Source organism: Pleurodeles waltl, chromosome 10 (genome assembly GCF_031143425.1).
Source record: "Pleurodeles waltl isolate 20211129_DDA chromosome 10, aPleWal1.hap1.20221129, whole genome shotgun sequence".
Lineage (NCBI taxonomy): Eukaryota > Metazoa > Chordata > Amphibia > Caudata > Salamandridae > Pleurodeles > Pleurodeles waltl.
In genome coordinates this window covers 15,939,650-17,093,082 of record NC_090449.1, presented here as the reverse complement: position 1 = coordinate 17,093,082, position 1,153,433 = coordinate 15,939,650, and the positions used below count along the sequence as shown (strand labels likewise).

Here is a 1,153,433-nt window from a genome sequence, read left to right as displayed (position 1 = left end):
TCTGTCCCTGTCCCAGGAGAAGCCTTCAGTGCAGTAGAGAGCTCTGTCTCTGTCCCAGGAGGAGCCCTTGGTGCAGTAGAGAGTCTGTCTCTGGCCCAGGAGATGCCCTCGGTGCAGTTGAGAGCTCTGTCTCTGGCCCAGGAGGAGCCGTCAGTGCAGTAGACAGCTCTGTCTCTTTCCTAGGAGAGGCCCTCCATGCAGTAGAGAGCTCTGTCTTTGGCCCAGGCGAAGCCCTCGGTGCAGTAGAGAGTATGTCCATGTTCCAGGAGGAGCCCTCTGTGCAGTAGAGAGCTCTGTCTCTGTCCCAGGAGAAGCCCTCCATGCAGTAGAGAGCTCTGTCTTTGGCCCAGGAGAAGCCCTTGGTGCGGTAGAGAGCTCTGTCTCTATCCCAGGAGGAGCCCTCTGTGCAGTAGAGAGCTCTGTCTCTGTCCCAGGAGGAGAGCTCAGTGCAGTAGAGAGTTATGTCTTTCTCTGGCCCAAGAGAAGCCCTCAGTGCAGTAGAGAGCTCTGTCTCTGTCCCAGGAGAAGCCCTTGGTGCAGTAGAGAGTTATGTCTGTCTCTTTCCTAGGAGAGGCCCTCTGTGCAGTAGAGAGCTCTGTCTCTGGCCCAGGAGCAGCTCTCGGTGCAGTAGAGAGCTCTGTCTCTGTCCCAGGAGGAGCCCTCAGTGCAGTAGAGAGTTATTTCTGGCTCTGTCCCAGGAGGAGCCCTCAGTGCAGTAGAGAGTTATGTCTCTGTCCCAGGAGGAGACCTTGGTGCAGTAGAGAGCCTGTCTCTGTCCCAGGAGGAGCCCTCAGTGCAGTAGAGAGCTCTGTCTCTGTCCCAGGACTAGCCCTCTGTGCAGTAGAGAGTTCTGTCTCTATCCCAGGAGAAGTCCTCGGTACAGTAGAGAGCTCTGTCTCTGGCCCAGGAGGAGCCCTCGGTGCAGTAGAGAGCTCCATCTCTGTCCCAGGAGGAGCCCTCGGTGCCTAGAGAGTTAAGTCTGTCCACTGTGCAGTAGAGAGCTCTGTCTCTGACCCAGGAGAAGCCCTCCATGCAGTAGAGAGCTCTGTCTTTGGCCCAGGAGAAGCCCTTGGTGCGGTAGATAGCTCTGTCTCTATCCCAGGAGGAGCCCTCTGTGCAGTAGAGAGTTATGTCTCTGTCCCAGGAGGAGCCCTCTGTGCAGTAGAGAGCTCTGTCTCTGTCCCAGGAGGAGCCCTCGGTGCCTAGAGAGTTAAGTCTGTCTCTGTCCCAGGAGGAGCCCTCAGTGCAGTAGAGAGTTATGTCTTTCTCTGGCCCAAGAGAAGCCCTCAGTGCAGTAGAGAGCTCTGTCTCTGTCCCAGGAGAAGCCCTTGGTGCAGTAGAGAGTTATGTCTGTCTCTTTCCTAGGAGAGGCCCTCTGTGCAGTAGGGAGCTCTGTCTCTGGCCCAGGAGCAGCCCTCGGTGCAGTAGAGAGCTCTGTCTCTGGCCCAGGAGCAGCCCTTGGTGCAGTAGAGAGTTATGTCTCTGTCCTAGAAAAAGCTGGGGGTCGTACCTCTGTCCAGGTGCGAGTATCCCGGGGGTCCTACACCTCTGTCGCTGCAGGGGTCCTACCTCTGTAAAGTTGTGAGTGGAGTGAGGGTCCTACCTCTGTAAAGCAGTGAGTGCAGTGAGGGTCTTATCTCTCTAAAGCTGTGAGTTCAGTTAAGGTCCTACCTCTGTAGAGCTGTGGAAATCTGTGGGTGCAGTGAGGGTCCTACCTCTGTAAAGCTGTGAGTGCAGTGAAGCTCCTAGCTCTGTAAAGCTGTGAGTGCAGTGAGGGTCCTACTTTTGTAAAGCTGTGGGTGCAGTGAGGGTCCTACCTCTGTAAAGCTGTGAGTGCAGTGAGGGTCCTACCTCTGCAAAGCTGTGAGTGCAGTGAGGGTCCTACCTCTGTAAAGCTGTGAATGCAGTGAAGGTCCTACCTCTGTAAAGCTGTGAGTGCAGTGAGGGTCTGCTGTGAGTGCAGTGAGAGCCCTTCCTCTGTCAAGCAGTGCGTGCAGTGAGGGTCTGCTGTGAGTGCAGTGAAGGTCCTACCTCTGTAAAGCTGTGATGCAGTGAGGGCCCTCCCTCTGTAAAGCTTTGAGTGCAGTGAGGGTCTGCTGTGAGTGCAGTGAGAGCCCTTCCTCTGTCAAGCAGTGCGTGCAGTGAGGGTCTGCTGTGAGTGCAGTGAGGGCCCTCCCTCTGTAAAGCTGTGAGTGCAGTGAGGGTCTGCTGTGAGTGCAGTGAGAGCCCTTCCTCTGTCAAGCAGTGCGTGCAGTGAGGGTCTGCTGTGAGTGCAGTGAGAGCCCTTCCTCTGTCAAGCAGTGCGTGCAGTGAGGGTCTGCTGTGAGTGCAGTGAGGGTCCTACCTCTGTAAAGCTGTGAGTGCAGCGAGGGCCCTCCCTCTGTAAAGCAGTGCGTGCAGTGAGCTCCTACCTCCGGCCCCTCTCCAGGTCTGTCCCCGGCTGGATCTCTCTCCTCTTCTGCCGAAGCGAGGCATCCCGATGAGCACTCTTCCCCGCCCCTTCCTGTCACTCTCTTCTGTCTATATATATATTGCCCTCCATCTGTGGCCTCGCACTCCCTGCTCCCACCCGTGCGCCGCCCCCTCCCCCCGTCATTATTCTCATTTCAAACCACAAGTCTCAGGCTTCCCTCCTTCCGGACTCCTTAGATCTCTCCCCCTTCGTTTCCTGTCACCCCTGCTCGATTGCATTTCCCCATCCCATCCAGCTACATTTCCCTCCCTCACACCTTTCCTCACTTTCACTTCTGCCTCACCCCTTTCTTTTGTTTTCTCTCACTCCTTCATGAAGCTACCCTTATCTCAAGCCCTTGTCACTTTCTCTTGACGAGTGCTTGGGCTCCCTTTGTCTCTCCGTGTTTTGATGTATTTTATTTTCTCCCACGCCTTGATTTCGTTTTTTCTGTCCCATGTCGGGTCTTCTCTTTATTTCCTCCTAAGCTGCAGCTCAGCTGCGCTGGGGCAGTAGCCGAGCGCTTTGCATCACATCCACCCTGTATAGGGAGCTTTGCATTTTTACTGATAATACGTCTGACTGCGAGCAAACTTCTTTTTTACTTTTTATTTTCAGTTTATGTGGCAAGAAATGTCCAGCTTGGAATTTATAATGCAAATAACTCTTACTTGAGCAAACGGGAGACCAATTGCATTGCAACTGCGTGTTTATTTTGCCTCTCCCCTTTGTGCTCCATGGTGCTCACAGCACAAACAACACTGGTCTTTACTTGGTTCACACTGTTACCTAATCAGAGTCATTTCTTTTGCTCCCTTCACGCTCCATAGCTTTCACAAAAACCCTTGTAACAGATAAATGCTTTAAGTAAAAAAATCCTCAAAGTGGCTCTCCCAGCATAGTAGGATAGAGATACTCCAATATTCACTGCACTCGGGAAACTCGCCCCCTAATGCTTTGCAAGTCATTACTTTTAGAAAACATTTTGCTCTTAACTCAGCCGGTGGTGGTCCTAGGACAATGGGACCACTGTCAAAATGTTCAGCAGAACTCACTCTTTCTGTCTACGTCATCTCTGGGTCCCCCAAATAACAACTACTTGACAGCCCCCGCACCCCGACAGACCATGCACGAAACCTCGGCGTCGCCTTCGACTTAGCACTCACCATGACCAGTATGTCAACTCGGTCGCATCCTCCTGCTTCCACACCCTCCGATCCCTACAGAAGATTTTCAGATGGATACCAAGCATCTGCCGCAAAACCGTGACACACGCCTTGATCACAAGCAGACTTGTCTACGGCAACGCCCTTTATACCTGAACCACCAAGAAGCACCTGAGCAACAAATCCAGAATTCCGCTGCCCGACTCGTCCTGAACATCCCCCACCGAGAACACATCACAGGACAATTGAGGGACCGCCACTGGCTTCCTGTCGAGAAGAGGATCAACTTCAAACTCCTCGTACACGCCTATAGAGCCCTCCACAACATCGGACCCAGCTACCTCAACCACTGCATCACCTGGTACTCCCCGTCCACACCTCTGCGCTCCTCCCAGCAGTTGCTCACCACAGTACATCCTCGGCTGGAGGAAGATCGTTCACCTACCCGGCGGCAAAAGGATGGAACACCTTACCTCTCCACCTCAGACAGTCGCCATCGCTACCTCAATTCAGGAAGGACCTCAAGACCTGGCTCTTCGACTGAACCCTGAGGACACCTCATAGCGCCTTGAAACCCTATGGGTGTGTAGCGCACTCTAAAAATGGATGATTGATTGATTGACTATTCAGTGTCTTTTTAAGCTCTCTCATGGCTGGAACTTTTGTTTTGCGGATGGGAGTAGTTTGTGCTTTAAAGGCCTTGTTTGTAATTTCATTGCAGTAGGCCTGCTAGCCCTAAAAATGTGTAATGCACTATGCTCTCTAGGGGCTAAATATATGGTTACACTGCATTACTTTTTGACATTTTCTTTTCTTGTGGTTATGTCCTAACATGACTATATTTCTTACAAATGCTATTTTCATTGTGGTGCCCCCTAGGGGCGGTTCTAAGCATTACAGTCTAATGCCAAAAGTTTATTTCTGATAAAGGTTTTTATTGTGTTTATATGATAATTGCATATGTTTAAAAAATCTCTTCTTATTGCAATTATGACCATGATTCAGGCCAGCTTAACATCTTTATTACACTACGACTGTTTGAACACTCTTGATATGTTTGGGTGATCTACTGTGTTAATATATTTTCTTTCCCCATGCCTTGGTTTTCTCTCTCTCCTCCACCAGGTTGACTTTACTGGGCCCACATGCCCACCCCTCCCTTCGGCAGCCTCCGCCCTCCTGCCTACCCCTCCCCTCAGACAGCATCAGCTTGGGGGGGGGGGGGGCTGGGGGCTGGAAGTCTGGGTCCATATCCCACCTCTCCAACTTCAGGCAGCATCAGCTGGGTGGGAGACCTCGACAATCCAGGCCTGATGCACCCCTCCCTGTCAGGGTCAGCAGAGAGGCCTCAGCACTGCGCAACCCCCCTCTCCCCAACCTCCAGTCCACGGACCCCTCCCCTCCTATAGTGAAATGTCAACAGAGCGGACCCATACAGCCCACATGGATCAAGGTCACAGATCAGAGATGTTAGACATTTTAAGTCAGGGTCAAAGTGGGCTCTGGCCCCCGCCTTTCAGGGGCCCCTGATAGAACAAACTCTGATATGCAGGAAGTGACCCTGATGCCCTTGAATAATTCTTAAATATGTTGTTTTAAATACAGTTTCCTTTAATTTATTTTAATGTGGGTAATGTGTGAGGGTCTATTAAAGGCATTTTGCAGAAAAATGTGTTTACGTTTCATGCAAAATCCATAACAAAAGTTTGTTTTAGATCAAAACAGGGCCTTACATCTAAGAAGTAAGAGGGGTCACACGTTATCTGCAGTAATATTAGTGAGCTGCTGTGTCACGTCACTGCCCCTGAGTATTAGGTGTAAACACGTCGAGTTTGGCCCAGTGTGTCTGTCACTGTCAGTGACCTGACCAAAGGGGGCAGGAAAGAGCTGAAACTGGATCATACTTTCAACGCTGTTCCGAACAGAGGCCCTCAGAATAGGTTCGGCCCAGGGTCCCCCAGATCCTTCAATGTCTTTGTCATATATTTGGTACTATCAGGGCTCTATGGAGGTGTCACTTACCAACTTGTATTTACGAGGAATACACTATAAAACGTCACAGATCAATCAGAGCAGGAAATGGGGCCACTGTGTGAAAATAAAGGCGTCAGTGTGTGTATCTGCTGTTACCAAGAACCACTCGTTGGAAGTACAGCGCTCAGTGCGAACAAAGATGACCACGGGTAATAGTGAGCAATAACATGAAAAAATAAATAAAAATAAAAATAAAAAAAATAGAAGTGTACTGGGAAAAAGAGTGCAGGTGTGGTGCAAAGCATCAAAGTCCGCGGGTGTCCATGAATTGGGTACTCTCTGCTGGACTTTGTCTAAAGTTGGTCTGTGGGGCCGTGTGTGTGAGGCGGGAAGCGTGTGAGCAATGCGTGAAGCCTGAGTGTGCAACATGTGAAGTCTGAGAGTGCAACGTCTGAAGCGTGTGTGCTGCGCATGGAGCGTGAGTGTGCAACGCGTGAAACGTGAGTGTGCAACGCGTGAAACGTGAGTGTGCAACGCGTGAAACGTGAGTGTGCAACGCGTGAAACGTGAGTGTGCAACGGGAAGTGTTTGACCAAGGAGGAGCTCTTGTGTGGGAACAAGTACAGACACTACCAGGACACACTGTCTTCTGTTTCCGACACGGAATGACGTGTGAGGTGTATAATACACACCTCTCACATGTATGGCAGCCGACAAATGATAACTCGTTGGAAGGCTGTTGTTTCCAACCCTCCCTCGGACAGTCTCAGCAGAGAGGCCACAGCAGTCCCGACCCATCCTTCCCCTTCTCAGACTGCATCAGCAGAGAGGCCTCTCAGCCCAGGCCTCTCCAGCCCCCTCCCTTCTCACAGTATCAGCAGAGAGGCCTCTCAACCCAGGCCTCTCCAGCCCCCTCCCTTCTTCACAACCAGCTCTTTCCTGCCCCCTCCCTTCTCACAGTATCAGCAGACAGTCCTCTGCAGCCCAGGCCTTTCCTGCCCCCCTCTCCCCCCACACTTCGGACAGTCTCAGCAGAGAGGCCTCTGCAGCCCAGGCCTCTCCTGCCCCCCTCTCCCCCCACACTTCGGACAGTCTCAGCAGAGAGGCCTCTGCAGCCCAGGCCTCTCCTGCCCCCCTCTCCTCCCACACTTCGGACAGTCTCAGCAGAGAGGCCACAGCAGTCCCGACCCATCCTTGCCCTCCTCAGACTGCATCAGCAGAGAGGCCTCAGCCCAGGCCTCTCCAGCCCCCTCCCTCCCCAGAGTATCAGCAGAGAGGCCTCTCAGCCCCGGCGTCTCCTGCCCCCCTCTCCTCCCACCTCCGCACAGTCTCAGCAGTGAGGCCTCTGCAGCCCAGCTCCCCCCTCCCACCTTCGGACAGTCTCAGCAGAGAGGCCTCGCATCAGACCTGGTGCTATTTGTGTGATCAGCTCTGATGCTGTGATCCCTCTGGTCTGTGCTTAGCGTGACCCCTGCTGACCTCACGACAACCCCCGGCTCCGCCCCCACAGCTGGGCTGCTGTGGGGCCTCTCCGCGGTTTAACCAATGCTCGCTGGATGAACGGGGCCGGCCTGGCACCTCCCAACTTTCACCCCTGGGGACATCTTGGACCTCAATAGGAGGTGTTTGTTGCTGTCTTGGGCAGGTCTGCAGGCCGGGGACACCTTAAGGACCTGGGGCGCTGGGCCACACTTATTCTAGGGCCCCTTTCAGAGCAGCGTTGAATGTGTGATCCAATGTCAGCCCTTTCCTGCCCCCTCTGGCCGGGTCACTGACAGTGACGGACACACTTCCCCAGATTCTAAATGCGTTTACACTTGATATTCAGGGATAGTGACCGGTGTATTCAATATTATAACACAGCAGCAGCTCACTGACACCCCTGCAAACAATCTCTGACGCCCCATTTCTCATATATGAGGGACTGTTTTGATCTAAAAGGTACGTTTTTATGGCTGTTACATAAACATAAACGCATTTTTCTGCAAAATGTCTGTAATAGACTCACATATCATTCACAATAAACATAAATCAAAGGAAAACGATATTTAAAACAATCTGGTCAAGAATTATTTGAAGTCATCAGGGCAAGACTCTCACACTGCCCTTCTATGCCATGTATAACCTCCCATGTGGGGAACCCTTGAGCTAGTTTCCTGTCTGGGTACCCCAGAAATATTATCCTATCTCAGAGCCCTCCAGAAACACCCAGTTTTAGGTTCTAGCTACATTTTACATTTTAAATCCAAAAATATCCCCTGTCCGGCAGTTCCTGTCACAGGTCTTCACAGAGTCCTATCCTTGCCATGGAAAGGTTTCATTGAACCCCCTCCCCCCTCCCCCCTCCGGTCTTTCCAAGGACTGAAACCCTTGCTTCCAGGGGCATCAATGGAGCACATCCCACACTCACTCCCTTGGTGCCCAAACCACAACTATTGCCTCCAGTAGCACCGGGGGTACAAAACTATCAGTAACTCCATGTCTGTCCAAACCACAAACCTTTGTTCGATTTGGCACCATCGGGGACTACCCCACTCACTCCCTGTGTTTCAAAACCATACCCTTTTTTTCTAGGGGCACCGTCAGTGCATACCCCATACTCACTCCCTGTGTGCCCAAACCGTAACATTCCTTCCAGTTGCATGTCAGTGCATACCCCACACACACTCCCCCTGTGTGCTCAAACCATAACCTTTCTTCGAGAGTCACAGTCGGTGTATACCCCACACTCACTCCCTGTGTGCCCAAACCATAAACTTCCTTCCAGAGTCACAAACTGTGCATACCCCACACTCACTGCCTGTGTGTCCAAATCATACCTTTCATTCCAGGTGCACTGTTTGTGCACCCCACATGCACTGCCTGAGTGTCCAAACCATAAACTTCCTTCCAGTGGCACCATCGGTGCATCCCGCACACTCACCCCGGTGTGCCCAAACCATAATCTTCCTTTCATGGTCACCATTGTGCATATCCACACTCACTCCCTGTGTGCACAAACCATAACCTTTCTTCCAGTGGGCACTGTGGGTGCATACCGCACACTCTCTCCCTGTGTGCCCAAACCATAACCTTTCTTCCAGAGTCACAGTTGGTGCATACCCCACACTCACTTCCTTTGGTGCACACCCCACACTAACTCCCTGTGTGCCCAACATTAACTTCCTCCCAGTGGGCACTGTGGGTGCATACCGCACACTCTCTCCCTGTGTGCCCAAACCATAACCTTTCTTCCAGAGTCACAGTTGGTGCATACCCCACACTCACTCCTTGTGTGCCCAAACCATAAACTTCCTTCCAGAGTCACAATCTGTGCATACCCCACACTCACTGCCTGTGTGTCCAAACCATACCTTTCATTCCAGGTGCACTGTTTGTGCATACCCCACACGCACTGCCTGAGTGTCCAAACCATAAACTTTCTTCCAGTGGCACAGTCGGTGCATCCCGCACACTCACTGCCTGTGTGTCCAAACCATAACCTTCCTTCCAGTGGCACCATCGGTGCATCCTGCACACTCACCCCGGTGTGCCCAAACCATAATCTTCCTTTCATGGTCACCATTGTGCATACCCACACTCACTCCCTGTGTGCACAAACCATAACCTTTTATCCAGTGGCACAGTCGGTGCATACCCCACACTCGCTGCTTGTGTGTCTACACCACAGTCCTTCCTTCCAGTGACTTTGCCAGTGCCTACACTACATTCATTTCCTGTGTGCCAAAACCATAACCTTCCTTCCAGAGTCACCGTCTGTGCATACCCACACTCACTCCCTGTGTGTCCAAACCATAACCTTCTTTCCAGTGGCACAGTCGGTGCATACCCCACACTCACTGCCTTTGTATCCACACCACAGTCCATCCTTCCAGTGATATACTGTCCTGTCAATGTATACACCAACATCACTTACTGTGTGGCCACACTGCAACCCTTCCAGTGATATTGTTGGTGGATGTCCCACACCCCTGATAGTCATTGTACGGCCCAAGCCCTTTTTGGAGTTCCTAGTTGGGACCATTCCACTGCCATGTGAAGCCTGAACCACTGAAAGCAGCCACTGTCATGTCATAGGTGCTTCCCTGTTTTATGATGGAAATGTAGACAAGCCAGCAGTGCCCGTGAGGAGCAGAGGAGGCAGTGAACACGTTGCTAAGGCACTTAAGTATATCGCATTAACGTTTTAAAATGCAAATCATGGAAAACATTTCCTTGTTTCCGGATTGCATTCCCAGGGGCGCTTTTCTTAAGTTTCTTCTCTGACTGTTTTGTGAATGTATTAACAAAGCAGAGATTAAGAAGAAGAGAAAATAGGAAATTTATAAAGAAACAAATGTTTTTGTAGATTTCTGAATACATACATTTGTTATGTTTTCAGTCTTACTTTGCATCTATGATTGCCCCCAAACACACATCAGTGTGGGCCCCCAGACAAATCCTAAAAATGTACTTTTGCCCCCCTTAATAAATATGTATGAGTTCCCCTTCCCCACACTCACTTCCTGTGCACCCAAGAAACACTATTCTAACTTCCACTGGACATCCCTTGGACATCCTTCCAGTGTGTCCATGAACCACTCTTACTTCATGAATGGATGACCGACAATTGCCTCTAACTCAACTCCAACAAAACAGAAGTCCTGAACTTCTGAAAGAATCCCTCCATATGGGACCAGAGCTGGTGGCCAACAGAACTTGGACCAACACCGGCAGACCATGCATGCAACCTGAGCATCATCCTAGAAAGCCAGATAACCATGAAACGACAAGTCAATGCAGTTGGCAGCACCTGCTCCCACATCCTCTGCATGTTCCACAAAATCTTTAGATAGATCCCATCCATCACCAGGAAGATCGTCACCCAGGCCCTCATTACCAGCCGCCTCGACTATGGCAACACCCTCTACGTTGGAATCTCCACCAAGCTCCTCAGAAGACTCCAGACCATGCACAACACCTCAGCCAGACTCATCCTGCACCTCCCCTAAAGGATCCACATCACCCTCTCAACTCGGAGACCTCCACTGGCTCCCCATTCAAAACAGATGCAAATGCAAGATCCCCACGCTTGCATGCAAAGCTCTCCATGATCAAGGACCACTGACTGAACTTCCACCTGCCCTCAAGATCCCTGTGCTCCGCCTCACTTGCCCTAGCACCCTCCAACTCCTGCCTTCATTGCATCTTCAGTGGCGTCTGCACCTTCTACTACATCCCCTCCAAGTCCTGGAACAGTCTACCCCTCCGCCTCCGAACAGTACCCTCCCTGACTGACTTCAGGAAAGACCTCAAGACCTTGCTCTTCGGCAGAGAACTCAGTTCCGGAATTTCCAACTGAGACACAGCAGCCTTAGCGCGCAGATCCCCCCAGGGGTGACAGTGCTGAGCTATACAGATGCTGAGTGATTACCTTCCAGTGGACCCCACTGGTGCACGCCCCTCCCGTGTGCTGAATAACAGCGACCCTTTCTCCCTACACCTTATGCTGTGCTTGCACTGACCTCTGAGCAGCCTTCAAGTTCTTTATTGTAGGCAAAACTTCACTCGTTCGTCAACTTGCTCCACAAATAATCCCACCCACCATCACACATTGTGTACACAACCCCCTCCACTTCAAGTCTTGTACACTGGACGACTTCACGCGGCAGGTTACCCGTTGTAGTCTGCAGTTCTCCTACTAGCCAGTAGATGGCAGCAGCTTCCCGTAGTAAACCCAGGAAGTTCCAGTTGTCACACGAAGCCCTTGCGTGAGATGCTGCTCCCGGGGGTCTGAGCTTCCACTTTCCATTTCTAGGGCGCGAGCCAAGCTTTTGTGGTAATCAACCTAGAGGAAGTGTGTCCCTCTCACCACAGGCGACTGTCCAGGAGCAGGAACCGGACACACTCGGGTCTTGTGCTCTGTTCAGCATCTGGGCCCAGCCTCAAATCTCCCTCCAGCCTTTCTCTTTTTAAAAGCACCGAAATGTAATTTTTTAAAATTCTCCGATTCTTCATTTTATCTGATGTGTGGTGACGTAAACGTCTCCACAGTGGAATGGAGGCATATGTTTATTTCCTATCTGCATGGACGTCATTTCACCGAAATACCAGGGGTAGCGGAAGTGATATTACACCTTGTTTGACCTCCACTTTCACTCACATACATACACACCAATAGACACATACATTGTCTCACATACACTCACCCACAGGCAAGCACACGAAGTACATTTAAAAGCATTTTTTTTATTTACCTCAGCCGCCACGGAGGGGCATATTACAGATAATTGTGCTCCATTTTTGTTACACTAATAGTGAAAAATATGTTATTATTCACTATTAGTGTAATACAAAATTGACAAAACACAAAGTGAGTGAATACAAAATTGACAAAACACAAAGTGAGTGGAGCCCCCAACTGAGGTCCATAAGGATAGCTGCTACTGGCACTAATTGCGGAACCTCTGAGGCCAGAGTCGCAAAGGCAGTGCCAGGGGTCTCAAAGGGAAAGGCAGGGGTTGCATGTGCAACGTGATGGACGGAATGCTGAACATTGTCAAACACTCACCCCCAGTCATAGATCTGGGTTTAATCCATCTTTTGCTCACCATGCCACCCCAGTTTGGACCCAGCCATATGCAAATCAGTCTTGACCCTGTTCCTCATGGGAACAGTCCAGACCGAACTGCCAAGCCAGGTCCTCACTGGACTGGAAACAAGCATCCTGGGACCGGTTTCGGGGTTTCATCCCTCATCAGCCAGGTTAGCTTGAATCCAGTGGCATGGGAAGCACGGGACCCACATCTGGGCATACCCTTCCCACTTAGGGCGACAAAGCAAAAACAACAAGTGATGGACGGAATGCTGAACATTGTCAAACACTCACCCCCAGTCATAGATGTGGGTTTAATCCATCGTTCTTTTGCTCACCATGCCAACCCAGTTTGGACCCAGCCATATGCAAATCAGTCTGTTCCAACAGGGTCAAGACTGATTTGCATATGGCTGGGTCCAAACTGGAATGGCATGGGCAGCAAAAAAACGATGGATTTAGGCCCAGATCACTGTACTGGGAGTGAATGTTTGACAATGTTCAGCATTCCGTCCATCACTTGTTATTTTTGCTTTGTCGCATGTGCAACCCCTGGTGTGCCCTAAAAAAGGTCCATGCCTATTTGTGCCCTATGCAACCCGCCCTTCTTACACGCACCGTGTTTGGTGCTTTGTAAAAACTTTCAGCTAGAAATGTTATTGCTGCTGAATGGTAAAGTTGAAAGGTATCACCTTGCAGTGCGTGAGACTGTGGCATATTATCCTGTTGAAATGCAGAGGCCTTCCTTTGGAAGACGCGTGCGCTTTTTATAGGGCTGAGGCACTCTGTGATACGAGTAACGGGTGCATTGACACACCGAGCTGCCATACTGTTACATGCACGTTACATGTTAGCTGAGAGTTCACTCCTGGCCTCACATTCTGAATACTTTTGTAACGCACTTCTTCCTCCACACATATATATATCTATATATATATATCTGTTTTCAAAATCCCCTCGGTTTTAGAGAGATTGAGCCATAGTTGGAGTGTGGCCTCTTTGGGAAGGGGTTTGATGCTGTGTGTATGTGACCCGAGTGCTGCCCACCCCCTGCCTCATACTGTAGCGCCTTGGTTTGTAGCGCTGCGAAGAGGAGTGAGAGACAGGGCGCTGAAGCGTCTACCACAGACACACAGTCTCCTCGTGCCTGCGGGTTCCACTGCACCCCTCACATCCTCCGCGTGCGAAGGGGGGGCTCATCTCAGCACCGAGCCCTTGGGTGAGGTGGTCTCACTTTGCCTCCCTCTGGGTGTAACCAGGGTCAGACTGGCACAGAAAATAGAGCCGAGCACCAAACGAAAAGATTCATACAGCGAGAAAAAGTGCCCCGCATTCTCCAAATAAAAGCAGTTTGGAATTTGTAAAGACGCGCAGTGTGGTTGTTTTGCAAGGAATATGAGACAGCAAGCATTTGTGCTTGATTCAGGCAATATTTGTGGTGATATTAGGGAAATAACAGGAAACCCCGACCGACCAGACCATAAAACAGGCCCACAAACAGCCCCAGAACGGCCCACAACTTACCTGCGAGACCAGCCCTTCTGGCGCCGCCGGATTGCCCTCTGTGCCAGGCCGCCCCTGGGTGTAACTATTGGTCTTAATCCCTGCAGTCTAGAGAGAGCCGCTCCCTGGTGGGGGCACCGCCCCCCGCTCTACCAGGAGATCACAAAAGCAAGGCTGACTTTCTTCTGCAAATGCCCATTTCACGGGCATCGGACACGCTTCATGGCATCTTATGATTCTAAAGGGCAGGGGGTGGTGGCTCGTTTCTTGCTGTGGCCACTGGCACCAAACACCCCTGCATAATTACTGTGCCCGAAACAAATGCACATTTTCTGCTTCTTTGGCCTGGATGAGGCAAGAATGTGCACTTAAAGCCAAACACATCGAGTGGCTTCTCACATGAACTGTTTTGTTTCTGTGGTATTTGAAATTGTGATGGTGTTGGATGGTTCACACATACAGAGCAGTGTCTGTGGCGCGTGAACCTGTGGTGGTGTGGGCTGTACCACACATACAGAGCAGTGTCTGTGGCACGTGAACATGTGGTGGTGTGGGCTGTACCACACATACAGAGCTGTGTCTGCGGTACTTGTACATGTGGTGGTGTTGGCTGTACCACACATACAGAGCAGTGTATGTGGCACGTTAACCTGTGGTGGTGTGGGCTGTACCACACATACAGAGCAGTGTCTGTGGCACGTGAACCTGTGGCGGTGTGGGCTGTACCACACATACAGAGCAGTGTCTGTGGCACGTGAACCTGTGGCGGTGTGGGCTGTACCACACATACAGAGCAGTGTCTGTGGCACGTGAACTTGTGGCGGTGTGGGCTGTACCACACATACAGAGCAGTGTCTGTGGCGCGTGAACATGTGGCGGTGTGGGCTGTACCATACATACAGAGCAGTGTCTGTGGCACGTGAACATGTGGTGATGTGGGCTGTACCACACATACAGAGCAGTGTATGTGGCACGTTAACCTGTGGTGGTGTGGGCTGTACCACACATACAGAGCTGTGTCTGCGGTACTTGTACATGTGGTGGTGTTGGCTGGTTCACACACACAGAGCAGTGTCTGAGGCACGTGAACCTGTGGCGGTGTGGGCTGTACCACACATACAGAGCAGTGTCTGTGGCACGTGAACCTGTGGTAGTGTTGGCTTATTCACACATACATAGCAGTGTCTGTGGCACGTGAACTTGTGGTGGCGTGGGCTGTACCACACATACAGAGCAGTGTCTGTGGCACGTGACCCTGTGGTGGTGTGGACTGTACCACACATAAAGAGCAGTGTCTGTGGCGCGTGTACTTGTGGTGGTCTGCGGCGCGTGTACTTGTGGTGATGTGGGCTGTACTACTCATACAGAACTGTGTCTGTGGCACGTGAACTTATGGCTGTGTGGGCTGTACCACACATACAGAGCAGTGTCTGTGGCACGTGAACCTGTGGCGGTATGGGCTGTACCACACATACAGAGCAGTGTCTGTGGCACGTGAACCTGTGGTGGTGTGGGCTGTACAACACATACAGAGCAGTGTCTGTGGCGCATGTGCTTGTGGTGGTGTGGGCTGTACAACACATACAGAACTGTGTCTGTGGCACGTGAACTTGTGGCTGTGTGGGCTGTACCACACATACAGAGCAGTGTCTGTGGCATGTGAACCTGTGGTGGTGTGGGCTGTACCACACATACAGAGCAGTGTCTGTGGTGCGTGATCTTGTGGCGGTGTGGGCTGTACCACACATACAGTACTGTGTCTGCGGTACTTGTACTTGTGGTGTGGGCTGGTTTATACATACAGAGCAGTGTCTGTGGCGCGTGAACTTGTGGCGGTGTGGGCTGTACCACACATACAGAGCAGTGCCTGTGGTGCGTGAACTTGTGGCGGTGTGGGCTGTACCACACATAGAGTACTGTGTATGCGGTACTTGTACTTGTGGTGGACTGGGCTGGTTCACACATACAGAGCAGTGTCTGTGGCACGTGAACTTGTGGCGGTGTGGGCTGTACCATACATACAGAGCAGTGTCTGTGGCACGTGAACCTGTGGTGGTGTGGGCTGTACCACACATACAGAGCAGTGTCTGTGGCATGTGAACCTGTGGTGGTGTGGGCTGTACCACACATACAGAGCAGTGTCTGTGGCACGTGAACTTGTGGCGGTGTGGGCTGTACCATACATACAGAGCAGTGTCTGTGGCATGTGAAGCTGTGGTGGCATGGGCTGTACCACACATACAGAGCAGTGCCTGTGGTGCGTGAACTTGTGGCGGTGTGGGCTGTACCACACAGAGTACTGTGTATGCGGTACTTGTACTTGTGGTGGACTGGGCTGGTTCACACATACAGAGCAGTGTCTGTGGCACGTGAACTTGTGGCGGTGTGGGCTGTACCATACATACAGAGCAGTGTCTGTGGCACGTGAACCTGTGGTGGTGTGAGCTGTACCACACATACAGAGCAGTGTCTGTGGCATGTGAACCTGTGGTGGTGTGGGCTGTACCACACATACAGAGCAGTGTCTGTGGCACGTGAAATTGTGGCGGTGTGGGCTGTACCATACATACAGAGCAGTGTCTGTGGCATGTGAAGCTGTGGTGGCATGGGCTGTACCACACATACGGAACTGTGTCCGCATCAATGCTTTAAATGGGCAGGTGCTCTCTGGTACTTAGTACCTGGCTCTTCATTAATTTAACTGAGAGTACCTGCACTTCTCCGCACTGCTGCAGTACCTTTAGTAAGAGAGTACCAGCACTTCTGAGAAGCAAACAGGTACTCTGAGAAGTGAGTACCTGCCCTTCAATATTTCCATTTGAAGCACTGGTCTGCAGTACTTGAAATTGCTGGTGACAGAATTGTTATTTGTGTCCATTAATTAGGCGGAATATTATGAAGTGAAGTTCCTCTGACTACATTAAGTGGTGCTCCCGCAAGCAGCGTGAAAGTGTGTCCTCTCATCTGCAAGGAGGGCGGGCCCGGTCACTCCCAGCAGCTTCCTTCCGCCCCGCTCCTTTACCTTCTCTCTCCTCCTCGGCCTTCCTCTTTTTTTTCTCCTCCCCTCCGTTTCTCATTAACCCTCTCCCTAGTGTTTAATTTATAATTAAAAACGTCCCAAAGACCTCCTCTTAAACGTGTGGTTTCTGCATTTAAAAGTGTGAACACGGAATACCGAGGCAGTGTAATCCTGAAGCCATCTCAGGCCTCTTTAATCCATTTACAGCCACTCCCTGCCCCTTCAGCTCACACCTGCAGCTTTCTGCTTTCTTTCTTTGTGAAACTTTTTTGTTTTTCTCTTCCTCACTCTTTCCCATCTGTGTCTCTTACTCGCAGTAAATGCTGGAAGCAGAAACATTTGTGCCGGCTCTCAGAAATAAGTGCCGGTGCTCAGCACCCGAAACCACCGGCTCAAATTAAGCACACCTGTCACTCACTCCCCCCCCTCTCCTCACTCGCCCGGCTCTAGGACCCTGGGTCTTGGGGGGCCTGGAGGAAGCATGGGTGGGCCAGGGGTGTACCACACAATGATCCCCCTTTCCCCAAGAATGTGATGAGGGGGCCCAGTGTCTCCTGCAGCTCACAGATGTTCACGGGTCTTGGGCCGATAGAGAGGGCCCCAGAAGGATTGGGGTGCTGATGAAAGGCTCTCCAGAAGAGACCTGCCTTGCGCCCCTGGGGTGCACCAAGGAGAGCTGGAGGAGTTCAGGGCAGGCAGGTCACGTGGCAGTGTTCAGGCTCTGACATCACTGGCCACGGTGGAGCACTGACGTGTGTCGGTGCTGGCCAATCAGAGAGCCCAAGTTAGTAAGGCACGCGAGCAGAGTGCAGTGACCCCACTGACTAAAAGCTTCCGAAGGTCAGTCGTGACCTCTTGCACTCTGAGGGACTGACAGCTGGGGCTGTGGATATAAATGGCTTTGAATTCATTGGTCGAAAATAAATACACGAGTGACGTCTCCTTGTCAACCATGGGTTACTTGCACCTAGAAATAGTTGGAGTAACAGGATGCAGGCATGCATGTTTACACAAAAACACACATGGGATCCACTGTAGAAACAGAATGCAAGCATGAATGTTTACAAAAGGAAACACACCCAGGGATCGCCGCAGTGATATGATGCGACATGCATGTTTACACCAAGACAAAACACTTAGGAACCACTGCAGTGACACAATCCAGACATGCATGTTTACACGAAGACACACACCCAGAAACCACTGCAGTAACAGAGCACGGACATGCATGTTTACAGAAGACACACACCCAGAAACCACTGCAGTAAGAGAATGTAGGCATGCATGTGTACACCAAGGCACGCACCCAGGAACTTTTGCAGTAACAGAATGAAAGCATGCATGTTTACACCAAGGCATGCACAAAGGAACCACTGCAGTAACAGAACACAGGGATGCATTGTTACACCAAGGCACACACAACTGTTGCAGTAACAGGATGCAAGCATGGATGCTTACACCAAGACACACACCACTTCAGTAACACAATATAAGCATGCATGTTTAGCTTTACACAAAGAACCACTATAGAAATAGAATGCAGGTATGCTTGTTTACGCCATGGCAGGCACATAGAAACCACTACCTTAACACAATACATGTACGTATGTTTACACTTAGACATGCACATAGTAGCCACTGCAGTAACAGAATGCAGGCATGCATGTTTACACCTTGGCACACACATAGTAACTACTGCATTAACACAATGCAGACAACCATGTTTCCACTTAGACACACACATAGGAACCACTGTAGAAACTGAATGCGGGTATGCTTGTTTATACCAGGACATGCACATAAGAACCACTGCAGTGACACATTGCAGGCATTCATGTTTACACTTATACATGCCTGCATTCTGCTACTGTTGTGGTTCCAACGTATGTGTCTTGGTGTAAACATGCATCCTGCATGGTGTGTCTACAATGCTTCCTTGGTATGTGCCTTAGTGGAAACATGATTGCCTACATTCTGTTACTGCAGTGGTGTCTATGTGCAAGCCTTAGTATAACATGCATGTCTGCACTCTGTTTCTGCAGTGGTTCCTAGTTGCCTGTCTAAGTGTAAACATGCATGCCTGCAATGTGTCACTGCAGTGGTTTCTATGTGCATGTCCTGGTGTAAACAAGCATACCCGCATTTTGTTCCTCCAATGGTTCCTATGTGTGTGTGCATAGGAACCACTACAGTAACACAATGCAGGAATGCATGTTTACACCAAGACACACACACACAGGATCCACTGCAGTACACAATGCAGGCATGCATGTTTACACCAAGGTACACACATAGGAACCACTGCAGTAACAGAATGCAGGCAGTCATATTTACAACAAGACCAGACATAAGAACCACTGTAGAAAGAATACGGGCATGCATGTTTACACCAAGACACACACATAGGAATCACTGTAGTAAGAATGCAGGCATGCTTGTTTACACCAAGACACACACATAGGAACCACTGCAGTACACAATGCAGGCATGCATGTTTACACCAAGGCACACACATAGGAACCACTGCAGTAATAGAATGCAGGCATTCATATTCACACCAAGACCACACATAAGAAACACTGTAGATAGAATACAGGCATGCATGTTTACACAAAGACACACACATAGGAACCACTGTAGAATAAATGCAGGCATGCATGTTTACACCAAGGCATGCACACAGGAACCACTGCAGTAACAGAATGCAGACATGCATATTTACACAAAGACTATGAAGGGATGCCCTATGAGTTTCTGGAATGCCCTGTGAGTTTGCTCATGCCTGTAAACTAAGGCCTGTTCACTAACTATTCCTAATGCAGTTCCGTCCCAGAAAACATCAGAAATGTACTCCCCGGCAGAGGAAGTAAACTCCTTGTATTTGTGCTCCTGTGAAAAGGGTCTTCCCAAAGCTTTGCAGGAGTGTAAATTATTGGGTGTGTCCCCTCATGGTAACAACACGTCCTTATCAATCACTGACACGTCACCCTACACCAAGAGAAGATGTGAGTCAGACCCCCTGGGGCCATCTCAAGGCACTGTACCAAACCAACATAGGTGGCCAATGGCTGACAGACTCTCCATGTGGGGTCAGGAGGGCAGGGTGCGCTCCACACAGACCCATGGGATCCGGCTAACCCTTGCCTATATAATCCATATGCACCAAACTGTTCACCATGCCACGCGTTGCACCTTGATATGGGAGACAGTGAAGTGCAGTGACAAGGCGTCACTTTAAAGCTAGAGTGCAGAGTCCCCAAACATGAAAAGCTCCCAGAGTCTGAAACCGCCTCAGAGCCTGTAGAAGATGAAGGGGCAGATGTACCAAAGGAAATTGCATTTTTAACAGACCGAACTTTAATTTCAGTCCGTTAAGAAATGCTAAGCCTAAAATCGGTTGCAAAATATAATTTCCACACAGTAGAAATAGTATTTTCTGGTTCCCCTAGAAATGTCCTACTTGCAATTCCCTAAGCCCATGTACAAAGCATTTCCTGAATGGTAAATGGGCATTTAGGAAACGCATTTACCATTGGATCCAATCCAATTCGAGTGGACAGCACATGCAATATAAAAAAAGCAGCCAAAAGTGCATTTTTTTAAAGTGCCATGTAGAGCGCATGTCCCCTAGGACATTTGTACGTGCTCCGTGCACCACTTTTTTGGGAATGAATCTTGGGGGGGGGGGGGGACCTATAGGCACCTTGGTTTTGCATTTCCAAATTTGTGATTTCTAGGGCCCCATAGGAACAAATGGTGTAGCACTCCCTAAAGAGTGGTTTCCCACTACTGATGCGCTATTAGGAAATCTCTATTTTGGTACATTCCACTTTTCATATAGCAATTTCTTAGGATTCCATATTTAGGAAATGCAAAAACGGAATTTCGTACGTCTGGCCCAAAATGAGCTATACAAATGCAAATGAGAGGAGTGCTGTTATCTGTGTCACGTTATCACTCAAACTCAAAAGCGCTGGTTACAAATTAAGGAAGAAATGATGGGGTTTTAGGGTTTGTCGACCAAGGGGTTCAGTGTTTACTCCCAGCCGCGCCCAGGCGTCCTCTGCCGTTCTAGTGCCGCAGGTATGTGCGATGTGGGGGACAGTTTATCACGCTTCTTACACCCGAAGAGTTCTCAAAGAAACTTTTTTTGTTTTTTGAGAATTTGTGCTTCCGGGGAATTGCCTCAACGTGTCTCTCTCGTGGGTGAACTGACATCAGACAAACTGAGGATGTTTTTAGCACCAAGGGAAGAATAAATATCTGAATGTAAAGCTCCGGAGACCAGGGCTCGCCGTCTCCGGGGAGGGCTCAGTGCACCCCAGGGGCCTCAGCTTAAAACATCTTTCACGACAAACACCGCAGCCCCTCAGACGTGTGGTCATTTGTTCCGCTCAGTGTGATTTATGGAGCCCAGAGGCGTCCACTCAACCGAGCAACACAATCATTCACTTCACGTCTCAAAGCCGTGACGGGGGCTGGTGCTGGGGGACCAGGGGGGCGTATTTATTTTTATTTATTTATTTAATGCGTTTTTATATAGCGCGGACTATACCCGAGGGTGTCAGAGCGCTTCACAATAGGCAAAGTAGAGATACAAGAGGAGAAGAATTACAAGTGAGCCTGTTACAAAAACAAACGTTACATTACATGAGGCAATAGTGAAAATTGTGCAAGTATCAAGAGCAAAAAAGTCCACGAGGTAGCAAACGATACGTTACGAAAGGAAAAAGTGACGTGTGCAGGTTACAAGAGCACATAAAGTACGAGTAAAGGTAAAAAAAAATTGCAATAGATGGTGGACACTCAAAACACTCAAACAATAGTTCCATTACATGAGGCAGTGGTGGCCGTTGTGCATGTATCAAAAGTAAACAAGATATAAGCGGTAGCAAATGATACGTTGTAAAAGGAAAGGTGCCGTGTGCAAGATACAAAAGAGTACAAAATACAGGTAGAGGTATAAAACTGCACTAAATTGCAGACACTCAAAACACAAAAACACCCTGGGAAGGCACTTCTATAGGCGTGGAGAACAGAATTTCCTATAATGGAAGGACTTCCTTCAGGAAACAGAGGTCTTCAATTAACTTTGGAAGTGTCTTTGAAGGAGGAGAGCTTTGAGGTCAGTTTTGAAGGCCTGGGAAGAGGTGGTGGTCCGAAGCTGAGGCGGAAGTGAGTTCCAGATTCTCACTGCGTTGCCTGAAAAGGATTGGGCCATCGATCTTTCCTTCTTGAAAATGGGAGGTTCAAGCAGTAACTTTTCTGCATTACGTGATGGTTTGGAGCCCCCAGAGAGTTTCAGTTTATTCACCAGGTAGCGAGGGGAGGAGGAGTGCAAGGCTTTGTGGGTGATACATGCAGTTTTGTAGATAGATCTTGCCTCTATGGGAAGCCAACGGAGGGTGGATAAAATGGGTGTGATGTGGTCGCTTCTTTTGGCCCCATATATGAAACGAGCTGCTGAATGGAGAATAGACTTCAGGGGGGAAAGGTGGGATTTGGGAAGGCCAGTAAGAAGAGAGTTGCAGTAGTCCAATCTGGAGAGAACCAGCGATTGGACCAGGGTTTTAAGGTCATGCTCCGGGAAGAAGCGACGAATCCCCCAAAGAAGGCGCAGTTGGTGTCGAGCAGACTTTGCAATGGAGTCGATGTGGGAGAGTAGATTGAGTTTTTTGTCGAGAGTGACACCAAGGGATTTTGCGCTCTCGACAATGATGGGCTTATTGTTCATTAGATTGATCTGATCCATCCATGTTTGCACTGGGGGATGAGAAAGTGAGGAGGAGAGGAGGAGGAATTCTGTTTTGGAGGGATTCAGGATCAGTTGATGAGTTACCATCCAGTTTTGAATGGAGTCGAGAGTAGAGCTAAGGAAGGAGAGATCGTGAGTGGAGGCCACCTTGAGGTAGATCTGAGTGTCATCCGCATATAGATGATAGTGGATCCCGGATTTACTCAGGAGATTTCCCAACGGTTCTAAATAGAGATTGAACAGTGTGGGTGCAAGTATGGAGCCTTGAGGAACACCCTGACTGACCGCTAAAGGAGCTGAAAGACTGTTTGCTATTTTGATCATTTGGGATCTATCAGAGAGGAAGGAGGCAAACCATTTGAGCACAGAGCCCTCCATGCCCATTCTCTGTTGAAGAGTGTTAAGGAGAGTGTTGTGATTGACAGTGTCAAAGGCTGCAGAAAGGTCGAGAAGAATTAGAAGACACGACTCCCCTGAATCGAGTATCCGCAGCGCGTCATCAATCACTAGCAGCAGGGCTGTTTCAGTGCTGCAGTTTTGAATGAAGACGGACTGGAAATTGTCAAGAAGATCATTTGATATGGCGAGAGAGTTGTTTCGCTACACATTTTTCTGTGATTTTTGCAAGAAAGGGTAGGTTAGTGATGGGACGGTAATTGTTGAGGTCGTTCGCATCAGCAGTGGGTTTTTTAAGCAGAGGGGTGACCTGCCCAGATTTGAAGGAAACAGGAAGGGAGCCTTGACTGAGGGAGAGGTTGACCAGAGTGGTCCAATAGGAAAGAGAATTAGTATAGAAGTCAATGGCAATGGCACTAGGGATGGGGTCAAGAGAATGGTTAGAGGGCTTTGTATCGAGGATGCATTTAAGGAGAGCATCGTCAGAGATGGGGTCAAAGTTTTGCCAAATGGTTAAGGATTTGCGCTCCTCTGTAGGGGTAGGATGAATGACCTGATCTACAAGTGATTTTACTTTTTCGTCAAAGAATACAGCGAATTCCGCTGCTTTCTTTGTGGAATCTTCCAATTTGGAGGTTGGGTGAGAGCTGTTTGGGTTCTTGATGAGGTCGAATAGTTTTTTGGGTCTATTTTTGGCTGAGTCAAGGAAGGATTTGTAGTGCGACGCTTTTCCAAGGAAGATGAGCTTGTGGTACTTGGATCTTGCTAAACGAAGAGTGGCCAAATTTTCAGTGGAGGGCGCTTGTCTCCATTGTTTCTCAAGGGCTCTTAGGAACTTCCTTTCTTGATAGAGGGATTTGTTGAACCAAGGTGCTGAGGGAGTGGGCCTTTTCTTTTTGCTTTGGAGCGGAGCGACATTATTGATTTCGACTGCAAGGACTGTGAGGCATTGGGAGGTGAGTTCGTTAACATCTAGGTCCGGGTCTAGCCTTGGAAGTGATAGCAAAGCAGAGTCACAGAGGGTGCTGAGGTCAATATGTTTAGTGTCACGGAACCAGGAAGTAGCCCTCTTGGGCTGGCCAAGAGTTATAGAGTGTGATAGGTGAATAGAGAATGGGATGAGGAGGTGGTCTGACCAGTCTACATAGATAGGGGTAGCGATAGTCAGCAAGCCTGCTTTAGAAATAACAAGGTCCAGGATTGAGCCTTTAGAGTGTGTTGTTTCTGTGCAGTGTTGGCTAAGATCGTTTGCAGAGAGGAAGGTGGCCAGCAGATTCGCATAGGTGTCTTGAGGCGAGCCCCAATGGACATTGAAGTCACCCACGAAGATCTGATTGTCACTTTGCGTGTATTGGTCGCTGATGCAGTCCGTGAGTTCCTCCATAAACGAAGGGCTGCTACCAGGTGGGTGGTAAATAACATGGAATCTGAGAGGTGCGCGGTGGTGCAATTGAAGATCAAGAGATAGGCATTCAAAAGTGTGGAAGGAGCTGTTAGGAAGAGCCTTAAGTTGAAGGGAGTTTCTAAAGATGACTGCAACACCTCCCCCAACTTGGTCAATTCTGTCATTTCTAAGTATAGAATAGCCTGTGGGTACCAGGAGATCAAACATAGAGTGAGAGGTATCGTTGAACCAGGTCTCTGTGAGGAAGAGCATGTCAATATTGTGCAAGTTGATGGTATCGGAGATTTCAAGTTTGTGTTTTATTGCAGATCTGCAGTTGTGGAGCAAACAGCGCAGCTCTGACACAACTGTTTTGGTGATGGGGGCACTTGGGCTATGAGGGGTGATAGGGATATTGTACTTATATGAGGGCGCTCGGGATTTAGGTGGGCGAGTGGTTCTGACAGAGGAGATGGTCGGAATAGAGTAGATAACAGGGTTACTGGGAAGTGAAAGTGAAGGAAGGGTGGCATTCGAGTGCTTGTGTGGATTTGCAGACGACAGGCTATGCTTAGCTATAATGGGATGTGGGGGTGAGGTGCATCTCGTGGAAGGGTGAGTGGTTGTCAAAGGAATTGAGGTGTGTGGGAAAGTCGAGATCTTGGAGCTTAAAACTAAAATGGTTGCTTCAAGTTGGGAGATGGCGGTGATTAGAGAGCCTAGCTTATTTTCCAGAGAGAGTGAGGGAGAGCACGGCATGTTGGGTGGCTTGAAGGAAACAGGAGGGGGTGCACTAGGCAGTGTACGGCAGGGAGAGGTGGGGGAACGGGAGGGGAGTAGGGGTATAGGGTTCAGAGGTGGGGAAAGGTTTTGGATGAGAGCAGGAGTTGGTGCATCAGGGGTGAGAGGAGAGTTGTCGTTGTTGGCATTGCAAGAAGGATACACTGCTGGACACAACACACAGAGTGCTGGTCACACCACACAGACTGCTGGACACACACAGGCACACTGCTGGACACACACAGGCACACTGCCGGACACACACAGGCACACTGCCGGACACACACAGGCACACTGCTGGACACACCATACAGACTGCTGGACACACAGAGGCACACTGCCGGACACACACAGGCACACTGCTGGACACACCATACAGACTGCTGGACACACACAGGCACACTGCTGGACACACGCAGGCACACTGCAGGACACACCATACAGACTGCTGGACACACACAGGCACACTGCCGGACACACACAGGCACACTGCCGGACACGCACAGGCACACTGCTGGACACGCACAGGCACACTGCTGGACACACCATACAGACTCCTTAACCCACACAGGCACACTGCTGGACACACACAGGCACACTGCTAGACACACCATACAGACTGTTGGACATACACAGGCACACTGCTGGACACACCATACAGACTGCTGGACATACACAGGCACACTGCTAGACACACCATACAGACTGTTGGACATACACAGGCACACTGCTGGACACACCATATAGACTGCTGGACACGCACAGGCGCACTGCAGGACACACACAGGCACACTGCAGGACACACCATACATACTGCTGACACACACAGGCACACTGCAGGACACACACAGGCACACTGCTAGACACACACAGGCACACTGCTAGACACACACAGGCACACTGCTAGACACACACAGGCACACTGCAGGACACACACAGGCACACTGCAGGACACACCATACAGACTGCTGGACGCACACAGGCACACTGCTAGACACACCATACATACTGCTGACACACACAGGCACACTGCAGGACACACCATACAGACTGCTGGACACGCACAGGCACACTGCTGGACACACACAGGCGCACTGCAGGACACACACAAGCACACTGCTGGACACGCACAGGCGCACTGCTGGACACGCACAGGCACACTGCTGGACACGCACAGGCACACTGCAGGACACGCACAGGCACACTGCAGGACACACCATACATACTGCTGACACACACAGGCACACTGCAGGACTCACCATACAGACTGCTGGACGCACACAGGCACACTGCTAGACACACACAGGCACACTGCTAGACACACACAGGCACACTGCAGGACACACACAGGCACACTGCAGGACACACACAGGCACACTGCTGGACACACACAGGCACACTGCTGGACACACACAGGCACACTGCCGGACACACCATACAAACTGCTGACACATCATATAGAATGCTGACACACCATACACACTGCTGGACACACCATACAGACTGATGGACATACACAGGCACACTGCTGGACACACCCAGACACACTGCAGGACACACAGGCACACTGCAGGACACACCATACAGACTGCAGGACACACCATACAGACTGCAGGACACACCATACAGACTGCAGGACACACCATACACACTGCTGGACACACCCAGACACACTGCAGGACACACCATACAGACTGCAGGACACACCATACAGACTGCAGGACACACCATATAGACTGCAGGACACACCATACACACTGCTGGACACACCCAGACACACTGCAGGACACACCATACAGACTGCTGGACATACACAGGCACACTGCTGGACATACACAGGCACACTGCTGGACACACCCAGACACACTGCTGGACACACCCAGACACACTGCTGGACACACCATACAGACTGCTGGACACGCACAGGCGCACTGCAGGACACACACAGGCACACTGCTGGACACGCACAGGCACACTGCTGGACACGCACAGGCACACTGCAGGACACACACAGGCACACTGCAGGACACACACAGGCACACTGCAGGACACACCATACATACTGCTGACACACCATACATACTGCTGACACACCATACATACTGCTGACACACCATACATACTGCTGACACACACAGGCACACTGCAGGACTCACCATACAGACTGCTGGACGCACACAGGCACACTGCTAGACGCACACAGGCACACTGCAGGACACACACAGGCACACTGCAGGACACACACAGGCACACTGCAGGACACACACAGGCACACTGCAGGACACACACAGGCACACTGCTGGACACATGCAGGACACACACAGGCACACTGCTGGACACACACAGGCAGACTGCAGGACACACACAGGCACACTGCTGGACACACACAGGCACACTGCCGGACACACCATACAAACTGCTGACACATCATATAGAATGCTGACACACCATACACACTGCTGGACACACCATACAGACTGATGGACATACACAGGCACACTGCTGGACACACCCAGACACACTGCAGGACACACCATACAGACTGCTGGACACACCATACAGACTGCAGGACACACCATACAGACTGCAGGACACACCATACACACTGCTGGACACACCATACACACTGCTGGACACACCATACACACTGCTGGACACACCATACACACTGCTGGACACACCATACACACTGCTGGACACACCATACAGACTGCAGGACACACCATACAGACTGCTGGACACACCATACAGACTGCTGGACACACCATACAGACTGCTGGACACACCATACAGACTGCTGGACACACCCAGACACACTGCTGGACACACCCAGACACACTGCTGGACACACCCAGACACACTGCTGGACACACCATACAGACTGCTGGACATACACAGGCACACTGCAGGACACACACAGGCACACTGCCGGACACACCATACAAACTGCTGACACATCATATAGAATGCTGACACATCATATAGAATGCTGGACACACCATACAGACTGATGGACATACACAGGCACACTGCTGGACACACCCAGACACACTGCAGGACACACAGGCACACTGCAGGACACACCATACAGACTGCAGGACACACCATATAGACTGCAGGACACACCATACACACTGCTGGACACACACAGGCACACTGCAGGACACACACAGGCACACTGCAGGACACACCATACATACTGCTGACACACCATACATACTGCTGACACACCATACATACTGCTGACACACACAGGCACACTGCAGGACTCACCATACAGACTGCTGGACGCACACAGGCACACTGCTAGACACACACAGGCACACTGCTAGACACACACAGGCACACTGCTAGACACACACAGGCACACTGCTAGACACACACAGGCACACTGCAGGACACACACAGGCACACTGCAGGACACACACAGGCACACTGCAGGACACACACAGGCACACTGCAGGACACACACAGGCACACTGCAGGACACACACAGGCACACTGCTGGACACACACAGGCACACTGCAGGACACACACAGGCACACTGCTGGACACACACAGGCACACTGCTGGACACACACAGGCACACTGCCGGACACACCATACAAACTGCTGACACATCATATAGAATGCTGACACACCATACACACTGCTGGACACACCATACAGACTGATGGACATACACAGGCACACTGCTGGACACACCCAGACACACTGCTGGACACACCCAGACACACTGCTGGACACACCCAGACACACTGCTGGACACACCCAGACACACTGCAGGACACACCATACAGACTGCAGGACACACCATACAGACTGCAGGACACACCATACACACTGCTGGACACACCATACACACTGCTGGACACACCATACACACTGCTGGACACACCATACACACTGCTGGACACACCATACACACTGCTGGACACACCCATACAGACTGCTGGACACACCATACAGACTGCTGGACACACCATACAGACTGCTGGACACACCCAGACACACTGCTGGACACACCCAGACACACTGCTGGACACACCCAGACACACTGCTGGACACACCCAGACACACTGCTGGACACACCCTACAGACTGCTGGACATACACAGGCACACTGCTGGACATACACAGGCACACTGCAGGACACACACAGGCACACTGCCGGACACACCATACAAACTGCTGACACATCATATAGAATGCTGACACATCATATAGAATGCTGGACACACCATACAGACTGATGGACATACACAGGCACACTGCTGGACACACCCAGACACACTGCAGGACACACAGGCACACTGCAGGACACACCATACAGACTGCAGGACACACCATATAGACTGCAGGACACACCATACACACTGCTGGACACACCCAGACACACTGCAGGACACACCATACAGACTGCTGGACATACACAGGCACACTGCTGGACATACACAGGCACACTGCTGGACACACCCAGACACACTGCTGGACACACCCAGACACACTGCTGGACACACCCAGACACACTGCTGGACACACACAGGCGCACTGCAGGACACACCATACAGACTGCTGGACACACACAGGCGCACTGCCGGACACACCATACAGACTGCTGACACATCATATAGAATGCTGACACACCATACACATTGCTGGACACACCCAGACACACTCCAGGACACACCATACACACTGCTGGACACACAGAAGAACCGACACACACAGGCGCAGACACACAGAACAGACACACACACCTGAACACACACAGGCACTGCTTCACACACACAGGCATAAACGCACAGAGGAAGCAGGTGCCTGGGCCCTGCCCTCCCCACTGCTGGTCTAGGCGCTTGTGAACCTGGCTCCCGCACCCCTTTTGTCCCTTTTTGACCTGTTTTCCTCTCACTGTGTGCTTTTTTTGCAGCTCACTCTCAGCGCTTCTGCGCATTTTGCCTCTCTCTCTTTGCTCTTCTGCTCTATGTTGCATTTTTTACTCTGTTGTTTTTCTGCTTGTTTTGCATTATCTGCCATTTCCATCTCTTTGCTGCCCCTCCCCTGCTCCTTACCTGGCCTTCCTGTGCCTCCCGCTCCTTCCTGTGCAACCGCTAAGCCCCGCCCACCCTCATATGCTCTCCTCCCTCTTCCCAAGGCCTACTTAATGGCGGCAACAGCCATTAAGCCAAAGCCAAGCCCAACTGCAGCCATTCACGCCTGGAGCGCACCCAGCACCACCAACCATGGTCCGTCCACCCTCAACCGATACTCTACAGTTTGCTTCCAGGTACTCAACCCAGGAACTCCTTCGAAGAGTCAGCCGCACCGCAACCACCAAGAACGAAACCACGTACACTTCAAACTCAAATCTTGACAATCTTCACCCTGAATGGAACCCTTGTCGACTGCCCACCTGGACCAAGACCTAGTTTTACCAGCAACGTCGTAGATTTTATTGCTTCTCTCACAGTCAATGCAAAAGTCTACATCCCAGTAGAAGAGCTCAATTTCCACCTGGAAAACCAGATCCATGGCACTCCTCGAAAGCGTTGGAAACGCTGAACTAACAACATAGCAGTGAGCCAACACTCCTCTGGACACACCCTATACCCCGTCTTCATCATGTAGGACAACATCAAAATCACAGCAACCATGCCTCTCACTTGGACTGACCACGCCATCCACCACTTCCAAATCACCCTCCATCATCCTACAAATCCCGCCACCACCAGCCCGGCCACATAGAGCAGCATCACAGAATCAAACTGGTCCCACACCCTGCCCGTGAACCAGTCCACCCCCACTGGTAACTAAAACTCCGATGTCAAACAACTCGACAAGTGGATCACAGAGCACGCCGACTCCCTGGCACCCTGCAAACACAACAACCAAAAGATAACCTGGAAGCAAGTGAGTTGCTACATTGAAGAACTCCGAGCAACAAAAAACACTGCAAACAACTGGAGAGAAGGTGGGGAACAAACATCAAAGAAACAGACAACGGCATCTTCAAAGCGGTGCTGAGACAGCACCACCAGCGGAGATACCATGAAGAAGGCCCTAGCAGAGTGCATAGAAAACAACACCAAACCTGCAAAGAGATCTTTGCGATTGTCAAAGAAGTTGCTTTACCAACTTCCTCCACAAGTAACATCACCAACAAGGTTTATGTAACAGCCTATCAGAATTAGTCAGTAACAAAATCAAAACCATTTACAACAATTTTGACCCACAACCAAACCCCGCCAGCAACACTGCCAGCCTACCCACTGAACACCTTGAACACAGCCCACTTCATGGGAACCATCCAGTACGGGGTCCCGACAGACTCCTGCCCCCACCACATCTTCAAAATGTTTACCTCCCCGATCAGCAAAGTACTCATCCACATCCTGAAGTCCTCCATCATCACTGCAATGTCCCCGGAGACCTGGCAACACGGAGCTGTAAACGTACTACTAAGGAAACCATAAACAGACCCTGCCCAGTTAGTAAACTACTGCCCAATCTCTGTTCTTCTCTATCCAGCCAGGGTAATACAGAATAATCATCAACAAGTAACTCGCCCACCAAATCGACACCCACCAACTCCTAGACGCCACCCAATCAGGCTTCAGACGCAAACACAGCAATGAAACTGCCTTCATCACAACAATCTACGACATCAGGATGGTCCTTGACCGAGGAAAGCAGCAGCCCTTATCCTCCTCGACCTCTCCACAGCATGCGACTCGGTCTTCCACTCCACCCTCGTGAAAAGACTACATGAAATGGGCATCTAAGGACCTTACCTCATCTAGATCGGCTCCTTCCTTACAGGAAGAACGCAAAGAGGCAGTAGGCCACCCTACACGTCAGATGTGAGGAACCTCGCCTTTGGAGTCCCATAAGGAACATCTCTCAGCCAAAAGTTGTTTAACATCTATATGTTACACCCCACTGGCAGCCCTCATCAGATCACACAGAATCAACACACTTCCCTACCCCTGTGACATTCAACTGATACTTCAACTGGTACTCTCCAGACAAACAAGGACCCCACAGCAAAAAACAACTTCCTCACCTGGAAGACTGCAGGAGACACCGGGATGAGATCCAATTGCCTGGAGCTCAACACAGACCGAAGTGGTGATCTTCGTAAGAAGGATCTCTGCATGGGATTCCACCTGGTGGCTAGCAGACCTCAGCCCCACACCAGTCCCCCCTCGCCTGTGCCAGAAACCTAGGAATCACTCCCAACATGACACGGCAGCGCAGGTAAACACAGTGACATTCAGCCGCTTCCACAAACTGAAGATGCAATGAAAAATATTCACATGGCTACAAGAGAACACCAGAAAAACAGTGACGCAGGCCCTGGTAGCCCACAGACCTGGCTGTGGCAACACACTCTATGCTGGAATCTCCAAACAGCTCCTGAACAGGATCCAAGCTGTGGAAAACACGGTAGCAAGATGCATACTAAACCTACTTCGCCCCACCCACATCTCTCGCACCTCAAGGAACTTCACTGGCTCCCCAGACCCAAGCACACTCGAGTCAAACTACTCTCATGCACACACAAAGCATCACACAGCATAGCACCGGCCTACCTCAATAGCCTCCTACACTTCCACCAGCCCTCTAGGCACCTCAGAATAGCTGGGCACATGTATTCCAATACATAAAAACAAACTAGAAGTAGCCCCTTCTCTCACACCCGATGCACCCAGAGCCGGGAAGGACTTCCCACAGCACATCAGAGCCTCCTCAACACCTCTTGATTTCCACAAGAAGCTGAAGACCAGGCTCTTCCAGTAATCCACAGCCTGCCTGCCTGCAAAGCGCCTTGATACCCTCACAGGTGATTATTGCACTATACAAATAGGCATAACATAGCATAACAGACTGCTAGACACACAGGCAGAGGCATACATGCACACTGCTAGATGCAAAGAAGCACAGACACACACTGCTAGACACACACATGCACACTACTAGACAAACGCAGGCACAATCACTCACCCACTGCTACCGCAAACACAAACAGAAGTGTACAAGCAGACACAAACTCTGTTCAAGTGCACAGGCACCTACACACTTGTACACATTCACAGGCACAGACATGACACCACACTGCTAGACACATATGCCAAATCACAGGTAAATATTGATTGACACATGTAGGAACGCATTAACAAAGGCACAGAGACGCATGCACACTACTGCACACACAGATGCCCAGATACTACACACTGCTAGCCACACACAGATACTGATGGGTATTGGCAGACACACACATGCACACAAAATGGGTACAAACACAAAAACACACTGACAGACACACATAGAGGCACCTACACACAAGCACAAACAATCATGCACACTGTTAGACACAGAGGCATAGAAACTCATAGAGGCACAGACACTTACAGGCTGCTAGAGGCACACATGAACAGACACATTCACACGGCTAAACACATATGCGAAGAGACACACGCATCCTGACACACATACTCCTACGCACAAGCACACACATAAAAGCATGCCCAAACACACACAAGACGCACACATACACAGTCATACTGATAAACACACAGTCACTCATAACGAAACACACACGCATACATACATAGAGGCACACATATATGCACATATATGCGCACCTACACTCAGACATATGGTTTCTATGTGCCTTCCTTTCTCTCCAATATTGCCACAAAAATACTACAGGGGGTCAGCTGTGTGTCTTGAGGCCTCTGCCTCAAGCACTGTTAGGCCTAGTTTTAATGTTATTGTTTTTCAGATGCTTGCTGGCGTACATTGAAATCCTATTTAAAAAAAGCAGCTGCCTTGGAAGGGCAGGTCAGGCTGGGGGCGGGAAGAGTCAGTCATAACTCTCTAATATTAACATGTTTTACATACAGTACTTGCTACAGCACTTTGTCTTTGCTCCATAATATAAAAACAAATATTACTATTAGCAATGTCTTTTTGCTTATTTTACCTACTCTGGAATGATGAGCAGGAATGGCCTACAGGGAAACGTGCAGTCAAAAGGGATGGTCTGAAACGTCTGTGTGAGCCGGTTTTTGGTTGTTTTATATTCTGGTGGGGCGATTTTTGGTTGTTTTATAGTCTGGGGGACGTTTTTGGTCTGTTTCATAGTCTGGTGGGGTCTTTTTTTGACTGTTTTATAGTCTGGTGGGGCTGTTTTTGTTTGTTTTATGGTCTGGTGAAGCGTTTTTTGTTTTGTTTTATAGTCTGTTAGGCGTTTTTTGGCTGTTTTATAGTCTGCTGGGGCGTTTTTTTAATCTGTTTTATGTCTGATGGGGCATTTTTTGGCTGTTCTATGGTCTGGTGGGGTATTTTTTGGTCTGTTTTATGGTCTGATCGGGCGTCTTTTTGTTTGTTTTATGGTCTGGTGGGTCGTTTTTTTTGTTGTTTTATGGTCTGGTGGGGTGGTTTTATGTCTGTTTTATGGCCTGGTGGCCGGTTTCTTTGGTGTTTTATGGTCTGATGGGCCGGTTTTTGGTCTGTTTTCTGGCCTGTTGGCCATTTTTTTGGTTGTTTATGATTTGGTGGATCGGGTTTTTGTCTGTTTTATGGCCTGGTGCCCGTATTTTTGGTTGTTTTATGGTCTGATGGGCCGGTTTTCGGTCTGTTTTCTGGCCTGTTGGCCATTTTTTGGGTTGTTTATGATTTGGTGGATCGGGTTTTTGTCTGTTTTATGGCCTGGTGCCCGTATTTTTGGTTGTTTTATGGTCTGGAAGGACGTTTTTTTTGTTGTTTTATGGTCTGGTGGGGTGGTTTTATGTCTGTTTTATGGCCTGGTGGCCGGTTTCTTTGGTGTTTTATGGTCTGATGGGCCGGTTTTTGGTCTGTTTTCTGGCCTGTTGGCCATTTTTTTTGGTTGTTTATGATTTGGTGGATCGGGTTTTTGTCTGTTTTATGGCCTGGTGCCCGTATTTTTGGTTGTTTTATGGTCTGATGGGCCGGTTTTCGGTCTGTTTTCTGGCCTGTTGGCCATTTTTTGGGTTGTTTATGATTTGGTGGATCGGGTTTTTGTCTGTTTTATGGCCTGGTGCCCGTATTTTTGGTTGTTTTATGGTCTGGAAGGACGTTTTTTTTGTTGTTTTATGGTCTGGTGGGGTGGTTTTATGTCTGTTTTATGGCCTGGTGGCCGGTTTCTTTGGTGTTTTATGGTCTGATGGGCTGGTTTTTGGTCTGTTTTCTGGCCTGTTGGCCATTTTTTTTGGTTGTTTATGATTTGGTGGATCGGGTTTTTGTCTGTTTTATGGCCTGGTGCCCGTATTTTTGGTTGTTTTATGGTCTGATGGGCCGGTTTTCGGTCTGTTTTCTGGCCTGTTGGCCATTTTTTGGGTTGTTTATGATTTGGTGGATCGGGTTTTTGTCTGTTTTATGGCCTGGTGCCCGTATTTTTGGTTGTTTTATGGTCTGGAAGGACGTTTTTTAGCCTGTTTTATGGTCTGGTGGGGTATTTTTGTCAGTTTTATGATCTGGTGGGGTGGTTTTTTGTCAGTTTTATGGCCTGGTAGCTGTTTTTTTAGATTTTTTTTAATGGTTTAGTGGGGCGTTTTTTGTCTGTTTTATGGCTTAGTGCTCGTTTTTGTGGTTGTTTTATGGTCTATTGAGGACGTTTTATGGCCAGGTGGCCGTTTTTTGGGTTGTTTCATGGCCCGGTAGTGCGTTCTGTTTCTGTTTTATGGTCTGGTGTGGCGTTTTTTGTCTGTTTTATGGTCTGGTGGGGTGATTTTATGTCTGTTTTATGACTTGGTGGCTTTTTTTTGGTTGTTTTATGGTCTGGTGGGGCAGATATATGTCCGTTTTATGACCTGGTGGCTGTTTTTTTTTTGGTTGCTTTATGGTCTGGTGGGGCGGTGTTTTGTCTGTTTTATGGTGCGGTGGTCGGTTTTTGGGGTGTTTTATGGTTTGGCGGGGCTTTTTTTGGCTGTTTTATGGCCTGGTGGACAGTTTTATGGCTGTTTTATGGTTTGGTTTTTGCAGTTGATTATTCATATTACCAGAAACAGCCCCTGGGGTGAGCACACAGACATGAAATATCCCATATTGTGCAAGACACCCCCAAATTAAAACCTGCCTCGATTTGCATACCGAGGGCCACTTTTAATTTGGTGCCCCAGTCCAACCTGGTGACCAGCAGCTCACACACTGATGTCAGCAGCGAGTGACATCAATGATGGGTTGGGAGAATCCGAGCTCCAGGCGATTTTAGGCCGGGCCTACAGACGACTTTAGCTACTGTGCCAGCGTCATTTAATTAAAAAACTAATAAATATAAGGACATATATAGATATATAAATGGTCTTCGAGTTCTCAATTTTACAATTTACTTTGAGAATCAGCCTTCTGCTTGTGTGGATGTAAGTCTGAGCTTGGATGTATGTGTGTGTATGTTTGTGTGTGTGTCTCTGGGTGTTGGCATGTGTGGGTTATGTGTGTATCTGTGTGTGTGTGTTTGTGTGTGTGTTTTTAGGTGTTGGCATGTGTGGGTTCTGTGTCTATGTGTGTATGTGTGCATGTATGTTTGTGTGTGTCTCTGGGTGTTGGCATGTGTGGGTTCTGTGTCTATGTGTGTATGTGTGTGTCTCTGGGTGTTGGCATGTGTGGGTATGTGTTTATGTGTGTGTGTGTATGTTTGTGTGTGTGTCTCTGGGTGTTGGCATGTGTGGGTTATGTGTGTATGTATGTTTGTGTGTGTGTCTGGGTGTTGGCATATGTGGGTTCTGTGTCTATGTGTGCATGTATGTTTGCATGTGTGGCTTTGAGTGTGACTGAAGGTGGGAGTGTGGTGTGTTGGTGCCTGTGATAGTGTGAATGTATGGGCGTATGCGTGTGGTATAGTGGTCTGATGTGTGTCAGTGTGTATATGTATATGTGTGCTTCTTCGGGTGTCTGTGCCTGTGTTCATATGTATATCTATGTGTGTGCGCCCTGTGTGTGTTTTTGTGTCTGTGTTTGTATGTGTGCATATGTGACTGGCAGGTAACATGTGTCACTGGGGCCGGTGTTCTCTCACCCTCCAGTTTCTCAGTCACTCGCTTTGCCCTTTTGTGCTTTACCCACCCCCGCCCCCCGTCCACCCACCAGTCTTCTGCACACATAGCAGTCTGTTGGTGTTATTATGAAATTTAGTGTAATGGCGCAATTTCTCCAAGGGCAGTTTTTTTTTTAGCACATCCCACACAAATGTCAGATTCGTGTCTGAGATTAGCTTTGGCACTAAAAAAAAAAAAAGTATACCCATCCCTGCCCAGGGTTCTTTTACGTAATACACCTCAGGGCCTTCGTATACATAGCTATCTATCATTGGTGAGTTCTAAAGGTCGCAGACTCTGATTTACTCAGTAATTTTTTTGGACCTTCCTAAACATATCATTGGTAAGTTTCAAAGGTCGCAGACTCTATGTTACTCAGTAACTTTCTAAGGCCTTCCTAAACATCATTGGTGAGTTTTAAAGGTCGCAGACTCTATTTCACTTAGTAACTTTCTCGGACCTTCCTAAACATATCATTGGTGAGTTTTAAAGATCACAGACTTTATGTTACTTAGTAACTTTCTAGGACCTTCCTAAATATATCATTGGTAAGTTTCAAAGGTCACAGACTCTATTTTACTTAGTAACTCTCTAGGACCTTCCTAAACATATCATTGGTGAGTTTTAAAGATCGCAGACTCTATTTTACTTAGTAACTTTCACAGACCTTCCTAAACATATCATTGGTGAGTTTTAAGGGTCGCAGACTCCATTTTACTTTGTACCTTTCTCAGACCTTCCTAAACATATCATTGGTATGTTTTAAAGGTCGCAGACTCCATTTTACTCTGTAACTTTCTCAGACCTTCCTAAACATATCATTGGTAAATTTTAAAGGTCGCAGACTCCATTTTACTTTGTAACTTTCTCGGACCTTCCTAAATATATCATTGGTGAGTCTTAAAGATCGCAGACTCTATTTTACTTAGTAACTTTCTTGGACCTTTCTAAACATATCATTGGTAAGTTTTAAAGGTCGCTGACTCTGTTTGACTTAGTAACTTTCTTCCCAGCGTACTCTTGAGTCTCTGAGTGAGGCGGCCAGGGCCAGAATTGGACAAGAAGAGCACTGAGGCACCCCAAGGTCAACACTCCTTGACCTCTGGTATCAGACCGAACATGCAGATCTGACTCCCAGAGTGAGGGGCGGGAGGAGTGAACACAATGCCCCGAATCAGCGGGGGAATAAAGCAAATACCCCCCAGCCAATTCCATGCCATCCGAAAGAAGTATTTACCTAGGATAACAGGCAAGGCTACAATACGAGCAACAGGAATGCAACAGAAGATGGGCAAGGATCACATCTTTGCAAGTTATGGCAAAGCCAATAGGCAGGCTTTGGCAAGCGTGCATTGGTTTATTTATTCTTTTGCAAACATCTTCAATATGCCAACAAGCAAACATATATAAAATACAACAAGCATTTGCAATGCAGTGGGTCGCGCATTTGCTCGAGTTAGAGCTATTAGCGTTGTAAACTCCTAACCAGACTTTTCTTGCCACATAAATTGAAAATGAAAAGTAAAAGAGTTGACATGAATGAGCTGATTCAAAGCGCCACGGCCGCCATGAGCGTGAAGAAGACACACAAAAGGAAAAAGAAGTTCGCTCGCAGTCAAACTTATCGGCAAAAGTGCAATTATCCATACAATGTGGCGATGGCCAAGGTGGTAACAAAACCTCCCCAAGGAGGGACAAATGTAAAGTATTTACCAATGTCATCAAATGATTTTTGAAGGGCAAGCCCACGAACGAGTGGTAGTGATGGGCGTGATGTGGCCATTGTTAAAAGCCCAGATACATACCAACACGTCGGAAAAGCAGCGCATGCGCACTGCCATGCTCGCCTAAAAACGAGGGCGTGCTCCAGCAGCATAGGCACACCAGCTCTGTAAGCTCTGAAGCAGACTGACCGAATACCCCTTTGTTTGTATAAATGTATGTGTGTGTGTGTGTGTGTTTATTTCAATGTTTTAAAAGAACATGAGGATGGCTGGTGGCCAGACCTAAAAGTAGTAATATATTTTATACGTAAATATGTATGCATGGGATGTACAAGTCTGCTGCAGGCATCCACTCGTGGTGCATTCATGTAGGATCTGAAAGAGGCATTCTCAGTGCCTCTGCTGCTCACCACGGTTGGAAGGCCCCTCTTCCCTTTAACACACCAGGGGATGATGCACTCAGTTCTCCTTAGAAGAAGTTCTGTGCAGCGCTTAGAGGCTTGATTGGCAACCAGTCGTATGATAGTCTCTCGCGAAGTCCCTGAAAAGCCCATGGATCTTGGGGAAGTGGTTCATCAGACCGGCTATCTGGTAGAGGTACCACAAGAGGGTCCTACGACTCACAGGGACACAGGTGTCCACCTCGGTCCCTCAGCCCCGACCGGTGGCACGCAGTCAGGAGGGAAGCTCTGGTGCGTCATGCCAGACACACTAGAGCTGGCGACTGACTAGCACCTGTATAGCACTAGGCGTGGGAGGAACTTGCAGAGTTTCACTCCGCAGAATTCCGCGGAGTTACACAAGAACTCTGGGAGATTCAACGAAGTTCCATGAATGGGAGGAATTCGGGCATCTACTTAATATTGGCGAGCTGGGCACAAGAAAAAACTCCACCATGTGGAGGTTTGGTTGAGTTTTGCCAGAACTCTAAGCTGAAATCTGGGTATGGAGCATGGAGTGGGCTAAACTCCGCAAACTCTGTAGGCGGAGAGGAGTATTTCACCCACCCCTATATGATGCAACTTTCAGCAGTCAAGAGGTGTCTTTGTTCAATATGGTCTGAGTCCAGACCCATACCAATCCCAAATCAAAGAGTGTTACCAAAGGGAGACCTTGACAACCGATAGAGGCAGTCACACCTCTGCATCACAAACTCTGGTGTCACCTCACCAACACAAACTCTGGTGTCACCTCAGCAACACAAACCCTGGTGTCACCTCAGCAACACAAACCCTGGTGTCACCTCTGCATCACAAACCCTGGTGTCACCTCTGCATCACAAACCCTGGTGTCACCTCTGCATCACAAACCCTGGTGTCACCTCAGCAACACAAACTCTGGTGCCACCTCAGCAACACACACTCTGGTGTCACCTCAGCAATACACACTCTGGTGTCACCTCAGCAACACACACTCTGGTGTCACCTCTGCATCACAAACCCTGGTGTCACCTCAGCAACACAAACCCTGGTGTCACCTCAGCAACACAAACCCTGGTGTCACCTCAGCAACACAAACTCTGGTGTCACCTCAGCAACACAAACCCTGGTGTCACCTCTGCATCACAAACCCTGGTGTCACCTCTGCATGACAAACTCTGGTGTCACCTCAGCATCACAAACTCTGGTGCCACCTCAGCAACACAAACTCTGGTGTCACCTCAGCAACACAAACCCTGGTGTCACCTCAGCAACACAAACTCTGGTGTCACCTCAGCAACACAAACCCTGGTGTCACCTCTGCATCACAAACCCTGGTGTCACCTCTGCATCACAAACCCTGGTGTCACCTCAGCAACACACACTCTGGTGCCACCTCAGCAACACACACTCTGGTGTCACCTCAGCAACAGACACTCTGGTGTCACCTCAGCAACACACACTCTGGTGTCACCTCTGCATCACAAACCCTGGTGTCACCTCTGCATGACAAACCCTGGTGTCACCTCTGCATGACAAACTCTGGTGTCACCTCAGCAACACACACTCTGGTGTCACCACTGCATCACAAACTCTGGTGTCACCTCAGCAACACAAACCCTGGTGTCACCTCAGCAACACACACTCTTGTGTCACCTCATCAACACACACTCTGGTGTCACCTCTGCATCACAAACCCTGGTGTCACCTCTGCATGACAAACTCTGGTGTCACCTCTGCATGACAAACTCTGGTGTCACCTCTGCATGACAAACTCTGGTGTCACCTCTGCATGACAAACTCTGGTGTCACCTCTGCATGACAAACTCTGGTTACACCTCTGCATGACAAACTCTGGTGTCAACTCAGCATGACAAACTCTGGTGTCACGTCAGCATCACAAACTCTGGTGTCACCTCTGCATGACAAACTCTGGTGTCACCTCTGCATGACAAACTCTGGTTACACCTCTGCATGACAAACTCTGGTGTCAACTCAGCATGACAAACTCTGGTGTCACCTCTGCATGACAAACTCTAGTTACACCTCTGCATGACAAACTCTGGTTACACCTCTGCATGACAAACTCTGGTGTCAACTCAGCATGACAAACCCTGGTGTCACCTCTGCATGACAAACTCTGGTTACACCTCTGCATGACAAACTCTGGTGTCACGTCAGCATCACAAACTCTGGTGCCACGTCAGCATCACAAACTCTGGTGCCACGTCAGCATCACAAACTGTAGTGTCATGTTAGCATGACAAACTCTGGTTACACCTCTGCATCACAAACTGTAGTGTCATGTTAGCATCACAAACTCTGTTTCTTTTGTCCTCCTCTGAGTAAGAAAATGCTACAATCATTTGTATTTCTCTGCCTGTCAAACCCATCAGCCTACATTTTCCAAAAAAGAGGTGAAAAGGATCTTAATGAACTGATTCCTCACTGAAAGTCTCGGTTAACCTGTCTTCAAGGACCTCACAACAAGACTACTACTCCTAATAGGGCAAAGGACACCCATCTCAGTAGAAGTGCAAATAAACACTCCTCACCCTAGTACCTGAAGCTGAATCATCTCAGGCCCTGAAAGCCATCTTGGAGAATTGGCCTAGTGCTTTCTAACTGAGGGGGTGTTCAATAATGGCTCTGATACAGCCTACCATATTTTGTTCAAGTTTAAGTTTTCTGTTATGTGTTTTTATGTTTCAGGTCTTTAAATCTGATTCCAATCTTGTGTACAGCGCTCTGATGCTTTAAGGTCAGGTTCGCACTTTATAAAACACTTTAAATAAATATTTCCGAAGAGGTGGCTGTTCCCCAATACTGTCTCAACCCGCCACCCCTCGATGGTGTAGGAGAGACCTGCCACAAACCAAGCTCCACTGAGATGACTTCATGACTAGTTCAACCACCATCCACAGCTGGGAGGAGGTAGGTGTTAACCATGGCCATCATAGCGCCTTGTCAGGGGTAGTAATCACTATATAAATGAAGTTTTAATTTCAATTCAACCTCAACCATACCTGCCTCTGTGCCAAAGATATGCCTCTACGCAGAGGCAAGACTAGCACACTCCTCGAGCCCTCAGGCGTGACACCTATCACTTCACAGTTAGGACATGCTAAATCATAGGTTCTGGGGAACACACTACATGCTAGGTCTGTCCTACCAGACAAGGAGGCCACAACACTTACAGGCCCACCAGTAGTAGGGATGCACTATTTAAGTGCTACATTAGATACCATTAACCCCAGGTGGGAGTTTAATTCTGCAAGCGGAATTGGAGAAATTTGGTGATTCTGCATTACTCTTGTAACATGGCGTTCATGTTCAAATCTGCCAATCGCTGCATGACGAAATTTGTATCAGGAACAGCGGCAGACTTCGGAAGCTGAGCTGGGAGCCTGATTTGGCATCTCCTAGTGTGATTTGTGGTTGCTAGGAGGACTTCTGGGTGATCTTTTATGAACGTGGGCAGTTGTGGTCAGAGGGCTGCTCCAGAGTATATTTTCTCCTCAGGCGGCAGTGAAATGAACTCAAAAATAGTTTTTCGAGTAGATATTCTACCTGAACAGACAGTTTAGGTATTTTTTTTTTTTATCTTGAAAGGCATTTTATTATTTTACTTTATTTTAACAAGAAGGAGGTGCAACGGAGACTCCAACTTCCTCTTCCTGTCCAGGAGGCTCCTCCCACTGCTTCCTTTTCCACCCCTTGGTCACTTTCCACTTGGATTTGGAGCGAAAGGATCACCCTTTCAGTCTGAAATCCCTGCTGCATATATATATGCTCCAGATTTCAAGATTTTTATGTAAAAAATGGACGTTCGTTGTTTGATGGCGGGCATGCAGCAGTATTTTTTTACCTTTTTCATTTTTCCTTAAATGTTTAAATTTGACTGTGGGTGGCCTGGAGATGGCGTAGGGGGCTATTTTGCATGAACGTTTTTTTAGTTTTATTCTAAGGGAATTTGTTTGTGTGTTGTTTGGAGTGCGAGCAACGCAGCGTACATGTTCTGCCCGTTGGTGGAAACCGCAGAGTCTTGCTGAATTTTTTGTAAGTCTGCGTTATTCGGTGGGGTGAAATTCCACGAGTTCCGCCCAGGCCTTGATACAATCCTATAGGATTGCTTTAAAAAGCAGATGGAATGGTTCCAGTGAAGCCTGGATACTTTACCGGCCGCCTCTAAACTACTGTGATGGTGTGGTGCCTAAATATTGTCACCAGGAACCCATCCTACAAAAATATTGTTTTGGAAATCTCACCTATAGAAATATAGATGCATTGGAGTTAATATTGGAAACTCTACACCCAGTGGGTTGATATTTTGTGAACAATATTTAGGACACAATGCGAAGGTTACGCAACATTTGTATTTGCAATATTTGGACACAGAACCTGGGGGTTTAGAAGACCTGAATTTTAAGCCGTGTTGTACTGGGAGTCAGTGAAGCTTCCAGTGTTTGTTAGACGCAGAGGATCCCCAGATCCCCAGAGAAACAAAATAAAAACTCATTCATGGCACAAAGAGCAATTCTGTGGCTTACTAAATTGAAATAGTGGACAATTTTGTAAAAATCATTCTACAAGTAAATTATAATCTCGAAATGCCTACTCCCCCTCCTTTCTACTGTGTGGCAATAACATGGCTTCCTTTTATCAAAACACCCTGCTAAAAATAAAAAACACATCTTGAGAAAAAATCTCTAGCGACTCGAGGTTCACACGCGGTGACTGTGACAGTAACAATGGGCCTGATTACGATATTGGCGGCCAGGGTTACTCTGCCGCCAATGTGAAGATATCCCGTCTGCCGTATTATATACGATTCCATTATATCCTATGGAGATCGGAATAGGCCGGACATAAAATCCGTCACACATAATTGTGATGAGTGTTCGCTCCGCCAAGGTCGTAATCAGGCCCAAAGTCACCCCACCCACCAACCTGACCCTCCGTTGTGCACCTTTCCTCGCTGTACATCCTAGGGGTGCATCAGAAGTGGGGGACCTGTTTTTAGATTTATGTGTGACCTGAAGGTGTATAATAAAAAGGTTCCCACCACAAGGTTCTGGTACTGGCCCCTGCTCAGAAAAACCCTCCACGGACCACAGAGTCTGGTTGACTAGCGCCCAGTTCCAAATGTACCTTCTCAAGAGAAGTACACTTTCACTTCTGGTTCGACCTCCAGGGGGCGCTCACGCTTATGTGTCAGCACGTGCTGCGGCCCAGGGGCACTGGATGGATGGATGATGAGCAAAAGGATGGATGATTGAAAGAATGTATGTAAAGATGGATGAGTGAAAGACAGGGTAGGTGGATGTCTGGATGAAAGGGTGGTTGGATGGGTGAGTGAAAGGGCGAATTGATGGGTGGGTGGATGGATAGATGAGTGAGTGAGTGAAAGGATGGATGGCTGAGTGAAAGGGTAAATGGAGGGCCAAAGGGTGGATGGATGGGTGTAAGGATGGATGGCTGAGTAAAAGGGTAAGTGGAAGGCCAAAGGGTGGATGGGTGGGTGTAAGGATGAATGGCTGAGTAAAAGGGTGGATAGATGGATGAATGGAACAAAGTGTGGGTGGATGGGTGTAAGGATGGATGGCTGAGTGAAAGGGTGGATAGATGGATAAGCCAAAGGGAGGATGATGGATGGATGGAGTGAAAGGATGGATAGATGGAGCAAAAGAGTGGATGAATGAGAAGATGGATGATTGAATGGATGGATGAAAGGGGTGAATAAGTGAAAGGATGGATTGGTTTGATGGATAGGCGTCCCTGGATCACTGGTTGCTCTTCTTTATGGGCTCTACAGCTACACTACACCCTCCTTGTTTTATGGTCCATTTTTATTAAATGAAGAGTGAATAATCATTCACTCTTGATATAATAAAAATAACATGCAGACCCGCTTCGGGTCCCGCAACAAACTGAGGCAGCTGGTGACATTGTTTGATGCAGACACAGGTGCGTGAAGGTGCATGTGCAGCCATCAGAGAGACTGTACAGAGCTGGTGAATGATCTGCACTGTGGACGTGTCAGAGAGAATGAGTGACAGTAAGGACGAGTAGGTGTGAGAATGAATGTGAGCGAGCGAGGGAGAATGACAGTGAGTGCACCTGAGTGTTACTGTGTGTGAGACACAGTGAGACTGAGCAATTCAGAATGAGTGGGACTGAGTGAGGCAGAGCGGGCCAGAGTAGAATGAGTGAGTGCGTGAATTAGTGAGCCCAAGTGCGACGGAGTGAGACAGTAAACTTAGTGCAAGTAAGTGTGAGAGAAGTCTTCACCAAAAAGGCCTTCGGAGTTGGGGCCAGGGAGTAGTCGCCGCTTTCAGAGGTCTGCAGCCCCCGCCGCTGTGGCCCCTCCTTGGCCCTGGGATGCAGCCTGTGCCCCTTCCAGCGGCTCTTGCACAAGGATCCCTTATCAGATCCTGGGCTCGCTGCTCCAGCCCTCCTGGCTGCCTCGGGTGAGGGGGGGGGGGGGGGGGGAGTTTGGAAATAATGTACTTTCCTGGTCTATGAGATCCCATCGGGTTTTATGCGATGGATATCTGGGTTCACCGGAGGTGGGGTCTAATCTGTCCCTCTGCATATCCGCGCCAATAATTTATGCAACACGTTCTTCCTGCCGGTTACTGGAGCCGAACACTGGGTGGCGGAACTTATCCCGTGTCTGATCTATAAACCGGGGCTCCCGGAGGTTAAGATTGGGGTGCAATGCAGAGCTGTGTGCAGCGTGAGGGACAGACCCGGAGGGCGCAGGAGAGCTGTGTGCAGCGTGAGGATATACCCGGGGTGCGCAGGAGAGCTGTGTGCAGCGTGAGGGACAGACCGCAGGAGAGCTGTGTGCAGCGTGAGGGACAGACCGCAGGAGAGCTGTGTGCAGCGTGAGGGACAGACCCGGAGGGCGCAGGAGAGCTGTGTGCAGCGTGAGGATATACCCGGGGTGCGCAGGAGAGCTGTGTGCAGCGTGAGGGACAGACCCGGAGGGCGCAGGAGAGCTGTGTGCAGCGTGAGGATATACCCGGGGTGCGCAGGAGAGCTGTGTGCAGCGTGAGGGACAGACCGCAGGAGAGCTGTGTGCAGCGTGAGGGACAGACCCGGAGGGCGCAGGAGAGCTGTGTGCAGCGTGAGGATATACCCGGGGTGCGCAGGAGAGCTGTGTGCAGCGTGAGGGACAGACCCGGAGGGCGCAGGAGAGCTGTGTGCAGCGTGAGGATATACCCGGGGTGCGCAGGAGAGCTGTGTGCAGCGTGAGGGACAGACCGCAGGAGAGCTGTGTGCAGCAGAGGGACAGACCGCAGGAGAGCTGTGTGCAGCGTGAGGGACAGACCCAGGGTGCGCAGGAGAGCTGTGTGCAGCAGAGGGACAGACCGCAGGAGAGCTATGTGCAGCGTGAGGGACAGACCCAGGGTACGCAGGAGAGCTGTGTGCAGCAGAGGGACAGACCCGGGGTGCGCAGGAGAGCTGTGTGCAGCGTGAGGGACAGACCCGGAGGGCGCAGGAGAGCTGTGTGCATCGTGAGGATAGACCCGGGGTGCGCAGGAGAGCTGTGTGCAGCGTGAGGGACAGACCGCAGGAGAGCTGTGTGCAGCGTGAGGGACAGACCCGGAGGGCGCAGGAGAGCTGTGTGCAGCGTGAGGATATACCCGGGGTGTGCAGGAGAGCTGTGTGCAGCGTGAGGGACAGACCGCAGGAGAGCTGTGTGCAGCAGAGGGACAGACCGCAGGAGAGCTGTGTGCAGCGTGAGGGACAGACCCAGGGTGCGCAGGAGAGCTGTGTGCAGCAGAGGGACAGACCGCAGGAGAGCTATGTGCAGCGTGAGGGACAGACCCAGGGTACGCAGGAGAGCTGTGTGCAGCAGAGGGACAGACCCGGGGTGCGCAGGAGAGCTGTGTGCAGCGTGAGGGACAGACCCGGAGGGCGCAGGAGAGCTGTGTGCATCGTGAGGATAGACCCGGGGTGCGCAGGAGAGCTGTGTGCAGCGTGAGGGACAGACCGCAGGAGAGCTGTGTGCAGCGTGAGGGACAGACCCGGGGTGCGCAGGAGAGCTGTGTGCAGCGTGAGGGACAGACCCGGGGTGCGCAGGAGAGCTGTGTGCAGCAGAGGGACAGACCTGGGGTGTACAAGGAGAGCTGTGTGCAGCGTGAGGATATACCCAGCATGAACTGGGAGAGAGCTGTGTGCAGCATAAAGGACAGACCTGTGGTGCACTGGGAGAGCTATGTGCAGCTTGAGGGACAGATCCGGGGTGCACTGTAGAACTGTGATCAGCATGAGGGACAGACCTGTAATGCAATGGGAGAGCTGTATGCAGCGTAAGGGACAGACCCAACGTGCACTGGGAGAGCTGTGTGCATCGTGAGGGACAGACCCGGGATGCACTGGGAGAGCTGTGTGCAGCGTGAGGGACAGACACGGGATGCACTGGGAGAGCTGTGTGCAACGTGAGGGACTGACCTGGGGTGCACTGGGAGAGTTGTGTGCAGTGTGAGGGGCAGACCTGGGGTGCACTGGGAGAGCTGTGTGCAGCATGAGGGCCAGACCTGGGGTGCACAGGGAGAGCTGTGTTCAGCATGAGGGATTGACTTGGGGTGCACTGGGAGAGCTCCCTGCAGCGTGAGGGGCAGACCTGGGATGCACTGGGAAAGCTGTGTACAGCATGAGGGACTGACCTGGGGTACACTGGGCGAGCTCCCTGCAGTGTGAGGGACAGACCCGGGGTGCACTGGGAGAGCTGTGTGCAGCATGAGGGAGTGACCTGGGGTGCACTGGGAGAGCTCCCTGCAGCGTGAGGGACAGACCCGGGGTGCACTGGGAGAGCTGCGTGCAGTGTGAGGGACAGACCTGGGGTGCACTGGGAGAGCTCCCTGCAGCATGAGGGGCAGACCCTGGGTGCGCTGGGAGAGCTGTGTGCAGTGTGAGGGACAGACCTGGGGTGCACTGGAGAGCTGTGTGCAGCGTGAGGTACATACCCGTGCACAGGAAGAGCTCCCTGCAGCGTGAGGGAGAGACCCGGGGTGCACTGGGAGAGCTCCCTGCAGCGTGAGGGGCAGACCTGGGGTGCACTGGGAGAGCTGTGTGCAGCATGAGGGAGTGACCTGGGGTGCACTGGGAGAGCTCCCTGCAGCGTGAGGGACAGACCCGGGGTGCACTGGGAGAGCTGCGTGCAGTGTGAGGGACAGACCTGGGGTGCACTGGGAGAGCTCCCTGCAGCATGAGGGGCAGACCCTGGGTGCGCTGGGAGAGCTGTGTGCAGTGTGAGGGACAGACCTGGGGTGCACTGGAGAGCTGTGTGCAGCGTGAGGTACATACCCGTGCACAGGAAGAGCTCCCTGCAGCGTGAGGGAGAGACCCGGGGTGCACTGGGAGAGCTGTGTGCAGTGTGAGGGACAGACCCGGGGTGCACTGGGAGAGCTGTGTGCAGCATGAGGGAGTGACCTGGGGTGCACTGGGAGAGCTCCCTGCAGCGTGAGGGACAGACCCGGGGTGCACTGGGAGAGCTGCGTGCAGTGTGAGGGACAGACCTGGGGTGCACTGGGAGAGCTCCCTGCAGCATGAGGGGCAGACCCTGGGTGCGCTGGGAGAGCTGTGTGCAGTGTGAGGGACAGACCTGGGGTGCACTGGAGAGCTGTGTGCAGCGTGAGGTACATACCCGTGCACAGGAAGAGCTCCCTGCAGCGTGAGGGAGAGACCCGGGGTGCACTGGGAGAGCTCCCTGCAGCGTGAGGGGCAGACCTGGGGTGCACTGGGAGAGCTGTGTGCAGCATGAGGGCCAGACCTCGGGTGCACAGGGAGAGCTGTGTTCAGCATGAGGGATTGACTTGGGGTGCACTGGGAGAGCTCCCTGCAGCGTGAGGGACAGACCCGGGGTGCACTGGGAGAAGTTGGCATGAAATATATGGGAGCCTGCAATCCCTGTCTAAAAGCCTGTCACCAATGTGCTTATTACTGTCAAGTTGTGACTTGCATTATCCTTATAATGACCAACAGGGATCCGTGTTCCATGCCATGAGCAGGTTTGGAGATAAGAGCTCAGCCTGCATTAAAGAAACACTGACACTTACCAGCTACAGTTTAGTCAACAAACTATAAGGTGTGTCCTAATCATGCACTTATTGCAGCTTCACACATTACTGCACTCATGACACCACTAATGACATCCCAAACGACACCACTGATGACATCATCCAGCCACTGTGACGTCACCCCACAGGATCTGGGGCCTGGAAGAATTTCAACAAGTTACACATGTGTACAGTCAAGTGACATCGAAAAAACCTTTCACGAATGTTGGACACACAACACATCTGTCACGTCACCGCTTCTGGTGGGTGTTATCCTCCTTTCTGGCCTCACCCACCTATCAGACTAAATGCCTCCATGTGCCTTAGTGGGGTCACCCCCTTTTCAACCTTCAACACCCCCATGTGTGCAGTCTGTTCACTTTAACAGGATCATCCACGTGACTTGCAGTCAAGGGTTGACAAGTGTGCTTTTCCAACACACGACAAGCTTAGAGCCCTGCTACAACTGCAGAGTGAGTTACAAAACCTCCAAGTGGGTCACCCCTACACCATTCAACAATCTGCAATGCCTCAAAAACTTCAGCACAGTTCTGGAAAGAAAGATCAACACCATAAAATGTGATTTTTTTTCTTAGAATGTGTCTCTAGCATCATATCACAGCTATTTAACAAGGGCACGTTCCCAGACAACCACTTGTGGATTTTCTATTCTCAACAGAGGCTGTGGCTTCTCTCACAATTTCTTACCAATATGCTTTGGCTTTAGGCCACAACCTACTTTAAACTTGTCTCTGCAATCTGTATCAGGCGCGCTCAGCTACTGCCTTGTTAGACATGGAGCACCTCAAACTCTACTGGTCTCTATGGGGCACTAAGTTTCTTTCAACAGACACAACCACACTTGCCTCCAGGGCTTACCCTGTTTCCATTCTATGCACCCACGCGTGTAAACTCTATGCCGTATATGACTATAGGCCACTTATGAACAAATTTATTTTTTGAAATGCTATTTTATATGAGGTCCTGACCAGTGAATGATGGGGGCAGACGTTAAAGTTGGTTCACTAAAATATAACTGGCGAGTTTCAGATTTTTTTAAAAGTTAGTTCCATCAGGTGAGATCTTATTTCCATATCTACCTATAACGTCACTATACCCTTTTGCTGTTTTCAGTGAAATTCTCAGTTTTTTTGATCATGTTCAAAGTTAAGCACATGCCCAATCCCTTTGTGCGATCCGTGGCCAACCACCCAGTGGCTCGGCCTTCGGCTGTGGGGGGTTCGCTGCGTGGTCTGGCCTCCGGCAAGGCCCTGCACGCAAACCTCTGTGGCCAACCACCCAGTGGGCTCGGCCTTCGGCTGTGGGGGGTTCGCTGCGTGGTCTGGCCTCCGGCAAGGCCCTGCACGCAAACCTCTGTGGCCAACCACCCAGTGGGCTCGGCCTTCGGCTGTGGGGGGTTCGCTGCGTGGTCTGGCCTCCGGCAAGGCCCTGCACGCAAACCTCTGTGGCCAACCACCCAGTGGGCTCGGCCTTCGGCTGTGGGGGGTTCGCTGCGTGGTCTGGCCTCCGGCAAGGCCCTGCACGCAAACCTCTGTGGCCAACCACCCAGTGGGCTCGGCCTTCGGCTGTGGGGGGTTCGCTGCGTGGTCTGGGCTCCGGCAAGGCCCTGCACGCAAACCTCTGTGGCCAACCACCCAGTGGGCTCGGCCTTCGGCTGTGGGGGGTTCGCTGCGTGGTCTGGCCTCCGGCAAGGCCCTGCACGCAAACCTCTGTGGCCAACCACCCAGTGGGCTCGGCCTTCGGCTGTGGGGGGTTCGCTGCGTGGTCTGGCCTCCGGCAAGGCCCTGCACGCAAACCTCTGTGGCCAACCACCCAGTGGGCTCGGCCTTCGGCTGTGGGGGGTTCGCTGCGTGGTCTGGCCTCCGGCAAGGCCCTGCACGCAAGCCTCTGTGGCCAACCACCCAGTGGGCTCGGCCTTCGGCTGTGGGGGGTTCGCTGCGTGGTCTGGCCTCCGGCAAGGCCCTGCACGCAAACCTCTGTGGCCAACCACCCATTGCACACGGCCTTTGGCTGTGCACAGCGGGCAGTTGGCTGCATACCCTGGTCTCCAGCCGTGCCCTGCGGCCAGTCTTCTGTGGGCACCCAACCCCCTGCTGCGCATGGCCTTCTGCCATGAGCAGAGTTGGTTTGTCCCGATGCCCACAACACTGCAACCGCCAACCCGGCCTCCTCCCCACCCCCCCACTACACACAGCGATTGCCTGCACAGTGGTAGTTGGCTGCAGTCCCTAGTCTATGACCAGACCCATCTCATTTTCGTTTTTTGAAAGGTTTTTGGTATTGCAGTTCCAGTAACAGCTTTGTGGTATCGCACTGGGGGCCTCGTTGAGTACTGCCGTACTGGGTGCTGGTACCATAGTTTCGAGGTTGGCCACAGAGTCTGGCCTGTGCCAGGCCCTGCACCCAATTCCCCATAGGTGTCCAAATCCCTAATGATGCCCAACCTCAGCCAGGTCCTTAACGGATTCCCCATTAGGAGTCCAACCTTCTAGATGCCAGTCCAACCTCTTGCAAACGTCCAATCCACTGCAGACACTGAACCACCCCTGGGCTTCGAGCCCACCCTGAACACCCAACCCTGCCCTTTGCCCGCCAACCCTGTGACCAACTCTACACTGGCACCTAGCAGCTCCTGTGCACAGCCCTTGGATGTCCACATTGGGCATTAGCCACACGGCATGGCCTCCAGGCAGCCTCTGCACCCAACTCCCCACAAGCACCTTGCCCGAGCAGACAGCAAGCCTCCAATTCACACAGCCTATGGCCTGCTCAATGGCAGATGGCCACAAGGTTTGGTTTCCACCCATAGTTGTTGACCAACATCCTGCTGGGCACGGCCTTCAGCCATGCATAGTGTGAGACTGCGCACGTGGCTCGTCTGGCCCGGCACCCTCCCCCCCCAGGGGCACCAACCACCCGGCATCTAACACCCTGCTGCACAAGGTGTTCAGCCGTGGGCAATGGGGGTTGGCCACAAGGCTTACACCCAGCTCCCTGAGGATGCCAACTAGCAGCAGGTGGCCAACTGTCTGCTGAACATGGACTTCAGCTCTGCACAGTGGTGGTTGGCCACAGGGCCTGCGCCCAACCCTCTCGAGGTGCACAATACCCACTGTATACAGACTTTGGCAGTACACATTGGGGGGTTGAGTACAGGGTGTCCATCAAGGACCTGCACCCCAGTGGTTGGCCAACTGCCTGATGCATGCAGACCTAGGGTGTGCACCGCGGGGCTGTTGTCCGGCTGTGCTCAACCCCCTGCAACTGCCCAACCCCTCATGGGTGCCCTATTCTGAACTCACTGCAGGTGGCTATCAGCCACTGAATACACCCTACGCCCTGCCGAACGGTGGCTGGCATCAAGGTCGGGTCCATGGCCAGACTCTTCCCATAGTTTTATTTGGAATGTTTTAGTGTTATTGTGTTACCACAAAACCGCTACCCCTCCACTAGAGGGGGTGTCGCACTGGATACAGTGGTGCTAGCTGCTGGTACTTATGTCCTTTACAACTTCTCGCACATGGCCCTGGGGGTCAGGGTATGCCCGCCCTGCCCTCTTATGTGGACATTGTATATGTTTTAAGGACTCAGAGATCAAGTCCCCGAGGTCTGTAATGGCTGCCACAACATAGTGCTATGACCAGCCAATCAGCGTCTGCCCATCCACTTTGAATGGGCCAATCAGAGCATATCTGCACCCAATGGCCCAGATGTGTCTAATTGTCTACCGCAATTAACCCCTTCACGCCCACCACAAATAGCGATTTACACACTAGTTTCTTGAAACCGGCTGAACGGATTTAGACCAAATCTCAAAAACAGGTTTTCTGAAGTTCTAACCCTGAATATGATGAAAGTTGTGAAATCCTTCCGATGGCTACTTACAACTGGGCCATCGGCAGAGGTCTGCTGTTGACGGTGCCAACGGAGGCTCCATCGACCCAATACTTAAGGTTTGCCCGACACAAACTGAGGTAGGCAGGTCTTAGGTTGGCGTGCAAGGTCTTCCTCTGCGTCTGCGACGAAGGACCATGTCGGCCAAACTCTTAATGAGGAACTTTTTGGAAAATCAGAATGAAGAAAGCAACCTTTTTTTCTCTTTAAAGGCATTCATTTAGTCCAGTATGCAATCAATGATTTCATCAGGTAAAAAATCAAAAAGGGAATGTCTAATTACAGAGGAACACATGGAGGCCTTTTTCTGTATGTAATTCGAGTGGAGAGGCAGTAGTACACGGGATTACATCCTCCAAGTATGACTTCGTGTTACCTCTTCGTTCACTTGCAGGTTCCCTACATAGTCCCAGCACTTTTAATTCAGTATTTACACTGTCACTGCTTTTAAGAGGAGTGCTCCGCAGGGGGTCAGGGTCCATGTATCAGTGTGCCATGCTAGGCACCTTGTGTGCTCTACAGCGGGCTAGGGTCCATGTACTAGTGTGCCATGCTAGGCACCTGGTGTGCTCTTCAGCGGGTCAGGGTCCATGTATTAGTGTGCCATGCTAGGCACCCGGTGTGCTCTGCAGTGGGCCAGGGTCCATGTATCAGTGTGCCATCCTAGGCACCTTGTGTGCTCTACAGCGGGCTAGGGTCCATGTACTAGTGTGCCATGCTAGGCACCTGGTGTGCTCTGCAGCGGGCCAGGGTCCATGTACTAGTGTGCCATCCTAGGCACCTTGTGTGCTCTACAGCGGGCTAGGGTCCATGTATCAGTGTGCCATGCTAGGCACCTTGTGTGCTCTACAGCGGGCTCAGGGTCCATGTACTAGTGTGCCATGCTAGGCACCTGGTGTGCTCTGCAGTGGGCCAGGGTCCATGTATCAGTGTGCCATCCTAGGCACCCGGTGTGCTCTGCAGCGGGCTAGGGTCCATGTATCAGTGTGCCATCCTAGGCACCCGGTGTGCTCTGCAGCGGGCTAGGGTCCATGTACTAGTGTGCCATGCTAGGCACCTGGTGTGCTCTCCAGCGGTCTAGGGACCATGTATTAGTGTGCCATGCTAGGCACCTGGTGTGCTCCGCAGCGGGTCAGGGTCCATGTATCAGTGTGCCATCATAGGCACCTGGTGTGCTCTGCAGCGGGTCAGGGTCCATGTACTAGTGTGCCATGCTAGGCACCTGGTGTGCACCGCAGCGGGCTCAGGGTCCATGTATAAGTGTGCCATCCTAGGCACCTGGTGTGCTCTACAGCGGGCTAGGGTCCATGTACTAGTGTGCCATGCTAGGCACCTGGTGTGCACAGCAGCAGGCCAGGGTCCATGTATCAGTGCGCCATCCTAGGCACCTGGTGTGCTCTGCAGCGGGTCAGGGTCCATGTACTAGTGTGCCATGCTAGGCACCTGGTGTGCACCGCAGCAGGCCAGGGTCCATGTACTAGTGTGCCATGCTAGGCACCCTGTGTGCTCTACAGCGGGTCAGGGTCCATGTATTAGTGTGCCATGCTAGGCACCTGGTGTGCACCGCAGCGGGCTAGGGACCATGTATCAGTGTGCCATGCTAGGCACCCTGTGTGCTCTACAGCGGGTCAGGGTCCATGTATTAGTGTGCCATGCTAGGCACCTGGTGTGCACCGCAGCGGGCTAGGGACCATGTATCAGTGTGCCATGCTAGGCACCCGGTGTGCTCTGCAGCGGGCTCAGGGTCCATGTATTAGTGTGCCATGCTAGGCACCTGGTGTGCACCGCAGCGGGCTAAGGGTCCATGTATTAGTGTGCCATGCTAGGCACCTGGTGTGCTCTACAGCGTGCCAGGGTCCATGTATTAGTGTGCCATACTAGACACGTGGTGGGCTCCACAGCGGGCTAGGGTCCATGTATTACTGTGCCATGCTATGCCGTGGCGTGCGCTCCAGCGTGCCATGTTCCATGAATTAGTGTGCGATGCAAGTCACGCGGTGTGCTCCGCAGGGGGTCAGGGCCCATGTATTAGTGGTGTGCTCTGCAGGGGGTCAGGGCCCATGTATTAGTGGTGTGCTCTGCAGGGGGTAGGGTCCCATGTATTAGTGGTATGCTCTGCAGTGGGTAGGGGCCCATGTATTATTGGTGTGCTCTGCAGGGGGACAGGGCCCATGTATTAGTGGTGTGCTCTGCAGGGGGTCAGGGCCCATGTATTAGTGGTGTGCTCTGCAGGGGGACAGGGCCCATGTATTAGTGGTGTGCTCTGCAGGGGCCATGGCCCATGTAATAGTGGTGTGCTCTGCAGGGGGACAGGGCCCATGTATTAGTGGTGTGCTCTGCAGGGGGTCAGGGCCCATGTATTAGTGGTGTGCTCTGCAGGGGGTAGGGTCCCATGTATTAGTGGTGCGCTCCGCAAGGGGTTACGGTCCGTGTATTAGTGGTGTGCTCCGCAGGGGCCCGGGAGCGCGCGCCGTGTGTGGCCTCGTGGCCATCACTAGCCTTCTTCACGGCTGGAGAGCCCTTGTCTGTGGCGACGCCGCCCTTCCTAGAGGCGCGGAGGGGGGAGGCACTATTGAGGACTGAGAACCACAGCTCGACCTGTGACCCCGGTGTAGGGACTCACAATGCCTCTGTGCCACTCCCACCGCCAGGGGAACTGTGCAGCCATCTTACAGCAGAACGCACCAGCGCCTGGAGGACTCGTGGGGCCAGGCATGCTCGGTGACACGGAAGGGACAGGCCCCGGGGGCTCCCTGCTTCCCGGGTCTGGGGGCTCTCTACAGGGGTGGTGCAGCTGGCAGGCCCGGTTCCAAGAATTTATATCTGAATGGCCAAGGGTGCCTTTGGATGGGCCAATGTGTGCCCAATTTTCGACATTTCTGGAGGTAGCCTACAACCTGGGCTCTGGTGCCACTGCACCTGCTGCACCATTGGCAGGTAAAACCCTGTCTCCTCTTCCCCAGCGCACACCTCCCCCGCCACTGCAGCTCGCCTCAAACATGAGCTCAGGTCACCATCGGCTTTTCACAGGGATGCCCAGAGTCTTGTCTCAGACCTGAGAAAAATAGGGAAAATCATCCTCCCCATTAGTACACAAGTAAAACAGCTATTATTAAAACAATTCTCTATAAAATGTATTCTAGAGATTTCTCGGTAACCCCTGACAGATAATTAAACAAAAGTGAAAAAAAATCACATTTGCCGACATGGAGGACGCATTTAACAGGTGCTTTCTCTGTGGCCTCTTTTGCTGTTACTGGGAGGGCCGAAGGTCATGTTTGGGTTGGCCTGGTCATGTTTGGGGGGCCTGGTCATGTTTGGGTGGGCCTGGCCTACCCGCTGGAACCGGGCCTGGTCATGTTTGGGGGGCCTGGTCATGTTGGGGGGCCTGGCCCACCCCCTGGAACCGGACCTGGTCATATTGGGGGGGCCTGGCCCACCCGCTAGAACCGGACCTGGTCATGTTGTGGGAGCCTGGCCCACCCGCTAGACCCGGACCTGGTCATGTTGGGGGGCCTGGCCCACCCCCTGGAACCGGGGCTGAAGGAAGGTCTCACACTGTTCTCTCCATGGCGCCACCTGCAGGGTGTCTGTGCCGGGAGCAAGGCACAGGGCATGCTTCCTGGGGGGCTGAGCCCCACCCCCCATATTATAGCATAAGAGCGCCCCCTCGCAGCCACAAGCCCACAACCTTCAGTGAAGGCCTTCACTGCCAGTACTCGCTGGTAAGGGCTGCCAGCTGACCCGCCCTGCACCGGAAAACACGAAAACTGCCCTCCATCTGTGCCATCCCGCCAAGGCTTCCCTCCTGGGCACCGGAACTGATGTGCGCAATATACTGAGGTCTGCAGGGAAAGGCGCTGACAGTCGCATTATCCTGGCAGATCAGGGTCTCCAATCACTCTGTTTAATTCAACTTGTGTCTTGTCTGTGAACTGGGACTTTCCAAGTCCTGGACTTTTGCAAAGGGACTGAGGTGTAAAATCCGTCAAGGAAAGAGTGCGCACACGTTGGAAGCCTCCGCCCTTGTTCTGGAAACAAGCCCCCCGTCTCCTGGCCATCAGCTGCGGGCAGTGGACATAGGCCTCAATTCACCAAAAGGCCGGCGTAGCGGAAGTGACATCACACAACTTCATCTTTACTTTCACTCACACACATGCTTACACGGCACATGTTTTTTACATAAGCACACTCTCCCCATGAGCTCGCACACAACATACACTTAAAGGCAGTGCTTAATTTGTAAATTAAAAGGTGCCGGTGCCCAAAGCGCTCCTTTTAAACACGCGGCTGTTGCAATTAACTGTGCGAACACGGAATACTGAGGCAGCAAAATCCTGAAGCCATCTCGGGCCTCTTCAATCCACTTACAGCCACTCCCTGCCCCTTCAGCTCACTCTTGTTGCTTTCTCCTTCTCCCTTTATGATGCTTTTTCGTTTTTTTCTTCCTCCGTCTTTCCCATGTGTGTTTTTTGCTCGCAGCAAATGCTTGAGGCAGAAGAATAAGCGCCGGCCCTCAAAAATAAGTGCCGGTGCTGAGCACCGGAAACAACAAGCACAAATTAAGCACTGCTTAAAGGTGGTTTTTACTTTCCTCAGCTGCCAAGGAGGGGTATATTCCAGGTTACTGTACTCCATGGGTTATTACACCAGTAGTGAATAATATATGATTCACTATCAGTGTAATAAAAACAAAACTGATTGAAAACAAGTAGCTGGACCCCAAGCAACGCCCAGAAGGCTGAGATGCCACTGTGTCCCTGGCACTGATTTCGCCATCTCTGACGCCAGGGGTTGCACAGGCACTGCCAGAAATCGCAGCTGCGACCCCCAAATTGATGTCCATATCAGTGGGCCCTGCATGCATCAGTTGGTAGTCACAGACTGCATGGAGAACCCAACTCACCCCAGAGAGACGGCTGATTGTGCCCCCTAGAGTTACAACGCGGACTGACCCCTGGGTGGTGCCTGCGACAGGGAGCCCGCCCCAGCCCTGAGGAAAATGTAACATTGGTGAAGGGAGTAGGGACCGCTTCTCTATCACACACCACAACTCAGTGCCGGAAAGCCCTTCCCCCTTCACTGTGTGTATGTTATGTTGGGCACAGAAATGTTCCTGCCAGGCTCTCAAGAGTGTGTACCCCTCCGTTGTGTTAGGCTGGCAGGAAAGTCTTGGCTTGCCCCTGCAGTTTTTTTTGTATTTTGCCCAATGAACAAGACAATCACACAAGTTCACTGATAGGATCCTACTTAGTGGCATGAGACCTCAGGCCCTGGTTCTCAAGAGGGGCACTAAAACTGCCCCCTTCTTTTGGAGAGTAACTATTGTCCACCCTTAAGGGCAAAACAACCGCAGTCAGAACCAACTTCATCAACGGCATGGCCATGGCAGAAGACTGGCTGCCAACCAACCAACTGCAACCCAACTCTGGCAAGACGGAAGTAATGGTCTTCAGCAACAAGGCCTCCCCGTGGGACTCCAGCTGGTGGCTGCTGGAGCTAGAATCAATAGCCACAGACCACACAAGAAATCTAGGGATCATCGTAGACAAGATTAACATGACGGCTCAAGGAAACGCAGTGTGCACCGCCTGCTTCCACACCCTAGACATGCTGCGAAAAATCTTCAAATGGTTGCCTCAGAACACAGGATGCACCATCACGCAAGCACTCATCACCGCACCTCGGGTAGCTTCACTGGCTCCCCATTGACAAGTGCAGCCAACTCAGGCTTCCCACTCACACATACACACCTACACACTTTGCCAAGCGCCTGGAAACACTCTTGGTCGATTAGTGTGCTATACAAATCAATATAGTATAATATAACTCCAGGGTGAGGGGGGCTGGCTGTGATGGCAGCTGGTTCACCTCAACTGCATCATCTCTAAAGTATGTGCATAGATGGCAGACAGAATGAAGGCTGCAGGAGAGCCTGCTGAGACCAAAATATCCCTTTTAAGAGAGCCTGCTGAGAACATCCCTACATCCCTTTGAAGAGAGCCTGCTGAGAACATCCCTACATCCCTTTGAAGAGGGCCTGCTGAGAACATCCCTACATCCCTTTGAAGAGAGCCTGCTGAGACACAAACATCCCTACATGCCTGTGAAGGCTGGAGGAAAGCCTGTTATGATAAGAACATCTCTACATCCCTATGAAGGTTGGAGCAGAGCCTGCTGAGGCAGAAACACTCCTGTGAGGAGAGCCTGCTGAGGCAGAAATATCCCTACATCCCTGTGAAGGCTGGAGGAGAGCCTGCTGAGACAGAAACATTCCTACATCCCTGTGAGGACAGCCTGCTGAGGCAGAAACATTCCTACATCCCTGTGAGAAAAGCCTGCTGAGAAGCCAGGATACAACCTACTCGGGAGAAGCCACAATAGAACCTACTCAGGCAAAGTCATGATACAACCTACTCAGGAGAAGTCACAATACAACCAGTCGCGCCTCGCGGAAGGGGTAGGGTGGCGCACGCAGGTGAGAATTAACATGACATTTTTTTTTTAACAAACACTTACGTGCACGCTGCTGTGCCGCCCCCCTCCTCCGTCTCCTCTGCTTCGTCGATTTAGGCACAGGCTCCCAGCCGGCCCTGAGGCCTATCTTGATGCTGGTCAGAGCAGCGTCAGGACTGGCCTGGTGCGCCCTGCCAGGGTGCTCCCAGGCAGACTGCGAGCCTGTGCAGGCTCTCTCCAGCCCGGCAACTGTGTTGCAGGGCTGAAGAGGGCCTACTGCCCATGTGTGTTTGGCCGCCACGAGACGTCTGACCAAACACACATGCGCTCTGAGGGGGAAGTGACTGCTCGTCACCCCCATGGCCCTGCCCCTTTACAAGAAAACGATAATAAACACAGTTTAAACTGTGTTTATTATCGTTTTCTTGTAACGGTTTTGCAGCTGCTGCTGCTGGCGGGGGAGGCAACATTCCTCTGCCTAATGGAGGAGCGGCCCCTGGATACACAGGCGTAAAGTTGAGCCACAAATAAAGAATCTGAAGTTCACCATACTCCAGATTCAAGGCAAGCTGCAGAACAATGTGTCAAAGAAGCAGCAATGCAAGGATCTGCATGTTCAAGAGAAGCTGCAATGCAAGGAACTGCAGGTTTAAGAGAAGCAGTAATGCAAGGATCTGCTGGTCCAAGAGAAGCAGCAATGCAGGAATCTGCAGATTCAAGAGAAGCTGCAATGCAAGGATCTGAATATCCAAGAGAAGCTCCAATGCAAGGAACTGCAGGTTTAAGAGAAGCAGCAGTGCAAGGATCTGAATATCCAAGAGAAGCTGCAATGCAAGGAACTGCATTTCCAAGAGAAGCTGCAATGCAAGGAACTGCATATCCAAGAAAAGCTGCAACGCAAGAAACTGCAGGTGTAAGAGAAGCAGCAATGCAAGGATCTGGATGTTCAAGGGCAGCAGCAATAAGTAACTGCATGTTCAAGAGAAGCAGCAATGCAAGGCTCAGCAGGTTCAGGAAATGCATCAATGCAAGAATCTGCAGCTTCAAGAGAAGCTGAAATGCAAGGAACTGCTGATGATTCAAGAGAAGCAGCAATGCAAGAAACTGCAGTTTCAAAAGAATCTACAATGCAAGGAACTGCATATCCAAGAGAAGCTGCAATGCAAGGAACTGCAGATCCAAGAGAAGCAGCAATGCAAGGAACTGAAGATTCAAGAGATGCACTGGTATTGACTATTAAGAGCCGGTGCTGAGTACGGGAAACCACTGGCTCAAATCAAGCACTGGAGTAAGGCAAGGCAGCGCAAGTCGCTGTGTTGCCTTATTCTGCGTCGAAGGCATTGGCGTTGCGGTGGGTGTTCCCATGAGTTTTGACGCATTCCCAGATTTGCAAGAACCTGTACATCTGGGAATGTGCCAAAAGCCTACTCCCCAGGACAGGCCCAACCAGGAGAAATCACTTTATTTCCCCTCATGTTTAACCCTTTCTGTGCATGCTGCATACTGAAGCCCACCTAGATGGAGGAAAACACCCTCATTGATTGATGTTGTGCAGGAAGGGGTCTCTTCCTGCAGAAAAACAATCCATCCTACAAAGTACACACCCTTGCACCTTGGTGCATTGGAAGAGGACAGGAAAGCGCAGTATTTTATAGATACGCTGCATTCCTGCCCTTTTGTTGTGATACAGGCCAGCGCTGCAAGAACCCTTGCGGCACTGTCCTGCACCAAAATATTGCAAATATGTCCCAGAGTGCAGACAAACTGAGGAACAATATTTCCGTTACATTTCGACTGGTTGCATACGTAGGTACCATTGGTGCAACAGGTGTAGTGGTGCCAGGGCCCATGCCATATTACTACAACCATAGTGAAAGGGGCCATTTTCCTTCCTCCGGGGCCCATGCCATCCTTGTTATACCACTGTTCATCCCTGCCTTGCCAGGCACCAATTGGGAACCGTGTTGTGCGGGCGCGCAGCGCTTAGAAGCGTAGGTGTGAAAAAGAGTGCAGGAGGCACTGATGCATGCAGCGGGGTGTCACGTCTTCAGAGGACCAGCGTAATGTTGTTCCTGTAGGTATATTCAGAGGCGTAACACACACCCGTGCAACCCCAGTGGGTCAAGGGCCCCCCAACTCTCTGGGGTGGGGGATGGGGGTGACACAACCATCCAAGAGGGGCCCCATTCATCCCAAGGCCAATGAATATTTATAAAATAGGAGAGACTCCGGCAGCGCACCAATTTTTGTGGCATGGCTCCGCCCCAAATTATCCCTCATTACCTGTCAGAGAGATATCTACAACGGGGGGCTGGGAATGTCTAATATTTACTTCTATTACCTGGCAACACACTTGCTGGTAGTTAACGACTGGCTGGGTGGGGGCTGGACGGACCCAGCGTAAAGACTGGAACTCCAAACAATAGGCTACAACGGGATTTTTAACACGCTATACGGGGGCCCGGTCCCACGGGACACTCCGGAAGTGACTAAGATGATTCTTACAGGGTGGCGAGCGGCTCAGAAGGTGTCGGGCTGGTGGAGCCGTCTCACCCAACAGACTCCTCTCTGGCAGGGAAAGTGGTTGGCGGAAGTCTCCGCATTGGAAGGGTTCCAGAAATGGGACAACATTGGAATATCCACCCTGGGGGACGTCTGGGGAGGGTCACACATGCGATCATTTGAGGAGCTCCAAGGAATCTACTCACTAAACAATACCTAATTCCACAAATATTTACAACTTAGACATGCCCTGCTAGTACACGTGCCACCAGGGGACAGCATTCCAGAGCACCGTCCACTGGAGGCGAAGGTCCTGATGGGAAGCTTGGGTAAAGGGGGAATCTCCCAGTTATACCACTCAATACTCACTAACACCTCTCCATCTCTCGGGGGACTCCGTCTAAAGTGGGAGGGCTGGGTGGGTCCTATAGATGAGGCAGATTGGAGGGAAGCGTTAATGGCCCCCCGATCAATGGCCATCTCCTCCCGATTTCAAATGCTGCAAACCCTCTACCTGCACGCAGCATACCTCACCCCCAAAAGACTCTTTAAAGCAGGCCTTCGGTCTACAGCTAACTGCCCCCGATGTCGCAACCCGGAGGCTGACTTTTTCCATATGGTCTGGGCCTGCCCAGTCATAGAGACGTATTGGAAGGCAATCACAGGTGAGGTCTCAGAGGTCCTACAATCTGAGGTGGAGGTGTCTCCTAAACGGCTTTTGCTGGGGGCTATGGAAGAAACGGGCAGACTAGGGCGAGTCGAACCTTCTTGGGAGTGGCTTGCCTGGTGGCAAAGAGAGACATCATGGCAGATTGGAAAGCCGAAACAGCACCGGCTCTAGCCAAATGGAGGCGAGGGGTAGACTGGTGCACGCAATGCGAAAAACCCACATATGAAGCAAGGGGGTGCCCAGATAAGTACAATAGAGTGTGGGGGAGATGGGAAAACGCGATAGACACTTAACCTGTCTGTGCCCATGAGTGGGAGATACATCAGCCTCAGACTTGACGCTTTCGTGATGAGGGATGCACCTATATATTATCTCTATTCAATGTAACATTGAAAACTACTGACTCAGAACTGGATGAATACATGCACTTAGTGTTTGCGGAGCCCGTGGGGGCCAGTGGGGCGAACGATGTACTTTGGTTTAATGGTGCCAAGCTATTTGCATTTGTGTTTGTATTTCCTTTTCCTGTTTATCTTAAAATCAATAAAAGCTCTTTATTAAAAAAATAAATAAATAGGGGAGACTCGGGGTTCCCTTGTGGCATTCTGTTGTATGGTTATTTTATGTGACGTTACCGGGTATATTCCACTTTGTGAAGATCTCTGCGTGCATGCCTATGTCCAGTTATAAGGACATTCCTGGCAGGTGCGTGTCTTCACAGCACGCACCCCCCAAACCCCCCCCACAGGGCCACCTTACCTGTCTTCTTTCTGTGAATACACTTCCTGGTATCAGGTAGGGTGACCAGATTCTGGCCTGGCCCGTTTTCTTGCATAGCTTTGTGAATGTCTGCCTATATGTATGTGTGTGTTTTTATCTATCTATCTATCTAATCTATCTATCTATATATCTATATATATATACACACACACACACATGCACACATTTACAAGACTCCATATATAAAATTAGCTATGGCTTGACCTCCCACGCCGGCACCCCCAACCCGCCCCCACCCACCTCTTTCTGCTCCCCACTCTGTCTCTCTGCTGGGAGCAGACAGGGGACTGTGTTGCCTGACAGTAACAGATAAATTACTTTAACTGTTTCATTGTTTACTTATGCTTTCCTACATGATCTGACCTTTGTCCCAAAAACCGGGACATTTGTTTAATATTAAGAGAAACGTCGGGACACCGGACAGTCCTCTGCAAACCGGGACTGTCCGGGGAAATCCGGGACGTCTGGTCACCCCAGTTCAGGTTCTTTCTACTCCCCGACCCCGAGCACTCATAACTAGTTGCTATACTTCTTGGCGCTATAAGTACATTATTTGAGATTGACACCACCCAGTACTTGATGGCACTTTCCTCCTGCAGCACACCCCCCTCCACCCCACGCCACACCCGCTACCTGAGTGCTCCCCACCTGCCCTCTCCCTGCAGGTGCCACCCGGTCTGCTGCCAGCCTCCTGGGTCGCACCCTCGCCCCCAAACACCGACCCCTCCCACCGACCTCAGTGGGGCTGTCAGGGCCGGTGCGAGCTATCCACGGGGCGGCTAATCTCTGCGAAGGGGGGACAAGAGGGCTGGGGACTCGGTGAACCCCGAAACCTAATATAGCGCAGCGCCCCACGGCTGCAGCACCGGAACTAGTCCAGGTGCTGAAGGCACGAGTTTAAATAGGAAAATGAAAACCAGAAATCACAGCGCCCCCACAACCCCGCAGGAACGGAGGCACCCCTCTTTTCATGCTCCATGCCCAGAAAAGACCCCACAACCACCCGAGGACTGTCTGCAGCGCCCCTCGCCAGTGTCTCTGTCCGCAAGTGCTGCCCATACCCAGCTGTCTATAGCGCCTCTCGTTATACTCACTGTCCTAAGGTGCTGCCCACTCACATACCATGGCCGTCTGTGGCACCGCTGGTGCCAGCCCCACTGTCCTTAAGTGCAGCTCATGCCAGTCAATGATTGTGGTGACCCTCAAAAAAGCCCGACTGTCCAAAAATGACCCCTCACCCAGGCTATGGCTATCTGTGGCACCTCTCGTGTCAGCTCCACTGCCCTCAAGTGCCCCCCACCCTGTCCGCGACTGCTCGCGATTATGCCAGAGTACGCTGCAGCCCCCCCACCCTAAAGCGCCCAGACACCCTATCTTTCTCTGCACAGTGCCCCGTGTCAGAGGAGCGTGAGCGTCTTAAACTGCCCAGACCTGGAAGTTGGAGTGATAGGGGGCGCATGCAAAATCCGGGGGTGGGGGCGCCGTGGATTACCTGCTTGTGCTCTTGGTCTGGATAGCCGGCAGTGTCCACTCGCCAAGGCTGCAGGCGGGCTTCGCGACACCTAATCGGGGTCCCCGGTCACCCTCGATCCGCGGACACGAGTTCCGCGAAGGTCCGCGAGAATCCCGGTTCGCGGACACGGGAGACCCGCGGACTGATGAGATCCGCAGACAGCTCCGAGCTTCAGCCTCTGGGACAGTCCGGCGTCCAGAGTGCTCACGTGCTAGACCTCCTCTCAGGGGAGGGACAGCTCCGGCGACAGCAGGTGGAGAAACTCAGTCTGCTTTCAAGAGAGACAGTCTACTTACAGGTGTCTCTGGGAAGATCGTAACTAGAGTCCAGCAGTCACACAGGAGCCAGCCCTGCTGACAGGCGTCTGCGGGGAGCGCCTAGCTCGTGAGAGAGACAGTCCAGCAGTCACACAGAGAGACAGCCCTGCTGACAGGTGTCTGCGGGGAGATCATAGCTCATGAGAGAGTCCAGCAGTCACACATCCCCGCTGACAGATGTCTGTGGGAAGATCGTGGCTCATGAGACAGACAGTCCAGTAGTCACACACAGAGACAGTCCTACTTACAAGTGTCTGTGGGAAGATCGTAGATCATGAGAGAGTCCAGCAGTCACACACAGAGACAGTCCTACTTACAAGTGTCTGTGGGAAGATCGTAGATCATGAGACAGAGTCCAGTAGTCATTCACAGAGACAGTCCTACTTACAAGTGTCTGTGGGAAGTTCGTAGATCATGAGAGAGTCCAGCAGTCACACACAGAGACAGTCCTGCTGACAGGTATCTGCGAGGAGATCGTAGATCATGAGAGAGTCCAGCAGTCACACAGAGACAGCCCTGCTGACAGGTATCTGCGAGGAGATCGTAGCTCATGAGACAGTCCAGCAGTCACACAGAGAGTGTCCTGCTCACATGTCTCTGCAGCAAGAGTCTGTCTCAGGGAGAGACATCCCAGAGTCACAGGGAGACCCTCTGAAGAGAGACCTCTAGACGGAGCCAGCTGAGACCGCCTTTAAACGTCTGAAACACCGTCTGGCCAAACGCGGAAAACCGCAGCCTTGATCTCCAGAGGCAGCGCGTGGGGAGCCCCTCTCTGGGAGGGGCCCCGAGTCCAGAGGGACACCCCTGAGCGTCTCTGCTCCTCCCTCGCCCTCCCAGCTCTTTCTCTCACTTTATTAGGTTTTTTAAATGAATGTCTTTTCTTCCTCGTTTTTTATTCTCTTGGTTCTTTCTTTTTATTTTGTTTGCTGTGATATGTTTGTTCTCACAATGTTTATTTATAACTCAGCGTTCCCTTTTCGTCTCCCTCAAATCTGGTGCCGGCCGAGACCTTTTGATTTTATGGAAATTCCACCTCTCTGGGAGAGGATGTGGAGCTGCTGACCTCGGAACGGGCGATCCAGGTTCGAGTCTCGGCGTCGGCCGAGCACCCTGTGATTCTAGGCACATCACTCCATCTCCTCGTGCCAACAAAACTGTGGGGCGATATAAAGTGACTGATGCTCGTGCGAAGGGCCCCAGTACCTTCCAATTCGAGCTATAACAACAAAAGGTAGTTGTTGGACCCGCCTTCCTCGTCTCTTATGGGGTCCTTCAGAGGCCTCGACCCCCACAGAATGGGACAGCGGGTCCGCCCTCTTCAGCCATTGGTCAGCTTCACCAGAGGTGACAGGGATGTGCCCTTTCACAGGGAGCGCAGTCGCACAAAGTAGTTCCCCTCAGTTCCAGGGGCTGCTGCGGGAATCTGCGGATTTTGAAACTCATTCTTTTTTTGCTTTTATGTTTTTTTTTTATTTTTTTTAAAGTTGATGAGTCTGGCAGCTCTCCAGCAATAACGCTTTGTAAAAACATGATAAAACAAAACAAGCATTGGCAAAGCCGAGTGGCTGGCAGCCAACACCAGCCCATTCGGGTTTGTGAAGACTCATGTTTTATTCTCACTCGTTTTCTCTTACTGTCCCATTTTGGTGATGTCTAAAACAAATGCTGTTAGTGTCACTTACAATAAAAGAGCTGAATGTTTGTTGGAAATCACTCACTAATATTGTAAGGTGGAAAGTTTGGCAGAATCATCTACCAGGCGCGGACCCTGAAAACGAAAGACTGTCCGGGCTGTGCACCGAGGCCCCAGTAGTGCTGGTCAAGCTACAGGATGTCACAAACTGCCCCCGACAGTCGCTGGCCACGGCCCCTATGAACAAGGATCAGTGGCCTAACAAAACCCGAGCCCACCCCCCCCCCCCCACAAAGTGCATGAAGCCCCTCCCTCCGAACTCACTCAGGAGCTCTCACGCCAGGGTACTGTGCTGAGCACAACCTCCCCGCCCTCCGGGGGCTGCAGGGCCCGTTGTTACGCCACCGATGAGGTTGTTATGTATGAGTTTGAGCTGATTCTGCAAACAAACATGAAACCTAGGTGGGCGGCACAGGTACCCGGATGACGCACGCGCACGCTCACCCCTGGACCCACAGACCGATAAGTAAAGCTTTTAGTAAGAAGGGAACACGAATTGTCACATTTTATGAGTGAATTTTCTCTTTGGCGTTTTACTATTGTGACTGCTTCTTTTCATCTGTGTAATTATTTTGAGTAACCGTACAATACGTTTAATCAACCGTTTCCATAAGGGTTACAGTTTGTCTAGAAGGGGGTCACTCTTTACTGAATGGGGTGCTACTGTCCACTACTTCTTTTGGGGTGGTTCACAACCTTCATTGACTTACACACGACCCTAAGGAGAGTCTCTTGGGGTGGGGACATGCCGCCTTACTATAGGCGTGCCCCTTCTATCGCCCTTTGAACACATCTGTGCCAGCATCCAGTGCTTAATTTGTGGTGGTGGCTGCAGGCGGGGTCCACTGTCACTCATTTTTGGGGACCAGCGCTTACTTTTCCTGATCAGACTTTGACTGAGAGGAAGAGAGAGATAAACCGGAAAGGAGGAGGGGGAGTAAGATGGGAAAAAAGCGACAAAGGGGGCGAGGCTGAAAAGGACCTTGTAAGGATGAGACTACAAGGGGGGGGCGGGGGGGGGGCTGTGGTGCTGGAAGCAGGAGGCGTGACGTGGAATCACGATGACGCAGCCTTGGTAAGTTGGCAAACCCGGCAGTCAGCAGCAGCAGCTGCAAAGTGCTGAGGAATCTCTGGGCACCAGCACGTGATGCTTACAAATTAAGCACTGCCGGGATTGCTGAACCTCCAGCGGGAGGAGACCCAAATATCATCCGAGATATGGAAAAAACACCCCTTCTCATCAGAAAGGACCTCAAAGACCAGATGCCCCACACCAATGCTTTAATTGGGCAATTACTGGCACTTACTGTTCCATGCACTGTGTTAATTTAACAGGGAGAGTACCTGCACTTCTATAATATAAGGGAGAGAGAGTACCTGAACTTATTTAATATAAGAGGGAGAGTACCTGCACTTCTTTAATATAAGAGGGAGAGTATCTGCGCTTCTTTAATATAAGAGGGAGAGTACCTGCACTTCTTTGATGTTGGAGAGTACCTGCACTTCTTTGATGTTGGAGAGTACCTGCGCTTCTTTAATGTAAGAGGGAGAGTACCTGCACTTCTTTAATGTAAGAGGGAGAGTACCTGCACTTCTTTAATGTTAGAGGGAGAGTACCTGCACTTCTTTAATATAAGAGGGAGAGTACCTGCATTTCTTTAATGTAAGAGGAAGAGTACCTGCACTTCTTTAATATAAGAGGGAGAGTACCTGAACTTCTTTAATGAAAGAGGGATAGTACCTGCGCTTCTTTAATATAAGAGAGAGAGTACCTGCCCTTCTTTAACATAAGAAGGAGAGTACCTGCACTTCTTTGATGTTGGAGAGTACCTGCCCTTCTTTAATATAAGAGGGAGAGTACCTGCACTACTTTAATGTAAGAGGAAGAGTACCTGCACTACTTTAATGTAAGAGGGAGAGTACCTACGCTTCTTTAATATAAGAGGGAGAGTACCTGTGCTTCTTTAATATAAGAGGGAGAGTACCTGCGCTTCTTTAATATAAGAGAGAGAGTAACTGCCCTTCTTTAACATAAGAAGGAGAGTACCTGCACTTCTTTGATGTTGGAGAGTACCTGCCCTTCTTTCATATAAGAGGGAGAGTACCTGCACTACTTTAATGTAAGAGGAAGAGTACCTGCACTTCTTTAATGTAAGAGGGAGAGTACCTGTGCTTCTTTAATATAAGAGGGAGAGTACCTGTGCTTCTTTAATATAAGAGGGAGAGTACCTGCACTACTTTAATGTAAGAGGAAGAGTACCTGCACTTCTTTAATGTAAGAGGGAGAGTACCTGTGCTTCTTTAATATAAGAGGGAGAGTACCTGCACTTCTTTGATGTTGGAGAGTACCTGCCCTTCTTTAATATAAGAGGGAGAGTACCTGTGCTTCTTTAATATAAGAGGGAGAGTACCTGAACATCTTTAATTTAAAAGGGAGCACACCTGCACTTCTTTAAGGTAAGAGAGAGTGAGAGTACCCGCACTTCTTTAATATAACAGACAGTATCAGCACTTCTTTATTGCAAGAGGGAGAGTACCCACCCTTCTTAAATTTAAAAGGGAGAGTACCAGCAGTTCTTTAAGTTGAGAGGGAGAGTACCCGCACTTCATTAATATAAGAGGGTGAGTACCTGCACTTCTTTAAGTTAAAAGGGAGAGTACCCACACTCCTTTCATTTAAAAGGGAGAGTCATTTCTCTTCTTTAATGTAAGAGGAAGAGTACCTGCACTTCTTCAAATGTAAGAGCGACAGTACCTGTGCTTCTTTAATGCAGGAAGGAGAGTACCTGTGCTTCTTTAAGGTAAAAGAAAGAGAGGACCTGTATTTCTTTAATATAAAAGGGAGAGTACCTCCAGTTTTTTAATGTAAGAGGGAGAGTGCCTTCACTTCTTTAATTTAAAAGGGAGAGTACCAAATCTTCTTTAATTTAAAATGAGAGTACTTGCACTTCTTTAATGTAAGAGGGAGAGTACCTGCGCTTCTTCAAATGTAAGAGGGACAGTATCTGTGATTTTTTAATGCAAGAAGGAGAGTACCTGCATTTCTTTAATGCAAGAGAAAGAGAGGGCTTACACTTCTTTACTATAAAAGGGAGAGTACCTCAAGTTCTTTAAAGTAAGAGGGAGAGTACCTGCACTTCTTCAATTTAAACAGGAGAGTGTCACACTTCTTTAATTTGAGAGGGAGAGTACCTGCGTTTCTTTAATATAGTAAGAGGGACAGTACCTGCACTTCTTTAATATAAGAAGGAGAGTACCTACACTTGTTTAATACACGAAGCAGAGTACCTGTACTTGTTTAATATACGAGGGAGAGTACCTGCACGTCTTTAATATAAGAAGGAGAGTACCTACACTTGTTTACTACAAGATGCTGAGTACCTGTACTTGTTTAATATAAGAGGGGGAATACCTGCACTTCTTTAATGTAAGAGGGAGAGTACCTGAACTTCTTTAATGTAAGAGTGAGGGTACCTGCACTTCTCTAATGTAAGAGGGAGAGTACCTGAACTTCTTTAATGTAAGAGGGAGACTAACTGCACTTCTTTAATTTAAGAGGGAGAGTACATTCACTTTTCATGTGAGAGAGAGAGTACCTGCACTTTTCAGCAGATATGCAATACTTTTATTGGTAGAGTGTGTTACTTCTCTGAGTGTTGTTACTTTTCAGGTACTTGGGCATAGTGAGAACCTGCACTTCTATGTTTCAGTCACTACCCTGCACCTTCCTTTCACTGGAGCCCCACCTCCGATGCCCCAGACCTCACCTCCACTGGAGCCCCGCCTCCGATGTCCCAGGCCCCACCTCCACTGGAGCCCCGCCTCCGATGTCCCAGGCTCCACCTCCACTGGAGCCCCGCCTCCGATGTCCCAGGCCTCACCTCGACTGGTGCCCCACCTCCGATGCCCAGGCCCCACTTCCACTGGAGGCCTCACCTCGACTGGTGCCCCACCTCTGATGCCCCAGGCCCCACCTCTGGAGGCCTCACCTCGACTGGTGCCCCACCTCTGATGCCCCAGGCCCCACCTCGACTGGTGCCCCACCTTTGATGTCCTAGTCCCCACCTCCACTGGAGCCGTGCCGATGATGTCCCAGGCCCCACCTCTGCTGGAACCCCGCCTCTGATGCCCCAGGCCCCACCTCCACTGGAGCCCTGCCTCTGATGCCCCAGGCCCCACCTCCACTGGAGCCCCGCCTCTGATGCCCTAGGCCCCACCTCCACTGGAGGCCTCACCTCGACTGGTGCCCCACCTCTGATGCCCAGGCCCCACTTCCACTGGAGGCCTCACCTCGACTGGTGCCCCACCTCTGATGCCCCAGGCCCCACCTCTGGAGGCCTCACCTCGACTGGTGCCCCACCTCTGATGCCCCAGGCCCCACCTCGACTGGTGCCCCACCTTTGATGTCCTAGTCCCCACCTCCACTGGAGCCGTGCCGATGATGTCCCAGGCCCCACCTCTGCTGGAACCCCGCCTCTGATGCCCCAGGCCCCACCTCCACTGGAGCCCTGCCTCTGATGCCCCAGGCCCCACCTCCACTGGAGCCCCGCCTCTGATGCCCTAGGCCCCACCTCCACTGGAGCCCCGCCTCTGATGCCCTAGGCCCCACCTCCACTGGAGGCCTCACCTCGACTGGTGCCCCACCTCTGATGCCCAGGCCCCACCTCCACTGGAGGCCTCACCTCGACTGGTGCCCCACCTCTGATGCCCCAGGCCCCACCTCCACTGGAGGCCTCACCTCGACTGGTGCCCCACCTTTGATGTCCCAGGCCCCACCTCTGCTGGAACCCCGCCTCTGATGCCCTAGGCCCCACCTCCACCAGATGACGAAGGAAGGATGTGGTGGGACTGTAACAACATGAAAAGAGCGAGGGGTGCAGTGTGGAGAAAAAAGGAAAAGTAAGACGTGCAGAGTGGAGAAGAATGACAAAAAGAGGGGAAGCGAAAAGGAAATAAAGTGAGAGGAAAATAACTCCCCTGAGACTTAGCAACATTTCATGATGTCACTATCCACAAGTGTGGGCTACTTTTCGGTTTGTGCCGGGCCTAATTTTGATCTCAATCCGAACCTGGGATGTCATTTAGGGGTCACTGGGGATGGTAACTGCAACCCCTGCCACTGCATTTGCGACCCGTGGCCTCAGAGGTGGCAAAATCAGTGCCAGAAACATAAGGGGCAGATGGTCCTAAAGGGCATGGGTTGGGGCAGGAATGTCCTTGTTTTTTGTCAATTCTTATTACACTAGTACTGAATAATAACATATTATTCACTTGTGTAATAAAAACGCAGTACAGTCTGCTGGAATAGGACCAGCCCTAGCAGTAGAGGTAAGAAAAAATGTATGCTGTATGTATGCATGCAGGTGAGAGTGTGTATATGTGTCATTGTGGTTGTATATGTATGCATGCAGGTGAGAGTGTGTATATGTGTCATTGTGGTTGTATATGTATGCATGCAGGTGAGAGTGTGTATATGTGTCATTGTGGTTGTATATGTAAGCATGCAGGTGAGAGTGTGTATATGTGTCATTGTGGTTGTATATGTATGCATGCAGGTGAGAGTGTGTATATGTGTCATTGTGGTTGTATATGTAAGCATGCAGGTGAGAGTGTGTATATGTGTCATTGTGGTTGTATATGTAAGCATGCAGGTGAGAGTGTGTATATGTGTCATTGTGGTTGTATATGTAAGCATGCAGGTGAGAGTGTGTATATGTGTCATTGTGGTTGTATATGTATGCATGCAGGTGAGAGTGTGTATATGTGTCATTGTGGTTGTATATGTATGCATGCAGGTGAGAGTGTGTATATGTGTCATTGTGGTTGTATATGTAAGCATGCAGGTGAGAGTGTGTATATGTGTCATTGTGGTTGTATATGTAAGCATGCAGGTGAGAGTGTGTATATGTGTCATTGTGGTTGTATATGTAAGCATGCAGGTGAGAGTGTGTATATGTGTCATTGTGGTTGTATATGTATGCATGCGGGTGAGAGTGTGTATATGTGTCATTGTGGTTGTATATGTATGCATGCGGGTGAGAGTGTGTATATGTGTCATTGTGGTTGTATATGTATGCATGCGGGTGAGAGTGTGTATATGTGTCATTGTGGTTGTATATGTAAGCATGCGGGTGAGAGTGTGTATATGTGTCATTGTGGTTGTATATGTAAGCATGCAGGTGAGAGTGTGTATATGTGTCATTGTGGTTGTATATGTATGCATGCAGGTGAGAGTGTGTATATGTGTCATTGTGGTTGTATATGTAAGCATGCAGGTGAGAGTGTGTATATGTGTCATTGTGGTTGTATATGTATGCATGCGGGTGAGAGTGTGTATATGTGTCATTGTGGTTGTATATGTATGCATGCGGGTGAGAGTGTGTATATGTGTCATTGTGGTTGTATATGTAAGCATGCGGGTGAGAGTGTGTATATGTGTCATTGTGGTTGTATATGTATGCATGCGGGTGAGAGTGTGTATATGTGTCATTGTGGTTGTATATGTATGCATGCGGGTGAGAGTGTGTATATGTGTCATTGTGGTTGTATATGTAAGCATGCGGGTGAGAGTGTGTATATGTGTCATTGTGGTTGTATATGTAAGCATGCAGGTGAGAGTGTGTATATGTGTCATTGTGGTTGTATATGTATGCATGCAGGTGAGAGTGTGTATATGTGTCATTGTGGTTGTATATGTATGCATGCAGGTGAGAGTGTGTATATGTGTCATTGTGGTTGTATATTTATGCATGCAGGTGAGAGTGTGTATATGTGTCATTGTGGTTGTATATGTATGCATGCAGGTGAGAGTGTGTATATGTGTCATTGTGGTTGTATATGTAAGCATGCAGGTGAGAGTGTGTATATGTGTCATTGTGGTTGTATATGTAAGCATGCAGGTGAGAGTGTGTATATGTGTCATTGTGGTTGTATATGTATGCATGCAGGTGAGAGTGTGTATATGTGTCATTGTGGTTGTATATGTAAGCATGCAGGTGAGAGTGTGTATATGTGTCATTGTGGTTGTATATGTAAGCATGCAGGTGAGAGTGTGTATATGTGTCATTGTGGTTGTATATGTATGCATGGAGGTGAGAGTGTGTATATGTGTCATTGTGGTTGTATATGTATGCATGCAGGTGAGAGTGTGTATATGTGTCATTGTGGTTGTATATGTAAGCATGCAGGTGAGAGTGTGTATATGTGTCATTGTGGTTGTATATGTATGCATGCAGGTGAGAGTGTGTATATGTGTCATTGTGGTTGTATATGTATGCATGCAGGTGAGAGTGTGTATATGTGTCATTGTGGTTGTATATGTAAGCATGCAGGTGAGAGTGTGTATATGTGTCATTGTGGTTGTATATGTAAGCATGCAGGTAAGAGTGTGTATATGTGTCATTGTGGTTGTATATGTATGCATGCAGGTGAGAGTGTGTATATGTGTCATTGTGGTTGTATATGTATGCATGCAGGTGAGAGTGTGTATATGTGTCATTGTGGTTGTATATGTAAGCATGCAGGTGAGAGTGTGTATATGTGTCATTGTGGTTGTATATGTATGCATGCAGGTGAGTGTGTATATGTGTCATTGTGGTTGTATATGTATGCATGCAGGTGAGAGTGTGTATATGTGTCATTGTGGTTGTATATGTAAGCATGCAGGTGAGAGTGTGTATATGTGTCATTGTGGTTGTATATGTAAGCATGCAGGTGAGAGTGTGTATATGTGTCATTGTGGTTGTATATGTATGCATGCAGGTGAGAGTGTGTATATGTGTCATTGTGGTTGTATATGTATGCATGCAGGTGAGAGTGTGTATATGTGTCATTGTGGTTGTATATGTAAGCATGCAGGTGAGAGTGTGTATATGTGTCATTGTGGTTGTATATGTAAGCATGCAGGTGAGAGTGTGTATATGTGTCATTGTGGTTGTATATGTAAGCATGCAGGTGAGAGTGTGTATATGTGTCATTGTGGTTGTATATGTATGCATGCAGGTGAGAGTGTGTATATGTGTCATTGTGGTTGTATATGTAAGCATGCAGGTGAGAGTGTGTATATGTGTCATTGTGGTTGTATATGTATGCATGCAGGTGAGAGTGTGTATATGTGTCATTGTGGTTGTATATGTATGCATGCAGGTGAGAGTGTGTATATGTGTCATTGTGGTTGTATATGTAAGCATGTGGGTGTGAGCGAATGTAAAGGCCAAATGGCGTGCAATGTCATTTTCACAACCCCTGGCCTTTTGGTGCATTGATGTCCATGGATAGAGCCTTCTTTATGATGTGATGTGGTCCCCTCGGACAAGACCCAGAGTGGGGCCAGTGGACGCATTCTGTTCCCTTTGGTGTCTGCATACCTGTGATGTACTTGGCTTCAGGAGAGGCGAGGCGTGAGTGACCGGATGTCATTCACTCCTGCTCTGTGAAGGAAACAAGGCAGAAGGTGTCTACGGTCACTCGGATCCAGAGAACTCATACCAAGCAGAGCTGTTCTGTGCATTATGTCTAAGGTAGGAGTCAAAACAGAGGCCAGTCGGCTGAGGAAAGAGCCTGAGAAAACGTCAGATACAGCATCAGTGCCTCTTTGGACGAAGGTGATGTGTCGGGACAAGAAATGTCCTCTGCGTGCCTATGAAGCGACTGCACCTCTGGCCTGCATTCACCTAGCAAATATCAGATTATTTAAACATTTTTAGCCTTTGCAGGGCTTGCTTACCTTAACCAATGCGTAAACTTCCACCATCCTGCCAGACACCTCCGATCCCCTGCTCTAAGCCACGCCCACATCCCAGGCATCCGTCACAGCTTCAGTGGGGATTGGTCCTTCTCCAGCACCGCCAAGACCTGGAATGCCCTACCTCTCCACCTACGCACCGCTCCCTCCCCGGCGGACTTCAGATGCAGACTCAAGACCTGGCTCTTCAACTACGACCTGCCAAAACCTCAGTGCCCAGATACCCCAAGGAGTGATAGTGCTGCGCTATACAAATGCTGTTTGATTGACTGATTACCACACACCACAATCATGCGTGTGCATTGAAGGCCCCTCTGTCATGGAATACAACCCTGAGTTTAACCTGTGCACTCTGCCGAGACCCCATGTTCACCCTTCCTTTACTAAGAGTGAGTACCATCAGCTCACCAGGCAGTAGAGGACTGATAGTGCTGACAGTAACAGGTGACAGTGGCAGGACAAGCCTTGTCACCTATCGTTCACCCGGGAGAGTTGCCCAATAGCCTATCCTGGTTCAACCTGTTCTTTAGTCCCCTGCAACAGGGTTCTTCACTCCATCCCTGTCTGTCCTGGATGTCACACGCATGAATACTGTCTGCTTGTGCAGAAGAACATAAGAGGCGTGTTTGTGTGTAATACATGGTTGTGGGAGTCAAGGGATCCATTTTGATTCCCAGCCTGTAAGAAATTGGACTACTTTTTGGGTGCAATCAGGCAACTACCCACCTCAAAGAACAATCACAACCCTTGTCAGAGTAAACCCTCAAAGTCACAAAGTTAACATCAGCTCATCCCCCTGTACTATGGTACAGGGCAGGTACAAGTAACTTAGAGCAATGTGTAAAGTATTTATGCAGCACCAAAACAGTAATACATTCGAAATGCAAAACAATAAAAATCCCAAACTGAATTTGAGATATAAAGTAAAATCTAATAAACAAAATGTCACTAAAATTACAAAAATCATATAAGGGTAACCAGAGACATTAATTTTTAAAGTTTTAAGTAGGAGTAGTGCCAAGAAGCATAAAGTGCAGATAATAGTCAATGGTGGTGGGAGTTTGGGACCTAGGTGTGATTTGACCCTCACCGCGATGGAGTGCAAGTCAGAAAGCCAACCTGGTTCATCCTGGTCAAAGACTTTACCATCTGACATTGGTATTTTAAGCCCCAATCCACCACAGGAGTACACTTCTAAAGCCCCTAGGACCTTCGGGGAGGCACTTAGAGACTCATAAGGTGACAGGCAGAGGCCAACAGCAGGGCCCAGTCAAGGACCAGTTGCCACTGATCGGCTGGACATTCGCAGGAAAAGGCCTCTTGTGGCTTGTGTCCCTACAGCTTTAGCTAGGGCTCAGCCTTCGGACCCTTGGAGTCCTCTTCTTTGAACCGGGTACAAGAGGGAGCAGCTCCACTCCTCCAGGGCTTCCCTCAGGTCATAGACAGCTGGTCCAGCCCTCGTCTGTTCTTCCTCAGGTCCAGGAGTGTTCTGAAGTATGTGCCTGGTAGGAGCTGGTATCCCAGAATGACTCCTGGGCACGTTCTAATCAATGGGGTAAAAGCTCCCAGTGCCAACACTGCTCCCTTTGGGCATTTTGTTTTTAAGATGCCGGAAGTCTTTGGCCACTAAACCCGTGCCCTGGGGCTGGGTGTGTGTAAGAGAGAGAGGAAGGTAGTATGGTGATCCTAATGTCTTCCCACATCTAACTCTAAAATCCAGCTTGAAGCAGTCACTGTTCCCCCCATAAACTCAGAGACAGAGGTCTGGTAGAACAAAGCAAAGAGCTTCCACAACCAGGCAGTGGATACACAAGAATTCTTTTGGCATCCTGTCCTCACCCCTTGAAGTGTGCACTAAGCATTAGAGGTAGAACCCCATCTGATCTGCCAACCTGAATTTGACACTCCAGCAGGATATGACACAGTAATGTCAAAAAGAGTCCGAATGTGTCTGGAGCCTGCCTGGATGGGGAGGTGAGGTTGGGGGGACGAATGTGTTCGCTAACCTTTGCCTGTGTCAAGAGGCCTCTTTCAAGTGTGCCCTAAATGTTATATGTAAAAACCCCAGCAGACCTGTCAAGCAGGATTTGACATTCAAGTAGGATTTCACGCAATAATGTCAAACGGATGCTCACAGCCCCACCCTGCATACTCTTTCTGGTTCAGCAGGGTCCTCTCTGCCCGTTCAGACTAGCCCATTCTTTGCTACGGGGAGGCATTTCACACTCATTCACATCTATTCAAATAATAGTGGGAGGGGGCACATGCAAAAAGGCCTCCAGAGACTTTAGGCAGGGAAAAAGTAGCTTTCTAAACGTAGCCCTTCCTTAACATTTATCAAAAATCTGACTTCACCATTGAAATGGATTTTTAAGAACTATTAAAATATTTGTCTAATTCTTCTTCCGAACTGGTATTAGCATTATTAAATGTAACAATGTAATCCAGCATTTCTTTGGAACAGGCAGCCTTGCAACAGTGAAAACTGTTTTTGTGGCTTTTTCACTGTAGGAACATGTTAACATTAAACACCGACATGTTCAACTTTTAAATACCATGCACCCTGCTTTATGGGTACTGAGGCCTACATAGGGGTGACTAATAAATATTTTAAAAAAAGATTTTGACTTGTGAAACGGGGATATTTTGACAGGTTGAATGTCGAGTGCAAATCTGCAGTAGCCAGGTTACAAATGGTAGGCCTGCAGCCATGTCTGCACTGCACCGCAGTGAGTGACACAATGGTTGCTGCAGTCTATTAGTGGCATTTAACTTACAGGCCACGGATACACTTTGTACCACCTACTAGGGTCCTACGGTTAAGTTAAATATGACAAGCAGATGTATACTAATTCACTATGTTTAAAGGGGGAGCACAAGTACGTCATCACTGATTAGCAGGGGTAAGGTGCCCAGAGTTCTACAGCTAGACAAAAATAGCAGAGGCAAAAATCTGAGGGTTCACCACTACACAAATGATGGTCAATTGTTTAGTATCCATGAGTGGTACATAAGGCTGAGGGTGAAGAGAGCCCCAAAGACCAGTGTGAATTTCTGGGCTTCTCTAAAGCATTCCTGAGGTCATATGAAGCGGGCCAGACTCAAGGGTGTGGAGGATAAGAGGCGGGGGGTCCACTGAACTGTATGGAAGATCCCTGCCCCCACTCCTGAATGTAACCAGACCAGTTTGGGAGGAATAGACAAAAAGCCAGGACATCTTGAAACAAGTCAGAGAGCTGGCAAGCGGTGCAGGCAAGTGTCCAAATGTTGCATAAGTATGAGGCACGAACCACCAGTATTTGTACTAGGATTGCCCAACAACTAGTACCAGGGTGTCCCACACCAGTGGCAGCCAAGAAGGACCTTTGAGTTCTAGAGTTGGGTTGCTAACTGCAGTTTCCCCTTTGTCAGGTTTGGGAACAAGATCCTGGAATCCCTACATCCTGACAGAATAGTTGTCTGGAATTACCTTGAAGAAAGGAGCTCACTGAGTCCTGGGGAGGGGTTTTGAAGATGCCCATGCACAAAGGAAAGGCTGCCAAGAAGAGGAGGGACTCAGGTGGCTGTGCAGGAGGCACTGGCCTCTTATAGTCCATGGAAGAGTCTTCACAGCCAGGCCATGTGGTAAGACCTTTTGACCCAAGGAATCCCTGCAGAGTGCCAAGGAGCGAAGGTAATTGACCCCAGAACCTGTAATTGAGTGAAGACACTGGCTCCATCCTGAACCATCTGGGGAGTGTGCTGGTGCATGATGAGATGCAATTGCAATGAACAGCAAGCACAAACTATCAGAAGGAGCAGTTGTGCTAGCTTGACTCTAGAAGAATGTGTAACCATGAACCGCTGTGTTCATCATTAGTGGTAGAAGTGCTTGTGATGGATGGACACTGATACAGACCGCAACGACGTTCAGTGGATTTATCTCAACTGAGAGCATGACTACGAGCCCAGGTAGGCTTTTCATTTGTTATGGTGGTGAGTTTAAGCTCATGTCTGAGGAAGACTCCTCAAATAAAACCTCCCTTCTTCAAACCAACTAGGTCCACTTAGGGGTGGGTGTACCTCGCGGAATTTCACTCCGCAGAATTCCATGAAGTTCCATTAAAACTCTGCAAGGTTCCAACGAGTTTCCCAACAGGTGAAAAATGCATGTTATGCTGCTCACTCTGCAATTTAGTGCTGGTGGATTGCTTTGCACAGAAACATTTTTGAGTTGATGTTGCTCCTACTCGAGTAGAAAATCCTCCTGACTGCAACCACTCAGGACGGCCCGCTTTAGAAAATCTCCCTGGTAGTCCCCCTAGTGACCAGAATTCATGCTAGGGGGCGCCAGACGTAGCTCACCCTCTCCAGCTCCCATTCTGGAGCCTCATGTTGTTCCAGTTGTCATTGCCTTGCTCGAACGGAAAAAATATTCTGCCACGCAGCGATTGGTGGAATTCGGCGGGAACTCTGCATTAGAAGAGTAATGAAAAGTCAGTGCATTTCTCCAGTTCTGGGTTTGGAATTAAAAACTCCACCCGGACCTAGGATCTATGTGACTCCTGCTGGTCAATTCTGGGAGTGGGACAATGAAAAGCAACCTTGTCTCCGCAGATTTTGGGGGCAGTTAGCTGTCTTAGGTTTAACTTTGATAATGTTGGGGTACACGTCAGACCCTTCATGCCATATGGTAGTTCTTAGTCTATGTATTCATTCTGCCTCTTCCTTTTTGACCTCTACTTTTCACGTGTAGTATTAGTAGTGGTTTGTAATTGGAGCAGTTTTTCTTCTTAAGTAAAGGCACTGGCTGGACATTGATTTATTGAAGGTTACTATATGTCTCATATATTCTGACCCTCTACCCACACACCACCTCTCTGCATAAGCCATGGACTGATCGACCTTGCTACCCTGGAGGTGAAGTGGTAGAAGGGTGCACTTGGTGATCAGTTTAGGATGCAGTAGTTTAATATCCAGGCCAGCTGTGGCAAGAGGCTCTTATTCTTACAATCCGAGCCCAGCAACGCCTGATTGTCCGAGGATGTCCGAAGAGTTCCTACAGAGTGAGATCAGTTTGGCAGCGGTAAAGTTGAAAGACATTGTCAGACATTCTGGACTCAGTCCTAAGAAGGATGCCTAACTGAGCTGGCATGGTTATGTTATGCTGAGCGAGCTGTATATAGACGTGTGTGTCAACTGCAGAGGAATGTACTTTGGGCATGTGTGGTGTTGAAGAGAAAGATTGAATAACAATTAAACACTGCAAGTGAAGCCTGCAAGGCAGTGCAAACTGGGAGGCTTCTCATAAAAAAACAACTCTCTTCAGAAAGGATGCTCCAGAAATGATAATATTTTATTCTGACGGTTTTCTATAGTATGGACTCTTTCTCACAGGACATCAGAGCATGCTACAGAATGGGATGAAGGCTGATGCAATATAATTACTGTCAGAAAGTGTGTTACTAATTTGTGGGGACATGGGCGATTGCTTAAACTATATAAAACACAATCTTGCTAGATTATAACACAGTTCATATAGAAACTCTCCCCAGCCCTGGGAGGTGTGGCACACCAGGAGACAGCCACCTTGAGACGCTAGGAATCATGGGAAACTTTTTTCTATACTTTCCAGATGGCCGGTGTGTTGTGTCATCCACTGCATCATGCAACATGGTGGCCATCTTGAAAATATACAAAGCAATGTTTCCAAACTGTTTTCTAAACTTTTAGTATAGCCTGTCACCGCTATTGGCTGTGCAAATGGCAGCACATTTTCAAAGCATACACCCTTGGCAAAGACAGTAGCAAAGCCAGTAGCTGTGTTAAGAAAGCATTGGGAATGAGAGACCTATTGACTTTGCCAGTATTTGTTATGTGTAGGTCTCTGAATTGAAAACCCATATCTGATAAGCAGTAGGCAGAACAGATTTTCCAACCATAAAGAAATGCCTCTTTTTAAATGATCACTCCCAACGTTTTGAATTGATGCTGCTGAATTTTCCACTCCGAGGGCACATTTACAAAAGTGTCACCCAATGGAGTGCAGCAGACAAAAATGCTGTGCTGCGTGACAGGGAGGGACCAGGAGAGTGCCACATCTAAAAAGATCTAGCACTCTCCCCCTCTCTACCTAGCACAGAATTTTGCTGTTGAGCGCCACTACAGAACTTTGTGCAATAGTACAAGGGTGTGTGTGAGTCTAGCATAGGTTTGTACTAGAAAGGTTCCCTTCCAGTACAAAATATTCTACCTAGGACCGCTTTTATAACTTTTCCTACTTTGTCGTGTGCGGTACAGTGCAGCACACACGTAAAGTGGCAAAAGAAAGGAGAAATAAAACATGTCCTTTTAATGCCTACATTCAAGTGGCATTATGTTTTTTATGTAAAACCATGTCTTCTGTTGTTAGTACAAAAAAGCATTTTGCACTGGTTTATGTCACTTTTGTGATGCAAACGCAGCGCAAAATGTTTGTAAATCTGGGCCTGAGAGCGCACTGTGGTCTGCTACACAGAGCCCTTGCCAGTTCTCTAACCCTTAATAGTGTAACTTTTACTGGCTTATGCGCAATTTACGTAAGTTAACTTAATTACAGGTCCAGCTTCTATGGTACAAAGGGTACACAGGGCCTGTATGTTGAAGTGTCACTCTGAGATTTCAGCACTTATTGTGCCTTCACAAGTGTGACAAAGTAAAACATGCCTGCTAACTCGACTTTGCTATTTAAACTCATAAAGTCCAGACCTTCCTGTTTACGTTGAGCATAAGCGTTCAACCTCCTGTATACTTTTAGTATACTTCTAATGGCTTAAAGCCATTTCATTTGTTGGTTGCAGTGTCCTTTAACAATTCTGTTTCAGAGCAGTGACCAACTGTTGTATTATTCCACTTTGGCTACTTTATCTGTTGCTGTGATGGAGTGTTTGTTGTTGTTTCTTTGTTGCTGCCTTTTCACTGTGGGTGTTTTAGGTTGGTAGCTGCCTGTTTTATTGCAGCATTACGTTCCTCCCCCTCCTCCCATGTCGCTGACATTTGTTTTGGCTTTATTCCAGTGCTGTCCTCCTTTACCTCTGGCTCTGAAAGTAAGCTTATTTTACAAAATAAACACACAGTTGTTTAGCTCACTGCTAAGAAAAGCCACAAGATGCCCTTTCACGTAGCTAAACCTAGAAGCAATGATGTGAAACTTGCTTAGCCTCCCATCTGGAGTCTCTTCTACAGGACCCCTCCCTGCCAGCACTCAGGACATCGCTCACAGAGCATTACTTATCTCCTTTATTTGGGCCATAAATGTTCTCAGGCTGCTCAGCTATTGTTAACTTCATTAGAGCTTTGTTGAAATATGAGGCAAGAACTCTTGCAAGACTTTTCATTCTGTTAAAAGAAAAAGAAAATACTTTTCCAACCTTATTTTCCAATTTCTGTTCAGATTTTTCCCGATGTCAGTAGCCACCAGTGACCACCAAAAAATGGCAGGAAAAAACGAAATTATGAGACAGGTTTGACCAATTTAAATGGCAAGAAAATTCCAGTTCTGAGTTTACAATGCCAATAGCTCTAACTCAAGAAAATGCAAGACATGTTGCATTGGAAATGCTTGTTAATATATATGTTACCCTTAAGGCACAGCTGTCAAGCCCTAAAGCAGAGGGCTTTAGAATAAAAAGTAGGACATGCGTTTTTTTACTACTCCAAGTCACAGCTACCCACGGTTGAGCTAAGGTTTTACAAATGCGCCTGACTGGCCCCAAGACAGGTTTGTCGCACAACAGAACCTTATAATAAACCGCATCTCGTCACACAAGCCTTAAATTAAGGTTTCTGAGAATGGTGATGGAGAAATGTTGGATTGGCAGTCAAGGCAATCGTATTTAGAAGTGCAGCGCCTCCAAGTTCTTCTCGGGGAGGCAGCAGCACGCCAACCAATCAGTGCAAGGTATGGGTACCAGTGCAATAGTACGGTGAGAAATCCACAACCAGGACAATGAGTAATTGCTATGTTAACAAAAAGTATTCGAGCCCAGTGTTGATGGGGCATAATTATCAACAGAAAATACGGCAGTGAGAAGACAACCTGCAGAAGATGTCCTCATCGGCTGCCCTTTGCTGTGTCTAGTGCGGCACATCTAACGGCAGCTCCAAGAGCCCTGAAAGAAGGAAAGGGAGACCGAGCAGCGGGCACTGGTGGATGACTTGTGCATTGGAGAGTGGGCCTGAAGTCCGAAGTTTCCGTCTTTACCCCAGGGAATCATGGGTACTGAATCCTGGTAGCCACGAGGATCTGCAGTGAAGCTGTCAGATGTGAGGTGGTTAATCGAGAAAAGCCAGGTAACTCCTCTTATGGGGCAGACAAGAGAGTGAGTATCGCATTGGGGAGGGCAAATATGCCCTGACACTGAACATGAACTAACAGCAGTGGGCACCTATTGCTGGTCTCACATCCTGTCTCTGTTTTTGCCCCTGCACATCCCAACATTATGCTGTCTCTCAGCCAGTGATCCAGACGATGTCTCCGGTCGAGGACTCCTGTTACCCCCCAGAGAAGCATTCAAAAAGGTCTCTGAACTTACGCATGACTTAAAATGCAAAGAACTTAAGGGCCTAAGTTACTATTGTCAGTGCCCCAAATATTTTGAACTGTATCATAGGGGTGGAGATACTCCCGCAACCTTCGTTCACCCTGGGTAGTGGCGCGTGAGCAGCCTAGGACATGTTTTATCAAACTTTGGGATAGCGTGAGCTCACTAGCTAGGACACTGGGCGGAGCTTTAATAGATATGCCCCATAGTTTGCATCAAATGATGTCACTGTGGAAGTGACAGGTAGCCACACCCCCTTCTGATGTAAGCCTGGGCTCCTGAAAGATGCCCTGCTCTCAGTGACCCTCAGTGGGTCGAATTCACCCATTCATCACTCCCTCTTTGAGCTACCTTCGGCCCTTAGTCCTTCCACGGCCATCTGTAATGTGCCACACCCCTCACCACTACCATTTTTGGGTTTCCTGCTCCACAACTGGAGGTTTCGATTGTGGGGGAGTCCGCACCATTTCCATGAGTATGCACTGTATGTACCCCACACCCCTTTCAGAGGCTGTAGGCTTGAGCTCTAGCCCATAATTACTAATAAGCCAACTGCAGGTAATGGGCATATTCACAAAGGTGAATTTACACATGAGTAATTCTACACCTGTAAATTTACTCTTGCATTGTGTAGTGAATTTACAACTTTTGACTATTCACAATTTTGGAGTATAAATTTACTACAAAGTGTAGAATTACATGTCTACGCCCCCTGATGCAGGGGCTGGACCTAAATTTACTAGTGTGAAGTTCACCACCACTGGGGCAGAGATTTCTCTATGGTAAAGTATAAGGAACATTTAAGAAGTGTATCAAACTTAAATAAAATAGTAAAATATGTTTATGCTAAATATTAATGCAAATTAATTTTCTTACGGCAGGGGTTTACGTCTTGCAACTCCTTTTGCAGTAATTGGTTTCCTCCTTAATGGCGGAGATAAGCAGCACTTTAAGCAGAGTTCAGATACCTTTCTATTATTAAATATAACGCCTAACCAAACTTTAAAACTTTTCTCACTTTAGATGTTTGCTGTACAGTGCAGCACACATTCAAAGTTGGAAACGTTTGGAGAGATAAAAGCATTTCTCCAAACTAATGCCATTCTCAAAAAGGAATTAATTTTAGCTCAAACCCTTATTTAATAGGGTAGTAGCTATGGCTTTGTGTAAAAAATCCCCATTGGTGGTTGCATGGGAACACCCTCGACGCTCCCTGACTCAAAGTAATCAAAGCATGCTTTGCACTTCTTGGCGTTACTTTCAGGTAACTTTCAGGTGCAAAATAGATTTGGCTCTGGAAGGTAAATTCAAAATAAATAATTTGCACTGACTTCTATCACACAAACCCAGCGCAAATCTTAGTAAATCTGCCGCTGTGAGTCCGAAGTGCACTGTCATGAGGTTCAGGGGTTGAATGACATCAGTTGCGTCACATTCTCAGGTTCGTATCTGTGGGTAGGCTAGATTCAGGTTCTCCTTGGAGGGCTCGGCGAGGCCTTTTTTTCTAGACCTGCAGTGCTCCCTGGGAGGCCCATATTCTCAGAAATGATGAAAAGATGAAAGTTGTCTTAGGTGCTGCACGCTGTGCCTAGAGGGATGCTCCAGGCTTTGAAGCACATGTGTGCAATCCTCCTGTTCTGATTCCCAATGACGTAGTCACATGAGACGGGCCCGAGACAGCGCGGCCAGATGTCAATAACAGACAAACTGTGCCCTAGTGTGTGGGCAACCTCTCGTGAGTTGGCAAAGCCTCGTGCACCGACCGGCAGGCGCACAACGGAGGGTTCACTGGACAAGCCGTGCACGAATCACGTTTGCACCTGCAGAAAATGACATCCCGTGCAGGTCACTCAGTGTAAATCAGTCGACATTGAGAGCTACTGCATGACGTATCAGGCGACCCCTGTGTGTATCTGTTGTATAGGTGTTACTGTTGTTTTAGTTCAGCTGTCACAGCATGAGCTCTGTTCGTGCTGTGACGTCTGCTGCATGCTTACATCATTAGGTTCTCTGCAGCAGCACGTTCTGTTTATTTTCAATAGCGTGTGTTGTCTCTGATGAGAATCTCGTGAGTTTCAGTTTGTTTCCTGGTTGTTGAAGCTGATGGCTCGTGTGCAGGCAACATGTTGTATTTTGAATGGCACAACCGGTTTTGAAAATGTAAGTGTGACATCGGTTGGCCAGTTTTCTCCTTGTTACCTGTGCTCATGTCATGCTGGTTGTGAGCTCCTATTTTGAGGCAAATTAAAGAACTTTTTCACAGGAATCCTGCTTGGCCAGCCTCAATTTATTTCTATTTCAAGGCGCTTGCAACATTTGGCGACGAGTTTTCTTAATTTTTTCGGTTTGCCTTAAGTTTATTGGAGCTCACAACTGCATCGTTCCTTGTTCTAAGTAATTAATGAACGGAATCGTTTTTTTTGAGGACACATCTTGTTTGCCGAGTTGCAGTTGGTTTTGTTCCTGCTGTTGACTTTCAGAACAGCCTGTCGTGTGAAATCCGGGAGTTCTCTGCAACAAACTGAAGTCTGTTTACCTTTCAACCTTTCTTGGATGGTTCCTGGTGTTTCCTACTGGATTGCTCTGTTTGCTGTTTTCTCGTGGCTGTGAAGTGACACCTGAATGTAACATTTTCTTATCAGCCCTTGAACCTTTCTGAGTTGTCCATGCAGTGTTAATTCTTTCACTGACAAGCATCCTTGTAGCACAACTCATTTCTAGTCTGTTGGAACTTCTGGAAAGGACTCTTTATTCCAGTGTTAATTACAGCTTCAAGATTCAACACAGTGATGAGCACAGCATCCTGTTGGTAACTGTTTATGTGCTTGCACCACGGTGACAGGCACACCTTTAGCAACTTCAAGTTTTAAAAGACTTCTATATCAGTAGTGTTATATTCAGTGCCATGAAATTTGGTTTGTGTTTAATTTAGACATTTTAGTTTTACAATGTTTGCAATTTAAAATTATCACAGAGTGGCTATTGGTTGGGTCTTAAAGGGAACGAAAAATAGAATTTCTAGCTAGAATGTCGTATGAATCTGCTTCTAACTTGGCTACTATTGCTCCATTCCTACAATGTCCTGGTAAACCTCATGTTAAATGGCCTATTTGGTTACGTTCATTTGAGAACTATCTAGTTGCTGTAGGTGCTGATGGTTTTCCACCTAAGCGTAAAGCTGCCATTTTATTTAGTCACCTGGGGCAAGAAGGCCAACAAGTGTTTGATAATTTACCCAAAGTTATTCCATCTGAAGAAGCGGGTGGTGATTGGAATGAATTTGCAGAAGCTATTGCACGTCTCCAACGTAAATTTTGCGAAGAACCAAGTGTCTTGTTAGAAAGGTTTAATTTTTTTAAAAAAAAACAGGCAGCAGATGAGTCTGTGGAGGATTTTATTTCAGTGTTGAGATCTTTAGCTGTCACATGCAATTTTGGGTCTGCATTAGATACGTATTTGCGTGATCAATTTGTTTACAGTTGCTATTCCAAGAAGATTCAAGAGAGATTATTAAGTTGCAGGGATCCTTCATTAAGTGAGGTGCTGATGTTAGCTAAAAGTATTGAACGCTCTATTGTTTCAACTCAGGTAATAACTCAAGAATACACCAAATCATCTTCAGTGCTGGTAAATTCAGTTAATGAAGGAGAGCATGTGGATTATGTTGGTCTCAAGGGAAGGAATGTTAAGCCTTTTGTTAAAAAAACGAATCAATATTGTTTTAGGTGTGGTTCTAAATCACATTTGAGCAATTTTGCGCAATGTCCTGCTATAGGTAAACGCTGCACTAACTGCAAAAAGGTAGGACATTTTTACAGTGTTTGTAAAAGCAGTAAAAATGTAAAAGTACATAGCATTGAAGTAACAGAAGACGAGGATTTATTGAGTTTATCTAATATGGTACTGAACTTAGATACTGGCACTTGTAAAAGTGAAGTAATCAAAGACCCTGTTTGCCAAGTTCTTTTAGGCAATATGATTTCTATCAATATGACATGTGATTCAGGGGCACCCATCACAATAATTTCAGACACTTTGTTTAACTTTCATTGGAAAGGTAAAGTGATATTAAGTAAACCAGATGTACACCCTAAAGCTTATGGGGATCAAGATATTGATCTGTTGGGATATTTTGAAGAACAAATCACTTGTTTGGGAAAGAGTATTTTTTACTAAAACGTATGTGGCTATTAAAGGAAGGAATATTGTAGGTTGGCGGGATTTAGCCAAGTTAGGCCTCATGCTTGTGCCTGGAGCAGATTTGCCTGTGAGGATATGTAACATTCCTGTATCCATGGTCCAAGTTCAGGAGAAAAGTTCAGTAAAAGAGATTTGTGACGCTTACCCTGAGCTCTTTAGTCACTCTATTGGTTGTTTTAAAAATTACACACACACTATTAGGTTAAAAAAGAATGCAATTCCAGTAATTCATAAAGTTCGCCCTGTACCCTTTACCATCAGAGCAGAATTAAAAAGGTTATTGGACCAAATGGTAAATGAGGGTATCATTAAACAGGCAGAGTCTTCTGAGTGGGTCAGTCCCATTGTGATCGTTCGGAAAAAGGATGGGGACATAAACTCTGTGCTGACCTTCGCACATTAAATAAAAACATTGTTGTTGAATGTCACCCATTGCCCAAGGTGCAAGACTTGTTAGCTAACATTGGTCATGCACGTTTTTTCTCACTATTAGATCTTAAATCAGCGTATCATCAAATTCCGCTCGATCAGGTGTCACAAAATCTCACCACTTTTATAACACCATTTGGTGCTTTCAAGTTTACAAGGCTACCTTTTGGCCTGGCTTCAGCTGCCAGTGTCTTCCAAAGGTTGATGGACACAGTATTGGAGGGTATAGAAGGAGTTCAAGCTTTTCAAGATGACGTACTCATCTTTGCAGAAACTTTGAATGAGCACAATAGAATTTTAACCAGGGTTTTTGATAAATTTAGGGAATTTGGAGTTACTCTTCGGTCTGATAAATGCAAATTAAATGTGCAAAATTTTGACTATTTGGGTCACATGGTTACCCCAAATGGTATTTCTCCCAAATATTCATTAATTAAAGCTATTCAGGATGCAAAGCCTCCCAGGGATAAGGATACCTTGAGATCTTTCCTAGGCTTAAGTGAGTATTATTCACGCTTTGTGAAGGGATATGCATATATTGTGCAGCCATTAAGGAACTTGTTAAAAAAAGGCGCCAAATATATTTGGTCTGATGAGGTTGAGGAAGCATTTCAGAATGTCAAGAGATTGATAATATCAGCTCCAGCATTATCATCTTTTGTTTCTGGAAAGAAATGTATAATTACTGTGGATGCCAGTCAAGTTGGTCAGGGAGCTGTACTATCGCAACGGATTGAAGGCAAGGAAAACACTATTGCTTTTGCTTCACGTGCACTGAATTTGGCAGAGTCACATTATAGTACAATTGAACGTGAAGCACTAGCATGTTCATGGGCAGTGGAAAGATTTAAAAACTACATCTGGGGCACACAATTTGACATGTTTACGGATCACAAGCCGTTAATTCATCTCTTGAATGGAAATGGAACGGGGAAAGCGTTGTCACGTTTAGTGAGATTGATTTCAAGGTTGCATGAATTTGATTTTGTTTTGAAATATATCCCTGGAGGTAAGAACGTTAGAGCAGATTGTTTGTCAAGGTTACCAGTTTCGGATGAAATTGTACTAAATTCGGAAGAAGAATGCGTGGTGGCATCTATAGAGGACATTTTACATAATACTGGGTCACTTTCGCATGAAAAATGGATAGAGGCTTCTAACAATGATCCTATTTTTTCTAAGGTCACAACTTATATGAAGGACGGATGGCCTTGTGAGAGAAATGTGGAGATGTCATTACGTCCCTATATTCAAGTGTCTGAAGAACTATCATTGGTGTCTGGTGTATTAATGCGTGCTGACTTGTGTGTCCCTCCAAGTTCTTTAAGGGAACTACTAATTGAAGAAGCACATAAAGGGCATTTGGGCATAAGTAGCACCTGTAAAGCTCTCAAACAATTTTATTGGTGGCCAGCAATGGAATTCCAAGTGGCCACTTATATTGGTGCCTGTGCTACTTGTCTGGTCTCAGATAAACATTGGAAGTTGCAGGAGACACCTCTACACAACACTCCTTATCCTGATATGGCATGGGAAAAAGTGGCAATAGACATTGCAGGCCCTTTTGAGTTGCTTCCATCTAGTCAAAGGTATATGATGGTTTTAATTGATTATTTTTCTAAATGGGTGTATATTGATTTTGCTACAAATCCAAATACGGACACTGTAATCACATTTTTGCGGAAGATATTCAATATTGAAGGTGCACCAAATGAAATAGTAACAGATAATGGTACACATTTCACTTCACACAAAATGTATGAGTTTTTATCTCAGCATCACATGAAGCATAATAAAGTGGCTCTTTATTCCCCTTCATCAAACGGTTTAGTGGAGCGTATGAACAAATTCTTAAAGGAAGGTGTTCAAACCGCTTTAGCGATGGGTCAGGATGTTAAAATGTTTTTAAAAGAGAAAATTTGGTCATATTTAACCACTCCTCACAGTACTACTGGCGTTTGTCCTTTTGTGTTATTACGCAAAAGGTTGCCCAGATTTAATATGTTACCTGATTGGATTAGAAATTTGAACAAAGACAAATTTGAGGATTTATCTAAAGTGGAAAGTTCAGTGATTAAAAAACAAAATCGAACAAAAGAACTGTTTGACAAGAAATTTAGAGTTAAATTAGTGGATGTTCAGGTTAGAGATTGGGTTTTAGTGAGAGTATCGTCTAGGGTTAAAAAGGGAAGTTCTAAATTTTCCTTACCTGCCCAGGTTGAGAACATTTCTAAAGGTTCTGTGTTTTTGTGGAACAAAGGTTGGTGGAGCAAGAGAGACATTGTTAAAATTTCTAAAGAGCAAGCAAAGAAAATATTGTTCGTCAGATCAAGAACAACAAATCAAGAATATAATTTTGTGGGTGATCAACAACTTATGAATTTCTCTCAAGTGGATGTGAGTAGGCCAACCTTAGAAACACAATTGACGGAAGGTTCAGAAGTTTTGGGTCCGTGTGATGAGGAGAGTGCCTCTTCTAGGCAATCATTACATCAACCTTCTTCAACAGTGAAAAGTAGAAATTCTCGCAATGCGTCTATGCCTGTCAAATTTCAGGACTATTATGTCTCTTAGCTTTAATGCTTTAAGTTATAAGTTCTGCACTGGCTTCTTAGTAATTGGGTAAATGTAATGACAATATGTATATATGTTTATATTTATGTAGTCATTGATTTATTTTATTTTAATGTTTTTTCTTTTGTATTAAAAGGGGGGGGGTGTTGTATAGGTGTTACTGTTGTTTTAGTTCAGCTGTCACAGCATGAGCTCTGTTCGTGCTGTGACGTCTGCTGCATGCTTACATCATTAGGTTCTCTGCAGCAGCACGTTCTGTTTATTTTCAATAGCGTGTGTTGTCTCTGATGAGAATCTCATGAGTTTCAGTTTGTTTCCTGGTTGTTGAAGCTGATGGCTCGTGTGCAGGCAACATGTTGTATTTTGAATGGCACAACCGGTTTTGAAAATGTAAGTGTGACATCGGTTGGCCAGTTTTCTCCTTGTTACCTGTGCTCATGTCATGCTGGTTGTGAGCTCCTATTTTGAGGCAAATTAAAGAACTTTTTCACAGGAATCCTGCTTGGCCAGCCTCAATTTATTTCTATTTCAAGGCGCTTGCAACAGTATCACTGAGTATTGTTACTGCTGGTTCGTGCAGGCTGGAGTTCTTGCACTTAGGAGGGAGGCTTCGAGCCCTAATGCACACTCGTTGTACGGGATCGTGCACATGTCAAGTGCATTCAGTGCACAACGAGGAACGGAGCAGAACTTACAGCGTGCAGGAGGGAGGGGGGGAGGGGGCTGGAGAAAACTCCACTACTCTGCCACTGGGGCCATATTTCTGGCATTTTGTGTGACGCTTTTTGGACAAAATTCTGGAAAATGACCCCATTAGGCCACATGCAGCAGGGGTTGGTGCATAAGAGTATTGCCCTCCGCTCCTTTTGTGGCCCCTCAGTTTCAGAGCCTGCTACTCCACATACGCAGGAGTACAAACCACACATGTGCCTTGCGTGACAGCTCGACTCTTGCTCGGGAAGGTCAGTCACTCGGGAAGGCTCAGTGCACATTTCCAAGCGCGTCTAATCCTTTTGCTACAGCGTAGGAAGGGTTTACCTCCAGACATCCGTGGTATGTGTTTGGTAGTACAGGTGCCCTCTCGTGCCAGACTGATGTTTTTAAAACTGTGCCACCTCCAGAAAAATCTGAAGCCTGTGACAGCATTGAAAGTGCACATCACTCTCCCTGAATATTATATAATATATATAAACAGCTTTAGAATTTGGAGGAGCGCAGCCGTCAGTGACCCGATCACAGAGGGCGTGAAAGAGCTGACATTGGTTCATTAATTCAAAGCTGTTCTGAACAGGGACCCCCAGAATACTTTTGGCCCCAAGCCCCAAAAAGCCGTAAAATCTCCCTGAGTAGGGCACTGCACCGAAAGCATTCTAGCCGCTGGACAGTGCCAAGAGGCCTAGGGCCAGATGTAGCAAAGTATTTGCACGTCGCAAACGGCGAAAATCGCCGTTTGCGAGGTGCAAATGCCTCTTTGCTATGCAGAAATGCATATTGCGAGTCGGTACCGACTCGCAATATGCATTTCCGACTCGCAAATAGTAAGGGGTGTTCCCTTCCTATTTGCGAGTCTGAGTGGTATGCAATACCATTTGCGACCGCGTACGCGGTCGCAAATGGCATCGCAGTTACCTGGAAGGGGTCCCCATGGGACCCCTTCCAGTTTGTGACTGGACCCACAAATATTTTTTCAGGGCAGGGAGTGGTCCAAGGGACCACTCCCTGCCCTGAAAAAATACCGAAACTAAAGGTTTCGTTTTTTTTTAAGTGCAGCTCGTTTTCCTGTAAGGAAAACGGGCTACGCTTAAAAAAAAAAAAAATGCTTTATTTAACAGCAGTCACGAACATGGAGGTCTGCTGACGACAGCAGGCCTCCATGTTTGCGAGTGCCTATACTCGCTATGGGGCCGCAATTAGCGAGTTGCAGTCGGTGTCTGAGACACCGTACCGCATACCAATTTGCGAGGTGCAAAGTGCGAGTCGCATGGACTCGCACTTTGCACCTCGCAAATTTAAAATTTGCTACATCTGGCCCTTAGTGCCTCATCCTCCGACCGTTTTTAGGTCTGGCATTGGCCAAGATGTTTCAATTTTATGAAAATTAACTTCTCATTCATTGGTCTGTTGTTCTGTCATTCTCCTTTTAAATCCACCAACCGTAGCACGGGTCAGCCCACATCAACCATTGTTTACCTTCACTGTGAGTGACGTCACTCTGCCCTTTCACAAGGAGCACACCCACACATAGGGTGACCAGACGTCCAGGATTTCCCCGGAGAGTCCCAGTTTTTAGAGGACTGCCCTGAGATTCTCTTAATTTTAAATAAATGTCCCAGTTTTTGGGACAAAGATCAGACCATTAAATAAATGTCCCGGTTTTTCCAACAAATGTTAGATCATCTAGGGAAGCACAAGTTAAATCTGCTTACAAAGTATGAAATATTTAGAGTAATTTATCTGTTACTGTCAGGGAACACAGTCCCCTGTCTGCTGCCAGCATAGAGACCAGTGGGGAGCAGAAAGAGAGGGGGCGGGTTGGGGGTGCAGGGTGGGCGGTGAAGCCATAGCTAATCTGATATATCTAGTGTTGTAAATGTGTGTGTGTGTATATATATATATATATATATATATATATATATATATATATATATATATATATATATATAAACACACACTATAGGCACATGTGCACACATTCACAAAGCTACGCAAAAAAGGGACCGGCCAGATATAAAAGTGAGGGTAACGTCTTTAGTCCTTCTTTAATGTCTGACCTGTCCCGTGTTTTTGCTCCTCAAAATGTGGTCACCCTATCCACACACAAAGTAGTTCCCTTAAATAACAATGGCAATGGTTGCCTTTTGACACTAAAAAGATATTTTTCTTTTCAGCCAGTGTTGTTGCTTTCTATAACGATGAGGGCCCAGCAGCTCCCCCTGTAGTGTCTAGTGAGTCAGAGATGAAGGGACTCCTGACGGACTCCATAGAAGGTGGGTGCATCTGATTGGAAAAGACGTCTTGTGGGCATTTCAAGAACTTACAGTGGGCTTACAGTGGGCTTACAGCCCGCCCACTGCTCACCATTGGTCAGCTTTATGTTCACTCATTTTCTTGCTTCTTATTCATTGGCTTCCCTTGACTGTCTTGTTTCATCTTGTATCTGTCCCTTCCCGGAGAGTAGCCTCTTTACCACTGTTTGGCTTGCTGGTTTGTATCCTTCCACTGATCATTTGTAGGGAATCACTTTTTCCCCTTTTTGCTTAAACACCCAATAAATGGGTTTTGTAACCCACTTCCTCAGGTGCTTGTCCCCCCACAGCCAAACATCTGGCTTATGTGCTCCATGGTGCTGTCTTACTTGTGTTTGAAGCTCTCTCCTGTGACTCCCCATCTCTCCCCTGCAGTCCATGTTTCTTTCTCCCTCACACGCCTCTCCCTCCTTGCCCCACTGTGGTCTGCCCTACCCGGGTACTCCAAATTGCTTCCTCCACCCACCCACCTGCTCTTCCAAAGGCCTCACCCCTATTTATTCTTAAAAATATTATTCTGTATTTATCTTTTTGGGAAGAACCAGGCAACAAATTGCTGCTACCCCCCTGCTCTGCCTTAGAAATAGAGGCTTTAGTTTGTCTTTATTTATTCACCGACCCATCTCATTTTTGTAAATAAAATAAATCTGCCTGTTCAGCATCTCCAAAAGACTTTGCAAAGGCAATAGATTCCAAAGGCGAGTCCTACTGGCTTTGCCAATAATTGTTTTAGATTGACGAGGGCCCGGCAGCATCCTCAACACTAACATAAAAAAAAAAAAAACACACAAAGCCAAAAGGCTGGAAGCTAACAGCAGACCTACGGGATTTGCTAATGCTTGTTTAAAGAATGGAACTTCGGAACACAGGTATGCACTCCGACAAAGTGGTGCCCCTGGCATGATGCTGGCACTTAAACATATTTCCAGCATAGCAAGCTCAGAAATTAACAGCTACAAAAGCACTTTCCGGCCCCTGCACAACATAACAAGGTACCACCTGCAAGGTGATAAAAGGAAAGACAGACTAAGAGTAACCATGAGGTACAGTGGAGTAATGAAATTTGAGGGCCCCCCTGCAAAATACATGTAGGGGGCTTCCCACTCTGTGGACCGAGTTAGGAGCTCTCAGGCCAGGGGCCCACAGCCCATGCACAGTGCCGGTGGTGGCCTCCTGAAGTCTGGGGGGCTCCTGCACCACGAGGGCTGTGGGGGCTATTGTTACGCCACTGATAAGGTACCTATATCCTGGGCTGTACTGTGTACATCTGGCTCCTGGAATGGAACATAGTGTGTGCAACCACACTCACATGTATGTAAAGTGTGAATGTAAACATAAACCCAAAGACATACATGCACTTGTCCACACACAGACAACACGCATGCAGGAACCTCCCTTGCACCTGCACACACGCTCCCAAGTACGCAAACACCAAACACACATACACGTGCACACGGAATCAGGGACCATTGCACACTTGCGTGTGCTCACCCATCCACCAGCACAGACTCCTCCACAGCTCTTTTCCCTCGCACGCAGGTTCACGAGGATGCGTGCTCTGTTGCACACTGGAAAGACATGCACTATCGCTGACACACATGAGACCGCACAGCGGTGCTAAAATGATTTTCAGAGTGGGGGTGCTCTCATCAATGTTGCAAACAGCACATTTTGCATTTAAATGGCCACAAAACGTGCACTGAAATGCAGTTTTACAGATAAAACTGTGTAGTTCACAAGCGATAAGGTGTGGAAATTGAGTTTCAGCAAATATTTATCATTTGCACATCACTAAGTAAAGTGACTGGAGTTGTTTGATCCTATCATAACCTTTGCTTCTACCACACTTTTGAAGTACAAAAAAATAGTTCATCTGTGATTCCCTAACTGCTGGCTTATTTTAAGCCAGTGGTTCCTAACCTGTGGTCCGGGGACCCCTGGGGGTCCGCGTAGCCTCCTCAGGGGGTCCACGACTGCTCAGAAAATAAACAAAATTTAACAGATTAGGTACCCCGCTTTCAGTAATGGCTTAGTAGGGGGTCCCCGGATTCCAATAATGATTCAGTGGGGGTCCCCGGGTTCCAGTAATGATAAAGTGGAGGTCCACAGATGTGAAAAGGCTGGGGACCACTGTTTTCAGATATTTGTACAATTCATAGGCATTTATATGTTGCTGTGTTACAAAAATACTGACAGCCTACAGCCTTTCACACTCCCTGTACCTCAGCAAGATTGTCAGACAGTTCACCTTATTAGAAAAAGAAACGTAAACACCAATCGCCATGATATAAAAGAAGCAGCCATCTGTCAGAAGACATAGCCTGACAAAGCACCCCTGCCTTTGAGCACACAGCACATGAAAGAATAGTAAACAACATTTAAAGGTATTTTAGTGCTCATTGAGCTTCTGAGTTCCAGCGGCTTTTTCCTGTGGTTCTGCAGCACCCTGGACCCTGACTTCCAGCTCTTGCAGTGTATGCCATCAGTTCTTCAGGGGCTCTGGAGTGCACCCTGTGGTATCACTCATAGCAGTTTGAGGAGGCACATAGTGCTGAAATGTGGGAAAAGGTGCAAGGCCCCCTTCATCCTCCTTCTCACCCCCCCGGGATGTCCTAGGACTTCCCGTCCATGCACCTTGTTTACATCACCCGGCATTACCTTCTCTCACCCACCCTACCTCGGCCTTTGTTTTGTATTCTCTTTATTTTATTGATGTATTTGATCTGCAGATTAACAAACCACACATCTATCTCCTGGATCCTCGCCTCGTCACCCATCCTCCCACGTGTGACAGGCCGGCCATGGGCTCAGGACAAAGGGTCACTGCAGGCCACCTGCCTGCCTGGCTGCTCTCATGTTCAGTGGCGGCGGAGGGAGGGCGGGGGCGGGTGGGAAGCACACTCACACTTATTGCACGCGCATCCATGCACAACACTCCTCAACATTCAAACATGCACGCACGCACCAAACATTCATTTAAACAACACACACACCTACCTTCAGCTCGGAGGTCCTAGGAGGGTTGGGACTGCTGCCTTCCCTCACTGGCTGACCTTAGGTCAGCCAACGAGGGAAGGCAGCAGTTGCAACTTCGTCACAGAGTGGGATGGGGTCAGTGAGACTTCTGACCCCCTCCCCACTCTGTGACGAGGTGTCACTGATTGACACTCGCCCTGGGTGCTTCAGGGCTTAAACCTGAAGCGCCTAGGTGTGACAGTGAAGCTTTTCCTCATTACCAAGGGGAAGGGCCTCGAGGCACCTTTGCTGAGGCAAAGAGGTCATTCCCACAGGAGCTGTGACCTCCTCCGCCCAGCAAAGTTCAGCTCAGGCAGCCAGGAGTCTGTGCAAATCGCGCATGTCTGCTCCTGGCTTCCTGACCTGAACATGAAGAGTGTCTGTCAGGCTGACCTTTGATCAGCCTGACAGACCCTCTTCATGAGGGGCAAAAGGTGTGTGGGGGGGCGTGGCCTCTCCGCCCTAGAGAATGGGCTGCGGCTGCTCATGTTATCTCAGCCTCTAGCATTGTCTGCAAAAGAAGCAGGAACAGAGCATGTGACGGCACAGCTTATACATCTGATGCAGCAATGTATGGTTTGAAATGTACTTCTGAATGAATGAGGCCTAGGGGCGGATTTATGGGATTTGGTGCAGAGCAGGCTGCACGTCACCTTGCTGTGCTGCCCAGCGTCAAAGGGAAAGGGCAGGAATGCACCGTATTTATGCAATACGACGCATTCCTGTCCTTTCCCCCTGCACTGGTGACATTTCAGCAGCCTAGCATCAACACAGGCACCCTTGCACCATGCCCAAGGGAGCCTGCGTTGTTTGCAGGATTGTTTCTGTGCAGGAAGGGGCATCTTCTCAGAAAAACAATCCATGGAGGCGTTTTCCTCTTTTTATGTGCGCTGCAGAAAGCAGCACGTATGCAACGAGGAAAAAACAAGGAGAAATAAAGATATATGTCCTCATTATGCCTCAGCTCGGGAGGCGTCAGGTTTTGGCGCTTCCATAGGTTTACGTGATTTTGTAAATCTGGGTCAGCATCAAAATCCATGGGTGTTATGTGGGAAAAGACACTGCAACGCACATGGAACACCTCCTGAACGCAGAGTAAGGCAACGCCGCGACTTTCACTGCCTTGTGTTACTCCATATCCATGAGGCCATGAAAAGCCGCGCAAAGTGGCTTTGTGTGGCCTCATAGAAATGATTACGTAGTCTGCGCCCCTGACACAGCACAAAAAGTGGCAGAAGGGACTCATAAATATGCTCATTAGTCCACTGCAGTCTTCGAGGTGGTGTGCAGTAGTGTAACCCGCATCCGCGGCCCCCATCCGTGGCCCCCATGCCCCACCACTCCCCACACACCCCAGCAGCTCTGGAAGCAATGACCTGGTGATTCCATCGCTGACGTCAGCACAGGGCCTGGGAAAGCCTGGCCCAGCTTCACCCTCATACGTTCATGTGTGACGACCATGTGGCTGTTGTGGGGGTCACACTTTTACAGATGTGGCAGTCTCTGCTCACTCAAAGCTGAAGATCGTAACTTCAAGACCTGCTCATTTTCCTGCCATGGCTGCACCTATGGGCAGGGCGCTTAGAAGTCGGAATTCTATTCACAAGTTAAAGTGTTGCTTCCTACATTTTTTCAAACTTTCTTTTCCATTGATATTATTTGTGACACTAAAAATGATTCCCGTGGGTTTACATGTAAAAGCAGAAGTGGCCTCAGTAGCAGCTTTGCTTTACATCATGAGGCAGTCAGCACTCTGTGTGTGAGGGGGTGGGGGTGTTGGAAGTGGTGTGGTTGGAGGGCTGTTGTAGAGCCCCTCTGAAATAAGCCCTTGTTGTCATGGACAGGAAGTCAGGCCAGAGAGAGTGCCTATCACGGATGTCATTTAGGGGTCACCAAGGGTCGCAGCTACGACCTTATTCAGGCCAAGAACAGGCTGGGTGAAGCTGGAGAGTTCATGCAAATTCAGGTTTCAGGCAGGGAAAGGTAAGTTCCTGAATGTTACTTTCCCTTGATGCTTATTAAAAATCTGACACTACCATTAAATTGGATTTTTAATAACTATTAAAAATAGTGGTTTAATAATTTTTCTAGCTGATGTCTTTGCTGGGATCAGTATTAGTCTATAAGATAGCTCGTCAGTGTTTCTCTACGTTCCAGCCAGCCTGCTTACAGTGTAAGGAGGTTGTGGGAGCAAATCACTGTAAGGACATGTTAACTTAAACCCCTCGGGTGCCCTGGATGAGACGGTTACGTCCGCTGCCGTGGTGCTCAGGCGCAAGGGACGTAACAATCTCATCCAGCAATGGGCCCCCGGGGGAAGCGCTACCGCTCCCCCCGAGGGCCTCGCACCCCCCTCCCATGGGCAGGGCTGGAAGGGGAATCACTTCCCCTTCCACCCCCGTCCCCCCGTGCCTGCGCGACCTCATCAGAGGCGGCCTCTACCCCGCTGGAAGCTCAGCTTCCAGCACAGATCGGAGGAGTAATGCAAAACCATTTCTCTTCCGATCACGTGGAGGGGCGAGAGAGGCATCACAGGAATGGAAAGGCCTCTCCTCTCCTTTGATGTCTCGGTCAGCAGAAATGCCCACTAGGCACCAGGGATCTTTTAAAAAAAAAAAAAAATTATACAATAAGGGGAGCAGGCTCCCCGGGGGGGGGGAAATCATTTTTAGGCCATTCTGCCTATTTTTATAGGGGGGCAGAAACCACTACGCACCAGGGATTTTTTTTGCGCCAATTTCACACAAGGGGAGCGACCCTTTACGCAAGGGCCGCTCCCCGGGGTGGGCAAATTTATTTTCGGCCATTTCTGCTCCCTTTGGGGGGCAGATCGAACTATTTCTTTTAGGCCTATCTGCCCCCGGGGTGGCAGAAACCACTTAGGCACCAGGGATTGGTGTGTTTTGTTTGTTGGGGCAGCCCATTGGGCAAGGGTCGCTCCCCATGGGGGCACATTACTGTTTTCCATAACTTCCCTCTTTGGGGGCAGATTGGCCTATTTTTTGGAAGGCTCATCTGCCCCGAAGGAGGGCAGAAAGCCCACCAGGGAAGATTTTATTTAAAAAAATAAAAAAAAGAGTGCGGGGGTATGGCCATACCCCACCCCAAATAAGTGGGGCCAAAGTTGTTCTGCCCACTGGTGGGCAGATGAGGCAATTACCCCAGATCCGTTACCCGGGAGGGCAGAAAGCCTATTGGATGCCAGGGAATTAAAAAAAACAACAACAAAAATAGTTAGTTGGTGGCTACCAACCAGTATGGGCAAGGTTATGCCCCCACCCCAACTGAAGGGGGTAACAGTCTTTCAGCTCTCCCCCTGCACACTAAAACATCATATCCCATGGCAAGCAAAAGGGCATTTGGTTATTTTGGGTATTGGTTTTACATTTGGGCCATGAGAGCTTGTCTAACTCTCAAAATCGTCCCACTTGGACTGGTGAGGGCTGCACTTTTTGGACTTTGGGACGCTGCCATGTAGAAAAACCTACAAGACCTAGACACATCTGAAGACCAAACATCTGGGTGAGTCCAGGGTGGTGTGCTTCACATGCACCCCGCACCATCTTCTTACCCACAATGCCATGCAAACCTCCAACTTTGCTGGACAACACACATTTTTGTGATAGAACCTTCTGGAATCTGAGGGAATCCACACAATTCCTGCCACCAGCACTGTCACATCTATACCAATAAAAATTCTGCCCCACAAATGTTTTTTTTTCAAACAGCCCTTTTGGAACCGCTTTGGCTCCCCCTCAATTTCGACATGTTTTTGGCTCTTGCCTGTCACAGGCACTTGGCCATCTACACAAGTGAGGCATCAGGGGAACATTGGGTGGTAAGAAATGTGTCCCGGTGTGGTGATGCCACACAGAAATGTGGGAAAATGTGATTTGTTAGCTAAATTTGAGGTTTGCTGAGGATTCTGGGTAAGAAAACACAGGAGGAGCCACACAAGTCATACCTCCCTGGAGTGTCTAGTTTTCAGAAATGTTTGGGTTTGGTAGGTTTCCCTATATGGCTGATGAGCCCAGGACCAAAACGCAGGTGCCCCCGCAAAAACAGATAGTTTTGTATTTGATCATTTTGATGTGTTCACATAGTGTTTTGGGGCATTTCCTTCCGCAGGCACTAGGCCTACCCACACAAGTGAGGTACCATTTTTATTGGGAGACTTGAGGGAACGCTGGGTGGAAGGAAATGTGTGGCTCCTCTCAGATTCCAGAACTTTCTGTCACCGAAATGTGAGGAAAAAGTGTTTTTTTGGCCAAATTTTGAGGTTTGCAAAGGATTCTGGGTAACAGAACTTAGTGAGAGCCTGACAAGTCACCCCATCTGGATTCCCCTAGGTGTCTAGTTTTAAAAAATGCACAGGTTTGGTAAATTTCTTAGGTGCCGGCTGATCTAGAGGCCAAAACCCACAGCTCGGGCCTTGGCAAAAAACAGGTCTGTTTTCTTTGGGAAAATGTGATGTGTCCGCGTTGTGTTTTGGGGCATTTCCTGTCACGGGCACTAGGCCTACCCATACAAGTGAGGTACCATTTTTATCGGGAGACTTGGGGAATTGCTGGGTGGAAGGAAATTTGTGGCTCCTCTCAAATTCTAGAACTTACTGCCACCGAAATGTGAGGAAAAAGTGTTTTATTGGCCTACTTTTGAGGTTTGCAAAGGATTCTGGGTAGCAGAACCTGGTGAGACACCCACAGGTCACCCCATCCTGGATTCCCCTAGGTGTCTAGTTTTCAAAAATGCACATATTTGATAGGTTTCCCTAGGTGCCGGTTGAGCTAGAGGCCAAAATCCGAAACTAGGCACTTTGCAAAAAACATGTCAGATTTCAATGTAAAAATGTGATGTGTCCATGTTTCATTTCCTGTCGTGGGCACTAGGCCTACCCACACAAGTGAGGTACCATTTGTATCAGGAGACTTGGGGGAATACAGAATAGAAGAACAAGCGTTATTGCCCCTTGTCTTTCTCATCATTTTTCCCTTCCAAATGTAAGACAGTGTGTAAAAAAGACATCTATTTGAGAAATGCCCTGTAATTCACATGCTAATATGGGGACCCCGGAATTCAGAGATGTGCATATAACCACTGCTTCTCAACACCTTATCCTGTGCCCATTTTGGAAATAGAAAGGTTTCCTTGATACCTATTTTTCACTCTTTATATTTCAGCAAATAAATTGCTGTATACCCGGTATAGAACGAAAACCCATTGCAAGGTGCAGCTCATTTATTGGCTCTAGGTACCTACAAGCCTTATATATCCCCACAACCAGAAGAGTCCATCAGATGTAACAGTATATTGCTTTAAACAATCTGACATCACAGTAAAAATTTACAGAGTAAAACGTAGAGAGATGGCTGTTTTTTTCAGCTCAATTTCATTTTTTATTTTATTTCAGCTGTTATTCGCTGTAGGAAAACCTTGTAGGATCTACACAAATGACCCCTTGCTGAATTCAGAAGTTTGTCTACTTTTCAGAAATGTTTAGGTTTCTGGGATCCAGCATTGGTTTCACACCCATTTCTGTCACTAACTGGAAGGAGGCTGAAAGCACGAAATATAGGAACAATGGGGTATGTCCCAGTAAAATGCCAAAATTGTGTTGAAAAATGTCGTTTTCTAATTCAAGTCTGCCTGTTCCTGAAAGCTGGGAAGATGGTGATTTTAGCACCACAAACCCTTTGTTGATGCCATTTTTAGGGGGAAAAACACAAGCCTTCTTCTGCAGCCCTTTTTTCCCCTTTTTCTTAAAGAAACAAACAAAAGTTTCGGTGTATTTTGGCTAATATCTTGGTCTCCTCCAGGGGAACCCATAAACTCTGGGTACCTCTAGAATCCCTAGGATGTTGGAAAAAAAGGATGCACATTTGGCATGGGTAGCTTCTGTGGAGAAAAGGTTATGAGGGCCTAACCGCGAACTGTCCTAAATAGCCAAAAAAAGGCCTGGCACCTGAGGGGGTAAAGGCCTGGCAGCGAAAGGGTTAAAAATCAAGCACCCTTTGCTTGTGGGCCACAAGACCTATATAAGCTAACTTATTAACATTTAAAAGGATGGTTTTTAACCTGACAAAAGTTAGAGGTGGGCAGGCCACTGAAAGCTTGTGCCTCGCTCGAGCCTGAACCCTGACTGGCTCAGCTCGAGGTCCTGTTGGAACCTTGAGCCCATAACAAGTCGAGCTTTCATGTGGTGTCTGCCTGCCACATTTGTGCTACCCAGGATGTGGTATTAAAGCTAGAACTGCCTACTTTCGACTTAGGAAAACCGGTTTGAGTCTCAATGTTGGCTGAACATCCTGTGGTTCTGGACAAATCACTTAATCTGCCTATGCCCAAAAAATTAATGTGACCTTGTGCAATGTAATGTGAAGTGCTCCAATAGCTTCAAGCCAAGTTTGCGCTGCAGAAAAATGCACAAAGAGGTAAAAGAAACAAAGCTTTAACATAATAAAGAGAAACAAATCTATACCCATTAGTGGCTGATTTGTACAAAGTCAGACCAGAAAACCTGGATAAATCATGGCTTCCCTGCTTAAATTGTGTGATCTTAGGCACATATTTTATTTCACAAAAACTCCTTTTTCATATTTGCGTATGAAAGCCCTTTTAATTACGCGAGTTCAGAATATCAGCTATACAAAAACCTATTGTGTTTGGTTTAATTGACTATAATCTGTGCCAGTGACAACTGTTTTGCTTCTTGGTTCACTAAGCACCAGTGTGGGGATGGGGAGGAATGGTCCAAGTTCATGTTAAAAAGCTATAAAATGTTTTAAAGAACTTCTCAGAGCAGTGCAAGAATGTAACACATTAATGCCAAAGCTTCCACATGTTAAAGAAATTCATTCAATGTTAAAGAGACTGAGGACCTGGTTTGGAGTTTGGCGGACGGGTCACTCCGTCACAAACGTGACAGGTATCCCGTCCGCCATATTATGATCCTATTATACCCTATGGCAGTGGTTCCCAATCTTTTGACTTCTGTGGGCCCGCACTTTATCATTACTGGAACCCGGGGACCCCCACTGAATCATTATTGAAATCCGGGGACTCCCCACTGAGTCATTAATGAAAGCTGGGGACCTAATCTATTAATATTATTTAATTTTCTGAGCAGTCGCGGACCCCCAGGGGTCCCCGGAGCACAGGTTGGGAACCACTGCCCTATGGGAACATTAATACAGCGGACGGGATATCAGTTACATGTGTGACAGAGTCATCTGGTCTCCAAACTCTAAATAACGCCCTGTATCGTATTTCACATGATGTTTGTTGTATTATTTACATAGCAAACCTTTTCAGGGCTTGGCTTGTGCACAGGCTCTAACCAACCCAGACAACTGCCTCAAATCCGACTCTTCTCACCCAGTTAATTTGTCGGCTCACCCGCCTCTAACAAAACTGTCTGTTTTGTGATGGCAGATGCAGTTTTTACATTGTTGCAGTCAGGCTACAGTGGTAGGCCGAAGCTGTGTTTACCCTGCACTCTAGTGGGTGGCACAATGGGTGCTGCAGTCCACTTACGGTATTTAATTTACGGGCCCGGGAACACCTTGTACCATTCTCTAAGGATTTACAGGTAACTTAAATATACCAACTGGGAATATGCAAATTTAACCATGTTTAAAGGTAGAGCACAGGCACTTTACAACTGGCTAGCGGGGGTAACGTGCACAGACTTCTGCAGCCAGCACAAATATAGGGTCCAGAAATAGGAAACAAATCTGGGTGACTACACAGAAAAGGCTGATTTCCTACACTGATCCAGGCGTGACAGCATGCACTGATGACAGCCGAGACTAAGGAGGTTCCCCCGGACACAACTGATGCACCCAGGGCATCTTGCACGTATTGCAGCTGAGGTTGAGAAGATTCCTCTGGGCACAAGTGATCCAGGCGTGACAGCATGCACTGATGACAGCCGAGACTAAGGAGGTTCCCCCGGACACAACTGATGCACCCAGGGCATCTTGCACGTATTGCAGTTGAGGTTGAGAAGATTCCTCTGGGCACAAGTGATCCAGGCGTGACAGCATGCACTGATGACAGCCGAGACTAAGGAGGTTCCCCCGGACACAACTGATGCACCCAGGGCCTCTTGCACGTATTGCAGCTGAGGTTGAGAAGATTCCTCTGGGCACAAGTGATCCAGGCGTGACAGCATGCACTGATGACAGCCGAGACTAAGGAGGTTCCCCCGGACACAACTGATGCACCCAGGGCATCTTGCACGTATTGCAGCTGAGGTTGAGAAGATTCCTCTGGGCACAAGTGATCCAGGCGTGACAGCATGCACTGATGACAGCCGAGACTAAGGAGGTTCCCCCGGACACAACTGATGCACCCAGGGCATCTTGCACGTATTGCAGCTGAGGTTGAGAAGATTCCTCTGGGCACAAGTGATCCAGGCGTGACAGCATGCACTGATGACAGCCGAGACTAAGGAGGTTCCCCCGGACACAACTGATGCACCCAGGGCATCTTGCACGTATTGCAGCTGAGGTTGAGAAGATTCCTCTGGGCACAAGTGATCCAGGCGTGGTCTCATGCACTGATTACAGCTCAGGCTAAGATAGTCAAATAATTGTGATCTTAATGAAACTGTTGGTGTTTCTGTGGCACTGGTGTGAAAGGTTAGCTAATCGAGCCCCAGTTATGGAAGATCACGTTTCAGACATCTATTCTTAATGGTATGTAATAGTGCGGAGTCACCAGTGGTATGGTGCCAGGCCTTACAAGTAGCTGTCATTTGATCTAAACAGTAAAGGGAGTTTGCAAGGCCAGGTGAAGTGCAAATTTACAAGAGAACTGTTTTTGCTCCCAAGATTTTTAGAAATCGTATTATACTCCTTATCAAACAGCGTTTCCCAGGGAAACGTCACTCGTTGCACGTGGAAAGGCAAGCACTATACAGATACTGGTGGAACAGAGCAGTAGTGCCACGACACACCTGTCGAGGGATCAAAGACCTTACAGAGGACAGACGATGGGTATACTAGAGCCTCCAACCCACCTGCCTCCTGGTTGAAATTATAGGGCCCGAAGTGGGGTCTCAACCCTGAACGCCTCTTTGAACAATGTGATGACAGAAGTTATAGCGCCTCGAGATGATTTTCTTCAGAGTTCCAACCTTGGTATCCTATGTGTGCAGTCAGTGCTCTTTACTAACCTCAAGCGATAAGATAAACGTGATGTGCTGTTATTTGGTAGCAGATCACCTGAGCGGAGACAACCCCATGCATAACATGCACTTTGCATGTATGAACAGCCAGCACACAACATACACTAACAACCCGTATTTATTCCACCTAGAAGAGAAGCAGTGAGTATCAGGTGTGAACTGTAAGCAGAGCATGCCTTGGTGTTCCTAGACAGCCAACACCCTTAGCACCCACACTTCACCTCCTGCAAGTTCACCCCTTGGTATCAATAGTGCACACAGGCTGTGGCCCTTTCATGAAGTGAGGAGTGCTATGGATAGGGGGGGTTTGAAGTTCATGCAGGTGAGGAGAAGTGGGGGGCCAATGCTTGTATCAAATGCTTGTATCAATAAAAAGGTAAATAACAGCTCCAGGTCTCTTGTTTCAGTTCACCTTGCTGAGGAAATGCTGGGCCCAGCCACGGGTAACCCCTAACTCATTACTGAGGTCATGATGCCCATTGCTGTGAGTGGGAAGTCTCTGACCATTGGCTCCACACGGCCTTGTGGTTGGTGAACACAGAGAGTGACAACACATCAGCCCACTTCATGCCATCTCTGGCTGTGCAGTCTCACCTGGTCTGAGGCCACTTGCTACACACAGATATATTTAGATATTAACATCTTAGATCAAGTACCTTGGGTACCTTTCCTTTGTCATATTTACTGTACAGGCCACCATTCATGGATGTGTAACTAAGGAAGATGCTTATGTTCTATTGTGATGCTCTGCTCCGCATCAGCTGTTTAGAATTCAAGGTGTGGACTCTGGACCAGCTGCAGGGCAGACACAGGGTGACGTGGATGCTGTGCTGTGAATAAATACCTGCTTGTAAACACCGCATTCATCCCTGAACTTCTACAGTTTACCACACCACTGTAGCAGGATACCGAATTACCAAGAAATGCAGAGGACTTGTGGTTTGCAGAGACCCGTCCAAAAGGAGGGGTATTGGGCATTCTCAGGGTTCCCACACTGATGGACCAGGGGCACAATGACACACACCACCCGTCAGAGAGGAAACTTGTGGCCAGCGCTTATTGGGGATCCTAATCCATGAACCTCAAAAGGTGCTGCTTGACAGGGCAAACCCTTCGTTATCAGTGGGAAGATCTCTAGATTCCTGAAAGTTGGGGAATTAATGAGATGGGGTGCCCTGTGGGCCTGGAATCCCAGCCCCTCTAGCATGCCCCAATCAAGGGGCTCAACGTCAAGTCCCGGAAATGAAAGCGAGGGAGTCAGATGCTGGGCAAAGCATGTCCATTAAGGGCACCCCTTCGTGAGCATTGCATGAGTCCCATGGTAGGGCGACTTATGGTACTTTTATGGTTTCATGTTTGTGTAGTCCGCCTGAAACCAAAATAAACTTTTTATTAATGGCAACAACAGTCTGCTAGTACACACTTGTGACAACAAAGTAATATGCAAATTGGAAGTCCTTGACTCTTCAACAAGCTCATCTGCTCATGTCTTGGTGATATAATTGGGATCGAAGTAGTCTAACAAAATTGTGCTATTATTAACCTTGCAGAGGTGAAAAAGTTGCTTGAGGATTATTATGCGTTTTTTTTGGCAGTTCTATGTACCGTGAACTTGACACAAAGGTACTGGAATACTTTATTTATTTTGCAGTTTTATAAAGCGCGAACTCGATACAACAGTATTACAGCACTTTACATGAACACCGGTTACATTACACAAGAACACATTCATTTTTGGTAGCAAATGGAGATTAAGTTATTTACCCAGAATCACAGGATGTTGAGCCGGCGACGAGACTCGAACCGTGTTCCCCCAGCTCCGAGGTCCGCAGTTCTGGCCCTTACACCACATCCTGTCCCCTAGGCTTCTTTGTCTGGTGCATGTTGGGGCAGTCTAGGAATAACCTGCTTTTTTATATAGCGCTTGGTAATACATGTGCTGCCATTTCAGAGTCCTGCAAATCAGGTGCCATTCTTAACAAAATCGTTATAATTCATTTGCATAGACTTTGCAGAGATAAAGATGTGTAAAAGCTATGTCAGGATTGTAATCTGTGACATTCTCCTTCTGTCAAGACCTCCGCAGTGGGTGCATTAACCAACTGATCTGAGTAGAGCTTAACACTAGGCGATACCACATGCTCTTGATAACCTCACAGGGTCACAAACCAAGCATATAGGTTCGTTCTAGGCAAAAAGATGGCGAAAGGTGTTGTCTCCAAAATGGTCGAAAAGGAGTCGTGACTCCAGACACAAGCATTTCACTGCCTCTGGCTTGATAGCAAAAAACTTGTAAATAAGGCCTCTTCAATTAGGGTTCATTTAGCGCAAACTCGATACAGAGGTATTACAGTGCTTAACACAAACACCAGTTACACTACATATTTATTTTTGGTAGCAAGGGGCGATTAAGTGATTTGCCCAGAATCACAGGATGCTGAGCCGGCGACGAGACTCAAACCGTGTTCCCCCAGCTCCAAGGTCCACAGTTCTGGCCCTTAATCCACATCATGTCCCCTAGGGTTCTTTGTTTGGTGCACGTTGGGGCAGTCTGGGAATAACTCATTTATCTGTTATATAGTGGTTGGTAGTACAGGTTCTGCCACTTCATAGTGCTGCAAAGTAGGTGCCATTCTTAACAAAATTGTTATAATTCATTTGCATCAACCTTGCAGAGATGAAGAGGTGAAAAAGCTATGTCAGGATTGTAATCTGTGACATTCTCGTTCTGTCAAGACCTCTGCAGTGGGTGCATTAACCAACTGACTTGAGTAGAGCTTAACACTAGGGGATAGCACGTGCTTGGTAACCTCCGGAGGGTCACCAACCAAGCACAGAGGTTAGTTCTAGGCAAGAAGATGGCAAATGGTGTTGCTCCAATATGGTGGAAAAGGAGTTGTAACTCCAGACCCAAGCACTTCACGGCCTCAAGCTTGATAGCAAAAAACATCTAGCCTTTGGATGTAAATTGGGTCTCTTCAAATAGAGTTCAGTTAGCGCGAACTCAATACAAAGGTCAGGGCCGGCTTTCGGGTGGTGCGACTAGTGCAGTTGCACCTTGTGCTGGCCTGGATTCGGGGGGGAGGGGAGCTGACCTCAAGGGGGTGCTGTGTTTAGCAATAAATTACAAAACTTGCGATTTAAAAGCACCTGCTGAAAAGTTCCTTTCAGAGCAAAAGATCAGTGTTTTGTCCAGTGGCAGTTTTTACTGGCCATAAAGTAGCGCAGTGGGTTAATGTGCCTGCTGCAAAGAACAGATCTGTGTTTTATGTGGATAGCTGAGTGGATTAGTAAAGCCAGACTTTACCAGCGCTTTAAAACATTTGAAATGTATGTGAGAGAAGGACTTTGGACAGATGAGGGGCACTTTTGCCAGGTGGTAGTGAGGGAATCTGAGGAGCTGGTCATGGGATGGGGGTGCCAAAAAAAGACTGTCACACCATGAGCCACCAGCATTAAAGCCGGCCCTGCCAAAGGTATTTGAGCACTTTACATGAGCACCGGTTACATTACAAAAGAACACGTTCATTTTTGGTTGTAAGGAGACATTAAGTGATTTGCCCAGAATCACAGGATGTTGAGTCAGCACCAAGACTTGAACCATGTTCCCCAGCTCCGAAGTCAGCAGCTCTTGCTCTTACATCACATCTTCTCCCCTATGGTTTTTTTTTTTGTGCATGTTGGGGCAGTCTGGGAATATCTCTTTAAAAAAAAAATAATATAGTGCTTGGTAATACAAGTTTTGCCTTTTCATAGCACTACAAAGCAGGTGACATTCTTAACAAAATCGATGTAATTCATTTGCAATTAAGCTGCCTCTTCTGTTATTCTCTTTGTATGCAGTCAATGTTTTTAAAAGTTAGGCTGGTATTGCCAATGTAGAGGAATGATTCCTTTAAAGGTTTGACACACAATATATGGCTGCCCCCTTTTCTTTGCTCCTAACTCTTTCATTCCCCACATTCTCTGGATTGAATTCCATGAAGGTGCCTCTTTGTGACTTTTTTGGTGCTATAAAAGTTTAGGTAAACTCTCCTGCAGTGACGGGCCTGGGAGGGCTGCTGTGGCACCTGGCATACAACTACTACACTCCAAACCAAAACACATCGGTAAAAGACATTGGGCCCTATTTTGAGTTTGGCAGACAGGAAAGCCTAACTCCCGACAGGCTGACTGCCACCTATGCGGCCACCTCCCCGCCGGTGTCATTAAGAGTTTTCCGCTAAGTCAGCGGGTGGAAACCTGAGTTTCCGCCCGCTGGCCTAGTGGAAAACAGGCTAGAGATTTGTCCCTGGCTCATAATCGAGCCAGCAGCAATGCTGTAGCCTGCAGGGTGCACCAGCACCCTTGCAATTTTCACTACAAAAACACTGCGATGGTGCTGGCCACGGGGGCTCCTGCACTGCCCAAGCCAAGTGCATGGGCAGTGCAGGTGCCCCCTGCCCTCTTTCTCCACCAGACTTTTCATAAAAAGGCTGGTGGAGGACGAGGTTGTAATCCCCAGGGCGGATTAGAACCGCCACTTACCTGCAGACTGCCGGGATCTCTGATCCTGGTGGAGCTGGCGGTTCCCTCGCAGCCCGATCGACTGGGTTGTAATGTGTCGGTCGGACCGTCGCATTGGCGGCAGTACGACCACCATCCGTAAGTCTGGTGGTCTAGTGACCGCCACACTCGTAATGAGGCCCATCGTGAATTACAACGCCAATAGCTCTAACTCTCACAAATGTGAGACCTATTGCAATGCAAGTGCTTGTTCTTCTTGCTGTCCCCTGACTTACTTGCAGCATCGGTCACCACCTCCCAGCAAGGAACTGGCCCCGGGGTCAGTTGTTCCAGGGGCAGCTGGAACAACTGAACCAAAGGCCCAACTGCCCCTGGGGAGAGAGATGCTGCTTATCCCCGGACAGCAGGTCTACTGGCACCTGGCGGTAGCTAGTTTCTCATCGTCATTGTCTGTACTCAACCCAGATGTTTATCTAGCCATGGAAGCACCTGGGCAAAGCTGGAGACCAAACGATTAATGCTGGACTGGCTTTTACCTGAACATCTCCCCAGACAGGGTCGTCAGCAGGGACCCAAGAGTCACGAGACAACATCTGCACCGCGAGGGGGGAGGCAGAACTGTACCAGCAGTTTTCAGCGATGCTGCTAGTTTGGGGGAGGAGGGAGGAGTCACAGCTTGCACGTGGCACCACCCCACTTTCTTTATCCACATGCCTTCACTCACGCACTCTGCACGGCCTGGTGGAGACTAGGGGCCAAATTTACCAACAAATCAAGAAACGCAGCGCAACAGTCAAAAATGCTGTGCTGCTGTGCGTTACAGTGAGGGAGCAGGAGATCACCAGAATCTACAGAGATACGCCTCTCTCCTCCCCTCTCCCTAGTGCCGGCGTAGAATTTTGCTGCTGAACGCCAAGCATGCACTTTTGCTCCATAGTGCAAGGGTGTGTGTGTGAGTCTAACATGCGTTTTGTACTGGAAGGGCTCCCTACCATTACAAAATACTATGACTAGAGAAGTTTTACAACTTTCCTACGTTGTATGAGTGCTGTACAGTGCAGCACGTATGCAAAGTCAGAGAAGAAAGGAGAAATGAAAAAGTTTCTCCATTTAACGTCTGCTTTCAATGCTGTTCATTTTTGACGCAAAACAGTGTCTCAGATTTTTTGTAGATAGGATTTATAGACCGTATATTATTCTCCCATTTAGATATATAACCATTACCTGCCTGTGTGTGTAAAATTAATTGCAGTGACTGATTAGCCGTTGTGAAGACTTTGGATGCCCTCCATCGACTGCTTAATTTGTACACCGAACAAATCTAACAGAATGTACTAGGACAGGTTCTGAAGAAACCAGGGTAACCCCACTGAGCGTCACTTGACTATGCCAACAAACTATACCTTGGTGCAGTCAGATTCATCATATGCGAAATAGAACCCATCGAAAGCTGTGCTGCAAGATTGCTTCTCTGAGTTCACCTACGAGAACGCGGAGTCTAGCCCTGCAATACTTCCCATTGGTTACCAGTAGTTAAAAGAGCAATGCTCAAGGCACGCTGCATTATCCACGGAGACTCTCATGGACCTGGACCTCTATAAATGCAAATTAAATTCAAGGAATACAAACAAAACCGGACAATGCGCTCCAGGCTTGCACCAGGGACCATCACACCACCTTACTGTACAAAACCCGTGGAAGGCACTGCTGTCTCAACACAAGCCATCAAACTCTGGAACTCACGACCAGCCACGATTCAAAACACCCAGGAGGATGTATGCTTCAGAAGGTAGCTTACAACATAGTTATTTGAAAGGTAACTATGACATCCTACTCGACTTGGAAAGAACCAAGAATGATGATCATACCTTCAAGTATAACCTCCCGTTTACAACCCACAGACCGGGAACAGTCCAACCAGCACATGACTTGGCATATCCAAATAAGGGCTGACCAGTGACAATTCTGGGTATTATATAGTAATATCAATTCAAATATAATTTGTTTTGTCCCATACTAACCCTAGTAACCTCAAACTTAGCAGTTGGCAGCCATTATAGTTCACACAGGCTGTATAATAACTTGTTAATACTGCTTTCTCGCGTTGCACCCACATAAGACTTATCTGCTATGGTTCTTGGTCGCCCAGTACTGTACCAGACAATAAACCACCCAACAGGCATGAAATAACTGAAGAGATACGCTACATACTGCTGCCAATCGGAGCACTTCAACCACGCATCCTCAAGAACAAAAGCTTTAAAAAAGATATAATGTTGGAAAACCCAGCGCAGTAGCCGGCTAAGCGGACTTTGGTGACTACACAGACCATAAAGGGACCTGCGGAGCTGCTCAAAGCTGCCGGCTTACTGAGAACCAACAGACTGCGCATGTCTCACACTTCTTCATCCATCACACTGCTAAGCGCTGTGTCCCCTAATCCCATAACATGATAACCGCACCTCGGTGGTCCTCGCGCACGCCATGGAAACACTCCCCGCCTCTGCAACCTCACCCCCACACAGTGTAGCTTGATGGACCCCACCTGGGGGTACTCAGCACAACATAAGTGCTGCACTAAAATGAAAGCCTCATGTCTTTTCTGAGCTGGACCCCTCCCCCACCCCCGACCTCCCTGGCAGAGTGATGGATTGATTCTGCCACAGGACACTGGTTGGCCCTCCTGGGGGCTCGGCTGCGGCCTCTTTAATGAAGTGGACACTCAGTGGTCCATCCCAAAGCCTTCAATACATGTCAGTCAGTGTCAGGTTAATGAACCCACCTCTGTGAGAAGTGCTGCTTATCTGGTGGTCTGGGGCGGGGGGGGGAGGGGGTGAACATGACACCCTGAAACAGGTATTCATGGAGGCCCACACCCGTGCGCCACCCTGAGGCTGCATAACATGCAACACGCGTGAAATGACACTAGATCTGCTGCCAGAGGGCAACCCAGGACATATCCAGACATGGTCAGCACTGGTATTTACATGTTTACTTATGCTGCGAGTTTTGGTGCGTCGGGGGCTTAGATGTCACCTTTAAACAGAAGGCAGAGTCTGGACACAGCGCCGGTCGCAGCCGTGAAAAGCTAAAGTGACCTTGCAGATTTCAGGGGACACTTTCACCATCGAGGTGCAGTGTTTGCACGTTTTTTACAATCTAAAATAATTCCTCGACACTTTTATCACTGCACTTACATACATGATGTTCAGATCTGGTCTTGACTCTCCAGCCTATTGTGATGAAAATAATTGAAAGATAAACACACATTGCAAATGACAAAAGGTCTGGCTTTGGTGTGCAATTTCTTTGCACACTTACTAATATACAAACAAATGGCAAAAATAGAAAGGTAAAGGCGTGGAAGCCCGGTCCATGTACACCACCCTTTAATAGGCCACTATATATGTATATATATTTTTAAAATATATTTTAACTATGATTTTTTTGTTTTTTTGGAAACCACAAGCTGTCTCTAAGCCAGAACTAAAATACAAAAATAAAAACTTAATGGGCTTTGGGTCAACCCTCTTTATCCATTAGTCTATTCAGCTGCCAATCACATTTTACTGCCTCCCACCATATACATAGCCTGGGGCAATGGCGTCATTCCACTGCAGCCATTGGCTCTCTCGCACTATGAGTGACAGTATTTTGCTTGATCACATGTGCACATTCGCCTAAAAAGAAGTGCACTTCAGTATCCTGGCTGATGGGCCAATACTTTACTTTGCCAATATCTTTTCCTTCCATTGTTTATCCTTTTTTAATGTATTTTAATAATTGTGGTGTCACCTTGTATATTTAAATTGTCTTTAGATTACAATAATTCAAAGCAAATATTACCTTTACTTTGTGTAAATAACTGTATGCATATGTCATTTAGGCACAGTGTGTTTTATTTTTTATTTTTATGACATTTGTTTACAGTAAAAATAAAACTGTGCCCTTTGCACCAGCTTGCCAAGGGTCAACTTTGGGGATGATTGCTGTACAGAGCTCTGGTCATGACACAGATATGGCAGACTGAATGAGGGTTGCACCATGCATGCACTGGTCCTGCGGTGTGATGGTTGAGGCGGTCAGGGCGTTCAGCCATTGTTGCAAAAAGCAGGTTCATTGATGCTTCTAGAGGAATGATCATACCCAGACTAGTGAATGATCAATGGCTCCTGAGACTACTATGCAAGAAATCACTCATTAATGATTCAATCAGAGGAATCAATCATTCACATAGTACATTTTACAGGATACTTTGAATGAAATAGAATTTATTGGAACTGCCTATTTCTGCTGCAAAACTCACTTGAAGAATTAAAGATGAGCGCTTGGTCCTCAAGTGAAACATACAACTTAAACAAGCATTTGAAATGCAATGGGCCTCACATTTGCTCAAGTTAAAGCTATTAACGTTGTAAATTCCTAACTGGACTTTTCTTGCCACATAAATTGAAAATGAAAAGTAAAACAGTTTACATAAATGAGCCGATTCAAAGCACCGCGGCCGCCATAAGCATAAGCGCGAAGGAGAGACACAAAAGGAAAAATAAGTTAACTCGCAGTCAAACATATTGGCAAAAATGCAATTATCCATGTAACAGGATCGATGTCCAAGACGGGAACCAAACTGCCCCGGGAAGTGACAAATGTAAAGCAATTACCAATGATAACAAAGGGTTTTTAAAAGTCAAGTCCCCGATCGAGTGATAGTGATGGGCGTGCGATGGGCGTGGCTAAAATCCCACAGATCGATTACAACACGTTAGACGGCTTGCGCTTGACCTAAAAAGACTAAGCACAGCCGAAGCCAGAGAGTGTGGCATTGACTGCCAGACTTTTGGCTTTGTCAATGCTCGTTTTGTGTTTGCAATGGTTTTCATAAAACAGTTTAGGATTTGCCTTGCCACAGACAGTACTAAAAAAAAAGGAAAACAACAAATGTTTTTTGGTATCAAAAAGTAAATTTTGCGGTAGTAGTCCATGGTCCTGAAGGTAGACTTCTCCTTAGCATTGTAAAGAGACAACATAGTCGAGAAAATATAGGAAGGAAATAAATGAAGTGTTGGAAAGGCTAGAGTGTATCTTTGCACTAATGAGCTCTCTGTGTATAACTGTTCTGTCTGCTGTTCTATGCAGTGTCCCTTTCCACTATGGTGTTTAGTGAAGGACGTACACAGGGGCGGTGGAGAGAGTCAAGAAACCTAGGTCACTGGATCCGTCGTGAACCAACTCAACACAGTACCAAGGTAGAGGGTCGAAAGATCTGGACACGCCTGACAGGCAAAGTGTGTGGCATGAAAGTGTTGTTATAATGGTCTTGGTGAAGCTTCACCCAAAGTGTGGATTAGGCAGTGTCATGGACAAGCATGGCGGCACAGAAGCCGATGTCAAGGCGAGGATCGGCAAAGCAAGGGCTGCCTTCATTCAATGAAAGAAGATCTGGAGCTCCAAGGACCTAACACTGCAAGCCAAGATCAGGTTTTAACACCAACATAAAATCAGTCCTTCTTCCTGGAGCAGAAACTTGGAGGACAACAGTGACCACCACCAACAAAGCCCAGACCTTCATCAACACCTGTCTGAGGACAATCCTCCGTATCCGCTGGCCAAACATCATCAGCAACAACGACCTCTGGCAGGAAACTTTCCAGCATCCTGCTCATGAAGAAATTATGAAATTACATTGGGGCTGGATAGGTCACGCCATCTGCTAGCCCACTTCAAACACCACCAGGCAAGCCCTCACCTGGAGCCCTCAAGGGAAAAGGAAAACAGGCAGGCCAAGAAAGAACTGGTGTTGAGGCCTCAAGGCTGAGTCAGTTGAAAGAAAAGCCCAGGACAGGAATGTCTGGAAAGTCCTGGTTCATGGCCTATAGCCCGGGAGGGGGGGGCGTTGTAAAGTGTAGACCAGAAAAGGGTGGAAAGTAGATGGTGAACATTCCAGGTTAAGAGGATTGCAGGCAAAACCAACCATACATTTAAGGGAGCAGCAAAGACCAGAACATCAGAGATAAACTCTGAGATATCCTGCTGGGTAGATGATTTATCTTGAACAAACCAGTGTCCTATGTGCTACAGTTGAAACTTACAAGAACGTATGCGGGTCTACTAAGTGGCCCTTAGAAATTGTAGGTAGTTCTAAATTACGATGCGTGCAAGATGGGTGCAGGAACCAGCAATTCTGATTCTCCGGTATATGTTTAATACAAGGGAACATTGACTCCGAGAAGAACCTGACAACACCACCAAGACTCGCACCTCGCAATCCAGGGAGCTGTGAAACTACCAACAGTGCAAATTTACACCTTAGTTCATTCCTACTGGTATTATGAAGACACAGAAACCCCTGGGTGAACAATAGATAAGTCAATGTTAGGATTCTTTTCTTACACCCTTATAGGAATTTTGTAGGCCGTCTCCTAGGAAAGGATTGAGACCTCAAGTAGAAAGCTAGCAGTCCTTCCTGCAGGAATTACAAATTCATACAGGGTCACTGGGATTGCTGTCTCCTCCAAGCATCTCTTTGCTTTCTCACAAGACCCCACTACTTTTTTGTAGAAATATTTGGAAGAATCATATAAGTCTCACATTGCCCTTTCCAGCAGCCCTATAATCATCACCAGGAGAGGCACATGGTGGGACTCCTCACTTTGTTTTGTTTCTTGTTTTTATGTGACACTGGCGCCGCCTTGGGTTGAGTCACAGTGCTTTCTGTGGGACATTGAGCAGCATGGGACCACAGGAGGTTGGGCGAAGAAGCATTTCAGAGCCCAAGTCCACTGGTCCTGGCAGACAGAAGTCTGATCTCCAGAGAAGCTGAATAAATTCCAGAGACACATGACTATTTATGTAGAGATCTGCCCCTAAACTTTTGTTACAACGTCAGACGAGCTGTTGGCTTGTTTTAGCTCTTGCTCCTAAGCGTGTGGTCTGCCAATAAGGCACCAATTACATTTAAGAGACAGCAAGGTGGCCGACCATGGAGGTACCTATGCACGAGGCATAAGGTCTTGAAATCGTATTGTAGTTCATTTGGAGCCGAAGGAGCTCCATTGCTGCGAGTGAGATATGATCCGGTCACTCCAGGGCAAAGGTGAAGTGGGCTGTGTTTTTTTGTGACCTTTGGATCCTGCCCATCGTCTTTGCCACAGGGCCCTTGCGGATTCTGTTGCTGTAGTAAATTCTGGCAACAACTATTGCAAGAGCAAAGGCAATTCTTGTAGGGTGGAAAATGTTGTTAGCTTGTTGTTAAGTTGTGATAAGGTTTTTGTGAGGGTGTTGTTGTATGCTTGTTGGTAAAAGGGTGTTATTACGTTCATGTTGTTGTTGGGTTGCTGTGGTTATTAAGTTGTGTTTATAAATTGTCTTTGTAAGGTTGTAGTTGCTGGATTGTTGCTGTAAAGTTGTTGTTAGGTTATCGTTATAAGGTTGTTGTTGTGGGGGTGCTGTTAAATCATTAGCAGGTAGCTGTTAAGTTGTTATCAGGTTGTAGTTGTATGGTTGTGGTTGTAAGGTTGTGGTTGTTATGGTGTTGTTTTTAGGTTGTTGCTCTAAGGTTGCTTTATGATTGTTGTTAGGTTTTGGTAATGTTGTTGCTATGTTGAAGTTATTGTTGAAAGGTTGTTGTTGGGGCGGTGCTTTTAAATCGTTATCAGGTGGCTGTTTGGTTGTTGTTGTCATCAGGTAATAGCTGTATGGCTGTGGATGTAAGGTTGTGGATGTTATTCAGTTGCTGTAGTAAGGTTGTTGTTCTGAGGTTGTTGTTTCCCTAAGGTTGTTGTTTTATGTTTGTTGTTCGGTTGAGGTAATGTTGTTGCTACGTTGGGGTTGATGTTTTAAGCTTGTTGTAAACTTGTTATGATAAGATTGGCCTTGTCAGGTTGTTCTTGTTAGGTTACTGTTAAATGCCTGAGTTTGTTGTTAGGTTGTTGTCATGATGGAATTGGACACAATTTACTCCAAGAACACATAAATTGTGGATCAAGGTGTGGCAAAGGAAAGGGGCTGGAGTCACAAAGGACAGAGCTTGAAAAGCAAAGTCTGACGGTCAGTTCATACATTTATTTAAAAATATATATGTTGCAAGGAAATTGACAACAAAGACATAAGTGACAGCAGATCTGTTCAAGATCACTTAAAAGACTAAAAGAGGCATCTTTTTAAAATGTCATACACGCTTCAGGCACCTGCTGCGGAGATCTTTTGTGTGCTCGGCAAATTTGAGGGGATTATAACAACGATAAGAAAACCCCAGTGGTTACAACAGTTCTGGGAGAGTTCTGCTTCTTCCTTTCACAGCCTTGACTTATGAAGTAACGGAGACAGTTAAAGTGCCTGCAGCAAAGCACATCCCATGAGATGCAGAACAACGATTTGTATTTTGTTTAGATACTTCAGTTGGCTACAGCTTTTAAAACTAAGATCATCTTGTTACTTCAGTTCTTAATTTGTAACCCTTCTAGTAAAGCACCGTGACCTACATGGAGCTACATGCAAAATGTAGGTCATGGGTTTAAATCCTTTTTGTTTTTTCAGTCTGTTGTTATTCTAAGATTACAAAGAAGGGCTCCCTTGGAAGTAATAAAGTCTTGTTAGCACAGACAACCACAGTCACTGGTTACTTTTTATATTCTGACTTTGTGTTTCGCCTGAGCATTCATTCTCAGCATAATGTCTACAAGTATGGATGATATCTGATTCGTACCCCTTACAACCCTTGTTGTCGTTTGTAACAATAGCCGTACAGTGCTTTATACCCATGTATGATTTATTGTGCTTCTGTGTGTGATGTTAAGCCTACGATGGGATGAGTAATGCTGTAAAAGAATTTAAAAAATACAACTTGGTGCCATTTAAATAGTTGTTTGGGTAATTCTTCATCCACACAGATAAATCTTGCAGTCTTACAGTATCTGCACGTCTCCTACATGGGGGAGTTGAACAAAGTAAAAAACCTGCCTCCAAGTCATAATTTCTCTTAAGTTCTTGAGAAGTGATAGGATGTGGGCCTTTGTTTCCTTCCACTAGATTGGCATCTAGAGTTTGGGCTCCAGATGGTTCCCAGCCAGGATGATACTTGAACAAGAGAATATGGTCCTTTAAATCAGGCCTTTGTTTTGGGCCCTGCTGGATGGTACAATAAGAAAGTCCCCTCACTGCCTACAAGTTACTGCGTGGAATGCAGACAATTTGCAGGCGCTGCTGAATTGAGTCCTGGTGTTGAAAATTGACACAAGGACAAATTCCGTATGTTCGGCTGGGTTGGCCGAATCCCATATGCGCCCCAGAAATAGCTGCTGAAACCAGGATCAGGCAGGATCCCCCTGCTTTCTGTCATTGATTGTTGCTGTTGGGTGGCTGTTATGGTTGTTAGATTGTTGTTGTAGGCTGTTAGGTTGGTGTGGTTGTAAAGTTGTTGGTGGTATATGCTTGTCATTAGGTTGTTTCTAAATTGTGTTTGTTGCTGTTATTAGGTTGTGGTTCAGTTGTTGGTAGGCTACTAGGTTGTTGTTTTCATTAAGTTGTTGTTGTCGCTAGGCAGTTGTTAATTTATTAGGTAGGCGTCAGCTTGTTTTTGTAGTTGGGTTGTTGTTCAGTTGTTATTGTTTTTCAGTTACCATTAATTGTTTTTAGGTTGTTGGCTTCATAAAAAACAGTCAATCATAAGCTTAATAGTCTTGACTCGCTTTTGACTGAAGAATGAGTAAACAACTCATTACAAAGGGCAGCGCTGCACCGTGGGTGATCAATAGAGAACACTACTTACGTGGGAGATTGGTAACCATTTCTGAAACAGAAATATTTTTCACCTCTTTTAAAATGACTGTCAAAGTGACCTGCTCTTAACACTATCCAGAGGGTGGTCGCTAGCCCGCCCCTACCAACCACTGGCTTTCTTCGACCGTCCTCTCTTAGCCATTGGCTTGAGGCTCAGTCAATCAGGTTTTTCTCAGCTCCGTGACGTATATCCCTCTCAGTTAAGCCTATTGGCTGTTTTGGTGTATCCTTCCACCTTTCACTTTTGTATCTTTCTCCCTGTCACTTAAGACTATTGGCTGTTTTGCAGTATCCTTCCACCTTTCACTTTTGTATCCTTCCACCTCTTGCTTAAGCCTATTGGCTGTTTCGATGTATCTTTTCCCCTCTCACTTAAGGCTATTGACTGTTTCGGTGTATCTTTCCACCTCTCACTTAAGGCTATTGGCTGTTTTGGTGTATCCTTCCACTCCTAGCTGGGGCGTGCATGGAACTACATGACAGACTATTTCACAACTATAGGCACCGCTGCTGCCTCCCCCACAACTGTTTGCTTTAATGTACTAATGCTGCACACATTATCACATTAAACCCAAACACGTGGGCTTTGCAATGCGTGTTCTCTCTTCACGGAGGTGTCCCTCTGCCGACTTTACATACATTTCAGCATCTCCTTTCCCAGAGTGCTGAGCTGTGCGTTTTGTCAATAAAAAGCCTATGGGGGTCATTACGAGCCTGGCGGCTGGTGGTAAGGTGGCGGTAACACCGCCAACAGGCTGGCGGTGTTCCGCCAGCAATTATGACCGTGGCGGAATTGTCACGGCCATACTGCCGGCCCCTCCAATATCCCGCCAGGATTCCGCCTGGCGGTCATAATCCCCAGGGCAAGCACCGCTGCCTACCGCCAGCCTGTCCGTGGCGGTAAACACAGCCATTGAAAGGCTGGCGGTAAGGGGACTTGGGGTGCCCCTGGACTGCCCATGCACTTGGCATGGGCAGTGCAGGGGCCCCCAGGCATAGCCCCGTCGCGCATTTCACTGCCTGAATTTCGGGCAGTGAAATGCGCGACGGGTGCTACTGCACACGCTGCACATCAGCATTGCCGCCGGCTCTATTACGAGCCGGCAGCAATGTTGATGTGACATTTCCACTGGCCCAGCGGAAATGTCATAATAGGGAGCCAGGAATACCGCCGGCAATGGCGGTATTCTGTCTCCCGCGGCCTCGCCGGTCTTTTTGCAAGACCGCCGAGGTCGTAATGACCCCCTATGTCACGTTTCTTGGAACTCGCAAAGGCCACGTTTTACCTTGAAATGAACATTTCAGGAGGAAAGTTACAAAAAACACCTTGATGGGGACCTGTCAGCGATGGAAAATAACCCACGTGACAGCCGGTCACCCGCACCCGGGTGTGTGTGCCATGTGGCAGGAATGTTTAAAGAACCCGTGAGGGTGGTCCCGCCCCTTCACCTGGGGGAAGAGAGACCATCACGGGGTGAACGTCAGTCAACTGAAGATGAAACGACTGACAGTCTGCTAGACTGGCCTGGCAGGCAGAGGCAGAGGGGGGCTCCGGATTGAGCCCCCACAGTGCCCTGAGCTGCCAGCCTGAGGCAGGTGAGAGGGGCTCCTTGGACCCCCTGCGACTCCATAATGGTACTCTGATGGACTTTTGAGAGTTGAGTTAAATCCACCAGAAGCTGGGGTGGGGGGAGCCTCAAAATAAACAATTACTTTCAAGTTACGGGAAAAAGTCCAGAAAATATACGAAACTGTTGTTTTTTTTCACATATAGGACTTTTCTTCATAAAATTGAATCTCAGTGGGTTTAAAACCTGTCTCCTTAACAAAAATGTGTGTCCTAACAATGCACCTCCCCTGCTGCACAGCCGCCATTGGTGCAAGTCAATAGGGATACGTTCCAAATGATTATAGTCACTTGGTGCCAAGAAAAAATACAAAACCGGGTCAAAATGGGCGCAGCTTGTAGGCAAAGGTTTGGGGGCGTGCCAATGGACAGATACCTTACCAGCAGTGCACTATTGTCGTATGTTATGCGCTATAACTATATGTTATTCCCCAGTGTGTCGATGCTCAAGGCACTAGTATTCAGGCAGTGCTAAACACTTGCTGGGCAGACACATGGGCTCCCTCTCGTGCTGTCTGAAAGCATTAAGTAGCAGTGAAATCATTCAGAGACCTGCATATATATTTTAAAATAATTCAAACACTTTAAGGATTCTTGGGGAAAGAAATCATTTGCACCAAGTCTTCTTGAAGTCAGGTTTGTAAATCTGTTTCTCCTCCTCAAAGGTTTTCTCTCTTGGGTGACCTTTTCCAATACTTTGGAATGAGAGAGAAACCTGTTCTAGGGTAAGTAAAAGGTACATTACCTGCAGAATCAACATACCAATCTACAACAACACCTCCAAGACAGCAAATCCACTCACAGCAATGGGAAAACTGGAACCTCCAACACTCACTCCCACCTAAAAAGAACCAATATGCGACCTCATGACATTCCCACTTTCTACAGCTGGATCTCCGCCCCACTGGACAACCAGATTCCACTAGAGATCACCACCAGAACCAACCCCCAAGAAGAGGCCACGAGGGTTACTATTAAGGTCTGAAAAATGAAACCACAAATCGGCATTCCACAATGCAAGTTGAGAAAACGAGAGGTGTCAGTCACACTGCACCGCTACGACTGAGCCTGAACGGATAGTCTTCAGAACCTCCACCCAGGTGTCCATGATCTCATAAAGTAACTCCTCAGTGACCGGTCATATCCTTATAATTTATCCCATACGAATTATTCCAATGCATGCTAGGGCAAAGCCCCCTCCAAGAAATTGTAGAGTGTGAGGGAACCCGAACACCCGCCAAACATCACAGAAATACAGGTTAGAAACATCCTACAGGACTTAAGAGAAGTAAGCACTAGTCCCCAAGCACTTCTAGCAACAATACCTAAAGAAAGAGGGGCTCATGTACAAGCCCCGTCCGCCACTAGTGCGTCACTTTTTCCCATGTAAAAAGTGACGCATCTGTGGTGCAAGGGGTTTGTAAATAAGCCCCATAATGTCCCAGGTTCATGAGAAAGCCACAGAACAACTCTCAGTGATAGCAAACCTAAAATGTTCACAAGAAGAACCAGGAGCATATCAAGACAAATCCCAAGAGCAAGGGCACATCAAGAAAGAGAGAGTCCTGAAAATTAAAGGTTTTATAAAATTCAACATAATAACAGCCAATTCTAGGTTATAATTTCCTGATTCAAATTCTCGTGTTACAGGCCTGAATCATAAAGTCCTGATGAAGGTGTATTTATATTTTTCTTCACTCACCGAAACGCGCGTCGGCTTGTAAATTGGCATGTCTTGAACATTGGCATGAAGTGTTTGAAATTGGCAAATTTGAAGCCCTGACCAGGATTGGCTACCATCAGGCCTGTAACACGCGAATTTGAATCAGGAAATTATAACCTAGAATTGGCTGTTATTATGTTGAATTTTATACAATCCAAACTACAACGCATAATTGTAGCATCAAAGCAGTAACTTTATTGTGCTGTTTAAATATCCTCTCATGTATAAGGCGGTTGTAAATTTGTATGTATACTATTTTGTGATTTTGTTGGTTCTGTGTTATTTGTTTATTTTTTGCGTATTTACTGGTATGTTATTTATGTTTTCATATATGTATGTTTCATTTAGGGTAGGGGGTTGTATTATATTTTTTGGGTTGATTCTATGTTGATTATATTATGTGCGAACTGAATGTTTAATTAGCTATAATAAATATCTAAATTGAAATATATTGTATGTTGTATATTTGAATTTAAGATTTCCATTCCTATGTTTGCTATGTTAATGGAGACTAAACTACGTTATACTCATAGTATCCTATAGAATACCCATTCTACCAACAAAACTAACACACACTACCTCCACTATGGGACTATTTTTAAGAGACTTACGTTAGTCATGTGCATCAATCAGGGCACAGACAACAACCCAAGTTTGAAATTCTGTGGGAAAATGTATAGGACAGTGTAATCTCCCAAGAGGAAAAACTAACAACACAGTGAAAGGATGGCATAATCCTTTCCAAGAACACTTGAAGTTTCTACCAATTTCTAGAAATATTTAAAAAAATACAAAGCTACCAAGAGCTATGAAAAGAACAACCCAGAACACAAATAAAACCAAAAATATCCAAATAGATTAAACAAATGTATGAAATGCTAGCAAGCAAAGTCTTTTATTGCAGTCTCCCACGGCAACTCTACCTTGAAACAATAGCCAGAACAATAATCTAAAAACATCATAATAATAAACATCAAAGTAGAATTATACCTTAAACTAACAATTATAAACTACCCCCTAAAATATATAAATATTGAAAAAAATATTATTCAAATAATTAACATTTATAAAACCACAAATTCAGAATGATAAAAATACATGTAACTTATTGTTTATGAAAAACATGCAATTCAGAAAACTACATAATAAACAAGTAGAAACTAATATACGTCATACAAATCAATAAAGGTCAATCAAGGAACCGCATAAAATACACATGGTTAAACACATTACAATGTAATGATCCCACCCACCAAATGAAAAAACAGTATTTGCAAATTAAAGGTAGAAATGCACCAAAATACAAAATAGTAGATTCCAAAATGCAAAGATGCTTTTAAAAATTAAGCAATCTAATCATATCAATCATATCAATCATTCAATCATATCAAGTCATCAAAACCTTCAAAAAACAAAAAGCATTTAAAAATACAATAAACACTCCAGGACACCCACAAAAAACAAGCACTACAATAAATTGTAGGTAGAAAGTCCACACTCATTTTCCTTGTTAAAAAATAATAATAAAATGCAACAACCATGCAAAACCAAGGTTTACACAGCAAAAACTCTGTAAAAAAGAAAATACAGAAACTCACCCTCGAAACAAACAAAACTCACAAAAAGTTATTACTTCCAATAAAAGAAATTAAAAGTACAATAAAGCATAACTAAGCTATGCATACATAGCAACCTTTACTAAAAAGGTTCTCATGTACACAAATTATACAACTATGACAATATTGTTTACTAATTCAAACCATAAAACGACACCCATCTACAACACCTAACCTAATTAACAATATATGAACTGACCCACATATCTCTATGTTATAAAATAGTTAAAAATTGTTTCTGACCTGGGGAACTTCATTGAGGAATCGCTACACTGGAGACCTGTTGGCAACCTAAAATTACACAGACAAATCACAAAATATAGCAACTGGTATACAAATAAGTGAAAAAATGAAACAATAAAATACTTCTTTACATTTAAACTAATGCAAAAAATAAACATGCCGATTGTATATAATGTTTTTTAAAAAGTAAAAAATAAATGTTAAAAAAATTATTATAAACAGCATAGTAAATATGCTTGAATAAATACTGATAAACAAAAATGTTTACAATATTTATCAATATGACAAGCACTTAAAATATATCTTAACTACATTTAAAAAATATTTTAAAAAGTTGCAAAATGCAGTGTGAATAAAATTGTATAATTAAATGTAGCCAAAAATGCATTTGTATAGAAATATATTTTTGTAACCTACACAAAGACAAAAACCCTATTTTTATTACAGTAAAATATATGCTTACTGAATAAAGATATTTAAAAAAAATCTGTACCTTACATTATTAATAACATAAATACTAAAAAATGACACAATTGTTAACAATGCATACAGGGAGTGCAGAATTATTAGGCAAGTTGTATTTTTGAGGATTAATTTTATTATTGAACAACAACCATGTTCTCAATGAACCCAAAAAACTCATTAATATCAAAACTGAATATTTTTGGAAGTAGTTTTTAGTTTGTTTTTAGTTTTAGCTATGTTAGGGGGATATCTGTGTGTGCAGGTGACTATCACTGTGCATAATTATTAGGCAACTTAACAAAAAAAATATATACCCATTTCAATTATTTTTCATTACCAGTGAAACCAATATAACATCTCAACATTCACAAATATACATTTCTGACATTCAAAAACAAAACAAAAACAAATCAGTGACCAATATAGCCACCTTTCTTTGCAAGGACACTCAAAAGCCTGCCATCCATGGATTCTGTCAGTGTTTTGATCTGTTCACCATCAACATTGCGTGCAGCAGCAACCACAGCCTCCCAGACACTGTTCAGAGAGGTGTACTGTTTTCCCTCCTTGTAAATCTCACATTTGATGATGGACCACAGGTTCTCAATGGGGTTCAGATCAGGTGAACAAGGAGGCCATGTCATTAGATTTCCTTCTTTTATACCCTTTCTTGCCAGCCACGCTGTGGAGTACTTGGACGCGTGTGATGGAGCATTGTCCTGCATGAAAATCATGTTTTTCTTGAAGGATGCAGACTTCTTCCTGTACCACTGCTTGAAGAAGGTGTCTTCCAGGAACTGGCAGTAGGACTGGGAGTTGAGCTTGACTCCATCCTCAACCCGAAAAGGCCCCACAAGCTCATCTTTGATGATACCAGCCCAAACCAGTACTCCACCTCCACCTTGCTGGCGTCTGAGTCGGACTGGAGCTCTCTGCCCTTTACCAATCCAGCCACGGGCCCATCCATCTGGCCCATCAAGACTCACTCTCATTTCATCAGTCCATAAAACCTTAGAAAAATCAGTCTTGAGATATTTCTTGGCCCAGTCTTGACGTTTCAGCTTGTGTGTCTTGTTCAGTGGTGGTCGTCTTTCAGCCTTTCTTACCTTGGCCATGTCTCTGAGTATTGCACACCTTGTGCTTTTGGGCACTCCAGTGATGTTGCAGCTCTGAAATATGGCCAAACTGGTGGCAAGTGGCATCGTGGCAGCTGCACGCATGACTTTTCTCAGTTCATGGGCAGTTATTTTGCGCCTTGGTTTTTCCACACGCTTCTTGCGACCCTGTTGACTATTTTGAATGAAACGCTTGATTGTTCGATGATCACGCTTCAGAAGCTTTGCAATTTTAAGAGTGCTGCATCCCTCTGCAAGATATCTCACTATTTTTGACTTTTCTGAGCCTGTCAAGTCCTTCTTTTGACCCATTTTGTCAAAGGAAAGGAAGTTGCCTAATAATTATGCACACCTGATATAGGGTGCTGATGTCATTAGACCACACCCCTTCTCATTACAGAGATGCACATCACCTAATATGCTTAATTGGTAGTAGGCTTTCGAGCCTATACAGCTTGGAGTAAGACAACATGCATAAAGAGGATGATGTGGTCAAAATACTCATTTGCCTAATAATTCTGCACTCCCTGTATAGTTATTGTTTAAATCTGAAGTAGTAAATGCTAACTCTTGCAAATAAAATACTACCTAAATTGGGGATATGTATTAAACATCAGAAATGTTATATTTATTATTACCACTCCAAGCCCAGATATAAAAGGGGATGTGTTGGACTTTTAGGCAGTTAGATTTACCATTCCAACTCAAAACGTAGCCAGACTGGGGAATTTGAAGGGGTTGTATTATTTTTACCACTCCAGGCGTTGCCACATTAAGGAAAGCGTTGGACTTTGAGGGGGTTAAAGTTACTATTCCCACTCAAAACCGAGCCACATTAGGGAATGTTTTTCATACTGAGGGGGTTATAGTTACTATGTCAACTCCAGTGGTACCCACAGTGTAGGGAGTATTGGACTCTAGGGTTATCAGAGGTATTGTTCCTGCTACAAATGTAGCTATATGGGGGAAAGTATTGAACTTGGGGATGCCCAGTTTACAATTCCCACACCACACGGAGCCACATTAGGGAAGGTTTTAATTTCTGGAAGTTGCAGTTCTGCTATCCTTACTCTAGACTTAACTACACAGGGAATCCAGTCTAGATTTTTGGAGGGTAGTATTAACTATTCTCACTCCAAGCTAATCCACAATGGAGGAAATGTTTAATTTTAATGGAGTTAGATGTAATATTCCCACCCAAACACATGAATTTTTTGGAGGGAAGGGGATAATAAGATTTACTATTTGCTCTACAAGCATAGCCACATTGGGAAAATAATAAAAACAAATTCATCACTGCACAACAAATATGATAATAAACATAATACATTTTAAAAGTTATTTTAAAAATTACAAATAGCACAACTTCTAAATCAATGTCTGAGAATAATGCCTATTATTTAATAAAACAATAATAAAATATTGAACCATCTGCCTAAAAAAATAACAAAAACCTAAAATAACCCAAAGATCTATAAACACAAATATTTTCAATATAAGATACATTTAATTAATTAATAGTATATAATATACTAATCAAAGGCTTCAAAAACATGCAGTTAATACAAATTAAATACAATGCATTTTAATAAAAGGTTATTACAAGTGTATCAATTAAAAATGCAATAAAATAATAAAAACAAATACTATGAAAGAACCCAAATCCCTATTAAAACCAAAATTATAATTTGTTATTATTAATAATTATAACAATTCCATGGATAACACGTCAAATAAATATTACTTAACCCTGAGCTGTTGATCAATAAATTAAATTTCAAAAATAAAAATAAAAATAATAAACTGTACGTTAGTCAAAAAAATTAAATAATACCAAGGATCTTCCCACTCAAGCCCCCAGAAAAAATTAAAATGAAACAAAGAAGTTCATCAAGCCTTTTTTAACAATGTGTTCCATGCATCATCTTACAAATGTTGTACAGCGGGGCTAAAAGGCATGGGCAAAGCCAATAGGCCCCAAAATGAGACCTATTGGCTTTGCCACTGCTAGTTTTAAAGTTGGTGGCAAAATTAGGGGCATAGATTTGAAACAAGTTTAAGGGGCTGAAACAACCTTCTGCCAAACTCCCCACCAGGAGGTCGCCACAGTGCTGGTGACCTCCTCGACTGCCCTATTACAACCTTCCCACTGGGCTGACCGGAGGAAACCAAGGTTTCTGCCAGTCAGCCCAGTGGCAAAGGTGCAGCAGCATTGTCACCGGTTCATAATAGAGCCGGTGGCAATGCTGCCGCATGAGGGGGCACCAGCACCCTCGAAATGCACAGTCTGCACAACAGACAGTGCGCATTTCAAGGGTGCTGGGCAGGGGAACCCCTGCACTGCCCATGCCATGGGCTGTGTAGGGGCCCCCCTGTGACCCCCTGCACTTGTTCTCCACCAGCCTTTTCATGGTGGTCAGAGCGCGATGAAAAGTCTGGTGGAGAACAAGGTTGTAATCATCAGGGCGGATCTGAGTTCAGTGCTGCCCTGGATAATTACAACCAGGACCGCTGTCAGCCCGACTAGATCACTAATCCTGGCGGAGACAGCAGTAGGTTGCTGGGTCTGCCCGCCAACCTCATAATGTGGCGGTCTGACCACCACAGCCGTGTCTTTGGACTGCCAGCCTCATAATAAGGCCTTAGTTTTCTGTTAAGAACCTGAACATACATGAGACTTTTGCTCAGGTAGCATGTGCTAGTGCCTGATTCATTGGGCCAGTCACAGCCCCCCCAGCCACTCGACTGCCCGCCTGCCTGCCGCTGCCATCTCTGATGCATTCCTGAGCCTGATTGCAACAGTTCTGCCTGCATTCCTGAGCCCGATTGCGGCAGCTCCGCCCACATTCCTGAGCCTGATTGCAGCAGCTCGGCCTGCATTCCAGAGCCTGACTGCGACAGCTCCGCCCACATTCCAGAGCCTGGTTGTGACAGCTGCACCCACATTCCTGAGCCTGAATGCATCTGCTGATTACCATGCTGATGCCTCCTTCGTGCCACTGCCGCTCCCACCCTCTCACCTTCCCTCCACCCACCCACCCCAGCCTCTCCCACCTCCCAGGACATATAATGGAGGCCGCATAGAAGGTGCACCCAGCGGGCATGCTGTTGGTGTGCCAAGCACAGGCCGAAGTCAAGCCCGTCTGCTCCTGTTTGCACCTGGACCACGCCCACCGACAGGACCCCTGGTCCTCCCAACCCCCACCTCTAAACCACCAAGGAGCTCTGAGCCCTGAACGTCAGACACCCCACCAACAGCTGCTTCATGGCATGCCCATGCTCAACCAAAGGCCCCTTCACCTGCCTACACTGCAGTATCTCCTGCGATGTGGGCCCACCTGCGCACAGTAATGCTTGCACTGCCCCCACACACAAGACTACGAACAACCAAGAACCACTCCAGTGAATCGTGCTAATTGCCCGCTCCTTATGCAAACATGCCACAGAAATCTGGGACACCATCACCACCCACGACCCGGATGCTGCCTTCATCATGGAAACATGGCTAACACCCTCCTCTGACATTTCCACGGCTTCCGCTGATGGCTACATGATGATACACGAGACCTCACCAATAAACATGGCAGTAGCATCACCATCATCTTCAAGGAAACCAACCAATGCACCATCACTGATCACTACCCAGTGCCCCTCATGGAGCACCTCAACTCCTAACTCCAGACCGAGGCCAACACCACGATGTGAGGCACCCTTGCATACAGACCTGTGGGACCACACCCATCCTTCTGCGATGCCACTGCCAACCTCATTGACCTCCTCGCTATCGACTCCCTCCACTATGTCCTACTCAGTGATCTCAATTTCCACCTTAAAGACTCCAATGACACCAACTCCATTTCCCTCATAGAGAACCTCAGCAACATTGGCCTCACCCAACTGGTCACCAAACCCACACACAAAGTTGGACACACATTGGATGCCATCTTCACTTCTAGCAATAGAATCAATTTCACCCATGTGACTGAACTCAAGTTGACTGACCATGTCATTGTCTACTTTACCATCTTTAATTCCCAGCACACGAACTCCAAGCACCTCAGCATCCCCCACTGAAGTTGGGGCAAAGAAACCGAGACCCTATGGCCACAGGCCCGAGGCACCGCAATCCGAGCCCCTGCCAAACCTCAACCAGGTTGTCCAAAACTTCACCACCTGGATCACCAAATCTGCCAACAGAATCACCCCCCTAAAACCAGCTAAACCCAACAACATCTTCAAGCCAGCGAGATGGTGCACTATGGAGCTCAGAAACTCCAAACGCAACAGCCACCAACTCAAGAAACAATGACGCATGACCAACGACTCCTCCGACAGAGCCACCTACAAGGCAGCCCTCAGCAATGACCCACCACTACATCGAGGCAGCAAAAACAGCAGCAATCCCTGCCTGCATCAACACCACAGGCAACCACATGAAACTCTTCTGAATCATCTAGGAATTCTCTAAATTGATAGCCACAGAGACCACCATCTATCCATCCCAGGAAGTCTGCGACACCCTCTCAGACTACTTTCACAGCAAGATCACCACCATATACAATTTTGACCCCCACCCCTCCATCTCCAGTCTAGACAACATCTGTCATGCAGCGAACGCCAGCCAAATGATACTTCCTGGTCCCCGATTACCACACAGTCCACTGCAGTCATCATGTCACCCATCCAATCAGGGGCAACCACTGCCCCCTCCCCCACTGGCTTTTCCACCTCGGAGCCAACACTATTAGCACTGAACTAACTCGCATCCTCAAAACCTCCTTCTCCATGGCAAACATCCCAGATGAATGGAAGCTCCCAGAGGTCAGATCCCCTCCGCCGACCCCAGCGACCTCAAAAACTATAGACCAATCTCCCTGTTCCCCTTCCCACCCAAAGTGCTTGAGAAAGCCATCAACCAACAGCTCACCAACTACCTCGAACAAAACCACCTTCTCGACACCTCACAATCAGGATTCAGGGTCAACCACAGTGCGGGGACCACACTGATCGCAGCCACAGATGACATCAGGACCCTCCTTGACCGAGTAGCTTCAGCATCTCTGATCCTTCTGGACCACTCCACAGCATTCAATACAGTCTCCCACCACACCCTCCTCCAACAGACTCCACAACCTGGCATTCAACAAAATGCCCTTAAGTGGGTTGCCTCTTTCCTCTCAGGCCACACACAAAGCATCCACCTTACTCCCTTCACTTCTACACCAAAGAACATCACCTGTGGTGTACCCCTAGGATCCACCCTCAGCCGAACCCTGTTCAACATCCATATGACCCTCTAGCAGACATCGTCAGATCCTACGGACTCAATATAGTCTCTGGTGACAACACTCAACTAATCCTCCCACTCACGGAAGTCCCCCATAGCACCAAAGCCAGCTCCTGCAACGCCATGACCAACGTAACAACATGGATGGAAAAACAGCTGTCTCAAATTAAACACCAACAAAACAGAAGTCCTGATCTTCTGGAAGAACACCTCCATATGGGAACGCAGCTGGTGGCCAGCAGAACTTGTACCGCCGTCCTCTGCATCCGACCAAGCATGAAACCTCACATCAATCTCGACTGCCAACCATCCCTGAATCGACAAGAAAACTCAGTCACCTCCTCCTGCTCCTACATCCTCTGTATGTGCCGCAAAATCTTCAAATGGATCCCTACTGACACTAGAAAGACAGTCATGCACGCCCTGGTCACCAGCTGCCTCGACTATGGCAAAGCTCTCTATGCCGGAGTGTCCTACCAGCTACTTTAGAGACTTCAGACTCTACAGAACACCACAGCCAGAATCAATCTGAACCCCCCCCAAGCGCTCAAGCATCACCCCACACCTCAGGAACCTTCCCTCACTCCCCGTCCAGAAGAGATGCCTATTCAAAATCCTCACACTCGCATACAAGGCTCTCCACATTATAGGGCCGTCCTACATCAACCATCGAGTGAGCTTCTACATCCCGGCAAGACAACTAGGCTCCACTTCTCTAAATCTCACACACGGACCCTGCATCAATCGTGGCCGCTCCTTCTCCCACACAGCAGTCAAGTCCTGGAACAGCCTGCCCCTCCACCTCTGAACAGCTTCCTCCCTGGCAGACTTCAGAAGGAGACTCAAGACGTAGCTTTTCCACTGAGACACAGCACCCTCAGATACCCTAGGGGATGATAGTGCTGCGCTTCACAAATCCTATGATAGATTGAGTGATATCTATCACCCCCAAAGGCCCAGATAGAACATCCCATGTGGTCATGCAGTGTCATTTTACTCAAAAATCATTTATGCTGCAGTCCATATGAGCTTTGTGAAATGGACTTTTACAGTCGTCAGGAGACTGCAGTGCGGGCTGTCTCATGCTAATATCACTTCACACACTTAAATTGCTGCCCCCAGGCATGTCGGAACATACCTACACAAATACAGGCCCTCATTCCGACATTGGCCGCCAGAATACCGTTCCGCGGTCGAAAGACCGCGGCGGTGATTCTGACTTTCCCGCTGGGCTGGCGGGCGGCCGCCTTCAGGCCGCCCGCCAGCCCAGCGGGAAAGAGGCTTCCACGATGAAGCCGGCTCGGAATCGAGCCGGCGGAGTGGAAGCTGTGCGACGGGTGCAGTTGCACCCGTCGCGTATTTCACTGTCTGCGAAGCAGACAGTGAAATACATTTAGGGGCCCTCTTACGGGGGCCCCTGCAGTGCCCATGCCAGTGGCATGGGCACTGCAAGGGCCCCCAGGGGCCCCGCAACCCCCCCTACCGCCATCCGGTTCCCGGCGGGAGAACCGCCGGGAACTGGATGGCGGTAGGGGGGGTCGGAATCCCCTCGGCGGCGCAGCTAGCTGCCCCGCCTTGGAGGATTCCTATGGGCGGCGGTACACTGGCGGGAGACCGCCAGTGTTGCCGGTCCGACCGCGGCTTTACCGCCGCGGTCGGAATGCCCATTGGAGCACCGCCGGCCTGTCGGCGGTGCTCCCGCGGTCCTCCACCCTGGCGGTTTGAAACCGCCAGGGTCGGAATGAGGGCCACAATGTTTTAAATTTCACAGATTTGACCCCCATGCCTTCTGACACGGAATTGGTCATTCATACTTCCCGAGTCGTTGGGTTAATGCTGTTGAACTGAGGGACTAGTCGTGGGTTTCAACCACTGGAACCAAGCTGGGGTTATGATAGACGTGGACGAGCCACTGAAAGTTTGGACCAGACGCCCAGCTCTGGGTCAGCTCCTGCCCCTCTGGAAACCTCGAGCCCAAAATAAGCCAAGACTTCATGGAAGCCAATGTGGCCTAGTGACTACAGCTGGCGACCATGCAACATGGGGAACCAAGTTAAATATTGGCATCGGTTCAGCATCTTGTGAATGCCAGCAGTTGCCCCTGTGTGGGGAAAAAAAAGATGTCATGTGGTCTCAGACTGTTGTGGAGTGCTTTAATATCCCTGGGCAAGGTTTGCGCTTTGTAAAACTGCCAAAAATATCAAGTAAATTCTGCTTCTCATCCTCCAGGATTTAAGGTCAAAGCATTACATTTTGATGCCAGAAAGAGCTACCCATCTACTGACTGAAATGCACAGTGTGAAACTGGAAAATCTGGGCTCAGTGACCAAACTGTGTGATCTTAGGCAAGTAGTTTCTATCACAAAGCCTCTTTTTGTTTGATCACGTACCAGAGGACCTTCAAACACTGAAGCACAGGGTATACCCTGCACAAAAACCTCTCCTATGTTTCATTTAATACCCGGAGATGTTGCTTCATCTTGAACAATAATTTAGGCCACATTTAGGGTACACATGACAACTGACTTCCCCCAGTCTGCTGATAGATAGCATTGTCATCAGGGTGGGGCAGGAATGATTCTCAGCTGGGGTTTAAAAGCTCAGTTTCTCATGGCAGAGATACAATCTGATGTACTAAGGTGAAAGGCTTCCTCGCGTTAAACAAACACATTTTTTGAATTTTGAAGATACCTTGTCGTTGTGTAACGTGACGTTCGCTGCATGTTTTACATGCCGAGTATTTTCAGGGCTCGGCTCGCCTGTGCCACCCTTGGCTCGGCCCCAGCTCGACTCTGCCTCTTAGTTTGTGGGCTCGCCCACCTCTAGCTGATGAGCGGTTTTGTAGAGAGCATTATAGCACTCCTGCCGTTTCTTAGCGCTGTAGATAGCAGATATATCGTCACTGCCAAGTTAATGATATTCAGTTTATCAACTTCGGAACGATGAAAGGCTGAGTAGGCCGAAGTGGGATGCCCATATGCGACCTGCAGGTTTACTACAACTCACAGAGCCAGCATGCCGGTTACAAATGCTTTAGTAATACATATGTTAATAATATTTGAAATTGTACTTATATAGCGCTTATTAAATGTATGAATTCTCCTTGATACAGATCTTCTCTCTGCATCAGTTCTGCAGAAGCTTGACGCTTGTTGATGCGTAAGACATCTGAGTAGGTGGGTGAATGCATGCCTTTATGTCATGTAATGCAAGAATCCATGTGCTTGCTATGTGGCTGTCTGCATCGCTTGTGCGCAGGCGCACCAGCTTTGTCAGTTACTGAAACTCTGTCCACTTTTCTTCAGTTCTCATGTATACATTTACGATTATTACACTAGATTACTCTGGCACAATGATTTTAAATGCCGAGTATTCAGTAGGAACCGTGTCGCAAAGCATCAGATTCAAAAGTGGTGCATTGCTGAAGCTGGCCTCACAACTGATGCGTCTCCAGTGATGTGTCAGAAATCAGAGACAATGCGTCCGTTCTGACTGACGCAAGTAGCCTAATGTGTAGGGACTAATGTGAAAGACTGTAAAATGGTGGAATAGCACCTTGTACAATCTCACAATTTCCTGGTTGTAGTTTAGCAAGTATTTATGTGTATGTGAGACCTGAGTATGTGTGACATAGTGAGTGACTGTAATGTGAGTGAATACAAGTATATGTTGTGATGTAAAGTGGCAATACATGTATTGCCTACCTTATGTGTGTGCTTACCTGCTGTCATTTGGAGTACGCTGGCCTGGACTTGTAGACATCTTCCTCCATGGAGAAGTGATAATCCTGGCCTGCCCCTTACAGGGAGTAGACACCGTCACATAGCTGTGTTGCAGTGAATGATATAGGTGCCATGGTCCCAGGGTGGTCAAGGGGGTCCTATAACATGATTCTCATATGCATAGGCCTACTACTGGTAGTGGGGATGTGAAATACAGATATATTCCAGTGAGTAAGGTGAACTCAGATGGTCAGATTCCTGTGGCAAAGCCACTGTGTCAGTTTCTACACCTCAGTTATGGAGGAGTAGGAATCCTGACATAGCTGAGGCTTTGCGAGACGTGTCTTGAAGAAGCATCACACAATGAAAAACTTGTGGATATCACTGGGTCAGTTGTAAGTGAGGTTTTCCAATGGAAAGCCCACTCTGCATACATTAAATCTGCATGACACAGCCAGATCCTGTGCAGAATTTTCATGATACAGGCCTCGAAAAATTGCTGCATCTGGCCAAATGCGTTGGCATACAATTATGGAGCTATCATAGCACTGCCGGTGTGTCAAAGAAATGACGCATAGTTGTCACAAGCACCGTGTAAACATGCCCCATAATGTCTACCAGTTTGGACGTTATGTGACTCCATCACCTAGTAAGCCTCATTGTCTTATGTAACATATCCTGTACATTGATTTACAATCTTGTATGATTCTTTGGCTGATTATAAATGTGTGTGCACTATGTAAAGCACCCAAAACCCTATATTGGGATGAGTAGAGCTACAAAAGCAATTGAATGAAAACATAATTGTTAAGTGCTCTTTAAATCATTATTAATGTAATTACTGGCACAGGCTGATACAGCTGACATTCGTACAGTGCATCCATAGCTAAATCAATCAGTCGAACAGGATTTGTAAAGCACGACTAACCCCCCTCGAGGGTACCCTGGTGCTTGTAGGTCTCCGCGGCTCATTCGATTGGCCAGGTCTTTAGGGCTCTATGGAATTCCGGATGAGAGGTGATGGTCCGAAGATTTGTGGGGAGAGTGCTCTCTTACATACAGGGGATGAACAAAGTCAAAATGCTGCCTCCGAACCATAGTGTCTGTTAAGTGGGCTCCAGGCGGCTCTCAGCCAGTGTGAGACCCTAACAGCTTGAAATGAGGCCTTTGTGCGGGCTCCAGCGGGAAGTGAGGATACCAATCCCACCTCGCCCTCTGCCGGTTGCTTCAGACAACAAACGGGCACTGCGGAGTGTGCCCTGCTGTCATCACATTACACCGGTACAAATTCAGCACATTTCACTTGGGGACAGCCAGGATCCACCTCAGTAACAGCCTCTGGATCCATGTCAATCCCACTCTTTTCCTGCACTCTGTATAGCCCTTTACATTGTTTGCTCCTAAGAACTCCCAGCTTTGGTAGCCACTGAAATATATAAGGGAGAAGGGAGGTGTAACAGGTAAACACTCTGGTCAGCGCCATCTCCTCCTCCTCCTGCTGCTACAACACCCTCCGCATGCTTTGCAGAATTTACAAATGGACCCCAACAGAAACAAGAAAAACAGTAACCCAGGCCCTCGTCAGCAACAGACTCGACTACGGCAACGCCCTCTACACCGGTATCTCATCCAAACTCTTCCAACGCCTCCAAAACGCCTCCGCCCGACTCATCTTCAACATCCCTCACCACTGCCACATCACCCCCCACCTAAGAGACCTTCACTGGCTCCCCGTCAACAAGAGGATCACCTTCAAGCTCCTCACCCACGCACACAAGGCACTCCACCACACCGGACCATCATACCTGAACAACAGACTCAGCTTCTAAACCCCCACCCGGCATCTCCGCTCCGCTAACCTCGCCCTCGCCTCCGTCCCCAGCATCCGAAGCAAATCTTCCGGCGGCAGATCATTCTCGTACCTCGCCTCCAAGACCTGGAACACCCTCCCGCCGGATCTACGACAGACTCAGGACCTTCTTTCCTTCAGAAAACTACTCAAGACTTGGCTCTTCGAGCAGTAGCAGCACTCCCCCCCCCCCCCCAGCGCTTTGAAACCCTCACGGGTATGTAGCACACTTTACAAATTCATTGATTGATTGTGAGGACCCCTGGTACTCTGAAGTGTTTCCTTTTCCAATGTACGACACTGTGACACTGCTTGTGATACACCAAATACTGCTCTGTTTATTGCCTCTTCAATATAGATCTCAGTGTCAGATAGTCTGTTTCTTCCCTTCTCAGGTAAGTCTTTATGGGTTTATGATTTCTTCTTGGTTATTCCTTCTTCTTTTCCAGGTACGAGGTCGTCTCTGCCCAGTAGACTCGTCCGCAGCCCGAGTGAGAGAGAAGGAAGAAATAAGACGTATATTAGGTACGTAAAGAGGTTAAATGGACGTTTTTTCCTTTGCTAATTTTCTCGCCCTTTTATACGAGAGAAAAAAAAACTGGTTGTTTCACCTTCTTGTGGGTGTGAGAGTGAAAAAAAAACGTGGGTGTTAGTGTAATTAGGTCCAGGGGGTTTCTTTTTTTTTCAGTAGACGTCTCTCCTTATCAGAGTTAGTTGAGATGATTGGTAGGAAAGGTGTTTCCCAATAATGGGTAATTCATTTCCTTTCTAATTGTTTATTTTTTTCACCCCCCTCCCTCTCAAAGAATTGTTCTTGACTTATATGGTGATTATGGTGACATGCATCCTTTTCCCTTCAGCACAAACAATCCCAGCTGGTAGGTTCAAACGTGCACATAAAGTTGTCCCTACTATTCCTGCCCCGTCCCCCTCTCCCTGCGTTCCATCCCCTACCTCTGTTTACTAGTCCTAGTGTACTGCCTCCTTCCCTTTCCCCGTACCTGGGAAGCCAAGCTCTTATGAAAGCGTGGCGGGTCTTCTCGTTCGTCGTCCTCTCCCACGCAGCAGGATTTCCTCTTCTCGGCTCTCCGGGTCCAGCGCTTCCTCGGATGTCCTTCCTCCGATTTGGCTCCTTACTGTGTCCACCGTATGCTATAGGTGTTCGCTGACTTCCGCCTCCTCGCTCTAGGTTCTCCCTTCCGATGTCCCTGGGTTACTCTTCTCCCCGCGTCTTCGGGGTTCCCGCCCTACGTCTCCTCGTCCTCATGTCTCTCCTCCTTACGTACAGGCGTGTCAGGATGGAGGAGACTCCAGCGGGTGCCCCCGGTGTATTTTCCAGTTTCCCCCGGTACTTTTTTTCCCGGCGCACGGTCAGAGCCGGTTTGCTCAGAGTCACGCTTGTTTGGATATGCGAGGGTTAGACCTGGGGTCTTCCATTGGCTCAGCAGTGCCTCACCCAGCCCTTCCACGCAATGTTTTATTTTTTGGGGTCATTGAATCTGACATCCCCCAAGCTCCTCTAATGCACTGCAACATGGGAGTTATTTCCACTGTGTTTACCTCTTGTTGCCGCCTGACTTTCTCCATCAGATCTCCATGAGGCCTGTGATGGTTTGCCATTATTGTTCAATTGACCAGAAAAGCTGCTGAATGTTGAATACGCAGGGCCTGATTTAAATCTTGGCAGATGAGTTACTCCGTCACAACGGTGACTGACATCCTGTCCGCCGAACTATAAATCCCATAGCGTATAATGTGACATATTTCAGTGATTGGGATGGGATATCTGTCACCGTTGTAAAGGAGTAACTCGTCCGCCAGGATCTAAATTAGCCCTTCAGTTCGCTGAGGTTGTGGTGTGGGGCTTTGGTGTAGTAGACAGCTGCGTAAGGGCACAGATATGCTTCTCATTCTTGGGGCAGATCCCGGGGGATGGTAGTGCAGAGAAGGATGTTGTGGGAGACAAGTGACACAGGGGGCAAATGCTGAGGTGGGAAAAAGATTTATCTGCTTTGGGTGGTCCTGAGGAGCCCAACTGGCTCATCACTGCTGATGGCGGGCTTTTTGGGAGGGAGAGGAGATAAAGCTTAATGGTGTTGTCGAGTGATCTAAGATATTTTTCACTTTCTGCATTACATAAGATAGCTTAGCTGGTCAAGTGCTGTGTGAAACCTTCCAGTTAAGTATTCCAACTGCAAAGTGACAAGCTTGACTTTGATCTCAAGAAGACTATTGCAACCTATCATTCTTGCAAGGCAGATATATTCGGTTGTGTTGAGTAGGCTAGGTGCAGCATATGCTTTCTAGTAACTACGAAACTGCAAAACAACTGTAGTTAACAAACTATCAAACAAGCGTTAGCAAAGCCAATGAGTCTTACCTATGTGCGATCTATTGGCCTTGTTCGAGTGGCATGGAATGAAGTGGAATGGATTGGCACTGAATGGCATGCGGTGACATTGTATGCCATTGAGTGTAGTGGCATTGTGTAGTGTGGAGTAGAGTGGCATTGTGAGGCATGGAGTGGCGTGACATTGTGTGGTGTGGAGTGACATTGTGTGGTTTAGAGTGTCAGTGAGTGGGGTGGCACTGACTGGAATCACACTGAGTAGAATGGAGTGGCATTGTGGGATGTGGAGAGGAGGGGAATGGCATTCTGTGGAAAGGAGTGATATTGTGTGACGTGGAGTGATATCCGCTGGCATTATGTGGAGTGGTGTGGATTGGCACTGAATGGAGTGGAATGACATTTTGTGCCGTGGATAGGCATTGTGTGGACTGGAGTGGCATTGTGTGGAGTACAGTGAATGTGTGGTGTTAAGTGGAGTAACATTGTGTGGAATGGAGTGGAGGGGAATTGTGTGACGTGGAACTGTGTGGATTGGAATGGCACTGTATGGTGTGGAGAGGAATTACAGGCGTGGAATTGTGTAGTGTGGAATTGGTGGCATGGGGTGGAGTAGAATTGTCTGTAGTGGAGAACTGGAACATATTTTTCTTCTTTAGACTTTGAGGAGGAGAAAGACGGGCCAAAACTTGACAAATGGACAAACAGGATTCTGCAAGAGTCAGATAAAGGGACAGGGAGTGTCTGGTGATAGATTAAAGAAGCTAGAGGAGGAATCAAGACTACACAGCCTTGGCATTTGGCACACCCACATTCAATAGCACCTTCGGTGGGCTTCTGAACAAATCATCTTGCCCTGGCACTTGATCTTTTATAAATTAAGTAGAAGTGTGCTACCAAGTACTGTAAGGTAAGTTTTATTTGGGCAGTCTCTGCCCCCGCACATGACATACATCGAACTTGTTGTCACTCCTACTAGTAACGATAGTGAAGATCCTTTGGTGCAGATGCTGCACAAGGCTGTTTTACACAGCGTGCCCAGTGTGTTTGTACACAAATGCCAGCAGTGAGTTACTACAAAGAGGTTCTCTCTGTGCCCTGAGCTGGCATCCATTTGCTTCACTCTCTTCTCTAGCATCGTCCCCATCGTGGGTACCCCCAATGACTATGCCACACATGGAGCTGAATATTACATGTCTTTATTCTTCTGCGTGGAACTGCGCACTCAAAATTCTACACCAGACTTTCATTGCAGTCTGCTCTAAACTCTACGTCACACTGAGTCACACGGAGTCCGTTCTGAGCCAAAAGGGTTCCGTCATAAAACTTGCAAGGCACTACACCTTCCGTGGACGTGAAGGAGCCTGCACTGCACCCCATCACTTCATTTATCATTAAATGACCCGGCAGAGGCTCTGCTTAAGTCCAGGTCTGTGGTGGTCACACATCCTGCAGGCTGGAGGGTATCAAAGACCAAGGTTGACAACACCAGAGAACTCAAACCATGGATGCCCAAGGAGACTATCCAGAGACTGATCAAACTCCTAGTCCACCTGCAAGGTGAAGTCGATCATTACATTTCCAGGAGGGTGAAGATGAAGCAGGTATAGGCGACCCGGAAAGAACGATTCCCCAAAGCAGCAGAAATGATTCTCCTTCACAGCAGGTGGAGCGGGGAGCACGTGCTGAGGGCAAAACTTTCAAGATCAGTTTGGCAACCTCATGTGGTAGTATTTGGACCCGATCCAGAAAGGGAAAGTTAGACTTTTGTCCTAATTTTCCTAATTTTAGACTAAACGTCTAACTTTATGACTTTTTGGTATTTAGCGGACTCCTCAAACACACCTTCACCCAGAGCTAGCAGTCTCTCAATACCACAGCTGTCTCTCCTTACCACAGCAGTCTCTCCTTCCCAGAGCTGTCTCTCCTTACCACAGCTCTCTCTTCTCTGGCATGTTGTTTCCTGCCGATCTTATCGCTGTCTTAGACAGAGGGGACCTACCAGTCTTCCAAGCACAAGAGAGAGGCTGGATATCTGTGGAACAGCAGAGTCCTGGTTCTCATAGGCCTATCAGTCACCATATCTTGATACCCAAACTTCAGCGCCCCTCAACATCCCTGCACAACCCAAGGTGCCCCAATGGTTCTCCGCTTGGACCTCTCCCCCCCACCACCACAGGTGACCCCTGTGAATTCAGCAATAGTCTCATGGGAGTTAAACCCACATCTTCATTCACTGTGGACAGGTAGGCTGCGGCATCACCAGCCCACGATGGGTGGTCTCCTGCTAGCAAATGGAGGAACATCCCAACCAAGATTGGTTCCATCAATGTCAACTCCCCAAAACACGCTGTCAATCCCTTTCCCCTTCTCCCCCCCGCCCCCCCAACTTCAGTATCCTCCGCGGGAGCTGCCATGTTGGTGTCCTCTTTGAGATGAATACAAGGCTCCCTCCCTTCATGGCCACCTTGAATTTATGGTTGTAGTTGGTTTTACTATGGAGCTTACTGGGCAGAAGTCCGTCCCACTCCCCCTCCCTCGTAAATCCCTCCCTTCAGTTCTCCCCACCCACCTCCTGTGGTACCTTCATTTTCTTTCTAAGGCCTCCCCCAGTCTCATTTCCATGTTCGCATTTTTAGGTTGAGCGCACAAGTGCTTTGACCTGCTGTAATCTATCTGTGGGCTTTTAGCCACGGCCACTGCACGCCCATCACTATAACTCATTCATGGGCCTGCCTTTCAAAAATTATTTGTTATCATTGGTAAATGCTTTACATTTGTCCCTCCTTGGGGCGGTTTTGTTACCGCCTTGGACACCTACCCTGTTATATGGATAATTGCATGTTTGCGGATACGTTTGACTGCGAGCGAACGTATTTTTCTTTTTGTCTCTCTCCTTCGTGCTCATGGCTGCCGTGGCGCTTTGAATCGGCTCGCTTATGTCAACTGTTTTACTTTTCATTTTCAATAAGTGGAAATAAAAGTCCAGTTAGGAATTTACAACGCTAATAGCTCTAACTCGAGCAAACGCAAGACCCACTGCATTGTAAATGGTTGTTTTGTCTTGCTCTCATCTGATGTCCTGTCCCTTTACCACATTAAGGGTTTGATTTCCTCACCGGTGGATCTCTCAGAGATGTCATACTTTTGTTTACCACTTTGTGATCTCTGTTTCTGTAAACTCGTTGTGTGCTCTGAATGGTTGTCCTACATCACCAACTTAAGAGCATGCGTCGAACCTACCCTTGTTAAACCTGAACAAGACATTATGCAAAATTGACGCAGCTGTGACTATTTTTGACCAAAAAATGACACTGGGCTAGGCATCCAATAGGTCCATAAATTTTTTTTGAAGAAAAACATCTAAAAGTTCTGATAAATCTTGGCACTTTCGATAAGACAGCTGTTTTTTTAATTTTTTTAAGACATAATGGTAAATACGAATGGAACACTGTTAAAAAGTTAACTAAGTATTTAGGGACATATTTACAAGCCCCGTGGCGCAGGACAGTGCAGGAAGTGACCTTGCTGTGCTGCCCTGCTCCAAAGTGAAAGGGCAGGAATGCGTCGTATTCACAATTTACGGTGCCTTTCTGTCCTGTCCCCCTGCGCAACCACACAAATTGCTGCCTAGCGCCAATGCCAGAATCTTGTGCCATGGTGCAAGGGTCTCTGTTTTGACAGGGACGCCTTCCTGCAGAAAAACAATCCAGAGAGGCAGAATGCAGCACGCATTGGAAAGAGGAAACAAGGAGGAGAAATAAAGGTATTCTCCTTCTTGGGGTTGCCGTGGTTAGGTATACAGTTTTGCACTTGCTCACGTTTACGGATTCTTGTAAATGTTCATCAGAACCAATGGGTGTTGTGTGGGTATACCCAACGCAACGCCCATGGTACGCCTCCCTGACACAGCGACTTGTGCTGCATTGTCTTACATCATATTGATTGGTGTTCATTACTACCGTATCGCAGACCACTACGTACCACATACAGGTTTTTGGTTTTGGACTTTTCCGTTGATCTATTTTTTGGTCTTGAGTTCAAGTTGAACTTCCTACTACATCATGTCTCAGTCAAGAGCATCATCAGTTACATCCCTGGATTTGGTTTTTGAGGAGGACAGATTGGAAACCTACACCGTGAAAGAACTGGAGTCAGTTTGCAAAAGCCTCAAAGTCCAAGTTAGAGGTCTCACCAAGAAGGAGGAGCTACAAAAGGTGCTGAGGGCCTGGGTAGCAGCCAGAACTGCCAGTGGGCTTCTGAGTATCCAATTGTGGAGACCGTGGATCCAAATCCTAGGGAAGATGTGCTGAGGGTGCAGGAGCTGCCGGTGGGAAGGTACCCACCCACCCCCCCCTCCCCGGTCAGGCAGCAGTGGTGGTTCTAAGGGCCTGACTCCAGTGGAACTGGAGGACAGGAGAGAAGCCAGGAGGCACCAAATAGAGTTGGAGAGGTTAAAAATGGAGGACCAGAAGGTGAAGCGGGCCATGGAGGGAAGGAAGATGCTCTTAGACCATGAGCTCAGAATGAAGGAGCTGGATCAGAGGTGTAGATCCAGCCGCAATGGTGTCAGCAATACCTCAGTACAATCAGATAGGATAGTCCACATTTCCCAGGAATGTAGGGAGAGAGTACAAGAAGGCAGATGATATCCAGAAGAGGTTTCAGGAATATGAGGCATTTATCCACATTAATGAGTTCCTGAGAAGAACTGGGGATCAGGATTGTGGAACCACTAGTGAGACATTTTGTTAGCTTTGGGCAAGAGGTACAGCCTCACCTATTCTGACATGAAGGAGGCCCTTCTCACCAGGTATGGTCTCACTCCTGACAAATACAGGAATCAGTTTAGAGGGAGTAAGAAAACTGGTTCACAGATGTGGTTAGAATGTGTGGATTCTTTTTGCAGGGCACAGAATGGTTGGGTGAAGGGCAGTAATGTCACAGATTTTCAGGGGCTGTACAACTTAATCGCGTGAGAGCACTTGTCTAGTCTGTGTTCTGCAGAGCTGCGCCAGCACCTGACTGATAGTAAGCTGACTGACCCCAGGAAGCTTGCTATGGAGGCGGAACACTGGGTGAGTACCGGAGTCCACAAGAAGGTGTATAGGGGAGACCCCGCCAAAGGTGGGCAGAGTCCTCAGCAACAGAGTGGGGGGACAAGGATAAGCAAAAGGAGTTCTCCAAAGGGTCCCAATCTAGTACCCACAGTAATAATTCCTACCCCCCAGGGGATAAGAAACCATGGGCCTCTTCAGGCAAGCCTGTAGATGCGGGACCCCGTAAATGCTTTGCTTGTGACCAGGAGGGTCACATGAAGGGGGATCCCAAATGCCCCAAGTGGACACAGCCACCCACTGGTGGGCAGACCAAGGGGTTGGCCAGTGTAGCGCTTGGGAGGAGTTGGTCCCAGGTGGGTGTGGGGAACCAACCAAGGTGACCCTCGTCTCACTAGGGGACGGTGAGATGGTCCAGAGTATCCTAATGCCTCATAACTCTAAAAAAAGACAGGCAGTGGCTGACCATCAATGGGCAGAGGGTAGAGGCTCTCAGAGATACCGGAGCCAGTGTGACCAGGGGCCAGTGTTACCTGGTGTCTGAAGAGCAGATAATCCCTGATGTATTCCACCAAGTAGCTGCAGTGGGCAACTCAGAACGCCAGTGTAAGGTGGCGCAGGTTCCCTTTGAGTGGGGAGGGGGAACCTGAGGTTCCTTGAGGGTAACTGTGAGTCCCACCATGCCTGTTGACTGTCTGATAGACAGCGACCTGGAGGCTTCCACCTGGAAGGAGGTGGAGCGCATGTCACACTTGGGGATGTTGGGGTTGCCAGAGTGGGCGTGTGTGACCACTCGGTCAATGGCAACCAGTCAGGGTGATAAGAAGGACCTAGAGCCTGAAACAGTGGCCCATGTGCCTGCCAAGAGAAAGGGAAAGGGGGGGCAGGAAAGAGGGGGGCGGGAAACCAACCCCTGAAGTGCCCACGTCCTGGAGGAGGCTGACCTCAAGGGGGATGCCCCAGCACCTACAGGGGAACAAGTGGCTGAACTGGGACACCTAACTGAGCTGACCCATTGGCAGAAAGAAAGGGGTCCCACCAAGGAAGAGTTCTGTGCAGAGAAGAAGGTGGGCCCTACTCTCTAGGGTCTTAGGCAGCAGGCCGAGGACCAGGCAGCTGGAGCTGAGCCCAAGAATCACCTGCTATATTGGAAGAATGGTCTTCTGTATAGCAAGACTAGGGCTGCTGAGCCTGGGGCAGCCCATGTGCTAGTGGTACCACAGCACTTCTGAGCCTTCCTACTGGGTTTGGCTTATGATGGGCCTCTGGCAGGACATTTGGGGCGGGGCAAGAGCTTTGGCAGGCTTGTCACCCACTTCTACTGGCCCCAAATGAGAAAAAATACAGATGCTTTCTGTAGGACCTGCCAGGCTTTCCAAGCAAGTGGCAAAAGTGGAGGGAAATGCAAAGCTCCCCTCTAACCCTTTCCTGTCGTGACCACCTCTTTTGAGCGGGTGGGCATTGACATAGTTGGGTGCCTGGACCCCAAGACAGCCCTGGGCAACCAATTCAACCTGGTCTTGGTGGACCATGCCACGCGGTACTCTGAAGCTATCCCTCTGAGGCCAGTGACGGTGCCTGTTGTGGCCCAGGCACAGATGGGGATCTTTACCCGAGTGGGTTTCCCCAAGGAGGTGCGGAGGTGGTTTCGGACTGGGGTATTAACTTTATGTCCATGAACATAAAGGCCATGTGGAAGGAATGTGGGGTCAACTACAAGTTCCCCACTGCTTACCACCCCCAAAGTAACAGGTTAGTTGAGAGATTCAACTGGACCCTGAAAGGCCTCATTGGAGGTCTGTCAGACTCAATGAGTCATCAGCCTGGCGTTCGATCTGCAACATGTGTGACTTCAAGGGCCCGACGACCCCCACACCAACCTCCGGAACCGACCCGAGTGATGCCGCACTCTTGATCTCATTGCAAGGATCACGATGCCCTACATTTCCGAACGTACTGTTTGCGGGTCTTCCCGACACCGCAGCTGACCTGCGACGCTGTGGCCGGCTTGAACTGTTGGATTTGATGTTCACAACACAGTGATAGTCCCAGACAGAGCTATCGACGTCAAGGAACTGTCTTTTTAAGTAATTCTCTCAAAATTAATATCTTTATTACTGTATGTTGGATTTTTCTTGTTTTGGCCTTGTTTGGCATGGATAAATATTGGCTATTTTTCTGAAACTGGTGTGGTGTCCTTTTGTAATGTTTTCACTGTGTTACGCTATGCTATGTGCAAATGCTTTACACATGGCTTCTGAGATAAACCTGACTGCTCGTGCCAAGCTACCAAGGGGGTGAGCAGGGGTTATCTGAGCAGGGTATCTCCCTTATCCTGAATAGAGTGAGGGTCCCTACTTGGACAGGGTGCAAACGGACTGCCAACTAGAGAGGCCATTTCTTACAATAGCTATAAGGCATGAAAAGCATGCAGAGTGGCTTTGTGCAACCTCGTAGATATGGGTCTGCACTATGCGCTGCATCACAAAAAGTGACGCACCAGTGTCGCACAGAGCTTGTAAATAGGCTTAGTATGTCTACCATGATGCAGAAGGAAGAAGGAACGGGATCAAGTTGGAGGGAGGACAGTACAGGGAAAACTGCAGACTTGCCAAAAGTTCTGATTCAACTGGGAGACTCATGATTTGTTAAGCCAAAAATGCTTTATTTTACATGTCTCAAGCCTAAAATCGCCTCTGCTTCGATAGAGGCCAATGGAGGAATCACATTCCCCCGATTTTTTTCAAAACCTCACACATTCCTGATTTAAAGTGTTGGCATGCATGAAACGCTGGGGAGCGGAGACTGCGGAAGGGAATGTAAAACGATGGGTGAAAGAAAATGAAAAGGCCATTGTCCACAGAAAAGGAGAATAGAAAGCAGCTGAGCTCTGCAGGAGCGCAAGGAGGAGGACGTGAGGCAGAAGTGGAATGGGAGCAGATGGGGCTCTAAGAACAGGGTCAAACAGGCCGATACTCAGGGCCACTAGAACTAGGCGGCAAAAGAGGGCCAAATGATGCAGCAGGGTTGAGTAAATTATGCGGCAAGAAAAGTCAAGTTATGCGGCATAATGTGGCACATTTTGTAATAGTATTTTTTCATTATTTTGACATATTTAAAAAGTGGTAGCACTGTCTGGGTATTAATTCCATCTCATTTGTACTGATTCAACACCCAAAAATAGCAATAAGCAACAGAAAGATGGCCAGTCAAGTTTTGAAAAGGGCCGTCCACCACATGTCAGCACATGTCTGTTGATTTTTTTTTAGCTTTTGTTTCTTAAAATCTGCCCATTATGTGGCAGTTGATGGATTATGTGGCAAATGCGGTAAATCTATAATTATGCCAAAATTGCCACTGCCGCACAATCGCATAATTCCAATGGCCCTACCTATAGGGCTAGCGGGGAGTGCCCAATGTCTGATCCCACAGGGCAGTGTGTGGCTTGGTTTTTACTGTTGATTTTTCTGATATTAAAATAAATATTGCCTCCAGCAAGTTCCAATCCATGCATCCTTCCATTCTTGAAAACACGTATACAGTGTGTCTTTACAAGTTAAAACCTTGCCCCAGTTTGCAAACAGGGGCCACCTTTGTAGTTTTCTACTTCACTAATAGAAGCCACTTTTATTTTGGGGTCAGGGCCTATTTTCCGTCGAAAGGCCAACCCTGCATTATAATGAGAAAAACTAGCAAGTGTGAAAAGGTGGATACATAGGACAGACTGAGTGGAGACCTTTCGCTGCCTTGTTGGACGGCTCTTCCACAAATGACAGACCCTAGGCTCCACCACTGAACAATACCAGTGTCGGATACCCTCCGGGTGATAGTGCGCTTTACAAATACACATAACATAGTAATGATTAGTACCCTCGGGAAGTAGAGTCAACTGCGGGAAAACCGTAAGGCAATGTAGGAGGCTGGCCTGGTTTGTAGTGGGCACCTAAAGTACTTACACCTTATACCAGGTTCAGTTATCCCTTATTAGTGAAATGTAGTAGTGTTCCTGCAGCTTAGGCTGTCTAGGGGTAGCTGCATTAGACCAGCTTTGACTGAACTAGGAGACATGAAAAGCTCTTGCAATACCACTTATAGTCACACAGTACTTATACACAAGTAAAGACAATACTCAGTGTTACCAAAAAGAAGGGTAATTTATTTTTGTGACACAAGGCCAAAAATATGTTAGAGGCAATACTCCGTCTAGAGGTAAGTATTATACACAATATATGCACTAGTAACCAAAATCAGGTAAGTAAACAGTCTTAGCACAGGGCAAACAGTGAAAAACACAATAGATTGCAATGGGCCAGTGCTTTAAATGGGCCGGTACTCTCCGGTACTGAGTACCAGCACTTTTTTATTTTGAGAGGGAGAGTACAGGCATATCTCAAGAAAAACGTAATAGTTTTAATTGGAGAGTACCGGCACTTCTCAGAAACAAGCAGGTACTCTATTACAGAGTACCTGCACTTCTATTTTTCCATTTAAAGCACTGCAATGGGCATAGGGGCAACACAAAACATATACTAAAATAGTGGAATGCGAAAGTCGGATTCCCCCATAGGCAAGTGTAGTGTGTAGAGGGGCACTGGGAGTGTAAGAAAACACCAAAGGTAAGTAAAGTACCCCACCCCAGAGCCCAGGAAAGCAGGAGTAAAGTACAGCAAGTTTCCTCAGAACACACTAGACGTTGTGGTAAAGGATTATCCAAGAATCAAGCAAGACTGCAAGCAACCAACAATGGATTCCTGAACCTGAAGACCTGTGGAGAGAGGAGACCAAGTCCAGAACTCGATGAAGAGTCCAGGAAGAACAGGAGCTACTGCCCACCTGGAAGAAGGTCCAAAAGTGGATTCTCTGGTTGGAAGAAAAGTACAGAAGTGCACGTAAGAAGATAGCTATGGGTTCCTGCTTGGTACAAGAGATGTCCCACGTCGAGTCATTGGATGCAGGCTGTTTGCGTCACTGGATTCCGCCAGCAAGCATTGGTTCATGCAAGAACGAATTTTGGGTCAAAGGGGATCTGCCCAGACCCAGGAGGAACCTGGGGGTCTCAAGTTGCACTGAGGAGACAAAGGGGGCTCTCAGCACTTCAGAGAGCCCTCAGAAGACCAGGCAGCACCCACGGGAGACCCAGAACATGGGAACAAAGGAGTTGTAAAGTGTGGTCATCGCAGCACTACACAGAAGAATCCCATGCCACCGGAGAACAACTCAGAGAGATGTGCGTCACAGGATAGAGTGCGGGGGACCAGGGCTACTTTTGGAAGAAGTGTACAGAAGCCCACGGAGCTACAGAGAACACGATGCACAGGGGCACTGTCTGGCATGGGGAGGCGAGCCCTTACCTCCACCAAATTTGGACAGCTGGACCTTTGGACAGTCAGGATCACTTCAGTCCATCACCTGTGTTCCAGGGATCACGCTCGTTGACAGGAGAGGAGTCCCAGAGTACCAGTTGTCGTTGCAGAGGTGACTGCTGAATCAGGGAAGTGACTCCGTCACTCCATGGGAGATTCCTTTGGTTCTTCTGGTGCAAGGTGAAGACAGGCAGTCCTCACAGCATGCACAACAATTGCAGTTGCTGGCTGGAGCTGAAGTTGCAGGTCACAGGAGCCTACCTGGTTAATTTGTTGCAGTTACAGCAGTTCCTGGAGCAATCTGCAGTTGATCCGGCGGTCATAAGCTGAAACTGAAACTAAATAGCCCTGAGAGGAGAATTGGCTACCTACCCAGGTATGCACCTATCAGGAGGGGTCTCTGACATCACCTGCTGGCACTGGCCACTGAGATGCTCCCAGAGGGTCCCCACACCTTAGAATACAAGATGGCTAACGCCAAGGACACTCTAGAGGAGCTCTGGGCACCACCCCTGGGGTGGTGGTGGACAGGGGAGAGGTCACTCCCCTTTCCTTTGTCCAGTTTCACGCCAGAGGAGGGACGGGGATTCCCTGAACCGGTGTAGACTGGATTATGCAAGGAGGGCACCGTTTGTGCCCTTCAGAGCATTTCCAGAGGCTCTGGGAGGATACCCCTCCCATGCCTGTAACACCTACTTCCAATGGGAGAGGGTCTAACACCACTCTCCTAAAGGAAATGCATTGTTTTGCCTTCCTGGGATTGAGCTGCTCAATCCCCAGGAGGGCAGACACCTGTCTGTGAGGTGGCAGCAGCAGCTGGGGCTGCAGTGGAAACCTCAGAGAGCTGGTTTGACAGTACTGGAGGCCAATGGTGGAGCCCCCAGGGTGCATGGAATTGCCCCCCCCCAATACCAGATTTGGATTGGAGGTTCAATTTCACAATCTTAGACACCTCACATGTCCATATTCGGAGTTACCATTGTGAAGTTACATATATGTATTGACATATATGTAGTGCACGCTTATAATGGTGTCCCTGCACTCACGAAGTCCAGGGAATTGGCCCTGGACAACGTTGTGGCACCTTTGCTATTACAAGGGTGCCCTCATACACAGTAACTTTGCACCTAGCCTTCAGTAACTGAAGGTTAGAGATATAGGTGACTTAGAAGTTACCTGGTGCAGTAACAAATGGCTGTGAAATAGTGTGTGCACTATTTCACTCAGGCTGCAGTGGCAGTCCTGAAGGAGTGTTTGTCTGAGCTCCTTATGGGTGGCAAAAGAAATGCTGCAGCCCATGAGGATCTCCTGGAACCCCTATACCCTGGGTACCTGGGTACCTTATACAAGGGACTTATAAGGGGGGATTCAGAGTGCCAATTAGACTTGGAATATGGAGTCACTAGACTATAGTGACAAATTTGGTACACAGAGAGAGCATAAGCACTGGAGTTCTGGTTAGCAGAACTCCAGTGACACAGTTAAGCATACTGACAACACATATAGGCCACAAACTAGGAGCACTGGGATCCTGACTAGCAGGATCCCAGTGAGACAGTAAAAACACACTGACAAACAGGCAGATATTGGGGGTAACATGCCAAGAAAGATGGTACTTTCCTACAGGCAAGCAAAAAGAAACCCAGCTGTGCAAAACCTGATGCTCTGAATTTATAGGAAAAGAAAAACTGAGGACGTACACTGGGGGAAGCAAAATAACAGAAACCAATTTAAGGAAATACATTTTAAAGAAACAGAAATAAATTGAGAATTAAAGGAAACACTTTGAAAGATGGATAATATGAAGAAAATACAATGAATTTGAAAATTGCATTAAAAACAGCATTATTCTATTGTACTTGAAAATGAGAATGTACACGAAATTGACAACTCAATGTAAGGTAACAATAGGTAACAGTGGCGTACCTTATATCAACATTTCAAAATATACTCAACTACAATTACAAATAATTAATAGTTTTTACTAATGCTTATCTAATTCATTGCTTTTCTCTGAAAAGACATAACTCTCCATAAATGTGTACATGCACACACATCTATCTATCTATCTATCTATCTATCTATCTATCTATCTATCTATCTATCCATCCATCCATCCTACAGTCTTGTTGTTTCAAGGAGGTTGTCCTAACAGTGATGGCTCATGGATATTAATATTATTAAGGGGCCCTGGGCAGGGTATAGAACGGTAAGAGGAACAGGGATAAAGGATTGATGTGAATCTAGCAGAACACCAGTACAGTGAACTGTATTTCAAGATTAATTGCTTCAACGCCTTAAAAAATAAGCATGCAAAGTACATTTTAAAAAAAGGCATTCTATGAATTGATTTCTATGAAACAGTAAATGACATTTATCTTGCAAACTCCAATAAACAGGTGAGGTGAAATGGTTTCTCAGTAATAGCATTCTTTTAAATTGTTTTTCTAGGAAATCACTTACAACCCTGCAGTCCAGCTTCCCCTGCTTCTCCACAGGCTGTTCCTAAGAGCTCCTCCTTGACGTAAGAGAACTACTGAAGAACCACGGCCATGGCAGCAGTGTATAAGCAAAATCTTGAACTGCATGGGACCTAGGGTCACCTGAATATTGGTACAGCTAGGTCACATGAGCAGCTCCATTGAGGTGATGTCCTTAGCATAAATCTCTGGCTAGTGTGCACGGTGATCCACGGAGAAGAACTAGGATTGGAAGAAGTTCCAGACCCCAGAACCAGAAACAATGCACTCATTTATTAATTTTGTCTAGAGTCAGTCAACCAGCACCAAGCACCTACGACACCCTCCTTTGAACCCAGAGACAGGTACACATTCAAGAAAAAAAGGAGAAAGGATAAATAACTTAATCGAAGGTCAGCAATATCAACTCCTCATCGAAGCGGGTGTCAGAACCTTATCTCGTTCCAGCTGAGTAAAAAAAGTGTGTAATTTATATATGCATGTACATATATGACTTCGGGCCTGACTTAGAACTCAGTGGATGGGTTACTCCATCACAACGGTGGCAGATAACCCATCTGCCTGAATCTAAATCCCATTATATGCCATGGATTTAGATTTTGGAGGATGGGATATCTGTCACCATTGTGACAGAGTGACCCATCCACGAGTTTTAAATCAGGCCCTTACTCTGTGTGGTTTCATACATAAACCACATGTAGGAATCTCAGAGATGTGTCATCATGCTACATTTTTAGGTTTCGCCTGCACAGAGACTGAGAGGCGGTGGTTGAGGTACGCAGGTCCCACGTCGTGGAGGGCTTTGTAGGCATGTGTGAGGAGCTTGAAGGTGACTTTTGCTGACAGGAAGCTAGTGGAGTTCTCTCAGGTGCTTGGTGATGTGGCTGTGGCGATGAATGTTTAGGAAAATGTGGCAGCAGGGTTTTGGACGTTCTGAAGTTTCTGGAGGAGTTTCTGGGTGACGCTGGTGTAGAATGAGTTGCGGTAATCAAGTATGCTGCTGATGAGTGCGTGGGTAATTTTCTTTCTAGACTCTGTGGGGATCCACCGGAAGATTTTTCAGAGCAGGCACAGCTTGTGGAAGCGTGATGATGAGACGGCGTTGATCTGGCGGTTCATGGTGAGTGAGGAGTCCAGTATGATCCAGAGGTTTCATGCATGGTCTGTGGGTATGGGGTGGGGGTACCCAGTGTGGTGTGAGGACTTTGGTCTTGTCTGAGTTAAGCCTGAGTCAGCTGTCCCTCATCCAGGTGGTGACGGCCTTCATCCCATTGTGGAAGTTGCTCCTGGTGACTGTGGGGTCGTTGGTAAGGGAGAGGATCAGCTGGGTGTCGTCTGCGCAGGAGACAGTGTTGAGTCCATGGTTCTGGACGATGGCTGCGAGTGGGACCTTGTAGATGTTAAAGAGGGTGGGGTTCATGGAGGAGCCCTGGGGCACTCTGGAGCTGATCTCAATGGGTTCTGAAAGGAACTGTGGTAATCTGTATAAGGTCAGTGAGGAAGGAGTTTCCAGGGCTTTGACACGAATGCCGGCATCCTGGAGTCTTGAGCATAGGGTACAATGGGAGACGGTTTCAAAGGCGGCCAAGGGATCCAGAAGAATGAGGGCTGCACTTTCGCCTCAGTCGAGGAGGGCGGTCTCGGTGCTGTGTTTGCTTCAGAAGCCAGATTGGGATAGGTCCCAATGGCTGACTTCGATGAAATCAGAGAGCTGGGCGTTGATGGCCTTCTCGATGACTTTGGCTGGGTAGGGGAGCAGGGAGATGGGTCTGAAGTTCTTGAGGTCCGTTGGGTTGGCAGAGGGCTTTTTCAGCAGGAGTTAGTCTCGGCTTGTTTCCAGTCTTCAGGGAAGGCGGCAGTCTCGATGGAGCAGTTGATGGTGTGGCGGAGCTTGGAGGCGATGGTGCTGGCGGCTCTGTGGAAGATGTGGGGCGGGCAAGGGTTCAAGAGGGATCCGGAGGGGATGCTATTCATGATCTTGAGGGTGTTGTCCGTGGTGAGGGGGGTCCTGTTGCCAGGAGGTGGTGTCCGGTAACGTTGAGTGCAGTGGTGGTGGGAGGGAAGGAGGGGTCTTGGGTGTTCGAAGCTGTCATAGATCTGCTTGATCCTGTGGTGGAAGAAGGTGCTCGACCTGTTGCAGAAGTCTTGGGAGGGTGGGATGTCTTTTGTCTCTGTGTTGGGTTTGGGGAATTCTTTGACCACAGTGAAGAGTTCTTTGCTGTCGTGTGCATTGGCGTTGATACTTTCTTGATGGGCTGTTTTATTTGTTGTTCTGAAGAGGTGGTGGTGTCCAGTGACAGTGGTTTTGAAGGCTGTGTGGGCTTCTGGGGTCTTGCTGTTCCTCCATCTCTTCTTGAGCCATCTGCAGGTGCACCTAGACTCTTAAAGGGTGGAAGTAAACTAGCTTGCTTTCTTGGGGTGTTGCTTGGCAGGGGCTTTCTTGAGGTGAGCCAGTCTGTCGGTACAATCGTGATCAATCGGTGGAGGTTGTGTATTGAGGCATTTGCTTCCGTGGATGTCAGCAGTGGGGTCTTAATGAGGTAGTGGTGAGCTGATCTTCAGTGACCTTGTTCCAGCTTCTACAGGGGAGGCGGTGGGCATGGTGGTGCATGGTGGGTTTGGGGAAGGAGAAGTGGACGCAGTGGTGGTCTGTGCAGAGAAGCTCGGAGGTGTGGCGGTAGGCGATGTCACTGGCAGAGAAGACGGGGTTGAATGTTTGCCCTGTTGAGTGAGTTGGAGAGGTGACAAGTTGTTTGAGTCTGACGGCTGAAAGGTTCTCTAGAAGAGATGCGGTGTTTGGGTCGCTGGGATTGTCCAGTTGAAAACTGAAGTCGCCAAGTAGGATGTAGTTGGTGGAGGTGAGAGCATGGGGTGCGATGAAGTTGATGATGGCATCGCCGAAGGGTGGGTGAGGGCCAGGAAGTCTATAGATGAGGGCAGTGGTGGCCGGCAGCTTTAGGAGGGAGGGGGGCGGGTGGGAAACACACACACGCACACACTCATTCTTTCACACACACACTCACGCACATCCATTAACAACACTCATAACACAAACATGCACGTGCGCACCAAACATTCAATTTAAAACATCACACACATACACACACACTTACCTTCAGCCTCCAGGTCCCAGGAGGGTTGGGACTGCTGCCTTCCCTCGGTGGGAAACACACACACACACACACTCATTCTTTCACACACAGACACGCACGCACATCCATTAACACTCATACCATTCAAACATGCACCAAACATTCATTTTAAAAGATCGCACACACTCATTCTTTCACACACACACACATCCATTAACAACACTCATAACACAAACATGCACGTGCGCACCAAACATTCAATTTAAAACATCACACACATACACACACACCCACTTACCTTCAGCCTCCAGGTCCCAGGAGGGTTGGGACTTCTGCCTTCCCTCATTGTCTGACCTTAGGTCAGCCAATGAGGGAAGGCAGCAGTCCCAGCCTCTCACAGAGTGGGATGGGGTCAGTGAAACTGCTGACCTCACCCCACACTGTGACGAAGTGTCACTGATTGACACTCGCCCTGGGCACTTCAGGGCTTAAACCTGAAGCGCCCAGGGAGAGTGTCAATTGGTGACGCTTTCCTCGTCACCCAGGGAATGGCCTCGAGGCACCTTTGCTGATCCGAGGAGGTCACGTCCATAGGAGCTGTGACCTCCTCAGCCCAGCAAAGTTCAGCTCAGGCAGCCAGGAGTGTGCGCAAATCACGCATGTCTGCTCCTGGCTGCCTGAGCTGAACATCGAGAGTGTCTGTCAGGCTGACCTTTTTTCAGCCTGACAGACACTCTTCATGAGGGAAAAAGGTGGGGGGGCGTGGCCCCTCCACCCTAAAGGACGGGCCGCCACTGGATGAGGGTGCCACAGAGGGTGGCGTTTGGGCTGGTCTGTACCTGGAAGCGGAGGTGTTCCATGTTGGTCATTTGGTCGTCTGAGTGGGTGGTCAGGCAGAGGGTGCTTTTGTGTACAATGGCAATGCTTCCCTCTGGATGGTTCGTGCGGCCCTTGCGAGTGATCTTGTAGCTGTCTGGGATGGTGGTGGTGATGTCCGGAGCTTGAGCTGGGGTTCGTCCAGGTTTCTGTGAGAAAGGCGATGTCGGAACAGATGGTCTCGAGAAGGTCCCATATTTCTACAGTGTGTTTGTGAAGGGACTGGGGTGTTGAGTAGGATACAGCTAAGGCGGTCGGGTCCGGTGTTTGTTGGTCGAGCGTTGGGAGGTGCTAGACTGCAGTGGTGGGAGAAGGTGCACTGGCAGTTTCAGCGAGGCTGCTGGCTGTGTGGCATCTCGGGTTGAGGGAATGGCGGGTGCCGGCGTGATAGCGGTAGGGAGTCAGATGGCTAGGGATGGTATCCCTGGGCGTGGTCGTGCGCAGACGGACTTGCTTTTGATGCGCCTTTAGCCAGAAGGATGGCGGAAATCCGGCTGTGGCCATGCCGGCGGATGGCGGGAAGGTGGCGCTGCTGCCAGCAGCAGTGCCACGCCAGTAGACTGCCACCAGCAGTATTATGACCAAAAATATGGCCTGGCGGTGTTATGCTGGCAGACGCTGCTGCTCACAGCAGCGTCCCGTCCCATCTCCTGCTGGAGGGCCCCTGCAGACATGTAGGTGGGTGCTTCGACAGGGGAGAGGGTGAGTGGTGCTGTGTGTGTGTGTGTGTGGGAGGGGCAAGTGTGTATGTTTGTGTGTGCATGTATGCGGGTGTGTTGCGTGTTGGATGCAAGTGTGCACGTATGAAGGTGTGAGCATGTATGTTATGTTTTGTGAATGCGTGCATGTTTTAAAGTATGTGCGGGTGTGTGTGAGTGGAAGTATGCATGCATGGATGTTTGTGGGAATGTGTGTGTGTGTATGTGTGTGTGAAGGGGGCGTGAATGTAGGGGGGGTAACGGAGAGGCGGGTGGTGGGAGTAACTGGAGGGGGAGACCACTATCAGTGACAGGGAAGGAATTCTCTGTCACTGATAGTGTCTACCGCCATGGTTTGCGTGGCGGTAAGAAGCCACGAAAACCATGGCGGTAGGCGGGGTCATAATCCCGCTGTTGGAACAGTGACAGCCGCCGGGCTCGCCATGGCGGTCGGAGTGGTACATTGGCGGGTTGGCTTCAGCCAACCCGCCAATGTCAAAATATGGCAGTAAGTACCGCCAGCCTGCTGGCGGTACTTACCGCCATGTTACCACCAACCGCCAGGGCCATAATGACCCCCATAGTGTCCCTTTGCCTGTGCACGTAGCAAACCTGCCCCCACTGCGTAGTAAAAGTCAACCATAATTAGGTGCAGAAGGCTATTCACACCCGAGTGAGCAGGTACCGCTGCTCACGCTGCATCATTAATAGCTACTTCCCTGTTTAATACCCATTTAAGCTTATTATTGGCTCACAAAAAGGAAACGGGGTAATTATTAAATGCTGAAAGCAACATTCCTGGGCCCATCCTAAAGCCCCTTCATGCTCTGAAGGGCAGACAAGACTGGACTGCTTGTGGGTGCCCCAGCCTGCAGGTGCCTGATGTCTTACACCTGTTCAATGATTGATGGCTCCTTACATACAACTCAATACCCCTCCCAAGCTAAAGCAAACTCGCTATTAACTGCATTACTTCAGAGGGCTGTTTCAATGCAATCTACCTACCTTACCTGAAACATTCTTTGTGGGGATAGTTGCTGAAGCAGATGAAGGCCATAGTGCGCAGTACACATGCACTGAAACCATGCATATATTACATATGGGGATTGCATCATATATTTTCCCTACAGTTTTAAGGAAATGTATTGCCAACTTTTTTACATGTTGCACAGGTGAGCTGCATTGCAACATGGCTTAATTATTTTTTGTTTTTAAGTTATACCACAGCCATCATTGACTGCGTCATAGTGCTTTTTTTTTTTTACTTTGTCATGTTGCATAGAAACGCAAATACTATGCAACATGTAAAAGAAACATTTGTAATGCCAATAGATTTCACATAGACGAAACCGGTTGGGTTTGCCAATGCTTGTTATCAGTATGTATGCATGTGTGTCTGTAGTATTTCTATAGCGTGAACCAAGCCAAAAGGCAGCAGAGCGGTCTATAGGGTCAGAGGCATAAAGTCGATGAGTGATAGCTAGGCGGTGGGCGGTTAATGCATTGTAATGTAATGTTCTTTAAAGAGGTGTGTGTTTATCTCTTTCCTAAACTGTAATGGTGGTCCTGATAGATACAGGAATGTTGTTCCAGATCGTGGATGCACAGATCGAAAAGCTCCTGCTGCCTTTTCTGAAGAGGCTGTGTGACTGTGTCAGCACTATAAAAAAAAAAAACAATAAACTAGATATCACACATGAAAATGTGAAACCATGTCCATGTTATTATAAGTGTGCATATTTGCTTCATATTAAGGGGCGCATGACCTTATAAATTACTCATAGTCACAACATTTTGCATCAGAGGGGAGACAAGTCATTATTAAAAAGGCAGTTTGTCTACAAAAAAAGAAATGTTCTGCTTTGAGGTTTATAATAGTTTGGTGCCAAGGGTCAGGCAAGTGGGTGATGGCTTGGCCTTGGGAGTGTCTCTAGGCCAGAGGTCTTCAATCTGGGGGTCGGGACCACCAGGGGGGCCGTGGAGTCCTGGAAAGGGGGTCCCGCAGTCCCCCAGCTGATCCTCAAAATGCCTCAGCTGAACTTTGAGTCTCCTGTGCTGTGAAAGCCGCACAGACAGCTGAGGCCTTCCCAGGGCGTCTGCTTCCTGAATGAAATGCAAATGTGCTCTATGAGCTCATCTGCAAATGTAAAGGGTGCTTGGGAGCAGCTTTAAATGATGGAATCACTCAAAGCTTTGGGACCACAAATATTTATTCTTTTTGAGGGTAGTGCAAAGAGTTAACAACTGAGCTGTGAAGTGCATGCTTTTAATTGTAATTGTATTTCCACAGTGCTTACTTCACCTGGAGGTGTTGAAGGGACAGCTATTAAAACAAAAAGGTATTGCATATGCTGTGGTATTACTTAAATCTACATTTTGGAACCACAGTTTTGTCTTAAACCTTTTTGTAGTGGCCTATCTTATACTGTGTGTGATGCAAGTATAAAATAATGGCTCACATATTCACAGTGCTTTCTGTCACAGTCTGTGACCTCATGACACTAACAATACACAAGTCACTATTCTCAACAGCACTAACCAAGATTTCGTTCTGTCGCTCTCTGGTTACACGCAGACCTCTGCAGTGCATTAACTAATAGAAGTTTCATAATGCACTACAGTGCATTTACCAATAAGTAACAACTTTATTTTATTTATTTTTCATTTAAGCTGGCTGTTATTTTATATGTAGCTATCGGACAGTGAAAGACCTAAAAAAAACATAGATAATACTTTGAGTTTATTTATGAGAGGCTTGCGCTGCTGGAGCATCACCTTTTTTGATGCTCCAGCGGCGCAAGCCTCTCAATCATACCTATGAGGTGACGCAAAGCCTCCCTGAGTGGCTTTGAATGGCCTTGTAGATATGGAGTAAGGCAAAGCAGCGCAAGCAGCTGCATTGTCTTACTTTGCGTCGAGGAGGCGTTCCATGGGAGTAGTGGTGGGTGTTCCCATGCAACACGCATGGATTTTGACGCTGCCCCAGATTTACAAAATCACGTAAACTGGAGCAGTGCCAAAACCTTACGCCTCCCAGAGCAGGCATAATGAGGAGAAATGTTTTCATTTCTCCTTGTTTTTTCCTCTTTCCATGTGTGTTGGTATCTGCCGCACATATAGAAAGAGGTACAATGCCTCTCTGGATTGGTTTTGTGTCGGAAGGTGCCCCTTCCTGCACAAATACAATCCTGCCTATATTGGCGCTAGGCAACAATTGTGCTCCAGCGCAGGTGAAAGGACAGGAATGCACTGTATTTCATAAATACAGTGCATTCCTGCCCTTTTGTATTGGCGTGGGGCAGTGTAGCAAGAAGACTTGTGGCGCTGTCCTATGCCAAATCCTCATAAATGAGTACCTTTGTTTTTAGCCACACCATTGACCACACCCACTGACCTGTGGTTTGCTAAACACTGTTTAATATTATTTCCTCACAGTAAAAATGATTTGCTGTGGGAAATGGGGACGTTTATTATTGTTGTTGATGATGAGGTGTAACAGGTTCTAGAAATTTTTATCAGAAGGGGGTCCTTACACCTAAAAATTTTTAAGAGGGGATCCCGGCATCAAAATGTTTGAAGACCTCTGCTCTAGGCCCTCTCTGCCCCCTTCAGAATGCTGGTGAGTCTGGGCCTGATGGAGATATTGGTGGACAAGTTACTCTGTCACAACGGTGATGAATATTTGATATGCCGAAATATAAATCCCATAGGATATAATATGACTTAGATTTCGGCGGCTGGGATATCCATCACTGTTGTGACGGAGTATCTTTTCTGCCAATATCTAAAGCAGGCCCTCTGTTTCGCTCCTTGTGCCTCAGAAATACATAACATTATGTAGTGGAATGGCTCTGACCCGACTCCTGCACTTTTACCAATACCATTGGTGGGCCACACGCCTCCCAAGCCCTTATAAACGGGGAATTGTGGGAGACTGCTGGAGCTAATGTGGTGTCCAATCAGATGCGAGGCCATCTTCGAACCATAGAAGGCCATTTTTTGGAGCACCCCTTCTTCAAGCCCTTTCTCCACAGGGGTCATGGTGGGGTGAGCTGGCAGGAGGGAGGCAATCGTTGAACTGAGAGAAGGCCCCCCAGTTCTTGGAGAATGCCTTATTTGAGGCCTGTCCACTGGGATCACAGAAGGGATGTGCTGGCAGAAGAGGGGCAATCTTTGAACTGACTGATACCTCCCCCAGTTCTTCTGGAGCACATCTCACTCAAGGCCTCTACCCAAAGGGATCACAGACAGGGCCGGCTCTTGGGCGGCGTGAGCAGTGCGACTGCACTAGGCGCTGACCTCAGGGGGGCGCTGTGTTTAGCAATAACTTCCGAAACTTGCGATTTAAGTTCCCTGTGCGTTTAGCCTTCAAGAAACAATTAAAATATCAAGATACCTCTTGTGATTAATGTTTCTGCTAGAGAGAGAGATGGGAGTTTTGCCTAGAGGCAGCTTTGAATTAACAAAGTAGCATAGAGGGTTAATAAATGCTGCAATAAACAGAACCTTGGGGCATATTTAAGAAACGTGCGTTGCACACAGTGCAGCACCACTTTTCTTGCACCCCTTAGCGCCCCCTAACGCCACCATGTGTGCGTCATATTTAAAATACGCCGCACCATGGCGGTAGTTAGGGGAGTAGCGTCAGAATTACACTAATCCGGCGCTTTGCAGGATTAGCATCAAAAAAATGTTGACGTTAATCTTGCAAAGCACCCAGAGGCCCATTGTAACCAATGGAAGCCTCCCTTTAACGCCTGCTCTGAGCAGGCGTTAAAAGTGCCGGAAAAAATGATGCAAGGAAATCTGTCAGATTTCTTTGCACCATTTATTTGGCCCCCAAACGGGGGATGCCCCCTTGCATACCTTATGCCTGGCGCAGGCATAATGTAGCACAAAGGGTTACAAAGTGGTGCAATGCATGCATTGCGCCACTTTGTAAATATGGCGCAGTGTTTTGGGCCTTCTAACGCCACATTAGTGTAAAAAAAAATTACGCTAATGTGGCGTCAGAATGGCGCTAGGGTCTCTTAAGTATGCCCCTATATTTTATGTGGATAGCTGAGTGGATTAATGAAGCCAGCCTTTACAAGTGCTTCAAAACACATGAATGTGTGTGAGAGGGGAGCGATGGAGAGATGAGGGGCACATTTGCCGGGTGGTAGTGACTGAAACCGAGGAGGAGGTCATGGGGTGGGGGGCGCCAGTCCTAAAGCCGGCCCTGATCATAGAGGGGTTGACCTGGGAGGAGGGAGGCACTCTGGGAACTGAGGGAAGGTCCCCTGTTCTTCTAGCGCACACCTCACTCAAGGCCTCCCTCCACAGGGATCACAGAGCGGGTCACAGAGGAGGTGAGCTGGCAGACCAGCCAAGCACCATCCAATGAAAGGAAGAGACCCGCCTTCAGGATCTGGGGATCCCCAGGCTAGGGCGGAGGCGGAGGGGCGGCTGTTGCACCTCTGAAGGCGACGATGAAGGCGGACACGCCCGCTGTGGTGCCGGGCAACGGTGCCACGGATCCTACTGCAAGCAGGGAACATGGGCCCCTCATGTCCTTGTTTGGTAGTGAAACCATCTACATTTGGGGAGCGGTGCCCCCCCTGGATTCCTGGGCCACTGCCCCCCCTCGGTTTCCACTGACTTGGAGTAGGTGGGCACAAGCAGCTTTGATAGAAGCTGTAGTGCACCAGGGGTCACTCCAGGACAGCTGCAGGCGGGGGAAGAGGTCTGTCTGAAGACCCCGTGACCTCATTCATTCACTGACTGTGTCACACAACTTTATGTGCCGCGTGAACGTTTTGCAACAGAGATTTCCCAGCGCCCCCTGGTAACCTGATGGCAATCAGTCGCATTGAATTGAATAGAGCTTAGTTTCCACTCTGGGTCCCTTTTGGGTAAGTTTCCTGCCAGAGGAACTTCAGCTCATAAAAGGTCGTATAATTATTATTATTTTTAGCACGGCTTTACCCCCGGCGATGCTGGCACTTCGGATTTCTGGAGTCACATGCTGGATTTTACTGATCGACCCTCCTCTGTAAATAAAGCCTGGCTCCTTTTATAGAGACTAGAACTGGCTGCACGTCAACATCTATTATGTTTGATATGATGACGTCACACTGTGTATGAACTTCAACCCAGCACCGCATCTGTGACTGACCCTCGGATGCTCGACCTCACTGCCTCCAGAGTCAGATCCCACACAACAGGAGCACAGCGAGGGAGGTCAGAGGGCCTGAGGGGTCGAAGTGGGCGGGATCTTCAGGGATCCCCGTTCTCAAACTCTCAAACTCACCAAAACAGTTCCCACAGTCCCTGAAGGGTTAATGGTGACCTCGAGCGGCGTCAGGCTGAAACCGGGGAGCTGGTACCTCAAAGAACTGGTTAATCAGCAAATCTGAAGGCTGATGAGCGTCAGGACAGACACTGCGACACTGAGGGGTACGGGAAGTACTGGTAGTGCAGTGCTGGGATGCAGAGGCAGGTACCTCACTCGCCTTACTCAGTACCCCTCGGGCACCCCGAGTCTTTCGGAGGCTATGGCTTCTCCCTTCTGGCTCGTGGGGAAGCTTAGGGTGCAGAGATATTTTCTGTCCTTGGCCATGCATCTCCTTCAAGTTCTCCAGCAGCAGTATTAACCAGGTGTTACTTTTGGAGAGAGGATGTGGGGGTAACGGCCTGCGATGCCGCCTTCGGAGCTGGGGGACTCAGGTTCAAGGTCCGAGTCTCGGCGTCGCCTCAACAGCCTGTGATTCTGGGCAAATCTGTTAAGCTCCTCGTGCCTACAATTCAGCGCCTTGAGACCCTCTGAGATGATTTGCTGCACTTTACACATTCTTAATTTATATATTTATTGGTGATGATTTTTGGGGTTCTTCACCGTTGTACCCTGTTGGAATGATGGAAACATTTCTAACATGGAACCTTTGAGATTAGAGCTGGCGTCATTACCTTTCGGGAGTGGCCCTGGGCTCCTACATTATGTGGCAATTTCGTTTAGTTTGTGTACTTCCGGGAATCTCGCTAGCAATCTTATGAGGGCAGTTTAGGGTGGGGCCGGGGGGTTTGTCGGACTGGCTGTGGGACTGCCTTGGAAGGATGGGGCAGGGTGAGCTTTAAAGCGTCTCGCACGACTGCAGTTTAAAGCTAACTTCTGTCATTAATGAGGTCTGTAGGGCATGGAGCCAACCACCCGGCATGGACACAAACACCCGCTAATCCAAGTGGCTTCATCAACACCCCCAACACATTGTCACTCTCCAACTCTGCAATCCCACAGCTAGGAATGCTTAGGTTAGTCTGTGAGGTTCGGAGGGTGTGAATCTCAAGTTTCCGAACTGAAAAAGCAGTGGGCTGCGGGGTGGAAGGGTGAGGTGACCAAGGTTCAGATTGGACTGTTTACATGAGGAACAAAGTCAGAAGTGATTTGCAATAGGTGGGTCTCTGTCTAGAGTGCCACAGTGGGTGACAAATGATGTGTTGCAATGCTACACCTGTCCAAGAATTTATCCCAGCATCCTTTGGGTGTTTGATTGCCAGTAGCATCCCTGGAAAGTTGAAACTGATGCAGCTTTCCAAGCCTGAGACCTAATGTTGCCAATGTTTGTAAATTCCAAAACGGAGTAAACTTGCACCCGTTCAAGGAGTACTTCTATAGGTGTAGATGTAATATTGTTTTGATAAGCTGATCCCTATGTATAAGATTCTGATCTAAAAAAAGAACAAGTTAAAATCTCTTAGTAACATGAGAACGACTAGAAACACTGACGCAAACATAGCAGATCCAACTCAGGGTCCAGACTGAACAACCAAACCAAGAATGTACCTGAGGGATGTCACACCCCAGCAGCCCCGCTGAAGTGAGCCCCTGCCTGCCCCACCTGGGCCTCGTAGTTCTCTCTGGGAACTCATGACTACAGTCACATACAACACAATGGCCTGGAATCCCTACCCTGGAATCACTTATTTAAAGTGTATTTTCACTACAAAGCACTTCACTTCTTCATTGCTACAACAAGCCTGGATAGTTGACTTGTCAAATCGCTGCATGCAGGCAGGGATCTAGTCCATGCCTTTTATAAATTTATTTTATCAAGTGACTGACAGCCCCATGTACTCAGCCCGACTTGCAGGTATTAGAGGGGGTGAAGGAAAATAATGCGGCAGGCCACGCCAGAGCGGAGCCATGGGCCTGGCTTGGCTCCAAGATTCCATGCATAAGACAATCCATGAAAACGTTTGGCACGTATATTGGGCAATAAATAGAACATAAAAATATGATAGGATCTCTTCATAACAAAAAAAAGTGTGTTTCTTTGGTATGTGGAAATATTTCACCTTAGCACATTAGAATATATTACTGCATAGACTTTTATTAAAAGTGGTGGTTTCTGAGCAACATTCATTGCTTGACCCTCCAATGATAATGCCGCTAGTGAACTAAGAGAAAGTCAGTAGCCATGTAAGCCCTAAATGTGGCCTAGATTCCTATTATAGGTGAAGCAACATTACAGTCTATTAACTCAAACAGAGAAGGTCCTTGTACAGCAAGCATACTGAACTCAGGTATTTAGAAATATGCTCATATGTGATTAAAAAGAAAACCCAGAGGCTGTGGAGTAAAACATTTGTCCAGGATCACACAACTAGCACTAGTAGGGAAGCCTGTTCTGAGGTTTCACATTTTGGAATGCAGCCACCAGATGGGTACCTAGCAAACCCGATACTGGCCGCCAGACCCAACCACAGAGCCATGAATGCACATTTAGATTTCTGCAGACGACCTATCTGTCACTGTTGTGACGGGGTAACCCGCCCGCCAAAATCTAAAACCACGTCTCAGTCTCTTTCTGGCCCTTTCTCTCTGAATAATGGACAGTCCTTCAGCTGTGGGTGCTATTACTTTCCTTGAAAGGCTTACGGAAGGGTCCAAAAATGTATTTCCTTTGAGCTTGCTAGTGATGTGGAGAAACAGACCACAAGCAGCATCACTGGAGTGAAGCCGGGACCAGTGGACTGAAGGTACAAGGAAGCTGCCCACATCAAAGGCGTGCGAAGGGCGGATGGAGAACTACTTGTGCATGTGGTAAACTCTGGACTATACACAATTCTAAACAAGGGAGTATTGTTCCCCATTTATACTTTAACCATTGACATGTAGGGCACAAAGGACATTGGCTCTCCCCCTAGCTATAAGGTCGACATGTTTCACGCCTCAGTTGTCCCTAAGGATCAATTGGCGTTTCATCAGGACCACAGAAACATTAGCTACTCACAAAAAACACAAAAATACACATTGGGCAAAAGTGAAACAAAAAACTCACATAAATAGCTATGCAAAAAAGAAAAAAGCCACAATCGGCGTAGACCCTCCTCTATTAAGGAACGGGCATCATGGGTTAAGTGCTGGCCAAAGGATTGTCATCGCAAGTGTGGACAGGGCCCAGACTGGAGCACCTACCCAGGGCTGCACACCCGGAAATGAAGGCCTCATCAAAGTAATCATCCCATCGAAGAGATCGAAACGTAAAGCATGATGCAAAGCATTGACACCTTGTTTCTGGGGAGGTTTTTCTGTAAAGACAAAGAAAGCAAATGCTCATAGCAACATCGACTTGGGATTGATATGAAAACTGGTTAGTTAAAAAAACTATAAAAATATATTTTACTATTAAAATAATATGGAGTAACCCGTCCGCTGAACTGTAAATCAAGACCTGACTGAGGTGTGATAAGACATGACCATGTCACTAGCATGTTACCCTCTATCCATCACACTAACAGCTCAAGGATAGTAAACTGGAACATGTCTGTATCGTGACAAATGGACCACATGCAAGGGCGGGTAATCACTGCTTTAGCCTGTTTGTCACTGACCCCGGTTGCCATGACGTGGACACCTCATGAGACATGTCCCAAGTGGTCAGGGAGGTTCCACCGGACGTGGTGCATCCTGCACAGAACCACATCTGGTAGGAAATGACTTTAGGAAACAGGTCCTGCCCGTCGCAGCAGGTGTATCCATCGTGCAAGCGGTACCGGTGCTCCCCGCTCGTCCCTGATGCACTGGTTACTCAGACTCTTGCGGAAGGTTGCTCTCTTTAACGTGTGCATCTTCCAACACTGAGCATCCTTGCCACTCTTTACTCACAGCAGCCAAAATTGGATCCAAGCTTCCAACTTTTAAATGGTGCAAAACCATGCTGCTCGTCTCTGGAATAAATGAACACCCTCCCTCCCCCCCTCAGCATATCTCCCTTGCTGTTGGACTTCAGAAAGAGACTCAAGATCTGGCTTTTTGACTGAGCTCAGCTACCCAGCGCTTGGATATCCTCACGGGTGATAAGCTGTGCTCTACAACTAATAAGTGATTGATTGAACTGGCTCCTTGGGAAGGAAAGATCAAGCGTCAAAGTTCTCTGCCTCAATCATGAAGCTTGCACCTAGATCAGTGGGTCCCAACCTGTGGTCCGGGGACCCCTGGGAGTCCGTGAAGCCTCCTCAGGGGGTCCATGACTGCTTAGAAAAGTAAATTACATTGACAGATTAATAAACTGTATATAATTATCAAAGCTAAATGTACAATTGAAAATCTTAAAAGCTTATTGTAAATGTCAAGGAATTTGAAATTGAAGGCTAAAAATGAAACTAGTATCCTCAGATTGATTCGCGGGAGCAGCGCAGGTGCATCAAACAGAATATGGTACAGAATATAGTACAGAATATAGTACAGAATATAGTACAGAATATAGTGCGGATGAAGTGCGGCTTCAATGGAATTTAGAAGCGCTCCAGCCTGGCTATTAAAATGTTTATTTTTTTATTTTATGTGTTTGCAAATTAAATGAAATGTGTTATCATTTATGTATTTGTTTGATGAATGCTCGTTTCGATATATTTTTGTATGTTGTTTCGCAGTTCAGTGTATAGGCTGGGGTCCCTTGTTTCCAGTAGTGACTTAGTGAGGGGGTCCCCAGATTCCAATAATGCTTCAGTGGGGATCCCCAAGTTTCAGCAATGATAAAGTGGGGGTCACAGAAGTCAAAAGGATGGGAATCACTGACCCAGATTACTTGACTACTTCAATAAACTGTTCATCCGTAACCTTCCGTCCAGAAGCTTGAGATGCATGGAGCAGAGTTTTTGTCTATCTGATCTTTCAGTGTTAGAAGAGTCTCTACGAATGTTCTTCTGCACTTAAAGATCAATCCTCTGGAATTGACTCCCAGGACGGGTGGTGCGGCTTTACTGCACATTGACCTGGAGGAGGGGCACTGACCTCAGTGGGGGGGAGGCGCTGTGTTTAGCAATAACTTACAATTTAAAAGCACCTGCTGCAGAGTTCCTTATGGGTCCAGCTTTCAGGCAGCAATAAAAATGTCAAGATAAATCTTGTGATTGTTGTTTCTGCTAGAGAGAGAGAGATCCGAGCTTTGCCTAGGAGCAGTTTTGACTTACTGTAAAGTAGCACAGTTGGTTAAGAGACCTGCTACAAAAAACAGTTCTGTATTGTATGTCACTAGCCACGTGAATTAGTACAGCCAGCCTTTCCCGGTGCATTAAAACAAATAAAATGTATGTGAGAGAGGGGCTATGGGAAGATGAGGGGTACTTTTGCCAAGTGGTAGTAAGGGAATCTGAGGAGGAGGTTATGGGTTAGGGGGTGCAGAAAAAAAGATTGTTGCACCAGGTGCCACCAGTGCCAAAGCTGGCCCTATTCACTCCCATCTATGACTGGAAAAGAACACTCCCAGGTTGAGGAAGGTCTTAAAATACTATCTTTTGAGCTAGACCAATGGCCAGCCTCCCAGCAGGTGCGCACTGAAGTCACTCACAGGCCCATAACTGGCCCATGTCTGATGTCATCACAATGTTTGTAATACAGGTGCAATGCAACAGTTAGGAGCTTCACATCTAGCAATCCATTGGACCAACTCTATCTCAGTGCAAAGTCAGGACCTACCCCCATGAAACAGATATTAGATCCAGAGTGCAGGCCTTGGTCTCACTCACCGGAGCTGTCCTATATTCAAATCTAGAACTAACGAAGAACACCTTCCTCTCATCTGTATGTCTTATCAAGGGGTTAAAGAACTGCACCCGCATATCGACAGCCCTAAACAATCTCCACCAATTGTCCTTTCAGCCCTGTAGCTTCTTCGTTACCTGCTGTACCCCATGCACAACAGCAGCTAGCAGCAGGACGGTCTGCAGAAACACTGAATATCTCTGGTGGCCAAAAGTCCATAGGAGACCACAACAACAGTGGGATGAAGACTGAAGAACTATAAAAAGGGAAAAAAACGGTAAACATGCTTTATACAGCAACCAGCCCACAAAATTTATGGTACAGCCTCCATCATCCATCAGGGCCGGCCCATCATTCCTGAAGCTAAGGGAACGTCTGAAGGTGCACCTCTGAAAGGTGGATCTGATCTACCAAGAAGGGCCCCTTCAGCCTGGTCCCACATAGATGATTGGTTCCAAGTGAGAAGGGTCCTTTCAGCCTGGTTCCAAGGAGATGGAGGATTCCCAGTGAGAAGGACCCCTTCAGCCTGTTCCTCAGGTGATTGTTTCCCAGCGAGAAGGACCCCTTTCAGCCTGGTTCCCAGGAGATGAAGAATTCCCAGCAAGAAGGGCCCCTTCAGCCTGGTATTCCGGTGATAAAGGATTCTCAGCGATAAGGGCCCTTTCGGTCTGGTCTTCAGGTGATGAAGGATTCCCAGTGAGAAGCCAGAGTCATCCTTGACCTTCCCTGATGATCCCACATCACACCAATGCTCATGCACCTCCACTGGCTCCCCGGAAAGAAGAGGTGCATATTCAAGCTGCTGACCCATGCACACAAAACTCTACACACCCAAGGACCCACCTACAATAACCACCACCTGAATTTTCACCAACCATCAAAAAGACTATGCTTCGCCTCCCTATTGGCTGCTCACACTGCAGGCATCCATCAAAGCAGATGTGAAGGACATGCCTTCTCCCACATAAAAGCAAAAACCCAGAACAGCCTCCCCATGCATCTCCTGACCATCACCTCTAATCTGGAATTCCTTAGAGCCCTCAAGCCCTGACTATTCGAATGAGCCGCTGGGACCTGCAAGCGCCTGGATACCCTTGGGGGTGATTAGTCATGCTTTACAAATCTTTTTTGATTGATTGATAAGTGATCCTTTCAGTCTGATCCCTAGGAGATGAAGGATTCCTAGTGGAAGGGCACCTTCAGCCTGGTCCCCAGGAGCTGAAAGATTCCCAGCAAGAAGGGGCCCTTCAGTCTGATCCCCGGTCTTTGTGGGAGCTTACAATGTCTTCAGTTGTGTCACCTCCCTGCCCTTGATGCTGGTTGTCGCAGGAAGGTCAGTGTGAAGCAAATGCTTGCACTCACTAGCAGACATACAACAACACTTTCACAGCAGTGACCATTATGTGTCATGTGAGTGATGAGGTGCGGAAGACATGTGTAATATCTGTCAGTGGCTGACACACAGCTACCTACAGCTGTCTGTGCCTCACTCAGTTTGGAGGGCTGCATAGTTTTATGCTATGCCTGTGGGCCTCTGAAATGTTACATAAATAAGAGCAATGCTTTGCATCACTCTAATGCATGTGTAGAAACCTTTGGGCATATTTATGAGGGGTTTGCAGCATGCTTGCACCACACGACTTGGTATATGTGTGTCACACATCACTAAGTCATATTTTTTAAGCCATGTAAAGCCACTTGGAGTGGCTTTGAATGGCTTCAAAAATATGGAGTAAGGCGAAGCAGCACAAATTACTGTGTTTCCTTACTCTGCACTAGGGAGATGCTCTATGGGCATTGTATGGATGTTTCCACGCAGCATGGACGGTTTTTGATGCATTTCCTAGATTTACCAACCACGGTGAACCTGGGAATGCTCCAAAGTACTACGCCTCCCTGGGTGAGGTGTAACAAGAAGAAATATCTTTAATTCTCCTCACTGTTTCCTCTTTTTATTTATGCAGCAGCTTGTAGCACTCTTAGAAAGAAGAACTTGCCTCTAAGGATTGTTTATTTGCAGGAAGGTGCCCCTTTCTGCACAAAAGCAATCCTGCGTGCAATGCAGGCACCCTTGCACCATGGCAAAAGGGTGCCTGAGTTGGCCCTAGGCTGCCAGAAGAGTGCCAGCTCCTGGTGAAATAAAGAAATGCACAGCACTGGATAAATATGGTGCATTTCTGCCCCTCCCTGTGGAGCGGCACAGCACAGTAAGGTGGCTTGCTGCGCCACCACACACCACAGTTTGAGAAGATGTAGCCCCTTAGTAAATAACCACCAAGTCTCCCATGGTATTGGGAGAACCTCAGGTGCTGTGCCGAGATATGGGCGCTGCTTCTCCAGGGGATGATTCAAGAAGATACCCCCAGGTTTGAAGGAATCCACCAGAAGGAGGGAGATCGCCCCATCACCGGGGTACACACCCAGCAGAGGGAGAGTAGATTCCGCCACAGAGACATTCACTGCAGGCTTCTAAAGGTCATCCTGTCTGGGATGAGCTATGTGCAGCAATCAATCAGAGAAGCCGATGCAGGGGCTGGCAGGCTCTCCAGTTCAGGTATCGATGAAGTGATGGAGTCAATGATTACTGGCAGTAGGAGGGGCCTCTGCATGAGTGACAGATCAGAGACGGGACATCTGCGGCTCTCGAGCAGCAATAGACCTTAGATGCGAGTAGGAGTACCTGTGGGATGGAGGAGGGTGTGGGGGTGACCTGTGGGATGGAGGAGGGTGTGGGGGTGACCTGTGGGATGCTGGGATTGAAGGGTGACCTGTGGAATGAAGGATGGTGTGGGGGTGACCTGTGGGGTGGAGGAGGTTGACCTGTAGGATGCTGGGATTGAAGGGTGACCTGTGGGATGGAGGAGGATGTGGGGGTGACCTGTGGGATGTTGGGATTGAAGGATGATCTGTGGGATGGAGGTGGGAGTGGGGGTGACCTGGGGGATGCTGGGAGTGAAGGGTGACCTGTGGGATGGAGGAGGGTGTGGGGGTGACCAGTGGGATGGAGGAGAGTGTGGGGGTGACCTGTGGGATGGAGGAGGGAGTGGGGGTGACCTGTAGGTTGCTGGGATTGAAGGGTGAGCTGTTGGATGGAGGAGGGTGTGGTGGTGACCTGTAGGATGCTGAGATTGAAGGGAGACCTGTGGGATGGAGGAGGGTGCGGGAGTGACCTCTGAGATGGAGGAGGGTGTGGGGGTGACCTGTGGGATGGAGGAGGGTGTGGGGGTGACCCGTGGGATGGAGGAGGGTGTGGGGGTGACCTGTAGGTTACTGGGATTGAAGGGTGAGCTGTGGTATGGAGGAGGGTGTGGGGGTGACCTGTGGGATGGAGGAGGGTGTGGGGGTGACCTGTGGGATGCTGGGATTGAAGGTTGACCTGTGGGATGGAGGAAGGTGTGGGAGTGACCTCTGAGATGGAGGAGGGTGTGGGGGTGACCTGTGGAATGGAGGAGGGTCTGGGGGTGATCTGTAGGTTGCTGGGATTGAAGGGTGGGCTGTTGGATGGAGGAGGGTGTGGGGGTGACCTGTGGGATTCTGGGATTGAAGGGTGAACTGTGGGATGGAGGAGGGTGTGGGGTGACCTGTGGGATGCTGGGAGTGAAGGGTGACCTGTGGTATGCTGGGATTGAAGGGTGAGCTGTAGGATGGAGGAGGGTGTGGGGGTGATCTGTGGGATGCTGGGATTGAAGGGTGAGCTGTGGGATGGAGGAGGGTGTGGGGATGACCTGTAGGATGCTGTGATTGAAGGGTGACCTGTGGGATGGAGGAGGGTGTGAGCGTGACCTGTGGGATGCTGAGATTGAAGGGTGACCTGTGGGATGGAGGAGGGTGTGGGGGTGACCTGTAGGATGCTGGGAGTGAAGGGTGAGCTGTGGGATGGAGGAGGGTGTGGGGGGTGACCTGTAGGATGCTGGGATTGAAGGGTGAGCTGTGGGATGGAGGAGGGTGTGGGGGTGACCTGTAGGATGCTGGGAGTGAAGGGTGACCTGTGGGATGGAGGGGGGTATGGGGGGGACCTGTGTGATGCTGGGATTGAAGGGTGACCTGTGGGATGGAGGATGGTATGGGGTGACCTGTGGGATGCTGGGATTGAAGGGTGACCTGTGGGATGGAGGAGGGTGTGGGGGTGACCCTGTAGGATGCTGGAATTGAAGAGTGAGCTGTGGGATGGAGGAGGGTGTGGGGGTTACCTGTGGAATGGACAAGGGTGTGGGGGTGACCTGTAGGGTGCTGGGGGTGAAGGGTGACCTGTGGGATGGAGGAGGGTGTGGGGGTGACATGTGGGATGCTGGGATTGAAGGGCGACCTGTGGGATGGAGGAGGTTGTGGGGGTGACCTGTGGGATGGAGGAGGTTGTAGGGGTGACCTGTGGAATGGAGGAGCATGTGGGGTGACCTGTAGGATGCTGGGAATAAAGGGTGAGCTGCGGGATGCTGGGGTTGAAGGGTGACCTGTGGGATGCTAGGGTTGACGGGTGACCTGTGGGATGGAGGAGGGTGTGGGGGTGACCTGTAGGATGCTGGAATTGAAGAGTGAGCTGTGGGATGGGGGAGGGTGTAGGGGTGACCTGTGGAATGGACGAGGGTGTAGGGGTGACCTGTGGAATGGACGAGGGTGTGGGGGTGACCTGTAGGATGCAGGGAGTGAAGGGTGACCTGTGGGATGGAGGAGGGTGTGGGGGTGACCTGTGGGATGCTGGGATTCGAGGGTGACCTGTGGGATGGAGGAGGGTGTGGGGGTGACCTGTGGGATGCTGGACTTGAAGGGTGACCTGCAGGATGGAGGAGGGTGTGGGGGAGGCCTGTGGTACGGAGGAGGGTGTGGGGTGACCTGTAGGATGCTGGGAGTGAAGGGTGACCTGTGGGATGGAGGAGGGTGTGGGGGTGACCTGTAGGATGCTGGGATTGAAGGGTGACCTGTGAGAAGTAGGGACTGGGGGATGCCCTGTGGATGCAGGGGATGGGGGTGACCTTTGAACGCAGGGGCTGGGGGGTGACCTGTGAGAAGTAGAGGCTGGGGTCACCTGGGGGACACAATTGCTCGTGGATGCCCTGTGGGATGCAGGCGTTGGGATTACCTGTGAGACACAGGGGCTGGGGGGTGACCTCTGGAACGCAGGGGCTAGGGGGTGTTACTTCTGGAACCTGAGGACTGGAGGGTGACTTGTGGAATGTGAGGCTAGGGGGCGACCTGTGTGATGGAAAGTTGGGGGTGACCTGTGGAATGCGGGTGTGGGAGGGTGACCTGTGCAGTCGGGGGACTGGGGGCGACCTGTAGGACGCGGGGGCTGGGGGGTGACCTGTGGAATGAGAGGGCTGTGGGGTGACCTGTGGGACACAGGGGCTGGGAGATGACCTGTGGGATATGGGGGCAAGCGGGGTGACCTGTGGGGCGCGGGGGCTTGAGGTGACCTGTGTGATGCGGGGGCTGGGGGGTGACCTGCAGGATGTGGGGGCAAATGGGGGTGACCTGTGGGACAAGGGGGCTGGTGGTGACCTGTGTGATGAGGGTGATTAGGGGAAACCTGTGGGATACATGGGCTGGAGGGTGACCTATGGGATGCTGGGATTTGAAGTGTGACCTGTGGGATGGAGGAGGGTGTGGGGGTGACCTGTGGGATGGAGGAGGGTGTGGGGGGTAACCTGTGGGATGGAGGATGTGTGCGGTGACCTGTGGGATGCTGGGATTGAAGGGTGACCTTTGGGATAGAGGAGGGTGTGGGGGTGACCCTGTAGGATGCTGGAATTGAAGAGTGAGCTGTGGGATGGAGGAGGGTGTGGGGGTGACCTGTGGAATGGACGAGGGTGTGGGGGGTGACCTGTAGGGTGCTGGGGGTGAAGGGTGATCTGTGGGATGGAGGAGGGTGTGGGTGTGACCTGTGGGATGCTGGGATTGAAGGGTGACCTGTGGGATGGAGGAGGGTTTGGGGGTGACCTGTTGGATGCTGGGATTGAAGGGTGACCTGCTGGATGGAGGAGGGTGTGGGGTGACCTGTGGTATGGAGGAGGGTGTGGGGTGACCTGTAGGATGCTAGGAGTGAATGGTGAGCTGTGGGATGGAGGAGGGTGTGGGGTGACCTATGGGATGCTGGGATTGAAGGGTGAGCTGTGGGATGGAGGAGGGTGTGGGGGTGACCTGTAGGATGCTGGGATTGAAGGGTGACCTGTGAGAAGTAGGGGCTGGGGGATGCCCTGTGGATGCAGGGGATGGGGTGACATTTGAACGCAGGTGATGGGGGGGTTACCTGTGAGAAGTAGGGGCTGGGGGTCACCTGGGGGACGAAGGGGCTCGTGGATGCCCTGTGGGATGCAGGCGTTGAGATTAACTGTGGGACACAGGGGCTGGGGGGTGACCTCTGGGACGCAGGGGCTAGGGGATGTTACTTGTGGGACCTGAGGACTGGAGGGTGACTTGTGGAATGTGGAGCTAGGGGGCGAACTGTGTGATGGAAAGTTGGGGGTGACCTGTGGAATGCAGGGGTGGAAGGGTGACCTGTGCGATCGGGGGACTGGGGGCCGACCTGTAGGACGGAGGGAGTTGGGTGGTGACCTGTGGGATGAGAGGGCTGTGGGGTGACCTGTGGGACACAGGGGCTGGGAGATTACCTGTAGGATATGGGGCCAAGGGGGAGGTGACCTGTGGGACAAGGGGGCTGGTGGTGACCTGTGTGATGAGGGTGATTAGGGGAAACCTGTGGGATGCAGGGGTGGAAGGGTGACCTGTGCGATCGGGGGACTGGGGGCAGACCTGTAGGACGCGGGGGTTGGGTGGTGACCTGTGGGATGAGAGGGCTGTGGGGTGACCTGTGGGACACAGGGGCTGGGAGATTACCTGTAGGATATGGGGCCAAGGGGGGGGGTGACCTGTGGGACAAGGGGGCTGGTGGTGACCTGTGTGATGAGGGTGATTAGGGGAAACCTGTGGTATGCAGGGGCTGGAGGGTGACTTATGGGACAAGGGGGCTGGAGGGTGACCTGTGGATGCAGGGGCTGGGTGTGACCCGGGGGAGGGAAGCCAGTAAGTTCTGTGATTGTGGAGGTCCAGCAATGGAGCCAGACCACTACAAACCACTCCAAGGGGTTGTTGATATGACCCAGGAATCACTCGTGATCAGGAAAATGAGTGAACAGTTGACCAGGAGTCCCCTGGACACAACCAAAGAGTCAAGCTCTTCTGAGTAGAGGATCACTGCACCTTCATATAGCGCAGAGTTGGCGCAACCAATGAAAACAAGAGTTTCAGTTTGCATCACGTATGTCCATCTGTTACTTTTCCATGGGAGTGAGGTTACGTCTCCTACTGGCTACTGCGGACTTCCAGCTTTTTTTCTCTCTGCGCCATCTTGCCTCATTTACATAACTCATGAGCGGATTAGTTTTATCGCTCATTCTTTCCAGGTCCATTCCTGACTCACTCTAAGCTGGTAGCACATCTGTATTTTTCAGGGAAGCAGCCATGATGTGGCCTTGTTACCCTTCTCCGCAAAAGTAAACATTGTGGTAAAAACTCTTTATAAACAATGTGTGCAGTTTTGAACTAATGGTTCAGACTATCTATTGTGATAGGTAGAACAAATAGAGGTCAACCATAGCCATTATATGATGGACGTGAGCCCTCACCCACCTATTGGCGGCATGCTTCATCAATGGGCTGTGGTCCTCGTTGGGCTGGTGCTGCAATGCCCGACGGGCCCTCAAGGGCGCTCTTTGTCAGAGATTATCTCAAAATCAGCCTTAAAGTTGGAAATTTCAGACTCAGTGTGTGTGCAGGGTAGATTGACCAGAAAGGTGAGTGAAGAAACATTAACTAAAGGAAGCCCTTAAAACCACTTTTAATCATAGGGGACCTTTGTTAAGGAAAAATACTGGCAGAGACTTCAGGGAAATAATGACATCCATGACATCAAACGTCGGTCAACACGTTTCGTGCCTGCTACTGTCCCTAAATGGATGAGTAGCCATTCTTCAGGAGCATTGTTCTAGTGCCTGGTCTGCCTGATTGGCTCCTACTTGTGAAGGAACAATTGCTGTTCCTTGTTTGATGGTCCCACATCTGGTGTCTCACCGTAAAGAAACTATGGGCCAGACGTACCAACATTAGGAATACCAATTTCCTAATTACGATTCTCTCAGAATCGCAATTAGGAAATCGGTATTCCCAATGTAAGAAACTCTGTTGAGTTTCATTAGTGATTCCTAGCGGGTCGCAAATAGACCTGCATATTAATGAGGTAGGTCGCAGCTTACAACCCATTAGAAATCGCAGCCATCACAGGAATGGTGGCCTGCTGGGGACAGCAGAACACCATCTCTGTGTTTTATGTTTAATAAAATTATCTTTTTTTCAGATGCAGACCATTTTCCTTAAAGGAAAACAGGATGGGATTAAAAACAAGCATTTTCAATGCAACGGGTTTTGCATTTGTTCGAGTTAGAACTATTAGCGTTGTAAAGCAAAAAACAATGCAGCGGGATCGTGCTATGTAAAATGCAGCACGATCGCGCTGCGTGGAAAATAAATAGATAAAGTAGTCCAGACTCCAGGCTGAAAACATCGAGCCTTGTATGTATTTGGTACTTTACCGGTGCTGTGTAGGTGGGCTAAACACCGGAAAAGGCATGATGTATGCGTGCCTTCCACAATTGAAAGCAAGCGGATTTTAAAAGGCAAGCCCACGAACCAATGTAAGTGACTGACGTGGCGTGGGCGTGGTTTCAAGCCCAAAGAGATTACAGAATGGACGGAGCACTTTGTAACCGCCCATAACAAAAAATGAAACTTTGCAGTTCAAGAGTAGGTATTCTCAAAAGGGAAGGAGTCGCCAAGGGATCCCTTTCCCCTTTGTGAATGAGTTACCACCAGTTGTAAAGTATTACTATTACTGAGTGGCATTTTGCATTTTGCACATTAGAAAAAGCATTTTTCTGGTTGCCAACGGATCAGCTGGGCTGTTTGCGACCTGAAAAATGCTTTGTACTTCTGGCCCCATGTGCATTGATAGTCTGAAGTTACCCCAATTTGAGGAAACCTGCATTGCGCTGTATGTGACCTGAAACATATTCTGAAGGCTGGCTGTCTCCCGCTCTCATGCAGGTTCTCCATATTGGGGGTCCTTCTCCGGGTGTACCCAGGGGACTTGACTCGTGTAGAGGTTTGGGTGAGACGTTCCTTTATTATTTATTTTAGAAGGAGACGAACACGGCTTTTGATTTGGCATGACTACGCGTAAGGCATGTTTTTGTGTACACACTGCTTTGGGGATGAGGCCGACATTTCTAATGAACATGCTACTAACATGATGATTGCATGCATGCATGAGTACACCACAAAAAGCACATTTTTTAACACAGCATCAATATATTCCCTTTATGATTTATGCTTTATGTCTCGTTTATGTATTTCAGGTCATATACAGCACAATAAGGATTTCTGAAATTGGGGTAACTTCAGACTATTAATGCACCCCAACAGGCCTCGCTCATTGCTAACAATGCATATTCACCTGGTATTTTGCATAGCTTGTGTGCCCTTTCTGGGGGAGGGGGGCAACCAGCCTGGGTGAGATCAGTGAGTGTATTCAGCATCACAGTCCAAACGCCCCAGTAGGACAGATCGGGGGAGGTTGCTATAGCACAGCACGTGTGACAGGGCATTGCCAGTACGGGGCTCAGAGACAGAAGGCCTGATTTAGATGTTGGCAGACGGAATACTTCATCTAAAACGTGAAGGATATCCTGTCGCCATATTATGGTCCTCAAAGGGTATAATGGGATTGTAATACAGCAGATGGGATATCCGTCACATTTGTGACATAGTATTCTCCTCTGACAAGATCTAAATCAGGCCCAGAGTGTGGTTTGGGGTATGAAACCCTCCTGGCAGCCTCTGTGAGTTCACACGGTGCCTCGCAAGGTGCAGACAAGGGCAGTGCCAGTAGGGCCGGTTTATAGGCCTCTCTGAAACAATTTGTGTTTATAGTAAACTCTCATGGTAAATAGAGTGCTCTGCAGAGACTTCATTCTGCAGTCTTCCTTCCTGCTCACCTAGGGCTGGGCTGGGGCCCAAAGCAGCCCTGGCAAACATACTCAGACCAGACCCATTCCCTTCATCTCCAGGGGCATAACTTAGTGAGATTCGAGAGGTTGCATCTCAGCCAGTGCTTAATTTGTGCTTGTTGTTTCTGGTGCTGAGCAACAACACTTATTTTTGAGGGCCGGGGCTTATTCTCTCTACCTAAAGCATTTGCCTCGAGAAAAAGACACATATGGGAAAGACGGAGGAAGGGAAAAACGAAAAAGCGTCACAAAGGGAGAACGTGGAAAGCTGCAAGAGTGAGCTGAAGGGGCAGGGAGTGGCTTTATATTGATTGAAGAGGACCGAGGTGGCTTCAGTATTGAGCCGCCTCAGTATTCCGTATTCCTACATTTAATTGCAGCAGCCGCGTGTTTAAGAAGAGGGCTTTGGCACCGGTACATTTTTATTTACCAATTAAGCACTGATCTCAGCACAGCAGAGGGCTGCAGGGTGAATGGGTGAGATGACCAAGATTGGTTATGGACTGTTCCCTTGAAGAGCAGGGTCAGTACGGATTTTCATTAGGTGGGCCTCTGGGGCTGATTTAGAGTTTAGCACACAGGAACTCCATTGCAACAGTACCCTGTGCACCAAACCCAAGGTCCTCCCACCTGATTTTGAATCGGGAGGCTTGCACGTTTCAAGCCGAAGGAGTTAAGTTTACTGCATCATTTTAAAACTTCCTCCAATGGCCCAATAGAGTAGGCGCCATAGGAGGGAAGCCTTCCCACCAACCATTTAAAGTGGGGGTCGAAGGGATTTTGTTTACTGTCCATCACCGTGAGGTATATCCTGGCAGTCCGGTGCAGTAAAAAGAGAAAAAGTACCCCGGCACCATGGGCCAATGGTGTGGGAATCAATAGTATTTTTTTTCCAAAAACACAGTCCTGCTTTGAGAATTAGTTTTTGACATATAAAAAAGTTTGGAAAAGTTTATGGCCAGCCTTCATGTTTGACAGCCTTCTGTCAAACTTTTCCTACATTGACAGGAACCGCCAGGAAGATGGTTCCTGCCAATCTATAGAGTTGTTTTTGAAGCCCGGGATATTTCTAAATTTGGCAGGCGGGTAGAGGCGGGGTCATGGATATAAAGTCCTCTGCGATCCTGCATATAGTTACTCCCTCTGCTAGACCCTAAGCCAGGCCTTCTGTCGAGAGGGCAAAAACAATCCTTGGAATGTTACCCCTATCAACTCTTAGGTCTACCTGCAAGCTTTTGTCCCATTTTCTTTTGGTGTTTGATTGCCAGTAGTACGTATGGAAACCTAAGACTCGCACAGCTTTATAAGCCTACTATTGCCAATGTTAATGAATTCTGAAAAGTAGGAAATTTGCATCCGTTCAAGCAGTACTTCTGTTGGTGCAGATTTGATACTCTGTTGGTAAACCGGTCACGATACTTATTTAAGTTCCTGATCAAAAAGTAAATAGGTTAAAGCTTCTTAGAGAAATCAGGACTACAGGAAAAACCAACAGACAGAGAGCAGATCCGATTCAGGGCTCCCAGATTCAACTGCCAAGCCAAGTGTGCCTTTATTTAGGGGTGAATAACATAAAATGGCGACCCGATATACCCTTGTGGGCTTGGGTACCTAAAGTAGAATAAAGGTGCCAACAAGGGATTTTACTTAAGAAAGTGTTGCACAACTTATCGTTTATTACTAATGCCGATCACTTACATATAAAGTTATTTCATTTATATTTAAGTGTGTATGACATGATTTTGACAAAAATAAAACAATTTTACCAAAGGGTGTATTTGATGTTGAATTTGTATTAAGAACAAAACACATGAAAAAAAAATGAAAAAACAGAAAATGAGGGGTTCTACATCAATAAACTCTAGCAGATATACAAATTATTTAAAGGGATGATGGGTAGTGCACCTCACTACCTATCTTCCCTTAAATAATTTGCAACATCTGCAAGAGTTTCTTGTTATGATCATTAGACAAACTATCTTTTAATATATGTAGAAAGTGGGCCTTGTCATAAGTCAAGTACCTTGTCATATGTCAGCAGAATTTTAAGTTTTTGATTCTATTGAGGTGGAGATTCTCAATGTACTTCGCAACACCATTGATGTACAACTCCTCAACATTTTTGTTTTTTTCTATTCTTTTTCATGTGTCTTGTTCGTAATACAAATGCAGCATCAATTACACCTACTGGTACAATTGTTTTAATTTTGTCAAAATCATGTCATGCACACTTAAATATAAATGAGATGACTTTAGATCTAAGTGATCGACATCATTAAGTAACGATAACTTGTAGAACAATTTCTGAAGGGAAATCCCCTGTGGGCACCTTTACCTATTCTAATTTATTTAGGGGGTGTCACATCTCAACCCCCGTGACGCTACACCCCTGTTCATCTACTCATGCAATCGCTCCCTTTCCATCCATCCCATCTCCTCTCCTCTCTCTCTGTTCTCTCTCTGATCACTTTCTCTCCATCTCCACCCCGTCTCTTGAAGTCTCTCCTGCCTGCTGCAGTTAAGCTTGGGGGGGGGGGGGGGGGGGGGAGGGGAGACAGAGGCACCAGGAGCTACCTCGGCACTGAAGACTGGCCTCCAGGCACTCCACCCCACTGGGAAGGCGCAGGTGGAAAAACAATGAAATCTCTTTCCGGTCCTGTTCTGCCCCTCATGTCCCTTCCCTCCATTTTTAGGTCGAGCACTATGACGTGTTGTAATCTCTCTGTGGCCTTTTAACCACGCCCACCGCACTCCCATCACTATCACTCGTTCATGGGCTTGCCTTTAAAAAATCCTTTGTTATCATTGGTAAATGCTTTACGTTTGTCCCTCCTCGGGTGGTTTTCTTACCGCAATGGACACCGACCCTGTTACATTGATAATTGCACGTTTGCCGATACGTTTGACTGCGTTTTTCCTTTTGTGTCTCTCCTTCGCATTCCTGCTCATGGCGGCCGTAGCGCTCTGAATCGGCTCGCTTATGTCAACTGTTTTACTTTTCATTTTCAATGTAAGTGGCAATAAAAGTCCAGTTAGTAATTTACAACGCTAATACCTATAGCTCGAGCAAACGCGGGACCCCTTGCATTGCAAATGCTTGTTCTCCGTTCTCTCTCCCACCCTGCAAATGTCGTCTTAACCTTTTTCCTTTCTTCCCTCCTCTCGTCCTTTCTTTCCCTTTCCTTAAATTTGAAAAAGAAAATGTTTTGATTTGTTTTACTTTTTTATCAGTCACACATATTTTCCACATGTCAACGTAGAATTCAGCTCAGTGAGGGCTGCAAAGGAAAATATTTCTATGCAGAAATGTTGAACTTGGTCTTCTATCTTTGGACTGCATTTATAATGTGAACATCGTGTGCTGGTGGATTTCCTGAGCAGGCACACTTGCTGCTAGTGTCTCTCTGTTTTCTGCTTGGGGTGTTGATCGCTCCAAAGCACATGAGCGCAGCACATCTGCAGTTCTTTGGCCGTCAGAGGGGTTACTGGCGTGCAGTTCTCTGTTACTCCCAGATAAAAGATTAAAAAATGCCCCCTCCCGGCCTCTCACAGATAAAGGGATGCTGCCAGTGGGAGGGGGCTTTAACCCCACCCTGGGGGCAGGCCACGCACAGACAGGGTTTGCAAAGGGGGGCACAGGGTAACACCCCTCAAACTCCTTTGGACTCATTTAAGGGGTACGGAGTCCCCGCTCTGGCACGGTGGGGGGACGCCGTCCACCCCGTCTAGTGGCCATGGGACACGCACCTGTAATGGCGCCCAGAGGCTGCCACAGCACACGTAGGGCGGCTTTTTAATAAATACAGCAACATTCTTGAGCAGGGTAATGTACCTGGGAGAGGGAAGTTCACAGGGAGGGCACAGATGGACAGATAGGAGAGAGGCCCTGGAGCTCCTGCAGGTGTGGCAGCAAGAGGAGGAGCATCCCGGGGGTGGGGGTGGTGGTATAAGGGTGGGTGTGGGTGCGCGCGCCTGCTTGCTTGTACAACAATACTGGGACCAGAGCTTGATACTGAAATATAACAGTGCAGGTACCCCCCTTTCTCAGAGTACCTCTTTCCAGCTGCTGAGAAAGACAGAAACTCAAAGAAGTGGGGGTACTCCGTACCTGACAATACCTGGGATGAAACGTCACCCGCCTGGCTCTGATGGCTTCCCTGTCATATGTTAGACTGCCGGGAAAGTCAATGTGTGTGATAATCACGCCGTGTCTGCCTGTTCTTTGATTGGCTGTGCGGGCCTGCTCCTCTGACGCTAGTGTGTGCCCCCGTTTCTGTGACTGTCTGACATTCATGTATGTAGCGCTTGTGTGTGCCCCCATTTCTGTGAAAGTCTAACATGCATGGACGTACAGCCTGCGTGTGCCCCTGTTTCTGTGAGAGTCTTACATGCATGTATGTAGCGCTTGTGTGTGCCCTGTTTCTGTGAGAGTCTAACATGCATGTATGTACAGCCTGCGTGTGCTCCTGTTTCTGTGAGTGTCTGACATTCATGTACTAAGACCTTGTGTGCGCCCGTTTCTGTGAGTGTCTTGTATGCATGTATGTACAGACTGTGTGTGCCCTTGTTTCTCTGAGTGTCTTATATGCATGTATGTACAGCCTGTGTGCGCCATAATCATGTATGCACAGCTTGTGTGCGCCCCTGTTTTGTGGCTTATATGCATGTGTGTACAGCTTGTGTGCTCCCTTGTTTCCGTGAGTGTATTATATGCATGCATGTTTAGGCTGTGTGCGCCTTTGTTTCTGTGAGTGTCTTATATGCATGTATGCAGAGCCTGTGTGCGCCCTTGTTTCTGTGAGTGTCTTAGCCCATCTATATACAGACAGCGTGTGCCCTTATTTCTGTGAGTGTCATATGCATGTATGCACAGCTTGTGTGCGCCCCGGTTTCGTGTCTTATATGCATGTATGTACAGCTTGTGTGCGCCCTTGTTTCCGTGAGTGTCTTATATGCATGTATGTACAGCATGTGTCTGCCCCTGTTTCTGTGAGTGTCTTATATGAATCTATGTACAGCCTGTGTGCGCCCTTATTTCGGTGAGTGTCATATGCATGTATAAACAGGTTGTGTGCGCCCCCGTTTCGTGTCTTATGTGCATGTATGTACATTTTGTGTGCGCCCTTGTTTCTGTGAGGGTCTCATATGCATGTCTGTAGAGCCTGTGAGTGCCCTTGTTTCTATGAGTGTCTTATATGCATACATGCAGAGCCTGCATGCGCCCTTGTTTCTGTGAGGGTCTCATATGCATGTCTGTAGAGCCTGTGAGTGCCCTTGTTTCTATGAGTGTCTTATATGCATACATGCAGAGCCTGCATGCGCCCTTGTTTCTATGAGTGTCTTATATGCATACATGCAGAGCCTGCATGCGCCCTTGTTTCTGTGAGTGTCTTATATGCATGTATGTAGAGCCTGTGTCTGCCCCTGTTTCTGTGAGTGTCTTATATGCAAGTATGTACAGCCTGTGTGTGCCCTTGTTTCTGTGAGTGTTTTATATGCATGTATGTACAGACTGCGTGTGCCCTTATTTCTGTGAGTATCTTATATGCTTGTATACAGCCTGTGTGCACCCTTGTTTCCGTGAGTGTCTTATATGCATGTATGTTTAGGCTGTGTGCGCCCTTGTTTCTGTGAGTGTCTTATATGCATGTATGTAGAGCCTGTGTGCGCCCTTGTTTCTGTGAGTGTCTTATACGCATCTATGTACAGACAGCGTGTGCCCTTATTTCTGTGAGTGTCATATGCATGTATGCACAGCTTGTGTGCGCCCCGGTTTCGTGTCTTATATGCATGTATGTACAGCTTGTGTGCGCCCTTGTTTCCGTGAGTGTCTTATATGCATGTTTGTACAGCATGTGTCTGCCCGTTTCCGTGAGTGTCTTATATGCATGTATGTACAGCATGTGTCTGCCCGTTTCTGTGAGTGTGTTATATGAATCTATGTACAGCTTGTGTGCGCCCTTATTTTGGTGAGTGTCATAAGCATGTATGAACAGGTTGTGTGCGCCCCCATTTCGTGTCTTATATGCATGTATGTACAGTTTGTGTGCGCCCTTGTTCCTGCGAGGGTCTTATATGCATGTCTGTAGAGCTTGTGTGTGCCCTTGTTTCTATGAGCGTCTTATATGCATGTAGAGCCTGCATGCGCCCTTGTTTCTGTGAGTGACTTATATGCATGTATGTACAGCCTGTGTGTGCCCTTGTTTCTGTGAGTGTTTTATATGCATGTATGTACAGACTGCGTGTGCCCTTATTTCTGTGAGTATCTTATATGCTTGTATACAGCCTGTGTGCACCCTTGTTTCCGTGAGTGTCTAATATGCATGTATGTTTAGGTTGTGTGCGCCCTTGTTTCTGTGAGTGTCTTATATGCATGTATGTAGAGACTGTGTGCGCCCTTGTTTCTGTGAGTGTCTTATACGCATCTATGTACAGACAGCGTGTGCCCTTATTTCTGTGAATGTCATATGCATGTATGCACAGCTTGTGTGCGCCCCGGTTTCGTGTCTTATATGCATGTATGTACAGCTTGTGTGCGCCCTTGTTTCCGTGAGTGTCTTATATGCATGTTTGTACAGCATGTGCCTGCCCCTGTTTCCGTGAGTGTCTTATATGCATGTATGTACAGCTTGTGTGCGCCCCTGTTTCTGGGAGTGTCTTTTATGTATGTATGTAGAGCCTGTGTGCACCCTTGGTTCCTTTAGTGTCTTATATGCAAGTATGTACAGCATGTGCCTGCCCCTGTTTCCGTGAGTGTCTTATATGCATGTTTGTACAGCATGTGCCTGCCCCGGTTTCCGTGAGTGTCTTATATGCATGTACGTACAGCCTGTGTGCACCCTTATTTCTGGGAGTGTCATATGCATGTATGCACAGCTTGTGTGCGCCTCGGTTTCGTGTCCTATATGCATGTATGTACAGTTTGTGTGCGCCCTTGTTTCTGTGAGTGTCTTATATGCATGTATGTACAGCATGTGTCTGCCCCTGTTTCTGTGAGTGTCTTATATGCAAGTATGTACAGCCTGTGTGTGCCCTTGTTTCTGTGAGTGTCTTATATGCATGTATGTATAGACTGCGTGTGTCCTTATTTCTGTGAGTATCTTATATGCTTGTATACAGCCTGTGTGCGCCCCTGTTTCTGGGAGTGTCTTTTATGTATGTATGTAGAGCCTGTGTGCACCCTTGGTTCCTTTAGTGTCTTATATGCAAGTATGTACAGCATGTGTCTGCCCCTGTAACTGTGAGTGTCTTATATGCTTGTATGTACAGCCTGTGTGTGCCCTTCGTTCTGTGAGTGTCTTGTATGCATGTATGTACAGCATGTGCCTGCCCCTGTTTCATGTCTTATATGCATGTGTGAACAGCCTGCGTGTGCCCTTGTTTCTGTGAGGGTCTTATATGCATGCATGTACAGCCTGTGTCTGCCCCTGTTTCTGTGAGTGTCTTAAATGCATGTATGTGCAGACCGTGTGTGCCCTTGTTTTTGTGGCTACCTCTGTACGCATGTTTCCACAGCCCGTGTGGCCTGTTTCTCTGAGTGCCTCTGTATGGGTGTTTCCACTGCCCCTGTGTGCTCTGTTCCTGAGAATGTTTCTGTATGCATGTTTCCACAGCCCATGTGTGGCCTTGTTTGCGTGAGGACCTCTGTATGCATGTTGCCACAGCCTGTATGTGCCCTGTTTCAGTGAGGGCCTCTTTATGCACGTTTCCACAGCCGTGCATGCCCTGTTTTTGTGAGTGCCTCTGCATGTATGTTTCCAAAGCCTGTGTGTGCAATGTTTCTGTGAGTGCCTCTGTTTACATGTTTCCACAGCCTGTGTGTGCCCTGTTTGTGAGTGTCTCTGTATGCATGTTTCAACTTCCTGTATGTGCCCTGTTTCTGTGAGTGCCTCTGTGTGCATGTTTCCACAGCCTGTGTGTGCCCTGTTTCAGTGACAGCCTCTGTATGCATGTTTCCACATGCTGTGTGTGCCCAGTTTCAGTGAGGGCCTCTGTATGCTTGTTTCTACAGCCAGTGTGTGCCCTGTTTTTGTGAGTGCCTCTGAATGCATATTTCCACAGCCCGTGTGTGCCCTGTTTCTGTGAGTGCCTCTGTGTGCATGTTTCCACTGCTTGTGTGTGTCCTCTTTCTGTGAGTGCCTCTGTGTGCATGTTTCCACTGCCTGTGTGTGACCTGTTTCAGTGAGTGCCTCTGTGTGTATGTTTCCACAGCCTGTGTGTGCCCTGTTTCTGTGAGTGCTTCTGTATGCATGTTTCCACTGCCTGTGTGTGCCCTGTTCTGTAAGTGCCTCTGTATGCATGTTTCAACTCCCTGTGTGTGCTGTGTTTTAGTGAGTGCCTCTGTATGCACGTTTCCACTGCCCATGTGTGCCCTGTTTCTGTGAGTGTCTCTGTATGCATGTTTCCACTGCCCATGTGTGCCCTGTTTCTGTGAGTGTCTCTGTATGCATGTTTCCACTGCCCATGTGTGCCCCGTTTCTGTGAGTGCCTCTGTATGCATGTTTTCACTGCCTGTGTGTGTCCTCTTTCTGAGAGTGCCTCTGTGTGCATGTTTCCACTGCCTGTGTGTGCCCTGTTTCCGAGAGTGCCTCTGTGTGCATGTTTCTACAGCCTGTGTGTGCCCTGTTTCTGAGTGTCCCTGTACGCATGTTTCTACAGCCCGTGTGTGCCGTGTTTCTGTGAGTGCCTCTGTGTGCATGTTTCTACAGCCTGTGTGTGCCCTGTTTCTGAGTTTCTCTGTATGCATATTTCCACAACCCGTGTGTGACCGGTTTCTGAGTGTCTCTGGATGCATGTTTCCACAGCCCATGTGTGCCCTGTTTATGGGTGTCTCTGTATGAATGTTTCCACAGCCCGTGTGTGCCCTGTTTCTGAGTGCCTCTGTATGCATGTTTCCACAGCCTCAGTGTGCCCTTGTTTGTGTGAGCGCCTCTGTATGCATGTTTCCACAGCCTCAGTGTGCCCTTGTTTGTGTGAGCGCCTCTGTATGCATGTTTCCAGAGCCTCAGTGTGCCCTTGTTTGTGTCAGTGCCTCTGTATGCATGTTTCCACAGCCTGTGTGTGCCCTGTTTCTGTGAGTGCCTCTGTATGCATGTTTCCACAGCCCTTTTGTGCCCCCACTTCTGAGAGTGTTTCAGTATGCATGTTTCCACAGCCTGTGTTTTCACTTTCTCTGTGAGGGGCTCTGTATGCATGTTTCCACAGCCTGTGTGTGCCCTGTTTCAGTGAGTGCCTATGTATGTATGTTTACACTGCCTGTGTGTGCCCTGTTTCTGTGAGTGTCTCTGTATGCATGTTTCCACTGCCTGTATGTGCCCTGTTTCTGCGAGTGCCTCGGTTTGCGTGTTTCCACAACCTGTGTGTGCCCTTTTTTATGAGTGTCTCTGTATGCATATTTCACATCCTGTGTGTTCCCTGTTTTTGTGAGTGTCTCTGTATGCATATTTCTACAGCCTGTGTGTGCCCTGTTCCTGTGAGGGCCTCTTTATGCATGTTTCCACTGCCTGTGTGTGCCCTGTTTCTGTGAGTGCCTCTGTATGCATGTTTCCACTGCCTATGTGTGCCCTTGTTTCTGTGAGTGCAACTGTATGCATGTTTCCACAGCCTCAGTGTGCCCTTGTTTCTGCAAGTGTCTTTGTATGCATGTTTCCGCAGCCTCAGTGTGCCCTGTTTCAGTGAGTGCCTCTGTATGCATGTTTCCACAGCCCGTGTGTGCCCCGTTTCTGTGAGTGCCGCTGTATGCATGTTTCCACAGCCCGTGTGTGCCCTCTTTCTGTGAGTACTGCTGAATGCAGGTTTCCACTGCCTGTGTGTGCCCTGTTTTTGTGAGTACTGTTGTATGCATGTTTCCACAGCCTCAGTGTGCCCGGCTTCTGTAACTGCCTCTGTATGCATGTTTCCACTGCCTCTCTGTGCCCTGTTTCTGTGAGGGCCTCGGTATGCGTGTTTCCACAGCCCATGTGTGTGCCCTGTTTCTGTGAGTATCTCTGTATGCATGTTTCCACAGCCTGTGTGTGCCCTGTTTTTGTGAGTACTGCTGTATGTATGTTTCCACTGCTTGTGTGTTCCCTGTTTCTGGGAGTGCCTCTGTATGCATGTTTCTACAGTCCGTGTGTACCCTGTTTCTTGGAGTGCCTCTGTATGCATGTTTCCACTGCCTGTGTGTGCCCTGTTTCTGTGAGTACTGCTGTATGCATGTTTCCACTGCCTGTGTGTGCCCTGTTTCTGTGAGGGTCTCTGTATGCATGTTTCCACAGCCTGTGTGTGCCCTGTTTCTGTGAGTACTGCTGTATGCATGTTTCCACAGCCCATGTGTTCCCTGTTTCTGGGAGTGCCTCAGTATGCATGTTTCTATAGCCCGTGTGTACCCTGTTTCTTGGAGTGCCTCTGTATGCATGTTACCACAGCCTGTGTGTACCCTGTTTCTTGGAGTGCCTCTGTATGCATGTTTCCACTGCCTGTGTGTGCCCTGTTTCTGTGAGTACTGCTGTATGCATGTTTCCACAGCCTGTGTGTGCCCCGTTTCTGGTAGTACTGCTGTATGCATGTTACCACAGCCTGTGTGTGCCCTGTTTCTGTGAGTGCCTCTGTATGCATGTTTCCACAGCCTGTGTGTACCCTGTTTCTGTGAGTACTGCTGTATGCATGTTTCCACAGCCTGTGTGTGCCCCGTTTCTGGTAGTACTGCTGTATGCATGTTACCACAGCCTGTGTGTGCCCTGTTTCTGTGAGTGCCTCTGTATGCATGTTTCCACAGCCTGTGTGTACCCTGTTTCTGTGAGTACTGCTGTATGCATGTTTCCACAGCCTGTGTGTGCCCCGTTTCTGGTAGTACTGCTGTATGCATGTTTCCCTACCTGTGTGTGCCCTGTTTCTGGGAGTGCCTCAGTATGCATGTTTCTATAGCCCGTGTGTACCCTGTTTCTGTGAGGGCCTCTGTATGCATGTTTCCACAGCCTGTGTGTGCCCTGTTTCTGTGAGTACTGCTGTATGCATGTTTCCACAGCCCATGTGTGCCCTGTTTCTGGGAGTGCCTCAGTATGCATGTTTCTATAGCCCGTGTGTACCCTGTTTCTTGGAGTGCCTCTGTATGCATGTTTCCACAGCCCATGTGTGCCCTGTTTCTGTGAGTACTGCTGTATGCATGTTTCCACTGCCTGTGTGTGCCCTGTTTCTGTGAGGGTCTCTGTATGCATGTTTCCACTGCCTGTGTGTGCCCTGTTTCTGGTAGTACTGCTGTATGCATGTTTCCACAGCCTGTGTGTGCCCCGTTTCTGTGAGTGCCTCTGTATGCATGTTTCCACAGCCTGTGTGTACCCTGTTTCTGTGAGTACTGCTGTATGCATGTTTCCACAGCCTGTGTGTGCCCCGTTTCTGGTAGTACTGCTGTATGCATGTTTCTACAGTCCGTGTGTACCCTGTTTCTTGGAGTGCCTCTGTATGCATGTTTCCACTGCCTGTGTGTGCCCTGTTTCTGTGAGTACTGCTGTATGCATGTTTCCACAGCCCATGTGTTCCCTGTTTCTGGGAGTGCCTCAGTATGCATGTTTCTATAGCCCGTGTGTACCCTGTTTCTTGGAGTGCCTCTGTATGCATGTTTCCACTGCCTGTGTGTGCCCTGTTTCTGTGAGTACTGCTGTATGCATGTTTCCACAGCCCATGTGTGTGCCCTGTTTCTGTGAGGGTCTCTGTATGCATGTTTCCACAGCCTGTGTGTGCCCTGTTTCTGTGAGTACTGCTGTATGCATGTTTCCACAGCCCATGTGTGCCCTGTTTCTGGGAGTGCCTCAGTATGCATGTTTCTATAGCCCGTGTGTACCCTGTTTCTTGGAGTGCCTCTGTATGCATGTTTCCACTGCCTGTGTGTGCCCTGTTTCTGTGAGTACTGCTGTATGCATGTTTCCACAGCCTGTGTGTGCCCTGTTTCTGTGAGTACTGCTGTATGCATGTTTCCACTGCCTGTGTGTGCCCTGTTTCTGTGAGTACTGCTGTATGCATGTTTCCACAGCCTGTGTGTGCCCCGTTTCTGGTAGTACTGCTGTATGCATGTTTCCACAGCCCATGTGTGCCCTGTTTCTGGGAGTGCCTCAGTATGCATGTTTCTATAGCCCGTGTGTACCCTGTTTCTTGGAGTGCCTCTGTATGCATGTTTCCACTGCCTGTGTGTGCCCTGTTTCTGTGAGTACTGCTGTATGCATGTTTCCACAGCCCGTGTGTACCCTGTTCTTGGAGTGCCTCTGAATGCATGTTTCCACAGCCTGTGTGTACCCTGTTTCTGTGAGTACTGCTGTATGCATGTTTCCACAGCCTGTGTGTGCCCCGTTTCTGGTAGTACTGCTGTATGCATGTTACCACAGCCTGTGTGTGCCCTGTTTCTGTGAGTGCCTCTGTATGCATGTTTCCACAGCCTGTGTGTACCCTGTTTCTGTGAGTACTGCTGTATGCATGTTTCCACAGCCTGTGTGTGCCCCGTTTCTGGTAGTACTGCTGTATGCATGTTTCCCTACCTGTGTGTGCCCTGTTTCTGGGAGTGCCTCAGTATGCATGTTTCTATAGCCCGTGTGTACCCTGTTTCTGTGAGGGCCTCTGTATGCATGTTTCCACAGCCTGTGTGTGCCCTGTTTCTGTGAGTACTGCTGTATGCATGTTTCCACAGCCCATGTGTGCCCTGTTTCTGGGAGTGCCTCAGTATGCATGTTTCTATAGCCCGTGTGTACCCTGTTTCTTGGAGTGCCTCTGTATGCATGTTTCCACAGCCCATGTGTGCCCTGTTTCTGTGAGTACTGCTGTATGCATGTTTCCACTGCCTGTGTGTGCCCTGTTTCTGTGAGGGTCTCTGTATGCATGTTTCCACTGCCTGTGTGTGCCCTGTTTCTGGTAGTACTGCTGTATGCATGTTTCCACAGCCTGTGTGTGCCCCGTTTCTGTGAGTGCCTCTGTATGCATGTTTCCACAGCCTGTGTGTACCCTGTTTCTGTGAGTACTGCTGTATGCATGTTTCCACAGCCTGTGTGTGCCCCGTTTCTGGTAGTACTGCTGTATGCATGTTTCTACAGTCCGTGTGTACCCTGTTTCTTGGAGTGCCTCTGTATGCATGTTTCCACTGCCTGTGTGTGCCCTGTTTCTGTGAGTACTGCTGTATGCATGTTTCCACAGCCCATGTGTTCCCTGTTTCTGGGAGTGCCTCAGTATGCATGTTTCTATAGCCCGTGTGTACCCTGTTTCTTGGAGTGCCTCTGTATGCATGTTTCCACTGCCTGTGTGTGCCCTGTTTCTGTGAGTACTGCTGTATGCATGTTTCCACAGCCCATGTGTGTGCCCTGTTTCTGTGAGGGTCTCTGTATGCATGTTTCCACAGCCTGTGTGTGCCCTGTTTCTGTGAGTACTGCTGTATGCATGTTTCCACAGCCCATGTGTGCCCTGTTTCTGGGAGTGCCTCAGTATGCATGTTTCTATAGCCCGTGTGTACCCTGTTTCTTGGAGTGCCTCTGTATGCATGTTTCCACTGCCTGTGTGTGCCCTGTTTCTGTGAGTACTGCTGTATGCATGTTTCCACAGCCTGTGTGTGCCCTGTTTCTGTGAGTACTGCTGTATGCATGTTTCCACTGCCTGTGTGTGCCCTGTTTCTGTGAGTACTGCTGTATGCATGTTTCCACAGCCTGTGTGTGCCCCGTTTCTGGTAGTACTGCTGTATGCATGTTTCCACAGCCCATGTGTGCCCTGTTTCTGGGAGTGCCTCAGTATGCATGTTTCTATAGCCCGTGTGTACCCTGTTTCTTGGAGTGCCTCTGTATGCATGTTTCCACTGCCTGTGTGTGCCCTGTTTCTGTGAGTACTGCTGTATGCATGTTTCCACAGCCCGTGTGTACCCTGTTCTTGGAGTGCCTCTGAATGCATGTTTCCACAGCCTGTGTGTACCCTGTTTCTGTGAGTACTGCTGTATGCATGTTTCCACAGCCTGTGTGTGCCCCGTTTCTGGTAGTACTGCTGTATGCATGTTACCACAGCCTGTGTGTGCCCTGTTTCTGTGAGTGCCTCTGTATGCATGTTTCCACAGCCTGTGTGTACCCTGTTTCTGTGAGTACTGCTGTATGCATGTTTCCACAGCCTGTGTGTGCCCCGTTTCTGGTAGTACTGCTGTATGCATGTTTCCCTACCTGTGTGTGCCCTGTTTCTGGGAGTGCCTCAGTATGCATGTTTCTATAGCCCGTGTGTACCCTGTTTCTGTGAGGGCCTCTGTATGCATGTTTCCACAGCCTGTGTGTGCCCTGTTTCTGTGAGTACTGCTGTATGCATGTTTCCACAGCCCATGTGTGCCCTGTTTCTGGGAGTGCCTCAGTATGCATGTTTCTATAGCCCGTGTGTACCCTGTTTCTTGGAGTGCCTCTGTATGCATGTTTCCACAGCCCATGTGTGCCCTGTTTCTGTGAGTACTGCTGTATGCATGTTTCCACTGCCTGTGTGTGCCCTGTTTCTGTGAGGGTCTCTGTATGCATGTTTCCACTGCCTGTGTGTGCCCTATTTCTGGTAGTACTGCTGTATGCATGTTTCCACAGCCTGTGTGTGCCCCGTTTCTGTGAGTGCCTCTGTATGCATGTTTCCACAGCCTGTGTGTACCCTGTTTCTGTGAGTACTGCTGTATGCATGTTTCCACAGCCTGTGTGTGCCCCGTTTCTGGTAGTACTGCTGTATGCATGTTTCTACAGTCCGTGTGTACCCTGTTTCTTGGAGTGCCTCTGTATGCATGTTTCCACTGCCTGTGTGTGCCCTGTTTCTGTGAGTACTGCTGTATGCATGTTTCCACAGCCCATGTGTTCCCTGTTTCTGGGAGTGCCTCAGTATGCATGTTTCTATAGCCCGTGTGTACCCTGTTTCTTGGAGTGCCTCTGTATGCATGTTTCCACTGCCTGTGTGTGCCCTGTTTCTGTGAGTACTGCTGTATGCATGTTTCCACAGCCCATGTGTGTGCCCTGTTTCTGTGAGGGTCTCTGTATGCATGTTTCCACAGCCTGTGTGTGCCCTGTTTCTGTGAGTACTGCTGTATGCATGTTTCCACAGCCCATGTGTGCCCTGTTTCTGGGAGTGCCTCAGTATGCATGTTTCTATAGCCCGTGTGTACCCTGTTTCTTGGAGTGCCTCTGTATGCATGTTTCCACTGCCTGTGTGTGCCCTGTTTCTGTGAGTACTGCTGTATGCATGTTTCCACAGCCTGTGTGTGCCCTGTTTCTGTGAGTACTGCTGTATGCATGTTTCCACTGCCTGTGTGTGCCCTGTTTCTGTGAGTACTGCTGTATGCATGTTTCCACAGCCTGTGTGTGCCCCGTTTCTGGTAGTACTGCTGTATGCATGTTTCCACAGCCCATGTGTGCCCTGTTTCTGGGAGTGCCTCAGTATGCATGTTTCTATAGCCCGTGTGTACCCTGTTTCTTGGAGTGCCTCTGTATGCATGTTTCCACTGCCTGTGTGTGCCCTGTTTCTGTGAGTACTGCTGTATGCATGGTTCCACAGCCCGTGTGTACCCTGTTCTTGGAGTGCCTCTGAATGCATGTTTCCACTGCCCGTGTGTGCCCTGTTTCTGTGAGTACTGCTGTATGCATGTTTCCCTACCTGTGTGTGCCCCGTTTCTGGTAGTACTGCTGTATGCATGTTTCCCTACCTGTGTGTGCCCTGTTTCTGTGAGTACTGCTGTATGCATGTTTCCCTACCTGTGTGTGCCCTGTTTCTGTGAGTACTGCTGTATGCATGTTTCCACAGCCTGTGTGTGCCCCGTTTCTGGTAGTACTGCTGTATGCATGTTTCCACTGCCTGTGTGTGCCCTGTTTCTGGTAGTACTGCTGTATGCATGTTTCCCTACCTGTGTGTGCCCTGTTTCTGTGAGGGTCTCTGTATGCATGTTTCCCTACCTGTGTGTGCCCTGTTTCTGTGAGTACTGCTGTATGCATGTTTCTATAGCCCGTGTGTACCCTGTTTCTTGGAGTGCCTCTGTATGCATGTTTCCACAGCCTGTGTGTGCCCCGTTTCTGGTAGTACTGCTGTATGCATGTTTCCACAGCCTGTGTGTGCCCCGTTTCTGGTAGTACTGCTGTATGCATGTTTCCCTACCTGTGTGTGCCCTGTTTCTGTGAGGGCCTCTGTATGCATGTTTCCACAGTCCGTGTGTACCCTGTTTCTTGGAGTGCCTCTGTATGCATGTTTCCCTACCTGTGTGTGCCCTGTTTCTGTGAGTACTGCTGTATGCATGTTTCCACAGCCTGTGTGTGCCCCGTTTCTGGTAGTACTGCTGTATGCATGTTTCCACAGCCTGTGTGTGCCCCGTTTCTGGTAGTACTGCTGTATGCATGTTTCCCTACCTGTGTGTGCCCTGTTTCTGTGAGTACTGCTGTATGCATGTTTCCACAGCCCGTGTGTACCCTGTTTCTTGGAGTGCCTCTGTATGCATGTTTCCACAGCCTGTGTGTGCCCTGTTTCTGTGAGTACTGCTGTATGCATGTTTCCCTACCTGTGTGTGCCCTGTTTCTGTGAGGGCCTCTGTATGCATGTTTCCCTACCTGTGTGTGCCCTGTTTCTGTGAGTACTGCTGTATGCATGTTTCCACAGCCTGTGTGTGCCCCGTTTCTGGTAGTACTGCTGTATGCATGTTTCCCTACCTGTGTGTGCCCTGTTTCTGGTAGTACTGCTGTATGCATGTTTCCCTACCTGTGTGTGCCCTGTTTCTGTGAGGGCCTCTGTATGCATGTTTCCCTACATGTGTGTGCCCTGTTTCTGTGAGTACTGCTGTATGCATGTTTCCACAGCCTGTGTGTGCCCCGTTTCTGGTAGTACTGCTGTATGCATGTTTCCCTACCTGTGTGTGCCCCGTTTCTGGTAGTACTGCTGTATGCATGTTTCCCTACCTGTGTGTGCCCTGTTTCTTGGAGTGCCTCTGTATGCATGTTTCCACTGCCTGTGTGTGCCCTGTTTCTGTGAGTACTGCTGTATGCATGTTTCCCTACCTGTGTGTGCCCTGTTTCTGGTAGTACTGCTGTATGCATGTTTCCACAGCCTGTGTGTGCCCTGTTTCTGTGAGTGCCTCTGTATGCATGTTTCCACAGCCCATGTGTGCCCTGTTTCTGGGAGTGCCTCAGTATGCATGTTTCTATAGCCCGTGTGTGCCCTGTTTCTGTGAGAGCCTCTGTATGCATGTTTCCACAGCCTGTGTGTGCCCTGTTTCTGTGAGTACTGCTGTATGCATGTTTCCCTACCTGTGTGTGCCCTGTTTCTGTGAGGGCCTCTGTATGCATGTTTCCCTACCTGTGTGTGCCCTGTTTCTGTGAGGGCCTCTGTATGCATGTTTCCACTGCCTGTGTGTGCCCTGTTTCTGTGAGGGCCTCTGTATGCATGTTTCCACTGCCTGTGTGTGCCCTGTTTCTGTGAGGGCCTCTGTATGCATGTTTCCACAGCCTGTGTGTGCCCCGTTTCTGGTAGTACTGCTGTATGCATGTTTCCCTACCTGTGTGTGCCCTGTTTCTGTGAGTACTGCTGTATGCATGTTTCCCTACCTGTGTGTGCCCTGTTTCTGTGAGTACTGCTGTATGCATGTTTCCCTACCTGTGTGTGCCCTGTTTCTGTGAGGGTCTCTGTATGCATGTTTCCCTACCTGTGTGTGCCCTGTTTCTGTGAGGGTCTCTGTATGCATGTTTCCCTACCTGTGTGTGCCCTGTTTCTGTGAGGGCCTCTGTATGCATGTTACCACAGCCTGTGTGTGCCCTGTTTCTGTGAGGGTCTCTGTATGCATGTTTCCCTACCTGTGTGTGCCCTGTTTCTGTGAGGGCCTCTGTATGCATGTTTCCCTACCTGTGTGTGCCCTGTTTCTGTGAGGGCCTCTGTATGCATGTTTCCCTACCTGTGTGTGCCCTGTTTCTGTGAGGGCCTCTGTATGCATGTTTCCCTACCTGTGTGTGCCCTGTTTCTGTGAGGGCCTCTGTATGCATGTTTATGTTGTATCCATTGCCTTTTGTTGGTTGCAGGGGGAGCTATCAGTAGTGCAGCAGTCCCCTGAGGTCTGATAAGAGACAGCACTCCCCTTACATTCAGGGCCCCTGGAATTTTGTGATTCTGTTGCTGCATCTATTTTCGCATATTTATAGAATTGCTGCACTTCCATAGAATCAATCCTCTGCTGCATAATCTGAGGGTTTAACACAAAAATGGTTTCTAGTTCAAATGGTTCAAAAGTTACTAAAATTACAGTGGCACGTGTTGCCGCGCAGTGGAAGGCTGTTTGCAAAGCTGAACTGGTCACCTTTCTGTTGCCTGTTGGTATATTTGGGTTTTAAGCAGTTACTAATGAGGTGCAACCAATGCCTACACATTTGTTACCAAGTTTAAATACATTTTTGAAGTACTACTAACATAAAATGTGCTGCATTATGTCACATAATTTGCCTTTTCTTGCTGCATAATTTACACAACGTTGCTGCATAATTTGTCCATCTCCCCCTGCATAATTCTAGTGGCTCTGCTTATAAATGTCTTTTACTACCAAATCATGGTATGGTGGCCATTTTCTTCCTTGCATTAGGGTCCACGCCACTCCTCCTATGTCATAGGTCGTTAAGTTTTTGGCTCTTTTGTGGCACATGCATTGGCTTACTCCTATTTAGCACAGTTGTCAGGATTTTCAGTTTTCTCTGCTTGGTCTTAAATCTCATCCTAAACTCCTGAGCAGAAGCCGTTCTTAGTCAGTGCCCCCTCGCCCCTCCCACCTCTGCATGATTGGGCAAGGAGTGGGCGTGGCTCTGGCTGTGGGAGGAGCCAGGCCTGCCCAGCAGGGTGGGTGCCTCAGCATTGCTGTTTTTTTCCTCTCGTGGCACTCTGACGTCAAGGTGAGTTATTCATAACACAATCAGCTGCATCTGGTGTCCAAGGGTGATTACGGGTTAGCGATTAATTCAGCTTTGACATATTTAAAAAGGAATTATGAGCCAGATTTCCATCAGATGTGCTTGCTCCACTGGCTCTATCATTTATTTGGCTCATGGAGCTGCCCTCAGCCCACCCTTTCGCTTGCAAGTATGCTCTGGGTCAAGCCAGGGCACATTCCACCAGAGCTGTGGGGTGAGTCTGGTCCACACACAACTCTTGCAGTCTTGGGGTCGTCCACACTGCACCTGCATGTCCCAGAACCCCCAAATACTCTTAATAGGGGTATGGCTTACTCAGGGCCTGCTTTATGGTGCAGCCACTGGACGCAGACCTCTTGCAAATAATGTTCCTGTCAGAGAGCGAGAGAGGTCAGGGTTTTGTCTAGAAGCAGTTTTGACGCCATAAAGTAGCACAGAGGGTTAATGTGCCTGCTGCAAAGAACAGATCTATATTTTATTTGGATAGATGTGTGGATTAGTAAGGCCAGCCTTTACCAGCACTTTAAAACAAATGTAATGTATGTGAGAGAGGCACTATGGAGAGACGAGGGGCACCTTTGCCGGGTGGTAGTGAGAGAATCGGAGGAGGAAGTAATGGGGAGGGTGCCAAAAAAGATTGTCGCACTAGCAGCGCTAAAGCCGGGCCTGGTCTTACTCCAAGCGGCAGAGCAAGGTGTTCCTGAATATTAAGGCCTACTGCACGAAGTGTTATAGAAGCAGGTGTGCCTGACTCCAGGCTGAGATGTGACTCACAATTTGTAGGACTAAGCGAGGGCTACTTACAGTCTGTCTTGCAGAAAATATTTACAGAAAAGGTGTTGTGAATCAGGCCTGGGTGTTAAGGTGTAACTCACATCTAAGACGTGAGTAAAATACAGCTACTCATAGACAAGTATTTGTTAATTGGATCCTTAAACACCAAAATGCTGATGATCAATCACATACCTTTAAGTGTACATTTAGTGTAAGGATACTATTAAGCATTTTTCCACAAATTAGAATTGTTGGATAGAATTATAATAAAATAATTCACCTGTGAGAAGTGTTTGGTTTGTTTAGAAAAAAAAATATGGGTTGACGTTTTTGTAGGAAGACGTTTACTTATGCCTGAGATTTTGGTAGACTATTAAAGTCCATGGGCCTGTTTTACAAAGGTAACTTTCACTTTTAAGCAATTTACACTTTTGATTACTTTTTGAATATTCACAAAATCGAACCGCACATTTATTCCAAAAGTGTAACTTACATTCAGATGTTGTGAATAGTCAAAAACCAGCAATCTTATTAACAAGTACAAATTATTCAAAAGCGTGTGGACCTCAGGTCCTTCAGTTTGGTGAAGGCATGCAAGTTACACTTTAGGAGCAAATTTACACACAGAGTTTGTGAATAGCTCAAAAGGAGTAAACTTGCTCGAAAGTCTAAATATCTCGAAACTCTAAGTTCCCTTTGTGAATCAGGTATTCTCAAACTCCGGGTCTGATTCACAAAGGTAAGTTACACTTTTGAGAAAGTTTATACTTTGCAGTAAGCTTACTTCTTTCGGTATTCACAAGCTCAGAGCGTAAACATACTATAAAAGTGTATGTTACACACAGAGCAATGCAATTGACTTACTCTTGTGTGGGTGGGTTACATTTGCCCTTAAACCCTTCCCTAACCCCAACCCCTTTAGTAGTATGTCCGCTTTCCCACCCACTCCCCTGTCTCTCTCCAGCATTCACACCTAAAATCTATAATTACTATATAGAGAACTCTCACATATAAGTATAGGCCCTTCAAGTGTACGTTACTGCTACTACGTCTCCAAAAAAAAAAAAAAAAAAAAAAAATACAGTAGTACGTTTGCTCTTCAGATGGCCATTTACTGGTACTTTAACACTTCCCATAAAAATAATGCAGGGAGGGAATTGAAAGGAAACCCCATAAGAAATAATGGTAAGTTAAATTAAAGTACTAGACAATATACATAAACATAAAATAATTATAAAAATAATTTATACAAATAGTACATATGTATTGGTTAATTCTAAAATATTTTAATAGCCTCTTTTGAATTTAAAAAAGAAAGTAACCCTACATTTTATTTAAAAAAATCATTAAAATTATGTTAAGAACTTCTGTACATCACTTCTAATAATTATTAGTGCACATGTATTTATTTTTTAATGTGAAAATTCCATCTGCAGAATCACCTGAAGGAAAAAGGTATGGGGAAAACCTAAAAATGTACTTGACTCAAAAATACACATTAAAAAATATTTAATGTTAAATATGAATGTTAATTAATTTTATATATTAACACTCTGTTTTTATTGAGTTTGGAAAACTAACCACAAAAATACAATGCAGTGCATATCAGTGCGAGATAACACAGTTATATCCAATCTACAATCCAAAACAGGGATCTACTCAACAGTAATTTCCCTCAACCTCCCCTCCCCAATAGGATCTACACGTAACCAATCCTCCCATATATCATGAGAAACAGAGACAGCCTCACCAGAGTAGTTTGTCACCTCTCTGATCGAAGCAAGGTTCACTTAATCAACCATCATCAGCAGTACTCCACTCTGAAATTAACTCTTCCACGCCAGTGAACCAGTAGTGTCCCCCATGCAATCACATCCGTTAGTGCCCCCTCCTCTCTACGTATTATCCGCATATATTGTTCTTCTGCAGCACCCCATTCCATTAAATCTCGGATCCAGCAAGGGATGGAAGGGTTCAGGGCACTCATCCAGCCAATGGCCACCTGCGCTTGGCCAGTACCAGAGCCACTTGTGTGAGCCTATATGGGATACACATACCCCGCGGTCTCCGCACTACACCTAAAAGACTTGTCAAAGGCGTTACTTCTAGCCCCAATCCCGTTACCTCCTCTACTCTCCCAACCACCTTCCTCCAAAATCGGTGTACCATCCTACAGGACCAAGCCAAGTGCAGAAACGAGGCCTTGAATGCGCAACATCTGGGACACCCAGCCCCTCTTGCTGGATCGATCTTATTAAGACGGTCAGATGTTATTACGTGTGATGCACAAAGTTGAAGAGTAATAGTTTAAACCTGTTGTTACATGACACTGTAAGCATCAGCAACAATGCCGTTGCCCAGTTCGCGTCCTCCATGGGGTCCCCCAGCTCCCAAGCCCTACGCGCAACACTTATCGCACCTGGTTGATCACCCCGAAGGGCTTTATAAAACTGAGTGATCAAATGAGTCTCCTTACCCCAATTTATCAGCCCACTCAACACCATCGATGCCGGAGGGGGCACCGGGAAACCACACCAGATCTCCTGAGCCACACTCTCCATTTTAGCATCTTGCAAGAACTGACCTGGGCCCAACCCGAACGTGTCCCGGGCATCAGGAAAGTAGATAAACTCCCCATTGGGGTATAAATCTCCCGCCACTATAGATCCTCCCAGCCTCCAGCCTTCCATTGACATTATGCTATCCATGTCCCTAAAGGGGGCTAAGTTCCAAATCTTTAATTCGCTATCAAACGGGGCACGTTGAAGCACATTCCTAACGGCCTGCTCCCAGATCCAGGCAGTAGTTCTGACCAGATAGGGGATAGCAGACTCCGACCGACCGCCCAATATCAGTACATGCGCCAACACCTTCCCACCCAGCATTCCTGCAAACATTCTCTTCTACCAATTGTCCGATTCAGTCATCCACTTTGCAGCATGTTGTAAGTGCGCCACATAATAATAATGTCTAATATTAGGAATAGCCAATCCTCCCTCTTCCATGACCCTCTGCAGCATCAACAATGCCGCCCTACTACGCCGCCCAGCCCACACCAGTGAAATCAACAAGCTGTCTAGGCGATTAAAGAGCCGAGCGGATAGCGGAAACAGAGAGTTCTGATCCAGGTAATGACACCGTGGAAGGAACACCATCTTAGCCACAGTTGCCCTCCCCATCACTGAAAGAGGCAGTCTATTCCAAAACGAAACCGAGCGCTCAAGGCCATTCACCACTCGTTCTACATTATGTTTTTCATGCCCTGCCACGGTGTGAGTGACCCAAATACCTAAATATCTCAAGCTTTCGAGCTCCCACCCCCGGTATATCCTCCTGAGGCGCACCACAGAGAGAACCTAAAGGGAACAGAAGTGACTTCTTCCTATTCACCTGGAGACTAGACACTGCCCCAAAAGCATCCAACAGCCACAACAACAAAGGCACCGAAACACTTGGCTCTCGAAGGTATAGCAACGCATCATCCGCATATAGGGAGACCACGTGGGTAGTCTGCCCCACCCGAATACCCCAAGGTTCCAATTCCTCACGTAGCCAGATCACCAGTGGTTCCAATGCAAGAGTGAAAGGAGCGGTGAAAGTGGACATCCCTGCCTGGTTCCCCTGCCAATCACCCAGGTTTCCGAGAGCTCTCCCCCACCCGAACCCAGGCGGGGGGTGGAGTATACAGCAGTCTCACCCATGCACAAAATTGTTGGCCAAACCCCATGCCCGCAGCACTGCCAGGAGGTAGCCCCACTCCACAGTGTCAAAGGCCTTCTCCAGGTCCAATGACACTAGCACCAGTTCGCCCTCCTCACCTTCAGTTTCATGCAGCACGTGTGCCAAGCAACGTAAGTTAAAGGTCGTACTACGGCCAGGAATTAAACCGCATTGATCGTCTTGCACCAAGCTCCAGATCACTCCACAGAGCTGAGTAGCCAATATCTTGCACAGGATCTTCACATCGCTATTCAGCATAGTAAGCGGGCAAACATACAATGCCTTGGCGCATGGTTTCCGGTAATATACCTCGCTCCCGGGCCTCCTCAAATACCGCCAACAACTTCTCTTGTAGGAGGAGGGGAAATGTTTGATACAGCTCAACTGGGAACCCATCCCCCGAGGACCTAGATTTCTTCAATGCTTCCACCGCCTTACCCGCTTCCTCCGCAGTTATCGCCGCCTCCGGAGTCTCCATACACTCCAGTTCCAACCGCGGAAGCCGCATCCCCTGCAGGAACTCCTAACTGAGGCGCCAGCCCTCGATACTCTCTGCAGATGTTCCACCAACACCTGAAGGATATCCTTACGACTAGAAATCGTCACACCCTTGGAATTCCTAATATGTAAGATGGGGGGAAACTCCACTTCCCGTTTTAGGATCCACGCCAATAATTTGCCAGATTTATCCCGCTCCCTATGCAGGTGCTGTCTATATGATCTAAGTATTACCTTAGCTAGTGTGTCCCGGCAGCTGTTAACGGTCTTGTACAATCGGGGCTGCTCCCTTTCAACCCGCCCTTGTTGTTGGTGTCGGATGCTGCAGGGCCGCTAGCGTATCCTCTCATTCAGTAAGTTCTTGTTCCATTTGTTTTCGCACCCCACAAGCGTTGCCTATGCATACCCCTCTCACTACAGCCTTCAGGGCCTCCCATTCCGTGCCCCTAGAATTTGTCGTGTTGCAATTCAAGTCCATATAATCTTTAATGGCAATCACCACCTTATCGCGACACCCAGCATCTGTCAGAAAATCTGTAGGCGTGCGCCAACTACGTGTTAAGCTAGTATTATCGGATCCCCATTGCAACTGCAACAACACCGGTGCATGATCAGAGAGAAACCTACCCAGATGCTTAATGTCCAACACCTGTGAACAGTTCAGTCCACCCAGAAGAAACTGATCCAACCGACTATGCATGTTATGCGTCTTAGAATAACAGGTGTACTCCCTACCCTCCGGGTGTAGTTACCTCCATCCATCCCACAGCCCTAAATTGCGCATTACCTCCGCAAGAGATCTCGTCATCAACGGTTTAGTCCCCAATTTAGGCGGGTGATGATACTTCTCACCATCCAAAATACAGTTGCGATCGCCGGCCCATATAATAGGTGCATCCACCCCATCCCCCAAAATCTCAGGTATACTGTTGTAGAAGGAGTGATCATCTATATTGGGTGCATAAGTGTTAAGAATAGAAATGGGCGCCCCATCTAAGGCGCCCTGTATGAGTACATATCCTCTACATCCACTTCACTGTAAACATGGGTAAATGGGATCCCTGGGGCAACCCATATTGTCACACCTCTTGGAAAAGGATGAGGAGAACATCTGACCCCGCAATTTCTTAGCTAGTTTTTGTGTTTCCTCCTCCAACATGTGCGTTTCCTGGAGACAGGCTTTATGAACCTCATGACGCCTCAGAAAGGAATGCACCCTGTCAGCATGTTAATCTGTCAGCCCATCCCAAGGCTTTGTTACCTTCTGTCCCTTTAGCCCTCCTCCCCTCACCTCCCTCCCGAGGAGATAAGGCTAGACAAGTACCCATTTCACCTCTCACATACATACATGCACTGCAGTTGTGAACCTCAAACATTTACAAACCTGACCAACCAGATAACCCAACTCCCCATTACCCGCCCCGGATGAACAGTAGAACAAACACATCAAACAATACTGTAGATCCATATTTGTAAGTGATGCCGGTGCAGCAGCCTAATTCCCATCTCCCCAGTTACTAGGCCCCACCACAACCGTGGAGTAACCACCCACCACCCCGTATGCAATATACTTGTGCCTGAATACCTACCCAACAAGAAACCGGTGAACACGTTACCCCCTCGTACAATATAAATTCAAATAGTGCCTTATCGGAAACGTAACCTTCATCCCGAAACCCCAAACCATGCAGCACAGGTGCCTCCTGCATAGACACAGGCCCCCCAAAATGAGGGCGCGGCAACAGCTTTCCGATAAGAGCAGCAAAGTCAAGTATCTGCAGGGATCGTCTACGCTCCCTAATCTAGTGCCTCTCTCGACCCATCAGCCAGTCCAGGAGTCATCACCACCATTGTATCATCCTGTTAAATCTCGATTCTATTATCAGAATCTACAACCTGTTCCGCGGTGCCCTCCATCCGGCTCTCCCCATGGGTCCTCCCGTCTGGGCCGTCCACACCCGAGGCACGATGAACCACCAGGCCGGTGCTCTGAGGCCTACCAGAAGTGTCTTTGTCCCATACCTCCAGCCATCTCCAAACCTCCTCCAGACGTTCAAAAAAGTGTGACTTGACAGCTCGCGATGGCTACTCTGCAGTCACTGGTGTGCTCGGAACATCTCCTGGCCCACCTAATCGCGTCTGGCGCTGTGGCAGAGGCACCGGTGTGGTGTACTGTTCCATAGTGTTCTCCTGTGACATCGCCACTTGCCTGTGTCGCTCCACCTCGCCACCAGCCAGAAATCAAGAGGTATCACCGCCTCAAGTGACCCAGAAGTGGAGTAAAAGTACCTGGAAGCTGCAGCTCCACTCGGGCAGTTGAAATCAGTCGCCTGGCTCTGAAGCACCCTCAGCCATTGGACGCTGTTATGTCCCCGCCTCCTCGCCTGCAGCCCCAGACTCAGGCGATCCAGGCACTCCCAAAAAGCTCCACGCAGCAAGCCCAATGCACCTTCACTCGATGGGCCCGCAACTAGCCCATGGACTATGTGCCACTAGACCAGCTCTCCAAGTGAGGAGCCTCAGCCTTCCCCCTCCAGGCTGCACCTCAATCCACTTGTCCGCTCTCCTGCCGCTCCTCCACAGCTCCCACTCAACTGGTACTCTGCCTTTCACCTGGGCTCCTCTTCACCGCCTATCTGCGCCGACCCCCCGGTCCAGCCTGGGCCGTCCGCCGGCGTGAGACCGCGCGAGCCGGAGCCAAGGCCGCGCCTGCACAAGCAGCAAAGTTGCGCACACCGAAGAACCAGCAGGCCCACAACTCTACCTCAGGGGGCTGTCCAACCACCAGCACACCGCAAGAAAAAGGGCAGGAAGTCCAACGGGGGTGCTCCCGGCTGCTCTCCTCGCGGCCTGAGACGGACTCTCCTGTGCAGCACCAAATCAAGAGGTCCGGAACACCGAGACAGGGTTATGGCGTGCTGCTTTAACCAGGGCACCTTCCCTTGCTGAGCGGGGGTACTTAGGGCCTGATTACAACTTTGGAGGAGGTGTTAATCCGTCCCAAATGTGATGGATATACCACCAGCCGTATTACGAGTTCAATAGGATATAATGGACTCGTAATACGGCTGGTGGTATATCTGTCACATTTGGGACGTATTAACATCTTCCTCCAAAGTTGTAATCAGGCCCTTAATGTCTCAGGCAGCACAGGATAATGGCAGGATCGGGTCTGGAAAGCGGGAGCTCACTGGGAGCACGTCCCGCCGGCCATTTTGCTTGGCCACGCCCCCAATTAATTTTATATATTAACTTTAAATGTATACCAAAAAAAAAATGCTACACTGCTATTAAAATAGTTTTGAATTAAAACATTGATTAATGTGAACTGAGATGCAGAGACAGAAACTCTAGGGTGGTGGAAGGAAGAGTCATGAGGTGGGCGCAAGAGAAGATAGCCCAGCTATATGGCAACCCCAACATTCGCCGGCACCAGCAGCGGGCTCTTGAGAAAAACTTTGGGCTTCTACGTGTAGTGTTTTACAAATTAAGATTCCTTTAGTCATTGATGTGTCCACATTGAAACCTGCCCTTTGCTCCATGCTGCCTTTCACCATGCAGTCTTCTTCCTGCGGAGTTGTCACTCATTGCCAGATTACTCCAGACAGAACCAGAAGTAATCTCTGTCTTACTCTTTGCTCTGCCCCGAGAGGTCCATTCTAGTCTCTTTCTCTCCTTCTCCAGATCTCACACCCACCCAACCTTCCCTCCCCGGATCCTGGGTTCCACGATCTCATGCATCCCTTTCACTCCAGTCCCTTCCCTCCCCTCCAGCCCTTGCTTCCTCTAACATACTAGTCCGCTCTAGGATTCCTCACTGCAGGGACACTGTTTCTGTTATTTTATTCATAATATTTTTATTGAGGTAATTCAGAGATCTAACAATGACCAAACACAGGACTCTTAGTAAAAGATACAGAGCGAGGATGATCAGCACAAAAGCACTGTAACTGATGGACCTCAAAACTCTCATAAAACAGGAGATTTCTTCCCTTCTGTCCCACATGAACCAACAATGTACACAACCCATGTCTCTTCTACAGATAGGAAGTGGCAAGACCGCTTCCATCCCCCAACCGTATACATCAGCCGATACAGAAGTATACGGCCAAGGAGCACCCTTATGACTCTTGATTCCGTGTCGCTCCGTTTCAGTCCACCCCATCCTTCAGACCTCCCTATCACTCTTGATTCCATGTCAGCCCACCCTTTCCTTCAGTCCTCCCTATCACTCTTGATTCCATTTCACTCACCTCTTCCTTCAGACCTCCCTATCACTCTTGATTCCATGTCACTCCACCCTTTCGTTAAGACCTCTCCATCACTCTTGATTCCATGTCACTCACCCCTTACTTCAGACCTCCCTATCACTCTTGATTCCATGTCAGTCCACCCTTTCCTTCAGTCCTCCCTATCATTCTTGATTCCATGTCAGTCCACCCTTTCGTTAAGACCTCTCCATCACTCTTGATTCCATGCCACTCACCTCTTCCTTCAGACCTCCCTATCACTCTTGGTTCCATGTCACTCGCCCCTTCCTTCACACCTCCCTATCACTCTTGATATCTATGTCACTAACCCCTTCCATCAGACCTCCCTATCACTCTTGATTCTATGTCAGTCTACCCTTTCCTTCAGTCCTCCCTATCACTCTTGATTCCATTTCACTCACCACTTCCTTCAGACCTCCCTATCACTCTTGATTCCATGTCAGTCCACCCCTTCCTTCAGACCTCCCTATGACTCTTGATTCCATGTCACTCACCCCTTCCTTCAGACCTGTCGATCACTCTTGATTCCATGTCACTCACCCCTTTCCTTCAGACCTCCCTATCACTCTTGGTTCTTTGTTGCTCCTTTTCACTCAGCTACAGACTGCCTGCTGGTGAGAGAAAAGCTGTGCACAGGCCACATCTAACAATTAAAAGTATTAATGGGAGGGCCATGACTGAAGTTCCAAAGCATTGGGCACCATAAGGGGTGGGTGAAGGGGGCAAGGGGATTGAAGGGAACACCCTGGTTCTAAGACCTCAGCATCCTATCCTGAACTTACTTTACAACGGCATGCTAACATGGTTTACTGACCACCTCTCCCACTCACGAATGGTCAGAGTACAAAAGATAGACCCTTGGTTCCCCTGTGAACCCAGTACCAAGGAAAGGCCCTTGCCCCCCCCATCCCCCCTTTGAACCACCTGGTGCCGAGGATAGACCCCTGGTTCCCCTGTGAACCTAGAACCAATCATAGACTCTTGATTCCCCTATGAACCTGGTACCAAGGTTAGACCATTGGCTGCCCTATGAACCTGGTACCAAGGATAGACCCGTGGCTGCCTAATGAACCTGGTACCAAGGATAGAGCCTTGGTTGCCTCATGAACCTTGTTCCAAGGATAGACCCTTTGTTCCCCTTTGAAACTGGTACCATGGATGGACCCTTGGCTGCCCTATGAACCTGATGCCAAGGACAGACCCTTTGCTGCCCTGTGAACCTAGTACCAAAGATAGGCCCTTGGTCCCCCGTGAACCTGGTACCAAGGATAGACCCTTGGCTGCCCTATGAATGTAGTACCAACGATAGGCCCTTGGTTACCCTGTGAACCTGGTACTAAGGATAGACCCTTGGCTGCTCTATGAACCTGGTGCCAAGGATAGACCCGTGGTTCCTCCGGGAACCTGGACCAAGGAGAGACTCTTTGTTTCCCTGAGTGCATGGTACCATGGATGGACCTTTGGTTCCCGTATGAGCCTTGTACCAAGATAGCCCCTTGATTCCCCTATGAACCTGGTACCAAAGATAAACTCTTGGTCCCCCTGTGAACCTGGTACCAAGGATAGACCCTTGGACCTCCTGTGAACCTGGTACCAAGGATGGGCCCCTGGTGGCCCTATGAATCTGGTGCCAAGCATAGTCCCTTGGTTCCCCTATGAACCTGGTACCACAGATAGACCCTTGGTTCCCTCCTGAACATGGACCAAAGATAGCCCCTTTATTACCCTGTGAACCTCGTACCATGGATAGACCCTTAGTTCCCCGTGAACCTGGTACCAAGGATAGACCCTTGGTTCCCTGTGAACCTGGTACCAAGGATAGAGCCTTGGTTCCCCGTGAACCTGGAACCAAGGATAGACCCTTGGTCCACTGTGAACCTGGAACCAAGGATAGACCCTTGGTCCCCTGGAAAGACAGACAGACACTAGGTAGAGCTACAGAAGCTATCTGGTTGCCTGCCTTAGATGACATAGAAGACAGATAGCAGTTAAAGCTACAGAAACTTGTTTGCTATAGTGAGAGATGTGGAAGACAGACAACAGTTTAGGAAACTGCAGAATCCTCAACCTTTAAAGAACACTACACCCTGCTGCAGTAACAGTCCTGAAACCAGTGACCCACTCCTAACAGATGCTCACGGTGTCGTGCCTCGACCCTGCAAGGTTCATGGCTACCTTCCAGCTAGGCGTGTGACATAAATATCACACGCATACATAGTAACCTAGTAATCTGGCAAAAATGTTAGCAATAAAGTAAAGATGTAGGTTTTGGAATCAGTAAAATAATGAAAGCACAAATAAATATTTACCCTAGAACAGAAGTATGTATATTTTAAATCTCTTTTAAGAAGAAATACATTACAATAGTCACACCCAGTGTGACTAATGCAATGCTTCTCTACTTAAGAGAGATTTAAAAATGCCATCAGGCCGTCAAAGGAACTTTTATACGGATACAATAAACTTAATTATGTTGGTTTAAAACTTGTGGTCATTCGGGCAGCTAGACCTTGGGTTTGGCGGGCAGGGTACTCCATCGCTGTTGCAACACAAGGTCTATCCAGCAAACTCAAACTGAGCCCCAGAGGTCCACCTAATGCCAGTCAGTACTGACCCTGCTCCTCATGGGGACAGTCCAATCCGAATGATCCTCACCTCACACATTCACCCCGTGACCCTCTTTTTTTGTTGGGAATTTCAGAGTCACATCCCCAAAACTCACTGACTAAGCTACACCCCTGCCCTCTTTGTTTGCCGTTGGGGTATTTCATGCAAAGTTTGAAACATGAGATACAGTCGGTGTGCTCAAGATCACACAGACGTCCACGCAGCATCTGTGGCATGAAATATACCACTAACACCTGCAGGAACTGGCATTATCTTGGGGGATCCAGCAAATCCCTTTCACTTTTGCTGTAGGGATTATGAATTTGTGTTGGGAAAGTGTTGTTGCTTTTCTGTATTTCAAAGGGTTGTTTGCTCTCTGCCCCCAGCTGCCATCCTGTGGAGGTGTGCCAGGGCTGGGAGCTGGTTTGCTGCTGGCCTCTGGGTGACACCACAGGGATCTTTCTGAACAACCCATCTTGTCTTCCCTCTCAGCTGCTGTGCTTTCGGTGACTACAAATAACAGGCTGACAATGGTGGGGGATGGATTCATGCTCCCACGAGGTTCCAGTTTCTAGGCGTAAACAAATGACCGGATAATTAGTTAGGGGCATATTTACCAGAAGCTTGTGCCACTGGAGCGTCACTTTTGCTGATGCTCCGGCAGCGCAAGCTTCTCAACCATATCTATGAGGCCACGCAAAACCACTTTGCGCGGCTTTTCATGGCCTCACAGATATGGAGTAGGGAAAGGCAGCACAAGTAGCTGCGTTACCTAACTCTGAGCCATGGGGCTGTTCTATGGCCATTGCGGGGGATTTTCTCACCCAGCACACATGGATTTTAAATCTACCCCAAATTTACAAAATTACGTGAACCTGGGGCTTTGCCAAAACCAAACGTCTTCCGAGAGCAGGAGAAATATGTTCATATCGCTGCTTTTCCGACGTGTTGGTATCTATATCAATCAATCAATCAATCAATTTATAGAGCGCGCTACTCACCCGTCAGGGTCTCAAGGAGCTGGGGGCTGTTAACCACGCCCACTGCACACCCGTCACTATCACACCTTCGTGGGCTTGCCCTTGAAAAATCCTTTGTTATCATTGGTAAATGCTTTATGTTTCTCCCTCCTTGGGGTGGTTTTGTTAACTCCTTGGCCATCGACCCTGTTACATGGATAATTGCATTTTTGCCGATAACTTTGACTGCGAGCAGACTTCTTTTTCCTTATGTCTCTCTCTTCGCGCTCAGGGCAGCACTTTGAATCAGCTCGCTTATGTGAACTGTTTTACTTTTTTTTTTCAGTTTGTGTGGAAAGAAAAGTCCAGTTAGGAATTTACAATGCTAATAGCTCTACGTCGAGCAAACGCAAGACTCATTGCATTGCAAATGCTTGGTTCCTCTTTCTATCTGTGCAGCATTCTGCAGCACACATAAAGAGGAAAATGTCTCTCGGGATTGTTTTTGTGCAGGAAGGTGTTCCTTCCTGCACAAAAAGAATCCTGCAAGCAACGCAAGCACCCTTGCAGCATGGTGCAGGGGTGCCTGTGTTGGCGCGCGGCTGCCCATTGAGCGCCGGAGCAGGTGGAAAGCACAGGAATGCGCTGCATTTGGTGGATACGTGTATTCTTCCCTTTCACTTTGGTGCAGGGAAGTGCAGGGAGAAGACTTGAGGCGCTGCCCATCGCCAATTCCCCATAAATATGGACCTTGGTACATAAACTTGGTCATGTTAAAAGAGAGGGTTTTTAAATGTCTTGACTTCTCTCCCAGCCCCTCACCCTGCCCTGGTGCTCGCTGCTGCTGTTTAAAAATAAACCAAGACATGACAGTGAGGACCCGACGTCCTGTTTACTGGAGCAGGGCCTTATCGGCAGATTAACCCCCCTGCCCAGCCTCTGCGTCATTCCAAACTTTAATCATTTCTATTAATGGAAGGCACATGGGCTGTGTTTGGTGACCGCGGACGAAAGCTGGTTCCCTCTTACATTCCATCATACAGGGCGGGGGGGGTAAAGGATCGAGGGGGTGAGAGACCTACTGAGAGGTGGCAGTGAACACTTACCCACACCGAGTTATGTTATGTCGAGAAATGTTTTTCAAGCGCCTGCTTGTCAATGAGTAGGCTTTTTAGCGCTAACCCTCCCAGACACAAGCATCATCACTTGTGAGTAGCCCCTTGGGATGATCTGTGGATCTGCACATTGACACACCCTGTGAGAGGTGGAGGCAGTGCTTCAAACGGAAATATTAAAGTGCAGGTACTCTCTATCTAGAGGTGCTCAACCATTGTAATGTACTGCATCAGTGCTGAGACGTGCAGGTACTCTCCCCTTCAAATGAAAGAAGTGCTGGTACTCTACCATACAATACACTGCATCAGTGCTGAGACGTGCAGGTACTCTCCCCTTCAAATGAAAGAAGTGCTGGTACTCTACCATACAATACACTGCATCAGTGCTGAGACGTGCAGGTACTCTCCCCTTCAAATGAAAGAAGAGCTGGTACTCTACCATACAATACACTGCATCAGTGCTGAGACGTGCAGGTACTCTCCCCTTCAAATGAAAGAAGTGCTGGTACTCTACCGTGAAATATACTGCATCAGTGCTAAGAAGTGTTGGTACTCTGCCATGAATTATATTGTGTCAGTGCAGAGAAGTGTTGGTACTCTACCATGAAATATATTGTGTCAGTGCGGAAAAGTGCAGGTACTCTCCCCTTCAAATGAAAGAAGTGCTGGTGCTCTACCATGAAATATATTGCATTAGTGCTGAAAAGTGTTGGTACTCTACCATGGAAAATACTGCAGCATTGCTGAGAAGTGATGGTACCCTACCATGGAATATACTGCATCAGTTCTGAGAAGTGCCGGTACTCTAACATGAAATATATATTGCGTCAGTGCGGAGAAGTGCAGGTACTCTACCATGGAATATACTGCAGCATTGCTGAGAAGTGTTGGTACTCTACCATGAAATATATATTGCGTCAGTGCTGAGAAGTGTTGGTACTCTACTATGGAATATACTGCAGCATTGCTGAGAAGTGATGGTACTCTACCAGGAAATATATATTGCGTCAGTGCTGAGAAGTGTTAGTACTCTACCATGAAATATATTGTGTCAGTGCAGAAAAGTGCTGGTACTCTCCACTTTAAGTGAAAGAAGTGTGGGTGCTCTAACATGAAATATATTGCATCAGTTCTGAGAAGTGCAGGTACTCTACCATGAAATATATTGTGTCTGTGCAGAAAAGTGCAGGTACTCTCCCCTTCAAATGAAGGGAGTGCTTGTGCTCTACCATGGAATATACTGCATCAGTTCTGAGATATGCCGGTACTCTAACGTGAAATATATTGCATCAGTGCGGAGAAGTGTTGGTACTCTACCATGAAATATATTGTGTCAGTGCAGGTAGTCTCCCCTTCAAATGAAAGAAGTGCTGGTACTCTAACATGAAATATATTAAATATATTTCATTAGTACTGAAAAGTGCATGTACTCTCCCATTAAATGTACTGCATCAGTGCTGGGAAGTTCTGGTACTCTACCATGAAATATATTTCATCAGTGCTGAGAAGTGCCGGTAGTCTCCCGTTCAAATTAAAGAAGTGCCAGTAGTCTACCATGAAAGTTAGTGCATTAGTGCTGAAAACTGCATGCACTCTCCCATCAAATGTATTGCATCAGTGTCGAGAAGTTCCGGTAGTCTACCATGAAATATATTGCATCAGTGCTGAGAAGTGCAGGTACTCTCCCCTTTAAATGAAAGGAGTGCTGGTACTCTACCATGGAATATACTGCATCAGTGCGGAGAAGGACCAGTACTCTGCCATGAAATATATATTGCATCAGTGCTGAGACGTGCAGGTACTCTCCCCTTCAAATGAAAGAAGTGCTGGTACTCTACCGTGGAATATACTGCATCAGTGCTAAGAAGTGCTGGTACTCTACCATGAAATATATTGCATCAGTGCTGAGAAGTGCAGGTACTCTCCCCTTTAAATGAAAGGAGTGCTGGTACTCTACCATGGAATATACTGCATCAGTGCGGAGAAGGACCAGTACTCTGCCATGAAATATATATTGCATCAGTGCTGAGACGTGCAGGTACTCTCCCCTTCAAATGAAAGAAGTGCTGGTACTCTACCGTGGAATATACTGCATCAGTGCTAAGAAGTGCTGGTACTCTACCATGAAATATATTGCATCAGTGCTGAGAAGTGCAGGTACTCTCCCCTTTAAATGAAAGGAGTGCTGGTACTCTACCATGAAATATATTGTATGTAGTATGTCTGTACCTTCTGAGGAGATAGTGGAATGGCTATTCAGCGCCTGGATACCCTCTCAGGTGACAAGCAGCGCTCTACAAATTCCCCTTACAATAATTTACATTACTGTGTGAGTTCTCCTCCGTTGCTCTCTAAACTACTCATTTAATATATTTTTTAATTACATTTTTTGGAGGGACCAGCAGCTGCCAGGTCACTCCTCAGTGGAAAAAGCGCTTTCTCAAAACGTAAACTACATTGTTTTTATTTACAGATCCAAATGACATCAGCCTTTTTCGATAGTTAAATAAAGAAGCAAGGGCCAGATGTAGGAAGCGTTTTGCATGGCGCAAACTGCGAAAATCGCAGTTTGTGCCATGCAAAACGCGGATCACGATGCACACTCCCATTTTGCGAGTCGATACTGACTCGCAAAATGGGAATGCGACTCGCAAATAGGAAGGGGTGTTCCCTTCCTATTTGCGACTCGCACCGCAATGCAGAATTGCTTTGTAACCGCGAACGCGGTCGCAAAGCAATTCGCAGTTACCACCAGGGTCACCCTGGTGGTAACCCATTCGCAAAACCCCTTTGTGAATGTCGCCATTAATGTTTTTTCAGAGCAGGCAGTGGTCCTGTCTACTCTGAAAAACCAAAACCAAATGGTTTCGTTATTTTTTTGCATTGCAACTCGTTTTCCTTTAAGGAAAACGGGCTGCAATATAAAAATAAGAAAAACTGCTTTATTTAAAAAGCAGTCACAGACATGGAGGTCTGCTGTCTCCAGCAGGCCACCATCCCGGTGAGTGCAGGGAATCTCAATGGGGTCGCAAAATGCGACCCACCTCATTAATATTAATGAGGTGGGTCTTTGCGACCCCCTTGCGATTCGAAGGTGTCTGAGACACCATTCTGCATCAGATTTTGCGAATCGGAAATTGCGAGTTGCACCGAATTCCTGAATTCGCAAATTCAGATTTTACTACATCTGGCCCCAAAAATCAGGCACCCACATCATTCCCGCGGCTCGCGCACGCGTGGTGACGTCATCATACCTGTGCGCCCCTAGGGGGCGACGCCACCGCCAACCACACCCGTTTCACTGCGCCGTGTTTTTAATGATGCACAGCATAGGAAACAAGCATTGGCAAAGTCAATAGGTCAAAAAGGGTACCAGTTGTTGACTCGTGTTGAAATCTGGAACTTACAGTTACTAGATCTATTCACAAAGGCAGCGCTATTTACAAGCTAAACAAGGGCTTCTGAGAAACCGAGAGCCGCGCATCCTCCTCAGGATGTCTCAGCCCCCTGGCATTATCCAAGGGGCAGCAGCAGGAGGCGCTACTCGTGGCGGCTTCCACGCGCTCGTGCGTAGCTCAGGAGCTGCGCGCGCGGAGTCAGCCGGTGCTGGTAATTTGTTGTAATGTTCTTTTATAAGAAAGAAAGCTCTGAGTGCGCAGGATCTAGGAGTCTCCTGTTGATAATAGAGGCCGGGGGCCTCCGCTTGAGATGCTCTCCGGCACTCAGAGGACTATTCCTGTCCCCCCAGCGTAGGTGGTTAATGACGCTCGCTATGAAATATGTTATTTTATCTCTTCCAGGGAGACTGCTTATTGGCAGCGATTAGCAAGGATTATAATAATGTTATAGTTAAAAATAACTTCCTTTTGTACTTCTGCCATTTCTAAGCTCTGCAAATAACAAGTTTTACTATTAAACTTTTTTAATTCTCAAAGACTGAGGAAATGGTTTAAAATTGCTTTACAACACTGCTCAACTGATGGTGAGGGAATGCTAGCAGTGCCCCGGTGCCAGGGTGCTTCTGTTGGCAGGACTGCCATCTGTAAAGTGTTTAGGTCTGGCCCAGATAGGGCTGTGGCAGTGTATGGTGTTGCTTAAATGTGGGAGGAGTTTATTACTCAGCCTTCAGATGCCAGGCTTTGGGGAGCTCACACCCAGGTTACTTGGCACTGGGGGGGTCATAGTGGTCCCCTCCCCTTGGTGACAGCAGCGGACAGTCCTTGTTTGCCAGGGTCAGAGGCAGGGCCTGGGATAGGAGTATGGCGCCAGGTCCAGGAGGCAGAACCTCTGCTCAAGGAACATTCCTATATTTGGACTCAGTCCTTCCATCCAGTGGATTAGTCTTCTGTTTTTCTTAGGAAGGACACTGTGTTACAATCCAGAGTTGCCAAAATCTGCTCATCCAAAGAAACTCAAATATTCATGGGTAATTTAGAACTATTTTGAGGATTTTCTGGGCTGCGGATCTGACCGGAGTTCCGCTGGTGCTCTTTGGGAACCTGCGGACCTATTTAATGTGATAATGTTTCAACTTTGGGAAGATTAAAACTGGATGAGCTGTTGATGGCAGAGACAGTTTCTGCTGGCTCGATAGTTCAGCTGTGTTCTCCTTTCACGGTTTGGATCATGATGGACAAAATCCGCAAGAGATGTGGATTCCCTGTGCTTCGTAGAGCGATGTCTTGAGGCGGGGTGCTTTTTGTGCGAGTGAGCCAACTTTGAACTGTGCGCGGCCATTGGATAGGAGCCTGAGAGAGCGATACGGGTCTGGTCACATGATGAATGTGCAAGGTGGCTGCAAAGAGTAGCAGCTCTGCACTGAGAGAAGGTGGCGGAGGGTTAGGAAGACTCTTGAGGAGAAGGAGATGTTAGTCAGTTAAATCTGGGGCGAGCCCAAACACAATGGTTATGTCTCAAGTCAGCTAGGATGAACATTTTGACTTATCCTTATGAGTAAAGCTGGTATTTATAGATTTCTTAGGTGAATTGAAATAAGTGTAATTGGGATATCTAACATACCTATATATTTTTAGGTCATGGTACAAATGGTACCTATGGCTTATAAGGTAAATGCCACTGGTGGACTGTAGCACCTGTTGTTCCGTCCTCTACAGGGGCACTGTAAACAGGGCTTCAGGCCTACCACTGTAAACTGGTTTCCACCACACTTTAAATTTACAACAAATGCTTCATTTGTAGTTTCCTAATTCTGATATATTCTGAAACATGTGCACAGTTTATTTACAGACACTTAGTTTTTGTTGTATGCTAGAAAAAATCCTTTCTTTTCACAGCAAGAGTATCACATCAATCCTCTTAATTTGTAGTCCAAGAAAGAAAAGTAAACACTAAGCTCCCTTGTAAGACAAAGCCTGACATTTGACCTCTGTCTTTGAATGCACAACAAATGTGGCAAGATAAGAACAAGATTTAATGGCCCGTTTACAGAAAGCAAGCACTCGAGGAAGAATTGAGTAAATAGGCTAAGATCCACAGGAGGGATGAACTCAAACTGGACAGCCTAACACATAAAGCCAACAAATAGAAAGTAAGCAACTATGAGTTATAAAACACAAAGCCAGCTGCTCTGTCTCGTAGGCTTTGACTTAAAAACACTTTATTAGAAGTGATTGCTCCAAGCAGAAGTATCTTATAGCTTCCCACTCCCCTGGATGACTTCTCCCTTCTTGATAGGTAAACCCAAGAGTAAGTGATGGTACTACATCCAATGGTCTCTGCCTTGTGTATAAGTGAGGTGAAAGCACATCTTTGTAACGTAGACTCCTAGATGCAACCTGAGCTTAAGAGAAGGGTGTGTGCTGATCCCCCCCACCCCATACCTAGTCGCAAAGACAAGGGTGGTGATGATTTTCAGCGGCTGCTCCCTATCTCTGGAACATCCTGCCCAGACATGAACTGATGCAGATGAGCTCCTTCCTCCAAACCCACCTCCCCGAACCACAGGACTCAAGCATTTCTTTCCCACACCTCACCTGCATATAATATACAGTAGATTATCCATCTCTGACTGTTTCTCACTTGTAGACTTTATTTTGCAACCATGCTCAAGGTCATGTATCCTATAGAACTAGGCAACCTCTACAATGTCCTTTAGTTTGAATTATCATGTCAATCCTGCCCTCCACTTATCAAAATTGTAATCTACTTTAAACCCACTTCTAATATATTCCCATTCTTCGCCTCAGCAATGAGGTCATTATTGGCCAAGTCAATGACAGCATGACTAAAAGAAAGGATATTACAAAAATCTGCACTGTAGCGGTTGGACTACAACAGCATCCGCCATGTCCATGTCAAGTAGCGCCTCTTTCAGGAATAATGTGAAATAGGGGTACCCTACCCCACCCTCAATCTAGCTCTTAGAAAAAAACTGTCCACCGTTCGAAGCCCAAACTCACATATTACCACATCTCTGCCCAGATGTGAGAACCGCAGTAGGTTTGCGCTAGTGGAGAGCCAAAGCAGTTGAAGCTAGGTGGTACCCAAGTCGATGACTGAATGTCACAGCTCACCAGTTTTCTGGGCTACAGACTCTTGTATTTGGCTAATCTGCACGCTGTTGAGCTACAGGAAGAAAATCTGATGCCTACAAAACCGAAGGATGCCAACGCCTTCATCTTTCCAAATCCTTTTTGAAAGACCTATTTTGTTAGGAATTTTGGCCCATATTCATTATTTTAATTTTTAGTGCATCAACAAGTAATTTTTCGCTCTAGTAATTCTAGAGAGCATCGGATGAGGCATGGAGCATGTTCACTGTTGATAAAAGGATGGATATGGGAACAGACCCCTGGCAAATCCGGGAAGTGCTGCCCCTCTAGACAGTAAGATCATAAAGAATTATATGAAAGAGTCACCACCAAGACACAGCCCCAAGAGGATCCATTCAAATGGAAAAGAACTTGTGGGCTCCCCTCGCTGCCTAAATCAAACCAATCAATCAGTCAATCAATCAAGGATTTGTAAAGCACGACTACTCACCCGTGAGGGTCTCAAGGGGCTTGTAGTGGGGGGGAAGAGGGAGGGCTGAGGATCAGTCACAGAGCCAGGTGTTGAGGTCCTTCCTGAACTGCGATAGGGCGGGGGACTGCCTGAGGTGGATGGGGAGGGTGTTCCAGGTCTCGTCTGCAAAACCTTGGTGTAATAGTCCTTTTGAAGGGGAGCCAATCAACTTCACCATGGACTCCTTAATTCCAGCTTCCCACAGTGACTTACTGAGAAGGTGTAGCTGGGTATTTTATAAAATGTTCGTTTGAACCTGCTGATGGAGACGACAGCTTAAAAGTGCCCCGTGTCTCATGACTGGGGTGGTGAAGGTCCAGCCAAGGAGTGGATCCATCGCAGGAGATAAATTTGGGAAAATAACGGAGAAACAGCAGATCCCTGATTGACTTCAGACCACAGGGATGGAAATGAGAGAATGAGTATTTCTTGTATTCTGTTGTTGAGGAATGAGTCACTCTGCTGATAATTGATTCAGAATCCATATTTGCTCTAACGTTGCTCAAAAAGTGAGTGATCTACGGTGTTGAAGGCTGCCAACAGATGTAGAAGAAATGACACTCTGTCTCCGCTGTCATCAATTTCATGTTCCATGTTGCCCATGATAAATCCAATTAATGACTCAGTGCCATGTGCATGGGTCCAGCAGGCTCTTAGGTTTGGTTAAATTTGCACCTACGGTAGGTGTGTAGCATTGATGGATCTGACACATGAAAAAAGGGCTCCTAATTGGACAACTCAGCAGGGGCAGCTTGAAGCTTCTTAAGAAAATGGATAACCTTTGTCTTAAGTAAGTCTGGGACCCTTCTTGACTCGCCCCAGCTTCTCAAGATTTCTCAGAGTTGAAGGAACGCTGGTGTGAATTGTGCTAGGTCTTTAATTATTGATGCAGGCCAGGATCATGCAGTGTGTAATCTTAAAGTTGAGTGTTTCTGATTTCACATGGACTGGGTGACTCACTGATGTCTGGATTGCGCTGTCGTGTGATGAGCTCTAAGGAGGGTGAAACATGTGCCAGAAGTTGCTTTTATCTATTCAAGGTTGGCTTAGATGGCATTTTACTTATAAATGACATTACTTGATCCAGATAAATTAACATAAATGTAATGTTCTGGTTTGGAATGCATCACACATTATTAACCCAATCCTTGATGCCGTTCATGGTATTTGGAGTAAAAATGGCTACCTAAGAGCACAGGAACAGAATGCAAGCGGCTGATTACTACAGCTGTTCCTGTTATTTTTTCGCTTATCATTATTTTCATGGCGTAAAATGCATTCTCAAGTTAATTATGGACACAAGGGTGTGTTTTGCGCTAAGAAAATAGTGATAAATGCAGGGTTAACCACCTAGCGTAATTTCACTGTAAATTTCGTGTAATTATCTACAGCAAATTACACAATCTACTCCCACATACCACAGATCTCGCCAAAAGTGCAGTAGAGTACCCAAGCGACGGACTCTGACAGTGGATGAATAGAGGGGTAGATAGTTTGTGATGTAATGTTCTTTAGGGAGGTGAGTCCTCAACTCTTTCCTGAATTGAAGAAGCATTAGGCCCGTCCAGATCTTGTTTTACTTTTTTATACTTCTTTATCTGCAGTATGAGGATGTCCCGACTGTGCCGGTGTCAAGGACCAACAAAGATGGCAAACTTGTCTGCAAGATAAGCGGGGATGCTGGTGTTGATGGTTTTGTACATGATGTAGCTGGTTTTGAAGATGATGTCTGCTGGCGAGAGGAATCAATGAAGTTCCATCATGATGGGGGTGATGTGATCATAATTCACACGCCCTAGAACAGAAGTGCACTTTTGTGTGGGATTCCCTTAAGAGGTACCAGCAGTGAGTCTGGGAGACCATGGCATAGTGCGTTACCTCCATCAAGAAGCCAGATAACGAGGGCTTCAACGGCGGTTCTGAAGTCGCTTTCTGGAAGAAACAGTTTGACTTTCTTTAGAGGAGAGAGCTGGTGCCCGGCTGTCTTTGTTTTTCGGAACTCTCCTCCTTGAGGGCGAGGTTGGTGTCCAGGGTGAATCCAAGTATTGATTAGGTATTGGGTGGAAGTTGGGGTTGGAAGCCGTCGAGGTTCACGTCATTGAGTCAGGTGGTACTACTAGTGCTCATGCTCACAGGAGGACCACTAGTACAGATGTAAACCCCACAAAACATTATGACTAGTACCAGTACTCTCAGCCTGACTGTATGCTGTAGTAACCTTTGCTCAATACAACAAGAACCAAGAGAAGCAGTAGCACTCCAGGCACCAGTTCTGGCCATTAATTATACTACTGGTAGTATTAGTACTGATGAGCCTGCTACTGGGAGGTCTTGTAGCAATGTTACTATCAGTATTGCATGCATAGTGGTTGAATTACTCTATGTTTACTGTACTACCTGACTACTAAAACTATCACCAGTAGTACTAATCCTGTAGTGGTACTACTTGTAATATTACTAGCAGTCCTGTACATATAGTGGCCAAATTACTGTATGTTTACTGTACTACCTGACTACTGCTAATACTATTACCAGTAGCACTAATCCTGTAGTAGTACTACTTGTAATATTACTAGCAGTCCTGTACATATAGTGGCTGAATTACTGTATGTTTACTGTACTACCTGACTACTACTAATACTATCACCAGTAGCACTAATCCTGTAGTAGTACTACTTGTGATATTACTAGCAGTTCTGTACATGTAGTGGCCGAATTACTGTATGTTTACTGTACTACCTACTACTAATACTATCACCAGTAGTATTAATCCTGTAGTAGTACTACTTGTAATATTACTAGCAGTTCTGTACATATAGTGCCTGAATTACTGTCACTAGTGCTTTTACCTGGCTACTGTTACTACAGGCAATCTTCTGCTACCCCGGCTCCTACTAATACCATCAGTAGTATTACTCATACTGCTACTAGTAGTACTACCAGTAATATTACTAGCAATACTGCGCATGTAGAGGTTGAATTAGTGCCACCCAATATGCCAAGAGAATCTGAGAAAATAATGCTGTAAACAACATGAGCTCACTATGGGCTCACTGATAAATAATAACTTAATAGTCCCTGAATTGCCAGCAGATATGGCTTTTTTAAACAAATAACAGAAAAAAGGGTCACAAGGGTCAAAAACAATGTATTAGAAGGTTTAGAAAAATGCCAAATGAAGTCGCACAATGAAGGGAAGACATAAACGCAGTCTTTGTACATACAGGAAAGCAAAGGAAAAAATAGTTGCAATCATGAACCCTTCTTTGGGACTAACGGCATCAATATACAACTCAGAATCAGGAAATGTAATCCGCAAGATTGTTGCTGATGTTTCGACCTGCCAGGTTGCTTCGTAGGTCCTTGTAGGAGGCTGGCCCTGTATGTATTGTGCAAAGCGAGGCGCACTGTGCCGGGGGTCTGGGCAAACACACGTTCGTTTACAGAGGTAAAAACTAGACCACCTAATGCTCTAATTTTTATGGCTTGTTTGAGTATTTAGGCTAATCTTGAACAACTGCAAAGCATTTGTTGAACCCCCGGTATCAATAAATAAGACCACACACTCAAAAGAATAACTCAAGACCAATTTACAAAAATACTTCAGATGTTTATATAAATTTTAATACAAACATCATCAAAATCGGGTAAGTACTTTTCAAGTTATGAATATTTAAAGTTTTAATAAAGTTAGTCTTCTTTTGCGTAATAACGCACAATAGGAATCAATTGAGAAAATACTTTAAAAATGCTTATAAAATCAGGCAATGTGTTTACCAATACCTCCTTTTGCAGGTATGTCAAGGCCATTGGTGAGCCCCATGGACCAGCTGGAGAAGTTCATGCGGCTCCCGTTTTTGGCAGGAGCAGCTGCTGAATGTCATTGGAGCTGGTACCAGCTAGTACCAGACCACTGCGGGGGAATACCTGGAAAGGCACCGCACAGGCGGACTTAAATGCAAGTCCGGTGGGTCCCCTTGAGACTTTAAGGTTGCAAGGGACCTTTAAGGAACAGCTGGATCTTTGGTGCAGGGCACAGGGCGGGTGCAGAGTGCATCGGTGAGCCAGGAGCTGTGCGCAAAGGTGCCCTTGGAAGCAGGAGGTTGGTCACTTGGAAGGTCGCAGATCAGGAGGAGCACTCTGGTGGGAGGTCCGGAAGTTTCCTGAATTCTCTTGACTGGGGCTTTCTCCTGGTCCTTTTTCCATCCGGAATGGACTGCCTTTCTGGGTGTCCCATGTGAGGCTACCAATACCTAGGGCTATTGCACGGTCTGGCCGCTGGAGAGTGCAGTGCCACTAAACTTGGCACACAGGCAAGGTTTGTCCTCACAGTCCGACGTTTGGTCCAGCTGTGGTGTCCGGTTCCTTGGTCAGCAGCCAGTCAGTGAAGTGGCCTTGACTGGGTCTTTGGTTCCTTGATGTTTTGGAGTGATGCCTTCAATCTGAAGGGAGATCTTTGGTGATTTTTTAAATCAGGTCCTCTGGGGGTTTGTAGAGTCTGTCCAATGTCCAAGCAACCCCTTAGCAGCGGTTGTCGAGTCCTGGCTGAAACGGGCAGGGTTTGGAGCCTTTTATTGGTACAGCAGGACTTCAGTTCTCGAGCCTTGGGTTTTAAATATCATATTTAGTGGACATTGTAGGGGGTACCTAGTACTGACCAACTGGTCATCTACCTTAGGATGGCTACGCCCACTAAGTGACCACTTCCTGTGGCAGAGGGCACTTCCCTACACCCGCGTGGCTATTTTCCTTCCATATAAGATGGAGGGAAATGAAATGGAGAGGTCACCTCACATGCAACACCTTAGGGGTTATGCAAGCTGTGGATAACCACTCCTCCTGTTCTTTGCCTGGTTTCTCACTGTTGCTCCTGCCAAAAGTGGGGGTTTGCAACAGGGGTGGCCATCTTCTGCTAGCATGAGACCTGGGGGTTGAGTTTCAAGGGCAGCAAGCCCTTTGAAGCTCGCTAGCAGGGCAGTGCACATTCCCGAGGAAGGGGGTGTTAGCACCTACACCCAGCAAGGACTTTGTCCTGGGTCCCACAGAGCAGGATCTCTCACCCTGGGGACTCAGAGACTTGTCTTGCGGTGGCAGGTTGGTTGTGACCGGACAGCAACCATGCCAAGGTAGTTAGCTTTTGCAGGGGCACATCTAAGGTGACCGCTGGGTACATTTTGTAATAAATCTAGTACTGGTACCAGTTTGGATTTATCATTGTGAGTTGTTTGATAGCAAACAAACCAGAGTTCAGAGTAGCCACCATGTAGCTGTAAAACTCGTACTGACCAGTGTCCAGCACATGCATTAAAATGGCTGCCCTGTTCACTTACTATGTCCCAGGTTTGCAAGGATCCAGCAGGGGAATATTGCTCATGCATCTATGCTCACACACTCAGTATAGTTGACCCTGTGTTAGGGCTGGAAGGCCTGCCAGAGGGGTGATTTGCCCATACTGCATGCAGTGTGTAGTGGACAGGGCACACAGGCTGTGTGCCATATCGAGTTTGTTTTTTAGAATTGTATCAGAACACTCAGGCTGCAATGGCAGTGCTAGGTGCTTCTGGGTGCATGGCCCTAGAGAGTGGCACAATCTGTGCTGCTGCCATCAGGTGCCTACCCTTAGTACCCCATGCCCTGGGTACCCAAGTGCCATTTACTAGGGACTTATAGTGGCAGCTAAAGGTGTTGCCAATTGTGCTAATGCATCACAACAGTTTCAGGGAAAGAGCTCTGGCCCAGGGAACCTGGCTAGCAGGGGCCCTGGGCACTAACGACTTTGGGACCATATTAAATATCATGAAAAATGTATGCGCGTCACAAAGGAATGATGGCCATGGGTACATTGAGCCTTTGAGAAACAAAGGGGAGAGTTGTCGCACTTCTGACAATATTCTAAGGGTGGGGAAAGTTGTGAAACTCTGCCAACTCCTACTGTAGGAAGTGTATTGTAAAGCTTTGCCAACATTGGATATGAAGTTCAAATTCTCCTAATATCACACAATACTCAAGATTTTCATTAAATAAAGTTTAAACCCAAATAAAGTGTGATCCTTTCCTTTCCGCCGTCCTGGCTGAAGACTGGTGCACTGTCTTTATTCAACCTCAGTTTGTCTATGTACGAAAGCAGCCTCTGGAAGCCTTCTCCTCAACCAGAATTATTACACACACACAGATGGATACTTCACAGCGCTCCCTGGTTCTTGTGCCAAGAACCCGCTGTGGGCACCCAGGGGGCAGCTTTATGAAAAAGTGGGACAACGCAGCACAGCAAGCCACTTTGAAAGGGCATGGGTGTACTGTGTCTAAGAAATACAGCACATTTCTGTCCTTTCCCCCCGCACTGGCGCACTATGGGCTGCCTAGCGCCAATTCAGCCACCCTTGCACCACGGTACAAGGGTGCCTGCACTGCGTGCAAGATTGTTTCTGTAAAGAAACGGACACCTTCCTGCACAAAAACAACTCTAGGAACCGTTTTCCACTTTCCATGTGTGGTGCAGAATGTTTTGTGAATAATTAGAAAATATGAGTGAATTAAACATTGAATAGTCTGTAGAAGGGAGTTTAGTTTTGGAGTGTCTCAAGCACTCCTGTTCTTCCAGTCAAACCACTTTTGGCTGTTACACACCTGTGGCCTTTTTCTCCTCCATATTGCACTTTTCGTCTCTTTTCTCTTCAGCACCCTCTTTATTTCCTTGCATCTCCTTCACTTAACTGCAGCCCGCACACACAATGCACCCTCTTACACGTAAGCACTGCATTTCCTTTTACTTTTGCACTGTCAGTTTTTCGACAGCTGTGTATCCCCTTCACACGCTCATTCAATCACAGTTCTAATGGGCGCATATGACCATTGCTTTTTGCTATCTGCAGTGAGGCCAAGGATTGGATGGACATGTATTCTGAACACCTTTCAACTCACTGAATGGTACTATTAAGAACTCACACTTCCTTCAGCCTCAGTTTCAGAGCTTTCAAATGTGGCACTTTATAAACACTCACCCACAACCTGCTCTCACTGGGACATGCAGGGCTGGCTCTGGGGCGGTGCGACCTGTGCAGCCGCACTGGGTGCAGACCTGGAGGAGTGGCACTGAGATCAGGGTGTGCACTGCTGCAGAGTTCCTTGTGCGTCCAGCTTTCAGGCAGCAATAAAAATGTCAAGGTAACTCTTGTGTTTAATGTTCCTGCTAGAGAGAGGGATCAGAGCTTTGTCTAGTGGCAGTGTTGACTCGCCATAAAGTAGCACAGAGGGTTAATATGCCTGCTGCAAAGAACAGATCTTGTATTTTATGTGAAGAGCTGAGTGGATTAGTAACGCCAGCCTTTACCAGTGCTTTAAAACAAATCAAATGTATGTGAGAGAGGAGCTATGGAGAGATGATGGTCTCTTTTGTTGGGTTGCAGTGAGGCAATCCGAGAAGGAGGTCATTTGGGTGCATCAAAAAAGATTGTTGCATCAGGTGCCACCAGCGCTAAACCTGGCCCTGGGGACATGTAGCAACATCTCAGTCCACATTAAGCACTATACAAAATTAATATGCAGCACGGAAAAAAATACAAGAAGACAACATCACTGAAACAGCAAACACTCTTCGAGACTGCAAGAATAAGTAAAACGGTTCAAATGTAAATTGGAATTACAAGCTGACACAGATTACCTTAATGCTTTTTTCAGTCGCTCAATAAGTGATTTTTGCCTGTAAAGTTAAGAACATAAATATAGGCAAGAAAGGGACCTGTTCCAATGTACATCTTTAAGTACTCAAAAAACAAAAATTTGCGTGGAGCCCACCTTTTATCACTCAACTTCTCTTACTCTAAGAGTTGTTTAGATGTTACTCTTCCTATTCCAGAGTTAATTAATAGGTGAATTCTAAGAATTCCTAAAGATTTGGACGAGGCGTGCTCACTTAGGTAATGTGACATGTTTCATCATCGGTCACCTCCTCCCACCCTGGTGAGATGATACTACCAGGTCGGACTCAACCTCAAGTGGGGCTATCTTCAGGGAGGTCTTAGAAATTATCTAGCTGGACATCAAACTCTGGTCCAGGTTCAATTCAAATATCTAAGGATAAACCACAAAGAAATTATTTTATTAGGTGGTATCCTTGATAAGATTAAAACACATGGAAAATAGAGGTGTCGTTGAACAGTAGTCAAGTGGGTATTATGCCCAATCCTACTCATTGCTTTCCATTTTAATTACTGCCAGGTCTGACACCCGAATGGACCCCACACACTTAAAGCCCTGACTTCTCCATCATGGCTCCCAGGATGAGGGTGAGGTACATCATTGCACTGCAACACTCCACTAAGTAAGAAAGAAACTGAAGACCCCGTGTTCCAGTGAACCCAACATCCCTACACAATATAACCCTCCACCCTTGAGTACTCTCCCTCTTTGGCCTCCTTGTAAACTCCGGTAAGTCATAGTTTAGGACTCACCCTCTATGTTCAGTGTCAGCACACTGTGAAGTGCCTAGATAACCTCACGGGTGATTAGTGCGCTGTACAAATAGACATTACATAAAATAACAGTGCTCTGCAGTCATGCTACACAAATATTGCCACACACCTCCATACCTAGATGAGAACTAAATAGTCCCTCGATCCACACATCCCTGAAAACAGCTCTCTGACTCCCCTTCCCGCGCCCAGCCTATGGGGATGCTCCCTGTGTCACTTACGCCAGGTTAGCACTCACTACCAGGTGGTAAGAGAGACTTTTGGGTAGTCTTGGTCATCGGAAGTGGCCCATAGCTGTCTCTAACCATCTTCTGCATTATGTCTTTCAAGCTGGGCCAGTAGGATCATTGAACACTGCGTGGTTTATTCTAGCCCCAGTGGTGCTAGGAGTGCTAGATCCTCCATTGGAAGTTTGCTGTTGGAGAAATCCCTGGTGGACTGGCCTGTGCCATACAAAAGGTACAGAGAAGATTCCACCAGAGGGCACCAGAATTTCATGAATAAAATATCTTCTAAAAGAAATATCATGTTCTAAATATGGTTTATAAAAATATCACCCAGTTAAAGCGAATACTAGAAAATGTGCAATATTTTTGTAAACCATACTTAGGACTCAGGCCTCGATTCACAAAGAGCCTTCTCACTCGGGATGGAGGCTTCTCAGTCGTGGTGAGATCTTCATACTCGTGGCGGGATCTCTTCACTGCCGTTTCCCCTTGCAGAGGTCCTGCCACTAGTGTGGAGATCCCAACATGATTGAGCAGCCCCATGTGCAGAGGCTCTTTTGAATCAGGGCCACAATACTTATCTCAAAGAATATTTTTGCAAACAATACTTAGGACACAATATTAATGTCAGACAATATTTTTGCAAACAATACTTAGGACACAATATTTATGTCAGACAATATTTTTGCAAACAATACTTAGGACACAATATTTATGTCAGACAATATTTTTGCAAACAATACTTAGGACACAATAATTATGTCAGACAATATTCTGAATAAATCAGGTGCTATGTCTTGAAGTATTTAATGATCATCACTGGACATGTGGAGACATTACCAGCTGTCCTCATCTCATAAAAAATAGTGAATTACCATAATTGGAGCATTAAATTAAAATGGAATGGACTGACCTCGGTAAAGGACACTTTACTTTGTTTCAGCATATATACTGATTTTATCAGCAGATGTCATCTTATTCTAAAATGCCAGATGTGCATTTTATTATTTAGAGTCTGCATACTCAGACTTCGAAATACTGCTTCTAATGCAAACCTCTACCACAATGTTCAAAATGTGTCAAGAACAATATCAAAGATGCCTTTCCAGTTTCTTGTCTATTTATTAGGGCTGTGCAAAATTATAAATAGGAGTCACTGACCACGCCTACATGGGTGGTGCAAAATGTACCATGCCAACATCACTGGTGACATTCTGTACTTAAAATAAATAAACAAAACATGTAATTTCCTCCACATGACTGTTAGGAAATCCGATCTGCTCTGGAAGTCCCTATGAGGGCTCAATTGCAGCGTCAAGCCTAGGTACAGTTCCAGGAGGCCAGATACATTCTCTTGAATGCTCCCTTCTGTCACTCGGTGCACAGGTTACAAGAAAGGGTAGTGCTCTGGCAGTGTGAGGTTGATGACCCTGGGACCTAGGGTCGGTGTACTGGCCCACCATCTCGCAAAGTGCCCAAGACATGGTCTTGCATGCCAGAGGAGGGCTCTTGTGCTTGGTCGGGTGAAGACAATGTGACTGGGCTCTAGGTCAGAGCTCCGGTTAGCCCTGTGGTGGAAGTCCCTATCCTTTGCTTCCTTCTTGAGGCTGTCATGTCACAAAATGCCTGGGATGGGGTCCTGCAGGCCCCAGAAGGCTCCCTTGCTGGGCTGGATGAAGCTCTTACCTGGCCCTGGGTCAGAGCACCAACTCGCCCTGGGGTGTAAGCCCCCATCCTGGGCACCAGTCGCCAGGTCACCATGTTGCAAAGTACCCAGAACGGGGTCACGCAAGCCTTGGGAGGGCTCCCTAAGTTGTCCCGGTGAAGAAGCTCTGACGAGCCTTGTGTTAGTGGCCAAGCTGGCCCAGGTGTGGAAGACTCTGCACTGGGCTCCACTCTCCAGCCTGCCTTGTCTCAAAGTGCCCTGGAAGGGGTCCTATGAGTCTGAGCAAGACTCCCCTACCTGTTCAGGTTAAGAAGCCCTTACCGGGCCCGTGTCTGAGCTTTGACCGGTCCAGGTGTGTCTGCCCTTGTCCCTGGGGTCTGTCTTCTAGCCCATGGTGTCTCAAGGTGGATGGGATGGTTGTCCGGCAGGCCTGGTGCGATCTACCCTCTCTACCGGGTTAAGAAGCTTTGACTAGAACCTGGCTAACAGCTCTGGCTCGCCTGGGGTGGGAAGCCTCCAGTCCTGGGCTCCCTTCCCCTGTTCAGCCACAATCCACATCACTTAGAGCCTACGACGAGGTCTCTCCTGCTTGCCAAGGCTTAAGAAGCTCTGTCCAGGTCCTGAGTTACAGCTCCAGCTGGCCGCAGGAAGTAAGCTCCTGTTCCTGGGCTCCATTTTTTAGCCCGCCGTGTTGCAAAGTGCCCTTGAAGGTGTCCAGCAGTCCAGGAAGGTCTCCCCTGCTTGGTTGGGTGGAAAGCCTCTGACCCTGGTTCAGAGCTCCAGGAGGCCTCCCGAGAGGCCCATGCTTGAGGCCCAGCTTGGGCTGTGAGGACCATCCATGGTAAGCCGATGGCCCCCTCAAGGGCTGGTAGAATCTGATCAATAAGAGAAGATGCGGCCCAAAGGCCGTCCTTCAAGCCCGGCCACGTTGTTGCTCTTAGCCTAGCCATCTGGTCACACGCGCTATAGGAATGCACATCACTCCCAGATGACCCTGCTGCTCTGGGCCCCAATCAGGGCTCATTTGACTCTTCAAACCAATCCAGGACCCCAGGAGGTTGGATACATTGTATTCAATTTCCTCCACTCTCACTCTGTGTGCACGGATTACAAGAAATGCAGGTGTCCTTTCTCTAGATTAAGAGGAACAAGATATTAGAATGCCTTTTTTTTTTAAACTATTTTTATTGGGTAGATACAGGAAGCCATACAAAAATTAGACGCAGCAGTAACTCCTTTTTAGAGGCAATTTCTGATCCTGGCAGACAGCGTTCACCGTGTGCTGAATGGGATGCCCACGTAGCGCTGACTGAGGAAGGAAGCGCTCACCATGCACTAAATAATATCACCAAAAACAGTGAAATTGTGGTGCTCAATATGCGCTATGATTCTAGGGGCAGGATCCCAGGCTCTCCATGCACTGGGCCCTTGGGAGGACACTTGGGGAGGACCCAAAGGCAGGCTACAGTGGACGGAGGGGCCAGTGCCCTAAAGGCAGGTAAGGGTGGTTCCTCCTGGCAGCCCAGCAGTGCCCCAGGGAACCAAAGGCAGGGAGCAGCTGGCAGCAGGGCAACAAGCAAAAAAGCAACCCAGATGAGTCCTTTGTGCCACCCAGCAGACATCAGACAGCCAGGCAACAAACAGACGCGCAGTCAGGATGAGTCCTTTGTGCGGTCCAGTCATGCTTCTGACAGAGGTTCGCTCCCAGTTCCAAAAGTGCTCTAAAAATCAGGGGGCTACAGCCCCTCTACTTATACTCAGAAATGCCTTTGCTCAGGGGGTGACTTCAAAGAAGTCCTTTCAAGTCAAGCACCACACTCTGTCAACCCAACCCTATTTCCAGACATCAGTAAGGGGTAATCAGTGAATTATGTGATTGCAATACACAGCCTACTCACATGTAAGGTGTGAACCACCCTCCCTCTCCCCGGCCCAGGAGGACTACCATTATGCAGATGCCTCTTCTGTCACACCCAGCCCCTCCTGTGTGATGGCTGTCTGGAAATTATGCACCAAGTGGAGCGGTCAGTATGCCTCAGACTTGGATTGGAATCAGGCTGCAAAAGCACAAGAGTGATAAGCACTGAGAAATACCCACTTTCTAGAAGTGGCATTTCTAAAATAGTAATAAAAATCCACCTACATCAGTAAGCAGGATTTCTGACTACCATTCCAAACATACTAAACGTGCCCACGCTATCCCTCATAGATCAGAAGATACCACTTAGACAGATGCCCAGGCATTTCTAATGCAATCCTATGAGAGGAGCAGCACTCACAGTAGTGAGAAACTAAGTAGGCTGTTTGTCACTACTAGGACATGTCAAATATAAAGACATATGTCTTACCCTTTTACATACACAGCACCCTGCCCATAGGTCTAGCTAGGGCCTACCTTAGGGGTGACTTAGGTATAGCAAAAAGGGAGCTTGGGCCTTGGCAAGTAGTTTGACTTGCCAAGTCAATGTGGCAGTAAACTGTGCTCGCAGGCCCTGCAGTGGCAAGCCTGAGACAGGTTTGAAAAGCGACTTCTGTGGGGCGTGCAATCTGCACTGCAGGCCCACTAGTAACATTAATTTATAGGCCCTGGGTATGGGGATACCACTTTACAGGGGACTTACAGGTAAATAAATAAGCAAAATAGGTATAAACCAATTATACCGAGTTATAGAGAAGAGATTACAAGCACTTTAGCACTGATTAGCAGTGGTAAAGTGTCCAGACTCCTAAAGCCAACAAAAAGAGGGTCAGGAAAATAGGAGGAGAAAGGCAAAAAGTTTGGGGATAATCCTGCAGGGAGGGCCATTTCTAGCACTTGATATAAACAGCAGAAGAGTGGTCATGGAATTCGGAATCCGCCAAGGAGCATGTAACGACACATCCGTTGTATCAACCAGCACTGAAACGGATGGCGCTGGAGTTCTGGCCATATCTGGTGATCATTGGTACTGAGAGCTGCGGGGCTTGGCCTCAAGGAGGAGGAGGGTCACTGCAGTGTGCACGAAAACCCGGGGTGAGGGCCCGGTTGGAGCTGCCCCAGGTGAAGAGCCTGGAGTTAGAAGCAAATATCCAAACAAGGACAAAGTCTAAAATGGTTCCATGTGAACAGCAGTTGGACATGGGTCTGTCAGTCGTAAAAGATGAGCATGTGGGAAGGGACAGATGATGGCCTTCATTGCCTAGGCTGATCCAAAGGGAATCTAACAAGCAGCAAATCTTCAAAACTGTGGTGGAAAACACAAAATATTATTGCTAACTGAATAGGAAGAAGTATATGAAAACAAAAGGAATATAAATGTACTTATGGTTACATAACATTAACAAAATGATTGCAGTGCAAACATGGGATTTAAGAGAGAAAGGCAAAAAGACTTGAAAATAATATTCATCAACCATCCACTTATTTTGAAAATGACTTTAATGATGAACCAACACTATCAGAGGGAATAATATAAGAAAGACGAAAATAATTTTTAGACATAAAACGAGTACCTAAAATCAAACTTTTGTGATTTGGATGATAGATAATCAAAAGTAAAAAAAAATGAACTCACAATATCACAAAGTTGGTATGAACTTGATGGAAGAAATTGTGTTTTATATCTCAGAAAATACAACTGATACCCCTCCAAAACCAACCAACCAACATCAAATTGAAACACTCAATGAAAATGCTGTTGAACCTATGAGCAAAGTTCAAGACCAGAACCAAAGTGCTTCCACTCAATGGAATAATCCCAAGAATGATAAGAAAAATAGAAAGCATGATAAAAAGCATAAGGAAAAGATGAACAAAATTAAAGGGCAGTTTTAAAAAATATCAGGAAATGTTCAAGAAAGATACAAATAAAATTGCCAAAATAATCGGTGTATGAGGCAGAAGATGCCACTTCCCAGATCAGTGCTCATGACATTTAGCACTATTAGAAAGACATTATTGAAAAAGAAAACAAGAAAACACCAAAATTTGTCCCAGTTGACCGAACTGCAGACGAATGAGACTATGAATATCTGTGTAAAGAAATTAGACTTCTTGAAATAACACATGCTTTTGAAGAAGCCAACTTAAGCAACACAGAGGGCCTGACAATGCTAGCTTAAATTATCTGTGCAATATTCATAAGAAAGAACGAAGTTTTCTGCCCACAATACTATCTACTTGGTTAGAAATTAGAAAAGTCCCAGAATGTATCAAAAATAACTGATCAATATTAATTCCCAAGAAGGTACCAATAACTGAGCTGAATAAAATAAGCAACTGGAGATTGATTACAATTGGGACAGTATTCAAGAATTGACTAAAAAAGAAATTCTGACCAAATGGCTCATTTGTTTCGTAAACTACGACAAAAGACATAAAGGCTTCAGGAGCGTGAGAAGATGTCTTGAAAACCAGACACTCTTATAGAATATCACAAAAGGGCTATGTGAGGAAAGACACTCTCTTGCAGTGGTGTTCGTGCACATTTCAAAAGCATTTGTCACTTTCACAACACATTGAGTTGTGAAAGACAAATAATTTTTTCTTAAATCTGAGATTGAATAATAGACATATAGATTCATCTACGTACTTCAAGGAAAAAAACAATTAATTTACACCAGAAACAGTAATGAAGTCTGGCGTCCGTTGTTTAATATTGCCTTTGCCTTCTAATATTTGATCCTCAGAAAAACGGCAAGGGCTTTACATACGGCTCAGATGGACTTATTGAGTAATCACCACTTTAGCCTTTGGTGGCATCATTACCCAGTACTCAGTAACGCTTGGGAAGGCATGAGTAGTAACTTGAAGGTCATTGAAAAGTTCAGCCACGCAACAGGCCTAAAACTATTTGTCAAAAAGACACATGGGTTGTTTCATAACTCATCACAAAGACAAAATTCTGGTAAGTAACTGCAAATCATGGAAATTTGAAAAACAAAACACCAATAAAATATGTCCAGGTAAGAATGAGAGGTACCTCGGATTGACCTTTGATCCTTCCACGAATCATACAAAGAACAGCAAAGTAAATGAGGTGGCGTCAAACCTGGAAGGAGCCTGGGGCTCCTGCAGCTGAAAAGTTCAAGTATTTCCCAGTGAGAGGCAGACAAACCCATGGGTTTTGCCTAAGAGGACTGAGCTAGCAGGTTAGCTTCAAAATCATGTATTGGCTAAAATGTCAGCAGTGATGTTTCATTCTCAAGAAACATGACCAGCATTGTTTCATTCTCAAGGCCAATCCAGCCAAGAGACAATTATAGGTTTGTCACCTCAGTGAATAATAAAGAACGGATGATGGATGAAATGCTGAACAAATCAAACATTGACCCCCAGTCACAGATCCGGGTTTAATCCATTGTTTTTATGTTCACCATGACACCCAAGTTTGAACCCAGCCATATACAATTCAGGTTTGACTCTGCTCCCCGTGGGGACAGTTCAGCCCGAACTGCTAGGCCAGGTACTCTCTGGACTGGAAACAAGCATACTACAACTGGTTTAGGGGTATCACCCCTCATCAGTCAGGCTAGCTTGAATCCGGTAGCACAGTGAGCCTGGGACCCATGTCTGGGCATACCCTGGAGCTCAGGGCGACTATAGCAAAAAGAACAGATGATGGATGGAATGCTGAACATATCAAACATTCACCCCCAGCCACAGATCTGGGTTTAATCCATTGTCCAACTGGTCTGGCAGTTCGGGCTGGACTGTTCCCATGGGGAGCAGGGTAAAGACTGATTTGCATATGGCTGGGTACAAACTGGAATGGCATGGCAATAAACGATGAATTATTTGTTCAGCATTCCGATGGTCATCTGTTCTTTTTGCAACTCAGTGAACCACGTCACCATCCAAGCAAGCCTAATTTACATTTCACACAGCCCTACTTATGACTTATGACTCAGGACCTCAGATAAAGTCTAAACACAGCAAGATTGATTAGGTGATAACTTCCCACCAGAACATTTCATCTGCTGTACTTGCAGGCATTGATGTTCAACGTTTGGAGGTGGTCATATTTTTTGTGCGCACTCTTTATGAATAAACTTGTGTTTCTGGGTACAGTTTTCTCAATAAACTTCTCTGCACCTGAGGTATGTGCCGGGGCTGGTGGCATGACTGGACCAGCCTATACCTGCCCCTCATTGGCACCACTCGCTGCACTCCACCAGCGCAGATTGGTGCCTGATCCTGTCTACAGAGGCCTCCTCACCGGTTCCAACCCTTGAGACACCATCACCAAGCGCTACAGCAGCACTCATCCGCTGATGACTCGATTAACAGGCTTATCACAGCCATCGCTGGCAAAAAGTGTGCCACCCCAATCCTGCACACCCAAAAATAGGGTTCTCGTTCCTGTCTGAAGCCTCCTTGTGGCACTGCAGCTGGTAAATCACCCGCCCCAGATTGGTTTACGTCTAAAACCTCCATTAAACTAAAGTCACTCCGCGCTCCCACTCTGGGACTGTGGTTCCTCCTGCTGCACTGCTATCCAGGTGCAGGTGGGTAACTTAGGGTAAACCTGTCATCATTGTAAACATCCCCTGTCCCTGGGTCACAGCAAGTAGCAGATCCAGGGCTGATACCCATGGCTCTTACGCAAAGCACACTGCTGAAGCATGGCAGTGGCAAATGCCCCTCCTTTAGATTTGGAACAGAGTATGGATGCCCCTTGGTATATTTCTAAAGAGTTGGTAAAGGAGCCTTCCGGTCCTTGGTAAGTGCGATGCCCCAACCCCCGAGTTATTAGATGACTATGGGTCAGATCTATCAAGCATTTGTGTGGTTGCATACGACCCGGTTCAGTGAATCGGGCCATTTGCAACTGGACAAAATGCACTTTGGTGTGTACGAATTCCAAATTGCGATTCGGTAGCATGTTACCAAATCTCAATTTGGAATTTAAAATACATATAAATTCAGTATTGGGAAGGTGCGTGTTTAGAGAGTCCCTCCTTAGAACCAAATTGCAGTGGTATGAAAGAATGGTTTGTGACCAAAATGCAAATCATTTGCATTTTACCACCCACTTGAAGTAGTTGGTAAACCATTCACCAACGGGAGGGGTCTCCAAGGAATTAAACAAAATCTGTTATTTTTTCTCTTTTAAACACAGCACGTTTTCCTTTAAGGAAAACAGGCTGCATTTTAAAAAATTATTGCTTTTTTAAAAGCAGTCACAGACATGTTGGTCTGCTGACCCCAGCAGGTCACCATCCCTGTGATTTTGTGATTTGTAATGGGGTCATAAATTGCAACCTACCTCATTAAAATTAATGAGGTAGGTCGATTTGCGACACACTTGAAATCGCTAAACAAAACTTTATTAGTTTCATGCATTAGAAATAGAGATTACCTAATTGTTATTCCTAAATCCTAATCAAAAGTTAATTGCTATTTCTAATATTGATACCTCTGGCCCTATAAGTGTAAACTCATGGTTTGTCTCAGGTAATATGTCCCCCTCTGCACACTTCATAGAGGATCAATGTCTCATTTGGGTCACGGTTTGTTGTAAACACCCATTGCCCCTTTAGCTGCTGACTGGTGCACAATGCCATAAGACAACATAAAACTACCAGGCAAGGTGGATCCTAGAAGGAGAAGGTGGCCCCGGACACATCCATTCTGCAGGGCATGGTGTCCGTTCTGTGGGGGTGCTCTTAGGGTCCAGGCGGATGAAGGGGGTGGCGCCTTCCAAACCAGACATTGAATGGCTGACAAACATGGCACTGAATATACTGATGGTTACTACAATGTGTCAATGTTAATTGCCTTGTTATATTTTTAAGTTGGTGGATGTTTACAAACATTTTTTTTTATAATATATTGTTTATGGTGCTGTTGCAGGGTGTTCGCCCCTGCTAGAAAAGACGACGGTGCGGGGCCATTAAGATCATGCCCCCGGGGTACAATTAAAAGAAGCCTGTATCGACGTCAGGACGTCTCTAACGCAGACCGGGAAACGAAGGTAGCGGGAGACGCGAAAGAGACGCCAAAGGAACCGGGAGAGGCGAGAACGACGCCGAAGGAGTCGAAGACGGAGGGAAGACGCCAAGGGAGCCAGAGGACCCGGAGAAGACGCCGGTAGAACCACAACAGCTGGAGCGAGCAGGAGACGCGAGCCACAGAGAAAGGGGAGCAGACCATCGAACGACGAGCCGGAACAGCGAGATAACGAGAAAGTCCAGGGAGTGCAGAGCACCGACAAGAGCGACACAACCCCGTTTAGGAGCTTCGCAGCCCGCTACGTCCGAGGAGGGACGTGGCTAACACAGGTACGTGCCCGTATTCCGGAACCTGTAACTACACTATTTAAAAGAGGCAGGAAGGAACAAGGAGAACAACCAGAATTGGAGGGGTTTTTCCTAAAAGAAAAGAGGGACAAGTGGAGCATGAATTCAGTATTCTAAAGGAAGCATGACCAGTTTTTGAGCACATTCACCATTTCACTATGAGCACAAGCTAAACTAAATATTTCACAGAGTGAGCACGCTTGACACTGGGTCCTCACTTACCCTCCCCGTTATATAGACCATAAAATTACTCACCTGAGAATAGTAGACTTCTTTCCTTTTCCACTCTTTCCTCTGTCTTGTCCCCATGCTCTTCTCTGGCGACGATCGGACCATGAGATCCATCTAAGAAACAAAGAAAAGAGAATAATGGGGAAAAAGACCCATAAAGCAGAGACAGATGAAAAAGAGAGACTGATGTTAGAACACAAAAGGGAAAGATGAGGGCTGGAAGGGAAAAACAATGCATAAACAGGAATACATTTTTTCTTCTCTGATGAAAAAGCTCATGTGAGTTTGTCTATTTTATGGGATTCCCAGTCCCAAGGAAGGGACCTCCGTGGTGGTGTTAGGGACCTCCCTGAAAAACCCATTACAGGTGCACTCAATTTGCATACACTCCGATACTTTATAGTGTAGTAACAAATATGGTGTAGTGGGTACATACAAAGACTCACACTGTGCTTCCTGTTCTTAGTGAGAAGCATCTTTGAATGAAACTGTTTCTTTCAACAGGTTTACATCTGGAAACTGCATGCAGAAAGCCACAACCTGCTATAACCCTTAGAATCCTGCACGAAAAACTGACCTTCCATCACTTATGTTTTATAAATCGACCTCAGCTTCTTTCTACCTTGTGTCTCCCTCATCTGTATACAAGTTACTCTAAAATCTCAGGCCTCTCTGCCTTACAGCTCTTTGGAAACATGAGAATATTAATTCCAGCTAGCAATAGTGCCTCGGTGGCCCCCTCTAATGATCACATCTGTGTCAACAATGTACCACAAGGAAACTGTCTGGAATGCATGGAATGAACCCCAATAACCGATGGACTGATTAGGCTTTGGTTAGCATGCTTCTCATCGTAAAGCACTTTGATGCCTTGTCAGGGGTAGTAAGCACTCTAAAAATCAAATGTATTATTATAATGCGGTACCCCTGCAGAATGTGATGGGGGGCTCTAGTCTCCCATATTTCACAGATATTCATTTGCCTTGGGCTGAATGGGGACTCCCTGAAGGGTTAGGGGTCTCCTGTGCCAGAGGGGCTGCAGGGGAGGGTGTTGCGCCCCTGTGGACAATGGATGTCCACAGTATGGCAAATCTTACCTCCGTTCTGCAATGACTAGCATGGCTTCCTACAATATGACAGCTATTACTGGCATTTAGCTAGGGCCTGCAGATCCTCTCAAGCACCCCGACACGCCACTGCTGCCCACATCCCATCAACACCACATGCAATCTGAGCAGTCAGTCCTTTGTTAGGGAGAGTTGTCCTACAATGTTAGTGAAAGATGCTCTTAAGCTTTGAACTGTTTTTGAACACAAACAAATGATTACAGGAAAACCCCATCATATGCTTTAGGTTTCTACAAAAGTGAAACGTTAGCACAAACTAGGGTTCTGTACTTGAGGGTGGAGCACCAAGAAAAGAGAAAATATGCTTTCCATGTGTTATCCAGGGACATTTTACCGAGTTTACGGGCCCTCGGCCAAGCATAGTTTGGGGGGCCCTCTTCGGAACAGATTTCATTTTATGCTCCAGTTTCAGCTCTTTCCTGCCCTCTTTGGCCAGGTCACTGACAGCACATAGACACACTGCTCCAAATACAGGTGTTAATATGTCATGTTCAGGGATAGTAACCTGTGTTTTCAATATTGTAATACAGCTGAAACTCACTGATATTACTGCAAATAATCTCTGTGACACCCTCCCAGTTCTCATATGTGATCTCTGTTTTGATTTAAAATAAACTTTTTTATGTATGTTGCATGAAACATATTTCTCTGCAAAATGTCTGTGACAGACTCTCACACACCACCCACATTAAAAAACAAATTGAAGGAAAATGGTATTTCAATCTGTTCAAGAATCATTCAAGGTCACCAGGGCCAGACTCTCCGCAGAACAGAGTCGGCTCTATCAGGGGCCCTGAAAGGCTGGTGGTCACTTTACATGTGACTTAAACGTCTCTGGTGTTACCCCTGTTCTTCAGAACTTGCGCAGACTGGGCACGCGGAAGGAGATACGTCAGTACGTAGGATGGTGCACAGTGGCTTCGCCGTGGTACCCGTGCCACAGGTTGTGGCTCACAGTCCACAGCGCTTGTGGCGCGTGCACCGGGTCAGAGTTCACTGTGCTGCTTTGACTTGTATGGGCCAGACGACTATTTACTTATTGCTCTGTTTTTATTTGCCCTCCTCTGATATGTCCCTGGTTTTGACCTTTCTCCTGAATTTGTGTCCTGAATTTTGACCCTTTGTTCTGAATTTTCCAAGTCAGTGCCCAGAATGTGCCTTCATGCCAGGTGGTCACCCTAGCGCTGACACCCCCTGCTCACCACTGGTGCTGGCCTCCTCATAGCAGTCCCTTTGTTTAGCTCGGTGGGGTGGGGGAACGTGGCCTGCACGGCGCACACAGCTCACGAACGGTGTTTTCTGCTGCCAAGCGATTTCCTTGATTTCCTGACTCCCCGAGGGTTTCCTGCCGGCTCGAGGAATGCTCGGTCCAGCAGGTCCACCTCCTCCATGACGCCCACAGGATGCGCACGTGGAGGGCATGACCCTCGACCCCACCCAGCCATCCATCCTCCTTCGCAGGCGCTGAGAACAGCCTTTAAGTCTGGGCGCTACAGCCTTGCCAAGTTTCCCAGGCCCATGCGTCATGAACTGATCCAGGCCAGGTTTTTCCTTTGAATTCTGGGAGCTGTAGTTTTATTTATTCCATTATCAAACAGAACTACACGTCCCAGAAGTCAAAGGAAAAAAAATCTGGACTGGAGCAGCACATTACGCACGGACCTGGGAAAGTTGGCAGCTATGGCGCTATGGAAAGCGGCGGACGTCCACCCTGCCGTGTGAAGAATGTGGCGCAAAGATCAGAGATACCGTGGATGATGCTGGTGCCCCTCTAGGTGGATTTAGGGGCAGGGAAGAAGGGGTGCAGCGGGGGTCCTGCTCACCGAGGTGAGAGTTGCAGTGAGGGGGGCTGGGTGATCTGTAAAGGAAGAACTCATGACATTTACTAGCAAGTGAATATTGGCACGAATAAGAGGGGGGAAGTGACCCCCACTCCAGGACTGGACGTTCTGTGGGGTAATGGACTGGCCAGGACCCTTAGAAGTGGGAGCGGGCTGGCATTACGCTGTGCCACAGCCCGTGTTTTGTGGGTGAGGGCATTATTTTTTGATTTTCAAAAAGAAAATCATACTTTGGGTTTTTCATTTTTGAAACCCCCCCCCCAAAAAAAAAAACAATTTGATGCAGGCGTCATGCTGATACAACCCTGCACCAAACAGCGAAAATGCATTGACAGGAACCACCGTGACTGCGGTTCCCAAGGCTTTATAAATGCCCACCAACTTGGAGATCATTTATAAATCTGGCAGGCGGCACCTCCACAGAGGTGATGGGGGTTCCCTGGTGGGACAATAGGTCGTCCACCGGGTTATAAATCAGGCCCTAAATATCGTAAACCAGTGGTTCCCAACTTGTGGTCCGGGGACCCCTGGGGGACCGCAAAGCCTTCTCAGGGGGTCCGCGACTGCTTAGAAAATTAAATAATATTAACAGATTAGGTCCCCAGCTTTCAGTAATGACTCACTGGGGGTTCCCCTGATTCCAATGAGTCAGAGGGGGTCCTCAGGTCCCAGTAATGATAAAGTGGGGGTCCACAGAAGTCAAAAGGTTGGGAACCATTGTCGTAAACCATATACCAAGAGCCACCTCTTGTAGGCCTGGCCCGTGGACAGCCGAAGGGCAGTGCGAGGAGGGGAACGGTACCTGAAGGCAAGTGGACCTGGTTCTACTGTGGAGGGACTCCTGTCCAGAAACTTAAGACTGGCTAGAGCACAGACAGTAGGCCTCATCTCTTTGACTTTGGTGCGAACAACGCCCACTTCTGTTCCTTCACGTTCCCCAGCTCCCACGTTAGGAATTTAAACCAAATTAAATTTAAATTACGCAACATGGTGTAATGGGGTGATTTTGGGCATTTGGCGTAATAAACTAAATGTAAAATTGCAGAAACTACACAAGATTATACCCTGTAAATGACATTTCCACAGTGCCTAACAGACAGTCCTGCCCTTGTGAAGAAGGGTGTGTTGCACAGTTTGGTGCTCTCAGGAAGGAGTGGGTCACCAGGACTCAGGGAAAGCCCACTTAGGCTGAGATTCAGATGTGGCTTCTACAGGTAGATGGATGGGTCTCCAACCTGGCAAACAGCCACGTGGAAACACACACAATTTGTTATTGGGCACCTCTAAACTGCCCTCCATGAGACATTGGACTCCACACTCACTACATTCTCTTGCAAGTGCAACCACTTTCCCACTTTTAGCTCCCAGCTCACCAGTGTTGACCCCAGAGAGCCCTGATACAGGGCCCACTGTCTCTGTATGCCAGACTACTCTCTGGGCACAAGAACCTACCTTTTTTCTCTGCAAATTACCAAACTCTGCACCCCCTCTTCATGTGTGCACGGCTTGGGCGAGAAACACTGCACCGCACCTTGGGTATCAGTAAGGCCACAGCTGTCCAGGACACCACAGATGGTCACCTGGGAGCTGGACAGGGTTTACCCCCAGAAGCACCTGCAGAGGTGAGAGTCACATGGGCTAGGGTCACTTGGTTACCCATAATGAATCAGACTGAGGCGTGCCTTGGTGATAGGAGGGGGCTTGGAGGAGGGGGGATAAAATGGGTTCCAAAATAAAGTTCTGGGTGAAAGCAGCAGCCCAGCAGACTCTTGGGTTCTTCCCGGGTCAATGGCCCTCGCTCTCACCACATTTGTCAGGGGTTCCTTGGGCCCTTGCTGGTGGGTTAGGACAGCCTGGAGGGCTTACAGTCTCTGGTGCCCTGCACTGGGTGCAGGTGGGTCTCAAGAGAGCATGGGCAGCTTCACAAGGGTATCTGAGGGCTACAAACTCAATCAATCAATCAGGAATTTGTGAAGCACACTACCCACCCGTGAGGGTCTCGAAGCGCTGAGGAGGGGTGGGAGGAGCGGGGGGGAGGTGCTGCTACTGCTCGAACAGCCAGATCTTGCGAAGTTTCCTGAAGGTAAAGAGGTCTAAGTTCCACGTTTTGGCACCGAGGTGCGAGAATGATCTACCGCCGGTTGTAGTTTTGCGGACGTGTAGGACAATTGCAAGGGCGAGGTCAGCGGAGCGGAGATGGCAGGTCAGGGTGTAGAAGGAGAGTTGTCTGTTGAGGTATTCTCGTCTGGTGTTGTGCAGTGCTTTGTGAGCGTGGGTGAGGTCTTATTGACTGGGAGCCAGTGCAGGTTTTTCAGGTGGCCTGTGATGTGGCAGTGGTGGGAGATGTCCAGGATGAGGTGTGCGGTGGCGTTCTGGATGCGTTGCAGCCTCTTCTGGAGTTTGGCCATGGTTCCTGCATAGAGGGCATTGCCGTAGTCCAGTTTGCTCCTTACGAGGGCTTGGGTGACTCTTCTTCTGCTTTCGGTGGGTATCCATTTGTAGATCTTTCGGAGCATGCAGAAGGTGTTGAAGCAGGAGGAGGAGATGGCGTTGACTTGCTGGGTCATGGATAGTGAGGTGTTCAAGATGAATCCTAGGTTGCGTGCGTGGTTGGTGGGAGTCGGAGTGGTTCCGAGAGTGGCAGGCCACCAGGAGTCATCCCATGCGGAGGGGGTGGAGCCGAAGATGAGGACTTCCGTCTTGTCAGAATTGAGTTTGAGGCAGCTGCTCTTCATCCATTCGGCGATGGCCTTCATTCCCTCGTGGAGGTAGATATTGGCGGAGTCCTTGGTGAGGGAGAGGATCAGCTGGGTGTCGTCGGCGTATGAGATGATGTTGAGGTTGTGGGGTTGGGCGATGTTAGCGAGTGGGGCCATGTAGACGTTGAAGAGGGTCAGGCTAAGGGACGAACCCTGGGGTACGCCGCAGATGATTTCGGTGGCCTCCGAGCGGAATGGGGGGAGGCAAACTTTCTGGGTTCTGCCAGTAAGAAGGGAGGGAGGGAGTAGTCACAGATGTCCAATGGTGGCTGCAGTTGCCCCCCCTCCCCCCCAGCACCCTCTAGACTTCTGAAATGAATTGCATGGTCTACCAAGCTGTAAACAACCTCTTGGCCAGAGCTCCTGCTCCTGTCTCACTGACTTTTGCAGACTTTGTGTCACTGAGCATCCTTGGCAGTGACCTCAGGGTCAACACAAAGGACTGTTCTGCTGGTTTCACAAAGCACTTCATGTACCACATGCATGTCTCTGCTGGGCGACCATCTCCAGTGACACCTTAGTAGATGGACACAAGTCTGATGTTCAGTCCAAATATCTATTGGGCATTTAAATCAATCCTTGTGCAGCTGTATGCTTGAACCAGGGGCAGCCAGGGCTTCAACTGGGCCTTCAAGGGTCCTAGCAAGTCCAACAAAACTTCTAGGTGAAGGAATCTGTCTGAGCGATGACCTGGGCTCGTTTCTTCGCTTTTATCAGATGGAGCATGGCCTACATCAGTGTGCATTCAGGGTGACATCCCTGATACGAGTGCTGCCTATCTGCCACCAGCATGGCACAAGAACACTCCACAAGACATCGGCCACTGTGGTTGCTTTGCACTCTTTCCAGATTGTAGTGTCTTGCATGATTTAGAAAAGAGCCTTTATGGCTTTCAGAGAACTCCATATCAGTGTGTGATGTAATCGCTAGAATAGAATGCATGAGAGTTTACTTTGGAAAGTTGGAGTGCCCAGGTACAAGCAATGGAATAAAGACATGTGATTTACAGCTCCGTGTGGTCCAATCATTCAGCTGGTACCAGACTGGGGAAGACGCTATACAGATTGCTCCATTTCTAACACAGATGAAGGTCTGTGCATGCACAGTGACGCTGTCCTAAATGAAAAGGGTGTTGTAAAGTCCCTTTATATCTGGTGTCAATTTCAGGACAAGTCAATTGTCCTAAGGTTGTACCATCTTCACTTCCTTGTTGTATATGTCTTTCTGGTGGCACGACACGTGTGGTTTTTCAGCACTGCGCCACATGTGAGGCTAAACCTCAAACCTGAGTCAGGCCAAAGGTTTCTTCAAACCAAGGTGTCCATCATGGAGGCAGAAATATCATTGGCTTATCATTGATCTGGTGATGATGCACCAACAGTTGAAAGGAGTAAAGGGGTGGCTTCCGGCTCTCCAGACACATGACCTACTCTTGGCCAGCTAGGCAGCCTCAAGGTGATGGAGTGATCCGAGTCCCCACCGTTGAATTGAATGCAATGGCGGGCAGACCATAATGCACCCATGGTCAGTCAGGTGAACCCAAGCTCATACACTCTGACCTGTGTCTCCTGGTGAGTTCAGATGGGCCGGTACCTGTGGTTGCCCCAACTTCTTTGCGCTCAATACCTCTGAAGTAATGGTCCATCGGCTGTGCTCCAGAGGTGTTTTAACAATGCGGGAGAGGGCAGGAGCAGAGAAAAGTGGAGAAACCACATTTCACACTGAACATTTGGAAGAATTTTACAAACATTTGAAGACTGTCCAGGCAGATTCTCTTGGGGCAATTCATAACGAAAAAGGGCAATTAATACTGATAGGTGGGCAATATTCCTGAAGATGCTGGTAGCCCATGCTGCTGCTTGAGTGGTATTTTAGAATGACTTGGCAACCATAGTGATATCTGATAATGATTTAAGGACATAATTGGCTGATATTCCAGAATATGGTATGAGTATTGTTGTATGTTTGACGCAAGTCTTGTGATATTTCCTAGGTGACGTTGATGAAATTCTGCATAGCACAAGCTTTTCAGATCTTATCAGGCAAAATGTATCGTTTCTCTTCTCCAATAAAATATTCAAGAGAGAACACATAACTCATAAACATCTCTATAAACTTACATGTGTTTCCCAGGAGTTTGACCGGATGCAGAACACAAATGGACACTGGTCCTTCCCGCTTAAAATACCTGAGGACACCACACCTCTTCTCAGGGCTTTAGGGCCTCCTTGGAACAGGTACTGCTGTTGTTCTTGAACCATGGAGCCAGGCATGGCCCAGTAATGGAATATCACTGTCGGAAGAGCATCGTTTGACATAAACAGTGTGTGTCCTACACAGGGGCGGTTCCTCGACCATTAGAGCAGAGGAGCTTCAATCCACCAAATAAAATGTCCCCAAAACCCCCAGAGATGAAAAATACAATGGTAATAAAGTTATTTTATTTTTCACTAACCTGTCACAAACCGAGTGCCAGGACCGGGTGGCAGCAGCGAGTGGTCGGTTGCCTGTGCACTTAAGTTTAAAGTGCCCATAACTGTTTGGCCGGCTGTCTTGTTACAGCCATCCAGACATGCGCACTTTAAACTTCTCTAACCCAGCTGTCTTAAGACAACTGGGTTGAGAGCAAGCACAGGCCTCCGGTGCCCTCGGGAGCACCGAGAGAGGCCGCATCCTCCAATCCTGTCTCTTCTCCCAGGCTAGTGAACAGCATGTGAGAAGGGCCAGGACTGGTTGAGGGAGTTGGCTGGGCGCTTGCTGAGCACCGGACAAGAGCGACGAGGATGACGTGTCGTGCATACAGCATGTAAGGTAAGTTAATTTTTATTTATTTTATTTGTGGGTTGCAATAGTGCATGCATCCACCCACCACCCATCTGCCAGCCCCACCACTCATCTGCCAGCCCCACCACTCTCCGTAGATGCCGGCCTGTAGATGATATTTAAGACGCAATGTTTATGTCAGATGATATTTGTGTAAACAGTATTCTGATAAACCACCCTGGGTAGTAGTGCAAGCTTGTGAATTTAGAAACACTCCCAATTTTAGGACTTGACTTGCTGGAGTTAGAGAAGCAAAACAGTCAGAAGCGACTAATGTACGAAAATAGGAATAACAATTACCTTATTGCAATTTTTTGTGAATCACCATTAGGAAATCGATATTCCTAATGTATGAAACTCTTTTGAGTTTCATTAACGATTCATAGGGGGTTGTAAATAGACCTTCCTCATGAATAATAAACAGGTAGGTCGCTATTTGTGACCTGCTGGGATTCCCAGTCATCACAGGGATGCTTGCCTGCTGGGGTCAGCAGACCACTATGCCTGTGATTGCTTTTAAATAAAGCATCTTTAAAAAAAAAAAAAAAAACTGCCTATTTCCCTTAAAGAAAAACGGACTGCGTTTGAAAAGAAAAAAAATGAAACTTTGAAGCTTCATTTTTTAAGAGTAGGCCATTATCCCTTGGACAACTTCCTGCTCCTAAAAATATTTTTCCAACCTTTCTCAAGGGGAAGGAGTTCCTTGAGGATCCCTTCCCATTTGCGAATGGGCTAATACCAACTTTGAGTTGGATTTAAATTGCGAATGTATTGCAAGCTCATTTTGTTAGCAAAATATTCGTATATAACATTCTGATTCCATATTAGGAAGGGACGCCCTTGACATGCCCCTTTCAAATACCGAATTGCAAAACCCAAATTGTGATCCTGTAACTGACTGAATCACAATTTGTGCTTTGTATATCAGAAAAAGCATTTTTTTGCGGTAACAAATGGCCTTGTTCTGCTAATTGGGCCGTTTGACAACACAATAATGCACCGTACATCTAGTCCTAAATGAAACCAGCTCTTATATGATGTAAAAAAAAATATTGTTCAAGAAGTTATGTCTTTAAACAAAGAAGAAGATTTTAAATCTGTTAAATTATTTTGCTTACTAATAGGAAGGCAGTTTCAGTAGCTCATGATCAGTTCAGGTTGACCGGTTCAGGCCAGAGCATCAATGTTCTCTCTTAGGCACTGGGTGCAAGGAGAGGGCTCGTCCATGCATGACTGCATCAGGGAGCATCCTAGGTGCAGTGTCTCTTCCAGGGGGAACATCCACATAAGAGCCTTGGTGAAGCCTGGTGGACATGCACAGTGCACTCAGGCACACCCTGCTCTTGCACTTGGATTCAGTTTGGGAGGCAGTGATGTGTTAGGTGGTGCGTCAGCATGGACTGTGCCAGTACAAGTAGGGGGAGGTTCAAGTCTTGCAGTACTCTTGGGAGGGTAAGCCACATGGATCTTCAAGGACCACAGGATCCGTGAGCTGAGTCCAAAGACCTTTGACTCTATCTGGTAGGGCAGTACAGGGTGGGATGAGGAATGCAGCTCACTCTAAGGAAAGGGTCACTGCGGGGTGCGGTCAGGGTGCACTGTTCGGGGTCAGACCAAACATAAATAAAGACCTGGGGGGATTTTTTTGATTGTTGTTGTGGATAAAGGATGTTTTCACATCCATCAGTTAGGGTTCTTAATACTATCTGGACAATCTTCTGACCTCTCAATCCTGGAATACAACTAACAGTAATTTAAAGGTGACTATTTTACGTTTGAAAAGTGTCAGAAGACATATCACACTCTAAGTGCAGTATTTAAGTAATCTCTGAATTATTCTGAGACAGAAGCATGTTATGTGGTATAATTGTTTCTGTTACACAGTATCTAAGTTCCAAGCACAGAATCACCTCTTGGGGTAAAGCCTGGCTGCTTGCCTTGCTTCTCTTAGGCAGTCAAATACAGAAAGGGAATAACCTGGTTATTCATCTTCATTGCAGCAGTCCCTGGGGCCCTGATATGCCAATGGTAAACAACCAGACACTCCATGATTACTATTGAGTTACCACTGATTGCTCCACACCCAGAGCTCAGACCATCCATCTGGGCCATCAACAACTTTACAGTAATAGTTTTAGTGTAGTTGAAACTGGGCCAGTAATCTAATAAATTCTACAGTCTCAGCGCCCTGTGATCGTGTAAACACTGCACTAGCACTTTTCCCTCCAGCGATCTTTGGTGCGAACAAAACAAACAAGAGACATCTCTCAAGACGAGGCAGAGAACCTTCTGGATGTTCGGTTGTTGGAGGGATCAACACAACCATGCTGGAGTTCATTTCTCCTGCAGGATGGGTCACCAGTTGTGCTCTGTTGGCATCTAGTATCATGATGGATTTCATACCGGGGAATAGGAGATGGTCATTGATGCCCAACTTCCAAACCTTTTGTGCAGTGCATCCTGGTCAACGTGTCGCAAGGTCTGCAAAGGATCGGTGCAATTCACTATCACCACCCGTCCTTGTGCCTGCTGCGAGTGATTTCACAACTACTCACTGGAGGACTCCTCGTAGTATGCCCATACTTCAAACCCATGCTTCAAGCTCACTAAGTACCCATAGCAAATGGGCTCCGACAATTCCATCTCCCTTGATTTTTCACTTTTTGACAACCTGGTTTTGGACTTTTTTGCTGTGAATGAATCTCACCAGCTGAGTCTCACTCATGGTAAGTTCTGTGGGAACAGACTGGGAGTGCTTTTTAAGATTAGGTCTGTTGCTGTACAAAAGCAAGCAGCGGGTTCAAAAATGAAGAAGAGATGCACCTATTCCTATCACTAGCTTATATATAGTTTTTATAATCAAAGGATGGAGCGTGTGCACTGAACAAAGTACCTGCTGCCAAGGTACTAACTCCAAAGGATTTTGAAACTAAGAAATTCTTGAACTTGCACCACAAAAAATATTTTTTGTGGTGCACGTTCAGGAATTTCTCTGTTGCTGTACAGCTGAGATGGTTACACACAAACATGTAAGCACTAGAGGTGGGCGATAAAAGCTCCGCCGGTGAAATTCGTAGAGTTTTGGCCACTTCACTCTACGTATGTAACGCACAGTTCCAGCCAGATTCCACTAACAGCTGCATGGTGGACTTTATTCTCGAGCGTGGCTCACCATCGGTAAGTTGGCAACCCAGAGAGAGAATTGGCATCCCAGAACGTGATTTTCAGACGCTAGGAGGGCACCTGGTGAGATTTTTCCAGCTCACGCAATTGCGACCATTCACAATGGCAAAACTTTCACTCTAGTAAAAAATCTACCTGAGCTGCAGTAAAACCAACTCGAGCAGCAGCGCTGCCTGGTGTGCTCTCTGGTTCCTCAGCACGGAACAAGCTCTTGGTGCTAAAAATCAGTGCGGTGTACTGATATCCGCCCGCTTGTGGAACTCCACAGAATCTTGCAGAGTTTTTATGTAACTCTGTGGAATTCTGCAGAAAGAAACTCCATGAGTTCCGCCCACACCTAGTGAGCACACACATGCCTGGTGTAGCCAACATCAGAAAAGGGAGAGAGAAAGATTTTGGGAGAACATCTCAACTACCCAACTAAATTACCAAGGAGCAGCTGCTCTGCTAGGAACCTCTTGCTCAAACCTATTTCTTACCGTAATTACAGAAAATAGTCCTTAATTTTTAAAAAGGACTTTCATCCACACAGATGTGTGGCATCCTTCATCACTGAACCCTACTCCTGGAGCATCTAGTGTTGCTGGGTGGGTTCAAACCCACTTTTAGAAGGAGCAAATACCTTCAATTATAGGGCACCTTCGGCTGATAAAAAGCAGAGAGAATGTGTGAGGAGACTCCATTAGCTCTGAAATCCACACGTATAGGTGCCTTATAATTAAATATAATTTGAGTTCACCCGAGGGCTATTTTAAGCCATCAAATCAGATCCATCCACATCCTTAGGACTGCCGTCTAAGTGCCCCCTTTAAAAGTGGGGTTGAGCCGCCTGGCAACATTAGATGTGCCAGGCATATGACTCAGTGTTGAAGCAATGCTCCCTTCTGAGTGGGTGAGAGTTCTTTTTAGGGTTGAGATTGCGAAAGCATACGCTACCGCATGTGTCTCACCCGTGAGACACTGTTATTAACAAAGAGGGCTTGGAGCCCGCCCGTGCTTACCATTTGTTGGCTTGTGTGGCACTCTTCTTTACAGCCTTGTAATTGGTCACTGCAGGCCTAGCATCATTTCCGTTCCTTTCTGTGCCTGATCACTGCTCCTGATGTGATTGAGGTACTATTTTCTTCTTTTTAACTTCTAGTGCTCTCTAAACAGAAGGCTTGTGACTGACGAAAATGTGCCCAGCAGGACAAACAAAATTGCAAAGTTTTATTTTCTATAGTTCACTTTCTTTCATTTTTCCAAGACTTCCTTTCTCCTCACTTTACACATGTTTTGTTTTGCTTTTGTTCATGGGCGCTGTTCTCAAAAGATGACAATTATCTTATTCTAAATATTGCAAAGTGACATTGTTTTTTAATGTGTAATTTCTGAAATTCTGCTTTGACACATAATGGTGCAGTGCGCCTCAATCCAATCTGTTCCACTCCATTCCATTCTAATCGTCTCCACCTCACCCTACACCAATCCACCCACTCAATCCAGTCCACCCGACTCAATCCAATCCACAGAGCATCTCTAAATAAATCACTGCTTCCAGACAGTGTGCTGAATCTTTTGGGTGAACTCAAGTGAACTTTCCACATGTCCTACTGTGCAAGTGCCCGCCAGCAGAGGTTTTCTGGGACCTGCAGACACGAGTTCAGCAGTTGCATTATAGGAGACAGAGTGCTGAATTAGAAAGGAAGTGATCCGGTTGCTTTTGGGGAGCATGAACAGTGGCCCTGGAAGGAGGTGGCAAAGCTCTATTCACCTATCACAAACAGAGAGATGAGATGTCAATCATCCACACTTCCTGCCATAAGCAAAACAGCGCATACAAATGGTGTGGAGGAAATAAGATAAATCTGTCAGCGGCAACCACTTTGGTTGTGATCCTGTCAGTATTATCTGGGGTTTTTGTAACAGACTATGATGCTAGGACCTGTGTTGGGAATTCCTCCTTATGGAACAGGTGGTCACACACACGTTATAGTGTCATGCTTCATCATAGACCACCTGGCCCCACCCTGGTAGGACAATGCCACCAGGACGGACTCATCCTCAGGGTGAAATGCACCCAGAGGGAGTTCTTTGATAAAGTTATTCTGGATAATACAGGTGTCAAGTCGCATTTAAAAGTACCTGACAGACGACCAGCGTTAATACACCTTTAATTGGTATGTGTGGGTATAATGACTCACCCCTTCATAAAACAAGCCAGCATGTTTCTGCCCTCACATTGAGCCACAACTGGTCAGGGGCATTCCTGAGGGCCAAGGATCCCTAGCCACTCATCAGTGAGGTGAATCCTATTCTGTCCTACTACTGGGAAAAGACACTAATTATCCAAACACCCCAGGCCGACTCCAAACACTACTCCAACGCTCTATTCACTTCAATAGCTGGGCGGTGGGGCAGGCCGATTCGGACAAGGATGGAAGGTTGGATGGATGACTGGGTGGATGGATGGAGTGAAAGGATGGGTTGATGGATGATGAGAGAAAGGATGGATGGATGATTGAATGGATGAATGAATGAATGAATGAGGGAATGGATAAGTGAAGGGATGGATGATTGAGTGGATGGATTGGTTTGATGGATAGGTTTCCCTGGACCAGTAACAAATCTACGTTTATGGGCTCCACAGCTACACTACACCCTCCTTGTTTTGTGTTCCATTTTATTGTATCAAGAGTGCATTATTATTCACTCTTGATATAATAAAAATAACATGCAGACCCGCTTCGGGTCCCGCAACAAACTGAGGCAGCTGGTGACATTGTTTGATGCTGGCATAGGTGCATGAAGGTGCATGTGCAGCCATCAGAGAGACTGTACAGAGCTGGTGAACTCCCAGCACTGTGGGCGTGTCTGTGTGACTGTGTGTGTGGGTTAAAGGGAGAGAGAGGCAGTGAAGAAGTGATTTAGAGTGAGTGAGAATGAGTGACAGTAATGACAAGTATGTGTGAGAATGAATGTGAGCGAGTGAGGGAGAATGACAGTAAATGTAACTTTGTGTTACTATGCGTTACACTGAGTCAAAATAAGACTGAGTAGTTCAGAATGAGTGAGAAGGAGTCGGACTGAGTGAGACAGAGTGGGCTAGAGTAGAATGAATAAAACAGCATAAATGAGTGAGACTGAGTAAGTCACAGTGAGACAGTAAGCTTAGTGCAAGAAAGTGTGAATGAACCCTTCACGAAAAAGCTAATTGGAATGCGAGCCAAGGATTACGCCCATCACTTTTAAAGGTCATCAGTCACCACTGCACTCACCTCAATCCAATCCACACCTATCCTCCCAACCCATCTCAATCCGATCTGGCCCACTCCAATCTGGCCCACTCCAAACTGCCCGCTCCAAACAGCCCCCCTCCAATCTGCCCCAATCCAATCACCCCCACTCCAGTCCAGTCCAATCCACCCCACACCAGTCCAGTCCAAACCACACCAATTCAGCCCAATCAAATCTATCCCAATCCAATTCAATCCACCTCACTCCAACACAATCCAGCTCACCCCAAACCACCACACTCCATTCCAATCCACCACAATCCACCCCACACAAAACCAGTCCACCCCACTAAAGTCCAATTCACTCCATTACACCCCACTCCAGCCAAATCCGCCACAATCCAATCTAACCCACCCCACTCTAATCCATCCTAACCCACCATTTCATTCCAACCCAGGCTACCCCACCCCACCCCATTCCAACCCAATTCACCCCACTCCAAGCCTCCACTTTCCAGTCCAGTACAATCCACCCCAGTCCAATCCAATCCATGCTACTCCAGTCCACTCACTCAAATCCATTCCAATACAAGCCACCCCACCCCACCCCAATCCAATTTACTGCAACCCTATCCACCCTACTCCAATCCAATTTGCCTACCCCACTTCAATCCACCCCCCTTCAGTTCAATTTTATCCACCTTAATCCACCCCACTCCAATTCAATCTAGTCCACCTTGATCCACCCTACTCCAGTCCAATCGACCCCAGTCCAAACCACCTTAATCCACCCCACCCTAGTCCAATCTACCCAACTCCAAACTACCCCACACCAATCCAGATATACCCCACTCCACTCCAATCCAATTCACCCCACTCCAGTCCAATCAATCCAATCCACCCCACTCAAATCCAGTCCACTCCAACCCAATCCACTCCATTCAAACCCACTCTATTCAATCCACCCCACCCCAAAAATTCCACCCCAGTCCACCCATTCCAATGCACCCCAATCCAATCCACCCCTTCCAATCAATCCCATGCCAATCATATCTACACCTTCCAGCCCAATGCACTTCACTCCAGTCCAATCCACCCCACTCCAATTCAACCCAACCCACTACAGTCCAAACCACCCCACTGCAATTCACTCCACCTCACTCCAATCCAATCCACTACACCATACACTACCCCACTTCAAATCACCCCACACCACTGTACTCCAATGCACCCCACCCCACCCACTCCAATCCACCCCACTTTAATCCAAGCCACCCCACTCCAATCAAATCCACCCTACTCCAATCCTCCTCACTCCAACCCTATCCACCCCACTCCAAACCAACCTACCCCAACCCACCCGATTCAATCCAATTCACCCTACTCCAATGCAATCCACCCTGTCTCAGTGCAACCCAACACACTCCAATCCACTCCAGTCCAATTCTCCCCAATCCCATCCACCGCAATCCCATCAACACCATCCCAAACCAATGCACCCCCCTCAATTCACCCCACCCCAGTTCAATTCACCACACTCCAATCCAATCCACCCCACTTGAGTCCACCCCACTCCAGTCCAACCACCCCCACCCCACCCCATTTCAATCCATCACCCTCCAATCCAGTCCACCCCATCCAGTCTGCTCCAGCCCATTAAACCCCACTCTAACCTATCCCACTCCACTGCAATTCAATTAAATTCAACCCCATTTCAATCCACCACACTCCACTCAATACACCCATCACTCAATCAACCCCACTCTATCACAATCCAAGCCACACCACCTCGGTTCAATCCACTCTACCCAATCCAATCCACCCTACTTCAGTTCAATCCACCCCTCCCCACTCCGGTCCAACCCCCTCCAATTCAATTCACTCCAGGCCATGCCACCCCACTCCAAACCACCCAACTCCAATCTAGTCCACCTCAAACCATTTCACCCCACCCCAGTCCAGTCACTCCAATCCATTCACTCCAATTCACTCCACCCACCTCAATCCAATCTAATCCATCCCACTCCAATCGACCCAACTACAACCCATCCTGCCCTGTCCCATCTAATCCAATCCACCTCATCCCATTTCAATCCATCCCACTCCAGTCCAATACAGTCCACGTCATTGAGTCCACCCACGCCAATCCACTCTCTCTAATCCACTCTACCCCACTCCAATCCAATCTACCACACTCCAAACCACCTTGCTCCAATCTTATCCACCCTGCTTCAATCCTATCAAACCTACTCCAACCCATGTAATCTAATCCACCCCACTCAACCCAATTCGCCCCACTTCAATGCAATCCACCCGGCCTCAGTGCAATCCACCCTACTCCAATCCACCCCATCCCACTCCAGTCCAATCCACCCCACTCCACTCCAATCTACCACCCAGTTCAATCCACCTCACTCCAGCTCAGTCCATCCAATCTACCCTACTTTTGTCCTCCCCACTCCAATCCATCCCATCCCATTTCAATCCACCACACAGCAATCCAATCCACCCTGTCCAGTCCACTCCACTCCACCCCAATCCCCCCACTCCAATTCATCCACTCCATTTCAATTCACTCCACCCCATTGTACTCAAATCTGCCCCACTCCAATCAATCGACCCCACTCTACTCAATCCACCCCACTCCACCCCAGTTCAATCCAGTCCGCCCAATCCAATCCTACACACCACCGTTCAATCCACCCCACCCCACTCCAGTCGAACCCATCCAGCTCACCCCCACTTCAATCCACCCCACTCCAATCTAATATACTCCAATCCAATCTAATACACCCCACTCAAGTCCACCCCTCGTCAAACCACCCCACTCCAATCCAATCCACCCCAATCCAATAGATTCCACTGTGGTCCCATCATTCCAATGCATCCAATCCAATCCAATCCACTCACACCAATCCAATCTAACCCACCCCACTCCAATCCACTCCAATTCAATCCACCTCATTTCATTTCAGTCCACCCCACTCCAATCCACCCCATCCAGTCCACCCACTCCATAACACCCCACTGCACTCAAGCCACTCAACCCCAATCCAATCCACCCCATTCCACACCAATCCACCCACTATCTCACTTTACTCCAACCCACTCCACCCCACTCTATGCCCCTCTACTGTACGATACTGCACTCTACGACACTCTTTGTCACTGAACTCTACTCAACTCTAAGACACTCTACTCCGCCTACTCCACTTTACAACACGCTACTCCAACAAATCCACTCTACTCCCCCACTCCACTCTTCGACCCTCCACCCCACTAACTTTCAGTCATGCTGAACAGCAGCCACGCCGGTGTACATCATGGCAAAAAACATTGCCAAAGCCTATCACTCTTGTATAGGTGAGACTATTGGTTTTGCCAATGCTTGTTAGAAAATAGAGACTATTTTCTATATTCCTGGTAGGAAATAGGTTCGAAGTAAGGGGTTCCTAGAGGAGGGACTCATCTTTAATCATTTAGCTGACCTGATGTAAGCATTATAATATGAGTGGGCTTCATAGCGTAGGTTTGCTGTGCTCTCCGAAAGCTCACATGCGCACTGCATTATACCTTATGGGTGAAAACTGCTCCACTGCACAGTTTTATTTTAGGCCTATAGATGACAGGCAGGTTTCAAATTTAGGGTAAACATGTACACAGAGTCCAATTCCACTGTCACTTTTGTGAGAACTGTACTCCTTTCACACTTTGAGGATTGTCATATTTGTTTGGCTCGTCCATAATCTGACTCCCAGGCTTTTGCTCCCCGTACCCGGCCAGGTTACTTCCTCTGCTGGCCGGCAGGAGCATCATAGGGCCCCCCATACAACAGCCATTGTCAGTGCTTGGTCTAGTTCTGGGTAACTGAAGGGGTAGGGAGGAAATCTGCATGTGTTAATGAAATGTGCACACTGCCTCTAGCCTGGACTAGCCCAAGCCAAAGGTGGAAGGCCAGACATCTGAAGCCAAGCACAGGAGGGGATCCCCTTTGATGTTTTGGTGGGAAGGGATCTGGCTGGTATGTCAGTTGAGAGAGGGGCTGAGACTCCCCTGGAAGGTCTTTCACAGATTTCTTGAAAGTTGTCATATTTAAATGTCCCAGAATGGTGTGCAGGGTGGCTGGGACAGGGGTGGAGTGATGATGCAGCACCTCAGATGTGGGCAGAGGGGCCCAACTTCCAGAACAAGGGAGCTGAAGAGGTTGGGTGGTGCACTAAGGTCCCCCCGTGGCCCTCAACAAAGAAGGTATGTTAGTGCCCCATGTGGAACCAGGGCACCTGTAATCAAATAAAAGGGTGGCATGTGGCTGCAGTAAAAGAAACAAAGCATTTCAGAGGAGCAAAAAAATGATTATTTAGTATGCATGCTGCAGGTCCAGAATCATCCCATAAGCCTCCTTTGTGTGCTAACATTTGCATATTGGCAGATGTGGTGCCCATGGAAGAGCAGGGGCACCCCCAACAACTGGCACAGTATTCTGGGGGCTTATGGGAGTGCAGCAGACCCTACCAGAGCCCCAAAAATTTCCTTAAAGTCACCCTAAGTCTCCCAGGGGGTTATTTCCATGCCCCCAGGAGATTTTCCATTCCATTTGCAAGAACTTCTATAGCTTGTGTTTTTGTGTAAAGGCTCTGGAAAGTGGGAATTTCTGTTGGTGGATCTGAATAGCAGAGGCAGCATGGTGAAAGTAGAAATAAGACCCTGGCACCCATGCTATTCAACATAATGCTTTATTGATAATGTTGATGGTTGACAATGCAAAATGTTACAATTTGGTGAATAGTGATGAATGTTAGATTTCTCCCCATTGATTTCAATGATGTTGCAATGAAGGATTTTAACATGTTCTGTTTTTTTTTATGTGGTGACACTCTAAGCTAATAGGCCTTTCTTATTGATACTGGCACCTCCGTTTATTGTGATGTTGCATCTTGTATAGGTGGAGAGGGGTTGTGATGATGGGTTCAAGCCTTGCTGGGGGGTGGTGATCTGTCCTGGGGGTATCACCTAAGGTATTTACATCTACGTGACTGCCCATATTTGTAATTTAATGAACAGTATTCAGTTATGTGTGCGTAATAAAGAACTTTTCCTTTTCATAAGAAAAGGCACTGACTGGACAATTATTTACTGAGTGTTATTGGTGCATACCCATGAGCTGGGGCTACTCGACCCACCACCTCCCCAGACTAGGCCTCTGTCTGTACTTCTTCACTAGCCTGAGTAAGTCAAGTCCTACTGCAGGGTACTTGGTTTGCGGTAATAAGAAAGCTAAGGCGTATTACCTATGAAGAACTTGAATCCTTTGCAACTAATAACCCACTTTCTCACAACAGTAACAGCTCAACAACAATATTACCTATTAGAATTATATAACCTGTGCATCCCTTCTTGTAAATAGTTACTGTGGGGTTATTCTGGTGGAATCTGGCATAGTATCCATATAGAAGAGTGTACAATTTAGCAGTTTTCTGACCCAGACTTTGAATCCTATTTTCGGTACTGGATTGATATACCGTCTGACCCGTGGGCATACAACCCAACCAGGTGATCCAACACGCTTCTACCATATCCATCAGTCATCTTACCCTCAGCAGACCCTGGCCTTTTCGATCCACAGTATGTCCAAGTTATAACCAAGAAACTAACAGGAGAATGACGTCCACACAGCTGCAGAGTGCGTGCTGCTTCGCTGGGTATTGAAGGATCTGCAGTGTAGCCTCATAGCCAACTACAGAAGGCTATACCAGTTGTTAAAGGCCCTGAACCCGAGGTAAAGGCCAGAGCCATAGGTGAGGGACTAAAACGAAGGAGAGGGCTTTTAACAAATGTATAGCCCGAGGCAGAAGGATTATAAGGCTATTAGAACATGCCACCCACTAGAGGTAGAATTTTCTAAATTAAAAAGGGAGAAACATGAATACAGGCATTGGAATGTTGGACCTCTGGGCTTCTACGAGCCATTTTAGGCCCTGAACCACTTCAATGTCTTCGATGGAGATCCCAAGATTTGGTTTTACAGACCACACACCCATCTCTAATACGCCTCTTGATGCCATAGAGTGACCAGCACATCTGTAAGCTAGATGTTACTCACTGCCTGAAAACTCGCAAGGATGCACTGAGGTTTGCACTGAGGGAGGAGCTTAGAAGGAGGTCTTCAATGCGTTTAGGTAATGAAGCCTGGAAGAAGAGCTGAGGAGACAGGGCCACTGGAATTATGTGGCAGGAGAGAATCAAATTGTGTGGCAGGGACGGCTAAATTATGGGACAGAAAATGTGAAGTTATGTGGCATAATGCGGCACATTTTGTGATAGCAATACTTCAATATTTTGTTACTTTTAACCATGTTAAGACTGCCTTGGCAAAGTTTGAACACACTTTAGCACTCAAGTATAGTAATAAATTACTAAAAGGTGACAAGTCAGCCTTTGTGAACCGTCTTCCAATCATCTGTAACACGTGCTGCTGCTTTTTTAAGTAATTTAACATCTGTTTGAGCTAGAAACACATTTAAAAAAAATCTGTAGATTATGTGGCAGATGATGGATTATAAATCAAATAAAGCAAATCCATGATCATGCTGAAAACACAGCAGCTGCAGACTCGCATCATTCAGTGGTCCTGAGCATAATCTTTCCCTAGTGTGAAGGTCTCCTCCAGATCCCGCCCCCAAGGGGCATGGCCACTTCTGACTGGGGCTCTCGGAGGTCACGTGATCTAGGTCCTCCCTCACATAGACTCCTCTGCACTGAGGGCCTACAGGTGAAGGATGGATGTTTATGGCCCACTTCCGGTAGTGATTTCCCTGCTTGCTACTGGTAGCGCCTGGGTGGGGCTTCGGGCCAGATGTGCCTTCCTCCCATTGCCTCTCCTGCGCCCGGGGCCCTCGGTGAGCCGTCTGTCTGTCAGTTCTGAGTACACTGCGCCTAGCACTCTCTTTAGCAGCGCCTCCGTCACTGCATGGAGAGCTTTCTCAGGCGGTTCTGCTTAGAGAAGCCTCAGTTCCAAGGAGTCCTGTGAAGAACCGGCCAGGAGGGGGCTGGGGGTCAGGGGTGCTGACGTAGTGCGATGAAAAGGGGAGCACCGCTCAGACACGGGGGATGGAGTGCAGGGTGAGCCGGTGCCAAGCGGCCTCGTCGGGTTAGCAGGATGGTGGACCCGTAATTGTGCGGCACCTTAGAGGCAATGCCTTGGGTTCAAAGATTTCTTTTTAATATAATTGTTATTGATTTTCGACAGACAATATACAGTTCAATGGGAATCAATGTAAGGCATCTATTGCATCATAGTGTGCATTGTCGTAAGCATTCCGATACATATATAATATGTTTTCAATTTCCAGGAACAATGAATTTATACCGCCCCCCCCCCCCCCCTCCAAGGTTGTTCGGTATAAAGAGTCATATCTCGCATTTCCAATACATATTTCCAGTTTAGTGTGTGCGTGGTGGGTTGCGCGCGCGCGCGTGTGTGTGTGTGTGTGTGTGTGTGCGTGCGTGTGTGTGTGTGTGCGTGTGTGTGTGTGCGCGCGCGCGCGCGTGTGTGTGTGTGTGTGCGTGTGTGTGTGTGTGTGTGCGTGCGTGTGTGTGTGTGTGCGCGCGCGCGCGTGTGTGTGTGCGTGCGCGTGTGTGTGTGTGTGTGTGTGTGTGTGTGCGCATGCGTGCCTGGGCTCCCGATAAGCTAGGCCCAATACCTGATATATGCCAACCTCATTGTTTTTTATATTTCTTTTTCATTCTGACATGTCTGGCCACCACTCACAGTACACGGGGGGCATTCGGACATGTCTGGCCACCACTCACAGTACACGGGGGGCATTCGGACATGTCTGGCCACCACTCACAGTGCACGGGGGGCATTCGGACATGTCTGGCCACCACTCACAGTGCACGGGGGGCATTCGGACATGTCTGGCCACCACTCACAGTACACGGGGGGCATTCGGACATGTCTGGCCACCACTCACAGTGCACGGGGGGCATTCGGACATGTCTGGCCACCACTCACAGTACACGGGGGGCATTCGGACATGTCTGGCCACCACTCACAGTACACGGGGGGCATTCGGACATGTCTGGCCACCACTCACAGTGCACGGGGGGCATTCGGACATGTCTGGCCACCACTCACAGTACACGGGGGGCATTCGGACATGTCTGGCCACCACTCACAGTGCACGGGGGGCATTCGGACATGTCTGGCCACCACTCACAGTACACGGGGGGCATTCGGACATGTCTGGCCACCACTCACAGTACACGGGAGGCATTCGGACATGTCTGGCCACCACTCACAGTGCACGGGGGGCATTCGGACATGTCTGGCCACCACTCACAGTACACGGGGGGCATTCGGACATGTCTGGCCACCACTCACAGTACACGGGGGGCATTCTGACATGTCTGGCCACCACTCACAGTACACGGGGGGCATTCGGACATGTCTGGCCACCACTCAGTGCACGGGGGGCATTCGGACATGTCTGGCCACCACTCACAGTGCACGGGGGGGCATTCGGACCACTCACAGTACACGGGGGGCATTCTGACATGTCTGGCCACCACTCACAGTGCACGGGAGGCATTCGGACATGTCTGGCCACCACTCACAGTACACGGGGGGCGAACATTCATTCATTTGATGGCAATTGGTATTTTAGCTACCACTAATCTAAGCATCACAAAGTTACGCCTAAGCTTTTCCTTAGGCGGGGAGGATGCCCCCCAGGAGCTCCCTGGTGCTCTGTGGCACCTCCCAACCAGTAGCAGCACCAGGATTACGCACCAGCTCCTTCCAGTCGGGCGCGGATAGAGAGCAGTTCCCTACCACAAGTGCAGTGTCCGCTGCAAACGTTCCGCACCGTGGGCATCTGTGCGGTCTGGGTGAATGACGCGTAGTGTCCTGTTTGTGGGATACACCTGGTGTGCATAGTTATACTGTGTACGTTTAACGCGGGCGTTAGAGCTAATGGTACGCCACCGATGTGGACTTTCTTCCGGTCACGGTCGGGAACAGTATCAGCCAATATTTCCTCCCATCTATCGCATACCCTGGGCGTTATTGTAGAAAGTCCTCTGAAGGCCCCATAATCAGTCTGTGACACCCCAATAGGTCCACTAACCCCGGCAAGCCTTGTCTTCAAAGGTTGTGTGAGATATTAAAAGGAGACTGGTGGGAGGAGAAAATGTGTTCTCAAATGCATTTGCTCAAACCAGGTTCCTGTATGGAATTTCACACTTGTCAAGTAACTTAAAATACGCGAATTTCGCGAGCGTAATGCAACTTTCGCACGTGCCTAGTGCTGAGTAAGACTGAGAGCTTGCAGGGTATGGGCGAGGGTGTGGATGGTTTGTCAAAACTTGAGCTAGGCGAATGTTTTATGTCTTCTCATTATCAAAAATAACCCGTGCAGAATATAATTTCACCTATGTATTATACACTTAAGGCAGGCTATAGGCGAGTAACAAAAGGACATCTGTGAGGAGGCACCTATAGAACCCTTCTCTCTTTACAGGGGCTCACATCTCATCAGACGGGGGGCAGCCGCTTCTCTGCTCCGTTGCCACCCTCATGCCAGCATTATGCCAGCATCAAGCCAGACCGGCGGTGACAGATCCAATCCGAAGGGCCACAGCAGGGAGATGTTTTTTTTATTTTTTATTATTTTTTTATTTGAAATTGAGCGTGAAAGTCTGGTGGTCAGACCCAGTAGTTTAACTCAAGTTTCTTAAAAAATGTGTCATTTTCCAGCGGTGGCCTCAGAATGATCTCTGCAGCCGAGCGGCTTCCACTCAGGGTCACTTTAAAAAACAGATTCAAATGTTATTCGGACCCTTCAACCATAGACGTCATTTAGGGGTCGCCAGTGACCGCAGCTGAGACCCCTGGCTTGCCCTTTACCACCCCTGACGCTGCCTTTGCCACCCCTGGCCTCAGAGGTGGCGAACTGAGTGCCAGGAGCACAGGGACAGGTCCGCTGCTGCCACACTCGCCTTCTTATCCGGAAATGTATTTTACTACACTCATAGTAATAATATTACTTTATTCACTATTAGTGTAATAACAATGGAGTACACTTAGCCGGAATACTGCCTTCCCTAGTTGCTGAGATAAGTAAAGCATGCTTTTAGGTATATGTGAGAGTGTGTGTATGTGAGAGACATTGTGTATGTGACTTTGTAAGCATGTGTGCGCGAGTGAAAGGGAAGGTCAAAGGGCGTGTGATGTCACTTTTCGCTACTCCTGGCTTCTTAGTGAATTGACGTCCATGCCTTCAACACGTGCATTCGATACTAATTTAAATTAAAAACTCTCGTCCACCTCTCAACCACCCACTAGTTGCCCCCTTCCGGCTGCCTCCGGTGGGGGAAGGGGATGGGGGCACCGGGTGAGTTTGTAGACCAGGGTGCCCCTTGCCCACCCCCTCACCTTGCAGCTTCCTCTCCCCATCCCGGGCCCAGGTTAGGGGCGGGCGGGTGACTATGACGGGCTATCAGTGGGTGATAAACTTATCTACAGAAAAATCCGCACTTCAATCAGTTTCCACTGGAAAGTCAAAGCACGATGCCCCTAGCAAACACCCATGTTCACACGCAACACAGGTAAATAGCTGCATGCATGCTCTATTTGTACTTGTTTTTTAACAGGGCAATTGTTACTAACATCAGAGACAATTAGGGCATGGGCAAATCTGGGCTCTGGCCCCCAGGGTCCCAGCCTTTTAGAGTGTAGGGGGGGGGGGGTCTGATAGAGCCAGCTCTGTTCTGCAGAGAGTCTTGCTCTAATGACCTTGAATCATGTTTAAACAGATTGTTGTAAATAGCGTTCCCTTTTAAGTTACTTGTGATATGGGTGGTTTATGGGAGTCTATTGGACACGTTTTGCAGAGAAATGCTTATGTTTTTCAACAGCTTGCAACAGTCATAAAAATGTTTCTTTTTCATCAAACCAGGAGCTCACATATGAGATTTGGAGGGGGACACAGAGATTATGTGCAATGACATTTGTGAGCTGCTGCTGTATAATAATATTGAAAACACACGTCACTGTCCCTGAATATTAGGTGTAAACACATTTAGACTTTGACTTTGGCCCAGTGACCTGGACAAGGAGGGCATGAGGGTGACCAGACGTCCGCGTTTCCCGGACAGTCCCAGTTTTCAGAGGACTGTCCCGGTGTCCCGACGCTTCTCCTAATTTTAAATAAATGTCCCGGTTTTTGGGACAAAGGTCAGATCATCTAGGGAAGTAGTCTTGTAAATGTTGGCACACATTCTCAAAGCTATGCAAAAAACGGGACAGGCCAGATATAAAAGTGAGTGTAAAGTTGTTAGTCCTTCTTTTATGTTTGACCTGTCCCTGTTTTTGCTCCTCAAAATCTGGTCACCGTATGAAAGAGCTGAAACTGTATCATACATTCAAAGCTTTTCTGGGCGGGAACCCCAAATGACTCTTGGCCCAGTAACCCCAAAGTCCCTAAGCTGTCCCTAACTAACATCCTGTTGTTAAGTGAGGCTGTAAGTTGTTGGTGTTTTTATTACACAATGCAGTGATACTCATTTTGCCAGTCTTAAAAGGTTGAACGAGAAGTGAAATTGATTGAGACATTCAAGTTGACATCAGTGTTCAGAGACGTTCACCCACTGAGCTCTCTCCACTGCTGAATCTGCTGGCCGTGTGGCCTAGCTAGTAAGATAGCTCAGTGGGCTAGGGTATATTGTGCAGTCTCCAGCAGGTCTCGGTTTCAACCCTGGCACGGTAGCTCATGTGGCCAGTGTGCCTGCTGCAGGCTTCTGCGTGTTATGTGCACGCCACAAGATAAATCGTAGTAATAGAAGTCAGTGGGTTTATGCACGTGCCACGGAGAGCCGGGTGTCACCTGCAATTTACAAGCTGCAGTCCCGAACACTTCAGTGTGCAGAGCGGCCTCTGCACAGACCTGCATCTCATGTGCAGGGACACATTTTAATCTCTGCAGGACTGATGCACTGTTCCATCCCTCCGAGGTGATGCAGCGAGAATCTCTGGGCTGGGTAGTAATTAACATGTTGTTAAGTAGCATGATGCCGTGCGATGCGGGCATGAGTTTAAGATGGTTTCTGATCTTCCATTCGTAGATGGCACCAGCCCTGGTCGAGTCGGGGTGACCATATGTCCTTAGGGTTTTTCAGTTTTAGGATAATCTGTGTGCGCTCTGAATAGCTTTGCCATGTTAGAATGAATGATATGTTTAAGTTTGGTAAGAGGGTGAGGGAAAGGTTGGATAGGAGAGGAGGAAATGATTGAACCCTTGGGAACGCTGCAGTGGGATGCCCGAGAAGACGACGTGAACAGGGACATTTTATCAGGCTTTTCTCTGTTTTTGAGACATGAGCGGGTCAGTTTCTGGTGTTTCCTTAAAAGCTGAGCTGATGGTGGAAGGTGCTGAAGGTTGGAGATAGGGTCAGAACCCTAATCGTTGGTCAAAGATTAGAACAAGCTTGAGGTCTGGCAGAAGAATGCTCCTTCAGGTTTCCCAGAAATGACCCGCACGAGATGGGTCTTTATTTCCTCCCGGCTGGGTCTCCGCCACTGGCTGAGCCCAGCGCCTGAAGGCTGCCGGCGCAGTGTGATCCTGGGCATGTAGCAAGAGCTCAGCGCCTGAAGGCTGCCGGCGCAGTGTGATCGTGGGCATGTAGCAACAGCTCAGCGCCTGAAGGCTGCCGGCGCAGTGTGATCGTGGGCATGTAGCAAGAGCCCAGCGCCTGAAGGCTGCCGGCGCAGTGTGATCGTGGGCATGTAGCAAGAGCTCAGCGCCTGAAGGCTGCCGGCGCAGTGTGATCGTGGGCATGTAGCAAGAGCCCAGCGCCTGAAGGCTGCCGGCGCAGTGTGATCCTGGGCATGTAGCAAGAGCCCAGCGCCTGAAGGCTGCCGGCGCAGTGTGATCCTGGGCATGTAGCAAGAGCCCAGCGCCTGAAGGCTGCCGGCGCAGTGTGATCGTGGGCATGTAGCAAGAGGGCACTGAGTGCTGGCTGTCCTGCTCCGGATTCCACCGGCCTCACCCAGCTTGTTGACCCAGAAGCCAAGGTGATGCCTGGGTTTGTCTTGGCAGCCTGTCTTGGCACCACCGCTGGGTGAGACTGTGAGGGGCGGGTGTCCTGTGAGCCCAGAGGCGGGGGCACTCAGGGGTACACCTTCCCCCCAGTCTGAGCTGCAGCAGTTACACCCTTAAGATGGCTGTTCTAATGCACCCCAGCCATGGACAGCTGGGCACCTCCTGTCTCAGTACTGAGACCTTCACTCACAGACAACACAACACAGAGGAGTGTAGAGAAACAGCACACACACATAGACAACACACTCACCCACCCCCAGACAACACACAACACAGAGGAGTGTAGAGACTCAGCACACACACACAGACAACACCCTCACCCACCCACAGACAACACACAACACAGAGGAGTGTAGAGACACAGCACACACACACACACAGACAACACCCTCACCCACCCACAGACAACACACAACACAGAGGAGTGTAGAGACTCAGCACACACACACAGACAACACCCTCACCCACCCACAGACAACACACAACACAGAGGAGTGTAGAGACACAGCACACACACACACAGACAACGCCCTCACCCACCCACAGACAACACACAACACAGAGGAGTGTAGAGACACAGCACACACACAGACAACACACTCACCCACTCAGACAACACACAACACAGAGGAGTGTAGAGACTCAGCACACACACACAGACAACACACTCACCCACCCACAGACAACACACAACACAGAGGAGTGCAGAGACTCAGCACACTCACACAGACAACACACTCACCCACCCACAGACAACACACAACACAGAGGAGTGCAGAGACACAGCACACACATACGGACAACACACTCACCCACCCAAAGACAACACACAACACAGAGGAGTGTAGAGACACAGCACACTCACACAGACAACACACGCACCCACCTACAGACAACACAGGAGTGTAGAGACTCAGCACACACACACAACACACAGACATCACACACACCCACCCACAGACAAAACACACACACAAAACATACACAGCTGTTGGTGCTTCTCAAACTGACCCTAAGCACCACCTGTAAATCCAGCACGGAAGGCTACACAAGTCGCCTGCACTTCACCACAACCACTGCTCGCTGCACAACTTCCCATTGCAGTCCTGAGACCTGCACACAGCCTTCACAGCACTTCAGTATCTGGACCCAGATGAGGCTCAGCAGATGTCCCCTCTCCAGGCCTGCAGCAGTGCCAGATGTTCGAGGGCTGGAGCCCACACACAGCTCATCAGATGCACCTCATTCCCTTCTCAGGACTTCCTGTGTGGCCTTTGCCAGCCCCGTACACAGGCGCCCAGCACTGGACTGCACCACAGGGCGCTGTCAGCATCTCCCTTTATGCCCCTGGGCCACAGGGGGTGTTACTTGCATCTAGTTGCCCTCTCTCTCTTCAGGGATACAAGCGGGCATGCACTCAGGGTTACTCTAGAGCTGCGCACATGGGCTTGGGTTTAGGCAGTACAACCAGGCACAGTAACACCCACGGGCATAGTTATGGGGCTTTGCGCAGTCAGGTCACCTTGCTGTGCTGCGTCAAAGTGAAAGGGTAGAAATGCCCATTCTCTATAGGATGTGGTGCATTCCTGTCATTTCCCCCTGTGCTAGCGCCTAGCTCCTAATCGGCTGCCTAGCGCCAAAGCCGGCGCCCTTGCACCATGGGGTGCAGGATTCTCTTCGTGCAGGCCGGGGCGCAGAAGGCAGCACCCGTAGAAAGAGGGAAAACAAGGAGAAGTAAAGATATTTCTTCTTGTTGCGCCTCCCGTGGCGGGTGGGGGATGGGGTGGCAGGTTTTGGTGCGTCCTCAGGTTTCCAAGGCCTTGTAATTCTGGGGCAGCATCAAAATCCATGAGTGTTGCATGGGAACGGCCACCGCAACGACCATTGAACGCCTCCCTGGCGCAGAGTGAGGCAACTCAGAAACCTGCGCTGCCTCGCCTTACTCCACATCTATGAGGCCATTCAAAGCCACGCAAAGTGGCTCTGCGTGGCCTCATACATATGAGTTCAAGGTTTGCGCCACCATGGCATCACAAAACGTGATGCAACAGTAGTACAAGGGGCTCATAAATATGCCCCAGTCACTGATATTTAGTTAACAGGAGGTAGACTTTATCACCCAGCAAGAAAAGTGTGGTGTTTAAGGTTAACGCAACTAGGTAAACCAGAAACATCTAACACTTCTGGGGACCAAGGCGTGGCCCCTGAGAGGCATCCAGTGGTTGGAAAGTATATACTGTATTTATTCCTTCCGACATTTCCAGTTCACATCTGACTTCATGCTGCAGCAGCTGTGTGCCTTCTTGACTCCTTCTTTTCTTATTATTCCTTTGATTGTCTTTTGAGGTGGTTGACTTTTCTCATCAAGGGATGCCTGTTCCCCTTTGTGAGGGAAGATTTGCTCCCCTGACTGAACTTTTTTGGTAACTATTTACTTTGTGGTTGGCCCTGAGGAAGACCCTTCCCACTACATTTGGGTTGAAACGTCGACTAACTGGTCACAGATTGTTTGAACTTCAGCTCAACTAGTTTATGTGCAACTATGAGACCTCGATGGGATTGAGATTCTCTGTTTTTAATTGTGTGCAGTAAATCTGACTTAACTCTGTTTTTCCCGTTGCACTTGTTCACTGCACCGTTCCACTATTTTTTGCATATTAAAATCAGCTAATTTCAAAATCATAAATTTGATAATACAATTATTTCTTGCACCGTTGCCTTCATTCAAATTACTTTTGTTTCATTGCTTATAATGTTGTTAGCACTATCTGCACGAAGGTTTCATGTTTTTAGTATCACTCTGACACCTGAATTCAGAAATGAGCAACACAAAGATGCCCGGTCAACCTTTACAAAGAGCCTTCCACTGTGCAGCAGCATGGGTTGCTGCACTTTTAGTAACTTTTGATCCATTGGAGCAACAAACTATTTTATTTATGAAACCTGCTGCTTATGTAGCAGATGATGGGATTATGTGGTAAATCCGACGTATCCATAATTATGCCGTAAACGTTCCTGCTGTGTAATTCCACTGTCACTGCCTATAAGGGAAAAAAGAAATCTAAAATTCTTCTGCCTCATCAAAAAGTCTTACATGGGCAGGCTCCAAATTACCTGATGTCTAATCTCTTGCAGATGTAGATGATTGTCCATCCCTCTGGCTTGTGACAAGGAGCGACCTTTCATGTGCAAGGCTAAGCCCTGTGGAGCTCTCTACTTCTGCCTCTACTCATGTAATCTGACCTTTTTCCAATTTAGGGGCTAGCTAAAAGCCTACTTCTTCTAGCAGACCACTAGATAGTCCTTCCCATGCCTTCTCTGGTCTCCTGCTTTCCTCAGACCAGTCAGATGCCTAAGACCTGTTGATGCTCCGTTAGCCTGTAGACTTTTCACAAAGGCCGTACCACTGTTCTGTGAACATACATGTTGATGGATTCCTTAAACTATCCAGTTATTGTTCAGACTATGGGCCTGATTTGGTTCTTGTTTCAGGGAATACTCTGTCACAAACATGACTGATATCCTGCCTGAGGTATTACAATTGCATTATATCTTATGGAGATCGTAATACGGCGGTTAAGATATCCCTCATGTTTGTGACGGAGCCTTCCCCCGCTGAGCTTTAAATCAGGCCCTTCATCTATTTTCAGTCTCTGTGTTTGTGATGCATGGAACTCTGAAGCACCGATGAGCAAATGTGTATTGTTTCACAAAAAATAAAATAAATGGGAAGGAGGAAAACTAAACAAGCACTGTAACACTGATGGCAACTGAACACGACAGACTGTCGAGAAGTGCCTTGTGGTTGATGGTGTTGAAAAGCGCATAGAGGCCTGATAAGTCAAGACGCAGAGCATGCCTTCGTCCCGGTATTGAGTACTTTTTACTCCTTGGGGACTAAAACCCATTGAAAGTCATTGAGAAGGCCATCTGATTGCAGGAATGATGAAAGTTGACTGCTGTTTGTAGAGCTTCTACAATACAGGATAAGTTGGAGATGGGTTGGTGGTTTGAAATAGCATCTAGACCTCCAAAGGCTTGTATAACACATGTTTGAGGCATTATGGCATGTTTGAGGTCTTGATCCCGTACAGAGGAAGGCATTAATTAGTTTGGTGGTGAAGGATAATAGTGTAGTGAAATGCAGTCCAACCACTTTTAGATGTTAAACATCCCATGATGAGTATGATTGTTTGAAGGATACCAAGATTTTTCTGGTACTATCATCAGTGATCTTGAGAACTCACAGAGAAGGATACAGCAGTGCTATTGGTCAGTGCCATCAAGCCACAGAGTGGTGGGAGAGATGCTCTCTTTTAAAGAAGTGATTTTATTGGTGGAGAAGGCCAGGAGGTGGTCACACAGCTCATTTGAAAGTATAAGGGCAGTTGCCATTAGGCCATGGGTTAGCACTCCTTGTACATACTTAAAATGTATTTTATTGAATACTTTCCCTCCGCAGCCAGTACTTGGAAGGAGTCTTGTTTTAGCTCTGGTCAACCTGATTTGTAGCCCCCATGGACTCGGCAAGAAGAACGATGATCCCAATGTCTTTCCAGTGCTCTGCCTTGATGTTTCAGTTGGCAAAGGTTATCTGTGAACCCTGACTGGTCTTTATGGAATTCAGCTTCAAGTTGGACGAAGGAGCAACCACATCAAATATATAAGAATATTTTTGAGATATTGTGTAATTCTCGGCTGCCTCAAAATGGGACCTGATGAGGCCAGAGCCACTTATGTGAAATCACAAGGTTGAAGGTTAAACCTTTCTGTCAAATACAGTGTTAAGGGGGAAGAAAGTTAAGATTTGTTTTTCTAGAACTCACCTTAATTGGGTAAGTTAAATCAACCATGGTCTGATCAAGACAGCTACAAGGTCCCAAGACTGATGAGTTCAGTAATTGTGAAAAATAGATGAAGGCAAAGTCCTTTTAAGTAAATTAGGAAAGTGACAGGTTGGGTGAAGTCTGCCCCTTTCCACACTGATGTTCTGACTGCACAAGTTGGAAGGATAATCTACCAAGATATTATGTAATGGGCGGACTATGCCAGCCTACAGCTGTAAGGGCTCACATCACTGCTAGTAAATTCACAGTGGCACAGCAGGGGTGACATGAGTCCTAGTGAAAGTGAGGAATCCACCCCCTTAAAGTGATGACTGAACTCATCAGCACGCCTACCTCTCTATGCCTTTTCTCACACTCTTCTTTGCATCTCCCTCATTCTTTGACTCACTTCCCTTTTTCCATGTTTCCCCCAAACTTTCAGTTTTTTCCTCTGTCTCTTTCCCCGGAAATAGTGTCCCACCTCTCCCGTCTCCCCTACTAACATATAGGGCCTGATTACGACCTTGGCGGCTGGGATACTCCGTCACAAATGTGACTGATATCCCCTCCGCTGTACTACAAGATCCATTATATCCTATGGAGCTTGTGAAACAGCGGGCGGGCTATCCGTCACGTTTGTGATTGAGTATCCCATCCGCCAAGGTCGTAATCAGGCCCATAGATTTCCAAAAATGTTTCATCTCCAGACCAGAGAGGGAGGAGGAAGTAAAAAATGGTAAAATGCACCCTCTTTCTGGACAGCTTTAGTAGGGTGCTCCTGACAGTGATATGGGGGTCCCACCTATAAAGTGGGGAATACAGGAGAAGTCACAGTAAGGGTTCTCCCAAATTGTCCCAGTAGCTAGCCACAGCGAGGGATGGGGAGATATACGACAACCCTATAAGTGCCTGTGGAGCTTTCCATGAAATGCTTTACCCAGTTCCTGATAGCCTCGGCCACATCTCCTGCGCTGTTGTTGCTTACTATTTTACTGAGGGGGGCTGACAACAGAAAATGTAGCCCACCTCCCAGACAGATGCAAGCTGAGAGGGGCGTAGTGAACCCCAGTCCATGCCGCATATTTCCGGTTACCCTCTGCATCCCACATTAGGGGTCTGATTTAGATTTCGCTGTCCGGCAAAATATAAATCCCATTATATCCTATGGTGTTTACATTTTGGCAGACGGGCTATCCATCACCGTTGTGAGAGAGTAACCTGTCCGTCAAAATCTAAATCAGGCCGTATGCCGTTGGGACTCTGGGCCAGGCTGTTTACCTGGCTCCCCAACTTAGGCTGCACCATCTGCGTGCGATTTTTCAAGGGTCATTGTAAGGAGAGATGGATGAATCCCCTTGCTGTGTCCTTATTAGAACTGCCAGCACCTGGTCCGTATGCAGTCACCATAAAGTAATATTTCACAAAATGAGTACGAAGCTTGCTGTTCACCCCCACCTCTCCTTCCAAGTTATAATTTTTTTAATTCACTTAGGTGAGAGAGGTTTGCTGGTCTAATTTGAGGAGACGAGGCCTGTTCCATCCACCCATGTGCTCTGCCTCTGCTTTCTGTCTCCTAAAGTGCCAGCCATCAACCAGACCCACCATCACAGGAGATATAAATAAAAAAACGTATCAGGATTGCAGGGCCATGTGGAAGAGCTCCCAGCCTTGGACCTGTGCCCAGAGTGTTGTCAGAGTTGTTGGGGTATTATTGCCACTTTTGCTGCAATTATGTCATTTTAGATGTCCCCAGTAATGTCACCAATGATGTCATTTAACATGTCATGAGTGATGTAAAACGTGAGGTCATAAGCAGTGCATGGCGTGGGCACAAGTTATTGTTAGCTCAGTAAAGTGAATATCAGTCTTTAAAGCAGTAGCTTTTTATATTATTAAAAGGCTTATGTACAACAACACTTTCATCAGTTTTTTTCAGTATATATATATATATATTCCCACTTAAAAAATCAAAGGTTAAAGTAACGTTATAGTTGGGTGAAATGTTCACTAGCAACATAACGTTTTAAACTCTAAAAACCTCTGAGATTCACCAGATATAGTTAGAGTTATCTCAAGTAACTATAACTCGTGCTCTAAAGTAACTGTAACGTGCGCCCCTGCCATGCACAGTTTTCGCATCAGTAATTTCACTCCAAATGTTGCAGTGACATCATCAATGATGTCATAGAATGTCATGAGTGATGTAATATGTGGAGTAATTAGCAGTGCATGGCAAGGGTGCGAGTTATAGTTACCTTAGGCCATGCAGCCACCTTCCCTGAGCCGCTGCCAGCCCCAGGGACCCCATCCCCCAGGGCTCGCATTTCTTAAAGGTGGGTGTCTTGTGGCCCAAACAAGGTACCACCCAGTGCTTAAATTGTGCTCGTTGTTTCCAGTGCTGAGCACTGGCACTTATTTTTGAGGGCCGGCGCTTAGTCTTCTGCCTCAAACATTTGCTGTGAGCAAAAGACACATTTGGGAAAGACGGAAGAGAAAACCGAAAAAGCGTCACAAAGAGAGAAAGTAGAAAGCTGCAAGAGTGAGCTGAATGGGCAGGGAGTGGCTTTAAATGGATTGAAGAGGCTCGAGATGGTTTCAGGATTACGTCGCCTCAGTACTCCGCACATTTAATTGCAGCAGTCGCATGTTTAAGATGAGGGCTTTGGGCACCGGCACCTTTTTATTTACAAATTAAGCACTGCACCCACCACATAGTTGTTGGGGGCTATGGGTGGGAGACCCAAGGCCCCACTGCCCCAGCTGGCTCCCTGCACACTGCGGGAGCCGGCATTGCTCCCATGCAGAGGGAGCAGCTACTAATGCTTCTCCCTCCAGGCAAGAGAAACATTTTGATCTGTTTCTCTGCTTGCATCAGTGGGGGCAGGGAAACAGATGAAAAGTGTGCTTCCAGCCAGTGGTAGCATTTTCAAAGCTCCTGTCCTGTGTGCTTTGTGTTTGCTCCTGCGTGGCCGGAGTTTTGAAAATGCTCCTGCCAACAGGGAGCAAACACAGTTTCTCTGCCCGTGCCATTGTGTGAAGAGAAACTGATATGTCCTGGGGGAGGGGGTTCCTCGGAACATAGTGAGTGAGCCAGCCCTGGGGCATGGAGCGCCAGGGTCATTATTGGCTCAGGGAGGGTGGCACACTGACCTCCTCCATTTTCAAAAGCTTAGTCGCCCTGGGGGGTGGTGTTCCCAGGGCCTTTAGAGGCTTGGGGAGTGGGCCATGCCGCCCACTCTTAAAAAATATGTGGGGCCCTATGGATGGGATGCCTGTGGCCAAAAACAGCCCAGAATACTGGGCTGCATGCCTCCTCACCCTCAAAAACATTTTGGGCCAAGGGAGTGGTGTCCCTAGGACTGAAAATGCACCGGGGAGGGAGGACCTCTTGCCCCCTCCCCTGAAAAAGAGATCAGACCCCAGGGGTCCCGAGCTTTAACTGACCCTAGGGTCGCCATCCTCTAGGGCAACATGCCAATAAAAAGGAGAGGGGGCATTGCCCCCCTCTGGGCCTAATAAGGCTTGTGGCGTGGGCTGGATACCCCTCTCCTAATTCTAAGGGGAGAGAGTGTGCGACCCCTCTGCTTGAGCCGTCTAAGGCCCCGGGGGACCGCATTGCCCAGGACTGTGTGTTATTTTAAAGGGGAAGGGAGCCATCTGGCCCCCTCTCTGGGCCTTAATAGATCACAGGGACCCAATCCCCTTGGGCCAAATTACGTATTTAAGGGGAGGGGGGCATGTGGTAACCCCTCCTGAGCCTTCTCGGCCCGGGGACCCCATCCCCTGGGGCACATTTAATGAAACAGGGGAGGGGGTGCACACGGCCCTATTGGCTGAGTCATCGCGAGCCTGAGGACCCCATTTCCCGGAGCTGTCTGTTTTTTTTAAGTGAGTGAAGCTCCCATCCCTTCTCCCTCCCCCCCCCCATCATGTGCCTATTTTGACCCCGGGGACTCCAACCTCCAGAACCTCCATTAATTACAGGTCGGGATGCCCCATGTAAGAGTACATAAAAGAGTATTCCTCTAATACTACTTCCCATATTGAAAGGTATGTAAGAGTCCGTAAATGAGTTCCCCTGAAGTACTACTTCCCATGCGAATAAATTGTGTCTCCCGCTCTCCTAGCAGGACGACCTGCTTAACATCATTCACACTTACACATAGGCCCTCATTACAACCCTGGCGGTCGGTGCTAAAGTGGCGGTAATACCGCCAACAGGCTGACGGTAAAAAAAAATGGGATTTGGACCATGGTGGTTACCGCCATCCAAAACCGCCACCTTAACACACCAACTGCCAGGGTGGTAACAGCTGCTGGGCTGGAGACTTCGGTTTCCAGCCCGGCGGCGGTCACAATCACACCCTCAGGATTATGACCCGGCCTACCACCATGGTTTTCGTGCCAATCTTACCGCCACAAAAACCATGGCAGTAGGCACTATCAGTGGCAGGGAATCCCTTCCCTGGCACTGATAGGGGTCTACCCCGGGCCCTTTCCTCCTCCCCAGAGTCCTCCTCCACCCTCGCTCTCCTGCCCCCACACATATACACAACCACATGTGCACCCATATACACACATGCACACATGCATACCCACATCCACCCACGCATGCAGACATACATACCCACACACCGCAACACACACCAACATACCTTGTCACACACATGCATTCACAACACTCACAATCACTCATTCACGCATGCATATTACGTGACTCACACCCGCATGCACCCATAACAAAACATACACACACCCCCCACACACATACACACAACACCCCACCACACCCCTCTCTGGTCGGAGAACCCGACTTACCTGCTTGCAGGGGGGTCCTCTGGCTGGAGACGGTCACCGGCGCTGCTGTCAGCAGCAGCGTCCGCCAGCAAAACACAGCCAGGCCGTATCATTGCTCATGATACGGTCGGCGGTGTTTTGCTGGCGTGGCGGTGCTCCTGTCAGCAGCGCCGCCTTACTGCCGTCCGCCGCCATGACCATCGGCGGTGTTCTGCCAGCATTCTGGCGGGATACCGTCGGCGGTCATGATACGCTTAGACGGCTGGTAGCCACGGCGGCGATATGTTGGCGGCCCTCGCCGTGGCGGTAGGCGGTCAATACCGCCAATGTTGTAATGAGGGCCATAGTCTGGATGTGGCTTAGAGAACAGCTACTTGCAGGATGCCTACTTTAATGTAGCCAAACATGGGCCACACAAGCTCATAATCAGTACATTGTAAATACCCCTAAGCACAGGCACCTATATATGGGCAATATCCCTTCACTCCCCTCTGCAGAATATCATCATGCATCATTCACATACCTTCAAAAACTCATCCCTGAACAGCACAAGTTAGAATTTTAACACCCTCATGTGCACAACACAGCACCAAAGCTGTGCACCTGCAACACCGCAGTCAACCCCCCCAGCAGTGTCATGCACCACAGTTACAGACCCTGCACAGCACTCTGATTAGTCCAGCCTAATCACACCACCCCCATGTGCACAATGTTGTGTCTTAATTACTTACCTGGGGCGCTCTGCGTGGTGAATAAAAGCTTAACTCTGGCCGTGCAAAGGACAGGAGAGCCATTAGTGCAGGATAATGCGTAAGTCCTCGATAGGCCCACCCATGCAGAAAGACCCTAGAAAGACTGCCCGGGGCAAACACATCACAACCTAAAATAACTTAACATACCATAACATAGCATGATGCCACATAACATAATGTAATGTAATATAGAGTAATGTAACAAAACTTTTGCCTTCCATCCTTCTGTTTTTGCTGACTTGGATTTTGTTGGCTCTAGGACTCTACGCACCTTACCACTGCTAACCAGTGCTAGCGTGCTTGTGCTCTCTCCTTTAAACAATGTAAGATTGTCTTACACCTGATTGACATATTTACTTTACTTATAAGTCTGTAGTAAAGTGCTACTACATGCACCCAGGGCCTGCTAATTAAATGCTACTAGTGGGCCTGCAACACTTATTGTGCCAACCATTTCAGTAGTCCTATAAAGAAGTCTCAGGCCTGCCATTGCAGCCTGTGTATGCAGTTTTAAATTGCCATTTCCACCTGACACAATAAACCTCCTGACAGACCCAAATATCCCTTTTTAATACATATACGTCACCCCTATGTTAGACCCTAAACAGCCCACAGTGCAGGGTGCAGTATATTTATTATATTTATTCTTACTATTTAAAAGGTCGGACATGTACTTTTAAGCTTTACATGTCCTGGCAGTGAAAAACTTCTACATTTGTTTTTCACTACCATGAGGCCTACCTCTCCTACAGAGTAACACTGGTTTTTCTTATCACATTTAATAAGTGGTAACTTCCAGTTAGGAGCAGACAGGCATGTTAAGTTTGATGTCTATGCAATTGTAAGTTAAAACCCTGTATAGAGTCGGATTTTAAGTCACAATTCTGGAAAAGCCGCTGTTCAAAAGTTGTCATTTTGTTGTCCTAACCCTTTGGTGCCTGCGGCTTGCATCCCGGGTCACATTTCTGGGTGCTGTTGGCAGTTGGTCTTTGTGCATTACTTTCAGACAGTGAGACATAGGAACATGCTTGTTGGCAGGATTGGCCACTTCTGACTTGATGAGGGGGAGGCGCTGTCACCTACCACATTTGCACATCAGAAAGACTCTCTGCCTGAGCTCTCACAAAGGGTCTGACATTAGTCTTTTGTGGCCGCAAACCAGCTGTGGCCAAGGCAGGGAGGCAGGAAATTCCAAGCACCTCTGGGGGTGGAAACTTCTAGAACCTTCTCCTACTTCAAAGTGGGCACCAGGTATAAATATTGGACCCTAAAACCCAACTCTTCAGTAGACCTCTTGACTTGTGGAAAACTCAGAAGGATTCCTGTGCTGCGCTGCAGGAAGGATGGCTGCTCTGTTGGTCTGCTGCCGGAGTGAAGGACTGGACATGCATCCTGAACGCAGGACACCCAGTGTGACTCATGATCGGTACAACTGGTGCACAGTGTATCTTCGACGCAGGACTTTGTATTGCAAGTCTATTGTTGACAGCATCCTCGGTGACTACAAATGACTCGGCATCGCATCCCTGCAGCTCCTTAAAACCACCACTGCGCAACGAATCCTCGATGCGGGATCTTGCAACGCTCTACAACCGGGAGTTAAGGTCCTTTGTTAAGCGGGCCTAACTTGGTCCCTCTATCAATACCACACTGTGTGCGGTTGGCCTGAACTTGTGACTTTGTCCAATGCAACCAGATAACCACAGTTGGTGCTTTGTGTTTTAGGCACTATTTTTACTTAAATCTTCAAAATTGCATATCTCTCGCTTTATTCATTGGATTTATGTTGTTTTGATCTTAAATAATGTATTACATTTTACACTATTTTTGTAAATTGGTGTGGCATTTTTCTTGTTTGTGTTTTCACCTATTTCTGTTTGAAGTGCTACATAAATACTTTACACATTGCTTCTAAGTTAATACTTTGTGCCGGGCTACCAAAGGGTTAAGCACAGGTTAATCTGGGTGGATCAAGACTTCACTGTAACAGTAATTGTGGTTTTTGCTTGAGTAGGGTTTCGCCCACTGACCGAATTTCATATATACCTGAAGAAAGAAAGCAGCAGTCTACAGGAATGGGTCCAGGATCTTTTCAGCAAACACATCAATTGAAATTGACAACATCGAGAACAAAAAATAAGGTTATAGGTTGCGTTTGCACCATGGACCCTTTGATGAGTGTGCCGTAAGTTAAATTAAACAAAAAAATAGCCCTGCAACACTTTAATCTGGAGCGCTGTTAAAACTGCAGTCAGCCTTACCTGAGTTGTGAAATCTCTTATGGGGACTTACTGACGCACACATACATGTGCAGCTCAGCATTGTACACTCTAATGTGCACACACACACACATGTGTAGCTACCAAAGGAGGCTGCTGCAAATCTCAGGGGGAATGGCGGGGGAGTATAGGGACGAGGATGGGGAAAAAATACAAATTAAAAAACTTACCTTCACAGCCGCCACCGGCCGCCTCGCGCTCCTCTTCTGGTGTCCCACCATTCTCTGGAACACCAGCATAGACTCCCCAGCAATCCTGGTGATGCTTTCATGCTGAATCTAGCATGAAAGCATAAAAGCAGTGTCAGGATTGGTCTGAGCGACTCGGACTGCCGCTCAAACCCTGGGGTCTGTGCACTTTCTCCATTGTGGCTTTTCAACACAGCCAGGTTCTAGAAACCTAGGTGTGCATGTCTGATTGGATGGCCTTATCACGTGCTGCAGGGGCACCCGTCCTTTTGCTTAATGCCACTGGTCTCTATACATGAGCTTTAGTGGTGCACATCAGGGACCACCGATAAAACTGGTGGGGCCATTGTAATGGGCAGCTGGGATTGTTAGGACATTCCCATTCCTCCGTTCTCATCCACGTTGCTCCTTCCTACTTCTCATCCGTGACCTCTGCTTCTCATCCGTGACCTCTGCTTCTCATCCCTGCTTCTAATCCATCAGCCCTAAGACCCATTCCTTGTCCCTTTTCTCATACCAATTCACTTTCAATTTTATAAAACACTCCTTCACACTGACTGGTTGGCAACAGCCAATCAGAGTTACGCGAGAGGGATGCATTCTATAGGTCTAGCCACTGCAAAAAGTACAGCCTTCTCATTGCAAATGCTGCTTGAGGTCAGGAGAGGAAACACAATTGTGTGTCTGCATCCAGTGCCTCTGAGGCTGTACAGCATTTCATTTTATTTAAGAAGGTATTTTCTGTTCACACAGGCCTCTTTGGAAAGCTCTGATGTTTCAGGGAAGGCAGGGGGCCTCAGCTTGGGCCATAACTCAGCACCTGGAGAATGGGCTATACAGTTCATCAGAAACCTTTTCTGGTTTCAGTAGTTATGACAACTCTGTCCAGACCTCTCTTCCTGGTTCCCTACATGCCTGGAGCCCAGCAAGGCCTGAAACCTGCAACCTGCAAAGAAAGAAAGAAAAAATACATCTCTCTGAGCTAAAGGTAGCCACAGGCCAAAAAATGTTTCTATGTTATTCAATGTTATAAGTAAAACTGAAACCAGAAAAGGTTTCCCATGAACTGTATTACCCTGTCTCCAAGAGTTGATTTCAAACATGTTCTCTGCTACCTATTAAACTGAAACCTAAAAAGGTTGATGATGTTACAGCCCTGTCTCCACCTGCTGTTTTATGTCTTTGGAGGCCCCTTCTCTTCCCCAAACCATCAGAGCTGTATGCAGAAACCTGTGTAAACAGAAAAACACTCACTTAAATAATATGAAATGCTGTACAGCCTTGGGTTCACTGCAAGCAAACAAGCAGGTGCACCAATGAGAAGGCTGTTTCTTCAATGGCTAGACCAATAGTAGGAAGTCCTCTTTCTTCACTTGGATTGGCTGTTGGCAACCAATCAGTTTGAAGGTGTGCTTTACAGCATAGGGAGTGTGTTGGTGGGACTGAGGGATAAGGAATGAGAAATAGGGATGATGGTTGGGAAGTAGGGACGATAGAGGATTCATGAGACTTAGGGATGACAGATAGGGATAATGGATGAGAATTAAGGATGAAGGATGAGAAGTAGGGGTAACTGCCGAGAAGTAGGGTTGATGGATGAGAAGTAGGTATGAAAAGCAAGGACAAGGATCAGAAGTAGGGGTGTTGGATGAGAAGTAGGAATGAGAAGTAGGGGTGTTGGATAAGAAGTATGGGTGTTGGATGAGAAGTAGGGGTGCTGGATGAGAAGTATGGGTATTGGATGAGAAGTAGGGATGAGAAGTGGGAATGAGGAGTGAGGGACGGGGATGTCCTATATTTACACCCAGACTTTTTTTTTATATATAAGCTGATATTGGATAGGGTCAATATGTTTGTTCTGTAATACAAACTATATTTCTAAATATTACAGATGGTATTTTTGCAAATATAAAAGATTTAGGGGCCAAGAATAATTGGCTATTAGAAAGGCCCTGATAATGGACAACAAATCATGTCTAGGGCTGGAAAGGAGTTTAAAGGGTGGAAAAATGGTCTGATGCGCATATTTTTATAAGGAATTTAAGGATTGATCTTCATGTCTAGTGCAATTTACAATTATATTTTTTTTAAATCACATGGAGTGAGTTGTACAACAAGGATATGAAAGCATCGCTTTCAACTCACAACCGGCTGTGGGCATTGCTTGACATGTTACCTGTAAAGTGTTGTTTACATGTTTTTTAACTTTAGTTCCTAACAAATATGTAGCTTTATTACCAATAAATATTTAAAAAAATAACATCAAGATAAATCAAGCCAAAAACAAGTTAATATAGCAGTAAAATGTCCCTTTCCTGCTCAAAATGCTACCAAGATTCACTGCCTGTTCGGTAATCGCCGCATAGCCTTGCCTTCCCACGTTTGCTGCACGCATAGCAGGAGCTCTTGTGGGAAGCTGCAGACCGTTGTGTGATAGTCTCCAATCTAAGGTGTGCTTCAAGCTTGAATTTGAATTGGTGCTAATATTGGACAGTTTTTCTCCTGTCTTTGTGGTGTGCAGATGTAATTTATTAACGTTAGTGTTGGAAAGCACGTTCCAGCTGATGTGCTGGTGATGACAAAAACATATGCAGTTTACGCAGCCTGTGCAGTCAAAGAATGGAACAGCGTAAGCTTCCAGAAGGTTAGTAAACTGCAAAACCATGTTCACTAAATGTAATCTGATGTTTTCTTCCTATCTAGAGTGAGAAGTGCTTGTTTAAGCTGTTGAGTCCTCGTGATTTTAATTAGGGTTCCCAGTTTTATGGTATTTATTTTTTAAACATTTTCACCTGTATTTATCCACATTTTGTTTTGGCCATATTGTTGGTATTTATCCATATTTATTTTGTGTTTTGTGAACAAATAAGGTGATAATTTGCATCTTTCCACATTAATTTAACAGATACACGTGGAGTGTCATAGAGTGGAGTGTTGTAGAGTGGCGTATCATAGAGTGGCATGGCATAGAGTGGAGTGGCGTTGAATGGAGTGGCATAGAGTGGAGTGTTGTAGAGTGGCGTGGCATAGAGTGGAGTGGCGTAGAATGGAGTGGCATAGAGCGGAGTGTTGTAGAGTGGCGTGGCATGGCATAGAGTGGAGTGGCGTAGAGTGGCGTGGCATAGAGTGGCGTAGAGTAGAGTGGAGTGGACTGACATAGAGAGGAAAGGAGTGTTGCAGAGCTGAGTGTCATAGAGTGGAGTGGCACAGATTGGAGTAAAATGGCCTGGAGTTAAGTGGCCTAGAGTAGAGTGGTGTTGGGTGGCATAGAGTGGAGTAGAGTGCCATAGAGTGGAGTGGCGTAGAGTGCCATAGAGTGGAGAACCGTGAATTGGAGTGCCATGGAGTGTTGCCAAGCATTGTGTCATAGTGTTGTTATGTAGAGTGGAGGGGCATGGAGTGGAGTTGAGTGGAGTGGCATGGAGTGGAGTGCTATGGAGTGTTGCAGAGTGTTGTGTCAGAGAGTATTCTGTTGTAGAATGCAGAGGCATAGCGTGGAGGGGTGTAATGTGGAGTGGAGTGTCGTAGAGCAGATTGGCATTCATTGGCATAGAGCAGAGCAGAGTGCCATAGAGTGGTGTAGAGTGCCATAGAGTGGAGTACCGTGAATTGGAGTGCCATGGAGTGTTGCAAAGCATTGTGTCATAGTGTTGTGTTGTAGAGTGGAGAGGCATGGAGTGGAGTTGAGTGCCGTGGAGTGGCATGGAGTGTTGCAGAGTGTTGTGTCATAGAGTATTCTGTTGTAAAGCAGAGGCATAGCGTAGAGGGGTGAAATGTGGAGTGGAGTGTCGTACAGCAGAGTGGCATACATTGGCATAGAGCAGAGTGGAGTCAGGTGTCATAGAGAGGAGTGACGTAGAGTGTAAAGGCGTAGAGTGGCGTAGCATAGAGTGGAGTAAAGTGTTGTACAGTGGATTACTGAAGAGTGGGGTGGCATTGCACAGAGTGGAGTGGCACAGTGTTGAGTGGCAGGGCATAGAATGGACTACAGTGGTGTACAGTGGAGTGCTGGGAAGTAGCGTAGAGTGGAGTAGGGTGTGGGAGAGAGGAGTGACGTAGAGTGTAAAGGCGTAGAGTGGCGTAACATAGAGTGGAGTAAAGTGTTGTACAGTGGAGTACTCAAGACTGTGGTGGCATTGCACAGAGTGGAGTGGCACAGTTTTGAGTGGCAGGACATAGAATGGACTACAGTGGCATACAGCAGAGTGCTCTGGAGTGGCGTAGAGTGGAGTAGGGTGCCATAGAGAGGAGTGATGTAGAGTGGCGTAGCATAGAGTGGAGTAAAGTGTCAGAGTGGAGTGGCACAGTGTTGAGTGGCAGGACATAGAATGGACGACAGTGGCGTACAGTGGCGTACAGTAGAGTGGCATAGAGTGGCGTAGAGTGTTTCCTGACACTCTCACTCCAAGCAAAGGTGCAGAGGGGAACGCTCAGTGCTGCACAAGCACCGAGAGACCCGCGTCCCAAGTATAAGACGCACGCTACAGTGCCCTTCTGGAGACGTGCCCCTCCACATTCACCCACCTGCCCAGCCGAACTGCACCATCCCCCGAGAGTAGGGTGACCAGGAGTCCCAGATTTGCTGGGACCGTCCTGGTTTTTCAGCAGCTGTCCGGGCAGATTTCTGCAAATTTGGTTCATGTCTGTTTTTCAGAGCGGGTCGATGGAAAACCGAGGGAGGCACGTTTCTATATGTTCCAAAGCAGTACTCATTAGCAGCTGTTCTCAAAAGCAATTTAATTAATGGGTGTGATAGTGAGTTTAAAAATTGTACTTTCTTTATTTACTCAGTGCCCCTTCTGTTTTTCTAGGTTGATGTGCGCTGTGAATCTGTGTCCTTTGGCTGATGAAAACTTGTAGTCCTTCTTCTATTTTAGTGAAATTTCCCTTTTTTTTTTTTTAGGTCGAGCCTGCGAGTGCTTGCACTTGCGCATGCGTCTTGTTTGTGGGACGCTGTTGTTTCCAGTACAGGGCTTGGATCCTGCCTACTTCACCATTTGTTGGTTTACGTGGCACTCTTCTTTACAGCCTCCTGATTCGTCGAGGCATGTCTGCCATCATCAGCAGGGATCAAGCATTAATTGATGCAACTTAATTAGTGCCCGTCCGCTGCTCCCGGCGTGATCGAGGTACTATTTTGTTCTAACTTCCAGTGCCCGCTAACAGAAGGCTTGTGACTGGCAGAAACGTGCCCAGCAGGACAAACAAAATTGGAAAGTTTTATTTCTAAAGCTAACTTTCTGTTATTTTGCCACGTCCTCTTTTCTAAGTTTCTTCTCACGTTTTCTTTCGTTTTTGCTCGTGACTGCTGTTGTCAAAAATGGACAATTTACTTGTTCGAAATATGCGAGACCTGTTGCATTGCAAATGCTTGTTTTATATCTGGCCACCCTACCCAGGAGTCTGGGCTCGGAGAGGACTGCCCTCTCATTTAACAGCCCCGTCACCCAGGTATTTCCTAACAACTGGCTGGTCCTTCCCCCTCCACCTGCTGTCCCTCGGAGGGCCAGCCTGCACTTAGGGAGGAGGTGTCCTGTCTGCCCTCTTGTCCCCTTGCCCATTGACAGACATCAACATGCAACAGTCCACCTCCCTTGATGCCATCTGTGCACACGCCATCCTCTTTTGACAGTCATACCATCGGGACACAAGTAGCTTTCAGCCCCTGGCAATCTGTAGTGCCCACCAAGGCACCTTCGTGGTAGTGGCACAAAGTGTGCTGACATATCAGTCTTACGTGAAAAAGAAACTCATTTCTCGCCCCGGTGGCAGAACTGGCATCGTGCCGTGCTGGTTCAGGGGGGCATGGGTCCTGAGTGACGTGGCTGCAGTGGCCCTCCGTGTACCCCCCAGCCCACCCGAGAGAGAGGCTGTCTCCTCTCCCTCCTGAGAACCCCAAAGATGTGTGCTGCTCGGAGCTGACACCATGCCCCCTCCTCCAATCAGTGCCAGCTAGCCTCCCTGCCAACGATGCAACAAATTGCTGTGTGCCCAGGAGTAGGGCACCCGCCTCATCTCTGGATTAAAGAGGGCTGACCACAGCTCTTTGCCCATAAAACACCCATGAAATAGAGCAGCTGCAACCCACCTCTATCTGACCCACGTCCCTCTGTGCCCAGGTGCCCTGCGCTCTCCAGCGCGTGCCCTTCCTGCAGCCAGCCCAGGGCAGAGCCACCAGTCCGCCGAGCGCTGCCTCTCCGGCCCGAGTGACGCGAGGTTCATGAGAGACTGAACCCCCACTGTGAGAAGGCTCCTCGAAAAGGGTATTGGCTCCATTTGAGTGTATTCACACCCATTGAAACTGCCAATTATCAGGGCAGGCGCTATATAAATTAATTCACATAAAAAACAGATTCGGGTCAGGCGCGGGTGCCCTGGAAGAGATGTGCATAGTGCGCAAAAGTGACAATAACGTACCCCCTTTTCTGCCTGTGCCCCCAATAAACGTAGATTTCTCGGTACTGGAACGTGAATATTCCAGCTGTAAACCAGTTACCAGCGCCATGTTTCCATTGTCTGTGCAAGGGCTATTTTTTTTTAATTCCCCAGGCTTGGGTATTTTGCTAGGGATACTCTACATAACCCCTCAGACCCTTTGCCCCAGGAGTGGGAACATTCTTTCCTGTTTACAGAGACGGCCTAGCGCCTAGTCCCTTTCCTTGAGCGCCTTAGATGTCGCACTGCCACGGACCTGCTGAGAACCTACTTCAACATTTGTGTCGCTCTAGTTGGTTTTAGGTGATAAGCACAAGATAAACCAGAGCTTTGGCGCGCAGAAATCCAGCTTTCACAGTTGATTTTCTTCGTAGATACTGGTACTTCGTGGTTTTAATAAAAATACATTTCATTTTAGTCAGCATCTAAGCAAAAGATTGTGCGAAATTACAATCTTCAGTGTCAAAGCAAGGATGTAAAGTGAGCTCCCCCACCCTTAACCTTCATCTGATAGCAAAAGAGAGCTATATTTGGGGTGCGGTGGGCCCCTCATATCTCTGAGCTTAGTGCCACTAACGTTAACCCCTCCCTAGCGGCGCCTTTTCACGTCTCACCTATGGACTGCGTTTAGCTGTTGTCAAACTTGACTTGTGGACAAGGGGGGAGCCGAAAAACAGACTAAAATACTCCCCGCCCATTCTATCGGTCCCTCAAATGTTATCGGGAGAGTGAAGCTAGTAAGCCCTATCCCCCCTAAGAGAGCGGCCTTCATCCCTCCTTCAGTCCATCATTCACCATCCTTTCACCCATCGTCCACTTCACCGACCTTTTCATCCATCCATTCATCCACCCATGCGTTTTCATCCATCCATTCATCCACCCATGCGTTTTTATCCATTCATCCACCCATGCGTTTTCATCCATCCATTCATCCACCCATGCGTTTTCATGCCTGCATTCATCCACCCATGCGTTTTCATCCATCATTTCAACCACCTTTTATCAATTCACCAATTTTTCACCCGTCCATCCAGGCTTCTATCCATCTGTCCAAGGGGTCTTCAAACCGGGGGCGGCCCCACATAGCGGGGCCTCAAGTGATCCCTGGGGGGGGGGGCAGGCTCTGGCCAAAGGAAGCATTATGCAGATAACAGTGATTTGTTTTAAGCAGTAGAGGATTTATTGCATTTTTAAAATATAACATAACTGCAATGTTTAAATATGTCTAGATATGTTTAAACATTGCCGACTTAATAGGATAATTGTTTAAAATTCTAAAGGGGGGCACGATGATTCATCCCCCCAACACTAGGGGGGAGGGCGCAGCATTAAAACGTTTGAAAACCACTGATCTATCCTAACGTTCATCCTTCATCCCATCCTCACGTGCAAGTATCACCCTAACCTCCATCGCTCAGCCATTCAACTGCGCATCCATCCTTCTGTTGCCCCTTCCTTCGTGTTACAGTCTCTTCCTTCGTGTTACAGTCTCTTCCTTCTTGTTACAGTTTCTTCCTTCTTGTTACAGTCTCTTCCTTCTCTTCCTTCTTGTTACAGTCTCTTCCTTCTTGTTACAGTTTCTTCCTTAGTGTTACAGTTTCTTCCTTCTTGTTACAGTTTCTACTTTCTTGTTCCAGTTTCTTCCTTCGTGTTCCAGTTTCTTCCTTCTTGTTACAGTTTCTTCCTTTGTGTTACAGTTTCTTCCTTCTTGTTACAATTTCTACTTTCTTGTTACAGTTTCTTCCTTCTTGTTACAGTTTCTTCCTTCTTGTTAGTTTCTTCTGGTTTCTTCCTTCGTGTTACAGTTTCTTCCTTCTTGTTACGGTTTCTTCCTTCTTGTTACGTTTTCTTCCTTCGTGTTACAGTTTCTTCCTTCTTGTTACAGTTTCTTCCTTGGTGTTACTGTTTCTTCCTTTGTGTCACAGTTTCTACTTTCTTGTTACAGTTTCTTCCTTCGTGTTACAGTTTCTTCCTTTGTGTTACAGTTTCTTCCTTCTTGTTACAGTTTCTACTTTCTTGTTACAGTTTCTTACTTCTTGTTACAGTTTCTTCCGGTTTCTTCCTTGGTGCTACAGTTTCTTCCTTGGTGTTACAGTTTCTTCCTTCTTGTTACAGTTTCTACTTTCTTGTTACAGTTTCTTCCTTCTTGCTACAGTTTCTTCCTTCTTGTTACAGTTTCTTCCAGTTTCTTCCTTCGTGTTACAGTTTCTTCTTTCTTGTTACAGTTTCTTCCTTGGTGTTACAGTTTCTTCCGGTTTCTTCCTTGGTGCTACAGTTTCTTCCTTGGTGTTACAGTTTCTTCCTTCTTGTTACAGTTTCTACTTTCTTGTTACAGTTTCTTCCTTCTTGTTACAGTTTCTTCCAGTTTCTTCCTTCGTGTTACAGTTTCTTCTTTCTTGTTACAGTTTCTTCCTTGGTGTTACAGTTTCTTCCTTCTTGTTACAGTTTCCACTTTCTTGTTACAGTTTCTACTTTCTTGTTACAGTTTCTTCCTTCGTGTTACAGTTTCTTCCTTTGTGTTACAGTTTCTTCCTTCTTGTTACAGTTTCTACTTTCTTGTTAAAGTTTCTTCCTTCGTGTTACAGTTTCTTCCTTCTTGTTACAGTTTCTTCCTTTGTGTTACAGTTTCTACTTTCTAGTTACAGTTTCTTCCCTCTAGTTACAGTTTCTTCCTTAGTGTTACAGTTTCTTCCTTAGTGTTACAGTTTCTACTTTCTAGTTACAGTTTCTTCCCTCCATCCCATCCTCACGTGCAAGTATCACCCTAACCTCCATCGCTCAGCCATTCAACTGCGCATCCATCCTTCTGTTGCCCCTTCCTTCGTGTTACAGTCTCTTCCTTCGTGTTACAGTCTCTTCCTTCTTGTTACAGTTTCTTCCTTCTTGTTACAGTCTCTTCCTTCTCTTCCTTCTTGTTACAGTCTCTTCCTTCTTGTTACAGTTTCTTCCTTAGTGTTACAGTTTCTTCCTTCTTGTTACAGTTTCTACTTTCTTGTTACAGTTTCTTCCTTCGTGTTCCAGTTTCTTCCTTCTTGTTACAGTTTCTTCCTTTGTGTTACAGTTTCTTCCTTCTTGTTACAATTTCTACTTTCTTGTTACAATTTCTACTTTCTTGTTACAGTTTCTTCCTTCTTGTTACAGTTTCTTCCTTCTTGTTAGTTTCTTCTGGTTTCTTCCTTCGTGTTACAGTTTCTTCCTTCTTGTTACGGTTTCTTCCTTCTTGTTACGTTTTCTTCCTTCGTGTTACAGTTTCTTCCTTCTTGTTACAGTTTCTTCCTTGGTGTTACTGTTTCTTCCTTTGTGTTACAGTTTCTACTTTCTTGTTACAGTTTCTTCCTTCGTGTTACAGTTTCTTCCTTTGTGTTACAGTTTCTTCCTTCTTGTTACAGTTTCTACTTTCTTGTTACAGTTTCTTCCTTCTTGTTACAGTTTCTTCCGGTTTCTTCCTTGGTGCTACAGTTTCTTCCTTGGTGTTACAGTTTCTTCCTTCTTGTTACAGTTTCTACTTTCTTGTTACAGTTTCTTCCTTCTTGCTACAGTTTCTTCCTTCTTGTTACAGTTTCTTCCAGTTTCTTCCTTCGTGTTACAGTTTCTTCTTTCTTGTTACAGTTTCTTCCTTGGTGTTACAGTTTCTTCCGGTTTCTTCCTTGGTGCTACAGTTTCTTCCTTGGTGTTACAGTTTCTTCCTTCTTGTTACAGTTTCTACTTTCTTGTTACAGTTTCTACTTTCTTGTTACAGTTTCTTCCTTCTTGTTACAGTTTCTTCCAGTTTCTTCCTTCGTGTTACAGTTTCTTCTTTCTTGTTACAGTTTCTTCCTTGGTGTTACAGTTTCTTCCTTCTTGTTACAGTTTCTACTTTCTTGTTACAGTTTCTACTTTCTTGTTACAGTTTCTTCCTTCGTGTTACAGTTTCTTCCTTTGTGTTACAGTTTCTTCCTTCTTGTTACAGTTTCTACTTTCTTGTTAAAGTTTCTTCCTTCGTGTTACAGTTTCTTCCTTCGTGTTACAGTTTCTTCCTTCTTGTTACAGTTTCTTCCTTTGTGTTACAGTTTCTTCTTTCTAGTTACAGTTTCTTCCCTCTAGTTACAGTTTCTTCCTTAGTGTTACAGTTTCTTCCTTAGTGTTACAGTTTCTTCCTTCTTGTTACAGTTTCTACTTTCTTATTACAGTTTCTTCCTTGGTGTTACAGTTTCTTCCTTCTTGTTACAGTTTCTACTTTCTTGTTACAGTTTCTACTTTCTTGTTACAGTTTCTTCCTTCTTGTTACAGTTTCTTCCAGTTTCTTCCTTCGTGTTACAGTTTCTTCTTTCTTGTTACAGTTTCTTCCTTGGTGTTACAGTTTCTTCCTTCTTGTTACAGTTTCTACTTTCTTGTTACAGTTTCTACTTTCTTGTTACAGTTTCTTCCTTCGTGTTACAGTTTCTTCCTTTGTGTTACAGTTTCTTCCTTCTTGTTACAGTTTCTACTTTCTTGTTAAAGTTTCTTCCTTCGTGTTACAGTTTCTTCCTTCGTGTTACAGTTTCTTCCTTCTTGTTACAGTTTCTTCCTTTGTGTTACAGTTTCTACTTTCTAGTTACAGTTTCTTCCCTCTAGTTACAGTTTCTTCCTTAGTGTTACAGTTTCTTCCTTAGTGTTACAGTTTCTTCCTTCTTGTTACAGTTTCTACTTTCTTATTACAGTTTCTTCCTTCGTGTTACAGTTTGAGTTTCTTCCTTCATGTTACAGTCTCTTCCTCTGTGTTACAGTTTCTTCCTTCTTGTTACTTCTTTTCATGTTTCCTACATTTCATTCTCCCTTCCTGCCCTCTATTTTCCTCATTATGTCTCCATCTGTTATGGTTTCCCTTATTTTAAGAGGTTTTCTCGGCAAAGCTGGAGATAAAACCGGTTCATAAATAAGTAATCAATGTTTCTCATATTTATCTTATTGATTTGTATCAAAGGTGTAACACAGTGCAGGCAAAAAGAACATCCAATGTAGCATATCTCTTCAATTTGGTACAGTATCTGCTGAAAAAGCATGAGAAAGATGGGAAAAAGGAAAGGAAAAGGCAAACAACAAAGTAAAAAGGGAGGTGTTGGGGAGATAAGGTTCCCCCCAAATAACTTACACGTAGGTGCAGCTGTGGACATCAGTGCTTCAGTTGTATACAAGATAAATTATAATATTCGATGTTGACTCCAAGGCCCATATTTATGAAAAATGACGCACAACTGCGCTGGCACAGTTGTGCATCATTTTTTTTAACGCGAGCTAACGCCATTCCCTAATGCCATCCATGCACCATATTTAAGAAATGACGCACGATGGCGCTAAAGAATGGTTAGCGTCTCCAAAAAATCTGCTTGCTGGTGATGGGTGGCGTTAGGGGAAATGGCACTAGTGGGTCAAAAATGACGGTAGGCAGATTAGCGGCAAAATATCTCCCGCTAGTCAGCCTAGCATCATCTTTTGATGCACAAGCAGACAAAAAATTACTCCTGTCTAGATCTAGACAGGAGTCATTACCACAACCCCAATGCCCACCACTGGGGATCAGTTTCCCCAGGACAAGCCCAACATAACCAGTGCCAGCCAGGGTGCCCCATGTAAGGGTCCCCCAGTGGCACACCACACACATACACTTTCCTGGGATGGGCTCCCTCCTCCTGTAGTGTCCCTGTGGTGTGGGTGGTGGTGATGCTGGGGTTTGGGGTGGGCATCTATGTGCCCATTCCGTGGTCTTTTCCCATGAAAATGGGCCTACCTGCACTTTAATGCCTGGTCTGACCAGGTGTTAAATAATGACGCTAATCATGCTTAGTGCCATTATTTAGGTCTGCCTCCTAGTTGCGCGCCAGGAGTTAAATATGGCGCTGGGGGCCTAGCGTCATTTTTTGGAAGGGAACGCCTACCTTGCATCTCATTGATGCAAGGTGGGTTGCCACTTCTTATAGATGGCGCTAACTCCAATATTTTGACGCTAGATGGATCTAGCGTCAAACTATAAATATGGAGTTAAGTTAGCGCTGCTTTAGCGTCAATAAAAATTATGCTAAGGTGACACTAACTTTCCATAAATATGTCCCTAAGAGTGGGAGCAGTGTGCATGAGAGATCTCTATTCAGTACATAGGCATGGCATGCCTGCAGCCCCATGATACTGAAAGCTAATCAGCACCTTATAAGTACTGATAAACATATAATGGGGGAACTCTTTAGAGGTACTGTGCAGGTACACACAGTCCTGGCTACAAGCTTCAAGGAGGGCGTTCATCATTTTTCGTCTCCAACTTCATGACATATTCGTTCCAACAATTCCCTGCTCCCATGGCCATGCCCTGCAGGCTCATTCTTGACTATTAGTCAGCTTCGGCTCGAGTCCATGTCAGGAGTGATCTCAACCATTCCCCAATATGTGGAGCAACCGGGGCCTTCCAGTGCATTGCTATCTGGCGAATGAAAAGGATGAATGCCGTGTTGACAAATTTATGCCGGTATATACCCCTTTTCGCTCGTGTTCCCAACACGCAGGATTCTGGGGTAAGCAGCAGCTTACGCACCACTGCCTCGCTTGAGATACTCGTAACCTCTTCCCAGGCATGAGGGAACAGCAGTCACTCCCACGTCATATGGCAGAAGCCCGCATCTGGGGTTCCACATCAGGGGCAGTCAGAAGCAGTTCCTGGGTACATGCGTTGTATCTGATAAGGAGATAAATATGTTTGGTGTATATCATTAAATTGGGTGAACCTGAAGCATGGGTTGCGTGACACCTCCTTGACTTGTTGCATCGCCTGTGTCCATTGCTTGTCAATCAGTTGTGAAGGTAACACTGAGTCCCACCTCACTTGTGCTTGCATAAACCTGTCAGAGGCCATTGTTTGTAAGGCATAGTGTATGTTTATGATAGCATGCCGTTTGCTCCTGTGTGTGAACATAACGTGTAGTACTTCGGAGCAGTGAGGCTCCTTCCCCTCCGCTCCCCAGACAGCATGCAGAGTACGTTGGATCACATCATAGACCAAGAAGTGCCTACTGGTATCCCACAGCCCCTAATCTCTTAAAAGGTCATGAGGACCCCCTCCTGATATAGGTCTCCCAAGGTCGAAATGTTTGCGGCCTCCCAGGTAGTCACATCAGGACGGCTGGTTATTTCTCTCAATACTGGCATCTGCCAGACCGGAATAAGAGGAGAGTAAGGCAAACTGCCCCCTCGCCCCATCACATACCTCATCCAACACAGTCGAGCAACCCTCATCTGCCGGCTCTCCTCTATCAATCAAGACCATGGCGATGACAGCCATGTATGTATGGGGCCCCATTGAGTGACCTCAGAATTGCTGGTCTCTCGGGATTGGCGCAAGAACACAGCCACCACATTGGCCATTGTAGTTGTGCCACTGCATAGTACCACTCATAGTGCGTGCGCTAAGCCCCCTCAAGCTGCGGTCTTGGCAGCACCGATAAGCCGCTCTCCATCTTCTAATACCCCATATAAGCTTGGATAGCACAGCATATAATTCCCTGAAGAATGATTTGGGTAGGTACGGGGGGCAGCAAAATAATAAAGGAGTCTAGGTAGTACCAGCATCTTTGCTATTGCCACCTGTCCCACTGGGGACAACGGAAGGGAGGTCCAAAAAGGAACAGACTTGCGTATCCCCCACATGGCTTTACCAATATTGCCATCTCTGAGATCGTCGGGCGGTGATATATCTGCACTGCCAAAGATTTGAAGGCATCGGATCACCACTGCAGCTGACACTCCGGGAGGAGCACTCGTTCTGGCCCCAGTACTGTTGCCAACAGGTGTATAATGATTTGCACCCTTAAGCCCGATATCTCCCCATAATCATCCAACAATTTAATTGAGGCCGGGAGTGTGGAGGGGGTGTCTCGCAAGTATACTAGAGCATCATCAGCATATAAAGAGACAATACGACATCCCCCACACCTGTATTCCCCACTGTCTTGCCCTAAGTCATAGTTCACACGCTAAGGGTTCCATGGCTAGGGCAAATAATAGACGGGGTAATGGGCATCCCTGCCAGGTACCTCTTTGAATATCAAAGTTTTCCGATATGGTGATTGCCGTGCTCATGCGCGCAGTCTGGTTCCATATAAGGTTCAGATCCAACTCAAGAGTGGGGCCAAAACCCATATGATCTAGGGAGGTCACAAGGAATTCCGATCCCAGAGTATCAACGACATTTTCTATATCCAAATTATACCACATTCAGTCCTCTATTGAGATCTGGAGTTATGTCAATTAATTGAAGTAGCCGTTGTATATTGAGGAAAGTGCTGCGACCGGGAATAAATCCCGATTGGTCCGCGTGCACCATAACCAGGAGCAATCTATTGGGTAATAATTTTCCGAGCACCCTACAGTCCAAATTTAGGAAGGACAAGGGACGGTAGGACCGGAGGGGCATGTCTAGGCTTGAGAAGTACTACGGTTAGCGTTACTCTGAGGGTTTGCAGCAGTTGTCCCTGCTGCCTAGCCTCGTTAAAGACCTCTGGTAACTTTGGCGCCAATGTGGATGTGTACATCGCATAGTATTCTATAGGTAGCCCATCGTGCCGGGGGCCTTATTACATGCAATCTGCTTAATAGCTTGTTTAATCTCAGCTATTTATCTTGGTGCTTCCAGTTCCTCCCTGTGGGTCAGCAACAGGTTGGCTAGTACCAGTCTATGCAGATGTGCTCACACTCATTCAGTAGAGGGTGCAGGTACAGCCATGTATGGTGATCGATAATATTCCGTAAAGGCAGTATTAATATCTGCTTGTGTATTAATCACTGGACCATCTGGTAGGCGTATGGTTCATATTGGTTCCCGTGTAGGTCTTCCTTAACTAGCCAGGCCAACAGCCTGCCAGATCGGTCCCCTTCTGCGTGCATAGTAGCCAGACAGCGCCTATAATCATGTCTTCCCAACCGTGTCTCTGTGTTCCCTGCATAAGCAGAGCAGTCAGTCCACATAGGGTAGGCCGATGCACCACCTCCATCTCCAAGTCTCTCATCATCCTCTCTAGAGTAAGGAGTTCAGCTGTTAAGACCTTGCGGACCCCCCAGGTTGCCCCCAAACAATGGCCTCTTACGACAACCTTATGAGCCTCCTATTCCAGTGCCCTAGTTGTCGCCATCTTGTTATTGAGCTTGAAATAAGGTAGGATCTGGGTAGACAGTCTGTCTAGGAGGGCCTCTGTCTGGAGCTTCCAAGTGGGGATCCGAGACCACATCATCCCCCAGATAAGCGTGAGAAATAATGGGGAGAGCTCCGAGAACGTATGTGCCAGGTATCTTGCCCCCCACCCCAACTTGCCCACCCAAGGACTCACTACAGAGAAAAAGATCCAATCTTGTGTGAATACTGTTAACTGGAGAATAATAAGAATATTTGTTTAATAAGGGATTATGCAAGTGCCAGGCATCACTCAAGCAATGCTGGGTTATCTACTCTTGGAGGCGTCGCGTCACCCGAGTGCTCGATGCTCCCTGAAGCGGAGGAACCAATCTGTCCCTATTCACATCAGGCCCACAGTTATTGTCTCCACCCTATATTCCAGGGGTTTAGGGTCTTGCAGTAATGCTGGGGAGAGGCTGTCAAAGAAGGCAGACTAGCCAAAGTTTGGGGCATCTATGCCCGCTACCATCAGTAGGAGGCCATCCAGTTGTCCCTCAGGAATCACAAACCTGCCCTCCATATCAATCCTGTGGAACTCAACCACATAGGGGACGCCAGGGAGAATCCATACCAGTACTCCTTTTGCATATGCAGATGATGAGGTGTAGTACACCTGACCTCTCCATGTAGCCTGCACCCTGTCTAAAGCCCTTGGTGCCAGATGTGTTTCCTGCAATGTGTATTTGGCGATGTTTAAGATATGCATTTATCTTACATCGTTTAGAGAAAGTGGCCATGCAGCACACATTCCACGTCAGTAATTCATAGTGAGAGGTGGTGGTGTGGAGGTGATCACCCATGTGTCATAGTATGTGATTGGATCAATCTCTCTCTTGTTGCCCCCGCGTGTTAAAGGTGTAACCTCAAGGGAACCACAGGCCTTTGGTGACCATCGCATATTGCCTGCACCCCCAAATCCGCTCTCAACTGCCTCTTCCAAGCGCACTCGTCATAATATAATGAAAAGAGAAAAAGTATAAGGAAAAACAAAGGAAAGAGGAAACGCACATGAAAGTAATCCCCACCCCTGCCAGTGAGACTACTAATCTCTGGCCTAAGACCCCCATGCAAACAGTAACAGTATGCAAACAGAAGTAGTATCCACCCCCCCCATGGTCCTCTTCTGACTCGGTGGACCTCTAGGGCATGGCACACTTCTAGGAGTGCAGTTCCTGCCTGTTGGCCCCCATTATGAGCATGATGGGGAGGCCGAATCGGAGACATGAAATCACTGAGCAGGCAGATAAGCTGCTAGGTCCGAAAGAGCACAGAGATCATCAATCACTGAAAGGTATCTAAGGTGTTAGATCAATTCATCCACCAGCCCAGCCGTCACCTCCAGTCCCCAAGTCACAGCCTCCGATGAAGTCTCCGAGTCGCTTGCCACCAAGCTGGCATCCGACGGAGTCTGTTGGCTCAGCACCGAAAACAAGTTTGCACCAAGAAGCGAGGCTTTCTCCACTACCTGCACTTACTCTCTGGCCACCTGCTCCTTGGTGGGTCGATGTGTCAGTTTCTTCTGTCTCCAGCGAATAAGCTTAGGTGTCGTCCACTCCTCTGTTGATTCGTCAGTGCCCTCTGCTCTTGCCTTTGCCTTGGCGTGCAGAGAGGTCCAAGTGTCCAGAGCAGAGGAGAAGAAGTGAGTGACATCATCATGTACCACTTTTAATTTGCCCGGAAACAATAAGGCATATTTCAGTGAAAGTTTACAAAGTTTCTGCTAACTGCATTGTAAGAGTAACAATATCATTGAACTTCAGCAGTAAAGGCCAGATATGCTTTAATATTGATGCTTTCATATCTCCAGGGCCCTTAGAGCGAAACAATTGCAGGATCAAGTTGCGGCCTCCATAGTTAAGGAAACTGGGGATCATTGGGCGTGGTTGAGCTCCAGGTGATGGCAGCCTATTGGGTGTGCGATGCTCCCGTTCCACCAAAAAGAACTTTGGCACTTTACTCTTCAGTATTGTTGACATCAGCCACTTCTTCGCAAACAAGTTTGTGTTTCGGCCCTCTGAGGGTTCTGGAAAGCCAAGGAACGGGACATTGTTGAGGCGAGAGCGACCCTCTGCATCTTCTGCCCGCTGATTTAGTGCCATAACCTCTAACTGTAGGTCTTGCACTTGTGTCCAGGGGGCTTGAAGGGTGGGTCTCATGGTGATGATTGTTGATTTTGACTCGTCGACCCTCTCCACCAGTTTACGATGGTCAACCATAAGCAAATTAACTTCCAGGGAGACAATATTGATCTTAGCCTCCAAGGAGGCTTTAGAGCCCGAGATGGCCTGCAATATTTTATCAAATTGCGCAGAGTGACTGCAGAGAGAGGCATCCAGCCTGGTCATGGTGTCCGCCGTCAGATCCAGAGAAGGTGCCTGCTTTGTCGCATCTGTGGGGTCTCGGCTTTATGTTTTGGGAGCCTTAGGTCACACCATCATGCCTTCTTGCCAACACACTAGCCTAGTATATCAGTGTTAGGGATTCAGTGCTCAGCGAGTCTCCAGTGGGCCGGACACCCACTCACCACTCCCCGGCCTACACATGTGCGACAGAGACCCTTTCTGACCGGAAAAGCACCGGGTCACCGTGAGCTGGGCGATACCTGCTTGCGCTAGTAATAGATGTTGAATGTTATTTCAACTCCTGTGTAGGGAGTCAGATTGCAGTTCGAGTGCTGATTTCTATAGTTCCTTGAGTCTCAGGAGAAGGTCAGGGTACCCGCAGCACATTGCAGGGCCCCCAAATACTGGTCATCTAGTTGCAGTTTCCTCCAACTGAGAATGCCCCCCCAGCTCTTCAAGGGGCTCCTATTGCCCAGTGTCACTGGGACTGCATCACCTGGTCCCAGCAGCTTCTACTCTGCAAGACCATTAGGGCAAAGGCAACATAGTAGGCCCCATCGAGTCTGCAGTCAAATGGTATGGATGCCTTTATTATGGGGGTCGAGTCTACAATGCTCGTTAGGACCGCTGAGGTTCGTCGAATTAATGCCCAATCTCAGGTCCATAGCAGTGCATCTCACCCAGTTTAGTGAGGAGGAATGTCCAAGGGATGGACCCTGGCTCCCCTATGCTAGTGCCGATCTGCAGCCACATGTCCCTCTGTCAGTTGTGGCCGACAGCACTAATAAATCTGCGGGGGGCCAATACGTTTTTCTTGTTTCTTATTCAATAGATTTATTTTCTCTTCCTGTGTTGGTCCCTCCCCTGAAGCATGAGCTCCTTACCACCCTTTTGATTGGATGACTTGTATCCTTCCACTGTTTACATTCTAGGGACTACCATGAGACTGCATGTGTGTTTTCTCGCTCTCTCCCGCTCTTCCCCCATCGAACACCCATCGCTCTGCTTGCGCTCCATGTTGTTTTCTACTTCCCCAGATAGTCTTTTGACTTCACAACTCACACCCTGCCTAACTTTGTTTTGGCTTTTTTTTTTTTTTTTTTAGAACTAATCCCATTCCCGGGTAAATTCCCCCATATTTCACCTATTCTTCCTGCATGATCATTTATTCAAAATATTTTGGAGGGTTTGGCTGCTGCATTTTTTTTTTTTATAAAATGAGCTTTGACAAGCATTAAAATATTTTTCTTAAAGTTGCCACCCCATTATTGGTGTCTGCCATCTGAAAGTGGTTTCACTTTTTATTTTATTTTTCTGATTGTCAAATAACCTTGGCAAAGCCAATAGGTCTGTACTGGCAGCCAAAAGGCGACACTTTTTGAGTTTGACAAAGCTTGTTTATTTTCCTACAACTTACCCTGTTGTTTCCCATTTCCCATCACCCTAACCCTACATTTAGGTATATTGTTAGGGTTCTCTGAGCCTTGACCTGACTTTACATGACCTAACTTACTTGCATCTCCTTGACTTGCCTCTATTGTCATTGTTATCATCACCTTAACCCTAATCAACCCCAACAATTTATCTCAGTTGTTATTTTACAACCCCCTAACCCTCATCCCATCCTTAAACCAGTCGTAATTTTTAAGCTAAACCTAACCCTTACGGAAACTCCAATTTGTCTCTCTTTTGGCCATCAGTTGAGGTGGGTTCTCTGCTAAGGCTCCCTATGTCATGAGATTTGCTGTCACTACACATTTTTCTTTCCCATTGTTCATCTTTTCAGAGGCAGCTGTGTTTGTTTAATAGTTTTGTCCTCTGGTGACACGTGACGTCCATATAGTGCAAGAAAACCACTTCAGTAAATCCACAAGGGTGCTGCCGGCCTCAGCCCCTCCTAGGCTTCTGGATCAGTCACACGCGATGAAGAACAGCCGTCTACTTCCCATGGTCAGATGAGCCCAGACCAGGTGGCCGGACCCCCACGCCTGTCCAGGTTAGAGCTGAGTGTCCTCTATCAAAGGCGACTGTCCAGACTGTATAGTTGGCTTACATGTTTGTGTTGTTTGTGGGTTTGTGATTTTTTATGTGTTTGAGTTAGTTATTCAAAGGTAGGGATATGTTTTGGAGGGGGAGATGTTAACGTTTAGGAGAGAGGTAGGTGCCTTGATATAGCTTCTTCCGCACAACCTCTGCACATGTTGTCTGGTGATGGGAGAGTGGGTCAGGGGTATCCACTGCAGGAAAACACTTGCAGTGGGAGAGGGTAAAGGATACCTTTGTCATATTTCAAAAGTGGATAGAATTTGCAGCAGGTCCAGTATTGCTGGGCAGATCGACTAACATGGCACTCCATGGGCCTGGAGTTTGCTGGGCATTTTTACATTTTAGCAATAAATCTATATTTATTCTTGCTTTATAGAACAGATGTTTATTAAAAAATATTGTTCACAAATGAGGGATTTTGCTATGGGAAGTATAAAAAATTGTATTTTGTCATTCACTATCTTTCATGCGATGCATACATTCTAATGTAAGCATTGTGCTGCCTCATGCATGTGACATGTCAGTACAGCTGGGCATTCACTACTGTGTAAATAATAACTTTTTGTTGGACCTTTTGTGCCACATTTTAATTTCGATTACACACTAGATTCATTATTGCACATAAGTCTTTTTGTAAATGTAAAACATTTGTACTCTACTGAAAAAGAATCAAGTTACATGAAATATTGACTGAAAAAGAAACAGACACCTCATGTAAAGAACATCAACACTGAATATTTACTGTAAATCTCACATGACCAATATATATAGATATATATATATATGAGTAGCATAACAAGTCATGTTTGCCGACATTGAAGCACACTTTATGTTTTTGAAGGTAGAAACGGAGAAATACCCGTATCACAGGTTTGGTTAACATTCCAAATACATATTGGCACTCTGCCATCTGGGTAGTATGATAGACAGCTGGCATAGTTGTCTTGCTACAGCAAAGTCACATAATTCAGGAATATGGCAAACAACTTTACAAGTTTAATATGCGCCCAATTGCATTGCAACCTTAGCTAGATAAAGACGCCATTAGCTTGGATAAGTGATTTAAGCTTAAACTAGGAGTTTTTACTTCAGTGCTATTGTTTTATTTCAATATTTTTCTGGTAATCTGAAAATAGGAAAGCTTGTATAGTTGTGACGTCCTTCTTCCAATCTATTAAGCGGGCTGGGATAGCGAGCTTCACCGACCCTGCTGCCGAGTAATAACTGTAATTGGTGATTATAGACTTTAGTGTGGATACCTTGTGTACCGGTTTGTAAGATGATGCACTAATCCTGAACACATTGCATGGTGTATCAAGGATGTACAAAAACCGTTCTCCTATTTCTAAAGGAATCACATTAAATTAGAAATGGACACTCATTTCCCAAACCAATTATAACATTAGAAAGGTAGAGCTTAAAATGACTCAAAAATGATTAGGGCAATGAATGTTTTTTTAGCACAAAAAATTACAAATATTCAATATTTAAAAAAAATACATTAAAATCCTACACAACATGTTTACCTAGCAGGAGAGAATTGAAAGAGGCAATGCTGGAACACTGATTCATAGTGGTGTCTCATCAAATGTGCTTCCAGGACACTTGGCTGTTGTTTTGGTGAATTTCCTTTACAGTCCACAGTAGCCTGGACATTTACAGAATAGGTCTGCCTCCTGTAGCGGTAGATGTGAGCTGTGAGTGCATGCCAATAGCTCCCAAGATATGGGGAAACTGGACTTTGCTACAAAAACCTTGCTTGATCTTGAATTGTTGTTGCCTTGAATTTGGAAATGAAGAAATTGATGTGTTAGGGCGATGAAGGCATCCAAGATTGTTGGCAAAAGGGAAACAAAAGCACCCTGGGAAACCCCTGTCTTTCTGCCGGAAGTGCTCTGAAAGTACCCAGATGCCAACATGTGAATTACCGATGTTAGTTTCACATGTGGTGTGTAGCGTGTGATCGACCAGTTCTAGACTGCAGTCCAATCTTCTCCAATTATACCAAAATGTTCTATACCAAAATGCTCTCCTTCTTCAACCTGTAGACCAGGATCTTCCCTTTCTCCGTTGGAGCAGTGAGGCTGATCCTCTGATGAATGATCTTCCATTTCCTCCTCTGTACCTGAATAACAGCATTGCTCGGTCCGTGCAAGGACTCTTTCACGCCTGTCCAATGCAGACCCGCTAGATTTCCATGATCTCCCAAAGTACATGATCTACCATTACGGATGGTTCCTGTATGAGGCAAACTTCCATTCATTTATCAGTGTGAACTGGGACGCTGAGTAGTGCTTGTGCAAATCTAGAGCACATTACACCATTGTGTACACTAGTATAAAGCCTTACCAGGACTATTCCGCGTTCACCGCATCTCATTATGATCTGTGTGCTATGGCTTCCTTGGGGTGAATTCAGGAGCACATGCAAACATCATCTTAAATGAAGCAGGAGACCATGCTCCCACCAGTTTCCCACAAGGCTGAAGGGCGGAAACCTCAGTTTCCACCGGTCAGCCTAATGGGAAACTCGTAATAGGTCCGGTGGGGTGGTCACCACTACAGCGGCAGCCACCCTATTGGGAGTTTGGCAGACGGGTAATCCATCCACCAAACTCATAATTAGACCCTTTATCTTAAAACCGCCTTTTAGTCTCTAGATATGTATACCCCTAATATTTAAATGTTCATCTAGTGATCTGGAAAGGGTCAGCAAATGCAGGAGAATAGCATCAGTCTGTGAGGCTTTGGATCCACTGATCCGACAACCAGACTAACCACCCTATACTTTGAAAATATAAAGAGCCCTAGCGATGGGGGATTTGGGATCCCCAAAGTACTGAAACAAATCATCTGTGAATAGTGAGATTGTCATCCTAGACAGCGCCCGTCAGACATGATATCAAAGCCTCCTGTCTCATCGCCTGACTGCACGGCGCGGACCAGACTTCTTGAGAACAGTGAGCATGAATGGTCACTACACGGGATCAATTGCATTTTCGTCATCCAGTGACAATACGACCCCCTGTTCATCTACATTTCTAGTATATTCTAGAGAGCAGTAAAGATTTGGAAGATTCAGATTTCTAGAGGTTGAATCAATGTCCCCACGGCTCCATAAAGTGAGTTGTCAGAACCTTATCTAGAATCTTAGGTATAATTCCCGCTGGTAACTTGCACTTTTGAGTCATTTACACCTTTGAGTACATTTACTACTTTTTGGCTATTCACAAAGTCCGATTCTAACTTACTACAAAAACTACAGTAGTAGGTTCAGCACCACACATGGCCACCACTGGTATTGCAACACCCCGTGGAAAAATAATGAAGCTACGGAATCAAAATAAACCACACCAGAAGCAATTTTAAATTACATTATTTAAAATGGTTTACAATATAAATAAATAAATAAATATCATTTTATGTTAAGCATTACAAAAATAGTACATATTTATTATGTAATGATAAAATATGTTAATACTCTATTTTGAATTTAAAAAATAAATCAATTGAACAATATTTTAATTAAAATATAACTAAACTGCTTATAAATATTCAATACATACATTTTAATAATTATTAATGAATATTTTTCCTTTAGGTGGGAGTTTATTAATTTAAACTTCAGAAAAATATTTTTAATTTAATTTATTATATTTCCATTAATTAAACATTAAGTTCAAAATTAGGTAGATAGTGCTGTGGCTTTTTTGTTTAGTTCCACATTGAAAATAAACCTATAAAAAAGACTATACGTTAAGATTTATTCTAAAATATTTTTTTTTAGTATTTAAAAAAAAAAATTCCCAATACTTTACCATAGGGAGACACCTCAGCTCTTTCGCATACCTCAGCAATACATATATTGGTTGTGGCAGGATTGTTGTTCAGTATGTTCAACCTTCACCACAATTTGTAGAGATATAGGCCCTCATTACAACCTTGGCGGTCTCTGACCGCCAGGACTGTTGTGGACTTTGTACCGCTAACAGGCTGGCGGTACAAACTCGGCCATTACGACCGCGGCAGAAGCGCAGCGGTTGCACCGCCGGGACCAGTGGTTTCCCGCCACTTTTGTCCCGGCGGTTGTAATGCCCCAGGGTAGCGCTGCTTGCAGCGCTGCCCAGGGGATTACGAGTCCCCCTCTTGCCAGTCTTTTCATGGCGGTATGAACTGCCATGAAAAGGCTGGCGGAAAGGGGAGTCGCTGGGCCCCTGGGGGCCCCTGCACTGTCCATGCCACGGCCCCATGGAGCTTTTCACTCTCTGCATAGCAGAGAGTGAAAAGCGCCACGGGTGCAACTGCACCCATCGCACCGCCGCGACACCACCGGCTCCATTTGGAGCTGGCTCCCATGTTGCGGCCGACATCCCCGCTGGGCCGGCGGGTGGAAACCAGGCTTCCGCCCGCCGGCCCAGCTGGGATCTCCAAATAGACCCCGAGGGAGTGTGGCCGCATTGGCGGCCGCCCGGCGGTTTCAACTTGGCAGGCGGCAATGTTGAAATGAGGGCCATAGAGTGCACTATTTTGACTATGTCCTACGGGATCTTTAAGGATCTTCAGTTTCTATGGAGAAATCCCAAACACAAAATCTTAAATCTTATTACTACACTCACATCTCCTTTGTTTTAGCACTTTTCATCTTCTAAAACCAGCATAAGGGAGCGACAGGCAGTACCCGGAATGCTTAGCTCAACTCCGTTGCGGCGCAACAGTCCTCATAGGGCAAGAGCCAAGCCACACCCTGTCATTGTTGCCTCGAAGGTATGACTATTGTACTAGGCAGTAAGATACAAAACAGAGTGGCTATGCTACTGGTTCGCACCTCCAATGTGTATCTATAGTAAATTGGGAGAAAACAATGTCCATCCGTCGCAGATAGTGCTGTCGGGGGTGCCAAACTGGTAGGGCACCCAACCACTTCAGGTGCAATTGTGTTGATTGAAAAATCAAACAACACGTAGGAATCAAATATTTGTATACCAAGGCACACCACAATAGTTCTTATAATCCATTCCTTGGTACGCTGTGTCAATCAAAGTTCAAAATACAAGTATGTAAATGGGGGAAGTTTTCATTCATCCAATGCATCACAAATCCAATGAAACAACAGCAGACACGTGTTTCGTCAACATGACTTTCTCAAGGCATAAGTATGAGTATAGTCTAATGTTCCAGGAATGCTGCGAGGTTCCAAGCATCGAGAAAGCGCTAAAAACATGGGTATGTGGTTGCCAAAACATGAAATGTCATGTAATGCAGCTGGCAGACGTCCATGATAAGTCGTGTTCATCTGTGTTCGTCCCGCGTAAGGAAAACAGGTAAGAAAACGGCTGGTACTAGGCGGTGGTGTTTCGTGGAGCAGATGTGAAGACTCGGTGGCATATATACAAGCCGCTAGTACCACCGGACCGGCACTTTTAGTGATGCTCGAGGGGCACGGTGCACTGTGCCGTATTTACAAGGCGGCGTTAAGCCACTTTTTGTGGGTTAACGCCACCTTGTAAATACGGCCCCTTCACACGCAGAACCTTGCGTGGAAGGGGCGTGCAATGGGTGTTGCTGTGGGTATTTCACAGCAACACCCTTTGCATTTTGAAACAGCCCCAGATTTACCAGATTTCGTAAACCTAAGGTAGCGCCAAAATCTAATGCCATCCCAGAGGTGGCTTTAGCTGGCACAATGAGGAGAAATGCTTCAATTTCTCCTTGTTTTTTGCTCTTTTGATGTGCAGCACACATAGAAAGAGCAAATCACGATTGAAGATTGTTCCTTTCCTGCACAAAAACAATCTCCCTGCAAAGCAGCCATCCTTGCACCATGACGCAAGGGTGGATGCATTGGTGCTCGGCAGCTAATTTAGCGCCGGCGCAGGAGGAAACACAGGGATGCACTGTATTCTAGTAAATACGGCGCATCCCTGCATTTTAGAAGTGACCCAGCGCCGCCAATTTTGGCGCACCGGACGTACTGCGCCACTTCTTGTGAGTATGGCCCTCAGTTCCTCGAAAGGATGACAATTCAAGTAACTGGTGGTGTTTCCTGGAGTGATTAGGAAGACTTGGTGCCTTGAGTTGAACTATCCAGTGGAGTTTCATCGGTTAGATATGAAGATTTGGTGCCTTGAAGGGATGACTATTGAACTAGCCAATGGAGTGACTATTGAACTAGCCAATGGAGTGACTATTGAACTAGCCAGCGGAGTTTCATCGGTTAGATATGAAGACTTTGAAGACTTGGTGCCTTGAAGGGATGACTTGAACTAGCCAATGGAGTGACTATTGAACTAGCCAATGAAGTGACTATTGAACTAGCCAGGGGAGTTTCATCGGTTAGATATGAAGACTTTGAAGACTTGGTGCCTTGATGGGATGACTTTAACTAGCCAATGGAGTGACTATTGAACTAGCCAATGAAGTGACTATTGAACTAGCCAGCGGAGTTTCATCGGTTAGATATGAAGACTTTGAAGAGTTGGTGCCTTGAAGGGATGACTATTGAACTAGCCAATGGAGTGACTATTGAACTAGCCAGTGGAGTGACTATTGAACTAGCCAGCATATTTTCACCGGTTAGATATGAAGACTTGGTGCCTTGAAGGGATGACTATTGAACTAGCCAGTGGAGTTTCATTGGTTAGTTATGAAGACTTGTTGCCAGATATGAAGACTTGGTGTCGTGAAGGGATGACTATTGAACTAGCCAGCGGAGTTTCATTGGTTAGATATGAAGACTTAGTGCCTTGAAGGGATGACTTGAACTAGCCAGTGGAGTGACTATTGAACTAGCCAGTGGAGTGACTATTGAACTAGCCAGTGGAGTGACTATTGAACTAGCCAGTGGAGTGACTATTGAACTAGCCAGTGGAGTGACTATTGAACTAGCCAGCAGAGTTTCATCGGTTAGATATGAAGACTTGGTGCTGTGTAGGGATGACCATTGAACTGGCTAGGGGTGTTCTATGGAGTAGATATGGATGGCCTCTGTCCTCAGGTTTGTAGACACTGGAGTTGGGCTTCTAGTGAATAGTGTCTGATATGCAGCCAGTCCCTTGCAGTGGAATTGAGGATGTCCAACATGAACCTGAGATAAGACCTGTTGGTGCCTGTACTGGGACGTGGAAGTACACATCATTTACCTCGAGGGGAACATCCTTCACTCCTTGAAGAAGCATGGTTGCACCTTCTTCTGAGCCTCCCACTGGGAGGATTAATTTTCAGACAGCTATTGGGAGTGAACAAGTCTAGGGTGGGTCTCCAGCCTTCCCCAGGGGTGTCTGTATTCATCGGTGGGTATCCCTGATGGTGGGCACCTTCTTCTGCCTCATCCTCTTCTAGGGGCTCCTTAACCTCTTCCAAGTGGGGGGGTCAGAGGCAGAGGGGAGGGAGGGAGGTAGGGACCGAGGGATAAAACAGAAGAAGAACCAGGAAAAGAGAGGCAGGGAGTAAGACAAGTCTGTGGGGTGCAAGACGGAGAGAAGATGAGGGTCAAAAAACAACAGGAACCCGCATTGGCGTAATGCAAAGTGGTGGGGCTCCCCTTTAGAATGTGATCAGGGCCTTCAGAGCAACTCATAACTCACTGAAATTCATTAACCTTGGGCTGAATGGGGGCCCCCTTCAAGAGTTGGGGACCTCCTGCGCTGCAGGGGTACCACGGACCTGTGTTACACCCCCTGGAAACAAATCTTTTTCTTTTTCACCCAATACTTAAGTTGGACCACTGGTTGCAGGTGGGGGCCAGTGGTGCTCATTTTTTGGGCACCAGAACTTATTAGTCCTATATTTTTTTTGACCCAGAGCAAGAAAGAGAAAAACTCCAAAGGGGGAAAAGAGGAAGAGAAGAACAGAAAACAGATGCCAAGGGAGAAAGCTGGTGTCTGTAAGAGTGAGACAAAGGCAGGACCATTGGAATGATGAGGCACAAGAGGACCAAATTATGCGGCAGGGTTTAGTAAATTATGTGGCAGGAAAAGGCAAATTAAGTGGCACAATGCGGCACAATTTTGTAATAATATTAGTTCTAAACTTGATAGCACTGTCTAGGCATTGGTTGCACCTCATTAGTACAATTTTAATACTCAAATGTAGCAATAAGCAACAAAAAGGCGATCGATCAAGTTTTGCAAACGGCCTTTTACTGCGCTGCAACAGGTGTTGCTGCACTTTTTGTAACTTTTGAACCATTTGAGCTAGAAACAACATTTTTTTGTTAAAATCTGCAGATTATGCATCAAACAGTGGTTTAAATGGCAAATGCACCAAATCTCTAATTGTGCGAAAATTGCCGTGGCTGCGCAATCGCATAATTCCAGTGGCCCTGGATAAAGGGTAAGGGAGTGTCTGGTGAGGGTTTAAAGAGACATTAGGTCAGTACTTAATCTGGAAAACAAAACTGCCAGGGGACCTCGTCAGGAGGCCACTGAAGTTTGCACAACTGCTGTCACACCGCTATAAGTTTGACATTTCACATTATTCCAGACTCCCAAGAATGGCGTGGGAGGCAGATATTGGTCAATTTAATGTGTATCGAATTATTGATCAATTGTTGTTTCGCTCATCTTGAAATTACACAAACAGCGCCACCATGTGGCAGACAGTCACAAGTGCCGATGTTGACAATTAACTGCATAGCACCGGAAACCACTGGCTCAAATTAAGCCCTGCATGAGTTGGAATCGAGGCTACGGAGCCTTGGTATTCGCTATCCCAACCTTCCATAGGCCCGGCTGCAGCCTCCTGAGTAAAGTCTGAGGCCTGGCAGCTATTCTATCACAACCTGAGAACTGTCTCCCCCTCCCCCCCCCCACACCCCCAAAAGGATGGACTCTGCCCCATGACCTCCAATAAAACAAACTCAAGACCCCGCCCTTCTCTTTTCAGCCTGACCACTGACTGCCCCGGCAACGACTTTAGACCTGTACATATTGTAGAAAGCCTGGCCACTTCAGAAAAACACACATCATTTATTGCAGATAGAATTTCTCTGGGTGTACCCCGATAACGTTGTTACTTTCTCCCTCTCTCTCTCTCACGCACACCCTAAAAATACAGAGAACAGGAGTGAGAGACATAAATAGATGGAATAGAATGTGAGGGCGGGCCGGAGCAGAACCGGGCCCCTGTGGTATGTTCTCGATTTTATGGGGACACATCTGTGCCTACAGGATGAAAATGAAATGCTAAGAAGCGAGGGGGTGAGCGGACTGTGGAACGAACCCCCCTTTCGAGTAGTGGTGAGGGGGGCACAATGTTCCTCGTTGTTGTTTTCGTGGAAACGGCGCCAGTCACACAGGGATTTAATTTACGTCCTGAAATGAAAATGGCCCGGGGGCGAACATCAGAAAATAGAAAACAGTGGCCTGGCAGCAGGTGGCGAAATTAGATTTAAAAAAAATTAAAATGTCCTAGAAGACAAAGCGAGGTTGTGCTGGTCTGGCACTGGGAGCGAGCGCTGGCAGTGCCCTGTGGGCAGAGTAACAGGTGCTGTGTGCCAGGGGGATGCAGGTGAGGTGGCTGGGAGCCACCTCCAGCCCCTGGCAAGCGTCCCTGGCATGGGGCTCCTGGAGCAGGGCATAAACTGAACCGAGCCTCCGGCGGGGGCTGTGTAGGGCACTGCCTGCCCTCGAGGCCCTCGTAAAACCCACAGGCAGAAGTGGGTATACACTGTGCAAGAGGGCTTTCAGACTCATACCACAGCATCTCAACCTGGTACCACTGTATCTCACAATAACCAAGAGGTGAGAATACCGTCCTCAGCCTGATACCACAGCATCTCAAACTGATACCACAGCTTCACATTATAACCAAGTGGTGAGAAAGCTGTCTTCAGCCAGATACCACAACATCTCACCCTGATACCACAGCATCACATTATAACCATGAGGTGAGAATGCTCTCTGAAGAGTAATACCACAGCAACATATTATAACCATCAGGGGAGAATGATGTCTGAAGAGTAATACCACAACTTCTCATCCTGATACCACAGCATTATATCCAAGAAGTGATAATACTGTCTTCAGCCTGATACCACAGCATCTCAACCTAATACCACAGCATCACATTGTTAACCAAGAGGTGAGAATGCTGTCTGAAGCGTAATATCATAGCTTCTCAATCTGAAACCACAGCAGAACATTAAAACCAAGAGGTGACATGCTGTATTCAGCCTCATACCACAGCACCTCAACCTGATACCACAGCATCTTAACCTGATACCACTGCATCTCATAATAACCAAGGAGTGAGAATACCGCCGGCAACACTACATTCAGCCTGCTACCACAGCACTTCAACCTGCTACCACAGCATCTCAAACTGATACCACAGCATCACACTGTAACCAAGAGGTGAGAATACTGTCTTGAGCGTGATACCACAGCACTTCAACCTGATACCACTGCATCACATTATATCCAAGAGGTGCGAATGCTGTCCGAAGCGTAATACCACAGCTTCTCAACCTGATACCACAGCATCACATTATAAGTAAGAGGAGAAAATAGCACCTGCAACATGATCTTCGGTCTGATACCACAGCACCTCACCCTGATACCAAAGCAGCACATTATAACCAAGAGTTGAGAATGCTGCCTGAAGAGTAATACCACAGCACCTCATCCTGATACCTCAGCAGCACATTATAACCAAGAGGTGAGAATGCTGTCTGAAGAGTAATACCACAGCACCTCATCCTGATACCTCAGCAGCACATTATAACCAAGAGGTGAGAATGCTGTCTTCAGCCTGTACCACAGCATCTTAACCTAATACTGTGGCATCACATACCCAAGCGGTGTGAATTAAACCTTCAAGTCTTCAGCCTGTACCACAGCTTTAGACTATAATGTGGGAGGTAAGAAGTTGTGTAAACAATGCCTTATAGCCTGAGGACACAGAATCATGAAATACACAGGCAGGGCCACTGCAATTATGCGGCAATGAAGATTAAATTATGCGATAAAGTTGACTGAAATATGCAGCAAGAAAGGACAGATTAGGCAGCATTATGTAGCACATTTTGTGGCACTGTTATTTCACTACTTGCTCATTTCAGCTCACAGTTATGGGCAAACCTTTCAGTTTATTTGCCCCAGTGCAACACCTGACTACTACAAGCAGCAACTCAGAGGGCCTGGTTCACAAAGGTAAAATTACACCTGAAGTCTAACTTCACACCTGAAGTCTAACTTCACACCTGAAGTCTAACTTCACACCTGAAGTCTAACTTTACACCTGAAGTCTAACTTTACACCTGAAGTCTAACTTCACACCTGAAGTCTAACTTTACTACTTTTTAGTATTCACAAAGGTAAGTTACTACTAGTTAAGGTAGACTTTTAGTCTAAGTTAGAGTCTGGCTCTAAACTTAGACTAACTTGGACTTCAGGTGTAAACTTAGGATTCAGGTGTAAAGCTAGACCTTAGGTGTAAAGTTAGACTTCAGGTGTAAAATTAGAATTAAGGTCTAACGTTAGACTTCTTGTCTAACTTTACCTTTGTGAATCGGACCCAAAGGTGGCAAGTTAACCTTTGCAAAGGTTCTGCCACTGATTGGCACCAAGTGTGGTCCTTTGTTTTTGTAAGTTTGACCCCATGGAACTAGAAAGTAGAACAAGGGAGGCAAGTCACAATCTGAATTGTGTGGTACGTAAAGTAGTAGTATAGCAGTACTAGCTATGTACTAGAAAGCGCTATTTAATCCCCGTGAGTCGAGACCGCCGCCTACGTTTCTCCTATTTCTCTGGATGGAGAGCTCAGACAGTTCTGCAAACATCTCCAAACACTATTTTACAGCAAATGTGGGATGGGCAAGGGAGGTGCTGAAAAATGGAAAATGCTTACTACTAAATGGGAGGGGTTTAGGAAAATTAAAGGAGGGGTTTAGGGACCGAGCTAATACACACACCCACAAAACAGTAAGATTTTTGCTGTTCACAAAATACACTTCTAAAATTACTGTAACCAGAAAAGGGACAAAACAGGCTCAAATGTGCTTCAAGTCCAGCCTTGGAGTAAGTCGGGCCTTACTCATCACCACTCACAGGCGCTGCAACACAATCCCACAGAAAACAATGGAATAAAAATAGGGGAAAAGGTGAACTGTTTATTTTGTATTTTTCAGGGTTTTATCTATTTGTTATATTTTTTGCATTTTTTACATTTCTTTTTTAAATTTTATAAGAAAAGATACAACATTTACAACACATTGTTAATGAGAAGGGAAGGAGAGGTGACGGTAGACATCACCCCATCTACGGGTGAAACACAATACAACACCAACCAATCACCTCCCATAGGAGTTACCCTTTGTCCATGTACCCTGTGATCAGGGAAAAACATTAAGGGCCTTATTTACAAGAATCTGATGTTCTGGCTCTGATGCGTAGGATTTCTTGTGTTGCCCTGCGCCCTCCTAACGACACCATAGTAGCACTGAATTTACTATACAGAGCCCCATGGTGTACAATTTCCACAGATGCGTCAGAAATTCTGACGCATCTGCGTCACTAAAGTGACGCTTTGATGGACTAGCGTAAAACAAAATGAGGCTACTCCAGCAATGTGTGGAAGGTCCCCATTTTAAGAAGCCTTGCATCAGTTTCATGTCTCCTCTAAGCAAGCGTTGCATTTTTGGCGCTGTGAAAGCACAGAACGATGCAATGAAATCTTGCAGATTTCACTGTACCAGTTCTGAGTGGCATTTAACGGGTAAACGCCTACCTTGCATACATTATACCTGGCACAGGTATAATGTGGTTCAAGGCTTTACAAACTGGTACAATGGTCCCATTGTGCCACTTTGTAAATGTGACGCACCATAGGGGACTGCTTAGCAACACCGCAGGGTAAAAAATACATGACGGTACGGTGACGCAAGGGGCTTGTAAATAAGCCCCTAATTTGAGTATAGCCAGCTGGAAAGCAAAACTTGAGGACAGAGACTTGATTTATTTTACCAGACCTCAGAATATCTGTTGCGTTCAAGAGACCTGGGCCCTGATCGAGACTGAGCTGGGTGGATTTTCTTGCTACTTTACCAAAGCAACAGAAGAAACCAGTGGTGGAGGGAAGGATTCCCAAGGAGCTGGGTTTGGGTAGTCCTTGGTACAGCAAAACAAGATCATGTTCAAATTAATAACAATATCCAGCTTCGGGTAACCCACGAAATATGGATCATCTATATCATTAATATTCATATGCTGTAGGTTTCTTGGCTCATATAAAGGAGCTACAGAAGTGTAGCAGCAGGGCCGGCTTTAGTGCCGCTGGCACCTGGGGTGACAGGCTTTGTTAGACGCCCCCCAATTACCTCCTCCTCGAATTCCCTCACTACCACCCTCCAACAGTACCCCTCATCTCTCCATAGCCGCTCTCTGACATACATTTCATTTTTTATAGCGCTACTCATAGTTCACTCACACTCAGGGGCTTATTTACAAGCTCCTTGTGCAGCTGGTGCGTCACTTTTTATATGTGAAAAAGTGACGCACTAGCGGGGCAGGACGCCTGTAAATAAGCACCTCAGTTCAGGGATCTGTATGGGGCCCGTTCTTTGCAGCAGGCACATTAACACTCTGCACTACTTTTTGATGAGCCAAAACTGACACTAGACTAAATTCTGAGGCCTCACAAGTGGAAACATTAATCTCCAGAGTTATCTTGACTCTTTTATTGTGGCCTGAAAACTGCTGGACGCTCAAGGAAGTTCAAATGCATTTAAAGCAACAGTTATTTTTAAACACCGCGCCCCCCAGCGTAGTCAGCCCTGGTGTGGCTGCACCGGTCGCACACTCCTAAAGCCGACCCTGTGTATCAGCATTCGTTGACAAGCACCTACTGTGCCAATGCAGGTCCCAAAGCCCAAACTAAACCCCTTTATTACATTTGTGTGCGGGTTTTTAATACCAAGCCTGATGTGTCATGGGTGGACTCAAAGGTGCATAAAGCAGGCAGAGACGTTTTAGGTCCCGGGCAAAGTGGCCTCTGGTCCAGGTCTCCAGCCTTTCAGGGGCCCCTGAGAGAGCCAGCTCTGTTCTGCAGAGAGTCCTGTCCTGATGACCTGGAATAATTCTTAAACAGATTGTGTTAAATACCGTTTTAGTTTAATTTCTTTTCAATGTGGGTGATGTGTGAGGGTCTATTAGAACAATTTTGCAAAGAAATGTGTTGTTTGTTTTCATGCAACCTCCACAGAAAGTGTCCAGGGCCCTCTCATTGTAACCCTTGGGCTCCCCCTGCGGAGTCTTTAGGGACCACAGGGCCTTCTGTCACCTCCCAGGGGCGGAGCTTGGTCATTAAGATGGCGGGGATGAAAGCTTTAGATTTCCCAACAATCATGCTGCCACATCTTGTTAAAATACATTATGAGAAGCGGACACGAGGGGTCTTAAAAGGCAGTGGAAAGCGAGAGGAGTGCGGATTGTTAGAGGTGCTTAAAACACAATAGTTTTCAAACTAACCACCTTTGAAGGCAGAGTTGAGAGAGGGAGAGAGGGCAGGCGTTTGTCAGTGAGTGCATATAAATATCCAGGGTGAAATCCGACAGACACCTCACCCTACTCGACTGAAAGCACCTGTACCCAACTATTTGCTACAGAATACATTTTTGAGGGGGGAAATAACACCCCGAAGACCCCCCCCCTTAAAAGTACGCCCCTGCATCTCAGTAGCAAAAGTTTGTCAAATCAAGCAGGAGTAAAATTGCCTGGTGTAGTGCAAGATCCAAAAGAATAGAGATGCGAAGAGTTCTTGCACAATGGGATTACCAACATGAAGGGTAGTTGAATCTGATAGATGCACTGAATATTGGAGGAATCCAAAAGCTACAAGCCTTGCTAAAGACAACTTCTCAGGCACTGAAGCTGCAGCGGTTGCCCCCGGTAAGTCTTTCATACGTGCAGCACGAGAGGGCTGTGGTTGGATGTCCTCGAGTTCCTCACACGCAGCCCTGTAGCGGCCCGCGGTGGGGGTGGGGTGTCTCAGTGCCATCCAATGCTGGCACGCTTAGTTTCTTGAGCTCCTCCCTGTTGGTGGCAGAGGGAGGGACTCTCCTGGTTCTGGTCCTCAGTCATGACTTGGGTCTGCTCCGTTTACTACAGCGACCTCTGCTGAAGGTCTCGACGCTCCTTGCCTTGTCCGGGGTCCCCGGCATACGGGGTCACCGTTCCTCCTCTGCACATGTGCTACGGCCTGCTCGGCATGGACGCGCGTACCAGTTCTGTCGAGTACACCAGCGAGCAACACCTCCCTGGATCCCATATGGCTAAGACATCTGAATTGAGACTCGAGGATACCAAAAGTGCTTTTAGTGTTGGTTCCTGCATGTGTGTGCGCTCTGGTGAGGTAGTCGGCCGGATATCTAAAGAGTGTGAGGAGATGAGGAGAGAGAGCATACCCTGCATCATGTGCAATAAACTATTTGTTTAGTGTTTCCATCTATATGCAGAGCATCATATGTGCACACTTGCAGTGACTGTAGAGTAATGGCATCTATTGTAGTGAGTTATGAACAGGGACATTGGCATTTTCAATTGGGCGGCCACGGCGATAATTATAGATATCCGCATTTGCCACATAATTCAACTGCTTCTTAATCTGCTGATTTAAAAAACAATTGTTTGTATTTCAAACGGTTTAAAAGTTACTAAAGTCGCACAATGGAAGGCGCTTTACAAAGGTTGACTGGTCACCTTTCTGCCCTTTATTGCAAGATTTCGGTGTTAAACTGGTACTAACTGACATGTAACCAACACCTAGAACGTGTTAGTAAGTGTACAAATGACAAACTAATGAACTATTACTATCACAAAATGTGCCGCATTACTCCATATAATTTACCATTTCTTGCTGCATAATTTACTTAACCCTGCCACATAGTTTGGCACTCCCCGCCACATAATTCCAAAGGCCCTTGTTGTGAGGAGTATGTTTGAGATGCAATCTCCCAGATGCCTATGGAGCCCCCAAGGGGAGATTTGATTACATTACTTTGAGCCACATGTCACCGCTGATGGATGATGGAGCTGTCATGTGCTTCCTGGACACCGGTAAGACAGCCCCTGGCATGGCAGACACCTTGCATATTGATGGAGTGCAGGCGGTGTCTGTTGAAAAGCAGTGCTGAAGAGTCACATGGGTCCAGTCACTGGCACTGAGCACACAAGGGAAGTGGCCAAAGGCATAAAATGTACTTGCAGCATTGGCTTTTCTACCAGTGAATATGGCAAAGTGATAAACTGCTGCACTCTTCTGTTGACCCAGACGGGTACCTGATGCAAGCAGGACTGGATGCCCGTGAGATGCCAATGTTGTCAGAGGCAACCCCTGGGAACATCAGTGGCCACGACATTTTTACATGTGCAGGTGTTGAGACGGAAAGGTCCTCACGTGGTAATGGACGTGCATCCCGGCCCTGAGTGCCCCAACTCTAATGATGTCTGAATCCCTAATGCTGATTTTTGTTCTCATGGGTGAACACGGATCATGCGTGTGCATGCCTGGAGACAAACATGTTAAACCATCAAAGGTCTCTGGGAAAGTCTGTTGAGTCCAGTTTTAGGGTGGCGGAATAGATCCCCACCAGCGGATAATGAGTCTAAAATGATTTATTCTTTATATTTTATGATTTAGTTACATTCAGGCCACCACTGGCACGATAATGAAATGCGTAGTTCTATAGATGTTGTTTCACATCATCACCACATAATGTCAACAGATAACTAAGTACTACAAATATTTTAGGTTATTTTTGATACGTTTTACTCTGAAGGGTGCTTACAGATTATATTTAAACACAGGTAACTTTTGTAATGGTGCTTACAAATGTTACTTGACCTGTGTGTTTTATGGATTTAAACGTGTAGTGGATGTAAGAAAATAAGATTTATTCCCAAATACAAATACATTCAGCCACATTTCCCCCACACTAGCAGAACTTCACTGGGTGGGACGTGATTCTCACAATATAAACATTTCTACAGGTTAGAAGCACCCACATCCAGGACATCACAAGCCATGGAAGAGTCCTTCATAAGCCCAGCAGCCAGCGTGTGCACCTCAGAGGTTTCTATTAGAGAGTGCTGGGGGCAGGGAGCCCTCTGCAGGACCCACACTCCACCCTGCAGATGGAATAAATATATCACAAGAAGGTGTGAAGCTGCCTGCCCATCCGATGTGAGGCCTCTCTGGTGGGCCACCAGTGCAGCGACACAGACGGGTGAAGAGCATGAGCAGAGAGGCCACATCACCGGCCATAAATCCAAGGGTCTCACCCCAGCAATGCAGCAGGACACTCTCTGTGCGGTGTCACCCCAGCAATGCAGCAGGACACTCTCCGTGCGGTGTCACCCCAATAATGCAGCAGCGCAGTCTCCGTACGGTGTCACCCCAATAATGCAGCAGGGCAGTCTCTGTGCATTCACCTTAATAATGCAGCAGCCCAGTGTCCGTATGGTGTCACCCCATAATGCAGCAGGGCAGTCTCTGTGCAGTGTCACCCCAATAATGTATCTGGGCAGTTTCTATGCTGCACCACCCCAATAACACGCCAGGGAAGTCTGTGCGTTATCACCCCAATAATGCAGCAGGGCCATCTCCGTGCGGAATCACCCCAATAATGCAGCAGGGCTGTCTCCGTGCAGTATCACCCCAGTAATGCAGCAGGGCAGGGCAGTCTCCAATTAGTGTCACCCCAATAATGCAGCAGGGCAGTCTCTGTGCAGTCACCTTAATAATGCAGCAGCGCAGTCTTCGTACAGTGTCACCCTATAATGCAGCTGCGCAGTCTCCGTATGGGGTCGCCCTATAATGCAGCAGGGCACTCTCTGTGCAGTCACCTCTATAATGCAGCAGTGCAGTCTCCGTACGGTGTCAGCCTATAATGCAGCAGCGCAGTCTCCGTACGGTGTCAGCCTATAATGCAGCAGCGCAGTCTCTGTATGGCGTCACCCCATAATGCAGCAGCGCAGTCACCGTATGGCGTCACCCCATAATGCAACAGCGCAGCCTCCGTACGGTATCACCCCATAATGCAGCAGCGCAGCCTCCGTACGGTATCACCCCATGATGCAGCAGCGCAGTCTCCGTACGGTGTCACCCCATAATGCAGCAGCGCAGTCTCCGTCCGGTGTCAGCCTATAATGCAGCAGCGCAGTCTCTGTACAGTATCATCCCATGATGCAGCAGCTCAGTCTCTGTACGGTATCACCCCATGATGCAGCAGCGCAGTCTCCGTACGGTGTCACCCTATAATGCAGCAGCGCAGTCACCGTATGGTGTCACCCCATAATGCAGCAGCGCAGTCACCGTATGGCGTCACCCCATAATGCAGCAGCGCAGCCTCCGTACGGTATCACCCCATGATGCAGCAGCGCAGTCTCCGTACGGTGTCACCCCATAATGCAGCACGCAGTCTCTGTACGGTGTCACCCCATAATGCAGCAGCGCAGTCTTTGTACGGTATCACCCCATGATGCAGCAGCGCAGTCTCTGTACGGTATCACCCCATGATGCAGCAGCGCAGTCTCCGTACAGTGTCACCCCATAATGCAGCAGCGCAGTCTCCGTACGGTGTCACCCCATAATGCAGCAGCGCAGTCTTCGTACGGTGTCACCCCATAATGCAGCAGCGCAGTCACCGTACGGTATCACCCCATGATGCAGCAGCGCAGCCTCCATACGGTGTCACCCCATAATGCAGCAGCGCAGTCTTTGTACGGTGTCACCCCATAATGCAGCAGCGCAGTCTCTGTACGGTATCACCTCATGATGCAGCAGCGCAGTCTCCGTACGGTGTCACCCCATAATGCAGCAGCGCAGTCTCTGTACGGTATCACCCCATGATGCAGCAGCGCAGTCTCTGTACGGTGTCACCACATGATGCAGCAGCGCAGTCTCCGTACAGTGTCCGTCTATAATGCAGCAGCGTAGTCTCCGTACGGTGTCACCCCATAATGCAGCAGCGCAGTCTCCGTACGGTGTCACCCCATAATGCAGCATCGCAGTATTCGTACGGTGTCACCCCATAATGCAGCAGCGCAGTCACCGTACGGTATCACCCCATGATGCAACAGCGCAGTCTCTGTACAGTATCACCCCATAATGCAGCAGTGCAGTCTCCGTTTCGTATCACCCCATAATGCAGCAGCGCAGTCTCCGTACGGTATCACCCCATGATGCAGCAGCGCAGTCTCTGTACAGTATCACCCCATAATGCAGCAGTGCAGTCTCCGTTTGGTATCACCCCATAATGCAGCAGTGCAGTCTCCGTTTGGTATCACCTCATGATGCAGCAGCGCAGTCTCCGTACGGTGTCACCCCATAATGCAGCAGCGCAGTCTCTGTACGGTATCACCACATGATGCAGCAGCGCAGTCTCCGTACGGTGTCAGTCTATAATGCAGCAGCACAGCCTCCATATGGTGTCACCCCATGATGCAGCAGCGCAGTCTCCGTATGGTGTCACTCCATTAATGCAGCAGCGCAGCCTTCGTACGGTGTCACTCTATTAATGCAGCAGCGCAGCCTTCGTACGGTATCACCCCAATGGTGCAGCAGCGCAGTCTCTGTACAGTATCACCCCATGATGCAGCAGCGCAGTCTCCGTACGGTGTCACCCCATGATGCAGCAGCGCAGTCTCCATACGGTGTCACTCCATTAATGCAGCAGCGCAGCCTTCGTATGGTGTCACCCCATGATGCAGCAGCGCAGTCTCTGTACAGTATCACCCCATGATGCAGCAGCGCAGTCTCTGTACAGTATCACCCCATGATGCAGCAGCGCAGCCTTCGTACGGTATCACCCCAATGGTGCAGCAGCGCAGTCTCTGTACAGTATCACCCCATGATGCAGCAGCGCAGTATTTGTACGGTGTCACCCCATGATGCAGCAGCGCAGTCTCTGTACAGTATCACCCCATGATGCAGCAGCGCAGCCTCCATACCGTGTCACCCCATGATGCAGCAGCGCAGTCTCCTTACGGTGTCACCCCATAATGCAGCAGCGCAGTCTCCGTACGGTATCACCTCATGATGCAGCAGCGCAGTCTCTGGACGGTATCACCCCATGATGCAGCAGCGCAGTCTCCGTACGGTGTCAGTCTATAATGCAGCAGCGCAGCCTTCGTACGGTATCACCCCAATGGTGCAGCAGTGCAGCCTTCGTACGGTGTCATTCCATTAATGCAGCAGCGCAGCCTTCGTACGGTATCACCCCAATGGTGCAGCAGCGCAGCCTTCGTACGGTGTCATTCCATTAATACAGCAGCGCAGTCTCTGTACGGTATCACCCCATGATGCAGCAGCGCAGTCTCTGTACAGTATCACCCCATGATGCAGCAGTGCAACCTCCATACGGTGTCACCCCATGATGCAGCAGCGCAGTCTCTGTACGGTGTCACCCCATAATGCAGCAGCGCAGTCTCCGTACGGTATCACCTCATGATGCAGTAGCGCAGTCTTTGGACGGTATCACCCCATGATGCAGCAGCGCAGTCTCCGTACAGTGTCAGTCTATAATGCAGCAGCGCAGCCTTCGTACGGTATCACCCCAATGGTGCAGCAGCGCAGCCTTCGTACGGTGTCATTCCATTAATGCAGCAGCGCAGTCTCCGTACGGCATCACCCCAATGGTGCAGCAGCGCAGTAACTGTGCCGTGGTGAGAGCTGAACCCAGGCTGGACTAGTGACACAGTCTGGTGGAGTTCTAAGGAAGCAGCTGCTGCACAGTGACCTTTTTTCAAGGATGTTGGCTAATGTGGGAAGACTGGTAACTGACCAGAAGGTGGAGAGTTGATGTGTGTGTGGGGGGGGGGGGGGGCAGTATTATTAAGCAGTGAAGTGACCAGTCCTTTCAATATGGAAGGCATGTGAAGCTCCATGGAAGAGGGATTCACTTAGTGGCAGCTGATAGGAGCAACAAAGGTGCATGATGTTGTAATAGCCAGAGGAGGAGCAACAAAGGTGCATGGTGTTATAAAAGGCAGAGGAGGAGCAACAAAGGTGCATGATGTTGTAATCGGAGGGGGAGCAACAAAGGTGCCTGCTGTTCTAATAGGGAGAGGAGGAGCAACAAAGGTGCATGCTGTTGTAATAGGAGGAGGAGCAACAAAGGTGCATGCTGTTGTAATAGGAGGGGGAGCAACAAAGGTGGATGCTATTATAGGCAGAGGAGGAGCAACAAAGGTGCATGATGTTCTAATAGGCAGAGGAGGAGCAACAAAGGTGCATGCTGTTGTAATAGGAGGAGGAGCAACAAAGGTGCATATTGTTGTAATAGAAGGGGGCGCGGCAAATGTGCATGATGTTGTAATAGGCAGACGAGGAGCAACAGAGGTGCATGATGTTGTAATCGGAGGGGGAGCAACAAAGGTGCCTGTTGTTCTAATAGGCGGAAGAGGAGCAACAAAGGTGCATGCTGTTGTAATAGGAGGAGGAGCAACAAAGGTGCATGCTGTTGTAATAGGAGGGGGAGCAACAAAGGTGCATGCTATTGTAATAGGCAGAGGAGGAGCAACAAAGGTGCATGCTGTTGTAATAGGAGGGGGAGCAACAAAGGTGTATGCTGCTGTAATCGTAGGAGAAGCAACAAAGGTGCATGCTGTGTAATAGGAGGGGCAACAAAGGAGCATGCTGTTGTAATAGGAGGAGCAACAGATGTGTATGCTGTTGTAATATGCAGAGGGGAAGCAACAAAGATGCATGCTGTTATAATAGGCAAAGGAGGAGCAAGAAATGTGCATGCTGTTGTAATAGGAAGAGGAGGAGCAACAAAGGCGCATGCTGTTGTAATGCTGTTGTAACGGGCATGTGAGGTGCAAACACAGGGCCGTGCTGTTGTAACGGGCATGTGAGGTGCAAACACAGGGCCGTGCTGTTGTAAGGCTATTGTAACGGGCATGTGAGGAGCAAACACAGGGCCGTGCTGTTGTAATGCTATTGTAACGGGCGTGTGAGCTGCAAACACAGGTCCGTGTTCTAATGCTATTATACCAGGCATGTGAGGTGCAAACACAGGGCTGCGCTGTTGTAATGCTATTGTAACAGGCATGTGAGGTGCAAACACATGGCCGCGCTGTTCTAATGCTATTGTAACAGGCGTGTGAGGTGAAAACACTGGGCTGCGCTGTTGTAATGCTATTGTAACAGGCATGTGAGGTGCAAACACAGGTCTGTGCTGTTCTAATGCTATTGTAACAGGCGTGTGAGGTGCAAACAAAGGGCTGCGCTGTTCTAATGCTATTGTAACAGGCATGTGAGGTGCAAATACAGGGCCATGCTGTTGTAATGCTATTGTAACGGGCATGTGAGGTGCAAACACAGGGCCATGTTGTTGTAATGCTGTTGTAACTGGCATGTGAGGTGCAAATACAGGGCCATGCTGTTGTAATGCTATTGTAATAGGCATGTGAGGTGCAAACACAGGGCCGCACTGTTGTAAAGCTATTGTAACAGGCGTATGAGGTGCAAACACAGGGCCATGTTGTTGTAATGCTGTTGTAACGGGCATGTGAGGTGCAAACACAGGTCCGTGCTTTTGTAATGCTATTGTAACAGGCGTGTGGGGTGCAAGCACAGGGCTGCGCTGTTGTAATGCTATTGTAACAGGCGTATGAGGTGCAAACGCATGGCCGCGCTGTTGTAATGCTGTTGTAACGGACGTGTGAGGTGCAAACACAGGGACGCGCTGTTGTAATGCTATTGTAACAGGCGTGTAAGGTGCAAACACTGGGCCATGCTGTTGTAACGGGCATGTGAGGTGCAAACACAGGGCCATGTTGTTGTAATGCTGTTGTAAAAGGCATGAGAGGTGCAGACACAGGGCCGCGCTGTTGTAATGCTATTGTAACAGTCGTGTGAGGTGCAAACACAGGGCCTTGCTGTTGTAATGCTCTTGTAACAGGCATGTGAGGTGCAAACACAGGGCCGCGCTGTTGTAATGCTATTGTAACAGGCGTGTGAGGTGCAAATACTGGGCCGTGCTGTTGTAATGCTATTGTAACAAGCGTGTGAGGTGCAAACACTGGGCTGTGCTGTTGTATTGCTATTGTACCAAGTGTGTGAGGTGCAAACACTGGGCCGCGCTGTTGTAATGCTATTGTCACAGGCGTGTGAGGTGCAGACACAGGGCCACGCTGTTGTAATGCTATTGTAACAGGCGTATGAGGTGCAAACACTGGGCCATGCTGTTGTAATGCTGTTGTAACGGGCATGTGAGGTGCAAACACAGGGCCATGTTGTTGTAATGCTGTTATAACAGGCATGGGAGGTGCAGACACAGGGCTGTGCTGTTGTAATGCTATTGTAACAGTCGTGTGAGGTGCAACCACAGGGCCTTGCTGTTTTAATGCTATTGTAACAGGCATGTGAGGTGTAAACACAGGGCCGCGCTGTTGTAATGCTATTGTAGCGGGCGTGTGAGGTGCAAATACTGGGCCATGCTGTTGTAATGCTATTGTAACAAGCTTGTGAGGTGCAAACACTGGGCAGCGCTGTTGTAATGCTATTGTCACAGGCATGTGAGGTGCAAACACTGGGCCTCGCGGTGTCAGTTGCCAGCACAGACTGGGTCCCAGAGGGAGTGTGCATGAGTCTGTATAAACAAGTGGTCACATCCTTGACGGAAATATCCCTAGTAAAGAAAACAGGCAGGACCCAGAAGCTCTTATCACCAGGGCAGATTACTTTTAAATCAACAGTGGTTTTTCAGAGAGTGCTACTGAGGGCGGTAGAGACCAGTTTGAATGGGGCAGCTGGATGAATTTTTCCGTATGCAATTTCCCATAGGAATTTTGGGAAGTGATACAGAAAACATGGCTGAACAGAATGACACCAAATCTGGCAGAGAGCTAGATCTTTACTCAGAAAGCATGCTTTTAGTAACTTGTAAATGTGGTCAGCTGTTTTTGAGAAATTAAAGGTCAAAATATAATGATATCTGGATGGTTAGTTCCCTGGTATCTCACAGTACGGTAAATAAATAATAAAAAAGAGAAACCTCTCTGATTGGCTGGGTGGGTTTTTTCACTTGTTGGCCCCTGTGGTCTCCGGCCAGAAATCAACATTTCTATTGATTCTCAGGCTGCAAAATCAACAGAAATGTTGTGCCTACCATACCCCAAGACTGCGGCCCTAATGGAGGGATTCAAGGGGGATTCTGCCGGTTAAAAATTTTAAAATTGTGTACAGCTGTGGGCCCCAGCAGAGACTCCTGTGAGGTCCCACACGACTCCTCAGGACCGAGTGTGGCCCTCCCATGTGGTCCAGCTGTTGTACTGTGCATCTGTGCAAGCCTGTAAAAGTCAATTGGAGTGCCAGTTGTGTGGCGGTTCTGTGACAAATGTATATATATATATATTTTAAATGTGGTGGAGTGTCTGTGTGGGGCTTGCATGACCCCGATGGCTCGGCTAGCAATGGCGAGCTGACCCCCATGAGGGGTTGCACACCGGTTATGGCCACATGCCAAACCCTACATCCAAACCATACCACGTACAGCCTAAGAACATGTGCATCGAGGTGATGGATGCTTATGAGGAATTGGATGCAGGGCCTGGCCGCCGGTGAGGTATAGTAATACTATTTTACTTTATGTTAAAAAACAAAAAAAACTCAAAAATTAACTGGAAAAATAAAGGTAAACATGACATTATAGTTATGTAAGGTACTAAGATTTTAGTTTACATTAAAAACCTCCAGAGATTCACTGAAAAAACATAGGTTAAAGTGACATTATAGTTAAGCTTTGCAATAATATAAAAACTATAGGGTCAAAACAAAAAGCAGTGAAATTCGCCAGTTATACTTCACTGGGCTAACTATAACTCGCGTCCCTGTAATGCACTGCTTATGACCTCACATATCACATCACTCATGACAAGTTAAATGACATCATTAGTGACATCTCTGATAACACCATAGTTATATACAGCATAGAGTGCACGTATGTAAGCCCAAAACATGGAAATAGCATAAACCCTGGAGGCAAGTGTGTTTGCGCATGTTCCAAGTTTATGTGTTGCACTGCACCGCTTGCAAAACACTAAAGTTTGGGGTGCAAGTATTGTATATGTTTTATATATATATATATATATATATATATATATATATATATATATATATATATATACATATATATATGTGTATATATATATATATATCATATATATATCTCATATACAATACTTATATAGATAGAGAGATATATACATATATACATATATATTCACTGAAAAAAACAAAGGTTACAAGGACATGATAGTTAGATTCTGAATTTACTCGTACAAAACCATAGAAATTCAGCAGTTAAAGTTACAGTTTTTTAAGTAACTATAACTTGTGCCCTAAGATAACTATAACTTGTGCCCTTGCCATGGACAGTTTTCTTATCAATAATTTTATTGCAAATGTTGTAGTGATAGCAAAGATGCCATACAAGATCTCATCAATTATATAATACGTGGAGTAATTACCTGTGCATGGAGAAGGGACGAGTTATAGGGCGCAAGTTATAGTTACTTGAATGAACTCTAACTATAACTGCCGAATTTTTATGGTTTTGTACGAGTAAATCAGTGAATTTCAATGTTTTTTTTCAATGTAAAGCAATTTTAATTACTATAAGTTATTCCAACCCCCACCACAAATAGCATTTGGCCGTGCGCGGTGGGGTTTGGTTGCAAGGCCTGGCCTTCAGCCATGCCTTGCAGCCAAGCCCTTATAACCACCCAACCCCACGCCATGCACGTTCTTTGGCTGTGGGCAGCGCAGGTTGGCCAAAGGGCTTGTCTCTGTCAGAGGATCTGTGAGTGGGTGGGTGAGTCTGAGTGGGTATGAGGGGGTGCATGAGTGTCTAAGTGGGTGTGTGAGTGGACGCATGAGTCTCTGAGTGCATGTATGAGTGAATGATTTAGTATATGAATGAGTCTGTGGTTTTTTGTTTCAAATTTTTCCATATTTGAAAATAATTCACCGAAATTCACGCATTTTTGCGAATATTGTGTATGGTGATGTAAAATTATTTTAAACCCACAATTTGCACCTAAAACACACCTATATCACACCCCCGTGGTCAGGGTTCCTTCACCCTGACCCCTTATGCCACTTTCAATTTGAATTTTCAGTCCCAGGGACCGTGTGTTTTAAAATAAAATGGCGGCCACAACTTTGTAGTCAGGTTGCGGTCAGCCAATTGCAACGCTTCTTTGCGCATGTGTATTCGTGAAAAATTCATGAATTTGGCAAATTATTTGCGAATTATTCACGTCCAGAAATATACAAATTTATTTTTCCTCTAATATCTCAAAAACTACTGAACAGATGCACACCAAATAAGCGAAAGCGTAACCTGCGCACCGACAGCTAGTTGTCTGCCAAATTTGGTGTGATTCAGTCCAATTCCATGATTGATCCATCATCCAAATGAGAACAGGAACACCTCTTGGTTTGAACAATGACGAGGAACTTTTTCTTCATTTATAAATATTGGAATGATTGATGAATATATATGTAAACAAACAGCATCATTATGTTAATGGTCATAATTATAGTATGATGAAAAAAATTGATTCTGTAAATATTCAAATTATTTGGGTAAATTTTGATCAAGGGCATTAATCACTAAGTTAATTTAATTCTAACCATTATGTATAAAGCATATTCCATTTACAAGGTAAAAGATAAATTACTAATTTTTAGATATAATATTACGAAGTCTTTTTCTCTTTTCGACTTGTGTTAAATATAGCAATTATGTGATGAAACATGTACATTGATTTTTTGTAATTGTTTAGTAATGTTAAATTATGTAGCAGTAGAATATTGTTTATAATGCACTACAATGTCCATAATGCTTTGTACTAGTCACTGGACTAAGGTAGTATAAAAAGAGAGGGAAAGGACTGTGAAACCAGGAAGAAAACTGTTTAGTTGAAACGCGTTGTTTTGTTTTTGTTGCACTGAATAAACTCGAATAATCAAGAACTGCACCGTAACGGAGTGCGTCACCAACAGCTTTTTGTTTAACAAGTAATCGAGGGCTCGGTCAGCCCTCGTGCCTCGCACCAGCTGAGGAGCGCGTCGCTGCATTTGACCGCATTGTTTTTGGATATATATGTATATATATATATATAAATATATATATATATATATATATATATGGATATTTAGATACATGAGATATATTCATATAGACATGACTTCTCATAGCTTGTGTACTTGTGAAAGAAGCAGAACACAAATACAGTTAAAGAAGGAATCTGAAAGTGGCACTTTGAACTATAACTCCCAGAATGCCCCTGTGTCCATATAAGGCAGGTAAATGAGAACCATGTGTGCCTACAAACTGAAACCACCTGAGGAAGACTAAGGGCCTGATTACAACTTTGGAGGAGGTGTTAATCCGTCCCAAAAGTGACGGTAAAGTGACGGATATACCACCAGCCCTATTACGAGTCCATTATATCCTATGGAACTCGTAATACGGCTGGTGGTATATCCGTCACATTTGGGACGGTTTAACACCTCCTCCAAAGTTGTAATCAGGCTCTAAATGTTGAAATGAGTAGTGGTGTTTGAAGAGCTGCTCTGTGAATAAATGGAATCTGCTAATCTTTACCTCTGGGACTGCAGCAATTCTTGTTGGCTTATTTTTCGAGGGTCCTGGTCTCAACCCTATGCTGGCACCAGCAGTCAGAGCGTGCCGAATTTCAGACCAATTGTTTTGCAACATACAGATATATATATATATTTACTGACAAAACCAAAGGTACCCAGACACTATAGTGAGGTTGATGTTTTATCCACACAAAACCATAGAAATTCAGGTTTCGTTATACTTATAGTTGTACTAATGTTAAGAAACTATAACTTGTGGCCTAAAGTTACTTAATGGCACGAGTTATAGTTTCCTCAGATAAGTATAACTATAACTGTTGAATTTCCGTGGTTTTATTTGGGTAAAATGTCAACCTAATTACAGTGTCCCTGTAACCTTTGTTTTTTTTCAGTGAATTTCTATGATTTTTGTAATATATAATGAATGTATGTTAATACAACCACCGCCGTGCACAGCCTTTGGCCATGCACATCGGGGTTAGCAGTAGGCCCTGTGGCCGACCCCCGCATGCACCCATATACTTACAGCAACTGTGAAAGTCATTTCCTTTACAAGGAAACATCAGCGTTTCTAAAGTGTCTCCTTAGTCAGACTTGACGTATTTTGACGCTATACTTTTGTTAGCACGAGCCTGCAGCAATAAGCACCATCTGGTGCATAGACATAGACAACAGACTGCATTGTATTCAACATTCTCTCCATATGTCCACTCTTCTAAGGTACAAAAATGCATCAAATTTAATATGAACCTAAATTCAACGCCACAAAGCACAACAATATTTATCTTACGTGGGGCACAACTGAGTTTGTGAAGGACGAGGGTTGCGTAATACATGACGTATAAATAGACAAATTCAGTTACACAAACAGGTATTATCACCCACAAAGTGCGACGGTTAGAATCACATGACATAAAAGAATCATTTATTTTAAACCACACTTTCATGTAAATATTGGTGGTATTGGGGGGCTTGTTGCACGCGCCCCCGTCTGAGCGTTTGGCAAGCCTCAAGGATGGATTTCTGATGATTGGTCTTCCCAGAATTACTCATACAGACCTGCCGAAATTTGATTTTTTTTTAAATGTATTCATTAGTAGTTTCAAATGGACAAATGGGGGACAGAGCACTCTGTATATGGGGGTGATAAAAACGTGTAAATAATACATAGGTACATGCGATTTGTAGGGCGCAGAAAAGAAGGCGAAGAGATTAAATGTATTTGGACACCGAGATGAGCCAATGTAGACAAACACAGTAGTTCCTCTGCAGCATTGGCACAGCTGTGGCCAGTGGCGCCGGAAGTGACGTGGTACGATTCCTGGCCCCAGGAGGAGGCTGGCCTACGCCTGGTGGAACAGAGTTTCACATCCCAAGGTCCAAAGGGTTGCTTTATCCCCTTTGTCTTTTCAATTCATTCTTTGTGTCTCCTCGGAGGAGTCTGGGATTTCAGGTAAAAGGGCATCAAAGCTTCGGAGGGGACAGTGTCCACCAGCGCTGGTCACTTGCTGGTGTGCAGAGCCGCTCACGTAATGCCGGCTGATCGGAAGTCACCTCACACCCTGATGTGGAGCCACTTGATGGAAATTAGAGTTAGTGGGGTGCGCTTGAATTTTCCCGCACCCTGGTGGAAGACACAGGGCAGCTGATTTGATCAGTCCGGGGCATAGTTTGGGTATCCTCTTGAGAAGGTTGTTGCAGTAATCTAGCCTTGAGAGAAGGAGGGATTGGGCTTCTGGTTTGAAATTGAAGCCTGGAAAGAGTTGTTCCTCTTTGCCCATCTAATGACATGGGTCAGTCTCACTCATTCTGAATGACTCAGTCTCACTGTGACTAGCACACAGTAACACTCAGTTACACTCACTGCCATTCCCCCTCACTCACATTCATTCTCACACATACTCATCCTTACTGTCATTCATTCTCACTCATTCTCACTCACACCTAAAAACATGGCTTTTCGAGCAGTAGCCGCCCCCCCTCCCTCCCAGCGCCTTGAGACCCTACCGGGTGAGTAGTGCGCTTGAGAAATGTATTTGATTGATTGATTGACCCCTTCACTGACTCTCTCACTTTATCTCACGCACACAGTCACACAGACACGCTCAGGGTGCTGGGATTTCACCAGCTCTGTACAGTCTCTCTGACGGCTGCACACGCACCTGCATGCACCTCTGTCAGCAATCTAACAATGTCACCAGCTGCCTCAGTTTGTTGCTGCACACGAAGCTGGCCTGCATTGTATTTTTAATAAATCAAGAGTGAATAGTTACTCACTCTTGATACAATAAAAATAAACCACAAAACAAGGAGGGTGTGGTGTAGCTGTGGAGCCCATAAAGGAGATCCGCCACTGGTCCAGGGACACCCAGCCATCAAACCAATCCATCCACTCAATCATCCATTATTTCACTTATCTACCCCTTTCATCCATCTATTCATCCATCCTTTCAATCATCCATCTATCCTTTCGCTCATCCATCCATCCTTTCGCTGCATCTATCCATCCTTTCACTCCATACATCCATCATCCTCCCTTTGGCTCATCCATCTATCCACTCTTTCACTCATTCATCCATCCATTCATTCAGTCACCAACTCATACATCCCCCCATTTACCCTTTCACTCAGCCATCCATCCTTTCACTCACTCATATATCTACCCACCTATTCATCCATCCATCAGTTCACACTTTCATTCATCTATACATCCATCCTTTCATCCAGACATCTATCTACCCTGCCTTTCACTCATGCATCCACTGTTCTACTCACCCATCTTTATATAATCCTTTCACTCATGCATCCTTTTTCTCATCCATATTTTCATTCCATCCATTCATCCACTCATCCATTATTTTACACTCCCACTCATCCATCCATCCTTTCACTCATTCTTTCATCCATCCATCGATCCATGCTTTCACTTCACCATCCTTCCATCCATACATCCTTTCACTCATACACCCTCTCTCAGTTCCACCCAGCCTTCCTTTCACTCAGTCACCCTCCCAAGTTAATTATGAGCCTTTGTTTGCCGAGCTGCAGACAAAAGAGGGCCAAGAACCCCACGAACCCCACTCCCACCCGTAGCTCATAAGGCAGGGAGTGGGGTTGGGTGGGGGAGAGGGTGATGATCTCCATGATGCAGATGTGTATTTAACTGCACACTTACATCTTAGTCCACTGGTGCAGTTGTTGTCCACAGCTGCTTTTGTCATTCTCTTGGGCCTCTACCAAGTCAAGATAAGGAACACTCTGCCAGGCTCAGCTCCAGAACGTTTTTTTCAAAGGGAAACCAAATGCAGTATTGGGAGAGAAGCCCCCCGCTTCCCTCCCACAGCCTGCCCCTCTGTGAAGACCAACAAATTGTTGCCACCCGATCCCTCCTTGTCCTCATCAGCCTGCCCACCCCCCAGCCAGTGAAGTGAATGGAGCTTTGCCACCTCATCCCAGGGCCACTGTTTGTGCCCCAAAAGCAAACAGATCACTTGCTTTCTAATTCAGCACTCTCACTCCGATGATGTCACTGCTGCGGCTCGTGCCTGCAGGTTGAAGAAAACCTCCTGGCTGGCACTTGTATGGTAGGACATCTGCAAAGATCACTAGAGTTCCCCCAGGAGACTCAGCACCCTGTCTCAGAGCAGTGATTTCTTTTCATCTGTTCTCTGTTTATTTCCCTGTTCTCTCCTCGGACACTGGCAGGGCAACGCCCCTTGTGCGTATGAAGACAAGTCACACCTGCTTATAGGTTAATATAGGTTAATATTCTTGCAAGAGTGAAGTCCATGGGCCGTGTGCTTTCCACAGTAAGGGGCTGCAGGTTGAGGCGTGCAGTCCACTCAGACAGGTTTCTTCCCAAATGCCACGGTTACTGGGGGAAAGTTAGAAGAGATTTGTTTTGTGCAGGTTTAGTTTATGATGCTGATGTGTCTGTGTTTGAATATCATCCGTCAACGTCTTTAGGGAAGAACATTTTCTCATGAGGCTGGGTGTCTTTAGCACTGACGTGATAAAATAAGTCAAAGAGATTGAGTGGAACCACATTGGAAAGAGAAGGCCTTATTTAGAGTTTGATAGATAAGATTCTCCTTCAAGATGTGACAGATATCCCATACTACAAGTGCTGTAGATTGTAATGCATATTTTATAATGCAGAAGGGACATCTGCCACCTTTGTGACAGATAAAGATGCCACCAAACTCTAAATAAAGCCAGGAGTTTCCATTTCTATGCACGGTGGGGACCAGCAGTGGACGGCACCATTCAAACCACTGTGCATATTAAGTGATTTTCAGGCGCTAGAACACTTCCTGGAAAGATTTCTCAACACGGATGGTCGCTGCAGGTCACGACTGTTTGCGTTGAGAAAGCTGCCACTCAAGTAAAAAAATCTCTTCAAGTAGACGAAAGAAGCAGCGCCCTCTGGCGAGCTGGATGGTGCTATTCGTGCTGATTTTACAACGTGGAAGGAAGCCTCTGGCACTAAAAAGCGACACAGGCAGCGTGACATGCCGGATTCCACCCGCTCGTTGAACTCCGCGGAATCTCGCAAAGTTTTTGTGTATCTCCCTAGAATCCTGCAGAGTAAAATTCCACAAGTTCAGGCCCAGGCCTATTCATAAATCTCATTTTTGGGTTGTGTTGCAGCTGTACCAGTCTGCATGGTGCAAGTGCAACTAGGGTCATAAATATGGCCCCACATTCTCTTCGGAAGTGTATTCAGGAGAGTGCGGGGGCAGTTAAAAGGCAAAGTAGGATGAAAAGGCAGGATTTTCCCACATAAAGAATGTGAAGTCAATCATCTGCTTGTTTTTTAGGTTTGTGTTCTGATTGTTTCTCTCTGACGTGTAGCCTTATTGACGGTTAGCGAGATGGTTAATTCCTTTTACTAACACCTTACGTGGGCTCTCCACTGATTGTCTGGCACTTTGGTTAGGAAGAGGAAGACAGAGACCAGCCATTGTTGTTCAGGTCATCTGGGCCACACCTGGCTTCTTTAGTAGAGATGTGACTTGGACTATTTTAGATCATCTGGGACTTCCAGTTTAAGACAAAGGCATTGGCCTTGTTCAACAAGAGGGCAGAACCAAAGAGCTGATCTCTGATAAATGATGAAGGGATGGATTTGAAGAAGTGTGATCAAGAGGTTCCGGATGCAAGGCCTTGGTAAAAGAAAACCAACTAGTCGTAGATTTGGGTTGGAAATAATAATTGTGACAGATAGAGGGCCGGATTTAGAGTTTGGTGGATGATTTACTTGTTCATAAACATGACAGATATCCCGTCCGCCCTATTATGATGTCTATAAGATATAATGGCATTCCAATTCGGTGGATGGGATATCTGTCGCGTTTGTGATGGAGTAACCTATCCGCTAACTCTAGATCAGGCCCAGAGTTGGGGCATATCTTATTTACCATTTCTATAAGTAAACGCTGGATATCTTCTCACAGCTTTGCTTGGAGCAATTGATGAACACGTGTGTTGGTAGGAAGAGGGATTATCTGGCAGTTTAGAAAGGTTTTGTGACTTTGTTTGATGGTCTGTCTCTAACCTGAAAAAGCTAGACTTGGATTTGAAAACATGTGTTTGCAAATCCTTCTTAATTGTGAGAACAATAAGGTTCTAAGATGGCTTTCTGACTCCAGAAACATTCTTTGTGTCTCAGAGTTCTTTATTTTTTGTCATGTTATTTTGAGGATCACTGCACTGATCTTTTGATTGTCTTTTTAATATTTTTGATAGCGTCATGTTGATATGACCTCCTTGTATTGAGTGTGAGCCGATTGACCTCCAGTTCAGGGGAGGAATACTGACTGATGTAGGCTACCGCAGTGGCCAGTGCGGAGAAGCAAATATTCTTCAGGTCTCGACCCAATGTTTGGGTCCTCTGGGTGGCCCAGCCATGCAGGGGTTTTGATGAATGCAGTGAGCAGGGGGTGCGGGTCGGTCCAGTCCTCTGGGACCAAAGTGCTGATATTAAGTCTTCCTTCTATGACCATGAGGAGGTGTAGAATTGAACTTTTGGTGTGTCTAGGTGCTGCATGTAATTGTAAGAGTAAGTTAATCATTTGAGGAAGATATTGTTGCACAAGGCAATTGAATTTTCTGTCACTCAGATCCACAAATTGTTCAACAAAGGTTCTGGTGTCACCAGGCGCATGGTAGAACCATGGAGTTTGAGGGCACTGGGTCTCTTGTTTGGGTTTGACATAGAAGCAATGGAGAGTAGCTGTTACATAATGGTAGTTTTTTACATTTTTTTTATGATGTCCTTGTAGACAATTGCCATCATCAGCCACTTTCTATTTACCTTATCCATGGAAAATTAGGGAAAATGTGTTCCCTTTTGCATCGGTGGCGATGCCCTAAGATCAGACAGCTCCAAGTGTTGTTTCCGAATGACCCTCAAGATTAAGAAACATGAGGGAGAAACTATCAAACTCTTCACTGCAAGACTGTAGAACAATCTCAACCTCACTCTAAGGAATTTACCCAATTTAACAGACTTCAAGAAAGCTCTGAAGATACACCAGCTCAGTGAGGCTGTTTATGGCTGGCTACCAGACATACTGCAGAAGGGGGCACCAACAGTGGTCCAGGACCCCTCCATCCACTGCCATCCTGAGCATGGATGTGTGTTCTCCATCCGTCTTCCTGATTGATTGGTGCACCACTGGAAGGCAAGATCTTGAGCTGTACACCTGAGAATGAAAGAATAAGTTGACATATGGCGCTCTAGATGACCTTTGCATGAATACATTATGAGAGGCCTACCCTGATCTTTAGTTTCACAGTTTTGGTATTTTGATGATATTTAAGAGGTCACAGAAATTGAAAGTTATACATTATTCCTATCTTCATCTGAACAGAGCCTCCGCTGACTCTGCCAGTGAAAGCCTTTGACTTGCATGCCCACCCGCCAAAGAGCCGCCATCTCGTCCTACTTAGGGCGTGGCGACGGTCACTCATTTCATTGGTTGTGTCCAGCATGCGAAGCATGGTGGACCGGGGGTGGGAAAATCAAGAATAGCCCCATGTGCGTCAGGGCCTTTTCGGTTGTGCAAAGACCCAGCGCGTCAGGGCAAGTTCTGTAGCGCAAAAACTCCCAGCGTGTCCGGGCCATTTCTCTTGTGCAAAACCGGGGCTGCTGGCATCAAATGAAAGTGGCGGGGCGGGCAGATAGGTGGTGGGTAGTGGCATGCACCATCACGCCACCCACCGCAGGCGATGTCATTTTTTTTTTTTAATTACCGTACACACACACAACACCTCCTCGCTGCACGTCCTCCTCCTCTGCAGTCCGGTGTTAGGCGTGGGCAATAGCCAACTCCCTTAACCAATCCTGGTGCTGCTCTCATGCTGTTAGCCAACATGAGAGCAGCACCAGGATAGGAGAGAGCGGCCTCTCTCAGCGCTCCCAAGGGCACTGGGGGCCTGTGCTTTCTCTAAGCCTGGGTTAGAGCGGTTTCAAAGTGCACATGTCTGGCCGGCCATCGCAAGGCGGCTGGCCAATGGGACATGAGCACTTTGAAATTAAGTGCCCGGGCAGCCCACCCTCCGTTCTGCTGCTGCCAGTCAGCAGACCCCGCTCCGTCCTGACACTCAGTTCAGGACGGGTGGATGAAAAATTAAATGGTAATAGATAAACATTATTACGATTTTATTTTTCATCTCTGAGGCTTTTGAGGGCATTTTATTTGGCAGGGCGACACTTCTGCACTCTGAAGGAGAAGCCACCCCGGTGCAAAAACTCCCTGCACATTAGGGCCATTTCTGTTGTGCAACAATTCCCTGTGTATCAGGGCCATTTTTGTTGTGCAAAAACTCCCTGCGTGTCAGGGCCATTTCTGTTGTGCAAAAACTCCCTGTGCGTCAGGGCCATTTCTGTTGTGCAAAAACTCCCTGCGTGTCAGGGCCATTTCTGTTGTGCAAAAACTCCCTGCGCGTCAGGGCCATTTCTGTTGTGCAAAAACCCCCTGCGTGTCAGGGCTATTTCTGTTGTTCAAAAACTCCCTGTGCACCAGGGCCATTTTTGTTGTGCAAAAAGTCCCTGCATGTCGGGGGCACTTATTGTGCGAAAACTCCGTGGGCCATTTCTGCTTTGTATTCAGAAAATAAAATCCTGCTTTGAGGTTTGTTTTCTGAATACAAAAATGTTTAGCTAGTGGGCACTTTAAACCAGGCACCCATTTGTCAGACCTTCAATGCCTTGAAGGGAGATGCGGAAGGGACCCCGTCAGGGAGACCATGATCTCTCCATCAGGCGGATGGCCCCCACAAGGGTCTCAATGATACTGTTAGTGATGGGCCACCCAAAGATAAAGCTATTTTTTCAGTAAATAATCTAATAGGGGGCAGAATAATATGAAAATCACTCATCCATTCATCTATCCAACCCATTAACCTCTGCAGCGCGTCGGACGGCCGGTAGCCGTACGACAGAATGGTGCTTGTGTGCATCGGCCGGCTCCCGGCTGTCTGCACACATGGCACTGAAAACGCAAGGGATTTCCTTTATAAAGAAGCAGCCTCGGAAGCGATCAGTGCGTGTGGCACACTGATGTCGGCTCATTTCACTTTCACTGCCTCCATGCTCAAGGGCTGTCCCAGCCCCCTCTCCCCAGCGCCAGGGCAGAGGGGTAGAGGTATCATTAGAAAGGGGTGAATCTCCCCTTTCCAATGGCACCCCTCCCTAGTGGATTCCTGCTTGGGGATTGCTCCAGGAGGGGGATCTTCAAGCAGGAATCCACTAGTAGACACTGGGTAAGGTGAGCGGCCCTTGGGCAAGGGCTTTTACCCCCCCTTGAATTCTTTGGCCATATTCAGTCTTTCTGAATATGGGGGCAAAAGCCTATGATGTGCACACCATGGGGGGCAGAAAGCACACAAGAATTTCTTAACTAGTGTGAAGGGGTGTGGGCTGCCTAAAATGGGCATGCCAATGCCCCCACCCCATTTTAATTAATAGGCACAGTCTTTCTGACCCCCCTGGGGGCACCGGTGACAGGAACATTTCCAAGTGAGGTCAATGGGAGTCTCCACGCAAGCATTCCCGTTGTTCTTGATTTGATCCTGTCCTGTCGCGGCCAAGTTGGAGGATTGCAGGGCATTGTGGGTAAATAAAATCTAATGGCATCCACACAAGACATTCCATCCTGGATTCCCCTGGGTCTCTAGTTTTAGAAATAAACAGGTTTACTAGGTTTCCCTTGGTGCCAGCTGAATAGGAGTCCAAAATCTAGAACTGCCCACATTGAAAAACGAGAGTCAGTTTTGGTGGAAAAATGAGCTGCGTCCATATTGTGTTTTGGGCCGTTTCCTGCTGCGGGCACTAGGTCTACCCACACAAGTGAGGTACCATTTTTATCAGGAGACTTGTAGGAACACAGAACAGTAGAACATATGTTATTACCGTATGGATTTTGTTGCATTTGTGCTTTTCAAATATAAGCCAGTCTATAAGTAGAATGACAGTTTGAAACATGCCTTCCAAATCATACGCTAGTACAGGTACCTGCAGATTCAGAGATGTAGGAATGACCACTGATCCTAAACTCTTTATCATGTGCGCATTTCAGAAACACATACGTTTCCTTGATGCCAATTTTTCACTTTGCCTGTTTCACTGTAAGAACTGGTCTATACTTGGTACTCAATGAAAAGCCTTGTGGTGCAGTTCAGGTGTTTCCTCTTGGTACCTTGGTTTCTTGGTGAACCTACAAACCCTATATATTCCCACAATCAGAAGGGTCTAGCGCACACAATGGTATATTGCTTTTGTCAATCGGCCATTGTGACAAAGTTAGAGATGAAAATGTTGTCACAAATGCCTTTTTTTCCTAGTTATTTTCAATATTTATTTTTTTCAACAGTAATATTCTTTGGGAAAATCTTGAGGGATCTACGCATATGGCCCCTTGCTGAATTCAGAATTGTGTCTACTTTCAGAAATCTATATCTTTTCTGGATCACCCATGGGGTTCCCACTGGTTTCCACCACACACTGGAAGTAGGTTCAGAGCACAAACATAGGGAAAATAGGCTACCTCTTCGAAAAATGCCAAAACTGTGGTAAAAAATTAGATTTTTTCATTAAACTCTGCGAGTTCCTGAAAGCTGGGTAGATTGTGACTTTAGTACAGCAACCTGTTCCTGGATGCCATTTTTAGGGAAAAAAACAGCCACTTTCATATGGAGCACTTTTTCCCTATTTATCTTTAAAAACTCAAAATTATGCTATATATTGCCTGTTGTATCTGTCGCCGCCAGGGGAATCTATAAGCCCTGGGCACCTTTAGACGCTTCAGAATATTGAAAAAAAATGACTCAAATTTGGCGTGGATACCTTATCTGTGCAAAACGTTTTGTGGGCCATAGCATGAACTTCCCAAATAGCTAAAAAAGGGCTCAGCGCCGGGGGATGGGAGGAAAGGCCTAGCAGAGAAACGGTAAAACGTTCATCTTTCCTTCATTCCTCATTACAATCCTCCATTAAACTATCCATCCATCAACACTGAACCATCCATCCATCCATTCATTCCTCATCCCCTCCATTCTTCCCTCTTTCTTCCCCACTGCTCTTCACACTGAGAACTGTCCTCCCAGTTTCCTTTCCTTTCCATCCCCTCATTTCCTCTCATTTCCTTTCCCTCCACTTTCTTCATCCCTCTCTCTTCCCCTTCATTTCCTTTTCTTTTTTCAGTGTGTTCCATCCATCCATCCATCCTCTACATCACATTCCTCTACTCCCTTACTTATTTTGTCACTTTCACTCTCCCTCCCTCCTTCCTTCCAATCTTTCTTTGTTGTTTCCTTCTTCTCTCCCTTTCCTTCCCCATAGTTCCCTCCCTTTCACTTTGTTTCTGCCTCCCAGGCTTCCCTCATTTCTCCCTTCCTTCTTCTTGTCTTCTCTCCCGCTCTATTGTTGATTTCCCTTCTTCATCCCTCCCTTCCCGTATCACTCTCCCCTTCCTTCATTCCCTTTTTAGAAATGTAAGTAGGTATGAAAATGGTGAAAAAAGTATAAAGATTAGGGAACGAAAGGTAGCAAAAGTGAAGAAAGAGAGAGAGAGAGGGAATGAGAGGGAGTGTGGGAGAGAGAGAGACAGAGAGAGACAGAGAGAGTGAGAGAGAGAGAATGAGAGAGAGTGAGAGAGAGTGGACGAGAGTGTGAGAAAGAGAGAGAGTGAGAGAGGGAGAGAGAGAGTGTGAGAAAGAGAGAGACGGAGAGACAGAGGAGAGAGAGAGAGAGTGAGTGAGAGAGAGTGTGAGAGAGAGAGTGTTGGAGAGAGAGAGAGTGAGTGCAAGGGCGGATAGTGATGGGCAGGTGATGGGAAAGTGCGAGGAGTAAGGCGACGGAGACAGTGGTGTGTGGCAGAAAGTCCCACCTTCACAAGGCCTCAGTATGAGCCCTCTACCTGTGCATTAAAGTCAGGGACACTGGAATTATGCAGTTGTGTGGCTGTGGTGATTTTTTTCATATGCATTTGCCGTATAATCCATCATCAGCCGCATGATCTGCAGATTGTAACTGAAAAAAATGGTTTCTAACTCAAACGGTTCAAAAGTTACTAAAATGCATCGACGTGTTGCCGCACGGGGGGGAGAGACCCTTTGCCAAGCTGGACTTGTGAACTTTCTGTTGCTTTATTGCTATATTTGGGTGTTAAACTGGTACTAATGAGGTGCAACCAGTGCACAGACAGTATTACCAACTTTAAAAAAAAGATGAAATAATAAAGTGACACTGTTACAAAATGTGGCGCATTATGCCGCATAATTTGGCTTCTTCATTGCCACATAATTTACTGAACCCTGCTGCATAATTTGGCCCTCTCCTGCCGCATAATTCTACTGGCCCGATTAAAGGGCAGTAACAACACAAGATTGACCACTTGTCCTGCCCCATATTTACTACTGAGGATGAGAGTACAAGAGTCCAGCAGAGTGGGATCCAGGGCACATTTTCAGGGTGATCGCTCACTCCATACATTAGCGTTGTTTAGATTTGCTGTCAGTGTGACTGAATAGTCTGGACATCAGCCATGAACCCAACATATCTTGACCTGCGTTGCATCCTGCTGGGGAAGAGGAAGGGTGATCATTGGAAAGTGCAGACAGTAAACAGGGCCGAATGAAGTGTCTAATTTCTATTCCTGCAGCTGCTTTCCTGGCCCCAGTTCACCACAGCTGCCAAGTGTTCCAAATGCATGTGTGTGACACTTCTGTGTCTCAGGTCCAGGCACACTGTGTGTGACACTTCTGTGCCTCAGGTCCAGGCACACTGTGTGTGACACTTCTGTGCCTCAGGTCCAGGCACACTGTGTGTAACACTTCTGTGTCTGAGGTCCAGGCACACTGTGTGTGACAAGAGGTCCAGGCACACTGTGTGTGACATTTCTATGTCTGTGGTCCATGGACACTGTGTGTGACACTTCTGTGTCTGTGGTCCAGGCACGGTCCAGGCACACTGTGTGTGACACTTCTGTGTCTGTCGTCCAGGCACGGTCCAGGCACACTGTGTGTGACACTTCTGTGTCTGAGGTCCAGGCACACTGTGTGTGACAAGAGGTCCAGGCACACTGTGTGTGACATTTCTGTGTCTGTGGTCCATGGACACTGTGTGTGACACTTTTGTGTCTGTGGTCCAGGCACGGTCCAGGCACACTGTGTGTGACACTTCTGTGTCTGTCGTCCAGGCACGGTCCAGGCACACTGTGTGTGACACTTCTGTGTCTGTGGTCCAGGCACACTGTGTGTGACACTTCTGTGCTTCAGGTCCAGGCACACTGTGTGTGACACTTCTGTGTCTGTGGTCCAGGCACACTGTGTGTGACACTTCTGTGTCTGTGGTCCAGGCACACTGTGTGTGACACTTCTGTGCTTGAGGTCCAGGCACACTGTGTGTGACACTTCTGTGTCTCAGGTCCAGGCACACTGTGTGTGACACTTCTGTGTCTCAGCTCCAGGCACACTGTGTGTGACACTCCTGTGTCTGTGGTCCAGGCACTGTGTGTGGCACTTCTGTGTCTGAGGTCCAGGCACACTGTGTGTGACACTTCTGTGCCTCAGGCACACACTTGCTTGCAGGTGTGTGGCACTGCTGTGCTTGCAGGTGTGTGACACTGCTGTGCTTGCAGGTGTGTGACACTGGTGTCCTTGCAGGTGTGTGGCATTTCTGTGCTTGCAGGTGCGTGACACTGCTGTGCTTGCAGGTGCGTGACACTGCTGTGCTTGCAGGTGCGTGGCACTGCTGTGCTTGCAGGTGCGTGGCACTGCTGTGCTTGCAGGTGCGTGGCACTGCTGTGCTTGCAGGTGCGTGGCACTGCTATGCTTGCAGGTGCGTGGCACTTCTGTGATTGCAGGTGCTCGGCACTTCTGTGCTTGCAGGTGCGTGGCACTGCTGTGCTTGCAAGTGCGTGGCACTTCTGTGCTTGCAGGTGTGTGGCACTTCTGTGCTTGCAGGTGTGTGGCACTGCTGTGCTTGCAGGTGTGTGACACTGCTGTGCTTGTGTGACACTGCGATGCTTGCAGATGTGTGGCACTTCTGTGCTTGCAGGTGCGTGACACTGCTGTGCTTGCAGGTGTGTGACACTGTGCTTGCAGGTGCGTGGCACTTCTGTGCTTGCAGGTGCGTGGCACTTCTGTGCTTGCAGGTGCGTGACACTGCTGTGCTTGCAGGTGAGTGACACTGCTGTGCTTGCAGGTGCGTGGTACTGCTGTGCTTGCAGGTGCGTGGAACTTTTGTGCTTGCAGGTGCGTGGAACTTCTGTGCTTGCAGGTACGTGGAACTTCTGTGCTTGCAGGTGCCGGGCACTCCTGTGCTTGCAGGTGCCGGGCACTTCTGTGCTTGCAGGCGCCTGGCACTGCTGTGCTTGCAGGCGCCTGGCACTGCTGTGCTTGCAGGCGCGTGACACTGCTGTGCTTGCAGGCGCGTGACACTGCTGTGCTTGCAGGCGCGTGGCACTGCTGTGCTTGCAGGTGCGTGGCACTTCTGTGCTTGCCGGTGCGTGACACTGCTGTGCTTGCAGGAGTGTGGCACTGCTGTGCTTGTAGGCGCGTGGCACTGCTGTTCTTGCAGATGTGTGGCACTTCTGTGCTTGCCGGTGTGTGACACTGCTGTGCTTGCCAGTGTGTGACACTGCTGTGCTTGCAGGTGCCTGGCACTGCTGTGCTTGCAGGCGCGTGGCACTGCTGTGCTTGCAGGTGTGTGGCACTTCTGTGCTTGCAGGTGTGTGGCACTGCTGTGCTTGTAGGTGTGTGGCACTGCTGTGCTTGCAGGTGTGTGGCACTGCTGTGCTTGCAGGTGTGTGACACTGCTGTGCTTGCAGGTGTGTGGCACTGCTGTGCTTACATGTGCGTGTCACTGCTGTGCTTGCAGGTGTGTGGCACTTCTGTGCTTGCCGGTGTGTGACACTGCTGTGCTTGGCTTTCAGACCCACAGTATTTGATGTTTAAATCCCTCATGCCCGAGGCTCTTTGTCACACGTAGAAAAGAGGCGGAACGCTGAAATCTCCACTCCTCTTTTTTTTTTTGCATTGCTGTTTTTTTGCAGTGCAAATATCAAAACCACAAGTACCAGAATGCAATAAAAATACCTGGATGCTCTTTTTACAGCTGTCAAGGAAGAACTGGACAAATCGAGGCCTCTGAATCTGTCCCTCAATCCTGAACTTATTTTGCTTGTGGGACTTTTATAGTCATTTTTGTAGAATAGTGAATATTTATTTCAAGTAAACACACATCCTGGTGATTGCAGTTATATACCGCTTACGTCCAGACCAGTAGAGAGACACAACTGGTGCTGGACAAGGTGTGAGGTCACCTAGTTTTTCTCTTGTGGTATGGTATTTCTTTTGCGTACACAGTTGAAGGCGGGATCACGAACACCAGCACACAAAGGTATCAACACAAAAGCAGACCTTGATGAGCTGCTGGCAGAGGAAAGGGGCGAGTCGTGTTCTCAATTTACATATTTCTCGGTTTTCGCAGATCTTTCTAAGCCTTTCAAATGCCATCACAAGTCTCAGAGCCTACCCAGGGCGGGTGCAGTTAACTATCCTGGATGCCATCAACCCCAAGGCTGCGCGCTCCTGAATCCACCAGGCCTCGTTCATCCACCCCCAGAGATGCCCTGCTCCCTTGCCTCACTCTGGCAGGTTCCTGCTTTCTTCCTTTGTGACTTTTTACCACCTTTTTCTTCTTCCATCCCTCTGTTTTGTGTTTCCCCCTCTCTTGCTCTTGGTGAATGCCTCAGGGTCTGATTTAGGACTCGGCGGACGGTCTGGGTCACAATGGTGGCATATCCTGCCCGCCAGAACGAAATCTCATTATATTCTATGGGATTTAGATTTTGGGGGACAGGATATTCATCACTGTTTTGAGGGAGTACTCCGTCCACCTTTTTCTAAATTAGGCCCTGAAAGTTCACAACAAGCAATGGCAAAGACAATAGTTCTCGCCTATGCGATAGTGTATTAGCCATGTTGCTCACCAGTGTGGCTGCTGTTCAGAATGGCTAATAGTGGAGAGGGGTGGGGTGCGTAGATTGGCGTGGAGTAGACTGGGGTACAGTGGAATTGGGTAGATTAGGGTAGCGTGTAGTGGGGTAGATTGGCGTAGAGTGGAGTGGGGGAGGGTGGAGAAGAATGGACTGGGGTAGATTAGGATATATTGGAGTGCATTAGTTGGGTAGGTTAGTGTGGTAGAGTGAAGTGAGATAGATTGAATTGGGTAGGGTTGGGTGGGGTGGGGTGGGTTGGGGTGGAGTGGGGTAGAGTGGAGTGGGGTGGGTTGGGGTGGAGTGGGGTAGAGTGGAGTGGAATGGGGTATCTTGGACTGGGATATATTAGGGTAGGTTGGAGTGGACTGGAGGGACATTGGACAAGAGTGGAGCACAGTGGTTTGTGGTAGATTGGAGTAGGGTAGACTGGAGTGGGGTAGACTAAAATAGGGTTGATTGGAGTGGAGTGGGGTAGATTGGAGCTGAGTAGGATACATTTTAGTGAAGTGGGATAGTTTGGATTGAAGTGGGGTAGATTGTGTGGCTTGGAGTGGAGTAGATTGGGTAGATTGGAGTGGGGTAGGTTGGGATATTGGTGTGTTGTAGATTGGGGTGGAGTGGTGTAGATTGGGGTAGACTGGGGTAGATTGGACTGGAGTGGGCTATGCTGGAGTGCAGTGGGCTAGATTGGAGTGGGTTATATTGGAATGGGGTAAATTGTAGCGGGGTAGATTGGAGTGGTATAGCTCATGGCAGGTGGAGTGAGATATATTGGGGCAGTTTGGAGCAAAATGGGGTAGATTGGGGAAGAGAGGAGTGCAGTAGATTGGGATAATTTGGAGTGGAGTGACGTAGATTGGAGTGAACCAAAATGTTGATAGATTGGAGTGGGATAGATTGTGGGGGAGTGGGGAAGATTGAAGTGGAGAGGAGTGAACTGGAGTGGATTGGAGTAGATTGGAGTGGGGTAGATTGGAGTAGAAAGGAGTAGATTCGACTGGAGTTGGGAAGATTACGGTGGAGTGAAGTAGACTAGGGTGGAGTGGGGGAGATTGGAGTGGGATAGATTGGGTGGATTATGGTGGGGTAGATTGGAGTGAAGTGGGTTTGACTGGAGTGGGGTAGATTGGAGTGACATAGATTGGGTGGATTGGGTGGAACATGGTGGGGTAGACTGGAGTGAAGTGGGTTTGACTGGAGTGGGGTAGATTGCAGTGAGATAGATAAGAGTGGGATAGTTTGGAGTGTGGTAGATTGGGGTGAATTGGAGTGGAGTGGGCTAGATTGGATTGGGGCGGATTGATGTGGTAAATTGGGGTTGGGTAATTTGGGGTGGAGTGGGGTAGATTGGAGAGTGTGATAGATTTGTGTGGAGTGGGTTAGATTGAGGTACATTGACGTGTGGCGGATTGGGATAAATTGGAGAGTGTGATAGATTGGTGTGGAGTAGGTTGGATTGAGGTACATTGAAGTGTGGCGGATTGGGATAGATTGGAGTGTGTGATAGATTGGTGTGGAGTGGGTTGGATTGAGGTACATTGACGTGTGGCGGATTGGGATAGATTGGAGAGTGTGATAGATTGGTGTGGAGTGGGTTGGATTGAGGTACATTGACGTGTGGTGGATTGGGATAGATTGGAGAGTGTGATAGATTGGTGTGGAGTGGGTTGGATTGAGGTACATTGAAGTGTGCTGGATTGGGATAGATTGGAGAGTGTGATAGATTGGTGTGGAGTGGGTTGGATTGAGGTACATTGAAGTGTGCTGGATTGGGATAGATTGGAGAGTGTGATAGATTGGTGTGGAGTGGGTTGGATTGAGGTACATTGACGTGTGGCGGATTGGGATAGATTGGAGAGTGTGATAGATTGGTGTGGATGGGGTTAGATTGAGGTACATTGAAGTGTGGCGGATTGGGATAGATTGGAGTGTGTGATAGATTGGTGTGGAGTGGGTTGGATTGAGGTACATTGACGTGTGGCGGATTGGGATAGATTGGAGAGTGTGATAGATTGGTGTGGAGTGGGTTGGATTGAGGTACATTGACGTGTGGTGGATTGGGATAGATTGGAGAGTGTGATAGATTGGTGTGGAGTGGGTTGGATTGAGGTACATTGAAGTGTGCTGGATTGGGATAGATTGGAGAGTGTGATAGATTGGTGTGGAGTGGGTTGGATTGAGGTACATTGACGTGTGGCGGATTGGGATAGATTGGAGAGTGTGATAGATTGGTGTGGATGGGGTTAGATTGAGGTACATTGAAATGTGGCGGATTGGGATAGATTGGAGTGTGTGATAGATTGGTGTGGAGTGGGTTGGATTGAGGTACATTGACGTGTGGCGGATTGGGATAGATTGGAGAGTGTGATAGATTGGTGTGGAGTGGGTTGGATTGAGGTACATTGACGTGTGGCGGATTGGGATAGATTGGAGAGTATGATAGATTGGTGTGGATGGGGTTGATTGAGGTAGATTGACGTGTGGCGGATTGGGATAGATTGGAGAGTGTGATAGATTGGTGTGGAGTGGGTTGGATTGAGGTACATTGAAGTGTGGTGGATTGGGATAGATTGGAGAGTGTGATAGATTGGTGTGGAGTGGGTTGGATTGAGGTACATTGAAGTGTGCTGGATTGGGATGGATTGGATAGTGTGATAGATTGGTGTGGAGTGGGTTGGATTGAGGTACATTGAAGTGTGGTGGATTGGGATAGATTGGAGAGTGTGATAGATTGGTGTGGAGTGGGTTGGATTGAGGTACATTGAAGTGTGCTGGATTGGGATAGATTGGATAGTGTGATAGATTGGTGTGGAGTGGGTTGGATTGAGGTACATTGACGTGTGGCGGATTGGGATAGATTGGAGAGTGTGATAGATTGAGTGGAGTGGGGTAGACTAGGGTAGCTATGAGCAGGGTGGGGTAGGTTTATGTGGAGTTCAGTAGACTAGGGTGGAGCGGGGTACACTGGAGTGGGGCGGGGTTGATTGGCTTAGATTGAGTGGAGTGGCATAGTGTGGAGTATGCATATTGTGGTGCTGCACTGCCAATACAGAAACACATTTCAGTTGAAACAACCATTATTTTTGCACCAAAATACGGTTTTAGTGCACATAAATGATAGTGAGCGCAAATGTCATCACCTAGTGTATTGATGTGTTTTAATTATATTCAAATATTTGTTTCCACCCCACTTGAAAATTACAAGGGAAATGTGCTTCATTTGTAGTAATTCTGATATATTCTGAAAGATCAGCACAAATCTTTTTTGTTGTGTGCTAGGAAAACGAACATCCCTTCTCGTCTTACATGGTTACTCAGCAGGATTGCCACATAAATGTTCTCACTTTGAAGTCAGAAAGAAAAATAAACACCATACTCCCTGGAAAAAAGAGCTTGACATTTGACCTCTGTCTTTGGATGCACAGCAAATGTGACATGATAAGAACATGATTTAAAGATTTGTTTACAGAAAGCAAGTTTGTGGAAGAATACAGTAAGCATGGTTTAGGCAACTGGAGGGACAAACAAATGGTGAGCCTAAATCAAATAAAGCCAGCAAATAGAAAGGCAGAAAGTGTTAGTTACAAACCACAAAGCCAATGGTAATCAATGAGCCAAATGCATTCCTAGGTCAACTTTCCGAAAATCTTCAAGATGTCTTTAGCAAACACCGGCAACCACCGGCTCAAATTAAGCACTATTTTCAGTTAACTAGTCTCCTTAAAATAAAGGTTGTTGTTTTGTTTAAAGATACTCATGGCTGCCAAATGGACCTGTGCCATCATGTGTGACACATCAATCAGCCCTTACTTTACCCAACAGAACATTCCGATCTGGGATTTGTAGGTTCAATCAGGTCTTTACACAGGCACAGAAATCTCAGCCTGTAAGTTGATGTTGAGTAAACACCCAGGACGAGCTGAAGATGTCACACTCGACACAAGTTCACTTCTTGTTTGATGCGCCTTCTCGACACTCTCCTCTTTAAAATGTTTTACATTTTTAGGGTACGATACTCCTCTGTTCAGTGGAAAGGAACATTTCCCAGCTCTCTATCAATAGTTTACATAGCTAATATAGTATGTCAAGCGTGTGAACACTTTAAATCATGCTCTCACTTTTGAAGCAACATGTGCTGGATTCTCAGGTCAAGTAAAATTAAATATTTAAGGATGTTTTCAAGTAATGTTTCCTGTGAAGAGTCGCAGCTTGATCTCTCAGGCTTTGTTTTGAATAACAGGCAGCACATGAAATACTGAAGTTTTGACTGTTTATGAAGAAAAGGTTTACAGTATAACCAAAGCCTGTTTTGGAACCTTTCTGACACTTTAATTCTTCACAGCACATTTCAGTGTTGACAAAGTTCAACCATTACATGGTCAGCTACAGAATATGCAGAAGATACATGATTGAACCCCGTTTTGTGAGGATGCTGGACATGTCGATTACGTGTTGGCGTCACTCTGTGTGAAACTTGACCTGCCTGGCATGTAGCATGTACAGGAGCCAACCGGAGAGGCCCATGTAGCTGGGACCAGCAATATTTCATGTTCAGACACGTGTATTCAGGCCAGGATTCGCAATGTGGCTTCCTCCTCCCTCAGTCATTAAGGCACACATTTATACTTGCTTTGTGCTGAATTAGGGTACTTTTTTTACGCTAATTCAGTGCAAACCTAACTCCAGATTTATATTTTGGCGCTAGACATGTCTAGCGCCAAAGTATTGAAGTTTAAGTCATTTTTTGCCTGTGGGAAACTGCCTTGTGTCAATGAGTTGCAAGGTAGGCGTTCCCGGGTAAAAAATGACTCTAAGGTCCAGGCTCCTTATTTATCCTCCTGTGCAAAAATGGTGCATGGGAGGGAGGCGGGCCTAAATAATGGCGCTAAGCTTGCTTAGCGCCATTATTTAACGCCTGGGTCAGGGCAGCCGTTAGGGGACCTGTAGGCCCATTTACATGGTGGAACACCATCTAATAAGTACACAGGTGACCTCCCCAGGACCCAGGGACACCCCCAACCACACCAGGGAGACACCAGGGGATGGGGGACCTCATCCCAGGTAAGTAGGGGTAAATATTTCTGATTATTTTAAGTGCTATTGGGGGCCCTGAAATGGGCCCCCATACATGGTACTGGTGCAATGGCCATGCCCAGAGGACCTTGTCCCCTCTGCTGGCCTTTGGAGTGGTGGGCATGACTCCTGTCTTTTATAAGTCAGGAATTGTGTGGTATGGTAGGTTTAATGTCAAGAAATGACGTTAGGCAGGTTAGAGTCATCTTTTTTTACTCTAACCAGCCTAACATCATTTGTTGGTGCAAAACACCCTTCTCCCACAATACTGCCACCCCCACCCGGCTAATGTCATTTTCCATGACGTTAGCCCACCCTTTGCACCGGATTGTGCCATTCCATAAATAAGACGCCCGGCCAGCATCTTGGAATGGCGCTAGCCAGCGGTAAACTTTTTCACGCAAAACTGTGCTAACACAGTTTTGCGTGAAAAAGTATAAATATGGCCCTTAAAGTGTGATGTGACCATTTCAGATATATTCCTAGCACAGAGCAGGCCAGTGTTCAGGTTCTCTTTAAGGGACAATAGCTCACTGGGCATGTCCTCTCAGTGGTTATTGCAGCAGTTCACTGGGGGTTGTCAATCAGGGAGTGTGACACTTTTATTTCCAGAATTCCGCTTCTCTACTAGCTCCCTTTTTGCCCTGACACCTGAAGATGAAAGGCAATGCCTAAAGAGCAAATGTACTTATTACCCAATCAGCATCTGCCCACTCTCAAAGTCATACAAAACAACAATAATCCAATCGGAAAAGCTTATGCTTAAAAATATAGCCAGAATTCTCAACTTACTCCACTTTTTTAGAAATAGTAATCCAGCACCCTCTTTTTCAATTGAGGTAGATGCAATTTTTCAATACAACAAAATATATATTATATTTAAGTAATCGTGCACACACCAAAATGTGTAAGTTCAAAAACAGTTTTTGCTTATGTATATTCATTCATATTCATTGTTGTAAATGCATAATTAATACAATTTTATACATGGGTGCCACCACACAAAGCTGAAAGCATCAAAGAAGCAAGAAAAGTGCTCAAAGAAAAAAGTGCTAATGAATAAAATAAAATAAATAAAAACAGAATAAATTGAACATAAATACATTATAATAAATCCACATAGGCCTATCAGTAACAATTCCAGTACAATATAAATATTATCTCATTAACAGAGGGTACTTGTTTTAATCATAATCACCCTCCAGTGGATTAAATAAACCGTCCAGGCTCCACACTGTCGACGTTTCGACCCGGCGAGAGAAGAAAGGGCCACTTGTGGCCTCAACAGCGGGGCTTCATCAGGACTCAGAACCAAAAAAGATATTATGAAGGGAGCAACCTGTTTAAAAGGGCAAAAATGTCCAATTCATTAAAACTCTCTCTGTGTGTGTAACGTGGTGATTTATATAGAGAGTGATGTGCTCAACTATACTGAGCAATCATGTAGCTAAGGAACAGCAAAATTACTTATACATGGCGGGGGCCAGCTGGTACCTCCAAAATATGGAACCAATCCTATTCCCAGAAGAACGTGGAAGAAAAACAAATATGAAAGGGCACAATTACTCAAAATACTTTGATTCCAATGATGAAATGCAAATAACATGTACATGTATAAGGAGAGCAGCCAAAGCTCACCTTATTATCCAAGGCCAAGGACACGCGCTAAATCCAGTGCAATAAAGTCTCCCCCATAGGTCAAAAGTGCACTTCCATCTAAGTGTTTTAGTCCCAACAATTCTCCCCGATGGACCAATATATTCTAAAGAAGCAATAGAAAAAGGTATCCTATTCGATAACAGCCATTTTTTTATACCTCGGTTGCAAGAGCGTCTCGTGGCAAGCAGAAGGGGTGATGCGTGGGGGAAATTAAAATAAAATAAAAAAATATATAAAAAAAACACTTACTTAACCCCACGCGCCGCTCTGCTCCTCCATCTCTATCGCTGCAGGTAGGCACAGGCTTGCAACCTGCCCTGCGGCCAATCCTGACGCTGCTCAGAGCAGCGTTAGGATTGGCTGGGAGTGCCCAGTGTTGCTGGGCTGGGCTGGAGAGAGCCTACTGCTCATGTGTGTTAGGCCGGCCCGAGACGGCCGGCCAAACACACATGCGCTCTGAGGATGAGTGCTGAGCATTGTCCCTCACTGCTTGTCCCCCCCTTGGCCCTGCCCCTTTAAAAGAAAACGATAACAAAGTTTATTATTGTTTTCTTTTAAAGGTTTTGCAGCTGCTGCTGCTCTTGGGGGGGGCAATGCCCTAATGGAGGAGCCACCCCTGCTCAGTCGGTTGCCTTAAAGGTTACCAACAACCCCAGACAACTCACCTATGCGGCGGGAGCCGGTACGAAACTATTCTCTCAAAAGCTGGTTCAAAAGGCTCGATGTTTAAGGGTTTGATAAAGGCTCGGTCTTGTCGCCAGCAAAGCGTGGCAATTGTTTCACATAGCGGGAGCCAGTCGGCACCTCTAAATAAGAAATTAATACTGTAACAAAAAGAAAACCAAAAATGAGTTGACACCATTGAGCCAAAGGTATACATTTCAAAAATCAAGGTACTTCAAAAGTACGAATGCACGACAATGAAGAGAGCAACCAATGCTCACTGTGTCATCAAAAATGCCTCGGAGACAGAGTAAAAGTAGTGTAACAGTCATTCACGTAGTACAAAGTGCACTTTCATCTGCGCGTTCATCTCAAAGTCAAGCCTTATTCTTTGGACACTTCCATAACTTTCTTTAAACGTTAAGGGGCATATTTAAGAAAAGTGATGCTGTGCACAGTGCAGAGCCGCTTTTCTTGCACCCTTTAGCGCCCCCTACTTCCACCATGTGTGCACCGTATTTAAAATGATGGGGCACCATCGTGGGGGGCAGGGGGCAATAGCATCATGTTTTTTTGGGCTATTGATGACTCTGCAGGTGTAGCGCCAACATTTTGGTGCTATTCCTGCAGATGTACATAGAGGCCCATTGTAATCAATGTCATGCCCCCTTTTGATGCCTGCTCCGAGCAGGCGTTAAAAGTGCTGGAAAAAATGACATAAGGTAATGTGTTAGATTTCCTTGCACCATTTTTTGGGCCCCACTAACAGGGAAACACCCCCTTTGCATGCATTATGCCTGCCGCAGGAATAATGTAGCGCAAAGGGTTACAAAGTGGCACAATGCATGCATTACACCACTTTGTAAATATGGCACAGCGTTTTCGGTCATCTAACGCCACATTTGCATTAAAAAATGACGCTAATGTGGCATTAGAATGTTGCTAGAAGATCTTAAATCTGACCCATATTATGCTAATGCCACGAGAACCTGTATACTAAAACATTGCTCTCACAGCAGTTAACCCAGCAAAATTCACTAACAATGACAGAAGCTATGCTCACCACGGTACCATCAACAACTGAGTATTACCTAACACTGACGTCATTGACCTCCAAAACACAGAGGTAGGAAACACAAGGCCAAAAGGCTTACTCACAAATGTGTAAGCCACCATGGTAGTTATAAATGCTGTTAATTCTTCCGTCATCTCATCCAATCAAATTGTTGTTAAGCAGAGGACAGATCTAAGGTGGTAAAGATCTAAGCCCCAGTCAAGAAAGATGTACTCTTCAATATATTTGTGTGGTATATTGTATTTTGTTTTGTGTGTCTTTTGTTTATATTATGGTCATTTTTGTATTATGTTTGTATTGGTATGTTCCTGCTTCTCCCCCCTTCATTTGATGTTTCTGTGGAGTGTTTTCACTTGACATTCCATTCTGGATTTAGCAGACGTGGGGACACGAGCTTGGGCACTGTCTTTGTGGGTGTGGATGGAGTTTCTTTCCTATGGATAAAAGCTGTAATAAACCTATTACAGTCTCAGTTCCTCTGACTTGGCTTCTCATTTCCTGCTGTGGCTATATTAACAGCACTACAATTTGGTAATAGGTATACGTGTACACCCACATCTCTTGTAGGGAGCTCTTAAATCCACACAGAGCCAGATCTCCCCCACAGGATTTATTGGCTACCTCAATTGGGCCCAATCACTCGGTGGCTTCTGCAGGTTACACCAGACGGAATATTTTTCAAGTTCCTTCAAAACAGCATTATGCACATTGACTAGTAATCTTCTCACCCTGGAAACCACTGATTTAGCTGCTTCCTTCAACTTTATCTTCTACACATATGATTTCAAACTCTGTCCTAAAACCATAAAGAAACACCTTCTCAAAATCCGGAAGCATACTCAGAATGCGATAGACTTAACCCTAAGGGTTGAAATCTAAAATCTTGACCATCATGACTCACACACACAAACACACACACTTCACTGCCAGTGCACCTCATCGGTGGCCTATAGCATGAGGTGAGACTCCTTCAGTGTCGCCAAATTTATCTTTGTGGGGACAGGCACTGACATGCGAGATGTGGGTTAATCTATGACTTCACCCAGGTACTGACATATTGAGCAGAGGACTAAATAATACATTTCTGCTTTGAAACATTTAGAAACTCAGTTTTCTAAAATACATAAAAATGAGAGATGTTCTGATGACTGTATCGTGTAATGCACTTGGTCCTCCCGCAGATGGGGTTTGGGGGGCTCACTCACACTTTGCCTAACTTAGGAGAACTCATAGCATCAGCTATGCTTCCCTCTCCACACACATGCACTTACACTCATGCACACAAATAAAAAAAGAAGAGAATATACACACAGACAGGTAGAGACAGACACATACATATAAAACACAACGCATACACAGGAAGATGTGTACGGACACCACTTCAGGTGAAGTACAGCAGCCCTCTCACATGGGATCCACTGGCTCAGCACAGACACAACCACTTGTTTTAAGCCCCTGCAGCCTGTAAAGTGAATTGATTTAACCTGCTAGTTCCCTGAGTTCGTGCATCACCTTAGGCAGCAACGCTTAAGACCAGTTAGGGGAAAATTCTGTTAACTATTTCTGAACTCCACTGTCTGAAACACAAGCACCAATTGGGAGAAATATCAGGTTAGATGTATTCACTTTATACATTTCAAGCCCATAAAACAGGTGCTCAGTCAGCTCAGCCCATCATCAGCGGTGTCATGAACCCCGCTCTAGCAGTTACAGCGGGGTAGCTGTTCCTTATGGCCCTCTTTTATCTGCAACTTGGAAGATAAAGATCATATTTAAAGCTAAAAGGAAGAAATTAAGATGAGTTAATAGAAACGGGAGAGAAAATGGATAAGTCGATGAATGAGTGGCTGAAGAATGTGTGGATGAGTGGGTGAAAGGATAGCTGGGTGAAAGAATGGATGATTTGTGGATAAATATATGGATGGATGAAAGGATGGATAGATGAGTCAGTGAATGGATGGATGGGTGAAATGATGTATGAATGAGTGGAGGAAAGAATGGATGGATCAGAGAGTAAAAAGGATGAGTGAATGAGTGGGTAAGAGGATGGGTCGGTGGGTGAGTGAAAGGATAGGCAGATGTGTTTGGGAAAGAATGACAGAGTCAATGGAAATCTGAAAGGATGAATGGATGGATTGGTGGGTGAAAGCATGACAGAGTAGATGGAAAACTGAGGATGGATGGGTGGATGAATGGCTGGGTGAAAGTATGGCAGAGTAAATAGAAAGCTGAGAGGATGAATGGCAGAGTGAGTGGAAATCTGGGCGGATGTATGAATGAAGAGTTGAAGACAAGAGTCAGTTGACGGATGAAAGCTTTATTGGTGGATGGCTAGGGGAAATAATGGATCTTTGGGCAGATGGATGTTTGGATGGATGCATGCAGAGAGGATGGACGTGTGAACGGATGGATGGAACGGGCAATGGATGGAATGGTGAAAATGTCAATGATGGACGATAGAATGAATCAATGTTAGAATAGAAAGGTAAAATTGTGGATAGCAGCGTGTGGGTAGAAGGGTGAAAGGATGAATGGATAGATGCTTGGATTGGAGAGCCCAGGGAGCTCTTCTTGGAAGGGTTCCACTCATTTGCTTTGCTTACTTGATGCCCTTAGAGCTTTGGTTCAAAGTGGAGGATATTTTTATTTTCTGGCTACTCCGTTGCTCATCCAGGCCCTAGTGGTGCAGGTGTCTCTGCATCGGTTCACGGGATCTGGTTTGTTCTCACACTTCAGCTGGTAACTGTCCAACGTGTAAAAAGATTGTTATTGCTATTATGGCGGAGGAGCATCAAACATGCCCCAGAAAAGCCCCAGACATTAAAAATTAAACAGAAAAAAAGAATATTTATTACCATTTTATTTTTCACCAACCCCTCCCGAACAGTGTCATGACTGGATGAGGCAAGTGATGCTGAGTGGCAGCAGGGATCTGTGCACTTATGTTTAAAGTGTACATGTTCCTTTGGCTGGCCCTCTTGTGATGACCAGCCAGAAATGAAGATTTAAAATCCCTCTAAACCAGCTGCCTAAGACTACTAGTTCAGAGAAAGTACAGGCCTCCAGTGCTCCTAAGAGCACTGAGAGAGGCTGCTCCCTCCAATCCTAGTGCTTCTCTCATGCTGGTTAACAGCATGAGAGCAGCACCAGGATTGGTTAGGAGAGAGAAGACTGGTACACCGCAGTGAGGAGGACGTTGTTCAGCAATCCTGGAAGGTAAGTTAGTGTCTTTTTTTTTTTTTTCTAACCCCATTTGCCCGCCCCACAGCTCTCCTTACATGCCAGTTCCCAATGTGTTCTTGTCAGAAAAGGGAAATTGTTGGAAATGGCCCTTTCTGCAGGGTTATCCGCAAAAGTTTAGCCTTTGGCCTCCTATTTCTCTGACCCTCTTTCTTTTGGCTTTAGGACTCTTGGCACTTTACCAATGCTAATCAGTGCTAAAGTGCATGGGCTCTTCTCCCCTAAAACTTGGTATGATTATTTTACACCTGATAGGCACAATTAATCTACCTGTAAGTCCCTTGTACAAGGATAACCCTATACCCAGGGCCTGTAAATGTTATGCTACTAGTGGGCCTGCAGCGCTGCTTGCGCCACCCACAGAAGTCGCCTTTCACACCTGTCTCAGGCCGGCCACTGCAGAGCCTGCGTGCCCAGTTTACTGCCACATTGACTTGGCAAGTCAAACTACTTGCCAAGGCCTTAGCTCCCTCTTTGCTACACCTATGTCACCCCTAAGGTAGGCCTGGATAGCCCCTTGGGGAGGGTGCAGTATATGTAAAAGGTAGGACATATGCCTTTATGTACTACATGTCCTAGTAGTGACAAACAGCCTCTTTAGTTTCCACTACTGTGAGTGCTGCCCCTCTCATAGGACTGCATTGGAAATGCCCTGACATAAGATTATGTGGTATCTTCTGATCTATGAGGGATAGCGTGGGCATGTTTAGTATGTTTGGAATGGTAGTCAGAAATCCTGCTTATTGGTATAGGTGGATTTGTTATTACCATAATAAAAATGTCACTTTTGGAAAGTGGGTATTTCTCAGTGCTTATCACTCTTGTGCTTTTGCAGCCTGACTCCAATCCGCGTCTGGGGCAGAGTGACAGCTCCACTTGGTGCATACTTTCCAGACGGCCATCACACAGGAGGGGCTGGTGTGACAGAAGAGACATCTGCATATTGGTAGTCTTCCTGGGCCGGGGAGAGGGAGGGTCGTTCACACCTTACATGTGAATAGGCTTTGTCCTGCCCTCACACCATGGACTGATTACCCCCCTACTGATGTCTGGAGACAGGGCTGGGTTGACAGGGTGTGGAGCTGGATTTGAAAGGACTCCTTTGAAGTTACCCCCTGAGCAAAGGCATTTTTGAGTATAAGTAGAGGGGCTGTAGCCCCCTGGTTGTGAGAGCACTTTGGAACTGGGACCCAACCTCTGCCAGAGAGACTGCTGGAGTGCAAAAGGACTCATCCGGGCGGCTCTTCTTTGGTTGCCCAGCTGTCTGGTGTGTCCTGGGTGGCCCAAAGGACTTGTCTGGATTGCCATTCCGTATGTGGCCCTGCTGCGGGCTGCCCTACTGACTGGTTGTGATGAAGCAGAAAATGAAGGTTTTACATTTATTAACGTAAACGTAGTGTGAAATAATCATGTGTGACTTTAACCGAACTAATAAAGATTGTACGGGGACAAAATGTGCCCTCAGAGTAGTTTGCCAACATTTATAAGCGTGCTTTATATAACGTGGTGTTAATACATTGCACTAATGAATTGCACTAATCCGACATAATCGTAAACGTGTGCTATGATTTGCTTGCTTGAAATGTTTTAGCTTAGCATTACTTTAGCGGAGGCTTTGGCCTAGTTGCCTGGTCTCACGGTTTAGATGCTCGTATTTTTCCAATGTGCTAATAAACGTGTATTTTTGCTTGAAGCTGTACTTTTCCACTGAGATCGTTCACATGCTTATCTTAAGGTTTCGTGCCAGCCTGGCATATTTTCTCTTTACTCCAAGGTCGATTTGCAGGTGCGGACAATGGAGGCTCTGAAAGTGAGCTAATTGGTAGACAATGTTGCAACTTGCGTACCCATCTCCAAGGATAATGTATGCTTAAGTAAAAGCTTGAGAACTGTCGTTTTTGATTGGACAATTTGAAGCTAACCTATGAACCCTCCAATGGAAGACCCTATTGGATTTGAACTGTTGTCTATAAAAATCAGGTGCACGAGAAGAAGGTAGCCATTGCGCTATTATCAGCCATTTTGCCCGCGATTACGAACATTCGGATATTGCAGCTATTATGGCCCACTTTGCTGCGACGCCATTTTGAAAGAGACTTTGATGCTTTCTCTAATCGAGAGAAAGAGACCTTAATGATTCTTGCCCTAGAGACTAACTTTGATTTGATCCCTTGCATGAAGTAGTAGTTTTACCTTGCCGCCGTGAGGCAATTGCCCCGTCCACCCCTGCCCCTTTGCCCCGTCCCATGCCGATCGAAACGGTACCCTTGCTGATCGAAGAACGGTACCTGTGAGACGAAGACTTCCTTGATTGCTGATCGTAATTGGTAAATATGAAAGGAAATTGTAAAATTGCATTGTGTTTCCTTTAGGTAACCAACTGCTGATTTTGATAAGAGCCCTAGTTAGGAGTTTTTCTAAATTAATGTTGCTAAATTGTTTTTGCATGAAGTCCCACATGCCGATGCTAATTTGAGGTTAGACGAGGATTCCATATGTCGCACGATGCAATTTGAGATCTTGTTATGCTGACTAAATGTATGCGATTAGTTCATTACAGATTATCATATTAGTGATTTGCATTGCTATTATCGAATGCCTTGTGATTCAAATGCTACATAGATTGCACCTGTTTCGCCGCTATGGACAGCTATTAATGTTCATTTACGTTTATCATTTGGTGTTGAGACACATTTATATTGTGCTAGCTTTGTTAATATAGGGAAATAAAATTCACTAACTTTGAATAAACTGGTGTGGTTATTCCTGACTGAAAGGTCAGGGTTCGCCGAAATGTATTCTGGATTAATTGTCAAATGTTATGTTGATCAAGGTATTGCTTCTGTTCATTATTGATTATTGATTTGATGAAATTGATTGATTAAGAGTACAGAGAGTTCCCACTTAGTCAAAAGATTCATCGGCCTAAAGAGCGTCCGAACACAGGTAAAATTATTAGTACGGACCGCTCTATCAGTAGATGGTAGCAGAGGACGGTTTCGTCTTTTGGGACCCTGTACTCTTAGAGTACATGGTGTTGAATTAACGGTTACGCATTTTGAGACCCCACTCGAGAAGTTGAATTAGATTTTTCTTGGGTAAAACAGATTGACAGAATGATGATGGGCTAGGTCCACCGCGACTTTCCCGGGATCTCGGAGCTTGCGAATGGAGAGAATGGAGGTGTGGAATCGGCGTTGGCGGTACTAGTGATGGTATGAGTGAAGTTAGGGTTTTGCGCTTGCACAGCTTATTGCCGCAGGGTGTGTGAAAAGGTTGCGAGGATTTTTCTTTTTTAGAGGATAGCGGAGGTGCGACTCCGAGTGTAGGAGTAGTGAAGTCGTCGAACTTCATAGAGATAGCGGAGGTGCGGCTCTGAGTGTGAGAGTAGGGAAGTCGTCGAACTTCATGTGCGTGTGGCGCTTTGTGCATAAAAAGGTCCACGTGGTTGTTGTTGTTGAGACGGGCCCTGCGAGGTCAAGAGACTCCGGAGTAGGTTGATCCATGTTGTGGTCTGGGCGGTTTAGTAGGTTGATCGGGCGTGGTCAACGAGTCGGTACGTGTGTTAGGGAGTGAAAGAAACTTCGACTTCGGGCTTTGACAAGATTCTAAGTGCACTAGAACAGATCATTGACAAGTTGAGAGTAGATCTGCGGGTCAGATTTGCTTGCGAACGTGGGGACCGAGAAAGACGGAATAGCGGCCGAGGCTAGTGAAAAGTCCCTAAGGTCCTGAAGCGACTGTGTTACCCTTCCTGTAGTAAACCGACAGATCTGTTTTATTTTTGGTAGCTCGCGATACATGCAAGAAGTTGTTACGAGAGGAGCTGAGTGAAGGAAGACTAGCCGCGAGGCTTTGTCAGCCGCAGTGTGTGTGAGTGTGACGTCACTAGGAGCCGCGCTGGGATAGGTTGGTTGCAGAGAAGGGTCGCGCACGGATTGGACGCAGTCCGTGGGACTCGATTGGAAGGGGAAAGGCAAGCGAAGAGTATTCCGGGAATTAAAGTCACCTATTGATTACAAACTTTGTGAAATAAAAGACGAGAAAATGAAATTCTTTAAAGCATTTAGGAGTGCGATGAAGGGGGAGTCTTACATTAAAGCGAGCGTGGGAGAGGAAACGCCGCCCGAAGGTACACCAGCTTACATTGTAATGGAAGAGAAGGGGGTAGCTCCGTGCCTTTGGCTAAAGCAATGGCACAAACTGACAGAGAAACATGGGAGCGTAGCGTTCCCGATACATGGGACATTCAATATAAGGATTCTAGAGAATTTGAGATTCACGATGTACGACATGAAGGTGCCTCCAAGGCCAGCACAGTTTGAGGCTCTAGCGATTTGGGAACTAATGGCCAGACAGCAACAGCAGAAGAAGTTTGAGACCAGGATGAGAAAGGTAGAAAAGACACTAGCGGATGCTAGGTGGGATAATGCACAGAAGGTGTGGAGGTCAGATGTATTGCAGGGGATAAAATTGTTCCCCGCAATTACTAAGGAAGAAGAGGAGACAGGTAAGAAAGCTACCTGTAAGACAGACAGGAAGTGTTCCAAGGATAGAGAGGACGAGGAAAAGTTGAGAAGAGAAGAGGAGTTAGAGGATGAGGAGTTAATAATGCAATTGCTGAACGACCGTCCACCACCTTATGCGGAGAATGGACAAGGTCCAAGTACCAGTTCTGCCCCTCCGGCACCGGTACAGAACAGTGAAACCCAGAGTTCAGGAGCGTCATCGGGATCTAAGGACCCGAGTTTATTGTTCACCCCGCAGATACCGCAGGTTAGGAGAATATATCCAGATGTGCCCATGTTGAAACCAGCAGAAAATTATCAGCCGCAGATGCCAGGGTACTACAGCAGTGACAACAGTGCAGGAATGATTCTAGAACAAACCGTAAGGGGAGTACAGAATGGTCACAACCCAACATTGACACAAGCCGAATCAACTCAGTTTTTGATGCCCCAAAAGCAGATGCAGGGGGGAAACGCACATGCTCAAATGACGGGGAGTCAGATGGGCATGCCGGCAATGATGACCCATGGTGTGGGAATGAACATGCCTCAGAACATGGGAAATGGACAAAACCCAGATGCGATATCACTACCTATTACTGTAGGTCCACCGGTACCTTTGTATAGTCAGCCTAACTTAGGTATGAGCGGTCAGGGATCAATGCTGCAGAATGGGACTGAAAGGAGGTGCATAGAAAACACTCCAGGGATAACTCCGATAGCGGCCCAGCCAACCGGATCTGGGTCCTTGATGGAGTTTAGTCCCATATGTGCTCAGTCAACACTGGTGAGGTCGAGTCCCCCACTGATAATACCTCTAACATCGAACACTGAAAAGTTGCCGCAACAATCAATGGCAGTCGATGTGAACGCTACACTTATGGGGTTGAATGCGCAACAGCTGACGCAGTGGTTCAACAGTCTGAATTCCACACAAAGCTCAGACAGTGGGAAGGGAGAAGATTATATGAACAGGATGAGGCTGAACATGGAAGCACAAGAATTGGTGGAAGGGACTATGGGTGTGAATAGATTAGAGTCCTACTCGGAAGAGGAGCTGAGGTATCTATGTCCCAGGATAACAAAAGAAGTGAACAAGGTACACAAAAGCTTGCAAGAAGTAGCTGACAAAAACGGGGTTGACATAGACAAGACAAAACACTTGAGCAGAAGCTACAGGTTGGATTTTGGGGCCACAGATTTTGAACACATGAGGTCAGCAGGCATGAAGGCGCACCTTAGAGAATTGCTGCAGAGTGCACAAGTGTGGAGGTGTTTAGACAAGTGGGAAAGCAGGTGGGTAAAGAGAAAGGAAAAGAGGAGGGACAGCGCTACAGAGCACAATGAGAAAAGACCACAAAGCAGCGAGACAGTAACCATGTTACCAATGAGGGAGACAGCAGGAGGAAAATTAATACATGTACCATGGCACAGAAGCGATATTCAGTCTTTTACGGACGATTTTCCCAAACTGAGAGAGAAACCGATTGAATGGTATCAGCAGACTGACAGGTTTGTGAAGCTTGCAAAATGTCTCTGGGAAGATCTGAACACTCTCTTTGAGATTGTGGTTCCAGCAGATTTGTGGGAGAATGGGCATATGCAGTCAATGATGATTGGACTGACGAGTTTGAATCTCTAAGCATCGAGAACGAAGAAGAGGAAGAGATACCAATAGAAAAGAAAAGTTTTATGGACAGTGTTGATTGAGAGGGTGATAAATGATATCGCTTGCTACAATATAACGTGAAACAAACAACCAGCTGAGACATTGCTAAACCGGATGAGACATTTGCTAAACCGACTGAGTTATTGCCGAATTGAGACAAATGCTGCTAACCGATAAGTGACTGGCCTCTTGAAGAAAACTGTGTGAACATTGTGCTCGTTCAGCTTCGTAACTGAATTGCTAAATAGTTTCATTTATAGGTGCTTCTAGCTCTCTGATTCTATACAGATCATGACGCAAAACAGTAGAAAGAAATATTGTAAATATGTGTGTATAGGTTTGATAATTGCATGTGTACTAATAATAATGTCAATTGTGCTTTGAATACATGGTAAGACTGAGAATGAGAGAATTGATGCTTCTACTCTTGCTCCTGTTACTGTCACCGAACTAACCGCATTGAAAAGACTAGCATTGGATGAGAGACTCTTGCACGATAAGAAAGAGCTTTCATATAACGTTTTCTATCGCTTGCTAACAGAATATGTTGAGACTATGGATGCGAAAGATTGTTCTGTGTGTACACAGATACCGACATCAGTGAAGGAAGGGGTGACATATCACCACATGCCTCTTACATACGGGATTACATGTAGTATAGTAATGTCTAGATTTTATGGTCAAACTAACATACAGTATTTTTACTCGAATTATGATGTTACTTTTGCATATGTTCCTATAATAGCGCAGCTAAGCCAGATTGCTAAAGATTGGGATGCTAAGATAATGAGGGAATTTTTCGAGCCAATGCAACCTTTTGAAACGGCTCACGCTCATAGGGAAAATCTTACCTGCTCGCTCTCTGCAGTAGAGATAAGCTTTTTAGATCGCACAGATGATAGAAGGGCACAAATGAATGCGAAATTAGAAAAGGAGCTACATAAGGGGGCTTCAGTAGATAATTATGATTTTGCTGCGATAAAGACACAAGGGAAAATAGCTTTAGATGCTTGGCATGTAGGGAAATTTTGTATATATCGAGGTGAATCTTATTATGACAACATTTTTGTAGGAGCGAGTGAGTGTAAACATACGTTTATCTTTAAGGCCAAATGGACATTCATGATGAACGGACTTGACCCTGTCATTCCAGGGGTATATTACATTTGTGGGTATAATGCCTATTATCGTCTTCCAAAGGGATGGTGGGGGAGATGTTATTTGGGTATAGTGTTCCCAAAGGTTTATCAACTGGATGACCTATCGATGATTCAAAAGACATCTGGATCCCATCGTATCCAGAAAAGAGAGACCGCAGCTGCTGTGGTAGGAGATATATTTGGAGCCATGATTCCTTCATTGGGAGTTGTGTTGAATTCCATCAAAATAAGAAAGTTGTCTACTATAGTGGATAACATGTTGACAAAGTTTTCAGGTGCTATAATCCTGATAGATGCTGAACTTGCAGCGGAAAGAGCTATGACTCTTCAAAATAGGCTTGCTTTAGACATTCTTTTAGCAAAGGATGGTGGCGTTTGCAAAATGCTTGGTGCACGACACTGTTGTACTTATATTCCAGACAATAGTGTGAAAATTAAAACTATGCTTGCTAATCTAACAAAAGAAAGTGCAGATTTGAAGGAATTGAAAGAACCAGGAGTGTGGGAGAAGGTTGGAAAAGGACTTGCTTCAGTGGGACATTGGATTGGGGGAATTTGGAATGGAATATTATTGAAAATAATAGAAGGAATATTAATAGTAATAATTTGCATATTTGGAATTTGGGGAATAAAAAGGGTGATAATAATGATTATGGAAAGAATTAAAAGAAGAAAAGAAGAGAAAATTATGAAAAGAATGGCAGAAGAATACAAAGCGCAAACTAGGGGAATTAAAAGGAAAAGGGAACTGACAGAATTTTAATGGAATAAAATTTGTGGGCATGATTTGGTGTGATGACAAGTAGTCATCAGAGGAGGGATTGATGAAGCAGAAAATGAAGGTTTTACATTTATTAATGTAAACGTAGTGTGAAATAATCATGTGTGACTTTAACCGAACTAATAAAGATTGTACGGGGACAAAATGTGCCCTCAGAGTAGTTTGCCAACATTTATAAGCGTGCTTTATATAACGTGGTGTATTAGAATTGCACTAATCCGACATAATCGTAAACGTGTGCTATGATTTGCTTGCTTGAAATGTTTTAGCTTAGCATTACTTTAGTGCAGGCTTTGGCCTAGTTGCCTGGTCTCACGGTTTAGATGCTCGTATTTTTCCAATGTGCTATTAAATGTGTATTTCTGCTTGAAGCTGTACTTTTCCACAGAAACTGTTCACATGCTTATCTTAAGGTTTCGTGCCAGCCTGGCATATTTTCTCTTTACTCCAAGGTCGATTTGCAGGTGCGGACAATGGAGGCTCTGAAAGTGAGCTAATTGGTATACAATGTTGCAACTTGCGTACCCATCTCCAAGGATAATGTATGCTTAAGTAAAAGCTTGAGAACTGTCGTTTTTGATTGGACAATTTGAAGCTAACCTATGAACCCTCCAATGGAAGACCCTACTGGATTTGAACTGTTGTCTATAAAAATCAGGTGCACGAGAAGAAGGTAGCCATTGCGCTATTATCAGCCATTTTGCCCGCGATTACGAACATTCGGATATTGCAGCTATTATGGCCCACTTTGCTGCGACGCCATTTTGAAAGAGACTTTGATGCTTTCTCTAATCGAGAGAAAGAGACCTTAATGATTCTTGCCCTAGAGACTTTAACTTTGATTTGATCCCTTGCATGAAGTAGTAGTTTTACCTTGCCGCCGTGAGGCAATTGCCCCGTCCACCCCTGCCCCTTTGCCCCGTCCCATGCCGATCGAAACGGTACCCATGCTGATCGAAGAACGGTACCTGTGAGACGAAGACTTCCTTGTATGCTGATCGTAATTGGTAAATATGAAAGGAAATTGTAAAATTGCATTGTGTTTCCTTTAGGTAACCAACTGCTGATTTTGATAAGAGCCCTAGTTAGGAGTTTTCTAAATTAATGTTGCTAAATTGTTTTTGCATGAAGTCCCACATGCCGATGCTAATTTGAGGTTAGACGAGGATTCCATATGTCGCACGATGCAATTTGAGATCTTGTTATGCTGACTAAATGTATGCAATTAGTTCATTACAGATTATCGTACTAGTGATTTGCATTGCTATTATCGAATGTCTTGTGATTCAAATGCTACATAGATTGCACCTGTTTCGCCGCTATGGACAGCTATTAATGTTCATTTATGTTTATCATTTGGTGTTGAGACACATCTATATTGTGCTAGCTTTGTTAATATAGGGAAATAAAATTCACTAACTTTGAATAAACTGGTGTGGTTATTCCTGACTGAAAGGTCAGGGTTCGCCGAAATGTATTCTGGATTAATTGTCAAATGTTATGTTGATCAAGGTATTGCTTATGTTCGTTATTGATTATTGATTTGATGCAATCGATCGATTAAGAGTACAGAGAGTTCCCACTAAGTCAAAAGATTAATCGGCCTAAAGAGCGTCCGAACACAGGTAAATTATTAGTACGGACCGCTCTATCAGTTGCATTAAGCACTCCAAGGGCCAGCAGGAGGAACCGCCACAGCAATGCCTGGTTTAAGGGAGCAGGTCTGCCTGCACCTGTTGTGCCCCGTCCAAGTGCCCCCCAAGGAGCCTAGAGCAGGAGGGAGTGCCACCCTCTGCCACTTGGTTTGAGTCTCTCCAGCACCACAAGAGGCTTTTACCATTTTTTGTGCCTAGAGGACTTTCCCCAGGTTAGGGCGGAGGGAGTGGAGCGCCTCCTCCTTGCCTGCTTCCACAAGCATGGAGAGGGGAGAACTGACTCTTGAACTCACATAGCATGCCGCTGATCCCTAGTGAGGAGGGTGCGGGCCCCAGGGGCTGCATGCCTACCCTGAAAAGATTGATTTTGGATCACCCAGCACCGGATGAGCACAAGGAATGCAGCGGGGGCCGCCGGCAGGGATTCATTCTGCACGGTGGAGGCATGCACTCAGTGGTGCCCCCCGGGGATAGGCAGGTACCTGCTTTCATGTTTTCTCCGCTGTGACCCAGCTGAACCAAGAGGAAGAGCCCTGCAGCCCTTCCACCGGTCCCAGGAGACTGCCGCCCCATGACCGGCCGGGCCTGGCAGCAGTGCTGGGCTATGCATCCCTGAGCCTTGGAGGGCTCCAGAGGTGCTGTCAAGGAGGTGCACGGCTTGGGAGGACCCCGCTGAAACGAGCAGCCCTCCTGCATGGATGCGAGCGGCTGCCTAGTGACTTCTTCACTCGCCAAGGACCCAGGCACTGTTCCCCGCTGTAGTGGACGCCTTGTGAGCCCCCATTCTCTCTTTCCCTTGGGGGAGGGGTGGCATTGACCGCACAGCTAGCAGGACAAGGTGGTCTTCAACAGAGGTCCCGGATCCTGCTAGGTTGGTTAGGTAATTTACCGCATTACAGATAATAGATGCGCAGGAGCAGTGCGTTCTCTATCGCATAAGGCGACCATCAGTGATTTATGCGTTCCAATGGTTTATGGTGATATTACATGATGTATGCATTACTGGGGACACTGGGCAATGTATAGATGGTACTTCTACCCTATCGGCTGCGTGCTATGCCCTGACATGATGGTGCCCATTCTCTTTGAATGACCTCCTTATCAGGAGAACTATAACAAATAAAACTTCAGTGTTGGCATAATGTGCACAACGCCTATTGTGCATGACAGGTCTGGTCTATGATGCACATTTATGTATGTCAACAATGTACTTATTTTTATTCAACCCTGTGTGTAGTCTCCTTTGTGGTGTATTTATTGTGTCACTCGTGTGTGTGTTGTGCAAAAGCTTTACACATGACCTCTGGGGATAAGCCTGACTGCTCTGAGCCAAGCTACCAGGGGGTGAGCACAGGTTGTCTTTGGTGTGTAACTCACTCGCCCTGACTAGAGTGGTGGGTTCTGCCTGACTGCGCTGCCTACCGTAGCCAACCAGGAACCCTATTTCTAACACAAATGCACAGGTTTTGCATTTCTAACCAGAAAACCACAAGGCACTGTGGGGCGACCCCGCCGAAGTCGCCCTCCTTCCCTTGGGTATAATCAATCTTAAAACAGACAAGAAGTTGGAGACATGAGCTAGCTTTGGGCACAGTGCCAGTAATGACCCTCTCCTGCCTGGAGTGAGCTAAATCCAAACACATCCAATAATAAGGCAGAAAAACTTAGTTTCACTCACATCTTCCTTCAGGTGGCACAGAAGGTGAAACACACATCTCTGAGCAGTGCTGGGCTCAGTCAGGCCGTGATGTCATCTAGTACTGACACTAGTTCTAGTAGACAACAGTTCCCACCACCTGCATCGCAGCGCTAGAGGTGGGCAGTGCGAGCGAGCGGCTCCCATATGGCAGGTGCATTAAAAGCTGTTCCTGAGGTGATGTGCCAGCATTGACACCATTTAGGGCTCAGCCAGGGTCTCTGCTGTGACCCCTGGCTTACTCCTTGTGACCCCTGGCACTGCCTTTGCGAACCTGGAATCAGAAATGGCAAAATCAGTGCGTGGACCCAGGAGCAGCTCATTCTAATGGACGTCGGCTGGAGCTCCATTTTCCTAGTTTTTTTGTTCATTTCCTTATTGCACAAATAGTGAGTAATATTATTCATTATTAGTGTAATAAAAATGGAGTACAGTTATCTGGAATAAGACACTGTCTTGCAGATCAGCTAAGTAAAAATGCTTTCAAAAGTATGTTGTATGTGTGACTGCGGGTGAGAGCGTGTTTATGTGAGTGTGAATGTGTGTATGCATAGGCATGTGATGTGAGTCAAAGTAAAGGTCAAATGGTGTGTGATGTCATCATCGCTACCCCTGCCATCTAGGTGATTCGACGCCCATGTGCACCGGGCCCTCCCTCCACCATCCAACCAAAGGTTCTGTTACCTTCCACAGTACCCTCCCGTATTCTATCACCCCTTTCCATACATGCGGAGAGACCCGATGCAGGCGGGAGACTCATCATTTTTTAAACAAAGATGGCTTTATTTTGTCTCTCCGAAACTGCATCGCCTTCGATAGAAGATAATGGGGAAATGTATTCTCCCAGTTATGTATTTAGAATCTCCCTCTTTCCTCTTCTAAAATGTCCGCCTGTGTGCCTTTACCCCTCACCATTAGTTACCCAGGCATTGTTGATCCATTTATACTTTGCTAAGCCCAGAGAGGAAGGGCCTGCTGGGCTCGTGCTTTACAGTACTGAAAAGATGCATTTATTTTCCCTTTTGGTGGGTGCAACATGATTGAAATAAAGCAGGAAAGTACAATGTTCTCTCTTGCTCATTGTTGAAGAGTTGCCAATCAGTGAGGTACTCAGTGAGGTGTCTGTTGATAATTTTGTCTAAGACTTTGGCTGGGAGTGGCAGCCGGGACATCAGTCTGTAGTTGCCAAGTGTTGAATGGTCCGCACAGATTTGCTTCAGCAACGGGGGGACAGTTGCATGTTTGCAAGCATCTTTGAGTTGTAGAAGTGGTAAGGCATTTAGAATGGATGTGAGCATGTCACTGATGGGTTCCAGTCCTCTGGGGTAGATGCAGTGGGGGGCAGTGGTACGATGGAGCCCTTGAGTGGATACATTTTGTGGTGGCTTTGATTTCTTCTGGGATGATGACAGGTCATGTCGTTAGCATTCGTTCTTTGGTTACTTGGATAAGGTCAGGAGGTTGGCAAGATCTGAATCCAGAAACCCGTGAGGGTTATACTTGCAGTAAATGGTAGTGATTTTGTTGCTGAAGAATTGGTTGAGATTGTTGTAGAGATCCTGCAAAGATGTGATTGAGGTGGAAGTGGCCGATGGTGAAGTGAAATCTTGCACAATGGTGAAGATGTCTTTGCTTCTGTTAGTGTTGGCATCGATGCAGACAGCAAGAGTGGGCCGTTGGTGGTCCGGATCATTTGGTGGTAGCGTGTTAGGGTATATTTGAATGTTATCCTGTCTGCGTTGTCCTGGCTCATTTTCCATTTGTGCTCCTGTTGTTGGCAGTGGCTTTTAATCAGTCTAAGTTCTTCCATGTACCGACTGGCCTGGGGTCTGGATTTTGTTGTATTGCTGTGCTTTAGGGAGGCCAGGGAGTCGGTGCAGGAGGTGATCCAATTATTAAAGTTCTTGATGGCTTTGGTAAGGCTATTGCTGTGTTTGGGTTGGTGAGTGTTGAGAGCAGTGTTCCAATTCTTGTCAGTAATGCTGACCAGTTTTGCCAGGCTCATCAGGTAGTGGAGAGTATACGTTGGATCAGGACAGGGATGCTGAAATTGATTAGGGTGTGGTCTGTCAAGGGGACTGATGTAGGCTCATTGACTCAGATGATGTGGAAGTTGGTGAAAATAGGGTCCAGGAGGTGCCTGGAGACATGGATAGGTGCCTTTACTCATTGGGAGGCCAAGGCCCATGTAGGACACAACCTGAATATAGTGAGGTATAGATGTCTAAAGTCAAATGGAGGAGAGTGGTCCAAATCTACTAATTCGTTAGCCAGTTGGTCAGCCGGCCCCCCTTCACCTCAGACACCATCAGCCTTATCTGTGGAGTTTCATAAGGATACTCACTCAGCCCCACTCTGTTCAGCACCTACATGACCCCGTTCACCAGCATCATTCATATCCGGAGAATCAACATCATATCCTAAGGAGGTAATGTTACTAGCCTCTGTCAGGGGTGTATAGCAGGCCCTTGACCCGGTCTAATACACAAGCTCCCCACCCTTCGGGAGCCCCCATTCAGTCCAGGGTCTATGAATATCTGTGAGATATGAAGAGTTCAAAGGAACTGAAAATAGGCCCAGCAGCAAAATAGAAGTGACCTGCATTTGTGAATCAAGTAGCTAAAAAGTGGTCCCATGTTTGCAAATTAAGGCAGTTTTGAACTTGTAAAAACTTGCTGTGTAGTTGTTTTGAAAGGTATGGTGACTGCATGCATTTGTGCTTGCTACAGACAATGGGGCATATTTATACTCTGCACTTAATTTGCATCATTTGTTTATACAAATTTAGCGCAAACTTAACTCCATATTAATATTTTGGAGTTAAAGTTATTTTTTGGATGCGTGAAACCACCTTGTGTCAATGAGATACAAGGTAGGCATTCCCATCCAAACAAATGACTCAAAGCCCCTAGCGCCTTATTTATCCTCCCATGCAAAAAAGCTGCATGGTGGGAAGGTGGGCCTAAATAATGGTGCTAAGCCTGCTTAGCGCCATTATTTAACGCATGGGTCAAGGAAGGCGTTGGGGGACCCGTGGACCCATTTCCATGGTCAGTCACCATGGAAAGAGCCCACAGGTGCCCACCCCAAGACCCAGGAACACCCCCACCAACACCAGAAGGGCACCAGAGGATGGGGGGGGGGGACCCCATCCCAAGTAAGTAAGGTAAGTAGAGGCAAGTAGTCAAAAACTTTTTTAAAGTGCCATTGGGGGCCCTGAAATGGGGCCCCCTACATGGCACTGGGTGCAATGGCCATGCCCAGGGGACCCTTCTCCCCTGTGCTTGCCATTGGGGCAGTGGGCATGACTCCTGTCTTTTATAAGACAGGAGCCATGTGGTATGGATGGTTTTGCTCCAGGAAATGACGCCGGGCTGGTTAAAGGCATTTTTTTTTTTGCCTATAACCAGCCTAGCATCATTTTTTGGTGCAAAACCTCCTTCCCCCATACTGCCACCCCCACCCAGCTAACATCATTTTCCCAGGCGCTAGCCCACCTTTTGTGCCGGCTTGCAGGATTCCATAAATTTGGACCCCAGCTGTCACTCTGGAATGATGCAAGCTGGCGGTATACTTTTTGACGCAAAACTGTGTTTGAGCAGTTTTGCATCAAAAAGTATAAATATGGGCCAAAGTTTGTTCTAGTAACAGAGAACTCAACAGTAAACAAGCATTTGCAATGCAACGGGTCTCGTGTTTGCTCATGTGAGAGCTGATAGTGTTATAAACTCCTAACCCCACTTTTCACCTATCGGCAAAAGTGCATTTATGTACGTAACCCGAAAAAGTGCAATTAACTGTGTAAAGTGCTCGACTTCTGCCAAGCGAAATCGCGCTAGGAAAATAGAGAAAAAGTAGTCCACGAGCTGGACAGAAAACAGCGAGCCTTGCATGTTTTCTGTACTTGGTCGCTGCGCTCGAGGAGGGCTAGGCACCAGAAAAGGCATGACCTATGCCTGCCTTCGACTAATGAAAGCAAGCAGATTTTATTAGGGAAGCTCACGAGCCAATGAAAAACACTGACGTGATGTCGACAGGGCTCCGAGCTCTTTTCTAATACGTAAAGCGTCTCGCTGCGATACACATGCGCGAGCCTAAAAATGGCCCGGCAGATGTTAAAGTAGGCTGACAAACAACTAAAAAAGAGGCCCACTCTGACCTATCAGACCTGCCGTTCTGACACTGGTAGACCACACATTCTGCAGGCTGGTTCCATCATTGTGTGTTACAAGTGGTCTTGGTGGATTGGGAAAGCTGTGTGATTAAGCCTTTCCAGGGGGAATGGAAACAGATTTTAATTGGTTACCTCTCTGGATCACAGGTATAGAACCCAGACTGTCCTGATCCTTAAAAATAGCCCAAGGGCCCAGGGATCCATCTTTCATGTGGATGTTGCGATGTCATCATGCCCTGCACATGTGAACCAGAAAGAGGGTTAGAAACAGCCACCAAGAGGATTTGGCGAGGACGGATGAAGTTTGATGGGTTTCCTTGCAGCCAGGTATGTACCCTGGGCCAAACTACACTTTGTAGCACACCTTGTAGTACTACAGTTGTACAAAAGTTACTGCCTAGTGCTATTCACAAACTGCACTTTGGAAGTAACTTACACGTTTGAGTAAGTTTACTACCTTTCAGTATTCATAAACTGCACTTTGTAGTAACACACACTTTTGTAGTAACTTACATTTTTGTAGTAAGCCCCTAAGTCCATTATTTTCTATCGGAGTGTGCTGCAATCCCAGTGTTTGGCCTTGTGTAGCACTGCACTCAATACAAAAGTGCAAGTTGTGAATCTCGAAAATGAGTAACCGTACTCATAAGTATAAGTTACCCTTGTGAATCAGGCGCTGAGAGTTTGAACTTCCTCCTTGACAAGGTTAGTAAGTCGCTACAGGGAGCTTGGAAGATGCTGGATGCAGACAGATCCCCACATCTCTGGGACACTCCGCAGATACCCCAGGGGTACCCTTCATTAATATTTGTGGAATGGAGAAAGGGAGCTGGGTTTGTTTTTCAAGTCTCTGGACAGGACATCTTCCACGTGTTTCCTCAGCCCACTCTGTCCTGTACCCCAGCAAGGGTGTCACCGAAGGCCATTTTTCAGCCCCATAAAAGTACATATTCTCCACCTGACAGAAGAATAAGCTGTGATTTCCAACAAGGTGTTCCCTGAACTTTGGGTAATTACTAGTGACCTCTGACAGTCTCTGAAGGCAAAGCCAACCATGGAAGAATAACACCCACCTGTAAAAGTGCCACCACAGCACTTCATCCTCCCCAGTTTCCACCACTTCCGCCCCCTGGGGCCAGTACTTCCCACTGCTGCATCACTCTCCCTGGGCCCAGGAGGTCCTTGCCCCTCTGAGGTCACTGCAGATGTTTCCACAGCTGTAACCAGAGCTCCGCCCACCCCTGTGCACTTCCTGCCTCCGTGCACGTTGAAGCGGGACCAGGGCAGTGCCTCGAGTTTCCACGGAAAATGATGAGGCGTCCATCCTTGCAGCAGGTGGAAATATCCTGAGACTGTAGGCGGGACCCAGAGGCAGGGGGTGCAGGCTAGGGTGGGAGTATCCCACCTCCTGCACAGTGGCGACCTGAACTTCTTGTTAGGCCAGAGTTTACATAGGAAAATCATTTTTTATTTTGCTAATAACTTTGCCACTAGTTGACAAATCTGCACCCTCTCTTTGCCCAAAGTTGATTTTTCTCTCATTGACCATTTTAGTACCAGGGGTCTCAGGACTGGTCCTGAGATACGGAGTGATCTGATTGGCTGGCCGCAACCAAGAAGAAAAGCTGCAGCTGCCATAACAGGATCAGTTTCCCTGTCCTGAAAAAGTTTCTAAAATAGAGTTTAAGTGGGCGGGGTAGGGACACTTTAGCCCCCAGGCACTTGCGCAGAGGACCCAGAGTAACAGCACCCAGGGACCAAATGTGTTTTATGGAACTGTGGCTGAGGTACCGTGGGACAATGTGGAACAGTGGTACTCCTGCCAAACCTGCCGCTCCCACTTCATCCCCATGCCACCTAGGTGCCAGGCAATCTCCTTCAGGGAAGCTTGCCTGGTACCTCACTACTATACGGATGAAACTAGAGCGTCAGATACCAAAGGAGCACAAAATGCGGGTTGGGCATCCTCGGAGGCACATCAGGTGGTTGGGCATCTGCTTTGGGGTGGGGGTGCAGCCCCTGTGGAAAAATATCTACAGCACATGGGTGACTGCGGCACGGTGTGACCCGGGCTCACGATCTTTGGCCAGTCTCTGCAATGGGGTTTTTGGCTGCAGGGTCTGATAATATGTGAAGCCATAAGCAGTGCATGGTATGGGCTCAAGATATAGCTGGCGCCGCGCTCACCCTACACTGCTTATGACATCACATATCACATCACTCATGATGTGTTCTAAGACATCATTGATAACATCACTGATGACATCAGAAATTACATCACTGATGACATCACTCTGCATGGAGGGGCAAAAATTATAGTTACTTCAGCTAACAATAACTGGTGAATTTCAGAGGTTTTTATTTAGTTTAAAATGTTACATTTAAACTGACATTTTTACTTAATGATAAAGTCACTTCAACCTTTGCTTGTTATAGTGAATTTCTAAGGTTGTTTTAGGGTATAGTAAGATATTATTTCCAAGGCCTTTGGTGAAGTTCACGTAGTCCGACTCCGCGGAATTCTGCGGAGTTGATTAAAAACTCAGTGGAATTCTGCAGAATCGGAGTTCTGTGACCCGCGGAGTCCTGAATGCACCAGATCTCGGAAGTGCTAAGCAGGGTCTGGTTAGCTTCCAAGATCAGGCTCATTCAGGAGCGGGCTAAAGGCAGTGAGAGCTGCCAGGCCTCTTGTGCACCGGCCTGTCCCGTTTGCACAGTACACAGGACAGGCCGGTGTACAAGAGCCCTGAAATGGCTGCTTTCACTGCCTATGGTCCTGACCTGAATTCAGTCAAACATACTGTCAAGATTTGTCAAACAGCACCAAAATTATTAGCAAACCATGAAATCCATTTGTTATGGCAACTATAGTAACTAGGTCCTAACAACAACGTCACAGTGGCAATACAATTCCCTTTCAGGCTTTGAGTGCTACATAAAGTATGCATAAAAAGAAGCAGGGAACTGTGGATAGTTCCTAATTTTAGGTGAACTTCAGCTCCTTTAAATGGAGCACCCTGCAACACTACCAAACATCTGAATCTGCTCACCTTAAATGTCTGTTTTCCTAGCAAAGGTTTTAAGCATAGGATAAGCCCAGTGACATCCATGCTGAGCTAGAAGGTGGCAAACCCTTTTGCCATTTTTGTAGCAAAGTCTTTAAGCTCAGGTTTAGCTAGTGCCAACCACACTGAGGTGAAACAATGAGCAAAGCCTGCCTTTTACCACTACAGCTTCGGACTGGTAAAATACCTTCACCCTCGAAGCCAACATGGAATGGATAAAAGCAACCACTGGCCTGCGTTTCGCTTCAAATAGAGGTCATCAGAGAGGCAAAGCTTTGTCCAAACAAAGGAAGTACCCAGTATAAGGAAGACAATACCTTTCAGGCCAGGAGTGTGACTAAATTATGCAAAAAAAGTAAGCGGGGGCTTGTGCCCCACCACGCACAGTGTCATCATCAATAAAGTGATGTCAGACGTTGCAGTGATTTTATCAATTATGTCTTAGAACATGTCATAAGTGATGGAATATGTGAGGTAATTAGCCGTCCTTGGTGAGGGCACGAGTTATAGTTACTTTAGGGAATGAGTTAGAGTTACTTCAGATGTATATAACTGGTGAATTTCAGTGGTTTTGTTTGCTTAAAATTGTATGTATTAACTAAAATTTGCATCTAACTATAATGTCCCTTTAAGCTATGATTTTTTTCATTGAATTTCTATTTTTTAAAAAATATGTAAGATGATGATTGCTGTGCATGTGTGGGGTGCGCTCAGGACTTGCCTGCAGCCAGGCCCAGTGTCCAACCCCTCGCTGACACCGAACTCCCTGATGCGCACGACTTACATTGCATGGGGTTGGGCACAGCTTTGTAACGGTACAGTAGAATGGGTATTATTTAAAGTAAGGCAGAATTACTGGCTTTGTCAAAGGGTCATAACACTAAAATATAAAAAGTGGGCCTATTGGCTCTATCAAGGGGTGAGCATATCAACATATAAAAACCAGACCTACTGCCTTTGACCAAAAAAATTACCAATAATTACAACCATATGTATATTTCATTTTTTCACATAGTACAATATTTAATAAAAGAGTTTGTCATGAAAAATGAATACAGTTTTATTAAATAAAATCAACATGTGTTTGAGTCTTTCTTTTAACATTTTCCAGCTCACAAAATGCAGTCAGAAAAGCAACCACAAGAGGGCCCCACACTCTAGCTGAAGAGCATAGAGATCATTTTATGAGTGATTTAAAAATATGGTAATCTCTCCTGGGTCAATGGATTTAATGGCTCAGGAGACCTACAGTTTTTAAAATATATATATATTGCTGGGGGGAGTCTGCACTCCCTGCAGCCCCCCACAACATTACAAAATGCTTGGTGGTGCACTTGTCCCTTCTAGTGGCACCACCATGCTGAAAAGCCAGTACAAATCCCAGTGGGGTATTATGTGGCACTCTATGCTGGAGCAGTGAATAATAGATTAGCTGTTCTTCATGCTCATTTATTTTTCTTGTATTTTTCTTTATTATTATTTTTTGGGTGTCTGTGTCTACCCAGGACTCCCACATTTTAAATTTTTAATTGGAGCTGTAAATCGAAATCATCGGTTCCCTGCAGGCTCCCTGCAACCGGCCCCATGGGCCCAACAGAAGCGGGTAACACCGTTGTTTTGTTTAATACTGGGGTGCTCCAGTGCCCACCCAGGGCACCCAAGGCATTTCCAACTTTGGGTGCTGTGGGGGAAGCCACGAAGGCCCCTCAGCCCTGTAGGCTCCCCTGCCTGTACCCATCCTGGGTGCAGCAGAAGCTGGTATTGCTCCCACCTGGCAGGGGAAGCTTTCTTCTTGCTTCCGCTGAGAGGTAACAATTCTTTGTTTCCCTGACCGCAAAGGAGCTGACAGGGAGAAAGTCTTGTACTCCCACCCGTAGTAGCAGCTTTCTGCTTCAACTGGGTGTGAGCACATAAGACTTCACTGCCAGCACCCTTGAGTGATTTGAAAAGACATGGTCTTGGGAATGGGCTCATAGGACACAGCAAATGTTTGTGGAGTGGGACTGCACACCTGCTCCCCATTAATTTTAATATGCCCATGAAGTGGGGTGCCTGGGGCCTCAAGGAGACTCGGGGAAGGGGGCTGCACATCCTTTTCCCCTTCATTTTTAGCTAGACCTCCTGTGAGGTCCTTGGGGCCTGGAAATGGTCTGGGGAGGGAGAACACATGCTGCCCACCTTAATAAATATATCAGTTCTGGGGGATGGGGTCCCCAGGCCCTGACAGTGGTCCGGGAAGGGGGGGACGCAAGACGTACACCCACTCTCCTTATGATATAGTATGCGCAGCCCAGCATCCATTCCTCCCGTCCCCTGGCCCTTTCCAGATTTTTTTTTTTTACATCACAGGAGCCTGTGCTTTTTCTGGTTTAATGTACAGCAGATTCACTGCTCCAGTGCAAATTTGCTGTCATTGTTTTTTTCTCAAAAAATACTTTTTTGGCCCTAGGCTTAGGGTTGGCAGGGTAGCCCTACCCTGTCCCCTTTTATGTGTTTTTTAAACTTATTTCCAGGACAAGTGACTCAGCCTCTGATCTGTAAAATCGCTGGCATTAGTCCTTTGTTAAAGTGCTGGCAGCCAATCACATCTTGTTCTAAATCCTACAAAAGTGTGAAATAGCTATATATTTTAATCCCAAATTTGTGAAAACTACAAAACAGAATTATACCAAATCACAAAAAAGGACACTTTCTGCACTAATATCTTACATTCCGTCAAATTTGGTGCAATTCCATTTAGCCATGTTGGCTGTAGCTGTGTCTAATTTTCCCACAGGAACATGAATGGGGGCCATTTCCATGTCCCACTCCCAGTTTGTGCCCACCCCCACAGATCACCCTGAAACTTTCCAGAAAGATAAGCTGGACGAACTTTATTTTTGGAAGGTTTTGTGAAGATTCGTCAAACGGATATAAAGTTATTAGCAAACCAAAAAAACACTTTCCCTACTGAAATGTGTTGCTAATAAATATATTTTGATGGCCCCACCAGTTTTATCAGTGGTCCAATATGTTCCCCCTAGAATGCAGCTCTTGAGAAGCCACTGTTCATGCACCTTCATGCAGAGTTCACCATTGTTTCCCCATTCTTGTCTTCCCCTTGTCTACCTGTTTCTGTCTTGGTCTGGGTAAAAGTCCAGCGATGAAAAATAAGCCCTTGAAGCTTGTTTGCAAACTCCTTGTGCCGCTGCTGTGTGATTTTTTTTTTTCTGGGTCCCTGGCGGATCAGAGTGCAGACCCGTATCTACGAGGCCAAGCAAAGCCACTTTGCCTGGCTTTTCATGGCCTTGTAGAAATGGTGCAAGGTAATGCAGAGCAGGTCTCTGCGTTGCGTGCTCTCAGTTCGGGGATAGTCCCATGGCGTTGCGGTGGGTGTAACCACGCAACACCCATGGGTTTTGACGCATTTCAGCTTTACAAGGATCTGTATATCTGGGAATGTGTCAAAACTGTACGGCAGCCCGGGGGAGGCTTAACCAGGGGAAATATCTTTATTTTTCCTTGTTTTTTTCTCTTCCTATGTGTGCTGCATTCTGCCGCATTCATAGAAAGAGGAAAACACTTCTTGAGATTGTGTTTTGCCGGAAGGCGCCCCTTTCTGCCCAAAACAATCTTGACAACCATGCAGACATGGTGCAAGGGAGCCTGCGTTGGTGCTAGACCCCAAATTGTGCTCCAGCGCAGGGGGAAAGGACAGGAATTCACTGTATCCCGTAAATATGGTGCATTTTTCCCCTTTCAAATTGCCGTAGGGCAGCGCGGCAAAAATCCTTGTGGCGCTGCCCTTCGCCAATTCATTGTAAATATGCCTCCCCCGGTTCCCAAGAAAGGAGCACTGCTATTAGGACACATCATCCGCTGAGAGCGCGAAGGACTTCAGCCAGTGTCCAATGAATGCTTGTCTGTCTCTCTTGAAACGACAGGGTTATTCAAATTCCATGCCCATTCAGTGTTTGGCCTCTCCCTCGTGGAACCACTTAGCTGAAAAGGCACTTCACCCTCCCAGGCTTCTCCGTGAAGGAGTGCCTACCAGACCTGGGGGTGGGGCACTGTTTCCTGGGGGACACTGCTTTCCGGGTCCCTGCGGAGATTGGCCTCTACCTGAGAGATGGCTTGTAAAGTTCAAAGGGCACTTCGCCATCACTGACCAGTCAGTGCACGGCCTCTCCACAGAGGGTTCACTTCTAGAAGGGAGCCTCAGTTTTGCCCAACGCTTTCCCCTGGGTCTGTTGCAGCTTTCTCCCCATCGCCTGTCTCTGGAGCCCCCCCGTGTGTCTGTGGTTTCACATGTGGAGACGTACAGTGACGTTTTAAGGCATGGGCAAAGTGGGCCCAGGGTCCCCAGACTTTCAGGGGCCCCTGATAGAGCCAGCTCTGTTCTGTAGACAGCGCTGCCTTGTTGACCTCGAATAATTCTTAAACAGATTGTTTTAAATACTGTATACCTTTAAATCATGTTTAATGTGGGTGATGCGTGAGTCTGTTACGGACATTTTGCAAACAAATCTTGTGTTTATGTTCCATTCGGCCCCAGGACCCCAAAAGCTTTAAGATGTCCCTGGAGAGGTGTGTACCTGAGCACCAGCAGGTAAGGACTAGCAAGCCTGTCTGCCATGAACTACTTCCATCACATGAGACGCTCGCTGCCGCCCTCTAGGGACATTTAAGTCCTGATTACAGCCTTGGTGGGTGGGATGCTACGTGACGGATACCCCGTCCGCCCTATCACAAGTTCCATTATACCCTGTGGAACTATGCTCCATCCACCAAGGTGTAATCAAGCTCTTAATGTGAGAATAGTCTCTGGCCTTAAACTTCGAGGCTGTTTCATGCTCCGATGGCGCCACCGTCTGGCCTGGCACAGAGCTGCACTGAGACTTTTTAATTCAAGTTGTCTATGTTTATACATGTACTTATCCATTTATTGGTGTCTATTTTCGCATAGCGCTAGGTACCGCTGGAATGGTATTTCTGGGCACTTTTTTCAGCAGGAAGGCAAAGGCGTGTGGGGAGGTCTGTGCTTTGGAATGGCCATTTTAGTATGTACTCTGGGCGGAACTGGTCTGCCAGCGCTGTTTGGGCATTGATACAGTCAGATCGGTAGCAGATGCTGCCGGAAGGAATTGTGACGTCACAGACGTAGAATGTCAATAGTTTATTAAATACAGTTCCACAGAAAAAATATCAATTTAAAATAGCCTTCCAATACATCATGATAAATTGATAAATCTAAAAATAGCATTTGAAAATCGATACGTCTGTATTAGATATTTACTAGACGCGTATGCTTGGGTACATATATATAATTGATAGCGCCTAGATAGCTTAAATATTATGCACTAAAAGCACAGGTCCCTGCAGTGGTTTCCGTGTGTGATCTAAAGACGACATATACCGGACTGGACTCTGTAAAGCGCGTGCGCAGAGACTGCAGCTCTTATTGTTAGAATGAAACCTAGAAATTAGACAATATTCGAAAACTTCCTCTCCTGAAATTACTATAAAAAGGTCGTTCTCCAGGATTTCTCTTAAATAGTAACACATTAGACCGGGAGTGAGGCGGCGACTCACGGGGACCGGCCTGCTGAGACCCACCCCTTCATGTAAGCATTACCATGACTCCCCTGCACGCAGGGCTGACGCCGTACCCGGTGCTGCCATGGATTGGGGGGCGTTGACCTCAAAGGGGCCTGTATTTAGCAATAACTTAGAAACCTGCGATTTAAAAGCACCTGCTGTAAAGTTCCTTGTGCGTCCAGCCTTCAGGAAGCACTTAAAATGTCAAGATACCTCTTGTGATTAATGTTCCTGCTAGAGGGAGAGATTGGAGGCAGCTTTGACTGGCCATAAAGTAGCACAGAGGGTTAATGTTCCTGCAGCAAAGAACAGATCTGTATTTTACGTGGATAGCTGAGTGGATTAATAAGGCCAGCCTTTACAAGCACTTTAAAACAAATGAATGTATGTGAAAGGGTGGCTATGGAGAGATGAGGGGCACATTTGCAGGGTGTTAGCAAGAGAATCCGAGTAGGTGGTCATGGGGTGGGGGCTCCAAAAAAGACTGTTGCACAGGGCGACACAGCGCTAAAGCTAGCCCTCCCTGCTCGTGATCAACTTTAACCAATATTGTAATGACCTTTCACGTGCCTCATCATTAAATGTGTCAGAGCAGCCCTAGAGATGTAAGCAATCAGGGCCATGTGTGTAATTGTGTGCAAGGATGCAAGCAATCAGGGACATGTGTGCAAGTGTGTGCAAGGATGCAAGCAATCAGGACATGTGTGCAAGTATGTGCAAGGGTGCAAGCAATCAGGGCCACGCGTGTAAATTTGTGCAAGGACGCAAGCAATTAGGGCCAGTTGTGTAAGTGTGTGAAAGGATGCAAGCAATGAGGGGCAAGTGTGCAAGGATGCAAGCAATTAGGGGCACATGTGTAAGGGTGTGCAAGGACGCAAGCAATCAGGGGCACAAGTGTAAGTGTGTGCAAGGAAGCAAGCAATGAGGGGCATGTGTATAAGTGTGTGCAAGGTGCAAGTAATGAGGGGCACGTGTGTAAGTGTGTGCAAGGACTCAAGCAATCAGGGGCACGTGTGTGCAAGGACGCAAGCTATCAGGGGCACGTGTGTGTTAGTGTGTGCAAGGATGCAAGCAATCAGGACATGTGTGCAAGTGTGTGCAAGGACGCAAGCAATCAGGGCCACGTGTGCAAGTGTGTGCAAGGACGCAAACAATTAGGGCCAGTGGTGTAAGTGTGTGCAAGGACGCAAGCAATCAGGGGCACGTGTGTGCAAGGACGCAAGCTATCAGGGGCACGTGTGTGTTAGTGTGTGCACGGATGCAAGCAATCAGGACATGTGTGCAAGGACGCAAGCAATCAGGGCCACGTGTGCAAGTATGTGCAAGGACTCAAGCAATCAGGGCCAGTGGTGTAAGTGTGTGCAAGGATGCAAGCAATCAGGGGCACGTGTGTAAGTGTGTGCAAGGACACAAGCAATCAGGGGCACGTGTGTAAGTAGCTATCAGGGGCACATGTGTAAGTGTGTGCAAGGATGCAAGCAATCAGGGGCACGTGTGTAAGTGTGTGCAAGGACGCAAGCTATCGGGGGCATGTGTTTAAGTGTGTGCAAGGGTACAAGCAATCAGGGGCACATGTGTAAGTGTGTGCAAGGATGCAAGCAATCAGGGGCTTGTGTGTAAGTGTGTGCAAGGATGCAAGCAATCAGGGCCACAAGTGTGTGTGCAAGGATGCAAGCAATCAGGGGCACGTGTGTAAGTGTGTGCAAGTATGGAAGCAGCCAGGGGCACATGTGGAAGTGTGTGCAAGGACGCAAGCAATCAGGGGCATGTGTGTAAGTGTGTGCAAGGATGCAAGCAATCAGGGGCACTTGTGTAAGTGTGTGCAATGACGCAAGCAATCAGGGGCACTTGTGTAAGTGTGTGCAATGATGCAAGCAATCAGGGGCACGTGTGTAAGTGTGTGCAGCCCCTTCCATCCATATAATAAAAGTAGTGTCTCTTTTATTCGGCTCTTCCCAGCTATGTTCACAATGCCTCTGGGTTGCTCTCTATCCCGCCTCTACGCCATGTGCCTCCTGCAAGCCATTTTCGGACAAGAAACAACCACGTAGCCTGGTGTCCACGTTACATATTACTTTTCGCATTAGGGATCACTTTGATATTGCAAATATAGTCCCTTTAAAAAAGCAGAAGCATATTGTTTGGTTGTCTTCTGAATTTCACTTTGAAATAACTTCCACTTTGGAAAAGAAATGTAAACATGGTTCAGCATCAACTGGAAAAAATAACATTTTCGTGACAAATACTGAACCATTTTTTCCTCTCTGAAGTGGGTTTAAATAAGATTGGTTTCCTGCTGTAGATAAAAACACTTCACCCTAAAACCTATTTTGGGCTCTTAAAAGCAGATAGACGAACCCCCCACGTCTTTAGGCCCATATTTATACTTTTTGACACAAAACTGCGCGGCACAGTTTTGCGTAAAAAAAAATACCACCGGCTAGCGCCATTTTTGTGCGCCATGCGGACGTCAAATTTATACTTTGATGCACAGCGGCGCAAACCACAGGTGTGAGTCATTATTTTTTATGCACACCGCAGCGTCAAGTCGTAAAGCGAAACAACGTTAACGCGGCGGAAATGACTGTGGGTCGATTTACGACCCGCAAACCGGCTATGCAGCGTTTTTTGACGCAATAGCGTCAAAATTCCCCGCGAACACAGCCATTTCAGCAGAGGAGAGCCAAAATGGATCCCAGATGCCTCTACAGACCCCAGGAAGATGATAACAGACCAGGAACCAGCCAGGAGGACCCACACAAGAACCAGGACACTTTTAAGATGAAAAGAAAGTGTCGCTCCAGTGCAGAGGAACAGGAAATTCTGGTTAAAGAGGTGACGGAACATCAGCACCAACTGTTTATCACCTCAAAATTGCCAATTAGTAGGAGAGAGGCTATATGGCAACAAATTGTCGACAAGATTAACAGTGTGGCAGAAGTACGCAGAACAGTCATCGAGTGCAAGAAACGCTGGCATGACTGCAAATGCAGGATCAATGAAAAGATGGCCAGGAACAGGAAGGCAACACTGCAGACTGCAGGGGGGAGTCCAGCACACCAGGAGGCTCTGGACCACATGGAGGAGATGGTCGCAGCCGTCATCCCTGAGGAGATCGTCTCAGGGATTCAAGGACAGGACAGCGCAGACTACCAGGAGACAACGCACATGCAGGGTAAGTCGCACGAGGAATTAAAATGTAATAATGTTAACTGTAAGCAGGGGGGGGGATACTGACCACAAAATGCATGGAAGTCATCATATACATGGAGTGGCATGGGTAAAGGGGGATGGCATGGGGGCATGGCCTGCACAGGCAGAAGCTGGGCACACCATTACACTACACCAACAACAGTCCCATGGGGGCATGCTGCCATGCCAACGATGGAGCAAAGGTAAAGCCACGCTAGGAGGGAAGGGCACAACGTCAAACTGACATCCTGGCACACGTCAGCCACTATACCCCCTACATTAACTAGGGCCCAATTAACAACCTCTAGCCATACCGACAACTGGAATGTAACAGTGACAACAGTTGTCACTACCACCTCCGCTCTGTGTGCAGCTCAAGTAGCCAATGGCAGTAACCTCCCCATGGATCATACACACCTAAATTAGTGGGTTGAGGATGACAGCTCCAGTAATCCCCTGAAAGAAGACAAAGGCCCCAGTCCTGTCAAATGTCAATGCCCATAGTTGTCGCAAACATCAGCCAATGTCATCAACAGTAGGAGCTACACAGCACTAAGGTCACACCCATGCTGCATATGTCAGGGTCCATCCTGTGCCTGGGTCACAATGTAACATCCTAAATGGCATACTGCTCAGACAACAGAATTGAAGAGGGGACACATGTAACTGGTCAATGACATACACCTGCACAGTCAGAGGAGGAAATAGGACACTGATAGGACTATCAGGGGAATCCAATGTACCACACATTCCCAACATCAGCTGTACACATTACCAATGCCAACATCCATATCGTGCCATAACAATGCTATGCATAGCATATGCCACATGTCAACTACATTTAAGGGGATGTGAAAGATCAGAGACTGGGGCAGGTCCAGATTGTTAAGTGTGCTGCCAGTGCCATCAGAGCGCCCAGAGCCAGTGAAAGGCCTCACCATGAGAATGGATGTAGACGGAGGGTTGAGTAGGACAAGAAGGTGGCAAATCACTATTTGGCCAGAACAAACACCTACAGGATGTGTTGCCGACAAGTCTAATAACTTACCACAATACATGTGACATGCAGGTGGGGCATAGGCCTGGGAGAATGCCCATCTGAAAGACTGGAGCAATGAACACGAAACAAGATCACAATGTGAATTCATCACAAGGCAGGCATGTCACATCACTAATGCCACAACACACAAACACACTAATTGTACCCCATTTCATTGCAGAGGAAGATGGATCTCCTGCGGATATGCCTTTCCCAGAATACCCTGATGACATGGATGAGGAGCTGACAAACATTCCCCAGCAGACCATCCAAGAGGTCCTTGGAACCCTCCAGACCCCACCTTCAGTCACAAGGAGGAGCACAGAACAAGCAGCCATCACAGAGGATCCATCCACAACACCAATTGTAAGACCTGCCAGCTCCTATACAGCTGGGGACTCAGACGACACAGGCACCAGCTTTGAGAGAACTGTAGTTGGGGTACAGCGGGAGCTGGCCAAGGAGGTGTAGGTGGGGATGCAAACTATGGCAGCCAGCCTAGAGGGGGTGCGTTCGTGCATGATGTCATCTGCAGATCAGGCAGCAGCCATGCAGGCATTAACATCCATCATGCAAGGACTACAAGAAGCTGTCAAGAAATTCACCACTGTAGTAAGTGAGTTGCCACAACACCTCGCACCCCAAACCTTCCACTGCATGCACGAATGCAATCATGACCCCCTCAGGGCCGACCTGGCTGCCTACCATTGTGATATGGCTGCTATTCTTAAGAACCAGCAGATCCTCCTTGCAGCAGTACTGCCCTTAAGACCTTCACAGGTAGCAGTGACCGGGATGTCTGACTCCACGTCTTCTAAGACTGAGGTGTGTGTTGCCCCTTCACAAACACTACCAACAAGGACAGAGGAGGCAACACACACATCAGAAGAAGAAGACAAGGAACAGATCACCTTCACATGGAAAAGTACCCGGAAGCACTAGTCCCTGCCACATGGCCAAGTATTGCCAAGGTCCAGCGCTTTGTAACATGCCAGTCTTGCAACAACTCTACTTAATGACTGTTCTGCAAACCACTGTATATCTTGTCAGCCTGCCCAGTGATTGTCTCTCTCCTACTCATTGGCAAATCCTGTCCCTCTGCACTGTCTGACACATCACCCCAGCATGTCAAAAGCATTTCCGTAACCCCTTGTGTAGGATCACAATGTAAGATGTCACTATAATGGACTCACAATCATGGACAATGTACATATAGCAGTACAGCACTATTCAATAAATAGCACTCACACAACAAAGCTGTCTCTGGGTAATGTGACACATCAACTGTGCAGTAGATAACTGAAATGCACCTACTGTCAAATTACGTAGCTTGTCAATACAACTGTCCTGATATCATGCAGTCAGATAAATCAGCACAGTGCCCATGATTGCATCATACTCTGCCCTTCCTGAGGGTAATATCTGATGAAGTGAGAAACCATACACCATCATGCTGTGTTGGACAAAATAATGCTTCCTCACGGGATATCTAAGTCATCAAATAGTGGCAGCAAAATGTTGTCACCATGCAATACTAACACATATAACATTGCACCTAAGCTAACACTACAAAAACTGCATAAATGAAGATGTCTGAGTTTACAATCAAATAGGTAATCATGCTGAACAGTGTCACAAATGACGTGTGAGAGTCATGAAGACAAGAATACAAGAGTGCCTACGAGATCTCATCTTATAAGGGTGTCCTCGAACATCACACTGCAGTCAGACCTGAAACTGTTCCCCCAATACCAAGTCTGGAAGCACGGTTTGTGACTTACAAAACATACTTACCGACAAAAACACGTTGGGATCCATATTAACTGTGATTGGTGGTTGCAACGAATGGAGGAATCTTTGCAAGGTAGCTCTGGGGTAGCTGCCAATCTTACAGCTCAGTTTGGATTTGTTCGTAGCATAGGACACAAATGTAATAGAACAAAATTCATGTACACTGATGCCAAGACCCTGATCAACAAGCATTTAACACATACTGTAAAGGGTTCACTATATATTTATTAAATGGTAATCATAGAAGAGGAAACTGAGGGAAAAGTCTTACCTACCCTAATTTACCCTGACTACTCATTACCCACAACTGTCCCTAACTAACCTAACCTAAACTTACTTATCACATGTAACGAAACGTTCTAAACATCAACCTCTACCCCCCTTATGAGACGGGACACATGGAGGACAACACATACTAACCTAACCACATACTATACTATCCTAAACAAATATATTTTTTTAGTATTTTTTTTTTGTATATTTTTATTTTTATTTTTATTAAACACACAAGAACCCCAACATAGCCCCCCAGCCACCCACCTACCCACACACTTAATAAGTAAAAATAGAAAGAATCAGGACCCCCCACCCACTAACACTAACTAAACTAACAGACTATACTAACCTAACACTAAGCCCCCTAAGCCCACTAAGTATGAGAACAAGGAAAGAGGAGGGAGAGGAGGGACTCATGTCCATTGTCATCAAAGTCTAGAGATTGGCCCTCCGGAGGGTCCGCTTTATGTGCTTCACACGCCTGTTAATATGGCTAACATCCCGGCTCAGATTACTGATCTTCAGCAACACACGGTCCATCTTACGTTCCATTTCGTGGAATGCTGCAGGGTCAACTGTTGGAGCTGGGGCAGTCTGGGTACCGGCGGAGGAGGTTTGTGGGCGTGTAGAGCCAAGGCCAGTGGGCTGTCCTGCAGCTGTTGCAATGCTGGGGCCTGGAACTACAGCAGCCGTTGGGACAACAGTCACAGCTGTGGGTGGTGCCACCTGGGTGGAACTGGTGGTTGTGCTGGTGGTGGCTGTGGTGGGCAAAGTAGGGCCACCCTGTGGGAAAGCCCTCCATGCTCCAGAGGCCTGTTCATGGCGGTATCGACGGGCCATCCTCCTGAACCCCGACTCTACCAGCAGGATATGTTGGTATCTCATGGCCCGCCGCTGGAACTCACGAACCTGGATGGGTGTCATGTTTGCAACTGTGAAAACAAAGGCAAATAATTTACATTAGGAACTGCATTGTCTGAAATGGCACAACTAGTAAATCAAATGCAAAAACAACAAGTGATGGACAGAATGCTGAACATTTTCAAACATTCACCCCCAGTCACAGATCTGGGTTTAATCCATCGTTTTTTTGCTGCCCATGCCATTCCAGTTTGGACCCAGCCATATGCAAATCAGTCTTGACCCTGTTCCCATGGGAACAGTCCAGCCCGAACTGCTAGGCCAGGTCTTCCCTGGACTGGAAACAAGCATCCTGGGACCGGTTTCGGGGTTTCACCCCTCATCAGCCAGGCTAGCTAGAATCAGCCTGACTGATGAGGGGTGAAACCGGTCCCAGGATGCTTGTTTCCAGTCCAGGGAGAACCTGGCCTGGCAGTTCGGGCTGGACTGTTCCCATGAGGAACAGGGTCAAGACTGATTTGCATATGGCTGGGTTCAAACTGGGGTGGCATGGTGAGCAAAATAATGGATGGATTAAACCCAGATCTGTGACTGGGGGTTGAATGTTTGATTGGTTCCGCATTCCGTCCATCCAGTTACGCTATCCCACAGCGTTTGTGTTTTGCACAACAAGTAAATCAGACAATACATCTACTGTACTTGTAACAGCTCATATCACCATACAGATCATTGAATGTCCCTGAGGAAGTACATGGCAGGCCAGCCTACAAAGGTCACATCACACATAGCACATCCAAAACCTATGAGATGGGTAACAACTGGCATTGACTTGCCATCTGAGTTCTGCCAGTTATCAGCTAACAATCATGCTGCATATCCTCTGCCAATACCTGGGTTACAGATGTCAGTGTACGGAATGCAAAACTAAAGCCACATGTTCTGCAAGTTCTAACTGGACTTGCCAGTATAGTACCCATGTGCCATACCTGAGTGTGTATACTAGGTTCAGACCAAACAGTCACTTATTCACATGTATGTGTAACATACTGTTAGCATCAGTCCTAGGTACCCTATTCACAAACCCATGCCTGTGCTGTGTTTGAGGGGGAGTGGAGAAACTAAAAACAATTCCAAACAACATGGACACCCAGGAGTGTATAGAAAACTCCATACATGTTTGGCTCTACACACACACCACAGGTAAGGTCTATCAACAATTAGGAGTCTGCAAACCCTAGACCAATCAAAGCGCCACACATGTCAGGAAATGCAGAGCTTGGTACACAACATATACTTCCAGTAAGGCATGACTTACACCAGACACAGAATTGCAAGAACACCCATGATCATGATTAGCATGCACACCTAGGCCATTGCACTCAAGTTCCACATACCTGTAGCATTACATGTGGAAGTACAAGCTACTAGGAAGTTCTACCTACAGTTTAATAAGTACTTTAGTAAATAGGGAAGCAGAAGTCTGTTGGAAAGCGATTTGCAGTACCAATCTGGGAGAATGTGGGTCTGACAGGCTGACTAAATCTGAGCTGAGTTCCAGTGCGACTCTTGTTGATACAAGATTTATCCACATGACTCACCCCAGTACTCATTGTGGGGCTTACAGGAATGACCTACAATCTCTAGATAATACAATCGGATAAGCATTGGCCAACTCAGAACTTATGAGAAACTGAAATCCCACTCATGGAACAAGACAAATGATTGGCCAGCGCATCACACCTTGCTATGTGTTCAACACACAGGAGTCCATCACACATCACCAGCAAACACAACACATAACAGACATATCAACACTTACTTTAGTTGTCGGGGTCCTCAAATGTAGCCACCTCTCCCACAGTGTAGGATGCCGGTCCACCTGTAAGGCATGGAAGGAAGAAATGTGCTCAGAATCTGTGCACTGCCCAACAATTTCAAAGACATATACAATGTGTAGGCTGAATAAGGAAATGACAGCCATTCAGACATGATGATACTGCATCTGATATATCACAGCCAAAGTGTACATAGCATGGGTCTCCTGTGACAGTTACACACATATCTGCACACATGCAGTGGCCCTAACTATCATGTGGTGGCAAACATGCTCCGTCATTAGTGATCAGAAATAATAGTGGAGTGTAATCGTCTCATCATGTGCATCCAAGAGAGACATCCAAAGCCTGGTTACGTGAGGACTGCATTACCTGTCAAACAGCCCATGTGGCCATGACACATTTCATACACATAGGTACAATGTACAGAGGGGCAGGGACTTTTGTAAGCCCTCCTGTTGTTACAGTTTCTTCATTTGATGTGGGCCAGCAATGGTGATTTGCACCAACCATGGAGATGTGAACCCATGTGCATACCTTTGGACTGCCATCCCTAATTGGAAAGTGGCACAACTAACTCCAAATACCAGTCTAAGATGTTAGCTGAGGGCACCTTACACCTTTTCACGATGTTTTCAAATCCAGATCTGACATGTATCCAAAAAGATGAAGGACCACAATAATCCCTAACATTCATAGAACTTCCGTGAACGCTTTCCTTCCACACTCACCAGACTCACATGAGACATATGTCTGGGCCACTTTGCTATCATCAATTGACGTTAAGCCAGCACTCATTTTCTGCATCATGTAGTGTTTCTAAAGACAGTCTAGCTATTGCGTCAACAAAGTTAGCCAATATTTTAGTACATCTTTATTTCTCTGGCAAATGTGACCTATATAGACATAATTAGCTCCTATTTTGTTTGGTTGTTTGACACAAAGGCGGCACCAATGTACTTAACGAAAAGTATCCTGTAAGTTTGCAGAGCACGTGCTTCCTGACAGCTAGCAATTGTGATCCTTCACATAGTGCATCAATTACCCTGTATGTTTCCGCAGCATTACACATAGTCAGCAACTTAGCTGGCGGATATTGTACAAATCATCTGATGTCACTACAGAGCATTTAATTGTGCACATTTACATGATTAGTACTCACCAACAGGGCCACCAATCACTATTCCCAGGTGGTCCAGCAGATCTTGCTCCCTGGTGATGAGGTCAGCCCACCGGTGCTTCAGCTGGTGGTCATTCCTCTGGCTGGCATACACGCGCTGCAGGTGATGCAGCACCTTTCCCCACCGGATTCTGCACGCCTCAGTGTGATACCCCTGTATCACCCTGCCTCGATCATGAGTGGTAGGAAATGGCACACAAGCCACATAAAGCCCCCCAACTCCTCCTCACCCATCCTGCCAAGAAGTGGCCTACCAGACATCTCAGCAATGAAAAGGGGAACAGGGGATAAAGAAGTAGAAAGGGGAAAAGGGGAAAGTAAGGGGACAAAAAAAGAAGAAAAGTAAACTTAACCACTTAAAGAGCCCAACTATCCCCAAACTAGCACTACCCACAACAGACTCCCACAAACAACAAATACACTACAATACTGGACAAATGTAAACAAAACACTCTAGGACACTATACAACAACAATATTTATTTCACAAAATGACAATTAAGATAGCACACAGGACACAAAAGCACAAAATCACTTGACACCACTCTGAACACAGCCACACAATCTAGAAGATTCACAGACTGCAAAGTGAAAGTGAAAGTACACCCACTGTACATAATCTGTAAACAGGATATCCTATTGCATCACTTCCTGCATAAAATGGCCGCCGTTTTGCACGTTATGCGTCATATTTTTTCACGCATACAGTTTGTGCGTCATATTTTTCAACGCACAGGAGTGAAAATTATGCCTCATCCAAATAATAGTAAATAGTCTGTACAATTATTTGGATGCGGCCTAATTTTCGCTCCTGTGCGTCGAAAAATATGACGCACAATCTGTATTGGTGGAAAAAAATGACACATAACGCTAGCAACGTCAAAATTTCAGTGCATGAACTGGTTTTGGGCATTTTTTCAGTTTTTATGTTATGTTACATTTGGGACACATCAGAGATAGGCTGATTGCACCCACTATGGTGTTGATGGTGTCTGTTCACATGTGAGACATCATACTGCAGCGGATCATGACCCGCTACTTCCTTAACAGGATTTTGACAGTAGGCTGACGCACTAGATGGCCATATGTGTGGCCTACATATATGTATTGCACTATTTGGGCATGTTTGGCATCAGGAAAGGATAGCAAGGTGACACACATAAGTACAATACCTCAATGCCTATGGCTCAATGTGTGTGCAGTGGCAACTAATGTAGTTGTTGACCGAGTGTGTGTGCATCACAAAATGCATTATTGAACATATGCTTGTATGAATGTGAAGTCAATGTGTCCATACCTTAGATGCAAGTCATTGTGGAAATGAGAGAGTACATGTGTTAGTCATACATGTAGCACCATCCGTTATGTGCACTTCCAAGATTTTTGGTAACGTAGACACCACAAATAACAAAGCATGCACCAGATAGATGGCAGACGCTTGTTCATGTCAATGGTCCACAATTTCACCATCCTATGTCCTAGATTTTTAGTAACAGCTTCCTAGGCACTTGTTGGTGAATCCCACAGTGAGTCAGACACATTGCATTGAGGAAGTGGGTACCATGTAATTGGCCCAGACAGCCAAAGGTGAACCACAAATGTATGATGACGCCACAGTTGAGGTCATATAACTGAGCCACAACTCTCCCGTGGATGTGGTGGACCAGCAGACGAGGCAGCACGTGTCCACATATTTCCAGTGATCAATTGCACAGAGGTGTCTTGTTCATGTGTGTGGTCCAATGTTGATCCTGTATATTTTAGGGGTGTATGTTGTCACAGTTAGGTCCAGGTCTCATCATGAGTCAGTGGCAGCTATTCCTGTATCTACTGAGTATCCTTTGTTGATCAATGTGAGTAAAGTGGATGAGGACATGAGAACCTACATGGGGATGGTCCCACCCTGTCACTGAAGACGTGTAATGAGACTGTCAACAGGGCAACCTTGGTGTGCTGAGTGAGATATTGTCTCAGGTGTCATGGTCCGGCAGGTGTCATTACAACATTTGTACACAGGTTGGCCTCTGCAATTCCCACTCAATCTGGGAACATCATAGCCTCTGTGCTGATTATTCTCGCAGCTAATCACCACACACGGCCCATCAATATGTTGTGAGCAATGTAATTCTGTGTGTGAATTTTCAGGGTCCTGACATGTGTGGACTTTTCATGGGCATTATCAGAGGTTGCTGGTTCTGCTGAAGGCCCCGTACCCAATCCCTGCATACGGCCCTGGGACACTGTCACACTTTGTCGTTCATGCATAAATGAGACCCAGACAAGGGTTGGGCCATGAATTTTGGTATTCACAGAGGATTTAACTCATATGGTACAATTAAAAGGCAGATGATGCTATACAATGTATTTGGGTATGCATTGATGAAGCACATGACCAAATACCCTCTGAGGAATAAGAGGTTTGGTAAAGCAAGTGTGGTACATATGTAGCCATAGGGAAACTTTAGGGTGCCGCACAGACAGATGCCAGTCAGGCTGACAGGATGCAGGGTGAATCAGGATCCAGCAATTTCACAAGTTACATAATCAGTGGTCTGACTAAAACTGTTTGGAGGACGAACTAGACAGTTGACATGTAAAACTGTGTATGCCCTGTGTTTTTGAAGGTGACACATGAACCCAAGGGCTGTGTTACACGGCTTAATTAGTAGCAATGCTTAACAGTGTATTTGACAAAATGGCTACTCCTATGCTGTTCCAGGCATAAGCAGGGGCAGTGCATGTTAAAATGGGTGGTGTGCATGGAGGTGATGACAGGTGTGGGCTGCATCAGTTTCTCACAAGTCCTGTAGGTGAGATTTGCATTCTAATGGCCAACAGACGTTTTCACACGGGAAGCAATCTACAGGTGCTAACAGGGATTAGAAACTAGAAGCCAGTGTATTAATTGACCTGACGTCCATGCAGTCAGATGTACTATGACAATGGTATACCATAGGAAAGGGTGTAGCACACTGGATTGCTATTGTTAGTCTGTGTGTGTAGAGGAGGGAATATCGGGGTACACATCTTACTATTCCAGGGACCTCTTCAGACAGGTGAGTTGTGACCAGGTGCATGGGTGTGTCAGGAGTTAGGAAATGGGCTGACATGTACATGGAATGTCATGTGCGCAATGCTGCTCATATATGTGGCACTTGTGCTGTGTATGTTCTGATTCTAGGGAACTCTAGTCACAGATAGTCCTTGCAAAGATTGGATGCAGTTGGACTTACTGCTGTCAAAGGTCTGGTCATACATTCCTGTTACTGATGCAAAAGCACATTAACTGCCTCATGTATGCGGCGTGTTTTCCCCTTATTGAGTGATGGTATCTTAGTTGTGTGCCATATGTTGCGATGAACCATGTTTTCAACACGTATGTGTGAAATAGGTGTGGTCCTCTGCTATTGTCCTTCAAAGGTGAAATGTACAGGATGTATGTCATTTACAGTGTGTGTGTATGTGACCGTTGTATGGTACGCATAACATTTGCTCTGGGATTTTCAGTGTCCTAATCGGTAAATCAGCAATGCTCCATGAGGCAACACTGATTCTGATAGTTAGAGATAAAGGTGTGCAAAAATGAATAGCCAAACTATGATATGGTGATTATTATAGGTGATTATTTAAATTAGTTCATAAAGTGGTGATGGTGATTATATTTAAAAGAAATTGTTCACCATATGTTGCCGCCTACGCAAACCAGTGGCCGTGTTTTGTTGTTCCCCCTCATGTTGCAGGCCACCATCCTCCTCTTCCTCCTCTTCAGGCATGTGTGGCTCTGGTTCCAGGAGGGGAATGTTCCTTCTTATGCAAATGTTGTGCAGGATGGCACAAGTTAGAATGATCTTACAGACCATTTCCGGGGAATATAGGAGGCTACCACCAGTGATGTCGAGGCACCGGAATCTCGACTTGAGGAAGCCGAAGGTCCTCTCGACTATGCTGCGTGTCCTCCTATGTGCGTCATTGTAGGAACGCTCTGCTGCAGTACTCGGGTTGCCAATAGGTGTCATTATCTATGGCTGGATGCCATACCCCTGATCAGCTGCAAGAGAAAATGAATGGGATCATGTTGATGTAGCTAGCCCCATTGAAATCACCTTGCATGGCAGTAGTTGTCTGTGACTCTTTTGTGTTATTGTGTCGCATCCTAGGCTTGTAGGATGTACCATCTACATTGTGTTGTTTCCTTGGCGGACGAGTGTTTGGCTGCTGATCAGTTGTCAGCAGTATTTTTTGGGATTTGCAGTACAGTGTGCCCTCCCTAGCATTGTGACTTGTGATACAGGTGTCCCTGTGTCTTCACTGGGGATGAGATGATAGTTCCATACACAGGTTAAAATTGACAGTGTTGTTAACACGTTCATATCAATGTACCCTGGACATCATATACCTTTAGACGTATGCAATGGATTTATGTAAACATAATTGAGACGCTTACAATTTGCAAGGTGACACTTAGGCAACACACTCCAAACGTTGTGATCATTGACGTCTTAACATTAGGCTGTACAGTAATTTCCGATGTGTGACAGGTTCAATGGTGACCTAAGAAACATGGCTAGCGATGTCACGACCTCAGTGTGTTCCTGTTGACATGTTGCTGTTGTGGTGTATGTGTTGTGTGTCCTAGAGGGTTGCTGTGCAGTGTGTATATAAGTATGTTTTTGTACTAACCAACAAGTAGTCCATTGCCATACTGTCCATCCTGGAAGTGTTGATTGATGGTGCTGTGACGGAAGATGAATGAGCCATGGACACTCCCAGGATATTTTGCCACGATGTTGGTGATCAATCCTTGGTGATCGACAATGGCCTGCACATTGATGGAATGTGTGTGCTTCCTGTTGCGGTAGAGGTGCTCAGTTGCAGCAGGTGGTACAAGGCGTACATGTGTGCAGTCGATTGCACCAAGGACGTGTGGGAAGCCACTAATGAGGCAGAACCCCTGTTTTGTTTCCTGCTGCTTCTGCAGTGTGTTAGGGAAGCAGATGTGGCAGGGTGTGAGTCCAATCCAGTACTTTGGGCAAAAAGGCAGAGAATGACAGCTGTGACATTCCAGCAACCAGGGCACCAGTTGTTTAGAAAGAGCCACTTGCCAGCATGTGAAGTACGGCAAGCAGCTTGGTTTCTTTTGGGATGGTACGGGGTGTGAGCAAGGTGGGTGCCAACTGTGGCTCTATGTTTTGCAGCAGCTGCTGAATGGCCCTTCAGTTCAACCTGTACCTCTGGATGATGTTGTGTTCCCTGAGGCCCTGAAGGGTTGTTCTTGGGCGGAATATCCTCTCCTACCTTCTGCGCTGCCTTTTGGGTCCCTGCTGGTGTTGTGGTAGCTGCTGTTGTTGCTGCTGGGCTCTGCGTCTGCGTGCACGCTGGATTAGGATCACCTCCATGGCTCCCTGTTCCTGCTCTGCTGCTCTGCTGTTTGTTCTGTGTGTTCTGATTAAATACAGGTGTGTTTGCCCCATTTTAACGCCTGCCCTGACCCAGGCGTTAATTTTTTACACAAATCGGGCTGTGCGTCATTTTCCGGCTCCGCCTCCCGCCCCTGCGTCATTTTTGCCCGAAAGCATAAATACGACGCATTGCCTTTTAAGTAATTTTTTGGACGGGAACGCCTATCTTGCATATGATTAATGCAAGGCGGGTTGCCGCATCCAAAAAATGACACACAAGGCGGAATTTTGACGTCCGTGGGCTCAGGCGTCAAAGTTTAAATACGGGGCAAGGTTTGCGCTGAATGTGCGTCAAAATGTTTGACGCACATTCGGCGCAGACGGAGTATAAATATGCCCCCTAATGTGTGAATACAACAACAGTTGGACGTGATCCGCTAACTCCTTTACGTGAGGGATAAACATGTTTTTATGGTAAGACCAGCAGAATGTGCAGCAGATAATGCTGTTTGCATTCAAAACACTGCCCTTCGCATTCAGATTTGTAGTTTGGCGCTCACAAATTACCAGTCAGCGAGGTTAAAAAAAAAAAAACCTGCCTGAAATGCCACTCACATAAAAAAATTACCTCAACGGCACATACTGCATTATTAATTCTCACCAAAATTACAAAATGTGGTGTAATGGCATAATCTCAGTAATTTGAAGTAAATTTTGTTATGCAAAATTACAAAAATGTCATCAATTACTCCAGTGTAATTAAAATTTCACCAAGACTAGAAAGATGCTACAGTCTCCACGACCCTGCATGCCCCGGCTTCAGTGGCGTAACAGAATTAGAAGACCCCCCCTTTGAAAAGTACCTGGAGGCCCCCCTCCGGGCTACCTCAGCAGCTCTCAGGCCAGAGTACTGTGCTAAAGGGGGCCCCGGGAGCTCCAGGGAACGGAATAAAACCAGGCTGATCCAGATCCTATAGGGTTGTAAGGGGTTTCTAAACATGGGGGCTACTTTAGGAAGAATATGTAACATGTGCATAGTAGGTTTTTTCTAAACTATAAGAGTCTTTCTGTTGTCTATAACACAAGCCTGCTCACACGTCTTCTTAATATTTGAATATTTGTAGTAAACTATGTGTCCTCACTCCCTGTATGTCTGAGCTGGTGTGTAGTATCCTGTGTGTCCCCACACGCTGTATGTCTGTGCTGGTGTGTAGTATCCTGTGTGTCCCCACTCCCTGTATATCTGAGAAGGTATGTAGTATTCTGCTAGTCCACACTCCCTGTATGTCTGAGCTGGTGTGTTGTATCCTGTGTGTCCCCGCTCCCTGTATGCCTGAGCTGGTGTGTTGTATCCTCTGTGTCCACAGTCCCTGTATGCCTGACCTGATGTGTAGCATCCTGTGTGTCCCTGCTCCCAGTATGTCTGAGCTGGTGTGTTGTATCCTGTGTGTCCCCGCTCCCTGTATGTCTGAGCTGGTGTGTTGTATCCTGTGTGTCCCCGCCCCCTGTATGTCTGAGCTGGTGTGTTGTATCCTGTGTGTCCCTGCTCCCTGTATGTCTGAGCTGGTGTGTAGTATCCTGTGTGTCCCTGCTCCCTGTATGCCTGAGCTGGTGTGTAGTATCCTGTGCGTCCCCGCTCCCTGTATGCCTGAGCTGGTGTGTAGTACCCTGTGTGTCCCCGCCCCCTGTATGTCTGAGCTGGTGTGTAGTATCCTGTGTATCCCTGCTCCTTGTATGTCTGAGCTGATGTGTAGTATCCTGTGTGTCCCTGTATGTCTGACCTGGTGTGTAGTATCCTGCGTGTCCCTGTATGTCTGACCTGGTGTGTAGTATCCTGTGTGTCCCTGCTCCCTGTATGTCTGAGCTGGTGTGTAGTATCCTGTGTATCCCTGCTCCCTGTATGTCTGAGCTGGTGTGTAGTATCCTGTGTGTCACCGCTCACTGTATGTCTGAGCTGGTGTGTTGTATCCTGTGTGTCCCTGCTCCCTGTATGTCTGAGCTGGTGTGTAGTATCCTGTGTATCCCTGCTCCCTGTATGTCTGAGCTGATGTGTAGTATCCTGTGTGTCCCTGTATGTCTGACCTGGTGTGTAGTATCCTGTGTGTCCCTGTATGTCTGACCTGGTGTGTTATCCTGTGTGTCCCTGCTCCCTGTATGTCTGAGCTGGTGTGTTGTATCCTGTGTGTCCCTGCTCCCTGTATGTCTGAGCTGGTGTGTAGTATCCTGTGTGTCCACACTCCCTGTATGCCTGACCTGATGTGTAGCATCCTGTGTGTCCCTGCTCCCAGTATGTCTGAGCTGGTGTGTTGTATCCTGTGTGTCCCTGCTCCCGTATGTCTGAGCTGGTGTGCAGTATCCTGTGTGTCCCTGCTCCTGTGTGTCTGAGCTGGTGTGTAGTATCCTGTGTGTCCCTGCTCCTGTGTGTCTGAGCTGGTGTGTAGTATCCTGTGTGTCCCCGCCCCCTGTATGTCTGAGCTGGTGTGTAGTATCCTGTGCGTCCCTGCTCACTGTATGTCTGACCTGGTGTGTAGTATCCTGTGTGTCCCTGTATGTCTGAGCTGGTGTGTAGTATCCTGTGTATCCCCGCTCCCTGTATGTCTGACCTGGTGTGTAGTATCCTGTGTGTCCCTGTATGTCTGAGCTGGTGTGTAGTATCCTGTGTGTCCCCGCTCACTGTATGTCTGACCTGGTGTGTAGTATCCTGTGTCTCCCTGTATGTCTGAGCTGGTGTGTAGTATCCTGTGTGTCCCCGCTCACTGTATGTCTGACCTGGTGTGTAGTATCCTGTGTGTCCCTGTATGTCTGAGCTGGTGTGTAGTATCCTGTGTATCCCCGCTCCCTGTATGTCTGAGCTGATGTGTAGTATCCTGTGTATCCTCGCTCCCTGCATGTCTGAGCTGGTGTGTAGTATCCCGTGTATCCCCGCTCCATGTACTTCTGAGCTGGTTTGTAGCATCCTGTGTGTCCCCGCTTCTTGTACGTCTGAGCTGGTGTGTAGTATCCTGTGTGCCCAACCCCCTGTATGTCTGAGCTGGTGGTAGTATCTTCCATGTCCCCATTCTTTGTACATGTGAGCTGGTGTGTAGTATCTTGTGTGTTCACACTCTCTGAACATCTGAGCTGGTGTGTAGTATCCTGTGTGTCTACACTCCCTGTATGTCTGAGCTGGTGTGTACTATCCTGTGTGTTCAACCTCCTGTATGTCTGAGCTGGTGGTAGTATCTTGTGTGTCCCCACTCCTTGTGCGTCTGAGCTGGTGTGTAGTATCCTCTGTGTCCACGCTCCCTGTATGTCTGAGAAAGAGTGTGAGCACACAGGATACTACACACCCTATATGTCTGCGCTGGTGTGTAATATCCTGTATGTTCCCACTCTCTGTATGCCTCAGCTGGTGTGTAGTATCCTGTGTGTGCACACTCTCTGTGTGTCTGAGATGGTGTGTGATATCCTGTGTGTCCCCACTCCCTGTACCCCTGAGCTGGTGTGTAGTATCCTGTGTGTCCTCACTCCCTGTACCCCTGATCTGGTGTGTAGTGTCCTGTGTGTCCTCACTCCCTGTACCCCTGATCTGGTGTGTAGTGTCCTGTGTGTCCACACTTCCTGTACCCCTGATCTGGTGTGTAGTGTCCTGTGTGTCCTCACTCCCTGTACCCCTGATCTGGTGTGTAGTGTCCTGTGTGTCCTCACTCCCTGTACCCCTGATCTGGTGTGTAGTGTCCTGTGTGTCCACACTCCCTATACCCCTGAGCTGGTGTGTAGTGTCCTGTGTGTCCCCGCTCCCTGTATGTCTGACCCTGTGTGTAGTATCCTGTGTGTCCCCGCCCCCTGTATGTCTGACCCTGTGTGTAGTATCCTGCATGTCCACAGTCCCTCTATGTCTGAGCTGGTGTGTAGGATTCTGTGTGTCCTCACTCCCTGTACCCCTGGTCTGGTGTGCAGTATCCTGTGTGTCCTCACTCCCTTTACCCCTGATCTGGTGTGTAGGATTCTGTGTGTCCTCACTCCCTGTACCCCTGATCTGGTGTGTAGGATTCTGTGTGTCCTCACTCCCTGTATGTTAGCACTGGTGTGTAGTATTCTGTGTGTCCTTACTCTCTGTATGTCTGAGTTGGTGTGTAGTATCCTGTGTGTCCTCACTTCCTGTATGTCTGGGCTGGTGTGTAGTATTCTGTGTTTCCACACTCCCTTTATGTCTTAGCTGGTGTGTTGTATACTGTGTGCCCCTGCAAGGCTGAGCTGGTGTGTAGTATCCTGTGTCCCTGCTCCCTGTATGTCTGTGCCGGCATGTATCATGTGTGTCTCTGCTCGCTGTGTGTCTGACCTGGTGTGTAGTATCCTGTGTGTCCAAGCTCCCTGTATGATTGACCTGGGGTGTAGTATCCTGTGCCCCCCCCCTGTATGTCTGGCCTATTGTGTAGTATCCTGTGTGTCCAAGCTCCCTGTATGTCTGAGCTGGTGTGTAGTATCCTGTGTGTCCCCGCCCCCTGTATGTCTGAGCTGGTGTGTAGTATCCTGTGTGTCCCTGCTCCTGTGTGTCTGAGCTGCTGTATAGTATCATTTGTGTCCCTGCTCACTGTATGTCTGAGCTGGTGTGTAGTATCCTGTGTGTCCAAACATCCTGTTTCTCTGCGCTGGTATGTAGTATCCTGTGTGTCCCTGCTCCCTGTATGTCTGTGCTGGTGTGTAGTATAATTTGTGTCCCCGCTCCCTGTATGTCAGTGCTGGTGTGTAGTATCCTGTGTGTCCACGCTCCCTGTATGTCTGAGCTAGTGTGTAGTATCCTGTGTGTCCTGGCTCTCTATATGTATGAGCTGGTGTGTAGTATCCTGTGTGTCCCCGCTCCTTGTATGTATGAGCTGGTGTTTAGTATGTTGTGTGTTCACACTCCCTCTATGTCTAAGTTGGCATGCAGTATCCAGTGTGTTCACACTCTCTGTATGTCTGAGTTGGTGTGTAGTATCTTGTGTGTTCACACTCTCTGTACGTCTGAGTCAGTGTGTAGTATCCTGTGTGTTCACACTCTCTGTATGTCTGTGCTGGTGTGCAGTGTCATGTGTCTCCTCACTCTTCTCTGTATGTCTAGGCTGGTGTGTAGTGTCTTGTATGTCCATACACCCGGTATGTTTCAGTTGGTGTGTAGTATTGTGTGTGTTCACACTCCCTGTATGTCTGAGCTGGTGAGTAGTATCCTGTTTGTCCACACTCCCCATATGTCTGTGCTGGTGTGTAGTGCCCTGCGTGTCCACACTCCCTGTATGTCTGTACTGTGTGTAGTATTGTGTGTGTCCACACTCCCTGTATGTCTGAGCTGGTGTATAGTATCTTAGGGGTTCACACTCTGTGTATGTCTGAGCTGGTGTGTATTGCCCTGCGTGTCCACACTCCCTGTATGTCTGTGCTGGTGTGTAGTATTGTGTGTGTCCATACTCTCTGTATGCCACAACCACCGCCCACCAACGGAAAATCAAGAAGGAGGACACACTCCGGGAGCGCATCAACTCCTCCGCACACAACACGAAGGAACTCTTCTCAGTCATCAACAAGTTCACAGATCCCGCCTCTGAAGCCACCAACATCCCCCCGTCACAGGACCTCTGCAACAAGCTCGCCTCCTTTTTCCACACCAAGATCCAGGACCTCTACGACAGCTTCCTCCCGGAAAATCCTGGCACCGGATCCTGTGACCAACCCATCCCCCCCAGAACCCACCCAGACCATACACAGCTGGTCCACGCTCACCACAGAGGAAACAGATAACATCATGAACAACACCCACTCCGGAGCCCCCTCGGACTCTTGCCCGCACCACAAGTACATCAGAGCCAGCGCACCCATCGCCCCGGAGCTCCGTGACACAATCAACTGCTCCATCAGCACGGGCACCTTCCCCGAGGACTGCAAACACGCCGAAATACGCCCTCTCCTGAAGAAACCTTCGGCCGACCCATCATAACTAAAGAATTTCTGGCCCATCTCGCTGCTACCCTACCCCGCCAAAGTACTAGAGAAAGCAATCAACGCACAACTATGGAATTTCATCAAGGACAACAACTCCCTGGACAGCTCCCAGTCTGGTTTCCACAGCAATCACAGCACTGAGACAGCACTCCTGGCAGCCACCGACGACATCCAATTACTCCTAGACCACGGCCACACCTCAGTGCTCATACTCCGTGACCTCTCAGCAGCCTTCGACACAGTCTCCCACAGAACTCTACACACCAGACTGCACGACATAGAAATCTGCAGAAGAGCCCTGGAAAGGATCCACTCCTTCCTCTCTGGGAGGACGCAGAGAGTCAGACGCCCGCCCTACACTTCCAGACCCACAGGAGTCAACTTCGGAGTCCCCCAAGGATCCTCACTGAGTCCCACACTGTTCAACATATACATGGCCCCTCTTGCTGCCATCGTCAGAAGCCAGTGTGAACATTGTGTCAAATGCCGATGACACACAACTCATTTCCCTCACCGAAGACCCAGATACGGCCAAAAGGAACTTTCACTCAGGAATGGAAGCCGTCGCCACCTGGATGAGAGAAAGCTGCCTCAAGCTCAACTCCGACAAGACAGAGCTCATCATCTTCGGATAGCCACCTTAGCTTGGGACAACTCCTGGTGGCCCACAGCCCTCAGCAACCCCCCCAAACACTGCCTGAGCACGCCCGCAACTTAGGAATCATCCTCGACTCCTCCATATCCATGACCCGCCAGGTAAACTCTGTCACCTCCTCCTGCTGGCACACACTCCGCAAACTTCAGAAGATCTTCAGATGGATCCCAGCAGACTGTCCCAAGACAGTCACCCACGCCTTAGTCACTAGCAAGCTCGACTACAGCAATGCCCTCTACGCTGGCACCTCAACTAGGAACATCAAAAAACTTCAAATCATTCAGAACGCTGCCACCAGACTCATTCTGGTCATTCTGGACCTACCTCGCCGAGAACACATCTCCCAACACCTGAGGACCCTCCACTGGCTACAGGTCGAGAAGTGAATCACCTTCAAGCTTCTCTCCCACACATACAAGGCCATGCACAATGCAGGACCAGCCTACCTGAACCACTGCATCTCCTTCCACACCCCACCAGATCCCTCCGCTCCACCCAGATGGCCCTGGCCAAAACTAAACGTAACTGTAAACTTCACACTTGTATAGCGCACTACTCACCCGTTAGGGTCTCAAGGCGCTGTACGCATACCGCTGTGGAACCCCTCCTGGGTTTTCCCTGTGAGGTGCCCATTCCTGGGCAACCCCCAGGGTGAAGCGAGGCATCCAAGTGCTGGCAGGGCCATTGTGGAGATTAATCAAGCTATTCTCCAGAGTGGGATGCATTAATTAGATTAGGCACCAAGGCGAGAATTATCTGGTCCAAGGGAATTGAGCCCAAGACCCGCCGAGGCGGGAATTGAACCCTGGTCCCAGGCCAAAGCTCTGCATCAGGGTCTGCTGCTCTAACCATTGTGCCACACTTCTCCACCAGCCCTCGTGTCTGCAAAACCACAGCCAGAGGACAACCTTTCACCTACACTGCAGCAAAGAGCTGGAACAACCTCCCCCTGCACCTCAGACAAAGCCCTTCGCTAACCATCTTCAGGAAGAATCTCAAGTCATGGCTCATTGGATGAGGCCCCTCCCCTCTCCCCAGCGCCTTGAGACCCTCAACGGTGAATAGCCGCGCTTTACAAAATTGATTGATTGATTGTATGTCTGAGTTGGTGTGTAGTATCCTGTGTGTCCCCGCTCCCTGTATGTCTCAATTGGTGTGTAGTAAACTGTGTGTCCACATTCCCTGTGTGTCTTCCTGCGAAGTACAACCTTCTGTTTTTTCACTTTCTTAGTATTTGTCTTCTTTCTAGAAATGTTCTGATTCTTAATTGTAGCTCTAAACTTGCTTTTCGTTAAATCATTTAATTTTTGTGAAAACATTTCAAAACAATTTTTCGCCTTTATTTATCAGGGTGATTAAACATTGGTCTTGGTTTCAATATAGTTCCTTTGGGCTCTAATATTTGTTCTTGACTAAACTGTGAAATAAATGCTTTTACCTTTGTGTTTCCTGGGATGAGCTCTGATGGGATCTGGAAATGGAGAGCAGCTCTGCAAACCAGGGTTGTGTGTGAGAGTTTGGCACAGTGGGAGTTGTGTGTGACCTTTTAAATAAACTGCAGCGTACGCAGGTATTTAACTGTCTGGTTCCAGTGTTTGAAAGCCTCCTTTTTCATGTTTTTGTCTCTGTGTTTTTTTTTGCTTTAAAAGCGTCCATAGTAGCTTGCACCATTGTAGAGCATTGAAAGAGTTTGTTGTCAGCTGTTCAATGTTGTCGCTACTGCCACATTTATGTGAATTATTCAATATGCCCACACGAGGGCACCACCGCACATGAAATGGGAGCACCTTTCCTGAGCTGTGTATATTAGAGCAGTGGTTCTCAGCCTTTTGGCTTCTGTGGACCCCCACTTTATCATTACTGGAACCCAGGGACCCACACTGAATCATCATTGGAATCCGGGGACCCCCCCCAGTGAGTTATTACTGAAAACTGGGAAACTAATCTGTTCACATTATTCAATTTTCTAAGCAGTCCCGAACCCTCTGAAAAGGCTTTGCGGACCGCCAGGGGTCACCGGACCACAGGATGGGAACCACTGTATTAGAGCCTTAAGCAGGGCCACTGGAATTCTGCAGCAGCGGAGTGCCAAATTATGAAGCAGTGTTAAGTACATTTTGTGTCATGAAAAGGCAAATTATGTGGCATGATGCCGTACTTTTTGGGATAGTATTATTTCATTATTTTCTCATTTTTACATGTGTTAACACTGTCTCGATGTTGGTTGCAAATCATTAGCAGCAGTTTAACACCCAACTATAGCAATAGGCAATGGAAAGGTAAGGGGACTAGCCAACCTTTGCAAAGGGCCTTCCACTGGGAGGCAACATGTATTGCTGGATTTGAGTAACTTTGGTCTGTTTGAGCTAGAATTTTTTTTTGCTCAAATCATCTGGTTATGCGACCGATGATGGATTATGTGGCAAGTGTGGCAAATCTGAAGTTATGTGAAAAAAACTGCAGCCACACAATTGCATAATTCCAGTGGCCCTGAATAGGTAGTGATATATTTTTATTGCGCTCACAAAAGAAGTAGTCTGGTGGCTTTTAAATAAGCATGTAATTGCCCCGCCCATAACACAAAGAATTCCATTTGGCGCACGCAGGCAACTGTCCGCGGGCAGGGACTCACCCTCATGCATTAAGGACTGTAATGAGAAGGTGTAGGCATTGTGTAATGAAGATTAGAGATGGGCGTAACTTGTGTAATTCTCTGCAGCATAATTACTCGTGATTAATGGAAAATTACTCATCATTATGGCTCATTATGTGAGAAGCATAGCCCAGAATGTAATGCTATTTACTTAGTGCAAAATGCACCCTTGCATCCATGTGGGCCAGAGGATGTATTTTGAGCTAAGAAAATAGCACTGAATGCTGCAGGACACCAGCAGCAGCCACCAGCAGCCGCTCGCTATCTGTTAGTTTATGGCCCTGTGGTAAGATTTTTGTCCCCAAATTATTCTTACTTACTCAAGGTGGCATAATCATATAATTTTGGTAATTTTGCCTCACAAAAGTAATACATAGTTACATGACTACTCCAATTACTCCTGCGTAATTAAACGTTCACTCAGCCTAGTGAAGATCCCTCCACTACTCATCTCCAGCATGCCCCCAGGTGATAACCAGGGCGCCATGGTTCCCTGGGGAAGCATGCGGTGCCCACTGCGATACCACAAGTGGGCAGAGTAACCACCCTACAACCCTCCCTGAAACCTGGCCGGCTGAGCGTCCCCTCTCCCACCCGTGGAAATGCCCCTTGGCCAGTTTCAAATGGTTTCCACTAGACCCAGGGGCAGCATATGATTGTTTCCACATTGAGCTGTATATGTTCAGCAGTGATACGAAAGACGACTTCCATGACGGCTGCCTCTTGATGCATGAGCACAAATGCTCCCATCACGTGCTCCCCCGGATTGGGACCAAAATTAGGCCCGGGCAACCAAAGAAAAGGTGGCTTGTGTTTGTGAATGATGACTTTTCATAAAATGTTGCTTAGTAAGGCCTGATTTTGAGTTTGACGGATGGGTTACTGCGTCACCAATGAGACGGGTATCCCATCCGCCGTATTACAATGTCCATAAGATATAATGGCATCATGATAAGGAGAATGGGATATCCTTCATGTTTGTGAAAGAGTAACTCCATCCGCCAAACTGCAAAATCCGGCCCTTAGTAGCAAAGGAGTCATTCTGGGAGTAAAATGAAGCTTTGGAAGCTTGTCGGACTGGATTCGTTGGCCAAGAGTTGAAGCACCATTGTTCACTGCAGCACACGGACACATCTCCTTCCTTTAACCTCAGCCCTCTATGTTGCCTCACTCTTGGGTCTCTGAATCTGTAGGAGGCCCTTTGGACCCTCAGCCAGTGCTGCCGCTCTCATCCCAGAATGCCCTGGCTGCCATCAGGACTGGAAAGTTCTCTTCCCATTGGCTGACAGGACCTCCGTGGACTACGTGCATCTCGTGCCTGGAAGCTTCGCTCGCCTTCAAGGACCAGGGGTCCCTGCTCCTCCTAGGGCCTTGAGGCTTTTGCTCATCATTATTCACTATTCAAGCTCCTTGTACAGGCACCAGACCCTTAAGCTAATTTCCGTTCTCAGTCCCCATGGGCCCCTGCTCACACTGAGGTCCCCAAAGACTCCTGCCTACTGTCAGCTGCCTACGGGCTTCAGGTCACCTGACAGCCCTGTTCACACTTAGGACCTGTCGCTCTTGTTCACTTTCACCCAGGAGCACCAGCTGTGATGTTTACCTTCAGCACACAAGGTGCTGTGCTCACCCTAAGGACCGGAGGATCCCCTTCACTCCCGGTGCCCACCGAGGACAATCACTGGGTGAGACCCCCTGAGGCTCCAGTTCACCCTCATTTCCCTTACACTGTCGCTACACTCATGCCCCAGAGGTTCCTGCCTGTCCCCAAGCCTCTGCTCACCCTCAGGTACGCAAGGTTTCTGCTCACTGTGGTTTCCCAGAGGGTCTTCACCGCCTTCAGGTGTCTCAGAGATTCCTGATGTTTCTAGCCGCCTTAGGCCCCTCGCACACTGGTAACCCAAAGATCCCCAAAGCTCACCATCACTTCATTCCACATTCATGACCCTGATGTTGCTGCCCACCCATGAATCACTGGATTTCCGGGTCACTCTTGGATCCGTTTACCTGGGACCACTCCTCGGCGAGTGTCACTCTCCTGGGGCGCTGCCCGGGCACACACCGCTGTACACCTCAGTCGCAGAAGGCTCCGCTTTGGTTGCCAATCAAAGACCTCTCCACAAGCGATGGTTTACGGGGTCGCATCCAGCGTGGTACTTATGTCCATATTTATACTTTTTTTGAGCCACAGTTGCGTCGTTATGCGACGTAAAAGCGGCGCAAGCTTACAAAATATAATTGTATTTTGTAAGATTGCGCCGATTTTGCGTCAAATAATGCCGGGAATGCGGTGCTAAAAAAGTATAAATATGGGCCTCGATGTCTTTTGTGTTGTAGGTAGAGACATGATTTGAATTTGGACAAACTGCGGGGAATCACTCCAACTTCAGCCTTTTAATGAATCTTCTAGATATTATCTGTGCCTAACACATCTGTAGCCCCTCTCTCCTCTTACCCCTTTCTCTGTTCCAGTGCTTAATTTGTAAATAAAAACGTGCCGGTGCTCAAAGCTCTCCTCTGAAACACGCGGAATCGCGGGCCTCTTTAATCTATTTACAGACACCCCCTGCACCTCCAGCTCACTCTCGCAGCTTCATGCTTTGTAACTTTGTGACGTTTTTTTCGCTTTTCTCGTGTCTTTTGTCGCAAGAGCTCGCAGCAAATGCTTGAGGCAGAAGAATAATCCCCGCCCACAAAAATAAGTGTCGGTGCTCAGCACCGGAAACAACAAGCACAAATTAAGCACTGCTCTGTTCCCTCCCTCCCCTCCGCCACAAGGGCGTCCCTCTCTGTCTGACAATCCCCTTCTATGTATTTCTGTCTGGTCATCTCATTCAACCTTTCTCTGTCTCCGCACCACTTTCTGACCCACCGTTTACACCTCTTTCATGTTCCTGGTCACTTTTATGCTCCTTTCTCTAGTTCTTCCTCTTTCTATGTCTTGCTCTCCGTTCCTTTCCATTTTTTCCACAGACTCTCATTCTACTTCCCTCACTTGCCCTCATTTTTCTTCTCCTTTCCTATCTTTCTAAATCCACAAATTCTCTCTCTCCGCCTCTCTCTCTCTTGTGCCCCTCGAGGACTCTTTCTTGATTTCTCTTTCTATGGCTCATATCTTTATCTTTCCTCTCATTTTGTCCCTGGAGTTTTATTTCATTTCCGTGTCTTGCAAACCTGCCTTTTTCCAATCGTGCTCTCCTGTCAGTGTCACTCGCCCCCTCTGCCCTGAACTCCCTCACGTCCTGTCCCTAGTTATACTCAGTTGTGTCCCCTCTACTGACTGTCGCAGAGACTCCTCCAGCGCCTGGAGGCTCTGCCAGAGCCGAGGAGAGCCCACAAGACGCAGAGAGGGTGAATATTCCGGGGCAGGCAGGGCACCGGTGGGGGCCCTCGGGGGCTCTGTGGGACACAGGTGATACCTGCCACAGAGCAAGGAAGTGAGCCACGACAGGAGGACGGTGGTGATCCCTAGGCTGCCGGAGGAGATGTGGCCTGGATTGGGTCTGCCGACTCTGTTATGTTATGTTATGCTATGTTATGCTGTGCTGTGCTATGTTATGCTGTGCTATGTTATGTTATGCTGTGCTGTGCTATGTTATGTTATGGTATGCTATGCTGTACTATGTTATGTTGTGCTGTGCTATGTTAAATTACTCTAGACCATGCTATGTTATGTTATGTTATGCTAGGCTATGTTATGTTGTGCTATGTTATGCTGTGCTATGTTATGTCATGTTACGCTGTGCTGTGCTATGTTATGTTATGTCATGCTGTGCTGTGCTACGCTATGTTATGCTATGTTAAATTACGCTAGACTATGCTATGTTATGTTATGTTATGCTAGGCTATGTTATGTTGTGCTGTGCTATGTTATGTTATGCTGTGCTGTGCTATGTTATGCTGTGCTGTGTTATGTTATGCTGTGCTGTGCTATGTTATGTTATGTCATGCTGTGCTACGCTATGTTATGCTATGCTATGTTATGCTATGTTAAATTACGCTAGACTATGCTATGTTATGTTATGTTATGCTAGGCTATGTTATGTTGTGCTATGTTATGTTATTCTGTGCTGTGTTATGTTATGCTGTGCTGTGCTATGTTATGTTATGTCATGCTGTGCTACGCTATGTTATGCTATGCTATGTTATGCTATGTTAAATTACGCTAGACTATGCTATGTTATGTTATGTTATGTTATGTTAGGCTATGTTATGTTGTGCTGTGCTATGTTATGCTATCCTATGTGCTATGTTATGCTATGCTATGTTAAATTACGCTAGACTATGCTATGTTATGTTATGTTATGTTATGTTATGTTATGCTAGGCTATGTTATGTTGTGCTGTGCTATGTTATGCTGTGCTGTGCTATGTTATGTTATGCTGTGCTGTGCTGTGCCATGTTATGTTATGCTGTGCTGTGCTATGTTATGCTATGCTGTGCTATGTTATGTTGTGCTGTGCTATGTTATGCTGTGCTGTGCTATGTTATGTTGTGCTGTGCTATGTTATGCTGTGCTGTGCTATGTTATGTTATGCTGTGCTACGTTATGTTATGTCATGATGTGCTGTGCTACGCTATGTTATGCTATGCTATGTTAAATTACGCTAGACTATGTTATGCTAGGCTATGTTATGTTGTGCTGTGCTATGTTATGCTGTGCTGTGCTATGTTATGTTATGCTGTGCTGTGCTATGTTATGTTATGCTATGCTGTGCTATATTATGCTATGCTGTGCTATGTTATGTTGTGCTGTGCTTTGTTATGTTATGTTGTGCTGTGCTATGTTATGTTATGTTATGCTGTGCTATGTTATGTTATGCTGTTCTGTGTTATGTTATGGTATGCTATGATGTGCTATGTTATGCTGTGCTGTGCTATGTTATGTTATGCTGTGCTGTGCTATGTTATGTTGTGCTGTGCTATGTTATGTTATGCTGTGCTGTGCTGTGCTGTGCTATGTTATGTTACTTGAACTTCATATAGTGCAAACAACTCACTCCTGGAGGGTTATGATGCTTTAGGGTTAGAGCACCTTTTCTTTGCTTACAGGTCACCAGACTGTAGTCCTGGTGGAAGCCGCAATGGCCCCGTCAGAGGCAGCAGAAACCCCTGAAACTGGACGACTTTAACTTTCACAAAGAAGATGTTCAGGAAAAAGCAAATAAGTTACTAAGGGTCAGATGTGCGACCTTTTGTTTTGCGACTCGTAATTTGTGTTCCATTTGGGAATCGCAAATTACGAGTCGCAAAACAAAATGTACAACAGTGTTAAGTACACTGTTTGCGATTCCCAGTGAGGTAGCAAATTACCTGCCTCATTAATATTCATGAGCCAGGTTGCAATGTGCGACCCCATTGGGAATGGCCGCACTCACAGGGATGGTGGCCTGCTGGGGACAGCAGACCACCATGTCTGTGGCTGCTTGGGAAGAAGCAGGTATTACAATGACCTACTGAGTTACACCACCAAGATTACATTTTACCAGTCCCAGCATGGCTGCCTGACAGCTTCAAGCTCACCGCTCGTGACAGCCCCACCCATCCTACAGACACGGAAGCCCCTTCGCTGTTAAAGGGGCATGGGATTGCGAGCACGTGGGGAGAGACGCTGTCCCCACTGGGCATGGTATGTGCGCACCAGCCCTACCAGCCGCACACGTGCATTGGTTGCTTCACACAGCGGTAGACCCTGGGGAAGGGCACATTGACATCCAGGCGGCGTGTATCTCTGAGTGACAGCAGTGCCCTCGGGCAGGAGGCAGGCTGCGGCCTGGTGGATGGACGTCTATGATTGACGTCTCTCTGGAATATTAGTACAGCACACTTGTTAAAAAAGTGGCGGGTGAGAGTTATAGTTACCTTAGGGCGCAAGTTATAGTTACTTGAAATAGCTCTAACTGTAACAGCTGAATTTCTATGGTTTTGTACGAGTAAATTCAGAAACTAACTATAAGGTCGCTATAACCTTTGTTTTTTCAGTGAAAAAAATAAATATATTTATATATATATACTGTTTAATTTGTAAAAGAATAAGCACAAAGAATAGGCACAGGGACCCAAAGTATTGCCGAGGCGCCAGCGGCCGAGACGATTGAAGGTCAGTGTGCAGAGTCTTGATTCCATCTCATGCCTCTTTAAAACACCCCCAAACATTTTCTGTCTCTTTATTTTCTCTTTACTATAGTTTTCATCCCTGCTTCCTGCCTTTGACATGGCTTTTCCTTCTTCCTCTTTGTCCGTCTTTCCCACTTTTGGGTTTTCTCTCTCTTGCTCGGAGTCAGAGTCTGATGACGTATTGAAGAGCCGGCCTGTAAAACTGAGTGCAGTGGTCCCACCTGCACAGGCTCAAATTAAGTACGGTATATATGTATGCCACCAAAATAGACATCTCATTAGCAACTGTTTTGTAATAATTGTTTTTAATCTTGCAATAATTATACGTTTTAACTTCCTGTGATGTCATTATGGGGTGTAAAGTTATATAAGTTGACTTTCTGAATCAAAAGGTCCTTCCACGACCCAGTCATGCCCTGATGCACCATTGCCTATGAGCTCAGTGCTTAATTTGTCAATAAAAAGGTGCCGGTGCTCAAAACTCTCTTCTGAAACACGCGGCTGCTGCAATTAAAAGTGCGAGCACATAATACTTAGGCAGCCTAATCCTAAAGCCACCTCGGGCCTCTTCAGTCCATTTACAGCCACTCCCTGCCCCATCAGCTCACTCCTGCAGCTTCCTGCTTTTCCCCTTTCTGACGCTTTTTCGTTTTTCTCGTCTTCCGTTTTTCCCACGTGTCTTTTGCTCACAGTAAATGCTTGAGACAGAAAACTAAAGCGCCGGCCCTCAAAAATAAGTGCCGGAGCTCAGCACCGGAAACAACAAGCACAAAGTAAGCACTGCATGAGTTGTCCTCTATCCCCAGCCGCTGGAAACAATACTCGCCGTACCAGAAGAGACTAAACCGTGTTCACCTTTCACTCCTCTCTTTGCCCTAGTTTGTTTACTGTGTCCATCTTATTTGTCTCGCTACCCCCTGTATCCTGTCAGTTCTTTAACCCCTTCCAAAGCATGCACATCCCTGGTCTGACACACACCATTCCAGACTGTGTCCAGCATCCATGCTGGCCAGCAAGGGTCAGAGCTAGAGCTGTGGCAACCATGGCCCTCCTGCCCTGACATCAGAGCCAGGCAGGGGCTAGGGATGCCACCTGGCCAGTTACTAGCATGACCAGGATTTTATTGTCTCGGTTGGTACAATAATTTAAAAAATCACTTCCAGTCAGTATTTTATCCCCTTATGAGTGCATACGTCAAACAGTAATTGTAAGAAGAAAACACTTTAAAATGTGTTCTGGCGATGCCTTAAGGACCCCTGAATGATAATTAAAGTAAACAGACAGAAACGCCATGTTAAATATGAACACAGATGATTTCATATAAATGTCCATTCAAGATCATGTCCGGGCCTTTGCCAAATCTTAAAATGTGAACAGATGACCTGTATTTTGGTCTGGGAAAGGTGGCAACCCTAGCAGTGGCCTGTCTCTCGACAAGCCATGGATGGTCTGTGTATCTAGCCATGGAGTCCCTTCATGCTCACAGGAAAAAACTCTTTAAAAAATAGACAACTGTCCCTCCTCTAGCTGACGTCTTTCAACTTTCTTTGTGCTCTGCCTTCTTTAAATGAATGTATGTATCAGTGAGAGCTAGCAGGGAGGCCTGTCTGTGCCTGCAGGTGAATGTTTGACTTGTGGAATGGGGCTGCTAGGCTGGTCTGCCTCTGCAGCCCTCCCCAGTGGAGTCTGAGAAGGCCGCTTCGGGGTAGGGAGTTGGTTGTTGTTGGTTCGGAGACAGGCGCAATAGCCCACCTGCCACCTGCAGGCAGAGCCCCCTCCTGCTCGGCTGATTTCTTCCTCACGCACTGTATGCTGCATATCTGCCTCTCACCTGTCACAGATAGCAGAAATACTACCTACCTGGCATGGTCAGCACAGCTATCCCCCTGAAGAACAGCTGAGCTACCCCTGACATGTGGCAGATCACACCCTTGCTCTGTTGGCTGGTAGCAAACTCAGCAGAGCTTCCCCTCACCTGCCTGAGAAAGCAGTACTAGCTCTCATCTGTCACAGGCAGCAGAGCTATGACACAGTGCCTGCTTAGAGCAAAGCAAGCCCTTCCTTCTGTGCGCTGCTGTGGATAGGTCTGTACATGTCTGCAGAGCTGCCGATGTCTACCCACGGGGCCTACCTGTCATTGGGAACAAGGGACAGGAAACTTGGGATGAGAAGGCCCTGGGATAGTGAGCCTCCATGATGACCCAGCTGGAGGAAGAGAAGCGCCCCGAAGTCTCTGTTGGAGGAAGAAAACCTCCCCAAAGTCTCTGTTGGAGGAAGAAAACCTCCCCGAAGTCTCTGTTGGAGGAAGAAAACCTCCCCAAAGTCTCTGTTGGAGGAAGAAAACCTCCCCGAAGTCTCTGTTGGAGGAAGAAAACCCCCTGAAGTCTCTGTTGGAGGAAGAAAACCTCCTGAAGTCTCTGTTTGAGGAAGAAACTTAGTAGAATAGTGAAAACAAGGGGACAGGGTGTCATGGCTAGAGAGGACAGAGGCACTTTCACAGCAGAGCAGCATTGGGACAGCAAACATCAGAGTCAGTGACACAGGGAGGTGACAGCCAAGAGCAACAGACACAGAGCAAAGAAGGACTAGACCTGCTCCAACTACAAAGAGACTGAGAAGCAGGAACCCCGGATGACATGCTTCCATTAGAGCCTACATCTGGAACAACACACCCCAGAAACAGAAGATCCACAACCACTGGTCTAGAATGACTCTGACACGCAACCACCTGTATCCTCGAAGGGCACCAGACCTATTGCCTGACACAAAGACACTTCCATAGCTGACGCTGCTCAGGCAGAGGCTGCAAGACCCCAAATCCTGCCGTGGAGCACTATGAAGAGACTACACACTTCATGCCCACACCGGGTATTCGAGAAGGTTTTAAGACCCACCCCCACTTATGCAAACCCTCAAAACCTTACAACAACAATATATGTAGTGCAGGAACAAACGCCAGATGCACATAGCATTTTTCTGGTAGGAAGCGCCCTGATTCTGCGAATCAGGTCTTTTGCAACCGGAAAAATGTTTTTCCAAATGTACATAAGGCAAAATACAATTCAGTTGGTATGTATTTCAGTTTTTTGACCAAATTCAAGTCGCAAAGCAGTAATGCTTTACCATCATTTTAAAAGTGATGGTAACCCATTAAGAAATGTGAAGGGGTGAAGAGCAGGTAATGGTCCCACGGACCGCTGCCTACTCTTAGAAAATAACACTTCAAAGTTTATTTTTTTTCTTTTTAAATGGATTCCGTCTTCCTTTTGTTTTATGAAAAGCAGTCACAGACATGGTGGTCTGCTAACCCCAACATGCCACCAGCCCTGAGATGGCTGCGTTTCCTAATAGGTTGCAAATTGTGACCTATCTCAGTAATATTCATGAGGTAAGTCGGTTTGCCACCCACTAGGAATTGCTATTTCAAGTATGTAAGCTTTCGAAAATGCAGAATTACGATTTCCTAATTGTGATTTGCTAACAATTGCAATTAGTAGATCACAGTTCTAGATTTTTGTACATCTGGCCTTTATTCCCTCAGTAGAGATCACCCACTGGATAAATCACAACCGCACTCTGATGTCTACGCGAAGGACTAGAGGCCAAGTAATTGGCGAATGCTGTGCTATACAAGTACCCGGTGACTCATCATCTGATTTACTTGCGTAGACATAGTAAACAGACTAGCATGACAGGGTGTGAGAAGAAGGTAGTGTGCAGGAAGGCCTGGTACCAGCAGGTAAGGGAATCTCATGGAAAAAAATACTTTTTTTTTTCTTCACAAAAAAACAACAACATTGTATTATTTTCTGTCTATTTTCTTTCAGGCTGTTGCATGCACTGTCCCTCACCTCCCTCTCTTTTGATGGTCTGTATACCTTTTGCATGTAAACATTAAATAGACGAGGTAAAGAAGACGCATAGAAAGAAGGCAAGTGCACAGAGAAGCCTGTACCAGTGTCTGAAGTCAAACTATATTTTAGTGACAAGTTTGGACCTAAGTTCCCTAGCAGGTTTTTCAGAAAAAGGAAAAAATCCTACCAAACTTTGAGAACTGAACTGACTAAAAATTAAAGTTATTTGGTTTCGACAAGATTTGATTTGCTAGTGGTAACTCAGAACTCCTTTGTAGAAAACAATAGTTTTGCTAATTTTTAATCAGGCACATTATAGTGTTGGTTGAATTGAAGGACGGTGTAGATTCACATCTGGAAATGTTGGCCAAATTGAAGAAGGGTTTAGATTCACACCTTGTAATGGTGGCTGAATTGAATTAGGGTGTAGATTCACATCTTGTAACTTTAGTCTCATTGGAGGAGGGTGTATATTCACATCTTGTAATTTTGGCCCAATTGAAGGAGGGTGTAGAGTCACATCTTGTAACTTTGGCCTAATTGAAGAATGGTGTAGAATCACATCTTGTAACTTTGGCTGAATAGAAGAAGTGTGTAGAGTCACATCTTATAACTTTGGCCTAATTGAAGAACGGTGTAGATGTACATCTTGTAGCTTTGGCTGAATTGAAGGAGGGTGCAGATTCACATCTTGTAACTTTCTCCTAATTGAAGAAGAGTGTAGAGTCACATCTTGTAACTTTGGCTTAATTGAGGAAGGGTGTAGATTCACATATTGTAACTTTGGCTGAATAAAAGAAGGGTGTAGAGACACATCTTGTAACTTTGACTGAATACAAGAAGGGTGCAGGGTCACATCTTGTAACTTTGGCGTAATTGAAGAAGGGTGTAGATTCACATCTTGTAACTTTGGCTGAATAGAAGAAAGGTGTGGAATCACATCTTGTAACTTTGGCCTAATTGAGAAATGGTGTAGATTCACATCTTATAACTTTGACTGAATAGAAGAAGGGTGTAGAGTCACATCTTGTAACTTTGGCCTAATTGAAGAAAGGTGTAGATTCACATCTTGTAACTTTGGCCTAGTTGAAGAATGCTGTAGATTCACATCTTGTAACTTTGGCCTAGTTGAAGAATAGTGTAGATTCACACCTTGTAACTTTGGCTGAATAGAAGAAGGGTGTAGAGTCACATCTTGTAACTTTGGCCTAATTGAAGAAGGGTGTAGTTCCAACCCTAATCTGCATTGCTTGGACCTCTCTAGAAGAGGCTATCTGCACACAGTGGGTGGATGAGTGCCCCTTGTTTATTTCTGGTTTTGATGTGAATGGAGGACAGACTTCCCTCTATTTTGTTTCTGGTCTGTCGTGTGTCTGGTGCATTTCATGTCATTTGTTCCAGCACAGCAGAGCTCTAGTTCACGTTTTATTTCTGCACATGAGTGAAATACAATAAAGTGAAGTGGGAGCTAAGATCAGGATGTGTCCTTTTAATGTGCTTTGTCAAGTGTCTCAGCTCATTAAGACAGAAGTGAGGCTGATAGTGAAATCCAGGCAGGCAGCAGAGATTGCATCTTCTGCGACAGTGAATCTGTGACAGGTATCTGAATCCGCCTTCAGGCCAGCAGACACATTCCACAGCCTGTCAGCCACATACAGAAAGCACACTGAAATAAATGAAATCAAATAAACAGAGGCCATGGAGAAAAAAGAGAAAGTCAGAGCTGTTCATTGGTTTAGGAATCTCTGTGCCTGCAAATGTCTATGAAGTGACAGGTATGAGGTTATTCCACAATTATTTGTTTTGTGATCTCCATCACTCTGAGTTCTAGTATCCCTCTTCATGGTCCTTACATGTGAGAGGTGAGACTTCACCCAAGACAGGTGACCCTTGTTGCTACTGCTAGGGGAAGGTTGTCAGATCCCAAACATCAACACACACAGACACCACAACAAACAGGAGTCCTGGAGGAAGACACAAACAGAAGAGGCTCCAAGAAAGAGGAAGGGAGAACACGGAGGAAGAGGACTACTCAGTGTAATGGAGAGTACTCACTCTACTAGCGTGTCCGCCTATCCCGCACCAGTCCGTACATGTGTGAGGATGTAGCGAGCCGACTCTGGGTGCCAAAGAACTGGCAGGACACAGAATATCCTGCAGGTAGCGCAGAGTTACCATGGTAGGCCAAGTCTGCTCATGGGTCGCTTGTAACACACCAGAATTAAGAGATGCCGCATTGAACCCCTGACATCCTGTCATCATTGGTGTATAAAAGTGTTTGGGACACTCAAGTGGCCGCCAGACAGATACTGTGCAGCACCCCTTACGCCTCCATCCAGGATGCCACCATACATCTAGTGGAGGACGCTTGACCACAGCTGGAGTGCCCAACCTCAAACCCTGATGACCCCCAGCTCCAAACTACTGAAGGTGGCCTCCTATACTTCTTACACCTATGAGAGTGGGGTGCGAGAGGGGAAGGTGGTCAATGGCTCACAAACAGGAAATCAGTGACTCGGAATTCCCTTGATCAGTCCAAGTAAAGGAGAAGGACTGGTGCACATCCAGTGCTTAATTTGTAAATACAAACGTGCCGGTGCTCAGAGTTCTCCTCTGAAACAGCGACTGCTGCAATTAAATGTGCGAACACTGAATACTGAGGCAGCTAATCCTGAAGCCACCTCGGGCCTCTTTAAAACATTTACAGCCACTCCCTATCCCTTCAGCTCACTCTTGCAGCTTTCTGTTTTCTCTCATTGTGATGCCTTTTCGTTTTTCTCTTCCTCCGTCTTTCCCAAATGTGTCTTTTGCTCGCAGTAAATGCTTGAGGAAGAAGAATAAGCGCCGGCCTTCAAAAATAAATGCTGGTGCCCCGCACCGGAAACAGCAAGCACAAATTAAGCACTGTGCACATCTGGTAAAAAAAAAGTCCTGTTAAGAAAGGATCAGGTCAGACAAGGACAGGCCAGTCTCCAGGACAGTGTACAATTGGGAGAAATTCTAGTCTACCCGCCAGAGCCAGAGAAAATGCCAATCTTGTCAGGGAAGAACCACAAAGAGGGCTCGAAGACTGCAACAAAACTCCGCTCCTCAACCCACAAGCAGGGGTTTAGCTTAGTCAGTGAGTTTGGGGAGAGTGAATATCAAATTTCTCAAATAAAAAAGTTGGCTCCACCAGGGTGGAGCAGTGAGATGGCCGAGGTCTGGGGTGGACCGTTTCCATGAGGAACAGGGTCAGGATTGATTTACAGAAGCCTACGAATGCCAATGTTGGTGAATTCCAAAAACTAGAAACGTACACCCAGTCGAGGAGTACTTCTAGGGGTGCAGAGGGACTACTCTTATGGTAAACCAGTCACCCATGTATTTATCCTGATCCCAAAAAAACTTATGGGGAAATAAGAATGATGAGAAAAACTGATTCAGACATTGCATACTCAACTGAGGTGTCCCCGACCCAACTACCAAACCAAGAATGCACGTGAGCGGTGGCACCCAAAATACCCCCCGCTCCCCCCACCCCCCCGAAGCTACGTCCCTGCCCGACCCACAGAGGACTAGAAGTTCTCCCCGGAAACTCATGGCTCTAGTCACTTGGAACACAATGGCCTGGGGTCCCTGGGATCACCTCTTTTTACTGAATGTTTACTGCACACACTCGTCTAGTCTCTGCTACAATGAGCTGTGATGGTTGAGTTGTCACATCGGTGCATGTGGGCCAGGCCCAGGGTTTCTAGTCCTCATGTTTTACAAATCACTTTATCAAGCGACTGATGGCCCCATGCACTGAGCCCAAGGCACAGATAGGGGGTGAGCCGAAGCAGGGCCGAGCCAAAGGTCTGGCTTGGCACTGAGAGTCTGTGAACATCATAAATATATTATAACAAACATAATGTGAAACATGGTGTAATTTCTTTAAAATTCAAAGAGTTTTTCTTTAATGTGTGGCAGAGTTTCGCCTTAGTATATCAGACCGCAGCACTGTACAGGCAGACATTTATTAACAGAGATAGTTTTTAGAAACATTCCTAACTCGCCCCACATCACAAAGCCCTCAGTGAAGGAGAGGCAGGTCAGTAGCGCTTAAACCTTAAACATGGCCTGGATTCTCACTACAGATGGAGCAACATTACACTCTAGTAAATCAAAAGTTACAGGTGCTTGTACAGCAAACATCCCATTCCGGGTGGCGGGGATGTGTGTGCTCCCAGGCACTAGGCAGGTTTACTGCACACAAGCGGGGATGTGTGTGCTTCCAGGCACTAGGCAGGGTAACTGCACACAAGCGGGGATGTGTGTGCTTCCAGGCACTAGGCAGGGTTACAGCACACAAGCATGGATGTTTGTGCTTTCAGGCCCCAGGCTGGGGTTGCAGCACACAAGCAGAGATGTGTGTGCTTCTAGGCACTAGGCAGGGTTATAGCACACATGCAGGTATGTGTGTGCTTCCAGGCACTATTAGGGTGACCACCTGGCACTGAGGCAAATTCTGGACAGGACTGTAAAAAATTCAGGACAAAGGGTCAAAATTCAGGACAAAAATTCAGGACAAAGGGTCAAAATTCAGGACAAAAATTCAAGAACAAACGTCAGTTTTACAGACACACACAAGAGAGGCCATGCCTCACTATGTTGTCAGTGCATTTATTTACTCTTTTTTAACATCGCACTATTTATTCACTGTGGACCTTTTGTGATTGCCTCCTGGTGTGCTACATTCAGGTGTCACATTACGTCCTTGTTCAGTAGTAAATCAATGCCCTTCAGTACTGCGGCAAGGCCATCACCCCTACCCAAATCTACCCGATCTTTCCTGAAGAGAAAGTAACAGCAACATTTTGATTATGTTTCTGAACATTTCAAAACCCCTGGCAAACAGTTTGGGAAACATTAAGGTAATTAACCTTATGTTAGTTTAAACAAATTGAACAAAAACATCTGGCTTACCCCAACCGCCCACGGACTTTCAACCTAATTTTTTTTAAAGAAGCAGGGCAGATGGTGTGGGTGACAGTCTCACACCTAATGACAGGATGTGATGTACCCATAACTTGTCTGTAGTCTCACTGCACTGGAGTGTATGAATGGGACTCTACATTTATCTCAGAAATCGGAGCCCGGACTACCAATCAAAGATAATAAAAGAGTAGGATGAAATCGAGATCAAATGGGAGATCCACAGCAAGTAATTCAAAGGGTTGTTGCTAAGAAGTGGATAAATAAAGAAGAGAAGAACAAGGTGGGACAATTCCTAAAATCAGACAAGATGGGTCCACCAAGACTATTTGAAGGTGTTGGGTACCTGGGGTGTTGTCTGAACACAGGAGCAAAACAGAAAGGGCACTGTCAAGTGGTTGAACAATCAACACCCATCCACCTTGGCAAACTCTTCTGGTGCAATGGTTCGCTGTTAGTGCTTGTGAAGGGTGAGCAGGGGCCAGACCCCTTGCAAGGTTGTTCAAGGCAATTGCCTGCTTAGTCCATGTCTTTATATGGTTTTGAAATTGAGCAATCGCCAAACTAGAGATCTGGGTTATCTCCAAGTGTCAAGTACACATAGAATCTTCAAAATATTTGGGATGTAAATTGCACAAACAAAATTTACAAATTTTAAAATGTAATTAGTGTTTCTTTAGCATATGGCACTGTTTTCGCCTTCATACACAATTAGATCTCAGATTGAACTAGGAACCAGTTACCTTTCGATACCTAATGATTAATATCTACCATTCTTACACTGATTTCCAGGATGAAAATCTCGGCAGAGCGAACGGTCCCTCCAAGCCCAGTTTGCTTTTTGGTCTTCTCTTCTGCTTTCTGTAGAGGCCATGTGGCACTAACGAAGATGGTGTGCTACCCCAATGATAGTATTATTTTGCAAACCTTCCCCTGCTCGTCCTTCATTCCTTCTTCAGACAGGCCACACATCTGATTTGGTCGCTGCAGCGCAATCGGGAGCTCTTTCCACTCTAAAGCTAACTGTGACTGCGGGTGGAGAAGGTCTTCTGGACTTAGAATGCTTTTATTCAGCTGCAGATGTCCAATGGGTGGCTCACTGGCTTTCTACCCACCTCTCTGCATGAGATGGGGTTTACCAGTAAAGACTTTTAAGGAAGGCTTAATGCACTGCTCATCGTTTCCTACTGACCATTCTATGGATCACCCTCCGAGGTTATCATGCATGGCTTTCTCTTGCCTTACCAGAACCTGTAAACTCACTGACACGAAGAAACCCTATGCTCCTGCACTACCTTTCCTAATCCTTCCCACTCGCACAGGATGGCTGTGCTCAGAGCAACTCCATCAGTGGCATGTTGCAGGTGTCTTAAAATTGGGGAGTTTGTTTCAGTGAGCTACTAAATTTCCAAACCCTTGTGGCAGACTACCATCTTCACCCGGTCAACTCCTTACTTACAACCACCTTAAATAATCATTAAATGCCCTATTTCATGTCTGCCACCTAGCACTAACCCTACAAGAGGTGTGCCAGAAACTCTGTACCATAGGAAATGGTAGCAAACTGATAGGATGGGTGTACAGACCTATCCTGCAACATGGAAACCACTCCAGGTCTTCTTGTCATACTGCCTGGGTGATTGATGTAGCCAAACCTCTGCAAGATATGGACTAAAATACTGGACCTTCCCCACAAAGTACCCCACAGATGTCACTTTAAGTAAATTCATGGTGCTTCCTTGTGAATGCATTCTGCCTGTTGCTTGCCATTGGCCTTGTGGTTTCTAACTCACAATTTGTTGCTTTCAATTTGCTGGCTTTATTTGTTTTAGGCTATGCAGCTTGAATTTGTCCCTTCCCTTGCCAAAACCTTATTTACAGTATCCTGCCGAGTGCTCCCTTTCTGTAAATATGCCTGTAAATCTTGTTTTTATCTTATCATATTTGCTGTGCATTCAAAGAACAAAGTCAAATGTCAGGCTCTGTCTTCGTTGGGAACTTAGTGTTTACTTTCCTTTCGCTGACTTCAAAGTGAGAGGATTTATGCGACAATCTTGCTGGATACTGGGGTTAGGAAAGAGTTTTTTCTATCACATGACAACATTTAAATAAACTTCAGAATCTATCAGAATTAGAATTACAAATCAAGCACATTTTTGTTAATTCTGAACTGTGCTGAAACAAATACCTTGACATGATTAAAACAAATCATTGCATTAGGTGATGCAATTTCCACACATCATTGTCTCTGCACAATATAGTTTGATTTGAAAAACTGTATATCTGTGCAAATGTAATGGTCATTTCAATCAAAAATGTGTTGTCTGTAATGGCAGTGTGTTAGCATATCATCCATACTGCACTCCAATCTGCTCTGCACCACTACACGCCACTGCACCCTACTCTGTATCACTCCACTTTACGCCACTCCATGACACTGCACTCTTCTCCATTCGGAACCACTCCACATTATGCCACTGCTCTCTATGCTACTTCACACTATGCCTCTCTACTCTACTCTGTACTACTCTACTCTAAGCCACTGCACTTTACGCCTCTCTACACCAATGCGCTCTGCTCGTCTGCACGCCATACCACTCCAGTCTAGGCAACACCAATCTAATCCGCACAACTCCACTCTCTGCCGCTCTGCAATGCTGCACTGTACGCCACTGCACTTTAAGCTAATACACTCTATGCTAATGCACTTTACTCTGTAACACTCAACTCTATGCCCCTGCACTCTACATCAATATACTGTACATCATTCTAATCTACTCTGCACCTCTGCACTCTATGCCCCGGCACTCTACACTACTTTACTCTATGCCATCACACTCTATGCCACTTTATGCAACTCCACTCTAACCTGCACTTCTCCACTCTAAGCCACCTCACTCTACTGTGAAATAATCTACTTTATGCCACTGCATTCTATGCCACTGCACTCTACCCTGCACCCTACCCTGCACCTCTCCACTCTATGCAACTGCACTCTACTCTGAAACAATCTATTCTACGCCACTGTACTCTATACTACTCTGACCACTGCACTCTAGTTCAATGCACTCTACACTACTGCAAGCTGACACTCTGCAACACTGCTCTGGCCGCCACTATACTCTACACCGCTCTGCTCTGTACTACTGCATTTTGCACCAATATACTCTATTCCACTGCATTCTATGCCACTCTACTCTGCCCAATGCCACTCTATGCAACTGCACTCTACACCAGTGTACTCTAAACAACAGCACTGCCCTTTACTCTGCACCACTGTACTCTATGCCACTGTTCTCTGTACCACTCTATACCACTGCACTGACACTCTACTCTGCAACTCTGCACTCTACACCACTCTACTCTATGCCACTGCACTCTAGGCACTATACTCTACTCTACACCACTCTACAATACTCCACTCTGCACCACTACACTCTATGCCACATGATTCTACTCTGCACTCTATGACACTGCACCACTCTGCATTACTGCACTCTCTGCTACTCTATTGTATGCCACTCTACTCCACTGCACTCTATGTAACTCTACCCCATGCCACTCTATGCCACTGCACTCTGCGTCAATGCACTCTAAACAACTGCACGCCACTGCCCACTGCCCTCTACTCTGTACCACTGTACTCTACGCCACTGCTCTGTGCCACTCTATTCCACAAAACATCACTGCACTGACACTCTACTCTGCAGTGTTGCACTCTCCACCACCGAACTATACACCATTGTACTATGTACAACTGCATTCTATGCCACTGCACTCTATGCCACTCTACTCTGCATCACTCCACTCTACAGCACTTTACCCTACTCTGCACCACTCTACACTACACCACTGCACTCCCTGCAACGTGAGTCTACTCTGCAATCTATGCCACTGCACCACTCTACACTACTGCTCTCTCTTCCACTCTATTGTATGCCACTCTACTCCACTGCACTCTATGCCACTCTACTCTGTCCCATGCCACTCCATGCCACTACGCTCTAAACCACTGCACTCTACGCTAACGCACTCTAAACAACTGCACTGTACCCCACTGCTCTGTACTTTGCACCACTGGGCTCTACGCCACTGCTCCTATGCTACTCTACTCCACACCACACCACTATGCCACTAGCTTTAAGCCATGCTGAACAGCAGCTACTCTGGTGTATAACATGGCTAATGGCTAAAACACATTTGCAAAGCCAATAACTCTTTCGTGGATGAGACCTACTGGCTTTGCCAATGTTTGTTAGTACAATGAGGTACAGAGGTACCTGAAAGAACTGTAAAAAATACAATTACATCATAATAAAGGCTGCTACAAAATGTGCGAATACATTTCGGTTAAATTAAAAAAAAAAGCGCTTCTCAAATACAGATTTGAATAATATACAGTTTCTACCTAGTGCTAAAAAAATGTTATAACACTCCATTAAAACCACACACTCCACAGCTCACCTTGGAAAACCATTACAATACCTCTCTGAAAGAAATATCTTTCCCACCAGAAAACTTCAAGTGGCTCCTTTTAGTAAATTCAATGGAGGTTTTCAAGCCCCTTTGTATTTGCAAATTTACCAGTTGCCCACATTTGCATGTCTTTAGGGAAGGAGACCCCCTGGCAAGAAGGCCTTTTCTTATCTGTCTGCCCCTCCCTCCCTCAGAGCCCAGGAGACCCCCTGCCTTCCAGCCCAGCTGAGGAAACTCCTCTGCCCATAATTTCGCCCTGCCTCCGTTGCCCTTTAGGTGAAAGGCTAAAATTACGGACAAATGCCGTCCGTTAAAGCTTTCATCACGGACAAGGACAGCAGGGCGAAATTACGGACAGTCCGTGAAATTTACGGACGGGTGGTCACCCTAGGCACTATGCAGGGTTACAGCACACAAGCAGAGATGTGTGTGCTTTCAGGCACTAGGCAGGGTTACTGCACACAAGCAGGGATGTGTGTGCTTCCAGGCACTAGGCAGGGTTACAGCACACACGCAGGGATGTGTGTGCTTTCATGTACTAGGCAGGGTTACAGCGCACAAGCAGGGATGTGTGTGCTTCCAGGCACTAGGCAGGGTTACAGCACACACGCAGGGATGTGTGTGCTTTCATGTACTAGGCAGGGTTACAGCACACAAGCAGGGATGTGTGTGCTTTCAGGCACTAGACAGGGTTACAGCACACAAGCAGGGATGTGTGTGCTTCCAGGCACTAGGCAGGGTTACAGCACACACGCAGGTATGTGTGTGCTTTCATGTACTAGGCAGGGTTACAGCACACAAGCAGGGATGTGTGTGCTTTCAGGCACTAGACTGGGGTTGCAGCACACAAGCGGGAATGCGAGTGCTTTCAGGCACTAGGCTGGTGTTTGCAGCATACAAGCAGTGGTGTGGGTGCTTCCAGGCACTAGGCTGGTGTTTGCAGCATACAAGCAGGGATTGGCGTGCTTCCAGGCACTAGGCTGGTGTTTGCAGCATACAAGCAGTGGTGTGTGTGCCATTTTTGGCCAGGTCACCAACAGTGACAGACACACTGGTCCAAATTCTAAATGTGCTTACATGTAATATTCAGGGATCTTGACATTTTCAATATTGTAACACAGAAGCAGCAGCTCACTGATATTACTGCAAATAATCTGTGACATACCCCATTTCACATATGTGACCTCCTGTTTTGATCCAAAAGAAACTTTTTATGCATGAAACATAAACGCATTTACCTGCAAAATCCGTGTAAAAGACTCTCACAAATCACCCACATTAAAAATAAATTAAAGGAAAACAGTATTTAAAACAATCAGTTTTAAGAATGATTCAAGGTCACCAGGGCCAGACTCTCTGCAGAAGAGAGGTGGCTCTATCAGGGGTCCTGAAAGGCCGGGGGCGGGGCCAGAGCCCACTTTGTCCAGGCCTTAACCCGTCTCTGACCCGCAGAGTAACATCTCCGTGTCAAGATGGCGCCATGTCAGACAGAGATAACATGAGGTCCACAGCTCTAATGGGATTACATCTCAGAGGGGAGCGCGCAGGCAGCCCCAGCATGCACTATCAGAGAAGCTGTCCCACTGGTGATCATTAGAGGGCGGGAAGAGCAGCAGTGGGGAGGGAGGAGGCCGGAGGCACAAGGATACAGCAGAAGAGAGGGCGAGAGAAGACCAAATGGGAAGAGAACGGAGGAAGAAGTAAGAGAACAGAGGGAGACATGCCAAGCACCAGCATGCATCAATTAAGGGACCAGGCTAGCATGTACCGGGGGTGGAAAGAGGAGGCGAAGGAAAAGAGGAGTGAGAAGGGACCGGGAGGTAGAAGAATAAAGCAGAAGAGAAGGAGGGGCAAAGAAGGACGAAAGAGGAGGGGAGGCAGAAGGTGAAACAAGCATTGTCAAAGCCAAGTGATATCGCCTATGCCAGAGCTATTGGGTTTGCCAATGTCTTTTAGCCATGTTATACAGAAGCGTGACTGTGCTGTACGGGTAAAAGTAAAGTTAGTTCAAAAGAGCTACGATGCAGCCAGCGCTGGCACTGCCATCTGGTGCTGGCATGCAGGAGTAATGCCAGAAACAAAAAACGTCTATAAGGAGAGAGCTTCACTTCGGTTCTGCCCCAGATCAGGCTGTGTTACCTCAGTGGCAGTTTCTGACTGTGCGGTTCTGAGAGTAGAGAGGCCTGGCACAGACAGCGGAAGCAGCCGGAGCCTGTCTGTAGGGTGGCAGGCCCTGGCACAGGTGCACACAGGTGAACTGTCTCACCTCCCATCCTGAGGGCAGCCGTCTCCCCCTCTCTGCAGCCTGTGCTGCTGTCACTGTGACAAGGGGCAGTCCTAGTCAGCTAAGTTTTCTCTTGGGGCACAGAGATCATGGGGTCCCTGTGGGGCATGGTGGTACTACAGGTGGGCAGAAGTACACGAAAGCCATGTTGTTAGTGCAGCACAAGGCATTTAAACGTTCAGGTCAAGTCTTGTCTGGCTGAGTTCACAGACAAGGTTGTTTGGATGTGGTTGATTCCTGATGTGGCCATATTACCCATCAAACCCCGATGCACAAGGGGTATGGTGCCGGTGCACAGGACTCATCCAGGGAGTCACCAGTGGTGATAGCTGTGGCCCCCGGTTGGCCTTTGAGATCCCTTGCTCTGAGGTGGAAGTGCTGAGAAATCAGGGGTGGCTTAAAGGCACCACAGGGGTGGCCCATGAGCAACACAGGGGTGGCTCATGAGCAACACAGGGGTGGCTCATGAGCAACACAGGGGTGGCTCATGGGCAGTGGAGTTTCACGATCCTTCATTTATATACATAGGAGAAGTGACTGCAAGTGAATGTGTGAGAATGAATGCCGAAGAATGAGTGAGAGAGTGTAAGAGAGGGAGCGACTGAGTGAGTGCAGCTAAGAATGAGAACAAATGAGTCAGAGTGAGTGAGAAAAAGTGAGAATGAATAAGAATGAGCACGAGTGAAAGCAAGTGAATGCAAATGAATGGCTGAGAACCACAGCATGAGAATATATGAGTGAACGAGAATCAGTGAGTGCAAGTAGTTGTGGGTAAGCAAGAAAGTATGAGTGAGTCGGAGTAAAACTGAATGAGTGTGAATGAGTGATTGAGGGTAAGTGTGAGTTCAGGAGAGTAAATGAATAAGTGGCTGGAACTGAGTGAGAAAGAATGGGAGATGGGTGTGAGTGAGAAAGTATGTGACTGAATGTAACTGAGCATGCTTGAGAATGAGGTGTTATGCTTCCACATCTGTTGCTGATTCTGGCAAACTGAAGGTAAAGGTCTTGGCTTACAGAAGCACCCAGGGTAAAATGCTGAAACTGGCATATTGGAAGCAATTCTTAGCATGACAGGCATCTGTGACAAAATACTAGTACTGGCATACCAGAGGCAGAACTTGGCATAGGTGAACCCCCTTTGACAAAATGCTGTCTCTGGCACACAGGGGTGATTCTTGGCATAGGGGACCCAGGTACAAATGCAGGCGTTGGCACCTTGGAGATGAGCATTGCCAAACGTGAGGACAACCATGGCATATGGCAGAGCGGCAGCCATGATAAGATTCTGGCATGTACACACTGGGTGTAGTTTGTGACATGAGAGTGCCCCATGGTACTTGGATGGTGCTAATGCCAAGATTCTGGCACTGAAATATGAAATGTATTTTTTTGGCCCTAGGGTGGACCCATGGCCCATTGAGAGCACCCATGACAAAACTAGCTCAACGTGAACAGTTATTCACACATGGTGGCTTCTATAGCACATTTTGAAATAAATTGGGTCCACTGGCGGGGACCATCAGTTTTCATTGTCCTGGCACATGATCTAATATTTACTTAGTGGTAATTAAGAGACTATGGGGGTTATTACAACTTTGGAGGAGGTGTTAATCCGTCCCAAATGTGACGGATATACCACCAGCCGTATTACGAGTTCCATAGGATAAAATGGACTCATAATACGGCTGGTGGTATACCCGTCACTTTACCGTCACTTTTGGGACGGATTAACAACTCCTTCAAAGTTGTAATAACCCCCTATGGCATTTTAGCAAATTTATGTGTAAAACGGTACTTTAGAATGCAGCACTGATCCAATTTTTTCAAAAGTTTCACAGAGGGAGAACCTCCCCAGCCCTCATAGAAGAGGTCGGGCTTACTTGCTTTGTGTTACTTCAATTTAGGGGGGCATTACGCCCCACAACTTTCATAGGTCACCAGCTCCCACTGCAAGCACAGAAGGTAAACAGTGTCTTCCTGTGCACTGTTTAATTTCTGTAGTTTTCACTAGGACCAGGACTTTCAAAATAGGTTTCGTAAAATAAATTAATTCACCAGTACTATGCCCACACGTATGATTAGGGGTGGGTGAAATATTACATTCCACCCATGGAATTGGCAGAATTTGGCAACTATGTGTTACTCTTGTTACACACTCTGGCCGCATGACACCAATCGACGCATGACAAACGTTTTTCTGGCAAGGCTCCAGAAATGTGTGTGCGAGCAAGATTTGGCACCCCCTAGCATCATTTTCTGACAGGGACGGTCACAGGTGGTTGCGGTCAGAGGGGTGCTACTCAGGTAGATTTGCTGGTACCAAAGCAGATTTTCAACTCAAGCAGCAGCAAAATCAGCTTGCATGGCCGGGCGCTCTTGCACACCTCATGGTATTGTTCGTGCTGATTTTTCAGTGCAGCTCGTGCTACTGGTGCTAAAGTGCAGCATGAGCGGCGTGACATGCATATTTCTGCCCGCGGGCAAACTCCGCGTTTATATGTAACTTTGCAGAATTCCCCAGAGTGAAACTCCATGAGTTCTGTCCACCTCTGCAAATGCTCATAATTCAAAATATATTGAGAATTGGAAATAGTTTAATCTAATAACATAGCTCAGACTCTGGTTTGGCCTACATGAATTAATACGTGTGGACATAACTACTACTGTCTTTTGAATCTCTTTTCCCTCCTCCCTATGATTTATCAGTACGTTTCTTGCAGTGTTATACACCAGGGAACTACCTAATCATTGCAGTGATTACATGTAATTATGCGTATTGGTCATAGTATGTTTGTGAATCTAATCATTACAGTTTGTAGTGGAGGTAACTCCCAGTGCTGCTATGTCACACTGTGGACCTGATTTAGAATTGACTGTTATGATGGAGTAACCCGCCTGCCAAGTTCTAAATCAGACCCTACATCCGCTTCAGACATTACAAAGAGAAACGAGCAGTGTTCCCCAAGCATTACATGTCAGCATCCTAATATTGGATGGTATCTAAAAGATTGATTTGTCTGTCTTGTGTTGTTATATTAATCATGCAGTTATTATGGAACTTGAGCGATGTCAATTATTGTGATATCATTACGGTCACGTGACATAACTTCCTGGGAAGATTCAGGGCCAAAAGTCACATGATGTCCTTTCCAATGATGTGATTAAGGCCTAAGGGTGCTTGATGTCACTTCTGTGACCCCGTCTAATATTCGTGTGAATTAACATCCATGCACCCTGGCCCAGGGGTGGGGGCCATTGCCCCAAATTCTGGCTATGTTCTGCTACCTTTTAGGGCAGGAGAATCTGTTTTCTTTGCTTGCATTAGGGCTCATAGCGCCATGTCTATGCCGATTCATGCTATCATCGGATACCTTGAAGGGACAATTAAAAGACATTTCTCATGAACACGTGGCCATTGATACTCCAAGTTATAGATTCATATCCACATCTAAATGACTGGCCAATGCCTGCATGTAAAAGGATAGACTCTCTTCCTGTTTTAGAAACAATCTTTACTGAAAATATTTTTCCTTTCCCATAAAACGCCCTATCAGCTTGACTCACTGTATACTTCACAGCTCTCAATGTGACCTACTGTTAGCATCATTTCTAGTCAAAGAGTAACCAGCTCTCTCTTGTAACTTTCTTCAAAAATGTTCCAGCCCTCTGTGTCTTAGTGAGACCAGCAGTTTCATGACAAAGGGCACTTAGACCTGGCAGAGTGAGAGCAATGGCAATCTGTACTGTACCAAGGCCTAAAACTGCATTCAGGTAACCTGTTTCTCTTCCCCACACTGAAAAGAGGGCTTGAAGTGAACAGAATTCCTCACAATGCACATGTTATATACTTAATTACCCCTAGGCTTGCACAGGAATTGAGAAACAGTGAGTTAGTGGTTTCCTGGGAGTGACATTTTGTTCAAGAGAGCCCTGATAAGCTCTTCAGAGTTGTGCATGCTTGAGATGAGGTCTTGGGAGCTGTACTTGCTCGAGATGAGATCTCTGGAGTTGTACACAGTGCTCCTGATAAGCTCTTCAGAGTCGTGCATGCTTGAGATGAGGTCTTGGGAGCTGTACTTGCTCGAGATGAGATCTCTGGAGTTGTACACAGTGCTCCTGATAAGCTCTTCAGAGTCGTGCATGCTTGAGATGCGGTCTTGGAAGTTGTACTTGCTCGAGATGAGATCTCTGGAGTTGTACACAGTGCTCCTGATAAGCTCTTCAGAGTCGTGCATGCTTGAGATGCGGTCTTGGAAGTTGTACTTGCTCGAGATGAGATCTCTGGAGTTGTACACAGTGCTCCTGATAAGCTCTTCAGAGTCGTGCATGCTTGAGATGCGGTCTTGGGAGCTGTACTTGCTCGAGATGAGATCTCTGGAGTTGTACACAGTGCTCCTGATAAGCTCTTCAGAGTCGTGCATGCTTGAGATGAGGTCTTGGGAGCTGTACTTGCTCGAGATGAGATCTCTGGAGTTGTACACAGTGCTCCTGATAAGCTCTTCAGAGTCGTGCATGCTTGAGATGAGGTCTTGGGAGCTGTACTTGCTCGAGATGAGATCTCTGGAGTTGTACACAGTGCTCCTGATAAGCTCTTCAGAGTCGTGCATGCTTGAGATGAGGTCTTGGGAGCTCTACTTGCTCGAGATGAGATCTCTGGAGTTGTACACAGTGCTCCTGATAAGCTCTTCAGAGTCGTGCATGCTTGAGATGCGGTCTTGGAAGCTGTACTTGCTCGAGATGAGATCTCTGGAGTTGTACACAGTGCTCCTGATAAGCTCTTCAGAGTCGTGCATGCTTGAGATGAGGTCTTGGGAGCTGTACTTGCTCGAGATGAGATCTTTGGAGTTGTACACAGTGCTCCTGATAAGCTCTTCAGAGTCGTGCATGCTTGAGATGCGGTCTTGGAAGTTGTACTTGCTCGAGATGAGATCTCTGGAGTTGTACACAGTGCTCCTGATAAGCTCTTCAGAGTCGTGCATGCTTGAGATGAGGTCTTGGGAGTTGTACTTGCTCGAGATGAGATCTCTGGAGTTGTACACAGTGCTCCTGATAAGCTCTTCAGAGTCGTGCATGCTTGAGATGAGGTCTTGGGAGCTGTACTTGCTCGAGATGAGATCTCTGGAGTTGTACACAGTGCTCCTGATAAGCTCTTCAGAGTCGTGCATGCTTGAGATGAGGTCTTGGGAGCTGTACTTGCTCGAGATGAGATCTCTGGAGTTGTACACAGTGCTCCTGATAAGCTCTTCAGAGTCGTGCATGCTTGAGATGAGGTCTTGGGAGCTGTACTTGCTCGAGATGAGATCTCTGGAGTTGGACACAGTGCTCCTGATAAGCTCTTCAGAGTCGTGCATGCTTGAGATGAGGTCTTGGGAGCTGTACTTGCTCGAGATGAGATCTTTGGAGTTGTACACAGTGCTCCTGATAAGCTCTTCAGAGTTTTGCATGCTTGAGATGAGGTCTTGGGAGCTGTACTTGCTCGAGATGAGATCTTTGGAGTTGTACACAGTGCTCCTGATAAGCTCTTCAGAGTTGTGCATGCTTGAGATGAGGTCTTGGGAGCTGTACTTGCTCGAGATGAGATCTCTGGAGTTGTACACAGTGCTCCTGATAAGCTCTTCAGAGTTGTGCATGCTTGAGATGAGGTCTTGGGAGCTGTACTTGCTCGAGATGAGATCTCTGGAGTTGTGCACAGTGCTCCTGATAAGCTCTTCAGAGTTGTGCATGCTTGAGATGCGGTCTTGGAAGTTGTACTTGCTCGAGATGAGATCTCTGGAGTTGTGCAAAGTGCTCCTGATAAGCTCTTCAGAGTTTCCCAGAGTGCTTTAGAGGAGCTCAGTGAAGTTGAACACAATGCTTGAGACAAATTCTTCAAAGTTGTACCAGTGCTCGAGATAGCTCACTGGAGTTGTACAGATGTGTCAGGGCATTTTCAGGACAGTGAAAGTCTTCATCCACACTCAACTTGGAGTTTGAGGACTTGGTGGTGGGTGTGGGAGTGTCACAGTAGAATCACCGGTGTCTTCCCACATCTAACACTAAAGTCCAGTTTGAAGCAGGCACTGTACCCACAACAAACTGAGAGACAGATGTCTGAAAGGTAAAACGAAGGGTCGTTCAGCAGCCACACAGGGGGTCCACAAGAATTATCTTGGCATCTTGTTCTCTTCCTTTCAAGTGTCCTCCAAGTGGCGCAAGTGGCCAACAGACTAGTCAAGCAGCATTTTATAGTATGATGTCCCAGGATGTCCACAGATCCCCCTTTGAATATTCTGTGGAGCTCATGTGTACCCAGTCAGGTCAGCTTGTTGCTTGCTCCTGTGAGGCAGTTCACACCTTGTTCACACCTGTTCAAGGCTGAGGCAGGCTGAGAGGAGCTTCAGACCTAATGCAATTTAGCTTCCTGGAACTTCAGGCAGGGAAAAGGTAACTTTCTACCAGTTACTTTTCCTTAATATTCATTTGAATTCCAACTTCACAATTGAATTGGGTTTTAGTAAGTATTAAAAATAGTGGTTTAATTATTTTTCTATCTGCTCCCATTCTTAATATACAATATTAGTATTTAATCTGTAATCTGCTTTCCTAAATAGGACAGCTAGGCTTGCCACAGTGAAACTGGGTTTTGGGTCTTGTAACGTAGGGACATGGTAATTTTAATTTTATAAATGTCACATTTTTAAATGTCACTCACTCTACCTTGTGGACTGCAGCACGTACACAGAGGTGACTTGCTAATATTGAAAAGAGAGCTCTTTAACCCATCAAAAAAGGATATTTTAACAGGTGGCACTGCCGGTGTTACACTGCGGCAGTCCGGCTACTCGGGGTAGGCCCGAGGCCATGTTTTTTGTGGCCCTGTAATGGCTGGAACAATAGATGGTGTAGTGCACTAGTGGTATTTGATTTTCAGGCCCTGGTACATGTTCTACATGATGTACTAGGGGTCACAGACAAGATACATGTGTCAGTTAGGAATAGGCCAATCCTACCACGTTTAAACGGGGAGGGGGGGCACCCTACTCTTGGTAAGCCGGGGTAAGGTGCATGAGTTATACAGCCAGCAAAGCAGATAGGGCAAAGTATAGGGCGACCACGCAGAAAAGGCAGATTTGCTACATGTGTGTTAAAGGAGATTGCAGGGCATGATAAAACAAGAAAGATTGTGCCACTGTTGGACATGCTGCACCTGTGTAGAGCATGTGAGAGAATATTTCTTGTTTGCTGTACATGTTAGACCTGTCTAGAGCATCTCAGAGAAGATTTCTTGTTTACTCTACATGCTGCATCTGTTTAGAGCATGTTAGAGAATATTTCTTGTTTACCCTACATGCTGCACCTGTTCAGAGCATGTTGGAGAAGATTTCTTGTTTGCTCTACATGCTGCATCTGTTCAGAGCATGGTAACAAGGAGAGCACAGTTACTAAACATGCTGAACCTGTTCTGTGTGTGCTATGAAGCTAGGTGAATGCTTTTGACTCCATAAAACCCATCCCCGGGATATTGTTCTTAATGTTCTGCCCTGCTAAAGGTGAGATAATTATGTCTGAAGTTTGAGGCAGCCACGGGCTGGTCACCTGCTGTGTCCTTCATCCCACAGTCTGCTTTGTAGAATCTGTATCTGGTTCAGGGTCGAACAGTGTCCTTGTAAGTATGGGAGGAGGGACAGCGCAATGAGTAATGCCCCTCTCCCTGCCTTCCATATGTCTACTTGCAGGGGTTGGGGGTGCAGACGGGGGGGTTGGGTCTAGAGAAGAAGACACCAACAGCTAATGATTCACTGGTAACACCCAGCAGGTGACCCTTCTGCATTCACCACAAACCTGGAAGGTAATTATCCAGTCTTTTTCAAGTCAGAAACTGAACAAATAGTCTCTTGAACAAAAGCCCCATTGACTTTGCAGTTACATTGACTAAACAAGCATTTGCAAAGCCAACAGATCTCCCCTTTTGGACCCACTGGCCTTGTCAGTGGTTTCCCCAGGTTGCACAGTGTGGCTGATGCTGGTGCAGCATGGGTAATAAACAGGGAAACAATCCTATGAGGTTAGCTGCATCACTTTGTAGGTGCCCACACCTTGCATGTGCGAACCCGCAAAATGATGCAAGTGTTTTTTTCCTTCTTGTTTACTGATCAGAGTTGGATCGGTAAACAAATAAAAGGCAATGTGAGCTGGTGTGGGAGAAGCAGCGCACAGGGTGGAATCACAGAGGGTGGGGAAGCAACGGGCGGGTGGGGGAAGCAACAAGAAGGGTGAGCAGAAGCGAGAGGGAGCTGCATGCGGATGGGGTTAGCGATACCTAGTGCATGGGAGAGCAAGCAGCGCAGAGGGCACGGGGAGGGAAGCAAATGGAGAGAGGTACCGAGGGTGGAAGTGAACGAGCAACACAGGAGCGCCTCGAAGGGCAAGGCTGTATAAAAGTGAAAGCGTACGTAACAGCAGCTCGAAGGACCAAGTTGAAGAAAAAATGCTGGAAGGATTGAGAAAACACAGAGAAAGAAGGAAACACATGCACTCTCATAGAGTGCTTTTAGAAAAAAGGGGGGTTGTTGTTAGGAAGGTGATCGTGCCGGAGGAGGGACATGTCTGTGAGTACTCGAGAACCCATCCTAGTCTGCAGGGGCGTAGCTTCCATTGGTGCAGCAGGTGTAGTGGCACCGGGGCCAGAGGTTTGAGGCGCCCATTGAACCCTGATTGTTGCTGTATTCCACACTACCAAAAGTGTCTACGGGTGTAGTTCCTTCCTTTCACTGGGATACGTTGGTGCTGCAGGTGCAGTGGCACCAGGGCCAGAACCTCGATTATTGCTGCATTCCACAGTTCAAAAAGTGACTAGGGCTGTATTTCCTCCTTGCACTAGGGCCCGTGACACACTGGTCGCGCCGCTGTTAGCCTAGTTGGGTAACATCTTTGCTGTGCTTATGGCCCCTCTTTCTCCAAGTGAGATGTCAACTCTGGCGGCCAAAGTCAGCTGGGCCTGTTCCAAGCACATCATGATGTCTAGGCGCTTGCTGGCTTCTGTAGATACAAAAACTGAGCTCTGCTTTCTCATCGGCAGGTGTTCCAAACTGGCACCAGGACGTTGTGTCTGCCCTGTAAGATGCCATCCACCTAAGTGTGGCATTCAGAGGTACTGGCAGTGCCCAGGAGCACAAAACACACCGAGGGGCTGCCCTGCAGCACCAGGGAGACAGCAGGCTGGCATTCACTAGATGTGCAGGTACTACGAACCAGAGTACCTGCTTGTTTCTAAGGAGTCCCGGTACCCTAACCAGAGTACCTGCTTGTTTCTAAGGAGTCCCGGTACCCTAACCAGAGTACCTGCTTGTTTCTAAGGAGTCCCGGTACCCTAACCAGAGTACCTGCTTGTTTCTAAGGAGTCCCGGTACCCTAACCAGAGTACCTGCTTGTTTCTAAGGAGTCCTGGTACCCTAACTAGAGTACCTGCTTGTATCTAAGATGTGCAGGTACCCTAAGCAGAGTACCTGCTTGTTTCTAAGGAGTCCTGGTACCCTAACCAGAGTGCCTGCTTGTTTCTAAGGAGTCCCAGTACCCTAACCAGAGTACCTGCTTGTTTCTAAGGAGTCCCAGTACCCTAACCAGAGTACCTGCTTGTTTCTAAGATGTCCAGGTACCCAAACCAGAGTACCTGCTTGTTTCTAAGGAGTCCCGGTACCCTAAGCAGAGTACCTGCTTGTTTCTAAGGAGTCCCGGTACCCTAACCAGAGTACCTGCTTGTTTCTAAGGAGTCCCAGTACCCTAACCAGAGTACCTGCTTGTTTCTAAGGAGTCCCAGTACCCTAACCAGAGTACCTGCTTGTTTCTAAGATGTCCAGGTACCCAAACCAAAGTACCTGCTTGTTTCTAAGGAGTCCCGGTACCCTAACCAGAGTACCTGCTTGTTTCTAAGATGTGCAGGTACCCTAAGCAGAGTACCTGCTTGTTTCTAAGGAGTCCCAGTACCCTAACCAGAGTACCTGCTTGTTTCTAAGGAGTCCCAGTACCCTAACCAGAGTACCTGCTTGTTTCTAAGGAGTCCCAGTACCCTAACCAGAGTACCTGCTTGTTTCTAAGGAGTCCCAGTACCCTAACCAGAGTACCTGCTTGTTTCTAAGATGTGCAGGTACCCTAAGCAGAGTGCCTGCTTGTTTCTAAGATGTCCAGATACCCAAACCAGAGTATCTGCTTGTTTCTAAGGAGTCCTGGTACCCTAACCAGAGTACCTGTTTGTTTCTAAGGAGTCCTGGTACCCTAACCAGAGTACCTGTTTGTTTCTAAGGAGTCCTGGTACCCTAACTAGAGTACCTGCTTGTTTTTAAGATGTGCAGGTACCCTAACTAGAGTACCTGCTTGTTTCTAAGGAGTCCCAGTACCCTAACCAGAGTACCTGCTTGTTTCTAAGGAGTCCCGGTACCCTAACCAGAGTACCTGCTTGTTTCTAAGGAGTCCTGGTACCTGGTACCTGCTTGTTTCTAAGACATGGAGGTACCTCAAACCAGAGCAGCTGCTTGTTTCTAAGACATGCAGGTACCCTGACTAGACTACCTGCTTGTTTCTAAGATATGCAGATACCCTAACCAGAGTCCCTGCTTGTTTCTAAGATGTGCAGGTACCCTGAACCACAGTACCTGCTTGTATCTAAGATGTGCACGTACCCTGAACCCAAGTATGTGCTTGTTTCTGAGAAGTCCTTCTACCCTATACCAAAGTACCTACTTGTTTCTGAGAAGTATTGCATGTCTGCTGTGAAGTGCACATACTCTCCCTTTCCAAAGGAAGAAGTGCAGGTACTCAGTGCCCGACAGCACTGGCCCATTGAGATCACTGGTTTCCACTGAAGCTGAGGGTGGCCTGATGGCTGAGAGTCCTCTTGGTTACTTTCATCGCCCATCGGCTGATGCATGTTCTCAAGGGCCTGGAGCAGTTTGTCTTGAAATGTCCACCACAGTATTGTTTCACCTGTGCTTTCACATTTAGGGGTGTCACACCCAGCAACACCCGGATAAATGGATGCTTCCACCACAGGCAAGAACTTTCAGGTCACCTGCATGGGGGGCACTCAGCAGGGACCTTGTCTGGGCTTCCTCCAGAAGGGACCCAGCTGGAGGCTCCTTGAGCTGGTGCAGCAGAGCTGCATCTCAGCATCCCAGCATCCCTGTTGAGCAGGCCAAGCCTTGGGTAATGACACGGTGGAGTTGGTGGCTGCCTCCAACTGGGGCAGGAGTTATCTCAAGGAAACAACCACCGCATCCTGGAAGGGGCACTTGCAGCTTCAGAAGAGCCGAACACAGGAGAAGGTTGTTGCCAAGTGGGCTACAGGCTGATGAGTCACCCCTCAGTGCCACGTCATACGGTGGAGGCAGCCAGTGATGGACAACGCAGCCCGCAGAAGAGAAAGGTCTGATTCAGGGAGATGATTCAGCTCTCAGCGATGGAGGCTATGTTAGAAGAGATGGTTGCCCCAGTGTATTCTGCCATATGGCTGACCCATCCCACCTTCGTAACATAGCACCATTTGGATTTCTGAAAGGAAAGCGGACTGTCGTAAAGAGCCAGTGTGGGCTTTGGTTTTAAAAACATCTTTTTATGAGAAAAAATCAAGTAACGATGGGTTCAAGCATCGCTGCCTGGCACATCACATGGTGCATCCCTAGCATAATCAGTAATCCCGCTGGTCCTCACTCGCCCCACTCCACCCGCCACCATCTTTGCTGCCCGCCCCTGAGACGTCCACAATGCCACCGTCCCAGGATAGTGGTTCTCCAATGCCCATGCCAATATCTCAACGGGCATCCTATCTGCACCAGGTTTTCTTCTATTTATTTAGGCAACCCTTACTTTTGTAGATCACTTTTTCAGCAAGCGTACACCAATCCGTATCTTTCTTCCAGGATGTAACACCCGGCATGTTCTCCACCCCCAGAGTCGAGCAATATTCCTGTTCACTAAGCTCAGGTCCAGAACCCTATACATTTTCAGGTATCATGGGGTCTCCTCATCTCCCCACACACTCAGGATGGACTGGTTTGCTTTATTGGTGAAGCCTGTCCCTCCCGCTTAGTCCATGTAATCCGTAAATTCCACTGAGAACCCCTAGTTTATTGGACAGGCCCATAGTGAATGAAAGAATGGACCTTCTTGTCCGCATCCCGTCTGCATAGCCTGGAGCCAGTGCGGGCTTTTGTTCGCCACACAAAGGGACATCACCTAGGCAGGGTGATGGGTGTAGCTCATGATACTGAGAAACTGGGATCCCTAGGATCAAGAAAGAGTTGCCACCTCAATGGCATCCGAGATGAGAGACAGTCAGACTATGGCCGCACCTCTACGGGAGGGAGTTGAGCACAATCTCATAGAACCTGGGATAAACCACACCACATCACACCCTGATGGCCTCAAGCTGAGGGAGCGGTGGAGACGATATGGGCGCTCTCAAGGTATACTGCATCGCTCTGGAGGAGGAGAAAGAGACAGATAGCATGAGGCAAGTTTTCGAGAAACACCAATAGCAAACCTCATTCATCTCCCAAATGCTCTCATGCATCAGTTCTGTGCTAAGATCCATCGTCAGACATTTCAGCCCATTGTTTGATAGAACCAACTCCATTTATCAGCCCAAGGTACCGGAGGAAGCTCGGAAGAGGGCTGCGGCTGGGGGGACAAGGACCTTGGAGAACCCATCAGGCCAGGGGACACTTTACTTACAGAGCAGTCCATTAGACGTGATTGAACAGAAGGGGTCTTAGGGTGATGGGATAGTGGACTGGAAATCGTCCTTCATTAACAGGATCTTGGCGCCCCTCGCAAGAGCTAGAGAAGTCTGAAGACGTCAGTGCTTTGTGACATTACCCATACGCTCAGATACCCATCACTCCAGCCCGGTATCTCTTGGTGCAAGAGGCACCCAGTTATTTTCTTCAGATGTATCTCAAGTGGGCAGCGATGACCCCAGTACTGAGACCATCGAAACTCTACACCTATCAAGTTTCACGTCCACACTTCTAATCCTTGGTGGCCTAATGGACAATCGTCTCGGTAAAGCCTTTCACCTCACACCCAAAATCAGCATTTGCTGGTGGTTGATGCTGTATGTCAGGCAAAGAGCAAGGTTTTTTGTTAGTAAAATAAAAATGTACTTCCTGGAGTCATCACTGTAGACCAGTGCATCCCACCCTGTGGCCTAGGGATCCCTGGGGGTCCACAAAGCCTCCTCGGGGTATTCGTGACTGCTTAGAAAATTTAATAATGTTAACAGATTAATAAAGTGTATATCATTAACAATGCTAATTGTACAATTTAACATTTTATTGTAAATGAGAAGGAATTTGAAATTGGGGGATAAAAAGTAGGTTAGTATCCTAGAAGGATTTGTGGGAGCAGCACAGGTGCAGCAAGCAGAATATAGTAGGGACGATGTGGACGATGTGTGACTTCAAGTGAATTTATAAAAGCTCTGACTTTCTATTAAAATTAAAAAATATATATATATGTATGTGTGTTTGTGAATTAAATAAAATGTGTTATCATTTGTGTATGTGTTTGATGAATGTTTTTGTGTATTCTTTTGCTGTTCAAATCATCGACAACACTTAGGCTGGGGTCCCCGGCTTCCAATAATGACTCAGTTGGTGGGGGGGTCCCAGACTCCAATAATGATTCAATAGGGGTCTCTGGGTTCAAGTAATGATTAAGGGGGGGGATACCCAGAAGTCAAACGGTTGAGAACCTCTGCTCTAGACTGTAACATGACATTTTGCATCCTCTTGCAGGATTTCCGAATCACCACGAGACATGCTCAAGGTGGTCTGCCTTATCTTCAGTTATGTATGTGCCAGCCCTGTTTAATTTGAATTGTGAGAACCGTAATATAGTTACATTCACATTGTCCTAGTTGGCCATCCTACGACTATATAATTAGGCTACTGAAATTATGCAGCGGAATTTACTACATTACGTGGAAATAAAAGGTACATTATTGGGGTATAACGTGGCACATTAAGCCGATATAGATTCACTATGATCCCATTTGAATACCCTAGTACTGTTTTGACTAGGGGTGGGCAGAACCTGCGTAGTTTCACGCCGCAGAATTGCACAAAAGTTCTGCTAGATTCTGCAGAGTTCCGCAAGCGGGTGGAAAGCGGTACATCTCGCCGATTTTTAGCACCATGTATCTGTTCCCAGTGGAGAAATCAGCGTGAACCGCACCACGCGGCATGCCAGAGGGCACTGCTGCTCTAGTTGATTTTACTGCAGCTTGGGTAGATTTTCTATTTGAGTGGCAGCTTTCCCAACGCGAGCGATTGCGACCGCTGGCAACCCCCACTTTGGATAAATCTCACCCGGTGACCTCCTAACACCCGAACATCCATCTAGGGGACACCAATGCTTGCTCGCACTCATCAATATACCATTGGTGAGCCACACTCGAGAAAAACTCTGCCACATGATGATTAGCAGAATTTGGCTAAAACCCTGCAAACTCCTTCAGGCGGAGTGGGGTTTATCGCCCACCCCTAGTTTTGACATGTTTTACCATATTGGTACTAATTTACCAACTGAAAATAGCAATCAGCAACTGAAAGGTGGTAAATTCATCTTTGCAAAGGATTTTCTTCTGAAACACGATATGGAGAACTTTAAGTTTGTAACTTTTGACCTGCCTAAACCAGTTGTTGATTTATGCAATCTATGCAGCATATGGTGGATTATGTGGTAAGTGCAATAAATCCATAATTATGCGGGAAATACTGAGACCACAGAATCATATAACACCAGTGATCCTTAATATAATGTAATGTGATTGTGCGGAAAGATGCTGTGTGTGAATTAGTGATGAGGGGACGCGGCATCTTTATTTGCCCGTTGGTAATCTCCTGTTTGCTTTCAGATGCTGGTTCACTTCCTAATCCTGGGGATGTCTTTATAGCTCCTGGGTAGCCATGACAGTGCCAGGGTAGTCTATGCAAACCTGGTGCACCGCGTGCTATCCGGGACCACCCCACACCCTTCAGTGCTGCGCAGATTTAGTGTAGTGTGGTACAACATCACAACACACAGACCTGTACATGAAGGAGTGGGAGCCTTAAAGGGGCATCTGTTGAATGATGTCACAATAGATTTTACAACCCAAAGTGACATCACCAAACAAAGTCACAACCAGGAGCCGCTTTTGTTGATGAGTGTTGCTGACGCAAGACTGAGTAAGAAGACAAACTTTACACTTTTCGTTGGATGGCCCCATTAAGGAAAGCAGTGCCGGCTTTAGCGCTGGTGGCATCCAGTGCGACAATCTTTTGTGCCTCACCTCGCCTCCTCAGATTCCCCTCACAATCACCCAGCAAAAGTGCTGCTCATCTCTACAAAGCCCTTCTCTCACATACATTTCATTTGTTTTAAACCTGCTGGTAAAGGGTGGCTTTACTTATCCACTGAGCTGTCCACATAAAATACAGATCTGTTCTCTGCAGCAGGCACATTAACCCTCTCCACTACTTTATGGTGAGTCACAACTGCCACTAGACATAACTCCTGACTCTTTCTCTAGCAGGAACATTAATCACAAGAGTAATCTTGACATTTTTATTGCTGCCTGAAAGCTGGACAAACAAGGAAGTCTGCAGCAGGGGCTTTACATGGTAAGTTATTCTTCAACACTGCGCCCCTCCTCTGAGATCAGTGCCTCCCCGGGACCCACCAGGTCGGCACCCAATGCGGCCCCTCCTGTCACACCCCCATCCTCGCAAAAGCCGGCCCTGAAGGGAAGGGTGTAGAACCAGCAGAAGTCACAGGTGCCAGTGGCTACCTTACTCTGCGAACGTGGCTAGCACGCGCAGTCCATGAAGCCGCTCCGATGGGGCCTCAGCCCCCTCCCGCCCCCCACCACAGGCTCACAGCATCGCCCTCTCAGACGTCCACTCTCCTGTCACAGTCACTCGCCCACATCACCCAGCCAGCCTGCTCTCCGCGTGACACGCAGCTGCTCGCCCGGCCCCGGGGAAGGTCACACATGTTGCGTGACTGGCGGGAACACGTCAACTCTGCTTTGCTCAGACTTTCATTCCCCCGCTCTGACGAAGGTATTTGCTTTTCACAGCTCAGGGAGCTCCGAGGGATTGGTAGCGCCCTGAGGGTGGGCGACATGGAGAAGTCGGCTCTCATTCCTGTCAGCTGCCCGCCACCTCTAGAGCGCGACAGGTTTGTGTCCCCAGCGGTGCCAGCTTCTGTGGGTAGCGCAGTGATGCTCTGACAGTGATAATAACTTCCATTAGAGGGGAGGGGGGGTGTCCAGGGCCGAGGAGAGGAGCTCTCATTGGGTGATGTCCCTTTAGCAGTAATCCCTGCAGGGATGGGGAAGATGTCTGCCTTAAACCTGAAGCGTGTTCCTACGTTTGCCTCCCTCCTCTTCCAGACATAGGTAAGGGCACAGCCTAGTGCAGGACTACAAGCCGCTTCATAAATCTCTCATAAGACCACTGCACATGCGCAAATTCTCACCCGTAGGTGGGAGCTGACGGAAGGCGTGGTTGTTTTTGCAGTTTTATGTAGCGCAAACTCGAGCCGAAGGTATTAGAGCGCTTTATATGAGCACCAGTTACATTACACAAGGACACATTCATTTTTAGTAGACACTACGAGATGAAGGGCCTGACTGAGATCTTGGCGGATGGAATAGTCGGTCACAAACGTGACAAACATCCCGTCTGCCGTATTACCGTCTCCGTAGGATATAATGGGGCGGGATATCCATCACGTTTAAGACAGCGTATTCCATCCGCCAAGATCTAAATCAGGCCCTAAGTGATTTGCCTAAGGATGTTGAGCCGACGACGAGACTCCAAACTGGTTCCCCAGCTCCAAAGTCTGCAGCTCTGGCTGTCACCCCACATCTTCTCCCCTGGTTACAGACATCTTCTAATACAACCTCACCTTTTTCGTTTGATTTTTCTAAGAAATGCCATTTAAACTCCCGCATCAGGGCCATCAGCAGTTTAAAATCTCCCCCTTCACAGGTAAACTCAAGACCACAAAGGCTCTAGGTGAGGTCACAGCAGAGGTCACCATGCCAAGAGTCCATATGAGTGAGGTTTAAGGGATTGTGGCCTATACATTGTATTGTATTGTAATCGTTTTTATATAGCACTTACTACCCCGGACAACGCTTTTCGGTGAGTATCGCGCTACTCCGGACCCCAACATCCAGGTGCACTACACAGTAAAAGTCGGAGGCACAACTGGAAATGTCAAACAGTGAAATTATTTGTCAAAAAACCAAATTCACTCCAGGTGAGACTGTTCTCCAACAAATGGGATTTACACTAACTGATCACACCTAGTGAAAGTGTGTTGCAAGGTATGAAACCCATACTCAGTACCTTTGTGCTCCAACAAGTGAAAGACACACCCCCTTAGTGTGATTGTGCTCCAAGGTGTAACACTTGCACAAAATGAGAGATTCTGTGTACCACAGGGAGAGACTCACACCCTGTGAGTGAGACTGTGTTCACAGGTGTAGGACTTGTATCTTACGAGTGAGGCCCTGGTTCGAGAAGTGAATTGCTAACATTATATCCGACGGTGCTTTGAGAATTAAAATCATACCCAAAGCATAGGTGTGCATGGTACACACAATGGCAGAGGGTGTACACCACACTAAATCATGCATCAGAACAAAAGCATGCATACTGTTTTTGAAGTGATGTGCTCTGTATTTTTTTCACTGAAGAAGAGGTTGATGGCATTGCACTTCCTGTGCGTGTGGGACAGGAGAGTCAGGCAGGATGTTGATGGAGTGTTTGATTGTCTCCAAGAAAACTCTGCTCTTGTGGGCGGCTTTGTTGAAGGTGCTGGTATAGGGCTCGGCTTTGGCTGATGCGATGAGTTGTGCACATGTTGTGTGGAAGGACTTTAGTAGTTTGCGGTGATCATGGAATCATGTTTTCTTTATTCGTTCTTGAATGATTGGTCATTGAGTATCAGGGTGCTGAATGATATTAGGGTGCTTAAGGGCTTGGCTTGCATTTGCGTGTTTTAGCTGGAGCATGTGTGTTCACATTGTTTCCCACCTCTGTGCCAATGACTACCCCAGTTTTGGAAAGAAGAAAGTGAAACTCTGGTAGTTCCTGGGTGTGTAACGACAAAGTCATTGACAGAAAGCAGTGTCTAGAGTGAAGTAAAGTAAGGGATCTGAATCCTGATGAAGGCCGATGACCCATAGTGGTGATAAGAAGACCGAAACATGTTGATGATAGCAGACGGGGGGGGGCAGGGCACTAATTACCAAGGTACACCGCAAATCACAGTTTTCAACCCTGTCAAGGGGGGCCCAGAATAAATTAGGGAGAGTACCCCCTTAGGTAGTTTTAAGTCTATGCTGCCCAGTGGATCCCTTGTAAGGCTGGGGTATTGACTCCAAAAATATACTTTGTTCCACCCTGAGTATTGGTCTGCACCACACTGTTGTAACATGCCCTCTGATGAAGCATTCCACTAGTTAGTGGGTGAGGGCAGTTTTGAGTTTGCTGTAGAGTTTTTTCTCCTCTTTTCCTTTTTTGTATAAGTTAGGGATACTTGTTTGGGATGACAAGGCAGGAGTGGTACCTGTCGCATCTATCATTTTGTGAGTGGCGTGCCAGTTGAATGCCCAGCATGGGGATGCTTCGAGCGTTGGTTCAGGCCAGGGGATGGGTCGTTTGCATTAGAGGGTTGGTTTTGTCGAGAAGACAAGGTTAAGGGCTTGGACTTCAGTGTGTTGTTGCTGGGTGAGATACTGTTTCACGTAGAGGGTTATGGTGTGGTTGAGAAGGGTATCTTTGCATGCATCGGAGAGCCCCAGGCTCCTTCCAGAACACATGTGCATCAGTAACTGGGTCTCACCAAGTGCACTGCTGCAATCCTGGCACCTGTAATGGGGGAAATCCTTTCCATGAAACCACTGAAAACCATGTTACACAGAACATGATCTGCAACAGATAACAAGCAGCAGCACTGCCCTAGCCAACTTCCAAGACTAGACCACACACTTCACACGTGTACCACCAACTAACATGACACACGTTTACAGGAACAGGAAGCATGCCCACTCCATCAAAGCCTACCGGCAGGCTTGTGTGGCACACGTGGCCAGCAGAACCCATTAACATATGTGTTATATGCACTTAGTTCCCTGGCACAGATGGCAGAGTAAAGCTGATGACCCACTACAATCGTGCAATGACCCCCGGCATAGGAAACATTCAACCCTTCACACCAGGAGGCCTGAGCATCATTGAGGGGTGTTTGGCACCCTGAAATCAAGATTCAGATATAAGGACCTGGTGGGGATAGACTGCTGCCCCAGCCCAAAATGAGGTGTGGTGCAAATATTGTGTGTTGCAAGTTTTACAACTTAGCGGTTGGAGGTGAGTGCGCCACGACAACTGGCCGGAAAACAATGAGCAAAGTCACTATGATGACAATAAAACAGATTGCTGGAGTGAGGCGAACTCACAAGACAGACACGTCAGGAGGCAGGAAATCATAACAACCTTCTTTGCATGGATGTCCTGTTAACATTAAAACAGAACATGTAGGGGTCATACAGTGCATCTCTGGCCTCATGCTGGCAAGCAAGACTATCTTCATACATGAAAAAAACATATGTAAGGAATCATGAAACAAGATGTGTCACACAAGCATGCAGAGACAGACCTCTGCTAATCTGGCACGGATTCATTCAAACACTGGTCAGACATGGTAATATTACACAAGGCTAAAAGTGAGTTAGACACCCGGTCAGCCACCAATAAGGCACAAGTTTTCGAGCTTGTAAAGGGCTGACAGAGTGGACACCCTGCAGTCCACTCAAGTGCTCTGCCTGGCAGCTCCAATCCTTCTCCCTTGCTTGGTTTGTGGGTGGCAAAAAGCAGGATATTTGGTGCCCTACAGCAGCTCAGTGGGTCAGGAGACAAGACACTCAATAAGTAGGACAAACCATGCCGAAAACTGATTTTTTGCCTACCCCTCTCACCAGCTCTGCCCTTAGCACTTCCTGGGTGCATTGTCATAAACTAAAACAAGCAACACTTGTACTTTGCATCAAGGCAGCCTTTTTAAAAGTCCAATGCAGGGGCGTGGCCTGGTGCAGACCAATGGGCACGCGTCCAGAGATATCACGCCACGCGCTGCTCGCATTAGCTTGATTGCACACGGGCAGCAGGAGACCAGTGCCCCTCATCATGCAGTAAAAACTGTCAGGTGGCTTGAATGATCACTATTGCAAAAGCTCCTATCCACAAAAGTGATCACGCTGATTGAAAAGCATTGTTATTGCTTGTGTAGGTAAGCCTGTGGCCAGTGGAGTAACAAAGACCCCTTCCCCCAGCGGTGGCGGGACTTCCGCTCGAGGAGGCCCCCTCAGCACAGTAACCTGGCCTGAGAGCTCTTGAGTGAATCTGGAGGGTGGGTTCCTCCATGTACTTTGCAGGGGGCACCTCAAGTTACGTTACACCACTGCCTGTGTGTGAGAAACGTGTGCTGTGGACCCTGATAATCCCTCGATGCTTCCTAGCCTCCCGTCCCTGATGATGTCTCGTCGTTATGCTTCCACACCCTTCAACTCCCTCAAAAGATCTTCAAGCGATCCCCACCGCCACGAGAAGGACAGTCACCAATGCACTCGTCAGTAGCAAAGTGGACTACGGCAATGCACTCTATGCCGGCATCACCAAGAAACTGCAATCAAGACCACAAAGAATCCAGAATGCAGCAGCCAGACTCATCGCGGACATCCCCAACAGAGCCGCATCTCCTCCCACCTCAGAGACCTACACTGGCTCCCAGTCAACAAGCGCATCACATACAAACGCCTGATTCACAACTACAAGGCACTACACAACATGGGACCGGGCCACCTCAGCCACCGTCGCACCTTCTGTGTACCCAATAGACAACCCCGTTCTTCCCAGCTCACTCTCACAGCCATTCCCAATATCCAAAAAAGCACAGCAGGAGGAAGATTCTTCTCCTACCTCGAAGCCCAGACGCGGAACACACTACCGCTCAAACTCAGACAGACCGCATCACTGAAGCAGTTAAGGAAGGACCTCAAGACCTGGCTCTTCGATTGAGCAGCACACCAGCGAACGGCGCCTGGAGACCCCACGGGTGATTAGCCACGCTATAGAAGTACTGATTGATTGATTGACCCTTGGGTGCCTCCTGCTGGTGCTGTGCGCTGCTGGCCCTGTAACTCCCTGGGAGCTGAGGAGAAGCTATCAATAGTGCAACAGGTGTAGTGGCACTGGGGCCCAGGAGCACTAGGAGCCCAATTCACCCTAATTATTAGATTTTTTATTACAACACTGAAGAACAGTACATTTTTGTTAAATGCATTGAGCCCCATGCTACCCTTGCTTTGACCCCTACACAGCAATGTTGGTAGCCACTACCAAGCCAATCAGAAGCCTCCAGGAGAAGTGTTATGCTAAGTACACCTTGTACCTCAAATCTCAGCTGAGTGAGCTCTGTAGATGGACCTTCCCTCAGTGTCACAAAAGACTTTTTGTGCCAAAACGTGTGCTTTCATGCAATATCTGGAAGACAGGAGATAAATCAAAACAACCCTTAAAGTATGGTTCTTTAGCCATCCTCTAGTACAAATATCCCTGTGTTTTTACAGACGAGCCAGAAGGGGTGGGGAGCAACACAGCATAGGGGGGGTGTATTTGGGTGGGGGGTTGGGAGGCTGCGCATGAGGGCGAGAGATCGAAAACGTCTGCATGGTCATGGGGTCCTGAACGAAAAAGAAAAAGCAGTTCCCTAAATGTGAGATCTGGAAGCATACGTCGATCAATCAGTAGGATTCCAATGAGGCTATGCTCCAAGGGAGAGACAACCTAAAGGAAGGTAAGCCAACAAATACAAAGCAAGCAACTGAGAGTGACAGTTAAGTCAACGAGGATTTCAATGCAGTAGATCTCACATTTGGGAGAGTACACACTATTGGCATTGCATGTGACAATGTCTTTTAGCCATGGGTTTTGGTTTGGAGTTTGGAGCAATGGTCATGTGTTCCACATGCAATTGTGATTCTGTGAAAATGGGTGTGAAGGAGGTACACAGTTGTCAAAATAGTGTCTTGGCGAAAGCACAAAATGCAGTGCTTAGAGGTCGGAGGGTATGTTGCATGTTTCGGGATGTTAAAGTGAAAGCGATACAAGGAAGTGCAGTGAGGAGAGAGTAAAACGTGGGTGTGGAAAAGTAAAGAGAAAACGTGTAAGATGCGGATGGAGGATATGTGGGGAGAGAACATGCCTAACATAGAACACACGACAGGTGTGATGGAGACGATCTGAGGACCGGTACCCTTTTCACAGGCCTCAGTAATGTTCAATTCACAGACTCACGACTTTGGATTGAAAACTGATTCTATATTATTTCCAACATCATAATTGTTGTTATTTATTGGAAACAGCTAACAGCCACTGACAAAACCACCAGTCATGCCTGCTGTTAGCTGTTGTGCTCTTTCTGGATGCAATAAAAAAAGCTCAAAGAGGCACCAAACTACCTGTTGTGTGATACACCCTGGAAATCACAAACATTTAGCTCATGTGTTTACGCCACGCCCTTAATTACATAGACCACGCCCCTCTATAGACTACCCACCTCACTTTTTTCATCCCACTGAAAGCCCTGCACACGCCAGTGATCACAACGTGAGCGGTGGTGTGTCTGTACGTTCTAGGTGCACAGGCTCCGTGAAACGGCTCCACAAATGTTAAATGGTGCCATGGGAAACGTGACATATTTACTACATCATGGCTTTCCTGTATAACGCTTTTTGTTGTGATATTTTAATTATGTTTTCATCTTTATAAATAGTGTGTTAAATGAACAGGCGTGCAAGGGGGACGTTGGTGTTAAAAATCAACCCTGGTTAAAGGAGTCAAGTGTGACATAAAGAACATTTGGCAACTATGCACATAGGTGCCAATAATATTATGTGGTTTGGTGTAAACAAAGAAAGCTACTCTGTGCACTTCACACTGTGCAACGGCTGTCTGTACGGTGATTACTGAGGTAAGATATTCCCCGCGCTGCGAATGAATGTACATAATGTGCGATCAGCATTGGCAAGGTGTAAAGAGTACTTGCAAAGACACATTGAACACCTCACATGGCTGCCGCAATTGCCTAGCAACAAGTCCACAACCCCGCGCTGCCCACACTTCTCCTGTGATCTCCTCAGTACTTACACGTGTAGGAGTAAGTCACTGCACACGGATCCACACAACAGAAACTCCCAAGAAGGTAGTGAACTAGTTCCTATTAGATGAATGACCTCCAGCAACGACGCAAACATCATGTGCGTCATGTCCTAGTTCTGTGCATCATTGTATGAAAATATAGAATGAATAAGTTGTTCCGACAGTGATGAAAGCTGTGCTGTCCATAGAACAACAACAAAAAGTAAAAAGGGGAGTCAAAGTGAGGAAGCGCTCATGAGAGCACATGGTGGAGAAAGGTTCGCGGCTTGGTTTAAAAGCGAAACTGAAACCAGATGGAGGACGGGCCATCACACGCTGTAACAGGAGGAAGCATGAACGCACGTGAATGTAGTGTGATGGCCAACAAAAATTTTCTCTTAGCGACATCGCCTTGGGAAACTAAGCACAAAAAGGAGGAACATTTAGAAAAATGCACCAATAAAAAGGAAGCATTTAAGACAAGCACAACAAAGAACGAATGGCCATAGTGGGTGCGGTTAAAGCCCTTAGACTGAATACAGCATGTCTTGCAGACAGCGCATGCGCGCTGCCCAGGCTCGACCTAAAAAGTAGTAAGCAATAGGCGGGTGTAAGCCCACTGTAAGTTCAAAATGGATCTATCATGATCTACCTTTTGCTTACTGCCCTGGTCAGATGGAGCTGAAGTGCGCCCTCGGTTCTTGTAGGTCCTGCTCTGGCAGAGGTAGGGGCGACCCCTTCCGGTAGCCACAGTGCTGCTGACAGTAGTACTCCACGACAGTCCGTGCCCTCCAGACGGAGTCCCAGAGGAAAAACGCCAAAGGGAAAAAACCTCTTTGACAGGAACTCCCTGGAACAGAAGAAAAAAGGACACATGAAAAATCTGAACTCCAGTGCCAGGAAAGAAAAAATGGAAAGCTGGAAAAAAACATGAACAAAAACTGGAATCAGAGAAAAACCAGCCAGCGCGAAATCACCATCAAAGGAAGTGTTTCAACGCAAACAGAACAAGAATCTGACCCCTTATATACCACTTAGCAGGAAGTGACATTCAGGAAGCAGCAAGAACGCCATCTTGGATTGGGAAAGAGACTATAGAAATAAGCAGAAGAAATCACCATTTTAGAAAGGGAAACAGATGCAACCAGCAAAAAGAAAATGAGAATGGCATGCTGGGAAGGAGAAAACATGGCCCACAAGGAAAAAAAAGAAAAAAACAAGAAAAGAAGAAAGAAAGAGCTCTAGATCAGGGCACTAGGTAGGTGAAGGGCCGGGTGCAGACACCCCATGGAGAACACCCATGCCGCGCATTGAACGCGGCGAGGCCCGACTCCCAACCCTGGACCTCCGATCTCGCCGCGGGCAATAATATGGAAAAAACGGACCGCAGCTCCCACCTTGGCCCGAGCATTGGCCGCCACAGGAGCCCGCAGCATGACAGGATCTTTTGCATCCAGACAACTTACTCTCTCTCTGGTAAATGAAACCTAAAAATCAGGGGCTTTGCTCAGTTTTCCCAGCCCTTCCAAACTCTCACCCCAGCATATAATGAGCTGTACAGCGCCAGAGAGTGTCTGGCTTGCATTACGGAAGGAGGGTCTTGACAGGTTTTTATGCCATGAACTTTTGATAAGAGGTGGGCGGAACTCACGGTGCTTTTCTGCAGAGTGACATAAAAACTCTGTGAGATTGTGAAGTGTTCTGTGAGCAGGAGGAATACAGGCACGTCACGCTGCTGGCACTGATTTTTAGCACCGGGAGATTGTTACATGCTGAAAAATGAGTGCGAATGGCACCGCACAGCACGCCAGAGGGCGCTGCTTCTTCTGCCGCTTGAGTAGATTTTCTACTGTAGGGGGCGCCTTCTCAACGAAAACAGTTTTGACTTGCCGTGACCGCCTGTGTTGAGAAATCTCGCTGAGAGGCGTTTTCTCACCTGAAAATCACACTAGGGGATGCAAATTCTCACTCATGCTTGCCAACTTAACATTGGGGAACTACGTAAGAGAAAGAACTCCACCACACGGTAGTTGGTGGAGTTTTGCCAGACCTCCGCACTCTAAGAGGAACGCAGAGTGGGCAAAACCCAGCGAACTCTAGCGGAGCAGAATTTTTCACCCACCCCTGTTTATGATGTATTTTAATGCCAGCTGGTGTTTGTGCCACAGCCAGGCCATATCTCCACTTTTGGTACATTCTGGTACCATTTACTAATGGAAAGACTGGCTCAGACGGTAGGTTTGGTGAGTAGATTGAATCGTGAATAACATTCTCTCCAGAAGCAGATGCGAGATGTTCTAAGTCAGCCTTCATGAACTGTGACTTTGGAGCCCCCAGAGACCTGCGATGCTACCTGGGAGCACCCTGCTTTTATGGCCCTGCTGACTGATGTCACAAGGAGCATACCATCTGGAGGTGTGGGGGTGTGTCGGTGGTACGTCTGTGGGGAGGGGGAGGTAACAAGCTAGTTCTGAATACAAGTTTGACAGAATCTATCTAACTTGGAGTGTCTCCACTCCTCTCAAATGCTCTGAAAACCTGGGCGGTGCAAACTTTCCGTAATTTGCTTTTGTGTAATCATGTGAAATATTACACAAAAAATGACACTAAATTATGCATAATTTCACTAAACTCAAATCTGCCATTTCACGCTTTTTTAGTATGAAATGTGTCCTGATGTCAATTTTTGACATGAGGAAGGAATTTGTGGTAAAAAAAAAAAAACACACACACAAAAGCACCACAAACTCAGTCACACACTTTCTGTTGTTCCCAAGCATTTGTGGTAAATTTTGATCCCAAATGTCACGCTTATTAAACGAAGTGGCATAAACCCATGATTTCAGGAATTTCGCGTAACAACCGTTATACAAAACTCTAGAAATGATCGAAAATTATAGTGGCGTAATTTAAATTTCATTCAGGCTTACTGAAATTCCAAGCAAGGACTCAGTGACCTCCCTCTGATCTGAGAGCAGGGTCCATTTTGTGACCCATTGATGAGGAACCAAATCAAACATTTTTGGGTTGAAGCCAGGTTCATCGCCACAGCTCCTTTGTATGTACAAGCCATCCAGGCCATTGAGGTGCAGGGCTTTGCTGGAATATGATCATCAAAACAACACTGCTAGGTCATGGGGTGATTTCTGGCTTGCCAGGAGACAGTGTTGGCACAACCTGAGCGAAACCACGGGTCATCGTGCAGTCAGAAAGTGAATGAAGGCAGATAGACTGCCAGTTAGTCTGAAGGGTGTGAGACCAGAGATCCCAAAATATGGCGGTCAGTGCTCCGACTGAGGAGCTTCCACTGACCAGCAGGTTGCAGTTTTCCTACCGGGGTCTAAATCCTCCTAAGGGAACTGTTCTACAGGCACTACGTTTCTGAAGATGCACGGCTGGGCCTCTGAGAAGCCACAGGTCGGGTCTGGCAGAGCCGCGGATTACTGCATCCACTCCAGAAACCTGTCTTAAATCTCATTGCCAGAGGTTCAAATCCTGCCTGGTCCACTGAACCTTCCATCCTTCTGAGGTCGATAACATGAGCACCATTGAGTCTGATAGTATTAAACACCTGCTATTCAGTGCCGGGATGCCCAGAACGGTGAACCTATGGCTTGCGAGTCATGCGCTATGTTGGGATATTCAGTTAATCCTACTCAGATAATTCAAAGTGTTTGTATCAACACGCACCGACTATGACTGCAGAGGGAGTCACATGTGTAGAAACTATACAATGGGGTAACAGTGTCAGTTAATCACACAGTGACCTCAGAGCGAGTAATTGACACCAGTGAACTCCATGGGACAGGGGCATCTGCCTACATCCTTCAGCGTTCCCACATCTAGGACTCTGCAAAGACTCCAGAAGGGACTTATTCACCCTGCATTTCTAATTAACCAACACAAACCCTACTAGCAACTCTCTCAACAGATCAGGCGTCACCCACCATACACAATGACACCAGACAGCTCAACTCGTGCCCACGAGACCCCAGGACCATGGAGAGGGACACCCAGGTGCCCATGAAGGCGCCAGGCCATACAAGTGGGAGAGATGCCCTGGGCTATTGTGTATAACAGAAAGAAGGGTAACGTAGCGTTACGTAGCGTTGGATACTGTAATGTAACAGCATACATATTGTAACATAACATGTAATGCCATGGTATTCCTTCAGTGCGAACATTGCAAAAGGCAGCAGCGCGCGCTACAGGGTCACGGGCCGGCATGAAGCCAACGAGTGATGGGAAAAGTAGCTCGTTTGTGGATGGGTAATGCATTGTGATGTAGTGTTCTTTAAGAAGGTGCATCTTCAATTCTTGCTTAATTTGGAAGCAGACCTGGTGACATCCTGATGGATAAGAAGATGCTGTTCCAGATCCTGTGGCGTTGACGGAACGGCCTGCAGCCTTGGTTTCCTTTTTACACTTCTTAGTTCAGAGTCTGATGGTGTCCTGCATGCAGGTGTACCAAGAACCACAAGAGATGGTGAGCTTGTTTGCGAGATAAGTGGGGGTGCTGGTCACGATGGCTTTGCAAATGAAGCAACTGGTTTTGAAGATGGTGCGGACCGGCAAGGGAGGAGCCAACGGAATTCCAGCAGGATGGGGTGATGTGATCGTGTTTCTTAAGGCCTTGGGTGAGACTGCTGTGGTGCTCTCATCTACAGACCCCCTGGACCACGCGCCCTCTTCAGCGACTCTATCACTGACTTCATTTCCCCGCACGCCCTTGCCTCGCCGGACTACATCCTCCTCTGTGACCTCAACTTCCACCTGGAACAGAACAACGACCCCAACACCACCGCCCTGCTCGCCAACCTCGGTCTCAAGCAACTGGTGAACACCCCCACCCACATCGCCGGACACCCGCTCGACCCCATCTTCTCCGCCAGCAACCACGTATCCTTCCACCACTCCTCCGTAATACACTGGACCGACCACAGATGTGTCCACTTCACCTTCCGACGCGAGACTCGCCACCTCCGCACACAATCCATCCCACGCCGACATTGGAACAAAATCCCCGCGGAACAGCTTCTCTCCACTCTCAGCGACAACCAACCCACCTTCTCCACCGACCCTAACGACGCAGCCCTCAGCCTCACGCATTGGATCACCAACTGCGCAGACAACCTCGCTCCCCTCAGACGCCTCCCAAGACAGACCAACACCAAAAAACCTCTCTGGTTTACAGACACCCTCAAGGAATCTAAAAAAACCTGCTGCACCCTCGAGAAAGCCTGGCGCAAGATAACATGTCTGCCCTCAAGAACGCTACCCGCGAACACCACCAACTGATCCACGCCACCAAAAGAAATTCCTTCACAGACAGACTGGACAAGAACACTCACAACAGCAAAGAACTCTTCAACATTGTCAAAGAGCTCTCCAACCCTAACGCCAACGCCATCACGCCCTCACAAGACCTCTGCAACTCCCTCGCCACCTTCTTCCATCGTAAGATCACCGACCTACACGACAGCTTCGGACACCAGACCCAGCCAACCACCACAGAACCTACAACCCCAGCCATCACCCTCAACGCCTGGACTCACATCAACACGGAAGAGACCAAAGCCACCATGAACTCCATCCACTCCGGTGCCCCCTCGGACCCCTGCCCACACTTCATCTTCAACAAGGCTGACAACATCATCGCCCCCCCATCTCCAGACCATCATCAACAGCTCGTTTGCTTCTGCCACCTTCCCCGAGAGCTGGAAACACGCAGAAGTCAACGCCATACTGAAGAAACCTACGGCGGACCCCAGCGACCTGAAAAACTTCCGCCCCATCTCGCTCCTCCCCTTCCCTGCCAAAGTCATAGAGAAGACCGTCAACAAGCAACTTACCAACTTCCTTGAAGACAACAACCTACTCGACCCCTCTCAGTTCGTATTCCGAGCCAATCACAGCACAGAAACCGCCCTCATCTCAGTCACTGACAACATCAGAACTCTGATGGACAATGGAGAAACAGTCGCCCTCATCCTCCTCGACCTTTCGGCTGCCTTCGACACCGTCTGCCACTGAACTCTAATATCCCGCCTCCGCTCCACCGGGATCCAAGGACAGGCCCTTGACTGCATCACCTCCTTCCTCTCCAACCGCTCCCAAAGAGTCTACCTCCCACCTTTCCGCTCAGACCCCACCGAGATCATCTGCGGCGTCCCACAAGGCTCCTCGCTCAGCCCGACTCTCTTCAATGTCTACATGAGCCCCCTCGCCGACATCGTACGCAAACACAACATCATCATCACCTCCTACGCAGACGACACTCAGCTGATACTTTCCCTCACCAAGGACCCCACCAGCGCCAAGACCAACCTGCAAGATGGAATGAAAGACGTCGCAGAATGGATGAAACTCAGCCGTCTGAAACTGAACTCAGACAAAACGGAAGTCCTCATCCTCATCCTCCTGCTTCCTCACCCTCCGCATGCTCCGTAAGATCTTCCGCTGGATCCCCGCTGACACCAGAAAGACCGTGACCCACGCCCTCGTCACGAGCCGCCTGGACTACGGCAACACCTTATACGCAGGAACCACCCCTAAACTCCAGAAACGTCTGCAGCGAATTCAAAACGCCTCCGCCCGCCTCGTCCTCGACATACCCCGCAACAGCCACATCTCCGCCCACCTGAGACACCTGCACTGGCTTCCCGTCAACAAAAGGATCACCTTCCGACTCCTCACCCACGCACACAAAGCCCTCCACAACAAGGGACCCGAATACCTCAACCGTCGCCTCAGTTTCTACACACCCACCCGTCAACTTCGCTCCGCCAACCTCGCTCTCGCCGCCGTCCCCTGCATCCGCCGCACCACGGCAGGTGGGAAATCCTTCTCCTACCTGGCGGCCAAGACATGGAATTCCCTCCCCACCAACCTCAGGACCACCCAGGACCACCTCACATTCCGGAGGCAACTCAAGACCTGGCTCTTCGAGCAGCAGTAACCCCTTCCCCCTAGCGCCTTGAGACCCTCATGGGTGAATAGCGCGCTTTATAAATGTTTATGATTTGATTTGATTTGATTTGTGTAGCGTTCCCTGAAGGGGTGCCAGTGCAGAGTCTTGGAGGCCATGGAATGGGGCATTACCACCATCCGGATGTGAGAGGAGAGAACAAGACCTTGAAGAGCAGTCCAGAAGTCGCTTGCTGTAGGAAATGGTTTGGCTTTCTGTAGAAGAGAGAGTGATTACCAGGCTGTCTTTGTAGTTTTTGTTTGGCAGTGTATTGAGTGAGGGTTGTTTGAGGGTGGGGTTGGTGTTCCGGGTGTATCTAAGTGATTTGGTGTTTGGTGAGAATTGGGGTTCGAAGCCAACATGGTTCATGTCATTGAGCCATGTTTGCACCGTATCTTGTTTGCTATTCTTGGCACATAACAGTAATTCTGTGAGGAAGGCACAGGACATCCTGGTCTGGATGCAAGCAGTGTTTGTGGCGTTGGATGTCTGGAGCACAGGAAACTTTCCAGAAGGGTTGTGTATCATCGGCATATTAATGGCTCGATGCTGTTATCTGTGAGTAGAGCACCAAGCGTCTCGATGCAAGAGCTGAAGATGACAGGTGACAGTACGGACCCCTTGGGGACTCCGCAGGTGACAGGGATTTCATGGGACCTGGGCAGTAACACACCATACTGAGCACAACTTGGGGCCTGATTTAGAGTTTCGTGGGTGGGTTACTCCGTCACAGACGTGACAGATATCCTGTCCACCACATTACGATTCCCATAGGATATAATAGGATCGTAGTACAGGAGACGGGATATCCGTCATGTTTGTGATGGAGAAGCCCCATGCGCCAAACTCCAAATCAGGCCCTTAATATTAAATTGCATAACGCAACACAACATATCATGACAGTGCATGACATAAGATAACCATCCCAGCTCGAGAGAGGGCTCCAGCTGTCCTTATGGGAAGGAAGCTTGCACCTGCCCTGTCTGAGCTCAGCTGCCCCTCTCCGGAGGTGTCCGAAGGTTCATTTCAGGTACAATCATTATCTGTGGTTCCCAAAAGGATGTGAGTGTCCCTCGCGCCCCCCCCTGGGGTGAATGAAGCCTCCTCCTCCCCCCCCCCCACCCCCACCTCGGAAGCATTGGTTTCCGAGGGAGGGCAGGCTCGCAGTGTATAAACCCAGACTCCATTTACTGCGGCCGGGCATTATTACCCAAATTGCTCTTGAAGTGCTGGGGCGCTCAGCGCCCGGCTGCATGTATTTCCTCTCTTCTAATGGACTTGATAATTTCATATAAAAGCCAGCGTTGTAAATGAATATGTCAGCTTTCTGCAACCCGAGCACTCTCTCTGCAGCGAGGAAAGGGGGGCTGGCATGTGCACTTCCGCTGTAATGCAGCTCCATTATCAAGAGTGTGAACACTCTCCTCCCCCCCACACAACCTGACACCCCAGCACCAGTGGAGGCATCCGCATGGCTTCCATTTTGTCAAACATGGCTCCTGCAAGAACACTTCACCAGTGGTGGTTCACGGGACGCAGAGTGGGTGGCGCGCAGGGGGGGATAAAAATGAAATTAATAAGAAAGTTTTTTAAAAACTACCTCCTCGCCATCGCGCCGCTCTGCTCCTCCGTTTTTTTCTTGGTGCAGGCGCAGGCTCCCAGCCTGCCCTCCGGCCAATCCTGACGCTGCTCAGATAGACATCCGGATTGGCGGCCTGGTGCGCCCAGCCAGGGCGCTTCCAGGCAGACTGGGAGCCTGTGCAGGCTCTCCCCAGCCCAACAACTGTGTTGCTGGGCTGGAGAGAACCCTGTGCACATGTGTGATTTGCCGGCCCGAGATGGCCGACCAAACATACATGCGCAGTGAGGGGGAGTGCTGTGCACTATCCCTCAGTGCACGTCACCCCTGTGGCCCGCCCCTTTCAAAGAAAACGATAATAAATGTAGTTTATTATCGTTTTCTTTGAAAGGTTTTGCTGCTGCCGCTGCTGGCAGGGGGTAACACTCCTCCACCCTTATGAAGGTGCCGCCCCTGCACTGCACCCATGTTTACCAAGGCAGAGATCAGGGTTGACCTAACCATATAGGTGAACTAGGCGGTTGCCTATGGTGCAAGTTAAGTGGGGTGCCAGATTAATTGCAGGTTACACCTGGTGGTCGGCAGGAAGCCTAGGTTTGTCCCTGGCTGAGCTGGACCTCATGTGAGCAGGGGGTCTGACCCTTTCCAGGAAGGTTGCCCTCACTAGTAGCCAGACTGCTGCCCTCTGCTGGTGAGGACAGATCCCTGGAGACCACCCAGAAGGCACCCCCAAGTGCAGTGTCATCCAGTCCTTGCCCTGGGGGTCAGAAGCCACCGACCCTCTCAAAGACTGGCCAGGTCAGCTCGAAGACTTCTTGGTCCCTCGAGCCCAAAGCGAGCCGAGCTTTCATGTGGCTGCTGGCTGCCACTCAGGTGGTTATTTCATGTGCCAGCACATGAAGACAAAGCTTTGCTGACAAACCTTTAACGGGGAAAGGACAAGAGAGACACAGACACCCATCTAGTGGCAGAACTGCACAGTGTAAAACAAGAAATCCTGGCTTCCCCACTTGAGTAAACTGTGTGATATTAGGCAAATATATTTTTCTCATCATGATTCCTTGTTCTTCAATATTACATTTGAGAAAGCCCTCAAATACGTGCATTCAAGATGCACACAATGCAAACCCCTCTTGTGCTTTGTTTACTAGCCTGTAATGTTGCTCTGCGTGCAATAAAAATCTACACAACATACACAGGGGACACATGACTGCTGACTTGCGTCTTAGTGTACTAGCGGGGGGTAGGAATGTTTTTAAGGTAATCTTTAAAACTATCACTTTTAATAAATACTTCTAAATGCAGTGATATAAACTTAAGTAGTGAAACAGATTGCATGTCAAAGAATACACTTTTTTAAAAAGTTTGAAGTGACGTCATCATACTTTAAGATGGTGTTAGTTACATGGCTTCATGCTAATTATTTTCAGGGCTCGGCTCGTGCACGGGCCCTTAGCTCCAGAGTTGCCCCCTGGCTTGGCTCGGCTCTCCCTGTTAATTTGTTGGCTCGCCCACCCCTAACACTTAGTTCCTCCCTTCACGACCTTTCTCCCCACGCAGGCATGAACTGGAGCATGTAACGTGTGCATGGGTAAAGGAGGTCACTTCATTGCTTCGCGTCACACCATGTCGTACAAGAAGGCTAGCTCATTCCCGCCAGGAGGCGCTATCTTCATTCCAGCACAAAGGGTGTTACAGCAAAAGTTGTGTAAAGAGCTGTCGCCCCTTTGTAATCAGAAAGTGTCGCGCGAGCACCTGCACCTGCACCCCGTACACAAGGGTTTCACTTTCTATAAAGGGGTCCCTGAGCCTCAAGCCTTCCACTTACATTTTATTCGGATTTGTTTGATGTCCTAGTTGTCATGTCGCGATAAAAGATTTCTTGAAGAGACTAATTAGAGGCACCTTGCTTCAGCACTGACTCGTGAGCCCCGGCCCTTCAAAGGCATGTCACGACACAAGCTCAGAAGTAGTACCTGTGTGTAGAGTATGGCCCAGGCCTGTCACGACACAAGCTCAGAAGTAGTACCTGTGTGTAGAGTATGGCCCAGGCCTGTCACGACACAAGCTCAGAAGTAGTACCTGTGTGTAGAGTATGGCCCAGGCCTGTCACGACACAAGCTCAGAAGTAGTACCTGTGTGTAGAGTATGGCCCAGGCCTGTCACGACACAAGCTCAGAAGTAGTACCTGTGTGTAGAGTATGGCCCAGGCCTGTCACGACACAAGCTCAGAAGTAGTACCTGTGTGTAGAGTATGGCCCAGGCCTGTCACGACACAAGCTCAGAAGTAGTACCTGTGTGTAGAGTATGGCCCAGGCATGTCACGACACAAGCTCAGAAGTAGTACCTGTGTGTAGAGTATGGCCCAGGCCTGTCACGACACAAGCTCAGAAGTAGTACCTGTGTGTAGAGTATGGCCCAGGCCTGTCACGACACAAGCTCAGAAGTAGTACCTGTGTGTAGAGTATGGCCCAGGCCTGTCACGACACAAGCTCAGAAGTAGTACCTGTGTGTAGAGTATGGCCCAGGCCTGTCACGACACAAGCTCAGAAGTAGTACCTGTGTGTAGAGTATGGCCCAGGCCTGTCACGACACAAGCTCAGAAGTAGTACCTGTGTGTAGAGTATGGCCCAGGCCTGTCACGACACAAGCTCAGAAGTAGTACCTGTGTGTAGAGTATGGCCCAGGCCTGTCACGACACAAGCTCAGAAGTAGTACCTGTGTGTAGAGTATGGCCCAGGCCTGTCACGACACAAGCTCAGAAGTAGTACCTGTGTGTAGAGTATGGCCCAGGCCTGTCACGACACAAGCTCAGAAGTAGTACCTGTGTGTAGAGTATGGCCCAGGCCTGTCACGACACAAGCTCAGAAGTAGTACCTGTGTGTAGAGTATGGCCCAGGCCTGTCACGACACAAGCTCAGAAGTAGTACCTGTGTGTAGAGTATGGCCCAGGCATGTCACGACACAAGCTCAGAAGTAGTACCTGTGTGTAGAGTATGGCCCAGGCCTGTCACGACACAAGCTCAGAAGTAGTACCTGTGTGTAGAGTATGGCCCAGGCCTGTCACGACACAAGCTCAGAAGTAGTACCTGTGTGTAGAGTATGGCCCAGGCCTGTCACGACACAAGCTCAGAAGTAGTACCTGTGTGTAGAGTATTGTGTTGTTTCTGCCTCCATGTGGGTCTGCGTGACTTGGGACCCTTGAGGGACGTTGTGCTGGGTGTGGAGAGGTGCAGCTCACCTGCAAGGGTGTTTCATGCCCGGATGGTGCACAGCTATCACTGGTGCAGCAGCACCAGGGCCAGAGGTCTGAGGGGCGCACTGAACCCTGATCACTGCTCTATTTCCTATCCGGACAGTTGTGGGTAGGGGTCCATTTTCAAAGGGCAAGTGAAATATTCTGTTTTGCATGCGGTATTGATGGAATTTTGGGAAATCCATGTTACTCTGTTTAAGGAGAGTTCCTGCATAATTCCGCCAATCGCCACTTGGAGGAATTTTTACTTGCACAGAGCTCCAGAAAGGTAAGTTAGCGAGTCAGCTTTGCCATCCCCTACTGTGATTTCCGGTGCTAGGAGGTCATCCGGCGAGATTTTTCTAATGCAGGCGGTTGAAGGCGGTTCCGACCGCTTGCAGTCAGAAGGCAGCGGCTTGAGTAGAAAATCTACTCGAGCGGCAGCAAAATCAAAAACAGTAGCTGTGCTGTCTGTCGCACCACGTGGTGCCCTTCGTGCTGATTTGTGATCGTGGAATGTGCTACTGGTGCTAAATCACAGCGCGAGCAGCAGTGTGCCTGTGTCCACCTGGTGGCAGAACTCCACTGAATCTTGCAGAATTTTTATGTAACTCGCGGAAATCTGCAAACTGAAATTCGAGGAGTTTCGCCAACCTCTGCCGTTTATCTGGCTTTCTGCAGGGCCTTGGCCTGCACACTTGCTAAACCACTGGGGCTGATGGGTTTGTAGGTCATGGAGTAAAGTTAGAATCTGATAGAGGTTGGCTGAGGGGCCAGTACGGTAGCTTTAGGATGGGTGCGCTTGGAGGCTGGACTCGGGGCGCCATGCTGATTGTAGTTTCCTGATGGCTGCCCAGCAGCTGACCCTGCCCACAGTAGGCACTGCTCTGGAAGAGAAGTGGTTGACGCACAAACAGACCTTGTCTCCCCGCTGTGCTACTGACTTACATTCTCTGTGTCTGAACATTTATTGCGTCTTTAAACATAAGAGTGCCGAGAGGCCGAACGCTGTATATCACGATACTGATTAACACTCTTGTGGAGAGCATACGACGTAACGGCCAGACCTCCCGACTTTAGAGCTAGAGTCATGTTCGACTCTCGGCGTCGACTCAACATCCTGTGATTCTGGGCACATCACTTCATCTTCCCATGCCTTCCAAAAATGCGTGTGTCCTTGCGTAATGTAACTAGTGCTCATGTAAAGCATGCGGGTCTAGTTTGCACGACAGAAAACTGCAAACAACAAAAAAATGCTCTGCCTGCCTTCCCTCCCTGGACCTCCAGGAGAAGGTGCAATGATGCAGAAACTGATGGCTGCTCAGGAGTACACACTTCTGCCACCAGGGGCGCAGTCCGATGGACTTACCTGAACCCTCCCTTCAGACACGTTATCACATTCAGCATCACCCGCACACCTCCAGGGGGGGCATTGCCCAGGCCCAGCCAGCTCTAGCGTGTCGGGAAGCCGTGAAGGTTGCAGAGCAAAGCACCATTTAATGTTATCAGCTCTCTTAGAAGTAAAGTCCGTGCTGGCCCCACCGCTTGTGCAGGAAGTCTTACACGCAGGCGCAGTGCCCACTGGGGCAAAGGTGCTTCCCCCTTTGTGTTCCTCAGCCAGGGCTGCTGCAGCTTCCAGAAGACACACAAGTCTCTCACTGACGTGTGCCTGACTGCAGGAGATTGGACCCCAACCACAGCCTCCGGAAAATAATGTTACTGTCCATCCAGAGGTTGCTTTTCCTTAACAGAAGTTTGGCAGCAGTGTTAAAATAATTGTTTGGAAGAGCATTCTTTTATGTTATGAAAGCTCAAAATCTGCCCCGCTCTGCCCCCGTCGCTCTTTTCTGCCTCCAGTGATTCTCTGTAACTGCAAGTGCCATCATGCCAGCCTCCAGTGCTTCTCTCTGTTACTGCTGGTGCCATCATGCCCTGCCTCCAGTGTTTCTCTCTGTAACTGCCAGTGCCATCATGGCTGCCTCCAGTGATTCTCTCTGTTACTGCTGGTGCCATCATGGCTGCCTCCAGTGTTTCTCTCTGTAACTGCCAGTGCCATCATGCCCTGCCTCCAGTGCTTCTCTCTGTTACTGCTGGTGCCATCATGCCCTGCCTCTAGTGCTTCTCTGTGTTACTGCCAGTGCCATCATGCCTGCCTCCAGTGCTTCTCTCTGTTACTGCTGGTGCCATCATGCCCTGCCTCTAGTGCTTCTCTGTGTTACTGCCAGTGCCATCATGCCTGCCTCCAGTGCTTCTCTCTGTTACTGCTGGTGCCATCATGCCCTGCCTCCAGTGATTCTCTGTGTTACTGCTGGTGCCATCATGCCTGCCTCCAGTGATTCTCTTTGTGACTGCCAGTGCCATCATGCCTGCCTCCAGTGATTCTCTTTGTGACTGCCAGTGCCATCATGCCTGCCTCCAGTGATTCTCTTTGTTACTGCTGGTGCCATCATGCCCTGCCTCCAGTGCTTCTCTGTGTTACTGCTGGTGCCATCATGCCTGCCTCCAGTGCTTCTCTGTGTTACTGCTGGTGCCATCATGGCTGCCTCCAGTGATTCTCTGTGTTACTGCTGGTGCCATCATGGCTGCCTCCAGTGTTTCTCTCTGTAACTGCAAGTGCCATCATGCCCTGCCTCCAGTGCTTCTCTGTGTTACTGCTGGTGCCATCATGGCTGCCTGCAGTGTTTCTCTCTGTTACTGCTGGTGCCATCATGCCCTGCCTCCAGTGATTCTCTCTGTTACTGCTGGTGCCATCATGGCTGCCTGCAGTGTTTCTCTCTGTAACTGCAAGTGCCATCATGCCCTGCCTCCAGTGATTCTCTCTGTTACTGCTGGTGCCATCATGGCTGCCTGCAGTGTTTCTCTCTGTAACTGCCAGTGCCATCATGCCCTGCCTCCAGTGCTTCTCTCTGTTACTGCTGGTGCCATCATGGCTGCCTGCAGTGTTTCTCTCTGTAACTGCAAGTGCCATCATGCCCTGCCTCCAGTGATTCTCTCTGTTACTGCTGGTGCCATCATGGCTGCCTCCAGTGCTTCTCTCTGTTACTGCTGGTGCCATCATGCCTGCCTCCAGTGATTCTCTTTGTAACTGCCAGTGCCATCATGCCTGCCTCCATTGCTTCTCTGTGTTACTGCTGGTGCCATCATGGCTGCCTCCAGTGATTCTCTTTGTAACTGCCAGTGCCATCATGCCTGCCTCCAGTGATTCTCTTTGTGACTGCCAGTGCCATCATGCCCTGCCTCTAGTGCTTCTCTGTGTTACTGCTGGTGCCATCAAGGCTGCCTGCAGTGTTTCTCTCTGTTACTGCCAGTGCCATCATGCCTGCCTCCAGTGATTCTCTTTGTGACTGCCAGTGCCATCATGCCTGCCTCCAGTGCTTCTCTGTGTTACTGCTGGTGCCATCATGGCTGCCTCCAGTGCTTCTCTTTGTTACTGCTGGTGCCATCATGGCTGCCTCCAGTGATTCTCTCTGTTACTGCCAGTGCCATCATGCCTGCCTCCAGTGCTTCTCTGTGTTACTGCTGGTGCCATCATGGCTGCCTCCAGTGATTCTCTCTGTTACTGCCAGTGCCATCATGCCTGCCTCCAGTGATTCTCTTTGTGACTGCCAGTGCCATCATGCCTGCCTCCAGTGATTCTCTTTGTGACTGCCAGTGCCATCATGCCCTGCCTCCAGTGCTTCTCTGTGTTACTGCTGGTGCCATCATGCCTGCCTCCAGTGATTCTCTTTGTTACTGCCAGTGCCATCATGCCTGCCTCCAGTGATTCTCTCTGTTACTGCCAGTGCCATCATGCCTGCCTCCAGTGATTCTCTTTGTGACTGCCAGTGCCATCATGCCTGCCTCCAGTGATTCTCTTTGTGACTGCCAGTGCCATCATGCCCTGCCTCCAGTGCTTCTCTGTGTTACTGCTGGTGCCATCATGGCTGCCTGCAGTATTTCTCTCTGTAACTGCCAGTGCCATCATGCCCTGCCTCCAGTGCTTCTCCCTGTTACTGCTGGTGCCATCAAGGCTGCCTCCAGTGATTCTCTTTGTGACTGCCAGTGCCATCATGCCCTGCCTCTAGTGCTTCTCTGTGTTACTGCTGGTGCCATCATGGCTGCCTGCAGTGTTTCTCTCTGTAACTGCCAGTGCCATCATGCCCTGCCTCCAGTGCTTCTCTCTGTTACTGCTGGTGCCATCATGGCTGCCTGCAGTGTTTCTCTCTGTAACTGCCAGTGCCATCATGCCCTGCCTCCAGTGCTTCTCCCTGTTACTGCTGGTGCCATCAAGGCTGCCTGCAGTGTTTCTCTCTGTAACTGCAAGTGCCATCATGCCCTGCCTCCAGTGCTTCTCTCTGTTACTGCTGGTGTCATCATGGCTGCCTGCAGTGTTTCTCTCTGTTACTGCCAGTGCCATCATGCCCTGCCTCCAGTGTTTCTCTGTGTCACTGCCAGTGCCATCATGCCCTGCCTCCAGTGTTTCTCTCTGTCACTGCTGGTGCCATCATGCCCTGCCTCCAGTGTTTCTCTCTGTCACTGCCAGTGTCATCACGCCCAGCCTCCAGTGTTTCTCTCTGTCACTGCCAGTGCCATCACGCCCAGCCTCCAGTGTTTCTCTCTGTCACTGCCAGTGTCATCACGCCCAGCCTCCAGTGTTTCTCTCTGTCACTGCCAGTGCCATCACGCCCTGCCTCCAGTGTTTCTCTCGGTCACTGCCAGTGCCATCATGCCCTGCCTCCAGTGTTTCTCTCTGTCACTGCCAGTGCCATCATGCCTGCCTCCAGTGTTTCTTCAATAATGACAAGCCTCCCCTATTTCTTCCTCCATCTCTGCTACTGACAATCCTGCATCGCTCTGCCTCCCATTTTTCTGTACACTCAGTGGTTTAAATAGACAGGTACTGTCTGGTACTGAGTACCTGCACTTGTAAAATGTAAAAGAGAGGGTAACAACACTTCAGAGCTCTGATGCAATTATTTCGTGGGAAGAGTACTTGCACTTCTTTAATGTAAGAGGGAGAGTATCCGCACTTCTTTAATGTAAGAGAGCGAGAGTACCTGCACTTTTTAAATGTAATACAGAGAGTACTGCACTTCTTTAACATAAGAGAGAGGGTACTGCACTTCTTTAACATAAGAGGGATAGTACCTGCACTTTCTTAATGTAAGAGAGTACCGCGCTCCTTTAATGTAAGTGAGGACTACTTGCACTTCTTTAATGCAAGTGGAAGAGTACCTGCACTTCTATAATTTGAAAGGGAGAGTACATGCACTTCTTTAATTTGAAAGGGTGAGTACCTGTGCTTATTTAACATAAGAGAGTATCTGCACTTCTTTTATGTAGGAGATTACCTATGCTTCTTTAACATTAGAGAGTACCTCTCTAATGTAGGAGAGTACCTGTGCTTCGTTAATATTAGAGAGGAAGTGCCTGCACTTCTTTTATGTAGGAGAGTACCTGTGCTTCTTTAATATAAGAGAGGGAGTGCCTGCACTTTTGTTATGTAGGAGAATATCTGTGCTTCTTTAATACAAGAGAGGGAGTGCCTGCACTTTTCTTATGTAGGAGAGTACCTGTGCTTCTTTAATATAAGAGAGGGAGTGCCTGCACTTCTTTTATATAGGAGAGTACCTGTGCTTCTTTAATATAAGAGAGGGAGTGTCTGCACTTCTTTAATGTAGGAGATTACCTGTGCTTTTTGAGTACCTGTGCTTCTTTAATATAAGAGAGAGAGTGCCTGCACTTTTCTTATGTAGGAGATTACCTGTGCTTCTTTAATATAAGAAAGGGAGTGCCTGCACTGCTTTTATGTAGGAGAGTACCTGTGCTTCTTTAATATAAGAGCGAGAGTGCCTGCACTTCTTTTATGTAGGTGAGTACCTGTGCTTCTTTGATATGAGAGGCAGTGGCCCCACTTCTTTTATGTAGGTGAGTACCTGTGCTTCTTTGATATAAGAGGGAGTGGCCCCACTTCTTTTATGTAGGAGAGTACCTGTGCTTCTTTAATATAAGAGAGGGAGTGCCTGCACTTCTTTTATGTAGGAGAGTACCTGTGCTTCGTTAATACTAGAGAGGGAGTGCCCGCACTTCTCTTATGTCGGAAAGTACCTGTGCTTCGTTAATATAAGAGAGGAAGTCCCTGCACTTCTTTTATGTAGGAAAGTACCTGTGCTTCTTTAATTTAAGAGAGGAAGTGCCTGCACTTCTCTTATGTTGGAGAGTACCTGTGCTTCGTTAATATAAGAGAGGAAGTCCCTGCACTTCTTTTATGTAGGAGAGTACCTGTGCTTCTTTAATATAAGAGAGGGAATGCCTGCACTTCTTTTATGTAGGATAGTACCTGCGCTTCTTTAATTTAAGAGAGGGAGTGCCTGCACTTCTCTTATGTTGGAGAGTACCTGTGCTTCGTTAATATAAGAGAGGAAGTCCCTGCACTTCTTTTATGTAGGAGAGTACCTGTGCTTCTTTAATATAAGAAAAGGAGTGCCTGCACTTCTCTTATGTTGGAGGGTACCTATGCTTCGTTAATATAAGAGAGGGAGTGCCTGCACTTCTTTTATGTAGGAGAGTACCTGTGCTTCGTTAATACAAGAGAGGGAGTGCCTGCACTTTTCTTATGTAGGAGAGTACTTGTGCTTCTTTAATATAGGCGAGAGAGTGCCTGCACTTCTTTTATGTAGGAGAGTACCTGTGCTTCTTTAATATAAAAGAGAGAGTATCTGCACTTATTTTATGTAGGAGAGTATCTGTGCTTCGTTAACATAAGAGAGGGAGTCCCTGCACTTCTTTTTATGTAGGAGATTACCTGTGCTTCTTTAATATAAGAGAGAGAGTGCCTGCACTTCTCTTATGGAGGAGAGTACCTGTGCTTCTTTAATATAAGAGAGGGAGTGCCTGCACTTCTTTATTGTAACAGGGGGAGTGCCTCCACTTCATTAATGTAGGAGAGTACCTGTGCTTCTTGAGTATCTGTGCTTTTTTAATATAAGAGAGAGAGTATCTGCACTTCTTTTATGTAGGAGAGTACCTGTGCTTCTTCAATATAAGAGAGGGAGTGCCTGAACTTCTTTTAAGTAGGGTAGTACCTGTGCTTCTTTAATATAAGAGAGAGAGAGTATGTGCACTTCTTTTATGTAGGAGAGTACCTGTGCTCTTTTTATGCTAAGAGAGAGCGAGTATTTGTGCATCGTTAATACAAGAGAGGGAGTGCCTGCACTTTTCTTATGTAGGAGAGTACTTGCGCTTCTTTAATATAAGAGAGGGAGTGCCTGCACTTCTTTTATGTAGGAGAATACCTGTGCTTTGTTAATGCAAGAGAGGGAATATCTGCACTTCTCTTATGTAGGAGAGTACCTGTGCTTCGTTAATACAAGAGAGGGAGTATCTGCACTTCTCTTATGTAGGAAAGTACCTGTGCTTCTTTAATATAAGAGAGGGGGTGCCTGCACTTCTTCATTGTAACAGGGGGAGTGCCTCCACTTCTTTTATGTAGGGGAATACCTGTGCTTCGTCAATACAAGAGAGGGAATATCTGCACTTCTCTTATGTAGGAGAGTACCTGTGCTTCTTTAATATAAGAGAGGGGGTGCCTGCACTTCATTGTAGCAGGGGTAGTGCCTCCACTTCATTAATGTAGGAGAGTACCTGCGCTTCTTTAAAATGACAGAGTGCCTGCACTTCTTTTATGTAGGAGAGTACCTGTGCTTAATTAATATAAGAGAGGGAGTGCCTGCACTTCTTTCATGTAGGAGAGTACCTGCGCTTCTTTAAAATGACGGAGTGCCTGCACTTCTTTTATGTAGGAGAGTACCTGTGATTAATTAATATAAGAGAGGGAGTGCCTGCACTTCTTTTATGTAGGAGAGTACCTGCGCTTCTTTAAAATGACCGAGTGCATGCACTTCTTTTACGTAGGAAAGTACCTGCGCTTTGTTAATATAAGAGAGGAAGTGCATGCACTTCTTTTGTGTAGGAGAGTACCTGTGCTTCATTAATATAAGAAAGGGAGTGCCTGCACTTCTTTTATGTACGAGAGTACCCCTAGTTCTTTAATATAAGAGAGGGAGTGCCTGCACTTCTTTGATGTAACGGGGAGAGTACCTTCACTTCTATAATTTGAAAGGGAGAGTACCAGCACATCTTTAATTTGAATGGGAGAGTACCTGCCCTTCTCCCCACTCCTACAATACATTTAATGGGAGAGTACCAGCACTTCTCCCCACTGCTACAATACATTTAATGGGAGAGTGCCAGCACTTCTCCCCACTCCTACAATACATTTAATGGGAGAGTGCCAGCACTTCTCCCCACTGCTACAATACATTTAATGGGAGAGTGCCAGCACTTCTCCCCACTGCTACAATACATTTAATGGGAGAGTACCAGCACTTCTCCCCACTGCTACAATACATTTAATGGGAGAGTACCTGCACTTCTCAGGGGCAAACTGGTCCTCTTGTCAGCTAGTACCAGCTCATCTACATTTTCATTCAAAAGACTTACGTACCTCTCTGTCTGCTAGGGTCCTAGTCCCTGTCCTGCGGGGGTGGGGGGTGGGAGGTGGGGGGTGGAGATAGAGACAGAGTGCCCACGGGGCGGGACAATCAGACGTGCAGCAGGGTCAGTGTCACCAACACACAGGAGTGTGATGGGGGAGAGGGGAGGGCTGGGTGAGGGAAGGGGAAGGGAGGGGAGGGTTGAGGAATAAGAGCGTGAGAGAGAAGAAAAAAGAGAAGGAGGCCGGGTGGAGAGATTGAGAGAGGGGGAGGCTGGGTCGGAAGAATAAGAGCGAGCGAGAGTGAAAGAGGGCGAGAGAATAAAAATGCCCACAGGGTCTCCTCAAAGAATCTGATTTGTAATCAGCAGTTCCTTCGCCCTCTACTCGTTACACTCTTTAGGATGACCTCATGGGTGGGATACTTGAGGGTTCTGGTAAAAAACATCTGGAATCAATTGTTTATTAGGGTCGAGCCTTCGAGTGCGTGTTCTCGCACATGTGTTTCGCTTGCGAGACTCTGTTGTGTACAGTGAAGGGCTGGGAGCCCGCCTGTCGCTCACCATTTGCTGGTTTGCCTGGCACTCTTCTTTACAGCCTCGTAATTGGCCAGGGCACGCCTCTCATCTTTTCCATTTCTCTGTGTGGAGCAGGGTTCAAGCATCAATTGATTCAGCTTAATTAGTGCCCCTCCGCTGCTCCCGTGCTCGAGGTACTATTTTATTCAAACCTTTGAGCCCCCCGCAAACAGGAGGCTTGTGACTGGCAGAAACGTGCCCAGCAGGACAAACAAAACTGCAAAGTTTTCATTTTTTAAAGCTATCTTTATTTTATTTTGCCAAGTTGTCTTTTCTCAGTTTCTTCTCATGTTTTTGCTGGTGGGCGCCGTCAAAAGATGACAATTAACTTGCTCGAAATATGCGAGACCTATTGAATTGCAAAAGCTTGTATTTCCAGCTGTAACAACATTTCCAAGCCCACCATACCTTATTCAGATCAGCAGCACACTAGCCACGCCCCTTCCTGCTCCCATGAGTGATTGACAGATGGGGGGCACCGCACCCGGCGATGTCATTCCTGCAGTGCCTTTGAAACACAGAGAAACACTTTAGACGACACATAATTATCTCCCCTGCAGAGAGATGGATATTTCTTCATGGGGGGGAGGGGGAGGAGGGGTACCTCACTGAGGCTAGGGTTTAACCCTTTCTCTTCAGGTAAGGGGTGCCCTCCAGTGTTCCCGGGACTGACACATTACACACGACAGACTGAGCGGCTTCACTAGGTGTCTGATGTACAGACACCTCCTCGCACGCTCGTCCCTAGGAGCCCTTCTTGAAATAGGAATAGCGCTGCGACACCCAGACCTGTCTATCTAGGCGCGGTGAGGCTCCCACACTTTGAACTAATAAGGCCTTTTACAGGGCAGTTCACCCTATTGATAAAAATGAAATAATGCGGTCTCACATGAGAGGAGCCGACCGACCCCCACAGTTATACATTCAATGTGCGGACCAGGAGTCGTGAAATTCAGTCCCATGGTGAACTCTGTGCGGAAATACATTCTTAGCTGAACTCTAGCGCCTCACTCAGTCACTCAGCCAGTGATTACTGCAACAATGGTACCTGTGAAGCCTGGCGCATCACTCAGTGGCTCAGTCAGTGATTACTGCAACAATGATGCCTGCAGCTCACTCAGTGACTCAGTCAGTGACTACTGCAAAAATGGTGCCTGTACTCACTCATTGACTCAGTCATTGATTACTGCAACAATGGTGCCTGTGAACCCTGAAGCATCACTCAGTGACCCAGTCAGTGATTACTGCAACAATGATGCCTGCAGCTCACTCAGTGACTCAGTCAGTGATTACTGCAACAATGGTGCCTGTGAACCCTGGCGCATCACTCAGTGACTCAGTCAGTAATTACTGCAACAATGCTGCTGTAGCTCACTCAGTGACTCAGTCAGTGATTACTGCAAAAATGGTGCCTGTGAACCCTGGGGCCTCACTCAGTGATTACTGCAACAATGCTGCCTGCAGCTCACTCAGTGACTCAGTCAGTGATTACTGCAAAAATGGTGCCTGTGTACCCTGGCGCCTCACTCTGTGACTCAGTCAGTGATTACTGCAACAATGGTGCCTGGGAACCCTGGGGCCTCACTCAGTGACTCAGTCAGTGATTACTGCAACAACGGTGCCTGTGAACCCTGGAGCTCAGTCAGTGATTACTGCAACAATGCTGCCTGCAGCTCACTCAGTGACTCAGTCAGTGATTACTGCAAAAATGGTGCCTGTACTCACTCATTAACTCAGTCATTGATTACTGCATAAAATGGTGCCTGTGAACCCTGGCGTATCACTCAGTGACTCAGTCAGTGATTACTGCAACAATGCTGCCTGTAGCTCACTCAGTGACTCAGTCAGTGATTACTGCAAAAATGGTGCCTGTACTCACTCATTGACTCAGTCATTGATTACTGCAACAATGGTGCCTGTGAACCCTAGCGCCTCCCTCAGTCACTCAGTCAGTGATTACTGCAACAGTGGTGCCTGTGAACCCTGGGGCCTCACTCAGTGACTCAGTCAGTGATTACTGCAACAATGCTGCCTGCAGCTCACTCAGTGACCCAGTCAGTGATTACTGCAAAAATGGTGCCTGTACTCACTCATTGACTCAGTCATTGATTACTGCAACAATGGTGCCTGTGAACCCTAGCGCCTCCCTCAGTCACTCAGTCAGTGATTACTGCAACAGTGGTGCCTGTGAACCCTGGGGCCTCACTCAGTGACTCAGTCAGTGATTACTGCAACAATGCTGCCTGCAGCTCACTCAGTGGCTCAGTCAGAGATTACTGCAACAATGGTGCCTGTGAACCCTGGCGCCTCACTCTGTGACTCAGTCAGTGATTACTACAACAATGGTGCCTGTGAACCCTGGGGCCTCACTCAGTGACTCAGTCAGTGATTACTGCAACAACGGTGCCTGTGAACCCTGGAGCTCAGTCAGTGACTCAGTCAGTGATTACTTCAACAATGGTGCCTGTGAGCCCTGGACCTCAGTCAGTGATTACTGCAACAGTGGTGGTTCCTGCAAACCCTGGCGCCTGACCCAGTGACTCAGTCAGTGATTTCTGCAACAACGGTACTTCTGAACCCTGGAGCTCAGTCAGTGACTCAGTTAGTGATTACTGCAACAATGGTGCCTGTGAACCCCGGCGCCTCACTCTGTGACTCAGTCAGTGATCACTTCAACAATGGTGCATGTGAACCCTGGCGCCTCACTCAGTGACTACTGAAACAACGGTGCCTGTGAACCCTGGAGCTCAGTCAGTGACTCAGTCAGTGATTACTGCAACAATGGTGCCTGTGAGACCTGGACCTCAGTCAGTGACTCAGTCAGTGATTACTGTAACAGTGGTGGTGCCTGTGAACCCTGGCGCCTGACCCAGTGACTCAGTCAGTGATTTCTGCAACAATGGTGCCTGTGTTTAATAAATGAAGTTGTATCTTCATTCGTTCCATGTTTTTTCCTTACTCGCTATAACTGAAAATTCATTCTTCTTCAAGGCTTGCTTTGCATTAAAATAACATAATTTCCTCCATTTGAAACAATATTGGAAAGATCACATATCTCTAGGAATTTCAGAAAAGTATTTCTAAACCACTGTCTACCCCCTGTGAGGCGTGGGCCCCCTGGGGTCCAGTGTCTACCACCTAAGAAGCACGCCCCCCTGGGGTACATTGTCCACCCCCTGTGAGGCGCAGACCCCTGGGGTCCAGTGTCTACGCCCTGTGAGGCGGGGGCCCCCTGGTGTCCAGTGTCTACCCCCTGTGAGGCGTGCACCCCTGGTGTCCAGTGTCTACTCCCTGTGAGGGGGGGGCCCCCTGGTGTCCAGTGTCTACACCCTGTGAGGCGTGCGCCCCTGGTGTCCAGTGTCTACTCCCTGTGAAGCGCGGGGCCCCTGGGGTCCAGTGTCTACCCCCTGTGAGGCGTGCGCCCCTAGGGTCCAGTGTCTACCCCCTGTGAGGTCAGGCCTCTGGGGTCCAGTGTCTACCCATTGTGAGGTGCGGGGACCCTGGGGTCCAGTGTCTACCCCCCTGTCAGGTGCAGGCCCCCTGGGGTCCAGTGTCTACCCCCTGTGAGGTGCAGGCCCCTGGGGTCCAGTGTCTACCCCCTGTCAGGTGTGGGCCCCCTGGGGTCCAGTGTCTACCCACTGTCAGGTGCGGGCCCCTGGGGTCCAGTGTCTACCCTCTGTGAGGTGCAGGCCCCTGGGGTCCAATGTCTACCCCCTGTGAGGTGCGGGCCCCTGGGGTCCAGTGTGTTCCACCTGTGAGGCGCGGGCCCATGGGATCCAGTGTCTACCGCCTGTGAGGCACGGGGCCCCTGGGGTCCAGTGTCTACACCCTGTGAGGTGCGGGCCCCTGGGGTCCAGTGTCTACCCGCTGTGAGGTGCGGGGCCTCTGGGGTCCAGTGTGTTCCACCTGTGAGGCGCGGGCCCATGGGATCCAGTGTCTACCGCCTGTGAGGCGCTGGGCCCCTGGGGTCCAGTGTCTACCCCCTGTGAGGTGCGGAGCCCCTGGGGTCCAGTGTCTACCCCCTGTGAGGCGGGAGCCCCCTGGGGTCCAGTGTCTACCCCCTGTCAGGTGTGGGCCCCCTGGGGTCCAGTGTTTACCCCCTGTGAGGTGCGGGCCCCTGGGGTCCAGTGTCTACCCCCTATGAGGCGTGCGCCCCTGGGGTCCAGTGTCTACCCCCTGTGAGGCGTGCTCCCCTAGGGTCCAGTGTCTACCCCCTGTGAGGTGCGGGCCCCTGGGGTCCAGTGTCTACCCCCTGTGAGGTGCTGGGACCCTGGGGTCCGGTGTCTACCCCCTGTCAGGTGTGGGCCCCCTGGGGTCCGGTGTCTACCCCCTGTCAGGTGCGGCCCCCCTGGGGTCCAGTGTCTACCCCCTGTCAGGTGCGAGCCCCTGGGGTCCAGTGTGTTCCACCTGTGAGGCGCGGGCCCATGGGATCCAGTGTCTACCGCCTGTGAGGCACGGGCCCCTGGGGTCCAGTGTCTACCCTATTGTGAGGTGCGGAGCCCCTGGCGTCCAGTGTCTACCCCCTGTGAGGTGTGGGGCCCCTGGGGTCCAGTGTCTACCCCCTGTGAGGTGTGGGCCCCCTGGGGTCCGGTGTCTACCCCCTGTCAGGTGCGGCCCCCCTGGGGTCCAGTGTCTACCCCCTGTCAGGTGCGAGCCCCTGGGGTCCAGTGTGTTCCACCTGTGAGGCGTGGGCCCATGGGATCCAGTGTCTACCGCCTGTGAGGCGCGGGCCCCTGGGGTCCAGTGTCTACCCTATTGTGAGGTGCGGAGCCCCTGGCGTCCAGTGTCTACCCCCTGTGAGGTGTGGGGCCCCTGGGGTCCAGTGTCTACCCCCTGTGAGGTGCGGGGCCCTGGGGTCCAGTGTCTACCCCCTGTGAGGCGCGGAGCCCCTGGGGTCCAGTGTCTACCCCCTGTGAGGCGCGGGGCCCCTGGGGTCCAGTGTCTACACCCTGTGAGGTGCGGGCCCCTGGAGTCCAGTGTCTACCCCCTGTGAGGCGCAGGGCCCCTGGGGTCCAGTGTCTACACCCTGTGAGGTGTGGGCCCCTAGAGTCCAGTGTCTACCCCCTGTGAGGTGCGGGCCCCTGGGGTCCAGTGTCTACCGCCCTTGAGGCGTGGGCCCATGGGATCCAGTGTCTCCAGGTCTCCTCTTTATCCCGCCAGCATCCTTTGGAGGTCGCTTTCAGAGGACCCCAGCCTCTATTTTGCTGTTGTTGAAACCTCTCTTTAGTGGAGTGGAGTAAAGTGTCATTGAATATAGTGGACTAGAGTAGAGTGCAGTGGCATTGAGTGGATTAGCATAGAGTGGCATTACATAGAGTAGAGTTGTGTAGAGTGCGTACAGTGGCATTGAGTGGATTAGCGTAGAGTGTCATAGCATAGAGTAGAGGTGTGTAGAGTGTGTACCGTAGCATGCGTGGAGGGTAGTGGAGTGGCATAGAGTGGTGTGGAGTAGAGTGGTGTAGAGTCGAGTGCCACAGAGTAGAGTGCATAGAGTAGAGTGGCATAGAGTAGAGTGCACAGAGTGGAGTAGCATAGAGAAGGGTGGCATATAGTACTGTGAGAGTGGTGTAGTTTAGAGCGGTGTACGGTAGGGGGAAAGAGTGGGGTCACGTGGTGTACAGTGGTGTGGAGTGGTATAGAGTGCCATAGAGTGGAGTGGCCTAGAGTAGAGTGCACAGAGTGGCACAGAGTAGAGTGCACAGTGTGGAGAGGAGTAGCTTAGAGTAGGATAACATCTAGTACTGTGGGAGTGGTATAGTTTACAGTGGCGTACAGTACCGGGGAAAGAGTTGGGTCAAGTGGTGTACAGTGGTGTGGAGTGGTATAGAGTGCCACAGAGTAGAGTGGCGAAGAGTGAAGTAGAGTGTCATAGAGTGCTGTAGAATAGCTTTGTGTGAAGCGGAGAGGAATGGCATGGAGTGGTGCCTGTGTGAGAACTCCTGGCTTTGCCAATGTCTTTTAGCCATGTTGTGCATCAGTGTGACTGCTGCTGAACATGGCTAAAAGTCAGTGGCCTGGTGTAGAGTAGAGTGGCGTAGAGGAGAGTGGAGTAAAGTGGTGTAGAGAATAGTGGTGCAGAGTGGCATGGAATGGAGTTACATAGAGTACTATAGAGGAAAGTGGAGCAGTGTAGAGTACAGTGAAGTGACATATGGTGGCATGGTGTCCAGTAGAGTGGGACAGTGTAGAGTGGTGTTGGCTAGAGTGGCACAGAGTAAAGTGAAGTGAAGTAGAGTGGAGTAAAGTGGAATAAAGTGGAGTAGAGTGATGTAGAGTGGCATGGCGATGCATAAAGTGGAGTAAAGTGGAGTGGATTAGTGTGACAGAGAGTAGAGTTGAGTGGCACAGAGTAGTGTGGAGTGGTATTGAGTGAAGTGGCAAAGAGTAGAATGGGCTAGAGTGGAATGGAATCGAGTGGTGTAGGGTGCAGTGGCATAGAAAGAGAGGCATAAAGTGGAGCAGAGTGGCATAGATTAGAGTAGCGTTGAGTAGATTGTTGTAGAGTAGAGTGGGATAGGCTGCCATAGAGTGGCAATATGTGGAGCGGAGCAGTGTGGAATGGCATAGAGAAGAGTTGTGCAGAGAGGATTGGAGTGGCATATAATGGAGTGCCATATAGTTGAGTGGAGTGGTGTAGAGTGGAGTGCAGTGGCATAGAGTGGAGTGGGGTGGAATCGAGTGGCATAGAGTGGAGTGGGGTGGAGTGGAGTGGCATGGAGTCGCATAGAGTGGAGTGTAACAGTGGTGTGGTGTAGAGTGGTGCAGAGTGGAATGGTGTTGAGTTGTGTAGAGTGGAGTGGCATACAGTGGCGTGGGGTGGAGTGGAGTGGCATGGAGTGGCATAGAGTGGAGTGGGGTGGAGTGGCATAGAGTGGAGTGGCATGGAGTGGCATAGAGTGGAGTGTAACAGCGGAGTGGTGTAGAGTGGAATGGTGTTGAGTCGTGTAGAGTGGAGTGGCATAGAGTGGAGTAGTGTAGCATAGAGTGGCGTAGAATAGTACAGTTGTGGGTGTAACTAAAGCGTCAACAGAGATGGCAGATAGGATGGAAGCAAAATAAACAGGAAGCCATAAACATGAACTGATTAATGGTAAGCAAAACCCAATATAAAATTAAGGTGCATCTTTTGAAAGCGTTGGTCACCTTTGCTTTGTAAGAACAGAGGAACCTTTAATGTGCCTGAGTGGTGTCTCAGTAGTACTAAAGCACTGATAGAGACGACAGATACGGCGAAAGCAACGGAAATAAGAAGCTGTACGCTTGTGTTAAAAGGAGGAACGCACATTGCATGTCCAGGATTAATAGTGAAACGTCAAGGAAAAAATAGTGCTTCACAAGAAGACGAGGACGAACAACAGCAATGAAGAACACATGTACTTGGTCCATGCTCCAGGGAGGAGCTAACCCAAGAATGGAGGGGAAGCCAAGCAACTGAAAGACTGCAAATGAGCGTGAGAATGAAAACAGACATTGGTATGCTGTGGGCGGGCTGTAAGTATAAGTGGGTGAAAAGTTCCTCTCCGCCAGCAAAGTTTGCAGAGTTTTGCCTACTCCATGTTCTGCTTGGAGCACAGAGTTCTGGCAAAAGTCCGCCAATTCCGGCATGGAGGAGTTTTTTTCATGTGCATCTCGCCAACGTTAAGTGGGTGAACAGGAATTTGCGTCCTTTAGTGTGATTTTTAGATGGTAGAACACCTCCGGCGAGATTTCTCAATGCGGGTGGTCGCCGCAGGTCATGATTGTTCAAGCTGAGAAAGTTGCTGCTCGAGTAGAAAATGTACTCACAGCAGAAAGAAACAGCGCCCTCTGGTGCACAGCTTTGTGCTGTTCACTCTGATTTTACAGGGTGGGACAAGCTTTCCGTGCTAAAAATCAGGGTAAGCAACTGGACGTGCCTTATTCCACCTGCTCACATACCTCCATATACTTGTTAGAAATGGGGTCTCTAGTTGGCAGTCGGTTTGCACCCTGTCTAAGTAGGGACCCTCACTCTAGTCAGGATAAGGGAGATAACCACTCAGATAAGCCCTGCTCACCCCCTTGGTAGCTTGGCACGAGCAGTCAGGCTTATCTCAGAAGCAATGTGTAAAGCATTTGCACATAACACACAGTAATAAGTGAAAACACTACAAAAGGATACCACACCAGTTTCAGAAAAATAGCCAATATGCTAAAAATCCAACATACTGTAATAAAAATATGAATTAGGCAAGATTTTCTTCAAAAATGTAGTTCCTTGAAGTCGATAGCTCCACCTGGGGCTATCACGGTGTCGTGATCAGCAAAACCAACAGTTCAGGCCGGCCGCGGCGTTGCGGACCAGCTACGGTGTCGGAAAGACCCACAAACAGTACCTGCAGGGTGTGATGATCCTTGCTTTGAGCTCCGAAGAGCGGCGTCGCAGACGTCGTGGTGTCTGTTCCGAAGTCAGTGCAGGAGTCGTCGGGCCCTTGAGGTCACACGCATTGCGGATTGAACTCCAGGCTGATGAAGTCAGGTGCGCCGCTGTGGATGGCGTCGGGGCTGCGGTGTGAAGCGGGACGATGCGACATGTGGTGCCCACAGGTCGCGGTGGAGGCAGAGGCTCGGTGACGGCATCCAGTGGCGTCGGTGAGACCAGGGCTGTGGTGTGAGGCGGGGCGGTGCGACGTGCAGTGTGCACAGGTCACGGTGCAGGCAGTGTTGTCGTCATTGCTGAAGCGCTGTCGTCGGTAGGCCCAAGCCAGCGGTGCAGGATGGGACGGTGCTTCGTGACCCTCACGAGCGGTGAACACAGGCCGCGGTGCAGGCAGGATGCCTAGTGACGACACAGGAGTCGATGGTGCTGGCGTCGATGGACCGGGGCTGTGGTGCAGGGCGGTGCTTCCTGTACCTCACGAGCGGTGTCCACAGGTCACGGTGCGAGCAGCGGCTCGGTGAAGTCATCTGATGACGGCGTTGGGGAGACTAGGGTCGCGGTGCGAAGCGGGGCAATGCGACTCCGTGTGGCATCGGCAGGTCACGGTGCAGGCCAGTGGCATAGTTGGCAGCGTCGCAGTGGTTTCTCCTTTTGAACAGCACAAAACACACAGTGCCCAGTGCTGCAGGTCAAGGAAACTGAAGTCTTTGGTGTCCCTGAGACTTCCAAAAGGAGGCAAGCTCTACTCCAAGCCCTTGGAGAATTTTCTCAAGCAAGACACACAGCAAAGTTCACCCTTTGCACTCTTGGGGCAGAAGCAGCAACTGCAGGCCAGTCCAGCAAAGCCACACAGCAAAGGGACAGTACTCCTCCTCCAGCTCTTCTCCTTGCAGAGGTTCGTCTTGATTCTAGAAAGATTCTAAAACTCTGGGATTTTGGGTCTTCTTATACCCAGTTCTGCCTTCGAAGTTGGCAAACTTCAAAGCAAAGTCTCAAGTATGTGCAAGATCCTTCCTTGTCCAGGCCAGGCCCCAGACACTCACCAGGGGGTCGGAGAGGGCATTGTGTGTGTGCAGGCACAGTCCTTTCAGGTGTGAGTGACCACTCCTCCCTCCTCTCTAGCTCAGATTGCTCATCAAGATATGCAGGCTACACCCCGCCCCTTTTTGTGTCACTGCCTAGAGAGGTGCAAAACAGCCCAACTGTCAAACTGACCCAGATGGGGAATCCACAAACAGGCAGAGTCACAAAATGGATTAAGCAAGAAAATGCCTACTTTCTAAAAGTGGCATTTTCAAACTCACAATCTAAAAAACAACTTCACTAAAAGATGTATTTTTAAATTGTGAGTTCAGAGACCCCAAACTCCAAATTTTCATCTGCTCTCAAAGGGAATCTGCGCTTTAAGGATATTTAAAGGCAGCCCCCATGTTAACCTATGAGAGGAATAGTCCTTGCACAGTGAAAACCGAATTTGGCAGTATTTCACTGTTAGGACATATAAAACACAATAGTATATGTCCTACCTTAAACATACACTGCACCCTGCCCCTGGGGCTCCCTAGGGCCTACCTTAGGGATGCCTGACATGTAGTAGAAGGTAAGGTTTAGGTCTGGCAAGTGGGTACACCTGCCAAGTCGAATTGGCAGTTTAAAACTGCACACACAGACTCTGCAGTGGCAGGTCTGAGACATGTTTACAGGGCTACTAATGTGGGTGGCACAACCAGTGCTGCAGGCCCACTAGTAGCATTTGATTTACAGGCCGGGCACCTCTAGTGCACTTTACTAGGGACTTACCAGTAAATCAAATATGCCAATTATGGATAGACCAATCAACAGTACACTTTACACAGAGAGCATATGCATTTTATCACTGATTAGCAGTGGTAACGTGCCCAGAGTCCTAAAGCCAACAAAAACAGGTCAGAAAAAAATAGGAGGAATGAAGCAAAAAAGACTGGGGATGACCCTGCAAAAAGGGCCATTTCCAACAAGACCCTTGTGGAGTGTATATGTTACTTCACCGAATTCTGCAGAGTGAAACCCTATGAGGTCCGCCCACCACCAGTGTAAGCCCACGGAACAGTGACCAATACTTCTCCCAGCACAGCGCATGTGCTCTGTAGGTGAAACCTAAACATTAGGGGTGTGTGAAATTATTTATATTTTCCTCAGAATTATGCAAAATGTCAGGAAAATTTGCCAAAATGACACCTAGATTACCCAAAATGCAACTTGTGGTATCTCAGGTGGGAAATGAACGAAGTCAATTGAGGTTTTGACAAGGGAACTGGTCTCTCACAACACATTTTCTGCTGAAAACCCTCTGCTCCCAAGACATTTTATGCTCTAACCAGTCATCTGTAGCAAGATAATGCCCAGATTTTTGTGATGGTTTAGTTGACAACATTTCGCCAAGTGTGCAACTTACATGAGTGTAGTGGAACATTTCACATGTCCCTACAAGTAAAACAAGCATTTGCAATGCAACGGGTCTCGCGTTTGCTCGTGTTAGAGCTGATAGCGTTGTAAACTCCTAACCGGACTTTTCACTCGTAATAAAACCTATCGGCAAAAGTGCAATTATGTACGTAACCGGAAAAAGTGCAATTAACTGTGTAGCAGGGTCGATATTATGTAAAGCGCTCGACTTCTGCCAAGCGAGATCGCGCTGGGAAAATAGAGAAAAAGTAGTCCACGAGCCGGACGGAAAACAGCGAGCCTCGTATGTTTTCTGTACTTGGTCGATGCGCTCGAGGAGGGCTATCCACCGGAACAGGCATGGCATATGCGTGCCTTCCTCTAATGAAATCAAGCAGATTCTAACAGGCAAGCCCACGAGCCAATGAAAGACACTGACGTGACGTGGACGGGGCTCTGAGCCCTTTTTAATTCCTAAAGCGCCTCGCTTAGCGAAACGGATGCGCAAGCGCATGTGACGCAGGCTCGACCCTAAAAACCAGACTGTCCTGAAAGTGAGACCCTTGACACATAGGGCCAGTGACAGCTGTGATGTACGTCTCCCCCATCACCATGGCCTAACTTAGTGGTCACTTTGTGATGCCATGTCGTGGCATTTGTAATCCAATGTAGAGTCAACCTTTTACTTACTAACTCACTAGGAGTGTGTAAAGTTTCAAAGAGGGGCGATTGGCAGATTCACAATTTTTTTTCCAAAACAAACTTCATAAGCCCTGCAAAGTGAAATGTTGGCACATTTTTTAAAGTGAAATTGAAGTGGCTCTGTGCTACGAAATGAAACTTCCTTTCACAGCCCTGAAGCTCTGCAGCTGTGCACTAGGAGTCTCTTGAAGGTTAAAGTCCCGCCCTAGGGGCAGTGCTTGATTTGTAAATACAAATGTGCCAGTGCCCAAATCCCTCCTCTTCAACACGTGTATGCTGCAATCAAGTGAGCAAACACAGAATACTGAGGCGGCGAAATCCTGAAGCTATCTCAGTACTCTTTAATGTGTTTACAGCCATTCCCTGCCCCTTCAGCTCACTCTTGCAGCTTTCTGCTTTCTCCCTTTGTGACGCTTTTTCGTTTTTCTCTTCCTCCGTCTTTCCCATGTGTGTCTCAGTAAATGCCTGAGGCACAAAAATAAGTTCCGGCCCTCAAAACACTGGCTAGGCCTGGGGGACAAGTTTCAACAGCAGGGATCACCCAAAGGGTGGCTGCAGAATCACCCTGGTTCCTGACTTATCCACTCCTGTTGAGGGCATCCTTCAAGGGTGGGGCATGAGGATTTTGTAGAATTTCCCATCTGCGCCACTGGGACACCTTTCCGGCCCCTAAAAGGGAGAAGTTTTCCAGACTTGATCCCATTCCGCAGAAAATTTATTTTTTCCGCAGATCCACGACGGATGTAGTTTGAGACAAAATATTTTCGAGAAAGGGAAAAGTGCAGGAAGGATGATCATGTCTTCAAATTTAAAATGTACATTCCCAAATGATAACATGTTGCTGCTGGTGCCATGTTCTTGCAATTCTTGACAAAGATCTGAAACTGAAAAACACAAATTAACTGCCAGCTTTATTCAAGTGTATTTACAATGCAAATATAACACATTAAAGCCTATCGCAGCTGTGGAAAGCCTGCCTCCAATGTTCTTATCATGGTGTACAGTGACATCACGGCTTCCATGTAAGATGAAAAAGACATGGTACTCTACTAAAATACGTTTTTAAAGTTTAGTTGAAATGTCACAATGCCTCTGCCAGAGCCAGCAGACTGTGTGAATCAATCAATCAATCAAAAAAATGTATAGAGCACGCTACTCACCTGTGAGGGTCTCAAGGCGCTGGGAAGAGGGGGGCTCAAAAAGGGGGGGGGGGAAGGGACGGTCACTGTTCGAACAGCCATGTTTTGAGGTTTTTTCTGAAGAGCAGGAAGTCTTTGGTTTTGCGAAGGTTGGTGGGGAGGGAGTTCCAGGTTATGGGGGCGAGGTAGGAGAAGGACCTGCCTCCTGTGGTGGTGCGTTGGATGCAGGGGACTGTGGCTAGGGCGAGGTTGGCTGATCGGAGGTTGCAGGTGGGAGTGTGGAAGTTCACTCTTTCGTTGAGGTAGGTTGGGCCGGTGTTGTGGAGGGATTTGTGTGCGTGGATGAGGATCTTGAATGTGATTCTCTTGTCTATGGGGAGCCAGTGAAGGGATTTGAGGTGTGGTGAGATTCGTTTGTGGCGGGGAGGCCAAGGACGAGGCGTGCGGCTGTATTCTGGATTCTCTGGAGTTTGCGTTTGAGTTTGAGTGTGGTGCCGGCGTAGAGGGCGTTACCGTAGTCTAGTCTGCTGCTGATGAGTGCATGGGTGACTGTCTTCCTGGTCTCTGAGGGAATCCATTTGAAGGATTTTTTTTAGAGTGTGGAGTGTGTGGAAGCAGGAGGAGGTTAGGGCATTGATTTGCTGTGTCACGGAGAGGGAGGGGTCTAGGATGATACCGAGGTTTGCGTGTGTGGTTTGCGGGGGTGGGTGCGGGGCCTAGGGCGGTGGGCCACCAGGAGTCGTCCCATGAGGTTTTGTTGGGGCCGAAGATGATGATCTCGGTTTTGTTGGAGTTAAGCTTGAGGTGGTTAGTAGTCATCCAGTTTGGCGGTGTCGAGGAGGGCAGCGTGTAGGTTGGTTTTGGCGGTGGTGGGGTTGCGGGTGAGGGAGAGGATGAGTTGGGTGTCATCTGCGTAGGAGAGGATAGTGATTCCCTGTGATCGGAAGATGTTGGCTAGGGGGTTCATGTAGATGTTGAAGAGTGTGGGGCTAAGGGAGGACCCTTGGGGGACTCCGCAGATGATCTTGGAAGTGGTGGAGTGGAAAGGTGGAAGGCGGACACTCTGGGTCCGGTCAGTGAGGAAGGAGGTGAGCCAGTCTAAGGCTTTGTGGCGAATTCCTATGTTGTGGAGGCGTGTGAGGAGTGTGTGGTGACAGACGGTGTCAAAGGCTGCGGAGAGGTCTAGGAGGATGAGTGCAATGGTCTCGCCTTTGTCGACTTTGGTCCTGATGTCGTCAGTGCATGCGACGAGGGCAGTTTCCGTGCTGTGGTTCTTGCAGAACCAGGATTGTGAGGGGTCAAGAGTGTTGTTTGCTTCGAGGAAGTGGGATAGGCGGCCGTTGACTAGTTTCTCGGCAACCTTGGCGGGGAAAGGGAGGAGGGAGATGGGGCGATAGTTGGAGAGGATTTCTGGGTCGGCTTTGTTTTTTTTAGGAGAGCGGTGATTTCCGCGTGCTTCCAGGGGTCTGGGTAGGTGGCGGAGTCGAAGGAGGAATTGATTATGTCGCAGAGTATGGGGGCGATGGTTGGGCTGGCTTTGTTGTATATGCGATGTGGACCGGGGTCGGAGGGGGATCCGGAGTGGATGGCGTTCATGGTTTTTTCGGTTTCTTCAAGTGTGGTGGGGGTCCAGGTGGTGAGTGTGGGGTGGGGGGTCAGGAGTGGGGGTTGGGTTGGGTGAGTGAGGGGTGTGTGCGGTGTGTGTGTGTGGTATGAAGCTGTTGTGGATGTCCAGGATTTTGTGGTGGAAGTGGTTGGAGAGGGCGTCACATAGGGGCTGTGCGTGTGAGGGGTCTATGTTGCTGGCTTTGGGTTTGGCAAGTTCATTAATGATGGTGAAGAGTTCTTTGCTGTTTTGAGAGTTGTTGTCAAGGCGTGTCTTGTAGTGATCTCTTTTGGCAGTGCATATGAGTTGGTGAGGGGTGCGAATGATGGTTTTGAGGGTAGAGAAGTTGGTTGTGGAGGGTTCTAGTCGCCATATTTTCTCCGCTTGGCGGCATTTGCGCTTGGAGTCTTGGAGTTCAGGGATGAACCATGGGCCGTTCTTGATGTTGCGGGTGGTGATGTGTTTTCTGAGGGGGGCTAGTGTGTCTGTGCAGGTGGTGATCCATTTGGAGAGGTTGTGTGCTCCTGTGTTGGGGTCGTTGGCGTTGGGAGTTTAGTCGTTCTGTGGGGATCTTGTCCCACATGCGGTAGGGTGTGGTGTGTTGATGGTGGTGTGTGGGGGGTTTGGTGAAGGAGAAGTGGACGCAGTGGTGGTCAGTCCAGAGGCGTTCGGTGGTGTGGGTGTAGTCTATGTGTTGGCTTGATGTGAAAATTGCGTCGAGCGAGTGTCAGGACAGTGAGACCCACAGCTAGTTTTTGAGTTTTTCTAAAATGATTTTTAAAAAGGTTCAGTCATTAGCTGATAAACTGACATTTATGATAGCATGTTTATAAACTGAGCTGCCGGAGTTCATTACAAGCATTGCATTATCCTTATAGGACACTGAAGACGGTATTTATTCTCATATACATTACCGTAAATACCGGATTACCAGCAGTGGTAATCTACAGTGACAGCAGTGGTAATCTATGGACAATGACAGCAGTGGTAATCTAAGGACAGTCACAGCAGTGGTAATCTATACTGACAGCAGTGGTAATCTACGGAGAGAGACAGCAGTGATAATCTACGGACAGTGGCAGCAGTGGTGACAGCAGTGATAATCTACAAACAGTGATATCAGTGGTAATCTACAAACAGTGGCAGCAGTAGTAATCTACAGACAGTGACAGCAGTGGTAATCTACAGACAGTGACAGCAGTGATAATCTATGGACAGTGACAGCAGTGGCACTCTACGGACAGTGACAGCAGTGGTAATCTACGGACAGTGGCAGCAGTGGTAATCTACGGACAGTGGCAGCAGTGGCGCTCTACGGACAGTGACAGCACTGGTACTCTATGGACAGTGACAGCAGTGGCAGTCTACGGACAGTGACAGAACTGGTACTCTATGGACAGTGACAGCAGTGGCAGTCTACGGACAGTGGCAGCAGTGGTAATCTACGGACAGTGACAGCAGTGGCACTCTACGGACAGTGACAGCAGTGGCACTCTACGGACAGTGGCAGCAGTGGTAATCTATGGACAGTGACAGCTGTGGTGATCTACGGACAGTGACAGAAGTGGTAATTTAAGGACAGTCGCAGCAGTGGTAATCTATACTAACAGCAGTGGTAATCTACGGACAGAGGCAGCAGGGGTAATCTACGGACAGTGGCAGCAGTGATAATCTACAGGCAGTGGTATCAGTGGTAAACTATGGACAGTGACAGCAGTGGTAATCTATAGTGTCAGTAGGGGTAATCTACAGACAGTGGCAGCAGTGGTACTCAACAGACAGTGACAGAAGTAATAATCTACAGACAGTGACAGCAGTGGTAATCTAGCGAGAGTGACAGCAGTGGTAATCTACAGACAGTGACAGCCGTGGTAATCTACAGACAGTACCAGCAGTGGTGATCTACGGACAGTGACAGCAGTGGTAATCTAAAGACAGTGACAACAGTGGTAATCTACAGAGAGTGATAGCAGTGCTAATCTATGGACAGTGACAGCAGAGGTAATCTACAGACAGTGACTGCAGGGGTAATCTATGGACAGTGGTAATATACGGACAGTGACAGCAGAGGTAATCAAGAGAAAGTGACAGCAGTGGTAATCTACAGACAGTGACATCAGTAGTAATTTATAGTGACAACAGTGGTAATCTACAGACAGTGACATCAGTGGTAATTTACAGTGACAGCAGTGGTAATCTACAGACAGTGACAGCAGCGGTAATCTATGGACAGTGACAGCAGTAACACTCTACGGATGGTGACTGCAGTGGTAATCTATGGACAGTGACAGCAGTGGTAATCTACAGGCAGTGACAGCAGTGGTAATCTACGGACAGCAGTGGCACTCTATGGACTGTGAAAGCAGTGGTAATTTACGGACACTGGCAGCAGTGGTATTCTACACAAAGTGACAGCAGTGGTAATCTACAGACAGTGACAGCAGTGGTCTTTTAGAGAGAGTGACAGCAGTGGTAATCTATGGACAGTGACAGCAGTTGTCTTCTAGAGTGACAGCAGTGGCAATCTACAGACAGTGACAGCAGTGTCACTCTACGAACAGTGACAGCAGTGGTAATCTATGGACAGTGACAACAGTGACAATCTACGGACAGTGACAGCAGTAGAAATCTACAGACAGTGACAGCAGTGGTAATCTACAGAAAGTGGCAGTAGTGATAATCTACAGACAGTGACAGCAGTGGTGATCTACGGACAGTGACAGCAGTGGTAATCTACGGACAGTGACAGCAGTGGCACTCTACGGACAGTGGCAGCAGTTGTAATCTGCAGACAGTGACAGCAGGGGTAATCTACGGACAGTGGCAGCAGTGGTAATCTACAGACAGTGACAGCAGTGGTCTTCTGGAGAGAGTGAAAGCAGTGGCACTCTACGGACAGTGACAGCAGTGGCACTCTACTGACAGTGACAGCAGTGACAATCTACGGATACTGACAGCAGTGGTAATCTATGGACTGTGACAGCAGTGGTAATCTACAGAAAGTGGCAGCAGTGGTAATCTATAGACAGTGACAGCAGTGGTAATCTATGGACAGTGACAGCAGAGGTGATCGATGGACAGTGACAGCAGTGGTAGTCTATACTGACAGCAGTGGTAATTACGGACAGTGGCAGCTGTGGTAATCTACAGACAGTGACAGTAGTGGTTATCTAAAGAGAGTGACAGCAGTGGTAGCCTATGGACAGTGACACAGTGGTAATCTACGGACAGTGACAGCAGTGGTCTTCTAGAAAGAGTGACAGAAATGGTAATCTACGGACAGTGACAGCAGTGGCACTCTAAGGACAGTGACAGCAGTGGTAATCTACGGACAGTGGCAGCAGTGGTAATCTACAGTGACAGCAGTGGTAATCCACAGACAGTGACAACAGTGGTCTTCTAGAGAGAGTGACAGCAGTGGTAACCTACAGACAGTGACAGCAGTGGTAACCTACGGACAGTGACAGCAGTGGTACTCTATGGACAGTGACAGCAGTGACAATCTACGGACAGTGACAGCAGTGGTAATCTACAGACAGTGGCAGCAGTGGTAATCTACAGTGACAGCAGTGGTAATCCACAGACAGTGACAACAGTGGTCTTCTAGAGAGAGTGACAGCAGTGGTAACCTACAGACAGTGACAGCAGTGGTAACCTACGGACAGTGACAGCAGTGGTACTCTATGGACAGTGACAGCAGTGACAATCTACGGACAGTGACAGCAGTGGTAATCTACAGACAGTGACAGCAGTGGTAATCTACGGACAGTGGCAGCAGTGTTAATCTACAGACAGTGACAGCAGTGGTAATCTATAGACAGTGACAGCAGTGGTGATCTACGAACAGTGACAGCAGTGGTAATCTATGGACAGTGACAGCATTGGTGATCTATGGACAGTGACAGCAGTGGTAATCTATACTGACAGCAGTGGTAATTACGGACAGTGATAGCAGAGGTAATCTATACTGACAGCAGTGGTAATTACGGACAGTGGCAGCAGTGGTAATCTACAGTGACAGCAGTGGTAATCCACAGACAGTAAAAACAGTGGTCTTCTAGAGAGAGTGACAGCAGTGGTAACCTACAGACAGCGACAGCAGTGGTAACCTACGGACAGTGACAGCAGTGGTACTCTATGGACAGTGACATCAGTGACAATCTACGGACAGTGACAGCAGTGGTAATCTACAGACAGTGGCAGCAGTGGTAATCTACAGTGACAGCAGTGGTAATCCACAGACAGTGACAACAGTGGTCTTCTAGAGAGAGTGACAGCAGTGGTAACCTACAGACAGTGACAGCAGTGGTAACCTACGGACAGTGACAGCAGTGGTACTCTATGGACAGTGACAGCAGTGACAATCTACGGACAGTGACAGCAGTGGTAATCTACAGACAGTGACAGCAGTGGTAATCTACGGACAGTGGCAGCAGTGGTAATCTACAGACAGTGACAGCAGTGGTAATCTATAGACAGTGACAGCAGTGGTGATCTATACTGACAGCAGTGGTAATTACGGACAGTGATAGCAGAGGTAATCTATACTCACAGCAGTGGTAATTACGGACAGTGGCAGGAGTGGTAATCTTCAGACAGTGACAGCAGGAACTCTGCAAGGAAGCTGTAAACCCAGGGTGGCTAAAAGTGAAGAACATACCTCTACCTCTGACCCCTCACAGCCAGGCCTGTGGTGGCAGCTGGCTTCCTGTTTCTGGCACAGTAGCCTGGAAGGTTCATGCGCCTGCTGCACAAGCCCATGAATAGCTCTAGTTTGTAGAAGATTAACGCCAAACACCGAAGTTTACTAACACAGCACGGCACAGCGCTACATTGACTTACAATGTCATAAAATATACAGCTGTGTCAACCTCTAACATTGTCACTTGCAGCTGTGTTTCAGTCCTGTGTACATCACAGAAACTCGCATGTGTCAATGATTGGTTTGTCGCTTTGCTTAACATGTCAGTTCCCATCACACACCGGCTTGAAGAAGCCTTGTGCCATTTTCACTTTCAACGGGGGTAACACGTTATGAAATATTAGAAAACTAGACCGCCAACCTTTCTTTTACATCTGCAGACCTTTGGAAGTCGTTTTCCTATGATGTTTGCCCTCACATCTCGTGTCATTAAACAACCTCCCCTTACAGCCGCACACACGCTAACACTGATGCTCATGGAAAGCAGCTTGTAAACCTCAGTGTTTCCCGGGGTCAGTATTATCCGAGCTCTGACTGCCCCCACCAACAGACCGAGTGACACAAGGGAAGCCCATGGACAGCATCTTCTGCTGAACGCCCTCTGGGTCCCCCGGGACCCGGTTCTGCTGCACCTGTCACACCCCTGCTTCAAGTGCCACTGATCACAATTCCCACTAGAGCGCTGGTTTCACTCATGAACCCTCTTCTGCAGTCGGTGCATACAAAAGCCTCTTCTAAAACCGGTCTCCGTGCTCCAGGGACACGTGAATTGAAGATGGACCAAAATGTCTGAAGGGACCCCCTGGGTGTCTGCAGTCAGCCTCATGTCCCACTACAGAAGGAGGGGACCTCACATCAATGTAGCTGGGGGCGGGGCCTAGGGGAAGGGGTGGGGCTTCCTTGGGGGAAGGCTGAAGAGGCCACCTAGTGCAGAGACACAAAGGTGTGAGTCGAAATATCGAGTAGGGGATATTGTGGTACCTTAGTATGACAAAATATCAAGGACAAAACAATAAGCAGGCAAGCAGGTATAGATTTACTATACCTAAGTCCACAGCTATTTATCTTTAAGATATTTAGATAGATTTTCAAAGTACATAACTATAGCATTGACTAGTAAATCTATACTTCCCTATATGCACCTACCTTACAGTCATTTTGTCATCAATATTTTGGTGACAATATGACGGTGTCGTGATATTCCCAACTCGATGTCCCATTCTACATCCAGAAAAGGCTGCTCTTTCCACTCACAGCCACCAACAATGTGTCTTCTAGCATGTTCATCGCTTGGTGACATCTGCTTGGGTTGTGACATCTATCGAGATGCCATTCCTTCGGTTGCCCCTTTAAATTACTTTCGTCTGAGAAAATTAGACTAGTGAGTTGTGCCTGACACTTCTCATTAACTGACTTGTCTAGGAAGAGATGCTGGTTTCAGGCCGCCTTGGCCCTCGTTACTCATCCAGTTTCTTTTTGGATGTTACAAGTGTGTAGTGTGCTTGCAGTCTATCTAACAACCCTTGCCTACGTGTGTGACCTCACAGTATTTTATGTTTGCGTGGCACTTAAATGATGTGTTGACTCCAGCTTTCACGTCACTGTGCTTGGGGGCTTTGAGGGAGTCTTGAAACAAAGGAAGCCCTACTGGTGTTTCATAGTCAACCTCCTACAGGTGGGAAAAGCACGCAGCTTTTCCTGTATGATGTCCCCCACCAGGGTTACCCCTTGGCGGCATGCTTCATCATAGGGTTCCTACCGTTCCGTTACGGGGCGTGCTTCTACCAGTGGAAGACACAGGAGCACTGAAAGGCAAATACCAAATGATGCATAAATCGGGGTTGTGGGGGTTGGTGTTTCAGTAAAAGTACCTGCCTGGTCGTAAAACAATGTTTTTATTCCCCCTCCAGGCGGTATGATTAAAGAGGGAAGAAACGTAGAAGGTCTGTATGGTCTCAGTGACCCTTCCTTCAACGAGGTCTACACGTTTCGACCCACTCTTCCCACTGGCCATCATCAGGACCAGGGCCTAACATCATCAGGACCAAGACCTGACATCGTCAGGGCCAAGACCTAACATCATCAGGACCAAGACCTAACATCATCAGGGCCAAGACCTAACATCATCAGGACCAAGACCTAACATCATCAGGACCAAGACCTAACATCATCAGGACCAAGACCTAACATCTTCAGGACCAAGACCTAACATCATCAGGACCAAGACGTAACATCATCAGGACCAAGACCTAACATCATCAGGACCAAGACCTAACATCATCAGGACCAAGACCTAACATCTTCAGGACCAAGACCTAACATCATCAGGACCAAGACGTAACATCATCAGGACCAAGACCTAACATCATCAGGACCAAGGCTCTCATTCCCTGATTCCACTCCTAGCTAAGGGTAGTGCGATGACTGCAGGGCGTAGCGACCTCACACACTCGGCACGCTCAAATAAACACAAACACCTACTTGGCTGGTTGCTCCATAGACCCTCCGGTGGCGGGGCGAGCCTGTAGTCACACTTACTCCAAGGTCTCATCTCGGGTTAGTAACCTACTGCGACAACACTGGGGTCTGTAATCTAATGCTGGGTGTCATATAGTCAGATTGATCAATGTTTCCACTGTTACCGAAAGAAAGAAGCTTATATAATCTGTGACATGTGACGTGTGGGCTGGTCCACAGGGAGTCCATGAAAGTAAGCCATGCTGCTGGGCTCTAGCAGTCCCCCCACCATCCCTGGAGCTCAGGGCTTGCTATTACACAACCCTGCTCTTGTAAAGGGCTGCATGTTCTGTTCTACTGTGCTCTAACCTTTGTCATTTCAGAATCCAGGGAGATGTGACTTTTCCAGCTGTCATGTTTCCTTCCTGCTGGCCCTAGAAGAGCCATGTACCTGCTCCCACCCCGGCCCTGCTGCTTCGTGCAACCTTCCTGGAGGGATCCGCTGGCAGGCGGTGGGGCAGAGGTGACTGTAGGATGTCAGCTGTGACCTGGAGGACCCTCAGGGGTAAACCACAGCTAACCAGGGGAGTACTTGGCTAACCTTTGGTAGCCTGATCTGAAACGTAAGAGAAACCTGCCCAAAGGGCATCCGAGCTGTGCCTACTGCAAACACAACCAAAATAGAAAAAGCAGCTAAAGAAATATAAAAAATAAAGGTCCTAGGCAAGTTAAAGCGGAAAAATGTAACATTAAAAGACCTGAAGATGCGACTTCTTCACAGTGATGCAAACATGATTGTTAATTGTTTCTGAGCAGCGATGGATGGACTGAGGAGTCACAGTGAGAAAATGGCATCAGTAGTGTTCACAAAACCCAGGCCTCATTTACACTAATGAAGAAGGGGTTCCATTTTCAAATCCCCCAAGCCCCTGAGAAAGATCGACGGAGGCGTGCAAGGGACAGCAGACCCCACCCTTACTCTTCGGAGTATGTCACTAGGGCAGTCCCTATCTCCCTAGCCCAGTGGTACCCAACCTGTGGTCCGGGGACGCCTGGGGGTCCGCAAAGCCTCCTCAGGGGGTCCGCGACTGATTAGAAAAATAATATTAGCAGATTATTAAAGTGTATATAAAACAAGTGGCTAAATGTACAACTGAAAATTTTAAGACGTACCGTAAATGTCAAGGAATTTGAAGTTGGAGGCTAAATATTAAACTAGAATCCTCGGATTGATTGGTGGGAGCAGCGCAGGTGCGTCAAACAGAATGTAATGTAGACGATGAGCGGGTTCACTTGAATTTAGAAAAGCTCCAAGCTTCCTATTAAAAATATGTATATTTTTTTATTTATATTTCTTGCAAATTAAGTAAAATGTGTTATAATTTGTGGTGTGTGTGCTTGATGAAGACTTGTTTTTGTATTTTTTGTGTATTGTTTTGCAGTTCAAATCATCAAAAATGTTTAGGCCGGGGTCCCCAGCTTCCAGTAATGACACAGTGGGGGTGGGGGGGCTCCCCATATTCCAATAATGATTCAGTGGGGGTTCCCGGCTTCCAGTAATGACACAGTGGGGGGTCCCCATATTCCAATAATGATTCGGTGGGGGTCCCCGGCTTCCAGTAATGACACAGTGGAGGGTCCCCATATTCCAATAATGATTCATTGGGGGTCCCCGGGTTCCAGTAATGATAAAGTGGGGGTCCACAGAAGTAAAAAGGTTGAGGACCACTGTCCTAGCCTTAGAAGTGACAGAAGCCCTAGTGTCCCACGATCAGTGCTATTGAAGGGAGAACACAGCAGCCCCCACACCCCCCCATTACTGCTGTCTGCTCGCTGTGATGCCAACATGTAGCACTCACAGCAAAGACGTTGCCCATCACGGCAGCTTTCACTTTGTGAATGGATGCATTTCCATTTAAACAGTGGCGGATGTCGCAAATATCAAGGGGAGGTGCAGGGGGGAAGAAATAATAACATTTAAAAAAAAGACCGTTCCTGCCGCCGCCTCCCGCCGCCTCACTTGTCGCGCCTTTAATGTTCTGGTGTCCCAGCATTCACTGGGACACCAGAACAGGCTCCCCAGCAATCCTGGCGCTGCTTTCATGCTGAACCTAGCAAGAAAGCAGCATTAGGATTGGTCTGAGCAGCTCGGACTGCTGCTCAGACACAACTCTGAGGCCTGAGCAGTTTCTCCAGCCCAACTGTGTACACAGCCGGGCTGGAGAAACGTAAGTGCGCATGTGTGTTTGGCAGGCCTAAGACAATCGGCCAAACACACATGCGCACTTAGTGCACTCTATTCCTCCTCCCCCCCACCTCCTATGGCCCAGCCCCGCCCCTCCATTCACATGCTGGCTCAGCCAACAGCAGAAAAATAAAACAATATTGAACTATTGTTTTATTTTTCTGCTGTTGGCTCTTAGCCAGGGAGACTACGCTCCTCCGCCATTGCGAGGAGCCGTCCCTGCATTTAAGGTGCTGGTACAGTTGCAAACCATTCATACGCTTCATTGCAATTCACAAGAAGTGGGGTCGCCTCTTCGTTCCGGCCTTGCAAGTCACAAAGACATTTGTAATTTATAATTTACTTTTTCTACATTAGCAGTCAGGTTTTGCATCCCTAAGGCATAAAGTTTTGTGACTTAAAACTTTCCTGGTGAGTTAAAATCCATTAGCACAGTGAGGTGTAATGTCACACGAATAAAGGAAACAGTAAAGAGGGTTGGGGAATTCTCAAATGCATCAATATGCCTTAACCCATTTGGCTATAAAAAAGGTAAATACAAAACAAACTTATTGAAAAAACAAAACCAAACAAGGACTTTAGAGGTAGCAATTACCTAACCACTTAGTTAAATGTTAAAGATATTAAAATTCACCCTGACAGGCTATATTTCTGTGATGTTGTGGCCCTTTAAGTGGTATGTGCTGTATCACCTGGACTGGACCCAGTGAACTCTGTTCCATTTGTAAATGTGGAAGGGACTTCTTAACACCTGGTAAGAGGCCCACAAACTTCCCACAGTGGATAAAGATGGCTGCCGCACAGTCCTTCCTCTCCCAGGGAAAGCACACCTGCCTTCATGGAACAGGCCCTCAGGCAAGTTCAGGATCACATGCCTAAAACTCAGGGTCACCTGAGAAGACGCTACCCTGGATCCAGCATTTGGAGTCAACCGAAGCCGGGTGGTGAGGGCGGCCCTAATTGTTTCTCCTCCGGCAGACAATGCAGGAGCACCTCTTCTCAGGGTACCATAGCGATGCATCTGTCCTCATCCCATGTCCTATTGATCTGAGGAGCTGTGTGCTCCACTGATGTTGCAAGTGGTCCATTTTAGGTTGCAGACTTGGTGGTGACTTAAAGGGGATAAGGGACCCTCATATCAAATTTCCACCACATCTTGGGTCATGGGCCCAGTGCTGACTTCTCTGCTTGTAGGATGAAGCCTGGATGCAACCTCAGCAAGCAGAGTCTATGCTCCTAGTACTACCGGTAGATGTCTGAGTCGTCAGTAGATTCCTTGATCCTGGTCGTCTGGGCTACACATCTTTGCGGCCTCTTAAGCTATACTTCCTTGGGTCACCTCTTCAGTCATCCAACCTGTACCGTGGGCTCGTCCTTGAAGCTCAGCAGGAGCTCCAGTCGCAGCACACCTGGCCGCATCCACACAGAAGGCTCAGGCATCCACCAGGCCCGTCAGACAAGGGTCCCACTTCTGGAGTAATGGAAAAGGAGTCCTGGTTATGGTACCCCACACCGCTCCATTGGCCTGCAAACTGTGGTTCTGAAGTCAGAGAGAAAAAACCCAACTCTCTCCTGAGGGCGAGTAGTTTCCAAAGTAGACGTCACCAATGTGAAGCCAAGGCCCAGATTCTGTTCTTGCCCTCTTGGAATGTGAGCCCTTCAACCTACTAGAGCAGTAGTAATTCTGAAAGGACTCCAAACTGTGGCTTCTTGGGGTTCACACTTACTTGGGGTGCCCCCTGACTACTTCACCCACTGTTCAGCGCCTCAACTTGTGGGGGAACTCATCACAGTTTTACAAAGACAGTCTGGGCCAAGTGCTGATCACATCTCCTGGGCACGGCTTTTTCCTGCGGTTTGTGACCACCTGACCTTCCAGCAGGTGTTTCAGTTGGAGGGAAGTTTTTTTGACTCATGCAGCAGGTTTCTTGCCAGTTTTCCTGCCGGCATTTCTGTCTTTCAATATTTAAAAACGTTTAAAGTGTTCTTGTCCCTCGCTGCCCATTGGAAAAATGAGAACGCTGCCATTGGAAGATCAGAAAGATGGCCGCTCGCCTGTTCGGGCTCCATTAGCTGGCCTCATTAAGCGCATCCATGACTCAGAGAGGGTGCCGGCCTTTCAAGCGAGCCGCGCGCGATGGAAAATGGCCGACTTCCATCAGACACCCCCGATGTGCCAGCCAGAGCCCATCCTTAATCAATGCACTCTTCCCAACAGGCCGCCTCTCCTTTCGAACCAGGCTTGAGGTTGGAGTAGTGCATCTTTGCTTTTGCAAGATTCAGCATCCCGTTACATGGTTGTACTGGTTCCATTCTACAGCGTACAAGAGCTGCAAACTAGGTTTCGATGCGAAATAACTAACTTACGGCCTGAGTTAGAGTTTGTTGGGCAGGTTACGCCGTCATAAACATAGCAATGATCTCACCCACTGTATTGCGATGTCCATAGGATGTAATTGAATTGCAATACGGCTAGTCACGTTTGTGATGGGGTAACATCCTCCAAACTGTAAATCAAGCCCTTAGTAAGCCCAAAACCAGTCTGTGGGCGATAAATTGCTAAGGTTTTATCCAGGCCCATGAAGCGCATTGTGCCTCAGTTTTTATTCTTACCACATAGTAAAACTGTATAGTTGTGTTTAATTCGTATCCCCAGCAGTACTTCACCTATCACTAGTACTTCTAAATAGTTACTAGTAATTCCCTCAAAGTCTCCTCCGTCTAATTCTTTACCGTACCCCGTGAGACACCACAGTGATGCTCAGATGCCACATGGCAGTGTTGTCGTGTAGATTAGCACTGGTGGTTGGTGGTGCCCCCGAGAGGTGCACCCGAGCAGTGCTTAATTTGTGTTTGTTGTTTCCGGTGCTGAGCACCGGCACTTATTTTTGAGGTCCGGGACTTATTCTTCTGCCTCAAGCATTTTCTGCGAGAAAAAGACCCATATGGGAAAGATGGAGGAAGAAAAAAACGAAAGAACGTCAGAAAGGGAGAAAGTAGAAAGCTGCAAGAGTGAGCTGAGGGGGCAGGGAGTGGCTTTATTTGGATTGAAGTTGAGTTGGCTTCAGGATTAGGCCGCCTGAGTATTCCATGTTCACACATTTAATTGCAGCAGCCGCACGTTTAAGAGGAGGGCTTTGGGCACCGGCACCTTTGTATTTACAAATTAAGCACTGCACCCGACTCTCAACTTGTCAGGCTCAGAAGGGTAAGCTATAAGTAGAATAGTAAGGCAGAATCTGCTTGAAGCTTTATCTGACCAGTTCAACTCGAGAAATGCTAAAACAACCAGGTGATGGGTGGAATGCCTGAATTAATCTCATCCACTGGCAATTGCTCGGGCTGCATTCCAACCCATCGTTTTTTGCACACCCATTCAACTCGGGATGCTAACCCAAAGGACTGGCTTTATTCTGGCGTAGGCTTCAGAAGTAGCCAGATATTTCTCATCATTCAAAGCAAGTCATGGGATCATGGGACAGAAGGGCACAGAGCTAGACTCAAGGGAGACAGAAGGGCTGTGTTCAAATTTTACACCAAGAGGGATCCTTTTTGGGGTTCGAAGTAAAGGACTCCGGAAGGTGTGGGGCATCTCAGCCTACTCCGCGCCATCTTTGTGCACTGTGGGGCCAGGACAGGCCCTAGCCAGAAATTCCTCTGGGAATCGTCCCCACCACAAACCCAAGAGCAAGGTTGGCAGCACATAAGGGATGCACAAAGACACCAGTGGTTTCCTCTCCTGAACTGCTTTAAAGTTTTCAACACCACTCTTTGCAACAGCTCCTGTCCAAACAGAGATGTTTCTGTTGGTAACCTCGAGATCCATGAGGAATTGTGCAGAGCCTCGGGCGCCATTGCATCCTGTAATGTGTGCTATGAAGTGTGTGCACGTTTCACAAAATCCATGGCCGAGAAGGTCAGTAGTTATCAAATTAATGTCCTACAGAGAAGCCACGCGAACACGTGGGCCACTCACCTGAGTGACGTAAGACATCGTTCTTGACAAGGAACATATGATTATTCAGACATTGAAAACAATTTTTTTAAAAGGATAAAACAGTCTGAAATATCACAAAATAAATCCCAGTGCTTACAGACAAAAACTACTAATACCTGAAGCTAACTTTAGAAGTGTGGGGCTCGGTCACGAGGCACTGTAAGGTACCACCTCCCCTCCCAGGACTAACCCCTGGTGGGCAGTGCAGGGGTTCCCCGTGAGTGCTGGACAGGAGGGGTGCATGATGCTACGAGACTTGTTCCAAGAAGGTAAATGAAGCCCTTCAGTCAGTGCAAACAAAAGTACAAGATGCGAGAAACTAGCCGTACGCATTTTTTTCCAGTTGAGACTCTGGGCCCTCCATCCAGACACAAGCGTTGTCAAAGCCAATAGGTTTCGTTTAGGAGGAATCTATTGGCTTTGTCAATGTTTTTTACATGTTGAACAACAGCGTGAGCTGCTGTGAAACATGCTTTAAAGTAATACTTTATTTTGTCCTTTGCGCCATGTTGCACAGCAACCCCAACTGCTGTGCAACCTAAAAAACAGCATGAGGTGGGGGAGGTCAAGCGACAGGAGGAAGGAAGGTGGGAAATACATCAGAAAGCAGGAGGAGGATGGGTGGGGGGTTGGATGAAATCACAGGGAAGGGGAGTGGGGTAAGGTGATGCCGCTTGGAGGGTGGGTGTCATCACAGGGAGTTGGAGGTGGCCATTTTGTGAGGGTGACATTACAAGGAGGAGGACATGAATGAGGGCAAGGGACTGCAGAGACATGCGCTCTTGACAGTGTATGCCAAAAAGTGAAAGATCAGTACCTACCGGAGCCTGATGGACAGTGGAATGACACTTGTCCCAGGAAGCAGTACTTGGTCTATGCTCCAAGATGTGGATGAAGACTCTGAAGCCCAGGAGGAAGTTGGGGGCAGGAGGAGCAGCTAACCAATAGGAAGCAAGGAAACAACAGTGACGCAGGAGCCAACCAATGATAAATAAAGACATATAATGGGTGGACTCCATTACCTTATTATTTATTTATTATTTTACAAGAGATTCCACAAGCACAGTGCAAGCGCTGTGCGGCTGAAACCTAAAATGAGAAACAGAAACCAGTCAATTAACACCCTGGGAAAAACAAGGCTCCAATGTCTTATAGCCAATACTTACAGCATTATAGAAGTTGTAAGTGCCACCCCACAGTGGTCTTATTAGTGTAAGTGGCAGGGTACAAACGCATGTAAACCAATGGAAAAGCTTTGGACTGACACTCCTCCCTCTGTACAAGTGTGCACAACAGGGAACTGTTCTATAAAATCATGAAGGCATGTCACACTCGTAAAATCGAAATGTATGGTAAGACAGACAAGGGGTCCTTGGGGTGGGTGTGGGTAGGTGGGAGACACTGTTGCACACATGGTGGGCTTGACCAGGCTACCAATTTTTGGGAAATAAATTCTCAGCATATCAAGAGGGGTATATTCACTTCGATCAGAGTCATCTATCAGTACACTTCACATCAGGACCCCTGAAATCAGATACACACGTCAGGTGGACTGGAGACTGATACAACCATGACCTTGGCAGCAAAGCAATTAATTGCACTCAAATAGAAATCTCCCATTATTCCAACCATGCAAGAATTGGGGGCAAGCTCTGGATGCAACTGAGCATGGGAAAACTTCCCTGGGGGCTTAATGCCTTAATGAAAGAGGCAAAGATCCCAAGAGATAAGGCAAGCCTCTGTGAACTATTGGGAACAAAAGAGTTTTGTGTATGGCTGTCCCAAATCTTTAGGAACCCTTCAGTTCTCTACTTAGATATGGAAATAAGACACAAAGGCCCAGAGTTACGGGGAATTGGTGTAGGGCAGGAAAGAACCGTATTCATGCAATACGGAGCATACCTGTCCTTTTCCCCTGTGCTGATGACGTATCTGCAGCCTCGCACCAATGCAGGCACCCGTGCATGATGCTGCAGGGATGGGTGTGTTGTAGCAGGATTGTTTCAAACGATACTGAGAGAGGCTTTCCTCTGTCTATGTGTGCTGCAGAATGCCTCTCACCTAGAGAAAGAGGGAAATACAAGAAGGAATATAAATATTTATCCCTGTTACGCCTCACCTCAGGAGGGGTACGGTTTTGGTGCATCCCCAGGTTTACAGGCTCTTGTGTCACCATGCAAAGTACATGTGGGGAGGGGGGCAAGTTTGGGAACGTACCTGTAGGGCTGGAGGGAGGGAGGAGGTGCAGGCGATAAAGTGGCCTGTAGATATTATAACCTGATTTCTTATTCACTGGCTGTTAGGCCTCTCATGGGCTCCTTGTTACGTAAAAATCAATAACATTTTGTTGAAATTTTTTTAACACCCTTTAGGGAAATTAGGGCCAGATGTAGCAAATTAGCAAATTGCGACTTGCAATTTGCTATGCAGAACGGTGTCGCAGACACCGTCTGCGAGTCGCTATGGGGTCGCAAAGACCCACCTCATAAATATTAATGAGGTGGGTCGCAATTTGCGGCCCCATAGCGACTATGGGCACTCACTGATATGGAGGCCTGCTGTAGTCAGCAGACCTCCATGTCTGTGACTGCTTTTAAATAAAGCAGTTTTTTTTTTTCAAGTGTAGCCCGTTTTCCATAAAGGAAAACGAGCTGCACTTAAAAAAAAAACGAAACCTTTTGTTTCGGAATTTTTTCAGGGCAGGTAGTGGTCCCTTGGACCACTACCTGCCCTGAAAAAATAATTTTGGGTCCAGTCACAAAGGGGAAGGGGTCCCACAGGGACCCCTTCCTGTTTGCGAGTGGGTTACCATCCACTTCAAGTGGATGGTAACTGCGACTCCATTTGCGACCGCATACGCGGTCGCAAATGGAGTTGCATACCACTGCGACTCGCAAATAGGAAGGGAACACCCCTTCCTATTTGCGACTCTGAAATGCATTTTGCGAGTCGGTCCCGACTCGCAAAATGCATTTCTGCATAGCAAACTAAGGTTTGCGACTCGCAAACGGCAATTTTTGCCGTTTGCGACTCGCAAACCGTTTGCTACATCTGGCTCTTAGTCCCTAAGAACATAGGACTTGTTGTGCTGAACAAACATGTAGGAACGTATGTGTAGCAGAGAAAATTAATTATACCTAAACTAAGATTTGTCTTAAAGAGCCTTTGCTTCACCACCATCTAAGTCTGGCTGCAGATTTTTAAAAAGGGTCGACAGCGAGGGACTCATTGCACATGTAATGATCGCTTTGCGGAGCATGGTTTTCAGCATATCCTGATCTGATATATGAACGTGTCCTTGGAGCCGCAGGAGCTTATTATTAATTCAGATTCAGCTGCACATCTCATTAGAAAATATTTTTTTTATATTAACCCTATTACAAAATATTATTCTATCTTAGACTTAACTCCACTGAACTGTCTGAATACTTAATGCTCCATTAGAGTTCATTATATACCATTGTCCATAGCATACATATTGGACCATCTGTGATTCACTCACGATTCAAATCCTGTTGATCGACATTTTAAACAGTAGCTTATTTTATTAAGTTCATCATTTAAATACCAATTGTTAATATAATGAATATCCTCCTATAGGGATAGAGGCTCCTGATTAAAAGGATGTGTTGTGCTGCTGTCCAAGATCACAGAACTCGTAATCATTCCTTCTTCACTTGGTTTCACCACGCGCTGAATACAGAAGAGCCTTTATTAATCATAGTGAGAGGCGGAAAAGGCCTGATTTTGAGTTTGCTGGGTAGTTGTCCATGCATCAAACTCAATTACCTCCGTCACCCCGGCTGGACTACCACCCACCATATTTAGGGGTGTGGAGAGGCACTGTGACCTGTGGAGACCTGGGCACCACTTCTGCAACCCTAGATTATTTTTCTCTGCTCTCTAGTACTTCCGCTCTATACTGATGAAGGGCTAATCCCAGAAACACATGTCTAACGAAAACAGCATCACTTGCAACAACTTTGGGGGAAAACTACAGCAACTTTGAAGCGAGTGTACTGCATTTACCAGGATGCAATGGGGTGAACTGTGCTGGGATGAGAGGCAGTGTGCTCCCACCCCCTATAAAGATCTGTACTGGCTCTGTTAAGCTCTCTGTGTCTCCAGTAGAGCCACCGCCTTGGCCCTGAAGACATTGAAAGTCTGCCGAGCAGTCACCATGCTTCATGTGACAAAAACACTAATGATTCTAATACCCTGGGAGATTTCTCTCATGGAGTAGGGGAGGGCATCTTATCTTTTCAGTTTTTTCCCTTTGGGACATTTATGGGTTCCCTGGCAGCCATGAGCTGAGGAAAAAGTACATCAGACAGTCACTCCAAGTAGGGTGGGATGTCTGCTGCCTGCCAGTGTAGAGTTTCCATCGAACAAGCCAGGGGGGCTACCGCTCTGGGAAATGTGATGGTTTGCCCAACTCTCAATAAAACGTACTGAGGGTCAGTTTGGTGGACAGGGCTCACCTATACCGGAGAAAGGGGTATTCACCTCTGCTAGATGAAGGAGTATTCACCTATACTGGAAGAATGAGAACTCACCTTTACTGGATGAAGGAGTACTCATCTATACTGAATGAAGGAGTACCCACCAATACTGGATGAATGAGTACTCACCTATAATGTATGAATTAATACTCACCTGTACTAAATGAAGAAGTACTCACCCACAATGGATGAAGGAAAGGGTACTCACCTATATTGGATGAAGGGGTACTCACCTATGCTGGATGGAGGAGTATTCACCTATACTGGATAAAGGAGTACTCATCTATACTGAATGAAAAAGTACTCACCCAAAATGGATGAAGGAAAGAGTACTTGCCTATACTGGATGAAGGAGTACTCACCTATACTTGATGAAGTAGTACTCACCTATGCTCGAAGAAGGAGTACTCAGCTACACTGAATGAAGGAGTACTCACCTCTACTGGATGAAGGAGTGCTCCCCTATGCTGGAGGGAGGCGTACTCACCCATATTGGATGAAAGAGTAATTCACCTATACTGGATGAAGAAGTACTCATCTTTACTAAAGAAAGAAATAATCATCTATACTAGATGAAGGAGCAGTCACCTATAATGCAGGAAGGAGTACCACCTATAATGGATGAAGGAGTGCTCACCTATGCTGGAGGAAGGAGTAGTCACCTACAATGGATGAAGAAGTATGCACCTATACTGGATGGAGTACTCATCTGTACTGGTTGAAGAAGTACTCACCTATATAGATGAATGAGTACTCATCTACAGTGAATGAAGGAAAGCATACTTACCTTTATTGGTAGGGGTACTAACCTATGCTGAGTGAAGTAGTAATCACCTTTGCTGGGGGAGGGAGTGCTCGGCTATGCTGGATTAAGGAGTACTCATCTATACTGGATGAAGGAGTATTTACTTATACTGGATGATGTAGTACAAATCTGTCTGGATGTAGAAGTACAAACCTATGCTGGATGAAGGAGTACTCACCAATACTGACTGAAGGAGTACTCAGCCATGCTGGATGAATGAATGCTAGTCTGTGCTGGATTAAGGAGTACTCACCTATACTGGAGGAAGGAGTACTCACCTACACTGGAAGAAGGGGCATTCATCTATATTGGATGAAGGAGGACTCACCAATGCTGGATGAAGGAGTACTCACCTATACTGGAGGAAAGAGTAGTCACCTGTACTGGATGAGTACTCACCTACAATATATGAAAGAGTACTCACTTATAATGGATGAAGGAGTACTCACCTATAATGAATGAAGGAGTACTCACGTGTACTAAATGAAGAATTGCTCACCTGCAATGGATGAAGGAGTACTGACCTATACTGGATGAAGGAGTACTCATCTATGCTGGAGAAAGGAGTACTCAGCTACACTGGATGAAGGAGTCTTCACCTATACTGGGTGAAGGAGTACTCCCCTATGCTGGGTGAAGGAGTACTCATCTATACTGGATGAAGGAGTACTCATCTCAACTGGATGAAGGAGTACTCACCAATGCTGGATGAATAAGTACTCACCTATAATGGATAAATTAATACTCACCTGTACTAAATGAAGAAGTACTCACCCACAATGGATGAAGGAAAGAGTACTCACCTATATTGGATGAAGGAGTGCTCACCTATGCTGGATGAAGGAGTATTCACCTGTACTGGATGAATGAATACTCATCTATACTGGATGGAGGAGTACTCATCAATACTGGATGAAGGAGTACTCACCAATGCTGGATGAATTAGTACTTACCTAGAATGGATGAATTGATACTCACCTGTTCTGAATGATGAAGTAGTCACCCACAATGGATGAAAGAAAGAGTATTTGCCTATATTGGATGAAGGAGTACTCACCTATACTTGATGAAGTAGTGCTCACCTATGCTTGAGGAAGGGGTACTCAGCTACACTGGATGAAGGATTACTCACCTGTACTGGATGAAGGAGTGCTCCCCTATGCCGGAGGAAGGCGTACTCACCCATATTGGATGAAGGAGTAATTCACCTATACTAGATGAAGAAGTACTCATCTTTACTGAAGAAAGGAATAGTCAGCTATACTAGAGGAAGGAGCAGTCACCTATAATGGAGGAAGGAGTACTCACCTATAATGGATGAAGGAGTGCTCACCCATGCTGGAGGAAGGAATACTCACCTATAATGGATGAAGAAGTATGCACCTATACTGTATGGAATACTCACCTGTACTGGATGAAGACGTACTCACCTATATTGATGAATGAGTACTCATCTACAGTGAATGAAGGAAAGCATACTAATCTATATTGATAGGGGTACTAACCTATGCTGGATGAAGTAGTACTCACCTATGCTGGGGAGGGTGTTCTTGGCTATGCTGGATTAAGGAGTACTCATCCATACTGGATGAAGGAGTATTTACCTATACTTGATGGCGTAGTACAAATCTGTCTGGATGTAGAAGTATGCACCTATGCTGGATGAAAGAGTACTTACCAATGTTGACTGAAGGAGTACTCAGCTATGCTGGATGAATGAATGCTCATCTATGCTGGATTAAGTAGTACTCACCTATACTGGAGGAAGGAGTACTCACCTACACAGGAAGAAAGAGCATTCATCTATATTGGATGAGGAGGACTCACTAATGCTGGATGAAGGAGTACTCACCTACACTGGAGGAAGGAGTACTCACCTGTACTCGATGAAGGAGTACCCACCTACAATGTATGAAGGAGTACTCACCTATAATGGATGAAGGAGTACTCATCTATAATGAATGAAGGAGTACTCACCTCTACTCAATGAAGAATTACTCACCTGCAATGGATGAAGGAGTACTCACCCAGGCTGGATAAAGGAGTACTCACCTATGCTGGAGAAAGGAGTATTCAGCTACACTGGATGAAGGAGTCCTCATCTATACTAGGTGAAGGAGTAGTCCCCTTTACTGGAGGAAGGAGTACCCACCTATATTGGATGAATGCGTAATCCACCTAAAATGTGTGAAAAAGTACTCACCTATTTTGGATGAAACAGTACTCATCTGTACTGGATGAAGAAGTACTCATGTACAATGGATGAAAGAGTACTCACTTATAATAGATGAAGGAACGAGTACTCACCTACATTAGATGGAGGAGCACTCACCTGTGCTGGGGGAACGAGTTCTAAGCTATAATGGATGAAGGAGTACTCACATGTACTAAATGAAGGAGTACTCCCCTATGCTGGAGGAGGAAGTACTCACCTATGTTAGATGAAGGAGTGCTCCCCTATGCTGGATGAAGAAGTGCTCAACTATACCAGAGGAAGGAGTACTCATCTATACTGGAGGAAGGAGTACTTATCTATAATGGATGAAGAAGTACTCACCTATGTTGGAGAAGGGAGTACTCACCTATAATGGATGAAGGAGTTCTCACCTATACTGAATGAAGGAGTACTCACCTATAGTGGATGAAAAAGTACTCACCTCTGATGGGTGAATGAGTACTCACCAATAAGGGCTAAAGGAGTACTCACCTATGATCAAGGAAGGAGTAATCCGCTATACTGGAGGAAGGAGTACTCACTTATACTGGATGAAGGAGTACACACCCATGCTGAAGGAAGAAGTACTCACCTATAATGGATGAAAGATTACTCATCTATAATGAATGGAGGAAAGAGTACACATCTATATTGGATGAAAGAGTACTTACCAATACTGGATGGAGTACCCATCTATACTGGATGAAGGAGTACTCACCTATACTGGATGAAGGAGTACTACCCTTTGCTGGAGGAAGGGGTACTCACCTATGTTTGATGAAGGTGTAATCAACCTATACTAGATGAGGAAGTACTCATCTATACTGGAGGAAGAAGTACTCACCTATACTAGATGAAGGAGGACTTACGTATAATGGGTGAAGGAGCATTCACCTATGCTTGAGGAAGGATTACACACCTATACTAGATGACGGAGTACTCGCCTGTACTGAAGGAAGGAGTACTCACCTGTACTGGTTGAAGAAGTAATCACCCACAGTACTGGAGTATTCACCTACAATTGGTGAAGGAAAGAGTACTCATCTGTATTGGATGAAGGAGTACTCACTTAAACTGGATGGCGGAGTGCTCCCCTATGCTGGAGGAAGGTGTTCTCATCCATAGTGGATGAAGGAGTAATCCATCTATTTTTAATGTAGCAGTAACCGACCTATATGTAATGGAAAAGTACTTATCTATACTGGAGGAAGGATTACTCACCTATAGTGCACGGAGGAATACTCATCTATCTAGATATGAAGAAGTACTCAACTATGCTGAATAAAATAGTACTCAACTATACTGGCTGAAGGAGTACTCACCTATGCTTGATGAATGAGTACTCACCTATAACGTATGAAGGAGTGCTCATCTATACTGGATGAATGAGTACTCAGCTATACTGACTGAATTAGTACTCACCTATAGTGGATGAAAAAGTCCTCACCTATGCTGTATGAAAGAGCACTCATCTATATTGGATGAAGGAGTAATCCACCTATACTGGATTGAGAAGTACTCACCATACTGGCTGAATGAGTATCCATCTATACTTCATGGAGGGGTACTCATTTATACTGCATGAAGAACTACTCAGCTCTGGAGGAAGAAGTACTCAGCTATACTGCATGGAGTGCTTATCTATAGTGAATGGAGTACTCTCCAGTACTAGATGGAGTACTCACCTATACTGCATGGAGTGCTTATCTATATTGAATGGAGTACTCTCCAGTACTAGATGAAGGAGTACTCACCTGTACTGGAGGAAGGAGTGCGTACCTAAACTGAATAAAGGAGTACTCTCTCATCCTGCAGTAGATGACCTATCCATGGACTCAGGACTTCAGAGCATCCTTTGTAGAAGTGACTAGGGGCGCTCTCGGATCTGGAGACATCCCTTCCAGGGCTGTAACGACCTCCCTAACCCTGACGCCTCTGGCTCCTCTTGTGTGTAACAATACCTCGCGACCCACCGGTGCCTCAGCCAGGTAAGTTACCCCTCACGTGGTACCTCGGGATGGTTCACAGACAGGGATGAAGAACGTCTCCAGGGTTTGAACTCTCTCGATACACACCCTTTCCAACTCCTACGTGTAGCTGCTGCGCACACACGTTCTCTAAGTGGCACCCCCTTCACCTGAGCCACCCCCCGAGGAGTCTCTTCGTATGACGCCTGAGAGCTGCTCAGTCACACATTGTCGCGGTCACTAAAGCATAAAATGCACATTGTATGTAACAATGTGACCGGACAGCCCAGCTCCAGTCTTAGGTTTGCACCACTGTGTACAGGTCACATTATAGATCGAGGGACCGGTCTCCAGGTGGAGAAGGGTCCCCTGCATGTCTCTGGAGACCACGTGGCCCTGCATGAAGTCCCATAACAAACAGCAGAGTTGTTGACCCCCCACCTCGGCACACACGATGATCATGTGTGTGCCTCGAGGCCCTTCTATGATCTGCAGTGCGGCCCAGAGTGGGGCACCACGGCACAAGGGTGTCTGCATTGTAGCCAGGATTGCTTTTGTGCAGGACGGGGCACCTTCCTGCACAAAAACAATCCTGAGAGGCATCTTCCTCTTTCTGTGTGTGTTGCAGAATGCAGTACACATGGTAAGAGGAAAGAAAAAGGCGAAATTAAGATATTTTTCCTGTCACGCATCTCCCCAGGGGGCATATATGTTAGGCGCTTTCCTAGGTATATACCAGGTTTGGGAAATCTGGAAATGCATCAAACACCACGTGGGAACATCCACACAACGCCCATGAAACACCTCCTTGGCGCAGAGTACGCAACGCAGCAATTTGCGCTGCTCTGCATTGTGCCAGATATTTTTAAACCATTCAAAGCCACGCAAAGTGGCTGTGCGTGGCTTCAAAAATCTGACCTAAGGTTTGCATGGCTCCGACACCACGTTGCATGGTTGCATGGTGCAACAGCGCCGCAAATGGGTCATAAACACGTCCCTGGTCTGCAGAGGGGTGGCAGTGATGACGGCAAAGTGGTTGTGGTTCAGGGGGCCCTTTTTCACGTTACTTACCTGGTAGCGTGGCTTACCGGCCTCCCTTATTTTTATAATTGTTCTGTTAGTCCCCTATGACTGTTTTTTTCTAGGTGTGTGCAAAATTCACGTATTTTTTTGCAATTCCTCAAAAATTTAGGATAATTGTGTGAAATTGTGCTTTATTAAGCAAAATACAAAACCAGCATTTGGCGCTATACTGTAGCGCAAAATGCTTTCTCGCATCCATGGTGGACACCAGGACGCATGTCACGCAAAAACATAGCGCAAAAGGAGAATTGCTGTAAACAGCAGCTACTCGTTTCCTGCTTCTTTGCGTGGCTCCTGTGTGCTCGAGCTAAGGGCCAGATGTAGCAAAGGGTTTTTCTCATTCTGTGTCAATGGGAAAATGTGTTTATACATATGGCCCTTAATTCTTACTGTGATCGGTGTGTCATTGCATAACGTGGCATAGTGTGCGTCGCTACCGGAATGTCACATGACAAGAGGAATGTGGAATTACTTAAATCAAGCGAGATTACATCAAGCAATAGAAACTTTGCACTTCCAGTTCTTTGTTAACCTAAGAGTTGTGTAGGTGTGCGTGTGTGCACTGTGTGCACGTTTTGTGAGTGCCGTGACAGATTTAGAATGCCTGCACGCCTCCATGTCTGACTCATCACTTCTGTGCAAGATCACGTGTGAAGCATTGCATGTTTGCATAAAACAATAGAACATGTAACTGATGCACTGGGAGGAAACTCTTACCATGGTATGGACTTTTAAAAAGTGGGTGCTGGTGGGGTACCCCAACTTAAGGCTAACTTTCAGGGTGACCATTGGTGGGGGGGAAGGGGCAGAACAAGTTACAGGGTGGAGGGGAGCGAGTGGTCAGATGGGTGGCATGTCATGGGGGCAGATCATGGAGGTGGAATCATGGGAAGGGCAGTGGCTGTCGCCATGTCACCTGCAGAGGCCTCAGGAGCTCAGTGGGTTAAAGCACCAGCTGCCTTCGCGGTGGCTGCAGACCCCGGACATTGCCAGTATCACTTCCCATACAGTTGTGAGAGACTCCAGGCCTGGCTTTCGGCCTCCGTGGTGACTGGAGGATGTTTCCTCACGTTACTGCTTCTTCTGTTGTTGCTAGAGCTTTGGCACCCGGGGGTGTGACGCGCTTTACAAATCCTAAATATCCAAGGTGATGCTAATCTTCAGAACTGGTGGTGGTGGGGTGGGACCCCGATGCTGGTCCACCAAACTCTTAATCAGGCCCTCGCTTTCCTACAGGGTTTTGGTTCCTTCCACTTGTTTTTTGATGGTTTTGCAATAAGGTTCACATTAGTGAACCAGCAAGATCGCTGCACCATCTCCTTCCAACCAGTGGTGGGGCACTATTTGACCGAAACAACTGCATTTCCATCGGTTACTGCGAAACGTCATGAAGCTGGAGCCCAACTTTTGCCTCCGAGCCAGCTCGCCTCAATGGGTTAATGATGCTGCTGCAGAGAGCCGAGTGGAATCTGGGCAAGACGTTTGGCTCCTGATTGGCTGACGCAGATGTCCTCCTCCTGCGTGCAATAAGATGAGTATCCTTGGGTTGAGTGACAGTGACCCGCGGCTCCACCAGCTTCATTGCACTTGGGACCCCAGCATCGCCCCTCCATGCCTCTCCGTAAACAATCCTGAGGCCCATGCCCAATGGTCAGCGTCAGTCTCCAGCTGGTTTCTTGCTGAACATATAGTGGTCTGGGATGCTTACGGCAGAAAGGCCCAACCCCCAGGAAGGAACAGAGCGCTCCCTTGTCTAGTGTTGGCTTCACTGCCCCTACTGGTCCTCAAAGCTGGGCTTTTAATGTGGCTGACCACTGGTTCTTGGCTTCCCTCCAAGCACAGGTTCCTTCCAGGGGTCAGCATGTGGTCCTGTGTCCAGAGACAGAGGAGAGCATCTGCTTGGGAATGAGAAGGACCAGATCAGCAGCTGAGCAGCAGCCGCTCTTCACTGCGAAGATGGACCATCAATGGAAGTCATTGATAGAGGAGGCATCCCGGCCCCTCCCCTCCGCTCCCTCCTGAACCAGAGCCCTCTCCTCCATGGTCGGGTGGATCTTTGGACAGGAGGGCCTTTGTGGGGAGCACTGAGCAAGTTAGCTGGAGGCTCCTTTCCAGGCTCCCTCTCTGTGTCCATCCCCTGAAGCTTCTTCCTCCACCTTGTTTAAGTCACTCAAACTTCCTGGAGGCATCAACCGTAAGGGTTCAAGCTAAGGGTTCAAGCTCAGGGGCGCCGGGGCAGCGGCGGGCTCTAGGCGTTGATGCATTGAGGAACTAATAGTTGAGGTGTCCTAGGATGCAATGCTGAGGAAGAGATAGATCTGCAGACCAGAGCTGTAGTAGCTCTCAGATTTACTAGGTACTGCAGGATACACAAAACATCCCATCCTCAGTGCACCAGCAGCAAGGACCGTCTTTAGCATGGTCTGGGCATGACGTCTGGTCTGTGTGCAGTGAAACGTGTATTGTTGTTGGTCTGTGTGCAGTGACATTTGTATTGTTGTTGGTCTGTGTGCAGTAAAACTTGTATTGTTGTTGGTCTGTGTGCAGTGACATTTGTATTGTTGTTGGTCTGTGTGCAGTGAAATGTGTATTGTTGTTGGTCTGTGTGCATGGCTGTCTGAACCAGAGGCTTTTCCGTGTGCCAGATGGACCTAGTAAAGATGGTTATTAGGAGGTGTGTGGTCTGCGTGCAAGCCCCTAGCCTGCAGAGTTCCTTTGTGTTCATGGACTGTACAAAACTCACACCTATCAGGTTTCTCACTACTGGCCTCCTTCCCTAGGGGCCAAAGGCTAGGACTGGGCAAAATGTTTAATACGTCAGAGTAATTGGAGTATTTTTTTTGTTTTTTTGTGTTGCTAGTGTGATTTGAAATTATAGAAATTGCGCGATTACGCCGGTTTGTGTAATTTGGGGCAAAAATGCCTTCCCAAGAGCACAGGAAGAGAGTGTGAGTGGCTGATGGCTGTTGCTTTTCCTGTTCGGTTGCATTTGGCCCTATTTCCGTAGCCCAAATGCATCCTCTGGTTCATTTTGGATGCGAGGGTGTATTGTATGCTCCAAAACTAGTGCTAAATGCAAGGTTACGCTCCTCGCATAATTCTGCGTAATCTTGCATAACGTTGCTGTAATTTTGTGAATTTACACCACAGGAAATTATGCAAATTGCGCCCACCCCTACTGAAGGAAAAGCTGGTATAGACTCAGAGGGAGGCACCTTCAGTAACCCCGCATGGGTTGAAGATCCACTGCGATCCCTCTCTGATGCTCTACCTCTGATACGACTTCTCCTACGCTCTGCTGTTGGAGCACTGGGTATGTCAGTCTATTGGGGCTCTGGGTGGGGTTCTGTTATATGAGGGCAGCTTTGCTAGAACCCCTGCTGTAAGTCTGTCCGTTCTTGGGGTTATTGTGCTGGTGTTGGTGGTCCTAAGGATGCTCCTCCAGAAGACATTGCAGTGTCTCCCTCGCTCCTCGGCTGCCCTCCATTATATTCTGCATGTTCCTGTTGTTTGCTCTAGATGTCCAGCTAGTCCCTGGCTCTCAAGGGTCCCACTGTCTTCCCTACCGCTGTGTGACGTGTTGTCAGGACATCTAGACGCAGTGCGGTAAGGGAGGGCACTGGCCATTATTAGTAGGAAACTGGCCCAGAGTGTGGCATGCACAGTTGTCAAATTGTCAGAATAAAAATAGTTTTAAATTGGAATTAGGCACCGAGCAACGTTGCATTTAAAAAAAAAGAAAGGGCATCTAGAAGGCTGGTCGGGGTTTTTTAGGGCTCCAGGAGTGAATGAGTTTTTTTGTGGTGTGTGTCACTTTCAGTATTAGGATTTGAGTTCAGATACAGCTATAAGTTAGTTTTCAGTCCACTTCATCGATAGGTTTAGTAGGAGCTCGGTAAGACTCCCTGAAATTCTTGAGAACATCAGTGGCCTGTCCACAGCGTCAGAATCTTTACACAACTTTGGGTTTAGTGTGGTTGGGTGGTAAGCGTAAAAGTCTTGAAGAATGAGTTGGTTTGGCTCAGAGGGGCACGGCTAAGAAAGTAAGGCCACAAAAAAACAATAGTGCCTTTCTGTTATACATATTTCATTGAAATAACACAAGGACATACTTTGAGGTAAATATATATGTACATATTTGTGATTTGGTGTAAATCCACTCAGTAGTTTTTGAAAACTTAAGGTTTAAAATGTCTAGATACTTGGATGGTTGGGCACTCAGTAATCCAACTGAAGGTCCACCTCACGCAGCTTGAAATAAGAGTGAGGTGATTGGCCGACTGGCTTTTTCTCATTCGACGCCCCACTCCTCACCATGCACAGCTTTTGAGCTCACCTATTATATCACTCATGACATATTCTATGACATCATTGATGACATTTGAAATGACTTCATTGATGCCAACACTGTGCATGGCAAGGGCGCCAGTTATAGTTACTTCAGTTAACTATCACTGGTGAACTTCAGTGTTTTTTTTCAGTTCACAATGTTACATTAAAACTGACATTTTCAGCTAACTATAATGTAACTCTAACCTTCGGGTTTTTCAGTGTGTTAATCTATCAGAATTTTTAAAATGTACTATTATTAAATTAGGGCGATGATAAGCGACTGAGAAGATGCTTAGGCGGATTAAACAGATATGCAAAGTCGATGATGTACTTATGAGGACACAGTAACTATTTTTAGCCCTGTTCAAAATACAAATTAGTAAAAACCCACATCCTCTGGAACATTTCTAATCATCTGGTTTCATACCCGCATTAATATCTCAGTGATCATCTACTTCAGCTCGCTCTTCAGGAAACGCTTTGAATTCAACAGCTCCCATCCAAACAAAACGCCATCTGGGGAGCCTCCATTTGGTTTTAAATACAAAATATTAGTGATCTAGTTGCTCAACGACCTCGGTGGTGATGCTGCAGTCAAACACCACAGCGTTAACTGACGGACCGCTGCTGGTGTTGAAAGTTCGTGTCGCATTTTCATTGCCAGAATGTTGTAATGACTCGGATGAGAAAGATATTTGTGAACTCATAGAAAATGTGTCCTCATTTTAGCTTTCTAGAGCACGAACCGTAACTTCTGTGGCAAAACAAGCCTCCTGATTGTGTTCATTTTTTAAGAAAATGATGTAAGTTTTACAACTTTGATTTCATCACAACAGCTTCAGTTTTGTCACAGTTTGTGTTAGAAACAGAATGTTATCAGTCTAGTTGTTCGTCGGAAGGCTGCAGTAGGACACGAGAATCAAGGGACCTGCTGCTGCAGTTGTTGGAGGTACACGTGTTATTGAGAATATCAGACTTCATTCTCACACGGCTGAGGAAGATACTCTTAACATATTGAAAATGTGCTCTCGTTTTATTTTATGGAGCGCCTTCCATAGCTCCATGAGGAAGCAGTTTCCCCTCATACATGGTTCATCATATCCCAGCAGAGGGTCATCATTTTACAAAGGGTCAAATAACCTTTGAACACACCACAATTCCTAACATTAGCGTGGAACCACCAACAAACGATTTATATGGTGACTATAATCAGTTTCCCCCTAATATGTGCTGCTTTTGGTGACCATCAGAGGCAGGTCTTCACTACAATGGCTCCTCCAGAAAATGCAGCAATGAAATGGAAGCTACGACCGCCAGCATCCATGGTGCTGAGATTTGGGGGGATACAGACGTCCCAGGGTTTACAAGTGATAGAGAATAATTCCCTAGGACGTGCATTACACCTTGGCCCAGGGTCCCCAGTGTCCATACTGAGAGCAGAATGAGGCCTGTGCAACACTGAGGATGTTACAGCCCTCAAACCCAACCTTCTAGAAGCAGCAGAAGTCAAAGTTTGATATAATCAGAGCACAAGAATAATCTAAAAGGAAAACGGAAGCAGACTGGGGTAGGCTCTCACCCAAGGCTGACATTATCCTTCTCACAATGACTTCACCATGTGAACTTGATTTCTGCAAGAGTGTGAAATGTAATCAAAAGTAATCATTCCTTTGATTACTTTCATAATACCAAAAGAGATTGGAATCCAAGAGCAAGTTAGTACAGAATAGTGATGTTAACACTTGCTTATGTTATTGCGTCTTTATCCAAAAAACAGAACTACGCCTCGAAGGGAAGGACCAGAACTATCTATATAGTTAGAGCTGAACACTAAGAAAAGTAATACATATGCTAAGAAGTATGTGGAAAAGAACGTTTAAGGCTATTAAAGTCATCAGGTAGTATTCTAGACCTTTTTCTCGTCTCGTGTCTCCCTCACTGCTAATCCCTACGTACCCTACCCCTCACCCAGCCGCTCCAAAGTCCTGTCCCTTAATTAGGGGGGGCGGGGGATATTGGTTCCGCATGGAGGTGGGACCATCTTAAGCATTGTACCACTCCTGAGGAATCACGGAGGTCTCATATGGCACATGCGCCTTGCGGACAGGATATGATCTCCATGATATCAAATACATTTTAAATTCATTTTTTAGGACACACGGACTACACCCCTGAGTCCTGTAATGGATGCAACAACATATTGTTCAGGTTGTAGCCAACCAATCAGGATTGACATGTCCCCTTTAAAGGACACCAACAGTCCAGGTATACCTAACCTTTAGACCCCTTCACAACCACCCCAAGCATCCCTTTAAGAAAAACTTTCTTGAAAACGGATTTACACAAATAAAAAGCATACTGACTGCATTCTACCTTTCTGACAAATTTAGTGTAATTCAGCTCAGCTGTTTTTCCTGTATCACATCCCAAATTTTCCTACAATAATTAACATGGGAATTTAACGTTTTGGGTCCCTCCCCATTTTCTGGACCACTCAGGGAAGAAATCTATCTAAAACGGTGATTGGGTTTTAAAATTACCTGAGTCGTTTTTTGCGTTAAAATTTCTCCCCAAAATTATGTGACGTGGCATATTGGAATAATCGCTGCAATTTTGCATTCATTTTGTTAAGCGAAATTACCGAATTTACCCCAATTACTTTAGCATAATTAAAATTGCACCCTATTTTTTTAACGTTATTTAAGGTCTTAGAAAATAACCTAATGATAACGTTACTTTACCCAGAGTTCCTGAGTCCTGAGATGCCTACATAACATAACATTTTCTTGAGCTGTCACAATTGGCCAATCAAATTGTGAGGTATCACAGTGCCATCCCCGGTACTTTGGGAGCGCATTGAATGATGGAAAGTAAGGCTCCCTCAGCCAATGAGATTTAAGTACTTTTTAAAATTCGGCACCACAGGAGTCTGGCGGGAGTCCAACAGTACAAAACAGTCCAGATACCACTATCTTTTCCAGAACATTAACCCCTTCATGATCATCCTGTGCACGTATTTAAATGCCCATTTCTCAAAAACTATTGAACAGATTTACACCAAATGATGAAAGTACACTTTCTGAGTAAAGGTCTACCTTTCTGCCATATTCAGTGTAATTCAGTTCAGCCATTTTTTCTGGGTTGGAGAGCAAAGTATCCTATGGGAACCAAAATGGAAGATTTCTGTTTGGTGGTTTCCTTTTTGCCTTTATTTCCCCCTCCCCCTCACCCCCCCTCGAAGAAACAATGCAAAACTCTCCATTATTTATTTCTGGAAAATGTCATACTGAATTTTTGATCTGTGCCAAAGTTTTTAAAGAAACAAAAATGCCTTTCCTGTCGAACCTTTATGCTAACTATAATTACAGTGGGTCTAGGACCGAGGAGGAGATAAACCTCTTCAAGAGTCTCAGGGTAAGGAAAGGATACAATTGTTGATGTTTAGAGAAGAGAAGAACACAGAGAAGGTAAGCTGGTAGGATGCAATTCTTTTTGGAGGGATCTTAGCTGCATTATTCTGCTGGGTTTGGGTGAAGCAGAGGGGTGATATCAGTCATGGGCACCATCAGGAAGCACTGGGTAGGAACCTATACTTTCAGATCCCTATCTTGGCCACCCGCCTACAGGTGACTCTCATGAAATCCAAGTACCTTGTTCTCTCTGCTGGTGGTAACTCACTCATGTTAGACTCACCGGTCCCTGAGGTCAGCCAATGGCATCTCGGTTTAGTGCCCTGGGCTTGGTGGACTTTTACCTGAAACGCAGCGCTGCTCATGAAGAGACGTTTTAAGGCCTGGGCAAAGTGGGCTCTGGCCCCGGGCCCCAGCCTTTCAGGGGCCCTTGATAGAGCCAGCTCTGTTCACCACATTCTCTCGCCCTAAAAACCTTAAATAATTCTTAAACAGATTTTTTTAAATATCGTTTTCTTTTGATTTATTTTTAATGCGGGTGATGTATGGGGTCTACTGCGGACATTTTGCAGAGAAAGGTTTGTTTTTCAACAGCATGCACTATCCATAAAAATTTTATGTTTAGATCAAAACTGGGCCTCACAGTTGAGAAATGGGAGGGGGGTCACAGAGATTATTTGCAGTGAAGTTACTGAGCTGCTGCTGTTACAGTATTGAAAACACTGGTCACTGTCCCTGAATATTAGATGGAAACACATTTAGAATGTGAGCGAGTGTGTCTGTGACCGGTCAGTGACCTGGACAAAGAGGGCAAGAAAGCTGAAATTGAACCATAAACTCAAAGCTGTTCTGAACTGGGCACCTTGCCCCAGGACCCCCCAAATCATTAAGATATCCCTGGTACATGATGGACAGGCCTATCTCAACATCATCTAACGGAGCATCACTGGTCCCTGTCAGTCAGTGCATCAAATGTAAGTCTTCCCACTGCCATAAAGAGATTTATGGGCAAAGTCCTGATTTTAAATGCAATTTAATCGCCTTCTATCATCAGGCGCGGATAGCGTAGAGCAATCTGGTGCTCACATAAAGCGCTCCAAAGACCTCGGGCCGAGTTTCTGCAATATAAAACTGCAAAATAAACTCTACCATCTATGCGTTTTTACTTAATAGGTACTCCTGGGGTTCGCAGAGGCAGAGCTGGGGGTCTTTGCATTTGTGGCTACCAATGCTTTGGGTGCAGACTTCTTATCTGATCACGTGATCTATAGGACCCCCTGAAGAGCTCCCCTTTCATCACTGATCTCCGTCACCTGCCTGAATGTTACTGCTCGGTGGTCCTGCCCAGGACACTGAAGGGGCCTCCACCGGTGACCCCCAGCAGGGGGCGCCATCAGTAAGCCCCAGTGTGGCCAGGCGGCCGAGGCCCAGCTAGCCCTGAAGCCCCGCACTGAATGAGTTAACATCATTCAGGTGCTCCTCCTGGGGTGGGTTATGACTGAGGGATGATTGCTTGTCTCTGACGTCAGAGCTCCTCTCTGCTGGCTCCAGAAGCTGAAGGGCCATCGATCCGATAGGGTCAGAAGTGAATGATACCCCTGGAGAGAGGAAGGGGGGCGGGGTGGGGACAGAGAGGGCCGGGGAGGGGGGAGTCCGCTGCCTACACACCCAAACACGCACGTGCACGCATGCACGACCCGGAAACCCATCCATGCACACTGCTCTTGCGGTGCACGCCCATCGTGCCCTGCAGGGCCCCCGCCGGCATAGCCGCCAAGTATCCCAGGTCCATGCGGGGTGTGCTGCTCCAGTCCAGTTTTTTTCCCTTTGAATTCTGGGACTTGAAGTCATGTTTTCTTCTGGGATAAACAAGACTACAATTCCCAGAATTCCAATATGCATCCTGGACTGGAGCAGCACATCCCAGCTTGGCAGGGCTCAGCAGTCACATCCCAGACAGGGACAACTGCTTCACCAGAGCTATGGAAGCCACACGCAGGTCTGCAGGAACCCCTAAGCTTGACCAGCAGCACCCCAGTATTTAGGGTGACCAGATTTTGAGGAGCAAAAACTGGGAAACGTCAGACATAAAAATGGACTAAAGACTTTACTCTCACTTTTATATCTGGCTTGTCCATTTTTTTGCACAGCTGTGTGAATGCGTGCCTATGCATGTGTGTGTTTATATATAAATAAACACACACGCATTTACAAGACTACATATATATAAAATTAGCTATGGCTAGACCTCGCACCCTGCAACCTCTACCCGCCCCCACCCACCTCTCTCTGCCCCCCACTCCCTCCCTCTCCTGAGAGCAGGCAGGACTGTGTAGCCTGAGGGGGACAGATAAATTACTTACATTATTTCATACTTTGTAGGCGTCTGTTAAAGGAGAGCATACCTTTAATTCATGCTTCCCTAGATGTGCTGATCTCTGTCCCAAAAACCAGGACATTTATTTCATGATCTGACCTTTGTCCCAAAAACCAGGACATTTATTTAAAATTAAGAGAAGCGTCGGGACAACGGGACAGTCCTCTGAAAACCAGGACTGTCTGGGGAAATACCCTTCCAGTATTGCAGACTCCTATCCAAGTAGGCCTCTTCACCAGGGGCGTGGCTTGTTCAGTAAAATGGGGGGCAGGGGATGAACTTCAGGAGATCTTCCAACAAAAACGGTGTCATAAAATGTTCAAGGTGCAGGGTGTGTGCAGAGGTCTTAAGGTGCAGTGGAGAGAGAGAGGGTCGCGGATTTGGAGGAGTACTGAGTGAGAGAAAACACAATCTTTTGTAAAATAACCAACATTTTGAAGACTCTCAAAACAGAGAGAGGGAGAGTGTGTGCGTTTTTGTCTGTGTGTATGTGAAACTTCCTGGCAAAATCTGACAAGCGCCCCACCATACCCGGCTGAAAGCACCTGTACCCAAGTATTTACCTGAAAATACTTTTATTCAGCCCTGCCAAGTTTCCCAGGTCCCTGCATGAGGTTTTTTTTTTCTTTGAATTCTGGGACTTGCACTCTTGTCTTTCCGTTATAAAACAGGACTACAACTCCCAGAATGCAAAGGAAAAAACTTGGAGTGGAGCAACGCATTACGCTTGGGAAGGGAGGGCGTGAAGGTAACACCCCCACCCTGCCCTGCTGGTCACGTGTAAATGAGCAACTCCCTTTTCTTAATGATGCACGACTACTCTGGGTGCCAGAGGGACAGACTGCATGTCACAGTTCACCAACATGTCCATGATGAGAAATACAGGGGCGTAACGCCCATTAGTGCAACAGGTGCAGTGACACCGGGACACAGAGGTCCGAGGGGCCCACTGAAACTGATTATTGTTATATTTTATCATCCAAACAGCGGCCAGGGGTCATTTTCCTTCCTTGCACTAGGATCAGTAACACACTGGCTACCACTGGAGAATACACAAGCTAGGAATAATAAAAAGCAGCAAAGTTTTGCACCCTCCCTGAAGTATCTGACAACTTTAGAAGGATGGGTGTTTTAAAAGCACTTGAAAAGGAAATGTTCAAATACTGAATATCTGTTAATAGCAGCTCTGTTGGAAATGTCCTACGCATACCGTGGAATCATACACGCCACCGGACTGTTGCTAGATGTCTTGGACACATGGTAGACTTTAAACTGTACCTTGATGCCACGTAAAATGAAGCTTTATTGCTACTAAACCTGCTGGGAACAATAAGACTTGGTAATACAAATAATTCCCGTATAATCCTATAAATGGTAATCCTGTTCAGCTTGGGTTATGGAAACCTAGCCTGACTTAGAGTCGGGCTGAGTGGTTTCTCTTTCACAAATGTGATGGATTTCCCGTCCGCCGTATTCCTAGTGCATTACATCCTGTGACGTGTAATAAGGTGGACTAGATATCCGTCATGTTTGTGATGGAGTAAGCTGGCCACCAAATTCTAAATCAGGTCAATAATATTTGAATAATAAACTCACAGTATCAAAGTTTTTTATGGCTTTAGCAATAGTAATAATGTCAATGAGCTTATTGATATGTTGCATAAAATATAGAAAACAGACTATGGGGATCTGTGGCCTGCATTCACCTCTTCAGGGCTGGCTGGCGCTTACGCATATAGTCTGAACTGTCAGTCAGTGTACACATGGAGTACTGGGGACATTTAAAGACTTCGCACTTCGTAGGACATGCTTCAACAGTCAATGAAACTACATGTCCCATGATGCCACGGGAAGCCACCGAACTCTTACTAGGGTTGTGAAAGACTGCAGCTATTTTGAAGTACAGAGTATAAACTCCTCGTGGTCCAGAGTGTTGTTGAAAGGCAATCAAGATACTTTGCTGCTGCAGTCAGGAGCTTGTTGCCAGGCTACAGAAGAAAAAAAACTTTGGAGATTGCTTGTGAATGTATTTTGTAATTAATGAAAGTCTGAACTCGATACAAAGAAAACATGTTAGAAATTCAATCATATTTGTGAAGACAAGCTCTATTTTTAAAATACTGTTTCAAGGCTACCTTTTCACGATTATAAACTTGTATTCACTTTGCACATCTTGATAACGTACGGAAGGACTGAGTAGAAGACGCATCATTTTCAAAGAATGATATTTTTCTCAGGATGCACATACTGTAGTCAGGCTAGTGACGTGATTATTTGGTATGCATGTCAACTTTATAATTCTGATGAACATTTCATATATTGCAGTTTAAGTAAACATCCTTGAATATATTTTCAACCAGAGAACAAGTGCCCATAAAAAGAAGGTATTTACATTAGTAAGGGAAGCTGGATAATTCCAAATACTATTCAACTTAGTTCCATATTCAATATTCATGTCAAGTTTCTCAGGAAATTCAGAGTTCCTTCAGAACTTAGAGAGCTGGAAACACAGAGATATACAAAGTAAATAGTGGTTGTAATAGAATGTGTTAGACACTGTACACGTTGATATGACACTAGGATCTTTATCTGGACTTGTATGCTACAGCTTGGTAGAAGTCAGCGCCCAGCTTAATGGCAAGATAGAGTGGGAACAACTTGTGTCCCTGTTTTCTCTCTCACCCCAACCCCCTTGCCCATGGTATACTGCCAACCAGCACAGAGGTGAGGCCACGCCCATCACTCCTGTTGTGAAGGGACTAGAAGGTTACTGCTGAGAGTTCAAAGAGTTTACATTGTAGGTGGGTTGAAGCATAACTCTACCCCAGACAGGTAGCACGAAGCTCCCACCGAGCTAGGTTCAGAGTCTAAGCACTGTACCCCTCACACTGCCATGAGGGGAGTGGTCTGGGAGGAGATGGGAGGGAACAGATGCTGTTGGGACAATTAAAAGCAATCTCATTGGTTGATTTGTGATTCAGACTAATTCTCAATCTTTATACAAACTAGTGAGGAGAGAAAGTGCCCATCTCAGATTGCACTTGGGGGGTCATTCTGACCCTGGCGGTAGACTACCGCCAGGGCCAACGACCGCGGATGCACCGCCAACAGGCTGGCGGTGCATCCCAGGGCATTCTGACCGCGGCGGTACAGCCGCGGTCAGAAACGGAAAACCGGCGGTGTTCCGCCGGTTTTCCGCTGCCCTGAGGAATCCTCCATGGCGGCGCTGCAGGCAGCGCCGCCATGGGGATTCCGACCCCCTTACTGCCAGCCTGGTTCTGGCGGTTTTGACCGCCAGAACCTGGCTGGCGGTAACGGGTGTCGTGGGGCCCCTGGGGGCCCCTGCAGTGCCCATGCCAATGGCATGGGCACTGCAGGGGCCCCCTAACAGGGCCCCACCAAGATTTTCAGTGTCTCCGCCGCCCGCCAAAGTTAGAATCACCCTCTTAGTGTTCACTCAGGGATTCTCTTGCCCCTGGCAGGACAAATATTGGACAAGGGTTTCCTCCCATGAAAAGGGAATTTGACCGAAAAAGGAGCATGTTTTAAGGATCCTTCAGAAATGTTACTAACACTTGAAGGGTTATACTAGGCTCAGGCATAATTTTTGTTACTGCAGCATTATTTGGCGTAATCTCCAGATGTTTGCAGTGTAAAAATTGCATGTAACATGTAAGATTCCATCATTACAGCTCCTCACCAAAGAGATGCCAGTGGGGGAAACCCCCTATTGCAGGAGCACAGGAACCACATGCCGCACGAATGGAATCCAACCATGAGAGCACATTTGTGTAACATGGGCACCGATAAAATAACTTTTAAAGTCATTCTGTGTTAACTTTTTGTAAGGGTGCAGATCCTTAGGATTATTTGGTAGTGCAAAATGCCTCTTTTTTTATTTTTTATTTTTATTTTTGGTTGACAGATCATTTGCCACAAGGATGAGGCTACTGTACAAAATATATCAACTTCGTCTTCCTGGCCTGCCTGTGGTTTGTCCGGCCCTTGGTACTTTTTGATTTAGATTTTGGGGTAAATCATCACTCCTCCTCTGCAATCTCTGCAGCATCGGCCACCACTGGGAGTTGGAATTTTGTACTTTTTTTGGAAAATCAACGAACTTTAGTGCAGATCTTTCTGAAACATTTGTGTTGACAGGCACTGATATTTGTTTCTTTTCTGTTTTTTAATTTTTTATTTGTTTGTTGCTGATGGATAGCAATTTAAGAAAGGGAGGGTGTTTTTGTGTTGGGAGACGCCTAGAATTTTCTCATTTTCCTTATAGTTTTGTGTGAATTGTTTCCAGGTTTTTCTTCATACAGTTGTGTGTTTTACTTTTGGGGGCTTAATCTGGATGTATTTTTAATGTATTTTCACATCCTCACTGCTTCTGTTCTTGAGATTTTGTATTGTACTATGGATTTGTGGATGGCCTTGTGTTCATTCCAAACTTAGCATAGTATTTGTCTGCAGGTGTTTTCTGGTGGCTAGGGTCATGGTGGCGCCAGGAGTCCAGGAGTTCCTTAATTCTTCCACATGTGCTTGCCCACCGTATTGTGCGTGCTCTTGTGAGATGACCGATTAATCGTCTTTCTTAAACTTATAGAAGTATTTTGCACAGGTACTTGTCATCTTGTGCTGTTTGTGTTTGAGGCATTTTTTAAATGTATTTTACCCTTTTCTCACTGTTTCGATTTTGCTGTGCTGTTATCTTGGATGAATTTCCTTCTATAATAGTGTCTGTATCTGTGTGTTTATTTTGTTTGTCTGTGTCACAGGAAATCATTTTGTCTTTGTTCTCTGTGCTTCTTTCTTTGCTGACCAGATGGTGAGCGACTGCCCTTTTGTGGCGCCCGTCTGTGTTTGTTGCTGATTATCATTTTATTCCAGTTTAAAATGCCATTTCCTGGGAACATTGATAGAAACCTGTGTAATTTTTTATTTTTTCTTAATATATTTTGTTGGTATATTTATTTGTGTTGGTGACTGAGTGTAGTAAACAGCAGTACATGTTAGGTTTTTGTGAAATGTAAATTATGCCAATCAATTAATCAGAGTATTTGAAAGCGCACTACTCACCTGTGAGGGTCTCAAGGCGCTGAGGGGAGGGAGGCCTGCTACTGCATGAACAGTCAAGTCTTGAGGTGTCTTCTGAGGGTAAGTAAGTCCTGTGTCTGTCGCAGGTGGGTGGTGAGAGTGTTCCACGTCTTGACGGCGAGGTGGGAGAATAATCTGCTACCGGCAGTCCTTTTGTGGAAGCGTGGGACGGTGGCAAGGGCAAGGTTGGTGGAGCGAAGCTGTTGGGTCGGGATGTAGAAGGAGAGCCGTCTGTTGAGGTATTCTGGTCCAGTGTTGTGCAGTACCTTGTGAGCGTGGGTGAGGAGTTTGAACGTGACTCTCTTGTTGACGGGGAGCCAGTGTAGATCTCTAAGGTGGGCTGTGATGTGGCAGTGGTGGGAGATGTCCAGGATGATGCATGAGGAGGTGTTCTGGATGTGTTGCAGTCTTTTCTGGAGCGTGGCCGTGGTTCCTGCGTAGAAGGCATTGCCGTAGTCCAGTTTGCTGCTTACGAGGGCTTGAGTGACCATCCTTCTAGTTTCAGTGGGGATCCATTTGTAGAGCTTCCGAAGCATGTGGAGGGTGTTAAAGCAGGAGGAGGAGATGGCATTGACTTTCTGGGTCATAGATAGTGAGGTGTCCAGGATGAATCCCAGGTTGCATGAGTGGTCACTGGGTGTTGGAGCCTTTCACAGTGTGGCAGGCCACCAGGAGTCATCTCATTGAGGAGGTGGAGCCAAATATAAGGACCTCAGTCTTGTCGGAATTCATTTTCAGGCAGCTGTTCTTCATCCAATCAGCGATGGCTTTCATTCCTTCATGGAGGTTGGTCTTGGTGATGGCGGGGTCCTGGTTGAGAGAGAGGATCAGCTGGGTGCCATCGGTGTATGAGACGATGTTGAGGGTGTGAGATCAGGCGATGTTAGCGAGCGGAGCCATGTAGATGTTAAAGAGGTTCGGGCTGAGGGACGAACCCTGGGGTACGCCACAGATGATTTTGGTGGCTTCAGAGTGGAATGGAGGGAGGCGGACTCTCTGAGTTCTGCCAGTGAGGAAAGAGGTGATCCAGTCCAGGGCTCTGTTGCGGACTCCTGCACTGTTGAGGCGTGTGCGTAGGGTGTGGTGGCAGACGGTGTCAAACGCGGCTGAGAGGTCCAGGAAGATGAGGGCCACAGCTTTGCCATTGTTAAGTATGGTCCTGATGTCATCGGTGGTGGCGATGAGGGCTGTGGTTGCTGCGGAATCCGGATTGGGATGGGTCCAGAGTGTTGTTCTCCTCGAGGAAATGGGTCAGTTGTTTGTTGACAATTTTCTATATGACTTTTGCCAAGAAGGGGAGCAGGGAAATGGGCCGGAAGTTCTTGAGGTCCTTTGGGTCCGCCTAGGGTTTTTTGAGGAGGGTGTCAATCTCAGCGTGTTTCCATCTCTCCAGGTAGGTGGCGGTCTCAAAGGAACTGTTGATGATCTTCCGGAGTTGGGGTGCAATGATGGAGCTTGCTTTCTTGAGAATGTGGTGAGGGCAGGGGTCGGAGGGTGAGCCGGAGTGGATGGTGTTCATGATTTCGATGGTGTCGATGCCGTTGACGTGGAACCAGGAGAGCAGGAGGCTGGTGGGTGGTGAGTCTGTGGTGTCGGTGGTTGACGGGGAGTCTGAGTCCTGAAGCTAATGTGATTCACGTAATTTCGTGGATTTCTTGTTACAATTGTTACTCAAAGTTCCTGAAATTATGCTGTTATGCAGTTTACATATTTTAGTGCCATTCATGGTAAACATTTACAGCAAATAGCTCCATTCACGTTAAAGATTTACAACCAATAACACCACTCGGGTTAAAAAATTACCACAAATGCACTCAAACAATAGAACGCAAGGCAGATACAAGGTGCTTTGTTTAAATGCATCTTCACACCAGAGATTGATGCAAGGACATGCTAAAATATAGTGCAAAATGATGGATATGCATTGTATGTAGTTTTGTGTAATTCTACATAATTTTACAGAAAGTTTGCATAATTATGCAAACACAAATCACATGAAATTCACACACCCTAGAACAAGGTTGTTGTTTTAATTACTGTATTTGATTTTTTCAATGGCCCTTCTGCCCCCCATACGGGGCTCCATGGTCCCTGTAGAGACACCAGATATTTTTAAAATCCATTTATTCAATATTTATATTGTTATGGTGGTGATGGCAAGAATTGCCAGGCCTCACTCTCATCCTTTTATTTTTCATTGCCTGAAGGTGCACAAGAGGATACTGACTGAGACGGAGAGAAATCTGTGAATTAGCTGACACTGGAATCCAGAGATCTCTCTGCTAGGACTCCTGTTTGTGCTGCTGACCAGCAGAAGAAGTAGTGAAGAGGACTATGCTGCCAAGGAGTTGGCCAGTGATGTGAAGAAGCCACCACCGGCGTTAAGCCTAATCATTTTTCGGGCAAGGCAACATACCTGCTCCGGCCTCTTCAGAGCAGGAAGACTCTGGGAATAGGATCACCCCTGTGTCAATGGCACCAACATCCCCAAAACCAAGGCAGATGTCTCTTGGCGCTGCAGTGACTGCAGTCGTTAATGAGAGTAGTGGATCTGAAATCAAATTATCTCAGCAGCAAACTGAATCTTCATCACGGGAAACACAACAGCAACTAGAGTCTGCAATACCAGATCTTCTAGAGGCAAGGCGGCATCCTTATCTTCTCCGCCTCCCTTCCTGAACATCTAGACCTTGTTTGTTCCAACTTTCTATGTCTCAAGCAAAACCATCTATTCTGTGAAGCAGAGAAGCTTGAGTATGAAAGAACAGAAGTGGAGTATTTGGGGCCTTGCCTCTCTGAGATTGGATTATCTATGGACCCTCTTAAGATCTTCACCACCTTGGGCCTGCGGACTCCTATGTCTGTTAAGGAGACAGAAAACTTCTTAGGCCTGGATATCTTTTATAAACAGTTTATGAAGTACTTTGACGATAAATGTGCCATATATCCGCCACTCTGAAGAAGGAGAACTTAACTAAACGTTTTTCTTGGACTCTTAAAGCCCACAGGCTTTTGTCAATTACAAAAAGGTTTTCACCCAAGCACCCATTCTAGAGACACAAAGATCCATCCAGAAAGTGTATTGTGTGTTAAAGGGTGCAGTCTAACATTTTGAGGTTTGGAAGGACCAGCGAAACCTCCAGTTTCTGCAGAGCATGCAATGTAGAAACAACAGACAATATTTCTGACCCTATTGCTTTTCTCAGTGTGATTTCTATGTCACACAGGACGTTCTTGCTGATGCTTTGTCTAGATAGGACATTTTGGTTGAAAATTCTGAAACTCCAGTCCTTTCGCTTAATGACAAAGTTGTCAGTGTCGCAAGGTCAAGACACACTTAGGGGTGGGCAAAAAATTCCACTCCGCAGACACAGTTTGCCGAGTTTTGCCCACTCCGCAATCCACTTGGAGCACAGAGTTCTGGCAAAACTCCACAAACTGCCACTCTGCAGAGTTTTTTCTTGCATGTGGCTTCACAATGTTAAGTTGGCGAGTGAGAATTTGCGTCTCCTAGCATGATTTTCGAGAGTTAGAACACCTCCCGGTGAGATTTCTCAGCGCAGGCAGTCGCGGCAGGTCGTGACCGATCGTGGCGAGTAAGGTGCAGCTCAATTAGAAAATCTTTTCAAGCAGAAGAGAGAAGCAGCGCCCTCTGGTGTGCGCCCTGGTGGTGTGTGTGCTGAATTTACAGCACGGAACAAGCTCCCGGTGCTAAAAATCAGTGCGAGCAGCAAAATGTGCAGAATTCCGCCCACTCACAGAACTCTGTGGGATCTCGTAGAGTTTTTATGTAACTCCTCAGAATTCCGTGGAGCGAAACTCTGCAAGTTTCACTGTGGCCTGGACATGTTCACACTGAGATCTTTCAAGACGACCTTGATAATCTGTCCTCCTTCTAGAATCTGTATTTTATCCTGCAGGCCTTGTGGATCTTTACCTGGGTCCTTCAAACTGAGGTTCTGGAGATGTGTCTGCAGTTGTAGATATTTGTGGCTTAGTCAATCATAGAACTAGTCCTGTGTTCCTTCTTGGAGGCCGACTGTTTGCAGGGGTGTAGAGGATTAAGTTAAATCCTGTTCTGTTTGTGCACAATCCAAAGTAGTCCACAGAAAGCCTTTTGGCTTTCTTCAGCCTTTGTCTGTCCCTCCTCATCCATGGCGCATGATTTCCATTGACTTTATTGGGGATTTAACCCCTTCAGTAGGAGACCGGGTGAGCATGGTCACAGTAGACCTCTTTTCTAAAATGACTCCCTTTTCTTTGTACCAGAGGTTTCCATCTGCCAGCATGATGGCAAGGAAATTTCTGGCTGATTTATTCTGCCTGCATGGTATCCACAACACTATGGCCCTCATTATGACCCTGGCGGATGACGTTATTTTGGAGAAAGCTACTGCCAACAGGCTGGCGGTACCTTTTCCCAAAATATGACATTGGCTCAAGCCAAACCGTCAATGTACCAATCCGTCCGCCAGGGCGGTAACAGCCACCGGGCTGGAGACTTCGGTCTCCAGCCAGGCGGCTGTCACTGTCCGACCCTCAGGATAATGACCCCGCCTACCGCCATGGTAATGCTTTGCTTTGCTTTGCTTTCATGGCAATCTTACCACCACGAAAACCATGGCGGTAGGCACTATCAGTGGCAGGGAATTCTTTCCATGGCACTGATAGGGGTCTCCCCCACCCTCCTCCCTCTCCCCAGAGTCTCTCTCTCCTCCCCCGCCCGACCCCCCGACATACACACACCTACACGCGCAGACATACACACTCATACACACATGCATACCCACATCCACCCACGCATGCATACATTCATACACACACACCGCAACACTCACTAACATACATAAAAGCACACACGCATTCACACGGCACAACATACACGTACACTCACACCCATTCATGCACACACGCATTCCACACACCTCACACACGCATGCATGCATACAAAAACAATCACACACACCCCCCCCCCCCCACACACACACACAACACCCCCACCCCTGTTGGAGAACCCGACTTTCCTGCTTGCAGGGCGTCCTCCGGCAGGAGACGGGACGGGGCGCTGCTGCCAGAAGCAGCGTCCGCCAGCGCAACACCGCCAGGCCGTATCATGTGTCGTGATACGGTCGGCGGCATTCTACTGGCATGGCGCTGCTGCTGGCATCAGTGCCACCTTACCGCCGTCCGCCGCCATGACCATAGCCGGAATTCCGCCAGCCTTCTGGCGGAATTCCAGCGACGGTCATATTATGGTGGACGGTAGGTAGCCACGGCGATGGTCTTTTGGAGGCCGTCGCCGTGGCGGGAGGTGGGATTTACCGCCAATGTTATAATGAGGGCCTATATTCCCAGGCAAGGAGCTATCAGTACATTTTTGGGTTCTAGCACTCAGTTTACTCTACCATGAGTATCCATCAAGCTATGTCCTCATGTTACCATCTGCAATTTAATGGACAGACTGAGAAGGTCAACCAGAGTCTTCAACAGCATCAGAGGTGTTCCTGCAAAGCCTCTCAAAACAACTTGGCAGAGGGATTGTGTGTTGAGCAGCAGGCAGTGGAGTTGTTTCTTGGGCTTAGAAGGTGGCTGTGTAGGAGCAGTGAGGGTCCCGGTATTGCAGGTAAAGTGGCATTGGAGGCATGAGAAGGGTCCAAGTGTGATCCAGAGGGAGCAGATTCAGCAGTTGTTGTCCTGGGTCCTGAGGGCCAGGGCCCGGAGTTCGGCAGTAGGGTATCGGTGGATGGAGGGAGAGCCAGAGTTTCTTGGTGCTGGGCACTGTCCAGGCACGGACGAACACAGACAGGCTTGCCGTTAGCGCACCTTCAGCGTATCACAGGGGCAATGTGTAAAGCAATGGCACTGCACTTCCCCACAACAATTACACTGAGTGTCACAAAAGTGACTTCACACACGGTGTATGTAAATAAAGTTTGTATTCAATAAGCAAATTATTAACACAGCATGAACATCATGTAAAACTGGGCGTGGATCACATTTAGAAGTATTACTCGCAGTACTAGCCCCAACTGTGTTAAACACCATAAACAGTATGTACATGTGTGAAAAACAATACGTCCCCTTCCAGCACCCTCATGCGGTGCCCAACATTGTCAGCACGAGACCCATCCTAGGGATTACCCAATTCAATAACACACTATTTCAGGGTGCACCCCGGTTCACAACATTAGCAGCACTATGTACATACAAAGACTTACACCACTTTTAATTAGCTCCACAGAATGGGCCACAACAGCGAAACTCAATGTCAACCACAAGAGTCCTCTGACCAGAAATAGTGGATACGGCAACACTCGTGTGTTGTTTCATCAATCTCCTGCACTCAGTCCCTTACATTCCCTCCACACTGCTGTGCAGTGCCACGGATATTAGGTGGCTCGTACACACTCACTTGCATGCACTCGCTTCTAGCACCCTAATGCGGTGCTTTGATATCCAGCTGGTGAATGTCCCTATGTTGGCAGACACCATGGGCCCCAGACCACCCTCCACCTGCCTACAAGTTCCTGCTACCATGTCCCCAACGAACTGGAAATGAAAGCAACCTTTCCCCGATAGTAGGCCACTCGCAGCAAAAGTCACACTTCTCCGGATCCTGTAGACAAGGTGGGGGGAAAGAAAGATAACGGCTGATCAGGCAATAGTTTACTAATGGAGGCTTCTGCACCACTCGGAGGTTCACTTAGAGATCTGCAAAGCACTGGGGAGGGTCACTGGGGCACACTTTAGCCACAGCAGCACCCAGCCAGGCACTCCAATATCCAAATAGTTACCAATTCTACTCCTCCCAGGAAGGAGGCACAACATCGGACATGATGACTTCAGCTGCCCTGACAATTCCAGTCGCACACGAGTTACGGGGTCCGCACCTCCCGGAAAGGATGCACAAAGTGTGCTGCATGATGACTTGAGTTGCCCCAGTCAATTCAATCACACACAAAAAGGTTTCCAATGCAGTACCTCCCTGTAATGAGGCACAATGTCTGGTGCGTGATGGCTTGAGCCACACCAGACAATCCGGTCACACACAAAAAACCTCCAATCCCACACCTCCCTGAAATGAGGCACAACATCTGGTGCACGATGCCAAATTGCACTAGATAATCCAGTCACACACAAAGTCTCCAATCCCGTACCTCCCTGGAATGAGGCACAATGTCGGGCGCATGTTGACTTGAATCGCACCAGACAATCCTGTCACACACAAAGACGCAAGTTCAGCGGTGCCACATGAGGTAGAATGCGGCACTGCTCCGGGTACATGTCCACCACCTGAGGGTCATATCCTGTGAATTAGGCACTGCACACAATGAGCATGTAGTCGGGCGTCCCATGAGAGAAATACGATGCACTCGACAAGAGCAGGCCAAGTGCGGTCCTGCAACCGGTGAGCCCATTCACAACAAGATGTTTAAGGTGCAGCGGCCTCATGATGAAGGGCCACAATCATTGAGTGCAGGCAGCACTTTGAAGGCTCTGCACCAGGGAATTCTGGTCTCCAGGCACAATATTTGGTTTCACACTCACACCGTTGCTACCACATGGAGTTCAGCAAATGATGTAGGCGCTGAGGAGGGCACTGCTGTCCAGATGACACCAGTAAATGGTGTAGGTCCCTCGCAGGAGGTCTTTGATGTCTGTGACACCTCCAGAAAGAAAAGGGAGCAAGCCAACAAGCCCTTGGAGAGCACCCCTTTGAGTGCCACACAGCAGCAGGTAGTCTGCCCAGGCCAGCCATGATGCGGGAAGGATGTGTGGATCCAAGGACAATAAATACTCCTTCCCACAACAGATTCCTCTGGCAGTGTGCACCATGCGGTCCAGCTGTACTCGTCCCAGGTCCCTGCAAGTGTATATTTAGGATGCTGAGGTGTGGTACTCGTAATTATACTCAGGTGTGCCTTTGAAGTGGGGGTGGTTCATAAGGTTCTCCTTTGAACCACAGATGTCTCCCCTAAATTTCAGTCCTGTATGCCCTGGGGCCACGAAATGTAGATCCTTACCTTCAGTGATGCCATGAACTGGCTCCCTGAGGCCAAGTGTCAGAACCTCTCCTTCCAATCTATCCAGCCAGGCCCTCAAATGGCAGAGGTATGTTGTTCCAGTTGCGTACGTTTTATAGCTGTCACTGGGGGATGCACAGATGTGCTCTTCCTCCAAGTGGGATGAAGCTGAATTAAGAGAGATATACAAAAAGAATTTTAGAATATAGAAATGCCCACTTTCTAGAAGTGGTATTTCTATGGTATTATAGACAAAAAACCCTTTGACATGAGAAAGGGTTTGTCATTGTGAATCCAATGATAGTAAACACCATGCGGTTTCTCCACTGCAATCCACTATTGCAGCCAGGATTAATTATACATTTTCACCCATGTTAACCTATGGGCAGAGTAGCTCTCGTGGGCAGTGAGAACACTTATGGGTATTCTGCACTCCCTAGGCACATGTAAAAGCCTGCAGGCGCAGGCTGGACACAAGTTTAGGATCACCACAAAGATGCAAGTGTGCCCATACAGGCCTGCTGTGACAGACTCTGTATATATATATATATATGAAACCACCCGTGTGCAAGTGTGCATATGCTGGCAAGTCGTGACAGGCTCAGTATGTATGTGAAAACACCCGTGTGCATATGGGCACACATGGACACACACTGGCAAGTTATGCCAGGCTCAGTATATATGACACCACCATTGTGCAAGTGTGCACATATATGCCAGCTGTGCCAGGCGCAATGTATATAAAAAACACCATTGCGCAAGTGTGCACAACTGCGAAGCTTTGGTAGGCCCAGTACCTAATTAAAAATTATTGGGCAAGTGCGCACACACTGGCCTGCTGTATCAGGCTCAGTATATATTAAACCACCATTGTGTAAGTGCACGCACACTGGTCTGCCCTGACAGGCACAGTCTTTCTTACGGCACCACGGTGCCCGTACACACCCACAGACCTGCCATGGCAGGTTTAGTACATGCTGGTTAGCACCACTTCCTAACTAGCAGAGGAAAGGCATGCGCACGTCCCCCCTGTACATCAAGGTGGTCAGTGCCCTGGACCCTAACGCTATGACCAGAGAACCAGCCTACCCTATGGAAAAGGCTGACCCCCTAAGTATGGAAAACCCAGGTTAGGGTTCTTCCCTATAAGGGCATGGCCCACCTTGATGTAGTTGACCTGACGCACACCTACCACCCACTCTGCCCTCTAGGGGACACTCTATTGCAAGTGTAAGGCCTGCTCAGGAGTGGCCACTACATAGGAGATGCCACCCTGAGCGTAGGCTCACAAGCACCCCCACAGGCCTGCACTGTCAGGTCTAGGATGTGGTTGACAGGCTCTTCTAGGGGGTGGCACACTCAGTGCATTGTCCCGGTAGTAGCCAGGGCTGTCCCCACCCCTGGTATGTGGTGTACCTTTTTACAGGGCACTCCTGGGTACGGCACTGCAACCACACACATGAGCACCTCTTCCTGGCATGTGTAGGAAGGATGCATGCACTTTTCCACTGCAGTATAGTGGGAAAGTGCCCAGAGTCCTAAGGTCATGTGGAGAGAGTCAGCAAAAAACTGGGAGAAAAAAGCAAAAAGTTTCAGGAATATGCCATAAGAAGGGCCATGTCCAACATGGTGGGAGGTTATGAAGTGTCTGTGGGAAGTGTGGAGGTATAGATTGATGCAACAAGTTGTTTGGATGGGTGTGATATAGTGTATGATGAGGCAGTTGTGGCAGGGGGTTTGGGGAATGCGGGTGCTAGGGTGGCTGGGGAATGTGGGGTGGAGTGGATAGCCTTATGGTGTTGGTTTGTGTGTGTTGTTGGATTAGATGACTGTGAGCTATCTGTGGGATGTGATAGTGGAGGTAGATGGTCTTGTAGTGTCAATGGGGTGTGATTGCTGGTATGGGTGGTGGTGGTCTTGTGATGCGGTGCTGAGGGCAAGTGCTGCTGCAGTGTCAGCTGGGTGTGTGTTGTTGGGTAGTTGTGATGTAGTGTTCTGTTATCTGGGGATGTGGTGGTGGGATGTATGGCAGTGTGATGTCAGTGAGAGATATTCAGTGCAGTCAGATGTATCAGTGGGTGGTCGTAGTTTGTGGCATTTTGGTATCTGGAACTGTGGCAGTGGGATGGATGATATTGTGCTTTTGGGTGGATGTGAATGTGGTGATGGTTTGAGGTTTATGGGTGGTGGGTGGGTAATACCATCTTGAGATGTGGCATTGGGGCAGATGGTGGTGTGTTGTTTGTGAGAGATGATTATGCAAGTACAGTAAAGTGTATGAGTGTCGGGAAGTATATGACATCTGTGTATACAACAGTGGGGCGGGGGCATTGTGCTATTGGTAAGATGTGAGTGTTGATTTATTGATGTGTGAGCTGGGTGCGGTGTTGAGGTGTCTGGTAATGTGGTGGGGGTTAGTGTTGTGGTGTCGGTGAGAGGTTGTGGTGGGCTCAGATGTAGGGTTGGATGCTATTAGTCAGTTGGGGTATTGTGGTATGTGGTGGTGTAAGTTTGGGTGGTGTGATGTCTATGGAATAAGAGTTAGTGATGGCTTAAACTCCAGGGATGAGTGGTGGTGTTGCGCTGCCAGGTGATTTGGCGATGGGTGGATGATGGTGCAATGTTAGTGAGAGATGATGCGAACAGTGGAATGGTGGGTGTGAGTGGCTGCCAGTGGTGGTTTAAGGTGTGATATATCAGGATGTTGGTGTGGTTGGTCTTAATATGGTGGTGGTTAGATGTGAGAGGTGTAATGTATTCGGGTGTAAGGTTCATAGTTTTGTGCTGCCTGGGGGATGTGGTATTGGGGTGAATAGACGTGCTGTCTGTGAAAGGTGGTCAGTGCAGTACAGTGAGGTGTGTGAGTGGATGGTGTTTGGGGGTCGGTGATGCTGTCATTTGGATGTGGGAGGTTATGATGCGTTGAGGTGTAAGAGGACGGTGGTGGTTTGTGGTTCCGGGTAATGATCGTAGGTGGTGGTGTGTTGGTGCGATGCAGGAGTTGTGATGGGCGTGGTGTATGAAGATGGTTTTAGTGGAAGTAGGGAAGTGTGATGTCTGGTGGTGCAGTGGAAGAGGGTTGTGGGGAGACTGGTGTAGTGGTAGGGTTGGTGGTGTTGTGCTGTTTGGATAAGAGTGGTGGTGGAGTGTTGAGGTGTACGGTGGTGGTGATGGTGTGTCATGTGGCACATGGTGATTTGAGGGTGGGTGGTGGTGTTCTGTTGTTTAGATTTGGGAATGGTGAAGTGTGGAGGTGTGGGGTGACGGTGCTTGTTTGTGGTTCTGGGTGATATGATTGTAGGTTGTGGTGTGTCGGTGCGATGCAAGAGTTGTGATGGGCGTGGTGTATGAAGATGGTTTTAGTGGAAGTAGGGAGGTGTGATGTCTGGTGATGCAGTGGAAGAGGGTTGTGGGGAGACTGGTGTAGTGGTAGGGTTGGTGGTGTTGTTCTGTTTGGATATGAGAGATGGTGGAGTGTTGAGGTGTACGGTGGCGGTGGCGGTGATGGTTTGTAGTGTGGCACATGGTGATTTGAGGGTGGGTGGTGGTGTGTTGTCGTTTATTTTTGGGAATGGTGAAGTGTTGAGGTGTGGGGTGACGGTGCTGGTTTGTGGTTCCGGGTGATATGATCGTAGGTTGTGGTGTGTTGATGCGATGCAAGAGTTGTGATGGGCGTGGTGTATGAAGATGGTTTTAGTGGAAGTAGGGAGGTGTGATGTCTGGTGATGCAGTGGAAGAGGGTTGTGGGGAGACTGGTGTAGTGGTAGGGTTGGTGGTGTTGTTCTGTTTGGATATGAGAGATGGTGGAGTGTTGAGGTGTACGGTGGCGGTGGCGGTGATGGTTTGTAGTGTGGCACATGGTGATTTGAGGGTGGGTGGTGGTGTGTTGTCGTTTATTTTTGGGAATGGTGAAGTGTTGAGGTGTGGGGTGACGGTGCTGGTTTGTGGTTCCGGGTGATATGATCGTAGGTTGTGGTGTGTTGATGCGATGCAAGAGTTGTGATGGGTGTGGTGTATGAAGATGGTTTTAGTGAAAGTAGTGGGGTGTGATGTCTGGTGGTGCAGTGGAAGAGGGTTGTGGAGACTTGTGTAGTGGTAGGGTTGGTGGTGTTGTGCTGTTGTTTGGATATGAGAGGTGGTCGAGTGTTGAGGTGTACGGTGGCGGTGATGGTTTGTAGTATGGCACATGGTGATTTGAGGGTGGGTGGTGGTGTTCTGTCGTTTAGATTTGGGAATGGTGAAGGGTTGAGGTGTGGTGTGACGGTGGTGGTTTGTGGTTCCGGGTGATGTGATCGTAGGTGGTGGTGTGTCGGTGCGATGCAAGAGTTGTGATGAGTGTGGTGTATAGAGATGGTTTTAGTGGAAGTAGGGAGGTGTGATGTCTGGTGGTGCAGTGGAAGAGGGTTGTGGAGACTGGTGTAGTGGAAGCGTTTGGTGGTGTTGTGCTGTTTGGATATGAGATGTGGTGGAGTGTTGAGGTGTACGGTGGCGGTGATGGTTTTTAGTGGGGCACATGGTGATGTGAGGGTAAGTGGTGGTGGGCTGTTGTTTAGAGTTGGGAATGGTGACGTGTTGAGGTGTGGGGTGACGGTGCTGGTATGTGGTTCCTGGTGATATGATCTTAGGTGGTGTTGTGTCAGTTGGATGTGAGAGGTTGTGATGGACTGGGGCGCAGGGTCGCGTGGTGCATGGAGATTGTTTTAGTGGAAGGAGGGTTGTGTTGCCTGTCTGGTGGTGCAGTGGAAGAGGGTTGTGGGGACTGGTGTAGTGGAAGCGATTGGTGGTGTTGTGCTGTTTGGATATGAGAGGTGGTGGAGTGTTGAGGTGTATAGTGGCGGTGATGGTTTGAAGTGTGGCACATGGTGATTTGAGGGTGGGTGGTGGTGTCGTTTAGAGTTGGGAATGGTGAAGTGTTGAGGTGTAGGGCGACGGTAGTGGTTTGTGGTTCCGGGTGATATGATCGTAGCTGGTGGTGTGTTTGTGCGATGCAAGAGTTGTGATGCCCATGGTGTACGAAGATGGTTGTAGTGGAATAAGGGGGGTGTGGTGTCTGGTGGTGCAGTGGAAGAGGGTTGTGGAGACTGGTGTAGTGGTAGGGTTGGTGGTGTTGTGCTGTTTGGATATGAGAGGTGGTAGAGTGTTGAGGTGTACGGTGGCGGTGATGGTTTGTAGTGTGGCACATGGTGATTTGAGGGTGGGTGGTGGTGTCGTTTAGAGTTGGGAATGGTGACGTGTTGAGGTGTGGGGTGACGGTGCTGGTTTGTGGTTCCTTGTGATATGATCTTAGGTGGTGTTGTGTCAGTTGGATGCGAGAGGTTGTGATGGACTGGGGCGCAGGGGCGCGTGGTGTATAGAGATGGTTTTAGTGGAAGGAGGGTTGTGTTATCTGTCTGGTGGTGCACTAGGGTCGTTGGTGGTCCCTGCAGTGAGACATGATAAGCTCCAGGGACGGAGGAGGCTTGCGCAGGTGGGTGGCTGGCATTTCTTGGCCGGTGGCTGCGGGGCTGGCTGCCTGGGGGACTGGGGCTGTAACAGGCGCCTTCTGCCCATGAGATCACTGTCTCTCCATCTCCTGGTCCTCCCCTCCACCCCGCCCTCTCCACCGCTCCTCCCATCCCTCCCCCTCTACCAGGGAGCTCCAGACCTGCCGGCAGAAGCATCGGGGAGGCGGCCGGACCTTCGCTCCATCCCTGCCCGTCTCAGGTAAGCGGACACTGGGCTGCTCCGAGCGGGGCTGCCCGAGCCCCGGAACCCCTTCCAAGGGCGCGGGTGCCCATTGGCACATTTCCCCCATCAGGGGTCCAGTGTTCGGGCGTCTGAGCGGCGGGGACCGGGCTCAGACTGTGGCTGTGTGTGGGCGGGTGGGAGACCCAGGGGGAGCGAATGAACAAGGGGGGCGACCCCAATGAGCCCCTCCACCCCCGTCACTGGGCGCACTGCACGAAACTGCACTGGGCAGTGGATTATACCAGGCCTGGGCACTGCACCGAGCTGGGCATAGTGCACTCCTGAGCACCGAAAAGACAACCCCTGGCCAACACCAGCCACAACCACAACACTGCACCCCACCCTTCCGGGCCCTGCACTACACCCTCCCTGGCACTACACCCTACCTGGCACTGCACTACACCCTCCCTGGCACTGTACTACACTCTCATTGGCACTGCACTACACCCTCCCTGGCACTGTACTACACTCTCCCTGGCACTGTACTACACTCTCATTGGCACTGCACTACACCCTCCCTGGCACTGCACTACACCCTACCTGGCACTGCACTACACCCTCCCTGGCACTGTACTACACTCTCATTGGCACTGCACTACACCCTCCCTGGCACTGTACTACACTCTCATTGGCACTGTACTAGACCCTCCCTGGGCACTGTAGCACTCGTCCCTGGGCACTGTACTACACCCCCCTTGGGCACTGTACTACACCCCCTTGGGCACTGTACTACACCCTCCCTGGGCACTGTACTACCCTCCCTGGCACTGCACGAAACCCTCCCTCGGCACTGTATTGGGTAATCCATGGCCAATGCACTGGGCCACACCCCACTGGACCGAGCCTCGCCATTGCCTTACAGAAGCATTTGTTACTGAGCTACACTATTCCCTGACCACTGCACTACAGCGACCCTAGCCACTGCACTAGACTATCCCTGGTCACTTCACTAGACTATCCCTGGCCGCTGCACTAGACTATCCGTGTCCGCTACACCTGCCTATCTCTGGCCGCTGCACCAGACATACATAGCACACTGCAGCCCTATCTACTGTACCAGACTATCCCTGGCCACTGCACCTGCCTATCCCTGACCACTGCTCCTGCCTATCCGTGGCCACTGCACTAGACTATCCCTAACCACTGCACCTGCCTATCCCTGGCCACTGCACCTGCCTATCCCTGACCACTGCTCCTGCCTATCCCTGGCCACTGCACTAGACTATCCCTGGCCACTGCACCTGCCTATCCCTGACCACTGCTCCTGCCTATCCCTGACCACTGCACCTGCCTATCCCTGGCCAATGCACCTGCCTATCCCTGACCACTGCACCTCCCTACCCTGGCCACTGCACTAGACTATCCGTGTCCGCTACACCTGCCTATCTCTGGCCGCTGCACCAGACATACATAGCACACTGCAGCCCTATCTACTGTACCAGACTATCCCTGACCACTGCTCCTGCCTATCCGTGGCCACTGCACTAGACTATCCCTAACCACTGCACCTGCCTATCCCTGGCCACTGCACCTGCCTATCCCTGACCACTGCTCCTGCCTATCCCTGGCCACTGCACTAGACTATCCCTGACCACTGCACCTGCCTATCCCTGGCCACTGCACCTGCCTATCCCTGACCACTGCTCCTGCCTATCCCTGGCCACTGCACTAGACTATCACTGGCCACTGCACCTGCCTATCCCTGACCACTGCACCTGCCTATCCCTGGCCACTGCACCTGCCTATCCCTGACCACTGCTCCTGCCTATCCCTGGCCACTGCACTAGACTATCCCTGGCCACTGCACCTGCCTATCCCTGACCACTGCTCCTGCCTATCCCTGACCACTGCACCTGCCTATCCCTGGCCAATGCACCTGCCTATCCCTGACCACTGCACCTCCCTACCCTGGCCACTGCACTAGACTATCCCTGACCACTGCACCTCCCTACCCTGGCCACTGCACCTGCCTATCCCTGACCACTGCTCCTACCTATCCCTGGCCACTGCACTAGACTATCCCTGGTCACTGCACTAGACTATCCCTGGCCACTGCACTAGACTATCCCTGACCACTGCACTAGACTATCCCTGGCCACTGCACTAGACTATCCCTGACCGATGCACCTGCCTATCCCTGGCCTTCTCCAGACTATCCCTGACCACTTCACCTCCCGACCCCTGGCCACTGCACCTGCCTATCCGTGGCCACTGCACTAGACTATCCCTAACCACTGCACCTGCCTATCCCTGGCCACTGCACCTGCCTATCCCTGACCACTGCTCCTGCCTATCCCTGGCCACTGCACTAGACTATCCCTGGCCACTGCACCTGCCTATCCCTGACCACTGCTCCTGCCTATCCCTGACCACTGCACCTGCCTATCCCTGGCCAATGCACCTGCCTATCCCTGACCACTGCACCTCCCTACCCTGGCCACTGCACTAGACTATCCCTGACCACTGCACCTCCCTACCCTGACCACTGCACCTGCCTATCCCTGACCACTGCTCCTACCTATCCCTGGCCACTGCACTAGACTATCCCTGGTCACTGCACTAGACTATCCCTGGCCACTGCACTAGACTATCCCTGACCACTGCACTAGACTATCCCTGGCCACTGCACTAGACTATCCCTGACCACTGCACCTGCCTATCCCTGGCCTTCTCCAGACTATCCCTGACCACTTCACCTCCCAACCCCTGGCCACTGCACCTGCCTATCCGTGGCCACTGCACTAGACTATCCCTAACCACTGCACCTGCCTATCCCTGGCCACTGCACCTGCCTATCCCTGACCACTGCTCCTGCCTATCCCTGACCACTGCTCCTCCCTACCCTGGCCACTGCACCTGCCTATCCCTAGTCACTGCACTAGACTATCCCTGGTCACTGCACTAGACTATCCCTGGCCGCTGCACTAGACTATCCGTGTCCGCTACACCTGCCTATCCCTGGCCACTGCACTAGACTATCCCTGGCTACTGCACCCGCATATCGCTGGGCACTGCCCTAGATTCACACGGCACACTCCACTACATTGACCCCCGTCACTGCATCTGACTATCTCTGGCCACTGCACCAGACATACATAGCACACTGTAGCCCTATCTACTGTACCAGACTATCCCTGGCCACTGCACCTGCCTATCCCTGGCCACTGCTCCAGACTATCCCTGACCACAGCACTAGACTATCCCTGACCACTGCACCTGCCTATCCCTGGCCTTCTCCAGACTATCCCTGACCACTGCACCTCCCGACCCCTGGCCACTGCACCTGCCTATCCGTGGCCACTGCACTAGACTATCCCTGACCACTGCACCTGCCTATCCCTGGCCTTCTCCAGACTATCCCTGACCACTGCACCTCCCGACCCCTGGCCACTGCACCTGCCTATCCGTGGCCACTGCACTAGACTATCCCTGACCACTGCACCTGCCTATCCCTGGCCACTGCACCTGCCTATCCCTGACCACTGCACCTGCCTATCCCTGACCACTGCACCTGCCTATCCCTGACCACTGCACCTGCCTATCCCTGGCCACTGCACTAGACTATCCCAGACTACTGCACCTCCCTACCCCTGGCCACTGCACCTGCCTATCCGTGGCCACTGCACTAGACTATCCCTAACCACTGCTCCAGACTATCCCTGACCACTGCACCTGCCTATCCCTGACCACTGCACCTGCCTATCCCTGGCCTTCTCCAGACTATCCCTGACCACTGCACCTCCCGACCCCTGGCCACTGCACCTGCCTATCCGTGGCCACTGCACTAGACTATCCCTAACCACTGCTCCAGACTATCCCTGACCACTGCACCTGCCTATCCCTGACCACTGCACCTGCCTATCCCTGGCCTTCTCCAGACTATCCCTGACCACTACACCTCCCGACCCCTGGCCACTGCACCTGCCTATCCCTGGCCACTGCACTAGACTATCCCTGTCCACTGCACCAGACTATCCCTGGCCACTGCATTAGACTATCCCTGGCCACTGCACCCGCATATCGCTGGCCCCTACGCCAGATTCACACAGCACACTGCACTACATGGACCCTAGTCACTGCAGCTGACTATCCCTCATCCCTGCACCAGACATACATAGCACACTGCAGCCCTAGCTACTGTACCAGACTATCACTGCCCACTGCCCCAGACAGCGCACTGCACGACATTTGCCCCCACTGGCCCCAGCACGGCACCGTTCTCAGCCACTGCCCTAGACTGCCCCAGGGCCCTACACTGTCCCTACAGCAGCTCGTGGGTTGCACTGCACTGTCACAGGGGTGTGGCTTCAGAGGGATGTTTGTTAGGTGGCAGACAGCCCCTGATAAATGTATTTTCTGATAAATAGATGGGTGCAGGTGCTTTCAGTCAAGTATGTTGGGGTGTCTGTCGGATCTCACGTGGGGTTTTTGCAAACACACACTCACCTCTGTTTTGAGGTTCCTCAAAATGTTGGTAATTTTATGAAATATTGTGTTTTTCTCTTAGTGCCCGCCCCTTCTTCCCCCAATCCGCATTCGTCTCGCTTTCCACCGCTTGCCCTATACGGTACTATTACATTATATGCCAGTGATTGTTGGGGAATCTGAAGCTGGCCCCCCCGCCCCCAATCTTACTGACCGAGGGGCGCCCCAGGCACTGCCCCTACAGCAGCTCGTGGGGGCCACACTCCCAGCCTCTGCCCCTCTTCTCTCTCTTAACAGGGCGGGGCCAGTGGAGACCCTTCCAGAAGGTTCTGTTGTCCAGGGCCACTGAGGAAGTAAGGGGTCAGAGTGCCCGAAGGTGGGGGTTGGGGAGGAGGGCTGCCTGCTGAGTGGGGTGCAAGAGGGCAGAGGGGGCTGTCAAACGAGGGCATTTACACCAGCACTACGTACAGCATTGGGAGGGGGTGTGGGGCTGGGTGGGGGGCAAGGAATGAATGGAGAGGTTGGGGAGGGAGGAATAAAGGGGGAATGGAGTTGGGGTGAAACGGTGGAGATGGGAAAAAAAGGGAGAAGTGGAGAAGAGGGACAGGAGGTGTAAGAGGGTGGGGAGGGTAGTGTGGGGAGAGAAGGGGTTTAAGTTGAGAGGGGGCTGTCTCTCAGCGGTTACCTCTCTCTGGGGTCAGGAAATACCGGTGAGTGTCCGTCCTTGTGTCTCTCAAAGGTTACCTCTCTCTGGGGACAAGAAGTACAGGTGAATGCCTATCCTTGTGACTCTCAGTGTTACCTCTCTCTGGGGTCAGGAAGTACCAGTGAATGCCTATCCTTGTGACTCTCAGAGGTTACCTCTCTCTGGGGTCAGGAAGTACCAGTGAGTATCTCTTTGTCTCTCAGACGTTACCTCTCTGTGTGGACAAGAAGTACCAGTGAGTATCTCTTTGTCTCTCAGACGTTACCTCTCTGTGTGGACAAGAAGTACCAGTGAGTATCTCTCTGTCTCTCAGCAGTTACCTCTCTCTGGGGTCAGGAAGTACCAGTGAGTATCTCTTTGTCTCTCAGACGTTACCTCTCTGTGTGGACAAGAAGTACCAGTGAGTATCTCTTTGTCTCTCAGACGTTACCTCTCTGTGTGGACAAGAAGTACCAGTGAGTATCTCTCTGTCTCTCAGCAGTTACCTCTCTCTGGGGTCAGGAAGTACCAGTGAGTGTCTATCCTTTGTGACTCTCAGAGGTTACCTCTATCTAGAGTCAGGAAGAACTAGTGAGTGTGTCTTTGTGTCTCTCAGCAGTTACTTCTCTCAGGGAACAAGAAGTACCAGTGAGTGTCTATCCTTGTGTCTCTCAGTAGTTACCTCTCTCAGGGGACAGAAAGTGGTGAGTGTCTATCCTTGTGACTCTCAGAGGTTACTCCTCTCAGTGAACAAGAAGTACCCGTGAGTGTTTATCCCTGTGACTCTCAGTGGTTGCCTCTCTCAGGGGACAAGAAGTTCCATTGAGTAACTATCCTTGTGTCTCTCAGTGGTTACCTCTCTCTGGGGACAGGAAGTACCAGTGAGTGTCTATCCTTGTGTCTCTCAGCGGTTACCTCTCTCTGGGGTCAGGAAGTACCAGTGAGTATCTCATTGTCTCTCAGTAGTTACCTCTCTGTGTGGACAAGAAGTACCAGTGAGTATCTCTTTGTCTCTCAGACGTTACCTCTCTGTGTGGACAAGAAGTACCAGTGAGTATCTCTCTGTCTCTCAGCAGTTACCTCTCTCTGGGGTCAGGAAGTACCAGTGAGTGTCTATCCTTTGTGACTCTCAGAGGTTACCTCTATCTAGAGTCAGGAAGAACCAGTGAGTGTGTCTTTGTGTCTCTCAGCAGTTACTTCTCTCAGGGAACAAGAAGTACCAGTGAGTGTCTATCCTTGTGTCTCTCAGTAGTTACCTCTCTCAGGGGACAGAAAGTGGTGAGTGTCTATCCTTGTGACTCTCAGAGGTTACTCCTCTCAGTGAACAAGAAGTACCCGTGAGTGTTTATCCCTGTGACTCTCAGTGGTTGCCTCTCTCAGGGGACAAGAAGTTCCATTGAGTAACTATCCTTGTGTCTCTCAGTGGTTACCTCTCTCTGGGGACAGGAAGTACCGGTGAGTGTCCGTCCTTGTGTCTCTCAGCGGTTACCTCTCTCTGGGGACAAGAAGTACAGGTGAATGCCTATCCTTGTGACTCTGAGTGGTTACCTCTCTCTGGGGTCAGGAAGTACCAGTGAGTATCTCTTTGTCTCTCAGTAGTTACCTCTCTGTGTGGACAAGAAGTACCAGTGAGTATCTCTCTGTCTCTCAGCAGTTACCTCTCTCTGGGGTCAGGAAGTACCAGTGAGTGTCTATCCTTTGTGACTCTCAGAGGTTACCTCTCTCTGGGGTCAGGAAGTACCAGTGAGTGTCTATCCTTTGTGACTCTCAGAGGTTACCTCTCTCTGGGGTCAGGAAGTACCGGTGAGTGTCTATCCTTGTGACTCTCAGAGGTTACCTCTCTCTGGGGTCAGGAAGTACCAGTGAGTATCTCATTGTCTCTCAGTAGTTACCTCTCTGTGTGGACAAGAAGTACCAGTGAGTATCTCTTTGTCTCTCAGACGTTACCTCTCTGTGTGGACAAGAAGTACCAGTGAGTATCTCTCTGTCTCTCAGCAGTTACCTCTCTCTGGGGTCAGGAAGTACCAGTGAGTGTCTATCCTTTGTGACTCTCAGAGGTTACCTCTATCTAGAGTCAGGAAGAACCAGTGAGTGTGTCTTTGTGTCTCTCAGCAGTTACTTCTCTCAGGGAACAAGAAGTACCAGTGAGTGTCTATCCTTGTGTCTCTCAGTAGTTACCTCTCTCATGGGACAGAAAGTGCTGAGTGTCTATCCTTGTGACTCTCAGAGGTTACTCCTCTCAGTGAACAAGAAGTACCCGTGAGTGTTTATCCCTGTGACTCTCAGTGGTTGCCTCTCTCAGGGGACAAGAAGTTCCATTGAGTAACTATCCTTGTGTCTCTCAGTGGTTACCTCTCTCTGGGGACAGGAAGTACCAGTGAGTGTCTATCCTTGTGACTCTCAGAGGTTACTTCTCTCACAGGACAGGAAGTACCGGTGAGTGTCTATCCTTGTGACTCTCAGAGGTTACTTCTGTCAGGGGACAAGAAGTACCAGTGAGTGTCTAAAATTAAACTAAAGGAGGTGGTGCACCGCAAGGAGGACAAATCCTTAAATATAGTGAAAAAACAGGCCAATACTCCAGTAGCGGAGACAAGACAGATCCTCCATTTGATTATTTTAATTCCACACAATTCTCATGTTCTTATTGCAGCACATGGTACAGAAAAATAACATCCAACGCGTTTCGCCCATCAACAAAGGGGCTTCTTCAGGGCTGTAATGTAACATAGAACATAAGCGTATAACATATGAGAAAAGGTAGTAGTTGCATGATGCTAAACATAATAATACCCTGTTGCCCCCTCTAGGATGTGTAGAAATATGATCAATCCCATGAAACCAAATCTTTGCATTATCGAGATGAGCCCATGCTATGTGTGCAGTTAGTGGATAACTGGTGTCATAGTTTTTGAGGGCACGTAAGTGTTCCTGTATTTTAAGTTGATTTAGGGCTTTTATCCTTTATACTTAGGATGCATTGACCTCTTTATATTATATTTGTTTTTATTGTTTTTCTTCACTAGGCAGTTCTTCTCTTGCCTTACCATTATTGATTACTGTGACTGGCTGGATATCATCCTGGTACGCTTAACTTATCTGTTTCTCACTTATGGTGTTAGTCCATTTTCCCACATACATATATTATTCTGTGGCACCAGTATTTATTTCATCACATTATCACTTCACCCCTTTGATTCTTGACTTTTAGGTTGGTTTTGGCACTGGTTGGAGATTTTTGTTCTTTTTGCTCTTACAGCATCGATTTTTTACTCTCATTCTTCTTCATATTTCTTCTGTCAGATTCTCAATTTTTTTTGCTTGCATCTTCCCAATCACTTTTTCTCTCACAGATATGATATTACTTTTGCACTTTCAATGCACGTTTAGCGCATTCCACAAAGTTACTAACAGTGATTCACTCTGTGTTGGTACGCAGTGTATTATTATGTTTTGCATCATGCAACTACTACCTTTTCTCATATGTTATACGCTTATGTTCTATGTTACATTACAGCCCTGAAGAAGCCCCTTTGTTGATGGGCGAAACGCGTTGGCTGTTATTTTTCTGTACCATGTGCTGCAATAAGAACATGAAAATTGTGTGGAATTAAAATAATCAAATGGAGGATCTGTCTTGTCTCTGCTACTGGAGTATTGGCCTGTTTTTTCACTATATTTAATGATTTGTCCTCCTTGCGGTGCACCACCTGCTTTAGTTTCATTTTAGGGCCTTGGTTGCCTTTTGGGCCCTCTATGCAGCAGGGGCCTTGGTGGAGCTGCATGCCCTTGACACTAGAAGTCATTACTCCCTCATTTAACACTGTGACAATCAGGTACCCATAGGGATTCTGTGCGTATCTATGAGCATGCTGCATGGTCTTTTTGTGTGCTTACCAGTGAGTGTCTATCCTTGTGACTCTCAGCGGTTACTTCTCTCTAGGGACAGGAAGTACCAGTGAGTGTCTATCCTTGTGACTCTCAGAGGTTGCTTCTCTCAGGGGACAGGAAGTACCAGTGAGTGTCTATCCTTGTGTCTCTCAGCGGTTACCTCTACCTGGGGACAGAAAGTACCATTGAGTGTCTATCCATGTGTCTCTCAGCGGTTACCTCCCTCTCAGGACAAGAAGTACCAGTGAGTATCTATCCTTGTGTCTCTCAATGGTTATCTCTCTCTTGGGACAGGAAGTACCAATGAGTGCCTATCCTTGTGTCTCTCAGCTGTGACTTCTCTCAGGGGACAGGAAGTACCAGTGAGTGTCTCTATGCTTCTGTCTCTCATTGGTTACCTCTCTCAGGGGACAAGTAGTACCAGTGAATATCTATCCTTGTGACTCTCAATGGTTATCTCTCTCTTGGGACAGGAAGTACCAATGAGTGCCTATCCTTGTGACTCTCAGCGGTTACCCCTCTCGGGGGACAGAAAGTACCATTGAGTGTCTATCCTTGTGTCTCTCAACCGTTCCTCTCTCAGGGGACAAGTAGTACCAGTGAATGTCTATCCTTGTGACTCTCAGCGGTTACCCCTCTAGGGGGACAGGAAGTACCAGTGAGTGTCTATCCTTGTGTCTCTCAGCGGTTCCTCTCTCAGGGGACAGGAAGTACCAGTTAGTGTCTATCCTTGTGTCTCTCAGCAGTTCCTCTCTCAGGGGACAAGAAGTATTAGTGTGTCCTTGTGTCTTTCAGCGGTTACCTCTCTCTGGGGACAGGAAGTACTGATGAGTATCTATCGTGTCTCTCAGCGGTTACTTCTCTCAGGGAACAGGAAGTATCAATGAGTGACTCTATGCCTCTGTCTCTCAGCAGCTACCTCTCTCAGGGGACAGGAAGTGGTTAGTGTCTATCCTCATGACTCTCAGCGGTTACCTCTGTCTGGGGTCAGGAAGTACCGGTGAGTGTCTATCCTTGTGTCTCTCAGCAGTTCCTCTCTCAGGGGACAAGAAGTACCAGTGTATCCTTGTGTCTCTCAGCGGTTACCTCTCTCTGAGAACAGGAAGTACTGATGAGTACCTATCGTGTCTCTCAGCGGTTACTTCTCTCAGGGAACAGGAAGTATCAATGAGTGACTCTATGCCTCTGTCTCTCACCGGTTACCTCTCTCGGGGGACAGGAAGTACCGATGAGTGTCTATCCTTATGACTCTCAGAGGTCACCTCTCTCTGGGGACAGGAAGTACCAGTGAGTATCTCTTTGTCTCTCAGCAGTTACCTCTCTGTGTGGACAGAAAGAACCAGTGAGTACCGGCCGCCACTCTCTGGAGACAGAGAGAGCAGTGGGTATCTCTCCCTGACGTCAGGTCACTGAGTAGGCACCTGCAGTCTGCCATGCCTGACTACAGAGGACTGGCACCTGGGACAGAGCATTATATACGGGAGAGACCCCGCGTGGGCGCCTCCCTGGCAGAGAGAGGTTCGTATTGTTAGGTGGTAGACAGATATGCAGACAGACACTTAAGGGAGGGTGTCTCTTCCTGTAATGTGTTCGCCTTTGGCACCCGTGCCTCGTGGCTTGGCAGCAGTCACCTGGGGTGCAGAGTGGCTCTCCCGTCTGTGCTACCTCATTGGCTCCAGGGCTCCTGGCCATGGTGTGTCTCTCCTCCTGCTTGTACCCCTCTCTCAGCTGGCACGGTGCCAAAGAAGGGTGTGCCTCTTCCTGTATTGTGTTCGCCTTTGGCACCTGTGCCTCGTGGCTTGGCAGGAGTCACCTGGGGCGCAGTGTGTGTCTCCTGTCTGTGCCACCTTATTGACGCTGGGGCTCCTGCTTGTATCCCTTTCTCAGCCAAGCAAGGGTGTGCCAGGGCTAGAGTCGGGCTTAAGCCTGCTCTGGGTGGCTTTACGCACCCGCCCCTGTCACATGGATGGAGACTGATGGTATCGGCACTCTGGCCCGGAAGGTGGGTGTACCGGGCAGAAGCTTAAAGTGTTCCGGAGTTCTCCATCCCATTGATGTTTTTGTTGTTGTTTACAATTCAAATGCTTTATGTTATATAATTTACTTTGCATAGTATTGCTGTATTCATATAGCGCCTCACACCCCCGACGAGGCATTGCAGCGCTCCGATTGATTCCGGGTTCTGGGCGCTCTGTCGCAGGGATGGTTGAAAGGGTGTGTCGTTTTCCAGTGGTTACGTCATCATCTCCCAGTTATACTGTCTGGCGCGCTGCAGCTTTCATAAGCGCTTCTGACTGAAGAGAAAGGCAAGGAACCTTCTGGAATGTATCGGGTCTGGAAGCCGAGTGGACTCAGCAGCATCCACAGCAGGGACAGTGCTTGACGTCATGGTCACTGGTTCAAATCACGACCCCCCACCCAGCCTCTTATCTTTCTGAGGTCCATAAAATGAGTCGGACATCAGGAAACATCCTTTATTCAGCGCCAAGAGGCCCCAGGGGGTGTAAGTGTGCTTTTCAGATTCTTGTTGTAAAGCTGGTGGATGGTTTATTGGCACACTTCACAGGACCAGCACTTCCTGTGTGTGCGTTTAGGAAAATACTGCGCAGCTCCCTGGGGGGGAGGAGGGGAGCACTCTGAGAGCTAATTACCCCCGCCCCTCCCGCAGGACTGCTTCTCTCTCCCCCATGGCTGCTTCAGTGGTGGGCGTGTCTGTCTTCCTCATGGTCCATCCTTGGGCAGCAGTGCTTCGCAGGACGTGCCCCCTCCATGCCCCCTCTCTTCCATAGCAGCAGTTCTCTAGTGGCAAGGCATGCCCCCAACCGCCACCCTCCATGGGCAGCAGTGCTTCACAAGACACGCCCCCCCCCCCCCCGCCTCCCTTCCATAGCAGCAGCTCTCTGGGGGCAAGGCATGCCTCCCCCCCGCCACCCTCCATGGGCATGAGTGCTTCACAAGACACGCCCCCCCCCCCCCCGCCTCCCTTCCATAGCAGCAGCTCTCTGGGGGCAAGGCATGCCTCCCCCCCGCCACCCTCCATGGGCATGAGTGCTTCACAAGACACGTGCCCCCCCCTCCCCCGCCTCCCTTCCATAGCAGCAGCTCTCTGGGGGCAAGGCATGCCTCTCCCCCGCCACCCTCCATGGGCATGAGTGCTTCACAAGACACGCGCCCCCCCCCCTCCCCCGCCTCCCTTCCATAGCAGCAGCTCTCTGGGGGCAAGGCATGCCTCCCCCTGCCACTCTCCATGGGCATGAGTGCTTCACAAGACACGTGACCCCCCCTTCCATAGCAGCAGTGCTCCAGGGGCAAGGCATGGCATGCCCCCCCCCCCCCATTGCCCCTCCCTGGGCAGCAGTGCTGCGGGACAAGGCGTGCCCTCCTACCTGCCCCCTCCCTTCCATAGCATCAGTGTTCTAGGGGCAAGGCATGCCCCCACCCGCCACCCTCCATGGGTATCATTGCTTCACAAGACACGTGCCCCCCTCGCCTCCCTTCCATAGCAGCAGTGCTCCAGGGACAAGGCATGGCATGCCCTCCCACTCACCTAGTGCCCCCCCTCCCTAGGGAGCAGTGCTGCGGGACACGGCGTGCCATCCTACCTGCCTCTCCCTTCCATAGCAGCAGTGCTCGAAGGACAAGGTGTGACCCCTCCTACCTGTTACCTCCCTTCCATAGCAGCAGTGCTCTTGGAACAAGGCGCGCCCCCTCCTATCAGTTCTCTCTCTCTCTCCTTTCCATAGCAGCAGTGCTCTAGGGACAAGGTGTGGCCCTCTCATATCTGTTTCCTCCCTTCCATAGCAGCAGTGCTCTTGGACCAAGGCGTGCCCCCTCCTATCAGTTCTCTCTCTCTCTCCCTTCCATAGCAGCAGTGCTCTAGGGACAAGGTGTGGCCCCTCCTATCAGTTCTCTCTCTCTCTCCTTTCCATAGCAGCAGTGCTCTAGGGACAAGGTGTGGCCCTCTCCTATCTGTTTCCTCCCTTTCATGGCAGCAGTTCTCCAAGTACAAGGCATGCCCCCCTCTACCTGCCCCCACTCTCCCTGCATTAGCAGTAGTGCTCTAAGGACAAGGTGTAGCCCCCTCCACCCTCTTCCGTCCCTCCCTTCCATAGCAGCAGTGCTCTAAGTACAAGTCATGGCCCCCTCCTCCCTGTCCCCTACCTCCCTGTCCCCTTCCTCCCTTCCATAGCAGCAGTGCTCCTGGAACAAGGTGTCCGCCACCTACCAGTTCCTCCCCTTCCATAGTAGCATTGCTCTAAAGGCAAGGCGTGGCCCCCTTCTATCTGTTCTCTCCCTCCCTTTCATAGCAGCAGTGCTCTTTTGGGCAAGGTGTAGCCTCTCTTACCTGTTCCCTCCTCCTCCCTTCCATAGCAGCAGTGCTCTAGGAACAAGACGTGGCCCCCTCCTACTTGTTCCCTCCTCCTCCCTTCCATAGCGGCAGTGCTCTTGGGAGAAGGCGTTGCCCCCTCCTACCTGTTCCCTCTCCCTCCCTTCCATAGCAGCAGTGCTCTAGGAACAAGGCGTGGCCCCCTCCTACATGTTCCCTCACTTCCATAGCAGCAGTGCTCTAGGAACAAGGCGTGGCCCCCTCCTACCTGTTCCCTCCCCCATATTCCATAATAGCAGTGATCTAGAGGCAAGGGGTGGCTCCTTACTACCTGTTCCTTCCCTCCCTTCCATAGCAGCAGTGGTCTAGGGACAAGACCTGGCCCCCTCCTGCCTGTTCCCTCTCCCTTTGTTCCACAGCAGCAGTGCTCCAGGAACAAGACATGGCCCCCTTCTACCTGTTACACACACACCCATAACAACACTGGTCTAGGGACAAGGCTTGGTCCCCTCCTACCTGTTCCCTCCCTTCCATAGCACGAGTGCTCTTGGAACAAGGTGTGGCCCCCTCCTACCTGTTTCCTCTCTTTCATAGCAGCAGTGCTCTAGGGGCAAGGCATTCCCCCCTCATACCTGTTCCCTCGCCCATATTCCATAGCAGCAGTGCTCTAGAGGCAAGGTGTGCCCCCCTACTACCTGTTGCCTCCCTCCTGTCCATAGCAGCAGTGGTCTAGGGTCCAGGGTTGGCCCCCTCCTTCCTGCTCCCTCCCCCTTCGCTCCATAGCAGCAGTGCTCTAGAGGCAAGATGTGGCCCCCTACTACCTGTTCCCTCCCTCCCTTCCATAGCAGCAGTGGTCTAGGGACAAGGCTTGGGCCCCTCCTACCTGTTCCCTCCCCCTACGTTCCATAGCAGCAGTGCTCTAGAGGCAAGGTATGCCCCCCATCCTACCCGTTCCCTCCCTCCCGTCCATAGCAGCAGTGGTCTAGGGTCCAGGGTTGGCCCCCTCCTTCCTGCTCCCTCCCCCTTCGCCCCATAGCAGCAGTGGTCTAGAGGCAAGGTGTGGCCCCCTACTACCTGTTCCCTCCCTCCCTTCCATAGCAGCAGTGGTCTAGGGACAAGGCGTGGTCCTCTCCTGCCTGTGACCTTCTTTCACAGCAGTTGTGAGGGCAGGCCAGCCCCACCCTGACCTCCTGACTGACAGCAGGGCTCTGATGACCTCCGGTGCAGGGTGAGGCTCAGAGGAGAGGAGGTGAAGTTAGGTCTAGAACTGCTGACTTTGGAAGTAGGGAACCAGGTTTGAGTCTCTGTGTCGGCTCACCATCCTGTGATTCAGGGTAAATCACTTAGGGCCGATTTAGAACTCAGCAGACGGGTTACTCTGCCACAACGGTGATGGATATCCCATCTTCCGGAATGTAAATCCCGTGATGGATATCCCCTCTTCCGGAATGTAAATCCCGTGATGGATATCCCATCTTCCGGAATGTAGATCCCACATGTGGTTTGCCCTGATCGGCTGGCTCTGCTTTGCATGGAGTGTGCCCTGTGTGTGATGCCAGCTCTGCAAACACACAGTAGAGGTGCCCCACCCCCTCTCACCCACACGTACCGTCTTTCTCCTCTCTCTGTTCTAATCCGCCCTCACCGTTATTTTCCTCTCCTACCAATCCCTGCCCCTTTATCCTGAAGCCCACCCCACCTTAGCTAGTACCCCACCTGTCTACCTTTCACTTCTCCCCTCTTCCAGAGCATAATTCACCCCGAAAGCTTTCCTTCGTGAACACTCGCTCCCTCCATCCTATCCCCTCACTCTCCTCTGTGCACCTCCCCCTCCTCACCTCTCTTCCTTTGTACCTCTTTTACCCACAGCCTCACCCATTCATATCCTACCCCTCACCAACTCTCTTCCTGGTGACACACAACCTCTTCATCACACACAACCCTCTTCCCTCCACTTTATTCTTCATCACACACAACCCTCTTCCCTCCACTTTATTCTTCATCACACACAACCCTCTTCCCTCCACTTTATCCCTCCTCACACAACCCCCTTCCCTCCACTTTATCCCTCTTCACACACAACCCTCTTCCCTCCACTTTATCCCTCCTCACACACAGACGACCTCTCCCCTCCACTTTATCCCTCCTCACACACAGCCCTCTTCCCTCCTCTCTTTCTCCTTTCTCATCCCTCTTCACACACAACCCTCTTCCCTCCACTTTATCCCTCCTTCTTATGTCTTCAATACACACAACCCTCTTCCCTCCACTTTCTACCTCCTTATCTCATCACACACAACCCCCTTCCCTCCCCTCTCTCTCTCTCTCTCTCTCCCATCTCCGTATCTCTTCATCACACTCATTCCTGTCTCCTCACTTTCTACCTCCTTATCCCTTCATTACACACAACCCTCTTCCCTCCACTTTATCCCTCCTCACACGCAGCCCTCTTCCCTCCACTTTATCCCTCCTCACATGCAGCCCTCTTCCCTCAACTTTATTATTCGTCACACACAACCCTCTCCCCTCCACTTTATCCCTCCTCACACAAAGCCCTCTTCCCTCCACTTTATCCCTCCTCACACACAGCCCTCTCCCCTCCACTTTATCCCTCCTCACACACAGCCCTCTTCCCTCAACTTTATTCTTCGTCACACACAACCCTCTTCCCTCCACTTTATCCCTCCTTCTTATGTCTTCAATACACGCAACCCTCCACTTTCTACCTCCTTATCCCTTCATCACACTCATCCCTGTCTCCTCACTTTCTCACTTCTTATCCCTCCTCACACACATCCCTCTTCCCTCCACTTTATCCATCCTCGCACACAGCCCTCTTCCCTCCTTTCTTTCTCACTTCTTATCCCTCCTCATACACAACCCTCTTCCCTCCACTTTATCCCTCCTTCTAATCCCTTCATCACACACAACCCCCTTCCCTCCTCTCTCCCTCTCTCTCTGTCTCTCTCCTTATTTCTTCATCACACTTATCCCTGTCTCCTCCACTTTCTACCCCCTTATCCCTTCATCACACACAATCCTCGTCCCTCTACTTTCTACCTCTATCTTATGTCTTCAACACACACAGCCCTCTTCCGCCCACTTTCTCTCTCCTTCATATCTCTTCATCACATTCAACCCCCTTGTCTCCTCCCTCTTCTCCTTATCTTTTCATCACACACAACACTCTCTTATCCACTTTCTTCTCCCTTCTTGTCCCTTCATCACACACAGCCCTCTTCCCTCCTCTCTATCTCCCTTTTCCTTATCTCTTCATCACAAAATTATCCCCATTTTAATGTCTCCCCTCCATTCCTTTCTTGGGTCATAGCTCTCCTGCTCCACATCCTCCCTGCATACGTCTCTCCCACTTTACTTCTCTACATACATCACTACATCCTCATCTTTATTACTTCCACCTCCTTCTTCTCCCTTCATGCTGAAGTTGCCCTTCGGGGTAATTCTCCCACCACTGTGCAAAGCTGGCACCTAGTCAGGCAAACCCTCTTTTTCTAAGGCAATCTTGTCTCCCTGGTAGTAGTGCAGAACCGAGACGGAAGGCAACTTCCGGGAACGTGTTAACGGTTAGCAGTACCAGCAGAACACTAGCATCCAAAAACATGGAGCGCCTGATTCACAAAGGTATGTTTTTAATTGCAGAGACCCCACACCCCTAAAGATACTACTCTAAGGGCCATATGTAGGAACACTTTTTCCCATAGACACAGAATGGGTAAAAACCTTTGATATAGCTGGCTCTAAATCCCCTCTAAATAGCAAACAATTCTAAACTTACACAAAAGTGCAAGTTTACCTTTGTGAATCAGACCAATTTAGGAACATCAAAAAGTTTGTTATTAAAATAAGGCAAAAAAAACGCAAATTGGATCAAACTGCGAAGTTGTAGAGTGGTAAAGAGATAATTCCATTCCACATGCCTTCCCTGGTCTGCGATGAACTAGAAACCAGTCAGTGAAAGTTCCTGTGCTGTATTTACAAGTGGCCACTTGAGGCGTCTTCCTCCTCCATTCGCACAGCACTGCTTCTAGCTCAAGGCTGCTTCCAGCCTTTAGTCATGTCAGCGGGGCTGAAGGAGAGTCAGTCACCTCGTGCAGCCTGGTACAGCTTACAGCTTCCAAAGTTTACAGAGTTCCTCTGGGGCTGTCTCTGGCTTGTGTTGCTAGGCCAAACAGAGTCTCTCTGTGTTTTTGTCACTCTGCCCAATCCAGTAGATGTACCTTCTCCTTCTCAGCTACCAGTTCAGTACTTAATATTGCACCAGAGTCCTTGTTTTCTCCAGAAAGTCTTCTTTCTGGATATCAGTTCACAAGAAGTGTAAGTTAGCTATGTCACTCACTTTCCAGTTCCTACAAAGAATCTTCGCCAAATCCAGGGTAGACAAGTCACAAGTGGTCAGCAGGTCAGTCTACTGAACATTTTGTTATGACCCAGGCAACTAACCAGAGATCAACTGACAAGATCCTTTTATAGAACAAAACATAAGGGTTGATTAAGGCCACTCACTCCCACCCACAGTTCAGCAGTCTCTTGTGGACTTCAAATCCTGCACCACACAAGTTGTGGGTCTGGTTGGATTTCTGCTGTGGTCAGATGTCAGTCGCCCGTCTATCTCTTGGAGCCTCACAAGCCTGAGGTCTGGTGGCCAAATGACCACCCATGTGACCCGCCACCACTTCAGGAGATCTGTGTCCCAGCCTTGCAGGCGATAAGCAGCAGAAGTGTCTGTCTCAAATCCAATGCTAAGATCTGAAACCCCATCAGATATTCCACTTTTAAGGTGGGGGAGGGGTTGCCCTGACTCTGATTTTGTTCACCCAATCTGTTACAGTTTCTATTTCTATCTTATGTTTAGGGTTCCAGGTTTTATGATATTCACTTTTTCGGCATTTCCATCTATATTTATCCATATTTATTTTGTGCTCACTTTTTCTGTATTTATCCATTTTTATGTTGTGTTCACTGTATAAATGAAGCTGCAATATGTATTTTTCCCCATTTAACTGATAAATGTACTCTTGCATTTGAATGTCCAAAAGGTTTCAGCAGTGTGCGGCGCAATAGCCTTATCTGAAAACACTTGCATTGTAGAACAGCATAAATAGCTGTAGATTTGGACAATGAAATCTATTGTCTTTTTTTGATCCCCCCTATTTTTAATCTGTACACCTACAAACCAGGCACTCATTACGGACAGTAGAAAAAATCATGCACAGAAGGTCTTTTTTCCATATTTTTCTGAATTTAAAAATAAATATAGATAGGAGAATACATTATTTCCTGCCTGTATTTATCTGTAAAAATCAGTAAAAACTGAAAACTGGGTGCCCTACTTATGTTGAACACTGCCGAGTGGTCAGATTGAAGGTTTGAGTAAGCTTGAGTAAGAAAGTTGAAAGGCTGGGTTTCTCTGGTGCAGCCCATGCACATCGATTCCCTCCCACTGAATGCCGAGGCTGGTGTCACCTGAACAGTTTGGGTGACCTCTGATCATAGGTGTCACTATGGAACAGGCTGAACATCTACAGCTTCCATGGCCACATCCTGGCTTTGAGGTCCTTTGAAGCTTCTCCATAGCTGTGCCCAGCTGTGCTCATGGACTGTCTCCTCAATCGTACAAGAAATGTGGCTCTAAAGCCCTCCTGAAGCTTGAGACTGCAGACCCCTGTGAGGTCCTACGGAGGGAGTCTGTCCCTCTAAAGCCCTCCCATGCAAAGAGCAGGTAGGAAGATGCTCACATGAAACACATAAACTAAACACAACAACAGAAAGAAAAGACGTGGAATGAGGAACCAGTTAGTGACAATGCACAGAGTGGAAATACTAGCAGTGTCTGGAAGAGAACAAGCATTTGCAATGCAACGGGTCTCGCATTTGCTCAAATTAGAGCTATTAGCATTGTTAACTCTTAACCGGACTTTTCTTGCCACATAAATTGAAAATGAAAAGTAATGAAGTTTCACATAAATGAGCCGATTCAAAGTGCCACGGCATCAGCGTGAAGACACACAAAAGGAAAAAGAAGTTCACTCGCAGTCAAACTTATCAGCAAAAGTGCAATTATCCATGTAACAGGGGCGTAGCCAAGGCGGTAACAAAACTGCCCCAAGGAGGGACAAACGTAAAGCATTCACCAACGTCATCAAAGGATTGGGCGAGCCCACAAACGAGTGGTAGTGATGAGCGTGCGGTGGGCATGGTTAAAAGTCCAGATACATACCAACATGTCAGAAGAGCAGCGCTTGCGCGCTACTATGCTCGACCTAAAAAGGATGGGAACTATGAGCAAAAGCAGATTTTCTGCCTTTCGGTTTTCCTCATATTTATGGTCTTCCTTCCTTTTCCTGTTCTGCTTCCTTTGTCTGTTTCTCCTTCTCCTTCCACCTTCGTGTCCCACCAATCTTGTCTTCTCTACATCTATTTCACACATCTTCTCTCTCATCCTCACTTGCTTCTCCATTCACCCTCTTTTACACCTCACAATACAGCTCCCGTTTCACTTCCTCCTCACCCTTCCCTCAGTTATTTCCCTTCTTCCTTCTCTCTGTCTGGCCTCTGATTCCCATCCCTTCCCTCACAGGTCCCTTCCTCTCCCTCTTTACCTTGCTCTCCTTTCCTCACCTTCCCACCAGCTTTTTTCCATCAGTCTGGCCAGAGGACAAGCCTGAGCGAGGGTCTTCCACATTGAGGGTCTTCCTGAGCCACTATGATGACCAGTCACACAAGGAGGTAGTATGTTCCTCCTCTGGGTGATGTGCTCTTTGCTCCACGCAAGTACTGTTATCAGCTCCTGAATAATGTCACTTCACAAAAGGGGTGTAGTGCTCATCTCCTCTGAGTGATGCGTTCCTTGCTCCAAGCAAGTACTGTTATCAGCTCCTGAGTAATGGCACTTCACAAGAGGAGTGTAGTGCTCGTCTCCTCTGGGTGATGTGTTCCTTGCTCCAAGCAAGTACTGTTATCTGCTCCTGAGTAATATCACTTCACAAGAGGAGTGTAGTGCTTGTCTCCTCTGTGCGATGTGTTCCTTGCTCCACGGAAGTACTGTTATCAGCTCCCGAGTAATGTCACTTCAAAAGAGGAGTGTAGTGCTCGTCTCCTCTGGGCGATGTGTTCCTTTCTCCACGGAAGTACTGTTATCAGCTCCCGAGTTATGTCACTTCAAAAGAGGAGTGTAGTGCTCGTCTCCTCTGGGCGATGTGTTCCTTTCTCCAAGAAAATACTGCTATCAGCTCCTGAGTAATGTCACTTCACAAGCAGAGTATAGTGCTCGTCTCCTCTTGGTGATGTATTCCTTGCTCCAAGCAAGTACTGTTATCAGCTCCTGAGTAATGTCACTTCACAGGAGAAGTGTAGTGCTTGTCTCCTCTAGATGATGCGTTCCTTGCTCAACGCAAGTACTGTTATCAGCTCCTGGGTTATGCCACTGCACAAGAGGAGTGTAGTGCTTGTCTCCTCTGGGTGATGCGTTCCTTGGTCCACGCAAGTACTGTTATCAGCTCATGAGTAATGTCACTTCACAAGAGGAGTGTAGTACTTGCCTCGTCTGGATGATGCTTTCCTTGCGCCAAGTAAGTACTGTTATCAGCTCCTGAGTAATGTCATTTCACAAGAGGAGTGTGTAGTGCTTGTCTTCTCTGGGAGGTTTGTTCCTTGCTCCACGCAAGTACTGTTATCAGCTCCTGAGTAATGTCACTTCACAAGAGGAGTGTAGTGCTCGTCTCCTCTGGGTGATATGTTCCTTGCTACAAGCAAGTACTGTTTCAGCTCCTGAGTAATGTCACTTTACAAAATGAGTGTTGTGCTCATCTCCTCTGGGCGATGTGTTCCTTGCTCCACGCAAGTACTGTTATCAGCTCCCGAGTAATGTCACTTCACAAGAGGAGTGTAGTGCTCGTCTCCTCTGGGTGAAGTGTTCCTTGCTCCAGGCAAGTACTGTTATCAGCTCCTGAGTTATGCCACTGTACAAGAGGAGTGTAGTGCTTGTCTCCTCTGGGTGATGTGTTCGATGCTCGACGCAAGTACTGTTATCAGCTCCTGAGTAATGTCACTTCACAAGAGGAGTGTAGTGCTTGTCTCCTCTGGGTGATGCGTTCCTTGCTCCAGGCAGGTACTGTTATCAGCTCCCGAGTAATGTCACTTCAGAAGAGGAGTGTAGTGCTCATCTCCTCTGGGCAATGCGTTCCTTGCTCCACACAAGTACTGTTATCAGCTCCAGAGTAATGTCACTTCACAAGATGAGTGTAGTTCCCATCTCCTCTGGGCGATGCGTTCCTTGCTCCAAGCAAGTACTGTTCTCAGCTCCCGAGTAACGTCACTTCACAAGATGAGTGTAGTGCTTGTCTCCTCTGGGCGATGTGTTCCTTTCTCCAAGCAAATACTGTTATCAGCTCCTGAGTAATGTCACTTCACAAGCAGAGTATAGTGCTCGTCTCCTCTTGGTGATGTATTCCTTGCTCCAAGCAAGTACTGTTATCAGCTCCTGAGTAATGTCACTTCACAGGAGAAGTGTAGTGCTTGTCTCCACTAGATGATGCGTTCCTTGCTCCACGCAAGTACTGTTATCAGCTCCTGAGTTATGCCACTGCACAAGAGGAGTGTAGTGCTTGTCTCCTCTGGGTGATGCGTTCCTTGGTCCACGCAAGTACTGTTATCAGCTCATGAGTAATGTCACTTCACAAGAGGAGTGTAGTACTTGCCTCGTCTGGATGATGCTTTCCTTGCTCCAAGTAAGTACTGTTATCAGCTCCTGAGTAATGTCATTTCACAAGAGGAGTGTGTAGTGCTTGTCTTCTCTGGGAGGTTTGTTCCTTGCTCCACGCAAGTACTGTTATCAGCTCCTGAGTAATGTCACTTCACAAGAGGCGTGTAGTGCTCGTCTCCTCTGGGTGATATGTTCCTTGCTACAAGCAAGTACTGTTTCAGCTCCTGAGTAATGTCACTTTACAAAAGGAGTGTTGTGCTCATCTCCTCTGGGCGATGTGTTCCTTGCTCCACGCAAGTACTGTTATCAGCTCCCGAGTAATGTCACTTCACAAGAGGAGTGTAGTGCTCGTCTCCTCTGGGTGAAGTGTTCCTTGCTCCAAGCAAGTACTGTTATCAGCTCCTGAGTTATGCCACTGTACAAGAGGAGTGTAGTGCTTGTCTCCTCTGGGTGATGTGTTCGATGCTCGACGCAAGTACTGTTATCAGCTCCTGAGTAATGTCACTTCACAAGAGGAGTGTAGTGCTTGTCTCCTCTGGGTGATGCGTTCCTTGCTCCAGGCAGGTACTGTTATCAGCTCCCGAGTAATGTCACTTCAGAAGAGGAGTGTAGTGCTCATCTCCTCTGGGCAATGCGTTCCTTGCTCCACCCAAGTACTGTTATCAGCTCCAGAGTAATGTCACTTCACAAGATGAGTGTAGTGCTCGTCTCCTCTGGGCGATGCGTTCCTTGCTCCAAGCAAGTACTGTTCTCAGCTCCCGAGTAACGTCACTTCACAAGATGAGTGTAGTGCTCGTCTCCTCTGGGCGATGCGTTTCTTGCTCCACGCAAGTACTGTCATCAGCTCCTGAGTAATGTCACTTCAGCAAGAGGAGTGTAGTGCTTGTCTCCTCTGGGTGATGCGTTCCTTGCTCCACGCAAGCACTGTTATCAGCTCCCGAGTAATGTCACTTCTCAAGAGGAGTGTAGTGCTTCTCTCCTCTGGGCAATGTGTTCCTTACTCCAAGCAAGTACTGTTATCAGCTCCTGAGTAATGTCACTTTACCAGCTCCTGAGTAATGTCACTTCACAAGAGGAATGTAGTGCTTGTCTCCTCTGGGCAATGTGTTCCTTACTCCAAGCAAGTACTGTTATCAGCTCCTGAGTAATGTCACTTCACAAGAGGAGTGTAGTGCTCGTCTCCTCTGGGAAATGTGTTCCTTACTCCAAGCAAGTACTGTTATCAGCTCCTGAGTAATGTCACTTTACCAGCTCCTGAGTAATGTCACTTCACAAGAGGAGTGTAGTGCTTGTCTCCTCTGGGTGATGTTTTCCTTGCTTCAAGCAAGTAATGTTATCTGCTCCTGAGTAATGTCACTTCACAAGAGGAGTGTAGTGCTTGTCTCCTCTGGGTGAGGCGTTACTTGCTCCACACAAGTACTGTCATCAGCTCCTGAGTAATGTCACTTCACAAGAGGAGTGTAGTGCTTGTCTCCTCTGGGCAATGTGTTCCTTACTCCAAGCAAGTACTGTTATCAGCTCCTGAGTAATGTCACTTTATCAGCTCCTGAGTAATGTCACTTCACAAGAGGAGTGTAGTGCTCGTCTCCTCTGGGAAATGTGTTCCTTACTCCAAGCGAGAACTGTTATCAGCTCCTGAGTAATGTCACTTTATCAGCTCCTGAGTAATGTCACTTCACAAAAGGAGTGTAGTGCTTGTCTCCTCTGGGTGATAGTTTCCTTGCTCCACGCAAGTACTGGTATCAGCTCCTGAGTAATGTCACTTCACAAGAGGAGTGTAGTGCTTGTCTCCTCTGGGCAATGTGTTCCTTACTCCAAGCAAGTACTGTTATCAGCTCCTGAGTAATGTCACTTTATCAGCTCCTGAGTAATGTCACTTCACAAGAGGAGTGTAGTGCTCGTATCCTCTGGGTGATAGTTTCCTTGCTCCACACAAGTACTGGTATCAGCTCCTGAGTAATGTCACTTCACAAGAGGAGTGTAGTGCTTGTCTCCTCTGGGCAATGTGTTCCTTACTCCAAGCAAGTACTGTTATCAGCTCCTGAGTAATGTCACTTTATCAGCTCCTGAGTAATGTCACTTCACAAGAGGAGTGTAGTGCTTGTCTCCTCTGGGTGATAGTTTCCTTGCTCCACGCAAGTACTGGTATCAGCTCCTGAGTAATGTCACTTCACAAGAGGAGTGTAGTGCTCGTCTCCTCTGGGTGATAGTTTCCTTGCTCCACGCAAGTACTGGTATCAGCTCCTGAGCAATGTCACTCACAAGAGGAGTGTAGTGCTCGTCTCCTCTGGGTGATAGTTTCCTTGCTCCACGCAAGTACTGGTATCAGCTCCTGAGTAATGTCACTTCACAAGAGGAGTGTAGTGCTTGTCTCCTCTGGGCAATGTGTTCCTTACTCCAAGCAAGTACTGTTATCAGCTCCTGAGTAATGTCACTTTATCAGCTCCTGAGTAATGTCACTTCACAAGAGGAGTGTAGTGCTCGTATCCTCTGGGTGATAGTTTCCTTGCTCCACACAAGTACTGGTATCAGCTCCTGAGTAATGTCACTTCACAAGAGGAGTGTAGTGCTTGTCTCCTCTGGGCAATGTGTTCCTTACTCCAAGCAAGTACTGTTATCAGCTCCTGAGTAATGTCACTTTATCAGCTCCTGAGTAATGTCACTTCACAAGAGGAGTGTAGTGCTTGTCTCCTCTGGGTGATAGTTTCCTTGCTCCACGCAAGTACTGGTATCAGCTCCTGAGTAATGTCACTTCACAAGAGGAGTGTAGTGCTTGTCTCCTCTGGGTGATAGTTTCCTTGCTCCACGCAAGTACTGGTATCAGCTCCTGAGTAATGTCACTCACAAGAGGAGTGTAGTGCTTGTCTCCTCTGGGCAATGTGTTCCTTACTCCAAGCAAGTACTGTTATCAGCTCCTGAGTAATGTCACTTCACAAGAGGAGTGTAGTGCTTGTCTCCTCTGGGTGAGGCGTTACTTGCTCCAAGCAAGAACTGTTATCAGCTCCTGAGTAAGTTATTTGAATGCAATCACAGACAGAGTGGTCCTAAGACCCTTACACACCATTGCTATGTTTGTGTCCAATAGAGTGAGTTGCAATTTGCAACCTACTCTTTAAATATTAAGGAGGGGGTTCAATTGCAAACCACTCCTATTTTGAATTTTACGAATCAAACTATTAGTACATTGGCCGATTCACAAAATTCCATACTGGTCACAAAAGTCCTGGCTGCAATTTGCAACCCATTTTTGCGACCAGTGTAGTGGTACATATAGTCTTAAGTTTAAATGTTCTTTCTCCTTAGAGAGCTCTGCACTGGTCAGATGGGCTTGTAGGACTGGGTCTAGGTCAGCAAACAAACACCAGAATAGCACGGCCTGTGACCACAGAGAGTACCTGTTATTTGAGATGAGCATACCTCATGGACCTGGTGGTTTTGTGTCATGGGGACATTCTGGTCATCAGGTGCCGAGACCCTCACCCAAAGTGGCATGTTTCACTAAACAGTCTGCTCCTCGCCTGGCCAAGGTGCTTGGTCTGGCCTGAGGGACTCAGATAGAGATGTTTTTTAGGAGGATATTTCTTGGTTTTGAAAATGATGTGGAATCCAGTAAGTAAATTGGAATATTTTTTGTTAGAGTCCTCTCCAGTGAGATTAAAAGCTCTGAGTACGTGGGGAGATCAAGGGCATCATTTGCACCTCAGGTCCATAGCTCAGCATATTTCAGCCAACTTCTTGAGCTCCCTATGGCGTCTGGGTATCCTCTCAAGGCTGGAGACTCCCTAGGGTCACCTCTCCTGTGCTTAGCAACGTCCAGTCTAGTTAGTGGAAGAAGAGGGGACAGATGAAAGCAGAAGTGAAAAAGAAAAGCTGAAATGTTGGTTCTATTAAACCCAATTCCTCTTAATAATCCAACGGAAAGCAGCAAAGCTTAGTGGTCAATGGTTGTGTATCTCCACACTGTGTGCATAGCATAGTGTTGGTCTACAACTATTGTACAAATGTACACATGCAAAGAAATGTTTGTGCTGCTGTCATTCTTGTGTGACTGAGTGATGCATGAATGTGGCAGTGGCTTATCATACTCTGACCTGAAGCCTAGGAGCCCCCTTCAAGGTCTGGCAAAAGTAATCGGCATCATTCGCGTTATTTTGGGAATTTTGTGTTATGCTTGTTAAGCGAAATTCTCAAAAATACCCCATTACCCCACTTCAAGTAATTCCCCACCATTCACGGTAAGAATGGTGCAATTCATTGGAAAAATGTAGAGCTAACACTCGGGAACAGGCTGCAGTTCGCGTCGTTCTTGTTTAAATGCACCTTTGTGCCACAAATTGATGCGAGGATGCATTTCATGCTAAAATATATCTCAACATGACTGATGCCGTACATGTAATGATGCAGAATTTTGCTTGAGTATGCTGTAATTTTGCTTAATTATGTAAAAGTAAATTATGCAGATTTCCTGCGCGTATACCTTATTCATCATACGCTGTCATCCGTAATGGATATGTACACACATTTTCAAATGTTGTCTATTTATTTTTTAGAAAAGACAATTTAGATACGAAATAAATATATATATGGATTTACTGCTTCATGAGTGGTTACCCACCTTTTCATCTTACTAATGGCTGATATAGGATAACCACTGCTAATTCCATGTTAATGAGCTGGACAAGTGGACCACATGCATGATGCATGTGACGTCATCACGTACACCACATGTTATGCCAACTGCTAAGGTGTATGGTATAGGGCTCGTTTTGTGGGTGCAGGGAAACTTTAGGCTGTTTTTTTGCGTAGGCTGATCGACAGGTTTCAACCCCAAGATATTTACCAATATGTACTTCTCTTCACAATATTTTCACACTCAATATTTATGCCTGGGTATTTTGGCCCGCAATATTTTTGTTTGGAATTCTGGTGGAAAACCTTCTGTTAAAACTTTGGAAGCTTTTGGGTGGCTTTCTTTCGCAAAGATGGTGTTGGACATTTGTCGCTCACTCAGACTACAGATGCCCAAACTCAACATGTATAAGTACAATGCTCCCTAAACACCTAAGTAACTCAAGGAAGCAGCTCATCTAGGTACCCATTCTGTGTCCCGGTCTGGAAGAGACTAACCCACTAACTGAGTGATACCTCACCCTCTAAAATAGGGTAGAGGAGACTGAGGACCACTGTCCTATGGATGGGGCTACAGCAAAGCAGATGGGTTTTGAGGACAGAAGGTTCATCTCAGGCTGAAGACAGAGGCTCGCTGAGCTGTGCGGCTGTTATGGTCAGTGGTGTATTTCAAAAGTAAATCTAGGACTTAGCATTTCAGGGTGATTGTCGGGAATGTGTTAGGGGTCACTGGGACTCTTCATCCTTCTTCAGAAGTAGAGTGGGTGTAACTTGCATGATTCCATGTAGCGCAATCACACACGATTACCCAATAGTTCCGTGAGATTATGCAGAAATATGCTAGAAGAATTATTATGTATTTAGCGTTATTAGCAGAATTGGTGAGAGGATGCATTTTGTGCTAAGAAATAGCAGCAGAACATGAATAGCGAGTGTAAGCAGCATTCCTGCTCACTAGATGTGCTCTCGCAGTAGGATGTTTCCCCCCAAATTACTCTTAATTACTTAAGCAGGCATAATCTCTTTATTATTGGTAATTCTGTGACAAAGAAGAATCTGGAATTGCTGGAATTACTCAGGTTGCTCCTACATAATTGAAATTCTGCCTGGGGCTAGTTGGGGATCACTGTCAATTGCTCATCCTTCTCAGATGTGCCATAAGGGTCACTGACAGTTGTTCATCCTTCTACAAAGGGGAGCTAAGGGTCACAGACAGTTGCCCACCCTTCGTCAGACGTGCAGTAAGGGATCACTGACAGTTGCCCACCCTTCGTCAGACGTGCAGTAAGGGATCACTGACAGTTGCCCACCCTTCTTCAGACGTGCAGTAAGGGATTACCAACAGTTGCTCACCCTTCGTCAGACGTGCAGTAAGGGATCACTGACAGTTGCTCACCCTTCGTCAGAGGTGCAGTAAGGGATCACCGCCAGTTGCTCACCCTTCGTCAAAAGTGCAGTAAGGGATCACTGACAGTTGCTCACACTTCGTCAGAAGTGCAGTAAAGATTCACCAACAGTTGCTCACCCTTCGTCAGAGGTGCAGTAAGGGATCACCGCCAGTTGCTCACCCTTCGTCAGAGGTGCAGTAAGGGATCACCGACAGTTGCTCGCCCTTCGTCAGAAGTGCAGTAAGGGATCACTGACAGTTGCTCACCCTCCATCAGAAGTGCAGTAAGGGATCACTGACAGTTGCTCACCCTCCATCAGAAGTGCAGTAAGGGATCACTGACAGTTGCTCACCCTTCATCAGAAGTGCAGGAAGGGGTCACCGACAGTTGCTCACTCTTCGTCAGGCGTGCAGGAAGGGGTCACCGACAGTTGCTCACCCTTCGTCAAACGTGCAGTAAGGGATTACCAACAGTTGCTCACCCTCTGTCAGAAGTGCAGTAAAGATTCACCAACAATTGCTCGCTCTTCAGACATGTAGTAAGGGATCACCGACAGTTGCTCACCCTCCATCAGAAGTGCAGCAAAGGATTACCGACAGTTGCTCACCCTCCGTAAGAAGTGCAATAAAGGTTCACTGACAGTTGCTCGCTCTTAAGAAGTGCAGTAAGGGGTCACCGACAGTTGCTCACTCTTCATCAGAAGTGCAGTAAGGGTTCACCAACAGTTGCTCACTCTTCGTCAGAAGTGCAGTAAGGGTTCACCGACAGTTGCTCACTCTTCATCAGAAGTGCAGTAAGGGTTCACCAACAGTTGCTCACTCTTCGTCAGAAGTGCTGTAAGGGTTCACCGACAGTTGCTCACTCTTTGTCAAAAGTGCAGTAACGGTTCACCGACAGTTGCTCACTCTTCATCAGAAGTGCAGGAAGGGTTCACCAACAGTTGCTCACCCTTAGTCAGAAGTGCAGTAATGGATCACCGACAGTTGCTCACTCTCCATCAGAAGTGCAGTAAGGGTTCACCGACAGTTGCTCACTCTCCGTCAGAAGTGCAGTAAAGGATCACCAACAGTTGCTGACCCTTCATCAGAAGTGCAGGAAGGGGTCACCAACAGTTGCTCACCCTTCATCAGAAGTGCAGCAAAGGATTACCGACAGTTGCTCACCCTCCGTAAGAAGTGCAATAAAGGTTCACTGACAGTTGCTCGCTCTTAAGAAGTGCAGTAAGGGGTCACCGACAGTTGCTCACTCTTCATCAGAAGTGCAGTAAGGGTTCACCAACAGTTGCTCACTCTTCGTCAGAAGTGCAGTAAGGATTCACCGACAGTTGCTCACTCTTCATCAGAAGTGCAGTAAGGGTTCACCAACAGTTGCTCACTCTTCGTCAGAAGTGCTGTAAGGGTTCACCGACAGTTGCTCACTCTTTGTCAGAAGTGCAGTAACGGTTCACCGACAGTTGCTCACTCTTCATCAGAAGTGCAGGAAGGGTTCACCAACAGTTGCTCACCCTTAGTCAGAAGTGCAGTAATGAATCACCGACAGTTGCTCACTCTCCATCAGAAGTGCAGTAAGGGTTCACCGACAGTTGCTCACTCTCCGTCAGAAGTGCAGTAAAGGATCACCAACAGTTGCTGACCCTTCATCAGAAGTGCAGGAAGGGGTCACCAACAGTTGCTCACCCTTCATCAGAAGTGCAGTAAGGGTTCACTGACAGTTGCTCACTCTTTGTCAGAAGTGCAGTAAGGGATCACTGACAGTTGCTTACCCTCCATCAGAAGTGCAGTAAGGGATCACCGACAGTTGCTTGCTCTTCAGAAGTGCAGTAAGGGATCACCAACAGTTTCTCACCCTTCATCAGACGTGCAGTAAGGGATCACCGACAGTTGCTCACCCTTCGTCACAGGTGCAGTAAGGGGTCATTAACGTGAGGTCATCTTTCCTCAGAAGTAAATTTAAGGGCCACCAGCAGTTGCTCATGCTCCCTCAGAAATGGATTCAGTGGTACTCAAAAGTTGCACATCCTTTGCCAGAAGTGGAGTTGGGGGTCACTGACTGCTGCCCACCCTTCACCAGAAGTGGCTTTGGGGGTCACAAACAGTTCCTCATCCTTCATCAGAAGTTGAGCTGGGGTCACCAACAGTTTCTCACCTTCCTCAGAAGTGGAGTTGCAGTCACAGACTGTTTCCCATCCTTTGTCAGAAGTGGACTTGGGGGCCAGTGATGGTTGCCCATCCTTCTCAAGCATTTACCTGAGCGCCAGCAAATCCCACCACGATCACATCTGAACTTCGCAGTGTTTCCCTAACAGTGAAATTCACGGTGCTCCACTCCTATGCTCTCTGTGGGGCTGGCGGTATTTTTGTCACGAATCCTTCTGGCTTTTAAAACTCTTATGCAGGTGTTTTCAAATTGTACCTGCTTGTATTGGCTGGAGTATTTTGAAGATGTATAGTTCATCTACGTGGAATGTCACCCTGGAAGTTGCCAAACAACGCCAGGCTCTTTTTATTCGTGGAACAGTCCCTGTATGCGGATTACACATTTTTACTGCTTCTTGAGGTGCAGTTTGCAGTCACTCTTGTCTGTTGTGGGGTGTGAGTGCTTACTCTCTCTTAGGGTGTATAAAGAAGGTTGTCTTGATGGCCTTTTAAACATTTTGGCCAAGGTGGCCTCTGTGTGTTACTTTATTCAAACTCTTACCTCACCTCTGGTTTCCCACACCTCAGAGCCCCAGGGATGATGGCTCTGCACACCTGGGATGCTGAGAGAGTAATTCAATCCTGTGAGCAGTGGGGGGAAGAGCAGGGATTACCAGACAGCTGTTGGCCATGTTTAGCCATCATCTACACTAGCCACAGCATAAACATGCCAATCACCTCCAGATGGTTGGTCTCTCCTGCAGCTGCTGAAGAGCCTGTTCTGGGGGTTTAAATGTTCATTCGGTTACAAGAATGAATGATACTCCAGCATTTACCTTTTTGTTTGTGTATTCCTGTGGGTGCCACCTCCTGGCTCTGGATACCAAGGATGATGCTAGGTCTGTGGTGCAATATTGATGAATCCCTTTCTGAACAGAACAATTCCTACTGTCTCCATCCTTGACTTCTGAAGAGTCTGACTGTGCCAGGAGAGTGTGGGCTCTTGAGAGGGACTGCCCCACCATGGATGTCATCTTAAATTAATTGTAGGGGAGGTGGCGTTGGCAAGTATGTTCTAGCATACCAATTCTGGGATAAGATTGTCCTGCCGTGGACATCCCTGACTTATGAGCGCCTGAGCCCTGAGGGCACTGGCTCTGTCATTAAAACGTGAGCGATTTAGATCAACTGCACAATGTCAACTACTAACTAGGGGTGGGCAAAAAATTCCTCTCCGCCGGCAGAGGTCATGGAGTTTTGCCTACTCGACTTGGAGCGTGGAGTTTTGGCGAAACACTGCAAACCGCTGCATGGCAGAGTTTTTTCTCATGCACGGCTTGCCAATCTTAAGTGGGAGAGTGAGAATCAGTGTCCCCTAGTGTGATTTTTGGGTGCTAGAAGGCCTCCTGGTGAGATTTCACACGGGCGGTCACAACCTTTCGTCTTGAGAAAGCTGGTGCTCGAGTAGAATACCTACTCGATCAGCACAAAGGTGCAGCGCCCTCTGGTACACCGCATTGTGCCGTTTGCACTGCTTTTACAGCGCGGAACAAGCTCCCGGTGCTAAAAATGCCTGTATTTTGCCCGCTTGTCGAACTCTGCAGAATCTCGCTGAGTGTTTATCTCATGCCGCAGGACTCTGCAGCGTGTAACTCAGTGAGTTTTGCCCAGGCCTACTAATAACCGATAGTGAAAGTAAACATATGTGGAGTTAAAGAGCTAAGAACAGTGACTCTGCACTTCCCTGTGCATGCTTACCTTAGCAGTATATTGATAGTCATTATTCTGGAGTCGACTTAATTTACATCAGTACTTTCACGTACGACCCATGGAGGCCATTGACTTTCCATCCCTAGACACTTGTGGCCACATGTATCATCATCCCAGTTTGCATTTCCTAAATAGCGATTTTTAAGGAATCGTTATTTAAGAAATGCACAATGGGATGTATGAAAATTGAGATTCAGTAATAGCGATTAGAGAATGGGATTCCATTCATCCCTATGGGCCTGTAGGCCGAATGGCTTTCCTTTTAGGAATTCGCAAATTAGGTAATGCAAACCCCACAGTGCTGGGGGCCTAAGGCCCCCTTTGATGCAACCCAAAAAAATATTTGTGGACATGTAAAGCGCACACATGCCCAAAGGGCATGTGTGCGCTACATGTCATTTTTAAAAATGCATTTGTAATGCATTTTTAGAAATTGCACATGTTTACCACCAACTTGAATTTGTGGTAATTGCATTTCGTAATTGCCAAATTCGCATTTAGGAAATGCATGATACATGTGAATAGGTAATCGCGCGTAGGGACTCCCTATTTGCGATTTCCTATTTGGGGAATCGCAAGTTGTGATTCCCTAATCGGAGTCGCAATTTTAAGATTTTAAGGAATCACTATTTTTGCGATTCCTTAAAATTGCACTGCGAACTCCTTTCATAAATCATGAAAGGCGATTTTGGATTCACAAACGGTGGAATTTACTGATTCGCACCGTTTGCAAATGCAAAATCCTTTCATACATCTGGCCCTTGGAGTAGTTGCCACTGTCCTGGCGCATGCCTATGCCAATCCCCTGTGCCATATTTACAAAGTGGCACAATGCATGCATTGCACCACTTTGCAACCCCTTGCGCCACATTATGCCTGTGCCAGGCACAATGTATGCAAGGGGGGCCTTCCCCCGCTGGGAGGCCAGAAAAAATGGTGCAGTGAAATTTACCAGATTTAACGGCGCCTTTTTTTCTGTAATTTTTAAAGCCTGCTTAGGGCAGGCATTAAAGTGGCGCTCCTGTATTGTCCTATGGGCCTCCCTGTGCTTCGCTGCACTAGTGCCAAGATTTTTGGCACTTCTGCAGTAAAGTGCCACAATAGCATCAAAAATGTAGACGCTGTTGTGGTAACGACCGCCATGGTGCATCATATTATAATATGGCGCAACCATGGTGTCGTTAGGGGTGCGCAGGTGGACACAAGAAAAGTGGCGCATCGGGACCGATGCGCCACTGTCATGTAAATATGCCCCTATATACGGTAGGCATTGACGCGTGCCACAACTGAGACAGATATGGCTGGTTTTTTAGAGGATACCTGCTCCTCAACAGTGTCTAGAGCCTCACAGCCCCTCTGAGTTGTTGGCAGGATGGTGATACAACCACCATCTGGCACTGCTTGCTTTGTGCATGTGTTCACTGTGGCACAACAGAAGGTGCGCAGGGTGACATGCAGGGCAGCCTCTTGGCTACTCCCACACCTCCAATGGGAACCATAGTCTGTGTGCCATCTCTACAGTTGGCGCCCCAGTTTTTTCAGGTGGTGCTCATCAGCCTCTCGGCTCAGTGCCTAATTTGGCCCTTCGTGGTGGCCAACTCTCTGATGCCTGCTTTTGCAGAAAAACTAATCACAGTGAGTTGTAAAAGTGAAAGGCACCAACTTTAACCACGACCCTACTTTGTTCCAAGACAGATCCTGTCTCGCACCAGGCAAAGTGACATCAAAGGAAGTGACATCACAGCAGTGATATTTGCAAAGAAATATTTATAAAGTAAAATAACTAAACTAGCTTCAGGACCAAATGGGCATAGTTCTGAGAGTACCAACTTTAGAGGCAGGTAGGCGTCCTGCCGGGAGGCGTAGGAGTGGGTGGGAAAATCCGCTCTGCCAGCGGAGTTGATGGAATCGAAATTCTGCCAACCGCCACATGGTGGAGTTTTTTCTCACATGCGGCTCGCCAAAGGTAACTTTTTTCAGGTGCTAGGATGGCACCCGTTGAGATTGTCCCAACGTGGGCGGTTGCGGGTGGTTACAACCATTTATGGTGAGAAAGCTGCCGCTCAAGTGGAAAAATCTTCTTGCGCGGCAGCCAAACCAACTTGAGAAGCAGCGTCCTATAGTGCACCGCGTGCTGCCCGTTTGCACTGATTGTTTTAGTGCAGAACAAACTCTCGCCACTAAAAGTCAGTGCGACGTGCCGATTTCTGCCCATTTGCGAAACTCTGTGGAATTTTGCCAAATTTTCATGTAACTCTGTGGAATGAAACTCCCCGAGTTCCGCCCACCCGTAGAATAAATTCTATGGACTAATAGAAACAGAGTCACCCTAAATTAACTGTACTCCTCCCTGGTGACCCTGCCAGGATGACTGTGGCCCCCTGCCTCATCTTTACACCCTGCATTTTCCCCTGATCACTGCTACTCACTAACTTATATGGTCACCATGCTCCAGTGACTGTTGCCTGCCTCATTCACTGTTCACTTGTAGCTCACTGCCTCATTCACTGCTCACTGATTCATTCACTGCAAAAAACATAACAGGGGCAGAGTAAGGATACCCTTCCCCCCCTAGGGCTTGTTGGAGCGTCCCAAAGGGAACTACCCTGGGGCCAGAATTAATGATTTCTCTGTCTGTTTGGTACTTCCGTGTAAGTAATTCGATCTGACTGAAACACAGCCTTAATTTATCTGGCTGTTACTCCAGTATCAGCACCTTGCTCTGGGATACCAGCCCTTATTTCTCCACCCTACTGGCACTCAGGCACCAGTACCCTGATCCAGGGTACTACCCTTGATTTCTCTAGCTGGCTCGTGTTCAGGCAATCCGGAATATCCGCCTTGATTTCTCTATCTGGCTGCAACTTATTTATCAATACCTCTATCTGTAACACCAGCCTTGATTTCTCCAGCTGCCCATTACTTCAGCATCAGTACCTTAATCTGGGATACCAGCCCTGATTTTTCTGTCTGGCTATTACTCCAGGATCAGTACCTCAATCTGGGATACCAACTGGCACTCTGGCATCAGTATCCAATCTTGTATTCTAGCCTTGATTTCTCTGTTTTACTTTGATACGGGATACTAGCCTTTATTTCTTTACCTGACTGGTACTCTGGCATCAGTGACTCATTCTGAGGTACCAGTCTTGATTTCTCTATCTAACCTTCTTTGCTAATCTCCTTTGGGAGTGTCACTGAAGCCTGCAATCGCCCTCTCAGTATTGGTACTCAGTATTGGTACTCCGACATCAGTAACTCGATCCGGGGTACCAGCTTTGAATTCACTATCTTCCTGGTACTCCGTCATCAGTACCTCAACGACAGTGGCCACTGGCACTTTTCTTGGGGACTGGGACGTATTTGTCATCACCAGGCTTTGACCCAGGGCAAGAGATATAAAGTTAGAAAACGAAGAAAGAAGGACAAGGAGGAAGATTCGAAAACACATAAAGTGTAAAAGAAAGGATGTAAATATGTTGTAGGACTCTTGTCATGGGAAGAAGACTGCTAGTTTCGCACGGCAGCACTACCACTTGTGAGGGGCTGAGTCTATCCCACACAGCCTGGTAGCTGTTGGCCTAACCCTTTCAGCTAGCTAGCAGCATCTCACAGGAACACAAAAGTAAAGGTGATTTGTGGCAGCCTGACGCATGACACTCAGACTCCGTAGGAAAGACGTGGTGGAACAAATATTACCCCTTTCTCTCATACATGCAAAGACAAACAGAGGCAGGATTTGATCAATATATTCATTAAAGCAACTGCATTTTATGTAAAAAGGTATGAATTGCAATTATTAGGAAAATGAAACACAACACAATTATTATTGTGACCAGGAACGCGAAACAGATAAAACGTTCCAACATCCTGTCAAACTAGTGAATGTAAAATCCTTTCCTTCAGTACAAAATCTACTTGCAAGCATTAGCAGTGCTAGCCCTTATCTGCTTGTACTAGTCTCTGCAAGGAAGCCCCAGCCCCATACCTGCCCCCCATCTGCCTGTGGCTCCCTTTCAGACCCCCCTAGTAGATGGAGTGGCAAGGCCAAGATCAGCAGAGCTGTGACAACATGGTACAGCGTGAGATGGATGGCTGGAATGTCCCCTCTAACCTGGTTTGTGTCAGCGTGTTGTATTAAAACAAAACCTGTTGTTCTGAGAACTGCCCTGATGTGATAAGGCGTGTTGTCTGTGTAAGGTGGACATCCTATTTTTGGACAGGCAATACTCTGTAAATTATCATGTACAGCCTTAGGCACAGCACAAGATGAAATGTCGTGGAAAAAGAACTAATAACAAATTCTGCGTGGAAAGGCATCTGATAAAAAGTATAAAACAACGCCACTAAAATGAAGCCATGCTAAAATAGTAAAAAGGAATAAACGAAATGAAGGAGATAAAGAGCACAAGCTGCCGGAGAGCTCAAATAGGTGTGCCCAAGCAAAGCGCTAAGATAACCCAAAGACAAAAGAACCTGCAAGACTGAAGTAAACGGTGACAGTGAATGGCATGAGAGGTACAAGGCACATGGATGCAGTCAATCTGGTGAATGCCTTGGCATTCAGTAATCCTGGAATTCAGAAGTGGTGTGTTCACGAGAAAAACTTTGGGACCCTGCACTGGCCTAAGGTGTGTGGACTTCTCATTATGGGGTCTACTCTTAGGCAGATGAGATCTCTGGGTTGGGAAGTGAGTAATCTGCAGGGTTCCCCCACTGTTCACTGTGTGCAGTGTGAGTCACTGGCAATGCAGACTCTTCCCCTGGCGGATGTGTGCCTCAGTGCCAGGTTGGCCGAAGGGACCCGCCTGCATTGCCCTCATCATGCCATACCTCCCAGGGCTTGAAAGAAGTTCCTGTCTTGAAGCATCTCATGTGGTTGATTGTAGGCCCTGTGGCTTGTACTCACTTGGGAGTGGGGTGGGTGGGATGCTTGGCGCAGCAGCGCTTTTACTCCTCCAACAGCCTTCATGCTTCCCCAAAAATGGTGGCACTTTTAATGTCCAGCGCGCTAAGAAATTCTGAATCTGTTCTTCCCCTATCCTGCTATCAGATATTGTATTTGCTCGTCATCATCACTCTGTAATTTTACACTTCACTGAATTCCAGAAGGAATTGAAAAAAGTGTCTGTGGTTAGTTTATGAAAATCTTTTACACTTTCTTCCCTCTGTAGATCACTTTTCATGTTGCGTTAGTGCTAGGTAACGCTCATTTCTGATAAGATTACTCTACTTTGTACTTTTAACATCTTGTGTTTGCTTTTTTTTTAAATAATTGCCAAGGTGGCTTCTCTGAAGGCGCTGAAAGTTTGGTGCATGCCCTCATCTTTCAGGCAGCTGCCATCCAAACTGTGTTTTTCTTCGGAAACAAATTCTAAAAAAAACGATGAGTGGGCTTCTGAGATAGAAAAAAAACAAATGTCCGCACACGTTGTGAGTTTTCTTCCAGGGATGGGGGTCATTTGTTTCTGTTCATGACCAAAACCTGGCAGTGAAGGACAGAAATAAAGGACTTCCGGCTTTCTGCCCTGAAAAAGGCAGGCGGTATGATGCCCTCACTCTAGCAGGCTGTCGGAGTAACTATTTGGACTGGAGAGCCAGCGGGGGGGACCAATGTTGGAAAACTGATTGTCTGTTGGCTCAAACTAAGGGCCTGATTTAGAGTTTGGCGGACGGGTTACCCCTTCGGTTATCCTGTCTGCCATATTACGATTCCCATAGAATATAATGGGATCGTAATAAGGCAGGCAGGATATCCGTCACGTTTGTGACAGAGTAACCCCATCTGCCAAGCTCTTAATTCGGGCCCTAAAGCAAGCAGACTGAGGACTTGGCAGACAAGGCACTCCAAACCATTGCGGCAGAGACTCTTGTCTGACAAACTGTAAGTCATGCCGAAGGGTCTGTATCAGAATCACCCCTAGCAAGTGTTAGAAATGGGGTCTTTGGTTGGCTGTCAGGTTACCCCTGTCCAAGCATGGACACTCTCACTCTGGTCAGGGTAAAGGAGAATCACCCTCAGTTAACCCCCACTCACCCCCTTGGTAGCTTGGCACGAGCAGGCAGGTTTATCTTCAGAAGCAATCTGTAAAGTATTTGTACCAGTGGAGGCCGGCAGTTTTAGGAAGGAGGGGGGTGGGCGGGAAGCACACTCACACTTTCATACACACACACGTATGCACGCACATTCATTAACAACACTCATCAACATTCAAACATACACGCATGCACCAAACATTAATTAAAAAAGAACACACACACTTTTACCTTCAGCCTCGGAGGTCCCAGGAGGGTTGGGACTACTGCCTTCCCTCATGGTCAGCCAATGAGGGAAGGCAGCAGTCCCCGCCTCATCACAAAGTGGGATGGGGTCAGTGAGACTGCTGACCCCACCCCACTCTGTGACGAAGTGTCACTGATTGACACTCGCCCTGGGTGCTTCAGGGCTTAAACCTGAAGCACCCAGGTCGAAGTCAATGGGTGACGCTTTCCTTGTCACCCAGGAGAGGGCCTCAAGGCACCTTTGCTGAGCCGAGGAAGTCACGCCCACAGGAGCTGTGACCTTTTCAGCCCAGCAAAGTTAATCTCAAGCAGCCAGGAGTCTGCGCAAATCGTGCATGTCTGCTCCTGGCTGCCTGATCTGAACATGAAGAGTGTCGGTAGGGCTGACCTTTGCTCAGCCTTACAGACACTCTTCTTGTGTGGCAAAAGGTGGGGGGGCATGGCCCCTCTGCCCTAAAGGATGGGCCATGCCTGATTTGTACCAACAGACACAGTAACTCAGAGAAAACACTACAAAACGACACAACACAGGTTTAGAAAAATAGATAATATTTATCTAAACAAAACAAGACCAAAACAATAAAAATCCGACATACACAAGTCATTATGAATTTAAAAAGCAAAAAGAGTCTTAAACCCTTTAGAAACAGTGAGAACGCTGTTAGTGCACAAAAGTACGTGGGTATCGCCAAAATAAAGCTGCACGGGCAAGTGTGCGTCAAAAAATGTCAGTGATGCGTCGATTTCTCACCCGCAAGTGAGAATGTGCGTTGTTCCTACTCCTGTCGGGCTTGTGTGCGTCGTTTTTTCTCTCCCGATCCAGACAGGTACCTTGGGTCTGGGCAGGCTTTGCGTTGATTTTCCACGCCCAGCGATGTTGCGTTAAAAATCCGATCACACGGTATCAGAAAACCACGCTGCATGGGGTTTGCATCATTAGCGGGTGTTGTGTGTCGTTTCTCCAGCAGCGTTGCGTCAATCTTCCAGCCATGATGTAGGTGGAGCGTTGATTTCAGCGGCGAAGCCGGCGGTGCGTCGTTTATCAGCCGCGTCACTAATTGCGCATTGGAAATTTCCCTGCACGGCAGTCTGTGTGTGAATTTTCAGTTCTTGACTGCCAGCTTCACCTTTCAAAGGCCCTGGAACTGGAGAGGGCACCACTTGGCAGGGCAGGAGTCTCAGAGAGTCCAGTTGCTGGCAGAGGAAGTCTTTGATGGCCCTGAGACAACAGGAGACAAGCTCAGTTCAAGCCCTTGGAGATTCTTCTCAAGCAGGAATGTACAACAAAGTCCAGTCTTTGTCCCCTTTCACAGGCAGAAGCAGCAACTGCAGGATAGCTCCATAAAGCACTGTCACAGGCAGGGCAGCACTTCTCCTCAGCTCTTCTCCTTGGCAGAGGTTCCTCTTGAATCCAAAAGTGATCTCATTTTCAGGGTGTTTTGGGGGCTGCCTTTATACCCCTTTCTGCCTTTGAAGTAGGCAAACTTCAAAGGAAAGTTTCTCTTGTTTGTAAGATCATGCCTTGCCCAGGCCAGGCCCCAGACATACACCAGGGGGTTGGAGACTGCATTGTGTGAGGGCAGGCACAGCCCTTTCAGGTGTGAGTGACCACTCCTCCCCTCCCCTCAGCACAGCTGGCACATCAATATACCCAGGCCTCATCCCAGCCCCCTTTGTGTCACTGCCTAGAGGAGAGGTGCAACCAGCCCAACTGTCAAACTGACACAGACGGGGAATCCACAAATAAACAGAGTTACAGAATGGTTTAAGCAAGAAAATGTCTACTTTAAAAAATGGCTGAAAGACAAACACCATGTGGTAATAAAGGCAGCAGATAAAGGAAGAGGCATTGTTCTACAGAATATATCAGATTACAGTCAGGAAATTCTAAACCAACTAAGTGACACCTGCTGTTACCACAAGATTAAATCAGATCCTACCAAGGAATTGAGGACCAAAATTGCAGAGATAACAAAATTGGATTTAGACCAGGGCTTTCTTAGTATGAACAAACACCAGTTCCTCAATAAGCAAGACTCTCGAATACCTGTACTGTACACACTACCCAAAATACACAAAAAGTTGGAAACTCCTCCTGGTTGACCTATTGTGTCAGGCTGTGGTTCCTTACTGGAACCCTTTGTACCGCTGACAACTACATATGTGAGGGATAGTATGCACCTGATCACTATGTATGAGGATGCTGAGTTCTCCAAAAACACGGACCTTCTAGTCAGAAGGGATTTACAATCCCTGTACACTAGCATCCCACAAGACGAGGCCTTGAGGGTAATAACTAAGGTGCTTGATTCTCGCACCTAACCAATACAAGTACCTACTGAGTTTCTAATCTCCCTGATGGAAATAGCTATGGGAAAGAACTATTTCCTCTTTGATGACTGTTTCTATTCCTAAATAAAAGGAGTGGCTACGGGGGCAACCTTTGCACCACACTTAGCTATTCTCTTTATGGATGACTATGAGATTCGACACATCTTTACCCATATTGACCCGTTTTTAAGAAACATAAAGAAATGATCTAGATACATCGATGATGTTCTTATGATTTGGCGTGGTTCAAATATGCAACTACAAGAGTCTAAGCTGTGGCTAAAAATAGATCACCAGACATACAGTTCACTATGGATTTCAGTAAAGATAACATTCCCTTTCTAGATCTGAACATAGGAGTAGATAGAGACAAGTTATTTGTCTCCCTTTATCGAAAACCGACAGAAAGGAACATGCTATTACATTACAAAAGTAACCATCCCAGAAGTTTGAGGGACAACCTTCCATTTGGGCAATTTCTAGGGATTTGGAGAAATTGCTCGAGAAAATTTTACTATTTCAGAGAAGTCGGATACCCTCATAGCAAGACTTATAGAGAGAGGTTATCCCAAAAGACTTGTAAAGAGAGCGAGAAAGAGGGCTTGGTATAACCATAGAGAGTAGCTATTAGAGCCCAAACCACCGAAAGAGAATAATAACAGATTAGCATGAATAACAACTTTTAGCCTGGCCAGTAATGAAATTAAAACGATTATTATGCACCACTGGGAACTGATCAAGGAACATCTTCACACACAAGACCCTCCCTTGTTTTCTTTCAAGAAAGGAAACATTTAAAAGACATCTTGACAAGAGCACTTTTACCACAAAGACAAACTATGTCCAGTAACACACTGCGGGGTCTCCCAGCTGTATTGGGACATCATAAATGTGGACATTGTGTGGCGTGCAAATTCAGTTTTAATACCACAGAGTTTTGCTATAGAGACACCACTTTCTCTTTGGCCGCATTCACAAATTGCAATACATGTGATGTTATTTATGTGATTTGGTGTCCTTGTAACCTGATGTATGTTGGAAAAACAACACAGAAGGTGAAATGCAAGATTCTACAACATAGAAGTAGGATCAAATGCAATGCTGCAGGAGCGCCTCTAGTGGAGCACTATCAAAAATTCAAACATGATAGTGAGGAATTGAGATGGCAAATTATTGAACGAATCACTTTGGGCCCAAGAGGAGGGGATAAAAATAATCTCCTTTCCAAACGAGAACTATATTGGATGGAAAAATGTAAGACAATAAGCAATGGGCTTAACACTTTGGAGGATTGGAGACAAGCCTCAACTATTTAGTTATGCCATTTACAATTTCTTATAGATCCATGATTTTGACGTATATGATTGCCCTATATTGGTAGGACACACTGTATAACTAGATTTCTAGTAAACATTTATGTCCACTCACTTGTTTAATCAAATGTGTAATGCATCATGTTGTATGCCTACAGAATGTAACCATCACATAGTGACAAAATCTAAAGAACAGACTGAATTATCATTAATCATCTTAAAAACTGACCTTAAATTTATATTGCTGATTGGTAACTGTTGGGGATAACAAACTTAATACTCAATCAACATGCGGGTTTTTATATATAATAAGCGTATACCAATTAGACCGTCTGTATATTGGCGAGGCTACTGCCTTAAGTACTTCAAAGAGGTCGGCTCAGGTAGATACACCACCTATTAGAAATGTCACGAACAAACCGCTGGGTATCGTTTAGCGTGTTCGAAATCAGGCGGACCATAGAGGGCACTTCAACATGTATGAAACTACGTCAGGCACATCCGACGTAATTATGAGCACAGTTCAGTCGGGTGGACCTGAGAGGACACCGCTCAACGTATCCCTTGATGGCGTCCACGTTTATATAAATGGCCGCCAGGACCATATACAGAAGGTTGCTGATTCGGCGCGTCCGCTACGTCCTGAAAGAATTAACACAGTAAGTTTCTAAAAAGCAGAATTGCGTCAGTACTAGACGCTAGCAACTTAATTGTACGGACTCTGACCCTGTGTAATTTTCCTTAGGGCGCACCATTATCCCTACCAGAACGGCTTGTAAAAGAAAGTGTGGCGGTTGGTGTGGAGTCATCCATATATGCTACAGACTCCAATGATACGGTGATTCCTTTTCCAATAAGATTACCACAATACGACATGTGGGTTGATGCCATTAATGATCGTGAGTAACTTTCAATATAATAGAACCACTTTTAATGCTGGTGATTACTGCATCTTAGCAAATTAATTTTATGAACTACAAAATAGAACAACATAATAAAAAAAACTCCAAATACCTTCTGTTTCTAAATAGGATGACGACCAATAGTTTTGGTTACTGTCACTTGTGAGATAACTGCAATAAGTGAACTAGAAACATCGGATATGACAGGTGAGCATTATCCTACAACAAAAATAATAGGGGAAACACTTGAAACTCAGTTCTTTTAGAGATTCACAATAAAAATATCATTTGTTTCTAGGTGCTACCATTATAAAGAAATTCCCAGTCCTGATGATGACCCATCGCTGATTGATATCTGTTCCCAGGGTCGAAACGTCGACATAAATTATGTGTGGCTTGATGTTTCATAATTCAGTGACTTCAGGACTCCTGGATTAAAGGAGCCTACTGGAAGTTCACGTTACATTTTTAACCACTATTTTTGTATATATTGTACATAACACTGGCACTTTCCTTGTGTATCACAATACTCACCTTCACTTTTTTGATTAGGAGCACCTATGACTTACTAACAATGATAATGAATCCATGAAGTAAATTTGGAAATTAAAATGGATGATTCAATAACTAGATGTGATATTGAACAATCCTAAGGATACCGGACTGAATATATGTGGTTCCTTATTTTTTTACTGTTTATTTTTGCCATGGAAGTGAAGGCATACACTCCCCCCTGTTTGGACCATAGTGTTCGTAATAGTAAATTACCCAGGTCTAAGGGTTATTGGGTTGCCTCATTTTTTGAACTTACTTTCTAAAAGTGGCATTTTCAAACACACAATCTAAAAACCAACTTCACTAAATTATGTATTTTTAAATTGTGACTTCAGAGACCTCAAACTCCACATTTCTACCTGCTCCAAAAGGGAATCTGTGCTTTAATAACACTTAAAGGCAGCCCCCATGGTAACTTGTGAGAGAGATAGTCCTTGCAACTATGAAAACCGAATTTGGCAGTATTTCACTGTCAGGACATGTAAAACACATAAGTACATGTCCCACCTTTAACATACACTACACCCTGCCCATGGGACTACCTAGGGCCTACCTTAGGGGTGCCTTACATGTAAGAAAAAGAAAGGTTTAGGCCTGGCAAGTGGGTACACTTGCCAAGTCGAAATGGCATTTTAAAACTGCACACACAGACACTGCAGTGGCAGGTCTGAGCCATATTTGCAGGGCTACTACTGTGGGTGGCACAACCAGTGCTGCAGGCCCACTTGTAGCATTTGATTCACAGTCCTGGGCACTTCTAGTGCACTTTACTAGGGACTTACTAGTAAATCATTTATGCCAATAATGGAAAGCCAGTTACACAAACATTTTACATAGGAGCACTTGCACTTTAGCACTGGATAGCAGTAGTAAAGTGCCCAGTGAGTCCAGCACACAACAACAACCTGGGGAACAGAGGCAAAAACTTAGGGGAGACCACGCCAAGGAGGCCAAGTCTAACCATAGGTAAATGTTTAAATCATTTATAGATATATTTGATGCAAAAGTGGCATTTGTTGAGGTTTGATATTTTCCTTGAATAAGGCTCATGGTGGGCTTGAATGACAAACCCCCTTTACAGTGGTACATGTAATTTACACTCCAAAAGTGTAATTTACATTCACAACATTTGAAACTACTCTGAAAATCCAAATGCTAATTCACAAAATCAGGACCTTTTTGTATTTCTGCCCAGAGATTACATGTATGACCGCAGGTGTGCAGATATACCTGTAGTCACAGGGCGCCTGACATAGTTAACATACACACACAAAAGGCCAAAATTATTTTGGGGTGCAGTGTTTTTGGGAATGGCAGAAGCATTGCCGATCCTGCCCTGGGCCTCTGTAGCCAATTGTCAGGTATATTTATTTGTGCAGTGCCCTGGTGCACACACTATGCAGTTAGCTGTGTATCTTATACTGTATGGATTGGGGTAGCTGTGTGTATGGACGCAGACTAATTGCTGGTGGTAATTCACTGGATTAATTTTGAGAAACTGAGGTAGTTTCTTAAAAGAAGGGTGACAACACCTTGGAATTATAGGTAATTTATTTGTTTTTGAATATCCCAGTGGCTCTCAATTAACCTGGCATTGTGGAGAACGTTCATATGATACACCTTCATGTGCCAGTGTCCACGGGGCTCGAGTGTCTGCCATAGTGAGATAATAAAAAGGAATACATGAAATGAACTAGGTAAAATGGCACAGTCCGCAGGCGCAAAGCTACAATAAGGGTGCCCAAGCAAATCACTAAAATAACCCCACGACAAAAGAACCTGCAAGACTGAGATAAACAGTGAAAGTGGATGGTACGAGAGGAACCACAATGTCTGACACACCTTTGATGAGTTGCATCCACATGGCATTGAATGATTCTTCTACAAGTGCGCTGTTGCCATGGTGATGACCAATGCAGAGCACTTTGTACAATTATTACGCAAATAGGCACTTTATGACACTTAGAGAAAATCCCTAAATGCACCACTTAGTAAGAGTGTCAGTCATTCATGTGGAATTTACAACAAAAGGAAACACATTTACCAACCACATTAGCTTGAACCAGGATCTGAACTGCAATGTGTAAATGTTGGGTATTCACAAACACCTGCAGTGCATTGCACATAAATTCTGTACTTTGAAACGTACACAAATACAGTAGGCTTGAGTCGTGCAGTGTTATGGTAGGGGCATGTGTGTATCTCCTTAGTAGCATTTGTGAGGTCCTTTTGTGCTGTCACAGCCTGGGATCCACCATAGGTCAGGGGCTCTCATTCCCCAGGATCAAGGTGGTCTGTGGGCACTATGGGGGTGATTCTAAGTCTGGTGGGCGGCGGCGGAGGCCGCCCGCCAGACTTCCCCCTCCAAAATACCGCTCCGCGGTCGAAAGACCGCTGAGGGTATTTTGGGTTTTGCACTGGGCTGGCGGGCGACCGCCAAAAGGCCGCCCGCCAGCCCAGTGCAAAACTACCTTCCCACGAGGACGCCGGCTCCGAATGGAGCCGGCAGAGTGGGAAGGTGCGACGGGTGCAGTGGCACCCATCGCGAATTTCACTGTCTGCAATGCAGACAGTGAAATTCGCTGTGGGGCCCTCTTACGGGGGCCCCATGACAACCCATACCACCATCCTGTTCCTGGCGGGTGAACCGCCAGGAACAGGATGGCGGTATGGGCTGTCAGAATCCCCATGGCGGCGCAGCGAGCTGCGCCGCCATGGAGGATTCAAATGGGCAGCGGAAAACCGGCGGGAGACCGCCGGTTTTCCACTTCTGACCGCGGTCAAACCGCCGCGGTCAGAATGCCCAGCGGGGCACCGCCAGCCTGTTGGCGGTGCCCCCGTCATTTTAGCCCTGGCGGTCTTGGACCGCCAGGGTTAAAATGACCCCCTATGTGTGGTTGTGTTCGCTTATGCTTCTCACTGAACCACATTGGTTAGTGTCTGCGAGAGTAGAACTGGGCATGTATTGTTTAGCAATGGTTCACACTTAATAGCGGCTCAAGAGGGTAGAAATGACATGCTTTGCTTAGTTATGGTTTATTGTGGATGGGGCTGACTAGGGTAGAAATTACTTATGTATGGTTTAGTTATGGTATACAGGGGATGGGGGTTGACTAGGGTAGAAATTATGTATTGTTTAGTTTATAGTTTACTATGGACAGTGGCTCAAAAGGCCAGAAATTACTTATGTATTGTTTCGTTATGGTATACAGTGGATGGGGGTTGATTAGGGTAGAAACTACATGTATTGTTTAGTTATGGTTTACTGTGGATGGGGTTGGCTAGGGTAGAAATGACATGAATTGTTTATTTATGGTTTACTGTGGATGTGGGCTGACTAGGGTAGAAACTATATGTATTGTTTAGTTATGGTTTACAAAGTATGGGGGCTCATTAAGGTAGAACTGCCATGCATTGTTCAGTTATGTTTCATTGGGGAATGGGGCTGACTAGAGTAGAAATAACTTATGTATTGTTTAGCTACGGTCTACGGTGGATGGGGGTTGACTAGGGTAGAAATCACTAGTGTATTGTCTAGGTTTGGTTTACAGTGGAAGGGGGCTGACTAGGGTGAATTGAATAATGCATTGATTACTAATGATCCATATAGGGTAGTGGCTGATTAGGATAGCAACGGCTTATGTATTATTCAGTTATGATTTACAGTGGATGGGGCTGATTAGGGTAGAAATGACCTCTGTATGGTTCAGTTGTGGTTTACTGTGGATAGGAGTTGACTAAGGTAGAAATGACATGCATTGTTCAGTTATGGTTTACAGTGGATGGTGGTTGACTATGGTAGAAATTACTTGTCTATTGTTTAGTTATGGTTTACTGTGGATGGACGTTGACTAGGGTAGAAATGACTTATGTATTGTTCAGTTATGGTTTACATTGGATGGGGGTTGAATAGGGTAGAAATGACATGTATTGTTCAGTTATGGTTTACAGTGGATGGGGGTTGACTAGGGTAGAAATGACTTTTGTATGGTTTAGTTATTGTTTACAGTGGATGGGGGTTGACTAGGGTAGAAATGACATGTGTTGTTCAGTTATTGTTTACAGTGGATGGGGGTTGACTAGGGTAGAAATGACTTATGCATGGTTTAGTCATGGCTTACAGTGAATGGGGCTGACTAGGGTAGAAATGAGATGCATTGTGTAGCTATGGTTTACTGTGGATGGGAGCTGACTAGGGTATAAATGACTTACGTATTGTTTAGGTATGGTTTATTGTGGATGGGGTTGACTAGGGTAGAAATGATGTATTGGTTAGTTATGGTTTATAGTGGATGGGGCTGAGTAGGGTAGAATGGACTTATGTATTATTAGTTACAGTTTAGAGTGGATGGGGGCTGACCAGGGTAGAAATGACATGTATTGTTAGTTTTCAGTTTAGAGTGGATGGGGCTGCCTAGGGTAGAAATGACATGTATTGTTAGTTACGGTTTAGAGTGGATGGGGTTGACTAGGGTAGAAATGACATGGATTGTTTAGTTATGGTTTAGAGTGAATGGGGCTGATTAGGGTAGAAATGACATGGATTGTTTAGTTATAGTTCACAGTGGATGGGGGCTGACTAGGGTAGAAATGTCATGTAATGTTTAGTTATGGTTTACAGTGGATGGGGCTGACTAGGGTAAAAATGACATGTATTGTTTAGTTATAGTTTACTGTGAATAGTCGCTGACTAGGGTAGAAACTACTTGTGTACTGCTTAGTTATGGTTTACTGTTGATGAGGGTTGACCAGAGTAGAAATGACTTATGTATTGTTTAGTTATGGTTTACTGTGGGTGGGGCTGAGTAGGGTAGAAATGACTTGAATAATGTTTAGTTGTGGTTTTCTGTGGATAGGTGTTGACTAAGGTCAATCAAGCAATCATTGTTCTTGTATACCGCAGTTAATCATCTTTTAGGATCTCAAGGCGCTACGGGAGCGCTGTAGAAGTTTAATTGTCCAGTCCAGGTTTTGAGGTCCTTCTTGAATTGAGACAGTGAGAATGATTGCCTGGGATGTAGTGGAAGAACGTTCAAGGACTGTGCTGCGAGGTAAGGGAAAGATCTTCCTCTAGCTGAGTTCTTCCTTGGGGTGGTGGCCAGGGATCGTTCAGAGGAGCAGAGGTGTCTGGTGGGCATGTAGAAGGACAGGCGGTGTTTGGTATGCAGGTCTGATGTTGTGGCGAGGCTTGTAGGCATGTGTGAGAAGCTTGAAGGTGATTCTTCTTGTTGTTCAGGAGCCAGCGAAGGTCTCCCAGGTGAGCGGTGATGTGGCAGCGGCGGGAGATGTCCAGGATGAGGCTGGCCGTGGAGATCTGGATTCTCTGCAGTTTCTTTTGGAGTTTTTGGGTGGTGCCAGCATAGAATGGGTTGCCGTATTCAAACTTGCTGCTGACAAGTGCCTGGGTGACTGTTCTCGTGGACTATATGGGGATCCATTCGAAAATCTTTTGGAGCAGGCGGAGGGTGTGGAAACAGGTGGATGAGACAGCATTGATTTGGCATGTCATTGAGTGAGGAGTCGAGGATGATGTCGAGGTTGCGTGTGTGGTCTGTGGGTTTAGGGGGGCTCCTAGCACTGAGGGCCACTGGGAGTCATCCGAGGCGGAGGGGGTGGAACCCAGGATGAGGACCTCGGTTTTGTCGGAGTTGAGGTTGAGGTAGCAGTCCTTCATCCAGGCGGCGACTGCCTTCATTCTGTTGTGGAAGTTGCTTTTAGCTGCTGTCGGCTCGTCGGTGAGGGAGAGGATCAGCTGGGTGTCACTGGTGTAGGGGAGGATGTTGAGTCTGTGGTTTGTGATGAAGTTTGCAAGTGGGTCCATGTAGATGTTGAAGAGGGTGGGGCTCAGAGAGGAGCCCTGGGGAACTCCGTAGCTGATCTCTGTTGGTTTTTAAGAGAACAGTGGGAGACTGACTCTCTTTTTACGGTAGAAATTACATGGATTGTTTAGTTATAGTTCACAGTGGATGGGGGTTGACTAGGGTAGAAATGACATGTAATGTTTAGTTATGGTTTACATTGGATGGGGCTGACTAGGGTAGAAATGACGTGTATTGTTCAGTTATGGTTTACAGTGGATGGGGCATTGAATAGGGTATAAATGATTTGGTTTAGTTATGATTTACTGTGGATGGGTGCTGACTCTGGCCTGCTCTTTGGACCCTGAAGCATCCCTCCTCTGACTCTAGCCTGCTCTTTGGACTCTGGAGATGCCTTTCTCTGAGTCTGGCCTGCTCTTTGGACCCTGGAGCTGCCCTCCTTTGAGTCCGGCCTGCTCTTTGGACCCCTGGTACCCTCCTCTGAGTCTGGCCTGCTCTCGGGATCCCTGGAGCTGCCCTCCTCTGAGTCTGACCTGCTCTTCGGACACCTGGAGCTGCCCTCCTCTGAGTCTCGCCTGCTCTTTGGACACCTGGAGCTGCCCTCCTCTGAGTCTGTCCTGCTCTTTGGACCCCTGGAGCTGCCCTCCTCTGAGTCTGGCCTGCTCTCGGGATCCCTGGAGCTACACTCCTCTGAGTCTGACCTGCTCTTCGGACACCTGGATCAGCCCTGTGCTCCCTAGCTCCAAAAGAGTTGCAAAGGCAGTGGCAGGAAGGACCATTAAACTGGACACAGTTTTCATCCCTTGTCCATCCCTACCCACTCCCTTACCACTCAGAAACAGATAGGAAGGTCTTGGTGCTAAGAGTGAGGCGAGGTGTTGCCTCTACGATTTGTACGTGATTAAAGAGTATGTGATCTCACTTCCGCTTTCCGTAAAATTGAGGTCTATGTGATAAGCGGCTTGGCTTGGGCGGTTACACTGCGCACACAAAGGCCCCAGTAGACCAAGAATTGTGTCATTCAACATTCTGCAGATTTTTTTTTCAAAGTTGCGTTTATTAGGTGGCCCTTGCAGAGCCGTATCCACAGAGGAACCTGAGGGGGGGTCGGGCACCCCGCACTCGCCCACAATATTTTTGCTCACATGTGTGCCAATAATGCCATGTTTTTAGTCGCTACACACGGTTCACCCTTGCACCATGGTGGAAGACCAGCCAGCGCTGCTCGTGAGAGATTTGAAACTGAGGCACACCCTCCAGTACTGACCTGTACATGCTGACACCTGTCCAATAGACCGTGCAGTAGGTGTTGGCAGCACAAAAACACACACTTTGTGTCAGCTGGCGCGTGGCTGTGCTCCTTTAGTTGATCTGGTGTTGTGTGGAACCCTACAGATGCTGACCTGTTCCCAGGGGTGTAGCTTGGTCAGTAAGATGGGGAGGGGGGGTGGGGCGTTAGCTTCAGATAGTCCGAAAATCAGACTGGCATATACGGGGTCATTCTGACCCCGGCGGTCATGGACCGCCGGGGCCAGGGTTGGCAGGAGCACCGCCAACAGGCTGGCGGTGCCCCGCAGGGCATTCTGACCGTGGCGGTTTGGCCGCGGTCAGATGCGGAAAACCAGCGGTCTCCCGCCGGTTTTCCGCTGCCCAAATGAATCCTCCATGGCGGCGCAGCTCGCTGCGCCGCCATGGAGGATTCTGACACCCCATACCGCCATCCTGTTCCTGGCGGTTCGCCCGCCAGGAACAGGATGGCGGTATGGGGTGTTGTGGGGCCCCTGGGGCCCCCTGCAGTGCCCATGCCAGTGGCATGGGCACTGCAGGGGCCCCCGTAAGAGGGCCCCACTTTGTATTTCAGTGCCTGCTTTGCAGACACTGAAATACGCGACGGGTGCCACTGCACCCGTCGCACCTTCCCACTCCGCCAGCTCAATTCTGAGCCGGCGTCCTCGTGGGAAGGGTGTTTTGCACTGGGCTGGCGGGCGGCCTTTTGGCGGTCGCCCGCCAGCCCAGTGCAAAACCCAAAATACCCTCAGCGGTCTTTCGACCGTGGAGCGGTATTTTGGAGGGGGGAACTCTGGCGGGCGGCGGAGAGAATCACCCCCATAATGTTTAAATACATTATTCGACAAGCACGAGGGGGGCATACAGGGCAGTGAAAAGGGAAAGGAATGTATATTGGTAGGAGTCCTAGGAGAAAAAACACAATATTCTGTAAAATAACCAATATTTTTGAGGACTTTCAAAGTGTGTGTGGCTTTTTCTCAGTGTGTGTATGGAAAAATTCCTGCTGAAATCCTAGTGACATTTCGCAGTACTGGACTGAAAGCACCTGTACCCAACTATTTATCAGGAAATACATTCATTTGGGGGCTTGGAGTTAATTCCCCCTATTCCGCCCCCGCACCCCACCCTCCTCCAATAGGACCTTGGCTGCTCCAACCCCACTTTGCAGATGATCAGGGGATTCAATTAGGCGACGTGAGGTCTAGATTCTGGACATCCCTTGTGCAAGCAGAGGACGCCCCCTACAACTGTCTGCTCTGCTTGCATCGTGCAGCCCCCCTTGCATCGCAGTGTATAATAAACCGGCGGTGAATCTGCTGACGTTGCAGCTGAGCTGCATTTACAACACATCAGTAGCTCGTGGGCGCCGGAAGTGTCCCTGGTCTCTGCTGATGGCAGCCTCCTGTCCCCCTCTTGGCTGCAGCCATGTCCCCTCCTGACGCTGGGGCCCTCCTCCCTCTCCATGGAAAGCCAAGCAGGCATCGAAACACGGGGGAAATGCCAAAGTATCTGAAAACTGCAGGACCATTGGAATATCGACTTATTGATATTGGTCTGCCACGATATTGACTACCAGAATAGGCTGAAGGCAAGCTCCTTGAAAGTAGCTTCAAGGCACGTAGCTGTGGAGTTAGGTATAGTACTTACCTATGTATACATTGGGATTTTGTGTCAGCCGCATTTTTCACACCATTCTCATATACAACCTTCTTTGCTTACCTGGGATTCGCACAGCGGACTCTGCAGCACAGGCCCGCATAGCCCTTTACAATGATCCATAATGTATATATAAATGTATGCTGCCTACATTCTGCTGCAAGCTGAAGCGCGTGCACGTAAATCAAGATACTCGGTGCCGCGATAATCCGCAGTCTGGGGTGCAGAAATATTGTTTCTTTGTAGTTGTTCCCCAGTTCCACTAATAATGTTCTCTTTGAAGGTGGCAGCGGGAAACAATTGACACGGGGAAGGATTGGCTTTTGGGAAGAATTGGCTGCTGGGAGGGAGGGGGCAGCAATCTGTTGCCCAGCAACAAGCATCTCTCTGTTGACTCACCCTTCCACTGCCCCATCAATTTGGAGGGGGATAAAAATAGCTGGAGGCCCAGGAAGCCGCAGGCAATTTATACCTGCAAATCTTTATCCTGCTGTTGGATATCAAGGTCGTGGGATTGGAACAGGACAGGACCGCCCCCCCACCCGTTTCACCTTGAGGCACCTGGGATTGCAGAACTCTGCTCTAGAAACAGTAGACCTGGAACCATCAGGCGCCCCTTCCCCCAGAAGCAAACAAACATGGCAAAAACGTTCTGGCAACAAAACCTAGGGTGTATTTATTTTACAATAAACATAGTTTAAACAATCTTGTAAGGCCACCAGATTTCACATTTTTCTGCAAATCTAAATTGCATTGCCAAAACAATTCTAAATGATAATTTTGGACACTGGAAGGTACCACAGACTGCCAGATAAAGATTGCATAACGGTACTCTGTCGCAAAGTTAATAGGGTACCCTGACCCCCAAACTCTGTCTGTCCATTTCATTTAGAGATCCCTGAACTGTGAGGTTTCTGTTCATGGAGCCCCTGTCGGCTCTATTGGTGGAAAGGTTCCTCTGATCGCTTGACAGTATAGGGGCCATTAGGGGAAGAGCTTTGATTATGCTGCCCCTCCTATTCAGCGTGGGTGGTGTAATGTCCTTTTTTCCTGTCTGTCATCATCAGGAAAAAAAACACTGGCAGTGAGGGATAGATAAAAAACTACAATTGCCCCACATCCTGGAGGAAAAATCCCAAGTTGGCTGGGTCATTTGTTTTCCAAAAATAAGCTCCCATTTGGGCACCTTGTTTTTGAAAATGGAAAATCATCTTTAAAGGGACTCCAACCTCATTCCTGAAGCGTGAGTCCCCAACACTCTGCACCCGACGCCCCCAGCTCGTGTCCATAAAAACCAACACTGTAGCGAGGATCCCCCAGACGACTCCCACGACGTGGACACCCTGAGTCGACCTCCCTGCACCCCCACAGCGACGCCTGCAGAGAGAATCCAGAGGCTCCCCCTGACAGACTGCCCGATAACAAAGGAACCCGACGCCTGGAAGAAGACTGCACCCGCAGCCCCCAGGACCAAGAGGAACCAGCTACTGGTGCAGGAGTGACCAGCAGTTGGCCCCCATCTTTGCCCAGTCAGTGGCTGGCCCGCGAAGTGCCCCTGTACCCTGCCTGCATCACCAGATTAACCCCTGGGTCCCTCCATTGAAACCAATGTAAAACCCGACACCTACTTTGCACACTGCACCTGGCTGCCCCTGTGCCGCTGAGGGTGTATTTTGTATGCCTGTTTCGGACCCCCTCTGTGCTCTACAAACCTCCCCTGGTCTGCTCCCCGAGGACGCAGGTACTTACCTGCTAGCAGACTGGAACCGGAGCGCCCAAGTCTCCATAGGTGCCTGTGCTATTTGGGCCCCTCTTTGACCTCTGCACCTGACCGGCCCTGTGTTGCTGGTGCTGGGTGTTTGGGATTGAATTGAACCCCCAAAGGTGGGCTGCCTATGCCCTGGAGACTGAACTTGTAAGTGCTTTACTTACCACATTAATCTAACTGTACTTACCTCCCCTCAGGAACTGTTGATTTTTGCAGTGTACACTTTTAAAATAGCTTATTGCCATTTTTGCCAAAACTGTGTACCTTACTGTTTTCATTCAATGATTTGTACTTACCTATGCCAAGTACCTTACAATTTATGTACTTACTTGAATTCTGAATCTAATGGTTCTAAAATAAATTAAGAAAAGAATATTTTTCTCTATAAAAACCTATTGGCCTGGAGTAAGTCTTTGAGTGTGTGTTCTCATTTATTGCCTGTGTGTGTACAACAAATGCTTAACACTACCCTCTGATAAGCCTACTGCTCGACCACACTACCACAAAATAGAGCATTAGAATTATCTAATTTTGCCACTATCTTACCTCTAAGGGGAACCCTTGGACTCTGTGCACACTATCGCTCACATTGAGGTAGTATATACAGAGCCAACTTCCTACAACACGTTTTGCTACTCACATTTTCCTAGTGTGGATTTACCCCAAGTGTAGATTTACATGTCCCACCTTACGAATACAGGGGTGGGGACATTTAAGACTCAATTTATGAGAGGAAAGTTACTACCAATAGGTGAAGAGGTCCACCACCAGGGCTGAGCTCTCCCTGTGGTAAAGTATATTTTTTAAAAAGGTTAAAATATTTTAAAGTAAATTAAAGTAATATAATTATTCTTAATCCAGATCAAATAAAATAAAGTGTTACAGCACGTTAACTCATATAACACTATAAAGTTAATATTTAAACAATAATTGGTAAATTTAGCTGGTACTATTTACATAAAAAAATAATTGGAAATTATTTTTGGAATATTTTTAAATCTGTTCATTATTATTGTTTAAACTATTAAATATTAATATTAAATGTAATATATTTTTTGAACAGTGGAAACAATTTATAGATTGCTCCTACCTCCCCCCCCTTTCCTTCCCATCTCCTCTCGCTCTGCCTGTCTGCCAGGCTGGGCGCTCACATGAAACACACACCGGCTTGTCTGGGCTGTCGGCTCCAGCTCTGGGCGCGCATCGCATCAAACGAGCCTCTCCTCCCAGTGAAGTGCGCCCATCCTCGGCGGACCCCGGTGCCCGGCACCGAGGCTTTGATTGGGGCTCCTGCACGTCACCGAGAAGCCCATTAGACGCCGCGGAAGATCCGCGGAGGCTGCTGCGCGGCGCGCAGTCATTACTGCCAAGAATCTTTCATCCTCTGCAGCGAGTGCGCCCCAGATTAGCATTTCACACACTTCAACTGGTGCTGCAGTCACACCAGGCAACTTCACACACACAGTACTACCTGCCACACACACATACATCCGTGCCACCCTCCAATGCACACAGAGACAAATGCACACACAAGGTGCCCACACAAGTGCTGCTTTACCCACCACACACACAGTACTCCCTGCCACACACACAACCGTCCCACCCTTCTATGCACATTCACGCTGCTTATACACACAAAGCACTGCTCACACACGCACACACAGTACTCCCTGCCACACACAACCGTCCCACCCTTCTACGCACATTCACGCTGCTTATACACACAAAGCACTGCTCACACATACACACACACATATGGATCCTTCACACGCACAGCTTCTCCACACACACAGTTCCTTCACACGCACAGCTTCTCCATCACACACACACACACTCAGTTCCTTAACACGCAAAGCTTCTCCATCACACACACACACACAGTTCTTTCACACGCACAGCTTCTCCATCACACACACACACAGTTCCTTCACAAGCACAGCTTCTCCATCACACACACACAGTTCTTTCACACGCACAGCTTCTCCATCACACATACACACACAGTTCCTTCACACGCACAGCTTCTCCATCACACACACACACAGTTCCTTCACATGCACAGCTTCTCCATCACACACACATACACACAGTTCTTTCACACGCACAGCTTCTCCATCACACACACACAGTTCCTTCACACGCACAGCTTCTCCATCACACACACACAATCTTCTCCATGCCACCCTCCAATGCGTGCACACACATACAGTTCCTCCACACGCACAGCTTCTCCATCACACACACACAGTTCCTTCACATGCACAGCTTCTCCATCACACACATACAATCTTCTCCGTGCCACACTCACACATGTGTGCCACCTTCCAATGCATACACACGCACACACAGTTCCTTCACATGCACAGCTTCTCCATCACACACATACAATCTTCTCCGTGCCACACTCACACACTTGTGCCACCCTCCAATGCGTGTACATGCACACACAGTTCCTTCACACCACAGCTTCTCCATCACACACATACACAGTTCCTTCACATGCACAGCTTCTCTATCACACACACACAATCTTCTCAATACAACACTCACACATGTGTGCCACCTTCCAATACATGCACACGCACACACAGTTCCTTCACCCGCGCAGCTTCTCCATCACACATGCACACACAGTTCCTTCACACACACAGCTTCTCCATCACACACACACACAGTTCCTTCACACGCACAGCTTCTCCATCACACACACACACACAGTTCCTTCACACGCACAGCTTCCCCATCACGCACAAATCCTTCTCACGCACAGCTTCTCCATCACACACACTTTTCTCCGTGCCACACTCACACACCTGTGCCACCCTCCAATGCATGCCCATACACACTCAGTTCCTTCACATGCACAGCTTCACCACACACACATAATACTCCCCACACACAGACAAATGCACACACAAACAAATGCACACACAAGGTGCCCACACAAGTGCTCCTTTCCCCACCAAACACACAGTACTCCCTGCCACACACACAACCGTCCCACCCTTCTACGCACATTCACTCTGCTTATACACACAAAGCACTGCTCACAAATACACACACACACACATGGATCCTTCACATGCACAGCTTCTCCACACACACACATACACACAGTTCTTTCACACGCACAGCTTCTTCATCATACATACACACACAGTTCCTTCACACGCACAGCTTCTCCATCACACACACATACACACAGTTCTTTCACACGCACAGCTTCTCCATCACACACACACACACACAGTTCCTTCACACGCACACCTTCGCCATCACACACACACAATCTTCTCCATGCCACCCTCCAATGCGTGCACACACATACAGTTCCTCCACACGCACAGCTTCTCCATCACACACACACAGTTCCTTCACATGCACAGCTTCTCCATCACACACATACAATCTTCTCCATGCCACACTCACACATGTGTGCCACCTTCCAATGCATGCACACGCACACACAGTTCCTTCACACGCACAGCTTCTCCATCACACACATACAATCTTCTCCGTGCCACACTCACACACGTGTGCCACCCTCCAATGCATGCACATGCACACACAGTTCCTTCACACCACAGCTTCTCCATCACACACACATACACAGTTCCTTCACATGCACAGCTTCTCTATCACACACACACAATCTTCTCAATACAACACTCACACACGTGTGCCACCTTCCAGTACATGCACACGCACACACAGTTCCTTCACCCGCGCAGCTTCTCCATCACACATGCACACACAGTTCCTTCACACGCACAGCTGCTCCATCACACACACACACAGTTCCTTCACACGCACAGCTTCTCCATCACACACACACACACAGTTCCTTCACACGCACAGCTTCCCCATCACACACAGTTCCTTCACACGCACAGCTTCTCCATCACACACACTCTTCTCCATGCCACACTCACACACCTGTGCCACCCTCCAATGCGTGCCCATACACACTCAGTTCCTTCACATGCACAGCTTCACTACACACACATAATACTCCCCACACACAGACAAACGCACACACAAACAAATGCACACACAAGGTGCCCACACAAGTGCTCCTTTCCCCACCACACACACAGTCTTCTCCCTGCCACACACACACATATGGATGCTACTCTCCTAGCCATATGCATATGTACGAGTTACTTATAAACTTGGTTTCTCACATATACTGCTCCCCCCACACACCAATGCAGGCTACTCCCAGCCACACACATGCCTGCTACCCCCCTAGACAAACATTGCTTCCACACACACTTGGTTCCCTCACACACACGGCTCCCACCCACAGTACTCCGTCCTACATACATGTACTGCCCGCAATGCTCCCTTGCATGCACTGATCTCACACACACATGCTACCTGACACTAACAAATGGTCGCCTCACACACACACACACAGACAAACACAGCACATTTACAGTGCACTCCTATACAGACGCTGTGCTCCTCCACACCACCAAGCCACACACAACCATTCACTACCCACACACATTCTTGTGCTGCCTTCACACACACACTGCCCCAACATGAAACACACACATACTAAGGCCAAATAGATGCACTGCTCCCACACAGACATGTACTGCAGCACTGCACAGAAAACACACATCACAACCACCTCAACATCATGTTTAATTTGTGAAAGATTAAGTGCTGGGGCCCAAAATCGTGCCCAGAAGCCCGTGGCTTTCGCTATTGACAACAGCGTGCCGAATACCAAATCCATGTAGTCTTAATTCCACCTCAGGCCTCTCAAATCCACCCCCAGACACTGCCTGCCCTTATTTCACTCCTGCAAGTTCCTGCTTGCCTGTCTCCCCCTCAGGTCCCTCTCTTGCACTGTCTTCATACACACACACACACACACACACACACTTGCAGACTCCACACATTTTGACACACTGTGACTTCACACCCAGATACACTGCCTTCCTACAGAAGCAACTCACACGTCCACAGTCCTACCCCCAGGCACCACAACAAATAGTCCTGCACAGGCCCACACAGTCACACACTGTCCCATGGGGACATGCACATACACACATGTACACATGTAACTCCACTCCCATATTAAGACACATCCACCACACATGCCCCCCTACAAACACAAACAACTCCTCAAACACATGCACTGTCCCTCATATGTGACCCCCACCCATTCACATACTCAGGTTCATAGCAATTGAATGCACATGGAACCCCACAAAAACACAACCCCTGCACACACACATGCACTGCCCTAGCACGCACACTACCCTCACAAAAATGCAACGCACACAGCCCATTCCCTCCACAGAGGCACATTACCCAAACTCATACACTCCTGCCAAGACAAACACCTCCTGCCACAAATCCACACTGCCACATACACAATGCCAGGGGTGTCTGGATTGACTGTACGCCACTCCATCAGGGACAGAGTCAAGGACTCCATGCAGGCCTCACAGTGCAGAAAGAGTGGCCTCCACTGTAGCCAATGCAGGCTTCTGGAGGTCTCAGCAATGCCTTGCACTGCCGGGGGCAACAATACACCAAACCTTTGCCTGTAGATAGGACTTAGCTCTGTAATACTCAGAATGGGCCTTGAATCAGTCCAGGGCTTCTCCATGGTTTGCTTTCTGGTCAATCTCATTTACTTGCTTCTTATTCAATGGCTTTCTGTCCTCTTCTTCAGCATAGCCTCGTTACCATCCTTTGTTGGATGACTTGTATCCTTCTACGTCTCCCTTCGGGGAACTTCTTTTTCCTTTTAATTTGAGCACTCAGAGTGCATGTTTTTTCTCTCTCGTCTCAGGTAATAAGCACCAGAACCTGGACTGTTTGGGAATAACTAGAAGATTTTGGTTAGCTTATCCACGGTTCTGGGTAGTTGAGTGAGGAGATAGAATGACAGACAAGCACTTAGGAGCCCAACCATCCACTGCCTTGAATACAAGTGACAGAAGGTAGTTAAGGACCCTGTTTTTGTTGGAGATCCAGTTGATGGTACGATGAGGTGGGGTTATGCCTAGGGAAGTGTACGAAGTTCTGGTGGCTAAGTTTGTTACCTTGTTGAGTGCTGCAAATAGTGCTTAATTTGTTCCGGTGTTAGCCAGTGCTCGGCCCGGCACTGAATTCTCAACACTGGCACTTATGACCCTCTATCACATGGTGGTGCTATGTGACTAACTTTTAAGTGATCACAATATATTGTTAATGTTTAATGCAAAATACGTAAAAAATTAAAAATACCTATTGGGCAGGCCTTTCTTACAGGTTTGGGAGGCCTAAAGTAATCCATATTGTCACACTTGTAGGCGTGTGATGTTAGTGATCGTGGTGGTTCGTCACTGGCATGGGCAAAGGGTGGTACAAGCTGTAGAGAAGTGTCTTGGCAGCTCGTTTCATTTACAAACGAATTTCTGGGTGCAAAGAGGTACTGGGGGAGGTCACTAGTAATCTCTCCTAGGAGTCCTCTTGGCTGAGGACACTGATTTTGTGAGCACTCTCACTTTGCTGAAAGGGCTTTGAGGACATCTCTTGAGTATGTTCAGCGACTGGTCTCCCGCTTCAACTCTTGTTTTTTTTAGGATTCCATTTTCGTGAGTGGGTTGAAGATCGGTCAGTTGTCGCCAGGGTACATATAACATCGAACCCCCTGGGAGTGCGGTGGTTTCACCAAAGGTTCCGCACAGATTTTGCCAAAGAGGGGGAGCAGCACCGGAGAAGCTGATGGGACTACTGTAGATGTTTGTATAATTTTCCAACAAGAGAAAGTTTTTTAAAGTTTGTGAAGTTTTCAACTTTCTTCGTAGAACTCTAATTTTTTGAAGCCCTGTGAGAGCTCGAACCGAGCTGAGGAGGGCAGTGCGCTTGGCATGGCTGTTGCGAACAGAAGCAAAGCTCCTGTTGGTAGATTCTAAAGTCAGATCAGAATCTCATCTCACAAGCCCAAAACCCTTCAAAGGCAGTAGAGTGATTATTGGAAATGGGGCAGATTTGAGAGAAAATCATTGCCCCTCCTCCCCCCAAGATTGAAAATATAGATCGAAAAAGAAGGGGACGGTTTACACAACCTTACATGATGATCTTATAAAGATGTTGGATTTAGTTGAGCTTGTCTCCATTTCCAATGTTTTCATAAACCGAGGAATAAGAATCTGTACTCTGACCCTTTTCCAGAGACCAACTAGTGAATTTAACTAAAAGTCTAATTTTGCCAAATTGACCGAAGCTGGAACTATGTTCAAAAAAGGAGTTAGAGATGTTAGGACTTGTCGCCAGTGTGGTTACAATATTCTGGTTATCAGTACCTGAAGGTTCTCCAAATCTTGTCTGAAAGAAGAGGATTATCTGTTTATCTCTTACCAATTCCATCAGCTGTGATACGGGACTTTAGAAGCCCCCTTCCCTCAGGACTTTAGAAGCCCCCTTCCACTCAGAACTTTAGAAGCCCCCTTTCATCAGGACTTTGGAAGCCCCCTTCCCTCAGGACTTTAGAAGCCCCCTTCACCTCAGGACTTCAGAAGTCCACCTTCCCTCCGGACTTTAGAAGCCCCCTTCCACTCAGGACTTTAGAAGCCCCCTTCCATCAGGACTTTAGCAGCTCCCTTCCCCTCAGGACTTTAAAAGCCCCCTCCCCTCAGGACTTTAGAGCCCCCCTTCCCCTCAGGACTTTAGAAGCCCCATCCCCTCAGGACTTTAGAAGTCCCCTCCCATCTGGACTTTAGAAGCCCCCTTCCATCAGGGCTTTAGAAGTCCCCTCTCATCTGGACTTTAGAAGCCCCCCTCCCCTCAGGACTTTAGAAGCCCCCTTTCCCTCAGGACTTTGGAAGCCCCCTCCAATCAGGACTTTAGACGCCCCCTACCCCTCAGCCTCCAGTAGGAATCAGCCGCTCCCCTGCAGGGCTTTCCTTACAACCCTTCTTGTAAGAGGGTTGGAATAGGCTACCCATCCATGTCGGATTTTTCCCAGATGACCCATTTGCTCAAAGACTAGAAATAAAATTGTGGACCAGAGGCTGAGGCACATTGGGGTAGATTTATGGAGGCCCCACTGGGACTCGAAGGTGCGGCTAGCTTGGAATATCCAATTAAGTTTAAACCATCTAGCCTCGTGCACCCGTCATCAAAAGCCAATTTTCAGTCCAATAAAAATTGAATTGGCCCATTATGGCGACAAAAATGCTTTATTAAGACTTCCAAGTGAGCAGAACCCAATAGAGTTGCATCATTAAGGGACGCAGAAGATATTCCTTCTTCAGTGAAATTCCCAAAACACTGATTTCTAGTCACAACTGTGATCTGCGTCCGCAGCGAAGTCTGTTTCATTTCATTTTTCAATGCGTTAATTGTCAGCACACCTGAGCCATTCTTGCTATAGGGTACAGTCCGTGTTTTTTCTTTAACCAGTCACGGCCCGTGTGACCCTTTATGTAATTATATGCACTGATATCTTTTTACTGAGTAAGGACTTTCTCGAAGAATACAAAGGCTGCCCCCGTGCATAACTGTCAATCACCACGGCGCATACCCCGGATGTGAACTGTGAACCCGTGGAGTGTTTGTCAGTACCAGCTGATGACGTCAATTTGGCATTACTCGGTGTGACTTAAAAGTAGTGATGTTGGGTTTATCAAAGCAGCATCGCCATTATGTGCCTAAAAGCCAAGCGCTTCCATCCTGGCGAGTGTGAGGTAACAGGGTAACACACAGTCCAACCTCCATCCATTGTAGGTTAACTAAAACTAGCTCTCTAACCAGTCCTGCATTGGTAACAATCACCAGAGACGCCCATCCCAGCATCTCCCTTTGTTTCATGACGTGTGTTGGGGGTTCGGAATCTATTGTGACTTCACAGGTAAAGTCTCTCCTCAATACAATCAAGTCAGCTGGAAGTGCATTAATTCATTCATCCAGACAAAACGTGAATGGCTCCGTTGGCTGGCACTCCTCGTCGATTTGTCCGGGTAGTTTCATTTTAAAGACTGATGCACTTTTTGTCTAACCAAAACCAACCCGTTGTCCTGCGTATCACCAACATGTCCTTGACCAGCGCAGATTGGATTGCTTTGGAAGCCATGTCTTTGAACCTAGAGTGACCAGCCCCCCGGTGGCCCCCCCATGGATCATAGACAGAATGTGATACACAGAGCTCGGCCCTGATGTCTACTGAACTTATCCAGTGTATTAATGGGTTATAAAGGCCCAGCCCAGTTACAAAGCAGTGGCGCGCAGTACAATACTGGGCCCAGATTTACTACATTCTCGCGCGGAAGGTGGTGCGTTGCGCTGCGTGCGAAGGAGAGCGCGTCATATTTACAGAAATCTGGCCCTCTGCTCCCCTCTCCGTAGGGTGGGCGCTGATCTTAGCTGCCGTGTGCCACACACACACCTTTGCGCCATAGTACTAGGGTGTGTGGGCGAGTCTAGCTTAGGTCTTGTACAGGAAGCGTACCGTTCCAGTACAAAATACTGTGGGCCTTACTACGACCTTGACGGAGGAGTTTCCTCCATCACAAATGTGACGGATTTCCCGATCGTCGTATTACAATTCTCATTTAATATAATGGGACCATAATAGGGCGGACGGGATATCCCCCACACTTGTGACGGAGGAAACCCCTCCGTCAAGTTCATGATAAGGCCCTATGCGTAGACACACTTTAAGGGTCTGATTACAACTTTGGCGGAGGGGGTTAATCCGTCCCAAATGTGACGGATATCCCGCCCGCCGTATTACGAGTCCATTATATCCTATGGAACTCGTAATACAGCAGGCAGGATATCCGTCACATTTGGGACCGATTAACCCCCTCCGCCAAAGTTGTAATCAGGCCCTAAAACTTTTCCTACGTTGTATGCGTGCTGCACAGTGCAGCACGCATGCACAGTCGGAAAAGAAAGGAGAACTGAAAACATTTTTCCATTTAACGCCAGCTTTCACAATGCGTTAACTGGGCGCAAAACCCTGTCTACTGTTGTTTGTAGATAGGGTTGTGTCAAAAGGCATGGGAACGCCCAGGTACCGCCCATGTAATGCCCCCTTGGCGCTAAGTAACGCAAAGCACTGCTACACGCTGCTTTGTGTTACTTTTAGGGAACTTTTTAGCACAAAACATGTTTTGCGCTGCAAAGTAAATAGGTAAAATAAGATTTTGCGTTGATTTGTGGCGTTTTTGTGATGCGATTATGGTGTAAAATCTTAGTAAATATACCCCTGGGTGTCACAGACGAGCCAGGGGAGTAGACATTTGGGGTTGGGGAGAGAGTGGAGGAGGCGAAGGTGGGTTACAAATGTCCATGGGAGGAGGCAGTGGACCGGAAGGTGGGACCAGTGTGGAGTGATACGGGTAAAGAGAGTTACAGTGTGCTGAGAAGCTGCTTTAACGCTAGCGTCATGAGCTCTCTTCTGAAGCGCACGAGGGAAGGAGTCGGGTGAACTCCCACTTGGGTGGAGTTTGAGACCCTCATGACATATCTGGAGAAAGCCAGCAGCCATACTTTCACTTTGGAGTATCTCTTCTCTCTGGTCTGACTATTCTGTCGCAGCCGGGGTCCCACATCTCTCTAAAAAACCTGGGTTTAGCCACTGAGTCTGATGGGTGTCTCTTGCTGACTGACTACCTTGTAGGTAACAGATGCTGGTCTTCAGGAGGATGTCACAGGCAAAGGACTCCGTTTTTAAGGTATCTGTATCATTCTCAGGAGCCTCAGGAGGCCTTTGATGAGGCGAGCTGCCTCAAAGAGGATGCCACAGGCATGGTACTCAGTTTTTAAGGTTTCTGTATGATTCTCAGGAGCCTCAGGAGGCCTTTGATGAGGTGAGCTACCACAAAGAGGATGCCACAGGCATGGGACTCAGTTTTTAAGGTTTCTGTATGATTCTCAGGAGCCTCAGGAGGCCTTTGATGAGGTGAGCTACCACAAAGAGGATGCCACAGGCATGGTACTCAGTTTTTAAGGTATCTGTATCATTCTCAGGAGCCTCAGGAGGCCTTTGATGAGGCGAGCTGCCTCAAAGAGGATGCCACAGGCATGGGACTCAGTTTGTAAGGTATCTGTATCATTCTCAGGAGCCTCAGGAGGCCTTTGATGAGGTGAGCTGCCACAAAGAGGATGCCATAGGCATGGGACTCAGTTATTGAAGCACGTGTATCATTCTCAGGAACCTCAGGAGGCCACCGAGAGGATGCTCTTCAGGGGACCAGATTGGTCCCTGATGAGGCTGGTGAGCAGGGATTTGCTTCCGTTTATATTGAAATTAAGGCCTTTCTGAATTCCTCTTACAGAAAGAATTGTTCAGCCTTTGAAGGGGGGAACTGATGTCAGGCAATCTCTTTTGTGTGCTTTGAGAGTTTTGATTCTGAAGTTGTTCTCTATGTAGATTCCCAGGGACTTAGCACTTTTAGTGAGCCATGGAGAAAGGTTTTCCAAACTCATTTCATCTAACCATCCTTGGACTAGACCTGCATGATTTCTTTGTTACACCAGTGTAATCTCATGCAATGTCCACATTTTGAGTTAGGCAAAACGTGTGATGTTTTCAGCAGTTCACATGACCTAATGTTTTCCCTGATTTGTGGTAAACTGGTTCGAGTAGAGAATGTCTCACTGAGAAACTGAGGGCCTCATTTAGATTTTGGCACACAAGTGACTCAGTCACAAGGGTCATGGAGAGCCCATCTACTGAAATATAAATCCCATTGGAAGCTACGAGATTTATATTTTGGCAAAAGGGCTATCTGAAACCTTTGTGACAGAGTCTAAATCAGGCCCTTTAAGCCTGATTTACTTCTTGACCGATGGAATACTCCATCACAGATGTGATGGATATCCCGTCCACCCTATTATGATCTCTATAGGATATAATGGGATTGCAATAAGGCGGGCGGGATATCCGTCACCTTTGTGATGGAGTATCCCCTCCGCCAAGTTCTAAATCATGCCCTCTGTCTCTGTGAACAAGATGTTTTGCTCTTCCAAACCATCTCTTGGCAATATCCCATGTCACTCTTCTGTGCGAGGCATACCCTCATGGAGGTAAGTAACTCTGATAGATAGCCAAGGGAGATGCGCCATGAAGCTACTGCTAGACTTTCCAGCAGCTTTCCGCACACATGCATGGTGTGGGTGGCTCTTTAGCTATCCTCAAAGTTCAACAACGTCTCCAGATCAAAGAGGCAGACAATAATAGCATCTTGTTTCTAGAGAGCACATGCATATGTAACAGCTGTTGTGGATCCCCCTTTACGTTACAAATTTCGCTTTGCCCACAAGGATTCAAGTGCATGTATCACACATCACCATATTTGTAAGCCTGGGCAGAGTTCACAGAGACCAACTCCGCAGAATTCAGCCGAGTTGAATAAAATCTCAGTGGAATTCTGCAGAGGCAGAGTTCTGTGACCCACAGAGTCCTGAATGCGCCTGATCTCAGAAGCGCTAAGCAGGGTTGGTCTGGTCAGCCAGGCCCGACCCTGCTTAGCGCTTCTGAGACCGGGCACATTCAGGAGGGCCCTAGGCAGTGAAAGCTGCAGTTTCAAGCCTCTTGTGCACTGGCCTGCCCAATGTGCAGTGCACACAGGACAGACCGGTGCACAAGAGGCCTGAAACAGCAGCTTTCTTTCGGGTGCTTACGGCCCTGACCTGAATTCAGGCCAGGGCCGTAGGCAGCGAAAGTTGCCAGGCCTATTATGCACCAGCCTGCCCCATGTGCACTGCACCCTACCCTGGTTCCACTTGTACTGACTCACAAGCACTATGTTTCCCTCCATTTAAGGCAAGAAAACTCTGATATGTGCAGTTCTTGGCCTAAAAAGGGGCACTAGTATTTCTGAGCCTACTTTCTCATGGTGTTAGAAACTATACGATCACCTGCGACATTACCGCTTCTATTGCCATGCATACTAGACCAATACAAATCCTGTTGTAAACCCCTTGGGCATCATGGCGATGTCACACATCGAACATTGGAGGACACGTCACGTTTACTTTGGCCCCTTCCTTGATGAGATGGAATATCTTGCTGGTGCCACAAGTGCTCGGGCGGGTGTGATATCAGGCTACTGCAACTATTATAGTTTCTTATTATAACTTTTGATGGTTTTATAGAGCCCTGCACTCGATGACCATCTTGAAGCATTACAAAGGCAGAGATGGATTGCAAGGGGTTCAGTTGATGCAGCAGCACTCGTTTACATGGCACTCATTTACATAGCACTTGTTTCCATGGCACTCTTCCATGACACTAATTTACATGGCGCGCGTTTCCATAGCACTTGTTCACATAGCACTTGTTTCCATGGCACTCTTTTACATGACACTCTTTTCCATGACACTTATTTACATGGCACTCATTTACATGGTACTTGTTTTCATGGCACTCATTGTTTCCATGGCACTCATTTACATGGTACTCGTTTATATGGCACTTGTTTAGATGGCATCCATTTACATGGCACTTGTTTACATGGCACTTGTTCACATGGCACTCTTTTCCATGGCACTCGTTTCCATGGCACTCATTTCCACGGTACTCGTTTCCATGCCACTCATTTACATGGCACTCGTTTACATGGTACTTGTTTTCATGGCACTCATTTACATGGTACTCGTTTATATGGCACTTGTTTACATGACACTTACTTACATGGCACTTGTTTACATGACACTTATTTCCTTGGCACTCATTTACATGGCACTCATTTACATGCACTTGTTCACATGGCACCGGTTTACATGGTACTCGTTTACATGGCACTAGTTTCCATGGCACTCGTTTACATGGTACTTGTTTACATGGCACTCGTTTACATGGTACTCATTTATGTGGCACTTGTTTACATGGCACTCGTTTACATGGTACTCGTTTATATGGCACTCGTTTCGATGGCACTCATTTACGTGGCACTCGTTTACATTGTGCTCCTTTACATGGCACTCATTTATGTTGCACTCGTTTCCATGACACTCGTTTATATAGCACTCATTGACATGGTACTCATTTCCATGGCACTTGTTTACATGGCAGTCATTTACATAGCACTTGTTTCTGTGGCACTCGTTTCCATAACACTTGTTTACATAGCACTCATTTACATGGTACTCATTTCCATGGTACTTGTTTACATGGCACTCACTTACATGGCATTCATTTACAAGGCACTCATTTCCATGGCACTCGTTTCCATGTCACTCGTTTCCATGTCACTCGTTTACATGGCACTCACTTACATAGCACTCGCTTACATAGTCCAGAGTGGTTAGGATGGTCATAAAAAGACCAGGTGGAAGACCAAAAGAATACTGATCCCTTGAGCTGGTAAATCAAGAATTTGCCAGGAACATCCAAACAGAACTCTTCTGTGGTGGCTGATGATGGTGATTAAGATGGTGAAGCCCTCTTAGAGGATGGACAGAGCTCACGGGTGCAGACTGAGGTGGCAGAAGTTTCTGTGATGGCTGGTGATGGTAATTAAGGCAGTGAAGTCCTCTTAGAGGATTGACAGAACTCACGGGTGCAGACTGAGGTGCCAGGAGTTTGTGTGATGGCTGGTGATGGTAAGGCAGTGAAGCCCTCTTAGAGGACGGACAGAACTCGCGGGTACAGACTGAGGTGCCATGGGTTTGTGTGACGGCTGGTGGTGGTAAGTAAGGCGGTGAAGCCCTCTTAGAGGATGGACAGAGCTCGCGGGTGCAGACAGAGGTGCCAGGAGTTTCTGTGATGGCTGGTGATGGTAAGGCAGTGGAGCCCTCTTAGAGGATGGATAGACCTCACGGGCAGACTGAGGTGCCAGGAGTTTGTGTGATGGCTGGTGATGGTAAGTAAGGCAGTGAAGCCCTCTTAGAGGATGGACAGAACTCTTGGGTACAGACTGAGATGCCAGGAGTTTGTGTGACGGCTGGTGGTGGTAAGTAAGGCGGTGAAGCCCTCTTAGAGGATGGACAGAGCTCGCGGGTGCAGACAGAGGTGCCAGGAGTTTCTGTGATGGCTGGTGATGGTAAGGCAGTGGAGCCCTCTTAGAGGATGGATAGACATCACGGGCAGACTGAGGTGCCAGGAGTTTGTGTGATGGCTGGTGATGGTAAGTAAGGCAGTGAAGCCCTCTTAGAGAATGGACAGAACTCTTGGGTGTAGACTTAGGTGCCAGGAGTTTGTGTGACGGCTGGTGATGGTAAGTAAGGCGGTGAAGCCCTCTTAGAGGATGGATAGAACTCTTGGATGTAGACTGAGATGCCAGGGGTTTGTGTGACGGCTGGTGATGGTAAGTAAGGCGGTGAAGCCCTCTTAGAGGATGGACAGACCTTACGGGCAGACTGAGGTGCCAGGGGTTTGTGTGATGGCTGGTGATGGTAAGTAAAGCAGTGAAGCCCTCTTAGAGGATGGATAGAACTCTTGGGTGTAGACTGAGGTGCCAGGAGTTTGTGTGACGGCTGGTGATGGTAAGTAAGGCGGTGAAGCCCTCTTAGAGGATGGATAGAACTCTTGGGTGTAGACTGAGGTGCCAGGGGTTTGTGTGACGGCTGGTGATGTAAGTAAGGCGGTGAAGCCCTCTTAGAGGATGGATAGAACTCTTGGGTGTAGACTGAGATGCCAGGGGTTTGTGTGATGGCTGGTGATGGTAAGGCAGTGAAGCCCTCTTAGAGGATGGACAGAACTCACGGGTGCAGACTGAGGTGCCAGGAGTTTCTGTGATGGCTGGTGATGGTAAGGCAGTGAAGCCCTCTTAGAGGATGGACAGACCTTACGGGCAGACTGAGGTGCCAGGAGTTTGTGTGATGGCTGGTGATGGTAAGTAAGGCGGTGAAGCCCTCATAGAGGATGGACAGAACTCTTGGGTGTAGACTGAGGTGCCAGGGGTTTGTGTGACGGCTGGTGATGGTAAGTAAGGCACTGAAGCCCTCTTAGAGGATGGACAGTCCTTGCGGGCAGACTGAGGTGCCAGGAGTTTGTGTGATGGCTGGTGATGGTAAGTAAGGCAGTGAAGCCCTCTTAGAGGATGGACAGAACTCTTGGGTGTAGACTGGGGTGCAGGGGTTTGTGTGACGGCTGGTGATGGTAAGTAAGGCAGTGAAGCCCTCTTAGAGGATGGACAGAGCTCTCGACTCTGGGGCGTCACCTGCTGAGGACTTATAAAATCTTTAGTCTGCTGACCGGACATTGTTAATATTTTGGGGGCTCCCTACTGACGTTGCCACAACTCCCTACTGACGTTGCCACAAACATACCTGCCCTTTACTCATATTTTCCAAGAAACTTTATGTCTCGGAATATTACTGCACCCCGATAGAGTAATATTGGGACCTATCAATGGTGCTCAGTGGTGCATGTTGTCGTCAGTATGCAGCGCTTAATTTGTACAGAGAAGGGCTCAGTGAGCAAAGGGCAACCAGGTCCGGCCTCCCTTTGATGAGTGTGAGTCCTGCCTCGCACAGGGCTGTAGAGAACTGACAGTGGAGCCAGTGGAATGATCATAGGGGCAGGACAGGCCTCACCCACTGTCGCCTGCGGAGGAGAGCCGCCTACCAGCCTCTGATGTGTTTCTAAAAGTGCTCTGCCTGTGTTGTGCAGGTCCATCCATGTGGGTGACAGATGCTGTAAGCATGTGCATCACTTGTGTGTGTAGAGGGCGCATGTGGAGGGAACATGGCACAGATGGCTTTGGCCCCACTGGGTTCCATTTTGAAGTGGGTGCACATCAGTGGCGCCTAAGATGGAGGATGGGACGGAGAGCTCCAGGCAGCAGTTGTGAGTGGCGGGGCTTCCTCGGAGCAGTTCAGGGACCCTCTCTGTGGGTCAGACAGAGGAGCGTCGTGGAAAGAGACGGAGGACTCCCTTCGAGCTAGAGAATGTTCCCCAGCCCTTTCCTGGCCCACTGGTCACTGGGACTCCCCAACCCCCTCCTTCGCAGGTTCACGGGTAGTTAAGAGCATGTTTAGTGCAGAATATTGAAATAACGCGTGTGCATATTGCCTTTGAAGCTGTAACCTTAGTTACCGGATATTCAGAATCTGAGATCCCCCTCTCGGCTGGCATTACAGATGGAACAGTGAAGACCTGAGCGCTACTCTAAACATTAAATGGGGGTCCCTGGGCATGTGGGGGCACTGGGCAGTTGTCGCCTTTGCCCATGCCTTAAAAGGCCTCTGCACGCCTCCTCCTCTTGCTCTGCTCAGCTTTACTACCCGGAGAGCCGAGCGCTTAGGGGTAACTTGGCGCTCACTTTTGGGTCCAAGAGAAGGGGTACGCCCCCGGACATCAGTGGTAAAAAGGCTCCGATGACACAATCTGAGCCCAGTAAACGCCCTGGGACTCCGGTGTATTTGGTGTGAGTGCTGGGTGGGGTGGGGGGGGGGGGGGGTCAGGAAGGGGGAGGGGCGGGGGGGAGAGGGGCAGAACAACAGAGGTGAGGGGATAGAGGACCCGATCGGGGCCCAAAGACCCTTGATTGACACTAGACACCCTATATCAGTCCCCACATTGCTGTGTCAGAGTCACTGGCCTCGGGTCAGGGAGGTCCCTACCTTTAGGAAACAAACAGACAGAAAATCACATGTTCATTGAAAAAAATGTTGTTTTTCTAAATCTGCGGGCTGTAACCGTTAAGAGGTTCTTAGCTGTTTTAGCGCTTGGAAGCCAATTAGCAGCGGCGCCCTTTATAAATGACGTCACTTCATTTAATCTCTATTGAGGTCTTGGAAACTTGTAATACTGCAGAGCTTTTCTCATGTCACTTTTCTTTTCTATCATGGTTTGGCATTTCTCTCCCACCCTCCCTCACACCCCCTCCCTCTCCTCTGTATCCCCCCTCACTCCCTGGCCTTTCTCTTGCACCCACCCCTCCCTGGGCTCTCTCCTTCTAGGGCCTTAACCCAGCCTCTTCTTTCTCACCCGTCTGCAGTCTGCCCTCCCTCCTTCCATCTCTCCATGCCAACTCTACTCCCCCCGCACCCCACCTTCTCCACTCCCCCCGCCCCCTTGTATGAGGCAGCCCCCCCCCCCCCCGCACACCGCCACTGAGTTCAGCTTTAGATGCCCAGTATGTGTGTGACTTACAGTGAAAGAGAGTCAGTGAAGGAGTGAGTCAGGCTGAGAATGAGTGACAGTAAGGACGAGTATGTGTGAGAATGAATGTGAGCGAGTGAGGGAGAATGGCAGTGAGTGTAACTGAGTGTTACTGTGTGTGATACACAGTGAGACTGAGTAATTCAGAATCAGTGAGAATGAGTGGGACTGAGTGAGACAGCGGGCCAGAGTAGAATGAGTGAGACAGAGTGAGTCAGTAAACAGCAAACAGAGTGCAAGAGATCCCTTGAAGAAATGCCCATTGGAATTGGGGCCAAGGATTAGTCTCACCACTTTCAAAGGTCACCAGTCAACAGTGGTCACAGGAGGCCAGAATCACGTGCCTGCCCCCCCCCCCCCCCCCAACGCGGAGGAGGGCAGGATGTGGCCCCTCTCTCTCGCCCCCTCCCTGCTGAGGCACAATGCCGGGCCCTGTGCTATGGACTCTGGGACACGGCCCGGGCCCTGTTCCCAGGCAGGAGCCCCCTGGACCTCAGTCCTGTGCCCTCCTTTGATGCGGTCTGTAAGGGCACAAGAGCTGCTTCAAGCGCCTCTCTCTGTCACGCTGACTTTTGGCGCCTTTTTCCCAGGCAGCGCCTCCCTTGATCCCGGCGTTGGCTCCGGTCTTTGGCTGGGCCTGTCTGTGGCTGTGCTTGATGAGCGGTGCTGAGGGCAGGCTTCGCATGGTGCCCGTCAAGCCGGCACCTCAAGGGGCAGAGAGCCAACCGTAGCTCAGGGATGCAAGCCTCTTATGAACAAGAGCAGAAGCCTAGAAGCAATCACAGCCAAGGATCCAAGCTTCTGTGAACAAGATCACAGGGCTCAAGGCAATCACACCTCAAGGATCCAAGCCTCTGTGAACAAGATCACAGGGCTCAAGGCATCCACAGCCAGGGATCAAATCATCTGTGAACAAGATCACAAGACTTGAGGCAATCACAGCCAGGGATCCAAGCTTCTGTGAATAAGATCACAAGACTCGAGGCAATCACACCTCAAGGATCCAAGCCTTTGTGAACAAGATCACAAGACTCGAGGCAACCACACCTCAAGGATCCAAGCCTTTGTGAACAAGATCACAAGCAGCAAGGCAACCACAGCTAGGGATCCAAGCATCTGTGAACAAGATCACAAGACTCGAGGCAATCAGAGCCAGGGATCCAAGCTTCTGTGAATAAGATCACATGCCGCAAGACAATCACATCCAGGGATCAAAGCATCTGTGAACAAGATCACGAGACTCGAGGCAATCACAGCCAGGGATCCAAGCTTCTGTGAACAAGATCACAAGACTCAAGGCAATCACACCTCAAGGATCCAAGCCTCTGTGAACAAGATCACAAGACTCGAGGCAATCACAGCCAGGGATCCAAGCTTCTGTGAACAAGATCACAAGACTCAAGGCAATCACACCTCAAGGATCCAAGCCTTTGTGAACAAGATCACAAGCAGCAAGGCAACCACAACTAGGGATCCAAGCATCTGTGAACAAGATCACAAGACTCGAGGCAATCACAGCCAGGGATCCAAGCATCTGTGAACAAGATCACGAGACTCGAGGCAATCACAGCCAGGGATCCAAGCTTCTGTGAACAAGAACACAAGACTCAAGGCAATCACACCTCAAGGATCCAAGCCTCTGTGAACAAGATCACAAGACTCGAGCCAATCACAGCCACAGCCAGGGATCCAAGCTTCTGTGAACAAGATCACAAGACTCAAGGCAATCACACCTCAAGGATCCAAGCCTTTGTGAACAAGATCACAAACAGCAAGGCAACCACAGCCAGGGATCCAAGCATCTGTGAACAAGATCACAAGACTCGAGGCAATCACAGCCAGGGATCCAAGCATCTGTGAACAAGATCACGAGACTCGAGGCAATCACAGCCAGGGATCCAAGCTTCTGTGAACAAGATCACGAGACTCGAGGCAATCACAGCCAGGGATCCAAGCTTCTGTGAACAGGATCACAAGACTCAAGGCAACTACACCTCCGTGATCCAAGCTTCTGTGAACAAGATCACAAGCTGCAATGCAATCACAGCCAGGGATCCAAGCTTCAGTGAACAAGATCACAAGCTGCAAGGCAATCACAGCCAGGGATCCAAGCTTCTGTGAACAAGATCACATGACTCGAGGCAACCACACCTCAAAAACCCAAACCTCTGTGAACAAGATCACAAGACTCGGGTCAATCACAGCCAGGGATCCAAGCCTCTGTGAACAAGATCACAAGACTCGAGGCAACCACACCTCAAGGATCCAAGCCTCTGTGAACTAGATCACAAGACTCGAGGCAATCACAGCCAGGGATCCAAGCTTCTGTGAATAAGATCACAAGCTGCAAGACAATAACAGCCAGGGATCCAAGCATCTGTGAACAAGATCACAAGACTCGAGGCAATCACAGCCAGGGATCCAAGCCTCTGTGAAGATCACAAGACTCAAGGCACCACAGCCAGGGATCCAAGCTTCTGTGAACAAGATCACAAGACTCAAGGCAACACAGCCAGGGATCCAAGCTTCTGTGAACAAGATCACAAGACTCGAGGCAATCACAGCCAGGGATCCAAGCTTCTGTGAATAAGATCACAAGTCGCAAGACAATCACAACCAGGGATCCAAGCTTCTGTGAACAAGATCACAAGACTCAAGGCAACACAGCCAGGGATCCAAGCTTCTGTGAACAAGATCACAAGACTCAAAGCAACCACACCTCAGCTCTCGACTCACTCAGGACAGGTGCTCTGCTGACGGGCCCCCTGGAGCTCGTCCCCATCCCACCCCCTCAGAGGCTGCGGGGCCCTTGTTACGCCACTGGGTCACTGGTCTTGTTTGTACAGTCCTCAGCATCTCCAAGAGGAAACTTAAGGTGTGCCAGTCCGGCCATTGGGAGAATGGTGTACACCACCAGGGCTGTCTGTAGGCACAGGAAAGCTGGGCAGGGGCCCAGGGCGCCCTGCTTCAGGTGGGCGCTCTGTGCTTACCTACCAATTACATTTGAGCATTTTTTTCAGTCTAGGCCCCCAGCGCCTGCACATTATATTCTTTCTATAAATCTTTTTGTCCCCTTCCCTGACTCCCCCCCTTTCCCTGTCTCCTCTGCATGCCTTCTTCCTCAAGTTCCTCTCCCTACCACTACCATTTGGCTCAGAGGACAAGGAAGCGATCACATTTGCTTCCGGGTGGGGGGTCCATAAGAGAAAAGGTCGGCCCTGCATGGCACCCTACATGCGCAGTGAGCTAAGGTGGCGTGCGTTAGACCACAGCGCGTTTGTGGGAGGGCCGACCACCCTATTAGCAGAGATGGCGTGAGGGTACGCGCTGAAGCGACCAGATGCCAGTTTTCAGTGCGCTTGCTTTACTGGCTGTATGTCTTTATCCCTCCTCAGTTTGGCACAGTCTCTTCATCCTCTCAGCACAGACCCTGCCACGTCACCTAGCTGCTGTGCAAACAGATACTTGCGACAAGACTATGGGCTTGATTTAGATCTTGGCAAAGAGAAATACGCCTTCACAAATTTGATGGATATCTTGTGTGCTGTATTACGTTCCCATTATATCCTGTGGAGATAGTAATATGGCCGACGGGATATCAGTAACATTTGTGACCGAGTATGCCATCCGCTGAGACCTAAATCAGGCACTACGCGTCCTGTTAAAACTCTGACCTGGTCATTGTTTTGTATGGGGCTGAGCTTACCTGGCGGCCATCTTGTAACATTCACTGCACAAGGAGCTCAGCTCTGGCTGAGGACAACATGGCCGCCCTGCTATAAAGCCACCACTGAAAGGGCCTCGTGCTCACGCATGTCACATTCAGAGACCCTTGAATCGCTTGATTCAAGGTCCCTAGAGTGGAGCTGTGGCTTCCGCCCACATCGAGCGGCTGCTTTGGCTGCAATAAGCCTGTCACAGCCTCTTCTAGCATCCCGCCTTGCATGGGCAGCTATTGCATGTGGCCTCAGCGTCGACAATGCGGGCCGGTGTTTATTTATAGTGACTACTTGAAAAAGGGTCCCCTCTGTACTGAGTGGGCTGTCCTTCATTCCCTGCCTCCGCCTCCTGTGGATCAATAGTGTTCGTTCTTCTCGAAGGCCCTCCTGAAGTATTGATTCCTACATGGCACCCCTGGGGCAGCGGGAGGCCTGGTGTGTTGTTTAGAGTGCAGGACATCCGGGCTACCAGGTACCGACAGGACCTCCTGTGAGGGGAAGGTTTCAGGAGGGCCGCTTAGAGGGAGCAGAGGGAGTTCCCAGCGCCTCCAGTAAAAGCCTGATGCTCAGACACTAGGGGGGTTATTTACTAAGAGTTGTACAGTTGTGCACTGCTCTCACATGCTTGTATAACGGTCAGTAATTTGCTGCAATGCTTTGCACTACGCAAGCGCCTTTCAATAGTCTTTTTAAATACCCCTAGCAGAGTAACCCTGGCTTTAGGATGTGTTGTAACCTAGAACAGTGGTTCCCAAGCTTTTGACTTCTGTGCACCCCACTTTATCAGTACTGGAACACGGGACCCCCACTGAATCATCATTGGAATCCGGGGACTTTTCATTAATGAAAGCTGGAGACATAGGCCCTCATTCTGACCTTGGCGGTCGGCGGAGAGGCGGCGGTCGGACCGCGAACAGACCGGCGGTCAGAAAAATGGCATTCTGACCGCGGCGGTCACCGCCGCGATCGACCGCCACTTCCCCACTCCGACCGCCACGGCGGTCATGACCGCCGGGCTGGAGTTTGCGCACTCCGGCCCGGCGGTCGTCCCAAGACCGCCAACGGTATCATGACCCTGCCTACCGCCGCGGTTTCTGGCGGTCGGGAACCGCCATGCGAACCATGGCGGTAAGCACTATCGGGGCCAGGGAATTCCTTCCCTGGCACTGATAGGGGTCTCCCCCACCCCCCACTACCCACCGAGTCCTCCCCCCACACCCTCCACCCCCCTGCCACCCCCCAGAGGTGGTACGAACCCCCTCCCCACCCCCACCCCGACATGCACATACATGCACCCCGACATGCACACACCCCCAACATGCACATATACACACCCCCTACACACACATACACAACGGGGACACATACCCGCACACATACATGCAGACATGCGCACCTGCCGAACAGCACACATTACCCATAGACACAGCAGCACCCCCCGCCCGCATACACGCACTCACACACCCCCTCTACACACTCACACGCACACCCCCATGCACGCCCACATCACACAACACCCCCCCTCCCCCTCCCCTCACGGACGGTCAACTTACCTTGTGCGTTGGTCCTCCGGGAGGCGACGGGAGCCATGGGGAGCTGACCGCCAACAGAACACCGCCAACAGAAGACCGCCACACAGATATGTGGGTCGTAATTCTGTGGGCGGTGTTCTGCTGGCGTGGCGGTGGAGGTTGACCAGTCTCCACTTTTCCGCCGACCGCCAGTGTGGCTGCTGGCGGTTTCCCGGCGGAACGCTCCCAGCGGTTGGAATGCGCACAGCGGCATACCGCCGCGGTCGGCGGACTTCACCGCGGCGGTAACTCGGCGGTCTCGCGAAAAGACCGCCAAGGTCAGAATGAGGGCCATAATCTGTTAATACGATTACATTTTCTAAGCAGTCACGGACCCCCCTGAGGAGGCTTCGCGGACCCCCATGGTCCCTGAACCACTGACCTAGAAGCAGAACTCTTATCACAACAGAGGTGGTTTTAATGCACGTGAAAATATCTGAAATGTGTTGCAAAATGTATTCTGAAGTGGAAGGCAGCTTTTCACTGCCCTTGTGGCCGGCAGGTGATACCTGGATGGACAGGCGTCCTCTGCCCCTCACTTCTCTCTGTCCTGTATCACCTGTAGTTTGTTTCTGCAGCACAAAGACCACAGATCTGGAGAGCAGATCCCTGCACAGGTCATTGTGACGCAGGAGCACAAGGAATACATTTAATAACATGAACGCTCAGAGAGCACTCACTGTTCACACGTAGGGGGACACAAGGAAAGTGGCCCGTCGGGAACAGTGCGCCACTTTCTTGTAAATCTGCCCCAAAGAGCCTAAGGAGGTGTTAGGGCAGCACGGAACAATACCTGGACGAGCATCCTTTGAGATGTAAGTATTAATGTACAGGTAGGTACTCCTACAAGGCGGGTACGTACGATGCAGGGCACAGACTGGGTAGTAAAACACATCACAGAGTCAAACTGAGAGTGGGCCTGGAAGTACCAAGAAGATACTATTTACTGCAAGAGTGAAGTACATACCTCAGTGCTGAAAGAGAACCCTGAAAGTACCAGCGAGGTCTACGCTGCAGCCCCTGATGTGTGTCAGAAGCGTCACCATGAAGCTGGACCCCTGAAGGATGTATGGCCAGACCATAAATGATGGGCGTTGTGCGTAAACCGAAGCATCAATGTAACTCGGGGAGAAAACACGAAGATGTAACTTCGCTCAACAAGACGAGACACAAAACCTTCTGAGGTGAGGGCAGGAGCGGAGTATCATCTGATACTCAAAGCAGAGATGCACAGGAAACATGGACCAAAAACCTCTGCCGTGGAAGATGGCGCTTCAGGTGCTGTACGGCCGTGTGCCTCTAAGCGCAAGCCCTTGAGGTTACAGCCGCGGAGAGAATGACAGGACATCACACATTCACTCAGACATCTGTCTCCATGGATATAACAAGAAAGTTTATAACAATAACCTAGAGTCCTACTAACTGACAGACGAAAAGTGTTCCGGGTTCTAGGGCACTGGCCGACAAAGAAGTTCTGTGGAAATAATTCTTTTCGTGGGAGAGTTACCTGTAAGATATTTAGTTTTTTCTCCCAGATTTCATGGGCCTCCAGGACTAGGCAGCTTTGGACCCTGGGTTACTTGGGGGAAGGTTTGTAAGAGATGAAGGCAGTTCCTATGTTGTACAGAGCATCCTTAGGGAGCCATGTAAAGTGGCAAGAGCTGGGCGATAGCATGCTTTTTGGTGTTAATTATGAAAAAGGCTTCTGTTTTTCGATTTTACTAAGTTTTACAGATACATCCAGACAGAAAACAACGTGTTTCCGGTCTGTATTTATTTTTAAAAGTGGAAAAATGCTGGAAGTTGTGCTTCTTATGAGTAACTCGCCATAATGTCTTTTGTGATTTACAGGACAACAGCTAAGCAGATGGGCAACATGGGGGGGTATAAAAACAGGATGATGTTTCTTTAAATACAAGCATGTGTTATGGTATATAAGAAGTATAATGGTAATATTTACTTGTGTGTGTAATGTTTTGTTATATTTGGCTGCTCAATTTTCTAAACCGCGCCAGGCATCAAAGCATGAGTGTATGTTCGTCAGTTAAATAAATATGGGAATGTACCATTTTACGACTCGACTTATTCTCAAAATACAAAATAAATATGGATAAAACCATTACCATGGCCAAAAAAATATGGATAAATATAGATGGAAATGTAAAAAAAAAAAAAAAATACAATAAAAACCCGGATCCTTAATTATAAATCTCCCATCACCATCGGGCAGCTCTTACAGTCGCAAGAAAGTTTTTGGGGAGACAAGTAAGGGGACCAGTACATAACTGAGGCAGGAACTTACTAGCGCCTTCCACTACGGAAATGTCAGGACTCTACAGAGAGTATATATTCAAAGTTTTTGAGCATTTTTAGGTTGAAATAGAGCATGTTAAGGCATTGTTTGTTAAGTGGAAGCTTTTAACCAGGAGGAGTCTAAGGGGTTAGGCACTGGTGATAGGTTTCAGAATTATTCCTGCAATCTTGATGGTGTCAAGACAAATTTGGCAGTAATTAAGGTTTAATTTGTTTATTCAAAGAAATTCAATATTTAAAAATTGATTTAGTATGTATGCAGAGCCAGCTTTTTCAGAAGTAGGAATACAATTTACAGTAGATACGGGTGTCATCAGGTGCTTGAACAAGCACTGGCAAAGCCAACAGGTCTCTGTTGTTAAACCTATTGCCTTCCGCAGTGCTTCTTGTTTCTGCTAGGTGGCCGCCATGCACACTCACCGACCATGGTGGCTATCATCAAATGCATGCGATGGTGCTTTCAGACGATCCATTTAGAGGTGGCTTCTTTGATAGACATCTTTGAATGCATTTTATTCAACCATAAGAAACTTCATTAAGAGACAGCTATTGTTCATGCTTGAGTACACGCACACACAGGTGGTCACTTTGGAATGGTCAAAGCACTATTTTAAGGTAACCACCTGCAGATGCAATGGTTGCCGTCACATAGGGCGGAATGGGTTAGGGGCAAACAGCACAGGGGCTGTTTGTAATAAAGAGAGAGGGGTAGGAGAGCGTGGGGAGCATGGCGAGGTACAGCGGGAGAGAATACAGTCCGTCATAGGCACAGGATCTGATTTCAACAGCGGAAGGATACATACCATGCAGAAGCAGAGACGTGAGAAGGTCAGAAACCATCCACACATGACCAATGGGCTGACCCAGAGCATCCTCCATGTGTTGTATTGTTTACAATAGGTCTTAGCCTCCAGGCAAGATCTAAAAATGCCAAGGGGCACATTATCTTAGCTGTGTTTTTTTACTGAGAAGCAACACATTTCTCAGTGATGTTTACGGTGAAGGACAAGCCAGAGATGGGGCATTGATGATCAAACATTGAGTGCTGAGGGTTCTGTTATTTTTAACAGTACTTTGACACGTGCACCCTTAAGGCATTGTGGTACAGCACTGCTTTGAAGTGAGAGCCAGACAGTCTGGGACAAAGTTTGGGTTGGATTCTTAGCGCCAGCAGGAGGGACAGCGTCAACCAAGTACGCGAGGAACTTAATGTCAGGGTCGTAGAGAAAACGGTTTCTTTAGAAATTGGAGAGAATTCATTCAATGTTGAACTCAAATTAGACTGTCATTGAGATGCAGGGGCTGTATAGAGGTGGAGGAAAGTTGTGTCCTGATCCTACCTCTTAAAATTGAGGTGAAAAGTTCCTCTCTCGACAATTTTATTGGAGAAAAGAAAGCTCTTTACTCGTCAGGTCAAGGAGGAGAAAGTTTTTTAATTTCTTATTTGAATATTTCAAATAGTTTTTAGGTCAGTTTTTGCAGAGATATTTGTGGGCTTTAGACAGGCTGAAGTTGCAAAATGATTCGTAGATTTTCTTTTGAGCTGAGATAATTTAGGGAGAGGGTTTTTTTTGGTGAGTGACCAGATTTTGAGGCTGATACTGGTAGTGAAATATTAGGAGGTTTCAGTGTTATTTGCAGCAGTCCTGCATAGAGATGTAAGGACATCAAGGAAGACTTAAGAGAGAGGGTTACCTCCTAAAGAGTGACGCTGTTTGCACCCAGTGGTTGGAAAAGAACAGAGATGACCGAAGTTTGCCAAGGTTTGTGTGTTTTCGTGTCCAGATGAACAGAGGTTCTGCAGATTTGGATGTGGACTGACGTTAGTCCTACTTGTGGCTTACAGATTGTCAATCCTTTAAGCCACGGAGAAGCCACTGCATACTGGGCTGTGCAATGGACAATGTGTCAGGGTGTTTAGATACCTGTGCGTTAAGCTATTTCCTTCAATATTAATAAACATGTCTCCAGGGTTCTCATTCTTTGGACTGCCTCTAGGCACATGAAAATGTGTTGGACCATAGGTTATGCGAGTGTCCTGGCACAGGCTGTGACGTACGCTTGCATCAATGCACGGGCATTGCAAGGTGATGCCCACTTCAGCCCTGGGCTGTTGGAAGATGGCTGACCGCTGGAAGAGTCCAGCACTCTAGGAGTGACAAAGCAAGGATGCCGCTGGCCCTGATGCAAGCAAAGAAATGATCTTCACGCTAAGTGAGTACTAAGCCCCATATTTATACATTCTTTGCGCCACATTTGCGTCATTCTTTGATGAAAAAGCGGCGCAAACGTACAAAACACAATTATATTTTGTAAGTCAAAAAATGATGCAAATGCGGCGCAAAAAAGTATAAATATGGGCCTAAGAGACCGAGGGCCTGACTTAGAAGTCTTTGCATCTTGTAAGCCGATTCTAAATGGGTAGAGGAGCTAAACATTTTTAGGTTCGAGCGCAAAGCACTCTGTCCCTGGTGTAATCTCTCTGTGGGCTTTTAACCATGACCATGTCACGCCTATCAGTTTGGTTGGTTTGTGGGCTTGCCTTTTAAAATTAGCTTGATTCAATTAGCAAAAAGCATGCATACGTCATACCTTTTCCGGTGTTTAGCCCGCCTTGAGCGCACCAGCCAACTACTGAAAACATACTAGGCTCCATGTTTTCCGTATGGTTTCTGGACTGCTTTTTCCCTTTATTTCATAGGCAGCGCGATCTCGCTGGGCAGTAGTCGAGCGCTTTGCATGACATCGACCCTGTTATATGGATATTTGCACTTTTGCCGGTTACATGGATAATTGCACTTTTGCTGATACGTTTCACTGCGAGCGAACTTCTGTTTCTTTTGTGTGTCTGCTTTGCGCTCATAGTGGCTGTCAACTCACTTATGTGAAACTGTTTTGCTTTTCATTTTCAGTTTATCTGGCAAGAAAAGTGGAGTTAGGAATTTACGACGCTAATAGCTTTAACTAGAGCAAACGCAAGACCCATTGCATTGCAAATGCTTGTTCATTTTGCTGACATTTTAAATGTTTCTGTTGTTGACTTTTCAATTTCTCTTTTCTTTTCTTCTTTCCTATAAACAACACTGTGGCCCCACAGAGTTCACGGCTGGGTATGTCATCGCACTACATCTAATATCTCCTACGGTTGGTGAGTGCCTAGAATTTTAAAACATTTTATGTGTCTTACAGTAGGCATTGGAAAGGGTGGGTTGCCAAAAATTTATTTTTAGGAAGTTCAGTCCTAATGCTCTTACTTCATTGATTGGCAGGCAATCTGCTCCAAACTATGTATTTTTCTGTGTGCACGAGGATCCAGTTTGAATTATGCTACTCCATTGGTGGACTGGGGATTCAACATTAATTACCCCTCGGTGTCTGCATGCTCCAGTCCTAATCTACTTGATTCATGGTCTAGGAGATAAATTCTAATTCTCTCATTCATTGACGGATAATGCAATGTAATCATAAATATCACACTCTGCTCGAGGACTGAGAGATTTGTCCCCAATCCCTCACTCTACTGGTTGATTCGTGGTATCCATCCCTCAACATCTCACCGCATTGGTGTGAAATGGTACACAATCCTAACTCTTACATTCAGTGGATCCAATCATACGTGTCGTTCATTTGCCAACAATTTGATTCCATGCTAGATGTGTGATCTGATTCACAGATAGTGGAATTCAATTCGAAATCTCTTACTCCGGTAATGGTGACTGGGACAATATCTTAAATCTCCTATTCCTCTGATGGATAGTGTACCCAATCATAAAACTCTCATTTCTGGACAGTGGAGGTCAATAAATAACCTGTTATTTAATTTGCAGATATCTAATTTGGTTAATCTAAATCCCTTATCCATTGGTGGAGAGTGATATTCAATCATTAATATCTCAACCAATCAGTAGATAATGGGACCTGTTCTTAACCAGAGGATAATGAAACCCAATCATAAATGTCCTCTGTGTTGGTAGCTAATACGATCCAATGTAAAATATCTTATTCTCTTGAAAGATTGTGGGATCTGATCCTTAGTCCCTTAATCAATTTGTAGGTGGTAGGACCCCATCCTATCTGGAATATTCCACTAATCATTAGTGACACCTGGTCCTATATAATCTAGCATTGGATTTTGATAATAATGTATAAATCGTTTAGACGTCAAGTGGATAGTGGAGCTGATCCTAAATTGCAAACTACACTTGTGTGGATTGGGATCAATCCTAAAACATTTTTGTCTGAGTGTATTATGGGATTCAGTCATAAACCTGCTTTTCCATCAGCGAATAGTGGGATCCATTCCTAAATCTCTGAGCCCACTGATGAACTGTGGAAAACAGTTCAAAATATCTTGTGTATTAGTAGATAGTAGGAGTCAGACATAAGTAGTTTTCTTCATCAGTGGATAGCGGGACAAGACCATAACTCTTTTATTCCATTGGATAGTAGTGGGATTTATTCCAAACTTGACTATTCTTCTGCTGGATTGGGAGATGTTACCTTGAATCTCAACTTTATTGCTGAATAAGAGGATAGGATTTTTAATCTCTTCTTCCAATGACATTGAGAGTAACAATGTCTAAAAAAGTACTATTAGACTGAGTTTAACACTGTTTATATTAAACAAAAAAGTAGACAAACTCAAATGTAACAGTGGTTTGATTGCCCCAAAATTAGAGGTGTCGTGGAATTGATAAAACATGAGCCATGAGACCTGATGGCATCACAAGAAGGGTCCTTACATGACACCTTGACACAACTGACAAACAATCACGCCTTTGTTCTGTTAATATGATCTTTATTCAACTCTATTGCCTGCAGCATGTTAGTAAACAGTGACTGATAATTAATACAAATCCGAGCAATAAAAGTTAACAACAGGTAAAAGCATTCTTACTTTGAAAAGACCAGCAGGTGCTACCCTGCACTCCTTAAATTTGTATGTGGTAGAATTAACTGTCCCTTACTCAAATCACTGGAGCTTAATTTATGCATAGGTGAATTATTTATTATGCAAGGATAATCTTACATACATTCCTATTATTGAGCTTCTGTAGTGTCTGTTTATGCATTTGTACATAAAGGTCAGCCGTGGGAGATTTGTTTATGCAGAATATATCTCATTTGACCTGCTAAACTGCATACGTGTTGTGGTAGCATGTGCTACACATGCAACGTTTCCTGCTTAAAATTGGAAAATGCATTGAACCCGTGTCGTACCTGGCTTCTATGCTTGAAGCCATACCTCACATAGAGTTGTCACGTGCAATTTTCATCAAAGCTTCACTTGGCAAAACAATTTTCAATTTCATCCAGGCTTAGATTAATTAGGCATCAAAAACATTCAGAATCCAGTTCTACCAAATAATTAATTCCAGACTCAGGGTCCAAGAACCCCTCCGGGTGGAAGTGGACGAGGAAGCCCAAAATTACTAAATGAAATGTAGCGCAGCGAAGCATCAGTCAGTCCGCAGCCTGTGTGATCTTCAAGCAGAGAGATTTTCTCAGACGTGGGTCCCCCATACCAGGGAGAGATGGACGGCTGACATCGGGTGATCCAGAAAGGTGCATAGCCAAATGAGTTGTTTATTTAGACCTGGTGAGACCGGACAAGCAGCTGCAAAAGGTGGCACAACCTGCCAAAGACGAGCAAACCGCTAGGAGGCAAATCTCAGACTGATCTACCTGCAGGGTCTCAGAAGACTATGACCTGCTCTCCTAGCTTTCTGAAAGTATTAGGAAAATATTTAGCAAAATAGTTTCAAATACACTGAGAAGTGACAATAACTTGGATTCTGAAACGGGACAGAAAATCTCATAAAGAATTTTAAAGACTTTCTTTGAATTATTCAAGCCTTCCAGAGTCTTACTAAATGATGCTTCTTGTTTGTGAATGTTAGGTCTTAGGTAGAGCATGACGAGAGTCTCTGCAGCACTTTCTTTCAGATGCATGTGTAGAAGATATCCTAGTGGGACACACTAAAGTAAAGAGAATACCCCCCGCCCCATGTCCTTAGTGGAACATGGGAACCCAAGGCAGATGATAATTATAGATTTAATTTAACAAGAGCTAATTTAGGATTGTTGCCAACACCAACACTGAAGTAAGAGAGAAAATAAATCCAGAAAATCCTGCTATATCAAGGCAACCCAAAAGCCTGACTCTTGCTAAAAAACACAGAATAGAGAACAGCGTGTGTGCAAAAGAGACTGAATGCTGATACTGGTGAAGAACCAGTACATTACAGACGGAGAAAACTAAATCAAGGTTCACAAGAAGTTAAGACTATATAAACATGGTCAGAATAAATTATGGAACACAACAGTATGGTACCATGAGGACCTTCCTATACCATAATAAAATGATCAAATTTGAATACTTGAAAGAGTTCACCAGAACCCAAAGTTGACATTGAACTAGTGTGTACTTCACAAGAGCTCAACATGCATTTTTTATATTAGTTGAGTTGCTTTGATTCAGTATTTTCAAGCAAAGGGAAGCCTCCTTGCTCATTTGCACGACAGGGACCAGGATAATTACTATAGCGGTGGGCCGTGAGCGGAGCTCTTTGTTCAAGCGTCCGCTCCGGCAGCCATCTTGGCCACGCCCCTCAACATGCCTTTGTTATATTAGTTGAGGTACTTTGATTCAGTATTTTCAAGCAAAGAACAAATGTGTTGGAAGAGGTTATACATCTTAGAATGGAAACAATACAGGTAAGTTATGCTTTTATCAGTCAGAAGTTGAATACATCCCTGATAATGGAGACATTGTCTTTCTATTTCTAATGTTGCTTTTTAACAGAATGCTTGCATTAGCAGGTTCTTTCTCTAATGTTCACTTGTTTGGCTAATAAAGGCAGAACATTGTATATAGTATTTGTGTTCTGCTTTTAAACTCTGGGATTGAAATTTGAGGAAAGAAAGATAGGCAGGTCTGCTGAACGGTGTTCTTTATCTGTCATGCTGAGTGAACAAAGTAGGGTAATTGGTTGCAAATCATTCACTGAACTAATTTGCCGCTGTTGATTTGTGGTTAATCTTTTAATGGAGATATTTCCCTGTTCATTTTCTGACAATTACCTTCACTTGTTTTGTAAGAGTATCACACCAAACTGCCTATTATTAGACTATATATAACTATGTAGCGGCAGTAGATTATGTGTCCTTTTAAACACAGGTGGATCCTTTTTTTATTAATCAATATATTGATTACACACCTATGTCATTGTCCTTCCTACAAGAGGTAGGGCAAGGAGTTTGAGAAATGCATGTTGATTTTAGGGGTGGGCAGAACTTGTGGAGACACTCTGTGACATTCCACGGAGTTTCGCCAACAGGCAGAAAATATGCATGTCGTGCTGCTCGCGCTGCAATTAAGTGCCGTTGCATGAGCAGCATTGAAGAATCAGCTTGCATGGCACCATGCGGTGCGCAAGAGCACACAGCCATTCGGGTTGACTTTGCTGCCGCTCGGGTAGAAAATCTACTCAAGTTGAAGAAAATCTACTCGAGAAGCATCCCTCCGACAGTGACTATTCGCTACTGCCCATGTTAGAAAATTGCACTTGGGGATGCCAAATCTCATACCCTCCACCTTGCATTTCTACAGCCTCAAGGGAAAAAAGTTCCACCACACAGCGATTGGCGGAATTTGGCCAGAACTCGTTACAAGAGTAATGCAGAGTTGCCGAATTCCACCAATTCCCCAGGCAGAATGAAACAATCCATCCACCCCTGGTTGTTTTTAGGGTTGTGCAAAAACATTCTGCTGCACCGGCAGAATTTACAGAGTTTTTCCCACTCCGCATACTGCTTGGGGCTCAGAGTTGCATCAAAACTCCAACAACCACTCTTGTGACAGAGTTTTTTTCCCATGTGTGGCTCACAAGCAAGAATTTGAGCCCCTAGTGTGATCTGTAGGCACTAGAACACCTCCCACCAAGATTTCTCAATGCGGGCAGTTGCGGGAGGTCACAGCCATTCATGTTGAGTAGGCTGCCAATCGAGTAGAAAACTACTCGAACGGCAGAAAGAAGCAGCGTCCTCTGGTGCGCTGCTTGATGCGGTTCACACTGATTTTACAGTGCGGGACAAGCTCCTGGCATAAAAAACACAGCGCGAGCCACGCAACGTGCCCGAATTCCGTCTGCTCGCAAAACCTTGCAGAATCTCGTGGAGTTGTTATGTAACGCCGCAAAGAGTGAAACTCTGCAGTTTCAGCCAGTCCTGGCTATTTTGACAAAATCTATTTCCCAGCCCATCCTCCTTTTGTTTGGCGAAAGCATGGCTTGGGTCAGACGTTTAGCGGGGTGCGCTCATTATATGAAGCTACCAGCCCCACCAGGATTTTTGCTGCAAGCTGCCCTGGACCCATCATGCTTAAACCACACGCATGGCTTTTCTCCGGACTGACAAGTAACATCCCACAGGAAGCTAATCCTTGTAGAAGTGTAATGTTGCCTTCCTTTTTCATCTTAACAGACCATAGTGCTTCTTGGACAAAAGTGTCACCTTATTAGCATCAGGTTAGTGCATGAATGTAATAATTTCCAGAGGAAATGAGACTGGCGAACCTCTGCAGAGTGACTACCACTGCTCAACACCACACATGGCACTTTTTATGGTAACTTTGTATCCAGTTGAACTAGACCGAGCCCACTGGAGAAACCTGTGTACATTCTACTATGCTAGCTGTGCTGTTTATGTATGGTGACGTTTTGTACAATACCTAATGGTATTTTTGGTGGGATGATGTTTTGTCAATTAATTTTATTTTATGATAATTTAGGTTTCTCGTAAAAATGGTGGGGCAGATTTTAAGTTTGGTTTACTGTTGCTTGGACTTGCTTGGATACACAAGGCTGCAGACAATGGGTTTTGGAATTGCAACAATGGAAGTATTTGATTTATATGTACATGCTGTTTTGTGTGTGCTGTTTTGTTATGTTTCTAGTTGCCTTGAAGTTATACCCACTGATACTGTTGCTGCTTTATAAACTAAAGTTACTTATATTAAAGTCATGCTCAAAATACCTTCTTACCAGGAAGACTTTCTCAGCAAAGTGTTTTTCTGTTTGCATAATGTGTTTTTCTATTTGCACAAAATTTACAATTGTATATATGCTGCTATGTTATGCTTATTTGCATAGCATGCTTATCACCCGTGAAGGTATCCAGGCGCTGTGCAGGTGGGTGGGTGGCTGTCTCCCTGGTTGATCATGTGAAGAGCCCGGCCTTCAGCTTCTTGCGGAGTCAAGAAGTGACGCGGAATCTTTGATATAATGTTGGAGGTTGTTCCATGCTTTGGACCCATATCGAGAGTTTGTGGGCTTCACATAAAACAAACAATAGACACTGAGACCTAACTACAATGTCACCATGCAGTTCAAAACTAGAAAATGTGTGAAAGAAACTATGAATATGACATTAAACCATAAATCACTGTCTTTTTAACGAAGGAGGCGTGCAAAGGGTCTAGGATGGGAATAGAATGATTTGACCCCCTGTTCCACAACCACCAAAGATCTAAAGGGAAGTCCCAGTTTCAAATTCTGCCAATCTGATTACAAATACAAGCTATAAGAGTTGGCATATTGAGTAGTGAGCCTGCTACTCTGGCATGCCCACAGGTCAATACCCCACGGAAAGGCACCGCAACTGGACTCCGTAGGATGAATATTCGTTTTTCCCTGGGTTGGGTTCGACCTGCTTCCCGCTTCCCTCCCCGCTGTGTCGCCGGCACACTAATGGCATGCGCTTGTAACGCTACTCGCCTAAAGATGGCGGTTACTACCAGCGATGTGTTTTAATTGGTTTACTCCGCCCTCGCAGCCTCTGAAGTTGCCTTGATTAACGGTACGACTCATTGCCTCCTAATGAAGCCCCATCTCTGGCAGCAGTGCATGCTGCGAATGCGCGTGTGTCGACGTCCCCTGCTCTGCGCCTGCCTATGACAGATTCAAGATATATATCTACGGCTGATGGAAAGCTCCAGAAATTAAAATACTCTCTTCATCGCCTATGCCGGCCGTGGACAACAAAGCTGTGCTTAGTTTGTCAAAAATATCTGCAGGGGCTGTAAATCTTGCTAGGAGCCCCCACCAGAGCTACTGCATGCCGTGGTGGTGTTTATCGCTGCCTAGACCTGATCCCACCTCAGGTCTCTTTCTCCCACCACCCTTTCTTCTCTCACTCTACACTTGGGGCCTGATTTAGAGCTTGGCAGATGGGGTAACTCTGACACAAACGTGATGGATATCCCATCCTCCATAGTACGATTACATTATATCCTATGGGCATCGTAGTACGGCGGACGGCATAGCCGCCACATTTGTGACGGACTATTCCCTCCGCCGACATCTAAATCCGGCCCTTAATCTCTTGAATGCAAGGATTGCCTAATCCTGATTCCACCTCTTGCATTTTTCTTCCTCTACTCTAGCTATAAAACTGCCAAGAATTTATTACACCTCAGCTCTCTTTCTTGCACGACCCCACAGCTCATATCTCTTCTTTCAATCTTGTGGATTCTTTTAAATCCCTATGTTCTTTCCATGTCACGGTTTCCCCTTTCTCTCCCTCCTTCTTTCTCTTGTCTCCCTCTCTTTCTCGCTAGGCTGTGCTCTTGTTGTCTCTTGGGTTGCAGCGCTATGGGATGTAATGGGGGAACGATAAGTGAGAGACAGAGAGCATCAAGGTTATACAGGCGAGCTGATATGTTTAACTTTAAAGGAATATTGATTGTGCCTTGATTTACTAAAGATAATCAGTGCATTGAGGGTTCAGTTTGAAAGAACCAGGAGGGACACTTCCAGACTGTGAGCCTGATTTTGAGTTTGGCAGACAGGTTACTGCGTCCCAAATGTGATGTATATCCCGCCCGTTGTATTACGATGTCCATAGGATATAACGGAATTGTAATACGTCGGATGTGATATCTGTCAGCAACCTCACCTGCAAAACTGCAGATCATGGCCTGTATGAGCAGCCGAGGAGGGCGTGGCTCAGTGCTTAATTTGTGAATAAAAATGTGCCGGTACGCGAAGACACATAATACTGAGGCAGCATAATCCTGAAGACATCTCGGGCCTCTTTAATCCATTTACAGCCACTCCCTGCCCCTTCAGCTCACTCTTGCAACTTTCTGCTTTCTCCCATTGTGACACTTTTTCCTTTTTTCTCTTCCTCTGTCTTTCCCATCTGTGTCTTTTGCTCGCAGTATCCTCAAAAAATATGTGCTGGTGCCCGCACCGGAAACAACAAGCACAAATTAATCACTGGTATGTCTGCTTAAACTGCTGAAGTATTGAAGGCGATAGTAGCTTTTATCTACAGGCCTAAGATGTGGGGGCTGGGGTTATTTACCTCTGATGGCCACGGCTTTTCCTACCATTGCTTTGCAAATACGGTTCAGTATCAATGCCCATTCAGTGCTCGGCCTCTCTCTCTGGTGTTAACTTATTCCTTCCTTCCTAGCATTAGTAAGGTGGCTATCCTACACCTCCGAGCTCCCATCCCTTGCCAATCTCTTGCCTCCTTCACTTCCTCTGTCGACTGGGTACCTTCTTCGACTCACTTTTCCCTTCACTCCCCATCCCCCCACTGTCCTGCAGGCATATAGAATCATGAAATGATATTATCGTACAATAATGTCTCAGAAATGATGAAAACCATCAAAACTAATCGGTGAAAGTGAATCACCGGAAAACAGTCTCCATCTCTGAGATATAGTTATAGTCAGCCCTGGGGAACAGTAACATTGTCTGCTGCTCTGTGTTTCCAGGCTTAGCTTCTCTGGTACAAAACATTACTGTCCCCAATAATGAGCTCACACGGGCAGTCACTGCTCAGACATGTATTGTCTATTGGCTTACAAGACAGGAGGCCGCCTACTCACAGCAGCACCAATGACCCCCACCTGGAACACAGGTGAGTGCAGTGTTGAACACACCCACACTGGAAGAAGGTGTGAGTTTGTCTTTCTAAGGCAGGGGTCTCCAACCTTTTCTTTAGTAAGAGCTACTTATGTTCAATGAAAATTATCCTGAGCTACTTATATTATTAGTATTGTTGTGATATAGTAGTCGCTGCATCAGTCAAGATTACATCAGTTACCCCCCTTTGCAAGATTAGTCCCTGTGATCACATCAGTACATCAGGCAGGATCGCCAGCAGTTACTAAAAAAGGGTTTTTCATTCTGGAATGCCTTTTCATGGGTGGTACAAGCAGTCATAGCTGCAGTCCCCCTGGCACCAATGCAATAGTATTATTAATACATCTCCCAACTGATGTATCACTTAAAAATCAGCTTTAAATATATTTTGGAAATTTAACAATTTTTTTGTCCAAACACCAGTTTAGGAGTTCCAAAGATGCGCACATTTGCATTTCGAGTGACACTTTTTAATTTTGATAAGCATATAATAATTGAGACAAGCAAAAGCATTCAGTTGACTAGGCTGGGATGCACAAAGTGAGATACTTACAGGTAGCAGAACTACCTGTAGCTCACAAGAAGCTCGTTGGAGAAGCCTTTTATAAGGCTTCTAATATTATTACAACTGATGATGGGAGTTGGTGCTGCCTGGAGTCCGAAAGATGGAATAGGACGAAAGTTGTGATTGCCTTTGCATCATATTCACTATCTCCTGCTGAAGAAAAATACTCAGTAACTGAGCGTGAAGCTCTGGTGTGTGTATGGTCATTAGATTATTTCAGAACATTCATATCAGGAGACATACTTAATATTAGGAGTACTTACAAACATCTGATTAAACTGTTCACAAGTGAAGGATTAGTTAATGCTTCTGATTGACTTGCAAGACTGTCGACGCAGTTATATATGTTCCTGGAAAAACAATGTTATGGCAGATTTTTTGTCAAGCATGCCAACACAAATAATAGCACCTGAGTGGAATGAAAGAGAGGATTAGCGAATTGCATGGTGAAAGAAAACAGCCATCCTACTATTAAGAAGGAAAGTTGGGATATTGGAGATGAACGTGACAAAACTTTGTTCAAAGTGAAAGAGTATGTTAAGTATGGTTGGTAGAAAAAAAGGTATGTGGGGGTGAGGAAGCCAAACTGTTTTGGGAAGTGAGAAGTTGAGAAATGAACCTGCGGTGGATGGAGCATACATGGAAGGGGATGGAGAGAGGGGAAGAATAATTCCTCCAAATGAGTCTAGACAAACTGTTATGAAACAAATCTATGAGTTCCACTTAGCCAAAGTCAAGACAAAAAAGGCTGTGAAGAGTTTATATTGGTGGCCTGGTCTGGATGTTGATATGCGACCTTGGTACAAGAACGCATTAAAATGCGAAGGGCCAGATAAGCCCCTTAGGACACTGAAACCACCCATGGTTGAAACTGATCATCCAGATTCTCCTTGGGAATGTGTTTCTGTGTATATCATGGGACTGACTGGTGAAAATCACAAGTATGTTTTTGTCTTGGTGGATTAATTTTCTAGGTGGCATGTGATTAAAAGAGTTAGAGAAGCAGACACCAATGTTGTTTTCGAAATTTTGGCTGATATGTTTCTGTGAAAAGTGATTCCATTAAGTTTGCTTACAGATAATAGAGTGCAGTTGATATCTAGCAAAAATAAAGCATTTATATAATCCCAGTATGAATGGAATGGTGGAGCGATTCAATAGATTCAGTGCTTAATTTGAGCCAACGTTTGCCGGTGAGGGCCACTAGTACTCATTTTAGGGACCAATATTTATTTTTCCTCATGGGAGATTTCCTGAGCGCAATAGAGGGAAAAACACACAAACAGGAAAAAACGGAGGAAGAGAAAGAAGGAAAAGCCTTCCTAACAGGAGAGAGGAGAAAACTGCAAAAGTAAAATTAAGGGGCAGAGGTTGTCTGCTAGTTGATTAAAGAGACCTGAGGGGGTTTCCAGGCTATGCTGACTTAGTGTTCGCTGAGCTGTCATTCAAAAGCGCCAGCAGTGGGCTTCTGCGCATGAAAATGTTTGTGTGTAATGAAATTGGGGTTACACCATTTGAGAACTGTGTTGAGATTTGCTTGAGGCTGTTTCTTTTCAGGTCGCCTTAGCCGAAAGTAAGAATAAAATCAAATCTATACCTTATTCCAGTGTGGGTGCTTTTGCAACAGTACAGTACGCTCAAATAAAGTGTGACATGTACAAGGTTCATTGGTATCTAGGTAACCATATCAGACAAGGTTCAAAACCTGCTTGGAGCTTGGTCATCACACATCCCCCACCCAACACAACAGAAGAAACAACGGACAAGGGACAAGGGACAAGGAACAAGAGAAAGATGCAACATCTGAGGGACAAGCAACAAATGGAAAAAATAGGGCAACTAATGAAACCAGAATTATAACAACAAGGAATGGATATGATTACCACCGAACTCAGGAGAATCTGGCAAGTAATTCAGTAAATGCTGATGATGGAATTGCGTTGTGGAGTCCCAGGATGACAGGAAAAATTAATTTCATGGCATAGACTTTCCACCACTTGGGCCCCTGCCTGTGTCTTCCAAGTAAATCACTCCTGAGTGCAGAGGTATTTAACATGGCAAAACCATCAGTCCTGTTGACATCTTTCTTGGCGGCATGGCAATGGGCAATTTACCTGAATCATATTTGTTGTATGGAGTTGTATTACACTTTACCACTTTGGACATGCTCCACATCTTGAATCCAAGTCAGAAGATTCCTTTTTACTTTATTTATGATGACTGGTCCAAAGAATCTCGTCTCACCCTCCTTAATTAACCCTGGTCTTTTCACGAGAACAGAATCACCCACTTTCCACAAAATATTTCACACAATTCTTAACATCAAATCTGGCTTTACTCCTCTCTGGTATTCCTTTGTTCTAGCAGTGATAACACCCCAACTTCAGCAATCACCCCCTTGCCTCTGTTTTCCTGCCCCTAACAAGGCAGGTTTAAGTTTGTAACTGGGCATCCCACCCGTCAAGGAGAAGAAAAGTGATTTTAAAGCCACACAATTACGGGCACTATGAAGATCTCACCAAGGTTCAAGCAAAACATCCTTAGGTGGATTGTTGGTTTCAGCTGCTCTCTGTACACAGGCCTTGGCCATTTGGTTCCTTCGCTCTGCTAATCCATTAGCTTGAGGTGAGTAAATTGCTGTCTACTAGTGCTCAATGGACAATCCCCTCAAAAACTCTTCATCTCTTGAGAAACATACTCTACACTATGTTCTGTCACAATGGACCTAGGAGTGCCTTCATGAGTGAATTGAGTGAATTAACACTTCAAAAACTCTATTGTGGCACTGCTATTTACCAAACTCACATTTGTAGTAATTATCCGCCTAGAAGTTTGATCAAAAACATAACACTCCCTCTGGGGTAGGAGCGCTCGCATGGATGAATAATGTCCAATCCAATTTGTCCAAAGTTTAAGTGGAACTTCAACCTGAGCCGGTGGAGGAGAATGAGTTGCTTTACACTTGGCAGAAAGTCAACAGTCTTTTGTAACCTCTTTGGTTTTCTAATTGTGATCTGGCCACCAATGCATCTCTCACACCAAGGTCTTTAGCAAGCTCTTTCCTAAATGTCCCTCATGTACCAAGTTTATCACCTTTTTTCTCAGTTTGACTAGTGGCACCAATCGGGTGCCCCTGAATAGATCCCCATCAAAGAGGCTCAGTTCTTCATGCACAGTCAAAAGCCTTGAAAACATTAGAACGCTTCCAGCTTTGGGCCCTGACTTGATGCTTTGAATACCTCCTGCATATTTAGGGCATTTTCCCTTTCCCATCTAACCACCACAGCTTCTATACCAATCCTCAATCTGTTCAACTAGCAAGTATGATAGATAGTCAGCAACACAAATGTTATAGTCAGATGTGCTGTACTTGGGAAATGTAATCTGACAAACCCTCCTTCCACCTTCTTATTCTAGGGAACACATTTTCACAATTCTTCAGAGAACAAATATGCACAAAGTGGCGATGGTGAAACCTAACCATAAAGGGTAAACCATAAAGGAAAAAATTGAAGTGGTTGCTTGCCCATGCTGCTGTTAGAACCTCTTGTTCAGAAACAGAGTAGTTTTCTTCAGCCTTTTTGAGGGAACATCAAGCAATATCCACAACTCTCGACACCTGCATATAATCTTGAAAAAAACAAGATGTGAGGTTTTGCCTCAAGCACAGTCTTCATCATGCTCTGGAAATGTGTAGAGTCAGATGCTAAGGCAAAGGACACACATATCAACTTGTATGCTTCTAGAGGCACTACAAAAGATGCGAGGTGCTTAGAGTCAATGTGTAATTGGTTCTGGTAGTATGCAGATGATGAGTCCATAACATTAAATAGCTTTGCATTCCCATTCCTCAATGCTTTGTTAGAAATTCTGAGACATTAGGAGGTGGCTGACAGACCTTCCAAATGTGTTTGTTGAGGTCTCAGAGGTCAACACACATTCTTATTTTTTCCTGCTTCCTTAGGTGCTAGTACAACTGGGGCAACCACTGGGAGGATTCAATCTCCTCTGTAACACCTGGTTTTAGAAACTTCTGTAACTCATCCTTAAGTGGACCTGTCATCATGTTAGAGACATTCCTGACCCTGTCCACACATGACACAGCAGCGTTCTTGGGGTGATTTTGTGCTCAAAACTCTTTATTAACCCTAATTCCTATCTAAAACACTCTGTAAATCTTGGACTTTATCTGTTCCCTAGTCATTGTTAAATATTAGGAGCAGTTATCAAGGTTCATTGGGATTTAAAATAATTCCCATCTCACCTTGGTGACCCCTTCCTCGTTTGTTATCTCCTCTTTTGGTAACATGTATCTCACTAACCATCTCCCTGTCATGAAATGTGATCTTCGTGACTCTGTCACCAACTACATCAGTCCTCGTGCCACCATATCCCACTGGATTTATATCAGAAGGCAATAATGTAATCCTATCTTCACAAAATTGCTAATCCCAATGTTTATGACAAATCATGGCATCAGGCGACCTGTCGTCTTCCAACACTAATATTTCTTACCATCCACAACGGGTTGGCACTCAGCAAGACCAAAGGCTCACATCTTCCCTTACACTCAAAATCATCTTCCTCACACCTTCAGAAACACATTCAGCTTTTTTAACTCTATCACAATGACAAACCATGGCATAATGTCCTCTTTTCCAACATTTCTTTCACATGGTATTTTGGCAAAACAGCTGTGACTGATGGATAAATGATCTACATTCCCACGTCTGTTGCATTTATTTTGTGAATCTTAGAATTCCCTTCTAGTAAAGGAGGCTTTATTTATACCTGATACTTTTTTGCACACAACTTTCTACATTGTCCTGAATTACCACCTCACATATTGACTCTCCAACTTCCTTCACTTCACCGCAACAACTTTCTCAAAACTCTTGTGCTATTGTTGGTATTCTTTAACCCTTCACTTGTTATTACTGAATGCTTTAAGTCTGGTTTCTTATCAAGTCACTTCTCCTGAACCCTTTGGCTATTGGTGGATCGTCCCAACTTGTCTCTAATAAGCAATGGTGGGTGGAATTCACAGAGTTTCACTTTGCAGAATTACGCAGAGCTGCAGAAAAATTCAGTACGATTCCGCAGAATTCTGCCAGCGGGTGGGAAATATGTAGCTTGCACTGACATTTAGCTTCAGTGGTGCGAGCTGTGCTGAAAATCAGTGAGAGTGACACCGTGCGCTGCTGAAGAGCGCGGCCATTCGAGTTGATTTTCCTGCTGCTTGAGTAGCAAACCTACTCAAGCTGCAGCACATCCATTGAAAGGCAGCTCCTAGACTGTGACTGCTCGCAAACGCTGGCGCCACCAGTAGTGCAAGCTGTGCTGAAAATCAGTGAGAGTGACACCGTGCGCTGCTGAAGAGCCAGGCCATTCGAGTTGATTTTCCTGCCGCTTGAGTAGGAAACCTACTCAAGCTGCAGCACATCCACTCGAAAGGCAGCTCCTAGACTGTGACTGCTCGCAAACGCTGGCGCCACCAGTAGTGCAAGCTGTGCTGAAAATCAGTGAGAGTGACACCGTGCGCTGCTGAAGAGCGCGGCCATTCGAGTTGATTTTCCTGCCGCTTGAGTAGGAAACCTACTCAAGCTGCAGCACATCCACTGAAAGGCAGCTCCTAGACTGTGACTGCGTGCAAACGCTGGTGCCGCCTGCGTTAAAATATTGCGCTAGTGTACCCCAAATCTTGCTTGCATATTGCTGAGCCTCGAATGAGAAAAATTCCATCACACGACGACTGGCAGAATTTTACCAGAACTCCGCATTAAAGAGTAATGCAGAGTGGCCAAAATACCACCATTACCGCGGGCGGAACAGAGTATTCCGCCAACCCCTAGTAATTTGGGAATCAGAGTGTACCACATTTACATGCGTGAGCCTGGGTATTTAGGGGCGCGCATCATTTCCAGCCTTCTCTATTTTCCCTTGAACCTTCACAAAGAATTCATCATTACAGGACGAAATGAACCTGTACACCAAAATGTCCTTCCAGCGGTACAACAGGTGTTTCACACACGCCATTTGGTTCCTCTTCAGCAATCGCCAGGAGATCCCATCCTGACTCTCGTACAGGTTTCTTCCTTGCACCCCTAAATGATGGAGACGTAGCCCTTGCTTCCTAGCTGGAGAAGAATCACCCCAAGAGCAGTGAGGTATGAGCCAAATACCTGCCTCCAAGGCCTGAGGGGAGACAGGTGCCGCTGACATCCCTGCAGCAGCCATGGTGGCTTCATGACCAGCCAGCCTCGGGACTGATGCCTTCCAGGAAAGGGTGAGCATCTTTGTGGCTAGTGTTACAGATCCCACCACAGCACTGTGGATGAAACCACTGAGAATGCAAGAACCCCTGAGGAGAAAGGGGACACACAGAAGAAGGGCAAGGAGAGACAGGGATGTTGGGGATGGAGGGACAGGGGAAGTGCAGACTGCAAACATGTGGGGGGCAGGAAATACCGCAGGAAGTGTGGGGGTCGGAGATCTGGACAGAAAGAGGAAGGTGAGGGAGAGGAAAGCTAAAATGTTTTAGAGAGAGACAGAGGGAGAGATGAGAGAGCAGAAACAGCTGAGCAGAGAGAGGTTCGGGTGAAGGGAGAGGAGAAGGGCGAGGATTGCTGTGCAGGGAGGGCCGCTCTTGGGAGAGCAGGGAGAGCCGGAGGGGGGAGGGGGCAATCACACGCCGCAGAAGGAATGGGAGGCAACTTCGAGAAAAGCAATAATCTTCTGAAATAACGATTCTGATGAAAGTGGTGGAAATGCAATTTTCTTTGTGGCTGTGCATCCATAAACAGCCCGTGGGGGATGAAGGGGCGGCGGGCCCTGCCACCTGACTACACAATTTACATTCACAGCCTGAGCACCAGTGGCCCTGATAACAAGAGCGGGCCGTTCTGCTAACGCCGGCTGACAGGGAGCACTCCAGCGGAAAAACGAGCTCCCACCTCGCAGGAGAGGCCGCTGGTTCCCAGCTGGGTGCAGCGCGCGCCTGGGGGGGCCGTAAACGGCGCAGGCTGCACAACTTACCTGCAAGTGATCCTCGGCGCATCACACGTCTGGATAGGAGGGGGCGGAGCCCGGTGACTCGGGGGGTCTGGGAGGGGCTGAGTCCAGCTTCGGAGGGTAAACCTGGGAGAGTGAGTCCTACCTGGGAGGGGCTGAGTCCAGCCTGGGAGGGTAAACCTAGAAGGGTCGGCCCCAGCCTGGGAGGGTAAACGTTGCGGGGCCAACCCAGTTTAGGAGAACAAGTCTAGGAGGGGCTGAGTCGAGCCTAAGGGGGAGGTTAGGAGATCCTGATCCCGACCTCCGAGACCAGGTGCCGGGAGGTCTGAGCCCAGTTTAAGAGAGGATGAGCCCAGCATAGAATGGCCTAGACCTAACCTCTCGGATTACAAGCCTCGGAGCTGTCAGTCAAGCCCCTGGGAGGGCAGCCTTGAAGGGTGTGCCAGCCTTTTGGAGCCGAAGCCTGGGAGGGCAAACCTCAGGTGGGTGACCTCAGCCCAGGCAAAGGCAAGCCTGGGAGGGCAAACCTCAGGTGGGTGACCTCAGGTGAGACAGAGGCAAGCCTGGGAGGGCAAGCCTCAGGTGGGTGACCTCGGGTGAGGAAGAGGCAAGCCTTGGAGGGCAAGCTTCAGGTGGGTGACCTCAGCCCAGGCAGAGGCAAGCCTGGGAGGGCAAGCATTGGGTGGGTGACCTCAGGTGAGACAGAGGCAAGCCTGAGAGGGCAAGCTTCAGGTGGGTGACAGCCCAGGAAGAGGCAAGCCTGGGAGGGCAAGCTTCAGGTGGGTGACAGCCCAGGAAGAGGCAAGCCTGTGAGGGCAAGCTTCAGGTGGGTGACCTCAGGTGAGACAGTGCCAAGCCTGGGAGGGCAAGCTTCAGGTGGGTGACCTCAGCCCAGGAAGAGCAAAGCCTGTGAGGGCAAGCCTCAGGTGGGTGACCTCAGGTCAGACAGAGGCAAGCCTGTGAGGGCAAGCCTCAGGTGGGTGACCTCAGGTCAGACAGAGGCAAGCCTGGGAGGGCAAGCCTCAGGTGGGTGACCTTAGCCCAGGCAGAGGCAAGCCTGTGAGGCAAGCCTCAGGTGGGTGACATCAGCCCAGGCAGAGGCAAGCCTGTGAGGGCAAGCTTCAGGTGGGTGACCTCAGGTGAGACAGAGGCAAGCCTGGGAGGACAAGCCTCAGGTGGGTGACCTCAGGTGAGGAAGAGGCAAGCCTTGGAGGGCAAGCTTCAGGTGGGTGACCTCAGGTGAGACAGAGGCAAGCCTGGGAGGACAAGCATTGGGTGGGTGACCTTAGCCCAGGCAGAGGCAAGCCTGTGAGGGCAAGCTTCAGGTGGGTGACCTCAGCCCAGGCAGAGGCAAGCCTGGGAGGGCAAGCTTCAGGTGGGTGACCTCAGGTGACACAGAGCCAAGCCTGGGAGGGCAAGCTTCAGGTGGGTGACCTCAGCCCAGGAAGAGGCAAGCCTGTGAGGGCAAGCCTCAGGTGGGTGACCTCAGCCCAGGCAGAGGCAAGCCTGGGAGGGCAAGCTTCAGGTGGGTGACCTCAGGTCAGACAGAGGCAAGCCTGGGAGGGCAACTTGTAAGAGTGAGTGAGTATAGCCTGGGAGCGTCTGAGCTGAGTCCCTGCGGGGACAAGCCTGGAAGGGCAAGCTCATAAATTTGTGCCCGGTCTCTGGGATAATAAGTTTGAGAAGGACAGCCCAGCCCCTCGTAGACCAGCCCAGGACTTCTGGCCAACCACCAGTGGCGTAGCGAAAATCCCCCCCCCCCCCCCCCCCCCCCCCAACTTCCTTTCAAAGTACATGGAGGGTCCCAGGCTCCTGATTCAGTCAGGACCTCTCAGGCCGGGTTACTGTTCTGAGGGGGCCTCCGGAGCTCGGGGCTGCGGGGTCGCATGTTACGCCTCTCCCAACCCCCTGGGATAGTAAGCCTAGGTGGGCGTACTATGAGGGTCTTGGGTCACGCCCTCTTATATCAGGCCTAGGAGTGCCCGATAGCCATCATTGAGAAATCCGTCTGGGGACTGAGCACACCCCATAGAGTAACTATTACTAACCCCTCAGGAGAGCACTTATTACAAGCCCCCCAGACTAGGCCGCATTTCAGAAGGTCCTTCCTCTCGGTGGACCCCATGTTTGTAGTCCCGGCCGCCATGACAGCATCACACAGTCTAGAAATGTGCTCTTGGTTCGTTTCCATTAAACACATTGGACTCCCACACCCGATGACCCATGCTTTTAGCAGAACAGCCCTAAGCTGAAATATGGAGGCCTGAGCCCTGCAAGTTGCACAAGTCCTGACAGTGAATGAACACGGTTTCAACTTTGCATATTTAAGAAGCTCCGCACTTCGGGAAATCCGACTGAAATTGTGACTTCTGCAGCTATTCCTGTCAAACGTGCTTTCTTTCACATCAAACATGTATCCACACAAAGGTTCGCAGAATGTAAACAAACACAGTTAAAATCTGCACACGTTTCCAACATGGAAATCTGCTGTGAGGATGCGGGTAGCAGAGATTAAATTTCAGTTGCATCCCACCCGTCAGGCTTCGATTTCTGTGAAAACTCGCTTCTCGTGTACAGAAAGGACGTTTACATGTGAAAAACCATGAAACTTCACATACATAAACCAGGATAGAAATCGGGAACTTCACGACCTTTACAGGATAATCACACATCCTGAGTCACCCTTTAAGGCTGGAGGACGTTTTCCTTTGACTCGCTACTATAGAGGCAGCAATTGTGTCTTCTGTGGGTCATTGCGTCATCTTTGTCTCAGACTTGTTCAGCCTGAGTGTAAGCAGTGCTTAATTTGAGCCGGTGGTTTTCGGAGCGGTGGTCACCTGCACTTATTCCTCTGCCTCAAGCATTTACTGCGAGCAAAAGACACAATTGGGAAACACGGAGGAAGAGAAAAACGAAAAAGTGTCATAAAGGGAGAAAGCAGAAAGCTGCAAGAGTGAGCTGAAGGGGCAGGGAGTGGCTGTAAATGGATTGAAGAGGCCCGAGATGGCTTCAGGATTACGCTGCCTCAGTATTCAGTTCTTGCACATTTACTTGCAGCAGCCGCGTGTTTACGAGAGCTCTGGGCACCGGCACGTTTTTATTTACAAATTAAGCATGGAGTGTAAGGTATGTAGTCACTTGTGCCTTGAGTCCCCTCCACCTACAGAGGTCTGAGGAAGATGCTTTCAGTTCTTGAAGGGTGTCAACAAACTATGCGTCTTGAAATGCATAACTCTCACCTCCATGGTCTGCTGTGTGGTTGGTCTGCTTTCCCAAGAACCTCATCCCTGCAAAGGACTGGAGTGAGTCGGACTCACCCACCCTTGGAACAGAGTGAGTTGTTCTGACCCCCATTGAATAGAGTGAGCTGCCCTAACCCCCATCAATACAGTCCGTTGGCCTGTCCCCCATGCAGTGAGTGTAGCCCTCCTCCATGGGTTGGCCTGTCCCCCAAGCAGTGAGTGTAGCCCTCCTCCATGGGTTGGCCTGTCCCCCAAGCGGTGAGTGTAGCCCTCCTCCGTGGGTTGGTCTGTCCCCTATGCGGTGAGTGTAGCCCTCCTCCGTGGGTTGGCCTGTCCCCCATGCAGTGAGTGTAGCCCTCCTCCGTGGGTTGGCCTGTCCCCCAAGCGGTGAGTGTAGCCCTCCTCCGTGGGTTGGCCTGTCCCCCAAGCGGTGAGTGTAGCCCTCCTCCGTGGGTTGGCCTGTCCCCCAAGCGGTGAGTGTAGCCCTCCTCCGTGGGTTGGCCTGTCCCCCATGCGGTGAGTGTAGCCCTCCTCCGTGGGTTGGCCTGTCCCCCATGCAGTGAGTGTAGCCCTCCTCCGTGGGTTGGCCTGTCCCCCAAGCAGTGAGTGTAGCCCTCCTCCATGGGTTGGCCTGTCCCCCAAGCAGTGAGTGTAGCCCTCCTCCATGGGTTGGCCTGTCCCCCAAGCAGTGAGTGTAGCCCTCCTCCATGGGTTGGCCTGTCCCCCATGCGGTGAGTGTAGCCCTCCTCCATGGGTTGGCGTTTGCTGGCTTGCTAACCAATGGATGAAGCCACCGGGTACATCAACTCTTGGGCTGGGCTCTGTTTCTCCTGGGTCTTGATGGCTGTTCCTCCGTGATCTAAGGGTAAATTGCCAGTCCTTATGGCCTGGAGAGTTTGCCCTGTCAGCCATGTTGTGCATCATGTCATCACAATCACTTTTCTACCAAAATTCTAACAATTAGCTCTTGTGTTGCGAAAACGTGAAGGGGGGCTGTAAACCCTCATTGGGGGTGCTAGAATATCAGGATCTACTGTGAATCTCGATTGAGGTGCAATGGCAGAGCTGTGTGTGTGTGTGGGGGGGGGGATGTATCGGGCTATGCTCTGGGTCAGGATTGAGGTGCAATGGCAGAGCTGTGTGTGTGGGGGGGGGTGTATTGGGCTTTGCTGTGGGTCAGTATTGAGGTGCAATGGCAGAGGTGTGTGTGTGGGGGGAGGGGTGTATCGGGCTTTGCTCTGGGTCAGGATTGAGGTGTAGTGGCAGAGGTGTGTGTGTGGGGGGAGGGGTGTATTGGGCTTTGTTGTGGGTCAGGATTGAGGTGCAATGGCAGAGCTGTGTGTGTGTGGGGGGGTGTATTGGGCTTTGCTGTGGGTCAGTATTGAGGTGCAGTGGCAGAGGTGTGTGTGTGTGGGGGGAGGGGTGTATTGGGCTTTGTTGTGGATCAGGATTGAGGTGCAATGGCAGAGGTGTGTGGGGGTGTATTGGGCTTTGCTGTGGGGCAGGATTGAGGTGCAATGGCAGAGCTGCGTGAGGGTGGGTGGTGTGTATGTATTGGGCTCTGCTGTGGGTCAGGATTGAGGTGCAATGGCAGAGGTGTGTGTGTGTGAGGGTGTGTATGGATTGAGATTTGCAGTGGGTCAGGATTGAGGTGCAATGGCAGAGGTGTGTGTGCATTGGGGGTGGTGTGTGTGTATTGGGCTCTGCTGTGGGTCAGAATTGAGGTGCAATGACAGAGGTGTGCTTGTGTGTGGCCGGTGTGTGTGTATATTGGGCTCTGCTGTGGGTCATGATTAAGGTGCAACGGCAGAGGTGTGTGTCTGTGCGTGTGTGTTGACAAAGCTCTGTGTAAGCAATCGCTGGTTGTCTCCTGGCTGTGGTAGAAGGGTGTGTGGCCCCATTAATGAACTCAGTTATGCAGCAGTGTGCCAGGACTGGGGTAAAATGGCAGAGCTGTGTGTGTGTGGAGGGGGTGGTGTGTGTGTGTGTATTGGGCTCTGCTGTGTGTCAGGACTGGGGTGCATTGACAGAGCTGTGTGTGTGTGGAGGGGGTGGTGTGTGTGTATTGGGCTCTGCTGTGTGTCAGGACTGGGGTGCATTGACAGAGCTGTGTGTGTGTGGAGGGGGTGGTGTGTGTGTATTGGGCTCTGCTGTGTGCCAGGACTGGGGTAAAATGGCAGAGCTGTGTGTGTGTGGAGGGGGTGGTGTGTGTGTGTATTGGGCTCTGCTGTGTGTCAGGACTGGGGTGCATTGGCAGAGCTGTGTGTGTGTGGAGTGGGTGGTGTGTGTGTGTGTATTGGGCTCTGCTGTGTGTCAGGACTGAGGTGCATTGGCAGAGCTGTGTATGCGTGGAGGGGGTGGTGTGTGTGTGTGTGTATTGGGCTCTGCTGTGTGTCAGGACTGGGGTGCATTGGGAGAGCTGTGTGTGTGTGGAGGGGGTGGTGTGTGTGTATTGGGCTCTGCTGTGTGTCAGGACTGGGGTGCATTGACAGAGCTGTGTGTGTGTGGAGAGGGTGGTGTGTGTGTATTGGGCTCTGCTGTGTGTCAGGACTGGGGTGCATTGGGAGAGGTGTGTGTGTGGAGGGGGTGGTGTGTCTGTGTGTATTGGGCTCTGCTGTGTGTCAGGACTGAGGTGCATTGGCAGAGCTGTGTGTGTGTGGAGGGGGTGGTGTGTGTGTGTGTATTGGGCTCTGCTGTGTGTCAGGACTGGGGTGCATTGACAGAGCTGTGTGTGTGTGGAGGGGGTGGTGTGTGTGTATTGGGCTCTGCTGTGTGTCAGGACTGGGGTGCATTGACAGAGCTGTGTGTGTGTGGAGGGGGTGGTGTGTGTGTATTGGGCTCTGCTGTGTGTCAGGACTGGGGTGCATTGGCAGAGCTGTGCGTAGGGAGACCAGAGAGTGCTGCTGAGCAGGGTGAAGTGTAATAATCAAGCTTTTTGTGAGCCCCAGGAATGGAGTAACTGAGGGGGCTCTGGGGCAGGATTAGTTCAGCAGGCAGAGATTATGTGGGTCCGGTACTGAGATGTCAGAGACTGTTGCACAGCAAGGTTGAGGCTCACTGGCAGAGCTGCCTAGCAGAGAGTCCATGAGGGCAGGGATTGAGCTGCAGAAGGGTATCCTCACACTACATCAGGATATCCATCTGAGGGAAATATTTATTCATTAAAAAAAGCAAAGGTTAAAGTAACATTATAGTTAAACATCTAATAAGATATTAACTTACATTAAAAATAAACAACTTCAAAGAAGAGAACAAGGGTTTGAGTGACAATATAGTTAGTTGTTGAAATGAGGTTTAAAAACCGAAAAACCACTGAAATTCACCAGTTATAGTGAAGTGAACTAACTCTAACTGGCGCCTTGGCGTGCATTGCTTATGACCTCACATAGATCACGCTTGACATGTTAAATGGCATTGATGCTATTGCTGATGACATCTTAAATAACATGGTTGATGGCATCATCCAGTGGGTGTGAGTGTCCTATAGTGTCCTATAGTGAAGCGAAATGCATTCTGCCCATTTAATCCACCAAAATGTTTCTCTTTTGATCACCCGTTTTAGACCTTCCCTGTGGGTGATTCTCACTACTTGTGCCTCACCCACAGTAATCACACGGAAATAGACTGCACATGTTTACCACCAGTGTTTGCCTTTTAAGATAAGGCTGCTATGAAACAGCGAGGATAAGAGGCACTTAGCTGCTTACATGTGAACATGTGTGCGGGCTGTGCATGTGAGACTGCTATTGTGCAGTCAGGTAATTGCTCACAGGTAGCTTGGTGCAAGAGGGACTTTGCCAACTTAGATGTTGATTTAGGGTAGGCCTTATAGTGTCAGTGGGCACTGATGGGTAAGGTCAGTAGGGTTTACAGGTTTATCTGCATAGGGGGGAAATCCTCCTCCAAGTGTAGTTTTGCTTCCCTCAGGCCTACAAAGTCCAGTAAGGTATCAAACTCGGGTGAAACATGAGAACCACGTTTAATTACGCAGGTCCCAAGAACCTACACGTACACCTCGTGGGTCATACAAAATTGTATTTCTCTGGCTCAGCTCAGAATCAGATTGTAGGCCTTTTGTTACCCTGCTGGCAAAGTTATTTACTCTACTCCCCAACAAAGGGAACAAAGTCCTCCCCACAGAAACGGAGCAACTGACAGTGCTACACTCAGTTCCTGAGGAGTAAGCCATGGGGAAGAGAATCTGCATCCGTTAATTAGCTGTCACACTGTACCAGGGTTGGGATAGCCCAGGTTCACTGAACAAAGGAGGATGCCCAGACCTCTGGAACCAACACAGGAAGGCTTTCCCCTTTGAGGTATTGGTGGGAATCCAGGCGGTGATGTCAGCTAGTGGCAAATCTGAGACCGCCAGAGGAGAAGCACATAGTGATACTTAATGACACCATTTGGTACTGTCCCAGCATGCCGTGCCTAATGGTTGGGACAGGTGTGGACCCTCAACTAGGAAAGGAGAGTGGGGAGTGTCATTGTGCTCCTTTTACAATGGAAGGAAGAGGGCCGAGACCCATCCCGGGTCCCTGATGCAGAGAACAATGGGGTACCATTGTGGCCCTTCGCAACACGAGGCAGGGGCCTAAGACCCCAACGAGAGAGGACAAAGGGAGAGTACTGTTGCCATCCCCACAATAGCGGTGGGCTCGCCACCACTTCCCGTACCTGTGTCTGGGGGTAGCGGGTGGCCACCACAAAGGAAACACCCAGCCTAAATGGAGTGGATATGAAGAATCCAGTTGCTGGCTCCCTCACCAGCAGTGAACCGAACCTGCCTGGCAGAGAGCCGACTGGGCTATGCAGGAGTGAGCACCACATGCTGCCCACCAAAAGGGCATGTCGGGGTGTCAAGGTGGAACCAAGTATCCCCCAACAAAGCAAAAGAAAGTGAAGAAGATGTGGGCGGGAAGCCCTGCACAGAAAAAAGGAGAATAAAATATTCACGCTTCTAGAGGAAGTGTCCCATAATGCCTTGCAGGACTTACCCTTCCCAACGTTTGCTTTCTTGTAGTGGTCCCAGGAGGGCAGAGATACCACCAACATTACAAGGGGGGGGGGGCTTATGGGGAGCTGCAGAAGTCATGGCAGCCTCTCAAAGTAGTTTAAAAATGTGACCCTAAGCTTCATGGGTCAACAGATTTATTACTCTCCAGGTTTTTCAGCCTACAATTTTAGCGTTCCTAAGGCTGGAACGTTTGTTTGAGGACCAGGGGCTGCAAGGACCACTAGTATGGCAGTGTGTTTTGTGGGCTAAAGTGGTTTAACAAAAATGCAGTCACCTGTTATGGTTTGATAATGCTTTATTTAAAAAATGTATTGCTGGCAGTGATGCTTCCATAAGTGTTGCAATGTTTTATTTGTACAAATGGTTGTAGGTTATCATAGTTATTGATGTCAGTGATAGAGATAAGGTTTGTAATGTGATTCGTGATTTGTTAATGTAGTAGCCCTGACAGAGTCAAAAGGCTTGCTTTATTTAAAGTGACACCCTCCTATATAGTAATGTGCTATCTGGTAGGGTGGGGGCGGTTATTGTGATTTTTGGGGGTCAAATGTGATTTCTGATGTCACCGAAGGTATTTCCACCTATGTTATGTATGTAGTCGTAAATTGATGTGTAGTATTGAGTAGTGTGTGTACTAAATGCACTTGTACTTTTCCAAAGAACAAGCACAGACTGGACAATCATTTATTGAGTTCTGTTATTGTGTGTCAGCGATTGGTGATTACTGGCCCACACCACCTCCCCCGAGCAGGCCGTGGGCTGCTCGGCCTCGGTACCTAGTCAAGTGCTGCAAGGGGGTGTTTAGTTCCCAGTGTGGGGGGGATTGTGGACCTATTAGTTGCACAGGCCTCACATCCTGCATAATTAATAGCCCAGTTTCCTTACACACAGGCTTTGTGGGCCTAAATGAATTCAACAGGCTACGCCAGGGGCTACTTTTCCACAAGCAGTCAGGTGATAATGGACACAGACTTCGCCCCATCACAGTTCCCACGGGCCACACTTGGGGTTTTGGCACAAGCTGAAGCTTGAAAGCGGCAGTGGGCAAACCCTGGTGTGCACTCCCTTCAGCTGTGCACGGTGGGGTTGATTCCATGGCTAGTTGGGTGCAGGCCAGGCCCTCCGCCCAACCCCACTGCACACGGGCAAACACCCGACCCTGGCCATCTGCAGAGGGTGGGATCAGGCCTTGTGGCTAACCTGTGTTGTGCATGGAGAAAGTCACCAATGATGCAGTCAGTTATGTCATTAAACATGTTGTCAGTGATGTAAGTGAAGGGTAATAATCAGTGCATGTGGGGGAAGGGACTTATGGACACTTTACCTAACCAGAACTGGAGAATTCAGTTAAATTAATTTAGTTCAATGTTACAAATGGCACACCCCAATGTAATGACTCGAGCTTATGTCTGTTATGTAGTGACTCCCAGTGTAGTAAAGAGTGACGTACTGACGTACACTGCATCCTTCGGTTCACCCTGAGGCCCCTGGCAGAGATCACGTGACAGGCGGAGGTGACGTAAGGCGGTCCAGGGCAGGTCGGATAAAGCTGTTCTGCAGCTAGCTACACAGATTTAAAGTGGGCCCTAAGCTGTGTTTATGTATTTTATTTATACAAGACTTTATGGCTGTCATAACACTGGAGCTCCGCATGCCACATTTCGGAATCTGTGACGCAAGTTTGCGAAGTGGAGCCTGCGTCATCGCCAGTTCTTCATAAACCTGGGCTGAGCCCATCTGATTTACTGACGACTCCCTGGTAACCTCTCCAGGTGCCCCGAAGGCCCCCACCCCGTGCAACCATCGTGGGTGGGGGCTGTGTGGGGGCTCCCCGATGGCTGGGACCAGAGATGGATACAGGGGTTGACAATGGCGCCCTGATGAATGTTTTTGTAGTATTATCAGGAAATGATGCGCCTAGGTTAGAAATATAGAGGCTGAGCCATTCTGTGTTTTTTACTGGTCTGAATCACTATTTCAGGCAGTTAAGAAATGCAAAATGGGATTTTCAGATGTACAAAGCCCTTTAGGGAGTCACAGATTGCGATTTCTACACAGTAGAAATGGTAATTTGCGATCCTCTTTATAAGAAATCGTAAACAGGGATTACCTATTTTCAATTCCTATTCAGATGTACAAAGCATTTCCTAAATGCAAATGATACTTTTAGGAAATGCAATTACCATCGACTTCAAGTCGATGGTAACCATGTGCAATTTAAAAAAAGCACCCCAAATGTTTTTTGTTTTTTTAAAGTGCCATAGAGCCACACATGCCCCTTGGGCATTCGTGTGCTCTAAATGTGCACCACTATTTTTGGGTTGCACCAAGGGGGGTCTTTTGCCCACAGCCATCCTTGGTTTTGCATTTCCCAAGTAGCAATTTCTTAATAGGAAATCACTATTTGAGAAATGCAAAACCGGCCATTGACTCAAATGCAATGGGATTCCTTATTTGTGATTTCTTACTAGAAATCAGTGTCTTGGTACATAGCGGTTCCCATTTCCTAGATAGTGATTGCTATGAAGTTGCTTTTTAGGAAATGCACAATTGCATCTACGATCATCTGGCCCATTGTGCTTTATTCAAGTAATGTGTCTAGATCTTGGGGTCACATCACTTCTGAGGTTCTGGAAGATGTATCCCTTCTAAAAGCACATGACACTCACAGATGAAGCCCCCCAGCTGCTCAGGCCCAGAAACCCCTCACCTAAGAAAGTGTTCCACTCTCTCTCCCACACTGATCTTTAACCGTTGCCTTTGACTTTCTAGCTCTGCTTGAACTCGGTCACATCTTCGAGCTTTGTTTTCATTTGTTTGCAGTTTTATATAGCGCTCTACATGGATTCCAGAGTACATTGCACATTTTTAGGCCCATTGAGAATGTATGAATTGGCCAGACCCGCTCCTGTTGAGCTGAGGCCCGGTTCACTTAAACCTGTGGCCAGATATACAAAGCCATTTAGTGGTTCCAAACCCTGCAGTTTGCTAAATCACAGCGTCTGCAACTATTTAATGGCTTTCCACTGTCTTCTGAACCCATTTTGTGATTTGGTAATTGTTTACTAAATCACAAAATTCAGTAAATGGGTTTTGAAATTCTAAATAAATCACAGTTTTGGGAGGTGTTCACTCAGAGCATCCCTTCCAGATTCCAATTTGGAACACTATGGGGCTTATTTACAAGCCCCTAGCGCCACTGGAGCGGCAGCTTTCCGTGATGCTCTGGAGGTACTGTGCCCATTTCCACATTTACCAGGCGGCGCTAGGCCACTTCGCGTGGCTTACCACCGCCATGTAAATATGGCCCTCCCGATGCAGTTTTCTGCATCAGAGGGGCATGCAATGGGTGTTGCTGTGTGCAATCCACCACAACAGCCATTGCTTTTAACACTGCCCCAGATTCAAAAGGAAACGGAGCGCCAAAAACTAATGTCACCCCAGGGATGTTGTCAGAGTGGCGCAACGAGGAGAAATACTTTTATTTCTACTTGTTTTTGATTTTTCCATGTGTGCTGGATTCTAAAGCACACAGCTTGGGGAATGTAAAAAAAGTTTGTGAGTGGATAAAGGTCCAGGGACCAACTCCTAAACAAACTGTTTAGAAAAAGTTTGTTTTCCTTAATGCAGCTGTGTACTTTAAGACAAACGAGCTGCATTAAAATATACAAATTAAAAAAAATAAACTTTATATAAATGGATTTATAGGCATGATTTTCTGCTCACTGTAGCAGATCACCAACCCTGTGTTGGCATCTGATTGGAGAAAGTTGGAATTTGCAAGGTACCCCATGAATACTGATGTGCTACTTTGAATTAGGACCCACTTCGAACTGTGATCTTGCGATCGAACCTACTAGTACATAGGTTGCTTTGCAAAATCAGAACTCATTTACTAAAAGTAGGTGTACAATTTGCTACCAGGTTTGTGAACTGATTCTTAGTACATCTAGTCCCCCAGTTCCAAGGTGAGCAGTTCTTACGTCTCTTGCTTTAGGTATATTTAAGAATTTTGTCTTTTAAGTCTCCTCAGGCGTAGCTTGTCAATTTCTGGAAAAGAAGATTTATAGGCAGATAAAGGAGAGGTCACCCAAAATATTCCTGATGTAAGCCGCATGTGTAAATTAGATACTTCACAAACTTTTAACCCTTACCAGTCTGACTAGGTTCGAGATATGGGCCTTTTCAGTTAAAAACCGCAGGTAGAGGGGATCAGGCTGGACCTGCTTTCAGTGTCATTGACCCTGCTGATCAGCAAAATCCATTCAATAGTTCGCCTCGAGAGACCAGTTAAGAGCCTCAGCTGGACTCCCTAGAAAGGGGCCCAATAACCTGTCCCCGACTACCAAATTGCCATTACCCCTGTCAACTGGACACCGAGAACTGGCCAAGGACAGCCTAAACACATCACCTTGATCTGAGTCTGACCTCCTTCTTTGGGGGTAGACTTTTTGTGCGGTTTCATTGCATGGCACCCTTGTGCAGAGTCTCAGCCATTTAGTTTCAAACCCACTGAGTTGCTTCGACTTGCACCCAGAGCAATTTGTAACATCCTGCCTGGCGCCTCCACAATACATTTATATTTTCGTAAAAGGGCTCGACTTGCATTTAATTCATAAATCCAGCCAAGATCCTTTTCCACATATTTCAGGGCTATATTCATATACTGGTCTAATTCCATTGGCGGCATGTTTAGGGGGCCAGTGCTTTGGAGTAGATGCTGGCACCTGTTGCCGTTTTTGGAAATAAATACTTGTTTATGGTCAATATTTTTTTAGTCTGTTTTGGGGACTATGGGTCCGATTCACAAAGGTAAACGTAGATGTTTATGACTGTGGGAATTCACAAAGGGCATTTACGAGTACTATCTTTAGGTCTGCACTCAGGGCTTTTTTTTTTAAAGATAATTTTGCCATCTATGTTTTTACATACCAACCATGGGCGTGTTTTCTTTTTTTCAGCTCCTTACCTTATAAAAGGTATGTTTGATTCTTAGGCCCAGTAGGTGGCAGTATACAGTTTTCTGCCTGTTTCATAGCTTTACCCTACTTTTCCTACACATGTATGAACACATATTTACTTTCATGGAATTATTTGTGACTATAAACTGAGTTTACAAGGTGTGATTACTGCGTCAAACTGTACCTGAGTTCCAAACCTTTCACCAAACCCAAAGTAAGCAGTGACTGCCAGTGGCAAGTGTACATGGACATTTATTGTTTATCCAATAGAAGTGCAATAAGCTGTCAGCCCTGGGGACACCAATGCTAAATGATAGCAGCCCACCCACCCCGCCCCATGGGTGCTGCCCAGTAACCACTGCCTGTCTCTGCACTCAGAGAAAAGACCTGTAGGGGAGACCATATTTGGGGCATGTCTTCGAACTATATGAACCACACACAACATCTTCCACATAGGGTTTCCCACACCCAACATCTCCCACAGAAAACTTAACACGCTCAACATCTCCCACATAGGACTTACCACACCCAAGATCTCCCAAGTAGAACTTAACACGCTCAACATCTCCCACATGTGACATACCACACCCAACATCCCCCACATGAGATGTACCACACTCAAAATCTCCCACATGTGATGTACCACACCCAACATCCTCCACATGGGACATACCACAACCAACATCTCGCACATAGGACTTACCACACCCAACATCGCCAATGTAGGACTTACCACACCCAACATGTCCCACATAGTACTAACCACACTCAACATCTCCCAGATAGGACTAACCACACCCAACATCTCCCACTTATGACTTACCACACCCAACATCTCCCACATGTGACGTACCGCAACCAACATCTCCCACATGGGACGTACCACACTCACATCTCCCACATGTGACGTACCACACCCAACATCTCCCACATGGGACATACCACAACCAACATCTCGCACATAGGACATACCACATCCAACATCGCCCATGTAGGACTTACCACACCCAACATGTCCCATATAGTACTTACCACACTCAACATCTCCCAGATAGGACTAACCACACCCAACATCTCCATAGAAGTGCAATAAGCTGTCAGCCCTGGGGACACCAATGCTAAATGATAGCAGCCCACCCACCCCGCCCCATGGGTGCTGCCCAGTAACCACTGCCTGTCTCTGCACTCAGAGAAAAGACCTGTAGGGGAGACCATATTTGGGGCATGTCTTCGAACTATATGAACCACACACAACATCTTCCACATAGGGTTTCCCACACCCAACATCTCCCACAGAAAACTTAACACGCTCAACATCTCCCACATAGGACTTACCACACCCAAGATCTCCCAAGTAGAACTTAACACGCTCAACATCTCCCACATGTGACATACCACACCCAACATCCCCCACATGAGATGTACCACACTCAAAATCTCCCACATGTGATGTACCACACCCAACATCCTCCACATGGGACATACCACAACCAACATCTCGCACATAGGACTTACCACACCCAACATCGCCAATGTAGGACTTACCACACCCAACATGTCCCACATAGTACTAACCACACTCAACATCTCACAGATAGGACTAACCACACCCAACATCTCCCACTTATGACTTACCACACCCAACATCTCCCACATGTGACGTACCGCACCCAACATCTCCCACATGGGACGTACCACACTCACATCTCCCACATGTGACGTACCACACCCAACATCTCCCACATGGGACATACCACAACCAACATCTCGCACATAGGACTTACCACACCCAACATCGCCAATGTAGGACTTACCACACCCAACATGTCCCACATAGTACTAACCACACTCAACATCTCCCAGATAGGACTAACCACACCCAACATCTCCCACTTATGACTTACCACACCCAACATCTCCCACATGTGACGTACCGCACCCAACATCTCCCACATGGGACGTACCACACTCACATCTCCCACATGTGACGTACCACACCCAACATCTCCCACATGGGACATACCACAACCAACATCTCGCACATAGGACATACCACATCCAACATCGCCCATGTAGGACTTACCACACCCAACATGTCCCATATAGTACTTACCACACTCAACATCTCCCAGATAGGACTAACCACACCCAACATCTCCCACATACAACTTACCACACCCAACATCTCCCATGTGACGTACTACACCCAGCATCTCCCACACATGACTTAACACACCCAACATCTCCCACATCGGACTAACCACACCCAACATCTCTCAAATAGGACTTACCACACACATCTCTCACATGACTTACTACTCTCAACATCTCCCACATAGGACTTACCACAGCCAACATCTCCCACATAAGACTTACCACAGCCAACACCTTTCACACAGACTTACCATATCCAACACCTTTCCACCCATGCACCTGCCAAAGGGCCCCAAAGTTTCAATGCAAATAATAATGCATCAAGGCTCTTTCCAGTCAGGGGCACAAAGTGCTATTCAAATGCTCCTACAAGAGAATGTAGGCACTATAGTGCCATATGTGGGCTCTTTATGTCTATGTAACGCAGTCTTTTCTCAACTTATTGAACCAAAATGGTAGGATTGTGGTCATTTGCAACAAAAGATTTCTGCCATTGGCAGACTATTTTATATAATTGCCTTATTCAACGTATGTTCTACAGAAATGGAGGGGCAGAACCCAAGGCTGTTCGGTCTCTGTATTCTCTGCTGAGCAGCCTCTGCTGTGCGGGGCCTGCTGTACACGGGAGGCTTCAGCCCTTAGGTAAATCCCATGCAGACTTAGTCCTTGCACGTTTTTGTATGTGGTCCACCAGGGTAAGAGTTTGTGATCTCCTCACTCACCAGCTCCTATATTTTGTGTTTCAACCCTGGGACCAGAGCCCAAGTTACCATGCTGATGGCGGTAAACCCCTCAGCACAAGAGCTGACGGCACAGTACTGATGGAGGTAGACCCCTCAGCACAAGAGCCGACATCTCAATACTATTGGTGGTGGACCTCTCAGGACAGGAGCTGACGACACCATGCAGATGGCGTTAGACTTCTCAGCACAAGAGCTGATGTCACAATACTGATGGCGTTAGACTTCTCAGCAGAAGAGCCGACGGCACAATACTGATGGAGGTAGACCCCTCAGCACAAGAGCCGACATCTCAATACTATTGGTGGTGGACCTCTCAGAACAGGAGCTGACAACACCATGCTGATGGCGGTGGACCTCTCAGCACAAGAGTCGACGGCACAATACTGATGGAGGTAGACCCCACAGCACAAGAGCAGACATCTCAATACTATTGGTGGTGGACCTCGCAGGACAGGAGCTGACAACAGCATGCTGAGGGCGGTAGACCTCTCAACAAAAGAGCTGATGTCACAATACTGATGGAGGTAGACCCCTCAGCACAAGAGCCGACGGTGCAATACTGATGGAGGTAGATCCCTCAGTACAAGAGGTGATGACACCATGCTGATGGAGGTAGATTCCTCAGTACAAGAGCCGACGGCGCAATACTGACTGAGGTAGATCCCTCAGCACAAGAGCCAACATCTCAATACTATTGGTGGTGGGCCTCTCAGGACAGGAGCTGACAACAGCATGCTGATGGCGGTAGACCTCTCAACACAAGAGCTGATGTCACAAAACTGATGGAGGTAGACCTCTCAACACAAGAGCCGACGGTGCAATACTGACAGAGGTAGATCCCTCAGCACGAGAGCCGACGGTGCAATACTGACAGAGGTAGATCCCTCAGCACGAGAGCCGATGGCGCAATACTGATGGAGGTAGACCCTTCAGCACAAGAGTCGACATTGCATTACTGATGGCGGTAGACCTCTCAACACAAGAGTAGACGTCACCATACAGATGGACGAAGACCTCCAGCACAAGAGCTGATGTCACCATTCTGATAGAGGTAGACCCCTCAACACAAGATCTGACGTCATCATACTAGTGGTGGTAGGCGCGCCTGCACAAGAGCTGATGTCACCATACTGATGGAGGTGGACCCTTCTGCACAAGAGTCGACATTGCATTACTGATGGTGGTAAACCTCTCAGCAGAAGAGCTGACATCACCATGCTGATGGTGGTAGACCCCAGAGCACAAAAGCTGACGTCACCATACTGACGGTGGTAGACCCCACAGCACAAGAGCTGACGTCATCATACTGATGGAGGTAGGCCCTAGAGCACAAAAGCTGACGTCACCATACTGACGGTGGTAGACCCTCTCATGAGGGCAGAGCGGCTGGGTCTTGTAAATGACCACAGAGGGGAGGGCAGGGCTAGGCCCACCGCTGGTGCTGATGGTTCCTGGGCAGGCACCGCCTCCGTAGCTGTCAATCGTCAAGGCCGCCCCTCAAGGCCGCTCTCTCCCTGTGCGCCAATGGGCTCTGGAAGGAAATGTCAGCTTCCGCGAGCTCAGGCCCTCATTAGTTTCAGGGTCAGAAGTGATCGATGGCACCAGCTGCCTCTGACGTGCACTGTGCGCTGCGAATCCCAAAAAGGGCTTTCTTGCCCGTTTGTTAAGTTGATGTACAACGCTTGCACACAGTCCCTCCACCCCTGGTCGGTGAAATCTTCTCTCCAGTATGTCTTCCAAAGGGATGTGCCATTCTATTTGTGCATTGTAATAGTGATTGGCTTCTTGATGGTTCAGCAGAGCGCCTCAGTGTCGCACCCTTGAGGCGCTATCCCGACAGGCAGATGATGAGCAGGTGGAGATGCTGGGTGAGCGAAGGGGTGCTCTCCAGTTGAGGAGACTAGGGGGTCCTCCAGCAAGGGAGGGCGTCAGAGGGCATAGTCTGTGCCTCAGCTCTACAATTTGCATAAAGCAAACATCATATTTACCGTTCACTTGCATGAGTGCCCCTGCTATGAAAAGTGGCGCTACACGAAGCAAAGCGGTGCAGATTAAATATCCCGGGCAAAACATGTCCTGTCCTGAAAAGTCACAGACACGAAGGCGCATTTCACCTTCCAACAGCGCGAAAGACACACTGCTCACTTTCTGGCTGTTCGCGTCGCCCCCATGAACTTGAAGTAAACTTTTTCAGTGAATGGCACATATTTACGCAACGTAGAGTAATGGTACAAAATCAGGAATTTTGCAACAAGTGTAACATGATATTGCTAAGAATGCGCAAAATACACCTCTATAGTGTACATTTTTTCTTGGTCTGGATTCTCTCCCCTCTGTGTAAAGTTGCCTTCCAGGCAGGCAGCACTGTTTCTCTAAGACATCTGTCTGCCCCTTGGGACATGAGACCGAGATGGGGCGACTTCAGAAAATGTGTGTCGGGGTGCACCGCAGTTACAAAGCACTCAGTCAACAAATCATTCAGTGAAGCTCCTAAACCACTGTAGTAAGCTGGAAAGTATTTTGTGATTATTAAAAAGAACAAAATGGAAAAAACAAAACATCTTCTTCAAAGGTAAAATCAGGGCCACTGGAATTATGTGATTGTGCGGCTGCGGCTTTTTTTTTTTTTTTTGCGTAATTATAGATATGCCGCATTAGCCACATAATCTGCAGATTTCAACAACAAAAAAATTATGTTTCTAGCTCAAATAGTTCAAAAGTTACTAAAAATGCAGCAACAGGCGTTGCAGCGAAGTAGGGGGCCCTTTGTAAAGGTTGACTGGCCACCATTCTGTTGCTTATTGGTATATTTGGTTGTTAATCTAGTATTAATGAGGTGCGACCAATGCCGAGATAGTGTTACCAAGTGTGAAAACAACAAAATCATAAAGTAAAACTGTTACAAAATGTGCAGCATTATGCCCCATAATTTGCCTTTTCTTGATGCATAATTTACTCAAACCTGCCACATAATTTGAGCCTTTCCTGTCATATACTGCCAGTGGCCCTGGGTGTAGTCTTTCAGAGTAACAATTTACTTTACGATTATTTTCCGTTCAGCTAGGACAGCCAGCGAACACTTGTGCATAGTATTCACAGTGGCCACAGAAGGCTTCTTCTTACACTAGGAGCACCCCGGGGCTCCCAGCCTTGGGCTGCCACTAGCCTTGTGGCCACAGAAGGCTTCCTCTTACACTAGGAGCACCCCGGGGCTCCCAGCCGTGGGCTGCCACTAGCCTTCAGTCAGGCCAGAGGGCAGGAGGAGAGTTTGTTCATGACTTCTAAACTTCTCAGAGTTCCTCTGGGGTGTCCCTGGCTTGTGTCCTCATTGCAGTGAGGGCCTCTTCTGGTGTTTCAGAGTCCACATAAACCGTAGACCAGTGGTTCCCAACCTGCGGTCCGGGGACCCCTGGGGGTCCACGAAGCATCTTCAGGGGGTCCGCGGCAGCTTAGAAAAATAAATAATATTAAGAGATTAGGTCCCCAGCTTTCAGTAATGACTCAGTGGGGGGTCCCCGGATTCCAAGAAAGATTTAGTGGGGGTCCACGGGCTCCAGTAATGATAAAGTGGGGGTCCACAGAAGTCAATAGGTTGGGAACCACTGCCGTAGACAGTATCCCAACCTCGCCCATTCCAAGTTGAGTCCTAAGTGCTGACGCGTCAATCCTCACCTTTCACTGCCAAGGTGTTCTAGTTCTGGATACCAGTTCACAGTGCATGGAAGATGCCTTCTTTCCTCATGTCCAAATTCAAACAAAGAATCTTCGCCAAGACCAGTGCAACCCAGTTGTAACTGGTTGGCTTTACAAGAAGAGTCCTTTTCAGTGACTCTTTGTGTTCCTGGGAATCACCACGAGGTCAGCTGACTCTGATCCTCTTTTGGAAATGGGAGAGGCACACAGTCCTTGGCACTGATGGTCACAGCCCTTTCCACTGTTCAGCAGTCTCTCTTCTGTTTGAGACCCCTTCACCATGCACATGTGTGGCCTGGATGGATTCCTGGAGTGATCAGATTCCAGACATAGGGGCTGATATAGATATTGGTGGACAGGTTACTCAGCCCCGACGGTGATGGATATCACGTAGGCCAAAATCTAAATTCCATTATGTCCTACGGGATTTAGGTTTTGGCTGATGGGATACCCATCACAGTTGTGACGGAGTAACTTGTCCGTCAATTTTTAAATCAGGCCCACAATCTGTCTGTTGAGAGCAAAACAACGCTTGTTGCCAGTGTCTACAGACTCACACAACCTTCAATCACATCCTTAGGTCCAGTTCTTCTACCCCCAAGGCCGAGTAACACTCTTCACGGCAAGAAGATTGTAGGCATACTTCAAAGGATGACCTCAGACTCCATCAGATATAATAATCCGAGCAGAGGTGGGGGATGACCCTTCTCCGATCCTCCATCCCTAGCTACTACAAACTGTGCTAAAGGTTACTAATGTATGCCTAAAAACACTGCAAAGGTATTAGTTAGTATGAAACTTTAAAAAAAAATCACAATTCTTAAGACTAAAAATTGAATGCCCCTAGAAAAGGGTATTGGCACTCCCTGTCTGCAGTGGTGAAACAGTGCTGCTTGGTTTCAGTTATTATGAAACCAGGCTCTTTATGAGAACAAGCCAGGACTAGTTATCCTGTTCAGTTCGTCTCATCTAATGGTCCTTGGAAGGCTTGAGGCCGGTGCTGGGCGAGCTTTGCTTGTAGATGGTGTATGGGAGTGAAGGACACATCTTTGGTTGTACTGGCTGGTATAATCTTTGATGCTGTAATTTTATTGTCTACACTCAACAGCATCTGAAGTATCTGAGATACCGAGAGAGAAGAGAACCTGGGGTGGTTGTTGCAGCTGTTTGTTTCTTGGGATGAAGAGAAGTCCCCTGCCTGGCCCTCGAGAGCCTGTGCCCTGCTTCTAGCCGGGCGTAGCACGTAATACATGTTGACCCCTACTCAGCACACATGACCATCGTGTGTATGTTCTAGAGGTATGTGTGTAACATGGGTGGAGGCCCGGAGCAGGGCCCTGTGGTCTGGGGGGACACTTCTTACCTTAATTACCATCATCTCGCCTGACTGTAGGGAACTGACAGTGGTGGCACCAACAGCAGTTAGAGGTGCAAAGCAGCTCTTCTTACATTTCCCTTCAGGAAGAGTTCCCCATGGCCTCTCCCATCTTTTTAGATGGATGTGCCAGTCCCCTGCAGCCTGCACCTTAGCCCATCCATGTAGGACACGGAGGCAGCAGGTGTAAATCCGGGATTTGTAAAGCGCAGCAAATCACCTCTGAGGGACTCAAGGTGCTGAATTGTAGGGGCACGGAGAGTAAGGGTCTGATTTAGAACTTAGCAGATGAGTTACTCTGTCACAACCGTGACGGATATTTTCTCCACCGAAATCTAAATCCATAGGACATAATGGGATTTGGATTTTGGCAGATGGGATATCCGTCGACGTTCTGATGGATATCCGTTACCGTTGTGATGAATATCCGTCACCGTTGTGATGGAGTAAACCCATCTGCTGAGTTGTAAATCCGGCCCTAAGTGATTTGTCCAGGATCACAGGATGTTGAGCCGACGCCAAGATTTGAAACTGGTTCCCCCATCTCTGAAAGCTCAGGCCGTTACGCCACATCCTCTCCTCTCGTAATGCCCTTCTGCGTGTTCAGAGGATGAGTATGGTGCGGGCGTGATGCATGTAGCCTATCTGGACCGGGATCCATCTTGTGTTGTTTACATCCCGATGGTACCTGAGCAGATGTGAATTGCAGGGCTCCCTTAGGACAACACTGCAAAAGGCACAGCACACCTGGCGATCAGTCAAATAACTAATGGTAACTAGGCCAACATACAGAAAGATCTATGAGCTCTAGTCCTCTCGAAGCCAAGGGCAGAAGAGTCTGGTCCTTCTCCAAAAAAGCACATCTTTTATGCTGTGCTGGACAAAGAAAGCGCACAAACTCATGGTCATTTTAACTAAATGGGCAGCTCTAGGCGCAGCAAACCAATCATCTGTTAAATTCAAAACAACACATACTTGCACATTATTTTCATTGGCTGTAAGGTACATTATTTTTTGCACAGATTTTTTGTTAATGTTTTATTGATACAAAAACAGAGACAACAAAGGAAAGTGTCTCCACATTCATGAGAGGGGAACTTTAGCTGATGGCCTTGCAATGTTGCAGCATAAAAACACCCTTCCTGAGCAAACTAGGGGTGAGTGACATTTGCACCCAGGGACAGAGAGCGTGGTTTGCAGCTAATGCCAATGACTTTTTGAAAACAAAACATATATAGGAGTTCCGCTCATGCACCACAGATAAACGTTTTTGCAGGGTGACAAGCACACTTGTTAATGCGGCCTTCTAATGCTAACTAAAGAAACATCTGTTAAGCACTATTTTCGTATAAAACATTTTACTTTCACGCCTGCATAGGCCTTGGACTGCTCGGCTTCGCTACCCTGGTGGTGGAGTGCTAGGGAGTGCAGTTAATGTGCACTCTTGGGCTCCACAGTGGGTAAAACCACCGAACTCCAGGGATAAGAGCAGCGGGCGCTGGCTCAATTCTCAAGGGGAGGGGTGGGCACATGGAAGGGTCGGGAACAGCGGGGGGGATTTGAATAAAAAATAATTGTAAAAAACCTTACCTCTTCTCATCTTCCCGTCCTCGCCGCCGTCTCTGCCACCTCTTCCCTCAATGTGGTGTCCCAGCATTCACTGGGACACCAGCACAGGCTCCCCGGTAGTCCTGGCGCTGCTTTCATGCTAACGCTAGCATGAAAGCAGCGTCAGGACTGGTCTGAGTGGCTTGGACTGCTGCTCGGACACAACCCTGTGGCTGGGCCAGATGCTGAAAGATAAACCTAGAGGCCTCTCAGTGTTACAATCTGATCCCAGTAACTCTTGGTAGAGCAGGTTTGTGTCACTGGGGAGGGATAGAAACAGTAGTGGTGACTGACAGAGCAGGATGTGAAAGAGGCAAGCACATTTTAAGGATTTTAGGGGCCCTGGGCCGAACATATATGGGGGGCCAGGCTGGAACAGCTTTGAATTTCTGGTCCAATTTCATCTCTTTCCTGCCCTCTTTGGCCAGGTCACTGACTGCACACAGATACACTGGGCCAAATTGTTTATGTGTGTACAGCTAAAATTGTGGGATTGTGACGCAGCAGCTCACTAATACCACTGAAAAATAATCTTTGTGACCCCCTCTCATATGTGAGGTCCTGGTTTGACCTAAAAGAAACTTGTGTTGCATGAAACATAAACAGATTTTCTGCAGAATGTTTTTAATAGATTGAGGCACATCACACAAGTTAAAATAAATGATAGGAAAACAGCATTTAAAACAATCCGTTTAAGAATTATTCATCAGGGCAAGACTCTGCAGGAGAGAGAGAGCGAGAGAGAGAGTTATATTTATGTGTATGTATATATATATATATATATATATATATATATATATATATATATATATATATATATATATATATATATATATATATATATATATATATATATATATATATATATATATATATATACACACACACACACAAAGACAGAGCTGGGGGGTGGGGAGAGCACCTGCACACAAAGGCAGAGCTGGGGGGGTGGGAGAGCAGGAGAGACTGATAATTGGCAGAGAGGGAGGGAGGCGAGCCATGTTTCTGTCCCATCGATCGGACGAGTTAATGGGCCACTCAGAGTCTATTTGCGTGCTCATTACGCTGTGCTGGGATCCCTGATTGACAGGTAGTGTGGGGGCGGGGCCTGCGCCTGTGTGTGCTGCTCTGTGCCTACCTGTTCTCAGCATGCACCTCTGTCTCTCCATCCGCCCTTGTGTCTTGAGTGCAGATATACATGCGCTTGTGTTTGCTTGCGTGTCTGTGCGTCACAGTTGAGTATTTATTGTGCATATTTATCCACCTCGTGTTTATGTTATGTTTGTGGACCATTTTTACTCTGCTCGTGTGTCTCTGTGCACGGGGTTTGTGTGTCTTTATTTACTTGCGTGCCTCTGTATACAGATATCTGTGTGTGTTGGTATGCCTGCATCTCTGCGCGCCTCTATTTACTTGTTTGTTTCTATATAGAAGTATCTGTGGGTCTCTGTTTATGTCTCTGTGTACAAGCATCTGTAGGTCTCTGAGAACAAGTATTTGTAGGTCTCTGTGTATGTCTCTGTGTACAAGTATCTGTAGGTCTCTGTGTACAAGCATCTGTAGGTCTCTGTGTACAAGTATCTGTAGGTCTCTATGTACAAATATCTGTGGGTCTCTGTTTATATCTCTTTGTACAGGTATCTGTAGCTCTCTGTGTACAAGTATCTGTATGTCTCTGTGTACAAGTATCTGCAGGTCTCTGTGTACAAGTATCTGCGGGTCTCTGTGTACAAGTATCTGTGGGTCTCTGTGTACAAGTATCTGCGGGTCTCTGTGTACAAGTATCTGCAGGTCTCTGTGCACAAGTATCTGCGGGTCTCTGTGTACAAGTATCTGCAGGTCTCTATGTACAAATATCTGTGGGTCTCTGTTTATATCTCTTTGTACAGGTATCTGAAGCTCTCTGTGTACAAGTATCTGTATGTCTCTGTGTACAAGTATCTGCAGGTCTCTATGTCTCTTTGTACAGGTATCTGTAGGTCTCTGTGTACAAGTATCTGTAGGTCTCTGTGTACAAGTATCTGCAGGTTTCTATGTACAGGTATCTGCAGGTCTCTGTGTACAAGTATCTGTATGTCTCTGTGTACAAGTATCTGTAGGTCTCTGTGTACAAGTATCTGCGGGTCTCTGTGTACAAGTATCTGCAGGTCTCTATGTACAAATATCTGTGGGTCTCTGTTTATATCTCTTTGTACAGGTATCTGAAGCTCTCTGTGTACAAGTATCTGTATGTCTCTGTGTACAAGTATCTGCAGGTCTCTATGTCTCTTTGTACAGGTATCTGTAGGTCTCTGTGTACAAGTATCTGTAGGTCTCTGTGTACAAGTATCTGCAGGTTTCTATGTACAGGTATCTGCAGGTCTCTGTGTACAAGTATCTGTATGTCTCTGTGTACAAGTATCTGTAGGTCTCTGTGTACAAGTATCTGCGGGTCTCTGTGTACAAGTATCTGCGGGTCTCTGTGTAGAAGTATCTGCAGGTCTCTGTTTATGTCTCTGTGTACAAGTATCGGCAGGTCTCTGTGTACAAGCATCTGTAGGTCTCTGTGTACAGGTATCTGTAGTCTCTGTGTACAAGTATCTGCATGTCTCTGTGTACAAGTATCTGTAGGTCTCTGTGTACAAGTATCTGTAGGGTCTCTGTTTATGTCTCTTTGTACAGGTATCTGTATGTCTCTGTTGTACAGGTATCTGTAATCTCTGTGTATAGGTATCTGCAGGTCTATGTGTACAAAGATCTGTAGGTCTCTGTGTACAGGTATCTGTAGGTCTCTTTTGCCCTGTGTGTCTCTGTGTACAAGTATCTGTAGGTCTCTGTGTACAAGTATCTGTAGCTCTCTGTGTACAAGTATCTGCAGGTCTCTGTGTACAAGTATCTGCAGGTTTCTATGTACAGGTGTCTGCGGGACTCTGTGTACAAGTATCTGTATGTCTCTGTGTACAGGTCTCTGAGTACAGGTATCTGCAGGTCTCTGTGTACAGGTCTCTGTACTGCATGTGTCAGTATACAACGATCCGTATGTCTCTGTATTCAAGTATCTATATGTCTCTCTTGCCCGATGTGTATCTCTGAGAACAGGGATCTGTAAGTCTCTCTTGCCCTGTGTGTCTCTGTGCAGGTACCTGTAAGTCTCTGTGTACAGGTATCTGTATGTCTCTCTTGCCTGTGTGTGTTTGTGTACAGGTATCTGTATGTCTCTCTTGCCCCGTGTGTCTCTGTGTACAGGTATCTGTATGTCTCTCTTGCCCTGTGTGTCTCTGTGTACAGGTATCTGTATGTCTCTCTTGCCCTGTGTGTCTCTGTGTACAGGTATCTGTACGTCTCTATTGCCCCGTGTGTCTCTGTGTACAGGTATCTGTATATCTCTCTTGCCCCGTATCTGTATGTCTCTATTGCCCCGTGTGTCTCTGTGTACAGGTATCTGTATGTCTCTCTTGCCCTGTGTGTCTCTGTGTACAGGTATCTGTATGTCTCTCTTGCCCCGTGTGTCTCTGTGTACAGGTATCTGTACGTCTCTATTGCCCCGTGTGTCTCTGTGTACAGGTATCTGTATGTCTCTCTTGCCCCGTGTGTCTCTGTGTACAGGTATCTGTACGTCTCTCTTGCCCCGTGTGTCTCTGTGTACAGGTATCTGTACGTCTCTCTTGCCCCGTGTGTCTCTGTGTACAGGTATCTGTATGTCTCTCTTGCCCCGTGTGTCTCTGTGTACAGGTATCTGTATGTCTCTCTTGCCCCGTGTGTCTCTGTGTACAGGTATCTGTATGTCTCTCTTGCCCCGTGTGTCTCTGTGTACAGGTATCTGTACGTCTCTCTTGCCCCGTGTGTCTCTGTGTACAGGTATCTGTACGTCTCTCTTGCCCCGTGTGTCTCTGTGTACAGGTATCTGTATATCTCTCTTGCCCCGTATCTGTATGTCTCTATTGCCCCGTGTGTCTCTGTGTACAGGTATCTGTACGTCTCTATTGCCCCGTGTGTCTCTGTGTACAGGTATCTGTATATCTCTCTTGCCCCGTATCTGTATGTCTCTCTTGCCCTGTGTGTCTCTGTGTACAGGTATCTGTACGTCTCTATTGCCCCGTGTGTCTCTGTGTACAGGTATCTGTACGTCTCTATTGCCCCGTGTGTCTCTGTGTACAGGTATCTGTATGTCTCTCTTGCCCTGTGTGTCTCTGTGTACAGGTATCTGTACGTCTCTCTTGTTCTGTGTGTCTCTGTGTACAGGTATCTGTATGTCTCTCTTGCCCCGTGTGTCTCTGTGTACAGGTATCTGTATGTCTCTCTTGCCCCGTTTGTATCTCTGAGTACAGGTATCTGTATGTCTCTATTGCCCCGTGTGTCTCTGTGTACAGGTATCTGTATGTCTCTATTGCCCCGTGTGTCTCTGTGTACAGGTATCTGTACGTCTCTCTTGCCCCGTGTGTCTCTGTGTACAGGTATCTGTATGTCTCTCTTGCCCCGTGTGTCTCTGTGTACAGGTATCTGTATGTCTCTCTTGCCCCGTGTGTCTCTGTGTACAGGTATCTGTACGTCTCTCTTGCCCCGTGTGTCTCTGTGTACAGGTATCTGTACGTCTCTCTTGCCCCGTGTGTCTCTGTGTACAGGTATCTGTACGTCTCTATTGCCCCGTGTGTCTCTGAGTACAGGTATCTGTATGTCTCTCTTGCCCCGTGTGTCTCTGTGTACAGGTATCTGTATGTCTCTCTTGCCCCGTGTGTCTCTGTGTACAGGTATCTGTATGTCTCTCTTGCCCCGTTTGTATCTCTGAGTACAGGTATCTGTATGTCTCTCTTGCCCCGTGTGCCTCTGTGTACAGGTATCTGTATGTCTCTCTTGCCCCGTGTGTCTCTGTGTACAGGTATCTGTATGTCTCTCTTGCCCCGTGTGTCTCTGTGTACAGGTATCTGTATGCCTTTCTTGCCCTTTGTGTCTTTGTGCAGGTATCTGTATGTCTTTCTTGTGCAGTGTGTCTCTGAGTACAACGAAGGAAAAATTAATGAAGGATCTGTAGTTCAGTCCCCCTTGAGAGTTCAAATATGGAAAGAGGAGGGGCTAAGAAAGATACTAACAAGATGTGACCCCCTGGCCAGCTGGAGTTGGCTGCCCTCCATCTTATCTTCAGGAATGGTCCCTAAAAGTTGAACAACTCAACAGCCACCATCCCCACAAGGAGTATTGAGCATCTGCTCGTGGAGCATAGGAGGTCTGCAGGCAAAGTTGGAAGAAACAGTAGTAATCCAACTTTTAGGTTCATTTGATATTATAATGATACAGGAATCCTGGGCTCCAGCGTCTATACCCTTAATTGGATATAAAGATTTCAACAAGCCGGCAGAGAAAACAAGCATGTTTGGAAGGGCAAAAAGTGACCTAGTGACCTCCATTAGTACCAATATTTTGGCCAAGACATCAGAATTCAATGTGGAAGATCTGCCGTTTCTGCTGGTCCGATTAGATTGTTGGGCAAAAAACATATGTTAACCAGTGATATTAATTAACGTATATGTATCAATCCAAAAAGAAATCTGCTGAAGCCAATAACCTGATAAAACATCTGCTTCATATAAAATTTTCAATATATCCGGAATATTGGCTAATTTAACGTGACTTCAACCTCAGTCTATTCCACAGCCCAAGTGAAGAACACATGCAAACAGTAGTAGCTTTGCCAAACCAAAACATCCCATTGCCCATCAAGAAAGAGAAGATTGGAGAGAATGTATTAAAGACCCGTGAGTTAGTTGGCCTATTTACTCTAAATGGACGGGATTCGGCTGATATTCCCCCTGTATTGACAAGAACTTCTGGAAAGGTGATTTCATATCTAGATTACGTTCTGGTTAACCTCTCACTGTACAAGCATGTGAGCGACTTCCGAATCCTGGACGTGCGGAAAGTGACCATAACCCCACGAGGGAAAGTTTCATGTCTACAGGGGGAGATCGACACAGAAAACCTTAAGCGACTGAAATGGTCATCCAAGTCTATCAAAATCCAAGCAGAAGTGGCAGTGAGCAGTCTGGAGTCCGTGGCCACTGGAACTATAAACCTGACAACTGTTTGGAGGCCTTTGCTAAGGAACTTACAAGCCAAGGTTCCTTGAAAAAAACGAACAAGAGAGTCCATCTGGGATATTGCAATGGCGTACATATGCCACGCACGGTGCACAGGAGGAAAGCGGTTGTGTGTAGGCTGTTGAGGCAACTGTGCAAATTCCCAGAGGATGGAATATTATTAAATACCCTCCGGGAGCAAAGGAGGCTCTTAAAAAAGGAAATATGGTCTTTTAAAAATCTCCAGCAAGAAGCATTATGAGCTAAACTACACTACGCGTCAGGATTATCAGACTCAACACGCTTTTGGAAACTGGTTAACTCCATTGAAAAAGGCCCAAAAGCTGCCCACGATGCAAACATAAACAAGGAAGCTTGGGTTGACCACTTGAAATCACATTTTAAGGAAAGTCCCACTGGAGAAGTTGTGCCAGTTCAGCTGGAGAAGGATATACAGGAATGTGATGATTTGGATTCTGTGGTATTTACAGCGTCAGAGATATTGGAGATTATTGGGAAATCACAATTGGACTGTGCACCTGGACCTAATGGACTACCACAACTGTTTAAGCAGTCAACGAGAAGATGGGCGGACTTTCTGGCTGCAATATTTAATTACATTTTGTCAACTGGAATTGTGCCGGCTAGTTGGAAGGGTTCAATAATTCACCCTATTTATAAGGGAAGGAAGGCTGCCTCTCCAAGTAACTATAGATTATTCACCCTTTTAGATGTGGACTTCAAATACTTTTCAATACGCTTATTGCAGCATTTAGTCCTGGGCCGTAGATAATGGCAGACTTCCTATAAACCAAACCGGTTTTAAGAACCAAGGTACCCTAACAAACCTTATGGCTCTGGATTTGATCATTAACAGAGCAAAGGCAACAGGGACCCCATTATATTTGTACTTTGTTGATTTTAAAGCAGCTTTTGACTGTGTCCCTCGTGGCAACTAGTGGGAAAAAGTACAGCAATTGGGGATGGTTCGCATTCATCTGGTGCAGTCAAAAAAACAGATGGTTTAAAACAAGGCTTTGTTTTAACACCACTTCTCTTTAATGTTTACATTACAGACCTCCCCACAGTGTTAAACGGCCCATCTGCCCATTCACCCACACTTGGTGATCACCAATCATCCAACCTGCTATATGCGGATGACCTGCTGTTGCTTAGCAACTCCAGAATAGGTATGCAAAAATTTATGAATAACTTAGGAGGGTATACAAAAATTTATGAGTTGGAAATAAAGCAGAGTAAAACAAAAATGATTGTTCTCAACTGTAGACCCTCCAAACAGCGCAAGTGGCATTTAAATGGAAAGATAATAGAGGAAGTGACCACCTATACGTATTTAGGGGTTAAGATGGACTCAGGAGGAGTTTATGTATGCCACAGGGTAGCAATCAAGAATAAAGCACAAGCTGTCAATCATGCCTTTGGAATTTTAGCAAAGACCATCCGTGGGCAAACCCTTAAACCGCTAACTGCAGTAATGGGAGCGAAATTATGACCAACACTCTCTTATGGCACAGAAATAATGAGGGGGGCAGAGGACGTTCTCTTGGATAAACTAATGATAAAATCCTATAATCAAGTTTTCCGGTTACCTAGGTCGGCGTCCCCGACCCACGTTAGAATGGGATTCTCTCTAGTAAGGCAGTCGTTGGCTAGACCTGCAGCGTTTATCAAATGTTGCCATAAATTTTGGTATTCCCCATAAGTTAACCAAGTTAGTATGGCAGGAAATTAACCTTGAGAGGGGCAATAGTCTAATAATTATAAAGCGTATCTGGAAAGAAGTGTAAAGCAGCTGGATCTGGGTGACTTATGGGACCAGACGTTATCTAGCCCAGCATTTAAGAAAGTAGTGAATAAATCAAGTAAGCTACGAAGCTGGCTAGAAGATAGGGAGGAACTAGCTAAAAGGTCACATGGATGGTTGGTTCCTAAATCATATTAAACACCTAATGAATCACCAATGATAGCCGCACCCCATTCTTAGAAAATTAAACAACGCTTCTTAAGGCTAAGACTGGGAGATATTCCAACGTTAGACCAAAATGGAAGATGGAGACTCAAAGAGCCAGTCAGGATTGAAGCTTATGCCATCTCACTGTGGAAATGTTGAGGCACATGGTCTGCAGTTGTCCAGCCTTGGCTATTCAAAGAAGAAAATTGTTCAAAAAATAATTCAATGCACTAGGGATTAGCTCATGCAGACAGGCCCTAATAGAAGCACCTGATCCAAGAAATGAAATACTGAACATTAGGCTGGTCCAATGTTTGGAAATCTTTATTTCCCTTACTGCCCCATCGAGAACCCAGAGACCCCAGCAACTGGGCAATGAATAGAGGAGAGTACCTCCATAGAGGCTCGGTTAGGATATGTATACTGTCGTCAAAGATTAATCACTTAACATCTAATCAGTATTAGTTGCATGCAGAAGGAATGTAATGCATTTTTTGGCCAACTTTATACATTATCTAAGTTGGTAACTTTGAAATACCAAATGCTTTTTGATACTTTGTTTCCAGGAATCTGTGCCTGCTGAACAATAAACACCAAAAAACGTGATTTAGAAACTGGTTCCCTCCACAACCTTAGTAGATATGAATGATGCTGGAGGTGGGGTTATTTTGTATTTTACCTTGATTTTGACCCTTTTTTATATGTTTGGAAATGGTTTCATGGGGGGTTAATAGATATGAATAATGCTGGGAGGTATTTCGTGCTTTACCTTGATTTGAACCATGTTTTATATATGGAAATGAATTCACAGGGGCTGATGTACTTATTACACTGATCATGCCTTTCACTTTTTACTGCACTGATTATGTCTTGTTCTATTTATATGGAGATGGAATTTTTTATGGTTTTTATTAACTAATAAAATTACTTACTACTACCTCATACACAGATAACGACAAGCTCTTCAGGGTGTAACCGAGTTGCTCCTGAATGTTTAAAGCAATACGTGCCCTGTGGTCACAAGAAGTGACTCATTTTCATTTTAACTTACCCTCTGCATCTAACATGCCAATCCTCACTCACTTGTGCAAATGCACAAACTGTGACCATTAAAGACAAAGGGCCTCATTACAATCCTGGCGGTCAAAGACCACCAGGGCTGTTTTGGCGATTGTACTGCCAACAGGCTGGCTGTACAATCTGCCGTATTACGACCGTGGCGGTAGGGCCGCGGTCGCGCTGCCGGGACCGCCGGTTTCCGGCTATGGTTGTCCCAGCGGTTTTAATCCTCCAGGGCAGCGCTTCTTGCAGCGCTGCCCAGGGGAGTCGCGGGGCTCCTGGGGGCCCCTGCACTGCCCATGCACTTGGCATGGGCAATCCAGGGGCCCCCAGGCACAGCCCCACCCCGCTTTTCACTGTCTGTACAGCAGACAGTGAAAAGCACGACAGGTGCAGCTGCACCCGTCGCACGGCCGCAACACCGCCGGTCCTTAAGGAGCCGGCTCCAATGTTACGGCTGACATCCCCGCTGGGCCGGCGGGCGGAAACTCTGTTTGGTTTCCAAGGTTGTAATGAGGGCCAATGTGCCTTACTTAGAGTCTGTAGGACGGGATACTCCGTCAAAATGTCGGGAATTTCCCATCTGCAGAAATAAAAGTACTATGGCTATGATACACTTGTAAGATGGTGGACAGGACATCCGCCATGCTTTTGATGGAGTATCCTGTTCTCCAAAATCGAAATTAGGTCCAATAGTATCATGGAATGGGATGAGCTGAGTCCCTGCCCCTTCACTGAGTAGCCTTAGAGCCATGGTCATTAGCCCTGCACCATCAAGTTACTCTTCTACACAAGCAACATCACAGGCCGACGTTCACCTGAGCCAATTGAAAGTGAGGACTTAGGGGACAGTGGCATAGGAGATTAAAAAGATTGCCCAGGTGGAGATGGGTAACGTCTGTGGTCATCTAGCTGGCAACATACTGCCCTCATTGGCAACAAAAAATATTTTCTTTGCTTTTCCAGGATGTTATGTTAATATAACTTGATAAAGCGCAACAAATCATACCCAAAGGTATATCTCAGCGCGGATAGGTGAAAGGGCGTAAATCTCTGGGTTATGTTCTTTTCCTACACCAAGGAGATGGTACATACTGCCTAAGGTCACTCCTGTTGCAAAACTGGCAATGACATCGAAGATCATCAGAGCTACCGATGCCCACCTGTGGTGCCAACATGTCCCTTCCATGCATCTTCTTTGAATTCAATATACAAATCTAGATCTCACAGGTAAAATTTAAGCTTTTCTGAAGCTTCTATCATTCACTTCACTCCATTGGCCATGCCTCCCCTCGGAGCTTGTGGACCCGGCACTCGGCAAGAAGATGATTTGAAAAGTATATTCATTTTTGTGTCCCTTTAGGTAGTATTATGGGTGGGGATGGAAACGTTTCCAAACTTAGGGCCTGATTTAGAGTATGGTGGAGGGTTTAGTCTGTCACAAACATGAGAGACATCCTGTCCGCCATATTACACGTTCCATAGGCTATAATGGAATTGTAACATGGCTGATGGAATATCCGTCACATTTGTGTCAGAGTAACCCCTCCACCAATCTCTAAATCAGGCCCTTAGTGAATGAGGACAAATTCCAATTGATTCTTATGCAGGATTACATCTTAATGCCCTCTACAGTGAGAAACACGCTGAACGTGTGCGTCGAGACCAAGACAATGGAAGGCCAGAAGTCCGTGCTTGCATTTATTTATTTGTTTATTGTTTGCTATAGTGTGAACTCCAGCCTTGTGAGTGAGGTACACAGAATGAGTACCTAACAGGAGGTAATTTTGTGGAGTAAATATACGTGAGCTGCAGGTGTAAGGCGAATTTGAACATCACCTGTAAACAATGAAATAAAGGGAGACTCGCTCAGCAGAAGGAACACCTACGTTAGTAGGAATTGCCCCCAGGTTTGAGTATTTTCAGACTTAAAACTTAAACTTGATTTTAGGTTTTATGAATCACCTTTAGAACCTATTGATTCTGGTTCTTACTTTCTATATGCATCTAACTTGGCCTGGGCATAATTCTAATTATCCGGAGTAATCAGAGTCATTTTGGTAATTCCATTTTACTCTCGGTTGCGAAAATACCAGGAACTCAGTTGCACATGCTTGCCTAACTAAAAAGGAGCTTGGTGGAAAAAATCCTACCACTAAATGCACAATTAATCTTCTTGCGTCCTTCTGCATAATGTCACAGAATTTGTAGGTAATTCCACACGATTACGCTACACGGAATTACATGAGTTAATCCGCCCCCTAACTTTAACGATAATCACTTGCTCCAGAGTAGCCAGTAAAATCAATACATTCTCTGCTGAGTCTCCCAGGGAACTGGTCCGTGACTCAGCAGTGGCTAATGATGCAACATACTTTCAACTTAATTGGTCAGTCATGGGAACACTGGTGTCCTAGACCATATGCAGCAATTGTTGGGAAAAAATCAATGAAAAGAGATATTCAATGGACACTTTGGGCCTGCTTTAGAACTCAATGGTGATGGATATCCCGTCCGCCAAAGTGTAAATCCCAGAGATTATAGCGGGATTTATATTTCCGCAGATGAGATATCTGTCACCTTTGTGATGGAGTAGCCCGTCCGCCAATATCTAAATCAGGCCTCTTCTTTTTTTTCATGATCTACGTATCTCTCTCTCGCGCCTTCTTTCTTTTTGGGATCTATGTAGTGCTTTCCTCATCCTAGGGATGCCCACAGCGCTTTCAGAACATCAAGTAAAATCTACGTTGTTTGTTGTGCTTGGCTAGTGTGTGTTATTGTAAATGGTCTATGAGTTTTTGTGCCAGGCGTGAGGTTTGGGAGTTGAGCTCTAATCATGTTGCGGCATACATGTGTCCCTGCTTGAGCATGATATGCATCGAAGATATGTCGGTGGGCTAGAATGCCTGTTGCGCATACATTACTTTCCCACATTAAGGGTCTGTGAGTAACCTGCGGCGTCTGAGTAATCTGTTATGTAGGAGTACCATAGATTTGTGTAGCAGGGTGTGTGGTGGACCATCATAAGCAGTGAGGGGTAGTGGGAGAGGAAGTGAGAGGAAGTTAAGTCCGGGATAACAAGGGACTTAACCCGGAATGTAACCCGACGATTTTTGGAACTCTGCATAATCCCATACTGAATGAAAAATCTGACCAGCCAATACGCATTCTACCACAATGGATTTCCTTTGATGACTCCCTATTAGCCTTGACAAAGCCCCAGGCAGACCCGCCAAGGGAGGCGAAACACGTGTCGGCTCTCTGCACATAATGCATACAATACCTGTAAAAAGAACTTCAATAAACTATTCTGAACTGAATATTTGGGTTCAAAGTGATTATTTTATATCTTCTTCACTACTAAACGTGACAATCTCGGTACCTTCGCTTCAGACGCACTGTGGGTTTCGCAACTCTCTTCAGTTTCAGTTCTGTTGTAGTTGCAAACTACTGGAACCTTCTTTTTTTTGCAGATTGTTGTTTAAAATTCACTATTTTAGCAAAGCATGAGCATGGCAAAGTTGTACCAGTGGAGCCAAAAAGGCGCCCTGTCAGCAGTGGGGAGGTTCACTCGCGGCCAAGGGCGCGAGGACACCGCCGGGCAGCCGGGTAACATTGTCAGAAATCTAGCAGTGGGCAAAGGAGAGACATGGGCTGCCGGGTGTCGGACCCCTGCCACCCTAGGCTTGGTAAACCCTTCTCACCAGGGTCCCTAGAGCCTGATGTCCCATCCATGTGGGGCACGTGCACCATCCGACTGCTGGACGGTGAGAGGGGAGGCTGCGAAGTGGGGTACCTTTGCTCTTCTTTGCCCTTTAACATCAATGTGGGACCTCCATTTTAGTGCTGTCAGCAGGGCCACTGGGGGTATGCAATTGTGGGGCTGCAGCGATTTCCGCATAATTACAGATTTATTGCATTTGCCACATAATCCATTGGCTGACGCATAATCTGTAGACTTTAACAAAAAAATGGTTTCTTGCTCTAACGGTTCAAAAGTTACTAAAACGCAGTGACGTGTGTTGCTGCGCAGTGGAAGGCCCTTTGCAGAGCTGGACTGGTCACTTTACTGTTCCTTATTGGTATATTTGGGTGTTAAACTGGTACAAATGAAGTGGAACCCAAGTTTAAAAAGTATAAATGACGAAGTAATACTATTAAAAATGCGCCGCATTGTACCACATAATTTGACTTTTCTTGCCGCATAATTCCCTCCACCCTGCTGCATAACTTGTCCCTCTCCTGCTGCACACGTTTGCCCAGGCAGTAGTGACCCACGGTCTATGTGCTGCTGGCATTTTATTTTGGGAGCATTTTGTGAATTCTTGAGAAATTCCAGCTCGTCCTGAACCTTGGCCTTTAGAACAAGAGCGCCTTGAGTTTGTCGGGAAGCAGCGGTGGCGGGGGCGCGCCCCCACATTTCCTATCTGCTGGCCCTCGCTCGGGTGCTCTGTTGTTGTTCTGGGCTCGTGTATGCTTCTGTGCCAAGCACTGCGTGTGTCTGTGACTGCCCCCCAGGCCAGGCTGGGACCCCGAAGCAGCAGCGAGCCTGAGCGCTACGATGGGGCTTGGTGGGAGGGGGGTCTTTCTTCCACCCCTCAAGAAGATTTGTTTAAAAATGGCATCAACAATGCATTCTACAACACAAACAATTCATTCTACAACACATTTTTCAATATGTATTCAATTGCTTTAGTTTTTAAAGCACAGTAAATGATGACTTTACAATGCACCAGGATACAGCAATGTTTAATCTTTATTGGGCTCTTCAATGAGTCCCCCACCATAACCCTCTAACAGCGCCTCGCATCTCGCCATAGCACGTGTTTCATTTGATTTATAGCGCCTCTTCTACCAGCGTAGGGACTTGGAGCACTTTACATTACACAACATACACAGACAATGAATAATACATGTGTCTGCCAATGTATAGAAAATGTTACATCAAACAAAGGGGCCTACAAGGTGTAGGACTCACGTCATCCACACTGGTGGCATTTTGTGAGAGCACATGGTCTGGGGAAGAATAAACCCCGGATTCAGCACGTAACACAACGGTTAGAGTTGACTTCACTAGTACTAATTTATTTCTACTTGAACCCTTTTTAGCCAAATTAGAATAACAAAAAAACTGGGGGAAAACATAACTTTCTAACCTGTACCCTGCAGTTAACATGGCACTCTTTGGTGGCAGTTCATAGCTCCCTGTGCTAGATTATGACTATACCTTATGAACTGCACAGTAACTAAAGGAGCCCTGTGACACAAGCAGTATCCACTGAGGTCACATTAACCCCCTGCGCTACCTTAGATGAGTCAAAACTGCCACTAGACGAAACCCTAATCTCTCTCCAGCAGGCTCATTAATACCAGACTTATCTTGACACTTTTATTGTTGCCTGAAAACTGGTGGATGTACAAGGAACTCTGCAGTGCTTTTAAAACTGCTGCCCTGCTACAAAAGTGCACTCCCCCAGGAACAAAAGCAGCCCCCACACTTCCAGCCTCCCGGGGGAACCCCGATGCCTGGTGTGGCCAGTCCGGCCAAGCTGCTTTGGCATCTCTCGCACTGCGCCCCTGGTGAAGAGACAGACAGGCCATGCTCTACCCAGAAGGCTGTGCCCGGGCTTAGAGCTGAGGTGACGACCAGGGTGCCCCCTCAAACTTGAGTAGTGAGGCAACCCCCCTCACGACATCCAAGGTGCCATCTCACACTTTAAAGAGAGGCTCTGAAGCGGTAGCATGTGGCGTTTTATTTGTGACACATAGTTAGGGCTCCCGGTTTTATGGTATATATTTTTTCCATTTCCTTACACTTCTTGATTTAGGAATAGAATCGTTTTACCTTATGTTAGTTGTCATCAGACTTTTTTTAATTTCTGCATCTAGGGATGTCACAATCTTTAGTGAAAGACAACAGATCGGCCAGACTCATTCGTGGCCCGGGTAGGAGGCATCGGAGTGGCCCACACTTCTTAGCTCTTAACTGCCTCCGTCCTTGAACACTTTTTATAACTAGGGCTCACGGTTTTATGGTGTTTATTTTTTTAACATTTCCATCTGCATTTATCTATATTTATTTTTTGGTCATTTTGTTGGTATTTATCCATATTTATTTTATGTTTTCAGATTAAGTAGTCATAAAATGGTACATTTCCACATTTATTTCACTGATAAACATGCATTCATATTTTGATGCCTGTCGCGTTTTAGCAAATTAAGCAGCCAAATATAGCAAACTGCTATACCGACAGGTAAATATTAGTATTATATGCAATATGCCTATATTTAAGGGAGTCTCATCCTGTTTTTAAATCCCCATGGTGTCTGTCTGTTCAGCAGCTGGTCTGGAATTCATGAAAGACAACAAGGAGAGTCACTCAGAAGAAGCACAATTTTCTGTATTTTTCCACTAAAAAAAAATAGACAGGAAATAGATTGTTTTCTGTCTGTATTTATCTGTAAAAATCAGTACAAATAAAAAACTGGAAGCCTTACATACAATATGTGTATCATAAAAGCAAGCGTGAAGAGAGTCTTGTGTCTGAGCTGCAAAACGTGTGGGTGGGGGGGCTATAAAAGTGGTGTAGCTTAGTATTCAAGGGTGGGGCTTAACTTAAACACATAGACTACATTTTTGTGACTCCCACAGTGGGGCATGTGTCTGATATTTTGGCTCTCCTCTGGTATTTCTATTATTGCATCCATGTATATAATACAAGAGCTGACACACATCTGAAACCTGCCAGGTCCATTGGCTCTGCCAATGGTTGTTTGCTGTTTAAGATAAATGAGCAGCGATAATGATTTTGTTGTAAATAATTAACATTGAAAATGTTTCAGTTCTGAAATTGTGAGACTGAGAACTAAATATTATTGAGGCCTGTGAAAGGGGTAGTGGTCTTCAGTGTCTCAATCACTCCCATTATGTTCACTCCTTGTAGTGGCCTAAGAAACATGAGGGGGCCCCTGTATTGTAAATGGCCCCCTCTGACCCAGTCAGGTAGCTCTCAGTCCAGGGCCCCCCGCCCGTGTACATTGCACTGTGCTGAGGGGGCCCGTTGTCACTCGGGGTCTCCCTGCACCACAGGGGCTGCGGCGGCGAAAGTTACACCAGTGGCTTTATGTTAGACATGTACACCGTTTTCTGACGACATCTCCTCCACCTGCATAAACCTACCAACCACTCCAAACTAACACAAAAAACTGGAGTAAATGAATTAAATGATTTCCTTGAGAGCACAAGTCTGATCTCAATTTCCAATGATAATTGGAACAAAGCCTTTTATTTTACCCAAGATGTTTAGTCAAGGCTGTGTCTGCAGGGTGGGGAGTTCTGCATGCAGCTGTTCGGGGATGGCAGATGTTTGAGGGCAAGCCCCCCACAGCCCAGTACTGCCTCCTGAGCTGCATAACCCCCTCCGGTCCGCGTGCTGGGACCTTGCAGCCCTGGTCCATGCCTGAGGTGCTGCTCCAGTCCAGGTTTTTTTCCTTTGAACTATGGGACTTGTAGTTTTATTTATTCGATTAAAAAACAGGACTACAAGTCCCAGAAATCAAAGGAAAAAAAACTAGAATGGAGCAAAGCATCATGCATGGACCTGGGAAACGTGGCAGCCATGCACTTGTGGCCTCCAGACCAGCGGTCACCTGGGCCACCCTTGGAAGGGAGAAAACCGCTGTATCACAAGTCACCTCTAGGGGGCGGAAGTGGATTTCAGCCATCTTGGCCATGCAGTCAGTGGCCTTTGACCCTCTGCATTGTGTGTGGGACACCTCTCTGGGTGGGCGGAGGGGGTTAAAACCTCTTGGACACCCAGCCACTGGCCTCTCTTCATGACCACATCACACCTCAGAGAGAGAGGGGCGTCCACTGCTGAACCCCATCCTGGAATATCCAACCAGGGCACTGTAGAGAGCAGGAGGGGCTTCAGGAAGAGGATCTGAGATGGGGGCTTTACAAAGACTGTGGAGAGATGAAAGAAAATGTCCCCACAGGGCTGCCGTACATCAGGTGCCATGTTACACGGAGAAGGGGTTGTAACCCTTTGATCCCCTCTTCAGGAAGCAAAACTAGTGTAGCCCCCTGTGGAGGTTATTTCCAGCGTCCACCCGCCTCCGCCCCCCCAACCTTTTCATGCAGGTCCCCCCTCCCTGTCCAATAAACGTCTTTATTTCAGATCCATCCATATGCACAGAACAACGCACAGGATGAGCCACGGATCACTTCCGTTCTGGCACAACATCTCCAGCCAGACATTGCTTGCACGTGATTTCCTGTTTCATTTTTAACAACTCGTTTCCTGCATCAAGATCCTGCTAACCCTGCACCCAGACCCTGCATCCTCCGGTTTCCAGAGTTTCCAGAACCTGTAACCAGTCTTTGATTCCTCCCTGCATCCAGGCCTCTTTCCACCCTGCACAGAGTCCCTGTTTCCTGGCCATGCTTCCACTCTGTATCTAAGCCATCCCTGTCCCTGTATCCAGGCCTCCTTCCACCCTGCACAGAGTCCCTGCTTCCACTCTGTACCCAGCCCATCCCTGCCCCTGCATCCAGGCCTCCTTCCACCCTGCACAGAGTCCCTGCTTTCTAGCCCTCCTTCCACTCTGTATCCAAACCACCCCTGTCCCTGCATCCAGGCTTCTTTCAACCCTGCATCCAGTCCCTGCTTTCTAGCCCTGCTTCCACTCTTTATTCAAACCACCCCTGTCCCTGCATCCAGGCCTCCTTCCACCCTGCATCCAGTCCCTGCTTTCTAGCCCTGCTTCCACTCTTTATTCAAACCATCCCCGTCCCTGCATCCAGGCCTCCTTCCACCCTGCCCAGAGTCCCTGCTTACTGGCCCTGCTTCCACTCTGTACCCCGCCCATCCCTGTCCCTGCATCCAGGCCTCTTTCCATCCTGCACAGAGTCCCTGCTTTCTAGCCCTGCTTCCACTCTGTATCTAAGCCACCCCTGTCCCTGCATCCAGGCCTCCTTCCACCCTGCTCACACTCCAGCCCACCCCTGCCCCTGCATCCAGGCCTCTTTCCACCCTGCACAAACTCCCTGCTACCTGGCCCTGCTCTCAGTCTCTATCCAGCCCACCCCTGTCCCTGCATCCAGGCCTCTTTCCATCCTTCACAGAGTCCCTGCTTTCTAGCCCTGCTTCCACTCTGTATCTAAGCCACCCCTGTCCCTGCATCCAGGCCTCCTTCCACCCTGCTCACACTCCAGCCCACCCCTGTCCCTGCATCCAGGCCTCTTTCCATCCTGCACAGAGTCCCTGCTTTCTAGCCCTGCTTCCACTCTGTATCTAAGCCACCCCTGTCCCTGCATCCAGGCCTCCTTCCACCCTGTTCACACTCCAGCCCACCCCTGCCCCTGCATCCAGGCCTCTTTCCACCCTGCACAAACTCCCTGCTACCTGGCCCTGCTCTCAGTCTCTATCCAGCCCACCCCTGTCCCTGCATCCAGCTGCTGTCAGGCCTTTTATTCAGATTTTGCACAGCCAGCGTTGCTCGCTCGTTCTCACTGACCTACATTTTATTATTGCCTGTGTAGCGCTTCCCATAAAACTTCGAAGGTTTAAAGCGCTTTGGGTTTTTTAACAGCTACTCCCTGGGGTTCCTTCAAAGCAGAGGCTCTTAACTTTGACTTCCGTGGACACCTCTGTATCAGTACTGGAAGTCGGGGACCCCGGCCTGAGCAATTTATATTTGAACCTCAAAACAATACCCACAAATAAAACATAGCTTTTAATTCACAAGCAAACAAATATACAAAAATATTTTATTTTTATTTTTATTGAAAGTTTGGAGTTTTTCAAAATGTGGGATTATTTTTAAAAGATAAAGCAAAACGCTAGACTTTAGCATATCTCTTGTGTTTTTAGTTTCTAATCCTTGCTCGCGTTTAGGCCGGCACGTGCTGGAGCTCCAGGTGACGTCACTGCCGTCCATAGTGGATTCTGTTTGATGTATGTGAGCTCCACCAACACATCAGGCTGGGAATATCGACTTAATATTTAGTCTCCATTCAGATTCTTGCATGCAACGCCCCACGATATGCATGTGCTAGCATCCATCCGACATACAACCCATTAGGTTCATCTCTGTGGTTTGCAATGCTCAAATATAAACAAGCGTTGGCAAAGGCAATAGTTAGGGCCTTGTCAAGCTGCAGTGGCTACATTTTTTTAAGCAATCCCCACAAAAAAGAAAAAAAACAAGAAAATGCATTGCTTTGTAAACCTGGGAGGCCTGTGCTTCTAGTGGAAGTTTTAAATTTAAAAAATCATATATAATTTTAATAGAACAGTACGAGGCAGCCTAGCTAGAGGGTGTACTTAAAATAGAGATAAACCTTTTATTTTAATTTCAATCCATGGGAAACTGTGATACTTCTGAGGGGAAAGGAGCAGTATGACAGAGATGACTAAAAAATAAAAAAGCGAAATAATAAAAATTAAAAATGCATTTTGCTAAATAAAGTATTGGCCCGCCAGCCACTGAACCAACATCACTCACTAGGGAAGTCAGTCAGTGACTGAAGTGGGTTGATCCATTGCCCCATGCTGTGGCGCGCGGCAGCGACATGTAAACGAAGGCTGAACGAACCAATGAATGAAGGGGGCTGACCCAAAGCCCCTCCAGTATGTTTCTATGCATTTTTCTTTAGATTAATTGTTTATTACATGAGGCTGGGGATACGGTATAGCTGTTTCTGGGCCAGACCTAAACACGTGAACAGATTAACAAATCTGCGCCTCTGCCGCACAGAGCCCAGTGTCGGCGCTTTGGAAGTGTTTCTAGGAGCGGCTCTCGGGGGCTAGGGCAGGGCGTCCCTGGCCTGGGGCCCTGGCACACGGCGGGCATCAATGCCCCTTCTGTGTGCAGAAGGGCGCCGCATGGCCCCGGAAGAGACCTCGGCCTCCTTCACACAATGGCGGGGTCCCAGGCCACAGTGACTCACAGAGGACAGGGCTGGGAGTGTGGTGGGAGGGCCTGGGGCAGTTAATGTCTCTCTTGTTCCCGCTGACATTCCGGGCCCCTGAGTGTGCTGAGCTGGAGGGGTCCGCCGTACCAGGCCTCGCGCACACGGCACCCTTTGTCCAGGCCTGGCAGTGGCATTACTCATACCTGGCATTTGTGTATGTTATGGTGCAGTGCGGTATGGCCTGCTATGTTATTGTACGGCTTGTTGTGGTCTATCATGGGATGGGTTCCTATGTTATGTAGTTTGTTATGTGGTGCCAGGCTATGCTATGGCATGTTACCATCATTTGTACAGTGCATTTCTAACATCCTTAAGTTTCTATAGCGCATATGAAGTTCGGGCGTTCATTAAGGCGCTAGAATATTCGTTGACCAGAGCCAATGTGGTCTGTTGTGTTTTGTCTTTGCTGCATGAGAGATGCACTGGACAGGAAGTGTCTCACACTGTTGTGTAACATTGTGTGTTTAAGGACTGGCCCATGTATTTCTGTTCTCTCCGGTGCCCCCTTCTGCATTGTCCCACCTATGGAGTTAAGAAGCGTCATTAACTGATGGCTTCCATGACATGTCATGCATGTGTCGGTACAGTGTGCTGCTGTAATGTTTATCAAAGTTGTGTAGCAGCTTTCTGATATGTAGATGGGAGACAACGGGGCAGTGCTGGTGAGGTGGCAACTCTTAGCCAACAAGGTTTTAGAAGCATTATTGTGAGCATGTGTACTGCTGGTGTGATGTCAGCAGCACAGTGACATCAGAATCAGTAGCACGCGCTCGGTGACATCATAGCCAATAGGTGGCACACGCCTCACTGACATCAGAATCAGTAGCACGCGTCCGGTGACATCATAGCCAGTAAGAGGTACACGACTCCATGACATGACAACCTATTTATGGTGCAAACTGACCACTTTATTGGGGAAGTGGGTGATTAACAGAGAGGCCAGACCCTCTGAGAGGCCTGAGTCAGAGGCTGACATGTATGGAAAAGAGACCCTAAAAGGTTCTGAGGACTCGTTTTACATAAAAAACACACCCCCCAGGTCTCGTGAACGACTCGTGGTGCGTGCACAATCAGCTGCATGCCATCTATCTACCTAGGATTGCTTTGTAGCGCCTCGCAGACTCTGTGGCCTCTAGGCGCACGTAGAAGGTGTGGCTCGTAGCTCTTTAACACAAGCAGTTTGTAAATTGTTTTCCTAAACTTGGGATGAGAAACGGTGGAGTTTAAGGACAAAGAAGGTGTGTTCCAAGCCTTGGGGCAAGGTTGGTAGATGTGCGACCACCCTCGGTGGCTCTGGGTCTACGCGGGGCCTTTAACCGAAGAAGACTGGAGACACAAGAGGAGGGAGTGAGGACTGAGGCTGCACCTCTCCTGAGGGACAGTGGGAGCCGGAGACAAGAGAGTGCAGTGGGAGGTGCTTGAGATGTGTGGATAACGCCCTCACCAGCTCCTGGTTTCAGGTCCTTGGAGCTCTGAGTGTTTTGAGGTTTGTTGTAGCCAGGGAAGAAGTTCTGTTCCCTTTTGGTTGTTGGGAAGATGTTCTCTGAGGGATTTCCAGAAGTCTGTCGGTCGTGAGACCCTCTAGAGCAGTGGTCTTCAAACTTTTTAATGCCGCGCCCCCCCCCCAGTTGAAAAATAAAAATCATTGGCCCCCCCTCAGAATTTTTCACAATTATTTTAGAAAGATGGCAATGTTTAAATATGTCTAAACCTATTTAAACATTGCAGTTAAGTACTGTTACCTTTTTTAAACTGCAATAACGTGCTTCTGCTTAAAACAAAGGCATGCTATCTGTATAACATTTCTTTTGGCCAGAGTCTGGGGCCCCCCCTGGGATCACTTAAGGCCCCCTAAGGGGGGCCCGCCCCCCAGTTTGAAGACCTCTGCTCTAGAGCCTGGTCCTTCCAGCACAGGTGGTTCCTCTCGGGTGGATGGTGGTTTCCGCTTCTCTCGAAGGAGCTGGTCTTGTCCAACCACCAGGTGGGCTGCAGTGTGGCCGTGGTTGTCTTCGAGGCTGAAACTCGTATTAGGACAGACAGCCCAAACCACTGATTCCCGTTTTAAATCCCGACTTTGTGTCCCCCCGACCATGCACTCGTGACATATGATGCTGCCAGTGAGGGTGATATGTGACCTGTACACCTTGCAAGCCTCATTGTCCTATGCAACATTTCCTGTGCATTGATTACACACTTGTAGCATGTGTTGTCTCTGTAGAATGGGTGCTTCGGATGGAAAGTGCTATTTGCACCTTAAATTGAGATGAGTAGCGCTATAAAAAATGTAATAACAAAATGTAAGCTTTATTTTGGTAAATACTCCTACAGGCGGTGGTTTACACCTGCTTTTCTTAGAGTGCAAGCCCATCGCATGCACACAGTGGTGAACAGATTCAAAAACCTGCCCCAAACCGTAGTGTCTCTTAAGTACTTGGCGAGTAACAAAAAGTCGTGTGCCTTTGTTTCCCTCCATTGCCTTGGCTTCTAGGTGCTAAGCTCTGGGTAGCTCCCAGTGAGGATGATAGTGAGTAAAAGAGGGCAAAGCACACACTGTGCAAGCACCGCTGGAAATGTCCTGTGTCAGCAAATGACACCGCTACAAATTCTGCACATTTCCCTGGGGCCATCCCGGATCGGGCTCATGAATAGCTGCCGGGGGCGGGATCCGGGTGATCGCCCTTATTTCATGCACTGATCACTACTCAGTGTTTCTGATCAGTGGTCTCTTCAGCTCATGCACGAACTTGGAGAGTTTCGGAGTTACATGCATGTGCTTTAGAAAGTACAAAAACACGCACACTCGCCAAAGCACTCTTTCATGATAGGGTCCCAGGTCTTCTGTTCACAACATGCCCCCCCCCCCCCCCCCCACACACACACACACACTCTGAGCTTGATTCCAGGCATATGTTGTCTCGCAAGCCCTGAACAAGGCCACAGGCAGTGTCTTTGTTCAGTAGTGAAACATGGTATGACCCCCACCCCCTTTCAGAATTGACGAGGAGTCCCTCAAACTCCTGTATCTCACAGATATGCGTACGGTGAATGGGGGTCCCCGTGCACCGCAGGGGCCTGTGTTACGCCTTGGCTTGTGCACACAGGAGCCAATGTGCGTTTGAGGACTGTACCCTGGAGGGAGAGACACTCCAGAAAGCTGAAGCAGCAACTCTTCGCCTGTGTTGTGTGATGCTGGGGTCTGGTGTGCGGTGATAAGCAGCCCCACTGGGCCACAGCGTCTGTGGGAGGCGCCACACCTCGGAGCGCTGCTTTGAGGCGCTGCCACTGAGCTGTTTGATCCTCTGCAGCTGCTGGCTTCAGAAGGTTCATTTGAAGCGTAAAGCTGCTTGCCTAGCTCCGTGAGCATCCTCGGCACAGCTCCGAGGGAACAAGGGTGGGAACCCCTCACACACACCCATTGGAGCTGCCTTTCCTTAACAGCATGGATGTAGGAGGTCGGACTTTGAGGGAACTCCCGGCGGCCATGTTGGGAGAGGCACGTGGGCCTTGGTGCGAGTCTGCCTCACCCGAGGAGCCTGCTGTCCAGGCTAAGAGAGCTCAGTGTCCAGGGGAATCCCTCGACCAACCTCTCTCTGTGGGACCGCAGCCTCTTGCGCAATCTTTGGACTGATTCAAAGCCTCTCTGTGCTCCAGGGGTGGAGGACTGACTTCTAACTCCCCCATACCAGGCTTGTGACCAGAACCCCAGGGAAGTTCTGCAGACATCCCAGAGGAGCTGCAGTGAAGGGGCAGCTGACTGACTGCTCGAGGGGCCTTGGAGGACCCTTGACCGAGGAAGGCTAGGCCAGGGAGAGGGTTACTAGCAGAAGCTAAGGCAGGAGGAACTAAAGCTGCCCGCTGTGGCTCACAGGAAGGGCCAGCATTGCTGTGGCCCAGAGTGATGCACTGACCCGAGGATCCCTCAGCATCCTTACAAGCTGCAGGGCCTGTAATACGCAGTGCACATCGGAACCACAAACCTCCCTCGTGGGGTTTCTGCCAGAGAAGACCTAGCGCCTGTGACCCCAAGGTGCTGAGAAACCACCACATCACCTGGCTCACCTGCAGAGCTGCAGTGGTGCAAGATGGGTTGCACCAGACCGAGAATCACTCCCCAAAGTCATTGTGAGAGTTAATCTGCACCTCTCCATCACCGCTGCAGCCTGGTACGGGCCCCTTGCTATGCTTGGGGGTTGGAGTTGTGTTTACTGCAGCAACAATGACTGGCCTGAGGCAGTCAGTGTGTTCCCACTCGGGGGCCTGCTTGGGGATACACAACACCAGCAGTGGCGCTGCCTCACCTCCCGCCGGCACTTGTATTCCTGGTCTATACAACACCAGCAGCGGCGCTGCCTCACCTCCCGCCGGCACGCGTATGCCTGGTCCATACAACACCAGCAGTGGCGCTGCCTCACCTCCCGCCGGCACTCGTATGCCTGGTCTATACAACAACAGCAGTGGCGCTGCCTCACCTCCCGCCGGCACTCGTATGCCTGGTCCATACAACACCAGCAGCGGCTCTGCCTCACCTCTCACCGGCACTCGTATGCCTGGTCTATACAACACCAGCAGCGGCGCTGCCTCACCTCCCGCCGGCACTCGTATGCCTGGTCCATACAACACCAGCAGTGGCGCTGCCTCACCTCTCACCGGCACTCGTATCCCTGGTGTACACAACACCAGCAGTGGCACTGCCTGACCTCCCGTCGGCACTCGTATGCCTGGCCTATACAACACCAGCAGCAGTGTTGCCTCACCTGCTGCCGGCACTCGCATGCCTGGTCCATACAACACCAGCAGTGGCGCTGCCTCACCTGCTGCCGGCACTCGCATGCCTGGTCCATACAACACCAGCAGTGGCGCTGCCTCACCTCCCGCCGGCACGCGTATGTGTGAGAATGTAGCCTCTTTCTAGCCTTGTTACCCCCACTTTTGGCCTGTTTGTGAGTGTATGTCAGGGTGTTTTCACTGTCTCACTGGGATCCTGCTAGCCAGGGCCCAGTGCTCATAGTGAAAACCCTATGTTTTCAGTATGTTTGTTATGTGTCCCTGGGACCCTGCTAGCCAGGACCCCAGTGCTCATAAGTTTGTGGCCTATATGTATGTGTTCCCTGTGTGATGCCTAACTGTCTCACTGAGGCTCTGCTAACCAGAACCTCAGTGGTTATGCTCTCTCTCTGCTTTACAAATTGTCACTAACAGGCTAGTGACCAATTTCACCAATTCACATTGGCATACTGGAACACCCTTATAATTCCCTAGTATATGGTACTGAGGTACCCAGGGTATTGGGGTTCCAGGAGATCCCTATGGGCTGCAGCATTTCTTTTGCCACCCATAGGGAGCTCTGACAATTCTTACACAGGCCTGCCACTGCAGCCTGAGTGAAATAACGTCCACGTTATTTCACAGCCGTTTACCACTACACTTAAGTAACTTATAAGTCACCTATAAGTCTAAACTCTACCTGGTAAAGGTTGGGTGCTAAGTTACTTAGTGTGAGGGCACCCTGGCACTAGCCAAGGTGCCCCCACATCATTCAGGGCAAATTCCCCGGACTTTGTGAGTGCGGGGACACCATTACAGCGTGCACTATACATACGTCACTACCTATGTACAGCGTCACAATGGTAACTCCGAACATGGCCATCTAACATGTCTAAGATCATGGAATTGTCACCCCAATGCCATTCTGGCATTGGGGAGACAATTCCATGATCCGCCGAGTCTCTAGCACAGACCCGGGTACTGCCAAACTACCTTTCCCGGGGTTTCACAGCAGCTGCTGCTGCTGCCAACCCCTCAGACAGGTTTCTGCCCTCCTGGGGTCCAGCCAGGCTTGGCCCAGGAGGTCAGAACAAAGGACTTCCTCAGAGAGAGGGTGTTACACCCTCTCCCTTTGGAAAAAGGTGTCAGGGCTGGGGAGGAGTAGCCTCCCCCAGCCTCTGGAAATGCTTTGATGGGCACAGATGGTGCCCATCTCTGTATAAGCCAGTCTACACCAGTTCAGGGATCCCCCAGCCCTGCTCTGGCGCGAAACTGGACAAAGGGAAGGGGAGTGACAACTCCCCTGACCTGCACCTCCCAGGGGAGGTGCCCAGAGCTCCTCCAGTGTGCTCCAGACCTCTGCCATCTTGGAAACAGAGGTGCTGCTGGCACACTGGACTGCTCTGAGTGGCCAGTGCCAGCAGGTGACTTCAGAGACTCCTTCTGATAGGCTCTTACCTGTGTTGATAGCCTATCCTTCCTAGGTAGCCAAACCTCCTTTTCTGGCTATTTAGGGTCTCTGCTTTGGGGAATTCTTTAGATAATGAATGCAAGAGCTCATCAGAGTTCGTCTGCATCTCTCTCTTCACCTTCTGCCAAGGAATCGACCGCTGACTGCTCAGGACACCTGCAAAACCGCAACAAAGTAGCAAAGACGACTACTGCAACCCTGTATCGCTGATCCTGCCGCCTTCTCGACTGTTTTCCTGGTGGTGCATGCTGTGGGGGTAGTCTGCCTCCTCTCTGCACTAGAAGCTCTGAAGAAATCTCCTGTGGGTCGACGGAATCTTCCCCCTGCAACCGCAGGCAACAAAAGACTGCATCACCGGTCCTCTGGGTCCCCTCTCAGCACGACGAGCGTGGTCCCTGGAACTCAGCAACTCTGTCCAAGTGACTCCCACAGTCCAGTGACTCTTCAGTCCAAGTTTGGTGGAGGTAAGTCCTTGCCTCCCCACGCTAGACTGCATTGCTGGGTACCGCGTGATTTGCAGCTGCTCCGGCCACTGTGCACTCTTCCAGGATTTCCTTTGTGCACAGCCAAGCCTGGGTCCCTGACACTCTAACCTGCAGTGCACAACCTCCTGAGTTGTCCTTCGGCATCGTGGGATCTTCTTTTGTGACTTCAGGTGAGCTCCGGTTCACTCCTCTTCGTAGTGCCTGTTCCAGCACTTCTGCGGGTGCTGCCTGCTTCTGTGAGGGCTCCCTATCTTGCTGGGCACCCCCTCTGTCTCCTCACGCAATTGGCGACATCCTGGTCCCTCCTGGGCCACAGCAGCATCCAAAAATCTTAACTGCGACCCTTGCAGCTAGCAAGGCTTGTTTGCGGTCTTTCTGCGTGGGAACACCTCTGCAAGCTTCTTCACGACGTGGGACATCCACCCTACAAAGGGGAAGTTTCTAGCCCTCTTTGTTCTTGCAGAATCCACAGCTTCTACCATCCGGTGGCAGCTTCTTTGCACCCTCAGCTGGCATTTCCTGGGCATCTGCCCAATCTCGACTTTGTCGCGACTCTTGGACTTGGTCCCCTTGTTTCACAGGTACTCTCGTCCGGAAATCCACTTTGGTTGCATTGCTGGTGTTGTTCTTCCTTGCAGAATTCCCCTATCATGACTTCTGTGCTCTCTGGGGAATATAGGTGCACTTTACACCTACTTTTCAGGGTCTTGGGGTGGGCTATTTTTCTAACCCTCACTGTTTTCTTACAGTCCCAGCGACCCTCTACAAGCTCACATAGGTTTGGGGTCCATACGTTATTCGCATTCCACTTTTGGAGTATATGGTTTGTGTTGCCCCTATACCTATGTGCTCCTATTGCAATCTATTGTAACTATACACTGCTTGCATTACTTCCTTTTGCTATTACTGCATATTTTTGGTATTGTGTACATATATCTTGTGTATATTTGGCATCCTCATACTGAGGGTACTCACTGAGATACTTTTGGCATATTGTCATAAAAATAAAATACCTTTATTTTTAGTATATATGTGTATTGTGTTTTCTTATGATATTGTGCATATGACACCAGTGGTATAGTAGGAGCTTTGCATGTCTCCTAGTTCAGCCTAAGCTGCTCAGCTATAGCTACCTTCTATCAGCCTAAGCTGCTAGAAACACCTCTTCTACACTAATAAGGGATTACTGGACCTGGTACAGAGTGTAAGTACCTGTTAGTACCCACTACAAGCCAGGCCAGCCTCCTACAGTATGCCTGGTCCATATAACACCTCTAGCTGCGCTGCCTCACCTGCTGCCGGCACTCGTATGCCTGGTCCATACAACACCGGTAGCGGCGTTGCCTCACCTCCCACCGGTACTCGTATGCCTGGTCCATACAACATCAGCAGTGGTGCTGCTCACCTCCCGCCGGCACTCTTATCCCTGGTCTATACAACACCAGCAGTGGTGCTGCTCACCTCCCGCCCGCACTCGTATGCCTGGTCTATACAACATCAGCAGTGGCACTGGCTCTCCTTCTGCCGGCACTCGTATGCCTGGCCCATACAACATCAGCAGTGGCGCTGCTCACCTCCAGCTGGAACTCTTATGCCTGGTCTATACAACACCAGCAGTGGCGCTGCTCACCTCCCGCCCGCACTCGTATGCCTGGTCTATACAACATCAGCAGTGGCACTGGCTCGCCTTCTGCCGGCACTCGTATGCTTGGTCCTTACAACACCAGCAGTGGCGCTGCCTCACCTCCGGCCGGCACTCATATGCCTGGTCTATACAACACCAGCAGTGGTGCTGCCTCACCTCCGGCCGGCACTCGTATGCCTGGTCCATACAACATCAGCAGTGGCACTGCCTCACCTCCCGCCGGCACTCGTATGCCTGGTCTATACAACATCAGCAGTGGCACTGGCTCTCCTTCTGCCGGCACTCGTATGCTTGGTCCTTACAACACCAGCAGTGGCGCTGCCTCACCTTCGGCCGGCACTCATATGCCTGGTCTATACAACACCAGCAGTGGTGCTGCCTCATCTCCGGCCGGCACTCGTATGCCTGGTCTATACAACACCAACAGTGGTGCTGCCTCACCTCCGGCCGGCACTCATATGCCTGGTCTATACAACACCAGCAGTGGCACTGCCTCACCTCCCGCCTGCACTCTTATGCCTGGTCTATACAACACCAGCAGTGGCGCTGCCTCAGGTCCCGCCAGCACCTGTATGCCTGGTCTACACAACACCAGCAGTGGTGCTGCCTCACCTGCCGCCGACACTCGTTTGCCTGGTCCATTCAACATCAGCAGTGGCGCTGCCTCACCTGCCTCTGGCACTCGTTTGCCTGGTCCATACAACACCAGCAGTGGTGCTGCCTCACCTGCCTCCGGCACTCGTTTGCCTGGTCCATACAACACCAGCAGTGGTGCTGCCTCACCTCCCGCCGGCACTCGTATGCCTGGTCCATACAACACCTCTAGCTGCGATGCATCACCTCCCGTCGGCACTGGTATGCCTGGTCTACACAACATCAGCAGTGGCACTGGCTCTCCTTCTGCCGGCACTCGTATGCCTGGTCCATACAACATCAGCAGTGGCGCTGCTCACCTCCAGCTGGAACTCTTATGCCTGGTCTATACAACACCAGCAGTGGCGCTGCTCACCTCCCGCCCGCACTCGTATGCCTGGTCTATACAACATCAGCAGTGGCACTGGCTCGCCTTCTGCCGGCACTCGTATGCTTGGTCCTTACAACACCAGCAGTGGCGCTGCCTCACCTCCGGCCGGCACTCATATGCCTGGTCTATACAACACCAGCAGTGGTGCTGCCTCACCTCCGGCCGGCACTCGTATGCCTGGTCCATACAACATCAGCAGTGGCACTGCCTCACCTCCCGCTGGCACTCGTATGCCTGGTCTATACAACATCAGCAGTGGCACTGGCTCTCCTTCTGCCGGCACTCGTATGCTTGGTCCTTACAACACCAGCAGTGGCGCTGCCTCACCTTCGGCCGGCACTCATATGCCTGGTCTATACAACACCAGCAGTGGTGCTGCCTCACCTCCGGCCGGCACTCGTATGCCTGGTCTATACAACACCAACAGTGGTGCTGCCTCACCTCCGGCCGGCACTCATATGCCTGGTCTATACAACACCAGCAGTGGCACTGCCTCACCTCCCACCGGCACTCTTATGCCTGGTCTATACAACACCAGCAGTGGCGCTGCCTCAGGTCCCGCCAGCACCTGTATGCCTGGTCTACACAACACCAGCAGTGGTGCTGCCTCACCTGCCGCCGACACTCGTTTGCCTGGTCCATTCAACATCAGCAGTGGCGCTGCCTCACCTGCCTCTGGCACTCGTTTGCCTGGTCCATACAACACCCGCAGTGGTGCTGCCTCACCTGCCTCCGGCACTCGTTTGCCTGGTCCATACAACACCAGCAGTGGTGCTGCCTCACCTCCCGCCTGCACTCGTATGCCTGGTCCATACAACACCTCTAGCTGCGATGCATCACCTCCCATCGGCACTAGTATGCCTGGTCTACACAACACCAGTAGTGGCGCTGCCTCACCTTCCACCGGCACTCGTATGCCTGGTCCATACAACATCTTTAGCTGCGCCGCATCACCTTCCTCCGGCACTGGTATGCCTGGTCTACACAACAACAGTAGTGGTGCTGCCTCACCTGCCGCCAGCACTCTTATGTCTGGTCCACACAGCACCAGCAGTGGTGCTGCCTCACCTCCCACCGGCACTTGTATGCCTGGTCCATACAACACCAGCAGTAGCGCTGCCTCACCTGCTGCCGGCACTCATATGCCTGGTCCATACAACACCAGCAGTGGTGCTGCCTCACCTCCCACTGGCACTCGTATGCCTGGCCAATACAACACCCCTAGCTGGGCTGCATCACCTCCCGTTGGCACTGGTATGCCTGGTCTACACAACACCAGTAGTGGCGCTGTCTCACCTCCCACCGGCACTCGTATGCCTGGTCCATACAACACCAGCAGTGGCGCTGTCTCACCTCCCGCCCGCACTCGTATGCCTGGTCTATACAACATCAGCAGTGGCACTGGCTCACCTGCTGCCGGCACTCATATGCCTGGTCCATACAACACCAGCAGTGGTGCTGCCTCACCTCCCACTGGCACTCGTGTCCCTGGCCAATACAACACCCCTAGCTGCGCTGCCTCACCTGCCGCCGGCACTCGTATGCCTGGTCCATGCAACACCAGCAGTGGAGCTGTCTCACCTCCCGCCGGCACTCGTATGCCTGGTCCATACAACACCAGCAGTGGCGCTGTCTCACCTCCCGCCCGCACTCGTATGCCTGGTCCATACAACACCAGCAGTGGCACTGGCTCTCCTTCTGCCGGCACTTGTATGCTTGGTCCATACAACACCTCTAGCTGCGATGCATCACCTCCCGTCGGCACTGGTATGCCTGGTCTTCACAACACCAGCAGTGGCGCTGCCTCACCTCCCGCCGGCACTCATATGCCTGGTCCATACAACACCAGCAGTGGCACTGCCTCACCTGCTGCCGGCACTCATATGCCTGGTCCATACAACACCAGCAGTGGCACTGCCACACCTGCTGCCGGCACTCATATGCTTGGTCCATACAACACCAGCAGTGGTGCTGCCTCACCTCCTGCCGGCATTCGTATGCCTGGTCCATACAACACCAGCAGTGGTGCTGCCTCAACTCCCGCTGGCACTCGTATGCCTGGTCTACACAACAACAGCAGTGGTGCTGCCTCACCTCCCACTGGCACTCGTATGCCTGGTCCATACAACACCTCTAGCTGCGATGCATCACCTCCCGTCGGCACTGGTATGCCTGGTCTACACAACACCAGCAGTGGCGCTGCCTCACAACCCGCCGGCACTCATATGCCTGGTCCATACAACACCAGCAGTGGCACTGCCTCACCTGCTGCCGGCACTCATATGCTTGGTCCGTACAACACCAGCATTGGTGCTGCCTCACCTCCCACTGGCACTCATATGCCTGGTCCATACAACACCTCTAGCTGCGATGCATCACCTCCCGTCAGCACTGGTGTGCCTGGTCTACACAACACCAGTAGTGGCGCTGCCTCACATGCCGCCCGCACTCGTATACTTGGTCCATACAACACCAGCAGTGACGCTGCCTCACCTCCCGCCGGCACTCGTATGCCTGGTCCATACAACACCAGCAGTGGCGCTGCCTCACCTCCCGCCGGGACTCGTATGCCTGGTCCATACAACACCAGCAGTGGCGCTGCTGACCTCCCGCCGGCCCTCCTATGCTTGGTCCTTACAACACCAGCAGTGGCGCTGCCTCACCTTCGGCCGGCACTCATATGCCTGGTCTATACAACACCAGCAGTGGTGCTGCCTCACCTCTGGCCGGCACTCGTATGCCTGGTCTATACAACACCAGCAGTGGTGCTGCCTCACCTCTGGCTGGCACTCATATGCCTGGTCTATACAACACCAGCAGTGGCACTGCCTCACCTCCCGCCGGCACTCTTATGCCTGGTCTATACAACACCAGCAGTGGCGCTGCCTCAGGTCCCGCCGGCACCTGTATGCCTGGTATACACAACACCAGCAGTGGTGCTGCCTCACCTCCCGGAGGCACTCGTATGGCTGGTCCATACAACACCGGCAGTGGCACTGCCTCACCTGCCGCCGACACTCGTTTGCCTGGTCCATTCAACATCAGCAGTGGCGCTGCCTCACCTGCCTCTGGCACTCGTTTGCCTGGTCCATACAACACCAGCAGTGGTGCTGACTCACCTGCCGCCAGCACTCTTATGTCTGGTCCACACAGCACCAGCAGTGGTGCTGCCTCACCTCCCACCGGCACTTGTATGCCTGGTCCATACAACACCAGCAGTGGTGCTGCCTCACCTCCCACTGGCACTCGTATGCCTGGCCAATACAACACCCCTAGCTGGGCTGCATCACCTCCCGTCGGCACTGGTATGCCTGGTCTACACAACACCAGTAGTGGCGCTGTCTCACCTCCCGCCGGCACTCGTATGCCTGGTCCATACAACACCAGCAGTGGCGCTGTCTCACCTCCCGCCCGCACTCGTATGCCTGGTCTATACAACATCAGCAGTGGCACTGGCTCACCTGCTGCCGGCACTCATATGCCTGGTCCATACAACACCAGCAGTGGTGCTGCCTCACCTCCCACTGGCACTCGTATGCCTGGCCAATACAACACCCCTAACTGCGCTGCCTCACCTGCCGCCGGCACTCGTATGCCTGGTCCATACAACACCAGCAGTGGCGCTGTCTCACCTCCCGCCCGCACTCGTATGCCTGGTCCAATCAACACCAGCAGTGGCACTGGCTCTCCTTCTGCCGGCACTTGTATGCTTGGTCCTTACAACACCAGCAGTGGCGCTGCCTCACCTCCGGCTGGCACTCATATGCCTGGTCCATACAACACCAGCAGTGGCACTGCCACACCTGCTGCCGGCACTCATATGCTTGGTCCATACAACACCATCAGTGGTGCTGCCTCACCTCCTGCCGGCATTCGTAAGCCTCGTCCATACAACACCAGCAGTGGTGCTGCCTCAACTCCCGCTGGCACTCGTATGCCTGGTCTACACAACAACAGCAGTGGTGCTGCCGCAACTCCCGCCAGCACTCGTATGCCTGGTCCATACAACACCAGTAGTGCCACTGCCTCACCTGCCGCCGGAACTCGTTTGCCTGGTCCATACAACACCAGCAGTGGCACTGCCACACCTGCTGCCGGCACTTATATGCTTGGTCCATACAACACCAGCAGTGGTGCTGCCTCACCTCCTGCCGGCATTCGTATGCCTGGTCCATACAACACCAGCAGTGGTGCTGCCTCAACTCCCGCTGGCACTCGTATGCCTGGTCTACACAACAACAGCAGTGGTGCTACCTCACCTCCCACTGGCACTCGTATGCCTGGTCCATACAACACCTCTAGATGCGATGCATCACCTCCCGTCGGCACTGGTATGCCTGGTCTACACAACACCAGCAGTGGCGCTGCCTCACCTCCCGCCGGCACTCATATGCCTGGTCCATACAACACCAGCAGTGGCACTGCCTCACCTGCTGCCGGCACTCATATGCTTGGTCCGTACAACACCAGCAGTGGTGCTGCCTCACCTCCCACTGGCACTCGTATGCCTGGTCCATACAACACCTCTAGCTGCGATGCATCACCTCCCGTCAGCATTGGTGTGCCTGGTCTACACAACACCAGTAGTGGCGCTGCCTCACCTGCCGCCCGCACTCGTATACTTGGTCCATACAACACCAGCAGTGACGCTGCCTCACCTCCCGCCGGCACTCGTATGCCTGGTCCATACAAAACCAGCAGTGGCGCTGCCTCACCTCCCGCCGGGACTCGTATGCCTGGTCCATACAACACCAGCAGTGGCGCTGCTCACCTCCCGCCGGCCCTCCTATGCCTGGTCCATACAATACCAGCAGTGACGCTGCCTCACCTCCCGCCGGAACTCATATGCCTGGTCCATACAACATCAGCAGTGGCGCTGCCTCACCTCCCGCCGGCACTCGTATGCCTGGGCTATACAACACCGGCAGTGGCGCTGCCTCACCTCCTGCCGGAACTCGTATGCCTGGTCCATACAACATCACCAGTGGCGCTGCCTCACCTCCTGCTGGCACTCATATGCCTGGTCCATACAACACCAGCAGTGGTGCTGCCTCACCTGCCTCTGGCACTCGTTTGCCTGGTCCATACAACACCAGCAGTGGTGCTGCCTCACCTCCGCCGGCACTCGTGTGCCTGGTCCATACAACACCAGCAGTGGCGCTGCCTCACCTTCCACCGGCACTCGTATGCCTGGTCCATACAACACCTCTAGCTGCGCTGCATCACCTCCCTCCGGCACTGGTATGCCTGGTCTACACAACAACAATGGTGGCGCTGCCTCACCTGCCGCCAGCACTCTTATGTCTGGTCCACACAGCACCAGCAGTGGTGCTGCCTCACCTCCCACCGGCACTTGTATACCAGGTCCATACAACACCAGCAGTGGCGCTGCCTCACCTGCTGCCGGCACTCATATGCCTGGTCCATACAACACCAGCAGTGGTGCTGCCTCACCTCCCACCGGCACTCGTATGCCTGGCCAATACAACACCTCTAGCTGCGCTGCATCCCCTCCAGTCGGCACTGGTGTGCCTGGTCTACACAACACCAGTAGTGGCGCTGCCTCACCTGCCGCCGGCACTCGTATGACTGGTCCATACAACACCAGCTGTGGCGCTGTCTCACCTCCCGCCGGCACTCGTATGCCTGGTCCATTCAACACCAGCAGTGGGGCTGTCTCACCTCCCGCCGGCACTCATATGCCTGGTCCATACAACACCAGCAGTGGCGCTGCTCACCTCCCACCGGCCCTCCTATGCCTGGTCCATACAACACCAGCAGTGGCACTGGCTCTCCTTCTGCCGGCACTTGTATGCTTGGTCCTTACAACACCAGCAGTGGCGCTGCCTCACCTCCGGCCGGCAGTCATATGCCTGGTCTATACAACAACAGCAGTGGCGCTGCCTCACCTTCTGCCGGCACCCGTATGCCTGGTCCATACAACACCAGCAGTGGTGCTGCCTCAACTCCCGCTGGCACTCGTATGCCTGGTCTACACAACAACAGCAGTGGTGCTGCCGCACCTCCCGCCAGCACTCGTATGCCTGGTCCATACAACACCAGCAGTGCCACTGCCTCACCTGCCGCCGGGACTCGTTTGCCTGGTCCATACAACATCAACAGTGACGCTTCCTCACACCCCGCCGGCACTCGTATGCCTGGTCCATGCAACACCTCTAGCTGCGCTGCATCACCTCGCTCCGGCACTGGTATGCCTGGTCTACACAACAACAGTAGTGGCACTGCCTCACCTGCCGCCAGCACTCTTATGTCTGGTCCACACAACACCAGCAGTGGTGCTGCCTCACCTCCCACTGGCACTCGTATGCCTGGTCCATACAACACCTCTAGCTGCGATGCATCACCTCCCGTCGGCACTGGTATGCCTGGTCTACACAACACCAGTAGTGGCGCTGCCTCACCTCCCACTGGCACTCGTATGCCTGGTCCATACAACACCTCTAGCTGCGATGCATCACCTCCCGTCGGCACTGGTATGCCTGGTCTACACAACACCAGCAGTGGCGCTGCCTCACCTCCCGCCGGCACTCATATGCCTGGTCCATACAACACCAGCAGTGGCACTGCCTCACCTGCTGCCGGCACTCATATGCTTGGTCCATAAACACCAGCAGTGGTGCTGACTCATCTCCCACTGGCACTCGTATGCTTGGTCCATACAACAACTCTAGCTGTGATGCATCACCTCCCGTCAGCACTGGTATGCCTGGTCTACACAACACCAGTAGTGGCGCTGCCTCACCTGCCGCCGGAACTCGTATGCTTGGTCCATACAACACCAGCAGTGACGCTGCCTCATCTCCCGCCGGCACTCGTATGCCTGGTCCATACAACACCAGCAGTGGCGCTGCCTCACCTCCCGCCGGGACTCGTATGCTTGGTCCGTACAACACCAGCAGTGACGCTGCCTCACCTCCCGCCGGCACTCGTATGCCTGGTCCATACAACACCAGCAGTGGCGCTGCCTCACCTCCCGCCGGGACTCGTATGCCTGGTCCATACAACACCAGCAGTGGCGCTGCTCACCTCCAGCCGGCCCTCCTATGCCTGGTCCATACAATACCAGCAGTGGCGCTGCCTCACCTCCCGCCGGAACTCATATGCCTGGTCCATAAAACATCAGCAGTGGCGCTGCCTCACCTCCCGCCGGCACTCATATACCTGGGCTATACAACACCGGCAGTGGCGCTGCCTCACCTCCTGCCGGAACTCGTATGCCTGGTCCATACAACATCAGCAGTGGCGCTGCCTCACCTCCTGCCGGCACTCATATGCCTGGTCCATACAACACCAGCAGTTGTGCTGCCTCACCTGCCACCGGCAGTCGTTTGCCTGATCCATACAACACCAGCAGTGGTGCTGCCTCACCTCCCGCCGGCACTCGTATGCCTGGTCCATACAACACCTCTAGCTGCGCTGCATCACCTCCCTCTGGCACTGGTATGCCTGGTCTACACAACAACAGTAGTGGCGCTGCCTCACCTGCCACCAGCACTCTTATGTCTGGTCCACACAGCACCAGCAGTGGCGCTGCCTCACCTTCCACTGGCACTCGTATGCCTGGTCCATACAACACCTCTAGCTGCGCTGCATCACCTCCCTCTGGCACTGGTATGCCTGGTCTACACAACAACAGTAGTGGCGCTGCCTCACCTGCCACCAGCACTCTTATGTCTGGTCCACACAGCACCAGCAGTGGTGCTGCCTCACTTCCCACCGGCACTTGTATGCCTGGTCCATACAACACCAGCAGTTGCGCTGCCTCACCTGCTGTCGGCACTCATATGCCTGGTCCATACAACACCAGCAGTGGTGCTGCCTCACCTCCCACCGGCACTTGTATGCCTGGCCAATACAACACCTCTAGCTGCGCTGAATCACCTCCTGTCGGCACTGGTATGCCTGGTCTACACAACACCAGTAGTGGTGCTGCCTCACCTGCCACCGGCACTCGAATGCCTGGTCCATAGAACACCAGCAGTGGCGTTGTCTCACCTCCCGCCGGCAATAGTATGCCTGGTCCATACAACACCAGCATTGGCGCAGTCTCACCTCCCGGTGGCACTCGTATGCCTGGTCCATACAACACCAGCAGTGGCGCTGCTCACCTCCCGCCGGCCCTCCTATGCCTCGTCCATACAACACCAGCAGTGTCACTGGCTCTCCTTCTGCCTGCACTCATATGCTTGGTCCTTACAACACCAGCAGTGGCGCTGCCTCACCTCCGGCCGGCACTCATATGCCTGGTCTATACAACAACAGCAGTGGCTCTGCCTCAGGTCCCGCCGGCACTCATATGCCTGGTCCAAAAAACACCAGCAGTGGTGCTGCCTCACCTCCTGCCGGCACTCGTATGCCTGGTCCATACAACACCAGCAGTGGTGCTGCCTCAACTCCAGCTGGCACTCGTATGCCTGGTCTACACAACAACAGCAGTGGTGCTGCCGCACCTCCCGCCTGCACTTGTATGCCTGGTCCATACAACACCAGCAGTGCCACTGCGTCACCTGCCGCCGGCACTCGTTTGCCTGGTCCATACAACATCAGCAGTGACGCTGCCTCACACCCTGCCGGCACTCGTATGGCTGGTCCATACAACACCAGCAGTGGTGCTGCCTCACCTGCCTCCGGCACTCGTTTGCCTGGTCCATACAACACCTCTAGCTGCGCTGCATCACCTTCCTCCGGCACTGGTATGCCTGGTCTACACAACAACAGTAGTGGCGCTGCTTCACCTGCCGCCAGCACTCTTATGTCTGGTCCACACTACACCAGCAGTGGTTCTGCCACACCTCCCACTGGCACTCGTATGCCTGGTCCATACAACACCTCTAGCTGCGATGCATCACCTCCCGTCAGCACTGGTATGCCTGGTCTACACAACACCACTAGTGGTGCTGCCTCACCTCCCACTGGCACTCGTATGCCTGGTCCATACAACACCTCTAGCTGTGATGCATCACCTCCTGTCGGCACTGGTATGCCTGTTCTACACAACAGCAGCAGTGGCGCTGGCTCACCTCCCGCCGGCACTCATATGCCTGGTCCATACAACACCAGCAGTGGCACTGCCACACTTGCTTCCGGCACTCATATGCTTGGTCCATACAACACCAGCAGTGGTGCTGCCTCACCTCCCTCTGGCACTCGTATGCCTGGTCCATACAACACCTCTATCTGCAATGCATCACCTCCCGTCAGCACTGTTATGCCTGGTCTACACAACAGCAGTAGTGGCGCTGCCTCACCTGCCGCCGGCACTCGTATGCTTGGTCCATACAACACCAGTAGTGACGCTGCCTCACCTCCTGCCGGCACTCGTATGCCTGGTCCATACAACACCAGCAGTGGCGCTGCCTCTCCTCCCGCCGGGACTCGTATGCCTGGTCCATACAACACCAGCAGTGGCGCTGCTCACCTCCCGCCGGCCCTCCTATGCCTGGTCCATACAATACCAGCAGTGGCGCTGCCTCACCTCCCGCCGGAACTCATATGCCTGGTCCATACAACATCAGCAGTGGCGCTGCCTCACCTCCCACCGGCACTCGTATACCTGGGCAATACAACACCAGCAGTGGCGCTGCTCACCTCCCGCCGGCCCTCCTATGCCTGGTCCATACAATACCAGCAGTGGCGCTGCCTCACCTCCTGCCCGAACTCGTATGCCTGGTCCATACATCATCAGCAGTGGCGCTGCCTCACCTCCTGCCGGCACTCATATGCCTGGTCCATACAACACCAGCAGCGCCGCTGCCTCACCTCCCACCGGCACTCGTATGCCTGGGCCATACAACACCTCCAGCTGCGCTGCATCACCTCCCGCCATCACTCAAATGCCTGTTCTACACAACACCAGCAGTGGCGCTGCCTCACCTCCCACTGGCACTCGTATCCCTGGTCCATACAACACCAGCAGTGGAGCTGCCTCACCTCCCGCCGCCACTCGTATTCCTGGTCCATACAACACCAGCAGTGGCACTGCCTCAACTGCCACCGGCACTCGTATTCCTGGTCTATAAAACACCAGCAGTGGCGCTGCCTCACCTGCCACCGGCACTCGTATTCCTTGTCTATACAACACAACAGCTGCGCTGCCTCACCTCCTGTCGGCAATCGTATGCCTGGTCCATACAATACCAGCAGTAGCGCTGCCTCACCTCCTGCCGGCACTCGTATGCCTGGTCCATACAACACCAGCAGTGGCGCTGCCTCAGCTCCTGCTGGCACTCGCATGCCTGGTCCATACAACACCAGCAGCAGTGCTGCCTCACCTCCCGCCGGCACGCGTATGCCTGGTCCATATAACACCTCTAGCTGCGCTGCCTCACCTGCTGCCGGCACTCATATGCCTGGTCTATACAACACCAGCAGCGGCGCTGCCTCACCCCACGCCGGCACTCGTATGTCTGGTCTACATAACACCAGAAGTGACGCTGCCTCACCTGCCCCCAGCACTCTTATGCCTGGTCTACACAGCACCAGTAGAGGCGCTGCCTGACCTCCCGCCGGCACTCGTATGCCTGGTCTACACAACACCAGCAGTGATGCTGCCTCACCTCCCGCCATCACTCGTATCCCTGGTGTACACAACACCAGTAGAGGCGCTGCCTCACCTTCCGGCGTCACTCGTATGCCTGGTCTATACAATACCAGCAGTGGCACTGCCTCTCCTACCCCCGGTACTCTTATTCCTGGCCTACACAATACCTCTAGCTGCGCTGCCTCACCTCCCGCCGGCACTCGTCTATCTGGTCTATACAACACCAGTAGTGGCGCTGCCTCACCTGCCCCCGGCACTCTTACGCCTGGTCTACACAACACCAGAAGTGGCGTTGCCTCACTTTCCACCAGTACTCGTGTGCATGGTCTATACAACACCTCTAGCTGCGCTGCCTCGCCTCTCACTGGTACTCGTATTCCTGGTCTACACAACACCAGCAGTGGCGCTTCATCTCCTGCCGCCTGCACTCTTATGCCTGTTCTATACAACACCAGAAGCGGCGCTGCCTCACATCCCGCCGGCACTCGTATTCCTGGTCTATACAACACCAGCAGTGGCGCTGCCTCACCTGCCACCAGCACTTGTATTCCTTGTCTATTCAACCCCAGCAGAGGCGCTGCCTCACCTCCTGTCGGCAATCGTATGCCTGGTCCATACAACACCAGCAGTAGCGCTGCCTCACCTCCTGCCGGCACTCGTATGCCTGGTCCATACAACACCAGCAGTGTTGCTGCCTCACCTCCCGCCGGCACGCGTATGCCTGGTCCATATAACACCTCTAGCTGCGCTGCCTGACCTCCCACCGGCACTCGTATACCTGGGCTATACAACATCAGCAGTGGCGCTGCCTCACCTCCCACCGGCACTCGTATGCCTGGTCCATACAACACCTCCAGCTGCGCTGCATCACCTCCCGCCATCACTCGAATGCCTGGTCTACACATCACCAGCAGTGGCGCTGCCTCACCTCCCACTGGCACTTGTATGCCTGGTCCATACAACACCAGCAGCGGCGCTGCCTCACCTCCCGCCGGCACTCGTATTCCTGGTCTATACAACACCAGCAGTGGCACTGCCTCACCTGCCACTGGCACTAGTATTCCTTGTCTATTCAACCCCAGCAGAGGCGCTGCCTCACCTCCTGTCGGCAATCGTATGCCTGGTCCATACAACATCAGCAGTCGCGCTGCCTCACCTCCTGCCGGCACTCATATGCCTGGTCCATACAACCCCAGTAGCGCCGCTACCTCACCTCCCACCGGCACTCGTATGCCTGGTCCATACAACACCTCCAGCTGCGCTGCATCACCTCCCGGCATCACTCGAATGCCTGGTCTACACATCACCAGCAGTGGCGCTGCCTCACCTCCCACTGGCACTTGTATGCCTGGTCCATACAACACCAGCAGCGGCGCTGCCTCACCTCCCGCCGGCACTCGTATTCCTGGTCTATACAACACGAGCAGTGGCTCTGCCTCACCTGCCACCGGCACTCGTATTCCTGGTCTATACAACACCAGCAGTGGCGCTGCCTCACCTGCCACCGGCACTCGTATTCCTTGTCTATACAACACCAGCAGTGGCGCTGCCTCACCTCCTGTCGCCAATCGTATGTCTGGTCCATACAACACCTGTAGTAGCGCTGACTCACCTCCTGCCGGCACTCGTATGCCTGGTCCATACAACACCAGCAGTGGCGCTGCCTCAGCTCCTGCTGGCACTCGCATGCCTGGTCCATACAACACCAGCAGCAGTGCTGCCTCACCTCCCGCCGACACACGTATGCCTGGTCCACATAACACCTCTGGGTGCGCTGCCTCACCTGTTGCCGGCACTCGTATGCCTGGTCTATACAACACCAGCAGCGGCGCTGCCTCACCCCCTCCGACAGTCGTATGCCTGGTCTACATAACACCAGAAGTGACGCTGCCTCACCTGCCCCCAGCACTCTTATGCCTGGTCTACACAGCACCAGTAGAGGCTCTGCCTCACCTCCCGCCGGCACTCGTATGCCTGTTCTACACAACACCAGCAGTGACGCTGCCTCACCTCCCGCCGGCACTCGTATCCCTGGTGTACACATCACCAGTAGAGGCGCTGCCTCACCTCCCGGCGTCACTCGTATGCCTGGTCTATACAACACCAGCAGTGGCACAGCCTCTCCTGCCCCCGTTACTCTTATGCCTGGCCTACACAATACCTCTAGCTGTGCTGCCTCACCTCCCGCCGGCACTCGTATATCTGGTCTATACAACACCAGTAGTGGCGCTGCCTCACCTGCCCCCAGCACTCTTATGCCTGGTCTACACAACACCAGAAGTGGCGTTGCCTCACTTTCCACCAGTACTCGTATGCATGGTCCACACAACACCTCTAGCTGGGCTGCCTCGCCTCTCACTGGTACTCGTATTCCTGGTCTACACAACACCAGCAGTGGCGCTTCCTCTCCTGCCGCCTGCACTCTTATGCCTGTTCTATACAACACCAGCAGCGACGCTGCCTCACCTGCCACCGGCACTCCTATTCCTTGTCTATACAACACCAGCAGCGGCGCTGCCTCACCTCCTGTCGGCAATCGTATGCCTGGTCCATACAACACCAGCAGCGGCGCTGCCTCACCTCCTGTCGGCAATCGTATGCCTGGTCCATACAACACCAGCAGTGGTGCTGCCTCACCTCCTGCCGGCACTCGCATGCCTGGTCCATGCAACACCAGCAGCAGTGCTGCCTCACCTCCCGCCGGCACGCGTATGCCTGGTCCATATAACACCTCTAGTTGCGCTGCCTCACCTGCTGCCGGCACTCGAATGCCTGCTCTACCCAACACCAGCAGTCGCACTGGTTCTCCTTCTGCAGGACTTGTAGGAGTGAAATTTTAAAATACGTCAGACTAATCAGAGTAATTTCAGTAATTATGCATTACTCTTGCAATGAGAAATTGATGAATTTTCACATCTACGCAATCTTGAGTAATTAAGAGTAATTTGGGGCAAAAATCTTACCACATGAGTACAGGAACCCCAAACAAAACGAGCACGAGCGGCTCCTGGCTACTGCTGTTCCTGTCCTGTATCATTTAGTGCTATTTTTTTACTGCAAAATGCATCCTCGAGCCCATTTTGGATGCAAGGGTGCATTTTGTACTAAGAAAATACACCTAAATGCCGAAAGTCACTTCTCACTTAATCACACATATTTATGAGTAATTTTGTAGTAATTACGCTACAGAGAATTACACCAGTTACACCCTCCCCTAATGTACACAACAGCTCTGGCAGTGCTGTCCCACCTCCTGCCGGCACTCGTAAGCCTGGTCTACACAACACCATCAGCTGCACTGCCTCACCACCTGCTGACACGCAAATGCCTGGTCCATACAAGACCTTTAGCTACGTTCATTCACCGCCGCCCGGCACTCGTATGCTTGGTCCATACAATACCTCTAGCTACGTTGACTCACCTCCCGCCGGCACTCGTATGCGTGTTCCATACAACACCTCTAACTGTGCTGCCTCAACTCCTGCCAGCACTCGTAATCCTGCTCCATACAATCAATCAATCAATCAGGGAGTTCTTGTAAAGCGCAATTTTGTCACCTCTGGGGGTCTCCAGGTGCTGGTTTGGTGCTGCGGGCTTCGCCTGGCTGGTGGAGGTGGTGGTTGACGAGCCAGGTCTTGAGCTGTTTTCTGAAGTCCTTCAGGGAGGGAGACGCAGAGGTTGATGGGGAGGTCATTCCAGGACTTGTCTGTGAGGTAGGAGAAGAAGCGTCCTTTGAGGCATTAGCAGCAGATGCCAGGGGCGTGGGCCAAGGCAAGAGAGGCAGAGCGGCTTTCTCTGGTAGGCTGGTGGAATATGAGGCGGTTGTTGATGTTGGTGGGTCAAGTGTTGTGGAGGGCCTTGCATGTGTGTGAGGAGTTTGAAGAGGCATCTGTGCTATATAGGGAGCCAGTGGAGGGCCCCTAGCAGGGGGGTGATGCTGGTCCTTCTAGGGAGGTTGAAGACGAGTCTTGCTGTGGCATTCTGGATAATCTGTACATGGTTTTGAAGCTGTTTGGTGGTTCCAATGTAGAGTGCGTTGCTGTAGTCGAGACGGCTGGAGATCAGGGCCTGGGTGTTTGTCTTCCTGGTGGAGATGGGTTCCAGCGGAAGATCTTACGGAGCACGTGAAGGATGTTAAAGCAGGCCAAGGACACCGCATTGATCTTTTCTTACATGGTTAGGTTGGTGTCTAGGATGATTCCAAGGTTCTGTGCTTGGCTAGTGGGTGCGGGTGGAGGACCAAGGGTGGCAGGCCACCTTGAGTCGTCCCAGTGGGAAGGCCTGTTCCCGAAGATAAGTAGCTTCGTCTTGTCTAAGTTTGCTTGAGACAGTTGGACCTCAACCAGGCAGCGATGTCTGTCATTGTGTTTTGGAAGTTGGTTCGTGAGGAGGTGGCGTCCTCTGAGAGGAAGAGGACGAGCTGGCATTTGAGATGATGTTGAGCCTGTGGATACGAGCTATGTCGGCTAGTGGGGTCATGTAGGAATTGAAGAGGGTAGGGCTGAGGGAGGAACCCTGAGGGACACCACAGATGACCTTGGGGGTGGAGACAAAAGGTGGGAGGAGAACCCTCTGTGTTCTGCCACTGAAGAAGGAGGAGATCCAGTTGAGCGCATTGTCTTGGATGCCGAGGATGTGGATTCCGGAGATTAGGGTGTGGAGGGAGACGATGTCGAAAGCTGCAGATAGGTCAAGGAGGATGAGGACCACTGTGTGGGAGATGAGGCCTCTATCTGCACTGCCTCACCCCCCACTGGCACTCATATGCCTGGTCCATACAACACCTCTAGCTGTGCTGCCTCACCTCCCGCCGGCACTCGTATGTCTGGTCCATACAACACCTCTAGCTGCGCTGCCTCACCTCCCGCCGGCACTCGTATGCCTGGTCTATACAAAACCGCTAGCTGCGCTGCCTCACCTCCCGCCGGCACTCGTATGCCTGGTCTATAAAACACCTCTAGGTGAGCTGCCTCACCTCCCGCCGGCACTCGTATGCCTGGCCCATACAACACCTCTTGCTCACTGCCTCACCTCCCGCCGGCACTCGTATGTCTGGTCCATACAACACCTCTAGCTGCGCTGCCTCACCTCCCGCCGGCACTCGTATGCCTGCTCTATACAACACGTCTAGCTGAGCTGCCTCATCTCCCGCCGGCACTCGTATGCCTGGTCTATACAACACCTCTAGCTGAGCTGCCTCACCTCCCACCGGCACTCGTATGCCTGGTCCATACAAAACCTCTAGCTGAGCTGCCTCACCTCCCACCGGCACTCGTATGCCTGGTCCATAGAACACCTATAGCAGCTCTGCCTCACCTCCCACCGGCACTCGTATGCCTGGTCCATACAACACCTCTAGCTGCGCTGCCTCACCTCCCACCGGCACTCGTATGCCTGGTCCATACAACACCTCTAGCTGCGCTGTCTCACTTCTCACCGGCACTCGTTTGCCTGGTCCATACAAAACCTCTAGCTGCGCTGCCTCATCTCCCGCCAGCACTTTAATGTTGAATATGCTTCTCACGTCATTACAGATAATTACAAGTAATTTTGCAGTAATTTTGAGTAATTATGCTAAAGAGAATTACATCACCCCAATCTACAGGACACCTGCAGCTGTGCTCTCCCACCTCCTGCTGGCACTCGCAAGCCTGGTGTAAACACTAGTAGCTGCGCCGTCCCACCTCCTGGCAATACTTGCATGCCTGGTGTACACACTAGTAGCTGCACTGCCCACCTCTCACTAGCACTCGCAAGCCTGGTGTACACACTAGTAGCTGCGCTGCCTACCTCCTGCCGGCACTCACAAGCCTGGCGTACACACTAATAGCTGCGCTGCACGCCTCTCACTAGCACTCGCAAGCCTGGTGTACACACTAGTAGCTGCGCTGCCTACCCCCCGCCGGCACTCACAAGCCTGGCGTACACTAGTAGCTGTGCAGCCCACCTCCCGCTGGCACTCGCATGCCTAGTATACACACTAGTAGCTGCGCTGGCTACCTCCCGCTGGCACTCGCAAGCCTGGCGTACACACTAGTAGCTGCGCTGCCCACCTCTCGCTGACACTCGCAAGCCTGGCGTACACATTAGTAGCTGCGCTGCCTACCTCCCGCTGGCACTCTCAACCCTTGCGTACACATTATTAGCTGCGATGCCTACCTCCTGCTGGCACTCGCAAGCCTGGCGTACACAATAGTAGCTGCGCTGCCCACCTCTCACTGGCACTCGCAAGCCTTGTGTACACACTAGTAGCTGCACTGTCCCATCTCCCGCTGGCACTCGCAAGCCCGGTGTACACACTAGTAGCTGCGCTGTCCCACCTCCTGCCGGCACTCGCAAGCCCGGTGCACACACTAGCAGCTGCGCTGTCCCACCTCCGCTGGCACTTGCAAGCCTGGCGTACACACTAGTAGCTACGCTGTCCCAACTCCCGCCAGCCCTCACAATCCTGGCGTTCACACCAGTAGCTGCGCTGTCCCACCTTCCGCCGGCACTCACAAGCCTACCGTACACACTAGTAGCTGTGCTGCCTACCTCCCGCCGGCACTCCCAAGCCTGGCATACACACTAGTGGCCGCGCTGCCTACCTCCTGCTGGCACTCGCAAGACTGGCGTGCACACTAGTAGCTGCGCTGTAGCACCTCCCGCCAGCACTCGCAAGCCTGGCATACACACTTGTAGCTGCGCTGCCTACCTCCCGCCGGCACTCACAAGCCTGGTGTACACACTAGTAGCTGTGCTGCCTACCTCCTGCTGGCACTTGCAAGCCTGGCATACCCACTAGTAGCTGCACTGTCCCACCATCTGCTGGCACTCACAAGCCTGGCGCACACACTAGTAGTGTTGTGCCGCGTGGTGCCCCGCAAGCCGAAGGTTCGGCTCGGGACGCGGCACGCGGCAGCAGGACGCGCCGCGCCCCGAGCCTTGCATATGTTTGTCAAGGCCCCAAATTGGGCATGGGGCCTCGTTTTCTCTTCAGTGTGGCGCTTCCCCAGTAGATCCTGCTCCCCCCACTCACCTCTTTTCTTTCTTCTTTTCTTTCCTGTCGCCCTTGTTTAAAGCTCCTTATGTACTTACTATCTTTCCCATGTTTCTTTCTCTTTTCCCACGATGGTTCCTTTTTTCCCTGCATGCACTGGTTCCCTATTCACTATGGTATTTTTTCTATAGCATTCTAACACTGGATCCCAATTCAAGATGGCACCTTTTTACTACCTGTCTGTTATTTCCTGTTCCTGGGGTATATAAGGTGTGTGATTTTTGTTCTCTTTGCGCTGCAACACTTTCTGTTTGGTGGTGATCTTCGCTCCTGTTTCTCTACATGTTCTATTGAAACTTTGATTTTGTTCCAGCTTTTTTCCTGGTCATTTTTTCCTTTCCTTTTGTTTTGATTTTCTTTTACTCTTGTTTGTTTCAGGAGTTCCCTCTTGTTGAGGTTTTTTTCCCTTTTGGTTTTTTTTCCCTCAGGGACTCCTTCTGGAGGACACGGACTGCCTTTGGCGTTCCCTCCGACAGCAGCACCGTGGCTACCAGAAAGGGTCACCCATATTTGGGCCAAGGCAGAACTTACAAGAACAGGAAGCCTGCCACACTTCCTGTGGGTCACAGACACAGATTACGAGTAGGTCGTGACAGATTGCAGCGCCCAACTAACGAGACCTCGTCAAGCGGAATGGAAGATACAGCAACGGCGGCTGCAGATCCTGACCAGTCCCTACTTGTACCTATTCAGCAACAGGCCCAAGAACTGCAACAATTGAGAAATGAAAATGTGGCCTTACGACAAGCCTTGGCCTCCCGAAGTACTGATGTTCCTACTGTCTCTACCACTACTCCTCGGTTTTCAGGAGGCCCCCATAAGCTGCGAGAATTTCTGGATGCTCTGACAGTCTACTTTGCTTTCAGACCCACACAATTTTCACACGATAAGAGGAAGGTGGGTTATCTCATCACTGCATTATCACTCCCTGCCTTGGCCTGGGCGACCCCGATAGTAGCCTCCAACGACCCGGTGTTGTCTGACTATTCCGCCTTCATATACAGATTCAATCAAATGTTTGAACGCCCAGGATTAGAAGTATCAGCCGAGGAAGCACTCTGCGATATCCAACAAGGCACCCAGGATGTTCTACAATACATCACACGCTTCAGACAATTAGCAGCTGAGACAACTTGGGTCGAGTGTACTCTGGTAACTCTGTTTCATAGAGGGTTGCGAGAAGAAATCAAGGACGAATTAGTACACTCTTCTAGAGTAGAAGATCTTTGAGGCCTGATGGATTTAGCCCTTTCTATTGATATTGTCTCCAAGAATGTCGTTTATAGAAAAGAAAGAGTCGAGGACCTTCCCAGTCAGGTACCTCACGAGTTTTTGTACATCGTCCTGAAGAACCTCGACCCATTTCCAGAGAGCCTGAAGCAGAACCTATGCAGGTAGACACTGTGCGAGGCCCACTTTCTAACAGCGAATGGGAAGAAAGATGACGAAGAGGATTGTGTCTTTATTGTGGAGCTGCTGGTCATTTACTTCGTACCTGTCCAATTCGTCCTATGACATCTTCGGGAAACGCTGCTTCCCGTCCTCTTTGAGAAGGGCGGGGTCGGGATCATCTGCTATACCTTCCATCAGTTCTTCCAAAGAAAATGCCACTATCCTATTTATGTTACCAGTTATCCTGCAGTTATCTGGTGGATGAGAAGAAGGAACCCTAGCATTATTAGATTGTGGAGCTAGTGGCATATATATGGACATGACTTGGGCTAAAACACTACAAATTCCAATGCTGCCTAAAGAAGTTCCTGAACAAGTGCATACCGTTGATTGCTCTTTACTATCCTCTGGCCCTGTAACATCAACCACCACAAGTTTAGGTTTACAGTTTGGGAAACATCAAGAACGTATCTCCTTTGATTTAATCTCCTCTCCCAATCATTCCATAATCTTAGGCATTCCATGGTTCATAAAACACAATCCGTATGTTAACTGGGAAACCAGAACCATCTCTTTGTCTTCTCAGTTCTGTCATGATCATTGTTATGCTTCAGATACGTATTGGTCTCCCAAAAAGATCGTAACCTCAGAATCTAGTTTAGGGCTTTCCATAAATACAGTCCAAGAGATACCAAGCCAATATTTGGAATTCCAAGATGTATTTCAAAAACCACCTCTACCTATATTACCTCCACACAGAGACTATGATTGTGCCATCCCTCTGGAACCCGGAGCAATTGTTCCTTTTGAGAGAATGTATTCCTTCACCGAACCAGAAAAAAAGGTTCTCAAGGATTATTTACAAGAAAATCTTCACAGTGGTCGTATCACTCCATCTTCTTCTCCTGCAGGAGCTCCCCTTTTCTTCGTACCTAAAAAGACTAAAGATCTTCGCCCCTGCATAGACTTCTGCGGATCGAATAAAACACACGTCAAACAAGTCCTAAAGAGACTCCGGCAGCATCAACTTTCTTATAAACCGGAGAAGTGTGAATTTGATAAAACCGAGGTACAGTATTTGGGTTACCATATCAGCCCAAAAGGTATCTCTATGGATCCAGAAAAAGTGCAAGCCATTCTAGATTGGCCATCCCCTTCATCAATCAAGGAAACTCAATGTTTCTTAGAACTGGCCAATTTCTACCATCAGTTTATTCTGGACTTTGCGAAACAAACCAGTCAAATTTCACAAACTCTTAAAAAAGAGAATCTGCTAAATGGATTCATCTGGACAGACACGGCGGAGGCGGCCTTTCAAAACTTAAAACTGGATTTCACCCAAGCACCCATATTGTAACATCCAGACACTAGTAAACTATTTATTGTTGTAACGGATGCTTCAGAAAGAGCTATTGGGGCAGTGTTGTTACAACAACAAGACGATGATGGTTTAGAACATCCCATATTTTACCTATCCCATGTACTCTCTGATTCCGAACAGCATTATTCAGTACTGGAAAGGGAACTATTGGCTCTAAAAACTGCATGCCAAGAGTGGAGACAATTTCTCATGGGTTCTAAGGAACCTTTTGAAGTAAGAACAGACCATCGAAATCTGCAATGCCTACATAATTTTCAGTGCCAAAACAGTTGTCAGGCTCGTTGGGCCTTTTTCTTCAGTCAGTACGATTTTTATGTTACTGATATCCCAGGATCTCAAAACATTCTGGCCGATGCCATTTCTCGCCATTATCACGAAAGTGTTCATATCCAGCCACCATATCTACTTGAACCTGACAAGACCATAGGTGTAGTTTAGTCATTCCAAGAGGAAGTACAATCTGAATATTCCACCCTTTCAGAACAAGAGCTAAAGGATCTGCGTTCTAAGATACGTAAACATAGAGGATACTACTATCACAATGACACCTTATTTCTCCCTTGTAAGAAAGTCCAGGAAAAGGCACTTCAGATGTGTCATGATTCCCCAGTAGCTGGCCATCGAGGTATTAAAGCCATACAAGAATTACTTCTTCGTTCCTTTTGGTGGCCTACGTTGAAACAAGAATCTGAACGATATGTGAAATCTTGCCCTATTCGTGCTCAAAGTAAGGTACCCCGTACAAGGCCGGCAGGACTACTTCCACCGTTACCAGTTCCACCAACTCCTTGGCACACAATATCAACTGACTCTATGTGTTCATTACTTCCATCAGCTGGAAACCGGGTTATAATGGTAACAGTAGATTCCTTTACTAAGATGGCCTATTTTACCACCTTAAAGAAATTACCCATCTCACAAGAATTAATTCAGATATTCATTCAACATGTTTTTCGCTTCCATGGTCTTCCCCAAAGTATTGTGTCTGACAGGGGACCTCAGTACATTTCACGGTTCTGGAGACACTTCTGTAAGATCCCAAATATCAATGTGGCATTATCATTGGGATTTCATCCTCAAACCAATGGGCAAACCGAACGTCTCAACCAGGGACTTGAGCAATATCTGCGTTGTTTCTGTAACTCTACTCAAAGTAACTGGAGCATTTATCTTCCACTTGCAGAGGTTTCATACAATAATACCGTCCATAGTGCTTCCAAGGTCACTTCTTTTTTCTGTTCATACGGATTCCATCCAACCTTTTTTCCTACTACTCCTAAGACGTCCTCTACTCTTCCCGCTATCACCTCTCTTTCCAAACGACTACAAGGGATTCAAAGACTGAATCGAGATAATTTATTAGGCACTAAGAGATATATGAAAAGACTGGCTGATAATAAACGTAGTGAGGCTCCGGTATATCACATACAAGATAAAGTCTAGTTGTCTTCAAAGTTTTTGCCCCTACGTCTCTCCCAAAACAAGTTCAAACCTCGGTACTATGGCCTCTTTAGCATTTTACAGAAAATCAATCCTGTCACTTTCCGTCTCCGTTTACCTCAAACTTGGAAAATCCATCAGGTCTTTCATGTCTCCCAGTTGAATCCCTATGTACCTGATCCTTTTTCTCGCCATTATACTTGTCCTCCTCCTTTGTTGGTAGATGGTGAATCGGAATATGAAGTGCATGACATATGTGACTCTTGTATATTCCGGAACCGTCTTCAGTATTTGATTCATTGGAAGGGCTATCCTCTTAGTGAATGTTCTTGGGAGGATTCCTCTTCAGTTAAAGCCCTTCTTCTGATTCGTCATTTTTTCCAGTTGTTTCCGCACAAACCAGGGCTCCGGGGGGGGACCTACTGTTGCGTCGCATGAAGCTGGGCAAACCTAAGGTTTGGCTCGGGACACAGCACATGGCAGCAGGATGCGCCGCGCCCCGAGCCTTGCATATGTTTGTCAAGGCCCCAAATTGGGCATGGGGCCTCGTTTTCTCTTCAGTGTGGTGCTTCCCCAGTAGATCCTGCTCCCCCCACTCACCTCTTTTCTTTCTTCTTTTCTTTCCTGTCGCCCTTGTTTAAAGCTCCTTATATACTTACTGTCTTTCCCATGTTTCTTTCTCTTTTCCCAGCAAGCTTCTTTTTTTCCTTGCATGCACTGGTTCCCTATTCACTATGGTATTTTTTCTATAGCATTCTAACACTAGCTCCCAATTCAAGATGGCACCTTTTTACCACCTGTCGTTTATTTCCTGTTCCTGGGGTATATAAGGTGTGTTATTTTTGTTCTCTTTGCGCTGCAACACTTCCTGTTTGGTGGTGATCTTCGCTCCTGTTTCTCTACATCTGCTTTTGAAACTGTGATTTTGTTCTGGCTTTTTTCCTGGTCATTTTTTCCTTTCCTTTTGTTTTGATTTTATTTTACTCTTGTTTGGTTCAGGAGTTCCCTCTTGTTTAGGTTTTTTCCCCTTTTGTGTTTTTTTCCCTCGGGACTCCTTCTGCAGGACACGGACTGCCTTTGGCATTCCCTCCGACAGCAGCACCGTGGCTACCAGAAAGGGTTGCCCCTATTTGGGCCAAGGCAGAACTTACAAGAACAAGAAGCCTGCCACACTTCCTGTGGGTCACAGACACAGATTACGAGTAGGTCGTGACAAATAGCTGCGCTGCTCACCTCTCACTGGCACTCACAAGCCTAGTGTACACACCAGTAGCTGCGCTGTCCCACCTCCCGCCGGCACTCCCAAGCCTGGCATACACACTAGTAGCTGCGCTGCCTACCTCCTGCTGGGACTCGCAAGACTGGAGTACACACCAGTAACTGCGCTGTCACACCTCCTGCCAGCACTCGCAAGCCTGGCATACACACTAGTAGCTGTGCTGCCTACCTCCTGTCGGCACTCACAAGCCTGGCGTACACACTAGTAGCTGCGCTGTCCCACCTCCCTCTGGCACTCACAAGCCTGGCATACACACTAGTAGCTGCGCTGCCCACCTCCTGCTGGCACTCGCAAGCCTGGTGTACACACTAGTAGCTACGCTGCCCACCTCCCGCTGGCACTCGCAAGCCCGGCGTACACAGTAGTAGCTGCGCTGCCCACCTCTCACTGGCACTCGCAAGCCTAGCGTACACATTAGTAGCTGCATTGCCTACTTCCTGCTAGCACTCGCAAGCCTGGCGTACACATTAGTAGCTGCGGTGCTACATTCTGCTGGCACTCGCAAGCCTGGCGTACACACTAGTAGCTGCGCGACCCACCTCTTGCTGGCACTCGCAAGCCAGGTGTACACATTAGTAGCTGCGCTGGCTTCCTCCTGCTGGCACTCGCAAGCCTGGCGTACACAATAGTAGATGCCCTGCCCATCTCTCACTCGCAAGCCTGCGGTAAACACTAGTAGCTGCTCTGTCCCACCTCCCGCCGGCACTCACAAGCCCGGTGTACACTCTAGTAGCTGCGCTGTCCCACCACCTGCTGGCACTCACAAGCCTGGCGCACACACTAGTAGCTGCGCTGCCCATCTCTCACTGGCACTCGCAAGCCTGGTGTACACACTAGTAGCTACGTTGCCGACCTCCCGCTGGCACTCGCAAGCCCGGCGTACACAGTAGTAGCTGCGCTGCCCACCTCTCACTGGCACTCGCAAGCCTAGCGTACACATTAGTAGCTGTGTTGCCTACTTCCTGCTAGAACTCGCAAGCCTGTCGTACACATTAGTAGCTGCGCTGTCCCACCTCCTGCCAGCACTCATACACCCAGCCTGCTGAAAGAGTCACCCAAGGACAGAAAAGTACTCTGCAAAGGTGAAACCTCCATGGGGAGCGGAACCTCACGTTGGGATTATTCTGCTCCAGCGAGAGGTGGACAGAACCCAGAGGAACAGCCTGGAAACATTATCTGATGATCCCCACAGCAGGACAAGATGTGAGGCAGCTTTCTTCAGGCTGCCACTTGATACCTGTCCTGGAGAGCAGCCTGGGCTGTCTACAAACCACAGCAACTGTTATCTGATAACCGTGGCTCGCTGACTCAAGGTCCGTTGGTAATGATGTACAGGGTTGTGTGTTAGATGTAATGTGGTTTTTCTATATGTAAAAACACTGGCTGGACATGTATTGTGTATTGACCTGTATTGTGTGTTCTACTGAGTTCTGAGTCTCTGATCCCTCACCACCTGCCTGAATAAGCCTTCACCTGCTCGACGTCAGTACTCTCAGGGTCAAGTGCTAACGGGGTGGGTGTGCTCAGAGTTTGGCCGAATATTAGGGTGAAACCCTGGGACGTCACATTCCTATTTCTTATCACAGTATGAAAGAGGTCCAGAGCTCCAGAGCTCTTTCATACTGTGACATGAAAAAGGAATGTGATGTCATTTCTTTTTTTTTTTAAATAAATCGCAATGAAACACAACTTATGGAAGTTGTAGGTCCATCTGTGGCATTGATGCTTTCTGTAATCGGTCCCTAGAGTCAGATTATATTGAGTTTCAAGCCTCGCCCTGGTTGGACACTGGTCTAGTAGCCAGGACCTTAGCTCAGGGCCATTATCGTCACCATTTGTTTACAGAGTTCAGGGAAACAAGGTTGAGGCAGCCTGGAGGCCTTGGGCCCAAGTGTCTTAGAGACTTGGTGGGGGGGCCCAGCCGGTACCTAGAGGACTGGTGGGGGGGTCACGCGAGGCCTCGAGGCTTTGGTAGGAGGCAGTATTACCCCACAGACCTGCTGGGGACAAAAAGCAGAAATGGAAGCTGGACAGCAGAGGTCTGGGGTGTTTGCTAGGCCTGGGCAGAACTCATGGAGTTTCACTCTGCGGAATTTCACGGAGTTACATAAAAAGCTCGATTTTGCGGAGTTCCACGAGTGGGTGGAATTCAGGCACATTGCATACTTGCACTAATTTTTAGTGCCGGGAGCTTGTTCCGCACTGATAAATCAGCACGAACGGCACCCTACAGCACGCCAGAGGGCGCTGCTTCTTTCTGCCGCTCCAGTAGATTTTCTATTCGACCGGCAGCTTTCTCACGCTAGCAGTCGCAGCCTGCAGAGACCGCTCGCATTGAGAAATCTAACTGAGAGGCGTTCTAGCCCCTGAAAATCGCACTAGGGGACGCATATTCTTGGTCACGCTCTCCATCTTAACGTTGGTGAGCCGCACACGAGAAAAAAACTCTGCCACTTGGCGGTTGGTGAAGTTTTGCCAGAACCCCGTGCTCCAAGCGGAACGCAGAGTGCTCAAAACTTGCAAACTCTGCCGGTGGAGCAGAATTTTCTGCCCACCCCTAGTCTTAGCCTGGGAGGGCGCCATGGGCCTGCCGGGGGACGTGGGGTGGAACTCAGTCCACGGTAGGATGGGAGCTCAGCATCGCCCTCATCTCTACCAGTCTTCGCAGTGCCCGCCTCTTGCCCTACATTAATACCTGTGCCCAGCGATCGAGCAGAGCTCATGCATACTTAATGTGGTCTGAGTGCAGGCACTAATGGAAAACTCATGGGGGGGTATGGGGGGGTTGAATAATTATGAGAGATCAATGAGGATTTTGGGGGGGGGGTTGAACCCCCGCTACTGTAGAAGAGGGTGCACAGCCCTACAGATTGACACGCAGGTGAAATGTTTATTTTCAAGTCTGAGACAGCGCCGACCACGCTGATGTCAAGGACAAGGCGCTTTACAATGATAAAGACAGACATAGAAAGTATCTCTTTAAATGCGAGGGTGCGAATACCATATCGACGACCAGGCACGTGCACAGAAGGGAGATATAATGGCCCATATTTATACTTTTTGACGCTAAACTGCGCTAACGCAGTTTAGCGTCAAAAATTTTTGCGCCGTCTAACGCCATTCTGAAGCGCCATGCGGGCGCCGTATTTATGGAATGGCGTTAGCCGGCGCAAGCAGACCGGCGCTGCCTGGTTTGCGTGGAAAAAAACCACGTACACCAGACAGCGCCGGCGTAGGGGGAAAATGGCGTATGGGCGTCTTAAAATGGGGCAAGTCAGGTTACGTCGAAAAAATCGTCGTAACTCGACTTGCGCCATTTTTTTTCGACGCCCATCCCCCATCAACATGACTCCTATCATTGTAAAGATAGGAGTCATGCCCCCTTGCCCAATGGCCATGCCCAGGGGACTTATGTCCCCTGGGCATGGTCATTGGGCATAGTGGCATGTAGGGGGGCACAAATAAGGCCCCCCTATGCCACAAAAAAAAATTGAAAAATAACAAAAATTATACTTACCTGAACTTACCTGTACTTCACTGGGATGGGTCCCTCCATCCTTGGGTGTCCTCCTGGGGTGGGCAGGGGTGGCAGGGGGGGTCCCTGGGGGCAGGGGAGGGCACTGTGGGCTCATTTTGAGCCCACTTGTCCCTTAACGCCATCCCTGACCCAGGCGTTAAAAAGCGGCGCAAATGCGCCGTTTTTGGCCACGCCCACTCCCGGGCGTCATTTTTGCCCGGGAGTATAAATACCACGTAAAGGCCTGGGAGTCATTTTTTTAGACGGGAACGCCTCCCTTGCATCTCATTAACGCAAGGAAGGGGTTCACGCTAAAAAATGACGCTCACTCCGGGCACTTTGGGGCCCGAAGCGTCTAACGCCATAGTATAAATATGGCGTTAGTTGGCGTTAGTTTAGCGTCGAATTTGCGTCGAAAAAAACGACGCAAATTCGGCGCAACCAGAGTATAAATACGGCCCAATATGTGCAGTGACTTCTTATCACGTGGCCTGGCTGGACGGTAACAGTGTGGTGGTCATGTGATAAGAAGGGGCGTGGCACCTCGGGGTTTTCACTAGTGGTATTTAAGTGCACAAGTGCCTCCTTGAGGGTGACAACAAGCCTTGTCTTCCACCTAGTTAAGGGCGTGAGTGACCCCGTCGTGAGAATGTCCCCTTATCATTGAAATCGCTCCATCCTAAGAACTCTTTCCTCTCGTTCGTCAAGACGCTGTAAGAAGTTGGGCTTCTGAGCACTAGTCGGGCGGCATTCCAGATCCCAGATGCTGCCCCTGAAAAGTGCTGGTTGATGGTTTTTTTGGTTATTAAATTTCAGAATTTCTTGCATGAGCACTTAAATGATTCTAGAGTTTCTGTTTTTTTGTTAAAATTCCTAATTTCTTTGTTGGACCAAAGATAGTTGTGACGCGCGGTCTTTTAACACACGCTCCTTCTGTCTTCAGGGAGCTGGATGAAGGATTTTAGAGCTGGTGAGGTGTAATGGACCTGTTCAGTTGTAGAGCTCCCCCTGTACCTGGCTTGTCCTGGGGGTGTAATGGCAGGTGAGAGCAGAGCAGACTGAAGGTACCCCCTCCTGCCCCTAGGGGGCGGTCTCCACCAGGTGTACACATGACATCAGGGGAGACGCCTGTACCTAGCCTGTTACAGGCAGGTCCTGGGTGGGAGGGGAGGGGGCGGCGTGGCAGGGTAGAGCAGAGCAGGCTAAAGGTCCTCCCTCCTGCAGCCAGGGGGCGCTCTCCGCCAGGATGAAGCCTGGCATCAGGGGAGACGCCCGTACCTGGCCTCTCACAAGCAGGTCCTGGAGGTGTCATGTCAGGTGAGAGCAGACTGAAGCCCCCCACTCCTGCAGCCAGGGGGCGCTCTCCACCAGGTGTAAGCATGGCTTCAGGGGAGACGCCTCTACCTGGCCTGTCAGAGGTGGTCTGGGGGGTGTCATGTCAGGTGAGAGCAGAGCAGGCTCAAGGCGCCCCCTTCTGCTTCTAGGGGCGCTCTCCACCAGGTGTAAGCATGGCTTCAGGGGAGACGCCTCTGCCTGGCCTGTCAGAGGTGGTCTGGGGGGTGTCATGTCAGGTGAGAGCAGAGCAGACTGAAGGCCCCCCTCCTGCCGCTAGGGGGCGCTCTCCACCAGGATGAAGCCTGGCATCAGAGGAGACGCCTGTACCTGGCCCGTCACAGGTGGTCTGAGGGGTGTGGCAGGTGAGAGCAGAGCAGGCTGAAGGCCCCACTCCTGCAGCCAGGGGGCGCTCTCCACCAGGTGTAAGCATGGCTTCAGGGGAGACCAAGTACCACAAGCCCCCCGCCCTGCCTCACACACTCCTCAGGGGGAGTTTCCCGGCTCGGCTCGGGGACAGCAGCTCCGCTTCACGAGAGGCTGTTATTTCACAGCACCTGGGTCTCGGGCCCAGGGGAGCAGGTGAGGTCTCACTGAGGGAGGACGGGGGGCCCTGAGGGGTGAGCAGGTGTGTCTGTGCTTTTCTTATCTCATGCCCCTACTCGTGGAAAGGGATGGGAGGAGAAACCTTGAAGGGCATTGGGGGTGGGGGTTTGTGTGAAAAAGAATATATATATGTATATATATATTTTTTTTCACTGAAAAAAACAAAGGTTCCAGGATGTTATTGGATGTTATAGTTAGGTTCTGAATTTACTCCTACAAAACCATAGAAATTCAGCAGTGATTGTTAGAGTTCTCTCAAGTAAATAGGACTGGAGGACAGAGGTGAGCAAGGTGAGGTGAAGATTAGAGGTCTGGAGGGCAGAGAGGGGGTGAGGAGCCCTCCCACCCCCGCACTGTGGGTGGTTGGGGATGTGATGGGTAAAGCGGTGGTAGGGAGGGGGGAGAGTGATCACTGTGGCGTGCTGTACCCTATACCCACCTGTGATTGTGAAGTGTTTGTTGTCTGCGGTTGACGCACCGTAGCGCCTTGACTCAAAGAACCCGCACTGTCACAATCCCTTCAGATATGAAATGAGGGGGGGGCAGCAAATGCACTCAGATGGTGAGAGTGCAGTCAGGGGCGCAGCGGGTGAGAGTGCAGTATGACGGACAGCGGGTGAGAGTGCAGTATGACGGACAGCGGTTGAGGGTGCAGTATGGGGCGCATGACGTGAGAGTGCAGTATGAGGGACAGTGGGTGAGTGTGTAGTATGAGGCGCAGCACGTGAGAGTGCAGTGTTGGACACAGAGGGGAGAGTGCAGGGCAGAGCACAGAGTGGAGAGTGCAGTGTTGGACACAGAGGAGAGAGGCCAGGACACAGATGGTTAGAGTGCAGTGTCGGTCACAGAGGGGAGAGTGCAGGGCCTATTACAGAGGGTTACAGTGCAGTGTCGGTCACAGAGGGGAGAGTGCAGGGCAGAGTGTCAGAGTGCAGTGTTCGACACAGAGGAGAGAGTGCAGGGCAGAGCACAGAGGGTTAGAGTGCAGTGCTCGTCACAGAGTTGAGAGTGCAGTGTGGGACACAGAGGGGAGAGTGCAGCGCGCAGAGGGTCAGAGTGCAGTGTCGGTTACAGAGGGGAGAATGCAGGGCAGAGTGCAGCGTCGGTCACAGAGGGGAGAGTGCAGGCCAGAGAACAGAGGGTTAGAGTGCAGTGTCGGTCACAGAAGGGAGACTGCAGGTCATATCACAGAGGGTTAGAGTGCAGTGTTGGTCACAGAGAGGATAGTGCAGTGTGGGACACAGAGGAGAGAGGCCAGGACACAGATGGTTAGAGTGCAGTGTCGGTCACAGAGTGGAGAGTGCAGGGCCTATTACAGAGGGTTACAGTGCAGTGTCGGTCACAGAGGGGAGAGTGCAGGGCAGAGCACAGAGTGTCAGAGTGCAGTGTTGGACACAGAGGAGAGAGTGCATGGCAGAGCACAGAGGGTTAGAGTGCAGTTTTCGTCACAGAGTTGAGAGTGCAGGGTGGGACACAGAGGGGAGAGTGCAGCGCGCAGAAGGTCAGAGTGCAGTGTCGGTTACAGAGGGGAGAATGCAGGGCAGAGTGCAGCGTCGGTCATAGAGGGGAGAGTGCAGGGCAGAGAACAGAGGGTTAGAGTGCAGTGTCGGTCACAGAAGGGCGACTGCAGGTCATATCACAGAGGGTTAGAGTGCAGTGTGGGTCACAGAGAGGATAGTGCAGTGTGGGACACAGAGGGCAGAGTGCAGGGCAGAGCACAGAGGGTTAGAGTGCAGTGTCGGTCACAGAGGGGAGACTGCAGGTCATATCACAGAGGGTTAGAGTGCAGTGTTGGTAACAAAGGGGAGAGTGCAGTGTGGGACACAGAGGGGAGAGTGCGGAGCACAGAGGGTTAGAGTGCAGTATCGGTCACAGAGGAGAGAGTGCAGGGCAGAGCGCAGAGGGTTAGAGTGCAGTGTGGGACACAGAGGGGAGAGTGCAGGGCATAATAGAGAGGGTCAGAGTGCAGTTTTGGACACAGAGGGGAGGGAGTGTGCAGGGCATATTACAGAGAGTTACAGTGCAGTGTTGGACACACAGGGGAGAGTTCAGGGCAGAGCGCAGAGGGTTGGAGTGCTGTGTTGGGCACAGAGGGGAAAGTGCAGGGCAGCGCACAGAGGGTTAGAGTGCAGTGTTGGTAGAGAGGGGAGAGTGCATGGCAGAACACAGAGGTTTAGAGTGTAGTATCGGTCACAGAGGAGAGAGTGCAGGGCAGAGCGCAGAGGGGTAGAGTGCAGTGTGGGACACAGAGGGGAGAGTGCAGAGCGTGGAGGGTTAGAGTGCAGTGTCGGTCACAGAGGGGAGAGTGCAGGGCAGAGTACAGAGGGTTAGAGTGCAGTGTTGGACACAGAGGGGAGAGTGCAGCGCAGAGCACAGAGGAGAGAGTGCAGTATTAGACACCGAGGGGAGAGTGCAGGGCAGAGCACAGAGGGTCAGAGTTCAGTGTTGGACACAGAGGGGAGAGTGCAGGGCATAATAGAGAGGGTCAGAGTGCAGTTTTGGACACAGAGGGGAGGGAGAGTGCAGGGCATAATAGAGAGGATCAGAGTGCAGTTTTGGACACAGAGGGGAGGGAGAGTGCAGGGCATATTACAGAGAGTTAGAGTGCAGTGTTAGACACACAGGGGAGAGTGCAGGGCAGAGCGCAGAGGGTTGGAGTGCTGTGTTGGACACAGAGCAGAGAGTGCAGGGCAGAGCACAGAAGGTTAGAGTGCAGTGTTGGGCACAGAGGGGAAAGTGCAGGGCAGAGCGCAGAGGGTTAGAGTGCAGTGTTGGTAGAGAGGGGAGAGTGCAGGGCAGAACACAGAGGTTTAGAGTGCAGTATTGGTCGCAGAGGGGAGAGTGCAGGGCAGAGCACAGAGGGTTAGAGTGGAGTGTGGGACACAGAGGGGAGAGTGCAGAGCGCAGAGGGTTAGAGTGCAGTATCGGCCACAGAGGGGAGAGTGCAGGGCAGAGGGTTGGAGTGCAGTGTCGGTCACAGAGGGGAGAGTGCAGGTCATATCACAGAGGGGAGAGTGCAGGGCAGAGCGCAGAGGGTTAGAGTGCAGTGTGGGACACAGAGGGGAGAGTGCAGATCGCAGAGGGTTAGAGTGCAGTGTCGGTCACAGAGGGGAGAGTGCAGGGCAGGGCGCAGAGGGTTAGAGTGCATTGTGGGACACAGAGGCGGAGAGTGCAGAGCGCAGAGGGTTAGAGTGCAGTGTCGGTCACAGAGGGGAGAGTGCAGGGCAGATCACAGAGGGTTAGAGTGCAGTGTTGGACACAGAGGGGAGAGTGCATGGCAGAGCGCAGAGGGTTAGAGTGCAGTATCGGTCACAGAGGGGAGAGTGCAGGGCAGAGCGCAGAGGGTTAGAGTGCAGTATCGGTCACAGAGGGGAGAGTGCAGGGCAGAGCGCAGAGGGTTAGAGTGCAGTATCGGTCACAGAGGGGAGAGTGCAGGGCAGAGCGCAGAGGGTTAGAGTGAAGGGCAGGTCACAGAGGGGAGAGTGCAGGGCAGATCACAGAGGGTTAGAGTGCAGTGTTGGTCACAGAGAGGAGAGTGCAGTGTGGGACACACAGGGGAGTGCGCAGGGCAGAGGACAGAGGGTTAGAGTGCAGTGTTGGACACAGAGTAGAGAGTGCAGGGCAAAGCACAGAGGTTTAGAGTGCAGTGTTGGTAGAGAGGGGAGAGTGCAGGGCAGAGCACAGAGGGATGGAGTGCAGTGTGGGACACATAGGGTGAGAGTGCAGTATGAGGCGCAGCGGGTGAGAGTGCAGTATGGGGTGCAGCGGGTGAGTGTGCAGTATGAGGGACAGCGGGTGAGAGTGCAGTATGAGGCACAGAGGGTGAGAGTGCAGTATGAGGCGCAGCACGTGAGAGTGCAGTATGAGGTGCAGCGGGTGAGTGTGCAGTATGAGGTGCAGCGGGTGAGTGTGCAGTATGAGGGGCAGCAGGTGAATGTGCAGTATGGGGCGCAGAGGGTGAGAGTGCAGGTTGAGGCGCAAAGGGTGAGAGTGCAGTATCAGACGCAGAGGGTGAGAGTGCAGTGTGGGGCATAGAGTGTGAGAGTGCAGTATGAGTGAAAGGAGGTGAGTGTGTATTATGAGGCGCAGCATGGGAGAGGGCAGTGTTGGACTGTAGGAAGGTAGCCTCTTTCTAGCCTTGTTACCCCCACTTTTAGCCTGTTTGTGAGTATATGTCAGGGTGTTTTTACTGTCTCACTGGGATCCTGCTAGCCAGGGCCCAGTGCTCATAGTGAAAACCCTATGTTGTCAGTGTGTTTGTTATGTGTCCCTGGGACCCTGCTAGCCAGGACCCCAGTGCTCATAAGTTTGTGGCCTATATGTGTTCCCTGTGTGGTGCCTAACTGTATCACTGAGGCTCTGCTAACCAGAACCTCAGTGTTTATGCTCTCTCTGCTTTCTAAATTTGTCACTGCAGGCTAGTGACTAAATTTACCAAATCTCATTGGCACACTGGTGCACCCATATAATTCCCTTGTATATGGTACTTAGGTACCCAGGGTATAGGGTTTCCAGGAGATCCCTATGGGCTGCAGCATTTCTTTTTCCACCCATAGGGAGCTCATACAATTCTTACACAGGCCTGCCACTGCAGCCTGAGTGAAATAACATCCACGTTATTTCACAGCGATTTTTCACTGCACATAAGTAACTTATAAGTCACCTATATGTCTAACCTTCACCTGGTGAAGGTTGGGTGCCAAGTTACTTAGTGTGTGGGCACCCTGGCACTAGCCAAGGTGCCCCCACACCGTTCAGGGCAAATTCCCCAGACTTTGTGAGTGCGGTGACACCATTACACGCGTGCACTATACATAGGTCACTACCTATGTATAGCGGCACAATGGTAACTCCGAACATGGCCATGTAACATGTCTAAGATCATGGAATTGTCACCCGAATACCATTCTGGTATTGGGGGGACAATTCCATGATCCCCCGGGTCTCTAGCACAGAACCCGGGTACTGCCAAACTGCCTTTCCGGGGTTTCCACTGCAGCTGCTGCTGCTGCCAACCCCTCAGACAGGATTCTGCCCTCCTGGGGTCCAGGCAGCCCTGGCCCAGGAAGGCAGAACAAAGGATTTCCTCTGAGAGAGGGTGTTACACCCTCTCCCTTTGGAAATAAGTGTGAAGGGCTGGGGAGGAGTAGCCTCCCCCAGCCTCTGGAAATGCTTTGATGGGCACAGATGGTGCCCATCTCTGCATAAGCCATCTATACCGGTTCAGGGATCCTCCAGCCCTGCTCTGGCATGAAACTGGTCAAAGGAAAGGGGAGTGACCACTCCCCTGACCAGTACCTCCCAGGGGAGGTGCCCAGAGCTCCTCCAGTGTGTCCCAGACCTCTGCCATCTTGGAAACAGAGGTGTTGGGGGCACACTGGACTGCTCTGAGTGGCCAGTCCCAGCAGGTGACGTCAGAGACCGCCTCTGATAGGCTCTTACCTTTCTTGGTAGCCAATCCTCCTTTCTTGGTAGCCAAACCTCCTTTTCTGGCTATTTAGGGTCTCTCCTCTGGGGTATTCTGCAGATAACGAATGCAAGAGCTCACCAGAGTTCCTCTGCACTTCCCTCTTCGACTTCTGCCAAGGATCGACCGCGGACTGCTCCAGGACGCCTGCAGAACCGCAACAAAGTAGCAAGACGACTACCAGCAACATTGTAGCGCCTCATCCTGCTGGCTTTCTCAACTGTTTCCTGGTGGTTCATGCTCTGAGGGCTGTCTGCCTTCACCCTGCACTGGAAGCCAAGAAGAAATCTCCTGTGGGTCGACAGAATCTTCCCCCTGCTAACGCAAGCACCAAAAGACTGCATCAGCGGTCCTCTGGGTCCCCTCTCATCCTGACGAGCGTGGTCCCTGGAACACAGGAACTCTATCCAAGTGACTCCCACAGTCCAGTGATCCTTCAGTCCAAGTTTGGTGGAGGTAAGTCCTTGCCTCCCCACGCTAGACTGCAAACCTGTGTACTGCGTGATTTGTAGCTGCTCCAGCTCCTGTGCACTCTTCCAGGATTTACTTCATGCGCAGCCTAGCCTGGGTCCCCAGCACTACGTCCTGCAGTGCTCAACCCTCTGAGTTGGCCTCCGGCATTGTGGGACCCTCCTTTGTGACTCTGAGCCAGCTCTGGTTCACAAATCTTTTGAGTGCCTGTTTGGGTACTTCTGTGGGTGCTGCCTGCTTCTGTGGTGGCTCTCTGAGTTTTTGAGCGCCCCCTCTGTCTCCTCCTACAAGGGGCGACATCCTGGTCCTTCCTGGTCCCCAGCAGCACCCAAAATCCTCTACCACGACCCTAGCAGCTAGCAAGACTTGTTTGCGGTATTTCTGTGTGGGAACACTTCTACAACCTTCAGCACGCCGTGGGACATCTTCCATCCAAAGGAGAAGTTGGTCCCCTTGCCTTGCAGGTCCTCAGGTCCAGGAATCCGTCTTCAGTGCTTTGCTGGTGTTTGTGGTTCTTGCAGAATCCCCCTATCACGACTATTGTGTCCTTTTGGGGTAGGAGGTGTACTTTACTCCTACTTTTCAGGGTCTTGGGGTGGGGTATCGTGGACACCCTGACTGTTTTCTTACAGTCCCAGCGACCCTCTACAAGCTCCCATAGGTCTGGGGTCCATTAGTGATTCGCATTCCACTTTTGGAGTATATGGTTTGTGTTGCCCCTAGACCTATGTTCACCTATTGCATCCTATTGTAATTCTACACAGTTTGCTTTACTTTTCTTATTCTTTCTTACCTGTTTTGGGTTTGTGTACATATAACTTGTGTATATTACTTACCTTCTTACTGAGGGTACTCGCTGAGATACTTGTGGCATATTGTCATAAAAATAAAGTACCTTTTTTTTTAGTAACTCTGAGTATAGTGTTTTCTTATGATATTGTGCATATGATATAAGTGGTATAGTAGGAGCTTTGCATGTCTCCTAGTTCAGCCTAAGCTGCTTTGCCATAGCTACCTTCTTTCAGCCTAAGCTGCTAGAAACACCTCTATTCTACTAATAAGGGATAACTGGACCTTGGACAGGGTGTAAGTACCACAGGATACCCACTATAAGCCTGGCCAGCCTCCTACATTGGTGGCAGCGGTGGGATAAGTACTTGCAACTGCTTTACCACTTTGTCATTTTGTACTTTTCATAAGAGAATCATATACCAAACAGTTCAGTATATGTACACTTAACCAAAAAAGTTTACTTTTCTATTCTAACTTTTACAAAGTTCTGAAAAGTTTCTTAAAACTTCTAATTTTTTTATCAAAGTTAGAAAAAGTTTTTTCTGTGCTTTCAAAAATTCTAAAGCTTTTTCTTTTCTCACTATCCTTAAACCTTTACTATCATGTCTGTTGAAGAGTGCACTCTCAAGACTGTTAATGCAACATATGAGAGTTTGAACTATAAAAGTTTGAGGGGTCTCTACCTGGATAGAGGTTTGAGTATAGGAAAGAACCCTATAAAAGAGTTTCTCTTTAATATGCTTGTTGTAGATGACCAGAACCAGTCTGGACCATCAAATGAGAGGTTAGAAAAGGGAGAAGCTTCCCAGTCTGATTCAGAGGAGTTCCCTGGAGAAGCTGGGGAGGGTTCTGACAAGGGTCTGCCCCCTAGCAGGGCACCTAGTGATGCTGGTAGTGATAGAGGTTCCTATAACAGTAGGGCATCCTTTTTCCCTAGAGGCCAGGTTACCAGGGTCCAGACAGTTAGGGACAGGTCCCCCTCTGAAACTTCCCATATTTCATCTGTGTCAAAGCATTCCCAACCCACCCACCCTGAGGATAACATGTTAGAAAGGGAACTCAAACCTCCTACATGGACACAGAAGGGAGAGTGCAGGGCAGAGCACAGAGGGTTAGAGTGTAGTGTTGGCCTCAGAGGGGAGAGTGCAGGTCATATCACAGAGGGGAGAGTGCAGGGCAGAGCGCAGAGGGTTAGAGTGTAGTGTTGGCCTCAGAGGGGAGAGTGCAGTGTCGGTCACAGGGGGGAGAGTGCAGTGTCGGTCACTAAGGGTTAGAGTGCATTACTGAGCGCAGAGGCCAGAGCTCAGTGCCTGGCTCAGAGGGTGACCTGCAGCTGCGGGTACAGAAGGTGACAGCCCAGGGGTTCGTCGCTGGTGGGGTGCCCAGTGGAGTGCCCAGAGTGGGGGTGTATGGGTGGTGGTGATGCGTATATCCATGTTACGTTGCACCGGTGGTTCGCTGCTGGTTTGCCAGTGTCCCCATGATCCCAGGTCCCTGGAGTGCCCTGACCCTGACCTTGGACCGTGGGTTGAACCTGTGTTGTGATGCTGGGCTGGTTGAGATGTCTCTTCAGAGTCACACCTCCTCTCTCAGTCTTTGTTGTCAACGGGAAGCGAGGGCTGGAGTTGGAGGAGTGTTTGAAGGTCACTGAAGGGCACCTTTAAGAGTTTTCAGTTATCTAGTGGGGAGGCAGGACTCCTGGGAGGGGGGGTTGGAAGAGGGAAGATGGGGGTACAGAGGGCAGGATGGAGGGTGCAGCGGGACATTGCTTCGCAGTGATTGGCTCTTTCCTAAGTCCCATGCTGCTCTCCGACTGGGGGCCTTTTATTGTAGTTATTTGGGTGTTTTTCCTTCCCTGGTCTTTGGCTTCTAGAAGATTGGGGTTTCTTGCAGAAGCTTTGCACCCGCCCTGGGTCTTAGACAAGACTCTGCGTGCTGTTGTCTCTGTGGATGTCTCTCAATGGTGCCTACCCTATGGGAAGAAGACTGAGGGCTGGTGGAGACGGTGTAAGAAAGATGAAACAGGAGAAAAAGAGACACATAGACACACAGGAGGGCAGGAAGGGGGAAGTAGAATGATGACACAGGGGGCAGAGGCAGCTGGGCTGGCAGCTGAAGACACCTCTGCTCTCTAAATGTTTTTTAACACAAAGTACATCTCTACTGTCTAAAAGTTCTTCTACCTAAGGGTATTTGTCTACTGCCTCTGTTTTATACCCCAAGGGACGTCAGCTCTGGGAACGGTCTGTGACCCAAGGAATATGTCTGACGTCAGAGTGTTTAAGTAAGCCAGTCTGATGAAATCATGGCCCAGTGAGGCTGCGGGGGACAGGCCAAAATCCAGCAAATATGACACTACGCCTTCTATATTACAAGCTAGTTAGGCCAGTGGTTCCCAACCTATTGACTTCTGTGCACCCCAACAATATCATTACAGGAACCCGGGGACCCCCATTTTATTATTACTGGAACCTGCAGACCCCTCACTGAGTCATTACCGGAAGCTGAGGACCCTCCAGTGAGTCATTACTGGAAGCCGGGGACCCCGTCCTGAACATTCTCGATGATGTGAACTGCAGAACAATACAAAAAATACAGAAACAAGCATTCAGCAAACATACACAAATTATAACACATTTTATTTAATTTGCAAACAAAGAAAATGAAAAATACAATTTATAATTTTAATAGGAAAGTTGGAGCTTTTCTAAATTCAATCAAAGCCACACTTTGCCCAATCAATATCCTGTTTGACGCACCTGCGCGGCTCCCACAAATCAATCTGAAGGTACGAATTTAATTTTTAGCCCCCAATTTCAAATTCCTTGACATTTAGAGAACGTTTAAAATGTTTCAGTTGTAGATTTATCCACTTAATTTATATACATGTTATTAATCTGTCAATATTAGTTAATTTTCTAAGCAGTCGCGGACCCTCAGAGGAGGCTTTGCGGACCCACACAGGTATCGCGGGACCACAGGTTGGGGACCACTGATCTAGGTAACTGAACGCTACTCTTTACTGCAATTTAGAAATGTTTAATTTGATTTGAGGCGTTTGCAGTGGTCACGTTCAGCAGCACCACTGACTAATAGATGTAGGTGTCTAGAACGTGTGTGTTTCACTCATGACATGTTCTATGACATCACTGATAACATCTCAAATGACATCATTGATGACATAACTGATGACATCATCGAAGCGTTGTTTCCCTGCGTATTGCTGTATAAATTACTGACATTATGTGTAGCATAGTTCACATTAACAAACAACCACAGGTATATGGGAAGTCCTCATTGAGTACGGCGTTCAATCTGTATATATCTGTTCGGAGAAAGCCTAAATAGTGAACGCCAGTTCCAAAACAAATGCCCTACTACGGACAGCGTTTAGCTGTATCGAACCCCTGACACACCAAACCTACATATCTGCATCCAAGCTGTACAAAACTATACAGAATGAATATGGTCGTTTTTCACCACTATGTAAACTGTTAAAGAAACTTGCATATTCATTGGATGATGTCATCAGTGATGTCATCAATGATATCATTTGAGATGTTATCAGTGATGTCATAATGATGTCATAGAATATGTCATGAGTGATGTCATGTATGAGGTTATATGCAGTACATGACAAGGGCTCAAGTATATATACATTTTATCGCTAGGTCAGAGCTACCACAGGGAAAACGTTTTGCTAATATCTTGTGCACCATCTGACGAATCTGATCAAAACTTTCCAAAAAAGGTTCATCCGTCGCAGCTCCTTCCCGAAAAGATTTGTGCCGACCCATCAGGTGGATGCCAAGGAAAGGAAGAATTTCCATGGAAACCTTGCTCTATTGATAAAAAACTGAAAAAGTTTACATCAAATATGGCAAAAAGTAAGAATATAAGTTAGAAAACATGATCTTTAAGCCTGGCTTACAGTGCAGCTGTCTTCAAACCTTATGTGATCATCCTAATAACATAGGTGTCAGTTCCACGAAGAAAGGCTTTGTCTCTGCCCACATGTTGGTGGCCAGGAGTATATGCAGGGCCACTTGAGTTATGCGATTCTGCTGCCATGGCAATTTTCGCATAATTATGGATTTACCACATTTGCCACATAATTCATCATCTGCCACGTAATCTGCAGATTTTAACAGAAAAATGTGTTTCTAGCTGAAATGACTGCATTTTTATTTTTAAATATGGCAACTCAGGTTCCTGTGCACCAGAAGCCTATTCACAAAGCTTTACTGGTCATCTTTCAGTTGCTAAATGCTGTATTTGAGTGTGAAATTGGTACTAATGAAGCAGAACTCTTTTCTCAGACACAGCAGGTGTAAACATTACAAAATAATGAGGAATTACTATCACAAAAACTGCTGCACTATGCCACATAATTTACCTTTTCTTGCTGCATGATTTAGTTTACTGTGCCGCATAATTTGGTCCTCCTTTGCCACATAGTTCCAGTGGCACTAAGTATATGTTTTGATTGGACAAGCATATGTTAATGTTAATAGGGATAATGTGTGGATTTGTATTACTGTATTTTAAATCCTACAATATGTATTTTGTTACATGGAATGTCACTGATTACTGCAGTGGGTACGGTGCTCGTGTTAGTTACCCCCTGTGACAAACCGTGGATATAGACTATTTTCTATGTGAGAACACTTGTTACGTCCTCTTTGGCGGGATAGTATTTTGCTAAGCCAACTGTAATTTTGTACACCTTTCTGATTGTACGCCTGTATACTTGCTGGCTGCCTGGGGGAAACTTTCTGCGCTCAAAAGAGAAGCCCGGAGTTGAGTTTGGCTACAAGCTATGGGCTAGACTGGTGCACAAGGAATTGTTATGTCAGATGTCATAGGTCTGGTCCGCTTGTTACGAACAATTATGACAAAGGCAGTTGGTCTAGCTTATTTATTGTGGAACGCGTTTTCTAAAGCCATTAGGCCTTTAAGAGTGGGTGGCTATCTGATTGTGCTACAAGCAATAGGCAATTATTTTGCTACATGTAATCTCCCAGGTTACTGTAACACGCAATAGTTTTGGCATTGGCCACCCACTATAACAAACTCTGGGAGGTGTTCACTTTGATGATCCTAGTTAGGCCCTCCTGAGAAGGGTTTTACACTGTTTTCCCAACTTAAAGTCTGTGTCTGTAATTTTATAACTGTATGCCTGATGGTTGCCAGCTTATGTGCTCTTCGTAGGTCTGGCTTGGTTTTAGTATCGAGCCACTGGTAAAGCCTAGAAGCCTTGCTGCTTCATTGGGAGAGGTTATGTCAGATTCCTGAGGAGTGATTTTTTCAAAATGAAAAGTTATGAGAAAGCAAGTAGGCCTGCCGTTCTCATTTTGAAAAGCATGTGTTAAAGACAATGGGGGTTATTACAACTTTGGAGGAGGTGTTAATCCGTCCCAAAAGTGACGGTAAAGTGACGGATATACTACCAGCCGTATTACGAGTTCCATAGGATATAATGGACTCGTAATACGGCTGGTGGTATATCCGTCACTTTACCGTCACTTTTGGGACGGATTAACACCTCCTCCAAAGTTGTAATAACCCGCTATATGTTTTAAGGGTGTATTGTTACCACTCTGTGCTAAAGCCTGTAGGTAGGTATTTTGTTGGGATGTCTGAACTGTGAGTAATGTGCTTTCACTTAATTGCATGAAGGTTTGAGAACACTGGAACCTTAAAGCGACGATAGGCTATGTACAATACCTCCTCAAGGCAGACCCCGCTGCTATGATTAGCTTAGTTATTACAAGCATGCGCTCACCGTGTTTAGGCAGTAGCATGTTTTCTTTTTTTTACTTGCACTCTTTTAATTTAGCTTGCATATGTTAAGTATTTCTGTGTTTTGGTGTGGTTGTGTGGGAGGGTGAACGCAAGAATAAATTTGTGGATCGAGTAGTGGATACATGAGTGTAAATCTGAGAGTGTGTATATGATGATGTATTGAGTGCCTAAGCCCATTAATGACACAAAAGGGACTTTCATTCAAAAGTCAGACCTATAAGCGTTGCCAATGCTTCTTATTGTGATGTGATGTACATCTGTTCATCTGTGTTTGAGAAATTTGCATTTAAAGAGGCACTGGGACTAGGCTTCTAGGAGTTAAACAGTTTGGTACATTTGGATAGTTGGTTCTACAAGAGTCCTGTTGTACTGAAAAAAAAATAAACTAAATAAGGCACACCGATTGGTCAGTGGAGCTTTTTCGCCTGTCGGTCATTTTGGTACTGCTGGAGCACTGGTTGGCCATAACTCTGAAGAAAAGGTTGCAGCTGCCATTATAAGACTCGGGGACTCAGTCCCAGTTTCGTAAAAATGTTTTGAAATGTAGTGCGGGCGCGCAGGGTACAGAACCCCAGACAATTATGTGGTTGGGACTCAGAGGGGATCTTCAGGGGCTAAATACTATATATATATATATATATATATACATATATAATATATATATATATATATTTTTTTTTTTGCTGTGGTGCTGCAGTACTCCTGTGAGACCCTGTGTGGTATTCCAGTGAGGTGCCACTGTCCTCCCACAGTACCCACCGCCCAACCTCCTCCCCCAATGTACTGCGGTGCCGTTCAAGCTTCCTTTCTCCATGTTACCGTGAGGTTGAAGCTAGCGAGTACGCAGGAATAAAGCAATACGTGAATAAAACAAGAAATATAAAAATACAAATTGGGTTGGAAGCCCACAGGGAGACACGGTCTAGGGGCCAGGCCCGTGGCCAATGCCCTACTGGGCATGGCTTTTGGCCGTGCCCAGCTGGGCGATGGCCATCCATGGTAGGGATGGGCACAAGACCAGAGGGCAGGCAGCACAGCCGAGCACCACAGCACGTGACCCAAAGCTGGGTGCAGCGGGGCAGCCAGATGAAAATGCGAAAAAATCCAAGAATTTACTGAGAAAAACACTGTACGTGGATACTGTGGTACTGTGCGTGCTTCCCATGAGGAACGTTGCGTAGTACCACAGTACCACGAGGGTGACACGTGAGCAGCGGGTAGTGCGGAAGTAACTCAGTACTCGAAAAAAGACCAGCCATCCAGTTATACCTAACATTTTACCCTTCAAGTCCAACCTAACCACTCTTTAAATGTGTTTTTCTCAAAAAATGCCAAACAGATTTACACAACATCATATAAGGCTTACTTATTGAGCAAGGTTCTAACTTTTCTCTAAATTTGGTGTAATTCTATTCAGCCATTTTTTTCTATATCAGACAGCAACATTTCCAATGGAAATTAACATGGGAAATCAATGTTTTGGGGACACCACGATAGAGAGAGAGAGATGAGGGTGTCAATAGAGTGAAAGGGAGACAGGTAGAAAGTTCTTCACAATAGAAGCTTCTAAGTACAGCAATCTATTGCTAGCAATCCTTCTTTACAAACAATGATATTTATGTTGTAGGATGGAATCTATTCTGTGGTTTCCCGAAGGGGAACTGTACGACAGAAAGATTTGTATTGTATTTTTAAATCAATCAGAGTCACTTCTGGGGCTCGGTAATTGCTGCAAAAAGTCTGTGCTCCTCCCCGGGACGTTAATGTTTCGACCTGCTTGTGGGTCTGACATTTCACAGACTTCCACAGGTCTTTGGGGTCCTTCAGAGAGGAAGGAGAAGGGGTATTTTTCAGGGGTGTGCACATTTCATGGTATTTGCTTCTGTGTAATTATGCAAAATGTTGGCAACATTTTTGAAAAATTACACATAAATATTTGAAATCCAGATCCATCATGTAGCACTATATTTTAGCATGACATGTATCCAGGCATCAGTTTTGTTTGACAGGATGCATTTTGTGCTTAAAAAGTGGGAGAAAGGCAGACGTTCCACGATCAACAACTGGTCGTGTTTTGGGTTTTTGCGTTGTTCCCACACGCTGGTGGTAAAATTTTGTGTCTAATGACACGTAATTACATGATCTGGCATTATGGCATAATTTTGTGAATTTTGATTAACAAGCATACCACGAAATTCCCCAAATTTGCAAGTTGTGCCTCAGCGCAATTTAAATTGACCTATCATTTAGAAATCTAACTTTGACTAATTCCTACTGGAAACAAGCGATAATGTCTGGCTTATATACCTTTTTTCTCTGTCACCCGGACTGGTGATGTCAGAGGATTAAAAAATGTGCAGCATCATTTCAGGGCTGATCATGAGTGCCTCAGGATAAAAAATAAAAAAATATGGGGGTGATTCTAAGTCTGGCGGGCGGCGGAGGCCGCCCGCCAGACTTCCCCCTCCAAAATACCGCTCCGCGGTCGAAAGACCGCTGAGGGTATTTTGGGTTTTGAACTGGGCTGGCGGGCGACCGCCAAAAGGCCGCCCGCCAGCCCAGTGCAAAACTACCTTCCCACGAGGACGCCGGCTCCGAATGGAGCCGGCGGAGTGGGAAGGTGCGACGGGTGCAGTGGCACCCGTCGCGAATTTCACTGTCTGCAATGCAGACAGTGAAATTCTTTGTGGGGCCCTCTTACTGGGGCCCCTGCAGTGCCCATGCCATTGGCATGGGCACTGCAGGGGCCCCCACGACAACCCATACCGCCATCCTGTTCCTGGCGGGCGAACCGCCAGGAACAGGATGGCGGTATGGGCTGTCAGAATCCCCAGCCGCCATGGAGGATTCAAATGGGCAGCGGAAAACCGGCGGGAGACCGCCGGTTTTCCACTTCTGACCGCAGTCAAACCGCCGCGGTCAGAATGCCCAGCGGGGCACCGCCAGCCTGTTGGCGGTGCCCCCTTCATTTTAGCCCTGGCGGTCTTGGACCGCCAGGGTTAAAATGACCCCCTATATATGTTATGTCTTCCTTACCCAAATCACATATTCTTTTCGGGGGTGGGGGGTATTAGTGTTATAGTTATAGCACCCCCACCCCGAGTCAGGAGCTTGAGAGGACTATATTTGCTGAAGCTGTACCCATGTTTATTGGTTCTTAAAGAGTCCCAGTGGTGGATTATTTAATGCCGGTCCCAAAAATTCCACCTCCCTTGGAGCAAGACTCTTCATATAGGATTTATCGTAAATAAGCAGCGTCTAATACACGTCATCTAATGCTATTGCACTTTCTGCTATGAGACTCTTTTATGTTCAGACTCACCAAATACAAGCCCTTTAATGCAGTCACTGTTATGAAGGGTCCCTGTTTTCCCTTTTGGCGATACAAACTTTAATTACAGTATTGAAAAACTTCAAAACAATAGACTTAAATACCATATTTACAGTAAGAAATATGCCAATAAGTACAGGCGTGTACTGAGAATTAAATGCAGGAGCATACAACTTAAAAGATATAGGGCGTGACTTAGAACTTGGCAGACGAGTTACTCCACCACAACGGTGACGGATGTCCCATCGATGATGAACGTCTCATTTGCTGAAATCTCAAACCCATCATATCCTGTGGGATTTATAATATGACGGGCAGGGTATCCGTTGTGACAGAGTAACCCGTCCGCTGAGTTCTAAATCTGGCCCATGTTCATGGGTAAAGATTATGCTTTCCAATGCTTCCGACCTAGCAAACAAGAGACAGGTACATTTGCTGGAGCGTGATGAAAGCAGAAGCAGTCGGGGTTCATCCGTCACGTGTGTCTAGGGCTGGATGTGAAACAAACAGTAGGAAGACTGGACATTCAGCAGCTGATGGGGTGAAAGAGATTCTGCTCTTTTTTATTGGCAGGAAGTCTTGGGCACTCACAAACATTTCATCGATGGACAAAAAGTCCAGTCAGTCTGGGATGCCCGCGTGGATGCTAGGGCATCCGGAGGGAGATGGGGTGGGTCAGGGAATTATGGGGACAGAAAAACATATCTTTTCAAAAGGTTACTATAAGATGCTTTCTTTCAAATCCTTTTTTGCACAATTTGCAGCAGCCTCGGTTACACAGTCTATATATAGTTAGATTGTGGAGCCTCTCTTGTACTGTGCAATGCATTTTTGAACTAAAGACATGCATAGTCACAGCACTTACTGTCACAGTATAGGATACCACAGCACTGGTAACACACATCACTTTTCCCAAGTGCATGAACCTGGATTCCAGTCATTGACCCTCCTGTTACATGCATAGACTTCTGAAGTGTGTAGTTATCACATTAACCAACTGAGCTTTTCCATAAATACAGTGCATTTCAACGGATTAGTTTAACTTGCTTTCATTTTTCGGTCAAGCCTACCAGACACCGTAGGTCTCTTGGTGCCAAAGACATATTGTGGGTTTACCAGGAACATAGAAGGGCTGGCAGCCTGCCCATTTCTACCACTGGTTACGTTCCAGTCTCTCTCATTCTTACAGAATGACGTGCCTTGCCCATTTTGTCTGTTTCTTCCATGAAGAACTTGCACTTTACTTCTGTCCTTCCAGTGCTCACTTTTAGGGAACTATTATTTTCTTTTGTCTGAAGTAGTCCACAAGAGTGCATGTGTTTTTTGGCTGTCTCTCTAGTATGTTTCTCTTCCCTCCTCTGCTCTATCTTGCCTGTGGACAATGACCCACCTTTCTTGTCCATGCTCTTTTCTCCCACAGATCCACGTTACTCCCTCTCACTTGTTTGCTTTTCTCCCCCGCACCCCACATTGATTCCTCTCTTGTTCATTTGCTTTTTTCTATCCCCACTGTGCCTTCCGTGTTGCTTCCAACCATTCACACCATGTGTTGCTTCCGCTGCTGCACCTCCATGTTGCTTCTGCCAAGTGTTGCTTCGTCACCTGCTTTAAAAATAAAAACTTGTTTGTGATCCAAGTTAGATCGGTAAACAAAGAGAAGAAAAAGTGCCCACATAATTCTGTAGGCAAATGTACGTGTGGTGCGTGTGCCTACAAAAGGACTCAGGTGACTGCGTCAAAGGCTTTTCTTTTCTTCTTCAGACTCTCTACATAGCATCAGGGATTCTGTACAGCATCACTATAAACTATTGACAAAGGTAATAACTCCCCAATGTGAAGCCTGTTGGCTTTGCCAATGCTTATTCATTCGAGGTGCGTACATTAAAATTTATATTCAGTTGCCTGTGTGTTTGAGGCCAACAAAATATTCACAGAACATTTTTTTCTTCTTAGCTACCTGCCTGACCCCCCTGCTCACAATAATTGGCCCTGCCCCGTTGTGCTAATGATTACAATTCAGATACCCTTTTTATGCATTTCCACAGTCCACTAAACTAAGCTTTCACCCATGAGCAGGGCTGCCTTTCTGATAATACAAGCTGAACTGGCTCTAGAAACAAAGCCCATACCCAGAAGAGCACAAAAGTACCTTGCAACATTACTTTATTTGTTTATTTTCTGATTTATGGGCTTTGTTTCTACAGTCCTTTCAGCTTGTTCTGTGAGCAGGGCAGCCCTGCTTATACAACACCCAGAACTGACTGTAGAAACAAGCCCCAGGATCACAAAGTGACATTGGTTGGCTAGCAGAATCAACCAAAAGATGTAGCCCTGGAACTTCTCTTTGCAAATCTTGTTTTACTGGGTCCCAGCGGAAGGTCTGCGGGCCACAGGGAAATGTCTGCCGGGCCATACATTGAGTGACTCTGCTGTAGATTGTTCTCAATCTCAGGCTGACATAGTCTACAAATATTTCACAGGTAAGAGAAATCAGGCCCTTTTGTCTTTACTTTTCGCCATTGCATGCCTTAACAGTAGCAGTATGTTTCGCAAATTGATACAATTCGATGTTTCATAAGTAGGACATAGTCCATTTTTCATAAAAGACTAAAGAAAAAACTACTTCCTTTAGTGGCCTGGCTCGTGGTAAGGGCATATATTGAACCCAGGTGTGGGGAAGAGGTTGGTAATCAAGAGACTGATGGAGGGATGGAGGGACCTGAGACAGTAGTACGCAGGTGACCTTGGCTGATGCTAATAAGAGGGAAGTTTGCACTTTAATCGTGACGCAATCGAAAGAGTCTGTAAAGGTTAATTCATGTAGGTTTCGTCATCTGTTATTTTCTAAATAAGACTTTCAGAGGTGTGTGTTTTCAACCACCATGTTGCACTTAGCAAAATGCTAGACCTATAATAATTTTTACGGTCTCAAAAACCAAAACCTTTTCAAAAGGTGGAGATTTTAAGCTTTGTTTAAACATGTTGGTTTAGACAGTGGCGTAGCGTGGGTTGTCAGCACCCGGGGCAAGGCAAGTAATTTGCGCCCCCTAACCCGTGGATTTTAGCACTCACGAGCGCGCCCCCCCCCAAATGTTGCGCCCGGTGCGGCCGGCCCCCCCTCCACCCCCCACGCTACGCCACTGGGTTTAGACTTAGGAGCCCGAACAATCTTTAGGAAAAACTGATGTGACAGTTTGTAAAACATTGCTGAGTGGGAAGCATAAGTTAGATATGACATAAGGGATCTAGGCATGAGGATCCTTTTGAACATGTTGAGTCTGGACTAGTTTTTAATGTTGAATGTGTTCCACAGACTAGTGTCATGTTTAGTTTGTCCCCTCAGCCTGTTCATACTTAAGGACATTAAGGGCCTGATTTAGGACTTGGCGAATGCGTTAGTGTGTCACTCAGTGACGGATATCCCGCGCTGAAATCTAAATCAGGGTAAAAGATAATGGAATTTGGAATTCGGCGGGCGGGATATCAGTCACTGTTGTGACGGGGTAACCCGTCCGCGAGTTCTAAATCAGGCCCTAAGTTATCAAGTTGTGACCCCATGCCTAAAGATTGGGCTCCAGATGGAACTCAACGTTTACATAGTCTGATTGACGTAGTGTATTTGAGACTTGAATTACAAGGATTTATTTATCAAGAAGTTGTAGAAAGCTCTGCATGTCTCCTTTCTGTTATTTCAGAGTGTTGAACAGAGCTATGAAGGAATATCCAGTGTGCAGGGAGTTTGAGTCCAATTTGGAGATTGATAGTAATATAAAAAAATTAAAAAAAAATGTTTTGATTTCATGGGAACTTGCAGTATCTTGTTTAATTACTTATGTATTTCTATTCCTCTTTAATGAATGACCCTCTGAAGTATGTATTTATATGTCACGGACCTAGCCAAGAACCAGCACAGCTCTGTACAGCATCAAAGACAAGCCAAAACCAAAAAGCGATAGGAGAGGCAGCTTGGTGGTGCACGGGTTGATGTATTGTGCTAAAACATTCTTTAAAGAGGTGTTTCTTAAGTTCCTTCCTAAATTGGAAAGGCGTTGGGGTGGTCCTGGTAGATACAGGGATGTTATTCAAGTTCCTGGGTGCAAAGATGTGAAATGCCCGCTGTCGTGTTTTTTCTATTTCACATCTGCAGTCTGATGTTGTCATGGCTGAGGGTGTGCCGAGAACCACCAGAGATGGTGAGCTTGACTGTAAGACAGGGGAGTGTTGGTCATTATAGATCTGTTAAGGATACATATGGTTTTGAATTTGGTGCGGGCCACCAAGGGGAGGCAATAGAATTCCATCAAGGTGAGGGTGGTACCATCATATTTCTTCGGGACCTGGATGGGATGTGCGGGGATGGAATACAGCATTACCGCCATTCAGATGCGAGAGTACGAGGGCTTGAATAGCAGTTCTGAAGCCGCTTTCGGGAAGAAATTGGTTCCCTTTCTTTAGAAGAGAGAGCTGGTACCAGACTGACTTTGTTTCTTGGCAATATGGTCCTTCAGGGTAAGGTTGGCGTCCACGATACATCCAAGGCAGTTTTGCCTTTTCTGCCCGGTGGCAAAGCTGTTTGCAACATTTTCACCTCATAATTTCTGATCCACAGACCACCCAGGAGCCAGTTTGAAGGATTAGACTCTCTCTTGTTGAGCAGCTGACATCACTACGTTTACTCACCTCAGCTAGAGATGGCCTCGGGAAGTAAAGGGAAACCCTCTCCCTGCTGTTACAACAAGCAGAGATAGTGGTACAGCTTTTTTCTGTGGAATCATCTTTTGTTTTAGTGCCCAGATTTACAGAGGTGTTTTAAGGCATGAGTCAAGTGGGCAGTCGCCCAGGGTCTCCATCTTCCAATGGGTCATCTGGGAACATGAACTTTCTGTCTAACTCACTTCTGTATATTTCTGTATCTGAACCTTCAACATATAATTCAATATTGTTTGACAGCATAGCGCTTGAATTAGCAGATTATGGAAAATGAAAATCAAAGATGTTCCAAACAGGGGCCCCCAAAATATTGCTGGCCTGTGGCTCCCAGAATTCTCGAGATGGCACTGTCCAGACATAATCCCTCCTTCTCAGAACATCTGCTGCTTGCGCGCCTGTTTGTTTCTCCCTCCGCCGGCCCCCTCCCTCACCCCTCCGGCTGCCAAGTGGCTTCTTATGCAGAGTGGCTCTCATTACCCAGCAGCCCCCGCAGCCTCGGGTAATCTAGAACACCAATTAGAGCCTCCTCCGCCGTCCAGGGAAGTGTTTGTCAAAGTGCTGCACTCTCCATGTTTTCTACAAGTCATCATATTTCTTGAAATTTGCAGCCAGCCCTGAAGGGCAGCAAAGACCAGCCTGCCCCATGTGACCTGGCAGCTGGCACAGAGGGGGCACCAGCTCCATGTGCACAGCATAGCCATCGCATCTGCATAAAACCTATAACAAGCAGTTCTGTCTGCACACACCAGGACCGAGTTAGATGAGACCTCATATTTTCCCAGACTGTAGATGGGCGGACATACAGGTAAACCTCCTACGCCTCTTACTCTGTCAGGCAGTTGGAGGCGTGTAGCCAAGGCAGAGACAGAGCAGTCTCCACCGTCATTGCATCAAAGTTCCTCCCACATTTAAATTGGGCAGGCAGACCATTACTCTGATGGCAGCATGCTCTGTTGCCTTTACGATGGAGTATCTTTACTGCCAACATATAATTCACCTGTGTGTCTCTGGGACAAGACCCCGCCAGGGTCAGCTAGTTTGAAGACGTTGGCACCAGAATGTTACCAATAGTCCTGCCCAGTAACAACAGTCAGCCCTCCCTTTGAAGTGCTGCACCTTTGAAACCAAGAATTGTGCAGGGAGGGCCCTATGTCTCCTGTGGTGTGAGGTCCACTCCACCCCATGTGTTGCACTCTTTTCTTGCCTGTGAAGGGGCAAATAGTTCCCCTTCTTTGCATGCACTAGGACTCTTGCTGATGTACATTTCACTCTCGGTCTTACAGAGGTTCAATCCTTTCAGTGCTTAATTTCAGACGGTGCTTGCAGATGGGACCCACCAGCACTCATTTTTGGAGAGCGGCACTTATTATTCCTCAAGAGACTTTGATTGAGAGCAAAAGAAAGGGAAACAAAATGGAATAAAGATAAGAGAAAACAGTCCCAATGGGAGAACGCAGGGATAAACAAGCATTTGCAATGCAATGGGTCTCGCGTTTACTCGACCTAGGACTATTAGCGTTGTAAACTCCTAACCGGACTTTTCTTGCCACATAAATTGAAAATGAAAAGTAAAACAGTTTCACATAACTAATCGGACTTTTCTTGCCATATAAACTAAAAAGTAAAAGTTTCACATAAGCGAGCCGACGGCTGCTATCAGCGCAAAGCAGACACACAAAGGGAAATAAAAGTTTGCTTGCAGTGCAACCTATTGGCAGAAGTGCAATTATCTATGCAACCAGCAAAAGTGCAATTACCTATGTAACAGGATCGATGTCATGCAAAGCGCTCGACTACTCCCCAGCAAGATCGCGCTGCGAAATAAAGAGAAAAAGTCGTCCAGCAACCAGATGGAAAACATTGAGCCTCGTATGTTTTCAGTCGTTGGTCGGTGCGCTTGAGGAGGGCATATGCATGCCTTTCACTAATGAAAGCAAGCACATTTTAAAAGGCAAGCCCACAAACCAATGAAAGTGACTGACGTGACTTGGGTGTAGTTAGAAGCCCAAAGAGAGATTACAACAGAGGACGGAGTGCTTTGCGCTCGCCCCTAAAAAGAATGTGCAAAAGTGAGGTATAAACGCAGGGAGAGCCTGGTTGTGAATAAAAGAGGCTTGAGGTGGTATCAAGACTACACAGCCTTGGTATTCAGCACACGACCTTTGAAAGCGCCGACCACAGGCTTCTGGGCCCCGGCACTTATTCTTTTACAAATTAAGCACTGAGGGCCAGATGTACGGAAAAAAAATGTGGATGCGATTTCCTAATAGAGAATTTTTGTAATTCAGTATTAGGAAATCACAAACGGTGATGTAGCGCAGTGTGCACTGTTTGGGTTGGTTCACAAGGGACCTGCCTCATCAATATTCATGAGGCAGGTCGCAATTTGAGACCCATTGGGAATGGCTGCACTCACAGGGACGGTGGCCTGCTGGGGTCACCAGACCATCATGTCTGTGTTTGCTTTTTAAAGTAAGCATTTTTTTTTAATGCAGCCCATTTTCCTTAAAGGAAAAAGATATGCAGTACAAACCTGAAACAAAAAGTTGTATTTTCATTTTTTAAGAGTAGGGAATGAACTGTGGGACCACTGCCTGGTCTTTAAAAACATTTTTACGACCTTTCACAAAGGGGAAGGGGTCCCATCTCCTTTGTGGAGTCAATAAAAGTTTTGCAACTGCATTCTGGTAGCAAAACATTCAGACATGGCCCTTTGCAAGTACCGATTACAAGAAGACCAATACAGACTCCAAACCCCCTTTTTAAAGTTCAGTAATGGGTTACCGAATCGCAAAATAGGGTTGGTACGTACAAAAAAGCTATTTAGTGGCCGCAAACCGCCTAATTCTCTGTTTGCGAAGGCTGAATCTTTTTGTACATTTGGCCCCGAGTCCTTTCTTGCGAATAACTGCACTTTTGGCACCGAGCACCGCAGGGGAGGGGCAGATATCCATATGTTGGACAGCCACCTGGAGCCCTGCAGCCCTCGCCAGCCACACACAAAGGGGCCTTGCTGTAATCCCATCTCCTCCTCCCTTTCAACGCCAGGAAACATTATTACACGGGGGTTTATGGGCATTAAAGATCGATAAGGCAGGGCTGAGGTTAATCGTTTTTCTCAGTTATTTATTATAATATATCCATGCTCACGCGCGCGCGTGCGCAAGAGGATGACAGGCTGAGGGTCTATCAAATCACGTAGTGATCAGAGGAGGCGGGAGATGCGGGGGGACAGGTCATATTGTTCAGGCTTAATGGAAGAAACAAGAATACAAAATGGCGCTGCCAACCTATGTATTATTTAAATGTCGGAGAACAGTGCTTAAAGATCCCATTACGGCTGGCTGCCCCCTCCCCCCTCTCTTCTGTTACCATGGAAACCTGGCACTCGCATCCTTCCATCAGGCCGCCTCCCGCTCCTAGGGGACAGTCACAGAGGAAAACACATGGGGAGGAAACAGCAGCCGTGAGGGCAGCCCTGGAAGGGGGTGGGGGTGGCCTGTGACCCCACGGGGGTCTGTAGGTGGCCACATACTCCTCGGATACTTTGGACCACACCCCAACTTTACATGACCCTTCACCCTGAAACGCCGCCTGTCCTTCCAGGTGTACTGCCCCCCCACCCCAGGAAGTTGTTGGTTGTGTGTTGTGCCCCGTTCTCTGCCCAATGCTTCCTCTGCTCATAGGTTCCCCTGTGCGTTTAACCCTTACATTCAGTGCACTTTTCCTCACACCTGTATACATTGCATAATAAAACTAGTAATCTCTGCCTTCTACACCTGTGGCACTCTGCATTTACCAGATGTATATTGTCAGATAGCGCTTTATAAAAATAAAAGTTTAAATATGATAAAAGTTGAGCACTCCTCCCCACCAGAGGTGGGCGTAACTCGTCGAGTTCCATGTAGCGTAATGCGGAATTACCTAAGAATTCCTTGAGATTACTCTTGAATTACACAACAAAAGAGTCATTCTGCATTTAGAGATATTTCTTCGCTCAAAAATCCCCCCTTGTGTCGAAATGCACACGGATGCATTTGACACCAAGAAATAGCGCTAAATGTAGCAGAACTTGAAAAGCAGACGCGACCTCCATCTACCCACACACAAAATCCAACTTCAAACCTGACACCCACAATCCTGTCAAAGCAGGCTGACTCCTGTCAAAGCAGGCTGACTTCAGCCTAAACACCCCAAATCACCCTCACACACACCAACTTCAGGTTTAGACACCAAACACCCTCCCACAAAATTCGACTTCAGCTCTGACACTCTCAACCTTCTTGCCACCCAACAGGTCCGATTCACAAACTGCGTTTGGAATACGTAAAGTACCACCCAGGGCGGCGTTTGCCCCTACCAATGACCCTCTTCTTCACGTATTCCCTCACTACCACCCTCCAACGGTGCACCTCATCTCTCCACAGCCCCTCTCACATAAATATTTCATTTGTTTTAAAGCGCTGCTTGGGGTTGGCTTTAATGATAAAAATGTGTAAAACACCCAAATGGTACATTTTAACAACATTAAGAAGAGATAATGAAGACTGAGGAAAAAAATCATACCTTCATCCTAGCCTGTACCATGCAGCCGGCAAGCAGCTCCTTGATGCGGGGTCATTAGTCACTATTCTGTATTACAATTGTAACTTATGAACTGTGGTAACAAAAGATCTCTGTGATAAAAGCAGTAACCCACTGAGCTATCCACATAAAATACAGTTCAGTGATATCCATGGTACACGTTCTTTGCAGCAGGCACATTAACCCTCTGCACTATTTTATGATGAGTAAAAACTGCACTAGAAAAACCTTCAACTCTCTCCAGCTAGAACATTAATCACTTATCTTGACATTTTTATTGCTGCCTGAAACTGCTGTGTTCACAAGGAACTCTGCAGCAGGTGCTTTTAAAACCAGGTGCAGCTGCACCGTACTCCAGTACTGCTATTTACTTTCTACAAAATGATATTCACAAACCTACGAGTGGAGATCTCCCCTCTGCCTCGCTTGCCTTTTCTTTACAGCGATCGGTGCACAAGTAGATCTAAAATTCTGCAGTAGATGTTTGAGGAAGCAGCACGAGTGGTGGGGAAATGGAACTGTGGGGCAAAGAGAACATTATGGGGGAGTTAGGGAAGGAAGTGCTCTTGCAAAAACATACCCCCCACAAATGTTAAACTGTTGCAATTCACAAAATACACTTTTACATTTACTACAGCTGGAAAATCTTATACAGGCTGAAATGTACTCCCGTCCAGCCTTCGATAAAGTCAATTACCACAGATGGCCAACAGCTGGTACTACACGCTGGTACTACACCGCTGGTACTACACGCTGGTACCACACCACTGGTACTACACCACTGGTACTACACGCTGGTACTACACCACGCCGGTACTACACGCTGGTACTACACGCTGGTACTACACCACGCTGGTACTACACGCTGGTACTACACCACGCTGGTACTACACACTGGTACTACAACACACTTCCATAAAGTGGTGGAGACAGTGAGTTAAATTAACACCCCATAGAAATTAATATTAATCTAATCAAAGTATTTGTAAAATTATTCTATATATATTTCATTATTTAGTGATAAAAATGAAGTCTAATAATTTATTAATAGAAATTGTAATAGTGCATTTAATTTAAAAACAAACAGTTTTTTTATTATATATATATAGATATATTTATATATATATATATATATTTAAATGAATTAAAAACATCACTTTTATTCAATTATATTACAAACTACATTAAAACATTTTTTTAGTGGTAATGGGTTATTTGATTTGTAAGCTACTGTTTAAAAATAATGTTTATAAATTACGTTGAAATTTTTATAGTTTTAGAATGTAATGCCAATTTAATATTGAAAGTAATGCAATTTTTTTATTTTTGTAGTTTAGGGCTAATATTAATGATTTTAATTTAATTTATTTACCTGTATATTTTACCTTTAAAAATTATATTTATTTTAAGAAAAAAATAATAAACACTTTCAAACTTTTCTCTATATTTTATTTTACTTGGGGTTTCTGCCTCTATGGTGTAGATATCCACAAACAGACACAAGGCTGCTAATTGTAACATTATAGTCATAACATGGGTTATAAGGAGTTCCACCTCACCTAGGTGCAAATCTCCACTCAGCAAAGGTGAATAGCAAAAAAGTGGAAATTAAATTCTAGGGATAGGAGAAAATCTACACAAACGTATTACATTTACCTTTGTGAATCAATTCCACTGATTCCAAGACAATAAAAACTCACACACGTAGTCCAGCTGCAGCCTTGACACACACATGGCTGCCAACACACACTGACATCAGCTCAAATATCAAAATCATCCCCCAAACACACAAACTTCAGCTTAGACACCAACCCTCCAAATAATCAAATTTTGGGACTAACAACCACACCCCTGAAAACACATACCACCTTCAGATTAGGCTGCCAAAAGCATCCCCAAGGCCTCCAACGTCAGCTTATACAAAAAAAAAAAATATGTGATCCAATACCCTCTACTGTGTCTACACACTTCAAATTTAGCCTAGACACCACTGCATTTAAAACCACACTCAAAACCTGTGTATTGCATGTCATAAACCTATCAGGCGCTGCAGTCCCAGTGACACAATTCTCTCATTATGCACTATCTAGATACTCAACAAAAATGTTTGCTATAAAACTTAGGGCCTGATTTAGACTTTGACAGATGTAATACTCCATCACAAATGTGATGGATATCTCATCTGCTGTACTACAAGGGCTTTATCTCCTATGACACTTCTAATGCACAATGAATAGATAAACTTTAATTCAGCCCTTAGTTCTTATAAAAAATATAGCTGAAAAAAGTTACCTTAAAAGTTTATACATAAAAATTATACAAGAAATCCACTTTTAGTAGAAATATTCTCCCACAAAAATATTTTTTACAGGGGAAACTTTCTTAAGTAAAGTTGATAAACTAGGAGTCTTCACAAACGGTTGGAGAGAGAAAAGTGTTCTAGCTCTGCCCAACTCTGACGAAGCAGTTTGAATCTGGAACCATCTTAGATCACCTCTCTGGCTGCACAAAGTTTTTACTACGCAAGCTTAGTCACCGAGGTCCCTATAGCTGGCCCGACTGATAGCTCACAAAGTTCCCTATTATAGCTCACTCCCAGTTCACAGAATTTCTTCATATTGGTCTACTCATAGCTCGCATAATACCCATAGATCATAGAGTTTCCTGTTATTGGCCTTCCTGTAGGTCACGGAGTTCCCCATCATTAGCCTACCCGTAACTTGTGCCTTTCCCAGTTGTCTTACTATAGCTCATGGAGTACCTGGTTATTGGCTTTCCAGTACCTTGCAGAGTTTCCTATTTTTGGCCTACTCATAGCTTGTAGAGTTCCATATTATCGGCATACCCATAGCTTGTGGAGATACCTATGAGTGGCCTGCGGGTATTATTGGCCATCCCGTAGCTTCCCAGTGCCCTACTGCCGTCCTTGCATAGCCTGTGGTATTCTCTATAATTGGCCGAACTGTAGCTCGTAGTGTTCCTTAGTATTGGCCAGTGAGTAGTTTTCAGAGTTTCCAATTATTGTGCATCTCTTGTTTGCAGAGTTCCTTGTTATTCTCCATCCCGTAGTCTGCAGAGTTCCCTATTATTGCCCTACCTGTCGGTTTCAGAGTTCCCTATTATTGGCCTACTCATAGGTTTCATAACTTCCTATTATTGGGGTACCATGGCCTAGGAGATTCCATATTGTTGGCCAACCAGTAGTTTCCAGGGACTACTTTTATTAGCCAACCTGTAGCTTGTGGAGTTTCATATTTTGGTTGTACCAAAGGTTGTAGGCTTCTTGATTGTTGGTCAACCTGTAGCTCATATAGTTCCTTATTATTGGCCTACCCGAAGCTTCAGAGTTCTTTATTAGCCTACCCATAGATTGTGGAATTTGCTATTATTGGCCTACATGTGACTAGCAGAGATGCCCATAATGTGTCTACCCATATGCTGCAGAGGTCGCTATTACTGCTCTAGCTGTAGCTCATGGAGTTCCCTGCTGTAGCTATCAGAGTTCTTGATTACTGGCCTACCTGTAAATCATGGAGTTCCCTATTATTATCATACCATAGCTTTCAGAGTTCTCTATTACTGCTTTTATTATCAGACCATAGCTCGCAGAGTTCTCTATTACTGGCCTACCCATAGTTCATGGAGTCCCTATTATCAGACCATAGCTTGCGGAGTTCTCTATTACTGGCCTACCCGTAGCTCATGGAGTTCCCTATTATTATCATACTGTAGCTTGTAGCGTTCCCTATTACTGGCCTACCCGTAGCTCATGGAGTTCCCTATTATTATGGTACCATATCTTGCAGAGTTCTTTATTACTGGTCTACCCATAGCTCATGGAGTTCCCTATTATTATTGTACCATGTCTTGCAGAGTTCTCTATTACTGACCTACCCGTAGCTCATGGAGTTCCCTATTATTATAGTACCATATCTCGCGGAGTTCTCTCTTACTGGCCTAAACGTAGCTCATGGAGTTCCCTATTATTAAGAGATCATAACTTGCGGAGTTATCTATTACTGGCCTACCTGTAGCTCATGGAGTTCCCTATTTTTATCAGATCATATCTTGCAGTGTTCTCTATTACTGGCCTACCCGCAGTTCATGGAGTTCCTTATTATTGTGGTACCATATCTCGCAGAGTTCTCTCTTACTGGCCTACCCGTAGCTCATGGAGTTCCCTATTATTATCAGATCACATCTTGTGAAGTTCTCTATTACTGGCCTACCCGTAGCTCATGGGGTTCCCTATTATTATCATCCTGTAGCTTGCAGAGTTCTCTATTGCTACCTACCCGTAGCTCATGGAGTTCCCTATTAATATAACACTGTAGCTCATGGAGTTCTCTTTTGCTACCTATCTGTAGCTCATGGAGTTCCCTAGTATTATCATTCCGTAGCTCGCAGAGTTCTCTATTACTGGCCTACCCGTAGCTCATGGAGTTCCCTAGTATTATAGTACCATATCTTGCACAGTTCTCTATTACTGGCCTACCCGTAGCTCATAGAGTTCCTTGGTATTATAGTACCATATCTCATGGAGTTCTCTATTACTGGCCTAGCCGTAGCTCATGGAGTTCCCTATTATTATCGTATCATATCTTGCGGAGTTCTCTATTACTGTCCTACCCGTAGCTCATGGAGTTCCCTATTATTATCGGACCATATCTCTTGGAGTTCTCTATTACTGGCCTACCCATAGCTCATGAAGTTCCCTATTATTATTGTATCATATCTCTTGGAGTTCTCTATTACTGGCCTACCCATAGCTCATGGAGTTCCCTATTATTATTGTACCATATCTCGTGGAGTTCTCTATTACTGGCCTACCCATAGCTCATGAAGTTCCCTATTATTATTGTACCATATCTCTTGGAGTTCTCTATTACTGGCCTACCCATAGCTCATGGAGTTCCCTATTATTATTGTACCATATCTTGTGGAGTTCTCTATTACTGGCCTACCCGTAGCTCATGGAGTTCCCTATTATTATGGTACCATATCTTGTGGAGTTCTCTATTACTGGCCTACCCGTAGCTCATGGAGTTCCCTATTATTATCGTATCATATCTCTTGGAGTTCTCTATTACTGGCCTGCCCATAGCTCATGAAGTTCCCTATTATTATTATTGCAGGTATTTTGCATCCAGGTTTATTGTTTGTGTAAATATTCATTTTTCTTACCAGTAGCTGAATGAATGCTGTGCCTGTAACTCACAAGCATTTTGCATGCTAGTGCCTAACTTGGAAAGATTATTCTCAGGAGTACTCACAAGTATTTGGAATCTCAGTACTTTGGTTTGCTCTTCCTACAGAATGACTCAACTTATATAATGTTATGTTACGAATCTTTGTCTTTCATGCATTCATCAATGAGTTGGCCTCTTGGCGCTTTGGGAGCAGACTGGGGCTGTGGTTGTTGTTGGAATGGCGTTGTCTCTGTTTTGATCCTATGTGGGGAGCAGTGGCGTAGCGTGGGGGGTGCAGGGGGTGCCGGCCGCACCGGGCGCAACATCTTGGAAGAGACTAAATCCACGGGTTAGGGGGCGCAAATGACTTGCCTTGCCCGGGGTGCTGACAACCCACGCTACGCCACTGGTGGGGAGTGTTTCCGTGTTGTGCCTGATGAGCACCGAGGTGGTGTGGTTATGGCACACAGCCCTTCCATGTGTGATGGATGAAGAGGAGTGAGCGACTGGCTCTCAGTCATGGCTCTCAGTGATGCCATCAGCTCTGCACATCTCCGCAGGTCCCTCCGTGGTTTTCCTAATGTCCGTGGTCCACTTCCCTCTGAGACATCTTGTTTAAAGAGGGAGGGGAGACCTGCTGGGGTCTCTGCCACGCGCCCCTCGCCCAGCCTGCCAGAGGGACCCCCTCCCCAGACACCCTCTGCAGCACGTGCCTGACGCCCCCACATTCTCACGGCTGAGAGGAACCGTCCGCTCATCACTTCTGGACAAAGAGCTGTCAGTCTCCTGTTTAATGAAGACCCCGATGTTATCTGGGGGGGTCAGAGGGCACGTTAATGCCGCCTCTGCTCCCTCGCCTGGTGGGGGCTCCCCACCGATTGCGGTCCCGTGTTACTGAAGGTGCTTTATCATTCATTCTGTGGGAGGGGCTTCCGCAGACGTGTTTTAAAGGTCTTATAATTATTATTAATGCTGTGGGGCGGGAGGGGCTCCTGCAGGCGCATGTCCTCGTATAATTAATTCCTCCGCGGGTGCCCTTGCGGTTAGGCAGATGTGGTTTCGATTCCTCAGTATCGTAAAGGGACTGGTGACTGCATCCGCCCCGCGATGCATTCTGGGTATTGTAGTAACATTGCTCCTAGGACATACTCCGAACGGATTGGGCTCCAGGCCGCTCGAGAATCTGGGGTGCTCCACTGACACTGGCACAGACGTACAGAGTTTGTGTCCACAATGTTAATTTGGACTCTAGCGCACTGGCGAGGCCTTTTCTGCCTCTAGTGCCTCGAAGTCCTGACCTTGGAGTTAATGAATGTTGCTCCATAGCGGCTGATGCCTCCTTCAGGTGTGACTCTTAGGTGAGGAGAGAAGAAGCTGGTACCAATGCTACTGGAGTACCAGGGGAATAGTGTTCTTGTAACTTTACTTTCCCTTTAGAGAAGTAGGCGCGAGTCTTTCCCAGAACACGTGGTGTTTGCAAACCAAAAGAATCGCGGTGGAGTCCCAGAAAATACCTGGCACGTGTTTTGCTCTGTTTTTTGGGCCCATTTCCTTCCTCAAGGCAAATCGGTTCTTCGGGTAATGGCTCCCTCAATGAGCGGGTTGGTCGTAGGTGGTGAGGGGGAGCACGCCTGTCGCTGGTTTACCCTCTCCAAAGTAAAGTCCGGATCTCAAACTTAGGGCCTGATTCAGATATTGACGGACGAGTTACTCTGTCACAACGGTGATGTATATCCCACCTAACGTATTACGTTTTCCATAGGATATAATGGGATTTAGATTTCGGCGGATGGGATGCCCGTCACCATTGTGACGGAGTAACTCGTCCGCCAATATCTAAATCAGGCCCTTAGTGTCCATCGGTCCGTCCGTTTCGTGTCCGCGTGGTGGGAGATGCAATTACCGCAACAAAACAGCCAGCGAAGCAGGAAGGTGCCCCCAGCCCACTTCAATGTATAGTACATATAATATAAGGGGCATTTAATAATATAAACATATATGTAAAGTTTCACTGGGAACTGATACTCACTCTTTTTAAAGTGAGGGTCATGCTAGTGCTGGGACATCACTTCCTCTAATCGCATGGAAGACTGAGTGTTAGTTCTACCACAATCTCCATCCCTTTGCGACCAGAAAAAAGTCTCTCCTTGCCTTTTCTTCCTTACATTACTGGAACAGTTATGTCACTAAAGAACGAAATATATATTTAAAAAAGAACATCAGTGAGCATCACTATGGGTTCAATGCATACATTTTCAATGTCTAAATTGATTTTTTTTTTGATTGCGTGGAAACAACGCAGTCATGTGTCCGACCGTGTTGTTTCGGCATGCGTAGTTGCCGCATGCGTTGTTCCATCATACAACCGCAGCTATTCAAAGAACCCTGGACTCATGTAACATGATAATATTCAAACTGTAAGCTTCCGGCTGCTCCTGTACATCACGGAGATGTTAACCTTTAAGGCGGCCAGCAGTGGCCAGAGGTCATGTACAGGGGTTGTACCCTCAAAGACCCCCATAACCCACCGGTTACCTTGTGTCCACGAGGAGTCGGGGCGCAGGGGACGCTTTGGAAGAGTTCACTACATTTCCCACAGTAAAGGCTATTGTGCAGTACTGTGTGCCCAGTACAAAAGCACGGGTTCACTCACGGGTGGGCAGATGATGCCACGAGCGCAGGAATGAATTCCTTCTGTGACACCCAAGCACAGGGAGTGACCTCAAAGCCAGTTATTTTTAGAAGAATGTTTAGCTGGTCATATGTCACATTTGATGCCTTCCTTTATCCGGAAGAGGGCGGTCTATGGTGGACGCCGCTGCCATACAGTGGCCAACCCCTGCTGGTCCACCCCGGAAGTGGACTTCCCTCGGCGGAAGCCACCTGCCTCTGATAGGTTGTCCGGACTACCCCTGTGCATCGACCTTCTACAAGTAGGCGAGCTGGCACGCGGTACGCAAACTTCCAAAGGCATTCTTCCACAAACTTTAAGGTTTTTCTTTTTTCAAAGCTTCACAACATTCCTGAACTTTGGAAAGGGAATGAACTTTGGAAATACCTAATTTTAAGGAAAAAATCCTGCAGAAGCAGTTTGTTTGTGAAATAATTCCAGCAACAAAACCATTAGCTGGAGAATTCTCTCACAAGATGGAACATTTTTCTTTAAAGCTATTTTTTTTTTCTGGAATTTTTGCTTACAATGTGTCTTGAAGACACCAGGTTCCGCTGCATTAAAACGCTGTGAAGTTTGGCACCTCAGGTGACTTACCTGCAAAATTATCGTTTCGGGCCCCCCATTTTTGGCCCGTCACTGCGACTGCTATCCAATCTTGGCACTCTTCTCATAGCTGGCTTTGAAATATTTCCAATTAGTCAAGAAGACAGAGGTAGCACATCAGGCATGCGTCCCTGTGGACTATAGGGATGGCACAGGAAGTGACGTCACAGGAAGTGTCATAATAGGAACCTCATGACTGACTTGTTATGGCATACAAGGCCTATTTACTGACTCATTCCTGCTCTCTGTGAGTCTCCGGAGAATTTGATGAGTCACACATTTTACATTTGCAGCTTTGAAATATAAATAAATCCCAGAGCTGCTTAGAATTTGTAATATGTTAACTCATGGTTGAAAGAGAGAACATGCACACTTTTGAGGTGGCAAAGATATATATGTATATATATATATATATATATATATATATATATATATATATATATATATAAATATATATATATACATTTTTTCACTTAAAAAACCAAAGGCTACAGGGATGTTATAGTTAGGCTCACATTTTAAACGTACAAAACAATAGAAATTCACCTGTTAGAGTTATCTCAAAAAACTATAACTTGTTCCGTAAAGGTAGCTATAACTCGTGCCCCCGCCATACACATTTGTTTTTCTCAAAAATGTTACTACAAATATTACACTGATATTATCAATGATGTAATGAGTGCCGTAATTTGTGGGGTAATTAGCAGTGCATGGCGAGGGTGTGTGTTATAGTTACGTGAGATGACTCTTACTATAACAGGTGAATTTCTATCATTTTGTATGATTAAAATTAACCTAACTATAACATCCCGGTAACCTATGTTTTTTTCAGTGAATAAACAGGGATGTTATAGTTAAGTTCAGAATTTACACGCACAAAACTATAGAAATTCCACAGTTATAGCTAGAGTTCTTCTAAGTAACTATAACTCGCGCCCTAAGGTAACTATACCTTGCACCCTAAGGTAACTATAACTCTCACTCTTGCCATGCCCGGTTTTCTTATCAATAATGGTATTGCAGATGTTGCAGCAATATTATAAATGATGTTACAGAAGATGCGATGACTGATGTAATGTGTGGGGTAATTAGCTGTGCATGGCGAGGGCGCACAACTTTCAATAAATATAAAATAACCAGAGAAAAAACAATGTTTTTATTGTAAGAAAAATACTTCACAAAATCCTATTTATGTGGACACATTCCCCCATAAGTGAAGTTGCAGAAACTTGGCGAACTGATCAAACATCAGAAAGCAGGCAAAAATACAAGTTTGCCCAGTGTTCCCGAAGTTGTGTCCTAGTTCAACACTTTGCCCAACCCACACTGTTCGCCCACCAGGTGACAGTCACGGGTTTTGTGGGTGGGATCTACAATTTCAGTATTATTCCCATGGAGATTTCTCCACACATCTTCACGAAGAAAGTAGCCCAGATCCTTCAAGGAAGAGGTTGACAACCACCTTAGAAACTTTACCTCACCTGAAAGAGTTGCCGCCTCGGCGCGCTCATTGGCGCTGGAGATCATAGCCAGTGACTGAGCAGCGTTAAGGGGCTTCTATTTTGAGTTGAGCACCATATAGAAACAATGAATAACATAAGAACTTAAAATATATTAGAAAGACTGACCCTCTGCTCTCTTGCCTTCATTCTCTTCTAGAACCACATCACCCGGAGATCTCTTGAGACCCAGCGAGGGATCCACCAACTGAGCAGAGGTAAGCAAGCACCATGAATGGTCCAGGCTGTTCAGTGCCTGGAGGATGCCTCATCTGGTCTATGTTTTTATGGGATTATTTGAACATCTATCAAGCACTGATGTCCTCTCAGTGGTGGGTCTGGATGGCAGAGTGAGGCGAGGTGTCACACAGTGACCCATGGTGGGAAGAGGAGGCCCACTTGAAGTGCACAAACTTGACAAAGATTAAATAGTTGGTGAAGAGTTTGTACTGTGGTCTGTGGGTGGCCGAAGACTTGTGGCTCCTGAGGCGGTCTGAGATCACACTGAGTGCCCACATTGGCCACTACACATGGTCGCAGATGGTCCAGATTAGATGGGGGGGGCAAGTGAATTTCTCAGGTTTGTGGCCTTGATCAAGAAGTTTCATTCCATTTTGAGTCTGATGGAGACAAATCCCAGGGTGTGACATTGTGAAGATGAAGGGCCACATGTACGAAATACAGGTTTTGCGACTCGCAAATTGCGAGTCAGAGCCACTCACAATTTGCAAGTCGCAAAACCTTATGTACAACAGTGTCAATGACACTGTTTGTGATTCGAAGGGGGTCGCAAATGACCTAGCTCATGAAAATTCATGAGGTAGGTCACAATTTACGACCCCATTGGGAATGGCTACCCTCACAGGGATGGTGACCTGCTGGAGACAGCAGACCACCATGTCTTTGGGTGCTTTTAAATAAAGCTGTTTTTTTTTCCTGAAATGTAACTCGTTACAAAAAATGAAAAAATATGTTTGCTGCCATTCACAAAGGGGAAGGGGTCCCATGTGGACCTCTTCCCATTTTCGAATGGGTTAGCACCAGTTTGAAACTGGTGCTAACTGCAATTGTTTTGCGACCGCATTTGTGGTCACAAAACAATCATACATGGGACTGTGACTCGCAATTAGGAAGGGAACACCTCTTTCTAATTGCGACTCACAAACCCTTTTTACGATTCGGTAAACAGAATACTGAATCGCAAAAAATGGGTCTGTACATCCCAAATTGTATTTTGCACGTCGCAAATGGCCCTATTTGCCGTTTGCGATGTGCAAAATGCTTCATACATGTGGCCCGAAGTGCGGTGCTTGTCCCTACATTGTTATGTCGGTGACATAGAGGAACGTAGCTCTGGGGGCAGCTGGTTGGGTGTGCCTGGGATCAATCACTACCTAAGAACACACAAGAGTCACATTAATCAACGTATAAAGTGGCCAAAGTGGGCCCTGGCCCAGGGCCCCAGCCTTTAAAGGGCCCCTGATTCGGCCCTGCACTGATGACCTTGAATAATTCTTAAATAGTTTGTTTTAAATACTATTTTCATTTAATTTACTTTTAATGTGAATGCTGTGAGGAGATGTGCTACAGATATTGTGCAAATAAGTGTTTTTATGTTTCATGCAGCATCCACAAAAAAGGTTCCTTTGGATCAAAACAGGACCTTAAATATGAGAAATGGGGGGTTCACAGAGATTATTTTCAGTAACAGTAACAGGGGTGCTGCTGTGTTACAATATTGAAAACACACTTCACTGAGCCTGAATATTAAATGTAAACACATTTAGAGTTTGGCCCAGTGTGTCTGCCACTGTCGGGGACCTGACCAAGGAGGGCTTGAAAGAGCTGAAACTGGATCATAAATTCCAAACAGTGCTGAACAAGCCCCCCCATAATACGTTTGGCCCCGGCCCCCCAAATCCTTAAGCTGTCCTTGTCTAAACACACCTGAACAATGGGCGGGACCCCCGGGGTACGATCCAAGGCCGTTTAGAGGGATGCTCATGAGAGATGTGTGCCTCATTTGTTTGGGGGGTGGGGGGCGGCCGTTTTCCTTGGGAAGACGAGTCTTACGTTTCCTTGGTTTCGGGGGGGGGGGGGGCTGCAGGAGTTATGTTGTTGACTAGGCTCGTCATCGACTGCTTGGGACAGTCTGTAAAAGTAGCAGTCGGATATATATTGATTTATGATGGGGGAGCTTTGAGTGTCTTGAACAGAGGATGTTGGGGACTATCAGCAGTGTTAGGGGGTTACAGGTGATCCCCACATCCCCGGAGCCCAGATGTACTCACCCTGAGGTATCCAGCTGTGGGTTTGCTTAAGAATACAGGGGTGAACCCTTCATTTGGACATCTGCACGCGCCTTACAAAAGGCTTGACAACCGCAAACACATTACAGGCAACATTTTTTTCTTTTCATATGATATATGTGTATATTTACTTTAAAATGCTTATTTAAAAAAAATGTTTTTCTTCTCATGCCTCCCAGTAAGAGTGTTGCAAAACACTCTATAACTGAACATTGTCAAACATCTTAAAATAAACATGTTTCAACAGTTTGAAAAACGTGTGGTGTCCAGCATAGACTGATCTAATGTTACATGCTGGCGCTGATGGTTTTTTTTCTCCTTTCAACGAGTTTTAGATAATATTAAATCTGTGAACTTTGCAATTAGGGGGTGGAAAACCTAAAGCACGCACTGTGTTCGCAAGCGACAGCGGTGGATGCCAGAAACCATTTTACAAAACCCGTGTTTTTTAAATGTTCATTTTTCATAATTCATGAATTTAAATGATTGGTTAGTACTCCACTAAACGAGGTTGTGTGCTATAACTTGTTAAAAATTGTTTCAAAACTTTTTTAAAAAAATCAAATAATTGTGTATGATGCATTTTGTAAATTGTTGACGTTTAGGGCCTGATTTAGATATTGGCAGATGGGCTACTACATCATAATGGTGACAGCAGTACTTAATTTGTAAATAACAAGGTGCCAGTGCTCAAAGCCCTCCTCTTAAACACGCGGCTGCTACAATTCAATGTGGAAGACAAAATATTGAGGTAGCGTAATCCTGAAGCCATCTCGGGCCTCTTCAGTCTATTTACAGCCACTCCCTCCCCTTCAGCTCACTCTTGCCGTTTTCTGCTTTCTCCCTGTGTGACGCTTTTTTGTTTTTCTCTTCCTCCGTCTTTCCCATATGTGTCTTTTGCTCGCAGCAAATGCTTAGGGGAAAAGAATAAGCACCGGCCCTCAAAAATAAGTGCCGGTGCTCAGCACCGGAAACAACAAGCACAAATTAAGCACTGGGTGACGGAGATCCCATACGCCGAAATCTAAATTCAATTATGTTCTATCGCATTTATATTTCAGCGGATGGTATGTATGTCACAGTTGTAACAGAGTAACCCATCCACCGAGTTCTAAATCAGGCCCTAAATATTTTTATAAAAAGTATTGATCTCAGTCAAAATCGAAATCAATAAATGATTATTAATTAAATGTGAGTAATGTTTGGAACCACTTGTGTTTGTGCTCTGCCACACCTGGCTTCCACAGCTCCTGCCTCTTACCCCATGGGCTCACTCTTTGCCTGATACCCTCACCGATGATTAGTGAGCTTTATAAATCCGATGATTGATTGATTGACTTTTCCGGGATATACTGAGGCAGGGACGCTCTGGCAGCCAGGCTGCCTTCCACACTCTGCTGGCTCATGACTGGTTCTCGGGAGACATCCCCACTGTTGGACTCTCTCTTGAGACTCTAAGCCTGCGCGTACACAAGAGGGATGCCTGGTTCTCATTGGTAGAATCTTAGCCTGTGTGTACACACAAGGGGTCCCTGGTTCTCACCTGTGGACTCTTAGCCTCTGCATACACTTGAGGGGTACCTGGTTCTCACCTGTAGACTCTTAGCCTGTGCTTAGACACGAGGGGTGCCTGGTGCTCATCTGTAGACTCTTACCCTCTGCCTAGATTCGAGGGGTGCCTGGTTCTCTTCTCTAGACTCTCAGCCTGTGCTTAGGCACAAGCGGTACCTGGTTTTCATCTCTAGACTCCCAGCCTGTACTTAGACACAAGGGGGTGCCTGGTTCTCACCTGAAGACTCTCAGCCTGTGCGTAGACACAAGCGGTGACTGGCTCTCACCTGTAGACTCTCAGCCTGTGCGTAGACACAAGGGGTGCCTGGCTCTCATCTGTAGACTCTCAGCCTGCGCTTAGACACAAGGGGTGCCTGGTTCTCATCTGAAGACTCTCAGCCTGTGCGTAGACACAAGCGGTGCCTGGCTCTCACCTGTAGACTCTCAGCCTGTGCGTAGACACAAGGGGTGCCTGGCTCTCATCTGTAGACTCTCAGCTTGTGCGTAAACACTAGGGGTGCCTGGTTCTCATCTGTAGACTCTCAGCCTGTGCTTAGACACAAGGGGTGCCTGGTTCTCACGTGTGGGCTCTCAGCCTGTGCGTAGACACAAGGGGTGTCTGGCTCTCATCTGTAGACTCTCAGCCTGTGCGTAGACACAAGCGGTGCCTGGCTCTCACCTGTAGACTCTCAGCCTGTGAGTAGACACAAGGGGTGCCTGGTTCTCATCTGCAGACTCTCAGCCTATGCCTAGACACAAGGGGTGCCTGGTTCTCTTCTCTGTACCCTCAGCCTGTGCTTAGACACAAGGGGTGCCTGGTTCTCACCTGTGGGCTCTCAGCCTCTGCGTAGACACAAGGGGTGCCTGGCTACTCATCTGTAGACTCTCAGCCTGTGCTTAGACACAAGGGGTGCCTGGCTCTCATCTGTGGACTCTCAGCCTGTGCATAGACACAAGCGGTGCCTGGCTCTCACCTGTAGACTCTCAGCCTGTGCGTAGACACAAGGGGTGCCTGGCTCTCATCTGTAGACTCTCAGCCTGTGCGTAGACACAAGCGGTGCCTGGCTCTCACCTGTAGACTCTCAGCCTGTGCGTAGACACGAGGGGTGCCTGGCTCTCATCTGTAGACTCTCAACCTGTGCGTAGACACGAGGGGTGCCTTGTTCTCACCTGTAGACTCTCAGCCTGTGCGTAGACACAAGCGGTGCCTGGCTCTCACCTGTAGACTCTCAGCCTGTGCGTAGACACAAGGGGTGCGTGGCTCTCATCTGTAGACTCTCAGCCTGTGCGTAGACACGAAGGGTGCCTGGTTCTCATCTGCAGACTCTCAGCCTATGCTTAGACACAAGGGGTGCCTGGTTCACTTCTCTGTACCCTCAGCCTGTGCTTAGACACAAGGGGTGCCTGGTTCTCACCTGTGGGCTCTCAGCCTGTGGTTAGACACAAGCAGTACCTGGTTCTCACCAGTCGACTCTCAGCCTGTGCTTAGACATGAGGGGTGCCTGGTTCTCACATGTAGACTCTCAGCCTGTGCTTAGACACAAGGGGGGCCTGGTTCTCCAGTGGAGACTCTCACCCTGTACATAGACCCAAGATGTGCCTGGTTTTTACCCGTAGACTCTCAGCTGGTGCTTGGATACGAGCGGTGTCTGGTTCTCACCTGTAGACTCTCAGCCTGTGCTTAGAAACGAGATGTGCCTGGTTCTCATCTGCAGACTCTCAGCCTGTGCGTACACAAAAGGGGTGCCTGGTTCTCATCTGTAGACTCTCAGCCTGTGCTTAGACACAAGGGGGGCACGGTGCTCATCTGTAGACTCTTAGCCTGTGCCTAGATACGAGGGGTGCCTGGTTCTCATCTCTAGACTCTCAGCCTGTGCTTAGACACAAGGGGTGCCTGGTTCTCACCTGTAGACTGTCAGCCTGTGTTTAGACACCAGGGGTTCCTGGCTCTCACCTGTAGACTCTCAGCCTGTGCTTAGACACGAGGGGTGCCTGGTTCTCACCTGTAGACTCTCAGCCTGTGCCTACATACAAGGGGTGCCTGGTTCTCATCTGTAGACTCTCAGCCTGTGCTTAAACACAAGCAGTACCTGGTTCTCTTCTCTGGACTCTCAACCCCTGCTTAGACACGAGGGGTGCCTGGTGCTCATCTCTAGACTCTCAGCCTGTGCTTAGACACAAAGGGTGCCTGGTTCTCACCTGTGGGCTCTCAGCCTGTGCTTAGACACAAAGGGTGCCTGGTTCTCACCTGTGGGCTCTCAGCCTGTGCTTAGACACAAGGGGTGCCTGGTTCTCCCCTGGAGACTTTCAGCCTGTGCCTAGACACAAGGGGTTCCTGGTTCTCACCTGTAGGCTCTCAGCTGGTGCTTGGACGCGAGTGGTGTCTGGTTCTCACCAATAGACTTTCAGCCTGTGCTTAGACACAAGCAGAACCTCGTTCTCTTCTCTGGACTCTCAACCCCTGCTTAGACACGAGAGGTGCCTGGTGCTCATCTGTAGACTCTTAGCCTGTGCCTAGATACGAGGGGTGCCTGGTGCTCATCTCTAGACTCTCAGCCTGTGCTTAGACACGAGGGGTTCCTGGCTCTCACCTGTAGACTCTCAGCCTGTACGTAGACACGAGGGGTGCCTGGTTCTCATCTTTAGACTCTCAGCCTGTGGTTAGACGCGAGGGGTGCCTGGTTCTCATCTGTGGACTCTCAGCCTGTGGTTAGATGCGAGGGGTGCCTGGTTCTCACCGCTAGACTCTCATCCTGTGCTTAGACACAAGGGGTTCCTGGCTCTCACCTGTAGACTCTCAGCCTGTGGTTAGACACAAGGGGTGCCTGATTCTCGTCGTTAGACTCTCAGCCTGTGCTTAGTCACGAGGTGTGTCTGGTTCCCTTCTCTAGACTCTCAGCCTGTGCTGAGTCACAAGGGGTGCCTGGTTCTCACCTGTAGACTCTCAGCCTGTGCTTCGGCACAGTGGGTGTCTGGTTCTCACCTGTGGACTCTCCGCCGGTGTTTGGACACAAGGGGTGTCTGGTTCTCACATGTAGACTCTCAGCCTGTGGTTAGACACAAGGGGTGCCTGGTTCTAACCTGTAGACTCTCAGCCTGTGGTCAGACGCGAGAGGTGCCTGGTTCTCACCTGTAGACTCTCAGCCTGTGGTCAGACGCGAGGGGTGCCTGGCTCTCAACTGTAGACTCTCAGGCTGAGGTCAGACGCGAGGGGTGCCTGGTTCTCATCGGTAGACTCTAAGCCTGTGGTTAGATGCAAGGGGTACCTGGTTCTCACCTGTAGACTCTAAGCCTGTGGTTAGACGCAGGGGGTGCCTGGTTCTAATTTGTAGACTCTCAGCCTGTGCTTAGACACAAGAGGTGCCTGGTTCTCACCTGTAGACTCTCAGCCTGTGCTTATACACGAGGGGTGCCTGGCTCTCATCTGTAGACTCTCAGCCTGTGCGTAGACACGAGGGGTGCCTGGTTCTCATCTGCAGACTCTCAGCCTATGCTTAGACAAAAGGGGTGCCTGGTTCTCTTCTCTGTACCCTCAGCCTGTGCTTAGACACAAGCGGTGCCTGGTTCTCACCTGTGGGCTCTCAGCCTGTGGTTAGACACAAGCAGTACCTGGTTCTCACCAGTCGATTCTCAGCCTGTGCTTAGACATGAGGGGTGCCTGGTTCTCACATGTAGACTCTCAGCCTGTGCATAGACACAAGGGGGGCCTGGTTCTCCAGTGGAGACTCTCACCCTGTACATAGACACAAGATGTGCCTGGTTTTTACCCGTAGACTCTCAGCTGGTGCTTGGATACGAGCGGTGTCTGGTTCTCACCTGTAGACTCTCAGCCTGTGCTTAGAAACGAGATGTGCCTGGTTCTCATCTGCAGACTCTCAGCCTGTGCGTACACAAAAGGGGTGCCTGGTTCTCATCTGTAGACTCTCAGCCTGTGCTTAGACACAAGGGGGGCACGGTGCTCATCTGTAGACTCTTAGCCTGTGCCTAGATACGAGGGGTGCCTGGTTCTCATCTCTAGACTCTCAGCCTGTGCTTAGACACAAGGGGTGCCTGGTTCTCACCTGTAGACTGTCAGCCTGTGTTTAGACACCAGGGGTTCCTGGCTCTCACCTGTAGACTCTCAGCCTGTGCTTAGACACGAGGGGTGCCTGGTTCTCACCTGTAGACTCTCAGCCTGTGCCTACATACAAGGGGTGCCTGGTTCTCATCTGTAGACTCTCAGCCTGTGCTTAAACACAAGCAGTACCTGGTTCTCTTCTCTGGACTCTCACCCCCTGCTTAGACACGAGGGGTGCCTGGTGCTCATCTCTAGACTCTCAGCCTGTGCTTAGATACAAAGGGTGCCTGGTTCTCACCTGTGGGCTCTCAGCCTGTGCTTAGACACGAGGGGTGCCTGGTTCTCCCCTGGAGACTTTCAGCCTGTGCCTAGACACCAGGGGTTCCTGGTTCTCACCTGTAGGCTCTCAGCTGGTGCTTGGACGCGAGTGGTGTCTGGTTCTCACCTGTAGACTTTCAGCCTGTGCTTAGACACAAGCAGAACCTCGTTCTCTTCTCTGGACTCTCAACCCCTGCTTAGACAGGAGAGGTGCCTGGTGCTCATCTGTAGACTCTTAGCCTGTGCCTAGATACGAGGGGTGCCTGGTGCTCATCTCTAGACTCTCAGCCTGTGCTTAGACACGAGGGGTTCCTGGCTCTCACCTGTAGACTCTCAGCCTGTGCTTAGACACAAGGGGTGCCTGGCTCTCACCTGTAGACTCTCAGCCTTTGGTTAGACACAAGGGGTGCCTGGTTCTCATCTGTAGACTCTTAGCCTGTGCTTAGACACAAGCGGTGCCTGGTTCTCTTCTCTGGACTCTCAAGATGGGCTTAGACACAAGGGGTGCCTGGTTCTCATCTGTAGACTCTCAGCCTGTGCGTAGACACAAGGGGTGCCTGGCTCTCACCTGTAGACTCTCAGCCTGTGCGTAGACACAAGGGGTGCCTGGCTCTCACCTGTAGACGCTCAGCCTGTGCGTAGACACGAGGGGTGCCTGGTTCTCATCTTTAGACTCTCAGCCTGTGGTTAGACGCGAGGGGTGCCTGGTTCTCATCTGTGGACTCTCAGCCTGTGGTTAGATGCGAGGGGTGCCTGGTTCTCACCTCTAGACTCTCATCTTGTGCTTAGACACAAGGGGTTCCTGGCTCTCACCTGTAGACTCTCAGCCTGTAGTTAGACACAAGGGGTGCCTGATTCTCATCGTTAGACTCTCAGCCTGTGCTGAGTCACAAGGGGTGCCTGGTTCTCACCTGTAGACTCTCAGCCTGTGCTTCGGCACAGTGGGTGTCTGGTTCTCACCTGTGGACTCTCCGCCGGTGTTTGGACACGAGGGGTGTCTGGTTCTCACCTGTAGACTCTCAGCCTGTGGTTAGACACAAGGGGTGCCTGGTTCTAACCTGTAGACTCTCAGCCTGTGGTCAGACGCGAGAGGTGCCTGGTTCTCACCTGTAGACTCTCAGCCTGTGGTCAGACGCGAGGGGTGCCTGGCTCTCACCTGTAGACTCTCAGGCTGAGGTCAGACGCGAGGGGTGCCTGGTTCTCATCGGTAGACTCTAAGCCTGTGGTTAGATGAAAGGGGTACCTGGTTCTCACCTGTAGACTCTAAGCCTGTGGTTAGACGCAGGGGGTGCCTGGTTCTAATTTGTAGACTCTCAGCCTGTGCTTAGACACGAGAGGTGCCTGGTTCTCACCTGTAGACTCTCAACCTGTGCTTAGACACGAGGGGTGCCTGGTTCTCATCTGCAGACTCTAAGCCTGTGGTTAGACGCAAGGGGTGCCTGGTTCTAATCTGTAGATTCTCAGCCTGTGCTTAGACACGAGAGGTGCCTGGTTCTCACCTGTAGACTCTCAGCCTGTGGTTAGATATGAGAGGTGCCTGGTTCTTATCTGTAGACTCTCAGCCTGTGCCTAGACACGAGGGGTGCCTGATTCTCACCTGTAGACTCTCAGCCTGTGCCTAGACACGAGGGGTGCCTGGTTCTCATCTGTAGACTCTCAGCCTGTGCCTAGATACGAGGGGTGCCTGGTTCTCACCTGTAGACTCTCAGCCTGTGGTTAGACACAAGGGGAGTCTGGTTCTCACATCTCCTCCTGTTTCTCAACAGCCTCTTTGGAAAGAGGATACCATGAGCCGGTTGGTGCCAGGTCACTTGTAAACTTTTCAGACAGTTTGATAGAGGAGGAACAACTGTTGGTCGTTGTATAGATTGTTCTACCAAAATATTGAGTCAATCTTCTCTTATCTGGACTCAACAATGTTAGCTACCAACTTAAAACTACATGTGGCATTAAGAATAATAAGCGTACACTGAGTAGGGATGGCTATTTTGAAATGGATATAGGGCGGGTATGTGGACCTTACATCCTTGGTGTGGTTTCCCCCAAACATTTTGCCTTCACCCTCCTGTTTTCTGAACTCATTTTTGTTGGCCTTCGACTTTGCACTTTGCAACTGCTAGCCAGTGCTAATGTGCGTGTGATCGCTCCTTTAAACATGGCATCATTGACTTACACGCAATTACCACATTCAATTTACTTATAAATCCCTATAAAATGGTTCTCTGTGTACCCAGGGCATGTTAGTTCATTGCTACGAGTGGCCGTAGCAGTTGTTGTGCCTCCCACCCAAGTAGCCCTTTAAACACGCCTCAGGCCTGCCATTTCAGCCTATGTGTACTATTGTAAACTACTATTTCAACCTGGCAAAAGAAACCTTTTGTGAGGCCCAAACCTTCCTCTTTAACATACTTAAATCAGCTGTAGGGTAGGCTACCTAAACAGCCCATGGGGCAGGGTGCAGTGTATTTTACAAATTGTACACGTACTTTTAAGTTTTACATGTTATAGTAAACATTTTTACATGTTCTAGTTACATTTGTTTTCACTATGGCAAGGCCTACCTCTCCCAAAGGGTAACATTGGGTAAACTTATTACATTTATTAAGTGATAACTTTCAATTCGGAGCAGGTAGAAATGTCGAATTTGGTATCTAAAGAATTGTAGTTTGAAGCCCTCATAAATGGTAAAGTCAGATTTTAAGTCAGAATTCTGAAAATGCCACTTCTATAAAATTGCAATTTTCTTGTTCTAACCATTTAATGCCTGCAGACCGTTTATTGGGTCGTCTGACTAGGTGCAGCTGGCAGTTGGTATTTCTATATTGCTCTAGATAGTGAGACAAAGGAATATAGGTGATGGAAGGATGGGCCATCCCTGGCTTGATGAGGCAGAGGAGCTGTCACCTACCACACTTACACGTCACAAAGATTGCCTGCGCACACTTGCAAAGGGATTGACACTAGTCTTTTGTGACCCCAGACACTCTGGGGGCAGGGTATGGAGGCAGGAAATTCCAAACACATCTGGGGTGGAAAGCTGTAGAAACCTCTCCTACTTCAAAGAGGGCACCAGGTATAAATATTGGACCCTAAAACCCAACTCTCCAGTAGACCTCTTGACTTGTGGTAAACTGAGAAGGGTTCCTGTGCTGCTCTGTTGCTCTGCGGCCGAAGTGAAGGCCTGGACATGCATCCTGAACGCAGGACACCCAGTGGGACTCATAATGGAAGTTCGTTGGCCTCCTGATCAAAGCGTCAGGAACAGAAAAGGCACCAACCACTTCAGACCCAGCACCTGGACTTCGTCTGCTGAGTCTCGCCCCTTGTCCTGGACCTTTGGAAGTGGACTTGAAGGTGCTTTGCCGGTGCAGCTGTGGTTTTGTGGGCTGCACCGATGCAGCGCGACACATATCCTGCCAGCTCCGCTTTGGATCTTCGCTGCACGACATATCCCCGAAGCAAAACTCAGCATCTCCGCTTGCAGTCTCCTCTGAACCACTGCTGCAGGATGCATCCTTATTGCAGGCGTTCTCATGCAAACCCCTTGTCAACGTTATCCTCAACAATGACGCAGGACTCAGCATCACAAGGCCAGCAACTTCTTCAGAAGTGCTGGTGTGTGACTCATCTTCAACGCAGGAGATCATCGCAAGCTCCTCATCTACAGCATCCTCAATGGCAATGCAGGACCTAGCATCGCAGCCTAGCAGCTCCTTCCAACCACCACTGCGCAGCGCGTCCTTAATGCGAGATCTTGAAACGCTCCACAACCAGGATTTAAGGTACTCTTGTTCAACAAGCTTCATTTGTTTCCTGTTTCCAGCCCATGCTCCCTCGTGGTTGGCCTGACCTTGTGACTTTGTCCCAGTCCAGTACAACCAGGTAACTTCAGTTGGTGCGTTGTGCTTCCAAGCACTATTTTTACTTAAAACCTTGAGATGGCATATCTCCGGCTCTACTGGTTGGATTTCTGTTGTTTTGGTCTCTAATCATTTATTACAGTTTACTCTATTTTTCTAATTTGGTGTAGGTTTTTTCCCGGGCTGTACTTTCACCCTATCACTGTTTGAAGAGCTGCGTAAATACTTTACTCTTAGCCTCTAAGTTAAGCCTGACTGTTTTGTGGCAAACTACCAGAGGGTTAAGCGGGATAATTTGGGGTTCGATTGTGTTTCACCCTAACAGAGATTGCAGCTTCTGCTAGAGAACTACCAGAGGCTTAAGCACGGGTTAGTTTGGGGTGTGCTTGTGTTTCACCCTAACAGAGACTGGGCTTCTGCTGGAGTAGGGATTCACTCCACTCCACGAGTAACCAGTTTCCAACAAGGTGGAGTTTCCTGCCCTAGAGTGTTTTTTAACACAGCCTTGATAACCCCTCTGCAGAGATGCCCAGGCTGTGGATATTTGAGCTGCTAGCCTCCTGGTTGGTTCTTTGGCACAGGTACCACCCTGCTGGGTGAGCCTCCTGTCAGGTTCCTGGGGGTCTCGCACTGGACATTGGTGCTGACTAGATCCTCATTGAAGGCTCTTTAAGGTAGAGACACACCCTGGTTAGTCTCTTGAACAGTCTTCTTCCTTGTTGATTCTTTATTTTAAGACCAGACAGTCCCCGGCTCTCGAGCTGTCTGTCTAGATCTTTAGTGATGGTGAGTTATTTGAGCACGAGACGCTCCCCGGCTCTACGACTGTCTATCTAGATCTTTAGTGACGATTAGCTCTTTGAGGGTGAGCTCTTTGAGGAAGAGACAGTCCCTGGCTCTCGAGCTGTTTATCTAGATCTCTAGTGACGGTGAGCTCTGTGAGGAAGAGACAGTCCCTGGCTCTCGAGCTGCCTATCTAGATTTCTAGTGACGGTGAGCTCTTTCAGGATGAGGTCTTTGAGGAAGAGAAAGTCCCTGGCTCTCCAGCAGTCTGTCTAGATCTCTAGAGGCGGTGAGCTCTTTGAGGAAGAGACAGTCACCGGCTCTCGAGCTGTCTATCTAGATCTTTAGTGACGGTGAGCTCTTTGAGGAAGAGACAGTCCCTGGCTCTCGAGCAGTCTGTTTAGATCTTAAGTGATGGTGAATTATTTGAGGACGAGACACTCCCCGGCTCTACGACTCTCTATCTAGATCTTCAGTGACGTGGAGCTCTTTGAGGAAGAGACAGTCCCTGGCTCTCGAGCTGTCTATCTAGATCTTTAGTGACAGTTCTTTCAAGAAGAGACAGTCCCTGGATCTCGAGCTGTCTATCTAGATCTTTAGTGACAGTTCTTTCAGGAAGAGACAGTCCCCGGCTCTCGAGCTGTCTGTCTATATCTTTAGTGAAGGTGAGTTATTTGAGGACGAGACACTCCTCGGCTCTAGGACTGTCTGTCGTCTGTCTAGATCTTTAGTGACAGTTCTTTCAGGAATAGACAGTCCCGGCTTCGATCTGCCCATCTGTCTTGGGGGGGGGGGGGGGGGTCGAGTTTAGACGTGGGGGGGGGGGAGCAGGTGCTCCTGAGAAGCTGTTCTTGCTGGGGAAGTGGGGATCTCTAGAGACCTGTCGGCGGTGCCCAGAAGCCGCGCCCAGGCTTAGTGCCAACTTCACCAGGGGCACTCCCCGATGGCTGCCAATCCAGCCATGAGAGAAGGAGAGAGAGACACACGCGCGCGTCTGCCGTCCACCTGTCCATCACTTACTCCGCCTCGCCGAACCACTTAAAGGCATCGAAGCGCTGGCCCCGCTCGTCGCAGGGCGCCTTGTTCCCCCGCCCCTACTCCTTGATGCCTACCGCCCGCCCCCCTGCTCTCCGTGTACTGCCGACAACCAGGGCGCAAGGTGTCTCAGCGGGATAACGCACTGCACAGATCTGAGTGCAGCGTGACCGTCACATGTACGAGCCCCAGCGGGGCCGGGCCTGCTCTCCATCCCCTGACGTCGATAAGAGGAGAGCGTGGTATCAGCACTGCTGAGATTCCATTCTGTGGCACTCATTAGTGGCAGTGGCGGGGTCGAGGTTTTTTCCCCGACTCAACGCGTGTCTTTCCGTTCTCTTCATCACACGCCTAGGCCTGGGTGAAATTTCGTGTACTACGGCATAATTGTGCGTAACGCATTTTGTATTACACGTGTTATTCGAAATGTCCAATTTGAAACCATTACGCCACGTCGCATAATTGAAATGTCATTCGGATAAAAAAATCTGACAGAAGCAGGGACATCTTAACAACTTTAGGGTCCCTGTGCCAAAGTATTTTGGGGGACCCTGCTCGGAACAGCTTTGAATGTATTAATCAGTTTAATCTCTTTCTTGCCCTCTTTGACTGTGACAGACACACTGGGCCAAATTATACACGTGTTTACATCTAATATTTAGAAATAGAAATGTGTGTTTTAAATATTCTAACACAGCAGCAGCTCACTGCTGTCACAGCAAATTATCTCTGTGACTCCCTCCTCTTTCCAATATGTAAGCTCTGTTTCTGCTCTAAAAGAAACTTTTTTAAGGATGTTACAAGAAACACAAACACAACATTTCTCAGCAAAATATCTATAACAGACTCATGCATCACCCACATTTAAAATAAATCAAAGGAAAACAGCATTGAAAACCATCTATGTTTAAGAATTACTCAAGGTCATCGGGACAAGACTGTCTGCAGAACAGGGCTGGCTCTACAAGGGCCCCTGAAGGGCTGGGCCCCGGGCCAGAGCCCACTGTACCCCTCGCCTTAAAAGGTCTCTGCACCGGAAGAACCTGAACGAAAAAGAGGAGGCGTGACTGTTTTTTGCGTCATTACACGTTCGTGATATTTTTAGTGCAAAATGTTCCCACTTTGCATCAAAGGATCCTGCGAGGACGCATTTCAGGTAAAAGGTGCTTCGGTTTTAGACATTTCGGGTCATTTCTGCCAAGGAAATTGCGCACGTTTTGCTCAGGCCTGGTTACAACTCCACATCTCATGTTTGTCCCGCCTCCAGCCCTTCCCCTGCTTTCTCTTCCGGTGTCCAGTTCTCCCCTGTGGACCTCCGGCCAGTGTCCAGTGAAAATCCCAGTCAAACACCGATGGTTAATTGTATGAGTGAACGGCTGGCAGGGACGGGGCAGGGTCAGTCACTGCTCTTGTTGTGTCACACTAATATGTACCTGGAGTTCAGCTGTGTGTGGGTCCTGTGAGGGGCTCCTACAGCAGCCCCCCTGAGTCTGAGGGGTCACAGCATCCCTCGTGACTACATCCACTGGATTATGGAAATATCAGATCGGACTAGTGTTTGTTCCCCAGAAGATTGGGGGGGGGGGGCAAACACCCAGGTTGAGACCAAGAGAGACATTATCGTGAGTGTATATTCCAGGAAGTGTGACTCTGTAAAATAGTCAAGGTGAGGAAATACTTTACAATTCTTCCAGAAGCTTCCCTGACTGGAGGGTGGGTGGTCACAGAATTCCTTCTGGAATGATAACACACAAGGGGCCAGATTTACTAAAAATGCACACAATGCAGCTTAGCAAGGCAATGTGTTGTGTTGCATTGCAAGAAAGGGACAGAGCAGAAATGAGCCACATCGAGTAAGATACGGCGTGCTTCTGCTCTCTAATAGCGCCGGTGCCCTTCAGGCTGCCTAGCACCAACGCAGGCTCACTAGCACCATGGTGCAAGGGTGCCCGCACTACAAGGAGAATGGGACACCTTACCGCACAAAAGCAATCTTGAGGTATTGTCCTCTTTCTATGTGTCCTGAAGAATGCAGCACATATCATGAGGAAATAAGGAGACAAAATATTTTTCGCCGCGTTACGCCATCCTCTGGTAGGCGTAGGGATTTCACGTAATCCTAGGTTTACAAACCTTTGTAAATCTGGGATTGCGTGAAATTCATAGGTGAATGCATAGAAATGCCCATGTACCACCCATGGAATGCTCCCAAGAATGAAATGTAATGCAATGCAGCACAAGCCGATGTGTGGCTTTTTTTATTTTTTTGTTAACAAAGCCACACAAGGTGGCACAAATCACCCCTTGCATGGCTTTATAAATATCTACTAGCATTTTGCATCACGGATGTGCCCCAAAAGTGGTGCAACCATGACGCAAAATGTTAGCAAATCCAAGGGTAGGGCTAAAGGAATCTCACTGTGCTTGGCAGAGCAAAGTGACCAAAAAACTCTGTTGCGCTACGCGGAGTTCCGCAAGCTGCAGAATGCATTAGGTCACACTGTTCATGCTGATTTGTAGTGCTGGGTGTTTCCCAAGCTAAAAAATCAGCACTAACGGCACCGCTCGCAGCGCAAGAGGGCGCTGCTGCTTTTCTGCCACTTGACTAGATTTTCTACTCGAACGGCGCCTTCCTCAATCCGAAGGGAAGGTTGCTCAATGCGAGCGGTAGCGACCATCCGCAACCGTCCTCATTGGAAACCTCAAAGGGAGGTGGTCTGAGTAAGATTTTCCTCGCTCGTGCTTGCCAAATTAACGTTGGTGAGAGTAAATGAGGAAAAAAACTCTGCTTCGCTCTACTACGCAGACTTTTACAGAACTCCACACTTTAAGTAGAATGCAGAGAGGGAAAAAGTCTGCAAACTCTGCGAGCAGGGTTCACCGCCCACCCCTAAGCAAAGTGCAGTCAATTACGTAAGGATTGACTCAATAAATGAGTTCAGGCAGAATTAGGAAATTTAGGAGGATTTATTACAAAAAATCAAAAACTACAATGCAGAAGATGTAAATGCAGATGCGTAAAGTAATTGCCATGAAGCTTATCAGCAACAAGGCATTGTAGAATAATAAGCAAAATCAGAAGCATTTTAAGTCTCATGAGTAGCAAAGTCAGTGTAAATAGGCCAGCATCCTTAGCAGCATTCGTAAGTTATCTGCGTCTCCCCCGAATTTGAGGGTCTGTATAGGAAATCTTCTCATAGCACATAACTAAACTGCAAAGTCATCACAGTGTAAGGAAATGAAGTCTACGATTTTAGCGAATCAAAGCTCAGAAATATTTAACGCCATATTGCCTTACCACCTGTGCACTATTTTACTGCATCAATATAGCGTTAGCCCGCTTCCTGTGATGTCAACCGGAGGCGGCAGAACAAGCTAGTTACAAACAACAATAAGCAGTGCTGAGAAATGCTGGTACTCTCCCATTACACGTACTGCAGCAGTGCTGAGAAGTGCAGGTATCCTCCCATTACATGTACAGCAGCAGTGCTGAGAAGTGCTGATACTTTCCTATTACATGTACTGCAGCAGTGCTGAGAAGTGCAAGTACTCTTGCATTACAGATATTGCAGCAGTGCTGAGAAGTGCTGATACTCTCCCATTAAATGTATTGCAGTAGTGCTGAGAAGTGCAGGTACTCTCCTATTATATGTATTGCAGCAGTGCTGAGAAGTGCAAGTACTCTTGCATTACAGATATTGCAGCAGTGCTGAGAAGTGTTGGTACTCTCCCATCAAAATTAAATATGTGCAGGTACTCAGTACCAAACAGTACATACACTCCCTTCCCGTCTCCTCCTGCGCCCGTCTCATGAGTGTACACCCTTCTCTAGACTATGGGCCTCATTATGACCCTGGCGGGCGGCGGAGGCCGCCCGCCAGGATCCCGCCCTCCAAATTACCGCGCCGCGGTCAAAAGACCGCGGCGGGTATTACGAGTTTTCCCCTGGGCTGGCGGGCGGTTCCAGTAAAACCGCCCGCCAGCCCAGGGGAAAACGACCTTCCCACGAGGATGCCGGCTCGTAATCGAGCCGGCGGAGTGGGAAGGTGCGACGGGTGCAGTGGCACCCGTCGCGTATTTCAGTGTCTGCAAGGCAGACACTGAAATACTTTTCGGGGCCCTCTTACGGGGGCCCCTGCCGTGCCCATGCCATTGGCATGGGCACGGCAGGGGCCCCCAGGGGCCCCGCGACCCCCCCTACCGCCATCCTGTTCATGGCGGCTTTCCCGCCATGAACTGGATGGCGGTAGGGGGGGTCAGAATCCTCATGGCTGCGGAGCGCGCTCCGCAGCCATGGAGGATTCCAAAGAGCAGCGGAAAGTCAGCGGGAGACCGCTGACTTTCCGCTTCTGACCGCGGCTGAACCGCCGCGGTCAGAATGCTCATTGGAGCACCGCCAGCCTGTTGGCGGTGCTCCCGTGGTCGGTGGCAGGGTCAGAATGACCCTCTATGTCATACATGTCGTGTGTCTCCCTGCCTCCTTCTCACAAGTGTACGCCCTTCTCTAGTCTCTGTCATACATGTCCCGTGTTTCCCTGCCTCCTCACGAGTGTATGCCCTTCTCTCTCTGTCATACACATCCTGTGTCTCCCTGCCTCCTTCTCACGAGTGTACGCCCTTCTCTGGTCTCTGTCATACATGTCCTGTGTCTCCCTGCCTCCTTCTCACGAGTGTATGCCCTTCTCTAGTCTCTGTCATACATGTCCTGTGATACATGTCCCATGTCTACCTGCCTCCTTCTCACAAGTGTACGCCCTTCTCTAGTCTCTGCCATACATGTTGTGTGTCTCCCTGCCTCCTTCTCACAAGTGTACGCCCTTCTCTGGTCTCTGTCATACATGTCCTGTGTCTCCCTGCCTCCTCGCGAGTGTATGCCCTTCCGTAGTCTCTGTCATACATGCCCTGTGTCTCTGTGCCTCCTTCTCACAAGTGTACGCCCTTCTCTAGTCTCTGTCATACATGCCCTGTGTCTCCCTGCCTCCTTCTCATGAGTGTACACCAATCTCAAGTCTCTGTCATACATGTCCCGTGTCTCCGTGCCTCCTTCTCACGAGCATACGCCCATCTCTAGTCTCTGTCATACATGTCCTGTGATACATGTCCTGTGTCTCTGTGCCTCCTTCTCACAAGTGTACGCCCTTCTCTCTCTGTCATACATGTCCTTTGTCTCCGTGCCTCCTTCTCACGAGTGTACGCCCTTCTCTCTCTGTCATACATGTCCTGTGTCTCCCTGCCTCTTTCTCACAAGTGTACGCCCTTCTCAAGTCTCTGTCATACATGTCCTGTGATAAATGTCCTGTGTCTCCCTGCCTCCTTCTCACGAGCGTACGCCCATCTCTAGTCTCTGTCATACATGTCCTGTGATTCCATGCCTCCTTCTCATGAGTGTACGCCCTTCTCTAGTCTCTGCAATACATGTCCCGTGTCTCCCTGCTTCCTTCTCAGGAGTGTACGCCCATCTCTAGTCTCTGTCATACATGTCCTGTGTCTCCCTGTCTCCTTGTCGCGAGTGTACGCCCTTCTCTAGTCTCTGTCATACATGTCATGTCATACCTGTCCTGTGTCTCCGTGCCTCCTTCTCACAAGTGTACGCCCTTCTCTAGTCTCTGTCATACATGTCCCGTGGCTCCCTGCCTCCTCATGAGTGTACACCCTTCGGTAGTATCTGTCATACATGTCCTGTGTCTCCCTGCCTCCTTCTCACGAGTGTACGCCCTTCTCTAGTCTCTGTCATACATGTCCTGTGTCTCCCTGCCTCCTTCTCACGAGTGTACGCCCTTCTCTGGTCTCTGTCATACATGTCCTGTGTCTCCCTGCCTCCTTCTCACGAGTGTATGCCCTTCTCTAGTCTCTGTCATACATGTCCTGTGATACATGTCCCATGTCTACCTGCCTCCTTCTCACAAGTGTACGCCCTTCTCTAGTCTCTGCCATACATGTTGTGTGTCTCCCTGCCTCCTTCTCACAAGTGTACGCCCTTCTCTGGTCTCTGTCATACATGTCCTGTGTCTCCCTGCCTCCTCGCGAGTGTATGCCCTTCCGTAGTCTCTGTCATACATGCCCTGTGTCTCTGTGCCTCCTTCTCACAAGTGTACGCCCTTCTCTAGTCTCTGTCATACATGCCCTGTGTCTCCCTGCCTCCTTCTCATGAGTGTACACCCATCTCAAGTCTCTGTCATACATGTCCCGTGTCTCCGTGCCTCCTTCTCACGAGCATACGCCCATCTCTAGTCTCTGTCATACATGTCCTGTGATACATGTCCTGTGTCTCTGTGCCTCCTTCTCACAAGTGTACGCCCTTCTCTCTCTGTCATACATGTCCTTTGTCTCCGTGCCTCCTTCTCACGAGTGTACGCCCTTCTCTCTCTGTCATACATGTCCTGTGTCTCCCTGCCTCTTTCTCACAAGTGTACGCCCTTCTCAAGTCTCTGTCATACATGTCCTGTGATAAATGTCCTGTGTCTCCCTGCCTCCTTCTCACGAGCGTACGCCCATCTCTAGTCTCTGTCATACATGTCCTGTGTTTCCATGCCTCCTTCTCATGAGGGTACGCCCTTCTCTAGTCTCTGCAATACATGTCCCGTGTCTCCCTGCTTCCTTCTCAGGAGTGTACGCCCATCTCTAGTCTCTGTCATACATGTCCTGTGTCTCCCTGTCTCCTTGTCGCGAGTGTACGCCCTTCTCTAGTCTCTGTCATACATGTCATGTCATACCTGTCCTGTGTCTCCGTGCCTCCTTCTCACAAGTGTACGCCCTTCTCTAGTCTCTGTCATACATGTCCCGTGGCTCCCTGCCTCCTCATGAGTGTACACCCTTCGGTAGTATCTGTCATACATGTCCTGTGTCTCCCTGCCTCCTTCTCACGAGTGTACGCCCTTCTCTAGTCTCTGTCATACATGTCCTGTGTCTCCCTGCCTCCTTCTCACGAGTGTACGCCCTTCTCTAGTCTCTGTCATACATCTCCTGTGTCTCCCTGCCTCCTTCTCAGGAGTGTACGCCCTTCTCTCTCTGTCATACATGTCCTGTTTCTCCCTGCCTCCTTCTCAGGAGTGTACGCCCATCTCTAGTCTCTGTCATACATGTCCTGTGTCTCCCTGCCTCCTTCTCACATGCGTACGCCCATCTCTAGTCTCTGTCATACATGTCCTGTGATACATGTCCTGTGTCTCCCTGCCTCCTTCTCACGAGCGTACGCCCATCTCTAGTCTCTGTCATACATGTCCTGTGTCTCCCTGCCTCCTTCTCACAAGTGTACGCCCTTCTCTAGTCTCTGTCATACATGTCCTGTGTCTCCGTGCCTCCTTCTCACGAGCGTACGCCCTTCTTTCTCTGTCATACATGTCCTGTTTCTCCCTGCCTCCTTCTCACAAGTTTACGCTCTTCTCTAGTGTCTGTCATACATGTCCTCTGTCGCCCTGCCTCCTTCTCACGAGTGTACGCCCTTCTCTAGTCTCTCTCATACATGTCCTGTGATAAATGTCCTGTGTCTCCCTGCCTCCTTCTCACGAGCGTACGCCCATCTCTAGTCTCTGTCATACATGTCCTGTGCTTTCATGCCTCCTTCTCATGAGTGTACGCCCTTCTCTAGTCTCTGCAATACATGTCCCGTGTCTCCCTGCTTCCTTCTCACGAGTGTACGCCCATCTCTAGTCTCTGTCATACATGTCCTGTGTCTCCGTGCCTCCTTCTCACGAGCGTACGCCCTTCTTTCTCTGTCATACATGTCCTGTGTCTCCCTGCCTCCTTCTCACAAGTTTATGCTCTTCTCTAGTGTCTGTCATACATGTCCTCTGTCTCCCTGCCTCCTTCTCACAAGTGTACGCCCTTCTCTAGTCTCTCTCATACATGTCCTGTGATAAATGTCCTGTGTCTCCCTGCCTCCTTCTCACGAGCGTACGCCCATCTCTAGTCTCTGTCATACATGTCCTGTGATAAATGTCCTGTGTCTCCCTGCCTCCTTCTCACGAGCGTACGCCCACCTCTAGTCTCTGTCATACATGTCATGTCATACCTGTCCTGTGTCTCCCTGTCTCCTTCTCTCGAGTGTACGCCCTTCTCTAGTCTCTGTCATACATGTCATGTCATACCTGTCCTGTGTCTCCGTGCCTCCTTCTCACAAGTGTACGCCCTTCTCTAGTCTCTGTCATACATGTCCCGTGTCTCCCTGCATCCTCATGAGTGTACGCCCTTCGGTAGTCTCTGTCATACATGTCCTGTGTCTCCCTGCCTCCTTCTCACGAGTGTACGCGCTTCTCTAGTCTCTGTCATACATGGCCTGTGTCTCCCTGCCTCCTTCTCACGAGTGTACGCCCTTCTCTAGTCTCTGTCATACATGTCCTGTGTCTCCCTGCCTCCTTCTCAGGAGTGTGCGCCCATCTATAGTCTCTGTCATACATGTCCTGTTTCTCCTTGCCTCCTCACGAGTGTACGCCCATCTCCAGTCTCTGTCATACATGTCCTATGATACATGTCCTGTGTCTCCCTGCCTCTTTCTCACGAGCGTACGCCCATCTCTAGTCTCTGTCATACATGTCCTGTGTTTCCATGCCTCCTTCTCATGAGTGTACGCCCTTCTCTAGTCTCTGCAATACATGTCCCGTGTCTCCCTGCTTCCTTCTCAGGAGTGTACGCCCATCTCTAGTCTCTGTCATACATGTCCTGTGTCTCCCTGTCTCCTTGTCACGAGTGTACGCCCTTCTCTAGTCTCTGTCATACATGTCATGTCATACCTGTCCTGTGTCTCCGTGCCTCCTTCTCACAAGTGTACGCCCTTCTCTAGTCTCTGTCATACATGTCCCGTGGCTCCCTGCCTCCTCATGAGTGTACACCCTTCGGTAGTATCTGTCATACATGTCCTGTGTCTCCCTGCCTCCTTCTCACGAGTGTACACCCTTCTCTAGTCTCTGTCATACATGTCCTGTGTCTCCCTGCCTCCTTCTCACGAGTGTACGCCCTTCTCTAGTCTCTGTCATACATCTCCTGTGTCTCCCTGCCTCCTTCTCAGGAGTGTACGCCCTTCTCTCTCTGTCATACATGTCCTGTTTCTCCCTGCCTCCTTCTCAGGAGTGTACGCCCATCTCTAGTCTCTGTCATACATGTCCTGTGTCTCCCTGCCTCCTTCTCACATGCGTACGCCCATCTCTAGTCTCTGTCATACATGTCCTGTGATACATGTCCTGTGTCTCCCTGCCTCCTTCTCACGAGCGTACGCCCATCTCTAGTCTCTGTCATACATGTCCTGTGTCTCCCTGCCTCCTTCTCACAAGTGTACGCCCTTCTCTAGTCTCTGTCATACATGTCCTGTGTCTCCGTGCCTCCTTCTCACGAGCGTACGCCCTTCTTTCTCTGTCATACATGTCCTGTGTCTCCCTGCCTCCTTCTCACAAGTTTACGCTCTTCTCTAGTGTCTGTCATACATGTCCTCTGTCGCCCTGCCTCCTTCTCACGAGTGTACGCCCTTCTCTAGTCTCTCTCATACATGTCCTGTGATAAATGTCCTGTGTCTCCCTGCCTCCTTCTCACGAGCGTACGCCCATCTCTAGTCTCTGTCATACATGTCCTGTGATAAATGTCCTGTGTCTCCCTGCCTCCTTCTCACGAGCGTACGCCCATCTCTAGTCTCTGTCATACATGTCCTGTGCTTTCATGCCTCCTTCTCATGAGTGTACGCCCTTCTCTAGTCTCTGCAATACATGTCCCGTGTCTCCCTGCTTCCTTCTCACGAGTGCACGCCCATCTCTAGTCTCTGTCATACATGTCCTGTGTCTCCGTGCCTCCTTCTCACGAGCGTACGCCCTTCTTTCTCTGTCATACATGTCCTGTGTCTCCCTGCCTCCTTCTCACAAGTTTATGCTCTTCTCTAGTGTCTGTCATACATGTCCTCTGTCTCCCTGCCTCCTTCTCACAAGTGTACGCCCTTCTCTAGTCTCTCTCATACATGTCCTGTGATAAATGTCCTGTGTCTCCCTGCCTCCTTCTCACGAGCGTACGCCCATCTCTAGTCTCTGTCATACATGTCCTGTGATAAATGTCCTGTGTCTCCCTGCCTCCTTCTCACGAGCGTACGCCCATCTCTAGTCTCTGTCATACATGTCCTGTGCTTTCATGCCTCCTTCTCATGAGTGTACGCCCTTCTCTAGTCTCTGCAATAAATGTCCCGTGTCTCCCTGCTTCCTTCTCACGAGTTTACGCCCACCTCTAGTCTCTGTCATACATGTCATGTCATACCTGTCCTGTGTCTCCCTGTCTCCTTCTCTCGAGTGTACGCCCTTCTCTAGTCTCTGTCATACATGTCATGTCATACCTGTCCTGTGTCTCCGTGCCTCCTTCTCACAAGTGTACGCCCTTCTCTAGTCTCTGTCATACATGTCCCGTGTCTCCCTGCATCCTCATGAGTGTACGCCCTTCGGTAGTCTCTGTCATACATGTCCTGTGTCTCCCTGCCTCCTTCTCACGAGTGTACGCCCTTCTCTAGTCTCTGTCATACATGTCCTGTGTCTCCCTGCCTCCTTCTCAGGAGTGTGCGCCCATCTATAGTCTCTGTCATACATGTCCTGTTTCTCCTTGCCTCCTCACGAGTGTACGCCCATCTCCAGTCTCTGTCATACATGTCCTATGATACATGTCCTGTGTCTCCCTGCCTCTTTCTCACGAGCGTACGCCCATCTCTAGTCTCTGTCATACATGTCCTGTGTTTCCATGCCTCCTTCTCATGAGTGTACGCCCTTCTCTAGTCTCTGCAATACATGTCCCGTGTCTCCCTGCTTCCTTCTCAGGAGTGTACGCCCATCTCTAGTCTCTGTCATACATGTCCTGTGTCTCCCTGTCTCCTTGTCGCGAGTGTACGCCCTTCTCTAGTCTCTGTCATACATGTCATGTCATACCTGTCCTGTGTCTCCGTGCCTCCTTCTCACAAGTGTACGCCCTTCTCTAGTCTCTGTCATACATGTCCCGTGGCTCCCTGCCTCCTCATGAGTGTACACCCTTCGGTAGTATCTGTCATACATGTCCTGTGTCTCCCTGCCTCCTTCTCACGAGTGTACGCCCTTCTCTAGTCTCTGTCATACATGTCCTGTGTCTCCCTGCCTCCTTCTCACGAGTGTACGCCCTTCTCTAGTCTCTGTCATACATCTCCTGTGTCTCCCTGCCTCCTTCTCAGGAGTGTACGCCCTTCTCTCTCTGTCATACATGTCCTGTTTCTCCCTGCCTCCTTCTCAGGAGTGTACGCCCATCTCTAGTCTCTGTCATACATGTCCTGTGTCTCCCTGCCTCCTTCTCACATGCGTACGCCCATCTCTAGTCTCTGTCATACATGTCCTGTGATACATGTCCTGTGTCTCCCTGCCTCCTTCTCACGAGCGTACGCCCATCTCTAGTCTCTGTCATACATGTCCTGTGTCTCCCTGCCTCCTTCTCACAAGTGTACGCCCTTCTCTAGTCTCTGTCATACATGTCCTGTGTCTCCGTGCCTCCTTCTCACGAGCGTACGCCCTTCTTTCTCTGTCATACATGTCCTGTTTCTCCCTGCCTCCTTCTCACAAGTTTACGCTCTTCTCTAGTGTCTGTCATACATGTCCTCTGTCGCCCTGCCTCCTTCTCACGAGTGTACGCCCTTCTCTAGTCTCTCTCATACATGTCCTGTGATAAATGTCCTGTGTCTCCCTGCCTCCTTCTCACGAGCGTACGCCCATCTCTAGTCTCTGTCATACATGTCCTGTGCTTTCATGCCTCCTTCTCATGAGTGTACGCCCTTCTCTAGTCTCTGCAATACATGTCCCGTGTCTCCCTGCTTCCTTCTCACGAGTGTACGCCCATCTCTAGTCTCTGTCATACATGTCCTGTGTCTCCGTGCCTCCTTCTCACGAGCGTACGCCCTTCTTTCTCTGTCATACATGTCCTGTGTCTCCCTGCCTCCTTCTCACAAGTTTATGCTCTTCTCTAGTGTCTGTCATACATGTCCTCTGTCTCCCTGCCTCCTTCTCACAAGTGTACGCCCTTCTCTAGTCTCTCTCATACATGTCCTGTGATAAATGTCCTGTGTCTCCCTGCCTCCTTCTCACGAGCATACGCCCATCTCTAGTCTCTGTCATACATGTCCTGTGATAAATGTCCTGTGTCTCCCTGCCTCCTTCTCACGAGCGTACGCCCACCTCTAGTCTCTGTCATACATGTCATGTCATACCTGTCCTGTGTCTCCCTGTCTCCTTCTCTCGAGTGTACGCCCTTCTCTAGTCTCTGTCATACATGTCATGTCATACCTGTCCTGTGTCTCCGTGCCTCCTTCTCACAAGTGTACGCCCTTCTCTAGTCTCTGTCATACATGTCCCGTGTCTCCCTGCATCCTCATGAGTGTACGCCCTTCGGTAGTCTCTGTCATACATGTCCTGTGTCTCCCTGCCTCCTTCTCACGAGTGTACGCGCTTCTCTAGTCTCTGTCATACATGGCCTGTGTCTCCCTGCCTCCTTCTCACGAGTGTACGCCCTTCTCTAGTCTCTGTCATACATGTCCTGTGTCTCCCTGCCTCCTTCTCAGGAGTGTGCGCCCATCTATAGTCTCTGTCATACATGTCCTGTTTCTCCTTGCCTCCTCACGAGTGTACGCCCATCTCCAGTCTCTGTCATACATGTCCTATGATACATGTCCTGTGTCTCCCTGCCTCTTTCTCACGAGCGTACGCCCATCTCTAGTCTCTGTCATACATGTCCTGTGTTTCCATGCCTCCTTCTCATGAGTGTACGCCCTTCTCTAGTCTCTGCAATACATGTCCCGTGTCTCCCTGCTTCCTTCTCAGGAGTGTACGCCCATCTCTAGTCTCTGTCATACATGTCCTGTGTCTCCCTGTCTCCTTGTCACGAGTGTACGCCCTTCTCTAGTCTCTGTCATACATGTCATGTCATACCTGTCCTGTGTCTCCGTGCCTCCTTCTCACAAGTGTACGCCCTTCTCTAGTCTCTGTCATACATGTCCCGTGGCTCCCTGCCTCCTCATGAGTGTACACCCTTCGGTAGTATCTGTCATACATGTCCTGTGTCTCCCTGCCTCCTTCTCACGAGTGTACGCCCTTCTCTAGTCTCTGTCATACATGTCCTGTGTCTCCCTGCCTCCTTCTCACGAGTGTACGCCCTTCTCTAGTCTCTGTCATACATCTCCTGTGTCTCCCTGCCTCCTTCTCAGGAGTGTACGCCCTTCTCTCTCTGTCATACATGTCCTGTTTCTCCCTGCCTCCTTCTCAGGAGTGTACGCCCATCTCTAGTCTCTGTCATACATGTCCTGTGTCTCCCTGCCTCCTTCTCACATGCGTACGCCCATCTCTAGTCTCTGTCATACATGTCCTGTGATACATGTCCTGTGTCTCCCTGCCTCCTTCTCACGAGCGTACGCCCATCTCTAGTCTCTGTCATACATGTCCTGTGTCTCCCTGCCTCCTTCTCACAAGTGTACGCCCTTCTCTAGTCTCTGTCATACATGTCCTGTGTCTCCGTGCCTCCTTCTCACGAGCGTACGCCCTTCTTTCTCTGTCATACATGTCCTGTGTCTCCCTGCCTCCTTCTCACAAGTTTACGCTCTTCTCTAGTGTCTGTCATACATGTCCTCTGTCGCCCTGCCTCCTTCTCACGAGTGTACGCCCTTCTCTAGTCTCTCTCATACATGTCCTGTGATAAATGTCCTGTGTCTCCCTGCCTCCTTCTCACGAGCGTACGCCCATCTCTAGTCTCTGTCATACATGTCCTGTGATAAATGTCCTGTGTCTCCCTGCCTCCTTCTCACGAGCGTACGCCCATCTCTAGTCTCTGTCATACATGTCCTGTGCTTTCATGCCTCCTTCTCATGAGTGTACGCCCTTCTCTAGTCTCTGCAATACATGTCCCGTGTCTCCCTGCTTCCTTCTCACGAGTGTACGCCCATCTCTAGTCTCTGTCATACATGTCCTGTGTCTCCGTGCCTCCTTCTCACGAGCGTACGCCCTTCTTTCTCTGTCATACATGTCCTGTGTCTCCCTGCCTCCTTCTCACAAGTTTATGCTCTTCTCTAGTGTCTGTCATACATGTCCTCTGTCTCCCTGCCTCCTTCTCACAAGTGTACGCCCTTCTCTAGTCTCTCTCATACATGTCCTGTGATAAATGTCCTGTGTCTCCCTGCCTCCTTCTCACGAGCGTACGCCCATCTCTAGTCTCTGTCATACATGTCCTGTGATAAATGTCCTGTGTCTCCCTGCCTCCTTCTCACGAGCGTACGCCCATCTCTAGTCTCTGTCATACATGTCCTGTGCTTTCATGCCTCCTTCTCATGAGTGTACGCCCTTCTCTAGTCTCTGCAATAAATGTCCCGTGTCTCCCTGCTTCCTTCTCACGAGTTTACGCCCACCTCTAGTCTCTGTCATACATGTCATGTCATACCTGTCCTGTGTCTCCCTGTCTCCTTCTCTCGAGTGTACGCCCTTCTCTAGTCTCTGTCATACATGTCATGTCATTCCTGTCCTGTGTCTCCGTGCCTCCTTCTCACAAGTGTACGCCCTTCTCTAGTCTCTGTCATACATGTCCCGTGTCTCCCTGCATCCTCATGAGTGTACGCCCTTCGGTAGTCTCTGTCATACATGTCCTGTGTCTCCCTGCCTCCTTCTCACGAGTGTACGCCCTTCTCTAGTCTCTGTCATACATGTCCTGTGTCTCCCTGCCTCCTTCTCAGGAGTGTGCGCCCATCTATAGTCTCTGTCATACATGTCCTGTTTCTCCTTGCCTCCTCACGAGTATACGCCCATCTCCAGTCTCTGTCATACATGTCCTATGATACATGTCCTGTGTCTCCCTGCCTCTTTCTCACGAGCGTACGCCCATCTCTAGTCTCTGTCATACATGTCCTGTGTTTCCATGCCTCCTTCTCATGAGTGTACGCCCTTCTCTAGTCTCTGCAATACATGTCCCGTGTCTCCCTGCTTCCTTCTCAGGAGTGTACGCCCATCTCTAGTCTCTGTCATACATGTCCTGTGTCTCCCTGTCTCCTTGTCGCGAGTGTACGCCCTTCTCTAGTCTCTGTCATACATGTCATGTCATACCTGTCCTGTGTCTCCGTGCCTCCTTCTCACAAGTGTACGCCCTTCTCTAGTCTCTGTCATACATGTCCCGTGGCTCCCTGCCTCCTCATGAGTGTACACCCTTCGGTAGTATCTGTCATACATGTCCTGTGTCTCCCTGCCTCCTTCTCACGAGTGTACGCCCTTCTCTAGTCTCTGTCATACATGTCCTGTGTCTCCCTGCCTCCTTCTCACGAGTGTACGCCCTTCTCTAGTCTCTGTCATACATCTCCTGTGTCTCCCTGCCTCCTTCTCAGGAGTGTACGCCCTTCTCTCTCTGTCATACATGTCCTGTTTCTCCCAGCCTCCTTCTCAGGAGTGTACGCCCATCTCTAGTCTCTGTCATACATGTCCTGTGTCTCCCTGCCTCCTTCTCACATGCGTACGCCCATCTCTAGTCTCTGTCATACATGTCCTGTGATACATGTCCTGTGTCTCCCTGCCTCCTTCTCACGAGCGTACGCCCATCTCTAGTCTCTGTCATACATGTCCTGTGTCTCCCTGCCTCCTTCTCACAAGTGTACGCCCTTCTCTAGTCTCTGTCATACATGTCCTGTGTCTCCGTGCCTCCTTCTCACGAGCGTACGCCCTTCTTTCTCTGTCATACATGTCCTGTGTCTCCCTGCCTCCTTCTCACAAGTTTACGCTCTTCTCTAGTGTCTGTCATACATGTCCTCTGTCGCCCTGCCTCCTTCTCACGAGTGTACGCCCTTCTCTAGTCTCTCTCATACATGTCCTGTGATAAATGTCCTGTGTCTCCCTGCCTCCTTCTCACGAGCGTACGCCCATCTCTAGTCTCTGTCATACATGTCCTGTGATAAATGTCCTGTGTCTCCCTGCCTCCTTCTCACGAGCGTACGCCCATCTCTAGTCTCTGTCATACATGTCCTGTGCTTTCATGCCTCCTTCTCATGAGTGTACGCCCTTCTCTAGTCTCTGCAATACATGTCCCGTGTCTCCCTGCTTCCTTCTCACGAGTGTACGCCCATCTCTAGTCTCTGTCATACATGTCCTGTGTCTCCGTGCCTCCTTCTCACGAGCGTACGCCCTTCTTTCTCTGTCATACATGTCCTGTGTCTCCCTGCCTCCTTCTCACAAGTTTATGCTCTTCTCTAGTGTCTGTCATACATGTCCTCTGTCTCCCTGCCTCCTTCTCACAAGTGTACGCCCTCCTCTAGTCTCTCTCATACATGTCCTGTGATAAATGTCCTGTGTCTCCCTGCCTCCTTCTCACGAGCGTACGCCCATCTCTAGTCTCTGTCATACATGTCCTGTGATAAATGTCCTGTGTCTCCCTGCCTCCTTCTCACGAGCGTACGCCCATCTCTAGTCTCTGTCATACATGTCCTGTGCTTTCATGCCTCCTTCTCATGAGTGTACGCCCTTCTCTAGTCTCTGCAATAAATGTCCCGTGTCTCCCTGCTTCCTTCTCACGAGTTTACGCCCACCTCTAGTCTCTGTCATACATGTCATGTCATACCTGTCCTGTGTCTCCCTGTCTCCTTCTCTCGAGTGTACGCCCTTCTCTAGTCTCTGTCATACATGTCATGTCATACCTGTCCTGTGTCTCCGTGCCTCCTTCTCACAAGTGTACGCCCTTCTCTAGTCTCTGTCATACATGTCCCGTGTCTCCCTGCATCCTCATGAGTGTACGCCCTTCGGTAGTCTCTGTCATACATGTCCTTTGTCTCCCTGCCTCCTTCTCACGAGTGTACGCGCTTCTCTAGTCTCTGTCATACATGGCCTGTGTCTCCCTGCCTCCTTCTCACGAGTGTATGCCCTTCTCTAGTCTCTGTCATACATGTCCTGTGTCTCCCTGCCTCCTTCTCAGGAGTGTGCGCCCATCTATAGTCTCTGTCATACATGTCCTGTTTCTCCTTGCCTCCTCACGAGTGTACGCCCATCTCCAGTCTCTGTCATACATGTCCTATGATACATGTCCTGTGTCTCCCTGCCTCTTTCTCACGAGCGTACGCCCATCTCTAGTCTCTTGTCATACATGTCCTGTGTCTCCCTGCCTCCTTCTCACAGTGTACGCCCTTCTCTAGTCTCTGTCATACATGTCCTGTGTCTCCGTGCCTCCTTCTCACAAGTGTATGCCCTTCTTTCTCTGTCGTACATGTCCTGTGTCTCCCTGCTTCCTTCTCACAAGTGTACGCCCTTCTCTAGTCTCTGTCATACATGTCCTGTGATAAATGTCCTGTGTCTCCCTGCCTCCTTCTCACGAGCGTATGCCCATCTCTAGTCTCTGTCATACATGTCCTATGATACATGTCCCGTGTCTCCCTGCCTCCTTCTCACGAGCGTACGCCCATCTCTACTCTCTGTCATACATGTCCTGTGTTTCCGTGCCTCGTTCTCATGAGTGTACGCCCTTCTCTAGTCTCTGCAATACATGTCCAGTGTCTCCCTGCTTCCTTCTCACGAGTGTACGCCCATCTCTAGTCTCTGTCATACATTTCCTGTGTCTCCCTGTCTCCCTCTCGCGAGTGTACGCCCTTCTCTAGTCTCTGTCATACATGTCATGTCATACCTATCCTGTGTCTCCGTGCCTCCTTCTCACAAGTGTACGCCCTTCTGTAGTCTCTGTCATACATGTCCCGTGTCTCCCTGCCTCCTCATGAGTGTACGCCCTTCTCTAGTCTCTGTCATACATGTCCTCTATCTCCCTGCCTCCTTCTCACGAGTGTACGCCCTTCTCTAGTCTCTGTCATACATGTCCCGTGTCTCCCTGCCTCCTTCTCACGAGCGTACGCCCATCTCTAGTCTCTGACATACATGTCCTGTGTTTCCGTGCCTCCTTCTCATGAGTGTACGCCCTTCTCTAGTCTCTGCAATACATGTCCCGTGTCTCCCTGCTTCCTTCTCACGAGTGTACGCCCATCTCTAGTCTCTGTCATACATTTCCTGTCTCTCCCTGTCTCCTTCTTGCGAGTGTACGCCCTTCTCTAGTCTCTGTCCTACATGTCATGTCATACCTGTCCTGTGTCTCCGTGCCTCCTTCTCACAAGTGTACGCCCTTCTGTAGTCTCTGTCATACATGTCCCGTGTCTCCCTGCCTCCTCATGAGTGTACGCCCTTCCCTAGTCTCTGTCATACATGTCCTGTGTCTCCCTGCCTCCTTCTAACGAGTGTACGCCCTTCTCTAGTCTCTGTCATACATGTCCTGTGTCTCCCTGCCTCCTTCTCACGAGTGTACGCCCTTCTCTAGTCTCTGTCATACATGCCTTGTGTCTCTGTGCCTCCTTCTCACAAGTGTACGCCCTTCTCTAGTCTCTGTCATACATGCCCCGTGTCTCCCTGCCTCCTTCTCACGAGTGTACGCCCTTCTCTAGTCTCTGTCATACATGTCCTGTGTCTCCCTGCCTCCTTCTCACGAGTGTACGCCCTTCTCTAGTCTCTGTCATACATCTCCTGTGTCTCCCTGCCTCCTTCTCAGGAGTGTACGCCCTTCTCTCTCTGTCATACATGTCCTGTTTCTCCCTGCCTCCTTCTCAGGAGTGTACGCCCATCTCTAGTCTCTGTCATACAAGTCCTGTGTCTCCCTGCCTCCTTCTCACATGCGTACGCCCATCTCTAGTCTCTGTCATACATGTCCTGTGATATATGTCCTGTGTCTCCCTGCCTCCTTCTCACGAGCGTACGCCCATCTCTAGTTTCTGTCATACATGTCCTGTGTCTCCCTGCCTCCTTCTCACAAGTGTACGCCCTTCTCTAGTCTCTGTCATACATGTCCTGTGTCTCCGTGCCTCCTTCTCACAAGCGTACGCCCTTCTTTCTCTGTCATACATGTCCTGTGTCTCCCTGCCTCCTTCTCACAAGTTTACGCTCTTCTCTAGTGTCTGTCATACATATCCTCTGTCTCCCTGCCTCCTTCTCACGAGTGTACGCCCTCCTCTAGTCTCTCTCATACATGTCCTGTGATAAATGTCCTGTGTCTCCCTGCCTCCTTCTCACGAGCGTACGCCCATCTCTAGTCTCTGTTATACATGTCCTGTGATAAATGTCCTGTGTCTCCCTGCCTCCTTCTCACGAGCGTACGCCCATCTCTAGTCTCTGTCATACATGTCCTGTGCTTTCATGCCTCCTTCTCATGAGTGTACGCCCTTCTCCAGTCTCTGCAATACATGTCCCGTGTCTCCCTGCTTCCTTCTCACGAGTGTACGCCCATCTCTAGTCTCTGTCATTCATGTCCTGTGTCTCCCTGTCTCCTTCTCTCGAGTGTACGCCCTTCTCTAGTCTCTGTCATACATGTCATGTCATACCTATCCTGTGTCTCCGTGCCTCCTTCTCACAAGTGTACGCCCTTCTCTAGTCTCTGTCATACATGTCCCGTGTCTCCCTGCATCCTCATGAGTGTACGCCCTTCGGTAGTCTCTGTCATACATGTCCTGTGTCTCCATGCCTCCTTCTCACGAGTGTACGCGCTTCTCTAGTCTCTGTCATACATGGCCTGTGTCTCCCTGCCTCCTTCTCACGAGTGTACGCCCTTCTCTAGTCTCTGTCATACATGTCCTGTGTCTCCCTGCCTCCTTCTCAGGAGTGTGCGCCCATCTCTAGTCTCTGTCATACATGTCCTGTGTCTCCTTGCCTCCTCATGAGTGTACGCCCATCTCCAGTCTCTGTCATACATGTCCTATGATACATGTCCTGTGTCTCCCTGCCTCTTTCTCACGAGCGTACGCCCATCTCTAGTCTCTGTCATACATGTCCTGTGTCTCCCTGCCTCCTTCTCACAATGTACGCCCATCTCGAGTCTCTGTCATACATGTCCTGTGTCTCCGTGCCTCCTTCTCACAAGTGTATGCCCTTCTTTCTCTCTCGTACATGTCCTGTGTCTCCCTGCTTCCTTCTCACAAGTGTACGCCCTTCTCTAGTCTCTGTCATACATGTCCTCTGTCTCCCTGCCTCCTACTCATGAGTGTACGCCCTTCTCTAATCTCTGTCATACATGTCCTGTGATAAATGTCCTGTGTCTCCCTGCCTCCTTCTCACGAGCGTATGCCCATCTCTAGTCTCTGTCATACATGTCCTATGATACATGTCCCGTGTCTCCCTGCCTCCTTCTCACGAGCGTACGCCCATCTCTACTCTCTGTCATACATGTCCAGTGTTTCCGTGCCTCCTTCTCATGAGTGTACGCCCTTCTCTAGTCTCTGCAATACATGTCCCGTGTCTCCCTGCTTCCTTCTCACGAGTGTACGCCCATCTCTAGTCTCTGTCATACATTTCCTGTGTCTCCTTCTCGCGAGTGTACGCCCTTCTGTAGTCTCTGTCATACATGTCATGTCATACCTGTCCTGTGTCTCCGTGCCTCCTTCTCACAAGTGTACGCCCTTCTGTAGTCTCTGTCATACATGTCCCGTGTCTCCCTGCCTCCTCATGAGTGTACGCCCTTCTCTAGTCTCTGTCATACATGTCCTGTGTCTCCCTGCCTCCTTCTCACGAGTGTACGCCCTTCTCTAGTCTCTGTCATACATGTCCTGTGTCTCCCTGCCTCCTTCTCACGAGCGTACGCCCATCTCTAGTCTTTGACATACATGTCCTGTGTTTCCGTGCCTCCTTCTCATGAGTGTACGCCCTTCTCTGGTCTCTGCAATACATGTCCTGTGTCTCCCTGCTTCCTTCTCACGAGTGTACGCCCATCTCTAGTCTCTGTCATACATGTCCTGTGTCTCCCTGTCTCCTTCTTGCGAGTGTACGCCCTTCTCTAGTCTCTGTCATACATGTCATGTCATACCTGTCCTGTGTCTCCGTGCCTCCTTCTCACAAGTGTGCGCCCTTCTGTAGTCTCTGTCATACATGTCCCGTGTCTCCCTGCCTCCTCATGAGTGTACGCCCTTCTCTAGTCTCTGTCATACATGTCCTGTGTCTCCCTGCCTCCTTCTCAAGAGTGTACGCCCTTCTCTAGTCTCTGTCATACATGCCCTGTGTCTCTGTGCCTCCTTCTCACAAGTGTACGCCCTTCTCTAGTCTCTGTCATACATGCCCCGTGTCTCCCTGCCTCCTTCTCATGAGTGTACACCCATCTCAAGTCTCTGTCATACATGTCCCGTGTCTCCGTGCCTCCTTCTCACGAGCATACACCCATCTCTAGTCTCTGTCATACATGTCCTGTGATACATGTCCTGTGTCTCTGTGCCTCCTTCTCACAAGTGTACGCCCTTCTCTCTCTGTCATACATGTCCTTTGTCTCCGTGCCTCCTTCTCACGAGTGTACGCCCTTCTCTCTCTGTCATACATGTCCTGTGTCTCCCTGCCTCTTTCTCACAAGTGTACGCCCTTCTCAAGTCTCTGTCATACATGTCCTGTGATAAATGTCCTGTGTCTCCCTGCCTCCTTCTCACGAGCGTACGCCCATCTCTAGTCTCTGTCATACATGTCCTGTGTTTCCATGCCTCCTTCTCATGAGTGTACGCCCTTCTCTAGTCTCTGCAATACATGTCCCGTGTCTCCCTGCTTCCTTCTCAGGAGTGTACGCCCATCTCTAGTCTCTGTCATACATGTCCTGTGTCTCCCTGTCTCCTTGTCGCGAGTGTACGCCCTTCTCTAGTGTCTCTCATACATGTCATGTCATACCTCTCCTGTGTCTCCGTGCCTCCTTCTCACAAGTGTACGCCCTTCTCTAGTCTCTGTCATACATGTCCCGTGGCTCCCTGCCTCCTCATGAGTGTACACCCTTCGGCAGTATCTGTCATACATGTCCTGTGTCTCCCTGCCTCCTTCTCACGAGTGTACGCCCTTCTCTAGTCTCTGTCATACATGTCCTGTGTCTCCCTGCCTCCTTCTCACGAGTGTACGCCCATCTCTAGTCTCTGTCATACATGTCCTGTGTCTCCCTGCCTCCTTCTCACAAGCGTACGCCCATCTCTAGTCTCTGTCATACATGTCCTGTGTCTCCCTGCCTCCTTCTCACAAGTGTACGCCCTTCTCTAGTCTCTGTCATACATGTCCTGTGTCTCCGTGCCTCCTTCTCACGATCGTACGCCCTTCTTTCTCTGTCATACATGTCCTGTGTCTCCCTGCCTCCTTCTCACAAGTTTACGCTCTTCTCTAGTGTCTGTCATACATGTCCTCTGTCGCCCTGCCTCCTTCTCACGAGTGTACGCCCTTCTCTAGTCTCTCTCATACATGTCCTGTGATAAATGTCCTGTGTCTCCCTGCCTCCTTCTCACGAGCGTACGCCCATCTCTAGTCTCTGTCATACATGTCCTGTGATAAATGTCCTGTGTCTCCCTGCCTCCTTCTCACGAGCGTACGCCCATCTCTAGTCTCTGTCATACATGTCCTGTGCTTTCATGCCTCCTTCTCATGAGTGTACGCCCTTCTCTAGTCTCTGCAATACATGTCCTGTGTCTCCCTGCTTCCTTCTCACGAGTGTACGCCCATCTCTAGTCTCTGTCATACATGTCCTGTGTCTCCCTGTCTCCTTCTCTCGAGTGTACGTCCTTCTCTAGTCTCTGTCATACATGTCATGTCATACCTGTCCTGTGTCTCCGTGCCTCCTTCTCACAAGTGTACGCCCTTCTCTAGTCTCTGTCATACATGTCCCGTGTCTCCCTGCCTCCTCATGAGTGTACGCCCTTCGGTAGTCTCTGTCATACATGTCCTGTGTCTCCCTGCCTCCTTCTCACGAGTGTACGCGCTTCTCTAGTCTCTGTCATACATGGCCTGTGTCTCCCTGCCTCCTTCTCACGAGTGTACGCCCTTCTCTAGTCTCTGTCATACATGTCCTGTGTCTCCCTCCCTCCTTCTCAGGAGTGTGCGCCCATCTCTAGTCTCTGTCATACATGTCCTGTGTCTCCTTGCCTCCTCACGAGTGTACGCCCATCTCCAGTCTCTGTCATACATGTCCTATGATACATGTCCTGTGTCTCCCTGCCTCTTTCTCACGAGCGTAGGCCCATCTCTAGTCTCTGTCATACATGGCTTGTGTCTCCCTGCCTCCTTCTCACAGTGTACGCCCTTCTCTAGTCTCTGTCATACATGTCCTGTGTCTCCCTGCCTCCTTCTCAGGAGTGTGCGCCCATCTCTAGTCTCTGTCATACATGTCCTGTGTCTCCTTGCCTCCTCACGAGTGTACGCCCATCTCCAGTCTCTCTCATACATGTCCTATGATACATGTCCTGTGTCTCCCTGCCTCTTTCTCACGAGCGTACGCCCATCTCTAGTCTCTGTCATACATGTCCTGTGTCTCCCTGCCTCCTTCTCACAGTGTACGCCTTCTCTAGTCTCTGTCATACATGTCCTGTGTCTCCGTGCCTCCTTCTCACGAGTGTACGCCCTTCTTTCTCTGTCGTACATGTCCTGTGTCTCCCTGCTTCCTTCTCACAAGTGCACGCCCTTCTCTAGTCTCTGTCATACATGTCCTCTGTCTCCCTGCCTCCTACTCACGAGTGTACGCCCTTCTCTAGTCTCTGTCATACATGTCCTGTGATAAATGTCCTGTGTCTCCCTGCCTCCTTCTCACGAGCGTATGCCCATCTCTAGTCTCTGTCATACATGTCCTATGATACATGTCCCGTGTCTCCCTGCCTCCTTCTCACGAGCGTACGCCCATCTCTACTCTCTGTCATACATGTCCTGTGTTTCCGTGCCTCCTTCTCATGAGTGTACGCCCTTCTCTAGTCTCTGCAATACATGTCCCGTGTCTCCCTGCTTCCTTCTCACGAGTATACGCCCATCTCTAGTCTCTGTCATACATGTCATGTCATACCTGTCCTGTGTCTCCGTGCCTCCTTCTCACAAGTGTACGCCCTTCTGTAGTCTCTGTCATACATGTCCCGTGTCTCCCTGCCTCCTCATGAGTGTACGCCCTTCTCTAGTCTCTGTCATACATGTCCTGTGTCTCCCTGCCTCCTTCTCACGAGTGTACGCCCTTCTCTAGTCTCTGTCATACATGTCCTGTGTCTCCCTGCCTCCTTCTCACGAGCGTACACCCATCTCTAGTCTCTGACATACATGTCCTGTGTTTCCGTGCCTCCTTCTCATGAGTGTACGCCCTTCTCTAGTCTCTGCAATACATGTCCTGTGTCTCCCTGCTTCCTTCTCACGAGTGTACGCCCATCTCTAGTCTCTGTCATACATGTCCTGTGTCTCCCTGTCTCCTTCTTGCGAGTGTACGACCTTCTCTAGTCTCTGTCATACATGTCATGTCATACCTGTCCTGTATCTCCGTGCCTCCTTCTCACAAGTGTACGCCCTTCTGTTGTCTCTGTCATACATGTCCCGTGTCTCCCTGCCTCCTCATGAGTGTACGCCCTTCTCTAGTCTCTGTCATACATGTCCTGTGTCTCCCTGCCTCCTTCTCACGAGTGTACGCCCTTCTCTAGTCTCTGTCATACATGTCCTGTGTCTCCCTGCCTCTTTCTCACGAGTGTACGCCCTTCTCTAGTCTCTGTCATACATGTCCTGTGTCTCCCTGCCTCCTTCTCACGAGCGTACGCCCATCTCTAGTCTCTGACATACATGTCCTGTGTTTCCGTGCCTCCTTCTCATGAGTGTATGCCCTTCTCTAGTCTCTGCAATACATGTCCCATGTCTCCCTGCTTCCTTCTCACGAGTGTACGCCCATCTCTAGTCTCTGTCATACATGTCCTGTGTCTCCCTGTCTCCTTCACGCGAGTGTACGCCCTTCTCTAGTCTCTGTCATACATGTCATGTCATACCTGTCCTGTGTCTCCGTGCCTCCTTCTCACAAGTGTACGCCCTTCTGTAGTCTCTGTCATACATGTCCTGTGTCTCCCTGCCTCCTCATGAGTGTACGCCCTTCTCTAGTCTCTGTCATACATGTCCCGTGTCTCCCTGCCTCCTCATGAGTGTACGCCCTTCTCTAGTCTCTGTCATACATGTCCTGTGTCTCCCTGCCTCCTTCTCACGAGTGTACGCCCATCTCTAGTCTCTGTCATACATGTCCTGTGTCTCCCTGTCTCCTTCTCGCGAGTGTAAGCCCTTCTCTAGTCTCTGTCATACATGTCATGTCATACCTGTCCTGTGTCTCCGTGCCTCCTTCTCACAAGTGTACGCCCTTCTGTAGTCTCTGTCATACATGTCCTGTGTCTCCCTTCCTCCTCCTTATGTGTACACCCTTCTCTAGTCTCTGTCATACATGTCCTGTGTCTCCCTGCCTCCTTCTCACGAGTGTACGCCCTTCTCTAGTCTCTGTCATACATGTCCTGTGTCTCCCTGCCTCCTTCTCACGAGTGTACGCCCTTCTCTAGACTCTGTAATACATGTCCTGTGTCTCTATGCCTCCTTCTCAGTAGTGTACGCCCTTCTCTCTCTGTCATACATATCCTGTGTCTCCCTGCATCCTTCTCAGGAGTGTACGCCCATCTCTAGTCTCTGTCATATATGTCCTGTGTCTCCCTGCCTCCTCACGAGTGTACGCCCATCTCTAGTCTCTGTCATACATGTCCTGTGATACATGTCCTGTGTCTCCCTGCCTCCTTCTCACGAGCGTACGCCCATCTCTAGTCTCTGTCATACATGTCCTGTGTCTCCCTACCTCCTTCTCACGAGTGTACGCCCTTCTCTAGTCTATGTCATACTTGTCCTGTGTCTCCGTGCCTCCTTCTCACGAGTGTACGCCCTTCTATCTCTGTCATACATGTCCTGTGTCTCCCAGCCTTCTTCTCACAAGTGTACGCCCTTCTCTAGTGTCTGTCATACATGTCCTCTGTCTCCCTGCCTCCTTCTCACGAGCGTACGCCCATCTCTAGTCTCTGTCATACATGTCCTGTGATACATGTACCTTGTCTCCCTGCCTCCTTCTCACGAGCGCTTGCCCATCCCTAGTCTCTGTCATACTTGTCCTGTGTCTCCGTGCCTCCTTCTGACGAGTGTACGCCCTTCTTTCTCTGTCAAACATGTCCTGTGTCTCCCAGCCTCCTTCTCACAAGTGTACGCCCTTCTCTAGTGTCTGTCATACATGTCCTCTGTCTCCCTGCCTCCTTCTCACGAGCATACGCCCATCTCTAGTCTCTGTCATACATGTCCTGTGATACATGTCCCGTGTCTCCCTGCCTCCTTCTCACAAGTGTACGCCCTTCTCTAGTCTCTGTCATACATGTCCTGTATCTCCGTGCCTCCTTCTCACGAGCGTACGCCCTTCTTTCTCTGTCATACATGTCCTGTGTCTCCCTGCCTCCTTCTCACAAGTTTACGCTCTTCTCTAGTGTCTGTCATACATGTCCTCTGTCTCCCTGCCTCCTTCTCACGAGTGTACGCCCTTCTCTAGTCTCTCTCATACATGTCCTGTGATAAATGTCCTGTGTCTCCCTGCCTCCTCACGAGTGTACGCCCATCTCTAGTCTCTGTCATACATGTCCTGTGATACATGTCCTGTGTCTCCCTGCCTCCTTCTCACGAGCGTACGCCCATCTCTAGTCTCTGTCATACATGTCCTGTTTCTCCCTACCTCCTTCTCACGAGTGTACGCCCTTCTCTAGTCTATGTCATACTTGTCCTGTGTCTCCGTGCCTCCTTCTCACGAGTGTACGCCCTTCTATCTCTGTCATACATGTCCTGTGTCTCCCAGCCTTCTTCTCACAAGTGTACGCCCTTCTCTAGTGTCTGTCATACATGTCCTCTGTCTCCCTGCCTCCTTCTCACGAGCGTACGCCCATCTCTAGTCTCTGTCATACATGTCCTGTGATACATGTACCTTGTCTCCCTGCCTCCTTCTCACGAGCGCTTGCCCATCCCTAGTCTCTGTCATACTTGTCCTGTGTCTCCGTGCCTCCTTCTGACGAGTGTACGCCCTTCTTTCTCTGTCATACATGTCCTGTGTCTCCCAGCCTCCTTCTCACAAGTGTACGCCCTTCTCTAGTGTCTGTCATACATGTCCTCTGTCTCCCTGCCTCCTTCTCACGAGCATACGCCCATCTCTAGTTTCTGTCATACATGTCCTGTGATACATGTCCCGTGTCTCCCTGCCTCCTTCTCACAAGTGTACGCCCTTCTCTAGTCTCTGTCATACATGTCCTGTGTCTCCGTGCCTCCTTCTCACGAGCGTACGCCCTTCTTTCTCTGTCATACATGTCCTGTGTCTCCCTGCCTCCTTCTCACAAGTTTACGCTCTTCTCTAGTGTCTGTCATACATGTCCTCTGTCTCCCTGCCTCCTTCTCACGAGTGTACGCCCTTCTCTAGTCTCTCTCATACATGTCCTGTGATAAATGTCCTGTGTCTCCCTGCCTCCTTCTCACGAGCATACGCCCATCTCTAATCTCTGTCATACATGTCCTGTGATAAATGTCCTGTGTCTCCCTGCCTCCTTCTCACGAGCGTACGCCCATCTCTAGTCTCTGTCATACATGTCCTGTGCTTTCATGCCTCCTTCTCATGAGTGTACGCCCTTCTCTAGTCTCTGCAATACATGTCCCGTGTCTCCCTGCTTCCTTCTCACGAGTGTACGCCCATCTCTAGTCTCTGTCATACATGTCCTGTGTCTTCCTGTCTCCTTCTCTCGAGTGTACGCCCTTCTCTAGTCTCTGTCATACATGTCATGTCATACCTGTCCTGTGTCTCCGTGCCTCCTTCTCACAAGTGTACGCCCTTCTCTAGTCTCTGTCATACATGTCCAGTGTCTCCCTGCATCCTCATGAGTGTACGCCCTTCGGTAGTCTCTGTCATACATGTCCTGTGTCTCCCTGCCTCCTTCTCACGAGTGTACGCGCTTCTCTAGTCTCTGTCATACATGGCCTGTGTCTCCCTGCCTCCTTCTCACGAGTGTACGCCCTTCTCTAGTCTCTGTCATACATGTCCTGTGTCTCCCTGCCTACTTCTCAGGAGTGTGCGCCCATCTCTAGTCTCTGTCATACATGTACTGTGTCTCCTTGCCTCCTCACGAGTGTACGCCCATCTCCAGTCTCTGTCATACATGTCCTATGATACATGTCCTGTGTCTCCCTGCCTCTTTCTCACGAGCGTATGCCCATCTCTAGTCTCTGTCATACATGTCCTGTGTCTCCCTGCCTCCTTCTCACAGTGTACGCCCATCTCTAGTGTCTGTCATACATGTCCTGTGTCTCCGTGCCTCCTTCTCATGAGTGTATGCCCTTCTTTCTCTGTCGTACATGTCCTGTGTCTCCCTGCTTCCTTCTCACAAGTGTACGCCCTTCTCTAGTCTCTGTCATACATGTCCTCTGTCTCCCTGCCTCCTACTCACGAGTGTACGCCCTTCTCTAGTCTCTGTCATACATGTCCTATGATACATGTCCTGTGTCTCCCTGCCTCCTTCTCACGAGCGTACGCCCATCTCTACTCTCTGTCATACATGTCCTGTGTTTCCGTGCCTTCTTCTCATGAGTGTACGCCCTTCTCTAGTCTCTGCAATACATGTCCAGTGTCTCCCTGCTTCCTTCTCACAAGTGTACGCCCATCTGTAGTCTCTGTCATACATTTCCTGTGTCTCCCCGTCTCCTTCTCGCGAGTGTACGACCTTCTCTACTCTCTGTCATACATGTCATACCTTTCCTGTGTCTCCGTGCCTCCTTCTCACAAGTGTACGCCCTTCTGTAGTCTCTGTCATACATGTCCCGTGTCTCCCTGCCTCCTCATGAGTGTACGCCCTTCTCTAGTCTCTGTCATACATGTCCTGTGTCTCCCTGCCTCCTTCTCACGAGTGTACACCCTTCTCTAGTCTCTGTCATACATGTCCCGTGTCTCCCTGCCTCCTTCTCATGAGCGTACGCCCATCTCTAGTCTCTGACATACATGTCCTGTGTTTCCGTGCCTCCTTCTCATGAGTTTACGCCCTTCTCTAGTCTCTGCAATACATGTCCCGTGTCTCCCTGCTTCCTTCTCACGAGTGTACGCCCATCTCTAGTCTCTGTCATACATATCCTGTGTCTCCCTGTCTCCTTCTTGCGAGTGTACGCCCTTCTCTTGTCTCTGTCATACATGTCATGTCAAACCTGTCCTGTGTCTCCGTGCCTCCTTCTCACACGTGTACGCCCTTCTGTAGTCTCTATCATACATGTCCCGTGTCTCCCTGCCTCCTCATGAGTGTACGCCCTTCTCTAGTCTCTGTCATACATGTCCTGTGTCTCCCTGCCTCCTTCTCACGAGTGTACGCCCTTCTCTAGTCTCTGTCATACATGTCCTGTGTCTCCGTGCCTCCTTCTCACGAGTGTACGCCCTTCTCTAGTCTCTGTCATACATGTCCCGTGTCTCCCTGCCTCCTTCTCACGAGCGTACGCCCATCTCTAGTCTCTGACATACATGTCCTGTGTTTCCGTGCCTCCTTCTCATGAGTGTACGCCCTTCTCTAGTCTCTGCAATACATGTCCTGTGTCTCCCTGCTTCCTTCTCACGAGTGTACGCCCATCTCTAGTCTCTCTCATACATGTCCTGTGATAAATGTCCTGTGTCTCCCTGCCTCCTTCTCACGAGCATACGCCCATCTCTAATCTCTGTCATACATGTCCTGTGATAAATGTCCTGTGTCTCCCTGCCTCCTTCTCACGAGCGTACGCCCATCTCTAGTCTCTGTCATACATGTCCTATGCTTTCATGCCTCCTTCTCATGAGTGTACGCCCTTCTCTAGTCTCTGCAATACATGTCCCGTGTCTCCCTGCTTCCTTCTCACGAGTGTACGCCCATCTCTAGTCTCTGTCATACATGTCCTGTGTCTTCCTGTCTCCTTCTCTCGAGTGTACGCCCTTCTCTAGTCTCTGTCATACATGTCATGTCATACCTGTCCTGTGTCTCCGTGCCTCCTTCTCACAAGTGTACGCCCTTCTCTAGTCTCTGTCATACATGTCCCGTGTCTCCCTGCATCCTCATGAGTGTACGCCCTTCGGTAGTCTCTGTCATACATGTCCTGTGTCTCCCTGCCTCCTTCTCACGAGTGTACGCGCTTCTCTAGTCTCTGTCATACATGGCCTGTGTCTCCCTGCCTCCTTCTCACGAGTGTACGCCCTTCTCTAGTCTCTGTCATACATGTCCTGTGTCTCCCTGCCTACTTCTCAGGAGTGTGCGCCCATCTCTAGTCTCTGTCATACATGTCCTGTGTCTCCTTGCCTCCTCACGAGTGTACGCCCATCTCCAGTCTCTGTCATACATGTCCTATGATACATGTCCTGTGTCTCCCTGCCTCTTTCTCACGAGCGTATGCCCATCTCTAGTCTCTGTCATACATGTCCTGTGTCTCCCTGCCTCCTTCTCACAGTGTACGCCCATCTCTAGTGTCTGTCATACATGTCCTGTGTCTCCGTGCCTCCTTCTCATGAGTGTATGCCCTTCTTTCTCTGTCGTACATGTCCTGTGTCTCCCTGCTTCCTTCTCACAAGTGTACGCCCTTCTCTAGTCTCTGTCATACATGTCCTCTGTCTCCCTGCCTCCTACTCACGAGTGTACGCCCTTCTCTAGTCTCTGTCATACATGTCCTGTGATAAATATCCTGTGTCCCCCTGCCTCCTTCTCACGAGCGTATGCCCATCTCTAGTCTCTGTCATACATGTCCTATGATACATGTCCCGTGTCTCCCTGCCTCCTTCTCACGAGCGTACGCCCATCTCTACTCTCTGTCATACATGTCCTGTGTTTCCGTGCCTCCTTCTCATGAGTGTACGCCCTTCTCTAGTCTCTGCAATACATGTCCAGTGTCTCCCTGCTTCCTTCTCACAAGTGTACGCCCATCTGTAGTCTCTGTCATACATTTCCTGTGTCTCCCCGTCTCCTTCTCGCGAGTGTACGACCTTCTCTAGTCTCTGTCATACATGTCATACCTTTCCTGTGTCTCCGTGCCTCCTTCTCACAAGTGTACGCCCTTCTGTAGTCTCTGTCATACATGTCCCGTGTCTCCCTGCCTCCTCATGAGTGTACGCCCTTCTCTAGTCTCTGTCATACATGTCCTGTGTCTCCCTGCCTCCTTCTCACGAGTGTACACCCTTCTCTAGTCTCTGTCATACATGTCCTGTGTCTCCCTGCCTCCTTCTCATGAGCGTACGCCCATCTCTAGTCTCTGACATACATGTCCTGTGTTTCCGTGCCTCCTTCTCATGAGTTTACGCCCTTCTCTAGTCTCTGCAATACATGTCCCGTGTCTCCCTGCTTCCTTCTCACGAGTGTACGCCCATCTCTAGTCTCTGTCATACATATCCTGTGTCTCCCTGTCTCCTTCTTGCGAGTGTACGCCCTTCTCTTGTCTCTGTCATACATGTCATGTCAAACCTGTCCTGTGTCTCCGTGCCTCCTTCTCACACGTGTACGCCCTTCTGTAGTCTCTATCATACATGTCCCGTGTCTCCCTGCCTCCTCATGAGTGTACGCCCTTCTCTAGTCTCTGTCATACATGTCCTGTGTCTCCCTGCCTCCTTCTCACGAGTGTACGCCCTTCTCTAGTCTCTGTCATACATGTCCTGTGTCTCCGTGCCTCCTTCTCACGAGTGTACGCCCTTCTCTAGTCTCTGTCATACATGTCCCGTGTCTCCCTGCCTCCTTCTCACGAGCGTACGCCCATCTCTAGTCTCTGACATACATGTCCTGTGTTTCCGTGCCTCCTTCTCATGAGTGTACGCCCTTCTCTAGTCTCTGCAATACATGTCCTGTGTCTCCCTGCTTCCTTCTCACGAGTGTACGCTCATCTCTAGTCTCTGTCATACATGTCCTGTGACTCCCTGTCTCCTTCTCGCGAGTGTACGCCCTTCTCTAGTCTCTGTCATACATGTCATGTCATACCTGTCCTGTGTCTCCGTGCCTCCTTCTCACAAGTGTACGCCCTTCTGTAGTCTCTGTCATACATGTCCCGTGTCTCCCTGCCTCCTCATGAGTGTTCGCCCTTCTCTAGTCTCTGTCATACATGTCCCGTGTCTCCCTGCCTCCTTCTCACGAGCGTACGCCCATCTCTAGTCTCTGTCATACATATCCTGTGTCTCCCTGCCTCCTTCTCACGAGTGTACGCCCATCTCTAGTCTCTATCATACATGTCCTGTGTCTCCCTGTCTCCTTCTCGCGAATGTACGCCCTTCTCTAGTCTCTGTCATACATGTCATGTCATGTCATACCTGTCCTGTGTCTCCGTGCCTCCTTCTCACATGTGTACGCCCTTCTGTAGTCTCTGTCATACATGTCCCGTGTCTCCCTTCCTCCTCCTTATGTGTACGCCCTTCTCTAGTCTCTGTCATACATGTCCTGTGTCTCCCTGCCTCCTTCTCACAAGTGTACGCCCTTCTCTAGTCTCTGTCATACATGTCCTGTGTCTCCCTGCCTCCTTCTCACGAGTGTACGCCCTTCTCTGTCATACATGTCCTGTGTCTCCCTGCCTCCTTCTCAGGAGCGTACGCCCTTCTCTCTCTGTCATACATATCCTGTGTCTTCCTGCCTCCTTCTCAGGAGTGTACGCCCATCTCTAGTCTCTGTCATACATGTCCTGTTGTGTCTCCCTGCCTCCTCACGAGTGTACGCCCATCTCTAGTCTCTGTCATACATGTCCTGTGATACATGTCCTGTGTCTCCCTGCCTCCATCTCACGATCGTACGCCCACCTCTAGTCTCTGTCATACATGTCCTGTTTCTCCCTACCTCCTTCTCACGAGTGTACGCCCTTCTCTAGTCTATGTCATACTTGTCCTGTGTCTCCGTGCCTCCTTCTCACGAGTGTACGCCCTTCTCTCTCTGTCATACATGTCCTGTGTCTCCCAGCCTTCTTCTCACAAGTGTACGCCCTTCTCTAGTGTCTGTCATACATGTCCTCTGTCTCCCGGCCTCCTTCTCACGAGCGTACGCCCATCTCTAGTCTCTGTCATACATGTCCTGTGATACATGTCCCTTGTCTCCCTGCCTCCTTGTCACGAGCGCTTGCCCATCTCTAGTCTCTGTCATACTTGTCCTGTGTCTCCGTGCCTCCTTCTCACGAGTGTACGCCCTTCTTTCTCTGTCATACATGTCCTGTGTCTCCCAGCCTCCTTCTCACAAGTGTACGCCCTTCTCTAGTGTCTGTCATACATGTCCTCTGTCTCCCTGCCTCCTTCTCACGAGCATACGCCCATCTCTAGTCTCTGTCATACATGTCCTGTGATACATGTCCTGTGTCTCCCTGCCTCCTTCTCACGAGCGTACGCCCATCTCTAGTCTCTGTCATACATGTCCTGTGTTTCCGTGCCTCCTTCTCATGAGTGTACGCCCTTCTCTAGTCTCTGCAATACATGTCCTGTGTCTCCCTGCTTCCTTCTCATGAGTGTACGCCCATCTCTAGTCTCTGTCATACATGTCCTGTGTCTCCCTGTCTCCTTCTCGCGAGTGTACGCCCTTCTCTAGTCTCTGTCATACATGTCATGTCATACCTGTCCTGTGTCTCCGTGCCTCCTTCTCACAAGTGTACGCCCTTCTATAGTCTCTTTCATACATGTCCCGTGTCTCCCTGCCTCCTCCTTATGTGTACGCCCTTCTCTAGTCTCTGTCATACATGTCCTGTATCTCCCTGCCTCCTTCTCACGAGTGTACGCCCTTCTCTAGTCTCTGTCATACATGTCCTGTGTCTCCCTGCCTCCTTCTCAGGAGTGTACGCCCTTCTCTCTCGGTCATACATATCCTGTGTCTCCCTGCCTCCTTCTCAGGAGTGTACGCCCATCTCTAGTCTCTGTCATACATGTCCTGTGTCTCCCTGCCTCCTTCTCACATGCGTACGCCCATCTCTAGTCTCTGTCATACATGTCCTATGATACATGTACCGTGTCTCCCTGCCTCCTTCTCACGAGCGTATGCCCATCTCTAGTCTCTGTCATACATGTCCTGTGTTTCCGTGCCTCCTTCTCATGAGTGTACGCCCTTCTCTAGTCTCTGTCATACATGTCCTGTATATCCCTGCCTCCTCACGAGTGTACGTCCTTCTCTAGTCTCTGTCATACATGTCTTGTGTTTGTCCTCCCCTTTCGTGTGTATGCCCTGCTGTGTCTATTACGCATGTTACACCATTGTCTACGCATGTCTACCATCCGTCTCACGTGTGTGTTCTTCTGCCCCAAATATGCACTTTGCACCCCGTCTCTGTGTTACTCTGTTTCTGTCACACATGTATATGTTCTGCCATCTCTTACATGCATGTCACACCCTATAGCCGTCTCTTTGTCTTTGTTTCATAAGTAGGTGCCGCTGCCTCTGCCAGGTCCAGTCTCCCCCTCTCTCTCTCACGTGTATTCCCTGCTGTCTCTATGAGACGTGTAATCCCTGCTGTCTCTGACATGAGTGTCACACCCCATGTCCGTGTCTCTCCGCCTCTGTTTCACAGGTCTCTGCCCGGGTGTCTCCCTCCCTCTCTCACGTCTCTCCCCTGCTGTCTCTTCCAGGGGTGTTGCGCACTGTCTCCGTCTCTCACAGATGCTCTGCGGTGAGCCGGCTCCGGGGCACCTGGGTAGATGTGGTCACTGCTGGAGAGGGTATTCTCGATACCCAGCCCCCCCCATTTTCAGGCTCCTCACAAGTGAAGGTGGTGGTGGGGGTGGGGGGGGGGGGGGGCTGTGAGCGCAGGAAGTCTGAGAGTGACCAAGGCCATCCTTTGTGGCAGTGGGAGTGCAGGGCTCCAGTGGCCGCACAGCCCGCCCCCCCCCCCCCCCCCCCCCCCGTTTTCAGGCTCCTCGCAAGTGAAGGTGGGGGGCTGTGAGTGCAGGAGGTCTGAGAGTGACAAAGGCCATCGTTTGTGGCTGTGGCGAGTGCAGGACACCGGTGGCCGCAGAGACCCCCCCCCCCCCCTCCCCCCAGGACTATAAGACACCGGCCACACCCTCTGTACCGGGCTTCAGTGTTTCCATGACAACCAGCCTCGCCCCTGCCCTCCCCAAGGACAGCCTCTCCATCCTTCCCTCTGTCGTCCAGTGTGTCCAGCCCACCCTGTCTCTTTCACCTCTGACCCATCCTTTCCGCATCCGGTACACCCCCCCTTCCCTAAATCTTTCATCCGCCTCTATTCTCCCTGTCACCCACCACCATCCACCGCTGCCCTCCGCACTTCTCTCCCCTCCACGCCCCTTTCTGCCTTCCCTCAGCTCTCTCTCCCCTGGGTCTCCCTCTGTCCCCGCCAGGCTCTGTTTCATCTAGGGTCTCCTATGCACAGGGCCGGCTTTAGGGGCGCACTGGGCGCTGACCTGTGGAGGGGCGCTGACCTCAGAGTTCGGGGGCGCTGTGTTTAGGATAACATGATTTAAAGGCACCTGCTGGAGTTCCGTGTATGTCCAGTTTTCAGGCGGCAACAAAAATGTCCGGATAACTCTTATGATTAATGTTCCTGCCAGAGACAGAGAGATCAGTGTTTTGTCCAGTGGCGGTTTTGATGCCATAAAGTAGTGCAGAGGGTTAATACGCCTGCTGCAAAGAAGAGATCTGTATTTTATGTGGACAGCTGATTGGATTAGTAACCCAGCCTTTACCAGCGCTTTAAAACAAATACATTGCATTTGAGAGCGGGGCTGTGGAGGGGTGAGGGGCTCTTTTAATGGATAGTAGTGATGGAATCTGAGAAGGATCTCATAAGTGTGGGGGGGTGTAAAAATATTGTCAGAGTGGGCGCCGCCAGCGCTAGAGCCCCTCTGCTTATGCCCTGCCCGCCCCACCCTGGCCTTCATCCTCACGCTTCTACCCCGCCTGACCCTGACCTCCTCTCACCCCATATTTCCATCATTTCAAGCTTTATGTGGTCTGTGGTGGCATGAGAGATAGGGTGACCAGATGTCCCCGATTTCCCTGAATAGTCCCTGTTTTTAGAGGACTATCCCAGTGTCAGATTATCTAGGGAAGCATAAATTCAATGTATGCTCTCCTTTAACAGACACCTACAAAGTATGCAATAATTAAAGTAATTTATCTGTTACTGTCATGCAACACAGTCCCCTGTCTGCTCCCAGCAGAGAGACCAGTGGGGAGCAGAGAAAGGTGAGTGGGGGCGGGTTGCGGGGGCAGGGTAGGAGGTCAAGCCATAGCTAATTTTATATGTGTAGTCTTCTAAATGTGTGTGTGTGTGTGTGTGTGTATATATATATATATATATATATATATATATATATATAAATATAAATATACACACACATGTATAGGCACAGATTCTCAAAGCTACGCAAAAAACGGGACAGGCCAGATATAAAAGTGAGTGTAAAGTTGCTAGTCCTTCTTTTATGTCTGACCTGTCCTGGTTTTTGCTCCTCAAAATCTGGTCACCGTAATGAGAGAGCCAGGGAGTCTGAGAGGTGCCCCTCCCTGTAAGTCTGTGGTCCGAGGACTCTGCCTGGCACCTGAGCTCAAGCGCCTCGAAGCTCCCTGGTCGCTTGTGGCCGCAGGGGCTCTGCTGGAAGAGGTGAGGGGACTGACACATAGTATAAAACACCAGCTCATCCAACAGAATAAAGAGCAGCACGGAGGGGGATACTTTACCAATAATCGCTGTTACACAGCGCTTTTACCGTTAATGTGCCGTCGCAGCGCTTTCTTATTCTGGGCGGCCTTGTCGCGAGGTTATGAGGTTTTCATTTTCCGACTGTTTACAGGTAGCTCTTTAATTGCTGAATAAAGATCGCACCATAACAATATTACCAAATCTGGGCTGCACCCCAGAAGTAGGACGCCAAAGAGTTTAGGCAGGACCTTTAGCCCTGGTGGTGACCCCATATCCCAGTTGACCTCACTGCCACCCAGCAAAAGAGCCCCTTATCTCTTGTAGCCCCCCTAACATGCATTCCAGCGCTGGTGAAGGCTGGTTGCAGTGACCCACTCAGCTATCCTCATAAAACACAGATCTGTCCTCTGCAGCAGGAATCTCAACCCTCTACTTATGGAGACAAAACTGTCACACACAAACCTTCGATCTCTCTCTGCAGCAGGAGCATTAACCACACGAGTTATCCTGGCATTTGTATTGCTGCCTGAAAGCTGGACGCACAAGGAACTCTGCAGCAGGTGCTTTCAAGTGGTAAGTTATTGGTCACCTTCCAACCCCCAGGTCAGTGGCTCCCCTGCAGGTCAGTGGCACCTCTCCAGGTCAGTGGCACCTCTCCAGGTCCGTGGCTCCCCTCCAGGTCAGTGGCTCCCCTGCAGGTCAGTGGCACCTCTCCAGGTCAGTGGCACCTCTCCAGGTCCGTGGCTCCCCTGCAGGTCAGTGGCACCTCTCCAGGTCTGTGACTCCCCTCCAGGTCAGTGGCTCACCTGCAGGTCAGTGGCTCCCCTGCAGGTCAGTGGCACCTCTCCAGGTCAGTGGCACCTCTCCAGGTCAGTGGCTCACCTGCAGGTCAGTGGCACCTCTCCAGGTCAGTGGCACCTCTCCAGGTCAGTGGCTCACCTGCAGGTCAGTGGCACCTCTCCAGTTCAGTGGCTCTCCTGCAGGTCAGTGGCTCCCCTCCAGGTCAGTGACTCCCCTCCAGGTCAGTGACTCCCCTCCAGGTCAGTGGCTCCCCTCCAGATCCGTGGCTCCCCTCCAGGTCCGTGGCTCCCCTCCAGGTCCGTGGCTAACCTCCAGGTCAGTGACTCCCCTCCAGCCCAGCGCCCCGTGCGGCCGCACAGGTCGCACCGCCCTAAAGCCTGTCCTGAGTTTAGGAATTGAAGGTGCGAGGTGGGGGGTGAAGAGATGCTGCTCCCCAGCAGCCCCGGTACCCTCAGCAGGAGCCGAGCCCCTGTCCATGGCGCAGATACGCCCAGGGCTGAGCAGGGATGACACATCTCGAGTTCACACTTTTTCCTCAGGCAGTTGGTACCCGAGGCCTCTTGCATACAAAATCAATGGTTTTCATATTAAACCGGGGAGAACTATCAGAGCGGAAGTGTGGTGGGGGGTGCGTTCAGTTCTGAAGGTGGGGGGCAGGACACAGGCGGAGTGGAGATGCCGGGCGGATGGAGTCCGGGTGGGAAGGGGCAGCGTCGATGGAGGGGGCAGGGTGGCAAGTAAACAGACCCCTGTGCTGGGTGTGTGGGCCTGGCCGTGTCACCGGCCGGTCATCTGAGGGTGGTTGGTGCTCCGGAGGGGCGCGCACTCTCCCCCGAGGGGTGTTAGTGGTTGGTTTCAGACCTCCGCTCGACGCTCCTTCATTTCTTACCCATGACATCCGCTCACACACAGAACACGACAAGCTGTGCATGTATGAGGACCAGCTGGGCCCATCACACATGCAGGTTTCCCTGTCACTCTGGGGGTCTGGGTCCATGTGGCACCGACTCCATGAAGCGCCCTGCACAGCTCCAGACTCTCGGAGTAAAATAGTGTTTCTGGTGCCACACTCCCTCGATGCCCACATGGGCGAGGGGGCGCTGAGTCTATGTGCTGTATGTAGCAGGGAGATGCTGCTGGGCAAACATTGGTGCATTTCCACCCCGAGCCCAGCAGGCACCAGTGAGGTCTCTAGTAAGCCTGGGTGAAACTTGCAGAATTTTACTCCACGGAAATCCACAGAGTTACAAAAAAAAAAAATCCGAGAGATTCCGCCGAATTCCGCGACTGGGTGGAAATAGGCAACTTGCGCTGCTCACGCTGTGATTTAGCGCCGGGGACTCATTACACGCTTTAAAATCAGCACGAACAGCTGCACGTGGTGTGCCAGAGGGGCAGCTTCACGAGTTGATTTTGATGCCACTCAAGTAGGTTTTCTATTCGAGTGGCAGCGTTCTGATTGTGAACGGTCGCGACTGCACGCGTTGGAGAAATCTCGCCACATATCCTGTGAGCAAACGAAAATTGTGCTGGGGACGCCAAATTTCACTCGCGCTCACCAACTTATTGTTTTCGAGCCGCATGCGAGAAAAAACTCTGCCACATGGTGGTTGGCAGAATTTGGCCGGAACTTTGCATCAAATGTGTAAGGTGGAGTGACCAAAATTCTGCCGGTGGAGTGGGGTATAGCGCCTACCGCCATTCTCTGGGACAGCAGAAAGCAAGTTAATGTATCGATGAAGATGACAAAGTCAGCCTGAAGGGAGCCACCATCATACAGTGCCCTCCTCTGTACAGCATCCACATGGCACAGATTCCGTGTCTCGTGGCACTTGTGGGATGTGACACTGGGCACAGTGATTGCCAGGAATGGATGTACCTATGTGGACAGCATGGATTTTACAGGCGAGGGCCGGTATGGTGCCAGACCTGCACAAGAGTGTGTAAAGCGGCCTGTGCAACCCAACTGTCCTATATCCTGGTATGAAAAGGCAGTAACCACCCTCACATTTTGGTGCTCTTAGGACAAAGTGAGCATCACCACCATGGACCATGTCCTGTGGACTCTCAGTTTGTCGAATCCACTGGGTCAAAGGCACAGGGCAGGTCAGACCCCAGCACTAAAGGCCACTAAAGGGTTGTTCTTCCTGTAGGGGTCATACATACATTGAGTGACGGTCTCCCCTAGCAGTCTAGATCAGCTTTTCCCCTCATCGAGAGGAGCCTGTGGGCCACGGTGCTTTAATACACAAAAAGGTGTGGGGGGTAACTGGAAGGAACTGGACTATTAGGCCCTGTTCAGGAGGCGCTAGTTGGGCGCGTATTTTCCAGGTAGGAATGAGTGTAAGAAGTGGCTGTGTCTTTTGAGGGAGTTCTCTTTTACGAACTAGGTGGTCTCACACACATTATAGTGTCATGCTTCATCATTTGACCACCTAGCCCCACCCAGGTAAGAGGATACTACCTGGGCGGACTCAACCTCATTCTTAAAAGAGCTGCAGAGGGAGCGCTGAAATTAAATCTAGCTGGACAGTACAGGGATGCAGAAAAAGAATCAGTAGATAAAAATAGCTTACAAATCACCTGTTACAATTGGAGATTATTTAATATAGGTGTTTGTAGGTAAGAATAAAAACTGTGGTAAGGACTCTGTTGAGAATGATGACTCGGACTCTAAAAATAAGGGACCAACAGGTTTCTGCGCACTAGGAGCTGGAAGGTCTGGGGGATTCGCAGGGTAGGGGATCCCTATAGGAGAAAGAGCATGAAAGCGTGCTTGAAAGGTAAATAAATGTCAGGCCTACCTGAACATTTTGTTTTTGGGGGGAGGCCCTGCGAGATAAGGCGGATTGCCTCTGGTCTGGAAGGTAACAGAGGGGAGTTGCCCCTTATAGTCACACTCACTCTAAAGGGTACAACTGGTGTGAGCACCTATGGTCCGTTTTCCAGCCGCCCGAAGGCCACGGTGCTTTCACAGGCAGGGCTGGGAAGGCAGGTGAGAGCCTTACCCTTGACACAGGTGATGCAGGGAGCGACCCGTGCAGGGGGCGGTATCTGCAGGTCCCCGACATCACAAGGGACCAGACAATAGCAGTTGCTGCTGGTGAAGAAGGCCAGCATCACTGCTTCTCCCTGCTGAGACACCCATCGTGCTGGGTCCTCTAGGAGTGAGAGGAGGTGACTCTGGGCCCCCAGTAGACACGGGATCTGTAGATGTGGTTTTCTCAGATCTCCATCCCTCAGCCTCCCTTCGCCTCATACAAGTATTTGAGCTCCCCCTGAGCAAGAGCATCTTTCACCCCAAAACCGTGGAGCGCAAAAGAGCCTCAGGGCCTTGGTGGGATGAAGTGTGTATTTCCATAGCCTGTCATCCCAGACCTACCAACATCACTTGCCACCAGGATGTGCCACACACCAACATCCAACACCACACGTGAGACAGAACACATCACGTATGTAGAGAGAAGCCTGGCTACCCTGTGGAGGTGCTTATTACGAGGCTCACAGTAGCTTTTGTAACACAGATAAACTACACGTGAACCTCAAACACAGCACATTCCACTGGTCATATCACATGCATGCCCCAGTGTCTACAAGCGTCATTTACACCTGTACCCCAATAGAGGTTCAGCTGCTTTACTCAAGTAGGCTCAACTGTGACAGAACGTGAAACATGCTAGGACGTCACATAAGGCCCCAAACTCACATCAGGGGTGAGTTATTGCTGCCCCAATGCCCCGGCCCTCTGTGCTCCCCACCTTACAGCCCAGAGCCCACAGAATTGCCAGGTTAGGCTGTACCCTCACACACACAAAATGGCATTAAAGCCTGATAGCCTACTAAAAGTCGATGCTTCTAAATTACACTCCACTGAGCAGTCAGCCATATGTCACAGAAGCCATGGAACCCGTTACGTACCCCCTAACATGCCAGCATGAGTGAAACATGGCTCTGAAGTGACATCCTAACTGCACAGATACGTCATGCCGTGCACTGAACAATACAGCTCTTTTCCAGATTGGTTTGCGCTGGACAATAACCACCACATACCTACATCCATAGATAGATACATACATGCAAATCAAAGTTCTACAGCACATGCACTCAGCTGCAAATTACACAGATGCACAGTGGGACTGGACACAACATATTCGTCGCACAGAATTAGCAGGTTCGGACTGGCAGTACCGGGCACTGGACTTTTTCCCAGTGGATGGCAGGATGGGACCAGTTTCACTGCTGATGGGGCCAGTTTCACTGCTGGTGGGAGGCTTCTTTCAGTGCTGGTGGGGGCCAGTTTCACTGCTGGTAGGGCCAGTTTCACTGCTAGTGAGAGCCAGTTTCTCTGCTGGTGGGGGGCTTCTTTCACTGCTGGTGGGGCCAGTTTCACTGCTGGTAGGTCCAGTTTCACTGCTGGTGGGGGCCAGTTACAATGCTGGTGGGGGGCTTCTTTCAGTGCTGGTGGGGGCCAGTTTCACTGCTGGTGGGGCCAGTTTCACTGCTGGTGGGGGGCTTCTTTCACTGCTGGTGGGGCCAGTTTCACTGCTGGTGGAGGGCTTCTTTCAGTGCTGGTGGGGCCAGTTTCACTGCTGGTGGAGGTCTTCTTTCTCTGCTGGTGGGGCCAGTTTCACTGGTGGGGCCAGTTTCACTGCTGGTAGGGCGCATTTCCTGCCTGCAGCCCTTATAAATAAACAATGCACAACAAGTGGCGTTAGACCTGCTTCCAAACAATTTCTTTTTGTGTTTTGAGTGGCTCCTGTCTCTTGCAGGGTCGCCAGGAGCTGCCTGACCTTCAGGCTTTGTGGGGGTGGGGGGAGGGGGCGGCTGTTGCTTGGCTCTGAGAGTCCACTACATTTATGTATCTTCAAAATTCAAATCTATTGCCTTGTGGCAGTTGTTACAAGTGAGAGGGGGTTATTCTAACTTTGGAGGAGTGTTAATCCGTCCCAAAAGTGACGGTAAAGTGACGGATATACCACCAGCCGTATTACGAGTTCCATAGGATATAATGGACTCGTAATACGGCTGGTGGTAAATCCGTCACTTTTCCGTCACTTTTGGGACGGATTAACACCTCCTCCAAAGTTAGAATAACCCCCAGAGTCTCTAATCATGAACTTACAAACATTCAGGCCCTAACGCCATTGGCTGGCGACGGTGCTATTGGGGAATCCATTGGACATCTGTCTTCTGTCCCTGCCGGTGGCCTGGGGTGTTACTATAAATGATGTGACTCTTACTGTCGCACACCTCAAAAGATGTATTTTAAGTGCTCTTATGCGATAGTGAAAGAAAAGGCGGCATTGTGAAAAAATAATTGCCTGGGATCACAAAATGTGGTCGAGTGGAAGCCGGGATTAATACAAGGTTTTTATGCAATTCAACCTGTATACGGTTATGTCATTGCTTCATCCATTTTAGATGAAAGCTTAGTGCTTTGTAATTCATTCTTTGAGGTGCTCAGTCAGTGCACGGTCTTAAATACATACGGGCTGTGGATGTTTCACAAGGATCGGTGGTCCTAGTGCTTGGGGAGGGCAATGGTTTAATGCAAAACCTGAAATGAAAACCCGAGCATCCACCCTTGCTCAGTGCATTAGGACCATTTGCTTCAAGGAGCTAAAAGTCTTTATTAGCTGTCATAAGTCCTGGATTTAATTCATCCACCCAACCCTCACCATCCAACTATTCATTCATTCAGCAATGCGGTCCTGCCTCTAATCTCCATCCATCCATTCAGTGATTGGATTAGGTTCGTTCATGAAAAATATGCTGTAAAACAAACCATATTTACATTTTTTTTTAAATGTCTTGGTTGGAGAGCTCGCCCAAGCCTCGCTTGCTGTGGTCAGGCACACTCGCTGCACTCACTCACTACTTGCACAGTGGGGGCTGGACTGACAACATTTGCCAGGGGCTCCTTGTGTTCCCAGTCCGGCCCTGCCAGCATGAACTGCCACCAAACCGAGCTTCGAACAGACAAGTTTTCACTGACCAGCCATTACAACAGCAGGCCAACATGCAGCCACAGGAGATTAGAAACCAGATATTCGATAAGGAGCTTCGCATCGATTTAGCATCTGTACCCTTATTAAAAACATCAAAGTAATACCAATAGGCCTGGGCAGAGTAAATGGAGTCTGACTTTGCAGAATTCCATGACCCATGGAGCCTCCTGAATGAGCCCGACCCTGCTTAGCACTTCCGAGATCAGGCGCATTCAAGAGGGCCGTAGGCAGTGAATGCTGCTGTTTCAGGCCTCTTGTGCACACAAGGCAGACCCGTGCACAAAAGGCCTGAAACCGCAGCTTTCTTTCATTGCCTACGGCCCTGGCCTGAACTCAGGCCAGGGCCATAGGCAGATAAAGCTGCCAGGTCTGTTGTGCCTCGGCCTGCCCCATGTGCAGTTCACACGGAGCAGGCCAGTGCAAAGAGGCCTGAAACGGCAGCTTTCTTTCACTGCCTGCAGCCATGGCCTGAATTCAGGCCAGGTCCATAGGCAGAAAAAGCTGCCAGGCCTGTTGTGCCTCGACCTGCCCAGTGTGCAGTTCCCACAGGGCAGGCCAGCGCAAAAGAGGTCTGAAACTGCAGCTTTGTTTCGCTACCTACAGCCATGGCCTGAATTTAGGCCAGGGCCTTGGGCAGTGAAAGCTGGCAGGCTGTTGTGCACCAGCCTGCCCAGTGTGCAGTGCACACGGGACAGGCCGGGGCACAACGGCCCTGAAACTGCAGCTTTCACTGCCTATGGCCCTGGCCTGAATTCAGGCCAGGGCCGTAGGCAGCGAAAGCTGCCACTTCAGTCCTTGTTTTTGCACCAGTGTGCACAAACAAGAACAACAAAAGAAAGAGACGAGGACTTACCTGGGTCTTCCCTGGGGTCCTCCTCTCCTCGTCGTCCGACAGTGATGAGTCTTCAGCAGCCGCCCCCCTCTGCCCTCTGCTCCAGCGCGCACCGGGTGCGCTCCACTCCGCCGGCAGGACGTTCCGAGTTCTTGGATAACTCCGGGCTCCAAGCAGAGTGCAGAGTTCCAAAATCGTTGTTAGCTCCACCAGCGGAGCGGAGCTCCCTGCACACCCCAAATATACATGACAACATATGTTAGTGGTGGCCCATTACAGAGCAGTTTACTGCTGCTCAATTTTAAAACAAAGCTCTATTATTAGCATAACCCTTCTTTTGGCCAGAGCCTGGCGCCTCTCCCCTGGGTCCCTTGAGGCCCCCCTAGGAGGGGGGTGCCCCCCAGTTTGAAGACCCCTGCTCTAGTTGATGGCCTTTCCTTCTTGTCTGTTTCCTTCACTCCCTGTCCTGGCTGTCCCATTCTGCATCCTCTTCCCCGACTTCCACTGTCCTTCTATGTTTTTGATTCCATCCACCCTTTCCATCCTCCCCATCCTTCTGTCCCTCTAGTTCCTTGTGGCTGCTTCCTGTCTGTCTCCTTCACCCCCTGCCCCATCTCTCCCCTTCGTCCCCTCCCCACCTTTCTCTGTCCTTCTGTGTTCTTCATTGCATTCTGTCCCTTTAGGTACTTGAAGAAGGGGGCTGGGGGTGCTGCAGGACCCCCAGAAATAATCTTGCTGGAGCTTAGAAGGTGAATGAGTAATGAAGATGCCTTTAAAGTTTGTGTTTATCTTGTCACATTTGCTACACGTTCAAAGATAAAGGTCAAATGTCAGGCAATGCTCTGAGAAACTCCTGCTTATGAGGATTTTGTAAAAGTGACGTAGGAGACAATCCTGCTGGGGTGCAGGAAAGGACGGAAAGACTGCAGGGAACTAGTTTTTTTCTAACACACGTTTAAATATCAGTGAGTGAACTATACATACATTTCAAATTATATCAGCAATTAGGAAATACCAAATTAAGCACTTTTTGTAGTTATGAAGTGCTGTGGAAATAAAGATTTTAATAGAATAAAAACAAATCTAGACACTTTACTTGGTGATGCACAAGTGATATAAATATTTGTTGAGCCCTGATTTCCATATGTTGTCATTGTTGTGCCATGTAGCTTTGCCAGTAAATCCACACGTCTTTGCAAATGTAGTGGCCATTTCAACAGAACTGTGGTATCTTTAAATGACAGTGCACTACCTCACCACTGCTCCATAATGCACCACCGCCCACATAGCAGACCCCAGCCCTCTGCTGCTGAATGGGCGTGGCTCATGTGGTACATTTGTTCTTTTATACGGCACTCGGGCCTTTCACATCCATATGACTCCAGTGATATAACATTAATGGCAGTACCACCTCCACTCTGAAAACTGTTCCTGCACCACTGACTGTCCCTCTTCCTCCCCACTCCTCTGTCCCTCTGGTTTCTGGTCCTTCCGTCCTGTCCACCTGATTCACTCCCTGCCCCTGTGTGGCTTCTCCATCCTTCTGGCTCCGGCAACACTGGACTGGCCGTCCTGGGCATCAGGCTTTTCCCCGGGAGGCTGGAGGGGTGGAGGGGATGCCATTGTTGCTTGGGGGGAGTTTTAAAAGCACTGCAGAGTTCCTTGTATATCCAACAGTTTTCAGGCAACAATAAAAGTGTCAAGATTACTCCAGTGATTAATGCACCTGCTGGAGAGAGATGGAGTTTTGTCTCGTGGCAGTTTTGACTCATCTAAGGTAGCGCAGAGGGTTAATGTGCCTGCTGCATGTACTATGCAGATGACAGAACAGTATTTTATGTGTACAGATCAGTAGGATACTGCTTGTGTCACAGCTCAGTTGGTACTGTGCAGTTCATAAGTTACAATCATAATCTAGCACAGTGAGCTATGAACTGCATCCTGTATACAGCTCCAGCGCCTCGAGACCCTAAGAGGTGATTTGCCACGCTATAAAAATGTTTGATTGATTGACTGAACTACCATAAAAGAGCTGAATGCAAACTCCATGGCACAGGTTTAGCAAGGTTTTTTTCACTCTTTGATTATCCTAATTTTGTGAAAAAAGAGTTTGTTTGGGAAGAAATGAATTGTTATTAGTAGAGTCAACCTTTGGTACTGTTATCTTCTGAATCTTGAGTTTGTGCTCCCCCAGACTAAGTGCTCTCAGTATGGATGAGATGTGAATCCTAGCCTTGTAGTCCCCTCTGTCTTATATAACATTTTCTATACATTTTCTATGCACTGATTTACACATGTATGATTCATTGTCTGTGTGTGTGTGTGTGTGTGTGTGATGTAAAGTGCTCCGACACTCTACGCTGGTAGGAGAGGCGCTATAAGACAAATGAAACACATGTGAGAGGTGCTATGGAGAGACGAGAGGCGCTGTTAGAGGGTGAGGGTGAGGGACTCATTGAAGAGACCCAATAAAGATTGCCCTCTCCTGGTGCCCTGTAAGGTCCTATGGATTGAAAAACGTGTTGTAGAATGCACTATTGTTGCCAATTTTCTCGAGGGGGATGTGAACCCCCCTAGCCCCATTGTAGTGCTCTGCACGCTCCCTGTGCACCCTGTGGGGGCTGGTCTGACATTTGCCGGGGCTGGTTGGGTTTCCCAGCCCTGCTGAACATGGGGGGCTCCTCGGCCTTGGGCGGATGGATACCTCCTAACAAGGGCTCTTTCAGCACCAGGGCTGTGAAAAGCTCTCCTCGCATCGTGTCCCTCAGAAGGGGTCCCCCCTCTAGTCACACCTCTTGATCACTAGTGGGGTCACTGCCCTGGGACAGTGTCGGGTGAGGGGGTTCTGTGTACGAACACCCCCACCCCCTTCCTCCCCAGGATAGTCACAGCCACTGAACACCCTCCGGTGACGCGGGTCATGGTGACTCAGTCATCCGTGCTCCTTCAGAGCAGCAAAACAAGCAGGCCCCGTTGATTCATCCGTCCGTCCGTCCATCCATCCACCTCCCATTCTTCCATCCATCCTTATACCCATGCAGCCACCCACCCACCATTCCATCCATCCTCATATCCATACATACATACATCTCTCCGTCCATTCATCCATCACCCACCCATCATTCCATCCACCCATCCTCATATCCATACATACATCTATCCGTCCATTCATCCATCCACCCACCCATCATTCCATCCATCATGCCATCCATCCATCCTTATATCCGTACATGCATACATACATACATCTATCCGTCCATTCATCCATCCACCCACCCATCATTCCATCCATCATTCCATCCATCCATCCTTATATCCGTACATGCATACATACATACATCTATCCGTTCATTCATCCATCCACCCCTTCCTATCCACCCACCCATCATTCCATCCATCCATCCTTCTATCCGTACACACACATCTATCCCTCCAAACATCCATCCACCCCTTCCTATCCACCCACCCATCCATCATTCCATCCATCCTTATATCCGTACATGCATATACATCTATCCATCCTTCCATCCATCCATCCACCCTCCTATCCACTCAGGGATGGATGGGTATAAGGATGGGTACCCATCCTTATACCCATCCATCCACCCACCCATCATTCCATCCACCCTCCTTCCATCTGTCCATCCACCCATCCATCCATCCATCCACCAATCCATCCACCCACCCTCACATCCATCCCTACACCCATCCATACATCCTTATACCCATCCATTCATTTTCCTTCCTTTCGGACATCCACCCATCCATCCGAAGGCCAGGCTTAATATCTCGTGTCCAAATGCCCCAGCGGCTCGGGTGGTTCGGTTCAGCGCTCAGGGGGGAGTTCGGGGCGCTTTCCCGGTGATCTCACCCGTTCTTGTTTGGTATTTTGTTACCGCGGTCCTGATATTTTTGAGTTCATGATTTCTTTCAAGCTGTGCATTGATTAATTGAATGATATATACTTGGGAGACCCCTTCCTTTCCTACTCACTCCTTTCTTCCAACCCTATCCCTCTCTCACATTACTCAATTCTGCACTCTTTGTATCTTCAATTCTTTTTTACCGTAAGGAAGTCATTTGTATTTCGATTAACAGGTTTGTGTGAAACGATACTTTTGCAAATTTACATAAAGGTGCGCGTTTAGTCACCATTGGAAAACGTTTACTGTTTGCGAATTTGTACCTGAAAGAATTGAATAATTACTTTGTCAAAACTTTTTCATCATTCCAGCAAAAACGTATTCCTTTCGGTTTTCGTTGGCAACATTTATTTTTTGTGAGTCATGTTTCCGGTGTGTTTTTGGAACTTTAAAAAGTCATGAGGTAGTCGAGATGTACAAGAAGCTTCCCGAAGTTGACAAAAAGGCCTCTCCGGCAGTGTTGCCCCGTCCCTCATAACTAGACAGGCTTGTGCCCCGCTAGGCGCTATGAACAAATCTGGCTGCATAGAATTGAAACTGCGCCTTCACAGTGAGCCAAAGGGGCGCTCTCAAGTGTGGCTCCTAGACCCCTTATAATTGGCGTGTAGTGAGCCATTCACGCTTCTGTGCCCGGGTGCCACTGCACCCTCTGCACACATGGTAGCACCTGCATGCGGCAAAGCCCAGTGTCACGTGAGCACAGATTAAAGCAGCACACACCGGAAGAGGCACCGCCGAGAGGACGTAGAAAGACACAATTGTAATCATACTTACTGAGTGCAGGGGTCGCACTTAAAGTAGAGCCTCACTCATTCAGTGGGTCTCGCTTCTTGGAGAACAGACTCACTCATTTTGTGTGAGTCTCACGCATTAGTACACAGACTTACTCATTTGGCGTGACTCTCACACATTACTACACATATTCTCTTATTGAGTGTGACTCACAAACAGTAGTATCAATCAAAAAATGTATAGAGCGCGCTACTCACCCGTTAGGGTCTCAAGGCGCTTGGGGTGGGGGGGGGAGGGAGTGTCACTGTTCGAATAGCCATGTCTTTAGTTTTTTTCTGAAGAGCCGGAGGTCCTGGGTCTTGCGGAGGTTGGTGGGGAGGGAGTTCCAGGCCTTGGGGGCGAGGTAGGAGAAGGATCTGCCTCCTATGGTGGTGCGTTTGGTGCAGGGGATTGTGGCGAGGGCGAGGTCAGCAGATCGGAGGTGGCGGATGAGAGTGTGGAAGTTCACTCTTTGGTTGAGGTGGGCTGGGCAGTCGTTGTGGAGGGATTTGTGCGCGTGGATGAGGATTTTGAAGGTGATCCTCTTGTCGATGGGGAGCTAATGAAGGGATCTGAGGTGTGGTGAGATGTGTTCATGGCGAGGGAGATCCAGGATGAGGCGTGCGGCTGTGTTCTGGATTCGCTGTAGTTTGCGCTTGAGTTTGAGTGTGGTGCCGGCGTAGAGGGCGTTACCGTAGTCTAGCCTGCTGCTGATGAGTGCGTGGGTGACAGTCTTCCTGGTCTCTGAGGGAATCCAGTTGAAGGTATTTTTCAGCGTGCGTTGAAACAGGAGGAGGTGATGGCGTTGATTTGCTGGGTCATGGAGAGGGAGGGGTCCAGGATGATGCCGAGGTTGCTTGCGTGGTTTGCGGGGGTAGGGAGGGGCCTAGGGCGGTGGGCCACCAGGAGTCATCCCATATGGTTTTGTTGGGTCCAAAACACAGTCTCACTCATTTAGTGTGTCCCACGCGTTATTACATAGTCTCACTCAATCCGCGTGACTCCCACACTTTGCCTCAGCCTCACTCATTGGATGTGAGTGTCCCTCCTGAGCTGCAGGCTCTGTCTTTGGCCTTCTCAGTAGTTCTATTGACTTTAAAAGATTCGTGAGGCAAGGACTTGACTTCAAAATCCCTCGAATTTCCCTTCTGTGTACTTTTGCAGGGAGACGTGGTGTGCACTTTAAAACCTCCCGCCTAGCACAGCCCCTCACGCGGCTTTCGTGAAATGTCACAGTCGGTAACAACCAGAGACCTGCAAATCGGTGACAGGTGCCTTGTTATTGAGGGATGTCTGGACAAACTTTAGTTTACACAGGGATTAAAATGACAACTGATGCAGATGTTACTCTCACAGTAAAGAGCAGCTGAGATGACCTCCCCTCCGACCCCCTTAAATGTCGGCTGGACAAAGTGAGCGAGCCCGGCTTCTCATAGGAAGGTTCGGGGGTCACTCCAAGTAAATTCAGCAGTGAATTTTAAGGCACAGTCTGCGCACAACTGTGCTAAAAGCCACGGGCGCTGAAAGGTCACTCATGAAACAGTCCAGTACCTTCATGGCCCCAGCGAAGCGTAGCACGTCCCAGGGCTTAACCCCATGTGTTTTCAAAGTACTAGGGATGTCCCTGGTATGGTTACAATTGCCTTGGGTGTGCCAAGGGTTCCCAGATGGAGTCGGTGTTTATGTATCCTGTGTGCTGCAGTGGTAATCAGGACCTTTGCCTCCTGGGCTCAGTTTCGGCTGCTGGTCGAACTCATGGTGAGCCCTCTTTGTTAATACTAGTCAGGGGCGGTGCTTAATTTGAGACTGTGGTTTCCGGTGCTTGGCACCGGCACTTATTGTCAACACAGGCAATTATGACATCTGCCACATGGAGGCGCTGTTTAGACATGATCAAAGCAACTGTTTATGACTTCAATACACATGGAAAATGTTTAAAAGCTGTCACCAAAGCCATTCTTCTAGCTCTGGGGGCCTGGCACAGTCTGAATGGTCACTCTGGTAGGGGCTTGAGGATTAGTAGGTGTTTTGGGACTGTGTTCCCAGAGAAGTGGGCGGTGCAAGCAGTATTGGCCTCCTGACAAGGGCCCGGGCACTTAATTTTTTACAAATTAAACACTGCTCAGGTGGAGGTACCCCACTTCGCACAGGGTTAAACACGGGCCCTGGAATTGTAAAGCACTGCTCCTTGATGTTAAAACTCAAAGTAGGCAGCAAGTTTATGTCACATGAGGTTAAAGGGTCCCAAGAAATACAGAATCCCTTGATTAAAACCAAAATTCAAACTATTGACTTAAATGCCCTGCACAGGTACTCAGTGCTCTTACCCACCATTTACAACTCAGATATGAACTGGGTACTAGTTGAGGGTACACGTGTGTAGACGCGACCACCCACTCTCTTCACAGGGGCAGTCCACCACTGGTTCTTCTTGGGGTGACTTGCTGAGCCGGTTTCACAAACCTGTGAGCTGTGACCATGCTGACAGGGTGAGTGTCTAGGATTGGGACCCATGGGCCCCTTTTAACCCTGCAATTTGTTTGGATGCTTCCTCAGTTTATATCTTCCGCAATCATGTTCTCCTCTTTTGATATTCTCCTACAAGAAATGTCTGTCCCACACTTGATTAGGTGCCACATCTGCCCTGAAGAAGACCCTGTTAAATCAATGTATCGAGGTCGAAACGTCGGCTGTTATGACCATTGATTCATTTACGGAATGACTATTTCGAGGAACATATCTAGATTTAACTCACAGTTACTCCTTCTGCAAGGAGTGTCCTGTTGGTTGAGACTGCATTGTATGTTCTGCGCACTTTATATATTTCAGCACTTTTTGTCACTTATTTTTCGCTTGCACTGTGCTGTCCCAAGTAGCACCTTTTTGCAGTTTGGAATTGTCACTTGATGAATGTGACAAACTTAAATAATAAAACAGTATACTTTTTCATATTTGGTGAAAGTGGGAGTTGTGGTACTTTGTTCCCTGGCCCAATCATCTAGTGTTTTCAGATGATTACCTTTGGACCGTATGTTGTATCAGCGACCTTTCGATTAGGCCTGGGTGGGACTCGCTGAGTGTCACTCCGCGGGATTCTGCTAAGTTACATAAAAACTCCACAAGATTCCACAAAGCTCCGCAAGCAGGTGGAATTCGGGCACACTTAGCTGCTAGCGCTGATTTTTAGTGCGGGTGCTCGTGCAGCGCTCTAAAATCACTGCAGACGGCACCGCATGGCACGCCAGAGTGCGCTGCATCTTTCAGATGCTCGAGAAGAATTTCTACTCAAGTGGCAGCTTTCCCAACGCGAACGACTCCCTGCAACTGCCCGTAATGAAAAATCTCTCCAGGAGGCATTCTAGCATCCGAAAAGCACGCTAGAGGATGCAAATTCTCACTCACCCTGGCCAAGGTAATGTTAGTGACCAACCCGTGAGAAAAACCTCCGCGAGGCACTGGTTGGTGGTGTTTTGCTGGAACTACGCGCTCGGCTGGCGGAGCGCAATTTTTTACTCACCCCAACTTTGGATGTGAATCCAACAATATGGCGCCAGTCCCACTGAAATGGTCCGCAGGGCTAAGAATATGTGTATTTATCACTGTAGCACTTCAGGGGGAGTCATCAGGGGACCCCAGCAGTTCTGAGGGGCCCAGGTGGATCCTGGCATGTGAACCCTAAACCAAGGCGCAGACCAAAACCAATCTCATCGTTTTCAGATCACTGTGGAGTCAGCAAAGGTCACCGATTTTAACCAAATCCCATTTCCCCCGCCTGAAGCGCTAGGAAACGCCCCCTCTGAAGGGAAAACATTCACCCTCAAACATGCCAGCCTCTTATAAGTAAGCATGTGACTGACACTGCACCAACCCTTGTGTCTCCAGACATGAGCAATACTGACTGTCCCTACCTCAGCCCTACCTGGCGTTCACAGAAAGGTGGGCGTCACATGACTGGCCTAGGGCTCCCTTGCCTTCCCCACCTCTGGAAATCTCCTTTCCCTTTCCCTAAAGGTCCAGTCAGCCTCTGCTAAATGCCCCACCACAGTAGGGGCCTCTTCCAGAGAAGCCATGCGCGGCCCCGCGCCCCTCCCCACCGGGTACAGTGGCTGATTGTACCCCACAAAGGCTATAATTGCTGTGTCCATGAGGCGACCTTCGGCTCTGATCCATGTATCACAGCACTGTGGGCGCCCCCTCGCCCGCCCCCCACGCATGCCCTTTAAGCGCCTCACTCATTTACCAGGCGCTATCACAGCTGGATCTAGTGCCTAGCTGGATCTCTTTTGCGCAGAGTGCACATTCGTGCACCTCGGGGCGCCACATGCCTGGCCCCGCCCATCCTCGCCCCTTTATCCCCTGCTCGTGGAGCCTGACGGCCGGGAAGGGGGGTGGGGGAGAAGAAATAAATACGTTTAACTAGTAATGAGCTCCTGAGAAGGCCCGTCCTGAGCAGCTTGTACTGAGGAGACAGGTCCTGAACGATATGTACTGACGAGGCCCACCCTTAACAACATGTACTGAGGGGGCCCGTCCTTAACAACATGTACTGAGGAGGCCCGCCCTTAACAACATGTACTGAGGGGGCCCGCTCTTAACAACATGTACTGACGAGGCCCACCCTTAACAACAAGTACTGACGAGGCCCACCCTTAACAACATGTACTGAGGGGACCCGCCCTTAACAACATGTACTGAAGAGGCCCACCCTTAACAAGATGTAGTGAGGGGGCCCGTCCTTAACAACATGTACTGAGGGGGCCCGCCCTTAACAACATGTACTGAGGGGGCCCGTCCTTAACAACATGTACTGAGGAGGCCCGTCCTTAACAACATGTACTGAGGGGGCCCGCCCTTAACATGTACTGAGGAGACCCGTCCTTAACAACATGTACTGAGGGGGCCCGTCCTTAACAACATGTACTGAGGGGGCCCGCCCTTAACATGTACTGAGGAGACCCGTCCTTAACAACATGTACTGAGGGGGCCCGCCCTTAACAACATGTACTGAGGGGGGCCGTCCTTAACAACAGGCACTGAGGTGACCCGTCCTTAACAACATGTACTGAGGGGGCCCGCCCTTGACAACATGTACTGAGGGGGCCCGCCCTTGACAACATGTACTGAAGAGGCCCGCCCTTAACAACATGTACTGAGGGGGCCTGCCCTTAACAACATGTACTGAAGGGGCCCGCCCTTAACAACATGTACTGAGGGGGCCCGCCCTTAACATGTACTGAGGAGACCCGTCCTTAACAAGATGTACTGAGGGGGCCCGCCCTTAACAACATGTACTGAGGGGGCCCGTCCTTAACAACATGTACCGAGGAGGCCCGCCCTTAACAACATGTACTGAGGGGGCCCGTCCTTAACAACATGTACTGAGGGGGCCCGCCCTTAACAAGACGTACTGAGGAGACCAGTCCTTAACAACATGTACTGACGAGGCCCGCCCTTAACAAGATGTACTGAGGGGGCCCATCCTTAACAACATGTACTGAGGGGGCCCGCCCTTAACATGTACTGAGGAGACCCGTCTTTAACAAGATGTACTGAGGGGGCCCGTCCTTAACAACAGGTACTGAGGAGACCCGCCCTTAACAACATGTACTGAGGAGGCCCGCCCTTAACAACATGTACTGAGGAGACCCGTCCTTAACAAGATGTACTGAGGGGGCCCGCCCTTAACAACATGTACTAAGGAGGCCCGCCCTTAACAACATGTACTGAGGGGGCCCGTCCTTAACAACAGGTACTAAGGAGGCCCGTCCTTAACAACATGTACTGAGGGGGCCCGCCCTTGACAACATGTACTGAAGAGGCCCACCCTTAACAATATGTACTGAGGGGGCCCGTCCTTAACAACATGTACTGACGAAGCCCGCCCTTAACAACATGTACTGAGGGGGCCCACCCTTAACAACATGTACTGAGGAGACCAGTCCTTAACTACATGTACTGACGAGGCCCGCCCTTAACAAGATGTACTGAGGGGGCCCGCCCTTAACAACATGTACTGAGGGGGCCCGCCCTTAACAACATGTACTGAGGAGACCCGTCCTTAACAACATGTACTGAGGAGGACCGCCATTAACAACATGTACTGAGGGGGGCCCGTCCTTAACAACATGTACTGAGGGGGCCCGCCCTTAACAACATGTACTGAGGGGGCCCGCCCTTAACAACATGTACTGAGGAGGCCCGCCCTTAACAAGATGTACTGAGGGGGCCCACCCTTAACAACAGGTACTGAGGAGACCCGTCCTTAACAAGATGTACTGAGGGGGCCCACCCTTAACAACATGCAACATGCAGGCAGGTCGCTCCCTCCTCGCCACTGCTCCGGTAGGTGCTGCCATTCTTGAGTGTTTTTTTTCTTTTCTTGGGCTTTCCCTCCAAGTTTCCCACCGCTGGTTCCCCGCGGCCCACCCCCCTCCCTCCTCCTCGGAGCTTCCCGCTCCTGACTCCTTCTGCCCCCACCCCCGCACTCCCATTGGAGGCTTCCCTCCCTCCTCCCAGCTGCCACTCCCTCCCACCTCCCCTCTTATGCCGGCTGTAGCGCGGGCACGCCGCTGGTGGGCCAAAGGCACGCGAAAGGCAAGCCCCTCTGCGCCCATCCGCGCAAAGTCCATGCCCAGTGCCAGACCCCCTGGCCAACACACCCCCCTTGCCACCAAACACCATTACTCTGCCAACAAACTCCACGCCCTTAATCCAGGACGCTCCTCCATCTGCTTCCAGTCCACACCAACGTGCACCAAAGGACCCTTTTCCTGCAAAGCCTGCAATTTCACCAGCAACCTAACCTCCAAACTCCAAATCAAAACAGACAACCGCCTAAGATGCATCCTGCTCAACACCCGCTCCGTCCACAAACATGCAATTGAACTCTGGGACCTACTAACCACATACTCACCCGACGTGGCATTCCTCACCGAAACCTGAATGAATTCGGCCTCGGAACCAAACATAGCCATAGCCATACCAGAAAACTACAAGATCACCAGAAAAGACCGAATCAACAGACCAGGAGGAGGAATCGCCTTAGTCCACAGAAACACCATAAATGTCTCCACCAACTCCCACGACACCATCAACTCCGCCGAGCACCTCAACTTCAAAATCCACATCAACGCCAACAACACACTCAGAGGAACACTGGTCTACAGACCCCCTGGACCCAGATCGCAGTTCTGCGACGACATCGCCGATGCCATCAGCTCCCAAGCCCTTGCCTCAACAGACTACATCCTCCTAGGTGACCTGAACTTCTACCTAGAAAATAACATTAATATCAACACCACCAACCTTATCAACAACCTCGCCAACTTCGGTCTCAAGCAACTCGTCACTTCACCCACCCACTCTGCAGGCCACACACTTGACCACTTCTTCTCAGCCAGCAACCACGTTTCCTTCAGCCACACCATCGAACTCAGCTGGACGGACCACCGCTGCATCCACTTCTCCTACAAGAAACCAGTCACTCACCACCACTGCACACAACCCCCGATGCAACTGGAGCAAAATATCAACGGATCAACTGATCTCCACTCTCGCCCGGGCCCCACCCCCTGGCACCCTGGACCCCAAAACAGCTGCCACCAACCTACACTGCTGGATAGAAGACTGCGCCAACACCCTCGCATCGTCAAAAAACAAACAAACACCTCCCACAGAATCAAGGCCAGCTGGTTCACACCAGAACTACTGGAATCCAAACGGCTATGTCGCAGAATGGAAACAACCTGGCACCTTGACCCTACCAACTCCAACCACATCGCTTTCAAGGGTGCCCTACGCAAACATCACCAATTGATCCGCACCACCAAAAGGACCCACTTCAAAAACTGCATTGACGCCAACGCTCACAACAGTAAAGAGCTATTTGGAATCATCAATTAACTCTCCACCACCAGGACCTGCTCCAACGAACCCCCGCCATCACAAGAATTCTGCAACTCACTGACAACCCACTTCCTTCGAAAGATAGAAGAAATCCATAATAGCTTCAAACCCCAGACCCACCAGCTGACTACAAACACCCAAGAACCCAACGCTCCAAGCAACACCCACCTTCTCCACACCTGGACCCCCATCAACATAGAGGACACCGCCACCACCATGGCCTCCATCCACTCCGGATCACCATCGGACCCCTGCCCACACCATATCTTCAACAAGGCAAATATCATCATTGCCCCCCACCCCTGCAAAACCATCAATAGCTCCTTCGAGTCAGCCACCTTCCCAGAAAGATGGAAGCACGCAGAAATCAACGCCCTGCTGAAGAAACCAAAGGCAGACCCAGAAGACCCCAAGAACTACTGGCCGATCTCCCTCCTCCCCTTCCCAGCCAAGGTCAGCGAAAAAATCGTGAACAGCCAACTTTCCCGGTTCCTGGAACACAGCAAGGCACTCGACACCTCCCAATCCTGATTCCGCAGAAACCACAGCACCGAGACCACACTCATCGCTGCCACAGACGACATTAGGACCATGCTCGATGAAGGAGAAACAGCAGCACTCATCCTCCTGGACCTCTCATCAGCATTCGACACAGAATGTCATCACACTCTCCGCACACGCCTCCACAACGCTGGAATCCGCGATAAGGCACTCAACTGGACCTTGTCATTTCTCTCAGGCAGAACCACGAGAGTTCGCTTCCCACCGTTCCTGTCAGAAGCCTCCAGAATCACCTGTGGCGTCCCCCAAGGATCTTCGCTCAGCCCCATGCTCTTCAACGTTTACATGGCCCCCCTCGCCAACATCGCACAAACCCACCACATCAACATAGTTTCCTACGCAGGCGACACTCAGTGCATCCTCTCCCTCACAAAAGACCCTACAACTGCAAAGAACAACCTCCACAACGGACTTCACGCCATCGCCAGCTGGATGGAATCAAGCCACCTCAGGTTAAACACAGACAAGACAGAAATCCTCATCTTTGGCACCAACCCCTCAGCTTGGAATGACTCCTGGTGGCCCACCTACCTAGGATCCGCACCCTCACCCACCACCCACGCACGCAACCTGGGCTTCATCCTGGACTCCACACTCAGCATGACTCAGCAGGTCAATGCCATCTCCTCCTCCTGCTACAACACTCTCCGCATGCTCTGCAAAATCTTCAAATGGATTCCCGTAGAAACCAGGAAAACTGTCACCCACGCCCTGGTCAGCATCCGATTGGACTACGGAAACGCCCTATATGCAGGAATATCAACCAAACTCCTAACAAAGCTGCAAAGAATCCAGAACGCATCCGCCCGCCTCATTCTGGACATCCCACGCTGCGACCACATTTCCCCCACCTCAGAGACCATCACTGGCTACCAGTATCAAAGAGGATCCCCTTCAAACTCCTCATCCACGCACACAAGGCCCTCTACAACACAGGTCCTGCCTCCCTCAACGACAGACTCACCTTCCACACCCCCACCCGCAATCTTCGCTCCGCCAGCCTCGCCCTCGCCTCCATCCGCCGCACCACCGCCGGAGGAAGATCCTTCTCTCACCTAGCCGCCAAGACCTGGAACTCCCTACCGCTCCACCTTTGCTAGACCCAAGACCTCTTCACATTTAGGAAACGCCTCAAGACATGGCTCTACGACCAGTAGCTCCCCCCAGCACCTTGAGACCCTAACGGGTGACTAGTGCGCTCTATAAATCATTGATTGATTGATTGATTGATTGAGGAGGCGCATCCTTAACAACATGTACTGAGGGGGCCCGCCCTTAACAAAATGTACTGAGGGGCCTGTCCTTAACAACATGTACTGAGGAGGCCCACCATTAACAACGTGTACTGAGGAGGCCCGCCCTTAACAACGTGTACTGAGGAGGCCCGCCCATAACAAGATGTACTGAGGGGGCCTGTCCTTAACAACATGTACTGAGGAGGCCTGTCCTTAACAACATGTACTGAGGAGGCCCGTTCTTAACATGTACTGAAAAGGTCCATCCTTAACATGTACTGAGAAGTCCCTTGCCTAATGACAGGTACTGAGAAGACTCATTTATTGACGTCCTGATAAAGCCAGCTTAAATAGACATAAACCTACTCACAAGCCAAACAGTGCAAAACAAGAACTCTTTTTCAGTGGAAGCATAGAACGTCTGCCCAATTAAATTCTGTGCTTGTGAAGGGACCAACGTCTGGGTGGGGCCTAAGCTTCTGTCTCCATGATCCTTCCGAAGGCTCTTTTTCTGTTGACCACATAAGGTCTGTCAACATCAGTGCTAATGGCCAGAGCTAAACCGAAATCTAAACGTAATCTGTGTACATGTAGCTACGGGCTGTCATACTCACAGGTGTACCCACTTTATGCCATAAATACCCAGGTCTGTAGCCCCTTGAGTGGAGTAGCCTGACGCCCGCCCTTTCCCCGGTAACCCCAACTTGCCTCCAAACCCCCTTAATGCTTCCAGCACTGAGGCCCAGTCGCAGCTGGTCTCTGCTGGTTTCAGGCGCGGGCTTCTGGCATTACCTGCGCACTGTCCCCAAGCACTAGACCCCTACCCAAAAGCTTGCGTGGCCCCCTTTCCCCATAACTAACCCCCATCCCCCCTCATCACAGAGCCACGCCCCCTTTCCATCACGAGCATCACTGCTTCTGTCTGACCCGAGCGGAGAGAGCGCCCGGTCCTGATGCTGAGAGAGCGCCCGGTCCTGATGCTGAGAGAGCGCCCGGTCCTGATGCTGAGAGAGCGCCCGGTCCTGATGCTGCGACTTATTTCTTGACACACAGCTCCATCTGCGGGGGGCAGGGGGGTGGAGGGGGGCAGTGCAGCTCACCCTGTGATACACGGTGTTAACCAGTCTGACGTGCAGCCTGGGGCAGGAGCCATCACTGTGTGTCCTCATCACCCTCCTTCACTGCTGTGTCTGTGAAGGGAGGCGAGTCGCGGCAGCAGGCGCCGTCCGCGGGGGGGGGGGGGGGGGGGGGAGGGGGGGGGGGCGGCATGCCTCGCGAGCAGGGGGCAGCAGGACGCAGAGTCCAGGGAGAGCATCAGACACGTCCAGGGAGAGCATCAGGCCTCGCGAGCAGGGGGCAGCAGGTTGCAGAGTCCAGGGAGAGCATCAGAGCACCAGACCTGTCCAGGGAGAGCATTAGGCCTCGCGAGGAGGGGGCTGCAGGACTCAGAGTCCAGGGAGAGCATCAGGAGAGCATCACAGCTCTCCAGGGAGAGCACCAGACCTGTACTGGGAGAGGATCAGGCCCCACGAGCAGGGGGCAGCAGGACGCAGAGTCCAGGGAGAGCATAAGAGCACCAGACCTGTCCTGGGAGAGCATCAGACGAGCATCAGAGCTGTCCAGGGAGAGCACCAGATCTGTCCTGGGAAAGCATCAGGCCCCGCAAGTAGGGGGCAGCAGTACACAGAGTCCAGGGAGAGCATCAGGAGAGCATCTGAGCTGTTCAGGGAGAGCACCAGACCTGTCCAGGGAGAGCATCAGGCCGCGCGTACAGGGGGCAGCAGGACACGGAGTCCAGGGAGAGCATCAGAGCATCAGACCTGTCCAGGGAGCACATCAGACCTGTCCAGGAAGAGCATCAGGCCTCACGAGCAGGGAGCAGCAGGACATGGAGTCCAGGGAGAGCATCAGACCTGTCCTGAGAGAGCATCAGACGAGCATCAGAGCTGTCCAGGGAGAGCATCAGGCCTTGCGAGTAGGGGGCAGCAGGACACAGAGTCCAGGGAGAGCATCAGACCTGTCCAGGGAGAGCATCAGACCTCGCGACCATGGGGCAGCAGGACACAGAGCCCAGGGAGAGCATCAGGAGAGCCTCAAAGCTGTCCAGGGAGAGCATCAGGCCTCGTGAGCAGAGGGAAGCAGGACTCATAGTCCAGGGAGAGCATCAGACCTGTCCAGGGAGAGTATCGGACCTGTCCAGGGAAAGTATCAGACCTGTCCAGGGAAGTATTAGGCCTCACGAGCAGAGGGCAGCAGGACACAGAGTCCTTGGAGAGCATGAGAGCATCAGACTTGTCCTGGGAGAACACCAGATCTGTCCAGTGAAAGCATCAGGCCTCGCGGGCATGGTAGGAGGTGACCGCAGAGCACAGAGAGCAGCAGGCATTGTCCACAGGGAGGGGATTGGTGGGTAGGGCAGCAGGACACAAAAACCAGGGAGGGCACCAGATCTGTCCAGGGAGAGCATCCGATCTGTCCAGGGAGAGCATCAGGCCTCGCGAGCAGGACGCAGAGTCCAGGGAAAGCATTAGACCTGTCCAGGGAGAGCATCAGGCCTCGCGAGCAGGGGGCTGCAGGGTGCAGAGTCCAGGGAGAGCATTATACCTGTCCAGGGAGAGCACCAGGTCTCGCGAGGAGGGGGCAGCAGGACTCAGAGTCCAGGGAGAGCATCAGGAGAGCATTACAGCTCTCCAGGGAGAGCACCAGATCTGTCCAGGGAGAGCATTAGGCCTCGCGAGGAGGGGGCAGCAGGACTCAGAGTCCAGGGAGAGCATCAGGAGAGCATCACAGCTCTCCAGGGAGAGCACCAGACCTGTACTGGGAGAGGATCAGGCCCCACAAGCAGGGGGCAGCAGGACGCAGAGTCCAGGGAGAGCATAAGAGCACCAGACCTGTCCTGGGAGAGCATCAGACGAGCATCAGAGCTGTCCAGGGAGAGCACCAGATCTGTCCTGGGAAAGCATCAGGCCCCGCAAGTAGGGGGCAGCAGTACACAGAGTCCAGGGAGAGCATCAGGAGAGCATCTGAGCTGTTCAGGGAGAGCACCAGACCTGTCCAGGGAGAGCATCAGGCCGCGCGTACAGGGGGCAGCAGGACACGGAGTCCAGGGAGAGCATCAGAGCATCAGACCTGTCCAGGGAGCACATCAGACCTGTCCAGGAAGAGCATCAGGCCTCACGAGCAGGGAGCAGCAGGACAATGAGTCCAGGGAGAGCATCAGACCTGTCCTGAGAGAGCATCAGACGAGCATCAGACCTGTCCAGGGAGAGTATCAGACCTGTCCAGGGAAAGTATCAGACCTGTCCAGGGAAAGTATTAGGCCTCACGAGCAGAGGGCAGCAGGACACAGAGTCCTTGGAGAGCATGAGAGCATCAGACTTGTCCTGGGAGAACACCAGATCTGTCCAGTGAAAGCATCAGGCCTCACGGGCATGGTAGGAGGTGACCGCAGAGCACAGAGAGCAGCAGGCATTGTCCACAGGGAGGGGATTGGTGGGTAGGGCAGCAGGACACAAAAACCAGGGAGGGCACCAGATCTGTCCAGGGAGAGCATCCGATCTTTCCAGGGAGAGCATCAGGCCTCGCGAGCAGGACGCAGAGTCCAGGGAAAGCATTAGACCTGTCCAGGGAGAGCATCAGGCCTCGCGAGCAGGGGGCTGCAGGGTGCAGAGTCCAGGGAGAGCATTATACCTGTCCAGGGAGAGCACCAGGTCTCGCGAGCAGGGCGCTGCAGGGTGCAGAGGCAGGGAAAGCATTAGACCTGTCCAGGGAGAGCACCTGGCCTCGCGAGCATGGTAGAAGGCGACAGCAGAGCACAGAGAGCAGCAGACATTGTCTGCAGGGAGGGAATTGGTGGGGAGGGCAGCAGGTAACAGGGACTAGGGAGAGCAGCGGCAGCATTCCTGTTGGTCAGTTTGCCCTTTATTGATGGGCACCCCAGATTTTTATTTTGCCTTTTGCTGAGACTTTTTTTGCAGGCTATAGAACTCTGTACTTTCCCCATACTAGCCAGTGCTGTGCGCCTCCTTTTAACATGTTGAATTGGCGAACACCTGATTGGCATATTTAACGTTCCTATTAGCCCCTAGTATGTGGTACCAAGGTGTACCCAGGGCCTGAAAGTTAAATGACAGAAGTGGACTGCAGCACCCATTGTGCCTCCCACTACAGCCACAATGTAAACGTGACTGCAGGCCTGTCACCAGTAGCCTGGCTGTGCAGATTTTAACTGCAAGTTTGATCTGTCAAAATGACCCCTTTTGATGGACCTACATTTTCCTTTTAAATAATTCTAAGCTACTTGTAAGTACGTCCTATTGCCCCTGAGGCAGGGTGCATGGTCTTTAGAAGTAGGACAGGTGAAAGTTAAATTTTAAACATGTCTCTGCCATGGGTTGCCCCTCAAAGCTACTTTCAGTGTAGCAGGGTTGGCTGCTCCATATAAAAGCATTGGGATACAGTACTACATACTAACACTGTGTCCCAGGAATGGGACTTACTAAAAGAGTAATGAAATAATTATTTTTAATAATTATTAAGAATCCAGTTCAATTGTGAGGTTGGATTTTCCTAGATACTATGAAAAGGTAACTTGGAAGTTAAATCTGCATTTTTCATTTCCAGCTCCTGGTGGCTCGTGATTAGCATTTGAGTACCCATGCCTGAGCTGTGAGCTTGCTCCTAGGAGCAGACAATAGGCTGACCTGAAATGGCAGAGGTGGCCCATCTGAAGTGTCAGGATAAGCACTGGGTGAGGGCTCTGAGAATCTTTATTGACATTAAAGTGTCAAGTCCTGCTTGAATGTCACATCCTAGTGACAGGTCTGCTGGTATCTTTCACATGAGACTTGGAGCACACTTTAAAGAGGCCTCCACTGTCACAGGCAAATGTGACTTGGGCAGGACCCTTCTTTTGTTCCCTATCCAGTCAGGCCTCCAATCACAGTGGGCCTCTTTTTGACATTACACTGCCATCGCCTTTTGAGAGGTCTGCTGGGAACACATATAAACTTTGGGGTGCACTTCAAAGGGCAAAGGTGGGATGCCAACTCAATTATTGTGTATCTCATGTCTGGATGCTGAAAACTCAGCTTTGTTCTACCAGACTCCTCTCTTTGAGGTTTTGGTTGTACATGGACTGTCACAAACTGGACACTGAAACACAGGCACCTGCAGCCCCGGTGGCGGTACCGGAGAGGCAGCTCCCCCTCACCCAAACACACAACCCTCCTACCCCCTTCAAAAGGGCCCCATTCAGCCCATGGTCAATTCATATTTTGGAGATGAGGTAGTCTTAGACACCTCTCATCACATTTTGCGGGGGGGGGGGCATAATTCTGCGATACGCCACTGATTGTGTTTGAATTCAGCTTCGCGGCGCTAGAGGCAGCTCAAGGCGCTCGACTAAACTAAAGACAGGAACAGACAGCGGACGGAGCTGGCATCGGATACTGAGGTGCTGGCAAAATAGGAGGGTCCCACCCGCCCCACAAATGCGAGCCCCCTTACCGGCTGCCCCAATTATAAAGTGACCGAACCCCTTTGCTCTTGGATAGACAAGTGACTAAAGTGATGTTTAAATTAAAAAGTGGGGCCTTCGTGGGAAGGTGGACCCCGGAATAACCCTGCACCCCGAGTGAAGTGAACCTGCTGGGCGAATCTAGGGCCCGGACTCCACACGTGGGGCCCCTGTTTTACACAGCATCAAGGGCCCCCACCCACCCATTATCAGTCCAATAGATCACTGGCCCCACCGAGACCCTCCATCCACCCTGATCAGTGACCACACGCCCCAGCCCTGCTCTGTCCAGCAGATGGCCTATAGCGCTCAATGCAAGCACCCCCGAGGCGCTTTACCAGCTGGAAGTCTAAAAGCCGGCTCTCCCGGGGAGACTCTTTAACCAGGGGCTGGTTACTGTACACCCCCACGCTGGAAGCATTAGTCATCCGAGGCGCGGCCCCTCCTGAATTATTGAGTGGGTCTGGGACGGGGGCAACATATGGCGGAGTCGAGGCGGATTTCTCTGCCCAGCTGCGGTGTTTACCAGGCTCCGAAGATGGGCCGAGCGGGACGGTGGAGTGTCAGGCGAGGCCTCAAAGATGGGGCGAGTGGGAGGTGGTTGTAATTCTATAACTTGCATTTAAATAGCGCTTTCTTCCATTGGCGAGGCGTTGAAGCGCTTTGCAGCCAGTACTGCGCTACCCCCAAACCCAAGAATTTAAAAGTTAGTAACAAGTGTTTTTTCCCCTTGGGCTTCAGAGTTAGAGCTCTGATTTCTTTTCTGTTTAGCACAGTTTAGCGTAGGGGGTAGAATGATGAGAGCAGAGGAAGTTATAGCTTTTTAGTAAGTAGAGGCTCTGCGTGTCTGTTAGTTGGGTGGCCTGGCTAACAAAGGAGGGGAAAGTTTGAGGAGGATGTATGGGGTTTCATAGTATTTAGAAAGGTTTGGGATCAGTCACAGAGAGGAGGGACGGGAGAAAGGTCGAAGGGAGTAATTTTTGTAACAAAACTGAAATTAATGTATACATACATAGAGCCAAGACACATGGTAAAGTTTTAGTGGCAGGGGTAAACCCCTCTATATAAATACCCATGTGTACATGTACATATGTACATAGAAGCAGGAATATTTACATGCTATGATATGCACACGTATCGTGTGGTGAAGTATGCAAAGTTTTTTTTTTAATGTTTATCTAATACCTGTAATTAACTAATACACACATAAATATACATGACAATTGCTAAAGATTTAGTGACTGGAGCAAACCCGTGAGAACATTCAAGCAACGATATATTACATGGTCTGATATACACATTTATCTCGATGTGATATTTCCATAAATGCGTCCATCTGCTTCTTATATGTGGCATGTGTTGCATGTGGGTGCAAACCTTGGGACTTGTTGGTTTGAGGCCTGTTTTTTTACCCTGGTAACTATTGTTTGTCTTCTTCACACACCAATGGTTAAAGATAACTTACCTACACACCAGCATGAAGTGTCCATATGTGTCAGTCACACAAGCTGACGGGGTAAAGGGACGGTGGTGCAGTGTGTGTGGGAGAGGCCTGGACGATGTGGTGAGAGGACGGTGGTGCAGTGTGTGTGGGAGAGGCCTGGAAGATGTGGTGAGAGGACGGTGGTGCAGTGTGGGTGGGAGAGGCCTGGACGATGTGGTGAGAGGACGGTGGTGCAGTGTGTGTGGGAGAGGCCTGGAAGATGTGGTGAGAGGACGGTGGTGCAGTGTGGGTGGGAGAGGCCTGGAAGATGTGGTGAGAGGACGGTGGTGCAGTGTGTGTGGGAGAGGCCTGGAAGATGTGGTGAGCAGACAGTGGTGCAGTGTGTGTGGGACAGGGCTGGAAGATGGGGCGATGCAGAGGTCTGTGTGAGAGAGATGCCACAGAGGTGGTGCAGTGTGTGTGGGACAGGCCTGGAAGATGTGGCGAGGTGGAGGGCTGTGTCAGAGAGATGCCACAGAGGTGGTACAGTGTGTGGGACAGGGCTGGAAGATGGGGTGAGTTGGAGGTGTGTGTGTAAGAGATGCCACAGAAGTGGTGCAGTGTGTGTGGGGCAAGGTTGGAAGATAGGGCGAGGTGGAGGACTGTGTGAGAGAGATGCCACAGAAGTGGTACACTGTGTGTGGGACAGGCCTGGGAGATGGGGTGAGGCAGAGGTCTGTGTCAGAGAGATACCACAGAGGTGGTGCAGTGTGTGTGGGACAGACATGGAAGATGGGGCGAGGTGGAGGACTGTGTCAGAGAGATGCTAAGAGGTGGTGCAGTGTGTGTGGGACAAGCCTGGAAGATGTGGTGAGAGGACGGTGGTGCAGTGTGTGTGGGAGAGGCCTGGAAGATATTGTGAGAGGACGGTGGTGCAGTATGTGTGGGAGAGGCCTGGAAGATGTGGTGAGAGGACGGTGGTACAGTGTGTGGGGGAGAGGCCTGGAAGATGTGGTGAGAGGACGGTGGTACAGTGTGTGTGGGAGAGGCCTGGAAGATGTTGTGAGAGGACGGTGGTGCAGTGTGTGTGGGAGAGGCCTGGAAGATGTGGTGAGAGGACGGTGGTACAGTGTGTGGGGGACATGCCTGGAGGATGGGGCGAGGCGGAGGACTGTGAGAGAGAGATGTCACAGAAGTGGTACAGTGTGTGTGGGACAGGCCTGGAAGATGGGGCGAGGCGGAGGTCTGTGTCAGAGAGATGCCACAGAGGTGGTGCAGTGTGTGTGGGACAGGCCTGAAAGATGGGGCGAGGCGGAGGTCTGTGTCAGAGAGATGCCACAGAGGTGGTGCAGTGTGTGTGGTACAGGGCTGGAAGATGGGGCGAGGCAGAGGTCTGTGTGAGAGAGATGCCACAGAGGTGGTGCAGTGTGTGTGGGACAGGCCTGGAAGATGGGGCGAGGCGGAGGTCTGTGTGTAAGAGATGCCACAGAAGTGGACCAGTGTGTGTGGGACAGGGCTAGAAGATGGGACGAGGCAGAGGACTGTGTGAGAGAGATGCCACAGAAGTAGTAGTGTGTGTGGGACAGGCCTGGAAGATGGGGCGGGCGGAGGTCTGTGTGAGAGAGATGCCACAAGGGTGGTGCAGTGTGTGTGGACAGGCCTGGAAGATGGGGCGAGGCGGAGGTCTGTGTGAAAAATATGCCACAGAAGTGGTACAGTGTGTGTGGAACATGCTTAGAAGATAGGACGAGGTGGAGGACTGTGTGAGAGAGATGCCACAGAAGTGGTAGTGTGTGTGGGATAGGACTGGAAGATTGGGCGAGGTGGAGGTCTGTTAAGAGAGATGCCACATAGGTGTTGCAGTGTGTGTGGGACAGGCCTGGAAGATGGGGAAAGACGAAGGTCTGTGTGAGAGAAATGCTACAGAAATGGTACAGTGTGTGTGGGACAGGCCTGGAAGATGGGGCGAGACGGAGGACTGTGTGAGAGAGATGCCACAGAAGTGGTAGTGTGTGTGGGACAGGGCTGGAAGATGGGGTGAGGCGGAGGTCTGTGTAAGAGATATGCCACAGAAGTGGTGCAGTGTGTGTGAGGCAAGGTTGGGAGAAGTGGTGAGAGGACGGTGGTGCAGTGTGTGTGGGAGAGGGTTGGAAGTTGTGGGAGGACGGAGGTGCAGTGTGTGAGAGAGATGCCTCAGAGGTGGTGCAGTGTGTGAGAGAGGGTTGGAAGATATGGTGAGCGGACGGTGGTGCAGTGTGTGTGGGAGAGGCCTGGAAGATATGGTGAGAGGACGGCAGTGCAGTGTGTGTGTGTGAGAGATGCCTCAGAGGTGGTGCAGTGTGTGTGGGACAGGGTTGGAAGATGTGGTGAGAGGACGGTGGTGCAGTGTGTGTGGCACCGGGTTGGAAGATGTGGCGAGAGGACGGTTGTGCAGTGTGTGTGGGACAGCGTTGGAAGGTGTGGTGACATGGCGGTGGTGCAGTGTGTGTGGGAGAGGGTGGTGCAGTGTGTGTAGGAGAGGGTTGGAAGATGTGGTGAGAGGAAGGTGGTGCAGTGTGTGTGGGAGAGACCTGGAAGATGTGGTGAGAGGACTGTGGTGCACTGTGTGTGGGAGAGGTCTGGAGATGTGGAGAGAGGACAGTTGTGCAGTGTGTGTGGGAGAGGTCTGGAGATGTGGAGAGAGGACAGTTGTGCAGTGTGTGTGGGAGAGGGCTGGAAGATGTGTTGAGAGGATGGTGCTGCAGTGTGTGTGGGAGAGGCCTAGAAGATGTGGTGAGAGGATGGCGGTGCAGTGTGTGAGGGTTAAAAGATGTGGTGAGAGGACGGAGGTGTAGTGTGTGTAGGAGAGGGTTGGAAGATGTGGCGAGAGGACAGTGGTGCAGTGTGTGTGGGAGAGGTCTGGAGATGTGGTGAGAGGACGGTGGTGCAGTGTGTGTGGGAGATGCCTGGAAGATGTGGTGAGAGGACGGTGGTGCCGTGTGTGTGGGAGAGGGTTGAAAGATGTGGTGAGAGGACGGTGGTGCAGTGTGTGTGGGACAGGGTTGGAAGATGTGGTGAGAGGACGGAGGTGTAGGAGAGGGTTGGAAGATGTGGCGAGAGGACAGTGGTGCAGTGTGTGTGGGAGAGGTCTGGAGATGTGGTGAGAGGACGGTTGTGCAGTGTGTGTGGGAGAGGGTTGGAAGATGTGTTGAGAGGATGGTGGTGAAGTGCGTGTGGGAGAGGCCTAGAAGATGTTGTGAGAGGACAGCGGTGCAGTGTGTGTGGGAGAGGGTTAGAAGATGTGGTGAGAGGATGGTGGTGCAGTGCGTGTGGGAGAGGCCTGGAAGATGTGGTGAGCGGACGGTGGTGCAGTGTGTGTGGGAGAGGCCTAGAAGATGCGGTGAGCGGACGGTGGTGCAGTGTGTGTGGGAGAGGCCTGGAAGATGTGGTGAGAGGACGGTGGTGCAGTGTGTGTGGGAGAGGCCTGGAAGATGTGGTGAGTGGACGGTGGTGCAGTGTGTGTGGGAGATGCCTGTAAGATGTGGTGAGAGGACGGTGGTGCAGTGTGTGTGGGAGAGGCCTGGAAGATGTGGTGAGTTGACAGTGGTGCAGTGTGTGTGGGAGAGGCCTGGAAGATGTGGTGAGCAGACGGTGGTGCAGTGTGTGTAGGAGAGGGTTGTAAGATGTGGTGAGAGTACGGTGGTGCAGTGTGTGTGGGAGAGGCCTGGAAGATGTGGTGAGTGGACGGTGGTGCAGTGTGTGTGGGAGAGGCCTGGAAGATGTGGTGAGAGGGCGGTGCTGCAGTTTGTGAGAAACTGGCCTGGAGTATGGGGCGAGGTGGTCGATTGTGTGAGAGACATGCCACAGAAGCGGGGAAGTGTGTGTGAGACGGTCTCAAAGATGGGTGAGCTGGTGGATTGTGTCAGAGAGATGCCACATAGATGGTGATGGGTGTGTGGACAGGCCTGGAAGATGGGGCGAGAGGACGGTGTTATGGGTGAGGGGCAGGCAGGCCTTGAAGGTGGGCTGTGGGCAGAGTTGGCACAGTACCAAGGTTGTAGTCCTTGAGGCCGGGGTGAGGGACAGCCTGTAGAGATGGTGTACCGTGTACGAGACTGGTCTCGAAGATTGGGTGAGGGCCAGAAGAGACACTCGAGAGACGCCGGAAGAGTGGTAATCAGAGAAATATCATAGCAGCGAGGGACAGTCAGGGCCAGTAGACACACTCAGAGAGAGAGACTCTGAGAGATATGGAGAAACATGCAGGCTGGCGTTATGGGAGAGACTCATAGAGACATCCGAGTATAGACAGAAACGTACAATAGGAAACAGACAGGGTGGAGTTAGGCGAGACACTCAAGGAGACACCAGAGGAGAGACAATCAGAGAGGAGAGACACTGAAGGGACCATCAGAGGAGAGATAGAGAGGCTTCAGAGGAAAGAGACAGGGTGGAGCTAGGCGAGACACTCAAGGAGACACCAGACGAGAGACAGTCACAGAGGAGGGACACTGAAGGAGACATCAGAGGAGAGACAGAGAGGCATCAGAGGAAACAGACAGGGTGGAGCTAGGCGACACTCAAGGAGACACCAGTGGAGAGACAATCACAGAGGAGTGACACTGAAGGAGACATCAGAGGAGAGTCAGAGAGGCATCAGGCGAAAGAGACAGGGTGGAGCTAGAAGAGACACACAGGGAGACATTCAGAGGAGAGACAGTCAGAGAGGATACACACTGAAGGAGACATCAGAGGAGAGACAATCAGCGAGATATCAGAGGAAAAAGACAAGGTGGAGCTAGGAGAGACATCCAGGGAGACAACAGAGGAGAGACAAACAGAGAAGTATCAGAGGAAAAAGACAAGGTGGAGCTAAGAGAGACACCCAGGGAGACACCAGAGGAGAGACGATCAGAGAGGACTGGGTGGAGCTAGGGAAGACACACAGGGAGACACCAGAGAAGAGACAGTCAGAGAGGAGAGACATCAGAGGAGAGTCAAAACAGCGAGATATATGAGGAAGAAGACGTGGTGGTGCTAGGAGAGACACCCAGGAAGACAACAGAGAGACAGACATATCGGGGGAAACTGACTGGGTGTAGGTAGGAGAGACACACAGGGAAACAGCAGAAGGGAGACAATCAGAGAGGACATATACTGAAGGAGACATCAGAGAAGAGACAGAGAGGCATCAAAGGAACGAGACAGGGTGGACCTAGAAGAGACTCACAGGGAGACACCAGAGGCGAGAACCAGAGAGCAGAGACCCTGAAGGAGACGTCAGAGGCGAGTCAATCAGCGAGGTATCAGAGGAGAGAGACAGGCAGTGTCCAGGAGAGACACCAGATGAGAGAGACATGTAGGCACATGCATGGCCTGACGGTTGCCATGCCACAGTCTACCAGATACCAAGCTGAGCTGGCACCCTAGCCTGGCATCAGAGAGGCACGAGCTTTATTGGCATCAATAAATCAGGCTTATGAGTAATTCTTAGTAAAAGAGTGCGGTCCGGTTTTGATCCAGTTTTTGAGCGAACCATACTATTTTATGTTTTTCTTGCACTTACGCCAACAAAGTACCTTTCCTTCGAGAGAGTTTGGTTTGAGCTGTATGTCTCAGGACTGTGGACAGACAGAAGAGAAAGGTAAATAAAATAATGTAATCTTGCTAACATACCTGAATGAAAATGGACACACTGCGGTGAAACGTGTTGTAGGGTTCCTATTTTTCACCCAGTTGGAATTCATTGCTTAGGCCGGGCAAACCCGCAATTTTTGCTAAATTATATTTGCTATGCTAGAAAAGAAATGTATAACTTTGTCTAACCCTAGAATAGCACGCCAAATCAAAGCTTGATAGCAGTTCTATCACGACCTGACCAGGCACCCCAGTGTGGACTGAACATACGAGTCCACCATCGTCTCACCAGCCATCTATAGCGTGCCCTGGCCTGATGGCCCACCATGGCCTGACAGCAGTCTCAGAATGACCTGACAGTGGTCTCAGCATGGCCTGACAGCAGTCTCAGCATGGCCTGTCATCATGGCCTGGCAGCAGTCTCAGCATGACCTGACAGCAGCCTCAGCATGACCTGACAGTGGTCTCGGCATGGTCTGACAGCAGTCTCAGCATGGTCTGTCAGCATGGCCTGACAGCAGTCTCAGCATGGCCTGTCAGCATGGCCTGACAGCAGTCTCAGCATGGCCTGACAGTGGTCCCGGCATGGTCTGACAGCAGTCTCAGCATGGCCTGTCACCATGGCCTGACAGCAGTCTCAGCATGGTATGTCAGCATGGCCTGACAGCAGCCTTATTATGACCTGACAGTGGTCTCGACATGGCATGACAGCAGTCTCAGCATGGCCTGTCAGCATGGCCTGACAGCAGTCTCAGCATGGCCTGTCACCATGGCCTGACAGCAGTCTCAGCATTGCCTGTCAGCATGGCCTGACAGCAGTCTCAGCATGGTCTGTCAGCATGGCTTTGGCCTGACAGTGGCCTCAGCAGCATGGCCTGACAACAGTCTCAGCATGGCCTGACAGCATTCAACGCATGGTCTGGCAGGGCATCAGCATGGCCTCACAGGAGTCTCAGTATGGCCTGACAGTGGTCTCAGCATGGCCTGTCAGCATGGCCTGACAACAGTCTCAGCATGGCCCTACAGCAGTCTCAGCATGGTCTGACGGTTGTCTCAGCATGGCCTAACAGCAGTCTCAGCATGGTCTGACAGTGGTCTCAGCCTGGTCTGACAGTGGTCTCAGCATGTTCTGATAGTGGTCTCAGCATGGCCTGTCAGCATGGCCTGACAACAGTCTCAGCATGGCCCGACAGCGGTCGTAGCATGGTCTGACAGTGGTCTTAGCAGAGTCTGACAGTGATCTCAGCATGGTCCGACAGAGGTCTCAGCATGGTCTGACAGTGGTCTCAGCATGGCCTAACAGCAGTCTCAGCATGGCCCTACAGCAGTCTCAGCATGGTCTGACTGTGGTCTCAGCATGGTCTGACAGTGGTCTCAGCATGGCCTAACAGCAGTCTCGGCATGGTCTGACAGTGGTCTCAACATGGTCTGACAGTGGTCTCAGCATGGCCTGATAGTGATCTCAGCATGGTCTGACAGCATGGCCTGACAACAGTCTCAGCATGGCCTGGATGGCCTGACAGTGGTTTTAGCATAGTCTGACAGTGGTCTCAGCTTGGCTTGATAGCAGTCTCAACATGGCGTGACAATGGTCTCAGCATGGTTTGGCAGCGGTCTCAGCATGGCCTGGCCAGAAGGCCGTACCATGGCCTGACAGCAGTCTCAGCATGGTCTGACAGAGGTCTCAGCATGGTCTCACAGAGGTCTCAGCATGGCCTGAAAGCAGTCTCAGAATGGTATGGCAGCGGTCTCAGCATGGTCTGACAGCAGTCTCAGCATGGTCTGACAGCAGTCTCAGCATGGTCTGGCAGTGGTCTCAGCATGGTCTGGCAGCGTTTTCAGCATAGTCTGGCAGCGTTCTCAGCATGGCCTAATAGCAGTCTCAACATGGCCTGACAGTGGTCTCAGCATGGTCCGACAGTGGTCTCAGCATGGTCTGGCAGCGGTGGTCTGGCAGCGGTTTCTGCATGGTTTGGCAGCGGTCTTAGCATGGCCTGGCCAGAAGGCCGTACCATGGCCTGACAGCAGTCTCAGCATGATCTGACGGAGGTCTCAGCATGGCCTGAAAGCAGTCTCAGAATGGTATGGCAGCGGTCTCAACATAGCCTAACAGCAGTCTCAGCCTGGCCTGACAGTGTCTCATCATGGCCTGACAGCATCCCTAGTATGGCCTGACAGTGGCCCTAGAAAGGCCTTAAGCAGCCCTAGCATGGCCCGACAGCCCTCTTAGGATGGCCTGACAGCGGCTTCAGCATGGCCTAACACTGGTCTCAACATGGCCTGACAGTGGCTCTAGCATGGCCTGACAGTGGTGCTAACATGGCCTGACAGCAGCCCTAGCATGACCTGACAGCAGTTTCAGCGTGGCCTGACAGCAGCCCTGCCATGACCTGACTCGACAGTTAAGGCATGGGCTGACTAGATGGCCACAGCGTGATCTGGGACACCCCACTCCAGGCCTCACCGGAATGTTTCCGGGTCACACCTGCCTATCCGGTGGGGTCAGGAATGACGTCATGTACTGTCTGACCTGGAGGAGGGCGTTGCTTTCTTCGTCTTGGGCAGGAGGACCCCTTGCTGGGGGAGGGGCCGAGGCACCGCCCTCACTCCCTGCAGGTCATGGCTCGAATCCAGCTCCTGACACTGCACTGCTCTCCTCATGGTGTTAATGAATGGAAGGGCCTCTCCAGCCATTAACGCCCTGTTACATGCACTGGGTCATCAGACTGCGGAATCCGAGGGCCAATTACCAGACATAATTACATAAAAGACATGAAGGCGCTATTTCTGTCCGGGGTTTATGGCGCTCCTATGGAGACGGGAAGGTTGGGGGCGCGGTGGCACACAGCTGGAGATGTGGTAAGAATTTTCATTTCTATTAAGGACATGGAGATGAGGATTATGTTTCTTTTTCTTTCCTGAGGATTTCACAGCAGCCAATCCAAACATATAAAAGTTTAAACTGCATATCCCATGAGGTCCCAGGCCACAGTCTCCTTCAATCATAGTCCTTCCTCTTTCTTTGCAAAACACAAAGGGCCATATGTACGAACACATTTTCCCATAGACATAGAATGGGTAAAACCCTTTGCTACATCTGGCCCAAAATGAAGTCTCCGAACCTGAATCCAACGTGAAACAGCAATGGAACTACCATGACCCCTCCAAGGAACAGCCTCTCATAGAATAAAGAGAACTCCTTTTGCAGCAACAGATTAGCCATCAGATATTCTATAAGTAGCTTCACATCGATTTAGCGTCGGTACCTGTAATAAAACATCAAAGGAGTACCAATAGGCCTGGGCAGAGCAAACAGAGTCCAACTCTGCAGAGTTCCGCAGAGTTGAAAAACAACTCAGTGGAATTCCGTGGAGGTGGAGTTCAGTGACCCGCAGAGGCCTCCTCAATGCGCCCGATCTCAGAAGCGCTCAGCAGCGTCGGCCCTGCTTAGCTCTTCTGCGATTGGGAGCATTGAGAAGGCCGTAGGCAGTGACAGCTTCCGTTTCAGGCCTCTTGTGCACCAGCCTGCCCCTCTGTTTTTGTTTTTGTTGTTTGTGCACACTGGTGCACAAACAAGGACTGAAACGGCAGGTTTTGTTGCCTACAACACTAGCCTGAATTCAGGCCAGGGACGTAGGCAGTGAAAGCTGCCAGGCCTGTTGTACACAGGCCTGCCCCGTGTGCCGGTTTGTTGGGGGGTTGTTGGGGCACACATATGGTGTGCAGGTGTGACTCAGGCCTGCTCCTTGTGAATGGAGGTCTCTAGGCATGCTTGACATGCATCAAGCCCCTGTACAGGTGTGAGGATGCCCTCATTCTATGAGGCCCATGCCTCGCAGAGGTAGTGGGGTCTCTGACTCCCGAAGGTGTGCCTTGCGTTGCGCGCTATGAAGCACCCAGCTCTGGAGTCCAAAGCTCCCTTCACACAAGAGCTGGACCGCCCCAGGCATGGTTTACTAGTTGGCATGGTGGGATGGCATGTTCCAATGGGTCTGAGTTTTGGGGTGTTGTGAATGTAGCAGTGGAAGCTTCTGTGCGGGATGGGGTAACCCCTTATCTGGTGTTTCTATTGGTTAAAGAGTTGACCTTAGAGTGCCCTTCAGGTACCCCTATATCCATCTCAGGATCAGTGGTAACAAAGGACTAAAGTTAACCCAGGGTCCCTGTGGAAGATTCACTCAGATATTGACTCCACTCCAGTGCTTTAAATGGGCAGGCACTGTCTGGTACTGAGTACCTGCACTTCTTTAATTTGAAAGGGAGAGTACCTGCACTTCTTTAATTTGAAGGGGAGAGTACCTGCACTTCTTTAATTTGAAGGGGAGAGTACCTGCACTTCTTTAATTTGAAAGGGAGAGTACCTGCACTTCTTTAAATTGAAAGGGAGAGTACCTGCACTTCTTTAATTTGAAGGGGAGAGTACCAGCACTTCTCAACACTGCTGCAATATGTTACAATGGATGAGTGCCGGCACTTCTCAGGAGCAAGTACTTACTCTAAATAGAGAGTGCCCGCATTGCTATATTTCCATTTAAAGCTCTGCTCTGGGCCCTCAGGTGCTGAGCATGAGTCTTGGTGCACGCGCCTTCGCCCCTGAACCCCAGGTATTGTGTCTATAGAAGCCGGACCTTGGGGTGTGATATCTGAAGGGTCTTTCTGAAGTGCCAGAGCTGAGAAGCCTCAGCCTCCTCCAGGAGACGCTTGAATATCAGAGAGCTTAGCTATGGCAGCATTATAACAATGGCACTCACTGGTGACTGGCACCCAAGAGATGCATGTGAAGGCTCACCTGCACAGGTGGGGGTTCATGGTGGAAGTCTGTTCCTGTGGAGGGGAGACTCCCCCAATTTCACCCTCCATTCCTGAGGGTGTTCTATGTGTAAAGGATGACCGGGTGCTTCTGATCCTACCAGTGAAATGCGAGACAGGATGTGGCCTAACGGCCTGGGCTGCAGACTTTGGAGCTGGGGAACCAAATTTGAGTCTCGACGTAGGCTCAACATTCTGTGATCCTGGGAAAGTCACTTAGGTGGTCATTACAACCTAGGCGGTCTTTTAACAAGACCGCCGAGGGACCGCCGTGCGGAAGACCGCCAGTAGTGGCGGTTTGCCGCTCGGCGTATTATGACCGTTGGCTGTCCTCCGTCGTTTTTCCGACGGAGAGCCGCCAACAGCCATACTGGCGGGCGGCGGGGAAGTGGAGGTTGCTCCACCTCCACCGCCACGCCAACAGAACACCGCCCAGCTAATCACGTCCTGTGATTCGGCTTGACGGTGTTCTGTTGGCGGTGTGGTGTCGGCGGAGCAGCCCCCATGGCTCCCGTCCCCTCCCGGAGGATCGACGGACAAGGTAAGTCGATCGTCCGTAAGGGGAGGGGGGTGGGGGGGTGTTGTGTGGGTGCATGGGGGTGTGCGTCTGTGTATGTAGAGGGGGGTGTGAGTGCGTGTATGCTTGCGGGTGTGTTGCGTGTGTTTGGAATGAGTGCGTGTATATCTGTATATGGGTGTGCATGTCTGACTGAGTGTGTGGATGTAGACATGTAGGTTGCTGTGTGTGCTGGTGGTGCCTGCGTGCGTGTCGTGTGTGTGTGAGTTATGTGATGTTGGGGGTCGGGGTGGGGAGGGGGGCCCTGCCACCTTTGGGGGGTGGCAGGGGTGGTGGGGGGGTGTAGGGGAGGGAGTCGGGGTGGGGGTGGGGGTGGGGGGTAGGGGAGACCTCTATCAGTGCCAGGGAATGAATTCCCTGGCACTGATAGGGCTTACCGCCATGGATTTCATGGTGGTTCCTACCGCTGGAAATCCGCGGCGGTAAGCCGGGTCGAAATACCGGCGGCGGTATTGTGACGGCCGCCGGGCTGGAGACCCAGGTCTCCAACCCAGCGGTCGTCTCCGCCCTGGCGGGTGGAACGGTGAAGCGGCGGATGACCATGGCGGTAACCGCCATGGTCATAATACTCAAAAAAAGACCGCCAGCCTGTTGGCGGTCTTACCGCTGCTTTAACACCGTCCGCCAGGGTTGTAATGACCCCCTTAATCTCCCCGTGCCCACCAAAAATGAATGTGCCCTTAATGTAACTGGTGCTCATGTAAGGCGCACCAATACCTTCAGTTCGAGTTTGCGCTATGTAAAACTGCAAAAAAAAAACAAGCATTAGCAATTCAATAGGTCTCACATTTGCTTAAATTAGAGCTATTGGCGTTGTAAATTCATAACTGGGCTTTTCTTGCCATATAAATTGGTCAACTCTGCCTCATAATTTGGTATTTTCACATAATTCCAGTGGTCCTGCATATAACTAAAGCACTTCCATTTACCTTCTTCCTCTGTCTGCAGCCAAAAATGAAAGTGTTACCACTTAGCATCCTACTTTAAATCTGACATGCTAATTCCAATAGAATACCACGTTCACCCCCCCCCCCAACCATCAGAGTTGTGGGCTGGCTAACACAATTCCCAAAACAAGACAGCCACGGAGAAGTAACGAGAGAAATAAACTAGAAGGGTCGCCCAAACATATCAAGAGTGTTCAAACAGTCATAGTGTAGTAAGGATGTTAAGTTGGCCTGATTCATGGTCATAATTGCAATAAGGGGAGCGTAATTAAACAGATACAATAATCGTATCAACCTAATACAAACCGTTATCAGAAATAAAAGTTTGGTATTAGACTGTAAAGCTCAGAACAGCAGGGGGCACCACAATTAAACTAGCATTTGTAGGAAACATGGTTCTGTTTCAAACAGTGGCCATGATGGGACAACCCACCTTGAGAGATGGTGCCATCTTGGGCTGAGGGTGTCGGTGACTTGGTTTGGGATATTTCTGGAGCAGTGATATGGTCTTTACTTCTCATCATCACCTGGAGGTGAGTACACTTGGACGGCGGAGTTTGTTTCCAAGGACCTCACCTCAGAGTTCGCCCTTGAAATATGCTTCAGTTGCACCAGTCTGGAATTAATTTCACGTCTGCCGGCTCTCTGGTGCAGTGCTCCTTATACAAACCATAAACTGGCTTGGATACATCCTTATTGATATGAAAGGACTGGGACGAGTAACGTGAAGAGGTAATGCCTCGGTTACTTCCTTGTAATCTAATTACTCTGCCTTCCTTCACTCTGTCCTTACAAGCCCCTCCTCTTCTTTTCCCTCACACCCCGCCCTCCTTCATGGTGTGCACTTATAGATTTGTCTTTTAAGTTCTAAAAAATCAAATACAATATGTGAGAAGGAGTCAGCTCAGACAGTGCTTAATTTGTAAAAGAATAAGGGCCGGGCCCAAAGTTTTTCTCAGAAACCTGGGGCCGGTGCTGAACACCAAGGCTGCATAAACTTAATTCCACCCTGATGTTTCTTAGATCCACCACCAGACACTCCCTTCCCCGTATCCCAGTCTCACAGGTTCCTGCTTTCTCCCTTTGTCATGTTTTTCCATCTTTCTGTTCCTCCTTATTTACTCCTTGTGTGTGTTTCTCTCTCTCCCTCTTGGTCAAAGTCTGATGAAGAAAAGTAAGCCCCCTCGGTCCCCTGAAATGAGTGCCAGTGGGGTTCACATGCAATCACCGGCTCAAATTAAGCACTGCGCCTGTAGGCGTCTCCCAAGTTAGTGTGAGGCTCCTGCATGTGGGAGCACCAGGGCTCCCTGTGGACAGCATCTGGCATGTCAAGGGGGTGCACAGACTTCACTCTCATGTAGAAAGCGGGGAGGGGAAGAAGGGATCAGAGTAATGAGATTACCGGTGAGTAACGAGGCGTTCCTGCCAGCTCTCTCACAGGACCTGAGGTTAAACAAGGGCAGTGCTCAGCAGCTGGAGGAGGGGGCTGTGGAGAGGGCAGGGAACAAACAGCTGCATGAGCCATGGTCTCTGCCTCGCCAGTAATAACCCTCTGATAAAGATGGACTCCAGGCCTGGGTGCAGACACATCCTTCCACAATGCGGTTGACTCATCCACGGGCCTCTGTGCCCTGCCTCGGCTGCGATCGCACACTGCCGCCTTTATTCAGCCTGCCAGGAAGTCCTGCCAGGGCGCCCTAATCCGAGGAACAATCTGGGGTTACTCGCCACTCGGGCCCTGACTTCAGAGAGGGATGGAGGCAAGAAACTGACAAGCTGCTGTTGTGTAGAGAGGAAGGAGAGCAGAAGACAGATTTAGCACGGGGGGGAGGGGAGGCGCAGAGTGAGAGTAAAGGGACAGTAGACCTCGCGGGCAGGGGTGGCAGAGTTAGAGATGGGAGGCAGACTTACAGAGATGTGAGGCAGATTTACAGAGATGGGAGGCAGATTTACAGAGATTGGAGGCAGATTTACAGAGATTGGAGGCAGATTTACAGAGATGTGAGGCAGATTTACAGAGATGGAAGGCAGACTTACAGAGATGGAAGGCAGACTTGGAGAGATGGGAGGTAGACTAAGAGAGATGGGAGGCAGACTTACAGAGATGGGGCAGATTTAGAGAGATGGGAGGCAGACTTAGTGAGATGGGTGGCAGACTAAGAGAGATGGGAGGCAGATTTACAGAGCTGGGAGGCAGACTTACAGAGCTGGGACGCAGACTTGGAGAGATGGAAGGCAGACTTGGAGAGATGGGAGGTAGACTAAGAGAGATGGGAGGCAGACTTACAGAGATGGGAGGCAGACTTACAGAGATGGGAGGTAGACTTGGAGAGATCGGAGGCAGACTTAGAGAGATGGAAGGCAGACTTACAGAGATGGGAGGCAGACTTACAGAGATGGGAGGCAGACTTACAGAGATGGGAGGTAGACTTGGAGAGATCGGAGGCAGACTTAGAGAGATGGAAGGCAGACTTACAGAGATGGGAGGTAGACTTGGAGAGATGGGAGGCAGACTTAGAGAGATGGAAGGCAGACTTACAGAGATGGGAGACAGACTTAGAGAGATGGGAGGCAGACTTAGAGAGATGGGAGGTAGACTAGGAGAGATGGGAGGCGGACTTACAGAGATGGGAGGCAGACTTGGAGAGATTGGAGGCAGACTTGGAGAGATGGGAGGCAGACATGGAGAGATGGGAGGCAGACATGGAGAGATGGGAGGCAGACTTGGAGAGATGGGAGGCAGACTTACAGAGATGGGAGGCAGACAGAGAAATGGGAGGCAGACTTGGAGAGCTGGGAGGCAGACTTGGAGAGCTGGGAGGTAGGTTTAGAGAGCAGGAGTAGAGTTAAAGTGTAGGGGAGACAGATTGAAAGAGCAGAGAAGATAGATTTAGACAGCAAGGGGTAGACCTAAAGAGCAGGAACACAGATTTAGAGAGCCCTGAAGATAGATTCAGAGAGCAGCGAGGACAGACTTACAATGAAGGGAAGACAGACTCAGAGGGCAGGGGAGATAGATTTAGAGAGCAGAGAATAGACAGAGCGGGAGTACAGCTTTAAGGGGCAGAGAGCATAGGTTTAGACAGCAGGGGCAGATCTAAAGAGCATGGAAGACAGACTTGGAGAGCAGAGAATACATACTTAGAGAGCAGGAAGAATAGATTTAGAGCCCAAAGGGGAGAGTTAAAAAGCATGTTATGAAAACGTATTGAGCGCATGGCTACCCGGAGGCCTCCCAGCACTGATCAGAAATCTTCAAAAACACTGCCTTAGGGACAAAGATTAAAACAACCACGTTTTAAGTAGATGGCAAAAGGATAATTTGTGGCTGGTTTGTCCTAGGGCCAAAGGTAGAGAATGCCACAATTTGGCGCCACGATACGACATAGATCTTCCGCCCCATTCCGCCCCAGCATTGAAGAAAGACTTAAAGAGCAGGGAGGATAGACGTAGAGAGCATGGAAGACAGACTCAGAGTGCAGGAATGATAGATTTAGAGATCAGGAATGATAGATTTGGGACTTGATTCACAAAGGTAAACTTTGACTTTTTTGTTTAAGTTTAGACCAGAATTCTAAGTTTATGACTTTTTGGTATTCTCATAGGTACGTTACGAGTAGTATCTTTGCGTACACAGTTGGGTGGAATGTCCGCACTCAGGGTGGAATCTCTGCACCTGGAGTGTACTCTCCACTCCCGGAGTGGAACCTCTGCACTTGGGGCGGATCTCCACTCCGAGCGTGGAGTTTTTGCCTCAGTGAAGACGTAAAGATACTACTTCTAACTTACATTTGTGATTACCAAAAAGTAATAAACTTAGAAGTTTGGTCTAAACTTAGACCAAAAAGTCAAAGTTTACCTTTGAGAATCAGGCCCTTAGAGAGCAGGGGGAAAGTTACAGAGCATGGAACACAGACTTAGAGAGCAGGGAAGATAGATTTAGACACCGAGGGTAGATTTAAAGAGCTCGAAGACAGACTTAGAGAGCAGGGGGGAGAGACTTAGAGAGCAGGGAAGATAGATTTAGGCACCGGGGGTAGATTTAAAGAGCTTGAAGACAGACTTAGAGAGCAGGGAGGAGAGACTTAAAGAGCAGGGAAGACAAACTTACAGAGCAAGGAGGATAGATTTAGACGGTGGGATACAGACTTAAAGATCAGAAAAGACAGAGTTAGGGATCAGGGAGGATGTTCAACTAGAACAACTTAAAAATTACTTGTAGTAAAGTCACGTGGTATTTTAAATCATACATGTCTCCAACTCCTCTTGTAATGGGCAGTGGTGTAACAAAACTTGTGCCCCCCCCGCACAGTACATGACTCACTCATGAGCTCCCAGGATAGGGTACTGTGCTGAGGGGGCGCACTGGAGCTTGGGCCCCCCTGCACTCCAGGAGATGCAGGGGTCTTTGTAATGTCACTGGTAATGGGGTGGGAACATGTGTGTGCATGTATACGCCCCAGTAGCTGATCCCTAGTATACACACACGTCCCCACCCGCTAGCTGATGCCTAGTATACCTGCACATGTCCCCACCCCGCTAGCAGATGTCTAGTATACACGCATATGTCCCCACCCCGCTAGCGGATGCCTAGTATGCATGCACATGTCCCCACCCCACTAGCTGATGCCTACTGTGCGTGCACATGTCCCCACCCCGCTAGCAGATGCCTAGTATATACGCACATGTCCCCACCCCGCTAGCTGATGCCTAATATACATGTCCCCACAACACTAGTGGATGCCAGGTATACTGTATACACACATGTCCTCACCCGCTAGCTGTTGCCTAGTATATGTGCACATGTCCCAACTCTCTAGCTGTTGCCTAGTGTGCGTGCACATGTCCCCACCCCACCAGCTGATGCCTAGTATACCTGCACATGTCCCCACCCCACTAGCAGGTGCCTCGTGTACATGCACAAGTCCCCACCAGCTGCTGCCTTGTATACACGCACATGTCCCCACCCGATAGCTGATGCCTAATATACATGTCCCCACAACGCTTGCGGATGCCAGGTATATACACACATGTCCTCACCCGCTAGCTGTTGCCTAGTATATGTGCACATGTCCCAACTCTCTAGCTGTTGCCTAGTGTGCGTGCACATGTCCCCACCCCACCAGCTGATGCCTAGTATACCTGCACATGTCCCCACCCCACTAGCAGGTGCCTCGTGTACATGCACAAGTCCCCACCAGCTGCTGCCTTGTATACACGCACATGTCCCCACCCGATAGCTGATGCCTAATATACATGTCCCCACAACGCTTGCGGATGCCTAGTATACCCACACATGTCCTCACCCGCTAGCTGATGCCTAGTATACCTGCACATGTCCCCACCCCACTAGCAGGTGCCTCGTGTACATGCACAAGTCCCCACCAGCTGCTTCCTTGTATACACGCACATGTCCCCACCCGATAGCTGATGCCTAATATACATGTCCCCACAACGCTTGCAGATGCCTAGTATACCCACACATGTCCTCACCCGCTAGCTGATGCCTAGTATACCTGCACATGTCCCCACCCCACTAGCAGGTGCCTCGTGTACATGCACAAGTCCCCACCAGCTGCTGCCTTGTATACACGCACATGTCCCCACCCGATAGCTGATGCCTAATATACATGTCCCCACAACGCTTGCGGATGCCTAGTATACCCACACATGTCCTCACCCGCTAGCTGATGCCTAGTATACCTGCACATGTCCCCACCCCACTAGCAGGTGCCTCGTGTACATGCACAAGTCCCCACCAGCTGCTGCCTTGTATACACGCACATGTCCCCACCCGATAGCTGATGCCTAATATACATGTCCCCACAACGCTTGCGGATGCCTAGTGTATACCTAATATGAGCACTGTTGTTTTATTCACGAAAATATTCAGACTTGGAGTTCAAACCAAACTGTGTCTTTTTTAGATTTTGTAATGAAGAACAAATCTTAAACACAATATACATATATACGTAGGTATGGGTCAGCCCTCTTTATTTATTTGTGTGTCCAACTTGTGTTTACATTTTTTTCATGCCACCACGGCATAAGGCTCGGGGCAGATGGTCAGTCCACGGGGCAGATGGTCAGTCAACATCAACCGTTGGCTGTTTTTGCTGTAAGTGGCAGCATTTATCCTGGTCACACGTACACAACTGCCATCGAAGTAGTTAATTTCCTTGCCATGTTTGATGGATCACTATTTTGGCAAAGTTTTGTCCATTCTTTAGCCTTTTATATGTTTCTTTAATCATTCATGTTTGTAAAACTATGTCTTCAGGGACAGCAATCCCAAGCTAATAGCCTCAATAGGAATTATATTTCCTGTGATGTGCATTAAAACCTAAAAGGAGTTTCTGTACCTGTTCACAACAGGCTTTCCTACTAGGACACACTTGTAGTGTTCTATTAAAATCATATGCGAAGGTTCTTTTTTACAAAATGTACAGTTCCTACGACAAACAGATAGCAGCCACATTTAGGTGGCAGCATTTTATTATTTTTCTCTTTGTTTTGAGACATATGCTTCCACTTAAAAAAAATGTAAAAGAAAAACATAAAACCAGCTTGCAAAGGCCAGACCTGTTGGCTTTGCCAATGCTTAGTTTGGAATCATAAAGTTATGTTCCATGGTTTTCAAGCTTATTGTGATAAAGATCATGCTCAGTGTGGACCGGACCGGGCTGCAACTGAAACCACACATGAGCAGCAACAAACTCAAAAATAAAATGCAGCTGTGATGCTTCAAAACTCTTCAGTTTCAGTGTAAATATTAAATAGAAGGATGGCAATCCGCAATCAGGGTATTAAAACACCGATAAAGCCCACGGAGGGCCACCACGCCAGCCACCGCAGAGATCACCACCATATACACAACCACAATTAGGGCATAGGGTTCACGTAACACAAATAAGCATCTTAACTGGAGGATTTTACAACTTTGGAGGAACTGTAACCTCAACATCTCTCTTGGTGCGTGTAAATCTTTGTCAATCTTCGCTCATGTCTTTTTACACTCTAACCCCCCAATGTCATGACATCACGCCTGGGTACCGCTCATTGGTTCCAAGGCCTGACCCTCTCTGCCAGGAGTTCATGTGCTGAAAGAGATGGAAAAGACTTCACAACATCTCAGCCATTGGTCCCTGTGCTGTGCCGGCGAGACACACCAGTGCGCAAACAACCTCACAATTCCATTGTGAAATATATTCAGTGCCCTTCAGAATCATCTCAGTCACACACATTGAAAGTACGTGAATAAGTGAAGTCACAAATAAGAGCATAACCTTGGCATTATTTCCATTTCTCCATTTTTTCTAATATCATGATTCACTATTTTAATCCGTACTTCCTTTGTTTGAAGCAGTGGGTGTTGTTTTAATTTCTGATCGTGTGATGTTCCACCTAGTCTTGTGCAAAGACAGATCTGGTTTCCCGGGGAAGCTGATCTCAGGCTCCCAAAGGGAGGTGACAGTCTGAACATGCCAGGAAAAGAGACAGATCAGCGAGACATCACCCCCAGAGACATCCACTGCTTCACCGTCTGAGTGTTTCACCGACAATAAGACAGAGTCACAGTTAGAACAGACAGAAGGTTGTTTTAGGCACACTCATGGGAACTCTCAAGGCACCCTTCTAGGAAAATAGGAAGAATAAAACACTGAAGTGAATACATATGCTAAAGGTGCTCTTTCAATAATAGCAGCGATTCCCTCCGGGGTCCCAGTCGCATCAGCTTGGAGGTGGCTCTCCAGAGGTGATGACATCATTGTTGCGTCAGAGACATTTCTACCACTGTGGGTAACCAATGGTGGTGTCATTGTCTGCGAGGTGAAGTGTTTCCTTCCTTCCAAGGACACTTTTATTGTACATATTTTCAGAGAAGAAAAAGATAAAACTCATTTTAAATTGAAAAAGGTGACTCCGTATGTTGCTTTTCTGAAACGAGTGTACATGCGCATGTCCTTGGAGGGGGGCTGTGCGGCACGGGGAATTGTGTTTTTTCATGGCTCAGTGTCTTTCAGTTCCTACAATACTGTGTGTAGACCAACTCACAGATCCTTTTGGTAAATTAATTAATTTGCAAATTGTTTGAATTATCTTTCTATAGTTCTGAATTTTCAAATCCACTTCTTTTTTAAATATAAAGCTCATGTTTAATTCATTTGTTTGTTAGCGTCCGAAGGCCCCTATGCATTACCCATTTCTAATAAATCAAGGCACCCCAATGAGGTAAAATAAGGAATTTGGAAACATAATTGCAAATATCTGGTTGATTGTTTTTCTACGAAGTGAAATCATTCGGCCTTCAGAATGTTCTTTGGCCGGGGTGCAAAGCTGCTCTCTGGTGACTGACAAGATCCGAAGGTACCACATGTAAGAACAGTAAAGAAACTTTAAGATCCGACCAGAAACAAATTAAAAAAATTAAATTTAAAAAAATGACCCAGAAATAGAAAAATGTTCAAAAAGCCCACTCAAGGGACATAGAAAATATCAATTTGCAGTAATAAACCTTTACCTCATCGAACTGTGGTGTGCACCTTTGCTGCACGAGGGCTGGACCCGTGCCCGATTTTCATGGGTATCAGCAGTGGATACATTTACGCACGACCAATCTCACTAATATTACTCACAATAGCAGTGAACACACTGAAAATATGGCATGAATCAACCCCATGTGAACCAATGCCGTTTCCACCGCATTTCAATAACCAAGACTTGATCTTTGCAGATGCTGAACAAGCAGGTATGCATCTGTCATGACGGCTGCCAATCCCAGAGTGGGGAGAGATAATAAATGAACTCCCCCCGGCACCACGGCCTTTGGTAGCAAGCAGGGTCTTGGGGAGGCTGACGAGAGCATTGCTTACAGAAAAAACGAATGACCTGATTTAGAGCTTGGCGGACGGGCTACTCCGTCACAACATGATAGATATCCATGTATTGTATTACAAGTGCCTTAGGAGATAATGCGAATCGTAATACGGCGGACAGGATACTCATCGCGCTAGTGACAGAGTAACCCCGTCCTCCGAACTCTAAATCAGGCCTCAAGTGCAGAAGGGGGAAGTAAACACACCTTTATTTTTATTTTTATTTTTTTGAATGCAATTGTAAATTGTATTTATATAGCGCCTACTACCCCTGATGAGGTGTGACGTGCTGCTTCCAAACCCAAGAAGGATTAGTAGAAGGAGAGTATAAATTGCTGTTGGGAGAGGCGGACATGGGCGCCTGTTAGGGGGTGAATATGATAACGGAGGAAAGAGCTTGGAAAGGGTTATTGGGAGCTCATCCTAGCATGAGAGGTTTGGAAGGAGTCAGAGAGCGCAGGTAGGGAGTAGTTCGAAAGAGTTTAGGATGAGTCAGAGAGTAGTGGTTTTGGAAGAGTTGTGACTTTTTTTTTTCTCTGCAGTAGGTAGAAACTACATAAATATATAGATAAGTATCCAAACAAAAAAAAGCATACATAACTTGGAGATGTTAATGTATTACACATATGCAAAATAATTAAAGGATTTTTTGGGAAAGATGCCTCAGGGATTCGATGACCGGGGTTGAAGGTGCGCAGTGATTTAGTAGAAGAAAATTATGATATGACCTGGGTTCCAGGGGGTAGCACATCAGTTTTCATAGGATAGACCTGCCCTTGAACGCCTGTAGAAATACCTTGAGTATGATGAATCAGCTGTGTGAGAAAGGAGACTTGTGCACTCTTGGAAGGCCTCTGAAAAGTGACCATGTGAAAGAGTTTTCAATCTAAGTAGCAAAATCTACTCAAATGATTGGAGGCGTCAAGGGTGGGGCAGAATGTGACGGATATCCCATCCGCCAAAATATGAATTCCTTTGGATATAATGGGTTTTATATTTCAGCAGACGGGATATCTGTCACCCTTGTGATGGAGCAACCACTCCGCGGGGTTATAAATCAGGTACAATGGGGGTCATTATGAACACGGCGGGAATCCCCACTGTGTTCATGCTGGCGGTCTTATCACAGACCGCAGGCCTCCTTGAGACCCCGCCGGCTGAATAATTAACATTCTGCTGGGCCGGATGTGGAGCCGTCGTCAATGCCGCTGTGCGGCGGGTGCAGCAGCACCCGTCGCGCAGATCACTACACGTAAATCTATATAAAATATATATATATATATATATATATATATATATATATACTTTTTTTTTTCAGGGTTGGACCATGGGGTGCCCTCCAGAAATTTCTATGGGTGCCTTGATCAATCATTTTACTGAGACAATATCTCCGGCTGTGATTTTCCGATTGTTGGGAGATAAACAGATATGATATCACTAGCAGACGGTGTAATATAGCATTCAATGTCACAGTTGTCTGAGAAGTGAAATGAATGCACTGTGCTGCCTGCTGTCAGGTCTACAGTGATGCAGATTTTTAGATGGTGCATGTTAGCGTTGGGGAGGAGGCAGGGCTCACTAGAGGTGAAGCCTCAAGTGTGTCATGACCCCCTATCCCCCCACACCAGCAATGAGGATGAACAGCACCTTCCCATCAGCACACCGGCTTCTATGCCATATTCAACTACTAGACGCTCCACAGGAAGGCCACCGGAGCACAGAGGCTCGATTCCACACCCGAGCATCTCAATAGATACAGGAGGCCTTGTGAGTCAGTGCCTGTTCCATCCGTTGTGAAGTGTTTGTATTTGTAACATGAACCTGTGAGGCAGTGAGCAGTGAATGTGTGCAGTAGAGAGTGGGCTTTGCACTGTAGTGGTAAATGTGTACAGCAAACACTGGCCATTCCACTGTAGGGGTAAATGTGTGCAACAGACACTGGCCTTTGCCCTGTAGTAATAAATGTGTGTAACAGACACTGGCCTTTGCCCTGTAGTAATAAATGTGTGTAACAGACACTGGCCTTTGCACTGTAGTGGTAAATGTGTGCAATAGACACTGGAATTTGCAATGTAAGAGTAAATGCACTGTAGTAATACATCTATATGTGTGCCTCAAGTAGCACACCTGCTGCACATAACATGTTTTATTGGTGCACGTGTAATCACACCAGCCTGGAATGCCTGTACCTGTGTTGCACATGTATGATTTGTGTCTATTCACCCAGGGTTACACACCCCCTGCATGCAACGCATATTACAGCCTAGGGCCACTCTTCACGCAGACCTGACTTCACTATGATCTGGAGCATAGGTACTCACAAACATTTTACCAGGGGCCACAAAATGTGGTCTGTGGTGTGCCCGAGGACCGCATTGATGCCAGCGGGATGGGAGTGGGCTTTGCGGGGCGGGGCGGGGTAGGTGTGTGTTAGGGAAGAGAAGGATGTATAGATTGTGTGCTCAGTGAGTCATGGAGGTATTTTGAGGGTTTCATTCCATACTGCCCTGTAATTTAATACCCTGGTCTCCAGAAGAGACATAGATTTGACAATACTGACTTAACAGCAGGTCTTTCAGCAGGGGTCTGCATGTGAAGGTCCGTACTTTGAGTATCACTGTCCTAAGGTACACTTCAATAAGGGGGGTGGTAATCTGCATACTGGCGATGGTGGGTGTTCAGCATACAAAGGTGATCTGGAGGGTGCTGTATAGCATATGGGGTGCTCTGAGGGTGTTCCAAACATTTGATTGAGAGACTCCACCCGCAGAGAATACATTCTGATTGTTTTCGGTGAAATCTAAATTTTGGGGAAATGTATTTAATATAATCACGTTTGTATAATTTTATTTTTTGTTAATGCCAAAAACAACCATTAATGAGCCAGTCTGGAAATGTTTAGATGCTGTAATATTCAGAGTGATCATGGGATAGAAAGCAGGGCTCTCTTGTGGGTATGGTGCGAGGAATAGGGGAGGAGACTCTTCGATGGGGACTGGTTAGGTCTTGCTACTGACAGCTTTAGCTCCCTGTTGTAAAAAAAAAAGCGCTCTTATGGATCATACCAAACACTTACATCAGGCTTTGTTCCAGCCATCTGCTTATCCCTGCTTGGGTTTCCTGTCACTCTCGTTTCTTTCCTTAATATTTAATGCTGACTTTCCTCCCCTTGCCTTTGTTCCTACCTGGGGCACTTTTTTTTACCGTCTTTTGACTGTGTGACATATCCTTCCGCTGCTCACATTCAGGGAACTACTTTTTTCTTTTTCATTCAGCACCCCATGACAGTGCATGTGTTTTCTTGCTGTCTCCCTCATGTGCTCCTTCTCCCTTAACTCTCAGTGTTGCTTCCCACCCCCAGCTTGTCTGTAAAAGCAGAGCAACAGGTAACTTTGAGAGTTGTTTTTGATTTATCTCCACCTATTGCTTGAAAGCAAATCTTGGCACACAAAGGCTTTTATGGCGCTGATGGAAGGGCCGTCCGCTGCACTCACTCAGATGGGTCTGGGCAGAAGGTGTACTTAACATGACGCTAAAGGAGATATCCCTTCTCCTGGGGGGGCTTTAAATCTGCTTTCTTGGCTACTGACAAGAACAAAATACCTGGAGTATTTGTATTGTTTCTGAGCCCTGAGGAAAGTAAGTTAGGATTCGGCAAACAATTCTTCTTAAATTCTGGCAGTTTTCTATTCTTTTTAAATTTCGTTCAGCGTTTCCGGAGTTAAAAGTATTTCAACACTAAACCATGCCATTTATGAAGCTTGAAAATATTCAAAGTACGGTTCAGAGATACTTAAGATATAGTTGCTTTTTTTCCCAGTGTTTTAAAATGTTTTTTTCCTTGGTATTTTTAAAGAATGCTTTACACACAAGCGTTTCCAAAGCCAAGAGCTTGATACTTGCATTAAGGAGGTGAAGACCCTTGGCTTTGCCAATTCTTGATGATGGAGATAGCACAGCATGGCTTTGTGTACTGGACACAATGGCTCTGGAGTGGGGGCAGTCCATGCAGAGGGGGTTTGAGGTGGGAATAGTGTGTTCGGCAATGACTCTGGTGTGTTGGTGGCTGTATACACAAGGGTTGGGTCAGAGCAGGAATCTTCAAACTGGGGGGTGGCCCCCCTAGGGAGGCCTCAAGTGATCGCGGGGGTGGGGGGGGGTGGCGCCAGGCTCTGGCCAAAAGATGTTTTATGCAGATAAATGTGCTTTGTTTCAAACATAAACAATTTCTTGCATTTTTTTAAAAGTTAACATAACTTCAATGTTTAAATAAGTCTAGACATGTTTAAACATTGCCATTTTAATAGAATAATTGTGAAAAATTATGAGGGGGCCCAGTGATTTTTATTTTTTCACTGGGGGGGCACAGCATTTAAAAGTTTGAAAAACATTGGGTTGGAGTGTGGGGTGAGGGTTCTATATAGGGTATTTTGGGGTGAGTCTTTTATATGGGATATTTTGGGGTGAGGCTTTTATCCGGGGTATTGTTGGTGGTCGCTGTATATGGAGGGTTCGCATAGGGGGCAGGTGTGACTGCACAGTTTGTGTTGCTTATTACTATATATTGGTGGGGGCGGGGCTATGAGAGGGGATGTGTACAAACAATGCGCAGGTCTTTGGCCTGGGGTCTGCTGTACATGGGGTGCATGGGAGTGCCTGGTGACCAGCATGGGGGACCCAGTAAGGTGGGGTTGATGAGTACACAGAAGATCTGGGAGTGGCTGGGACATGCGGGAGGCTTTTGGGGGGCACTAAATGTATACTGGGGACTCAGTTTGGGGCTGATGTACACAGAGGCGCTCACGGAGACCCTGTAAACAGGGGTACCTAAGGTGGGTCTGGTGGCTGATGTCTGAGGACGCAGGTGTTGTCAGTAAAAAGTGAGTGGTCTTTGGTGGGGCTCTGGGTGTGAGTAGGGTAACTCTGGAGGGGGGGGGGGACCTTAGGGTATGAATGGTGAATGCAGGGGGTTCTGGGTCAGGAGTGGGCCTGGTCCCTACTGGAGGAAGGGTTTTAAAGTGAAATGTTAAGGGGTGGAGGCCACGGGTTTGCCTGGTGGTGGGGGCTATAGTTCTGGTTGGTTACTAGGGTATATGCCTGGGTATGAACACACTGTGGGAGACTGATACTCAAAAGGCACAGTGCGGCCTTCTGACCTTTACATGTGGCCCTTGTCAACAGCAAAACTGTGCTGGAGTTTACTCACTCTCATTAATGTTAAAAGATGTTAAATAGGTGGGCAGCACTTTATTTAAAGGTTAAAGAAAAGAAGTAACAAGGGTGTCCTGCAGCACTTGCCATCAGGAGCGCCCTCATTCTTAAAGACATCTTGCAGAAAAAGTGTAAAAATATGATAAAGTCTCTTCACAATCCAAAAGTACATTTCATTAACACATTATATCCGTGCAATGGGAAGTATTTTTTTTTTAGTGATCGTTTTCAAACATTAATTTAGAAACATTCATTCTTCTTCCAACCTGACAACAATGCTAACTGTGAACGAAGAGGCGAGTAAGTTTTTATGTGCACTCAGTGGAGGGCCAGGGTTGCTATTGTACATGGACAACACTGCATTTTATTAAATCAAGCACAGGTCATCCTGAAGTCATGGATTTTGAGGTGCTCTCATATGTAATAGTGAAGTAAAAGGAGGGAAAGTGAAGTAAAAAAAAATGCGTAGGATCACACAATTTGGTAAGGTGGGGAAGCCGGGATTAAAGCCAGCTTTCCTGCTATCACAACGTGCAATCCAGCCACTAGGTGTATGTGCTTCGCTTCCCTGCATCCACCTTATCACCACCCAGAACCCTTGACCACAGCCCAGGGGTTACCAGTGCCCCCCCCCCTCACATCTCAGGCCAAACTTGTCGGCCCCTGGGACCATGTTTGTGAGCGGCTTCCCCTGGGGTGGGCGATGTGGGACTGTGGGTGCTTTGCACAGTAGTGTGTCTTGGGACTGGTATTTGCTGGTGGGGGGCATTGGAGGTTTGTACTGGGAACAGGTTGTATGGAGGGAGGGGCTGTGGGGCTGACGGTGGGGGTTTATAGAGAGGTGAGATGGTGGGGGGGTCTGTGGGTGTATTTATACAGCACTGTGCTGTGTACCGAGGGAGGGAGTGTGCGCGGGTGTATGGTGGGGGGGGTCTGTGGGTGTAGTTATACAGCACTGTGCTGTGTACCGAGGGAGGGAGTGTGCGCGGGTGTATGGTGGGGGGGGTCTGTGAGTGTAGTTATACAGCACTGTGCTGTGTACCGAGGGAGGGAGTGTGCGCTGGTGTATATGGAGGGAAGAGGGCGAGGGAGGGGTTGTGGGGTTGGGGAGGGCGCGTGGCTGTTAAGAAGTTGTTTGTGTCCTGTGGAAGGGCTCGCAGCTGTTTTGTGTAGGCGACAAGAGAACGAGCGAGCTGTACAGGAGCTGTGCACTGTGAGCTGCTGTGCGCACTAGGAAGGGTGTGGGCTGGTATGTACGCTAGAAAGCGCTATATGAGCTGTAGTGAAAGGGATGGTGGGGCCAGACTGTACAGGAGCTGTGCAGTGTTAGCTGGTGTGTGCCCTGGGAGGGGTGTGGGCTGGTCTGTACGCTGGAAGGCGCTTTATGAGCTGTAGTAAAAGGGATGGTGGGGTCGGGCGGTACAGGAGGTGTGCAGTGTTAGCTGGTGTGTGCCCTGGGAGGGGTGTGGGTGGAATGCTCTATGGGATCCACAGAAGTGTGCGTCGCTGGGTTTAATGGGGGTTAGGGGGACTGGGCTCTGGGTTACACGAGGGAGGGGCTGTGGAAGCCGGGTTGTAGAGGGTCTGTAGGCTGCTGTTACAGTGGAAGGAGCTGTGGTCTGGGTTACACAGGGAGGGAGGGAGGGAGGGATGGGCGGATGGGGGGTGATGCACAGGCCTGTGGAAGCCGGGTTGAAGAGGGTCTGTAGGCTGCTGTTACAGTGGAAGGGGCTGTGGTTTGGGTTACACAGGGAGGGAGGGAGGGAGGGAGGGAGAGATGAGCGGGTGGGGTGTGATGCACAGGTCTGTGGAAGCCGGGTTGGAGAGGGTCTGTAGTTTGCTGTTCCAGTGGCAGAGGTTGTGCGCTGGGTTACATAGGGATGGAGGGAGGGGCGGGTGGTGTGTGATGCACAGGGTCTGTGGTCTGCTCCATCCAGTGGGAGGGGCGGGTGGTGTGTGATGCACAGGGTCTGTGGTCTGCTCTTTCAGGTAGGAGGGGCGGATGGGGTGTGATGCACAGGGGCTGAGGTCTGCCCCTTCCAGCGGGAGGGGCGGGTGGGGTGTGATGCACAGGGGCTGTGGAAGCCGGGTTGTAGAGGGTCTGTAGTTTGCTGTTCCAGTGGCAGGGGCTGTGCGCTGGGTTACATAGGGATGGAGGGAGGGGCGGGTGGTGTGTGATGCACAGGGGCTGTGGTCTGCCCCTTCAGGGAGGAGGGGCGGATGGGGTGTGATGCACAGGGACTGTGGTCTGCCTCATCCAGTGGGAGGGGCTGGTTCACCCAGAGGGGAGGGTCCAGGGAGGGGCTGTGTGCTGCAGCCATGCACAGCTGCTTGTCACTGACGATGCCCCCCTCTCTCTCTCTGTCTGCAGCCGCCTGAGCCTCGGAGGAACCGCGGGGCCGCGCCTGTGTGGATACCCGCTAATGGTCGAGGGCAGGATGGACGGCCCGTGGGCTCTGCTGCCCCTGCTACTGGTGCTCTGCAGCCCGGCGCGCTCCATCTTGATTCCGGAAGGATGTGAGTACCATCGAGCCCTGCTGGGTGTGCGGTACCTCCCTGCGCAATCTCCTCGCCTCCACCCTTCCTCCTCTCCGCTCCACGCACCCACCATCCCAGCGCGGTGCCCGCTCTTTCCACCCATCACATCCCCTCCTCCGCCCTGTTTCCCCCTCCCGACTTCTTCTCATCCCGTTCATTCCTCCACTACCTTCTCTCCATCCCTTCACTTCCGTCCACCGCCCTCCCTCCCACCACACCCCAAGTGCCCATCCACCGCTCTCTCACGCCCCCTGTCCTCTCTCAGCGCCTCTCTCCTTAACACTGAGACAGGGCTTGGGGCGTCCCCCCGTAATTCCACCATTCCCACCCACCCCCGGATGCTCTCTTCCCTGGCGTGTATTCCTCTTTCTCGGGCCCGGGAAATGTGGTGTTTTTTGGTGTTTATAGGTTTTTGTGTGGGGCGCGGGTATTTTGAGGTGGTGGTCGTGGGAGAACTGGCCTCCTTTCCAGTATATTTAGGGGTCCAAAACAGGAGAGCATCTCTTTGGGAGGAGCGGAACTGACCTGGATGAAGACACTGACGTGTGCCAAGAGGCTGGTCCTTCGGGGGGGGGCAAAACAGAGTAGTCGGGCGTTGTCGGGTGACTGACCCTGACCCAGAGCAGCTGGACGTCCCCTGATACCTGCCTAGGAGGAAGTCTCCGGGATACAGGACAGGCCAAGCTGCAGATCATAAAGCCGGGTATAGACCATCCGTGTGGGTGCCCTGTGCCGCGGAGGGTTGATTCTGTGGTGGTGGTGGGATGTGGTTGGGGGTGCCTCGTAGGCTTTGATAAGTGGTGGGGTACCTGTGCCTCGGGGTTTGGGTGTGTGGTGATAGTATGGAGGGATGGGGGGGCTCGAATGCTTTGATATGTGGTGGGGGGCCCGGTGCAGCCGAGGGTTGGTTGTGTGGTGGTGGTATGTGGTCGGGGGTGCCTCGAAGGCTTTAATATGTTGTGGACAGCTGACGGGCGGTGCCTAGAAGCGGCTGTGCCCAGCCCGTGTTCAGATACTGGGGCATTACGGGCGGGCATGGACCGACCGACAGGCCCCTGGTGAGTGGGTGGCGGAAGGGACCGGCCGGGGCCCTCAGGGGCCTCCCCTCCATTCTGGAGCCCCGGGTTGTAGTAGCTGCACGCCGGGCGTGCATGTGCTTCAGATCTAGGCACCGGCTCCTTAGAAGCCCCGTAAGTGACATTGACTGCATTGGTTGCCTTGACAACTGTATGGCAGCAAGCGGTCCGCGTCATCCCCCCATGGCCGTGTCGGAGCCGGGAACCCTCTCTGAAGGAGGGCGCCAGTCCTGCAGAAATCCCCATTCTCTGATCGTCTTCTGGATTTCGTGATGTACGGGTTTCTTTATGCCCCCCTCTCGCCCACCTGCGAAGCATCCCTGGCACCACCGACAGCTCGCATACTGGGCAGGAGGCACGCTTACATGGCATCTGCCTTGCCCTAGAAAACACGAGCTTCACCCTAGCTGGTTCGAGCTAGCAGCTGTCGTGTCCTAGCTAGCATCTGCCTTGTCCTAGCTAGCACCTGCCTTGCCCTAGCTAGCATCTGCCTTGTCCTAGCTGGTACCTGCCTTGTCCTAGCTAGCACCTGCCCTGTCCTAGCTAGCACCTGCCTTGTCCTAGCTAGCATCTGCCTTATCCAGGCTAACCCTGCATTACCCTAACTAGCACCTGCCGTGACCTAGCTATCACCTGGCTTGTCCTCGCTAACACCTGCCTTGTCCTAGATAACCTCTTATCCTAGCTAGCACATGTCTTGTCCTAGATAGCACCTGCTTTATCCATGCTAACCCTGCCTTATCCTAGCTAGCACCTGCCTTATCCTAGCTAGCACCTGTCTTGTCCTAGCTAGTACCTGCTTTGTCCTAGATATCCCTCATCGTAGCTAGCATCTGCCTTGTCCTACCTAGCACATGCTACCACCTGTCTTGTCCTAGCTAGCACCTGCCTTTTCCTAGCTAGTGCCTGCCTTGTCCTAGCTAGCCCCTGCCTTAATCTAGTTAGCACCTGCCTAGTCCTAGTTAGCACCTGCCTAATCCTAGCTAACATCTGCCTTATCCCAGCTAGCAGTGAGCACATGCCTTGTCCTAGCTAGCATCTGCCTTAACCTAGCTAGCACCTGTTTCATCCTAGGTAGCACCTGTCTAGTCCTAGCTAGCACTTCCCTCACCCTAGCCAGCTCTTCCATTGCCCTAGCTAACTCCTGCCTGGTCCTAGGTAGCACCTGCTGTGTATTAGCTAGCACCCACTTTGTATTGGCTAGTGCCTGCCTTATTGTTTGTAGCGCTTGCATTTTCCTAGCTAGAACTTAATGTGATCTAGCTATCATCTGTCTTATCATAGCTAGCACCCACCTTGCCCTAGCTAGTACCTTTCTTGTGCTCACTAGCACCTATCTTGTGCTAATAAGTATTTACCTAGTCCTGGCTGGTAATCGCCTTGTACTAGTTAGCGGCCTCCCTTGGTAACAATTTTCTTATCCTAGGTAGTGCCTGCCTTGCCCTAGGAAATGCTTGTCTTATCCAAAGTAGCATCTGCCTAGTTACCATCTGCGTTGTGCTGCCTAGCACTCACTGTGACCTGTCTAGTACCTGCATTGTCCTAGCTAGCACTCGTCATATCCTTGCTAGCACCCTTCTTGTCCTGGCTAACAATTCTCTTGTCCTAGCTAGCACCCATCTTACCCTAACTAGCATCCACCTTATTCTAGCTAGCGCCCGCATTGTCCTGGCTAACACTTCCCTTGTTCTAGGTGACACCTGTTTTATCCTAGCTATGGCCTGTCTTTTTCTAGTTGACAATTGTGGTATCCTAGCTGGTGACTGTCTCACCCTAGGTAATATATGTGTTATCCTAGCTAGTACCTGCCTTATCCTAGCTATCACCTTTCCTATCTTAGCTACCACCCGTCTCACCCTAGCTAGCACCCACTTTATCTAAGCTAGCACCCACCTTGTTCTAGTTAATACCTGCCTTATCCTAGCTTGCATCTGCTTTATCCTAGCAAGTACCTGTCTTGTGCTAACTAGCACCTGTCTTTGCGTAGCTAGCACTTGCCTTGTCCTGGCTAGTAATTGCATTGTACTAGCTACTGGCCACCTTGTTCTAAGTAACACTTTTCTTATCCTAGGTAGTGACTGTCTTGCCCGAGGAAATGCTTGTCTTATCCAAAGTAGCACATGCCTAGTTACCATCTGTTTTGTGCTGGATAGCACTCACTAGGACCTGTCTAGCACCTGCCTTGATCCAGCTAGCACCACCTTATCCTAGGTAGGTTCCACCTTATCCTAGCTAGCACCAGACATATCCTGGCTAACACTTCCCTTGTCCTAGCTAGCATCAGTCAATTCTTGGCTAACACTTCCCTTATCCTAGATAGCACCAGCCATAGCCCGGCTAACACATTGTCCTAGCTAGCACCAGCCATAGCCTTTCCAACACTTCCCTTGTTCTAGCTAGAACCAGCCATAGCCCGGCTAACACTTCCCTTGTCCTGGCTAGAACCAGCCACAGCCTGGCTAACACCTTGTCCTAGCTAGCACCAGCCATAGCCTGGCCAACACTTCCCTTGTCCTAGCTAGAACCAGCCATAGCCTGGCTAACACTTCCCTTGTCCTAGCTAGCACCAGCCACAGCCTGGCTAACACCTTGTCCTAGCTAGAACCAGCCGCAGCCTGGCTAACACTTCCCTTGTCCTAACTGGCACAAGTCATAGCCTGGCTAACACTTCCCTTGTCCTAGCTAGAACCAGCCATAGCCTGGCTAACACTTCCCTTGTCCTAGCTAGTGCCCGCCTTGTCATGGCTAACACTTCCCTTATCCTAGCTAGTGCCTGTCTTTTCCTAGGTGACACTTGTATCCTAGTTAGTGCCTGTCTTTCCCAAGGTGGCACTTGTCGTATCCCAGCTAGCGCCTGTCTTTTCCTAGGTGACACTTGTCATATCCTAGCGAGCGCCTGTTTTTTCCTAGGTGACACTTGTCATATCCAAGCTAGTGCCTGTCTTCTCCTAGGTGATACTTGTCGTATTTTAACTAGCACCTGTCTTTTCATATGTGACATTTGTCATATTCTAACTAGCACCTGTCTTTTCCCAGGTGACACTTGACGTATTCTAGATAGCGCCTGTCTCTTCCTAGGTTAAACTTGTATCCTAGCTAGTGCCTGTCTTTTCCTAGGTGACACTTGACGTATCCTAGCTAGCGCCTGTCTCTTCCTAGGTGACACTTGTGTCCTAGCTAGTGCCTGTCTTTTCCTAGGTGACACTTGTCGTATCCTAGCTCGTGTCTATCTTTTCCTAAGTGGCACTTGGCATATCCTGGCTAGCACCTGTCTTTTCCTAGGTGACACTTGTATCCTAGCTAGTGCCTGTATTTTCCTAGGTGACACTTGTATCCTACCTAATGCCTGTCTTTTCCTAGGTGACACTTGTTGTATCCTAGCTAGTGCCTGTCTTTTCCTAGGTGACACTTGTATCCTAGCTAGTGCCTGTCTTTTTCTAGGTGATACTTGTCGTATCCTAGCTAGCGCCTGTCTTTCCCTAGGTGATACTTGTTGTATCCTAGCTAGCGCCTGTCTTTTCCTAGGTGACACTTGTATCCTAGCTAGTGCCTGTCTTTCCCTAAGTGACACTTGGCGTATCCTAGCTAGTGCCTGTCTTTTCCTAGGTTTTACTTGTTGTATCCCAGCTAGCGCCTGTCTTTTCCTAGGTGACACTTGAATCCTAGCTAGCGCCTGTCTTTTCCTAGGTGACACTTGTCGTATCCTAGCTAGCGTCTGCCTTTTCCTAGGTGATACTTGTCATATCCTAGCGAGCGTCTGTCTTTTCCTAGGTGATACTTGTAGTATCCTAGCTAGCGCCTGTCTTTTCCTAGGTGACAATTGTATCCTAGCTAGTGCCTGTCCTTTCCTAGGTGACACTTGTCGTATCCTAGCTAGTGCCTGTCTTTTCCTAGGTGACACTTGTCGTATCCTAGCTAGCGCCTGTCTTTTCCTAGGTGACACTTGTATCCTAGCTAGTGCCTGTCTTTCCCTAGATGACACTTGGCGTATCCTAGCTAGTGCCTGTCTTTTCCTAGGTGACACTTGTTGTATCCTAGCTAGCGCCTGTCTTTTCCTAGGTGACACTTGTTGTATCCTAGCTAGTGCCTGTCTTTTCCTAGGTGACACTTGTCGTATCCCTGCTAGTGCCTGTCTTTTTCTAGGTGACATATGTCGTATCCCAGCTAGCGCCTGTCCTTTCCTAGGTGACACTTGTATCCCAGCTAGCCCCTGTCTTTTCCTAGGTGACACTTGGCATATCGTAGCTAGCGTATGTCTTTTCCTAGTTGACACTTGTATCCTAGCTAGTGCCTGTCTTTTTCTAGGTGACACTTGTCGTATCCCAGCTAGCGTCTGTCTTTTCCTAGGTGACACTTGTCGTATCCCAGCTAGCACCTGTCTTTTCCTAGGTGACACTTGTCGTATTCTAGCTAGCGTCTGTCTTTTCCTAGGTGACACTTGTTGTATCCTAGCTAGTGTCCGTCTTTTCCTAGGTGATACTTGTCGTATCCTAGCTAGCGTCTGCATTTTCCTAGGTCATACTTGTAGTATCCTAGCTAGCGCCTGTGTTTTCCTAGGTGACACTTGTTGTATCCTAGCTAGCGCCTGTCTTTTCCTAGATGATACTTATCGTATCTTAGCTAGCGCCTGTCTTTTCCTAGGTAACACTTATCGTATCCTAGCTAGCGCCTGTCTTTTCCTAGGTGACACTTGTTGTATTGCAACTAGCGCCTGTCTTTTCCTAGATGGCATTTGTCGTATCCTACCTAGTGTCTGTCTTTTCCTAGGTGACACTTGTCATATCCCAGCTAGTGCCTGTCTTTTCCTATGTGACACTTGTATCCTAGCTAGCGTCTGACTTTTTCTAGGTGAAACTTATCGTATCCTACCTAGCGTCTGTCTTTTCCTAGGTGACACTTGTTGTATCCCAGCTAACGTCTGTCTTTTCCTAGGTGACCCTTGTTGTATACCAGCTAGCACCTGTCTTTTTCTAGGTGACACTTGTCGTATTCCAGCTAGAGCCTGTCTTTTCCTAGGTGACACTTGTCATATTCCGGCTAGCGCCTGTCTTTCTAGCTAGATCCTGTCTTTTCCTAGGTGACACTTGTATCCTAGCTAGTGCCTGTCTTTTTCTAGGTGACACTTGTCGTATTCCAGCTAGAGCCTGTCTTTTCCTAGGTGACACTTGTCATATTCCGGCTAGCGCCTGTCTTTCTAGCTAGAGCCTGTCTTTTCCTAGGTGACACTTGTATCCTAGCTAGTGCCTGTCTTTTTCTAGGTGACACTTGTATCCTAGCTCGCGCCTGTCTTTTCCTAGGTGACACTTGTATCCTAGCTCGCGCCTGTCTTTTCCTAGGTGACACTTGTTGTATCCTAGCTCGCGCCTGTCTTTTCCTATGTGACACATGTCGTATCCCAGCTAGCGCCTGTCTTTTCCTAGGTGACATATGTCGTATCCCAGCTAGCACCTGTCTTTTCCTAGGTGACATATGTTGTATCCCAGCTAGCGCCTGTCCTTTCCTAGGTGACATACGTCGTATCCCAGCTAGCGCCTGTCTTTTCCTAGGTGACATACGTCGTATCCCAGCTAGCGCCTGTCTTTTCCTAGGTGACATATGTCGTATCCCAGCTAGTGCCTGTCCTTTCCTAGGTGACATACGTCGTATCCCAGCTAGCGCCTGTCTTTTCCTAGGTGACATACGTCGTATCCCAGTTAGCGCCTGTCCTTTCCTAGGTGACATACGTCGTATCCCAGCTAGCGCCTGTCCTTTCCTAGGTGACATACGTCGTATCCCAGCTAGCGTCTGTCCTTTCCTAGGTGACATACGTCGTATCCCAGCTAGCACCTGTCTTTTTCTAGATGACACTTGTCATATTCCAGCTAGCGCCTGTCTTTTCCTAGGTGACATATGTTGTATCCCAGCTAGCGCCTGTCTTTTCCTAGGTGACATACGTCGTATTCCAGCTAGCGCCTGTCTTTTCCTAGGTGACATACGTCGTATCCCAGCTAGCGCCTGTCCTTTCCTAGGTGACATATGTCGTATCCCAGCTAGCGCCTGTCTTTTCCTAGGTGACATATGTTGTATCCCAGCTAGCGCCTGTCTTTTCCTAGGTGACATATGTCGTATCCCAGCTAGCGCCTGTCCTTTCCTAGGTGACATACGTCGTATCCCAGCTAGCGCCTGTCTTTTCCTAGGTGACATACGTCGTATCCCAGCTAGCGCCTGTCCTTTCCTAGGTGACATACGTTGTATCCCAGCTAGCGCCTGTCTTTTCCTAGGTGACATATGTTGTATCCCAGCTAGCGCCTGTCTTTTCCTAGGTGACATATGTCGTATCCCAGCTAGCGCCTGTCCTTTCCTAGGTGACATACGTCGTATCCCAGCTAGCGCCTGTCTTTTCCTAGGTGACATATGTCGTATCCCAGCTAGCGCCTGTCTTTTCCTAGGTGACATATGTCGTATCCCAGCTAGCGCCTGTCCTTTCCTAGGTGACATACGTCGTATCCCAGCTAGCGCCTGTCTTTTCCTAGGTGACATATGACGTATTCCAGCTAGCGCCTGCCTGTCTTTTCCTAGGTGACATACGTCGTATTCCAGCTAGCGCCTGTCTTTTCCTAGGTGACATACGTCGTATTCCAGCTAGCGCCTGTCTTTTCCTAGGTGACATACGTCGTATCCTAGCTAGCGCCTGTCTTTTTTTAGATGACACTTGTCATATTCCAGCTAGCGCCTGTCTTTTCCTAGGTGACATACGTCGTATCCCAGCTAGCGCCTGTCTTTTCCTAGGTGACATATGTTGTATCCCAGCTAGCGCCTGTCTTTTCCTAGGTGACATATGTTGTATCCCAGCTAGCGCCTGTCTTTTCCTAGGTGACATACGTCGTATCCCAGCTTGCGCCTGTCTTTTCCTAGGTGACATACGTCGTATCCCAGCTTGAGCCTGTCTTTTCCTAGGTGACATACGTCGTATCCCAGCTAGCGCCTGTCTTTTCCTAGGTGACATACGTCGTATCCCAGCTAGCGCCTGTCTTTTCCTAGGTGACATACGTCGTATCCCAGCTAGCGCCTGTCTTTTCCTAGGTGACATACGTCGTATCCCAGCTAGCGCCTGTCTTTTTGTAGGTGACACTTAAAGTGCCAGCCTTCGACTAGTATCACAAGGAACACATACAACGTCGCAGATGACTAGTGAGGTGTCGATAACACAAGGTGCATTTACAACAATCACCGTGATGGTCGAGATACCAGTAACGCAGGTTGTAGACAGGGCAAGAGCAGAGGTAGGGAGGTACTGCGAACACAAAGTGCACTTGAAAGAGTACCCAGGAAGGGGTAGACACCAGTAACCGAAAGTGTAAATAGAGCAACAACCAGGAATATGCTAACTACTAGTAACACAAGGTACCAATAAGTGTGCTCATGGAAGAACACCCAGGAAAAGTTAACGCACTTGTATCACAGGGTGCACAAAGAGCAACAACCAGGAATATGCTAACTACTAGTAACACAAGGTACTCAGTAACATGGCAGACACCAGCAGCACATAGGTGCCAATAAGTGTGCGCATGGAAGAACACCCAGGAAAAGTTAACACACTTGCATCACAGGGTGCACAAAGAGCAACACTCAGGTTAGAGAGAATGGTAACCCAGGGCACACACTGAACAACACCCAGGAAAAGTTAACACCTTGTATCACAGGGTGCACAAAGAGCAACACTCAGGTTAGAGAGAATGGTAACCCAGGGCACACACTGAACAACACCCAGGAAAAGTTAACGCAATTGTATCACAGGGTGCACAAAGAGCAACACTCAGGTTAGAGACAATGGTAACCCAGGGCACACACTGAACAACACCCATGAAAAGTAACACACTTGCATCACAGGGTGCACAAAGAGCAACACTCAGGCTAGAGAGATTGGTAGCCCAAGGTGCACACTGAACAACACCCAGGAAAAGTTAACACCTTGTATCACAGGGTGCACAAAGAGCAACACTCAGGTTAGAGAGAATGGTAACCCAAGGTGCACACTGAACAACACCCAGGAAAAGTTAACACACTTGCATCACAGGGTGCACAAAGAGCAACACTCAGGTTAGAGAGACTGGTAACCCAGGGTACACACGGAACAACACCCAGGAAAAGTTAACACACTTGCATCACAGGGTGCACAAAGAGCAGCACTCAGGCTAGAGAGATTGGTAACCCAAGGTGCACACTGAACAACACCCAGGAAAAGTTAACACCTTGTATCACAGGGTGCACAAAGCGCAACGCTCATGTTAGAGAGACTGGTAACCCAGGGCACACACTGAACAACACCCAGGAAAAGTTAACACACTTGTATCACAGGGTGCACAAAGAGCAACGCTCAGGTTAGAGAGACTGGTAACCCAAGGAACACACTGAACAACACCAAGGAAAATTAACACACTTGTATCACAGGGTGCACAAAGCGCAACACTCAGGTTAGAGAGACTGGTAACCCAAGGAACACACTGAACAACACCCAGGAAAAGTTAACACACTTGTATCACAGGGTGCACAAAGAGCAACACTCAGGTTAGAGAGAATGGTAACCCAGGGCACACACTGAACAACACCCAGGAAAAGTTAACACACTTGCATCACAGGGTGCACAAAGAGCAACACTCAGGTTAGAGAGAATGGTAACCCAGGGCACACACTGAACAACACCCAGGAAAAGTTAACACACTTGCATCACAGGGTGCACAAAGAGCAACACTCAGGTTAGAGAGAATGGTAACCCAGGGCACACACTGAACAACACCCAGGAAAAGTTAACACACTTGCATCACAGGGTGCACAAAGAGCAACGCTCAGGTTAGAGAGAATGGTAACCCAGGGCACACACTGAACAACACCCAGGAAAAGTTAACACCTTGTATCACAGGGTGCACAAAGAGCAACACTCAGGTTAGAGAGAATGGTAACCCAAGGTGCACACTGAACAACACCCAGGAAAAGTTAACACACTTGCATCACAGGGTGCACAAAGAGCAACACTCAGGTTAGAGAGACTGGTAACCCAGGGTACACACGGAACAACACCCAGGAAAAGTTAACACACTTGCATCACAGGGTGCACAAAGAGCAGCACTCAGGCTAGAGAGATTGGTAACCCAAGGTGCACACTGAACAACACCCAGGAAAAGTTAACACCTTGTATCACAGGGTGCACAAAGCGCAACGCTCATGTTAGAGAGACTGGTAACCCAGGGCACACACTGAACAACACCCAGGAAAAGTTAACACACTTGTATCACAGGGTGCACAAAGAGCAACGCTCAGGTTAGAGAGACTGGTAACCCAAGGAACACACTGAACAACACCAAGGAAAATTAACACACTTGTATCACAGGGTGCACAAAGCGCAACACTCAGGTTAGAGAGACTGGTAACCCAAGGAACACACTGAACAACACCCAGGAAAAGTTAACACACTTGCATCACAGGGTGCACAAAGAGCATGTAGGAAGTTGGCTCTGTATGTGCTATTTCAAAGTAAGGAATAGCATGCACAGAGTCCAAGGGTTCCCCTTAGAGGTAAAATAGTGGTAAAAATAGATAATACTAATGCTCTATTTTGTGGTAGTGTGGTCGAGCAGTAGGCTTATCCAAGGAGTAGTGTTAAGCATTTGTTGTACATACACATAGACAATAAATGAGGTACACACACTCAGAGACAAATCCAGCCAATAGGTTTTTATATAGAAAAATATCTTTTCTTAGTTTATTTTAAGAACCACAGGTTCAAATTTAACATGTAATATCTTGTTCGAAAGGTATTGCAGGTAAGTACTTTAGGAACTTCAAATCATCAAAATTGCATGTATACTTTTCAAGTTACTGTCAAATAGCTGTTTCAAAAGTGGACACTTAGTGCAATTTTCACAGTTCCTGGGGGAGGTAAGTTTTTGTTAGTTTTACCAGGTAAGTAAGACACTTACAGGGTTCAGTTCTTGGTCCAAGGTAGCCCACCGTTGGGGGTTCAGAGCAACCCCAAAGTCACCACACCAGCAGCTCAGGGCCGGTCAGGTGCAGAGTTCAAAGTGGTGCCCAAAACACATAGGCTAGACTGGAGAGAAGGGGGTGCCCCGGTTCCGGTCTGCTTGCAGGTAAGTACCCGCGTCTTCGGATGGCAGACCAGGGGGGTTTTGTAGGGCACCGGGGGGGACACAAGTCCACACAGAAATTTCACCCTCAGCAGCGCGGGGGCGGCCGGGTGCAGTGTAGGAACAGGCGTCGGGTTCGCAATGTTAGTCTATGAGAGATCTCGGGATCTCTTCAGCGCTGCAGGCAGGCAAGGGGGGGATTCCTCGGGGAAACCTCCACTTGGGCAAGGGAGAGGGACTCCTGGGGGTCACTTCTCCAGTGAAAGTCCGGTCCTTCAGGTCCTGGGGGCTGCGGGTGCAGGGTCTCTCCCAGGCGTCGGGACTTTAGGTTCAAAGAGTCGCGGTCAGGGGAAGCCTCGGGATTCCCTCTGCAGGCGGCGCTGTGGGGGCTCAGGGGGGACAGGTTTTGGTACTCACAGTATCAGAGTAGTCCTGGGGTCCCTCCTGAGGCGTCGGATCTCCACCAGTCGAGTCGGGGTCGCCGGGTGCAGTGTTGCAAGTCTCACGCTTCTTGCGGGGAGCTTGCAGGGTTCTTTAAAGCTGCTGGAAACAAAGTTGCAGCTTTTCGTGGAGCAGGTCCGCTGTCCTCGGGAGTTTCTTGTCTTTTCGAAGCAGGGGCAGTCCTCAGAGGATGTCGAGGTCGCTGGTCCCTTCGGAAGGCGTCGCTGGAGCAGGATCTTTGGAAGGCAGGAGACAGGCCGGTGAGTTTCTGGAGCCAAGGCAGTTGTCGTCTTCTGGTCTTCCGCTGCAGGGGTTTTCAGCTGGGCAGTCCTTCTTCTTGTTGCAGGAATCTAATTTTCTAGGGTTCAGGGTAGCCCTTAAATACTAAATTTAAGGGCGTGTTTAGGTCTGGGGGGTTAGTAGCCAATGGCTACTAGCCCTGAGGGTGGGTACACCCTCTTTGTGCCTCCTCCCAAGGGGAGGGGGTCACAATCCTAACCCTATTGGGGGAATCCTCCATCTGCAAGATGGAGGATTTCTAAAAGTTAGAGTCACCTCAGCTCAGGACACCTTAGGGGCTGTCCTGACTGGCCAGTGACTCCTCCTTGTTTTTCTCATTATTTTCTCCGGCCTTGCCGCCAAAAGTGGGGCCTGGCCGGAGGGGGCGGGCAACTCCACTAGCTGGAGTGTCCTGCTGGGTTGGCACAAAGGAGGTGAGCCTTTGAGGCTCACCGCCAGGTGTGACAATTCCTGCCTGGGAGAGGTGTTAGCATCTCCACCCAGTGCAGGCTTTGTTACTGGCCTCAGAGTGACAAAGGCACTCTCCCCATGGGGCCAGCAACATGTCTCGGTTTGTGGCAGGCTGCTAAAACTAGTCAGCCTACACAGATAGTCGGTTAAGTTTCAGGGGGCACCTCTAAGGTGCCCTCTGTGGTGTATTTTACAATAAAATGTACACTGGCATCAGTGTGCATTTATTGTGCTGAGAAGTTTGATACCAAACTTCCCAGTTTTCAGTGTAGCCATTATGGTGCTGTGGAGTTCGTGTTTGACAGACTCCCAGACCATATACTCTTATGGCTACCCTGCACTTACAATGTCTAAGGTTTTGTTTAGACACTGTAGGGGTACCATGCTCATGCACTGGTACCCTCACCTAGGGTATAGTGCACCCTGCCTTAGGGCTGTAAGGCCTGCTAGAGGGGTGTCTTACCTATACTGCATAGGCAGTGAGAGGCTGGCATGGCACCCTGAGGGGAGTGCCATGTCGACTTACTCGTTTTTGTCCTCACTAGCACACACAAGCTGGTAAGCAGTGTGTCTGTGCTGAGTGAGAGGTCTCCAGGGTGGCATAAGACATGCTGCAGCCCTTAGAGACCTTCCTTGGCATCAGGGCCCTTGGTACTAGAAGTACCAGTTACAAGGGACTTATCGGGATGCCAGGGTCTGCCAATTGTGGATACAAAAGTACAGGTTAGGGAAAGAACACTGGTGCTGGGGCCTGGTTAGCAGGCCTCAGCACACTTTCAATTGTAAACATAGCATCAGCAAAGGCAAAAAGTCAGGGGGCAACCATGCCAAGGAGGCATTTCCTTACACAACCCCCCCCCAAACGAAAGAGGATGAGACTAACCTTTCCCAAGAGAGTCTTCATTTTCTAAGTGGAAGAACCTGGAAAGGCCATCTGCATTGGCATGGGCAGTCCCAGGTCTGTGTTCCACTATAAAGTCCATTCCCTGTAGGGAGATGGACCACCTCAACAGTTTAGGATTTTCACCTTTCATTTGCATCAGCCATTTGAGAGGTCTGTGGTCAGTTTGAACTAGGAAGTGAGTCCCAAAGAGGTATGGTCTCAGCTTCTTCAGGGACCAAACCACAGCAAAGGCCTCCCTCTCAATGGCACTCCAACGCTGCTCCCTGGGGAGTAACCTCCTGCTAATGAAAGCAACAGGCTGGTCAAGGCCATCATCGTTTGTTTGGGACAAAACTGCCCCTATCCCATGTTCAGAGGCATCAGTCTGCACAATGAACTGCTTAGAATAATCTGGAGCTTTGAGAACTGGTGCTGAGCACATTGCCTGTTTCAGGGTGTCAAAGGCCTGTTGGCAGTCCACAGTCCAGTTCACTTTCTTGGGCATTTTCTTGGAGGTGAGCTCAGTGAGGGCTGTCACAATGGATCCATATCCCTTCACAAACCTCCTGTAGTACCCAGTCAAGCCAAGGAATGCCCTGACTTGAGTCTGGGTTTTTGGAGCTACCCAGTCCAGAATAGTCTGGATCTTGGGTTGGAGTGGCTGAACTTGGCCTCCACCTACAAGGTGTCCCAAGTAAACCACAGTTCCCTGCCCTATCTGGCATTTGGATGCCTTGATAGAGAGGCCTGCAGATTGCAGAGCCTTCAAAACCTTCCTCAGGTGGACCAGGTGATCCTGCCAGGTGGAGCTAAAGACAGCAATATCATCAAGATAAGCTGTGCTAAAGGACTCCAAGCCAGCAAGGACTTGATTCACCAACCTTTGGAAGGTGGCAGGGGCATTCTTTAAACCAAAGGGCATAACAGTAAACTGATAATGCCCATCAGGTGTGGAGAATGCTGTCTTTTCTTTTGCTCCAGGTGCCATTTTTATTTGCCAGTACCCTGCTGTCAAGTCAAAGGTACTTAGGAATTTGGCAGCACCTAATTTATCAATGAGCTCATCAGCTCTTGGAATTGGATGAGCATCTGTCTTGGTGACAGAATTGAGCCCTCTGTAGTCCACACAAAACCTCATCTCTTTCTTTCCATCTGTGGTGTGAGGTTTGGGGACTAAGACCACTGGGCTAGCCCAGGGGCTGTCAGAGCGCTCAATGACTCCCAATTCCAGCATCTTGTGGACTTCCACCTTGATGCTTTCCTTAACATGGTCAGACTGTCTAAAGATTTTGTTCTTGACAGGCATGCTGTCTCCTGTGTCCACATCATGGGTACACAGGTGTGTCTGACCAGGGGTTAAGGAGAAGAGTTCAGGAAACTGTTGTAGGACTCTCCTACAATCAGCTTGCTGTTGGCCAGAGAGGGTGTCTGAGTAGATCACTCCATCTACTGTACCATCTTTTGGGTCTGATGACAGAAGATCAGGGAGAGGTTCACTCTCTGCCTCCTGATCCTCATCTGTTACCATCAACAGATTGACATCAGCCCTGTCGTGGAAGAGCTTAAGGCGGTTTACATGGATCACCCTTTTGGGGCTCCTGCTTGTGCCCAGGTCCACCAAGTAGGTGACCTGACTCTTCCTCTCTAGTACTGGGTAAGGGCCACTCCATTTGTCCTGGAGTGCCCTGGGAGCCACAGGCTCCAGAACCCAGACCTTCTGCCCTGGTTGGAACTCAACCAGTGCAGCCTTTTGGTCATACCAAAACTTCTGGAGCTGTTGGCTGGCCTCAAGGTTTTTGGTTGCCTTTTCCATGTACTCTGCCATTCTAGAGCGAAGGCCAAGTACATAGTCCACTATGTCCTGTTTAGGCTCATGGAGAGGTCTCTCCCAGCCTTCTTTAACAAGGGCAAGTGGTCCCCTTACAGGATGACCAAACAGAAGTTCAAAGGGTGAGAACCCTACTCCCTTCTGTGGTACCTCCCTGTAAGCGAAAAGCAGACATGGCAGGAGGACATCCCATCTCCTTTTGAGTTTTTCTGGGAGCCCCATGATCATGCCCTTTAATGTCTTGTTGAATCTCTCAACCAAGCCATTAGTTTGTGGATGGTATGGTGTAGTGAATTTATAAGTCACTCCACACTCATTCCACATGTGCTTTAGGTATGCTGACATGAAGTTGGTACCTCGGTCAGACACCACCTCCTTAGGGAAACCCACTCTGGTAAAGATACCAATGAGGGCCTTGGCTACTGCAGGGGCAGTAGTTGACCTAAGGGGAATAGCTTCAGGATACCTGGTAGCATGATCCACTACTACCAGGATATACATATTTCCTGAGGCTGTGGGAGGTTCCAGTGGACCAACTATGTCCACACCCACTCTTTCAAAGGGCACCCCCACCACTGGAAGTGGAATGAGGGGGGCCTTTGGATGCCCACCTGTCTTACCACTGGCTTGACAGGTGGGGCAGGAGAGGCAAAACTCCTTAACCATGCTGGACATATTGGGCCAGTAGAAGTGGTTGACTAACCTCTCCCACGTCTTGGTTTGTCCCAAATGTCCAGCAAGGGGAATGTCATGGGCCAATGTTAGGATGAACTCTCTGAACAGCTGAGGCACTACCACTCTCCTAGTGGCACCAGGTTTGGGGTCTCTGGCCTCAGTGTACAGGAGCCCATCTTCCCAATAGACCCTATGTGTTCCATTTTTCTTGCCTTTGGACTCTTCAGCAGCTTGCTGCCTAAGGCCTTCAAGAGAGGGACAGGTTTCTTGTCCCTTACACAGCTCTTCCCTTGAGGGTCCCCCTGGGCCTAAGAGCTCAACCTGATAAGGTTCAAGTTCCAAAGGCTCAGTTCCCTCAGAGGGCAGAACTTCTTCCTGAGAAGAGAGGTTCCCTTTCTTTTGCTGTGTTGCAGTTGGTTTCCCAACTGACTTTCCTGTTCTCTTGGTAGGCTGGGCCATTTTTCCAGACTCCAGCTCTACTTTTTCACCCTGTGCCTTGCATTGTGCTCTCGTTTTCACACACACCAGTTCAGGGATACCCAGCATGGCTGCATGGGTTTTTAGCTCTACCTCAGCCCATGCTGAGGACTCCAGGTCATTTCCAAGCAGACAGTCCACTGGGATATTTGAGGAGACCACCACCTGTTTCAGGCCATTGACCCCTCCCCATTCTAAAGTAACCATTGCCATGGGATGTACTTTTCTCTGATTGTCAGCGTTGGTGACTGTGTAAGTTTTTCCAGTCAGGTATTGGCCAGGGGAAACCAGATTCTCTGTCACCATGGTGACACTGGCACCTGTATCCCTCAGGCCCTCTATTCTAGTCCCATTAATTAAGAGTTGCTGTCTGTATTTTTGCATGTTAGGCGGCCAGACAGCTAGTGTGGCTAAATCCACCCCACCCTCAGAAACTAGAGTAGCTTCAGTGTGGACCCTGATTTGCTCTGGGCACACTGTTGATCCCACTTGGAGACTAGCCATACCAGTGTTACCTGGATGGGAGTTTGGAGTGGAACCTTTCTTGGGACAGGCCTTGTCTCCAGTTTGGTGTCCATGCTGTTTACAGCTATGACACCAGGCCTTTTTGGGATCAAAGTTTTTACCCTTGTACCCATTGTTTTGTGAAGAGGCTCTGGGCCCACCCTCCTGTGCAGGTTTTTGGGGGCCTGTAGAAGACTCTTTACTATTTTTAGCTTTGGTTGTCTCATCACCCTTCTGCTGGGGAGTCTTTGTGACCCCTTTCTTTTGGTCACCCCCTGTTGAAGTCTTGGACACCCTTGTCTTGACCCAATGGTCCGCCTTCTTTCCCAATTCTTGGGGAGAAATTGGTCCTAGGTCTACCAGATGCTGATGCAGTTTATCATTGAAACAATTACTTAACAGGTGTTCTTTCACAAATAAATTGTACAGCCCATCATAGTTACTTACACCACTGCCTTGAATCCAACCATCTAGTGTTTTCACTGAGTAGTCAACAAAGTCAACCCAGGTCTGGCTCGAGGATTTTTGAGCCCCCCTGAACCTAATCCTGTACTCCTCAGTGGAGAATCCAAAGCCCTCAATCAGGGTACCCTTCATGAGGTCATAAGATTCTGCATCTTGTCCAGAGAGTGTGAGGAGTCTATCCCTACACTTTCCTGTGAACATTTCCCAAAGGAGAGCACCCCAGTGAGATCTGTTCACTTTTCTGGTTACACAAGCCCTCTCAAAAGCTGTGAACCATTTGGTGATGTCATCACCATCTTCATATTTAGTTACAATCCCTTTGGGGATTTTCAACATGTCAGGAGAATCTCTGACCCTATTTATGTTGCTGCCACCATTGATGGGTCCTAGGCCCATCTCTTGTCTTTCCCTCTCTATGGCTAGGATCTGTCTTTCCAAAGCCAATCTTTTGGCCATCCTGGCTAACTGGATGTCCTCTTCACTGGAGTTATCCTCAGTGATTTCAGAGTTGTTGGTCCCTCCTGTGAGGGAACCAGCATCTCTGACTATTATTTGTGGAGTCAGGGCTTGAGAAGCCCTGCTCTCCCTAAGTAGGACTGGAGGGGGGGAATTTCCCTCCAAGTCACTATCTTCATCCTCTGAGTTGCCATCCTCAGAGGGGTTGGCCTTTTCAAACTCTGCCAAAAGCTCCTGGAGCTGTACTTTGGTAGGTTTGGGGCCCATTGCTATTTTCTTTAGTTTACAGAGTGACCTTAGCTCTCTCATCTGTAGATGGAGGTAAGGTGTGGTGTCGAGTTCCACCACATTCACATCTGTGCTAGACATTTTGCTTCTAAAAGTTGGAATACTTTTTAAGAATCTACAACTGGTTCTAGAATCTAATTCAAACTTTTACAAACTTTTAAAAGAAATGCTAAACAGGGACTTAACACACAAGGCCCTAGCAGGACTTTTAAGAATTTAGAAAACTTTTCAAATTGCAAAAATCAATTTCTAATGACAATTTTGGAATTTGTCGTGTGATCAGGTATTGGCTGAGTAGTCCAGCAAATGCAAAGTCTTGTACCCCACCGCTGATCCACCAATGTAGGAAGTTGGCTCTGTATGTGCTATTTCAAAGTAAGGAATAGCATGCACAGAGTCCAAGGGTTCCCCTTAGAGGTAAAATAGTGGTAAAAATAGATAATACTAATGCTCTATTTTGTGGTAGTGTGGTCGAGCAGTAGGCTTATCCAAGGAGTAGTGTTAAGCATTTGTTGTACATACACATAGACAATAAATGAGGTACACACACTCAGAGACAAATCCAGCCAATAGGTTTTTATATAGAAAAATATCTTTTCTTAGTTTATTTTAAGAACCACAGGTTCAAATTTAACATGTAATATCTTGTTCGAAAGGTATTGCAGGTAAGTACTTTAGGAACTTCAAATCATCAAAATTGCATGTATACTTTTCAAGTTACTGTCAAATAGCTGTTTCAAAAGTGGACACTTAGTGCAATTTTCACAGTTCCTGGGGGAGGTAAGTTTTTGTTAGTTTTACCAGGTAAGTAAGACACTTACAGGGTTCAGTTCTTGGTCCAAGGTAGCCCACCGTTGGGGGTTCAGAGCAACCCCAAAGTCACCACACCAGCAGCTCAGGGCCGGTCAGGTGCAGAGTTCAAAGTGGTGCCCAAAACACATAGGCTAGACTGGAGAGAAGGGGGTGCCCCGGTTCCGGTCTGCTTGCAGGTAAGTACCCGCGTCTTCGGATGGCAGACCAGGGGGGTTTTGTAGGGCACCGGGGGGGACACAAGTCCACACAGAAATTTCACCCTCAGCAGCGCGGGGGCGGCCGGGTGCAGTGTAGGAACAGGCGTCGGGTTCGCAATGTTAGTCTATGAGAGATCTCGGGATCTCTTCAGCGCTGCAGGCAGGCAAGGGGGGGATTCCTCGGGGAAACCTCCACTTGGGCAAGGGAGAGGGACTCCTGGGGGTCACTTCTCCAGTGAAAGTCCGGTCCTTCAGGTCCTGGGGGCTGCGGGTGCAGGGTCTCTCCCAGGCGTCGGGACTTTAGGTTCAAAGAGTCGCGGTCAGGGGAAGCCTCGGGATTCCCTCTGCAGGCGGCGCTGTGGGGGCTCAGGGGGGACAGGTTTTGGTACTCACAGTATCAGAGTAGTCCTGGGGTCCCTCCTGAGGCGTCGGATCTCCACCAGTCGAGTCGGGGTCGCCGGGTGCAGTGTTGCAAGTCTCACGCTTCTTGCGGGGAGCTTGCAGGGTTCTTTAAAGCTGCTGGAAACAAAGTTGCAGCTTTTCGTGGAGCAGGTCCGCTGTCCTCGGGAGTTTCTTGTCTTTTCGAAGCAGGGGCAGTCCTCAGAGGATGTCGAGGTCGCTGGTCCCTTCGGAAGGCGTCGCTGGAGCAGGATCTTTGGAAGGCAGGAGACAGGCCGGTGAGTTTCTGGAGCCAAGGCAGTTGTCGTCTTCTGGTCTTCCGCTGCAGGGGTTTTCAGCTGGGCAGTCCTTCTTCTTGTTGCAGGAATCTAATTTTCTAGGGTTCAGGGTAGCCCTTAAATACTAAATTTAAGGGCGTGTTTAGGTCTGGGGGGTTAGTAGCCAATGGCTACTAGCCCTGAGGGTGGGTACACCCTCTTTGTGCCTCCTCCCAAGGGGAGGGGGTCACAATCCTAACCCTATTGGGGGAATCCTCCATCTGCAAGATGGAGGATTTCTAAAAGTTAGAGTCACCTCAGCTCAGGACACCTTAGGGGCTGTCCTGACTGGCCAGTGACTCCTCCTTGTTTTTCTCATTATTTTCTCCGGCCTTGCCGCCAAAAGTGGGGCCTGGCCGGAGGGGGCGGGCAACTCCACTAGCTGGAGTGTCCTGCTGGGTTGGCACAAAGGAGGTGAGCCTTTGAGGCTCACCGCCAGGTGTGACAATTCCTGCCTGGGAGAGGTGTTAGCATCTCCACCCAGTGCAGGCTTTGTTACTGGCCTCAGAGTGACAAAGGCACTCTCCCCATGGGGCCAGCAACATGTCTCGGTTTGTGGCAGGCTGCTAAAACTAGTCAGCCTACACAGATAGTCGGTTAAGTTTCAGGGGGCACCTCTAAGGTGCCCTCTGTGGTGTATTTTACAATAAAATGTACACTGGCATCAGTGTGCATTTATTGTGCTGAGAAGTTTGATACCAAACTTCCCAGTTTTCAGTGTAGCCATTATGGTGCTGTGGAGTTCGTGTTTGACAGACTCCCAGACCATATACTCTTATGGCTACCCTGCACTTACAATGTCTAAGGTTTTGTTTAGACACTGTAGGGGTACCATGCTCATGCACTGGTACCCTCACCTAGGGTATAGTGCACCCTGCCTTAGGGCTGTAAGGCCTGCTAGAGGGGTGTCTTACCTATACTGCATAGGCAGTGAGAGGCTGGCATGGCACCCTGAGGGGAGTGCCATGTCGACTTACTCGTTTTTGTCCTCACTAGCACACACAAGCTGGTAAGCAGTGTGTCTGTGCTGAGTGAGAGGTCTCCAGGGTGGCATAAGACATGCTGCAGCCCTTAGAGACCTTCCTTGGCATCAGGGCCCTTGGTACTAGAAGTACCAGTTACAAGGGACTTATCGGGATGCCAGGGTCTGCCAATTGTGGATACAAAAGTACAGGTTAGGGAAAGAACACTGGTGCTGGGGCCTGGTTAGCAGGCCTCAGCACACTTTCAATTGTAAACATAGCATCAGCAAAGGCAAAAAGTCAGGGGGCAACCATGCCAAGGAGGCATTTCCTTACACAACCCCCCCCCAAACGAAAGAGGATGAGACTAACCTTTCCCAAGAGAGTCTTCATTTTCTAAGTGGAAGAACCTGGAAAGGCCATCTGCATTGGCATGGGCAGTCCCAGGTCTGTGTTCCACTATAAAGTCCATTCCCTGTAGGGAGATGGACCACCTCAACAGTTTAGGATTTTCACCTTTCATTTGCATCAGCCATTTGAGAGGTCTGTGGTCAGTTTGAACTAGGAAGTGAGTCCCAAAGAGGTATGGTCTCAGCTTCTTCAGGGACCAAACCACAGCAAAGGCCTCCCTCTCAATGGCACTCCAACGCTGCTCCCTGGGGAGTAACCTCCTGCTAATGAAAGCAACAGGCTGGTCAAGGCCATCATCGTTTGTTTGGGACAAAACTGCCCCTATCCCATGTTCAGAGGCATCAGTCTGCACAATGAACTGCTTAGAATAATCTGGAGCTTTGAGAACTGGTGCTGAGCACATTGCCTGTTTCAGGGTGTCAAAGGCCTGTTGGCAGTCCACAGTCCAGTTCACTTTCTTGGGCATTTTCTTGGAGGTGAGCTCAGTGAGGGCTGTCACAATGGATCCATATCCCTTCACAAACCTCCTGTAGTACCCAGTCAAGCCAAGGAATGCCCTGACTTGAGTCTGGGTTTTTGGAGCTACCCAGTCCAGAATAGTCTGGATCTTGGGTTGGAGTGGCTGAACTTGGCCTCCACCTACAAGGTGTCCCAAGTAAACCACAGTTCCCTGCCCTATCTGGCATTTGGATGCCTTGATAGAGAGGCCTGCAGATTGCAGAGCCTTCAAAACCTTCCTCAGGTGGACCAGGTGATCCTGCCAGGTGGAGCTAAAGACAGCAATATCATCAAGATAAGCTGTGCTAAAGGACTCCAAGCCAGCAAGGACTTGATTCACCAACCTTTGGAAGGTGGCAGGGGCATTCTTTAAACCAAAGGGCATAACAGTAAACTGATAATGCCCATCAGGTGTGGAGAATGCTGTCTTTTCTTTTGCTCCAGGTGCCATTTTTATTTGCCAGTACCCTGCTGTCAAGTCAAAGGTACTTAGGAATTTGGCAGCACCTAATTTATCAATGAGCTCATCAGCTCTTGGAATTGGATGAGCATCTGTCTTGGTGACAGAATTGAGCCCTCTGTAGTCCACACAAAACCTCATCTCTTTCTTTCCATCTGTGGTGTGAGGTTTGGGGACTAAGACCACTGGGCTAGCCCAGGGGCTGTCAGAGCGCTCAATGACTCCCAATTCCAGCATCTTGTGGACTTCCACCTTGATGCTTTCCTTAACATGGTCAGACTGTCTAAAGATTTTGTTCTTGACAGGCATGCTGTCTCCTGTGTCCACATCATGGGTACACAGGTGTGTCTGACCAGGGGTTAAGGAGAAGAGTTCAGGAAACTGTTGTAGGACTCTCCTACAATCAGCTTGCTGTTGGCCAGAGAGGGTGTCTGAGTAGATCACTCCATCTACTGTACCATCTTTTGGGTCTGATGACAGAAGATCAGGGAGAGGTTCACTCTCTGCCTCCTGATCCTCATCTGTTACCATCAACAGATTGACATCAGCCCTGTCGTGGAAGAGCTTAAGGCGGTTTACATGGATCACCCTTTTGGGGCTCCTGCTTGTGCCCAGGTCCACCAAGTAGGTGACCTGACTCTTCCTCTCTAGTACTGGGTAAGGGCCACTCCATTTGTCCTGGAGTGCCCTGGGAGCCACAGGCTCCAGAACCCAGACCTTCTGCCCTGGTTGGAACTCAACCAGTGCAGCCTTTTGGTCATACCAAAACTTCTGGAGCTGTTGGCTGGCCTCAAGGTTTTTGGTTGCCTTTTCCATGTACTCTGCCATTCTAGAGCGAAGGCCAAGTACATAGTCCACTATGTCCTGTTTAGGCTCATGGAGAGGTCTCTCCCAGCCTTCTTTAACAAGGGCAAGTGGTCCCCTTACAGGATGACCAAACAGAAGTTCAAAGGGTGAGAACCCTACTCCCTTCTGTGGTACCTCCCTGTAAGCGAAAAGCAGACATGGCAGGAGGACATCCCATCTCCTTTTGAGTTTTTCTGGGAGCCCCATGATCATGCCCTTTAATGTCTTGTTGAATCTCTCAACCAAGCCATTAGTTTGTGGATGGTATGGTGTAGTGAATTTATAAGTCACTCCACACTCATTCCACATGTGCTTTAGGTATGCTGACATGAAGTTGGTACCTCGGTCAGACACCACCTCCTTAGGGAAACCCACTCTGGTAAAGATACCAATGAGGGCCTTGGCTACTGCAGGGGCAGTAGTTGACCTAAGGGGAATAGCTTCAGGATACCTGGTAGCATGATCCACTACTACCAGGATATACATATTTCCTGAGGCTGTGGGAGGTTCCAGTGGACCAACTATGTCCACACCCACTCTTTCAAAGGGCACCCCCACCACTGGAAGTGGAATGAGGGGGGCCTTTGGATGCCCACCTGTCTTACCACTGGCTTGACAGGTGGGGCAGGAGAGGCAAAACTCCTTAACCATGCTGGACATATTGGGCCAGTAGAAGTGGTTGACTAACCTCTCCCACGTCTTGGTTTGTCCCAAATGTCCAGCAAGGGGAATGTCATGGGCCAATGTTAGGATGAACTCTCTGAACAGCTGAGGCACTACCACTCTCCTAGTGGCACCAGGTTTGGGGTCTCTGGCCTCAGTGTACAGGAGCCCATCTTCCCAATAGACCCTATGTGTTCCATTTTTCTTGCCTTTGGACTCTTCAGCAGCTTGCTGCCTAAGGCCTTCAAGAGAGGGACAGGTTTCTTGTCCCTTACACAGCTCTTCCCTTGAGGGTCCCCCTGGGCCTAAGAGCTCAACCTGATAAGGTTCAAGTTCCAAAGGCTCAGTTCCCTCAGAGGGCAGAACTTCTTCCTGAGAAGAGAGGTTCCCTTTCTTTTGCTGTGTTGCAGTTGGTTTCCCAACTGACTTTCCTGTTCTCTTGGTAGGCTGGGCCATTTTTCCAGACTCCAGCTCTACTTTTTCACCCTGTGCCTTGCATTGTGCTCTCGTTTTCACACACACCAGTTCAGGGATACCCAGCATGGCTGCATGGGTTTTTAGCTCTACCTCAGCCCATGCTGAGGACTCCAGGTCATTTCCAAGCAGACAGTCCACTGGGATATTTGAGGAGACCACCACCTGTTTCAGGCCATTGACCCCTCCCCATTCTAAAGTAACCATTGCCATGGGATGTACTTTTCTCTGATTGTCAGCGTTGGTGACTGTGTAAGTTTTTCCAGTCAGGTATTGGCCAGGGGAAACCAGATTCTCTGTCACCATGGTGACACTGGCACCTGTATCCCTCAGGCCCTCTATTCTAGTCCCATTAATTAAGAGTTGCTGTCTGTATTTTTGCATGTTAGGCGGCCAGACAGCTAGTGTGGCTAAATCCACCCCACCCTCAGAAACTAGAGTAGCTTCAGTGTGGACCCTGATTTGCTCTGGGCACACTGTTGATCCCACTTGGAGACTAGCCATACCAGTGTTACCTGGATGGGAGTTTGGAGTGGAACCTTTCTTGGGACAGGCCTTGTCTCCAGTTTGGTGTCCATGCTGTTTACAGCTATGACACCAGGCCTTTTTGGGATCAAAGTTTTTACCCTTGTACCCATTGTTTTGTGAAGAGGCTCTGGGCCCACCCTCCTGTGCAGGTTTTTGGGGGCCTGTAGAAGACTCTTTACTATTTTTAGCTTTGGTTGTCTCATCACCCTTCTGCTGGGGAGTCTTTGTGACCCCTTTCTTTTGGTCACCCCCTGTTGAAGTCTTGGACACCCTTGTCTTGACCCAATGGTCCGCCTTCTTTCCCAATTCTTGGGGAGAAATTGGTCCTAGGTCTACCAGATGCTGATGCAGTTTATCATTGAAACAATTACTTAACAGGTGTTCTTTCACAAATAAATTGTACAGCCCATCATAGTTACTTACACCACTGCCTTGAATCCAACCATCTAGTGTTTTCACTGAGTAGTCAACAAAGTCAACCCAGGTCTGGCTCGAGGATTTTTGAGCCCCCCTGAACCTAATCCTGTACTCCTCAGTGGAGAATCCAAAGCCCTCAATCAGGGTACCCTTCATGAGGTCATAAGATTCTGCATCTTGTCCAGAGAGTGTGAGGAGTCTATCCCTACACTTTCCTGTGAACATTTCCCAAAGGAGAGCACCCCAGTGAGATCTGTTCACTTTTCTGGTTACACAAGCCCTCTCAAAAGCTGTGAACCATTTGGTGATGTCATCACCATCTTCATATTTAGTTACAATCCCTTTGGGGATTTTCAACATGTCAGGAGAATCTCTGACCCTATTTATGTTGCTGCCACCATTGATGGGTCCTAGGCCCATCTCTTGTCTTTCCCTCTCTATGGCTAGGATCTGTCTTTCCAAAGCCAATCTTTTGGCCATCCTGGCTAACTGGATGTCCTCTTCACTGGAGTTATCCTCAGTGATTTCAGAGTTGTTGGTCCCTCCTGTGAGGGAACCAGCATCTCTGACTATTATTTGTGGAGTCAGGGCTTGAGAAGCCCTGCTCTCCCTAAGTAGGACTGGAGGGGGGGAATTTCCCTCCAAGTCACTATCTTCATCCTCTGAGTTGCCATCCTCAGAGGGGTTGGCCTTTTCAAACTCTGCCAAAAGCTCCTGGAGCTGTACTTTGGTAGGTTTGGGGCCCATTGCTATTTTCTTTAGTTTACAGAGTGACCTTAGCTCTCTCATCTGTAGATGGAGGTAAGGTGTGGTGTCGAGTTCCACCACATTCACATCTGTGCTAGACATTTTGCTTCTAAAAGTTGGAATACTTTTTAAGAATCTACAACTGGTTCTAGAATCTAATTCAAACTTTTACAAACTTTTAAAAGAAATGCTAAACAGGGACTTAACACACAAGGCCCTAGCAGGACTTTTAAGAATTTAGAAAACTTTTCAAATTGCAAAAATCAATTTCTAATGACAATTTTGGAATTTGTCGTGTGATCAGGTATTGGCTGAGTAGTCCAGCAAATGCAAAGTCTTGTACCCCACCGCTGATCCACCAATGTAGGAAGTTGGCTCTGTATGTGCTATTTCAAAGTAAGGAATAGCATGCACAGAGTCCAAGGGTTCCCCTTAGAGGTAAAATAGTGGTAAAAATAGATAATACTAATGCTCTATTTTGTGGTAGTGTGGTCGAGCAGTAGGCTTATCCAAGGAGTAGTGTTAAGCATTTGTTGTACATACACATAGACAATAAATGAGGTACACACACTCAGAGACAAATCCAGCCAATAGGTTTTTATATAGAAAAATATCTTTTCTTAGTTTATTTTAAGAACCACAGGTTCAAATTTAACATGTAATATCTTGTTCGAAAGGTATTGCAGGTAAGTACTTTAGGAACTTCAAATCATCAAAATTGCATGTATACTTTTCAAGTTACTGTCAAATAGCTGTTTCAAAAGTGGACACTTAGTGCAATTTTCACAGTTCCTGGGGGAGGTAAGTTTTTGTTAGTTTTACCAGGTAAGTAAGACACTTACAGGGTTCAGTTCTTGGTCCAAGGTAGCCCACCGTTGGGGGTTCAGAGCAACCCCAAAGTCACCACACCAGCAGCTCAGGGCCGGTCAGGTGCAGAGTTCAAAGTGGTGCCCAAAACACATAGGCTAGACTGGAGAGAAGGGGGTGCCCCGGTTCCGGTCTGCTTGCAGGTAAGTACCCGCGTCTTCGGATGGCAGACCAGGGGGGTTTTGTAGGGCACCGGGGGGGACACAAGTCCACACAGAAATTTCACCCTCAGCAGCGCGGGGGCGGCCGGGTGCAGTGTAGGAACAGGCGTCGGGTTCGCAATGTTAGTCTATGAGAGATCTCGGGATCTCTTCAGCGCTGCAGGCAGGCAAGGGGGGGATTCCTCGGGGAAACCTCCACTTGGGCAAGGGAGAGGGACTCCTGGGGGTCACTTCTCCAGTGAAAGTCCGGTCCTTCAGGTCCTGGGGGCTGCGGGTGCAGGGTCTCTCCCAGGCGTCGGGACTTTAGGTTCAAAGAGTCGCGGTCAGGGGAAGCCTCGGGATTCCCTCTGCAGGCGGCGCTGTGGGGGCTCAGGGGGGACAGGTTTTGGTACTCACAGTATCAGAGTAGTCCTGGGGTCCCTCCTGAGGCGTCGGATCTCCACCAGTCGAGTCGGGGTCGCCGGGTGCAGTGTTGCAAGTCTCACGCTTCTTGCGGGGAGCTTGCAGGGTTCTTTAAAGCTGCTGGAAACAAAGTTGCAGCTTTTCGTGGAGCAGGTCCGCTGTCCTCGGGAGTTTCTTGTCTTTTCGAAGCAGGGGCAGTCCTCAGAGGATGTCGAGGTCGCTGGTCCCTTCGGAAGGCGTCGCTGGAGCAGGATCTTTGGAAGGCAGGAGACAGGCCGGTGAGTTTCTGGAGCCAAGGCAGTTGTCGTCTTCTGGTCTTCCGCTGCAGGGGTTTTCAGCTGGGCAGTCCTTCTTCTTGTTGCAGGAATCTAATTTTCTAGGGTTCAGGGTAGCCCTTAAATACTAAATTTAAGGGCGTGTTTAGGTCTGGGGGGTTAGTAGCCAATGGCTACTAGCCCTGAGGGTGGGTACACCCTCTTTGTGCCTCCTCCCAAGGGGAGGGGGTCACAATCCTAACCCTATTGGGGGAATCCTCCATCTGCAAGATGGAGGATTTCTAAAAGTTAGAGTCACCTCAGCTCAGGACACCTTAGGGGCTGTCCTGACTGGCCAGTGACTCCTCCTTGTTTTTCTCATTATTTTCTCCGGCCTTGCCGCCAAAAGTGGGGCCTGGCCGGAGGGGGCGGGCAACTCCACTAGCTGGAGTGTCCTGCTGGGTTGGCACAAAGGAGGTGAGCCTTTGAGGCTCACCGCCAGGTGTGACAATTCCTGCCTGGGAGAGGTGTTAGCATCTCCACCCAGTGCAGGCTTTGTTACTGGCCTCAGAGTGACAAAGGCACTCTCCCCATGGGGCCAGCAACATGTCTCGGTTTGTGGCAGGCTGCTAAAACTAGTCAGCCTACACAGATAGTCGGTTAAGTTTCAGGGGGCACCTCTAAGGTGCCCTCTGTGGTGTATTTTACAATAAAATGTACACTGGCATCAGTGTGCATTTATTGTGCTGAGAAGTTTGATACCAAACTTCCCAGTTTTCAGTGTAGCCATTATGGTGCTGTGGAGTTCGTGTTTGACAGACTCCCAGACCATATACTCTTATGGCTACCCTGCACTTACAATGTCTAAGGTTTTGTTTAGACACTGTAGGGGTACCATGCTCATGCACTGGTACCCTCACCTAGGGTATAGTGCACCCTGCCTTAGGGCTGTAAGGCCTGCTAGAGGGGTGTCTTACCTATACTGCATAGGCAGTGAGAGGCTGGCATGGCACCCTGAGGGGAGTGCCATGTCGACTTACTCGTTTTTGTCCTCACTAGCACACACAAGCTGGTAAGCAGTGTGTCTGTGCTGAGTGAGAGGTCTCCAGGGTGGCATAAGACATGCTGCAGCCCTTAGAGACCTTCCTTGGCATCAGGGCCCTTGGTACTAGAAGTACCAGTTACAAGGGACTTATCTGGATGCCAGGGTCTGCCAATTGTGGATACAAAAGTACAGGTTAGGGAAAGAACACTGGTGCTGGGGCCTGGTTAGCAGGCCTCAGCACACTTTCAATTGTAAACATAGCATCAGCAAAGGCAAAAAGTCAGGGGGCAACCATGCCAAGGAGGCATTTCCTTACAGAGCAACACTCAGGTTAGAGAGAATGGTAACCCAGGGCACACACTGAACAACACCCAGGAAAAGTTAACACACTTGCATCACAGGGTGCACAAAGAGCAACACTCAGGTTAGAGAGAATGGTAACCCAGGGCACACACTGAACAACACCCAGGAAAAGTTAACACACTTGCATCACAGGGTGCACAAAGAGCAACACTCAGGTTAGAGAGACTGGTAACCCAAGGAACACACTGAACAACACCCATGAAAATTAACACACTTGCATCACAGGGTGCACAAAGAGCAACACTCAAGTTAGACGAGAGACGGGTAACCCAGGGTACACACTGAACAACACCCAGGAAAAGTTAACACACTTGCATCACAGGGTGCACAAAGAGCAACACTCAGGTTAGAGAGAATGGTAACCCAGGGCACACACTGAACAACACCCAGGAAAAGTTAACACACTTGCATCACAGGGTGCACAAAGAGCAACACTCAGGTTAGAGAGAATGGTAACCCAGGGCACACACTGAACAACACCCAGGAAAAGTTAACACACTTGCATCACAGGGTGCACAAAGAGCAACACTCAGGTTAGAGAGAATGGTAACCCAGGGCACACACTGAACAACACCCAGGAAAAGTTAACACACTTGCATCACAGGGTGCACAAAGAGCAACACTCAGGTTAGAGAGAATGGTAACCCAGGGCACACACTGAACAACACCCAGGAAAAGTTAACACACTTGCATCACAGGGTGCACAAAGAGCAACGCTCAGGTTAGAGAGAATGGTAACCCAGGGCACACACTGAACAACACCCATGAAAAGTTAACACACTTGCATCACAGGGTGCACAAAGAGCAACGCTCAGGTTAGAGAGAATGGTAACCCAGGGCACACACTGAACAACACCCAGGAAAAGTAACACACTTGTATCACAGGGTGCACAAAGAGCAACGCTCAGGTTAGAGAGAATGGTAACCCAAATAACACACTGAACAACACCCAGGAAAATTAACACACTTGTATCACAGGGTGCACAAAGCGCAACACTCAAGTTAGAGGGACTGGTAACTCAGGGTAGACACGGAACAACCCCCAGGATAAGTAACACACTTGTATCACAGGGTGCACAAAGAGCAACACTCAGGTTAGAGAGACTGGTAACCCAAGGAACACACTGAACAACACCCAGGACAATTAACACACTTGTATCACAGGGTGCACAAAGCGCAACACTCAGGTTAGAGGGACTGGTAACCCAAGGTGCACACGGAACAACACCCAGGACAAATAACACACTTGTATCACAGGGTGCACAAAGAGCAACACTCAGGTTAGGCGAGAGACTGGTAACCCAGGGTACACATGGAACAACACCCAGGAAAAGGTGAGATTATTAAAATACATGTTTTACTATGTGGACAGTTAGAGACTATCTGCACAGACATTAATGAATAAAGCATTATCTTTTATATGGTTTGCGCATGTCTACTTATATTCATTATAATATTTAATGCACAAAATATATATCTATGTACTTTGAAAATATAAACTATAAAACACAAGTTCAGCCCTGAGTGTTCATTTAATTATGTCTCTCTGGGTAATGAAGTGCATTGATAGAATCTTTAAAACAAAAAATACAAACATTACAAAAAAGGTTTGATATTTCTATTTCTATTTTTAAAGTTCTTCTAAGCATGATATTTCTGTAGTGGTAGCTACTATGTTAGAGATGTGTGGGGCTGTAATACATGCATTTGTAGAGGAGATGTTCTGAGGAGATTTCTAGAGAGGGAGTTCTTACAGTATGTAACCCTAGTAGATCTGTTTAGAACAAGAGGCCTTATGGGCGTTATCTGCAGAACGGGCTCTTACAATACATACTCTTAGTAGATATGTTTGTAGTAAGAATCCTTATAAGAGTTATCAGTTCTTACAATACATATCCCAAGGAGATATGTTTGTAGTAAGACACTTTATATGAGTTATCAGATCTTACGATACCTACCTCTAGTAGATACATTTGTAGTAAGACTCCTTAAAAGAGTTATCAGTTCTTACAATACATACTCCTAGTAGATATGATTGCAGTAAGACTCCTTATAAGAGTTGTCAGTTCTTACAATACATGCTCCTAGGAGATAGGTTTGTAGTAAGAATCCCTATGAGTTATCAGTTCTTACAATACCTCCTAGTAGATATGTTTGTAGTAAGAATCCCTATAAATGTTATCAGTTCTTATATTACCTACCTCTAGTAGACATATTTGAAATAAAACTCCTTATAAGAGTTATCAGTTGTTACAATAAATGCTCCTAGTAGATACGTTTGTAGTAAGAATCCTTATGAGTTATCAGTTCTTACAATACATACTCCTAGTAGATATGTTTGTAGTAAGAATCCCTATAAATGTTATCAGTTCTTACAATACCTACCTCTAGCAGATATATTTGAAGTAAGACTCCTTATAAGAGTTTCAGTTCTTACAATACATACTCCTAGTACATATGTTTGTAGTATTAATCCTGATAGAAGTTATCAGTACTTACAATACGTACCTCTAGTAGATATATTTGAAGTAAGACTCCTTATAAGAGTTATCGGTTCTTACAATACATACTCCTAGTAGATATGTTTGTAGTAAGACGCCTTATAAGTGAATGAATGAATATTTATTGCCAGTCAATTAAAACTTACAATATAAAACCACAACAACTGCAATAAAAAGCATTCAAAGGAAATATTTTAAACACAAGTTATACTAATAAGACCAACATTGGTTCCTCATTTAAAACCATACTTCTTATAAAAGTCACCAGTTCTTACAATACATACTCCTAGTAGATATGTTTACACTGAGACTTTGTATTAGTTTTATTAATTCTTATAATACATACTTCTAGAAGATATGTCTACACTGAGACTCTGTATGAGTTGTCAGTTCTTACAATACATATTCCTAGTAGATATGTTTGTAGTAAGACTCCTTATAAGATATATCAGTTCTTACAATACAAACTCCTAGTAGATACCTCTACAGTGAGACTCCGTATAAGAGTTATCAGTTCTTACAATACATACTTCTGGTAGATATGTCTGTAGTGATATTCCTTGTAAGTATTATCAGTTCTTACAATACCTACCTCTAGTAGAAATATTTGTAGTAAGACTCCTTATAAAAGTTATCAATTCTTACAACACATACCTCAAGTAGATATGTTTCACAGTAAAAACCTTTATTAGAGTTATCAGTTCTTACACTGCATACTCCTATTAGATATGTGTAGATCGAGACTCCGTATAATACTTATCTACAGAGCAGAAGTTCTTACAATACATACCCTAATTAGATATGTCAAGAGTGACGCTCTATATAAGTGTTATCAGCAAAGTGGGAGTTACTAGAAGTACATTTGTAGATGTGGGTCTACAATAACAGGCATTTGATAAGTAGGAGTGACTGTAATACATACATTTTGTACCAAACGTTCTTCAAATATATATGTGCTTTGTTGTCGTTTTTTTTATAAGAGTTATTGGTAGAACAGACGTTCTAATAAATTAGATTTTTATTTAAAAATAAGTTAATGTGGGGCATCTTTGTGGAGCTCGTTGTTACAGTGATAATATGGAGCTTGTTACATCTTATAGAAGAAGTTTGTAGAGGAGAAGATTGGCAGATCAGAAGTTCTTGTAAAACTGTATAGAAGAGACCTTGCTGTAAGATATGTTTAAGTTGCTCTGCAGTGACTCCTACTGGAGATGTTTGTCATCTGCTTGTGGAGCAGCAGCTCTTGTAAATAAATAATGCCTGCAAAGAACAGTTTTTCATAGAATAAAAGTTCTTATAACTTGTTTTTAAGCAGAAACATTTAAGCAGCAGGGGTATGTGATAGTGTTTAGCAAGAGATGTAAGTGTGATGAGCATGAGATAAGATAGCTAAGCGAGCAACGTATTGGCTTCACAGAGTTGTACGTAATATGCGCATCTATGGTTGAAATGCCACCCGGACTGACTCCGCATTTCATCCTCATGGTAAATAATGAATAATAAAAACACTGGTTGTGTGTAGCACTGTGGAGCAGCGCAAATATGGTAGCAGATGTTGTGTAGAAACACAATATCAGCACTGGGCAGCAGAAATGGTTGCATGTGAGATGTGTACTGAATAGGGTGGACACGAGTTATCTGTGTATGTCAGTGACTATACGAGGGAACTATCTGGAGAGGAGCTTTACTTGGAAGTGGCATGCACACAAAGGGGGTCATTCTGACTCCCGCCGGCCGCGGTAACCGCGGTGCCCGCAGGGGCCACCAGAATACCGCTACGCGGTCAGAAGACCGCCGCGGTTATTCTGTGTTTCCCGCTGGGCTGGCGGGCGACCGCCAGAAGGCCGCCCGCCAGCCCAGCGGGAAACCCCTTCCCACAAGGAAGCCGGCTCCGAATGGAGCCGGCGGAGTGGGAAGGGTGCGACGGGTGCAGTTGCACCCGTCGCGATTTTCAGTGTCTGCATGGCAGACACTGAAAATCTTTGTGGGGCCCTCTTACGGGGGCCCCTGCAGTGCCCATGCCATTGGCATTGGCACTGCAGGGGCCCCCAGGGGCCCCACAACACCCCTCACCGCCATCCTGTTCCTGGCGGTCGAAACCGCCAGGAACAGGATGGCGGTGAGGGGGTCGGAATCCCCCATGGCGGCGCAGCAAGCTGCGCCGCCATGGGGGATTCCTCAGGGCAGCGGAAAACCGGCGGGACACTGCCGGTTTTCCGTTTCTGACCGCGGCCATACCGCCGCGGTCAGAATGCCCTTAGGAGCACCGCCAGCCTGTTGGCGGTGCTCCCGCCGACCCCGGCCCTGGCGGTCAAGGACCGCCAGGGTCGGAATCACCCCCAAAGTTGCTTTTATTCTCATAAATGTGATATTTTAGTGCAAGAGCTTCGAACGAAGCTTTGTTTGTCAGGAGTTCTGCTCCTGAGGATGTTTCCAATGTTTGTTGTGTTGTGGCATTGCTTCTCTGCAGGTGTACCCTACTGACGCTAACCTTAATTGACCGATCAATTGAGGCATGTTTTCTAAGGGTGTGGCCAATTTGCTTTACTTACTTTCATTCAGATGTGATACTAGCAGTAGTAGAAATAGAGTTGTAGCTGTTTTAGTACTAGTAGTAAAGAACAGCACTTATAGCTGTGTTTATACTAATAGAAGAACAGGAGTAGTATCTGTGGTACTACTAGTAGCAGAACAGGAGTAGTAGCTGTGGTACCACTAGAAGTAGAACAGGAGTAGTAGATGTGGTACCACTAGAAGTAGAACAGGAGTAGTAGCTGTGGTTCTATAGTAGAACCGGAGTAGTAGATGTGGTAGAACAGGAGTAGTAGATGTGGTACCACTAGTAGTAGAACAGAAGTAGTAGATGTGGTACTACTAGTAGTAGAACTGGGGGGTAGTAGATGTGGTACTACTAGAAGTGGGACAGGAGTAGTAGCAGTGGTTCTACTAGTAGTAGAACAGGAGTAGTAGATGTGGTACTACTATAAGTGGAACAGGAGTAGTTGCTGTAGTACTAGCAGTAGAACAGGAGAAGTAGCTGTAGTACTAGCAGCAGAACAGGAGTAGTAGCTGTGGTTCTACTCGGAGTAGAACAGGAGTAGCAGATGTACTACTAGTAGTAGAACAGGAGGAGTAGATGGTACTACTAGAAGTAGAATAGGAGTAATAGATGTGGTACTACTACTAGAAGTGGAACAGGAGTAGTAGCTGTAGTATGTGTAGTAGAACAGGAGCAGTAGGTGTGGTACTAGCAATAGAACAGGAGTAGTAGCTGTGGTACTACTAGTAGTAGAACAGGAGTAGTAGATGTGGTACCACTAGAGGTAGAACAGGAGCAGTGGTTCTGCTAGTAGTAGAACAGGAGTAGTAGATGTGGTACTACTAGTAGTACAACAGGAGTAATGGATGTGGTACTACTAGAAGTCGAACAGGAGTAGTAGCTGTGGTTCTAGTAGTAGAACAGGAGTAGTAGATGTAGTACTAGTAGTAGACCAGGAGTAGTAGCTGTAGTACTAGCAGCAGAACAGGAGTAGTAGCTGTGGTTCTACTCAGAGTAGAACAGGAGTAACAGATGTACTACTAGTAGTAGAACAGGAGGAGTAGATGGTACTACTAGAAGTAGAATAGGAGTAATATATGTGGTACTACTACTAGAAGTGGAACAGGAGTAGTAGTTGTAGTATGCGTAGTAGAACAGGAGCAGTAGGTGTGGTACTAGCAATAGAACAGGAGTAGTAGCTGTGGTACTACTAGTAGTAGAACAGGAGTAGTACATGTGGTACCACTAGAGGTAGAACAGGAGCAGTGGTTCTGCTAGTAGTAGAACAGGAGTAGTAGATGTGGTACTACTAGTAGTACATCAGGAGTAATGGATGTGGTACTACTAGAAGTGGAACAGGAGTAGTAGCTGTGGTTCTAGTAGTAGAACAAGAGTAGTAGATGTAGTACTAGTAGTAGACCAGGAGTAGTAGTTGTACTACTAGCAGTAGAACAGGAGTAGTAGCTGTAGTAGTAGTAGTAGAACAGGAGCCGTAGCTGTAGTACTATCAGTAAAACAGGAGCAGTAGCTGTAGTACTAGTAGTAGAACAGGAGCAGTAGCTGTAGTACTAGCAGTAGAACAGGACTAGTAGCTGTAGTACGAGTAGTAGAACAGGAGTAGTAGCTGTGGTAGTAGTAGTAATGTCTTCATTATAAGGATGCGTTCCCTGTGCACACCAGTGGCTGCTTCAAGTCGAGAGATCACCTTGCTGTACTGTGTGATAGGGAAACTGCATGAATACGCTGTATTTAACATAATACTGCATTTTCATGTCCTTACCCTGCGCTGCTGCACAACGTGCTGCCTAGCGCCAGCTCAAGCACCTTTGCACCAGGGTGCAAGGGTGCCTGGTTTGTATCAGGCTTGCTTTTGTGCAGGAAGGGACATCTCCCTGCACAAACACAATCCTCTGAGACATTTTCCTCTTTCTCTGTGTGCTGCTGCAGCCTGCATAGAAAGAGGAAGTAACAAGGGCTAATAGAGCTATTTCTCCTTGTTACTCTTCACCTGGGGAGGCGTAACATTTTGACACATTCCGAGGTCCACCAGTAATGGTAAATCTGAGAATGTGCCACCCATGGAAAGCATTCCCAGGGCAAAGTAATGCAGCACAGCAATTTGCACTGCATTGCATTACTCTAGATTTATCAAGCCACAGAAGGCCACACAAGGTGACCTAAGCAAACAAACGCAATCAATTATTTTGCTCATCACGCCACATGAGTGTTTGATTTATTCCGTATTCTGTCCATCATTTGTGTTTGATTACACAAGGTGATAGGTCATGGCTTGATAAATCTAACTTCAGTTGCATCGCTCTTGCACCCTATTGCAGGCGCAACTCTTTAATAAATATGCCCTCAGGTTCTAGAGGAGCAATGGAATCCACTCCAGCAATATGTGTTTGAGTTGACGGTCACATGTTTGAATCCCGGCAGGCCCACTAAGCCTTTCATCCTTCTGAGGTCGATAAAATTAGTACCTTTGGGTTGGTTAACAATACAAAGACTTGTTATTTCAGGTTGTCCTTCTGAGTGAACAAACACTTTGCAAATACACATGATGTTAGGAGAAGTCCTCAGCAGTCTTCTTTCTAGGCCCAGAGGTGTTAGCATCAGTGCTCTGATCCAACATATGCAGGGCTGGGTTTGCACTTCACAATAAAATGTTGCAGTTTCTCCCATTCTTTGGTCTCCTGGGAGAGACCCTCCGAGCAGGTCTGGCCAAGCAAGTCCTGTGAGGGCTGCTTCCCACCGCGTCCTTGGGAGCCCTGGGCTCTGCAGTCATCTGGCTTGAATTAAATGTCCCTCTGACCAACAACTGGTGAGCAAACAACCAGTGAGAAGGGAGAAGAGCTCGTAAAAGGTGTGCAGACGAGATTAGAGGTAGTGTCTATTAATAGGAATTTGAATCAATTGCAAAATAACCTTTTCCGCCAGCACTGGACCTATATTTAGCACTGGACAGAGACTTCAGCCAGCACTTGGTTATACTTCAGCACTAGATCAGGGACTTTGGCCAACACAGGATTATAGTTCAGTACTGGAAAATAAATGTCAGCACTGGGTTATATTTTAGCACTGTGCAGAGGTTATACCCTGCACTAGGCTTATATTCATTTATTAGCTACAGACTTCGGCACTAGACGTACGTTTCACGACTGGACAGAGTCTTCACCCTGCACTGGATTACATTTCAGCAATGGACAGGAACTTCACCCTGCACTGGGTTACATTTCAGCAATGGACATAGACTTCACCCTGCACTGGATTACATTTCCAGCACTGCACAGCGACTTCAGCACTGGCGATATAGCGAGCAATGTAATACTTTTCAAAGTTGCTGAGAGTTTATAGCTAGACTGGGACTTCAGCCAGCACTGTTTCATTTCAGCACTGGACAGCGACTTCAGCCAGCCCTGTGTGACATTTCACCACTGGACAGCGCCTTAAGCCAACGCTGTGTTACATTTCAGCACTGGACAGCGACTACAGCCATCAATGGGTTACATTTCAGCACTGGACAAGCGACTTCAACCACTATTGGGTTACATTTCAGCACTGGACAGCGACTTCAGCCACCATTGAGTAACATTTCAGCACTGGACAGCGACTTCAGCCACCATTGAGTTACATTTCAGCACTGGACAGCGACTTCAGCCCCCATTGAGTTACATTTCAGCACTGGACAGCGACTTCAACCAGCACTGTTACATTTCAGCACTGGACAGCGACTTCAGCCACCATTGAGTTACATTTCAGCACTGGACAGCGACTTCAGCCACCATTGGGTTACGTTTCAGCACTGGACAGCGACTTCAGCCACCATTGGGTTACATTTCAGCACTGGACAGCGACTTCAACCAGCACTGTTACATTTCAGCACTGGACAGCGACTTCAGCCAGCACTGTTACATTTCAGCACTGGACAGCGACTTCAGCCAGCACTGTTACATTTCAGCACTGGACAGCGACTTCAACCAGCACTGTTACATTTCAGCACTGGACAGCGACTTCAGCCAGCACTGTTACATTTCAGCACTGGACAGCGACTTCAGCCAGCAGTGGGATATATTTCAACAGTGGATAGGTACCTCAACCAGATCTGGATTATATTTCAGCACTGAACAAAAACTTCAGCCAGTGCTGATTTATATTTCAGCACTAAACAGATACTTCAGCCAGCAATGGATTATATTTCAGCACTGGACAGATATTTCAGCCACCTTTGGATTTTATTTTGGCACGCGACCGAAACTTCAGCCAGCAATGGATTATATTTCAGCAGTGGCCTGAGACTTTAGCACTGGTGATACAGTCAGCCAGCTCTGTGATGCTCTTCAACGATGCAGAGAGCTCAGCACTGGACAGCTGCTGCAGCACTGGTGGTACAGTCCGCTCTGTAATACACCATGGAGAGCTCAGCTCTGGACAGCTGCTGCAGCACTGGTGGTACAGTCCGCTCTGTAATACGCTGCGGAGAGCACAGCACTGGAGAGCTGCTGCAGCACTGGTGGTACTGTCCGCTCTGTATTACGCTGTGGAGAGCACTGGACAGCTGCTGCAGCACTGGTGGTACAGTCCGCTCTGTATTACGCTGTGGAGAGCACTGGACTGCTGCTGCAGCACTGGTGGTACAGTCCGCTCTGTAATACGCTGCGGAGAGCTCAGCACTGGAGAGCTGCTGCAGCACTGGTGGTACAGTCCGCTCTGTATTACACCATGGAGAGCTCAGCCCTGGACAGCTGCTGCAGCACTGGTGGTACAGCCCTCACTGTACTACCTTGTGGAGAGCTCCGCTCTGGACAGCTGCTGCAGCACTGGTGGTACAGTCCGCTCTGTATTACACCATGGAGAGCTCAGCACTGGACAGCTGCTGCAGCACTGGTGGTACAGTCCGCTCTGTAATACGCTGCGGAGAGCTCAGCACTGGAGAGCTGCTGCAGCACTGGTGGTACTGTCCGCTCTGTATTACGCTGTGGAGAGCACTGGAGAGCTGCTGCAGCACTGGTGGTACTGTCCGCTCTGTAATACGCTGCGGAGAGCACTGGACAGCTGCTGCAGCACTGGTGGTACAGTCCGCTCTGTAATACGCTGCGGAGAGCACAGCACTGGAGAGCTGCTGCAGCACTGGTGGTACTGTCCGCTCTGTATTACGCTGTGGAGAGCACTGGACAGCCGCTGCAGCACTGGTGGTACTGTCCGCTCTGTATTACACCATGGAGAGCTCAGCTCTGGAGAGCTGCTGTAGCACTGGTGGTACTGTCCGCTCTGTATTACGCTGTGGAGAGCACTGGACTGCTGCTGCAGCACTGGTGGTACTGTCCGCTCTGTATTACGCTGTGGAGAGCACTGGACTGCTGCTGCAGCACTGGTGGTACAGTCCGCTCTGTATTACGCTGCGGAGAGCACTGGACTGCTGCTGCAGCACTGGTGGTACAGTCCGCTCTGTATTACGCTGCGGAGAGCACTGGACTGCTGCTGCAGCACTGGTGGTACTGTCCGCTCTGTATTACGCTGCGGAGAGCACAGCACTGGAGAGCTGCTGCAGCACTGGTGGTACTGTCCGCTCTGTATTACGCTGTGGAGACCACTGGACTGCCGCTGCAGCACTGGTGGTACTGTCCGCTCTGTATTACGCTGTGGAGAGCACTGGACTGCTGCTGCAGCACTGGTGGTACTGTCCGCTCTGTATTACGCTGTGGAGAGCACTGGACTGCCGCTGCAGCACTGGTGGTACTGTCCGCTCTGTATTACGCTGTGGAGAGCACTGGACTGCTGCTGCAGCACTGGTGGTACAGTCCGCTCTGTAATACGCTGCGGAGAGCACTGGACTGCCGCTGCAGCACTGGTGGTACAGTCCGCTCTGTAATACGCTGCGGAGAGCTCAGCTCTGGACACCTGCTGTTTCCTGCCTCTCACTTGCTTGCGGTTCATGGCCCGTGGTCTGTCCTTCATCGCTTGTCCTCAAGTCGCCCGTCGTCGGTGTTTGGGGTCTGTAATTGCGGAGTGTGGACAGACGTGTGAAGTGAGGGCAGGTGGTGCCTGTGTCTGGTGTCACCGAGGCATTGGTGTCCAGGGCGGGTGTCTTCTCTTCTCACTGTATTGTGTTAAGTGTTGCATTTGTACAGCGCTGTGTTCACCGACGAGGCACCGAAGCGCTTTGCAGAAGTGTAGCACGCTTCCTCGTGGAGGAGCCATGGATGGAAGAATGAGTCTGCACTCATCCTGTTGAGATCCCTCTAATGGACCCTGAACACGTGTCCCCAGTAGTAGAGGGTACCTCGTGCCTACGCACACGACCTACGACCCTTTGTGGCCTGGCCTTCTTTCCACAGTAGACCCATCTCCATAATTTGCTTCCATCCATGGTGAGGCGCCTTGAGCCCATATCAGCTGGTCGAGACGCTTTGCAGCAGTGCTGTGTTATGCACGAGCGTCAGTTAGGGCTACCAGGTCCTTGCCTCTTTGGTACCCCAGACTCTGCCCTCATGTCATGGAGAGAGCGCCAGGCAGGGGAAGCACACATTGTTTTAAAGTCTCTCCTCACTGCCTGTGGTTCCCACACCTCGCCCTGGTCCTCGCCCCTCAGCAGGTAGAAGGGGATTCCGATACCGAGGGGTCTGTAGGCACCCAGGGGCACCGAAGGGACATTCCAGAGGTGGGCAGAGGCTGTGTGCTGTCACCCTGCTGCCCTGTGCACTCTAGTGAACGGGCATCCATACTGTCTGAGGCTTAGTGGAGCTGTGACAAACCTGAGCTGTGGAATGGCACTGAAGGGCTGCAGTAGGCCCACGCTGCCGTAGGGTTGACCCTTAAAAGTAAGGGTGGGAAGAACTTGTGGAGTTTTACTCTGTGGAATTCCCCAGTTACTTAAAAACTCCATGAGATTACGCAGAGTTCCATGAGATTACACAGAGTTCCATGAGATTACACAGAGTTCCGCGAGTGGGCAGAAATCAGTAGGTCGTGCTGCCTGCGTTGATTTTTATCGCTGAGAGCTTGTTCCATGCTGCAAACTCAGTGCAAATGGCACCACTCGGCGTAGAGTAGACCGCTTTCTCGACACAAATGGTGGCAACCGCCCGTGTTGAGTAAATCTCACCGGGTGAGATGTTTGAGGTGCAGCTGTCCCCTCATAACAGTGAACCCCAGTGCCACTGCACATGCTGCACTAGTGATAGCCGAGCATTGTAAGCCGGCCCAGCCAATCCCACAGTAACAGAACAAAACACTGGTCCGCTCGGGAGACGATTAAGCCTCTTCTTCCTCGGCAAGTCAGAAAAGCCATCAATTGATTGTTTGTTACAATAAAATACAATCTAATTCAACCCTAGTAACGTTACTTTGAAAGGGTCATTATGAGGGTTAAAAACATGGTATTAACTGAGGTGAGGCGATAAATCCAGTTATGAGGGTTTTTCAACCTCTGGACACTTTAAGTTGATTCAACCAGGAGCGATTGGAAGCAGCTCTTCTCGAGCACCCTGGAAAGATTGGTGGTCAGTAGCTGCAAGCTGGACGCGGCTGGACAGCGCTAGGAATACTCAACGTCCAGCTTGTAGGTCCACATCGAAATGTCAATGAATTCACGAGAGGACCTATTTCAATTATGATGTTGTACACACCCTACTCTGATCCAGAGTTGTGTTGTTGAAATTTATATTCATATCTGTCCCTAATTTTGTACATATGCTTTGTATACAGCACTTCTGCACTTTAGTTCACTCATTCACTGCATCGTTTTGTTGGAGCACCTTTTTGTGAAACAATGTGTTTGCATACTTCTGTGCTGTTTTTACAGTAAATAACTTTGATTAGATTTTTTGTAAAAAAGCAATCAATTGATGGCTTTTTTGATTTGCCAACCAAGTTGAGGCTTACTCTTTCCTAGGCCTGGGAGGAGTTTGTGGAGTTTTGTTACGCGAACTGCCAAAAAACCTCTGTTGCACTACACAGAGTTCCGCAAGCGGCGGAGTTTGGGTAAGTTGCACTGATTTCAGCACAGGAGTTTCTCCTGCACTGTAAAATAAGTTCAAACTGCATCACGCGGAGTGCCAGAGGGCGCTAACTTCTTTCTGCCGCTCTAGAAGATTTTCTACTCGAGCGGCATCTTCTTCAACACGAGCGGCAGCTTTCTCATTGTGAGGGGTCGTGGCCTACCATGACCTCTCGCATTCAGAAATTTCACTTGTGCTCACCAAGTTAGCGATTTCTCTTGCTCATGCTCGCCAAGTTGGCGAGCACGAGCAAGAGAAAAAAATCCACTCCACGTCACTTTGTGGAGTTTTTTGGAACTCCACACTCAGCATGGGCGCTGAAAACTCTGCAAACTCTGCCGGCGGAGCAGAATTCTTCACCCACCCCTACTCTTACCCCGAGGGGACCGGTGTTTTGTCCGATTTGGGCTGTAGGGCTGCCCATGATTATTTAGTGCAGTCATTCCCACAGGGCAGTCCTTGTGAACATGGAACAAACAGAGCAGGTGTCCCTGTGCAGGATGCGAAGGAGTCTGGGAGATGGCTTCAGCATGGCCACGCCCTCTTGGAACGGCCACGCCCTTCTCACACCATCTCCTCAATCTTTACACTGTCTCCCTGCCTCTTTCCTTCACTTCCTGGTCTCCCCTTTATATACATCAGTTTCCCTCCTCTTCTGTCTGTTTCTTTCTTTTCCGTTGCTCATTTCTGCCCTTCCACTTCTCCACTCGTACACCTTTTCTTTCACCCCTTGTTACTCTCAGCCTTTCCCTTTAATTCACTGTTTTTTTCATGGTTTCCTCCTTTTTCACCCCACCCTTCCTTTCTTCTCTGTTGTCTCCCTCTAGCCCTTTTCTTCCTCCTCGTTCCTCTGTTTTCTTCCCCTGCTTGCTTTCTCCCTGCCTATTTTTTTTCTCTAACGACTCTTCTGTATTTCGCCCTCTCTCCTCCCTCCCCTGCAGCTCCTCTTCTTTTACCTGTTCCCTCTGCCCGTGGTGTTTCCCTTTCTCTTTCCCTATCTTTTCCCTCTTCCTGCCTGTTCTTCCCTTTCCTTTGATTCATTTCCCTGAACATTTTTTTCTTCTCCCTCCCTCCTCTCTCCTCTTCCCTTCTTTTTTCTTCTCCACCTCTCGCAGCCTTCAGTTCCAGCCTGCCTCTCCCTCTCCCCACCTCTTCCCCCAGTTCTTTATGTCCTTATAGTCCTATCTCTGCGCTCTTTCCACCTTCTCTCCTATCGTCTACGCTCTCACCTCCCTCTCTTTCTCTCACCTTCCTTCCCTCCCTTCTACCTTTCCCTTCTGTCCATCCTTCCTTCTTCCCTCCCTTCCTGTCGTCTCTTCTTCTTCTCCTCTCTCTGTCCCTCTCTCCTTTCCTCTCTCCCCCTTTCTGTCGTTTCCTCTTCTCCTTTCTCGATCCCTCTCCCCTCCCTTCCTGTCGTCTCCTCTGCTCCCTCTCCTCCTCCTTCTAAACCTCTCCCCATCCCTCCCTTCTTCCATTTCTCTCCTACCCACCCCCCCACTTCATGTCGTCTCCTCTCCCCCTCTTTGTATCCCTCTCTCATTCCCTTCCTTCCCCTCTGCGGTTCCTCCCCCCGCCTCCCTTTCTATCCTGCCCTCTCCCCCCTCCGCCACCTCCCCGCGCCCACCGATGATGTCATCATTCCACTGTCCTTCCACGCGCTGCCCGGCTCCGCTGAACCCCCTGAGGCACCGTCTGGCCCTGGGCAGGTCCCGGTGAAGGCCGCGGGTTACCAGGGTTACTGCGGGCCGGCCCGAGCTCGGCAGCTTTCATGGTGGGGGGGGAGTTTTATAGCGGAGGGCTAGAAATAGAGAGGTGAGAAAGCGAGCACAGACCACATTAAACAACGTGCACAGACCGTATACACAGACCACATTGAGCTATAGAACTAAGACCCCACCTCGAAGGGCATACAGACCTCCCCAGACTCACGCCCAGAGGACACATACACGGACATAGACAGGACCACCTTAAGAGAACAGACCACACCCAACCAACCCCGCACAGAAACCCTTCAGCCACTAGGACACCCCTCCCCCCCCACCACCAGCCCCCCAACCAGTGGATGCAGGAAGAATTCACCCGCAGTGCACTGGGCAATCCTTAAGGAAACACAGACCAGAGCAAGCAGCCTGCATAGACCACTCTACGCACAGACCACACCCACCACCCATGGACACAAACCCTTCAACCACTGAGACACAGACATCCTGCCCCCCAACCAATGGATGCAGGGAGCATTCACCAGAGGTGCACTGGGCAATCCCTAAGGAAACACAGACCAGGCCAAGCAGCCTGCACAGACCACTGTAAGCACAGACCACACCCAACCAACCCCGGAAACAAACCCTTCAGCCACTGGAACACAGACCCCCCCAACCAATGGATGCAAGGACCATTCACCAATGGGGCACTGGGCAATCCCTAAGGTAACTCGGGCCAGTCCACGTGCCTGCAAAGACCACTCTAAGAACAGACCACACCCAACCAACCTTGCACACCCTTCAGCCACTGGAACACAGACAACCACAACCAATGGATGCAGGGAGCATTCAACATCAGGGCACTGGGTGGTCTCAAAGGAAGCACAGACCAGGCCAAGCAGCCTGCACAGACCACTCTACGCACAGACCACACCCAATCAACCATGGACACAAACCCTTCAGCCTCAGGGACACAACGCCTCGCCCCCCCACCCCAACCAATGCGTGCAGGGAGCATTCACCAGAAGTGCACTGGGGCACCCTGAAAGCAAACATGGGCCAGGCCAAGCAGCCTACACAGACCATTCTAAGCACAGACCACACCCAACCAACCATGGACACAGACCCTTCAGCCTCTGGGACACAGCCCCCTCACCACCCCTCCAACCAATGGATGAAGGGAGCATTAACCAGGGGTGCACGTGGCAATCCCAAAGGAAACACGAGCCAGACCAAGCAGCCTACACAGACCACTCTAAGCACAGACCACACCCAATCAACCATGGACACAAACCCTTCAACCACTGGGACACAGACCCCCCAACCAATGGATGCAGGGTGCATTCACCATCAGGGCAGTGGGTGATCCCAAACGATACACAGGCCAGGCCAAGCAGCCTGCACAGACCATCCTAAGCATAGACCACATCCAACCAACCATGGACACAAGCCCTTCAGCCACTGGAACACAGATTTCCCCCCCCCAACCAATGGATGCAGGGTGCATTCACCAGAAGCGCACTGGGTAATCCCAAAGGAAACACAGACCAGGCCAAGGAGCCTGCACAGACCACAGTAGGCACAGACCACACCCAACTAACAATGGGCACAAACCCTTAAGCCACTGGAACACAGATCTCCCCCACCCCAACCAATGGATGCAGTGTGCATTCACCAGCAGGGCACTGGGTAATCCCAAAGGAATCACAGACCAGGCCAAGGAGCCTGCACAGACCACAGTAGGCACAGACCACACCCAACTAACAATGGGCACAAACCCTTCAGCCACTGGAACACATACCCCTCCCACCCCACAACCAATGGATGCAAAGTGCAGTTAGTAGCAGGGCACTGGGGAATCCCAAAGGAAACATAGGCCAGGCCAAGCAGCCTGCACAGACCACTCTAAGCGCAGACCACGCCCAATCAACCATGTACATAAAGCCTTCAGCTACTGGAACACAGACCGCCCCAACCGATGGTTGCAGAATGCATTCACCAGTGGGGCACTTGATAGTCCTAAAGGAAACACGGGCCAGGCCAAGCAGCCTACACAGACCGCTCTAAGCACGGACCACACCCAACCAACCATGGACACAAAATCTTCAACCACTGTAACACAGACCCAGCCAACCAATGGATGCAAGGTGCATTCACCAGCGAGGCACTGAGTGATCTTAAAGGAAGTAAAGGCCTAGTCAAACATAATACACAGACCACCCAAAGCACAGCCCACACACAACCAAACATGGACACAGAACCTTCAGCCACTGGAACAAAGACCACCCCAACCAATGGATGCGGGGTGCATTCACCAGAGCACTGGATGATCTCAAAGGAAACACAGGCCAGGCCAAGCAGCCTGCACAGACCACTCTAAGCACAGAGCACATCAGTGGAGCACAGACCACATCCACAGGTACAACACAGACCACAACAATGGAACACAGATCACACCTACCAATGAAACGGAGACCCAGCAGAACACAGACCCCCCTTAGGAGTGAAACACAGACTATCCTTAGAGAGGAAAACAGACCACACCTAGCAGTGGAGCACAGACCACCTGTAGCAGTGGAGCACAGACCACCCCTAGTAGTGGAACACATACCACACCTAGCAGTGGAGCAAAGACCACCCGTAGCAGAGGAACACAGATCACACCTAGTGGTGGAGCACAGACCACATCAAAAGAACATATATCATACAACATGGAAAGAAACCCATGAGTGGAACACAGATGGCATCAGTGTAACACAGATCACTCCTAGCAGCGGGCCTAGAAGTGGAGAACAGACCACACCCAGCAGTGGAGCACAGACCACCCCCAGCAGAGGAGCACAGACCACACCTAGCAGTGGAACACAGACCACACCTAGCAGTGGAACACAGACCAAATCAGTGGAACACAGATCATACCTACCAGTGGAGTGCAGGCCACCCCCAGCAGTGGAACCAAGACCACATGAGTGGAACACAAGCTACACTTAGCAGTGGAACACAGACCACATCTAGCAGTGGACCGCAGAACACATCAGTGGAACACGTCACACCTACCTATGGAGCAGGGACCACTGTGGTGAACGGATTACATCTACCATTGGATCACAGACCTTCTCTCTAAAGGAAATGCAGACGGTGCCAATCAGTGAAAGACATCCCAGTACAACCAATAGAAAACAAACCACATTCATATCCACCTATGGGAAACAGGCACCAACCTACCAATGGACGCTGTACCCTCCAAAGATGGAGGAAAGCCCACACCCCCAACGCAAAGTGAACTACACATGCTACAGGAGACCCGCAGGGCACATAAATAGAACACTGATCACATCTACCAAGGGACCACTGACCACATTAGTGTAACACAGATCACACCTAACAATATAGCGTAGATCTCATCAGTGAAACAACAGATCATGTATTCCAGTGTACTGCATGTCACATCAGTGTAACACAGATCACACTTACCAGACCACATCAGTGTAACTCAGATGAGACCTACCAGACCACATCAGTGGAAAACATATCACACCTACCGGTGCACATCAGTGGAAAACAGAGTACACCTCCCAGACCCCATCCGTGGAAAATAGATCCCACCTACCAGACCATACCAGTGGAACACAGATCACACCTACCAGACCACATCGGTGGAACACAGATCACACCTACCAGATACAGATCACACCTACCAGACCACATCAGTGAAAAATAGATTGCACCTACCACACCACATAAGTGGAACACAGATCACACCTACCAGAACACATCAGTGAAAAATAGATTGCACCTACCGGACATGTTAGTGGAACACAGATCAGATCTACCAGACACACATCACAACTACCAGAACACATCAATGGAACACAGATCACACCTACCGGACATGTCAATGGAACACAGAAGACACCTACCAGACCATATTAGTGGAACACAGATCACACCTACCGGACATGTCAATGGAACACAGAACACACCTACCAGACCATATCAGTGGAACACAGATCACTCCTGCTAGAGACAGATCACACCTACCAGACCACATCAGTGGAAAACAGATCACACCTACCGGACCACATCAGTGGCATCAGTGTCACTTACCAATGGAGCACAAACATGCCCAAAAGCAAACAGAGACCATCCCAACAAATGAAACATGCCCCCCTATACCTAATGTAAAACAGTAATGGGATATAAATGCGCTATGGAATACAAGCCACCTCCATAGACACCGCCCACACCACGCAATGAATTACAGACCACTTCCTGGTTATGCCTAAACTTTGACACCGGCCAATGACCTATAGCTGTGCTGGAGGTGCCTGAAATGGCCCCAGCCCAGCGCGCAGTCAAGGGTCACTGATAATAGCTTGGCAACCTCAGGGCCTACCCCTCCAGTGCTGCAGGATTTAGAAGTTCTGATATTTCGGTACCCCCTTTGGGGCATGAAAGGGCTTATGCTATCTGTGCTGTGATCCCTTTAGAGAGTTCAAGGGAATCCCAGGCTCTCGAAGACGGACTGTATGCAGGGCCACTGGAATTATGCGGCAGGGAAGGACCAAATTATGCTGCAGGGTTTAGTAAATTATGTGGCAAGAAAAGGCAAATTATGCTGCATTATTCAGCACAATTTGTGATGGCTTTACATTATTATTTTGTAATTTTTAGGGTTGAGCGCAAATTGCTCTGTCCCTGGTTAATCTCTCAATGGGCTTTTAACCACGCCCATGAGTTTGGTTGGTACGTGGGCCTGCCTTTTAAAATTAGCTTGATTTAATTAGTGAAAGGCATGCCTTTTCCAGTGTTTAGCCTGCCTCAAGCGCACCGGACAACTACTGAAAACATACAAGCCCCCATGTTTTCCCTATGGTTTCTGCACTAGTTTTTTTACTTTATTTTGTAGGCAGCGCAATCACGCTGGGCAGTAGTCGAGCGATTTGCATACATCAACGCCGTTACATGGATAATTGCACTTTTGCCGGGTACATAGATAATTGCACTTTTGCCGATACGTTTCACTGTGAGCGAACTTCTGTTTCCTTTTGTGTGTGCATCGTGCTTTTGGCGTCCGTCGGCTCGCTTATGTGAAACTGTTTTACATTTCAGTTTATGTAGCAAGAAAAGTCTGATTAGGAGTTTGCTACGCTAGTAGCTTTAACTTGTGTAAACGCAAGACCCAGTGCATTGCAAATGCTTGTGAAACTTGTTAGCAATGTCTTATTAGTACCAGTTTAACACCTAAATATAGCAATACTCTACAGAATGGTGACCGGTCACCCGTTGCAACGGGCCTTCCACTGCGCAGCAACACGTGTTGCTGCTGCATTTTTAATACTGTTTGAACCGTTTCAGTTAGAGGCAATATTTTGTTGAAAATCTGCAGATTATGCGGCAGGCGATGGATTAGATGGCGAATGTGGCAAAACTACAACTAAGCGAAAATTGTTGCTGCCGCAAAATTGAATAATTCCAGTAGCCCTGGCTAAATGTATATAATTCTGACGCTGTCACTTACAGGTCAACTTCGGTGTCCAGGCCCCTCCTCGCCACCACCCACTTTGTGCACAGACCCGCCTCTCCTTTCACAGTCCATGCCCACGGCGTGCAGGGCTGAGGGAGGGCCATCCTACCCGGGCCGCTCTAGGCTTTCAAGCGCCCTCGTGTGTTGGGACCAAGCATCTCTTTCAGAGTCATAAGGTCCCAGAAGCATCACTTCCTGTCAATGCGTTACTTTTTGAAAGAGCCAAGAAGGCGCTGTGGGCGAAGGTGCCACCACACACCCTTTAACACAGGGAAAGACTTTGCGCCTGCTGCTGTGACAAAACCACAGCGCCACAAACCTCACTGACCGGGCAGTGACTGACCACTCTCTCTCCTGACTGAGGGGGCAGTGCCAGAGCGAGGGTAGTGCCAGTGAGAGGGCAGCGCCTGTTGTCAGCAGCACGTCGGCGCTCGGCGTTGCGGCTCGGCGCTTTAGGACTGCTGGTGACCACGTTTTCTTCTGTGATTGTAACAAGCTGCCCGTCATCTCTTCACACTTCCCTGCAGACATGTCATTGCTGTCCACGCTGCAGCAGTGCCAGAGGGAGCACGCAGGGACGGGGGGAAACAAGGCTTCTAGGAGCCACAGACCCTCAGCCACTCTGTAGCAATACTAACGGGAGCACACGGTGAAGGGGTGTGGGGGACAAGGCTTCTAGGAGCCACAGACCCTCAGCCACTCTACAACAACATCAGAGGGAGCACACGAGAGGGGGGTACAAGGCTTCTAGGAGCCACAGACCCCCAGCCACTCTGCAGCAATACCACAGGGTGCCCCAGTGAGGGGAGGTACAAGGCTCTTAGGAGTCATAGACCCTCAGCCACTCTGTAGCAATACTACAGGGAGCACCAGAGAGGGGGGGTACAAGACTTCTAGGAGCCACAGACCCTCAGCCACGCTGCAGCAGTACTAGAGGGAGCACACGGGGCGGGGGGAAACAAGGCTTCTGGGAGCCACAGACCCCCAGCCACTCTGTAGCAATACTAGAGGGAGCACCCGATGAGGGGGTGGGGGGACAAGGCTTCTAGGAGCCACAGATCCTCAGCCACTCTACAACAACATCAGAGGGAGCACACGAGAGGGGGATACAAGGCTTCTAGGAGCCACAGACCCCCAGCCACTCTGAAGCAATACCACAGGGTGCCCCAGTGTGGGGAGGTACAAGGCTCTTAGGAGTCATAGACCCTCAGCCACTCTGTAGCAATACTAGAGGGAGCACTCGGTGAGGGGGTGGGGGGACAAGGCTTCTAGGAGCCACAGACCCTCAGCCACTCTAAAACAATATCAGAGGGAGCACACAAGAGGGGGGTACAAGGCTTCTAGGAGCCACAGACCCTCAGCCACTCTGTAGCAATACTAAAGGGAGCACCCGGTGAGGGGGTGGGGGGGACAAGGCTTCTAGGAGCCACAGACCCTCAGCCACTCTACAACAACATCAGAGGGAGCACAAGAGAGGGGGGTACAAGGCTTCTAGGAGCCACAGACCTCCAGCCATTCTGCAGCAATACCACAGGGTGCCCCAGTGAGGGGAGGTACAAGGCTCCTAGGAGCCCCAGACCCCCAGCCACTCTGCAGCAATACCACAGGGTGCCCCAGTGAGGGGAGGTACAAGGCTCTTAGGAGCCCCAGACCCCCAGCCAACTGCAGAAATACCAGAGGGAGCACCAGAGAGGGGGTACCATACTTCTAGGAGCCACAGACCCTCAACCACAGTGCAGCATTACCCAAGGGCGCTCCAGAGTGGCTTCTAGAGTAGCACCTCTGGCATAGACACAGGGAGCACTGCTGCGTATAACCTGTGCATGAGCAACACTGCACTGCTCCCAATCACCCCGTGCACATGCAGCTCTGGCATAGACACAGGGACCACTACTGTGTATACCCTGTGCACGAGCAGCATGCTCCCCATCATCTGGTGCACAAGCAGGTCTGGACTGATACCAAGGGTACAGCTGCATATCATCCCATGCACAGGTAGCTTTGGCACATACTTTGAGTACACCTGTGTCTGGTACCACATACAAGCAGCTTTGGCACTAATGCCAGGGGTACAGCTGCATACCATCCCATGCACGGGCAGCTCTGGCACCAATGCTAGGGGTACAGCTATATATCGTCCCATGCAGAGGAAGTTCTGGCACATATTTTGAGCACTCCTGTGTCTGGTACCACATACAAGTAGCTCTGGAACCCACAGCCTGGCACCTTCGGCTTCATTGTAAATGATCCTAAATGGTGCCTTGGGGCTCCCGCTATTGCTTGGGGCTCTACTTCTCTCTAGCCAGGGGTGCATTCTACCAGTATCTACCTACATATGTGCACACATGACCACTCATGACAGGTGTGCGGTACACGAGCAGCTGGCAGTGCTGCCACTCTCTTTCTTTAGTGCCACACCGACACAACTCTAACACCGATTCAGAGTACCGCCTGCTCCTGGTGCCACGCACGAGCAGCCGTGGTGCCCACAGTGTGGCACAGATGCCAAGTAGGCCTACCTCTTTTACTGCGCATGTGCAGTTCTGCCACCAAAAATCTCAATGTATTATCTTGCTTATACATATATTCCCTTTATATGTAATCATGTATCTATATATTTACTACTTTAGCCGTACTGTACAAGAGAAAAAAAAACTCTTTCCAGTGCACTTCTCTGACTCAATCTATACCTGTCTCTATCTATCGTCTGTCTCCACTCTCTGACGCATCCCAAACCTCATTCTACTACTAGGATCACCAAAATATCTCATCCTAGACTGTTCCCTCCTCTTCCCCTCCTGGCTCACCAGAAAACCTCAGCGTACTACTAAGAGCTCCTAAACACCCTACTAAATTCTCCCTCATTCACCTCTCCTTTACTCATCCCAAACCTCACCGTACTTCAATGTTCTCCCAGGTAACACTTTCTAGATGCTTCCCGCCTGTGCCCCTCCATTATTCTATTCAATCTAACAGACTCACGTGTCCACCACTCAAATTAACTCATATTTCCCTCTACTAATTCACAGAGTAGCATGCTATGTGCCGAAAAGCTCTTTGACGCCTCATCAGGAGTAGTAAGCGCTGTATAAATACAATTACAAGCCCTGGCAAGTCTCCTTGTGGCTGTGCAGTGCGTCATCCCCCACAGCCGGGCCTGTTAGCTCGGTTCCCGTCAGAGTGCCCCTCTGCATTGGCACAGACAGGGCGCTGGCACCTCGCAGGCTGCCAGCTTCCCGCAGCAATGCGGACAGGAGGGCTGAAGCGCTGCTGGAGGGTGGGGCTGTTTTCTCTCAGCTCCCTGCTGGCAGACATATCTAGGGCAGCCCGCCCCAGGTGTGCCAGAGATGAATGTGAGCATCGCCCGACGGGCAGACACCGGTTTTGAGTGGTCCTGTCTCTGCCATCCCTCCCCCTGTCCCCCGGGGGCTTCCGTAGAATGCTTGTCCGCTTCAGTGACCCTGTGTTTGTCCCCCTCGCCCACCGAGAGGTCCTGGCAGCTCCTTCTGCAGAGATGACAGCGCCCTCCCTCACATGGCACTGCCAGCTGGTGCCCCCAGACATGGCAGAGGGCCGAGGTGGCCGTGACTGCAGCATTTCTTTTCCTATTTTAAATAGCGCAAACCCGACCCGAAGGTATTGGAGCGCTTTGCACGAGCACCAGTTACATTACTCAAGCGCACATTAATTTGTTCTCGAGACAAAGTGATTTGCCCAGAATCACAGGATGTTGAGCCGACGCCGAGATTCCAACCTGGTTCTTGTACACCAACGTGGGCATCTCTAGCCCTTACACTACACCCTCTCCCCATTTACCCAGTCATTAGAGCGTCCCCCTTGAAAAACGATTTTAAAGACACAGCAGAGAATAATGGGTCTTATGGCCCTCTCGCCCCCCTCGCGCCCCCATTTGCCGCTCCCTCCTGCCTCCCGCCTCCCAGCTGCTCCTCCCTCCCCCCTCCCTTCTTAATGGCTGGCGCTGCGCGTCGCGAGTGAGCGAACTCTGACCTGTTTCAGGTCCTGAGCTCGCCCCCCACGACCGCAGCACCAACCTGCTGCCTCCTGCCTCTGTCCCACGACCACGCTGCCGTTTGCGTGTTCGAGGCCCTCCTCCACCCGCAGGCATCCTCCTGCGCCTCATCCCTGGTGGCTAGTGGGCTCACTTGACCCGTGTGCCGCTTCCGCCGTCCCATAAGTTGTTTTTCGTTTTTTCTGCGCCTCGCCGCCGGCGCTTCTGCCCCCATTGTGCCCCCCTGATTGCTGTCTCCCCGATCGTGTATTGTGCCAGTATTGTATTTCTTATTGTGTATTTCTTCGTTTTGTGACTGCCTTGAATTTTGCCTCGATTTCTGTGCTTTTTTGCCCCTTGTGCGCTCCCCGATCCCTGCCGCTGCCTCCCTGCGGCCCCGCCCCCCTCGCGCCCCCATTTGCCGCTCCCTCCCGCCTCCCGCCTCCCAGCTGCTCCTCCCTCCCCCCTCCCTTCTTAATGGCTGGCGCTGCGCGTCGCGAGTGAGCGAACTCTGACCTGTTTCAGGTCCTGAGCTCGCCCCCCACGACCGCAGCACCAACCTGCTGCCTCCTGCCTCTGTCCCACGACCACGCTGCCGTTTGCGTGTTCGAGGCCCTCCTCCACCCGCAGGCATCCTCCTGCGCCTCATCCCTGGTGGCTAGTGGGCTCACTTGACCCGTGTGCCGCTTCCGCCGTCCCGTAAGTTGTTTTTCGTTTTTTCTGCGCCTCGCCGCCGGCGCTTCTGCCCCCATTGTGCCCCCCTGATTGCTGTCTCCCCGATCGTGTATTGTGCCAGTATTGTATTTCTTATTGTGTATTTCTTCGTTTTGTGACTGCCTTGAATTTTGCCTCGATTTCTGTGCTTTTTTGCCCCTTGTGCGCTCCCCGATCCCTGCTGCTGCCTCCCTGCGGCCCCGCCCCCCTCGCGCCCCCATTTGCTGCTCCCTCCCGCCTCCCGCCTCCCGCCTCCCAGCTGCTCCTCCCTCCCCCCTCCCTTCTTAATGGCTGGCACTGCGCGTCCGTGCGTCCGCGCGTCCGTGCGTCCGCGCGCAGCGGGCGCGCCAGAGGCAAACCCGTCTGCGCCCGTCCGCGCCTGGACCGCGCCCAGCGCCACCCCCCCTGGTCCTCGCGCCCCCGCGTCCGCTACTCAGCCAACGAACTCCGCGCTTTCAACACCGGCTCCTCCACGGAGTGCTTCCTGGCGTCCCCGAAGCACACTAAAGGACCTTTTTCCTGCCGCTCCTGCAACTTCTCCTGCATCAGAACGACAAAACCAACAATAGAATCACTCAACCCCAACCACCTGAACTGCATCCTCATCAACACCCGCTCCGCACGAAAACACGCCATCGAGCTCTGGGATTTGCTCGACTCCACAGCACCCGACGTGGCCTTCCTGACCGAAACCTGGTGGAACGACTCCTCGGCTCCGGACATCGCCATCGCCATACCGGACGGTTACAAAATCACCAGAAGAGACCGAACCAACGGAATCGGCGGCGGAATAGCCATCGCTCACAAAGCTACCCTCAAAATCCAGACCCACACTGACGACACCCTCAAGACAGCCGAACACCTCCACTTCCAGATCCACACAGACCCCAACACGACCCTCAGAGGAACCCTCATATACCGCCCTCCAGGACCAAGAGCCCCCTTCAGCGACACCATCGCCGACCTCGCAAGCACCCACGCCCTCGCTTCCCCGGATTACATCCTCCTGGGAGACCTAAACTACCACATGGAAAATAACAACGACGTCAACACCGCAGCACTGACCTCCAACCTCCTCAACCTCGGACTCCGCCAGCTGGTCAACACTCCCACCCACATCGCTGGACACACCCTCGACCCCCTCTTCAACTCAAGCAACCACATCTCTTTCAGCCACACCTCCGAACTCCACTGGACCGACCATCACTGCGTCCATTTCTCCTATAAGAAAATTACCGAGCAGCACCGCTTCCATCTACTCCCCTACAGCCGCTGGGGCAAAGTCACCCAAGACCAACTGACCAGCACCCTCGTTAAAAACCCTCCACCCGACGCGACCGACCCGAGCACAGCCGCCATCAACCTCCACCAGTGGATCCTCGACTGCGCCAACACCTTAGCCCCACTCAAGAAGCCCACCGCCAACCAAGGAAAGAAAAAACCAGCCTGGTTCACAGACGAACTGACCACCTCCAAAAGCCGTTGTCAGAAGCTCAAAAAGAAATGGATCCTAGAACGCACGCCCGACAACCTCGCCTCCCTCAAAGACGCAAACCGTGAACACCACCAACGGATCCGCGTCGCCAAGCGCGCCCACTTCACCGAACGCATCAACAACAACGCCCACGACTGCAAAGAACTCTTCGGCATCGTGAAAGAACTCTCAAATCCAAAAGCCAACGCCAACGACGTCCCGCCCTCCCAGAAACTCTGCGACGACCTCTCCACCTTCTTCCACCAGAAAATCGCTACCATCCACAACAGCTTCAACACCGACCCACCGCCAGATCCCCCCCCGACGTCTCCAACCGCGACTGCCGCCTCACCGCCTGGACCCACATGGACGACGCAGAAACCATGGCAACCATGAACACCATCCACTCAGGCTCCCCCACGGACCCATGCCCTCATCATGTTTTCAACACAGCCAACGCCACCATCGCCCCCAAACTCCGCAAGATCATCAACCTCTCCTTCACTTCCGCCACCTTCCCGGACAGCTGGAAACACGCTGAAATCCAACCCCTCCTCAAGAAACCCAAGGCCGACCCCAACGATCTCAAAAACTTCCGTCCGATCTCTCTCCTCCCTTTTCCAGCAAAAGTCATCGAGAAGATCGTCAACACACAACTCACCCACTTCCTCGAAGACAACTCCATCCTGGACCCCTCACAATCCGGATTCAGACGAAACCACAGCACGGAGACTGCTCTCCTCGCCGCCACAGATGACATCAGACATCAAATGGACAATGGCGAAACCTCGGCCCTCATCCTCCTCGACCTATCAGCCGCTTTTGACACAGTCTGCCACCGCACCCTACTGACCCGCCTCCAGGAAGCCGGCATCCAAGACAAAGCCCTCCACTGGATCTCATCCTTTCTCTCCGACAGAACTCAGAGAGACCGACTCTCCCCCTTTCGCTCGAAAGCCACCAACCTCATCTGCGGCGTCCCCCAAGGATCCTCCCTCAGCCCTACTTTGTTCAACGTCTACATGGCCCCCCTCGCAAAACTGGCCCGCCAGCATCACCTCAGCATCATCTCCTACGCCGACGACACCCAGCTCATCCTCTCCCTGACCAAAGACCCACTCACTGCCAAAACAAACCTCCACGAAGGACTAAAATCCATCGCCGAATGGATGAACAACAGTCGCCTGAAACTCAACTCCGACAAGACGGAAATCCTCATCCTCGGGCGCTCTACTTCGGCCTGGAACGACTCATGGTGGCCCGCCGACCTCGGACCCCCACCCACCCCTGCCAGCCACGCAAGAAACCTCGGCTTCATCCTGGACTCTGCACTCACCATGTCCAAACAGGTCAGCTCCGTCTCCTCCTCCTGTTTCAACACCCTCCACATGCTCCGCAGAATCTTCAAGTGGATTCCAACAGAGACCAGAAAGATGGTGACCCAAGCCCTCGTCAGCAGCAGACTTGACTACGGCAACGCACTCTACACAGGCATCCCAACCAAAGACATCAAACGACTCCAGCGGATCCAAAATGCCTCCGCCAGACTGATCCTCGACATACCCCGCCGATGTCACATCTCCCCTCACCTGAGGGAACTCCACTGGCTCCCGGTGGAGAAGAGGATCACCTTTAAACTCCTCACCCACGCTCACAAGGCACTTCACAACGCCGGACCCTCCTACCTCAACTCCAGACTCAATTTCTACGCTCCCACACGTCAACTTCGATCCGCCAACCTCGCCCTCGCCGTCGTCCCCCGAATCCAGCACAAGACCTGCGGCGGCAGATCCTTCTCCTTCCTCGCCGCCAAGTCCTGGAACTCTCTCCCCACATCTCTACGCCAGACCCAGGACCTCCTCGCCTTCAGGAGACTCCTCAAAAGCTGGCTCTTCGACCGCTAACTGCAGCACACCTCCACCCCCCCCCCTTCCTCCCAGCGCCTCGAAACCCTGACGGGTACATAGCGCGCTTTATAAATATCGTGATTGATTGATTGATTGATTTAATGTAAATTCACAAATAGAATCTAAAATAAAATGCACTGGCTGGACGCAGAGGATGGGTGTGGTGGTTAATCTTCTATAAATCAGATGGTTCTCAGTAGTCATTTCCAGCAGAAGGCCCCCACTGTAGAGTTCTCGGAGTCATGACACACCCCTGAACCCCCCCTCAATGGCTCGGAGGCGATGATAGGTGGCCAAGGAGAATGCACCACCCCCTTGGTGAATACGGCCCGTGGCCCATATTGGGTGGCCAAAAGTCCATCCTGTGTGGTGGTCATTGGTACAGGTCCAAAAATCACAGGGAGTGGTATATGGGCAGCGCTTAATTTGAGCCGGTCGTTGCAGGTGGAGCCCATCAGTACTCTTTTTAGGGGTGAGCACAAAGCGCTCCGTCCCTCTTCTAATCTCTCTTTAGGGGGATTTTAGCCATGCCCATGTTACGTCAGTCACTTTCATTGGTTCGTGGACTTTCCTTTTAAAATCCGTTTGTTTTCATTTTCATTTAGCCCTCCTCGAGAGCACCGGTAAACTACTGGAAACATTGAAGGCTCCATGTTTTCCATATGGTTTCTGGACTACTTTTTCTCTTTATTTTGCAGCGCAATTGCGCTGTGTTTTACACAGCGAGATCGCACTCATTTTTTTTTTGCCATTTAATGTGGCAAGAAATGTCCGGTTAGGAGTTTACAACGCTAATAGCTCTAACTTGACGTAATGCGAGACCCATTGCATTGCAAATGCTTGTTTTTATGTGGAATGACACTTGGACCCAGAGCAAAAGAGGGAAAAACAAAAAATAAGGTTGCTTAAGCTGGAATCTAGAGTACGCAGCCTTGTCATTTGGCAATGCTAACATTCGTCAGCACTGGCTGTTGGCTTCAGAGAAGAACTTTGGGTTCCAACGCATTTTATTTTACAATTTAAGCATTGTTTATTTGGTAATTTTGGAGTTGATACAACAGGCATAGTAAGGAAAGCATCTTAAATATTGATTTTCCTTCCTATTAATAACTGCATGAGGACAGACCAAAATGTGAAATCACTTTGCAGCCTGGTCATCTGAGGTTGCTCTCCCAGGCATACTTCTGTCCATGGCTATGGTGGTTCCTAAGTGTGGGAACCAATCCAAAGCAATATTTAGACAAACCACAAATGTGGCAAAGTTCATCCCGAGGCTTGTGTATCTGCCAAAGAGTTAGAGCATCTGAAGGGCCCTTGGTCCAGACCACTGAGGATGTTGAAGTTATAAAAGAAGATTATCCGAATACAGAGGCACTCGTGTACGACTGCAGGTGGCTACTCAAGCCCCAGCATCATGGTGCCAATTGTGATCCAATCTGCTAGGGCACCAATTGCAATAGGGAAGGGCAGTGGTGATGGTGGGCATCCCTGTCTAGTGCCCATGCCCACCAGGAAGGTTTCTTAGAAGGCCTTGTCTAGTGAGACCTTGGCCACTAGAGTGTAGTCCAATAATCTGGATCCAAAGTTGACCTTTTCAAGAAGTACACAGAAGTAATCCCACCCAGGTAATACCACTCAAGTAATCCCACCCATGCGAGTCGAAAGCCTTCTCAAACTCTACCATCAGCAGGGCCCGTCGGCCCCCAAGACGATTTGATAGGGTCAACTGGTTACAGAGGCATCTGATGTTGTGTCCTTTAGACTTCAGGGCATGAAGCCACATTGATCCGAGTGTACCGAAGAGCCAATCACTTTGAGTATGCGAGTAGCTTTAATTTATCAATGATCTTGGTTTCAGTATTATTCAAAGATATTCGGTGATATGACAAGCAGACTGTATGTGGTCTGTCAGGTATTCCTCCCACAGTTATCTCAGAGCTTCATAGATCTAGTGAGAACTCTCCCTACGCAAGAGCCTCTTCTAACATTGCTGTGAGAGGGGACATAGTCGTTGGCACTTTGTACTGGAAAAGGATTATTGGGAAGCCACTGGGACTGCGTGTTTTTCTTCGTTGAAGATTACCCAGAGCTTAGACTAACACTATCGCCTCTTCCAGAAGGTCCCTTTCTTCTGCTGGTAGTCGTCACATTGAGAGATCCCGTAGGAGTTCCTTAAACTCAGCTGGTCACAGCAGATCCCCTCTTGTGTACAACTGATGATAGCGATTTGCAAGGAACCCGTACTCTCTTTACACACTTTACAATGAACTACCCAGATCAGTACCTACCTCGCATTCTTACCCCATGCGAACACGTGACTTTGAGGTGCTAGCCACGTGCCTCGAGCCTCTCCCATAAGGGTCTTTGTCAACTTGGTTTTAAGATGTTCAGTGTTTCTGGGGATTTCAGGGTCTTTCATTTCGATCTACCAGATTTCCAAGCCTAGGAGGGCTCCTTCAATCTGGGTCAACTCTTGTTGTTGTGAGTTGTAACCGAGTGTGTAACTCACGCCTCTGCCTCATAAAAGGTCTTGAAGGCCTCCTAGAGGGTGATCTGCGAGGCAACTGAGCCACTGTTTTGTGTGAAGCAGCTCTTGTCTTGTTTGATTTGATGTGGGATTTCTAAAGCACGAGAATGCCTGTGGGAGTCTTGGCGCTAGCATTTACCTAAAATAAAAACCTGAGAACCCTAAAAGCAAGGAAAACTAAATGCTATAACAAAATAGAGAACAACCAAGGTTTACCTGCTTCCAAAAGGTCTGTAGATTGACTTCTGAGGTGCACGGGCAGTGTGATCCAAAGATGGCCAGTGGACAAACAAAACTGGTTCGAATTTCTGGTCCATTACCCACTATGTGCTTAGACACCAACACTCTGTTGTTGCATCAACGCATAGTGTAAGCGCAACAGGCATGTGGTCTGAGAGACCTCATGCTAGTATGTTTCTCTTTCTAACTTCAGTCAGAACAGAGATGGGCAGAAGGAACTAGCACTATGATGAAAAGTTTAATATACCCCGGAGAAGAAGGTACATTCCCTATCAGTTGGATAGAAGCGACACCAGACATCACTCATTCCATAGCAAGTAGTAATTTAATGAGGTTGGTGAGACCTACTTGGGTGGGTGACCTTCCGTTCCCCTCATGTGTCAATGAAGCCCACAGACCTCCCACTTCCAACATAACAGAGAAGGACCTGTCATCTCCCCGCAACCTCTCCTCTCCTCTCACAGGGACAAGGACAGATCCCACAGACCTCCCACCTCCAACATAACAGAGAAGGACCTGTCATCTCCTCCCAATCTCTCCTCTCACAGAGACAAGGAGAGATCCCACAGACCTCCCACCTCCAATGGAACAGAGAAGGACCTGTCATTTCCTCCCAACCTCTCCTCTCTCACAGAGACAAGGACAGATCCCACAGACCTCCCACCTCCAACAGAACAGAGAAGGACCTGTCATCTCCTCCCAACCTCTCCTCTCTCACAGAGACAAGGACAGAACCTACAGATCTCCCACCTTCAACAGAACAGAGAAGGACTTGTCATACCTTCCCAACCTCTCCTCTCTCACAGAGACAAGGACTAAACAGAGAAGAGAGAAGGACCTGTCAGCTCCCACACAGAGAAGGGATCCATTCTTCCCACCTCTAACTGAGGAATCAGACAGAGACCTTTCACCTCCCACAGAGGGAACAGAGAAAGGCTTCTCTCCTCCCACAGAGAGAAGAGAGACAGACCTCTCACCTCCCACAGAGAAATTTGGCACATACCTCTCGACTGACACAAAGAGTTTGAAAACAAACCTTTCCCTTCCCACAGGGCAGAGACAGACACTGCTTTTCCCTTGAGAGGTCAGGGGACAATACCACCCTGGATCATAGCTGCCAGTTCTTGAGGCTGCACAATGTCTTGTAGATCTCAACCTATTCAATAAATGCCCCATTCCTTTTTGCCGGACATGATTTGCATTGTAAATAAGGCTCCAAGTTTTCTGTTTCTGCTGATTTTTACAGAAAATACAGACATAAAAAGCATTTATTTCTTGTCTATGTGGCTGATATAGAACTTGGTGGATGGGTTACTCCGTCACAACGGTGACTGATATTCCGTCTTCCGAAAACTAAATCCCCTTATACCTTATGGGATTTATATTCCAGCGGACGGGATATCCGTCACCATTGTGACAGAGTAACCCGTCCACCAAGTTCTAAATCAGGCCCTATATTTTTAAATATGGACAACGATGGAAATTGTTTTTTTGAGTGATTCTAAATGCTGACAGTCAAGACTGCGGTGGAGATTGAGAGGGAAGTTTAAAAAGGATGTTTCCTAATGAGGCTTAAACATCTGTGGATGTGCCAAAAGTTGATACTGAAATGTGCATGTTTTCATAGGTGAATATGGATTCCTTTGCTAGTGGTTTTCAAATCATTTAAACCTGTCAGGCAGGAAAGCATTGTTGAGGCATTAGAGCATTGTTGTACATTTATTGGTTAAATAAATGTGGGTAAAAATAGTTTCTGCCTCATATTTTCACAAACACGAAAAAAACATGGCCAAACAAAAAGTAGCAAAAATTAAATATGGACAAATGGAAATGTGAAAATAATGAATACCATAAAGCAGGGAGCCCCAATAATAACTCTCAAGAAACACTATGACTCGCTCACTAAGCACTACAAGGACCTCCCCAACTTTCCTTTTAAATTATTTGTAAACTTTGCAGATGTCCTGGTGCCTCAGGTCGGCCTCTCAGAGACGTTTCAACCACCTCCCACCCACTGTGGCTTCTGGCTGCCCTCCACCTCTCCGAGCCCAGGACCTGAGCATCTAATGTTTAGGGGAGCACTGGCAACTCCCTGCCCTTACTGTCTTCCCCCTGAACGTCTCCCTCTCACCTCACCATGCTTTGCTCGTGTACCTGCCTGCCTTACTGGCCTTGTGATGTCATCTTGGGTGCCATGACCTGCTTACAGGTATAGGGGGCTGGTTTCCGCTTGCGCTTCCCAGCCTGAAGGCAGGATGTAGCGTTACAGCCAGAGCTTCCAACTTTGCAATGGGAGAACCCAGTTGGAGCGTCGGTGTTGAATCAACATCCTGTGATTCTGGGCAAATCACTTGATAGCCCCCAAAAAATAAAGATAACCTTGTGTGATGTAACTGGTGCTAATGTAAAGTGCTCCAGTACCTTCGGGTCGAGATTGCGCTAAATAAAAAAAACATTGATAGTGCCAGTAGGTCTGACTTTAAAAGAATGTTGTATGTTGATGTGAAGCATTACAAGTAGACAGCATGGGAATTAATATGTATTTGTGCGGAAGCAAAGAACTGTAGAAGAATATCTGTGCATGTTAAAAGATCAGGTGACCGTTGCACTGTTAAGCCAGATCTAAAAATCCGTATAGGTGAATTACTTCCCTCCTTCTGTCGGTGCTGCTGCCAGAGAAAAATTGTGTTAATTTTCTAGGAATCTAATACACTTTAATATCATTATAATGTTAGGTGTGTGCCTCTGAAAGTTCAAGCTCAGACAACTGAATGAATAAACAAAATGTTTTTGTTGGAAGCACGCAACATCTGCCCAATCAAAACATGTACTCCTGGCTTCCAACATGTGGGTGGATCCAAAGCCCTTCTCTAGTGATGCTCACACAATTGTCCGACGAAAGCTGCTTACCCAAACCAGACCATTAAACAAGCATTTGCAATGCAACGGGTCTCGCATTTGCTCGAGTTACAGCTATTAGCATTGTAAATTCCTAACCAGACTTTTCTTGCCACACAAATAGAAAGAAAAAACCAAGCGTGATCGTGCTTTGTAAAACGCAGTGCTATCGCGCTGGGTGGAAAAGATAAAGTAGTGCAGAAACCAGACTGAAAACACCGAGCCTTGTAAGTTTTCAGTTGTTGGCCGTTGCGCTCGTGGAGAGTTAAACACCAGAAAAGCCATGACGTATGCATGCCTTTCACTAATGAAAGTAAGCGGATTTTAAAAAGCAAGCACACAAACCAATGAAAGTGACAGGCATGACATGGGCGTGTTTACAAGCCCAAAGAGAGATTACAACAGAGACAGAGCGCTTGTGCGCTCGAAACTAAAAACTGCAAATAAAGAAAGTAGTGACACAAGGACTCCCTGCCGCCCCACCCCCAACACTTGTTACCAGCCGCCGCACCCCAGTGCCTGCTGGGAAGAGTCTCCAGTCCCGGACCGCCACGCCTCCCTCCTTCGCTGCCTCCTGGAGGCTTTAATTGCAGGCGCTCAGTGTTTGCCAAACACACAAGAAGGCAGCCGCTCAGCGGGCTAATAATTGGATTAGGACAAATAACGAGCCGGCTTTTGTTTTGTTTTTGCTTCCTCCTCATCTCCAGGATTCACAAGTATATAATTTTCTGATCTGGCTGGCTGCGACGCTTGTTATTAGCTTTACAAGATAACAAGAGAGAAGATTTGTGTCCTGTTTGTGTGTGTGTGTGGGTGTGTGCATGGGTGTCTGTGTGCGCGCGCACCTCTTGTGCATGTCTGTTTATTGAAGCTCTGTCTCAAAGCGGAACATGCCTATCTGTGACCCCATCCTTTAACAGCGTCACCCTGTGCACATACCAATCTGTAAATATATATATATATATACAAATATGAGGTACACAAGGTTGTGTATATCGGTGCGTGTCTATTTTTGTATTCATATATTTATTTATTCAGAGAGAGTTTTATAAAGTGTGAGCTTGACTCAAGGGTACCAAAGTGCTGAAACTTAGAGGATATGTTGGAAATTCAACAAGTAAGCATATAATGATAACAGTGGGTAGTTGGGCATGGTGTAACAGGCGACAAGTAAATCCGAGGAGGGGCACAGATGTGCCTCAGTTATGGAGTATGTCACGTCTGAAAGGAGCTGTGGGCGCACAGTATATGGCTGCTTTTCCTGTGCGGTCAGGCTCGGTCTGGAGAATCTTTGGATCAGGATAGGTTTCACCCTCTTTCGGTCTGTTTGTGCCTCCCCCTACAATAATATTCTAAGAGGGGAGACTGAAGCTTTGTGGAGGTGTGGGGTGTTACACCCTCCATTAAATGTATTTTCCGATGTACAGTTGGGTGCACATCCTTTCAGGCGGGTATGGGGAGGTGTCTGTAGGATTTCACCCCGGATTTTTGCATGCACACACACACAAACACACACACGCACACTCTCACTCTCATCTCTGTTTTGAAAGCTCTAAAATTGTTGATTTGTTTCAGAATGTATTGTTTTTCTCACTTAGTGCTCCTACCAGTCAGAATGTTTCTGCCTTTTAAGCCCCTCTCCTGCACCCTGCTTGTCTTATAATGTATTTTAACATCATATGCCAGCCTTATCGTTGGGAAATCTGAAGCGCACACTCCCTAAGTCTAACTGATCAAGCTACGCCCCTGACCGAAGCATCACTGAGGCCCTGCGCTAATAACTATAAAACACACTGATCCCTAGTAGCAATACTTTATATGGAAAGAACCAAATGGTGAATAAAATGGATTCAAAGGAGTTTATGAACAACAATTCCAAGACACATAGAGGTGCTGTGAATATTGGTACAAAATAAACATGCTTGGTGCTCTCCTTAGAGGTGATGCACTCAAGTGATAAATCGTGATCCACAGGTGTATCAACAAACCAGGGACCAGCACGGCCCATTACAGCAAATTCTCAACAGTCATATAGTGTCAATGTTTTTCAAGTCAACAGCATTTCAAACCCAATAAAAATGGTGTGATCGTCACGACTGAGGGGCCCCTCTGAGAACTCATTGTCCCAAAATGACACCACGATGCCAGTCATTTGAGCACAGGGAGTAATCTGGCACTCAGCCTTGAGACCCAGACCACACGCGTCACTCCCACTGCGGGCTGATTGGCCCCCCACGGGTATCCAGCATATTTCCCACCCAGGCCATTCCCACCTATGCTGTTCCTGAGACTTGTCACCAGGGACCTCCCTCCTTTAGCAACTGCATTTCCCTTCATACTCTGTCTCTCTGGCTCGTTGTGTCCCTGAGTCCAGGTGATGAGTCGGTCACATTTACTTTTACACCAATATTCACGGCACCGCTATGTGTTTTGAAATTGTTTTTCAGAAACTCCTTTGAATTAATTTTATTTCCCAATTGGTTCTTTGCATCTAAAGTACTGTTTCTAGGGACCAGTGTGTTTTTTGTTATTTGCCTCAATATTATATGTCAACGTATGGTGTGGCACAGGGACCATGCTCTGCCCTGTGCTCCCAACAAACATGATCAGTGCAAAGATTTGTGTTGTACACAGTCAACCCTTTCTTGTACTTCTGTGGAGACTCTGCTGTCCCCTGCTGGTCGCCTCGTGGGCACCTGCCTAGAATGGCCTTGTTATAGATCAGTCCGACACAAGGGGCCTGATTTAGATATTGGTGGACGAGTTAGTTCCTCACAATGGTGATGGATATTGCCTCTATATCCTATGGGATTTATATTTCAGCAGGCGGGATATCCGTGAAGTAACTCGTCCACCAATATCGAAATCAGGCCCAAATCCCTTCCTTAAAAGTTTGTGCGCCAAAGACTTTCTTAAATAGCTCTTTTCTTTGGTATATGCTAACCCCATGCAGATGGTAGCCCAGGGGGTTCTCTGGAGCTTTCCTTAGTGTTAAGTAAGCATCTATGTCACTGACATTGTCACACAAATTGTGATGTTCATGCTGAACATGAAGTTACAAATGTTCCCAAATTGCTTAGTGTTCCATGTAATCTTACCAGGGTGGAAAAGAGCTTTGGGAGCATTCGTATAGCACTACACGCCCCTGTATGAGGCCACAGAGCGCTTTGATTGTCATCGGTTCCTGAGGGTCCTTTTGGAAGTGTGTGTTTGGAGGGTGTGGGATGTAAGTGTCACTTGTGGGCGGTGTAGGTGATAGTGCACGAGGGTTGAGACGTGCGCCACTCACGGTGCGTCACAGTGCGTAAGCACGAAGTTTTGCAGAGAGCGTAGGTGTAGGCGCGGCCTAGAGTACTTATCTTCCAGTTTGCAAAAAACATAGTTTGCATCCAATGAAGGGAGGAGCCATCTCTTTAATGCTTCCATAAGCGAAGGTGATTGTAAGGTTCCTTATTCCGGCAGCGCTGAGCTCCAGAGACTGGCTTTCTAGAATGAGTGGAGATTTCAACAGTTCCTGGATTCCAGGAAGCTTCCTTGTTTAAGAATGTCTGTAGGGCGCGCGATCCTACGAGGCCCCTTAATTTAAGAATGTTTATTGGGTTCTGGATTCCAGGAGGCCTCTTTGTTTAAGAATGTCTGGGTGAGTTCTGGATTCTTGGAAGCCCCTTTGTTTAAGAATGTCTGGGTGAATTCTGGATTCTTGGAAGCCCCTTTGTTTAAGAATGTCTGGGTGAGTTCTGCATTCTTGGAAGCCCCTTTGTTTAAGAATGTCTATTGGTTCTTGGATTCCAAGAAGCCTCTTTGTTTATGAATGTCTGTAAGGTTCTAGAGCGTAGGAAGCCCCTTTGTTTGAGAATGTCTCGGTGAGTTCTGGATTCCAGGAATCCCCCTTGTTTAAGAATTTCTGTTGCGTTCTAGATTCAAGGAAGACCCTTTGTTTAAAAATGTCTGGTTGGGTTTTGGATTGTAGGAAACCCTTTTATTTAAGAATGTCTGTTGGTTTATGGATTCCATGAAACCTCTTTCTTTAAGAATGTCTGCATGGTTCTAGATCCTAGGAAGCCCCTTTGTTTAAGAATGTCTGTTTGGGTTCTGGATTCCACGAAGCCCCTTAGTTTAAAGATGTCTTTTGGGTTCTGGATTCCAGAAAGCCCCTTTGTTTAAGAATGTCTATTGGTTTTTGCCTTCCAGGAAGCCTCTTTGTTTAAGAAAGTCTGGTTGGGTTCTGGATTCCAGGAAGTCCCTTTGTTTAATGATGTCTTTTGGGTTCGGGATCCCAGCAAGATCCTTTTTTGATGATATCAGTCGAGTGCTAATACCTATTCTCAAATTGTTTGCTGGATTAGACCTTTAAAACAATACTCGAGCATTAGTAATTTCTGTTTCCAGCCTGCTTAGTAACCGAATACATGGTTATTATTATCCGTCTAAGATGGCCTGCCTGCAAGCACAGAGTCAAATAGTCTGTTTCAGAGCCCCAGAGACTGTTCGAAGAGCGGGGGAAGTGGAGGGAGAGAGGGGTAAAGAGAGAGGAGGAGAGAGAGAGGGGGGAGAGAGAGAGAGGGGGAGAGAGAGAGAGAGGGAGGAGGCAGAAAGACAGAGAGGGGGAGAGAGAGGTCCTTCCATGCAGGCCGGACCCCCTGGGGCAGGGAAGTGCTTGCTAAGTACGAGCTTAATGCAGTCACAGGCTGGATCCAGGCCTCCTGAGTGACCAGCATATGAGAAGGTGAGGGGAGGCGGGAGGGCTGTAAAGAGAAGGAACTGTGCAGGAGAGGTGGAGCTGTGCATGAGTGGTACAGGAGCGGTACAGGAGCGGTGACAGACGCTGAGCAGGAGCGGTGCAGAAGCTGAGCAGGAACGGTGCAGGAGCTGTGCAGGAGCTGTGCACGAGTGGTACAGGAGAAGTGCAGAAGCTGAGCAGGAGCGGTGAAGGAGCGGTGCTGGAGCTGTGCAGGAGATGTGCAGAACCTGTGGAGGAGCAGTGCAGTAGCAGTGCAGGAGCGGTACAGGAGCAGTACAGAAGCTAAGCAGGAGCTGTGCAGGAGCTGTGCAGGAGCGGTACAGGAGCGGTACAGGAGCAGTGCACGAGTGGTACAAAAGCAGTGCAGAAGCTGAGCAGGAACGGTGCAGGAGCAGTGCAGGAGCGGTGCAGAAGCTGAGCACGAACGGTGCAGGAGTGGTGCAGGAGCAGTGCAGAAGCTGAGCAGGAACGGTGCAGGAGCAGTGCAGGAGCGGTGCAGGAGCTGAGCAGGAATGGTGCAGGAGTAGTGCAGAAGCTGAGCAGGAACGGTGCAGGAGCTGTGCAGGAGCAGTACAGGAGCGGTACAGAGGCAGTGCACAAGTGGTACAGGAGCAGTGCAGAAGCTGAGCAGGAACGGTGCAGGAGAAGTGCAAGAGCGGTGCAGGAGCTGAGCAGGAACGGTGCAGGAGTGGTGCAGGAGCAGTGCAGGAGCTGAGCAGGGACGGTGCAGGAGCGGTGCAGGAGCTGAGCAGGAACGGTGCAGGAGTGGTGCAGGAGCAGTGCAGGAGCTGAGCAGGAACGGTTCAGGAGCGGTGCAGGAGTGGTACAGGAGCAGTGCAGAAGCTGAGCAGGAACGGTGCAGGAGTGGTGCAGGAGCAGTGCAGGAGCTGAGCAGGGACGGTGCAGGAGCGGTGAAGGAGTGGTGCAGGAGCAGTGCAGGAGCTGAGCAGGAACGGTTTAGGAGCGGTGCAGGAGTGGTACAGGAGCAGTGCAGAAGCTGAGCAGGAACGGTGCAGGAGTGGTGCAGGAGCAGTGCAGGAGCTGAGCAGGGACGGTGCAGGAGCGGTGAAGGAGTGGTGCAGAAACGGTGCAGGAGCAGTGCTGGAGCTATGCAGCAGCTGTGCAGGAGCAGTGCTGGAGCTGTTCAGGAGTGGTGCAAAAGCTGTGCAGAAGCTGTGCAGGAGCAGTGCAGGAGCAGTGAAGGAGCTGATCAGGAGTGGTGCAGAAGCTCAGCAGGAACGGTGCAGGAGCAGTTCAGGAGCGGTGCAGAAGCTGAGCAGGAACGGTGCACAAGCTGTGAAGGAGCTGTGCACGAGTGGTACAGGAGCAGTGCAGAAGCTGAGCAGGAACGGTGCAGGAGCAGTGCAGGAGTGGTGCAGGATTGGTGCAGGAGTAGTACAGGAGCAGTGCAGAAGCTGAGCAGGAACGGTGCAGGAGCAGTGCAGGATTGGTGCAGGAGTAGTACAGGAGCAGTGCAGAAGCTGAGCAGGAACAGTGCAGGAGTGGTGCAATTAGTTCTCAGAATATAACTGCTGCTTAGACTAGACTGGTTCTCTGCAACAATGAGCTCTCTGTGTATAAACTGCTGCAGAGACTAGACTGCTTCTTCACACCAATTAACTCTCGGTGCATAAACTGGTGCTAAGACTAGATTGGTTCTTTCTATCAATGAACTCTCTGTGTGTAAACTGCATTTGAGACAAACCTGGTTAATTGCACCAATGGGCTCTGTTTAAACTGCTGATAAGACTAGACTGGTTCTTTGCACTAATTAGCTCTCTATGTTTAAACTGCTGCTAAGACTAGGCTGGTTCTTTCCACCAATTAGCTCTCTATTGTTAAACTGCTGCTAAGACTAGACTGGTTCATTGCACCAATGAGCTCTCTGTTTAAACTGCTGCTAAGACTAGACTGGTTCTTTGTATCAATGAGCTCTCTATGTTTAAACTGCTGCTAAGACTAGACTGGTTCTTTGTATCAATGAGCTCTCTATGTTTAAACTGCTGCTAAGACTAGACTGGTTCTTTGTATCAATGAGCTCTCTATGTGTAAACTGGTGCTGAGACTAGACTGGTTCTTTGTATCAATGAGCTCTCTATGTTTTAACTGCTGCTGAGACTAGACTGGTTCTTTGTATCAATGAGCTCTCTATGTTTTAACTGCTGCTGAGACTAGACTGGTTCTTTGTATCAATGAGCTCTCTATGTTTTAACTGCTGCTGAGACTAGACTGGTTCTTTGTATCAATGAGCTCTCTATGTTTAAACTGCTGCTGAGACTAGACTGGTTCTTTGTATCAATGAGCTCTCTATGTTTAAACTGGTGCTGAGACTAGACTGGTTCTTTGTATCAATGAGCTCTCTATGTGTAAACTGGTGCTGAGACTAGACTGGTTCTTTGTATCAATGAGCTCTCTATGTTTTAACTGCTGCTGAGACTAGACTGGTTCTTTCTATCAATGAGCTCTCTATGTTTTAACTGCTGCTGAGACTAGACTGGTTCTTTGTATCAATGAGCTCTCTATGTTTTAACTGCTGCTGAGACTAGACTGGTTCTTTGTATCAATGAGCTCTCTATGTTTAAACTGCTGCTAAGACTAGACTGGTTCTTTGTATCAATGAGCTCGCTATGTTTTAACTGCTGCTAAGACTAGACTGGTTCTTTGTATCAATGAGCTCTCTATGTTTTAACTGCTGCTGACACTAGACTGGTTCTTTGTATCAATGAGCTCTCTATGTTTTAACTGCTGCTAAGACTAGACTGGTTCTTTGTATCAATGAGCTCTCTATGTTTTAACTGCTGCTGACACTAGACTGGTTCTTTGTATCAATGAGCTCTCTATGTTTTAACTGCTGCTGAGACTAGACTGGTTCTTTGTATCAATGAGCTCTCTATGTTTTAACTGCTGCTGAGACTAGACTGGTTCTTTGTATCAATGAGCTCTCTATGTTTTAACTGCTGCTAATACTAGACTGGTTCTTTGTATCAATGAGCTCTCTATGTTTTAACTGCTGCTGAGACTAGACTGGTTCTTTGTATCAATGAGCTCTCTATGTTTTAACTGCTGCTAATACTAGACTGGTTCTTTGTATCAATGAGCTGTCTATGTTTTAACTGCTGCTGAGACTAGACTGGTTCTTTGTATCAATGAGCTCTCTATGTTTTAACTGCTGCTAATACTAGACTGGTTCTTTGCACCGATGAGCTCTCTATGTTTTAACTGCTGCTAATACTAGACTGGTTCTTTGCACCAATGAGCTCTCTAAGTGTAAACTGGTGCTAAGACTAGACTGGTTCTTTGCACCAATGAGCTCTCTAAGTGTAAACTGCTGCTGAGACTAGACTGGTTCTTTGTATCAATGAGCTCTCTATGTGTAAACTGCTGCTAAGACTAGACCGGTTCATTGCACCAATGAGCTCTCTATGTTTTAACTGCTGCTAAGACTAGACCGGTTCATTGCACCGATGAGCTCTCTAAGTGTAAACTGGTGCTAAGACTAGACCGGTTCATTGCAGCAATTATCTCGCTGTCTATAAACTGCTACTAAGACGAGACTGGTTCTGTGCACCAGGGCTCTGTGTATAAACTGCTGCTAAGATTAGAGCCGGTCTTTGCACTAATGAGCTTCCCGTTCAAAGCTGCTGCTACGTCTAAACTGGTTATTTGCATGAATGAGATATCTCTGTGCATTAACTGATGATAAGGCTACCCTGGTTCTATATTTTAAGGAGTGCTCTAATTTTCAGAACGGCTCGTTGTACTAAACTTGTAATGAACTTTGTGTGTATAAACTGTGGTTTTGTTTGCACTAGTGCACCTTCTGTGTATTACCTGCTGCTAGAAGTAGGCGTGGCCTTTGCACTGATGGCTCCCAGTGTATAAACTGCTAAGAATAGACTTCCCCTGACCCCTGTGAGTAGTAAGGGCTGCTGAGAGAAGACTGGCTCTGTGAGTTAATCAGTTCTGTGTGCACTGAGTGCTCTATTTACTGCTACTAATGTTGCTCAGTCCCTTTTCACTAAAGAGCTTCCTGTGCATCAACTGCTGCTAAGACTAGACTGTCCATGAGTTTTCTGAGTATTGGCGCTGTTAACTCTACATTGGCGCTTTGCACTAATGACCTCTTCATGTAGTGGGTGCTGCTAGGTCCAGGCTGTCGCTTTAAACGTAAGTTTCCTGTGTAATCTCTATTGCTAGGAGTGAACCAGACTGACACTTTGCAATGACACGTTATCTGTGACTTAACTGCCGCTGAAGCTTTGCATCAATGAATTCTCTGTGTATAAATCCCTGCTAAGATGAGTCTGTCCTTTCGCACTAACGAGCTGTTGGATTGTTAGCTACTGACCTTTTGCACTCATTGTTCTCTCTGTGTGAAGTGTTGTTAAGACTGAGCTGGTCTTTTGCACTAATGAACTCTGTGTATATCCTGCTTCCAAGGTTAGATTGGCTGTTCCTACTAATCAGGTCTGTTGACGTCACAGGAGAAGAGTTATCTGTGCAATAACTGCTGCTAAGGCATTGCACTAATGAGTTCTCTGAGTATTAAGTGCTGCTAAGATTAGACTGCCCTTTTGCACTCATTAGCTCTTTGGGTTCTAAATGTGCTTGAGTCTGCAATAATGAGTTTTCTTTTTGTTATGTATGGCTCTCATAGAGTTTATTTCAGTTTCTGAATCTCATAACCCACTGCTATGACATAGCAATAGTCGATGATGAAACTGGTTACCCAGGGTTGTGATGCCATTAAGGCCTTCCAGGCCAGGCTGATAGGACTCTCTGAGACGCTGTCAGTGCAGGGTTGCATGTCTGCTTTGAATAAAAGCAGAAAGCTTGCTTGCAGGAGGGGGCGAGAAGGCAGGGAAGGTGCTGGGGGTTGGCCAAGGATGGTAGGTAAGTTTTCTATAAGTTTTGGGATACATAACAGTGACCATTATGTATATTGCCTATATTCCCCCTCTGCAGCAGCTGAAAGCACAGACAGAGGATTTTGGGGGCCATACATAACATAAAATTTATAGATAGGTAAAAAGTGAACTCCGGGTGATTTTTACCTCAGGGTTCTGAAACACATCATCGGCAACTCAAGCTTTGGTCTCGTTGAGACTTTATAATAAAGAGTTGTTTATCAACTGCTGCTATGACTAGAGTGATAGCTGCAGTGGTGACATTAATGAGCTCAGTGTGTATTACTGCTGCTATGATTAAACTGTCCCTTTGCACTAATGAGATTTCTCCGCATTAGCTGTTGAGACTTTGCAGTAATTAGTTCTCTGTTCATTTACTGCTGCTAAGACTGCTGGGTCGTTGCACTAGTGTCATTAACAAACTCTGTGTGTATTACTGCTGCTATGATTAGACTGGCTCTGTGCACTAATAAGGTTTCTCTGTATTTGCTGCTGTTGAGACTTTTCAATAATGAGTTCTCAGTTTATTTACTGCTGCTAAGACTAATGTGGCTTCTTGCACTAGTCCCAGTAATAAGCTTTTTGTGTATTACTGCTGCTATGATTAAACTAGCCCTTGGCACTAATGTTATTACTGTATATTACCTGCTTTGCACTAATGATCTGTGCTGCTGATAGATCTGACTGCTGTCTAACCCTCTCTTCTGCTCTCTCTCCTCACGCCTCCATGGACCCCCCAGATAAATGGCCGAACCGTAAGTCTCGCCTCACCCAGCCCTGTCTCTTCCCTCCAGTCGTGTCTGCACAGTAGGCACATCTGGGCCCTAACTACCCCTTCCTCTCTGTGTGCAATGTTGGTAGAAGGTGTATGGGGTGGGGGTGTTGATGGGCCAGGTTGGGGGGATTTATGGTACATCACTTAGTTCTGGTGTGTGTCCATAACTGGAGTTTTCCATCTCTGACTACTTTCATCAATCTCTGTGCTGTAGTCAGTCCATCTCACTCATTTTCTGTCTCTTTTCTCCACCAGTCTCCAGAGTCTGTCTTCTGTCTCTTTCCTCTCCCAGTCTTCACAGTCTGTCTGCTGTCTCTTTTCTCTCCCAGGCTCCACAGTCTGTCTTCTGTCTCTTTTCTCATCCAGTCTCCACAGTCTATCTTTTGTCTCTTTTCTCTCCTATGCTCCACCAGTCTGTCTTCTCTCTTTCCTCTCCCAGGCTCCACAGTCTGTCTTCTGTCTCTTTTCTCTCCCAGTCTCCAGTCTGTCTTCTGTCTCTTTTCTCTCCCAGGCTCCACGTGTGTCTTCTGTCTCTTTTCTCATCCAGTCTCCACAGTCTATCTGTTGTCTCTTTTCTCTCCTATGCTCTACAGTCTGTCTTCTCTCTTTCCTCTCCCAGTCTCCACAGTCTGTCTGCTGTCTCTTTTCTCTCCCAGTCTCCAGTCTGTCTTCTGTCTCTTTTTTCTCCCAGGCTCAACTGTGTGTCTTCGGTCTCTTTTCTCATCCAGTCTCCACAGTCTATCTTTTGTCTATTTTCTCTCCTATGCTCCGCCAGTCTGTCTTCTCTCTTTCCTCTCCCAGGCTCCACAGTCTGTCTTCTGTCTCTTTTCTCATCCAGTCTCCACAGTCTATCTTAGGTCTTTTTTCTCTCCTATGCTCCACAGTCTGTCTTCTCTCTTTCCTCTCCAAGTCTCCACAGTCTGTTTTCTGTCTCTTATTTCTCCCAGTCTCCCCAATCTTTCTTGTCTCTTTTCTCTCCCAGTCTCCACAGTCTGTCTTCTGTCTCTTTTCTCTCCCAGTCTCCACAGTCTGTCTTCTCTATTTTCTCTGCAAGACTGTAAAATTTTCTAGCATTCGTGTCAATAATTTTGAAATCTATTAAGGACACATAGGCAAGGATTATGCTTCTCCTTCTTTGCTGTTTATTAACGTAACCAATGACAGCAGCCAATCAGAAACAAGTTAAACAAAACTACAAATCCCAGAACTCTGAGCTGATATCACTTCCCGCACTTCAGCCCCGATGTCTCCAACAATATAAGCAGCGAGGAACCATAACGCGTCCTCTTTCTTTGCTCTGAATATCAATCGAAAATCACTAGTCCCATAAAAAACTGCAGCAAATAAAACAGGAGAACAGTCTCAGAACTTGGTGCGACGTACAAACTTGCAGTACTGCGTAGACAGCCTGAAATCTTCTCATCATCCAGTCTTCTTATCTGGGGCTGCAAAGAGGAAAGAAATATTCTCGTCATAGACATTTGTTGAATACAAACCACCACCAAAAAAACAATCAAAGCCACTTAGGCAAACTATCCTTAATTGATCACATCAATGAAACACATGCATCATAAAAGAATAACCATTCTTTTGTATCAATCTGTACAACATAAGACATCAGACCGGTTAATTAAACATAACAAAAAAGAGGGCGGGTATGAATACTAATAAGGCGGGATAATCCTCGCCTCTGTGTCCTTAATAGAATTAAAAATTCTTGATGCGAATGCCAGAAAATTGTACATTCTATGGCAGGACCGGAGGCTCGGATTATGCTTGTTTAAAGCTGGTGTATTACAATGGAAGCCACATCAAGAATAGTTTATAATAAAATCTCTTAAAAGTGGAATCCGTCGACTAGTCTGCCACTCTCATTATGTCTTGCAATTGAGAACCAAGGCCGAAAGATTTGGAGGCCATTGCTCCCCTGACACAGTGTGCCCCAAAAATGGAAGTGTCGATACCAGCTTCTGACAAAATCCACTTCACCCAGCTTGCCAAGGTAGCCGATGACACAGGATGAAATGACTTTTGTAAAGCGATCAAAAGTTGACCCCCAGCAGGTTGTCGAAATTCCCTGGTGCGATCTTCATATTCTCGCAGACATTGCACAACACACAGTTTAGGATTGTCAGAAAAACTAGGATAAGTTACTTGCCTTGAGAAAGTCTTCGTCCTCTGGGCTATGGAGGAAGTTACACCTTCAAGAGAATATACTCTACCTGCAATAACCAGAGCGCGAACATCTGACACTCTCCTACAGGAGAGGAGGCATAAGAGAATAGTCAGTTTAGCGGACAGCTGCTTCCTGGATAAATCTGCATTGCAAGGCCATTTCTGCAAAAAATTTAAGATGATATCCACATCCCATAAAAATGCATACTTGGGTTGAGGAGGATTAGACAACCGGATACCTCTCATTACACTTCTCACCAAGGGATGTTCTCCCACGGGTTTCCCGTCCACAAAAACGTGTCCAGCAGATATAGCTGACCTGTAATTATTCACAGAACAGTAGCTCAAACCTTCCGAGGCTAGTTCGGCTAAGAAGTTAATCACATCTGTAATGGGGGCCCCCAAGGGATCCAGGTTCTGTGGGTGGCACCAACCCACCCACCTGGGCCAGGCACATAAATATCTTCTATGAGTGGAGTCTGCCCAGGAGGCAGAGATGAAGGAGATAGCGCTCTCCGAAAGGCTTGGCAAATACCATCGTTGCCCGAAATGCGCCAGGCCATGAGATGCAACTTGTTCTGGACAATGAGGGGGTGAGGTTGCCCCAACGGGTTTAACAACAGATTGGGGCTGAATGGAATCTGGACAGGAAGATCTCGGGAAAGCTCCAACAGGAGAGGAAACCACGTCTGTGCTCTCCAAATTGGAGAGACTAGGATCAATTCCGCTCGCTGTCGCATCACCTGAGATGCTACCCTCGGGAGCATGATGAACGGGGGAAAGGCATAGAGAAGTGGGCCAGTCCAATTCAGCAGGAAGGCATCTGAAGCAATGGCTAAGGGGTCCGGTCTCCAAGAGAAAAATCGGTCTATCTGGTAAGAAAGACGAGATGCAAAGAGGTCTACATGGCATTGACCCCATCTCGTTTGTAACACCTGAAAAATGGCCGGCTGAAGTTTCCATTCACTGGGATCTTGGAGATATCTGGAATTCCAGTCCGCCACTACATTGAGCTGACCCGGAAGGTATTCCGCCATTACAGAAATTCGATTCTGCAGGCAGTATTGCCAAAAGGTTCTGGCAATTTGGAGAAGGGCTAGAGACCTTGTTCCTCCCAGTTTGTTGAAATAACGCACTGCTGAAATGTTGTCCATTCGAAGCAGAACGCAACAACTGGACCGTGGTGCCAGAGTTCTTATTGCAAAGGAACCTGCTAGAAGTTCTAAGCAATTGATGTGAAGATTTCTTTTGTCGCGAGACCAACGACCGCCAGTGGAGATGGCGCCACAACGAGCTCCCCAGCCCCACTTGCTGGCGTCGGATTCCAGAATAACATCTGGGCGAGATCCGAATATGGCTCTGCCGTTCCAGGCTGCCATGTGATTTAGCCACCACTGTAACTCGTTGCGCGTCTCTGTGGTGAGGTCTATGAGTTCTGAATAATTCACACCCCTTTGAAGATGGTGGATCTTGAGACGTTGAAGCGCCCTGTAGTGCAAAGGGGCCGGAAATATGGCTTGAATGGAGGACGCCAACAGTCCCACTATTCTGACCAGGATCCTGAGAGAAATCCTGTCCTTGAGAAGGACTGACCGGATCTCCTTCTGGATTGAGCGTAACTTCTGGCCCGGTAAAGACAAAAGGGAGGAAACAGAGTCTATCTGGAACCCCAGGAATTCCATCTGCCGAGCAGGAGTCAACTCTGACTTGGGGACATTGATCAGAAAACCTAACTCTTGAAGTAGTTGAATGGTCCATTCGGGGTGTTGCATAAGGGACTGAATGTCCTGTGCCATCAAGAGGATGTCGTCGAGGTAGACAATCATCCGAACCCCTCGGGATCTGAGGTTCTCTATCACAGGACGCATGACCTTGGTGAAGCACCAAGGCGCTGAAGAAAGGCCGAAAGGAAGGACCTGGAAATGGAACCACTGATCCTCCCATTGAAACTGTAGGTACTTTCTGTGTGGGGAAAAAATCGGAATCGTTAAGTAGGCATCCTTGAGGTCCAACCGGCCCATCCAGTCGCCCTCTCTGAGAGTGTCTCTGAGCAAATGTATCCCTTCCATTTTGAAGTGACGGTAAACAATCCAACTGTTGAAATCTTTCAGATTTATCACCAGTCTGAAACCACCTCCTTTCTTGCTTACCGCAAAGATAGTGCTGCAGAAACCTGAAGGGTCCGGGTGGCAGGGGGCGATCGCACCCTTGGCCAACAGTTGATCTATCTCCTGTTGAACAAAGGCGTGCTCAACGCGGGAAAAAAGGATTGGTGGAGGCATGACAGACTGAAGGGGGGTCCCAAAAAACTCAAGATGGAACCCTGAGACCATCTCCAGCACCCAGAGATCGGATGTCAGAAGGCTCCAATTGTGTAAGAATTGACTGGTCCTGCCCCCCAGTACCACTGAAGAAGGGCATATCAGTCTTACCTTGAGAGGTGGAGGTGAAATTGGTGCTGACTTGAGAGCGGGCGCCACGATTGAAGCGGCCTCGTCCAGCACGGGTCCTCGCTGGGTAAAAGGTGTCCCTGTCTTGGGCAGAAAAACCTCTTCCTGAGGAAGTATAGGTTGTGGGAGGGCCGCAAGAGGCATTGCGGCCGGCCAGATGCCCTCGACTTCTGCCGGCCTTGGCAAAAATTTACTGGTGGAACACCTTGTTCATGGACGTTCGTGCTTTGTCCAACGCCGTAAAGGTGTGAACAAATTTTCCCAGATCCTTGACGAACTTATCTCCGAAGAGGAGGCCGTCCGCCAAAGGTCCTGGTTCCACTGTGGCTAGCTCTGTTAGTTTGGGGTCTATGCGAATTAGGATGGATTTCCTTCTTTCAGAGGAGAGGGCACAATTCACGTTCCCGAGCATACATAATGCTCGCTGTGCCCAACCTGCCAAGGTGTCTGGGTCGATGACCGTGCCGGATTCCTTAGCTGATACCGCCAGGTCTAGGATTTTGCAGAGGGGCCCTGTCATGTCGAGGAGTTTGTCCTGGCATATTTTTCAGGACCTGTCGATGCCTTTTTTCGGGTCCTTAGAGGACCTCTTAATGAAGGTGGCAAGGTTAGGGTCCAATTCGGGTGTGAGGGCCACCATATTATGTGGGATGTCTGGGCGGGGGCATTCGGACTTCAGTCTGCCACATACGTCCTTGTCCAGGGGTTTCCTGAGTCGAGAATAAACGTAATCTGAGACTGCAGGAAGTGGCGTCCAGTCTGAGGATCTCGGTTGTACTATGGCCTCAGGGTCAAAATCAAGGGAAGAAGAGGGAGGAACCTCACAAGTCGGGGTGGAGGCTGAAGGAGAATGTCTTTGGCGTTTGGGCCGGAGAGAGTCTTCGTCAGAGCCAGAGAGTGAAGTGTGAGAATCGTCTGACTGAATGTCGGGAGGAGGGGGTAAAACTTGGGTGCTGGTAGAGGGTTGGGCATAGTATTCGTGATCCGAGCCCAAGGACTGTGACAGTCGGGCTAAGGGAGCTGCATGGGGCCAATTGGATGAACGAGAATCTTGGCCGTCCGTCAGGGGAGCTGAGGGCCCCGGGGTAGGCTGACTGTAGGGAGGGACCGTCAGGGCATAACGTTTCAATTGCCGAGCAATTGGCTGCAGGGCCACTGCAAGGGCCCTATTAACAGACTGTGCCACTGAAGCGTCCAAAGCATGGGCAATATTCTCCGCCAACAGCAGGTCTTCCTGCTCCTGATAGGTAGCTAGCTGCTCATTAAACTGCTTTTCTGCCATGGTCAGACCCTGGAAGCTAGCTATTATTATGCCCTTGATGAGAATCGCCTCAATAATCTATGGGCCTGCGCAAGTAATGGGGGGGAACCCCAATACACTATGCCGCTCTGGAGGCTGTCCAAATACCAATCTGTGGCCAAGCAGGTGTTATAGCGCCACAAAACCCCCTCAGGAATTATCCTGCAATGGCCAATTTGCAACCCAGGCTAATGGGCGTAAGAGGAGCATCAAATTCTCCCTTGGGAGCTGACTCAAAGATCGCCGAGTCAAGCGTGGGCTCACCGTCACTATACAATCAGGGAAACTGACCCGTGGCACTTTGTGCGCGCGCGGGCAGCAAGCCAAAGGAAGGACCAATATTATTATTGGCGCCGAAACGCCGCGCTCCTCGGCCTCCAGGCACCCCGCCAGGTGCCTAAAACAACATGCGGCATCCTCCTGGAGGAGCGCGGGACGAGACACTAGCACTCACGTCCCGCGTTGCTCCGATCGGCAAAAACGCTGAATACAACGAGAGTAACAAAGATTAAAAGAAAACAATGGCACTTATCTGAAGCAAAAGCAGCAAAGAAAGAGGACGCGTTATGGTTCCTCGCCGCTTATATAGTTGGAGACATCCGGGTTGACATGCGGGGAGTGATATCAGCTCAGAGTTCTGGGATTTGGAGTTTTGTTTAACTTGTTTATGATTGGCTGCTGTCATTGGTTACGTTAATAAACAGCGAAGAAGGAGAAGCATAATCCGAGCCTCCGGTCCTGCCATAGAATCCACAGTCTTTTCTCTCCCAGTCTCAACAGTCTGTCTTCTCTCTTTTCTCTCCAAGTCTCCACAGTCTGTTGTCTGTCTCCTGCCACTTCCCCATCCAGTATTATCTCTATCCAGCTTTCTCTAGCCCCCTCCTCATCTACACTGTTTCCTCCTCTGACTATTTTTATTTATCGTCGTTCCCTTTTGCTCTCTCACCTCAAGCATTATTATTGTTGAATGTGCATCAGTCTCTTCATTTCTCTTTCTTTTTGTCACATCTTCTTTTTCTCTGTTGTTCCTTTGCCCATCTTCCAGTCACTCTCTCTTCTCTCTTTTCTCCCACCCTCTACTGTCTCTCCACTCTCTTTTCTTCCTTCTTTTTTCCCTCGGTACCTCTCCCAAGCTTGTTCTCCCCCATGCTCTCTTCTCTTGTGCAAACTTTCTGGTTTCTAGTAGTCTAACTTTCTTCTTTCCTTCCCTTTCCATCTCCCCCTTTTCTCTCACCCTTTCTCCCTCTGTGACTTCCACAGACTTTCTTCCCAGCTCCTATTGTTATGCCCTCCATGTCTCCCTCTTGCTCGTTCTTCCTCTCCCCTCTTTCTTACAGTTCAACAGTTCATCATTCTCTCCCAATTATTTATATTACTTCTACTTTCCCCCACCAATGTTTCTTCCTCTCTCATTCACTCCCAAACGTGCTTTCTGTTTCTCTTGTGTATGTTTTTCTCTCTTTCTCTCCTAGTTTTTCTCCCTGTGGTCCATGTGCCCCCCACACTGTTCTGTGCTCCCTCTGGTCCAGGAGCCCTCTGCCTCCCGCTCTGCACTTCTGGTCCAAGTCCCCCCCACCCGCTGTGCACCCCCACTGATCCAGGTGCCCTCTGCTTCCATCTCTGTGTTCCCTCTGGTGCAGGATCCCTCTGCCTCCATCACTGTGCTCTCTCTGGTTCAGGAGCCCTCTGCCTCCATCACTGTGCTCTCTCTGGTTCAGGAGCCCTCTGCCTCCATCTCTGTGTTCCCTCTGGTCCAGGAGCCCTCTGCCTCCATCTCTGTGTTCCCTCTGGTCCAGGAGCCCTCTGCCTCCATCACTGTGTTCCCTCTGGTCCAGGAGCCCTCTGCCTCCATCTTTGTGCTCTCTCTGGTTCAGGTGCCCCCCACACCGCTCAGTGTTCCCTCGGGACCAGGTGCCCTCTGCCTCACCCTCTGCAGTCCTTCTGGTCCAGGTGCCCCATATCGGCTCTGTGCTCCCTCTAGTCCAGGTGCCCTTTACCTCCATCTCTGTGCTTCTTCTGGTCCAGGTGCCCACTACCTGCCCTTCTGTGCTTCCTCAGGTCCAGGTGCCCATCTACCTCCCCCTCCACGCTCCCTTTGGTCTAGTTGCCCTCTAGCCCTCCTTGACCAGGGCGGGTCTAGGGTGTGGACAAAAGCAGTTTTGATATGCCAAGGACACCGAGTCCATTCTGCGCCGTGCCCTGGCACCTCATTGGTATGCTGTTTGCACCTCCCCATGAGTCTGGAGATGGTGAGATGGACTTTCCGCCTGGCAGCAGGCACAGCCTTGCAGCGTCCTCAGTATGATGTGCTGCCAAGTCCCTTAGCGTCACATTGCCCATGTCTGCCATTATGGCATGCCAAAGCCTTGTCCGGCAGTTGTCCATGCGTGCAGCAGGCCCGAGGCTGGGATATTCAGGGTTGGGACAGCGGTGACTGACACCCAATTAGCAGCCCTGTGAGAGGATTCAGAAGTTACCCTTGGCGGAACTTTCAGAGTTTCACTCTATAGAATTGCGCAGAGTTAATTAAAAACTCCACAAGATTCTGCAGAGGTCCTCGAGCAGCGGAAATTTGGTACATCACGCTGATCGTGCTGATTTGTAGCACCGGAAGCTTATCCCGTTCTGTAAAATCAGCCCTAACTGGACCATGAAGCGCATCAGAGGGCGCTGCTACTTCCTACCACTCGGATTGATTTTCTACTCAAGCGGCAGCTTTCTCAATGGAAGCGTTAGCGACCTGCCACGACACCCTGCCTTAAGAAATTGTGCTGGGAGCCATTATGGTGCCCGAAAATCACACTAAGGGATGCAAATTCTCGCTTGCCAACTTGGCACTGGCGAACTTCTTGTGAGAAAATACTCCGCTATGTGGTGGTTGGCAGAGTTTTGCCCGAACTCCACGCTCCAACCAGAATGCGGAGTAGGCAAAACTCTGCGAATTCCACCGAGAGAGCAGAATTTTTTGCCCACCCCTTCTTAGAAGTGGCGGTGTGTGCTAGGAAGGGCAGGAACGTACTCTAAGAAGACAGATTGCACCAGGCTTGTCAGCAGCTTCCGTGTCATAAGAAAGACTGTACACTACTTATTCTGCCAAGGAAGCGAGCTCTACGTACTCCCGAACTGGACCAGGGTACACTGGTAGCCCAACCCGAGAAATCTGACAGATAAAGCATCTTGGCTGAAGCATGCTTCCAACAGTACTCCTCTGCTGACAAAACAGAGGTGCTGAGGGCGTTATACCCGCAAGCAGTAACAGTCCAATCCACTCTTAGAGCCCAGACTGTATCTTCACCTGTGACGCTGTACCTTTCCGCAAGGTTTGTGCAGCACAAATATCACATGCATGTATGCATACATACGTACCTACATACATAGATGCATTCATGCATGCATATATACATACATATGTACGTACAAATGTACATACATACATAGATGCATGCATGCATACATACATATGTACTTACATGGGTGCATACAAACTTACATACATGCATGCATACATACATGCTTACATACATATATACATGAAATGAAACCTCTCAGTCCAGGTAAAAATAAAATGGCCTCCCTTTGTGTCCCAGTGAAGACTAGTTAAACGTCTTAAACCATCCAAAATGAGCTAACCTCTGCAATCTGGGGCAAGTGACAGCAACTAGAAGATATTATCCTTATTGTGCTGTTGTAACAACCTACAACCCAACAATGGAAGTGTGACATGTAATAAAGTGACACAAACTCTCTGCTGATTACAATTTCCAGCATTTGGAATTATTTTAGGGCCATGATGCATAAAAACAACTAGAATATTGTTAAAGACTGAAGTAAAGGAACAAACTAGAATTGTATGTTCAGTGGCACTCACGTGTACATAATCATGAACTGCTCACTGGAAGCACAACCCGTTGTTACTTTCTTATGACTTGGATTAAAAATGTGATAATATACATAAGAAAGGTCTTTGCACATAACCATGGCCACTGGAACTATGCAATTCTTGCATACTTATGTATTTGTCGCATTTGCCACGTACATCATCATCTGCTGCATAATTTGCAGATTTTAACAAAAAAATGTTTCTGGCTCAAGCAGATCAAAAGTTACAAAAATATACGGACTCGGATTCCTGCGCACTGGAACACTTTTTGCAAAGTTTGACCGGTCATCTTTATGTTGTTTATTATTGTGTTTGGGTATTATATTGTTTCTTATAAGGGTTACCAGACGCTATTACCAGGTGTAAAAATGACAAACTAGTGAAGCAAAACTATCACAAAATGTGCCGCATTATGCCGCATAATATGCATTTTCTTGCTGCATAATTTGTTCAACCCTGCCGCATAATTTGGTCCTCCTCGGCCATATAATTCCAGTGGCCGTGCCATAACAAAGGAAAATACATGCGTCTATAAATGCGTAGAACGGGGACATGAACATAACGACACATGTATTGCGTGCTGTAATGAAATAATGCATATTCAAAATGTAAAAAAGGACTGCAATAACTTAAGGCATGTGACCCTCTGGAGAAAGGCATTAATAAACGCAGTCCTGTGAGGGAACAAATACTGATGGAATAACGAACCCCGCCCAGCAGAGGCGGAGACCTCCACTACCTCTGAGCTAGATACCTAGTCAGAGCCTTCCCCTGGAACCGCCCTTCCAGCTGTATTTATCAAATGTACTATTTAGTGGCCGCAAACTACTAGTCACAACTTGCAACCAGTAGGTATTTTAAAGAGGCGACTTATGTACTATTAGGTTAGTTTGTAAGGATAATTAGATTGAATCGCCATCCTGCCTCTCTAATTTATTCTCACTACGGGGGTCCCACAGTTCTACTTGGTCCTATTGGCCAGAATCACAGGTACGGTGGTCCGCAAGGTTCAGCCGACCACCATACCTGTGACTGATTAATAAAGCAAACTTTTTAAAAAATGCAGCCTGTTTTACCTAAATGAAACTGGGCTGTATTAAACAATACTACTCTTTAATACTTGTATTTATTTATGTTCTGTTACATTCACAAAGGGTTGCAAATGGGATTTCACCTTGCTTGATATGTCAGGAAATGTTCAATGTTTTCTGGCCAGATTTTGGTCACAAAACATTGATACCCAAGATAGTGGTTCGGTATTAGGAAGGGACGCCTACAACACACCCCTTCAGACACTGAGTCAGTATCCATCCAGAATCCCACCTTACAAGTCGGATCAACTTTCAAACTTCTGTAGTGGGATTAATACGTAGAAAAAACTATTTTCACAGTCGCAATTTAGAAATCTGAGTGTTTGCGACCAATGAATCGCTCAGTACTTCAGGCTCAATGTGTTTTTGTGAGTGTTGACGCTGTTTTTCTAGGTGTCGGTGCCGCAGAGCTGTCTCACTGGCCTACTAGGGTGTCAACCTCGAGTCTACTCAGTGGCAGTGCTTGTTATTAATACACCAAAGTACACAGACGGACACCGGTGGGCCCCTACACGTAGAGTGTCCTTTGGGAACCCATAAATGCGCCTCTACAGGAACAGTGTCCTTTGTGAACCAATAAATGAGCCCCTACTTGTAGTGTCCTTTTCGGACCCATAAATAAGCCCCTACATGGTGAGTGTCCTTTGTGGGCCCATAAATGAGCCCCTATAGGTAGAATGTCCTTTGTGGACCCATAAATGAGCCCCTACAGGTATTGTGTCCTTTGTAAACCCATAAATGAGCCCCTATAGGTAGAATTTCCTTTGTGGAGCCATAAATGAGCCCCTACAGGTACAGTGTCCTTTGTGAACCCATAAAGGAGCCCCTACAGGTACAGTGTCCTTTGTGGACCCATAAATGAGCCCCTACATGTACAGTGTCCTTTGTGAACACATAAATGAGTCCCTATAGGTAGAGTGTCCTTTGTGGACCCATAAATGAGCCCCTACAGGTATAGTGTCCTTTGTAAACCCATAAATGAGCCCCTATAGGTAGAATTTCCTTTGTGGAGCCATAAATGAGCCCCTACAGGTACAGTGTCCTTTGTGAACCCATAAAGGAGCCCCTACAGGTACAGTGTCCTTTGTGGACCCATAAATGAGCCCCTACATGTAGACTGTCCTTTGTGAACCCATAAATGAGTCCCTATAGGTAGACTGTCCTTTGTGAACCCATAAATGACCCCCTACATGTAGACTGTCCTTTGTGAACCCATAAATGAGTCCCTATAGGTAGAGTGTCCTTTGTGAACCCATAAGTGAGCTCCTATAGGTAGAGTGTCCGTTGTGGACCCATAAATGAGCCCCTATAGGTAGGGTGTCCTTTGTGGACCCATAAATGAGCCCCTACAGGTAGGGTGTCCTTTGTAAACCCATAAATGAGCCCCTAAATGTAGACTGTCCTTTGTGGACCCATAAATTAGCCCCTACAGGTAGGGTGTCCTTTGTGTACCCATAAATGAGCCCCTACACATAGACTGTCCTTTGTGGACCCATAAGTGAGCTCCTACAGGTATAGTGTCTTTTGTGGGCCCATAAATGAGCCCCTACAGGTAGAGTGTCCTTTCTGAACCCATAAATGACCCCCTACACGTAAAGTGTCCTTTGTGAACCCATAAATGAGCCCCTACAGGTAGGGTGTCCTTTGTGAACCCATAAATGAGGGTAGGGTGTCTTTTGTGAACCCATAAATGAGCCCCTACACGTAGAGTGTCCTTTGTAAATGAGCCCCTACAGGTAGGGTGTCCTTTGTGAACCCATAAATGAGCTCCTACACGTAGAGTGTCCTTTGTGAACCCATAAATGAGCCCCTAGAGGTAGGGTGTCCTTTGTGAACCCATAAATGATCCCCTACACGTAGAGTGTCCTTTGTGAACCCATAAATGAGCCCCTACACATAGAGTGTCTTTTGTGAACCCATAAATGAGCCCCTACAGGTAGGGTGTCCTTTGTGAACCCATAAATGACCCCCTACACGTATAGTGTCCTTTGTGAACCCATAAATGAGCCCCTACAGGTAGGGTGTCCTTTGTGAACCCATAAATGAGCTTCTACAGGTAGGGTGTCCTTTGTCAACCCATAAATGACCCCCTATAGGTAGTGTCCTTTGTGATCCCAGAGATGATCCCATATTTGTCTATGAGTCAATCCTGAAGGCCTTGGTTGTCTCACAGTCTTTCTTCTGTTGTTTTCATCAGTCTCTTGAGTCTTGAGTTGTCTCTCTGTTACCTTCTCACCCTCTCTCTCTCCCCCTCTCTTGTTTTCTCACTCTTCTCCATGTCCCCCTCTCCCTGCAGGGACCATGCCGCCGGTCATCACGGAGCAGTCCCCTGAGACATATGTGGTGTACCCCACCGACAACATCCAGCTGAAGTGCGAGGCCGAAGGCCAGGAGAACCTCATGTAAGTCTGAGGCCTTAGGTTCCTGGACTCAGCAGTCACTGTGAAAGGGGGTTTGGCTCTGTGGAGAGTTGGAATCTTTGGGAATTGCTTTATTTGCTGCAAAATCCACTAGGAATTTCAATACAAACAAAGCTTGCTGCAGGTCAGAGGGGGCACGAGTCAGAAGGAATTGGTGCATGTGAGTGCAGCGCAGCTCCTGACACTGGTGACGGTGTGTGTGACGCTGGTGACGGTGTGTGCAGCGCAGCTCCTGACACTGGTGATGGTGTGTGCGTGTGAGTGCAGCTCCTGACACTGGTGACGGTGTGTGTGACGCTGGTGACGGTGTGTGCGTGTGAGTGCAGCACAGCTCCTGACACTGGTGACGGTGTGTGTGTGTGAGTGCAGTGCAGCTCCTGACCCTGGTGACGGTGTGTGTGACGCTGGTGACGGTGTGTGCAGCGCAGCTCCTGACACTGGTGATGGTGTGTGCGTGTGAGTGCAGCTCCTGACACTGGTGACGGTGTGTGTGACGCTGGTGACGGTGTGTGCGTGTGAGTGCAGCACAGCTCCTGACACTGGTGACGGTGTGTGTGACGCTGGTGACGGTGTGTGCGTGTGAGTGCAGCGCAGCTCCTGACACTGGTGACGGTGTGTGTGACGCTGGTGACGGTGTGTGCAGCGCAGCTCCTGACACTGGTGATGGTGTGTGCGTGTGAGTGCAGCTCCTGACACTGGTGACGGTGTGTGTGACGCTGGTGACGGTGTGTGCGTGTGAGTGCAGCACAGCTCCTGACACTGGTGACGGTGTGTGTGTGTGAGTGCAGTGCAGCTCCTGACCCTGGTGACGGTGTGTGCGTGTGAGTGCAGCGCAGCTCCTGACACTGGTGACGGCGTGTGCGTGACACTGGTGACGGTGTGTGAGTGCAGCGCAGCTCCTGACACTGGTGATGGTGTGTGCGTGTGAGTGCAGCTCCTGACACTGGTGACGGTGTGTGTGACGCTGGTGACGGTGTGTGCGTGTGAGTGCAGCACAGCTCCTGACACTGGTGACGGTGTGTGTGTGTGAGTGCAGTGCAGCTCCTGACCCTGGTGACGGTGTGTGCGTGTGAGTGCAGCGCAGCTCCTGACACTGGTGACGGCGTGTGCGTGACACTGGTGACGGTGTGTGAGTGCAGCGCAGCTCCTGACACTGGTGATGGTGTGTGCTTGTGAGTGCAGCGCAGCTCCTGACTCAGGTGACGGTGTGAGCGTGTGAGTGCAGCGCAGCTCCTGACACTGGTGACGGCGTGTGCGTGACGCTGGTGACGGTGTGTGCAGCGCAGCTCCTGACACTGGTGATGGTGTGTGCTTGTGAGTGCAGTTCCTGACACTGGTGACGGTGTGTGTGTGTGAGTGCAGCGCAGCTCCTGACACTGGTGACGGCGTGTGCGTGACGCTGGTGACGGTGTGTGCAGCGCAGCTCCTGTCACTGGTGACGGTGTGTGCGTGTGAGTGCAGCGCAGCTCCTGACTCAGGTGACGGTGTGAGCGTGTGAGTGCAGCGCAGCTCCTGACTCAGGTGACGGTGTGAGCGTGTGAGTGCAGCGCAGCTCCTGACACTGGTGACGGTGTGTGCGTGTGAGTGCTGCGCAGCTCCTGACACTGGTGACGGCGTGTGTGTGACACTGGTGATGGTGTGTGTGAGTGCAGCGCAGCTCCTGACACTGGTACGGTGTGTGCGTGTGAGTGCTGCGCAGCTCCTGACACTGGTGGCGGTGTGTGCATGTGAGTGCAGCGCAGCTACTGACGCTGGTGACGGTGTGTGCATGTGAGTGCAGCGCAGCTCCTGACCCTGGTGACGGTGTGTCCGTGTGAGTGCAGCGCAGCTCCTGACTCAGGTGGCGGTGTGTGCATGTGACTGCAGCGCAGCTGCTGACGCTGGTGACGGTGTGTGCATGTGAGTGCAGCGCAGCTCCTGACCCTGGTGATGGTGTGTCCGTGTGAGTGCAGCGCAGCTCCTGACACTGGTACGGTGTGTGCGTGTGAGTGCTGCGCAGCTCCTGACACTGGTGACGGTGTGTGCATGTGAGTGCAGCGCAGCTCCTGACCCTGGTGACGGTGTGTGCTTGTGAGTGCAGTGCAGCTCCTGACACTGGTGACGGTGTGTGCATGTGAGTGCAGCGCAGCTCCTGTCACTGGTGACGGTGTGTGCGTGTGAGTGCAGCGCAGCTCCTGACTCAGGTGACGGTGTGAGCGTGTGAGTGCAGCGCAGCTCCTGACACTGGTGACGGTGTGTGCGTGTGAGTGCTGCGCAGCTCCTGACACTGGTGACGGCGTGTGTGTGACACTGGTGATGGTGTGTGTGAGTGCAGCGCAGCTCCTGACACTGGTACGGTGTGTGCGTGTGAGTGCTGCGCAGCTCCTGACACTGGTGGCGGTGTGTGCATGTGAGTGCAGCGCAGCTACTGACGCTGGTGACGGTGTGTGCATGTGAGTGCAGCGCAGCTCCTGACCCTGGTGACGGTGTGTCCGTGTGAGTGCAGCGCAGCTCCTGACTCAGGTGGCGGTGTGTGCATGTGACTGCAGCGCAGCTGCTGACGCTGGTGACGGTGTGTGCATGTGAGTGCAGCGCAGCTCCTGACCCTGGTGATGGTATGTCCGTGTGAGTGCAGCGCAGCTCCTGACACTGGTACGGTGTGTGCGTGTGAGTGCTGCGCAGCTCCTGACACTGGTGACGGTGTGTGCATGTGAGTGCAGCGCAGCTCCTGACCCTGGTGACGGTGTGTGCTTGTGAGTGCAGTGCAGCTCCTGACACTGGTGACGGTGTGTGCATGTGAGTGCAGCGCAGCTCCTGACACTGGTACGGTGTGTGCGTGTGAGTGCAGCGCAGCTCCTGACCCTGGTGACGGTGTGTGCATGTGAGTGCAGCGCAGCTCCTGACCCTGGTGACGGTGTGTGCATGTGAGTGCAGCGCAGCTCCTGACCCTGGTGACGGTGTGTCCGTGTGAGTGGAGCGCAGCTCCTGACACTGGTGACGGCGTGTGCATGTGAGTGCTGCGCAGCTCCTGACACTGGTGACGGTGTGTGCATGTGAGTGCAGCGCAGCTCCTGACCCTGGTGACGGTGTGTCCGTGTGAGTGGAGCGCAGCTCCTGACACTGGAGACTGCGTGTGCGTGACGCTGGTGACGGTGTGTGAGTGCAGCGCAGCTCCTGACACTGGTGACGGTGTGTGAGTGCAGCGCAGCTCCTGACCCTGGTGACGGTGTGTCCGTGTGAGTGCAGCGCAGCTCCTGACAGTGGTACGGTGTGTGCGTGTGAGTGCAGCCAGCTCCTGACACTGGTGATGGTGTGTGCATGTGAGTGCAGTGCAGCTCCTGACCCTGGTGACGGTGTGTCCGTGTGAGTGCAGCGCAGCTCCTGACCCTGGTGACGGTGTGAGCGTGTGAGTGCAGCGCAGCTCCTGACCCTGGTGACGGTGTGAGCGTGTGAGTGCAGCGCAGCTCCTGACCCTGGTGACGGTGTGAGCGTGTGAGTGCAGCGCAGCTCCTGACCCTGGTGACGGTGTGTCCGTGTGAGTGCAGCGCACCTCCTGACACTGGAGACTGCGTGTGCGTGACACTGGTGACGGTGTGTGAGTGCAGCGCAGCTCCTGACTCTGGTGATGGTATGTGAGTGCAGCACAGCTCCTGACATTGGTGACGGTGCGTGCGTGTGAGTGCAGCGCAGCTCCTGACACTGGTGACGGTGTGTGCGTGTGAGTGCAGCGCAGCTCCTGACACTGGTGATGGTGTGTGCTTGTGAGTGCAGCTCCTGACACTGGTGACGGTGTGTGTGACGCTGGTGACGGTGTGTGCAGCGCAGCTCCTGACACTGGTGATGGTGTGTGCGTGTGAGTGCAGCTCCTGACACTGGTGACGGTGTGTGTGACGCTGGTGACGGTGTGTGCGTGTGAGTGCAGCACAGCTCCTGACACTGGTGACGGTGTGTGTGTGTGAGTGCAGTGCAGCTCCTGACCCTGGTGACGGTGTGTGCGTGTGAGTGCAGCGCAGCTCCTGACACTGGTGACGGCGTGTGCGTGACACTGGTGACGGTGTGTGAGTGCAGCGCAGCTCCTGACACTGGTGATGGTGTGTGCTTGTGAGTGCAGCGCAGCTCCTGACTCAGGTGACGGTGTGAGCGTGTGAGTGCAGCGCAGCTCCTGACACTGGTGACGGCGTGTGCGTGACGCTGGTGACGGTGTGTGCAGCGCAGCTCCTGACACTGGTGATGGTGTGTGCTTGTGAGTGCAGTTCCTGACACTGGTGACGGTGTGTGTGTGTGAGTGCAGCGCAGCTCCTGACACTGGTGACGGCGTGTGCGTGACGCTGGTGACGGTGGGTGTGTGTGAGTGCAACACAGCTCCTGACTCAGGTGACGGTGTGAGCGTGTGAGTGCAGCGCAGCTCCTGACTCAGGTGACGGTGTGAGCGTGTGAGTGCTGCGCAGCTCCTGACACTGGTGACGGCGTGTGTGTGACACTGGTGATGGTGTGTGTGAGTGCAGCGCAGCTCCTGACACTGGTACGGTGTGTGCGTGTGAGTGCTGCGCAGCTCCTGACACTGGTGGCGGTGTGTGCATGTGAGTGCAGCGCAGCTACTGACGCTGGTGACGGTGTGTGCATGTGAGTGCAGCGCAGCTCCTGACCCTGGTGACGGTGTGTCCGTGTGAGTGCAGCGCAGCTCCTGACTCAGGTGGCGGTGTGTGCATGTGACTGCAGCGCAGCTGCTGACGCTGGTGACGGTGTGTGCATGTGAGTGCAGCGCAGCTCCTGACCCTGGTGATGGTGTGTCCGTGTGAGTGCAGCGCAGCTCCTGACACTGGTACGGTGTGTGCGTGTGAGTGCTGCGCAGCTCCTGACACTGGTGACGGTGTGTGCATGTGAGTGCAGCGCAGCTCCTGACCCTGGTGACGGTGTGTGCTTGTGAGTGCAGTGCAGCTCCTGACACTGGTGACGGTGTGTGCATGTGAGTGCAGCGCAGCTCCTGTCACTGGTGACGGTGTGTGCGTGTGAGTGCAGCGCAGCTCCTGACTCAGGTGACGGTGTGAGCGTGTGAGTGCAGCGCAGCTCCTGACACTGGTGACGGTGTGTGCGTGTGAGTGCTGCGCAGCTCCTGACACTGGTGACGGCGTGTGTGTGACACTGGTGATGGTGTGTGTGAGTGCAGCGCAGCTCCTGACACTGGTACGGTGTGTGCGTGTGAGTGCTGCGCAGCTCCTGACACTGGTGGCGGTGTGTGCATGTGAGTGCAGCGCAGCTACTGACGCTGGTGACGGTGTGTGCATGTGAGTGCAGCGCAGCTCCTGACCCTGGTGACGGTGTGTCCGTGTGAGTGCAGCGCAGCTCCTGACTCAGGTGGCGGTGTGTGCATGTGACTGCAGCGCAGCTGCTGACGCTGGTGACGGTGTGTGCATGTGAGTGCAGCGCAGCTCCTGACCCTGGTGATGGTGTGTCCGTGTGAGTGCAGCGCAGCTCCTGACACTGGTACGGTGTGTGCGTGTGAGTGCTGCGCAGCTCCTGACACTGGTGACGGTGTGTGCATGTGAGTGCAGCGCAGCTCCTGACCCTGGTGACGGTGTGTGCTTGTGAGTGCAGTGCAGCTCCTGACACTGGTGACGGTGTGTGCATGTGAGTGCAGCGCAGCTCCTGACTCAGGTGACGGTGTGTGCGTGTGAGTGCAGCGCAGCTCCTGACCCTGGTGACGGTGTGAGCGTGTGAGTGCAGCGCAGCTCCTGACCCTGGTGACGGTGTGTGCATGTGAGTGCAGTGCAGCTCCTGACCCTGGTGACGGTGTGTCCGTGTGAGTGGAGCGCAGCTCCTGACACTGGTGACGGCGTGTGCGTGACGCTGATGACGGTGTGTGCATGTGAGTGCAGCGCACCTCCTGACACTGGAGACTGCGTGTGCGTGACGCTGGTGACGGTGTGTGAGTGCAGCGCAGCTCCTGACACTGGTGACGGTGTGTCCGTGTGAGTGCAGCGCAGCTCCTGACTCAGGTGACGGTGTGTGCGTGTGAGTGCAGCCAGCTCCTGACACTGGTGACGGTGTGTGCATGTGAGTGCAGCGCAGCTCCTGTCACTGGTGACGGTGTGTCCGTGTGAGTGCAGCGCAGCTCCTGACCCTGGTGACGGTGTGAGCGTGTGAGTGCAGCGCAGCTCCTGACCCTGGTGACGGCGTGTGCATGTGAGTGCAGCGCAGCTCCTGACACTGGAGACTGCGTGTGCGTGACACTGGTGACGGTGTGTGAGTGCAGCGCAGCTCCTGACACTGGTGACGGTGTGTCCGTGTGAGTGCAGCGCAGCTCCTGACTCTGGTGATGGTGTGTGAGTGCAGCACAGCTCCTGACATTGGTGACGGTGCGTGCGTGTGAGTGCAGCGCAGCTCCTGACACTGGTGACGGTGTGTGCGTGTGAGTGCAGCGCAGCTCCTGACACTGGTGATGGTGTGTGCTTGTGAGTGCAGTTCCTGACACTGGTGACGGTGTGTGCGTGTGAGTGCAGCGCAGCTCCTGACACTGGTGATGGTGTGTGCTTGTGAGTGCAGCGCAGCTCCTGACACTGGTGACGGTGTGTGCGTGTGAGTGCAGCGCAGCTCCTGACACTGGTGACGGTGTGTGCGTGTGAGTGCAGCGCAGCTCCTGACACTGGTGACGGTGTGTGCATGTGAGTGCAGCGCACCTCCTGACTCAGGATGAAAGCTGCCCTCCTGATTCTGCAATGCAAGTCCCACCATGAGGGCGCGGGGTGAAAGTGTAGAAAGCTACTTCCGGTTGGAGGGGTCTTCTTTGAGTTGGTTTGGAGACTTTAAGGGATCTTGGAGGCCTTCACGAATGCGATACCAGTTCAGCGCACGAGTTTTTGAATAAGGGTTGGGAGGTCTTCCTTTGTCCCCCTCCTTCCCATCTGTGGTGAGCAGAGCACTGGCCCCTCCCTTACTGTCCCCCGAGTGAGCCACTAATGTCCTCTACCACCTTCCCACGTCACCTAGACCTTCAGATGCCTAACACCCTGGGTAATATCACTCCATGCCACCGTGGGCTCTTGGGTTGGTGTCCATCTTCTCATGGTGCCTCCCCTCCCACCGTGGACTCTTGGGTTGGTGTCATCTTCTCATGGCCCCTCCCCTCCCACCGTGGGCTCTTGGGTTGGTGTCATCTTCTCATGGCCCCTCCCCTCCCACCATGGGCTCTTGGGTTAGAGTCCATCTTCTCATGGTGCCTCCCCTCCCACCGTGGACTCTTGGGTTGGTGTCATCTTCTCATGGCCCCTCCCCTCCCACTGTGGGCTCTTGGGTTGGTGTCATCTTCTCATGGCCCCTCCCCTCCCACCATGGGCTCTTGGGTTAGAGTCCATCTTCTCATGGCACCTCCCCTCCCACCGTGGGCTCTTGGGTTGGTGTCCATCTTCTTCTGGCACCTTACCTCACCTACCACCATGGGCTCCAGGGTTGGTGCCCATCTTCTGATGGCACATCACCTGCCAGCATGGGCTCTTGGGTTGGTGCCCATCTTCTCATGGAAACTCCCTTACTGGCCCTTAAATTTGTTCCCCACTTCCCTTGCCAGGTTGCTGCCTTTGCTAGAACTTGAGTTGACTTCCACTGTACTCTACACCACTCCCGATGCCATTGCTACTTAGTCATTGGGCTGGTTTTTATAGCAGTAGTATGGCATCTCTCCCTCGGATCCTTGGGTTGCCTGGATTCATTTCCTGGTACCTCTCCTGCTGCTGCTGGTCCCACGGCTGGCATCCATCATACACTGGCAGCCCTCCTGCTGGACCTTCAGTTGGTGTCCATCCAACCGTGGCACCGCTCCTGCTGCTGCTGCTCTTTGATTTGGCTTCCATCGTACTCCGCCATCTCTCCTGCTCCTGTGTCTTCTTCTGTTGGCAAACCATCATAACTCAGCATCTTCCTGCTGCCACTGGTCCTTAGTTTGGTTTTCATAACAACTTGGCACCTCTTCCACTGGTCCTTAAGATGAGACCCGTTACATCCTGGTTCCTGCTGGTCCTTAGGTTCCCATCATTATATGTTGGCATCTCTCCTGCTGGTATTTGAGTTGGCTTCCATCATACTTTAGCACCTCCCTGAGTTGACTATGGCGGGTCCTATTCTGTTGACCTTTATCATACCTGGCACTCCTGGTCCTCGGGCTGGTCTCTATCATACCTTGGCACCTCTCCTACCAGTCCTCAGGATGGCCTCACTTTTACACTGGTACCTCGCGCACTGGGCCTTGTTTAGCCTCTATTGTGCCCTGGCATGTCTCCTACTTGTCCGTTGGTTGGTCTCTGTCTTACCTTGGCATTTCTCGCATTGCTTCTTGGGTTGGCCTCCATTGTACCCTGGCACCTGCTTTCACTGGTGCTTGGGTTGGCCTTCATTGTACCCTGGCACCTGCTTTCACAGGTGCTTGGGTTGGCCTTCATTGTACCCTGGCACCTGCTTTCACTGGTGCTTGGGTTGGCCTTCATTGTACCCTGGCACCTTGCTTTCACTGGTGCTTGGGTTAGCCTTCATTTGTACTTTGGCACTTTGCACTGGTCTTTCACTTCACTCTGGCACCTCGCCTAGTGGTCCTTGGACATACCTCCATTTTATTCTGGCACCTTTCCTACTGGTCCTTGGGTTGGCCTCAATTGTACCCTGGCATCTTCCTTTCACTGGTGCTTGGGTTAGCCTTCATTTGTACCTTGGCACTTTGCACTGGTCTTTCATTTTACCCTGGCACCTCGCCTAGTGGTCCTTGGACCCACCTCCTGTGCCCTCCTGCTTTCTCATCATTGGTCCCGTGCGGGTCCGCCCTGGAGGAGCAGCAGTAGCGGTGCAGTGGGACGTGCCTGTCCACATACATTTGCGGGTGTCTGCGGGTGTGGTGCGCTGCACGTGCTGCACATCAATTTCAGAAGTAGGGTTGGCGAGCCGCTGAAATCTTGAGCCAGGTTGAAGTCTGAAGCCCACCTTTGGCTCAGCTCCGGGTCCCACTGGAACTTTGAGCCCACAATGACCCGATCTTTCATTTGGTTTCTGCCCGCCACCCTCGCTCCTCCTCCCTGCACAGAGCATTAACATGTGAGGTACAAAGCACAGACAAACAGATACCCATTGAGTGGCTGCTTTCTACAAAGTCAAACCAGAAAACCTGGATTAATTGTGGCTTCCTCTTGGGCAATTTGTTTGATCTTAGGTAAGTATTTTATTTGCTCTGCCCCTTTTTCTCTACTGTCACATATGAAGGCGCCTTCAAATGCATGAGTTGCGAATACCAGCTCCACAACTGTACGAAAACCTCCTGTGTTTGATGTATTGGACCATCATGTTGCTCTGCTTATAACAATCCGGGCCACATGCAGGGGTCACATGACAACTGTCTCATCGCTTAGTTCACTGATGACACTGTCACCAGAGCGGGGGAGGGGCAGGGACGGGTCTAAGTGCACGTTTAAAACATATCACTGTTAATAAGCACTTCTCAGTTCAGTGTTAAAATGTGAAGCACTGAGTTTTGAATATGATCTTGGTCTGTCACAAAAATTACTCCCGTTTTTCCCTCCCATCTCTCACTTGTTTCCTTTTCTCCCAGTTTTCATTCCATGCCGTCTTCAGTCTCTACTCTGCCCGTTCTTTACTCCTCTCCCTGTCCCTCTCTTGTCTCACTCCTTTATCTCTTATGTTCGGTTTTCTCTCTCACTCTTCACTTGTTTCTTTTTTTAACCACTTTAGATTCCACGCCCTCTTCTGTCTCGTTCTTTGCTCCTTCCCCTCTCTAGCTCTCTTCTCTCACTCCTCTAGCTCTTGTTTTTTCTCTCTCACTTTTCACTTGCTTCTTTTTTTACCACTTTCGATTCTGTCTGTACTCAGTCCGTTCTTTGCTCCTTCCCCTCTCTAGCGCCCTCCCTCTTCTCTTGTGATCACTCTCCTCTCTCCCCCCTCTCGGTATCCCCTCAGCGGCCCCTTCTCTTACGTTAATTTGATGCTCTCGCAGAGTCCCGGCGCGCCCGGCCCTGATTTACCGCCGTGTTCTCTGCAGTGAATGTCTCTTTCTTCCCATCGGCGCTGCTGGGGGGGGGAGGATGGGTCTGACGCCGGCGCTTCATAGGATGAGAGGCTGCTGCTGGCTGGCACCAGGGGGCATTCAAGAGAGCCTGTCTGTGGTGCCAGGCGCGCCCTTGCCGACGTCAGCAGCAAGGGTGTGCTCCCTGTGAGGTCATCCGTGACGCAAAGTGCTCTGTGACGTCATCACTAACAGCGTGTTCTGTGAGGTCATCAGGGACACAACACGATCCGCAGTGGCAGACCGCCTTCTGTGACGTCGTCAATGGCACAGCATGCTCTGTGAGGTCAACAATGACACGTTGTGTCCAGTCAGCAGTGGCAGACCGTGTTCTGTGACGTAATAAATCATACAGCGTGTTATGAGGTCATTAAAGACAGAACATGTTCTGTCAGGTTAGCAGTAACAGACCGTGGTCTGTGTGGTCATCAATGACACACCATGATCTGTGAGGTCATCAATGACACGGCATGATCTGTGAGGTAATCAATGAATGACGCAGCATATTCTATGAGGTCATCGATGACTCAGCATGTTCCGTGAGTCAGTCACTACGGCGGGGTCTCTGGTGAGCAGCGAGAGTTTCAATTAATGAACGAGTCAATTAATGTAACCTTTACTAAGCGCCTAGTTACTCATGATGATGCCTTTACTAGGGAGGCGCCATCTTCTGTCGAGACGTCAGCACTGCGTGCAGAAACACGGCGTGGCGTCATCACTGTCTGCAGTGCATGAACATGGACTGACGTAATCACTGTCTCCAGTGGCTTACCACGGAGTGACGTCAGCTCCGCCTGCAGTGCACTAACACGGAGGCGAACACGGAGAGACGTCGGCACCGCCTGCAGTGCATGAACACTGCAGTGCATGAACACGGAGTGACGTCATCACTGTCTGCAGTGCATGAACGCCGAGTGACGTCGGAACTGGCCGCAGTGCATGAACGCGGAGTGACGTCAGCACTGCCTGCAGTGCATAAACACGGTGACGTCAGAACTGACTGCAGTGCATGAACGCATAGTGACGTCAGCACTGCCTGCAGTGCATGAACGCGGAGTGTCGTCAGCACTGCCTGCAGTGGCGAGGGCGCTGTCGCTTGGTCCTGGAGACTGGTTGCTCTCTCGGAGTACTCGGCTGGGGTACCCGCAGACAAGCGTCAGCCTCACCGGTGTACCCCAATAACCGATGGCCACCAGTGGGTGCTGGTGAGCTCGCGCTGGGGCTGTAGATGGCTGGGAGGGGGGCGAGCTTTCCATATAAGGCCCGGACACATGCACCGGAGGCAGGGGTGCTGCCCCCCTCCCCCCATAACCATTCAGCCAGAAAATGAGCATCAGAGGGACTGAAAGAGTTTATCCCCCCCCCCCATGATTAATAGTATCATATTATCAAAGACCGATCACCAGATCAGGCAACTTCTTCTAACAAACCGCTGAAAAGTATTTCAACGTGGACGTTTCTGTTTTATTCTCCTTTCTTTAGAGGTAACTTGGGATCATTTCCACTTTACATAGTAAAAGTCCGTGAAAAGAGGAATCTACAGAATGGCAAGGATTTCCTCACACGTGTACATTAAGACATTTGATATCTTTGCAGAAAACGAACCTGTATACATATAGAAATCCTTTTATGTTTTCGTAGTATTTGTGTAGCGCCGACATAGCAGTAGCGGTAGGGAAGCGCCTCACAGGCACCTGCTGAGGCACGAGCTCATGACACATCATAGAGACAAGGCGGAGACGGCGCAGAAGGAATGAGTAATTAGGCGGGTACGAAACACCCCGTTAATGTCTGAACCCACCGGAGGAAGCACTGATTCTTGGAGCCCGACTAAAAAAACACATGTTCATGCCCAGATGGCAGGACTAACCAATGCAATTTCACAAATGAAATACAGAGATTTACTCATGCGTAATAGCACCTCCATACGGCGTAAAAATTCGCATTAGTAAATCGTTTCTAGGGGGGTCAGAAGGGCTCCAGGATTGGTGACATGACCTATATTTTCGTTACATTCAGAACTTTCTCCAACACCCATTTCCACCCTAGAAACATTCAGCGATTTACTCCTGCCAGTCTCAGGAGCTAATCCATTTCCCTGGTGGAGCAGGAATTGAACACCTTTAAGTTTGGTGGGGGTATGGTGTAACCAAAAGGGGCTCTCCATGGGGCGAAATATCTTAAGCATGGACAAAAATGTATTTTATTTTTTAATTATTTAAAAATCTGTTCATATAATGGTAATTGCACAAATACAACAAAATTTTTTGCATCCCCGATTCAACACTATTCAACGGTATTTACTCACCCCGACTGGGGATTCACAGGTTTTAGGGGTACTCTTGAAACCACTGTGAACTTGGAAAAAAGGTACATCTGCACCCAATTGTGGGAGTAAACCCAAACGGACGGATGCACAATTTTTTAGGTCTCACCTGCAGACAGATTGCAGCGTTCTGTTGTCGAAATAGCTCTAGTGGACAGTATCAAAGCCTTACAATGGGCTTTTTGTCAGCCTGTTGCTTGCCATTGGTTGGCCTACTTGTCACTCAAATCTGCTTGCTCCTTAGCCAATGGCTTTCCTTCTCTTCTTTGTTTATCCCTCCCCTGGAGCACAGCTTCTTTACCACCCTTTTAATTGGATGACCTTTATCCTTCCACGGCTCACATTCAGGGAGCTACTTATTTCTTTTTTAATTCAGCACTCCTTAAGATCCCATTTTTCTTGCTCTCACCCTTGTGTGCTGTTGCCCCTTCTAATACCCACCTGTGCTCTGTATGTTGTCCCCCGCCACTCCCCGCCCCGTAGAAGGCACATAGAAGGCACATTGAAGGCACGTAGAAGGCACGTAGAAGGCACATAGAAGGCACGTAGAAGGCACATAGAAGGCACATAGAAGGCACGTAGAAGGCACATAGAAGGCACGTAGAAGGCATGTAGAAGGCGCGTAGAAGGCACGTAGAAGGCACGTAGAAGGCACATAGAAGGCACGTAGAAGGCACATAGAAGGCACGTAGAAGACACGTAGAAGGCACGTAGAAGGCGCGTAGAAGGCACGTAGAAGGCGCATAGAAAGCGCGTAGAAGGCACATAGAAGGCACATAGAAGGCGCGTAGAAGGCGCGTAGAAGGTACGTAGAAGGCACGTAGAAGGCACATAGAAGGCGCGTAGAAGGCACGTAGAAGGCGCGTAGAAGGCGCGTAGAAGGCGCGTAGAAGGCACATAGAAGGCACGTAGAAGGCACATAGAAGGCACATAGAAGGCACGTAGAAGGCACATAGAAGGCACGTAGAAGGCATGTAGAAGGCGCGTAGAAGGCACGTAGAAGGCACGTAGAAGGCACATAGAAGGCACGTAGAAGGCACGTAGAAGGCACGTAGAAGGCACGTAGAAGACACGTAGAAGGCACGTAGAAGGCGCGTAGAAGGCACGTAGAAGGCGCATAGAAAGCGCGTAGAAGGCACATAGAAGGCACATAGAAGGCGCGTAGAAGGCGCGTAGAAGGTACGTAGAAGGCACGTAGAAGGCACATAGAAGGCGCGTAGAAGGCACGTAGAAGGCGCGTAGAAGGCGCGTAGAAGGCGCGTAGAAGGCACATGGAAGGCACATGGAAGGCACGTAGAAGTCAGGTAGAAGGCACGTAGAAGGCACATGGAAGGCACGTGGAAGTCAGGTAGAAGGCATGTAGAAGGCACATAGAAGGCACATAGAAGGCACGTAGAAGGCACATGGAAGGCACGTAGAAGGCACGTAGAAGACGCGTAGAAGGCACGTAGAAGGCACGTAGAAGGCACGTAGAAGGCACATAGAAGGCACATGGAATGCAGATGGAAGGCACATAGAAGGCACGTAGAAGGCATGTGAAAGGCACGTATAAGGCATGTAGAAGGCACATGGAAGGCTCGTAGAAGGCATGTAGAAGGCACATAGAAGGCATGTAGAAGGCACATAGAAGGCACGTAGAAGGCACATAGAAGGCACGTAGAAGGCACGTAGAAGGCACGTAGAAGGCACAAAGAAGACATGTAGAAGGCACGTAAAAGGCACATAGGAGGCACATAGAAAGCACGTAGAAAGCACGTAGAAAGCACGTAGAAGGCACGTGGAAGTCACGTAGAAGGCATGTAGAAGGCACGTAGAAGGCACGTAGAAGGCACGTAGAAGGCATGTAGAAGGCACATGGAATGCAGATGGAAGGCACGTAGAAGGCATGTAGAAGGCACGTAGAAGGCATGTAGAAGGCACGTAGAAGGCATGTAGAAGGCACATAGAAGGCATGTATAAGGCACATAGAAGGCACGTAGAAGGCATGTAGAAGGCACGTAGAAGGCACGTAGAAGGCATGTAGAAGGCACATAGAAGGCATGTAGAAGGCACATAGAAGACATGTAGAAGGCACGTAAAAGGCACGTAGAAGGCATGTAGAAGGCACGTAGAAGGCACGTAGAAGCCACGCAGTAGCCACGGTCCTCATGAGTGACCTGCTTTTCTCTCCCCGCCCAGGTTCCGCTGGACCCAGAATGGCACCCTCTTCGACCCTCTCAGTGACCCCGGGGTGAAGACCAGAGAGAACTCTGGCACACTGAACATCCCCAACACCAACGGTATAGTGATGAAGGCCTACCACGGGAAATACCGCTGCTACGTCAGCAACGAGCTGGGTACCGCCATCTCCACGGAAATCAACCTTATCGCTGAAAGTAAGTGCCCCCCACTCCAGCAGTGGGATTATTTCAAGGTCCGGACATTCAAATGTTTCTTTGCAATTTAGCACATAGATGAACCCAGGTTCTTAGTGTTGCACAGTGAGCAGCACGCAGGGACTCCCAGGGTCTGACTGTTACGCAGTGAGTTAGCAACATATGTAGGAAATCGCAGGGTCTGAGAATTACATAGTGAATTAGGAGCACACAGAGGGAATTCAAGTGTCTGTGGTACACAGTGAGTTAACAGAACAAGCAGGAAATCACAGGATCTGAGTGTTACGCAGTGAGTTAGCAACATGTAGGAAATCTCAGAGTTTGAGAGTTACGCGTCGGAGTATCAATACATTCAAGCACTCCCAGAGTCTGAGTGTTACTCAGTGAGTTAGCAACACGCACAGGGAATCCCAGATTCTGGGTGTTACACAGTGAAATCAATATATGCAGGGACTTGCAGGGTCTGAGAGTTACTCAGTGAGTTAGCAACACATGTAGGAAATCTCAGACTCTGGGGGTTACGCAGTGACTTATCAATGCGTGCAAGGGCTCCCATGTTCTTATTGTTAAACAGTGAGCAGCGCACAGGGAATCACAGGCTCTGAGTATTATTCAGTGAGTTAGAAGCACAGACAGGAAATCCCAGGGTCTGAATGTTATGGGAGAGGGTGTGGTGTAACATCCTAAGCTGCTGACCTCAGAGCTGGGGAACCAGGTTCGAGTCTCAGCGTCGGCTCAACATCCTGTGATCCTGGGCAAATCACTTCATCTCTCCTTGCCTACACTTCAGCGCCTTGAGACCCTCATGGGTGATTTACCGTGCTTTACACTGCCTGGATTTATGCAGATACATATGAATACAAGCAGGGACTCCCAGGTCTGAGTGTTACTCAGTGAGTGAGCAGCACACCAAGGTTGTGAAGGCCTGCACTGTGAGTTAGCAACACATGCAGGGAATCTTTGGTTCTGAGTGTTATACAGTGAGTTAGCAACATACATAGGGAACTCCAGGGTCTCTATGTTATTCAGTGACTTAGCAGCACATGAAGGGACTCCCAGAGTCTGAGTGTTACTCAGTGAGTTAGCAACCCATGCAGAGAATCCCAGGGTGTGAGTGTTATGGAGAGGCTTATCAACACATGCAGGGACTCCTAGGGTCGGAGTGTTACTCAGTGAGTTAGCAGCGCATGCAGGGACTCCCAGGGTCTGAGATGTATGCAACGTGTTTGCAGCACATGCAGGGAATCCCAGGGTGTGAGTGTTATGGAGGGGTTTATCAACACATGCAGAGACTCCCAGGGTATGAGTTTTACTCAGTGAGTTAGCAGCACACGCAGGGAATTTCCAGAGTGTGAGTATTACTCAGTGAGTTAGCAGCACTGGAGGGGTATGACATTTGCACGGTCACTTATTCACACAATCATACACTCCCAGGGTGTGAGTGTTATGCAGTGAGTTAGTAGAAGATACAGGGAGTTCCATGGTCTTAGTGGTATGCAGTTAGTTTAAAGCACATGCAGGAATACTATGGTGTGAGTGTTACTCAGTGAGTTAGCAACATATTCAGCAAATTCTAGAGTCTGGGTGTTATGCAGTGCACTGCCACCATTTTCAGTGCATCTCAAGATCTGAGTGTTACATGACAGGTGAGCAGCACACACATGAAATCTTCGTGTCTCTGTATTATTCAGTGAGTTGCCGGACACGCTGAGAATCAGCAGGTCTCAGTGTCAGTGAGTTAGCAGCACACGCAGGGAAACCCAAGGTCTGAGTGTTACTCAGTGAGTTGGCACACACAGGGAATCCCTGGGTTTGAGTGTTACTCAGAGAGTTAGCAGCACACACAGGGAACCCCTAGGTCTGAGTGTTACCCAGTGAGTTAGCAGCACACACAGGGAACCCCTAGGTCTGATGTTACCCAGTGAGTTAGCAGCACATGCAGGGAATCCCCAGGTCTCAGTATTACTCAGTGAGTTAGCAGAGATGATTTTAGCTTCACCTTCAGCATGTTCTGCTGTAACCAGGATCTATCCCCAGGCCGCTTCTCCGGTTATGAAATCTTCATGTTGCCATGGGAACCGTTTCCTTGGCAGGATGGATAGGGATGATGTCATGTGGATCTGTTCTCTTGGGGGCACAGAGGCTTGGCCTTCTGGTGGCATGATGCGGGCAGGATGTGGTGGTTCTGCTGCACTGTGGGGAGGAGGGGGACACCCTGGTGCTCTGCCCCTTCACAATGGTCAGTCTTTGACTTATTCCTTCCACCAGGCAGTCTCAAACCTGTAGGGAATGATCTCAGCAGCTTATGAGGCCACACCCCCTCCCTCTACCTGTGCTTCCAGATGAACAAATATACACTTAGGAAGACGGCAGTAATTTAGGGTCCTCAGATGGGCTCCAGGAGAGCCGAATCCATATAGTCAGATTATCAACCAAAATCAGTGCATCTATTTAATAAAGTTCGCAATTAGGTAGTTTTAATTAGGACCACGTTTCTATAGGAAATTGACTTTTTTGGTTTCCTTATACCTTTGATGCCATGGGACGAATCTTCACCAAACGTTCCCAAAAAATGTCTCTTCCACCTAAGCTCTTTCCTGGAACATTTCGGGGTGATCCGTCAAGTGGGGGCTGAGAAAAAGGGGGTGTCCCAAAAATAGTTTTTTTCCACACAGTTTTCCGTAGGATAATTAGGCACCCTCACAGCAAAAATGACTATACAGAAATGCACCACATTTAGCAGAAAGTAAGATAGTGGTCCAGAAAGAAAGCTTTTTAGGTCTTGGCTACACAGCGCATGTGCTGTGCTGTGAGAAGTACTGTTTACTAATCTGTGGGCATTCAACCCTCCCATAGCATATCATTGCTTGTTTTCATTGACACTCATTTGCAGTATTTTGACTGCTTACTCCCATAGGCTTCCTTTCTTGTATTAGCTCCGCCCTGGAGCATGGACCAAGTGCACATGTTGTTCTTCATCTTTGTTCTCCCAAATCAAGGGTGAAAAATGCTTCCAAAATATGCACTTTTATTTTACTTTGAGTTTTATTTACAATTAATCAGTTCATGACACTGCATGTATTTGCACGTCTTGGATGTTTTACGGCTTCTTATTTATGTTGGGTTCACCCTATCTTCATCTCTATACCTGCTGTTGTTACTTACAATACAGCTGTATTACTCTACGCCACTCCACCCTGTGCCACATCATTCTACACCACTCCACTCTACTCTATGATGCTCCCTTCTATCCCTCTCCACTCTACGCCACTCCACTCTATGCCACTCCATACAAAACCATGCAATGCCACTCCACTCTATGCCACTCCATACAAAGCCATGCAATGCCACTCCACTCGATGCCACTCTACTCTAGGACACACTATTCTCTGTCATTCTACACAATGCCACTCTCTGCCACTCCATTCTACACTACATCATTCCGCTTGTACTCTATACCACTCCACATCATGCTACACCACTCTACTCTATGCCACTCCATGCTATGCCACTCTACAAACGTCTTCACCACTCCATGCTATGCCACTCTACAGCAGTCTACTCTGTCGCTCCACTGTACTATACACCACTCTATTCTACTCCACTCTACACTACACCACTCTGTGCAACTCCACCCCACCTTATGCCACTCTATTCTATGCCAATGCACTCTACTTTACTCCATTCACTCTACTCTGTACCACTCCACTCTATGCCACTCCACTCTATGCCACTCCACTCTACTCCACTCTACTCTGCACCACTCTACTCTATAGCACTCCACTTCACTCTACATGACTCTACTCCACTCTCATCTGTGGCACTCTTCTGTACCCCACTCCACTCTATGCCACTCCACTCAATGCCACTCCACTCTATGCTACTCCACTCTTTGGCCCTCATTACAGCCCTGGCGGTCGGCGGAGAAGCGGCGGTCTTACCGCCAACAGGCTGGCGGTAAAAATTTTGGAATGATGACCATGGCGGGTACCGCCATGGTCATCCACCACTTCTCCGTCTCTTGACCCGGCAGACCACCATGGATTTCATGGGGTTTGGAACCGCCATGAAATCCATGGCGGTGAGCACTATCAGTGCCAGGGAATTCCTTCCCTGGCACTGATAGGGGTCTCCCCCAACCCGAGTCCTTCCCCTACACCCCCCACCACCCCTGCCACTCCCAAAGGTGGCAGGACCCCCCTCCCCACCCCTACCCCCAACATTACATTACACATTCACATCCGACACGCATGCAGGCACCACAACACACATACCCGCACACACACCAACATACATGCCAACAGCCACACACACATTCAGACATACACACACACATCCATACAGACAGACACGCACTCAGTTCTAAACACACAACACCCCCGCATGCATACACGCACTAACACACCCCCTCTGCATACACACACGCACACCCCATGAACCCACACATCACACAACACCCCCCAACCCCACTCCCCTAACGGACGATCAACTTACCTGGTCCCTTGATCCTCTGGGAGGGGACGGGATCCATGGGGGCAGCTCCGCCACCAGCACCCCGTCAACAGAACACCGCCACGCCGAATCACAGGACGTGATTCGGTGGGCAGTGTTCTGTTGACGGGGCAGTGGAGGTGGAGCTACCTCCACTTCCCCGCCGTCCGCCAGTATGGCTGCTGGCGGCTCTCCATCTGGAAAAGGACGGAGGGCTGCCAGCGGTCATAATGCGCCGAGCAGAAAACCGCCTACACTGGCGGTCTTCAGCACGGCGGTCCCTCGGCGGTCTTGTAAAAAGACCGCCGAGGTTGTAATGACCACCTTTGCCACTCCACTCTGTTGCACTCTACTCTATACCACTCCACTTCACTCTACGTCTCTCTATGCCATTCCACTCTAAGCCACTCTACTCTCTTCTACACCACTTTCCTCTACACCATGCAACTAACTTTTAGCTAAACATCAGTCACACTGCAGGACAACAGTGCTGAAAGACATTGGAAAAGCCAAGAACTTTCACATAGGCAATATTTTTGTTAGTGCGTGTTGTCATATGGTGTAAATCAATGTAGTTGTTTTAGAGATATTAAAGGACATAGGGGGTCATTACAACCCTGGCGGACGGTGTTAAAGCGGCGGTAAGACCGCCAACAGGCTGGCGGTCTTTTTTTGAGTATTATGAACATGGCGGTTACTGCCATGGTCATCCGCCGCTTCTCCGTTCCGCCCGCTGGGCTGGAGACATGGGTCTCCAGCCCGGTAGCCGTCACAATACCGCTGCCGGTATTTTGACCCGGTTTACCGCCGTAGATTTCCAGTGGTAGGAACCGCCATGAAATCCATGGCGGTAAGCACTGTCAGTGCCAGGGAATTCCTTCCCTGGCACTGATAGGGGTCTCTCCCACCCCCCACCCCCACCCCCACTCCCTCCCCTACACCCCCCACCACCCCTACCACCCCCCAAAGGTGGCAGGGCCCCCCTCCCCACCCCGACCCCCGACATTACCTTACACATACACACCGGACACGCACGCAGGCACCACCAACACACATACAAGCACACACATCGACATACATGCCAACATCCACACACACAGTCAGACACGTACACACACATTCATGCACACATCCATACAGACATACCTACAGACATACATGCACTCATTCCCAAAACACGCAACACCCCCGCAAGCATACACGCAATCACACACCCCCCTACATACACAGACGCACACCCCCATGCACCCACACAACACACAACCCCCCCACCCCCCTCCCCTAACGGACGATCAACTTACCTGTTCCGTCGATCCTCTGGGAGGGGACGGGAGCCATGGGGGCAGCTCCGCCGACACCACACCGCAACAGAACACCGCTGCGCAGAATCACAGGACGTGATTAGCTGGGTGGTGTTCTGTTGGCGTGGCGGTGGAGCAACCTCCACTTCCCCACCGCCCGCAAGTATGGCTGTTGGCGGCTCTCCGTTGGAAAAACGGCGGAGGGCAGCCAACGGTCATAATACGCCGAGCGGCAAACCGCCAATACTGGCGGTCTTCCGCATGGCGGTCCCTCGGCGGTCTTGTTAAAAGACCGCCTAGGTTGTAATGACCCCCATAATGTATGTACATTTCATGCCATGCAGGCTCTATGGTACCGACACATCTAAAGATGAGATCTGATTAACTGCCACCACTGCAACAAAGATGGTCTAGAGGGCCTAATCCTCTCTTCTGTCATAGACCAAGAATAAATAAAACTTATAGGGGAGCAGGGTATAAATAAAACTTATAGGGGAGTAGGGTAGAGATACCCTGCCCTCTTAGGCAAACTCCTTGAGGGTCAAAGAAATATATATTTGATAAAGTTACAGAGGATCGTCGGATCATCAGCAATGATGAAGAAAGAATTATATGGTAGACTCCTAGCCTTTTGAAAAATATGTCCCCCGGAGTGGATGAGGGCCTGGAGTATTGGCACAATGTATCTTTTTGGGAAAGGGGGCATGCAGCCTCCTTCCCGAGCCACTTTTCGGCCCCAAAGACCCCACCCCCCCATGGCTGGTATAGTTATTTTTGGGGAGGGCGCGTGCAGCACCCCTCCTGAAGCTTTTGTAAGGCCCTGGTGACCCTATTCACCAATGCCAAATACTTTATTTGTGGAGGGGTGTATGTGGCCCCCCTCCACAAGCCTATTTAGGACCTTGCTGGCCAAACAAAGTTTTGGGTAGGGGGTGTGCTGACCCTCTCTCTCAGCTTTACGGAGGATCTGGCGACTCCATCCCGGAGGCCAGTGTTTTTTGTTTAGAAAGGAGGGTCCCTGATCCCCCCCAAGCCTTAGTCTGGACCCGGGACCCCTCTCCCCCCCAGGGCCCAATCAGAGCTGTGTCCAGGAACCCCATTTCCCAGGATACTGCTGTGTTCCCTGCCTGAAGGGAGTATGTGCAGGAACTTAAACATTATTCCCCTGCGGCCCAGGTGGGAGCAGAGAAAACAGCTGCTGCTGCACAGGCGGGAGCAAAAGAATTGAGTTGGCTCCCACCGGCACTCGCGAAGGGTGAAGGCTGAGGAACATGCGGGGGCCACAGGGGATCATCTTATGGCCCGAATCCTTAGGTCATTTATTCACAGCTCCTTGCAAGCAGCACCTCATAATGCCTGGTGAGGGCTTTTAAATGATACTGTTCCTGGTAGTGCCCTTAGAAGGGGCAGGGGCACCACCAAATATTTTGAATGGTGTGGAGGGCTGAAGGGAGTGCAGCAATCCCCGAGCAATATTGTAGAAAAGCACAGTAAGTCTTGTAGATCATTGAATCCATGACCTCAGGAGAACTTACCATATTTTTTTTAAAGCACTCTGAGCTGGAGCTGTATACTCTTCAGCTGGAGTGCAGGGACCTCTTGTGGTTGGTTCTATGGTTGCACTTTACGGCCTAAAAAAAAAAGACTCATAGACATGTTTCATGTTTGTTTGTTTTAAATAATGATTTATTGAAAATATTTTGTGACAATCAATATTATCAAACATCGCAATGTGTAAACTTATGAAATAAAAAATTGATTATAGTTATTAGTGACTTGCACAAAGTGTATACAACGAATTAGGACATACTAACATAATACACCACCTATCAGATAGAGATGATACATGGCGCACGCAAAATATACTACTGCATAATGCACGACGTATATGGCACAAAGATGTGCTATGTGGTGATAAGACACCACAATACTCCCCCAAGATACCCCTATTAGACATACCCAAAATTGAAATAATAGCTGCAAAACTTGATTTATCAACCTGGCCAGAGAAAGGCATACAAACAGTGGGCGACTTATTCATAGACGGGCAACTAAGCACATATGAGGCACTAGATGCCGCTCACAACTTAGGACGAGGTGACTTCATCACATTCGGAGCGGTGCGACAATTAATACGCGCTACATGGAAATGCGGGAACAAAGAACCTACTGTAGCCCCAATCCTACACGAATTGTTAAACAACCCGCAAAACCTACCGAATATCTCGGGAATATATAGAACCCTGACCACACAATTCACACAAGGCCAAGAACAAGCTAAAAGTAGATGGGACCAGACCCTCACTTACACTCTATCACAACACGAGTGGAACCAGGCCATAACAGCGACACACATAGTATCACGTAACCCCAGGCTAAGATACACACAGTTTAACTACTTACATCAGACATACTTATCTCCACACCGACTCGCACAAATGTTTCCTCAATCAACCCAGAAATGCCCAAGATGCGGCACCATCGAAGCTACTTTCTTTCACATGACATGGGAATGTCCCCCGATCCTGAATGCTTGGAGCAACATAATAACTCAAAAACTGCATGGCTCGAAGTTCCATTGGCCCTCAGCCCAGCGCTATGTTTACTGGGAATTAGAGAAAGACCTAAAGGCAAAAAGCAAATACACAAATGTATAGACTTAGCGTTAGTCTTATACAGGCGATTAATAGCTATGCACTGGAAAGCTCCCAATGCACCAGAACAGACACTATGGCACACAGAACTATTGCGCTGGGCAAAAGCAGAGACATACACATTGTAATCGCTACAGGATAGAGGGATCAAAGTGAAGGGCCTTACAACCTGGAACTCCTTTGTCACAACACTTGAAAGCAAGGACGATGAGCGCCCCCCTTGACCACAAAAACACAAACAAACAAATGAACAGCAACAATAGGAGTAACAGTAAACAGTACATAACCTAAATAACAACACTAAATACACCCCGAACACCCACTAACCGAAAGAAGCCGAAGAATACCGCTACAACAAATAAGCCGATCCTCCTAGCTCCCTATTTCTGCCTCTTTCCTCGCTCTTTATCACTATTATGCCTACCTTTTTTCTTCAGTTCCTATCTTTCTTTTCTCATTCAAAAGATCTCCGTGAATACTAGCAACAAACACCAAACTAGCCATTAATGCAAGAATGCAGACCGCAAAGGTGTGACTGTAATATCGATGCTATGCACAAGTGTATTACTCCAAAGGTACTAATACTGCGTATGGAGATTGTTTCTAATTTCTAATTTCGCTATTTGCTTATACCTGTGTATAATGTTCAATAAATACAAATAAAAAGATGTTAAAAAAAAATAGTTATTAGTGACTTTTTGATAAAGCTAATAGCTCTACTTTTTATATGCTTATGTGTTGACCTCTTTTTAAAACCAGAAGGTCCACTGTGTTTTTTTGTATTTGGGAATTTTAATCCTTTGGCAGAGCCATTAGGTCAGCCTTACATAAAATAACACCCTTTAATTGTTACGTGACAGTCACACGTGGCAGAAGAGGAGTGGGTGCAAAAAACTTTCAAAATCATCATCTCCCTGGCTTTAGGTTAATTTTTATGTGGAGACAAAAAAACCTTGCTGCAAAATCAATATATTTATATCATTTGAATATTTAGCTGTACCTTGCTTCTCTACACAGAAATATTGCTTGTCTTGTGAACAGCCTAGTATTTAGCTACTTAGGTGGTTGCCTTGGTGGCAAAGGATAACTGGTAGTTAGTTCCAGAGGGTGGCTTCTTGGATGCCAAAGGTCCTGGCTCCAGCAGGAACTCTCAAGAAGGGTATTTTCTTCACTAGTGTGGTACCTGCCAATGGAAGGTGCCACAGCACAGTTGATACCCCACCTGACGTAGATGCTCCTGGTGTATTTACTCCCAGGTAACCCTGACGTTTTGTACATCTAGTGTATCATAGCAAGAATGGATAGGCTACAGACATACTGGCATTTACTGGACCCATTGGTACATACTGGTTTGATAGCAGTGGATAACAGTTGCATCTCATAAGTCTTCCAGAACAAGGCCGGAGCACCAGGGTTCCTGTGAAAACTAACAGTGCTCTGGGGCAACAGTTTCTGCAATTTAATTTCCTCTGTCTCCTCCACAGAGTCAGTCAAAAGCAGCATTCCTCTTTTGCTTTTCCTCAGAAAATCGTGTCTTGCTTCAAACGTAGACTAAAGGAGATGAGGCTGGCCTCTACCATGTGATGGGCCTAGGCTGAAGATGGTGAACATGCTTCACTGGAACAATAAAAAGGTTCACAGCGCTTTACAGTTCCACCACGTCTGCAGGTAGCACTGAGGCTGTTGTGCAGGTCTTGTGCCCCCTGGTAGGCTTGTGTGTACCTTCTCTGCATGAGTCTAGAAGCATTACTTTCATACAAGTGATAAACTCCAGCTCCAAGTCATGCAGTTATTTCCATAGTGCATCACAGAAATGCAGGAATCAGTCACAAAAGTGTGTGGTTCTAGCATAGATGGGTGTTGATGTTCCTCTCACAGGAAAGTATAGATGTGCAGCTTTCACTTTCACAGGGATAAAGGGATAGTGTGCAGATGTGGCTCTCACAGATGTACAGAGTGTGCAGGCATGGCTCTCTCATAGGTGTGCAGTGTGCAGGCATGGCTCTCTCATAGATGTGCAGTGTGCAGGTGTGGCTCTCTCACAGATGTGCAGAGTGTGGAGGCATGGCTCTCTCACAGATGTGCAGAGTGTGGAGGCATGGCTGTCTCATAGGTGTGCAGTGTGCAGTGTGCAGGTGTGGCTCTCTTATAGATGTGCAGTGTGCAGGTGTGGCTCTCTCATAGATGTGCAGAGTGTGCAGGTGTGGCTCTCTCTCCAGTGTGCAGGTGTGGCTCTCTCTCCGATGTGCGCAGTGTACAGGTGTGGCTCTTTCATAGATGTGCAGCTTTGACAGGGATGAAGGGATAAGTGTACGGCTGTGGCTCTATCATAGATGTGCAGGTGTAGCTCTCTAATAGATGTGTGGAGCTGTGGCTCTCTCATGGGTGTGCAGGTGTGGCTCTCTCATAGATGTGCAGCTCACACTATCACAGGAATTAAGGGATAAGTGTGCAGCTGTGGCTCTCTCATAGATGTGCAGTGTACAGGTGTGGCTCTCTCATAGATGTGCAGCTTTGACAGGGATGAAGGGATATGTGTGCAGCTATGGCTCTCTCATAGATATGCAGTGTGCAGATATAGCTCTCTCATAGATGTGTGGAGGTGTGGCTCTCTCATAGGTGTGCAGTGTGCAGGCATGGCTCTCTCATAGATGTGCAGTTTGCAGGTGTTGCTGTCTCACAGATGTGCAGAGTGTGCAGGCATGGCTGTCTCATAGGTGTGCAGGTGTGGCTCTCTTATAGATGTGCAATGTGCAGGTGTGGCTCTCATTAATGTGCAGTGTGTGCAGGTGTGGCTCTCTCATAGATGTGCAGTGTGCAGGTGTGGCTCTCTCTCTGATGTGCAGTGTGCAGGTGTGGCTCTCTCTCCGATGTGTAGAGTGTACAGATGTGGCTCTCTCATAGATGTGCAGCTTTGACAGGGATGAAGGGATAAGTGTACAGCTGTGCCTCTCTCATAGATGTGCAGGTGTAGCTCTCTAATAGATGTGTGGAGCTGTGGCTCTCTCATGGGTGTGCAGGTGTGGCTCTCTCATAGATGTCCAGCTCACACTATCACAGGAATTAAGGGATAAGTGTGCAGCTGTGGCTCTCTCATAGATGTGCAGTGTACAGGTGTGGCTCTCTCATAGAGGTGCAGCTTTGCCAGGGATGAAGGGATAAGTGTGCAGCTGTGGCACTCTCATAGATGTGCAGTGTGCAGATATAGCTCTCTCATAGATGTGTGGAGGTGTGGCTCTCTCATAGGTGTGCAGGTGTGGCTCTCGCATAGATGTGCAGCTTTGACAGGGATGAAGGGATAAGTGTGCAGGTGAGGCTTTCACAGATGTGCAGAGTGTGCAGGTGTGGTTCTCTCATAGCTGTGCAGAGTGTTCAGGTGTGGTTCTCTCACATATGTGCAGAGTGTGCAGGTGTGGCTCTCACAGATGTGCATATTGTGATGGTGTAGCTCCCTCATAGATGTGCAGGTGTGGCTGTCTACCAGATGTGCAGAGTGTGCAGGTGTTGCTCTCTCTTAGATGTGCAGTGTGCAGGTGTGGGTCTCTCATAGATGTACAGAGTGTGCAGGTATGGCTCTCTCACAGATGTGCAGGGTGTGCAGGTGTGGCTCTCTCTCAGATGTGCAGTGTGCAAGTGTGGCTCTCTCACAGATGTGCAGAGTGTGAAGGTGTGGCTCCCTCATAGATGTGCAGGTGTGGCTGCCTCCTAGATGTGCAGAGTGTGCCAGTGTGGCTCTCTCTCAGATGTGCAGTGTGCAGGTGTGGCTCTCTCATAGATGCGCAGAGTGTGCAGGTGTGGCTCTCTCACAGATGTGCAGTGTGTGCAGATGTGACTCTGTTATAGATGTTCAGAGTGTACATGTGTGTCTGTCTCCCAGATGTGCAGAGTGTGCAGGTGTGGCTCTCTCATAAATGTGCAGAGTGTGAAGGTGTAGTTCCCTCATAGATGTGCAGTGTGCAGTTGTGGCTCTCTCTCAGATGTGCAGTGTGCAGGTGTGGCTCTCTCATAGATGTGCAGTGTGCAGGTGTGGCTCTCTCATAGATGTGCTGAGTGGTCAGGTGTGGTTCTCTCTCAGATGTGCAGCGTGCAGGTGTTGCTCTCTCATAGATGTGTAGAGAGGTCAGGTGTAGTTCTCTCTCAGATGTGCAGTGTGCAGGCGTGGGTCTCTCCCAGATGTGCAGAGTGTGCAGGTGTTGCTCTCTCTCAGATGGGCAGAGTGTGCAGGTGTGGCTCTCACAGATGTGCAGTGTGAAGGTGTTGTTCTCATATAGATGTGCAGTGTGCAGGTGTGGCTCTGTCATAGATGTGCAGAGTGTGCAGGTGTTGCTCTCTCTCAGATGGGCAGAGTGTGCAGGTGTGGCTCTCTCACAGATGTGCAGAGTGTGAAGGTGTAGTTCTCTCATAGATGTGCAGTGTGCAGATGTGGCTCTCTCATATATGTGCAGTGTGACGGTGCGTTTCTCTCACAGATGTGCAGAATGTGGCTCTCATATAGATATGCAGGGATCGCCCTGTGACGCATGCATTCATGACATAAGCATGTATTCAGGTATGATCTTCACTAGGCTTGCAGGTATGCCCCAGTTACTTTCAAGGTACACCATTATGGCTTAAGTAAGTACAGGTATCACCGACTACGTAGGCAGGTATGCCCCTTACATTAATGCGGGCACCACCATCGCAGACATGCAGTTACTGCCCTCGAACCTGTGAGGTTTGCAGAGATGACGTAAATAAGTGCCCTGCTTCACTCTCACAGGTATGCAGGTGTGTCCAGATGTGTGCTTGAAAGGGATAACTCAGGTGACTATTATGTTTACCCAAGAGGGTTCTATAGGTGCTGTAGGTGTGCAGATCGTAAACTCACAGGTATGCAGGGCTGGCTTCTTTAAATGTATATAGGGTATTCAGGTGTGGCCTTCATGCGATGCAGTTTCACCCCACAAAGATGCAGGTGTGATCCTCACCTTGACGCAAGCATTTCCTTTAAAGGTGTGCAGGGATCACCTGCACAAAAAATGCAGGTGCTGCGATTACAGTGTGCAGGAATCACCCTCAGTGGTCACACACCCAGTTACTCCTAGTTACTCCATAGTATTTACTGAGAAATAGCATCAGTTCGTTTTTAGGGTCGAGCCTGCGTTGCATGCGCTCGCGCATGCGTATCGCAGCGAGACTCTTTTGTATTTAGAAAAGGGCTCGGAGCCCTGTCAACTTCACGTCAGTGTTTTTTATTGGTTCATGGGCTTGCCTAATAAAATCTGCTTGCTTTCATTAGTCGAAGGCACGCATACGTCATGCCTTTTCCGGTGGCTGGCCCTCCTCGAGCGCAGCGACCAAGTACAGAAAACATGCGAGGCTGCTGTTTTCCATCGGGCTCGTGGACTTTTTTTTCTCTAATGTACGAGCGCAATCTCGCTTGGCAGAAGTCAAGCGCTTTACATACTTGATTTCACTTTTTCGGGTTATGTACATAAATGCACTTTTGCCCGATAGGTGAAAAGTCGGGTTAAGAGTTTACAACGCGATCAGCTCTAACATGAGCAAACGCGAGACCCGTTGCATTGTAAATGCTTGTTAACACTTGAAATTGGATCACTCAGAATGTGTAGTGTGTTCTCTTGAAAGGTATTACATTTAGTTACTTTGAAAATAAATACTTTGGTGATTTTTGTGTTAAAAAGATGGACTAAAATAACTAAGAAACGTCAGCACGTCTTAAATTACTAAACACATATAATTATAGACGTTAACCATCCACCTCAGACCTTTAACGCTTCCCCCGTATGCTTCACCATTGACCCTTTAAACTTACCCACAACCTTATCACTTTACCCCCAAACACTGACTATATACCCCAGTGCCACACCCGTATCCCCTTTACTGCATACTCGAAATCCTGTACCCCAAACCCTCACTCTCTAGCCTTGACCTTGTCACCCCAATTTTAATGTTTTGTGAACAAGCACTTGGGGAAGTGTCCTTTTTTGAAGTATTTATTTTAGAATGAATATTCGGGAAGTGTCATTTTTCAGAAGTATTAATTTCGAAGTTTTGAGGCAAAACCCACATGGTCAGCATTACATCCCTTGTGTTTTCTTAAACTCACTTCTGCCCCCTTCTCTCCCCCCAGGCACCCCCACGTGGCATAAAGAAGAGATTGAGGGGTTCAAGGTGGAAGAAGGGAAGTCGGTGGTCCTGCCTTGCAACCCCCCAGTCAGTGCCCTCCCCCCTCGGATCATCTGGATGAACATCAGTGAGTACTCTGCCCCCCTTCCTCTTATCCGGCCGCCCTGTGGTACTCACCTCCCATCACCAAAGCAGCGCTATACAGGCCGCCTAGAGTACAGCTGGGGCAATGGGAGCACACTAGAGAGCAGGACGGGGATTGGCTATCACCCGTTAGAGGTAGGACAGGGATTGGCTATCAGCGTCTAGACATAGCACTGTGATTGGCTCTCACCCTCTAGATGTAGGACTGTCATTGGCTATCAGCGTCTAGAGATAGGACTGGGACTGGCTCTCGCCCTCTAGATATAGGACTGGGATTGGATATCACCAGCAAGAGGAAGGACTGGGATTGGCTGTCACCTTCTAGATGTAGGACTGGGACTGGCTCTCACCCTCTAGACTTAGAACTGGGATTGGATATCACCTGCTGGATGTAGAACCGGGATTGGCTATAACCCTCTAGACGCAGGAATGGGATTGGCTATCTCCTGTTAGATGTGGAACTGGGATTGGCTCTCACCCTCTAGACGAAGGACTGGGATTGGATATCACCAGCAAGAGGAAGGACTGGGATTGGATATCACCTGCTAGACATAGGACTGGGATTGGCTATCAGCATCTAGACATAGGAGTGGGATTGGCTATCACCCATTAGATGTAGAACTAGGACTGGCTCTCACCCTCTAGACGTAGGACTGGGATTGGATATCACCTGCTAGATGTGGGACTGGGATTGGCTATCATCCTGTAGAAGTAGGACTGTGACTGGATAGCACCTGCAAGACATAGAACTGGGATTGGATATTACTGGTTAGACGTAGGACTGGGATTGGATATCACCTGCTAGATGTAGGACTGGGATTGGATATCACTGTTCAGACGTAGGACTGGGATTGGACATAACCATCTAGACGTAGCATTCTGCAGCACACAAAGAGAGAGGAAAAAGCCTCTCAGGACTGTTTTTGTGCAGGAAGGTTTCCCTTTCTGCACAAAAACAGTCCTGCATGCAACGCTGACACCCTCGCACCATGGTGTAAGGGTGCCTTTGTTAGTGCTAGGCTGCTGAAACGGTGCGAGCGCAGAGGAAAAGTACAGGAATGTGCCGTACTCCTTTTCCGTCTTGTATGTTGCTTGTTGTCTCCTTCCCAGCCGAGTTTAATCTTTTCTTCTCTCTCGTTCAATGTTACCTCTTTATTTAATCCCCAGTTGGATCACTACTTTTTTGTCCTCCCTTACTCCAGAGTTACTCCATATTCCCCAGGATGAGCGCGTGTCAATGGGACTCAACGGGAAGCTGTACTTCGCCAACGTGGTAGCCAATGACAGCCAGCCAGACTACATATGTCACGCGCAGTTCATACAGGCACGCACCATCATCCAGAAGGAGCCAATCAAGCTGCAGGTTATTCCAAGTACGTTTGTATTGCGTCTTCAACACTTATGATTGGATGAGAACCCAGAGCATGTTTGTAACCTGAAGATCCTCAGTAGGAATGTATGATGGAACAACACATCGAGAACCACGCATGCCGTAATAACGCAGTCGGAACAATGACCATGTTGTTACCACGAATGCCTTTACCACGCATGCCTTTACAATGATTTTTCGATGTAAAAGCATGCCTAGTAAAGGCATGTGTGGGAACAGCATGCAAGGTTCTATCATGCCACCCCCAACCTGCCCTAAGGCCCAAAAGTACCCCACCCCTAGTACTTAAACTATTCCGACCCCCCCACCCCTAAAAACAAAACTACCCTGGCCCCCAACCTCTGCCCCTAAAAACAAAAGAACCCCGACCCCCCCACCAGTCCTAAAAACAAAATTATCCCCTGACCCCATACCCCCACCCTTAAAAAAAAAAAAAGCCCAAGCCCCCCGCCCCAAGCCCTTAATACACCCCACCCCTATAAACTACCCCCAACCCAGCCCCACTTACCTGACCGCACCCTCTCCCGATCCACTCTAAAAAAAACAACCCCTGCCCCTAAAAAAATAGCCTAACCCCACCTCCTCCAAGCCCTTTATTCACCCCACCCCTAAAAACTACCACAACTGTGCCCCAACCCCACTTACCTGACCACGTCCTCTCCCAATCCACTCTGCCTTTTCTCTCTGCCTTAACCACGCATATGCGTAGTTCAGCACACGCCTGGTTAAGGCACAAAAAAAGGCAGTCGTTGTTCCGGCACGCGTGGTTATGCTTGCGTGGGAAACGTCCACGTTGTTTCCAATGCGTTTTTCAGGACGTTTCCCCCTTGGTATTGGTCTGTGATATCACCTATTTTTCTTCATGAGACTTGGTAAAAATCACAAACATTATGTAAAATTATGCAAAATACAAGAATGACTCGAAATGACAGTTGTCTGCATCTTCCATTACATTTTCACAGAAGAGCTTACGTCACATAAAACAACCATGCAAGAAAATAAGAGTAGAATAGTCCAAGCACAATGTGTCTTGGTGAGGTTTTTCTGCTTAAACCACTCTCCTGCAAGAAAAAACGACTGCAAAATTGTATAATACAGTGAATTTCACAAATTTTGTGAATTACAAAATTAATATTGTTTTAGAGCGTAGTTAAAAGTTTGTAAGGGGTATTTTTTATACCCCTTACACATCAGGCAGGGCACCTGCTGTGTATGTCAGTAGATTCAGCTCACTGCAAACAATTTAAAATAGAGAACAAACAGAATCTAGGGTGAGCGAAATTTAAATTTCACCCTTGAAGTTTGGCAAACGTTTTCCTACGTGTGAATATTACTACAAAAAAGTTTGCACCCAAAAAGATTTTCCTGTAAAGGCTTTTATGAAAGATCTCTATACCCCATGTAACCTTTGCTTTGGGGTTTTTGTGGTCACCATAATGTTTTTACTTTGCATCTTTTGTGAATAAGATGAAGCTTGCACAGAAAACGCCACCACAAAGTTTGTAGAGAAAAATGTTTGCTGGTTTCAAGAATCTCACTTGATTAAAGATGTGGAGGGAAGTTTGGAAATAATCACATTAGTAAACATGGGAGTCATGCAATCTTTGTTGATGCAAGGCCTTGTGGTCATGTCATGTAATGCTCCATCTCATAACTCTGCCTTTCGTATGGGATGTTACACTTAATGCAACAGATTCACCGAAGATAACATGACTAGACATATCGCAAAAACCTCAAACCTGCCATGCCAACACTGTGCCCTGCAGGGGCTTGACCCACTGCGCCATCTGCTTCTGCCCGCTCGCTCTTCCTACACTTGTATCAACCCTTCAGGATACTGTAGGGATCACCAGAAACACCTACAATGGTCGATTCAATTTATCCAGGGATTCAATGTATCCAGGGATCACCAGAAACACCTACAAGGGTCGATTCAATGTACCCAGGGATCACCAAAAACACCTACAATGGTCGATTCAATGTACCCAGGGATCACCAAAAACACCTACAATGGTCGATTCAATGTATCCAGGGATCACCAAAAACACCTACAATGGTCGATTCAATGTACCCAGGGATCACCAAAAACACCTACAATGGTCGATTCAATGTACCCAGGGATCACCAAAAACACCTACAATGGTCGATTCGATGTATCCAAGAATCACCAAAAACACCTACAATGGTTGATTCAATGTACCCAGGGATCACCAAAAACACCTACAATGGTTGATTCAATGTACCCAGGGATCACCAAAAACACCTACAATGGTCGATTCAATGTATCCAGGGATCACCAAAAACACCTACAATGGTCGATTCAATGTATCCAGGGATCATCGATTCAATGTATCCAGGGATCACCAAAAACACCTACAATGGTCGATTCGATGTACCCAGGGATCACCAAAAACACCTACAATGGTCGATTCAATGTACCCAGGGATCACCAAAAACACCTACAATGGTCGATTCGATGTATCCAGGGATCACCAAAAACACCTACAATGGTCGATTCGATGTACCCAGGGATCACCAAAAACACCTACAATGGTCGATTCGAGGTACCCAGGGATCACCAAAAACACCTACAATGGTCGATTCGATGTATCCAGGGATCACCAAAAACACCTACAATGGTCGATTCAATGTACCCAGGGATCACCAAAAACACCTACAATGGTCGATTCAATGTATCCAGGGATCACCAAAAACACCTACAATGGTCGATTCAATGTACCCAGGGATCACCAAAAACACCTACAATGGTCGATTCAATGTATCCAGGGATCATCGATTCAATGTATCCAGGGATCACCAAAAACACCTACAATGGTCGATTCGATGTATCCAGGGATCACCAGAAACACCTACAATGGTCGATTCAATGTACCCAGGGATCACCAAAAACACCTACAATGGTCGATTCAATTGTATGCCTGACCCAGGAGTTTGCAAAGGTTGGCAAAGTTCACAAATTGTGCCCCTAAGAATGTAGAGCTTTCTGTTTTTTGTTGCCATGGCGAGATTATTTTCATACTAGGGCATCCATCTTAGACAACTCAACTTGTGAACTGTGCTTCATGCTACTGCAGAGGTCCTCAAACATTTTTGCTCTGAGGCCCCCATCCAAGCAAAATGTTTTGAAGACTGGGTCCACCTCAAAACGTTATGGCACTGATTGGGGAACAGAGGGGAAGGCTGAGGGCAAGGATGCTTGTTCTGCAGCTCCTAATCCACAATAAATGTGAGATTTATATGATTGCATCAAACAAAAAACAAATTGACCAAAAAAACTCTGGCCCCTCGCACTCCTTGGCCCCAATGCAACTGCACCTGCTCCACTTATGATAGATGCAGCCCTGAGTAGAAGGCAATCTCCTCTTCCTCCCTCACCCTTTACTAACCATCCATGGTGCTCAGTTTAATCTTGAAACAGGCAGCTTCCACATGTTGACCCCGTTTATGCAGCAAAAGTGCCCCTGAGCCCTAACCCTAGTGAGGAAAATGAGCCCCTATTCCCCTTTTTATAAAGAAAGCCATAATTAGGACACAGTGGGCCCCTACGACCCCTGTGCCTGCTCCACTAATGATAGTTTCTGGCTCGTGAATTGGGCTGTCTCCTCTGCCCTTTGTTAAACACACGGGCTCCCATTTTGCCCCGTCCCCTCCATGCCCTCTCTCGAAAGCCCCAAAACAGGTATCTCCTGCACGTCAGTTTTCCTCTGCCCTTGGCCATTTCTCCAGGGCCCGAGGCAACACTGGTACAGCAAGTGTGCACTGGGCCCTGTTGCAAGCAAGGAGTGGTCGTCAAGGAGCCAGATTTGATGCCATAGTAGGTGGCCCCTCATACCAAAGGCCCTGGTACCACCGCGCCTGGGGCACAAAGATACCTCCAGTGCTGAGAAGAAGGCTGTCTGCTCTGTCCCCTTCACTGGACCATCAATCGTAGACATGAGGCACAAAGTAGGTTTTGTATTCCTTTGTGTTAAAAAAAAGCCCAACATCTCATCCCACTTGTTGATTGGGCCTTTTCCATGCACATCCGGGGTGGCCTGTCCCCCGCGCTAACAAGACATAATCGGGGTGAAGTGGCCACTTACACCCCTGGCCCAGTGTCACAGCACCTGCAGCACTAATGGTAGTGGTATCCCTAATAAAGGAGACCCCCCACATGCCCCCCCCCCTTTCCCCAGGGGAGCATCTCTCATAGGAATCTGTCTCTGTCAACCTGTAAACAAAAATGAGCCCCACACATCACAGCTGTTTGACACCATCCATCGATCTGTCCCCTTCCTTCTGGGACATTGCTCTGCGGCACCAGGTGTCCTGGGGACCAGAGCTCTGCATCTGAATGCAACCCTGCTGGCCTCTTTCCTGCCGCCCCCCACCCCCCCTGGACTCCCCCCTTACAAAAACATTCATACCTGAAAGAATAAGGCTGAAATGCCTCCGTCCAACAGTGAACAGGGGCAGAGACGCCTGTGCTGGTAAGCCAGGGAGGAACAGAAACTAAGCAGAAACCAGGGTGCCTGCTACGGGAAAGGCATGTGAATGTGTGCTGCTGGTTAATCACCTACAATGAAGGCTGCTTGGGAACCAGCATAGGCTTTAACTGATGGAGTCACCTGGACTCCAGGGCACACAGATGTATTCTTCTTCAAAGGTGAAGTGAGGGAGTTTCCAATTGAGTTCTGGGGTGCATCCTTTTAATGGACAGTTACAAAACTGCTTGTAGGTACACTCTGGTTCACTATTACTAAATTACTTTGATATAAATAATGACTTACATATTCACAATGCTTTCTGTCACAGGCTGGGACTCATAGCACTATAAATGCACAAGTGACTATTTTCAACTGCCCCAAACAGGACTCAGTTCTTTGACTCTCTGGCTAAACATAGACATCTGCAGTGACTGCATTAACCAACAGAGCTTTCATAACATAAAAAGAGTGCATTTACCAGTAATTAGTTTAACTGGCAATTATTTTTATTTAACGTGTGCATTATGTTATATACAGTTTCCGGAAGGTGAAAAAAATAACAAAAGAGAAAATATTTTTTTCTTTTTAGCCACATCTTTGGCCTGCCACCCCATCCACTCACCCAACCATCTGGAATCTCAGTTCACATATGTTTTTTAGGCGCTACAGCTGCTGTGTGTAATTGAGGCAGCCTGGGAATGTGCCAGATGAACAAGGCACTGCCCGGCCATCTTCTACACATGTCCTTGCAGATACATTTGCACCCCCTGGAAATGCATCCCCAGTCCCCGGGGTGCGCACCCTACAACTTGAAGACCTCTGCTCTGCTGACAGATTTGAGTCAGGGTGAAACATGTATGTAGAATTTTCTCTGCAATTTAACATTTTGCAGAAGTTTTCCATGACCTGCGGTGTTGCACAGGAGAGGAACCCTCTTTTCTGCAAGTTATATATTCTTGAGAGCGATTTTTAAGATGTAGGAGAGATATATGCAGCATAAATGATTGCAACGTCAGCGTTTTCTGTCTAGAAGCAAACTTAGCGCCTGGGGCGATGGAAATGTGCCACAGCGCTGTGCTGGAATTTAGAGTGACTACAACACAATCAAAGGCTATGACGGAATTTGGTTGGACGGGTCTTAAATAGGCCTCACCTTAGACTGAGCTTTCAAAAAGTTGGCAAACAAATTCAAACTGTGGCCACAGATGTTCTTGGAACAACATAGTGTGACACCGAGGCCACAGACTCCCCAAACATAGTAACTAACAAAGTGCAAATGTTGTCTGCAGTGTTGGGTGAATTCGGGAATTTCGTCCCTTTCTGGTGAAGTTTCCCAACTTCACCTAAGATGAGGTTTAGCTTCACCTGTCCCCTGGTGCCAGCAGTCGTCCCCAGGGGCCACTGGCCCTCAAGCTGCAGGGTCTAGCTGTTCCCGCTGTCAGGACCTTGTTAAACACTTCTGATTTATAAACTTTACCACCTTCAAACTTCACAAGATTCAACAAACATGTGGAGTTGAGAAGCCTTTGGCTTTCCTAACCTTGGAGAACCCACTTTAGGGTTCCTATAATAACAACCTCAGCTCTGTGAGGGTTATGTAAATGTGCTCCATAGAATAAATGTATATGAGCCTGAGCTTTGCATTGTACCTTGAAGTGCTTCAGAGCACTTTATCGTGCTCCGTGAAAACCAGACATTTAGACAAGTGCAGAACCCAAGAGGACATGTCTGCTCATGCGACAGTTTGAGCGAGTGGTCTGTACCTCTGTCCTGGGGATGTCTGGTTGAACTGGTCTGAAAACGCTTGTCTAGAATAAAACCCAGGGTGTTGTCGACCCTCTCAGAAGGGATGTGAGGTTGTGAAGCAGCCACTGCGCACTCCTCGCACATGGACTAAATGTATGAGTGTCACTGAGGTTCCTCATTCACCAGGTGTTCCTTCTGTCCCTCTCCTTTCTGCAGCCAACTCTGTCAAGTTCCAGGAGCCCAGGTTCATGATGCCAGCGGGGTCCAGCAGCTCACACCTGGCGCTGAGAGGGTCGCCGCTGCAGCTGGAGTGCATCGCAGAGGGATAGTAAGTGTGCCGCCGCCGCCGCCATCTTTGGTGTGGGGAACACACACCCCAGACTGTAAATGTGGAGGTTTCTTGGCAAAGATGCGTGTGTCTCAGTACTCGTGATTTCATTGGTTCTCCAGAGTAGTCTGGGTTTCAGAAAACTGTAAAACTTGAGGAAGTTAGGCATTTGCCTTTATGTGTAGTTTCCAGCAAGTGTCTAGGCTACAAACCGGTTTTCTAATTCCCATGAATTATTAAATATGTGTTTGTAGTGTTTCTGGACCCAGTGCTGTTCATTTTTGTTTCAAAATAAGTTCAAATTCCCCTGAATACAGACAAAAGCTGTTTGTGTGCCCTCTGACATCTTAGGGCCGCGCAGCAGGACAGATGGGCAGTTGCGGGGGTCGCAGGCCTACAGAGCTTATGTCACTAAAGGATGGTCTTCAACAGCAAACCTGTCCATCTGCTCGTGATCTGGCAAACAGGCTTAGAGTATGCCACCCTCTTGCCCAAAAGTGTCCCTACTGAGAAAGCAGAGAAAAGAGGTTTAGGCCCTCATTCTGACCTTGGCGGGCGGCGGAGGCCGCCCGCCAAAGTCCCGCCGTCAGGTTACCGTTCCGCAGTCGAAAGACCGCGGCGGTAATTCTGACTTTCCCGCTGGGCTGGCGGGCGGTCGCCTTCAGGCCGCCCGCCAGCCCAGCGGGAAAGAGGCTTCCACGATGAAGCCGGCTCGGAATCGAGCCGGCGGAGTGGAAGCTGTGCGACGGGTGCAGTTGCACCCGTCGCGTATTTCACTGTCTGCGCAGCAGACAGTGAAATACATTTAGGGGCCCTCTTACGGGGGCCCCTGCAATGCCCATGCCAGTGGCATGGGCACTGCAGGGGCCCCCAGGGGCCCCGCAACCCCCCCTACCGCCATCCGGTTCCCGGCGGTCGGACCGCTGGGATCTGGATGGCGGTAGGGGGGGTCGGAATCCCCTCGGCGGCGCAGCAAGCTGCGCCGCCTTGGAGGATTCAATGGGGCGGCGGTACACTGGCGGGAGCCCGCCAGTGTTGCCGGTCCGACCGCGGCTTTACCGCCGCGGTCGGAATCCCCATTGGAGCACCGCCGGCCTGTCGGCGGTGCTCCCGCGGTCCTCCGCCCTGGCGGTCAGAATGACCGCCTTAGTCTTGAATATTGAGGAGGGAATACTTGGTATTAAAATAACTTAGTATCTTAGCAAAAAATACCGACTACCAAAAGGATGAAACGTAAGTGCATTTGTGGAAATATAGATTTGATATTCTTAACTCCCATTCTATGTAACTTGATGACACGTGTAGTCCGGGTACATGCATGTGTGGTTGGGTGTAGACAACCTATGCACACATCAATATTCCAGATGCAGTTTTAAGGTATAATGATATACCCTGCTCGATATTGCTGCCCCACACTGAGAAGAGCAGCTTTAAACATTTGCATCGCTTAATGGTTTTGTTCAGCAGTCCCCTTTCAGTGTTTCTAAAGTGCTGCACACCACTTATCAGGCCAATTAAAAATAGAATCACATATTTTTGAAACCTGTCCTGCCATTCAGTTCACAAATCTATGTTTTATTTTTTAACTGGGGCAAACCAATAGGTTACGCAGCGGAGGGAGGCGGGAACATGTCGCTCTAGCGCACTTTGTAATCTCTGCAGGGGCTCCACAAACTTCTCATTCGCCTCCTACCAGAACCCCCCAGTTGGGATTTTGGCCAGCATGGAGATGAGATGGCAAGCAGCGGTGATGGTGCCCTCCCCCAGTGCTGGGGTAGGCAGACAGACAGCTGGTAAACACACCTCCCTGCAGGCTGGTGGCCATCCTCCATGTCGGTAAATGGGATTTTGTGTTTCACTTTTGTTTACTTTAATTATCTGTCAAAGGTCAACGATAAATCTCTAGAATACATTTTATAGAGCATTGTTTTCATAATAGCTGTTTACTTGTGTTCTAATAGGGAGAAAAATACCGCCTTTAGATAATTGTCCCTAGTTTTTACCTCTCTGAGACAACTCGGGGCATCCCCGTGAAAACAGCCCGGTCGCACCTGAGCTCATGTCTAAGGCGAGCTGCAGTGGGTGGGTGGGGGGGGCGGGGGGGGTGTTTACCTGCTAATGATGCAGCAGGTGCAGTGGCACCAGAGCCCAGGTAGTAGGCTACCTCCAGAAATGTCGAAAATTGGGCACACATTGGCCCATCCAAACTTACCCTCAGCTCATCCAGATATACATTCCTGGAACCGGGCCTGATCCCCACACACCCTCAGAATATGGTGAGGGAGCCCGCGTCTCATACGTGACTGTTCTCCTGGGATCTGGGAGAAGAAGACCCCGGAATTGGTGGGGGCGCTTTCCTCCTTGTCTGAGATCCAGTATCATGCCCCTCTGATAGGTGCATCACGCCTCCGTCGCCGGGCGCATCACTTCAGGTCAGCCCTCTCCTTGCACGGGTGACCTCCAGGGGTTGCCCAGGTGTTCAGTCCATCTCTTTCCACAGGTGCCACTTTGGCACGTGCTCCTCTGATAGGTGCATCACGCCTCCCTCGCCGGGCGCATCACTTCAGGTCAGCCCTCTCCTTGCACGGGTGACCTCCAGGGGTTGCCCAGGTGATGAGTCCATCTCTTTCCACAGGTCCCACTTTGGCACGTGTCCCTCTGTCTGGGTGCATCACGCCTCCCTCGCCGGGCGTATCACTTCAGGTCAGCCCTCTCCTTGCACGGGTGACATCCAGGGGTTGCCCAGGTGTTCAGTCCATCTCTTTCCACAGGTGCCACTTTGGCACGTGTCCCTCTGTCTGGGTGCATCACGCCTCCCTCGCCAGGCGCATCACTTCAGGTCAGCCCTCTCCTTGCACGGGTGACCTCCAGGGGTTGTCCAGGCGATGAGTCCATCTCTTCCCACAGTTCCCACTTTGGCACGTGTGGCTCAGCTACGATCTACATAGCCGCCTCGGTTTCACTCACTTGGGGGCTTGCCCTCATCCTGTCTTGTACCACAGAAAGAGAAGAAGGACAAGGTCCTGTGGGTTCAAGCCCGTCTCACTATGCCAGGACACACTCCCCGTCTAAACACCTCCAGAAAGCAGGACATGTTTTTACTCAGTCTTGATAGGAGCCGGTCGAGCAGAAGCTGCCATGGCCCCTTCACCCTGCAGGTCCTCCCTGTAGCTCCTTGAGGGCAGCCCTTCTAGGACCCACCAGGCGTGGCTCAGGCTTAGGACATAGACATCGCCTTCTCGCCCATCCCTTGACAAAGTCTCCCCAGAGTACATGGCGAGTCCGCTCATGGCTAATTTCTGAAGTCAGTTTGGATGGCGATTGTCTTCCACAGACTCCATTCTGCGTGGCTTGCAAGTTCGCCAAGTCCATGCGTGACGCGGTGCCGCTGCTCCAGTCCAGCTCTTGTACCTTTAATTCTGGCATTTCACACCCAGTCACAACAACCAGCGCCACAGAGGCCGGTGTAATTACTGCAAGTCCATGGGGCCGGCTTGATCACAAAACAATTCCACACATGACAAAAGCATGAAGTCAGGAGTGTAGCTTCGGGGGTGGGTGGGGTGGTTGCCTATTTGGGATGTTACATCCCCCTAAAAATGGCATTTTCCGATGAATAGTTGGGTACAGTGTTTCAGTCGGATATGGTGAGGTGTCTGTCGGATTTATAGTGGAACAAACCAGATTACAGCTCCAGAAGTCGAACAAAACACCTGGACGGGAGCAGCGCATCCCGACAGGCCTGCCTCATGGCTGGCCACTGCTTTCCAATCCTTAATAAGGAAATGCCTCGGTATCATGACTCCGGTGTCCCCTCCTGCATCGCCCCTCTCGGTCCCACGCTTGGCTCCTCTGTCCCGGTGGACTATGGTGCTCTGGGTCCTGTCTGAAGGTGCGCCCCTCACACCCGAGGCGTTGCCGCCTCTCCCACCATTGAAGGCCGCTACTCAGGGTATTACGGTACTCTGCTTTGAGCTCATGGGCTGCCCTCTATGACAGCGCCACTTCCACCAATCAGATCATCGCTCTGTGAGCCAGTGTCACCAGGACGCCTGGCACAGCATGCCCCCCGTATCCCCAAACTAGACCCTCCTATCTAGTTGGGCAGGACTCCCAGAGTAAATATGGCGGGTTTTGCCTTCGCCTTGAGCCGTATGGCCCACAGACCCCTCCTCAGAGTCATGATGCTGACTTTGGTGCACGGTCTGTGGTCAGTAGACCTACCGTGCCCCAGGCAGTACCTGCAGGTTGTTGTGGGGGACCCTTCTGGAGGTGCCCCGATATTGAAGGACGCCTCCTGTCCTACATCTAGGAGAGCTTGCCTACACCCAGTCTGTCCCTGCCAGCTCCATGAGTGCCCATTTGCTCCCTTTCTAGCCACTTGACTCTTTGTTCGCTGGGGGTGATGTCCAGTGTCCATCCTGGAGGATGTCTGGACCGCTGCGTCTAAAGAACCAGAGACCCAGGCAACGACTACACACCAAGTCACAACAACAAGCATCACAAAGCCCAGTGTCATTACTACAAGTCCATGGTGCCAACTTGAGCAGGAGATGTTGTGACCAGCTGACCACAAAACACTTCACACATGACAATAGTATGAAAACAGGGGTGTAGCTTTGTGGTGGGGGGGTAGTTTATTTGGGTTGTTTCACCACCTTAAAGGTTTCATTTTCTGATGCATAGTTCGGTCCAGGTGCTTTCAGTCGGATATGGTGAGGTTTGTCGCATTTCTCCTGGGATTTTTGCACTCACACAGAGTCAAAAACACACACACTCTCACTCATCTGTTTTGAAAGTTCTCAAAATGTTGGTTAGTTTACACTGTTGTGTTCTTCTCACTTAGCACTCCTACTAATCCCAGTGGTAGCCGGCAGCTTTAGGAGGGAGGGGGTTGGGTGGGACACACACACACACACACACACTCATTCTTTCACACACAGACATGCACACACGCACATCCATTAACAACACTCATACCATTCAAACATGCACGCGCGCACCAAACATTCATTTTAAAAGATCGGGCACATTTATTCTTTCACACACGCACGCACATCCATTAACAACAGTCATAACACTCAAACATGCACGCGCGCACCAAACATTCAATTTAAAACATCACACACATATACACACACACACACACACACACTTACCTTCAGCCTCCAGGTCCCAGGAGGGTTGGGACTGCTGCCTTCCCCCATTGGCTGACCTTACGTCAGCCAATGAGGGAAGGCAGCAGTCCCAGCCTCGTTACAGAGTGGGATGGGGTAAGTGAGACTGCTGACCCCTCCCCACTCTCTGACAAAGTGTCACTGATTGACACTCACCCTGGGCACTTCAGGGCTTAAACCTGAAGCGCCCAGGGAGAGTGTCAATTGGTGATGCTTTCCTCGTCACCCAGGGGAGGGCCTCGAGGCACCTCTGCTGAGCCGAGGAGGTCACGCCCATAGGAGCTGTGACCTCCTCAGCCCAGAAAAGTTCAGCTCAGGCAGCCAGGAGTCTGCGCAAATCGCGCATGTCTGCTCCTGGCTTCCTGAGCTGAACATGGAGAGTGTCTGTCAGGCTGACCTTTGTTCAGCCTGACAGACACTTTTCATGAGGGGCAAAAGGTGGGGGGGCGTGGCCCCTCCTCCCTAAAAGACGGGCCGCTACTGACTAATCCGCATTCCTCTAACTTTTCATTGCCCCTTAAATCCCTCTTACGTGAAAGACATGTTGTATAATGTATTTTAACATTATATGCCACCGTGATTGTTGGGAAAACTGAGGCTCACCCCCCCCAAGGTACCGTGTGAGCACCAACATGCGCTGGACCCACCCCTAGCACTGTGACCCAGCCTGTGCCATGAGGTGAGGCAGTGTGGGTCTCTGTTGCACAGAGGGCATTTCCAGGAAGCTAACAGATGGTTTGCAGCAGTGGGTACCAACCTGTGATCCGGGGACCCGGGGGGTCCACGAAGCCTCATTAGGGGGCCTGCAACTGATTAGAAAATTAAATAATGCTTACAGATGAATAAAGGGTGTTAATTGAAGTGGTTAAATGAACAATTGAACATTTTTAAATGTACTGTAAATGTCAAGGAATTTGAAATTGGAGGCAAAAAATTAAATTAGTATTGGCAGATTGATTTGTGGGAGCGGTGCACGTGCATCAAACAGAATATACTATGGACGATGTGTGGCTTCAATTGAATTTGGAAAAGCTCCAACCTCCTATTAAAATGAAATATTTGTTTGGTTTGCAAATGAAAAAAAATGTGTAATCAATTGTGTATGTGTTTAGTGGAATGCTTGTTTCTGTACATCGTTTTGCAGTTCAAATCATCGACAATGTTTAGACCGGGGTCCCCGGGTTCCAGTAATGACTCAGCAGGGGTCCCCGTATTCCATTATTGAGTCAGTGGGCGTCCCTGGGTTTCTGTAATGATACAGTGGGGGTTCACAGAAGTCTAAAGTTTGGTAACCGCTGTCCTAAACATAATGCAACATTAAACATCAAGCTCTGGGAATCATGCTCCTTAGGAAGAATCCAAGATATGGGAATGGTGGAAAGGGTGCAGTCGGGTGATCCTTGCAGAGTTGACTCCTCACCTTTCAGCGTCTTTTATTTCCATGCAGCCCCACCCCTGAGATCAAGTGGGAGCGCCTGAACGGGCAGATGCCGGAGAAGCGTGTCACCTACCTCAACTTCCGGAAGGTGCTGCAAATCAACAACGTGGTGGAGGAGGACGACGGCGAGTACCAGTGCACCGTCAGCAACCAGGAGGGCAGCGCCAAGCACGTGTACACCGTGTCTGTGGAAGGTGCGTCCAAGGGGTACACGCGGTCCGTGGCGGCTGGTGACCTTTAAAAGTGGTGGGCACAATCCTTGGTTCGAATTCCAATGAGCTTCTTCTTGAAGGTTCTCTCGCACTTCCTTGCACTAAGGTCCTCATTTACAAAGGTTTGGCGTAGGGCAGCGCTACGCATAGCGAGGGGCTGGCAGTCAAACCATCCTTGCTAGATCTGTACAAGGTTTAACACATAATTACATTCTTAACTGTTCAAGTAGGTGTTCTGTAAAGCACTACTTATTGCACTGCAGTTTCACAATACTTCGATAGATATTTTATGTTGTTTTCACAATGAAAACCAGTTCTGGGAAAAAAAAAAAGTCAGATGTTAATATATTTCATACTGGATTTTAAGTTTTTGTGGAATTTATTTGCTGGAAATTGTTCAGACTGCAAAGCAGTATTAACTGCTGGGTAAACTTTCACCCTTCTTTTGCAATAATTTGATCTTGTTTATTTTTTGCAAAGTTCACTGGAGAAAAATGAGAAGATCTATTGAGACCCCTCTGATAGGGAGAACTATTTTATTTCGAGGAAGACTCACCTCTGGGAGGACAACCATACAGCCTGTGTCTGTGAAAATAAGACCATCCACCTCTGGACTACAAAAATGGCGGCTGCGGACAATGGCATCGCCAAGCAAAGGACACAAGAAGCAGAACTTGTGTTTAGCCTATCCCTGCCACATCCTCCCTTGCCTCCCCCTTTGGAGAGCCTGCGAACCCCCATGTCCACTGGACAGCCGCTTGCAAAAGGGGGTACAATGTGTTGGGTTCTGATGATGCTTTGAAAGGTCGGGAGCAAGAAATGTCCAGAACAAAATCTGATCCCCAGGTGCCTTTGTGTTGCTGTGCTATGTTATTATCACTTGATATAGCTCAACAACTCATACCCCAGGTGTATCTCAGCGCTTCTGTCCTTACCCCTGGCAGGGATGGTGGAGGGACAGATGGCAGAGGAGGCAGCAGGGCACCAAGGGCGGGCTTCAAAGCCTCCACCTCTATGTACAACTGAGGATTATCTTCAAGAATGGCCAAATAGTCTGACATTTGTGTCACTCTATCAAGGTTTATAAAGACTAGGCAAAGGGTTGTTGCATCAGGCTTAAATGTAATATTTCAAAAGCTTAATGCACACTGGTTTCTAGAGTGAGAACCTTTCACCTCGATGGTATTCACAGATTCAGAGCCTTTCACCGTAGAGGGTGGATGGTGACTGGTTCGCACAGTGTTGGATTCTTTCACCTTTGGGACTATTTCGGTCACCGGTTCACAAGTATAGATTTTCCCATCTCTGGACTTGGATGTTCATTGTTCTGTACAGTGTTGGTGCCTTTCACCTCTGGGACTGGTTGGCCACTGGTTTAAACAGAGCCTTTCACCCTAAAGGCTGGACGGCCACTGGTTTGTACAGTATTGGAGCCTTTCACCTCTGGGTTTTGATAGCCACTGGGTTGCACAGTATTGGATATTTCATCTCCGGCTTTGGATGGTCACTGGTTTGTACAGTATTGATTCTTCCATCTCTGGAGTTGGATGGTCACTAGTTTGACAGTATTGCTTGTTCCATCTCTGGTTTGTACAGTACTGGAGTCTTTCACCTCTGGGTTTTGATAGCCACTGGGTTGCACAGTATTGGATATTTCATCTCCGGCTTTGGATGGTCACTGGTTTGCACAGTATTGATTCTTCCATCTCTGGAGTTGGATGGTCACTAGTTTGACAGTATTGCTTGTTCCATCTCTGGTTTGTACAGTACAGGTGGAGTCTTTCACCTCTGGGTTTTGATAGCCACTGGGTTGCACAGTATTGGATATTTCATCTCCGGCATTGGATGGTCACAGTTTTGCACAGTATTGGAGCCTTTCACCTCTGAGTTGGAGTTGGAAGCTCACTTTTTGTAGTGTGCTGGAGCCTTTCACCTCTGGGGCAGGTTGGCCCCTGGTTTAATAAGGTCAGACCTTTCTTCTCTGTAGCTGGGTGTTATGTTACCTTGCGTTATTTAATTCATAAAGCTTACTTACCCTAGGAGGATGTCCTGCCCCTTTGTTAGTTAATTTTCACATCTTGGGCTTGATGGTCAATGATATGTGAAAAGTTACAGGTCACTTCACCTCTGGGGCTGGACTGGTCAGTGGTTTACTTGGTGAGTGGACAACATGCCCAGCTCTTTCAGCTGAGGCTCTTCTTTCTAAACCCTTTGTATCCTGAAGCTATTGGCCTTCCTCCCTTGGCGGTGTCAATGTCCATCCTGACCTTATGGGAGTCTAGATTCACTGCTGGGCATCACCTGCCATCCTGTGCTGGGGGGATACTTGGAAAAGCATCTGTACATTTGATTATTTCTGAACATTGACCAGAGGCTGCCAGTATGACTCATCATGACCTGGAGCTGAGACCCACAGTGCCTGTACTGTGGATGGCATCTCTGATTGCTTTATTCACACTGTAGTACCAATAGTATTGTTAGTATTAAGGATGGTACTTGGTGCAGGAGTCCTAGTATTAAGTACTTGAAGGAGTGGTATAAGTAGTAATAAGACATGTTACTTGCCTGTAATAGTAGTTTTGCAGCTTGAGGCTCTTCTAGATTCACAAGCTCTGCATCATCTCGCAACCTAGTGGTTGGGTCCAGAAAAGCATCCTATGTACAGGGATAACGTTTTGTGGCGTTAACACAAGGCGGCGTCAATACGGCTCACGATAATGTCAACCCAGTGACCACAATCCTCCGCAAAGCGAGCAAGCATGGATGCAGCCTGACCTTAGATAGGGCGCAGGGCATTTGGGAGACATTTGTTTTATTCCTCATGGTAGAAGAGATTCCACATTGAAGATATACCTAGAACAGGGATGTCCAAACTAGACCCAGGAGGGCTGATCAATGTCTAGCTTCCAGGAGTGCAAGTAACTTTGCAAATCATACCTATTTTGATGCATTCTATATTAATGTATCTTCTGAGGAAATCTTGAAACTCTGGTAGGGAATATGACATGCGGGACAAGTTGTACAACCATGAACTAATAGATAGCGTAGAAAGGTCAATATGTAAATTTGGTTCAAATGAGAAGGAGCGTGGAGTGCTAGCTGGTGGTTGTTTGGGCCCAGCCGCTCATCCTGGACCTATGATAGACTCTCTTGACCTAGGATCAATAAACGGAAGAAGACATTTGTGTAGAAACAGCAAAGTTCAGAGAGGGGTGGAGTACTGACTGGTGGTTGCTTGGTCCCAGACACTCGGGGGGATTGTTGTGAGAACAAAATATGACTTGACCCTGATTCATGGGAGTTGTGTTTCATCTCACCAATTGATCAGCTCAACATATTTAACTCAAAGAAAATATAAGTTACTTAGAAGAGGATTCACCATTGTCTTGCGGAACGAGTGGCTGCTTCCATTCTGTTGCCTCTATGCTGGGTACAGTTTCCAGCAGGAGTGCCTTGGGCCCTTAAGTCAGGCCACTGAACAGTCCTGAAGACCTCGGTTCCTTCATCTCGATTGTCATGAATGATCAGAAGGAATGATTTGGGTGAACGCGTACTTCCCTTTCTCCTCTCTTTGGGTCCAAAGATTCTCACACTATTATACAGTGACTGTGAGTTGGCTGCACTGGAAGCCATTTTGTAAATACAAAATATAGATTTCACCATCTCCTGGGGCATGCTTTGAGTTTACGCGACCTGTAGGGTGTAAGTGACCCTATTGTCTCTCATCGGTACCTTGTTCCCCATTATCCAGAAGGTAGGGGTTCCCAAAGGGACCAACATCAATCGACTGCAGGTGCTTCCCCCTGTTCAACAGATGAGGGACACTCGAGCCATTGATCATGCCTCCTGACCAGATCCTCCATGCTCTGGACACAATGGCTAAACTACTGCACATATCTCTGTTCTCTTCCTTCCTTGTCAAGATCTGTGTTCCACCAGCATTGCAGCTTGAACAAAGGAAGGCAGACTTACTTCCCAAGATGCCCAAACACAACAACAAAGGCAAAAGGTAATATGTAGGGAAAGAAGGGACGGAAATGGACTCCTTACGAAGGCAATAAAAAGAGAAGAAATACTTCAGATGTGACAGACGGGGTATACGTAAGTAGTTATTCTGTGATGAAGACCTACTTTGTCTCTCCACCCGCCAATCTGCTGCCTGCCTCTTTCTCTCTCTTTTTCAGTGTTTACCAGTCTGTCTGGCTCTCACAGTGCCTTTCTGATCCTCTCAATCGTTTACCCTCAGTTGGATTTTAGTTGAAAAGGTCATACTGGGGTGAGTGGTTGAGTTCTGGATCAGTGCCTGAGGCCAGGTAACCAGTTCAGCCAAGAGTTATCAGTTTAGTACTAGTTAGTTGTTTGATTCCTGGATAATATGTAATTCTTCAAGTCCTGGGTAATGCAGAATTCATGGTTGAATCCTCATTAATGGGTTGATTTGTGGTCAATCCATAAAGGCTTTTTTCTATCACAACTAATGTATTTTGGCTCTTACAACTGCCCCACACTGGATTACTCACATAGGTCTATTTTGTTCCTTGTAGCTGCTCCTTATTGGATCAAGAAACCAAAGAGCTCCTTGTACAGCCCCGGAGAGACGGCTCGTCTAGACTGCGAGGTGTATGGGAAGCCAAAGCCCAAAGTGACTTGGAAAATCAACGGAGTGCCTATAAAGGGTGAGGTCTCCTTGTTATGGAATGTTGTTTTGCTATGTGTATTTGTAAGGCGCAGGTATGTGTCCATAGCTCTACCTGTGGTAAGTTGGTTAATTGAAAAGCCAGGACTTCAACTTCTTGTGGAATTGAAGAATAGTGGAGGAGGCTCTTATGTGGGTTGGGAAGTCGTTCCACACTTTAGAAGTGATATAAGAGAACGCTTGTCTTCCTGGTCTGGTTTGGTGTATGCGTGGGGTGTGTGCGAGTAGGTGTCATGCAGACTGGAGGTGTCTGGGTGGTTGCTGGGAGGAGATGAGAGTGTTCAGGTAATTGGGGCCTAAGTTGTGTAGTGCCTTGAATGTGTGTGTGAGGAGTTTGAAATAAGTGCATTTGTGTTTCGGAAGCCAGTGGAGCTCCCTCAGGTGTGGTGTGATGTGAGATCTGTTGTTACCCTATGCCTTCTGGCTTATGCCTTTAAAATGTGAAGCCATTAATTCTTCCTCCACATACTCACACCTGTATCGAAAGACCCCTGACCATTACTAATATCTTATTTAGAGTTTGACAGATGGAATAGTCATTCACAAATGTGGCAGATGTTCTGTCCTCCGTATATCAAGTGCATTATAGCCTGCCGCACTCGTAATACAGCAGACATGATATCTGTTATGCTCACCGAACTCTTAATAAGTCCATATCTGCCTATAAAAGGTGAGACCCTTTGCATATAAAGAGCAAGGCCCTATGCTCTTCATCCTCAATACTTTGTCTCACACCTCCTGACCTTGTGCCAATGAAAGGTGAGACCCTCTGCCCCTCCATCTCAAATGTAGTCAACTTAGATTTCCTGACCTTCTGCTCATAAGGGGTGAAACATTTTCTTCTACCCCCATGTGTGCTCCTTTACCAGGAGCCTCCACACCTTGTGCAACAGAGGTGCTAACCCTTCTCTCCCTCCCACCCTCCTTGTGTTTATATCTCAAGACTTCTTGCCATGTTCCTGCAATGGGCCTAAAGGGTGAGACCTTCTTCTCTTCCTGCTCAAGTCTTTAACACAAGGCTCCCGGCCTTGAACTCATACAGGTTGAGACATGAGCCTCCCCTCCTCCTCCTCACGCCTTTATCTCAAGACTGACAGCTGGGTGCATGTCAAGGATGGGGCCCTCTCCTCTTCCTCCTCAAACCTTTAACTAAGGCCTCTTGGCTTTCTGCCAATAATCAGTGAAACTGTTTGTTTGTATGCCTCCTTACTCATTGATCTCAAGCCACTTGGCTTTGTGCCCCTAAGGGATGAGACCCTCTGCTCAAGCCTCATCCGAAGACTCTTGGCCTTCTGCCTGCAAAGGGTGAGACTTTGTTCTTCCACCTCACCCCCTCACCTCTTTCCCCTAAGCCTCATGACTTTGTGCTTTTAAAACATGAGACCCTCTGCTCCACCACTACAAGCCTCTACCTGAAGTCACCTGGACTTGTGCCTATGTAGGAAGAGACTTTACGCTGTTCCTCTACCTCCTCAGACCTTTCTCTTGAGCGTCATAAGCTTTGGCCATATGCCTTCAGACCTTTACAATGCTTCCTATTCGTCTTCTGTGCATCTTGCTCGAGTGTGTTATTTGGTGTTCAATGGAAAATAAGTTCTGGAAAGGTCCTTGTTGATTCTGATGTTGGAGAACAAAACATCTCAAATCTTACGCAGGATCCAGAGATGTTAGTAGAGTAAATTGAGGAGTGTCTACAGCCCACACTGAGAACCTGGTGGGGGATGGAAGGGGATTAACACTACAGACTACAACTTCATACCAGCGCCCATGTGGTTATTACTCCTTTGGAGAACACCTTACACTAGGGCCTTTGAGTACCCACTCCAGTGCTCCTCTGGAAGCAAACTCACACTAGAGCTGTGAACAACTGACTTCCATCCCGTTGCTTCTCTGAGTGCTCACTCAGACTAGAGCCCTGGAGTCCTCGATCGCAGCACTCTCCTTGGAGTCCTTGCTCCCGGCAGACTGCCCTGAACACAAACTCACTAGAGCCCGGGGGTCCTCTTTCCTCTGATCACACATTCACACTACAGCCCTGGGGGCCCGCTCTCAGCCCTGTCCTCCTGTAGTGCCCTAGGGCAGTGGTCCCCAACCTTTTTACTTCTTTGGACCCCCACTTTATCATTACTGGGGCCCGGGGACCCCCACTGAATCTTCATTGGAATGCAGGGACCCCCACTGAGTCATTACCGAACGCTGGGGACCTAATCTGTTAATATTAAGTCATTTTCTCAGCAGTTGCGGACCCCCTGAGGAGGCTTCGTGGACCCGCAGGGGTCCCCGGGCCACTGGTTGGGAACCACTGCCCTAGGGTCCTTACCTCTCTGAATAAACTTACACTATCTCCCTAGAGTCCTCACACCAAACCCACAAACCCTGTGCTCCTCTACACACACTCTCAAAGAACAGCCCCGGGGTCCTCTCGCCCTGCCTGGGTCCTTCAGAACTTCAACAAAATGAGTTAAATGTTGGTCAGACTTGGACTCTGGACACCTCACACCTAGCTCGGTTCCCTCACTTCACGGTGAGGCTCAGATCTGTCTGATCACACCAGGAGCCATAGTATAGGTTGCACTAACCTGCTGACCTGTTCCACCTTTGCTTTGTTTCAGAGCTGGACCCCAATCCCTTCCGTAGGGTTAAGGACAATGCCCTCATCATGTCTTCTGTGCAACCGAACGACACCGCGGTGGCGCAGTGCGAGGCGGTCAACAAGCACGGCCACATCCTGGCCAACGCCCACATCTACGTCCTGAGTAAGTACCGGCCTCCTTCTTTCACCTTTTCTTCTCCATAAGCTGCTGTGATGCCTTCTAGGTGCTAGGACACTGGGTGGTTACAGGCCAGTATTGTGGCTGGATCTGTTGTTTACCTCTGTTGTCCCAAGTTAATCGATACTGGGGGAACCCCCTGGGTGGCCAGTCAGCCTTTGTGATCATTGGCTCTCGCCTGGTAGGGGGCGAGCAGCTCAGGCTTCCACAAGGGGTTATTTGGGTTAGGAATTAATCATACCATAACTTACTCCTACAGGTAGGAAAGTTAAAGACAGTGAAAACATAAGCAGCATAGAACCCCCCGAAAGCTTCGCGTTTGCACGGCCCTTAGTGGTTGTTTTACAGCTGGCTGATCCTATGGGGGCAGATCGTGCAGTATGAGATTCCTTTTAAACTCTTGGGATACAATGGCAGTGTTCACAATCCCCTGGAAAAGGCACTAAAATGCAGGGCAGGCGAGGGACACTGCAGAGTCTTCTGTGATGCATCTGAAATAGTAGGTAAGCATTATTAGACTGAGGAGAACATATCATTTTGCCTTATAATGTGAATAATAAAAACATGCAGTCAATAAATTTGAAAAGTGAAGTTACTTAGACACGTATAAAAATACAGATTCTATCAAATCTTCTACATATATATTTGGGTGGGGTACTTTGTCATTTTTTCTACTTTCTCAGCACCCTAAGTTTGAAGTAGCGTGATACTCGCCGTAAAGCATTTCAATGCCTTTCCTGGCGTGCTAAGCACTATATATTAATGCAATTAGAGTGCAGTACAAGACAGGGTGAATAGCTTTACTGCCAACTGCTGAGAACCTGCTAAGGATATCATAGAAGTCACGATGATCCAAAACTCATCACCAACATTTAACTGGAATCCTGAGATGGTGGCAGCGGTGCCATTGACTGGTTTCAGAGTCAATGTTTGGTTAACAAGGCCAGATGCCTCCTGCAGCTGGTATCTTGGTGATGAACAAGACACTCCACGTGGCATTAAAATTGTAATAGACCTGATTTGTATATCGGCAGATGGGTTGCTCCATCACCATGGTAACGGATAGGCGGTCTGACGCATATAATGGGATTTATATTTCAGCGGGCGGGATATCCGTCACCGTTATATCTAAATTACGCCCTGTCTCTTTATAAACCCCAATCATACTGTACACACGTGTAACATATGTTCTCCATGTCGTAACTCACCCAAAACACACAGGAGGATCGAGAAGCCGAGACCAGGCTGTGCATAAAATACTTACATCTGGACAGGACTAATCCTTTAGGCCCACAGCCAGTGATATTAGCCAACAAGGGGTCCACACTTTCCGTAGATACAGCTCTTATCCTGTTGAGGACACAGAGCTACTTCACTGAAGGGGAAGGATAATGATGGATCCCACCCAAAGAAAGACTTAACTTCCTGTGGCCTGTGCGCCCTCAACCACATTAGGCCTCTACATTATAGATTGATATACTAGCCACATAAATGAATACTGTTTACCCCAAATATATGAGTGCTAGTTCTGGTGTCTCACACATACTCAATCCTGTCCAACTAGGCTCCTGAGGACATGCACCAAGACAGAAGAGGTTGAAATGGGACACAGACCATAATCATGTGTTAAAGGCCCTCCTAGGAGCGTAGGCCTACAAGGTACCGCTGCAGGAGAAATGCAATTGTGTGCACTGTATGTACTTCCTCATTCCAAAAAAGAACACAACTTGGACACTAATTCCAGACCTCTTCCTTCTTAATGTGTCAATAAGCCTCAGTCACCCCCTTTCTGTAGGAAGTGACTTCACGACTGCAGTCATCCGGAATGACACACACTTCTGCACCCCTAAAGACATCAGAGGTTTACCATACTTGAAGGTCATGCTTTCTGGTATAAAGTTAGCGCAAATGTGTGTTGAGCAAATGACATTCATTTGTTGCTGTCATTGCAGGAGGGTGGTCATTCACGTTCATTCATACTTAGCTGCCCAGGGAGCGACTGTAGAGAAATGTCACAAAGGTAGCGCCTAGATTAGAATACGCAGCTTCTGCACTACTTACACTAGCCAGATTTGGCAAATTCCAAACTAAATATGTGGTCTGTCTGAAGCCCTCTCCTACTGCTTATCTGTCTACAAGGAGTCCTGTAATATTCAGAAAAACCGAGGTGCAGAGAAGTACTCATGCAAAACTGATCACTAAATGTGATATGTGTCCTGAGGGCTCAGATCAACAGGAGTGAATGTGGGTGAAGTATTTTAATATGGCACATTTTTATTCCATGGTCCCATTCATATGCATTTCACTGGCTTTATTGAGACGGCTTTGAGAACACCAATACGTTTCGGCCTTTACGGCCTTACTCGCAGTGAATATTAAAAGTCCTTTCTCAATTTTAGATGCCAGTGCTATACCAAAAACGAAGGACCAAAGTGACCTGTGTTCCTATGTCTTTCTGTATCTCTCTTACCCTATGTGTCTCTTCCTCACTCTCAAAAGTCTCAAAAACCTACCTGTTCCCTTCTTCCTTTTCTGCCCCTCCCTTTATATTTAATGTCTCCTCATCTTCTTTTTTCCCTCTGTAGAGCTCCCTCCGCAGATCCTGACCCCAAACAACTTGTCCTATGAAGTGGTTGAAAGAATGACTGTTTTTATGAACTGCACTTCATTTGGTGCCCCGGTGCCCACCATCGAGTGGTAAGATAACACACAGGGTGTGTTACACGCCTGCTTTTCCTCCACACCCTAACAGGACTGATGACACTACAGCAAGGCATTGAGGTCCTCACACCACAAAGGGGCCATATTTGTTCTTTTTTAACAAAAATGGCCCCTTTGCTGGATGAGGGATACCAAAACGTGGCGTTCCCATGGACTCCCAGATTCCTGCCACTGGTATTGTATACAAGACCTTATAAGAACAGGGTTTCCAGCCGTACATTGTTTACCCATCCTATGTATATATGTTGTAATTCTTTACCATAAGCCTTCTCCTACGTCACCTGCCTCTGATCCCCTCCTTTGCCACCACCATGTACCAGCGCCTTGGGACCCTCACGGGTGATTTGCCTCGCTTCATAAATGCTGATTGATTGATTGATATGATCAAGCGAGAAATATTGCAAAATGTTATTTAGCATTGTGTGTGAATTAACCAAGAGTCCTCCAGTTCCCACATGCGTACTGATCAGCTATAGAAACAATATAGCGCCTTTATTCCGTCATGAAAAAGCTCGAGGAGCACCTTCTCCTGCTTGTTTTCTACTTTCAGCATTGATATCACACCCCTCACTGAAGGAACCGTACCTTCGGCTCAACAATTGGCAGATTACGTCATCTACAGCAAATTAATATCACTCTTCACTTTTAAATACAGAATATTAGGGATCTGTTTGAGCCTGTGTAATGGGGTCCAGCGGTTCCCCTAAATGTAAGACACACAGGACAGACCGGTCTGCAGCTCCTCCAACTCAACCTCTGTCCCTTGGTCTTCTGAACAGGTTGGACAGGCAACGGGAAGAGGTTCTACAGAAGGAGCGGTATTTCCTTTTCACCAATGGTACCCTCCGCATCTCGGACGCCCAATGGGATGACTCTGGGCTCTACCTGTGCACGGCCAGCAATGACCAGGACACAATCTACATCACCGCCTCCCTGAGTGTGAAAAGTGAGTATGTTCACCAGGGTTTGGTATAACCAGGGGTCTGAGTTGCCTAACCAGAGAAAAGTTGTTGAATTCCCACAGGATGGGCTATTGGTCTTCACAGAGATTACCACTCGTCTTACTCATTTATTTGTGCCTTGAAAGCTAGCAGGCATCTTTAGAGTCCCTTCCAGTCTGCCCCATTCCCTGTGTCCCATCCACGATGTGTGCAGCATATAAGTAGGGCAGATATCTGACAATTGTGGGGGCATGTCCCACATTTGCATAGTTCAAAATAACCTCAAAGAGTTTTAATGTGTGCATCAAAGAGCGTTGGATAAGTCAGCCCATCTGGGAGGGTTCTGGTAGAGGGTCTATTCACAGAGCAGGACCCTGGTAGCTTTCAGGGAGGGCCATGGGAGTGGACAGATCTTATGTAAAGTGGCTACTGGACCCAGACCCCAAGGGACATGGCTGGTGTGTGGCTGACACTGCCTGGCTGCACATCTGGAATAAGCGCCCTCTTGTCTCCTTCATTGGCTCACACATCTAGATGTGTGTGCAGGAAGGAGCCTGTTGGTGGTTCTGAGGCCTGTGTTATGTTATATTATTTAGACGTAGGGTACATAGGGATTTCCCCTAGGTTGGCTGTGCGTCTTGGCCTCTCTTAGGATTGATGCTTTGGCAGCCAATGAAACGAGGGGGCGTTGTGGGGGTCCAGGTGCAACAGTCTTAAGGACGAGTGTTCCCAGGGAAGCCCTCGGGTAGCTGAGGCGCACCAGTGAAATGACCGTCTTTAAAGTGGGGCTCGGGGAGGCAAGAGACAGGGGCAGCGTGAACTAAACAATGAGACCCTGTAGGCCCCGTGGTCTGCCAGGCCCATTCACATCTATCCCTTACTTAGCTGTGCTTTGCATCCCGGGGTCCCAGCATGACTCAGTGACCTAGCAGTGCTTTGAATCTCAGGCTACCCGCATTACACAGTGACCTAGCAGTGCTCTGAATCCAGGGTCCTTGCATTACACAGTAACCTAGCTGTGCATTGCATCCCGGAGTCCCAGCATGACAGTGGCCTAGCAGTGCTTTGTATCCCAGGATTCCAGCATTACACAGTAACCTAGCTGTGCTTTGCATCCCGGGGTCCCAGCATGACTCAGTGACCTAGCAGTGCTTTGAATCTCAGGATTCCAGCATTACACAGTAACCTAGCAGTGCTTTGTATCTCACGGTACCCGCATTACACAGTGACCTAGCAGTGCTCTGAATCCAGGGTCCTTGCATTACACAGTAACCTAGCTGTGCATTGCATCCCGGAGTCCCAGCATGACAGTGGCCTAGCAGTGCTTTGTATCCCAGGATTCCAGCATTACACAGTAACCTAGCTGTGATTTGCATCCCGGGGTCCCAGCATGACTCAGTGACCTAGCAGTGCTTTGAATCTCAGGCTACCCGCATTACACAGTGACCTAGCAGTGCTCTGAATCCAGGGTCCTTGCATTACACAGTAACCTAGCTGTGCATTGCATCCCGGAGTCCCAGCATGACAGTGGCCTAGCAGTGCTTTGTATCCCAGGATTCCAGCATTACACAGTAACCTAGCTGTGCTTTGCATCCCGGGGTCCCAGCATGACTCAGTGACCTAGCAGTGCTTTGAATCTCAGGATTCCAGCATTACACAGTAACCTAGCAGTGCTTTGTATCACACGGTACCCGCATTACACAGTGACCTAGAAGTGCTCTGAATCCAGGGTCCTTGCATTACACAGTAACCTAGCTGTGCTTTGCATCCCGGGGTCCCAGCATGACTCAGTGACCAAGCAGTGCTTTGAATCTCAGGCTACCCGCATTACACAGTGACCTAGCAGTGCTCTGAATCCAGGGTCCTTGCATTACACAGTAACCTAGCTGTGCTTTGCATCCCGGAGTCCCAGCATGACAGTGGCCTAGCAGTGCTTTGTATCCCAGGATTCCAGCATTACACAGTAACCTAGCTGTGCTTTGCATCCCGGGGTCCCAGCATGACTCAGTGACCTAGCAGTGCTTTGAATCTCAGGATTCCACCATTACACAGTAACCTAGCAGTGCTTTGTATCTCACGGTACCCGCATTACCCAGTGACCTAGCAGTGCTCTGAATCCAGGGTCCTTGCATTACACAGTAACCTAGCTGTGCTTTGCATCCCGGGGTCCCAGCATGACTCAGTGACCTAGCAGTGCTTTGAATCTCAGGCTACCCGCATTACACAGTGACCTAGCAGTGCTCTGAATCCAGGGTCCTTGCATTACACAGTAACCTAGCTGTGCTTTGCATCCCGGAGTCCCAGCATGACAGTGGCCTAGCAGTGCTTTGTATCCCAGGATTCCAGCATTACACAGTAACCTAGCAGTGATTTGCTTTCCGGTGTCTTAGCATTACACAGTGACCTAGCAGAGCTTTGAATCTCACGGTACCTGCATTACACAGTGACCTAGCAGAGCTTTGAATCTCACGGTACCTGCATTACACAGTGACCTAGCAGAGCTTTGAATCTCACGGTACCTGCATTACACAGTGACCTAGCAGAGCTTTGAATCTCACGGTACCTGCATTACACAGTGACCTAGCAGTGCTTTGTATCCCAGGGTCCCAGCATTACACAGTGACCTAGCAGTGCTTTGCATCCCAGGGTCCCAGTATTACACAGTGACCCAGCAGTGCTTTGAATCCCAGAGTCCCGGCATTACCAAGACACATATGGTGCTTCAAATCCCAGAGTCCTTACATTGCACAGTGACCTGCAGTGCTTTGAATCCCAGGGTCCCTGCATTACACAGTGACCTAGCAGTGTTTTGAATCCCATGGTACCAGCATTACATAGTGACTTAGCAGTGCTTTGCAACCCAGAGTCCCAGCATTACACATTGACCTAGCAGGGCTTTGAATCCCAGAGTCCCTGCATTACACAGTGAGCTACCAGAGCTTTGCATCTCAGGGTATCATCATTACACAGTGACCTAGCAGGGCTTTAAATCCCAGGGTTCCTGCATTACACAGAGACTTAGCAGCACACAAACAGAATCCCAGAGCCTCAGTGTTACAGAGTGACGGTGCATCACACAAAGAGTATTCCAGAGTCTCAGTGTTACACAGTGACTTTGCACCACACAAAGAGTATCCCAGAACCTCAGTGTTACTCGGTGACCGAAGCAGAACACAAATAGTATCCCAGAGCCTCAGTGTTACATAGTGACTGGAGCAGCACACAAGCAAAATCCCAGAGCCTCAGTGTTACACAGTGACTGGAGCAGCACACAAAGAGTATCCCAGAGCCTCAGTGTTACAAAGTGACTGGAGCAGAACACAAAGAGTATCCCAGAGCCTCAGTGTTACTCAGTGACTGGAGCAGAACACAAAGAGTATCCCAGAGCCTCAGTGTTACACAGTGAATGGAGCAGAACACAAAGAGTATCCCAGAGCCTCAGTGTTACACAGTGACTGGAGCAGCAGACAAAGAGTATCCCAGAGCCTCAGTGTTACACAGTGACTGGAGCAGCACACAAGCAGAATCCCAGAGCCTCAGTGTTACACAGTGACTGGAGCAGCACACAAGCAGAATCCCAGAGCCCCAGTGTTACTCAATGACTTTGCACCACACAAAGAGTATCTAAGAGCCTCAGTGTTACTCAGTGACAGAAGCAGAACACAGAGTATCCCAGAGCCTCAGTGTTACTCAGTGACTGGAGCAGCACACAAACAGAATCCCAGAGCCTCAGTTTTACTCAGTGACTTTGCGCCACACAAAGAGTATCCCAGAACCTCAGTGTTACTCAGTGACCGAAGCAGAACACAAAGAGTATCCCAGAGCCTCAGTGTTACACAGTGACTACAGCAGCACACAAACAGAATCCCAGAGCCTAAGTTTTACTCAGTGACTTTGCACCACAGAAAGAGTCTCCCAGAACCTCAGTGTTACATAGTGAGTGGAGCAGCACACAAACAGAATCTCAGAGCCTCAGTTTTACTCAGTGACTTTGCACCACACCAAGAGTATCCCAGAGCCTCACTGTTACTCAGTGACTAGAGCAGCACACAAACAGAATCCCAGAGCCTCAGTGTTACTCAGTGAATGCGGGCCTGCTCTTGGACACAAAGTAAGCAGCGCAGGTCGTTACTCACTGCTTTCTCTGTCTTTCAGATGCCACCAGGATCATCCAGCTACCCCAGGACCTGAGGGTGAAGAGGGGCGATGAGGCCAACTTTGAGTGCCTGGCCCTCTTCGACCCCTCCTTCGTGAAGACCAGTGTGATGTGGAAGATGAATGACAGGGAGATAGAAGAATCCCCCCAAAGTGACAAGTACGTCGGTTGCTGAGTGACCGATGCCAAGTGACCAGTGTGCGATGGGATGGAGAGGGGATGGGAAGGGGGGCGGGTCATAGAGATCACCACTGATGGACACCAGTGGCAGCGAATGAAAGCCTTTCATGACCTGTAAGAGACATATAAATAAGACATAAAGGACTGGCAGGTCACTGCTGGAGATGTGTGGCACTAACAGGGCATTATTGAGCAATGCTTGCACCACTGGAGACATGTAGCACTGACAGGGCATTACTGAGGGACGCGTGCACCACTGGAGACATGTAGCACTGACAGGGCATTACTGAGGGACGCGTGCACCACTGGAGACATGTAGCAATGATAGGGCATTACTGAGGGACGCTGGTACCACTGGAGACATGTAACACTGACAGGGCATTACTGAGGGATGCTTCCTCCACTGGAGACATGTAGCACAGACAGGGCATTACTGAGGGATGCTCGCACCACTGGAGACATGTAGCACTAACCGGGCATTACTGAGGGACACTTGCACCACTGGAGACATGTAGCACTGACCGGGCATTACTGAGGGACGCTGGCACCACTGGAGACATGTAGCACTGACAGGGCATTACTGAGGGACGCTTGCACCACTGGAGACATGTAGCACGGACAGGGCATTACTGAGGGACGCTTGCACCACTGGAGACATGTAGCACTGACACAACATTACTGAGGGGCGCTTGCACCACTGGAGACATGTAGCACTGACCGGGCATTACTAAGGGACGGTTGCACCACTGGAGACATGTAGCACCGACAGGGCATTACTGAGGGGTGCTTGCACCACTGGAGACATGTAGCACCGACAGGGCATTACTGAGGGACACTTGCACCACTGGAGACATGCAGCACTGACCGGGCATTACTGACGGGTGCTTGCACTACTGGAGACAGGTAGCACTGACCGGGCATTACTGAGGGACGCTTGCAGCACTGGAGACATGTAGCGCTGACAGGGCATTACTGAGGGACGCTTCCATCACTGGAGACATGTAGCACCAACAGAGCATTACTGAGGGACGCTTGCACCACTGGAGACATGTAGCACTCACAGGGCATTACTGAGGGGTGCTTGCACGACTGTAGACATGTAGCACTCGCAGGGCATTACTGAGGGGTGCTTGCACCACTGTAGACATGTAGCAGTGAACAGGCATTATTGAGGGACGCTTGCACCACTGGAGACATGTAGCACTGAACGGGCATTACTGAGGGACGGTTGCACCACTGGAGACATGTAGCACCGACAGGGCATTACTGAGGGATTCTTGCACCACTGGAGACATATAGCACCGACCGGGTATTACTGAGGGACGGTTGCACCACTGGAGACATGTAGCACTGACAGGGCATTACTGAGGGATGCTTGCACCACTGGAGACATGTAGCAGTGAACAGGCATTATTGAGGGACGCTTGCACCACTGGAGACATGTAGCACTGACCAGGCATTACTGAGGGATGGTTGCACCACTGGAGACATGTAGCACCAACAGGACATTACTGAGGGATGCTGGCACCACTGGAGACATGTAGCACTGACAGAGCATTACTGAGGGACGCTTGCACCACTGGAGACATGTAGCACAGACAGGGCATTACTGACGGGTGCTTGCACCACTGGAGACATGTAGCACTGACAGGGCATTACTGAGGGACGCTTGCACCACTGGAGACATGTAGCACTGACCGGGCATTACTGAGGGACGTATGTACCACTGGAGACATGTAGCACCGACCGGGCATTACTGAGGGACGCTTGCACCACTGGAGACATGTAGCACTGACTGGGCATTACTGAGGGACGCTTGCACCACTGGAGACATGTAGCACTGACCGGGCATTACTGACGGGTGCTTGCACCACTGGAGACAGGTAGCACTGACCGGGCATTTATGAGGGACGCTTGCACCACTGGAGACATGTAGCACTGACAGGGCATTACTGAGGGACGCTTGCACCACTGGAGACATGTAGCACCGACCGGGCATTACTGAGGGACGCTTGCACCACTGGAGACATGTAGCACTGACAGGGCATTACTGAGGGACGCTTGTACCACTGGAGACATGTAGCACCGACAGGGCATTACTGAGGCTTGCTTGCACCACTGGAGACATGTAGCACCGACAGGGCATTACTGAGGCTTGCTTGCACCACTGGAGACATATAGCACCGACTGGGCATTACTGAGGGACGGTTGCACCACTGAAGACATGTAGCACCAACAGGACATTACTGAGGGACGCTTGCACCACTGGAGACATGTAGCACTGACAGGGCATTACTGAGGGGTGCTTGCACCACTGGAGATATATACCACTGACGAGGCATTACTTACTGAGGGACGCTTCCATCACTGGAGACATATAGCACCGACAGGGCATTACTGAGGGATGCTTGCACCACTGGAGACATGTAGCACCGACAGAGCATTACTGAGGGACGCTTGCACCACTGGAGACATGTAGCAGTGAACGGGCATTTCTGAGGGGTGCTTGCATAACACCGACAGGGCATTACTGAGGCTTGCTTGCACCACTGGAGACATGTAGCACCGACAGAGCATTACTGAGGGACGCTTGCACCACTGGAGACATGTAGCACTGACTGGGCATTACTGAGGGACGCTTGCACCACTGGAGACATGTAGCACTCACAGGGCATTACTGAGGGACGCTTGCACCACTGGAGACATATAGCACCGACAGGGCATTACTGAGGGATGCTTGCACCACTGGAGACATGTAGCACTGAACGGGCATTACTGAGGGACGGTTGCACCACTGGAGACATGTAGCACTGACAGGGCATTACTGACGGATGCTTGCACCACTGGAGATATGCAGCACTGACAGGGCATTACTGAGGGATGCTTGCACCACTGGAGACATGTAGCAGTGAACAGGCATTATTGAGGGACGCTTGCACCACTGGAGACATGTAGCACTGACCAGGCATTACTGAGGGATGGTTGCACCACTGGAGACATGTAGCACCAACAGGACATTACTGAGGGATGCTTGCACCACTGGAGACATATAGCACCGACCGGGCATTACTGAGGGACGGTTGCACCACTGGAGACATGTAGCACTGACAGGGCATTACTGACGGATGCTTGCACCACTGGAGATATGCAGCACTGACAGGGCATTACTGAGGGATGCTTGCACCACTGGAGACATGTAGCAGTGAACAGGCATTATTGAGGGACGCTTGCACCACTGGAGACATGTAGCACTGACCAGGCATTACTGAGGGATGGTTGCACCACTGGAGACATGTAGCACCAACAGGACATTACTGAGGGATGCTTGCACCACTGGAGACATATAGCACCGACCGGGCATTACTGAGGGACGCTTGCACCACTGGAGACATGTAGCACTGACCGGGCATTACTGAGGGACGTATGTACCACTGGAGACATGCAGCACCGACCGGGCATTACTGAGGGATGCTTGCACCACTGGAGACATGTAGCACTGACAGGGCATTACTGAGGGGTGGTTGCACCACTGGAGACATATAGCACTGACAGGGCATTACTGAGGGACGCTTGCACCACTGGAGACATGTAGCACTCACAGGGCATTACTGAGGGACGCTTGCACCACTGTAGACATGTTGCACTGACAGGACATTACTGAGGCTTGCTTGCACCACTGGAGACATGTAGCACTTAGAGGGCATTACTGAGGGACGCTTGCACCACTGGAGACATGTAGCACCGACAGAGCATTACCGAGGGACGCTTGCACCACTGGAGACATGTAGCACTGACTGGGCATTACTGAGGGACGCTTGCACCACTGGAGACATGTAGCACTCACAGGGCATTACTGAGGGGTGCTTGCACCACTATAGACATGTAGCACTCGCAGGGCATTACTGAGGGGTGCTTGCACCACTGGAAATATGCCGCACTGACAGGGCATTACTGAGGGATGCTTGCACCACTGCAGACATGTAGCAGTGAACAGGCATTATTGAGGTACGCTTGCACCACTGGAGACATGTAGCACCAACAGGACATTACTGAGGGGTGCTTGCACCACTGGAGACATGTAGCACTGACCGGGCATTACGGAGGGACGTATGTACCACTGGAGACATGTAGCACCGACCGGGCATTACTGAGGGACGCTTGCACCACTGGAGACATTTAGCACTGACTGGGCATTACTGAGGGACGCTTGCACCACTGGAGACATGTAGCACTCACAGGGCATTACTGAGGGGTGCTTGCACCACTGGAGACATGTAGCACTGACCGGGCATTACTGAGGGGTGCTTGCACCACTGGAGACAGGTAGCACTGACCGGGCATTACTGAGGGATGCTAGCACCACTGGAGACATGTAGCACCGACGGAGCATTACTGAGGGACGCTTGCACCACTGGAGACATGTAGCACCGACCGGGCATTACTGAGGGATGCTTCCACCACTGGAGACATGTAGCACTGACAGTGCATTACTGAGGGACGCTTGCACCACTTGAGACATATAGCACCGACTGGGCATTACTGAGGGACGGTTGCACCACTGAAGACATGTAGCACTGACCAGGCATTACTGAGGGACGCTAGCACCACTGGAGACATGTAGCTCCGACAGGGCATTCCTGAGGGATGCTTGCACCACTGGAGACATGTAGCAGTGAACGGGCATTTCTGAGGGGTGCTTGCATAACACCGACAGGGCATTACTGAGGCTTGCTTGCACCACTGGAGACATGTAGCACTGACAGGGCATTACTGAGGGTTGCTTGCACCACTGGAGACATATAGCACCGACCGGGCATTACTGAGGGATGCTCGCACCACTGGAGACATGTAGCACCGACAGAGCATTACTGAGGGACGCTTGCACCACTGGAGACATGTAGAACTGACTGGGCATTACTGAGGGACGCTTGCACCACTGGAGACATGTAGCACTGACAGGGCATTACTGAGGGGTGCTTGCACCACTGTAGACATGTAGCAGTAAACAGGCATTATTGAGGGACGCTTGCACCACTGGAGACATGTAGCACTGAACGGGCATTACTGAGGGACGGTTGCACCACTGGAGACATGTAGCACTGACCGGGCATTACTGAGGGACGCGTGCACCACTGGAGACATGTAGCACTGACAGGGCATTACTAAGGGATGCTTGCACCACTGGAGACAGGTAGCACTGACAGGGCATTACTGAGGGACGCTTGCACCACAGGAGACATGTAGCACTGACAGGGCATTACTGAGGGATAAACAGGCATTATTGAGGGATGCTTGCACCACTGGAGACATGTAGCACTGACAGGGCATTACTGAGGGGTGCTTGCACCACTGTAGACATGTAGCAGTGAATAGGCATTACTGAGGGACGCTTGCACCACTGGAGACATGTAGCACCAACAGGACATTACTGAGGAGTGCTTGCACCACTGGAGACATGCAGCACCGACCGGGCATTACTGAGGGATGCTTGCACCACTGGAGACATGTAGCACTGACAGGGCATTACTGAGGGACGCTTGCACCACTGGATACATGTAGCACTGACCGGGCATTACTGAGGGACGCTTGCACCACTGGAGACATGTAGCACTCACAGGGCATTACTGAGGGAGGCTTGCACCACTGGAGACATGTTGCACTGACAGGGCATTACTGAGGGACGCTTGCACCACTGGAGACATGTAGCACCGACCGGGCATTACTGAGGGACGCTTGCACCACTGGAGACATGTAGCACTGACAGGGCATTACTGAGGGACGCTTGTACCACTGGAGACATGTAGCACCGACAGGGCATTACTGAGGCTTGCTTGCACCACTGGAGACATGTAGCACTGACAGGGCATTACTGAGGCTTGCTTGCACCACTGGAGACATATAGCACCGACCGGGCATTACTGAGGGATGCTCGCACCACTGGAGACATGTAGCACCGACGGAGCATTACTGAGGGACGCTTGCACCACTGGAGACATGTAGCACTGACTGGGCATTACTGAGGGACGCTTGCACCACTGGAGACATGTAGCACTCACAGGGCATTACTGAGGGGTGCTTGCACCACAGTAGACATGTAGCAGTGAACAGGCATTATTGAGGGACGCTTGCACCACTGGAGACATGTAGCACTGAAGGGCATTACTGAGGGACGCTTGCACCACTGGAGACATGTAGCACCGACAGGGCATTACTGAGGGATGCTCGCACCACTGGGGACATGTAGCACCGACAGGGCATTACTGAGGGACGCTTGCACCACCGGAGACATGTAGCTCTGACTGGGCATTACTGAGGGACACTTGCACCACTGGAGACATGTAGCACCGACAGAGCATTACTGAGGGATGCTTGCACCACTGGAGACATGTAGCACTGACAGAGCATTAATGAGGGACGCTTGCACCACTGGAGACATGTAGCACCGACCGGGCATTACTGAGGGATGCTTGCAGCACTGGAGACATATGGCACCAACCGGGTATTACTGAGGGATGCTTGTACCACTGGAGACATGTAGCACTGACAGGGCATTACAGAGGATTGCTTGTTTGCAACACTGGAGACATGTAGCACTGACCAGGCATTACTGAGGGACGGTTGCACCACTGGAGACATGTAGCACCGACAGGGTATTACTGAGGGATGCTCGCACCACTGGAGACATGTAGCAATGACTGGGCATTACTGAGGGGCGCTTGCACCACTGGAGACATGTAGTACTCACAGGGCATTACTGAGGGGTGCTTGCACCACTGTAGACATGTAGCACTCGCAGGGCATTACTGAGGGGTGCTTGCACCACTGTAGACATGTAGCACTGACAGGGCATTACTGAGGGATGGTTGCACCACTGGAGACATGTAGCACCAACAGGACATTACTGAGGGGTGCTTGCACCACTGGAGACATGTAGCACTGACAGGGCATTACTGAGGGACGCTTGCACCACTGGAGACATGTAGCACTGACTGGGCATTACTGAGGGACGCTTGCACCACTGGAGACATGTAGCACTGACCGGGCATTACTGAGGGACTCTTGCCCCACTGGAGACATGTAGCACTGACAGGGCATTACTGACGGGTGCTTGCACCAATGTAGACATGTAGCACTGGCAGGGCATTACTGAGGAACGCTTGCACCACTGGAGACATGTAGCACCGACCGAGCATTACTGAGGGACGCTTGCACCACTGGAGACATGTAGCACTGACAGGGCATTACTGAGGGACGCTTGCACCACTGGAGACATGTAGCACCGACCGAGCATTACTGAGGGACGCTTGCACCACTGGAGAAGTGTAGCACTGACAGGGCATTACTGAGGGACGCTTGCACCACTGGAGACATGTAGCACACAGGGCATTACTGAGGGACGCTTGCACCACTGGAGACATGTAGCACCGATAGGGCATTACTGAGGCTTGCTTGCACCACTGGAGACATGTTGCACTGACCGGGCATTACTGAGGGACGCTTGCACCACTGGAGACATGTAGCACTGACAGGGCATTACTGAGGGACGCTTGCACCACTGGAGACATGTAGCACCGACAGAGCATTACTGAGGGACGCTTGCACCACTGGAGACATGTAGCACAGACAGGGCATTACTGAGGGATGCTTGCACCACTGGAGACATATAGTACCGACCGGGCATTACTGAGGGACGGTTGCACCACTGAAGACATGTAGCACTGACCAGGCATTACTGAGGGATGCTTGCACCACTGGAGACATGTAGCTCCGACAGAGCATTCCTGAGGGATACTTGCATCCCTGGAGACATATAGCACTAACAGGGCATTACTGAGGGACGCTTGCACCACTGTAGACATGTAGCACTGACAGGGCATTACTGAGGGACGCTTGCACCACTGGAGACATGTAGCACCAACAGGGCATTACTGAGGGACGCTTGCACCACCGGAGACATATAGCACTGACAGGGCATTACTGAGGGACGCTTGCACCACTGGAGACATGTAGCACCGACAGAGCATTACTGAGGGATGCTTGCACCACTGGAGACATGTAGCACTGACAGAGCATTAATGAGGGACGCTTGCACCACTGGGGACATGTATCACCGACCGGGCATTACTGAGGGATTCTTGCACCACTGGAGACATATAGCACCGACCGGGTATTACTGAGGGACACTTGCACCACTGGAGACATGTAGCACTGACTGGGCATTACTGAGGGATTCTTGCACCACTGGAGACATGTAGCACACAGGGCATTACTGAGGGACGCTTGCACCACTGGAGACATGTAGCACCGACAGGACATTACTGAGGCTTGCTTGCACCACTAGAGACATATAGCACCGACCGGGCATTACTGAGGGACGCTTGCACCACTGGAGACATGTAGCACTGACAGGGCATTACTGAGGGATGCTTGCACCACTGGAGACATATAGCACTGACCGGGCATTACTGAGAGACGGTTGCACCACTGGAGACATATAGCACCGACCGGGTATTACTGAGGGACACTTGCACCACTGGAGACATGTAGCACTGACTAGGCATTACTGAGGGATTCTTGCACCACTGGAGACATGTAGCACTGACTAGGCATTACTGAGGGACGCTTGTACCACTGGAGACATGTAGCATCGACAGGGCATTACTGAGGGACGCTTGCACCACCGGAGACATGTAGCACTGGCAGGGCATTACTGAGGGACGCTTGCACCACTGGAGACATGTAGCACCGACAGAGCATTACTGAGGGACGCTTGCACCACTGGAGACATGTAGCACTGGCAGAGCATTAATGAGGGACGCTTGCACCACTGGTGACGTGTATCACCGACCGGGCATTACTGAGGGATTCTTGCTCCACTGGAGACATATAGCACCGACCGGGTATTACTGAGGGACGCTTGCACCACTGGAGACATGTAGCACTGACAGGGCATTACTGAGGGACGCTTGCACCACTGGCGACATGTAGCACTGACAGGGCATTACTGAGGGACGCTTGCACCACTGGAGACATGTAGCACTGACCGGGCATTACCGAGGGACGCTTGCACCACTGGAGACATGTAACACTGACCGGGCATTACTGAGGGACGGTTGCACCACTGTAGACATGTAGCACTGACAGGGCATTACTGAGGGACGCTTGCACCACAGGAGACATGTAGCACTGACTGGGCATTACCGAGGGACGCTTGCACCACTGGAGACATGTAGCACTGACAGGGCATTACTGAGGGGCGCTTGCACCACTGGAGACATGTAGCACTGACCGGGCATTACTGAGGGACGGTTGCACCACTGGAGACATGTAGCAGTGAACGGGCATTACTGAGGGATGCTTGCACCACTGGAGACATGTAGCACTGACAGGACAATACTGAGGGATTCTTGCACCACTGGAGACATGTAGCACTGACCGGGCATTACTGAGGGGTGCTTGCACCACTGGAGACATGTAGCACTGACAGGGCATTACTGAGGGACGATGGACCACAGGAGACATGTAGCACTGACTGGGCATTACTGAGGGACGCTTGCACCACAGGAGACATGTAGCACTGACTGGGCATTACTGAGGGACGCTTGCACCACTGGAGACATGTAGCACCGACAGGGCATTACTGAGGGGTGCTTGCACCACTGTAGACATGTAGCACTGACAGGGCATTACTGAGGGACGCTTGCACCACTGTAGACATGTAGCACTCACAGGGCATTACTGAGGGGTGCTTGCACCACTGTAGACATGTAGCACTCGCAGGGCATTACTGAGGGGTGCTTGCACCACTGTAGACATGTAGCACTGACAGGGCATTACTGAGGGACGCTTGCACCACTGGAGACAGGTAGCACTGACAGGGCATTACTGAGGGACGATGGACCACTGGAGACAGGTAGCACTCACAGGGCATTACTGAGGGACGCTTGCACCACTGGAGACATGTAGCATCGACCGGGCATTACTGAGGGATGCTTACACCACTGGAGACATGTAGCACTGACAGGGCATTACTGAGGGATGCTTGCACCACTGGAGACAGGTAGCACTCGCAGAGCATTACTGAGGGACGCTTGCACCACTGGAGACATGTAGCCCTGACAGGGCATTACTGAGGGATGCTTGCACCACTGGAGACAGGTAGCACTCGCAGAGCATTACTGAGGGACGCTTGCACCACTGGAGACATGTAGCACTGACAGGGCATTACTGAGGGACGCTGGCACCACTGGAGACATGTAGCACTGACCGGGCATTGCTGAGGGATGGTTGCACCACTGGAGACATGTAGCACTCACAGGACATTACTGAGGGACGCTTGCACCACTGGAGACATGTAGCACTGACAGGGCATTACTGAGGGATGCTTGCACCACTGGAGACAGGTAGCACTCGCAGAGCATTACTGAGGGACGCTTGCACCACTGGAGACATGTAGCCCTGACAGGGCATTACTGAGGGATGCTTGCACCACTGGAGACAGGTAGCACTCGCAGAGCATTACTGAGGGACGCTTGCACCACTGGAGACATGTAGCACTGACAGGGCATTACTGAGGGACGCTGGCACCACTGGAGACATGTAGCACTGACCGGGCATTGCTGAGGGATGGTTGGACCACTGGAGACATGTAGCACTCACAGGACATTACTGAGGGACGCTTGCACCACTGGAGACATGTAGCACTGACAGGGCATTACTGAGGGATGCTTGCACCACTGGAGACAGGTAGCACTCGCAGAGCATTACTGAGGGACGCTTGCACCACTGGAGACATGTAGCACTGACAGGGCATTACTGAGGGACGCTGGCACCACTGGAGACATGTAGCACTGACCGGGCATTACTGAGGGACGCTTGCACCACTGGAGACATGTAGCACCGACCGAGCATTACTGAGGGACGCTTGCACCACTGGAGACATGTAGCACCGACTGAGCATTACTGAGGGACGCTTGCACCACTGGAGACATGTAGCACTGACAGGGCATTACTGAGGGACGCTTGCACCACTGGAGACATGTAGCACCAACAGGACATTACTGAGGGGTGCTTGCATAACACCGACATGGCATTACTAAGGGATTCTTGTACCACTGGAGACATGTAGCACTGACCAGGCATTACTAAGGGATTCTTGCACCACTGGAGACATGTAGCACTGACAGGGCATTACTGAGGGGTGCTTGCACCACTGGAGATATATACCACTGACTGGGCATTACTGAGGAAAGCTTGCACCAGTGGAGACATGTAGCACTGACAGGACAATACTGAGGGATTCTTGCACCACTGGAGACATGTAGCACTGACCGGGCATTACTGAGGGGTGCTTGCACCACTGGAGACATTTAGCACTGACAGGGCATTACTGAGGGACGATGGACCACAGGAGACATGTAGCACTGACTGGGCATTACTGAGGGACGCTTGCACCACAGGAGACATGTAGCACTGACTGGGCATTACTGAGGGACGCTTGCACCACTGGAGACATGTAGCACCGACAGGGCATTACTGAGGGGTGCTTGCACCACTGTAGACATGTAGCACTGACAGGGCATTACTGAGGGACGCTTGCACCACTGTAGACATGTAGCACTCACAGGGCATTACTGAGGGGTGCTTGCACCACTGTAGACATGTAGCACTCGCAGGGCATTACTGAGGGGTGCTTGCACCACTGTAGACATGTAGCACTGACAGGGCATTACTGAGGGACGCTTGCACCACTGGAGACAGGTAGAACTGACAGGGCATTACTGAGGGACGATGGACCACTGGAGACAGGTAGCACTCACAGGGCATTACTGAGGGACGCTTGCACCACTGGAGACATGTAGCATCGACCGGGCATTACTGAGGGATGCTTACACCACTGGAGACATGTAGCACTGACAGGGCATTACTGAGGGATGCTTGCACCACTGGAGACAGGTAGCACTCGCAGAGCATTACTGAGGGACGCTTGCACCACTGGAGACATGTAGCCCTGACAGGGCATTACTGAGGGATGCTTGCACCACTGGAGACAGGTAGCACTCGCAGAGCATTACTGAGGGACGCTTGCACCACTGGAGACATGTAGCACTGACAGGGCATTACTGAGGGACGCTGGCACCACTGGAGACATGTAGCACTGACCGGGCATTGCTGAGGGATGGTTGCACCACTGGAGACATGTAGCACTCACAGGACATTACTGAGGGACGCTTGCACCACTGGAGACATGTAGCACTGACAGGGCATTACTGAGGGATGCTTGCACCACTGGAGACAGGTAGCACTCGCAGAGCATTACTGAGGGACGCTTGCACCACTGGAGACATGTAGCCCTGACAGGGCATTACTGAGGGATGCTTGCACCACTGGAGACAGGTAGCACTCGCAGAGCATTACTGAGGGACGCTTGCACCACTGGAGACATGTAGCACTGACAGGGCATTACTGAGGGACGCTGGCACCACTGGAGACATGTAGCACTGACCGGGCATTGCTGAGGGATGGTTGGACCACTGAAGACATGTAGCACTCACAGGACATTACTGAGGGACGCTTGCACCACTGGAGACATGTAGCACTGACAGGGCATTACTGAGGGATGCTTGCACCACTGGAGACAGGTAGCACTCGCAGAGCATTACTGAGGGACGCTTGCACCACTGGAGACATGTAGCACTGACAGGGCATTACTGAGGGACGCTGGCACCACTGGAGACATGTAGCACTGACCGGGCATTACTGAGGGACGCTTGCACCACTGGAGACATGTAGCACCGACCGAGCATTACTGAGGGACGCTTGCACCACTGGAGACATGTAGCACCGACTGAGCATTACTGAGGGACGCTTGCACCACTGGAGACATGTAGCACTGACAGGGCATTACTGAGGGACTCTTGCACCACTGGAGACATGTAGCACCAACAGGACATTACTGAGGGGTGCTTGCATAACACCGACATGGCATTACTAAGGGATTCTTGTACCACTGGAGACATGTAGCACTGACCAGGCATTACTAAGGGATTCTTGCACCACTGGAGACATGTAGCACTGACAGGGCATTACTGAGGGGTGCTTGCACCACTGGAGATATATACCACTGACTGGGCATTACTGAGGGATGCTTGCACCAGTGGAGACATGTAGCACTGACAGGGCATTACTGAGGTATGCTTGCACCAGTGGAGACATGTAGCACTGACAGGGCATTACTGAGGTATGCTTGCATCCCTGGAGACATGTAGCACTGACAGGGCATTACTGAGGTATGCTTGCACCACTGGAGACAGGTAGCACTGACAGGGCATTACAGAGGATTGCTTGTTTGCACCACTGGAGACATGTAGCCCTGACAGGGCATTACTGAGGTATGCTTGCACCAGTGGAGACATGTAGCACTGACAGGGCATTACTGAGGAAAGCTTGCACCAGTGGAGACATGTAGCACTGACCGGGCATTACTGAGGAAAGCTTGCACCAGTGGAGACATGTAGCACCGACAGGGCATTACTGAGGGACGATGGACCACTGGAGACAGGTAGCACTCACAGGGCATTACTGAGGGACGCTTGCACCACTGGAGACATGAAGCACCGACCGGGCATTACTGAGGGACGATGGACCACTGGAGACAGGTAGCACTCACAGGGCATTACTGAGGGACGCTTGCACCACTGGAGACATGTAGCACCGACAGAGCATTACCGAGGGACGCTTGCACCACTGGAGACATGTAGCACTGACTGGGCATTACTGAGGGACGCTTGCACCACTGGAGACATGTAGCACTGACTGGGCATTACTGAAGGACGCTTGCACCAGTGGAGACATGTAGCACTGACAGGGCATTACTGAGGGACGCTTGCATCCCTGGAGACATATAGCAGTTACTAAGTATCACTGGGGGAAGCTTGCACTGCTGAAGACATTAGAAATGAGAGACTGTAAATGGGGTAAGTGCGCTCTGCTGGAGTCATTTAACACTGGTAGGGCGTTATTGAGGGGATGCTAGAACCACTGGAGATGTAAAGCCCTGACAGGTCATTACTAGGGGGAGATCGCACAGCTCGGAGAGCTCGTGTCATAGTACTTGCCTGGAACACTGAATGGAAGCCAAGCCTGTGAGGGCACACTGAGTGATGCTGACAGCATGGACCAGTATGGACCCACTTGGCCATTCTCTGCAACCCCATCCTTGATAACTCACCCCTTCTTCTTCCTCCAGGTATTTCATTGAGGATGGAACTTTGACAGTCTATAACGTGGACTACGAAGACGAAGGCATTTACACCTGTGTTGCCCAAAGCCCGCTGGACATTGTGGAGGAGAGTGCTGAGCTGGTCGTAGTCGGTGAGTCATGTGATTGGAAGTGTTTTAGAAGGACCTTCAAGTCTGGGTTTTAAACCCTGCACATCAGTTTCTAGACCTCAATTTCAAGGTGTTTGTTTATCATCGGTACATAGAAGTGTGCTTGCAGTCTTCTGATCACACAGGTGCACAAAAGTCTTTGGGCCTGATTTAGACCTTGGCGAAGGGGATATTCCATCAGAAACATGACGGATATTCCATCCGCCGTATTACAATCCCATAATATGCTATCGAGTTCGTAGTGCAGAGGACAGGATCTCAATCATATTTGTGATGGAGTATTCCATCCACCGAGATCTAAATCGGGCCCTTTCTCTTCTAATCTCTCTGCTGTACGTGGCTAATGCGACAGCATCATGTGCAAAAGTATCGCCTGACATAAATATTGTGTCCTAAAAATAGTTCAGAAAAGTGTCATCCCATTAGGTGATGGTTTTCTCTTATTAACTCCCATTGGGAAATATGGTTGTAAACGACATCTAGTGCACACCTGTTACGTCAGACCCTATACTGAGTAGAATATTATGGTACAACACCTTCCGAGTAGGACTCTCTCTCTTTATTGGGAGCGTAGATAGCTGGATTAGTTAGCTCTATCTTTTAAATTAACTACCACTTCTACGATGTCCTCTTTCACGCCTACGTGCCTGGACTCAGTAATTTGGGCCAGTCAATAAATACCAACCGCAAACAACCGCCTGTGGGTGATAATGCAGTCTATTTGTCTAACTTCATCAATGCATTCATTCTGTTAAACATGGTGAGTGGGATGCATTCTTTAATAATTAGTAAGCCCAGTAGGATTCTGCAACCCACAAATCCTACACGTCACCCCTAAACGGAGGCGTGTAAGATCCGGCGGATACCACATCTGAGGCTAGACGCCAGGAACCCTTTGTCGTTCGAAGTAACTTGATGTCAGAATTCACCATTATGAAGCGCAGATTAAATTATTGCTACTGGCGTAATCCAGCTATGAGAACTTTCCCTTTGTCGAGAAGGAGAGCCTCCTAATTAATTATTGGCTTTCCTTTCTCTGTGGCTCTGTTTATGGGATACCACCAGTCTCTGCCAACACAATGTACTTCTCCTCTTTATGAACTCATTTATTTTGGGTTCTTATTCATGTTTACTCTAAGGTTACTTATATCACACTTCTTTCACGATTGTAGACTTTTTACTTTTTGATTTACTTTGCTGGGGTTGTTTTACTTTACTGAGGCCGGTGTTGTTTTAATATTTTTAAATTTTATCATCAACTCTACTTGTTTATGTTAAGCTCCTCGAAGCTCAAGTATGCCACTATTTTTCGAGCTGTGTGAATTGTAAACAAGTTAGAGAACGAAATGGGGATCAAGTTTCCTTCTCGCTTGTTCCTCATTAACTGTCATTAAATAATATTTATGGTTCTCATTAGTTCCTCTTGACATCAGAGTCCATAAGTCATACGAGGTGGTAGACCGTTTTTTACTTTGTCGTGATACAATCAAACATTGAATATAGTTGGCCCACTGATGACAAATTACAGATGATTCAGCCGACACGTATTTCCTCAAACCATGGACTTCTTCAAGGCAGCATAGGGAAAGAAAATCCCCGAAGTGTAATGATAAGTCAAAGAGAGCATAATCTTCCAAGTGTTTGGCCATAATTACTTCAGAAAAGGATCAACCCAAATTTTGTGCAATGGATGTAGTTATATACCCAACCCCCATTGTAGGGGAAACAACATTCAGTATTAGTACGTATCCACTGTAATAGGTAGTGAGAGCGGCACAATGGAGCTTAATAAGTCAATAGTACCTTAGACCCAAAGGATGGGGGTCTGATTAACACAACCCATAACAGAGTTGTACAACAGCGAGGTCTTGTACAATAGTCGTAACATGCTGTAAAACAATAGTTGTGCAATACTGAGGTCTCATACGTCAGTCTTTTCCAATAGTCGTAGGATGCTGTTCAACAATAGTCGCACAATACTGAGGTCTCATACAACATTCATATAGTCACAAGGTCTTGTGCAATGGTTGTAGAATGCTTTCGAACAATAGTCACACAATACTGAGGTCTCATACAACATTAATATAATAGCGAGGTCTTGTACAGTAGTCGTGAAATGCTTTCGAACTATAGTCGCACAACACTGAGGTCTCAAACAACATTTATATTATAGCGAGGTCTTGTACAATAGTCGTAAAATGCTTTTGAACAATAGTTGCACAATACTGAGGTCTCATACAACATTCATATAGTAGCGAGGTCTTGTACAATAGTCGTAGAATGCTTTCGAACTATAGTCGCACAATACTGAGGTCTCATACAACATTCATATAATATTGAGGTATTGTACAATAGTCGTAGAATGCTTTCGAACTATAGTCGCACAATACTGAGGTCTCATACAACATTGATATAATATTGAGGTATTGTACAATAGTTGTAGAATGCTTTTGAACAATAGTCGCACAATACAGAGGTCTCATACAACAGTTGAACAATACTGAGGTCTCATACAACATTCATATAATAGCGAGGTGTTGTCTAATAGTTGTAGAATGCTTTCTGACTATAGTCGCACAATACTGAAGTCTCATACAACATTCATATAGTAGCCAGGTCTTGTACAATAGTCGTAGAATGCTTTCGATCTATAGGCACACAATACTGAGGTGTCATACAAAATTCATATAGTAGCGAGGTCTTGTACAATAGTCGTAGAATGCTTTCCAACAATAGTCGTACAATACTGAGGTCTCACACAACATTCATATAGTAGCGAGGTCCTGTACAATAGTTATAGAATGCTTTTGAACTATAGTCACACAATACTGAGGTCTCATACCACATTCATATAGTAGCAAGGTCTTGTACAATAGTCCTAGAATGCTTTCGAACAATAGTTGCACAATACTGAGGTCTCATACAAAATTCATATAATAGCAAGGTCTTGACCAATAGTCATAGAATGCTTTCAACAATAGTCACATAATACTGATGTCTCATACAACAGTTGAACTATACTGAGGTACAGGAGTAAACCTGCTTTCCCAGGACTCAATGGAACAACAGTTCACTAAAGTCAAAAACTGAACTCACCCCCTAGTCTCTGTAGGCTGGGATTCCCAATCAATGCTCTTTGCAGCCAGTGTCTGTAAGCACTCATCCTGCCACAACCTACTCAGCTCCTGTAAATAGTGAATGAAGCACGATACCAAAGATCAAGGAATCCAGGAGGTGAACTGATGTACTGGTACATTGGGGTTACTTCTTACTCATCTTAGGCTCATAATTTCAAGTAGAGAAGAGGGGACCCCAGTATGGCAGGAAAACTAGAGCCAACTAGTGCCAAGCGCTCTCAACCAAAGTCCCTAGGCTGCTAGGTGACTTTCAGCACAATAAAAAATTACATGCTCTGTGACAAGCACAAACGTGTATGGCGGGGGGGGTTCTTCGCAGCATACCTGACATCTGCAGACTTTCAAGGTAAAGTCTTGAGGTCAGTGGTGTGCAGTTGTGATACCTAGAGGGGAGGTCAAAATAGCATTTAACACTGCTGTGCAAAGATCAGACCAATTTTTAGCACCATAAAGCACAGGACAAATCACATTAGCACAACTACACGAACGCATCCTCTTCAGCTCACCTTTTCATAGGAAATAAAGTAGGGAAAGGCCAATATATTAAACAATTATCTGTGACATGCACAAGCACCTGAGATGCAAGGTGCAGCAGCATCCTGAAGATGTAAGGGGGGTCATTTGCGAGATGCTTGTGAAAACCACCACATCCTCAGTCTCCTTTTGATTGATGGGATGGTGTATGTTTGTCTCATATCACAGCTTGACTTTTTCCCCTGTAGATCGCCCAGCACCCCCCAGAGACCTGGAACTGACTGACCGTAAGGACCGGGGCGTGACGCTGACCTGGCTGCCTGGAGATGACAACAACAGCCCAATTGAAGGTGAGAGGCAGGCTTCATCTCACTTTTGGCACCTGCTGTCCCCTAGGATCAGTGGGTTTGTTTCCATCAGACATCATTGTTTGCTGGAGGTCAGTTTGGGCCATATGTCTCTAGGATGCTAGTTTCCTCAATGGCTAGAGAGAAGATGCACAGTGCTGGCCCACCAAGAACAGAGGTGTTTGGCCCACCCAAAGATAATAATGGGGACATATATCACCTTCCAGTTTCAGTGATCCTGGTTCACGTGGGCAGGGAAAGGTAGCAAAATAGCATAAAAAAACAGTCCACAACAGTGAGACAACTGTAGCGATAATGAACACAATTTGCACACCTGCTGCAAACAAAATCCTGAACTGAAAAGTGCATTTATGGGAAAAGAAAACAAGAACATGAAAAAAGAGGGGTGTGGTAGAGTAACACAGCAGAATCAGGGTCATAAAACTCCCTGCCACCCCCAGTCGACCCTCACCCTTATCTAACTGGTGTCAGAGCTGCAGATCTTTACTCACATATGCTGACCTTCATCCAGCCAGTTTCACTACTTCGAGACCTTCTTAAGGGATCTCTTTTCAGATCCAGCTAATTTTTCATCTTAAGATCCAAGATCCACATCAGCACATCAGCACAGAAGAAACCAAATCCATCATGAACTCTATCCACTCCGGCGCCCCTTCGGACCCCTGCCCGCACTTCATCTTTAACAAAGCCGACAACATCATCGCCCCGCACCTCCAGACAGTCATCAACTCTTCTTTTTCTTCTGCTACCTTCCCCGAATGCTGGAAACACGCCGAAGTCAACGCCCTACTAAAGAAACCTACGACTGACCCGAGCGACCTGAAAAACTTCCGCCCCATCTCCCTTCTGCCTTTCCCAGCCAAAGTAATAGAGAAGACCGTCAACAAACAGCTGACCACCTTCCTGGAAGACAACAACCTGCTCGACCCCTCACAGACCGGATTCCGAACCAACCACAGCACTGAAACCGCCCTCATCTCAGTCACAGACGACATCAGAACCCTGATGGACAACGGTGAAACAGTCGCCCTCATTCTTCTCGACCTCTCGGCTGCCTTTGACACCGTCTGTCACCGCACCCTAATCACCCGCCTCCGCTCCACCGGGATCCAAGACCAGGCCCTGGACTGGATCGCCTCCTTCCTCGTAAACCGCTCCCAAAGAGTCTACCTCCCTCCGTTTCGCTCAGAACCCACTGAGATCATCTGCGGCGTACCTCAAGGCTCATCACTCAGCCCGACACTCTTCAATGTCTACATGAGCCCCCTCGCTAACATCGTACGCAAGCACGACATCATCATCACCTCCTACGCCGACGACACCCAACTTATACTCTCCCTCACCAAGGACCCCGCCAGCGCCAAGACCAACCTACAAGAGGGTATGAAGGACGTCGCAGATTGGATGAGGCTTAGCCGCCTAAAGCTGAACTCTGAAAAAACTGAAGTCCTCATCCTCGGCAACACCCCGTCCGCCTGGGACGACTCCTGGTGGCCCACGGCCCTCGGCACCGCACCGACCCCTGCAGACCACGCCCGCAACCTCGGCTTCATCTTGGACCCCCTTCTCACCATGACCAAGCAAGTCAACGCCGTGTCCTCCGCCTGCTTCCTCACCCTCCGCATGCTCCGCAAGATCTTCCGCTGGATCCCCGCCGACACCAGAAAAACCGTGACCCACGCCCTCGTCACGAGCCGCCTGGACTACGGCAACACCCTCTACGCTGGGACCACCGCCAAACTCCAAAATCGCCTGCAACGCATTCAAAACGCCTCAGCCCGCCTCATCCTCGACGTACCCCGCAACAGCCACATCTCCGCACACCTGAGACACCTGCATTGGCTCCCAGTCAGCAAAAGGATCACCTTCCGACTTCTCACCCACGCACACAAAGCCCTCCACGACAAGGGACCGGAATACCTCAACAGACGGCTCAACTTCTACGTCCCCACCCGCCCCCTCCGCTCCTCTGGCCTCGCACTCGCCGCCGTCCCTCGCATCCGACGCTCCACAGCGGGTGGGAGATCTTTCTCCTTCCTGGCGGCCAAGACCTGGAACTCCCTCCCCACCAGCCTCAGGACCACCCAGGACCACTCCGCTTTCCGGAGACTCCTAAAGACCTGGCTGTTCGAGCAGCGATAACCACCCCCTTTGTCCCTAGCGCCTTGAGACCCGCACGGGTGAGTAGCGCGCTTTATAAATGCTAATGATTTGATTTGATTTGTGTGCTTGGACCTTTTGGTTTCACTACAGAAAACGAACAAGCAGTTCCTCTTGGAAAACATGTCTGATATTTTATACACAAAATTTCACAACACACTTTGGATGATTTTAAGTGTGTTGTAAAAGTATCACCATAACTATAATGTCCTAGATTTTCCCCAGATCCCATTTTTGGTCTGGGCTAAAGGCACCTTCAGCTGTCTCACCAGCTCACATAACAACAAATGCATAGATAGATAGATAGATAGATAGATAGATAGATAGATAGATAGATAGATAGATAGATAGATAGATAGATAGATAGACAAATAGATAGATAGATAGATAGATTTATGCATTTATTGTTATATGAGCTGGTGAGACAGCTAAAGCTATATATATATAGATCTGGGGCTTTTCTACGCTTCCACAAGTCTACCTCTGAGAGAGTGATTACTCCAACCATTAAAATCTACCGAGCCAAGGCGCAGAGTGCTGCGGTCTATGGGGCAGAAATCTGGGGGTCCTCGAACACCGGCTAGTTGGCAGTGGGGGAAAACAACTTTGTAAGGTCATCTTTGGCCTGTCCTCGTAATACCCCACTGCTGCCAATGTTCTGGGACCTTGGCTTGCCACGCATCTCAGATGTAATTGCCCTACGACCATTGCTCTTCTGGGTCCGTGTATGGACCACCCCTGAGCTATCCACATACAAGGAGTCTATTCAAGACATTCTAGATAGACCAAATGTTCTTACCATTCCTTGGTTTAATCACATCTCAAAATGGTTTTATAGATTGGGTCTTAGTGAGTTTTGGAGCCATCCAGAAAGTTTAAGGAAGGATCAGAAGAGCCATTTGAAAACTGTTTACTGGATACATGTCAGGGAAAACTATCTGCTGTGCTCAACACACGGCAGATTGACTTCACAATTCTTTGATTTTAAATGGTACCCGTATCTGGAACCATTTATGGATACAATTCTTGACCCATTAAGTAAGAGTTTATATATTCAGTTCAGATATGGTTGTCTGCCTCTTAAATCCTATGGCAGTCCACGGAGTGCGACTACAAGATCTGATCCCTGTCCTAGTTGCAACCACACTTCTGAATCTATTGTACATTTTATGTTCATATGCCCTACTTATTTGTTTGCGCGACGGAAGTGGTTACGACCTGTGTGTAGGAATATGGGGATAAGATACTGTATTGTTGCCTTAAGGATCATGATGAGGGGTACTTCTCTCCCTTTATCCTGTGCGGTTAGTAAGTACATTGTAGCTGCTTGGCATATACGTATTAATCTTCTGGGGAAAAATGATGATGAGGAACACATTTTTTTTTAAAAAGAGGGAAAAAAAAAAAGTGTTTTAGCTGCTAAATTCTAACTATACACCTAGACTGAAATAAAACCCCATGTTTAATTTAAATGATAGGTATTAGGGGGTTAGGTGCACCTTTTTTAAGGAAAGTAATTTTATGTGCTTTTAAGGCTGAAACATATGTTTTTTTTTATTTCATTTTTATCTCTTTTTTAACTTAATTCCTATTTCTTTTTTATTCAATTGTTGGTTGTTTTGCTTTTATGGTTGAAAGTAACCGAATAAAGCTATGTGTTGATGATATATATATATATATATATATATGTATATATATATATATATATAGAGAGAGAGAGAGAGAGATCCTATTGGTGGTTGCCAGTAAGTAGTTATACTTAGAACCTAGATTCCATAGGAAAAGCATTTTTTCACTTGCCTATATTGTTGCAACAGTTTGATGAATCTTAAGGAAATTTTCCAAAACAAGTGTCCTATGGGACCCTGTTGCTCATGGAAAGTTTTGGGTTAATCTGTAAAGTGGGGGCGGGGAAAAAAGGAGGGTAAAAAAAGAGTGTTTCCCATGTCAATTTCCAAAGGTTGTTTAGACACACTTACAGGCCGAACTGCTAAACAGAATTACACTAAATTTGGCAGGAAGCTAGATCCTGGTGCACTGATGGTGCTTTTTGTGATTTGGTATAAATCCGTTTAGTAGTTTTAGAGGTTTTAAAAAAAATATGTAGAGATCTATAGGGACACAGAGGATCCGCGGATCCAATTGTCCCCGGCCAGGGGAACTGGCCTGGCCCTGCGTCCAACCTCTGCTGCACACAGCCAAGTGGCTACAGGGGGGTTGGCTGAAGGCCAGGCCCTGTGGCCAGCCTCCGCTGTGCACGCCTGAAGGCTGTATGTGGCGCAGAGTTGGGTGGTTTAGGAGGGTTGGCCGCTTGTGCCTTAAGGTAACTATAACTCGCTCCCTTGCCAAGCACTGCTAATTACCCCAGATATTACAGCACTCATGACATCTTTTATGACCTCATTGATAATGTCAATGTAACATTTGCAGTAAAATTATTGATGAGAAAATTGTGCATGGCAGGCACACGAATTATAGTTACTTGAGCTAACCATAAGTGTAAAAGGTGAATTTCTTTGGCTTTGTACATTTAAAATGTGAGCTTAATTATAACGTCCCTTAATCTTTGTTTTTTTAAGTGAATTTCCGTTTTTTTAATTGCATTTCCTAACTATAACTGTATCAAGTGCATCTCCCTTCTAGGAAACACCTGCACTGTTCTATTCAAATTATGAGAATGGTTATTTTTTTTAACTTATATCTACATTAGCAAGAATTTGGCCACCATGTTTAGGCCACAGGATGTTGTATTTTTCCTACTTTTAATTTCCATGGCATATGTTTGCACTAAAAAAACAACAATCACACCAGCTTGCAAAGCCCAGATGTATTGGCTTTGCTAGGGCTTGCTTACCTTTGATATCAGGAATCTACCTGAAATAGGTGAAGAGAGGAAAGGGTTTTCCGAATTTTGTGGAAGAATTAATCTTTAAATTATCCTGCTTACTTAACATTAGGCGTCCTGTAAATCAGTTTCGGTACCCCAGGACCTCACTAACAAAGTGTCTCTAGAAAATATTTCAGATGTTTTTTCTTGTTTTTGTAGCAAGCTTGACTGTTTTAAAATTCGTTAGTGTTGCCATCTGTATTTATTTATTTTCACAGATTAAATATGTCTAAAATCATGGCTGAATGTTTTGTAATGAAGAGTGCATGACAACTGATTCTTTTATTGTGCACATTACATGTGTGTCTAACTCTAATATCCCGCACATCCTGAAAAAAATGTAAGTTTAGTAAGGCAATTCCATTTTTCTTTCAGGTCTTAATGTTTCAACATATGGTTATTTTAATATCTATAGAGTTTTTATTTTGTTGATTTTTTTATGTTATCACATTTATCCTTCCAATAATCCATCTATAATCTATTATCCTTCCAATAATCAATCCAATAATCAATCAGTAATAACCAATAATCTTGAGAATGTTTAGACAATATCTTATTTTTGTCACACTACTTTGGCGATCATTGATTTCCGAATGTGATTTCCTTTTTCAAATCGTTTTCAGTAACAGTTAAATTAAAACCAACAGATGTGTTTTTGAATACATGGATAAATCAATACCTCTGGCCTCCTTTGAGCCAGAACTCTTAATTGCCTTGCTCCACGTTGCTTGCATTAAAATAATCCGACCTTACTAATGCCTTATATAATTTTAATACCTCAATAATTGTACAAAAGTGTCATTATTTCAAACATGAGCAGCAGGACACTCCAGGCTAGAAATGGTGTTTGAGGGACAAAACACCTCAGCACAGCCTATGGGTAAATTAAGGGGTATTATGACAGGTTGGTGTCTCTGGAGAGCTGATAAGGATAGTTTCACCTGATAGGTGCTTGGCCACCCAAGCTCTCCACGCCTCATACGAGCACTGACCTGATGGTAATTAGGGGTGGGTGGAACTCCGCGGAGTTACAAAAAAACTCTGCAAGATTCTGCAGAGTTCCGCCAATGAACGAAACTAGACACCTTGAGCTACTTGCACTGTGATTTATCACCAGGAGAGTGTTCCTCACTGAAAAATCTGTGCAAACAGCATCACATGGTGCACCAGAGGGTGCAGCTACTCAAGTTGACCTTGCTACTGCTCGAGTAGATTTTCTACTCGAGCGGCAGCCTTCCCACTATGAATGGTCATGACCACCCACAACCACCTGCGTTGGAAAAATCTTACTGGATGTCCTCCAAACGACTGAAAATTGTGTTAGGGAATGCCAAATCTAGCTTGCACTTGCTAACTTATCATCTTGGAGGTGCATGAGAAAAAATTCTGCCACGCTGCAATTGGCAGAATTCGGCGGAGCGGAATATTTCACCCACCCCTAAGGGTAATCCTCTAAAATTCATGAGAGACAAGTCTGCTTGTAGAAACCAGGGGTAATATGATAGTACTGTGCTAGGTGAGTGCGGTATAGCTGCTGGATGCAGTGTTCACAGCTCTCTCTTGAGTATTGTCTCTACTTGCAGAGTACATCATTGAGTATGAAGAAGACTCCTTCAGCCAGGACCAGTGGCATGAGTTGAAGCGTGTGGATGGGACCCTCAACTCTGTGGAGCTGGAACTCTCCCCCTTCGTGAATTACCAGTTCCGGGTCACCGCGGTCAATGAGGTTGGAAAGAGCAAGCCCAGCGGTTACTCGGATAGGTTCGAAACAGCAAAAGCAGGTGAGGGGGAGGGCTAAACTGAGCCTGGCACCACTGCCAGCCTTAAGATGGCATCAGCGTGAATGTCACCCTAGACTCTACCCCTTGAGGTTCCCTTTTCTTACCCTCCTTCCCTGCCTGGATCCTCTCCAATATGGAACTCATCGCAGCTTGGCACTCATAAGGCACTCCTCCCCAAAACTGGCTGCTGGTGCCAATCCTGTTCATGGCTTGATATTGCCAAGCTGCTCGTCTCTTCTCCTTCCCTCCTCTCATCCCATGGGTTAGCATCTCCACTCCCTGCCCCAGAATCTGTACTCTTCTCTGCTCTCCTACCCACCCAGACTTACTAGTGAGTGCCCACCGCTGGGAGTCAGTAGTGCTCAATCCGCCTCTCAGGTTTGTTTTCATTTGGGATGCGCTGTGTGTGAGTCTCTTTTTCTACTCTGCCCTCTCTCTCTCTTCTTACCTCACGCTCTTACCTGTTCTCATTCTCACTCTCACTCTCTCTCTCCTTGCCTCTCTGTCTCACTTTTTTTCTCCTTTCTCTCTGTTTCACTCCTGCTCTCTATGTCTCTCTCTCCCTTGCTCATTCTCCCTGTATCTGTTTCTTTCTATCAGTCTATACTTTTCCACCTCCCCCTCACTTCCTCTTTGTTTCTCACTTGCTTTCTCCCCGCCATCTCTGTCTCTCAAACTAGCTCTTCCTTCCTGTCTCCGCCACTCTGTCTGTCTCTCTCTGCATTCTACATTACATTGTGTATGACTGTCCTACGTGGGGTGGTTTATACTATGTACATAGTCATGCATTTAAATCAAGAACAGTAACATCTTCTCTCTTGTTGTTTTCATCACCCCTCAGCCCCTGATAAGAATCCTGAGCAAGTAAAAGGGAAAGGCAGTGACCCCTCAAACATGTACATCTACTGGGAGGTGAGTAAAAGCTTCTCCCATTGGCTAACCACTGCTCCAGCCTTCATATCTCTGCAACCTGTGCCACCCTCCATCTCATGCCCCCGCACTCAGTGCTTCATATGGGCATGTGCTGACCAGTACCGAGCACCTGCACTTTAATTTGTAAGGGAGAGTACCTGCACTTCTCATCACTGTTGCTATACATTTAACAGGAGAGTACCTGCACTTCTTGTGTTTGAAAGGGAAAGTACCTGCACTTCTCATCACTGATGCAATCCATTTAACAGGAGAGGACCTGCACTTCTCATCACTGATGCAATACATTTAACAGGAGAGTACCTGCACTTCTTTCATTTGAAAGGGAGAGTACCTGCACTTCTAGTCAGTGATGCAATACATTTAACAGGCTAGTACCTGCACTTCTTTAATTTGCAAGAGAGAGTATCTGCACTTCTCAGCACTGATGCAGTACATTTAACAGGAGAGTACCTGCACTTCTTTCATTTGAAAGGGAGCGTATCTGCACTTCTCAGCACTAATGCAATACATTTGACAGGCTAGTACCTGCACTTCTTTAATTTGCAAGAGAGAGAGTACCTGCACTTCCCAACACTGATGCAGTATATCTAATGGGAAAGTACCAGCATGTCTGTAATATGAAAGGGAGAGTACCTGCACTTCACAGCACTGGTGCAGTGTATTTAGTTGTGAGATTACCTGCACTTCTTTAATTTGAAAGGAAGAGCACCTGCACTTATTTAACTTGAAATGTAGAGAACCTGCTCTTCCCAGCACTGATGCAATATATGTAATGGGAGAGTGCTTGCACTTCTTTCATTTGAAAGGGGTAGTACCTGCACGTCTTTAATGTAAGAGGGAGAGTACCTGCACGTCTTTAATGTAAGAGGGAGAGTACCTGCACGTCTTTAATGTAAGAGGGAGAGTACCTGCACTTCTTTAATGTAAGAGGGAGAGTACCTGCACTTCTTTAATGTAAGAGGGAGAGTACACATACTTCTTTAATGTAAGAGGAAGAGTACCTGCACTTCTTTAATGTAAGAGGGAGAGTACACGGACTTCTTTAATGTAAAAGAGAAAGAACTGGCACTTCTTTAATGTAAGAGGGAGAGTACACATACTTCTTTAATGTAAGAGGAAGAGTACCAGCACTTCTTTAATGTAAGAAAGAGAGTACCAGCACTTCTTTAATGTAAGAGGAAGAGTACCTGCACGTCTTTAATGTAAGAGGGAGAGTACCTGCACGTCTTTAATGTAAGAGGGAGAGTACCTGCGCTTCTTTAATGTAAGAGGGAGAGTACCTGCACTTCTTTAATGTAAGAGGGAGAGTACCTGCACGTCTTTAATTTAAGAGGGAGAGTACCTGCACTTCTTTAATGTAAGAGGAAGAGTACCTGCACTTCTTTAATGTAAGAGGGAGAGTACCTGCACTTCTTTAATGTAAGAGGAAGAGTACCTGCACTTCTTTAATGTAAGAGGGAGAGTACCTGCACTTCTTTAATGTAAGAGGGAGAGTACCTACGCTTCTTTAATATAAGAGGGAGAGTACCTTCACTTCTTTAATGTAAGAGGGAGAGTACACAGACTTCTTTAATGTAAGAGAGAAAGTACTGGCACTTCTTTAATGTAAGAGAGTACCTGCATTTCTCAACGTTGGCACAATATATGTAACAGGAGAGTACATGCATTACTTTGATTTGAAAGGGAGAGTGTCTGCACTGCTCAGCAATGATACAACATATTTAATGGGAGAGTACTGGCACTTCTCAGCAATGATGCAACATATTAAATAGGAGAGTACCAGCATGTCTCCGACACGAACAGATACTATTAATAGTGAGTACCAGCATTTCTACATTCCCATTCAAAGCTCTCCCACGCTCCTGATTTCCACCCATCCTCAGCCTTCCCATTTACTGAGGTTTGACGTAAAACCTTGCACACTTAAAAATGAAGTCTCAAGAAAAGATGGGTGGGTCTACTGTCTCTGCTGTGATCTTCTGCTCATTTCCACCTCTCTTCTTCCCCTCCACAGCCCATGAAGGGGATCGACTGGAATGCACCTGGGTTCGGATACATTGTGAAGTGGAGGCTCCAGCACAAAGAGTCAGAGTGGCATACTCACGTATTAGACAGCCCCCCATATGTGGTCCATGAAACCCCTACCTTTGTACCATATGAGATCAAAGTCCAGTCATTCAATGAGATTGGAGAAGGTCCGGAGCCCAAGGTGTACATCGGTTACTCTGGAGAAGACCGTGAGTACACCTGCTTATAAATGTACCTGACGTCTGATTCTAGTGAGGTCTGAGAACTGCCGTCCCTCATAAAGGACAGGTTTCCGCTCTTGCCCCCATTTATAAAGAACCCACTGCCACTGCCACCCCCCCAACATTGTCCATCTCTGATTAAGTCACACGTTTCTTTTTGTCTTTGTCCATGGCACTCTTGTGGCATCCTCAATGTCCGAGGATCTCGAGAAGCCACGCAGGTGTTGGCATTGGACTTGTGGGGTTCTCCAAGATAGCCGATGTCGGGTTACTAAGGGGGTTTCATCAGATATAGGCTGGGCAGGAATGAGAAAATCAGGACTGACTCTAAGCTGTAAGTGAGGAGTGAGGGTAGGTCTCCTGTAAGGGCACGAGGCGGGTGAGGGAAGATGGCAGAGGGTTCCACCTGGTCCTGAAGCAGTAAAACATTTTATATTATTAGGTTTTCTAATCTTCCTTCCTTTGTCCTTCTCCCTGCCTCCCTGTAGATCCCACTGCTTACCCCATTAATGTAGGGGTGCTGTGCCTGAACTGGAGCACGATTGAAGTGACGTGGTCCCCTGTGCCGAAGGAGAGCATCAGAGGCCATCTTTTGGGGTACAAGGTAGGTGTGCAGCAAAGAGCCCTTGGGAACAGCAGCAAGTCATGTAAAGGTATAATGTGAAAGAGAACAGAGCACTGTGCTCGCCTGAACCCCCAACTCACAGCTCAGGTGTTAGAGTTATCTTTCACATCAAAGAAATATCACACACAGCAGCTTTAGCCAGCAACCTATCTCTTGAGTTACACATGTTTTACAGTCTCAAACAGCAGAGCTACCCTCCGTATTGCAGAGAACAGATTGGATCAGAGCACAACCAACAGGTAAATCGCCCACAGAATACAGAACTCCAAGGCTTGGGTCACATTCAACAGGCTAGGAGAGCTGCCCTCCAGGTTACACAGATGGCAGAGCTATCTCTCAGGATACACAGATTGTTAAGACAGGCTGGGGCAATAAACAGAAGAGCTTTCTTTCAAGCTGCACAGGTCTCACCGGCCACCGGAGTGCTTTAAATAGGTTATACGGGCCATAGAACCTAGATTATAAACAGCAGCGCTATCCCTTTAAGTGACATACATTTCACAGGCTCTATTCTCAGCAGAACTATGGTATTCATTATATAGATTGCACTGGTATGGTCCTAACAGCAGAGCTGTATTCCTGGTTTCATAACTCTCACCAAACTAATCATCAGAAAGAACTCCCTCCAGGTGGCATGGCACGTGTCCTTGGTCGCGCACTTGGTCAGCCTACCAAGTTTCACAGGTCCATGCATGATGTCCTGCTGCACTCCAGGTTTTTTCTTTGAATTATAGGACTTGTACGTTTGTTTATTCCATTATAAAACAGGAATACAAGTCCCAGAATTGAGAGGAAAAAGCCTGCCCTGGAGCAGCACATTATGCATGGACTGGGTAACTTGGCAGGTATGCTTGGTTGAAACTTAAGTGCATTTGGGGTGACTTTAGGGGAATTGCTTGTGGAAGGTATGGACAGGCACGGTAGGACAGTGGGCTACATCAATATAACGCCCCCTCCTTTTCATATCCATTGTAGCTGGTGCACACTTCATTGAAAAAGGTATCTTTGTGTATCTAAGAGCCGTATGTACAAAAGTTCCATTTTGCATTTGCTAAATAGCGAATCCTAGGAAATCGTTATTTAGGAAAAGCAAAATGGAATGTAAGAAAATTGCAATTTCCGAGTATCTATTCCTACGGAGTCGCATTTCCTAACAGGAAATCGCAATTTTGGAACTGCAAATCCCTTTGTACCTATAGGCCGAAGCCCCCTTCCCATACTTACCTAGGAAGTGGTGCTCATATGCAGCGCTCCTGTGCCTTCGGGGCGAGCACGCATTCTGCATGGCACTGTAATAACTGCCTTTGGGTGTACTTTTAAAAATTGACCTGCTTACCATCGTATTAGAATCGATGATAATAGCACTTCATAAATGCCCTCTTACATTTAGAAAATTCTATGTACATCTGGTTAGGAAACCGGAAATTGGAAATCCCTGTTTGCCATTTCCTACATTGGTACTTTGAAAATGTGATTTCTACTTGGAGCCCTTTTGCACAGTTGGAAAGGGTGTTTTACATTTCTTAACAGGTTAAAATCGTGATTCGGTCTTTAAGAAATGCAGATTCGTTTTGTACATATGAGTCAATGGACCAGATGTACAAAAATGAAATTTTGCATTTCTTAAATAGCTACTTCTTAGAAATTGCTATTTAGGGAATGCAAAATGATATATATGAATGATATGTATTTCATACATATCATTTTGCATTTTGAAAATTTCCTAATAGCGATTTCTGTGGAGTAGGAATCACTATTAGGAAATTGCAGCTAAGAAATCCCATGCCATTCGTTCCAATGGGCCAGTTCAGCGTTTTCAAAATAGCAATTTTCTATTTTGGAATTGCTAAACCAAGGATGTCTATGGGCACAAGGCCCCCAGTGATGCACCCCAAAACTAGTGGTGCACATGTAGAGCACACATATGCCCGTTGTGTGCCTTTTTTTAAATTGCACATGGTTGCCAATGACTTGGAGTCGATGGTAATTACATTTCCTAAATGCCCAATTCACATTTAGGAAATTCTTTGTACCTATGCATAGGAACCACAAATAGTTAATCCCTAATTACAATTTCCTATTAAGGGGATCTCAAGTTGCGATTTCAACTAGGTAGAAATCGTAATTCGCAACTGCTTAAAGGGCTTTATACATATGAATAGCCCATTTAGCATTCGTGAATGGCCCGAAATAGCGATTCGGTCCTTTAAGAAATGCTAAATGGCGTTGTTCATCAGGCCCTAAATCAACATTTTGGACATGCGGCTCTATTTGGTCTGGGGAAGAGTGAGATCTCCATCACTTTCACAGTTTAGGATGGTTTGTTTAAAGACAAACTTGGGGAGCCTTTGGCATTTCACTCATAATAGGCAGACTGTTGCGAGCCTTCCACCTCGAGGTGACCAGGCGGCACCCCAGCCTTCCCCGATGCTTGCCTCGTGTGGATACGTGAAATGAGTCAAGTGGTCCAAGCCCAACTCACTCCATCAAATATCCCATCAGAGGCACTAATGTGTTTTATTTTTACTCCCACCTGCAGTGTGCTGACTCTCTGCTTGCATTGTAAATTCAGCCAACTTACACACAAGGTAGAAGAGCCAGGATCTGAATTTTAAACCGGAAATGAGGACCAAAAATGATAAAATAGTTCAGTGGTTACTAGACATGCTCCGTGGACCATACAATACACAAAAAGATGAAGGAAAAGACCAACACAAAAGATAAAAATGTATGGAAGACTAAACAGTGTGCCTCGGCAAAGTTCACAAAGTTAAGTGAAAGACCATGGACGAGGAATATTTCTGCCTGGCTTAACCTCCCAGATTAGCATGTGTGAGTAAAAATTATGCATGGCACACCACAACCCTATATTGCATGCTTTTACCCACTTTATCGCGATATATTTACCATCAGAGTCTGTTGATCGATGCTTGATGTAACTAAGGCCTCATATAGAGCTTAGCGGACAGGTTACTCCATAACAAACGTGACGGATATCCCGTCTGCCATATTACAATTTCCATAGGATAAATTAGGATCGTAATACGGCGGTCGGGATTTCCATCACGTTTGTGACTTATTAACCCCAGCTGCCAAAATCTAAATCAGGTCCTAAGTTTTTCTTGTCACTGGTGGGGCAAAACAATGTAGTACGTGAGGATATCAGCGTCAGTCTGTAAGAAGACTATCCCATGGCATAAAAAATATGGTGACTTTTGGGTTTTCAGATATTTTCAACTTTAAACGAAAACACTAAAATTGTTGGCCCCATCACACTGCAGAATAGAGGACCCCAATGTTTAAAACATGAACATCTGCCTTTGTGGGCTTTATTTCCCCAATTTGGTGCTGTATTTGGTGATTAACAAAATTTCCAAATTCACAGAGGTTTCAAAAGCACCCCTGGAAATGTGTGCATTCCTGAATAGGTGGCTCAAATAATGTTCTGCATGTATAGCTGTTCCAAATGAACGATTGTGCATGAAAAAATAGTTTTACATAAGTAAAATTACAATTATATGTATATATAATTTTTCTGACGGGCACCCCTGTAAGGGGGCTCTTTGCCGGAGATCTTTTTCTCAGTAATACTGTGCCGTGATGAAGACAGTGTAGAAAGGTCAATGCCCACCTACAGGCACTTCAGAGAGTATGAGAGAGAGAAAGAATTAAAATTGGCTGAAAACCCGAACAGGACATCAAACTTTAATAGTCAGGAAACTCTCCGGATCTCATTGCTAGGATCACGATGCCCTGCATTTCCAAGATACTGTTTGCGGGTCTTCCTGACACCGTAGCTGGCCCGCGATGCCGTGGCCGGCCTGAACAGTTAGTTTTGTTGATCACGAGGCTGTGATAGCCCCAAGTGAGCAAGGAACTCTTTTTAAGTAATTCTTGCTAAATCCTTATCTTTATTACTGTATGTTGGATTTTACTCGTTTTGGTCTTGTTTTACACAGTTAAATATTGGCTATTTTTCTAAAACTGGTGTGGTGTTCTTTTGTAGTGTTTTCACTGTGTTACTGTGTGTTATGTGCAAATGCTTTACACATTGCTTCTGAGATAAGCCTGACTGCTCGTGCCAAGCTACCAAGGGGGTGAGCTGGGGTTATCTGAGCGGGTATCTTCCTTATCCTGACTAGAGTGAGGGTCCCTACTTGGACAGGGTGCAAACAGGCTGCCAACTAGAGACCCCATTTCTAAAAAGGGTCATTCCACCCAGAGGCCTAAGCTTACCTTCTAAGCGCTTGTGTACCGTCCAATCACAGGGCATGACTTACTCTGGGCAGAAGGGGCTGAGTGACTCAGAAACACGAGTTACTGGTGAGTAAGAATGGTTTATTTGCTGAACGTACGTCTGCTGTTCCTTTAGTAAAGTTGTCTCTTGTCCTAGATTTACTACTGGGTCGGACACCACCCCGGGGGCCGCGGCAAGAGGCATACCACCAAGCACCTGGCCATCGTGCACGGAGAGAAGCACCGGGCAGAGATCACCGGCCTGGAGCCCTACAAGCCCTACAACCTGGACGTCCGGGTCTACAACAGCAAAGGGGAGGGGCCGCCCAGCGAGACCACTCACTTCAACACGCCCGAGGGAGGTGAGAGAAGGGTGGGTGGGCGCGGAGAATTCTCTTTCTCTCACAATAGATGTGAATCCGACAGAGAGGCCAAGGATCGAATGGGCATGGAGGGTGAACGTGCCAGACATGAATCCTACAGAGAGGCCAATAATCGAATGGGCAAGGGGACTTAAAGTTCATCTAATACCAGGGATGAATCCTACAGAGAGGCCAAGGATCGGATAGGCATGGGGACTGAAAGTTCATCTAATACCAGGGATGAATCCTACAGAGAGGCCAAGAATTGAATGCTCACGGGGATGAACGTTCATCTGATACCAGTCATTAACCCTACAAAGAGACCAAGCATTGAATGGGCGCCGAGATGCTCTGTCAGAAGCACAGACAGGGGCCAAGTTTGAATGTGCCCGCGAGGTCGGTCTCACGTATACTAGAGGTGAACCATGCAGAGGGATGACAGGGCGTGGGTGAGCATCAGTTCTCCTCACCTTAGAGGTGAGCTCTCCACAGAGAGGCCAGGCTTTGAATGGGCATGGAAGCTGAGGTGCTCTGTCAGGAGCACAGGCAGGGGCCAAGGTTGAATGTGCCAGAGCGTAGTCCCACTTACCAACCCCCTCATGTAAGAGGTGAGCCATTCAGAGATATGTCAGTGTTAGACTGAGCATCAGTCCCCCTCACCTTAGACGTGAGCTCTCCACAGAGAGGCCAGGCTTTGAATGGGCATGGAAGCTGAGGTGCTCTGTCAGGAGCACAGGCAGGGGCCAAGGTTGAATGTTCCGCGAGGGTGGTCCCACGTATACTAGAGGTGAACCATGCAGAGATATGTCAGTGTTAGACTGAGCATCAGTCCCCCTCACCTTAGAGGTGAGCTCTCCACAGAGAGGCCAGGCTTTGAATGGGCATGGAAGCTGAGGTGCTCTGTCAGGAGCACAGGCAGGGGCCAAGGTTGAATGTGCCGCGAGGGTGGTCCCACGTATACTAGAGGTGAACCATGCAGAGATATGTCAGTGTTAGACTGAGCATCAGTCCCCCTCACCTTAGAGGTGAGCTCTCCACAGAGAGGCCAGGCTTTGAATGGGCATGGAAGTTGAGGTGCTCTGTCAGGAGCACAGGCAGGGGCCAAGGTTGAATGTGCCGCGAGGGTGGTCCCACGTATACTAGAGGTGAACCATGCAGAGATATGTCAGTGTTAGACTGAGCATCAGTCCCCCTCACCTTAGAGGTGAGCTCTCCACAGAGAGGCCAGGCTTTGAATGGGCATGGAAGCTGAGGTGCTCTGTCAGGAGCACAGGCAGGGGCCAAGGTTGAATGTGCCGCGAGGGTGGTCCCACGTATACTAGAGGTGAACCATGCAGAGATATGTCAGTGTTAGACTGAGCATCAGTCCCCCTCACCTTAGAGGTGAGCTCTCCACAGAGAGGCCAGGCTTTGAATGGGCATGGAAGCTGAGGTGCTCTGTCAGGAGCACAGGCAGGGGCCAAGGTTGAATGTGCCGCGAGGGTGGTCCCACGTATACTAGAGGTGAACCATGCAGAGATATGTCAGTGTTAGACTGAGCATCAGTCCCCCTCACCTTAGAGGTGAGCTCTCCACAGAGAGGCCAGGCTTTGAATGGGCATGGAAGCTGAGGTGCTCTGTCAGGAGCACAGGCAGGGGCCAAGGTTGAATGTGCCGCAGAGAGGCCTGGGATTGAACAGCCAGTTATGTAACGTATATTATGCGGTATTTACCATGCAGGATGTCACAATGCCAGCCTTTACCACACAGATAACTACCACGAAGGCCTTTTGAAGCACTTTACACCATAGGCCTTTTCCACGCATGAGTTTTTTAATGGCATTATTTAGGGTTAAGAGAAGGGTTGTTTAGAATTCAGGGGCGCGTTGAAAAGTAAGGGTGTTTTAAAGTTGACGGAGGGAACTGTTAAAGGGATTTTCAGGGTTCACGGTCTGTTGAAGGAGATGCTTCTCTGCTCGGTGGAGCGCTGCTCATCCTGATGGTCAGTACCTAGTAATGACCACAAGAGGGCGCTCCTCCCTCACAGTTCTATTTGTGTTCTATCAGAAGCAGGTATGCATGCGACCAATCCAGACCTAATTTACTCCTGCTCATATTAGCAGCCTTCACTACATTTAACTACTCCCCCTTTACAAGGGTAGAATCACTCAAAAGTGCACACTTACATGCCCCACCCCCTGAGTGTGGGATCTGGAGCCTAATTTGCAGGTGTAAAGTTACTACTTGTCACACTTCACATGTAGGGTGAGGCTCCCTTTGGTAAAGTGTAGGGTCAAATGTATAAAATGCCTCACACTAAAAAAATATTAAACATTTGTGTAATTTAGATATTAAAATACATTAATTGTAAAATGACATGCAGAACAAGGTTTAAAAACGCTACAGCATTAACTTAATGTTATTTTATTATTTAAATATTTTGAATATATAACCTTAAATAACAATTATTTTTCCTAAGATCTAAAGTAAAAAAACTGACCTAAAGTAAAGCATGTATTTGTTATGTAGTGGAAACTATTGAAAGTTGTGTAGAAAATTAATGAACAATAATTTAATTATGTCTAAAAACGTAGGTTACTGGAATTTTTAATGTTTTTAAATTTAGTAACGACAATTAACATTTTATAATAATGTAATAATTACACACTGAATCTGTACCAACCCTAATGACCAGCCACGTAAGTGACCGAGTGAGCCAGCCACAGCCACACAGCATGACATGTGGGCGACTGAGTGAGCCAGCCACACAGCATGACATGTGAGTGACTGAGTGAGCCAGCCACAGCCACACAGCATGACATGTGGGTGACTGAGTGAGCCAGCCACAGCCACACAGCATGACATGTGGGTGACTGAGTGAGCCAGCCACACAGCATGACATGTGGGTGACTGAGTGAGCCAGCCACAGACACAGCATGACATGTGAGTGACTGAGTGAGCCAGCCACACAGCATGACATGTGAGTGACTGAGTGAGCCAGCCACAGCCACACAGTATGACATGTGGGTGACTGAGTGAGCCAGCCACAGCCACATAGCATGACATGTGAGTGACTGAGTATGCACGCGCTGGCACTTCAGAAGCACTGGCCTGGTCACCTATGCACCCCCTAACTCTCACTGTGTATGCTTAATCCTTAGTACCTGACAAACCATCCTCCGTGCATCTGGAGTACCTGTCGGACACGTCAGTCAATCTGGTGTGGACCCCCCCGGCGAGCCCCAACGGCGTCCTTACAGCCTACCTCCTCCAGTATCAACCAAGTAAGAGCGCAACGCCTCTAGGCGCTGCGAGCTGCTAGTGCTGTGCTTGTTAGAAGGAAGGGGCGCGAGGGCACCGGACTTTGGAGCATGTAACATAGCTGTAGACATAGTTGTACGAGTGTCTATCTATCTATCTATCTATCTATCTATCTATCTATCTATCTTTCTATCTATCTTTCTATCTATCCATCCCTATCTATCTATCTATCTATCTATCTATCTATCTATCTATCTATCTATCTATCTATCTATCTATCCATCTATCAATCTATCTGTGTCTCTGTCTATATATCCATCCATCCACCCATCCCTATCTATCAATCTATCCATCTATCTATCTGTCTATATATCCATCCATCCCTATCTATCTCTCTCCGTCTATATATCCATCCTTATCTATCTATCTATCTATCTATCTATCTATCTATCTATCTATCTATCTATCCATATCTATGTATCTATCAATCTGTCTGTCTATCTATCTATCTATCTATCTATCTGTCTGTCTGTCTGTCTGTCTGTCTATCTATCTATCTGTCTCTCTGTTTATATATCCACCCATCCCTATCTATCTATCTATCTATCTATCTATCTATCTATCTATCTATCTATCTTTAGATAGGTCACCACTGGTTAGTTGTGCATTTGGCAAATCTTTACGAACTTTGGAACATCTAACATAGCTGTAGATGTAGTTGTACGAGTGCCCATTCATCATAGCTCATATCTATCCATCCATCCATCTATCCAGCAGCTACACTGTGTGTAGTATGTTATTTAGTACCACAGTAGTGTGATTCACAAGATAAAACACAAGGTGGGGGGGGGGGGGTAGTTGTCATCGAGAGCCAAAGGTGTGTTTCATGACACTGGAGGGTGTCTCCTGAGGGAGAGGGGAGCACAGCTGTTCTGAGTGTACCCATATGGTTGTCTGATTGTCTCTCTGTTTCCATCCAGTTAACAAGACCTATTTTGGTCCCATGATAAGTATCCCCGTCAACGACCCGCGAACTCTGAACTGGACGCTGTCTGGCCTGGACCCCAAGGAGCTGTACCGCTTCTATGTGCACGCCTCCACCAAGGTGGGTGAGGGGACCCCCTACATCATCGAGGGACGGACGGAGCAGGAAGCAGGTACACACAAGCAGGCTCCTTCGTGGGGGATAAGTGCCCGACTCAGGCGTGGAGGGGTGTGGGAGTCACCCAGGGATGCAGGCGCGCGCGGGAACGGTAGGGTGGCACACGCGAGGACCTGAACCCAGATGCCCGCTGTGCTCTGTCCAGTCTGGGGAGCCTTGGTCCACTCTGGGCTCTTTCCCAAATGAATAGTCTGTAGGGTCCTCGCCCACAGCCAAGAACATTTCCAGCTGTGGGAAAGAATTCAAAGACAAGTAAGCTGGTGACGTTTCCTGCAGGGTGTTTTGTATGGGTGACTAACCTTTCCTGCAAGGACAGGGGAAAGAGCATCTTTTATGTAGGGGTGGGCAGGGAGGTCCGCTGGCAGAGCTGACAGTTTTTGGCACTCCGCGCTCAGCTTGGAGCATGGAGTTCGCCTAAAACTCCACTAGCCCCGCCAGCGGAGGGGAGCTCACCCGGTGCCCACCACAGCCCAGTTATGGGCCACACAGCACAACTGCAGACAGTCTGTGCTTGTGCTGTGTCGCTCATAACTGGGCTGCAGTGCACAAAGGCGACAGAATGGAGGGACAGGCCTTCCTCTGCCAGCAGGGGGCAGAGGGAGGCAGAGAGAGAGCCAGACCACTGGGGGAAGGACGACGGGGGCCCAGGTCTGTCCTCGTCTACTATTTTCTTTTTTTTTCTCCATTGTTTGTGCACACAGGTGCACAGACAAGGACTGAAAAGGCAGCTGTCACTGCCTGTGGCCCTGGCCTGAATTCAGGCCGCTTGTGCACCGGCCGGCCCAGTGTGCACCGCACACGGGACAGGCCAGTGCACAAGAGGCCTGAAATAGCAGCTTTCACTGCAAGGCCCTGGCCTGAATGCAGCCAATCTCTGAAGATTGAGCGCATTCAGGATTCCGCTGTTCACGGAACTCCACCTCTCCGGAATTCCATAGAGTTTTCAATCAACTCCATGGAATTCCGTGGAGCCAAATTCTGAGAACTCCGCCCAGGCCTAGTTTTATGTAAAGCATCAAGGTCAGGCGTGACCAATGTCACTCTGAGAGCAGTACTTGTCTCTTCTAATCCAGGGTCCACTGCTACATATTAACATATCAACAGCCATGTCCAGCTGCCGTCAATGAGCGAGCCGTACATGGGGCCAAGTCACAAAGGGAAATGTACATATGAGTTAATCTGCACATGTAAATTTACTCATACAATTTGTATCAAATGTACTGCTTTTGGCTAGTCACCCGTTCCATATCTAAGTTTACTACAAGGTGTAGACTCGCATGTCTCCACCCCCTGAAACAGAAGGTAGAGGCTAATTTACCAGTGGAACGTACTTCAGCCAAAACTAATCCAAAAGAGTTGTAGCTCAGACCCGAAGTTAGTCCAGCACCACAAAGGTACTAATGGTACTGATACACCCTCGCATAGAAAATAATGGCGGCAGGGGCTTAAAATACAACCCCATTGTAAATAATGTTAAACTAGATGGATTCATTTTGAATTTTTAGAAACGTTTATACATGTAATTTTATGTTAAGAAATAGAGAAGATAAAATAGTTTAATATTTTAAATTTCAAATAAGTATATATTTATTAAAAATAACTTGTTGTATTTTTTATACATAATAAATACAAACATTTTACTTAAGGTGGGATCTTTTAAAATACAGATTTAAAATGTAATCTTAATTGCATTTAATATATTTAAATCAAATAAAAATGTAGTTCAAAATTAAGCTAATAGTGTGAAGTTATTACTATTAGTAACATTTCACATGTGAGCAGAGTTCACCACCACAGGGGCAGAGAAATAGTTAAGGGTAGGCATAGGGAAAATTTAAAAAAGTTTATTAAACTTAAAAAAGTAATAAATACACATGTTAATAATAAATAATAAATGTATGTTACTTTCATATATTTATTTATTTATTTTAAATGTAGACCAAAATAAAAAATGGTTCAGCACTATTAACTGAATTTTGAATTAAATATTTCATTACTTTAACTACATTGCAATAAAACTATTTTTAAAAGTTTTTAATAAGCATCCCACTTAAACTTATCATGTATTAAAAATTACAAAACGTTATGCATTTAAATAATTTAATCAATGTAGTTATCTAAAAAAAAATATATATTTAAAAATGAAAAGGCTATTAAAATATTTTATCATAAAATAATATTTTTTCCCCTAAATACATGTATAACATTACATTAAATGAATATGTATTTAAAAAAAATCGAAATAAATGCATTTATTTAAACAATGAATTCTATGGACTTCTATTTTAGGTTGCTGGCTCACTTGTTGTTTATGAGAGGATGTTGCAGTACCCCTGGCTGCCCATATCAGGGAGCTGGACTTACTCCAGATCTGAACTGGAGTAAAAGTACTATTGTTTTTGGCCCTTTTTGCTGTGGAAACTGTTAAAGTGTAGTTAATGAATAGCAATGGGCTTGCTCTTTTGTCTGGGGTGTATGTCTCTCCCTAAAATGATTTCATGCACACCCTTAACCCCTCCTTACATCTCCCTTAACCCCTCCCATTTAGTAGTAAGTGTTTCTCCCCAGCCCGTCCCACGTTTGCTACTAAATAGTAAACGTACATATGTGATCTTCTTCCCACAGAAACGATAGGAGAGGTAGATGTGGAGATTTACACTTTGTAATTTTTGTGACTTGTGTGTTATAGTAAGTCTGTGGCATGATAGCATTCCTTCTATATGTGCTACAAAATGCAGTTTGAGAATCGGGGCACAAAGTGACTCGGGGTGCAACCGGCATGTGCGCCCACGTTCTGCACCCCTGGGTCACTTTGGTATTGCAGGCGAGGCTGTAGGCATTTGTGCAGCTCCTTTTGTGATACAGATTACGCTGCTGCACATGTACGGCCAACGTAATTCTATCAGAGAGGTCCCTCATTTGCAAGTGAGAATGGCTCCCTGCAAATGAGGGAACACGTTGCCTCAGCACCACAGCCCTGTTATTGATGGACGCTCAAAGAAGCTGTCAGAAAGGGTAGTGTCTGAGCACAGCAAAGAGATGGCAGACAGTCAGTGCATGCCCCCAGGGCATCCCTAAAAGGGAAGAAAGTGGTTGTAATGGACTTCTCCAGACACTCCCTGCAGGTAAATACTGTCACCTACTGCAGCCGCTTGCAGTGGGATCTCTGTCCCCTTTTGTAAAGTAGATTCCGTGCCACCTGCACTACGCAGGATGGACTGGCTGCTTCAGAGCTTTTCACTAATGCAATGTCCCCAGGCACAAGATCACAGCGGTGTCCGCCACACCAAGGCCAAGCTCTCCATAATGCGGGGCCAGGTGTCCTATACGATCAGTGTTTGATTATCATCTGTAGAAGACAAACAGCATCAGCTGAGGTCACTGCAACCGAGGTGTATGGCGTTCACTCCCCCAAAAGATTACTGTTTCAATGTTTTATCACATTGGCTTTAATATTTTATCAGTGCTTATTGCAAGCGTGTTACCTGCACTGCCTTCCTTGAAACCCAGCATCACTGTAGGAGCAGCGCATGACTCTTCCCTCCCCATACCCTATACTACCACAGAGACTCCCAGCCACAGTCAACAGAGACCACAGTAAAACCAGTATTTGACTCATTACAACACAGATGTTATGACTTCAGTGCTTTTCTTTCCCCGTCCAGCAGGTGCTGCTGTAAGACCAGTGATGGACAATGTTGTATTGCTTCACCATCAGATACGACATTAGCTGTAGTAGCAATGCTACAGCACCTAGTAAGAGGATATTATCAATAAAATGGCAACATATGGCTCTCTGGAAGCGATTGTCTCAGAATGAATACCAGGTGCAGCCAGCTGAGGTCATACTAAGGCCAGCTTTTGCCACATAACCTTCCTTACTTAAGCAGCGCCTGCTGTGGGAGGTGGGGTGTATTAGTGGCTCTCCTTTCCGCAGCTGGCCAGCAGGTGTCACTGTAAGAGCAGCATTGTTTTGCCTGCTTTGTATTTTCTTACCTGCTTTCTTTCATTGCTGCTCATGGTCTGCCTGTGTCCCTGTCTTTCAGAGTTTCCACCCATCACAAATATCACCTTCCGCGCAGGTGATAATTACACCATGATCACCTGGATCCCGCGGGAGGGCCAGCGCAACATGGAGTTCCAGGTCAAATACATGAACAAAGACAGTAAGAAGACACCTTCTGGTTTTCAATGTGCCCTTCTCACTCATAATTGTTTATTCCTTGTTAACCCTCCAACTCTTTACATAACCTCCCCTCTCACTCATACCTCGGAGGAACCTTCCCATGTCCACCTGAGCTTAGAGACACCTCCAGCTTGCAACTGGACCTTACAGTGGAGACCCCTGCTCTATCACTCTGACCTTTGATCTGCCTTCCTCGCTCACTCATAACACAGGAGAACCTTTCTCTTCCCCCCGGCCTCACAGACACCTCCCCTTAAACTCTGACCTTAAACATCTTGCCACTTTCCCTCTGACCTTAGACAAACCTCCCCTCTGACTATGAACATACAGACACAGGCCCTTGTGCCCCCCTCCCCTCTGGCACTGAACTTATGCATACTTCCTCCCACTCTAACTTTAGATCTTTGTCCTCACCATGCTCGGACTATAGAGTGAGATGGGAAGATGTTTCAGCAGTCAGGAAAAAGGAGAAATGTTTTTAAGATTAAGGCAAGGCGGGTACACAACTAGATCAACACTTCAAACTCTGTCTTCTGAAATATCTTCACTCCCACTCTGACCTGACCTCTGCCCCTCTCTCTGACCTCAGAAACACCTCACCTCTCACTCTGACCTCTACCCCTCTAAAATAATATTTTCTTCTTTCTCTAACCCAGAGGTCCCTTCCCTCTAAATGGCCTCCAAGGGCCATGACTCTATTGTTCTGCTTCTGTTCAACAGATTCCCTCCCTACTCATATCCTCAGAGCCCCCTGCACTTTCTTCGTGACCTCAGACGGATGTGCACTCACCTCTGAAGAATCTTCTCCGCTTGTTCCGTCTGTGCAAGCTCTTTCTTTCCCCCTTTAATCTCAGAATGTGCTCCCTCCTCCCTTTGCTGCCACGTTTCTCCCTCTGAGCTCAGAATGTGCTTCCTCCTCCATTTGTTGCTATGTTTCTCCCTCTGAGCTCAGAATGTGCTCCCTCCTCCCTCTGTTGCCATGTTTCTCCCTCTAACCTCACAATGTGATCCCTCCTCCCTTTGTTGCCGTGTGTCTCCCTCTAACCTCAGAATGTGCTCCCTCCTCCCTTTGTTGCTATGTTTCTCCCTCTGAGCTCAGAATATGCTCCCTCCTCCATCTGTTGCTATGTTTCTCCCTCTGAGCTCAGAATGTGCTCCCTCCTCCCTTTGTTGCCACGTTTCTCTCTCTAACCTCAGAATGTGCTCCCTCCTCCCTTTGTTGCCATATTTCTCCCTCTGAGCTCAGAATGCTCCTCCCTCATTTCACTTTTGCCTCAGATAACCTCCCATTCTGATCACTAAGGACTCTTTCCTATCACCTGGGTCTCGGAAGGATATTTCACTTCTGCTTTGATTCCTCTGCCTCCACTTTTAGGGCCAGATGTAGCAAGGCTTTTGCACCTCTCAAACAGCAGAAATCGCTGTTTGCGAGGCGCAAAAGCCACATCGCGATGCCCATTCCCATTTTGTGAGTCGGTAACCTGGTTACCGACTCGTAAAATGGGAATGTGAGTTGCAAATAGGAAGGGGTGTTCCCCTTCCTATTTGCGAGTCGCATCGCGATGCAGAATTGCTTTGTGACCGCGAATGCGGTTGCAAAGCAATTCGCAGTTACCACCAGTGTCACACTGGTGGTAACCCATTCGCAAAAGGGAAGGGGTCCCTACGGGACCCCTTCCCCTTTGTGAATGGCCCTGAAAATATTTTTTCAGAGCAGGCAGGGGTCCTATGGACCACTGCCTGCTCTGAAAAAATTAAACTGACATGTTTAATTTTTTCGTTTTAAATGCATCTCGTTTTCCTTTAAGGAAACCGGGCTGCATTACAAAAAAAAAACAGCTTTATTTAAAAGAAGTCACAGACATGGTGGTCTGCTGTCTCCAGCAGGCCACCATCCCTGTAAGTGCTGCGACTCGCAAGTGGGTCGCAAATTGTGACCCACCTCATTAATATTAATGAGCTGGGCCTTTGCCACCCCTTGCGACTTGCATATGGTGTCAGGGACACCATCCTGCATCCGGCTTTGCGACTCGCAAATTGCGAGTCGCTCAGACTCACAATTTGCGAGTCGCAAAGCCGGAATTTCCTACATCTGGCCTTAGTTTCCTCAAAAGGTCCATCCTCTTCATTTTGACCTTTTAATATATTTTTACACCCTCCTTCATCTTATGGTTCTGACTTTGTACAAAGTTTATTTTTGTTCCCTCCTGAGTAGATTCTTCCTCTCTCATCCCAATGTCATGTCCTGATCCCTGACAAAGGTTCCCTTTTGCTGTAATCCCTGAAAATGCTTCTCCATTTATTGTAATCACTGTGGACTTTTCCAACAATGGAGTTTACTTTTTTCACATTTATTTAAAAGGCTTGAACTGCTCAAGTGATTCGTTTTTTCCCCAGTAAAAGGCAGATCGAATAGGAGAATTAAATGTCACCAGATCTTAAAACAGAAGACAAATGTTATGTTTTGTTTAGCTCTGAAAGATAAAACACAACACAAGCTGCATGCAAATGGCAATAAATAAGTAGTGTACATTGTTAAAGACAAAATATCAGATCCATGCAAACCAGTGGGTCCCAACCTGTGGTCCGGGGACCCCTTGGGTTCCGCAAAGCCTCCTTAGGGGGTCCGCAATCACTTAGAAAATGAAATGATATTAACAGATTAGGTCCCCAGCTTTCAGTAATGACTCAGTGGGGGGTCCCCAGATTCCAATAATGATTCAGTGGGAGTCCCTGGGATCCAGTAATGATAAAGTGGGGGTCCACAGAAGTCAAAAGGTTGGGAACCACAGATCTAAACTCCAGATACTTATGTCATGTTGAGCAGTGTGCATCCCGTTCGATGGACATATTTTCGAACAAGTCATGTTACACTGCCACTACTTGCCCGACTCCAATCTTTTTCCAAAACAGAGATAACTCCAAAAGCACCTGTTTTCCTTTCTATTCTGCAGGTGAGGAAAAATGGCGATGGGCCGGCAACGTGAGCGCCACGCAGTCTGGTTACCATGTGGGGGGCCTGCTTCCTGGCACCAGCTACAGAATCATCCTGGCAGCATGGAACCAGACGCAGGAAGCTGTTATCTGGGATGCTGAGGTGCAGACAACTGGAGTAGGTGAGTTGGGTACCAGTGTCTAGACAAAGTATTCACTTCTTAAGTCTAACCAGACATATAGCAGGGCCTTGGTTAGGATGAGTTACTGTCTGGCTTACGCTAGTTTAAACCGGCTTGGTCAAGCAAGAACATGGTGCCGAGTCTAGGGTGAGCTTCAGGTTGTTATCAAAAGTTGGGATTGCGTTGAGTTGGGGCAGGTTTGTTTGTTTTTGGCAAAGCTTTTTGGGTTGGCTCCAGCTGAGGAGTTAAAGTATGCTTAAGTTACCTGTCTTCCAAAAGTGTTGTTAGATGTCAGGCTGGTTTGGGTCGTGCCTACCTGATGTTGGGTTAGGTTGACCTACATTAGTTGCCAGTCACATTAGACAGTCACCAGCACTGGACGTCTCTGTGTTTGCATGATAGGATATCACCCGCCAGTCCATATGTTTCTTATCTCACTAAATTACCCCACTCACAGACCTCTTTCTTAATTTGAGAGAAGTGAGAATATCTTGGTGCCTGGTACTTTTAATCTGCATTTCTCATTTTTCTGCAAAGTGTAGATTGTGAATCATTCAGTCATTGATCACCTAATCCCACATGTAAATCCAACTCATATTACAGTGACATGTTTCAGCACACAAGTGTTTGTCTTTCACTTTTTAAAATTGGCTCTCCAGTTGTTTCTTTTTACCAGTTCTCCGCCAGCATTTGTAGTTGGCAATTTAGGAGAGATCTGAAGACAGAAAATATAAGTAAATAAAATATAGCACTTTGGGGCAGATTTGCATTTTGCATAATTGCATATCATTTAATTTAGCAAAAGCAAATCATGTGAATTTTCCACCCCCCCTAATGTTCATCGATTTGATGATTACAGCCTGGATCTCCTAAAGCATCCTCACTCGTGCACCTGAAGCATCTGAAGTGGTAGAAAAAGGCTGCCATTGGAAGTGCTGTGTGGCACCTAGTGAGGTGTTTACAAGGGCCAAGTGTGAGGAGGCTTGATTCTTGGAGCCCAAGCACTCCGAACATGACAAGTGTTAGATCAAACCCAAACAACGCCTGTCCCTAAGATGGACGTACTAAGCATCCAGTCTCTCATGCGTCACAATGAGAGCGCTCCACAGAAGGTGGATCGCTACACCAAGCAGCCAATAGCATGCGGTGAGAGAGCCAGTCCGGGGGAGCCAGCGCCCACTCTATGTACATTTTAAAGAATTGCTTACAATTGGTGATTTAGGCAGCTTCGAAGTGAAGCCAGACCAAGAACTGAACAAGCAGAGTGTGGGTTGGTGGTTCCACAAGCGTTGAAATGAAGTGGTTTGATCTGTGCTTTCTGGGGGAGCTTGCATGAGATACCTTTGCTTTGGTTCTACATGTGTTGTGATGGGTTGGGATGCACGTGGAGAGACCATTAAATGGATTGGTTTGACTTGTGCTGCCTTGGCTCGGGTTGGGTGGTGGAGTCTGGATGGATTGTACTAGGTTTAAGGTGTGGGAGTTGGTTGGGAAGGGTTGCGACACTACCTTGGGTGGTCGAGAGGTGTAAGGATCCTTATCGGGTTCTGTGGTTTAGGAATGACTCTGCCTTAGGTGGTTTCATTCCCTAACATGGATGTTCTCCCTCATCCCTTCAGCCTCCGTGAAGAAACATGGCGGCTTCGCCACAGAAGGTTGGTTTATCGGTCTCATAAGCGCCATCGTTCTGGTGATCCTGATTCTGCTCATCCTCTGCTTCATCAAACGCAGCAAGGGAGGGAAGTATTCGGGTGAGTACTAGATGTGTGAATACTCCTGTGACACTGGTGGTGACTGAAGACGGTCCTCATACAGTGGGACTTAACTATTAGGAGTTGTGAAATGCTTCTGGTCAAGGTGGGAGCAACAGAGAACCTCTGCTGTTCCTTGACCCTGTCCATCCTGCAGAACCACACAGAAAAAAAAGTCCCAACATGGCTGTGACAGTTGTGCATCTTCACCCTTTTTTACTTTCTCTGGTCTGCCCTGCTTCTTGTGTCTGTTTTTGACAATCAGCAAGTTCACTGAGGGCGCACAATTATTTTTGGCCCACCACCTGCAAAGCAGAATGTTTTGTGCGACCAGAGAGCCACCCAAAGTGCACACCCACCCATATTAGTTAGTGACTCCTGCACCCTCACCATGCAACACAAGCTGGCATCTGTGCAGAGGAAACCCACACGTCTGAATGGTGGCAATGAATGTGTGAGAAAATTAGACTCACATTCAGCTTGTATTGTGCAGAGATTACAACATATGCCTCTATCCTTGATCTCATGCAGTAGAGACCCTAAGATGTCTGAATCGATTGAAAGACAACATGATTCTGCCAGGTACACACATATATCCAGCAACATCACCTGAGCTCCCACAGTGCTGAACAATGTCTGGCAACAGAAAAGCCCATCCTGTGACTTCTAGACACTCTGGGGGTCATTATGATCCCTGGCGGTTCAGCCCGCCATGCCGGCGGCGGGTGAAAAGGCTGCCACCGGCATGGCGGGCTGAACTGCCATGTAAAGAACATTGGGAGGGCCATAGGCGGAACCCTCCACCGCCAGGCTGCCTCCGCCAGCAAGCCTGACGGTGGAGGAAATCATTATCCGACAGGGCAGCGCTGCTGCCCCTCAGATAATGATCCCGATTGCCACCAGCCTTTATCTGGCAGGTTCCCCCGCCAGGGAAAGGCTGGTGGAAGGGGTGCACTGGGGGCCCCTGTACTGCCCATGCACTTGGCATGGGCAGTGCAGGGGCCCCTGTGCAGTGCCCCATCGCGCAGGTCACAGCCGGATTTACAGGTAGTGATCTGCGCGACGGGTGCAGCTGCACCCGCTGCACAGAGGCATTGATGGAGCCAGCAGCAATGTCCCAGCCATGCATTTTGCCATGTGTTTCCGCCCGCCATCCCAGCAGAATGTTCTTTATGAGGCCGGGAGGGCCCCAGGGAGGCTGGCGGTCAGTTAAATGACCGCCAGCATGAACACCACCTTTACATCATAATGAGGGCCTCTGTCTGGGAACCCATAACCATCTGGTGTCTGACCGTCCACAGTACAAACCCTGGAAGAAAGCCCACTCCCCATGGATGACTGAAGGTTAAAAATCTTAACGCAACGTAGAGATTGGCCAGCCATGGATGCCTCAAGTTTCTTAGAGAGAAAAAAATACCTCCTTGTGATAATATTTTGTGTTAGTGTGGATATCTAGAGGAGCTTTGGGGCCCTGCACAGAAGGGTGCCTGACCAAGAACGGCTCTTGGGAAGCTGCTATTTGCGACCAGGCCTGGAACAAGCTTTGGCTTGTTAAGGAACTCCTGATGCTCTAGCCTGGAACACCTCTGGGACCACAAGTGGAAAAGATGCTGCAAAAGATGAAGAAGAACCCGAGATTGAGAAGTCCATGGGTGCCCTGCAGCCTACCACTCTGAGGAGCACCTTTTGTAGGGAGGAGTCCAGGGCGGGGCAAGAGCACACCCCCCTCGGACAGGCACAGATCTGGCCTTTGATGAGTGACAATGCAAGCAGAGGATGCTCAGGGGGTGGCAACAGGGATAACAACATTTGGGGCAGTGGTAGGGGTGGTTCTCAGGCACTGACTAGTGCACGCTCCCCTCACCCGGTCACGACACCAGTAGGATTTCTACCCTCGCTAGGGGAAAATCACCTCCAACCAGTATGTGTTAGCAGTTGTTCATCAGGGTTACTGCTCAGATTTCCAGACCCCTGAGATCTCACCATGCTGCTGCTCCCTTAGACTGGGCCACCTCACTATCCTTGAGGAAACACTTCATCAAAGGAGGCAATGCAGCTTATGCCCCCACAAGAATGGGGCAAAGACACCCACTTGCTACACCTTCTTATCCCAAAGTAGGACGACGCCCTCCAGCCCATCATGGACCTGAGGCCACAGAGTTGGTCCATCTCGTCAGAGTACTTTGATATCAAAACCTTGCAGAACCGTATCCTGTTACTCCACAAAGGACCCCTTCTTCCACTTGCTTTCAACACTACAATCACCGGTACCATGGGTTTGTGGAAAGCATTACCAATTCAAAGATTTACACTTTTGAGTCACTACAACTCCCAGGGTCCTTGCCTAGTGCGTAACAGTGATGGCTGCTCATCTCTGCAGTGGTGGTGTTTGGGGGGGTGAATTCACATTTCCTGTCCCTCAATGACTGGTTGAAGAAGTGCAGAAACAGGCAATCATTCTTAGCACTGACTCAAGCAGCCATGACCCTGCTTCCCAGTCTGGGTTCACTACAAACAGAAAGAACTCCCACCTTCAACCCCATCAGATTCAGCCTTTCTTAGCCTCAGTGTTCAGCGCTGTCACAAGGAAATCATATCCTACTCAGCAGCGGGTGATCGCAATTCAGCAGCTTCTGCCTGGATTTCAGTCCACTCCTCCTATAGCTGTAAAAACTATAATGAAACTCCTGGGTGTGATGGCATCCTACATAGCACATGAGCCACACTCCAAATTACACATGCGTCCACCCCAACAGTGCTTTGTGACTCAATGGTCACAAGCAGAGAGTCATTTGGAAGATCTGGTGTTGATACGAGCCAGCACTCTCTGCAGTAGCAGGACAGAGACAACCTGGTGCTGGGCTGGCTTTCTTGGATCCACTTCCACAGGTGACCATCACCACTCAAGCATCACTCTCCTGGTGCGGTGCACATCTGTGCAACATCACTGTACGCAGCACTTGGAAGCCTTACACGTAGGGTTGACATGTAAACTACCTAGAGCTGATGGACACCTGCTAGCCCTCAAAGCCTTCTACAAACTTGCTCAGGGAAGAGTCATCCTATAAGGAAGGACAACACGATACCCATGTATTACACAGGCAAACATGGAGCACTCCCTCCCCCAGCTATCTGTGTTAGCAGAGGACATCTGACAGTGGGCAATCCACAACAAGATCCATCTTTTAGAAGAACATCTGGTTCCACTGGAGACAACATGACCACGAGTGGGAACTCCATAAACAAGTCCTACTCAGGTACTTCAAACACATCCATCGACCTCTTCCCCACTCCAGGAAACACAAAATTAGGGGTGGGTGGAACTCGCAGAATTGCACTCAGCAGAATTCTGCAGAGTTACATAAAATTCTGCGAGAATGCACATAGTTCAGTGAGCGGGCAGAAATTGGTGCGTTGTGCTGTCCTTGCTCATTTCTAGTGCCAGGAGCTTGTTCCACACTGAGACATCAGTGCAAATGGACCATTCGGCACTCCAGACACTTCTGATCCATGAGTTGGTTTTTCTGTCACTCAAGTAGATTTCCTACTTGAACTGCAGCTTTTACAATGTGAATGGTCATGACCGTCTGTGACCCACTGTGTTGTAAAACTCCCAGTGGGTACCCCCCAACACCTGAAAAATCCCACTAGGGGGATACCAAATATTGCTCGCGCTTGCCATCTAACCATTGGCGAGCCCCTCAGCCATGTAGCGGAGTGTGGGATTTGGCTGGAAGTTTATGTTACATGTGTAATATGATTGGCCAAAACTCAGCAAACTCCAACGGTGGACTGGAATTTTTCACCGACGCCTACACAAAATGCCTACACTTCACCTTGAGTTACCTACGTGCACGTGGAATGCACTGTGAATGAACTGGTCAAGTATATGTGCTTACACTTTTCCTCCCCTCACAATCATCCCATAAGTTTTGAGGAAAATTAGACAGATGTCCATGATCATCATCCTGGTGGCCCCAACTTGAGCCAGACAGCTTTGGTACCCAATAGTACTGGAGGTGCCCAACATTCATCACAAGAAGCTGCCAATCAGGCTGGACCTTCTCACACAACAGCAAGGCCAAATCAGGCATGAGGATCCCAAGCAGCTCAACCTAGCGATTTGGCACCAGAGTTCTTAAAATGTGGCTACGTAACCCCCCTAATATGCGTATGTTCATACCGCATGAGACACCTACACCAACTGCATGCCCGTGCAATGCAGCCAGGTAGAAGAGATTTGTCCACTTCTACATTTTGAAATAAGTAGGCCTCTTCTAATTCAGGGTTCAAAACATCACCTCTTACCTTTTAGACATTCAGAAGGCAGGACTTGCATAGCTCTGAACGTCTCTACCTAGCCACTGTTCAGGTGTACATGCAGAAGAGGGGACACTCATCTCTAGTCGAGATTCCATTGCTTAGGACATTCATGGGGGGCCTTGAAAGAGTAATACTGCCAAGAACACCCTGAACCCCAGTGTGGAACCCTAATGTAGTTCTCACCAGGCTTATGGACTCTACTTGAACCCCTTCACTCTTGCAAACTTTGGTTTCTTTTGATGACCTTTTAGTAATCTTCACCTTGCTCTGCACATCAGTGAGTAACAAGCATTCGCCATCCAAGAGCTATTCATTCAGGAGCACAAGGACATGGTACTCCTTAGAACGAATCTAAAGTTCCTGCTAAGGTAGGCTTACCTTTTGCTCAAGGTAGTCTTATCTTTCCACATTAATCAGACTATTGAGTTGTCCGTATTCTTTACCCATCCTGATTTGGTAATGTTGTTGCCCAATTTCGATGTCAAGAGTGCACTCGTATCATATTCACAGCTCTAAGCCCTTCTGAAAAACTAACCAGATCTTGCAAGCTTTTGCTAAACCCTACAAAGGTCATTCCATTTCCAAGGCAGATGTTGGAGGGTGTTGGAAGGTGGATTGTCAAATGTATCCAAACTTTCCACACCATAGCTAAATGTGTACTCACTGTACCCCTCCACGGCACACTGTACACACAGTACGGCAACCTAGACTTTCCTAAGTAACATCCTAATACCAGCCATCCGCAAGGCAGCTACCTGGCCAACACCACACTCCTTTACAAACCTATATACTTTGAATTTACTAGTACGTGAGCAAACTATGACTGGCCATACCATGTTAAGAATGTTGTTCCACACATCTGCATCATCAGTCCACTAACCACCACTTATGAGTAAACTACCATACAGTCGATATAACAGAAAACGCTCCAAATAGAAAATGTTACCCTGTGTTTCTATTGTCTAATGCTGTAGATTCACATGAACCCATACACCTCCCAGGAAGCTGGCTGGTCTAAGTTTTTCTTTTTATCACACTTTGTTTCTTTACAAATTACAGTGCTACACCCCACACCAATCACCAACTGAATGGAAAACACCTATGGGTGGAGCTGCTGTCCATGCACATCGTGGCCAAAGAGAGATGGCACTGCACAGTCCATAACTCAAAACTTGTTCAAGGGAAAATACGTTGAAATGTCCAAGCCCAACACTAGACGGCAGGAGTATGCAGAGCATGTGAATCTACAGCACTATAAGATGCAAACAGATGCTTACAGGATAATTATCAACTTGAATTCGCACCTTGAGGACGCAAGAGCATCTCATCTTCCACCAGGGAAGGGGAGGGCTTTGATCTTAGGCATGAGATGCAAGGACATCAGTCATCAAAGGCGGTAGACTCTGGAGTCGGTAAACTCTCAAACCGATGGAAGTCTTGCTGGCCTCAGACACCAGTGCCAGATTAGATGGCCTATGGCACCGATGTGGGCTCCCTGGCCTCAGACATCAGTTTAGGATCCCTGCCCTCTCACATCGGTGTGAGATTCCTTGGCCTCTGACACTAGTGTGAGACGTGATTGCCTCTGACAGTAGTGTGAGACTGGATGTCCTTTTACAGTAGCGTGAGACTCCCTCGCCTCTGACACTGGTGTGATACTTGGCGGCCTCTGACACTGGTGTGATACTAGGCGGCCTCTGACAGTAGTGTGAGACTGGATGTCCTTTTACAGTAGCGTGAGACTCCCTCGCCTCTGACACTGGTGTGATACTTGGCGGCCTCTGACAGTAGTGTGAGACTGGATGTCCTTTTACAGCAGCGTGAGACTCCCTCGCCTCTGACACTGGTGTGATACTTGGCGGCCTCTGACAGTAGTGTGAGACTGGATGTCCTTTTACAGCAGCGTGAGACTCCCTCGCCTCTGACACTAGTGTGAGACGTGATTGCCTCTGACAGTAGTGTGAGACTGGATGTCCTTTTACAGCAGCGTGAGACTCCCTCGCCTCTGACACTGGTGTGATACTAGGCGGCCTCTAATGCCAGTGTGATACTCTCTGGCCTCTGACACTGGTGTGATACTAGGCGGCCTCTGACAGTAGTGTGAGACTGGATATCCTTTTACAGCAGCGTGAGACTCCCTCGCCTCTGACACTGGTGTGATACTCTCTGGCCTCTGACAGTAGTGTGAGACTGGATGTCCTTTTACAGTAGAATGAGACTCCCTCGCCTCTGACACTGGTGTGATACTAGGTGGCCTCTGACACTGGTGTGATACTCTCTGGCCTCTGACAGTAGTGTGAGACTAGATGTCCTTTTACAGCAGCGTGAGACTCCCTCGCCTCTGACACTAGTATGAGACGTGATTGCCTCTGACAGTAGTGTGAGACTGGATGTCCTTTTACAGCAGCGTGAGACTCCCTCGCCTCTGACACTGGTGTGATACTAGGTGGCCTCTGACACTAGTGTGAGACTGGATGTCCTTTTACAGCAGCGTGAGACTCCCTCGCCTCTGACACTAGTGTGAGACTGGATGTCCTTTTACAGCAGCATGAGACTCCCTCGCCTCTGACACTGGTGTGATACTTGGCGGCCTCTGACAGTAGTGTGAGACTGGATGTCCTTTTACAGCAGCGTGAGACTCCCTCGCCTCTGACACTGGTGTGATACTTGGCGGCCTCTGACAGTAGTGTGAGACTGGATGTCCTTTTACAGCAGCGTGAGACTCCCTCGCCTCTGACACTGGTGTGATACTAGGCGGCCTCTGACAGTAGTGTGAGACTGGATGTCCTTTTACAGTAGCATGAGACTCCCTCGCCTCTGACACTGGTGTGATACTAGGCGGCCTCTAATGCCAGTGTGATACTCTCTGGCCTCTGACAGTAGTGTGAGACTGGATGTCCTTTTACAGTAGCATGAGACTCCCTCGCCTCTGACACTGGTGTGATACTTGGCGGCCTCTGACAGTAGTGTGAGACTGGATGTCCTTTTACAGCAGCGTGAGACTCCCTCGCCTCTGACACTGGTGTGATACTTGGCGGCCTCTGACAGTAGTGTGAGACTGGATGTCCTTTTACAGCAGCGTGAGACTCCCTCGCCTCTGACACTAGTGTGAGACGTGATTGCCTCTGACAGTAGTGTGAGACTGGATGTCCTTTTACAGCAGCGTGAGACTCCCTCGCCTCTGACACTGGTGTGATACTAGGCGGCCTCTAATGCCAGTGTGATACTCTCTGGCCTCTGACACTGGTGTGATACTAGGCGGCCTCTGACAGTAGTGTGAGACTGGATGTCCTTTTACAGCAGCGTGAGACTCCCTCGCCTCTGACACTGGTGTGATACTCTCTGGCCTCTGACAGTAGTGTGAGACTGGATGTCCTTTTACAGTAGCATGAGACTCCCTCGCCTCTGACACTGGTGTGATACTAGGTGGCCTCTGACACTGGTGTGATACTCTCTGGCCTCTGACAGTAGTGTGAGACTAGATGTCCTTTTACAGCAGCGTGAGACTCCCTCGCCTCTGACACTAGTATGAGACATGATTGCCTCTGACAGTAGTGTGAGACTGGATGTCCTTTTACAGCAGCGTGAGACTCCCTCGCCTCTGACACTGGTGTGATACTAGGTGGCCTCTGACACTAGTGTGAGACTGGATGTCCTTTTACAGCAGCGTGAGACTCCCTCGCCTCTGACACTAGTGTGAGACTGGATGTCCTTTTACAGCAGCATGAGACTCCCTCGCCTCTGACACTGGTGTGATACTTGGCGGCCTCTGACAGTAGTGTGAGACTGGATGTCCTTTTACAGCAGCGTGAGACTCCCTCGCCTCTGACACTGGTGTGATACTTGGCGGCCTCTGACAGTAGTGTGAGACTGGATGTCCTTTTACAGCAGCGTGAGACTCCCTCGCCTCTGACACTAGTGTGAGACGTGATTGCCTCTGACAGTAGTGTGAGACTGGATGTCCTTTTACAGCAGCGTGAGACTCCCTCGCCTCTGACACTGGTGTGATACTAGGCGGCCTCTAATGCCAGTGTGATACTCTCTGGCCTCTGACACTGGTGTGATACTAGGCGGCCTCTGACAGTAGTGTGAGACTGGATGTCCTTTTACAGCAGCGTGAGACTCCCTCGCCTCTGACACTGGTGTGATACTCTCTGGCCTCTGACAGTAGTGTGAGACTGGATGTCCTTTTACAGTAGCATGAGACTCCCTCGCCTCTGACACTGGTGTGATACTAGGTGGCCTCTGACACTGGTGTGATACTCTCTGGCCTCTGACAGTAGTGTGAGACTAGATGTCCTTTTACAGCAGCGTGAGACTCCCTCGCCTCTGACACTAGTATGAGACGTGATTGCCTCTGACAGTAGTGTGAGACTGGATGTCCTTTTACAGCAGCGTGAGACTCCCTCGCCTCTGACACTGGTGTGATACTAGGTGGCCTCTGACACTAGTGTGAGACTGGATGTCCTTTTACAGCAGCGTGAGACTCCCTCGCCTCTGACACTAGTGTGAGACTGGATGTCCTTTTACAGCAGCATGAGACTCCCTCGCCTCTGACACTGGTGTGATACTTGGCGGCCTCTGACAGTAGTGTGAGACTGGATGTCCTTTTACAGCAGCGTGAGACTCCCTCGCCTCTGACACTGGTGTGATACTAGGTGGCCTCTGACACTGGTGTGATACTCTCTGGCCTCTGACAGTAGGTGAGACTAGATGTCCTTTTACAGCAGCGTGAGACTCCCTCGCCTCTGACACTAGTGTGAGACTGGATGTCCTTTTACAGCAGCGTGAGACTCCCTCGCCTCTGACACTGGTGTGATACTAGGCGGCCTCTGACAGTAGTGTGAGACTGGATGTCCTTTTACAGTAGCATGAGACTCCCTCGCCTCTGACACTGGTGTGATACTTGGCGGCCTCTGACAGTAGTGTGAGACTGGATGTCCTTTTACAGCAGCGTGAGACTCCCTCGCCTCTGACACTAGTGTGAGACTGGATGTCCTTTTACAGCAGCATGAGACTCCCTCGCCTCTGACACTGGTGTGATACTAGGCGGCCTCTAATGCCAGTGTGATACTCTCTGGCCTCTGACACTGGTGTGATACTAGGCGGCCTCTAATGCCAGTGTGATACTCCCTCGCCTCTGACAGAGGGTTGAGAGGGAATCACGCCCCTTTGCTGGGTGGGATCGACCCACGTGCGTGGACCCTCACGGTGCAAGGATGCAGGATGCAGGGCTGCCCTTCCGTTAGCTGCTCGCAGATCTTCTTCCCATCACGTGTTTATTTGGGGCAGGCACTGGGGGAGGGTGGTGGTGCTAGGAGGTGGGTACCTCTTATCCCTGGATGTTGGCATTGACCCCTGCTCACCTTCCCCACAGTGAAGGAGAAAGAAGACACCCAGGTGGACTCCGAGGCTCGACCCATGAAGGATGAGACCTTCGGGGAGTACAGGTGCGTGCGCGGCAGCCCCGGCGGCACTGCTTGTGTTTGTGGCTCTCCTCCCCTTACCCCAGATGCCTAACGCTCCTTTTCATCCCTCTTCCTCATGCCTCCGCTCAGATCTCTGGAAAGGTAAGGTGGCCCCTCATCTCCCCTCTCTGTGGTGTGCAGTCTGCTGTGTGTTTCTTTGCTCCATCCACTGAAGCAGTCCGATCTCTCCTGTGTGGTGTTCTTCCTTTGTGTCACCCCCTGACTGTCTGCCAGGTGTGGTGCCAAATGCCCCAGTGGGAGCACCCAGCCCTGCCCCCCGCCGGCGCGACAACGCCGCCATGTTGGTTGTACTTCTTCCTTATTTAGTTATTAAGTTATTTAGCCACAATAACTTTTCAAACCACGGTGTTGAGCGGACTGGTTGGTTGATAAACGGTGGATTCACGTTTAGGAGATAGAATTATGCGCTCATGTGTGTGAGCATTAAAGGGGCCTTGCTGTGATTAATGTCACAATAGTCCTCAAAAACCCATGCATACGTCATCAAACAAAGAAAATAACTTTCTGGATCTCCTACTGCTGGTTAGTGGCGCAAGAAAGGGGAAAGTGCGGGACCCTTTAACAGTGAAGATCGACACCCACTGTAGACCTTAACTACTGAGAAACGTAAGACTGAGTATCCACATTAACAGTACTTGCAGTCATTCGGGGACGGTCATAGCCATTTACCTTCCGATGGGAGGAGGGGGTTGGCAGGGTCTCCTTTAGGCTTTGCCTGAGGGCTGGGGAAGTAAGCCCGGGTGGAGGGGTCCTGGTTGGCAGAAAGAGCTGAAGATGCATGTAGCCATGATTTGGGTCCTGGTTGGCAGATTGTGGTGGGTGGCATGTAGCCATACAGTAGGGTAGGGTGTCAGAGAGGTGGTCAGGAGCAGGGCTGCGTGGATACAGGTGCCCTTACCTCCTTAGGTGCCCTGTGTGTCTACCTAGAGCCTGCACATCTGGTGGCATCTGGGCAGACTGCACAGTGAACTCACGGCTGGTGGGCGGGTTCACTTGGCACAAAAGAACTCATTGGTGCTTCGACCCTGTAGAATGGGGTGAGTGGGAGACTATAATGTGTGTTTGATGCTTGGTACAAACAAGAGGGCCTGTGAGGAAAGACTCCATGCAGCCAAAGAAGAACTTGTGAAACTGTGTCTGGAGGCAGGAAAGAAGGACCAGAAACTCATGCCCAACACATCAAATGCAGGACATGTGAGACACTCAGTGCAGAGTCGGTTACATGTGTGACTTATGGCACAGTCAGTGCAGAATCTTACATCTCAAACAAGTCTGGCATGCAGCATAGTCAGTGCGCAGTCAGTTACATGTGTGACTTATGGCACAGTCGGTGCAGAATCTTACATCTCAAACATGTCTGACATGTGGCAGAGTTAGTGCAGAGTCGGTTACATGTGTGACTTATGGCACAGTCGGTGCAGAATCTTACATCTCAAACAAGTCTGACATGCAGCAGTCAGTGCGCAGTCAGTTACATGTGTGACTTATGGCACAGTCGGTGCAGAATCTTACATCTCAAACAAGTTTGACAAGCAGCATAGTCAGTGCGCAGTCAGTTACATGTGTGACTTATGGCACAGTTGGTGCAGAATCTTACATCTCAAACAAGTCTGACATGCAGCAGTCAGTGCGCAGTCAGTTACATGTGTGACTTATGACACAGTTGGTGCAGAGTCTGACCTACTTAAACGAGTCTGATATGTGGCAGACCAATTGCAGAGTCAGTTACATGTGTGACATGACAGTCGGTGCAGAGTCTGACATACTCAGTCAGACAAGTCGGACATGTGACACAGTCAGTGCAGAGTCAGATACACGTGTGACTTATGGCATTGTCGGTGCAGACAGAGTCTGTCATTCTCAAACAAGTCTGATATGTGGCAGAGTTATTGCAGAGTCGGTTACATGTGTGACTTGACACAGTCGGTGCAGAGTCTGACATGCTCAAACAAGTCTGACATGCAGCAGTCAGTGCGCAGTCAGTTACATGTGTGACTTATGGCACAGTCGGTGCAGAGTCTGACATGCTCAAACAAGTCTGACATGTGGCAGAGTTATTGCAGTAGTAGGTTACGTACTTTACACGTCTACATGTGACACAGTGTAAAGTCAGTTACATGTTGGACACATGTCAAACATGTGACACAGTGCAAAGTAATGACATGCTCTACACATGCCTGATATATGACACCGTACACAGTCAGTTACATGCTTGACACATTCCTGGCATGTGTGCAATAGTCAGTTACATACTCAACACATGCCTGAAACAGGGCGCACATATGTCTGACATGGGTCTGCCCTACCATCATGTCGGAGACTCCACCCTGCTGGTGAATGCCTACATTTACAATTGCCCGACACGCAGACCCCACAGCAGGACAGGGTGGACTCCTAGGGTGGTCGAGGGCTCCCCTGAGGCTGTGGGTTGTGTGTCTGTGACCTGTTCCTTGACATTTGTTTCTTTTCCCACCACAGCAGTTCATTCCTTAGAATTAGGTAAAGTGTTGGAGAGTGGTCTCTCTCTCTCTGCTTCTGGCAGGCTGCGAGCTTGGTGCACACTGGCATGATGCCCTCTCAGCACCCTGTTGGCACCATGCCCTCTCCGATCCCCTTAATACCAGCTGCTTCTAGGCGCTCTGAATGTAGCATGAATGACCTTGGATCTCACCAGGTCTGGGCACAGACAGCGGAAACACTGCCCCCTGCCCCCTGCCGCTTTCCTCGATGCATGAGTGGGGCAGAGCCCCAGGAAGCCTTTGTAGAGGAGTCAGAGGGCTGCGGACAGAGAGGTCGCGTCACTGAGGTCCTGCTCGTTGCTGTGCATGTTGGGAATCTGAAGGCAGCGCTGGGAATGACTTTCAGGCAGATTTGCTAACTTTTCAAACAATGCAGCACAGGACAGCAACTACAGTCGCTGCACTGATGTTATGCTGACTCAGTGTGTGACCGCAGGAAAACTTTGTCCCCTCTCCTCAGCATAATAAAAGGGCTGCTCATGAGGCCATGTAACTTACCTCTTTAATGAGTCTCGGGCTATCTCCAGCTCTGCCCCCGGACTCTTCTTTGATCTGATGCAACCTGTGTCCCTCTCACTGATGTCCACATAAAATCCAAGGTCGGCCTTACTTGTCCACAATCGTCCTTGGACTCATCCCATCTGCTTGCATCAGTCACAGCTTAGCACTGCTGCGGACTCAGTGTGTGGCCTCACATGAGCCCTGCGGCTGCTATGTATCTCACTCTAAAGACTGATTTTGACACTGACTCCCTGTGTGAGATCAGGCAAGGCTCTCCCCCTCCTCATGTCTCACTTTAGTGCTGGCTCTTTGTGCACAGTGAGTAGACTCTGCCCCCCCCCCACACACCTTCATTTCAGCAGCAAACCACGAGTCTCTAGTGGATCACTCTTTTGTCTCTTGGCCAGAATTGATCCCAGGGGCCACACATGCAACCCCCTAGGCCTGTAACTGTGCTAGGAGAGGCGCTTTGCATGGCGAGTCATGACTTTTTTTTTGCATGTAGCATTTTAGCATCATTGTCAATATTATGACCGACTTTAGGTCCTCTTGTTTACTCCGTGACAGTTTCCCCAGTTCAGTGAATCCATCAGTAGATTTGTAGAGCGCTACTTGTCACCCGGGAGGGTATCCAGGCGCTTATGTGCCTGCACGCACCTGCATGCGGCTGCATGTTGCACGCTCAGTAGCTGCCCTGTGCCCTGGCTTCACCTTGCATGCTGGTTCTGTCTCTCAGTGATTGCAGCTGGGCGCAGCCTTCTCTCACCCCTGCATGCTGCATGACTCCCTGAGCCAGGATCTAGCTCGGGCTGCCACAGCCGGGTACGGTCAGGCCCCGTGAAAGACCTGTCTCCATGAGAGTCACCATGGGGACAACCTTTTGGAAAAAAATTTCACATCTTCTAAAATGACTAAGGGCCAGATGTACAAAGCTTTTTGCACGTCGCAAACAGCTGTTTGCGACATACAAAATGCACTTTGCAAAAAGCTAATTTTGCTGTTCGCGATGTGCAAAATGCACTTTGCAATGCACAAACCCCGTTTTGCAATTCGGTAACCTGGTTACCGAATCGCAAAACGGGTTTGTGAGTTGCAATTAGGAAGGGGTGTTCCCTTCCTAATTGCGAGTCGCAGTGCAATGCAGGATTGCTTTGTGACCGCGAACGCGGTTGCAAACCAATTGCAGTTTGCACCCTTTTGTAATGGGTGGCAACCCATTCGCAAAGGGGAAGGGGTCCCCATGGGACCCCTTCCCCTTTGTGAATGGAACTGCAAACATTTTTTCAGAGCAGGCGGTGGTACTATGGACCACTGCCTGCTCTGAAAAAATGAAACAAAAATGTTTCATTTTTCATTTTTGTAATGCATCTCGTTTTCCTTTAAGAAAAACGGGCTGCATTACAAAAAAATAAACTGCTTTATTAAAAAGCAGTCACAGACGTGGTGGTCTGCTGTCCGCAGCAGGCCACCATCCCTGTGAGGACCTCCATTCGCAAGGGGGTCGCAAATTGCAACCCACCTCATGCATATTCATGAGGTGGGCCTCTGCGACCCCCTTGCGAGTCGCAGATGGTGTCAGGGACGCCATCCAACATTCCGAATTGCGACTCGCAATTTGCGGGTCGCAATTCGGAATGTACCTACATCTGGCCCCTAGGGTCCCTGCATGGGTGCTTGCATGTCCCCACCCACTGCTGGGACTTCCAACCGGCTTCCTCAGTTGACTTGCACACTAAGGCCATATTTATACTTTTTTAGCGCCACATTTGTGCTACTTTTTGACGCAAAAGCGGCGCAAACCTTCAAAATACAATTGTATTTTGTAAGTTTGCGCCGCTTTTGCATCAAAAAGTGGCGCAAATGCGGCGCTAAAAAAGTATAAATATGGGCCTAAGTGCCTGATTCACAAAGGTAAAGTTGGACCAAAAGTCTAACTTAGACCAAAAGTTTTATCTTTACAACTTTTCAGTATTCACAAAGGTAACCTTAGACCAAACGTCGAGGTTTACTAGTAATAACTTACCTTTGTGAATACAGAAAAGTAGTAAAGTTAGACTTTTGGTTTAAGTTAAACTTTTGGCCAAACTTTCCCTTTATGAATTCTGAAAAAAGTTAGACTTTTGGTCTTTAGACTTTTGGTCTACGTTAGATTTTTGGTCTAACTGTACCTGTGTAAATACCAAAAAGTAGCAACGTTTGGCTTTTGGTCTAAGTTTGGCTTTTGGTCTAAGTTTGGCTTTTGGTCTAAGTTAGACTTTTGGTTTAACTTTACCTTTTTGGATCGGGCCCTAACAGTTTGCTTCTCCCCACCCTCCAGCGACAACGAAGAGAAGCCGTTCACCAGCAGCCAACCCTCCCTGAATGGAGAGCTCATCAAACCACTGGGTAGCGACGACAGCCTGGCAGACTACGGGGGCAGCGTGGACGTCCAGTTCAATGAGGATGGCTCTTTCATCGGCCAGTACAGCGGCAAGAAGGATGAGAAGGAGCCCGCTGCCGGGCACGACAGCTCCGGAGCCACCTCACCCGTCAACCCTGTGGTGGCACTGGAGTGATACCCCTCTGCCACAGTGGAGGGAGTGAGGGAGAGAGAGGTGAGGGGAGGGAAGTCTGAATGAAAGAGAGAGAGAGAGAGCATGGAAAGCAAAGCTATTATTTGCTTTTGTGACCAGTTGCTTTGGTCTTTTTTCCTTTGAACTTGCAGAAAAAGCATCTTTCAACCTGAGTAAAGGGAGGGAGAAGAGAAAAAGGAGAAATGGAGTGGAGCAGAATGGCCAAGTTCTCCTGCTCAGGGCTTGGGGTGGGGGGGGGGCAACAGTGTTCACATTTATTTAAGAAATTAAAAAAAGAAAAATAACTTTGAGAAAGTTGGAAAAGACAAAAACCCCAACCGCTCTACATAGACTTTGTACCTGTTTCACACCGCGCCCCGCGACTGCTACTTTGCGGATCCAAGAAGCCGCGTCGTCAGAGCTCATGGTCTCCTCTGCTGCTTTGTGTTCAGATGCCCTTCAGAACGCGACACATTCCACATACAACTTGCCAAAAACAGGAAGGAAAGAACACTACAAATGTATTGCTTTTTTACAGTTATGATTTATCTTTATTTTTTTATCGTCGTTCTTGTTGTCGTCGAATGAGTTGAGTGTGTTGGTTTGTTGGAGGAGGGTTTGGCCCATGAAGGTGAAGATGCATTTTACCACATCATTGTTGTGCTATCATCAGTCTCAGCCATGAAAGCTGGGCAAACCCCCTCACTGTGGGCACCCTGCCAGGGCACAGACCATCTAGCCACCCACAATCAGGATCACTCCCTGGCAAGGGCTAGAAGTGCCCAAGTGGTCTCACTTTCAACATGGAAGTCATGTCCTTTAGATATTACAAAAACGCATTATTGTGCAGAGGTATTTTTTTTTAAAGTTTTGAAAAGTTCAAAATTTGTCCGACAAAGTGCACAAAATTCTGAATGTTTTTGCTTCGATTGCTGACAAATCAAAATGTGTAAACTTCTCTTGGACTACCAAGTATCCAACCACATCCCTGTTTTCATATACTTATGACTTCTTAGCACTTACATGTAAAGTACAGATACTCACACGTGATGTGTGCGTGTCTATATATACCCAGGCGCATGCACTCATGTACCCTTATGCACACCACACGCCAGTGCCACACGCCAATGTTTCCAAGGCTGAACTCATTTTTATAGGCCCGCTGCACCGCTTGCACAATGAAAAGTTCTACTTTCCGCCCCTCACTTCTGTTTTTTTGCTCACCGCGACTGAGCTCAACCACATCAGTAACTGTGTTCAGCTTTTACATTCCTTTGGTATCAGTTCTCCACATCTGGTGGTACTTCTAAGAGAAGAAACTGACTAGCTGCATGTCAAGACAAAGTCTAATGTGTTCACTCACTTAGGGACCCCTCTCTGGTTGACCCTGCCACTAGGGGTGAGCAAAGACACCTTGATGTCAGTTGCCCACACGCCCGCTCAATGGCTGCAAGAAAGCAAAACAAAGGCTCTGATTTACAGTTTGGTGACTGGGCTTACTCCTTCACAAATGTGACGAATATCCCGTTCACCGTATTACGATTCCATTATATTTTAAGGAAGCTGTGAGATGGCGAACAGAATATCCGTAACGTTTGTGATGAAGTGTTCTATCCACCAAGATCGGAATCAGGCCCAAAGTATCTTGAAACCCAAGGGCCCATTCAGACATGGACACACGATCACACTCCCCTCTAGATCTAATGATGAGAAACACAACCCTGGAACTCTCTCCCCGAGGCAGCAAGCAGACCCATGCAAAGGTAATACACACATCTGTCCGTCAGCAGGCAAACCCGTGCAAAGGTAATACACACATCTGTCCGTCAGCAGGCAGACCAATGCAAAGGTAATACACACATCTGTCCGTCAGCAGGCAGACCCCTGCAAAGGTAATACACACATCTGTCCGTCATCAGGCAAACCCGTGCAAAGGTAAAACACACATCTGTCCGTCAGCAGGCAGACCCCTGCAAAGGTAATACACACATCTGTCCGTCAGCAGGCAGACCAATGCAAAGGTAATACACACATCTGTCCGTCAGCAGGCAGACCCCTGCAAAGGTAATACACACATCTGTCCGTCAGCAGGCAGACCAATGCAAATGTAATACACACATCTGTCCGTCAGCAGGCAGACCCGTGCAAAGGTAATACACACATCTGTCCGTCAGCAGGCAGATCTGTGCAAAGTTAATACACACATCTGTCCGTCAGCAAACAAACCCATGCAAAGGTAATACACACATCTATCCGTCAGCAGGCAGACCCGTGCAAAGGTAATACACACATCTGTCCGTAAGCAAACAAACCCATGCAAAGGTAAAACACACATCTGTCCGTCAGCAGGCAAACCCGTGCAAAGGTAATACACACATCTGTCCGTCAGCAGGCAGACCCATGCAAAGGTAATACACACATCTGTCCGTCAGCATGGATCTGTCCGTCAGCAGGCAAACCCGTGCAAAGGTAAAACACACATCTGTCCGTCAGCAGGCAGACCCCTGCAAAGGTAATACACACATCTGTCCGTCAGCAGGCAAACCCGTGCAAAGGTAAAACACACATCTGTCCGTCAGCAGGCAAACCCGTGCAAAGGTAATACACACATCTGTCCGTCAGCAGGCAGACCCATGCAAAGGTAATACACACATCTGTCCGTCAGCATGGATCTGTCCGTCAGCAGGCAAACCCGTGCAAAGGTAAAACACACATCTGTCCGTCAGCAGGCAGACCCCTGCAAAGGTAATACACACATCTGTCCGTCAGCAGGCAAACCCGTGCAAAGGTAAAACACACATCTGTCCGTCAGCAGGCAAACCCGTGCAAAGGTAATACACACATCTGTCCGTCAGCAGGCAGACCCCTGCAAAGGTAATACACACATCTGTCCATCAGCAGGCAGACCCTTGCAAAGGTAATACACACATCTGTCCGTCAGCAAGCAGACCCGTGCAAAGGTGATGTACACATCTGTAAGTCAGCAGGGATGAATGACCCTGCTAGAGGGTGAAAATGCATATGCCATGCCAGTGAAAATAAATGTGATTCAATACACCTTTATTTGGAAGAGCACACAGATAAAGATTTAGATATTTATTAGTACAGTGCAAAGGGCAAATCCTATCTTATTAGTATAGTTCAGCGCCACCCCCTGGGCCTGCTCGACCGTCCTCCTCGTGCAGCGTCACTGTGCACACAATAGATGAACGAGATGGGAGTCAAATACCTGTGTTTGTAAGCAATGCCCATGAGAGAGCAGCATGACATAAGCCATACAAGCAGGTGCACAGAGTGTGATACACACTTTATTACCGTTGTCTGGTGTTCAACACTTCTGGAGACTAAAGTCTGTTGTCTGCAGTCTCTGTGACGCTATTGGAGAACTAATTGTAAATTACAAGACATAAATGAGACCCGTGAGAACAGCAGCCAACCTCACTTAAAATGTAACATTGAACAAAATCTAAACAACAAAGTTGTGAGAGCCCGAGTGACATTCTTTTAAACAGACACAAAACTTGCAAGACGTCCTAAACTGAGCACGAAGAGCCCTCTGGCGACGGCCTACCTTAGTGCACCGTTAAGTACTCCATCCAGAGCATAGATACAAAACAGCGGTAGTGCTCTACTCCCATTTAGTGGTGGCCTGACATACTGCAACCCGGTATTAACAGCGCTAGTGTTCGTTCTCCCTCTAGTGGGGTTGTGACAAAGTGCATCTCGATATAAAAAGCGCTAGTGCTTGAGCCCCATCTAGTGGTGAGCTGATAAACTGCATCCCTGATATGAACAGCACTGTTGCCTTACTCCGTCTAGTGGCAGTTTGCAATATCGCACTGTAGAACAAACAGCGCTGAAAGATTTCCCAAGGCTTTTTGAAAAGCCAAAGTTTACCATATTTAACTTTGAAATATGGATATTGCTTCAGCAGGAGCTGTTTCCTCGCCTTGAAGTATGCCAGGAGGTTGAAGACTATTGCACGTATATATTTCAAGTAGGCTGTATGCAATGTCTGCTCTCGTTGTAAATGCTTTTTAAAAGCCCTCACTTTTGTTTTCTATTTATAGACATTTATTTTCACTAGCATAGCATAAATCATGCACGCAGATGGACTCAACGTTATTTGATATTTTTAATATTCTAGCAGGCAGGAACGGGCATTATTCTAATTTCAAGCTCCACCTCATGTGAGAGATGAGTCACTAAACAGTAGTGAGAAATACTGTATTACCCTTTGCCTACCTGCTATTTATGTGTGTGCATACATGGCCATACGCTCACAGATTATACACAGATATCAAACACACACATACTCATGTGTACAGAGCACACATACTCATAGGCACATCACACGTAGACCCGTCACACCCAGACACAGAACACAACTCACGTATTTGTGGTTGGTCCTTGAGCTGTGCCCGGAGACACTCACCTTCCATTCACACTGGTCTGGCGTCTGGCACCATTTCACCTGTCTTTGTATCAATCGGCTGTCACTGATTTGTTCATGTTTGAATGGGGACCTGGTGGCTTAGAGAGGAGGGTGTGGGGGTGTCATGGAAGAAGCCTTGAATGTAGCATTGTTCATAAAAAATGTACAGCTGTATTAATGTCCGAAACTGCCTTGTCTTCAGAGCATATCAGCCGCTGGGGGAGGGGTAGCTGGTGGGAGATAACCCCCCTTCGCAAAGCGTTCTGGGGAATGTATTTAGGGATGGGCTCAGGGATTCTCGATGTTGGGTTATGACCCATCCCCTCGCTGGTGAACAAAGGGTTTTGCGCAAGGTTTATTCCCCAGACTCCCCTTTGACAAATATAAGGGGTTACTTTGCAGTATCTGTGCTCCCCTCCACTGAAGACCCTTCATGTGGCCCCAACAGTTACTTGCGGTACTGCAAATAAAGAAACAAAACTGAAAGGAGAATGAAAATTGTATAAAATCAAACCACAAAAGAAGTGCGGCCTGCACTCTGCAGCCACTGCTTTGTAAATAAGATTGTGTTTTTGGAGTTTGTAACTGCCCGGCACCCTTCAGTGTCTGGCCTGTGTAGAACCACGTCTATAGCTTGTTATCAATAAAGAAATGACAAAACCCAGTATATCTCCAGGAAGCCAACCAGACGAGTGTGGGCCCATTTGTCTGTCTGCCTGTCTGTCTGCTTGGTTGGCTGTCTAGTCCTATAGTTGCCTGCCTACCTATATGCCTGCCTACCTCTCTGCAAAGTGTTTGTGTAGCTGCATAGAGTGAGCCCTATAGATGGCTGTTCGCCCGTCCTCCTCACCTTCAGACACTTATGCTGGACGCTGTTGGTTTATGGGGTGGCCGCCCACGGCTAGCAGTGCCTGACTTTCCACTTCTCTGTGGGTCTCTCTTTGCTTCTGTGTGTTCTAGTGTGCAGGTCCTACTTCAGCCTGATGTGAGTGTGCTTTTGTGCGTAGGCCTCATGCTCCAGTGTCATTTGTGTGTTCTTGTGTGTACGACCCATGCTTCAGTGTCATGTGTATTCCTGTGTGCAGACTCGTGCCCCAGGCTCATGTGTGTGTTTTTGTGTGCAGTTCCTGTTTCAGCGTGATGTGAGTGCGCTCTTGTGTGTAGGTCTCATGCTCCAGTGCCATGTGTGTGTTCTTATGTGTAGGCCCCATGCTCCAGTCTCATGTGTTTGTTCTTGTGTGCCGGCTCATGCCCCAGTCTCATGTGTCAATCAATCAATCAGTTTTTGTAAAGTGCAACAACTCACCCGTGAGGGTCTCAAGGCGCTGGTGGTGGGTCTGGGCCTCATTCGAAAAGCCATGTTTTGAGGTTCTTCCTGAAGATGGTGAGTGATGGGCTTTGTCTGAGGTGCATGGGCAGGTTGTTTCAGCTCTTAGTTGTGAGGTATGCAAAAGATCTTCTTCAGGTGGTGGTCTTCCAGATGCATGGGACAGTAGCTAACACTTGCTGGGCAGGGCGGAAGGGTCTGGCGGGGTTATAGAAGGAGATGCGATGGTTCAGGTAGGCCAGTCTGATGTTGTGCAGGGCATTGTAGGCATTGGTGAGTAGTTGGAAGTTGATTTGCCTCTCTACTGGGAGCCTATGGAGGGTCCTCAGGTTTTGAGAGATGTGTTCTTTAGGAGTGAGGTTCAGGATGAGTCTTGCGGCGGCGTTTTGGATGAGTTGTAGTTTCCTGATGTTCTTTGTTGTGGTGCTGGCGTAGAGTGCGTTGCCGTAGTCAAGCTTACTAGTGACTAGGGCGTGGGTGATTATTTTGCGGCAGTTGACCGGTATCCATTTGAAGCTTTTGCTGGGTTGGCGAAGGTTGTGCCAGCAGGAAGAGGTGACTGCATTTACCTGTTGGGTTATTGATAGTTTGGAGTTGAGGATGATTCCTAGGTTGCGGGCATGGTCAGTCAGAGTAGGTGGTGTGTGGAGTGATGTGGGCCACCAAGAGTTGTCCCAGGCTGAGATGGAGTTTCAGAAGATGATGAGCTCGGTCTTGTCCAAGTTGAGCTTGGGGAAGCCCTCCTTCATCCAGGCGGCAACAGCTTTCATCCCAGTGTGAAAGTTCCTCTTAGCTTTCTCCGGGTCTTCATTGAGGGATATGATGAGTTGTGTGTCATCGGTGTATGACACGATGTTTATTTGGTGATCTCTGACAATGGTTGCCAGCGGGCCATGTATATGCTGAAGAGCATTGGGCTCAGGGAGGATCCCTGAGGGACTCCAGAGCTGACTTCTGTTGGTTTGGATATGAAGGGTGGGAGCCTGACTCTCTGTTCTTCTAGTGAGGAAAGAGAGGATCCATTGCAAGGGTTTTCTGCGGATTCCTGCATCGTGGAGTCTAGTGCATAAGGTGCTGTGGGAGACCGTGTAGAAGCCTGCCGAGTGGTTGAGGAGTATGAGCGCTGCGGAGGGACCGTGGTCGAGGAGTGTGCAGATCTCATTGGTAGCTGCAAGAAGAGCTGTCTCCATGCTGTGGTTGCTGCAGAATTCAGACTGAGAGGTATCCAGAGAGTTGTTGTCTTTGAGGAACTGTCGCAGCTGCAATTTTATGGCTTTTTCCAGGGCTTTGGCTGAGTAGGGTTGCAGCCAGATGGGTTGGAAGTTCTTGAGCTCTGATGGGTCAGCTGTGGGTTTCTCCAGGAGGGGGCGGACTTCGGTGTGTTTCTAATTTTCGGGAAAGGTGGCTGTTGTGATGGAGCAGTTCAGCGTCTTGCAGAGTTCGGGGCGATGGATACACTGGCTCTGTTGTCGGTGTGGTGAGGACAGGGGTCTGCTGGAGCGCCGAAGTGAATGATGTTTATGATGATTCCAGTCTCTCCTGCGGTGGGCATGGACCAGCTGTGGATGGTTTGGGTATGTTCTGGGGGGCTGGGTCAGTCGTAGGTTCTGCCGTTGGGTGGGTTCTGCGGGAGGAAGTTGTTATAGATGTCCTTCATCTTGCGGTGGAAGAAAGTGGCCAGTTTATTGCAGAGGTCTTACGATGGGGGGATGGATTGGTGAATTTGTTGATTGCTGTGGAGTTCTCTTGTGTTGTGCAGGGAGGTGTTGATGCGTTCACGGAGTGCAGCTTTTTTTGCTTTCTTGATGCGTAGGTGACGGGTGGCAATGGCGGCTCTGAAAGAGGCGAGGTCTTCGCTGGTTTTGCTGTTTCTACATTTTGTCTCTTGGTGCCTGCAGGTGTGTTTGGATTTTTTGAGTTCGGCGTGAACCAGCTGGCTTTTTTTGGGACGCGCTAGATCAAAGACTGAAAGACTGAAGTTGATCGGAGGGAGTACTAAGTAGTTGGTGCATTTGGTGATCCAGGAGTTGAGGTTGCATGCTACAGCGTTTGCGTAGTCGGTGGGGGACGGGGTGATTTGGCGAAGGTTGTGTGTGATTTTCTGTGTAGACACCATGATCCAGAGTCATGAGTATGTTCTTGGGTGCAGGCTTATGCCCCAGGCTCATTTGTATGTGGTCTTATGTGCAGGTTCCTGCTTCACTCTCTTGTGCAGCGTCTTGTGTGCAGGTTCCTGCTTCACTCTTGTGTGCACAGAGGTTTGTGTGCAGGTTCCTGCTTCACTCTCGTGTGCACAGAGGTTTGTGTGCAGGTTCCTACTTTACTCTTGTGTGCACAGAGGTTTGTGTGCAGGTTCCTGCTTCACTCTCGTGTGCAGGTTCCTGCTTCCCTCTTGTGTGCACAGTCTTGTGTGCAGGTTCTTGCTTCACTCTTGTGTGCACAGTCTTGTGTGCAGGTTCCTGCTTCACTCTCGTGTGCACAGACAGCCTTGTGTGCAGGTTCCTGCTTCACTCTCGTGTGCACAGACTGCCTTGTGTGCAGGTTCCTGCTTCACTCTCGTGTGCACAGAATCTTGTGTGCAGGTTCCTGCTTCACTCTCGTGTGCACAGACGGCCTTGTGTCCAGGTTCCTGCTTCTCTCTCGTGTGCACAGAATCTTGTGTACAGGTTCCTGCTTCACTCTCGTGTGCACAGACGGCCTTGTGTGCAGGTTCCTGCTTCTCTCTCGTGTGCACAGAATCTTGTGTGCAGGTTCCTGCTTCTCTCTCGTGTGCACAGATGGCCTTGTGTGCAGGTTCCTGCTTCTCTCTCGTGTGCACAGTCTTGTGTGCAGGTTCCTGCTTCACTCTCGTGTGCACAGACGGCCTTGTGTGCAGGTTCCTGCTTCACTCTCGTGTGCACAGACGGCCCAGTGTGCAGGTTCCTGCTTCACTCTCGTGTGCACAGACGGCCTTGTGTGCAGGTTCCTGCTTCACTCTCATGTGCAGAGAGTCTCGTGTGCAGGTTCCTGCTTCACTCTTGTGTGCAGGTTCCTGCTTCACTCTTGTGTGCACAGAGTCTTGTTTTCAGGTTCCTGCTTCACTCTTGTGTGCACAGACGGCCTTGTGTGCAGGTTCCTGCTTCTCTCTCGTGTGCACAGACGGCCCACAGATGGCCCAGTGTGCAGGTTCCTGCTTCACTCTTGTGTGCACGGTCTTGCGTGCAGGCTCCTGCTTCACTCTCGTGTGCACAGAGTCTTGTGTGCAGGTTCCTGCTTCACTCTCGTGTGCACAGAGTCTTGTGTGCAGGTTCCTGCTTCATTCTCGTGTGCACAGCCTTGTTTGAAGGTTCCTGCTTCTCTCTCGTGTGCACAGACGGCCCAGTGTGCAGGTTCCTGCTTCACTCTCGTGTGCACAGACTCTCGTGTGCAGGTTCCTGCTTCACATTCGTATGCAGATTGCCTTGTGTGCAGGATCCTGCTTCACTCTTGTGTGCACAGAGTCATTGTGTGCAGTTTCCTGCTTCACTCTCGTGTGCACAGAGTCTCGTGTGCAGGTTCCTGCTTCACATTCGTATGCAGAGTGCCTTGTGTGCAGGATCCTGCTTCACTCTTGTGTGCACAGAGTCTCGTGTGCAGGTTCCTGCTTCACTCTCATGTGCACAGACGGCCTTGTGTGCAGGTTCCTGCTTCACTCTTGTGTGCACAGACGGCTTTGTGTGCAGGTTCCTGCTTCACTCTTGTGTGCACAGACGGCCTTGTGTGCAGGTTCCTGCTTCTCTCTCGTGTGCACAGACGGCCCAGTGTGCAGGTTCCTGCTTCACTCTCATGTGCACAGAGTCTCGTGTGCAGGTTCCTGCTTCTCTCTCGTGTGTACAGACGGCCTTGTGTGCAGGTTCCTGCTTCACTCTCGTGTGCACAGACGGCCCATTGTGCAGGTTCCTGCTTCTCTCTCGTGTACACACACGGCCCAGTGTGCAGGTTCCTGCTTCACTCTCATGTGCACAGACTGCCTTGTGTGCAGGTTCCTGCTTCTCTCTCGTGTGCACAGACGGCCTTGTGTGCAGGTTCCCGCTTCTCTCTCGTGTGCACAGACGGCCCAGTGTGCAGGTTCCAGCTTCACTCTCGTGTGCACAGAGTCTTATGTGAAGGTTCCTGCTTCACTCTTGTGTGCAGGTTCCTGCTTCACTCTCGTGTGCACAGACGGCCCAGTGTGCAGGTTCCTGCTTCACTCTTGTGTGCAGGTTCCTGCTTCACTCTCGTGTGCACAGAGTCTTGTGTGCAGGTCTGCTTCACTCTCGTGTGCACAGAGTCTTGTGTGCAGGTTCCTGCTTCACTCTCGTGTGCACAGCCTTGTTTGAAGGTTCCTGCTTCTCTCTCGTGTGCACAGACGGCCCAGTGTGCAGGTTCCTGCTTCACTCTCGTGTGCACAGAGTCTCGTGTGCAGGTTCCTGCTTCACTCTCGTGTGCACAGACGGCCCAGTGTGCAGGTTCCTGCTTCACTCTCGTGTGCACAGCCTTGTTTGAAGGTTCCTGCTTCTCTCTCGTGTGCACAGACGGCCCAGTGTGCAGGTTCCTGCTTCACTCTCGTGTGCACAGAGTCTCGTGTGCAGGTTCCTGCTTCTCTCTCGTGTGTACAGACGGCCCAGTGTGCAGGTTCCTGCTTCACTCTCGTGTGCACAGAGTCTTGTGTGCAGGTTCCTGCTTCACTCTCGTGTGCACAGCCTTGTTTGAAGGTTCCTGCTTCTCTCTCGTGTGCACAGACGGCCCAGTGTGCAGGTTCCTGCTTCTCTCTCGTGTGCACAGAGTCTCGTGTGCAGGTTCCTGCTTCACTCTCGTGTGCACAGACGGCCCAGTGTGCAGGTTCCTGCTTCACTCTCGTGTGCACAGCCTTGTTTAAAGGTTCCTGCTTCTCTCTCGTGTGCACAGACGGCCCAGTGTGCAGGTTCCTGCTTCACTCTCGTGTGCACAGAGTCTTGTGTGCAGGTTCCTGCTTCACTCTCGTGTGCACAGCCTTGTTTGAAGGTTCCTGCTTCTCTCTCGTGTGCACAGACGGCCCAGTGTGCAGGTTCCTGCTTCTCTCTCGTGTGCACAGAGTCTCGTGTGCAGGTTCCTGCTTCACTCTCGTGTGCACAGACGGCCCAGTGTGCAGGTTCCTGCTTCACTCTCGTGTGCACAGCCTTGTTTGAAGGTTCCTGCTTCTCTCTCGTGTGCACAGACGGCCCAGTGTGCAGGTTCCTGCTTCACTCTCGTGTGCACAGAGTCTCGTGTGCAGGTTCCTGCTTCTCTCTCGTGTGTACAGACGGCCCAGTGTGCAGGTTCCTGCTTCACTCTCGTGTGCACAGAGTCTTGTGTGCAGGTTCCTGCTTCACTCTCGTGTGCACAGCCTTGTTTGAAGGTTCCTGCTTCTCTCTCGTGTGCACAGACGGCCCAGTGTGCAGGTTCCTGCTTCTCTCTCGTGTGCACAGAGTCTCGTGTGCAGGTTCCTGCTTCACTCTCGTGTGCACAGACGGCCCAGTGTGCAGGTTCCTGCTTCACTCTCGTGTGCACAGCCTTGTTTGAAGGTTCCTGCTTCTCTCTCGTGTGCACAGACGGCCCAGTGTGCAGGTTCCTGCTTCACTCTCGTGTGCACAGAGTCTTGTGTGCAGGTTCCTGCTTCACTCTCGTGTGCACAGCCTTGTTTGAAGGTTCCTGCTTCTCTCTCGTGTGCACAGACGGCCCAGTGTGCAGGTTCCTGCTTCTCTCTCGTGTGCACAGAGTCTCGTGTGCAGGTTCCTGCTTCACTCTCGTGTGCACAGACGGCCCAGTGTGCAGGTTCCTGCTTCACTCTCGTGTGCACAGCCTTGTTTGAAGGTTCCTGCTTCTCTCTCGTGTGCACAGACGGCCCAGTGTGCAGGTTCCTGCTTCACTCTCGTGTGCACAGAGTCTCGTGTGCAGGTTCCTGCTTCTCTCTCGTGTGTACAGACGGCCCAGTGTGCAGGTTCCTGCTTCACTCTCGTGTGCACAGAGTCTTGTGTGCAGGTTCCTGCTTCACTCTCGTGTGCACAGCCTTGTTTGAAGGTTCCTGCTTCTCTCTCGTGTGCACAGACGGCCCAGTGTGCAGGTTCCTGCTTCTCTCTCGTGTGCACAGAGTCTCGTGTGCAGGTTCCTGCTTCACTCTCGTGTGCACAGACGGCCCAGTGTGCAGGTTCCTGCTTCACTCTCGTGTGCACAGAGTCTTGTGTGCAGGTTCCTGCTTCACTCTCGTGTGCACAGCCTTGTTTGAAGGTTCCTGCTTCTCTCTCGTGTGCACAGACGGCCCAGTGTGCAGGTTCCTGCTTCACTCTCGTGTGCACAGAGTCTCGTGTGCAGGTTCCTGCTTCACATTCGTATGCAGAGTGCCTTGTGTGCAGGTTCCTGCTTCACTCTTGTGTGCACAGAGTCTCGTGTGCAGGTTCCTGCTTCACTCTCGTGTGCACAGAGCCTCGTGTGCAGGTTCCTGCTTCACTCTCGTGTGCACAGAGTCTTGTGTGCAGGTTCCTGCTTCACATTCGTATGCAGAGTGCCTTGTGTGCAGGTTCCTGCTTCACTCTTGTGTGCACAGAGTCTCGTGTGCAGGTTCCTGCTTCACTCTCGTGTGCACAGAGCCTCGTGTGCAGGTTCCTGCTTCACTCTCGTGTGCACAGAGTCTCGTGTGCAGGTTCCTGCTTCACATTCGTATGCAGAGTGCCTTGTGTGCAGGTTCCTGCTTCTCTCTCGTGTGCACAGACGGCCCAGTGTGCAGGTTCCTGCTTCACTCTGGTGTGCACAGACTCTCGTGTGCAGGTTCCTGCTTCACTCTCGTGTGCACAGACGGCCCAGTGTGCAGGTTCCTGCTTCACTCTCGTGTGCACAGACTCTCGTGTGCAGGTTCCTGCTTCACTCTCGTGTGCACAGACGGCCCAGTGTGCAGGTTCCTGCTTCACTCTCGTGTGCACAGACGGCCCAGTGTGCAGGTTCCTGCTTCACTCTCGTGTGCACAGACTCTCGTGTGCAGGTTCCTGCTTCTCTCTCGTGTGCACAGAGCCTCGTGTGCAGGTTCCTGCTTCACTCTCGTGTGCACAGACTCTCGTGTGCAGGTTCCTGCTTCACTCTCGTGTGCACAGAGCCTCGTGTGCAGGATCCTGCTTCACTCTCGTGTGCACAGAGCCTCGTGTGCAGGATCCACCCTTTTCGTGTGCAGCAATGAGATGGTGTGAAGATGGTCAAACTCCCGCTGGGAAAAGGTTGTAAACAGGTTTGGGGGTTCAGTCGAGAGAGTGTTGTGAGCCAGGCAGCCCCCTTACTCCCCTCATCGCTGCTGTCTGAGCATCCATTCCTTGTGCACCCAGGGATCGCTCACACATTCCACTCTGAAAAGGCACCATCTTAAGGGAGCTATCGTGGATCCCACCAGGTGATCCAGTAGAATAAAGACCCCGAATGTGCTTCTTCCGGACACAGCAGATCACATCCGGGGCAGAGGACAAGCGAAGCGGAAGTCAGAGTGGGAGTTTCTGCTCTGGTGAAAAGGTAAATGCCTGGTGATCTGTGAAAGTGGCGGTGGGCAAACATCTGAAATGAATTTCACTGAGCCTCGGAACATGCAAGCCTGACTTGACATAAGTAGCAGAAAAGGATGACCCTGAGGTGTCCGTGTTTACTGTCTCCAAGAATACTTTACACAATGTTTGCAAAATGTTGCATTTCAGCTGGATGTCCCTAACAATGGCTAACAGAGCAGCTAAAAAAATCTCATCATTTTTCAGACTGTACACAGCATCTTTCCTCTGTCCTGTATTGAACTTACTTTGGTTTTTCTATCCTGCCCTTGTCAAGTAGCTTGTCAGTCATATATATGAGTATGCTTGTGTCTCATGCTGGACAATCTGATTGACTTACGCTACTCAGACCGTTGCACGACCTTCCTGGTTGGGCCAGGGCTTAATTTGTACTGCTGGTTTCCAGTGCTGAGCACCAGCACTTGATTGTAAACACTGGCACTTATAACAGTTTGCCACATGGTGGTGCTGTTTGCTTAATTTAGAGATAAGAGTAGCAATGTTATGTATAAATTCAATTTACATTAAAAAATCATTGTACCTGCCACGCAAACCATTGTTATAGCTTTTGGGGCCTGGAATAGTCTGAATTGTCACACTTGTAGACTGTGGCAATTAGAAATGTGTTGGTCCTGTCACAGGCAGCTCTGGCAGGGGCAATGGGTGGTACGAGATGCAGTGGCCTTCTCAAGAGGGCACTTATTGTTTTTTCTACAAATTAATCTGTATGGGTGGTGTTGCTTACCTGTGGACCAAGTAGGGCTGAAGACCAAGCCATGGGAACCCTGGAATGTCTGGGATTGGACCAATCACCTGACACTCAAGAGATGCCCAATCCTCCCTTCTTCAGAGTGGAGACCCTGCTCCCATTTGAAGGCAAGAACAGGGTCCCCAAATCAATACCACCGAATGCGGCAAAGCATCTCGGTAGTTGCTACGTTTAGTGCAGAGCACGCATATTTTGAAACAGTGCAAATCACAAGGCTTGTATTTCCACAGCTCTGCAGCAGCTGGGAGTGACCTGTTCATCCCACGACGTCACTAGATGTGGTGCGGGGGCAACTATCCGCGCAGGTTGTGTGTGTGCCAGCATGTCTGTTTCCTCATGTTTGATACAAAGGCCCAGGCAGCTGCAGGGCTAAGCTTTTATCATTCGAGCATTCTCACCCCTTACTAACACAGCAGTGGCTCTTGAGGTGATGTCTTAAGGCAGCTGCCTAGGGTCCTCCTAATGCACACCAATCCTGGCCAGAGCCGTTAAGCAGTTTCTCAGACAGGAATATACAAATCAACATCCTTTTATTTTTCTTTAAAGTCTGTCCCTAATTTAGCAAGCAGACCTCATAGTTAAATTGCTGCAGCTAGTGTGGGTGACTCTTACCTGTCAAGGATTCACTCAACTGCTCTTTGTGGTCCTTAGGCAGGGGATGTAACTCATGAACAAGGCACTTGGGTTGTGGGGAGAGGACACCCTCTACTGCTCAGTTTTAAGAGTCTTGTGTACCCCAAAAGAAGCATGTGGCCCCTCGGGTGTCCGAGCCCGCCTGGTATCTTAATGCAAATGGTAACCCTCTGAGTGGAACCCTTCTGCAGAGCTGCTCCCAAGATGCACCAAGGCAAGTGTTCTCGGTCTCTGGTGACGTAAGGTCAGGGCCACTGGAATTATGCAATTGTGTGGCTGCAGAGATTTTTGCATTAATATAGATTTGCTGCATTTGCCACATAATCTGTCTTCTGCTGCATAATCTGCTGATATTGACAAAAAATATATTTCTTGCTCAAACAGTTCAAAAGTTACTAAGAATGCAGCAACACGTGTTGCTGTGCAGTGGAAGGCCCTTTGTAAAGCTGAACTGCTCGCCTTTCTGTTGCTTATTGCTACATTTGGGTGTTAAACTGGTGCTAATGAAGTTCAACCAATGCACATACAGTGTTACCAAGTTTAAAAATGCTGAAATAATGAAGTAATACTATTACAAAATGAGTCACATTATGCCACGTAATTTAGCTTTTCGTGACACATAATTTATTCAACCCTGCCGCATAATTTAGCCCTTTCCTGCCACGTAATAACAGTGTCCCTCTGTAAGGTCATTGGTGCCCTATCTTGGGTGAGGTGGGAGGGAAACAAGTAAACAATCCAGGCTTTATTTGCAGCCTTTGGTGATTGGCTGATAAAACCCTACTTGTCTGCATGTTCAAAATGGCTTCCTGCAGTTGTGATTCTGCTCCAGGTCAAAGTGTAGATGCCATATGGAAGGCTCTGACAATGCAAACTGTTGGACCCACATTCCAGAATGTACAATGAATGTCATGGAGGGGTTTCTACATGTGAAGGGGTGTGTGTGCTGAGAAAACTACATAACACTTAAAATAAACATTGTTGGATCACCGTACCTCTTGGGTGTTTCTTTAAGTGCTGTAGAATGACAGTCACTCCTGCACAACTCCTGTTAGAGATGAAGCAAGGGGGGTGGAGCTGAATGCAAAACCCACTTGTTGCATTGCTAAGAGAAGCCAGTGTCCAAGATGGCCTCCTCAGAACAATGGTGTCCAAGATGGCCACTCAGACCTACAGTCTCCAAGCAGGCAGACTCAGACCTACAGTGTACAAGATGACTGTCTCAAACTTACAGTGCACAAAATGGCCACCTCAGACCTACAGTGTCCAAGATGGCCGCCTCAGACCTACAGTATCCAAGATGGCTGCCTCAGACCTATAGTGTACAAGATAGCTGCCTCAGATCTACAGTGTACAAGATGGCCACCTCGGACCATTCATTGACAGGCAACTCACCTCACAGACCCACGAGGCACATGATGGAGAGACCTGGGGTACTTACTGTCAAGAGAGTAGAGGAAGATATTGCTGCCAAAAGCCTTTATGTAAAAATTGATGCTCAATAGCAGACATGAGGCTCTCAACCCAGTGGTTTTCTTAGTTTTTTATTTTTTATTTCTTTGTTTATTTATTTATAGATACTCAGTTATTAAAAACCCTTGCATACAATGTCATTAAAATAATTCATTCGCCTAAAATACTAGTCGTATAAAACTTCACGTTTTGGCAATATTTCATAAGTTCAAATCATTAGATTATTCATTTTTGTGTAAAAACAGAGGGTAATTTACGAGATCAAACTATGGTCCTCATTTTGAGATTGGTGGTAACAACCGCCTACCGCCACGGCAACGGGCACCAGAAGACCGTCGCTGCGGAGACCAGCTGTGTGCCGTATTATGACCACAGCCGGAGTTCCCCAGAAGAATGGTGGAAATCCGGCTGTGGCGATGCTGGTGGATGGCGGTAAGGTGGTGCTGCTGCACCAGCAGCACCACGCCAGTAGACTGCCACCAGCCGTATTATGACCCATAATTTGCCCTGGCGGTGGTCTGCTGGCAGGCGCTGCTGGTGGCAGCAGCGCCCCATCTGGTTCCTGCCAAAGGACCCCTCCTGAACACAGGCAAGTTGGATCTCCGACAGGGGAGGGGGTGGGGGGTGTTTTGTGTGTGTGAATATTTGTGTGTGTGTGTGGATGCGGGTGTGTGTTGCGTGTTGAATGCATGTGTGCATGTATGGAGGTGTGAGTGTCTGAATGTTGTGTTATGTGAATGCGTGTCTGCGTGTATGTATGAAAGTGTGTGCGGATGTGTGTAGGAACGGATGTATGCATGTGTGTATGCATGTGGGAATGGGTGTGTGTATGCGTTTGTATGTGTGAAGGGGGCATGAATGTAGGGGGGTGGGGGCGGGGAAGTTGGAACTTTGGAGAGGTAGAGGGGCAGGTGGGGGTTAATTGGAGGGGGAGGGTGGACTCCTATCAGTGACAGGGAAGGAATTCCCCATCGCTGATAGTGCCTACCGCCATGGTTTTCGTGGCGTTAAGAAAGCCACGAAAACCATGGTTTTCCCGCATGCGGAACAGTGACCACCACCAGGCTGGAGAAGGATATCTCCAGCCTGGTGGCTACCACCATGGCGGCCAGAGTGGTACATTGGCGGGTTGGCTTCAGCCAGCCAACCAATGTCATAATATGGAGGTAAGTACCACCAGCCTGTTGGCGGTACTTAACGCCAAGTTACCACCGACCGTTGGGGTCATAATGGCCCCCTATGTGTGATAAAAATTTGGCAGAATGATTGTCCACTTGCAGGCTTAATTGCCGGTCATCCGGCGAGTTGTTCTAAGGAACCTTAGCTGGGGGAGCATTACGTTCCTTTGCCGCACAACTCAAAAATTTGACAAAATGAGCAGTTAATCTATAGTTGTTGACTTGCAGGGAGTCAATCACACCTCTTCTCTATGTGCGGATCCCTCTGAACATAGAGATGGATTTTAGCCGATATCTATGTTCCGTTTTGGAGGGCTGGACAGGTGCATGTTATATGTTCAAGTGTCTCCCGTCGGTGACCATTCGGTGGCACCCTCCAGCAAAGACTTAGGGACTGATTTAGAGTTTGATAGATGGGTTACTCTGTCACAAACGTGACAGATATCCCGACACCATATTCCAAGTTCCACAGGATGTGATGGGATCGTAATACGGTGGATGGGATCGCTCTTACATTTGTGACGGACAGAGTAACCCCTCCGTCAAACTGTAAATCAGGCCCATCATTTCCAGCTGTTGGGCCTTTGCACAGAGAGGTGTGGCTGTGCCTTCGACCCCAGAGATGTGACTTGGGTTCCACTGAGACAGCCGTAACAGGGTCGTCTTTTATACTTTTAACGTTTATTCCTGAACCGTGCTCTCCACCCAGTGGCGTAGCGTGGGCGGGTGCAGGGGGGGCCGGCCGCACCGGGCGCAACATCTTGGAAGAGACTAAATCCACGGGTTAGGGGGCGCAAATTACTTGCCTTGCCCCGGGTTAGGGGGCGCAAATTACTTGCCTTGCCCCGGGTGCTGAAAACCCACGCTACGCCACTGTCTCCACCAGCAAATATATGATTCGCTTCTCTCGTGTGTTTTTTGAGTTGCTAATAGAACTAAATTGATGACGTGATTTTGCACATATATAACCTTTAAAAGTCTGTAAATAAGGTTGGATTGTCTGACGAAGTAAATGAACTCTAGGGGTCTCCTTGTGGGTGTCCCAGGATGAGGGGCCTCAGTAGCAGAACAGAAGGGAGAAACCTTCTCTGCACCTCAATGGACATCATTTAGGGGTCCCCCGTGGTCACAGCTGTGACCCAGGTGTTGCCCCTTGCGACCCCTGGCACTGTTTGTGCGAACCCTGAACTCAGAGATGGCAAAAATCAGTGCAAGGAAAACAGGGACATCTGGGTTGGGGATCCACGTCCCTGGTTTTCTGTCAGTTTTTTATTACACAAACAGTCAATAATACTCACTCTTGGTATCAGAAGAAAATGAGTGGAATTTTCTGGAATACGACAATATAAGACAGCTAATTAAGAATGCTTTTCAATGTATGTTGTGTGCGCGCTTGCAGGAAGGAGTGTGTTTTTATGTGAGAAAGAGTGTGCGAATGACGGTGTATGTGTAAGCATGTGTGTGATGTGTAATCATGTGTGTATGTGAGTCGGAGTAAAGGACAAATTGCGTGTGGCGTCATTTCCAGGCATTTTGGTGAATTGATGTTCAAGTGCACCTCCGTGTGAACTGTCGTTATTCGAAAGTCACCTTTCAGTTTTGAAAGCAGTGCTTAATTTGACCCGGTGGCTTCCGGTGCGGGGCACCAGCACTTATTTTTGAGGACTGGCACTTATTTTTCTGCCTCAAGCATTTACTGCAAGCAAAAGACACATATGGGAAAGATTGATGAAGAGAAAAGTGAAACACCATCACAAAGGGAGAAAGCAGAAAGCTGCAAGAGTGAACTGAATGGGCACAGAGTGGCTGTAAATGGATTAAAGAGGCCCGAGATGGATTCAGGATTCCACTGCCTCAGTATTCCGTGCTCGCACATTTAAATGCAGCAGTCGCATGTTTAAGAGGAGAGCTTTGGGGACCAGCACTTTTTTATATAGAAATTAAGCACTGTGTGAAATGTACATAAATCTTTTTACGAAAGGGGCCTGATGTATCATTGGACAGGCCACAGACCGCCCTGTCTGGTTGCACCCTGCCCCGCGTTAGTGGGGCAGGAGGTGTTTTGCTTGGAAGGCAGAGATGATCTTGCAAGCCAGAGCAGACCTCCCTCCGTCTCGTCGAACTCCCAATGGAACATTTTTCTAAAGCCGCCCACGGCCCCTGCTGTGTAAAATTATGCTCATAGTGAAGGAACTATGGGGTGACATGTAGTGGTCTCTTCCACATTGCAGGAAGGTGTTTTACAGTCACAAACCCTATAATTTTGTGAATGGCAGGCTGCGCGACCACAAAATACCTCAAGCCCAGGGTCAATACTCAGAAGGTGAACATTTACATAAAGCAAGGTAAGGCAGTAGGCACCACGCACCACCTAGTGGCAATTTACAATTATTGCATTAGTGGCAATTTAAACAATCATTTGCAATGCCACGGGTCTCGCATTTGCTTGAGTTAGAGCTATTAGCGCTGTAAACTTCTAACCAGACTTTTCTTGCCACATAAACTGAAAATTAAAAGTTAAACAGTTTCACATAAGTGAGCCAATGACCATCATGAGCGTGAAGGAGACACACAAAAGGAAACAGAAGTTTGCTCACAGTCAAACGTATCGGTAAAAGTGCAATTATCCATGTAACCTGCAAAACTGCTATTATCCATGTAACAGGGTTGATGTCATGCAAAGTGCTTGACTACTGCCTAGCGAGATTGCGCTGGGTAGGAAATAAAAAGAAAGAGTAGTCCTGCAGCCATGCAGAAAACACGAAGCCTTGTATGTTTTCAGTAGTTAACCGGTGCGCTCGAGGAGGGCTAAACACCAGAAAAGGCATGGCATATGCATGCCTTTCAGTAATGAAATCAAGCGAATTTTAAAGGGCAAGCCCACAAACCAACTAAAGTGATTGACGTGACATGGGCGTGCTTAAAAGCCCAAAGAGAGATTACAACAGGGGCAAGAGCGGTTGTGCGCTCGACCCTAAAAAACATGGGAACGTTCTGCAGACATATCCAGACCTGCAAAATCAGCCCGTGCCACATGTCACACAATAATGGCTTTCTTCACCCATTGGTTAAGAACCAATATCACACGGTTGCAGGGAAGGCAAGCTCAAACTCCTCTACTGAGTGGGCTTCCAACTCATGTTTAGAGGCTTTCAGCAGTTGATGTCCAATAAAGGCCGTGGAAACTCCCCAAGGCATCAGCAGTAGTCTGGGTGTGATGGAGGTGGGGGTCACAAGTGCCTCTTAGGGAGTTCTTAGAATGAAGCCCTGTCCCTCCTTTGCCCACTGCCTTTTCACATGGTGATTTTTTTTTTTTTTTTTTTTTTTAACTTTTCAGAGTTCCATTGATATGTTTGCCTGGAGGGTGAAAAATCCTTCCTACTTCAATTGGAAAAGCAAGTCTGTGGTGAGGATATATGATTTATTCAAAAGCAAATCTTGAAGCACCCCCAAGTAGCTTTTAGGCACTCCACAGCAAACATTATTATCACTGTTTATGCAGCTTCACAACATTCTGTAAATAATTCAGAAACTGTGTGTGCCACAGGCACAGAAGGATGTGAGTGTGGCAGAGAAGGGAGGCCACCATGGGTGCCACAAACAAAGACTCGCCAGAGAGTGTCATTGGTGGGGCAGCCGTAGAGAGTGACTGATGAGTCTACAGCAGAGAGTGTTATTGATGGGGCAGCACAGAGTGTCCATGTGCAGAACCAGAGGGGTGGTGGCCATGGAACGGTAGGAGTCAGTGAGACTGTCAAAGCTCTGTCTCAGAGTTTGGGAAGAAGGTCATGAAATATTAATGTACCCTTTTACATGGACATCATATAGGGATCACCAGGGGTCACAACTGCAACCCCTGGCTTACCTCATGTGACCCCTGGCACTGCCTTCGCAACCCCTGGCCTCAGAGTTGGCAAAACCGGTGCGCTCGAGGAGGGCTAAACACCAGAAAAGGCATGGCATATGCATGCCTTTCAGTAATGAAATCAAGCGAATTTTAAAGGGCAAGCCCACAAACCAACTAAAGTGATTGACGTGACATGGGCGTGCTTAAAAGCCCAAAGAGAGATTACAACAGGGGCAAGAGCGGTTGTGCGCTCGACCCTAAAAAACATGGGAACGTTCTGCAGACATATCCAGACCTGCAAAATCAGCCCGTGCCACATGTCACACAATAATGGCTTTCTTCACCCATTGGTTAAGAACCAATATCACACGGTTGCAGGGAAGGCAAGCTCAAACTCCTCTACTGAGTGGGCTTCCAACTCATGTTTAGAGGCTTTCAGCAGTTGATGTCCAATAAAGGCCGTGGAAACTCCCCAAGGCATCAGCAGTAGTCTGGGTGTGAAGGAGGTGGGGGTCACAAGTGCCTCTTAGGGAGTTCTTAGAATGAAGCCCTGTCCCTCCTTTGCCCACTGCCTTTTCACATGGTGATTTTTTTTTTTTTTTTTTTTTTTTTTAACTTTTCAGAGTTCCATTGATATGTTTGCCTGGAGGGTGAAAAATCCTTCCTACTTCAATTGGAAAAGCAAGTCTGTGGTGAGGATATATGATTTATTCAAAAGCAAATCTTGAAGCACCCCCAAGTAGCTTTTAGGCACTCCACAGCAAACATTATTATCACTGTTTATGCAGCTTCACAACATTCTGTAAATAATTCAGAAACTGTGTGTGCCACAGGCACAGAAGGATGTGAGTGTGGCAGAGAAGGGAGGCCACCATGGGTGCCACAAACAAAGACTCGCCAGAGAGTGTCATTGGTGGGGCAGCCGTAGAGAGTGACTGATGAGTCTACAGCAGAGAGTGTTATTGATGGGGCAGCACAGAGTGTCCATGTGCAGAACCAGAGGGGTGGTGGCCATGGAACGGTAGGAGTCAGTGAGACTGTCAAAGCTCTGTCTCAGAGTTTGGGAAGAAGGTCATGAAATATTAATGTACCCTTTTACATGGACATCATATAGGGATCACCAGGGGTCACAACTGCAACCCCTGGCTTACCTCATGTGACCCCTGGCACTGCCTTCGCAACCCCTGGCCTCAGAGTTGGCAAAACCAGTGCTAGGCACACGTGGCAGCTCCCCACCATGGATGTTGTTTGGGGCTCCACTTGCTTTGTTTTGTCTCAGTTTTTTAATGACACTATTAGTGAATGGTGTTTCATTATTCACTATTTTTACAATAGAAACTGGAATACAATTAGCTGGAATATGAATTTCTTGGGCTGTTGCACGTGAGTGTGTTTACGAGAGAGAGAGTGTGTGTATGTGTGAATTATGTGTATATGTAAGCATGTGTGTTTGAATGAAATTGAAGGTCAAAAGGCGTGTGATGTCACTTCTGCTACCCCTGGCATTTTGGTAAATTGATATTCATGGTTTTTAACAGAAATCACTTCCGAACAACATTCTAGAAATGCACCCTGAAAAGTCAGAACGATTGGAGTGTAAAACAGCTTAAAAATATCTTGACACTTGAAGTGAACTCAGGGTTAAAAACTGTAAACTTTGCACTTGTATAGCCACTACTCAGCTGTTAGGGTCTCAAGGCACTGTACGCATACCGCTGTGGAACCCCACTCCTGGACAGCCCCAGGGTGAAGCCAGGCATCCAAGCGCTGTGAGGGCCGTTGTGGAGTTTAAGCAAGCTATTGCCCAGAGTTACAGAGTGGGACACATTAATTAGATTAGGCACCGAGGCGAGAATTATCTGGTCCAAGGGAATTGATCCCAAGACCCGCCAAGGTGGGAATTGAACCTTGGTCCTGGGCCAGATCTCTGCATCAGAGGTCTGCCACTCTAACCATTGTGCCACACTTCTCCATGTGTGGCACAAGGGTTATGTGGAAGAATGTTTAAGGGACCCCAGAGAATGTCTGCCTTTAAAGAGGGAATCTGGTGAATGATGTCACAATACATCTCAAGACCCCAGCAGTCATCATCACACAAAGCAAAGCTCTAGGACGCCTTTTGTTGGTGATTGTTAGACATGAAGGACTGGGCGAAGAGAGTTGTATTTTATTATACCCTCGATGGCCCCTTTGAGAATATGTCACTGTAGGAAATGACCATCTTTTGCATCAACCCCCCCCCCCCCGCCCCAATGTGTCTCTTAACTTTTTTTGCTGGCTATAGAACTCTGTCGACTTTGCACCTGCTAACCAGCTGTAAAATGCCTGAGCTCCTCCTTTCAACATGATGAGAACGCTATACTCCTAACTGCTATTTTCAACTTACCTATAAGTCCCTAGTGTATGATATAAAGTGTAGCCAGAGTCTGCGTGTTGAATATCACCAGTGGACTGCAGCACCTCCTGCGCCATCCATTGCAGTGAGGGTATAAACAAGGCTTCGGGCCTGCCGGGGAGCCTAACTGGAGCAATGCAAAATCTGCAGTTCCACCGCCAAAATACATCCTTCAGACAGGTCACAATGTCACTTTTAAGTAATAAGTCACCCCCTTGTAGGCCTCATAGACATCAGGCAGGGCGCACAGTACGTACAAGTAGGATGTGTAGAAATGTAACGCTAAGATGTCCTTACAGTGCCTGCACTGGGGTGGAGATCCGCCCTGAGTGTGGACATAAAGATACTACTACCCGCAAAGGCCCTTTCTTAATTCCCAAAGTTGTAAACTTAGACATTTGGTCTAAGTTTGGAACAAAAGTCTAAGTTTACCTTTGTGAACTGGGCCCATGGATTTTGTAAATAGTCACAGTAGTAAAGTTTCTAAAAAGTGTAAATTACTCAAAAGTGTAAGTTCCCTTTGTGAATCAGGCCCTCTATGTTCCCTCTCCCCTTTTCCCATTTCTCTCTCTTCTTTTCTCCTTTCTCTCTCACGCTTTCTGTCTGTCCCCTTCTTCCTGTCTTCTGTCTCCATCCTGCAGTGTCTCTTTTTAATCTCTCCCTCCCTCTGTTGCTCTCTCTCCAGTGCTCTGCACTTGTTCTTTTCCCTTGTTTCTCCCTCTGTCTCTTTGAAGTTGCCCCCAGGAGCCTGTTCGCCCCCCCTCCATCTCATGGTCTCACTCACTTCTCTATCTCTCCCTCCTCCTCTACGCCTCCTTCCTCCTGTTATCCCTGCTCTCCCTCCATCTCATGGTTTCACTCACTTCTCTGTCTCTCTCTCTCCTCCTCTACGCCTCCTCCCTCCAGCTCTCCCCACTCCCTTCCATCTCATGGTCTCACTCACTTCGCTCTCTCTCCCTCCACCTCTACGCCCCCTCCCTCCAGCTATCCCCACTCCCCTCTATCTCATGGTCTCACTCACTTCGCTCTCTCTCCCTCCACCTCTACGCCTCCTCCCTACAGTTCTCCTCCACCCCCCCTCCCCCCATGGTCTCACTCACTTCTCTGTCTCTCTCCCTCCTCCTCTACGCCTCCTCCCTCCAGTTCTCCCCCACACACCCCCATCTCATGGTCTCACTCACTTCTCTGTCTCTCTCCCTCCTCCTCTACGCCTCCTCCCTCCAGTTCTCCCCCACACCCCCCCATCTCATGGTCTCACTCACTTCTCTGTCTCTCTACCTCCTCCTCTACGCCTCCTCCCTCCAGCTCTCCCCCACACCCCCCCATCTCATGGTCTCACTCACTTCTCTGTCTCTCTCCCTCCTCCTCTACGCCTCCTCCCTCCAGTTCTCCCCCTCCCCCCCATCGCATGGTCTCACTCACTTCTCTGTCTCTCTACCTCCTCCTCTACGCCTCCTCCCTCCAGCTCTCCCCACTCCCCTCCATCTCATGGTCTCACTCACTTCTCTGTCTCTCTACCTCCTCCTCTACGCCTCCTCCCTCCAGCTCTCCCCACTCCCCTCCATCTCATGGTTTCACTCACTTCTCTGTCTCTCTCTCTCCTCCTCTACGCCTCCTCCCTCCAGCTCTCCCCACTCCCTTCCATCTCATGGTCTCACTCACTTCGCTCTCTCTCCCTCCACCTCTACGCCCCCTCCCTCCAGCTATCCCCACTCCCCTCTATCTCATGGTCTCACTCACTTCGCTCTCTCTCCCTCCACCTCTACGCCTCCTCCCTCCAGTTCTCCTCCACCCCCTCTCCCCCCATGGTCTCACTCACTCACTTCTCTGTCTCTCTCCCTCCTCCTCTACGCCTCCTCCCTCCAGTTCTCCCCCACACACCCCATCTCATGGTCTCACTCACTTCTCTGTCTCTCTCCCTCCTCCTCTACGCCTCCTCCCTCCAGTTCTCCCCCACACCCCCCCATCTCATGGTCTCACTCACTTCTCTGTCTCTCTCCCTCCTCCGCTACGCCTCCTCCCTCCAGTTCTCCCCCTCCCCCCCATCGCATGGTCTCACTCACTTCTCTGTCTCTCTACCTCCTGCTCTACGCCTCCTCCCTCCAGCTCTCCCCACTCCCCTCCATCTCATGGTCTCACTCACTTCTCTGTCTCTCTCCCTCCTCCTCTACGCCTCCTCCCTCCAGCTCTCCCCACTCCCCTCCATCTCATGGTCTCACTCACTTCTCTGTCTCTCTACCTCCTCCTCTACGCCTCCTCCCTCCAGCTCACCCCACTCCCCTCCATCTCATGGTCTCACTCACTTCTCTGTCTCTCTCCCTCCTCCTCTACGCCTCCTCCCTCCAGCTCCCCCCACTCCCCCAGCGGTCCCCGCGCTTCAGGGCCCGGGTCAGAGGCCGTCCAGATAAGGGTGGAGACGTCGAGGCTTGGCGAGGAGGGCAGCGGGGCCGGGAACCCTCACTAATGGAGGCGTTTGAAGCCCTCATCAGAGGGGCTGAGAGGACTTCGGGGGCCGCGGGGGGCGCGGATCTCACTTCCTCCGGGTCCCGTCTCATCATCTCTCAGGCCGCTAATTGAAAGATGAGAGCCTCAGTGGAGGGTCGGTCCTCGTCTCCCTCCTCCTGTGAGGCGGCGAGACTTCGCAGCGCTACAGGAAAGGCCCTGCTGCCTGCACGCCATCCATGGATGCGTGCCCTCAACATCCCACGAGAGGCCTTGTTCCTGTCTACAGTCCATCCATGGAGGGGGAGGGTCTGCCCTCAACACCCCACGAGAGGCCTTGTTCCTGTCTACAGTCCATCCATGGAGGGGGAGGGTCTGCCATCAACACCCCACGAGAGGCCTTGTTCCTGTCTACAGTCCATCCATGGAGGGGGAGGGTCTGCCCTCAACACCCCACGAGAGGCCTTGTTCCTGTCTACAGTCCATCCATGGACGGGGAGGGTCTGCCCTCAACATCCCACGAGAGGCCTTGTTCCTGTCTACAGTCCATCCATGGAGGGGGAGGGTCTGCCCTCAACATCCCACGAGAGGCCTTGTTCCTGTCTACAGTCCATCCATGGACGGGGAGGGTCTGCCCTCAACACCCCACGAGAGGCCTTGTTCCTGTCTACAGTCCATCCATGGACGGGGAGGGTCTGCCCTCAACATCCCACGAGAGGCCTTGTTCCTGTCTACAGTTCATCCATGGAGGGGGAGGGTCTGCCCTCAACACCCCACGAGAGGCCTTGTTCCTGTCTACAGTCCATCCATGGAGGGGGAGGGTCTGCCCTCAACATCCCACGAGAGGCCTTGTTCCTGTCTACAGTCCATCCATGGAGGGGGAGGGTCTGCCCTCAACACCCCACGAGAGGCCTTGTTCCTGTCTACAGTCCATCCATGGAGGGGGAGGGTCTGCCCTCAACATCCCACGAGAGGCCTTGTTCCTGTCTACAGTCCATCCATGGAGGGAGAGGGTCTGCCCTCAACACCCCCAGCGGAGGCCCTGCCGCCTTCAGTCAATCCGCAGAGGGTGAGGGTCTGCCCTCAGCACCCCAGGGGAGGACCTGATGCCTAAAGTCCATCCTTTAAGGGTGAGGGTCTGCCCTCAGCACCCCCAGGGGAGGCCCTGCCGCCTTCAGTCAATCCGCAGAGGGTGAGGGTCTGCCCTCACACCCCAGGGGAGGACCTGCTGCCTGGAGTCTAATAGTGATGGGTGAGAGTTTGCCCTCAGCACCCAATGGAAGACTCTGAGTCAGAGAACCCTGCACCCAGTGACCCCGCCAGGAATCAGAGAACCCTGCACCCAGTGACCCAGCCAGGAATCAGAGAACCTGGCACCCAGTGACCAAGATGGGAATCAGAGAACCCTGCACCCAGTGACCCAGCCAGGAATCCGAGAACCCTGCACCCAGTGACCCAGCCAGGAATCAGAGAACCCTGCACCCAGTGACCCAGCCAGGAATCAGAGAACCCTGCACCCAGTGACCCCGCCAGGAATCCGAGAACCCTGCACCCAGTGACCCAGCTAGGAATCAGAGAACCCTGCACCCAGTGACCCAGCCAGGAATCAGAGAACCCTGCACCCAGTAAGCCAGCTAGGAATCAAGAGACCCCTGCACCCAGTGAGCCAGCTAGGAATCAGAGAACCCTGCACCCAGTGACCTAGCTAGGAATCAGAGAACCCTGCATCCAGTGACCCAGCTAGGAATCAGAGAACCCTGCACCCAGTGACCCAGCTAGGAATCAGAGAACCCTGCACCCAGTGACCCAGCCAGGAATCCGAGAACCCTGCACCCAGTGACCCAGCCAAGAATCAGAGAACCCTGCACCCAGTGACCCAGCTAGGAATCAGAGAACCCTGCACCCAGTGACCTAGCTAGGAATCAGAGAACCCTGCATCCAGTGACCCAGCTAGGAATCCGAGAACCCTGCACCCAGTGACCCAGCTAGGAATCAGAGAACCCTGCACCCAGTGACCCAGCCAGGAATCCGAGAACCCTGCACCCAGTGACCCAGCCAGGAATCAGAGAACCCTGCACCCAGTGACCCAGCCAGGAATCCGAGAACCCTTCACCCAGTGACCCAGCCAGGAATCAGAGAACCCTGCACCCAGTGACCCAGCTAGGAATCAGAGAACCCTGCACCCAGTGACCCAGCCAGGAATCCGAGAACCCTTCACCCAGTGACCCAGCCAGGAATCAGAGAACCCTGCACCCAGTGACCCAGCCAGGAATCAGAGAACCCTGCACCCAGTGAGCCAGCTAGGAATCAAGAGACCCCTGCACCCAGTGAGCCAGCTAGGAATCAGAGAACCCTGCACCCAGTGACCCAGCCAGGAATCAGAGAACCCTGCACCCAGTGACCCAGCCAGGAATCAGAGAACCCTGCACCCAGTGACCCAGCCAGGAATCAGAGAACCCTTCACCCAGTGACCCAGCCAGGAATCAGAGAACCCTTCACCCAGTGATACAGCTAGGAATCAGAGAACCCTGCACCCAGTGACCCAGCCAGGAATCAGAGAACCCTTCACCCAGTGACCCAGCCAGGAATCAGAGAACCCTTCACCCAGTGATACAGCTAGGAATCAGAGAACCCTGCACCCAGTCACCCAGCCAGGAATCCGAGAACCCTGCACCCAGTGACCCAGCTAGGAATCAGAGAACCCTGCACCCAGTGACCCAGCTAGGAATCAGAGAACCCTGCACCCAGTGACCCAGCCAGGAATCCGAGAACCCTGCACCCAGTGACCCAGCCAGGAATCAGAGAACCCTGCACCCAGTGACCCAGCCAGGAATCAGAGAACCTGGCACCCAGTGACCAAGATGGGAATCAGAGAACCCTGCACCCAGTGACCCAGCCAGGAATCCGAGAACCCTGCACCCAGTGACCCAGCCAGGAATCAGAGAACCCTGCACCCAGTGACCCAGCCAGGAATCAGGGAACCCTGCACCCAGTGACCCCGCCAGGAATCCGAGAACCCTGCACCCAGTGACCCAGCTAGGAATCAGAGAACCCTGCACCCAGTGACCCAGCCAGGAATCAGAGAACCCTGCACCCAGTAAGCCAGCTAGGAATCAAGAGACCCCTGCACCCAGTGAGCCAGCTAGGAATCAGAGAACCCTGCACCCAGTGACCTAGCTAGGAATCCGAGAACCCTGCACCCAGTGACCCAGCCAGGAATCAGAGAACCCTGCACCCAGTGACCCAGCCAGGAATCAGGGAACCCTGCACCCAGTGACCCCGCCAGGAATCCGAGAACCCTGCACCCAGTGACCCAGCTAGGAATCAGAGAACCCTGCACCCAGTGACCCAGCCAGGAATCAGAGAACCCTGCACCCAGTAAGCCAGCTAGGAATCAAGAGACCCCTGCACCCAGTGAGCCAGCTAGGAATCAGAGAACCCTGCACCCAGTGACCTAGCTAGGAATCAGAGAACCCTGCATCCAGTGACCCAGCTAGGAATCAGAGAACCCTGCACCCAGTGACCCAGCTAGGAATCAGAGAACCCTGCACCCAGTGACCCAGCCAGGAATCCGAGAACCCTGCACCCAGTGACCCAGCCAGGAATCAGAGAACCCTGCACCCAGTGACCCAGCTAGGAATCAGAGAACCCTGCACCCAGTGACCTAGCTAGGAATCAGAGAACCCTGCATCCAGTGACCCAGCTAGGAATCCGAGAACCCTGCACCCAGTGACCCAGCTAGGAATCAGAGAACCCTGCACCCAGTGACCCAGCCAGGAATCCGAGAACCCTGCACCCAGTGACCCAGCCAGGAATCAGAGAACCCTGCACCCAGTGACCCAGCCAGGAATCCGAGAACCCTGCACCCAGTGACCCAGCCAGGAATCAGAGAACCCTGCACCCAGTGACCCAGCTAGGAATCAGAGAACCCTGCACCCAGTGACCCAGCCAGGAATCCGAGAACCCTTCACCCAGTGACCCAGCCAGGAATCAGAGAACCCTGCACCCAGTGACCCAGCCAGGAATCAGAGAACCCTGCACCCAGTGAGCCAGCTAGGAATCAAGAGACCCCTGCACCCAGTGAGCCAGCTAGGAATCAGAGAACCCTGCACCCAGTGACCCAGCCAGGAATCCGAGAACCCTGCACCCAGTGACCCAGCCAGGAATCAGAGAACCCTGCACCCAGTGACCCAGCCAGGAATCCGAGAACCCTGCACCCAGTGACCCAGCCAGGAATCAGAGAACCCTGCACCCAGTGACCCAGCCAGGAATCAGAGAACCCTGCACCCAGTGAGCCAGCTAGGAATCAAGAGACCCCTGCACCCAGTGAGCCAGCTAGGAATCAGAGAACCCTGCACCCAGTGAGCCGGCTAGGTATCAGAGAACCCTGCACCCAGTGACCGAGCCAGGAATCAAGAGACCCCTGCACCCAGTGACCCAGCTAGGAATCAAGAGACCCCTGCACCCAGTGACCCAGCTAGGAATCGGAGAACCCTGCACCCAGTGAGCCAGCCAGGAATCAGAGAACCCTGCACCCAGTGACCCAGCCAGGAATCAGAGAACCCTTCACCCAGTGACCCAGCTAGGAATCAAGAGACCCCTGCACCCAGTGAGCCAGCTAGGAATCAGAGAACCCTGCACCCAGTGAGCCAGCCAGGAATCAGAGAACCCTGCACCCAGTGACCCAGCCAGGAATCAGAGAACCTGGCACCCAGTGACCAAGATGGGAATCAGAGTACCCTGCACCCAGTGACCGAGCTTGAATCAGAGAACCCTGCACCCACTGAGCCAACCAGGAATCAGAGAACCCTTCACCCAGTGATACAGCTAGGAATTAGAGAACCTTGCACCCAGTGACCAAGACGGGAATAAAGAGAACCCTGCACCCACTGAGCCAGCCAGGAATCAGAGAACCCTGCACCCAGTGGGCCAGCCAGGAATCAGAGAACCCTGCACCCAGTGAGCCAGCCAGGAATCAGAGAACCCTGCACCCAGTGAGCCGGCTAGGAATCAGAGAACCCTGCACCCAGTGAGCCAGCCAGGAATCAGAGAACCCTGCACCCAGTGACCCAGCTAGGAATCAGAGAACCCTGCTTCCAGTGAGCCAGCCAGGAATCAAGTGAACCCTGCACACAGTGAGCCAGCTAGGAATCAGAGAACCCTGCATCCAGTGACCCAGCCAGGAATCAGAGAACCCTGCACCCAGTGACCCAGCCAGGAATCAGCGAACCCTGCATCCAGTGACCCAGCCAGGAATCAGAGAACCCTGCACCCAGTGACCCAGCCAGGAATCAGAGAACCCTTCACCCAGTGACCCAGCTAGGAATCAGAGAACCCTGCACCCAGTGACCCAGCCAGGAATCAGAGAACCCTGCACCCAGTGACTCAGCCAGGAATCAGAGAACCCTTCACCCAGTGACCCAGCTAGGAATCAGAGAACCCTGCACCCAGTGACCTAGCTAGGAATCAGAGAACGCTGCATCCAGTGACCCAGCTAGGAATCAGAGAACCCTGCACCCAGTGACCCAGCTAGGAATCAGAGAACCCTGCACCCAGTGACCCAGCCAGGAATCAGAGAACCCTGCACCCAGTGACCCAGCCAGGAATCAGAGAACCCTTCACCCAGTGACCCAGCTAGGAATCAGAGAACCCTGCATCCAGTGACCCAGCTAGGAATCAGAGAACCCTGCACCCAGTGAGCAAGATGGGAATCAAGAGAACCCTGCACCCAGTGACCCAGCTAGGAATCAGAGACCCCTGCACCCAGTGACCCAGCTAGGAATCAGAGAACCCTTCACCCAGTGACCCAGCTAGGAATCAAGAGAACCCTTCACCCAGTGACCCAGCCAGGAATCAGAGAACCCTTCACCCAGTGACCCAGCTAGGAATCAGAGAACCCTGCATCCAGTGACCCAGCTAGGAATCAGAGACCCCTGCACCCAGTGACCCAGTGACCCAGCTAGGAATCAGAGAACCCTTCACCCAGTGACCCAGCTAGGAATCAAGAGAACCCTTCACCCAGTGACCCAGCTAGGAATCAGAGAACCCTGCACCCAGTGGGCTAGTTAGGATTCAAGAGACCCCTGCACCCAGTGACCCAGCCAGGAATCAAGAAAACCCTGCACCGAGTGAGCCATGTCAGTGCAGTGTGATTTCTGGCGTGGTGGTGGCACTTTATATATTGGTGCATCGTGGATTCTGGCATGGGGTGGCACTTTACATACCTTTGCACTGTGGATTCTGGCATGGGGTGGCACTTTACATACCTTTGCACTGTGGATTCTGGCATGGGGTGACACTTTATATACCTTTGCACTGTGGATTCTGGCATGGGGTGGCACTTTACATACCTTTGCACTGTGGATTCTGGCATGGGGTGGCACTTTACATGCCTTTGCACTGTGGATTCTGGCATGGGGTGGCACTTTACGCTTCAGTACAATGTGGATTCTGGCATGGTGGTGGCACTTTACACTTCGGTACAGCATGAATGCTGGCATGGTGGTGGTGGTGGCACTTTACATATTGTTGCAGCGTGGATTCTGGTATGGTTGTGGCATACTTTACATTTCTTTGCGGTGTGGCTTCTGGCATAGTGATGATGGCACTTTACATTTCTTTGCAGCGCGGCTTCTGGCATGGTGGTTGTGGCACTTTACATTTCTTTGCAGTGTGGCTTCTGGCATGGTGGTGGTGGCACTTTACATTTCTTTATGGTGTGACTTCTGGCATGGAGGTTGTGGCACTTTCTATATCTTTGCGGTGTGGCTTCTGGCATGGTGGTTGTGGCACTTTCTATATCTTTGCAGTGTGGATTCTGCCATGGTGGTGGTGGCACTTTACATATTGTTGCAGTGTGGATTCTTGCATGGTGGTTGTGACAATTTACATATCTTTGCAGTGTGGATTCTGGCATGGTGGTGGTGGCACTTTACATATATTTGTGGTGTAGATTCTGGCATGGTGGTGGTGGCACTTTACATATATTTGTGGTGTGGATTCTGGCATAGTGGTTGTGGTACTTTACATTTCTTTGCTGTGTGGATTCTGGCATGGTGGTTGTGGTACTTTACATTTCTTTGCGGTGTGGATTCTGGCATGGTGGTTGTGGTACTTTAAATTTCTTTGCAGTGTGGATTCTGGCATGGTGGTGGTGGCACTTTACATATATTTGTGGTGTGGATTCTGGCATAGTGGTTGTGGTACTTTACATTTCTTTTCTGTGTGGATTCTGGCATGGTGGTTGTGGTACTTTACATTTCTTTGCGGTGTGGATTCTGGCATGGTGGTCGTGGTACTTTACATTTCTTTGCGGTGTGGATTCTGGCATGGTGGTTGTGGTACTTTACATTTCTTTGCGGTGTGGCTTCTGGCATAGTGGTTGTGGTACTTTACATTTCTTTGCGGTGTGGATTCTGGCATGGTGGTTGTGGTACTTTACATTTCTTTGCGGTGTGGCTTCTGGCATGGTGGTGGTGGCACTTTACATATCTCTGCAGTGTGGCTTCTGGCATGGCATGGTGGTTGTGGTACTTTACATTTCTTGCAGTGTGGATTCTGGCATAGTGGTTGTGGTACTTTACATTTCTTTGCAGTGTGGATTCTGGCATAGTGGTTGTGGTACTTTACATTTCTTTGCGGTGTGGATTCTGGCATGGTGGTTGTGGTACTTTACATTTCTTTGCAGTGTGGATTCTGGCATAGTGGTTGTGGTACTTTACATTTCTTTGCGGTGTGGATTCTGGCATGGTGGTTGTGGTACTTTACATTTCTTTGCAGTGTGGAATCTGGCATGGTGGTCATGGTACTTTACATTTCTTTGCGGTGTGGATTCTGGCATGGTGGTCGTGGTACTTTACATTTCTTTGCGGTGTGGATTCTGGCATGGTGGTCGTGGTACTTTACATTTCTTTGCAGTGTAGATTCTGGCATGGTGGTTGTGGTACTTTACATTTCTTTGCGGTGTGGATTCTGGCATGGTTGTTGTGGTACTTTACATTTCTTTGCAGTGTGGCTTCTGGCATGGTGATGATGGCACTTTACATTTCTTTATGGTGTGGCTTCTGGCAAGGTGGTGGTGGCACTTTACGTTTCTTTGCGGCGTGGCTTCTGGCATGGTGGTTGTGGCACTTTACATTTCTTTGCAGTGTGGCTTCTGGCATGGTGATGATGGCACTTTACATTTCTTTGCGGTGTGGTTTCTGGCATGGTGGTTGTGGCACTTTCTATATCTTTGCGGTGTGGCTTCTGGCATGGTGGTTGTGGCACTTTCTATATCTTTGCGGTGTGGATTCTGCCATGGTGGTGGTGGCACTTAACATACTGTTGCAGTATAGATTCTTGCATGGTGGTGGTGACAATTTACATAACTTTGCAGTGTGGCTTCTGCCATGGTGGTGGTGGCACTTTACATTTCTTTGCAGTGTGGATTCTGGCATGGTGGTGGTGGCACTTTACATATATTTGTGGTGTGGATTCTGGCATAGTGGTTGTGGTACTTTACATTTCTTTGCTGTGTGGATTCTGGCATGGTGGTTGTGGTACTTTACATTTCTTTGCGGTGTGGATTCTGGCATGGTGGTCATGGTACTTTACATTTCTTTGCGGTGTGGATTCTGGCATAGTGGTTGTGGTACTTTACATTTCTTTGCGGTGTGGATTCTGGCATGGTGGTCGTGGTACTTTACATTTCTTTGCGGTGTGGCTTCTGGCATAGTGGTTGTGGTACTTTACATTTCTTTGCGGTGTGGATTCTGGCATGGTGGTCGTGGTACTTTACATTTCTTTGCGGTGTGGATTCTGGCATGTGGATTCTGGCATGGTGGTGGTGGTACTTTACATATCTTTGCGGTGTGGATTCTGGCATAGTGGTTGTAGTACTTTACATTTCTTTGCGGTGTGGATTCTGGCATGGTGGTCGTGGTACTTTAAATTTCTTTGCGGTGTGGCTTCTGGCATGGTGGTTGTGGTACTTTACATTTCTTTGCGGTGTGGCTTCTGGCATAGTGGTTGTGGTACTTTACATTTCTTTGTGGTGTGGATTCTGGCATGGTGGTTGTGGTACTTTACATTTCTTTGCGGTGTGGCTTCTGGCATGGTGGTGGTGGCACTTTACATATCTCTGCAGTGTGGCTTCTGGCATGGCATGGTGGTTGTGGTACTTTACATTTCTTTGCAGTGTGGATTCTGGCATGGTGGTTGTGGTACTTTACGTATCTTTGCGGCGTGGATTCTGGCATGGTGGTTGTGGTACTTTACATTTCTTTGTGGTGTGGCTTCTGGCATAGTGGTTGTGGTACTTTACATTTCTTTGCAGTGTGGATTCTGGCATAGTGGTTGTGGTACTTTACATTTCTTTGCGGTGTGGATTCTGGCATGGTGGTTGTGGTACTTTACATTTCTTTGTGGTGTGGATTCTGGCATGGTGGTTATAGTACTTTACATTTCTTTGCAGTGTGGATTCTGGCATGGTGGTCGTGGTACTTTACATTTCTTTGCAGTGTAGATTCTGGCATGGTGGTTGTGGTACTTTACATTTCTTTGCAGTGTGGATTCTGGAAGGTGATTATAGTACTTTACATTTCTTTGCGGTGTGGATTCTGGCATAGTGGTTGTGGTACTTTACATTTCTTTGCGGTGTGGATTCTGGCATGGTGGTCGTGGTACTATACATTTCTTTGCGGTGTGGATTCTGGCATGGTGGTCGTGGTACTATACATTTCTTTGCGGTGTGGATTCTGGCATGGTGGTCGTGGTACTTTAGATTTCTTTGCGGTGTGGATTCTGGCATGGTGGTCGTGGTACTTTACATTTCTTTGCGGTGTGGATTCTGGCATGGTGGTCATGGTACTTTACATTTCTTTGCGTTGTGGATTCTGGCATGGTGGTTGTGGTACTTTACATTTCTTTGCGGCTAGCGCCTTGAACTGCAGCCCTGGTACTCTAAGCACACCACAAGCACAAAGATATCTCTACAGTGTGGAGCTGTGTGGACCTTTTTCAGTGTCAGTGACTGCACCAGGCAGACTGGCATTTTCAGCAGTAATCTGCTATAGGTGAGCAGCACCCCCACCCCACAAAGTGGCATATTTAGAGTCTTAATAATACTGGCACAAAATGTTTAACTGGCACACTAAGAGTGCGTGGCAGAATAAGCCTTGCAGAGAACTTTAAAGTGGCGGTAATTCTCTTGGCATACTATTCTGTGTCAGTATTCACACACTGGGGCAGATAGGTGCGGTATCTTTCCTTATACCTTTGCCCTTTAATACATCCAGTTCTTTCCCTTGTCATTCATCCTCTTTATCAGAACATAGGCAGCTTTAAGTGAGGCGGATCCTGCCAGGTCTCAGGCCCGGAAGTAACTAAAGCTGACTTTGAACCAGTCTTTGGTAAAGGGGTGTGTGGTAAAGACGCAGTCGTTGTAGAGACCGCGTTGTAAAGGCATGTGTGGTAAAGGCGTGCATGGTAAAGATGCAGTCGTTGTAGGGACCGCGTTGTAAAGGCATGCGTAATATACGCATGCGTTGTTCCATCATACATCCCTGGCAGAGTTTTTTAGAAAGATGCCTTGAGAAAGGGGTGTGTCTAACAGCAGGAAGTGATGCAGAGAGAAGAGCGGAAGTGATTCAGACATGGCAAAGAGCGCCCCTCATTACCAGACCTCCCTACAGTGTAGGTCACAGCCTCGAAGTTTCACAATTGAAACACTGTCCTGTCTAATTATTCACAAAAAATCATTGTTCACACACAGTTATCTACTTTTGCTAACAAGAATTGACAAACCCTATGGGTTTTGCTTGTTTAAGGCATATATCCATATATATTGGGCCTGATTCACAAAGGTAGAGTGACACTCATTTTTGGGGACCGGCACTCATTTTTGGGGACTGGCACTCATTTTACTCATCTGACTTTAATCCAGAGCAAGCGAGTGAAACACACACATGGAGAAAAGGAGGGGGAAGAGAAAGACGGAAAACCCATGACAAAGGGAGAAAGCAGGAACCTGCAGGAGTGAGATACCGGGGCAGGGAGTGCCTGCCAGTGGATTAAAGTGGCCTGAGGGGGATTCAAGAACACACAGCCTTGGTTTGCCACACACCACACATGCCAATGTCTTAGAATAGTAAAGTGGCAGGGTTTGAAAAAAAGGGGAAATAGATTTTCCCCATTGATTTCTATTCAGGAGGAGGGAATGGAGGCAACTTAAAGAACAGGGGCTGCTCTTTCTCTATGGCAGAGGAGCGTCGCCACACTGGCTGAGCCGAAGCAGAAAAATAAAACAATAGTTTTCAGGAGAGGCTGGGCCCCGGGAGTGGGGAGGATCAGAAAGTGCACTAAGTGGGCATGTGTGTTTGGTCGGCCGGTTGAGGCTGGCCAAACACACATGCGCACTTGGGATTCTCCAACCCGGTTGTGTAAGTGCGCATGTGTGTGTATACACAGCAGGGTTGGAGACACTGCACTGACCCCAGGCTTGTGTCTGAGTGGCAGTGACTGTCGCTCAGACCAATCCTGATGCTGCTTACATGCTATGTTTAGCATGTAAGCAGCGCCAGGATTGCTGGGGAGCCTGTGCGCATGTCACATCCACGAAAGAGGAGCAACGAACGAGTCTGAAGCGTCCCTGAAGATAAATGCAATTTCTTTTCTTTTTTTATTTTCTCCCCTCGTGTCTGCCCTCCCTCCCCTTGTGATTTGTGGCGGCCGCTGCTCAGTGCTTAATTTGTCAATTAAGAGGTGCCGGTGCTCAAAGCCCTTCTCTTAAACACGAGGCTGCTGTAATTAAATCTGCCAACACTGAATACTGATGCAGCGTAATCCTGGAGCCATCTCGGGCCTCTTCAATCCATTTACGGTCACCCCTGCCCCTTCAGTTCATCCTGTAAGTTTCTACTTTCTCCCTTTATGAGGCTTTTTAGTTTTTCCTTCTTCCGTCTTTCAAATACGTGTCTTTTGCTCGCAGAAAATGCTTGAGGCAGAAGAATAAGCCCCGGCCCTCACAAATAAGTGCCAGTGCTCAGCACCGGAAACAACAAGCACAAATTAAGCACTGCCGCTGCTGTGAAAGAAAGTCATTTTTGACTTCAAAAATCTGGAGCCTCCCATCAGATTGGAATCTACTGCCGTGGATGGACACGCTGGCTTGCAGTGGCACCAGCCACGGGCTTCACGGGGTGAGGGGGGGGGGTGAAGAGCAGAGCATTTGTGGGTAATGGAGAGGGGCGAGCGGGCCGGCTGAGTTGTGCCCAAGCCACTGAGGTGCATTTCAGTGACGAGTGGTACCCTGCTTGGCCACCAGGTGGCGGTGGCTCCTGCATGAGGTCAGGCAGCCCACGGAACCGACTGTGAGGTAGATGTATAGAGCCCTGCTGTATGGCCGGCATTAAATGCAGGTTATGACGCTGTTCGCTGCAGAGCTCTCACACCCCTGGGCCGTGCAGAGCATTCAATGCAAGAGCACTCTACCAATGGGAGGCGCTCTCTTGTACGAGACGCAGGCGCTCTCGTGTGAGAGGCTCTCTAATTTATAGGAACTGCTGTGGGAGCGTCACTCTCCATGGCAGGCACTCTCTCGTGTGAGAAGCACTCTATGAAAGAGAGACACTTTCATAAGTGAGGCTCTCGTGTGAGAGGCGCTTGATAAATCAGAGGCGCTCTGTGTAAAAGCTGGTCACTCTGTGTGAGACACTCGTTAAATGAGACTCTTGTCTGTGAGAAGCACTCTCTTGTGTGAGAGGCAATCCATAACGTATGGGTACCCTTGTGTGAGAGGCACCGTCTATGAGAGGCACTCTCGTGTGAGAGGGACTCTTGTGTGGGATGCATCCTATGAGAGACACTCTCGTGTGAGAGGCATCCTCTATAAGAGGCGCTCTCGTGTGACGGGGCACCCTCTATGAGAGACACTCTTGTGTGAGAGAGACTCTCGTGTGAGGGTCACCCTCTATGACAGACACTCTCGTGTGAGAGGCATCCTCTATGAGAGGCACTCTCGTGTGAGAGGGACTCTTGTGTGGGATGCATCCTATGAGAGACACTCTCGTGTGAGAGGCATCCTCTATAAAAGGCGCTCTCGTGTGAGGGGCACCCTCTATAAAAGGCGCTCTCGTGTGAGGGGCACCCTCTATGAGAGACACTCTCGTGTGAGAGAGACTCTCGTGGGTCACCCTCTATGAGAGGCACTCTCGTGTGAGAGGCACCCTCTATGGGACGTCCCTACATGTGAGAAGGACTCGTGTGAGAGGCACCCTCTATGAGAGACACTCATGTGTGAGAGGCATCCACTATAAGAGGCGCTCTCGTTTGAGGGACACCCTCTATGAGAGACACTCTGGTGTGAGAGGCACCCTCTATGAGAGACACTCTCGTGTGAGGGGAACCCTCTATGAGAGTCAATCTCGTGTGAGAGGGACTCTTATGTGGGAGGCATCTTATTGGAGGCACTCTCGTTTGAAGGACATCCTCTATGGGTGGCACTATCGTGTGAGAGGCACTCGCGTCTGAGAGGCACTTTATATGAGAGGTCTCTATGAAGTGAAAGGGACTCCCATACGGTATCAGCTCTCTGTTTGTGTGATATAACTGTGTTTGTATAGCGCCAGAGCCCTGAAAGGCCTCTGTGTTAATGCGGCACTCTCTAGTGTGACAGACACTATATACAAATTAAAGACACTCTTTCGTGTGAGAGGACTCCCTGACCCCCTCACTCCCCCCCCCCCCCCCCACACACACCCCCCCGAGCTGCTGCTCCAATGCAGGCTATTGAAAGTCATTAAATAATTAAAGATGGGGAGGGGTTGACTGCAAGCAGCACAGAAGTGTGCATGTCTCTCTGAGAGTCACTATAGGAGAACGGAGTCTGCTGTGTGAGAGACACTCTCGATAAATGCAAGAGGCACTCTTGTTAAAAGGGAGACACTCGTGTGAGAGACACTCTAGGTACATGAGAAGTACTCTCTTTTGTTTGAGTAGGCACTCTTTTCTGTGAGATTAAGCAGTCTCCTGTGTGGGAGACTTTCTCTTGTTCGCGGGGCATGTTTCTCCTCTGTTAGAGGCACTCTCTTGTGTGAGAGGAGACACTCTTCGTGTGCGTGGCACTCTCATGTGGGAGGACACCCTCTTCTGTCTGGAAGGCTCTCTGTTGTACGAGAATAGGTACGCTCCGTGCGAGAAGCACTCTCCTCCCTAAGAGTAGACACTCTTCGGTGCTGGGGGCTCTCTTGCTCATGATTCCGTCTCTCTCTTGTGTGAGAAGCACTCTCTTCTATCAGAGACACTCTTCTGTGCGGGGGGGGGGCTCTCTTGCTCATGATTATATCTCTCTCTTGTGTGAGAAACACTCCCTTCTAGTAGAGAGACACTCTTCTGTGCGGGCGGTCTCTATTGCTCATGATTCCATCTCTCTTGTGTGAGAAGCACTCTCCTCCCTAAGAGTAGACACTCTTCGGTGCTGGGGGCTCTCTTGCTCATGATTCCGTCTCTCTCTTGTGTGAGAAGCACTCTCTTCTATCAGAGACACTCTTCTGTGCGGGGGGGGCTCTCTTGCTCATGATTATATCTCTCTCTTGTGTGAGAAACACTCCCTTCTAGTAGAGAGACACTCTTCTGTGCGGGCGGTCTCTATTGCTCATGATTCCATCTCTCTTGTGTGAGAAGCACTCTCCTCCCTAAGAGTAGACACTCTTCGGTGCTGGGGGCTCTCTTGCTCATGATTCCGTCTCTCTCTTGTGTGAGAAGCACTCTCTTCTATCGGAGACACTCTTCTGTGCGGGGGGGGGGCTCTCTTGCTCATGATTATATCTCTCTCTTGTGTGAGAAACACTCCCTTCTAGTATAGAGACACTCTTCTGTGCGGGCGGTCTCTATTGCTCATGATTCCATCTCTCTTGTGTGAGAAGCACTCTCCTCCCTAAGAGTAGACACTCTTCGGTGCTGGGGGCTCTCTTGCTCATGATTCCGTCTCTCTCTTGTGTGAGAAGCACTCTCTTCTATCAGAGACACTCTTCTGTGCGGGCGGTCTCTATTGCTCATGATTCCATCTCTCTTGTGTGAGAAGCACTCTCACCCCTAAGAGTAGACACTCTTCGGTGCTGGGGGCTCTCTTGCTCTTGATTCCGTCTCTCTCTTGTGTGAGAAGCACTCTCTTCTTTGAGAGACATTCTTCTGTTAGGGGTGGGGCTCTCTTGCTCATGATTCTATCTCTCTCTTGTGTGAGAAGCACTCTCTTCTATCAGAGACACTCTTCTGTGCTGGTGGCTCTCTTTCTCATGATTCTATCTCTCTCTTGTGTGAAAAGCACTCTCTTCTTTGAGAGACACTCCCCTGTGCGGGGGCCGTTTCTTCCTCGTGATTCTATCTCTCTCTTGTGTGAGAAGCACTTTCTTTGAGATACACTTTTGTGCGTGTAACCCTCCCTTATCCACGATTCTCTCTCTCTCTCGCTCTCTCTCTTGTGTGAGAAGCATTCTCTTCTTCGAGAGAGACACTATTATGTGCGGGGGTCTCTCTTGCTCACGATTCTCTCTCTTTTGTGTGACAAGCACTTTCTTTGAGAGACACTCTTCTGTGCGGGCTCTTCTCTTGCTCACGATTCTGTCTCTCTCTTGTGTGAGAAGCACTCTCTTCTTCGAGAGAGACACTCTTCTGTGCGGGGACTTCTCTTGCTCACGATTCTGTCTCTCTCTTGTGTGAGAAGCACTCTCTTGTGTTAGAGGAGACGCTCTTCTGCACTGGGGCCTCTACTACTCACGAGTCTGTCTCTCTTGTGTGATAAGCACTCTTCTGTGAGAGACTTTCTTCTGTGCAGGGGTCTCCCTTGCTTATGATTCTGTCTCATGTGAGATAAGCACTCTTCTTTGAGAGACACTCTTCTGTGCAGGGGGGTCTCTCGCTCAGGATTCTCTCTCTCTTTTGCATGAGAGTCACTCTCTTGTGTGAGAGGAGGCACTCTCCTGTGAGGGAGGCTGTCTCTTGTTCACGAAGCCGGTTCTCTGTTGTGTGAGAGGTCCTCTCATCTCTGAGAGACACTTTTCTGTGCGGGGGGTATCTCTAGCTCATGAGTCTGTCTCTCTCTTGGATGAGAGGCCCTCTCTTCTCTGAGAGTTAACACTCTTCTGTGCGGGAGGATGTCTCTGGTTCTTGAGGCCTGTTCTCTGTTGGGTGAGATCCACTCTCTTCTTTGAGACACATTCTCAGGCTCTTGCAGGGGGATGAAAGGCTTGGGGGGCTGGGAGGGGTCCGTCTGATCCTCGGCGCTCTCTCCAGGCCTCTCTGAGAGGCAGAGCTAAGCTGCCTGGGGGTCTCGGGGCCGAGGAGTGCAGGAGAATCTGTGGGAACCTCGGCTCCGGCAGGAGGGGGCTCAGGCCCCCTGCAGGCCGGGGCTTTACTCTGAGGCAGAGAGGATTGTGGGGAGCCCCCCCCCCCCCCCCCCGCCCTCTCCAAGGTGATGCTCCTGGGAAGGTGCGCTCCGCCGTTCACGGAATAAACAAACTGATTTTGCTGCTTGAAGGGCCCGCATCGGCATCACTGTTGCGGAAAAATGCAGTTTTCGTGTTTAATCTAATTTTAAAAGAAAATCAATATAAAAAAAACTACAACGAACTGTCTATGGACGGCACAGTTCATATTTTTAACAGTTTTGGTGAAGTGATGGAAACTTCCCTGGTTCTGTTGTATTTCTAAATTTATTTATACATTAAATTATGTTGGTTTATGATAAACGATGCAAGCAGCGAAAAATGCATAGTACACAGCAAAAATGAAGTCCCACAGAAGCGTGGTTCTGTTATGCGAAATTTTCCTTACGCCGGCGTAAACACGCAGAAAGTTGGCAATTTTCCATTACGCTTGTTATGTGAAATTCCTGATATTACGCTGTTACCCATGTCACATAATTGATTACGTGCTATTCACAACAAACAAATAGCACATGTGAACAACACGAACGACCAGAACCTAAGCAGGTGTGTTTTTGTTGGCCTGGGTAGAGTTCACGGGGTTCTGAACTCTGTGAAGGGCCGAAAAAATTCTGTGTGGGTAATTCGCACTGTTCGTGCTGATTTTCAGCACCGGGAGTTTCTCCCCTGCTGTAAAAACAGTGAAATGGCATTAAGGGGAGCGCCAAAGGGTGCTAACTCAATTACATTTTCTAATCCAGCAGCAGTTCCTCAACGCAAGCGGCAGCTTTCTCATTGCCGGTGGTCGCAGCCTAGTTCTTTGCAGTTCTTCTGTTTGTGTGTGTCTGTCTGTCTTAGCAGGAAATGTATCCTTATCTCCAAAATTGACATGCGATATAGCAGCAAACGCAGATTTTCTGGTTCATATAACTTTGAGTATTTTATTTTTAATTTTGCATAAACATGCAAAAGTAAATAATGAGAATTTAATACACCCCTAGTTTCTGTGTAAAATGTGATTTCTGACTGACATATGACTGAACCACACATGGTAGAACCACGTGTGGTTGAACAACACGGTCGTAACCATGACTGTGTCTTTACAACACGTCTTTACCACGCATGCCTTTACAATGAATTTTGCTAGTAAATGTATGTGTGGTAAATATAGGTGTGGTTCAGCCATACAACCCCCCCCCTTAACTTAAAAAAGTACCCCAACCGCCCTGATTCCTAAAACTCCCCCCACACCTAAAAATCTCCACCCACAAAACCAAAGCCGCAGCCCCTCCCCGTCCTAAGCCGTAAAACCTTGCCCCTGGCAAAAAAAAAAAAAGTACCCAACCCCCCTAAAACCTTGGGTCTAACTACACCCAACTTCCCCACTCGCCCTGAAACCTAAAACCTTCCCCCACACTTAAAACAAAATAACCCCGCCAACTCTCACCCATCCTAATCCCTAAAACATTCCTCCCACCCCGAAAAACTTAAATCCCCGAAAACCTGGCCCAACCCTCCCTGCCCTGAGACCTAAAACCTTCCCCCACCACTAAAACCTAAAGTACCACAATCCCCCCACCCACCCTGAGGCCTAAAACTGCTTGCCAAAACTGCCCCTTCGTCCCCTCAGCCCTCCAACCCCACCCTGCCCTAAAAACTTCCCCTGGTTCCCCCCACTGTGAGGCCTAACACTGACCCCTTAAAAACAAAAAACAACCCCGTAACTGGTCCTCCCCACCAGCCCTCCGATCCCACCCTGTGTGTGTGTTGGGGGAGTCGTTAACCACCCCCAGACACACACATGCCCCATCTCCACTTGCTCGGCCACTGTATCCCTCTCCCCGCTGTGTGTTTGAACCCCACATTTGCACGGTGCCTTAATGACGCATTTGCGTGGGTCAGCCACATGCGTGGCAACACTTGCGTGCTTACGGTCTGCGTGGCTCGTGCCTCGTGGTAAAGGCCGCGCCCCGTTTCTGATGTTTCACAGGCTCATATGAACAGCCGTACTTAGATCCTGCGGTTACCACTGGATATTAAACACATTTTCACCACAACTGTGATGTTTAAGATCATGGATTTGTGAAACTGTAAAATTTTTCTTCATTATTCAATTTTCTGAAAACTTCACAAGATTTGTTAGAATGGCACCAAAGTAATGTCAGTGTATCTCGTGTGGGGACTGAATGGCTGGGCGTACGCCATGAATCCCACAAGGTGTTCCTCGCATGAGACATTTTCTGCTCAAGCAGAGAATAAACCTCAAAAACAGTTTAAATCTCACACATTTTTGGAAATTTGAAAGCGCAATTGATAAACGTATCTGAGACCGCTTACCAATTTTTAGGTACTGGTCTGTTGTGTTGGGCCACTTCAGGTGGTCGAAGCCGGTGGACGAGAGGTGGGCGATCCACTGAAGTCTTAAGGCAGGGCCTGGCTCATCTCAAGATCCTCTTAGACCTGAAGCCCAACATGAGACTTCTATCTGCCACCGCTCCCATGCACAAGCATTAAAGGCAAAGCATAAAACACAAGGGAGAAAAGGATCCCCCATCTAATGGCTGAATTGCAAAACATAAACCAGAAAATCTGGGATCAGTCTGGCATTTCCTGTTTCGCAAAAGTGTTTGATCCTTGGCAAATATTTTATTTCACCATGCCGCTTTTTTCTTCATCATTAGGTACGAGAGCCCCTTGAAATTCTTGAGTGCAGGATGTGGTGTACAGAAACCTCTTGTGCTTGATTTAATAGACTATAATCTGCTCCTTGCGTAGTGAAAATTTAGGACACTTATAGTTAGGGCGACCAGATGTCCCAGATTTCCCCGGACAGTCCCGGTTTTTCGTGGAATCTCCCAGCATCCCGACAGTTTTAATAAAAAGTGAAAAATATCCCAGTTTTGGGGAAAGGGACAGGCAAGTATGCACTTTACATTTCTAATAGAATGCAGGCTGGCATTCCCTCCAGCCCTCTCTTGTTAAGCCACAGTGGAGCCAAACATGGGATTGTGCGCTATTTCGTAAGGACTCCCCTGCTGTGCTGCAGTGTCTCACTGAAGCAGCTCAGGAGGATGTAAAGAGGGGCTAAGAGGCAACGAGGAGTAAGGTGATACCCAGGCTCGTGAGCTTTCCCCTTAACTTTATCACAAGTTGGAGAGGAGAGGGGGTAGTTGATTAAAACATTGTACTATTTTCATTTCAATCTCAAAAGTTGGCACATCTTTAATTCTAAGTCACATTTCAAAAAGGAGGCCCTGTATGTTTTATTTTCCAGCCCGTGCTGCAACAAAGGCAAATACATTTTTATGGCTCCTTGTGCCTCTCTACAGGTTCTACCTTGCAGGGACCTGCACACTCCTGTCAAGTCATGGTTTCATCATTTGCTTTTGGCAGTTCCAGCTTTGTATTTTCTTTCATAGATGCAGGACTACATGCCCCAGAATGCAAACAGATTGAATGAGCTACTCACAAGCCTATTTGATGTCTCTGTAGTGTCTTCCCTTGGCTAGGCAAAGCTCAACGAAATTACACAACCTCTAAAATGCTGACTTACTTTGTTTGACACGTACCCTGACTCATAGGTTGGTGCCAGTGAAGCCTTCTATGGCAGGTAAGTTTAGTCATCACAGTGGGTGTGACCTGGATTTGCTCAGAAAGTCCTGTTTTCTTGCAAAATTTCTCAGCAAGTTTTTAAGGTTTCGCTCTCCCCGTTTTTTAACGAGGGTATACTCAGCAGAAAGGGAGGCAAGTTTCCATGTATTTTGGTGCAAAATGAATTATTAGCCCTTATCTGAAAGCAATGTAGTTAACACAACTACAATCGTAAATATTTAACTTAACTCTCTATCATGCCATAATGTCTACTTTCCTTCGTTGGACACCTCTGTCAATTAACTCTTTCTGTGCCCCTCAATGAATGCCAAATCATAGTCCTACTTCTAGGTTTGTGGGCCGTCCCGGCTCTTCATCAGGGTCGAGCCTGCGATTGCGTGTTCTAGCGCATGCATCTCTCTTGCAAGAGACTGTTATTAACAAAAAGACTTTGGAGCCCGTCTGCTGTTTACCATTTGTTGGCTTGTGTGGCACTATTCTTAGAGCCTTGTAATTTGTCACTACAGGCCAAGTATCATTTCCTCTCCTTTCCGTGGAGCACGGACTAAGCACTGATTGATTTAACTTAATCAGTGCCCGTTCACTGCTCCTGACATGATTGAGGCAGTATTTTGTTCCGTTTTACTGCTAGCGTCCTGCAAACTGAAGGCGTGTGACTGGCAAAACGTGCCCAGCAGGACAAACAAAATTGCTAAACATTTTCTTTTATAGTTAACTTTATTTGACCAAGTCTTCTTTTTCTCACTTTGCACTCATGTTTTGTTTTTGCTCGTTGGCGCTGTTCTCAAAAGATGATGATTATTTTGTAATATTGAAAATTGACATTGTTTCCTTCTTACACATAATCGTGGAGTACACTCTAATCCACCTACTTCAGTCCAGTCCAATCCGCTCCACTCCAATCTACCCCAATCCACTCCACCTTAGTCTACACCAATCCACCTCAGTCCAACCCATCCTACTCCAATCCACCCCACTCAATTCAAACCACCCCAATCCAATCCACCACTCACCAATCCAATGAACCCCACACCAATCCAATCCACCCCAGACCAATGCCATCCACCCCACTCCAATCCACCCCACAATCCATCACACTCCAATCCACCTCAATCCACTCTAATCAAAACCACTCACTCAAATTCCATCTACTCTAATCCACCACACTCCAATCTTCCCAAGTCATCCCAATCCAATCCACCCACACCTATCCTCTCCAATCTAATATGACCCACTCCAATCCATCGCAATCCAATCCACCACAATCCAACCTGCCCCACTCCAATCCACCCCAATCCAACCCACATCACTCCACACCAGTCTAGCCCACTCCATTCCAATCCACTCTATTCCAATACAATCCACCCACTTCACTCCAATCCACCCTACTACTCCCATCCAGTGCAGTCCAATCCAGTTAATTCCAACTGACCTCACTCCACCTCACTTCAATCCACCTCAATCCACCCCCTCCAATCCATTCCACCGACACCAATCCAATCCACTCCACCCCATTCCAAACCAATCCACCCCGCTCCCCAATCCAGCCCAGTCCAAACTACCCCACTCCAATCCGCTCACTCCAATCCAACACACCCAATTCCAATCCAACCCACCACACTCCAATCCAATACAGTCCAGCCCACTCCAATCCAAACAACCATACTCCCCTCCACCCACTTCACTCCAATCCACCCTACTACTCCCATCCAGTGCAGTCCAATCCAGTTCATTCCAACTGACCTCACTCCACCTCACTTCAATCCACCTCAATCCACCCCCTCCAATCCATTCCACCGACACCAATCCAATCCACTCCACCCCATTCCAAACCAATCCACCCCGCTCCCCAATCCAGCCCAGTCCAAATTACCCCACTCCAATCCGCCCACTCCAATCCAACACACCCAATTCCAATCCAACCCACCACACTCCAATCCAATACAGTCCAGCCCACTCCAATCCAAACAACCATACTCCCCTCCACCCACTTCACTCCAATCCACCCTACTACTCCCATCCAGTGCAGTCTAATCCAGTTCATTCCAAGTGACCTCACTCAACCTCACTTCAATCCACCTCAATCCACCCCCTCCAATCCATTCCACCGACACCAATCCAATCCATTCCACCCCACTCCAAACCAATCCACCCGCTCCCCAATCCAGCCCAGTCCAAACTACCCCACTCCAATCTGCCCACTCCAATCCAACACACCTAATTCCAATCCAACCCACCACACTCCAATCCAACGCAGTCCAGCCCACTCCAATCCAAACAACCCTACTCCCCTCCACCCATTTAGATCCACTCCACTCCATGTTAATACATTTTCAACCCCACTCAAAATAAATCCACCTCAACCCAGTCCACCCCACTCCAGTCCAATCCACCCCACTCCAATCCAATTCACATTAATACTGTCATTCCAATTCACCGCACCCCACTCCAATCTAATCCACCCACTTCCCCCATTCCAGTCTAATCCACCCAACCCAATCTAATCCCCACTCCATTCTAATCCAGTCCAATCCACTCCTGTCCAATTCATCCCACTCCAATCCACCCCATCCAATCCACTCCAATCAAATCCACCCCACTGCCATCGACCTCACTCCACCTCACTCTGAGAAATCACCACACTCCAGTCCAATCCAATCCACCTTTCTCCAATGTAATCCACCACACCCCACTCCACCCCAAAACACCCAAATGCAATCCACCCCACCCAATCCAATCCACCCCACCCCACCCCAATCCACCCCACTGCATTCCACCCTACTCAATCAATCAACCCCACTCCAATCCACCCACTCCAATCCACCCACCTCACTCCAACCTACTCAAATCCAATTCATCCCATCTAATCCATCCCACTCAATCAATCCACCCACCTCAATGCAATCCACCCCACTTAAATCCACCCAACCCAATACAAATTCATCTACGCCAGTTCAATCCACCCACCCCATTTCAATCCAACTAATCCACCCCACTCCAGTCCACTTCACCCCAATCTAATCCTCTTCACTCAATTTCAGTTCACCCCACTCCAATCTAATCCACCCCATCCTGTCCACCCCACTCAAATCCACCCCACTCCCATCCATCCCACCCCACTCCAATCCAAGCGAATCAAGCCCACCCCATTCAAATCCAATCCACCTACTCTATTCCAACCCACCCCACACTACTCAGTCCACCCCACTTTACCCCAGTCCAATCCACCCTACAAATCCAATCTACCCACCCCAGTTCAACCCACCCAGAACAATCCAATCCACTCTACCCCACTCCAATCCAATCCACTCAACTCACCAGTCAACTCACTCCACTCCAACACATCCAATTCCAATCTAGTCCACCACACTCCAATCCAATACAGTACTGCTCCCTTCAATCCAAACAACCCTACTCCACTCCACCCACTTAAATCCACTCTAATCATCCTAATACAATCTTCCCCACTCCAGTCCAATCCACCTCAACCCAATCCACCCCACTCCACTCCAATTCAATCCACCCCACTCCAATCCAACCCACCCCGCTCCAACCTACTGCAATCAATTCACCCCATCTAATCCATCCATCCCACTCAATCCAATCCACCCACATCAGTGCAATCCACCCCACTTCAATCCACCCCACCCCAATACAATCCACCCCACCCCCCAGTTCAGTCCACCCGACACCATTCCAATCCAACTAATCCACCCCACTCCAATCCACCTAACCCCAATCCAATCCTCCTCACTCAATTTCAGTTCTCCCTACTCCAATTCAAACCACCCCATCCTGTCCACCCCACTCTAATCCACCACACACCCATCCATCCCATCCCACTCCAATCCGATCCAGCCCACTCTATTCAAATCCAATTCACCTACTCCATTCCACCCCATCCCACACCACTCAGTCCACCCAACTTTACCCCAATTCAATCCACTTTACCGATCCATTCTACCCACCCGAGTTCAATCCCCAACACCAATCCACTCCACCCCACTCCAATCTAATCCACCCTACTCCCCAGTCCACCCACTCCAATCCAACACACCCAATTCCAGTCTAGTCCACCACACTCCAATCCAATACAGTCCTGTTCACTTCAATCCAAAAAACCCTACTCTACCCAACCTTCTTAAATCCACTCTACTCATCCTAATACAATCCTCCCCACTCCATTCCAATCCACCTCAACCCAATCCATCCCACCCACCCCACTCCAGTCCAACCAACCCCTCTCCAATCCAACCCACATTAATCCACCCATTCCAATCCACTCCACCCACACCAATCTAATCCACCTCACTCCAATCTAATCCACACCACTCCAATCGAATCCAGTCCAATCCACTCTTGTCCAATTCACCCCACTCCAATCCAATCAACTGATGTCCAATCCACTTCAATCAAATCTTCCCCAGTGCCACCCACCCCACCTTGAAAAATCCACCCTTGACTCCAGTCCAATCCAATGTACCCTTCTCCAATGCAATCCACTCCGACCCACCCCAATCCAATCTACCCCATCTATTCCACCCCACTCAGTCTAATCTACCGTACTCCAATTCACCACATCTATTCCACCCCACTCAATCCAATCCAATCCAATCCACCTCACTCCAAGCCACCCCACCCCACTCCAACCTACTCCAATCCCATTCACCCCCTCAATGCATTGCACCCTACTTCACTCCACCCCATCACACTCTAATCCATCCCATCCCACTCCAATCCAATCTAATCCAGCCCACTCTATTCACATCCAATCCACCTACTCTATTCCAATCCACCCCACACCACTCAGTCCACCCCACTTCACCCCAATCCAATCCACCCTACCAATCCAATCTAACCACCCCAGTTCAAACCACCCCACTCCAGTCCATCCAGACAATCCCACTCCAGTCTCATTCACCCCACTCCATACAATCCTCCACTCCAATCCACTCCAATCCACCCCAATCCAACCCAACCCATCCCACTCCAGTCCAATCAACCTTACCCCAGTTCTATCACTCCCATCCAATTCACCCTCTTCAATCTAATCCACCCACCCAAATCCAATCTAATCCACTCCAATCCACCCACTCCTCTCAATCCATCCCAGTCTACCCTAATCAACCCATCCCTCTCCACTGCAATTCAGTCCACCACACTACACCCTTCCCCCCACTCTACGGCACTCCACGAGACTGCATCCTACAGCACTCTCTTCTATTGAATCACTGAACTCTACTCACGTCTAGTCCACCCTACTCCATTCTACCACACTCTACTCCCCCCTACTCCACGACAACCTACTCCAACAAATCCACTCTACGACACCCTACCCTCCCACTCCACTCCACGCCACAACCTTTAGCCATGCTGAAGACACTCTGGTGTAGAACATGGCTAGAACACATTGTTGAAGCCAACAGCCCTTGTACAAGTGAGACCTATTGGTTTTATCAATGCTTGTTTACAAAATCTGGTCACCCTACTTATAAGTGCAGATGACCACTGACTTGCCTTTCTGTTAACTAATGACATAGTCATCAGGGTGTGCGCGTGAGCACAACTGTTTTTAAGTTCATGTTTGGAAACTAGAAATTTCAATAAACACCTCTTAATGCAGTTATACAATCAAATGGCTTCCACCTGTTAAAGAAATCAACATTTTTGCGTTCTGAACAGATATTTTCACATGTTTTGCATGATTTGTGTTTAAACATTGATATGCTGGTTTTAGGATAACGAAAAACACCTTCCAGGGAAAATAAGCTTTATGTCAGAAAACAGCATCTGCCTGGGTCAGGTGGAGGCGGTGTCAGGGACACCAACAGCGAACCAGAGTTCACAGAAAACGAATCAATAAAATACTGCAGAACAGTGAACACTAAGCTACAATGCCCAGATATAGGAAGCACTAGCGTCACATTAGCATCATTTTTTGGCACTAATGTGGTGTTAGGCTTCAAAAATCAGTGTGTCATATTTACAAAGTGGCGCAATGCATGCGTTATGCCACTTTTTAACCCTAGCGCCACATTATGTCTGCGGCAGGCATAATGTATGCAGAGGGGCTGTTTCCTCGTTAGGGGGACCACAAAAATGACGCAGTGGGATCTAAGAGATTCTGCTGCATCATTTGTTACAGCTACTTTTAATGCCTGCTCAGAGCAGGCGTTAAAATGGGGCGCACCATTGGTTACAATGGGCCCCTAAGTCCTGGTCAGGGTTAGCTCCACAATCTTGGTGCTCTCCAAAATCTTTTAGGGCTATTGGCCCCTACCCTGCGCCATGGTGCGCCGTTTTTTAAATACAGCGCATACATGGTGGGGGGGCGCTAAGTGGTGTAAAAAAGAGTGCCACGGCACTTGGTGCAGCGCCACTTTCCTTAAAACTGTCCCTCAATGTCACGTTGCTGCAAAAACACACATTTACTGAACTCTTAACGCATTTTCTCTCCGTATTTCCTCACTTTGTGAATATGAATACACCTCAAACTTAACACTCCCTAAATATGAGATAAAAGTTGGAAGAGTGAACACAGCATTACCTCAAATAATGACAAATCTAAGGGGCATATTTATGATGCCCGTAGCACCACCTTGTGCCACATTTGTATTAAGGTGGCATTAACCGTTCGCCATATTTGCAAAAGTGGCGCAATGCAAGTATTGCACCACTTTGAAAACCCTTGCGCCACATTATGCCTGTGTCAGGCATATTGTATGTAAGGGGGGGGGCGTCCCCACATACGGAGGCCCAGAAAAATGTTGCAGTGAAATTTAGTAGATTTCAATGCAGCATTTTTAGCGTCATTATTATTATTATTTTTTTTTAACACATTTTATTGTTATTTTCATGTGTCAGGCTGTAACAGTACTTTGCATACACCTCTAGTAACACAATAGTTATGTAGGCTTATATAGTAATAACTAAAAACTCCCTATCCCACCCCCCCTTGGGTACATTTCTCATCGTAGGGTTTACCCCCTCTCTTTCCTGTGGTGGTCTCATAATACACGGCGTTCCATTCCTGCGCCCTCCGCTTTCCAGGAACCCTTCTATCACTCTGCTGTGTTGTTCCGGCTCTCACCTCTCCTTCCGTTCCTGTCAATGTGCTCCAGGCCTTGGTTTTACCTCCAGTTCAGTGTATGCCTGTTCCGTCTCCCGCCTCCCCCGTATCGTCTCATATTTCTTTTCTTTGCCCCTATCTCTGTATATTTCCCTTTCAAGTATATGACATCTGTCCATGCCCTCCCACCACTTGTTATGACCTGGTGCCGTCTCTGAACCCCACCATCTAGCTATGTCCCATTTTGCGATCATACAGCCTAGATTAATCAGTAGTTTTTGATACCTCGTGTGGTCGGTTTGGCCCCATACCCCCAGAAGCGCTGTCCCCGGTGTCATTTCTATAGTAGTCCCCGTTGCGTGTTCCAGGGCCTTCCCTACGTCCTTCCAGAATCTAGCAATCGGGGGCAACTCCATAACGTGTGGTATAATGTGCCAGTGTCCCCACAGCCCCGTAGACATCCAGCGTTGGTCGCCCTCCCTACCCTATAGAGCAAGGATCTCGTATAGTATACCCTGTGCAGTATTTGAATTTGCATTAGTTTGGGTGCTGCTGGAATGGCGACCTCGGCCGGCAATGTAAACGCCTCTGCCCAACGTGCCTCCTCCAGCTCTGTACAGTCTCCTATCCACCTCTCCCATAGATTAGATAGTGAGGGTTTTGTGTTTCTCATAATTGTGCCATAGGTCTGTGATATTAGTTTCCTTTGTATCTCGCCCTCCGGGAGTCTTACTTCCAAAGGGGCAGCTTCCTGTGTTTCCTCTTCTGCGGGGATACTATGTTCCAGGGCTGTCTGTAGCCGGGCATAACGTAACCATTGTGTGTCCGACATTTGATATTCTGTTTTAAGGTGTGAAAAAGGTGCCACCCTATTTTCATCCCATATGTCAGCTAGATATATTATCCCAATGTTGTCCCAGCCCCTATATCCCTTCAGGGTATTTATTTTAGGTAATCTAGACCCTTCCCCAGAGGTGTCCTTGGGGTCCGACGTGTGGCCCATCTCATTTCCCTAGTGAGTCTTTTCCATATTTGTATAGTCTTCGTTGCTGGGCTAAAGGCAGGGTTCAGTTTACCCCCGTATAGCTAGTGCAGGTAACTATTTTTTATGCATCAGCTCCCCGTCTCCTCGAAACGCTGGGTCGTCCCATGGAGCAAAAGCCCAGTGATTTACTATGCTTACTTGTGCTGCCTCGTAATACTTCTGGATATTTGGCAGGGCTATTCCCCCCTCGTATTTCGACCTTTGTAGTTTGTGCAATTTAATTCTGGGCTGCCCCCCTTTAGTGTCATTATTAATACCTGCCAAAAGCAGGCATTAAGATGATGCTCTGATTGAAAACAATAGGCCTTCCTATTCTTTGCTGCTTTAGCGCCATAAATTATGACCCTAAATGAGGCCAACATGTGCAGGAAACCTAAATAAATGTGCAAAAACCAGCAGGAAAAATGTTTTAAGTCCATTTCACATAGATGTATAGCCTCAGTGCTTAATTTGAGTCGGTGGTTGCCGGTGGGGGCCACGGTTACTCATTGCCTATGCTTATTATTCCTGCATCTATCATTTGCCAAGGGTAAGGTAGGGAAAACACACAAAAGGGAAAGAAAGAAGAAGAAAAAGACAGAAAAAACTTCTCAAAGAAGAACGCAGGAACCTGGGAGAGTGAGATAAAGGAGCAGGGAGTGCCTGGAAGTGGATTAAAGAGGCCTGAGATGGATTGAAGACCACACAGCCTTGGTAATCAGCATGCCGCATTTAATTGTGCCGGCCACGGGCTTCTGAGCAGAGCTTTTGGCACCAGCACTCATTCTTTTACAAATTAAGCATTGCGTAGCGTAAAGGATTGGAACCACTCTTTAATAAACAACAGCGTATCAACACTCACATGTATGAAATACTTCAGAAATTGCCAAATCAGTATCTCAGTGGCATTAACGAGCCCACACATGCGTTATTTTCATTATATGGAACTAATGCTTTGTTTAGAAAATGTATCCTATGAAATGTTCCATGCTTTTTCTCCCAAAAAATCTAAGCATTCAAAGTGATACACACAGCACCTTAACTAGGTGCTACATTGTACTGTGATTGCATTTATATAGCGCTTACTTCCCCTGACGAGGTGTTGAAGCACTTTACGCCATGCACCACGCTGCTCCAGAGTCCAAGGTTAGTGATTAGTCCAGTGTTATTGGTTATCTTTGGTTATTGACTTTGAAAGGAGGTTTCGATCTTTGAAATGAGCTGTGGGCAATCTTCAGAAATACAATGATAGCGATTAGTGCAGACATGCACGTGACAGAGTAGGTTGTGCTCAGAGGGAGGAGGTGTGCGGAGAAGGGAAGGGAAGGAGAGGATGATTTGAAGGAAAAGAGGAAAGGGAACAATCAGAAGATTGAAGGAAAGGTTCAGTGTTTCATGAAGGATTTTAGGAATACTGAGGATTCCTTTTCAGACAGCAGGCAATTTCAGGATGCAAGACTGTAGAAAAAAGGGAGTATTGTTTGTATGTGAGACAGTGCGATATTAAGTACTTCTGATGGACACCATCATCAGGCCATCGCTGGACCACCTCTCCAGCAAGGTCGGATGATCACGGCAGGGATTATTAGAGTAAAGTAACTGTTAGGTGCATGTACGAGAGCTTTAGATCGCACTCAAAGGAAGCTGCAACATCAAGATCATGCCAATATCAGAAAATATATGGACTACGAATGCAAGCACTGAAAATGCTGGAATGGATGTCTTGTGAAGTTCATCTCAAATTTGAATCACACTATTAATTACAAAAGCAAATTGGGCTCCTTTTGGTTGCCTCTGGTTTGTCATGGCCAAGGTGGACGGCGAGGACAGCTTTCTCCAATAGCAGAAGTGTACTGTCTGTATTTCTGTGTCTGGAGGGTTGAGCTCCAGTTGCAGAGGTGAGGCAGGAAGTAGCTGGGGTCCCTTTAGGAATTCACTGAGGGCGTCATTGGCAAGGGGCTGCAGGTTAGACGTCACGAAGCACTGCCCTTTGGAAGATGGTAGGAGTTAGGACTGCAGATTCTATTGTTCAGGGTGAAGGAACCCTTCGGGTGCAGCCACGCCTTCTGTCTCCCTTGATCACTGTTGTAATTTAGTTGTAATATTTTAAGGTAGCAACATGTAATTACATAAAGGCAGATTTTGTTAGATTAGAGGTTATGACATATGTAAATATAAGTGGTACGTTCCCCCCTCACCTTCCCTTTAGAATGGAATGTGCTGGCTGTTAGGTGGAGGAGTTCACAATAGGATGTTGGGAGAGAGAGCTGAGGGAAGAGGAGATGTGAAGAGCTGATGAGGAGAAGTGGAGATGAGAATAAAGCGTGATTCTAAAGAACCATTGATCTCTCTTCATTATAACACTGGCGACGATTGGAGTGCGTAATGAGGCACTTTCATCTCTACCCCTTGTTGCTGCATCCTCATCAAAGTGACCACCATTTACATAAGGTACTGTTATTCTTAATTAAACCACTGGATAATCTAGGACCGTCATAAGGATCATCCCGTTTATTCAACAAGTACTTTACTACAAAATGCAGCTGTGCAGATAGCACTATTACTGATTTTTCAAGTGTTAAAATATTAAGCATAGTGTTGACAAAACAAAACGAAACCTGATATTGGCAAAGTTAATTTAGAAAGAAGAGCGTAAACCTATGTGGAATTATCATACTTATTCAGGAAGAAGTGATATGAAACCGGCAAGAAGAGTTCATAAGGTTAGCCTTTCAATTCAACAATAATTTTACAAGGAAAATAATATAAGGCACACATTATGAACCTTTTCTGAGAGGAAAGGTCAAGAAGACACAATCAATCACATGACAGATATTCCTGGAAGGAAAGGAAAATAAAAGTGTCTTTTACCAGCATTATTTCATGAGAGGCAAGCACAGGTTATGAACAGCGATTCGAGACCAAATAGTCCGTTGTACTAGTAATGTAAAAATTCAGGAAAAATTACTACAAAAACAACCTGATCTGCAGGAAGCAGTGGAAATAACAAAATCCATTGAGCACACACAGCTATGTTTACAAGAAATCAGATCTCCTTCTGCTTCTTCTGATCAAGTTGCAGAGATTAAGGTAAATGCAGAAGAAGAAAAAGTTATGAAAATTAAAACTGGAGGTAAACAACCTATAAAAACCACTAATCCTACAACAGAATTAAAATGTTACCGCTGTGGGAGCAGCACTCATTTGGCGAACTCTACCTTTTGTCAAGCCAGGACAGCCATATGTAGAAAATGTAATAAAAAAGGCCATTTTGCCAGAGTGTGTAGGGAGGTGTCTAAATTTGATAAACAATATGAGCATAAAAAGGTAGATGATTCTCAAGAAGTTAAAAAGATAATACTGCAGGTTAAAAAGGAACAGGAAAATTATTTTCAATATCCTCAGTGTAATATTTCCCTTGATGGCAGTCCAGTAACAGTTTTCGCTGACTCTTGCTCACCCTTTATAATCATAAATGAACTGGATTTTAAAGGTATTGGTAAAGAAATGTCCGTCAGATTGTCAAAACCAGACATTAATCCCAAGGGTTATAACAAAGACCCCATCCCTCTTAAAGGGATGTTCAAGGCTTTAATATCATTTAAGGGTCGTGCCACTGTAGGGAAAGTTTATGTAGTTGAAGAAGGATCCAGTTTACTAGGTTGGCAGCATCAGAAGGAGTTGGGAATCAAACTGGACCCTAATAATCCGGAACAAGTGCTGCTCATGGACAAAAATAACTCTAATGAGTTGATTTTCCAGGAATTTCCTGAGATTTTTACTGAAAAGTTAGGTCTACTGGCAGGCTTCCAACATAAAATTAAATTAAAACCTACGGCTATACCGCTAGTACATAAAACTAGACAAATTCCACACTTACTTAGAGACCCTCTTAAAAAGGAACTTAAGAGACTAGAATCTCTAGGAATTATTCAACCAATTGAGAGTTCAGAATGGTTATCTCCCATCGTAATTGCCAAGAAACATAATTGCGACGACATTAGGGTGTGCATTGATTTGAGAGATTTGAACAGAAACATTTGGGTGGAAAGACATCCACTTACTGTTATTCATGAAATATTAAGCACCATGAGGGAGGCAGCATGTTTTTCCGTGCTGGATCTCTCCAGCGCATACCACCAGGTTGAACTTCACCCAGATTCTAAATGGCTCACAGCTTTCACTACACCCCTAGGATCGTATATGTTCAATAGAATGCCGTTCGAGCTTGCATCAGCAGCGGCCGTATTTCAAAAAATCATGCAACGTGTTTTGGAAGATACCCCTAAGAGTCTATATTTTCAGGATTACATTTTAATATATGGAGCAAATGTAGAGGAACATGATACAAACTTGAAAAAGGTACTTAGTAAACTAAAAATGTCGGGTTTGACATTGAGAAAGGATAAGTGTCAAATTAGAGTAGATTCAGTTGATTATTTAGGGCACACTATTTCTAAAGATGGGTTCAAACCTAAAACTTCACTAGTGGAAGCTGTTAAGAAGGCAGAGGCACCAAAAAACAAGGAAGAATTAAAATCTTTTCTAGGCCTTGCTGAGTATATGAGAAAATACGTCAAGGGATTTTGAGAGATATCATATGACCTAAGAGAGTTACTAAAAAACCACACACCTTACAAATGGATAGAATGTCATGAATCTGCATTCCAAAGGATTAAACAAGCCATTGTAAAAGCACCATTCCTGGGTACTTTCAATCATGAGAGGAAGACTATTCTTACTACTGACGCGAGCAAAAAAGGTTTGGGAGCCACTTTATCCCAAGTGGTTGATGGTAAAGAGAGAATTGTAGCATTTGCTTCTAGGGCTTTAAATAAGGCAGAATCCAATTACTCAGTAATTGAAAGAGAAGCTCTGGCTTGTTTCTGGGCTATAAAATATTTTAAATTCTTCCTTTGGGGTACACAATTTACTTTACGTACAGACCACAAACCACTAGTTTATGTTTTCTCTACAAAAAGTTTCTACAACTGTACACCTAGAATTGCTAGATGGGTTTTAGGCCTGGAGAGCTTTTGTTTTAAGATTGAGTACCTACCGGGTAATAATAATTGTGCTGCGGATTTTCTATCTAGAGTACCGTTGACTATAAATGAAGACTATGAGACCCCGGAATACCCAGTAATGGTTGTTTGTACTCTGGCTATCAGTGAAGAAGAATGGAAGTTGGCTGATCATAAGGATGAATCCCTATCCTTATTGAGAACATTAGCGAAGGAGGGATGGCCGGAATTTAGGAGGGATCTTGACGAAACACCCAAAAACTATTGGGAGGTTAGACATGAAATAAATGAAAACCTAAATTTTATTTTAAGAAATGATAAGATAATACCACCAGCAGGATTGATACACAAAATTATCAATCTGGCTCATGAAGGTCATTTAGGCAGGAGCCTCACAAAAGCTTGTGTTAGAGAAAGATATTGGTTTCCTAATATGGACTCTATGATAGAAAATGAAGTAAAAAATTGCATTAAATGTGCGTGCAGTGACAAAACTAAAATTATTCGTAAAACTCCCATATATTCTGTGGCTGTACCAGACAAGCCTTGGACAAAATTGGCATTAGACATCATAGGGCCTATCAACATGAAAGGTGTTGTGAAACGTTTTGCTTTAGTACTGATTGATTATTACTCGCATTGGATTAATGTAAAAATGGTAAGCCAAATCACCACTGAATCAGTTATAAATTTCCTTAAAGATGCTTTTGCTATGGAAGGAATACCCGCCACCTTGATCACTGACAATGGAGTTCAATTAACTTCATCAAAAATGAAAGATTTTCTTAACTCTTTAAACATACACCACCTCACTACAGCGCTATATTGTCCCAGGGCAAATGGTTTAGTCGAAAGGACCAACCGCATGATTAAAGAGTGCATCCAGTTAGCTAGTGTAAACCAAATAATCATTGAAAATACTATTCGAGACATGTTATGGGCGTACCATTCTACTCCAAATTCAGTTACAAAAATTTCTCCATTTTCTGCTCTAAAGGGCAGGAAACCAAGAACCAAATTATTCCCTTCATGGTTAGGTGGAGGAGGAAAAAGTGATGCCATAACTCCACAATTCAGACTTAGAATCGAAAATCATCAAAACAATTACAAAAAAAGATACAATACTAAACATGGTACTAAACAACAACAGTGGAAAGTGGGGGATAAGGTTTATGTTAAAAATCCTGTAAGGGGTTTTTGTCCGAATATGCGAGGCACTAAATTTTCCGGTCCTTTTGATATTGCCAAAGTGAAAAACAATGTGGTTACGTTAACAAATGGTCAGTGTTGGAGTATGGACAGGATTATCCAACAGCCATCAGCCCTCGTGAGGAGTGAAGGAAATTCCATGGAGAATGGCGAGAGTGAGGAGATTCAGCAGAGACGTGACGTCAGTACAGAGAGTACCAATAGAACTTCTTTTAAAACATTGATGTAGATTATCTCAAATTACTATTGAATGTATATATTTTTGATCACTTTGTATATATTGTGTGTGGAAGGGAAGATGTGTTGTAATTTAGTTGTAATATTTTAAGGTAGCAACATGTAATTACATATAGGCAGATTTTGCTAGATTAGAGGTTATGACATATGTAAATATAAGTGGTACGTTCCCCCCCCACCTTCCCTTTAGAATGGAATGTGCTGGCTGTTAGGTAGAGGAGTTTCACAATAGAATGTTGGGAGAGAGAGCTGAGGGAAGACGAGATGTGAAGAGATGATGAGAAGTGGAGATGAGAATAAAGCGTGATTCTAAAGAACCATTGATCTCTTTTCATTATAACAATCACCCTTTCAGCTGGGCCAATGACAGGAAGGACCAGAACCCTCACATCTCCTGGTGCCTCTGTTGTGAGCACTCCAGGATTGGGCATACCCTGCTGTAAGAGGCATCACCCTACACAAAGGCTGTGTCTGGAGAGCAGCCTGGAAAGGACACTTGCCAAACCCGTTCAACAGTACGCAACAGTGGACTCACTTGCTTCATAAATCAAGTTAAAATTCTATAAAAATAAAACTGCAAATATAACACATGCGGGTGCAGTGAAACACACACACCACACCGTCTAGACAAACTGAGCAATAAAGTGGCCCCTTCATGTAAATATAAGCAACATGTTTGGCAAAAGATGCTCATAAATGGGAGAGACAAACGTGAAATAAATGCACATCCACATTCACATCCCTCTCAGAATCTGTCCAGTTCTTGGAGAGAATTATTACATTTTAGTTTAATGCATGCAAAGTCAAAATGAAGTTCCCTGCTCTTTCATGAAAGGGAATTAAAAGCTTAAAAAAAGCTTAAGATACCATTTATTGAGCAACGCTTTGAATAATCCCACTCTGAAAAAATAAGTATGCATTGAGCAAAGAGCCGCGCCCCAGCCTTCAAAGCTAAAAAAGTACAGCCGTGTGATCCAGCCCAAATCTCAAGAAGTTTGTGCAGAAGGGCTTTCCTGATAAGGACATCTGGTTTTTCCCTAAAGCCATTGAAAGAAGTATTCAGCAAGTCAGTAGAGGGATATGTGTGGTTTTCTACTAATTACATGGTCTTCCAATTCACGTTTGATCTTTTCAGATCCCAAAGGGGACAGGTGACTTTCCTTACGATATCAGCTCCTTTGGTGATTAAGTAATATGGCCATACAATTTACATTCAAGGAAGTTATCTCACAGGGTGTTGCGAGAGATGTCCCATATTCATGTACATTGTTAATAATTTGTGTACGGGGGCAATAGCAATAGTCAGGGGCTGGGTAAATTCCATCGCCTCCACCTGCAGCTCTGTGTCTAAAATGACCATGAGGGATCAAACGAAGGAGTATCAGTGCTGACAGTAGTACGATGGTTCCACTAGAGGGGTTTGAGAAACAGGTATTTCGCTAACTCAAGAACTCCTTTTGTTGGCCTTGTCAGGCCTCAAGAAGTATTAGATATGGGCACCAAGGGGCATATTTACAAGGGGCCTGCGACGCCTGTGCACTATTTTTTTACTCAGCCTGGGACCTTACACCATCGTACGCCATACCATAAATACTATGTATCATGGGCGCCAAGAACTGTCGTACCCAAGCACAAGTTTTTCTGATGCATTGGTGCCTTAGCGCAGTGATGCGCCAGTGCTTGTAAATATGCATCCAAGTGGGACTCAGCCTTTGCTAGTATTCATCACCTAAAGACCTAATAAGAGTGATCAGATAGCAGCCTCCATGGCAGACCTACCACAGTCAATTCAATGTCCTGTGAAGCTCTCGGAGGAGGAGAGAGCATCTCTGGTTCAGGGGCCTGTGAAAGAAATGTCCTTTCAACCAGAGGATCAAGGAGCAGCAAAACACAATCAAGTTCTTTAAAATAATTCCTATGGTTGTGGGCGGTGGCAGCAGCCTCTGCTAGAGCTGGCATTGTGGGAGCATTATCTGGAGAGACCGTCCAATAGATAATACCAGCTGCTGGCCCCCAAAAAGAAAAAGAAATAAAAAAATGCCTAGATGGGAAGGGGAGAAACTGAGGAGTGGCCTGGAGGGTAGGTGGGAGATGTGTAGAAGCCGAGGAGCAGTGGGAGGAGCACTGGAGGAGTCGCGTGAGGGGTGGGAGATGCGTAGGAGCCGAGGAGCAGTGGGAGGAGCAATGGAGGAGTCGGCTGAGGGGTGGAGATGCGTAGGAGCCGAATAGCAGCAGGGGGAGCAAAGGAGGAGTTGAGTGAGGGGTGGAGATGCGTAGGAGCCGAGGAGCAGCAGGGGGAGCAAAGGAGGAGTCGCGTGAGGGGTGGAGATGCGTAGGAGCCGAGGAGCAGCAGGGGGAGCAAAGGAGTAGTCGGGTGAGGGGTGGAGATGCGTAGGAGCCGAGGAGCAGCAGGGGGAGCAATGGAGAAGTCGGGTGAGGGGTGGAGATGCGTAGGAGCGGAGGAGCAGCAGGGGGAGCAACAGAGGAGTCGGGTGAGGGGTGGAGATGCGTAGGAGCCGAGGAGCAGCAGGGGGAGCAATGGAGGAGTCGGCTGAGGGGTGGAGATGCGTAGGAGCCGAATAGCAGCAGGGGAAGCAAAGGAGGAGTCGAGTGAGGGGTGGAGATGCGTAGGAGCCGAGGAGCAGCAGGGGGAGAAAAGGAGGAGTCGCGTGAGGGGTGGAGATGCGTAGGAGCCGAGGAGCAGCAGGGGGAGCAAAGAAGGAGTCGGGTGACGGGTGGAGATGCGTAGGAGCCGAGGAGCAGCAGGGGGAGCAATGGAGAAGTCGGGTGAGGGGTGGAGATGCGGAGGAGCGGAGGAGCAGCAGGGGGAGCAACAGAGGAGTCGGGTGAGGGGTGGAGATGCGTAGGAGCCGAGGAGCAGCAGGGGGAGCAATGGAGGAGTCGGGTGAGGGGTGGAGATGCGTAGGAGCCGAGGAGCAGGGGCGGGAGCAATGGAGGAGTCGGGTGAGGGGTGGAGACATTTTTTAAAAAGTGAAAGCCACAGAATAGCTAAGGGCAGAAGGAAGCACAATGGGGGGTCCTTTGGGTGGGGATTAGAGTGGTGAGGCAGCACATGAGGGAGAGAGCAAGAGAGTAAATGCTCTTCCATGGGTTGCTGAATTAAACAGAACATGAGTTCCCTGGATGGGAGAAGCAGAAGGTTACAAGTCATCAAATCAAAGGGTATTGAAGAAGCTCTGAGGGAAGGAGAAACAACAGAAGAAGGAAAGGCATGGCAGGAAGCCAAGTAGCTCAGGGAGGTGAGACAAATTCTCCCACCACCGTGCAAAACTAGCTCCTAGTCGGGCAAACATTGCTTCTCCAAGGCAGCCTTGTCGACCTCTAAACTGTGCAGGACTGAGATGGAAGGCGACCTCAGAAAATGTGTCTTAATGAGCAGCAGAACCAACATGCAATCACATCAAGAAACCAAGCACTCAGCAAGCTCCCAGACTAGTGTTTTGTGATTAAAACAAGAACAAAATGACAAAAATGTGATCTGTCCCCGCAAAGTTAGAATCTTTTGAAGTAACAATTCCATTCCAGATGGATTCTGCATCCCGCATGGACAGTCGATGGAAGTTCCTGCGCAGTACTCACAGGAGGCCCCTGCAGGTTTCTTCCTGCTCCAATAGCAGAGCTAGACTCCCCACTTCAGGCTGCCTCTAGCCTTCGGACAGACCGGAGGGTTTGGTTGATGGTCAGCGATTAGAGCTTCCTTGTGGCATATCCCTGGATTGTGCCTCCATGACAGGCAGTGTTTGTCTGGTCTTCATGAGTCTGCCACAGCCAGTGTACCGTCCCCCCCCACCCCCAGCATCTTAGCATCCAGTGCAGTCCTTGGTGTTGACACCAACACCTCAACTTCCTCTAGATGGTTCTCTCTGCGATACCAGCTCACTGTGAGTCTATGTAAGCTAGGTCACTTACTTCCCACCTCCAACAAGGAGTCATCACCAAGTCCATTGCATACCAGTTACAACTGGTCAATGGATCCTCTTCACAAGAAGAGTCTTTTGAGTATTCTGTTAAGTCTGGGAGCTCCTAGGTGATGAGCCCACATTTCTCCTTTTGCTTACAAAACACAGAAGGGCATATTTAGGAGCCCCCTTGCATCACTCCTGCACCACGCAATATGGTGCAAGGGCGACGCATGCCCAAAATGAGATGTATGAAGCACGCAAAACCACTTTGCGTGGCTTTGCATGACTTCAAACATCTTGAGTAAAGCAATGCCGGCGCAAACCACTGTGTTGCATTACTCTGTCCCAGGAAGGCATTCCACAGGTGTTTCATGGGTCTTCCCAAGCAACATACATAGATTTTGATGCATTCCCAGATTTACCAGAAGTGATAGACCTGGAAATGTGCCACAACGATGCACCTCCCCAGGTGAGGTGTACCAAGGAGAAATGTCGATATTTCTCACGTAAATTCCTCTTTCTACGTGTTTTGCATTCTGCAGCACACATAGGAAAATAAATATGCCTCCGGGGACTGTTTTTGTGCTGGAAGGTGTCCCTTCAATCCTCCTTACAGCTGAGGCACCCTTGCACGATGGTGCGAGGGTGCCTGCGTTGGCTCTAGGCTGCCAAAAGGGAGCCACGCAGGAAGAAATGCAGGAATGCACCATCTTTTTAATACAGTACATTCTTGTCCTTTCCCTGCCATGCAGCACAGCGTGGCAAGATGACTTTTTTTGACTATATTGATCTACTGTTCAGGGTTAGCGGCACCCCGTACAGTACATAGTACATAGTACACCAATGGTGTGCCCCCCTCTAACACCTGCTCTGAGTAGGCGTTAAAAATGCCATAAAAAAGGACACAAATAATTTTTTTAGATTTCTTTGCACCATTTTTGCGGCCCCCCTAATGGGGGAATGCCCCCCTTGCATACATTATGTCTGGCACAGGCATGATGTGGCACAAGGGGGTACAAAGTGGTGCAACGGATGCACTGGCCCACTTTGTAAATATAGGGCAGCGCTTTTGGCCATCTAAGGCCACATTAGCATAAAACAAATGATGCTGTGTCGTTAAGTGGTGCCAGGTCCTCTTAAATCTGCCCCAATGTTTCTTATTCCTCTCAGAGTCCTTCAAGCTGACTGTAGGAGTAGGCTCAGCTTCTCTCGCCTTTTTCACACTCCTCCGTTATCTCTTCTAGAGCAGATAAAAATGTTTATTACTCCAGCGTAATCTCAGATAATTTTCAGCAGTTCCTCTTAGGGTTGTTACCCGAAATTCCCGAAATTACGTCATTACACCACTGGGTAATTTCAAGGCCATGGAGGTGATATCTAATATTGAGAGCATGGGAGCCAAGCGAATGAACTGTCTTTGGCACTTGGGTTTTGGGGTTATATTTTTAGTGTAAAATGCATTTTGGACAATAAAGCTTTGAATGCCAGATTTGCATTTTGCGTAGTATTTCTGAAAAGCTGTCATCCCTCCTTCAGGTTCACCCTTCCTTGAGACTTCCTGCAAAGGAAATTAGCCCCTTTGTAGCTCTCTCATGCAAGAAACAGGCAAGGTGCACGCCTGATGCTGAGAGGCTAAATATGTACAACAAACATGCATCCCATAGAAGTAACATGTGCACCAACAAACCAGTTAGCGGTCATCCCAAGCAGAGAATTAAAATACCAGCAGCGTCTAGCAGAGAAAAGGTGGATTTTCTGCACCATCCAATAAGATGCAAGCAAATTAGATTTGCAGGAAGGCAACCTCTGGTGAGCAGTGGGCTGGCACAAAGCCCACTGTGATTGGTATTGACACAATAGGTATTTGACAACAGAAAGCTAAAAGGTGTCTGTGGGAGGCACAAACAACACTGAACTCAGTGCCAGGTGAACGTACTACAAAGGGCGGGAGGATGATGTCATAGCAAAGAGCCACAAATATTGGCTACTGGTGGAGGAGGGATATGGAAGGGGGTGTCCCTGCTCTTCCTCCACTTACACTCCCAGTAAATTCATCCTGAAACATCCCTCTTAAATGACCCATTTAGAACAACCCCCCCCTGCAGTCCAAAGCCAACCACTGAACGTGCAGCTGAGACAGCTGTAGAAGGTGTTCACTGGGATGACTCCTGCTAAGGGATTGGATAATGATTTGTCCCCTGTAATTGTGCACATATTTGTGATTGTATAATTGTGTGCATGATGGTAGCCAGCTTGTTGTGCTCTCCAGTAGGCCTGCGATGGTTATATATCAACACAAAGGAACAAGCACTACACCTTGTGTATGTCAGATCCCAAAGGTATGTATGCTCTGTTAGTTGTAAAAAGGCATGATCGAGGAGTAAACCTGACTTGCACAGTGTGAAAAGCATGCATAAGGGGCAGTAGGCATCTAAGAGTGGACTATTACTGCACTGACGCCTGTAGACCGGTATCGTGTCACACGGGATCTCACAGATTACCGCAGTAGGCAAGGGTTTTGGTCTTGGCGACCATCTGACATACGATGGAGATTTGCACTGTGGTAATTCTTATCAGGTCCTCTTTAAAAGGCAGATTATATTGTTTTGGCATCTCTAATTTTGGATATATTTGTTAGTTTATGAGAGCACACTTGATGGTTGCCTTGTGGAACAGCCTTTCCCAGATGCAGAATGTCTGACTTGTTTGTGATGACAAGTTAATGATAAAGGCTGTAGGCCGGGTTGGTTCATTGTGAAAAGGCATTCCAGGTGCCACGGGTCTGGTCTGTTTATTATGAAAAAAGTATTAAAAGAGGTAGTAAGCCTGATTTCTTCATTATGAAACACATTTGTTAAAGCAAATCGATCTATAAGGGTTATTGTGTTGCATGAAATCTCACAGATGACATTTGTTGTAAGGATGTTGATGTTCACTACCCACTTTCACAAACCCTTGGGTAGAAAATATGCTATGTAGTCATTCTGGCTGACTCTCCTGAGAGAGTCTGTGGTCTTTGTTGTCTGCCACGACCTTGCAGAGTCATTAAAAATCCATAACTACAAACATGTATGTAAATATATATACATGTTCTTGCAAAAGGGGCTATGGGTCAGCCCTCGTCTGCCATTGGTCTGTGAGAGTGCTTCCATCCATGAGTGCACAGCAGGGGGCAATGTGTCAGCTCACTTCAGCCATTGGCTCTTTTCCCTGTGAGTGACAGCATGTTACCTGATCACATGTGCACGTCTACCCATGACTGTGTGTGGTTTAGTGTCTGAATGAGAGCCAGTCTTTAGTTTTCCTATTTTTACTGTTAAATGAGTATTTACATTTCTTTGCATCTCGTTTTTTTGAGTGCCAGTATCTTCAGACAGTCCACTAGGCTGCTTTCTTCATGTTCATTTCTTCTGCATTCTGTGTGACCTTTTTCGAAACTGGGCAGTCATCTTAGAATGGTATTGTGCACAGTGTATTATTGTTTAACTCTTTCAAGATGGCCACCATATTTAGAAGCATTATGTTGGTCACCTCGGCTCATTACGACAGTGATACACTATGCAGTTTAGCAATCTTGTTTGGCTGAGAAGTGCGTTATTTACAGAATGGCTATGTTTAGGTAGCATTATCAATAGTGTAGTGTTGTTTTTACCGTTCTAACATGGCCAACGCATTGCTTGTAAATGTGGCAGCCATATTGGAAGTTTAATGCAATTATACTGTATGTGCAATACCATTGCAAGAGGGCGTCCGCTACTATGTTTTAGTTTATTTCATATTGCAAGTATAATTCTGCAAGTTTAGTTGACCATATGTTTCAGTTCTCTGTTTATACTTTTATTTTCCTTAGACTTGTGGGAGTTTGTCTGTTTTATTGTAGATGAGTGAGAGAAATGCAAGAAGAATGAGTGAGTAGGTGGATGAATGGATATATGAGTGCAAGGTTGAGGGACAGCGTGCATGTGTGATAACTTATTGAGTGCTAAAATTCTCAAGTGACTGAAGAGGCATTATTAAGGCACTATTAAGGCAGGCCTATTGGCATTGTCAATGCTTGTTACACTCTGTATTCTACTAATGAGGGACAGTCAGCAGAAACAGCGCCGTTGTTGTCTTATGTTCACATTCTGTCATTGCCGGTAGTGCCAGCGTCCCTGGGGAGGTCTTGCCCGGCAGTAACTGCTCTGATAGCGCCCAGAAGCGTGTCAGTCTAAAGCACAAGTCATTCCTGCGTGTATTGCTGGCCTGCAGCTGGTGTGTTGTTGGCATTTTGTAGAGTCCCGGAGAGCCTCTGATAAAACACGTGGAGACGTCTAGCAATTCCCTGCCAGAGTTTGAAGGGAAACCGACTATGCGGAACGGGGTTACGAGTGGTTTTTTTTCATGCCTGGGTATTGAAGAATGAACGCTGTAATCACCCACTGCACGGTGTAGCGCGGACGGGGGAGAGTCACTCGTGTAGGGTGAGTGTGGGGGAGGGAGATTAGTGGCCCGGCTCAGAGGTGCCTTGTAAGACGCACGTCTGACCTGGTGCCAACAGGGCACACATCCGTGGAGGACTCAGGGCACCTCTGAGGCTGTGGGGCACCACGTGGAAGCGGAAACCTTTCAGAGAATCCCTGTGAATTAGAGGCCCTGGAGTCTTCCAATGCTGTAGTGAGAACCCCAAGATTGAGTAACGCCTGTGAAGAACCATCAGTCAGTCAACCAGGATTTATAGAGCGCCAAATCACCCGTGAGGGTCTCAAGGCGCTGAGAACATCCATCAAAGAGCCAGTTGCTGCAGGTAAGAATGTAGAGCCAGTTCAAGAGCCGAGCTCGGGCGGTGGGGTGGTGTGGGCTGATGGGGTGGGGCTGGGGTTGATAGAAGGTTGGTAGGTCTGTGTCATATCCAAGGGGAAAAGAAATCAATGACAGACAACTGCATCAACCTAAGGACGGAGTTACACGTGTTAAAGGGAACTATTTCACAAACATGGCATTAGAGGCGCACTCAGACACGTACAGAGGTGCTGGGAGGTCATCCAGATATCGTATCATGGAGGCCCCCCCCTCCCACAGTTTGTGGATGAAGACATTGTACGCTGGAAGCCCGGTGACGTCATGAGTGACCTGGTCCTTGAGGTCAGGACAGCCAGTAATCCAGGCGGAGCCACAAAAGCACAAGGCGGGGTGCCTATTTCTATACATTATAGAAATGTGGTCGATATGGCTGAATCACAACAAGCACACTGAATTATATCTTAAACACAAGCATTGGCAAACCCAGACGATCTCGCCTGTGTGAAAGCTATTGCTTTGACAATGTATTTTAGCCATTTTATTCACCAGCGTGGCTGCAGATCAGCAGGGCTGAAAGTTAGTGGCGTGGAGGAGAGTGGCGTGGAGTGGACTAGAGTGGCGTGGTATACATTGATGAAGAGTGGCATTGAGTTGAGCAGAGTGGTGTAGATTGGAGCAGCGTAGAGTGTCACAGAGTAGAGTGGAGTGGTATACATGGATGTAGAGTGGCGTAGAGTTGAGTAGAGTGGTGTAGATTGGAGCATCGTAGAGTGTCACAGAGTAGAGTGGAGTAGAGTGGAGTGGTATACATTGATGTAGAGTGGCGTAGAGTTGAGCAGAGTGGTGTAGATTAGAGTGGCGTAGAGTTGAGTAGAGTGTTGTAGATTGGAGTGGCGTAGAGTGTCACAGAGTGGAGTGGAGTAGAGTGGTGTGGTATACATTGATGTAGAGTGGCGTAGAGTTGAGCAGAGTGGTGTAGATTAGAGTGTCGTAGAGTGTCGTGGAGTGGAGTGGAGTAGAGTGGAGTGGTATACATGGATGTAGAGTGGCGTAGAGTTGAGTAGAGTGGTGTAGATTAGAGTGGCGTAGAGTGTCACATAGTGGAGTAGAGTGGTATACATTGATGTATAGTGGCGTAGAGTTGAGCAGAGTGGTGTAGATTAGAGTGGCGTAGAGTGTCACAGAGTGGAGTAGAGTGGCGTGGTATGCATTGATGTAGAGTGGCGTAGAGTTGAGCAGAGTGGTGTAGATTGGAGCGGCGTAGAGTGTCACAGAGTGGAGTGGAGTAGAGTGGAGTGGTATACATGGATGTAGAGTGGCGTAGAGTTGAGCAGAGTGGTGTAGATTAGAGTGGCGTAGAGTGTCACAGAGTGGAGTGGAGTAGAGTGGAGTGGTATACATTGATGTAGAGTGGCGTAGAGTTGAGCAGAGTGGTGTAGATTGGAGCGGCGTAGAGTGTCACAGAGTGGAGTGGAGTAGAGTGGAGTGGTATACATGGATGTAGAGTGGCGTAGAGTTGAGCAGAGTGGTGTAGATTAGAGTGGCGTAGAGTGTCACAGAGTGGAGTAGAGTGGCGTGGTATGCATTGATGTAGAGGGGCGTGGAGTTGAGCAGAGTGGTGTAGATTGGAGCGGCGTAGAGTGTCACAGAGTGGAGTGGAGTGGTATATATTGATGTAGAGTTGAGCAGAGTGGTGTAGATTGGAGTCGTGTAGAGTGTCACAGAGTGGAGTGGAGTGGTATACATTGATGTAGAGTGACGTAGAGTTGAGCAGAGTGGTGTAGATTGGAGCGGTGTAGAGTGTCACAGAGTAGAATGGCATAAAGTGTCGTGGAGTGGACTAGAGTGGAGTGGTATACATTGATGTAGAGTGGCGTAGAGTTGAGCAGAGTGGTGTAGATTAGAGCGGCGTAAAGTGTCACGGAGTGGAGTGGTATACATTGATGTAGAGTGGCGTAGAGTTGAGCAGAGTGGTGTAGAGTGGCGTAGAGTGTCGTGGGGTGGAGTAGAGTGGAGTGGTATACATTGCTGTTGAGTGGCGTAGAGTTGAGCAGAGTGGTGTAGATTGGAGTGGCGTAGCGTGTCACAGAGTAGAGTGGAGTAGAGTGGAGTGGTATACATTGATGTAGAGTGGCGTAGAGTTGAGCAGAGTGGTGTAGATTGGAGTGGCGTAGAGTGTCACAGAGTGGAGTGGAGTAGAGTGGCGTGGTATACATTGATGCAGAGTGGCGTAGAGTTGAGCAGAGTGGTGTAGATTAGAGTGTAGTAGAGTGTCGTGGAGTGGAGTGGAGTAGAGTGGAGTGGTATACATTGATGTAGAGTGGCGTAGAGTTGAGCAGAGTGGTGTAGATTGGAGTGGCGTAGAGTGTCACAGAGTGGAGTGGAGTAGAGTGGCGTGGTATACATTGATGCAGAGTGGCGTAGAGTTGAGCAGAGTGGTGTAGATTAGAGTGTAGTAGAGTGTCGTGGAGTGGAGTGGAGTAGAGTGGAGTGGTATACATTGATGTAGAGTGGCGTAGAGTTGAGCAGAGTGGTGTAGATTAGAGTGGCGTAGAGTGTCGTGGAGTGGAGTAGAGTGGAGTGGTATACATCAATGCAGAGTGGCGTAGAGTTGAGCAGAGTGGTGTAGATTAGAGTGGCGTAGAGTAGCGTGGAGTGGTATACATTGATGTAGAGTGGCGTAGAGTTGAGCAGAGTGGTGTAGATTAGAGTGTCGTAGAGTGTCGTGGAGTGGAGTGGAGTAGAGTGGAGTGGTATACATTGATGTAGAGTGGCGTAGAGTTGAGCAGAGTGGTGTAGATTAGAGTGGCGTAGAGTGTCGTGGAGTGGAGTAGAGTGGAGTGGTATACATTAATGCAGAGTGGCGTAGAGTTGAGCAGAGTGGTGTAGATTAGAGTGGCGTAGAGTAGCGTGGAGTGGTATACATTGATGTAGAGTGGCGTAGAGTTGAGCAGAGTGGTGTAGAGTGGCGTAGAGTGGCGTGGAGTGGAGTAGAGTGGAGTGGTATACATTGATGGAGAGTGCCGTAGAGTTGAGCAGAGTGGTGTAGATTGGAGTGGCGTACCGTGTCACAGAGTGGAGTGGAGTAGAGTGGCTTAGAATGTAGTGGCATAGAATGGACTGGAGTGTTATAGAGTGGAGTAGCGCAGAGTGGAGTAGATTGGAGTGTCGTAGAGTAGATTAAAGTGGCATAAAGTGGAGTGGCCTAGAGTGGAATAAAGTGTTGTAGACTGGAATACAGTAGTGTCGTGGAGTGGCACAGAGTGTCATAGAGTGAAGTAGAGTGGATTGTCGTAAAGTGGAGTGTCATAGAGGAGTAGAGTGGAGTAGACTAGAGTGGCGTGGAGTGGCATGGAGTTGTGTAGAATGAAGTAGTGTTATAGAGTGGAGTGGAGGAGAGTGGAGTAGAGTGTCCTAGTGTGGGGTGGCATAGAATGGAGTAAAGTGTTATGGAGTAGAGTGGAGTGTCGCAGAGTGGAGTGGAGTGCCATAAACAGGAGTATCATAGGGTTGAGTGTCAGAGAGTAGAGTGTCATAGAGTGGAGTAGAGTGTCGTAGAGTGGAGTACTGTAGCGTGGAATGGCATGAAGTGGAGTAAAGTGGTGTGGAGTGACAGAGTGGAGTGGAGTGGAGTGGCATAGATTGGAGTGTCAGAGTGGAGTAGAGTATCGTAGAGTTAAGTTGAGTAGAGTGGATTAGAGTGTCGTAGAGTAGAGTGGAGTAAAGTGGGGGAGAGTGCCATGGAGTAGAGCGGGTTAGAGTGGAGGGCCATACAGTGGAGTGGCATAGAACGGAGTGGCATAGAGTGGAGTAAAGTGGCCTGGAGTGGTGTAGTGTAGAGTGGGTGGCATAGAATGGAGTGCGTAGCATGGCACAGAGTGGAGTGGAGTGGTGTAGAGTGGATTATAGTGTTTTCGCATAGAGTGGAGTGGTGTAGAGTGGATTGTAGTGCTTTTGCATAGAGTGGAGTGGTGTGGTGTGGAGGAGAGTGGAGTTGATTGAAGTGGCATAGAGTGGAGTGTCATAGAGTGTTGTAGAGTGGAGTGTCATAGAGTGGAATAGCATAGAGTGGAGTGGCATTTAATGGAGTGGCATAGAGTGGAGTAGTGTAGAGTGGTGTAGAATGTCATAGAGTGGAGTGGCGTAGAGTGGCATAGAGTGGAGTACAGTGTTGTGGAGTGTTGTAGAGTGGAATAGCATAGACTGAATTAGAGTGAAGTGGCATAGAGTGGAGTGTTATGGAGTGGCATAGAGTGCGGTAGAGTGGAGTGACCTAGAGTAGAGTGGCATAGAGTGAAGTAAAGTGGGGTGGAGTGGTGCAGAATGGAGTGGAGTGTCATAGAGTGGAATGGCATAGAGTGGAGAGTTGTGGAGTGTCATAAAGTGCAGTAGAGTGTCTTGGAGTAGAGTGGAGATTCGTAGAGTGCAGTGCCATAGAGTAGAGTGGAGTGCCATTTATTGGAGTGACATAGAGTGGAGTAGTGTAGAGTAAAGTGGCGTGGAGTGGCATTGAGTGGAGTATCATAGAGTGGCATAGAATGTCATAGAGTGGAGTGGTGTAGAGTGGCATAGAGTGGAGTGGCATAGAGTGGAGTGGAATGGCATAGAGTGGAGTGGCGTTTAATGGAGTGGCATAGAGTGGAGGAGCATAGAGTGGCATAGAATGTCATAGAGTGGAGTGGCGTAGAGTGGCATAGAGTGGAGTACAGTGTTGTGGAGTGTTGTAGAGTGGAATAGCATAGACTGAAGTAGAGTGTCATAGAACCTAGAGTAGCTTAGAGTGTCAGAGTAGTGTGGCATAGAGTGGAGTAGAGTTTCATAGAGTAGTGTAGTGTGGCGTACAGTGGAGTAGAGTGTCATAGAGTAATGTGGCGTACAGTGGAGTAGAGTGTCTTAGAGTAGTGTGGCGTACAGTGGAGTAGAGTGTCATAGAGTAGTGTGGCGTAGAGTGGAGTAGAGTGTCCTAGAGTGAAATGGAGTAGAATGGTGCAGTGTTTTGTAGAGGGGAGTGGCACAGAGTGGAGTGACATAGAGTGGAGTAGTCTAGAGTAGCATAGAGCAGCCTAGAGTAGCTTAGAGTGTCATAGAGTAGTGTGGCATAGAGTGGAGTAGAGTGTCGTAGAGTGAAATGGAGTAGAATGGTGTGGTGTTTTGTAGAGGGGAGTGGCACAGAGTGGAGTGACATAGAGTGGAGTAGCCTAAAGTAGCATAGAGTAGCCTAGAGTAGCTTAGAGTGTCAGAGTAGTGTGGCATAGAGTGGAGTAGAGTTTCATAGAGTAGTGTAGTGTGGCGTACAGTGGAGTAGAGTGTCATAGAGTAATGTGGCGTACAGTGGAGTAGAGTGTCTTAGAGTAGTGTGGTGTACAGTGAAGTAGAGTGTCATAGAGTAGTGTGGCGTAGAGTGGAGTAGAGTGTCCTAGAGTGAAATGGAGTAGAATGGTGCAGTGTTTTGTAGAGGGGAGTGGCACAGAGTGGAGTGACATAGAGTGGAGTAGCCTAGAGTAGCATAGAGTAGCCTAGAGTAGCTTAGAGTGTCATAGAGTAGTGTGGCGTAGAGTGGAGTAGAGTGTCATAGAGTAGTGTGGCGTAGAGTGGAGTAGAGTGTCGTAGAGTGAAATGGAGTAGAATGGTGTGGTGTTTTGTAGAGGGGAGTGGCACAGAGGGGAGTGGCGTAGAGTGTAGCAGAGTGGAATGTCATTGAGGGGCGTAGAGTGGAGTATATTTTGGTAAACTGGAGTAGAGTGGAGTGAGATGGAGTGGAGCAGCATTGAGTGAAGCAGAGTGTCAGAGAATGGAGTGCGATGGAGTGGCATAGCATAGAGTGTAGTAGATAATGCACGATGTTTTTGGCAATCTAACGCCACAGCAGAAAAATTACGCTAATGTGGCGATAGATGCCGCAAGGCTCTCTTAAAGCTGGGCCTAAGTGATTTGCCCAGAATCAAAGGATGTTGAGTCAACGCTGAGACTCGAACCTGGTTCCTCAGCTCCCAAGTTGGCAGCTCTGGCCAACATGTCACATTCTTGTGTACTACAAAAAAATAACATCCTACAGCCTTTCCTTTCACACCCTCAGTGTCCAGCAGGATTGTAACATAAATCCGCTCACTTGCAGTGAGCGAAAGAAAAGTAAACACCAGCCTCCCTCTGAAGTCTAACATGTCACCTCTGTCTTGGGGTGCAAAGCAAATGTGGCAAGATAAAAACAAAATGTAAAGGGCTGTTTATTGCTCATTCAAATTCGAACTCCAGCGTGGTTAGTTTGGGAATGCTTCAGGGCCCCCACTCCCTTTCTTCCAGCACCTATGGCATGGGCATGAAATTGAGGAAGAGGATTGTTTAAGTTTGTGCTACTAGTAAAGAGCATTAAGTTGTGCTACTAATAAAGAGCACTGACCAAGGTAGACAAGCTCGTAGCCAGAGCGTTGAAAAGCATGAGATTGATGAACTGGTAGTGGCAGGGATGAGTAGAATCAGTCAAGCAGAAAGACCAGAGGCATTAAACATTTTCAAGGAATACAGCACGTGTATTGCTATGAGCTAGCATAAAAGGGAGACAACTGAAAACACATGTACTCTTGTAAAGTGCCCCGTGGAAGAATGCAAGGAGCCAGCCAGAGAGGTGGTAAACAGGCAATGCTACCTGAGAGGGAGGAAGACAAGCTGGACAGCCTAAAACAAATAAAGCTAGCAAATAAAAAACAAGCAAAAGTTTTACATAAAGCCAATGGTAAACAATGGGTGGGATGCATTCCTAGGGAAGCCTTTCAGCATGTCCCCAGCTGTGCTGTCTGGCAAGCTTCGACCTAACAAAAGTGTTCCCCCCTTCTGCAGCTGTGCTTCCTGCTTTCAGCCTAAGCCCACAGCACTGAGAGGCTCTGAGAGAGCTCTGTAGGCCTGACCCGGAAGGCCTCTATGACATAGCAACAGTAGGTAACAGGTTTTGTTAACAAAAGTTTGTAGGTCGCTGTAACAGTGAATTATCATATTTAAAAACTGAACTAAATGATAGAGGCTCTCTATGAGAGCCATACATTACATTTAGAATTGTAAAAGTGAATTGCGGGGATGTTTTTCACTAAGGGGTTCTGAGTGGCATCAAATAAGACAACGAGAGCGAAGGTCAAGTTGTCTATTATGTCACTTAGACCACTGAGATGAAAAACATCTATAATTTTGTTATGTATGCCCCCCATAATCACCTGCCCCTGTTTTCAACTGCTATGCAGGGGCAGAGGAGTAATGGGAGAGAGACACACATAACATGGCCTCTCATCCCTGACCCAAAAGTAAAACAAAAAACCCTGGCCTCTAGCCACCCACCCCAACAGCCTCTAGTGCCTTCTAGCTTCCTTCTGTTCCAAAGTTGTGCTCTCCAACACCAGCACCACTCTGACAGAGCCTCACAGACTTAGGATTGCAGATTCCAAATTATTGCACAATCAAACAACAGCCTTTAGCTTCTTCATGGATGGCAGTGGCTTTCAGGTCCCCATAGGCCATGCATTTGTTTGCGAGCGGGGTGGTGCTTTTGGGAGGATATATGCGAGACTGGGAAGACATTTGTTCAGAATGCATAGGTACCAGTTTAGGTTGGAGGTGGTGGAAGTAGTCAGAACATCAAACACACAAAAGCTGGTAGGAGGAATGTTTGCAATGTGTCTAACACTGGCAATCACTCGGGGTGGCATCCCAGCCCATCGTTCTTGGGCGCTATCCCGAGTGATTGCCAGGGGCTAGACACATTGCAAGGATTCCTGTCATCACATTGTGTGTGATTGACGTAACACTCTAAGTGCCCAGATGTGGGTCCCATGCTCACTGTGCCACTAAAACCAAGATATTCCCAACTGGAGAGCCAGAATCTGGGCGACGCTGGTCCTGGGTTGCTTGTTCGCTCCAGTTCAGAGGGGACCTGGCCTGGCACTTCGAGCTGGACTGTTTCTATTCTACTAGGGCAGGCCCAGGACTCACTTGCATATGGCTGGGTCCAAACGGATGCAGCAGGGTGAGCAAAAGACGGATGGGTTGGGATGCTACCCCGAGTGAACGCCTGTGGTTAGAGAAATTACAAGCATCCCCCATCACCTTTTGTGTGTTTGCTGGAAACAGCTGAAAGCCAGATGTATTAAATTGTTTTTGATTCCATTATGGTTGAGGCTTGTGGAGACTGGAACCCATGACTGGTGATGTGACGGACGTTGTTTCATAGACACTGTGGGATGTCCATTGGGGGATACCACTGAGAGATGCAGGGGGGCACCATTAAAATGGCAGTAGTATGTGTGATGAAGGGTGGTCTGGCAGCATAGCTGAACTAAGACACTGAATTATTACTAACAATTTGCTGCAGATAGATAATTTAAAGTATATTGATGAAAGTGCGTGTTAATTGGTTGTCGTGGAAGAGTTATTGTGTGTAAGTCATGACAACTCAAAGAGAAGGGACGAGGGGGCTTGACACAGGAGAGGAGGGGGGTCTGGCCTGTGCCTCAGTTCTTCTGCCATGAAGACTTGGGTTCTAAGGAGGCTTGAGTGTCTGAACAACAATCATGGGGTCTGGCCACGACACTTTATCTCTGTGCCTCAAACTGTAAACTTGAGTAATGGAACTGTGTGCTAAATAAAAACCTAGCTGTGGGTCCATTTCTCCCACGACCCCCACATCACTCCATGGTTTCTGGAATCCAACTCAAACTTGACCCTCACACACCATACTGTGACGAGCTGCTCCTGCAGTTCCAATACTCTTTGTAAAGGATTGTTCTCCTCCTCTGTGTTTGAATAACTCACTGTTGTGCAGCGCTGTGCCGCTCACTTGTTTGTGGCTGGCAGGATGGCTCAGTGAGTTGAGCACTCACCACTGAAACATGCAGCTCACAAGTTTGAATCCCAGTAACGCTGGCCCAGCGTTCCATCCTTCTGAGGTTGTTAAATTGAGTACCAGTGCATGGTTTAAAAGCCATTAGAGTACTTGGTTACCTTCAGGCGTTTTGTATGAAAGCAGCAATAAACATCTGTGGACATTTGTTCCATTGCACTTTGTGTTGCGCAGAAGGTTCCACGTGTGTGGGTTGTGAGTGCCAGAGTTACAGGCGGCTGGTGCTGCTTGAGTGCGCTTTTCTGCCTCTGCCAGTCTCCAAAGAACAGCCTCCAAGGCATCAACGTTTGAGCCCCTCCGCATCCTGTCTCCACCCCCAAGTGATGACCCTTTCCTAGGAACCTTTAACTCGGACCAGGCCTGGCTTCAGTTAGCTAGCTGCAAGGGTTTCTGGTACGTCCCGGCATCACATGTCTCACTTCCAGGTCTCAGTATCCTGACTCTCGTGTCGTAATCTCATGGAAGGGAATGAGGAACAGTCAGAAGGCTGAATCCTTCTCTACACATCTGCACCACAACACTCTCTCTTGTGCTGTGCTTAATTTGAGCCGGTGGTTTCCAGTGCTCAGCACCGGCACTTAATTTTCAACACCGGCAATTATTGCAGTCCACCACATGGTGGTGCTGCTTGTCCAATTGTAAGAAAAGCACAACAATAGTTGCTGAGTAATTTGATATACCTTAAAAATGACTAATATCTGCCACCCTAGCCATTCTTCTAGCCTTGGGGACCTAGAACATCCAGAGTTGTCACACTTCTAAGAGTGTGATGGTCAGTAGTTGTGTTGGTGCTGTCATTAGCAGCACAGGCAGAGGCAATGAGTGGTGCAAGCGGCGGTGGCCTCCTGACGAGAATCCTGGCACTTATATTTTTGCACATTAGGCACTGCTCTTGTGGCCATGTTGTGTTGTTATAGCTCACATAGGGTTTGATCATGGAAGCACTGCTCAGGGGGTGTGGCTTTCACATTAGACCCACACAACATGTATGTGTGTGGCTGGTGCTTACTTGAACAGTCACCTGAAGGACATGTTGTAGGTGTATGTGAAGCATCCTGTCCTTTGTGCTGTTAGACACTGTGCTTTGACACACAGTTGTGTGTGCGGCTCAGAGGTGTCTTTCCTTTTGTTGCTTTCCTGAAGCGAGTTGTGTAGCTGCGCGTTTGATGCAGGCGGACTCACAAAGTCCAGAACATTCTAGAAACCAGCTGATTGGACCTGGGACGGTCATCCTTATATATTTGAATTGACCAATAACCAAGGCCACTGGGATTACGCGGCAGAGGAAGGCCACATTTTCTAGCAGTGTTAATTAAATTATTCGGCAAGAAATGGCAAAATATGGGGTATAAAGCGTTACTTAATGTCATAGTATTACTTCATTATTTTGTGATTTTTACACTAGTAAGAGTATCCGATAAAAGAGTTCTCCTTAATTAGTACAAATTTAACACCCAAATACACCAATTAGCAACTTAAAAATGACCACTCAAACTTTAGGAAAAGCATTCCGGTGCACAGGAACCCAAGTTGCCATATTTTGTAACTTTTGATCAGTTTGAGCTAGAATCAATTTTTTTGTTGTTAAAATCTGCAGGTAATGCAGCAGATGATGAATTATCTGGCAAATGTTGCAAAACTATAATTGTGCCAAAATCACAGCAGAATCGCATAATTCCAGCGGCCCCGCCAATAATTATGTGCCGACGTCACTGGTTGAACTGCAGAAAGGAAAGTGTTGGAACTGTGGTCCTGAGTACACCGGGGGCTTTGCCAGCGAGTGCGATTACAAGGTAGGAGACACGGGTAAAAGAACAACATATTCTGTCAATATTTTGCTAGCCTTTGACTTACAGGTATCGGCGTATAAAATACAATTTACACACCTCAAGTGTGAAATAGTGGTGTGTATTTATAGTGCTAGGAAGCCCAAGTCTGTGAGAGAGAGCACACTGAACTAAGTCAATCATTGGTTTAAAACATATATCACACACAACAGAAGCAGGTTTGCAGACAGTCGTAAAATCTGGAAAAAAGGTTTTGTTTAAATGTTTACTGTACTCTCAAAAGTTGTGTTTTTAGTTATGTGCTGATTGTGGCTAGTGCAAACCTTTGTATAGGTTTCCTTTAAAAGAACACATTCTAATTCCTATCAATCAATTACAAACGTTACTGCCCCTCAAGCAGCCTTCAGATTTGCAAATTACCCAATTGCACAAATTTCAGGCAGAAGGTCCCCTAGAGAGGAGGCTTGTTTATCTTTAGTTGCCTCCTCTTTCTCTCACTTCATGGTAAAGGAGACCCAGTGGCATAGCAAAGGCCCCCGCAGCCCCCAGGGTGTGCTCCCCCTGACCTTCATGGAGCCCCCTCAAGCCAACACCAGGCCTGAGAGAGTCCAGAGGAGGGCCCCCTCCATGTTCTCTGCAGGAGGACCCCATCCAAGTTCTTTGCAGGGGGGCCTCCTCCATGTTCTCTGCGGGGGGCATGTTCTTTGCAGGGGGGCCCCCCTCCAAGTTCTTTGCAGGGGGACCCCCTCCATGCAGGGGGCCTCCTCCATGTTCTTTGCAGGGGGGCCTCCTCCAAGTTCTCTGCAGGGGGGCCCCCTCCATGCAGGGGGGCCTCCTCCATGTTCTCTGCAGGGGGGTGGCCTCCATGTTCTCTGTAGGGGGGGCATGTTCTTTGCAGGGGGGGCCTCCTCCGTGTTCTCTGCAGGGGGGCCCCCTCCATGTTCTCTGCAGGGCCCCCCTCCATGTTCCCTGCAGGGGGGCCCCCATGTTCTCAGCAGGGGGGGGCCTCCATGTTCTTTGCATCGGCCCCCCTCCATGTTCTCTGCAGGGGGGGCCCCTAAAGTTTTGTTACGCCACTGAAGAGACCCTATTTCCCTTTCAATCTGGGGCTACTTAACTGTTCAGGGACGGTAGTTTTTTCAAATAAAAAGTATGGGAACTGTTTTGATCAAATTGATGAAGCCTGGGAAGGTTCTTCCCCCTCCCCCCAATAACCCCAACACTTATCTATTCGCACTCCCACAAGGTTTCATGGTCGGCTTGGGGGTCCAGCCGTGTCCTGTGCCCAGCCGTGCAGTCATTGGTCAGCAAGAGTTAAAGCTAACATGGCAGAACCCTCTATCAGCCAATCAGAGCTCCCTCACACTCCCAACTGCCCTGAAACAGTCAGCTCAGCACATTGACCGTCACTCATGCTCCACTTGCATCCCAAGCCCAGGAGGTCCCACCAGACCACAGAGTCAGTCAGCCCTCAGCCTCTCCTCATATGGCTCACTGGCCCAGGTCCTAGCTGATCTGAGTTCTTCTGGTCTTCATGGCCCCAGAGTATCACAACATCTCTGCATCCTTGGGTTGTGGCGTAAGCTTGTACACTGAGCAGGCTGTGGAAAGTGGCTGAGACTCAGGGGATCAGGCCAACTCCACCAGAGAACAGTTCTAGAGATGCTGTGAGCTCAGAGTGGCCCCCGAGGGCCACAGACAGTGCTCCCCATGGGTCTGAGGGTCCATCAGCATGCAGGCATGGGAAAGTGTGCCCACCACGGGTTGCGGGTCGTTCACTCAAGAAGAGAAGTCACCTGACTGTCTGTAACCAAGAGACAGTAGTCAAGATACCAGGAAGTTTGAGGAAGGAAGCAGGTTCCATGGGGAGGCGCTATAACCCTGGAATCATCTGTGCAGATATGTTTGCGCCAGGGAGACTTTAAGGACTTGGAGGGGCCCTGGGCCAAACGTATTTTGGGGGCCCTTGTTCAGAACGGCTTTGAATTTATGATCCAGTTTCTTCTCTTTCCTGCCCTCTTTGACCAGGTCACTGACAGTGCACAGGCACACTGGTCCAGATCCTAAGGGGCAGATTTAGAAAACGTGCCGCTGCATTCAATGCTACACAACTTTTCTTGCGCCCCTTAGCACCCGCCTAACCCCACCACGTGTGCGCTGTATTAAACTTACAGCGCACCATGGCGATAGTTAAGGAGCTAGCATCAACATTTTTATGCTAGTTTGGTGCTTTTCAGGATTAGCGCCAAAAAAGTTGACGCCAGTCCTGCAAAGGTCAGAGATGCCCATTTTACCAAGTGGTGTGCCGCCTTTTACCACCGGCTCGGAGCAGGTGTTACAAAATTCTGATGAAAATGGCACAAAGAAATCTTTTAGATTTCTTTGTGGCATTTTTTCACCCCCCCCCCCAAGCGGGGGAAAGCCCCCCTTGCATACATTATGCCTGGTGCAGGCATAATGTGGCACAAGGGGTTACAAAGTGGCACAACGTGTTGTGCCACTTCGTAAATAGGGTGTGGCGATTTTTGAAGCCTAACGCCACATTAGCAACAAAAACATGACGCTAATGTGGCGCTAGAGCTTCTTAAATCTGGGCCTAACTGTGTTTACATCTGATATTCATGGGCAGTGACGTGTGTTTTTAATATCGTAACACAGCAGCAGCTCACGAACATCACTGCAAATAATCTCCATGACCCCCTCCCATTTCTCATATGTGAGGTCCTGTTTTGATCTAAAAGAAACTTTTTTATGGATGTTGCATGAGACATGAACACAATATTTATCTGCAAAATATCTGTAATAGATTCCCTTACATCACCCACATTAAAAATAAATGAAACAGTATTTAAAGCAATCTGTTTAATAATTACTCAAGGCCATCATTGCAGGACTCTCTGCAGAACAGAGCTGACTCTATCGGGGGCTCTCTGAATGGCTAAAGCCCTGAGCCACACCACAGGCTGCCCACGCCTTGAAAGGTCCCTGCTTTGTGTCTGTCAAGGGAGAGACGGGTGGTTTGGGGTGGCAACCTCAGCCATTGATTCCATCAATTAGGTAGGATCTGGACATTGAGGTAAGATGGGCACATTTATACCCCAGGGCCTGAAACCCAGTACTTTGTTTGAGGCTCTTAACCTGAGGACTCATTGGCTTGTTGACATAAACAGTATCCACCTGCCAGGATGTGGGTTTCCTGGAGGAGTTTGAGGGGACCCTTGGAGGGCGGCCACTTGAGAAGGGCCGAGAGGAGCTGTGCTTCCCATCGGGGGGCTGGGACAGAGCCACTTCTGGTGCGCTCATGCTCAGCCCGGGGACATCCTGAGGATTTTGGGGACCTGCACGATATATATTTTTGAGGTTTGGAACATCTTTGAATTTATGATCCAATTTCATCTCTTTCATTCCTTCTTTGCCCAGGTCACTGACCTTGCACAGGCACACTCCTCCACATTCTGAATGTGTTTACATTTATATTCAGAGATATGTGTGTGTTTAATATCATAACACAGCAGCAGCTCACTAATGTTACTGCAAATAATCTCTGTGACACTATCATTTCTCATGTCTGAGTTCCTATTTTGATTAAAAAAAAAAAAAATAGGGATGTTGCATAAAACATAAACATAGCATTTCCCAGCAAAATATCCGTAATAGACTCTCACACGTCACACACATAAAAAATAAACTAAAGGAAAACGTATTTACAAGCCTGTTTAAGGAATCTTCAAGTTCATCAGGGCAAGAGACTCTGCAGAACAGAGCAGGCTCTATCAGGGGCCCCTGAAAGGTTGGGGCCCTGGGCCAGAGCCCACTTTGCCCATGTCTTACAAGGTCTCTGGTTAAGCCTTCTGATCCGTCTGCCAGTGGGGGTGCCGGAGTGAAGGATTCTGGGAAGGCACAGGCTCTTGAAGAGCGCAGGACGGGCGCACTGGGATCAAACGCGTCCTTCCCGCCCTTGGCCTACTTGTGATGGCGGAAGATGCTAGGTGCTCCACGGGGGCCGCAGCGCAGGGAGAGATGGGGGCTCGTAGCCCCCACCACCTGGTGGAATGGCGTCGATGCCACTTGTGAATTTCTTCCCATGCAGCGAATTTCTTTGAAAGTTTCAAGCTTTTGATGCCGAAGGGCTTGTTGGGTTCCCATCACTGTGCCCCCCCCCTCCTTTTCACACACACTGCTCACTGCGCCCTCCACCTCTATTCCCTCTACTGTTGCATCTTGCAAGTCCTCACAGCCCTGACAAGTTTCCCAGGTCCATTAGTGATGTGCCTCCAGTTCAGTTTTTTTCTTTCAATTCTGGGACTTGTAGTCTTGTTTATTACATTAAAAAGACAGGACTACCAGTCCCAGAATTCAAAGGAAAAAACCTGGACTAGAGCAGCAAATCACAAATGGATATGGGTAACCTGGCAGCTATGTCCCCCTTCACTCCATCCCACCTCCTCCTTGTCTTGGCCCGCTCCCTACTTCTGACACGTGTCACTTCACATGTCTTCCTCCTTCCATCTCACCACCTTTTATCCACAGTCTACTCTCCTCGGTTAAGCGTTATCCCATGTTTTCCCTTGTACGCATTACCTCTCCACCTCTTCGAAAT

At 48.5% G+C, this 1,153,433-nt stretch overlaps 3 protein-coding genes and 1 long non-coding RNA gene across 7 annotated transcripts in view; 3 read left to right on the top strand and 1 right to left on the bottom strand.

Moving 5' to 3' along the window:
• Positions 1-66,126, bottom strand: part of AVPR2 (arginine vasopressin receptor 2) — a 155,195-nt gene extending 89,069 nt beyond the window's left edge. Inside the window, exon 1 of one of the 3 annotated variants that reach the window (XM_069209430.1) lies at positions 65,091-66,126. The gene's annotated coding sequence lies outside the window, so the exon portion shown is untranslated. Of the gene's footprint in view, positions 1-2,411; positions 2,454-13,690; positions 13,715-65,090 lie in introns of those variants that run through there. The other 2 variants (XM_069209432.1, XM_069209431.1) reach the window with 2 other exon arrangements.
• A 28,422-nt stretch (positions 66,127-94,548) lies between these two features.
• Positions 94,549-154,086, top strand: LOC138260686 (uncharacterized). Its single transcript, XR_011198926.1, has 3 exons — positions 94,549-94,615; positions 139,239-139,314; positions 154,008-154,086. It is a non-coding gene; the product is annotated as an uncharacterized lncRNA (long non-coding RNA).
• Positions 154,087-537,179: 383,093 nt separating this feature from the next.
• L1CAM (L1 cell adhesion molecule) lies at positions 537,180-1,068,893 on the top strand. Of its 2 annotated transcripts, XM_069209428.1 has the most exons (30): positions 537,180-537,278; positions 619,958-620,008; positions 752,446-752,503; positions 859,981-860,126; positions 933,360-933,374; positions 946,587-946,692; positions 961,251-961,447; positions 976,027-976,149; positions 977,369-977,539; positions 984,006-984,117; positions 990,742-990,926; positions 995,489-995,620; positions 998,253-998,396; positions 1,000,997-1,001,108; positions 1,001,912-1,002,078; positions 1,006,229-1,006,388; positions 1,020,658-1,020,782; positions 1,024,660-1,024,761; positions 1,031,410-1,031,607; positions 1,032,449-1,032,519; positions 1,034,555-1,034,777; positions 1,035,278-1,035,393; positions 1,039,808-1,040,012; positions 1,043,153-1,043,275; positions 1,044,233-1,044,409; positions 1,048,461-1,048,580; positions 1,051,555-1,051,716; positions 1,053,336-1,053,467; positions 1,063,168-1,063,240; positions 1,068,617-1,068,893. In XM_069209428.1, exons 4-30 carry the CDS (start codon positions 860,033-860,035, stop codon positions 1,068,852-1,068,854), a joined length of 3,783 nt encoding a protein of 1,260 aa, XP_069065529.1. In that variant the 5' UTR covers positions 537,180-537,278; positions 619,958-620,008; positions 752,446-752,503; positions 859,981-860,032; the 3' UTR covers positions 1,068,855-1,068,893. The 2 variants fall into 2 exon arrangements, with proteins under 2 accessions (XP_069065529.1, XP_069065530.1); XM_069209429.1 differs by lacking the exon at positions 933,360-933,374.
• Positions 687,592-693,825, top strand: LOC138262286 (mucin-1-like). Its single transcript, XM_069212187.1, has 3 exons — positions 687,592-688,444; positions 688,527-691,178; positions 691,505-693,825. Exons 1-3 carry the CDS (start codon positions 687,592-687,594, stop codon positions 693,823-693,825), a joined length of 5,826 nt encoding a protein of 1,941 aa, XP_069068288.1.
• Positions 1,068,894-1,153,433: the final 84,540 nt, after the last annotated feature.

Excerpts from the sequence above, each read along its gene's own strand:
- LOC138262286 (XM_069212187.1), top strand. The coding sequence starts at position 687,592 with ATGCCTGGTCTATACAACATCAGCAGTGGCACTGGCTCGCCTTCTGCC. Across the intron at positions 688,445-688,526 it reads ATCACCTCCCGTCGGCACTG|CAGTGGCGCTGCTCACCTCC; the intron begins GTATGCCTGGTC and ends ATACAACATCAG. Across the intron at positions 691,179-691,504 it reads CTCACCTCCCGCCGGGACTC|GTCCCGCCGGCACCTGTATG; the intron begins GTATGCCTGGTC and ends GCGCTGCCTCAG.
- L1CAM (XM_069209428.1), top strand. The coding sequence starts at position 860,033 with ATGGTCGAGGGCAGGATGGACGGCCCGTGGGCTCTGCTGCCCCTGCTA. Across the intron at positions 1,043,276-1,044,232 it reads CCTCCTCCAGTATCAACCAA|TTAACAAGACCTATTTTGGT; the intron begins GTAAGAGCGCAA and ends GTTTCCATCCAG. Across the intron at positions 1,063,241-1,068,616 it reads GAGACCTTCGGGGAGTACAG|CGACAACGAAGAGAAGCCGT; the intron begins GTGCGTGCGCGG and ends CCCACCCTCCAG.